Source organism: Camelus dromedarius, chromosome 6 (genome assembly GCF_036321535.1).
Source record: "Camelus dromedarius isolate mCamDro1 chromosome 6, mCamDro1.pat, whole genome shotgun sequence".
NCBI lineage: Eukaryota > Metazoa > Chordata > Mammalia > Artiodactyla > Camelidae > Camelus > Camelus dromedarius.
In genome coordinates this window covers 73276924-74420170 of record NC_087441.1, presented here as the reverse complement: position 1 = coordinate 74420170, position 1143247 = coordinate 73276924, and the positions used below count along the sequence as shown (strand labels likewise).

Below are 1143247 nucleotides of genomic sequence, written 5' to 3'. Positions count from 1 at the left end.
ACTGAGCAACACCACCTGCCAAGTACACGAAGCAGATCACCTAGTTGCACGGACATGACAGGGATCTTATATAGACCTATTACAAGATGCAATGAGAAGTTATGGGAAAACAGCAAAAGGTATGAAGACCTGGGTGATGAACAGTGGCAAACCCCAGAATGGGAACAAAGTGATTGATAACATGTTCATTAGTATCAAAGCCCAGGGAGTCTCTCCTGTCTCAACCCCGGGCGAGCACGCCTCATGAGTCACCACATTAGACCCAAGCAAACAGGTCTCATCAAAACCAATGTGCACAGTATCAAAGACATCGAGGATCAGGAAGTCATTAAGAAACCTCCAGTACTTAAGTATATTGATGAGGGCAGCTTAGACAGGATGCGAAGACTACAAAATTGAGGAATTCTTATATGGGGAATTAGTGATGAAGAAGATTTGTTCAAGGATGTTTAACCTTATAATTTATAAGGAGCTAAAAATCACCTTCCCCACAGTCCATGAGTTTTTCTGTACAAAATTCCAATATGCGTAGCTTCCTGACATTATAGTCCTTCTTTAATAGTATTGGCCACTGTTCATCACACTTTGGGAATACACTGAAAAAGAGAAATGATAATTTGTGAATAGAAAAATGGCAGTGAAGCAAATGGCAGAGAAGAAAGAAGATTCCTCTGGCAGTCTTGGCGAGAGGAAGTAAACTGGGAAATCAGACTTCCTAGGACTCAGCTGAGATTTAACAGTACTGGTAGGATGTCATCACAGTGACAGCAAGGATACATATTTATGTGGTTTGGAGAGGACCCTTGAGAAATGACTTTTAAAATTTCCAAACGTCACCACCCAGCTTCCTGGCAGGAATGCAGCACTTGACCACGATGCTTGGAGGGGGCACGATCCACCCACCTGCCTTGCCCTAGCGCAGCATCTGACTGCGGCATTGGGAGGGGAAATGAACTGCCCGCCCACTGGCCACAGTGCCAGAGAGATATGAGCAATATGAAGAAGCAGAGGAACCACTCCCAATTAAAAGATCAAGAGAAATCCCCTGAAAGCATGATCAAGGACATAGACATTGATGGCCTACTAGGTCAAGATTTCAAAAAAGGAGTGATCAAAATACTGAAGGAACTAAAAGAAATCATGTTTAGAGATATAAAATATGTCAAAAATGAAATAGAAGCTATAAAGAAGAACCAAGTAGAATTAGTAAACTCATTGACTGAGATGAGAGCTGACCTAAAGGCTGTGCAAAGCAGACTAGATAATGCAGAGGAACGAATAAGTGACCTAGAAGACAGGACAACAGAAAGAACCCAATCAGAACAGCTGAGAGAAAAACAAACAAAAAACAATGAAAACAACATAAGGGACCTATGGGGTAATATAAAGTGTTCCAATCTACGCATAATAGGGGTTCCAGAAGGGGAAGAAAGAACAAAGGGGATTGAAAAGGTATTTGAAGAAATCATGACTGAAAACTTCCCAAACCTAAAGAAGGAATCAGACATCCAAGTACTGGAGGCTCAGAGGGTCCCAAACAGGAAGAATCCAAACAGATCCACGCCAAGATGTATCATAATCAAGATGGCCAGAGTCAAGGATAAAGAAATGATCCTAAAGGCAGCAAGAGAAAAACAAAGAGTTACAAGGGAACCCCCATAAGGCTTTCAGCTGATTTCTCTACACAAGCACTACAGGTCAGAAGGGAGTGGCAAGATATATTCAAAGTCCTGCATGAAAAAAAGATGCAGCCTAGGATACTCTATCCAGCAAGGCTATCCTTTAGAAGGAGAGATAAAGAACTTCACAGACAAGAAAAAACTAAAAGAGTTTAGCAACACTAAACCCATGCTAAAAGAAATATTGACAGGTCTACTCTAAATAGAAAAGAAGCAGGATGCTACAAAAATGAGAAACTCATAACTGGAAAGGTGATAACTACCATGAATTACAAATAGAATAAACACAAAATTGTAAAAGAAGACATCTACATCATTAAGAGTGGGAGAGGGAAGCAAGGAAAGCCACTGTGGAAAATGGTATGGAGATTCCTCAAAGACTAGGAATAGACTTACCATATGATCCAGCAATCCCACTCCTGGGCATATATCCAGAAGGAACCCTACTTCAAAATTACACCTGCACCCCAATGTTCATGGCAGCACTATTTACAATAGCCAAGACATGGAAACAGCCTCAATGTCCATCAACAGGTGACTGGATAAAGAAGATGTGGTAGATTTATACAATGGAATACTACTCAGCCATAAAAAAGAATAAAATAATGTCATTTGCAACAACATAGATGGACCTAGAGATTGTCATTTTAAGTGAAGTAAGCCAGAAAGAGAAAGAAAACTACCATATGAGATCCCTTATATGTGGAATCTAAAAAAAAAAAAAAAAAAAAAAAAGGGAATATAAATACAAAACAGAAACGGACTCATAGACATAGAATGCAGACTTGTGGTTGCCAGGGGGGTGGGAGGTGGGAAGGGACAGACTGGGATTTTAAAATGTAGAATGGATGGACAAGATTATACTGTATAGCACAGGGAAATGTGTGCAAGATCTGGTGGTAGCTCACAGCAAAAAAAATAATGTGACGGTGAATATATGTATGTTCATGCATGATTGAAAGATCGTTCTCTGCATTGGAATTTGACACAGCATTGTAGAATGACTATTACTCAATAAAAAAAGTTACTAAATAAAATAAACAAATAAATAAAATATCCAAACATCTAAAAAGTGACCCCAATCATCAGCTACTTGTCCATCGTCCAGAGGTACCACATACGTGACCACTGAACAAGTCCTCTCCACCCCCTAAAGATGCCAGGAAATAAACACAAATCAGTTCAGGTAGTAGGAATCAGTGCAGGGAGCCCTTCCAGCCCTTGACTGCTTTTGCTTTTGCTTTTAAATTGCCTTTTCTAGTTACTGAGCTCATTAGGATTTAGTCAACTGTCTTCATTTTTGGCAACATATTTATTCCTTTATACCAGAGTTTTAGCCCGAAATCTCCCCTCTTTCTGGTTGGGATGCATGTCACTCTGCACTTCTGCATCTTGGACAATGAGCTGAGGTACAGAGAAGTGAATTCACAACTGAGACATCACATCAGAAAGGCACTGCAAACGTGGAGGTAGGACCAGAAACAGAAAAAATATCTCTCAGGATGCATTTTATCTCCAGTTTGGATTCCTACCTATCTTAGATCCAAAATAAAGGGGAAAAAAAGATTAAACACATATGAATTGTAGGGTTTTCTCTCTCTCCCTTGCCCAAAGTCCTATTTTAAACTCTCAGGACAATCGGGTGTTACTCTTGGGGGAAACCATGGCTCCTGTCCTCCAATTGTCCACCATCAATCTGGTCTCTGAGAAGCTGGAAGCAAGACCTCTGCTGCCTTTGAAAAAAGCATTGATTCTCTCTGCCTTTGGACCACTCCCCTTAGCTGGGTTATTCCCAGGGGGATTTCTTTCCACACGCCTCCTGTCTAAAACTGATGGCAGACAACCTCAGATTTCTGTATGAGACTTAACAGTTACTATAGAATCAGAAAGCCCTGGGTGATTTTGCTCCTCCCACTCCATCCCTTACCACATTCACCTTCTTTCCTTTCCTTGAAAGTGCCATTCCTCCCTGGTCTTTGTGCTTGCGATCCCTTTGCTTGGAATACTCTCTGTTTCCAGTTCATACAGCTAGGTCCTTCCCATCACATTGGATTCCAAGCGACCATCCCTGCCCAGCCTAACGAAGGCAGTGTCCACTGGCCCAGAACGTTCTTTCTATGCCATGATACTGATTGACCATCTCCAGAGCAGTTATCAGAATTATTAGGTTGGCTTGATTATCTTTTTCTTTCTGCCCACCAAGTAAATTGCAGGAGAGTAGGACCCCAATCCATCCTGTTCATGGCTGCATCTCTAGTGCCTGGCACAATACCTAGCACATTAGTGCTCAGTAAATATTTCTGAATAAATAAATGAACAAGTGAACAAATGGGAACACCTTAGATAGGGAAAGGCTTTATGCCTTGGGGGACCCAAGTGACCTTGACAATCAAATGACCCTTTGTGAACATAAATTCTACTCTTGGGTACCACGCCTCTGTACTGCTGCCCCATAAATGATGAGCATAGAGGGAAATAGGCAGCTGACAACCTACCCATTGAAAGGCACCTCTGTTTGTCCTGGTTTCTATAGGAATCTGATGAGAATGGTTTAATAAAAGGATTCTTTATGAAGTTGGGACAGCACATAAGAGAAGAAATAAGCATAATGTAGTAACTTGGGGATCGATAACCATACGAGCGAGGCATTACCACCCCAAGACGTGAAGGGACTAGAAAGAGGTGGCAAATGGGCGGTGACCTGGTGGGGAGGAGGGGAGTGGGAGGGTCCCTTACCTCCTTCTCCTGCCCCCGGGTCTCCAGCTGGTACCTCTCCTTGGTGACGGGTCTGAAGCAGGACAACGGGGGAGACTGTTGAGCATAAAGCAGTGAAGTGGACCTGGAGGAGCTCACGGAAGACCTGGCACACTTACTAAAATTATCAGTGAAAGCGAGGAACTCAGATGAGATGACTAGGTATCTGGCAAAATGTACAGAAGCCAAGTATATTGATGAAGAGCCTGGGCACTGGAGGTGGACAACTGGGGCTAAATCCTAGTTCCTTTACATGAAAGTTGGGTTATTGAGTGTATCAACTGCCCTACAGTTAAAATGGAATCAGAGAGATCAGTTGTGAGGATTAAATAACTTAAATAAGCAAATGTGTGAAATTCTCAGAAGAATGCCTGAGCGTTGGTCTTATCATAAACTTCCTCTTGACGCCATTGCCTTGATATGATGAAGACTATGAGCTCTCAGAACTAACATAAAATGGTATAAAATATTGGTTGGTTGGGTCAGTGGCTACTATACATGAGTTTAAACTGAACAGATCCTAAGTCCTGATTCTGAGGTCCTGGTTTCAGGTTTCCTCTTTCTTATTAATGTCCTCCTGTGAAACACTGGATAATTTTATCTACCATTAATGGACTGGGCTCCATCTTCCCAGAACCGAAGCTCATTTCTTGTTGTGACTTCCAAACGCCCTGCAGATTTTGCTTGAGGCCTAACAGAATGGGCATATGTCACGGGGCACATCCTAGGAAGTCCAGTACCTTGAGGAGAGACTTTTCAGGCCCTTCCAAGACCCTGATGAGGAGGATGGTGTCACCTAAATTAAGTGGTACTCCCAGGACACTCGTGCGCAAGGTCTCTTTTTCCATCCACAGCTAGAAGGAGCAGGGCCCTCTGTGATCCTCTGGAACATTCTTTTATATTCCCCATGGGAATCTTTGCCTCCTCTGCTCAGGCCTTTGCAAATGCCACTCATCAAAGCAAATGCACTGCCTTCCTGGCAGTCTAGGGGACACTGCAGAATGTCATTCCAGAGATCACTGATGCACACAGATCTAGGTTTTTTCCAGTTTTTTTCTCAGTCATAAAATAATATCTACTTTCTTTTTGGTAAACACACCAACAGATTCTGAAAGGTGTGGGTCTGTGCATCAGGCCGCACTGCAGCAGCTGTCTGAAATATCTTTTCACTTAACATCTCATGGAAAGGACAGGCGATCAGGATCTAACAATAGACGGTAAATTCAATGTTACTTGTATGGAACTACTGTTAGTTTGTGCAAAGGGTCTGTTTTGCCTTTTGAGTTAACGTAAATGTTTATAGGGCTTTCCTGAGCTCACTTCCAACATCAGTTTCTTGAACTCTAATATCTTAAACTTCTCCAAGTTAGGATTTTTTAGGAATCTACTCAGAAAGTAGGGCTATTGTACTTTCCCTGGATAAACCCAAGAAACCACCGTGCATACACTGATGTCAACAGGCAAAGAGGCCAAAGAGTAACCCTCAAGGCCGAGAATCACGATGTGAGGCCCCAGGACGTAAGAGCTGGGGGTGGGAGAGGAAAAGAGGATTAAACAAGACTTGAAGTCAGAGAATGAAAAGAAAAACTAAGATAAATTCATTACCTACAAATGGAATTAATTCTATCAATATTTAAAATCCCTGGACCATAAGGTTGATCTAGGCAAGGTATCAGACATAATTGAAAGTGAACAGAATGAGAAATTTTAGGAAACCAAAAAATGTGAAAGACAAATGAAATTCTGGTATAAATGTGCTCTATATTTATTATATCTTACAGAACAGACAATGTATGTGGTATTTTTTTTAACGACACACAAATACATTTTCTGCCCCCAATACAAAAGACCAGAGTTCAATAAATTCAAAAGTACACGTTACTCCACTTGTAATTTGTATCTAATACATATTTTAAAGTGTCAGCCTGCAATTCGACTCAATTTTCTTTCTAAAATTCACAATTATGCAAACAGTAAGTACATTTAATTCTATATAATTACAGTGCAAAAAATACTTCCAGAAAAATATAAAATTCATTTTTAGTATATAGGATACACTTCTTTTACTTTGGATTTAAAACATAAGACCACAGTTCCTTTATACAAAACATCAGTTTCCAATTTTAAAAGTTATTCTGTTGTCTGGAAGTAAAAGTTTTGCATTTAATGAGCTGTTTTGCGCCCAAGTTGTAATATTCTTCCTGAAGCTTCAAGAAGCTACACTCCTATAATATAAAACAAAATGTTATTTTGATATATTCTGGGAAAAAAAAAAAGGATAGAGATTCAAAGCCCAGTATCACATTGTCTCCTCGCTTCTCAGGTTTCCCATTTGTCGAGCAGGTGCTCGACGACTCTGACAACAGTTTTGAAGTAACTACATTTTCCCTTATCTCTCTTTTCATCATAAGGATCTTATCTGCTTTTCTGAGTCATTAGCATTTTTCCTTTTTCCTTCAGGGGTTCATTTTCTATTGTGTTCTTCGCAGACGCTCACACCCCCACCCCTTCCTCTGGAATAATCAGCCATTTGCTGGCTGACAGCTTCAGCGTTACTCAGCTGCAGATCAACGTGTAGATTTGGGTAGTCTCTCTTGGACTTCCTACACTTTGCCTATGAAGAGAGAATTCATTAATTTTTCTCTTTGAACATAGTGTCTGGTCATTTCCAGCAGCAGCAATTTTTTTTTTACATGTGTAGTTTGCTAGAAAAATGCAAGTGTGGATGAATTTAATGTGACTTTTATTCTAATGGCTAAATTCCGGTGCATCCAAAGTGGTGAGCCTCTATAAAGTTAGAGAAAGTCTGAACCTAGAGGTGTGTCTAGAGAGGGGGAGATGCAAGATAACATTTACATAATCTTTTGAGGGGTTAGGGGTTTAAGATTTGAGTTGGTAGTTAGTGGCATGTCTGCATCATGCTGCCACCAAAACTAACAAGCCAAAAAAAAAAAAAAAATTAGCACTGCCTCCTATCTGCAGTGGGGAGTCAGCAAAGAGAAGTAGGAGTGAGTGGCCTTGGGAGCAGAAAAGCAATCTGCTGGGGCAACATTTTCCAAACTGTGTTTGCTTTTGAGTTAACATGCACTCAGAGAGAAAAACTGATTTCACATCAATTTAATGATCTTGGGACCTGGGCAATTGGCTTGACTTTGCCATGCCTCAATTTCCTGATCTGTAAACTAGAGATAATCATGTCACCTGTGGCAATGGATTGTTCCTAGCATCAGGTGAGATCATTTAAGGACTCCGCGTGGGCCTCACGAAGTGTTAGCCTGACACATGGTGGGACGCTCGGGAACCTCTGTATCCCAACGTGCGCTGTGACCTTTCAATAGCGTGATGGGCAATTTTCAACATTTCTTGATTGCAATTGACAAAAAAATCACATTTTTCATCATGCATCCTTAGAATTATTATTTTGAGGAACAATCTTCAGAAAACACATCTCAAGGGCCGGTGTTGTATGTACAGCAGTATAAACAGGTATTATTATAATCAAAAAAAGTAATTTCAAGACAGTGGCTAAGGTGGCATGGTAGAAAGACTCAGAGCCCTACTCCTCGCGTGACCAGACCAAAATCACAACTATCTGCAGAACAAACATTGAAGGAAAAGACTAGAGCCTGTAAGAAAAGATCTAAAACTAAAGAAATAAACAAAAAACCAAATGAGATGGGTAGAAGGGGCAGACTCAAAATATAATCAAATCTCATATTCCGCAGGTGTGCAACCCACAAACTGGAGAATAATTATCTTACAGAAGTTCTCCCACAGGAGTGAGAGTTCTGAGCCCCACATTAGGCTCCCCAGCCCAGGGGTCCGGCACTGGGAACAGGAGCCCCCAAAGCATCTGGCTATGAAGGCTAGCAGGGTTTAATGCAGGAGCCTCACAGGACTGGGGGAAGTAGGGACTTCACTCCTAAAGGACGCACACAAAATCTCACTGGGACATCTTAGGCCAAACAACTAACTAGGTGAGACACAGCCCCACCCATCAGAAGACAGGCTAGCTCAAGACTTCCTGAGCCCACAGCCTCCTCTAGACATGCACCTAGGCACAGCCCTGCCCACCAGAGGGCCAAGACCCAGCTCCACCCACCGGCGAGCAGGCACAGGCCCTCCCACCAGGAAGCCTGCACAAGCATACAGACCAGCCTCACCTGCAAGGTGGCAGACACCAGAAATAAGAAAACTGCAATCCTGCAGCTTGCAGACTAAGCCTGCTAACTGCAGACCCTACCCTGGAACCAGCTGGGCCCAGTCCGGCCCACTATCGGGCCAACACAATTTTTAGGACACCTCAGATCCCATACCCAACCGTATCAGGAACTGCCCCTCCACACACACACACAATGATCTGAAATGAACTCTGGGAACCCAGGGCCCTGTAGCCAAACTCCAGGAACCAGCTCTGCCTGACAGTAGTCTGGCACTAGCCCCAGGATCAAGCTTCACAGGCCAGTGGGTGGGCAACAGCCCTGGAGTCTTTGGGATGCTGACTCCACCCACCAGTGAGGCAGCACCAGCCCCGGAGCCCAACAGGGTTCTGTGAACAGTTGTCTCATGATCAGGCACCACTAAACAGCAGCCAGCAGCTGTTTAGGTGGGGCCTGGCAACCAACTGGACTAGGAGCCAACCAAGCCCACCAGACTGACCACACAGTCACCTGTCACAACAGAAGGACCCACACAGCCCTCTTTGGGGGAACCTTTAGAGCATATAGCTCGTGTGATGAGACCGGAGTGCATTATTGGGATACATAGGGTGCCTCCTACAGAGGACCACGTCTCCACGGTCGAGAAATGTCATTAGGCTACCACATAAAAGTACAAATAGCAACTTAGACAAAATGAGGTAGCAGAGGAACATGTTCTATACAAAGGAACAAGATAAAGCCCCAGAAGAAGTAAGGGAAGTGGAGATATGCAATCTATTAAGAAAAAGTTCAGAGTAATCATCAAAAAGATGATCAAAGAACTCTGGAGCAGAATGGATGCACAGAATGAGAAGTTAGAAGTTTTTAACAAGTAGCTGGAAAATATAAAGAACAACCAGGGATGAAGAGCACAATAACTGAAGTGAAAACTACACTAGAAGGGATTGATAGTAGACTAAACGATACAGAAGAACAGATCAGTGAGCTGGAAAGCGGAGCAGTGGAAATAACTGCTGCTGAACAGAAAAAAGAAAAGAATGAGAAGAAATGAAGACAGTTTAAGAGAACTCTGGGGCAACATCAAATGCAGTAATATTTGCATTATAGGCATCCCAGAAGGACAAGAGAGAGAAAAAGAGCCTGAGGAAATATCTAAAGTGGTAACAGTTGAAAACTTCTCAAATCTGGGAAAGGAAACAATCACTCACATCCAGGAAGTACAGAGAGTCTCAAACATAATCAACCCAAAGAGGAACATACCAAGACATGTAATTAAAATGACAAAATTTAAAGGTAAAGAAAGAATATTAAAAGCATTAAGAGAAAAGCAAAAAAATCACATACAAGGAAACTCCCATAATGCTACCAGGAGATTTTTCAGCAGAAATTCTGCAGGCCAGAAGGGAGTGGCATGATCGATATAAAAAGTGATGAAAGGGAAAAATCTACAACCAAGAATTCTCTACCCAGTAAGACTCTCATTCAGATTTGATGGAGAAATCAAAAACTTTACAGACAAACAAAAGCTGCAAGAATTCAGCACCACCAAACCAACTTATCAACAAATGCTAAAGGAATGTCTCTTGTGGTAAGGACCACAACTAGAAACAAGAAAACCACAAAACAGAAAAGCTCACTAGTAAAGACGAACATACAACAAGGTAGGAAATCATCCATAGACAAAGCTAGTAGGGAGGTTAAAAGACAAAAGTAGTCTGTATCCACAATACAGTTAAGAAATATATAAAATAATTATATGTAAAATATGATATCAAAAATAGTAATCATGAGGGGAGGAGAGTACAAATGCAGAGTTTTAAAAATACATTTGAAATTAAGAGAGCAGCAGTTTAAAACAATTATGTATATATATAGACCGCTGTATAAAAATTTCACAGGAACTGCAAACCAAAAATCTATAACAGATATACACAAAAAAAAAGAAAAAGAAATCCAAACATAACACTAATGATAGTTGTCAAATTACAAGAGAAACAACAAAAGAAAGAGGAAAAAAGACCTACAGAAACAAATCCAAAACAATTAACAAAATGACAATAAGAACATACATATTGATAATTACCTTAAATGCAGATGTACTAAATGCTCTAACCAAAAGACAGAATGGCTCAATGGATACAAAAACAAGACCTGTATATATACTGCCTACAAGAGAGCCACTTCAGACCTAGAGACATAGACAGACTGAACGTGAGAGGATGAAAAAATTCCATCCAAATCAAAATCAAAAGTAAGCTCTAGTAGCAATACTTATATCAGACAAAAATGACTAAAATAAAGACTGTTACAGGAGACAAAGAAGGACACTACATAATGATCAAGGGATCAATCCAAGAAGAAGATATAACAATTGCAAATATATATGCGCCCAACATAGGAGCACCATAATATATAAGGCAAATATTAACAGACATAAAAGGAGAAATTAACAGTAACACAACAATAGTAGAGGACTTTAACACCCCATTTACATCAAAGGACAGATAATTCAAACAGAAAATCAATAAGGAAACGCAGGCCTTAAGTGACATATTAGACCAAATGGACTTGATATACCTAAAGCATTTCATCCAAAAGCAGCAGAATACACATTCTTTTCAAGTGCACATGGGGAAAGGGCTTCAAGATGGTGGAATAGAAGGATGGGGAGCTCACCTTCTCCCACAAATACACGAAAAACACATCTACATGTGGAAAAATTCTCGCAGAATACCTAGTGAACTCTGGCAGAAGATCTTGCACAAGTGGAACTACAAGGAAAAGCATCACAAAACTGTGTAGGAGGGAAAAAAAGAAAAAGGAAATCAGAATATGACTTGCCCTTTGAGGAGGAAAAATGCCAACACTCTGGGAAGCCCTGTCTCCAGTAAGGAGCTTAGCTGGGACAGAAGGGGAGCTTCAGAGTCTCAGAAGAGAGCACAGAAGCTGCTTTGCAGCAGACAGAATGGAAAGAGGCTGCCACAGAGGGTCTGTGTGATCCCGAGTCCAAGTTGTGAGCTGGCTGGTGTGGGCTGGGAATTGGTGCTGGAGCTTGGGCTTCAGAGGACAGATCCAGGGAAAGGACTGGGACCCATGACAGCACAGAGGCAGTCTCAGGGGTCTGGAGTTTGGTGTAGGCTGAAGCTGGGAGTATGTGCAAAAGAACGTGGGTCCTCTACAGAAATCCGCTCTGTTAGTGCACGTGCAGGGAGGGGCACAACATGGCTGGACCTAGCAGCTTTCTCCACTAGTCCAGAGGGTGTTGCTTGGCCACACCATTGTTGGTATGCTCTCCTGAAGAGAGGGGCAGGATCCAGACATAGCAGTCTTCTCAGCTTGCTCTGGAGGGGCACATTCACTGGTCGGTGGCTTCCAGACAGGTGCAGGGCTGAAATCTGAACCCATTCCCAGAGGTCATATCACAGGTGGGACTGAGATGTGAATCCATCCTCAGGTGGCTGTGGCAGATTTGCTCCACTGGTGCCTTTGTGGACTGGTGGCTCTGGGACATCTGAGTGGAGTACTGGTGTGTGGCCAGGGCAGATCTGGTGTTAACAGCAAGCATGCATATGCAGAAATGGGGCTTGGATCTTAGTTGACCCTGTGGCCCACAGTGGATCTGGGTGCATGATTGCACATGCACTATGGTGGGCCCTGGTGTCTGACATCAACATATCTGCATTGGTGGCTTTATGGCCACAGAACGCCTGTGAGGGTTGCCGGAAATCCCATGGCTGTGGTGGGGACAAAGGCAGCAATAACAAAGAGTACTTTGTAACCCTGCAGTAGTGACAGGTGACACCACAAAGGGACTTCCCAGTGAACATATCCTGCACAGCAATACTCAGTGACTCCTCACCCAGAGGAAGTGTTCCAGTCCCACCTACCACAAATTGCAGCTCAGAAACAGACCTGGGGGGCTCTATTCCAACAACAAGGGGGGCAGGCCTGGCCCCTGACAAGGCTGTGATAACCACAGAGCAAACAGGAAGGCTTGCTCAACATCCAGTGTGGGCTCCAGTCACCATGATACAAACCACACTCCCAATCAAGGGGATAATGGCCAGCACACATGGAGGAAAGATGTGGCAGTCATCTATACTAAAAACAGCCCTCAAAACATTAGACACACACACTTCCACATAAAAACAGCCCTTCAAGGCCACAGTAGATATTGGCTACTTCTAAATTTATAGAGTCAGAGAAATATAAGTAAGATGAAGAAGCTGAGAAACCACTCCCAATTAAAAGAAAAGAAGTCCCTTCAAAGGACAAACAATGAAATAAACCTCTACAGTCTACCACAACCTGAGTTCAAAATGGAGATGATAAAAGCACTGAAGGAAATAAGAGAGGCTATCAATAGAAATGCAAAATACTTATAAAAAGGAAATAGAAACTATTAAGAGGAGCCAATTAATATAAAAAAAACTCAATCGCTGAGATAAAAGCCAAGCTAAAGGCAGTCAAACACAGACTAGATAATGCAGAGGGATGAATAAGTGACTTAGAAGACAGGATAACAGAAGTCACCCAATCAGAACAGCAGCCAGAAAAGCAAATGAAAACCAATGAAAGCAATATAAGGGACCTATGGAATAATATAAAGCATGCCAACATACACTTAATTGGAGTCCCAGAAGGAGAAGAAAGAGAAAAGGGAATCAAAGACATATTTAAGAAATCATGACTGAAAACTTCCCAAACCTAAAGAAGGAAACTGATATCCAAGTACAGGAAGCACAGAGAACCCCAAACTAGATGAACCCAAACAGACCTACACCAAGATATATTATAATTAAGATGGCTAAAGTTAAAGATAAAAAACAGATTCTAAAGGCAGCAAAAGAAAAAGAACAAGAGAACCCCCAATAAGGCTATAAGTTGATTTCACTACTGAAATGTTGCTGGCCAGAAGGGAGTGGCAAGATATATTCAAAGTCCTGAAACAGAAAAATCTGCAACCTAGGATGCTCTACCCAGAACAACTATCCTCTAGAACAGAAGGAGAGAAAGACTTTCTCATACAAGCAAAAACTAAAGAATACAGAAATCCTAACTTAACCTAAAACAAACATTGAAAGTTCTTCTTTGAATAGAAAAGAAGCAGGAATCTATAGAAAAGAGAAAATCAAAATTGGAAATGTGATAACTACAATGAACAGCAAAAGAATAAACATGAAGATGTAAAAGAGGACATCAAAATCATAAAATGTGGGAGAGGTGAGCAAGACAATGTAGTTATTTTTCCCTTTATTTCTTTTTAGGGTGTGTTTGATCCTATATGATTACAAGCCTAAAGCAAACAGATATAGTAATGTGTTAACATCCTTGAAAAATAAGATAGTCAAAAATCAAAAGCATAAAATTCTGTCACAAAAACATAAAAGAAACAAAATCAAGCTCATACAAAAGAAATTATCAAACCCGAAAGGAGAAAAAAAGAAGGAACAAAGAAGAAACACTAAATGAAGTGGAAAACAAAGTTTAAAATGGCAATAAACACATATGTATCAATAATTACTATAACTATCAATTGACTGAATGTCCCAATCAAAAGACACAGAGTGGCAGATTGGAAAATGAAACAAGAGCCTACAATATGCTGCCTACAACAAACCTATTTTAGGGTGAAGGAAATACATAGGTGAAAAGTGAGAGGATGAAAAAGGAATTTTATACAAATGGAAAGGACAAGAAAGCAGGGGTAGTAATACTCCTATGAGGCAAAATAGACTTTAAAACAGAGCCCTTAAAGAAAGATAAAGAAGGACACTACATAATGATAAAAGAATCAATACAAGAAGGGGATTATTATACTCATTAACATATACAAACCCAATATAGGAGCACCTAAATACATAAAACAAATATAAACAGACATAAAGGAAGAAACTGATGGGAATACAATGACAGTAGACTTCAACACCCTACTAACATCATTAGACAGATCTTCCAGACAGAATATCAATAAGGCAACAGAGATACTAAATGACACAATTGAACTGTTAGTCTTAATCGATATTTTTAGGACATTATGTCCAAAAAAAGAGAAAAAAACAGAATATAAATTCTTTTTAAGTGAACGTGGAACATTCTTGAGGATAGACCACATACTCAAGAAATAAAACAAGACTCAACAAATTGAATAGGGTAGAAATTATTTCAAGAATCTTTTCTGACCATAATGGCATGAACCTAGAAATCAACCACAGAAAGAGAAATGAGAAAAAAAATGAGTGCATGGAGACTAAAGAACATGCTACTAAAAAATCAATGAGTCAACTATGAAATCAAAGAAATTTTAAAAATACTTTGAGACAAATGACAATGAAAACACAACCACACAAAAATCTATGGGATGCAACCCTAAGAGGGAAGATCATAGCAATATTGGTCTTTCTCAAAAAACAACATCAAATAAACAATCTAATGTACCATCTAAAAGATATTAGAAAAAGAAGAACATACTAGAAAAAAAGAACAAACAAAACCTAAAGGCAGCAGAAGGAAAGAAATTATAAAGATCAGGGAGGAAATAAATAAAATAGAGATTAAAAAAATAGAAAGAAAGCAATCAAACCGAGAGCTGGTTTTTCAAAAAAGTAAACAAAATCAACATTCCTCTCAGGAGGCTCACCAAGAAGAAAAGAGAATGGACAAAAATTAACAAAATAAGAAATGAAACTGGAGAAATTACAACCAAACCACTGAAATACAAAAAACTATAAGAGAATACTATGAATAAGTATATGACAACAAATTGGAGAACCTTGAAGAAATGGACAAGCTTCTAGAAGCATACAGCCCACCAAAACTGAATCAAGAAGAAATAGATAATTTGAACAGACCGAATACTAGAAGTGAAATAAAACCAGTAATAAAAAACAAAACAAAACAAAACAAAACTTCCTGCAAACAAAAGTCCAGGAACAGATGGCTTTACTGGGGAATTCTACTAAACATTCATAGAAGAACTTACTCCAACCCTCTCAAACTCTTAAAAGATTGAGGAGGAGGGAACTCTTCCAACCTCCTCTTATAAAGCCACCATCACCCTCAGAGCAAAACCAAAGAGACTACGAAAACAGAAAATTACAGGCCTATATCTTTGATGAATATAGATGCCAAAATTCTGAACAAAATATTAGCAAACAGAATCCAACAGCACATAAAAAGGAATATATTCTACAATCAAGCTGAATTCATCTCAGAGACAGAAGGATGGTTCAACATATGTAAATCAACCAATGTGATACATCACATCAACCAAAGAAAGGATAAAAATCACATGATTACCTCAATAGATGCAGAAAAAGCATTTGATAAAATTCAACACTCATTTATGATAAAGATTCTTACCAAAATGGGTATAGGGGGAACATGTCTCAACATAATAAAAGCTTTATGAGAAACCCAAAGCTGACATAATACTCTATGGTGTAAATTCAGGAACAAGACAAGGATGCCTACTCTTACCACTTCTATTCAACATACTGTTGGAAGTCCTAGCTGTAGCAATCAGACAAATAAGAGAAATAAAATGGATTCAAATTGGAATAGAAGAGGCAAAACTGTCTCTATATACAGATGACATGATACTCTGTACAGAAAACACTAAAGACTCCACACAAAAACTACTAGAGCTGATAAACAAAATCAGCAAGGTAGCAGGCTACAAGATTAACATACAGAAATCTGTTGCATTTCTTTACACTAACAATGACTTACCAGGAAAAGAAAATAAAGAATCCCTTTTAAAATCACATAAAAGAAACTTAGGAATAAACCTAATCAAGGAGGTGAAAAGACTTATACACGGAGAACTACAAAATAATGACTAAGGACATTAAATATGATTTAAACAAATGGAAAGCTATCCCATGCTCTTGGGTTGGAAGAGCTAGTATTGTTAAAATGGTTGTAGTAGCCAAAGCAATCTATAAATTTAGTGTGATCCGTATCAAATTACCCAAGAATTTTCACAGAACTAGATTAATACTAAAAATTGCATAGAATCACAAAAGACCCAGAATTGCCAAAGCAATACTGAAGAAAAAGAACAAAGCTGGAGAAATAACCCTCCCAGACTTCAGACAATACTAAAAAGCTACATAATCAAGATAGCATGGTATCGGCACAAAAACAGACATATGGATCAACGGATCAGAATAAAAGTCCAAAAATAAACCCACACACCTACAGTCAATTAATCTATCACAAAGGAGGTAAGGTTACACAATAGAGAAAACACAGTAGTCTCTTCAATGAGTGGTGTTGGGTAAGCTGGATAGCCACATGTAAATCAATGAAATTAGAACACTCCCTTACACCATACACAAAAATAAACTCAAAATGGCTTAAAGACTTAAACATGACATGACACCATAAAACTCCTAGAAGAGAACATAGACAAAACTTTCTATGATATAAATTGCAGCAATGTTTTCCTAGGTCAGTCTACGAGGCAATAGAAATAAATACAAAAATAAACAAATGGGACCTAATTACACTTATAAGCTTTTGTACAACAAAGGAAACAAAAAGAAAAGCTACAGAATGGGAGAAAATATTTGTAAACAATGTGACTGACAAGGGCTTAATTTCCAGAATATACAAACAGTTCATACAACTCAATAACAAAAAACCAAACAACCCAATCCAAAAATTAGGATTGACCTAACTTAGATCAATTAGGCAGAAGACCTAAACAAACATTTCTTCAATGAAGACATACAAATGGCCAATAGGCACATGAAAAAATGCTCAATATCAATAATTATCAAAGAAATGCAAATCAAAACTACGATGAGGTATCACCTCACACAGGTCAGAATGGCCATTATTAAAAAGTCCACAAATGATAAATGATGGAGAGGGTGAGGAGAAAAGGGAACCCTTCTACACTATTGGTGGCGATGTAGTTTGGTACAGCCATTATGAAAAAACATTATGGAGATTTCTCAAAAAACTAAAAATAGACCTATCATATGATCCAGTAATCCCATTCCTGGGCATATATCCAGAGGGAACTCTAATTCAAAAAAATACATGCACCCCAAAGTTCATAACAGCACTATTTACAATAGCCAAGACAGGGAAGCAACCTAAATGTCCATCAACAAATGACTGGATAAAGAAGATGTGGGGTGTGTGTGTGTGTGTGTGTGTGTGTGTGTGTGTGTGTGTGTGTGTAATGGAGTATTACTCAACTATGAAAAAGAAAGAAATAATGCCATTTGCAGCAACATGGATGGACCTGGAGATCATCAGACTAAGTGAAATAAGCCAGAAAGAGACATAAAAATACCATATGATTTCACTTATATGTGGAATATAAAAAAAAAGGAAACAAATGAACTTATTTACAAAACAGAGACAGACTCACAGATACAGAAAAATTTATGGTTACTATGGGAAAAGGGGGTGGGGAATAGTTATCTCACTCTCTCAAATCTATATAATTTCTATCTATATATATAAGGGATATATATCAGGGAGATACATATATATGCATATCAGGTAAATATATTAAAAATATACACTTAACACTGATGAAGCAAACACACACAAACCTTCTCATAGAACTATAAGCATCTCAAAGATGAGATTTTGTCTAAATCATTTTTGGTCTTCACAGGGCATAGTAGAGAGAACAGAGTAACAGCAGTCATTTATGTTAGGGAGGAAGGCAGAGTGGACAGGCAAGGCAGAAAGCAAACTGGAGTGCTACCTGACTTAACACACACTACACATTAACATTATGTCCACACAAAGTATTTAACAGAATCTTTCCAATACAGGCAATTCAGACAGTCACAAAGCAGAGAAAACATGTATGCTTTGCCTCTTCCATTATATGGTTTTTCACAAATCTCTTTTTAACAACGTCTTATTCTCTGGAGGCCCCAAGTCTGATTGTGGGTATATTGAGCAAACCGGATGAAATGCTCAAAACAATATTTCTATTTTAGGCAAGGATTCCAAACATCCAAATGGGGTTCCATCAACTCTTTCAATGGAGGGGACTGTAAACCTAGCAAAACTCCTCATTTTACAGATGGGGAACCAAGGTGTGGAGAATTAACTTACCTAGGGCCACGGAGCTATTTGATTATCATTAGGTTTAGGACCAGCATCCAGGGCCAGTACTTCCTATTTCAATGGTCCTTCTTGATGGGGAAAGATGGCAGAAATCACCTGCTTTGGCCTAGGTCCACACCTGTTCTTGGTCTGCAGTACTAATTCTGGTCCTAGTGTATCTGCTATGGTCTGACATGGACTGTGGACTGAAATGTTATGCTAAGCCTTTAAAAGTAAGTTTCTTTTGCCTCTTGACTGGACAACATTGTATTTCTTCTTTCCCCTTTCTCTTGAAATTGGTTTATATTCCAGGATAAGGGGTTGGGGCCAGGTAAGGAACTATCACAAAGCAGAAGAACAGAAGAACTAATTGTAGGTTCCCATCAAAGCACCAAAGAAAAATTAGAGAAACCAGACCAAAAAAGTTTTATTTTAGCTCCACAAGGAAAGGAAGATGATTCACACTACATGATAACTGGCCAAATCTGCTTTAATTATGAATTTTGAATCACCTTCTATGCCAGTCCAGCCTCTGATTTATGAACTAAATGGAATTAAAATAAATTTGCCCATTTCAAATGTGGCTAATGAGATTTCTTGATATAAAAAGATATTATTGACATCTCCCTTCCAAGAGTTTAAAGAATATCTTGAAGTCATATGAGCAGTAGCAATCTTCCATTTTGTTTGTTAAAAAAAAATTGCCCCGGTTTCTTTTTGATATTCTTTTATTTATAATTTATTAAGCACCCACTATGTATCAGCCACTCTTTAAAAAAAAAAAAAGAACACATCACCTTTTTCCTTGAAATTATTATTGAAAAACTGCATTCCACCTGACATTTGTCACCTACAGACAAACAACTAAAAACAGTCTTGTCATTTCAAAGGTGATTTCTCTCCTGTGTCTCCACCAGTGATATAAGTAAGCTTGCATCTTTCTTTTTTCATTTTGGCTTCTTGTTGTAGTCTCCTGTGTTTTCTTTGTTTCCTTTGCTTCTTTTTGTTTCAGACCCTTCTTTCTGGAGACAGAGTTCGTGAACCACTCCCGTCAGGAGGGAGTTAGGCTCGTGCAGAATGGTCAGAGTATTGGCAACTCACTTTCTAATTTCAAGGTTGACTGGCTTCCCCTGTAGCAGAGAGGTGTGGTTTCTGTTTGTTATTGTGTTTTTCTTTTCATAGCTTCACAAACAGAAGGTGGACAAGGTGGTTCCTAGAAAGAAAAGGACTCCAGCCCTCAGGGAGCCTGTGGGGTCCTGGGTCTCTACCCTTCCCGTTTCTGGTCTACTTCCTGTTCCTAGGAGCTCAGTGTGGGTTTGAATTCTTCCTCAGCAAGGATGCAGTCAATTGTCTTCTTTCTGGGGGAAGGTACAGCTCAAGTGGTAGAATGTATGCTTAGCATGCACTAGTTCCTGGGTTCAATCCCCCGTCCCCCCTCTAAACATAAATAAACCTAATTACCTCCCCCTCCAAAATCATAATAAAAAATAAATAAATACAATTTTAAAAGAAACAAGTTAACGTGTATGTTAAAAATCCTTTTCCTTCTAATGGTGCCTCATGTGCGGTGTTGGAAAAGGTGAGCTCACTAGGTCCTGAAGGGGCATTGCCCTCAAAGCTGTCCTGGGCCCAGGAGCTGGAGACTGGCTGGTGAATGTGTGCGGGAATAAGGGGCCAGAGGAGGGCTGAAGAGGGGAGACATGACCAAAGCGGGGAGCGGGTGGGGATGCAGGTACGGAAGACAAAACCCACCGCGTTAACCAGCAGTGTGCCAAGACCCGCAAATTGCAGTTGCTGAATACAAGAGAAATTTCATTCTTGCTCCTAGGAAATTTAAAACGTCCATTTTTGATTGGTAAGCAGCTGTTTTCCCAAGCTGTGATTCAGGGCCCCAGATTCTGTCCACTCTGTGGCTCTACCATCTTTCCTGTGGCTTCTAAGCTACTCTCCAACAATCCACAGGAGGAGACAAGAACCTAGGGATCAAGTGTAAACTGGCCCAGGCCTAGAAGTGTTAGGCATTCCACTGGCCGGGGCTCAGTCACGTGGCGTGCCTCAGGGCAGGGGAGTCTGGGACTTGTAGTCGAGCTGAGTGCCCAGGAAGAAAAATGGCGTGGGTGAGCAGCTAGCCAGTTTAACCCATTTAATTTTGCAAAAGGGAAACCCTGACTATAAGCCAGAAGTATAGGTCTGTAGGTTAGAGTATCATCTTCCTGCAGTTACAGGACTTCTCAAAGGTTGAATAAAATCTGGAGAATGTTTAGGTTGTGAATGCTGCCATCTCTGTCTTTTGATCATCCTAGCTTAATGGATTATGCTAAGATATTTTGGCTCCAACGTCTGGCCATTAAAATGCTGAAGAATCAAAGGCCTGAATCTATTATGCAAACTGAAACTTGACTGTGTTCTTTGCTAAGAGGGCCAAATGCTCTGGTTTATTATAAGCAGCAATGCTTTCTAAATATTTCCCCTTCACAACAAACCACCATCACCTGTCTCTACAAGATTGTAACCTGCACCATGTCACTTCATCTCCAGCAAGTCATATATGTCACCAACATATTAATAAATGTAAACATCTTAGTGAATTCATTTTAAAGATAAAATGATAAAAAGTTATAATGGCTAGGAAAGCTAGTTCAACATCAGATTTAAAGATATGCCCCATTATGCGCCAGGAACTATCTTAACTGAGATGTTTTTCTGCCATTCAGTAAGTTCTTTTATGCCAGGACAGAACTTATGAGTCTATTCTAACTGGTCATGTTCACTGGGTATAGAATTTCAGGCTGAAATTTCTTTTCTTTCAGCCCTTAAAGAATATTGTGTCCAGCTGGTCTTCATGGTTTCTGATGAGAAATCTGTCATTCACTTGAAGGTTTTATTTTTCCCTTACATATAGGGTATCATTTATAAGGGGGTGGTATGCCTCACGTCTGCTAGGTAGGAGTGGAAACCCAGGCTGCTATGGGACCTCTGCTGACACTGTAAGGGATGGGAGTGTTACCAGGTGGTGGGGATGAGAGTCCTGGCTCCCTGCTGATCTACCCTGACAAAACCCCAGTGGGAGCGTTGAGATGCCTTGTTACAGCCTCATGAGGTAGGCATCTAGCTTCACACTTAGTTCTTGCTGTGGAGGTGGGGACAGGGCTGCTGTTTTTTCTCTGCTGTTTGTCTGCAACACAACCATTATTGTCTAGTCTTCTGTCTTTCTGGGCTGCACCTTTCCTGATCCTCTGACTAGAGGGAGCAGGCTTTTGTTAGAGTGTCGCTTGGTCTGCACCTGTTGACATTTCTGGGTTACTAGTTTCTTCAGCACCAAAGAGGGGATATATTTGGGAAAAGAAATCCAGGGAGTTTACCACCATGGCATTTATCAAGTTAGTATTCCTAACCAGTCTGCCTTCTTCTCTCCCCCTTTCACAGTCTTCTTATTTTTCACATATACAGCATGTAAGGGGGGTTAATTGTACTTAGAGGGGGCAAAGGGGAAAGTCTGTTTACTCCATCTTCCCAGAGGCAAGAGCCCAATCTTCATGCAGTTTTCAAACAAAATCAGATTTATGTTCAAAAGGACCAGTCTGAATCTGGAATGCAATTAAAACCTGGTAGGTGTCTATCGAAACTCAGAGCTAGATTGTGGGGATAGGGGAGAGAAAAGAGGGGCAGAAAAGATGGGGCTGAGAGGAAAACCACAGGAAGGCCAGGACCACACTCATTTAAGGCAAGCTCTGGATGGGTGCCTGGAACCTGAGTGTCCTCTCCCTGTGACCCTGAATCTCCCGACAGCAGTGGGGAGCTAGCGTGAAGACAACTGAAACATTCCTTACGGTGACGTTATAGAAACAAAATGAACACTGGTCAGTAAAAACTAAAGTTTAAAAAAAAAAAAAAAGTAAACTTGCAAACTGGACATTCCCTGAGCCGACTTTCAGTGAATTAATTTACAACTGCTTCGTGTCAGTCAGACGATGCAGTAGAGTAGGTGCAGACTTTAGGAAAACCCAGCAGATGATTTCATAAGACTCTTCCTTAGGTCAATCCTCGGTAAAAGCTGAGAATTCGACTCTAAAATTTGACCCAAGGTAAGCAATTTAAAAATTATACTAATAAGAATTATATTAACAACCACCCACTAACATCCATCAATCACTCCGTATGCTCAGTGACCGATGTGCAGTGCTTTCCATTATCTGATGCAACCCACTGACAGCAGTAGTTTAAAGACCTTTTCTGGATCGCTGACTCGTTTGAGAATCTGATGAAAGAGAAACTATTTGGAGAAAAACACGTAAACAGAGTTGACAGTCAGATGGGACGTACCATGACTGCGTACTGGCTGGCTTGTTAAGCACGCACTCCTATCGGTGGCACCTGAGTGATCCTTAAATATTTTCAATGTCAACCCTGCATTGTTGGCACCCAATTTTGTATAAAATTTCAGGAGGTTCCTGAGCTCCCCCCGATCTATTCCTGAACCACTTAGGCACTTGTGGACCTTAAGGTAAGAGCTCTTGATCCAGCCAAGTGTGGACTGCTCACCTTTTAAAACATTTTCCATTAGTATCAGTTCTCTGACCCAGGTTTTATTGCTTATTTCTGTTACTTATCTCAGGCAAGGGTTATACAGAATTAGACGTGACTTCAGTACGTTCTCAGCCACAATTTAATCACATTCCGGCTACATTCCCCGCTTCAGGCATGATTCACTTGCCCTGATTCTCGAGGCTCTCCGGAGAGCTGTGCCGTGGGCACTTAACAGCCTCTCTTGGTACCAAGTGTTGCACGTCATCTCTTTCGTGGATTGCTTTACGTTAGCCCCTTGCTTCTTAAATGGTGGTAGATGGGCCAGCAGCATTGAATTCACCTGGGATCTTGTTAGAACTGAAGAATTCATTCCTCTTGATCCAGAATCTGCATTTTAACAAGATCCCCAGGTGATCTGCATCCTCTTAAAGCTTGAGAAGCAATTCTCTTTCTCTGAAGAAAGACTGACTTTCTTCAGCAAGATTGACTTTCTTCAGCAGGACAGTGGTTGCCCCAAGTTACAGAGGAAAGTAAGTATAGGAGGCCAAGTTACACAACAATGGATTTAGTTCTCTTTCCAAGGGACTCTACCTGCGAAACCAATAAAGTGGCTCTGAGGATTTTGCTTCTCAGCTGAAAATCTGTTCTTGAGATTGAGTTCAAAAGAATGTATATAGTTAGCTAGTGCTTAACAGAATTCCCTTGGGAACTGCACCAGCTTCCTGCAATTTTCCCTTCAGCAAGAATAGAACTAACTGAAATGATGTAGAAAGGCTCATCTCCTTTGCAAGCTTCAGAAGCTTTATTTCTATTGCTGATGATGGAAGGGGCTAGGTTTGTCAGATAAAATACAGGACACCTGCCAAATTTGAAAATCAGATGAACAAGAAATGACTTTTCAATATAAGTGTGTCTCAAATATTGCATGAGACATACATTAAATATTCATGGGACATGATTATACTAAAAAATTATTCATTGTTTATCTGAAGTCCAAATTTAACTGGGAGTATATTTTTATTTGCTAGGTCTAGCAGCCAAGGGAGGGCAAAACTTAAAAGGGGGAAATTAATGGGAAATCAGAAAATAGTCAGTGTTTATATTTTGACATAAAACATAAAGGCATCCTTTGAGTCTCCTGAGATCACTTTCTTGGTATCGGGACAGCCAAATTTATTTCTCCCAAATTGGTGAAGAAAGCAAATGGAAGAGACTTTGATTTTGCATTAATCCAGGTCTTGCCTTTAAGAATGTGCATACCCTTGATGTGAGACATCAAATCCCAAATCAATTGCTATGATCTGAGAAAACCAGGTATGCTACCAGGCAATTAGCTGCTGACAGCCGCTAAATTCAGTTGAGATTTCTGCAGCTAGGCCCCGTGAGATGTTAAATTCTAGTTAGCCTGGACTGCACAGCTGCAGAGAATAGGATTACTCCAACATATTGCAATCAACTGTCCTGTGGAAGAAACACCTGTGGTTCTTTTGGCACCAGAAATCAGAAGATGCTTGTTAATTCTGCCTTACAGCTCAACCTAAATTAAATTTGACAATTATTCCAAAGATACAGAATTTCGCAGGTAACCAGTTTCTTCAGCAGCTTAGATGATATGAAGAGGTCATAAATTGGATGGTAATTAATTCCTTGGTTAACTTATTCCTATGAATTTAGACTAGCTTAGGCTATGAAGTGCTCCTGGCCATTGTGAAATGAATTATGCCAGAGCAGTGTTTTGCATCAGCATATATATATATATATGTGTGTGTGTGTATATATATATATAAAAATATGTGTATATATATATTTGCTTGCAGCATACATATATATATATATAATTAAATGCTGCAAGCAAACTGTTAGAGAGGCTAATTCATTTCACTGGACCACATTTTGCATCATCCAAAGATGGGGACATTTTGTCTGTGGTAGATGGCGGAGTTGAACCCTCAGTTGAGAAATTCATACTTCAGGATGGATTTTCCCATATGCATTCTTTTCTGTTGGTTCTTTCACCACCATTCTATTCACTGAAAAAAAATTTTTTACTCCTGTTTTAAACAACTCTTTAGTACAAAAAAAATCAATCACAAAAGTAGGGAATATTGTCACCAACTCTCAGGTGCCCATATCCCATCAGCACAATGATTACTCTCTTTTATAGATCTCTGGAAGAGTCTGCAAAAGATCGGTGTTAAATATTTGAAAGAATTCATTAATGAAGTCACCTGCTCCTGGAGATTTCTTGGTGAAAAGATTTTAATTATAGATTACAGTCTTTTAATAGCTAGAGGAGCATTTAGATTTTGTTTCTTATTGTGTCATTTTTGGCAAATTGGATTTTTAAAGGATTTTGCTCATTTACGCTATCTTTTTTAATATCCAAGGGATCTGTAGTGAAGTCCTTTGTTTAATTCTTAAAATTGATGGTTTCTATCTTTTACCTTTTTTCATCTTGATGAGTTTTTCCAGAGACTTGTTAACTTAATTAGCTTTTCCAAAATCAATTTTTGGTGTTTTAAAATTCCTAAGTTTTTTGTTTTATATATTATGTATTTTGGGTTTTTTCCTCAAGTCCTCTCTTCTTCCTTTTTGAATCTTAATTTCTTCTTCTTTCCCTCCTTTCTTTCTTCCTCTTTTATTTTTCTGTTCAACTTCCTAATTTAAGTTGACAAATCACTTTTTGCACATTATCAGTACCTAGTTTGTAATGGCCCAGTGAATCAATTCTGAAATTAAGTGTTAACACCAAATACCTTAGATCATAGTGGTGGTCACCTATAAAATATTGTCATTACAACAACCTCAAGCATATTAGGATTCATAATCATAATCAAATGAATTATTAATCATAATTCAAAAATATTCCTTTTTTATTTAACAGTATACTTTTTCCACAATACACTAATTTTTATGACACAATTTTAATAACACAATTTTAATGGCATACTTTGTTGTTATATTTAATAAATAATTTTATATTACTGGATATGTAAGTTATTTCTAATTTTTACTACTAACTTACTAATTGTGTTCTAATTTAGTTGTTAGAGAACGCCTGAAAAATTATGTGGAGTCTAATTTTTTTGTGAATTAACGTTTATTGTAGAAAGAACAAGCATGGTAATTCATTGTGTTCAAAGGAAGAATTGGTTTTCTAAAATATTTGGTCCAAAATCTAGATGTTGACATAATAGTTTGACTTAAAGTTGGCTGACGCCAGTGAGATCATGCTCTTCGCTGAACTTAACAACGTCTATTTTCCTTTCTGTCTGTAACACAACCACACGCACCAATTTATATTTTTGGATTTGGCACATTTTCTTCATCCAAAACTAGATCGTTAGGCTAGCGAGAACTTGAGTTATTTTCTAGAATTTATCAAAATGAGCACTTCGACCTAGCAAGATAATGCCATCTCTAGTAAGAAGGGAAGAAGAGAAACGGAAGAGGAAGTCTTTGCCTCTCATTGTATTTACCTCCATCCCCTCCACGCCTGCATGGTGACGGCCAGCTACTTCTTGTGGAACCTGCTGGCTTCTGGCTTCCCTGTACGCTGGAAAGCATCCAACTTCACCCTTCGTGGGAAGTCTCCCCAGAGCTATCCCAGGGGGTCACGCTATTACTTGATACAGCAAAGCCAAGCTCACTGAAGAGTTAACTAGAGATTAATAAAGGACTTCAGAAATGAAACATTCTAAAAATGCCAAGGTTATTAAGGCACTTGGCAACTTATATCAGAAAGTGGAATTTTTTTTCTGCTGACTTAGGTTTTGCTTAATCTTTCAAACGAAGGTGTCAAAAGCTCAAATTTCAATTTATTCAACAAATATATATTGAGTGTATGATTTTCAAAGTTCGTAGACAAAGAAGAACAAAACTTGTTCCTCCGCTTAAGAGCTTGACTGTTTTGTGCCTGGACAGACAGACACACAGCTCACTGTAATACAGGGTAAATCCCAAACGTTTCTCAAATAGACACAAACTGAGTCCTGTGGATGTCAGAGTCAGAGGGTACTTCCAACAGGAGTTAGAGATTGAGTCTTGGAGGAGGAGACATTTGATCTGGGCCTTGAAGGGTGGTAAAATTTTAATGGAGCAGATACTGGGAAAGGGGCATTTTAAACAGAGGAATCTGTGAGTTTAGACGTGGAAAAGGCATTTCACACAAAATGGAAGTACATCAATGTTGTGCATCCTGAGCAGAGACTAGGCTGAGAAACCAGGATGGGGTCAGATTAGAGAAGACCTTATTACCAAACTAAGGAAGCAGCAGAGAGTGGCTGAAGGCTTTTGAGAAGGGAAAACCTTGAGGCTGACATAAAGGGCATGACTCCGCACAAAACACAGGCACTCAGCGATTACTCATGGCGCCCTCCAACGGATTACACTTTCTTAGGTGCATTCTAAGGCTGACAGCACTTTTCTTAGATAACACCCTCTTTCCATTCAAGGCCAGATGTCAAGTTTCTACTAAAATCCAACTTGTGTTTTAAGTATATTTGCCCTCCTTGCAGAAAGACTTCTCTGCACCCTGTCTTCACCCTCCAGTTTTGATCTCCTGCCAGCCTCCCTCAGCTGTCCCCGCCACATCCCGTCCCCTTGAAGACAAAGCCACTTTCCTGTTCACTCTGGTTATTGGCATCTCTTGTCAGGTCACTTTCCTTTTCTTACTGACTGTAGGTTCTATTGTTTCCCCTCCAGATAGCAGACAGCAAGATGCACCTGAGAGCTTCTAGTGATTTTTTTTTTTTAATTGAAGTACAGTCAGTTATAATATGTCAATTTCTGGTGTACAGTCATACATATACATACACATATTCATTTCCATATTCTTTTACATTAAAGGTTATTATACTGAATATAGTTTCCTGTGCTATGGAAGAAGAAACTTGTTTTTTTAATCTATTTTTACATATAGTGTGATTCTCTTTTTTTTAAGGTTTCAGTGCCTAGCATGAATCACTGTAGAGAAAAGTGAGAAATGCTAGAGAACAAAAACAAAACCCTGAGGGAACAGAGAGCAGAAGGGGGATCTTTGAAAGCATTTTTTAAACCAGCCATTAAGCCAGGTAATCTCTCTGTCTCAGCGTCTTCAAGTGTCAAAAGGAAGACGATAATGTTTCAGGCATGGGGCTGTTTAAAGAATTAAATGAGTCCATGTTGTGGGCACAATGTTCAGCCAAGCGACTTGTACATGGTGGCCACTCAGTAAAGATTCCCTTAAAAAATCAAGATGAATATTCATTAGATATCCTAAAATAATTTTAATGTGGAAGAACAAGTTTGCTTTTTCTACTATCCTCATTCTTCTTCTTCCCCTCCATCTTGTTCCAGATTTCTCAAGTATTTGTAACCTTGAAAAACATATACCATTACCTATCGTGTACAGACCATCCTCTCTCCCAGAAATCAGCTAGTACAAGGAAGGCCAAGTATCAGCTGAAGGGAAAACCACCTAAATTTATACTGAAATCTTCCTTACTTAACTCCAAATACCATCGATTACTTCTTAAAAGTAAAGCATGGGATATCTCTTGAAAAAAAATTAAATAGTCAGTGAGGTGGGAAGCCCCATAAAAAGACTGGCAGGACCCCCAGGCAGGACCACTGTTCTCCTGTCATTACCATCCGGTTCCCTGGCCCAGAGGCTCTATCTCACTTTTTGCCTCTGAAACGGCTTACTTACCCCTAAAAGTCTATTGGTCCCCTGAGCTCACTCCTAATTGGTTATTTCCTTCACTCCTGATTGGTCCATTTCCCTCACTCCTGATTGGTTCATTTCCCTCACTCCTGATTGGTAATTTCTCTCCCTTCTGATTGGTCCATTTCTACAAAGCTTGTTCCTAATTAGTCAACTTTTGTTATACCTTATTTGCATATGATGTTGCAAAGTGTAAACTGGCAGCCTATAAAAGCCTGTGTAAACCTACAGATGGGGTCCAGAGCATGGAGTGTTAACTCCTCTGGGCCTGTTGGCATAATAAACCTGAGTTCTCCAACTCTCCAAGTGCTGCTTGGTCTCTCGCCCAGATCCAGGTTGCTGTATCACTGAAATGTAGCACCGAGCTGTTAACACTGAGCAGTAACACCTTTTTTCTGCAACATCAGGAGACCACAAGGGGGAGCTCTCACACCCTGAGATGACAGCAGATCCCAAAAGGGAGGAGGAAGTCTCCTTTTCTTTCCCAGCAAGGATTCAGCCAATGAAAAGCCATGGACTTTGTTACTGTGCCCCTCCCACCTTCCTTTCCCCTCTATATTAGGGTTCTCCTCCATGTTTCTGCTCGGGGCTTGCACGGGGCTCACCGTGGTTGCACATGCTGAATTGCAATTCTCTGCTGGTCCTAAATAAAACCATTTTTGCTAGAGAAGTAACTGGCAGTCTATTTGTTTTAGGTCAACATCCTGTATGTATTTTATCTGATTAAAGCTCATATGTTTTACTCAGCCAATTTCAGTTGTAATAGTAAGGATAAATGGTTCTCAACCAGGGGTGCTTTTGTCCCCCAGGGAATATTTGGCAATGTCTAGAGATACTTTTTTTTTTTTTTAATCCCAACTGGGGAGTGCTACCCATAGGTATAGATCAGAGATGTTGCTAAACACCCAGCAATACACAAGATAGCCCTCCACACACACAAACATTATCTAGGATCAAGTGTTAATAGTGCTATGATCGAAAAACTCTCGCTCATATTGAAAGGGTCTACCCATTAGTGCCAGTGGAAAGTGACGCTGTGAGGAGATGGTGCTGGAGGATGAGCAGATGGAAAGGCAGGCAGGCTGACTACCCTGCATACCTGAGTGGGGGATTCTGGACCAGGGCAGGTAGAAGCAGGATGTGGTGATCCAAGGAGAAGTGCTGGCAACTTGAGCCTGAAATAAATTTTGCTCATTTGTCAATTTGGTCAATGCAGTAGGAACAGGATATTCATGGAATCACATGGCTGTAGGTGAGCGCTTGGGTACATAGCTGCTGTTGTGTTTCTTCTGATGGAGACCTTCTCAATAGATATGCGTGGTCACCTGGGACAAGTTGAGGGGAGCGTCCAGCCCTGATTATCTCAGTATTTGTGGGCACTTTGCAGTGAAGTCAAGACAGCAGGCAGAGAAGATGACACAGAGCTGGAATCATTTAGAATATTTACTGTGAGACAGGTACAAGGGGTGGATTTAAAAATATGTGCAAAATTCTTTAACACCCCCCTCAAAGAGAGGAGCCTAAATTCTCTCCTCTTTGAGTTTGGGTTCGGCCTAGTGATTCTTGTCTAATGATGGGCAACGGAAGAAGTCATGGCACATGACCTCCAAGACTAGGTTACAGGACTTCCAGTCTCTGCCTTGCTCTCTCTTTTTGGATCACTTGCTCTGGGGGAAGCCACCTATTGTGTCATGAGGACACTTGAGTAGCCTTATGAAGAGGGATGAGAAGCAAGAAATTTCAGCCAACAGCCATATGAGTGAACCATCTTGAAGAGGTCCTCAGTCCCCATCGAATGTTCAGATGACTACTTGAGGGCACTTGAGCCAGATCACCCATCTCAGCTGCTCTCGAATTCCAGACCCTCCGAAGCTGTGTGATAATACATGCTTGCTTTTTGGGGGGGTGGGGGAGGGGCAACTAGATTTATTTTTTAATTTATTTATTAAATGGAGGTACTGGGGATTGAACCCAGGACCTTGTGCATGCTAAGCACATACTCTACCACGGACCTATACCCTGCCCCCTACAATGCTCATTGTTTTAAGGTGGCAAAATTTGAGATAATTTATTAAGCAGCAATATACAACTAACATATTCAGAAGTAAGTTTTTTCATTAAGGACTGTTATCAATAGGACGCAGGAGGTTTAAGCATAATTTTTAAGGGGATGAGGTCCAGTGGTCTACGGAAAGGATAAGATTTTGATTCAGGATTGTGGGGTTAGGAATATGGACTTGTGGATGGGCTGCCAGTGTTCCCATGCTGACTCCCACTTACCAGCTTTGTGACCCTGAGCTACTTAACCTCTCAGGCTTCAGTTTCCTCATTTTTAAAACAAAGATAAGAATTAATAGTTCTAAAGTGCTCATAAGAGGGTCTGGAACATAGTGAGCATGAAATAAACATTAACTGACATTACTATTTCTGTAGTTAGATCACCTTACACTCAGACGGTGATTTGCGTTTATAAAATGCTCTGCATATGTTATCAGGAAGCTCGGAGCATGGGTTGGAATGGGGCCAATGAACGAATTCTCAAATTCAGCGTGAAAAACTATCTTACATGGGACCTTGTCACACAATTCTGGGGCTAGTCTTGAGGCTGAAGCACTTAAAGCCAATTGTGTGAGGACCACAGTGGCTGTTGCTTGTTAATTATTGTCATAAGAACAACCTCACATGTATTTGTGTGAAAGGCAAATAAAATGTTCATATTTTTTTCACAGCTTGGCTCTTTAGTGAATATTCTTTCCCCTGAACTCTTAAAGAAAATTTATCTAATGTTGGTGCCGGGTAGGGCTAACTTCTCAAAGGACGAGATTTGATCTCAAATATCAATGTGCCCTTACACACAATACATTTTTTTATCTGCTGGTTGATGTTGATGAGGACGTGATATGGATTTCAAGCATCTCGTAGGAACCTGGAACTTGATATATAAAATTTCAAAATAAAATTCAAATTTACCAAAACTCTTCTGAAAACTACTTTTCTGTTTAAATTAGGAGTATCAGCCCTGCTCTTGGCCAATTGCTATCTCTGTTACTTGCACCTGGTAGCTTTTAAAAGAAACCCATTGTTATGCACCGAGTGCTTGTGCCCCCTCCAAATTCACATGTTGAAAACCTACCCCCCCCCAAATTAATGGGATAAGGAGGTGGGGCCTTTGGGAGGCAATTAGTATTAGTGATTAGTGTTAGATTAGTATTCGATGAGCATGTGTGCAGTCCTCACGAATGGGAGTAGAGGCACAAGAGAGCGTGTGAGGACACAGTGAGAAGTCAGCAGTCTGCAACGCACAAGAGGGTCCTCACCAGAACTTGTCTATGCTGTCACCCTGATCCCGGACTTCCAGCGTTCAGAACAGTGAGAAGTGAATTTCCATTGTTGACTAGCCATCCAGTTTATGGTTTTGTTATGCAGCCTCAGCTGACTGAGACACAAGGCATATTGACCAGACACCATCACACTTGAGACAACTGTATGTTTAACAAGGTAAGAGTAAGGCAGAGCAATTTAGTCCTTTGGATATTTTTTTTTCTATTTTTTTAGCCTAACCTTGCAACAGCACAATAAAAGGAGAGACATTTTAGAAAATTTTGCTGAAAAAATAAAATGTGAGAAAATATACCAAGAGCATGCATTTCCTGCTTAGAATTGGAAATGGCAGATTTCCATATTGTTTCTTAGAAAGTAGTAAGAATAATTTCAGAGCATTTTGAACTGTATACACTTTTAAAATGTTGGAAAGATGCATACTGCTCAAGAGATATAGTAAACCAAAACGAGACTACTTGGTACTGTTTATTGTGTGGGGAGGGAACTCAGCTTTGTTAAAACTGCGATGATTTAGAAAATCACAATGTCACCTCTAGTAACAGTGCGTTTTGTATTGTTCTAACTCGTTCACGTCAAAGATTTTCCTGAGATCAGTCTGACTATGTTTTGTCATTTTTACTAGGGTAAAGCCTTAGCAACTGTAATTGAAATCCTTTCTTGATGTAAACCATAGAAGTGATGGAAAGAAGAAAAAAGAAAGTTTTTCTTCTTTTTGTAAGAAGGAGAAGATTTTGAAGCCAATTACTCTACTTTTTTTTAAATAAGGATAATAATATTTTCAACTTTATGGGGTTCTTATCAAGATGAGTTATCATTATGAGTGAACATTAATAAGGAATTTAGAACAATGCTTTGCACACATGCATATTATAAGAAAGCAAGTTAAGTTCATAAATAACAGAACTTTTACAATGCAATAATTTAGGCTAGAAATAAACATTAGTGATGTTGTGGCATGAGGTAGGTGACCAGAGGTGTAACAGGTACCTGAATGTTTGTTTGTGTGTTTACTTAGGTTTGTTTCTTATCAAAGGAAGCTGATCCAAACCCTTCAGACAGGTCTGCAAAGATCTTCTGGGCAGACAATGACAGCAGATGGTTTTCTTGGAAGTTGGAAATGCTTTTCTTTTCATTGTGAGGGCATCACTCCTACTGGCTTAGTTCTAAGAGAATCTTTTTGACTTTTCTTTAAGGACATGTTAAATTTCTTTCATCAGACTATTCCCCAACTATATTATTTTGCTCACTGAATTAGTTCAGTACAATTTTAACATGGTGTATCTGCCCAAAACACAAGCTCAACACACTTATCCACACCCACATACACACACACATACCCATGTACAGGAATATCCCCTGGCATGAATGCTGGACAAGTTTCTACTAAAGTTTGGATTTTTTGGTTGTCAGAATTCATTTACCCTCCAGGGTGATTATTCAGTTAAGGGAAGGAGGGGTTGGATTGTCTGAATCTCTCTGAAGTAGGATTAAACTTTCTGTGATTATATTAACAACTCACATTTGCTTTAGGCTTTATACTTGAAAAAATACATTCCAGAAATTATCTCATTTGATTTTCATAAAAATCCTATGAAATATTAATATTACTCACTTTTTATCTGATGAGGAAATTGTCTCAGAGATTAAATTACCTACCCCAATGTCACTGCTATGTGTAGAGTTAAGAGTTTCCAGACCTAAACTTTCTTCCCAATTTACTTTCAGTCCATCATTCCAGGTTTTATTTTTAAAACCGGAATCAAGACAAAAAATTCAAGATGTTTGGCAGTTTTTTTTTTTTTACTCTTTTCTTTCTTTTTTGTGTTTCTCTTTATATATAGTTTCTTACAAACAAGTTGTAATATTTCTTAGCTGCATGTTAATGTCTTTAGCCTGAGATTTCTAGCTTTTGTGGGAAACAGAATTCTAAAGAAGCCCCCCATGACCCCTATTCCCTAGTTATTCAATCAAACATGTGTCCAGGTAATGTTGGCAGGGACTTTGCAGATGTGATTAAGGTCACTAATCAGTTGACTTTAAAATAGGGAGATTACCTTGGATTTTCTGAGTGGATCACATGAATCCTTTGACAGCCTAAGAGGAACTAGAAGAGAAGGCCAGAGGAATTCAAGGCACGGTGATGATGGGTTGTTACTGGCTTGGAGATGGTGGCCATGTGGGAAGCCAGAGAGGAATTCTGCCAACAACCAGTGAGCTTGGAATAGGATGATGAGCCCCAGATGAGAACTGCAATTTTAGTCTGTAAGACCCTGGACAGAGACTCTGCTGTGCTGTGCTGGGCTTTTGGCTTATGGAACTGTGAGATAATAAATTAATATTATTTTAAAATGAATATGTGACAATTTGTTACACAGCATTAGAAAACTAATACAGATCTTTACACTGAAAGTCTGTAAAATTCAAAAGAGAATATGTTATGTCACGTTTTTCCTGGACCCTGAGAAGAGAGAGTGGTGACAGTCCCCATTCATCATTGCCAAGAAGCACATGGCTCCAGGGCATTCTAAATAACTTCTTCACATCTCATCACAAGACTTTTACTACTCCCTAAGCATCAAGGGCATTGCTCTATCCTGTAAATAAAAGGAGCCTGAACCACTTCGAGAGGTCATACATCTGGGTAATTCCAGTCGAGGTGATGTTATCTGCCAGAATGTCTGCTTGTTATTTCACCTGCCTACACTGACCTGGACCACACATTTCTCACCATAGGGACTCTGTGGTCTTTTATTTTTCTTTTATGTGTGTGACTCTAATTCACTCCCTTGCTCCAGACCAAAGACCCATGTCTCCTTTGTAGGGCTGGAAAAAAAAAAAGCACAGCCAGCCCCTAAGCCCCATTCACTGGACATTTTATTTGGACCATGAGTTCCATTCTTAGGTGTCACAGGCTGAATTATGTCCCTCAAAAATTCATACGTTGAAACCCTAACCCCTATTACCTCAGAATGTGACCTTATTTGGAATAGGGTCATTGTACTGATAATTAATTAAAATGAGATCTTATTGGAGTAGGATGGGCCCCCAGCCTGATTTTATTAGTGCCCTTATAAAAAGGGAAATTTAGACACAGATATACGCACAGAAAGAGAATTCTGGGTGGAAATGAAGGCAGAGATTGGGGTGATGCAACAGAAGCCCAGAAACACCAAACATGCCTGAAAACCACCAAAATCTAGGAGAGAGGCCTGGAACAGATCCTTTCCTCACTGCCCTTCGAAGGAACCAACCCTGCCAGCACCTTGATCTTGGACTTCTGGCCTCCAGAGCAGTGAGGCCACATTTATGCTCTGTGAGCTACCCAGCTTGTGATGTATTGTTACAGCAGCTGTGGCAAGCCCAGATCCCAGGTGCTCTAGGATCTACTCCCAGACCGGCCCTCATTGTAGTTCAAGAGCAGCAGGTAACCTGCCCCACGTGCTGGTGTCAACCTAGTTGTAATGTTGACCTTGATGGTGTTCAACAGTCTGGTGATCTCTGCACCTTTTCCAGATCAACTCTACCCATACAATCCTATAGTCATCAGATGCCCTGAAGCCTCAGGGAAAGAAACACCAAGTGCCAGAACCTAGGGTAGTTATATGACTCATTGATTTGAGATGGGCCAAATGCTGAGAAATATTTGATTGCTTGTCATTAAAAAATGTTACATAAGCCCATAAAAAATATTTTCAAAGAACCACCATAATTGCCTGAACAGACAAGGCAATGGGTTTTCCGAAGTTAACAAAATCATTGGTCCTCTACATCAATATGAAAGTTTAGAACCAGGAAAATACTCAAGACTAAGGTTTTACTAATTCTAATAGCTTCTCATATCAAAGGCAAAAAAAAAAAATGCTGAGTATGTTTGACAGCAATTTGTCTGTAAAATAGAGCATAAATTTATGAACAAAATGTTGTTTTTCTTATCTATATATCTAGCAACTTTAAAAGTGAATGTTTCATGACAGAGAGAAAAAGGGAGAGTCTAAGATTTGGGAAATGTGTGTTCTACATCCCGTTTCTTGACATTACATATGGTTTTGAGCCATTGTCATGACCCTCCTCTTCCTGGTTCTTCGTCTGTGAAACGGAAGTGAATGGGCTGCCACTATAATCTTCCCTAGAATGTTATGAAAAAATAGCTGTGGAAGTTCTTTAAGTTCTTTGAAGAATATATCCGATAATATATTTTCCCAAGGAAGGATGAAAACGATTTCTGTGCACGTGCGTGTGCAAACTCATCTGTCACTGTGGCTTCTAAGTCACCAGCTTATTGGAGTCATTGTTGATCAAGATTTGGTTGAAAAGAGAGGACAGTGATCAGGGCATGTAGGCCAGTGGATAGCAATGGGTGAGGCCGGTGTCAAGACACCAAGAAGAGAAGGAGACCAGGAGGGACAATTTGACTATTACGAGCGTCTACATTTAGTACTAGTACTGATAGTATTAGTGCCACAGGACATTTTGCAAAAAATGCTGAGGTTGGGATGTTATTTATTTTTGTGCATGTATATATGTAATGTATGTATATGCATATATATTTATGTATGGATGCACACACATATTTTGAAGGTTCATAGAATGAGGCCACATATAAAATAAGTACTTTATATGAAGACTAAAGCAATATAGGAAAGACATACTTAAGAATTTCTAATCTTATTTTTTATCTAGCAATTGTTTATCTAGCTAGATAGTTATTGCTATCAATCACTTACATTGGTTAAATTGTATTCCGAGCCTTAAGAAACCACTAAAATACGAGTTGTGACAAGAAATGCAAGTCAGATCTGAAACAACTTATTATAAAATCTTACTCATTCTTTGGGCTCAGCTATTTTTTTCTTTGAAGTGTTTCTGACCTCCCACTTCCCTAGGAAGTGATGTCCCCTGCACCGAATTGATTCATTTCACTGCAGTAGACTTAACTGGCTGGCATTAGCTTAGCGATTGCTGTCTCTTCCTCACACACATCCTTTGGGTGCTGAGGCCACAGCAGTGAGGGATACAGCAGAGCCTGGCACCGACTGGATGTCCGTCGCTCCTCAGCACCAGGCAGAGTGTCTGGAGCTCAAAGGCACTCGATGAATGCATCTGATTCCATTAACGACTTGTGTTTACGCAGAAAATTGACTCGTGTCTGTCTGCAGAGCAAGTTGTCACTTCTGCCTCTTGTCGCTTGCCCTGAGTCTATTTCTCCACCTTCCTGTTTTTCTGAGTTAAACTATAATCAAGATGCCCACGTAAGGCCTGGCAGTCTGTGTCTCTAACTCTACACTGGACGAGTGAATCAATTTCTATGCAGTTTGACGCTGTGCAGTGCCCATGAGCTAGGTTCTGTGAGCAGATTTGCACTGAAACCCTATCTTGGCCACTTATTAGCTTTGTGATTGCAGGCAAGTCCCTCAATTTCTGTAAGGCTCTTCTGTAATCTGGAGGTAACAGTGTTCACCTTCCAGGGTTAGTTGAAGATAAAATCTCGTGTACAATTATCCTTATGATTTTTGTATTGTCTTTTTAAATTGTTGTTTATGACCGATAACTACACAGAACATCTTTATTTTTGTTTATATCTTCAAAACCTAGTCCAGTGCACACTTTTCGGGCAGTAGGTAACTTACTGTTGGATGAATGGTAGGATCATGGCAGGTCACTGGAGCTTTTCCCAAGAACTTTTTAAAGCAGTTTTGAGTTCACAGAAAAATTGAGAGGAAGGCACAGAGATTTTCTATATGCACACACCACCCCTGCCACAACAAAATGCATGGCTTCCCCATTACCAACATCCTCCCCCAGAGAAGTACATTTGTAACAACTGATGAACCCACATTGACACATCATAACATGATTTTAAATTAAATATATAGCTGGAGAGACATGGAAGCAACCTAAATGTCCATCGACAGATAACTGGATAAAGAAGTTGTGGTATATTTACACAATGGAATACTACTCTGCCATAAAAAAGAATAAAATAATGCCATTTGCAGCAACATGGATGGATCTGGAGAATGTCATTCTAAGTGAAGTAAGCCAGAAAGAGAAAGAAAAGTACCACATGATATCTGTTGTATGTGGAACCTAAAAAAAAAAAAGGACACTATGAATTCATCTACAAAACAGAAACAGACTCGGAGACTTAGTAAACAATCTTATGGTCACTGGGGAAAGGGAGTGGGAAGGGATAAATTTGGGAGTTTGAGATTTACAAATGTTAGCCATTATGTATAAAAATAGATTTAAAAAAGAAGTTTCTTCTGTATAGCACAGGGAACAAAGTTCAATATCTTGTAATAACCTCTAATGGAAAAAATACATAAATGAGTATATGCATGTGTATGCATGACTGGGACACTGTGCTGTGCACCAGAGAGTAATGCATTGTAACTGACTGTACTTCAATCAAAGTAAATAAATACATGAATAAAATATAGTTGGGGATAGAGTCTGTCTGCCATGCAGGGAGGCCACTTTTGGACTTGGATCCTAGAGAAAACATAGTTGGGTTTCCTGATTTGTTCAGTGAAGAAACAAGGGTCACGTAGATCTGCTCTTAGTGGTGTTTTCTTCCAGGACATGAGCTCTTGAAACTAGGTGAATATTTCATGTCCCTGCCTCCGGTCAGGCCACGCTGACTGCTGGTTACCAGTGAGACGATACGCTACCAGCCTAAGGCCCACGTCTGTCTCCCCTGAGATAAAGACATCTCTAATTTTCTTCCTTGGAGGGAAAAAGGCATCTGCAGTCTGTGAAACAGCTTCTTGAAAATCAGATGTAGGTTTTGCTCTTTGGGCCAGCTCAGTGCTCCTCAAAATTTACTGAATTCTTGAAAATAATATTTCCTACTTGACAATTTTATTTTGATGTGATAGTGAAAGTAGCTTGTGTGATTCTCAAATGCAAAAATTTAACATTGTCATATAATTACAAAATAATATATACTAGTTATGTGAAAGTCAGAAAATATGTGGAAGAACTGAGACAGTAATAAAAATCATATATAAATATGCTGGATTTCTGGATATATATATATATATATACACACACATGTATCTATGTATGTATGTGTATATATATATAATTTACTGAATTACTCTAAACATTCAAATGTATTGTGTCATTTAATTCTCACGATATCTCAATGAGTTAAACACAATTACTGTTTCTATTTTGGAGATGAGGAGAATGAGGCTTAGAGAGATTAAATGACTTGACCAAATTCATATGGAAAATTGTGGAACCTGAATTTTAACTCAGGCACTGTTATTTGAATTTCTGTTCTTCAGTCTCTGCAATGTGTGTGTGCGTGTGCATGTACGTGTGTGTGCACATATGCATGAAGATATTTAGGGATATATATATATCTCCCCACTCTATATAGTAGGTTATAAAAAGTATATATATATATATATACACACACACACAGGGAGAGAGAGAGAGAATATATGCTCTATGAAACCCTGCTGTCTTTCAATTGGTTATAAAGATTTCCTGATATCATGAGTATTTTTCTATGACATAATTCTGGGGTATGGCATAGCCATATGTTGTAAAGCATGATTCGCTTATTTGCTTATCTAATAGTTTATCGTTAGACATTAAAGACATTCCTTGGTGAATATCAATGCTCATAAGCACGATGGTTTCTATGGAATGCACCCCCGGAAGGAAATTGTTTGGTTAAATAATACGCATATTTGAAGATTTTCCACAAACATTGGACAAGGTGTTTGAAGAATTATTGCAAATTCTCCCTCTAAAACAGTGGTCTGTCTAACCTGATCTGGCCCACTGTCTGTAGTTGCAAATAAAGTTTTATCGGAACACATCCACATCCATTTGTCTGTGGTTGCAGTGCTGCTACAAGAGCAGAGTCAAATAGTTGTGACAGAGACCATAAGACCCACAAGGCTGGAAATATTTTCTACTTGGCTTTTTACAGAAAAATTTACAATCCCCACTCTATATAGTAGGTTATAAAAAGTATAAGTTGCCTGCATTCCTGCCAGTCTTGGATATAAATAAGTAGATGGATAGATGTGTGTGTGTGTATATATATATATGTATATGTATATATATATGTATTATATAATCATATAATTGGTAGACTAAATTAGTATTCCAATGTAGAAAAAAAAATTTCTTATGTTTACTGTCCATTTGCCTTTCTTCTTTTGTGTCCATTATCCCTTTTCTAGTGTGTTACTCCCTATTCATTTATTTGCCATTTTGTTTGCTGAGTTCTTTATAAGTTAAAGATATTTGCACAAGGCTGTGTGCATCCTATCTGTGCATCATTCTTTAAAGTAATTCCTTGGATGTTTCTCAGTTATATATGAGGCTGGCTTCTGGGTTAAGATATATTTTTCATGTCCTGTTAAGGCAGTATTCTGCTATTCTTATCTTATGAGGGAGTGAGTTGTTAGAAAATCAGAAGCTCTTGTTGAAATTTAGCAAATGGCTTTAGACGTCTGTCAACCCCGTTTGTTAATCGGAGCTTTTCTTTTTGAAATAGGACATGTTATATTAACAAATCCCTAATGTTAAACCATCTCTGCTTTCATGATATAAGCCCTACTTGCCATAAGGTATCATTTTTTAAATACAGTGTTGAATTTGATTTAATAGCATTTAATCTATTATTTTCTAAACTATAGTTATGGTGATCATGGACTATAGTTTTAGGGGTTTTTTTTTGTTTTGTTTTGTCTTTTTTAGTTGTTGTTATTAAGTTTTTACCAGTTTTGGTAGAATAAACCCCAATGATCGCATGCTTTTTGTTGTGGTGGTAAAACTACTTAACACTAGATCTACTTTCTAAATAAATGTTTAAGTGTCCAATACGGCATTGTTAACTATAGGGGTGATGTATAGCAGATCTCTAGAAACTATTCATTTTGCGTAACTGAACTTCACATCCATTGAATAGCAACCTGACCTCTCTCCTCCCAAACCCCTGCCAGCTACCATTCTCTGCTTCTACAAGCTTGACTACTGCAGATAGTTCCTATACGTGGGATCACGCAGTACATGTCCTTCCGGGACTGGCTCGTTTCACTTAGCATAAGGTCACGTTTCATCCACCTTGTCATATGTGGCAGGTTTTCCTTTTTTAAAGCTAAATAGTATTCCATTGTGTGTATATGCCACATTTTCTTCATCCATTCATCCATCAGTGGGCACTTACGTTGTTTCCATGTCTCGGCTGTTGTGAATAAGGCTACAATGAACATGGAAGTGCAGATATCTCTTCAAGATCATGATGATTTCAATCCTTTGGAATAAATACCCAGAAAAGGGATTGCTGGATCATATGGTAATTCTATTTTTAGCTTTTTTGGGGGGGACCTCCATGCTGTTTTCATATCAGTTGTACCATGTTACTTACATTCCCACCAACAGTGCACAAGAGTTCTCCACATCCATCCCCCCAACACTTATCCTTTTGTTTTGCTTTGATTTTGTTTTTTTTTTTTTTTAACAGTCTTCCTAATAGGTGTGAGGGGTTATCTCCCCATGGTTTTGGTTTGCATTTCCCTGATAAGTAGTGAAGTTGAGCATCTTTTTATCTCCCTCTTGGCCATTTGTATGTCTTTTTTGGAAAAAAAAGAACTCAATTCATTTTTTAGTAAACATCCTGGAACAGTTTGTGTAGCATGACACTCATCTTAAAGTTTGACAAAACTTACTGTGGATCTAGTGACTATTAGGGTTGCCAGCAATACTTTAACATTTTTTTTTTTTTTTTTTTTTTTTTTTGCTGACTAGTGATTTCTTCCAATTTTTAAAGAAGGTTTGAATGAATTTAAGAAGTGTGCCCAATAAAAATATGATGAATTGTCCTGGGTATGCAGCTTGAAGAACAGAGCTGAGATCAAGGAGGTGAAGGAAATAGTTGATGTTTTGAGGAAAAAAGGAGATATGAAATGTAATCTCAGAGTGAATTGGGATTACAAGAATATGGTAGGATTATGAGGTATGCCCATGGGCTCACTTAAGGTTTGGAGGAATAAATGTAAAGCAGGTTTAATCTGCACATTTACGTGTGTGTGTGTGTTTGGTTTTTGGTTTTTGGTTTTTTGTTTTGTAAGCCAACGTCTACAGCTGCAGAACAATCCTAGAGTAAAAAGAGAATGGAGTTCAGACTTTGCCGACATATGATGAAGACATGGGTCAAGAAAGTTGAAGGTAAATGCAAGAGAGGGGTTAAAATGATCATGGAACCAAAGCCAGATAAGCAGGTGAGGGGGAGATGGACAATAAGCAAGTGGTCGAGTCAGTGGACAGGACAGAGCGAGAGGGTCAGAGGAGGTTGGCTGGAAAGATAAGTGGTGGTGACCAGAGATGTAGATCCCTGTGGTGGACAGTCAGGAACCACTGCTGAGGTTGTCAGGGTTGAGGTTTGACCATGGGATGCATGTTTGAGTGGACCACGTGACAAGGCCATTGCAGGAGAGAAGGTAAAGAAATTGAGAGGGCAGGCTTTGGATGGGACCATTGGCACTGATCTTGAAGTAACAAAGAATCACCATCGAAGCAGTGGTGATAAGGAAAGTCACAAAATGCTAAAATCTGGGGGTGGGTTGACTAGAGAGTCAGTAGATGGCTCCCACAGGTGACATGTTCTTCAGAGAAGCTGAGATTTATGAGAAAAGAGGCAGGGAGCTTGTCTGAAGGTGTCAACAGGGAGCAAGGAGGACCTATCCGAGCTCCAGATCCTGGAATCTCTGCAACATCAGGGGAAGGAAGGCCACCACGTGAGCAAACTTCTGGCATGATCCTCGGGGTGGGGTCAAATTTCAGTTTCAACAAAGAGTGAAGCAAATGCTCAGTTATGAGTTTGGGATGAAGGGTATTTTGCAGATAAAAAGCTGCAAATTACAGAAGTCCCAGCTTGGAAGGTCTCAGAGGGGTTGGAGACTGGATACGATTAGGGGGTCTACAAAGCTGTGTATGATGATTCCAGGTTATAAAAGACCACCTGGAAGCCTTGGATTGAGGTCAACAAGGATGTAAAGCATAGGATTAATTCCAATGTTTTGGGGGGAAAAGAAAAAATGAAGCTAACCTTTGCATGTGAAAGTCTTTACATTTAGAAAATCACGTATTTAACTTACTGGTTAAAAGATAGTGGTATAAACAGGTTGAGAACTTGAAAATGAAACTGAATTTTGATAACACGGGCCAAATGATGACCTTACATATTTGTGAATAAAAGTCATTCAAGTGTCATATCGTATATACCCTCAAACACTGAGCATTAGGCAGGTATTATAGAAGTAATTTGAAATCATCTTTACAATATAGATAACTCTCTGGCATGAAATAGAAGTCTTTATTATGAGCTATTCATTATTTGAAAGTGCTGCCTGTTGAATTACTTCATTCGCAATAATTTGCTAAAGTAAAAGAGAACTGGTATTTAGTAAAATCAGATTACCATGACAAAATGCAAGAAGAACAGAAAAATACAATCAAATAAGGAAACAATGGATTTAACACTGGTATTTACGGATTTAAAGATGAGTCAGAATTAACGTTTAGAAGCAATTTGGATTTATTTACTTTGCTTTTTTTTTTTTTTTTTTCTGTTAGGAAAACATCCGTTTTCTATGTCTCATGCTTTCTTTTTGATCCCAAACTCCGATTTTTTTTTGTAACATCCTGTCCCTCCAGCCTTCACTGTGGAGTGAGGTTATGGGGTTGGGGCTGAGGTGAAGGGAAAGTCTCACGGGGAAGACGCGGCCTCGCCACCAGTTACATTTAGGACCACAGCCCTTGCTGATAACCCTTAATGTTATAATTAGACTTACAGGAATCTGATCGTCACCTGTGAATGCCAAGTGTGCTGCCGCCCCGTGTCTCAGTGTTTCACGCTTTGTCTGCAGAGACAGAGCACCCAGGAAACAACCGGCTTGAAGAATGTGCAAATTCACAGCCCAGAGCTGCCGAGAAATTCTTTAGCTCTAACGCAGGAGCTGTCATGGGAAGCTATATTTGCTCCTTCTCACTGACATGCGTCAGGAGTTCAAGAAGTCACTGATTTTTCATTCCATTACTACAAATGCGACTAAAAATAGGAGTGGAACGTAGGATTTTTGCTCCCTGGCTGAAAAAAAAAAATCACTGTGAGCAACACCTGTCACACAGAGCGTGCGTGGTAATCAGCCTGGAGACTCCAGCCCGCTTTCCTGGACTGCTGAGGGCGCCCGGGCAGACAGGATGCTGAGATGTCCTCCCAGCAGGAAGGTCAGTGAGGAGATGCTTTCTCTGAGCGAAGAGGACCTGCAGCCCATGCGGTTGTCCTGGATAATTTCATTAGGACAGGCCACCTCTCTGCATAATTTTAATGCAGCCCCAGTCTCCAAGATATTTCTCTTGGCCTTAACATTTCCTGGGAGGATTTGGAAACAGGGAAGGCATAGTCAAAGAAATGAATTACTTCTATTTCTCCCCTTACTTTAAGGGGATTTACACTGTTGAGGGGATAAATTCTAAGGCTGAAAGCTTGCAGGGAGGCTGACCGTTCCCAGAAGAGAGATGGTTGCCACTTGATGAGAACAAGAGACGAAGACTGAGGAAAATGTCATCTCGCCACAGACATCACCCAAGTTGAGCCCCAGGTTACGTAGTTCGTGGGCCTCAGCGCAGAATGTCTCCATGGAGTTCAGATTTATTATTTCTTGGCATGTGGGGTGGCAAGAGGTTAGTCTAGGATCTAGCTGGATGTGTTTAGCACCTGGAACCTACAAGATGACTCTTTTTAATTTTATGAGTCTAGCTGACATCAGACAACCAGACTCCAGCCTAAATAATGGTGGGGAAAAGGAGCTGCGGAGCGAAGCTGAAAAGGGCATGAAGATAGCAAGGGCTACCCGGGAAATAAATGAGGATTTTACAAGCAGTTATATTGCATTTGAGCTGCTGGATTACACGTACAAATAGCACTTAAAACATTGTCCTTGCTCCCTTTTTCTTTTCTTTTTTCTTTTCTTTTCTTTTCTTTTCTTTTCTTTTCTTTTCTTTTCTTTTCTTTTCTTTCTCTTCTTTCTTTCTCTCTCTCTCTCTCTTTCTTTCTTTTTCTCTTTCTTTCTTTCCTTCTCTCCTTCCTTCTTTCTTTCATTTTCTTTCTTTCCTCCCTCCTTCTCAGACAAGCCACGATCTGTACTGCTTCCGTGCCACATGGTGATGGGTGTGGGTTAACCTTTGGCATAGTATTCAATTAGGGTTATGCCGATTTCATTTTGCTGATAAAGGATGTGTGTTGCAAGTTTCATTTTCCATTCTTTCTACCTGGTCACCTTCCAAATTCAGAATGGTCTTTTATTGTCTTTACTTTTCACCTCCTCCACAAGCTTGTTCACTTTATCATCGACTATAATAACGGCACTATTGTCTGAATCAATCTCTCTAGGGCAGTGTTTTTCAAGCTTCAGGTCCTGACCTATACTGGATTTTGAACTGCATTTAGTGGGTTGCAACCAGCATCTAAAAAATGAAGTAGAAGGGAATATATGATGCTAGAATGTGGTGCACACTGGAAGAGCCTTGCTTTAATGAAATGGTTTAATTATGTGTGTATGGTACACTAGACTCCTGTGTAAACGATATTCCTTAATGTGGGGCACAGCAGAGGTGGCGGGGCTTCATGGAGGCTGCTGTGAGAGTCTCGGGGCTGTGGCCACGGCAGGCCACAGACGTGCCATTTGGGTTATTCGAGATGGCCTCTTATTCAGATGTTGTTCTTTTGTTTCCTGAGCCTCTGAAGTTGCGTTAGTTCCCCCTTTCTATTAGTTTTCTTGTCCTCTAGACAGTTTTATAAGCTCCCAATATCCTTCCAGTAAAATATTTTGCTGCCTAAGTGACCCATAGTTGAACCACAGTAGCTTGAAAAGGGCTCTGAATTATGCTCTAGTGTAGAAGAGCTGAGTGTTAATCCATCCAGTACTGATGCCACTAGAGTTCTCAAACGGAGAAGGTCATTTGTAACTGGTGTCACAAATCCAGAATTAATGTGGTTAACTCCCTGTCCCTTTTTTTTTTTTTTTTTTTCCCCACCAGGAAATATAAAGAAAGCCAGGTTGAGTTCACTCATTCGGGTCAAAGAGATCCTCCAGTGAAGCAATATTCTGATTATTGGTGATGTCATTTAGAATTTTAATGACATTTAATAGGCCACATCACTCTTAATTAATGTTGACTGAGAGCCTACGGTTACACTTGGCAAGTAGAGCTGGAAAAGATTATAAAAGGTAAAATCACCAGATGAAATGGTTTCAAGTATGACAATTTGTGTCCAAGCTAATATTTCAGCCAAATATTAAACACTTATAGGGTTTGGTATGTAAGCAGAGTCCTAGGCTGTAAGTATTAGCTGTAAATATTGTGTAAGTATATAATATAGATATTGCTTTATTTGTTCATGATGATACAAGACGAGAAGTAATCTAAAGATTCGATAGATATTTTTAACAATGAATTGGATATTTATACAATTGCCTATGATGTGATGAAAAAAAAAGGAGTTTTCCTTATGTACTGACAGGAAACAATCTCTGAAAAAAATTAATTGAAAAAAACAAAATGTAGAATGATGTAGTAAGCCCCATTTGGTTCCAAAAAAAGAATATTATGTATTTATTTGCTTAGGTAGAGAAATATCTATAGAAGGAGCTACAAGAAACTGATGCCTTTGGCAAAGGAAGCTGGGGGACAATGGAGGCTATTTCCCTATTACCTTCTGGACATTCTGAATTTTGCATTTAAAAGAATCAGTAAACTTAAAATGAAAAACACCTTTTTACATGCTGATCTCTAACTTTATCTGGAGTTTTTTTGTTTTGCTTTGTTTTCTTTCTTTCTTTCTTTCTTTCTTTTTTTTTTTTTTTTTTTAGTTCCTTTTCCCTGGTTTGCCCTACCCTTGACATGATGAAAATTACAGACTCCTAGAATGCTCCATTTGGGAGAATGTGGAGTTGAGATAACTAATTAACCTTGATGAATCCTGAAATCCTGGGCGCCCTGCCGCCTATGACTTTCCAGGGTGAAATCTGGCCCCTGCTCCTCGGCCCCGGGATGTCCTGGCGTGTTGTGAGTGAGAAGCAGCACCTGCTTTATTATTTTGTGTCCAGGATGATGACTTGTAAGTGTTTCTATAAATGGCAGGTGTTTAAAACATAACACCAAATGTGCACAAATAAAAAATCCCCAGTGACGAGGGCTCAATTGCTGTCATAACTCTTTGGTGCATCTGAAATTGGCCATTTTGTGGTACCTGGGGTATCATTTGGTAAGATTAAACCCTTGGTAGTGCTTACTTTTTATCAAGACATTGTTATGAATGTATATGATGAACAGAAAGTATATTTTATATTTATGAAACAGATGAAAAAGTCTAATGCAATATACTGATATTTAAAAAGGCACTGTAACTGACAGCAACAAGAACATCACCTGGACCATAATCTTTTAAAGAGCCCAAGAGAAAACAAAATAATTAGGTAACTTGTAATAAGATGCTTATCTGTGCATTCATTTAATAATCAGAACACCTATCTTGTCATCATCTCTGTCTTTCCATTTTCTTTCAATCTTGCTAGTACCCAGAATAAAATGAATTCAACATGGCTCCCTATTTTTTCTTCGAGTTCTTATTTAGGAGATATTAGTGTATTTGATCAATAAAAATATGTTGTCATATTCATAGCATACTTCAAGAACTTGAGCTAAAATTCTTTTTTTAACATTTTTTATTGATTTATAATCATTTTACAATGTTGTGTCAAATTCCAGTGTAGAGCACAATTTTTCAGTTATACATGAACATGTATATATTCATTGTCACATTTTTTCTCTGTGAGCTACCATAAGATCTTGTATACATTTCCCTGTGCTATACAGTATAATCTTGTTTATCTATTCTACAATTTTGAAATCCCATCTATCCCTTCCCACCCCCCGCCCCCTTGGCAACCACAAGTTTGTGTTCTATGTCTATGAGTCTGTTTCTGTTTTGCATTTATGCTTTGTTTTTTTGTTTTTGTTTTTGTTTTTTAGATTCCACATATGAGCGATCTCATATGGTATTTTTCTTTCTCTTTCTGGCTTACTTCACTTAGAATGATATTCTCCAGGAGCATCCATGTTGCTGCAAATGGCGTTATGTTGTTGGTTTTTATGGCTGAGTAGTATTCCATTGTATAAATATACCACATCTTCTTTATCCAGTCATCCATTGATGGACATTTAGCCTGTTTCCATGTCTTTGCTATTGTAAATAGTGCTGCTATGAGAGCTAAAATTCTTGACACACATCATCTAAGTGGGTGAATTAATAATGTTCAGTATTCTGTAGAGTCTTACTAGTAGAGGTATAATTGTAAGACAAAAATGGTTTAAGCTTTCAGGTTCAACTCCATACTGTCTAATTCAGTGTATGCATTTTCAAAAGCATCATATTTTCCACCGATACAACTTGCACACCATCTGTTTGGTGAGGGGATATTTGAAGCCATGTTGGTTGGCAGCAACTTCACACCCTCTTCTTTACCCCGGCCACTTACACATCAATCCGCTGATAAGGGCACCTGAGTTACGTGGGACAGTTCAGCCATCCACACAGCGTTTCTTTCACTTGCAAACACAAAGTGGTCATGGTAGAATCTGAAATAAAGATGATTACCTCTTGCAATGCTGTCTATGAATTTTGAAATGGAAAATGCTTCATCTATCTATCTATCCATCTATCTATCTATCCATCTACCAATCTATCCATCCATCCATCTATCCATCCATCCATCCATCCATCCATCCAACCATATCTATCTATCATTCTCTCTCTGTATATATATCTATATGTAAATTAAGACATCTCACTATGGAGAGAGGCTCCAGAATAAAGCAATAAGCAGCATAAAGCAGTGGTATCAGGAACAATGAGCATTCTAGGCGGAAGGAAACTTGTGACTCTGGAAAAGGTAAGGAGGAAGAGAGGAGGAGAGAGTCCATTTGTGGAGCAACAGGTGTCTTAAAACAGAAATAGACCTTGGGTTTAGCAAGAATCCCTAAAATCTTCAGAGATAACATCTGTGACCAACGTCGATGTTCTCTTTCTTCGTCTAGCAATCGGGTATCTTCAGCAATGCCAGCATTTTGGGCCAACAATTTGGGAAAGAAGCCGATTGAACTCAGAATGTAGATACTCACTTTTAAACAAAAATACCCTTAGGTTTTAGCTGGTTGTGAAATTATCTTAAATAATGCAAACACATGAAAAATTCAAATTAGATACTGCAACTGTGATTATAATTTCTGTTTCTTCTTGGTAACAATATATGCCTAGTGGTGCTTTTGCTACTTGGTCTCTGGCTTCCTAAAAAATTGCGCTACAACCGAGCAACAGTCAACCAGAAATGCATTTAGTCCTTTCCCATTGAGACACTGAACGTTTGTTTTTCCATTTTTACTCCCACACATAAACTCTCACATGGATAACGTTAGACTATTTCCATTAGGAAACGTGGTAAGGATATAGTCTTGAACTGATTAGGTATAATGACCTTATTCTGAGACTCCATTCAGAGAAACACTGTACCAACTCATCAGTCACATGCAGAGAACAGTGTTTTCTTCAGTTTGGCTTTTGATGTGACACACTCTTACTGCTATATTGTGTGTCTATACAAAGACACACACCGAGGTCTTGAGAAAAGGACTTCAGGATTAAAAGCATGGGCTTTGGAGTAAAAGAAGTTTTTAGTTCAGATCTCAACTCACTAGTTATTGGCTGTATGACCTTGGGTGAACTACTTAATCTCTCTCTGAAGTGTCAGCTTTCATCTGTAAAAGTCGGAAAGTAATTTTATCTACATCGCAGATAGAATTAAATGAGTTATGTGTGCTTTTAATTTTTCTCCTGTGCATGGTTAATTTCCTTTGCTGGTTTTTCATCTAACATCTTAATGTCTTACTTATTGATAATCAGATTTCATATGTTATGCTAATAACTCAACATTTTATTTGTTGTAAACAATCATTTCCAATTCATAGCCTTGCAAATTTTGTGCGTGATGTTTTAAATGTGCCGTTTTAGAACATCAGTGTTGGTAAAATTGCCTTGTCCTCTCCAGATTGTTTCCTCTATTGTGCTTTATGTTAAGAAAGTCCTCCTTATCTAGGAAGAAGATTCCCATGGATATACACCGTTAACCCTTGAACAACACCCGGTAAGGGGCGTCAACCCCCTGCTGCAGTCAGAAATTTGTGTCTCTCTATCTGCGGTTCAGCATCCACAGATTCAACTAACCTCAGATTGTGTATTTATTGGAAAAAAAAGCCATGTATAAGTGGACTCATGCAGTTCATACACACACACACACACAGACTGGCAGAGAATAAAGGCTACACACACACACACACACACACACACATACAGTCATCCCTTGGTGTCCACAGGGGATGTCAGGACCCACCCGTGGGTTCCAAAGTCCATGGATGCTCAAGTCCTGTATTTGGCCTGCCTTATCTGCTGCATCCCAGGATAAGAAGGGCCAACTGTATATGCATTTCTTGATGTTTTTTGCTTCCATTTTATGTTGATTTCTTCAATCTACTTATAATACATTTAGCATATAATGTTAGATGACAACTTAAATGAATGTTCTTCCAAATAATTAGTCAATTTACCCAAAGGCAAAAATCTTCCCACCTTTTCATATTTTTTTAAAAACTAATAAAGTTCTTCCTTTGCTAACACTGGCTTCTCTCTGTTAACGGTTCTGCCAGTTCTTCCCTGCTTACATTTTTCTATGTTTGTAGCAGGCATTACCATCGGGTAGCGCCAGTCCTCCGTCATTAGACACTATCACAATTTTGGACTTTTTTCCACTTGTTTTTCCAGATGTGCTTCAGACTTTGTGTAATATTTTTGATCATTTTACTTCTTATGTTTTGAAAGCATAGTAGCTGCAAAAACAATAGAATGAAGACTAAATGTTCCTACCAACACTGACCCCCCCCCCCCCCCAACAAGGGTTTTCCTCCCCAGAGGCCAATTACTTCACGATGAAAAACACTGGTCCTGGAGACATACTGTCTGGGTTCCCATCACAGCTTGCAGTTGCTGTGTGGGTGACCTCAGACAGATGACCTAACCTCTCTGACTCGGTTCCCTCATCTGGAAGATGAGGATAATAATTATACCTAACACGTAGAATTTTTTTGGTGATTAAATAATGTAAGTAAACCGTTTAGAACAATGCCTGGCCTGTTGTAAGTGCTCTGTAGAACTTAGCTGTTGCCATCAGTCGCCAAAGTTTCTCGTAAATCCTTCTCGAGATAGTTTATGCCAATAAAACGTGTGTTTTATTCAAACAAATGGAAGCAAAAATGCATACATTTTCTTCCATACTTCTTTTTAAAGAAGATTAGTAATAGATTGTGGAGATCATTCTATATCACTATATATGTACACACACATATATACCTTTTCTTTTTAATTTTACTTCATAATATATGATTATATAAATATACTGTTTATTTAATCAGTCTGTTGCTAATGGATACTTAAGGGTATGTCCAAGCTTTTGCTGCTGTCAACAGTATTGCACAGAATGGTTTCATCTTCATGCACGTGTATATTTATTGACCGACTCCTAGAAGTACAATTGTGGATCAAAGCATGTGTTTGTATCAAATAGTAAATCTTTTGACTTGACCTCCCTAGATGTTGTACCAACGTGTCCAGATGTCAGTGATGTGTGCTAGGTTCTGTGTCAGCGCTTTATTTATTACTAACACAAAAGATGATCCAGCGTGGTCTCTGCATGTCTGAGAAGTGAAAAATGGTCTCTCAGTTTTAACTTGCACTTGTTTTAACTATGATTAAGATTGATTTCCTTTGATATGCTTTTAAAACTGTATTTGACTTTATTTGAACAGTCAAGGAATTATTTTGCCCATTTTTTATGGGCGTTTTTGTCTTTTTTATGTTGATCTGTGAGAGCTTTTTGAGTATTAAGAGTATTTGGTCTTTGACACGTATGTGGCAACTATATTTTTTTCCATCTCTTCTTTTGTTTCATATAGTTTATGAATTTTTTTTATGTGATATAGACATCTGAAGTTGCTATGTGGTCAAGTTAATCAATATTTCTTTCTATAATTTTTGTTTCTGGCTTCTGAATTCTCTCTTGAATCATGGGCTTGGTAGTAGGTCACATCTGTTGTCCTCTAAATCTTCTGTGTGCCATTCAGGAACGAGTTCCCAAGAATTAAGGGTTAGGGATAAGACTTGCATGTTTTGATGGCAATCTAGCCCAGCTGAATAGGTTTTGCAGCGTGCCACCAGAAGATTAAAGCAATGGAGTCAGAGGAAGGCAATCACTGTCACGTACATCTGTCACGGTACTGTAGTTAGTGTCCTCCCTGCTAGATGAGGACTGCTTGCTGGTGAACTGCCAAACCGTAGGCATGAGATATAATCTCTCATTTTGTCCCACTTGGTGACTTCTTTCCTTTGGGCAAGTTACTAAAAGTGAAATTCTCGACTCAAGAGTAGGGATATTTTTAAAGCCTTTGACAACTATTCATGTACCACCCTCCACAATTTGTAAAAATTGATACCAGCTTCCTAGAGCCCTTCTCCAATTTTAAAAATCTCTTCCAATCTGTAAGTAAACTATAAAATCTCATTAATGGTGTAATTTGTATTTATTTGATTACTTGTGAGGCTAAAATGTTTTGCTTGTTGTTTAAGTCTTTAGAAAATGATTATGTACTTCCATAACTTCAAATCTTTATGGTGTTTGACTTTTATTATTGATCTATAAGTGCTCATTGTATATTAAGGCTATTAATCCTTTAACTGTCATCTAGTGCACCAATTATTCAACAGTCCAGAAGTTCTCCTGGGTTTTGTCAACATATATGTACTTATACTTAATTTTTGCATATTATTTTACCATTTTACTTTCTTATATATAAAAGCCTATATAAATATAAATATAAATAACTGACTACAAATGTGTTATTTCCTTTCGCATTTTAGATAACAATATAACTATGAAGGATATTAACCACTGTGGCATATGGTTTTGAAATTTGTTTAAAAACAGTTTAGTTACAAATCTCTTTGTTAAAATCTTAATGTAACTTTTAGAAGTTCTGTCCCCCTAAACTTGTGTTGCGGCTTAAGGACACGTCGCCTCTGTCATGTTGCTGCAGATGCTTCCTTCTATTAAGAATTCACTTAAAGGAGGAGTCACGTTAGCATCACAGTGGAGCGAGATGCTGACTTTGTCCCTCTCCTTCAATTTACACCAGTAAAGCGTCTAAAAACTCAACAAAGATCCCTCTGCCCAACACACCAGGACGCCAGAGAGTTACACACGTCTATTCTTTTGAAGGAGGGTGGACTGGAATACACAGAGGAAACGGAGCTGGTGGAAGAGCCCGCAACTCAGGCAACCGCAGACGCAGCAGAGGCACCCACAGTCCTGGTGCCCCAGGTGGTGACAGCAGTGACACTGGCAGTGACAAGGCACCAGCAACCGCAGGGGCACAGCAGCAATAAGGGCACCAGGTGACAGTTCTAGCAGAGGCAGAGGAGGGTGGAAAGTGCTGATTCTCAAAGACGCACGAGGCAGCCTAAGAGCAGCCAAAACTTGTGCTATAGCGCCACCTGCTGAAAACAAAAAGAAAGACCTCTAATTATCAATCTGTTGAACTGTTAGAATCAAGTTAAAAAAAAAAAAAGAAAAACACTGTCTAAGGAAGAAAAGTGTTCACTACTTCAGCTCATCAAGCACGTGAAAAAACATGGTAACACGGTATCACAGAAAGAACATGACAGTTCTGCAGAAATGAAACTTAAAGCCACACACTGCCATGACCTACAAGAAAACCCAGAAAGACAGCTCAGTGAGCTCAGGAATAAAATTAACTTACAGAAGGAATATTTTATCAACGAGATTGAAACTCTAAAAAAAAAAAAAAAAACCAAACAGAAATTCTGGAGCTGAAGAACCCAGTAAATGTGATAAATAATTCATTAGAAGTCATTGGAAATAGAGCAGACCATATGGAAGAGAGAATTAGTGAGCTCAAGTATGGAAATCTGGAAGTGATACAGGTGGAAGAGGAGAGAGAATTAAGAGCTAAAATAAACGAGGAAATTCTGTGAGAACTGTCCAGCTCCAAAGATAATAGTATTCCAGAGAGAGAAGGGAAGGAGAAGGGAGTAGAAAATGTATTTAAAGAAGTAACACCTGCGAACTGCCAAAACCTTGAGAAGGAACTGCACAGACAAGTCCACAAAGCTAAGAGAACACCTAATTACCTCAATGCAAAAAAACTCTCTATATTAAAACTGTCAAAAGTCAATGACAAAGAAAAAATTTGAAAAGCCGTCAGGAAAAAATGGATGATAACCTACAAAGAAGCCCCCATGAGGCTATCAGTAGATTTTCAGCAGAAATTCCACAGGTCAGGAGGGAGTGGAATGACATTCTCAAAATATTGAAAGATAAGAACTGTCAGCCAAGAACACTCAATCTGGCAAAGTTCCTTTCAGATATGAAGGCGAAATATAGGCTTTCCCAGACAAACAAAAGCTGAGGGAGTTCATCACCACGAGTCCTGCCTCACAAGAAATACTGAATGGAGTTATTTTCTGTTAAATGAAAGGGTGAAAGTACAGGAAACTTTAAATAAGGTGATAAATGGACAGAACTGGAAGATTGCAACTCTGTATCAGAATAGGTTGTTAAACACTTAATTTTAGCATGAAGATTAAAGAAAGAAAAATCAGTAAAAATAACAAAGCTACTTCAATTTGGTAACAAACTCCTAACATAAAAAGGGATAATTTGAGACAATAAAAACATAAAAGGGGAAGAAGAAAAGGATGGAACCTGTATGGACAAATAAAGATAAGATGTTGTCAGCAGAAAAAGGACTGTTCTATCTATGACCATTTTTTGTATAAAAGGACCATTTTTTTTTGTCTAAAAAGACCATTTGATACAAACCTCATGGTAACCACAAAACATATCTAGAGCATAGAGAGAAAACATAAGAAAGGGGGAAACTTAAAAAAATTATAGAAAACCACCAAACTAAAATTGCAGATAGAAACACAAGGACAAAGAAAAAATGGAGGTAAAGAGCAGCTAAAAAATAAAACTTAATGTGGCAGTACTAAGCCCTCAGCTATCAATATTTGCCCTAAATGTAAATGGATTAAATTTACCAATAAAAAGACATAGAGCAGCTGGATGGATTAAAAAAATAAGCCCCAAGTATATGATGGCTCCAGGAGATGTACCTCAGCTCTAAAGACAAACATAGGCTCAAAGTGAAGGGATGGAAGATGATACTCCAAGCAAATGGCAGCCAAAAGAAAGCGGGTGTCACCATACTCATATCAGCCAAAATAGACTTCAAGTCATTAATGGGTAATAAGAGAAAGATGGACAGTACATAATGATAAAGGGGACAGTTCATCAAGAAGACATGACAGTGATTAATATGTACTCACCTACCATAGGAGCACTGAAAGATATAAAGCAATTATTAACAAACCTAAAGGGAGAAATTAAGAGTAACATGATAATAACGGGGGGCTTTAACCCTCCTCTAGACAAAAAGTCAGCAAGGAAACAGTGGCCTTAAGTGACATATTAGTCCATAAAGACTTAATAGATTTATACAGATCATTCCATCCAAATGCAGCAGAACACTTACTGTTCTCAAGTGCACATGGGACATTCTCAAGGAGAGATCTATGTTGGGACACAAGACAAGTCTCAATTATTTAGGAAGATTAAAATTATAACAAGCATCTTTTCCGACCTCAGTGATAAGAAACCAGAAATCAACTACAAGAAGACAGCTGAGAAAATCACAAAGAAGGAAACTATAAAAATCACAAGCATGCTACTGAAAAACTATTGGGTCGACAAAAGAATCAAAAGGGAAATAAAAAAATCTATGAAGAGAAATGAAAATAGAACATACCAAAATCTATAGAATACAGCCAGAGCAGTAATGAGAGGGAAGTTTATGGCAATACGTGCCTATGAAACTCAAATAAATAACCTAATCTTTACACCTAAAGGAAGTAGGAAAAGAATAAAAAAAAAATGAAGCCCAATGTAAGACTAAAGACAGAAATAATAACGATCAGAGCAGAAATAAATAAAATGGAGACTAAAAAGACCATACAAAAGATCAATGAAACTAACAGCTAGTTTTTTGAAAAGAAAAAAATGACAGACTTTTAGCTAGACTTCCTACAGGAAAAGGAGAGACAGCTCAGATAAATAAAATCTGAGGTAAGAGGAGAAATCACAACACATACCACAAAAACACAGAGGACTATAAGAAAATACCGTGAACAGCTATACACCAACAAATTGGACAACCTAGAAGAGATGAATCAATTCTTAGAATCATACAACCTTTTGAGACTGAATCATAAAGAAATAGAACATCTGAACAGACCAATCACTAGTAAGGAGATTGAAACAGTAAAAGTTATAAAAACTTCCCCAAAACAAAAGTCCAGGACCATACAGCTTCACAGGTGAATTATACCAAACATTCTAAGAAGATTTAATAACTATTCTTCTCCAATCCTTCCAAAAAATTGAACAGCAAGGAATGCTTCCTGTCTCATTTTGTAAGGCCAACCTTACCCTGATACCAAAACCAGACAAGGAACACACACACACACAGCCCAGTATCTCTGATAAACATAGATGCAAATACCTCAACAGAATATCAGCAACCTGAATACAACAATACATTAATTATAAGGATCATACACCATGATCAAGAGGATTTTTTTCCAGGGATGCAAAGACGATTCAACATCTGCAAATCAATTAACATGATACATCACATTAACAAAATGAAGGTAAAAATCATGATCATCTCAATAGAGGCAAAAAAAAGCAGTTGACAAGAGTCAATATCCATTTATGATAAATACACAACAAAGTGAGTATATATGGAATGTACCCCAACGTAATAAAGGCCGTATATGACAAACCCACAACTAACATCATACTCAGTGGTGAAAAACTGCAAGTTATCCCTCTAAGATCTGGAACAATACAAGGACGCCCACTCTCACTACTCTTATTCAATATAGTTCTAGCCAAAGAAGTTAGGCAAGGGGGGAACAAGGCATTGAAATTGGAAAAAAAAAGAAGTAAAACTGGCATCATTTGCAGATAACATGATTATATATATAAAACTCTAAAGATTCCACCAAAAAAGCTAGAAATGATAAATACAGTAAAGTTACAGGGTAGAAAATCAATATAAAAATCTGTTGAGTTTCTACACACTAACAACAAACTAATGGAATGAAAAATTGAGAAAACAATTTCATTGACAATCTCAAAAAATAATAAAACACCTAGGAATTAATTTGACCATTAAAAGTTGTACACTGAAAACTATATTGTTGAAAGAAACTGAGGAAGACACAAATAAGTGAAAAAATACTCTGTGCTCATGGATTGGAAGAATAGCACTGTTAAAATGCCCATGTTACCTATAGCAATCTATAGATTCAATGTAATCCCTATTAAAATCCCAATGACATTTTTCACAGAAATAGAACAAAAAAGTGTTAAAATTTGTAAAGAACCACAAAAGACCACAAACAGCCAAAGCAATCCTGAGAAAAAAGAGCAAAGCTGCAAGTATCACTCCCTGATCCTACACAGCTACAAAGCTGTATGAATCTAAATACAGCCTGATAATGGCCAAAAAACAGACACACAGGTCAATGGAACAGAATAGAGAGACCAGAAATAAACCCACACATATATGAACAATTAATTTACAACAAAGGAGCAGAGAATATACAATGGAGAAAGATAATCTCTTCAATAAATGGTGTTCAGAATACTGGACAGCCACATACCCAGAGAAAGACACTAAACCACTACTTTACACACCACACAAAAATTAATGCATTAAAGACTTAAATGTAAGGCCTGAAATCATAAAACACCTAGCAGAAAACATAGGCAGACTGCTCTTTGTCATTGGTCTTGGCAGTGTCTTTCTGGGCATGTCTTTTCAAGCAAGGGAAACAAAAGCAAAAATAAATAAATGCAAACTAAAAAGAAACCATCGACAAAATGAAAAGACAGCCTATCAAATGGGAGAAGATTATTTGCAAATTATATATCCAATAAGGGATTAATATCCAAAATACATAAAGAACTCATACAACTCAAGAACAAAAAGAACAAGCTGATTTTAAAAAGGGCAGAGGATCTGAACGGGCACTTTCCCCAAAAGACATACAGATGAATAGATCCCCAACATCACTAATTATTACAAAAATGCAAGTCAAAACCACAGTGAGATATCACCTCACATCCATTAGAGTGACTATCATCAAAAAGCCAAGAAATAAAAAGTGTTGGAGAGGATGTGGAGCAAAGAGAACCTTCACACACTGTTGTGGGAATGTAAGTTTGTGCAGCCACTATGAAAAATTATATGGAGATTCCTCAAAAAATGAAGAGTAGAACTATCGTATGATCCAGGTATTTCATTTCTGGCTATTTATCTGAAGAAATGAAAACACTAATTCAAAAAGATCCATAAATAAACCCCTATGTTCATTGTAGCATTATTTGCAATATCCAAGATATGGAAACAACCTAAATTCCTATGGATGAATGAATGGGTAAAGAAGATGTGATATATATACACACGCATACACACAAAATGGAATATTACTCAGCCATAAAAAGATGAAACTTTGCCATTTGTGACAACATGGACAGACCTTGAGGGTTTTATCCTTGGTGGAGTAAGTCAGATGGAGACACACAAATACCATGTGAGCTCACTCATATGTGGAATTGAAAAAAAAAGAACCAATCAAACCAAAAAAACCAAACACACAGATACACAGAGAGCAAAGCAGTGGTTACCAAAGGGGAAGGGGAAGGGGAAGTGGCAGTGGCGTGGGAAAAGGGTGTGTTAAGTAAAGGGGGTTAACTGTATGGTAATGGATGGAAACTAAATCTTAGGTGGTGAGTGCCCTGTGGTGTATATAAATGTAGAGATATAATGTTGTACACATGAAACTTATATAATACTATAAGCCAGTGTTACCTCAATTAAAAAAAAAAAACTCAACAACTGATATTTTGAAGTATGCTTCTTTACTTACTTTCAAGATGAAATTTCTGCTTCCTTGTGCTGCATTGTTTCAATGTATATAGAATTTTGAAGCTGGAAGATGCTTTGAAAGGAATTCTTTTCGTTGAGCACTTCCAATGCTTTCTTAAAGCAAATCATCAGGTTGGAAGTCAATATAATTCAATTGTGTATCTATTTCTCAAAATATGCCTTGCTGATCAATCTAAGTCATTTTCCTGTGTCCTTTTGAACACTTATCTCGAGATTACTAATCTCAGTTTGTCAAATACAACAGCAAGTACTATTGCTTCTAATATCTAGTGTGTATTACATACTTACACAGTGCCAGGTCCTGTTCCAGGGAACTTAAGCACATTGTCATTTAATCTTCACAAAAATTCTATAAAGTGAGGCATATCATTACCCCCACTGTGTAGATGACAAATTCAGGCACAGAGAGAGTGACTTGCCCAAATCATTCAGCTAGAGGAGCCAGGATTAGATCTATAGCGCCCCAGGTAAATCAGAAAATTGTATTTTAAGGTAAAATCTCCAGATTTGTTAATGTTGGTAACTAACTCCAATAAATTTTAAATACTGTGTGTGAGTCAACCAAGTGCAGGCAAAAGACAAAATATCTGCACAACAAATGCAGTGTGCATCAGTCTTTTGGCTGCAGACTTGGAGCACTCCTTGCTCATTTACATCTTTCAGGTACTCTTGACTTTGTTCACTGCTGCTGTCTCTTCTGGATCTTTCTACAAAGCCATTTATCATACTCTGATCTCTACATTATTAAACTGGGCTTGTTCAAGTGTTTCTTCTCACACTCTGGCAAGAAATTTAAAAGGACAATATATGCACCGTGATGTTCATAATATCATTGTTTACAATAGCCAAGACATGGAAACAGCCTAAGTGTCCATTAACAGATGACTGGATAAAGAAGATGTGGTATATTTATACAATGGAATACTATTCAGGAATAAAAAATAATGAAATAATGCCATCTGCAGTAACATGGATGGACCTGAAGATTGTCATACTAAATGAGGTAAGCCAGAAAGAGAAAGAAAAATATTGTGTGATATCATTCATATGTGGAATCTAAAAACAAACAAACAAACAAACAAAACCACAAATGAACTTATTTACAAGACAGAAACAGACTCACAGACATAGAAAACAAACTTATGGTTACCAGGGAGGAAAGGGGGTGGGAAGGGATAAATCGGAAGTTTGTGTTTTGCAGATACTAACTAATATATATAAAATAGATAAACAAGTTTTTACTGTAGAGCGCAGGGAACTATATTCAACATCTTGTAGTAACCTATAATGAAAAAGAATATGAAAAGGAATATATGTGTGTATATGTGTGACTGAAACATCATGCTGTACACTAGAAATTGATGCAACATTGTAAACTGACTACACTTCAATTTTTTAAAAAATGAAAAAAAATAAAAGAACAAAAAGGCAGTGAAGTGGGGTTGTGGGGGTACTGTGGACAATGGAATTACCTATATTTATTTATCAAAATCTGTATATAATAGAGCCCCACAGTTCAAACACATGTTTTTCAAGGGTCAACTGTACAATGAAAAAGTCTTTTGAAGATGACTCCATGAAGATGAAAACATTATTCTGGGTTGAATCAGGCAATCTTATAAAGAAGCTGTCCCTTGCATCCTTCCCTCTGTAAGAGGTTCTTTGGGCTGAAATACTACAGTGCTCTGTCTCATTAGTGGAGTGTGTTAAATCTCTGGTAGGATTATATTTTCTCTCATCTCCAGCCTGTTGTCTATAACCTCCTCTTAGATTTTGAAAACTCCTCATTTGAAATTCCTTCTCCATGCTCTTTCCTGTGTGACTTTGGTCACATTTATGCTTTTTTCTTTCTTTCTTTTGGCATATATATTGCTAGTGGCTTTATTCGGATTTCCACTGCACTTTAATTGATGTACCTCATTTGAATCCTTAAGCTTGTCAGCTTCACGCCATCTTGCTCACAACATCCAGCAGAGAAATCAGCCCCGTCAGCTCTCTCCCCTCCAAGCTGATGTGCTGAAGTGCTCTACAGGAAAGGGGGGCTTTCATTCCAGAAACAGAGAGAAACTTCACGAGCTGGTGTGTGTGACCCGCAAAGCCAAAATGGGATTGCCTAAACTGGGCCATCTCTGTCTCTTCCTCCTGCACGGAAATAGAATATATTCCGCTGACCCCATTTGTCGTCTGGTGTTCTAGGGCTCTGTGACAAGGGAATAAAATCTAAGTGGTTTCCAGGATTTAAAATATACATATTTATGGAATTCCTTTAAAGATACACATGATGCCACATTATAATTTTCTAAAAGAGATCATGATTGGTGATTTTTTTTTTTGTAGTTGAAATAGTCCCTGTCAATTTTTGCAGAAGATCCCTTTTTGACTCATCCATTGCTAAGTAACCAGATATATAATAATAAATTATATTCTCTCTGTATTTTCTCAGCATTGTATTTATATTTGCTTCATACTTAGGGGAAAAAAAGACTTTTAAGGCCAAAGGAAAAGAGTTGGAGGCAAAGCTGAAAGGCAGTTGTCGAAGTAGCCTTCCCAGAAGCAGGACTGCACAGACAGTTCAGTGACAAGCCAGGCAGCAGCTAAGAATGACTTTTACATTTTTAAATGGTTGAGGAAAATCAAAAGAAGAATAATATTTTGTGACATGTAGAAATTATACAAAATGTGAATTGCAGTGTCCATAAGGTTTTACTGGGTTTGTGTGTGGTCTGTGGATGCTTTCATATTGTGATGACTGGGTTCAATAGTTTCAAAAGACAGCGTATGACTCTCAAAGTCTAAAATATTTACCATCTGGCCCTTTCCAGAAAAATGTGCTGCTCCCTAAATCACAGTGATACTTTTTGCTATAATATCTTACTCTTAATTTACAAAAACCTGTATTTTATGGATTCCCAACTCTTTTCTAGTTCTGCTAGGAGTTTTGCCCCAAATGATTCATTTACATACAGTTGCTCTGCAAAATTACTTTCAGTCTTGTCTTGACTGTATTAAGACAAGTCCATGATCCCTATTTCTGTCTGTATTTGTGCAGAAAATGCCTTGAGGCTGTACCCAGATTTCAGCAAAGTGGAAAGGAAGAAACAGAAGTGAGGTTGGTCTTGGGAAATACTCTTAGTGTCTCAGTGTTCTCTTTTATTGAGTCTCTCCATCCCCTTATAGAAGCCACTTGAATCGCCAACTTGCTGTCTACAAATAGGAAACAGCATTTATGGTGACGTATAATGTAAATTCCATACTCGTTATTTTGGCAGACAGTGCCTGACAATCCTGCTCCAACCCACTTTTCTTGTCTTATTTCTTAGTACTCCTTTTGATGTGTCCTTCTCTTCTGAACACAGCAAGCCTCTCATTCTTCCCACGTGCCTTCCCTAATCTCCATGTATTTTCTCTACCTGGACCCCATGCTCACCATTATTATCTCTGCTTTTCAATCTACTCAGAATTTGAGATGACGTCACTCTATGGTCCGGATCATTCATCATTTTGATTCATTTAATTTCAACTGTACAAAAATGTCATGTCTTCAAGGTCTGAAAGTGGCCCAAGAGTTTTAAGGTCCATATATTTCTCATTAAATAAACACCCAAGCCATCCCCAGCTATGACCCCTGTGTTCTTGGTCTTCTGTCTAGGGGTAGAAACCTGAACAATCCTAGATGTGGATCTGGTTTGCTTATGTTTAGGTCACGGAATATAATGTATATAAAAATGCAGAGAATTACAGCCCCTGGAGATGGTGTCCTGGTTCTCTCATTTTTAGGGCTTTAAAGGGCAGAAATTGTGGCTGCTGATGAAAATTTTCACATCCTACTTGAGGGTTAATCCCATTAATTCTTATCAGGAGGCAAAGTTTCAAGTGACTCCTTTATCTAATGTAGGATTAGCCCAGAAGATTAAGCTTTGGGCAGGGAAACTTGGATGTACTAGTCTTCCTTCCTTAGTACAAACTGCAAACATCTCACAGCCAAAAAAAAAGGGGGGCTGTGTAAGTAAGGTTTGCTATGCTGTATTGCATAACAATGGCCATATATTTATTAATATTACTTATTCTAATAAGCATAAGTTAATTATATGGCAGGGTGAGACCAAGTTTGGGATTTTCTTTAAAATATCCCATAGAAATCTGGCAAGTTCTATGCATATTTTAAGTTCAGCTTTTATTGTACTTCTGAACTCTGCCAGGCCAAATTAATTACTTAACTTTTCTGCTTCATAGCACTCTGTTCAGTCATAATACTTAGTGTGTTGTATTGTAATTTATACTTCTGTCTCCTCAAAAAGACTGTGAGCTCCTAGAATGGTATATATTTGCAAAGAAAAGGATCTCATTAAAATGTTTATGACTTTGTTTTGTAAATTTTTAAAAACTGAAGCATAGTCAGTTTACAATGTTGTGTCAATTTCTGGTGTACAGCATCATGCTTCAGTCATACATGTATGTACATATATTCCTTTTCATATTCTTTTTCATTATAGGTCACTACAAGATATTGAATATAGCTCCCTGTGCTGTACAGTAGAAACATGTTGTTTATCTATTTTATATATAGTAGTATCTGCAAATCTCAAAATCCCAATTTATCCCTTCCCACCTCTTCCCTCATCTGTAATCATAAGTTTGTTTTCTATGTCTGTGAGTCTGTCTCTGTTTTGTAAACAAGTTCATTTTAGTCTTTTTTCTTTTTAGAGTTCCACATACAAGTGACATCATATGGCATTTTTTTCCCTCATTCTGGCTTACTTCACTTAGGCTGATGATCTCCAGGTCCATCTGTGTTGCTGCAAATGCCATTATTTCATTCTCTTTTATGGCTGAGCAGTATTCCATTGTATAAATATACCACATCTTTATCCAGTCATCTGTTTTGTTTTGTTTTGTTTTAACATTTTTTTTATTGAGTTATAGTCATTTTACAATGTTGTGTCAAATTTCAGTGTAGAGCACAATTTTTCAGTTATACACGAACATACATATATTCATTGTCACATATGATTTTGCTGTGAGCTACATCCATGTCTTGGCTATTGCAAATAGTGCTGCTATGATAAAATGCTAAAAATTTTGGATAGAGATTATTTGCGATCTTGTAAAAGAAATTATTTTGTTTCTGTTTATTTCAATTTTCTAACATTTGCTCATTTTTTTCAGTAAGTATGTATTGATGTTTTTGTCAGTTATTGCTCTAGGCATTAGGTAATATGTCGTGAACAAAACAGAACAAAATCCCTGTCCTCACGGGGTTTATATTCTTGTGAGAGGAAACAGACAAAAAAGTAAAGAAGACAAAGGAAGAGGAGGAAGGGAGGAGGAGAAGAAGAGGAAAAAGAAAGAAAAAGCAATGAGACTAGTAATAATGATCAATGATGATTGGAGATTATTTGGAGATGAAAGAGAGCGAAAGGATGTCTTCTAAAGGAGAAAAATCTTAAGCAGGGAAGAATATATAAAAGGTGTAAGTTTATTTGTATGCCAACGTTTAAAAAGAAATTTTTTAAATAAACAATTTTAATGCAGGCATTCAATAAGGCATCTCTCCCATCGCTCCCAAGATGCCATCTCTTTCTGCTGCTGTGAGCATGGGCGGCTTCCTCAATATCCTTTCTAGCAGTGAAAATTTCACTTCAGCAAAATAAAAATGTCCTGGAAACCTCAAATCCTAGATGTGTAAAGTCCTTTCTGCTGATGTGGGTAGCAGTGATGGTGGGGTTAGATGGAGCACTTAGCCTCTCAGTCTCCTCCTGACAACTCTGCCAACTGCCTTTGCCCCTTTGGAAACACAGGGATGTAATGTACAGCATGGTGACTCTAGTTAATAACACTGTATAGTTTATTTGAAAGTTGCTAAGAGAGTGGCTCTTAAAAGTTCCCACCACAAGAAAAAATGATTTTGCAACTATATATGGAGATGGATATTAACTAGATATATTGTGGTGATCTTTTTGCAGTATATACAATTATCAAATCATTATGCTGTATACCTGAAACTAATATGTCATGTGTGAGTTACATCTCAATTAAAAAAAAAAGACTATAATTTGTAATTTGCCAGAGAAAGTGGTAGAATACATTTAAATGTATATATTTAAAGTATGTACAAGAGGGGATATTTCATGGGTCAAAATCTTGGTAGAGATGAGTTAGGATGTTAAGAACACAACTTGGAAAATGAGACAGTACATAGCTCTTCAGCAGAGAGAAATAAATCTCAAAACTGGGGAGTCTGCAGAAATGTAAGGATGCTGTGTATTGGAATGGTTTTAGCCCTGTCCCCTACATCCAGAATTGTCATCAAAATGACCACAGACAAGAATAACCATCTATTCAATTTCTTGTAATGAGCTGTACTGGAAAAGAATCAGAAAAAAAATATATATATATGTATGTATAACTGAATTGCTTTGCTGTACATATGAAACTAACATTGTAAATCAATTAAATTTCAATAAAAATGAGAATTTAAAAAACAGAAAAAGAAACAAAGAATCACCACCATCATCATCATTAAAATGAAGCATTGCTTTTTCTTAGTATCATTTAAAATGTGAATAGATGATCTTTAGACTATCTTGTATGCATCGGTCCCCAAAAATATGATATTAGTAAAACCAGTGTGCTTGTTTGCAAACGCAGTTTCGAGACTGGTCCTTTGTCCTCCCTCCCAGCCAGGTTAGCACGCTACGCCACTTCTGTTCTGTGGTCAGAGGGATGGGAAGAAAGAGGTCGCATTACATCACTTCCTCTTTCTCGGGGAAGTAGAAGACTGGCTCACAGGCTAAGATTCGCGAGCTTGAAAGAAAGGAAGAAGGTATCTTTCATGTGAAAGCTGTCACATAAATAAAATAGATTTTAATAATGTGGCTTATAGACATTCTCAACTCTTATTATTATGTTCAGCTACTTAGAAGAAAAGAATCTAATTTTCTTCCTTATCAACAGCAACAAGTAATCCTCTTTGCTACACCCTGCAGAGTCACCCATTTAATCTCAAAATACTAATTTAACTTTGGTCTTAAGCTCTTGCTATTATTATTGTTTCTGTTATTTTTTATTTCCACATACCTACTATTAACCCACAACCCTTGCGAAAGTTTACAGGGTTGAACCACCAGCATGATCACCAGAGTTCTGACAAAAGGAAATTTCAGTTAGAGGGTAGGGATAGTGGGGAAGAAGTGGAAGTGACACACACACACACACAAATCGAATGTTCTAGGTAGGTTATTGCTGTTAGCATCGATTCTGTACTGGGACCAGGATGATAATAAACTATTACCCGTCCATTCAAGGGCGGTAATTGTTAAATTTAATGATTGCTTAAGGGAAGAACAGGGTGACAATTCTTAGGTGAAAATGATCCACTTGGATGCAGGTCCAGGACTAGGCATTTACTGGGTGTGACAGCTGCTTTATTAGCTCTGGAGTCAGGAAGTAGGTGAAAGGACCAGGTAACATTTGAGTTCCTTCTTTTTTTTTTTTTTTTTTTCATTGTGTGAGAGAGAAAATTCAACTTCTTTCGTTTGGGAAGAGGACAATGTGATTTAGCCAACTGTGGAAAAAAGAAATAATAAAACAGTTAAGCCTGAAATGAGCAAAATTACATATAAAAGTAAGGTCCTTCTATATAAAAGCCCCTCATATTCCAGGTTAGACATCACCTCTTGGTGTCCCCTTCTTGGTTATTCCCCTCGGCATTCCTGGGGAAGTGTCCTCCTTCTGTGGCCCAGGGAGCTGGAACTTCTCACTGAGCAGGCAGGTCCAACTTTTAGACCCACCTTTCACAGGAAGATGCTAGACCCCGTCTGCCCTTCCTCTCTTATCAAGATCATAGACTTTCTTCTCTGTCATCATGATATCATACTGGGTGTTATGGACTGAATGTATCTCCCCCGATGCAATTCTCATGTTGAAGCCTTAACCCCCAGTACCCAAGAATGTGACCTTGTTTGGAAAAATCTTTGCAGGTAATCAAGTTAAGATAAGATTGTTAGGGGCCCCAATTCAATATGATTCTGTCCTTATAAACTGGGGGAAATTTGGAGACAAAGATGGAGACACATGGAGAATACAGTGTGAAGATGAAGGAAGAAATTTGGTGGTGCATCTACAAGCCAAAAAAAAAAAAAAACAACCTCCAGAGGGCCAGCAAACCACCAGGAGGTAGAAAAGAAGCATGGGACAGATTCTCCCACACAAGCCTCGGAAGGGACCAACCCTGCTGACACCTTGATCTCAGATTCCTAGCTTCCAGAACAGTAAGACTATGTATTTATTCTGTTTAAGCCACACCATTTGTGGTACTTTGTTACAGCAGCTCTAGCAAACTAATACAGCAGGGAAAGGCTTTTCCCCCTGTAATTCTTCTCTAAAATAATAAAAAAAGTGTGACAAAGGCATTACTATTGTCCCCAATTTTTCATAGTTCTTGGCCATTGGAGACACCACATACGCCTGAGGGTGGGAGTAAGAGATGGAGTAGAAACATGGACAATGTTTGAAAATCTCTATTAAGAGCCATTGTGCCCCCTGCTCTCTTCTGCTGCTTCGTGCATATATGCAACTATCCCAGCAACAGACAGCAGACTTATTCTTCAAGTAATTGACCCTGAGAAGCTCTGGACTGAAGGACAGAAAGTACAGCTGATGGCAGGGATGAAGCACTGTACCAAAAATCTGAAGAATAAGTGAAATCCTATGAAACAAGTCCGCTGAGCTGAGAAGGGATCTTGAGACTGAAAAATGAAGCAGCCAGTTCCATATAATTAATGGATCAGTTAATGACTGAGTAACTTACATACTGTGTGGAATTGGGTGGACAGCGACCCCTCTGTTATACAACAGTTCTCTGCACCACCAAGGGGCCACTGGGACAATTTTATAGTCAAACTAAGGCATGAGGATACGTGCTGGGAGACAGGGAGTGCATTCCTAAGTCAAGACCATATCTCACTTGTGGTGGGTAACTAAACTCTTGGGTGTCAGGAATATGCCAGTGAAGGTCTTATCATTGTTCGAAGACTGACACAGCATATAGGTTACTGGAACCTAATGAACATTAAACAATGTGTATTAACTACAAAGCCCTTGACAACAGAGGAGAGGTTTACGACACAGGACAGGTCTAGGAAGAGTCAGCTGGAGGACAGGAGGAAATGAACGGGCCCAAGATGGCATAATAGCCTCCTGATCCATCAATATTGTTGCCAATTGCAGAATCTCCTTTATTGTGTAGATATATACCACAATTTCTTCTACATCCATCCATCAATGGAGAGTTAGGTTGTTTCCATATCTTGGCTATTACAAGTAATGCTACAAAGAACATAGAGTACATACATCTCTTTGAGATATTGATTTCACTTTCTTTGAATATATATCTAGACGAGGCAATGCTGGATCATATGATAGGTCTATTTTTCATTTATTGAGGAATCTCTCTATATTGTTTTCCATATGGCTGTACCAGTTTACATTCCCACCAAAAGTACACGAGGGTTTGCTTTTCTCCACACCCTGGTCAACACTTATGTTTCTTCCATCCTTTGGGGAGCTTTTAACTCTTTGGCAATCTAGTCAAGTTTCATAAAATAGAAAGAAGTATGTTTTAATTCTTATGAACAACTTGAAACATTAGCAAAATCTGAAATCATTTTTAAGCCACTGACCTCATGGTTGCATTTAAAGGACAACTTAATTCATTCAATTATTTGTACTTTTTTTAAGAAATAAAATGATACATCTAAAATTGGTAAATAGTCAAATAATTGATTTCTTTTTCAAAATTCAGATATATGCTACAAAAGTGTGTAACTGTATTTTTCAAACATCTCCCTTCTCACTTTTTCACTCCTCCTGTCACTGCTAGAAATTTTAGGCCAACTAGAGATCATCTTTTTGTTGCCTCACATTTTTTTCTCTCCCTTCACTTTCTCCAAGATGGGCACCTTAATTCTGAGAGGTAGGGATGGTGATGAGGCATGTGTGGGATGTTTTCCTTGGATTGTTATAGTGTTTGTACTACAGATCAGTTTCCTGGGTGAACTTTTCTGGTTAAAAGCAAGCAAAAACGGTACTTAAAGAGCATTAACATAGAAGATATTTTATGGTCTGTGGACTCTTTATATTAATGAATAGAAGTCACTGAATTATGCCTGTAAAAACTTTTTTAATTGGAAATTTCTCAGAAATCAGCTGTAATATAAATTCCCAAGTGAGAAAACTGAAGATCAGCAAAACTGAAAAAGTTAACTCAATAAATGCGTTTGTGTTTATTACCCACCCTGATTAGAATTGTTAAATATCTGCCATAAATAAGGGGGAATTTTTGGTAACTTGGCATAATTGCCCATATTTACTGCTGACAGTGTCTTTATTTAGATTTTGTGAGCTGTTTATAATTCTTAATGACTTAGCCTGAAACAAGGTTTTCTTTGTGAATGAGAAGTTTATCAATTCACAAGTGTAACATTTTTGCAACGATACTATTGTAAGACAATGTCCTTCCTGTGCTAGGTAAAGGTCACGCTCAGCAACTTCCTGTTGCTCTTGAGGTATTATTTGGGGTTTTTCATTACAGGGAAAGAGAAAAGTCAGAATGGAACTGAGCCAGCCCACACTTTATGCAGAAAGAAATGTCAGAACCAGACAGAGGAGAGTAGAATTTATATCCATGACATAGGAGGGACCCCATTACTCTTGAATGGTCCTACAAATTGGCGATGAGGACACCTCTGTCTCTGATTAATGCCAATTCTCCAGCAGACAATATTTGTGACAAGTGCAATTTATGAATTTATGAAGTTCTCCATCTTTAAACTTTCCCAGAGTTTGAATTTAGTGATAGCTGCTCCTACCTCCTTATGCACAGGATGCATATCGCATCAGAGTTGATCTTTAGAATTATGGAGGAAAGGAAAATGAGAAAGAAAGGGGCTTCCCCCCCCCAAATGAACCTGTAATTATAGAAAAATTACTTCCCTTCTTTATTGCCTCAGTTTTACATCTTGTTCTCTCTTCACATCATAGAGATTTCTGACAACAAGCATTAGTGTTTTAAAATAGTCAGTATTCCATATTTGATTGAAATACAAAGTTGTTATTTTTTAGGAAAAAAGTTTCCCAGAGTCACTGAAAGTAGAATCAAAGAAAACCAATTCTTAAGTACAAACTGCTGGCCAGTATTCTCTGATACCAAAGCAGCCTGAGGTAGATTACCATGCGCTGTATTCCAAGGCTCTCTGAGGATGGAGACTGTATTAATTTCTGCAGAGGCCTCTTTTTGAATGTTATAATCTCTATCAACAAAGCTCCCTTATCTCTAGGGTAAATCTCTTTTCAATCACAATGTAAATCCACGTTTTCTACCTTATATAGCCCTCACAGTAGAGGGGAAAAAAACCCCCAAAACTAGGAAGTACCCTTTTTTTAAATTTATTTTTTAATTTTGTTTATTTGTTTTTTTATCAGTCTTTTCTTGGAGGGATGAAGGAGGTAATTAGGTTTTTATTTAATTTGTTTATTTTAATGGAAGTTCTGGGGATCAAACCCAGGACCTTGTACATGCTAAGCACACACTCTACCACTGAGCTATACCCTTCCCCAGGAATTACCATTTATATTAAAATTTTCTGCTTTTTAAAGTAGTTGTTATCTCATTACCTTCTCTTTTGAAAATTAAACTACCCAAATGCTTTGTTCTTTCTTAATAGGCTTTATAATCCTACCCATAAGTTTGGTATGCCTTTTCCAGGGTCTTTTTCAAATTCTCCAAACTACTCTTAAAATATGGAGATCAACATTAACCCTTTACTAGTATAGGAGAATCACTGCCTACTCTCATCTGGACAACTCCTCTGAGTACGAATTTTTAAAGAACCCAGAGCTGACTCATAATAAACTCATGGTCTGTTATCAGTTCCCACATTTTAAAACTGTGGTGCTGCTGTCTAGCCAGTGATTTCCACAGTTAGGATGGTGTTTGTTTGGAACTTAAAGGCTTGGGAGATACATGATGAAATCTTCCCTTTTTATCCAGCCTGACATGAATGATATATTGTACCCCCATTGTGGAACTGTCAAATCTCTTTATCCTGCTTTGGTAAATGTGGCCTCATCAAGAATATGAAATGTTTTGTAGCAACATAGATGGACCTGGAGATCGTTGTTCTAAGTGAAATAAGCCAGAAAGAGAAAGAAAAATATCATATAATATCATTTATATGTAGAATATGAAAAAATGACACAAATGAACTTATTTACAAAATTGAAACAGACTCACAGACATAGAGAACAAACTTACAGTTACCAGGGGAGAAAGGGGAAGGGTAGAAGGACAAATTGGGAATTCAAAATTTGCAGATGCTGGCTACTATATAAAATAGATAAGTTTCAAGTGTACAGCACAGGGAGCTATATTCAATATCTTGCAGCTACCTATAATGAAAAAGAATATGAAAAGGAATATATGTATGTATATGTATGACTGAAACATGCTGTACACCAGAAATTGACACAACATTGTAAACTGACTATACTTAAGTAAAACAAAATCATTCAAAAAGACAAAGAAGAAACAAACAAACAAACAAACAAACAAACAATAAAATGAAATGTTTAAATACTTCAGAAAGAGGAGGGTTATTTGTTGGCCAACTTGACGCTGTTAAGCAGGCATAACTTCTCAGTCAGCAGAAGGAAGCCAGTGGTTACATCTGAGAAAACTGCCAACCTGAAACTCTTCTAACACTTCGTATGCTTTTATCTGTAATTTGTACATTTGCACGTTGATGATAGCACAGATGTAAGTTTATCGCGTATCCTCCGTGTGCTAAGCAGCATGCAGAAGGGAAGCGTAGTTCTAGTCTTTGCAAAATTTCGAAAGAAACTTTGCAAAATTGCAGCACATCACAAATAGAATATGCATCTACATAAATATGGTCACATGTATTTAAAATACATAAATGCTGTAATTCTGCTTTGCTATTTTATAATTTATTTTTAAAGTTTTTTCTTATTAAGTAAACCCAGGTAGATATACAGAACATTGTCAGGCACATGAATCTAAATATGAGAAATCTCACTCCATCCCAGACTTATACTTTCTTTGAAATGAGCTTGAATTTAAGAAAGATTTTTAATGAAGGAGAAATGACGGTTTAACAGATGGCAGATGGGAGCCTGTGCTAGGTTTTTGAAATAGCATGAACTGTCCTATAAAGCATCTATAGAAAGAGAGAGACAGAAGGGGAAATGAATGATATTTTCTTGATTAGTGTGTTGGAAACAGGTAGGGGGGAAATGATGGAAGTGATATAGGTAGGTACGCTGGGTGAGAGTGACACAGACACCCAGAATGATGGCAATGCAGGAGCGAGCACCACTAAGAGCCTTGGAGGAAGAGGACAATTTCTGCAGCAGCAAAGGAAGAAGATCTAGCTACTTGTTAAGTGAGAAGAGATGGAATACAGAAAGTACAAAGGGGAGACTTAGCATATGGTGAACATTCAACCCCATAGAAACTGTTCCAGCAGCCGTCTCTAGCTTCCCGTGGTCAATTCCCCCACCTAAGAGTAGTCCTCAGAACTCAGTGCAGCGAGAAGCAAGTTTAACTGAAAAGTCTCTTCTTTTCATAGACCCACATCCACCAGCATTCCTACACAGGCATATTACAAGTACATGGTGAGACAGGAGGGAAGGGGGCAGGGCACAACCACTGCAGAAATGACCGAGCAATTGAGGATGGAACGCACTGGTTAGAACCAAGATGGTGGAGGATTTGACTTCCAATAGACCTTGAGCCTCATGCCAAACCCACAGGCACCATGACAGTTTCCAGGTTGAACTTAAGAGACCAAAACTTAGGCAGGGGCCCAATTCCTGGAAATCCCCACCCTTCCTCATCATAGTTGGAACAATCCTCCTGCTTGTTAGCCTATGACATTCCCAAGCCCATAAAAACTAACACCCCGTGGCTCGTGGTTTCTTTCTCTCTTGCCTTCTGACATTGCCTGCACTCTGTCTATGGAGTGTGTATCTACTTTAAATTAAACACCCCCACACCTCATGGCTTCTCTCCCTCTCACCTTTTAAGATGGCCCGCATTCTGCCTGTGGAGGTGTATCTCCTAAGCCACACTCCCTTCTGAGTGAGACAGACCCCACTCTGTCTATGGGGAGTGCATCTCCCTGAATAAACTTACTTTCACTTTGCTATGCCTCGCTCTTGAATTCTTTCCTGCACGAGGCAAGAGCCTACTGCCTGGTAACAGTGGTACTGTATTTATAATGATGAACAAAAGAGTGCTGGTCCCAGTCTTCATGGAACTTGCAGGGGAGGGATAAAAATACAGTAAGCAAATAAGTCAATACCTTACAAATTGTACTAAATATTGTGAAGAGGAAATGAAAACGTGTGGTAGGAGAGGCTACTGGGCAATGCAATGGGGGCTAAGCATAATGGTAATCAGAGCTTCCCTGAGGAGGTGAGATTTGAGATCAGTCATGAAATCAGAGAAGCTGGCAGTCTGGGGAAGGAGTGTTTCAGGTAGAAGGAAGAGCCTTTGTGATGACCTTGAGGAAGGAAAGAGCTTAGTGTGTGTCCGAATTTGAAGAAGGCCAGTGTGACTGGTATGTGAGGCTCAAGAATAAGAGCAGGAGAGTTGAGGCTGGGCAGTCTTGAGGTCATGTTAAATTTGCAGATACAACGGCTGTGTATAAAATAGATAAACAGCAAGTTTCTCCTGCATAGCACAGCAAACTATATTCAATATCTTGTAGTAACTTACAATGAAAAAGAATATGAAAAGGAATATATGCATGTATATGTATGACTGAAACATTATGCCGTACACCAGAAATGGACACAACATTATACGTCAATCTAAAAATTTTTTAAATTATTTTATTCTAAGTGAAGTGGGACTCATTGCATTGTGTTTAACAGGAGTGTGACGTGATCAGACGTACATTTTTTTAAAAGATTGCTTTGGTTATCGAATTGAAAATAGCTGTAGCAAAGTCAGAAGGATTATAAATAGATATTGCAATAATTTAGGCAGAGTCATGAAAGCAGTGGCAGCGGAGATGAAGAGAAGTGAATGGAATCAAGAAAGGACTCGAGGTAGACTGGATCTGAGTGGTGAGACAGAGGGATCCAAAACAATCCTCAGCTTGTTTATCTGTTTCACTATCTTGTAATCACCTATAATGAAAAAGAAAATGAAAAAGAACACATGCATATGTATAACAGAATCACTATGCTGTACACCAGAAACTAACACAACATTGTAAATCAACTATATGCCCATAAAATTTTTTTTTGAAAAACGAAAGCAAAACAAAACAAACCAGCCCTGAGCTTTGAGCAACTGAGTGACTGGTGATGCCATCAATGGGAATGTGGAAGACACACAGGAAAAAACTGGGGGGGGGGGGGCGGTGTTGAGCATTGTAGGCACTATATTCTAGATACACAAAATCTGAATTGCCTATAAGACATTCAGTCGGAGATATCAAACGGTTGCTTAACATGTGAGTCTGGAGTTCAGAAGGGATGTTCCAATGACAGACGTACATCTGGAAGTTACCAACATATAGGTGGTACAGAAAACATTTATATGAATGCACACCTATCCTGTGGAGGTAAAATATCCAGGATACATAAATAGGTGTATTTCACCACAAAGTTAAATTTGCTGTCTTTGATATCTCAGGTCATATAAAATTTAGATTTTGCTCTAGGATGGACTTCAGTGCCTAACGGAACTTGGTGGAGATTTCAGGTTCCATTTGAAGATCGGAGGCTTAATGTGTTTTGAAGGCAATGTTCTGTCAGGCAAAAGGCAAGCAAATCTAATTATGACTCTCTAATGCAGAACTTTGGCCTCATCAGTTTTACATTTGTTACCTTGCTTCCATGGCTGGGCCCAAAGGATTATTTGCTTTATCCCTTTCACAGATGGTTGAGAGCATCTGAATCAAGTCACCAATTAGGATCCCTGCAATTATTCTTCTTGCCTTTTAGCTATTGTGATAATAATCAAAATCAGCATTTAGGAGGATTCTTTGAAACCTTCAAACTGTTTTTAAAAGCAATGACTAATTATTCCTCAGTACACTCTTGTGTAAAAGGAAATGATTTTATGGATGGAGGGATGAGAGAGCAGGTAGGTTGTTACCATTTGGCAGCTGTTATTTATTCAAACCATCGCTGAAATTACGACGTGAAATTTCTTAGCTGGCGAGGACAATGCATTTGCTTTTAAAAGAGCAGAGTGACAAAGAATGAGTTCGTTGGCAATAGGAAAGTTAAATTTCAGTTAGTCTAAAAACTAAGAGACTGAATCCTAAATAGCTGAACTATAGTCTATATGATTATATAAGCAAATCACTTTATAGAAACCTTTAATATATAATATTTATCTGTAACTGTATATTATACTTAAACCTTTATAACTATATATTTTATGTAGCTGTATATATACCTTTCTATATAATATATAAAAATTCAATTTTTTATATAACTGAAATTTTTCCTCTTCGTCAGATTTGGAACATCAACCTTTTTATAGAAAATATTTTGGGAAAAGTGTTTTCATCTTCCGATTCAGAACAAACTAAACATATTTTTGTATTTTCTGGCTGACTTAGGATCATCGTTGCAGACCCCCATGATTACTCTCCCTGCAGAAGCGTGAGGCCCACCTCCCAGAAGCCGTGGAAGGTCATCTTGTCGTCTAGCCGCGAGAGGACCACAGACGGATGTGCTCTTGCCTTTATCTGCTTTCAGGACTCTGCTTTCTGTTGCCACTTATCACTCTTTACCCCGGTTCTCCTTCATTTTCTTATTTCTCATCAGTCTCAGCAGACTACGACAATGCTCAAGGAACTCTGCTGGGTAAAAAAATCTACAAATAATTTTAAGAAAATGTACGTTTTTGCTACCTTTTTGCTTATTTGTTTTTTGTTAAGCTCCTTATCTCGGTTTAGAGAAGTGGGTTATAATCAGAATACTAGAAGTCCATCATATTTATCATGTATGCATACATGAGTGTGTATCCTACCAAACGTAACTCATGTATCTACATACAAAATGATTCTGGATTCACTAAATATAGATTTTCTTTTGGGTTTTCCTCAGATACCACAACCCCAAGCTAACACAGTAATATAAAAACTACCTGGAAATAGTGAACTCCATAGAGCCGTGAACACAGCTAATTAAAAAATTTGCAATGTGGATTTATTCCAGGAATGTGAATATGACTTAATAATTAAAAAAAAAATCAATAAACAGAATTCACATTAATAGCTTACAATATAAAAATAATTTGATCATCTCAAGAAATGCAGATAAATACTTGCTGAAATCCAACTCCTGTCCAGAAAACTAGGAATAAAGGACAATTTTCTAGCTTTCATAAAGACTCTCTATTAAAAAACCTATAGCAAACAACATATATAATAGTGAATTATTGAATGCTTTCTCCTCAGGTTAAGAACAAGACAAAGACATCTATTCTTACTACTTCTATTTAACATTTGTATTAGAAGTTCAGTAAAGTAAGAAAAATTTTAAAAGTATAATAATTAGAAAGGAAGAAGGAAAACTGTCCTTATTCACCATGACATGATTACATTTGTAGAAAATCTAAAAAAAAATCACAGTAAACAAAATATTAGAAATAATGAAGCTAGTTTGCAGGATATAGGTTAATATAAAAAATCGTATTTGTGTTAACAAGCAACAAACAATTAAAATTAAGTTTTAAAAGCAGTATCTTCTACAATAGCACCAAAAAGCCATATAGATAGAAATAAATCTAATAAGATTCATGAAAAACTACATAATATTGCCAAGAGAAATGAAGGACGGCCAAATAAATGGAATGATTTATGACACACCATGTTCATGAATTAGAAAATGTCAATTTTCCATAAGCTGATCCTATATATTATTTCAATCTGTTAATTCAATCACACAATCACAATCTTAAGTTTTTTTTTTAATGGAAATTGGCAAGCTGATTCTAAATAGCTGGAAATTCAAAAGACCTAGAAAAAGGAAAGGCAGACTTTACAAAGAAGAACAAAAACTGGACACATGCTGACATACTTCTTTCCTAAAAAGAACAAAACTGAGAACATGCTAATACTAATGTATCAGTTACAGTAGTCACCTTTCAGGGGGTATTGATGGATAGGGACCACAAGGATACTGGAAACATTCCATGTCTTGTGTGATAGTTACGTAGGAATATACATAGGCGAAAACTAATCAAGCAGAACACCCAAGATTTGTATATTAATTTATGCAAATTATACCTCAACTTAACAATAAAATTGATCATTGGGAAACCTTATAATCTGAAAGGGGTATTGTGTCAAAGAGGAGCTTACAGGAAAAATTTACAAAGCACACAACAAAGTCCATCACCAGGAGACAGACTTTACTCCCAAGAACAGGAAAAGAATATGCGATATGAAAAACATGTTAAAATAACTGTGTTTAAAATCCAAAGGATAAATCCAAGATTTATCAAAGAGATCAATGAAGGAATAGAATCCAAAAAACCAAGACAAAATATTCTAGGTGTGTCTATATGTGAGTATATCTGTATGTATGTGAGTATCTACCTCATTATCATCCTCCTCTCTCCCTCTGCCTCTCCTTCTTCAAGATCCATTTAAATCTAAAATCCATGTTTTGTTCTTTTATTCCAATAAATTGCCTCCATAAGCCATTATTATAACAAATTAAAGAAACAATTTTAATTCCCATACTGTTGGGATTGATGTGTTTAGAGCTAGATTTTAGTGAAAGACAGAATTAGTAAATATAGATTAGAAAATTGAATATTTGCTATGAAACCTAAAAAAAAATGACTTTGCTTTATATTCATACTTAAAGTTCTTTCCATATATGAATGAGACAGCACTCATTAAATATTTTAAAATAGAAATAGTTGAATCTGAAAGTGATTAAAATTAGCTTTTTCTTTAGCTTAAATCATCATATTTTGGTGCAGGCTGACAACTGTGGGTTGATTTTTTAATTCTGTCTGTTTAAACATAAATATGAATCTTTTCCCATGAACTAAGCTAATAAAAATGTGCAAACTACATAAAGATGGTCAGTATACTCCGAGGTGTTCCATCCACTTTGTTATTCTGTCCAAAATTGTAGCGTTAGCACCTTTTAGTTGTTCTGAAGGAACAGAAATACAATTTTTACAAGATTCCAAAAGAGTTTATCGTTCTTATACCAGAATGCGAAACTCATGGTCATAACAATCCAGTAACGTAGCTATAAAAATGAGTCAAGGTGCAAATATTGGCTTTACATCCAGAAGATAAATCACTTAAAAGACTCAGCAGTACAATAAACTGACAATTCTGAGAACTAACCAGGATGCGTTTTTGTCTTATGACGCAGACAAACCATAAATTCAGACTAGAGACTACATTTTACCCTTTGTTTTTGTTTTGGAAATTATTCCGTCGGATGATTTATGAACAATATCTAAGCTAGACAAATTTTTCACATTAGTGATGAATTTTAGGACTTGAAAATATGGAGTGTAGTTGCTTTATTTTGTATCTGGAAGACTGTTATGTTGAAGCTGCTCTCAGAGACGGAAGAACAGAGTTAATCCCTTGTGAGCTGACATCTCTGCTCTTATATTTCCTCCTTGACACTTCGTGTGTGATTAGTGTTAACTACTCAGCCATGCAGACGCGGTGCAGCACAGAAGAGACAGCCAGGACTCACCCAGGGAGACCCAGGGGGCCAGAGTTGGCCAGGCTGGAGATACAGTCCTAAGCAATTTCATTCCAGGGCTTGGGAAAATTAGCCCAGTAGTCGGCCGACCGAAAGGAAGCAAAGGCCGTCCTGTGCTATTAGCAGCTGGCGCTGTAGTATCTCGCTTTCTCATAGGAAAGAAAGAGAATTAATTTTCATTTTTACACATTTGGGGGTGATAGCCTGGATCACTTCTAGATGTCTAGTTGCATCTGTTGGGAAGGAAAGGGCATTTATTTTTGATCTGAGACTTGGGTTTCAGATCAAGAGAGTGACATCCAATCGGGGACCCTTTTCTATCCCCACTCCCCATGTAATTCAATTCCCCCTGAAAGCATGCTACTGTAATAATAATAACAATAATAAATATTTATAATAATATAATAATATAAATAATACATGGTTATTATTATTATTACAGCTATTATTTATTGAGTACTGACCAGGAAAACCTTGCTTTAACCTAGTTGATTAAATGAAGTTAATCCATGTGGACTTGTTTCAAGTTGCAGATTTTTCTTTTTTGGCTTTTGTTTGGTTTTTGTGTATATCTGTAAAATGTATTCATATTTATGTTGCAAATACATATAAGCATCATGTTTTAAAACAAATGTACCGTGGTGGTGCTGCATGGATGCACGATTTAGATAATTCGGTCCTTTATACAGTCTGTGGGCCCAGGGCAGTGCTGTTACTTGCGTTGTGTTGGAAGCTGGTGCTCACTTATTACTAGCTTTCTCATCTTGGGCCATCACTTTACTTAATGAAGATGATAACCGTGTCTTCTCGGTGGGGTTGTTGTGACAGTACAATGCGTGACAAGAAACAATACACAACAGTAGGCAGCTGTTAAAATTCTTTTTAAAATTTTAGCAAGGCTTTATTGTCACAAGGAAAGTTTCCAGAGATCAAAGAACGTATTTACAGAGAAGTGTCTCGGTGAAATTCCCAGTACTGCACAATGTGCCGAAAGGCTTCTGATAAATGCTGTTGACTGCATGATTCCGAAGGATCAGGTAAGAAGGATTCAGATTCAGGAGCTTTTTGGTGCTGCAGATAAATGAGTCAGTAGACTGTACAGTGATAATAAATTAAAAGGTTTGCATGGCATAATTTAGTAGCCTTTCAATAATCCGCTAGCTCTTCTTTGATAAGGGTGTTGTCCTGCCTTCACCAAATTTACTACAGACGTTAAGTGGGGAAATTGAATGCCTGTGATTATTAACATCCTACTGCTTGGAGTCAAAAGGAGAGCTCTGTTTGGTAGGAGTGGGTTTCTGATAATAGACCTTGAAGCTTAGAAAAGGAAGGGGCAGTCACTTTTAGGGAAGTTCGTGGAGATCCTCCATTGATCGTGGAATATGTCAGCAGGTATTCATAGATATTTTTATTCCTATGTTTCCTTTGCAAAATAGGCTCTCTGCAAATATACACACAATCTCACACATCTCAAATTAAAAAAAAATGAAAGTACAAATCATTGGGATGGCGTGGAAGGGAATGGCACAATCATAGACTCAGTTGCATCACTGAAGAGACGGAAGACCTCCATGTTTTAATTTTGAGCATCTTCTAATTGTTCTCTTTAAAATAAACATTGTGGTTCCATTCTAAACCCAGGGATCAAATTCTCTTTAGAATTTTTGACTGTCCTGTTTACTCAGAAATGCTAATGTCTTTAAATTAGCTAATCCATAATTTATATAGTAGATTCCTTTATTTTCTTGTGATTTCTTCAGCTATATAATTGCATAAACTGGGATAATCCTTTGTGTTTATTTAGTTATAAGGTTTTCTGTTAGTCTTTGTGCTCTAACTTTTCTAAAATTATGTGCCTGATACGATGTTTAATTTTTAACTTTGAAATGAATTTAAAATCCTTTTACTTTGATAATTTCATAATATGCCTTTGTGATTATTGTGAAAAAATGGCTCATATGGAACATATATATACATGTATATTTATAAAATACATATCTTTACATTTATTTTTCTATAATAGATAAATATGTGTTCTTTAAAATTTTCATGTACATTTAAATATTATTCATATTCATATTTACATGGCAAATTCATATGAAAAGCAAGAAATGTATTTAATAGCAAGTGTTGTATAGAAATATTAACCCTATGAAGTAGAAGACTAGATTGCACTAATCTTTCTGAGATACAAATTCTATGTTTTGAAAATTCTAGCCTTCTCTGTTTCACACGGGAAGACAGAAGAACCAGGTTCTAATCTAGCCAATATCTGCTCTGCTCCCAAGATTCACTTTAATTTTTGGGAATCCTGGAGAGGGGCAAGAGTGAAAGAGTGAATGCCACATCAGGATTTGTAATCCTTCGTATTTTTCTCTCCTTTTCAATTCACTTTCCTTTGAATTTATTTTTAGAAAGTGGTACAGGGTAGATTAGAAATTTAGCTTTGCTGATGGTTGAACCCATTGTTGAGCCTCCCTTTCCCCCTCTTGGGTGTCAGAATGATCTTTCATTTCTCTGATTATTTTAATCTGCATCTCCTCTTTTCTCCTCTGTTCTTTTTTTTTTTTTCCTCACATAGATTTTTTTTTTGCTGTTCTGCCACCATCACATATTATAGAGAATTTTAAAAGGCAGTTTTATTATTAAAAGTATGACAGAGCCCACTAATAACCTCCTCAAGTGCCATTCTTCCCTCCTTCTGTAGAAGAAAATCCAGAATTTACTCCAAGCAGCACTATATGTCTAGGTAAACTCTTCAGTCACAGCTTGCAGACCTGGTAGCCATGAGATGTTACTGGACAGAGATTCCCAGAAGGCTCCTCACAGGGCCTGACTTGGTAGGAGGTGTGCCCTTTGCCCACCCTCTTTCATCTCTCTTCCTGCCAGGAATGCAGATGGAAATGGAATGGACTATAAGGTGGCCCCGAGGAAGGAAGCCTGGTAGAACAGGAGGGTATGAGAAGCCTCGGTCACTGAGAACCCTAGAGCTGTTGGACCCGACTCCCTTCCTCTAGACCTTGGACAAGTGAGAGAAATAAAACTTTGTCTTATGTAGGCCGTGTGTTTGCATTTTCTATGGTATTCCACCAAATCAAATCCTGTATATGCATATGTAAACATGTATGCAGGATTTGATTTGGCTGCATATCAGAGGATATCCAAATACGTTTCAAATTTTTTAAATGTCTATAGTGAACAGAATGTTTATGTATGTATACATATATATGTGTGTATATATACATATGTATACATACATATAATTTGTTAAAATATGAAAGCATAAAACATTTAAGTAGAAGCCACTTATAACTTTAATAACATATATGTTGTTTAAAATGTATTTCCTTCCATTCTATTTTTTTTTTAATTGAAGTATAGTCAGTTACAATGTGTCAATCTCTGGTGTACAGCACAATGTCCTAGTCATGCGTATACATACATATATTCATTTTCATATTTTTTTCATTATAGGTTATTATGAGATATTGAGTATAGTTCCTTGTGCTAGACAGAAGAAACTTGTTTCTTTCTTTTAATCTATTTTTATAAATAGTAGCTAAGATTTGCAAATCTCAAACTCCCAAATTTATCCCTTCCTACTCCTTTTCCCCTGTAACCATAAGATTGTTTACTATGTCTGTGAGTCTATTTCTGTTTTGTAGATGAGTTCATAGTGCCTTTTTTTAGATTCCACATATGATTGATATCATACAGTATTTTTCTTTCTCTTTCTGGCTTACTTCACTTAAGATGACAATCTCCAGGTCCATCCATATTGCTGCAAATGGTGTTATGATGTCATTTTTTATGGCTGGATAGTATTCCATTGTATAAATATACCGCAATTTCTTTCTTGCATTCTTGTTTTTTAAGATTTTTTCTTTTTTTACAAAATTGAGATCTTCCTTTTTTTCCTTTATATTCTTTTATATTCTGACTTTTTTCACTTACAATTATATCATATCATTAAATACTCTTCCATGATCTGATTTTAATAATCACATAGTTGTCCATCTTTTGGATCCACTGTGATTGATTTACCTAATCTCCAATTGGTGTATATTTAAATTGTCTCCAACTTTTTACTAGACTAATTTTTAAATCAATCTTTCTGCACATTTATGATTACTTCTTTAGAATACATTTATGAAAATGACCTTGTTAATCATAGTTTAAAATAGCACACACATTTCTAAAATTCTTGACAAATTTTGTCATGTTCTCCTACAAAGAACATTCTCTTCCTCACTAATAGAATATTGCCATTTAAAACATCTTGTGTAACTTGATTTATTAAAAAGTGGCTATCCTTTTTAAGAAGTTGTGTTTATTTGATTACTAATGAAATCAAATCTTTCAATACATTTCTAGGAAATCACCACTTTTTCTTATCATTTTATGAAAGTACATTGTAGATTTTGGTTTGAAGTTACATTGTTTGGCCTGACACAATGCTGACACCCAGAAGGTGTTGACAAACATTTCTTGATTTTTGACATTTTTCTTTTAATAGTTAAAGATAGGAATACCAAAAAAGTGGTACATTTTGGTTTGTGGCAGAATCTAGAAAGAGAGGCATTCTGTTTTGGATAAACTCTTTTGGGGTGATGGCCGGGCATCTAGTTAGAGTTGTTGACTCAGCAGTCTCCAGAAAGGGGAATGGGCACGCCTGACGGCATATGGAGAAACTGCTGGAACTTCAATTTGTGTTTATTATTACTTTTTTTAAAACAGGAATTAAGCTTTACAAAGTGTCACCTATGGATGGGCACTGGCTGCTCGTGTGGTCCATGTGTTTTGGGCCAGGATGAACTATACACCATCATGCTTGGTACAGAATATTCCCTGTGCGAGAGTTTGGTTCTGCACTGTGGAAGGGCCAGCAGTGGCGCCCTCGTGTGTCTATTCAGGGTCCTGCCACCCAGCAAGGCTAATGCGAAATGGATTTACAGAGTTTATTACTGAGTTTTAATAAATATACCTCAGGTTAGAGAAGAGGCTTAAGATTATGAGTTGAATGAGAAAAGGACTAATCGGACAGCTCCTCTGTCTCATGACCATTTAGAAACTGAATTACAGAGTTTTAAAATGATACCAATCACGTAAGCACATGTACACATAATAAAGTAGTTGGAGCGCTTCGTCAGTCTCATTCCATGGTTAGGAACAACAATCATCCACTCGGATCTCACAAGGTCCACCAAATACATTCACATTTTCCACATATAAATTTTGTATAAACAGTGAGTGAGAAAATAACTGCCTTTTGTACTATAGAAAAAATACATTGAAAATGAACATTTGGATATCTTTCCATCATTTTAGCTATGTGTACCTGTGATAAACACACATATATACACACACACACACATACACACACACACACATTTAAGAAACTCAGAAACAGAATTTTCTAAACTGTTTAACAATATTTTGTGTTATTGGGTATTTGAAACTACTTGTTAAAAATCTAAATACGCAACATGATCTAATGAGTTTTCAAGAACAGTTGGATGAAATCAGGGAAAAGGCATATTTCCTAGTTGAACACTTGCTTTTAATCACTGCCATGGCCACATGAAAGATACCTCACATAAATATCCAAATAAATTCAACTTAGAAACTTGACTACATGTCAGTAAAAAATAATAATAAAAAAGAAAGAAAGAAACTAACCTGGAATCTAGTTAATGTATAACAAAATATCAAACCAAGATTTTTGAAAATAAGGCAGCCTATTTCATCACACTGTGCACATTATCTTTGCACAATGTTGCTAAATAAGACTTAAAATTACTGGAAGTGTTATATGGAAAATATTATTTATTTAATCTCATTGTAAAATTATTGGGCATATATCCAGAAGGAACTGTACTCCAAAATGACACCTGCACTCCAATGTTCATAGCAGCACTGTTTACAATAGCCAAGACATGGAGACAGCCTAAATGTCCATCAACAGATGACTGGATAAAGAAGATGTGGTATATTTATACAATGGAATACTACTCAGCCATAAGAAACCAACAACATAACGCCATTTGCAGCAACATGGATGCTCCTGGAGAATGTCATTCTAAGTGAAGTAAGCCAGAAAGAGAAAGAAAAATACCATATGAGATTGCTCATATGTGGAATCTAAAATTAAAACAAACAAACAAACAAACAAACCATAAATACAAAACAGAAATAGACTCATAGACATAGAATACAAACTTGTGGTTGCCAAGGGGGCGGGGGGACTCCAAAATGCAGAATAGATAAACAAGATTATACTGTATGGCACAGGGAAATATATACAAGATCTCGTGGTAGCTCACAGAGAAAAACATGTGACAATGAATATATGTATATGTTCATGTATAACTGAAAAATTGTGCTCTACACTGGAATTTGACACAACATTGTAAAATTATTATAAATCAATAAAAAATGTTAAAAAAATTATTCTATCTTTGGAAAAGTATTGCAATGTATGTACTATATTAATATATTTGTATAAAATAACTAAATAAATATGTATATATTGGTACTGCATGATCATTACGGGAGCATTAACCTCAGAGACCACTGATTCAGGAGACCAGTGGAAATTAGAATGAGAGATTGCCCTTTTGAAGATAATTGGGTGATTAAAGTCGTCCAGCAATTGCGTGTTGAATGAGAAAAGGACTAATCGGACAGCTTCTCGGTCTCATGACCGTTTGGAATCGAATTACAGAGCAGAAGCCCGGAGGACGCATAACTCACAGAATCGATACTAGAAGCAGGTATGAAAATGCCAAGGGTTTTGTGCTCAGAAGTCCCCAGTTCAGTTCTGCTCCCCTAGTTGTACAATTTTGGGCAGTTTATTCCTCAGAAATGTAGGCTCTAAATACATGCAATGTAAATAACACCTAATTCTTAGAAATGCTCTGTGCATTCCTGAGATAATCTGTGTGGGATACTTAGCCTCCCGCCTGGCACACACTAGGTGCTCAGCCAATGGCAGTTTTTCTCTCGGCATCGTTACAAGTACATTCTCAATAGCCCGTTTATTCAATGTGATGTTATTGTTAGAGAAACTGACTATCCTGGTAATTATCAGAAGAGACTGAATTTCATTTGCGTCTAAGAGTCACTACCCTTTCTTTTATTTTCATTACTGTGATGTGAGCTGGTATTTACTCTGGTTTTGCGGTTTTGAATGGATACATTTTTGGTCGGTGGGTAAGGTTATGTATGATTCATATTACCTACAGCAGGTGTCCCAAAGCATTTATGTTTACTATTGTCTCTGATCCCAGTCCATCTTGCATCTTAAATCATTTTGGTAGATATCACATCTCTTTGATTTTCCCCTTTGCTGTTTACTAAATCATATTGCTTTATAAAAGTATCTCTGTGCACTCTTATCTTGCCCTCCCATCTCTCCACCCATCCCTGTTGTGCTCAAGATGCTACTTTTAGACCATTTGTTTTTTTAGACAGAACATTGCAGCTGAACAGTGCTGCCTCCCTACCAGAAAGTCTTGAAAACATCTTTTGTAGGCTTTCAAGTTTGTCTGTAGGTGCTGAGAAATTCATATTTTATCAGCCCTCAAGGGTCCAAATGCTATTCTGACAACACAGCCTTCAACCAAGTTCTGTGCTTAATTGTTGCTGTCACTCATCTGTCAGCAGAAATGGTGCACTCACCTTTGACTTTTCATCTATAAACCTAAGAATCTGGTTGGAGACAATCAAGAGGATGAAGGGAAAGATAATGATAAGATGATCAAGTCTCTACCTAGAAATCTTTGGCATGTCCGTCCCACTCAAGTCTTTCCCAATCTCCTAGAAGTGACCTTTCCATGTGACTCTTATAGACCTCTGAGGCTGTATCTCTGCCTGCCTCTCCTGAAGCCCCAGGGCCTGACTGATGTTCACCTCTCAAACCCTATGACATAGGTGGGAGGGAAGTAGAAACCATCTACAGCAGCAGCTCTCTTTTTATTATTGTTTATTGAGATACGATTGACATATAACATTGTATAATTTTGTGGTGTCTAATGTTGATTTCATACACTTATATATCACAATAAGATTCTCTCTGTAGCATTGGCTACCACCTCCTTCATGTCCCATAATTATCATTTCTTTTTTTGTGATGAGCTCACTTAAGATCTAGTTTCTTAGCGACTTTTAAGTATATACTACAATATTGTGAGAAAAATACCATATGATATCACTCCTATGTGGAATCTAAAAAAAAAAAAAAAAAAAAAGACACAAATGAACTTATTTAGAAAACAGCAGACTCACAGACATAGAAAACAAACTTACGGTTCCCAGGAGGGAAAGGGGGTGGGAAGGGATAAATTGGGAGTTCAGGATTTGCAGATACTAACTATTATATATAAAATAAATGTACAACAAGTTGCTTCCCTTTAGCACAGATATTCAATATCTTGTAGTAACCTATAATGAAATAGAATATAAAAACAAATAGATGCATGCACATGTATGACTGAACCATGATGCTGTACACCAGAAATTGACACAACATTGTAAACTGACTATACTTCAATGAAAAAGAAAAAAAAAAAAACAAAACCTGAAGGATGCCCCCCATCTGAAAAAACAATGCTGTGCATTAGATCTCCAGAATTTATTCATCTTCTAACTGCAAGTTCATACCCTTTGACCAAGGTCTTCCAAATTCCTCCACTCACTCAGTCCCCAGTAATCACCATTCTATTTTCTGTTTCTATAAATACTGTATCTATATGTAAATGCAGATCTCTTTTCAACAGTGAGAAAAGATACTTTGATTCCATTTTTTTAAATTTTCAAATGGAATGGGCTTTGCTTATTTATTTTTTTAATACACTACTAGTAATACATAATTTATTTATTTCTATCTCTATTTCTCCAAGCTCTTAGGGCAAACTCTGTAGGACTTACTCAAGAAAAATAGGAGAGATGCTCATATTGTTATACACCAAGTCAGTTGTTCCCGTACTTGACTGCACATCAAAATCATTTGGGAAACTTTTTTTTTTTCCTCTTTTATTATTTATTTATTTATTTATTTATTTATTTATTTATTTATTTATATTGCAATATGGTTGATTTATAATATTGTACTACTTTCAGGTGCACAACATGAATGATTCAATATTTTTATTGCTTGTATTCCATTTAAAGTTATTATGAAATAATGGCTCTATTTCCCTGTGTTGCATAATATATCCTTGATACTTACTTTACTGGTAGTAGTTTGTCCCTCTTAATCCACTACACCCTTCTTGCCCCTCCCCTCTTCCTTCTCCCCGCTGGTAACCACTAGTTTGTTCTCTGTAGCTGTGAGTCTGTTTGGTGTGAGAAAATGTTCTAATTTTATTATCTTACATGTAGCTGTCCCGTGTTCCCAGCACTACTTACTGAAGATACTGCCTTTTCTCTGTGGTTTATTCTGGCCTCCTGTGTTGTAGATTAATTGACCATAAATGTGTGGGTTTATTTGTGGGCTGTCTATTCTGTTCCATTGATCTATGTGTCTGTTTTTGTACCAGTATCATGCTGCTTTGATTACTGTAGCTTTGCAGTATTGTCTAAAGTCTGGGATCCTGATACTTACAGTTTTGTGCTTTTATCTCAAGTTGCTTTGGCAATTCAGGGCTTTTTGTGGTTCTGTATAAATTTTAGGATTATTTGTTCTAGCTCTGTGAAAAATGTCATGAGTATTTTGATAGGAATAGTTTGAGAAGGACAGGCATTAGCTTTTCTTCACATGTTTTGTAAGATTCCCCTATGGAACTGTCCAGTCCTGAATTTTTGTTAGCTGGAAGTTTTTTTATTACAATTTTTGTATCACTCACTACTAGTGATAGATCTGTTCAGATCGTCTATTTGTTACCGAGTCCAAACTCATTCTGCTCACTGCACAACAGGCCAGTAAGTTGGGAGATGAGGTTCTGGGGCAAGGAATAGTGACTTTATTTGGAAAGCTGGCAGACTGAGAAGATGGCAGACTGATGTCCTGGGGAACTATCTTCCCCAAGTCAGAATTCAGGCTCCTTTTATACTAAACAGGCAGGCGGTGTGGTTGGTTGTTGCAAACTTCTTGGTGTAGGAATTTTTTGTTTTTGCAGCTGTCCATGTGGGTCAGGTGATGGTGCCCCTGTAAAACCTCCAACAAAATAAATGTTATTTTTAAATTCTGCAACTTGTTATCTTTATATAAGTGCAAAAGTGTTAATATTCTTAAAGATCAGAGCCTTGAGAATAGGCTCTCTTGTCTATTTCAGGCTATTGGCAACATTGCTTTACAAAAGGTGCAGAGCTGGCAAGACTAAGCCTGAAAAACAGGGCACAGCCTTAAAGAAAAAGGAACAGATCTAATATGGAGTCAGTTTTGTTTCCTTTCTATTATATATTTCGTCCTGATTCAGTCATGGAAGACTGTGTGTTTCTAGAAATGTGTCCATTTTTTTCTGTGTTGTCCAGTTTGCTGGCATATTGTTGTTCCTAGTTTTCTTTTATGGTTTTGTGTATCTCTGAGGTATCAGTTTTTACTTCTCCTCTTTCATTTCTTACTTTGTTTATTTGGAGCCTCTCTCTTTTCTTCTTGATGAGCCTGGCTAAAGGCTTATCAATTGTGTTTACCTTAAAAACCAAACAAAACAAAAACAAAACTCTTAGTTTCACTGATCTTTTCGATTTTTGTCTCTATTTTATTTATTTCCTCTCTGATTTTTCTTACTTCCTTCCTTCTGCTTACTTTGGGCTATGTGTGTTCTTCTTTTTCTAATTCCTTTAAATGGTAGGGTAGGTTGTTTATTTGATATTTTTCTTAGCTCTTGAGGTAGGCCTGTATTGCCATAAACTTCCCTTTTAGAAGCTTTTACTTGCTTCATCCCACAGATTTTTGGAAAGCTGTGTCTCCATTTTCACCTGTCTCAAAGTATTTTCTGATTTCTTCTTTTATTTCTTCATTGCCCCCCCCCTTTTTTTTGGTGGGGAGAGGTAGTTAGGATTATTTATTAATTATTATTTTTTAGAGGAGGTACTGGGAATTGAACCCAGGACCCTGTGCATGCTAAGCATGCACTCTACCACTGAGCTATACCCTCCCCGCTGTGCATTGGTTTTTTAGTAGCATGTTATTTAGTCTCATTTCACCCATGAGTGACAACAATTGAGTGTTTCTGAACCTCATTAAAGAACTATATTTTCCTCCTACCTCAGAGCAAGATCCATGTCTCTTTCCTCAACGATTTCTGTCTATAGCTTCCTTTTTGGAGCTTTTCCTTAAGTGGCCTTCAAACCTCTCCTCCCTCATTACACATGATTTCACTAGTTAGAACAAGGAGATTAAAGTTAAGATATCATTGTAAGGACAAATACAATTTTTTTTTAAAAGAGACCTAATTGTCCCTGTAGAAAATAAGGGAAGAGACTCCCCCGCTCTAGTTTTTAGAGCATTTACTTAAGTAAGTTCTTTCTCCTATGTTTAAAATCTTATAAATCCTCTTAAGTACTAGATAGGCCCTTTGTCAGCTTTCTGACCTAAGACTATCTTTCTCAAGGACCTAGGAACCATACTTTGAAGTGTAAATATCAAGAGAGATACTGCCAGTCCCTCCATCTCTGTGGTTAGGCTGGAGCCTGACTTTGGTGGGTGCCTGGCTCCAACTGCAAAGCTGCCTCCTGTCACAAAGAAATGAGGAGTTTGTCTTTCCTCTGGATAAAGCCAATTAGCTAACACAGATGGTCACCTCCATAACCAGGTACCATCAGGATGAACTGCGTGGAACAAATGGTGCTGTCAAGTCCTCTTACTTAAGCACTGGTTAGTATCTTGAAAACATATGGGAATGTATTGTATTTGCTCAGCTGTATAAAGGCTTGTTTCTTTCTGTCTTTGCGTCTCTTCTTGGCTTGCCTATGATGCACATCACATTCTGATTTACTGCTCATTCAATAATAAGAACTGTTTTCTTTCTCCACTATCTTTGTGGGAAGGATTTCTGGATTGGGAGAAGATTTTGTTTTTAATTATATTCTCCCAACATAATCAGTTACGGGAAGGCTCACGAAGGAGGGAAGAGTGTTTACAATGAATTGGATAAATGTAACTGAATGGCAAAGTCCCTGAAGAAGATGGAGAGGAGATATATGGGCAACAGACTGTAGCAGGAGGTCTAGGTGTTGATGGGGCAGAAATGTACAGGTGACCTAAGATGCCTCCGAAGAACTGTTGCCTAAAAATAAAGGTCAGTGAGTGCCCTTTGTTCTTGTTTCCACTGAAGTTGAGGTCTTAGAATGAAGCATCTGTAGCCTTTGACTTTTCTAATTTTCTAACACCTGGCAGGGCTGGGCTGAAGGCATGAAACCAGGGGAAAGCGTAAGATTTCTTTCTCAGACCAAAGTTGGTGGAAACGATGCAAACAGTCATAACTGAGTGACACAGTCTCTTTAAGAAAAAGAAAATTTCCGACAAGTACTTCAAAGCAGTAACAACAACTCGTGAAGAACTCAAGAAGATTTGAACAAAACGTTCAGTGAAGCTGGAAGAATAAGGCTCTCGGGATCCAGACAGGAAGAGCTTCACTACAACAAACAGAAGACTTGAGAGCCACTCTGTTCCCATGCCATCTGACAAGCGTCTGCTTCTTCTGTGTCTCACTCCCTCTGCAGACAGGCAGCTGTCTGCATCCCCAGGGGAGGCTGGTCACAGAGCTGCCCGGCGTGGTGAGTGCAGGTAATTGGGAGCGAACAACATGCATGTGCTCAGAAATGCATGCTCACGTGACTTTCACTCACTCCTCCCTCCAGCAGCTCCCGGCGCTTACCTGTAGGTTGGCTTTTGGCCAACACCAGAATCAATTCACTGGTAAGAATGTGCTAAGAACCCTGCTGTCAACTACTGTGGATAGACAGACTACACGTCACCATTTAAGAGCCGCAGACTGGGTTTGCTTACATGGCCCTCTACTTTGCAAACAAGATTTAGTCCACCTTCTGCAGTGCCACAGGGAGCAAACCGCCTACAGGATGGTTCAGGAAACGTTTGAGCTCTGATATGCAAGTCCTTGACAAGCCAGGACATCACTGTTTGATTTGTGAACTGGGACAAGTGTGAACAGTGGCTGATCAGCCTTTTGTTCCAGTGTTGGTGCTATCACTGAGGCGGAGGTATGGTCATTTAGCTTCTAGGGTCCCAGAGCATCTCCTAAATAATCAAGGAAGCACTTGAACATGGAACTGACCCACTCATGTCAGTGAGAGCATCACACATCTGTCCAGTCTGTCCCACTTGATGGGATGTGCGTTGTCTCACGACGCCTTTACTAGGCAGCACATAACTCTCTGCCTAAACGTCCACTGTGTGCATTTTTGAATGACCTCTCCCAGGACGGAGCTTCCTTTGGCTGGTTAGCTCATCATGACCGAGGTGTTGGAAGGCATTCTGAGTTTAAAGAACGAGAGCTTGTGAGCTCATGAGTAAGTATGACTCACTTTTGCCAAAATTTATTTGAATAAATGCATCAAATATCTTGTGGTTACCTATCGTATGGGGGCCCTGGAAAAAAAGATGAAACAAAAGAAATGATCCCGATCGTTTAAAATTCTGCATTCTCAGGGAGCATAAAGGATCAAAACACATGACTCAAAAGACTGTGATACAGTGTGTCATCTCAGTTGCCCAAAACGATCGCACTCAATTTTATACAGGAAAAGAGAAAAAAGGTGCTTCAGGATGTGGATAGAACTTCAACTGCTTTGACTAGTTCATAAAATGTGGTCACATGGAGAGGAGAGAGGGGGCAGTCCAGCATGAGCAAAAGCGTGGAGGGGTGGGGATGAGCACAGCTGATTCAGCAAGTTATAAAAACAGCAGCTCATCTGCAAGAGAGATTTCCCACTAGAAAATATATCACTTAGGACGAATGAAAAGTGCAGAAAAGTCCTAATTAGTGGAGGATCTTGTTCAACATAGAACTGTATTTCTCACTCATAAAAACCCAGAGGTATGTGATCTGAGGATGGTAGAAACACTGCGATGTCAAGAACCTGGGCTCTTTCCATCGTGTTACTCCGCCATATATAATTCTATGTGAATATCATCTTCTTGTGCACACTGGCTCTTCCTGTTACATTGGTACCATTCCAGCTAGAAAGAAGGAGGTAAAGGGAAGAGAAGGGCACATTTCCTTCCTTTAAAGACACTTCCTTCCTTTGAGGACAATTCCTGGAAGTTGCAAACACCGATTCTCATGGATTTCATTGGCCACAACAATGTAAGGGAATATTGAGAAATATAGATTTCATTTTGGGCTGCCATGTGCTTAACTAGAAAAAAAAATCAGAGGTTTTATTACCATAGAAGGTAAGAATCAATATAGGAAACAACTAGACATGAGAACCACGGGGAGTGATGAGGAGCAGGTGGAGCACCTCGAGTGAGTCTAACTCAGGACTGTAAATGTTTTCTCTGAAGGACTGGAGAGTATGTATTTTAGGCTTTGGGAGGCTTCTGATGTACCAACTCAACTCTGCCACAGACAGTAAGTGAGCACAGGATCATGGCTATGTTCCAACCAAACCTAGTTTACAAAAAGCAGGCAGAGAGCAAAATTCAGCCCACAGTCTGTGATTTTTTGATCCCTGGTCTAAATGATAAACTTGACTTGAAAATTTCTCATGAACAGGGCAATGTGAGGCAAGAGCATGTCATGACAGAAGGGTCACTGAACTCCTGTTTGGAGACCTGGGGCCCAGTGCTAGTCCATCACAAAGCAGATCTGCTAATCTGAGGGAGTCATTTTGCCTCACAGAGTCACAGTTTCTTCATTTGGCTAATGAGGGGGCTGAATAGAATTCTCTAAAGTTATTCTCAATTCAAAATGACTGTGGAGAGAGTGGAATTAAGATATCTATCTAATTGGAGAACTGTGTCAGGGATCCTGGTGTGAAATGGCGAAGCTAGAGAAATAGCAGGAAAATAATTGGAAAGAATATTTCAAAGACAATTTAAAGGAAAAACAAACAGAAAACAAAGTGGTGATTAATTAGATAAAGTGGTTAAGGAAAAATCACAAAATGCCTGCCAGGTTTTGGAGCAGCGGGGCAGAGAGAATGTTGGTCCCACATCAAAGACAGAAATATGGACACAGATTTCATCTTTAATAAAACTTCCAGGGAGAATGATTTTCCCTGACTCAGATTTTTCTTTCTTTGCCAAGGGTCAGCAGACTTTCTGTAAAAGGGCCAAACCACAAATATTTCAGCCTTTATGTGCCATCGTGTCTGTCACAGCTACTCAACTCTGCCACTGTACTATGACAGCAGCCAGAGACAATTCGTAAACAAATGGGCGTGGCCGTGTTCCCGTAAAACTTTATTTCTGGACACTGAAATTTAAGCTTCCTATGACGTCCGTGAGTCACAAAATATTAGCCTTCTGATTTTCTTCAACCATTAAACAAATGTAAAACCTATTTTTATCTTACAGGCTGTACAAAAACATGAAATGGGCCGAATTTGGCCCCTAGGCTGTAATTTGCCTCTGCCTAGTCTGTATATGTAAGCAATTCTCTAGCAATAAGATCTCTGATCTCTCTCAACATTCTCACTCATTTTGGGAGTCTGGGGAGAGAAACTGGACATGTGTAGCTCTAGCCTTTCCCTTCCCTTTGCTTAGAAGCTGAGGACACCCCTCATTCTGCTCCTACCAAATTGGAGATGTCATACAAGAGACAGTAAGGAAAACTTCTCTGGTCCAACACCAGGTCAGTCTGTTTATTTCTGAGAACTTGCCTTGTGCACAAATATAAACCACCTCCTCCCACACATATTTACCTGAGTCATATTTTGACCTGGAACAAATTGGTCTTTTTGGGTTGAGAATTTGAACAGTTGGAGGAGACCTATTTGTCGGGCAACCTCAAAGACCTTGGAAATTGATACACCTTCCTAGAAACCAACAACGCGTTGTCTCAGGGACTTGGTCACAGACACGAGTGCCTGGAAGACTGCCTGGAAGGTATGAGTTAACGGGTAAGTGATTGAATGTGGAAATACGAGAGCATGGGGGGTGGCATCTAACTTGATACTAGGAGCTGAATTCTGAAATGGGGGAACAGAGGTAGATTGACTAACAAAACTGGGGGTCTGCTGCTTCAGCTTTGAAACTGCCTATCGGCTGATGCACACAGTTAGCAGTGGTTTTTACTCAAGCTATTAGGATTGATAAGAAAGCCTGGGACAGCTAAGGACTTTGCTTAAACCATTAGGCTCTTCCTGTTACGGAAATACTGACTTGTCTTTAGAGACATTAACATAACCGATACGTATTTTTTAAATTTTGCAGGGCTGTTTGAGAAAAGAATAGTTAATCCCTTTTAATAAATAGGGTGCTGTGGCATATCTCAGAAGCAGAGGGAGAGGGAGAAATCCATAAAAAAGAGATTGATTTGGATTCTTAATTAATGCGTATAAACACAGCAGGCAAATTGACAAATTTCCTGGAACTGTTAGCCAGATTTAAAACCAGTACTAAAGGAGTTTGTGTTTTAGCTTTGCAAGCAATCTGTCCTCTCCTTTTCATTTACCCCTTCTTAAGGTTTTTCTGTTCCTTCAGACAAGTTGGTCTAGAAAAGACACTGGGCTTGTTTCTTGCTATGTGTTCATCCCCTTACTCGCTACACACTCCACCTTGTCTGTCCAGATGCAACTCTCTCTTCAGCACAAAGCCCAAGTTCGACCGCCTTTAGGATGTCTTCCCCAACTACCCCAACTCTCATTTATTTCCCCATCGTTAAACTCTTCTAGCACACACAAAAAGTCTATCCCCTTTGTTAAGCAAGATGTATGTTGTTAACATTCAAGGCCAGACACAGATCTTGACAAAACTATAGAAAAGTATTTTTTAGATCTGAAAACTTATTTTGCTGCACAGTATTTATAGAATCATGTTATATATATTGTGTAACTATAAATGGCACACTGGTGACAGTTACTGTTTGTATGACTGGGCCTAATTAAGACAGATTGTGACTTATGTTCATTTTCCAGGGTTTTAATGTAACTCCAGCCCTTTTTCTATTTCAGAAAGTCTAGCTGAACACAAGTGAGAGCAAAGTTTGGTACCATGGGCTCTTCCATTTTCCTGTTGCCAAGAAACAAACCAGCCAAACTTAAGTGGCTTAAAACAACACTATTAATTTTGCTCACTGATCTGCAATTTGAGCATGACTCGGTGGGACAGGTCTGTTTTCTGCCACCAGGGGTGGTCCAGTGAGGGCCTGGAGGGTCTACTTTCAAAATGGCTCACTCCCACCTCTGGCAGATCTGTGCCGGCTGCTGGCAGGAAGCCCAGCCAGAGTTGGGAGGCAAAGGCCTCACCTCCTTCCTGTATGGGCTTCTCCATGGCCTGCTGGGGCTTTCTCACAGACGATAACTGGTTTCTAAGATCAAACATCACAAGAAAAGAAGGCAAGAGCACATGGCCCTTTTATGACCTTGCCACAAGAGTCACATGATGGCAATCTCCCCACGCTATTGTTCAAGGCAGTTTCAAAAGCTTACTCAAGATCAAGGGGAGGGAACATAAATGCTGCCTCTTGATAGTGAGTGACAAGATTCTAGAAGAAGGTGTGGGGCAGGAGGCACTGTTGCAGTCATCTTTGGAAAATATAGTCTGTCACAGTGGAGTTTACATTGAAACTAAAGACAGATTGCAACACACTAGTGTTTTAACCACATTTTTGTGGAGGACCTTCTGGTTTACCATCCAGTGTTCTGGATTTAATTTTAAATTGGTCTTAAATTATTTTTCCTATTGTCTCAGGTATACATGGGTTATACCCCAAACTAGTTTAAAGGACAAGGGGCATATCTGCAGTTTTTAACCACTCACAAGTCTTAGTGGGATGCTGGGTGCCTAGGTGATTCAGGAAGTACACATTGGGAGGTAAGCAGAGAAAGGTTTATTCCATAAATTCTGTCTAAATAAAGAAATGAGATAGTACTTTAAGCAAAACCTGAAGAAGTGATAAAGAGACTGGCCCAAATACTCTCTCTCGCCTCACTCTCATCATGTAGGTGTCTCTATACTCGGTAAAATGTTGCAGAATTGGGGGAGCAATTTTGATGGAGTGAGACAGCAGTCCCTGAACCAGTTGATAAATCCACCCAGCTGGGCAGAGGGGAGCAGTTATGAAAGTCCGGTGGTTTCTGTCTCTGTCCTAAGCATCACTTTAAAAATATTTTTAAGGAATGCCATGCTTCATTCTGCTCTTACCTTGGAACTCTAAATTCCAAGTTGACCTCTCTCTCTCTGTCTTCTCTGTATGCGTGTGTTTAATACCCTGGAACGATTGTATACTTTTGATGACAATTACTTTTAAAATAGAAATAAAAGAAATAAGGATTTGGTTTGTACAAGCATATCTCCAAGATACTGCTGGTTTAGTTTTAGACGACCGCGATAAAGCAAATACCGTAATAAAGCAGTCACACAAACTTTGTGGTCTCCCAGTGCATATAAAGTTATGTTTATACTATATTGCCACCTATTAAATATGCAATACCATTGTGTCTAGGAAAACAACAGATACCTTAATTAAAAATATTTTATTGCTAAAAAATGCTCACCATTGAGTTTACCAGTTGTAAATCTTTTGGCTGGTGGAGGGTCTTGCCTCCATGTTGATGGATGCTGACTGATAAGGCTGATGATTGTTGAAGGCTGGGGTGGCAATATGACAAAATAAGACAGTGAAATGGCTCATTGATTGACTCTTCCTTTCATGAGTATTGTTGCAGGCAATACTGTTTGATAATATTTTATCCACAGTAAAACTTCTTTCAAAATTGGAATCAGTTCTCTCAAACCCTGCTGCTGCTTTACACATTAAGTTTAATATTCTAAATCCTATGTTGTCTTTCAACAATCTTCACAGCATCTTCACCAAGAGTACATTTCATCTCAAGAAATCACTTTCTTTGCTCGTCCATAAGAAGCAACTCCTCATCCATTAAAGTTTTATCTTGAGATTGCAGCAATTCAGTCCCATCTTCAGGCTCCATTTCTGATTCTAGAACAAGAGAACTAGAATCCTCTAGTTTCCACCACATTTGCAGTTTCTTCCTCCACTAAAGCCTTGAACTCCTCTAAGTCATCCATGAGGATGAATCAACTTCTTCTAAACTTCTGTTAATATTCATATTTTGATCTCTTCCCATGAATCACAAATATTCTTAATGGCAACAACAATGGTGAATCCTTTCCGGAAGGTTTTCAATTTTCCCAGATCCACCAGAAGAATGACCATCTCTGGCAGCTATAGCCTTATGAAATGCATTTCTTTAATAATAAGACTTGAAAGTTAAATTGACTCCTTGATCCATGGACTGCAGAATGGATGCTCTGTTAGCAGGCATAAAAACAACATTACATACAACAGGCATAAAAACAACATTAATCTTGTTGCCCATCTCCATCAGAGCTCTTGGGTGCCAGGTGCATTGTCAATGAACAGTAGTATTTTGAAAGAAATTTTTTTTCCTGAGCAGTATATGGTTTAAAATATTCAGGAAACCATTTTGTGAATAGATGTGTGTCATGCAGATTTTGTTATTCCATTTACAGAGCACAGACAGAGTAGATTTAGCATCATTCTTAAGGGCTCTAGGATTTTTGGAATGATAAATGAGCATTGGTTTCAACTTAAAGTCACCAGCTGCATTAGCCTCTAATACGAGAGTCAGCCTGTCCTTTGGATCTTTGAAGCCGGGCATTGACTTCTTCTCTCTAGCTATGAAAGTCCTAGCTAGATGGCGTCTTCTTCCAACAGAAGGATGTTTCATCTACATTGAAAATCTGTTGTTTAGTGTAGCCACCTTTGCTAATTATCTGAGCTAGAGCTTCTGGATAACTTGCTGCCGCTTCTACATTGGCATTTGCTGCTTCACCTGGCACTTTGTGTAAACCTCATAAACCAACCTCAGCTACTTCAAGCTTTTCTCCTGAAGTTTCCTCACTTCTCTCAGCCTTCATAGAGTGGAGGAGAGCTAGGGCTTGGCTCTGGATCTGGCTTTGGCTTAAGGGAACGTTGTTTCTGGTTTCTGATCTTCTATCCGGACACTAAAACTTTCTGCATATCAGCAGTAAGACTGTTCCACTGTCTTATCATTCAGATGTTCACTGGAGTAGCAATTTTAACTTTTTTCAATAACTTTTCTTTTGCATTCATAATTTGGCTAACTTTGGTATAAGAGGTCTAGCTTTGTATCTACCGTGGCTTTTGACATGCCTCCATCACTTAATCTTTTCTAGCTTTTTATTTAAAGTGTGTGATTCTTCCTTTCACTTGAACACTTAGAGACCACTGTAGGGTTATCAATTGTCTTGATTTAAGTATTGTTGTGTCTCGAGGAATAGGGAGGCCAGAGGAGAGGGAGAGAGATGGAGAACAGTCAGTGAAGCAGTCAGAACACACACAGTGTTGATTAAGTTTGTCATCTTATTTGGGCATGGTTCATTTACAAAGTAACATCAAGGATCACTGATTGCAGGTCACCATGACAGATATAATAATAACGAAAAAGCTTGAAATGTTGCAAGAAGACCAAAATGTGACAGAGACACAGAGTGAGCAAATACTGTTGGAAAACTGGTACCAATACACTTGCTCAATGCAGAGCAGCCACAACTATTCAATTTGTGAAAAATGCAGTATCTGTGAGGAAAGCATGGCAAAGTGAGGTGCAGTGAAACGTGATGTGCCTGTAATTGTAGGTGAGGAAAACTGCTTCCCTTCCAGGTTCTTTGGTTCATCTAATAATTAAATTGACATAAAACTGATTTACAGGAGAAAAGAAAACAAATTTAATTTTGTAATTATGGGAACTCCAAATATATGAGGCTCTCAGATGGTTAATTGAGGCTTGTATACCGTCCTGAGCGAAGGAGAAGGAGGTAGGGTTCTGGGGCTTCAAAGGGGAGGAAGACAACTCACAGGAAGATGAGAAGAGCAAATATTTGTTGAACCAATGTTTGCCATCAGGTAAGTCTTTCTTCTGTAAACAGTTAATCTTTTTTTTTTTTTAAACACCCTTACTGTGGTCTGGTTCCTGTACAGGAAACTACACATATTTCAGATGTACAATTTGATGAATTTTGATAGATGCCTACACCCATGAAACCACCACCATATTCAAGATTGCTAACATTTCCATCACTCCCCAAGAGGTGCAATTTAGTTCAGTGGTAGGGTGCATGCCTAGCATGCCTGAGGTCCTGGGTTTAATCCCCAGTACCTCCATTAAAATTGTGAAAAGTTATCTCTGGTAATAGCTCTTTTCTCGGTACTGGCCATCCCATATAAATTCTTTTAGGCAGTTAAGGGAGAGGTAAAACAAATAAACAAACAAACAAACAAACCAACAAACCAAACCTCTTCCTGAGTCTTTTAGGCCTCAATTACTTTCAACTGAAAATAATCCACATGCCAAAGTGGCATATTTTGGGGTCACATATCCTATTCCCACTCACAATACTCAGTGTGAAAGTGTTTTAATTCACAATATATAATCAATCGTGTACAGGCAGACTTCTAAGACAGTGATCACTTCTTCATATGATCCCCCTCTTTTGAGTGTGGACTGGACCTAGTGACTGATTCCTCAAAGCTAGAGCACAGTAAAAGTGTCGGCTTGTCATGTCCATGATTATGGGACCAAAGATTCTGACCTCCATCTTGGTGAGATGCTCTCTCCCGCTAGCCGGCTGTCTCTTGTATTCTGGCTTTTTCACTTCTCTGGAGCAAGCTACTATGTGGAAGAGGCTCATGCAACAGCCAGCAAGGCAGGCTTCCAGTCCACAACCCACGAGGAAGTAATTTCTGCATCAAGCACACAAATGAGCTTGGAAGTGGATTCTTCCCCAGGTAGGCGTCAAGATGACAGGAGCCTGGTCAACACCTTTATCACAACCTAAGGTGGGGATGTAGCTAAGCTACATCTGGTTTCCCAACTTACAGAAACTGTGAGATAATAAAATTTGTTGTTTGAAGCCACTAGATGTTGGGGTATTTAGTTACGTGGCAATAGATAACTAATACACTGTGATAACTAAAGCAAATCTTAATCTTAACATGAAAATAAAGGCAACCCTACTTTGGAAAATAGAGTACCCACCCCCCAAATCAGGTGATTGATAGGCAACCAGATATTTATTTTCCTTTTTTAATGACCTTCATTCCCTTCTTGAAATGGAGTCTTCATTAAAAAACTAGTATTGGATGGAAGAAACAAAATGTGCTGAGTTAAACTCAGTGCTTTCAAAAAGCTCTGGTTTCCAGTGTGAATTATTTCAAACTTTATGCATTGAGCCCCGTGCTCAGGGTTTGTCAGGTGCCAAGTTTTGGTAAATGTTTCCAGTAGTGTTTCCTTTTTGCTCTGCAGTGAATGATGCAGATTTATGTTTGATCTCAATGATAATTCTGCCAGTAAGTCTATATTGTAAGCAAATCCCAGTTGAGAAGAAAACAATAGATGTTAGAATAAGAAAATGTAGGTGGTTTGGGGCTTTGGTCACTTGAGCAAACGATCCGTCCTGTGGGCACCTACTCATGTGTGAGTGTCGGGTCCCCATAGCAACAGGATTTACATTTTGCAGGGATTTCATTGTAACTCTCTTTGGAAATTCTCCCACCAACCCTGTGTTGGAGGAAAGGCAATCAAATGAAATCACTCACCTCATTGGGGAAAAATGGCCCGGTGATATTAAAATGATGATTATATAAAATTTCAACTTATTTCTCACAAATCTTTGGTCTCACAAATCAAATTTGGATTTTTTCAATCAGGTTTGACTTTGCTTCCGTTGTTGTGATGAAAGGTAGCTTGTAATGTGACAAGTTGGATGCGGAAGAGTGAACAGCCTGAAAAGGCAAAAATAAATTCCTTTTCCACCAACAGTTGGCAGTAGCTTGCAGTGGTCTTTGCCTTGTATAAATTTTTAATAAATACAGACCCTTTATGGTTGGGGACATTTACCCTGTGCAGTCTGTACCAGATTCATAGTGTTTAACAGTCTTACTCTGTGAACTAGATATTTCCTAGGAGATAACTGTTGTGAGTGAGTTACTAAGATAACCTCATGGGAAAAATAAAAAAGAATGATTGCTTTTCAATGATGACACTGTGTTTAATGGGGCAATATTTTTCCACACAGAACTTAGTGCTCTCTGGCTAAGGGTAATGAGTGAACACAGGCAGAGCGGCAGCCCGATGTCAGTTATTTTCAGGGTGGGAAATTTCCCCCCAACATCAAATGTAACTGACAGCGGGAAGAAAGCTGCTGCAATGGGATGGCTTACAGATTTTTTGCTTTTGTTTTTGTTTTCACAGAGACAAAATGCACAGGTGAATATACATCAATACAGAGGCTGCACTAAGTCTCCAGAATCTGGTACAAGAAATGAACATGAAGAGGAATATGCTTTTGCATTACCTGTGATTAAGTAGGCTTTTTCCTTTCTGCTCTCATAAGAAATATTAATATTCATCTATACAGTTATATAATTTATGGGGTTTATTAATAACTGGTCATTTTGGGAAACTTGGAGAGCACACAAACATGCACAAATATGAAAACAAAGAGGACCCATACTCCCACTGCCTAGAGAGAACTACATGTTATTTTTTGGCATAAATCTGTGAGTGTGCATGTGTGTGTGAGTGTGTGTGAGTGTGTATGTTCAGCTTTGCTTCTTACTGTCTAATCGTAAGTAAATGACTGAATCTCCCCATGCGTTGGCTTCTCCATCTATAAAATAATGATGATAATAGCATTTGCATAAGACTGTTGTGAAGATTAAATAAATTTATACACATATATGCCTGGCTCATGTTAAGTAAAAGCTATTATTCTCATGTATTTGATTCAAATTGACAGTGTATTATACATAAATGATTTTTAAAACATTAGGAATATCTTAGAAAAATTACTTCTAGTTCATGAAATAGTCTTTTATGATATGATTTAAAATGATAGGATAGTATTTTGCCATATAAATATATCACAATTTATTTAACAAATTTCTTCTTGTTAAATGTATCGTTTTTGTCATTATGAATAATGCGACTACAACACACCTCCTTTTCTCCCCATCTTTACCACAGACCTATGTCCTTTCTTAAAATAAAAAACATAGAATGGAAATTTTTGAATGAAATGGCATTTACGATTTTTTAAAAGGACTTTTAAAAAATATTGCCCGGTTGCTATCACCCTATACCTCTGTGGGAAATCTGTGAGAGTTCATTTTCCCCAAACTCAAACAATATTTAAAAAAAGACCCTTTTACCCTTCTTACTACTTAAAAATCCAAACTAACAGCAAAATGAAAAACTTGTAACAATTTTATATGGGTAAAAGCCATACTTTAATATCCATTTTTTACTACTAGTTAGGTTGATTTTTATGATTATTGATCATTTCTACTCCTTTTTATTTATTTACTTTTTGGTCTGGGTGGTCATTGAAAACTTTAATTGCCTTTAGATACAAATTTAGAAAGACTGATAAGTAAGAAAAGAAGAGGGGAGGAATTCTTTTTCCATATCTTTGATTAAGGGCACACAGGTAATGTGACAGCAGCCTGATATTCTGTTAAAACACAGGTAAATTAAGTTTTGGAAATTTTCAGCTTAACTAAAAATTGACAAGGGTGATTAAATCCGTTAATGTCTGAACCGATCTGGTTTGAAAAAACAAAATGTTTAAGTGAGGTTTACTGGACTTACATCCACAAGGGGCTCCCAATGCTGCTAAACTTCATTTCTAGAGGAAAATTTTTAGAGCAGATGCTTAATAGTTAGTGAATCCCATTTTGATGATTAAGTACCTTGGTCTTTAGGAATGTTCCACTGTTCCATGTGAAATAAAATGTAAAGCAAAGTGTCACAGATGATGTGATTAGCTATGTAGAAAATCCAAGAGACTCTACAAACTACTACAACTGAAAAATGAGATCAACAAGTTTGCTGAATAAAAAAAAAAATCACCACCAAAATGAACAGCATTTCTACACACCAACTAGAATGTGTGATTTTAAAAGCTTTTTTGATATAGCAAAACAAACAAACAAACAAACAAAAAACACCCTATATGGTATTGTTAAAAGATAAACTGAAGTATATTAAATTTTTCAAAATTTCATTTACACATAAATCTACTTGAACCAGGCAGGGCCAAACCAGAAGTGGTTAGGAGTGGTCCACCCCCAGGAGCTAGGGGAGAGATTTTTGTAGAGAAGATATGGAAGCCAAGCAAGGAAAGTATTTGACTGGCTGTAGGTTAAGCAGTTAGCTTATTTGGGAGAGCCTCATTGGCTGTTCGTGATTGATTGTCCTTCAGTTTCATTTTCTCAGGTTCCAGTGTGTTGACACTTAGATTTTGGCTGCGGCAGGGTGGGTAAGACAGGCTGGGAGTTTGAGATTTATAGATACTGACAGGTATATATAGAATAGATAAACAAATTTACACTCTATAGCACAGGGAAATACATTCAAGATTTCGTAGTAGCTCATGGTGAAAAAGAATATGAAAACAAATATATGTTTATTCATGTATGACTGAAAAATTGTACTGTGCACAGAAATTGACACAACACTGTAAACTGACCATAACTCAAAAAAGAAAAAAAGATTTTGGTTGCTGCTGTGGCTACCAAGGCATTGGAGCTACCTGGGTCTAATGGCCTTTGTTTAATTATTTTCACAGTATTTAGGAATAAATAGAACAAAAGTCATTCGGGTCTATTTTGGAGAAAATCTTTACTGATAAATGCAGAGAAATCCCACGTTGTGTGTGGAAAGATCTGACATTGTAACTGTTTCTATTTTGCCCAAATTAATTAATAAATTCAATACTATTCATATTGATCCCAAAAGTACTTCCAGTTGAACTTGATAAGATTATCCTAAATTTGGATGGAAGAGTGAAGGGCAAAGAATAGCCAAAATAATTTAATTAATTCACTAATTTTTATTTTTTATTGAAGTAGAATTGACTTACAATATTATACTTATTTCAGGTGTACAACATAGTGATTCAATATTTTTATACCTTACAAAATAATCATCATGGTAAGTCTAGTTACCATCTGTTGCCACATAGTTATTATAATATTATTAATTATATTCCTAATGCTGTACATTACATCCCTGTGACTTATTTATTTTTTAACTGAAAGTTTGTACCTGTTAGTCTCTCTCACCTATTTCACTCACCACCCTCCCACACCATCTCACTGCTCTCCCCTCTGACAACCACCAGTTTGTCCTCTGTATCTGTGAGTCTGTTTCTGTTCTGTTTGTTCATTTGTTGTGCTTTTTGGATTACATTTATAAGTGAAGTCATATGGTTTTTCTCTTTCTCCATTAGAGTTATTTCACTAAGTGTAATATGCTCTAGGTCCAGCCACGTTGTTGCAAATGGCAAGATTTTATCCTTTTTGTGGCTGAGTAGTATTCCATCATATATATACATATATATCTTCTTTAACCATTCATCTGTTGATATACACTTAAATTGCTTGCATATCTTTAGCCAAGACAATTCTAAAGGAGAAGAAGGAAGAGGAGATGGAGAAGTGTTTATTCATTTTACTAGATTTAAAAACTGATACAGTCATCATAATTAAAACTGGATATTGGTACTGGATCTATATCTGACAAAGGATTAATATCCCAAATACATAAAGAACATCTACCTCCCCCCAAGAAAAGAAGCATATATGTCTATCATCTGTCTATCTATGTACCTACCTATCTACATACCTGTGATTCAGATAAGAAAACTGAAAGACCAATAAACATGTGACAGTATGTTCAACCTCACTCATTGTTCCAATCAGGAACCACGTAGGAGACATTAATTATACCAGTCATTTGAACAGGGAGATTTCAATATGAAAAGCTAACTGGTAAAAAGTGGTTAACTGATAATAGAAGCCAAAAAGGACGAAGGGTACAGAAGTCGCAAATGAAGAAAGCAGCTGCTACTTCTAAGCTGAGAGAATAAACAAGAAAGGAATTGAGAACTTAGACTGCTCTGTCCTCTGTCTCCCTTCTCTCTACAGCTGCCAATGGGAAGAAGCTTGCTAGAAGACACGGGCTCGGACTGGTCCACCGTGCATCCAGCCAGGTGCTGAGAACTTGCCCAAGGGCAGGGGTGTGCTGGAGTCAGAGCACACAGGCCACTGAGGTGAGTGCACACTGCCGGGACTGCCATATATCAATTGGCTGGAGGCTGTGCTAGTTGGGAAAAGTTCACTGGGTTGAGGACGGGACACCCCTTCCACTTTTTTTGTTTTAACTGAAGTATAGTCAATTACAATGTGTCAGTTTCTGGTGTACAGCATAATATCCCAATCATGCATATATAGAGATATATTCATTTTCATGTTCTTTTTCATTAAAGGTTATTACAAGATATTGAACATATCTATGGTTCAAGTTTCTCCAGTGACCTCCAGTGACAGAGCCTAACATAAAAGGACAAAAGTTTACGGGGTACAGCTCCAGTATCACAGAGCAGGACCAAAAGGGTGGGTTTGGAGCCGAGAGTCAGTAAATTGATCACTGGTGCACTGATAACCAGGAAAATGCATGTAACGTAACAAGGGGACGCGACTGACAAGACTTAGGTGTGATAATGCTAAGTGCTGAAATGAGACTAAGCATACATTGCTAGCGAGAATGTAATGGATGAAGCCACTTTGAGCTGCAACCTGTCAGACTTGAGCAAAGCTGGAGATGTGCAGCCCTTATTGCCTGCAATGCTACTTCCGGGTACACACAAGGCAGGAGACCCCGCACACGCGTCCAAGGAGATGTGTATGGTGACATACATTTCAGATGTACATTTGATGACCATAATTGGGCAGAACAGACATACCTGTCAGTGGGGTACTACACAATAAACTGCGGCATTCTCAGTGGTATTTTAATTGAGCAGCAATTTAAAAGGATGAAATAGACCTATCGGTGTCCATATCGATACTTTTCAGAAACGATGTTGAGTTAAAAAGAGAAAGTTGCCGAAGGCGTCTTTAACGTGATGTCATTGATATAAATTTTAACAACCCAAACTAATACTCTGTATCTGGGAATAGTAAACACTTCTGTAAAGGGCCAAATGGTAAATATTTTAGGCTTTGTGAGCCACAAAGAGACTCTGCTTCATAGATGCTTCTTTTTTTCAACCCTTTAAGAATGTGAAAACTATTCTAACTCATGGGCTGTACAGAACAGGCCATGGCTGGATATGACACACAGATTATGGTTTACGGAAATGTACGTACGTGAAAACACAGATGGGAAGGCAATATTACAACTTCATAGTGGTGGCTACTTCTCAGAAGGGAGTGATAAAATTGGATTGGCAGACTATGGTAGAATGTTAGTATTTTCTAGCTTTGGGGAGTGAGGACACAATCTATCTCCCTTACTGTATCCTGTATTTTCTGTACATTTAATATATATATTTCATAATTATACAAAACTTGAAAAAATAAAAACCGTGGCATACAATACTTACAGATTGGGAATAGTATATTACAATTATAATCTAGTATTTAAGTAAGCATCTGAGAGTTATTTTTCTAATAATTTTTGTATTATTTATATAAATACCTATATTTAGAATTAAATCTGAATGTATGTCTCATTTGAAATATTAGTTGGTAACTGTTTTCGGTAACATTTAGGAAGAGATAGGGGAAAACTAAGAAAACAAAAGGAGATAAGAGTGACATGTAGAAATAAAAGAGAAAATTATTTAAGGCAGATATTGCCCTTGGGATTGAAAAATGATGAAGAAGATGTACTAGCAGAGAAACCAATCTGTTAAAATAATGGGTTTAAATTTTGAGGCATTGGCTTCATAAGCAATGTCCATATCATGCATTGCAGGATAAGAAATATGTCCTTGTTCTTAAATGTTTATGGAGAAGCAGTAATAGTTGAGTTACAGAGTAAAAACCATGGCATTGTATTTAACAGTGGTAGCTGTTTGCATTTAAAAATATTTCTGAACGCAGTTGTTTCTGTTGCTGGATTGGTGATGGTAAAATTCAGGTCACAGAGAGTGGTACTTTACAGAAATGCCAAGAAGACAGTCACAGCCTCTTTTCAAATGGTTGGAGTTCTTAGGTTTCTATTATGTCTTTGTTGAAGGTCACAGGGCATCTGTTACTTAGGCGTGATGTAATGTAGTCTAACATTAAAAATGAATAGTCTTCTTTTAATTTTAACTTCCCTAACATCTTATTGTATTATCTGCCAGCAAAGTCGTTTAAAAAATATGACCAAACCAAAAATAGAGATCATTACACAAAGGCTAGTACACATTCAAGGAGGTCAAAAGCTCTTTAGAAGCATTAATTAAAGTTTGTAGCTCTCTAGAGAAGTAAATAAATATATTTCTTCCTGTGGAGCAGTAATCTCGACAGAGTAGAGGATGGTGTTGGAATGAACCTTAGCTCAAAGTCAGATGGTAAGTCACTATCCAGGATGCACAGAAAACTCAAGGTTCTCCTCCCTCTTCCCTGGAGAAGCTATTGGAAGCAAAGTCTCTGAGAGCTAATTAAGGAAACAGACCAACAAGAAATCAAACAAACAAACAAACAAAAAGATAAATGAAGCCTAGAACCAAGTATACTCTAATTTTGGAATAAAGTGCTTACTTAGTCTTAAGGATGTACATCTCCTTTGACCACCATTGCCCTGTCTCTCCAGCTCTGATTTCCCTGAGTGTGGTCTTGTGATGATGGAACCTGCCAAGTACCGTATCGGCATTCCCAGTTCCCGACATGACATGTGATACACGAGAAACATTTTTAGCTTTGGGGGAGAAACTTGCTCTAGAAATTTGACGCTCATTTTAGATGTTGAAACAAGTAATACATCTACTGATGTAAGTAAATGACTCATTAAGAGCATGTGGACAGTTATGCTGCAATAAAATGAAAACCATTCTTAATAAGGAAGTTTAACAATTTACATAAACACTTGACAGATATGGTCTTCTAGCGCATTTAAAAATTCATATCATTATATTTCAGGATGAAAGCATAATTGTTTTCAGGTTCTATGATGTATGGTCAATAATCACTCAGCCGTGTTGCTTCTTAGCCAGATATTTAATGAATATGTTGCAAAATTCTAGAGTTGGTAACACGGAACAAGGGAAACAGTAGCAATACATTTTTGGTTGGCAATGGGATACTTCACAAGGCTCTGATAAATGGTGATCACCCACTAATGATCATGAGCCAGATACATTGTTTATTAACATATTAAATATTAAATCCATAGATTCTGTTTAGAGGCTTCATTCAGACATTTGTTTTCTTAAAAAGGTATTACTGTTGCTCCAACCAATTTAAAAACTAATTTTAAAATCCAAAGAGTAAGTATAGGAGAAATATTCTCGTTAGAGCACAATTTAGCAAATTTCCCTGTGTAATTGATTTTGTGGAATATGGCTGGGCTGGCGTGTTTCCTCTTGTAGAACTCCCGGGAATACTGGGAGGGCAGGACAGTTACACTTAGTGCAGGGTTGTAATAATAAGCTTAATTAAGATAAAACAACATTAATTCAATGGTCTGACTATCAGGTTGGCAACACCTCTTCCTCCATGCTGCCAGAGTTGTCATCTCACGAGTGTGTCTGTCAGCTTGTTCAGAAGAGCTGAGTGAGGGGAGGTTTCCTTTCAGGTTTCCTTGAGAAAAGTGTACTTTCCTCTTGTTTGGGACGTCTTCATGTTTACCCAAAGCAATTACTTCTAAGCCTCTTGGGACTAATAAAGTCCCATAGTCACCATCTCAACCACACGCAGACTTAACGTTGCTCATCTAAAATCTAAACTCATGTGACAATGAATGTTTCATGATTTTGCTACAGAATGGGAAATTTTTCATTTTTAAAATGGAAATATAGTTAATTTACAATATTGTATTAATCTCAGGTGTACAGCTAAGTGATTTAGTTATTGAGATATATATATATAATTCTTTTCAGATTATTCTCCATTATAAGTTATTACAAGATACTGAGTATTATTCCCTGTGCTATGCAGTAGATCCTTGTTTATCTAGTTTATATATAGTAGTGTGTATCTGTTAACCCCATACTTCTAATTTATCCCCTCTTCTCCCTTTCTCCTTTGGTAACCATAAGTTTGTTTTCTGTGAGTTTCTGTGAGTCTGTTTCTATTCTGTAAATAGATTAATTTGTATCATTTTTTGGATTCCACATACAAGTGATAGCATATAATATTTGTCTTTCTCTACTAACTTACTTCACTTAGCATAATACCCTCTAGGCCTGCCCATGTTACTGTGGATGGCATTATTTAACTCTTTTTATGGCTGAATAGTATTCCATTGTATGTATATACGACATCTTCTTTAGCCATCCATCTGTTAATGAACGCCTAGGTTGCTTCCATGTCTTGGCTATTGTAAATAGTGCTGCTATAAATCGTTTGTTCTTCGAACACACATAATGAGAATCCACTGTGTGCCAGGCACTGTTTTAGGCTCTGGGGCTACCCCAGCACAGAAAGACGACCCATTTCAAAGAAAGAGGCTTTGTGCATTTTGCTCTGTGGCAGTTTGGGGTTGAGAACATGCTGGTGAAATATGAAGTCAAAAGATGCAGCTGGAAAAGTTTTGGTGATGAGATGGTGAGAAAGATCGTAGGGGAGGCTGAGATGTGGATGATGTTACCAGGAGGCCTGATGTATCATTGTTCTTCAGAGTCACAAACCACTAGACCACGATCCCTGTAGCAGGTGGTTTCTGCTTCCCTGTCTCATTCCTGCAATTCTGCCCCTGGCTCTGCCCATCTTGCTTGTCCATCACTCATGCCTATGGTACTACTGGACCTCTCACTGACTTAGGTGTTTGCTAAATTTGTGTCTCTCCTTTGATATTGTCTGCCATTTTCATGTGGGAGAGAGAGAGAAAGGGAGAGAGAACACAATTTATCCATTCTTGCACTCTTAAGGTAACCTATAAAAGAAAGGGGAGGCTGGAATAATCAAATCCACTTTCCATGCCATCTTTGTTTATATAATAACCATCTGACTAGTTTACAAAGATCAACCTGTGCTGACAGTTCCCAGTAAAGTGCACAGAACTACGTGTAGGTCATTGGTACTCCCTTGTAGGGAAAGGGGGCGGAGAGGAAAGATTATAAGGTAATGAGAGCTTCATTTGAGAGCAGGTACATACATAAGGCTTTGGCAGCTCAGGGACTTTTCTTCTTGTTGCAGTTATAAGAAATCCAGGATCAGTGAAAAGCCTGCACAAAGGTGCTCTCTTTTACTCCCAAGATTTTTGGGCAAACATGCCTGACCACCATGATCCATATTCCTCCAGTCTTTTCATATCCATTCCCTCCTCCAGCAGCATCTGTTCCCAAGTTATTTTTCATTCATTTCTTTATATCCTGGGGCACTGGGGTATGATGTTCAAAGATCCACTTAATACTTGCTGGGAAAGCTAACAGTGCTGAATGACGTCACTGTTGGTCACTCTGAGACGTTTCATGGCAGAGACAATAACACTGGATCAGCTGTTTTTCTTCAGTCTGACCTAGTCAGCCCCTGTACTTCCTTCTGACCCTCCACCAAAGGAATAAATCCCAAAAAGGCTGCTCTTTCTTTCCTAACTCATCCTTCCTCCTTCTGAACCTGAATAACATCCCTGAAAGGAGAACCCAGTGCTTTTGTGCGTGTGTGTGTGTGTGTGCACGCGTGCACACGCGCACGCATGTGTGTGCATCTTCCTTGCCTCAATCTAAGCCCTCCTGGTTAAATATGGTAGCATTTTCCAAACACAACATATGTTCATAAAGGGAAACGCTACCTTAACTATATAATTCTGAAACTATTCCATGGAGCCCAGAGACATCCCATGGGAAGTAATCAAGCCAAGCAGCTTAATTTAACAACAGAAACAAAATAAAAATGAGCGTGAGTGACTATGTATTAAACATAATCTACAGCCAAGTCTAGCATGTTGTCAGTCATCAGGTATTTTCACCAAACCTACCAGCTAATGAAAATTTTGTAAAAAAAAGAAATGCAATAAACTTAGGGTCTTGGGCTTGGGGGTTAGACGGGGTGGGACCAGTCTTGGGAAGTCCTGGGATTCTTCCTCTGTTCTGTAGTTGACTTTGAGGAATCAGGACGGGAGATGTTCCATCAGGTCTGTAAAAACCTAGTTGGTTCTCAGATTAAGATTTTGAAGCATCAAATTACTCAGTAAAATGATTTATTTGGGGCCTTGGCTAGATGAATTGGCTGATAACAAAGATACCTGTCTGGTAACTGATTGTTTTAGAAGCGTCATTTGTAATACTTGTATTATTTATGTTATTTGTAGGGCAATGGTTTAGAACTTTTTTTTTTTAATATTAGAGGCCATATATTTTAAAAGCAAAAATTTAAATGGAACTCCAAGTTGTCAACAAAGTACTGTTCTACCTTAAGCTAGATCTCTTCTGCTTTCCATGACATAACCTGTCGTTCATACAAGGAGCCTTAGGGCTCTGCAGACAACAGAACCTAAATTCATCAGTCTTCAGAAACTGTCCTCTTGACCACGGGTCTATGTAGCCTGTTAGAAGTTCAAATCCTAGCACGGTGGCTTTCAAACTAATTTTAGCCTTGAGATTTATTAGTCTCATGAACTTGGGAAAGTCATTCAACCTTCCATGCTTTATTTTCTTTAGTTCTAAAATGAAGATGATAATATTAGCAATGGCATAAGGTTGTAAGAATTAAATGAGATAGTTTAAAGGTTCTTAACTCTTTTGGTGTCATGGAACCCTTTGGTGCAATTAAAAATAACACTTATCAATTTGTAAAATAAAATATATAGAATTAAAAGAAAACAAGTCATTTTGAAATACAGTTATCAAAATACGAAAGATCATGTGACATAGTAATATACATGGTTCTTTACACGTTAAATAGTAAGGGCTGATGGCAAGTCTAACAACTCATAATTTCAATGTAGTTAGGAGCATAAAACAAGTATTTCAAGATACCCGTTATAGGTGTGATGTGATCAAAATGTTTTATTTCTATTGAAGGAAATGCTAAGTTTCTGTTGAAAGGAGTGCTAAATTTATGTTAAAGGCTAGTGAAAATAAAGATGTATTTTTTTTTCCATTCAGAGTTATGGATTCCTGAATTCTACTGGATTCTGAATTAAGAAGCTCTGTATTAGAACGCTTAGCACAGTATCTTAGAGATTAGGGGTTTAAGGTGTAGTTGTTGCTACAATTATTACCATCATCATCATTGTCACCATTGTCATTAGTTCAAAAGGCAGGAATATATATTTGGAATTATTAGTTTAGCAATAATGTTAAGATTTCTAGGTGATACTAAAAAATAGTCTAAAAGTTGAATATTCACTAACAATATGGAGTAAAATACGGCAGTATTCATTTTGATATTTTCTTAAAACCAAAATTTAAAGGATTAAAAATATCAACAATTAGATGACTTGCTATCTTTGAAGTTTTTCTATTTATATTTGTTTGAAAATTTTTCTTTTTTTTTTCAATTAGAACTCTAGTCCCATCTCATTGTTCATTCCCACATTTTGTCACATTGAATAGATAAATAATTTGGCTTTAAAAAACCATCGAAAGTTATATAAGTCTCTTCAGAAGCTTCTCAGAGAGACAGCAGTGGGAGAACTCTATGACCAGTATCCAGTAAAACTTTCTAAAATTTTTAACAATCTTAATCCTCAAAGAACTTTTGTGGACATTGCTTCCGCCAGTGACTCCCTCCTTCCTGTAGTTCACGTGTCGTAAGTGTACAGCTCCGTACATTTTTACAAACTGATCTTACCAGCGCCCAGGTCATGAAACGGAGCACTTCTATGAAGTTCCCTCATGCTCTCCCTTGGGGCTACCTGATCTGACTCTTAACGGCTTAGATTAATTTTGTCTATTGTGCTTTTAGAAACACATAGTACCCTTCGTCCATTCTTTATTTTTTATTTTTTTAATGGAGGTACTGGGGAATAAGTCCAGGACCTCGTGCATGTTAAGCACGTGCTCTACCACTGAGCTCTATCCTCCCAGCTTGTCCACTCTTTATAAGCTTTTGCATATTTTCCAGTTTGCCATTGAGAATAGTGCTGCTATGAATAGAACAATCCTGGATCGTAGCTGAACATGTGAATGATTTCTGTTTAGCATTTACCTGTGAGTGGAATTAGTGGGTCCGAATGTTATAAGCTAACATACAGGGTGGAATTACCAAATCAGACTCTGCCCTAGGAGAGCTTATAATTTATTGTGGGAGACAGACTGTCATCAAATAATAACATGAATGATTACCAAATTATCAATATTATACATACTTCAAAAGGTAGAACATGCCTATCACTGGGGGCTTTGACCGAGTAAGATCAGTGAGGGGACGTTCATTTAACACCCGAGCGTGGCTCTGAAGGATCAGCTGGAATTAATCAGTTACAGAGGGCACGTTAGGGGCTCTATGTGGAAGATGCAGCAAAGGAAAAGTCCCGTGGTGGAACAGACACAGCAGTAAACACTGAGAGAGGGTCAGTGTGACCTCGAGCAGAGAGAGGGGACAGGGGACACGTCATGGGGGGCAGACCATGCAAGGTCTTATGAAGGAGACTGGGCTTAATCATAAGAAAAACTGGAAGATTCTTTAAAGATTTGGAGGCAGTGGGGTGGGAGCTGCATTTTAAAAGAACATGCTGGCTGTAGCAAGGGGAAGTGAATTGCAGGAAGATGTGGAGAAGGGTTTAAACCCAGACACTGCTGGCAACACTCAACTTTATAAACGGGGAGAATATGTGAGTGAAATAAGACATCTAGCACTTCCTAACATACATTTCATAAAACACCAGTGCAGAATGTCTTAAGGGCAAACTATTCCATGATCCAGTAACTTCGGGAAATGTTGCATATTATATCCGCCTCTTAGAAATCTGCAGTGAATGTAACATATTAAAGCCTAATGCTGTGACATAGACAACAAAGTTATGGTTACCAAAGGGGAAGCGGGGGAGGGATAAATTAGGAGTTTGGGATAAGCAGATACACACTACTGTAATATAAAATAGATAAACAACAAGGCCCTACTGTATAGCACAGGGAACTATATGCAATATTGTGTAATAAACTATAATGGAAAAGAAAAAAAGACCAATGCTATGAAAGAATACAGCTAGAAAACAAAACAAAGCATGTTTAACTTTCTGAAACCCAGAATATCAAGACTGCATCTAACCTTGAAACTTACTACACACTGAATACCTCTTGGGAAATACAGATATTGACTCGTTTTCTTACAAACACAGAACTGGATTTTAGTTGACGGCTCTGACTAGTTTTTCATCCTGCTATGACAAGAGAAATATTTTTCTAGTTCAATTTTGAAGAATAATATTGAAAAGAGAAAAACAAGAATATACTTTAAGCTACTAGGCTATTGCAACTATATAAAATGAAATAACTGTAGAACTATAAGAAAACAGTGACTAGTAATGATCGGTTTACTTCTAAGGAACTGTTTTTTGGGGGGGAGTAATTTTTAAAAAATACACATCTAAAAAATCAATGATTCCATACTTCTAAAAATAAGAAATGGAAGTTTGAGCATCTGCAAGCCTCCAAGACGCCCTAACGAGGCACCTTTCCTGCTTTTTGCCAGTACTCAGCACTCTCCTGTGCTGAGTCTCACTGCTGTTGATCGATAGCACACAGTGGGAGTGACTGTCAACGTCAAGGCGAGGTTGAAACTGACACTGCAACTTCTACCTTGGGTGTTTGGGTGCTCAGATGACTGCTTACGCTGGGGGAAGCCAGCCGCTGGGCTGTGGGGACACTCAAGCTACCCCCTGGAGACACCCAGTGGAAGGAGTGAGCAGAGATACATGGGGTCCTCCAGCCCCAGGCATGCTTTGAGATGCTGCAGCTCCTGCTGCCATAGGACTGCAAGTGCCTAAGACCCCCCCAAGAGAGAACTTGCCCCATTGAGCCCTTCCCAAGTCTCTGACCTGTAGAAACCGTGAAAGATAAAAGATTATTGTCATTTTATGCCATCACATTTTGGGGTGTTTTTAAAAGCGGAAATGGATAACTAACATCTAAACTATTTTGAATGATACTTTCTTACGAATACCAGTTACAGCGCTGTATTTTGCCAATGACGCATTAATGCTTGTAGAAACATTTTATTTGCCTTCCAAATTAGCTCTTCAGAAACAGAGCTCCAAATATATCACCTGATCATCTGCAGGAAAAAAAATGGAAAGATCTCATGATATAACTCATAGGACCTGACAGATAGCATCCCCAAAACCTTCTTCTTCGGTGGAGGCATGTTGTCACTGAAGTGGGTCTTTAGAAGACTGTCAGATCTTGAATAGGGTAAGTCTTCTTTGCTGATGAATACGACAGAAAGATAGAAAGGCTTTGAAAACTCTGCTAGCCGCTGTAAATGAAGTGAAAATTTTCACAAGGTGAAGAGAATGAATCTCATACCTTGCAAGGTCTTTCCCTTAATAACATCCACCAGACGTTTTCCCACTCCTGTATTCTGTGTCGCCTACTCAATTAGGGATGATAATGGAGACCTGGGGGAGAGCCTACATCATTTCCACAATCCCCACACTTCATTTTATCTATTAGCGTCAAACTCGTTCCTGACTTCTTCCGCTGATGCTTCTAACAGATAAAAAATAGGCTTGGGTTTCTTTTTCCTTTGTCTTTTTTCCCCACTCCCAATCACTTTAGCAAGTCGTATTTGAGTAAGAGCATTGCTCTAAATCAGACACTTAGGCGAAATATGAGAAGGCATAGCAATAAAAACAATCAGCGCCTTCGGATAACTGGGATTTGACAACCTTAATTTTAAGTGTGTTCAGTATTACTTATTCTAAAATCATCTTGACCAAGGACTCTGTGAAAACTTTATATTGGTCATAATATTGACGAAAATACAAAATTTCATATATTTTTTAATTGAAGTGCAGTTAGTTTACAATGTGGTGTCAGTTTCTGGTGTACAGCATCATGTTTCAGTCATATATGTACATACATATATTCTTTTTCATATTCTTTTTCATTATATGCTATTACAGTGTGTTGCATATGGTTTCCTGTGCTGTACAGTAGGAACTTGTGTTTTTCAAAATCTATTTTATATACAGTACTGTGTATCTGCTAATTCTAAACTTCTCATTTATCCCTCCTCCCCTCCCCTGTGGTAACCATAAGTTTGTTTTCTATATCTGTGAGTCTGTCTCTGTTTTGTAAATAAGTTCATTTGTATCATTTTTTTAGATTCCACATATAAGTGATACCATATGATGTTTGTCTTTGTCTGTCTGACTTCACTTAGAATGACAATCTCCAGGTCCATCCATGTTGCTGCAGATGGCATTATTTTATTCTTCTTTATGGCTGAGTAGTATATTTTAATCTAAAAACGTACTTTTATTTAAAAGAAAAAAGATATTCAACTTCCAGTTTCAACTCTGACATAAAGAGCTCGGAAGTAGTTGCTCTGATTCTTGTAACAAGACAAAAGCTGAACAAACTGACAGTCAGTGACTTTTCTTGGACCCATTAGAGCCTCGAGGTCACAGGGCAAACCACCATCTCAAGATCTGGAAAGATAAGGTGAACACAGAGAATCACGGATGAAACCAGTTTACTTGGAGCGGAAGCAGCCGGAGCCACACACTGGTAGAAGAAGTTAGATGGTAATTTTGATGAACTGCTGGAGGCGCAGCGTGGACTCACTCGAGAAGAAGAATACCTGACACGTTTTTATGAATTTTACTTGCAGGAACTCCCCAGGATCTCACAGGAAAGATCCGGGGAAAAGTCCCCTTATGTTTCTGGGAGGAGGAGGAGTAAGTAACCATTTTGAAATACATCGTGAATTTCCCCCATAATGAAAGGCTGCTCTCCAAGGAAAAATACTTAGAAGGTCCTTATCCTATTTGGTAGAAGGGCAACTACCCCACTCTAGCCTCCTCTAGCCTTCCCGTCCCACCTAAGGGGAGGAAAAAAGGCTCAGGAACCCTTGTGAAGGTCACGGTGCAGGGATGCGAGCCCACTGAAAGACTGAGATCTTTAATCATAACATTATAGACCCTCTACCCTCTCCTATGCTTCCCACCACGGCAACAGAGCTCCAGCAAGCAGTGGACCACAGCTGAAGGAGCTACAAGCAACATGGCACAGGGAACCATATTCAATATCTTGTGATAACCTATAATGAAAAAGAATATGAAAAGGGATATATGTGTGTACATGTATGACTGAAACATTATGCTGCACACCAGAAATGGACACATTGTAACTGATTATACTTCAATAAAAATTAATTCATTAATTAATTATTTTAAAAAGAAGTCCTTAGAGAAACAGAGAAAAAAAGAGAGGGGTGCAAAAACAAGGGTATTAGAGGAAACTGAAGCCTTTGGCACTTATGGGATATACGGGATGCAGCGACCCCATCCCAGGAATAGCTAGATACACTAGCTCACATCCCACCTTAACAGTCTGCTTAGGGGCTGGGAGGGCTGAACTGACACTCGGAAGCCCTCTGTCACCCAGAGCTTGAGACTGCTGTTGAGACAAACAGAAAATTGCAAAATTCAGTTTATTTTTGGTCTATCCACATAATGCCCAATGGTGGAATCCTACCAATTCTGCTAATGTTTGGTCCACACAAGCATGTAAATTTAAGCACATAGCTGAATACTGGGCTTGTTCGAAAATGGTCTCCAATATCTCAAAATAAGACAGTCCATTTCTAAGTGAAGCAGATAGTAAAATGTTGTGACAATATGTTCCCTTTAAACAATCCACGTGTTTACAGACCCTGTAACATATTACTCTGAGAGGTATATATGACTGTAGAGGAGAGAACTATGTGACAGAGAACAAAACATCTAAGATCACAAAGTCGTAATTGGCAGATTCAGACCCCAATTCTGATTTTGATTCCATGAACACCAACTTGCTATGTGCCAGACACCCCTCTAGGTGGTTTGTTTTAGCCTCCTTATTTCCAGCCCTATTCTTTCTCCAAAAAAAAAAAATCATCTCAGGAAAGTTTCATCACCAAAAGGACTCTTTTTGTTTTATGCTAAAACAATGTGCAATAATATTCATACCTTGTATTCATCAATAGACTCCCACTATTTTCACTAATAAGTGATTTCAACTTAAATGTGCAAATATTTTCACAAGGAGGAGCTATAGCCGTTTCTCCTGCAGAATTTAATGCCCATGTTCCAACTTTCTTTGTTGTTTAAAATATTATCTTCTGAAAGAGTCTTTTATAAAATTATATATTTTCAATTTGCTTGTCAAAGGAGAGGAGTGTTGGAGTTCCGGGCAGTAAGGCCATTAACACCAGTGAATTCATGTCCTGCCATTTCTCCAGAGAATACTCGTGTGCACAACAGGAAAAGAAGAGGCGGTCAGAAAATTGTGCCACTTTCTGAACACCACCTCATAGGCAGGTGTTTATAGCTACTTTAAATGGGTGTTCAGATAATACGGTGCATTTTGTCATCACTCGCCAGAGCAAATGATCAGACTCAAGAAAGAGATCTGTGCTTAAGGAAACCTGTCTAAGTTGACAAAGCTGGTATCTTTAGAGAGCGAATGGGTCTGTGTAATTGCTTGCTTGGGAGAACATTATGAAGACAAAACTTCTAACAATGGCAGGGGCCATGCAGGCTAAATCTTCAATTATTTACTGTGCTAGTATTTTTAAATCAATATTCCTTTAATTTATACAGTTTGGAACCAAGATAGGACTTTATGTCTCAGTATTTCACTCTACCAGCCAAGGAAGGTTGTTTTTCAAAAACGTACGTGACTATTTGAAAATTCCATCATGATGTGTGAGACTTGGCGTAGGGGATAATAAAACATATATTAAAGGTCTTTCTTTAGGAAACAGGGGGCCGGAGATTGGTACACTTGTTATGTCTAAACGTATTCATCAAGTTCTCTGGCTTTCCTTCGCCTAACCTTGTTGCTTTTCTGAAACCTCAATGGCTTCTTAACAGAGCCGTGCAAATACCAATGAGCATCGTTACTCTAATGAAGAGTTAACACATTAGAGAAAATCTCAAAGGAATTTTCAAAAACCTGTATTTAAAAACTGAGTTTCAAAAATCTAAACAAACTAGAACTGGGCGACCACTTGGTTCTACAGCAAAAAAAGGATAATTTGTATTGTTTAAAAAAACTAATACTTTCCCTGGGACTGTCCCCACTATTCCTACCACCTTCCTTTAAACTTTTCATACTATTTTAATGTGTAAACTTTATTTCATTTTTGAATGAATAATACTTCCATATGTTTCAAAAATAAAATAATATAAAAAGAGATGCACAACGAATTTTTGCTAATACCCATGTTTTCTTCTTCCCTGATAAGGGATAGCTGTGTAGAAGAAAAAAAAAAATTCAATGGAGGTACTGGAGATTGAACCCAGGACCTCAGGCATGCTAAGCATGCACTCTACCACTGAGTTATATACCCTCCCCCCGAGAAAACCTATTTTTATTTCCTAGATATTATTAGTTGAGGCTCTCTAAGCCTCCTGGGGGTGCAGCTCTCCTTCTCTAAGGAAGATCCAGTCCAAGCAAAGCCACGTGAAGCATCAGTGTACCTGCTAGTTGTGTCATTGAATTATTTCTATATACACTACGCAGACAAAAAACTATAGAAAATATCAGTATATATTTTTTCTCCTCTGGTCTGCAAAAGACAAGGGCATATAATCACTCGCAGTGGTAAGTTCACACCTCCATGAGTTAGTAAGTACAATGAAATCACGGTTTATACACAGCATGTAGGAAGTGATTCAGTGGTTCGAAGGGAGAAGTCAAGTTAGACAAAATGGCCCCTGGGGAACTGACTTCTTTAAGAAAAATGACCAAGTTTAAAAAAAATTGAATGTGTCTCCCCAACAAGATTCAAGGTGATGCTGCATTTCTATGACAGAAGAATTAGAAACTAGGAAAGCTTTATGTCTGGTGACTCAGAATTACTGAATCTGAAGAAAATGTCTAGTCGTTGAACAGTAGGTACCACAGGAAACTGGATCAGTGAATTCAAAGAGTAGCTCAAGAAAGGATCTGAGAAGACAAAGGGAGAAGACAGAGGAGCAGGGCACAAACAACACGGAGGACAGATGGAGAAAACCAAACATGGGCACATTAAAAAATACAAAAACATCTTCCTACCATGTATAAAATAGGTAAACAGCAAGGTCCTACTGTATAGCACGGGCAACTATATTCAGTACATTGTAATGGCCTATAATAAAAAAGAACATGAAAAGGAATATATATATACACATATATATGTGTATAAATGAATCACTATGCTGTATAACAGAAATTAACACAACATTGTAAATGGACTATACTTCAATTAAAAAAAAAATCTTTCTGTAATGTGTGTAAGTGTGTTAGCTACCTGGACACATTTAAAGCACTGTGTCCTGAGCCCTGTCCTCAGAGATGCTAGCTAAGTGTGTTGGGCATTGGACTGAAGTGTTTCTGTCTTTCAAAATAAGAACATGGAGTGATTTTAATGATATGAAAATCTGGGGAATCACTGCAACAAATAACGAAAAAGTACTCAAACAGATCAACAAGCCAAAAGAAAAATTAAAAAATATATAAAAATATATAATATATATAATATTATTTCCAGGAGTTTAAAAAAGTCTTGGTCTTTATTATGAAGGCCAAGATTTTGAAAATAATAAATATAATTTAAAATTTCATAATATAATACTTCATAATAAAATACCATAATAAAATATTTCATAATAAAATACTTCATAATAATTCTTCATAATAATATAAAATACTTCATAATAAAATACTTCATAAAAAGCTTCATAATAAAATACCAAGAAAAATTAATGAAGAGATATAGTCTAGTAAGCTGAATTTCAGAAATAAAGGGGAAATCCGTCAAGTGTCCAATCAGAAGAACTTAGAGAAGGCAAAAAAACAGCAACAACAAGAAAACACAACCTGTTGTTGTCATAAAGCCATTGTTCATTGAAGTAACAGGAAAGAAACTTGCAGATAAGCAACCACTCAAAAAGTATGTTATCTGCTTACGTCTTCTGAAATTATTGCACATAGGAGAATGTTAATAAATTAGAAATGGTTTAGGTGTAGCCTAATATTGTTAACAGAGCTTAAGATAAATGCCAAAAATATAGTTTATTGAATTAGAAGATATGAAAATAATAATAATGATAAGCTGGATTTTTCTTTTTAAAGACAGGTTATTTCAACAAAAACTTGAAGACGGGAAGAAGAAGAAGTATCCTGACCTTTCAGTTTATATGTGGGTATCAAAAAACAGTTTATTTTTTGCCTTGACAGAGTAATGTATGTTAAATTATAATTATAATTTAAAAGTGACCACTGGTTGGCTGAAGGCATGGCACCTGGGATAAAGGCCAAATTTCCCATGCTTCCTGGCAAGTGGGTGTGGCCATGTTGCTAGAAACTGACAGAAGGAAATCCCAGAAAAGGAAGAAATGCAAGCGGGAGCCCCCAGATGTGTGCGCTAACTTCTCAAGTCCTTGCCTGACTCCAGAACTACATATATATGGAAGGAGATGCCTGGGTGCCCCAGGGGAAAACAGTGTCTGGATGCTAGGAAAAAAGAAGTGGTACAGAGATTTTAGCATGATGCTGGAGAGAGAGAATGTGGAGTTGATTCCCACTGATTTAATGGGGTTTGGGAAACACCCCAGGCTTTCCATGGAATCCAGAAGGCCATGGTTAGGATTATGAGCCATGTTTCAAGAGTTTCAAGAGTAAGGGCAGAACTGAAATGGGCCTGCTTTGTTTAACAAAGCCTGAAACCAAGCCTCCATGCTATCAAGGTGACCCACCACCAATTCAATTGTTTGCAGGAACAAAAGTCGATTCTCTTCTGAGGAAGACAACACAGTTTTTTACTGACAGCCAAGTGAGCAAATAGATTAGTAAGATGGAAGAGCTCAGAAACAAGTCCAAATAAAGGTGTTGTATCAGGTAGTACTAGGTTCAATTGTGCTCAACTGGAGAAAAAAACAGAACAAAACAAAATCCTCAAGATAACAGTTGCTTAAAAAGCTCCACAAGGTATCATCTACGGGACTTAACATACAATAAAAAAATTTCTAGACCTATAGTAAAACAGAAAGTATAATTCACTGTCAAGAGAAAACTATCATTTCTAGAAACAGATCACGCAGATGATAAAATTAGCATGATTAATATGTTAACAAATCTATAGAAAAAAATGAAAGCAATGGAAAAAGATTAAGAATTTCAGGAAGGATATAGAAATTCTGGAAAAGAACCAAATGAAAATACTAGAACTAAAAAAAAAATACAATATCTGAAATAAAAACATAATTGTATGATATCAAGAGATCATATAGGAACAACTGTTTGGCAAAAAAAAAAAAAAAATACCACATTAGATTTCTACCTGATGCTTTGTATCAGGTAATAAGATTTAATTGTAAAAAATATAAAATTTTATATTTTATGTAAAAATATAAAATATTATAAAATATTGAAAGTAAAACCATAAAATATTACACAAAATTTAGGTAACATTTATATTATCTTGAGGGGGAGAAGGTCATCCTCAACATGGCACCAAATGTACAAATTATTTTTTAAAAAGGGTGACAGCTTTCATGAATAAAAAATAACTTTATCATAAAATTAATATCCCCCAATAAAAATTCAGAGTGTAAAAAAGAAAAGCATTTGTGGCAAATGTATTACTGCTTTTACTACTAAAATATCAATTAAAAAGCCAAAGTTCTAATAGTATTTTATTTTTATGAGCACTTTTATCCCCATTTTATGGTCAAAGGTCCTTGTAAATGAAGAAATACAAATGGCTGGGAAACATGTGGGAAATGTTCCATCTCAACAGTAGTAAAAGATGCAACTGAAATGAAGGAACTGCCAATATTTACTTGTTTATATAGATTAGCAAGTTCATAAAGTTTACAAAATATGTTGACCACACTGTGGGGACGGAGCAAACTACACTGGAATACAAAGCAGTACAACCTTTCTAGAAGGCATTTGTGAAGCAAGGTATGAAAATCATTAACTACAGCAGTCTTGGACCTAATGTTTTAATTCTAACAGTGTATCCAAAGGCAACAAAAATGTGAAGATGGCTATTCAAGGATACATGTATGTGTGTGGTTAAAACACAAAAAGAAGGGAACAACCTAGCCTGTTGACACTACAGCTGATTACTGACTGTTACGTACTTATTGCCATTTTGTTCCTTATTTTCTTGTGGTTTTTGTAGTCCTCTGTTCTTTCCTTCTTTCTGTTTCTTTCCTTGTGGTTTGATGATTTTCTTTAGCGGCATGCTTGTGTCCCTTCCTCTCCAGTTTTTGTTAATCTGTTTGTAGGTTATTGATTTGTGGTTACCATCGGGTTAATATTTATTGACCTACAACTATATCTACTTGTTTTAAACTCATAGTCATTTAAGTTCAAACACATTTTTTAATTCCCCTCCCCCATGTTTTGTATATTGATGTCATATTTTACATTTTCATGTTTATCCCTTAACTGTTTATTATAGTTAGAGTTGATTTTACAGTTTCTGTCTTTTAATTTTCTACTGACTTATGTAGGTGTTTGATCCACATCCTTTAGTATATATCTGCCTTTCCTAGGGGGGGTTTCCTTTCCTGTGATGTCTTCTTCTTGTAGCCTTTTCTTTTCCACTTAGAGAAGACCCTTCGACCCTTCTTTTAGGGTTGGATTTGTACTAATGAACTCTGTTTTTGCTTCTCTAGGATGTTCTCTATTGCTCCCTCAATTCTGAAAGATAACCTCCTTGCTGGGTAGAGTATCCTGGGTTGCAGGTTTGAATATATCACCCTGGTTTTTTGTTTGTTTGTTTGCTTAGCACTTTGAACATATTACTCCTTTGTCTGTCTTCTCCTTCTGGGATCCTCTAGGGTCCCCTTATGGATGCAAATGTTGGTGTGCCTGATGTTGTCTCACAGGTCCTTTAAATTGTTATTTTTTTAAATTAATAGACTTTATTTTTTAGAGCAGTTTCAGGTTCACAGCAGAATTGAGAAGAAAATACAGAGAGTTCCCACATAGCACTCCCCACCCACACATATATACTCCCCTACCCTCAACGTCCCTCATCAGTGTGGCACATTTGGTACAATTGATGAACCAACATAGACATATTAATATCAACCAAAGTCCATAGTTTACATTAGGGTTCTCTCTTGATGTTGTACATTCTATGGGCTTTGACAAATGCATAAGGACATGTATGTATTCATATCATACAGAATAATTTCATTGCCCTAAAAATCCCTTGTGCTCCATCTATTCATTCCTCTGTTCTTATTTTTTAAATTTGTTTTTCTTATTGATGTTCTAATTGAGTGACTTCCATTATTCTATCTTCCAGATCACGTATGTGTTCTGTATCACCTGGTCTACTGTTAATGAGAAGGTCCATTGCCAAGTTGAGTTTTACTGCGACAATGAGTAAAGCCGGTTAATAATTATAATGCAGATACATGTTTCTTGCTATGGTATATGTAATATAGTAAGAGAAGAAAAGCAAGTTTCAAACCAAAATGCATAGTATAATCATCCTTCTTTATAAAAATTCTCAATAAAAATGAACATGACTCATATTTATACATATATGTGTACAGAAACGAGTCTCAGATAATGAGCCCCAAGATATTAAACATAGTAATTGGTGGGGTGGTCAAGTTATGAGTGATCTTTTTAAATTGTTTATCTGGATTTCCTAATCAAAGTAATGTCAAGTTAAAGACAGTTTCTGTAGACTTTTTATACCTTTCCGGTGTTCTGATCTTTATTTCTTGTTGTGAGCTTGCTGAGTAAAACAATCTTTAGAAAAGCGAAGGGCTCCTACCGTGTAATAATTAGCATCACATTTGAGGGGCGCTTTGGGTTAAACAGCTTTCTGTGGGCTGGCGCGTTCACCATGTGTAACTCCGGCAGAAGAATTGGGAGTTTCAAATAATGTTCTCTGGAATGAAAGGTATCATAGAATAGGAACTTCTCGTTCTGTTCCAGTCATGCTGTCCCTTTGGCAATCACTTGCTCTTTGGGGCCATTATGAACCTATGAATAAACAAGAGACAATCTGTGTTCATACTTTGAGTGGCAAGTTTAATTTAGACGGTCCGCAAATTTGAGAAATGATTGCATTGTCTCCCTCGGAGCTTTTCTTCCCTCAAGCCGACCAAGCTCTTCCAGCCCTGCTTGGGCTCCAACTTGTGTACACAGAACTCTCTCGCCACAACTCAGCACCAGCGTCCAGCGGGACTCAGTCAGTTCTCAGACGTCGAGAACGGCATTTTTGGTTTCCTGGGTGACACAGACATCTGCTCTCGCGTGAGAACAATGCACAACTTTGTTACCAGACGTGTAAACTCCTTGAGTTCGGTACAGGAAGGAAGAAAATCAGAACCTGTACAGCATTTAGATCAAGTTTTTTGGGAAAAAATGTGGGGAATTAAACCACGAATATGCTATATTATGCAGAAATATTAAAATTGAATTGAATGTCCATAGGGACAATGTAGTCAAGGTCCAATGAATGAGGAATGAGTAAGCCGCCTTCCGTTTCCCCTAGCCTTTAAATAAACCTCTAGTGGATAAGACACAGGTCCTTTTTAGCCATTGATTTAAAAAAAGAAAAACTTAAAAAAAAATTGTTGTTACAGGTAGTCCTTACTTTTCACAGCAAGGCAGGAACATTAAATGGCTGTGCAGGTTGAAACCATGCGTGGTGATCTTAATAATAAATGGGACAATTTATGATTGTCCCATGACTACCAGAAACTGTTTTTAAAGCACTTAAAACTCTCTTACAGTCTGTTTTAAGTATACAGGGAAATGTTTTTAAATACTAAAACTAACATCTATTTAACATACTGCTACTTAAAATTGGAAACATAAATAATTACAGTGTTTCATTTATTTGTAGGAAAATTACCAAAGGTAGTTTGAACAGCGATCACCTTCTTGTCATTGTGTAACTTGTGACAGAAACAGAACATTTTTCCATGCCTTGGCCAATGAGCACATTCTTTTCTAAGTTTGGGTCTGCTTCCCACGTTTTATCCTTTTCCCTTTCACTGTTGTAAAATATTAAATATTTATTATCTAAATATTAATTTAATATTAAGGTCAAATAAAGAATTCCTTCCGTAAGTTTTGCCAGCATCGCTTCCTCTGAGACATCGTCCTCCTTTCCTTCACACGTGCTTTCTTCCTGTTTGTGGACAGCCTCCCCTCCGCCAGGCTGTCCGGCTGCGCATGCAGAGCGCCCCCAAGCGGTGGCAGTGCTAGCGTCCTCGGGGCAGCTACGACTCCGTGTGAGTTCCAGCCCAGTATCTCTCCCAGTGTTACCACTTCCGGTTCCTTTGCTGCACATCCAGCAAATGGCCGGTTCCCACTTTGAGAGTCCATTTTTGTAACAAGTCACATGGGTTTAAAACTGGGAGACAAAGAGGCAACGCAAGCACCTGCCTGTGAGCGGAGTATAGACTTTGAAAGAAGTGATGTGATTGGTCCCTGATACGAAGCGCGTCTGTTATTTTCCCGGTGATTCGTGGACGATTGCGGCCAGCTGCCGCGTGCACTTTATGCAATTAGTCCCGGTGATTATAACATGGTAACTGAAATTCGAACCATGTTGTCGGGAGCTGCTGCTTTTTAACGAGGCTTTAGCAAACTAGAATTCTTGCCAAGTGAGGACGGCTAGTACCGGATGAGAATTACATCCTCAAAACTTATGTAATAGGAGACAAATTTCTGTGGGGAAAACTGGAGCTGCTTCTGAACTTCGGTGGGACAACTCTTCTGAACTATTACTGTCTTTGTAGCTGTGGGTGACAACACATCACTCTGAGGACAGCACCATCCTAAAGACTCAGTTGCATGAACAGAGCTGACACATCCCTGGAGTACAGCTGATGTGGACCGATTCTGACAGTGAGACTACAGAATCACAGGGATAGAAGGGTTGTTCATGTCTGTGTAATCATAGGGAGATACGGAGAGTTGGGGAAAATGTGGAGTTGTTCTGAACATCACAAGTAGAGATAATCTTATTCCAACAAGGCAAGTTTTCCATAGAGGCCCTCATTATTTAAGGAAGATAATTACATGAACATTTTCTTCTATAGGTTGTCTTTCCTCTGTGGTACTGTGAATTCTTCCTCCGGAACCTTAATATCATGCCAAAATAGAACATATTTAAAAAAAAAATTAAATGGGTAACCTAATACCTGGATGGCTGAAGTAAAATATAAAGAAGAAAAGTTTCTAATAAATCAGGTAAATATTATGTAGTAAACATAAAGACTTGTTTTAAAGTAAGTGGATTGTGCTCATTACATCAGTGCACAAAAGAAACATTTAAAAATTATTTTAGAGTATGAAAGAATTTGTCAAAATAACTTTTAGGAAAATAACCAGAATGCTCAAAAATATTAAGATAAGGTCAAGAGATCAGATCGCTGTTCTAACACATTCTATGAATCCATTTTGGAGATTCTGAAAGGCAAGAATTCCATGCAGCATAGAATTGTTATTTGCAGCTTCTTGAAAGAGAAGTAAACACAGAACTTAATATTAGGAGAGATGATTATAGAAAAACCTGTATGTATAAGAACAATCAGTCAAGTGATTATGAAAACAAGTAAGAAAAAATTTGATTTCATCTTCAGCTTTGATTCTTTCCCAATGGTCTTACGTTAGTAAATACATAAAATGTGACTCTGCCTGAGGTTTGCTAGAATCATTGATAGAGTGTCTTGTGAATTGGATTTATTTCCCAAACTGGGTTTAGTAGGCTGGGAGCAGGGCAGTTGGGAATACTGCAATCTGGCTGGCAAACCAAACCCCAGTGATGAATGTGAGTGGGTCTAGCTGGAGGTAGGAAGGAGACGGTGGGGTGCCTCCACAGTTACTATTAGATACGGTCATAATTAGCATTTTTATTAGGGAATCTGAATAAGGAGTAAACATCAAATTAATGGAACAGCTGAAAAATGAACTAGGGGCATTAGTTTATAACAGCAGGGAATGTAATAAAATACAGGTAGGGAGAAACTGAAGAACTGAAGAGAGAAAAAGGAAAGGAAAGAAAAACAAAATAGAAATCTGGTTCAGTAAGATGATGAATCATTTCCACAAGGATTTTCATCTGAAACTCAATTATAAAGTGTTCTGAAACTGCATCATAATAACTAAAGATGCCTGCATAGATAGTAAACTTGGGTATTATAAGTTGTGAATCAGGATTTTGTCATCCTCAATAAATTATTCTGCCTGCTTACCCCCTTATCTCATCTGTAGCAAGAAAACGCTGGAATAAAATGCCTGGGTTGAAGCCTCTGTGGCCAGAACATCATACATATTGTCACACACACATCCAGATGGGTTCTGATGACAAAGCCCATAAATATTTCCACTGATTATGAAGTCACACTGGACTCCGTTTCCTAGTCGCAGATGTAGGACATAACCGTAGATGCATCTTCAGTACGAATGAGGGTATGATGTCATGACCACTCCCCAGGTTGAGCCCTGAAGGAGGTGTTCTTTATAGGAAGAGGGGGATGCTGCACAGCCCACAACGGGCAAGTCCTTGAGGAACTGCTCCTTGCTTTTTGCCTTCTCTCTTCATGTCCCTCTGCCATCCCCCCACCCCCCTACATGCGGATATTCAAAGAACACATAGGATGCTGGCCATTTTTAATCTCCAAACTCCCTTTTGCATTACCTTTTTCAATTCTTTGATTAATTAAGGGAGAACCTTCAGTGGCAAATAGACTTCAGCGCCTCCTTTAAGACCACAGGTCTGTCTTTCAGTAGGAGATGTTTCTGAGGCTTTTGCTGGCCAAGCAAGAACCAGCTGGTGGTAGCTGTTATTTAATATCGAATACAAATTCCCAAAATTTTTCTAGCATTTCACAGTTATACAATAGCTCCTGTGTTTATTTGGAAAGTTGAATGGACAGATAACATTTAAAAAATTTTTTATTGACGTATAGTCGATTTCCAGTGTTCTGTTAGTTTCAAGTGTAAACAAAGTGATTCAGTTTATATATATATATGTGTGTGTGTGTGTGTATATAGTATCATTTTTAACTGAATAGCAAGCTAATGTAGCCAATGAAAACCAAATTGAAACCCATAAATTCACTGGAGAAGGCTTCCCCAGGTTACTGCCCCCTGAGGTAAAGAGAGCAGCATTATTAGCAAACTGAATGGGAATTAAGAGTGGACATTTTTCTTGTCTTTACGGGAAAAAAATTACTTCAAAATTGTTTTTTACCTTTTTGCTCCTAAGTCAGTCAAAACTGCAGTTGTAAGAGTAATTTTGTCAACTCTGTCCTAACAGCCAAAGCATTCAAATCCACTCAAATCCATTCTATTCTAAAGACTTATTCTGTTTTTTAATCTCAGACGGTAAGTCCCCTCGGCAACCTGATGGGTTCCTTTGTTGTCTCATTATTGCCTCTAAACACCCAGGACCCTTCTTTTTTTCTTGAATAGAACTTAGCATTTTATGAGTGAAATGGTATGAAACTTAGACCTCGAACCCTCTAAAATCCTTTACTCCTCTACTGGAATTAAAGAAACAAAAATGAAAGCAAAAAGTAAAACAAAAGAAAACCCCAAAGTAACCAATAATAGCAACTGTCACCACCAACAGCAAAAATGGTAGCAGAGCATCAGAAATGTTAAACTAAGGCACAATCAAGTCAAGGGAGAAAACTCAACACAAAACATAAAAACAAAACTGAAAAATCCTTTCTTGCTTCTTTGTAAATGCTTCTTTATATAGTTACAACTTGCAGTTATTCTACTTGTTAAGCAATATAGATGTTATACAAAAAAACCAGATGATCTCATTTATTCTCATAACCCCGTGAGAGTGTAGGATTGTTGTTCCTACTCTGCAGACGAGGAACGGGAGGCACAGAGAAGTTTGGAATTTGCCTAGACACACACAGCCTGAAAAGAAGGTGTTGAAGGATCCACACTCAACCAGCTGTGCCTGCTAAGCCAGCTCCCCTGAGTTTCAATTTCTGGTAACTCCTTGCTCTAGAACACAAAAACAAAAAACAAAAAACCACATTGCACTCATTTTAAAACTGAAGTTCAGTGATGCAAAGGGCCCAATGGCAATTTCCGGTAGGACCCTTCACTTCTGGGTGAGAGAGGCATTCATTCTGTTTTCAGCCTCCTCGTTGCAGTTTAGTTTCTCACAGCACTAGAGGAGTGTTTCCACTGGGCTGCCCAGGCCGCCGCAGAGCAGGGAAATGGCAGGGATCCTCAGTGGGGAGCTGTATGTTAAAACACGATTGATGGGAACTCCCTTGCATTCTTTCTGATGGAGGGAAGAGACCAACTGATTATGGACCTTAATTACAACCGGAAAAATCTCTTTTTTGCCAAATAAAGGAGCATAATCTTGGGAATGAGAGCCCATCATATTCACAGTCCTGCCCGTTCTCAAGGGGAGGGGGTAATACAGAGTGTTTGCACAAAGAGGCTAGGATCTGAGGGGCCAGCCTAGAATTCTACCTACCACAGAGTGAAAGAAATTTTGGTGAATTTTTTCTTGTCTCACGTACAAGAGAGAAAAAAAGACAAAACCAAAAACAAAACAAACCTAAATTATTACATCTGTGAGTGAAAGAAATTTTGGTGAATTTTTTCTTGTCTCACGTACAAGAGAGAAAAAAAGACAAAACCAAAAACAAAACAAACCTAAATTATTACATCTGTGCACTGACAGCACTGAACTTTACCCAAACCATGGGTCCTGAAAAACAGTTACAGTTCAGAAATTTCCCCACCCTTTTGTGTTTGGGAAATTTGATTTGATTAAACTGCAGTTAAGCTTCTCTTCTCCCCCCAGACCCCTGAACGTTGGGAGACATTGAAAGTGGTCCCCCACCTTCAGCCTGAATCGGCCCCTCCTAAGAACAGGCTGACCTCGGGTAACGCAGTCTCTGATCTACTGTCCTCTCACTGCCATGTCCACCCCGTCTTCACATTCATCCACTTGCTTACAGCAGACACCCTGTGCTTTGTTGCAGATTTCACAGTCTGACATCCTTCCTATGGCAATAGTCCCTTGTTCTCCTCTTACAATAATCCTTTCAAATAAAGTCTCTCCTTACCCAAGTCCTGATTTATGTGTGTGTGTGTGTGTGTGTGTGTGTGTGTGTTTTATATACATCTGTGCCTTTGAAAGCAATATCCTATTCAACTAAAGTAATTTTTTAAACCATTGCTCCCAAAGCAGGACAATTAATCCTACATCTCAGGCTGCTGTGCACAGAGACAATGGTCCAAGTGAGTCCTGCAGAAATTGCCACACAGTCAGAGTTCCTTGCCTTGGAACCGTTAATTAAAATCACCCCTCCCAGACTCCAGTGAATTTAATCTGGCTAGCTTCAAATAACACAGAGCTAAAATTAAAGTAAGAGTTTTAAGGAAGAAAACTTCAATAAAAGGTCACAACAGATTTAAATGTATGGGACTGCCATCAGATGTTGGTCATGTGGGAAAATTATTTTTATTTAGAAGCTAAGTCAGTAGAAAAGACATCCTGATGCTTTGAGTTAGTGTCAAAACCCTGGGATCCACACAAAATAAAGTAAAACTCACCCACCATGATCTTCAGATATGTTCCTACAGCCTACTCTGGGAACTATTAGTCACACTGCATTTTCATTTGGAATTTTCAGATTTTTGATGAGGACAATTTGAAATTATAACTAACTTTTAATGTTTTTTCAAAAACCATAGTAATTGGTCATTATTACCTTATTTAATCCAAAAAAATTATTATAGTCAGTTTACAATGTTGTGTCAATTTCTGGTGTACAGCATAATGTTTCAGTCATACATACACATACATATATTCATTTTTCATATGCTTTTCCATTACAGATTACTAGAAGATATTGAATATAGTTCCCTGTGCTATACAGTAGGTCCTTGCTGTTTATCTATTTTATAAGTAGTATTTAGTATCTGCACATCTTGAACTCTCAATTTATCCCTTCCCACCCCTTTTCCTCCCTGGTAACCATAAGTTTGTTCTCTATGTCTGTGAGTCTGTTTGTTTTGTAAATAAGTTCATTTGTGTCTTTTTTTTTTTTTTTTTTTAAAGATTCCACCTACTATGAGGCACAAATAGAAGGTGCTACAGTTAAAATTACAAGGACTAACTTAACACTTTGCTATTAGGTATGTCCAGATTTTCAAAAGTTAACCTCATAAACTCTTTTGGATTATTAAGGAAACTTAAACCTTATCTTTCAAAGTCTAAACATTCTGTTCAAATTTCCAAAGCTCCATTTCTACCCAGAAGAGTTCACTTACCAGCTTTAGAGATTTAAGCAGCAAAACAGATCTCAGAGCTCAGAATTTATGGAGACAAGCAAGTTTAAAAATCTCTACAGGGCTGAATTCTCAGTAATAAACACTGGATTTTTAGATTGAATAAAATACTATTTATGGTACAACATCTTCCACAGAACATAGTTTAGAGGTGGAAAAGAAAGAAAAACAAATCAACTTAATGTACATCTGATTTTAAGCCCTGATATATTTTCCTAGCCACTAGCAAAACAGAAAGTCTGCTCTATTTAACATCTCCTATGGCATGTTAGCCTAAGCATAGTGGTAATTTGATAAAGGATATCAAAAGTCTGACTTAATGGCAATTAAGAGGATTCATGTCAAGTCATGTTATTATAATCTTCATCTCTTTCTTCTTTCCTGGCCCGTATTTCAGGACGCTGCATAACACTTGGTCATACAAGCTGATGTGATGGATTAATATGAAATGCTTTTGGAATTTGAGTACTTACATATTTAAATATTTCTGTAATTCTCTGAATCTCACTAAATTTGTTAAAAAAAAAAAAAAAAGATGAAAATCTTAGGGAACAAAACAGGGAAGTAGTAACCCAGTAGGGTTTTTGGCGCACTAGGACAAAAAAAAAAGAACAGAATTTGTTCCTCAAATGTAATAGTTTAGGTATCATTTTAGAGGAGACAATAAAAGGAATCTGCCCTGTCTAAATATTTTGAATGTTAGAACATCAATGTTATCTTTTCATCTTAAGCCTATGGATAAATTATCCAGTACGGAGCCATGATGTCATCACCAGCACCGCTTAGAGTTGCGCTATGGCCAGTTCCACCGCCAACTCCTCTGACCCGCTCATGGACCCCCACGTGCATCCAGTAACCCTTCCTTCACCAGTCAGTGGTGACTGGACATGCTACTCACGGTGCTTTTCTATTCTCCTCCACTCCCAATTCCCACCTTCTCCTCTTTATTCATTGTAGAGGCTCACACATCAAGACTGAGATCCACTAAATACATTGCTTTAAAATTTTCTTTTTCATCTCAAAATTTCTGCTTTTTATTCACTATATTTCTTCACTTGCAGCCCGGAACAAGAAGTGAATTCTTTGTTTCATTCCCTCTCACTCCCTTGGGCACCTTGTGCATTTATTAAATCCTATTTCACTGGCTTCTGTCCATCTGCCTGTGGATACTTCCATGCCATTCGTCTTCTCAGTTTTTCCTTCAAGCTCAGTTCTTTCCTTCAAGGTCATTTTCCCCCCCATGTTTGTATATGTCCATTTACTTACTAGTTATGCAAAACTCTGTCCTCTGCAGTCTGGGCTGCTTCCCAACCACAGTGATGCTCAGTGTCTCTACTGACTGCCTGGTTATCAAAGCCTTGAGAGAGAAGCGAAGAGTAGCCGCAGGTGTCCCAAAACTCTCAGTTGGGCCTTGCTCAGTACAAGCTGGTCTGACTCCCACAGCAAGGCCATTATGCTCTCTTATTGGACATAAACCATCCCAGAGAACATTAGTATTAGAAAAGGTCACTCTAAGACCATCGTAAGTGGGACAAAAACAAGGTCACCGTGCAACGTACAATGTCCTGTCTCTCAAGTAATATGAGTGGCCACTGCTTCTTTCCCAGTCATAGCTTTGGTCTTATCCTTAGAGATGATTCATGAATACCTAATCATAGGGTGTGTGTGTGTGTGTGTGTGTGAATGTCCTGGAACTAACCACAGTAACCCATTTCTCTGACAAAGATGTCATGTTTCCTCTCCACACAGAGAAAACTCCTTGAAAGTGAGAAGGAAGAATGAGGCTGAAAAGCAGAAAAGTGGGGTTAGAAATAGAGTCGACGTCCTGAGGTACCCACTGGGGTTGCTGGTCCCAAGTGTTCCTGAGGCTTCATGCATCCCTGCCCTTGCAGGAGTTTGTTCAGTTGTTCCTTAGATTCTGAAAAATCATTAGTTTATCCTATTTTTCTAAGCTCTAGCTGGCTTTCTGTCCCATGGAAAGTGACATTCCAAACTGATGTAGTTATTCATGTTCTTCTGTGGGGCTGCATCTCAGTCTTTAGAGGCAGGACCATTAAAAAGAAGATGACCCAAACTTCTGGCTGGAGAATTGTAGAGGAGGATGTACTGAAAAAGACAGTCCCCACTGATTTTGACCATGATGTGTAGTTTTGGTAAATATTATTGTTATGTGTAGATAAGACCTATACTAGATTCTCTAGACATTTTTTTTTCCTGGAAAGATATTCTAAATGAAAAATGAGTTTTGTTGGTAAGCACCATCCTTAGAGGATTTGCATGGGATGAACATGGTGGGAGAGCAAACGGCGTATAAACTTTCAAAAAGGGAAATAAGTCGTCGGCATCTAGCTAAATAAATTATGTTCTGATTTGAATTTCCATTTTTTCTAAAGCAGCACACTTATACTTAGTATTGAAGTTTACAGCTCTGTAATTTACAGGGATAATAAAACTGAGTCTCAGTAAATAAAAATGAATGATCATCACTAACATGTTTCATTTTGTTACCAGATTTCTTCCCCATCTGGAAAAAGATCCTTGGTGTTAGTTCTAACAAGTGACTCAACACAGGGGAAGGGCCAAGCCATGGTCTTCATATTTCATTCTAGGGAGATTCTTTGTGATGAAAAATGATGTTGTTGCTGTAGTTAGTTTATTCTTTGGAAGTCTCATGGTTTCTAGACAAAGACTTACCAGAGGGAAAGAAAAAGAGGACCAGAAGAAAAGATGTTGATATCTTGAAGTCAAAATGGCAGAGTGTTTAACATGGTCAATGGGGTGTTACAACAAAAGAGCAATAACCATGTATAAGACGTGTGGCTTCTGTTGATATTCTGTACACACGTAATGTGGTCCATGGAAGAATCATGCAGGACAGCATTGATTTCTTGAATTATTTATACAGGAAGTTTTTATTGAGCACCTGCCCTAAGCCATGGGCTATTCTAGGTACTAGCAATACAGGGATAAACAAAACACACAAAGTCCCTGACCCCAAGGGGCTGACATTCTCTAGTGGACAGCAGTATGTTGAGAATCCATCATAAGGCTGGATTTCATGTTTGCAAACCATGCTTATGACAATGATCACCATCTCTCTATGTGCATGAAAAGGTTGTGTTGACCAAATGGAAGTCACTCCGCAAAGTTTGCAGTGGAAGCAAGACCCTCTGGGTACACACTTGCACCTGAATTCTTGTTTTGCTGACATATGTGAGACCTGGTCATATGGGGTAAGGTCGATAGTCTTCTTTCTTCTATCTATAAGGGAACTATATAGCTCATTTTCCAAACTAAGAAAAGGAGACACTAATAATAATTACACGATGACAACAGGCATCGAGCCAGCCCCTGTGCCTGGCTCCCTCAGCAGCCTTCTCCAGATCCCTTATTCCTCTGCACTCACTCTGCTGGCAGGATGCTGCTCTGCTGGGAAGGTCTGAGTCTTTAGGCAGCCATCCTGTGCCACCTCGCAAGACTCTTGAGCTTCAGAGAAAGCTAGTTGACTCTGGGGATACATATGAAGCTCCCATTTGAACTTCTCTTGTTTGTAGAGCTAGACAAAACTGTCATCAGGGAATCCTTGGCATTTTGACAGCCTTGTCCTCAGTTCTACAAGGAAGGAGCTATTCTCTCCAAAAAAAAAAGAGACCGATCTTTCTTGCTTTTTATCAGCTTCCAAAAAGGCTAAAGTACAGGTTTGAATTTTGAGTCTTTGGGGGCTTATAAGTTATGAGTAAATTGTGAGAGCTCCCCACAGCGCCTCTGCTGGGTAGTTGAGCACATTGCACAGTTCCCTCGGCTGCCACTTCATATGAGTGGGGCAAGATGATAGAACCTACAAAGGCGGTTCAATTTCTAATCTTTATACTATCAGATGTAATGCTTCATAAAGGTGACACTGTTACCAGCCCACGCAATAAGACATGTCATTGTCTTGCTAGACAAATGTCAGCGTGGTAGATTAACAGCTCTGGATATGTTCTTATTATTTATTATTTAACCTGGAGTGCACCCCACTAGTATTGGTATTTAATAAGACACATTCTTTGTGCTTTAAGAAGCATCTATTATATTATTTAAAAGTCATACACATGTATTGGAAAGTTTGGAGGCAAGGACAGGGTGGGGGAGATTTAGGGAGAAGCTTGCCTTATTTGGAGGTGACCATTCAGTAATTACCAACTTAATTTCGCTTAATGAATTAACTTACATTTCCTTTTAGCCCCACTTGTTCAGGCCTCTTTCTGACTACATTTCCCACCCCCCAAAATGTATGTTTCTTCCCATGGCCTTCAGACAATACCTAGAATGGCCTGGAAGACCATATCTGCCTTGTTCTTTGTTAAAGTCCCAATATTATATATGGCTCAGGACACAGTAATTATCTGTTAAATATAGCAAATGACATTTTTAGAAATTTATGTGAGTTGATAACATGCAGTGTGTTAGCAACACTGAAACCCAGAAGTTGCCAAAACACGACCAATACCCTTGGGATTTATTTATTTATTTATTTATTTATTTATTTATTTATTTATTTATTTATTTATTTATTTATTTATTTATTTAGGCAGGGGGGAGGTAATTAAGTTTATTTGTTTATTTATTTGTTTTTTTTCAACGGAGGTATCGGGGATTGAACCCAGGACCTCGTGCATGCTAAGTATGTGCTCTACCCTCCCCCCTTACACGCTTGGGAATTACTTGACCACACTCTTTTCCTATGGCATATATAATTTCACTTAACATATTTTCTTCTATATTTGGAGATTAAGAAAGCATCTCTGTGATTTAATTGCGGTGTATCTAGCAAATATTCTTAAACCATAAACCCTAATCTATTGTTTTAGTTTATTTCTTTTGAATTGAAAGACTTTATTCAAGAATCCCCTATCAAAATGCAAATAAAGTGGACTATTAATAATCCCCATGGCTGAGATTAGCTCCCAAGGGAACATGAGATAGGGTTGCAGGGGTGTCCCCTACACTCTTTGCCTCCAGTTTGCTCACAGTGCCCCCACGGTAACGCTTCCACATAGGTTCCAAAACACTTGAAAACGTGCAGCTTTGTGGGGAAAGACTCCACATTAATCAATATTCAAGATTGCAGAACTTGCAAAATAGCAACTTTGGCATTATTTTTTTCTTTTTTGAATCCACAGCTGTTTTTTAGGGGGAATAACAACCATGGATCAAGGGGAGAAGGATTTAGCTCTTATTTCAAATTGAAATAATGATCCCCAGTGTTTGGAAAAATTATAGGCAGCAGTATCAGTGCTGATTGGAGCTCGTGTTATTAGTTCTTCTTTATATTGAACGTCCTTGAATATTTTATTCCAGTAGTGAGGATAGGTTTTGATAGATGGGGTGAAAAATTGGTTTTGCCTCTGAAAAATGTGTTTACTCTTTGTGCACTCAAATTTCTCATGGTGGCATTGAGAATTTGGAGAAAGTTGGGAGCAGACAAGTTGTGTCTTCGGTTATGCAGGACAGAAGGCAGCACATGTGAACAGCAGAGCTTCCTGTTTGCTTACAGAAGCCCAGTAGCTACTTAAAAAATAATTTAAAAAAATTTTTTAGTGGAGGGACTGGGGATTAAACCCAGGACTTGTGCATGTTAAGCATGCTCTCTACCACTGAGCTATTCCCTACCTGCCCCCACAGTTGCTTCTTTAATCCATACTCAGTTGTCTTCCTTGATCAGAAAAGTGCCATGAGTGTGAGAATCTCCTCCAGTCTACGGTGAATGCTCCACAAAGCCAAGCTATTTTAAATATGGACTGATGATTCAATGGAAGTTTTAAAAATGAAGATGAAACGTTCCACCAACAGGATGTAGAGGCATTGCAAAGAACCAAGTAGATGATGGTTTATAAAGAGCCGAGAAAAATTTTGATGACCTGGAAAATTTGATGACATGGGAAAAAAGGGGTGAGGAGATATACAAAATTAAAATTTTGAATCACCCTTTCTACATAAATTACTTTAGCTAATTAACGTTATGAAATCCGGGCTTGTTCTTGATGGGCTGGAATGACGTAAGACTCTTTTCACCTAGAGTGTTGTCACCGTTGCCATTCCGACTTTCTCCTTGTGATCAGCTTCCTTGACCACATTTCACACGCCCACACGTTCATCTTTCATCCAAGTGTAACAGATCCAAAACGTGCCACCCGCCTAAGAAGCAAAGAATGTCAACCGTGAGCTCATCCCCTTCTAAGGACAGATTTCTTAGCCCGTCTGAAAAAAATGATAGGTTTATGTTTGAAAAGATGTGGTGCTGTTTGGACAAGTCATCTAAAATAGTAAATCATATTTCAGGTCTGTTTATTAATATAAGATGAAGGATAAAGCAACACGGAAAAGAATAACATGAAATGTAAAATAAAACACTTGTTTTGCTAAGGATCGGGCCTTAACATAAAATCTCACTGTTCTCCTGGCTCTAATATAAAGGTTTTAGCTTTTATTTTATTTTACTTTTGAAATGTATGCATGCCTCACTACTCTCCAATCTGTCTTTGTCTATTTATATTCCCATATCATGGAACGAGAAGATGCCAAAGATACACAGAGGCCAAGTCCACCCCAACTTGATATTCTAAAGTACAGAGAGAAAAAATAACTCCCAAGGATGTGAAGACAAGAGGAGTTCTGGTTCTGGGACAGAAAGCAGTCTTCTGCCACTTTCCACCGCTTATTTCTTCTGGGCTTGCTTAAAATAGATAGTAAATATATATTTTTTTTACAATGGCATAGCAAAGATTCAGAAATAAATGGATAGGCTGAGCTGAAGAGATTTTATGTCTACCTATCTCTTTTTCCATTTTGTGACCTTCCTTCAGGTTCAATTTATTTATTCAGTTTCATACCCAGAACTTAGCAAAGTGTTTGGCACATGAAAAGTGGTGCTCAGTATCGTCTGAGTGGATGAATGAATATAAAGCACGTAAGGATGAGAATTAGTAAGAAAGGCTGAGACTAGGAAGACGGCAGAGGACAGGCAGTGGGGCCAGAAGTGCTCTACCCTCTACAGACATACCTTTTCGCCCGGAGTTGCTATGAACAGGCAGGTTTGGGTCCCCTGCTTCTCCTCCTTCTACTGTTTATCTTCATAGAAAAATAAAGCACGTTTGCTTCACTCTTGTTTTTGCCAATTGTCTGCCGCCTGGAGATTCTGACTCCTGTGCCCAAAGAAAACACATTCTCCTGTTTTTGTTTTTGTGTTTTTCCCCCAGAAGGACTGTTCCTCTTAAAACTTCATCGTGATTGCCTTGATGCTGATCTGAATGTGGTAGGTTCTCATGTTGGTGACTTGGGAGAGATCACAAACACACACACACACACACACACACACACACACACACACACACATTGAATTATTGAATAAATCTAGTTTTGCTCAAGTGTTCTCAATGATCCATTTCCAGCTAAAGTCCTCCTCCTGGCTTTTTCCATATCCTGTACTGTTGTGCTAGCAATGGGTCACGTTTTTGGTTTTTCTGCATCGCTAGAGAACTTTATTGATGAGAGCGTCCCCTTGAATTCCTTGAGTTTAACCTTCTTTGCAAGCTATTTCCCTAAGAAAAGCCACAACATTTATTTGAATGTATTTCTGTTCACATTTCATGCTCTTTTATTTTTAAAAATAAAACTCGATTGTGGGATAATTGGCATACAACAAACCGCACATATTTAAGATGTACAATTGGTTAAGTTTGGATGTATGCATTCACAGGTGAGGCCATCAACATCATCAAGAGAATTAACCTATCTGTCGCCCTCACATTGCTTTTTGATCATCAGACTCATTCTCTTCAGGTCCTGGACCACTTCTGAAAGAAGTGAGGTAAAGGAGTAAACTCAATTTTTTTAAGTTAGTCTCTATGTCCCATTCCATTCCTGGGTATAGTTATAACTTATAAGAGAAATTTTATTTTTACACTTTAAGATAACTTTTTTTTAGCTTTTTAAAAAAAAAAAAATTTTAATGGAGGTACTGGGGATTGAACCCAGGACCTCATGCATGCTAAGCATGTGCTCTACCACTGAGCTATCCCCCTCCCCCTTAAGACAACTTTATTACTTCTTCTCTACAATGAGGATGAAGATTGCTTTTGTTTCTTCTAGCAGAGATAGCTAGTTGTCCCCCAATATCCACACTTTCACTTTTCCTTGATAAGAGCCACCCTGCGTTATAGCTGGACAGACACATGTCCTCTCAAGCAGCACCGCACCTCCCAGTTTCCCTCGTGGTTGGGTGTGACCAGGGTCTTTCCAGTGGGATGTAGGCAGAAGTAATGAACTCAGCTACCAGGTGTGCCTTGAGGGGAAGGCGTGTAAGGCACTCTCCTTCAGCCTCCTGACCGGTGAGATACATCTTAGCCTCGGAGAAAGATGCTGCAAGTTGAAGATGGCAAGACAAAAACAGAAGATACCATCTCAGTCTAGGACTTTCATAGCAAACACTTACGTGAAAGAAAAACGACTTTCTGTCTTCTTTAAGATACTGCTACTTGGGAGTTTGTTGTGGTTGTTAACTGTATCCAAACCCGTATTCTAATTAATACACTTGTATTTTACAAATAGGGAAAACTTGGACACAGAGCGAAAAGTAAATAAAACTACTTTGAGCCGTCTTATTACAATAACTGTTTGTTTCTTCTAAAATAAACTCAAGGATAAAGTGTACGTTTTGAAATCATTTCCATCGAGCGTCTGAGACTCTCGGACATTTATTTAGGAAAACGTTCTTGCAAGATTGGCAACCTGAAATGCTTGGTAGCAGCTGCTTTGCAGACTTGAATGTAGTTCCGTAAAGTCTGTTCTCAAGAATTGTCCTTTGGACAAATACTTGGCTAGATACAGTAGCCTCATTTACAGAACATTAATATTCTTCTTATTTCTCTAAGTCATTGCTGTTTTACCTTCATTGTAGTGGCAGTTAGAAACTCTTCTAGAATGGTAACAAGAAGTGATTTGATATCATTAAGGAAAACGGTCCTGGCATGATGCTTCTTTAGTGCTCTGCCAGGAAGGACTGAGCATTAAATATGTTACCCTGTTATAATTTTTATATGCAGAAAGTCTAATTTGACATTATCTTCGAGCTACAGCTGCCCTGGTTTTCCTTGCTACCTTCACAACCCTCAACATTTTGATCTCCTTTATTAAAACGGTAGATGTTATGTAACGAAGGTAGTTCTGAAAGGCGGTAGCATTAACAGACGTTTACTGCTGCCGAATTGAAATATCTGGCTCAGCAGATGAACAGGTTGCCTAGCAACTGATACTGCAAGCTCCGGCGGCGGCTCCTGCCCACTGAGATTGACAAGGGAGCCATCACAGACTGCCTGTACCTTCCTATTTAGCAATTCTGACAGTGAGACCAGAGCCCCCAAAGGAGGAAGGGGGTGATTAAATATTAACATTTAAAGAGAGAAATATACTTACATCATATGTATACAAAATATACTGTATATAAGATAGTCAGAAACTTTTCATAGACAAATCCCTGTATTAATTGGGAAAGAGTGTGAGAGAGCAAACCTATAGAATGGAGGAAGTAAAAAAAAAATGGAATTTGAAAAAGAAAAAGATAGAAAAGGGACCTACTGCGGACTTTGGCTTTCTGTCTTATACTAAAGTGCTATTTATTTTGGCTGAGAGGCTTGTCTGATGCATGCATGACTGGACATGTCCAAGAAAATTTCTCTTAGACTGTAGCAACCATGAAAATGACTTTTGAATATCTGAACATGTGGAGCTACATATTTCTGAGCACTGTTTTATATGCAATCATACTTACTAGGTGTTGTGCCCCAGTTATCCAGGGGTACCAGCAGTCTGATTTTTTACCCACTGGCAATGAGATTTTGTTTTTTGTTATGATCCAAATAATTAACTCCTGTAAAATGTTCCTTTTCTATACTTTTTCACTGAGAACATTTATTTTCTGCAGTTTCTGAAATATGTAAACATGATGCACCATTCAAAATGTATAGCTTTGAAATAAATTCAGGGTTTACTGAGTGAATTTACGGCAGTCCTTTTGTAAGATGTTCAAGCAAGGAATTGAAACCTCTTTGGTTTTAGGGAAAAAGAAAGAATTCATTTTAAGAATCCCCTTTTTGGAGGTAAATCATGAATTATAACTCCTGTCACATTTCAAGTAAAATTAAATTCGTGTTTGGCTATATGTTTCATCTAGGAATTAATATTTTTATCCTCATGGATGTAAAACACATGGCCCAGCTAGAATATTTTAAAAATACATATACCTTCTGACCTAGTAGGAATTTATCTTAGGATATGCTCCTGATACGTGAAAACATGTAGGTTCAAGGACTCTCAATAAAGCGTTAAGTATAAGAACAAAAACCTGATAACTTCATTGTCCATTAATGGGAAACTGGTGACTTAAGTTATTGTATAGCCACAAAATTGAGTACCAAGGATCCATTATACAAACACACACACACACACACACACACACACACACACACACACACATATATATATATATATATATATGCACATACTAAGGATGTATATTTTTGCAGGAAATGTATTCAAAATATATTGTTAAGGCAAAATTTGAAGACCACAGTATAAAAAACAACACAGAATACATACATGTTTATATGCGATACAAGCCTTTACAGCAGTTACTCTTGGAGAAATGTTTAGGGGACACTGGGAGGTGAGTAGGGAGGGCTATTTTGCTGTTTATTGTAAACGCTTTAGCCTTTTGAAAAAGCTTCCCTGACATGTATTACTTTATGATGAAAAATGCTAAAATGCAGACTGCTTAGCACCAATACTATGAAATATGTTGTTTCGTTTCTGCCTTGTGCAGACATATGCAGACTGAAAACATTTTTTTTCTGTATCATTTCAGCACAGCATCTTTAAAATCTTCTTGTCTGCAATAATCCTGTTAGGGAAAAGATCACAGAGTGTCTCTAGGTCTTCCTTGAGTCTTATGTGTGTTTCTAGGGTTTTAAGTAAATTAATTCATGAACTTTCTGAATTACAGGCAATTATCTTTCAAAAAGTCTTGAGAAGAGTTAGGGGATTAGGAAGGAACAAATGTAATACTGATCTCTTTTTCTTTGGAGCCCCAAAGCCAATAATATAATTATCTTCTATTAAGTGTATTTCATCCCCTGGTAAAATAATGAAGTAAGTAGAAATGAAGGGGCGCTGTAGCCTTGATTATCTCTTATGCAAAGAGTGATTATGCCAAGGTCTGCAGAGTCAATATTCTAACTGGGAGGAAACCGTGCACCCGCCTTGGATGGTGTCTCCCGTCTGATTGTTCCTATGGAAATAGAGCTCACATATTTAGTAGGGAGAAGCCATGACTGATTTAGATGCTGGAAATTTGATGGTTTATGAGAATAGACTGATTTTTTGATGCTTTCCAAACCCTGGTCTAAAATGAGATGGTTCAAATGCGATTAGTTTGGGGTTTTTATGACGGCAAGACAAGGTTTTCTGAAAGGAAAGTTAAAATGCAGGGGCCCCTAAAGTGGACCTGGGAGCCAATCTATGGAACAGATGAGGACAAACAGTGAGCTGTTGAAGAATTCACATGTTAATGGTGCCACCCAAGGAGGTCACCTTTGAGGAATGGATTGCCTTCAGCCTCCCTGCTTCCTCTGCTTTTTTTTTTTTTTTTTGATGGTGGTTGTTGTTTTATTTGAAGTACAATCAGTTTACAATGCTGTGTTAATTTCTGGTGTACAACATAGTGATTCAGTTTTATATATATATATAATATATATATATATATATATATATATATATATATATATATTCCTTTTCCTATTCTTTTTTCTTTATAGGCTATTACAAGGTATTGGGTATAGTTCCCTGTGCTCTACAGTAGGACCTTGCTGTTTATCAATGTTGCCTCCTTGTTTCCTCTCCAAATGATCTGTTTCATTTGATTTTGTTGCCTCAGCCATCCCGGACTGGGTATCTCCAGGTACCCTCACCCTAACTAAGCAATCCCTCTTGCCACGGGTGCTGACACACAGTAGCCCTGAGCGGTTCAAGCCAGGAAGCTTATTAAGTTCAGAGCTGGACTCAAAGGAGCCCCGCCTCATCCTTTCTCTCCTCCCTCCTCCATGTGGCTGAGCCATGCCGTTCATCCTAATAACACCGTCAGGGGATGAAAGAAGATGCTATGTTTGTACATGGTTTGTTTCATTTCTGTGTTTAATATTAAGAAGCTGAACTTTCAATGAGCAGTTGTCTAAGGCTCTTTGACCTACACTTGACCAAATCACGGAGGCTGAGTTCTATCACCTCCTCTGTGGGTTGTGGCCTTCACCTCAATCTTCCCAGAAAACACAGATTTTGAAGCCAGACAGATTTGGGCTAAAGCCTTGCCTGGTGGCTGCTCTGTTAACCTCCGAGTTTCCTCAGATTCCACATCATTAATAGAGGACGTTAATAATACATTACTAACACGTCGAGTGTTATCTTATTTAATTAAATAAGACTGCTTTGGGAATTAAGTAATACTCGATGTGTGTCTTCACACAGTGATTGGTAGACACTGGGCAACTGCGTTTTCTCTTTCTCACCTGAGAAAAAAATATATACTTTTTTTTTTCCAAAAGGAAGAAAAAAAAAAAAACAAGCAAAAGTACTGTGTATCAATCTAGCTATTTTGGAAGGATTGATGTTGGTTAGTCGCAATGTTTATTCTTGGCAATGAGGCTGGTTCCCTGTTACCAGCTCCCTAAACACACAACTCAGGCTCCCACTTCTGTGCACTTCTTGGTTTCTTCTCCAGTCCAGGCGGCTTTCTGACCTCACTCTTCTTGTAACACGGAAGAACAAACCTGACTCCATATTAGATCTGTTCTTTTGGCCCTAACCCTGGGCTCTGTTTGCTGGGCTCAGTCATGCTGGTTCGGCACCTTTTGTAGAAGAATGTTGCCTAGAGCCTGAAATAGACCAGGCAGCCCTTTCTCAAGGCTCTGACCTTTAAGGGCATAACACGTTCCCATTCAAATAAAGATAAAAAGATGCAGAACAGAGAATAACATGTGTTTGTTGGAGGTTTACAGGGACACCATGACCTGACCTATATTGACAGCTGCAGGAACGAAGGTTTCTGACACCAAGAAGTTTGCAACAAGCAACCACACCCCTCCCCCTTTGTAGTATAAAAGGAGCCTGAATTCTGGCTTGGGGGAGATGGTTCTCTAGGACATTAGTCCCGCATCTTCTTGTTCTGCTGGGTTTCCGAATAAAGTTGTTATTCCTTGCCCCAAGAACTCATCTCCTGATTTATTTGGTCAGTCTGTTGTGCTGTGAGCAAAACGAGTTTGGACTCAGTAACACTCTGAACGCAAGCCACCCCCTTCCCTTCTGTGCTCTTGTTCTTATCACTTTCTTCCCAGAAGGGCTACCTCCTTCTTATCAACCCACCAAATTCATTCGTTCTGAAAGGCCCAGCTCAGTCCCCCTCTTCCATGAGGCCTCCTTGAGAACCACCACTCGCATCAGGGCTCCATGTCCTGTACTCCCAGAGAGGAAGGGGCAGCACTGAACTCGCCCCATCACAGCCCTGCTACAGGGCTTGCCTGACACACCTCCTGACTTCAGCCCCATAGAAACCACTGTGCCCAGAGACCACAGGGCCCCTGCCTCACGATCCTGTGTCTTTGCCCCCTTCATTCAGTCCCCTTGAAATCCCCCTTCTTTTTAAGATTTCAGTGACAGCATCTCTGTGAGCACTTTCGCATTCTCCTGAGCCAAGTCCTCTCCTGTGCTCTCACAGTTCATTTCTCTGTAGCGCTCATGCCACTTCATGTGACACCTCCTCCAAATATCCTTTAATTCTGGTCCTACAAGGTAAGCTGATAAGCACTTATCAATTGATTTTGAAATATTTCTAGTCCTGTGATTTGCCTGTATATTCTATCATTGGCATTGATCATTTTGATTATATTCTTTGTGCATTTTTTGATATGTTTTACACCAGACCATAGTGGAATTTTGCAGTACAAATGGATTTTAATGTTTCTCTTTGTAATGGAATTTTTTAGCCTTATGTTTAAATATATAATTGTCCCCATGTTTAAAAAAAAATAGGGGGATGGTCTCCTTCTTTTTATCCCTGGGGCTTGGAACTTAACATATGCTGCCTATGAATAGAATACATGGATTTGTCTGTCAGGATTCTTTAATTTTGTTATGTGTTCAACCCATCTATGTGGAAGACCCTTGAGTCTAGACTTTCATAGCCATCATAGCACCGACCATGTGATGCCCATAAGAGGTGTTCAGTATACACTTGTTGTTGTGCTAACAATTGCAGCTGTCCAACCAGTTGCCACCGTCCAGCTCTGGGAGTGCATAGAAGATAATTAACAATTACCTGTTACTCTCCACTCCAGGTGCACAGGACAGGAAACTCTAGAGGGCAATTTGTGTCTTTGATTACACTGCCCCTCTATGCCTGGGTCCACAACATCGAGGCCTGACTTCTTCAGTTTGTCTGAACTCACATTTCTGCTTTCACTTGTTGATATAAAAAAATTTAAAATCAAAAGTGTAGAATTAATTCAGTCATAAAAAGGAATGAAATAATGCCATTTGCAGCAACATGGATGGACCTAGAGATTATCATACTTAGTGAAGTTAAGTCAGAGAAAGACAAATATCACATGATGTCACTTATATGTGGAATCTAAAAAAACACACTTTACAAATGAACTTATTTACAAAACAGAAACAGACTCACAGACATAGAAAACAAGCATATGGTTACCAGGGGGGATAGGGGTGTAGAGGGATAAATTGAGACATTCATTGGGCTTTGCAGCTTCCACTACTGTATATAAAATAGATAAACAAGAAGGTCCTACAGTATAGCACAGGGTACTATATTAAATAATAGCCTATAATGGAAAATAATATGAAAAAAACTGTAATTGTTTTCATTACATCAAGTGAAAAGATGCATCTTCATTTTAATCTTTGGTCCTAATTTTGCAGACAATAGCAATGCAAAATAAACTTCATCCTTTCCTACGTGGTTGGTTCTTTTGAAACAGCTGAAGACAGCACTTATATTTCTTATGAGTTTTATTTTGTCCAGGCTAACTATCTTCAGAGCTTCACACTTTCAGTCAAACACCCAAGTTCCAGGACATGTATGTTCTTTTTTTTTTTAAGGTGATATCAGAAGTTTATTTTTTAAAACATAATTAATATGAATTCAGCTTTGTGTCAAATATCTAGCAGAGAGAGGGATAATTAAGTTTGTGCAAAACATTAAAATGAAGACATGAGCTAATTTTTTAAAACTGCATATTCACTTGTTTCATTTTTAAAGTGTATTTATTTTTATTTAAATTTGGGGGGATAGGTAAAACTTTCCTTATTTACTTACTTGTTTTTAATGGAGGTACTGGGGATTGAACCCAGGACCTCATGCATCTTAAGTGTGCACTCTACCACTGAGCTATACCCTCCCCCCTAAGCTAATGTTTTGTGATCTAATTTTTTAAACATTTTTTATTGAGTTATAGTCATTTTACAATGTTGCGTCAAATTCCAGTGTAGAGCACAATTTTTCAGTTATTCGTGAACATATATATATTCATTGTCACATTTTTTTTTTCCACTGTGAGCTACCACAAGATCTTGTATATATTTCCCTATGCTATGCAGTATAATCTTGTTTATCTAGTCTATATATGCCTGTCAGTATCTACAAATTTTGAACTCCCATTCAGGACATGTATGTTCTTGTCTTCCTCTGAGTGCTTTCTGGTTCGTCCATGTCCTTTCTAAAATGTAGTTCCCAAATTAAACTCAACATCCACATTTGAGTTGGTTCCTGAGGACAGCTGACAATTACCTCCTTTGATCTGGACAATATACTTCTATTAATACAACCCAATATTACATTTGCTATTTAATTTGGTCATTTTCTGCAACTAGCTTAGCATTACTAATGCTAGACAGCCTTGCCTAGTGGTTGTCTGTGACACCTTAGAGTCAGGAGGCTTGGTTTCAAACCTTAGGTCAATCATTTCTACCTATTCGATCTCACACTAAACATTCTGTGCCTCAGTTTCCTCATCTGTAAAATGAGGATGATGACAGTATGACTGTGATGCTGCATATGCATTTTGCACTGTACTGGGAACAAATCTATGGTCAGCAAATATTAGTTGTTTAATCTAAATCCAATTTACATAAATTGCTATTAAATCAGCCCCCACCCCTCCCATAGCACCTGTCCTTGTGCAGTGTTTTGAATATGAAGTGTATACCTTCAAATTATCCCTGTATATTCCACTGTGTTAGCTTGGAAATCAAACCTACTAATATATATTTTATTCTTAGTCTGTGTTGTGCTGTCTTCGGCACGTCCCCTGTTTTCTATCAACTGCTGAATTGTTTGCTGTGTCCTCTCTGTCTTTGTCAAGGCCATTGATAAAATACTGAATGTGGTGGAACAGAAGCCAAAGAACCAAACCACTGGAAATTCTTTCTCTCTTTCTCCTCCACCTCAACCCCTCACTCCTCCTCACCCTCTGAGTGACACTCCTGGAGTGTCCTGTCCAACCACCAACACCCCCACCCAACAGCTTGGCCTCAGAGCTTCGTTATTCCTTCCAGGTCTGAATCCTGGAGGCTCTAAACAGTCTTGGTCCACTGCAGGCATTCGGAAAAGAACCAAGTCAGGATTGCCATTAAAGTATTGTCAAAATAAAAAGGAGGAAAGTATTAATATAGCCATCAGGAATCAGGGAAGACTTCTCGGTGGTGGTGATACTAGAGCTGGGCCTGGGAACCAGTAGTGATATTACTGGTGTTTGTAGACAGTAGCTCAGTAACTCCACACCCACAGGGAAATCCTGGGGCTCTGAGTGGGGAGGGGGTGGCGCAATGTTTGTTATTTATATTTGGAAAACTTAGCCTTTGGTGATTCTAGTATAGGGAGGCTTGTGTGAGTGTGAGTGTGTGTGTGTGTGTGTTTGTGTGTGTGTGTTTTCTCTCTGTGAAAGGAGGGAGGGAGAGACCGAGGGAGTGAGAGAGGCTGGGAGATAACTCAATTCTTAAGGGCTTTAAGAGCCTTGTTAAAGGGCTGGCCTTCATCCAGTAGGCAGAATGGAACTGTAGAAGGTTTTCTAAAGTATTGCTGTGAAATAATTAGATTTTTTGTTTTAGGAAGATAAATACAGACAAGAATGGATAGGAGACTGAACCAGGGCAGCGGCAGAGGGAGAGGAGATAATGGAACTGACTGAAAGGAGAGAAATCTGAAGGTGGTATCGATAGGGCTTGGAGGCTGATAGAAATGGGGTGTGGGGAGGGAGGTGGGCAGAGAGGGATGCTGGCTTGCTCCCAGCATCTGGCTTGATTAGCTGGGATGGATGCAGAGGACCGTACCACTGATTAAGGCAGCAGACAGTGCTGGGAAAGACAAGGTGTTCAATCCTGTTCCCTTGTGTGTCTGCAACAGCAAAGTGTAGTAGGCAGGCGACAGGACGGCAGTCAGGAGTCCGGAATGGGGATGGCGTGGCCTCTCAGTGGACTCCATCTTGACCAGCAGCAACCTGGAGAAGCCTGATGAAGGCAACATTCTAGAAGCTGTACTCTTTACCTGGCTTGCTCACTCCTGTTGCTGAGTCCAAACCGGTTCAGCTTGCTGCATGGTAGGGCAATAAATTGGTAGACAAGGTGTTGGGGCGAGGGATTACAACTTTATTTGGAAAGCTGGAAGACAGAGGAGATGGAGGAATACAGCCCTGAAGAACCATCTTCCCCCAGCCAGAATTCAGGCTCCTTTTATACTAAGAAGGGGAGAGGGTGTGGCTGGTTGTTGCAAACTCCTTGATGTTGGAATCCTTTGTTCCTGCAGCTGTCCATGTAGGTCAGGCCATGATGTCCTGGTAAACCTCCAACAAAACAAGTGTTATTCTCTATTCTATGACTTTCTATCTCTATGTGAATGGAAAAGTGTTAATAGCCTCAAAGGTCAGAGCCTTGAGAATGGGCTGTCCTGTATGTTTCAGGCTCTAGGCAGCATTTTTTAACAAAAGGTGCAGAACCAGCATGACTGAGCCCCAGAAACAGAGCACAAAGCCAAAGGAACAGATCCAATATGGAGTCAGGTTTGTTCTTCCCTATGACACTCTTGGCAGCAGAATCTTAACCCCAGTTAGCATGGGGAGGTCTAATTTATTCAGATGTTTCCACCTAGAATAATACCTACTGGGGGTCTTTCTTTAGAATTCTAAGAAGATAATAGAAGACTGAGCTGAAAATAGCAGACCCCACACTAGGAAATTAGGACTACATAAGGTTAAATTCAACCCAATAATGGGAAATCTGTAAATAAGAAACAGTGGCACTCAACCACATCCAAGTCGAAATCTTTTTCATTGTGAGACTGGTGAAAATCTTCAGCTGGATGGAGCGAGGATAATTATCCCTTTTCCTTCAGGTTCTGCTGGTCTTGTTCTATATTCCATGCTGTTTTTGTCCCATACCAGAAAGTGCTTCCTGCCCACACATTCATTTGTAGTTGCTCAGATTTCAGTTTTAGAACAGAGCTGTTACGCTGCTCAGAGGTTCTTTATGTTACATGCCGTACATTACATATAAGCTTTCAGTTGCTACTTCCTCCTGGAATTGCTTCCTTTCCCCCAGGACGGGTCTGCTCTCCCCACCCCTCCAGCTTGACCATTTCCTCTTTAGTTTGCTCTTGTGAGCTTGGGGTTCATTTCCAAAGGGAGGAAGAAAGACCGGAGGGCTAAGGAATACTGAATAGGTAACCAAGAAAGTGTTCCCTCTTCTTTCCATAGGCGGACTAACTTCCCACCTGTGTTCAAGTTGAAAATACTTACCCCCACTGGCCTGAGATTTACATGTTACAATGCTTCCTGCATAATTGTATTAAAACATTTCACTACCTCGTGCCCCTTGTGGAGTTTCACCATCTTCTTGGCTGCCCTTGAATAGTCGTAGTAGAGCCAGGAATGAGACAACCTGAGGGTGTACTAGGGAAGAATGCGTCTGACTCCGTATGAGACCTGCTCCTTTGGCTCTAACCCTGGGCTCTGTTTCCTGGGCTCAGCCATGCTGGTTCTGCACCTTTTGTGAAAGAATGTTGCCTAGAGCCTGAAACAGACAAGGTAGCCCATTCTCCAAGCCCTGACCTTTAAGAGTATAACACTTTTCCAGTCATACAGAGATAAAAAGTTGCAGAACAGAGAATAACATTTGTCTTGTTGGGGGTTTACAGGGACACCGTGACCTGACCTACATGGACAGCTGCAGGAACGAAGGATTCCAACACCAAGAAGTTTGCAACAACCAACCACACCCCTTCCCCTTTTTTTGTATAAAACAAGCCTGAATTCTGACTTGGGAAACATGCTTCCTTAGGACACTAGTCCCCCATCATCTCTATCTGCTAGCTTTCCAATAAAGTTGTTATTCCTTGCCCCAGCAACTTTTCCAATAAAGTTGTTATTCCTTGCCCCAGCATGATTTATTGGCATACCATGTGAAAAGTAGAAAGAATTTGGATTCTGTAACAAGGGGGAAAATGGAGAGGCAGCAGAGAGAGACAGGAGGGGATTCTGGTAACAACAACAACACAGAGGGAAGAGCAAAACAGGCAGGTGAGAGGAGGAATGTGCAGCATCCTCACTGATGCTTGGGGATTATCAAATCCACTCCCTCTTTTTTTTCTAAGATGCTCATAAACCATTCATTGAATAACCTATTCTAGAATTCCACTGGAGCTGGAGGTTAAGGTTACTGATGTAACCAAGTTCCAAGTTCTTGGAATTCCTAGGATGTTTGCCCGTCTCACCCCAGCACATCCCCATTATCCATCAGTGAATCCACCTGGAGGCTCTAAGTTCAGCATTTCTCTGCATTATTCATCTGTTCCCTGAGCCTTGTTTCCATCTGGAGGGCTTGGTGCTCTGTTACCATCTTCTTGCCTCTCTTCTTGTGAAATCTAAATTCTGAATTTTCTCGTTCATCCTAAAAGCTATCTTGACTCTATGCTATGAAAAAGAAAATGTTAGGAGAAATTCAGATCTTAAACGTTTCGGAAAACAAATGAAATAGGACATGTAACACAAAAAGTTACTTGTTCTACCTATATTAAATGTAATTCTCCAAAGCTGATTAGTTTTAGAGAACAGATTCCTTCTTTGAATCTATTTTATGTAATGTTCTTTTAGAACATTACTCTGTTAAACTATCAATTTCCATCATCTCTCCTTAGCTTCAAGCCTCACCTGGATTTTACCTGTGCTGTCATTTCTTCTCAGGTCATAATCGTAAGCTCATTAGGACTAGATCTAAATGCCTATACTCAAAGCCCATCAAAATAATGCTTAAATATCTGGGCATGTCTATTTCTTACAAGTAAAAGAAGTCCAGTGGCAGCAAGAACTCTTATGGGGGCTCAAGATTTGTCAGGGGCCCAACCACCTTCTCTCCTGCTGTTTCTTTATGCTTAGTGTTTGATCTCACAGCCCATGGTGCAGCCAGGGACAGCCTTCATATTTGCATGACAGCCAGCAAGAAGGAGCAAGGAAGGGCAACCCTTTCTTCTAATGAAACTTTCTAGAAGCCCCATGTAATACAGTACTCCTACTCACATCACACGGCCACATGTAGCTGCAAGAGAGGCTGGGACATGTAACCATTTAAGTCGTTAACACTATGACCAATTAAAAATCTAGACTTTGTTTAAGAAAGTAAAGGAAAAGGAATTTCTGGCAGATCTGGCAGGCAATCAGCTATCTTTGCCATATTAGCTTTCCTGAATTTGCATTCTACTCATTGGAGATATCATTTATTGAGGATAGACTTTTAATTTAATTTAATTTAATTGCACTTAATTTTTTAACTGGAGGTACTGGGGATTGAACCCAGGACCTCATGCATCCTAAGCATGTGCTCTACCACTGAGCTGTACCCTCCACCCTCCAATTTCACTGTGATTCAACAAATAGAGTCAAAAATAAAAATGACCTTGGGGTAAGTTTCATGGGCTGGATCTTTTCCTATTACAGAGAATTTAAAAGAGCACTAGTAAAGAAGAGCGAGATAACAAATCCCCTGTATTTACAAGTGTTATTCTAAAGGAGAAAATACCTTCCTCAGTTGTGATTTTTACAAGATTTTTCCTACCAAGAATACTTGGCCAAGTGGGTGGGAGTGGCCGAAATCCAGTGCCCGTGAAGGCCAGCAGCCACGCTGTAGCCTCTGCTCTGTCTCCAGGGAAGCCTCCATCAAACCTCCCTCTGACTGTGACCTTCCGGCTGCTCCAGCCATGTCCTCGCTGCCTTTCTCAGACCCCTCCTGACTCCTCCTTTCAGCCCTTCTTCTGCCCTCCTTTTTCCTCTCACAACTCCCACTTCCATGTTCTCTGTTTTCTACCAGGTCTGACACTATTTCATACTTCCTTCTATGAAACCGTCTTTCTTTTTTTTAAATTCGTCCACACACATTGCAAGTCAAAGGGTTCTATAAGGGTTCCTATGAGAAACAGCAGACTCTTACCCCTACACCTCACCCTTTTCTGCTTCTAATTCAAACATATATTCAATACATCCTGCCTTGAGCCCCTCCTGTAAGCCCCACACTGGTCCACAGTCAGTATACGTTAGTGTGTAAAATAGATGAAACTCCTTGCCTGCAGCGACTTCTTTTCCTTCTGATTGGGAGGCACAGACAAAACACAGTAACTCTGACAAGCAAGTAAATTACATAATATGTGCATTGCGGTAGGAGTTGTTGGGGAGAGAACAGAGGGAGGGGAGGGGGTCCTGAGCATGGGAAGGAGATGAGGACAGAATTCTTTTTTTTTTTAACTGAAGTATAGTTAATTTAAAATGTTATTTTAGTCTCTGGTGTATAGCATAGTGATTCAGTTATATATATATATATATATATATACACACACACACACATATATATTGTTTTTCATTATAGGTTATTATAAGTTATTGAGTGTAATTCCCTATGCTATAGTTGGTCCTTGTTGTTTATCTGTTTTATATATAGTAGTTCATATCTGCTAATCCCAAACTCCTAATTTATCCCTCTTCCTTTCCCTTTTGATAACCATAAATTTATTTTCTATGTCTCTGAATCTGTTTTGTAAATAAGTTCATTTGTGTCTTTTTTTTTTTTTTTAAGATTCCACATATGAGCGATATCATAGGGCATTTTTCTTTCTCTTTCTGGCTTACTTCACTTAGAATGACAGTCCCCAGGTCCATCCATGTTGCTGTAAATGGCATTATTTTATTCTTTTTTATGGCTGAGTGGTATTTCATTGTATAAATACATCACAGCTTCTTTATCCAGTCATCTGTTGATGCACATTTAGGTGCTTCCATGTCTTGGCTGTTGTAAATAGCACTGCTGTGAACATTTGGGTGCACGTGCCTTTTCAAATTAGAGTTCCTTCTGGATATATGCTCAGGAGTGGGGTTGCTGGATGATACGGTGAGTCTGTTTTCAGTCTTTTGAGGAATCTCTATACTGTTTTCCGTAATGGCTGTACCAAACCACATAGGGAGGGGTACTTTCAGGTCCTCTAGGCATAAGGTGAGCTTTTTCATTTTTAAGAAAATGATTTGTGTACATAGCAGTATCATGACCCAAGTCCCATCATTCTGGCAGCCACAGGTGGAGGGTCTGTACGGCTGCAGGTGGACCAAACTCCCAGAACACAGGGGAGCGTGAGCTCCATGGCTAAAGCAAAGCAAGAATCTGAACCAAAGGGTCAAAAACTTTTTTTCACCTTTAATTATCCTTCAGTTGTTTTCTTCAATATCTCTCCTTCTCTAGTAGGTAATGATTTAGAAGCAGTTTTCTTATTGGCCTGTTTACCTTATTTTATGTTTTCAAATACTTGAGTGATGATGAGAGGAAGGTGGGACACGTGCTATGGGCCGCTTTTCATTCTACAATATGTTGTACCGCTGTAACAGGGGAGAACACATCTGACTCCATATTGGATCTGTTCCTTTAGCTCTAACCCTGTGCTCTGTTTCCTGGGCTTAGTCATGTTGGTTCTGCACCTTTTGTAAAAAAATATTGCTTATAGCCTGAAATACACAGGAGAGCCTATTCTCAAGACTCTGATCTTTAAAGATATTACCACTTTCCCATTCACATAGAGATAAAAAGTTGCAGAATAGAAAATAAAATTTGTCTTGTTGGAGGTTTGCAGGGGCACCATGACCTGACCTACATGGACAGCTGGAAGAACAAAGGATTCTGACACCTGGAAGTTTGCAACAACCAACCATACTGCCTCCCCATTTTAGTATAAAAAGAGTCTGAATTCTGACTTGGAGAAGATGATTCTCCAGGACATTAGTTTCCCATCTTCTCTGTCTGCCAGCTTTCTGAATATAGATGTAATCCCTTGCCCCAACACTCATCTCTCAATTTATTGGCCTGTTGTTCAGCAAGCAGTACAAGTATGGACTTGGTAACAGCCAGCATTTAAAATTTTTAACTAACATGTTTATTTTCTTTTGGAAATTGGAGAATTAAATTGGGGGCTACATCAATTATAAAACTGTGATGAAACCATCTCTATGAAACTCTAACTTCAACGTTTTGATTGATGCAATGTGCCACGTGAAGACAAGTCTGTGAGGGTCACACCTCCCTGAACATCTTGCTGGAAACCTCAGTTGCTTTGTGACAACAGTAACCCATATTCACATGTTTGGTGTTGTTGGCAGTGATGTTATAGGCGGATGCTGTATCTGAACACAAGCTTTGCTCGAAATGTTATAACAATTTAAATAATTCAGATACCTGTCGTTTCTGCAAACTTAAAAACATAATTTAGGGTAAGCAAATTTTATTCCCTGAAAATCTGCTGAAGTGTTCTAGAAAGATCTAGATGTCAGGTAATTACAGTGCTAGTTTTCTTTTACTGGGAAGGAGAACTATTGAAGTTATTCCAATAACTTTTATGGACCTCTTTTTAAAAAATTATTATGTGGTTAGGTAACATTTTTCAAGGTCATCAGTAGCTCTCCCTGTGGGACAGTAACTGGAAGAAATTCTCCGCATTACTTTAGCAGTTCAAGGCCCCATCAGCCTACCTACAGATGTATTTTCAAATAAACATCGGCAAATTTTTCTTTTTGTACAGTGTTCTTTTCTGAAAAATAAGAGATCATTTGTGTTTCTTTCAGAAATAATAGATCAGACTCTGAGGTCAACAAAGCAAAGATTATTGCTGCAGGGTTTGCAAATATTCTATTGTGTGTGTGTGGGGGGGGGGTCTTAGGGTTAGTCACTGCCCTAGAGAAGCTTTTCTAGAATGTTCCCAGACTTGGAGTGGTAGACAGAGTAGTGCCCAGGGTCAGGAAAGATTGGACAATAGCTGCTATGCCCCTTTGAGCCTTCAAGCTTTGCAGAGGAGAAGTCAGTCAGGTTAAACAGGGTCAACTCACCAGGAATCAACTAGGTGAAAAAAATCCCTTAACTGAACACCACTTGGCATTAGAAAAATGGATTTGAGAAGTCAGATTCTGCTTGTAATCAAATAGAGAAAAAGCCTCTTAGCGATAAGGCAGAGGAAATACATGGCTACACCTCACAAGGGTCTGTTCCCTGTCACCAACCAGTATTGGCAAGTGGTGGCTTTCTGTCACTTCCAATTCTGCTTTGCGGATGTCCCCAACCACACTTTCAGCTCTGCTGATTACATCAGGAAACGAGTCGGCTGCCTGGTAATCTACTTTTTAATAACTTAGTTCTTAACTGCATTTGTTATCCTGATTAGAAGAGAAAAAGATTTCTTCATTCTCAGAAAAAGGAGTCAATCATTGCTGCTGGTGGGTATTTACACGGGGTCAGGCCAGTCTTATCGTATATTTCAATCACTTCTTACTCTCTCTGAAGAAAGAAGACATTTTCATAGCACCTCTCCTAGAAGATTATGTCACTGGATTGCGTTACCCAAACAGCTGTTCCCTGTGATGTGACGGTGTGTGAAATGGTCTTAAAGAGCTAACTTTCTTCTTTTTTTCTTTTAGGAGAGTTTGGGAGCATTAAAACAAAGTGTTTTGTTTCATTAAAAACAAAAAGGTACTAAAATTTTTTAAAAAGCTATACATTTCCAAGGGCCTTGTCAAACAGTAAAATGAGGCATGCACCATGAACTTCTCCCTTGGGACACCAGCAGGGGACACTTTTATCTTCCTTATAAACCCTGGGCTGGTCAGGAGATGGCACTCCATGGAGATTTACGTTCCTGAAAGTTCAGCCAGGGCTGAAAAGAATCACATGGCCTCTTTCTTGACTGACAAACATTTCCCCAATATGATCTTTCTATATTTGGCTAATATGACTCATCGCAGTGTTCATAAATTTTATGGGTCAAAATCCCTCATTGGAATTGTAGACTCTCTAAGTTGGAGCAGACCTTAAAACGTCACCAGATTCAACACACTTTCCGCCAAGAAGTAAAGTTATTACTAGATCTACTTGGCTGTCCCACCTTCTACAGAACTGGGAATCATTATGTTCATATACACTGCCCCTCCTGTCTTGCTGTTATTCGTTTCCTCCTCTGACACATATTCTTGTCTGGCAGATTTTTGTTTCCATCTCTCATGCATTAGTAATCAAAACAATTGTTCTTTTGGGCCACTGGGAATAGTAGTTAGTGGTTGTTGTTATAATCAGCTGTAGCTGAGGTTGAATGACTTCCTGAAGTTAAAAATCTCATTCTTAATCTTGACCAGTACTTTGGCGAAAGATAAAAATGGACTTCAAGCAGATGAAAAACCACATTCGTTTCTCTAAATATGAGACTTCTGTGGTGCTGTTATTACATTTGCACAGTGAGTTTATACTGTTTACTAGAGAACTAATTTCCCTTAGACAACATAGCTAAAAAAAAAACCTGTGTTGGAAAAGAAATTAAGAAGATTTGTTCATTGTTCATGGCAACAACTGGCACACAGCTGCAGGTCCCTGGGCCGCGGTCTTCACAAAGGTCCCTGTGGCTGGACATCCCTCTCAACGTCTCAGCATGTCCCCTGCATCCCCATCACCTGCCGCCGCCTTCTCCTCTTACCACCTGCCCTGCCTTCCCATTCATGACACCAACAGTGCTTCTTGGCCTCTCTGTTTGCACAGTGTTTTCCCCAAAGACCAGCTGCCTTGTGATTCCCATGAGTCTTACATGCTTCATACCTATGCCTTTTCTATTTCTCTTAACTTAGCTGTCAGTTCTCAACCTGATCATCTCTCTTTGTCTTCCTACCTCGCCCCTCCTTCCACTCTCCCCTTCCTCATCCACCAGCCCCTAAAAATAATGGTCCTGATTTTAATCCAAGTGTTGCCGAAAAACACTGGCAAATCGATGTTCATTCTCTGATTTCTATTTTTTCAAGTCTTCTTTCCATTTGGTTTTTCATAAATTTTTTAACAGCAGAAAATCTTCCTAGCCAAGGAGTATATGAACGTATACCATTTTGCAAGAGTATGAAATGCAATGAGGCAGATGCCTGTGAGTGCCTACCAGCTTCTCTGGGATGCGCAGTTAAAGGCAGCAAGATGATTCCTCTGAATAATGAAATCATTTTTAGAGATTATTCTCTTTGAGTGTCAAATGATAAATTTGGGGGGAAAAAAAATCTTCCATGCTAGAATGATAACACTGGAAGTTAATTATACTAATTGAAACAGGGTCAGGAAGGTCCCTGAACAGCTGTAGCAAAGTGAAGCGTTGGAAATTATGAACAAGGGCTAGAATCTTGCTCTATAAACACATGGTTGTCATAATGTCACTGTCAACAGGAAGATGTGCACCCTCAGCTCTGCCGTGTCCCGGGAAGGGTCTCTGCTTGGGCTCCTGAGGTACTTGGACGGGACGCGGTTACTAACAGTTTTTTGGTTGCTCCAAAATAGCACTTAGAGAATTACCTTTAAAAACTGCACAAAACAATCTGTAGCGTGTGATGCTCTTTTATACCATCGTGATGAAGTTTTCCTTTGCCACCGGGTAGATGATCTGCACCATTAAAGGGACTGTGATGAGGACAAATCCTCGGTGCCTGTTCAGGAGGCCACCAAATGGAATTCTGTGATGCTCTCTCTACTTTGCCGCCAAACTTGGCAGGGACAGAGGGGAGCACTAGGCCCACGCTGAGAATGCTGCTTCAGCCCAAGCACCGTCTCAGCATGACAGCCAGCCCTGAACAGTTTCACACACGCCTTGGTGTTTCCTCTCTCTCTTACAGCCTGGCCAGTGAGCCTCCCAGCAAATGAGGACACGGGTTGGTAAAGCTGGAGAACCCTGAAACTGATTGGAGCACCTAAATTCATTTCATTTTCATTTCTTTTTCTTTCTTTTCTTCCCCCCCCCCCTTTTTTCAAATGGAGGTACTGGGAATTGAACCAGCTACCTCCAGCGTGCTCAGCATGTGCTCTACCATCTGAGCTGTGCGCCCTCCCCCCCGACTCCCGTGGAGAGCCTCAGTCCAAAGCATGATGAGTGGTATGCTTTCTATCTGCACCTGGCTCCGCGGAGAAAAGCAGGTCCAGCTCTTACCCATTGGATAAATGACCGAGAGTGAAATTGTGCAAAGAAAGTGCTTTACCCAAAATCTCCCATGGGATGAGCCATTTGACGTGGCTGGTCTGTCTGGAGGTTGGATCTACAGATGTCTGGAAGTGAAAGGAAAGGGAACGCTGCCCGAAAGCTAGCTCTATGCCCAGGTCCTACAACATGAGTAAAGAAAAGTCCTCCTCGTGATGGTCACACGGTGGAGGCTGTTTGCTCAGAGTGAGTGGTGGGAACACCTCTCTTTGTCAGCAGTCTGTCTGCTGAGGTGATGAGTTGGCAGGACTCAGGGATGAAGAGGCTTTGCCAGGAATTCACTTACTTCTTTATTCTGCTTCCCTGATCTTTGGGCCACTGGCAAGATTAGGTGGTGAAAGAAGGGCCAATCAGTTGTTTCCAGGGCTCTGTTTCCCTCTCCTCCAGTGAGGAGATGAGCAAGGAGCAGCTACGTGAAAACCGGGGACCAAATCCCTTCCTCCACCTGCTCAGGCTCAAACATGAGAATCACTGGACGTGGACTCAACAGTTCTTATTAAAGGCTCAGATGGTGTCTATCTATCTGTCTATCTATCTATGAACATGATCTGCTTTAGCAGCCTGATGATACTGGCCTCTAAGCAAAAGTTACTTTGACATCAAACTCTGGGATCTCGGTCTCTCATGTGCCCTCCTGTGAAACCAAACCAGGTCTTGTGTTCTGGGGAAGCTCTGGGCTGTTCTTTCTCAGCATCCTTCTGTGTTGAAGGGGGCGGTCTTCTGAATACCCATGTCTCTCTGCTTGATTCTGCCCATCTGCCCTTCATTCATCCAAAGTATGAGTTTAACCTTGAACTTTCTACTATCTGAAAATTATCCAGTTTTCAGCAGAATCATCGGGAGCTTAGACTCTGGGGCTGAATTATGAGGATGAGTCTCCTGGATGTGCTATTTACTGTCCTGTGTGGTGTTGGAGATGTCATGGCTCTCAGTTTCTTTACTGTAAAATGGGAATAATGGTAGAACTTGCCTTTTAGATTAATTTTAAGAATTAAATGAATATTTACTTTATGTATTCCAAATACATAAAGAATTCGTAAGCACTCAGAAAGAGATTATGATTATTATTAAAACCTCTGTTTTGGAAAATCATACTCATGGGTGATTTCTTGAAGTAGATTGGGTGGTCTTTTATTTTTGGATTCAGCCTAGGAGAGCTTTGTCCTTGTTAGCACAATGTTTTGACTCTGTAAAACTGGTTTTGGTGATTGTACTTGGGGGTTAAATATTTACTCGTATGGGATTCGCTAATGAAAGAGAAACAATAGAGTGTGTATAATGTTTTTTTAGAAAGACTTATTTTAAGAAATCGATTCATGTGATTGTGGGGGCTGGTGAGTCTGAAATCTGTGGGGCAGACCAGCAGCTGGAGACCCTGGAGGAGTTGATGTTGCAATTCTAGTCTGAGGGCATCTGGGGGAAGAACCCCTTCTGCACTGGGGAACCTCAGTCTTTTTATCTCAAGGTCTTCCACTGATTTTATAAGGCCCACCTATACTATAGAGGGTATCTGCTTTAGTCAAAGTCTACTGATTTCAAGTTTAATCTCATCCAAAAAATACTTCACAGTCACATGTAAGCAGGTGTTTGACTGAATACTGTGGTCTGGTCGAGTTGAGATATAAATGAACCATCACGTGACACTTCAAGAAGAGACATGACAATTATCTTCTGTAAAGCTCAGGGAATTTACAAGGAGGCCATTGATAAGGAATTTATCACGTAGCACAGCATGAGGGTTCATGGGATGCAACTCTGGGTCTTCAGCTTCTATGGAGGAAGTGTTAGCTTTCATCATAGGGACACTGTGAACTCCGCAACTAATTACAGTCTCTATATCTGCATTGGTTGCTAAGAAGCCATCTCTTGTGGCCGCTCCAGAGAAGAATCTAGAATGTTGAGGCATACATTTTGGGTGTTAAGTTAGCCTCTGTGTCACCTTGATTGTTTTTCCTCAGTTTTCTTTTTTCACTTATGTCTCAATGCCATTTCCAAGTCTTTCCACAGCACACTCATCTTTCTTTTCCCCATAAAACATTAAATTATTCTAATTCTGCTTGTTGGTCTGTGTGTCCCCAAAGATACTAAGTCCTTTGAAACTAGGGACCATGTTTTACTCAGTGCTTCATCGCCACCTCCTAACACAGTGTCTACGCTGCAGCTGGCTCTAAATATTTGCTGAAATAAATATATTTATATGTGTGTGTGTGTATATATATATATATTTGTAAACCACCTCAAGTTCACTTCAGAATAAAGCACAACATAATTACTACATAAAATTATCTTTCAGTCTCTATACACAATTCTCCATGAATTTTAGAAATGCAATTCTAGATTTGAGAGAGAGAAAAAGAAAGTACAAGATCATGTTAGACCTTCATTTGAAAAGTGGACACAACCTCCAAACCAATTAAACAGAAGAACATGGGTAGAAAGCCTGACCTTCAATTCTAATCTTTGTTGAAAATTGCTTATTAAAAGCCTGCTGGCTCCTCCTCCAGGAGTTTTGCGGTTTTGGTGAGGAGGAAGGTGTGATCAGAGACTCTCTTCAAGAGACTTTGAGGCCTCTTACATAGGTGGTTGCTAGCAGAAGGGTTATTTTCACAATGAGCTGCTTGGCTTTTCATAAGGGTAAGAAATGCTCAATGCTTCTAGGTGGGTGTTTTCATGAGTCTGGACTCCAGTGGATTAAGCTCCTGGATGAGCCTTAACTTTTGAGCTGTTATTTAAATATCAATTTATTGCCTTGTGACCAAGAAGGCCTTCACACTGTCCTCACTTGACTGAACTTCAGACAGGATTCTTCTTGACTCTCTAGGCCCCTGGCCTCCCTTTTCTTAGAGCATTTACTTCAGAAAACTTGGAATTGTAAGTCCTCTATCTGTCTCTGTGAGATGTAGACCTTTTAAAAAGACTTTGCAGGCTCTGCAGGCCAGGGATGTCTTTCTCCAGCACTTGAACCGAATCTCTGAAATGTGAGCATCAGGGAAGACGGGACCTCCACGTCCCAGTCTCTGTGGGAGAGTAGGAAGGAGCCCAGCTTCAACGGGAGTCTTGCTTCAAGAGTAACTCTCTCTCCCCTCAAAAAGAGATGAGGAAGTTTACCTTCCTTTTGGGTAAGGCCAATTACCAATCTGCACCTCTGTCCCATCGCTATGTGAATCAGAAGCCAAAGCATCTTTTTTCTTTTCTTTCTTTTTTTTTTTACATTTTAGAAAGGTAAATATTTCTGAACCAGTACGTCATATCAGCAAGTTGTGTGGTAGAAAGGTACAAGGAGTCCAAACGCAGAGATGATTGGTAAGCTCAGAATTGAAGAAAATTAGGAGTTCTCATCCTTACTTGTAACATTTACCACTTTCACTTTGGAATCATTTTGGCTTAAAGAGCTACAGCTATTGTTGACATATGAGAAAAACCCTTTCTTGGAATCACTGCTGGCTAAACACTGACAGTTCTTGAAAAATTCTTCTTGCTGCAGTGGGCTTACTTTCTTTCACTGTGATAATGTGGAAATTCACCTGACCAAATTTTATTTAGGTGTCTTGCCTTGAACTCTGGACCATCCTTGAGTTTAAACAGCTATCAGGAGACTCACCAAGCATGGAAGGGGGAACAACCTCCCTTACCCATCTGTCTATCCCAGAACTGGCCACCAAGAAAGACATTTCCTGTTCAGCTACCTGGTCCCACTGCCTGGCCATCCCACACTCCCACACCTCGTTCTTCCCTTTCTGCCTGGTGCGAAGGTTCTAGATCTGATAGTTGGAGTGTTCTCCTTATTGCAATAGCATTTTTTCATGTATCTTTTAAAATTTTTTATTGAAGTATAGTTGATTTTACAATGTTGTGTTAGTTTCTGGTGTACAGCGAAGTAATTAATTTATAGGTTATTACAAGCTACTCAATATAGTTCCCCGTGCAATACAGTAAGTCCTTGTAGTTTATCTCTTTTATATACAGTAGTATGTATCTGCTAATCCCACACTCCTAATTTATCCCTCCCTCTACCCCTTCTTCCATTAGTAATCATAAATTTTATTTTTCTATGTCTGTGAGTTTGTTTCTGTTTTGTAAATAATATCATTTGTATCTTTTTTTTTAACAACAGTCTTTTCAAATAAAGGCTATCCTCACCTAAGTCTGGATTTGTTTTTCCGTACCCCCCCTCCCCCAAATGATTGTCATTTTCTTTGCTTGCCAAAGTTTCTTCAATCTCTTTATTTTTCTGGTTCTCTGTTCTTAAATCTCCTTTCTGTTGTACTACCCCAGTCATAAATAACTATGTCTCAGGGGGCAAGAGGATTTTGTCATGGGAAATTGTGTAGACTGACATGCTGGACACATATTTGTTTTGTATTCTTCGATGAAGTGCTACAAAATTGTAGAATTTCATTCATTGATTTTGACATAGGTAACACTGGAAAAGCGTTCTCCTAAGAAGCTCAGAATGATTCAAAATTTATAAACCGAGTTTTTCCGAAGCCACGGTTTATTAACCACACCTTTTTTTAAACTACTATCGCAACTGGGTATTTTTACCGAGGGTCTGAATCCAATCTGAAAATTCAAGTTGGCTTTTCTTCCATCTGCTGTTGCCCATGTGCAGGCCATAACAAGACTAGTGGAACTGCAGCTACATTTAAAGTGGATCTGGGAGTAAAACAGCTGCAAATGGAACAACACGAGGGGTTACAGATCCAAATCTGTTTACGGTCACCTGTGAGTTTTGGATGAGCTGTGCTTTTCCGCTGCAGTCAGCTCCTGGCCTCAGCACTCCTGTGACAGCTAATCCATGTTTTCAGTTTTCAGTCTGTACTAGCCGCCTGACAAACGTCTCCAGGCAAGTTGTTGCTATTTGATTTGGGGACTTAATAATCTAGAAGAAACAACTAGAAACACCATGGCATCGTGGGAATGGCCCCAAAGTAGAAGTCAGAAGACTTGAGCTGTAATACTGGGCCTGTCATTTATTCATAGTGACCTTAGGTACGTCACTTAGCCACTTCTGAGCCCCATTTCCTTATCCCTCTTTCCAGAGTAACTAATTCCTGCCCTGTGTGGTAATCTTAAGGACAAAAAGACAAAATAATAAGAGCTTGTTAATATTTAAAGAATATTAGTACTTGTTTCATATACATCTGTCTTTAATATATTGTGAACTACCTAAAACAGAGGTTTTAGAGAAACAAACACATAATAGTTGTTCAGTAAACTCCTTTGGCTGTATGGCTGGACATTTATGACTATAAGCAATGCTAAAATAAATTCCACAAGTAGTTCAACAAAACCTTCCTTGCGGGAACATTATTGTGCGAGGTCCCTTAAGATATACGAAAATGGATCAGGCATGCCTCCAGGCACCTACAGTCCCATCCGAGGAAATCAGAAATGCATATAAAGAGCAAGACAAAAGATTTCAGAAGTCCTGGGAGAGGTGCCAAGGCAGTGCCCTAAGAGTTCCCAGAAGACGTTATTTTCTAGCGTGGAAAATCATGAAAAACTTGGTGAGAACGACATTTAAGGGGTACCTTGAAGCATAAGTAAAAGCTGGTCGTGGGATAGGGGAGACCTTCCCGACCAAGGGCAGGAAGACCCTGGTAGGTCATGAGTGTGCAGTGGGCTCCGAGGGTCACGCTCAGCACTGTCTAAGGGGACAGCTGCAACCCCACTTTGGCGAAGCGTGTGTGTGTGTGTGTGTGTGTGTGTGTGTGTGTGTGTGTGTGAGAGAGTGCAGCAGAAACTTGGAAGGGGTGAGCTAGAAGAGGGCTTCCTTAAACTTAGGGTCCCTTGATACTTACTAACCTGCATTTTTTTCTATAGATAAAAAACAAACAAAAAGCACCACCATGGCTTGGCATCCTTCTTAGAAAAACCTAAAACTTTACCCTAACATTTTTAAGTATGCAATTTTGGGTTAGCTTTCATATATTCATCAAATATTCAAACATTTAGAGTTATCAGAGAAAAATAGAAGTGAAAAAGTGTAAGATTTTGTTCTACAGCCATGGATAGTACAGTTTTAGAAGAACTATTAGTCTAATAGATTGAATTTATGGTTTTAAACATCTAGAATTTGTTTTCGAATATATGCTTATTGTGGGTTTTTCCCCAGCAAGATTCTACAGTTCGAAATGGGGAGCTGTATATATGATTTTCATCCATTCTGCAAGTTACTGAGATGGGGCTGAGTTGATATTCATATATGTGTATATAAATCATACACGAATATATGTATATGTATGTAACATCATATATGCATATAAAATCATACACATATACATGCATGCATATACATGTGTGTTTATATACAACAGAGAGAGGAAGTGAGAGAAATTTACTAAATATTCCTATCACCAGAAAGTCGTCTGATAAATTTAATAGGCATTAAATATTACAATTACATTATAATTGGCATAAAGTTTATTTTTATTGAAAAACCAGTCCTGGGTTACGTGATACTCTTTTTTGCATAACGATGTCACTTTTATTTTTAAAATCTGATTAAAAATATACTTCTCACGTCTTTACATTGAGCGCATTATGGGCGTCTGACAGGATTCGGTTTTAAGGCTCTAGCTCAGAGGCGCGCTTGAGGTTGGAGCACCTTGGTTTCTGCCCGGTGGCTGCGCGGCGGGGCGGGGTCCCCACGGTCACGGGCCGCAGGAGCCAGCTCACGTGAGTTTTGGCCGGACCACAGAGGACCACGCAGCTCAGGTTTAACCGGCCAACTAATCTAAATAAACGTTCTAGAAAATGGGAAGGCCCCAGTCTCCTCTCCACTCCCTTTGCTGCCCTGAAAGGCAATCCCACCCGTTGCAAGGATGCTGAAATGGCTGCAACCCTTCTGCCCCGGTTTCCTGGAGCGCTGCTGCGAGGGCGCGGGGGCGTCGCCCTGTGGCTCTAAGGCCAGAGAGGCCACGGGGCACAGCTCTGCTGTCGGCTCACCTCGGGCTCTTCAAACCAGGGATCAACCATCTACCCAATACATTCACTCCTATTCTCCTTCTGCTAGAGAATCTACAGATACGATTTTTAAAACATCCTGAATAGGTTCCTTTACCCATACGCTGTGAAGAACAGTGGTAGTTTCCTTTGTGAAACATGCAATGAACTTCATGCCTTATAATAAACATTTTCCCTGTATTTTTTTTTTTGTTGTTTGATAACTTACTATTTTCTGCTAGTAGTTGTCTTTTTGCCACAAGATAGAAAAAAAAACCCCCACAAATATTTATGTAAAAGTATGATGGCAGTAGATTTCTGACAAGCCCCATTTATATGGTACATTGTTCCAAAGGGTGTATGAATGGAAAATACAGAAGCACTATACAAACTTACTATTACATTTGAGAAATCATTAACCTCAACGGAGTAATAATGGTACGCTATTAAAACCAGGAATACACTTTCAGTATCTGCATTGAGAAAAAAAAAAAAAACTTTATAAATATGTAAATTTCCGTTCAACAAATCCAAAATAAAATGCACTAAAAAACTGATATGTAGACAAAAGTTTATTTACACCATACAACATTTTAAATATTTTATACACAGCTGCAGCAGAGAAAGCTACTCAGAGCTTTCCAGAGAAAACTGCAATAATAAAGATGTGAAATATATTATTCATATAAAAGTGAGATTATTACTTTATTGCATTTAAAGCAATGAAGAATGTAGCTCAACAAACATTCATTTAATGACAAAAACTTTGCTTTTATATTATAAAGTAAAAAGTGTAGTAATGGCCAAACAGACTGTTATAAACTTTAAAAACTGCATAAATATATACATTGTGCTTCACGGTGAAGTTTTTTGAAAACTAAACCAGATGAAGCAGTTACAACATGAATCGTTGCTTGAGGTTTATCTATAAAGATTACCTTACAAATCCATTCCACGGGTACTTACAACACAGGATGTCCCGAACTGTACACCTGGTCCTCTCTAGTGAGAAGTTACCATAGCAAACACCAGTGACATTTGGCACGTAGAGGTGCTGGCAGAGGAGAGTCACACTGTTCATATAGAAACGTCAGGCTTCCCAAGTCTTAAGTGTCAGTGCAACAAATTTTGTCTCCACCTCAGTCCATGTCGCTTTTGTTAAACTTCTGTTTGAAAGTCACCCTCCTGCACGTCCAGAGGCAAATTCAGACATTTCTCCCACTCTGCTGGCCTCAGTTCCAATGCATCCTTTGCCTCTGTGTCTAAGACATTGATTGTGGTGTAATGTTGGTATTCACTGGGGTTTTTGAAAGTGTCCCATGGATTCTTGTTTGGTGCTGGGTTTTCCTGTTGAGAAGACACAGGGGAAGAGTGTCATTTATGTAACGACTAGGATGGCTGCTTGTTTGAAATCTCCAGGAAGAGAACGCGTTTGTAAGCTTAAGCCAGTTTATGTGATTCAGAGATGATTGGAAATTGTGGCCAGCTGCAGGAAATGGTTTTGATTTTACTTTTCTTTCACGGAACAAACTGATGAACCCTTTCTTTGAGTTATCCTAAAAATTTCCAGCAATCCAAGGAAGTGAATAGTATTAAAGAAGGTGTAATAGACGCATGGTTTGTTTTGGGCATCCTGTGAAATGTCAGTACAGCTATGTGTTCAGGTTGGAAGGAGCGTGAAGTTATCATGAAGATTAAATGCAGAAAGTTTAAGTGTTTTGGCAGTCTTTGGTGGGATAAAAAAATTGAGGATGCATAATAAAGCATGTCATGTAATAATAAAAACCATAACCCAAATTAGCCATATTTCATATAATAAAATTTTAGATAACTATCTTTGCTTAGTTTTTCTTCAATAAATTATCCTTTTTAGAATATGAAAAATGCTGCTATCTTCCCTTATGTAATTTTTTTTTCTGCTGCGCATTCTTCACAATTTTCTACATACTTGGGCTGCATGTTAGCAAAAATCCTTTCAAAGAGCATAGCTTCTTGGAAAATACATCCAGCGATGTAAGCATTTTTTAAAAATGTCTACAAGCCATCACCCCTTCTTAGGTTTCACGGTCCACACCCTCTTATTACCTAGGATTTAGGATCTGCCTAATTATGACTGCACCAAGACCTTCCATGTTGAAGGTGCTTGATAAGTGCATGAGCAGACATCATTTGCAGCTTCCAGAGCCTGATAGCTTGCTGACATTCAGCAGTGAAATTGTTTTAAAGAAGTCATGTTTAAAGATTTCTGTAAAATGCAAGGCTCTGAATGGGATACACTAAGCTGAGTAACGTCAAGGAACAAGAAGGAAACCATGACTGAAAGTGCCTTAGGAAAAAATTAAACCAAAACACTAAAACAGCTATCATTGTTGAAAGTGTCCTTTACCCTCCCCCACCACAAACTCCGACCTTCAACTGACTACAGTCAATTAGCAGGGCAAACATAAAGCTGGCCCTTGAATAATGACTTGGGTTCTGCTCAATGTATAAAAAATCATTCTCTAGTCTGGATAAGCAAAAGAGACAACTTATAGAAACACTTATAACTAGAAATTAATTTATTAAAAATCTCAATGTATTAGATGTTTTCAGCCCTTATGAGCCTTAATCATGAGGACATACAAGAAAAAAATACCTAATAGTAAAGGTTTAATAAAAAGCTAACCTTTAGGGTTATGCAGGGGATTAGTTCTGATTTAGTCTAAGACCCTGAAGTCTCATGAACTACAGTCTTATAACTCTCCCCATTTCTCTTGCCCTTTTTTTTTCCCCTCTCTCCTTCCTTGCTTTCCTTCAACCCATATTTATTTATCAGCTGCTCTGTGCTGGGCATCACAATCAGCACTAGGGAGAGGAATGTGATAAATCAAATATGGAAAGCACGTGATCCACCAGGCAGCCTCAGATTTAAAGCCTGATAACATGCAGGTCCACAGTCCAGTTGCTTCATTTCCTATGAATGTCACCTTGAGCAATTTACTCCATCTCGCTGAACCGTCACTTTAATATTTGCAAAACAGAGATGTGCTTTGTACTGTGGGCCAAAGGAGTTGGCAAAATGTGCAGATCATTACCCACTTTGGGGGGCTGCAAAAAATTAAAAAATGTGGAGGGACCTAGCATGATGCCTGATTTTAATAAATGCTCACTATACAGCAATCATACTCAGCATAAAGTGTTGATAGTTAAATGGAGGTATAAAATATGTAGTTATATCTGTATTTGTGCTGTGGGAGCTCGAGGAAGGTGGAGAGATGGCTTTCTTTTTGTGCAAAGCACATAGACCTTTCTGAGAAGAGGGATGTTATGGCTGGCATAGAAAAACAGGTTTTGTCATGAAAACATACGTGTGGTTGGAGGTCAGATGGCTGGAAGGGCACGTGGACAAAGAAGGACAAATCCAGGGAGTGTGGAGATGGGACAACTTAGAACAGCATCCAATTTATTTTAGTTGGAGTCAAAAAGAAAAGAAGGAGAAAAGAAAAGAAAAGAAAAGAAAAGAAAAGAAAAGAAAAGAAAAAGACAAAGAAAAAAACAGGCAAAAGGTGAACTAAAGCCAGAAGAGGTCTTGTATTCCACGCTCCTCAATTTGGAATTTATTTTGAAAGCAATGAAGAGTGGTTGGATGTCTGGGGGCAGGATGGGGATTTGAATCATTAGTCAGCAACTGAAAGGAAAACTGGTGTAAATTCTGCTGAATCAAGCCATGGAGTGGATTGCTCCATCCTGGATGAGGTCTGTGTCTAAAGGAGCTTCCTGAGAATCCTTAGTGTGACAGGAAGTTGAATTAGTTCAATCCTAAAAAAATTCAAGATGGTTAAAGTGTTTGTTCCCTTGCTTTAAAAATAAGGGTTCCATTATGTTTGGAACAAGTGTGATTTTCCTTTTAAATTTTAAAGATCTAGCACCATGGATACATAAACTAAAAAGGCTAATTTTAAACCTTGTCAGGATGTCTAGATTCGAATCTCAAAGAGTATTGTTGCCACAGCCTGACTGGGTGAATTTCTGAGAGGTTCTATTAGTGGGTAATCAATTAGTTCAGAAGATTGGCTTTCTTATTCATCTCCTCTGGCATCCCACAGTACTCCCTGCTGCACTGTGGTTCTCACCACTGTTCACAAATGTGTGGACATTCTTTAGGTCAGAGGTATCTTTAGTGGTGAAGAACCTCTGCACCCAGCAATCAGAATGGGTACATGACGTACAGGAAGCCAAGAGCCCAGAAGTCTGGGGGTGGTACCCATGAGCTACCCATCATCCACTATGGCTGGGTGTGAGAGCTACCCATTGTCTTCTGTGGCTGGGTGTGGGAACTACCCATCGTCCTCTGTGGCTGGGTGTGGGAACTACCCATCGTCCTCTGTGGCTGGGTGTGGGAACTAACCATCGTCCTCTGTGGCTGGGTGTGGGAACTACCCATCGTCCTCTGTGGCTGGGTGTGGGAACTACCCATCGTCCTCTGTGGCTGGGTGTGGGAACTACCCATCGTCCTCTGTGGCTGGGTGTGGGAACTACCCATCGTCCTCTGTGGCTGGGTGTGGGAACTAACCATCGTCCTCTGTGGCTGGGTGTGGGAACTACCCATCGTCCTCTGTGGCTGGGTGTGGGAACTACCCATCGTCCTCTGTGGCTGGGTGTGGGAACTACTCATCGTCCTCTGTGGCTGGGTGTGGGAACTAACCATCGTCCTCTGTGGCTGGGTGTGGGAACTACCCATCGTCCTCTGTGGCTGGGTGTGGGAACTACCCATCGTCCTCTGTGGCTGGGTGTGGGAACTACCCATCGTCCTCTGTGGCTGGGTGTGGGAACTACCCATCGTCCTCTGTGGCTGGGTGTGGGAACTAACCATCGTCCTCTGTGGCTGGGTGTGGGAACTACCCATCGTCCTCTGTGGCTGGGTGTGGGAACTACCCATCGTCCTCTGTGGCTGGGTGTGGGAACTACTCATCGTCCTCTGTGGCTGGGTGTGGGAACTAACCATCGTCCTCTGTGGCTGGGTGTGGGAACTACCCATCGTCCTCTGTGGCTGGGTGTGGGAACTACCCATCGTCCTCTGTGGCTGGGTGTGGGAACTACCCATCGTCCTCTGTGGCTGGGTGTGGGAACTAACCATCGTCCTCTGTGGCTGGGTGTGGGAACTACCCATCGTCCTCTGTGGCTGGGTGTGGGAACTACCCATCGTCCTCTGTGGCTGGGTGTGGGAACTACTCATCGTCCTCTGTGGCTGGGTGTGGGAACTAACCATCGTCCTCTGTGGCTGGGTGTGGGAACTAACCATCGTCCTCTGTGGCTGGGTGTGGGAACTACCCATCGTCCTCTGTGGCTGGGTGTGGGAACTACCCATCGTCCTCTGTGGCTGGGTGTGGGAACTACCCATCGTCCTCTGTGGCTGGGTGTGGGAACTACCCATCGTCCTCTGTGGCTGGGTGTGACAGATTCTCACATGGAGAGTGTAATACATTCAATGGTCCAGGGTGTGCTCGACTGCAGAACAGCTCCGGGGATCACTTAATTCAACAGAGAGAGCTACCGGGGCCAGGAAATCTTTCAGTGGAGGCCGGAATCTTGATATAAAATTCAATCAGAGTTAGTATAAGTGCCTGAATTTATGTAGCTGTTTTACGTATGTTTGTTGTTGTTTGAACTCAAGTACAGAAAGGAGGAGATGTAGTTAAACTGAAGCATGTGTGATAAAGGCCTAATACACTATACACTTCACATAAGCCAACATGCATGAGGCTTCTAAAAATGCTAATTTGGTCTTAGGCTGTATAAGCAGAGACAGAATTTCAGCTGGATGTGAGAATTCAGAGCCATCCGAAACACGGCAGGGCAGCCTGAGTGTGTCCCGTGGCTCCCAGTCCAGGGGCAGACTGGCTGTGGATAAGTCTCCATCTTTTCTCCCCTCCTTCCCTTTCTCTTTTCTTCCCTCCCTCTTTTCTTCCTTTCCCTCCTTCTTCCAGCCTACCAGTATTGGGGACAAAGTGAAAGAGAATATGTTTATTCTGTATTCTACAAAAGGGAGAGTTTGGAGATGTTCTTTCAGGGGAGAGATCTTGATGGAGAAGAGGCAGACGCCAGGCGCGGTACAAGTGCCGTTAACAATGCCTTCTCCTGGCAGGTGACTCAAGGGCTGTCCTGCCTGGAAGAGGGACCAAATGGTCTGTCTTTTGGCTTCCTCTGATTCCCCCAAATTTTACATAATTATCATCATTTGCAGTGTTAGGCAGGTGTTGTGAGTAAGCAGCCAGGAAAAAAAAAAAGGAAGGAAAGAGATTTTATTGAGGTTTTCATTTTAAAAATGTCTTTCTTCACCCAACTATATACTGTTTCATTAGCAACGTGCTGCTATGAATTATATGACTGAATTAAGGATAATGAACTCACCCACACGTTCATTATTAATCAAAACTGAGTAAGGAATTTTTTTTCTCTCTTCTCAGATATTTAGGACAACAGTAAAGCAGCAGTGACAACCATCCTCCCCACTCCTAACCTCCCAAATAATAAATATTTATAAATCTTTTCTAGAAAAGGCATGCTGCTGCAGAGATGTGGTATAATTAGCGGACAATTCTGGTTGTCAGGAAACTGAGATACAGATATTTGGCCCATTAATGATTTAATACCCAGACCATACAAGGGGAAATTGCAATCATGTTACAGCAGTCGGCCAGCTGTATCTGGTGCATAAGGCTTTCGGATTTGTAAACATAACATTCTCCTTAAAAAACAAAACAAAAAAACAAAGTTTCTTCAATTTATTTCCATGTTAGCTTTCAATGTTTCAAAATGAACAGCTAGTGTGTTTAGGTCTAATCTCAATGGTGCAGTTTTCATTTTCCTGCTAACTAAAAATTGATGGCTTAATTTTGGGGGAGTAGATGAGAAAGAACTAGTCACTATATCTGAGTGCTTTCTGTATGCCCAGCGTTGCGCTGATGATTCCACATTACGCATGTTTCCTGCTGTATGGAGGACAATAGACTGATATACACAAACTGTTTATGTACACAAACTACTTAACAACAAAGACTTTAAGTGTATAGCATTTCCTATGACCTTCATTTAGCTAACACAGATTAAACCATTCTGACGTGCAGTAAATCAAGAGTAGCCATTTACTGAGAACTTGCCATGCGAGGCCAGCGTCATTCTTAGCACTGAGAGGAATACAAGAAAAACACACAGATGCACACATTCTTGCCCTTGATGTGCTAATGGTACTAATCAGGAAGCTGGGACCAAGACTCATACACACGTGAAAGAATAGCATTGAGGGATATCAGACATGCCTGATGTTGGGCGGCGGAGGTCCAGCTTAGGGCTGCAAAAGTGTGAGGTAAAGGAGCACCACACTTGGAGTGAAGATGAGTGATGTCAGATGGATGCCCCAGCTCCAGCTGTCACTCAGCTTTTAGCCTCTCAAGGGCCCTACATGCTTTGGAAAGTATGAAGATCAAAGAAAGCATATTACTAATGAATGTTTTCTATGCTCAGTTTGGAAGCAGAAAATTGAGGCTTTGAAACTCGAGTTGGGTCATTTGTTTAAGATCAGATCATTTTTGGTGGAGCCCTCTACTACACATCTTCCTCAACTTACGATGGGGTTATGTTCCACTAAACCCATTGTATGCTGAAAATATAATAAGTCAAAAATGCATTTAATACACCTCACCTACCAAACAACACAGTTTAACCTAGCCTAACTTAAATGTAGTCAGAACACTTACAGTCGGGCAAAATCATCTAACACGAAGCCTGTTTTATAAGAAAATGTTGAATATCTCCTGTAATTTATTGAATACTGTACTGAAAGTGAACGACAGAATGGTTGTAAGTGTATCATTTGCTCACCCTCGTGATCGTGTGCTCACTGCCACTGCCTAGCAGCATGAGAGAGGATTGAACCCCGTATCGCTAGCCTGGGAAAAGATCCAAATTCAAAATTCCAAGCATGACTGCTACCGAATGTGTGTTGCTTTTGCACCATCATAAAGTTGAAATATCTTAAGTCAAATTGTCAGACTGATTTCTGGACTCCCGTTCCAGTGCCCTCACAAATAATCATGTAGCTTCCTCTGGAGCTTGACTGTGCCTTGTACATGGTAACCAAAACGTATCACTTCATTTGATTAAGTCCTATGCTGGGATTATAGGGGTGTGAATGATGAGGAGAGGATGGTCACAATCAACAATCAAAGCTCCGAGTGTTGATGTGTGTCTGGAAACTCTGGGAGACAAAACCTGCCACCGTACGTTTCCTGTAACAACTCTCCCTCTCTCTGTCTCTGTCTCTGTCTCTTTCTCTGTCTCTCTTTATATATATATACATATATATAGATAGATGACATACAGATAGATAAAGATATTACATATGTTATATATAATCTATAAATTTATATTAGAACATATATTATCTATCTGTATTACCTATCTATATTATATATTACATTTTATGAAATGCTAGGTGTTCAAATGAAAATACTTAGTCAACTATTTGGATATCTGAATTAACTGACTTTTAACTCTAATGATAAAAAGGGCCAGGTGAGTCCAGCACATTTCTGATATATAACTAATTGCAATTGGACTTTATCATGGAGAACATTTGAAATACGAATAAAAAGCTTAAAGATTCTGTCATTCCTAATTTGCCTCTTAGTACATTCCAGGGCACATTTTGGGTGGGCTATTACTTTTTTTTTTTCTGTGTACACCACTCCTATGTTCCCAAGACAACTGGGGGGTCCCCGGCGGGCAGGGATGATAGCGGACAGGACACATCATTCTCATGGCATCAGGCACTGAGGAAGCAAAGCATACTCACCAGGCTGCTTGTATTTGGTATGTCCCGAAATCTGTCCAAAGTTTGAAATTTCTGATTTAGTTCCTGGAACAGTTCCATGTGCCTCTTCCTTGTATGCATGACCTTCTGCAAAAAAGAACAAGATGGGTCTCATTCCTCATTTGATTTATGCATCCGAAGAAGAGATTGAATATTTTGCTTTCCTAATAAGGGAAATTGAGTTTTGCAGGCATTAGGAGGTCCCAAAAGATGCCGCAAATGCAGATGAGTCAGTTGCACCAAATCCATGTTTTACAGTCAGCACTTCTCGAACAGGAAGAATTGGCTTTCTCTTCCACTTACAAGATTACCAAAAAAAAAAAAATATTCTCTTGTGGGTGCATTAAAAATGCAGCAGCCATTCCTGTGTATGATTTTCATCAAAGTTAAAGCTGTTTTACAAAAAGCTGTTACAATATAAAAAAAAAAGTTTAAAAATTTCCACTTGTAAAGCACCCGAGTCTCTCAATGTTTGTCATGGGAAATATTACTTTTTTTTATATTTTATTTCTATAAACACTAAAATTCTAGCTGGCGGTACTAAAGGGGGAACAAAATCCCAGGACCTGCCATTTAAGTCTGACTCAGAGCAGTAAAGTGTCTGAAATATAACATGGAATCTAAAATCTGACAGTTTCCCTGTGAATAATAATTGAGCTTTGCAGAAGGAAAATCTGACCCATAGGTTTCATACATTTGTTTATGAAATAGTACAGAATCTTAACAGTTAGAACTCAGAGCATAAATAATGTGGTTGATACAAGTATATTAATATTCTTCCCTGATTATACCTTCTCCTCCAACTTCACTGTGATTCAACAAATAGAGTCGGAAATAAAAATGACCTTGGGGTAAGTTCCACGGCCTGGATCTTTTCCTATTACAGAGAACTTAAAAGAGCACTAGTAAAGAAGAGTGAGATAACAAATCCCCTGTATTTACAAGTGTTATTCTAAAGGAAAAAATACCTTCCTCAATTGTGATTTTTACAAGCTAAAAAAAAAAATCGAAGTTTTGGTGGTTCTCCAAGATTATGTCTTCATATTTGTGTAGGATTTTATCATCTTTTTAAGCATGAGCTTCGTAGCTCACCAACTGCTCATGTGGTTGCACAGGAAAACTCTGTTCACACCTAAGCAGTGAGCTGAACATTTGGTCTATTGTTTTAATTATCGGATATTTTCAAAAGTAAGGATTTGTTTTGAAAAAGAAATCTATCTTCTGGGGGAAGGAATATCTATAATGTCTAATTTTCTTCTCAAAAGACACTTGTGAAGAAGACTTTATCTCCTGGAGAAAAAGGGAGGCAAGAAAGAAATGCAAATGGCGTCTTTAACATATTTTCAAAAGCCTTATTCTCTCTTATGCAACTTTAATTCCCTGTGTTTAACAAATCTGTGTGTAGGGAATGATACTTTGTTTAACTAATTCTTCTACTTTCCTTAGCCTACTTTTAGACAAGAGACTACTGCCCTTTTGAGTCTTGCTATAGAAGATTATTTCCACCTGTGCTTTTCTCAGCTCTAAGAGTTCACCGTGGACATCTCAGGTGGGGAGGATGAGGACACGGCACCATCACTTACAACAGAAACATGAAACACAGCAAGTGGCTACAGAGTGATTAACTCCCCATCAGTTTCGGGGAGAATACAAAAAACAGATCTGCAGGATTTACAGAGAAACACCAGGCAAACATCACTCGATTAGTGATGGCTGATGGAGATTGATGATTTGCATAAGCAACGCAATGGAGGGAGGTTGAGGACCAAGGCGCTGGCAAACATTCTATCCTTGGGGAGGTAACTATTCGCAGGCAGCACCAGGTTCTAAGACACTGACTAAAGTCTGGATTTGTGTTACAAGAAATGCTTTAAAACAAACAATCAAACAAACAAAACTAGAGTCCTCAGGATGTTGCATTCCTTTCCAAAGAGAACTTCTTCTAAGAGAACTTCTGACTTTCTTCTAAGATAGTTGATATTATTGGCATAGCTCCCTGTCCTAAGGTGACTGTGGGATGAATTTGTCTGAGTCTCCACTTCTCATTTATCTCCTGAGAGAATCCTGACTTTGCACTGGGGGAATGTTAATCAAGGTCCTTGCCAACACCTGGCAGGAGGAGAATTTTTCCAGATCCTTCCAACAAAGTTCTCTGCCTTCTCTTAGTCAAGTCATTCTCTGTCTCTTGCAACCAAATATCTCTAATGGACAAAGTATGTTTAATGAAGCAAACAAAGTGTCAAAAACATCCCATGGAAATGAGGATACATGAACTGATTGGAGTTTTTAATCAATATTTTGATTGTATGGGCAGCACCTATTCTGAACTGAGTGGACTTTCTTTTGGGGAGTTGGATTGTGAGGACATTCTCAGAAATGTACATGGTGGACAGCAATGTTATAGAACCAAAAGCAGTTTGCAGTGTTCTTCATGAGTTCATGAAAGCTACTGTAAACAAAAAGGCTCAAGGAACCTGAAATGAATATAAAACCAAATGAAAAAATTTAGATGCTGAAATTTGGGGCCCTGCTTACCTAGAAACATTAACCGCAGATATATCCTCATGCCAGATAATCGTCCTAATTTGAAATTGCCACCTTGGCGCAGCCAGAAATCACCATAGCAATGATGGCCTGGAGGTTCTGAGAGAAGCACCACCTTCAGGCTGCCGAGGGACAGTGTGCGTATCTGTCGTGGGCTCAGGTTGACCTCCCATGCATGGTTCCTTCTTGTTCACAGACTCAAGTACATCCTTCAGCCTTTTTAGGGGGGAAGGTTCCATCGACAAGAAAGCAGCATCATAGTGAACACTGGGGGGTTTCTAATCCAGCAACACTCTGGGATGAAAACTCAGCTGTGGTTTTAATCTTCACAAATAATAAGGGCACTTTCCCCTTATTTATTTACTTGTCTAAGTAAGTATTTATTTGAAGCTGCCATGCCTTTGATGGTCTTAATCACCTCCCTAGAAGTCTTCATTCTTATTATTCTTATTGGTCCCTGTGGATGTCCATTTTGGGATTTTTACTGACCTTAGGATTTATCTGTTTTCCTTTTTCTTTCTTTTGTGACGTACACATCCCATGTCTCCAAGAAATTGACTTTTGTGACAAAACTGTAACTCATGTGGATTTCCTTTTTTAAATAAGCAAATGTATTCTAATTGACTATATTTATATAAAATTCAGGTTCCTTCAGTTACAATGCCTATCAAATACTACAGGCATCTCTTGCAGTAAAGACAAATGTTTGGTGAAACTCCATTCCACTCAGATTATTATCACACAGCCTTTTTTGGAGCTGTGTTTAAGGCCCCATCCTGAGAGGACCAGCAACCTAACTGCACAAAAACAGTCTCCCAAACAGCTTACTTCACAGTGTTGCGGGAAAGTGGGTCCTTGCCTCGTGCAGGAAAGAAGTCAAGAGCGAGGCAGAGTAAAGTGAAAGCAAGCTTACTCAGGGAGATGCACGCTCCATAGACAGAGTGCAGTGTGTCTCACTCAGAAAGGAAAAGGGCTTAGGACGTACATGCTCCATAGACAGAGTGCGGGCCATTTCAGGAAGCAAGACAGAGAGCGACCATGAGGTCCAGAGTTGTTAGTTTTTAATGCACTTGGTAATTTCATGTGCTAACAATAAGGAGGGTTATCCTAATTATGTTGGGGAAGGGGTGGGAATTTCCAGGAATTGCTCCTCGCCCCCCACCTACTTTTTGATCTTTTATAGTCAGCCTAGGAAATGCCATGGTGCCTGTGGGTGCGCCATGAGGCTCAAGGTCTACTGGAAGTCCAGTCTTCCGCCATCTTGGTTCTAACCAGTCCGTCCTGTCCTCAAATGCTGTGTCCTTCCTTCAGTGGTTGTGCCCTGCCCCCTTCCCTCCTGTCTCAACAGAAATCTTTTCTTTCATTTTATACCTTTGTAACTCACGGGAGGCAATCTTTGCAGTCTTTTGATTGTTGAAATCAGAGAAAAAAATGGTAAGTTGTCAAGCATGTTCATGAAGTTTCAGACATTTGAGAAAAATTAAGAGGCAAACAAACTTCAAGTCTTAAGCCCTTCCTCCTGTATCACAGGCAGTCTCCTAGATCAACCACTTGGGACATGTCATATCTCATAGCTCTGGGTCTGGATGAACTTGGGTTTAGATCTTAGTTCCATGGCTTTCAAGTTGTGTGGTCTGAGGCACAAAACTCCCTTTAGCCCCAGTTGCAATAGTCAGAAGAAACTTGCAAGGTTGTTTTGAAGATTTAAAAAGGGCCATAAATCACTTGTCACTGGAGCACACAGATAAGAGCCACTTAAGAAACGGTAGCCCTCATTACCTTTCTTAATCCTGACAGTAACCCTGGGAGGTGGTGGTCATTATCTCGCTTGACTGATGAGGAGACTTGGATCTAAAGGCTACCCAGAGCTCCCAGCTCACACGAGTGGTGAGCAGCTGGAATCCAATCCGAATCCTAGTCAGTTCTCTCTGCTTGCTGCTGTCTAAGATGGATCTCACAGGTTCAGGGGGCCATCCTTCATCAGACTGTTCAAGTCGGTGATTATGCCATCTGGTCATTCAGATGCAAAAGGAGAAGAAACGATCCAGGGTGGGTGAGGGGCCCATGAACGCTGTGGACACTGGTTATTACTGACCACCCTGCCGTGGTCCCACAGCACTGCAACTGTGCTCTGAAGGGCTGGTCTCCGTACCTCGTCTATAAGCACCTCTTGAGCAGTGACTATGTATCCCTGATGCCAACATGGTGTTTGGCCTTCGGCAGGTGTTCAATAAATGTGTACAGAATAAATTAAATGAATGAGATCTTATAGATGCGTTGGCCAGGGGGGTGCCTGCAACATGGAAGCCAACATAAATTTTGCCTCCTCTCCTGTTCAAGAGGGTCCCACTGGAAAGGACTCACGTGCTTGGTCCCAGACAGGAACCCTGCCTCTGTGTTCTGATCCCCTTGTGCCCCCTCATACCCGACACCAGTGGCTTCATAAAGGGACTGTAGATGGGTTTGAAGGCTTCCCCCTCCAAATTCATAAGTGTAAATCATAGCATTGCAATCTCTTTGAGTCTGAATTACAGATAAGATAGGCAGTACCATGCATAAACTTTTAGAAAAGGAAAGAAACTGTTAGAAGAAGTTGGAAGAACTCCAGACTGTAAAGTTTAGATTATAGGGCTGGGAGATCATGTGCTGGTAGAAACTAGAAATCGCTTTGCCTGAATTACCTTTTCCAGCCTTTGGAGTTTATATACCTAGACTGTGACCGTCCATATGTACTAATATAAAACCATGGTTATCTTTCTTCTTCACTGCTTTGCATATAAGCCCACCCAGAGTGGGCTGTTGAATACTACTCTGAAGCGATGTCAAAACTCATGTTTGGGGAGTGACACAACATGGCGGGAGTTTAGCTTGACTCTTCAAGCCATACTGTGGGAAGGAAATGACTTCTGTACCTCTCTTTGGCCAGAGTCCCAGTGGATCCATAAGACAGAACCTGCAGCCACTTGAACTGCCTGACATTACAGAGTCTGTTTACATTTCAGGTATGTTTCTATTTGAATAAATATGTACCTAGGGCTTAAAAGAAACCAAACAAAGGGTCTAAAAAAAACTGAATGAGGTTTGAGAGAGAGAGAGAGAGAGGGAAAGAGAGAGAGAGTGTGTGTCACTATCACTCTAGAATATACTTGTCTGCAAATAATTTTGCAACAGTTTAAATTTAGCGAGTGAAAAGAGATGGATGTAATGAAACTTGCAGTGCTCAAACTTTTCCTCTCAAAATGCACCTATTGCCTAACACAATACACTTGTTGCCAGGGGTCAGGGACAAAGCAGGAAGGGGCCTTTTATGAACAAGACACTTCTTAGAAATTACATCCTTTCTATTTAAGAAATTAATGTAAATTTTATCATCTACATCATAGCTTAGCTGTGGTCATAGTGATATAAAACTAATATAAAATAATATTTTATCTTACTTGACTATGTTTCCCCAAATTTTCCAATAAAATCAAGTCCCCACAAAGATAGGTCATGGTTACCCTGGATCGGTGCTGTCTTGTGCCCCCTGCCCACCACCACCTCTGCCCAGTTTGAGGAGCATGGGTTTACTAGGTGTGGGGGGCTCGCTAGAAACTTCAAAGGGACATTCCAAGGTGTGTTTAAGAGGTCGCATGTTTCCCAGGGGAGAATGTGACAAGGTTTATCTCCATGTTTTTGCAAGAGTAGATAAAAAATAAATACCTCTCTTCATATATTTTCCACATGGGAAAGGATGACAGTGTCTATTACAGTTTCAGAATGGAGATTTGTAATTGCATTCCTAAGATTTCCTTGAGCTTCTTCCTCAACCCAAGACAGACCATTTAAAGCACCTGCCACATACTTTTGATTTAACACCATATTAGGAACCTTGATCCCCAAAATACAGTATTAAAATGCAACTCGTCCCAGCTAGGTGGCTCCCTGATGTCCCTAGATCTGTCCATGGTACTAGTGGAAACCCAGGCTCAGACCCGCAGAGCTATCCTCCGGCTCCCCTGCCCTTTGACTCCATGTTCCACTGAGGATCTTGACCCTGCAGTGCCCCTTCATTATTTTTTGTCCTGCCGCCTCTAGGAAGTGGACCCTCACTTCTTTCCTGGACTAGTCACTACCTAATTTGTATTTCAACTTCCCTGTTCACCAAGCTACAACCTCTCCTTCCTCTTCACTTTTCTAAAGCCCAGATCAGAGCTAAAAGAATTCCTCACCAAAAGTAAACAAAGCAAAATACAATAGAAAAGCCTTAGAAGATTTTATTACCCAATTAGGTGAAAGTTGTTCCCATGGAGTGCAAGCTCTTCACAATGTGGTTCTTAAATTATCTCCTCTGTCCGCTCTTTTCTTCCATAGACCCCATGTTATAGTGAATTTTGACTTTCTTCCTGTTTCTTAGTGACACCACACTCAGCCAATCTCCATGACTTTTCCTTCTCCGGGAATTTCTCTCTCCTTGAGTTATACGTCATGTGGCTATCTTTAAGGTGTTACCTCCATAGTGGTTCATTTTCTATAGTGCTCTCTGCCCCAACTCAGATGGAGTGATGAATAATTTTTTATTAAAGCAAACCAGGATAAACATTCAGTTTTTCATCACTCACTCAACAAAAACTTATTGGATGCTTACGATACACCAGATCTTGCTTGGATCTGGGAATATAAATCCAATAAGGGGTTTGGTCACAGAACATAGGGACATCACTCAAGCATTTTCTGTATGCCTTCCAGAAAGTAAGAATTCATGTTTCACCATCTGATGACTCATCAGCCCTTTGCTTTCTTTGCTCTACAAAGTCTTGGAGACCCACTACACAAAAGGGACCTCCCCCAGGTGCAGTCCTCACACACAGAGTTTTATGGATATGTGAGTTGAGAGAATACTGTTATCATGTATAAACTCTGGTGAGTGTCTAAGGCCTAAAGCCTGAAGGGAAGACACTTTCAGGAGTCCAGGAGGTACAGCTTGTGTGTCAGTGGAAAAATGCCTAAGTTGGTCATTGTGTGGTTACGCTTACAAGGTGCAGTAGGGGGTTATGAGAAAGCTTGACATAAACATATTTAATGTATCCAGCCTGAATGAAAAGCGGGAGGGGATAACTTGGACTCTGCCTTCATGACTGTCCCATAAAGAACACATAGATTGTATTAAAATTCACAAAATTTAAATCTGGCAAAATTTTCCTGAACACAATCTATGAGATGTCTGCATCTACGTGCAACTATGGTTGCACGTGGACTAAGGGTCACAGTGACAAACAGTTTATTTTCTTTAAAAAAAAATAAGGCCTCAAAGATTTTTCCCAGAAAATGTGGACACCTACAGCAATCATGCAACAACCACAGTAATTAAAAAGCAGAAGAAAACAGCCAGGGTGCTTGTGCTGTGGCTTCTTTCCACTATCAGCAGATGTCTCGGCAATGCCCTGGCTAAGGGTTGGAATACTGAGCACAGGAGGAAGTATCAGCTTAAGGAATCTGCTACCAGTTGCCATAGAGAATATACGAAAAAAGCACAGCTTTTCTAATGCTCCGAATGAAGCATTAGAATCACAGTGTGATTAGAATTCTTTCCAGCACTTGCAATTACGTAACCTGAGCTGGCCGCACTGAGGCTTAATTTTACATCTAGGTTTTTACTATATGTTGTCCCCGATGCCTAGTGGGTGCATTCCCACCTTCTTCCCCTTGTACTAGCATAACGCCTCATTGCTTTCAGGACAGTATACATATAAAGAGGATGATCCTCTCTTTTGGCTACCTGGAGAATCATTAGAAAAAAAAAAATCCAAAAATATTTGTCCCTTAAAAAGTCACCAAAGAACCTAAAAGTGAAGCTATTTGATGATTTTTCTCTTTGAATTTATAGTCTTGATACTTTAATCCTAAAAACTTGGAATATAATGAAATATTGGTCCTAAGCTAGCTTACTACCATGGAGCCACACTGGTACCAAAATTTGCCACCTAATAATTGAGACCATATTTGTATCATTATTACTTCGTTTCTGGTACAAATGCTACTGAGATATGACTGAAAAAGACCAATGCTCCTTGGACTCTATTCAAGGTAAAACCGAGGCTTCTTCATCACAGCAGTAAATAAAAACCATTGTCTCATTTTTGACACCTGATTGCATCACTGAGCTACAACCCTCGGCCACATCAATGAAATGACGGAACCACAAGTTTCCACGTCTGGGAGGCTTCTGTAATTTTAGGAATATCAGCTAAGACTATTGAGTTCTACGTAAGTACAAATATATGGGAGAAATTTATAATGTATTATATCCAATTATGTCAGCAGGTTATGAATCACATCCAATTATCGGGATGCATAAGTGCATTTTATGCGATGCCCAAACATCATTCATTTGGTGCTTAGCATAAGCTGCTCAAATGGCATGATTTCAGTCATTTCTAGCATCAATATTACAGCATCGATACAAACTCAATGTAAATTGGAAAATGAACATCTCCATTTTGTTTCTATCTGTGAGAAGACATTTACCAGACACAGGAGCACATCAAACCAACACTTGCAACTGGCAAAAAGGATCTGGAGTGTACCACGTTCCAGGTACAAACAGCGGAATCAGGACACAAGGCAAGACAATCCTGGAGGAAGCCTAGATAACCAGCCAGAGCCTCCCCACAGGCTCTCTTCACATAGTTACTGAGATGAAACAAATATGGAAAAATCAAGGAACGGACATTCATACCTCCCAACAAGCAGAGAGATACATAAATTGACCACGTTCAATTCTCACCACAAACTGCCTGCCTATCTTAGTATTTATGAAATGGATTCTTTACCTGTCTGGAAAATCTCAGACTTAGCACACATTGAAAGCAATGAGAACTTGTTTTTTTTTTTTTATATGATGAGTTACACAATATGGATTTTAATTTAAAATGTTTGACTTCTCCTTTAATTAAAAAAGAGTGGAACTCCTACATAGCTGCACAGAGTAATATGTCTCAGTAATTATATTCCCATTTTGAATTCAAGAAATAAAAATTATAAAAATAACGATTAGACACTTACCTCAAAGTCAAGGTCTGAGTACCGTGATTTTCTTCTCTGTTAGATATTTTTTTTTAAAAAGAAGAAAAACCAATAGAGTTATATTTAGTCATTCAAATAAAATGAAAATCATTGTTTTCAATAAGATAATCCTGCTTCTGTGTGTTATAAGGATTTCCTTCCCACAAAAACCTGTGAAAATTTTTATGACTTCAAAATATTCCATCTACATTATTCCATTTGTACTTTGGGCTTCCTTTAAAATCGAAGAACATACAGATACAACATATTTCTCATCTTGGCCTCTTAACTCTTAACTTTTTTCAACAAGGGTAAATCTTTAAGTGAAAATTTCCACAAAAAGTTCAGCCTTGCAGGCGACTTAAAGTCTACTACAGGATTAAAAGCTGTACGGGGAACTCATCCAGCCACCTCAAGACCTCCCACTCACCACCTTCTAGTCTTCATTTCTACCACATTCTGACACCCTGTCTACATTCCAAAGTTCTATATAAGTGTCATCCACAAATGTCTTGGCATTTGGTAGTCCTTCACGACAGGAAAGTCCTCTGTGCTAGTCCTTAGGAACTGAAGTTGTTCTTCTAATTTGGTAAAACAAATAAAGGTCACACCCCAGTGGGAAGTAGATGTGGGTGTAAATATCTCACCATGCTCCTCTGTGCCTCCGACTCTGTTAAACAGATCGTGAATCTAGTTAGAGATCAATATGCATTGATAAAAATCAGGAAACTGGATTAAAATGAAACTGATGTGGTTATAGAACATGAGTGTAAGGAAGGCATTCTTAACATTTGCTTTAAGAAGTCACTGGATTCTTAGAATGATTGGGTACAGAAGGAAATGTCTGATAAATGTTGAAAGCATCCTCCAAATTGTTGGAAAGCAAAAGTTTCCAATACAGGTTTTTTGTTTTTTGAGGACGTGGGAATGAAATGCAGGGAAAATTCATAACTATTGAAAAATATAAGATTCAGGCAGCTGGAAAAAAGTATGTAAACCATTGGACAAACTTCTGTTTTATTTTTTCCTCTCCTATCCCAATTGTTACACTGTAAAGTTTAATAAACTCACAGGGACTCACATCCAAGAGAAGTGAGAGGTTCTTGTAACTGTTGACTATTAGGAGAGAAAGAAGGGAATGAATGTCGTTTATTGGAAATTATGACTAAATTTCTCCAGCTAGAGTTAAAATTGTCACTATAGAACCAGAACCTTCCTATGTAAGCAACTTCCCTTAGGCATGTTTCAGAAAATAGAAGGCGACATAGCAAAAGGTTTTGTTAAAAAAAAAAAAAGTTTGAAATTTCTGAAATAATTTGATTTGGGTGGAGCTGCTTAAGACTGAGAACCCAGGCTGAGAAGACAATTGCTTTATTCAATGGAAACTCAGCATGCTGATCTCACTTTTCGACATGTCGCCAGCATTGCCCTGGGCCAGCCCTGGGGACATCCTGGAAGGAGCGCAGTGTGTGGGAAGCCCTTTAACCCCGCCCTGCTCTGCCGTCTCCCTGACTCTGCGGTTACCAGCCTGTGCTGCATAGGAGTCTGGCTCCAGCGTACCGCAACATGTTTTGCTGCAAGATGCGAGACTAAATAGCAGGGGTTCCACTCTGCTCTTGGACGCTTCGCCTTCCCAGGGCTGTGACTCAGCACGACACTTCGTAAATATGCATTAAGCAAATATTCCTTCCTAATAACACAATTCAAGCATGGAAACATTTAGTTTCAAGCAGTTATTAGAGAATGTTCATCATGTGCTCTCTGTTCTATCTGAAAGTTAAATAGTGAAACCTTCTGCAAAGAGTTCAGGTGGCCAGCGAAGAGGCCCTTCCCGCTGCACGCCTTGAGGGCTTCTCTGTTGGAAAGGTCACAACAGCCATAAGTCGCCCTCTTCACTTCTGAATGCAAAACGGTGCTGCCTAAGAACTGGGGATGTTGATGGATACAGATTGATGAAGGCTCTGGATTTCAGGAGCAAGAACAAAAGATGGGAACCCAGAAGAGCACCTGAGGAAGATTCTTATAAGAGCAGACGTCACCTACGTGGATGTGAAATAGAGAAAAGAAAATGGATATCTTCCCATAAGTAAGTTTCTCGCTCGTCTGTCTCACGTAGTTAAAATCACGTTCTAACAAAGAGGTACAGCAGATCTAGCCACCTTGAGGGAGGAGACCAAGAAATGAACACACGAAGCAGATTTCAATCAAAACAGCCAGAAGACAGTCGGGGGTGAGTAGGGAAGGTAGGCTGGGGAACACGGCGGTGAAGACTTAAAAATGAGAGTGGGAAAAAACGTGGCAGGCTTTTAGAGTCCAAGAGAGATAAAAACGTGCATAATATTATTCAGTCCCCACAACCCTGACCAAGTGTTCTGATCTTTTATAGTTTATAACGTGCTTTCACGTTTGAAGACGCTCACTGCTTTGCGGGATGGTTAGGGTAGTGTTATCCATTACCTCGGTTTTATGAATGAGGAAAACTGAGGATCAGGGGAGTTAAAGCAACTTGCCTACATCACCTGGGCGGTGATCAAGTGAACTGGGATTCACACTCAGGACTTTTGACTCCAAACCCTGTGTTTTCTCCACTGTCTTGCAATAACTGCTCAGTGGTACAAAGGCTGATATTTTAGAGCCAAGATGCTTGTGAAACATTGCTGATAGTTACTAGAACTAAGCAAGAGTAGCACTAGAGGGTCCAGTCATTCCAAGGCTGACAGCAGGGGGCCTGGGGTGCTTTGTAAACATAAAGCAAAGTCAAGCAGATTAACTTTTTCTTGTCAATCATATTTTAAAGGAGAAAAATGTATCAATATGGTAGTTGAGAGAACAATCTGATGGCGATATACAATAATCTGCATTAAATAAAATAACTTAAAAGTCATTTGAATATGGGATATTTTATAAGCAAGGATGCAACAACACAGTAGCAGACTTCCCTACTTCCATGATGTGAATTCCACTGCAAAATCTAGTTTTTCTTAAAGACATGTGAAGGGTCGGGCAATCTGCGATGGGATGAAAGGAACAGAATGCTAACTTCTGTTCGTCACTTCCTCATCTAACACTCACCATCTCTCAGCCTGTTTTGCAGTGTGTTGGAAAGTCTTTCATACCACTGAAGTCTGTGGAAACTGCAACTGACTTACATGTTTATTCATATGTCCCTCTGAGCTCTCTGGAATGTTATTGCAAGGTATAAAAGAGGTTAGAAACAATGGTTACGTGTCTAAACAATTAGAATCAACAAAGAAAAGTGATCAAGATAATAGTTTTTCTGGTAAGTTGATAATTGAAGAAATGCTACATATAAACTTAAAATGAGCCAGGATGGTGTTGAAATATTTCAGGAAGAGATAAATCCCTCTCTATACGTATATCCCTTAGTTCCCAAATAACTTGATACAAATCACCCCTTTTGTCACAGTAGGTGACATTTCTTCTGTGCTCTCTCCTTTTCTTAATTTCCCACTTTGAACTCACCCCAACTTGTGTTCGTCCTCAGCATCCCATTAAATTCTCCTTGGCAAGATCTTTGATGAGCTCCATCTGGCTGATTCCCAAGGTCAGTTTTCTCTGCTCATCTCATTGGACTCTCAGAAGCTTTTGAAAGTTAATCACGTCCTCATCAAAGCACTCATCTTTCTCAGCATTTCCTTTTGTTTTCTTCCCCGCCCCGCCCTTGGCGCTCTCTCAACTGCCTGCCTTCTTAACTTTGAGTCCCACAGTTTTCTTTTCTTCTCGTATTTTCTCCTGGATGAAATACTGCGTTCCCATGATTTTCAATACCATCTTTTAAGCTACAAATACCTTTGTCCTTCCCGTGTCCTTCCCATCACAGGAAGTGCCGCACATCAAGTCAGTCAAGCCAGGCACCGAGGAGTCACCCTTCAGCCCTTACTTCTCATCCTGCACATCAAATCCATCAGTGGTGCTACCTGCCCTACCTCCAAAATACACCTTGATCTGCCTACTTTTCTCTGTCTCCACTTCCGCTTCATGGTCAAAGGCATTCTTATCTCCTGTCTGAATGACTTCAGTAGCCTCCTAACAGTCCTTCAGCTTTCTGCTCCATGCCCTCTCCCGCCACCCCTGGATCCTAATCCTTTCTCTTCCAAACCATCAAATTAATGGATGGATGGATGGATGGATGGAGAAAAGATCATGACAGTTGTTTTAACCATCATCATTTACTTCTATTGTCTTACAAGGATCTTTTCCCTCTTCCAATTCCATTTTAAGAAGCATATCTCTTGCTACATACATGGGTTTTCCAATCCTACGAGAATATTCCAAGCTCTTTCCTGCCTCAGGACTGCTTCACTTGCAGTTTCTTTTGGCTGATACATCCAATGACCCTTCGACTCCTCACAGGCCACGTTCCTTCTTAACTTCATTTTTCACCCTGTAGAGCATTTCAGAAGGCTTCCCAGGCCAACGTATCTAAAGAATTCTCTCTCCCTCACATGGTTATTACCCAGCACACTCTTAGATTATTCATTTGTTCATCATTCATCATCTGTCTCTTCCATAGGGTTTAATCACCACAGGGGCAAGATCCACATCAGTCTTTTTTCAAAAAAAAAATTTGGGGGGTGGGGTGGGGATGATTAGGTATTTATTTATTTAATGGAGGTGCTGGGGATTGAACCCAGGACCTTGTGCATGCTGAGCATATACTCTACCACTGAGCCATACCCTTCCTCCCACCCACCACATCTATCTTGACCACTTTTATATCCCCAGTATCTAGCAGAGGTCCTGGCCCAATAGTGGACATTCACAAAATTACTGATGAAAGACTGAAGGAGCTGCACTATGGAAGCCAAACAAATCCAAAAGAAACACGACTCGATTTCTGTTTTCGTTTTGCTGTTTTGCTGGGGAATACTCCGAGAGAATTTGGATACACAAAGGAAACCATCTTGAATGGTTCAATTGACAGCCAAGAGGATGAAGACAATTTAGAGGCATGCACGCCTATCACTAAGAGAGGGGAGAATCTTTTAGGGTGATTGCAGAGTTAGAAAATGCACCCCAGCAGGAGGCTACTCAGAGGAATGCTTAGCGAGTATATGCATAGAGGCGACTCTCCGTATCGAAGTCTCATAGAATGATGAATAATTTCTCAGAGGGAACACTTTATTTTTTGTGTCCTTGCAAATTAAGCTGGACAAGACACTGGAAGATTCCATGGACTAATAAAATAGCAATGTGACTGCCATTAAAAGTTTCTATTATAGGCTGAGCAATGAACCGACTCCAGGAGAGAACTTTGATCCCAAATCCATTCAAAATATCTGTGTAAATGGAACTTGAAAAAAATTAATTTTGAAAAATGACTTATTTGAGCTACTTTTGCTTGTATGCCCGCAGAGAAGACTGACTTCATCCCCTAATCCACAAGCAAAAACAAAGCAAGGGCAAGCCTTTCTTTACCACAGCTCCCTGAGTTAAAAAAAATCTTTTAAAAGATAATTCTGCACAGTGATCAGCTCTATAATGGTTTCTGTTAGTGATGGAGTCTCCCAGTTCCCAAGTGTGGCCAGAACATTTTGTTTAATATCCTAAATATTGATTTAATATTACATTCAAGTTTCTTCACTGATATTCAAGATATAATGGTAATGAAATAATAATCACCCAATCTTACAACCTGAAGTGCTCCTTGCAATTTTCAAAGGGTTTTCACACACATCATCCCATTTAGTGATCACAACAGCCATAAGGAAGGCACCTGGGATGTGACATTACAGCTAAAAGGTTTTACTTTCGAAAACCATTATGCTGAGAGCTCTATAATTCACGTCCAGAGGAAAACTGGTGTATAAAAAGTTAGCTGATAATGGTGTCCCTTTTTACTCAATTATAAATTGAGGGAGATTTATCTGAGCATGCGTTGGGATGCACTGTTAAATTTATACCTAAATGTTCAGAAAAACTGGAGGAGCAAAACTTGGTTTAAACCAAAATAAACTGTGCAATTTACTTTCTAACTCTGATTAGTTATAAGAAAAGCTAAGGCAAGATATGTCAGGAGAATAACAGAAACCACTTCATGTGTTTACATTTGACCAAAGTGCTTCATAGGAATTCAAGTGATGGAGGAGCTGAGAAACCACATAAGACACCACGAGGTAACCCAGGATTCACAGGATAAGGACCTAAGCCCGGGGCTTAGGCACCTGAAGGATGCTGGAAACACTACGTAACTGGAGCCAAAGAGACAAGAGGTGGCGCCAAAAGCAGAAAGAGCAGGAGAAATGCCCGGAGATTCTCTCTTCTCCCCAACCTCCAGTCTCTCAGTGCTTCCCAGGGGCCAATCTTCTCACCCACTCAGGAGCCAATGACACAAGAAGCTTTACCAACCCCAGGAGACACAGGGGAAAGAGTGAAGAATGGATCCTAGACCTTCACACAAGTTGGGAAGACTTTTGAGTAAGGAAATGTGCCGTATTGAGATCTACCAGCTATAAGCCATTGAATAAATACAGGTGTTCCAATGATTCGAAACCAACACTGCCCTATCTTCTTACACTGATATATCCATCAGTTTTCAAAAGAGAAATAGAACCACGATCCAAGAGATTTAAACTGTATCTCATAGTCTTCAACGACTTAGAACGATGATGCCTCTTTTTTTCCCCTACGGGCTCCACAGCACCCAGTAATTTTGTTGCTTTCTGAACGTACCACGCACTAAACACATTTTGCTCATTAACTGACAGTGAATGACTTGAATGCTGATGACAATTTCATTCTTCTTAACCTTGAGCAAAGCAATTAGAGGACACCTAGGACTGGAGCCATGGCGGGACATCCTACCATGTGAGTATGGAAATTCATCCATCATTGTGGAAATCTAGAGTTTTCAGAATTGCTTCACAAGGCCATTCTGGGAAGGGATAGTTTGGAAAATGGAAGATGACATATTGCATGAAAGAAAGGAACAAATTAGTATGAGGGAAGGAGAAAAGCTGGATATGCTTTTATGCAAGAAACTTCATGCATTCGTTAGACTCTCTCAGTAATTGGGGGTTAGCGGAACAAAGTACCCTGGAGGCTCCCCGCGGAGCCTTTCTGCTGGCATTGCCTTCAGGGTTGGGAAGCCTCCCTCTTTCTTTGTTGTCTCCTGCTTATGTGAATAAATACTTCCACCCACTCTTGAGCTTTCTTTTTTTCTCCTTCGACTCTTGTGTTTCCTCGCTCGCAATTTCCTCACCAATACTGCATTCTGTGCTGCAACTGGTAGCTTTCGCCCTTTTCTTTTTCTCCCTCCCACCACTTCCCACTTGGGAAATTGTGAACACCCACTCCTCTGGAAGCAGCTTCCTGAATTTCCTGAATTACTATGAACATCTTTCAATTCTATCCTTGAAAGGATCGTGAGGCATCTGGCTGTCCTCTGCTGTCCCAGCTTCCCAGGAAGGAGGCTTCTGGGGCTGGGACCTCCCGTCTCACTCCAAGCAGAAGACTCAACTGCTCCAGGGCACAGTCTGCTGCCACTTATATATCCTCTTACTTGTGTCTTCATGCTGCCTTCAAAGTCTCCTTAGGAGACACCACCTGGCTGTTGCTGATCCCTACTCTCCATGTGGAAAACTCTAGTCATCCTTCTGCTTCTCCTTTGCTGTCAGATACCATCCTCCCCGCTGGGTGACTGTGGATACAGTGTAGCAGAGTTAACAACTCACTCTGCTCTTAAAGGAAACCGTGCCACCGACTTTATCTTCATTGCCACCGTCCTGTCTCCAAAATCGGCTAGGTGTATACATCCATACTTCATCCATTTCATGTCTTTATACCATACGACCAAGTGTCTGTCCAGGGTCTGATGAACTCAAAAGTTACTCTCAAGGCAATGTTCAGGCACAGTGCTGTCTCTTTTAGACAGCACAAATTGATTAGGACAGAAAGATTCTAGCCCTAGGTTTTCTATGCACTCGCTCTGTAATCTTGAATGAATGACTTTGCTTCAAGGATTTTAGCAACTTATCCATTGTACAGAGGTGTTGTGAAGATTAATTAATTCATGTTTTTAAGGTGATTTGAGGATCTGCTAATGAAAGATGCTATATAAATGCTAATTTTTATTATTCATTCCCACATCTATACATTCTCTTTCAACTGTCTCCTAAAATGGTCACCCTAAGCCATTACTAACTATTAAACTCTTTGAAAGAATAAAAATGAAGAACTGAATTTTCATTCTGAATCCTGAATTTTCTTCCTTTTCAAGATGTAAGCCTTGTGATTTCTAAGTCATTTAAATGCAACTCTTTGGGCTGAATCAGACTTATATATGATTCTTACACTTAATAATAAGGATATGGAGATTTGGAAAAATTATGAACTGAAAAAAGCAGAACTTGGAAATACAGTCTATTGTTCAGGCACACACAACCTGTACACCATCAAACTCAGCAAGGTTTTTAGGCTTTTAGATGTAAAATGTTTTTATAACAAGCAAAATGTTTTAAGGCAATTCCATTTTAATCCCTCCAGCACATTTTAAAGAGCCAATCTAGGTAGTAGATTCCATGTGGTCATTATGATTACTTACGATGTCACCTCATTACATGCACTCTCACTGAAAATTCTTTTAAGAACTCTTTTAAGATTTTGCATAGATGTTATGTAGTTTGTGCTTATATGGTCATTACTGTAGTAGACCTGCTCATCTCCGGTATATGCAACTTAGAAACCAAAACAGCAGCTATTGGACTAATTAGAATGATGGAATGTGTTTGTCCAGAAGGAACTCCAGTCACCTTGGCATGAACTTGGTCTCACTGCCCCTATGCTGTCGGTTCCAAGGAATGATTCTTCTCAGAAACCCTATTTGTTCAAGACTGATCTAGAATTTAGGGATTTATCCTAGAGCCCATCTATGTGCCCATTTTGATCTAGAATTTCCTCTATATGGTTGGGGAAATCCTCAAATCACACTACACATCAAATTACTCTAGCCTTTCAGGATCTCCCTTCATCTTGATCTCATAGAAGCACAGCTTTGTGGGGAGAGGGGAGGAACAATAGCCTCTGGGCACTTTTGAGCACTAGAACATAGCGTTATCAACCTGTTTCTAATGGAAAGAGTAGGCAGCCAATTATAGTGTCTTATGAAATAATCTATTATATTAAAACAATTGGCAATACATATAGAAGAATGCCTGTATTGCATTGTAAATGGGATATAGGCAATGTATCATCAGTGAGTTTATAGCAAAACTTTCAGGTAAAGGATATAAAAGTCACATGTAAAACAGTAACAGGATGTATGTTGATAGGAAATTAGGCATTATTTGCCTTACTTGATGTAGATCTTACTTGATTAATTGTAATACAGTATGAGCGCTATTGTTACTGTTGACTCCTCATTACCTCACTTTATATGTAGGGAAGAAGTTAAGGAGAGTTCTTCTTTTTACAAAGCCCTGTGGTTGGACCTCAGAGTTCTGACTCTTGACTTGCTCAATTTATATCCCTCCTGAGAGTTCACAGTTTAAGACTAAAATTTTTCGTGGTCATAATTCTGTAAGAGCTAAAAGCAAAACACTGACTCTGGAAGATATTGATCTAAGGTACTAACAAAGTTTATAATGAGTGTAATGGTAGACCACGTTGGAACATTCCAATTTTGTTATTTTTAACAGCTGCTCTCACACAGAAACTCCAGACCTTGGTTTCAGTTTGTAGTGCCCTCCAGAAACTACTTTAACCAACAAAGGACCTCTGGTATCTGAGAAACATCAGAAGGATCTTCTGTTTTTTATGAGTGCTCTACTCGGTTCCCATCATGACAGAATTATGACTGACAGGTATCTTTTTAAGTGGAGAGGGTTCCTTTTTAAAAATATGATCTTGAGAAAAGGGATGCTGACATTCTCCTAGGAAAAAAAAAATATGTCCAAAATCTTAATCCCAAGGTGCACCAATTCTTACACAATACTTATCTGCAAAAGCTAATGTGACTCTTTTTCCCTAATCCATACCCCACGAATCAATCTCTCTCTCTCTCTCTCTCTCTCTATCTCTATCTCTCAATATCAAGCAAAGGTTTGTTTTATCGCTTACTTCTAAAGAACTCATGGATATTGTGGATCCAGTTTCACTTCTCGATAATCCTGCATTATCATCCAACTCAGCGGCCATGAAGTTCTTCACAGCTGTGCGAGGCTCAAAGGGCAAACTCTGCATATGTTCCTGGGGTGCAAGATGTTGCTCTAAATTCATATTGAACTGGTCCATGACAGGTGGATTCATGTTGAATTCAGGATTCACCTTGTAGTGCAACAGCCTTTCATGGGGCAGGGTTTCCATGCCAAGATTCATTTTGCTTTCTTCTTTCATCGATGGCTGGGTATTTACAGAACTTCTGGGCATCACAATATAGTCACTCTCCATCATTCTCTCTTGAGGATGGACTATGTCCATGTCAGCGCCTCTCAAATTATCATCTGTACATAAGTACACAGTTCTCCGCAGTTCAGTGTTCTCTTTCTTCAAACACTGATTGCCCAGCTCATTCATACCCATGGGCATGTGCAGACCCGTGGGCTGCTGAATAATGACTTTGGAAATGACGTTTCCAGGCAATGTTGAGTAGCTTAGCCCTTCAGGGTTTGTTCCCTTTTCTTCTTCATCATCATTTAGAGAAATCCTGGAGAGGGTGCCTGTTATTGTGGCTGCTCGACAAGGACCGATATCCTTGTGAAGAACTGTGAATTAGAATGTAAAAAGTTCATAAAAGAAAATTAGCATGCACTTATCATGTATTACTGTATTCTGTTGTTTCTTGTTCTACTAAACATTTTCCTTAATAAAAATAAAAATTATTTTAAAATTACATATTTTTTTTTTGCATTTGGTCCAGATTACTCAATTACTCTTTATTGATTCTGATATGCTTTAAGAGATCTTAGGTAGCCCACAGCTAAAACATATCGGAAAATTGAGTAATGGGCTTTCAAAAACCTCAGTGCCCTCTCCTTAAATAACTTTACCTAACTTTTCAGGGGAAAGGCAGATTACCAGAGAAGTTTTCCCCATTAATCTACTGTAAAAGGCTTTATAAAATTATGGATATATTCATAAGAATCTGACTTTTTCTTAAATGGTTTTCCCCTAAAGTATTCTACAGGTTCTACTCAGTAAAATACTTCTTCAAAGAGGTAATCAATGAGCATTTCATCCTACTGCATCAGATATCCCTTCAAAAATTATGCATGTTGAAAACTAATGAGCATTTATCTATGAAGTCCATATGGTCAAGGTAGATACAAGGTTCAAATGTAGTTATCAACTTCAGTTCCACGTAGAAAAAGCAAGGCATTTTAACAAGATAAATCCATATGCTCCAATGCCCTTGAGGAAGTATAAAAACTGTCAACTGACTTTAAGCAGGAAAAAAAAAGACAAAACCTGCATGAGCCTCTAAAACCTCCATTTCATCTTAAGCCTGGAAATAATGAATGAGAAAAATTAAAAATGCGCCATAACTTGTAGTAGGAAAGAGAACCAAACGAAAACATGAACTGAACCAAAGAAAAACCAATCAACATGATCAATATACGACTTCAAAATTCTTTATTAAAATATATTTTAGGTTTTTTGCCTCTATGTAAGAAGAAAGTCATAGTTTATCTGTAACAGAGGCAAAATGACTTGAAACATGCTTAGTTGTGAAGAGCTGTCAGTTTTGAGAGAATGAAATTCTGAAGAGGTATTCTTGGTAATGCTGGTGTTGAAAGAATACATATCAACGCCGCATACAAGCTGGTTCAACACGTGCACCCAATGCTGTCCTATCAACAGGCAGGGTCATTGTCACTGAACATTCCATTAGGCAAGAGATAACGATAAAGTACTTGGTTTATTGTCTCCGCATGGAACGTTTCAACCATATTCAATTTTACCCATTATTATTCAGTTTTCAAATAGGATCCTAATTATTATGCATTAAAGTAGAGGCTGAAAAATAGAAGATTATGAACGTCTTTCCCTATTACAGAGAGAAGCCTTCACATTATTTCAAGACATGTATCATTCATATAATATCCTGTATCTTTAGAGATACTGTATTTCATTATTGTGTTAGGCCTCTTTCTTCTTAGACGTTAAAGATGTTAAATCTACATCACATATTTTTTTTATTAATCCACAATTTGATGTGACTTTAAAAATATATTTAAATATTATATAAAAAAGTAGAATAATTCAGTTTAAAAAGGTTATTTCCAGACTTTTTAAAATAATATAAGTAGTAAATTGTGGTTGCCAGGAACAATTTACAATTTAATCTCTGAAACTATTCAGGGATAAAATTTTTTAAAATAATAGATTTTGTAGCATTTCAAATAAAATACCTTAAAATATCTCCAAATTCAGGGAAAAACATATTTAATCCTTAACTGTATGTAAAAATTAATTCAAAATTTATTGCAATACAATTTAAAGGTGATTTATAGGAACCTATTATATTTAGAACATATAGACAATTTCATACTTTCATGACTATATTGTAAACTAAAAAGTAAATCTTGGTACCGAATATTGATTTCATTATCTGCATTTGTATAAAGTACATTTAGTTTGTATAAATGTAATATGATTTGCAGTTATAGTCAGCATATTTTTCTTAAATGATACAGCCATCTTTACTGAAAATTTATATATCTTAAATATTTGGGGAAATATAATTCTTATGAAGTAGTGTCTACTCTATATGAGAAATGTGTCTGGTTCTTAGATTTGCTTAAAATGGATATCCAAATTCTAAGTAGACAACATAAACAAATCGACACCACCTACACATACAAACACCATGTTGAAATGATGGGACTTTTGAGAGAAATTAATCAAGTTGTGAAAGGCAAAATGCAAAGAAACACAAAACAAAAAGCACCTGAATATTTTGCAGACTCAGATATATGTTCTACCCCTTGGAGAGTGAATTTCAACCAAACTTAGAGAAAGATTATTTAGAGACCATAAATTGAGAATTTAACACTAAATATACCTCAACATAGAAGGAAATGCCTAGAAAAATATAGAATCAAGTTCTTGAGAAGCTCAGCTAAAAAGGGCACAGATAGAAAATGAAAACCTTAAGAGAATTTTTTTCTAACAAAATAACGATACTGGCCCATATTAAAAATACTAAATCACAGAATGCAATGAATCTGGGGACGATGGGTAACTTAACAGAAGAGAACAAGATAAATACAATTCCTTTATTGGTGAAGTTTGGATCAAGATTTAGAAGGCATTCGCATCAAACTTTCAATGGCCGAAGCCAATTTCAAATGGATAAGGGTGCTAACCTGAAACTAGTAAGAAAATAGCAAATAGAGATAAATGCAAAGGCCAGACTTTTCTTCAAGGGAAAACAAAAACAAAAAAAACCCAGAACTTTTTCATAATCACAGCCTGGGAAATCCCTGACTGCCACTACAAATTATCCTGGAGATTTTAGATGACAAGTTGACACTAGTATTGTACCAGCTGCTATGCCATCAGATGCAAACATAGACACCATTAATATAAGTGAAGAGCACACTGTGCTACGTGCTGGCTAAGAATGTATACATTTGGGTATCATTTTTAAAGTTACTGACACATTGGAGGCTACCTAGGGCACCAGCGTGCCTGAGAGAATGCTATGAGCAACGAGTGAAGGAACATGGTTTGGAGAAAAAAAGATCTGGATTGGGTTAAACAGTATTTGCTTTCAAACAGTTGGCAAGTTAGATGAAGCAGATATTCATTCTTATTCTAGAAAGCAGCCCTAAAAGCCATGATAAATAAGGGATATTTTGTCCCAATATAAAGGACCATTTTTAACAACTGGAATTATTCGAAAAATGAATGGGTAGTGCCCTTTCAAAACTTTTGTGTCATCTACACTTGGTGAGAGTTGAGCCCCATGGTCAATGAAATCCAGCACCCAAGGCAGAGTGTGTCACACTCTGTCCCGATCCCTTCTGAAAATACAACTATCACACACACATACACACACACACAAACACACACACAATGGTATTTTGTCCTTACAATGACCTATATTCTATAGATGAGAAATCTGAAGCACAGAGACTACATGAGCAGCCTTCTACCTGGCAACCAGTAGCAGGTGGATGGAAGTCTCTAAGTCAGTCCCTTCCTGCTGTCATGGTGCTCCCAATTAACCATTTGCATGTTCTCTCATCCCCCATTCATATTTCCTCTCTCTCCTTCTATCTCATTCCCTCCCTTCTCTTACGTTCTGCTACTACAATGCCTCCACTTGAAAGACTCAGTTTTTTCATCTTCATGAATATATGATGATGTGTAAACCACAGGATTTTCTTTAAAATCAAGAACCATAAAAATGATTGAACATCTAATGACTCTATTTTCAAGATTCAAATAGTCTTACCTGATCGACAAGCGATGTCTACATCCTTTTCAAAGTCTGTCTGTAACAAGAAATAATAAGACATAAAATCATCATTTACATACATTATATCATTTAATGAAGACCTCAGTGACGTTTACAGATCAAATTGTCTGAAGTTAACAAGTATCTGACTAGGCAGTATCAGGACATCATTTTGTGCAAAGGAAATTTCCCAAGGAATAATCAGACTGCTTTTAAGAGTATATTCTAGATTCTGCATGTTGGCTAAAATCAGTGGAAACACAGCCCACGATTTTAATAAGGCAATACTATACCCACTGTTGTCTTCACTCAGGAGACTAACATTAGATATACAACAAGAGAATTTTAATGCAATTCCTTAAACCACAATAAAAAACATTGGAATGTGCAGTATTTTGAAGATACTTAAATAAACATCTTTGCTATTTGTATTTTTAAGCATTCATTTGAATATGTGTTTGTAATGTAGTATAATACAGCTTTGTCAAACCTTTAATAGTCAAAATAAGCTCTTCTGATGACCCATTTTCACAAAAATGTGACAAAAGGCTTTCAAGTTTAGGAATTAAAATTGAAGATTAAACGATCCTAATCTGGCCTGGAAACAGCTCGACCTTAGTTCCATCCTCATATTTTCCAACAAACTTTTATTCTAAACAAATTCGTTTATTTTTTTAATGATGAAATTAAGTTAGCCCATCTTAATCAATATTAAATTCAAGATATCCATATTTATCTCTCTGTTTTTAATAAGGAATTAATTATTCCTTCTTCCCGTCTTAGTTACCAGTGTATCATTTAGACTAGTTTTATGCTGCCTAATCCAAAGACACTAATCAAAAATCATGTATGTTACTAAGAAAACTCTATTTAAGCCATGATTTTAATGACACAGTTCAAACCTTACTTCATTTCTAAGCTGTACGGAAGTGGTTATGGCTAAGGTACCCTTCATCCCAACAACAGTCAGAGCTCACATACAAGAGCTGACCTTCTGCTGGAAGCGTGTCTACCCCTCACGCTCTAGGGCAATGAGTCATGTCTTGGCCTGCCCACTGGCACCACCGATGCCTGGGTGCCACCCCAGGGATCCTGGATTCCTTGCTCTGCAGCGCGGCTCCTCTGAAGAGTCTCTTGAGCACACAAAGTCAGAACCACTGCAGGTCTCGCTCTAAGGCCAGACGTGCAAGTGCATAGTGCTCTGATCTGTAAACACACGTGATCCTACGGATGCGCTGCCATCCCCAATTCTGCGTGAGGATGAACACACCCTCCGGTATTGCACAGAAACCCCACACTCAACACCCCCAGGGGCCGAGAATGGATCCTGAACTCCAGACAGAATCGTCATCAGGCATCAGAGTTCCAAGTCTGCCAATGAACTGCAGTCAACATCACTCAAAATGGAACTTTGAAGGGGGAGGGTGTGGCTCAGTGGTAGAGCATGTGCTTAGCACGCACGAGGTCCTGGGCTCAAGCCCCCGTACCTCCATTAAGTAAATGAATAAATAAATAAATCTATTTACCTCCCCCCCAAAATGGAACTTTGATAGTAATTTGCTAATAAGGATATTTATTTATTCCCTTGAGAAATCATAACTTGCATCGAGCTTGGGAGGGGAAGTAAACGCTCACCATGATTTGAGCATGCCCATTAGGAAAAGAGCTTGAGGAATCAGCATTGATTGGGTCCTGACAGTTTCTCAACCGGCATCGAAAAGCATCTTGAACCTGTGAAAAAAAAATGGCAAACGTTGGTTTCCTTCTCGCTTGGTAATGGCCAGATACTGTCTGTATTGGCAATCGACTGAGAAAACAGTTATCATTGTTTTTTATGATCCAATACCCATTTTGTTTACTTTGTAATACAAACCCTGGTGCACCTGGACTTTGCTCTTTGACAAGGCAATTCATCACTTGCCATAATCTATAGATGGAAGTTCTGGGAACCGCTCAGCTGTCACAAGGCTATGCCTGGCTCAGTATTAATCATTCCTGCCAGAAGGCAGGTTTATTTCCACTGCTACAAACAATACGTGTCTTTCAAGGGGGATTTACTGTTTGGTATGACATGATCTTCATCACAGCTTTAAATACTGTAAACAATGAGATTACGCCATGATCTTTCGACTGAAACTGATTTGGGGTTTTCCTTGTGTGTCTGATGTAAGGCATACTGGGGAGAACATTTCTGTCTCCCTTCAAGTACTAAGTGCCCTGATGTGAAAACACACACACACACACACACAAACACAAACACAAAGATAACAAAACAACTCTGTTTCTGGTTGATTGTCTTAAAAAAAAATTCACTTCGGAAAGCTAAACTTCCTTAATACCCATTCACAACTGGATTCTGAGCCAAGAACAAACATATCAGGAAATTTGAAGACTGTTAAATCCTTTGTTAAACAAGTGGATAAACCTGAATAGATGAATAACAAACACACAAATCCATTGACGCTATTCTGATCTCCTGATGCCTCCAGGTCAACAGGTCCTGCCTGGTCCTGTGGCTCCTCAGAACCCCAGCAGGCTGTGTGTGGGCATCACCAGAGATGTCAGTCAAAGGCAACACAAATTCCTAATATTTGGGGGTTCTTCTGACTTCACATTATCAATACTCTCCTCCTCGCTTATTATTATCTGTTTTATTGGATTAAAAACCAAAGCACAGATGACATGGCATTCCCCCTATTTTGCTGAAGCACCACTGGGGAGACCGCGGAGGGAAACACCTGCTGACCTGGTTTTGAAAAACACTGACATGGAATATCCTCTCCCTGTTTTGTTGTGCGATGTGCGCAGTTCACGTATCATTGGCCAGGGGAAAACCTGAAGTTGTTTTCAGTTCTTCACACCCATTTACTTAAGTCATTAGCGGCCTCTTTCCTAAACTACAAGCTGTGGCAAGTGACACAGAGCTCAGCCACCACCACAGTGAAACCTCCGCCCACGTGGGGTTCTCCCCCTGGTTCTGGTCCTGGCGATGCGGTCACCATGGCTGTGAATTACGGGAGGGGAGGATGGGCACTCTCTCTGTCCTCTGACCTCTCTTCCATTCTCTGATTCTAGAATTTCTAAATCTGGGATTTCCTGGGGGCGGGGTTGGGGTGGGGGGAGAATGAGGAGTTGCCTGATACAACCCAGCAAGGCGATTTTTTTATTTCCTCTTTCAAACACATCAGGAAAAGTTCAGGCTCAGTGAGCTTTTCATCTGATTATCTTTTCCTGAACAATGGGGTACATATTCGGAACTAAATCATCCAGTTTCTCCCGATGGAGACACGACATGGACAAAGTAGACTCTGTAGAAGCAAATGCTTCCTTCCTCCTCCTTTTTAGATTAAGAGGTCACAGCTGTAGGTCATAAACTGACACAGTTAATAATCAAAATATCATTACATACTGGCTAATAAGTCTAGTGTTTGCTGGATGGTCTCTGTTTCTGTTACATGGAAATCTGCTTTTGTAAGGAGTTGGGGGGATTATAGCTCAGTGAGAGTGGGTACTTAGCATACATGAGGTCCTGGGTTCAATCCCACGTACCCCCACTAAAAACAGTAAATAAAGAAAAAAAACCTAATTACCTCCTCCCCCAAAATTGAAAAAAATTTTAAAAGATTTAAAAAAAAAGAGATTTACATTTGGGGGATAAACTCCAAGAAAGTATATCTGTTTTCAGGAAAAAAAAAAAATCCTTAGAACTAATGTCAGAAAAATAGACACATGCTAGTTTTCTGCTTGTGCCCTGAGGCCACTGTTGAAGGAGCACCCAGTTTATAACGGAAGATAAATAATACGTTAGAAATGTCGCCTTCCAGGAGCTTGTCACGTGATGTTTTCCCAGGTCTGCTTCTAAACACCAGAGTCTATAATGAAAGGTGGCACTTGGCAAAACCAAACATTATTTCCCCTCTTCCTCACCAGCCACTTTACTTTCAGACCTTTGTTGTGCAGTGGTCAAGGTTATTTTTGTCTGACAATGACAGATGGAAAAGCAACTTCTGTAGGTTTCTCATCAAAATCCACTCTCTGATCACTTGAAGGAGATGTAAAAGAGGTCTCTTTTTCATCACACACACACACACACACACACACATACACACACAATCAATACCTTAAACTACCAAACTCCCAAATATGACAATGGATTGAGGGTGTTTCTACACTGGAGAATGATATGACCCTCGTAAGTCGGTCAATGCTCTTCAAAAGAAATATAAAACAGAAAAACATAAAAGTTCTCCAGTAAATTCAAGGCAGTTTTAATGGTCATGTATATAAGTGCCAGGATTTAAGTGTTAGATTCTCTGACACTTCGAGTGTCTCTGTTCCTTCTAATTCAGAAAGCTTTGCACGAGAAACTCCACTTGATCCCAACTGCTCCGTTTGATAGTTTAAAAACAAATCTTTAAAATGCATTCCAGCAATCTAAATGAATTAGCCTTAAATATTTATCCAACACGGTCATACTACCTACAGCTTATCATGAAAAAGGGGCTTCAGGCAGGACAGTACCTGGAAAACACATATGCATCTATTTGGAAGCATTTTGATAACTGAATGGATTTTCCATCAGGTAAACAAAGAGACTCATATCTTTGGAGAATCAAAGTAAATTGTACTGATAGAGGATAACTAGAATTTTTTTAAAAAGCCAGTCTACAAGGACTTTAATTCCAAACAAAGCAAAAGTGTAAAAACAAACAAAAGACAGAAGCTCGATGTGGCTATTCCGTGCTGAAATGGAATGTGCCGACAGTCATGTTTACAACCGTGGAAAGGCACAGTCTCCACTGTTTTCCTTGTCTTGTGACTAAGGTCACAGAAAAATAATTGTTAGAAGATTCAGATATTTACTATTTAAGCTCTTTAAGCTGTCTTACTATTGGTGGAGAACAAGTTACTTATTTTAAGTAACAACTTAATTAAAAATGTATTTTTAGACATCAAAATCATTATACCTCTGAGCTCTTCCAAGCTTATCACTTTTTAAACTTGTGTAAGACAAGTAAATACAATTTTTAGACAAACCTGTCTAGATTAAACATTTAGGACATTATGGCATGGTTAAAATCTAGATTTCAAAATGTCCTCATTTTATAATGCTCTGCCAGAGGTCTTCACCTTAATTGACACCCAGACAGAGGGTTAAATTGTATCAGGGAACTAAGCAAAGAACAGATGTGTGAATAGCCCTGGGATATATAGGTGACTTCAAGGAAACCTGATGTCATGTTGTGAAATTAATCATAATAATAATAATAATAATAATAATAATAATAATTAATAACAACAATTTGCAAGAAACATCTTCTAAGGTAAGGTGAGGGGACCACCGCGCGCTATCAGGTTGTCTTCTTAAAGTCTCCCGCTGGGTACCACCAAAGTCATCCTGACCAGATCCTGCTGGGGGATATGCTCTAAAAGCTGAAAAAGCTATCAACTCTTTTCCTATGGATGGACTCCTGGTTGGGATGAGAGTTCAAAGAGGTGCACAGGGCGTGTCCTGCTCCTGTCCCTCCCCCGGGGACAGTGACTGGGTTCATCTCTGCAGCAGCCAGCGAGAGCTTCTCCCCTGGTCCTCACTCGGAAGGCAGCTGGCAGCGTCGCTGTGAAAGGCTGTGCCAGATTTAGAGATCGCTGGGGAAGAGCACAGAGTGATGCTTGGCAGTGATGCAGTTTAGAGGAAGCTCACAGGAGAGAGCTGTGCTGTTTGAAACGGGCTGTGTACTTGGCAGCAGACCCCAGATCATCCCCTTTTAAGAGCACAGCTTCTCCTGCAGTTTGTCTTCTTGACTTCCCAATTCCAGAGGGCAATTTTAAGCCAGGAAAAGAAAGTTACAGTCTTGTATTTATTTGAGATTGTTAGCTTGGGAGGGCATGAGTTTCTTAAATGTTCTGTGTTTTTTTTTTTCCTGAATCTAATGTCTACTATTGTTTCTATTGATTCATATTTGAACAAATGGCTTTTAAATCATATTTTATTTCATATAATTTCACCATTAAGTGAATGCATAAGATTGTTCTCTATTTCAAGGGTATTATACCCACCAACATGAGCACCGTGATGACTACACATTATTAAAATAATACTTGACTTCTCTGATAGTAAAGGAAATAAACAAAAACGGTTTGTCATTTACTATACATTGCAGGAAAACTAGAGACTTTGGTCCCAAATTTTCAGTCCTAACGACTTTCTACTGAAATTCTCTAACACCTAAAGGATCTTAATCTCAAATTGTTGTAGATCTTTCTGTTTTTGTATCAGCTTGAGGGGAGTGTGTGTGTCACACAAACTACCCTAAGCAACATTTCACATACGAGTTCTGGGGCATTTCTTCCCCAGGCAGATGAGAAAAGAAGGGAAGGGAAGTTATACCCCAGACACACCTCCACCCGTGCCTTCACGGACGTTCCATCTTAGCCTCACGCCATCCACTTCGAGGCAGAAAATAAAAACTTTATTCACGACCTCTTATTTCTTGTATTTGTTTTAAATCTTTATTCCAGACATAGTCAACAACCAGTTTAATAACGTGGCAAGCTGGGACCCTGGGGTATGAAAGGAGAGGGCAGTGAGATTTGCCTGTCCATGCAGCCAGGTACTCAGAAGAATTTTGAGTTAACCGCAAGCCACAGCTGGATGCTACCTGGCAGACATGCCCGAGTTTGCCAGTCTCCGCCATGAGCTCTCTGTGTCTTAACGTGTTCACTGATTCCATTTTACGAATCTGATTTCAAGATCTTGTTAAGCTCTGAAGCCTCTATATAGAGTTGGAGAACCATGTGTGCAGATGAAGATGGATAGAAATGCTCATGACATCATCATAATTATGCTCAAATCAGGAAAGCTTAATCTGGAATGAGGTAAGATTCATATTTTCCTGCCTAAGAAATGGGATGACTATGAGGTGAAGGGTGGCTGGGGGTTCCTGGGAAAAAGTCTGTAGGACTATGAGCATCTGGTCCTTGCTTGCATCCTGTCCCCACTCCTATTTAAAGTGCTTCCCACTCTCTGTTCCGATTAAAATCCAGCTTTATGGTGGTACCTTAAGCCTTTTTCTCTCATTTCCAGACCCAAATTCTGTTTTATTAAAAACAAAGCAAGCAAAACATCTTAAATGTATTTCTTTCAGAAGCTTCAGTTCAGCGTGACAAAAATAAAGCTCCTAGCCAGCCACCATCCTCTCCCTTTGTTTCTTGTCCATACACGACTTCCCTCCGAGCAAGTGGGAAAGTGAGCACCAGAACCCTGATCCTCCCCACCCCGGGCCCCTCACTCACTCTCTCAAATCTGTTCTTCAAGACACACTCACAATGGCCTTTCACCAAAGCCACTGCGCACCCCAAGGAGAATGCTCTAAGACATCACTTAATGTTGTGCCCTCAAAGGTCATCAGCAGTGTCTTTCTCTTGATGCTACAGCCACAGCCATTGAAAAAAAAAAATCCCCCTGTGGCCAAGAACAAGTCACTTGCTTTATGCCTCCATGTGCCCCACAGGGGCTCAGAGGAGAATCAACTCTCTACGACTCACTGCGGGCTTTTTTTCCCAGGAAGCTGTACACCCAGTATCCTCTCTCCATCTTCCCCTACTTGAAACTTTCACTTTCTTCTTCCTCCACCCCAAGCAGGACCCCGTTAAGTTCTGACATCTCCCATCACCCCCTCCCTCCTCTTCAAAGACTCCGGAAGTCCCTGCCCTCCCTCCTGGGGGACCAAACAATGTACCTTCCATCCTAATGAGTCCGACCTCATTTCCTTATAAATCAAGCTGGGAGAGTCATGCAACTCTCCATCTGAACTTTATTATATGCAATATGACCTCTTTTCAAATGGCTGTCTAGTTATTTCCCCACTAGTGGCTTCATTTATTTTTTTAATAGTTTATTTGGGGGAGAATATCGGCTTTAGATTAGATAGCTAAGGATGCCTGTCTGCTTCGGATAGTCCCTGTCACGTGCTTGTAAATAATTTTGTATTCTGTGTATTTTTATGGAAATAATAAGATGAAATGGGAAATTGACAGGAAAAAAAAAAGATGGAAGGGGCATGGGAGAAGGAGAGAGAGAGAAAGAAAAACCCGTTCATGTTTATTTTAAGCATTTTGCTGCAAAATCGCTTCCCAGGTTTGGATGAAGCTTCGGGGACCTCATCTGGTGCAGCCTGGACCTCCCACCAGTGCCGGGGAAAGAGAAAAGAGGAGCTTGGCCCTGCTGCTCAGGCTACCAGCAGCTCCGGGATCCTCACATACCGCTACAACAAAATGATCCATTTAAGCACTTTCCATTTTTTTCCTTCCTTTTAGTGAAAAGGTTTTTTACTGCAGCTTATTTTGCACTGCGGTGGTGTTATTTTTCCCCTCTGACACCAAGCTGTACGATTGTCTTAGAGCCAGGCACAGCCAGAGACAGGAGAGATGAGAAGAATGTTCAGGCACCAAGAAAGCAGTTTCCTAGCAACGGGAACTATTTCAAAGCTTTCATAACTCTTGGGTAGTTTGAATTTCCATAGCAATGCAGAGAATAGTAAATAGTGGATATGTCCTTCTGTGCTTAATGCAAATGGATCCTAATCAAGAAACGATGGATAAATGAAGAAAGCATCTCTATTTGTTCAATTAGATTCCATCTTACTAGGTATGACACCTATTAGCTTCCCAGATCCAGGTTTGTTGCCGAAAGTGATGCGTTGTGATCAATCAGGTGGTTTAATATTTTTTTGTTCTTTTAATTCTTACTCTCCCTTGGTGTTTTCTCTTTTGTCAGCAACCTCTGCTGAAGCAATTCAGAGGAGAAAGGTGCTTCACAAGAAGAAACTGGACTTCCAAGAATATAGATTTTATGAAATTTAAATAGTAAGATGTCTGCTCTGGAGGTCACAACACATTGCTGTGCAAATAATCAATTTGCTTTAAAAAAAAAAAAAAAGTGGAATGTAATTGAGTTGAGATGGTACCAGAGTGATCGTTTCTTCTCTCCCTCCTGACTTGAAATAATTTTGGTTTTAAAATTCGACCCACCGAAAGCAAAGGCACTTTTAAAATAAATTAAGCCCCATTTAAAAAGCCAATTATAGTATTTAATTTTTTTTCCTTCTTAAACTGCAAGGTTCTTTCCCTCCCTCAATACACCCACCTTCTTCACAGGAAGGCTACAAAAGTAAACAAGGATAAAGCCTTTTGAATTCATATTGGATGAATCCCTAAAGACTAAAACCAACCAAATGATGTTAGCATGTATCAAAAGTACATAGGAATAGAAATATGTTTATGTGTATCCAGTCTCTCCCTGAATTGAAGAAAATGTTTCTTCCATTGCTTATACATTTGGAAGAAAGAAAAAGTCTCTGCAAATTATCTTGAGTCACTAGGAAGAAAATACTTAAAAGTGAAAAAAACAGTGGAGATAAAACTGTTATTCCCGGGATCGCCTATGGAATTTTCAAGCAGATTAATAGATCTGAGTCACTGCCCAGTATTTTACAGGGAGCTATTCAGTCCATTCTCTTCGGTGTATTTTTATGAAATGTCTGTTTGCAGGAGACACCAAGGAGATGGAAAGATGATTTAACTCTCCTGGACTATGGTCAGTGTTAGGGCAGCATGATCACACGGAATATTAGACAGACTCATTGTTACTGTCAGGCAATACACATTTAGAAGGTCAAAAAGAACTATGACATCCCCCTCAGTGAGGCATCCTTATGATGTAGCCTCTGAAATTTGCAAAATTTAAATAAGATTCTTCGGGTTTTTCAGTAACAGTTTCCCCTGAGGAATTCTGAGACACCTGCCTGTAACTGAAATCAGCTCTGTGTATTTACAGCAGTGTTGCACAGTGTTTTTAAGGGTCAGTGCTAAAATACTGGATATTCAATTTTCCATTTCAGTGTCGGAATGAGAGTCATGACACTCTGCTATTAATTTATCGGCTATAAAAGTATTCGATTTGAACTAATCATTGAGAAAAACAACAATTAACAGGGCCAATACCCACATTCTCATTCCCCATTAATACAGAAGATACACATTTACAGACATCTATTTTAACAGAAGTATTTATTATATGATTTAATTTAATTACCTTCAAATCATGTTTTCAGTAATTATTAGCCCAATTAGCAAGAATGGAAAAGTTCTGATGAAATTGAATTTTTGTGCCAAATAATTTTCTTCATGTAAGCAGCACAAATTTGTTAATAAGCCATGAAAATATCTGTCACTTTAAAACCTGGACATTTTGATCATAGCCTAAGGCTTTCTCGAAAGCTTATTTCTGAAGAAAAAGAGAGGCTTTATTTAGAGATGGGACACTTTTCTCCTTTTTAACACCTAAAAGACTCATATCTTCTTAAAACTGCACGTAGATATATCATGCACCTTGTTTAAAACCCACACTGTTTATCCTTAATTGTCAATCAAAAATGCATCGTGTCTACTCACTTCAAACAATTTTGTTATGTAAACATATTAGACATAATATTAGTGCAGAAGACTCACAAGATAGTTATGGTTGGAGACGAACATAGCCCTAAATTATTCAATTTCTTTTTAACTTGTATTCAACTTTGGTCTATAAAAAATTCAACACTTGAAAGATTTCTAATGCCGATAATCTGGGTAGAAAATCGTGATGTCTTGGGAACTGTGAGCGAAATCAGATTTTTAAAATGATGAAACACCCTCTTCCCCTTGCAGTGTGAAGTCAACCTTCTTTGGCTTTCCATCACGTGATCAGAACACACGTGTGAGTTTATGACATCTGCATCATACTTCAGTAGCTCAGAAATACTGTCCTCCTCATCTGGTGAATGAGGTAAAAATCTCTGGCTGCCTTCACACATCTCTGGAAAAGCTCTGTGATGCGTACTCACATGCGTCTTTTTGCAATGTGCACATCGTCATAATAAGGTCCTCAAACAAGCAAGATAATGTGAAATGACAGTGGAGGCCATTTTCTTAAAATTACTAATGTGGCACTGTGTCACTGCATGTTTTAGTCACCACCCATCTCCAGAGTACATGCTAAAATGATCCATCAACCTTGTAAACACTGTGTCAGTGCTTGCAAGCACTCAGAATAATTTTTGCACTGGTGGGAAAACAATATTTAATCCCTAAGAGACTCAAGTCTGAACCCTGTCACTGATGCGGATGGATGTGGTGCAGGTGAATGCCTCAGCTCCTGAAGGAGTGACTTCTTTACCTTGCTGCTGCCAACAAATCTCACCAGGACCTGGAGAAATGCGGTGATGACAGACCCACAGTTCTTAGGGACAATTACTGCCCATCAATGCTCCACTCTGTCCATTTTTTTTTTTTTGCATTTTCTGAGCATAGTCAGCCATAGCAAAAGCCCTAACCACACCTTAGTGTAGAGACAAAAGAACTGCTCCTTAATCATCAGCATTTTCTATCCAAAACAAAATTAGCTAAGTATGAGACATGGGGTTAGGTTGTACGTAGATGCATGAGTTAGGGGACGGGTGGAAGGAACAGCACTGTATTACTTTTACAGACACCCACTCACCCTCTCCTCTACACCTATGACCCCATCATAGTCCTTCTTGCATCCACTCTCCCTGGTTCCTGACACCCCTGCCTGTGGTTTTCCTTGCATCATCCCATCTGCTTAACCTGTCACTTTCAGCATCCCGAAAAGACCCGCCTGAACATTGCCTTAAAATCTCCCTTTAGCTTTGACTCCTAAGCGATCGTCTTTAGAGGAGACCAGCTTTAATCTGAAGATCAAGGTACGAAAAAAAAATCACATTTGTTAACATGGAAAATATTCTTCTAAGTCTGTCTCTTCTCTCTCTCAAGAAGGCTCTCTCTCACCTCTCTCCGAAGAATGCAGTGGACCATGACTATCACGAAGCCTTGCAATGAATCAAACACGGCAAAAAGGATTTGAAACAATATGGAGCGTTTGTCTGTCATGGCCAGAACCGCAGACATCCACGTCAGAGCCAGAAGGGGCAACACCACACAGGAGCTCCAAAGAGATGCCCTGTTGGGAGACAGAGAAGGTCACATGACGTACCGCACATACATCCCCAGCAATGACCAAACCCCTACTCAACCAAGCATTCTTGTCCGTGGCCCCGAGACCATTAACTCGGAAACCACAAAGCAGATAACATTCGATAGTTTTAGTTACTTTTTCTTTTTATATAGACCAGCCCACCATAATTATAAAGGAAGTTGCAAATTATAAATATTTAAGTATACTCTTAGCGCTAATATTAGCAAACACTTTGTTTTTTTTCCATCATAGCATTTTCTCACATGCACTGTAAAAGATTGGTAACAAGAAGATGTAAATGATTGGGACTAACATGGCGTTACTGGCGGTGGTGGCTGACAGAGCTGTTGTTGAAACTACTCCACACTTGGCACATTTGAGCGTCAAACCGCTATGAGGCTCACTCATCTGACTGCAAACAAACAGAACACCCACAAAAAGAACAAAATATTGAATTGTCACCAAAAAAAGAGTTGCTGCTGCAAGTTAGCTTTCAAATAAGATTTCATGCAGAAAAGTAGAGTTATCAAAAGAAGAATGCTCTCAGTTATCCTACAGGTGCATTTACACTACACGTTATTTTTGTAACATTTACCTCTCGATATGGGCCTTTGTTACATGTGAAGCACATTTCCATCACTTACACCATAAATGGCCCTTGTGTCTACAGATCAAAGTTGTCCAATACACTGAGTTAAACATAAGCATATGTTTTGTGTAGACATACAGTGGAAACCCTTTATTCAGACCTTTGATCATCAAGCAGGTTAAGGACTCCTAGCTTCAAAGATTTTCATCATCGTTTACAGAAGGCACATAATACCAATTAAAACCCTCTGAAATGTAAACATGTATCTCAGAAGTCCAATATAGGAAGATAGGTATTTTAGGTCATTAGTCATTTGTAGAAGATGTAGCCTTTATCTCAACAAATTCATATTTTGAAATTTCTTATAACATCGATGTACGCTCTGTACTTTAGGATGATCTGAATATAGGGGCTGATGAAATTTGATGAAATATTAGTTGATAATAAAAAGGTTGAGAGTTTTTAGCTTTCATAAAACACATTTAACATAGCCGTTAAGCTCAAAATATTCTGAACATTTTGTCATAGACCCCAACATAATAGCATTTAAATGGTCTATTCAACTCTACAGGATTTTGCAAGTAAATTGAGTTTCCATCTACTACTATCTCATAGAAGCAAAGTCCTACTACATAGAAAACACTTTACATACATTTTGCTTTAGAAAAAAGACCTTTGAAAATAACTGGTTTATGAGAACATAATCCTCTTAGGAAAAATCAAAAAGAAATTATTTGAATCACATCTCAAAACACTTTGAAATAATTGTGTGGTGTCTTTCTCTTGTCCATCCCCATGCAATGGACATAAGTTTGCCCAGGAGGTTTCTTTAAAAAAAATAAAATTGTAGTGGACCAAGTGTAAAATAAAAATGGTAGAACAGAGAATGTCATAAGGGACTTATTATTCAGAATGTCTGGTTTCTTTTAAAGAAGTCCACTCATTGGTGAATAACACTTGGATGAGATAATAAATCTGAAAGCTATTAAGTAAGTAGATTGACTACTAAACCTCAGGAGGAAAATCAAAGCTTTCAGAGTTAGATGTGGGGGTGGGGAATAGAATTCTAAATCATTCACTTTACTGATTCAACCCAGAGGCATGTGTGCTAGTCACACGTGTCTAGACTTTTGCAAATAATAACTAATCACAGTCTATCCTGTTTGGTTCATGCGTGCCTTAATGGACATGCCAGTGTGTTTGAAACTACTCCCAGAAGACTTGAGTAGACCAGTGTTCTCCACAATACAGAGTTCAAAATAGTAGATAAGAAAGTTCCGTTGCAGAAAAAAAGAGAAAATGAAGTATTTTATTTGAGATTTTCTAAATAGACACATCATTTTATCTTGTTTTCATTCTTTCCAATTATCATTTTATGTAAGATGTGTTGACACTTGCAATAAATTGCCCCCTGGGTAAACATATTTTATATATCAGAAAAAGTTAATATAGTCTGAGTGTTATAAAACTAGTCAAACTATTGTTTCATTTATTAAACATTCATTCAATCATTCCTTTATAAATATTTATTGAGCATAAACTATATGCTTGGCAGTTTATAGTAATTTGATGATCGAAAGAAGAAAGGAAACAAAGAAGTAGAAAAAAATGGGAGGAGGAACATCTTGATACCATATTTGATTCTAAATAATAACATTTCAAAAGAAATGCTTGCTATATATGTACATTCAAACAACCCAAAATGGTCAATATTTACAATTAGGAAGATCAATTGTTCCGTTAATCAATTAGCTTCCTTCCCAGTGTTTCTTTGGTAATTTTGATTCTTTGTTCTTCACTGAACTCTTTCTTTATTACAGTCCTCACTGCTTCTCTGTGAACTAAAAATTAGCTGCAAATACTCACATCTTCCAAAAAAAATTCATTCAATCACACTTTGAAATAGAGACAAAGTTTCACCTAGACACACTTAAAGCTAAAATAGCATTTTATATTATAGAAAAAAATTAAAAACCTATAGTCATTAATTTGTTAATAGTTCTCATCTGCTTTGGACAGTAGCTAGCATTCTGCTTTCATAACATATATTTACATTATTTCTGTCTCTCAAGCTGTGGCCTTTGAACTGGAAAAAAACTGTTTGGCTCAGTTTTCCCAGTAAAACAGATTTAAATTCTAACAATGTTTTTAGAAATAGAGGTTTTAAAATTAGTATGTAGATAGAAATGGATAATTTCTAAACTCATAATATGACAATGTTGTCATTTCTCCTAAGCCTATGTTGTCATTTCTCCTTAGCCTATGTTATCTCTTACAAAGAGCTATGTGAATCAAACTGGATATTACCTATAAAATAATCAAGTGAGAAAAAAATACTGACTGAGCTTAATAAATCCTTAGCATTACATTCATTCTGATTATCTTTTCTGTTTTTCCTGACCTCAGTGTTGTGAACAGTGGACTCATCGATGCTTGACTGACAGAAGTTCAGGGTCCTTTGCAAACAACCTGTCCAGCTTGGCTTCTTCAATTAACCCATCATAACAATAGTCACCAACTGCTGACTGAGTGCCTTGCTATTTGCTAGATACTCTAATGAGTGCTTTATACACAGTGTATGTCATCTACTCTATTACGAGACAAGAGTTAGTATCCCCATTTTACAGGTGAGAAGACTGAGCTGCAGGAAGATGAAATAATGTGCCCAAGGACACACACAGCTAGGAAACTGCAGAGCTAGATGCCAGGCTTGGCTTTCTCTTTTACTTCAAAGCTTTATCCTAACCACTAAACTCCTCCATCCCAATTAAAAACAATAATCATACAAGTTTACAGTGCTAGTGACAGAATTGCCTTTCTCTACCCAGTACCCAGTATGACAGGATTAATCCAGACAGAATCAACTGAAGTAGCTATTGCTTCAATTCCAAGCAAACCTGCTGACTAACGAGTAATAGTGTTTAAGTTTCAAGTTCAAATGGGATGCTCGGTGTGTGTACAGGTTCAAGGCTGCCTATTAAAAGTTGCTTTAGAGACTCATCTGGAGTGAAAAGAGTCTTTACATGGGAAGTGATCCCTGCCAATGATGTTTCTGTTACACCATTTCTGCTCTAATGTTTGACACGAGTGGTATCAAACTTTAAACTGCAAGCCAGTAAATCTTGTCTTTTACCAGGGTAAAAAATGCCTGGATGATCTTATCTTATAAATCATTACATAGATTATAAATGCACAAAGGGTTCAAAATTCCCATCAGTCAGTGATCAAATACTATGACTTTAAATAATATTATGAATTATTAAAGAAATGAGAACAATTGTGGGGTAAGTCTTGAATGAAAGTACTGTTAAACAGAAAGGAGAAAGCTATAAACTTTTAATAAGATAAGATACAAAAGGAAACTAAAATGTGTTAATAGTTCATTCAAGTTTTTACAAGTTTATATGAGGTAACGATACAACCTTAAAAAGCTGCTATCAACCTGCTTATGAAATGTTATTCAGTCATTAGATACGGTGATATTATAATAACAGTAAAATTAAAGGGGATGCTTTTCTAAATTTTATAAGTGGTTAAAATGTGCCTGTGAAAATTATGAATAACTAGCAAGTTATAGTGAAAATGTCATAAAAATGAAAATATATGACAAGAATAGTGTTCCATAAGTGATTATTTCAAGTGAAGAATTTTTCTGCAACAGACAACTAATCAAGGAAAATGCAATCTTTTTGCCCTACTAAGGTTTGCTTGTTCTGATTCCATTGCGTCCCACCCTGAAATTACATTCAATCTACCCTCCTGTCCTTGGTGACCAAAACTAGGAGGTCTTTGAAACCCCCACCCCAAGGATAAATATTTTAAGTCTAGCCTTGATATTTAATCTTCTTATCTTATAAACAGGTAATACGCACACACAAATACAGATTTTTCTTAACAATCTTTTTCATTGTTTTTAGATTTTGGCCACACCTTTGAAGAACCACCCATTGGAAACTCAAATGGCAAAATCTACCATATACACCAGTTTGTCAAGAACAAAATCCAAGGCACAGTCAAAGGCAGTCGATGTTCTGGAATTGGAGTATGGGACTCCCTGGTAAAGAACCTACAAAATCCACCAAGAGCAGCTTACCCGGCTCTGTGTTTGAGCTTTTTATCTAGGATCCCATCTCTGGAAACAAGTTTATTAAATACCAAAATGCCAATCACCATGTTGACCTGTCAAACAGAAACAAAGGTTGGCCTTTCAATGATGTTGAAGGGAATCAGGTCCGTTTCTCCTGAAAACCCATTTTTCTCAATGTACAACCTCGAGTTATATACTTACAACAGGAGTGACATAAAGCACTTCTCAAACATTTTATAAGCACGTAAAGGAAAACGGAACAATTTAACAGTGGTGTCCATCATTAAAGGATTCTCTGAGTTGAATAGGTGTGTTACTTTAATGTTACATTAAAATACATTAAGCTGTGCACCAGAAACTGACACAGCATTGTAAACTGACTATATCACAATTAAAAAACGTAACAAAGTACACTAAACCTGGTGCGGGGAGGGTACATCTCAATGGTAGAGTGTGTGCTTAGCATGCATAGAGGTCCTGGGCTCAATCCCCAGTGCCACTATTTACGTACATAAATAAACTAATAAATAAATAAACCTAATTTCCTCCATCCCCCAAAATAAATAAAATAAAATAAAATAAGGTACATTAAACCCATTTAATTTCCATGCTTCTCAGTTAACACTGAGGAAATGAACATTCGGCTGTCTAACTTTTAAATTGCTATACCATGCCAATCTGGCATTCTTCTCTCTGAATCACCCCTGAATGAAATAAATTAGCTAAATGAGTTTCACCCTACGCCTGTGAGTCAAAAGATTTTGAGTCTCGCAGGGTGGGGAGAGGGTGAGCCCTGGCAGCCGCAGGTGCTAAGAATTTGTCATTGCCCCAGCTGGGAGAACAGAACGCCGAAACTCTTCATGCTGTGTCGCTGACTCGCCTGTGGGGTGGGGGGCATTTTGATGCCCCCGGCTTTTCTAAACAAAAGCGAAAGCCAACTCAACTCCACAGCATCCTTTAAGAGATGGACACAAACACCGATTTTTATAATGTGCTCTATTGAATACTTCTCAGCATTTTCTTTCTAAGGCTCTCTTATCTCACTTGCCTCAAAGGTCTTTTGCCTAATACGGCTGAAACGAAATCACACATATTTGTCTTTTTCAAGTAAACCTGTAAAATGCTGTAGAGATAGGAGCTTATTATAAGTGCCCACGGTTCTCTAAGCTACCAGAACTTCCTGATAAAGGAACCCAGTACAATGCTGAACCCAAGGTAAGCAGGGAAAAATATTTTCTCCTTTTCACCTTCCTGCCCTTCCCTTCCAGGGTCAAAAGAATCTTGGGGCGTCCCCCAAGGCAAATGGTGAAGCCTTTACCTTGAAACTACTAGTTCACCAAAAGCTGTTTTACATGAAGCAGGATGACCAGTTAATAAAAAAGAAAATTCCACTTCCCCAGTACACTTTGGCCAGATGAAGTATCAAGGTGAAATCTGTTCAACTGCTGGTTTAAGAAGGACTCAAAGCATCTGTTAGGTAACCTGGGTCTTAGAAGATGTCACTCTTTATCGCTTCCTGACAAAATACCACTTAATCCAGAGAAAGACTTACTCATCTTCGTCCTTCTATTATTTGAACTAAAAGAAAGTGTATTCCATGGATTCTATTAATCTACAATTTAATCAAGAGGGAATTCATCACGGCTCCCAAGCCCATCCTTTGGTCTTTCAATTATACCCATACTCTCTGTTCCTTCATTTTAGGGTTATATGTATATTAACCTAGTAGCCTAGGGAAATAATTCAATTCACCAAATAAAAATTCAGTGCAGCTGACAAAAATGTGTCTAATAGTTTCGGTATCCCCATACCCTTGAGAACACCCATGCCTAGATTTTTTTTTTCCTTCTTGTGAATCTCAGTTTCCACTCTCTGCTGTAACTTAGAGGAGGGAGAACCAACTTTAAAAGAAGAAACGTCACAAAGAGTTATTAAGAAAGATATCATTGGCTTCCAATTTATTGAATGAATCGTTCAAGACTCTAAAGGGTAACTTTTGATCGGAAATCTAATTGTACAGTGAAATGGATCTTTGTATTTAATTCAGACCGTTTCTCTTCTCTCTTCCATCTTCCAAAGATGTTACTGGACAAGAAAGACTTGTAATCAGTAAGCTCAGAGAGAGAGAATGAGAGAGAGGGAAAGTTAATTGGTAGGAAATTTTCACGTTCCCACAAGGAAACATGTAAAGGAATTATTTTGTGATTCAAAAAAAAAGAAATATTTGTAACCCTTATGCATAACATATGGCAAAGGTTCTCAACTAGGGGTGGTGATTTTTTACTCCCAGGGCACACTGAGAAACATCTGGAGACATTTTTTGATTGTTGCAACTGAAGGGGACAACTGGTATTTAGTAGATAGACAACACAGATACTTCTAAACATACAGGACAGCCTCCCAAATGTCCAGTTCGAAATGTCTGCAGCACTGAGGCTGAGAAACTCTGACAGATGAACATTACTTTTTTTGTTGTTGTTGATATTTGATAGCAGCTGCAGTTATTAGGATTACGAGATCTGAAAACTCTATAGATCATACAAAGCAGTGTAAAGGTGAAATAATAATCTGTGATGAAATTCTGCACATTAGGGAGGAAGCACTGACTATACTCAAACTTCTCCACAAATGTGAAATTACTAGAAAAGAGAAATCCCCCACTCACGTTTCAGATTCTCCAGTCTTCAAAAGAAGGCTATTTTAAAGTCATAAAGGACTGACTAGCAGTTGATACTCAAACTTAAAGAGTCATTTAAAATTTCTACATAATAAATACCAAATCGTCACTCTAATGGAAACAGAGCAGACTTTGCCAAGAAAACGAAGTTGATTTCGGTGTTTACCAGGACGACAGCGGCTGCAGGTCCCACGAAAGCGTAGAGCAGGCCTCCTTCAAGAGAGAGCCAGCAGCTGAAAATAACATCAGACAAAAACTAACGAAAATTAGTGATAAGTGCTAAACCATTTAAGTGTGACACAAACAATGTGGATTACGCACTTAGCCCTGGAATTCTGGCATATTTCAAAGGTTTGTAGTTTCTTTTAAAAATGCATAGAAGATGTGGGGGAAAGCTCCAATTAGAGCATTTTGTGAGTAAGAACTACCATCTACCTCTCACAGAAAAGAAGCATTTATGATAAAGCTTTACTGTCAGACAGTTAAACCATTTTAGACAAATTACTCTCACGGTGAGATTTTTATATTGACTTTCAGTACCGAGGTGACTATTACTTCAGTTTGGTAAAATGCTGTTTTATACCCATTATGGAATTTTTCAAATATCCTTTTAAGCAAGAACAACGTGTTTTTAGAGCCTCGCGTGCGCCATTTATCTGTCCTTCTTTGAGGCCACTGAGATCTTGGGAGAAATTGGTTTAAAAGCCATCATTTCAGGGAATGGAAAATCTACATTTTTGCATGCTTTTTTTTTTTTGCTTCTAATTTTATTTTTTTCCCAGATTACTAAAAAAAATCACTACAGACAAGCATTTGAATAAAAATGAATGCAGCTGTGTTTGTTTCAATTTCTAGATTCACCATGAGGTGCAGGTTTGCCTTGCTATAGACCTGGTAACACATTAGTAAACACAGTCATTCTCTCACAGCAAAGGACTGTCAGGAGGACATACAGCTGGGCACGGGAGCTTTGCAGGCTGGACCGCATGCACGTGCATGAACTAGGAAGGTCCACACGAGGAAAGTGTGGGGAACCCTTTCTTCCCTGTGGATGAAGAGCTGTGCCCACCATTTCATGCACCTGGTTTTGACCTCTGACCCTTTCAATATTGCTTCTGAGTCCACAGATTCAGCACGCTGCCTCCAAAATTACCAACAATCAACAGTGAACAATAACGGTTTTCTCTCTGTTCTAAGAACTTCGCTATATTGGTTGTGGTGGTGGTTGCGTGATGTACGCGTTCGTTAAAACTCACAGATCTATACACCTAATAGGGAGAACTTCAGTCTGGACTACCCCTAAATTTCTACTGCATTTTTGTGTAAATCAGTCTTCAAACTCATACATTCATCGTCATATCACATTTGGTTTGAATCATACGCTTCTGGAAAGTTGGAGCCATGTCATCTATAATCCTACTACTTTCCATAGCCCCAGTTCGGTGCTTTTCAGTGAGAGTCGTGCCATTGTGAGAAGTGATAGCTTAAAGGGAGCGTTGCTTTAGTGAGCACTGCTTCACAGCACATGCCATCAGGAAGTTTTTCCAGACTATAGATCACACAAGGAAAGCAAGTGCTCTGATGACATGAGTTCTCTCAGTTCTTTGGAAGTTTCTTTTGGATGGGCAGGTGATGGGGTGTCTCTCGGCACGCTTGCCAGTTGGATGAACTCACCGGAGGATCTAACTGGCAGTGATTCCTATCTCAAACCGGAGGACACTTAAACAGGGTATCACTTTAAGACTTCGGCTTCTAATAAATGCCCATCTCTTCCCCACTCCTTAGCTGTCTCTGCAGCTTGAAAGGTAGATGAAGTAAAACACGGAAGTACATTTTTGACATTTGAAATATTAAATATAAACTTTACTTATATACTTTCTCACAGGATGTATCAGTGGGACAGCTCTGATTAGGATGGGCAGATGCAATATCCCATTTTCCCTCTTGTAATTTCTTCCATCGCCCTGGGATTTTCTAATGTGGAATCTACTGATTTCCTGATCTACAAGTTTTAATATGTATTACCCTAAGACAGCAGCAAAACTTGAACTAACATGACAAAATTGGGTTGATAACCAGTATATATTATTATCTGTGAAATCAGAAGCTCTGAGCAGAATCATATTCTACCAGGTAAACATGTCAAAATGTATCCAGTTCTTGGAGGAGGGTATAACTCAAGTCGTAGAGCACATGCTTAGCATGCATGAGGTCTGGGTTCAATCCCCAGTACCGCCTCTAAATACATACATACATAAATAAATAAAGCTAATTAACTCCTTTCCCTGATTAAAAAAACAAACAGCAACAACAACAAAAAAAAAAACAGTAAGTCGTTGGGGAAAAATCAAAATAATAATAACAATAAAAGATGTATCCAGTTCCTTAAAAGATGTATCTAAGATTGAACATGCAAAGTCAATACGGAAGTGCTTTTGAAATTAAGGAACCTGGTCTTACAAAGAATTGGGAAATTGAAACAAGAATTCTGAACAGCACTGCTGCATTTAATGTCTACCTTTTGTGCCTTTAAGCTACCTTACCTCCTTCCTCAGGACTGCAATTTCTACCATTAAGGATTCAGTGAAAAAACGCAAGCCACCAGCAATGCCAACCAAGAGTCATGAAGCATGTTTGATGATTTACTTAATCATAAACACGATTTAGCACCGTGGACGGACTTACTAGTGATCAGTGCCGTATCCTTTTGTCCTGGTGAAGCCAACTGATGTGGCCACCACTAACGCTGGTAAACCTGCAAGGAAAGCATTGTCACCGTTCACGTTCAGCTACAACCACTCCGCCTCCTGACTCAAGCAAAGCTGGGACACACTCGACCACTGAAATCGGAGGAACTACCACAAAGTACGCTTCCATTACAAAATTTCTCCCAAGTACAAAAATATGAACATGACAGCTGGGTTTTTAACTCAGTGCACTTCTCTGATGTTGCTAGGTTACCACCACATTTGACATGGGTTTAAAGGAAACTAATAATAGAGATTTAGTATATCTTTTAAGTTATTTTTTTCCTATGGGGTTACACTGTTATAAAGGAAATTTATAGTTATAAAATCAGAAAGGCAAAAAAAGAAAAAAAAAAAGGATGTTCTGGTGTGATGGAGCAGCGGAGAAGTGGAACATTCTGTTGGCTTCATCTTGATCCACATCAAGTTGACTTCTACTAAGATAGAAAAAAATAAATCTTATCATTTAATTCTTCCTTTATGATTTACTTATCATAACCAGCGTGTAGGAACAGGGTTCAATGCCCTAAGAAATTGATTTTCAAGCTTCCTGGTTATCCTCCTTCCTGAATGAAGGTCAGGAAATGTATGCCAGTTTTTCTTCAGGAACCTCTAAGTGGGTATCACTCCATGCATTGCTCAGTCCCACTTGGAATTCAAGTGCCTGCCTCCCTGCATCAATTCTGAACTGACATCTTCTAGTTTATGTTTCCATCAAGCACACTTATCTTACTCAAGTTACAGGGAAACTCCTGGCTTTTTAGTGAATGTGGTTCAGTCTAATCTAGGCTGTTTAATTTTGGCTTTTAAGTTCCAGTCATGCCTTCTATTCAAGAAGACCACGTGTGCCTTTTCAGGTTGCAAAAATCCATCATCTAATCATCTTCTTGTGTGCCCTGCCCCATCTTCTTTCTTCCAATCGTCTTCCCTTATTCTGCCTACTCTCTTCTGTGAATCTTTCCAAGTGACATTACCTTCCTCCATGAGGTTTACTGACAAAAAGTATGGGAACATCTTCCAGGGACACATCATATTTTTTTGTTTGTTTGTTTGAGGGTTTTTTTGAGGGGGTAGGTAATTAGGTTTATTTATTTTTTTAATTAATTTTTTTAAATGGAGGTACTGGGGATTGAACCCAGACCTTGTGCTTGCTACGCACACATTCTACCATTGAGCTATACCCTCCCCCTGCAACACCATGTTTTTAAACAAATACTGGCCAGTCTCTCTCTATGTATGTGTGTGTATGTGTATATATATATGCATATATATTCATATGTATATATATTCATATATATACATATGTACAGACATATATATAATGTCTTCTCCTCTTTCTTCTCCTTCTCCTTTTTCATGTAGTTGACTTTTTTGATTGAATAGACCAAGTTCCTTAGCAAAAAATTCTCTTCTGGGTCACAGCTGAAGGGTTAATACTCCTTATTGCCTACAATTTAGATTAAAAACTTTCTCTAAATTTGTTATGCTATGCTTGACCGTTGTGAAACTCACATGCCGTGATTCTGTTCGTTCAGACTTCCCGAAAGTCTAAAACCATTGGTTTAGAAAATATGAAACTACCCAGCATAGTCTGATATTAGCTGTAAACTTGGAGACCAGCCGTGAACCCTCTCTTCCAGGTCATTGGTCATGATGTGAAATAAAGTAGGTAACATTCCCGGAGAAAGCTACTCTTTATACGTCCAGGAAGGTCTTCATTCCCCTGCATACTGCATTTCTTTGATACTTGATTCAATATCAGTCCAACTTTAGAAAGTTTTTAACATGACATCTAGACAAAAATTTTAAGAAAGTGTAAGTTCAATACAGTGTCTTATTTCTTCTTAGTGGTTTTCCTTTTTGCCTGTGCAGACATAACAGATCCTTGCTGGAACCTGCATAATCTTTGTGTTCTTGGTCCTGTTTTTTTTCCAGCATGAATAATTCTAGTATTGCAATAAGTCCACTTATTTGTAATTTTTCAGGTTCCCTCTAGCCTCCTATCCTCTCTTACGTTAGGCGTTTGTTACATATTTGGTCCACAATTCCCCCTTTTTTCTTGTGCAAGTCTTTTGAAACACAAAGGCAACTACAACAAAATGCTGTTTTGTTTCTAAAACTAGTTTCTTAAGTTCATTAAACTAATTCATTTATTCTCTTCAAACTAATTTATTAATTCTAATTAAACATTAAATCGGCCCTTCGAAACGCTCCAGATGTCCGTTTCGTAAGGCAATGTGGGAGAGCCTTTTCCTAATGAAGAATTAGTTCGTCTTCAGCCTGTCAGCAATTGTGGGTTTCCTTTGAGAACCCCGCTGACTGGCCATGCGGTTTCACTCACTGTCTAAATGGCTTTCTCTTATGACATGGAGTAGCACTCTTGAAACGGACTCCTCCAAGTTTTCTTGTGGGGACTACAAGGCTAGTGTGCATGACTAGAACACCATGCTTTGAGCCCTGAATGTCTTAAGACATTTTGTTTTCAGAACCTATTAGCAGAGTGGGGGAAGGTATGGCTCAGTGGTAGAGCACATGCTTAGCATGCATGAGGTCCTTGGTTCAATCCTTAGTACCTCCATTAAAAATATGTATAAATAAATAAACCTAATTACCCCCAAAATAAATTAAAAAAAAAAAAGAACCTATTAGTAGAGAACACTGATTTTTCTGCCTATAGGTACCTCAAGTCTCATTTCAAACCATCTGGTCACTTTTGATTGTTAACTGACTAGCTACGTGGTCATCCAATACTTACTTGTTTTTAAAGTTCCAGATGCTCAAAGAATGTTCCAATATGACCAGCCTCTTATACTTCCACTTCCACATATTAAATTAAACATAAAGAAAAAGTAGCTCAGGGGTAACCACTCTCTATAGCTTCACTCATTACATAAGTGTTCAAAGTCATTTTAACAAGAGCACAAAAAGGAAGATTAATATGCTTACCCCATCCAAGGCACAAAAATCGTTTCCTTATAAGTCGTGTCCTGATTTTTCCAGTTACAGCCATATATGATTGCCACGCCTCCGTCAAAACCCAACAGAACGAAGCCAAGAAGAAAAAGTGCAAAAATGCCGTGGTGGTTGTACAGATGCTCTGTGGAAACACAAAAGACTCACTCTGACTATGAGGGGATCATGTGTCCTTCTGAGAGCTGTTCATCTCCAACTCACTGCTTTGATTTCAAATATCTACCTCTCCTTTGTGACAGAGTCATTATTTTCAGAAATTAGAAACCCTGGAGTCTTCATGCTGTATACAATATCTGTGATAGAAGGAAAAAAAATTCTAATTCCATTTGTGTGTTCAATTTTTTATGAGGAGAAGCCCGAATATAAATTTCAGCTCAAGGGAGATTAAAACTACTGCTTTACTTGAATTTTTTTCTCGAAACATAATTATGGGAATGGCCCTTCCTTTGGTTTAATTTGTTAGAAATCTTGCATAATTTGGGAGCTACATTCTTTAGCTTTCCTTTTCAACCAATAATGCTTTGTTGTTTTATCTGTCGATGTTAAGATTACATCGCCAACAGCCTTTCAAAAGAAAAAAAAATTGCTTTTATACAAGTGTGATATTCAAGGTATAAGAGCAAAGTTAAAAAATGAGGTTTGGCTAATAGCCTAGTACAAAAATAGCACATGTATTTTATAGGACTTAAGCTATTTCTCTGTGTTATTACATTATAACGTGCGCCCTGAGCGAATCGTTTTGAAAAGCTAATCGAGCCACTGGCAGTACACAGGCGTGATTTCAGAGCCATCTTTCTTTATGCAACTTAATCACTCTAAACATGCCACCTTTAGTTACTTGTGGCTCATCTGCAAAGATAAGCGCCTTCGTTTGGCAAAGGCTACTAATTTTTTCACTAGTGGTGCACTTCCTTGTGTAAATCTTGTCCAAGGGCAAGTCTTTATAAAACAGTACTAGTAGCCAAACTGATTTCTTCATCAGTTTCCGTCGTGCTGTTTCCCAATATTGATAAAAAGCACAACATACAGAGCCAGAAGAAAAATCACCAAAAACTCACAGCAAAGAAATAAAAACACAGCCCCCACCCTCCCACCGCCACCCTAATCCTACTGCTAAAGCAAAATATCTTCTTAAAAATTTATCCCGAATGATTCATATTATTTGTTTCTTCTTTTGGAATTCACCAGATGTTAATTCAGCTTTTCAGTTCCTTTAATCCTATACAAAGAACTTAACCGTGTTTAATTCACCAGGTAGTTTTAATGACGAGGGACAGAGTATGGAACCTGAGTAACAGTGTGCTAAGCGCATAGCAAGTGCTTAATCGATCATGACTGATCATCATATCCATGACTATAACCATCACTATTTTAAATAGTATTAAGAAAGATGTTACCATTTATCAGCATGGGATTCCTTTTTTCTTGCGGTACTTAAATCTACTTAGTACTTTAATTAATTCTTATAGAGATGATAACTTTCAGTATGAGGAAGTCAATGGATTTCTAGTACCTTCTCCCTCATAACTTTAGCCACAATGCTGTAGCTTCAACCAACTGGGGTGCCTTCAGCACCTGAGACAGTGAGACGTTTTTTCCAGCTTGAGGTTTAAACATCTGCAGGCTGATAACTTTGCTTATTCTTGATCTGCAGTCCCTGATCCCGATTTGAATTTCAAAGATAACTCTTCTGTTCAATTCCTGGACTAGTTACACTTTCTGATTCGCCTATCATTTCTTCCACCAGTCCGTCTCATCTCAGTTGTAAGTGCCAGCAAAGCTATCCCTTCGCCACTTACAAACTGTCAGTACAGGGTTATACAAAAACATATAAAATGTTGAAATGCTAAATGCTAGATGCACTGAAATTTTGTAGGAAATAATGAAGTGCTCAATGTCTCAACACAGAGACTTTTAATTTGCTCTCTCTCTGTTTGTTCCTTCGGGACTTTCAACACTCACTTTAATTCTAATACAAGTGGAAATACAAATAACACAAATAATCAGGGGCTACTGACATTCATATTTCAATCACGCATGTCTCTCTGGACAACAATACGGCCACAACAAGTGTAGGGAAATATATAGTAACTAGAGAAGTAAGACCCAGTTCTCTGGGCATTCTACTTCAGTCAGGTGAATATTCATTACATCTAGACAGAGCTCCAAGTATGGAGGGAAGCTGTTTCAACCTAAGGGATGTGTATATGTGGACTAAAGGGATCTCAAGTCACGAAACTCATCTCCTATGAAGAGTACAGCAAAATCAACCATCCTGAGAGACAGAGAAGGGAGTTACATTTGGCTTCATTATCACGTGAGGGACCAGTGGAAAGTCAGATCCTCCACATCATGAAACACACGGTGACTTTTCTACTGATATGTTCTATTTACCAAGCTGTCTTTTTTAAAATACAACTTTTTAAAATAGCAACTTTTAGATAAAGACTGTTATTTTCCACACTTGTCAAATCAGTTTCCACCAAGGAACTCTACTATTTGTGGCTCAGGGTTCCTCGATTTCTTCTCCCACAGAACCTAAACGCCCATACAGGCAATCCACAAAGAGCCACCATTCATTGGATCCCCGTAGTGCTTTTTCCATTTATAAATCTCAAACTCTGATTCTCCTTTTCTGTGGACAGGTTCATACCTTGTCACCTGTTTGATTCTTCCTACCCCTGGACCCACTGCCGTGATGTCCAGTCTCACACCTTTTCCTTATTCAGCCTCTGCACCTGCTCTTAACTCCTACAAACACCTGGGTCTTCACAGCTCACCATTCCAAACAGGAGACTCACTAGCCCCTTGAGTTCATCACCCAATTCTTCTGCTTTTCCTTCCTCTCCATACCCCAACTTGGTCCCTCTTGACAAATGATGAGCGTTGGTGATGAGTTTTACAAGACTTGGAAAGGTACTTAAGTTGGCAAACCGAGAACAGTTTGTACCTACATAACCTTCACCCCATATCCTTAGGGACAATAGAAAAGGTTTCATAAGGTAACTGGAAAGAAGAGATGTGTAAACTGCGGTAGACCAGAGACTGTGACAAATACCTGGAAGACAGAAAACCGGGGAGTGCAGTGTGCAGAACACCATGCCTGAAGCTAGCCATGAGAAGCCGAGGTTAAGACATGGAAAGCAGGGGCTTTAAGACACACAGATGACACCGAGGTTCTAACATCTGTTTAAAAGTATTTTCAGAAGGAAAAAAAAGGAAATGTAGGGAAAAGGAAGTATGTAAAGAAATACTATGGGGAAGTTTCTTAGAACTTTAAAGATCCTCTGGGTGAAAGTTAAATAAAATGTACACACAGACACCAAGATATGTTGTGATGACATTTGTGAACATCAAGAATAAAGAGAAAATCTTGAAAGCTGTCAGAGTCAAAAGAAAGATTTCCTACAGAGAAATAAAAATTAAATTGACATCAGACACCTTGTGAGCAACTCAGGACACAAGAAGACAATACACTGTCCTCAACATTTGCAGGGAAAAGCACTTTGTAGAATTCTACACCCAGCAAAACTATTATTCAAGGAGAGGCAGAAACAAGGACATTTTTAGAATTGAAAGGGACTTTGAAGTTTAATTCTTCAAGATTCTCTCTGAAAGAACTGCTGGACAATATAAGCCAATAATAATAAGAGTTCCAGAAGAAGGGGATGATGAGACAAAAGAAGTCAAGAATATTGATATTAAAATATATTAAGTTTAAATCAATGTTTAGTAAATATTAAAAATATATAATCATTATACAGCCACTTGGATATAAAATTCAAAATAATATTAGTAAAGGTTAAAACGTGAGAGAGAGAAGTTGGAAGGGATCAGGGGAAAATAAAAGTATGTGAATCCTCCTTTTTTTTTTTTTTTTGTTCTCAGGAATATTTGAGATGCTGGTTAACTCTAGATGTTAGAATAACATGTTTGAACATTTTGTTACTGATGTTAAGGTAATCATGAAAAGGTACAAACAAATGACATATTTGTAAAATAGTAAAAAAAAGAACTAAAAAAAATCTATCAGGTACACAAAATGACAACTAGGAAATAAGTAGAAAAAATAAGTCCAAAAAACCCCAAACGATAATAAGAATAATTCCAAATATAGGGGAATTGCAATAAATGGGAATGCTTTAAAGTCTCCATTTAAAAGTTAAGAACTTTTACACTGAATAGAAAAAAAAAAAATCCAGTGTTTATAAGAGACTTCAAACCCAGTGACATAGAAGATTGAGAATAGAGAGATGAAAGAACTATATTAAGCAAATGCTAATATGCAAAAATCAGATGTCACAATATTAATATTCAGAAGAGCATTAGAAGAGATGAAGGATTTTCATACAGATGAAAGGAGCAGGCCACGAAGAAGATTCCAAAGTAATGTATCTCTATGAAACTAATGAAAATTTTCCAAAGTCTATGAAACAAAACCTGAGAAAACTACAAGGATAAACTGCCAAACCAAGTTTATAATAAAAGACAACATACAATCCTCAGTCACAGAAAAATGTGGAGACAAATAGTAACATGAAATATCATAATAACAATCAATAAAAGTGTTCAATCATCCTTTGCAATATTATACATAAGAAGCAGAACATGTGCAGTTCTTTAAAACGCAAATAGAATATTTACGCAAGGTAACTAATCCTAGGTCAGAAAGAATACAATACATTTAAGAAATTTGATAACATTCAGGACATTTTCACAAACGATAATGCAGTAAATTTAGAAATCAAAATTAAAATTCTGTACCACTGGGGGCAGAATTTTAAAATAATTAATGAATTAAAGAGAAATTAAAATCCAGATGATACACTATTTAGAAGTGAAACACATATCAAAACTTGTGCAATTTTGCTATGACAGTACTCAGGATAGTTAAAGCCTTGGGTAGAAAACAATAGGAAATGAACATAAATGGGTGGCTTAAAGAAATCGGAAGAAGGAATTTAACAAAGGCAAAGCAGAAATTATAAATGAAAAAGTTAAAAAACAGCAAAATTGATCTATAAAACTCAAGCTGACTTAAGAGGTTAATAAAGCAGCTAAACATTGGGCAATTGTGAGTTTTTAAAGGGTGGAGGAGGAGGTAAAGCCGATACCATTAGGAATGAAAAATGTTATTAAAAGTATCATAAAAGAATAGCATGTACATAAAATTGAAAACCTACGTAAGATGGACATTCTTCAAGGAAAGCATAAATGATCTAAATTGGCCTGAGAGGTAAAAAATTAATCTTAGTTAAAATGGAAAGGTAATACAAGAAATAGTCCTTCAAAAAATACAAAAATTTCAGAAAAGTTTACAGGCAGATTCTAACAAACAATGTCTATGTAATCCCCATTTCATAAAACATTAGCAGGTCAAAGAAAAAGATTAGATGCATCTGACTCCTTTGACAAGGCTAGCATAACATGGACCCCAAAGTGAACAAGAAAACTAAAAGGCACTTCCACTTACCTACATAAATGTGAAAGTATTAAATGAAAGATCAAACCCAGAAATACAGAAAAAAGATAATCAATCACCATCAAAAAGAGTACGTCCACTAAAGCAGGATAATTCAACATTAAATGTGACCTCAATATAATTTATCATATTAACAGGTTAAAGAAACTATGTGATCATATCAATAAACGTGAAAGAATTTGATAAAATTCAAAGTCCAATTATCATTTTAAAAATTATCTATTACATATTGTGAATAGAGGTGAACATTCTTACCTAATAAAGGTTATCACCCTAAAACATAATGCAAACCGATATTTAACAGTGAAATATTAGAAGCATCCCCATCAGGAATAAAAACAGGGTGCCTGCCATCATGTCTACTAGCCTAAATTGTGTAGGAGGTCCTTCCCAAAACAACACAAGAAAAAGCAATGGGAAAGGAAGAGACAATACTGTCATCATTGTAGAAACAGATATTCTTATTAGAAAACCCAAGAGGATCAATTTTTAAACAATTGGAAATAATAAGAAGAATCAAGAAGCTGGCTGGAAATAAGCTCAACATTCAAAAATGATAGTACCTCTACACCACGATCAACGTACAAGACTAACTTCCTTATACACCAGTATAAGATCCATTGGAAAATGTAACACAAAATGTCTAGTTAATCATGATAGATTTATCTCTCTTCTCCCTCCCAGACCATGTGAAAATGACCAAGTGTTTAAACCCCAGGAAAAAAGAGACTAGGCAGCAGGCAAGCGTGAACTCGAGGTGCTGACAAAGTCAGAAGGTGCTGAGGGAAGAAGGAATAGCTGACTTGGAGCAGCAGAGCAAGTTACAGCCTCGGTACCTGCAGGATGTTGGGCAGGTGGTGGAAATAACTGATGTAATGGAGCCCATTCATTCTGGAGACCTTCAGAAGGGTTTAATGCTTGCACATAGCAGGGGCCAGAAAGAGAAGGAGGACCTAGGTTTCCGTCGGGCTGAAAAAGAGCCAGGCTGGTTGAAAAATCTACAAACACAATAAATAGCTGACACTCCCATTTTATCCCAGTTCAGTGCAGCCTAGCACTGTCACTGTCTCTGGAAAACTCAGTGAGTCGGGTTCTGAACTCAGACATCAGTCTTGTTAGTGGGTAGATGTCCAAGGTGGATGTAAATATATGTATTAAACCATAGGGCTCTCGTCTCACTTTACCCTTACTTCTACTCCCAGAACACCAGCAGGTGAGGGGTTAAAATTCTCCCCCAGAGGGAAAAAAATCTTCATGTACTGGCTCATCCTTGATTAATATACTAGACTGCCTTTCAAGAAGTCCATGTACCTTCCTAGACAGCTTCCAGTCACTTTTGAGGACCTTGCTTTTATATATGAATACCCAGCCAAGGAGAATCAGATAATTGAGAAAATCTTCCAACATGGAAAAAAGAAAAAAAGCCAAGCAAAGAAAAAAGAAAATGAGGAGTGAGGAGAGATAATAGAGAGAACAGAAAAACAGAAACTTAAAAAAAAAGAAATTTAAGTCCTTCAGAAACTGAGAAAAGAGATTGCACCTATAAAACAAAATCACTGGGGAAAGATTATCAAATGAAAGAAAAAGTCCTATTCATAATAATAACAGAAACTATAAGACACCTCAAATATATTTAACAAAAATATGTAGGAGTTTAATGTTGAAAATGAAAATTATAACATTTAACTGAAGGACACAAGACAAGAATAGATGGAAAATACATTATGTAATGAAATGAGAGGCTCAATGTCATATCAGAGGCAGTCTTCTCCAACTTGATCAATATATTCAATTCAGTTCCCATCAACAATTTTTAAAAGTTTGACAAGCCAATTCTAAGACATAGAGAAAACCAAATACAAGGAGTTGTCCAGAAGTCTAAAAAGAAGAATGAGCAGGATAGAGGGTTTCCTAATGGCATAAAATAGAATACTATATAGTCAAATGACCACCATCCCCCATGTTCCCATGAGGGTTTGGAGACATGAAGTAACCTGGCCAACATTTCATGGCTATTGCGTGAGGAGGGGGCAGTTAAAATATTGTCTCTGATCCCGGAGCCTGTTCACTCCCTTAACTACCTTAACTGCATTTGACAATATGTTTTTTTTCCCTCAAGAATAGTCTAATCCTCACAATCTTTTTCATTGTTTTCAGGCTCTAACTTTCCTCCTTATTCTTGTATCAGATGAGTGTGCCTCCAACCTGACTGATGAGGTATGGACCATCGATATTACTGATTATCTTCATAGTCCCTGGGACCCTTAGCTTCAGCTACCCCCTCCTCTTTTCCAGAGCAGACCTGTACCCTTCCAGGAGACGATGTCATAGAGCTAAGGGCTAGTCATTGAAGTCACACTGTGGGTTCACACATTGCCTCATTTACTATGAAAATGAGGACCTACCTCACAGGACTGTTGTAGATACGATGACATGATCTATGCAAAGAGCTTGAGCCATAGTAACTACTCAGGGTCCTATATTTGATCAACTCTGTACTCTCCTCCTTCCGGTAGTGCCTATATCCTTATATATATCTCCTAGCCTATAGATGTGTTGAAATATCTGTCTTCAATCAACCAACCGACCAATCAGTCTCCTTTTTATTACTTTTTTTTTTTTTTCGCATTGTTTCTCACTGGGTTGTTCTCACTCTTTCCAATTGTGATCGAATTTCTCGGAAGGTTAGGCTAGACATCGACTTCTTTCCTACCAGCTCATGTATTTTCTTCTTGCTATTTAGCATCTCCCTCTAAATTTCCTCCCACAGGAATCACCTGTGACTTTCTCATTTCTGAAGCTCATGAATGAGATTTTTTTATTTTGCCCCCAAAACTTTGAACCTCAACATTCTCACTTAAAATCATGAGATTTTTACTATAGGATCTTCAAAGGCTTCCCTCACTATAAGATTCACAAAACCATCAGTACTCTCTATAATTAAACATCTCATCAGGTTATTCACTTCTTCCTGAATTAATTTAATTTTGAATTGATTAATTTTGGCAGTTTATGTTTTCCCAGGAAATTACCCATTTCATTTCTGTTTTACAACATCTTAGTGTCCGACTGTATATAATGGTCTTGTAAGTTTTAAGAAATACCATTTGTTCACTTCTAAGGTTGCTCATCTATATTTCTTACTTACTAGTTTTCTCAAAGATGTCTGTTTTACTAATTTATTTCAAACCTTACTGATTTTTTAATTCCAACTTGAAAAATATTATTACATTATTACAGTGATGAATTTCTTAAAGTGTGAAATGATTTACTCTTTTCATTTGGCAGGTTTTCAAGAATTCTAAGAACAAAATACTATGTTTACCTTATTCCTAACATTAAATGAAAGAGAAGGGTGTTAACATTTAAAGATAAGCAATCTTGGATACCTATTTTGTAAATAGTTCAGAAAGCAAAAGAGAAAATGTTTTCGACGACAGATGCATGATATAATAACACCTCCACGGAGTATAGAATGCAGAGAAACTTGCTTTTGCTAAAAATATGAAAAACAGAATACTGAGGTAAAGCATTTAGGAAATCTCAAACAGTATCGATATCTGCATATGTTAATTGCAGCATTTATGGAGAAATCAAGAATTACTTCAGTTAGCACAACATTTTAACAATCTTAGACAAACTGAAATAATTCTTCATAGGAAGCAATTCTTACTTGAATTATTTATGTAATTTATTGTATTCACACACTGATTTGTCCATAATACATAAATTAGAAATGTGTATATCTTGCTAGTCACATGAAATAAGACATGTACAAGATACATACAATATAATTCTGGGATGTAGCTATAGCTCTTTGCATTTGAATGTTGCTATGGGAAGAAATTACAGTTCATCATCATAGTGATTTTCAAAGGCAGCCCTTTAAAGGCTACACTAATAACTTCTTATTTACATTATTCAAAAATGGTAGTTCTTACAGACTGAAAACCAATTATCATGAGGGTGAAATAAGATAATGGATTAAAAAGGGCTTTACACAAAAGCAATACATAGCTTCACATATAGTAAATGCACAATAAATGATAGATGTTAATAGGAAGATCATAAAGGTTAGTCAGATACATGAATTGATTTTCATTTGGCAAAATATTTAAAGATGTTTTACTATATTTTAAAAGATGATGAAAAAACTAACTTATCAAGGATGTCCTCTGTCCTAAACCTCAATTTCACAGCAATGCTGCAAGGTAAATATTTCATAAATTAAGACATGAAGCTCAATGAGGTTCTGTCTGAAGTTACACAGGTAGCAAATGAAGCACATGCCCTTTTCAGTACAATGTACTGCCTTGTGCTAGTACTTATGCTTACATGGTTATACTATATCCTTTCAAGTCACTGCAAATTCTTTTTGAAATAAAAGTGTATAGCTGTTAAATAGATATTATGATAAAAAATTAAAATGATATTAAGTGATTAGCCCTTATGGTCCAAATCACCACCAACTAAAACAGAAGAACACATCATTTAAAAGTATAGCTTTACAATAAATAACAAATGTTAGCAAGAAAAGGAGACCCTAGTACACTGCCGGTGGGAACATAAATTGGTACAGCCATTATGGAAAACAGCATAGAGGTTCCTTAAAGAACTAAAACTAGAGTTACAGTATGATCCAGAAATCCCACTCCTGGGTATATATCCAAAGAAAATGTAACCACTAATTTGAAAAGGTACATACAACCCAGTGTTCAAAGCAGCATTGTTTACAATAACCAAGATATGGAAGCAACCTAAGTGTCCATCAACAGATGAATGGATAAGAAAGATGTGATATACATATACATATTACTACAGTGGAATATTACTCAGTCATAAAAAAGAATGAAATTTTGCCATTTGCTACACCTGGAGGATATTATGCTTAGTGAAATAAGACAGACAAAGACAAATACTGTATGTTATCACTTATATGTGGAATCTAAAAAAGAAAACAAAATAATAAAACAAAACTGAAACAGACTCACAGATATAGAGAAAAATTTAGTGGTTGTCAGTGGGGAGAGTGATGGGGAGAGGCAAGATAGTGGTCAGGGATTAAGAAGTACAAACTATTACATATAAAATAGATAAGATACAAGGATCTATTGTACAGAACTGGGAATACAGCCAATTTTTTTATTGAAGTATAGTTGATTTACATTGTTGCATTAGTTTCTGGCATACAGCACAGTGATTCAGTTACACATATATATTTTTCATATTCTTTTCCATTATAGATTATTACAAGATATTGAATATAGTTCCCTGTGCTCTACAGTAGGATCTTGTTGTTTGTCTATTTTAAACATAGTAGTTTGTATCTGGAGTATAATTTATAAAAATATCGAATTACATGCTGTATACCTTAAACTTATATAGTGTTGTTAATCAGTTGTGCTTTAATAAAAAAGACAAAAATTATTGAGAGAGTAGATTTCATGTTAAGTGTTCCCATTAAAAACAACAACAAAGGTGCACAGGCAACTTTGGGCAATGTTGGATGCATTTCCTGCCTTGATTGTGGCGATTGTGTTGTTCATGTTTGTATATATTTAAACTCATCAAATTGCACACATTGAGTATGTGTGGTTCTTTGTATATCAATTATACCTCAATAAAGCTATTTTTAAAAAGTACATTTTTAGTTATGTCGACTTCATCAACACATATGCAAATATACTTTGAGGTTGTCTGGACAGAGCATCTCAATCCCAATGGGATGAATCATAAAACCAATGAGCACTGTGACCACAGGCATCATCATTTCATAAAGTTAAATGCAAAGTTTTATGGTACTAAGGACTCAATCAGAAGCTTTCTGTTCCCTCATCCCATAGCTGCTGTGACTTGTTACATCGACAGCAATGTCATTTGCAGACAACTGACAAACGTCTCTCACAGACCCCAATACTTAGCCCATCATTGCTCCCCTTGGATGGAATGGAAACTATTAATAGAAGAAATGTAATGTGCTTTAGTTCTCTCTTGAAAACTCTTGACTCACCATTAAAAGTTGTCATCCTTGCTTAAAAGCAATGACACCATATGATGAAGAAATACATTATTATATTATTATATCTCTGATCCACATTTTCTGAAGAAAAATTGAATAGAAGACATTACTAATGTTAAATCATGTATGGTATGAAATAGTTAATGAGTAATGGAATAATATCAACATTTGCTAAATTGAGTATCTCACACAGTAACAATTCTTATTGGTTAGATTTTTATAATTTCATATTAAAATAAAGCAGCATTATTAGAAAGAAAGCAAATGCTAGAAAGATGTCAACAGAGATAAAAATCTGTTCGCCAGATGACAAAAATACGTATCTTGCAAAAAACATGTTCATAATTTGAAGACCTTGGAAAGTTTGTCACATGTAACAGGAAAATCTGGTTCCTTGAAATATGTCCTTTGGGAGTCCAAACGTTTGTACCTCATACACAGCAGATGCTTCATTATATACTGTTATCTCCAGGCTTAGGAAATAATGATTTTATTCAAAATGCAATTTAATTAAGCCACTTGCTAAATAAGGCCAAGAGTTCAACTAAAGCTTTACTAATAATTTAGAATTTTCAAAATGTGTTATAAGCTCTAAGATACCTCTAAAAATTGACTAACATTGTTTTCCAGAGGAAATCATTTGTCAGAGAATTTCTATCCTCTGATGTAAGCAAGCACCCTATACAGTCACTCAAAAAGGGATAAAAATAGATAAACAAGGTCCTACTGTGTAGCACAGCGAACTATATTCAATACCCTATAATAGCCTATAACGGAAAAGAACATGAAAAAGAATATATATATATGTATATATATATATATATAAATAATTGAATATATATATTCTGTATGCTGTACTGTACACCAGAAATTAACACAACACTGTAAACCGACTATATTTCAATTAAAAAAAAGGATAATAGTAATGCAAGTATAAAGCTGCCTTCAACTCACAACAAGCAGAGCAAATAAAACTCTGCAACCCTGTTGCTGACATTTCTGGCTTTGAAAATATTTCTTTGATGACTCGGAAGGCAGAGGAAGATAACAAGAAGAAGACATTTTTATATTATATCAAGAAGACATTTATTTATGTAATGTTTCTCAGGTTTAATCAACAGTCCACTTGATGTCACAAAACTATTTCAACGTGGGGGTGAAAACAATTTTTGATTCAGAAACAGCATGGTGTGAAAAGGTCCTAGGTTTTAGAGGCAGGCTGGTAATTCTCAACCTTGTCTGTACCGTATTATCACCTGGGGAGCTCTAAAAGAATATGCATCTATAAACAAGTTTATAATGTATAGCACAGGGAAATATACTTAAGATCTGGTAGTGGCTCACGGTGAAAAAGAATATGAAAACGAATATATGAATATTCATGTATGACTGAAAAATTGTGCTGTACACCAGAAATTGACACAACATTGTAAACTGACTATAACTCAATTAAAAAAATATACATCTATTAGTGCTGCCCTCTAAGATTCTGATACAGTCAGTCTGGGGTGTAGCCTGACCACTAGAATTGTTGAGACTTCCCTGTGAGTCCAATGTACATCCAACGTAGACAGGCATGGACTGACTCCAAACGTGTGACCTTGCACAAATGATTCAACTTCTCACAGCCTCAATCTTTCATCTGTCAGATGGGAGTGACAATGTCTACTACCTAGGGTATACTAAAGGTAAAGTGCTTAGCTCTTGGTGGGTTCTAAAAAGGATTAACAATAATGTCTATGCAAACTCTTAACCCACTGTAGTAACTTATGTAGTCTTAGCCAGTTCCTAAAATTCTAGAAATCTAAAGCACACGAGAATGGACATTTGATAAGAGAGTCCTCTTGATTGAAAACATGTAGGAAAGAAAAACAATGGGGGGAAATGCAGTGTGGATGGTGTATCTGTGGTGAGATGGTAAGATAATTCCTTTCTGTGATGGCTGGCAGATTCTTTCTGGAGTAGGAGTTGAGACAGTTGCTAAAGTTAAAGAAATAAGAAGAAGATCAGAGGTTGAAGTAATACAAATGGATGGGAAATCCCCCTTGTCGACAGTTGGAGAGCCTGGTCACAGGGAATTTTTAGGCAGATTTTGAAGCCTCTGTTGAGCTGAGTGACCATGCAGTTTTCAGCTCATGACCACTGGAAAACCGAAGACTCAGAACATAGACCCCCACCCGACTCTGAAACCAAGGATTTCAGTCCCATGCCAAAGTCAAGAAATACCAGTCTTGCTGTTTTTCTGTTTGGGGATTTTCCTGAGAGCCTTTATTTTAACGGACCATCTGGTATACCCACCATTCTGTTTTCCTCCCCCTTTGACTTCTCATTGCCCACCCCTTGCTGCTCTGCCCTTGGAAGAGAGAAACCAGCTCTGTGGAAACAATTCAAGCTATTGCCAAGAACAAACCAAGATTCTAGTCCATGGGTTGGGATACACTGAAAGCACACTGTGTTAGATCCCTTATTCTGAAGCCAGATTGAAGATGTGTCTCAAACTGCTTCTTATCTTTTAATACACAATTACTTTTGAAAGTTTGGAACCCTACCAGGCTGACTTCTCAGCTTCTCAGCATGTGGGACAGACAACCATGGTCAGAGCACAGTGGTCCAGATTGGACAAAAATCACAGATGGCGGAACAAACTATTTCCAGTATCATTACTTTTGTAAGTAATGACTATAAATACCTTTTTGGAAGACATTCATTTATTGAGAAGGAAGAGTTTAGCCAAGACAAATCCTAGGTAATCTTTTCTTTTTCTTTACCATGGTTTTCAAAACAAAAATAAAATAAAAATGTAAAAAATTAAAAAATTAAATATTTTTAAAATAGGTTTTTCCATTGAGGAATTTAGGGCCAAATTATTTTTGAAATATCTAGCATATGGAAAATCCTGTATTAGGCAAGTTTTACACATTTTACACAAGAAGATAAAAAATAAATTATTTAAGTATAAAAACCACATCTACAAGCAGTTATGACATACGCATGTGTTTAGAATGGATTACTGAAATGATCCAGAGCAAGAAGACAAGGACACTTATGCTGTTAGGTTTTTTTCTTTGTATCAAACGCATTCCTGAAATTACCTAATTTCCTTTATCAATACAGAAAATAGCTAAATTTTATGAAGACAATTTGCTTTTAAATACGAAGCTTAAATGACACTAGCAAAAAGTTGATTGAAAAGAGGAAGGAATAAAATCATTATTTTACCTTAGTTTCAGAACATTAAAAAATTAGCAGTCTGTTACATAATAACCTCACACTTCGTTTAGAAATGGTCACAGCCAGGTCGCTGTGTTTCTGGGTTGGCCGAAGCTTTATTATTAAGCTCCTTTGGCAAAATGGCATGTCGTGCTCTTTATGCCATCTCCTCTTCTCATATTTGAAATTTTTATTTAAAACTCAAACAGCAAAAAGTGTCAACAGGAAAAGAGATGATGCAAAAAGTGTCAACAACAGGAAAAGAGATGCAAAAAAATCCAAAGGACCATCAAGTCAAAAATAGATCTTACTAAATATTTTAAGTATAGCCTTTTATTCTTATATAGTGACTTTAAATTATACAGTTTAAAGTAATGTGGCTGAGCTGAGAAACTCCCTTCTCTTTCCCCACAAGCAACAGTCCCAAGAGACAGACAGAGAGGGCTGCACCCAAGGTTGAAGGGGAGGGGCGAGAGGGGTGAGGGAGGAGCTGAAATGTGTTCCCGGCCCCATCTTCTCTGGAGAGCTATAATTTCATTCTCTTCATTTTAAGGGGGTGAACACTGTTCCTCTCACCCCACCTCCAACCTTGCCTCCTTCTATTTTTCTCCATACATTTTTGCCTTCAGAGGAGAGGCGTGGCAGTAGCTGAAGTCAGTATTGGAGCAGCAAAGAGAGAAGAAAAAGAATCCAATTACATGCAAGGACCTGTCCTCCTCCTTTGACCAGGAATCCACCAGAAAGAGAGCTTTGCATTACAATCAGCCTGGTTCAAATCAACCGACTACTACCCAAAGAACTGAATCATTTCAAATCCAGCTAATGTTATACAAATAATATCTGTCTTTTCTAAGTACCTACTTATTTATCTTATTCAATTCAATATGAACCTGCCAAGTGTATGTTTCTAAGAGAAGTCAGATTATAATTCATATTCTGTTCTCAATTACAGGCTCTCAATGCATGAAATATTCCCTTGTAGTAAATGAAACACTTTGAGAGGAATACACATTCTTTCAGGTTTCCAGGATCCCATTTAATGCATGACTATAGCAAATAATGATTGTATCTCAGAATAATACAACACCTTTTTTCTTTTCTTCCGTGAACTCAAAATCACTTTCTCTTATATTATCACATTATCTGTTGGAAACTCCTATTTTTATGCTTATCTCATAGAGTATAGCTCCTAAGGATCAGGAATTTGCTTTCCTTTTTTTACATCCAATGGAATACTTGGCCCATAGATATTATCTAGTAAATATGTGTCATATTAAAAAAAAAAAGAAAACAGTTCTGTCATCAATAATTTCAAAGGAGATCTTGGTCTGACTATACATGCTATTGCTTAGCAGTGATTGTGTGAGGAGTTCTCCATCACTGTTGTTGTGGAGAGGACTAGCTTCCCCTAATACTTGTTCACTCCTTGACCTCATAACAGAATCTTAAAAAAAAATAATAATACTTGGGCACATGGGGCTCCAGAATAAAAACTGAATTTTCCTATCCTTCTTTTTAAGGCCATATGATTAGAGTCTTGCCAATGGAAGAGAAACAAAAATAGTATGGGAAAATAGTATGGGAAACTTTGGAAAGTATCCTTTTCTCTCCCTTTTCCCCTTTGTTGTAAGATGGAAGGTTTATAAGATGGCTGGCACTGGAGCAGCCATCTTGGACATTGGGTAGAAGCTGCAAATTTAGAAGGGCAGAAAGAAAAGTCAGAAGGAATTGGATCCCTAATAACAGGGAGCTGCCTATATTTCTGTAAGTGTGGAATAGACTTTATATCTTTACATCACTCTTGTTTTGAATTTCCGCATAACTCAGAGCCAAAGTTAAGCCTAAATATTATATTCGGTATTCGTATATAAAAGACAGCCATATTTCATCATGCTCTTAATTGATAAAAAAATATATGTTGTGCTTGAGTAAATGCAATCCAGCTGGAATAAATTACACTAATTTGCAAGGCTCTGAAGTAAATTCAAATATTTACACTCCATTTAATAGACTCTGAACCACATCTTCCTCATCTCCGCTCAGTCCCCCCTCATTCAGCAATCAATGGTATTTGTGAAGTGCGGTAAGTTTTACATAGCACTCTAACCCCCACTATCTCATTTGATCCTTCCATTTAATAGGAAAGGTAGGTGTAATTACTATAATTTTTACTTTATGGACGAACAAAACATGCCCCATGAAATTGAGTGGCAGAGCAAGAACCTGGGTCTCATTTGCTTTCCTTCATACCAAATGCTTTTAATGGCTCTTTTTGAATTGGAAATGACCTCTATCATCCAAAATGATTATCCTGGAGGAGATGCTAGACAGCTAAAACTCCTCCCCAACAAAATTCTCACCTTATTCCTCGCTGCCTTTCTAGCATACGTGTGTCAAGAATCCTGGCCTTCATACTTTCCCAAGGGTGATACTGCCACCAGAATTTACACTTGAGCGTTACATTTAATTCATAACTTGAGTGGAACACCTCACTCACTTATTTGATACTGGGGGCTATGTGGCAGAGACTGAGTAACATCTGTGCCAGCCACGTACTCCAGCTCGTCCCCCATCAGCAGGACTGGTTCCCCAAGCTCTTCCACTGGGATGACCAGTTGGCTTGGGCTATTGTAATGAATTAGAGCTGCCAGTTATGTGATTTTCCTGGTATCTGTAAGTACAGATTTTGAATCCAGAACTTGGGAGGGTTCATGAAGAAAAAAAAAAAAATTCCTACCTGCTTCAGCAAATAAAGGCAGAACCAGATCAAGTAGAAAATTTCCAAAAGTGTCAGGGAAATGAGCCATCTAGGAGATGTGGTTGTAACATAACCCCTCTTTGATCATTATTTTAAATAGGATGTTGCAGGAACACAAAATGTACCACTGTTAAACTTATTCAAAAACCAGAGATTAGGATACCTTCACCTTTTTTTCTTTTTTTTTTAACCTGACTGACTTTTAATGTGGATTACTCAAGCATGGAGAAATCTCTTAGCTTTGCTTAAAATGCAGCACTTAGCACAAGTGTGATTCTGAAATCCGTAAGAAATGTAACTACATTTTTTTCCCCAGTTGCAATAGATTTTGTTCTTTAATATCATAACTTTCTGGAAGATAATGGCAGTAAGAGGTCTTCAGAATCAAATACAAATCAATAAAAGGAATAATTACTGAGGACATAATGCAGTGGTACTTAGTACTCTGAGCATAATCGGGAAAGCAAGAAAGTTGTTGGTGGCAAAAAAAAAAAAAAAGACCCTTATTTTTACAAATATAACTGATACAATATCCTGAGAACAAAACACAGAGTAAAACGAGGGAAGGGGCAGCCGTCATGAAACCACAAGCTGCCTCACAATGTGACAGGACTGCAGTAAGAAACTATGACCTCATGGTGAGATGGAACAAAAAGGAAGGACTATTCTGGGAAATCTTGCTGGATCTCGAAAGTCTGTGATATGCCTTCTGGTGTTCCCTGAGCCCCATCCTCCTGGATAAGCACCCCTGTATTTATTACAGCTTGTTTAATTGTCCACCCCATCCCAGAACCCCCACACATACATGTTAGGATAAAAGGACCACAGAGGGAGCTTCCATTTGCTATAATTTGGTTGCTGTTCATCATATTACCCTAGAACTGAGCCTGACATGTGTTAAGAAATAAAAGGACTCAGTTGCTGAATGAATGAGTGAATGAGTGAGTGCACCACTGGGTGAATGAGCACTTTCTGGTCTTTGCATTGCTCTGTTTATAATTATTGATTTGCCTGGCTTAGCTCCCTGAATGCAAGGCTCCTGAAGCAGCTCTGTTTCCAATTCACGTCTCTGAACATTCCTGAGCCAAGCCTATGGGGTCTCAACTTAATGAACCCATGGATGAGAGGATGTTCTTAATTTCTGCATCCATGAGAAGAGACAGCATGTCGTATTCCATGTATGGCAAAGACTGGAGGCTCTGGATAAAGGCAAAGCAAAAGATAAATGTTTGTGGTCTTGTTTTAAAAAAGAAGCAATGTATTGGATGAAAATATATCCCAACATTATTGGGTTTATGTAGATAATATGATGATGGTGCTGGATAATTCACTGACACACTCTCAATTTCTATAGTATAAAAGAAAACTCATACTAACGTACTAATCCTTACCCCAATGCCTAAATGTATATTTAGAATCAATGATTACAGACTCTGTGAGGGCTTGGAGAGTTAGAGAAAGCTCTGTGGTCAAGGAAACAGCTCAACATTGATCATTTAATCATTTACATGAGCCTGAGGTCCCGTGGTCTATTTACCGGGAACTCCACAAATGTGACCATGGCCGTGGGGGTGGTCCCTACATGGGCTGGTGCATCTCACTCTGGTTTTTCTCCCCTGCCCCCCCATCACACACTCTGACACACTAATCTTAATGGGCCCTGGAGTAACTGGGAAGGATCGTAAGTGCAGGGTAGTGTAAATCTGACCTTAGTTCTAGAAAAAGGATTGGAGTGACCCAGGAGCGACTCCTTTAGGGCAGGAGGGCAGCTGCGTAACAGAAACAAAGGGCGACTTCATGATTCTAACAGAGAAGGAGCCCACAGCCTCTCAATCAGCCAGAAGAGCAGATTGCAGAGCTGCCCCAGTTTGAGCATCTTGTGACTGATAATCAGAGAAGTATTAAAAGATGTTCCTTTTGTCTTAGGATCAAATATATTTAGGATAAATATAATTTAGTGAAAGCATAATATTGAATGACCATGAAGTCTCCCGTTTTTTTGTTTTACTTTGTTTTGTCTTGAGTGGCTGCTGACTGCCAGGCACTGTGGATGGTGTCTTTTGGTTTTGATTCAAAATCTGGAGAAAATAAGTGGGGTTTTTCCATGATGATCTAATTATTCATTCAATGTAATTTTGAGGAGAAAACCTATAACATCGATAACCCAAGGATTAAAAAGTTCAACTTGCTTTGCTATTCAGTTATAAACGAAGAGTGGTGGCAAGGTAGTTCAACGTGGAAATCAGAAAATAAGTGTATAAACTCCTTTTCCTTAAATGATGATTTGTTTAAATTTTTTTTTTTTTTTGCTTAGAATAATATTATTGAAAGAAGAAAAAAAGAAGGAAAGGATGAAAATTTAAAAGCAAATAAAACTGTACAGTGGGCCCCAACAGAGTGGGGGCCTTGGGAGCAACTATAGAGTAAAGGACGTACGTTGAAGGCAAGGAAAATACCTTTCAGGGGAGAATCATAATCCACAGGAGGTTATTATTCAGCTAATGCTGGGGTCCTGTTTTATGACCCAACTTTCAAAAAATAAAGGCTAGTTTCCCCAGGCTTCCCATTAAACAGAAAGTCCTCTCGAGATCAGTCAGTTTTATGGGCAATTTTGAAAATAATATCCTTTATTGTGTGAGAGAGAAGACTGAGAATGAAAGTCAGGCAGTAAATAAAAATTTTAAAAAAAATTAAAAATATAAATAAGAAAAGCTTAAGAAGAAATGGATTCCAAAAGGATGGGATGATACGGGAGGAGCTGGATAAAGGCCCGCACTTTGTGAGACGGAAAAATGCTGAGTGTGAGAGAGGGCGAGGCAGTCCCGGAGAGAAAGGTGACAAGGCCTTACCAACCCCTCCTGGGATAAACTCTAGACTGGCTGCTTCAGACTGTGGGCTCCAGGTCCCTTTCCTTAGTGCATTCACTTTAGGAAACTTGGAATTGTAACTCTTTCCCTACCCCTTTGAGATGCAAACCTTCTAAGACCTATGACTGACCCAGGAATGTCTTTCTCAAGGACCTGGGAGCCACCTCTCCGAAATGGAATCCTCAGGAGGTAGTGCCCCTCTGCCAGTCTCTGCAGGAAGGATCACATTCCCCAGCCTTCCCCCATCACTCTCCAGTGCTTTCCTCCAGTTGCTGACCCCAGCATTTAATAATCCTCCTGCCTTTTGTTTCAGCAGAGTTGAGTCAATCTCTTTGCTCTGTTGCAACTATCTCCTCTATTTCATTGAAAAGTTTTCCTTGCCATTTTTAACTCATGTCCAGTGCAACTCTTTTACAAGGGGAAGGAAAGCAGTGCTTTAGAGTGCCTAGTGTGTGGTCTCCTCTGACTACCACAATGACTCCTGAGTGACATGAACTCCCAGAAACTCCCAGAGGCCAAGTAGCGAAAGTGAACATACTTCGTAAGTGGAAGAACAGGTATTCAAACCACGAGCTCTCTCTACGTAAGGTCAAAACTGATACATGTTAACAGAATAATTTGAATGATGACCTCCAGGTCCATCCTGCATCCAATGCTGCAAAATGGCATTATTTTACTCTTTTTTATAGCTGAGTAGTATTCCATTGGATAGATATACCACAACTTTTTTCTAAGTGAAGTAAGCCAGAGAAAGAAAAATATCATATAGTATCACTTAACATAAATCTGAAAAAAAAAAAAACCAACATAAATGAACTTATTTAGAGAACAGAAACAGACTCACAGACATAGAAAACAAACTTATGGTTACCACGGGGAAAGAGGGTGGAGAGGGGTAAGTTGGGAGTCTGAGATTTGCAGATACACACTAACGGTATATAAAATAAACAAGTTTCTACTGTATAGTGCAAGGAACTATATTCAATATCTTATAGTAAACTATAATGAAAAAGAACATGAAAAGGAATATATATGTATATATGTATGACTGAGATATTATGCTATAGACCAGAAATTGACCCAACATTGTAAACTCACGCTACTTCAATAAAAATTTTTTAAAAAATATAAAAAGTAATTGACATACATTTATTTTGTATCTTTCTTATTAAAAGCAGCATCATAAGCAAACAAAATTAAAATATCTATTTTGATTGCAACTCAGAAAAGACCTTTCCTGTTCGTTTGCTTGGTTCCTTCTCCCATTTTAAGGCATTTCTAAAAACCAGCTGGTGCCCTTCTCTCTGAGTTCATCTTGCACGATTTGTGAACCATCTTTTGGAAATGTTTTGTTCTCCCATCAGTTAAGGCCTCGGAAGACCAGCATCCTCCCTCCAACAACCTGCGTGCTGAAGGGGAAACTTCAGAACATCTCCTTTGCCTTCTTCATGCTGAAGGATAGGGAATGAGAGTCCTTTAAATATCTTAACCTCAAAAAGTATCCTCAAAACATGTTTTCTTGAGGTAGAGATTTCTGAAAGCTCTTCTAAGTGTCTATAGTATATTATTAATAAAAAGCAAGAAGTAATTTATAGAGTCAAATTCCCTAAGTATTTATTGGGCTGGAACATATTGGTTCTGTCAACTTCACACATTGACAAATAATCTCCATTGGAAACAACCATGATCCCCACTATTGGGACAGACTAGGACCTGGGACCTTGGACCCTAGGCTGCAATGTTTGCACCAGGACAAACATCTCCTCAAGCAACAGAATACAAAGAAACTCTAAGGGAATAAAATTAACTGTGTGCATCTGTAGTTGAGGCAAGTTATGAACAAGATACAAAGAGACCAAAAACTCAACTGCCACTTCAAGGTGTCAGGAACAAAACAGGGTCTTGTGCATGATCCCTGCACACAGCACCACCAAGGGGGTGGGCAGACCATGTGAGCCTCCCCTCCAGCCCAATCCCTTGACCTGCCCCTCCCTCACCCCATTTAAGGGACCAGCTCACCCCTGAACAGGGAGCCAGCAAGGGAACCTGTTATGTTTTTGTTCCCTTGTGCTACAGCATGAGATCCAATAAAACTTTGCCTGAATTTCTCATCTGGCCTCTTATCAATTTCTATTGATTAGAAAAAATCAAGAACCCTGGTCAGTAACACTAGCTCACCACGGCAAAACTCAAAGTGCCAAACATTGCCTTTGGGTATCAGTTAGGCTGCGTGTATCCCTGAGTGAAGGTCTAGGAAAGATGAGAGTTGGACCGAATGCTGCTTCAGTGTGGTAACACTATCATCTGAGCCTGCGGTATAACCAAACTCTGATTGTACCCTGTTGACATGAACTTGAGATCCTCAGAACATCTTTTTAAAGGGCTGCTGCAAATTTCCACAAAGAGGGACAATGGCTACGAATGGGGTCAGTCCCAGTCCTGGCGTGGAATCTAATGAGCTATGAGATCCCATGACAGTGATGTCAAGTTCCAGGGTGGGACTAGACTTTTCTGCTGAGGGCGCCATCCAGTACCATGTCTCGGCCTCTATCTCCCTCATAGGCTGGTAGGGGGATAACATGACATAATTCAAGCGAATTGATTTTGAAATTAAAGCTTGGTAAGTCAAGAGAATTATTTTTATTACTATGACAGTGGCCATCTGTTTCTGAAGAATTCAAGTGAGAACATGACCATTCTCTTTATATGGAGTAATTTTCAGATAATACGTTTTCATCGTCTCCTGTGCTGGAACGTTACTTGAGCTGAAAGATAGCCTGTCTTATAATTCTCTGACATGTTTAGGGCTTTAATTATTTCTAAGGAAGATAGCAAGTCCTACTAATGCTTGAAAAATATTGCCATGTCCCCAAACGTGCAACTGGGAGATGGGAGAGGTGCGATAAGCAAGCATAAAATAAGTAAATAATGATGAGATTGGAAACACTGCTGAGCCTCTTGTTTGAAACTTATTATTACAGGAAATAACCATCTATACTGGTGGTTTAACATTCTTAATCTCCATGAGTCTATTTAATTCCTTGAAATCTGCAGTGCAATCCTGTCGATTATGCTTAGTACAGCTATTAACAATAACCCCATCACACTTTGAACATTCATCAACTGAGTTAACTTGGAAATTATGGCTGAAGGTTCCATATTTGGGGGGAGTCACCAACCAAGCACAATTTACCGCTTGGTTTAAACGCCAACAGGAGCAGCGAGGGTTAGCTGGAAGGCGTTATGAACATTCTGTGTATGCAAACAGGGTACTACTAGTCCATCAACTGGGAAGCACCTTCTCTAATTTTCTCTAAGACGCAACATGATTTTCTGGCTCATAAACATATCTTAGTCTGGCCTTCACATGTGAATGAGGGAGGCCATGCCAACATCTGGAACAGAACACACAACTGGTGACAATAAATGTGAACAATCAACCCTTCATGGCTTTGTAGTTGATTACGTAGCTTGCGAGTTATTGACTTTCCTTCTTTGGTTCTGTTAACAGTAAAGGTAGAATACTGCATATGTTTAATAAGTCAAGTGCTAGGGGAACCCTGTTCCCTGCCCTGTTGTTTGCAGGACAGAGAGTCTTCTCCTGGGATGGAGTAGTAACCTAGTGATGTCTGCAAGTACCTCTCTCTCATCTCTCTGTTGGGTGGGTTTGAAATGGAATAGGACACTCTGGCGCCTTCCCAGGACAGACCACCCCTGAAAACCATGTTCTCCACCTGCCTCTCTTCTGTAGAAGAACTTTAGTCAAATAGTAAGTTTAATCGGAGAAATAAGAAAATGCAGAAACAAAGGGAAATAGTGAAACAAAACAATAATAGTCATTAAACAAAGTCAAGGACCTTGTATTCCTCCTCAAGGGCTATAGATAATATTCTGAGCCATGTCCTTTGAGCTGTTTTGGAGAGACTGAAACCCTCACCAGGTGGAAGAAGTTAAGTACATGATGAACAGACTATAGCCACGACATAAGGTGCCAAAATTCTGAGAACTGGTCTCAAAGAAATGGGAACAAACTTACCCTGGAGCAGAAGATGAACTGTACTTAGAACAATCAAGTTGATTCTGATCAGACCACCACATGATCAGTCTCAAGATGACTGTCGGAGCTGACTGTGCTGTTTTGCATGTAGCCCCAGCCCTCTGCCTACACATCCCTGAAGCTCCCCTTTAAAAGCTCTTGCCTACTGATCGACAGTGGGGGGGAAGCTGGCCCCTAGACATGAGTCTGCCCTCCTCCATCTCCCCCTTTTGCTGGCTTCTGGAATAGAGCAAACTTTCTACCAACACAAGCCTCTCTTAGTATTGGCTTTCGAGCCACGAGCAGCTGGACCTGAGTTTTGGTACCAGGTTTACAGAGTTAAACATGATTGTTCCCCGGTAGTATGGCTTCCTCTCAGGTTTGGGAGCAGCCTGCCCACTCTCCCCTCCACACGCCAGATTGCCTGGCCTCAGGATCTCCAGCTGTTCTTCCTGCTTATTTAGGAGAGGAAGTTCAGTTTGGAGGTGGCTGGGGAGCAGATGACCATGTACTTAAAAACGAAGACAAAATTCCACCATCCAGCTGTGCCCACCTAAGGCTTGATCTGTTTCTCAGCTGCAGGCAGTGTGATGACTATTCCAGAAACCCTGATAAAAAAAAATACAGGCAAAGTCTGCAAGTACTGACATGTGAAGCTCTGCTGTTTTGTTTCTGCTGTTGTCTGTTATTTACAGATCAGATCTTGATTCCAAGGACCTCTGCATCATCGGACACGGATAATTGAAAACTGGCTGCAGTTTGTAGCAACACCAGGCAGCGATGCTGAGTCCTTTCCTTTCCCCTCTGGTGTCATATCTTGGCAGAGTCTACCGGGTCAGTCAGAGCAGGCTCACTGCTGTGGCAGAGGGTCCCAGGCAAAGGCATGGAAGCAAGAGCAGCAGCGCATTGCCAAACAGAGCCTTGGTTTTTCTCCATAGTATGTTCTCAGGGTCGATTTGGACAAGGTGACACAGGATACAGAATATTGGTTTTAGCACCCTAATCAGGATGTTTAAAAAAGTAAAAGACTCTTATTCATCAAGAATAAGGAGCAAAGATCAGAAGTCAGATACAGGCCAAATTCTTGTGCCTTCCAGGAAAAGACAAAGAACAACAAACCCAGGGACTGAATCATTACATAAGCCAGGCAGCATCTCTCCTGAAGCGTTATCAAGCGAACAAATGTGAACAGTTCCAGGCCCCTGCACAGGTTTTGTCTCCATTATATAAGTACCATATGTGAAAGTCTTATTTTAAGCCCTAGCAGTGTACTGCCCTAGTAGAATGACACGTGAAAGAGATTCAATGTGGGAAGTGTCGCAGCCGATCGCAGAGAACCCAAACCTGCAGCTCGCCATCCAAGGCTCTAAATTAGGGAAGAGACAGCCTTCAGTTGAATCACTATCACTTTCCTGCCCCTCTCCCTGGCGTGTTGACATATTCCATTTCTATTTTTCTCCATCTGTCCTATTTACCTTGGAACTCCACATGCAAATTTAGGTACAGCCAAATATATAATGTCTTTTGAGATATGACTTCTGAAATGTGCATGAAAAAGATGTCAATGGTCAGAAAACATTGTATACCTTGGAATCGCTCTTTGTCATGAGACCTGGTCTCCTTTGTGCAGATAAATGCACAGAAGGACAAACTGCACAGAAAAGATCACTACAATCAAACACTTTGTGAAAAAAAAAAAGTTTTTCAATGAGCTACATCAATCAGGGTACAGTCAGGAAAACAGAAAACTTTCTAGGTGTTTCAAGTAGAGGGATTTAATGCAAGGGCTTGGTCATATATAGAAGAGAGAAGAGCCAAGGAGACAGAGGATAGTGATGCAACCCAGATGTGGCAATAGTGGGAAGATGCCAACACCACCATCCTCAGGGGAATTCTCAAACCCTTAGACCTGGGCAAGGTGAAATCTGCTCTGGGTTCTTCACTTTAGAAGGCCCCTCTTCTGTTTCTCCCCAGACATGTTCCTTCCTGGCTAGGAAGACTCTCCTTCTGAAGAGAAGAAATGGGTCAAGGGGATATACATATCGAGATCTCAGCCCTGCCCTCTTCTAGACCACGCTCCCGATGTGTAGGGCCTTGGACTTCCCTACTCAAAATGGATGAAGCTTGTGTCCAGAGCCTGAAGGGGCCTCTTCCCTGGGTCTGTTCTCCCTTGGAGCCTTGGACAGCACAGACCCCAGAGCCAAGAGGTGGCTCAGAGGCGGCAGTTACTTATAGGAGAGGGGTCGGAGTACTAGTAAACAGTTTGAGTGAGGTCTGTAGTAACCATGTAAGTGCACTTAGAGTGCCTCACAGGGTGGACAGCAGCTAAAAGAGGAAGAGAAAAGGGTGGGTTGTCAGCCCAAGGCCTGAGAGCTCTCAGCTTGAACCTGGCCTTCCAGCTTCAAGTTGCTTAAAGGGTCAACATCGTCTAGACTGAAGGGTTGGCGGGTTGGGGGCACCTGTGGGCAGAGAGTCCTTGGCTGGAACTGATTGAAGGAAAGCAAAATGCCTTATCTCCCCATTCATCAGATCCTCAAGTTTCCTAGATGTGGAGAAGAGGAAAGACGGACAGGTAGATGAGTAGTCAAAGGTTGGGTGTGTGAAATAAAGCCCCCACCCTAATGAGTAAGAGAAAAGGGGTATTTAGCCTGTGAATTCCCAAGTAAGTGACTTTATTTTTAAATTTGTCATTATGAAGGTGTATTTGTCAAAACAGAAAAATGGAAAATATTTTAACAATTTCTACCTGATTTATAACTTTCAAATACTGGACATATTTGTGGACCTCCTTTTGTACCCTCGCCCTGGGTCCTGCAAATGTTGGGACAGGCTGGCCAAAGCACAACTGCTGGGGCCTTCCAGTGGGGGCTGGACTCACGGTGGGGGGCTACCGGGTGGGGAATGGGACAGCCCAACAGGAACCAAACCACAGAAGAAGTGCAGCAGTCAAAGCAGAGAAAGACCCTGTCTTCTCAGCACCTCTGCTCTCCAACCTTCCTCCGGAGCTTCCCATCGCCTGGGAGCCAGGAGGCAGTGGAGGGTGACAAACAGAGTTCCCGAGGATCTGAAGTAGCAGAGAGCAGTGCGAGGGGCTGGGAATGGAAGTAAGAGCAGACAGAAGATGACATACAAACAAATACATAAACAAATGCATTATGCTGTAGGCTGCTTGATCTGGTTCAGAAACTCTCTGAGAGCAAAAATATACACTATGCCTTTCTTGGTCTTATGTATCAATTGTTTTCTAAATAAAGGAAGGAGAATTGGGGTGATCTGGGGGACGCTTTGCAACCCCTCACTGTATTTCTTAATAATTATTATTCATCCCATTCCCACTATCTCTGAAAATGTTTGCCATGAGGTCAGGGGCTGCTACGGCTTACCTCATTAAAGAAACCACAATGTATACAATATTGGGCAGCTTCTGTAAATTGGGTTTCAAGTTAAGAAATATGGAAAATACTGTTATGAGTAACTCCATTCTGAATATTAAAAATAAATGCACTGAATTTATTTACAAAACAGACACAGACTCACAGACAGAGAAAACAAACTTATGGTTACCAAAGGGGAAAGAATGTGGGAAGGGATAAATTAGGAGATTAGAATTCACAGGTGCAAACTACTGTGCATAAAAGAGATAAAGAACAAAGCCCTACTGCATAGCACAGAGAACTATATTCAATGTCCTGTAATAAATGGAAAAGAATATGAAAAAGAATATATATATGAATAACTGAATGTATGTATAAATATATAAAAATATATGAAAAGTAATATATATGCACAAATATATCTATGTATAGCTTAATCACTATGCTGCACACCAGAAACTAACACAACATTGTTAATCAACTATACTTCAATTAAAAAAACACAGTTATTTAATGCTAATAGTGGTATGGAAGCTGGGATTCATAATGACAATTAAGAACACTTAAAACAAGTAGCAGGGTATTTTGGGAAAACTATGAATTTCTACATTTGAATCATAGTTCTGCTGCTCATCAATGGTCATTGCGTATCTTTCAGTGATTTAAAGCTCCTTTAGCCTTAGTTCTCTCCTCTTTCAAATAAGATAATAATATCAACTCATTTAATGACAAGTTATGATCCATGCATGTAAATACTCTAGCACATGTCTGTTATGCAGCAGACGCTAAGTAATGCTTAATAACAGCTATGACTGAAAGCAGCTCTTCTGCCCCTTTTCTATTTTCCCATCCATTTCTGTCCCCCTCTAACCTTAAAAGAACAGAATTATAGGAATGAGATCACTAAACAACTGAACCTAACTCCCGACTTAGGCTCTCCTGAATGCACACCATGCCTTGTCTAACCTGCTGATTTTTTCCTAAACAAAAAGAAGGAAGAATGAAGAATTAAATATTTAAAGAATAATTAGCTCTCTAACCCTAAAAGTCCCCTGAGCAATCCTGCAGGCAGATCACGGGACAAGATAACATCAGAAGAGAGAGTCAGCCAGTCTGCACACAATTGAGAATGATGCAGACCCCAACTTCCTGCCTTGATCATTCACTGAGACTCCCCCTCCTCACTTTTATTTTTCCTCTTTAAAAACTGCCAAGACTGAGCAGAGTCTTTAGAGGTGGTCTCTGGACATGAGTCCACCTTCTCCTCAGATTGCTGCCTTTTCTGATTAAAGCACCTTTCTTTTCTATTAACAGTCACCTATCAATTCTCAGCTTTTGAGCAGCAAGCAGCCAAACCTGAGTTAGGTAACACGATGGTGATAAATCATGGTTCTAATAAGGAGAGCACTGATGAAATTCTGAGGCTCATCTGAAGGAGGACACATGCCCAGAGGGCTAAAATATTTTCCAGAAAAGCAAACAAAGTCACTCTCACAAAAATTAATGTGAGACACATTAAGAAGAGGATGACAAATCTTCTTCTAGAAACCCATTTCCTATGTTCGATATTTTATCCCTCATTGCTAATCTTCATGCTTGAGGTTTTCTGTCTATACAATCAGGTACAACCAAAGTGAATGCCGAACATGAATGGAGTATCTGCTATCATTCTGGTCACGATCATAAACTCTGGCTTAGAATTATCATAAGGAAAAAAAAAGACTCAATGTTCAGAAAACGTATTTCGAGTAAAGGACAACCTTGTTATGAGCTCATTTTAGATATTTTTTTGTTAACTTGAACATATCTTTAAGAAAATTATTATATGATTTCCTTAAGGAGTTTCACAACATTTTGCCTATATATATATATATATATATATATATATATATATATATATATACATGAATGATAGACTCATACAGCTGGAAAATTAACTAGGGTTTGATTAGACTTTTGCTATGCAATTTATTTACTTATTTATTTGAAATAAAGGCTCCCCTTTTATTATTGCATTTAATGCTCGTCAGAGCATAATGAGGGGTGAGAATTGCATGAATACATTTGAACATCACACATTGTGAATTTAAGGAGCTTTAGCTCCATATTGGCAAATGGAATTAAAGACCTCGACCGTGGCTCAGGTTAACGGGCAGTTGTCCTGCATCACGGCGGGGCAAAGGAAACTACAAATTGAAGCCACCAGTGACCTATGTATGCTTGGGGCATCCTTGTGTCTCTTTTTGCTCTGTCTGTCTCTCCCATCTCCAGCCCTTAAGGGTTAATGTTTCAACAACTCCACCATCAGCCGTCGTTACTAATTATTTTAGAACTACCTTGGCAGCAACTTCTGCTGGGTGAGATCGCTGCTTTCCTGTTTCTGTCACTCCCTTCTGTAATTAACCTTGCTATTCTTAGCTACAAAGCACAGATCTTGTGCCAGGCTTCTCCAGGGTTCTATTCGCTATTTCAATGGCCGGTGCCTGTCTGACTTCCTCCTGGGACAAGGTCTCTAATCACTCAGTTATATTAATGTGCCTTCTCCACCACACCCCTTTCTTTCTGATAATTCTCAGCACAATTCACCCCTGAGGTTAGCAGCTGGAAGTGAAGAGTTTACTGGCAGCCAGACCCAGCGCAGTTCTGGTCCTGAGGTGCTGGGCTTTGGTGATGGGTGAAAATTAAAGCACCCACTAAGAAAATCTAACATTTCCATGGGAATTTAACAGGCTTTTCTCTCTGGTTCACCAGAAAGACGAGGTACTTGTCCAATGGCCATGCCTGGCATCACTGCCGGCCACCCTGCTGACGGCTGTGTGACCCTTCGGCAAACAGGATGTGCAGGACACAGAGCCAGCATCTTTGGTGCCACATATGTGCAGGCATCAGTGAGGCACAAATGGGAGGGGTGACCGAGTGGCTGGGAGATGCAGGTGCAAAGCTAAGTCTGAGGCACAGCTACCAGGCCTGAACTAAACCCGTTCTTACTGAATGATGTAGGGAGGAAAGGCAGTGAAAACACCTTGCCTCTTTTTTTTTTTGGGGGGGGGGTCAGAGTTCTACAAAAGTACTAAGATGGGTTTTTGGTTGTTTGGGCCTTTACTGAAGTCCACACCTGTCCCAGTGGGCGGCAGCTGTGTTGGGGCGTCTGGTGTGCAGAGGTATAATTCAGGTGACTTTCTCAGGGGTGGGATGTGGGAGGCCACTGGATGCTCTGACACTCCAAAATTATCTCTGTATTTCCCTGTTAGGTCGCCTACCTCTTTGGCGACTAGTTTAAAAATCACACAGTGGATCGCTACTCTCTTGAGTGGAAAACTGGACTCAGTCTCAGGAGGTCAGCCCTGAAACATCCTTGTGTTACTCAGGGGACCACAGGACCGAGGCCCTTCCCTCCACCTACTTTAGTATTTCATGAGCTATTTGTCTCTTCCTTTTGTTGTTTCGGTTTGGGAGGTGGGGTGCAAACAGGCCACAAAGGGGATTAATCAAGCTTGACAAAATGAAGAAAACGAACTTGATAGAAAAAGGTTTTTTTCTTTTCTATCATCCTCCGTAGACAGGTGCCATCATCAGCAGAAACTGTGCAGCAGACCTGAAGGTAAAGTCTTTAATTTAAAACAAATAACAACTACAATGGGAAAGCTAAAACCAAAAACCTGCCCGGAAAGTACACCGATGTCTAAGGTAGTGACTCCCCCGGGGAGACCGCGCTACAAGAATCGCCATTAGACTGTTGAACCTTAAGCCAGCCCATCAAGATGTAACAACGTAGAAAGCTGGGAGTGGAATTTCACTTCCCTCGCTAGAGAATGGGGCGTGATGAACTTGAAGGAGAGAAAACTGTTTCAAATGCAAAGTAAACATTCCACCAGAAACCACGTTTTTATTGTTACCGTTAAGTTTCAGCCACTCAACTAACAGAACACACTGAGGATTCAAATCTCCCCTCTTTTTTAAAAGGCAGGTTTCTGGAAGTTTCTTTGTATTTTAACGTAATTTTCCCTGAACAACAGAAAACAAAATGATCACACTGAGACTTCTCATATATTAACAGGGATTTCTCAGTTAAAGAAAAGATTCAAAGAGAAGTTCAGGCAATCTGTATGGCTGATTCACTTTCGTCCACAAGGCCAACTGGTTTATTAGAGGAGAAATTGAGAACAAGTTCATGTTCAAAGAGGAGCGGCCAATGAAGACAGGGTGGGATTTGGAGCCCCGGGCAGCTGGGGGAAAGTCTTGCCTCTGTTATACCATCTCTGTGACCTTGGCTTTCACGAGCTCCAGTCTCCTTAAGAGTGAAAAAATGGGGACAATTACACTGCCACCGGGTTGTTGTGAAGTTTCAATACATCAACAGTTGTGAAGGTCCCTGGCCTGACGCCCGCCACATAATCAGTTCGTTTTTCTTTCCTCCTGCGAGAGTTTCTTCCATGAGAAATGGTGGGGGACACTGATGCAGTTTATTTCATTTTGTAAACAGAATCCACATGTTAAAAGTTTTCCCATTATTCTGTCCACCCAGGGGAAACCCTAATTCCTTTGGAGCCCAGAGGGGTTTCACTTAGCACCCATCCCCACTCTGCAGGCGAGTGTCAAAGAGCAGACACGGTGTCCTCAGGAAGGGAGGGACACAGTGTGACCTTGAGGGGAGGAGGGAAAATGTGCACACACATGGCACACACACACGCCACACACCATACGCACACGATACACACCACACAGAGCTCACACCACAAACACCACACACACATACCACACACACACCATATACACCTCACACACACCCCCCACATACACCACACAAACCATACACCACACACACCATTCATACACCTCACACCACACATATACACACCGCACACCGTATGCACATGATACACATACACCACACACAGTTCACAACACACACACCATACACACCTCACACACATACCCCCCACACACCCTGCACGCACCCCCCCACATATACCACACACCCACACACACCGTACACACCACACCCACTACAACCACACACCTCACACACACCCCCAACACCACACACATCACACGTGCTCAAAAGCTACAGCCTCCAAACCATTTTCATTTTTCCTTTAGAGCACCTTATGCTCATTCGTATACTATGAAGGAAATGTTACATGATAGGAGTAGAGGATTTCTAGAGCCACAAACTGTGAAAATGCTGTTCACGTGAGATGGTTCCCCAGACTCTACAGAGTCCGTGAATCATGGGGCTCAATAAATAGAAGGTTAAAGAGAATCCACGCCGTTAGCCATGCTGACATGCAGCTCGTCACCACGATTCACGCAGCTGACCACCAGCACACGCCGGATTCCGCACTGCAGCTCTCAGGCAATCACCTCTCTGAAAGCATGTGAAACTTGATTCTACCTTCTTTTTTTTTTTTGACGTGATTTCTTTTAAATAAATGGCACCGTTTGTCTACTTTTGGAGGGCTTTTCTTAGGGGGGATAATTAGGGTGTATTTATTTTTTCTTTTAATGGAGGTACTGGGGATTGAACCCAGGCCCTTCTGCTTGCCAGGCACCAGCTGTACCACTGAGCTATACCCATCCCCTGCCCCCACCCCCCCTTTTTTTTTTTTAAGAGTTAGACCTCTGATTCTCTTTTCTTATAATAAGCTGCTTCCAAGCAAATAGTTCTATGAGTTCCATGGTGGATTGAAATACAGGGGCTTTTTAAACAGAATGTATGTGAGTTTCATTTTTGAAAGACTCCAACAGCGTTTCTCCTGGTCTCATCTTTGTGACAGCCACAGCTGCCTTCTCCACTTGGATGACGGCGGCTTCCAGCCCTTTCTGTGGATCTGTGGACACACTGCTCACCCCACCTGGCCTGAGTCTAGCCTCCTGCCCCTGGGCTACCTGGCACGCACTGCCTCGGTTACACGGCAATTACAAAGGGACAGGTGAACAGCATCGCCTTTGCCACCTGGGGCTCCCACCCACTATCAGAAAACAGGAAGAGGGGAGGGTGTAGCTCAGTGGTAGAGCGTGTGCTTAGCAAGCACGAGGTCCTGGGTTCAATCCCCGGTTCCTCCATAAATAAATAAACCTAATTACCTCCCCCATTCAAAAAATAAATAAAATAAAATAAAGTAAAATAAGTAAATTTATTTAAAAACTGGTAAAAAAAAAAAAAGTAACCATGCAAATTAAAAAAATAAAGCTGAAAACAAAACAAAACAAAACAAAACAAAAAAAAAAAAAGAAGGCAGAGGCCCAGCGTTAAAGGGGGAGGACTTAGGGTGGACAAGCAGCAGAGGAGACTAGGGATGGCGGAGAATTAAGACAAAGGCAGAGAGGGGCGGGTGGGATGAGGGAGCGTGAGATCAAGCAAATGTTCAGAGAGACAAACGTTCAGAAATGAAGGCTAGATTTCTGAAAAGCATCTTGAACCAGGGAAAAAACAAAGGAATAATTAAGAACAAAGACTGTCAGGAAGAGTCAGCCAGTGCCAGCCTTTCCCTAGGCAAGTCATTTTTTTGTTTGTTTCTTTGTCCTTGTTTTTTTCAGCAGCCTGTTTGGTAGACACGCAAGTCGAAGAAGAGTGGGCCAGTGGGATAATGGGGGATCCCACGTCTCAGATGAGAATCCAGGTCTGGGCAGAAGCCATGGAGGCAAGCAGAGGCAGGATTCATTTGCCCTGTTCATCAGGGAAGCATTTAAGCAAAGCTCTCGATTTACCTAAACCTGGGGGACCTATGTTAGTGGAAGAACTAGGCTGGCATCTGCGATCACAGGTGAGCACAGAGGTCAGACTCAAGGAGATGGTCCCTGTGCAGGGATGAGGCTGAGCTCAGACTGGCCCACGGCGAGGGGGTGGACGGGTGATGCAGAATCTCCAAGTACAGACAGAGGCTTGAATGCGCTGCTACCAGTCGATCTGGAGGAGACTGTCACATTAAAGTACCTTCAGAGGCGATTAGGAGGTGAATGGGGCGGAGGATGCTCTGGAAGTAAGGGAACAATGGAGAAGGCAGGTTTGTGGAGACATAGAGGGGACCAACTATGAGTGAACCTGTCGGGAGGTTCCCATTCTCTTTCCTCAGCACTCGTGGAAAAGAAGCAAAGTCATCCCCATTCCCTTTGGCAGAACTTCTCTCTTTAGCCATCTTAATATTGGGAACCAGTCCCACTATCTCAATCCCTCTGGATCATTTAAACATTTATGCGTCTTGGGCAAACAAACCCAAAGCAAGAGCCCATAAATTCTAAAGTTTTCTGTGAGTCTTATTACTCCCCAAAGGTGGTTTGTTTCTTTATTGTCAACTTTAATCATTTTTTAATTTTTGGTGAATAACTCTATTCTTAATGCTTTTTCTCTGCAATGTCTTGCCAATTTCATTTGTTAAAATCTAACTTTTGTTTGCTTTCCTTAGTGTTTTTCTTACAGTTGTCAATTCTCTCTGATTGCTTTCTGCACCTACTGCAAAGCCATATAACAATCTTTTTTTTTTCTTCTTTTCTCCATGCTTTTAGTGAAGAAGCATAAAGTCATGCAAACAAAAAATTGGTACACACCAGTACCTGGACATTTCAGGAAGCTCCTTTGGTCAACTGTCAGGTTAAGTGGCAATGTTCAAATAAATCTAAATCAACCCAAGTTATCTTTGAAAGCAAGACCCACAGTTCAGAGAGAAAGAAAGCCTGATTTCAATTTGCATTTCTAATCCTTTTAGAAAGATTCTGAGAAAGGGCCAGATGTTAAAAAGCAATAACCAGGGCTCCTGGCCCAATTTTATGTGATGTTGGGTCTTTGCTGGGTGCCTGGCCAAGTTTCATCTTAATGCTGACAGGCTGCAGCCCTCACAAGTTGCCCGTGTAGGAATCACGATGCTGCGAAGTCAAGCAGATAAGTCATCTGATACGATTCTCTTCTCTGACCTTTACCAAGAACACAACAGGGATCAATTATTTTCATTGTTCGATAGAGTCCAGAGGAAAGCTGGACTGCAAATGTAGTGGGGAAAAGAAAAATATGATGACTCTGCAAAGTATACGTATCAAGGCAGTCGCCAGGGAGAAGAGATGAAAGCTGGGAGGAGGATGAGGGGCAGCAGACGAAATCTCAGGACTCTGTGTCAGGCCAGGACCTCCAGATACGATGAAACGTGACAGATCTTCAGTTCTACTCTGCTGGATAAGCCTCCAAATAGAAATCTTAAGAACAATGAGGATTAGAGCTTCTTGGTCACCTACATATAACAGTCGTGAAAGTAATTCGGGGCAAAAGAGGCATCATTCCAGAGCCCCTTTTGTGGAAGAAGCCAGCAGTCCATGAGTCACTGCTAGTTTTTTTTTTTCCTTTCATGGAAGAACTTACAGACTATGGGACGTGTGTCACGCTCTGCCTTGTAGGAGGGGGATGTGTGAGAAGCTCAGCTGTCAGATGACACCCTCTGCCTGATCATGCTTGGTTGGTCTAGTGATGTCGCAGTTCACAATGCCTCACCCACTTGTGCTGAGGCTTCTGGGAATATCTATGCATCTCTTGGATTGTATATTAAACGAAGGCAAGTCCACATTGGTTTACTGAAGAGAATATTCATGGACCCAAAGTAAGTTTACTGTCTATGGTTCCTATTTGTAACCAGAGCTGCTAGCTACTGCCTTTTCCCCATCTGCCCAGCAATGTGCTAAGCTTTCTTCACAGAAGAAGAAGACTGAGGTGGGAAGTGCTCAGTAACTTGCCCAAGTTCACATAGCCACGGTTTGAAAATAGGTTCCACCACCAGAAACCAGAATAGTGTCCAGCTTCCCTGGGATGTCCTCCCTCATTGGATGGAGAAACCCAGTATCCCGCTGGACCAAGAGTGGGAGGAGCCTCCACAAACATGGCAGCTGTTGTACAATTGGCCGGGGGTGGGGTGGGGGGGCTGGATGCTCCCTCTGTGACCTCTGAGGAGAAAGGTGAAGCATGAATTGTCTGCAGCCCCTGCGCTTGCTGCTCTGTGTGGTATCATTGGTGTATCAGTCTTACTTGATTTCCATTATAATCTAATCTCTTGCTCAAAGAATTTTCTAATTGTGTCACTACTCTGTTATCAAACTAAAGCAAAAACAAATCTCTTTCAATGTATCTTCCAGACCACTGGCGATTCCCTACAGAATAAAGGCCCAATCATTTTCCCAGGTGCATTCCCTTTATCCCAATTCTGATACCTTGTGTTTGCAGCAGCCGCCAGACCACTAATAATCACTCTGTTCTTGCCTTGATTTTCTCCTTTGCATGTTTGCCTCCTCATTCTCTACCTGTTCATTTTCTATGTATCATTCCTTTGCTAACTCAGATGCCTTTGATCTATACCCCTCTCCCTCCCTGTATTCATAGAACTTTGCCCGAACCTCACAGCTTTCATACACCTTCAAATGCTTTGAATGGTAAGATGACTTTGCCTGTACATGTTAAGCTACTTAAGGGCAGGAATTATGCATTGCTCATTTTTAACTCTCTTACATGGTCCCAGCTTAGTGATCAAGAAATATTAATGCAATTATCTTATTTAAGATAATGTTAAGCTCTCGCCCCATAAAGTCAGATTTAGTTTATGCAGCTTATAGTCACCCAATAAATACTGGTCAGTTTATGCCTCCATAATCCCATTATTCATCCTTATACATATTTTCCACCCTCCTACTTGTTATTTATGAGAAAAAGAAACCCAAATGAGAAACTCTTTATCATAACTCTGACTTAAGCCCTTTTTTAAGACATTGAGACTTAAAAAAAAAAAGCAATTCTGAAGAATCATATTTATATGGAGAGGTCTAAGTGCATTTCAATTCACTTTCTACAAAAGTAATTCAAACACTTTACCGCCTTCTTTAGATTTATTTATTTTTTTAATTAGTTTTGTGAATGTGTGGCTATATGTTGGTTAGGACTTTTTTATTTATCTTTTCTCTTGTGTCTATTATCCTGTTAGTCTCACAAAGGCCATCTCGTCATGTGGTTCTGGGAATCAATATCAAGTATCTTACGGCTTCTCAAAACAGTGGCTGGGTTTCCAAGTAAGCCACTTTTTAAGTCAGATGCTCCCATCCTGATACTCATCCCCTTTGCCAAGTGATTCTCATTTGATGCCCTTCTTCTTGAGAAAACTGGGTGGGAGGTGAAAGCAAGACCCCTTGGGGGACTGGGAGAGACAGATTTCCATCCTGAGCCTTGGAGCTCTGGGTGCACAGGGAGGGCCTTTGGTGGAAGCATATGGCAAGCTTCCCTTTTCTCCTCATGAGCTCGGGACGCTGGAGAGACCCTCTCATTGAGCTTTGCTCCTTCCCTTTGCCAAGAAGACTCCTGATTAGGACACCAATATATTCTTAAGGAAGCTAGTTTAGCCCCGCCACTGGGGGATTTCCTTTCTTGTCCAGGGATATGATCTGCCAGGCTGAATTTAATAGATTTCATGCTTTGTCATCGCTCTCCATCATATAGCTTAATTTGGTACCCAACACAGGGTAAGCCTTTTGTATTTGCCTAAAAGAGTGGATTCTTCCCCAAATGAGCCCTTCTTGATGGCCTGCCTTATCCAGCCCTCCCTGGACCCTGGAGGACAAGCTGCGCTCTCACCCAGAGTGGTTCTGCAGGACTGCAGGGGCTTCACATTTGGGAAAACCTAGAGTCAGGCAGCATAGGGTAGTGGAGAGTGCTCTACAGAGGCTGGAACCCTCCGTGATGGGAGCTGGGTATCTGGGGTCTGCAGAGGTGTGACTGCTCTAACTGGGTGCAGCTGTGGATTCCTTAATAAATACGTGCAAGAGCCTGGTGGGAGACCCTGCTGGACCCACCGTGTGGGCAGAGCACGCTGGACCAGCGGAGAGGCAGCTGCGTAGAAGACCTGCCTCGGAACACACGCTCCAGGAGACGTGTACGCTCTAAATTACCAAACGAGGTGTTTCTGGGTCTGTGGCTTAATTAAATGCTGCGAGGCTGACAGAATTGCCTAGTTCTCCAGGAAGCATTGTCCTTTTGACTAAGCTCCGTATTAATTAATTGGCCTGCTGCTGTATTTCAGGAGGGGATTGGGAAACACTGGCTACGAGGACATTTTTGTTTGATGGAAAGGAGATCCCACTGAGATTCTGTTTCTTGTTACAATGAACTTAGTTGCTTTTTTTTTTCTTTCTTTCTTTTTTTTTTTTCCCCCACTATGTTTCTTATGCATTTTGGACTTATTTTTGTAGTCAGAGAAACATATAATTTTCTTTTGCCATTGAAACCTGCCTGGGGTACCTGGGGTATTTGCTGTTTCGAGCCCACAGAGAGTTCTGTCTTTGAGAACCAGGTTAGATATGCATTGTGTATCAGTCATCATGCTGGGTTCTTGGGATTAGAGAAATTGATTGAAAACTGTTCTTTGCTTCCAAGAAAGTAAAGCAGAGCTTTGGTGGGCATATGCTGTGTTCTAGGAATTCTTCTAAATGCTTTACAGGTATTAACTCATTTGATCTTCACAACATTGATAAGAGGTAAATATTATTCCCATTATACAGATAAGATGACTGGGCACAGAGAGGTGAAAACACTCACCCAAGGTCACACAGCCAGAAGTGATGGAGCCAGGATCCCAAACCAGGCAGTCTGAGGCAGTGCCTGATTTTAACCATAATACAATCCTGCCTCTCAGTAAGACACAGACCAGAAACAATTATATGTACAGCACTGACAATGGTCCCACCATGGGGTGGGGCCCCGAACAGGACAGGACCAGTCAGTTCTACCTGGTGAGATCAGGAAAAGCTTTAAGATTTGTGATCCACACATGTGAACTGTTTCATGACTTTGCCCTCTGAGCCCCTGTCTGGCCTTGGTCTTCTGTTATAAGGAAGAATGTTGTTCTGCATACAGCAGAGTAGAGAGCAAAAGTGAAACCTGGGAACGTTTATTTTTAAAAGTCCCACTGTCTGGCCTTCCCTCCCTCTCTGGTTGTCAGCTCCCCGCTGAGGAGTGCATCTCCTGCCCATCACTGGGGAGCTCAGCCAGGAACTGGGGGCACAGACACCCCAAACCGTGGGAAGCTGATGACTAAAGCAACTGACAGCAAGAGGCTTTTCCTTAATTGTATTTTTTTTCCTCCTTCCAGTTTGGTTGGAGAGACAGGATACAATAAGGGAGTCTGACTACCAAGTGTAAGAAGATGAAATTCAAACATCATTTCAGTTCAATGCCAGTGACCAGGTCCTTTCCACCCTCCTACATGCTCACCTCTTAATTCCAAGGCAAAGGAAAATTAGCATCTTTCCACAAGAGGGCTGGATTCTCTAGACATCACAATTTTACTACTTGGCCAAAAGGGGTTCATATTTTCAATGAATTGGTTAAGCTGGCAGGTATTAACCTTGAAATTGGTAATGCCAAAGATAGAGCATGTTTATCAAAAATTTCAAAATGAATTCCTCCAGAATGTATATATAAGTATATATATAGTGAATGTCTGATATATCAGAATCAATAAAAGTCAAATTTTAAATGTAGGGAAGATGGCATTATATAAGAAACCGCTAGATAAACATACATATATATTTAAAGTGCCATGTGAGATATCGAGGAATAAAGGAAGGGAGATGAGGAGTGAATTCTTGGAAGAGAATTCTTTGTGAAGATCAGAACATTAAACAAAAAAAAAAAAAAAAAAGAAGAAGATTTCAATTTTTTCCCCCAAAATTCCATGAAGGTCTAAATTTCTGGATCATATCTAAATGTGCTATTAATGATAGTTTAAATATAATGAATACTTTTCTCTATGCCAGGGACTGCTCACTATTCTATATATCTCTTTTATTTTCTTTAATCCTCAAGTAACTCTTTAGGACAGACAGTGTCATTACTCCCATTTTATAGAAGAGGAAGTTGAGGCCAAATTAGATTAGTAAAGCAAAGAGGTAGGAATTTGAACCTGGAACCTGTAATCTTCACCAGCTAATTTCACTCTTATTTAAATTTCATTTTTTTTTTAGTTCAATTTGACTTGATTTGATTTGATTTAATTCTTGTAGCTGACAATGAATAAACATTTACTGATGTTTTGTAAACCTGGTTGTCATGTCTTAAGTCCAAAAGAGTAATAGATGCAAGAAGGTTAAAACCAAATTTGTTGAATTTATGCTATGATTAGCTGTCAATGTTATTCAGCAAAAATGAAGGGCAATGCAAGGTATCAAACAAAGGGTGGAAAATAATTCATGAACTAAGCGGGGAATTCTAAGACACCAATTGTTACACCAGATTAACTCATCATTAATACACGACTGCTATGCATCATAAAGAATTTATCAGGGTTCGCTAAGTTCAGACTGTGATGATTTTTTTTCTCTCTCTCTTTTTTTCAATTGAAGTAGTCAGTTTACAGTGTGTCAATTTCTGGTGTACAGCATGTTTCAGTCATACAGGTACACACATATAATCATTTTCATGTTCTTTTTCATGATAGGTTGCTGCAAGATACTGAATAGAGTTCCCTGTGCTCTACAGTAGAAACTTGTTGTTGATCTATTTTACATACAGTAGTCAGTATCCGCAAATCTCGAACTCCCAATTTATCCTTTCCCACCCATTTTCCCCATGGTAATCGTAAGTCTATTTTCTATGTCTGTAAGTCTGCTTCTGTTTTGTAAATAAGTTCATTTTTTTTAATGCCTGAATGAAAGGAGGAAGGAATTATAGCAAAGTCTTTCTTGCTTTGTCATAAAAGCAACTGATCATAATGTTTCACTACTTTCAATGTTTAAACATATAAAAATAATTTTTCCGGGATGCCAACCATAGAGAAAATGCTAAACACCAGCCTTTTTTTTTCCATTGTATCTCTACGGTGCATTGACATTGGAATTCTGTGAAAGTGGTTGTGAATTTTATATCTCAAAACTCTATTCTTTGAAGAAATCTCTTATTTTCCCTCAAAAAGCAGGTTCGTAAAGCATCAATAAGAAAAAAGACACTGTGTGTGCAAAGAAGTTTAGTAAAAAGTAGCATCAGTGTCTCCAAGGATAGAACGTTATTCTTGGTATGTGATGAGGTAATTAGCAGTAACAATAATCGTTAACATCCATCAAATTCCTGCTGTATGCAGATACCGCTCTAAGCACATCACTTGTATTATCTCATTTAACACTTACAATAGCACTATGAGGTGAGTGCTGTTATGACCTCCATTGTTCACATTCTGAAACCAAAGCAAGAGTGACTGGGGCGGGTGTGGTATAGCTCAGTGGCAGAGCACGTGCTTAGCATGCACCAGTTCCTGGGTTCAATCCCCAGGACCTCCACTAGAAAAAATAAATAATGATAAAAAATAATTAGACATAGAAAACAAACTATGGTCACTAAAGGGGAAAGGGCAGGGAGGGAGAAGTTAGGGGCTGGGAATTAACAGACACCACTACTCTGTATAAAATAAATAAACAACAAGGACATACTGTACAGCACAGGGAGCTATATTCAAATTCTTGTAATAACGTATAATGGAAAATAATCTGAAAAGAAAGAAATGTATATGTATAACTGAATCACTTTGCTGTACACCTGAAACTAGCATTGTAAGTCAAATATACTTCAATTTAAAAAAGTTAAATAAATAAATAAACAAACCTAATCCCTCCCCTCCAAAAAACTGGGGACAAAAAAAATGTTTAAAAAAAAAAAAAGCATAAGTGACTCAGTAAATTTCCCAAAGTCCCGGAGCTCGGGGCACAGCCAGGGAGACATACCCCTGGGCATGTGTCCTTCAGGGCACTTCTGTGTGCTGATGGTGACATCATCGATGACGCCGATGACGCCGATGTCACCGATGACTGGGGCTGAGAGGAGCATCAGCCCCGCAGAATTCATCAGCGGCAGACGACAAGTCTGAAATGTGGCTGACACCCTCCCCGGCAGCTGATGTGGTGGCAGCTTAGGAGACGACAGCTGCAGGTCCCTTTGACGGCCCTGGGAAAGCTTCCTCTGCGAATCCACAGCTCCTGCCTGCACTCGGCCAGCTCCACGCCGACCACACAATCTGGTGTCCCGTCTTTCCCAGGGCAGCAAATGGGTTTGTGCTGCTCCCGGAAATGCAGGACAAGGGCCCCCCGGCCCACCAGAGGGGTAATGGTGACTGGTAGAGAACAATGTTCCCTAAATCCATTTTCCAGTGAACGGATGGAGCGCGAGTTTAAGACTGCAGTCATGTTTTTGTGTTCTTAAGGCACTCTAGGAATAAGAAGGCTCCATCAGGCCAGAAGGTCCCGAGGCTGACAAGCTACAAGGGGAAAGCAGTAAGGCTGGCTGCTCACGCCACCTGCATCTTGTCAATGTATCCATTCTCAGAAAGGGCCCTTGATTATCCACTAGTGGCTGAAGAAAAGGCCTTGCAAAGTCCTCTCTGGGCCCCAAAATGAGAAGAGTTAAACCTGGAAGCCCTTCACACAATATGATGTATGTTTATTAAAAAACCCAAACCTTGACAGGGCTTTGAGCATCTTCCCTTATAGGGACTTCCCTCTTTCCCACCTGCTTGGGGTGTTTCTTCATTTTACTTTACTTTTTATTGAAGTATAGTCAATTTACAACGTTGTGTTAACTTCTGGTGTACAACATGGTGATTCATTTATACATGTATGTATATTCCTTTTCATTTTCTTTTTCATTCTAGCCTATTACCAGGTATTGAATATAGTTCCCTGTGCTACACAGTAGGACTTTGTTGTTTATCTATTTTATATATAGTAGTTAGTATCTGCAAATCTTGAACTCCCAGTTTATCTCTTCCCATCCCCCTTCTGCCCTGGTAACCATAAGTTTGCTTTCTATGTCTGTGAGTCTGTCTCTGTTTTGTAAATAAGTTCACTTAAGTCTTTTTTTTTTTTTTTATTTTAAGATTCTACATGTAACTGATATCATATGGTATTTTTCTTTCTCTTTCTGGCTTACTTCACTTAGTATAATGATCTCCAGGCTTACCCTATGATCCAGCAATCCCACTCCTGGTCATATATCTGGAGGAAACTAATTTGAAAAGACACATGCACCCCAGTGTTCACAGCAGCACTATTTACAACAGCCACGACATGGAAACAACCTAAATGGCCATCAGCAGATGACTGGATAAAGCAGCTGTGGTATATTTATACAACGGAATACTACTTAGCTATAAAAAAGGAATAAAATAATGCCATTTGCAGCATGGATGGACCTGGAGATCATCATACTAAGTGAAGTAAGCCAGAAAGAGAAAGAAAAATATCATATTTTTATCTTAGATAGATTCAGATTTGGAATGGTGTGTGCTTGAGAGGTTGTTTATTTGCTTTTTCTTTCCAAAACCCATTTCAATGCCCCCAACCATTGTTTTAGATCATAAGATTGCTTACTTTAATTTTTTCTCCTCTATTTAGCCCTTTGTTTGTAACTAGATATTTAGAGTCATTTGTGAATGTGATTAAAATGGTTACAATTTTCCTCTTCCTGATGTCCACTCCCTCTCCCTAAATGTAAATGAAGAGATTTCACAGAAACAGGATAAATACCAGATGCTATAGAAATCCAGGAGAATCCTGTGTGTAATTCATCATTATTTTTTTCTATAGCCCTGTCTGCAATGTTACCTTATGGGAAAGCCCAGTGCTGATGCCAAATTTTAATGAAGGGAAACGGCATTATTTAATACCATTTCAACGGCATGCAAAGAACCACAATTGATGCTTAATTACCACGAGGATGTTGCAGTTAAAGTTAAAAGCAAGAACGGCTAGAACTTAACTTGGATTTGGTGAAATGACACTGAGAGAAACCTTATAGAACACATATTCAAATATGATGCTTTTCTTCTTTTTTGATTACTCTCCTTTCCTCCAGAAAGCCCTGACCCTTGAAACTCAGGAGAAATCATTCCATTAACCTCAAAGTACTCAGAGGCCATTATAAATAAGTATTTTCATATAATTGAATGTGCTGAGTAAATACCTGCATGTGTGCTCAATCGTGTAGAATTACAACTAGCCCTGGGCACTGTTTGACATCCAACTATCATTTTTATCTTAAGAGTCTTCTTTACCCAAAATATATCAAAAAGTAATGCAGCAATGGATCGTTTCATATATTTTATAGGAAAGGATTTTCTGACTGTGTTTCACAGTGGTGTCTGGATCCTACGTAACATAATCTCAGGTACCATCCTTCCCCCTCCCAAGGAAGTGAAATTCAGAAAATGCCTAATGCTGAGGCCACTGATGGGATTTCTAAGCCAATGGAGATTTCCAATTACTAATACAGTAATATTTCTTCCTCCCTCTCTCCCTCCCTTTCTATCTTTCACACAAATTTGAGTCTCATGAGCATTTTTTCCCTAAAGAACTGCAGTTGAAATAAAGATGAAAGAGGGATCTATAAAGGAATGGCAACTTAAGCTCTGAAGTACTTTTTAGATTTTGCACGAGGAATTCAATCTATTCAATGTAGAGGTCTGTGGGATTTTGGAAAGAGGTGCTATTGGTCGGATGTCAACGTTCTTGGCATCCCAGGGGCACTGGGAAGCCTACTGGAAGCGTTGAGTGTTCAATCCTTGTAAATCCACAACAGCCCCGAGTGTTTGCTTTCCCTGTCAAGAAAAACAATTCTCCAAACCCACAAGGACTGGGTGACCACTAGTGATGGAGTCCACCAAACCAAACTCAGAGTGCTAAGTGGGGATGGAGTGGGGTGGGGACCACAAGCAGTGTGCTGGTTCATTTCTAAGACTTGATTCCATTCCTCGGCCAAGGGTCCTGTTGATGGTTTCCTGCTGTTCTGACCAGACCCTCCTTCAGTAAGAGGTTATAAGAAGGATTTCTTTTCCTGTGGCCTTTCCTTTAATATAGATCTTCTTAAAAGGGCGAGAGGCTAAGGATGTTACAGTGTTGTCTATCTTAATTTGCTTGCTTTTATTTCTCCTTTCTTTATACTGTGAGGACCATACCATAATCTCTCTTTACATATCCCATCACATCCCTTCTCACTTCTTGTCCTACTAATTCTTCTTATTCTGCATTTCTACTTCAGAAAGTCTTTGGCTCGGCAGAAATCTCGAATCCATGCCTTGCTGACTTTCTCAATTTTGTCTGATTTTCTCATTATCCAGTTTAAAGCCATATGTAATATAAACTTTGTATTACTTAACATCTACCCTTACTTTCTTAGACACCTCCTCTCATGTTTTTTTCCTTGAAAAATTCCAATTTTTGTTAAACTGAAATATTTACCCATTCCATGCCTCACCTGGGCAGCTGAGCATTGCCAGTGACAAATACACAAACTTTCCAGCCCAGTTTCCTCTCAGTTGATGAGTGTTGCTCCTACATTCTACACCTTTTTTTCTCCCTACCAAAATTTCCATATCCTCGCTCATTCGCTCTGCCTTACTTCTAGGTAATATTTACAGAGTATATAAGAATATTTTAAGCACCTTTCTGTTGCCTGATTGACTTCTTTCAGAGCACAGCCTCACCTATCCAATTCAAGTTAGAATTTTTAAAAAAAGAAGAAGAAATATGACTATCCACGTGACAGACAACCTCTTCCCTACACACACTGTCTCCCACACCACACACACTGTTCTATAATGAAATCTACAGGTCTTTGCTTCTTGGCTTGAACATGGTGATTCAGGTAAAAATGTGTGACCTGGAGATTGAAGGGTAAAACTTACAAAATTGGTTTGGCTTCGAACCCAGAGAGTTTTCTCAGAGGTGAAAGGTTTGTGTACTAGCATTGCAGACATCGATTTTTGGGTTTTCTCCGACATTTTCAAGTGCCACTCGGAACTGTGAACACTTCAGTGTGTGGGTAATCTTTTCATCTCCTTGATCTTGTTTTGCTCAAAATGCCCATTTCAGCTCCTTTTAGGTTTAAATAGAGATTTATTGACCCAGGATGTTTCTATTCACATTTTTACCCCAATTCCTGAAGAGATCCACCAGCACCATGCCCCTATGGGGATTCCCAAAGATACAGCTTAGCATCCAGAGCAGTCCTTCCTATGCAGGTTCAGTGCATCACCCACATTGCCAGGTGGCTGGTGAGTGATGAAAATTTACCCCCAGGAACACAGTCTTTTCCACAATGAAAGTCCATGTAAATGTCGATCAACCACAGACCTCCTTCACCAGAAGCAGAAGCTTAAACCACCTGAAGTCTCTGTAAACCTTCCATAACTCAGCAGTGTGGTTTCATCAAGTCACACAAGGAAACCTGAAAACCCTCAAACTATTTTTAAGTGTTTCACATGTAAATATTCCAAAATTGGACCTCCAAAGAAGATGACCAAAATCGAAAGAAGAAAGTGCTTCTGATCTCGACCACCTTTGACCCCAGCTCCCTACTTGGGAGTTCTGTCTCCTACACACCAAGCCAGCTGCTGCCCCGAATCTTCACATTCTTGGGTGATACAAACAGCGAAGGCAAAGGATTTCCAGATTTATAATACAGTCCACAGGACAATATTTTCCATTTTTTTAGATTGCATGCATTTACCTTTATTCACCATGCTGTCTGTTGTCAATAAAACTGCTATTCTAAGTGGCCTTTTTCTTTTTAAGATACCTTCCTTTCCATAGGCAAACCTAAACTTCAATTAGCAGGATCCAACTAGACCTAAGAGGCACAGAAGTGGATTTTTATGGAAAATAATTATTTTTAAAGTGGCAATAAAGCAATAGTTATTAGGAATAAAATGAAGAGGGGAAACCTCAGACTCATGGAATGATTCAAAAATTATGCTGTGCCCGTGAGCCAGGAGGGAAGGGGGCAGGGCACAACCACTGAAGGAATGACACAGCAACTGAGGACAGGACCAACTGGTTAGAACCAAGATGGCAGAAGACTGGACGTCCAGTAGACCTTGAGTCTCATGGCGCACCCACAGGCGCCATGACAGTTCCCAGGCTGACCATAAAAGGTCAAAAGTGGGTGGGGACCTAATCCCTGGAAATCCCCACGCCTTCCCCAAAGTAGTTGGAATAATCCTCCTCCTCATTAGCATATGAAATTACTGAGCCCATAAAACCTAACAGCTCTGCGCCTCATGGTCGCGCTCTCTCTCTCTTGCCTTCTGAGACGGCCTGCACTCTGTCTATGGAGTGTGTATCTAACTAAACTTGCTTTCATTTTACTATGCCTCACTCGAATTCTTTCCGGCGCAAGGCAAGAACCTATGCCCCGGCAGCACCCAGATCACACCAGTTATAGTGGAGCCAGTGAGAATCCCGGGTTGACGTCAAATCTTTTCCATTCCTCTGCCCCGGGGTCACCGACCCTTTTGAGGCTGCTCTGCCTATGACTCACCTTTTACCTGTGGTGCAACAGGCTGCGCTTTGCTTCCCCATCTCGGCCTCTCCCGATTCCAGCTCCTCCCACACTCTGCGGCCAACTTTATTTCTCTAACATTGACCTCTCCTCCCACATCTGTGCCATGGCCCTTGAGACCCATCGCAACCCAGTTCCAGCTTCCCTCCTTCTGTTCAGTACCTGCTCTGGGTTATAACTGCACTGCAATGTTGGTTATTGTCTCTCCCATTCTCTCTCTCGTTGGGCAAATTCCTACTTATAAATCAACCCCTTTGCCAATTTGGTGTCTTCCGAACATGGAGTTTTCCGAACGAGTCCTTCCCATTCCCATGTGTGTTGTGCAGATTTATTTTCCGTCTTCTCTCCTGAGCTAGACACCAACCACACGGTGTCCTAATTATCGGCTGACCTGCCTGTCTCCTCCAGGGAAGGAACTGAAACCCACTTGTCTCTGCATCCCTACCACCTGAGAGAAGGAGAGCTAACACAATTCCAGGCACAGGTGGGAATGTCTACAACGATTTGGACCAGATCTTCCTACAGCTATCTATTGGCCTGGACTTGTGTGCGTGCGTGCACGCATGTGCATGTTTGGCTTTGTTTTACATCATTGTTTACTTCTTTTCTTAATCATTTTTCTTCTTAATTGGTTTGGAAATATTGGGGCTACTTCTTAGCTTTCAGATACAGAGAGATGTGTGGTACAGGCAACAATGAGAAATGGTCCCTTTGCACACCGTGATTTTGTTAACAAGCAAGGAAACATTCAGATCCCTAAATAGGCTGTGCTTACTAAGTCGAGAAGGAACTCATATTTATGGAAGCAAAAGCCAAACATTGAGGCTGAAACAAAAAGTCTTTCTCATTAATCTGAAATCTTAATTATAATATTTCATCCTGGTATTTGAAGGATGTGCGTTTGTGTTTGTGTATTTACAGGAGCTTTCAAATGCAAGTGGACTAGAGAGGCAAGGCACAGAGAGCCGGTGGGCAGGCAGGGGACAGAGACGGGGAGACACAGAGAGCAGGACAGACTGATTTACATTTCTGATCTGAAACAAGAAAATATGTTTTCCATGATGTTTTGGCTTTCAATAGAAAACTAAAACTCAGAATAAAGTGCTCCAATGCTACATAATTAAGGGAAGTTTGATGCTGTCCTGCTGAGTTACATATTACCCAAAATATTATTTATGAACAGAAAAAGAATCTGGATGAATAATCTAAACATTTTTTTTAAATTTTACTGTTTGAACCTCGAATGTACAGTATTGCATTAATAGATCTTCTTTGGTCTGTGAAGCAGTCTCAGCACGGACCTCCGCAAGGCTCTCTCTTTTTTTCACTCATTGATCCATTCATTGATGGGTGTACTCATAATGTAACACGTGCCCACGACACAGCCATCCAACACAAAAGATAGAACCTTGAGCGTACTTTATACGCAGCCAACCGTCCTCTGCCAACCCATCCCCTTGACTCTTAATCTGTGGTACCCAAATCTAAACACATGTCAGCTATGAGCTCTCTTTCCTTATTACTCAGTTTTATTTCATATCTACAAAGTCTCACATTTAAGCCCTTCTATAAGGGAAGGAAGCTCTCCTTGTTTTTACGACCACAATACTGGAGAATTCTTCCATTAACAGCACAGTTCGTAGCTTTCCCAACTCAGTGTAACATACGGATGCCTTTATGGGCACTGCTCATCCGAGGGAGAATGCGGTCAACGGATCCAAAGCTAATGAAGAGAAACTTGTCATGCTACCCATTTACTGGATTGCCTGAAAAGTGCCGATTTCATGTGCATTTTTCCATTTAAAAATATTATTAGTTGCATAGACAGTAAAAAAAAAAAAAAGTGCAAAAACAAAAATAAAACTATTTAGAAAATCAACTGAAATTTACGGGCGTCACTGACACAATCCGTGTGCTGTACCAAACACACCTGAGAAAGGGCCACTCTTCAGCGAGCAGTGGGGCAGCGAGCTGACATCAAGGTCCCAGCCCCTCTTCTCCCGGTGATTTGCAATACGATTAAGGCTTACAGTTCAGTAAGTTTAGTAAATTCTTACTAAAATTTGACTGATTCAGTGAAATCAACTAATAGACTGGGAGCTTCCCTCAGTCTTTACACACTTTCAGTTCCTCTTCAGTGAAATGTATAGAGTCAGCTCGACCTCCCTTAAGAGAAAAATTGATGACTCTGAAAGATTCTTTCAAAATACCACGCAGCCTGATTTTCGCCTCAACGTTGAAGTCTTATTGACTGGTCGGTACATCTTAGTGTTAAAAATATGTATAGTTTCACTATAATCACGCCCAGAAGGCTGCTCTCTAAACTAAGCATCTAAAGTTCCTGTGAGAGACACTGGCCAAACAGGGGTGACATTTACAAAGCGAGGGAGAGGGTCCACACCCTAAGACTTATCTCTGTGACAGCCTTTCTTGTTCCAGTGTGACCCGCAGTCTGCTCATTTACCCTTAATGCATTTAACTGATAACTGATGAATGTACTTGACAGTAGGCACCCAAAGCTCTAATCGTGAAAAGCCTGGTGATCTATAGCCCAGCTTTGACAAGGATTCATCGCTGGAAGCCTAACATCAGGATGTCAGCCACAGTGGAAGGACTGTGCTCATTAAAAGTAACAAATCCATCACGAACTCCAAAACCTGCCATAACCACGCATGTGACTCTGACAAGCCAAGGTGTACAGATGAGAAACACTGACCTTTACGCTTTTGTTCTAGAATACTCTCTCTTAATTAACAAAATTGCTCTCAAATCTTTAATGTTACAGTCTTTTCCAGTGTGTTAGTCCTACAGGTGCCATCTCTCCTATTTGGTGAAAGAAGGTTTTGTACGACAGGGAAGTATATTGCAGCTTCTGCAACACTTCAGTGGTTTTTAAATTTCAAAAGGAAGTTATTATATAAGCAATCCTATTTAATAAACCTAAAGTTCCAAGGATATGATATACCTACTAAATGAAACATTACAGTGATATAAAATTTACTAAGCATCTAGTACTAAGGACCCCTGCTTAGTCCTTTCCTGTAAAATCACGCAGTACTCCAAAATGATCATTCCTGTGGGCACAGCAATCATGACATCCCTTGATTGGGTTGGAGAGATAAATGATCTAATGCTGGTATTGACTATTTTAGAAACATCAAAGCAAATGCTAAGTAAAGAAACATAAGAACTGTTTGATAGATATGCATTTATGCAATTTAATTCTTGATTAAGGAGAATCACTTGAAGGATAACTAATTTTGAGTGAACAATTAGGAGCATAAACTACTTTGTCAAATGTATCAGCTTCCCTCAAATTACAGGAACAACTATCACTTTAAGATTAGTTTTTACATATAAGACATATTTACATGCTTGATGTTTTTAGTATTTTTTATTTTTTGATTTTTAGTGTTTTAAACTGAAGTATAGCTGTTTACAATGTTGTATTAATTTCTGGTGTACAGCATAGTGATTCAGTTACATATATATTCCTTTTCATATTCTTTTTCTTTACAGGTTATTAGAAGATACTGAATATGGTTCCCTGTTCTATACAGTAGGACCTTGCTGTTTATCTATTTTATATATAGTAGTTGGTATCTGCAAATCCCAAACTCCTAATTTATCCCTCTCCATCCCCTTTCCCCCCGGTAACCACAAGTTTGTTTTTTAATGTCTGTGAGTCTGTCTCTGCTTTGTAAATAAGTTCATTTGTGTCTTTTTTTTTTTTTTTTTTTTTTAGATTCCACATATAAGTGATATTATATGGTGTTTTTCTTTTTCTTTCTGGTTTACTTCACTTAGTATGACTATCTCCAGGTCCATCCATGTTGCTGCAAATGGCATTATTTTATTCTTTTTTATGACTGAGTAGTATGTTGACTATTGTAAACAGTGCTGCTATGAACACTGGGGTTCATGCGTCTTTTCGAATTACAGTTCCCTCTGGATATGGGCCCAGGAGTGGGATTGCTGGATTCTATTGTAAATCTTCAGTTTTCTAAGGAATCTCCATACTGTTTTTCACAATGGATCTTTTTAATATTTTTTATCCTCTTCAAATAAAATCTCCAGGAATGCCTGTGCTCAAAGAAGACAGTTTTTAATACTTCATTTTTCTTTATATTCTAATGAACACCTCTCTACTTTGCTGTAGCTAAGAACACAGTTTCTGGAATTGGACAGGCCTGAGTCCAACACTGGGTTCTGCCTGAGCATTTGTGTGACGTTGAGGAAGACAGCTAACATTTGTGGGTTTCAGCGTCCTCAATTCTAAAGTGGAGGAAATACAAGAACTTATTTGATTGGAGTGTTTGAGGAGTAACTGCGATGATTTGTGTACAATATTCAGCATAATATGTCACAGAAGGTAAGTGCTGAATACATGTCGGGCGTGATAACAATACTTACGGTGATGACAGTGGTAAGTATCAGGCACCGTAGACCAAGCATGTGAAATATCTGGACCCAAGGAACCTCCTGACCGTCTGCTCAGCTCATTTTAGAAAAGAAAACATCAAGGCTCAGAAACCTTTGGGGACACCCTGACCGCTCAGCCGTTTCACTCTCCGTGCAGCGCTCTGTTCACTAGCCCGCCCAGACTTCCCGCCAGCCCACCTGAGGGGTGGGGAAGGCAGGAAACCAGTGCTGAAGTTAAGGTGGCAGAGGCTTTGCTCTAATGAACAGACAAACCACGCCTGACGAAAGGGCAAAGTTAAATCACTGGATCGACTGCTCAGAAAGTCAATATGAGGTTTCTAATCTCAAGAACTGCTTCCAAGCCGAGAACATGGGGTCATAAAGCCTGAGAGCTAAAGGGCACAGCCCCCCAGGACAGGATGTACCGATGCTCACCTTGGACGCCCACCACGCCACGGAAGTCTGAAAGCAAATCAGCCCTCCGGCTGCCTGAAAATGTTGGCGGGGTCATCATGTCAAAACGCTGATTGCTTTGAGAGAAGTCTAATAGGAACAGCAATAAATTCAACTGGATATTATGTCATAACTGCTTAGTGTAATACACTGAGCCTGACTTTGACTTCCTATCTATCCAAAAAGAAGCAGGCTCTTTGAGAGTACAGATACACCTCGACTTACGATGGGGTTACCTCCCAGTAAACCCACATAAGTTGAAAATATTCTAAGTCGAAAACGCGTTCCATACACTTGACCTACTGAACAATGTAGCTTAGCCCAACATACCTTCAACATGCCCAAAACACTCACATCTGCCTACAGTTGGGCAAAATCATCAACACAAAGCCTATGTTATAATAAAATGTTGACTGTCTCATGTAATTTATGGAAGGAAAACTGTACCGAAAGTGAAAAACAGAATGGTCCTCTGGGTAAGCGTAGTGGTCAGCTATCTCACGATCACGTGACTGACGAGGACCTATGGCTCCCGTGGCTTCCACGCATCACGAGAGAATATTGTACTGCCTGCCACAAGCCCAGGAAGAGACCAACGTTCAACATTCTAGGTATGATTTCTATTGAATGCGATGGCTTTCATGCCATCTTAAAGTTGAAAAATCAAAATTCAAACCATGGTAAGCCAGAGCCTGTCAGTACTCAGTTCAGTGTTCAAGAAAATAAGACACAGTCATTACCTTAGCTTCAAATAATTCTATTACAAACTTAGATTTTATAACTATAATTGGGCATTACAAAAACATAAAAATATAATTTCACATTAAAAAACATACTGGAAAAATTATAAGACAAATTTTCATGGTTACATAAGCCAAATACTATCCCTATATTGTTCAAAACCTTACTGTCTGATTTTCAATAAGATTCAAAAAGTTGAAAAAATAATACAACCACACATAAATCTAAAAAACATTCCAAATGCTTTCCAAGGTCAGTTTTAAAAAAAATCTTCAAACCTTCTTATTTTAAAAATTGTAAATAGAATTATTTTTGAGTTGAGTATCCTTTCTGGTTTGCAAATAAATATATTCTACATTCATGAGTATTTTACTATAAATCAGGAACAGACTAGAGTGAACCAGAATTTATTTATGGATGCATCAACCATTATATCACGACAACATCATGATTTTCAGGGCTGCATTTAAGATTTTACAGTTGTCAAAGAATGATGGCAACACTGCCAATGGGGTCACTGCCTGGTGGCCAAGACAATGAACACCACATGCTTACTGCAGAATGATATGAGCCCCAAATTTAGTTAAAATTGCTTCATTAAAATCTCATTGAAAATTAAAACGAACTAAAATCAATGTTCAATTGTTTTAAATAACATCTACTTGATGGCAGCAATGTTTCTTAAGCCTCACGTGACTTCTACTTAAAAGAAGCATTTGATTTGATGTATCAAATTAGATTAATACATAATTTATTTATATATCAAGAAATGTGGCTTTTTAAAATTAGTTTAATTGGAAAGGATTATTAGGTAGGTTACTGAAATGTAACATGGAAATTTGTGAACAGATTAGTATTCGAATGGGTACATTGGACTCTTATGTTCTGTCATAGTGAATCCTTTGTAGACTGAGATTAGCCTTTTGTGCCAAGCTCTCCAGTGAAAAAAATGTGCCTTGGCCCTCAGCGGGGAATGTTCTATGTATATCTAAGTCCTGCTTCCAGAGACTTTGGGCTGTTCCCCACGCTGTGGCAAAGTGCACAAAACATGGAAAAACTGAAATAGGTACCCTTGAATTAAACAACAAACAAGCATACAGTACATTCAGATTCTATTTTTACCCACTATTGTCAGCAAGAAACACAACACCTTACATAGTCCTTTGATAATACACACACACATTATCTAATTATTACCTTTATCTAGTAAATAAAGTAAATATTTCATATCAGCCAGGTCCTCTGAACCATTTTTTCCCCTCTCTAGTTCCTCTTTTTTTGAAGTGATCAGAACGAAAAACAGAAACATAAAACTCATGACATAAAAGCACTGTTTTTGCCAAAAAAACAAAAAGAAAAACAGAAAAAAAACCCAAAAAACAGAAAGCCTCTGTAAACTCTCCTTTACCTTAATATCTTTTCTGAAAGGATTCAAGTAGTTTGAAGTATTTCTGTAATTTTTTTTCCATTATTAAGCATGTAAATAATGGACCATGGAGTGAAGCAGGGAATAAAATGGGACAAACTGCATTTGCCTTGAAGGAGTCATTTGTCTTCTGTAGATGAGCAGGGTATTTCAAAAGGGAGGGCGAATCGCTTACATCCCTCCATCAGAGATCTGGGTTAAGCTAATTGAAAATGTGCTTCAGGACACACACGGAGACAGCATTCAGGGAAAACAGAAAGAAAGAAAGAAAGTGACCAGGAGCCATTTCTATTTTTAAAAGGAACCAAGAAACTTAGGTTTTTGAGATCTTTGAACAGAGGAGTCGTACTTTGGATTTTTTTTTAATGTTGGGCCAGAATTATTTGTTTATTTTTGGAACAGGTCATTTGGTAACATTCATCTACATCAGTTTCGACTGAGAGATGCTTTCATACTGAAGTTAAGTTTTAGTCAAATCTGCAGATCTGCTTTTTAAGAAAAACCATAATGCTAGGCAGTTTCTCCAGCTGGGAAATGGGGGTTGTGGGAAGAATCAAATGTGAGAGAAATGTCAGTCATACTAAGGAAGAGTTTCCTTGCGGAGGTGGGGGCGGATGGTGAGTGTTGCTGTCTACGGATGGATACCTTCTGCTCTGTGGACAACTGACCATTCCGCCTGTGTCAATCACACTTGTCACCTTATAGGGTCTATTATAAACTGTGTGCCTCACCCCTGGTGCACAGCAGCGTCACTGTGATGCTTTGTATGACCCTCATTCAGATCCCTGACTTCAGCCCTCAGAGGTTCTAACTCACACAATTTCACGGTCCAGCTCCAGGACTTTAGAAAGCCTCAGAAGGCTCACTGAGCGACTCTGATGAGCAGTCAGGGTTGAGAACCCCTGTCTCAGGTGATGTCCCAGTTTATTTGTTCCTGCTGAAAGGCTACTGTTTGGACTTCAACGAGATAGAAAGAGGGAAAAAGAGAGAGAGTAAGGAGTCTAATTATATTTTCGATAGTGATCTTACTAAGAGAGAAACCAAAGGAACCGTGTTTCTTGAAAGGTTGAACTGATTTTCCAGAAATTTAATGCATCCATAGAATACAGAAAAATGAACAAGACCCCGAGAATGCTGTAGGACCGCTAGTTTGGAGGCTGTTAGTAGATATTTTTCTGGCAACTATGCAAAGATTTTTTTTAATGTTGAAAAAGAACTCTCCTTATAACCCATTGCTGTTATTTTATTTCCTACAGGATAGCATGGTGTGCGTGTGAGGGGAGCTGGGATGCCTGCCATCAATAGGCACATCTGAGAGACAATCTGGACCAAGAACGCAAGTAAGAATTCACGCGGGAATCTGAGATCATGGATGCAGCACCGAATGGTTTTTTGTAGTAAAATACTCCAGTTATAGCATAAATCTCAAGGAAACGGGAAGGGGAGGAAGACATGCCTGTCTAGGGAGAAAGATGGTCTTAGAACAAAGAAGAATGGAAAATAAAAGGGTGAACAATATATTAAGAAGATCCAATAATAAAACCAGAAGAGGGGTGAGAAAGAATAGATGTTTTTGGACTGGCAGTTCAGTTAAGACTCGGCACACTGAGAATTTTTAGCACATAAAGCAAAGCCTTGCTGGGCTTGAAATAGCCATCGTGATTTCTAGGTATAAATCTCCTTGGTCTATAGATCACAGATACCCTATTGTATTTAACTCTTGTACTTCAAGTAAAATAAATTTCCCTAGAGAGATTCCTTCTCACTTTGTAAATTGGCATTTCCAAGAAAATTTAATTGGATATAATTTCCGCATGTTTGTCTTTGATTTGGTTAAAAAAAATAATTGGGGAGAAGCAGTGAATTAGAACTGTGACACATGTCCATCTTTGGGTGAGTGCGTTTCTGTGCCCAAGGACACTGTCCTTGCCACCTCTACAGGTTTGACCCTGGAGTTAAACTGCCCGCTATGAAACATAAGGATATTAATGGGGGGAGGGACATTTTTTTGACACAGAGAAGATCTAAGTGAGGTTCACCTGAGCAGCCCAGAACTGCAGGAAGCTGAGTTTTTGTTCTGGTTCTGTTGCAAACCATTTGGTCAACTCTCTACATCTCAGTTTCCTCATTTGTAAAGTGAGGGGCTTGCATGAATTTGATCATGAAGACATTAAGTTGACCTTTGACAACATGGGGTTGAGGGGCACCAACCTTCCTCACTGTCCGATCTGCGTGTAACTTAGAAGTCAGCCCTCTTTATGCCCGGTGCCCACATGTTGATGGTTATTCAACCACGAGTTCAACTGACCGCAGATCCAGTGGTACTGCAGTATTTACAACTGAAAAAAAATCAGTGTATAAGTGGCCCATGCAGTTCAAACCCATGTAGTTCAAGGGTCAACTGCATACAAATTCCTATGAGACATCACATCCAATTCCCTTACTATTCAATCTGCCTGAAACTTCACTTTCCCATGAAGCCTCCTCAAGTTAATCAAAAAGCCGACAAGTGACCTGCCCACATTTTAACGTGAACTTGGACCTTTGAGGGTTGCAGGTTTGGAATTTAGCTTTGATTTCTAAATGCAAGGTTAACATCCTCTGGACTGTTGTGGCTTCCGGAGGGTGCTGTCCAACACTGTGCTGTGAGGAAGAGTGAATGCTGCTTGGGAGAAACCCTGGCACCACTCACAAGTCATCCAAGCTCCTTGCGTCAAAATGCAAAAGTCCTTCAGGCATCATCTGTCACAAATCTCCCTTCTCAGCATCATGATCTTTGAAAGAAAAACTTGAGAGCACTTTTTCTGAAGCACGATCAGTGATCTATCTTAAATAGAGCAGATGAATGAGAATGAGAATGTGTGTCTCCTACAGGCAGCACTAGCATACAAAGAATTCACTGATGTCAGTGGTGGTTCTGCGCGTGTTAGTGTATGAAGACACAGCTGCCTCATGTTCTCACCTCACACACAGCAGACTGAAGAAAGTCATAGCAAAGTGATGTTTTTGCAGCTTCCTTTAATACCCACCCACAGCCACTTTTTTACAGAAGATAAATGCTAATTTATAATTAACCCTAACTTTAGCCTTTATTTTTTAATAAGTAGATCCATAATACTTCCTGAAACCTTTTCAGTCAACCAAATCCAAAATGTCTCTCTTTGGGGGAAATTTGACATTTCTATTTAGAAAATGCTATATATAAAGCCTCAGATGCACTATTACATTTAAAACGCCAATTGCTGGAATTTTCATATGAGGTTGAGGAGAAAAACTGAGGACCTGCCAACAAATGATAGATTTTTTTTGAAACAGAGTTAGAAGCAATTAAAAATAGCATATCACGCCAAGGTCCTAACCACCCATGGAGAAAATCGTTTGTGTAAGTAAGGGCTGATATGGATAAGTCCAAGGAGAACAAAGATGAAAAAAATATAAAACTCCTCAGAAACACTTGTCTATCACATGCTTTCAAGTCTGCTTATCTTTCTACTGAAGGTTTCCAGTTTCTAAGGTGCCAAAAATTTATACATTTCTATGAAAAAATGAAATAAAATGAAGAGTCAAGAATTAGCAGACAAATCAAATTATTCTTGTTCCTTTAAGGCAGGATATCTGTGAACCACTTTATGATATTCTAAATAAGAGGACTGTTTTCTAGAGCACAAACCGGAATTCGATACAAGGCCAGTGTGTCTTGGTTGCCACCCAAAGTATATCGACTTAAAGACAAGAAAGGGGTGGTTATTTCTGGGTTTTTTTGTGACACATTATATTATCTTTTCCCCTAAACATCTTACTTTTCCCCCCATGTAGTTGTAGGAGATACAGAATGCATTGGAGGTAAGACATGCTAACACTGACTATAAGTGCTTAGAACCTGTTACTAAAGACAGACTCTTTAATTTAAAGAATTGCTTCAATAGTTTCATAAAACACTCCAGAATACTACATTTATTCTAGCACTAACAAATAAATGCCAATGTACGTACAGAATTCTCAAATAATCTTAGCTTCTTCCTATTCTGCTCATACTTGACTATATACTATAAAATCTTCCCGTACTCAAAAGTATAAAAGTGCTTTGGTTTTCACTGGTAATTTTCAGTTTGGTTGGTTCAAATAAATATTACATAATGTAAACCAAAGACTTACCACTAATGACCAAATATTACATATTGTCCTATGTAATGACTTGGGAGGTCATTCCATCACGTGAAACGTACATTCACACAGGTGGGTGTGTTTATTCTCTTAGGGCTTTGTCACTTTGCATGGCACTTGAATAAAAGTATACAAAGGCTCTTGAATAAAACAGTTGAATGATTTCACTGAGACTACAATTTTCTAATAGATGACATAAACATATAGAAATTCGCCTATTATAACAACTCCTATTACATCCCGCAGTCGCTGAATCTGTATCTTGGGGTCAAACTTATTTGCAGTTCCACACAGCTGATCGTTCCTCATTCTAGATGAACTTTGATTCCAAAGGAATATCTTCAAGTCTTTTCATTCGGCTAATAAAAACCTGAAAATCTCTTTGCAAGCTGAACTTACGGCATTTCTGAAATTCTATCAGTTGTAACAGCTTGAGACCTTTTTCTTACAAAAACATGCATTTCCCTGCAGGGTTCTGAAAAGTTTCCCAGCAACACTCATTAAAAAAGGCCAGAGCTATAGATCAGCCATGCTGCTACCATTTCCTCTTTAAAGTATTTTTTGGGGGGAGACAATTTTTTCTTCAGTAGTGCAACTGCATATAATTATTCAAATGCAAAAGCCTGTTGTAAAAGAACGTGGAGATGATGGTAAAAACTCCAAAAGCAAATGAGTTGCTATGACTTTAGACACAATTTTGTCCTTCACTGTATTTACTGACCATTACCATTAGGAGAGTTTGTGTGTGTGTGTGTGTGTGTGTGTAAGAGACTGAGGGCAGATTTGGCCCATTTGCAGGTAGATAATGTTCCTAAATAAAGTTTAGGCTGGTCCAGATGTACAATAAACAAAGTAATTCACATCTTTGGTAGACTGACGATCATTACTAAATGGTTGGGAGAAAATACAGTAGTAACTGCTGATTTCACATTTAATACCAGGACACAGGGAATTAGAATATATGAATAAAACATGCTGGTCTAAGGTGGAGTTTATGGAAATCGCAACAAAAATATTGAACAAAACTCTTATTTTTTTTTTTCTAGGTAAGAATCCTAGACTCTGAAGAGCTGTAAGGAAATTAAAGACAGTTTCCACTTGACCGCTCCAAGCAGATGCCAGCCCCTGGCCATCCAACAGCCACCAAACATATACACGTGTATTTCCATTTTGTTATTAAGAAAATCAATGTCGAGACAGTTTAGAAGACTTGCCTAAGATCATCTCCTGATTAGTGACACGGTTAGGATTTGAGGCAAGGGCCCCTTTTTGCTATGCCAAGTAGACTCTGAAACAGTGTCTAGAAGGATGTCCTAATACGAAGTCAAAGTTAGTAGATTTATTTCTGTTCCCAATGAAGAATGCCTCTCCCTTCCCCTTGCACTTCTTAAAATAGGGTTAACACACTGTAGCATATGGAATTATACAGCTTCACTGTGTAAAAACACAGTCACAAACTATTTTCCCCCAAAGCTGTACTCATCCAGTCTGGTCTACTATGTATTAAAAAGACAAGATACATTACCATGTATTTTTAAGTTTGAATTTTAATATATCCCTCCCTCACATCCTCTCTTCCACCATAAGAGAATTACAAAAACAAAATATCAATCACTAAGCACAAACCACATCACACACATACACATGCACGAATATGATTTTGTTTGTTCGAAACAGACTTTATACAAGGCATGCCTGTGGAAGAGATGGTTTTGGATCATGAGCATTGGAGTTAAGTAAGATTATGGTTTAACTTTTCTCTAGTTGCCAATTATAATTTTGTAGTCAGGAAAATATGGAGTGTTATAATCTCGAAGGGCAAACTTACCAGCTGAAAGCATTTCATTACTTATTTTTACTTACTAATATAGTCAATGCCTTCTGATATCTGGATCCATTAATATGACATGGATATATAATATTCCCTGGGTTATACTCTCTGATGTTATTGAAAAGAGAGAAGTAGGGGGGGAAAGTCTATAAATGTATTCTTGTTTCAACTCTTCAAGGTTAAAACTAAACATATGTTCTTGAACACAGGCCCAGGGGAAATATTAAAGACATGCGGTCAGAGGGCTGACAAAATTGACTGCAACAAGGTTAGTCATTGAAGACTTCTAATACATCTATTACTTAAAATTCTTCCCTGTGTAGGCCCAGCTCTTGTTGCGTCCCATCTGCTTCGAGCTGAGAGCTTGCATTAATTTACACCATACTGACTCATTTTCTTATTAAGCAAATTTGAAACGAGAGGATATTTTTGGCTTTGCTGGATTCCTTTCTCTTAATATCTTGTGCTTTTCTCCAGGAAGGTCAAAGAGTTAATATTCATCTTCATAACAGTGCTGTGGCATATTCTTATCCTTATGTGACACACTGTAAAGCTAAGGTAAGTGCAAGATTACATGGAACAGACCAACACCGGAGAAGTGCTGATGGTTGAGCCTTGTGTTTATTACCCATTTGTCCAATTTCTTGTACAAACTCCAAGACCGGTGATTCTGAACCAGGATACCCATCAGAACCACTTGCAGTGTATTTTCCATCTATTTATAACATTCCCAAGGGCACAGAATCTGGAGAGGGTGTGGGGAAGGTGGATTGAGACCTCTCCATGTGGTTCTAAATGCCTGGTCCCTACCCTAGCTGACAACCACTCTGGTCTCGGTGGTACCCCTAGATAGGCACTTTGGCTCTGAATATATTTCCCTTCAGAAGTCATCCTCTTTTAAATGTTTCTCCCATTATAACAATTTAATAGCTCCTCCCTTGGGGACCTGGACTATACATCGTTCAGTCTTTAGAAAAAATGGTTGTGCGATCTAACATCTCTGACACATAAAGGTAATTTATTTCTTACCAACTTTGTGGTATCCACTTTATTGAATGCATTAGCTTTATTTAAGATGTTCATCCTCCGCACACTTCTCAACTTCCTTCACTTCTATATACACGTGGGTTCAATATGCTGGCAAACTTCTGTTGACAAGTTGCCCCCTTTTACCAGTTTTCTATGAAAAAGACCCCCACATTCCACCTTATTCATGTCCCCTTAAAGTTTCAAGAAAAAGAAATAATCACGGCAGGGTGGGATTTTTAAAAATATGGAAAAGCAGCTCCTCTCCATCAACAGTATTTACAGCTCTGAAACTTGCTAGTTCTTCTCTAATCCTCCAGAATCCCTTTACTGGTCTTAGAATTCTCTCTAGCAGCACTACCAGCAGAAATTATTGTCTTTCTTTTTTTTTTTTTTTTTTTTAATCCTTCTCTGTGAATACAATTCCATTTCTGAAAATGGAGCTTAAGCATTTTCTTTATATCGCTAGTTACGGAGATTTTATTCAAATTCCCCCCTTTTCCAACAAATGGGCTCTGCGAGATTAATGAGGATCCTCTTCACGGCTGGGCATGAGATCAGGGAAACTGCAGAAATACACTCCAGCCATCTCCACTGTAGAATAACAACCACATCTCTCCAAATAGATAGATCTGCCAACAAGCATTAAACAGACTGTGTACGCTGCCCTGTGTGACTCCCTGAAGAAGCCGGTTTTCCCTTGCTGTGCAGAGCTGAGCTCTGTTATCACCAAAAGAAATGACAAGTGGGTTTCCAGGGGAGAACGCACGCTGAAAACACACCCCTCTCACCAAACTCACACTGTCTCCCTTGGTGACACTGACACCACCAGTCAACTAAATCTTGAACATGATCAGCAAACAAAATGGAAGGTAATTAACTTTCCCCTCATCTGTGTAATACACTGTTGCCATTTGTGCTTCAGTTGAGTTTATCACCACGTGCAAGCAGTAGAAACAGGTACAGGGTATTTTGTTTACCTCAGTTGGCGTTTCTTTTTTATTTACCACCGATAGTTAATAAAGCCAAATGAGAGGACTACTGGAAGCAGCGTTGCCAGGGATGCAAATGGGTGCGGGATGGAATACAAACACATTTCAGGAAAAAAAAAAAATCAGTCCTTATTGAATAAGGAAAACCACTCAACAAGCTAAATCTGAGAAACAATTATAAGGTGTCTGGCTTTAGGGTTTAATGATCAAAGAAAACGCATCACTTTTTCTTCATGGCATAGAAAGGAAAAGGGAAAAAAAAGATTTGCAGATACTGACAGGTATATATAAAATAGATACACCAGTTTATACTGTACAGCACAAGGAAATATTTTCAATATCTTGTAATAGCTTATGGTGAAAAAGAACATGAAAATGAGTATGTATATATTCATGTGTGACTGAAGAATTGTGCTGCACACCAGAAATTGACACAACACTGTAAACTGACTATATTTCAATTAAAAATATACTCTAAAAAATGGTAATATAGAAATAGTTATGCTACATATTTCTATTCCCATATCCCTGAAACAGCCTCACAGGAAAAAAAAAAGGAAAAGCTTTCAGATAGTACAACAGAATTCACACATAACAGGACCCTGTCTAGTATTTGGGAAAAAAAAATGCACACTTATGCCATTACCTTCTTAGGAATAAAGGACCAGGCTCTGCTAATGACACATGGACAAATGTCTTATTTTACCTTTTGAATAACGACATTCATTATCTTTGCATTAATAAGCAAAAGAGTGGCTATTTTCAGATATTTGGATGCTGAGTAATTTAAAGGAAGTCAGATAACAGAATATGCTTTAAAAAAAACAACCTAGTCAGTGAAATTTAAAACATAAACGGTTGCTAGACAGAATACTCACTAATGGGTTTATAAATTGGTTCTCATTCATTAGAAATGAAGTCAGAGGTGGTTTGTTAGGCAGAGATTCTGTTCCTTACGCTCTTTTTTCCCCTCCTTAATCTGAGAAATGCTTTGCTCCCATCCAGAAGTGTGCCACCAGTCTTTGACTTCCTGGAGAGGAATGGAGTTGCTCGCTTTCTAAACTCTCTAGAAAGACTTTTTTTTTTTTTTTTTTTTTTTGCCTAGTTTTAAAGGAGTAGAGAGACAGGCCTACATGCCTAAAGAGAAAGTGGTCCATGGACTTTTGATCTGAGACACAATCTTGCCCTTAGCTGGTAATTAACAAGCTCAAGAAATTTAAAGAAAATAAATTCAGTCTGTAATCACCTATGTTTTGATGAAAATTTATATCACTAGAGAAGGACAAATGCTCTACTTTTTAGAGAAAACATATTTAGGATGTAATCAAGCGAAAAGTCCAAAAAGTGAAAGACTGGAAGACAGCAAGAGCCAGGAAAAAAATTGCTTGGAGTGAAATATTTTCCCTGGAGCAGGACACAGAGGGCCTCCATGGACTCCTGATTTCCTGCAACTATTTCTTGAGTTTCACCGTGCACATCTGTCACCGCCCACAGGAACACTGCAGTTTGTGACACTCTTGTCTTTCTCAGTGTCCTTACACAACTGGGCACAAAATCCTAATGATTCTATCTCATGAAGCCAATCCACACCCACTACCACAAACTTAATAATAATAGTACTGAAAGCAGATATCAGTTCTTTCCTAAATCAACCAGAAGAGTTGATACAATGCAAACAAAATTGCAATCGTTTTTTATGTTTAATTTTTTTCGGTAGAAGTTGACAGGCTGATTCTAACCTTTGGACACCCAGAGAATCTAGATGAGGCAAATCTAGACAAAGGATCTAGATTAGACAAAAGAATAAATGAAATTCCTTCTTAAAAAAGAATGAAATAAGAAAACTCAAACTCTCTGATTTCAAGACTTAACCATAATTTATTTATTTTTTTGCAAAAGTACGAAAGCAATTCAATGGGGAAAGGAAAGTCTTTTCAACTTTCAAAAGATGCTGGACAATTGGATATCCATATGGAATAAAATTGAACTACAATCCTACCTCATATCATGTACAAAAATTATTTTGATATGTCAGAGATTGACATAAAAGCTAAAACTATAAGGCTTGTAAGAGATAATATCTTCACAACCTGGAGCAGTAAGCAAAGATCTCTTACAGAAGACTCACAAAACACAATCTGTGAAAAAAAAAATAATAAACTAGACTTTATAGAATTAATAACCCCTACTTAGTAAAGACGCCATTAACAAAATACAAAGGCAAACCAGACTAAGAGAAAATAATGTGTATGTATACGCTTCATGTATAAAAGTATATAAATATATATAATATATAACAAAAGGCTTGAATTTAGAATACATTACTGAAAAAAAAAACCCTTACAAAGCAATAATAAAAAGACAGAATCCAATTTAAAAAGGGAGGAAAGACTTAAACAGAGACTTCATAGCAGTGGCTATAAATGGCCTGTAAGCACGTGAAAAAGAGCTAAACCCTATTATTTTTAAGGAAAGTGTAAATTTAACTGTTCACAAGGGTATGGAACACCAGTATGATCACAGAATGCTGGTACAGGTATAAAATGGTGCAGCCACTTTGGAAACTTGTTCAGCAGCTTTGTTTCATTTTGTTAAGTTAAAAAGTTCTCTAACTTCTCTTTAAGCCCACAATTCTACTCTTAGGTATTTAGCTAAGAGAAATGAAAATACACGCCCATACAGAACTTTTACAGGAAATTTAAAGCAACTTTATTCCTGATGACAACAACAACAAAAAACAAACTGAAAACAATTCAAATGCCTCTGCATTGGAGAATGGATAAACCAGTTGTGGTAGATTCATACAATGGAACAACACTCAGCAGTGTCAAGGAATTAATGCAGCTAACACGCATCTCAGGAGCAATACGATGCGTGAAAAAGGCCTGAGTGGAAAAGGACTCATTACTCGGTTCCACTTATACGAAACTGCCAAACAGACAAAACACACACATGATGACAGAAATCAGACGGACGGCTGCCTCTGGGGGAGGGCTGACTGGAAGAGGACGAGGACTTTGTAGGTGGCGGTAACGTTCCCTAACTTGACTGTGGTGTCGGTTACATAGGTGTATGTGGGTCATCACTCACCACACCTCACCACATGTCAGTTTTACTGCAAGCAAAAGCTAATTGGGGGGGAGGGTACAGCTCAGTGGCAGAGTGTGTGCTTAGCATGCACGAGGTCCTGGGTTCAGTGCCCAGTACCTCCATTAAAAAATAAATAAACCTAATTTACCTCCCCATCAAAATCAAACCAAAAAAAGAAGAAAAAATGGTGCAAAATTAATAAGACAGCTCAAAAAAATTGTTTTTAAAAAGCTTATTATGGACTAGACACTGTCTTAGGTGTAATTTATTTGATCCACATTACATTCCCTCCCCATTTCTATATTAGGAAATAACAAAATAACAACAGCTTTCATCCATTGAGGAATATTTGGGGATACCCGCTATTACGTGCCAGGCACTGTCCTGAGCACAGGGGACACAGAATAAATCAAAGATAATGTCCCCTCCCTTCTTATGTGAAAATAAGATGACAAGTTAAAGTCATGGTGATGAAGGGAAAAAAAAAGGGGTTCTTTGCAAAGGAGTCTAGAGAAAACTGACAGCCATAGGGAACGCCTCCCTGAGCCGACTGGATTTGAGGGGCAGGCCACATGGAAGTTACCTTGGCCAGTCTGCGATGGAACAGAGACTCACTGAGGCAGAGGGAAGTCTGCACAGCCCTGAGGCGGGGAAAGAGGTTGGCCACGCAAAGTGTTCAGGGATGGGACACTTGGGAGTGGAGCACACACCAGGCATACGGTCACTTGGCTGATGGCTGGCTGGCTGCTCCTGCGGTGTTTCCAGAGGAAGCCAGCGGGACAAGGACACAGCGAGAGAGGTAAAGGAATAAAGATGAGCCGGGAGTGGGAGAAGCACTCAGGGGTCGGGTCATGCCGGAGCTTGCCGGCCACGCTATGGGGTTGGGATATCATTCCGGGGGCAACAGAAGCTTCTCTTATACTAACTGAAGGGTTTTAAGCAGATGAGTGTCATGATCTGATTTATAAATTAGAAAGAGCACCAGGCTGGTGTGTGGAGAACAGTTAAGTAACTAGACAAATGGCAGTAGCCAGAAAGTGGCAGCGCTTAAAAATCCTTCAGTTCTGGGTAAGGGAAGCTTCCCTGACACCTCACAGCGGGCCTCCAGCCCCACCAGCCTTCAGGTGGCTGTGGCTCTCACACGTCTGGACTGCAGCCTTAAGAGAGGGACGGAGCAGAACTGCCCAGCCAGATCACGCCCAGATCCCTGCTCAGAGAAACTCTGAGAATTGCAAATATTTATTTTTAAGGCCACTAAATTCGAGGTCATTTGTTACACAGCAGTAGAGCATCCATGTCCTTTGCATAAAAGGTCCTCTTAATCTTAGGTATACAGAAATCATTTGTAATTTAATTTTGGAAATTAGGAAAACATATAACAAGAGTTTCTAAACTGAGGGATAAATGTTCTTATTTTTTTAACAAAAAGAGACAAAAGTTAGCGTGTATATGAGAAACAAACCCAGAACACAGAACTCATCTATATTTTGTAAAAGTAATACACATTCTTCTTCTCCATTAGGAAAAATCACTTTAAAATACAAATAGAATTTAAGTAGCAATATAAATGTACAATAAACACGGATACGATTCATTCAAAATCCTTTGTAGGCCTAATTGTGTATATATATTAATGTTGTCATCCACCACAGATACATTTATAGAGACATGTAAAAACTCTGTGTATTATAGTTTGACATAAAAACATGTATACTACAGGCCCTCATCATAAATATTTGTGAATTAAAATTTATTTTAATACATAATTTAAAATTATACATAATTTAAAATCATTTTTTCATCTATGTCTCCTGTTTAAGCTAATGACTTCTTCTTTACATTATAGTTGAAACCTTAGCTTTGAGTCAGTCTGCCAGCAGCCTAGGGTAACTATAAATATTTGCATTTACTCACTTTGAATTACATAAATCTTCAATATCGTAGTTAAGACCTAAACTCAACTCAGACATATACCTATTTCATTCTTCAAGGCTTAAGATTTAAAATGAACTGACTTGCATCACAAAAGAAGTGAAAAACGAAGTTGAATCCTCAAACATGCTTTTTTTTTTTCTGATAATAGGCATTAGTGTTTGTGCTTTAGCTCTAAGGTTTGCTAGAGCAATGCTTATGATCTAATATACATAATAATAATAATACAACTCTTAGGATAGAGTGAGGACCAGAGGCTGAGAGGCAAAAAAAGGGTGGGTGAATTTAGTGGGGGAATTAGCTGGTCTCCGCCGTCCGCATCTTCTGTGTTAGATGTTCCTTTTCTGCACAAGATCGTCAGTTGACAGACCTTCTCTAATAGGGGCTTTAACATTGACTGCTCTACTTTAAGAAGTTTTCTTCTACAAAGAAAACCAGCTTTGTTGCCTCATGCATTGGGCATTTGTTAGCCTCTTTTAATTCATAAAGTGACCTGCTTGGTTGAGAGTGACTTGATTCATGCTTTAATTTTTTTATGTACTGGTGACCAACAGTCACCATATGTGAAGAAATCCTGTGTTTTAGTTCTTGCTCCAAAGGAAGCATTCAAAGCGCGTTTCTCTCCTTTTTATCTCTGCAGAAGCCTTTTCAGAAACTGCCCAAGGTATCCTGTTCTAATTCTGCAGGCGACAGAGACTAAACCTTGGGTAGAGATTTCAGAACTGAAGGTCATCTTTACATAAAAGCATCAGCCTAAAAATGGGGTGGCCTCGGCTGACACTGTGCTCTTCCATTTAGATGTGCATTAGATGCTTCTAGAGAACTCAAAACTGCCCCGGCTTGGCCAACAATGACCTCATGCCAAATCCAACCGCATCTATTTCTCCATGTCCATGGCCGCTTCTGAGCTACACCAGCTATGCTGAGTAGTCGTGATAGAAGCTATTTGGCCCACAGAGCTAAAATATTTACTGTATTTACTCTGTCCCTTCAAGCCTGCCAACCCCTGAATTAAGATTCTGAAGTATTTCTGAAGAGAGTACTCCCCTGTACTCTTTGCCCCATTCCACTCTCACACTGAGACAAAGTTTGCCTTGATCAAACCATCATTTAGAGACTCCCTAAATTTCTTCATCCCATCTTCACCCCAACAGAGGCACAGCCTCAAAGTTAGCATCATGGGCCATTGAAAACTCTACTGTAACGGTATCTCAAGGGACCTTTTTCATGAGAATGCCTGTGATTTAAAGTCTCTCAGTTTACGTGGTGATTTTTGCACTTCAGTGCTTAACAGTGCATTCATAATTCTCACAAACATTTTCAGTTATAATTGTACAACATGGTTCCCTTGTTGACATTAGCCAAGTTTCCGACCAGTTCATTTTATGTACTGAGAAGAGGGGAGGTGGAAAAAAAAAAATCATACCTTTGACTACAGGGGAGAAAACCAGGTAATCATCACCCTTTCTCTAACACTCTTAGAGAATCATCCAACTTCTCAAACTCTGTTTCAGATATCCCTGCATCAAGATAAAACCTGGCTTATGGCGATCAACAAAAAGACCACAAATAGCCAGCGTTGGTGAGGATGGGAGAAAAGGGAACCTCGTACACTGTTGGTGGGAATGCTAATTGGCACAGTCACTATGAAAACGGTATGAAGGTTCCTCAGAACACTAAAAATAGAATTACCATATGATCCAGCAATTCCACTCATGGGTGTGTATCCAAAGAAAATGAGGACGCTTATTTGAAAAGATACATGCACCTTAATGTTCACAGCAGCACTATTTACAATAGCCAAGATATGGAAACAACATAATGTCCATTAACAGATGACTGGATAAGGAAGATGTGGTACACACACACACACACAAACATACATACACACACACACAATGGAATACTACTCAGCCATAAAAGGAATGAAATTCTACCATTTCCAACAACACAGATGGACTTGGAAGGTATTACACTAAGTGAAGTAAGTTCGAAAAAGACAAATACTATATGACTTACATGTAGAATCTAAAAAATGAAACAAACAAATGACCATAACAATACAGAAACAGAGTCACAGATACAGAAAACAAACTAGTGGCTATCAGTGAGGAGAGGGAAGAGGGGAGGAAGGATAAGGGTAGGGGATTAAATGGTACAAGCTACTATGTATAAAATAAATGATCTACAAGAAAATATTGTACAGCACAGGGAATATAGCCAATATTTTATAATAACTGTAAATGGAGTATCACCTTTAAAAATTGTGAATCACTATGTTGTAAACCTGAAACTTATATAATATTGTACATCAACTATGCCTCAACAACAAAAAATCATCTAAGTAATCACCAAAAAAAAAAAAAAAAAGTGACACCAGCAGCCACAGAACTATAAACTGCCCCAGTGTTTTGCAAACCACTTTAGCTCTCTTTGGAGAAAGGACAGGGTAAGAATGTGAAACTAACTCATTTCTAAGATTTATTGAGACCTAATCACAACCTCTTTCCCATTGTCCCGCAGTGCTCTAATCACTGGAAAATGTGTCATCGCCTATTGTAAATCATATGGAGTTGAAATGAAAAAGTCTAGACTCCAGAATGTCAGGGAGCCCCCAAATTATTATGACAAATAGGAAGAGTTTTGCATTTATGCAAGGCTTTACTCCAGTTCTCGTCTATTGAAATAATATATAACTGAGTATTACCAGCCACGATATTCCCCTCCTCTCAAAAACACCCAAAACTCATTAAAAGCAAATTCAAAATTGAAAACCAAAAGATAAAATCTGATTGAACGAATCATCTCTCATCAAAGGAAGGTCTCAGAAGTATTCTGTAAGTCTTTGCTGTTTTCCTCAGCTCCCTTATCTCCTCATAAAACAACACAAAAATTGACCTAGGTTGGAATTACTCCAAATAGGTCCCTGACTGTCCAAGTAGCTTTACTGTTGTTATATTACCCCTCATTTAACAGACACAGCTTCATTCACTCGTTCATTCATTGAGCATCTGCTGATTTCATACCATGTATAAAACAAGTACTAACATCAGAAAATACCACCCTTGAGAATCACAGTAAGCGGGCAAGGTTGATCACTGAATGGGCAGTTTTAGAATAATGCTGTTGGTGCCAACACCAGAGGTGTATAAGCAGGCTATGGAAATAGGAGTATTGAAGGATTTCGCTCCGATGATTTGCATAAGCCAACTTCCAAATGGTGGTAGGTTTATCGGGCACGATAAAGAGTTAAGTACAGAGGCATAGGGCAAGGGTGGCTCCAGGACACTGGGGAGAGTATTCTCTGGAAAGCACAGAGACAGGGCCCCCAGCAGGGAGCAGAAATGGGGGGCCAGAAGCCCTCCTAGAGGCTACCTCAATTTGGACAGAGAGGAGTATTTTTACAACTCATCTACCCAAAAGCAGTGCCCTTTCCATGTCCCCTAATGTTAACTAATGTACTAGAGGCAGCCCTGAATTTACGTGGCTGGTGTTCAGAACATGGAGTTAACCTCATGAGCCCTACAGACCCATTGCAGAGTTGGAAGCCGAGGAATGACTTAATCAGTTGGGTGTTTGTTTTTTCTTTAAATTTGAGATCTTTTGCACAGAGATGCGGCTAATGCAAACAAAGGCTAAGTGAGCAGACCAATGTTAGAAGAATCTTATGGTTTTCCAATGAGAACTCATGAAGGCCGGGTCTAAAGTGGGGTGGTGAGGGTAGAGACAAAGGATTGGCCAAATTGAGGAGTATCTACATGGCCTGAAGGACACTTCTGTACAGCTGCGTGAGGATGAACAGACAGAAGGTGATCAGAGCAGGTGTGACACTCTCCAAAGCAACTAGAAGCACACATGTCTCCCCTGCTGAATAAATGCTCACTCTTTGGGAGTTTTGTCCACTTTTGGGGATTGACCTAGGAACACACACTGAATATTCAAGCTGGCTTCCTTGTCCCTCAAGGTTGTCCTGCTCCAATACTGCGTCCACTTCAGGAACTCCTGATTGATCAGTAATGCCACTTTCATTTCCTCTGCTTGTTTCAGACCCATTCTTCATATTGATCTTTTGCCCTATTTTGAAGTTGACTTTGATAATGTGATCTTTGGCTCCTGCCACACAAAACTGGAAACATATAATCAGGGGGCAAGCAGGTTAAAATGGCCGAGAAAGTGTCTCCAACCACACTGCCTCTCACTTTGAGAACCGCATACCAACAGGACACAACAATCCCACTGCCAGGGGCCGGAAGAAATCAAGAAACTAGCCAGCTCATCTAGTCCCTGCTTTGGTGAAGGTTTTCAGGAGCACAGAACTCTGCCAGAGTTCGTAAGATACCTCAGAATGGACTCAAATGAATTACACGTAAGCTTATTACGTTCAAATCCTTTTATAAACATCATAACAAGTCAATAAGTGAGATTTTAATAAATCCAGATAGGAAGCTTTCGCTTCAGCCCCTGGGATCACACACACATTTGAGACATGATAGACATGGATTTGGGACATTACTGGCAGGAAGTGACTTCCATGAGAGGAATTATGAATAAGCACGTTTCTTTTGAAGGTTAAGAACATTACATGACTTATCAAGTGAGAATACTCACAATTGTTGGGTTTCAGAGTCTCTTTAACTAAAACCCAGGAACCAGATTGCCATTAAAGCATGCCATCAATCACTGAGAGCTTAAACCTGGCCCCAGGAAAACAGTCTTTGTGACAAAGTTGGCTTAGATTCTGTCTAAAGTAGGGGACCCTAATCCTTGTAAAACTAACTACAGCTATTAGCTCCATGAGTATAAGCCTAAATTATGAATTCTAATAAATGCACTTACTGATTCACTCAGTAAAGATTCACTACATATTTACTGCATGTTGGCAATGAGTTGAAGAATGAATATAACCTATTTCTGCCCTAAGAAGTATATAGTCCGATTGGAAACAGGTAACGTAATACAAGACAGCAGTTTTGCACTTGAAATCACAGACCCTCAGAGCAGGTGTCCCTAAAGAGTAGAGGATGGAGGAGAGCTTCCTGCAGGAGGAAAGGACTGAAAAGAGTGTTGGAGGGTGAGCACAGCCCCGAGGAAGATGTTTGGGAAACCAGGTGAGGTGGAGGGGAGTAAGCACTCCAGGCAGGACGGCTGCAAGGAGGAAGCAACCGTGCGGATTTTAACGAACTATGAGAAATTTGGTGTCACTGGTGTGATAAATCACACATCAGTAAAATTAAAGCAAAATGGAAAGGTCGGCAGAGGTCATGTTTAAGGTTTCTCAAGTTTTATAAGCTACAAAACTCTTTCTCAATAAAATGCATTCCTGAGCCCCAGGATATTAATATCAGTGAATAAAAACCTTCATAGACAAACGTTTCTCATTGTTTCTGTCTGAGCACAGGTGGAAAATCACTTCCATCACAGGCGAGACAACAGTAAAATGTTTGCCCAGGGAAGCGCAGTGATCAGATTTGAACTTTAGCTCCTTGAGCTCCAAGGTAGAGAGTGGGATTACTGATGCTGGAAGCAGTAGACTGGTGAAGATGATTAGGACCTAAGTGAGGCCAAAAGCTGGATTGGAGAAATACGAGAGGGTACAACTGGCAAAGGTGGATGGTGTGTTAGATCTACTACACCAGGGGGAAGGAGACATTGAGGATAACTCTCAGAGTTCCAGCTTATGTCACTGGGTTGGAGACTACAGAAAATACATGCAACTTCTATATAATGTGGTTGAGTGTTGGGTGGGGACAAAAATGGTGAATTTAGCGGTGAGCAGAAAACTAGACATGAGGAAATCTGAAGTTCGGAAGGGAAGTACAGAATCAGATGTACATCTGTAAGTCATCATCATCACCATCCCATGATCACAGCAACTGTTTAAGCAGTGCTTACAAGGTATGCACACATGTGCTGTGTACTGTCTCCTGTAACCTTGACAACAACACTGTAAGGGAGAGAGTAAGAAGAAGCTAAAGTCTAGAGAGGCTGAGGCTCATGCTCAAGACCATACTACTAAGAAACGGGAGATGGAGGGTCCTTGGGTCCACCTGGCTTAAAGTGCCCGCTCTCAGCCTCCACTACCCAAGGGGTGGATGACTTCTGGGGAGCCCTGGAGAGCTCAGACCCCCAAGAGGAGGGCAGAGTGCTTCAGAGGATATCAGGACAGACAGAGTGGGTAGTTGAAAACACATATTCAGTATTCCTTCTCTGAAGCTGACCACATGCACATTCCGAGTACAGGCGTGTAAGTAAACGTATGAAGAATCTGGATCTCTGGCAAAAGAAAGTCATGGGAGAAACAGGTGAGTTAGAGAGGGCTTCACCCAACCCAAGAATTCAAATTCAAGATTTTATTTAAAAAAACCTACAATTCTGACAACACAAGAACATCTTCCATTAGGATGAAGACAGCCTTCTAGTTTGACCCATCTTTGCTAATTATTTCTATACATAACAAAAATGTAACAATGTTTTATAAAGGATACACAAGCCCTAGATGAAGTAAGACAATTTTGCAGAGTATATGACTTTTAAAAAGTGCTTCAGCATGAAGAGTTTTTGTATTTTTTGCAAGACTGAATTAAAACACACAGCCTATTATGTAATTCAATGGTCCATACATAAGAAACTATGAGAGAAATTCCTTCTAAATAGTGACAAGGAAACGTTTGCACATCTGAAATAATTTGGGGAACCTCCCTGGATCTGTCAATGAGACATTTTGCTAGGTCTCCTAAATCTCCTGGAACTAAAGTTAGTGTCTAATTTTGTCCTCTCACATTTGACTATTATTTTTCAAAATAAGGATGTCTATTCGGGATGTCTATAACGTATCGTCTAACACTTCGGTATTCTCAGCGTGATGCTACATATGTGCCAGTTAGTTCAACCTTTAATCCTAGGAGCTGTCCAGGAATGCATAGAACCAGGTGGGCAGCTGGCCTTGTGTTTGAAAGGGCCGTACTCCAGAGTCTTGCTGAGTCAGCTGTAGGTCCTTTTGATTTAGGTAGCTCTCTCCAGAATCAACATTATCAAACTGAATATAAAAGATTGGTCTTTATTGGTGAACTCATGTCTAGCCAGTTATTACGGTGGATGGATTAATGGGTTCCCTTTGGTGAAAGTAAAGGCATTGATGAGCTTCGTACTCTAAACAGGCTGCATGAAAGATGCCACTGAAGCCTGTACCCTGTACCTCTTAGAGATGAGGCCCAGGGTTTTATCCCCAGTCATTCTGTGTCCAGACACTGGATTAGGAGGATTTCTGATTGAAAGATGCTGACTGAAAGGCACAGAAGCCTGCTTCTAGAATGTTGCTATGTCCAACTCAAGTGAATGCTGTATACAGAGACCCCAGGGTTTCACTAGTTCCCAGAACAGGTTTTGCTCTTGATTTGCTAATAAGTGTTTATCTAACAAATATCTGTCTGAGTGAATCTAGACTTGACTTGCTTTCATTATAACCTGAGAGTGAGGTTGTCCTCACAAAGTCCTCTCTCATCATATTTTTGGGTGGCCACCATTATCTAACAACAACAACAAGAAGAAACAGTTTTGCCAAATTTGGCTTCCACCAGTCAAAAAGAATGCTATGAAGTCATTAATAGGGTAAATCATCTCAAAGTGCTTTTCAAAAAGTCAGATACATATTTTTGTGATGAAGAAAACTATTCTCCAAATACATCTGTTTCCAAAATAACCTTGACCTTCTGCAAAATAATAGGTCTGAAGTACTCCACACGACTCAACGAAAAGCATTTGGAGACTTTAAGATACGAAGGAAACTCTACAAATAAACATTTGAGTGATACATGAATAGCCCGGTTGAAATTTAAAACGCACAAAGAAATCAAAGAGCGATGACACTTTAGGCGATAGCTTGAAATATAATGAGGTGAGTTAGAATTACATCTTATAGCTGCAGTTTAAGAAGAGAGAGGAGAAATTGCATTTGGGTCCTTTCTCTGCCACCAGCAATTGAATCTATAGTTTCAAGATTTGAATACATCGTATGGATCATTTCAGCTTGTTTCTAACCCAACTCAGAAGAAAGCAGAGATCCTCAGGAGGGAGATAATCAAGTCAATTATATTTCAACAAGCAGTTCAGAGAAAAGATGCCAGTCGGACACTTCAAAACTATTCTGGACACCAGCTTTCACACAAACTAGCCGTGACAACTGTCAAAGGCAGAACCAAAGAACTTGGTCATCAGGAAGTGTTCTCAAGAGCTTCCATTTTTCCAAATGGGGGATAGGAAAGCATCAATCAGAACGTACCAGGAAAATCAAAGATGGGAATCTGATCAATTACAAAATGCTCACAGCAGCCAAGGGATCCTACATACAACTTAAAATATATACTGTCACCACCGATCATATTTTACCTTTTAAAAATACTGTCCTGGAGTTTATAAGGACCATAGTTTATTTGGATAATACATTTTGTATTTTCTCTCTCTCTCTCTTTATTTTTTGAGAAATCATTAATCCCAAGTACCGTAAAGCTGCTAATTCACATATAAAATGAAGTAAGGTCAATTTAATTGAATTCAGCACACATATCATAATAAAATATACAATTAGTCCCCCTGGAAACCTGATATTGTTGAGTGACTAAGAATAAAATCCTAATGTTTTACATTTTTCTCTCCTGGTCACTCCATAGTGAATTGCCCTAGGCTTGCAAGATCATATACTCAGAGCTAGTAAAGCAAAATTAACATAGCATGAGAGAAAACCAGTAACTTCTCATTTTCTTCATCATCTCCACCACCTACAACCTGCTCTTCTCCACAAGCATCAACAGCGGTAGCAGGAAAAATGAGTACTGTTTATCTGGAACAGAACGAACCACGACTTCAAAGCCACACAGAAAACCATTCTGCAGAAACAAAACTGCACTGCTTTTTTTTTTTTTTAACTAAGTCCATACCAGCCATTCTTCATAATCAGAAATAAAAAGTAAAACCAGACTTGTCTTATCTTGCTTTTGATGTTCATAATATTCACAGATATCAAAATGACATTTTAATAAAAAAGAACTGGGATGTTAAAAACCTGAGAAAACCAAAATGGACAAGCAGAATGGAATTTCTCAAGACTAATTTAGTTTCTAAGTATGATTACCATTTAGACCTGTACAACATGAAGGTCATGGCATGTAGACACTGAGCGCCTGAAACACAGCTAGTCCCAACTGAGACATATTGCAGGTGTAAAATGAAGACCAGATTCTGAAGGCTAAATAAAAAAGACTGTGGAATATTGTATTAACATTTAAATTTCTTTAAATTTATTTTTAACACCTTTATTGTGGTATGGTTCCTGTACAGTAAACTACACATATTTCAGAAGTACAATTTGATGAATTTTAATAAATGTTTACATCTATGAAACCACCATCACAATCAAGATAGCTCACATTTCCATCACTCCTTAAGATGTACAATTTTCAAATTCCCACTTTATCCCTTCCCACCCCCTTTACTTCCTGGTAACCATAAGTTTGTTCTCTATGTCTGTGAGTCTGTTTCTATTTTGGAATATTATATTCACATTTAAAAATATTACTTATATGTTCAAATGGTCATCTTTTGGATATACTGAATTAAATACATTATTAAAATTGATTTCATTTGTTTCTTTTGACTTCTTTTAATGCGGCTGCTACAATATAACTATTGCATGCATAGCTTGCATTCGTGGCTTACACTGTATTTCTATTGGAGGACAATGCTTTAGACAATAACCTACAATATGTAGTAAACATTGTGGAAAACTCTACTATTCGACCACTTGGCTCAGAACTTGTAAAATGTTTGCCACACAGTGTCCAGCAGTTTTTAAAGCCTATTTCCTACTGAGATCACAAAGTTTTCCATATTCTAAAGAGGGGCATAACTCAGGAGTTTTTGGAGGGTGAAAAATGCCAGAAAGGGAGGCTTTGGTGGAAAAAAAAACAAAAACAAAAACCCTTAAACTATCAGGTCAAGCTTGACTTTTTCTGTTCCCAGACCTAATAAATGGTTTCTCCTTCAGAGAGAAACTCTCTTTTTCTGCGTGGAGGTTCAAGGGCAGATAGTTAAAGGATTGTGACCAAGTACAGACGATGAAGGAGCAGTTCCAAGGGACCTGAGGCACGGCCCAGGGAAATGTGGGGGGCGGGGGCGGATGGTGAGGTGAGTGACTGTCGCTCCCCAGGGCTCAAGGCTGTCTTCCCTCCTCATCCCCACCTGTCCCTCTCTCTCTGCCTCCTTTCCCCTCTGCTGGTCACTCTGTACACTCCTTTCCCCTCTTCCAGTTCCAACTGCATCTCCCACACCTTTGGTTTGTCTCCTCTCTTCCTCTGACTTTCCTTTCCCCACGACTTTTCTTTTTAAATTTATGTTAAATAGTCATAAGGTGGACCTGAAATACGTTTCAATAGACTTTACATTCTCTCGCTTTTTCTAAGAAGAAAAGACACAAGAAAGACAGGGGAAAAAACTAAACATGCAGATGCATGAAAGCGTTCTTTAATGCTACAAGGCCTCTTGTCGGACTCAGCATTTGGTTGCTTGGTTGGCTGGATGGTTCTTCATCCTTCAGGATTTGTGACCTTCCACTTGCCCCCTTCCCCGCTCCCCTTCTGTCCCCCATTCTACAGCCTCTAGGGTAATATGGGTCAAGACTAAAATCTTCATCACAATCACCTAAGCATTTACTCAGACCTCTCCAGAGCCAAATTCAGACTCTTTGGGTGGGAGTCAGCAGTCTTCAGAGGGTAGGTTAGCAAAATACAGAGGCTATCTACAACCCCTGATGTGGCTGCATGTCCTGCAGATACCTAGCACATCAAAAGGACCTCCCAAAAAGTGCAACTGGCAATTTTAAAAATGACCTTATGGGGGAAAAGTTGAACTGTTGAGTTCAGTATTTGAACATTTTAAACAATTAAGAAAAGAACAGGCCTGAATTGATCAACAAATATTATCAAAGCGTTGTTTAGCAGAATTCCTTTGCGGTTGGGGTAAGTTAATTTAAGACTGCTACCATGAGTTTCTTGAAATGTATTTCAGAGTCTTTTAGTGCCAAGACTGACAGTCATTTCTCAAAAAAATATGGTCATTCAACTCAAGTCATATAAATAGACTTATATTTTTACATTATGCTGAAAAAGACTACGCAGTTAAAGAACTACAATACTGTTCAAGTTGCAAAATACTTTTTGGTTAAGTAGAACTTTCTGAAAGGCTAAAAATCTAGACTTACTTTGACCTAATACTCTCTTCAGTTATTGTCTAAAAATAGTTTCTTGGTGGCTTTTCAAGAGCTATGTTACACTTGTAAATAATGTATAGTTGAATTTTAGGAATCAGTATGTTACTAAATTAGACTAAACCACAGAAAATCCTATTACAATTAGGATAATGAATTAAAATCTGTGCTTTTGATGTTCCAAGGCTTTGAACTCAGAGAGCTTTGATACAACATTTAACAAACATATATTTTTACTATTACCAACAGCCTCTCCATCCCCAAGAAATTAAGCCAAGGGAATATAGTTCTGGACTGGAATAACCAATTCAGAAACAAATAAACTATTTTTATTTTTAAAAATAATTTGTGAGAAGCTCCCCATTTTATCAAGGATAAATGCTTAGATTATCAACAACCAACTTTATGTCACAACATAAACACACAAAGAGAAGCAGAATAATCGCCAGTCATACCTTATTATGTGTCTGAGTCTGTCCAACCAGGATGAGGATGTTGGATGAGATGATTGACAGGCAGAAGTTAATTAGAATTATGGACCTCTCAGAGCGTATGTACCTAGCCAGAGAGAGAAAGAGTGTCCAACTTTAAAATTCAATGGAAAGATGGGGAATTCTCTATTATGTAAATTGGCAGAATTCATCCAGAAAAAGACACACTAGAATGCAGCCTTTATGTGAGAAAAAAATGTAAGAAACAGTCATTTTTAATAAAGATTATTCTTAAAGACCCAACTTTATCATGGCATGCAATGTCCAAGAGGCCTTGACTTTTATTTTTCTTTAGACATTAGTGTGGACAACACGATCTAAGAGTCTAAGTTGCACATCTGTTATCACCATAATTTTTTTACTAGAAACATAAAATTTCCTAGAAATATATTAATAAGAAAAATTTCTTAGAAGTGTAATTAATTTTACTATATGTATGTATATAATATGTTCATTATTAGCATATACATCAACTGGCAGAAACTCTGAGAACTGAAAAGAAAACCCCACAGAGATTCTGAAGCATCCCCCGGGTTCACCAGGAAGGTGCCACTACTTTCATGAAGCCATGTACACTTTCATCCACCATTTCATCCACTCAAGTACTTTTATATATAGTTAGGTTGCTGCTCTTTATAAACTCTTCTTCTCCTGAATAATTGCTCCAAAATAAGAAAAAAGAAAATGAAACTTTAACTCTACAAACAAGTCCAGCCCACAAATGGTAATTCACCACTAGGCTGAAAAGTTACTAGGTGTCCGCCATATTTTACCCTTGTGAAGAAGTGTTTATATATGGTCCCTCATATAATTTTTAAGAACATCAAGAAGAAAAGCCATGGAGATAACTGCTCATAATCAAGTGTTCTACCAGCTGTTCACCTGAAGGTGGTAACAACTATTTTGCTTTCCTGTGCCCTGTGATAGATCACTGAGTGACAGTGACAAGAAGACAGATTTGTTCTCTCTGTGCATTTCAGACTGTTGATTCTGTGTTAGAACACGGAATCACCTTCCGCAGTGGGCGTGGGCTTTCCTGTGCGGGGCTGGATGGGGGCTCCTGAGGTCTGGAGGTACTCTTTGGACAGGAAAAATAAAAAACCTATCAAATTTCTTTCTCTCTGTCTTTGAGGAATATTTAGGCAGAAGCCACACATTCCATCAGTTTCCGAAAAGAAAGCAAAACAAAGCCAAGAGTAACAATAAACAAAGCCAAGAGTAACAATAAAATATAAAAAGCAGGTTTTATTTTCATATAAAAGAAACTTCTTTTCTTCTCAGAACAAACCCACAGAGAATGAACCCAGGTTAACTCTCAGTACAAAATGGCTGCAAGAGTTGCTTCATCTTGTCTCTGCATCATCAGTATCTAAAAATATAATAAACCACACACTGGGTTGCTGGAGACACTATTAAATATTAAGTTGTTTCTTTCTCTCTCTTTTTTTTATTTTATTTTATTTTTTTGTGGGTTGAGGCTGTATCATAAAAAGTTTAAGGGCTGCACACAATTGACCCTTTATGTGATGTTAATGGCTTCCATGACAGCACAAGCAAACAGATGACATTATTAAAAGGCTTTCATTGATATTATTTGCTCTGTAAACAGAAAGATTATGATAATAAAAGACCTAGACTGATCACCCTAAAGGGTCTGTATGTTTCCATTTTCATTAGCATTGTGACATTATTGCCTTAAAAACTGCTATAAAATATCTCAACTTTCAAAACTTTTTATAAATGTGTGTGATGCTTTCAACAAAATTTGGGAATATATCATTTCAATACATGGATTAAAAGGACATGCTCAGTTGCTCACTGATGTAATAATGTAACTCTACAGAATGTATCTATAGATACAGAGAACAGTGGATTCATTTTTTGATAAACATTTTGTGAGCTAATGAGACACCAACACATTTCAAAGCAATATATTATATATAAAATAATTCTGATATTCACGCATTTTATAAATCATTAGAAAATCACAAAATCTAAGCCTTTTAATTAGGAGAAAAGGTACTAGAATCCTGACATGAGTATTATCATACAGTAATGTTACAAAGTAAATTTAATGCTTATAAAATGCATTGAATTTGTCATGCTACAGGTTCACTTAATAAGTTAGGGACCTTGAAACATCTATCAAATTATTAATATGACTTCAGTCCTTCTACCTGTAGATAATGAGTTGATGGCCACTATTAGGAATTCCAATTTATGCCATGTCTCAGTACTGTCTTCTATATTTCTTTTAAAATTTCTTTTATGATTTTTATTCTGTACATCTGAATTTCAAGTCAAGTTTGGATAGATCATTTCAGGTGATAGTTCCTAGAAAACTACTGCAATAGGTGACTTTCTTGGATTGTCTGGATTAAAGAAAACTTCATTATGGGCTAATTAATCTTGCACTTCTTTGGTAAATGTTATATATCATTTATGCTTGCAGTGTTTGTGCTGGTGTTAGCCATCTGTATGGAGGGGAGAAGAGAAGGTGGAGTTGGTGGCTGAACCCTAAGTACTGAGAAATGGAACTCAGTCTCAATACTTCAGTGAGTATGAATTATGATGCTACCGATGAACTCTGACACTGCTACTTTGGACCCTGGCCTGTAAACATGGCCTCATTTTCCGAGAAGTATCATTCAGGCAACTGGGGAAAGAAAGTTTTCTGCCCAACCTTTGTCTCTCTTGCCCTTGTGTTACCAGGATAATTTGCCTGAGCCCTGAAGCCTGGACTGTACTGTCTGCAATGCCATGCCTAGACCAAGCGTTTCTTTCATTTCATGAGATTGGCCATATATTATCAGATTGTCTCACTTTGCCCATATTTCACTACCAGATAACTCCTTCACAGGAAGGCAGAACCTCTATTATGTACCTCTGCTCATGGCCCAAGAATGAATATGTATTTTATCTTTGAATGAAGCATAAAAATTTTAGTATCTTTGACAATATAATATCCTGGACAATTAAATTTTGTCCTCAAAAGAGTAAAAAACAGAATGGAGAATAAAGATTTTTTTTTTTTCAAAACAGGATGTTAAATCAAACATTTCCTTATTAAAGTATAATTAATTTTTCAAACAATTTTTTATGTTAAGTAAAAGATAAGTAAAATATTAGGACTGGCCACTTTTATAATTTTAATATTTCAAATATTCAGAAAGGAATATGTAATTAGCTATTTGCTAATACAGTAACTATGTTTAGAACATTTTAAACTAATCAAAATGTATATAAAATGTTTAACATTTAAAAATGTAAAAATGTATTGGGAACTTTGTTTATGTACTAGTTACCAATATGTCAGTAGACATAATAAACCTCACAAGTCTGATTCTCACTAAAAGAACAACAGATCTTAGAGAAATACTAAATTTTCATATACTATCAAACAGATGCAGTTTCAAATACTATAGAAAAATACTTTTCAATCACTTCCCCTTGTTTATATATTTTTCTGACTTCTTTTAATCAATCTGTCAGAATCTGACTCATTGAAAACATTCAACCAAGAAGCCTTTTCTAGACCATTATGGTATTGTGTTAATGTCATCATATATTATATTAATATTATAGAAGATTTTACTCATGGTCTAGGACACACTGAGAGCATGTGTTTAAAACTTGAGAATTTGCAGATAGTATTTCTATAACATAGAAATTAGTTTAACTATATCAAGTAAGCTTTCAAGCTGAACTGCCATTGGGGTAAATAGAAACCACATATAGACTGCACTTGGGGTGTAAGAGTACTGTGCTTGGTGGCGAGCAACTTGTTGAAGGCTACCATCATTCAAATTGGGAAGAAAAGTGTGTGTATGTGTTTTGTTTATTTTCTCATCACAGGAAAATACAGACAAGAAAAGTAAGTAAAAACTTTAGTATTACTGAGCTCATTTATTATAGCTCAATCACACAACTGTAACTGTTTTAAAAGTACTTCTTTCAGTAAATTAAGAAAATAGGAGACATGTAACAGCTATCATATTCCCCGATTTGACTCTGAATAACAGAGCCTTCCATGTCAAGTGTACCAGTTGATTACATACCTCCATAATGCTGCGTACACAACTGCCAGGGTGATCAGAGCCAAGCAGGAAAGGCCACTGCCTACGATTAGGGTAACTGAAGGTGTACTGGAGGATTCCATGATCTGTAAATTAAACAAAAGAAGCAAAAAAAAAAAAAAAAAAGAGAGAGAGAGAGAGAGAGAATTTTTTAAATAAATTAAAATAACTTCTAAAGTCAACAAAACTATCCTAACACTCAAAAATAGCCAATACAGTTGTTATAGTTACCAGATAATTACCCAGTAACCACTCTGTGCACATATTCTCCACCTCTAGCATGACTAATTCTAGCTACCCCCTCTTTCCTAATGAAGGCCTTAAGAGTTTTCAGTGTTTGACTATGGCATATGTCCACCTAAGGCTTTCTAAAATAAATAACTGAAACCACAACTTGGTCAACATCAACACGTTAATTTTCTCCAGTTGAAATTTGAAGCAGTATTTATTTTTCCTCAACTAACTACAGTTCAGTTATTTCACAAGATGTGTTTTGATGAAATTTACTTTGACCCTCTCATTTGTGACCCATTATGTTACCCAAATCCAGGACCTAGGTACTGAAAAATTTTCAAACTTTTTGACTTTTGACAACTTTGTTCTAAGTCAAGTATTCTCTCATTTAATTTCACTAGCTTGGCCTCTCAGGATATAGAAGAAAATCAAATTTCAAATGTAAGACCTTAGAATATATTTTGTGATTTTTTTTTCCCTGGGAACAAAATATATAGAGATAATTTTCACAATGTCAGTATCAGTCTCTAAATACATGACCTTGAAAAACAAGCCTTATATCTTTTAAAACATATATAAAGATTACAAGCAGTCACTGATTTGAGAGATTTCTTTCTTTAGACACTAACATGATACTAGCTAGTAAAATCTGTTGTTTTTCATATTTTTAATCCTGGAAGTTTGAAGAAATACACTTTAAGATCAAGTGTGTTCCAAATCTTAGATATGCACAATCAATTATATTAGGCATTTTTGCAGTCAAAATAAGTAAGAGGAGTGATGCATAGTTAGGCCAGATTTAGACACAAAGTCACACTTCTTAATAATTATTTTTCAGCATTTCAATTTTTGAAATAATTTTTCAAAATACATTTGATGAGGATATTATTTTTCTTTTAGACAGCTTATACAGCTGTCTCAGAAACTAGTTTTACAGACCTATGTGCTTCTAAGGAATGATTTTACAGTTTCTGACAGTCCATGCTTTCATAAAAAACTTCACTGAATTAAAAAAAAAAATAAATCTCCAAGGACACCCCAGAAAACCTGTACTGAAAATATCCAATGCAGATATGCAATGTGTTTAGCTACAGTGTCTAGGGTCTTCATTCTACTACCAACAGTATCCTCACAAATTCCCCAGAACAGCTTTCGAGTTCTAAAATAAAGGTTAAGTTGACAATTATTTTTATTTGAAAGTTTGCAGCATATTAGCAATATGATTGGAGTGCATCCTCAAAACTATACCGCAGAAATTTCAAGTTAGAAGACATAAGATTGAGTAAAATTTAGTTACAGCACACCAACTAGAATTCCTTTCACCAAGCTCCTGTAGCTAAGGAGGAGACGAACCTAATTTTGCCACCCTGCAACATTTTCCATTTCCCCATTTAAAATGCAGTTCCCTGGAGAAACACTCTCCACAACGTCCCTGCCTTTGCATTAAAGCCGTGTTTTCCCTTTGTTACTTACTATTTCTCTAGGTTGCTGAGCCAAAATGGCGAAGGTAGAGAGACGATCACATAAGCATTTCGTATGGGATGCATCGGTAAGCACAGTTTTACATCCCTGGGTGGACCACGTTCCCAAAGACTCGTTCCTGCAAAGGGTGGGGGGAAGATCGGGATAAATACGCCTGACGGCCAAATCCGTAAAGAAGAAAATGCAGTTTAATTGAGAATCGTCTACTGTAATTCCCGTACAGGAAAAAAAAAAAAAGAATCTACTTGTTGTTGAACAGGACGTAATTTAGATGCATCTCCAGTAATGCAAAGCGAGAGTGTTTGGAGAAAGCAGGCAGGCGGCGGTGCGGCGTGCAGAGAGCTGTCCAGCGCCGGAGGTGCTGAAACCGGGACTAGCTCCGTCCAGCCCTCTGCGAGGGACCGCGGCGGCGGCGGCGGCGGCGGCGGCACGAGCAGCCGCCAGAGCGTTGGCAGCCACTTCCTATGCTCATCGGATCGTTTCAAACACTCAGAGTGTAAACAGGCTTTTCACATTTTTAAACCAGTTCTGTCCCGTATTTTTGGATCGTGAATGCTGCCTTTTAAAATGAGGATTTCTCTGAAAAGCCAGTCTAAAAGGTTATAGAGCTTGTGTTGGGCGATAGAAATCTTCTCCGTTGCTGGTTAGAGATTTTTTTCTTCCTCCCTTTAGAATTAGCTGCTGTGAAAATTTCACCCTGGAAATGGGAAGCAGCAGCAGCGGCATCAGCTGGTTCCGACTCTCACTGCCTTTGCTTGGTATCCAGGGGAGGGGTGGGTTTCAGACCTCAGCTTCCCACTCTACATTTCATTCAGCCCAAGCTCCTCCAAAGCCCTTGACACATCTTCCTCCCACCCACCTCTCTGCCCTGGGGTAGAAGCATTAAGCTAACCCCAAGTCGGCTAAAACATTTAGAATAACCCCACCTCAGAGTCCAGTAGAAAAGGGAAGAGAAGGTCTGCTTCAATTTTCTCTTTGGTGTAGCCATTCAAAATTCTAAAGCATATGGTTTATTTCCCACCCCAGCAGAACAATAAAAATGGTATCAACCTACACTGTCTTGGTGGGGAGGGATGGGGGAGAATCCTTCCACCCCCGGCTGAACTACTCTACAGGAAGAGGAAGAAAAAAAAAAAAGCTATAGAGTTCAACCAATCAACTTCATTATCATTACACGTGTTATATACTGAATGCACCAATTGTCACCTCCCCTCCCCTAGGCATGGAAACTCTCCAACCAGCAAACCTGTGTGTATGTCTGCGCTTAAATTTCAAACCAAGTTACTATCTGTGTTAAAAATGACTCTAAAATTCCAGAAGGATAACACATGGCTTGATGTTAATTTTGATACAGTACTTTTTATTTCATCTACTCCGTATATCTGAATGCCTAAAGCTATAGGGTTAAATATGAATGCATTCTACTTCTGAGCTATTTCAGTGAGAGAGGTTTCACTGGGACAGCTGGCCTTCCAAGTTGAGCTGTAGGATATAATTCACACTATCTCCTTTCGGTATTTAGAACCAACGTCTTTTTAATATTCATTAATTTGATTTGAATATTGATTTGATATCATTAATATTCATGACTCAATTTTTGAAGCCTAATTACACCTTCTTTTAAGAAGGAATAGATGTATCTGGGCAGAGGTACAAAAAAATTATACCTAAGTTCACCTGAATACTTCTAAGTATCAGCCAATTAAAATTTTGGTAGGTATCTTCCTTCTTATGACGTCATATAACCATGCAAGATTTAAATATATGTATATATAATATTTAAATTATACATTATATATATAATTACATATATAAGTTGTATCTTAGCCAACTGTAACAGTATCAAGTTCCAGTTCTACCTAACCACAGCAGCACTTCAATTTACTTCATTGGCTGTCTCTTATCTTCTTGTGACAAGCAGTTAAGGCCAAATAAGAAACATTTATCTCAGCTGATTAAAGTTTAAAGAAGAAAGAAGTCAAAGTTAAAGAAGAAAGATACATTTAAGAGAATTTGACATGTTTTAAAACATAACATTGCATTATTCATCCTGGATGGCAACTCTGCTTTAAAGCAGTATTTGTGCTTCCAAGATGGAGTTCAGTACTTAGACTTTCCACATTATGTGGCTATGACCAAAAAAAAAAAAAAAAGTTCAGTCCTAACTAGGAAAAATCTTTACTGTAAATAAGACTTCATATGAGATAAAGTTATATATTTATATCTAGGTAATGAAAATTTGTTTACTCAAGAAGATGTTAGCATCACTAGCTTTTAGTTGTCAGATGTGAAGTCTATGTTCAATAGAATGTTGTTAAACTTTGCAGATCATGTAAATTTTATATGACATCTTTAGAAAAGTAGGTCAACTCACTTTGCTCTGTACAATGATTGCAGTGCTGACCTGGCCCAGTCCTGGGCAAAACTGAAAAGTAAGTAACCCTGGCCTCCAGGTTTTAATCTTTCATTCCCCCACCAAGGATGAGATGTCGCCCCTTTTGATGGGTACCTTCCTGAGGCTACATAATCTTTGTCCTTACCTTTCTTAGGAATTATTGTCCCTTTGTTGACTTCATCTGATTATTTGATTAAACTAATGGATAATAATACGAGTGACTGGGTACAGCTTGATGTGTTCTCTCCAGTTTAAAACAAGTTATAAAACACAAAATAATGCATCTGATAGCAGAATATCAGAATTTCAGCAGATAAGTAGGAGTGAAAATTTTGAAAGGTGAGGGAATAACTACCAAATTCTATATTTGGTCACACCCAAGAGCTGAGTAATAAGATGTGTGATGCCATCTGATGCTAAATTTTATATCGTTTCATACAACCTCTTGATATTTTAAAACCAGATAAAACTCTTATAAATTAGTTTTTAAAGTCACTAGCATACATGTCGCTATTATATCAAAAGCTATGGTACATGTCACCTGTATTTTCAAACACTTCCTAGCTATTCCTACTGTACAAAATTCTTTGAAAGCATGGTACACGTGTCTGACTGATTTCAGGCAGACCTTGTATAGCAAACTGATATGTGGCAGAGCTAATGTGAAGCAAAACAGCTTCCCCAGTCTGCACAGAACAAGGTTTAAAACATGTGGACTATTTCAGCAGTCACATTATTCTTGCAATGTCATCATTTTGCATGCCATGATTAGTAGTATATCTGTGAATTATTCTTAGTTATTAAGTCTAGGTTGTCATCAATGGGGTAAACAAATACAATGAAATTTGTATGAACATTAAAAACAGAATAACAGACTGACGATGTCAGAAGCAAACACAAAATGATGACACCTACATACACATTTTACTGAAAAGTCACATATTTCTTTTTCATTGTGTCTTTTCTGGGCATTAAATTTTTTTTTCCAATAGTTTCAAAAATAAGTAGGCCTGCAAAAACCCCATATAACCAGCACATTCTTTGCTGGTTACACCTACATTCACCCATGTTAGCTGTTAGCTGTCATCTGTATCTCTTTCCTTCTTCCTATTATTAGGCTGGCTAAAAGAAGAAAAGAGTCTGCCTGTCCCAACTATGCAAGGGTACATGCTCACAAGCACAGAATCCATAAAATTAGAACACCAAATCTATTACTCCCAGGCTTAACATTTATTTATCTGAGGCCTTTCCAAATTCCCTAAGACTCTACATGATTTCCCTTTGGATCTGAGTTCATTCCTGGGGTCTTGATTTTCATGGAAGAGTTAAATAATACAGCGTGTGACTATATTCTCTAGTATTTAAGATTAAAGGAAAAGCTATCCATTCACTCCAATGAAAAGGTGTTAGTAAAAAACTGACAGCAAAAACTTGTAGTGACACATTTCAAAACTGTTCCAAGAAATCAAACTTTTACCTTTTGAGATACCCAAATAACTAACTACTCCACTTAAATCAGTCTTTCATGAAACTGTCTATTCCCCTTCATGATACAGCAGAGTGTAAAGTATTTATCATGAATAAATTACACACTTTGGGAGGTTGATTATCTCCTGGGATTTTCATGGTCCATTTATTCAAAATCAAAATAGCTACAATGGCAATTTTTAAAAAAATTTACACACAATTTCTGAGTACATTGTCCTTAGAGTGTATGTGTACTGAAAGGAAGTAATTGTTTCCCAATCATGTCATAAATTTCTAAGAATTAGGTGACTCTGTGCTACTTTTAATGTATACATTACACCCAAATGAAAAATAATTATGAATAATGTATATATGCCTCTTGGTACTAGTTATTCTCATAAGACAGACAATTTTGGAATTAGATGAGAAAATGTTCTTCATTTTGAGCAGGAACAGTCTTTGAGGGTAAATTCTACTTTTCTGGACGTTGCAGACACTGAGTACCTTGTTATCTCTAGCAACTGTTACTATGTCAAAAGACAGTGACTCATAAAATTACAAAGCTGAGTTAGAAGTAACCTTAGTGATCACCTAGACCATTGGTGTTCAACACTTGCTGTACATTAAAGTCACCTGGAGACCTTTAAAAATTAAACCTTGGGGTGAGGCCTGGGTATCATTACTTTTTTAATATTCCCAGATGATTCCAGTGTGCAGTCGGGGTTGAGAAGCACTGATCTATACCAATCACTTAGTTTTATAGATGAGGAAAGTGGAGGGCAGTGAATTTAGGAAACTTGGTTTAAGTCACAGAGTGAGATGCGAAGTTGGGCTTCTCATTCCTAGATTAGAGATTTTTTTAATACTGAAATTTAGTTGTAATCTGGTTTAAAACAGAATTAATGAACAGTCTTATGAAGTTACAAGATGATCTGACTGTCATATCTATTCACACAGAATGCAGTCCTCGTGTAATTTTTTTTTTAAGTGGGAGGAGGGAATTAGGTTCATTTATTTATTCATTTATTTATTTTTAATGGAGGTATTTGGGACCTCGTGCAAGCTAAGCATGCACTCTACCACTGAGTTATACCCTCCCCCATCTCATGTAATGGTTTTAACAAAATATGAATTATCAATGGATGAAGTTAGCTAAAGACGATTATCATGCTCTATGGTGTTCATCCTGTTTTTTTAAGTTATATATCCTTATATATGACATTAAAAAACCATTGATTTTATACCAACTTTTCATGACATAAAGTGTCTCCCATCTCTAGGTCCTTTATTGTTTGGGGTAATTATAAAAGTTTAAATTCCAAATTCTGAAAACATGATAATGAGTAAAAGTTATTAAGTTCTTTTTTCCCTCCAAAAATGATATCCTCTGTATTCAGATTTAATGTGAGATCATGATTCAATATTTTTATATCAATTATCATAATGTCTGCATATAGTATTATACACTAGTATACATACACACACACACACACACACACACATATATATATGTAAATTTTTACTATAAAAAGAACACCAACATAAAGTATATATACTTCATTCACTGGCATGGACTATATATATATATATTTTTTCTCTCTCTTTATATATATATATATATGTATATATATATATATATCTTTTTTCTGTCTAAAAATTATATCCTACATATTTAGATTCAATGGAAGATTGTTATTCAATATTTTAAATCAATTATCACAAGGTCTACCTATAGTATTGTATACTAGTATACACACAAATATATATATATATATATAATTTTTTTAAATATAAAAAGAAGAGTACCAACAAAAAGCATATTCACTTCATTCACTGGGGTGAAATTAAGACATGGAACCTTTGCTACCACCAGGAAGAACACTTACCATCTACCATGCTGAGCCTGGAATTAACAGTAGCCCCATATCCATACCATGACACCAGATTTCCAATATTTTACCTGGAAAGGAACTAGTTCCAGGAATACCCCACACTTGGATCTTCCCAACACTCCTCGTGCCTATTAATGCTTTCCATTCAACACTAGGATATTAGTTGATAAGTTCATCTCATTTCTTTTATAAAATTAGCACTCTTGATACACACTAGAGTATTAGTGCTTTCAAGAACTGTATCTTGTAGTTCTCTGACTTACTGCTTTTCACTTAGTAGGGGCTTAGTGATAAATGTTTGTCCAGTTAATTTAAGAATTATTTGCATTTCAAGGGATGGCTTTTAATGATGTTGGATCCAGACAGATTGTGTTAGCTCTGTTTCATTGCTGTCCTTCAGCATTTAGTAGAAATGCAATCTGAAGTGTATCAGTGGATCTTAATAGGCTCATCTATTTACTTTTGGTCTTCAAACATCATTTGATGATGAACTCTGAAAGACTTTGCATCCTGCAGTGATTATGTTCAATCCAGCAATGAGATCTGAGTCTTCACTAACTAGTCAATAAGTATTTAGGGAGTGTTTTTCAAATGCAGAAAACACATTTAAAAAAAAGAAAATTAACGTAGTTTCTTTCTTAGAGAAGCTGACAATCTGGATGGGAAGGCTATATTACAATTCAACAATGCTTTCTACCTTACTAATTCTACACATTATTCCAGAAAATGCTGTCATTTCTGCCCTTCTGTTTCAAGCCACCATCATGTCTCCCCTAGATGAACATCTTCTCTGGGCTCCTTGTTTCCATCCTTCCTACCTATCCTCAAGTCAATTTTGACACAGCAGCCAGAGTCCCTGTTGACCCATAGGTGAGATTACATCACTCTGTTCAAAACTCTATCAGTGGTTCTTCCCATCTCACTTGGAGTAAAAGACAAAGCCCTTAAAATGACCTACAAGGACGTACCGTCTGATGTATCATTACCTATTTACCTTCATCTCCTAACACAATTGCCTTTGCCCATCATTTCCAACTGCATTGTGCTCCTTGTTTTCTCATCTTGGCATTTTGTGCTGGCAATTCCCATAGCCCAGAACGTAGTCCTCAAAGATATTCACATTGCTTATTCCTTCACATCACACAGGACTCTGCCACTCTCCAAGAGATGTCACTGACTACCCAGTGTAAGATGGTAACTCCCCATTGCACTAGATTAAAATGGGCATACATTCTATGTAGTTCTTCTCATCGAGAGGTGGAGTTTATTTCCTCTTCCTTTGAAGCTTCGTAAGCTCATGACTTGATGCGGAAAAATGCAGTGAAAGTGATGTGTGACCTGGAGCCTAGGCCTCAAAAGGTCTTAGCGTTTCGAGTCCCACCATCTTGAAATTCTGTTTTCATGTGAGCTGGCCCAGGATGGCTTCCTTGAGGATGGGAAACTGGCACCAACTACCAGGCATGTGAGTGGTCATCCTTCCATCAGATCCATGAAATCATCCATCCCTAGGCTGAACCGTCACATGACTGTAGCCTTATGAATAACACCAGCCGAGACTAGCAGAAGAATGAACAATCTGAACTCAACCAAAGCACTAAACCATAGAACCATGAACAATAAAAGATTTGAGGTGGTTTGTTATATAGTAATCAATCAGCACCCTACCCAGGAATTCCCCACATACCCTTGGACCCTACCCTGATCATACTGACTACCCAGTATAAGATAGTAACTTATTACATCTGATATATTTATGCATGCATTTTTAAATTTACTTTCGCCTGTCTTTGTTTACTAGAAGTAAGCTTCCTGAGAACAGTGGTATTAACTTCAATATTCCCAGTTGCTTAAACAATGCTTGACACATAGTAGGTGCTCAATAAATGTCTGTTGACTGAATACTTGGTGTGTATTTTGACCTAGTGTGGTTGGACTTTCCTACTTCATTAATTTATTTGCTATTTTTAAACAAATATTTATTTAGCATCAAAACAAGACACTATGCTAGGTTATTTTGTGGACATATTAGATTTCCACTTTGCCTTTTGGAGCTTGAGAGAGTCAATGGAAATTATCCTGCAAGTGTAGAGTTATTGTCACTTTGCCATAAATTACACATTAAAACCAAGAATATGTTACTCTTGAGGATCACTGAATATCATTTATGAGAATGGTAGCACTAACTTTATTGCTAGTAATATTATGTATCTACTTGCTTATGTTTAAAACTGTGGTAAGAACACTTAACATGAGACTTATCCTCTTTACATTATTATAGATTTTTAAATATATAATACAGTTGACTATAAGCACAATGTCGTACAGCAGATCTCTAGAACTTAATATCTTGGATAACTGAAACTTTATACCTATGGAACAGAAACTCTCCATTTCTTCCTCCCGCCCCTCCCAGCCCTAACCACCATTTCAAAAGCATAGGCAATAAAAGCCAAAAAGAGACAAGTGACTATATCAAACTAAAAAAGCTTCTGCACAGCAATGGAAACAAATGTCAGAGTGAAATGGCAACCCACAGAATGGGAGAAAGTACTCGTGAACCATGTACCTGATAAGAGGTTAATATCTAAAATACATAAGGGGGGAGGTATGGCTCAAGGGGTAGAGCACGTGTTTAGTATGTACGAGGTCCTGGGTTCAATCCCCAGTACCTCCTCCAAAAGTAAATAAATAAGGAACCCTAATTACCTACCCACCCCCAAAATAAATAAAATAAAATACGTAAGGAACTCCTACAACTCAACAGTTAAAAAAAAAAAGCACCTTAATTTAAAATGAGCAAAGCATTATCTCTTTTTCTTGCTGCTTTTTAAATTGGAAATAGTGAAAGGAGTATGGGAAGGAATAACATTAAGGAAGCCAATCTACTGGGCTTATAAATATGTATAAATATCTCCACCATGATTTAATAATAATTAAAGATTAAAATATGCTAGCTGCCATCATTAATTAGTCAATAGGCAAATAAAAATAATCCTGCTAATGAAAATAACAGCTAACATTTATTGAGTGTCTACTCAATGATTGATGCTATGGTAGATACTTCAAATACATTGACAAAAAAAAATCCTTACATGAAATATCAAGGTAGATGGTATTGACAAATGGAGCTAATGCCTCTGTCCAGGAAACTGAGGACCCTAGAGACAAAAGAGCTAGAGATGGAAGACACTTGGGCATCTCAATCTGTATACCATCCATATAAGCTCTGGACTGCCTGCCTGCCTCGGGCTTTATTATATGTTAAGAGAAATACATGGAGGCAAGAGATTGTGACTTTCCTAAGGCCATCCAGCTGGAACATGGCTATACCAGGAACTGAGCCCAAGTCTGCATGACTTCAAAGCAGGTTCCCATTCCTTTGTCCCCCCCTCCCCCAGTCAGGAATAGACAGGACAGGGCACAGGCAGAGTTAGGAATGTACCAGAAGAGGTAACAGAGTTTTGGAAATTAAAATCTCACAGAAAATAAGTGGAGAGGATTTCATGAAAGGGAGATTGGAAAGGTGAAATACTTAAGGGAAGAAAAAGATGTGGCGTGAGAATGGTCACCGTGGGCTTGGAGGAGGACATGAAGAACCCTGGAGAGAACAATTTTAGTGGAGGGCTCAGATGGAAACTAGACTTCTGGAGAAGAAACTTGTGATATCAAAGAGTTTAGCAGTAGAAGAAAAAAAGATTGTATGGAGTTAACACAGAAACAAAATTTGATCAATTATGTTTTTACTTTGAAGTAGGAATAAATCTCCTAACTCCTTCCAAGGCAGACCTTAAAATTCACTGAGAAATCCCAGAATTTGACTCAACATTGTAAAATGATTGTAACTCAATTAAAAAAATGTTAAAAAAAATTCACTGAGAAAGATTCTGAGAGGATGAAGCAACGATGGACAGAGGTCCCATAATTTGATTCAGAGTGTTGGTATTGGAAAGAAAGAGAGAAGAAAAATCTTCTACTGAAATTTCCAGGTTGGAAAAGTACTATTGCTGTTGATCAAATGAAAGAAAATTCAAGAATAAAGTTTTATTTATATCATTCTAAGCCTTTTTTTTTTTTCAGAAATTTTCCCCAAATTTGTTTAGACTATTAAAAAAAAGAGAGAGAACAGAATCAATGGGCAGACCAAAGAGAGACAGTTTGAGGGATATGGAGATAAAATTTTAAATGGGACTGGAGGTGACTGCTATAATATACTTTAGTTTATTGATGCCTTATGTATGGTACATCCAGTAAAAATAGCAAAAATACACTAGTTCTATCCATAACCAGATTAAGAAAGATTTCCAAAGTCATTCTTGGATGTAGGTAAGGGAAGCTCCTAAAAATCTTTTTCACTCATTTCTTTTTACTTGGAAGTTTTTTTTAATATATACATATATATATATATATTTTTTTTAATTTTTACTGGAGGTACTGGGGATTCAACCTGGGACCTCCTGTGCGCTAAGCATGCACTCTACCACTGAGCTATACCCTCCTCATTTCTTTTTAAAATGCTTTAAAATTCTTTGAACACTGAGTGTTAGTTCATCTCAAAATCACAAAATAATTCATTCTATTTGGATATTTTCCTCCCTCAAAAAAAAAACAAAAAACCTGTTTATCTGGGCTAGTAACCAATTTTTAGTCCGATATAATATGCAACAGCTGAGATGCACAACCCTGAAAAGAGGATTACTGAAATAAAATAGAGCAAATTTAAGCATATGCTACTTTCCACACTAGTTCTCAGATAACCTGGACACAAAGCCGGTCCTGGGGCATGGCTAGCCCATTGTAAACTTATAAAACAACAATGTGCATTCAAGTTCTCTTCAATTAAAAATTAACTCGCTTGTTTCCTAATAGTTCTGTTTCATTTTTTTTTTTGGTAGAGGATTAATTCCAAATGTGTAAAATACACATATAAAAAAGACAAAATATATTTGGCAAAATAATTACAGTAGTTGCTTCAGGGTATTGAATTACAGGTATTATTTTTTGCTTTTTTATATTTTTTGTACTTTTGTATTTTCCACGTATGGGCATAACTATATTACCTCTATAATCAAAGAAAAATTTTTGCGATCCAAAAATAAAATTACATGAAATAATATGAAGCTAATATATGATTATCAGAAGATTAATTCTTGTATCATCTTTAGTTACAGAAAAGGAATATTTCTTAGGTACTTTCATGACTTGAACCAAAATAGTCCTCCTACCAGAAAACAAATGGAGATAAATGTAAGGAAAATCTGTATATAGATTCCAAAGTATGTATATATTTCTATGTGACTCAGGAATGTAAGGGACTTCCAATTTTTAATGGATTCTCCAAGACTTTTATTCTTGGATATCAAAAGTCTTTCTGTAGCCTATAAATATTTTCTCTTAAACAGGAGCATTACGGCCCACTGAATTGAATTAATAATGGTTAGGGTCATAAACTGATGTTTAATTTTATTACTTTCCACTATTTACCAAGGAGGTGTAATGTTACATAATCTTTTGCTAAAGTTGTGTAAATAATCTATCCAGATTTATAGTGATAAAGCAGATTTTGCAAATTGATATTTAACCACTGACTGACAAAAGTCATCTTTAAGCTTTAGCCATTATTTTGCAGAAGACCCAGTGCAAAGATAACTTAGAAGGGAGCATATAGCCCTGGACCTGCGAGTGCAAGTCAGCTCTGTTTCTCCTGGAAATTTAGGCTACACATTTTGGGAAAAGATGATGAGTGTTGTGGATTCTTGCAGAGTTCGTAACACTTTTAAGTCAAATCACCATCCTGTTAAACATTATCTACCAAAAATACTTCTTAAAACATTGTAAAAGGTACCTCCATGATTCACAACAGTTTTCTATATGCTAAATTCCTGGCACAATTTCAACAGCAGAATCACTGAGTAAGCGTCTAAGGCAGCTATTTGTATTACAGAACTTTTTTTTTTTTCCCTATTCCATTTGAGATTATAATTATGATGTGGTTTGGCTGTAAACTGGTCTAGTCATGCTTTTGGCACTGGGTCACAGGTCAGCTGATTTCTAAGTCAAAAACTGAAGCGCTTCGCCTGCAATGTTAACCCAAATTGGAAGAATAGTTCTCAACAGTTCACTGTGGTGACATGAAACTGAGATATCACGCAGGGGCTGGAGCTTAATTCACTCAGAATTGTGATGCATTATTTCTGGGATAAAGCCAGAAATAATGGTTTTTTTTTTTTTTGATATCAGAGTTATTATTTTCAAGAAACAGAAATTTTAAATCTTGGGTTAATCATACTTCCAAAAATATGATTCATCATTGCCTACATAGAAAACCAAAATAAAATGAGGATTCTTTGGACAAATACATAGTCTACATGAGTATCTGGGTGACACGATATTCTTAGAACTCTGAGAAAGGGAGCCTTGAGTATCAGGGGGATGTTTCTCTGCTCACTTCCCCAGAGTATTGTGTGCAGCTTGGGAACCTGGATATTACCAGAGAGGAAATGGAAATAACTGAAGTGGCAGAACAAAGTATTACTACATACAAACCCATGGACATGAAATTAACATAGTCTAAGAAAAATCTGACTTCAATTAAAATATAAACTAAGACAATAATCTGTTTGCTTCAATCAAGTGGTCCCTAGTCATCTATTTATTCAACAAACACACTGATTTTGCACCAGCCCCTAATATCACTCATTTGCAACTATTGAATTTTTAAAAAATGAATCAATATCCCAGCATTGCAGTGTTTAAAGTGAGAAAGCTCGCTCAATAAAAGCCTTGTTGCAAACATTTTGTACCTACTTGATGATGGGGTTAAGTTCCTGTAACAAATCAAACTTCATAATAATGGCTTCAGTAAATGTTCTTTTCATCTGTTTTTTTTTTTTAATTCTAGTTAAAATTACACTTTGAATTTGTTTGTGGCTAGTTTCAAAAGAGCTTGCCAATTTTCCTCCCTTTTATATCAACTATAGAATGTATGGGAAGACAAATTTCTTTGTCCTGCATAATTTTATTGTTTTTGTTTTTTGGTTTGTTTTTTAAAGTCACTGATGTGGCAACAGGAAACATGGCTCTGGTTTCTGATGCATTACCACCAGAGTGCTTTTATCTGAAGGAAATCCTTACCCTAACCTAGGACTCAGTATCTTAATCTATAAAATTAGACAGTTGCATGGTCTACTTACCGTTTTAGGATTTTAGTGTTGAAAAAAACCCAAGATAATAGATATTCTTTCCAATTATTTACTTAGGAGATACATGTGCCAGGCATTATTAATGGTAATGAAAATATTTTTTCTCAGAGTTGAAAGTTCTATATAAATGCAATAAATACATCATGATGATGACCATGTGTACCATTTGACTGACAAGAAAACCATATCAGAGGAGTTGTGATATGAACAAGATTATGTATCAAAGATTATTTCTCTTTCACGGCATCATAACATTTCTAGCTTTAAGAGTCCAGGTTTGGAAGACCCAAAGTTAAAAGAAATAATTAATGTCCTCCATGAAGAAGAAAAGAGATAGTATGAATTGATTTTTCACCATAATTTTTTGTTGTTATTATGAAGACCTAAAGAATGGAAAACAGAATCTCAAATTAGCAAATCTCTTTGGGATCATGTAACCACGTGGTCAACAGCTATACCACATACTTCTCTTAAGTCATGGATGCCTAGCAAAATATCAAGAGAAAAATGTATATATAGACTGCAAGGGAAAGAACCCATGTCGTATCATGAGATGAAGTGAAAAGATGTGACCTTTCTATCTCCTAAACACTGTCAAGAAACAATCAATGGACATCTCACAAAGTACTCTCTCTGGAAATCATGAGTATTGAAAACAAATGCCCTGAGAAGTACGGTCAAGAAGAACAATATATGAAATGACCAAAATGTAGTAATTGCTACAAAATTCTGGCTTTGAGAGAACTTGAAGCGAGATCTCTTTTGTGGGAGGCCATAAGTTACCTACTCCCCACAAAACGAAAAGATGTTAGGTAAGGGAGGGTAGAGGACCTACTACTGCTGACAAGTGTTCACAGCAAAAGCATTGTTCCCAGACTCCAGAACGTCTTGTATCACCCACCTGGCATTTGCCAAGCTAAACGTTCTTGACTACCTGTCAACTTGACCAGAGAGCAGCAACGGAAAACAATGGAAACCTGTGCTTAATCCTTCAATGACAGCACACGCAGACAGGGTGACAGAGAGGCCGGAGTGACTTTAGTGAACTACGAACCATGGCCTTTTAAAATTCAGTGCTTAGCGATGCTCAATGCTTAAATCGATTTTAAATTCTGATATATAATTTGAAAGGACTGTATGCTATGAATTCATAGGTAGGTGAAACTAAGGTTTTTTAAATGATGATTTAGACACCATAAAATACTAACTTTCATAATTTAGAGAATATGAAATATTGCTCTAACTGCATTCATTTTTCAATTAATATAAAATGTAATATAGTTTGGTGTGGCCATTATGGAAAACAGTATGGAGATTCCTTTAAAAAAATTAAAAATAGAATTATCACATGATTCAGCAATCCCACTTCTGGGCATATATGCAGAGAAAACTCTAATTTGACAAGACATGTGCACCCCAGTAGTCATAGCAGCATTACTTACAATAGCCAAGACATGGAAACAACTTAAATTTCCATTGACAGATGATTGGATAAAGATGTGGTATATATAGAAAAAAAGAATGAAATAACACCATTTGCAGCAACATGGATGGACCTAGAGATTATCATACTAAGTGAAGTAAGTCAGACAGAGAAGGACAAATATCATATGATATCACTTATATGTGGAATCTAAAAAAAAAAAACAACCAAACAAACAAACAAAAACAAATGAACTTATTTACAAACCAGAGAAAGACTCACAGACATAGAAAACAAACCTGTGGTTTCCAAAAGGGAAAGGAGGGAAGAGATAAATTAGGAGTTTGGGATTTACAGATACAAACTACCATACATAAAATAGATAAACAACAAAGTCCTACTGTAGAGCACAGGGAACTATATTCAATATTTTGTAATAACCTATGATGAAAAAGAATAGGAAAAATAACATATATATGTATAAATGAATCAGTATGCTGTACACCAGAAACACAACATTGTCTATCAACTGAACACAATTTAAAAAAAAAGTTTTAGTGCCTTTTTTTGTGCTCTGCACAGTACTAGCTTATAGGGATTTCAGAGACTAAAAGATGTACATAGTCCCTGCCCTCAAGGACAGTGTGAAGACAAACAGGCAGTTTGTCCTTCTCCACTCCCAGTTACGAAAATGTTAAAATTTTATAACCCAATTCGAAACTGTAAGGGTGTGTGGCTAGTTATCTGGTGACAAAGAGGAAAAGGTGTGTAAATCCATTTCTCAAAAGCTTGCCATTTTTTTAAAGATGCACGTGTTGCAAGCACTTGAGTAAATGTGTGTGCTAGTTTCCTATCTTTCTGTTGCTCACCAGCCCTAAGGCTTCTTTATATGTTAATAAGGCAAGCGGTGGAAATTCCTGGTTGAAGGACAGCACTGAACCCTCCATGGCGTAATTAACATTTTAATGAGCAGGCTAGACCTTTTGCGTTTTGGATCTCAACCCTCTGTCTCCTGAGTGGATCCCAATCTCTTAAGCTTAGAAAATGACATGCTTCTGTCTTAGATTTTTAAACAAAAGCAGATCACACAGGTTCCAGCTTGATACTGCTCTCTCGTTTGTTAGCAGAGCTCACTTACACTCCAGTGAGCCAAGTCAGAGTCTAACAACTAGTGTTCAGCTCTGGTTTCTTTTTTAACATGTACAAAAATTGTACATGCACAAGACTCACATTCTGGGCAGGAGTGGCTAATTTTCAGTAACTGACCGACTAATTGCAGGTTCTTCTCATTTGCAAGGTGCAGCGAGCTAACTGCTATTTGGGGACACGATAACTTGCAGAGGAAGCATTGGTAATGCTTGTAATTTAATTATTTGCAAATCAAAACTTTGCCTCATACACCAAAGGTGCTAAACTTCTTCACTGGAGACAAGTTGGAAGGTCATTAAAAAGCTATTTGTTTTGAGGTTTCAGAGAGAAAAGTACCTAAACAAGGTTCTTAATGGATAGAAAAGCATTTTTTATTCCCAGATAAAATCTTTCAAAAACATTAAAAACTAATCTCCTTATTTTCATTACGAGGCCAAAAAACTGTCATGAGAAAAGTTCCTATGGGAAAGTTTCAAGCATCTTAAAACAATGTGGCTTATAATAAGAAAGCCTTCTCTGTCATAATTAATATAGCATCTCCCATATAAGATGCAGGTTTCTTCTCCCATCTTCATATCTCATTTCTGACTACTGCAGACTCATTACAATAATGTATGTCACACATATAGCACAATATTTGTTCTATTATTATTCTTATTAGGTAAAGACTGCAGAATCTCAGGAAATTTTGACACTTACTTCTCGGTGACAAGAAAGTATAGCTCGAGTTGCCTCTAAAGATGTGAACATTAATAATGCACATAGGTATGGAAGTAGTTCAACCACTACTTTAAATTTTGCTTACTGATTCAGTCATAAAACCAAGGACAGTGTGCACACGTACTTATGAATTACGTAACATAGCCAAGTCGCAGACTCCCATTGTGTTCGTTGTGTCCTTCAGTGTTCCTGTTTTTCTCTTAACCATAGTCAGGGATATTTTCTTAAAAATTAAAGTATAGAAATGTCTGTCATATTTAGTTGATTGATTTTAGGAAGAAGGGTTGTCACATAGTATCTGCCACTGAAGCAAACGTCATTTGGAGGACTACAGATTCTTCAAAGAGCATGAGAAGTTGACCTAATGTCCCACCATGGAAACAAGCTACTTTTGTAGCCAGCGATCTAGGATATGTAGAAAACCCCAGGAAACCGGAAGCTTTCCTCCCAAGGATGCACGTGGGAAGACGGATAGGGTTTATCCCCAGAGTGGCACATACAACTTACGGTGCACAATTTCCAACTTCGCAGTGTTCAGACAAAGAAACAAATTACCTAGGTTAAAGCTTCTCTAATTCAGGCCATTATGTATTTGTCTTCAGTGTCCCAGAGTTCAACTGTGACCATTCCCAGGGACAGATACAGGTTCAGATAGAGTCCTGGGAAGGGTAATAGAGCAGTGGTTTTCTATGTGGTTTCCTATGACTAAGGTGGCTTTTGGACCTTTAACACAAGAGACAAATGCTGATAGAAATCCACATCGCCTCCAAGTAAAAGTGATGCTATTTCACAAACTGGCTTGGGAAATATTCAAGAACCCAGCAGACATATAGAAAATCCATTGCGGGCGGCCCCATAAATTCTCACGGGCTTCAACTTGGTGACTGTTACTCTCTTCCCTTCCTGAACTGTCTTCACCTAATTAGCCTCCTATAGAGGCAACAGATTCTCTATGGAAAGTCACGCACAAAAGAAGAGAAAGAGGAGGAAAAACTTGCTTTTCGAGTCCCCTGTCTATATCCCAGAAGTTGAGTGCGATTTTTTTCTGGGTTCTGAGTACAGACATCTTTATGGTAACTTACTTATTTGCATCCTTGTGAGTTTGTTTTCTTTCATGTCTCACACGACAAGATAAACAAGGCTCCTGTTCACTGGTACCCAGTTCCTCCTCCTCTGCCTCTTCCCAGAGCCAAAGTACAGACTGAAGGTGTTCCTGTTTATACGTCTTCAGCAGGACATAAACTACTCAGGGCTGCAGTTTATATAGAATCCTGACACGAACAGGGCTTTACAGATGAAAGCACATTACTAATGGAGCCTAAGATTCGGACTGTTATTTAAAATATGAGTAGCTCCTGTTGGTACCAGACTCCGTCCTGGAATCGATGGGTTCAAATATTCACCTACGAGTATGTATGGATGGCTTTGGACAGAAGTTTTCGCATTAATGTAACAATGGCTGCTTCCTTCGCAACATAGTGCTTCAACAGCCTTGATCTCTTTTTCAGACGGAGATAAGATTTTCACACGTACACCCTGAGATGTCAATGTTAAACGTAGAAAGAAGTATTGCAGGATCATCTTCTGGATATCGGAGGCCTTGCGTCTCTATGTAAGACTCAGATACTCTGAGCCCAATTCTCCATCACCTGTTTCATACCCTTTTCACTTTTTGAACTAAATACCTGTCTAGCGCCAAAGGGATGCGGGGGTGGGGGACCTTAGGGGAAGCTCTAGCCTCGTTACTCTTAACTCTGCCAGGTTCAGGTCTTAATTTATAGATACCACTCAAGAAGGACTCAAGGACAGAGAACTCTCCCAGCTGACAGCCCAAGGGGGCTGCAAGGAGAAGTAAATGAGGGTTTTGTATCATCCTAGCAACACAAAGGAGAAAACATGCTAACACCACATCATCCATCTCCCGCTGCCTCTTTCAGCCAAATCCTTGCAGGACCAGCGCTGAGATGTGCCACGGCCCGTAGGACAGTAGGTAACACACTGCTCCCTTGGCCTTGCAGCCAGGCCACCTTGAGCAAGGCGCTGCACTCCTCCTGTGTCACGTGGCCTTATCCTTACCAGCTGTGTCACCGACTACAGATAATTGATGACTGCAACACTCAGGAATAAGGCACAGGAAAAACCGATGCTCCAGGCTGGCTTTTTACCAGTTTTATTCTCTGTGGATGCTATTGCTTCATAACAAACGTTTCCCCTATAGGTTTTCATTGCAATCACCGGGCCGACGACGTCTCTGAGAGACTTGAGGGAAAGCCAGCCATTATCACAGACTTTAGGACCATGCTGATAAGCCCCCTCCCTTGTTAGTGACTGCTGCCAGGAGTCGGTCAGAGCCTCCGGAGGGTTTGTCTGTGCTGATGGGGACCTCAGTGCTGCAGCCTCCAGAGGCATCTCCGGGGAGACCCTTTCTGGAAAAGGCACCTGCACCATCTCTCCACAGGACTCAAAGAAGCCAAGGGTTCACTCTTCTCAGTTATTTGGCTAGACTGGATCCAGAGTGGTTGAAAAGAGGTGCACTGATTTACACACCTTGAGGGTTCCAGGAATAAGGGGCATGCCCCTTCAGTGTCTCTTCCCCTTTTCCTCAATAAGCCCCTTCCTGGTCTCAGGACAAGACAGGCTGCAGACAGCACGGTGCCTTCTCCATCACTGAAGTCCCTCTGTTGGTTGACAGCTACTTTCACTATCCCGCCCAAGACCACTGTTTCAACATCAAAACCACTGGGATTGTCCTGGCCCTGAAGTCTAAACACAGTTGCTTTCAGGACCAGGGGGTGGGTTCTTTCTAGTTAGTCTGTCCGAGTAGATTCCTTGCAACTTGGGACTCCGTGGGACCCTTCTAGGGCTTTCTAGGCTGTTTTCCTGTCTCTGCAGAACTGACACCTATGCGGGCGTCATCACCTTGCCGAGAACTCTACATGCTAACGTTTTCTCTTTTCTCTGGCCTCTCATCATGGACCCCCGGGTTGTGGACGCTTACGCAGTCCTAGTCTTGCCCACAGGAATTGCACAGACTGCTGGCTCAGTCCTACTTTCATATCTTACAGGACAAAACAAGCAAGACTAATGCTCACTGGTACCCAGCTCTGTTGGGAGTGCCCACTGGCAACCCCAACAAACCCTGTGGGGACTCTTCCCTTAACAAAGGGTTAAAAGCCCTTCAGATCACTTAGCTTCTCGAGGAACCTTGATCTTGAAGTAGACTCAAGCAAATTTTCTCGCTAATTCTGAGTATTCAAATGCAAATAGCCCTAGGCAGTAGTCTTTGGAGCTGGAAAGTAGTTCTGTTTAGACCCATTAGGGACTCTCAATCAAGCAAATTCTTTGGTGCAAATTCTTTAGCCTAGGGCCTCCCATCCATCCCTCCACTTAAATAAAGTGTCCACCATTTAGTAGGCTTTGGGGAGATGGAAAGGGTACTTGTCACCAAAACCATCATAATACTTAAAATAAGGTCAATATTTAGTAGCAGCTTAAAAACAAGGTGGGCAGAATACACATTCATTTATATTATAATCTCCTTTGCCGGTAGAATATTTTGAAAATGATCGCTGCATTCTAGAAAGTCAAGGTAGATAAATCAGTTTGGGAGATTTAAATGTATTTTAACAATCTAGGTCAACTGTGAAAAAGCATTAATGGGCTAGCAACATTTTGCTTGAGGATTATCAGGACCTAAGACATTTATTTCATTGTGTGAAAGACAGTCACCCACACTGCTCCCCCTTTAACAAGAAATGAGAGAAATTCTGTTTTAACTGTGGGAGGAGGCCTTTAAATCAGCAAGAGTATTATTATGAGAGAATGGACAAGACCGTCACTAATAAACTCTGTAATAGCTTTTTGTTTGTTTTGCGTTTTTTGTTCTTTTTTCCCCTAAGTCTTTAAAATGTGTGAACGAAAACAATACTGAAAACCGTATCAGTAAACAAAGAACGCTGAAGCCATCAAGTCGTCAGCGGCTGCCCCCACCCCCCAGGGAAGACAAGCCTGCAGCCCGGCCTCTGCAGCCACTCACAGTAGTGCACCCTGAGGGGACTCAGAATAAGAAAGACCAGGATCCTGGCCCTAGATAGCTAGGTGCTTGTGAAAGGAATGAATTTAATGAGCCCAAGTGTTTTCTTCCTCTCATACACAGAAAAGTGCTAAATTCTTTAACTTGAGATGCCTGCCTTTCTTTAGATAACAAGTAATCTTTGATTGTTCCAACTACCTGGTCTTTGTTGTAAAGCTCCTGTATATCCTGGCTCCTCCCCTACCTCTTTGGAGCAGTCCCTCAGAGCGATCTGAGAGGCTGTCATCCCGGCTCGAATCCTCTCGCCAAATAAAACATAACTCTTAACTTTTAGGCTGTGCATTTATTTCGGTCGACAAATGTCTCTAATGAGAATTGTGGGGCTAGGCTATAGTAGGTCTTAAAATCCTTTGTTCAGGCGAAAAACCTTGAGATTAGTCAATATTTTCCTGAAAAGAAAATAGCTAACTTTTGAAAGCAATAGATATTTCACAAGATGAAAGGGTTGAATGAAATATATATACAAATATATACATATATGCACACATATGTATAAATACACACATATATAAATTTATGTTCCTGTTTATTTCATCACCATTTTTTTTGAAGCCAGGACTGAAAACAAAAAGAAATAGGAAGAATAATAATTTATAAGTTTTCTCTTTTTTAACATTTTATTTTAAAATAATTTTAGATACAAAAAGTTGCAAAAATAGTACCCAGAATTCCTGTATATCCTTCACCCAGCTCTCCCTAATATTAATCTGACATAAACATAGAGCAATTAATCTACGTCACCAAACTAACATTAGCACACACTAGTAACTAATCTACAAACCTTATTCAAAATTCACTACCTGTACTTCTGTGATGGAGCATCTCGTCCAGGATCCCGCACTGCATTTCATTATCATACCTCCCTAGTCTCCAGTCTGGGAAGGCTCTCAACCTGTGTGTTTGGTGACCTGGACAGCTGTGAACAGCGCTGACCACTTATTTTGTAGAATGTCCCTCAAGTTAGATGTATGTGTATTTTCTTAAGAGTAGACTGAGGCTGTGCATGTTTGCAGGGGCATCACAGAAGTGATGCTTTGTCTTACTGGGTCCACTGGGAAGTACAGGACAGACGCAGGTCTTCTGACTGGTGAAGTTAGCTCTAATCACTCGGTTTAGGCTGCATCTGCCAGATTTCTCCACTTTTCCCATTTGTAATCATGAAATGTCTTTTGAGGAGACGGACTTTTGAAACAGAGCAGGACCCTGTGGGGTCCTCCCTGCTACAGATCCTCTCCATGTTACTTGTTTGTAGGAAATAAGCTTCATTCAGCCTCCTTGACCTTCCCTGAGTTCCAAAGGGCAGATTCAAACAGTTCCCTCAGGGAAGGGAGGGAGTGCAGAGATAAGGGAGGGACAGAGAAGAAACAATAGCACAGCCCTGGGGCAGGGTCCTAGTTCCTCCTAAAGGAATATACATAATAACACCTTTGAGTTCTTCTTCAGGAAGCGAGGCCCCCACCCAGGTGGAGGATGGCAACTTCAGGCTGAGCACAAGAGTCCTGGAACACTGTCCTGTTACCGCATCACCACCCCCTGAGAAGAAAGTCACACATCCTGCAGCCCTCACCCCAAGTTTTGCCCAAAAACTTTCCCCCCAAAACCACTGGGGAGTTTGCGTCTTTTGAGCACCAGCCACCCCATCCTCCTTGCTTGGCTCTGGAATAAACCTTTCTCTGCTCCAAATTCCAACATTTCAGTTTATTTGGCCTCACTGTGCGAAGGGCACAAGGACTTTTGTTCTGTAACACTTTGTTTTGAGACACCTATGCCTTCTTTTTGAAATTAAAACATGGGTGATTCTGGGGGCCTCTTATAGGGGGACAGGATGTATATTTCCTTCTCAGCACCCAGCGTTCTTTATCGTCATCTCCCCACGGCTCGCTGGAGAGCGCTCATCTTAATTTTAAACCTTAGCAGATTTGGGGAGTCAAGTCTGCACAGCTAATGTCACCAGACTGGCTGCCGTTTTAGCCACTTTTTCAGTTGATCTTTGCTAGGATTTCCTTCCACAGGTTACAGTGTAGCTCCTGAATATAACGCATGGCCAGACAATACAAAGGCAGTCTCTTTAGCCGGGCAGAAAAATAAAGTGGATCTGAATCAGCAGGAACAGAGGATGCTTTAACTCAATTGCTAGTCAAGCAGCACTGATGGCAGATTCAAGGGCTGCTGAGAACCCCGGTCAGGTACTGCGTGCGGTCACTGATTACCAAGCTGGCACTCTGATGCCCTTCTAGCCACAAACGACAGCTGGAACAGAAAAGGGGATTCAGGATTTGCAAAACCATCACGCACAACCACGTCTCTGTGTCTTTGCTCTCTTCTCCCCCCGTGCGTCGATGTCCTTCCTTGCTCACCCCAGGTCAAATGCCACCCTCTCTGGAAGAGCTTCCTTGGCCTCTCACTGCAGGGCTGCTGGGGCGCTGCGTTCAAACAGCACCCTTCACACTCCGTCCATAACAAATCACGTGCTGTGCAGGGGTCGTTCACCGAGGTCTCTTTCACACCTCATCAGTTTCCAGGTCCTCAATACCCAAGACTCTATTCTTCTACTTGGAACCACAGTAATAGCTTTGAACACATCAGGTGGCAGATATTGAGAAACTGACTATAAACTTCAAAACTTTAAAACAGCAAATGCTATAGCATAGTCATTCTGTGGCTCTGCTTATCAACACATCTAACTATCTACTCTAGCTTTACCTTTCTGGTTATTGAAAGATTTAAGATGACATTTAAATATACACAATAAAAGATCAAAATAATATGAAACAAACACAGATATGAAAAAGTAGGGGTGAGGGGAAGGAGCGAGGAGTATATCAAGCAAAATACACGCTCTAATATCCTGTATTTTTGCTAGGAATGGGGTCTAAATAAAGCCTTATGATCAATGTGAAAAATAATTCCAGAAATGTTATGAAACCGAAGGAACCATGCTGTGTAGCCACGGAATGCTCTGTTTGATGATTACATAAAAAAAATTAATAAACTGAAACCTCACTTAAAAAGAGTGGGGAGACCAGAAGGGCAAGCCCTTATGCCCCGTGATGACTGCAGAGCCCAACAGGAAGAGAAAGATTCCTCCTCTTTCCCGGCAAGGACTCAGCCAATGAGAAGCCATGGACTCCTTGTTACTATGGCCCTCCCCCTTCCCTCCCCCTCTATAAAGGGTTTCTCCTTCCCTTGCCATGTGGGGACTTGCAGGTGGCTCGCCATGGTGGCCAATTCTGAACTGCACTTCCCTGCTGGTCCCAAATGAACCCATCTTTGCTGGAGAAGTATCTGGCAGTCTATTTATTTTTGGCAAAAAATTTCTTTACCCAAAAGCCAATATATGGTAATTATTAACTTCTAAAAACAAAACACGGAAATAATCCTGAATCATACAAAAGTATTTACTGATTGTCAGTCAAGGTTTGTTGACAGAATGCACACACCTGCCTCCCATTCACACTTACGATTTTGGAACGAAGCTTTCTGGGTATCAGGGCATAGGTATGTTACCCATATGGTAAATGCAATATGAGAGTAAGGAGCAAATGAATTCTATTGATTGGATTTTTTTGTATTCCTAGAATTAATATATATGGAAGAAAATTATGTCCATTTGAAAGCTTTTTTGAGGGAGGAATGGGAGAGCGAGATGTAAACAAATAGCTGAATCTTCCAATGGGTATTCACTTTAATTTTTTGCTAAGTATTTGCATTCATCACAAAATAAAGTGACTTCTCTGTGAAATGAATGCATTAGCCACACCTTGTATCTCCTCAGGTATCTCATTGGATTAGTGGCTTAAAGTGAAACTTTATTTGATCACACTGCAGGAACACATTTGACAAGCCACCCATCAACTTTGTTACACAAGATAATGTCACTTTTTTCCTCTCCTTTATAAATGTAAAACTACAATAATGGCTGCTACCTCCCCCCACCTAACTTCTGCTGCAAAGAGGCATCTCAGGCCCACAGGTCAATGAGAAATTTCTAAAATTAGCAAGATGAAAAACTGGTCGGGTATGCTGACAAAGACCCTTACTTGCAAAGACCCTTAATCAAACGCGACCCATTCTTCTTTTCCAACACATTAAGTTTTCTTATCAAATCAATGCTTTCAATGCCTGCAATGGGATTTGAAATATGGATAACTAGCCAATTAAATATTTCAAATATTCTGCCTACCAAATCAAGACAGGAGAAATACAGTCAAGGAGTGTAACTTTATGGCTGGTCATTAGCCTGGAAAAATAAAAGAAAAGGGCATATTTCAGTTTCTCCTGGGGAGTCTTCTCTTTTTTTTTTTTTTTTTTCCATTTAAAAATAAAACTTTTATGGAAAAAATAAAACAGATAATCACCCTTAACTTTAAAATCATTTTGAAACAGTTGTAAATTAGCTCTCTCCCATCAGATAATCTTTGGAAAAATTCAATGCCCCCCATATAGTGGGAACTCACGAAGAGTGTGCTCTGAACTATTCTTAAACACAGCCTTGTGTTGCTCCCATTTCAGGCTGAAGGAATTCATGCACCCACTTTAATTTTTTGAATGTAGCTGCATGTGATTTATGCCTTCACGATTCAGCAAACAAATTGGAGGTCAAACGGGCCATCATGACTGAACGATTGTGCTGCACACCAGAAACTGACACCACATTGTACACTGACTAGACTTCCATAAAAAAAAGAAAATTGAAACAAACAAAAAAGAAAAGAAAAGAAAAGGCCATCATCAAGCACATTTCACAGCCAAATAAGTAATAAGTAGGATGAATTTTGATGTTTTTTCAGATCCTTTGTTGTTCAAAGTGTGTTTACTGCAACCACACTTAATGTGATTTTTGGCAAATTCACTAATTTAACACTGGAAATTAACTGTACTCCTACATCCAAATGTACAGAGGCCTGACAATGTGAAATTTGGTTAACATTTAAGAATAAAAATAATTCCACAACATAGAATCATAAAGGAAAGTCTTGAGTTTCTCTCTTTTTCTCTTGAAACATTTCTCCAGATTACGTATTGATTATGTCATTTCTAAACATTTATCCTAGAATCAAAAAAATGCTGGGACATGCGAAATACATGTAGCTTAGTTGTAACACACACAGAATTGGTCTTAAAAGATTACACGATAGACAGCAATACAATTTGGTGGCTAATTTTTTGGTGGGTTTTTAAGTCATATGCTTGTATTTTCAACAAATATTGTTCCAGGCTGAGTTGTAGATTCTGGGGATATGACAATGAATAAAGCAACATTCCTGTCTATGCAGCTGAGTGAGAAGTGGATGATAATATAAGCCAATAACTATTTAATATAAGATAAACCAGAGCAGGGTAAGGGCGTAGTCAGTGACAGAGAGGGTCCAGGGCTTCTGCTTGGGTGCGCTGGCTTTTTTAGGCTCAGTTTTTACATCTTCTATGATAACGTCTAACTCACAGACTTGTTGTAACACACTAAATAAAGTCACGCAGAGGAAATGCTGAGGCAGGACCTGGCACTCAGATGCACTAAAAATATACACATCTATGATGGATTTACAGGGTTACGTTTGGCAGAAAGTTCCAGATCATATTCTCTTTCACAGAGAAACTGAAGGAAGGTCGCCTACTCCCGAGGCTGTGTCAGGGACCCCGGTTCCTTCTCTTTTATTACTTCATCATGCATGGCCTCCAGTTCAAGCACAAAGTTCATGGATCCAACTCCAGGCGGACCATCTCCAACGTAGCCAGCGTGAAAAATTAAACGGAAAGAGAGCTTTCTCCCTTTCCTTCAGGCTACTTCTTCAAAGTCATTTATACCGCTCTGCCTGGGTCTCACTGAATAGACCTTGGTGAAAGGGAGGCGGGGACGCGGAGAGTTTTTACTACTGTTTGTTTGTAAATTGGGAGGCTATGCCCCAGCTGAAAATGAAAGAGGTTTTTTTTTTTTATTATAGAAAAAGGGGAGAATAATGGTGGCAGTCCCAGTCTCAGATACATGGGGACAGTATTATTGAAAAGTTTTATTTTACATAAGAATCCAGGTAAGAAGAGTCTTTTCCTCTGGGGTAACGTTGAAAATCTCCTAACATTTAAAAAAAAATTTTTTTTATTGAAGTATAGTTGATTTACAATGTTGTGTTAATTTCTCGTGTACAGCATAGTGATTCAGTTATACACACACATATATATATATATATATATTCCTTTTCATATTCTTTTTCATTATAAGCTATTACAAGATATCGAGCATAGCTCCCTGTGCTGTACAGTAGGACCTGGTTGTTTATCTGTCTGTATCTGTCGTATCTGCAAATCCCCAACTCCCAATGTATCCCTCCCCTCCACGCTTCTCTCCCAGTAACCAAAAGTTTGTTCTCTATGTTTGTGAGTTTGTTTCTGTTTTGTAAACAAGTTCATTTGTCTCATTTCTTTAGATTCCACATATAAGTGATATCATATGAGATGTATATTTCTCTGACTTACTTAGTATGATAATCTTGAGGTCCATCCATGTTGCTGCAAATGGCATTATTTCATTCCTTTAATGGCTTAGTATTGCACTCTGTGTGTGTGTGTGTGTGTGTGTGTGTGTGTGTGTGTGTACATGCACACAACTTTATCCAGTCATCTGTCGGTGGACATTTAAGCTGTTTCCGTGTCTTGGCTGTTGTAAATAGTGCTGCTATGAACACTGGGGTGATTGTATCTTTTTGAATTAGAGTTTTCTTCAGATACATACCCAGGGGTTCCCCTAACATTTTAGAGGGTAGAGAAATGTTGCAACAGTGAGGACTCCAGATGGTATGAGTTAAATAAAGCTTTCTTGTATGGAGTAGGTATATAGATAACTATTTCAGTCAATATTTTGATAGTAAGAGCACAAAGCTATGTTCGATTCCACCTACACAATATTCTTTTAATAAGGCTTTTTTTCTAGCTTGGTTTGCTATATGTTAAAAATTACACAAATTATTTAGTGTTTACTTGAGTGGTATTTTAAATAAAGGAAGTACATGAGCATATAATATTAAAAGATGTTTTAAACACAACATAAAATGAATCTAGCTTTATTATATTAGATTTTGCTGAACAGTACGTTAGGCATATGTTAACAAGCACAGCATAATGTTTAGAAATGGAAGATTCTATAAAGGACACAAAACCAACTGTCTACTCTTAGGTGTCCTTAACCTTGTCCATTAGTCTTGAAGCTGTAAAGAGATTGGTGACAATTTACAGCAATTCCATAATTTTACAGTCTTGGAAACTAGGGGTCAGAGAGGCTAAAGGACTTGCTCAAGGAAAAACAACTAATGGTGGCAACTGGAAGGTGAGTCTTCTGATGATTAGATGAATTGTTTGGTTAAAAAAAAAAAAACTGAACTAGAGGAAAAAAAAAAAAAAGCAGCCAAGCAGGTGAATTTTATGAGCCCGGCTCATATCACCATCTTTAGAAAACTTAATTCAAGAGCAGAGAGCACCCAAGACATCCGGTTATCATTTTGGTAATATATACTTCAATTCTGTATGCGTAGTTTGTTTAGATATTTAAATACTTCAGATTTTTTATAAGTAAGAATTTAACCATTTTTGTTATTATTACAGGTGAAAAGAAATATGATTTAAGTGTCCACTAAAAACTATAAGGGCCAATGGAAACACTCGTGCTCGTGGAAAAGGGAAAATTACTTTGAGGGCTCTGGGCTCTTATAGTTCACATAGAATATTTAGGCTTGAAAGCAATGCTAAGTCACACAGAGTCTTTGAAAGTTTAAGAATAAGAATAAGCACGAAACTTTATTTGTCAGCCAGCCATTGACTGGTTGGTTTCAATACCACTTATTGAAAAGTGTTACGTTCAGGGCACAGCTCTGGGAACGTTAAAAAACATACAGTAGCTCTGTTTCCCATAACAGAAGAGTTAACTGTTATACAGATGACTGAGAAACTTCTCACATGAAAAACTAGAGTTGAAATGTACGTAAAGTTAATGGCAATCCTCTCGGCCTCTGCACATGAGAATGGAAGGATCGCTGGAATTACTTATACACAAAAATTTGGTAGCAAATTGAAGAAAATTAAACTATGAGATGGCAAAGGATGCATTCCCATTAAAAGTGATTTCCAGGTCTTAAGAATCACGTGTGATGTTCCGTGGAGCTACATGTGACACTAGGGATATGATTGCTAGGTCAGAAGAAAGATGTAATGGGAGAGGAGGGGAGGTAGATGCTTCAGAGAGTAGTGGGCGGGGCGGGAAGTAGAAAGCACTGTGGCTAGAGAAATGACCGGAGGCCAGTTACTGAAGGAATCTGAGGGCCACATTTCCAAGACTGGTCTTCATCTTGTAGATGATGGGACAACATTGAGAGGTTATAAAGGAGAAGGACATGACTGCCACCAACTCCAATAATTCCTACAATTCTTAACATGCATGCAGTCTTATAATTAACTATGGGTAATTAATTAAAGGGAAGTAAAGTATGGCTAAGTAAAGAGAAGGAGGAAGAGAGAAAATGTGAAGGAATAAGGGGAGTAAGGATGCTGCCATTTTTTGACCCTAAAGCCAAAGTCTCCAATCCATCCTGACAATGCCTCTTCTGCTGACGAATGATGCTTAACAAACCATGGTTGTTCCAAACCTACTCACTGATACCAACAGTAAAACCATGGCAATGACGATCCACGTAACAGACAGTGCTCGTACTTTCCAAGAGTTAAGCATGATTTAAACTGGTCTTCACAATGTCTCTGCATAATGCCGTGCTAACTTCACAAGTGGCTTTTTACGAAATACATGTCTTCTTCACTGAGTTCCTCTCAGGCCTCTGCACGCTCGTCCTTCAGTGGGATCAATATGCTACGTTACGTGATTATTATCTGTTCTGGTGTTAGTTTTCACGTACTATTTGCTGTTATGACTATGCACTAGCAGCTGGGAAGACTAATTTATTACTTGGCTATTACCGTTGAAGGTCATATAACTCCAACGCCCTGGAAAGCATTTGATCTCACTCTGCAGGCTCTGCCAGAGGAAGCCTTTCTTCTGGAACACCTCGAGATTCTGTGGAATTTATCACTTTTTCAACCAGCAAAGTTGAACAAAGTAGGTACTTATTTCTGGTGGCTGCCAATAAAGTATCTGATTTCTCAAATGCTCCCTATTCTCTCATTCTTTACTTTTTCTGAATTCAGTGGGTTGTAAGAAATGGTGTTTATAAAAATTCAGCTATCTATCCCCTCAATTTTCAACTATCAGTTGGAGATGAACTTAGTTGTAAATATTATTTGAAATCTCAAATAGGAAACATCACTGTCTGATTTCAGTATAGAGAAGAACACATTCAATTCTACCTAATAGAAGGTGTATTGATATTGGAGGTGTAAATTGTGGTTTACAGAATTTTGAGAGAAGCAGAGAAAGAATCTATCTATCTATCTATCTATCTATCTATCTATCTATCTATCTATCCATCCATCTGTCTAGGTAAATAAATGGAATGGAAAGTATGGATTGGAATGTTGTAAAATTTAAGATAAGTGGGATAATGCAACTGGTTGTGTCCATGTCCTAGATGCAAGAGAAAAAAGAGTCAGGATCCACTTCAGGATACAGGAAAAATATAGAGGTTCTTGGCATCTGCCATAGAAATAATAGAAAACTTTGTAATTAGGCATTCGTTAAATCTCAGAATTCTTAATATTGACAAGCAGAAGGGGAACCGAAAGCATCAATTTCATGTGACAATTTGCCTATCAACATTAGGATATTTATAACTAAGACACAGCCACACTAGATTAAACATTTATGAATTAACAGAAGCAATATGTCTTGTCCTCAAGACAAGCCAAAGTTCAACTCCTGAAAGTAGAACCCTCACAAAGGACTGCAAATCACCCTGGCAGAGCAAGCTGGCATGTAGGAATCACGTCCTGCTGGCCACTTTGAACAGAGCTCAAAATACAAAGAGCTGTATATAAGAACTCAGGTTTCTACCTGGATAAGATATTTGAATAGTGATGGTAATGCCATATTTCTGGACATCTTATTTGTATAATTTTAGATCACAAAGAGACAATAGAAGATATACTGGTGTTTGATGAAATAACAGGTTAGACTAGAGAGTGGTGGAAATATCCTGAAGGTGGTTGAAATAGTCTGTTCAGGGAAAGAGTAGGGTCCACGTGGGAACGCTGGTATACAAGAAGTCTCATGGAAAGAGAGACACAGTGTCCGATGGATCTAATGTCAATGATATCTGTGTAGTTACAATTCTGGAATGGATGAAAGAGTGGTAATGCTGACAGTGATGAAGTTAAGGACATAGGCATGTGAAGAAAGTAAAAGGGTCTAATTTTGATATTTCAAATCAATAAAGGATAAACGTATAGGAGAGAATGGAGCTAGAAACAGAACTTTAGCGAATGGTCACTTTCAGAAGTTAGGAAACAAAAAGTTGGACAAATCAGGGAAAATGAGAAGGATGGAGGGATCAGAGAGGAAATAGTAAGAATGAGGCAAGACAGAGACACAGACACACACACACACAGACACACACTCACATACACACAAAGGAGGTTGGGAAAAACCAGTAGGTAATTTCAAGATCAAGTAGGTAGTCAACAGTGCTAACGTCACAGAGAGAGGTTCAGAAAAGAACAGCTGAGGTCCTTCTACAGATGCTTTTCTACAGATACTTAGACTTCTGTTTGGAACAGAAGGTCCTGGGAACCAGAAACACTAAGGAGTCAGAGGAGGAAGTGAGATGCAGCCAAGATGGGTGTGTGTGTGTGTGTGTGTGTGTGTGTGTGCAGAGTTAGCAAGTGTAGACCATCCTGGGAAGATTTTTCAGTAAAGCACTTTAAGAAATGGGACGTTAGTTCAAGAGGAACCAGGGAACTATTTTAGGATAAGGGAGAAATAATAAGGGTGTTATTTATTGTTGTTAGTTCATTTCTTTAGGGGGAAAGAATGTGAATGGCAGTGTGAAGAAACAGATTGATTTGTGGGGCAAGGTCTTGTAAGGAAAGACAGAATGGAACACGAGTAGTAATTTCTACATTAAAGCTATGAAGTCACATGCTCTGTGAAGCATTTTTGTCATCTTACATCAAATTTTTTTTTTTTTTTGCATTTCTTTAACAAATCAGTAACCACAGGAAAACAGGCTCTAAGTACTTTCCAAACTGCAGAGATAAATGGGTTCCAGTTTGGTTTAGAAAAACTTCTCTTCTGTTTTTTCTTTTATTTCTCACTGCTTTTAAAATTCTACTTTGGGGATCTAGGAATTGGCTTCTTCTAGTTTTCCCAAAGCCACCTGCTTGCAGATTTCTCTTTCAGTCTGTAGCACAGTGGTAGTGCGTCGCTTGTTAAAGCCATGCAGGTCTCCAAGGAGATTCAGCAAAGGACTAGGCAGAGGGCACCACAGATCTCCCAGCTGCTTTTCTGAGACCACTATGGCCATTTGCTTTTCTACAGACGCTTAGATTTCCGTTTGAAACAGAAACATTCTATCTTTGGTCAGAACCTTCAGTTGAGTAAAAATTGCATGTAGATAATACCTTGCTGGGGGCTCAGACTCTGACACTCAACATTTTGTCTCAGGTGTCATCAGAGGCTTCTGTTCTCAGGCCTCTGCTCCTTTCTCATGTCTCTCTTTAGTAATTTGATCTGTCAATGTGGGTTTAATTTCATTTGTACACTGATGACAACAGATTGATGTTATAAAATTAGCCTTAACGTTCTCTCTGCCACATCTGTGCTATATGCTTGCCAAACTAATGTCAAGGCTAGGGTATCTAGAGATTGCCTTCGAGTTATCACTACCAAAATAGTTGTTTCCATGAATTGCAGGCACACTTTTACTCCTTGGTTTCTCCTTTCCAGTTTCTTTAAAATTCATATTGTAAACCAACACCTTGAGCTTGAGAATACCAGACCCAAGAGAGTTTTCTCTTTTAATTTTTCAAATTAAAAATTCATTTCTGGTTTAAAAAAGAAAAAGAAGTAAACATAGAACAGAAAACTGATGCCTTCAAGTTCTAGCAATTTAAATCTGAAGACAACACTTTTCTTCTACTTCAGAAAGCAAATGCTGGGGGTGACTCCAAGACGGCAGAGTAGGAAGACCCTGGGCTCACCCTGTCCCATGGACACCCCCAAATTACAACTATTTAAAGAGCAACTGTCTACAAGAAGGACTTGAAGACTAGCAGAAAGGTTTTTCCACAGCTAGATATAGAGAAGAAACAACACAAGACAGGGAGGAGGGGCAGAGATGCAGTATAATCAAGACTCACACCCTCGGTAGGTTACCCACAAATGGGAGGATAATCCCAACTGCAGGACCCCAAGGAGTGAGGGGGGTCCAAGGCTTACACTGGGTTCCCAACACACAGGTCCTAAGCCAGGAAGATAAGCCCCTAGAATGTCAGGCTATGAAGGCCAGTGGGACTTGTGTATGGGAGAGCCAGAGGGCCATAGGAAACAGAGACTGGCTTTTAAAGGGAGCATGCAAAATCTCACATGCTCCAAGTCCCATTGCAGAGGCAGTAATGTGAAAAAAAAAGCCTGGGTCATACCCATTTGCTGACCTTGGAGAGCATTCTGGAGAGGCAGGAGGCAACTGGGACCCCTCCTGGGGACAAAAATGCTGGTGGCAGTCATTTCTGGGAGCCCGTTCATCATAAGGACACTGGTGCTGGAAAGCACCATTTTGGAGTCTTCCCACTAGCCTATTATTCCTCCCACCAGCAGGCCAGCACCAGCCCTGGGTCTCCAGACCTGCCACCAGCTGTCCTGGGATCCAGCCCCATCTACCAGTGGGCTGGCAGCCAACTGGGCGGGGGAGGGGCCAACCCCACCTACCAGTGTACCCACAGTAGTCAGCCCCGCCACAACATAAGGGCCCCTGCAGCCCACACGGGGGAATGTGCAGCTGGGAGAAGAAATAAACACCAGGTCCAGGAAGAACAGAAAGGCCCAAACAACATAAACACAGACAGGTCCACATCAAGAAACATTATAATTATGACTTTATAATTATAATTAAAAATGAAAAAAATTAGAGATAAAAGAGAATCTTAAATGCAGCAAGCATAAAGGAGCTAGTTACATAGACGGGAACTCCCATAAGGCTATTAGCTGATTTTTCAGCAGAAACTTTGCAGGACAGAAGGGAGTGGCACAGTAATTTTAAAGTGATGAAACAGAAAACCTTACAACCAAGAATACTCTGCCTGGCAAGACTATCAGTTGGATTTGAAGGTGAGATAAAGAGTCTTACAGACAAGCAGAAGCTAAAAGAATTCAACACCACTAAACTAGCATTACCAAAAATGTTAAAGGACTCTCCCTAAGCATAAAATAAATAGTAACAACTTGAAATATAAAAATTATCAAAGGAAAACTCATTGTTAAAGGCAAATGTACAGTAAGGGTAGGAGATTAATCACATAAAGCTAGTAGGAAGCTTAAAAGACAAACGTACTAAAATCATCTATATTCACAGCAAGTAGTAAAGAGACTCACAAAACAAAAAGATGTAAAACACTAACGCTCGAGATAGTCATCAAATCACAAGAGGAAAGAACGAAAGAAGAAAGGAACAACATCAACAAAGAAAACTACAATAACAACCATAAAAAATGGGTGAAGGTCAATAAGTACATACCCACCAATAAGTAACGTAACTGGAGCAAATGCTCTAATCAAAAGGCAAGGGGTGGCTGAATGAATACAAAAACAAGACTCACCTATATGTTGCTTACAAGCCACTCACTTCAGATCTAGAGAGACACCCAGACTGAAAGCGAGGGGATAGAAAAATCTACTCCATGTAAATGGAAACAGAAAGAAAGGTGAGGTAGCAATACTTATAGCAGACAAAACAGACCTTAAACAAAGACTGTAATAAAAAACAAAGACGAACATTCCATAGTGATAAAGGGATCAATCCAATAAGAAGATATAACAATTGTAAATACATATGCACCCAATATAGGAACAACTAAATGCATAAAGCAAATATTAACAGACATAAAGGGAGAAGCTGGCATTAACACAATAACAGTAGAGAACTTTAACACCTCACTTTCACCAATGGACAGATCATTGAAACAGAAAATCAACAAGAAAATCCTGGCCTTAAGGGACACATTACACTGAATAAACACACACACACACACACACACACACACACACACACATATATACACACACACACACACATATATGTATATATATATAGACATTCCATCTAAAAGCAGCAGAGCACACATTCTTTTTAAGTGCACACAGAGCATTCTCCAGGATAGATTACATATGAGGCCACAAAACAGGGCTCATCACATTTAAGAAGACTAAAATCATATCAAGCATCTTTTCTGACCACAATGCCATGAGACTAGGAATCATCTTATAAAAAAAATGCAAAGAACACAAACACTTGGAGGCTAAACAATATGTTGCTAAATAACCAAAGGGTCACTGAGGAAATCAAAGTGAAAATCAAAAAACACCTGGAGACAAATGAAAACGGAAACACAATGATCAAAAATGTACAGGATGCAGCAAGACAGTTAAGAGGGAAGTTTCTAGTGATACAAGTTTACCTCAGGACACAAGAAAAATCTCAAATAAACAACCCAGCTTTACACCTCATAGAACCAGAGAAAGAAGAACAAGCAAAACCCAAAGTTACTAGAAGAAAAGAAATAATAAACATCAAATGGAAATGAACGAAATAGAGATAAAATAACAATAGAGAAGATCAATAAAACCAAAATCTGGTTCTTTGAGAAGATAAACAAAATCAATAAACCTTTAGCCTGACTCATGAAAAAAGAAAAGAAAGCCCCACATAAAATCAGATATGAAAGACAACGTTACAACTGACATCACAGAAATACAAAGGATCTTAAGAGATTACTATGAACAGTTATATGTCAATAAAATAAACAACCTAAAACAAATAAATAAATTCCTAGAAATATACAGTCTCTCAAGACTGAATCAGGAAAAAATAAGAAATATGAGCAAACCAGTTACCAGTAATAAAACTGAATCAAAAAGTCTGCCTCTTAAATGAGAGAAGATATTTGCAAACAATATATCAATAAGAGGTTAATATTCTAAGTATACAAAGAACTCAAACAACTCAACATCAAAACACAAACAACTCAATTAAAAATTGGGCAGAGCATCTGAAGAGACATTTTGCCAAAGAATTATGGCCAACAGGCACATGAAAAGATGCTCAACATCGTTAATTATCAGGGAAATGCAAAACAAAACCACAATGAGATATCATCTCATACCTGTCAGAATGGCTGTCATCAAAAAGACAACAAATCAAGTGCTGGTGAGGATGTGGAGAAAAGGTAACCCTTGTGTACTGTTGGTGGGAATGCAAATCGAGACAGGTACTATGGAAAACAGTATGAAGTTTCCTCAAAAAATTAAAACTAGAATCATATACAATCCAGCGATTCCATTTCTGAAAATTTTTTCCAAAGAAAATAAAAACACTAGTTCAAAAAGATATATGCATCTCTATGTTCATTGCAGTGTTATTTCCAATAGCCAAGATATGGAAACAACCTAGTGTCCATTGGCAGATGATTGGATAATCAAGATATAGTAATTTATATACAATAGATTATTCCTTATGCACAAAAAGAATGAAATCTTGCCAATTGTGACATGTTTGGACTTACAGTAAGTGTTAGAAGTCAGACAGAGAAAGACGAATACTTTATGATTTCACTTAGATGTGAAATCTACAAAACAGAACAAATGAACAAACAAAATAGAAACAGACTCATAGATACAGAGAACAAACAGGTGGTGGCCAGAGGTGAGGAGAGTGGGGTCGATGAGTGAAATAGGTGAGGGGAATTAACAGGTACAAACTTCCAGTTAAAAGAATAAATCACAGGGATGTAATGTACAGCATAGGGAATATTGTCAGTAAAATTGCAATAATCTCGATAATGACACAGGGAGCTCGACTTACTGTAGTATTCAGTTCGTAAAGTATGGAAATATTGTATCAAAATGTTGTACATACTGAAATGAGTATAATATTGTTAAGTCTATGATACTTCAATAAAAAAAAAAAAAGCCACAAGTGACTGATTATATCCCTTTTCATCTTAAGAAACTGTCTTTTGATCAACATTGAAAGTCTCCTAAACTTTAATGACAAAAGAGCCAACATTTGAATAGGGTCATAAGATTTCAAAGGACATTTATGTAAATGACCACTTTTACTTCATATAAAAACCTTGCACAAGAAGTATTATTATTATTACCCTCCTTTTGCAGCCAAGGCCATGGAGAAAAGAAAGCTCAGATAAGGTCCACAAGATCAACTACAAAGCAACTCACCGATAAGGACCAAGTCCAGGGCTTTTGGGTTTCAACTTCAAGATCTTTCTGTAATTCCACATTCCCTGCAAGCCATCTGCACCGTTTCTGAGAATGCTCATGTCTTCTAGCACAATAACGGTTTGTCCCAAACCAATAAACATGAGACTAGGATGTGCCTTCCTCCCCTAGAAAGAGTCTAATTCAAACTTAACTTTTAGAAACTTGGAGAAATTAACTTGGTAAGGCTGAATGTCAGGAAAAAAATTTATCTTTTCCTCGTTATCATAAGAAAAGTTAATCTTTCTGGAACAATGATCTCATACCAGGAACTCAATGAAGGGCTTAAAATGAATTATCTCATTTAATCCTCGCAATAATATTGTGAAGATGATTCTTCCTACTCCCATTTTACCAATGCAGAAAAGGTGGCAATGGCGATTTAACTTGCCCAAGGTCACATAGCTGACTTAATGCCTGATCCCAGAGCCTGTGTACTTAACTCTTGTATATACTCCCTGTCAGCGAAAATACTTGGACGGCAACTGGTCTACTGGGAAAGCGTTTCCTCTGGAACAGTAATGTAGCACCTAAGGAAGCATGTGCAGAGATGTGCTGAGTGATGAGAAAGCAAGGAAATAAAGTTTTCGGTGTGGACGTCTCTCCACTCCAGAGATACTTACTGGCACACCCATCACTGTCGGTGCATTTCTGCTTCTCTTCCACTTGTACCCCTGCTGCTTTGGCAGCATGAATAACGGATCCGTATTGAGTTACAAATTCAGTTGCTCCAGGGTTCTCATCATTTGCTCCAATGAGCCCAGCCCTTAAGCTAGATTCATATTAAATGATCAGACTTCTTTTGTATTTTGATAGACGGTGTGATTAACGCATATAAAAGGATATTTTGGCAATTAATCAGTTAATTGCTCCTAAGTAAGTGTGCTTAGATCCCACCATATTTGTGAACCACTGACTCATTCACTCATTTATTCACTTGGCGGATTCACAGTACTCTCAATATAAAGTCCAGACTCCTTCCGATGACACAAAGGCCCTATGCGATCTCACCCCCTGTTCATCACCCCTGACTTGTCTCTTACAACTCTCCTCTGTGTTCCCTAATTTTGCTTCTTTTCTCTTCAACATGCAAAATCGTTCCTGTTTCAGAGGCTTTGCGGTTGCTGCTGCCTTTTTCAGAATGACTTGATCTCCTCAGTCCTCAGATGCTCACTTCATTCAGGAATCTGCTCAAAAGTCACTTCTTCCCAGAGCCCAGAGTCCTTCCTCATCACTGTATCTAAACAGCATCCCAGTATCCCACTTCTATTCTTTCACAGTGCTCTTCCTTTATACTACTTATCTGAAGGGACCACACTGTGTGCGCCAGTATGTACGTGTGTGTGTTCACTCCCCTTTTCTACACTAGGAAATACACTCAGGAGAGTCCGGGCTTTGTCAGACTCATCCATCTCTTATGAACACCCTGCTCTGTACTTAGTTCCCTGCAGGAGCTGGAGTGCCTAGTTTTTTCCAGGTGCCACTCTAGATTCCAGGATACAGCTATGGATAAGACGGATGAAGCCCTGCTTTCACAGAGGTTGTATTCTGCTGGGAAAGACTGATTAAGAAGAACAATAATGAATGACTTAGTACGTCAGATGGTAAGGAATTAAACTGAATACTTAGAGTATATACCCCTGCTAAGAAGTTCGGAAACACAGAAGTAGAAAATATCATCTTATCTGTCAGTTTTATAATTATTCATAACCAAAGAAAAGAATAAAAGAGCATGAAAAGGCAAAGCAATGATGAGGGAAGAGTAAGGATGTTAGGGAATCACAGGAGGCAGGCTCTGAATTACGTAAGGGAAGATGGGGTGGGTGGATTTGAACAAAGGGAGGAAAGCCTCCACGCACAGGAGATTAATTTTTTCCAAAGTACATTATGAATCCTTTATGTCAGATGCTTTTATTTCCTCCCAGCCTTTAAACTAAGAGCATAGCCTCTTACCTTTGGTTGACATTATCCCCCATCAATAGAACACCTACACTGTGTGCTACTGTAATACGAGGCTTTAATTTACACCCGACTCCAAACTCTTCCTGTGCCTCAACGACAAATCTTCAATTAGATGACAGAAGGGGCCCAGGAGTCCTATGTTTAGAACAAGTGAGTGGAAATGTAAATTTGTAAAAAATCGGTGGAGCTTTAAAGTGAGCATCTGATATACCACAGCTATTCCTTTCCTATAAAATAACACGCTCACGGATACATGTATTTGTGTACATTTTCTTATTCTGAAGTCCCGAAAAGAGTCAGTAGTGGAGTAGAGTTTTTCATTTAAGTGTGTAAGTGGATAATGAAAAATCCAACAGTGTTAAAAAAAAATCATTAGAAGGAAGGTCTTCTGTTAAGTGCTCTTACCATACACACAAAAAGAATAAACAGAGATGCTGGGAGGAACTTTTGGAGGTGACGGGTATTTTATGGCATGGGTTATGGTGATGGTTTTATAGGTTTATACTTATCTCAAAACTCATCAAGTTGTATATATAAAATGTGTACAGTTTTTGTATGTCAGTCATACCTCAGTAGTTTAAAAATATAAAAGGTAGTGCTTTCAAAATTTAGACCAAACCTAAATCCAGTTACTCAATACAACAGACATATATACACAACAGTATAAACAATTACCACCTGTAAAATACATGCATTTTTAAGAATGCTAAAGTATTTTTGATTTGAGAAAATGGCAAATAATCTATTTGAATATTAGCACTACTGAATAGGAAAACAGGGAATATTAAGTTCAATTTAGACCAAAATCTACTAGCAGAATTTTTACCTTTTACCGTCTGTCTTAAACTCAAGGAACCCCAGGGCATGTAGTATTAATACTAACAATATAACAGTGAGAGCTATTAGACACACACATAAGCGTGTCCAGGTATTATTGGTAGAGTGCAAAGTGTCACTCTTTCCAACTCTCACAACAACCCAGCAGGGCAGGAGCAGTGTTTCCGTTGCAGTTGACATACCAGAGCTCTGGGAGGTGAAGTGCCCGCCTGCAGGAATGGGTCCAAATTCAAGTCCGCCCGACCCTAGAGTTCGTGCCTCTTCCACGCTGCCACGCTGCTTTTCATCAGATGAAACCCTCTGTGATAAACCAAGGATTTCTCACTCTCTCTCTCTCTCTTTTTAAAGAGTAAGAGGCAGAAGGAATAGCTTATGTCAAGGCAAATACGTATGAACCATTTCGCTTACAGCAAAGAAATCCCCATGACTGGTGGGCAGACCACGAAGGATCCTTTTTACATGCCAAAAAAAAAAAAAACAAAAAACTGTTTAGATTTTATTATATCTAGAGAATTATCAGTGAACAGTTTTGGTCTAGAGAATGACAAGATGAGAGACTGGGTTTGGGGTGGGGGGTGCGGTGAGCCTGAAGGTAGGAAGGAGGCTGACCAGCACCACCGCCTCCTGTGTCTGTAAGAGGGACCACAAGGCACATACTGTGAGGGACTTATTACAGAACTCGGCACATAAAGCTGGGCAAGAAGTAAATATATAAACACACAAGTCCTTCACAGTGTATTTTAACTGTTCATTAGAGAACTCTCTTACTTTTATGCATGTGATTTTTTTTTTCCTTTCAGGGATCTATGCAGCTAAATATAAAACAGTAATGTCTTCCTTCTGTAAACACTCTTACTTTAATGAAGTAATTGAACTATGCATTAATTTGTTTTTTTAATTGATGTATTATTGACATATAACATATTAGTTTCAGGTATATGACATAATGATTTTATTTCTATATATATTGCAAAATGATCACTACAATAAATCTGAAGTCTCTTTTTATTTTTTTATTTTTTTGAAGCCTCTTTTTAAATAAAAACAGACAAACATCAGAGACCTTATTTGCTCATCGTTCATCATGTTAATGTGAGGGACTGAATCTTGTCCACCCCAAATTCATATGTTGAAGTCTCAAACTCCAGTATCTCAGAGTGCAACCTGATTTGGAGACAAAGCCTTTAAAGAGCTGACTAAGTTAAAACAGGACAAGCGTCCTTATGAGGAGAAGGGACACGGGGCTGCAGGCACAGAAGAAAAGCCGTGTCAGGACACAGTAAGGAGCAGGCTGTTTACTGGCCAAAGAGAAAGATCTCAGGAGAGACCAAATCTGCTTACACCTTGATCTCAGGCTTCCAGCCTCCAGATCTGCGATAAATAAATGTCTGTTGTTAAAGCCAGCCAGCCTGTGGTGTGTTGTTATGGCTGCCCTAACACACACCCTCAATAAAGTTGACCTGTTGGACATTTTATGAAGACCAATATGTCAGATCCATTTCTACATGGAACTTTAGTTAAGACTTTAATCCCCGCAAGACTAACAAGGGAGGAGATGTCTGTTACGCACAAGTTTATGAGTTTACATACTGATGCATTACCTTATAAACATCACAGGAGGAAGGGGAACTTCTGTTTAGAAGTAATTTGTGATTCTCTGGCTGGTACACAACTTAGATCAGCAGAATATTCATTACTCCTTTGAAATCAATAGTTGTTCTCTAAACTTTAAATTTCGAAAGATAAATAAGACCTTGTGACATATTTATAACTCGGTAAAGCATAAAGAAAAAGGGAGTTTATTCAAATTGGTGTTTAGAAAGATAGTCGAGACCAAGGAGTGAGAGATGGGCTGTGAGAGCAGCTAGGATTCAGTTCCATGGTCCAGTCTGGCCCTGTCTGGCCCTGTGTATATAAAATCTCTTTGTGAATTGGTTTCTCCCAATGTAAAACCAATAAATGAACGCCTGACCTCCCTGACAGGAGGCAAGAAGAAGGTGTGGGAAGAAGAATGGAGGGAGAATGATGGGTGGAATCCAGGCTTTCCACTGCCTCATGCTCTATGAAGACCCAGACTATCTCTTAAATTTTGGAGAAAAGTATCTGCCATTTGTACCACTCTGAAATATGTCCATCAGTAAAGCTCTGAAAACCAAAAAAAGTTCAAGTCTGATGATTCCAAAGATCCAGTGAAAAGCAGGTGTAAGTGGGGTGGCTGGTCCCTCAGTTCCTAGGATGTTTTGGGGTCTCTCTCTCTCTGGGTCCACTGCTACACGAACTTCCTCTATAAACAAACACCCACCTCTGGCAATGAAATCCAGCCACTGATCCACAAGATAAATGAAAAATTGACTGCTAACATGTATTGGGTATGTGCTATGTGCCAGGCCCTTCTCCCAGCACTTTACGTGTAACAGCACATCAGAGTCTCATAATCTTGTTAGTACAATTATTATCACGTGATTATTATTATTTACTGTTATTAGAATTCGCCGTACTGAATCCAGAGGAACTACGTGCCCAAGGCCACGCAGCCAATAAGCATGGAGTTGGTCTCACCCCAGGCAGCGCTGCCCCGGAAGCTCCGCTCTTAAACATCACGCCTTACAGTCTCTAAGAATAACAAAGTCTATTTTTGAGCATCAGTCCTTTTAGCGCAGTTAAGAGGGTAACCTGACTAGAGGTGAGAGCGCTGATCACCATCACGTGACTCATACACAGCAGAACCAGACCTAGAAGCTGCTAACCCACCTCCCATCCGGGCCCAGTGTCACACACTCAGACACCATTCTGGGCAACAGAGAATGGGAGTCAACATGAATTTACGTCAAAGCCTTAAGCGGCCAAACTATGCCCTTATCCAGAAGGAACCAGAGAGGTACTGAGAGGTTCTGCTGGGCTTCCTTCTGGAAAATCTGAAGAGGATGTAGTGAGGGCATCCAGGCCCACAGATAAAGGCCTCCTCAGCAATGGTACATCATCACCATTGCCGCCATGCATGAGTCCCCCGTCGGGGGCAGAGCACCTTCCGAAGTGCTGTGCAAGCCCCGTTACGGACGACCCCACACACCCTCAGCGCCAGCCTGTTTGGAGACGCTAAGTCCCGCTGCTCTTTGGTTTTGAGCCAGCCAGTTTTCCATTTCCTTCACCAGATGTCATATGACTTTCATTTAAAAGAATTAAAAATGAATCCACGTTTATTTTATTTTAGATATTTACAGCAACTCCTGAGGTAAATGGAGAAAGAAGAAAGAGAAAATCCAACACGGAATTCACTGGTATGAAGATTTACAGCGACAGGTAAGAAAAAGGATGGGAAGAAGAAAACGTCCTGAAAACAAATGAATGCAGGAGATGGAGAAGACAGACCAAAACAAGCAGCTCAGGCCAAGGGAAAACAAGCCACAGCGTCAGCTCCTTTCTTTGTCCTTTCAGACTGGACCTGGGGGTCCCCTGGTTCAGGTCCAGAAATAACGTCATCTTGATCGGTGCTGTATGTCACAGTGCACACGGCGCTTCTATTCCCTCACTTCACAGAGTAATCCTCTGACATACTTGAAATAGGTTATTATCTAGAAGGTTCTTATCTGACTCTCTAGGTGGGAAACTAAGATCCGGAGGGTTAAGTGGCTTTGCAAACATCACACAGCTGGTCCAAGGCAGAGCCCAGGTGTCCCCATCTACAAACAGTGTTCTTCCTCCTGCAGGACGCTTCCTCGCCGGGGCTCTTAAATGTGGCCTCGCAGTGTCAGGAAAGGTGAACCAACATCTTGATGTCTCCACCGCGCTCTCTCTGCCTCTCTTCCTCTCTGTCTTTCTCTCTCCCGATTTTGTATGACATTGAGCTGAGAAGAGAGGCTTGAGAGAAAGTACAGACACCAAAGTACATCAGCCTCCAAGAATAGAGTCCTTCATAAAATTCTCCTCATCAAGACAACGAGTGCAAACAAGGCTCATAAAATCACAGAGCACTGTTTTTGTTTTAGGTTTTTTTTTTTTTTTTCTCGCAAGTGCCTGCAAACTCGCCATCAGGCTGCCTCACAGCACTGCTCTCGGAGAAGACGACGGAGGGGGCAGAAGTGGGATTGCTGAGTCAGAGGAAGACAGGACAGGTCTGCAGAGGGACACGGGCGGTGGGATGGACAACAGAAGGTAGGAGTGGGCAGTCTGGAAAAACTAGCAGAGAGTTCTTCCCACGAGAATGTCTAAGAGTAAATTCAAGTCTTGCTTTAAAAGCAAAGAGACATCTAGTGTAGGGAAACTTAACTTGGTGGTTTGTTTGGACTCATGACATCGAAACACAAGAAGACGAATGATCATTAACATCAATGGCACCATAGAAGTTCTAGGAAAACAATAACTTAGCCAAGTATATGTTTCCTCCCAAAACTAACTAAATTTGTAGCAGAATGCTGCAGTCAGCAGTGAAAAGTGAAGATAAACATCTGTAGACAAAAGGTCTCTGGGGGTTGGGGATGTGCTGGTCATGTTCATCTGGTATCATTCTTACCAACTTTAGTGTAGAATATAATAGGCCCTTGAAAATTCCTCTCTAATGAATAAAAACCTATGAAGGGAACATAGATAAGTCTTTCAAAATATAAGGAAGATCTTCTAAGAAGAGATAAGCACCACATACACGAAGAAAGGGATAACCTTGCCTGGTCTTCTTTGAAATAAGAAAAACAAATCATTGAAAGACTCCCAAGTTTTAGAACCATTTTACCATTTTCTACTGTGGATGAGAAGGGTACTTACGTGCCAGAAGTCCCAGAGCCAAGATTAAAGACAAGGACTGCTAGATCACCAGGACCTGCCCCGCCAAATGGCCCTTCGCTCGCTCCCTGCAGCCTAGTTTTAAATCCTCTTCTCTAGACTGAGATGAAAACACATTCCCTCACAGTTGTCCCAGAAGCATTTGCAGCAAGGTGGACTGGAAAAAACATTTAACTTGGAACAGCAAGTCACGGGTTTCAGTCTTAAATCCCCCACGAATAACTGTATCATCTCAAGTAAGATTCTTAATATTTGGCGGCTAGCAATATTTCACTTCAAGGGTGTGGTAATACTTGTTGCAATGAAATATATGAAGGCATTTCCTAAACTCAGTAGCGTTGTTAAATATACAACGTTAATACGGTTATATTCTTCAGAGGATCTCTCTGTGCTAAAATAAGATTATTTTGTGCTACTAATAAATAAGATTCAATATGCTGTATGTATTTTATAATGAGACTAGGCTGTTACTGATGATAAGTCTAAGGTCAACTTGCTGACTCACTTTTGCAGAAATCAGCCTAAATTATAATAGATATGCCTATTTATAATTCAGAGGAATTCCCAAAGGAAAATCATATTGAACTAAATGGCATTTTCACCAGACAGAATTCTTTTCCACAGAAACGAATGTGAATATTAATATGTGTTAACTCTGGTTATAGTCCCATTAATAATTCCATAACATTCCTTACAAAGCAATAATCAAAGATGTTTATGCCTTTTCTTGTGCTGAGTCAATAGCAAATCCTGAAATCTCTCACTGCTGATGCAAAATCTTTATGAAACAGCACCATTGTGGACAAACAGCAGAATTTTAAGCATGAAAAGCGCTGGTGTGAATGCAAAACATCAAAACATAGTTGAACTGATAATAATTTTTAGGTGAAGAGTTCCCAAAGGAATTGACCCTCTGGGGGTCAGGAATGAACCATTCAAGTCTCATTTCTGATTTCACATTAGAAAAGGAAGTTATTGATAAACTGGACAGTTTCTGATGTTCATGTATTATCTCCAAATTGCGGAACTGTCATTTTGCTTCCATTTCTAAGTGTTTCTAGGGTGCACCCAGTTCTCCAGAAGAAATGATGTTAATTTAAATAGACATCATTTCCCAGAGCGACTCTGAAGGAAGAACACAGAAGTACCTCCTGTCCCACTAAATCCAAAAATTTACCAAAATACCAAAGAGCATTTGCAATATTATTTTTATTTTATTTTACTGTATAGGCTTAATTTTATTACCTATAAAGAAGCATTTATAATCATATTTCAGTTATTTGTGCAGTCCAATAAAGGCAAATGGAGACAAATGGCTTATCCAGATGTGCCCATTCCAAACAAATTTGTCTGTTGTAATCATAAAAATTTAAAAAAATGATTCATCCCAGACACTCAGATATTTTTGAATGAGTTTTATGTTTTCTTGCTTTTAATATTATGGTCTGAGACACACAATGGCACCCAAAACTGTATCTGTTGTGAAAAGTCATGAATCACAACCTAGTAAAAAGAGAGACTCCAGGAGGGAGACATAAGTGAAAATGGCCTTAACATATTTCGTGGAGAGTAATTCCCAGAGCAGAAGGCATTTCATGGAGAATATTTCTTTTTCTATGGGGGTAAAAAGCAAGAAAACAAGATTTTATTGAAATGATAATCCCCTGAATCTGGCCCTCGGTCCCTGCTCCAGCACACCCAGAACAAGGCAATACCAGTCACAGAACAGCTTTCTGAGAATAGACACTTGAGAAAGGGGGGAGTCTTGCAAAAGAAATCGTATCTCAGCATAACTGGTGAAAAGAATCAGTTTGAGTTCTTTTAGTTAACCGGCAGTTTAGTCATCACTTGGACAAGCTATAGAATAATTTATTTTCTGACTGATCCCACATTAAAGGGACTTGACAACATCCAGGTCCTCCCGACTTTTTGCTGATGTCAGGATTCTCTGGTCCAGCAGAGCCTGGTGACCAGCCAGCGCTGGCTCAGTCTGTATCTCTCACAGCGTTTCCCCTTTCACATTGTCTGTGCCTCCAGCCTCCTCTCAAGAGCCTGCTCTGTCAAAAGTGGTGGGAGTTTCATGGAAAGGCAGGCTTTTGAAAGTCCCCGTACGTAGACCATCTGCCTTAGACAACATCCTTCTTTGATTTGCGCTGCAACTGAGGTAACTGATTTCCATCCTGCTAAGCTCCAGGAAACAGAAACTCACCGGGCCACAACTTCAAAGGGGATGAGAAGTCACAATATGAAGTCTTACGTGAGATTATTGTTGATGGTCCATTACTGCTTGAAATTACTTGAATATGACATAAGTCATATAATTTTACTTTGATGATAAAAATATCATTTAGTAAAGATCTGAACTAACACAGGTACGGTCCACTAGTCCTACCAGAAACCGTCATTACACAGATGTCCTCTTGTAAAATTACTGGGCAGCCTCACAATACATGTCGGCAGCTGTTACTGCCCTAAGTCTTACATCAGGTAAAAATCTTATCTTTGGCCCTTAAGGCTTCAGACTTAACATTATAGGTAAATATCTTAATTTTTGGTTGCTGTTTTAAAGTTGTTACTTAAACAATTACCTAGAAAAAAATTTTAAGCAAAAAAAAAAAAAGATATAATTCTCTTTCCATCATACTCCCTCAACCCCTGACCACTGCAAAATACAAAGCGACAGAAAAACGACAAAGAAGTACATACTGCTTTTGATTCCTTTTTTATAATTTCAGAAAAGAATGAGGGAAAATCAGAAAGAAAAAAAAAATCACATTTCAAATGTTATCATTTTACCATCCTAATTATCATTCTAATTATTGTTCTCTCAGGGTTGAACCTGGATATTGAACCATCAGTTCAGCTGCATATCTTCTTAAAAAAATCTTGCACTGAGTATACATGGGATTAGAGGTCCAAGCAATTGGTAATAATAGCAAAACTGGGTTGAAATAAATGTCTGTACACATACACACACATAAGCTCAGACATGGACGAGCACTGGCTCTGGCTTTTTCTTACTTCTATAGACAGAAACTCAGTTACAGTCTGGTCTAGGTCCAAGGGGCAGATTGGAAGACACAGAGGTTCAAGGTTAATACAATAAACTGGAGATTTAAATGTATTCTGTTTGGTTATTTATCAAAATCTTTATTAACAAGAGTGATCGAACTTTTACTCTGTGCCAAGCAATTTTTTTTTCTTGCATTCTCGTTCGGCACTGGGTAGGGAATAAAGAGGAATGGTGATGATGGAAGAAATGGAGCTTCTGTTGAAGGAAGCTTGTTTCCCATCCTCACTACTGATTCCAAATATCTGAGGGGCAACAGTCAGCGCCACTCTTTGTTTCTATGAAAGAGATGAATAAAACGTGTTTAGCTCTATTACTCTTTTTTTTTTTTTTTGATCAATGGAGGTACTGGGGATCGAACCCAGGACCCCGTGCATGCTAAGCATGTGCTCTGCCACTAAGCTCCACCTTCCCCCTAGTTCTATTACTCTTAACCTCAGAAATATGGGACCTATTTGTCTAGTTGTGGCCAAGGACAAAGATAACCTGAGACGTTTCATTTCATCAGTAAAGGGTTGAGAGCCAGTTGACAATTGTTTTGCTGCTTTTTAAATTCTGTGGCGCATTGCAAGAATTACTTGAATTGGAGTGGAGCATACCCAGCATCACTTACCCTCTGAGCAGGCTTTACCCAAGTCTCTCTGTAGAAGAACTCTCCGTCCAACAAGGCTAAGTGATCACCCTCTCACCTATTGGCACAGGTGCTTGCACACATGCGCACACACGTGTGCACACACACACTTACCATGCACATTTTAAAATCTAGAATTCTAATTTCCCTTCTCATTCACTCTGCTTGACTACTGTGGTCCTTTTGGTCCATTCTGACTTGATGTGTTTGCTACTGATAGAGAGACTTCTTAGACAAAGATATTTTCCTGGAAATTAAAATTCAAAATGCATCAGATGCCAGATTCTCGTATAGGGCTGTCATTTAACATTTGAGAGTTCACAATATGCCAATTGCTTCTCAGAGCACACAGAAGTCATCGTCTCTTTGCATCCCCAAATTTCAACGATAAGTAGGTTCTGCCTTTGAAAGATAAGGCGCACACACGCATTTCATTTCTTTCAGTCACACAAATAGAGAACCTAAATAGAGTCTCTTGAAATAAGACCAACATATGCTTCTTGTAAAAGAAGTGATAAGAAGGAGTGTAGTCCTTTAAGAGTTCAGAAAGCATTTCGCTATTTAAGGGGCAAACAGTGTGAATAGCGGTAGATAAAACGAAAGCAGAAATTTTAAGGAAGTGTACCCTGCCTGGTACTAGCACTCATATGCCGTGTGCTGTGCTGTGCTGTGCTGAAAATGTCCCAGGATCTGGTCTAATCTGGTGCCTCAGTTACGCAGTAGTTTTCCTTCCCGGAAAGATGTGGAGGGTTTATGCACTTTCCTATCAGTCCTGTGGCCAAGAAGAGTTACAGTCAACACTTGTAAGCAACACATCGGCGAATTAAAGCCTGTACATCTGTAAGAAGAGCTTCATGCTATGTTCTTTTCTCCTCTGCATTCTGCCAACAGTATTTTGACGAGGCAGGTTATATGCGCAGGACAATTATAGCTTCTTGAATTTTCATTAAACTCAACTTCCAAAATGGCCTCACAAGTGAATGTAAATGTATCACCCTTGTTCTCTTATATGTGCTATTTTCCTCTAAGGAAGCATTTGAAGGCTAATCCCAGTTTAGGGAAAAAAAAAAATAAAAGAATTCATGTAATAATAAAAAATAAAACAATGAACTGAGGATGTGAATTCTTCTACAAGTCTACGTGGGTATCATGCATGGATGTTTCCTTGTGCTTAATGCCAAAGTATCACTGTCATACAGAGAACAATCTTTTATCTCCACTGCGTATGAAGAACGTAATTAAAAACTTCAAAATCAGACATTTTCAAAGTGAATTCTCAAGTAATCTTCAAGTTAGTTTTAGGTCATATTATTTCCTACCACAACACATACGTCCCAAGCAAATTGTGAATTTAGAATAACAAGGATATTTTTCAGAACATTTTCATTTACATCATTTCCCCTTTCATTAGTGGTTTTTCTTCTAAGTTCATATGAAAATATCATTTTTCCTTTCCACAGATCCATGCACACTTTCTCTTAAGAAAAAAAAGAAACCAATAAGGTAGAAATATAATTTAAAAGGTCAAATTCTTCCAGTGAGGCAATAATATCAATCTAGTTTATGATTTTAAAAATAAAAATAATGCTGCTTTTGGATTTGACAAATGTTTTAGGACAGGGAAATTCTATGTGTGACAAAAAATTACAAAACTCCAAATACAACCAATGTACACACACAGATTAATGTTCTGGTCTGTCTAGGTTTTCTTCTTGCCCATTATTTTTAATTGGTTACACTTTTTGTTGATGGCGGCAGTAGCTATGATGGTATTAGTTGGTTTTTAATTGGGTTGGAGGGAAGAAAATTACATTGATGTTTTCCCCCAAGTCATAGGAGAAAAGACAAACTATCGCATTAATTTTTCTGTTTCTTACGGCACGGCACGTAGGACACGTGTACCAAATGATGGGAGTGGTGCAGGAAGTCGGTGAATGGGGTCCCATGCTCTTGCAATGGATGGACCTGCAAAGAGCCACTGGTTTCCATCATGATTTGTTAAGGTTATTAGGAGGAGGAAGTGTTCTGAAATTGCTGAATCCATGGACAAACATTAACTGTCATGGCCACCAGCTTCAACTGTTATTTGATTTATGAAGATTAAAAAAATCTTACTCTCCTTTGTCTACATACCTTAACATTTTCTAGGGTTATTACACTGGCTTTTGTGAATCTATTTTTACTCCATTGGGAACAAAATTGCTGTGTTAATTAATTTTTCGTAATAATAACTGTTATCATAATGATATGGAAGATAAAGGGCACACTTTTTTTCACATTGTCCATATCCATAGGGCATGAGAGGTAATATCAGAATGTCTCCCTCCATAAAAATGAGTTTGTTTGAACCTACGAAGTTTATTTTCATTTCTATCTCTTCAAGAATTTCAGAAAGTCTAATATAATACTCATATCTTGGAGGAATCAGAATTTCAGGATATGAGTTAACATTTAAGATTAAAACATGGATCTCTTTTTATTCTTCACATGTATCATGTAAATTCATAATTGCAGACTGAGGGAAAAAAAGAAATTAATAATCTAGCCATGTCCTCTTAGAAGTAGCTGAAGGATTTTTATTCCTTCTTTGGTACAGAACTCTATATCAGAATCTTGAGTCTACTGCATTCAGCAATTTAAACTTACTGGAGCACTTCACAAATTGGAATTCCAATTTAAAGAATGAAGGTTTCCTAAAACACCAAAGCACTCCAATAATTCTAAATTATTTTCTATTTCGTAAGTTCAGAGTCCATTCTGCTAATAAAGAGACACAACGAAAAGGAAAGTACCACCATAATTTCAAATCAATGTATATCGTGTAGGACAATTTAAGACAGAAGTACTTATAGGTTTTTCCATTTCATTTGAAGACTCTCAATTTCAAAGTAAGTCAAGCAGATTTTATAATACAACAATTCAAAAGGCACTAAGTGATTTCAAATTTAACCAAAACTATGGCAAACATAGAGTGCATATGGTTACAGAAAAATATAAACATAAAGTAACATGTAGCTTCTGAAATACAAAAGGAAGTTAAACGGTCCTATAAATTAATAGGCATAAAATAGTAGAGTGAGGGGGGTAATATCCACATAACAGTAATATCAGATTTTTTTAAGCGATCACTCAGAAAGTAGTTACTGAATATTACAAGGAAGGATTAGGGAAAAAAAAAAAAAAAAAGCAGAGCTGTATGCCAAGGTTTAATGTTTGATTCAGTGGTGTGCTGGGGCCAGTTCGTATAGGCTCACGAGACAGCTCTTCCTTCTGTACCGTTACAAAATGAAATGCACGAATTGTATATGACATAATGTTACAAACATCATGTTTGTAACCTGATGCTGGTAGCTTGAAATAAGTCTAGTAGGAGTATTTCCACCATGGAAATCGAGAAATGCTAATGAGGACCTTTACCTCTGGAGAGTGGTTAGACATTGACCTCCACACCACTGGTACATTATATCCAATTCACTTCTATGAGAGGCTCTTGCAATTGTAAGGGGGCAGTGACTCACTCAGATTGCCTCAAATAATGCACAGGATAATGATGGTTACAGGAAAAACAAGGAGCAAATGACTCTCAGCCCAGAGAAGAGTCCCGGGCCAACTGGGATGAACAGAACCAAATAGTGAAGAACCAGGACCATCACTGAAATAACTCAATGGTCCACAGTTCAGCATTCGAGGCAGCCTAGGGTCCTCAGCTGCAGGATCTTAGCTTAGGATTCCTCAGCTAGATTTCTGCTTCTACATGCAATTCCATGCTCATCTCCCCTCTCCTAGCTGGTTTTTTATACCTACTTTGCAACTTTTCTCTATGTCAGAGTTTACATTTGTGATTTTGAATTACTCTCATCTCTGTTTTACACACATCTCTTTAAGATCCTTCCTGTCTCACATGCGCATCTGTGTGTGTGTGCATTTTTTTCATTGTCAATTCTTGCTTCCTGCCAAATACGTGGGTATTTCTATATTTCCCTGTCAAAATTACAGAGGTTGGAAAATCTGGTGATGAACATCTGCCGTAAAAGTCCTCTTATTAAATCATAGAATTTTATAGAATTTAATTGTTCACTGTCTATCTTCTCTAGGTACAAATGGAAACACAATGCTAAGTAAGATTGCCCCTAAACACAAGAAATTATCAATCTTTTTTGACTACAAAAATCTAGTTGGCTAAAGGACTACAGTAAAATGTAAATGCAATGAAACTAAAGAGGTATAAAGACAGTGCTCTGGACATTCAAAAAAGGGAGACTATATTTCTGGCTACATGAGGGCAGTTTTAAGATAAATTGTTTTAAATGGCCTTTGCAGATGGATAATTATTAATAAAACAAAGCTTTTGGAAAAATGGCATTCTAGGCAGAGGGAGGAAGCTGGGAACTGTTGGGCATAATTCTCCCTAGGTCTGTCACATTTCTGTACCCCTTGGGAGCAAACCACGGATTGCCATTTCTTTTCTGGAATCTGTTGCAAATAAAGAGAGTCTCTCCCTTTGGAGTAACGGACAAGAATTCTCCCTGTTCAGTATGAAATATCCAAGTTTCCTAAGCTCGAGTGAAGCCCCTTCTCTCCTGTAACACAACCCACCGTGAGTATCAGTACATCTAGCTCTTTTTGTGACAAACTATGTGAAGTGGGGCTTGAGGAGCTGAAACCAAAAACACTGACAATCTGTCTCCCACTTTGCATTGAACAATCGGCTGTCCTTTGTCTCGGTTCCAGGAGTCTCACGTAGTCTCCTGGTATCCGTGAAACTGTCAGAGGCTAACCTAATAGACTGCAAGTAGGGGGAGTCTTGGATTCATCACAGTGCTTGGCAGAAGCATGATGTATGTAACGGGACATGTTCCACACACAGACTGGAACCTGCAGTATGTAGGTAGGAGACCTGGAAAGAAAATTGGAAAATCTATCAGGAGCCATTCGGTCTTTAACTATCAGGGTGAAGCATTGGTATTTAGTGAAGTGGTTGGTGCTGAGCCACTGAGAAGGTTCTTGAGCAGAGAAGTGGTTTCAGAGACGTATTTGAGGAAGGTTAGTCTGGAAGTAGTGTCTTTATAGGATTGACCTGAGTGGGAGGAGGAAGGATCAGGGAGACTGGGGACTGCTGTGGAATTATGATCCACTTGTTACCCAGGTCTTGACTAGAGTCGCGGCAGTGGGAATAAAGAGGGAGGCTTGATCTGAGGCCCCGGGCAGAAGCAGAACATACAAGAATTAGCTATTAGCCAAAGTGAAAAGGGGAGGAAGAATTACAGAGTCAAGGATAATTCCATAGAGGCTTAATAGAGCCTACACATTTGACTCAGTAGTACGGACCGTGAGTTCTGTTTGAGATGGAGGTTCTTGGAAGATATCTAAGAGGCTTTATGGGTCCAGAGCTCAAGAAAGTGGTCTGGGCCCATTTAAGCACTGACCAGATGAAAAGGTGCCCAGTTTAGGCAGAAACCAAATCCAGTTTGCAGGTATTGGGAAATCTTCATGTGGGACTCCAACCTGAGGAAATAGTTTTGAAGATAGTTTGTGCAGAAAGATAGTATCTCAATACTATTTATTACTGTGAAAGATTGAAAATAATTGAAAGATTCAAGTTTTAGGGAAAGGATGAGAAAACTAAGCCATAGTCATGCAATTAAAATACTTATTAAATATTCAAACTAAAAATATTTAGAGAAATCTATTTCCTTAAAAACACCTTAATGAAATATTTTTAAAACACGGGACTATATTTATTTGATAATGTATATGAAATAAAGGAAACTAATTGGTATGATCTCAAATGTATAAAACTCTTCAAAAATTCAAAGGGAATTTAGCCACTAGGTAATGGAATTATGAATATTTTCAACTCTACACTGCTTTACATCTTAGATATTTTTATAGTGCATACATAGCACCTTTATAAGTTTTCAAAAATAAAATTTATTTAAATGAAAAGAGTTTCTGAGCTCAACCTGTGTGACTGTCAACATGCAGTTCTATCTTTTAAAAAGAGATATATTATAAAGGAAGAGAACGCATAAAGGATATATATCATAAATAAAACATCAGTAACACTAAATGAGCCATTTAAAAAAAAGGAGAGTTTTATGATTTATCAGTGAGTGACAAAAATCCCTTTCTCCAGTTCTCTGGAACTGTCAGCCTACGAGCTAATGTATTTTCTGCAAGAAGGGCTTAGAAACAACTTTGACATGAGCAAATGCCCTTTCTCCCATATCCACTCTTGCTTTCTGCTTTATCCCCTTCTTCCCTCCTGGCCATCAGCCCTTTGGGTGCTCCCAGTATTGTTCCATTTGCTCTACGTGCTTGAGATTTCTCCTAGAAGCACTGTGATTCCCACCCTATTCCATCCCCTGACCATCTTTATCCACCTTTATCCACCATTATTTATTCCGTATTTCTCCCGCTCCTTCCAGGACCTGCTCTCTGTTAGGTAATGACAAAGAGCAGTAATGACTTAAATCAGAAAGAAAGAAAAATCAATGCTACAAGGTTATTTAACTATTGGAAAGCCCTTCCGTTCACCTGACGCTTTCATTGTATAAAAACACACGTGTCCATCTTCATCTCTTGCCACCATCTTAGTCCAAACCACCATCATTCCTCACTTTCTACTGCAAATGGTTTTCTTGCTCCTGTCTTACCCACAAAGTGATCCCTCAAAATATAAATGATAGGTAAATAAAAAGTTAACTGAAAAGCTAGACCATTCAGTCTCCTATTTACAAAATTACTTGGTGGCTTCTCAGTCCCCTTAGGAAAGAATTCAAATAGTTCTTCTAGCCTAGAGGGTCCTCTCTGGTCTGGCCCGAACTGTGAACATCTGTCTCTATTTCCTCAGTGTGTTCCAGACACACTGCCTTTCTTCCTGTTTCTATCAGGCCCCCTGTTCTGTCTGCTCTCTCAGCCTGGTGTGCTGAGACCAGCCTTCTGTGCTGGGCTCCTGGTTATCCTGCAGGCCACAGCTCCAAGGGACCTTCCAACCTGTACAGAGAAGCCCTTCTCTCTGCTGAAAAGTCTCTCCTCTGCTTGTGTACTCATTTATTATCTTTCTTTCCCTCTTAGTGGACCTTGTCTGTGTAGGTCACTGCTGCACCATCAGAGGAAGGGCATGATTAAACAGAGGTTTACCTGGTCTATAATATAAAAGACTCAAAATGTAAGTGGTTGAAGAAATATAGACATTCACCCCTCTCTCATGTAAAAGAAATGTGATTAAAAGTGATACAGAAGCTTAGGTGGTTAAGAGTGATTTGTAGGATCTTACAAGGAACTCCAGCTCCGATCATTCTGCTCTACTGTCCTCAGCAGACAACCTCCAACATCAAGGTCACAGCATGGTCAAGAAAGCTGCTACAGCTCAAGCCATGAAGTATAGGACCGCCAGAAAGTCATATGTAACACTTCCGCTTGCATCCCACTGGCCAGATTTAGTCACATGGCCATACCTCACTTCAAAGAGGGCCAGGAAACGTAGTGTTAATTCTGTGTGGCAGTGTGCCAGAATCAGATATCGTAGTCGTGGTCCATTACTAAGGAAAAAGAGGACAATGAGTAGTGGGTAGCAATCTCTCCCATGGGATACAAAGTTAGACGGACTCTGAGGCTTACTGATGTAACCAAGGGCTCTCTGTATTTTTTCTTCAGGCTTGCTCCCTGAGTAGTTACAAGATGGGTGCTTAAGAGTCCTTTGTTCACATCCATAAAACGAGGAGGGGAGGAGAGAAAGAGGTTGCTTTCTCAACAGAGAGAGGAAGCACCTTTCCTATACATCGCAGAAAATGTCATTGGTCATAACCAATAACTATGTCCAATCTCCAATCTCATTGGTCATAACCAATAACTATGTCCAGGGGAAGAGACTGAAGGCATGGACCTAAGTCATATGTACCCTTATAGAACCAAGAGTTGAGTCACCTTGCCTCTAAGTGAATGCACTGTGGGTGGGAGCTATAGATCCCTTGCTAACAATCAGAATAGTTCCCAGAGCAGGTCAAGGAGAAGTTGGGCAGGTCAGTCTGTGGGTTGCACATGTTTCTCAATCTGAATCAGACAACATGCACATGTTGAGCAAAAAGAGTGTTACTTCCTAGTTTTCCTCAATTTATTTTCTTTATTTCTTGTCCCCATTAACTATAATCAATCCAAGTTAATAACCACACTGTCCAATATGGGAGTCACCAGCTACATGCGGTTATGCAGTGCTTGAGAGTTAGCTAGTAGAAACTGATATGTGCTGTGAGCACAAAATACACACTGGGTTTCTAAGACTTAGTATGAAAGAGAGAATTCAAATATCACCTTAATAAATCTTATATTGATTACATGTTAAGTGTTAATATTTTAAGATATATTGAGTTAAATGAAAAATAAGATTAAAATTAATTCTAGAGTGAAGTAGGCCAGAAAGAAAAAGAAAAATACCGTATGATATCACTCATACGTGGAATCAAAAAAAATAAATAAAAAAGACACAAATGAAATCATTTACAAAACAGAAAGAGACTCACAGACATACAAAACAAACTTATGGTCACCAGGGGGGAGAAGGGGTGAGAACGGATAAATTGGGAATTTGATATTTGCAGATACACACTACTGTATATAAAATAAATAAACAAGCTTCTTCTGTATATAGCACAGGGAACTATGTTCAGTATCTTGTAGTAACCTATAATGAAAAAGAATATGAAAAGGAATATACGTATGTTCATGTATGACTAAAACATTATGCTATACGCCAGAAACTGACACAACCTTGTAAACTGACTATAATAAAAAAAAGAAAGACAAAATATGCATCTGAAAATCAATGAAATAAAATTGTGTTCTGATACCTAAAAAAAATTAAATTAAAAAAAATCCTACTCAGCTAAAAAGAAAAATTCTACTTTTTTTTTTTTAACTTTTGTATGTAGCTACTAGAAAATTACAAATTACATATGTGACTCATGTTATATTTCAATTAGGTAGAGCTCATCAAAAAGGATTTTGATCGTCTTTCTAAGACACTCCACCTTGACTTCCTCTACCTCCAAGAGACCCTGAACTACATGTAACTGATGGGCTTGACTTGCACACCCAGTCCCACTCGCTACTCACTTCTCAAGCTCTTGCTCCAATGCCATCTCTTCCACGAAGCTGCACCACGATACCTCTCCCACTGGGGGTCACACTGTCACTTTCCCTGACTACTATACAACTTGACCTGCACAGTTCTGTGGCAGGGAACACCTTTTGCTAGGTACTATGATTGACTGTTTACGTGTTTCAGCATCTCTGCCTGCTTTTATTTCTGGTCAGAAGTTTTGCTTCTGAACCTCAGTATCTCCCCTTAGTCCCTTGGCCGTCATAGGACTTAAACACAGTATCTGTGGATGAGAGAACACGTTAAGTGCTGCAGTGAGAAACCAAAGGCCTCTTCTAGAAGAAAGACTGAGAAATGAGAGTGTGAGTACTAAAGGGAAAACAAGGGCCTGAGGGATTGTGAAAGTGATGAAAAACTAGTCATGTGGCAGAAAAAACAAAACCAAACATTTCCTATGAAAGCTAAAAGCAGGCAGTTAAGAATCCACCTCAGTCAAAGCATCTAGATGTAGACACTTTTTAGCAAAATGCTCTATTTTCCACATCCACTTAAACTGAAAATGGTCCAAGGGAAAAACTCATAGACTTGGCCTTATTATAAAAATTTGGAAAATGACTTTTGAGTGTCTCAAAGCAATTCAGTCAAAAACACTAGGAAAATGTTCCAGGGTCCCTTAAGAGCTGAGTAAAGAAAATCCATCCAGAGCTTCTCTTTAGGGTCAACTTCCCCTCATCAGTGGTACTCGGAAATTGCCATGCTTCCTGAAGCTGACCAGTTTTCTTGAGCTGACTTCCTGGTAGAATTATTAGATTGCAGGAGTGCACCAGAGAGCCATCTAGCCAATTCTGAGTTCTTCTGCACTTAGCCAGACAAGGACCCCAGGACTGTACAACACACTGTAGTCCAAGGTCAAACTGTGAATGCTCATTTCACTGGCCATAGCTGCCGGAAAAAGTTCACGAGCCGCTGCTTAGACAAAGTTGAATCTTCCGGAGCCTTAAACTGGAAACTGATTGTTATAGACTGTATTCTTTGTTTAGATTTCCCCCAGATCTTGTTTATACCTAAGGTCAAAACTATCACTGGCAGCAGATTCAACCTGTAGACATTTTATAAGGTCCTTAATACTTATTGGATTTGATTTAAATTTCTAGCACACATATGTTTGCAGAGAGCTTACAGCACTGCACAACAAAAATTTAAAATAAATAAGATAAATGAGCAAAGAAAATAAGACTAGGTAAGGAAACTCTAATAGATGCTTCATGGAGCACATCACGTATGCCATGAGAACCTAGCTACTTGCTAAATGTGGGTGACATTATTTCAAAATAAGCTGCAATTCTAGGAGTCAGTTGTAAAACTGTATAATGAGGATTTATGATAAGTGGGCACTGTTTCCCCAATCCGTCCATCTGATCTATTTTCTCCTCCAAAGCTATTTGCTTCTTTTTAAAGCATATTTGTCCCTTAGACAGAATGGCTACAGAGGAACTGTCTTTTTGCCTACATAAACTTTCAACTGCTTTATTTAGTACAGCATTTACTCAGTACAGCATTTACTCATTACAGGACCAGAAAAGGCAACTGAAATTGAAAGTGAATCCCTTTGCAACATATCACATTTCCATGGTAAATATTATAAAACAAGTTAAATTGAGATGTTAGAGTAAAAAAAAATAATTTATGATGTGCTTATTTTAATAATTTAGTTTGTAATTCAACAATACATGGATTCTTACAACCACTGTAAACTGAATCGAATGCTGATTTTTCCAATAAGAAATTAAGATAGAGCAAAATGATATTCTGCCAATAATTCTGGTATGAGATCGAGTGATTTCTACGACTTTATTTACAGAAACTTCATGGAATCCAATCCTGCAAAATCTGAAATTCCAGTTTGCAATGGAATTGCATCAAAATTAAATGTGAAGTTGGAGATTTAATATGAGTGATAATCAGTGAGAGACCGACTGATAAAAGGCTTTGATTGAACCGGTGGGGATAAATGCTACTGTGAACTGAGTAGGTTGTTTTACTGGGGATTGGCTTTATAGAACACCACTTTATTGGGTCACATTTTTCCTTTAAGCAACCTTTGGTTATCCATTATTGTCATCATAACTTGGGTATTTACTATCTGGGGACAGTGAATATTTGGGTAATAAGTATGCCCAACACTAACCAGTCATTTACCTTTGTTGCTTCTCCATAGAATTTGTTTACTCATGCTAGAATTCTGCTTTTAATTCTACACTTAATTATTCAGATAACTAGAGTCATATTGGTCCGAAACTGCTTTTTAACTGGTGAAATTAAACTCAGGCCTAGTTTGTAGCATATTATAACTTTCCATTGATTAAACAACGTTCCTTAATAGTCACTGGGTCATAGTTTATTGGACTCTAAACTTTGCAGCAAGTCAGAATTTCAGGCTACATAGTTAGGTCTAGAGGATGTCAAATTTCTTTGATTTTCTAAAAATTAATTTCTCATATGTGCCTTAATTCAGCATTCAAGTTGCAGGGATGTAAATAATCTCTTAACATGAGCAGATCATGCGTTGTCCCTCACTCTGGATGGTGAGGTCACTCTAAATCCAACTCCCTGCTAGCTATTTCTCTGAGCCCTTCGTGGGCACACAGGAAAAATTTCATTGTGGTGGGAAACTCATTAAGGATGAACCATCTCATGAACCATCTCAATGTTGCGCGTCCCGGCCCGTGGCACTAAACTCTGGAGCCTGACTGAAACCCTCTGTCTGGCTCCAGTACCGGCTGACTGGCCATTTCCACAGTGCAGCTTCTGCACTTGCTGGAGAGAACTCTGGGCTCTGGTTAGCCAGCCAAGTCCCTTCCGTTCTAACATTCACAAACATAGCTGGGGAAATGTATCAGCCTTCTAGCCAGGAAGACATTTAAAACTGGTATGATAAATGTATGACTGGGACATTGTGCTGTACATCAGAAATTGATACATTGAAACTGACTGTACTTCAATAAAAAAAATAAATAAATAAATAAAAATAAAACTGGCATGATGAAAACCACCAGAAAAACCCAAGTTACTGAATTTCAACGTCTAGCAAGGAAATCTAGGAACAGGCATGGATGATCCTAAAACAATTGGGATGAAGTTGTATATGCCAGAGGGATGGAGGCATGAAATAGGAATTAGGATCAGCTTGAGAAAAAGAAAGTTTTTATCTTGTATAGCTGAATTTTTGTCCTGAAGTTTGCACCCTCTAAAAATTTGTATCTGATTACATCACTCCATTCTAAAACCTGCCATGACTTTGCACCAAATACAGAATAAAGATCCTATTCCTCATACTGGTCCTCAAAATCCTCCTCATTTGGCTCTAAGCTACATTTTTGAATTATTCTCTCTGTATTGTAAGCTATAGACATAGTGATCTATTTGTCAATTTGCAAACATGCAGAAACACAGTTCAAGAAACAAGGCTTCTCGCTTGCTGAAAGCTAAACTCGAAATAAGCATGAAACAAAATAGAGAGATACGCAAAAAAGAGATAGAATGACATCAGTCCAAGACTTGAGTATAATCTGATTGTTAACATAAACATCACTCCAGAAACAATTTCTTGGGGTGAGGGTACAGCTCAGTGGTAGAGCATGTGCTTAACATGCACGAGGTCCTGGGTTCAATCCCCAGTACTTCCATTAAAAATAAACAAACAAACAAACAACTAAATAAATAAAACTCAATTACTCCCCTACAAAAGACAGAACTAAAAAAAAAAAAAAAGAATTTCTTTTTTAATACATATATATATTTTTACTGAAGTATAGTTGCTGTACAATATTATATGTTACAGGTGTACAACATAGTGAGTCACAATTTTTAAAGGTTATACTCTGTTTATAGTTATTATAATATATTAGCTATATTCCCTATATTGTACAATATATCTTTGTAGCTTATTTCAGACATAATACTTGGTACTTCTTAATCTCCTACTCTTATAGGACCCCTTCTGCTTTCACTCTCCCCACTGGTAACCACTCATTTGTTCTCTGTGTCTGTGAGTCTGCTCCTTTTTTGTTATATTCACTAGGTTCCACATACAAGTGATGTCATACAGTATTTGTCTTTCTCTGTCTGACTTATTTTACTAGGTATAATACCCTCCAAGTCCCTCCAAGTTGCTGCAAATGGCGTACTTTTATTCTTTTTTATGGCCGAGTAGTACTCCATTGTATATGTATACCACATCTTCTTTATCCAGTCATTTGTTGATGGACACATAGGTTGCTCCCATATCTTGGTAATTGTAAATAACATAGCGTTATCTTCTATGAACATTATAGTGCATGTATCTTTTTGAATTAGTGGGTTTTTTTTTTTTTTTTTTTGCATTTATACCCAGGATTGGATCTGCTGGGTCATACGGTAGGCCTAGTTTAAGTTTTTTGAGAAACCTCCATACTGCTTTCCATCATGGCTGCACCAATTTGCATTCCTACCAACAGCACACAAATGTTCCCTTTCCTTCACATCCTTGCCAACATTTGTTAGCTGTTCTGTCGGGTGTGAGGTGACATCTCATTGTGGTTTTGATTTGCATTTCCCTGATGATTTGTGATGCCGAGCATCTTTTCGTGTGCCTGTTGGCCATCCAAAGGCATTTTCTCTTTGGAAAAAATGTCTATTCAGGTCTTCTGCCCATTTTTAAATTGGGTTCTTTGGTTTTTTTGATGCTGAGTTGTATGACTTGTTTATGTATTGGGGATATTAATTCCTTATCAGTCATATCATTTGCAAATATTTTCTCCCATTCACTAGGTTATCTTTTCATTCTGTAGATGGTTTCCTTTGCTGTGCAGAAGTTTTTAAGTTTAATTAGGTTCCATTTGTTTATTTTTGCTTTTATTTCCTTTGCTTTAGGAGACAGATCAAAAAAAAATACTGCTATGATTTATGTCGACGAGTATTCCACTTATGTTTTGCTCTAGGAGTTTTATGATTTCCAGTCTTACACTTAGGTCTTTAATTCATTTTGAATTTATTTTTCTATATGGTTTTATAGAATGTCATAATTTCATTCTTTCACACTTAGCTGTCCAGTTTTCCCAGCACCACTTATTGAAGAGACTGTCTTTTTTTCCACTGTGTAGTCTTGCTTCCTTTGAAGTAGATTAATTGATAAGAGAGAATTTCTTAAATCTAAAGTGGACTCGTTATCAGCAACAGAGCATTGACTGAGAAAGGACAGTCAGGGAGCAAACACTGACTGAGAGCTGATTGTCCTGTTCCCAGGAGGGCTCCCTGCCATCACTATTAGCACATGATAGGGTTGTCCCTATAAAGCAGATGGAAGGACAGGCACACAGGACCTAATGATGCCACCCTGGTATTTAACATCTGTGAGCATAGATGCTGTCTCTTTTTGGTCCCTGTTGTGTTCCTCAGTGCAGTGAGTGGCATGTATATGTACTTAGTGTTTGTTGGAAAATTGTTCCACCAGCTGCCACAGCTCTGATCTGTGTGTCCTAACAATTCTTTCATTATGAAGTAACTTCTCATGCAGATATGACATGAAGTGAATGGACTTATCAGTGAATGGCTGATGAATTAATAAAGTATCACTGTCATTTTTATATACTGGCTTCTGATGAATTTGTTGAAATTGAATAAATATTCTAAAAACTGATGATTCCTTGAGGCACTAACATTCAAGTTTGTGAATCTACAAAGTTCAGAGTGAGAATACGTGATCTGCAGGGTGAGACTATGGGACCATATCATGGTCCTCCTCACTGTGGGGATCTGAGAGGCCAAGTAACCTTCCTTAGTTAACACCCTTTCTCCGAGCAACAGGAGTTGCCGAAACTCCAAAACTCCTGTCTTCACTGTCTTCACCCACAGACCAGCCCCTCCTAGACGTCTTCTGGAGGCTGATCTGTTCTGTGTTTGGATTGCACAGAAGTCTGTAAAGGGGTTAACAGAGGATGCTCTTCCCCCACTGGTAAAGATGGACGCTAACACCTGCCTTGATGAAACAAGATTAACATCAGTGACAAGGGAAGGTAAATTTCCAAGTGCAGTTGAATGACGGTACTGTTTCAGAAGTTTGCTGCTATTTCTTTTTTCCCCTTGATATCAAGGTAGTTTTATTTTTTTTTTAGTTTTTTTCTTGTAGCACAGTCGATTTACAATGTTGTGTCACTTTCTGGGTGCACAGCATGATGCTTCAGACACACCTGCACACACATAGCTTCCTTTTCAGATTCTTTTTCATTATAGGGTCACTACAAGGTATTGAATGTGGCTCCCTGGGCTGCTGCTGTATCTAATACTGCATTTTGATCCAACTCATTTTAATAAGCACGTTTTCAGGTAAAACTTAAAATGTAACTTTTGTGCCCTGGTTTTTGCACCCCAGTATTTCAACTTATATTTTATAAATGTAGATAAAAATAATACCTACCTCATTGAGTTTTGTGAGATTTAAATTATGTTATGTGTATAAAATGGTTAGAACAGGGCCTTGTGCAATTATATTTTTTTCAGAATAAACACTAGCCATTATCATTAGTAGTAGTAGCAATATTTCTAGAATTTTTAGGAGTGACACGTGAGTAACGATGATTATAATATAGTTAAGATGAGCAACCTCAGAAATATGTGGAAGGACCAGAGGTAACCCGGGGAGATAAGGGATGCTTTTTATTAGGGCCTGCTGAAGGAGACTTCCTGGAAGAGGGGCTAATGCGAGCTTGGTTTTGAAGGGTGGCTAAGGCTCACCGAGCAGATAAGGGGTGGGGTTACGAGATGAGAGCACCAAGTCAGGAAGATGCACAGGTCCAGAAGAGCTGCTGTGTAAAATGGGGTTGAGGGTTGTGCCAGAGGATGACACAGAAGTGACAGATGGCTTGTGTCCTACTAGACACATTGTATTTCGTATTGGGACTCTTCCGTGAGAGTTCCCAGACCTCTATCAGGCTTAGGAAGTGGCCTTCATCAACACCTAGAAACTGGGTACAAAATCTCACACAGCGGGTGCAGGTAAGTGGGAAAACGTTCCGCGGCTTTCATCAGAATTTCAAAAGGCTCTCCATGACCAAGAGATCCTTTGAATCTCTTACATGACGTGAAGGATTTGAAGCAGGATTGAGTCTGCTTTTAGAAAGGTCCCTCTAGTGGCAGCGTGAAAGAAGGCTCGTGGAAGAGATTTGAGTGATGAGGGAGGAGCCTTTCAATGGTCCAGGAAGAGATGAGGGGCTGAGGGTGGAGGGATGGTGGGCACTGAAAGGGGATGATCCCCTCCGCCCGGTATCAGAGTGACTCATTCATTCCACAAGGATCTGCGGAATGCCTTATATACACCAGGCACAGTGCTGGCTGCTAGGAAAGGAAAATCCTGGTCCTCACAGAGCTTTGAAACTAAAAGGAGAAACAGACAATGGAAAATTATCCACTTATAATTGTGATAGGTGCTATGCCTCCCCCTTAAATAGACATTTCCAGAGTTCAGCGACGATGTCTTATTCATTGGTCTTCGAACAGTGACTTGCCCATAAGAAGTGCTTAATGAATGCCTGGTTAATGGAATAAGTATCTTAATTTATCCCTTGCCTGGGAACCTGTTCTGAGTGTTTATCTGTCCTGACTATAAACGCACCTGTACAGGCTTCCGAGTTGGTGGCTAATGCGTGTCTTCTTATCCTTTAACGCCAAGGTTTTGCTTTCAGAGGTGAATCTTACGCTAACCTTAAGTGTGCAAGTTACAAACTAATTAATTTCTTCCGGTACTTCATGGAATCATTTCAGAGTCTGTGTATCTATCTGATGACATCTGCTTGCCTTCTTTCTACTTTGGGAATAAAAATACTAGAAATACAAAGCTGAATTAGATATAACCTCCACCTTCAAAGATCTCAGAACAACACGGTTGATTCTGCCTTGAAGAGAGGCAGGTCATACTGAAAGAGGGACAGGTTCAGACCTGTAAGTTGTCTCATTAGGTAATTAGAAATGCTGGTCTAGAATTTAGGAGTAATTGGAAGAAAGTCAGGGTTCAAACTAGAAATGGTTCAAATAATGCAACAAGTGCTCTGAAGCGCACTTACTTTACTCATATAATGCAATCCTTTCTCACTCTACTGAAAGGGTTATGCAATATTGACAGTTCAACCCGCTCCTTAATCTAGCCTCAGGCGATCCAAGTGATGGGCATCTATTTCACCCGGACTTAGGGTCACTTCAAAGCAGTGGTTCTATCTACCATCTCCTTAGGGAACTGATTAGCATTTATACGACCAAACAAAATGTACCTTGTCTCTGCCTCTTTTAAATTTTTTCATATAGCCTGCATGGTTATACTTGCTGATTTTCTGAGTAATATTTAACAATTTCAAAATCATGTCCTTCTGTATTTTGCTGAGTGTTAATTATTTATCTCATGGCAAGATGACGAGGCTGGGAGGAGACACCTGGTTGCAGTAGAGAGAAAAAAAATACGCTATATACCAGAAACTAATGTAAAACGACTATATTTCAATTAATTTTTTTTTAAAAATTAAAAAAACAACGCAGGACAAGTAAATAAATAAATGAACAACAATAAAAAAGGATGAGGTCTTTGATTATACTTCCTGATGCATGAGCTAACTTTTCCGTGACTGCCGCTGTGGCTGAAGCAGCGCTAAGAAAAACACTTCCATGTACGTGGGCTGCTGTCTGTGGACCAGTCGTCCTGAAGCTGTCTTGGGTTGATGTGATGCGTAATGGTTAGGGCACCTCTGCTCCCTTCTCTCTTCTTGAGATGACTAAGAGAATTGATAACATGTTGAACTAAATGTCAGCCAAAATCAATAACCAGGAGGTGAGAGCAGACGGAGGCAAGTGAATTGACTTCAGACAAATAAGCAAGCCAGGGAAACAGAATCCTCAGTCGGAGGGGCTCAGCTGCCCCCTGCTGCTGCAGCAAAGGTATACGGACACTGCTGCTGAGCGTGGATGTTCCTGACTCCACGAGCCAGGGTGGGAATGGGTGATGGGGTGAGGCAGGCTGTCTGCCTCAGCTAACAGGACACCTTCTGGTTGCAGAATCTCAATCAAACTGTCACGCTTTAGAAAAAATATAATCAGAGCATAGGTGTTCCTATACAAAACTAATTTTATTAAAATAACATAAATCTACTTATGTTGCACAAATCCCCACACTTTTAAAGCCATTCACTTCTACCTTTAGATTAAAATCATTTTCCCTTGTTTTTATGAAACACTGCTCTATGTTTTATGTTGATTTTTCTAGCAGCTTTAACAGTTATTGTGTCCTTGAATATGTTGTTTATTTAAAGTCTAGTCTAAACTTTTAGAAAGACTGAGAGAGAGAGAGAAAGGAGAGATAGGCGTGTTGAAGTCTTTACTTACATATTTAGAACCACCAATTGCCTTCCTCCTGGACGTTGTTGGTGCCCAAGGCTACAGTATCTTTTCTGACAGTTGAGGCTGAAGCCTTTCTTGATTTAAATACACGCTTAATGGTAAGCAAGGGGACAAATTATACTGAAACTCTTAATGGAATTTAACTCCACTGAGACTTTTTTATATAACCTTGAAAGTGATTTTCAAATATCTAACTTATAGTGGAAAAATAGACCAAAAATTGGAGGCATAATTGTTAAATGTATTGATTTTGAAAGAGTATTCATTTTCAAAATATACAAGGATATTAATTACCAAAATATAAAAATCATCACATAGGTGACTGAAATAACTACCTAACTGGTCTCACCTTCATTTTTAGTACCTCTCCATGCTGGAGCCCTCCCTGTCGCTCACTTGCTTAAAATTATTTGCAGCAATGGTTTTATAGGGTTTTTTCTTTTTTTTCCCCCTGGCAACTGGCAACTGAAATTTATTTAAATGATAAGCCAACAGGAACAGGAGCTGGGACAACATCCCCAGGAACTGAGGTCTCTCAGAGTGTGGGTGAGACTGGTAGCCCAGGCCTGATTACCACTCAGGAAACTCAGAGTCAGCTCAAAAAAGCACCATAAACACAGGGATAGACACCTACACAACAGAACATCACACCTCTGTAAGCACACCAGCCCTATTTACTTCAGCATTCTTTTCCTTTGGGGCAAATGTCCCAGCACAGGGAGAAGGAAAAATACACACTTAAAGGGAACAGAGACAACTAGTGCCTGATCCTCAAAGCTTTTGCTTCAGCAGCTTAGAGCAGACCCTGCCACGGACAGGGCAGTGATGGCCACTGAGAAGAGAGGAAGTCCTGTCTCGCAGCCTGCCCCAGCTCTAGCACCTCCATCACCAGCCACACCCTCCTCCATATGACAGTGGCCATCACATCCTGATGAAAAATGTGATTGGCATCCCGTCAAATCCAGCTTTCCAATCTAAGGCACTGGGCATATGCAGTCTGCATAGGGACATTCCCGTATAAGAATACCACTTCAAGATCACAATAGGTAAATGTTCAACTAAATTCATACAGACAAAGAAAATTAAGTAAAATGAAAAGACAGAAGAACTACTCTCAACTGAAAGAGTAGAAAGAGTGAGTGAAAAAACCCTGAAAAAAATAAATTAGACATTTACCAGATATAGAATTCGAATTATTGGTTTAAAAAAAAAAAAGCTAAGTGAATTAGGGAAGAGAACTGATTTAAATACAGATTCTTTTAACAAGGAACTAGAAAGTATAAAGAAAACCCAATCAAAAATAGATAATTCAATGCCTGAAATAAAAAAAATACTCTAGAAGGAATGAACAGCAGAATAAATGACACAGAAGAAAATAAATGACACATAAGTGATCTGGAAGACAGAATAACAGAAATCACCCAATCAGAACTGCAGACAGAAAGACACACACACACACACAAAAGTAACACACGAGATCTCTGGGACAACATTAAATATGCCAACTTTTGCAATGATAGGGGTTCCAGAAGGAGAAAGAAAGAATAGTATCAAAAATGCATTTGAAGAAACTATGGCTGAAAACTTCCTAAACTTAAAGAAGAAAACAGATATCCAGGTACAGGAAGCACAGAGATCAGCAAACAAGCTGAACCCAAATAGACCAACAGCAAAACATATCATAATTTAAATGGCAAATGTCAAAGATAAAGACAGAATTCTAAAAGCACCAAGAGAAAGCAAAGAGTCACACACAAGCAAATCTCTATAAGGCTATCAGGTGATTTCTCCGCAGAAACTTTGCAGGCCAGAAGGAAGCAGTGTAATATATCCAAAGTCCTGAAGGGGAAAATCTGCAACCTATGCTAACTTTGTATAGCAAGATTATCACTTAGAATAGATGGAGAGATAAAGAACTTCTCAGATAAGCAAAAACTAAAAGGGTTCATCAATACTTAACTTACCAAAGAAATGTTGAAGGGACTTCTCTAAGTTGAAAAGAAGTAAGAAGCTATTGGAAGGGAGAAATCTTACTAGGAAAGACAAATATATAGTAAAGACAGCATCAACCACTCAAGCCAGTACAAGATTGAAAGAAAAAAAAATTGTAAAAGCAACAACTGCAGTAAACAGTTAAGGGATACATAAAGATGTAAAATTTGACATCAAAAACACAGAACGTGAGGGAGGGGAATAAAAATGTAGATCTTTTAGAATGAGTTTGAATTTAAATGACCATAAATTTAAATCAAGCTGACATAATTATGGGTCAACATATATGAACCCCATGGTAACCACAAATCAAAAACCTACAAAATATACACAAAAGCCAAAAAGAAAGGAACACAAGCATACTATTAAAAAAAAAATCATCACACCACAATGGGAGAAACAAAAAGATATAAAAATGAACAGAAAAGTCCTACAAAACAACTGGAAAACAAGTGATAAAATGGCAATAGATACATATTTAAAAAACAAGTCCCTTCAATATGTGCCTACAAAAGACTCACTTCAGGGCTAAAGACACACACAGACTGAAAGTGAGAGGATGAAAAAAGATACTTCACGCAAATGGAAACAGCACAAAAGTGGGAGTAGCAATATCCATATCAGACAAAATAGACTTTAAAACAAAGACTACAACAAAAGACAAAGAAGGGCATTATATAATAAAAAAGGGATTTTTCAAGCCCTTTTTTCTGACCACAGCAGTATGAAACTAAAAGCAACTACAGGAAAAAAAATGTGAAGAACAAACATATGGAGACTAAACAACTTGCTACTAAAAAAACAATGAATCAATGGTGATGTCAAAGGGGAAATCAGAAAAAACCTCGAGGCAAATGAAAATGGAAACAAGACTTTCCAAAATCGATAGGATGAAGCAAAAGCAGTTGCAATAGAGAATTCACAGCAACACAGGCCTTCCTTCAGAAACAAGAAAATCTCAAATAAACAACCTAATCTACCATCTAAAAGTATTAGAAGGAGAAAAACAAAGAAAGCCAGAAGTCAGCAAATGGAAAGAAATCATAAACATCAGATGAAGTAAATGAAATAGAGACAAAAAAAATGCATAGGAAAGATCAATGAAACCAACAGCTAGATTTTGAAAAGATAAAGACAACTGATAAACTTCTAGCCAGGCTCACCAAGAAGAAAGGAGAGAATCCAAATAAACAATATAAGAAATGAAAGAGGAGAAGTAATGACTGATGCTACATAGACACAAAAAATCATAGGAGAATACTATGAACAGTTGTATGCCAAAAAGTTGGGCAACATAGAGGAAATGTTCAAAATTCTAGAAATAGACAGCCTGCCAAGACTGAGTCAAGAAGATAAAGATAATTTGAACAGACTGATTAGTAGTAGTGAAACTGAATTTGTAATTTAAAAAACTCCTAGCAAACAAAAGTCCAGGACCAGCTTCACAGGGGAATTATACAAAACATATATAAAGACCTAATACTTACCCTTCTCAAACTAGTCTAAAAAATTAAAGAGGAGGGAACACTTCCAAATTCATTCTACAAGGACACAACTACCCTGATACCAAAACCAGACAAAGACACTACAAAAAAAGAGAGAAAATAACAAGACAATATCTTTAAGAAACATAGATGAAAAAATTTCTCAACAAAATATTACCAAACTTAATCCAACAATAAGAATCATACACACAAATCAAGTTGGGTTTACTCCAAGGTCACAAGGATAGTTCAACATTCACAAATTAATTAATGTGATAAACCACATTAAAAAACGGAAGGATAAAAATCACATGATCATCTCAATAGATGAAGAAAGAGCATTTGACAAAGTTCATCAGCCATTCATGGTAAAAACTCTCATCAAAGTGGGTATAGCATAGCCATTTCTCAACATAAAAAGGACATTTATGACAAACTCACAGCCAACATAATACTCAACAGCTAAAAATTGCTAAAGTCAGGAACAAGACAAGGATGTCCTCTGTCACTACTTATATTTAATATAGTGTTGGAAGTCCTACCCGAGAAAAAGAAGTACAAGGGATCCAAATTGAAAGGGAAGATGTAAAACTGTCACTATTTGCAGATGACATGATACTTTATATGGAGAAACCTAAAGTCTGCACCCAAAAACTATTAGAACTAATAAATGAACTCAGCAGGGTTGCAGGATACAAGATTTGCGTACATAGATCTGTTCTATTTCAATACACTAATAATGAAATATCAGAAAGAGAAAGTAAACAATCCCATTTAAAATTTCATCAAAAAGAATAAAATACCTAGGAATAAACTTAAAAGGAGATGAAAAGACCTATATTCTGAAAACTATAGAATGTTGATAAAGGAAATTGAAAATGATACCAAAAAATAGAAAGAGATCCAATGAACTTGGATTGGAAGAACTGATATCATTAAAATGGCCATACTACCCAAAGCAATCTACAGATTTAATGTGATCCCTATCAAAATAGTCATGATATTTTCCACAGAACTGGAACAAATAATCCTAAAATTCATGTGGAACCACAAAAGATCCCCAAATGCCAAAACAACCTTGAGAAAAAAGAAAAAAGCTGGAAGTACAATCCTTCTAGATGTCAGACTATACTACAAAGCTACAGTAATCAAAACAGTGTAGCACTGGCACAAAAACAGACACATAGATCTATAGCCCAGAGCCCAGAAATAAACCCTTGCACCTGTGGTCAATTAATCTATGAAAGAAGGCAAGAATATACAATGGAAAAAACAAAACAATCTCTTTAGCAATTGGTGCTGGGAAAAACTGGACAGCTATATGTAAAACAATGAGATTAGAACATTCCTTTACACCATATACGAAAATAAACTCAACGTGGTTTAAAGAACTAAATGTAAGAATGGAAACCATAAAACTCTCAGAAGAGATCATAGGAAGAACAGTCTTTGACATAAATCATAGCAATAATATCCTTTTGGATCTGTTTCTGGAGGCAAAAAAGTAAAAGCAAAAATATACAAATAGGACCTAATTAAACTTAAAACATTTTGCACAGCAAAATAAACCACCAACAAAAATGAAGAGATAGTCTACTGAATAGGAGAAAGAATTTGCAAATGATGTGACTGACAAGGGGTCAATATCCAAAATATACAAACAGATCATAAAATGCAATATCAAAACAAACAAACAAACAAACAACAACAACAACCCAATCAAAAAATGGGCAGAGGATCTGAATGGACATTTTTCCAAAGAAGACATACAGATGGCTAACAGGCACATGAAAAGATGCTCAACATTGCTAATTATTAGAGAAATGCAAATCAAAACAACAATGAGATATCACCTCACGGCTGTCAGAATGGCTGTCATCAAAAAGAACAGAAATACCAAGTGTTGGTGGGGATGTGGAGAAAAGGGAACCCTAGTACATTCTCACTGGGACTGTAAATTGGTGCAGCCACTGTGGAAAACAGGATGCAAAAATACTGAATCACTACATTGTATATCTGAAGCTAATATTGTCAATCAACTATATTTCAATTAAAAAAATGAAAAGGAAGCCCTGAAAAAATTAAAGCAGGTCCTCCTTCAGTGAAGATTTCCAGTAAGACCACAGCCCTAGCTGACACTTGACTGCAATCCTCACCTGGATTCTTGAGCCACAAAAACTATGAGCTAATAAATGTTTGTTCTTTTAAGTAAGTCAGTTTTGAGATGGCTTGTTATGCAGCCATAGTTTTAATGAATATTCCTGGGAACTCATTAGAAATGCAAATTTTGAGGATCTATTCCAGACCTACTGAACTAGAAACTTTGGGGGTGGAGTTTTAACAAGTCCCAGGTGATTCTGATCCTTTTCCAACTCTGGAACCACTGCCTTCTAGGAGAGATCCTTAAGGAAAGCCCTTAGCTAGGCCCACAAGACCCTTCCTATAGCTTTTAAAAAAAACCTTATCCCTTCCTCCTGTGTCATTCGCCCCTAAGAATTTTCTGTCTCAGTGAATTCCAGCAGCAGTAGCTGCAGCTGAAGAAGTTGTAGAAGCCACTGACTGGCTTATCAGCTGCTGAAAACTATGCTAAGTAAATTGAATATATCAACTCATCAATTAATAATTGCTCGAGCAGTGATAGATACTTGTTGAATGCAGACTCCATTATCAGGTCCCTTTCTATGTCATAGCATGTGAGGATTTCCTAACCAAGACCTGTGAAATCTATAGTGTTATTATCCCTATTTAAAAACTAAGGACAAGTGTCACAGAGATAGAGGAAGTTGCCTAAGATCACGTGGATTACTGTTAGAGTCACGATTTGGCATGAATCTGACTGTAGAGTTTTTACTTGGAGCTAATGGGTCGCATGCCTTCCAAGGACACATCCACAGGTCCCTGAGTTCCCTGTGCTCTCTCAAGTCTCCAGGCCTCTCCCCTCAAACCAAGTTCAGTGGTAACTGCCTTTATTAAACTTTCCCCAGCTCTCTCTGGCAGAGATACATGCTCATTCATTCATGTTTATCAAAAGCTTATACTATGCCTGGAAATATTCCAGACATTATAAATTTAGTGCTGGAAGAGAAATAAATAAATAAGCCAACAGATAAGAATTCTTGCTTTGGAGCTTACATTCTAGTTGGGGGTTAGAGGAGACCACCTAAAAGAGAAATGCTTGAAAACAAATAACTATTTGTTTAGCTGATTATTTTAAAACAGCATCAAACAAATCAGGGAAACTGATAAAGAAATTAGTGGCAGTGGAGAATGGTGTTCTGATATTAAATAAATAATGAAATTAAATTAGGGAGGCTGGCACTGAAAGATAACACTTGCGCAGATTCCTGATGTAGGCAAGGAAGGTGGTTGTGGCTTGGGTAGGAATATGCCATGACTCACAATAAGCAAGTACAAAGGTCCTGAGGTGGGGGAGTGTCTGTCAAGTTGGGGGGACATTGAGGAGACCTAAGCAGCTGAAGCAGACTGAGTTAAGGAACAGGTAGCCTGAGATGAGGTCAGAGAGAGAAAGGAGGAGAACTGTTGAGAAGGGCCTTGCAAAGAGGAAATGGCATCATCTAACATCTAGCTTAGTAGATCACTTAGGGTGATGCGGTGAGACTAAACTACATGGGCAAGGGTGGAAGCAAGAAGACCAGGGGGAGTAGTTAGAAACCGACTTCCATAATCTGGAAGCTTTGGGGCCATGATGATGGCAGTGGAATTCATAAGAAGTGATCAGATTCCGGATACCTTTTAAAGCCAGAGCTGACAGCATTCACTAAAGGACTGGATACAGAGTGTGAGAGAAAAGAAGCCAACTTTTTTGGTCGGAGCAACTTGAGCAACAGAGCTGTCTTTTACTGAGACAGGCAAGAATGTGGAAACAGTAGGTATGAGGAGAAAGTTCAAATCTCTGGGTTTATAATGTTCAATTTGTGAAGAATAATAGCTACCTATGTGGAGATGTCCAAGTGAGAAATCAGATACACAGGGACATTCAGAAGAGCAGCTGATGCTACAGATCTAAATCTGGTAGTCATCGGTTAATACCCAATATTTAAAGCCACAAGACTGGCTGAGATTATCAAGAGAATGAATACAGATAAAATACTTGGGACTCCTGAATGAATGCAGATAAAATACTTGGACTCTGAACAAACGTGTATACTCAAACACAGCCCTCTCTCATTCCCTTCTTTCCTTCTTAAACATTTGCATAACAAATCTCTACTATATGCTTAGCAACCAGCTAGAGATGGGTGGTCTGCTGCTTCCCAACTAGACCAAGAGCCCACTGAGCCAGGCCCCATTTAACGGACCCTTTCCATCCCAGGAACCTGGCATATAACAGGTTTTCAATCCATGTTTTTTTGAACAAGTTGTCAACTTTAATCAACTCTACAAAGACTAAGGTAAGAAAATAAATGCTCACACACACACACACACACACACACACACACACAATCAGTATAGTCCATACACAATATTAGGACCACAGTTAAAATGCTGATCAAATGTAAAAGAAGGCTATTCATTTTAGCTTCTAAATTCTACTTAATGATGTGACTTTTATTAGGACATGAAGCTTACAAGTGGGTTGGGAAGTTATGGAAAGAATTTCAGAAGCAATGAGAGGAGATGCAATAGATGGAGTTGAGGTCGAGTTACTTATGTGTCTACATGGCAGATTCTCTGTAGAAGTCCAAAGGACATTTTGGAACTTCAGACATTAGACTAAAGCCATAGTTTCTCACTGTCCCTCACTTGATGAAACTTGAGAATAATTTCACAAGACATAGCAGAGAGGAGGGGGCTGGAAACCTGAGAGAAATAAGAGGAAATGAAAAATGCTATAAGAAAACTGGAATTAGGAGTTCGATTCTGCCTTATTCAGAGCTTCAAAAAGATGGAAAAATTGTGATAATCAAATGATATTATAGTCTACATTACTGTATTTTTTACTTTGGAGCTGGGAGAAAACCAGCTCACTCTGGGAAGTGCTCTTACATTCACTTTGAAGTAGATGAGAAAAAGCTGAGTGGAGCAAATGGGGAAAAAAATGATGTCTTCAAGAAGTGTTCAGAGAAAGCTGTCATTATACTTGAGTGATGCTGAGAGACTTATTAGATAGGGATCCTTCTTCCCCCACAATATCCTCCAATGAGTAGTAGCAATAAGAGAAGTTTATTAGTAACATCAACTTGAAATCAATTTTATTTTTCATTTCCTGTTTTTATGAAGCTATATTTAAGTGAAGCATAATTCTTAGCCAGAATGTCTTTCAATTAGAGCAACATTCATCTATTTACATTCATTCTGAAATGGCTCAAGCCTTGTGTGTATTGCTTCCTTTGACTGGACTTTAGCTGAGGGTGAGAAAATTAATACTTAACGTAATGTGTGTTTTTCAGTCTAAGTTTAATCACCTTAGGTGATATGGAATTAGAGCTGCAAGAGATGAGCGAAGGAAGATTCAATTATTCAAAGCTATTCAATACAATTTAATAAACACTGATTAATTTCATTTGGTACCCAAAGAACTTTATTGGGTATTACGGAGGTCTAAGGGAAGAAATAAAAAACAAACAAACAAACAAAAACACTGTCTTCAAATTATTTACAACAGAGCAGGAAGGAATCATAGAAATAAACAGTGACTAAGAAAAGCATCATAAATGCTATGAGGATTCATACATATTTTATGTGTCTGATAAGATTAAGCAAAAGATGGCATTAAAGTCATCTAATTACTATTTGTTGAAAAAAAATGAATGATTTGGCACAGTGTATCAGACAAGATGATTCTACTCCAGGTAACAAAGCACCAGTCCAAAGAAGCCAGGACAAGAGAAATTTTATTAATAAATTGGACTTAAAAAGAATTCCAGACGTAGGTCATTTCTCTGGGTGGAGAATTCAGCAGCTCAATGATTTCATGACTCTGGTCACTTTGTGATACACCTGGACTTTTCTCATGGTCATAAGTTGGCTGTCACCATTCCAACCATCCGTTCCTTATATGGAAATATCCAAAATCATGGATGGGAAAAGGGAATCTTCTCAAGAGAATTTCTCTCTCTCTGTCTCTCTTTTTTTTTTCCGAGAGGTAATTTGTTATCAGAACCTTACCCTCCCCCCTCCTCCACCACACACAGTTTCCCCTACCGTCTTTTGCCAGAATCAGATGGCGCAGCCCAGAAATGAAGTCTGAGGAGGAATGTGCGTGCATGTATGGTATTTAAGCTTTTGTCGTTAGGATGTGAGGTCCACCAAAAACAAAAGGAGGGGATAGCTCAATGATAAAGTGTGTGCTTAGCATGCACCAGGTCCTGGGTTCAATCCCCAGTACCTCCGTTAAAAAATAAAATTTTTTAAATTAATTAAAAAATACAAAATATACCTAATTACCTCCTTCCCCCTTAAAAACCAAAAACAAAACAAAAAATTTTTTTAAAAAGAAAAGGAAATTACAACAGGCAATAGTGGATTCTCTCAGAATATCACCATCGATCATTTCCTCGATCCAATGAACAACATCCAACATCCTCTTTATGTGCATGCCCCCTCCAAGCGCTCCACGGGGCACACGGGCTTCCCACACATCCACGCCTCCCAGGACCTTGGCCCCTGGTGCTTGCAGTGTCCCACCCCTCTGTGCTTCAGTGGTCTACCCTGTTCTATTTTTAACAACCATTTTACAGTATTTATCAGGCACTGCTCTCAGCACTTTATGAATACCAACTCACGCAATTCTCATACCAACTCTGTGAATAGGGTTATTATTACTATCTTCTCTGCTTATAGACAAAGAAACAGAGGCCCAGGAAACTTTAGTAAGTTGACCACTTTGATGAAGCTATAAAGTCGTGGGCAGGATGTGAAATACAGGCCATTTGGATCCAGAGTGGTTGTTCCAACATCTCTGCTGTGCCACCTCCACAGTGGTCTGAGGAAACCAGGTGTCTGCTCTGACTTGAAGCTTGGGTCTCCTTGGGAGGAAGGATGGTTATCTTCGGAGCATTAATAGACACTGCTGCAACACAACTTGACCAAGCAGGAAGCTGTGTTACACACCTAACATCCCTGCACTTTAGTTTCTTCATCTGTAAAATGGGAAAAAAAATGTACAAGACCTCTAAGGTCATTTTCTTCTTAAACATTCAACAGTGGAATTGATAAGTATTAACTGGAGTTGCTTTGAAAAGAGTTGAAAGTCAGCTTCCTATTTTCTTAGCAACGCCGGTCTTTCTATTTCCATTTGTGTCCACTGTCCACACAGCAGTGTGATGGAGCCTTTAAAAATTAAACCAATCATGTTGTTCCCTTAGCGAAAGAGCCTCTGTTGATGAGGATGTGGAGAAAGGGGAACCCTTGTAACTGCTGGTGGGAATGTAAATTGGTGCAGCCGCTATGGAAAGCAGTATGGAGTTTTCTCAGAAAACTGAAAATAGAACTACCATATGACCCAGCAATTCCAGTCCTGGGTAAACAGCGGAAAAAAATGAAAACACATTAATTTAAAAAGACACAGGCACCCCAATGTCCATAGCAGTACTATTTGCAATAGTCAAGACATGGAAGCAATCTAGGTGTCCATCGACATATGAATGGATAAAGAAGGTGCGACATATATCCATGTATATAATAAAATATTACTCAGTCTTTAAAAAGAATGAAATTTTGCCATTTGTAACAACATGGATGGACTTGGAGAGTATTATGCTTAGTGAAATAAGTCAGACAAAGACAAATACTGTATGATAGCACTTATATGTGGAATCAAATAAATTCAATAAACTAGTGAATATAACAAAAAAGAAACAGACTCACAGATATAGAGGACAAACTAGTGGTCACCAGTGGGAAGAAGGAGGAGGGGAAGGACAATATAAGGGTAGGGGATTAGGAGGTACAAACTATTATATATAAAATAAGGTATAGACACCAGAAATTGACACATTGTAATTGATTGTACTTCAACAAAAAAATAAAATTAAACTAAGCTACAAGGACATATTGTATACCATAGGGAACACAGCCAATATTTTATAATAACTGTAAATAGAGAATAAAACTTTAAAAACTGTGAATCACCATGTTGTATACTAGAAACTTGTAAATCAACTATACCTCAAAAATAATAAAAAAAGAATGCATGGGTGCACATGCGCTCACACACACACACTCACACACACACACACACACAAGGATCTTAGCAGAAAAAGAAAATTAAACCAGTTATGCTGTTCCCTTAGCTACAGGGCCCCATATGATTTCTCATCACTCTTAGAAAATATTCAAACTCACAATATCCTAAAGACCCACATGGTCTGATGCTAGAGTCAACTCTGTATCCTACCATACAAGCCCCAGCCCCTTGGACCTCCCTGCCTCTCTTCACCATCTCCAGCGGTTTCTCGTCTCAGGGCAATGGTGCTGCCATGTCCTCAGCTGCAAACGCTCTTGTGCCAGCTCCTCACAGAGATCCCCATCACTCAGATCTCAGCTCAGATACCACCTCCTCACAGTGGCTTGCCCTGACCCACTGGCTCACCCCACCCCCAGCCTCTCTGCTTACCTAGCCATTTTGTTTAATTGAAATGTAGTTGATTTACAATGTTGTGTTAGTTTCTGGTATACAGCACAGTGATTCAGTTATGCATATAAACATATATTATTTTTCATATTCTTTTCCATTATAGGTTATTACACGATATTGAATATAGTTCCTTGTGCTCTACAGTAGGACCTTGTTGTTTACCTCTTTTATATATAGTAGTGTGTATCTGCTATTCCAAACTCCTAATTTATTCCTACCCCCTCTTCTCCTTTGGTAAACATGTTTGTTCTCTATATCTGTGAGTGTGTTTCTGTTCTGTAAATAAATTCATTTGTGTCATTTTTTAGATTCCACATATAAGTGATATCATATGGTATCTATCTTGCCTTGTCTGACTGACTTCACTTAGTATGATAATTTCCAGGTCCATCCATGTTGCTGCAAATGGCATTATTTCATTCTATTCTATGGCTGAGTAGTATTCCATTGTATATATAGACCACATCTTCTTTATCCAGTCATCTGTTGATGGACATTTAGGTTGCTTCCATGTCTTGGCTACTGTAAATAGTGCTGCTGTGAACACTGTGGTGCATGCATCTTTCTGAATTGGAGTTTTCTCTGGATATATGCCCAGCGGTGGGATTGCTAGATCACACGGTGACTCTATTTTTAGTTTTTTACAAAAGCTCCATGTTCCAACCGTTCTTTATCATGCTATCCCGCCTTCTTTCCATTTTCTGAAATTGCCTTTTATCATTAATTTGAGGGCATGGACAATGCCTTTTTTTTTTTTTAAAACCACCACCTAGAATAAGAATACCTTGTTAAAAAGGAGCTTCCCAGTTCTGTGAAGGACAGTTACAATGTTTTGGGGCTTAATTGAGAATAAGCTCTCAAGTAAGTATTTTTAAATTAAATCAACCAGTAAATGCAAAACAATATTAATAAATCTCCTAATGACACATATATTTTATTTTTTGCCTTTTATTAAATATGTATAAGGAACATAAGAACAGATTGATATAGACACTGTCATACTGTCATGTCAGTGAAGAGGGCTAATTTCCCTTGCGGTTTTGTCCAAATATTAATATTCAAATAATTCAAATAATATTCAGTCATTTGCAGCTTCCAAATGAAGAAACAAATCTTTCTCCATTTTATTTAACTATATCTTCTTCTAAGAAGCAGTTGAAATTGTAGTATGTTTTAGAAACAGGATGGCCTATGAAAACATTTTGAATGATACAAATTATTCATATATAGCCTCTGCTCTAGAGACGCTCCCATAGTCGATGACAGCAGTAGACTGATTAGGATTGATGCTGGCTGTTCTTAATTGCCTTCCCTGTGATGATTCAATTTATTCCTGCATCTAGTAATCCTTTGAAAATACTATTGGATTAAATTTTGTCATAATATAGAATTTATAATGTACCATGATAGAGGGCAAAATGTATTACACAGTGAGGTACATGACGGCATGATGTCAAATTTTATGTTTTCTTGGAATTTTTAAATTTCATTTTCTTGGAATCAGACAAAACAAATCATGAATTGTCATTTCTGTTTTGGCAGATGGAAAGGGCACACACAACCTGTTGGGTGGCTGACACCAAAATGTAGATGTTTATCTTGTCTAAAATTTTGTGGAGGTAGTGTTTTGGGAGGTGTCTGGGAAAGACAGCACTGCCAAGATGTGAGGTATTCAATTTACACCTTTTTCTCTTCTTAGATATCCTGGACACATCCTTCCATACGAGGCAATCTGTCACATCAGGCTATTAGCTGTATGAGAATTACCTCTCAAATCCAACTTAATAAATCAGGTCTTAGATTTCAGAACACTTGTAAAGACTATTAAGAGTTTCAGGGTGACTTAAATAACCAGATGCGGGCAAAATGCATTTTCAATGTTCTCTGTTCAGTTCATCACTTTGGAACTGTCAAAACTGCTACAATTTTAAAAGTCTTAAGCTGGTCATTCTTTACTTATAAGCATATGTTATCTCAGCAAGTAGCGAGGGTCGTGATAAATGCAATGAAATCCCATAGCTGCTGTTCGAATGGATGGACAGATGGATGTACATATTAGGGCAGACTCACATACACTGTTCAGTCCAGCTCAACAGACAATGAGCACTAACATGTGCTAAGCCCTGTGCGAGGCACTGGGGAATTCAAGTCCAAGGACAAGTCTTTGACCTTCAGACCCGTACTGCAGGGCGGAAGCTGCTAGTAACACAGAAGCTCGTTACCATGCACTATATGCTAAATGAATGATCAGTTAAAGGAACCCTGAGAAAATAGAAGGTAGAGGCTGAAGTTGTGACCTGAATTTGCCAGGCACAGATGACGTGGATGGAGAGAGCTATTTGAGGCAGACAGATAGCACGAAGAAAGTTGTGAGTCAGGGTGGTGTGTTAGGGAAACAGTAACACAGGTTGACTGCTGGGACAAGGCCTCACAAAGGCCTCGCAAACCAGGCTGACGAGCCTGCGCTTTATCTTAGGAGCATGTGGGGAAACCAGCAAAAGAGAAACTATTCTGGTAGAAAATGGAAGATAGATTCCAGAACCGAAGACCAGGGGTGTCTCTTACTACAATTATTGATTATAAATGCAGGTCTTGGGCCATCACATGAGCAGTAGGAGCTGTCCTGAAACTCTAACACTGATCAGTTCAGGAGACAATGAAGAAGCCAAGATCTGTGGGCAAAGGAAGCACGGGCATAAAAGGTGACTTCAAAGTCACCAGAGACCAGTTTTGACGTGTGGCTCCAGGAGTCAGTTTCATTATTACATCATTAGAGCTCATTTTGTTTTACTAGAATTCTGCAAGGCCTACTTTCACTATCTCCAATGTAGTTTGTTGTTCTTACCAAACGCTAATACTGAACTTTTCTTGGGGTGGAGTCTAAGTAAGTCAGATGATCTTTATCTGATGGATTCCATTTGAAGTTTCCCTATTTTCATTTAGCCATGACATTAAACTCAACTAACATTTCCTGAGGACAAGGCTATGGGGCTCTACCTCGCTGAAAAGAGCTTCCCGTTTCCTTGAAAGACAATCACAATATCTGGATTCAAAGTGCCAACTCCTCTTACCCTTCACTGTTTCCTCCGTCTACTCTTCACCCTATCTTTCTATAATCCTTCTCTGGCTTTTTTTAATTTTAATTGAAGTCTAGTCAGTTTGCAATGTTGTGTCAATTTCTGGTGTGCAGCATCATGTTTCAGTCATACATGTACATACATATATTCCTTTTCATATTCTTTTTCATTATAGGTCACTACAAGATATTGAACATATTTCCCTGTGCTATATGGTAGAAACTTGTTGTTTATCTATTTTATATATAGTAGTTAGTATCTGCACATCTCAAACTCCCAATTTAGCCCTTCCTACCCCCTTTCCTCTCTGGTAACCATGAATTTGTTTTCTATGTCTGTGAGTCTGTTTCTGTTTTGTAAATAAGTTCATTTGTGTCTTTTTTTTTTCTTTTCCCAGATTCCACATATGAGTGACCTCATATGGTATTTTTCTTTTTCTTTCTGGCTTACTTTACTTATAATGACTATCTCCAGGTCTATTCATGTTGCTGCAAATGGCATTATTTTATTAGTTTTTATGGCTGAGTAGTATACCATTGTATAAATACAGCATAGCTTCTTTGTCTAGTCCTCTGTCGATGGACATTTAGGTTGCTTCCATGTCTTGGCTATTGTATATAGTGCTGCTATGAACATTGGGGTGCATGTATCTCTTTGAATTAGAATTCCTTCCAGATATATGCCCAGGAGTAAGATTGCTGGTAAGTCTGTCTTTAGTTTTTTAAGGAATTTCCATACTATTTTCCATAGTGGCTGCACCAAACTACATTCCCACAAACAGTGCAGCAGGGTTCCCTTTTCTCCACACCCTCTCCAGCATTTATCCTTTGTAGACTTTTGAATGATGGCCATTTTGACTTGTGTGAGGTGATACCTCTTTGTACTTTTGATTTGCATTTCTCTGATAATTAGCAATGTCGAATATTTTTTTCATATGCCTATTGATCTTCATTGGAGAATTGCTTATTTAGGTCTTCTGCCCATTTTTATATTAGGTTTTTTTTTTGTTATTAAGCTGTATGAACTGTTTATATATTCTGGAAATTAAGCTCTTATCAGTTGCATCATTTGCAAGTATTTTCTTTGGGCTTTTAAAAAAATCCCCCAATCTCCCTTTCCCTGTGTTACTCCGTCTGTGTATGTCTTTAAGTCTTGAGGGTTATCAGCCTTGATGAAAGACCGCAATACAATTTCCTGGACCCCAAGGCTACATGGTTAGAAGCAGGAGGAAGGATGAGTCTTTAAGGACAATTCTATAAAGTTCTTCTCTCTATCTCCTGCCATACAATTTCTGTCTCCATGCTACCCGTTCTGGCTTTGTAAACACTTTCTCCCGTTTCATAGAGTTTATAATTGAAAATCTAACTCTACACTGGGTTTTTGGGGTTTCCTACATTTTACAGCTAGTCTTTTCAATATCTGGAGGACACTTCATGCAGAATTCACTCCTAGGGCTCCATAATGTTGGTTATGACTCCAAGCTCAGCACCTGAATTTGTTTGATAGTTTTTCCTTAACACTATGTCTTCAATATATATTAGAAAATAAGTGAGATCATATTTGAGTGGCTCAGTGAGGCTCCAGGACCCTCAGGTTAGCCTGAGAGAGCTAAACAACACCTTTTACAATTTAGTTAAACTTGTCACATACTATTACAGTATAGTTAAAAAAAAAAAAGGGAAGATATAACCCAATTTTTCTACCTGCTCCATCAGCTGCTTAGATATTCAACCAGATACTATTATAAAACATTATGTCAAATCAATATAAATGCGTCACCAAAATACCTTAAATGTGTATCAGTTGTGAACGGTCAACTTTGATATTTATAAAATAAAAACGCATACCCAGTTCTGCTTATGACTTCAAGCACTTAACTCTCTTGTAGATTTAAGAACTGTGTAGCCAACACAACAGCCCTTACGAGTGACTCAAGACACAGAATTAGCTATCTGTGTTCTTGTGATTAGGGGCAAGTCACTCACTGCACCTGTAATTAACCACCTGCTCACCTAATTACAGAATCACAGATTAGATATTCTGGAAAGCAATTCACTTTCCACATTTCAGATTAAAGACACAGATTTACATAATAGGAGAACATTTATCCCACTAATGGTTTCTAATAAATTCACACTCCATTTGCATTCAAGAGAGTCACATGTGGGACCTGAATTTAAACACGGTGTGCCCAGGATTTCTCTCCGAGTGCTGTGGAAGCTTTAAGAAGCAATGGCACCACCACATAAATCCATTTTGAGGTAATAAGTGTGGAATAATGCATGTATTTTTGACATAGAGAAATCAGATTTAGAGCTTGAAAAGAAGATTGCTCCCTCCTCACCCCCAAAAGACCAGCTTTAAAAAACAAAAAATAAAATGCATTAGTGAGCTCTGGTTGGACCCTTCCAAATACATAATATAATCAAGCACCCAACCATTCATAGTACAAGAAATAAATGGACAAGGACCCCTAAGTGGGGTGGTTAATAAAGAGATTAGCTTCATTCATTCATTCATTCATTCAACAAACACTCAAGGAGCACTTACTCTGTGCTAGGCACTGGTTTAGATATAGCAGTAAATAAAGCAGATACAAATCTCTCCCCTAAGAGAGCTTGCATGGTGGCAGGAACATGTAATAAGCAGGACAAGTAAGAACAATCATACAGTATTTGGATGGTAAACATTAAGGAGAATAAAGGAAGTGCGAGAAAGGAGGCAGGAAGAGTCAGTGTAGGGGCAGGGATGAATACTTCAGGACAGCGGCCAGGGAGTGCCTCCCCAACAAGGTGATGGGTGAGTAAACCAAGTCCCAAGGGCAGCTGGAGGGGAAGCATTCCAGTCCTTGCAAAGGTTATTCCAGAGGCTGCCCGGTGTGCAGAAGGGAAGGGAAGGGGGCCAGAGAGAGGTGGAGGACAAGGAGGAGAGGTAATGAGGGCCGGGGCAGTTCCTGTGGAAACTTGAAGGCAATAGATAGATAGTACCGACATGGGTTCATTCTTCGGAGCTTTAACTGATAGCAGGGGAACGGAAATAAAGTAGGTTGTAAAATCGGAGAAATTGAGAAGTTGACGTATCTGAGCTTTTGACCAAGCCTGAGTACTCCATTTTCAGATAAGGAAATAAAAGCAGACAGCAGTTAGGATTTACCCACGTGTAGCTGCTCAGAAGCTCAGCTCTAACTCAATCATGTCCACTGTCTCAAAGTCTCGCAGAGTCTCAGGAAGGAGTCTTACTTCAAGGAGACTGGAGGTTCGGAGATTAGTATTGATGAGTTTAGAATCAGTGACCCTGAGCTGAACAATCACATTAACAAAGCACTGGGGAAAAGAACTCTCTAGCATTATGCTTTTTCTTGTTTTCCAAAGTAGCTTTCCTTAATGCAGTCTAGTCAGTTTACAATGTTGTGTCAATTTCTGGTGCACAGCATAATGTTTCAGTCACATACATACATACGTACGTTCATTTTCACATTCTTTTTCATTATAGGTTACTACAGAATATTGACTATAATTCCACGTGCTGTATACAGTGGGACCTTGTTGTTTATTTTATACCTAGTAGTTAATATCTTCAAATCTCAAACTCCCCTTCCCCCCCCCGCCCCACCCCTGGGTAACCATGAATTTATTTTCTATGTCTGTGAGTCTGTTTCTGTTTTGTAGATAAGTTCATTTATATCTTTTTTTTTTTTTCTTTTCCAGATTCCACATATGAGTGACCTCATATGGTATTTGTCTTCCTCTTTTCTGGCTTACTTCACTTAGCATGACAATCTCCTGGTCCATCCATCTAGCATTATGCTTTGATCTTGCTTTTGGCAAGTTTTATTTATTTATTGAATGTTTTTAATCAGATCATGTTCTGTGAGGAGGATTTTAAGTGGTTAGATTGATCCATCCCGACATTTTCTCTTTGGGGGTTAATGTAAAGTGCTCTCACAAACGGTTTCCAGGGCACCTCACGGTCTCTGTGATTTGCCTGTGCCAAGGAGTGCATTGGTCTCGTCTGTAGTTAGATGTGAGGGTACGTGCGTTGACACGCAAGGCTTCTCAGGGAGAACTCTTCGGCCATTTGGCTCTGTGTGAGGCTCGAAGCTAATTAAGTTGAGAGCATGAGTTCTTTCCGACGTGGGCATATACCTTGGCCTCATCACAGCTGCATAATGCATCCCAAACCCCAGCCAGCTGTCTCGAAAATGCGTGCCCTTGCTCAGAAGGACAGGACCACGCAAGCCAAGCATTGTGGATGGGGAAAAAGATGGCTCAGAGCACACTGCCATTCTGATGCTGGGTCGGCAGCATCCTCTTAAAACTCTTGGTGACTGTTGGGGGGACGGTGTGGCTCAAGTGGCAGAGCACGTGCTCAGCATGCATGAGGTCCTGGGTCAATCCCAGGAAGCTCCTCTAAAGAAAGAAACTTAATTACCAGCCCCTTCAAATAAAAACCCCCAAACAAAACAAAAACCTCAGAGTGATTAGTCTTGAGTTAGGGTAAGCTGGTTCCTCCCTAGCTCACGCTCACGACAAAGACGGATGAGTAGCAGTGCTGTTTGTCAGCGTGACTGCCTCCTCTCGACTGGGCGGGGGGGGGCTCTGCTGGGGGTCTCTCTCTCAGTGGGTCTCTCTGTGTGGGAGTCTGTACATGCTCTAATCTGGGATGGGATCAAGAGGAAAACTGTAATTTTTTTTTGTTTGTCTTTCCTCTATGCTCACAATTTCCAAGAATGGTTTTATTTAATCTTATTTATGAAGCTCCTGAATTCAGAACATAAGCTTAATGATATAATATTACCGATTAGTATGTTGATAATGAAGCTTGGAGTCTGTCCAAGAGGCTGAAAGGGCAAGGTTGGAGAGATCAGTTTCTAAAATGGTATGTTCAGTGAATCCTCCAGGTCACAGGGCGTGAAGCCACACGTCAGAGAGGCAACACTCACTCCAGTTCTTCTAGTCTGTGTTATGCTGCGAACCAGCTAACTTAGCTCGAAGTAGGGGCATCTCATTCCTATGGGTCTCAGTAAAATAACTGCTTTGGATAAAGTGATCTCCAAATTCCTTCAACACGTGAAATGTTTCTAGCTTGCTCGTGTCTTATTGAGAGTCAAAGTGAAAATACGCATTTGAAGTTAAGACAGACTAGTGGCTATTAACACAGTGGGCACTGGCCCTGGACAGACCTGTGATCTAAGCTTGTCTCCTACTTAGGGCTTATTGAGTGAGTTTTGTGCAACTTACACAATTTTGAAAAATTATCTCCTCATTTGTAAAAACAAGTATCAACAGCTTTGGGGAGGATGAACTTAGGTACCATTCTTCATTCACTGACTGGCATATACAAGTCAAAAAGGGTAGCTTTTATTATCCCTTTTTCCACACATTTCTGGGGATAGTTTATGGATATAAATCATTTCATTATATTAGTAATATACAAATAAAAACAGATTTTCACACAAAATGCAACCTTATCCAATAGTTACATGTCATAATTTGAGGGACAGTGAAGATCCACCCCCAATAAAATCTCTCACCGAACGCAGAACGCCGGAAATTACTGCATCAGAAGTTAATTTTCACACTAAGCGGGCACAGAAGAACCAGTCCTGGTATCAGTAAAGCACACGGCCATTTGCTGCCTGCAAGAACAAGTCCGTGTGGCCCTGACACCAGGCAGGGAGCCCAGCAGGGCGGGGCACTGGTGAGTAGGGACAGCCTGTGGGACCAGGCTGGGCGGGGCAAACACCTGGGGAAGCCCTGGGCTGCCCGGGGTAACCAGGTACCTGGCACGGGGAGGGGCTGAGATGAAGAAGCTTGAAAAGAGCGCTGGACAGCTCCAAAAACACCCGGGCCACCGTCGGCCGACGGAACTTGGCAAGGCCCCCGCTTTCATAACCACCCGCAGGCACGGCTAGCAGCTGTGTCATGTCGCACCACGTTTCTCAGCACCTCTGAATTTTCAAGTAGACATTCTTGGGCTTAGAGTCAACTCACAAATCAACATCCGCTTATTCTGAACACAGCCGTGCGCTAGTTAATTGTAAAGTGAAATGTTCTCCTCTGGTGTCTTCTGATGGGCGTAGGGCGATTTTTCTCCCGTGAGCACTGCTCTTCTGGCCACTTCTGCTCTCCTCGGTCACTTGAATCCTGGTGTGAACCTCATCACAGAGCTCCCCCTTTTCGTCTTAATGACACCTTTGCAATGGACTAGTCTTATTCCTCATTATAATTCATTACCTTAGCGTCCGATAAACCTAATCTTATAAATTTCATTAATTTGGGATTCAAGGAAGAAAAAAAAGAGCAACCCCCAGTTTAAAAGAATTCACTGTCTGATAACTCACTTTAACCGCCCAAGGGCCTGACGCTGAGCCAGCCTCCTTTCCTCCAAGAAAAGAACTCAGGATAAAGAATCAAGTCAGTTGTCGATGGATATGTAGAGGTCACAGATCATTAAGGTTAGTTTGAAATATCACTCCCAGTTTGGCTCATAGATGTTGTGAACTCTTGAACACTGGCTGCCACTGACTGAGTTTGTCAGGAACCCATGGTGACACAGTGACGGCACCATGTTAGGACCATGATGCAGCCATACCTGAGCCCCACACGACTCAGTTAGCAGCTGAATATGCTCAGGTGAACCGAAGACTCTGAAGTAGACACCCACAAGCTGCTGGTAGCTAGTGCCTTCATACTGTGCCTTCCCTGATGCTGGGACAAGACTGCTGAGCAAAGCAAATGTGACAGAGACTGACAGATAGCCTCCAAAAAGCTCCTTTTCCCACCTTCTTGGAAACACAGTACTCTATGCATTCCTGGTTTCTTCCTTTTATTTAGGTATGGTCACTATGTTGTTAAATATTATATTACATTACATTATATTATTTTATACTATGTTATGTTACATTGTTATGTTATGTTATGTTATATTAATAATTCTATTTGTTTGTGTGTTTGTTTCTATTTAGGTCGGATACAGTTTTAGCCAATAAAATGTACCTAGAAGTTATAGGTGCCATTTCCAGGCCTGGGTCCATTAAAACCTCCAGTCCTCACTCTTCTATGCTGTGCTCTATTTTCTGTTGCCTGGAATGGACATGACCTCAAAGCCAGCTCTGCAGATGTGTTGAAGATGGAAACACGTCCTTCAGCTGGGTTGCTGAATGACAGACTGGAGGAAGACCCACCCTGCCAACCCCTTCACCTGCTTCACCTTCTTCTTAACACGAGGAGAAGGAAGACATCAATTGGGTTGGGACCACGGTAAATTAAGGGGCTCTTCCTTACAGCAGCTAGCGTATGGTACCTAATATGCAGAACAGTACAATTTGACAAACTGCTGTTTCAAGCTGCTGATATTTATTCATTTGTGTGCATGTTTGTTTTAATTCACTGTAACTTAAACTGTTCATTTAAACTAGCCAACTAACCAAAGGAAATATATGTGCATAGGTGCCTTTTATCATTGTATAAATTGGTAAAGTCTTTAGCAAAGAATACAATTATTGTCATAACTTATGAGGGAAAGAGTAACATAGTTGAGAGAAAAACCAGTCTGTACAGAGACAAGGGGAAAGGGCTTTGTCTAAATTTATGAACATTTACATGAGAATCCACACGTGACACTCACAGAACGCAGGAGTCATAAGCGACCACACTGGTCATCTATTTTTAATTTCACATCAGAGGCTCAGAAACATCTTACAAAAAGGAAACACTACTGTATTGGTGGATAAGGAGAGGAAAGATATTTTTTATTGGAAAAATATTTTTAAAACAGAAGGAAATTAACAGTGAGGAACTGAAATCTGTTCTTTACTCAGTAAAATCATGGGCCAGATAGAAGATGTCTAGTCATAGGAGATAATGTGTTTACACCACCAGAAAATAAAAAAGCTGAGCATTATTCAAAGTACTCTACACTTAATATTCTCCTCCAGATGTATGTATAAACAAAATAGTCTATTACTTGAAATTTTGGGTTCTAAATATAGTCTGGCTATTAAAGAAAATACAGTTCAAAGAGGAACTAAAATAATCCAAGAAAAAGGTTAAACTCTGAAGAATTCTTCATTTTGAAGATGGAAAAGGACCATCAGTAGAGGATAACCAAAAGGAATAGAACTGTGAAGGGAATATTGAAAAGAAAATGGATTTGTTTATGAAATTCCAAATTTACAGACCTACAGCAGCAGACAAGAAATTCTATATTAAATGAAAGAAAGGAATGACTCTTCAGTATAGTAAGATGTACATTCTGTAGCAAAAAGCAATGTGGTGTTTCATCTGGGCGGACCCCCACAACAAGGAGCACGTATTTGCATTTGTAAGTGATACATTCAGAGAGAGAAACAGATGTCAGGTGTATATTCCTAATTTTTGGAGGTTATCATCATCAAATATCTGATTTTTCCCAGAAATTATTTTATGATACCACTGTTACTTAGAGAATATGGGAGGGGAAAAAAAAAAACAATGCTTGACTCTGTATATTTTCTCTATTCTAATACTTTTTATAGCCACAGTAGTTTGTACCTTATTTACAACTGTACACATATATTCATATATGCACACACACTTGTGTATACACACATGCACGTGCATGTATACACACACAAACGAATAAACATGTATATACACATATGTGTGTATATTCATGCTAACTAAGGCCATATCTGAAACAACTGTTTTTCATTAAAGAATATGCTAGGAAAGAGAGACAGAGTTATTGTTTAATTTTGGTCCCTGTGACTTTCTTCCTTCCTCAGTGAAGACTAAATCATAGTTATATCCTGGTACATTTCCTTGTATTTCATTTCAATTACACAGGGCATCTCTTGTAGAGGGAACATTTTCTGTTTTATGTTCTCTTTATTGCCACAGACTAACCTGTTATGACTTTACCAAATTCAACTCTTGGCACTTTTTCTTCTTCTCTTAATTGTCCCTGTAGTCTCTTTTCCTGGTTATTATGGACCTTTTTATCCTCAGGCAGATTTTTGATAATCATAAATCAAAAAACATAAGCTGCTGAATTTCTAAGCCAGAGTTGAAATCGATCCTTTGGCATCATTTAGACTCAAGACACTGCAAATTCCTAGTAATTAATATGTTTTAACTTGCTAGATTTTTTTTTTTGTTCCAGGACAAGAATTTTTTTTTAGATAAAGATCATATAAACTATAAATGCCATGTTATCTGTACTTACAAAATTTATATGCAAAAACGAATTCATGTATAGCCTTTTTCCTTGCTTAACATGATGGTACATTTATTCTGTTGAGTGATCAGAACATTTTTTTTAAAAAGATAACCTATGTTTTCATTGACATTAAATTTGTCAAAACCCATAGAACATACAACATCAAGAGTGAACCCTAATGTAAAGTGTGGACTTTGGTTGATAATAACATGTTGGTTCATCGATTGTACCAAATAAGCCACACTGATGAGGGATGTTGAGGGTAGGGGAGTATATGTGTGTGCGTAGGGAGGGCTACGTGCAAACCCTCTGCATTTTCTGCTCAATTCTGCTGCGAACCTGAAACTGCTCTACCAAAAAAAATCTATTAATAATTTTTTTAAAATTAGTAGAAAAAAATTAGCTTAAAGAGGACATTTTTATGAACCTTATTGAAATCAATGTCACCAGGCAAAAATCTGAAAATACTTTACGTGAGGAGGCCTGATGTAACGCATCAAAGCCTTTCCACACACAGTGCAGTTGTATTTTGGCTAACTAGTAATACATCTGTCAGGCTACTTCCGGAGGAAACCGGAAGATAAGTCTGTAATGAACAAAAAAGATCGCTTACATAGCATAACCAGTAGGTCCTTCATTTCTTCAGGGAGTAACTCAGGGTTCCTCTTAAATAAAACTCCCAACTGGATTCAAATTTACACCCCTCAGAATATACTGTGAAAACAGACCTTTCCAGAAGACAGAAACCAACACAGTCAACAGGGATTGCTTGTATGCCAAAGGTGCAGTTGCCATTTCTAAGATGTTCATTAAAACACACGTAAACAGCCTTCTCTGACTGAGTGTATTCTGTGGGGATATGATTCTTCAGATTCCTCTGATACCTAGCTTGTATTTCCTTATTGTCCACCTGCTCATGTATGATGAATATTCTTCTCTGATTATTTTAGGCATGTATGTATATATCCCCCTCAAGCACAGAACCCACCTCATTAGGTTCATGAGGGCAGAAGCTGTCTGTTTGATTGCCTTGTATCCTCTTGTCCTCCTCTTTCCAAACTGGCTAGTGTTTACTACTGTACTTTAAAAATGCAATACGAATTATAAACCTCCTAGAAGAAAACATATGCAAAACATTCTGACATAAATCTTAGTAATGTTCTCCTAGGGCAGGCTATGTAGGCAATAGAAATAAAAGCAAAAATAAACAAACGGAACCTAATTAAACTTAGAAGCTTTTGCAGAGTGAGGGAAACTATAAGCAAAACAAAACAACAGCCTATATAGAATGGGAGAAAATATTTGTAAATGATGCAACTGACAAATGTTTAATTTCCAGAATATATAAACAGCTCATACAACTTAACAACAACAAAACAACCCATTTCAAAAATGGGCAAAAGACCTAAAAAAGCAATTCTCCAATGAAGATATACAAATGACCAATAGGCATATGAAAAAAAATACTCTATATCGCTAATTATCAGAGAAATGCAAATCAAAACTACAATGAGGTATCACCAGTCAGAATGGTCATCATTAAAAAGTCCACAAACGATAAATGCTGGACAGGGTGTGGGGAAAAGGGAACCCTCCTACACTGTTTGTGGGAATGTAGTTTGGTGCAGCCATTATGGAAAACAGTATGGAGATTCCTCAAAAAACTAAAGATGGACTTACCATATGATCCAGCAATCCCATTCCTGGGCATATATCCAGAAGGAACTCTAATTTGAAAAGACACAGGCACCCCAATGTTCATAGCAGCACTATATACAATAGCCAAGACATAGAAGCAACCTAAACATCCATCGACGGTTGACTGGATAAAGAAGTTGTGGTATATTTATACAATGGGATACTACTCAGCCATAAAAATAGTAAAATAATGCCATTTGCAGCAACATGGATGGATCTGGAGATTGCCATTCTAAGTGAAGTAAACCAGAAAGAGAAAGAAAAATACCATGTATCAGTTTTAAGATTTTTATGTAGAATCTTAACAAAGAAAAGACACTAATGAACTCATCTACAAAACAAAACAAGTTGCAGACATAGTAAACAATCTTATGGTTACTGAGGGAAAGGAGGTGGGAAGGGATAAATTTGGGCGTTCTGGATTTGAAAATATTAACTACTACATATAAAAATAGATAACAAAACAAATTTCTTCTGTATAGCACAGGGGACTATATTCAATATCTTATAATAACTTTTAATGAAAAAGAATATGAAAATAAATGTATATATATGTATGACTGGGCCATTGTGCTGTACACCAGAAATTGATACCTTGTAACTGACTATACTTCAATTAAAAAAATAAGTAAAAATAAAAATGCAGTAAGAATCACATGTGAGACAAGACACATGAAGGGCCAGGCTGGTTACAGGGAAGCAAGAGGCATGGTCCTCAATCACAAGGGTGTCCTCAATCACAAGGGTGTCCTCAATCACAAGGGTGTCCTCACAACTCAATTGGCAAAGACAGACTCAGAAAGCTGTCTGCCAACAATGAAGCATTCGATGACCAGAATAAATAACCCATCCTCTAAGTGACACAGGACTTCACGGTGATGCAGAGAAGCTTTCAGGAGAAAGGAGGACTTGCTCCGAGCCTTCAGTGAAAAATAAGCATTGACCACGTGGATAAGAGTAGAGAGCATATTTCATGACAGCAAAGGAAGGGTGATGGGGGTGGATGGTCTGCAGGGAGAAGGTTTATTAAAAGCATATGCGTGAATGATAATTTTCAAATAGTCCCATTTAAATCCTTGTGCTTTACGTGCAAAGACACCTATGGACACTGTACTTGTTGCTCTTACACACCATGGACATGTATTCAAACTTAAAGCTATCTTCTCAATACCATTTGGTGCTAGGCAGAATGAGAATGCTCAGTGTCGTCTCTCTACTCTGTTTTAAAGATAATTTTCAATATTAAGTTTCAGTACTCTACTGTTTGACCTTCACGATAATGCCACGATTTCTAATTAAATGTCTTATACTGAAAGGCCATTGAGTTAAACACTCTTCTTTTTTTTTTTTTTCCTAATTTTGAGCTCATTTATATTCGATTGTAACCTTGAAATAATGAATGGCTGTCTTCCAACACTTGAAATTCATAGCTTCTTTTCAGAATATCATTCTGTCTTAATGGTTTCTTAATTCTCATCTGGAGAATTTCACAAAAAATATAATTAAAAATTGAAGGAAAATTAGCAAAAAAAAATCTGTTTTATATAATTTGATATTGAACAAAGAATAAACACATGTTCAGAAACAGACTGAGAGGGGTCTCTAATAGGATTTCCTTAGTGGAAGAACTACTAAAGGATGCATTTCAAGCAGAAGACAACTGATACAACAAGGAGTGAAGGAAATGATGGGGAAAGAATTTGTTAATCATATGCAGGCAACATTTAACAAGCACAGACTTTTAAAACAAAAATGACTGTGACTAAATTTGGGAAGTATAAACACAAAGTAGATATAAAAGTCTGGAAAAAATAACGAATAGGTCAGGAGGACATAGCAGGAGTTAAAGGGTAATACATCTTTGTCTTGTTAAGGAAAAGGGCTGAGATACTGATCCACATCAGGCTCTGTTAAATCAAGTTTATAATTTAAACATAATGGACAACTGTTGAAAGAATTGAAACAGAATGGATAACTTCTAAAACCAGAGAAGGGGAAAGAAGGGGAGTCAGAAAGCCTCAAATCATCTAGATGTACAGCAATAAGAAACATGGAATTATGATGAATGTGAAATTGGGACAGGAAGGCCTCCTAAAACCAGAGAAACTAAGTTCCTTGAAGACAGTCTGAAAATAACCAGTTTAAACAGCATCAAACTTTACACACTGAAAAAAGGTACGAGGAGAAGGTAGCACCACTCCATTTACATTTTTATTATGTGGCTTGTTGAGAAAGACTAAAAATAGATTGCTAGGCTCCAAGTCTGGATCAATGATTCCTTGGAGGTTTTTTTTTTTTTTTTTTTTTCCTTTTTTCCTCTGGGGAAGGGGTGGTTTATATCTGCCATGTGATTTGCCAAATAGCAGAAAAAGACTTCAGAAGACATTCTATGATTACAGTTACTACCTATTAAAGGCAAAGAAGGAACGCTTTAAATTATCAGTATTGTTCCTGCAGAATAAAGAATTGTCTTCAAGTCCTGGGCTACAGGATCCCCGAACAGCCCTCTTCATTTAAACAGAGGCTTTAAATTTTAATAAATGACTCTAAGCTGTGGATTTTGTCATTCTGGCTTTGGGGAATTAACGTCTTTAAGTAAAATTGATGTGGCAAAGATACCGAAATGCATTTGACTTTCAAATGAAGGGATAGCCCTGAGATACGTCTTCTTATGAACAGACAGGTGACGTGAGTATAAATAGACGTGTCTTAAATACTGAAAGCAAGCGTACCCAGGTCACAGCCGGCTTGCACTTTCTATAGATTGGGGACCTCCTATCTACAATTTCTTGCTGGAAATAGAATAACTGGATTGTTTAAAACGGAGAATCCGTCCAGATGTGAATACATTAACATTTGATTTCCTTTATAGGGAGACAGCTCTTGTATCTTGTTAGGGTGTGGGTGAAGGAGACGGTCAAAGGCATCAGTGTCCAAATGCGCCAGAAGAAGCGCTATTACCTTGGCTGTAACTTTGCCCTGAGGGTCCTTGCGCACACAATTCAGGGGCACTTGAGCACTCACGGAGCAAAACTTTCAAACTTAGAAGTGTGTGTGTGTGTATAATTGAATACTACTCAGCTATAGGAAAGAATAATGCCATTTTCAACAAAATGGATGGAACTACAGACTATCATTCTAAGTGAAATAAACCAGAAAGGGAAAGAAAAACACCATATGATATCACTTATATACGGAATAAAAAAAGACACAAATGAATGTATTTACAAAACAGAATTAGACTCACAGACATAGAAAACAAACTTATGGGCAGGGGTAGGGTAAAAAAAAGAGAAAGCTTATGGTTACTAGGGGGGGAATATGAGTGGGAAGAGATAAATGGGGAGTTCAAGACTTGCAGATACTAACTACTATATATAAAATAGCAAGTTTCTACTGTATAACATGGGGAATTGTATTCAATGTCTTGTAGTAACCTATAATGAAAAAGAACATGAAAAGGAATGTATGTGTGTACATGTGTGACTGAAACACGACGCTGTGCACCAGAAATCGACACAACATCGTCAACTGACTGCACTTCAACCAAAAAAATAAAATAAAATAAAATAAAAAAAGAAAGGGTTGAAGTGGCTGACTTCATGTGTTTGAAGATACTGGGGGAAATTTTCTAATGTAGCAGACTCAACTCATGTTCGAGAATGAGAAACCAGGGAACCACACATAGGTGACATGAATTTGCAACAGCAGTCATTTCTTTTAGGATAAGAAAGAAAATTAAAATTATGGGAGTCTCCATTTCGGTGTAGAATCAGTAGTTAATTTCCAAAAGAAATACATTATGCGTATTTTTTTTAAATGTCAGTATTTTTAAAGCGAGGTGGTCTATCAAGACTTGAAAATGATGATGAAAGTAGTAATTACCATTTGTGGAACAAAAAGCACAAAGCAAAATTTCATGGCAGATTTCAAAAATGCCTGATATTAAGGCTTCAAACCTCAAAAAACAATTTTGTGTAGTCTATGGGTCAGACTGACCTGTACAGCATCAATTTTAACAGGAATCAGAGATCAGAAATAGACTTAGAAAGAGACAGAACACAGCTTGGGAATATGGTCCTCGTACTAAACAAACATTACAGAGAGTTGAAACTATCATGTACAAAAGAACACAAAGCAGAGTCCTGTGCAATGCCGCATGGTTGGGGTCAGTGGCGATGACTCCAGATTTTATAAAAAAGATGACTGAACCCTAGAAGCTTATTTCTAGGCAAGCTCTCAATCAAATGAAAATGCAAAAGGAAGAGATCTTTGAATGGATGACAGATCATGTAAGGCCCCTGACAAACTCTCCAGTTTCTCCTTGATGCCAAGTAGTGCAGTCCTGAGAAAGGCCCACGAGGCGCTCTCTACTTTGCATCTTGTTGTCCCCATCTCTTAAGTCTCTGTCCCTCCTCTCTGGTCTTTCCTGGCTGCCCTTCTGCCCCACAGATGTGTTCTAACTCCACGCCTTTGCAGTCCATCATCCCACAGCTCTCTTCCCCAAATATCTACACGGCTCACTCCTTCATACCCATGAGGTCTAGACTCCAATGGCACCTCCTCAGGGGTCCCTTTCCTGGGCACTCTATGCAAAATCGTCTTTTTCTCATTCCCCGTTATTAATCTCCTTCTCCCCGTTTTATCATTCTTCACAGCATCTGTCACACAGCATGTGTAGCATATGACATGATTTGCTTATCTTATTTCTTGTCCGCCACCATCCACTGGAGTATAACTTCCAGATGTGTATCTATTTAGTTTACTGTTCCCAGACATTGGAACAGTACCACACACATAGTAGATGTTTGACATATTTTTGCTGAATGAACATTGAAAACTCTGTGAGAATATTATTAGAGGATTTTCAGAGGCAGGAAGTGAGTTTTCCGGAATAGGCAGATGAATAGTGACTTAAATTGTACTTACATAAAACAAGACTTTCTAATTCTACTTTATTATTTAATCCCATATGTGTGTTTGTGTGTGTGTGTGTGTGTATGTGTATAACCTTTACTCTCTGAATGTATACAAATACAAATGGTAGTTAATTTTTAATTTCCCAGCCTAGTGATGTTAGTCTATGTTCTGAAAATTTATTTATTTCTATGTGGACCACAATAGCTCCTCAATAAGAAATCTAGAATAATTAAGATTGGCATGACCAACTATTTTTGTCTGAAAATCAATACGGCAGAACCAAGCTGGTTTCAAACTTTTTTTTTGTTTGCCAAAACATTGCCATGGCAAAAATAGGTTAGTGACTTCAAATGTAAAAACTCAAGCCATATAACAAGTCCTTTAAACCTTAAAACATTGCTTTGCCACCACATAGACTTGATTTTAGTAGATAGCTTGAGTATTTTATAACAAAATGAAAAAATAATGACTTTTCCTGGAAAAATGGTTCCAAGACAACATCTCCCCTTATTTTTAACTGACCTGCAGACTTCTGTGAAACTCATAGACGTCATACCCTACATTTTGTAGAAAAGCAGAAAAATAAACCTAAAGATTGCAAATGAAATTTAAATGGATGTAAAAAGATAACAACATACACTTATAGAAGCAAATTCATATTGAAATGGGTTTTTCTATTTTGCAGTAAAAATATAGACTTTTCTTTTTTTCTGTATCCAAGGGAAGTAAAGACATTATTCAGCTCAAGCAGCTATTCCTTCTACTGAGTCACACAAGTAGCATCACCAATCTACTGTTTGCTAAGCAGTCATCTTTATTCCCTGTGTGTTAAAGGTCTAGCCGAACTTCAAGGGAAACTCTGATCTTCCACGTAACCATTATTATTTCTTTTTGAAAGCAAGAGGATATTAGAGAAAAGTAGAGGCAAACTGTATTGCACCTCCCCACCCTCAGCCTCCTGTCTCCCAGCCCTAATTCTTGTTAAGGTGCACAGGATTGTTAACCTGCATTGTTTTTATCCAGGTCCTCATACCAATCTGGTGGCACAGGTATCATTAGTGTCCACCCTTTAAAGGTATAGAAATTAAGGCTCAGGTGGAGGGACTATCCGGCTCCAGTCAGGCAGGATTTGGATCCAGGTCTTCTAGCTTCAGAACCCATGGCGTTCCCACTCTGTAACAGTGGTCCATGGTCCTTGTCGACGATACACAGTGTTTCTTAAACTTGAAGCAGCATCAGAATCACCTGAAGGGCTGGCTAAAGCACAGACAGCTGGGCCCCATGGCCAGAGTTTCTGATTGAGAAGGTCTAGGATGGGGCCCAAGAATATGCACCCGTAACGTGTTCCCAGGTGATGCTGATGTGCTGGTCCAGGGACCGCACTTTGAGAAGCACTGTGATATATACAAACACGTACCCTCCAACCTTTGACAAAAGGATTCAGAACTCACATTCCCATCCCACAAACCTAATCCACGTGCCGTCTTTTCCATCCCGCTTCATGGCAACTCCAATCCTCCAGGAGCTCAGACCAAAGCCTTTGAAGCCATACTTGAACCCCCTATAGATGGCACAATGTAAATCCAACTTTTCACACTACATGGCTGGAGTCTGACTCCTTCTTACTGCCTCTCCTGGTACCATCCTGACAGAGACACCATCATCTCTCACCCAGATCATTGCAGTAGACTCACATCTGATCCCCCTGCCTATAGTTTGCTGACACCAGAGGAGCTACAGCAAGATACATTTAACGTGTAACTTTACATCACTCTTCTGCTCAAAACCTGGACGTGACTCATTTCCTCAGCGCCAGCTTCCAAGTGCTCGTAGTGAATGGCCTGTGAGACCCTCTAACACGCAGCTTTCGGAGCTCTCCAAGCTCACCGTCCACTAAGTCTCCTCCCTCAATGCCGTTGACCCCAGTTGTCCCCTCTGGCTGCAATGCTCTTTCTCCTGGTGGTCACATGAATACATTTTCCCATTTTTTGTCTTTGCTCCAATCTCCCATCTCCATGACAGCTACGCTGACCCCACCCCACTACAATCCCCACCCAATCCCCTTGTTTTATGTTTTATTTTTTCATAGCATCTTCTGCCATATAATTTGCTTCTGTATGATGTCTCTTGCTTGTTGTCTGTCTACCCATGTTAGATGCTCTGAGACGACCAGCAACCTTCGTCTGTTTTGCTCACCTCTGTGTTCCAAATCCCTGCTGGTGCCTCACACACAGCAGGCACCAATAAATATTTGTTGAATGAATAAAAGAATAATTATTCCTATTTGCCTAACAGTTCATCATACTGACAAATTCCACGCTAATGATCTTCTCTGGTATCAGCCAGCCATCGATAATCTCTCTGAAATACCGTTTAGCTCAGCTAGACACAGAAAATAAAATTATCGATAATTTCCGATTTCCATGTAAAATCAGAAATTTTCAATGACAGTGATAAACTGGAAAAAGGGCATTCATATAGTGGCATATGGACTCAAAAAACTATTAACAACAAATGTCAGCTTTGAGAAATTTGTAATCTAAAGACTGGGATATGTCCATTACAATTGCAGCTCTAATTCTTTTTAGATAGAATAAAATATGAACAAATTATAGCTTAACTCACATTCTTCTAGGGCATATTTATCATACACTCTTCTTTCAAGGGAAAAACAATATTTAAATATTGTCACCCAAAAGCAATTTTATTATATGTAGACCAGATATCAATTTGGTTATTAATTATTAAATAATCACTTTCAAAACTTTATATGATAATATAGTCCTATTTAAAATAAGTATATGTACTTACTAAGACATGAAGGCATATATATATATATATATATATATTTTTTTTTTTTATAAAGAAGTGGCTTACTTGTGGGTTTCTGGTACCAGTCGGATACTGGGGACATCTGGGACGGTGGTCTGCCTCCCTCAGTATCTAATCCAACCTCCAGTCTAGTGTCACACCTTCTACTGCAGAGGCTGGAAATGAGGACTGTACCACATTCCAGAGGCCTTTGCAGCTGAGGGTCTGAATGACACTTAGGTTTCATCAATAACATGCACTCTTGTGAGTCCTGAATTTAGAACCGAGGTGCATGAAAAAGAGCAGCAGGAGCCAGGCATCCATCCCGTGGTGCAGACTGGTGCCTGTGACTTTCTCTCATGCAGGCAGCTCCTCGATTATAGCAGGAGTGTCACTTACCAGGCGGCCGGCTAAGCTCTATGTTGAGGCTTTGCGAGTCCCTTCTAGAAACTCAGCCCAGTGGATTCAGCAAGCCATTTCATATCACAGATTAACCTCGATAAAGTGAAATGTTTCTTGGCAGTTTGTCTCTGACAGGAACAGAACCCCGTCTCTGGCCCCCAGTCATCAATGCAGGAGTGAGAAGAAGCTTCTGATTTCCAAAGGGGTGAAATATATCAGGATTGTACCATATCTGGAAGGATCCCAATGCTCACTGAGTTCCACCATCTCATCTTACAGGTAGAGGAAGTGGGAGCCAATTACTTTCTCAATTTGATTGGTGACAGAGCCAAAGCTGGACTTCAGGTGCCCCTGACAACCTGTTCAAAGCAATTCTTGCTACAATCACATAGACTTGGTCCTTAACGTATTCATTACATGGTTACTTCTGTGGCTTTGTAAAATGCACACATTGGTAGAAGAGTCAGAAAAACAGGAAAGGAAAACTTGTATGTTGCAATCAGACACCACCACTATCTTCACATATTTGAAGACAGACATTCTAGAAAGGAATGGTACAGCCACGCATTATAGGTATCAAGCAATCCCTAAAACAGGCAACAGTGAAGTCAAAGTATGCTCTCTGGAGACCACTGAATAATAAGCTCCTGAACTTAATTTTAATCTAATTCAAGACAACACATCACATTCAGATACAAGAAGATAAGACAATAGTTAGACGGCACTGAAAATTTGTCTTGGGTTTGGAGCCTGCTGCCTTAAAGCTCAAGAAAATAAAAATTAAAAGCAAGTTGTCCTTGTAGTAACCTATAATGAAAAAGAATATGAAAACAAATATATGTATACATATGCATGACTGAAACACTATGCCATGCACCAGAAATTGACACATTGTAACTGACTATACTTCAATAAAAAAAAGTCGTCCTTGATTCACCACTCTTATTCCTGAACTTGTTGAGATAATTAAACTTTAATGTTTACTCCTGAAGTATCACCTAGTGCCTGTGAGAGTTGGGCTTAGTGTAATATGGCTGTGATATTACTTCTCAGAGGATGATGATTCAGATGACACAAGGATGTCTTTTTCTCTTCCTGCTTTTTAAAGAGAGAAGAAAAAAAAATCAATGTATGCCTGAAGGCCTGAGAACCACAAAAATCTCAGGAATGTGTGCTCTGGTGGAATAACATAATTTATAATTTATCAGGAGAGTATACACTTCAACAGTAGTAGAGAATCTAAATTAACGGAATTCTATGCAGCCTACCAACAGATATATGTTGTACAAATATATCTATTGACATGGAACTATATTAATGATACAATAAATGAAAAAGCAGGGCAGAAACCAGTATATAAAGCATCAGCCCATTGTTTTAAAACTATATTCCCCTATATGCATAGCCAGGTCCACATTAACATCCTGGCTAAATTAAAAAGTTTAGGAATCCTAATGTACCTGGTAGGATTACAGATACTTTTTTGGTCTATATTTTTTTTGCAGACAATGGATATTGCTTTTGTAGCAAGAAAAACAAAGTTGGAGGCAGAGGAAATATCCCAAGGGCTTTGACTTTCGGAGTCGGCACAGCTCAACTGGAGGGAAGGGGCAGCCAGCAAGCCGCCCACCAGCCGAGGTTGGTGCCCCCTGCGAGGCTAAGAGCCCCCTGCAGGCACTAACGAAGCCCGCGCATCAGCCAGGCTCAGCAGTGCCCCCGGCACTCGCGCTGTCGAGTTGTGTTCTCAGAGCTCTGCCCCAGGGGATGAGCCACTTGCCCAAGGACAGTCTGTTTGTTAATGAAAGTCGTCTTCTGAAAACCAGACACCTTTATCTCACTCTAGCAATGCTACCCTTAAAGAGGGCACAGCTGTTGCCTAATACTGCAGCTTTCAGAAACTCCACCTTCCTCATACCACCCGGGGCAAGAGGATGCCTTCAGTTTTCACTTTAATCAGTGGAAAGAAGCACCCACTACCCTGCTTTTTTTTTTTTTCTTATTTCTCCTACAGCTTACATGGGTCTCATCAATGAAAACACTCAGCCCCGCCCAGTCCGGCTCTTTCTGTCCGACCATCCATCAGGACCTACATTTATTCCACACACCACACGCACCTGAAGTCTCTCTCTTTAATTAAGTTTGGGAGTCTATCTGTTGTCTGTCTGTCTGTCTGTCTATCTATCTATCTATCTATCTATCTATCTATCTATCTATCTATCTATCTATCTCTGTTTCTCTGGAGAACTTGACTGACACAGCCACACCCACTTGGACCTGGATGTAATAAGAGTTGGGTAATACTCAAGGATTTTGGAGCCCAGCAAAGGAGGGGGAAACCTTGGTATTGTCTTGAATTATTCCATCACTTTTCAAGCCTCAGCTTTCCTATCTGTAAAATGGGGATGACAACCCTCACCTATGAGCTGTTGTAAGGATTAAAAGCAAAGCACTTAGGACAGCACCTGGGGCAGGGTGAGTGCTCAGGGAGTCCTGGCTTAAAAACAAACAAAAACTATAAAGCCATGTGGAGATGTTACTGGGAAGCTCCATTGTTTTCCTCCCAAGGTGTCATTGTTTGGCCCCATCCTAGGCCCCAGAAATTCAGCAGGGCTCATGTGCTAGTATTACACTGGGAACACAAGCAATCACACGATGCAAGTCTCTGTTTTAAGATGTACTTGGAAGAGAGCCTCCCTGTTCTACAAACTCCAACACCCAGGCTGAGTCAGGTGACATGATTAACGTCTGTCTAAATCAGACCTAAAGTAATACTCATTCAATTACTTGCTGCTGCAAAACACTATTAGGGGAAGTCATAAAATAAAAATGATGCCCACTGCAGCTCCCAAAAAGACTTTGAATAAATCACTTCCCAGAGGCAAAATCAGTGATGAACAGCCTCGCTCATGGAAGTTTCTCCTCCCATTTTCAGGCCAGGAAACATCACAACAAATAATATAAATTTCAGAACTTAGGTAAAACGTTAACTTCTTTAGTCATTTTTGTATAAATATTTACCATCTATTGAAGTGAACATTTGCTTTCTCACTTAATTTACTCAGAATTATAAAGGAACTGGGCTTATGCATTCTATGGTGGTTACTAATTATAACTTTATTTTAGTTGAGTATCTTTTAGAACTTGAATTTCCACTAATTTGTAAAATCACATAAGAATTAGAAAAATACTTCTCTGGGGAGTAGGTGGAGAGGGGGGTGCATGTATGTGTATAAACATGTGCATAATATACATAATGGACACATAGAGATGGGCATAGAGATATGTATATTTATAAGAAGGAGAATATTTTCCGGTATTATTATGATGGAAACGTGGAACAGACTTAAATTGCCTCTGACACTCTCATCTCTGTAGTACTAGAGTTCTAGAAAGCTTTAGCCAGAGACTACACTTCTCAGCCTTTATTGCCACCTGGTGGGACACGTGATTTTGACAAAGTGTTGGTCAGTGGTCAGTGGGTCAGTGGGATGCGAGTGGAAGCAAAGTGAACAATCACCATCCACATTCCATGAAGGAAAGCGTTCGCCCTCCACTTTTCTTTCCCCATTCTGCTGGCTGCGGGAGGGTTCCATGGAACCTCTGCCTCTGATCCCGAGACAGAAGCCACGCAGAGGACAACAATGCAGTAGCACCAGCCCCGGAGGAGCAGTTCCTCAGGTGGGCTTGTGGGCTGAGGCAGCTGCCCTCTCTAGTCTGCCTGCCTACCCGCGGACTGTTAGGAAGAGACAAGGTAACTTCTTCCCTGTTTGAACTCCTGCATTTTGGGGGTCTGTTTGCTATGGGGGGTGGTTACTCTACTCCCTAAATATCACAGAGCCCATTTGTAATCAGGAGGCGCTGGCGCCCAGATGATTAGATCATTCCTGCCTGTGAGAGGAGTCCAGACCAACGGAACCAACTAGATTACGTCCCGTCCACCGAAAGTGACCCCTTCCCCAACACACACCCAGTGTGCTACCCAACTGGAAGGTAATTCTTTCATGCTTTCTCTCCAAAGCATCACAGACAGGTTTTGAACCTGACGGTTCACAGGGAATCAAGTGTTTTGCTGCTTCTCCTGTTCATACGACTGCAGTAAAATGAAATTTTCATTAAAATATTTCATTGCCTCAATTGCAACTATCGTGGTTCCAGGTCACAGGAAACTCAACCCAAACTGAGTAAACAATTAGATAAACATGCTGAGTTATTTAGCCGAAGAATCCAGAGCTAGTGGGAAGTTCAGATGTGGCCTGAGTCAGATGCTCCACGATGCCACCAAAGGTACACTTATGTTTCCCCTTTTCTCCGTGCTGTTTCCCTGCATGACAGTTTTATCCTAGTGCCATCTCCCCAAGGTCACAAGATGGTTGTAGGCAGCAACCGGGGCTCCATAGTCTCTTATTTAGGCCACAAAAAAGGGGAGGTGTTGTTCCAGAGAAAGCCATGAGATGTGGTTCTCCTAGACAGCCTTAGGTCATGTGCCAAGCCCCAGCCAACTAGGTGGCCATGATTTAGACCCGTCAACACATTCTGTTGCTTTGGTTAGGAATTAGGTGAAACTTACACAAAACCCATGGCTTTATATGGAGGACTGAGTGGTTTTGCTAAGGGCAGTGGAGACAGTCTTCCCAGAAGAAATGGGGAAACACATTGGGCAACAGAACGGCACTTCATATACTTCGACCCCAGTTTCTCTGGAAGGACCCTAAGTGATTCTAACGCGCTTACATGAGCTATGATTCTAGTAACGGGGAGCATCCTGTTTGCTGAAAAAAGAGAGCATCTTTATACAACAATATTATTTCATTAAAAACTAAATCCTCAGCAAGAAACCAAATCCATGTGATATTTGAAGGATGATAAAAACATAATCTATTTTCAAGAAAATTTTCCTGCCTACGTTCTGTGTTTGTGAAGTTGAATGCTCCCACAAATGGAAAGTCTCATCATGCGTGTTCTGTTAAGAAGCTGGAGAACAAGATTTCAAAATGTTCACAGTATGTAAACTGAAGATAACCCGTCTCAACACTAGGGAGGCCGTAAATTTTCCTGCTTTCTTTATACACCCCTGGTACTATCAACCACCTGTAAATTCTGTACTAAATGTTTATACCTTGCCACTTTTGATGGGCTTTGTATTATTATACAAAATAAATGGGGTTTAAAAATTATTGCTACTTTAAAAAATAACGGCTTATCTTCTACCACTTTAATCAGAAAAAGGAGAAAGATAAGGAGGAAAAATGTTTCAAGAGAAATGCTAAGACTTGATTACATACTTGTTATCAAAATAAATTCTACAATCAATGAGATTTCATCAACACAAGATATTTAAAACTTCTTGATATATAGTACATTGTTTTTCTATAGCCATTTCCTATCTAAATTAAAATGACTTTTTCCCCCCATTTTCAGCACAGAATAATAACCAGGCAATTGTAAATTGCTCACTATTGGTAGGGATGTTATGTCCAAAATATGGCTTTATTCCGTCTTTAACTCAAGACACAGAATACTTTAATCTCATTGTTAAGCATGAGAGCTATTCCAGAGTTAATATCCCAGCCTACAAATGCAGCAATTCCTCATACAATTTACAAACAAGAAGGCAGTCATAGTATCACTGTGCTATTTCCATTTTGAAAGCACTATGGCTGTTAGTTATAAACAACAGTTAGCTATTGGCGTGACGCCTTAAAACTGCAGAAATCTCTCTTAATACAGCTTGCACTTGGACTTGGCCTTAGACACTGTACAGCCCAGCAAAGAGTAGTTAATCTTACCCCCTCCCCGCCCCCAGGGGATCACCAGAACAGGGCTCTGATCAGTTACTGAGCCACCTCCCTCAGTACAGGGGGTTGAGCAGGCGCTCTGCCACCAGACAACCTGAGATGGGGCTCAGTTCTTCCCTTGCTGGTTGGACAGGGCCCCAGACCCCCCTAAGGCTCCATTTTCCCTTCTATTAAATAAGGCTAATGATACCTGCCTCACAGTTTGAGAATTAAATAAGGTAACGCATGGGAAGCTCAGAAGCATGCTTTCTGGCGATCAGTATTACCCATTATTATTACTATTTTATTGTTTACTTGTATTGAGTTACATGAGGACTAGCTGAATCACATTGATCTACAAAGGAAAGTGAGGGTCTGGAATGAGTGAGGCTGGGACACAGTACTCATTTCATTCGCACCTCTCACCAGCCCTTGGCCACTGATTTTGGAAGCATATCCAAATGGTAGGCCCCAGTCAAAGGACTTCTACATCCCTCTTCAAAGTACAAAAGACACTTCTCCTTTTTCCGCATTTATTTCATTAATGAGATATAATTAAAGAAAAAATCCAACCTTGGCTAAACTATGTCATCAAACTGGCTCTTCTATAAACTAAGAGGAATATAATCCCAGAATCTCTCTCATAGGCCACTAGAGTGGCTAGTTTTTATTAAAACATAGATTGGATAATGTCACCGTTTAATGCATGCACTCAGAACAAAACCCCAGCTCTTGGACATGGCTGAAGACACACAGCCTTGCAGCTCTGTGTGCCCAGCACACTCCCTGTTGCTCCGTACCGACCAACAGCGCCCCCTCCCGCCACCTCTGCTCTTCACTGAGTTTCCCTGCTCAGAATATAAAGGATGTCATTACCCTCCAGATGAGGCCAAACCTCCCCAGGGTGACTCTTCTCTGTCCCCAGACCTCAGTTTCACTTTACTTTCTCCAAAAGGCCTTCTTGGATTTCCCCAAGCCAAATTTTGACCTCCACTCCATTCTCCTCTCTCCTAGTATCTTGTCTTTACCATCCCTGCCCTTATCACAAGTTGGCATCACACACACACACACACACACACACACACACAATTAGGTATTGAGGACGTGTCTTTCTTATTTTTACACTGTACCCTCCCAAGGTTAGTTATTTCACATATGATATTTGATCTTCATTCTCCCCCAAATCCACTGCATTTCTAATCCTCATTTCACAGATGAGATTTAAGAAAATACAAGAAGCTCCCCAGTTACAAGTGAAGCTGATTTTAGAACTCAAGTTCATTTGATTCCCTGTCCCACACAAGTATGTTAACATCTGATCAGACAGCAGCCTGGGTACACACTCAGATCACCTGTACCCACTGTACTCTATCTCAAGGCTGTGGGAATTGCAATGCTAAGAAATCTCTTGGCCAAGTTTAGCATTTACGGTCCCTCCTAAGAGGAACCCTAATAGCCTCTGTGATCTGGAGCTGAAATTCCTAATGATTTCCACTGACTTACTCCTTGGTCCACACGGTCAAGAAGGTGCCTTCTTCATTGGCCATCACTTTTTAGTTCAGTGCTGTTTTGGTTTTTTTTTTTTATTTAGTGTATTTTGTGACTGCTAGTAACCCACACACTCTTGGTTGACTTCTCACAATGATAAAGCTCCAATCTGAGAAGGGCGTAAATAAGAAACAAAACTCTCTTGTTCCTAGAACCCTGGCTAATGCTTGGTACATATGAGACACAATAAATGTCTGTTAAATAAAGAATTTTCATGGGTTATAATGTAATTTAATGTGATAAATTAAAATAATGTACGTTTGAAAGTGATCTTTATAATGTACGTTTGAAAGTGATCTTTATATATACTTTCAGGATAATTAAAAAAGAAACATTAATTTTAGAAAACCTGGATTTTAAAAACTCTTGCTCATCTACCTAAGCAGAAATGTATTCAAGGTTTTTGCGATTTAAAAAAGCCTAATTAATAAGGAAGCACGCTTAAACATACCATGTAATTTTCTTGCAGAAGGTTAACAAAGATTAGTCACAGTCTACTGTTTTGTTATTTAAAAAGAACATCACAGATTTATTTAGATAGTCTTTGATGAAGATAATTATTGAACAGGCTTGCATATAATAGTACAGGGGGTCCTCGATGAAGTAATACACGAGGTTTGAGAGACTGGAGAATTGGGCCAGATTTACATTTGAGTGAGCTAATGCGATTGGATCAAAGCTGCTTCCATTCTGGTTTTCTCTGACGGGAAGGATTTCATGTTGGCCACGTGCAGGGTCCACATTTGCACTGTCAGCTGCCCTAGGGGAGGCTTTACGCACGTTTCAGTCCTGGTCTGATTTCCTTCAGCTGTTTAGCCACTCCCTTTGTCTCTTTCATGGCTGCTGGCACATGGGTCACTTTTGCACCACCACACGGTACAGGTGGGATCGAATCACTCACAATGAATGTTTTCCCAGAAGCACAATCCTTTACAACAGAAGTTTCTTGAGGAAAAGTGCCTTTATCGAACACTACTAAAGCCTTTGGAAAACTGCTGAATCCACTGAATTCTCCTGGTGAACGAGTGGCTCTGACCAGTGATGACGACTGAAATACACTGGCTGAGGAACAAAAGCTTTTCCTTACTTGGATACTCTTTGAAAGGTGATTTACTTTCTCTTGGGAAAAATGCATTTTCTCGCATTTTCAGTCGGGACAGGAAAAATACCAGTAAAAGTAACAGGTGGCAGAAGTGTGACTTCAACCTCAGCCCGAAGGGCTATGCACGCCGCCATTCATTAAATGCAATTTACACCTCTTCAGAACCCTCTACCTGAACATGCATGGCTAGACAGGCACACCTTACTCAGTCAGGTAATAGTGACAATGGCAAAATCATGCAAAAAAAAAAGGTAAAAATGCAAAACATAAACTGTTAACCAATGTAAAAAAAGGAACAAAATCATTACCAAATCTGACCATTGTTATAAAATAATGCCCTAAGGTTATTATTATTTGTGACACAATATTTAGCTTTTACAGATGTGCTTGGTTCGGATAGCTTAATTAAAAATTTTTTTGGAAGCCTACTTCTTAATGGGATCATGGTAATCTGTTTTTATTTTTTTAAGTATGACAATTTCTATGTTCTCTAGCTGAAGATTTCTTCATCCTGTATTTACTAATCAATTTTATAGTATTTTTAGCAACCAGGAAAAAATAAGCTTTGTAGTCAAGGGAAACACGTATAGGAAGTAACATGATTTTCTGCAAACTGATCTGCAGCGTTGCAAGGAGAACGCGGGCATGGTGAGAGGCTGACGGGTGAGAAAGTCAGGCAGATTATATCAGCAGTTGTGGTGCGGAACACGCGTGCAGATCTGAGCATCAGATGAGACGCTTCCTGTAATCCAGAACTGGCGGTGCACAAATTATATCCACTGCATACCCATTCCCATATCACTTACCACTGCTATCACTATCAACTAGCTTCCTACTTCACTTTAAGAATCAATTCTTAAGTCATTTGATATAATCTAGAGCATTAGAGCAAGTTCACTCTCCAAATGTGATCAAAACCACAGAAAATTCATGTGGATTGTGATATTTGGCCTCTCCCAGTAAGAAGATATTTTAAAAGAAAGATATCTTACAGATAAAAATGGATGGATAATGAAACAGAAAATGTGTGTGTGTATATATATATATATAAGATTGAACTTCGTTGAAGCAGGCAACAAATAACTTATTTAAATATAAATTTTCCTAGAAATTTCCAGAAAAGTAAATTACCAGAAAATGGGTGGATAAAAGAACTAAAATATTGAATTACTGAACTACCGGGGAAGTTTTACTGAGACAAATATTATGTTTTCAGTGTTATTCTTTGGTTCCTTACCACAAGTGTAGTTGGTTAGGGGTTTCCACATGTTTTCTATATTGTATTATGGAAAAGGGCAGAATATTCTTCACCCTATGATTTTATTCTGCTCATAAATTTTATATCAAAGGCTGCAAGAAATCTAATTAAAAAACCAAACATCCCAAACTAAAATTTAACAACAAGCAAAACTGATCCTCTGTCCTAGACCTTTAACACATTAACATATGAAATTTCAGGGAATCTAGGATACAAACAGAAATTTCAACATCATAACGTATTATTATTCAACGCTTGGTGGATTCACGTGCAATTTAAATATTAACGTCAGGACCAGGGAAAACCTTGAGAGAGAGGTCCTGCTTGTTAATCTGCCTGCAGGTTCATTGACTGTTACCACCTGGTAATTGTCAAACACGACAAAAAGAGCTTTTCTGAGTACAAACCCAAGAGGAGCCAAGCAATTAGCCTTCTTCATTATTTTCACACGTCAGAACTAAGGACGGCAGCTAAAGGAAAGACCTAAAAATCTTCAATCCCTTTTAGGAGGTGATAAAAGATTTTTAAAAATTGGATCAACACCATAGACTTGTCATAATTAATAAATATCCCAAGGCTTGTTGCTAAATGAGACTTGTTTTCCTTCACCAATGTATTAAGAATATATGATTCTGGAGACAGAAGGTAAGGACATTTTACTTGATTGACAATTGGCACATTTTAATTATGATGTCTATAATTAAGTCTATAAAAAGAGCTTCCTTAATGTAGTCATCTGAGCCGAGCTACATAAAATGGTCTTTTGAAATCTACTTTGCTTAACAAAAATTAGCTTCTCTTGATATATTGGCATGATCTAAATTTCATTTCAGCAAATACTGCAACAACTTCATAGTTATGACATGTCTTTCAACTAAATGAAGCATGGTTTCAATGTACTGAAACCATGACCGTGACCTCTTCTAAAGATCAATATAGCTGACTCCCATTTGTGCGTGCCCAGACATGGGCTATGTTCTCTTCTTTACAGAGGTTAGCAGCTCTTTAATTTGTTAGTTCTTTTGAGGACAACATCTGAACACTTTATAATTTTCATCCTGAAAACACCGTGGAAATGAATTCATTCTGAGCATTTTTTCCTGTTGGAATTGTTGTCATGAGAACCAATATAAAGTATATCACGATGCCTTCCTTTTAAACAAAAAATATAGCGGGAGAAGGAAAAAAAGAAGGAAATGAATTACATATTGGATTCTACAATTGTTCTTATGGAGAAATTGGAATTTAAACACAAGAATGAGATTCAGCATAAAATTAAAAAAAAAAACTGCATGGTGATAATTTATGCATGAGCCCACATGCAAAGGATATCAAAAAAGGTTGCAACTTTCTTTGAAAGAGGTCAGTTATATCTGGACTCTCATTACAAATGCAATCTGTTCCATAAATCAGATGTGGCACCAGGTGGACTCTTTTCTGCCAAGTAATCACTATAAAATAACTGGTTCTCTGTTTTCCATTTGGGCTCCACTGGGCTACATTTGCTGCCCCACAATTCGCTGATCTGTACCTTAACATCACCTTATACTCACGGTGATGTGAACGCCTGGGCTCCAGGCAGCCTGGGGAACGTGGCCTCCATCCCAGAGCCGGAGACCTCTGATCCCTAATGCTACGTATTTAGACGGCTGCTGCTCAAAAGCTAAGCCACACTACAGACACAGGTTGGTGTTTCTTGCAAGGGATTTTAGATGTACGTTAAAAATAATAAACACGTACAAAACTACACATACTTGAGATCGTCTTTGCAGACTTATTCTAAGGTAATTACCCTACTGACTTATTTAACCCTATTTATAAGAACTTCAGGACAGGTGCTTGTCTTGTTTGGAATCACATTCTATAGTTCACTACAGCAAATTAAAATAATTCTGATCTGAAGGCTTCAAAGCGATGAAGCACATCTTGTATTTAAGAGTTTTTAAGATGGAGACTCTTACTATATATTATCAGGAGGCAAAATAGTATTCATGCTGGTGTAGACTGGGTTGAAATCCCATTCAACTTTCACTAGCTTAGTGATATCGGACAAGATTTTTAATTCTCTGTGCCTCATTGTCTGTTGTATGAAATAGAGATAATACTATCTTTATGAGAGTAAACCTATTATACATTGCAAACATTTGTCGGGGGAGAGTATACCTCAATTGGTAGAGTGCATGCCTAGCATGCACAAGGTCCTGGGTTCAGTCCCTAGGACTGCCTCTAAAAATAAGTAGATAAATAAATAAACCTAATTACCCACCCCTCCAAATAAAACACCAACAATAACAAAACAAAAAAAAGAAAGAGATCTTAAAAAAAAATTTAGAACAGTCCCTTGCACCGAGGAACTACCATCTAAATATTTTGTGTAAGGATGGGAAGCAGAAGTTCAAGTCTACTCTTTCACAGTCTACTTTTATAAGAAAGACATCAATGGCGTGAAAACCCCAACAGCTCAGGGCCGATGCGCGTCGGAGCCCCGCGCCTTCCTCTCTGGCCCAGTGTTCTGAAGCCCATACACATGACACTGACTGCATCCGATACGTGCTTTTGCAGCCCTAGTGAGTTTCAGTTCTCACAAAAACCTTCTAAGTCAAAACAAGGAGATCACATTGTTTTAAGAAAGAAGTTAGGCAACATTTCATTTTGCTGTAGGATAGAGATTTAAAGAACAAGAGGACATACATGCTATAAGTATTAAGCCCCAGTGAACCAAACCATTCCTTTAAGCCATGTCTCACTCCGTAAGCATTTTGGATTACCTACTGGAAGTTGGCACAGGGGATCAGCTCCAAGCTGTCCTCAATCAGTTTGTTTTGGGGGCACATACCTTGAGTAGAATTCAGTGGGGGAAAGAATCTCTTCCCCCTTTCTGTTCCAAATTTATTTTCAACACCTTTCTGTCTCAAGAAAAATTTTATGGAATCACCACCACTGGGCTCTGTGGGAAAAAAAGGAAAATCTTCTGCTCCCCTTAGCTCTGCTGGAAGCTGCTGGACCCCTGGGTAGCAGGACATAGAATTCTAGCTTTTTCCTTCCTTTCTCTGTATATTGGGCTCTGAGATTACACTGCGTCTCTCACATGAACATGGACAGTTGGCATTTACCATCATATATCTGTCTACTTTCTCTTGTTTAAAAAAAGAAAAAACAATTAAAAATGGGGTCACAGAAGGTCAGCCAAGGGTGGGTTTGACATGTCCGGGTGGGTTAAGGGGGCATTTTGACCACATGGCTCCTCCTATGGCCTGTTTAATTATGATTTTTTTTTGGCTGCAATTTTTTAAAAATCAAAATACAGAGCAATGGACAGTGAGAAAATTCTGATTTTGAAACGTCTTGGTGGGAGTAGGGTGGGGCCTGGAGGGGGGGGGGGTGAAAGCTAACAAGACAGCTACTGAGATGTTCAGGCCTGTCCTTCTAGCTAAACTGAACTTATGACTCACACGCCCCCCTCCCTGTGCTTTCTTTTCTTAGAATAACTTACCTTTTTACCCAAGAGCTCTGGAAAGAAGGGCATGTACTGAACCTCAAGAAAGCGGGCAGACCCTCCTAAACTCCTCCATAGCAGCAGCAAGGTCTTATCACGATGAAAGGAGGGCAGCCCCTGCTTACACCCTGACCGTTGTCACCCTCCCGTTCCCATTGTAAAACCCCAGGACCCTCAGCCCAAGACGGGCTCCTAGTCTTTAAGGCATGAGCCTGCTGTGGCTCACTTTGCCTGGCAAAGCAATAAGGCTGTGCTTTCCTAATCCTCCCCAAACTCTGCCTCCGACTCTCAGTTCGGCTCTAAGGGTACAGAGGCTGGTTTTCCGGCAACACAGGGACGGATGGAGACAGCCCAGAAGGAAAGACAGCTCAGTCCACCCCAACAACTTCACTGATCTGGGAAACAATGTAGAGAATGAAATCACACTTTGAACTTCAGAAAATTGCTCTACCTCCTGTTCCAGGAGCACGTCAGTGGTTTCCGTGCACCTGGAGACGCTTGTGCAGACCTGCCGCTGCGACTTCACAAGCCTCTTTTTTCCTCCTCCCTCTCTCCATTCCTTTCTACCGTCCTTTTTCTTGCCTTTCCTTCATTAAATCTACACTTTTTCTAAGAAGAAATTGAACTTAAAGGCCTTCTTAGAGGCCAAAAATTTAATAGTAATTATCTCTCTGAAATTATGATCACATTTTAAGGTATTGCCAACTAAAAATTGATACCTGCCATCTGCCTCTACAAAGATTAAATCGCGTTGGCACTTGCTGTCTGCCTCTCCAAGGACTGGATCACGTTGGCACTTGCCAACTACCTCTGCTTGGAGTAAATCATGAGTCACTGCAGCCTCTGACCTCCGACACACCCTAAAATGCACTCAGGGTGGAGGTCAGGAATGAGGCGCTCTGTGCTCTGGGAAAACTGCTGAACAGGCCTTCAGATAGTTAGGTATTTTCAAGAAGAAGATTTTATGAGCCCAATTCTTGCATTTCCTCATATTTAGAAAAGCACTAAAATCATTAATGGTGACACCTGCTCCTCGTGACCAGCAGCAGCCTCTGCCTAAGTGTGTGCTTGACTGCATGTGTCCCCCTCACTGAAATCCTATACGACACTGAGTTTTCCCCCTGTCTCTTTTGGAGCAGTTCCACAGAGCGATCTGAGATGCTGTTTCCCGGGCTACCGTCCTCATTTTGCCGCAAATAAAACTGAAGCCTCAACTTTCATGTTGTGTGATCAAGGATGGCTCTGCTTACGTTCCTACTGGTCCATCCAGCCCCAAATCATTTAATTCAGGGGACAGTCAACTGTTTCACTTGAGTATAAGCTCCCCAGTTATTAACTTAAAAATAGGAGAATTTAGTTTCTGCCTTTCTTTCTCTCGTTCTTAAAGCCAGAGCAACTCTTCTTAGACATTTAAGTCACACACACACACAAAAAAGTTTAGAGAAGCCCACATTTGTCAGCTTTGCTGGATGCCGACATTCATATCTGTGATTACCGCTGTTTCTCTGGTTATCGCTCTGAGTATAAGGAACCTGAGGTACACTGCAGGAAGTCGGACATACCTCCCAACTGTACAGCAGGATAAACAGAAGCATAAAACACACAGTATTTCTTGGAGGTTCTGTACAGCAGGATAAACAGAAGCATAAAACACACAGTATTTCTTGGAGGTTATCCACTCCTCAGTATACAAAGAACTTTGTAGACACTATCTTCTCAGTGAATACTTTATGGATTGGAACAAATGTGTTTTGTTTTTGTTTTTGTTTTTTCAGTTGGTCTACATCCAGCTACATCCCTCTAGGTGAATAATGAATAATGCGTGTTTTTCACAGAATGTAAAAGACAAGAGTCAAAACCAAAATGTAAGGATGAGTGAAAGAAAAAGTTAATGTCTGAGACACGTTTAAGATTTACAGATGCAAACAGAATGATGTACAGGGAATTCGGCATCACAGTGGAGGAAACGCATTCACACATATTCCTCTGCAAATGTGTCTCTAATAAAATTTAAAATATCATCTAGAAGAAGCAGGAGGAGTTGTTTTTTTTTTGCATAGAAAAGATGATTGCTTAATTTGTTCAGGTATAAATGACTATGTGTCAAAATCTAATAATAAGGTTTATAAAACTGACTTTAAAAGTATTTCCTATATCTGGAATTACTCCAGTGTTACCTGCCTTATTCTGTAGGGATATTAATGCAAGAGCCACAGATATTCATACAAAGAACCAAAGGACTGAAAAAACATTCCGTATTCCATACTTAAGCCTCTGCGGGGGGTGATTTACTCAGTTCCGCTTACATAGTACTGGGCAGGGACTGGCTGAGCAGAATTCAGCCCCTGGGCGGTCCCACCCAGTGTGTGGCCTCATGTGGGATGGTCTTGAAGACCACATTTCTGCCTTGTGGGGATGAAGGAAGTCTAGGTAAACACAAATGTGTTCAAAGTGTATATATTTTGGGGAAAACTAATGAATGAGCACCTACGAGTAGCAAGTACAGCAAAGTGAAAAGTGAGAAAGTCCACCCTCGGGGGGAACATATCGGAAAAGAAGCAGGGCCTCCACTGGATACTAAAGATGAACGTTTTACTTAAACTTTGCACTAACGTATCAGCGAAAAAGAGAGACTATCTGCTGACAGTAACAACTCAGGTAAGCGGTACCCCTACTTTAAGTAAAGTTTTACTTGTGTGTGTTTGTGTGTGAAGAAAACACAATTAAAAAAATTGTAAAATAATGAATAAAGTTGAGGCAGTTTATTCAAGTCAGAAATCATTCATTGGGTAATTCAAGCCAATCACCTGTTTCACCTAAAAGATCTAAATCTCACTGTGTAATCGAGGCCACAGAAGATCTGGTTTTAAGGCTAACATACCTTTTCTTTTTCTTTTTATATGAATCACTACAACTATTTTGTTTAAAATAACTCACAAATTTTTACGTTAAAGACTTTTTATCTGTTTCCTAGGCTCTTTTGAGAGAAGACTGTAATTATTTAGCTGTGGTGAATATATTTGTGTATGAAAATAATGCTAGGAGACACTTCCCAAGTGCTTGGTGTATCTAGATTTTTTCAACATCTGCAGAAGCCTATGAGATGTACATTTATATCTTAAAGAAAAGTAGAATCTACTGAGACACACCGTTTCAAGCACGTAGACGTGACCAGTTAGGTATATTACACTTGGCTTCTCACGAAATGCTGCTCGTTGCATGATTCCAAGGATCACAAAGGATGCCACGTGTTTCCAGCAAAAGATTAGTTAATTCATCCATGATCCAGCCGTTATTTTAAAAAATATACATTCTTTCAGTGAAATCATTTGACTTAAACCTGTTCGTGTAGTATTATTGTCATTCATTTGAAATGTGAAACGTTTAAATCCAGATTCATTTGTGTTATTCTTATTAAGCTGGTCATCTGTATAGCTGACCCTGAATCGTAGAGATTCTAATCTCATGATGGGATAAGTGGCAACGGCATGACCTGTCTTTAAAAATTACAGAACATTCTCAAAGATAAAATGAAACAGATTGTAATATTTACTTCTCATTACCAGTTATAGCTTTGAAAGTGAAATCACTTTCTGAGTGTCCTCTTTAATGTTAGAGGCACTTCAGAGTCAGCTTCTAGTATTTATATACTGCCAGAATTCAAATAGCTAACTCGCAGAGAGAATGTGATTTCTTTCTCTTGCAGACTCAATGCAAATTCCACTTGGATTCCTGAGAGATCTCACGATTCACCAAACATTTCACTTGAAATGCAGTGTGCAGCGTGGTTAAAACACAGAACAAAACCTCTGGGTGCCAGAATTGTTCCCTAAGATGAAATGAGGCACTTACGGAGAGCAGAAAGCATCGCCCTTTTCTACCGCCAAGTTGAGACTTAATGTGTTTGAACAGAGTGTACCAGGGGCTTTTAAAACCGCGTAGCAGCTATGAGAGCCCAGTCATAAGCGTAGAAATGACCAGAGCTAAGAGTTTTACAAAGAAAAATGTTAAGCACAAACAATATGCAAAATTATACGGCTGGGGATCAGGAAAATATCAGATTTTAAGTTAAAAAGCTGAGAGTTTAGGTAATTTTTAAAATAAGGCATTGGGAGAGCTAATATTCAGAGACCTTTTAAATTTGTAAGCATTTTAGCAACATCAACAAGTTAACATAATTGTGAATGTTACTCTTACTCTCAGGAAAAATCTGAATGTGTATATAGATGCACAAAATAGACGATGATTTAATAGGTGATGACCAAGGAAAGAGAAGAAATCCTTTCTTGAGCAGAGACAATCATCTTCAGTGAAAGCGAGCTCACAGAGCTTTGGGACTCGGGTTGACTTTACATCCTGATGCAAGGCAGCATCACATAAAAATGGAAACTTAAATTTGCAACTTCTGACTATAGCAGTTCGTAGTGAAGAATTAGGAAGACTAAAATATTCATTTTATGACCTAAAGGGACTTTCCAGACTTTGTCACATCAGAAACATTTCAAATGGAGTCTTTACAAAGTTCTAGAAAGAAATGAAAAACTCCACTAAAACGCACAAAGTGAGTCGCAGAAAAATCTGAGGCAAAACAATGAATACAAGCATTGAGTTTTCATTGTCTTTAGAGAAGTTCTAGGTGCCCTGATCTTTATCTCAGATTATTATTCATTATTTATATCTGCTCTACGTGTTTGAAATCTTACAGAAATCATCTGAACTAGTGGCATATAGGACACACAGAAAAGAAAAAAAAACCCAATATGCAATACAATAGTACAAACCGTGTGTGTGTGTGTGTGTGTGTGTGTGTCCGTGTGTACCATCCCTTGATACTGAAATACTGAAGGAATAAATTGCAAAAGGCACTTCTGTTCGCTTAGTTCTTGGAACCTCTTCATAATTACTTTGTGAGGTAAATAAATGTCTTTCATATGCCCAGACTTCATGAACTAAAAAGTAAAAACCAATCCTCAAGACAGTTTCTTCCAGACAGTCAGAGCCATTCAAACATGTGGGCAGAGTAAAACAAAAACAAAAACAAAACCAAACAAAAACATGTGGGTAAACTAACAAAGCTTATTGCTAAACTCAATTTTCTTAGCCTGGGTTTTAAAAGTTCCTCACTAACCAGTCTTCTCTGCCTTATATCCGAGTTATCATTGTTTTTCACCAACCAAATATGTTGGTTGTGAAACAGCAGGACCCTGTGGGGTCCTCCCTGGCACAAATCCTTTCTGTGCTCCCGTGTCTTGTTGGTAAGGCACAGGCTTCCTTCAGCCTCCGTGACCTTCCCTGAGCTCCAAAGGGCAGATTCAAACAGTTGCTAATCAGGGAAGGGAGGGGATGCAGGACAAGGGAGGAACAGTCAGGAAACAATAGTGCAGCCTTGGGGCGGGGACCTGGTTCCTCCTCTCTCTCTCCCTCTCTCTCTCTCTCTCTCTATATATATGTACACATATACATATATCTATATAACAGTACCTTTGAGTTCTTCTGCAAAAACTAAGGCCCCCACCCAGGTGGAGGATGGCAATTTCAGTCTAAGCACAAGATCCCTGGAGCCCCGCCCTGTTAGGTCACTACCAGCCAATCAGAAGAAAGTCACACACCCTGCCGCCCTCATCCCCAAATTTTACCATTAAAAACTGCCCCCCATCCCCGCCTGCCGAAACCATCAGGGAGTTTGAGTTTTTCGAGCGTAAGCTGCCTGTCCTCCTTGCTGGGCCCTGCAGTAAACATTTCTTTGCTCCAGACTCTGATGTTTCAGTTTGTTTGGCCTCACGGTGCATCAGGCACACAAACTTTTGTTCAATCACAGTGTGCCTTTGAACAAATTTACTAGTCCCCCCACCTGCACCCCACCTCCTGCTTCATGTACAAGCTGCTGTCAACCGTGCCTCCCCAGGTCCTCTCCCCCTGTGCCTCTGCAGGGCACTCAGTCTTCACAAAATCCCCTTCAAAACTCTTCTTTTCTGAAAGCCTCCCAGGATCAAATTTTCCCATTCCTACTGCTATTTCTAAAATACTAGGAATTGCAAAACCAACTCAGTGAATCTACTGCTCTTCTGTTCATCCTTGTCATTTAATCCAGATTTTCTGGAATGTTACAACACAGTGAATGCCATCTGTGCAGAGTAGCCTGAAGAAAACCATAGGTTACTCAGAAACACAGGGTTTATTAATTCTGACTTGGGCTAATTAGAACAAAGGCATACACATGCAAGCGGGAGTGAGTTATGACACATTCCTGGGCTTAACAAAGTCCTAGGGCAGGAGGACCATACGGATGCCTTCAAAGAGATCTACAGCTTTTTCCTCTCCATGTAGCTCAAGTCAGAAGTAGCTTGTCATTTATATGATTTTAAGCCCTGTTAAAAGTGTACTGACATTTGCATCTTGAAATTTGCTAAATAAGTTTTCTGCCCCAGATAGTGAGACAGGAGGGAAGGGGGCAGAGCATAACCACTGACGAATGACACAGTAACTGAGGACAAGACAAACTGGTTAGGACCAAGATGGTGGAAGGCTGGACTTCCAGGAGACCCTGAGCCCCATGGCGCACCCACAGGAGCCATGACAGTTCCCGGGCTGACCATAAAAGGTCCAAAAGTGGCCGGAGGCCCAGTTTCTGGAAATCCCTGCCCCTTCCCCAAAGTAGTTGGAATAATCCTCCTACTCATTAGCATATGGAATTATCCAGCCCATAAAAACTAACAACCCCTCATGGTCACTCTGTCCCTTGCCTTTTGAGACGGCCCGCATTCTGTCTATGGAGCGTGTATCTCCTAACATGCTCTCCTTTCTGAGTGAGATGGACCCCACTCTGTCTATGGAGTGCGTTATCTCTCTAAATAAACTTGCTTTTACTTTACTATACTTCTCGCTTGAATTCTTTTCTGAACGAGGTAAAAACCTATTCTCGGGCAACAATACAAGTGATCGAGGCATGGGTGGTTTCTCGACAAATGGGCTGGTATTCAGAAACAGCCCTTAAGTCACATTATCTTCCTAGAAATTTAGATTTTTTCAATGTACATAAGTCATTCAATTAAAAAATCTTTATTCTTACATTCTATACTGATAGTCAACTATAAATATTTGAATGATATATCAGAAAGAAAGTATATTTGATGGAATACTAAAAACCAACATCTGATAACCACATTATAAACACAAACTGATATACAGCTTTCAATATCTGCTGAAAAATTCAAACTTTCCTCTTCTTGGTGCCAATTTAACTCGGACGCATATATGCAAATGCTAAACATTAATTAGAAAGTAGTTTGGCCTATAACAAGGCCAGTAAGTATTTTGGCCTATAACAAGGTCCTACTATTTAGCACAGGGAACTACAGTCAATGTCTTGTAATAACCTAAAATGAAAAGGAATATGAAGAAAGTATATATATATATATATATATATGTACGTATAATTGAATCACTATGCTGTACAGCAGAAACTAACACAACATTGTAAATCAACGAAACTTCAATTAAAAAAAGAAAAAAGAAAATCTCAAACTCTTTACTAACTACTGTATACAAAATAGATAAACAACAAGGACCTACTGTAGAACACAAGGAACTATATTCAATATCTTGTAGCAGCTTACAGTGAAAAAGAACATGGAAACGAATATATGTATGTTCATGTATGACTGAAGCATTGTGCTGTGCACCCGAAATTGACACAACATTGTAAACTGACTATACTTCAATGAAAAAAAGAATGAGATAATTTTCATAAAAAAAGAAAGTAGTTTGGCCTAATAAATATTGGTACCTGCACTTTTGTTAGTAAACACAGTAGCAACTCATAAACTAATAGCTTAGGAAAGAAGAATTTTCATCTTTAACCATTTCATCCAGTATCAGGTCAGAGCAGGAGAGAACCATCCATTTCGATGTCTAATGAAAAGATACCAATTAAATTTCCCTCCATAAAAGAATAAGGGTCCACAGATAAGGTGGGTCCTGAGGGCATCCTCGCCTGTTCTCTGTCCCCCTGCCCTGTGTCCAGCTGGTCACCAAGTTCTGTTGGTTTCTGGTCACATATGCCTCTTCTTCCCCGTCCACTGTCCCTCTTCTTCCCTGTCCACTGTCCAAACTCCCTCCTGTCTGGCCTGGATTCCTATGGAGACTTTAAGAGGTCCTTTGCCTGCAGTCTTCATCAGTTTCTTTCTCCATCACCATCTAATTTTTTTTAAAAGTATTTCTTTGTGTATTTCTCTGGTTAAACAATTGTTGTGTCTTTCTATAACTTTTAAGAAAAAGTCCTAATTCTCTAGAAAGGCTGACCCAGCTCTTCTCTCTCTGGTCCTGACTACCTTTAATTGTCGGGGCTGCCCGGCCCCTGTACTCAGGCTCCAAGCATCCCTAACAAGCGAGGTACTCTCACACCACCCTCCGGACTGTTACACACGCTGCTTATTCGGTTTTGATAACTTTCTTCCTCTGCTCCCTTCCCACCCACCTGGCACTCTCCTGACTATATTTTATAGGCTAATACCTTCAGGAATCAATTCAGGTATCATTTCCTCCGAGAGCTCCTCTCTGGATCCCTTAGTCTGACAGGTTTTCTACACAATCTTTTGCTTATCAGTTGTCTCCTTTTCTGGTCTGACCACTAACTGTAACTTCTTGAAGGAAGGGTCCCTGTTTATTAATCGATGTCCAGAAGAGTGACCTGCATACCACACATATTTCATCCATGTTGGTTACAAGCATCATGAATAAATCAACTCTCCGAAGTCTTTTATAATCCTGTACTATGTGCAAAGATAGATAAAAGTTTGGGGGTGGTTTTTGAGGTGGATACAAAGGTAAATAAAATTGAGACTCTGTCCCTGAGGAATTTACACTCTAATTGGTGAAAGAGGTAAACTCATGAAAAGCTCATTAGAAATGTTACTTGAAATAAACCATTACATAAGCATGTAAGATATGGCGTCAGCTCCACGATTTTCTCTCTTTCCAGAAGTCACTAGAACTGACATAAGGGTGATGGACGTTTCTGATGCTCATTAAGGCAAGTCCACAATTTTGAAGAAGGGGTGGCAAGAATAGAACAGACAATCAGAACTGTGAGGACGGCTATAACATTTAAATAGGTTCGAAGGAGCCTATTGACTTTTAAGGTGAATGGGATAGGACAGTCTTTGCTAGCAGAGGAGAAAAGCTATGGGGAGGGTCAAGGTGAAGAACAGCAGAACCAGGAGGGGCGGATGCACTGTTGCAGCCAAGTCCTGACAGAGGCTGATGCAGGGGATCCAGGCCCCAGAAGCGGCTCCGGACAGAAACGGAAACAAATGACGCCTTCGGCGATTATTTTCCAAATTTATAAATAAAAGTTCACTTTTTTACATTTTTCTTATCTTGTCCAAAAATACACTAAACTTTTAACATAATAATATATTTGGAGAAAACCCCAATTAAAAAAGATGCCTGCACCCCATTGTTCATAGAGCACTATTTACAATAGCCAAGACATGGAAAAACCTAAATGTCCACTGACTGATGATTGGATAAGGAAGTTGTGGCATACACACATACACACACCACACACACACACACACACACACACAGGAATATTACATATCCATAAAAAAAGAATGAAATAATGCTGTTTGCAGCAACATGGATGGCCCTGGAGATTGTTATACTAAGTGAAGTAAATCAGACAAAGACAAATATCATGTGATATCACTTATACATAGAATCTAAAAAAATGATACAGATGAAGTTATTTACAAAAGAGAGAGAGACTCACAGACATAGAAAACAAACTTATAGTTACCAAAGGTAAAGGGGGAGGGATAAAGTGTGAGTTCAGATACAAACTACTACATACAAAATAGATTAAAAAAAACAAGGTCCTACTGTATAGCACAGCAAACTACATTTGGTAACCTATAATGAAAAAAATACAAAAAAGAATATATATATATACACATATTATTCATATATATATATATATATATGTAACTGAATCACTATGCTGTACAACTGAAACTAACACCACATTGTAAATCAACTATACTTCAATAAAATAAATAAATAAAAATAAAAATAACATCAGTAGAAGATACAGAAGGCTACTTTTAACATCCTTTTATGCTTAAAATTCAACTATTTATGTTAATTAAATTCCAGGAAAATCACCTCTCCCTAATAGTAAGAGTTCAGGGAATACATTTACAGGATTGTTGAGTTAATTTCCCCTATGGTATTAGTGGTGACTGGGGCAAATATTAGATACTAAATTATCTTTTCCAGACAATTAGAGTGTGACTTCTTTTGTTGAACAGATAAGTTGCTAATTAACCCCCCTTAGCTGGTTAGCTCAGTGACAGCCCATAACTCACTCCACAGCTCACGCACACTTTGTACCTGCTGTACTGAACGAGTGCCCGGCACACTGTAGGTACACCATCCCATGAATAGCTCTTTAATGCATGAATATATTAAATAAACTAATAACTGAATAATTGAGTGAGTGAATGAATGTTTTGCTCCATCCACCATGGTTGCTATCTCTTAGATTAGTCTGAGGAAATTCACAAGTGCTGGAAGACAATACAGTGCACTTCCGGGCAAGGGATGGCCCCTCCAGGGGCATCACCCATCACTTTGGTGTGTACCAGATACCACATTGCAGTCAGGTTTCCTAACAGCTCTGCCAACACCTGAGGGCCCAGAGGTACTGAGGAAACTCATGGTTTCACAGCCCATGAACTTACCTGCAGGAGAGGACCAACCAGGGCTTAGCTCTGTGGGTAAAATTAAGTGTACAGACTTAGTTTGGCTATTTGATTTTGCACTTACATATCAAAAGTTTAGAAAATTAAAAGCAGTGAGGACTATTTGAACAATGATTCTCAAATTTAGTGTGTGTTAGACCCACTTAGGAAGTTTAACCTGATACAAAAGCACACGGTACTTACTGAGCCCCCAGAGGTTGTGATTCAGCGGATCTGAGTTGGGGCCAAATTTGAGTTTCACCAAGTTCTCCAGTATCAATGGTCTTAACCAGAAATGACTTTGCCCTCCCCCAGCTTTGGGGACATTTGGCAACACCGGGAGATACTTTTGTTCATCACAGCTGACAGGGAGTGGAGAGCTCCTGGTGTCTAATGGGGAGAGCTGGGGATGCCGCTAAACATCCCAGTCACAGGTCAAGGGAAGCTGCAGATTGGTGGAGAGAGAGTGTGTGAGGCAGGGCTGCAACTCTCCCTGAGCCTGGACCACACCCATGAGCAGAGAGGAGAAGGTGAGGTCCATGCTACAAAGATGCAGCTTGAATGATCAGGACTGTTACCTGTCAGTTCTTTAACCAGCAGCAATCATCCTCCAGTAATGCTGGGTAAATGAGGTGTTACTGAATCACTAATTTATTTAACCCTAACAAGAGAGGTTCAGAAAAGTTCCTGATGTTCCCAGGTATACTGCTAGGGAGAGACTAGCTCAGAAAAAAAGCAATGTGACTGTTCATTCATTTATTCATTAAACAAGTATTCTTTTCAATGTGTAATTATAGAGTACCTAATTGACATGTCAGATAAAAACTGAAATGGTACACTTTCTTTATAAAGTGAATGATTATGCCTCAGTTCACGGTAGGTCTCAATAAATATCCTGTGCTAATATTTTCTGACAAGTTGAATTACAGTTTGAACTGATTTCTGTCCTGCTGACATCATACAAGACTATTCATTAAAAAAAAAATCCTCCACTTTCAATAATAGTAGAAATCCGTAAATGACTTTCCTGAGTATTTTAAATATCAGAGTGCAAAACAATGCTTGATCTTTTGGGCCTCAAAGAATTTCCACTAATCAACACTTTATCTCCTTAAAATGAAAGGATCACTCCCTGGCATTTTAAGACAACTGGAACCCTCCTTTCTAAACCTGTAATATCAACACATAAGAATTGCTTTTTTCACCAACTGTGGTTGATTTACCGTTTAGCAGAACAAATTAAGAACTTAGCAGTAATTAATGAAAATAATTCCCTTCACTTATTGAAATACTTTGCAGCCATGGCAGCTTAGCACATTATTATTCTGGGTGGTGTAGGTGTTGGCTGAAAGGCAGTGTGAAAATGAGAGCCTGAATTATGAATTCCTCCCATGAACATTGAATCACTTTGTATTTTCTGTGGCAAAAAAAAAAAAAATGGAAAAAAAAAAACTGATTTCACTCTTGAAGGAAAAAGAAGAAGAACAAGAACATTTTAACTTTCAGGAACACGTAAGATAGCAATATTGAGCTTGATACCTTATGAACTCTGAATTAGCATTTTATTCTTTATATATATATCATAAAACTTACCATTTTTGTGTAACATATCTATATAGACAAGAAAATAACCTACACAAATTTACTATAAAACTGAACACTTCTTTTGATTTCAATTTGGTAAATATTTATTAAATGTCTACTTTATCCAGGAACTGTTCTAGGTGCTGAAAAAACAGAAATAGACTGAGGTACCAAGGAAATTCGCAGAAACCCAGGGATGAGGGAGAGGCCTCCTGAGAAAGCCAATGGCACTCAACACAATTTAATAAATTTTGAGGGCCTGAAACTGTAGAAGTCTATTTTCTTGTCCTTAGTTTTTGAAAGGGAGCTTATATTTCAGCAACTTGTGATCTGCACGCAGAGAAGGCTGAAAAGATCTGTCAGCATAGTGCTTAAGTTGAGCTTAAGGCATAAATGCTTTTTTTAAAAAATTGAAGTATAATTGATTTAAAATGTGTTAGTTTCTGGTCTACAGTATAGTGACTCAGTTATATATATATATTATTTTTCATATTCTTTTTCATTATAGGTTATTACAAGCTATTGAATATAGTTCCCTATGCTATACAGAAGGTCCTTGTCGTTTACCTATTTGATATATAGTAGTTAATACCTGATAACCTCAAACTCCAAATTTATCCCTTCCCACCCCCTTTCACCTTTGTTAATCATAAGTTTGTTTTCTATGTCTGTGAGTCTGTTTTATCAATAAATTCATTTGTGTCTTTTTTTAGATTTCACATATAAGTGATATCATATGATATTTATCTTTCTCTGTCTGATTTACTTAATATGATCATCTCTAGGTCCAGCCATAAATGCCTTTTAATTACAGTAATTATTCAAAGGATAGTTGCTCAGCTGTGCCCTAGACTCATGGATGGCTGTGAGGTTGTTCCAAGGGTGTCATGTTGCTTTTAGCTGCAACACACGTTAGTTGTCTATAAGCTGTTTTCTAATTCTATCTATACATTTTATATAGTTTCTTTTATTTTCCAAGCACCAGTTCAGTGTGTAACAGCTGTTTGGATAACCAGGTATTCTATTTCCACTCATTTCTAACTTAGGAAGCTGGACGTTAATAGATTTAGAACAGTGATGTTCCATTCTTCCTTTGAAGTTTCAGCTATCTTGTCCTGAGACTTGAAGTCGACCAAAATTTAAGAAAATAAATGAGATTCCCTTTGCAGGTAGCAGATGTGGAGACAGTCTGGGGCCCTTCTAGGACTTGAGTTTTAGTCTAAGCTCAAGTTACAAACTGTAAAAGATCAATTTACACGTATGGTTCCAAAAAAGAAGGGGATTGGCTGTAGACTTTGGTAAGAAGTATGTCAGTGGGCTGAATTCTGAGACTACATGGTATATTGTTACAATTATGTCTCTAATAAAATAGCTTAGGCTGTGTGCAAAGTTTTCCTTGCTACCAGAACACTTTTTATGTGTGTGTGTTGGGGTGGAGGAGTCTTAATGAGTTAAAACTTCAGAATCTGCTTAGCTGGATGGATATTTCAAGCACACGGGCATCCACACACAGCAATTCCTGGGTAGCTGCCACTGTGACATTGGAAATGGTTTAAGCTACACTCTAGTGGAAGAATTTCTTCAATGCTAGTCCTCTTTTCCTTCTCCGAAAACAAACAAACGAACAAAAAAAACCCCAAAAAACAAAACAAACAAAGCCAACCAACCAATCAACCAACCAAAAGCCCAGCATCAGGCTTCAAGTTTTTGACTATGTTCTCAAATACAGTTTTATAAAATCTGGTAAACTAAACCACACTTTTAAAGATCACAAATACATCCACTAGAGAGAAGAAAAAAATGCCCCCCACTTCGAGTTGGCTCTCTGCGTGTACCATTTGAGAACACTGCTGGCTCATGGTGCTGCTGAAAATTCAGGGCAATGAAACTTGTCGAGTTCTTGCCAAAGCCCAGTTCTACAAATAGCATTAAAAAGTAGTCCCATAACCACACCAGGACATAGTGAAAAAGCTGCTTGTAGGAAGCACAGAGAGTGGCTGGACAATCCTTTGTACATTATATATTGACAATATCGTGTTTCAGTCTAATATTGAAGATATCAATCTTTTTCAGTGTGGATTTCCAAATTCCTTTTTTTTCATAGGCTATATTTATACATATTTTAAAATGACTTATTTTGTTTTCAATCTTTTCAAAACATGGCATCTGCAATAAGAACTCAATTTGAGTCCAAATAAAATTTTTAAGATATGATTACAGCTGTTACTTGATTTGTAACTCTCAAGTGTAATTCCGTATGTCTATTTTATCAAATAAATGAAAATTATTAAGGAGTAGGTTTCACTTTTTTAACGGAAGTCATGACCACTACATACATTCTTATCCTGAATCGCTTTTCCTCAATGGTCCTCAAAGTTAAGTCTTTAACTTGTGCATTTATTACCAAAATTTAAAATAATTTTCTTTATATTGATCTCACATTTCCTAATGTTCATTGACATCTAAATTTTAGATAATTTGGAAGATAATATTATTAAAAATTTTAAGAGATATTTACAAATACATAGTGACTTTCTTGGTTAATGGGGTCTACAGAGAGACAACATTAGCTGCCTTTAATTATTGAATGTATTTAATTTACAGAAAGCTGTCAAATAATTATTAACTGTGGTACAAGTGAACAGTTCTGAGGCTTACATTAAAAAGAGGAAATAGCAAATTAAATATTAAGAAAAATTTCCAGTCTGTTGTTTACAGGATATATAACTAGGGGAAATTTTTAGCCTAAGTCATTCAAACAACTGAAAAATAGAGTTCTAAATTTATCTAATATAAATTCTCAGTAATTTAAACCTGGATCTTTTCAGAAATAGAACCACAGACACTGGCAGATTAGGAGAGGTTCCCCAGGGGCCTGCCTTCACCAGCCAGCTCCAGGTTACCTCCATTAATATGATACCCAGTAATATTTTAACAATGTAATTTTAGAAACCCTGTCAAAAGGGTCTCTTGGAATCATCCCAGGACTCCCTAAGTACATTGGTGAGAAATGCTGGATGCATTCTCAGTTGATTTTTTTTTAAAACGTCTAGTTTAAGTAAATACTTTGCAAATGGACTTCAGTGACTTTGTGAAGATGACACGGAGAAGGAGGGTCCGTGGGTGCGGCATGTATGTATGTAAACACCCATGAGAGTTTCCATGGCACAGACGAGTCTCTTGGCCAGCATCTCTTGGCTTTATTTTGTCCAGGTTAATTTTTTTTTTCCTTTCCATACTATAATCTTACTCAAGGCATCTAACATCTTAAAAAAGTTACTTTTCCACAGGCACGAGGCTCATTGTTCAGACAAGGGAATATGTATAACTACCCTTCCCTGTTAGACTATCCTGCTAACTAACCAGTGACCCAGACAACTCACCCATCCCCCGAAGCTGGAGCTTCTGCCGTGTCTCAGTCACTGGGTCAAGCGTGTTACAGCAACTTTTTTTGGTTGATCCTCGTGCTCACTCTGTGCAATAAGCAATATTATGCCCACCTTCACTTTTAAGGAATCTAGAGTTTAGAGTATTTAGATATGGTAGAGTTATTTTTAATACCATGCTTTTTCTGTATTATTGATAAAAAGTTGAAGCTAATTTTTAGTTTCATAACCTCAAATAAGTAGACAGCCTTACTAACAAATTGAAAGCCCCTAATTCCCACAGTGTGTGCACCGAACTTTGAAGAGAAATATTGTGCAATATTATTCCCTTCAAAATGCCAATCTTTCCAGATCATTATTCATACAGTAAATAATTGTGAAAAATTATGAATTTAAATATCATCAGTAGTATTTTGGACTTAGAAACACCTATGGGTAGTCAGGGAGTTTTCATTTCTGAATTTTAATGGCACGTAGGAAATGAATAGACTCTGATCCTTTAGTTTTTGGTTGTTTGTTTAGCTGTCTCGCTTTCAGAAAATATTTAACTTGAATAGTTTATGCCTACCACTTCTCAGGCATCACACATTGAATCTAATAGTTGGGGTAATGACTGTTGTGGGGCCAGAGGGACAGACATTTGGATCACAGACAGAATACAGATGAAGATGGAAGGGCTAAGTTAGGGAGAGCTACGTGGAAAGGACAGAGAACTGGACCACCAAGTGTTCCAGCACTTGGCCAAACTTGAGGAAACAGAGATGGATCCTGAAGAGACACCTCGCCCACTGGGCACTTGTTAAGTAAATATTGTGTAAATAAATGGTGGCACCTTTACTATGTATAAAAATAGTAAAAAAAAAAAAAAAAAGTTTCTTCTGTATAGTACAGGAACTATATTCAATATCCTTTAGTAACCTTTAATGAAAAAGAACATGAAAACAAATATATGTATGTATATGTATGACTGGGACATCATGCTATACACTGGAAACTGACACATTGTAACTGACTGTATACTTCAATATAAACAAATGATGGCATCTTAGAATTAATCAAAGGAATACAAATAAACCAACAGAATTAAATGACACTCTCTCTTTTCCTGTCTTGATCAAACCCACTATGAAATTTTTACCTTTTAACACACTATATATTTATCTATTATATTTATGTTCTTATCACACTTCTTTTGCTGGTGACCCCATCTAAGCTCTGTAAGTCAGGTATTTTTGTCTGTTCACTAATCTATGTGCCAGGAACCTTGAATATCAGAAGAAATAATGGGTTCTCAAAAAGTGTTTGTCATATTAATTAACGAATTTATTCAGCACTATGTGCAAATCTCTTTACTAAGCGTTGAATTTACAAAGATGAACGAATGAGACACACTTCCAGTCCCCGAAGTACTCAAGTCTAGAAGGAAATATCAGATTGCTACAATATAAGGCAGAGAATATAGGGTTCTCAAGAATAGACATAATTAGGGCAGTGTTTCCCAACAGATATGCTAATGGATATGGTGGATTATTCAAGAACTATAGGCAGAATTGACACAACATTGTAAACTGACTATAATTCAATAAAAAGGAATGCAAATTAAAAAATAAACAAAAGCAAACAAAACAACAACAACAAAAATAATTATAGGTGTGATGAGATATTTAGATTTTAGATTTCCAGCAATGAGTTTTTTTTCAAATCAGTCCTCCCATGTGAATACTGATAGAAATGCTGGAACATATGTGGGAAAAGAATGTGACAATGGCCCTCATGTGGATTTGCAACTTGTGGTCCAGGTAACTTCTGGGTTGAATTGGGATCCTGGGTAGCAGTATCACCAAGAGCTCAGAAAAGGCAAAACAAATCATCTTTGGAAGAAGAAACATTTATACCAGGCCTCAAAGAATCCTCACAAATGATATCGTAAGGACAGTCAGCATGGCATAACCTAGCATACTTGGAAATGAGGTCCTATGAGTGAAAGTTAAGAAATTAAGAAAAACAAAAGATGGCAGAATAGACCTACAAAATTTCAAATATAGAAATTACTAACCACAGATTATAAAACTGTGCTTACAAAGTTAAAATAAAGGAAACAGAGACTTAAAAGTACCTGCATAAACTACAAAAGTCTAAAAAGTCATCTCATAGATTAAAAAATTATCAAGTTCAAGAAATGGAAAAAAAAAGCCAATAACTTAGAATCAAAACTCTGTGGATAATTAAACAACAGCTTAGACAAAAAGGAAAAGAGAAATAGTGAACTGAATTGTTAGGTTAAAAATGTTTCCAAATTATATTACTTAGAGAAAAAAGTAAAAAAACAACAGAGCAGAAAATCCGGAAAAGAGAGGATGATACGAGCCGAACAGGAAACAGCATTCTTTAGAGTTCTAGAGGATGACCAAACATTAAAGTGAATATGCATTTGAAAAAACTCAGTGAGTAGGAATTTTTCAGAACTAATAGAGATATTGGCCCTCTCCACCCCTGGGCACCCTAACCTGACTCAGTTCACAAATGTTTCATTCATTTATCCCAATATGCTGTATGATGATTTTCTATGTGTGCCAAGACATGAAAAATGCTGAAAACACTGGAGCAGGGATTTGCCAATTTTTTCCTGTAAAGGACCAGATAGTCAATATTTTAGGACTTCTGGGCCATATGGCTTCCATTACAATGTAGCAGACGTAGGAAAAAAGCAATCATAAACAATAATGTAAACAGATAGACATGAGTGCTGTCCAGTGAAACTTTATTTACTGAAACAGGTATCAGTCTGGATTTGTCCCACAGGCTGTAGGCTATACTTTGCCAACTTCCACTTTAGAGGATCAAGGCAAGGGTTACAATTAAAAAAATGCGTGGCACCGTTTTACTTCCAATATAGGTCCACAGAATACATGTGAAAGGTATAATGCAGTGTTTCTTGAACTTTATAGCTCACACTAATGGACATAATGGGTTGTTAATAGTATTAGAGGCACTTATGTAAACTTTATCAGTTAAAAAGGGATAGTTTATCCCCACTAACAAATCCAAAACTACGCCTTTAGGAAATTAAATTAAATAGCATAAAATCTATGATGTAATTTAAAACATTCTAAAATTTTTAAAAACATTTTAAAGGATGAAAAGGAAAAAGTTTCCTGAAGAAACCTGAAACAAGGTCATTTTGAATTATAATAGATTTATGAGAAAAAAAAACCACCATCGTGGATATCAGAAAAATTTAAAAAGTAATGCACAGTCTAAGGCAGAAGAACAAAAGTAAAGAAAGCTCCATTTAGTTTATTGTCAATGAATATTTAACTATATTTCCAGTTTCTCAGAAAACTAAAGTTTTGCTATTGCTTTTTGTAGTACTTTTAGAAGAGCACAGTTGTTTTGCAAACAGAAGTAAAAATTTTATCAATGATAAATCTGAAAGCCAGTAACTGTTATGAACTTGGGCATGATTAGTTTTAGCCATGATAAAACATTTAATTTGTTGGAGATTGGGTACATTTTAATTTACAAGGACTTTTTAACCATGCAAGGGTCTAATATACTTATTTCTGTTACTGTGAATGTAACCAAGAGGAAAAAAAAAGCATAGTGGTTTTATATTATTAGATAACTGATCACTGAACCTAAATGGATGATGGGAAATTCCATGGAATCCTGACCTCTTGGATGCAAATACCAAAAACTCTCTTAACTGCTTCTGCAGTTGGATCCATATGGGCTCTGGATATACTCACCGAGGCAGACTTACAATGAGCGCCACTCAGAAATAGCTATTTTTTTACCTCTCTAGCTATAGAAAAGCAGACAGGACCTCAGAGACTCCCCAGTAACACTGAACGTGTTGACACCTGGGGCTTATATCGGACAGTTAGAATTTGCACATAACAATGTCAACTTGGAAGACTGAAAGCTGTATGTTTGTCATATAACTGTGTAATTTGTTTCTAAAGTATTCCCTTCTACAATGCCCTCAGTGAAATTTTAACATATTTAAAAAGAGCAACCTGTGCAATGAAAGTAATAACACTTTCTGAAGTTAAGTAGTTTTAAAATTCTGTCTCTGGTTAATTGAATCACTATGAAATTCTCTTGACAGTTACCTACTGGAATCATGGCTATAAGTATGCTGAATATTTTGAATATAGACTTTCTTTTTTCATTGCTTATCAAGAAAAGGCGTCAGTTAGGTAACTGCAGGTCTGTAAAGAATGCTTCCATTTCTCCCCTATAACAATAAGACGATCACATTACTGTTTTACGTAACTGTTCTAGTCTTTCTTCCTTTCAGTCTTATTGAGATGTAATTGACATACAGCACATTATAAGTTTAAGGTGTAATGACTTGGCTTACATACATTGTGAAATGATTATCACAATAAATTTAATGAACATTGCATCATCTTATATAGATACCAATCTAAAGAAATAAAAAAAAATTCCTTTATGATGAAAACTCTCAGGATTTGCTCTCTTAAAAACTTTCATATATAACATACAGCAGTGTTAATTATATTTATCATGTTGTGCATTACATCCCTGGTACTTCTTTATCTTATAAACTGGAAGTTTGTACCTTTTGACCGCCTTCATACAATTTCCCCTCTTCCCACTCCCATCTCTGATAATCACAAATGTGACTGATGCCTTTTTCTATGATTTTGTTGGTTGGTTGGTTGGTTGGTTGGTTTTTGAAGCTAACTGGTCTATTTTCTTTCTTAACTGTTTTATAATTAAGTCTCCAACAAGATCTCTTCCTTGTTCTTTTTGCTTCCTCACAATAACCATAAGTTATTAAAAGGATTAAGTTCTGTCCTTATCAGTTTTCCCCAAGTCTAGCAGTTTGAATAGAGCCTATAAAAGAGCTCTATCATTGGGTTATTACTTGGAGGGAAAAGGTTGGTTATTCAATAATAGCAACGTGGTCTGTAATTGCTCTGAACTTCTCTAAGAGCTAACGAGTCTTTCTGAAAGTGTGTGTTCCTAACAGTACAATATTGCGTCTTCTAATGACACAGGTATGCCTGTCACGAGAAAAGCAAGAGCAATAATTGCAAGCCCTCTGGAGTGATGGGACGGGGCTAGACGGTTAGTTTTATATTTTCTAAGAATCATACAATCATACTGCGAGGTAAATGAAAGGATGCCTCCCAATATAAAAAAGACAAAAAAGAGAAAGTTGTCCCGGGTATGAAGAAATAGGGATAACAAAAGCAAAGCAGAGGAACCACTTCAACTCGATGACTTAATTCTGAGATAAAACAAGCCAGGATCAGTCTCAGCCAAGATGTGACTGTTGTTACTTCCAACTCCAATAAATCAGTTTGACATGTAGAGAAATTTAAAGTCTAGTCTGTAAAAGTATTTGTTTCCAATGACCAGGCAGGAAAATAAGTTATAAGGAGATTGATAAAACTGTGTATCAACAGTTAAACAGTTATAATAAAAATTCATGCAAATAAAACTCTGGAGACTGAGATCAAGATGGCAGAGCAGGAAAACATGGAACTCACCTCCTCCCATGCACATGTCAAAAATGTATCTATGTGTGGAGCAAATCTCACTGAAAACTAACTGCAAACTTGAAAAAAAAAAAAAAAAAACTCCTGTACAATCAAGGATGTAAGAAAGATCCACAAGAAATTGGGTAGGAAGGAAGGAGAGCATGTTGGGACTTCTTTCCCTGGGAGGGGACTCAGAGGAAACAGGAGAATATATGGGTGGAGATCTAGATCCACTCTGGGGAGTGACTGGTGAGAGCTTCAGATTGGGTGCCCCAAACATGGGGTCCAACAGCAAGAAGATGAGTCTCCAAACTGGTTGGAGAACCAGTGCGACTAACAGGAGGGCTGTGGGAGGCCTGGACTCTGCTCGTGATGAGAATGCACACATTTGCTTACTCGTGAAACAGGGCAGAGAGGGTGGACTGAAACTCCACAGATTGCTGGCTGGTTTCCATGCCCACCCTGGCACATGTCCCAGCCTGAGGTGAGTGACCACTCTGGACCCTGGACCCTCTGCTTCACTATGCAGCTCTGCACTGGGAAAAGACTGCCCAGCCAAGGAGAAAACTCAGTAATTAGAAACCAAGTAGGCTCGGACCTGAAGCAGCATCTAAACAGGGTGGGGGCAACCATTACAGCTGCTTACACAGGCAGTGCATCAGAAGCACCTGGGGCACTGACTACAGCCAGGGTCACCACAGCTCACACCCAGACCCAGGACAAGCACCCTCACAAGCCTCTCCTGCTTCACCACCTCTGGAGTGAAGGCACCAGTGCTGGGAGAGAGGAGAGTACACATTAAGAGGAAACAAAGCCAGCTCAGACCCAACTCTCAGGGCTTCTGCTCCAGTAACTGGTCCTAACCTTTCCCCTGATAGGGTGGGATGGCCACTGAGAGAGTAGGAGTCCCACCTCACACCTGGCTGTGGCCCTAGCCCCTCTGCCTCCAAATCCACTTCCTACCAGGGTGATAGTTGCCAGTACATCCCAAGGAAAAATGTGACATTTAAAGTAATTATTGATAAATATGCACTTATGTCAGTAATTACGTTAAATGTCATATGAGGGACACAAGGATGGTTCAACATACACAAGTCAATCAATGTGATATACCACACTAAAAGGAAGGATAAAAATCACATGATCATCCCAATAGACACAGAAAAAAAAATTTGAAAAAAATTGAACATCCATTCATGATAAAAACTGATACAGGGGAACATATCTCAACAGAATAAAGGCTACTTATGACAAACCCACAGCTAATATCATACTCAGTGGTGAAAAGCTGAAAGCCTTCCCCTAAAATCAGGAAGAAGACAAGGATGCTCACTTTCTCCACTTCTATTCAACACAGTACTGGAAGTCCTAGCCACAGCAATGAGACAAGAAAAATAAATGAAACACATCCAAATTGGAAGAGGAGTAAAACTCTCACTATTTGCAGATGATATGATGCTATATATAGAAAACCCTAAAGATGCCACAGAAAAACTATTAGAACTAATAAATGAGCTCCATAAAGTTGCAGGATTCAATATTAACATACAGAAGCCTATTGCTTTTTTATACACTAATAGAGAACTATTAAAAACAGAAAGCAATAAAACAATCCCATATGAATTTGCATTAAAAAGAATAAAATACTTAGTAATAAACTTAACCAAGGATGTGAAAGACTTTTAAAACTATAAAACACTGATGGAGGAAATTGAAGATTACACAAAGAAATGGAAATATACCTCATGCTCTTGGATTGGAAGTATTAATATTATTAAAATTGCCATACTATCCAAAGCTATCTACAGATTTAATGCAATCCCTATCAAAATAACATTTTTCACAGAACTAGAATAAACAGTCCTAAAATTCATATGGAACCACAAAAGACCCTGAATTGCCAAAGTAATCTTAAGGAAAAAGAACAAAACTGTAGATATCACGGTCTCTGACTTCAAAGTATACTACAAAGCTACAATAATCAAAACAGCATGGTACTGACACAAAAACAGACACAAAGAGCTATGGAACAGAATAGAGAGCTCAGAAATAAACCCACAAAACTATAGTTAATTAAAATACATCAAGGGAGGAAAGAATATGTAATGGATAAAAGACAGTCTCTTCAATAAGTGGTGCTTTGACCAGAAATTGACACAATGTTGTAAACAGACTACACTTAAATAAAAAATAGATTTAAAAAGTGGTGCTTTGAAAATTGGACAACTAAGTGTAAAAGTATGAAACTAGAACATTTTTCACACCATATACAAAAATAAACTCAAAATGGATTAAAGATCTAAATGTAAGACTTGAAATCGTAGAACCCTAGAACAGAATATAGGCATAACACTCTTTGACATAAATTGTAGCAATATTTTTTGAATCTGGCAAAACAAACAAACAAACACACACACACACACACACACAAACTAATGGAACCTCATTAAAATTAAAGGCTTTTGGACAGCAAAGGAAACCATCGACAAAATGAAAGGCAATCTGCAGAAAGGGAAAAAAATATTTGCAAATGATATGACCAATAAGGGGTTAATTTGTAAAACATATAAACAGCTCATACAATGCAATATCAAAAAATCAAACAACCTGGTTGAAGAATGTGCAGAAGACCTGAATAGACATTTTCCTAAAGAAGATATACATAAGGTCAAAAGGCACATGAAAAAATGCTCAGTACCACTAATCTTCAGAGAAATGCAAGTCAAAACCACAAAGATATCACCCCACACCTGTCAAAATAACTATTATCAAAAAGTCTACAATTTAACAAACATTGGTGAGGATGTGGAGAAAAGCAAACCCTAGTATACTGTTGTTCAGAATGCAAATTGGTGCAGCCACTATGGAAGACAGTATGGATAGTCCTCCAGAATCTAAAATTGGAACTACTACATGATCAAGCAATTCCACTTGTGGGTATATATCAAAACAAAAACAAAAACAAAAACACTAATTTGAAAAGACACACATACCCTAATGTTCAAAGCAGCATTACTTACAACAGCTAAGATACGGAAGCAATCTGAGTGTACATCAACAGATGAATGGATAAAGAAGATGTGGTATATACATACAATGGGATACTACTCTGCCATGAAAAAGAATGAAATTCTGCCATTTGCAATAAAGTGGATGAACCTAGAAGGTATTATACTTAGTGAAATTAGACAGAGAAAGACAAAAACTATGTTTTTATTTATACATGGAATGTTTAAAAAATCAAGGAAATGTATAAAACAAAATAGAAACGGACTCACAGATATATAGAACAAACTAGTGGTTACCAGAGGGAAGAGGGACAGTAGGACAGGCAAGATTAGGGGATGGGATTAAGAGGTACAAACGACTATGTACAAAATAAATAAGCAACAAGGATATATTGTAGAGCACCGGGGAATAGAGCTATTATTTTTCAGTAACTTTAAATAGAGTGTAATCTATTCAAATATGTTGAACTCCTGGAACTAATATAATATGGTAAATGAGCTATAATTCAATAAAAAAAGAAAGAAAAGAGAAACTCTGTAACATTTATGAAAACAAATATGACACTTCACAGAGCTGACAACATCAGATGCTGCTACTAAGACCCATGGAGAAAAACTATAGGTCAATATAAAGGATTATAGGTTTTCCAGGGGATGTAGTCACCACACAAGATCCAATTTGGACTAGCCCCAGGAACGTGCAAATTATCAATCACACAAATGATAATTTTACAAGTTACATTAAAAGAAATCATTTAAAAATGTAAAAAGAAACACTTCTCCTAACTAAAATAAGCATTTATTCTGAAGTGAGCAAAGTCCTTTCAGTTTATTCCATGTGTCACCCATGATGAGGCATTTTCTGCATCCTGTTAATTAGTCAAAGCAGAATAAAACTGTGTTCTAATTGTCTGAAACTGTTGTGTCTCATCAGAGTAAAATAAAATGGCCTTATTTGGGATTATCAGCATCGTAGACTTCTGTGAGAGAAAAAGTTAATTGTTTATACTGGACCTCAGTACTATAGCAAGCTGAAGGATTGTCCCTTCCAACTTCCCATGTTAGCGCTAATGATTGCTAGAAATAAATGTCACTAATAAAATGAAACAGAAGTGAAAATAATTCCAAAGTAGAAAGGATACCTGAGAAATATTCAAATACTCATTCTTGTACAAAACTAACCAATCAATATTTGTTGAATTCATACTATGGGCAGGTATCCTAAGCATTAAGGCTGCACTCAGTGAATATGCAGGATAAAGCATCTCTCTTATGGTACTTGCTTTCTGCTGGGGAACTCAGACAATGGGCAACACAAATAAATAAGAAAGAAGCAATGCATGCCGTGAAGAATTTAAAATAGGGTTCTACAAAAAGAAAAAAGGGTAACACGTTTGACGGTTAAAGGGTAACATGTTTGACGGTTAGAGACCATCTCAAGGAGGGACACAGAAGAAAGTATGCAGAATAAAATAAATTGAAAAGCACCTCAATGCCATCAATATTGGGAACACTAGATCAAGTACAATATGTCTATTCAATGCAGCAGTACGAGGAATGAAATGTATGTAGTAAAACTTTAAAAACCTCCATAATAACCCTTGCATTAAAAATTGAGGATGCCAAGTATTAATACAGTATGTCAAAGTCATGTTAATTTAGACACGTACCCACTTATCTCAATGGATAAGTAGATGCCTGAAATTATACATAACAGAGTATGATAGGGGTGACCTTGGAGGGGTGGATGGATGGATATGGAGACCTAAGGTAACAATAATTAGTGGGGTCTTTTGCCTTAGAAGTTGTGTTTTTATACATAAAAGATACTCATGTATTACTTTTGTAATTCAAAATTAATTTTAAAGACTTAAAAGTCAGGCAACTTGATATTTCCAGCGGGAAGGGGAGATGAGGGTGAGTGAAATGGGTGAAGGGGGAGGGGCAACAGGTAAATCATCCAGTTATAAAATAGATCAATCCTGGGGATGTAAAGTTCAGCACACAGGGTGACTATAGCTAATAATACAGTATTGCATATTTGAAAATTGCTAACAGAGTAAATATTACAAGTTCTCATAATGAGAAAAAAAATGTAACCATATATGGTGACAGCCAGTAACTAGACTTATCATGGTGACCATTTGGCAGTGTATACAAATATTGAATCATCATGTTTCACACCTAAAACTAACACAATGTTATATGTCATGTATGCCTCAATAAATGTACCAAACCAAAATTAGAAGACAACTTCTAATTTCAACTTTGTTACTGCAATCTTGAAAACATCTTTTAGTTCAGTCCTTTTCTGTGAATAAAAAGAAATAGTTGTACCTTTTCATTATTAACTATACTTGGAGGTCTTGCACTCAAAGTTAAAAATCACAGCATCGATTAAACTACTGTGTATGTGCACATGATCAAAGTGGAAGGACAGATGTGAAGAAAGGAAGTAAAGTTGTCTTAACCTTCGTTGTTTAAAACTCACTCAGAAAAACAATCTAATGTTGAAACAGTCTGGTAAAAGTGCAATGGGCAGAAGTCCTGTCACCGTTGAAAGCTTTTTGATCACTTTTCATCACGGAAACATGAGCTGCACCGATCTCTGGAGATATTTTAATTTGAAAGGCAGCTAAACACACCTCTCACAGAATAGTTTTTTTCCAAGGACAATTCAAAAGTTGAATTTTGCAAAGCTAAGACATGTGCTTTGTGATGGATAGGAGTCATGTTATCAGCAGATGTTATAGAAAGTCCAGGGTGACTGAGTCCTAAAGTGAACTCTGACTTCAAGCACTAATAGTTTTATAATTAAATTAAACTTAACACCTTAAGTCTATTCCTAGTCTGACTTCATATGTTTATGTTGCTGTAATGTTGTTTATAATTCGAACTTCTTAATTGTCTATTTTCATATATGTTTTTTTCCTTACTTTAAATGCTTGCATTCATTCATTTATTATCCATTCATTAAAAACAATTGAGCAATTATTATATGTCAGTGTCTAGTTATACAGCAGTGAAAATGGTACATCTGTACCTCAGTCGAGCTTTCAGGCCAACTTTTTTTTTTTAACTTTTTTTTTCGCTAGGGGAGGCAATGAGGTTCATTTATTTAATTTATTTTTTAAGTGGAGGTAATGCGGATTGAACCCAGGGTCTTGTGCATGCTAAGCTATATGCTTAGCATATATGAGCTATATGCTCCCTCACTTAGTCTAACTTTTTTTTTAACATTTTTTATTGATTTATAATCATTTTACAATGTTGTGTCAAATTCCAATGTAGAGCACAATTTTTCAGTTATACATGAACATATATATGTAATCCCACTCCTGGGCATATATCCAGAAGGAACCCCACTTCAGAAAGACACCTGCACCCCAATGTTCACAGCAGCACTATTTACACTAGCCAAGACATGGAAACAGCCTAAATGTCCATCAACAGATGACTGGATAAAGAAGAGGTGGTATATTTATACAATGGAATACTATCCAGCCATAAAAAAATGACAATATAACACCATTTGCAGCAACATGGATGTCCCTGGAGAATGTCATTCTAAGGGAAGTAAATCAGAAAGAGAAAGAAAAATATCATATGAGATTACTCATATGTGGAATCTAAAAGAAAAGAAAAGAAAAAGACAAATGAATATAAATACAAAACAGGAACATACTCATAGACATAGAATACAAACTTGTGGTTGCCAGAGGGGAGAGGGTTGGGACAGGACAGACTGGGAGTTCAAAATTTGTAGATACTGAGAGGCATATGCAGAATAGATAAACAAGGTTATACTGCATAGCACAGAGAAATATATACAAGGTCTTGTGGTAGCTCACAGTGAAAACAAATGCGACAATGAACATATGTATGTTCATGTATAACTGAAAAATTGCGCTTTACGCTGGAAATTGACACAGCATTGTAAACTGACTATAACTCAATAAAGTAAAACAAAAAATATGAAAAAAAAACTTTACACCTTAGACAAGCTGTTTAAGAAAACCAAGAGAAACACAAAATAGGAGATGCTCTTTCTTTTTGGAATATCCCTTTAAGTCCCACAATTCTTTTGGAATAACCAACACGTTCCCCTCTTTGGATCAACACAGAAGCACAATCTACTCACTAAAAAGATAATAAAGCTAAAGTTGGGTATTATTCATGGAGATAAGCAAGGGACTGTAATCAGGTGTTTACGACGGCATGCTTTTCTTGAGTAGAGAACATTCAGTTTGATTTTTGCAGTATTTTATTTTTCCCTCGGCCGTACTACGTACTAAACAGTGCCTCAGAATATACTACCCACATCTTCTTTGGCTGTTGGTAAAGAGGAGAGCTTGAAAAAATTAGACTGCTGTGGATTTCTCTATGAGATTTCAAAAAGAAAAAAAAAGTATGATGTCAGTGAGACGATCTAGCTCATGTTGTCACTACGGGAAGCTGGGGTTCTCCTTTAGGTGTTAAGGTTTCTAGGAGAAGAGGATCTCTAGAGTATGAGAATCCATAGCAAAAAAAAAAAAAAAATTTCAATATCATTGATTTTTTTCACCCACATAAATACTGTAATTTAAATTACATCAGTATCCGAAGAATTAGCCCAATGCCAGCAGGTTTGCTCTTTACCTAGAAAGTCTAAGAATGTCCCTCCTCTAGACTCTCCAATGACTGCTGTTGAGAGACAAGTGAGACTGTAAGACCTTAGCTGTAGATCAGATGTGGGGTGAAGAAAACTGGGGAAAATCATAGAATACAAAGAACCCAATGACAGCATCACACATGGTGGTATTAGCTTTGGGGACTTCGTAACATTTATCCAATCTCCATGCAAAACGAAACAAAACAAACCAAGACTGTATAATCCAGCTACTACAGTGGAATAAATCCACAGAAGTATTTAAAGAATAGGAGTCTAATGAAGACTTAATCATGGATTTTTCTCTTCTTTGAGACCTCAAAACCTCATAGAATTACCAGTGAGATTAAGATGATTTTGACCAGATACATTGCAATTACTTGTACAAACAAAGGAATACGTGGAAGAATTGTTTGTCCTTCTTTATTGCAATTATTTTCTTTCGTCTTCATGAATTCATAAAATATATGAATAAGAAAATTAAATGCCACTCAGTGTTTTTGCAACCAAACAATTCGGAAGGGCCGTATACGTTTTGCATTACTCTGACAATAGATTCAAGGTCATGTCAGTGATGCATCAGCTAAATGACCACAGAGATTGCTATTCTGTTCTGCAATGCTAAGTCAAATGACTAGGGCAAAATGTTGAAATAGCATTTGAACTTCTATAATTGTAAAATATTAGAGCTTTTCAAAAACTCCTCATGGAATTCACATCGCAATGTGCCTTGCACACTAGGTAACACAAGCTTATCTTGGGATGCAACCTGATGGCGTTATCACACAAACACATTCATCATGCTGTCCTGCAGATTCAGGAAGGGGACTGTTTCTTTTCCCAGTGTGACTCACATCGCACTAACTTATCATCTGCCTTTTGACTAGAAGGCAGCTGAAATAACTTAATGTGCTTTGAATATTTAGTCCAAAGTAATGTAAGAAAACATCTGTCACTTACGTTTTTGAGTCATCCCATAACACACAATAGGGGTTCAAAGTGCCCTGCAAATAAGGAGAGAAAGAATAAATGTGTCTTGAGTACATACATAAAAAAAAAACTAAAGGATTATGTGAAATGCACACAGAATGGCAGATTTCTTATCTTGTAGAAGATACCTTAAAGATCCTACCTGTGTTTTTTGCATAAAAAATTGGCACGTCCTTTCTCAGAGATTTGATGGCCCCTTTTGTGAAATTCTATTCATGAAAATTTCACATTTATTCCAAATGCCATAGCCCGCATTTAGTTTTTTTTTAATTGAAAGTAAAGCTCTCATACACGACAAGGTCCATATTTTGATAATTTGGATTTCATTTTTTTTCTCTAAAATGTTAATTGCCAGATGATTTCCTTTAAGAAGACCAATGCGTTTACACAATTTAAATCACGGTGAAAAAGTTTGTATTAAGCACATATATAATCACTACCACACAATCTGCTCTTCAACCTCCAGGCCTGCAGCTTCCCAGAGACAAGACATGGTGGCATTAATCGGCCATTTCCAGAGAGTTTGTTGACTTGCAATATTGTCTTAATCAGTAGACCACTGAAATATTCTACAGAATCATGTCTAACAAAACTATGAGAAAAACATGCTAAATTTTTATTCAGTTCAATAATTCTGCGTTGAGCGTTCACAGTGGCCTTCAGGATGACACGTGAGTTTTCCACATTGGATTTTCCAGCCAAGTACCTTCTGTTTTGAAGAGGACTCACTGTTGGAACGTTTTTCTTTCTGTTTTTCTGTCACATTCATTGGCCCTTATTTTTCCCTTTGAAGCTAACCTAATAATTCTTCCTCTCTGTGGTGTTTTTAGTTACCTACAGATCCTTCCCCACCCCTGAACAGTCTTCTCTTTTCTGTTAAGCATCCTCTGTTGGTTTCAAATTCTCTCATCCTCCACATCACTCATCTCCTGGAGCACACACTTTAAAGCGTGTTTAGGGAAACCATCCACATGTGTCCAGGACAAAGCAGAACTATTGCTCTCCAATGTAGATGCCATATTCCTCATACTGCAAGCTAACAGTGTAGGGGATACTTTGGTAGCCTTCTCCTGAGCTTGACAAGTATAATTACACATCAAAGTCGCTCAAGAGCTTTTTGAATCCTGATGGGACATCCCACCCACTCACTCTAGCTTCCAAACTTTGTCTCATTACAGGATTAAGAAACAAACATGATATCTACGCCTTCATCCAACCAAGTCATTCGTACAGATGGTGAACAGGCCAAGGCAGGTGAAAACCACAGTCCTGAAACAGGCTACGAGCTTCTTCCCACAGGTGGACATGCTCCCTCAGCAACGGCCAGCTGTGAACCAGCCCTCAGTCTTGTTTACAAGTAGATAATCACTGGGGTGTATCTGGCAAAGCAACATCTTTAGAAGTCTAGGAAAAACTTTTTGTGAAACATCACCTTTATAAGTGCTGGTCACTGGGTCTATTCTAGAATTCCCCTAGAAATTAAAATTAAACTCACTATTCTAAAATTTGTGAAATCAGCCTCTAATTTGTTTATTACTCATTTTAATTGGGACATTTGGCTAGTTCTTATAATTCAGCACCATTACCATTCTCCAAAATTCCTCAAAGACCGTATCTCTAAGGTCTCCTACTTCTTATCAAACACTCACACTTATAAACTATGCTCTTAGAGCATAAAAACTTTCCCCGCCCTGAATTAGGTTATAGTCTTACAGAAGTTGACGAGGAACTCACATACGGAATGTTCCTATAACAACAAAGAGACATGCCCACATAGAAGTCACCAGTCAAAACTTACTGTGTAAGGGACAAATGCTGGACAGAGCATCAGGGCCTGTGTGAGAACAAGTTACACAGAAGAAGTGGGTCCCTATTTGGATCTTACAAGAGGCATAGATATGGCTACTCAAGAGATGGGGAGGGGAATGGAGTTTCCAGTTGGTTTCTTTCTCTGTCCAAGGAGACGCTGTCAGGTTTTACCTGCCATTTTCATACAGCTTGTGACTTCCTAAGAAACCCTCAGCCTGGCCACAATGTTGTATCATAAAGTTATGCTACATTTATCTAAGGTTCTGCTCAGAAGAGCTCAGTGCACTTTCTAGAAAGTAAATTAACCTTAGAAGATGACAATGAAGGGCATGGGAGTACATACGTCATGGATATAGACAGTAAGTGCAGGTGACGAACTTGAGATCACACATCCACTACATCTAGCTCGCTTCTTTCTTAATGTCCAAGTTAGATTGAGTTAAATCTCTGTACAAACCAGCACAGGATACTGATTATAAGATCGATACTTCACAATTAGAGTCCTTAACAAGTTACAAGAAAGAAAATAATATTAGAAAAGAAATGATCTGATCTTAATTGTTTACACATCCTTTTCCTTTTTACCCCTCCTAAAGAAACTAATTTCTACTTTCAGTTAAAGGTAAAAAGACGAGAAATGCTTCTTCTATTCTTATGCCATGCCTCTGTCAACACTCAGTTTCACCCACTGCCTCCCTCACCCCTCACCTCTTAGATCTCAGGTTTCTCTCTCTTTCTGTTCTTGGGAAAACTTAGAAACAATCCACATGAAAATTATTCTAAGTTCCAGAATGCCCCACTCAATCCTGTGTTTCACTATACATTCTTGGACCTACGCAAAAGACAGGCACTCCTCTGTGAATATTCATTCTAGTGCAGTCACTAATAGGTTAGCCTATGAGCTGAGATCAAGTATTTAAACATTCCAAGTCTATAAAAATAAGCAGAGTGAGCAAATTAGAGGACTCTCAATACCTGGATAGACCAGTCAGGGAATAAGAATCTGAGATGGTAAACAAAGCCAAAACCAGTGATGAATGAAATCTCAACATGGAAAACAAAAAACAACTGGCCAAAAGGTTCTGCTAAGAAATCGCTTGTAAAATACTTGTTACAATTTTCAGATACTTTTCTCAAAGGCCCTCTACTGCGAGATCTGTTATAAGGAATTTACAGACAATCAATAACAGGAAATGGTGAGCCCGACAGAGCTGGAACAAAATGGAATGACAGAAACAAAAGGGAAACAGGCAAGCTATGAGGTGACTTATAGAAATGCATCAAACTAAGAAAACAAAAATTGTCAGATCAGTTAGACAGATGGGCAAAAGAAGATTAATTTATAGAGCTGTCAGTATAATTGACACATAAAATATTAAAATTGAACGTATTTGAAAAGTTTGGGAAAGAATATACTATTCTTGAAAAACACATTTCTGGCCAGAAAACACCAAAAACGTATTAAAAAAAAAACTTGTCTCTTGACTCCATTCAAAATAGCACAGTGGAACTTGAGTTAGACATTTCTACTCACTCACTTTTAAGCAATTAAAAAATATACCATGACCCAAATTTCCTTACTACCACAGATGTTCCAGGCACCGCTTTTAGTGTCTTTAATAGTCTTTGATATTTCCTCTGTCTCAACATCAAGCAAACCAACACAGATCTTCCTTGACTTAACGATGGTGCTACATTCTGATAAACCCATCACAGACTGAAAATACTGTAAGTCAAGAATGCACTTAATACACTTAACCTTCTGAACATGATAACTTAGCCTCGCCTACCTTAAATGTGCTCAGAACACTTGCATTAGCCAACAATTGGGCAAAACCATCTAGCACAAAGCCTGTCTTATAAGACGGTGTTGAGTACCTTGTGTAACTTCTTGAATACTGTACTGAAAGTGAATGACAGAACGGCTGTCTGGGTCGAGAATGGCTAAAAGTGAATCAACTGTATACCCTGGTGGGTGGGTGGCTGTCTAGGAGCTGTGGGTCCCGGCCACTGCCCAGCATCATGAGGCAGCATCCTACCCATATCACTAGCCCAGGAAAAAAAATCAGAATTCCAAATTCTGAGTACGGTTTCTACTGAATTTATATCACTTTCCCACCATCATAACGTCAAAAAATTGTTGTCGAACCACTGTAAACTGGGGACTGTCTGTATATCTTCTTAGCATTATAATACACTGCTGGCTTTGCCCATGTATTTCTACAGGTGGTTCTCTGTTTCCCTTTGTTTTGTATAATTTTTCTGTTTTCTTGTTTGTAAAATAGGGAATTCAGGCCACTTTTCTAAGCCCTAGTTCTCAATGATTCTGGAAAAACATTTATAAATGAATTCTTTTTTTTTTAACTCTCTTCCAAGTCATACCCACCCCCTCCTCCAATTATGGAATATTTTCAATACATTTCACTACGGTAAATCACTCTCACAAAGTGAAGAAGTCAGAAGAGGGAACCAGGAAGATGGTCAAAGCAAATTGATTCATGTATGAAAAACCACTTAGCAAACACCTATGACATTCAAGACGCTCTTGGAGGAACTGGGGATACAGCACTGAAAAAAACAAAAGCCTTGTCTCATAGACTTAATGTAATGAAGGGGGCAGGGAGAGAGACACAAAACATAAACAAGTAAATATATAACATGTTAAGTGCTAATATGTGTTATGATGAAAAGTAAATCACAGTAAGTAGGAAAGACTGGGAAGTGGTAGACTGTAATTTTGTATATTAAGAAGATTTCACCAATAGGACAATATTTGAACAAATATCTGAAGGAAATCGGTTACAGAAAAGATAAAAGTCACAATAAAAATTAATGATGACCAAGGTTTTTAATTTTTCCTCGGTGTTTTTAAGTTCTGAATTCAATTCAATTCACATGCTATCTTATTTACAGTCTTGTTATCTTCATGTTTTCAAAGTGTTTTCTCTGGTCATCCTCCAGAATCAACAGGGATGCTTGTTAAAAATGTAGATTCCTGCATGGGTTCTGAGACTGGGGCTTAATTTAAGAATATGCATGCTAACATCTGCTCCCTCCACTCCTTATAATTTTTATCTACACCACATTTGTAGAGGCATGGATGCACAACAGAAATAACATGGTTGCTTCATTGTTCCTGAAATTTTCTAATGTTTACTGCTCAGATGCCAACATAAATTCCTAATCTGGAAATCTCTTAACTTCCCTGTAATTTTCGTGGTCCTCTTGAAACAAAAATATCCTCTTGTCTACAGAGGCAAAGCCAGCACATAGACAAAGCATCTAAGGACACAGAGAAGGTCGGTGACTTCATCATAATGCTGTCAACACTTTCCAGTGCCCTGGGTCAGAGGTGCCAGCACGAGTCCTTCTGTCACGTCTTCCAGTGAATTGCACATTGAGTTTCTGAACGTGGACTGGAGACAGACTTCATCTGACACTAAAAAGCCTCTCTTTATTTTCAAAATTTTAGTCATAAAGGCATTACATTAAAAAGACCTGGATTTTGCTAAGTTTAGCCTCCTTTTCTTTCCCCACTGAAGTTAACTGTAGTTACTATACCACTGCACAGATTTGGGGAATACCCTAAGAACATTTCCAAAATACATGACCTGACCCATGAAAGACTAATTTATATTCTACTTATAATTCTAATACTACTTGAGAAAAGACATATTTTTAAAAGCTCAGGAATGCACTCTAGGGGAAGTAAGATTTTAGTAGGTGTAAATTTTTCCACAGTCCAATCTATGATGGGTCACTAAACCTGGTCAGTAAGAGAGAACCCTTTTTGGATTATGTCTTTTAACGTATAAACATCTTCATGGTCCCTGGAAGTGAAATATGCCACCCAAGGGGATGATGCAGCTGAAAAGATACCGTATCATATGAAACTCAACAGTAGGAGACAGTCCATTGAATGTTCTCCATGCCTCTTCTCAAGGTTATGAGAGTACTTTAGCATGTTAAAATGATACTTAGAAAGAGCAAAATCTGGGTCTGACTCTCATCTTTTGATGGCGTGACTGATATACACCTGAAGCCTAAAGAGCTTCATTGAAAATGGAATACTGTGTTCTCACTTAAAAGAAGATGGAGACATGGGATTTTTTTAATGGACTTGCATAAGTTCTATAGAAAGCATCACATGGAGAACCAGTCAAATCAAGATGGAAAAGAAAGAGTTGTCTTTAGCTAAAGCAGAGCGGTAGAGAGGCCACTGAAGTGAGAAGTGCAGAACACGCTTCTGTCAGTGCCAGTCATGTCCATGCAACTGGCAGAGGCCATCTCCAGGACTCAGAGCTGCTCAGTTAGAGCACAAGGAGAGGGCACGTATCCAACTCCGCGTCTGCTGTCTGGTTGCTCAGTCGCTCACATCAACTAGATGATGCCGTTTTTGTGGAGGTGATGAGAGCTTGCTTCTTTAATTTCTGGTGCATGTCAGTAATCACTGAATGTGCATGATTTCCTGATGAATACTTTCTGGTATGTGGGAAGCAGCAAAAAGTAGGACCACTATCAGGAATTATTATATATGCATCCTTCAGAGAAAATCATTGCCTTCTCATACATGTCTTAGAGTGCCTTCTCCGTATGTGGTTGCCTCGTTTCCAACAGTGGCCACACAGGAGTCTGACTCACCTCTCATCCAACAGATGGGTTATCTATGGGCAAAATCTCTCCAAGCACTTCCCATGAGTCGAAATGGCAAACCATTTTAATAAACAAATACTTAAATAAGTAGGTTCCATGCAGATACAGCACACAGCTTAACGCACATCCTTTCACATCCAAGAGGATATACGATGTGTCCTAACAATGCTTTTATGGGGTTGTAACAGAGGCAAGGGCCGGCAGGGTTATCTTGCACTGTTCCAGCCCGTTGGCTGCTGGCAGAGAGGTTTTTCTAAATTGCTTAAAGAGCACAACATATCTACAAATGTCAGAGTTGCCCCTGGCATCCTCCAACTGTCCCTACTATCCCAGCACCACTTTGCGATGGCCATGCTCACTGGTGACTCCTTTCATTCGATTCTTAACGTGCCGGCATGGTAATCAGCAGGGCAAAATGTAATCTCTAGTTTGCTAACTGACTTTCACTGACTAATAAATTATCAGCATTAGAGTTTATCTGACTCAAAACGGCACTAGTAATGTATGCATGCATATTATTTTCATAATCAAAAAATTAATTATGCAATGCTCCAATGCAGGATTATTAGCTTCCTATTGCTGCTGTAATAAATTATGAGAAACTTAGTAGCAGAGAACAACACAGATTTATCATTTCACAGTTGCTGTGTGTCAGGAATCTGGTGATCATAGCTGGGTTTCTGCTCAAGAGATTCAGAAGGCTGAAATCAGAATGTTGGCAGGATTGCATTCTTTTCTAGAGGATTTGGGGATGAATCCATATCCAGGCTCATTCAGGTTTCAGCAGAATTCAGATCCTTGTGGTTGCAGGACTGAGATCCACATTTCCTTCCTGCTTGGAAACCAGGGGTTGTTTTCAGGCTTCAGAGGCTGCCCACAGTCCTTGGCCTGTGGTCCTCTTCCTTCTTCTTCAAAGTCAGCAATGGTAGCTTGAGTCTTTCTTACACTGCATCTCATTGCATCTCTCTAATCACAGCCGGCAAAGGCTCTCCACTCCTAATGGCTCACGGGATTAAATTAAACCTACTTGCATAATCCAGGACAGTTTCCCCATCTCAATGTCCTTTCCCTTAATCACTGCAAACTCTCTTTGACATGTAACATAATGTATTCACAGGTCATAGGAGTTAGGAGGTGGGCATCTTTGGTGGGGGGCCTATTCTCTTGACTATACAAGGGTGACAACCTATATAGTCCAGGGGCAAATCTGGCTTGCCACCTACTTTTGTAAATCAAATTTTGTTGTAACAGAGCCACATCCATTTGTATATATATTGCCTGGGGTTGCTTTCACACTACGATATCAGAGCTGAGTAGCTGTGACAAAGATGACTACGGCTTATATGTCTAAAATGTCTGACTCAACAGAAAATGTTCACTGACCCCTGCTCCAATGATAGCATAATTAATCTAAAATCTTTTTGAAGAATATCAGTTATATATTATGAACAAAAATAAACTGAATTTGAAATGTAAGTGGGAAGGATGCTTACTCAAGTTTAGGAATTTAGGAAATAACCAAAACAACAAACTATAGCTAGAGAATAATTTCTATATCAAGTTCAGCTGTTGGCAGAACCATCAATCCACTTGTCTAGTTAGCATTTCAAGACTCTTCCATAAAAGTTACCAAGAGCTTTAAGCAGGCAAAACATCAGAAATCTCTTCCAAAAAAGACAAAAGCTAGGGTAGAAAAGTAATTTAAAAAATAAAGGGATACAAACGCCACCTTGTAGAAATTATAGATGCATAGGCTGGGCTTCTTTAAGCTTTGCCAAGTGATTTTTTTTTAATTCTTTGGGCTATTATCAGCCTTTGCTATTCATGAAAATATCCACTGATGAATTTGGAATCTCTCTTCATTGTTGCTCATGCTTCTCTAATGATAAAGCTCACATTCATCACAGTCTTCCATTGTTTTCTTCCACTATGACTTACAAAGGCCACGGCTCATGGTTAATTTTAGTTTATATACATATAACAAACTCCTTAATTTGTTAGCCTGATCCTGTTATATGCAAGCGAATGCAAGCTGATATGGTGACACACAAGCCCATATTCCCATGCAATCGTTTGTGAACATGACCAGTTTGAGAACCACAAATGAACCTGGTGGATTCTTCTCAGTCCTGAAAAACAGCAGGTTCACCCTACCTAGACCTGTTGCTCAGAGGAAGGAAGAAAAAAAAAAAAAGGGGGGGGGGCAGGAACAGACAGCAGAGGCTGCAGGCTGGAGTAGTCCCTCTGCCCTTCCCCCAGAAATGGAACTACATTAAGATTTTTAATTTGGAAAAAAAAATGCATTTTCAGGCTTGCAAAGTTGATAGAGCATGAGACAACTGAAATACATGCATTTTCTTATTCTTCTAACTCATCTTTAAAGATAAGGATGTTATGTATCTTGGAAATTCACAGTAGGCGCAGATCTGTCAGGACCAAGGCATCCTAAGGGCAGATGTGTACAGGTGCGTTCACGTGTGCCCGTGAGGGTGTGTCTGTACACACAGATCCATTCTACTGCACTTGTTTAGATCTCAATAATTACTTTCAATAAAATTACTAACTTTTGCATTTCACACTAACATTTGTGCTTTATGGAGTCTAACTATTAATAAGCATGAATGTCAGACTGAAGAAACCTTCTTTTTCTGAGAAAAGAATTTTGATATTTCCAATAAGTCAAAAATTGCTCATGCCCAAGCACAACCCTGACTCTACAGATTATAACATTAAGCCATAAACCTAGACAACTGAACTAAGAACAGTATTTTACTCTTTAGTGACTTATGAACTGGTTAAAACCACACAGGGCTTCGCTAAAAACAATTTGGAATTTCAAGATTCCACATTCTATTACCTATTCCTACCAGTTCCCAAGGGCCTGATTATATTTAACACACTTTAAATGCTATTTGCTAAAAAGCTTTTTAAAAGAACACATTTCATTTAGAAAATGTTAACGGGCTTTTCCCTAGACTCATTATAACTATTAATTCCCCTTCTTCATTTTTTTGCACATGGTACATGCAACAGATATAATTTGCAAGTCATTATTCTTTTCTGAGCTTAGGGAAATGCAGCAGATACATCTGCTATAAGAAAATAGGAGAAGGTAGAAAATCTTAATATTAGCAACATAACATATCTGAAATAGCTCAGTTTTGAAGGTGAGACCAATGGTCATATATATCAATATCTAGATAGTTACAATAAAATTTCAGCTTGTACTAATCTCTTTTAATTTTCATGTTTAAGATATGTGTTTTCTTCACATTTTAGCAAAGACTATTTTATTTCAGCAGAGGCTCTTTTGATTATCTCTTCAAAAAAAAATAAACTAAAGTCAGTATATAGAATGTACTTTACAAGATACTCAATAAACCATGACATGGAGGGAAGAAATGAAGGTTGGAGTTGCCCAGAGCACCTCCACCATGTGGCTGGGAGTCCCGGGGGCCCCCGAACACAGGCACAGTCGGGGTCTGCAGGTGACATGACGCAGGCCATAGGTGGGAAACCCTCGGGGCATTTTCATCTCCGGAGTAAACTTTTCTTCTTATTCCTCTTTCCCCTCAGCTCCTTTGTGAAACAGATTTGTCTTAAATTCTTAAATTCTCTTAAATCTGAGCCTTCCAGCATGGGGTAGTATTGTTCTGGGAATCTGGTCAACTCACTCAAAATACTGAAAGAATTAACTCTAAGTGCCTTGTGATAATCTCAGCATTCTTATATTCTTTTTTAAAATATTTATTTATCGGTTGGTGTTTTTGTTTTGTTTTGGCGGGAGGTAATTAGATTTATTTATTTATTTATTTATTTAATCTAATGGAGGTCCTGGGGATTGAACCCAGGACCTTGTGCATGCTAAGCATGTGCTCTGCCACTGAGCTATATCCACACACTTCATTTTTATATTCTGACTTTGACTGCCACTCCAGCACCTAGTTGGTGCTTCATAAAATTTACTGATCATATACTCTGGCTCTCATGTGTAGAAAACAATCTGTTTTGGACCTGGTTTTTCTTCTTTGTAATTCTGCTGACAAAATATGCCCCCAGAAAGTTTGATTCAAAGCTTAAATCTGTTCATTTCAAATTGTTCTATGGAATTGAATTAATGTGACTGTTTTATCAACACTATTTTTTTAATCAACACTATTTTTAAGGTTACTCTTTCTTCAACTTATGGGAAAAATGCTATTTAATTAACATCAATCAATATTGATTCTATCTTGACTTAGGAAAGTTTTGTGAATGTTCATTTACCAAAGTGTTTCCTCCATAAGAGATAGGATATACATTCTGCAATTTTTTTTTTCAGAAAGCAATTCAGGGAATTAATATCTTTTACTATTTTTCACAGTGCTTATAACTGGATAGACATTACCAGGATAAATAATATAAATAAACAAATAAGTCAATAAATATTTTTATAATACATGTTGAACATACAAAGAAATAAGTTCCTTACTCAAAAGCAATGCTAAAAGTATCTCCCAGTTTTCAGTGCAGTGACGAGATCAGGGCCATTATGAGGTATGAGGAGGTAGATATTATAGAAATAAAACACACTGTCCAAGTTAGTTAGAACCACCATGGTCACATTTTGGCAGAAGGGGAAAAGACCTAATAGTTTAAGTATCAATTGTGACGTTTAAAAGTTATTGCTGAGAGATTCGAGATTTTCATTACATAATCTAGGAAGACTGGACATCTTGGCAAAAAGTGGTTTGCAGGAAAGGTGATTGTTATTTTTTACAAACGAAGCTGAGTTTTTTAAAAATCAGAAATTATAAAATACTGAAAAATGCACAGGTTTTGTAAGGTAAAGGATGTGAGAATAAATCCCATTATGTCATTCACTGAGTATACCAGTTTGGGAAAATGACAATCACTTTGTGCTTTCATTAACTGTACACAAAGGTCAAGTTCACAGAAACTTTGCAAGGAATAAAAAAAAAAAAAACTATGTCTATGCAACACATGAAACAGTCCTACTTTAACACAGGAAATGTAAAAGCATAATTAAAAAAGCCTAACTTTCTTAGGAATCACCTTCTTTGTCCCTTCAACTATTGATTTAGGCATTTAAGGTGAACCTACAAAGGATATGTAGGTATTTTAAATTTCTACAGAAGGCGTGAACAAGGTGTGAAAAATTTCCATTGCAGTTGGTTGGATTTAAGAAAGGGTGCTTGCTATTTTGGATGGAAGATTTGGACTTGGACCACAGGAGCACCCAGGTTGTTACAAGGAGCCTCCTCTGATCCTGGACGCAGTGCTTTAAAATGCTGCTCCACCCTGTTCCCACCCCGGGATACCCTCTAGGACATCACTCCCTTTGTGTTGTGTGCATCTTCAGTCTATGTGTTTCCATAGCAGTCTTCCCTACCACGTGGGGAGACTGGTTCATGCATCTGGGTCTCCCCCACTGCCTCTCTCAGAGCCTAATAAAGACGTGCACACTGGTAAACAATTTGTTAACTATTATATTGGAGAAATTGAAGAGAATTCTATCATGAACAAAAGCATAGGATAACAGGTCACTTCGTTTCTATATAATACATATCTCCATAACAAATCAATTCATTTGCAACTCTCAAGAGTGTAAGTAGTATGCTCTGGTCATATCCGTTGAAAGGATAATTGTTAACCTTTTCTGACAAGTAAATTCTATAAGCAACTCAATGCCAAGTAGACGATACTTACGTTAGCCAAATGAGCTAGTTCTATCTCCAGGAACGAATCCGTTGTTTTGGGTTCAGGCCTTATCGTGACCACGATGATTTTGGAATTAACGACAGTATAATTTCTGAAACAGAATAATTATGATTAGAAGGAGAAAGGATTGATGACGAATATTAATTCCTACCACTCAGTACATGTTGGGATGACATTTTAAATAAAGGTATCCTAAGCAAAGACATTGAAACATTGGGCAAATAGATTTAAAGCATGATACTGAAGTGCTATTCATGGAAAGATATGGTTGATTTTTTTGTTGTAAATACACCCCATCTGGACCAGAAACTTTGGGGGAAAGCTACTGCTGATGGTTACCACTTCAGATGGAGGACAGATGAAAAAACAGTAGAGCTGACGAGCTTTCCATTACTTAAATCTGATTCTTAAATCTGTGAGATAGATGGACCATGAATTCAAACCTTCAGGCAATATTTAAATGAATATAATTGATTTACCTCAAGGTGGCCCTAACAGTTCTGTTCTCTAGGAGACCAAATATTGTTCTTGCAAAGTGCTGTCCTAGGGTTTTTTAGACTATCTCAAAATTCATCAAGATTAGTGATTGGAATGTGGCAAAGAGTGAAAACCAACAGGATGTAAATGTCAATAAATGCTATTGCTAATTGCTGACTCATCTCAACAATAAAGATCTACCAGCCACTTCTTTATCGCAATGCACTCAATGTAAGGACCATATTTGCATTTTGAAAGATTTTACCAGTACAGTTTACTCAAAGAAATTTTAAATATAATTATATTCACAAGCTACAAAAAATCATCTCTAAATATAAACATATAAAATGAACCAACTGTTTTTTGCATATATAGGTTTTCACCCAACACATATAAAATGCTATATGTCTATTACATAAGACTTAAAGATTTTATTGGACTTCAACTATTTGAAGAAATACATACATATAAATATATTTTTTCATCCTTCCTCTTTGATTTGAAATAAACCATCTGTTCTTACATAGAGCATGTAATGTTTTGAGGAGTTCATAACTGGTATCAAGACAAAATCATTTAATTTTTTTTCTCTTTTTTGTTGTTCAAGGTGTTATTTATAGATAATAAAATTCACCAACTTTACATGGGCAGTTTAATGCTTTTGGTAATTGTATGCTACCATGCCAGCACCACCAAATCCAGACAGACAACCTTCCATAGTTTCCATGAGCCCCTCTATACTTGATGCCCTCCCCACCACGGCCCCAGGAAACCATGGACATGCTGTTCCCAGAATTGTGCCTTTTTTGAGTTTCATTTAAATAGAATCATACAATACATAGACTTTTGTGTGTTGGACTTAATTCACTTAGTGTACTGTTTTTGAGATTCATCCTTTTCATAGATGAGCAGTATTTCATGACATGGATATACCACAATTTGTGATCTATTCATCAGTTCAGTTAGCAACCTCTAGGACTTCTGATTTTTAGCTTTTATGATTTTTAGTAGCTCTTCATATTTTGCTATTATGAATAACTGGTGTACATTCTCTGTGAGTGGACATATATTTTTGTATATCTTGAGTAAATAACTATGAGTGGAATTGCTTGCTTGTGGTTTAATTTTATAAGTCACTGCCACACGGTTTTCTAAAATGGTTGTATCATCAAAGTTGTATAATTCTAATATAGAATAATGCTGAACCTCACATTCTTTGGGAAAACATTATCTCTAATGAGATGATCTTTTCCACAGATTTCACTAGAAAAAAAGCCAACTTGTGCCACACTTGGAGGAATACTTAGTAGCAGAGGAACTACAAACATTTTGAGAGGGAAAACATTTTTTAACCCACTTCTCATATATATTTAGTATGCCAAATAACAAATTCTTGAGTATTTAGGAAGCCTCATGGCATCCAGTCTAACAGCAAAACAGTAAAAAAAAATATAGTATAAATTTGTTTTTATATTCTTAGCAGGAAGGTGGTTGCAAACAGAGAAAGCCAGTTAACTGTTGTTTATTTCATTTTATACTAAATGAGTCAACTGAAGGTAAAGTGCATTGAGAAGGATATGGAAGTAAGCTCTAAATGCCAAGCTCCCTTTGCAAACTTAGACTTCCCTGTTTCTGTATGAGTAGAAGTGATCAGGGGATCAAGTGAGAATATATGGAATTAACTGTGAGGTGATGCTGGGTGATTAACTACATTCACAGATCTGACAGGATTCCCAGAGAATGACAAGCTATATTTAAATTGAGGTTGGGGAGAATATCCATCTGTTACCACCAAAAAAAAAAAAAAAAAAAAAAAAATTATGGAGATTTCTCCCAGAGAACAATCCTAGGACACAGACACAAGCTCCTTTTTCAGATTAGCCTGAATATGTTTGAATTCTGGTTGGTGACCTGAAACAAAAATATTTACACATCACCCAAATTCAATCTGCCCCTTTATTCTGGCCCTGTTTATAATGTCATTTCCCTGCTAGAAATAAAACCAAATGCTAACTTATAAACTGAAATTATAATACATGCTAGTTAAATTTGATATTATACAACAGATATGTTGCATTATTTTAAAAGTTGCCTAAGAGGGTAATTTACTGGAAAATATAGACGTGGGTATTCCAAACAGGAATTTATAATTTTGTCAAGGTACTTATGACTTTCTCTTTGTGTGTTTTGGCCTATGGAGATTTTAGCCCTAGGAAACTGGGCTGTGGAAAGCGAAATAACTTAAGATAAGCAACCTTCCACAGGGCATTTACTCTTTGCCAGATTTGTTAGCTACTTAATCGGCCTGCTGAAGAAGGTCCCAAGAGGGCGGAGCCTGCCTTATAGCTTTTGCTAAGTGTGTTTGTGTATGTGTGTGTGTGTGTGTGTGTGTGTGTGCACATGCAAGTGTGCGTTGACTCATTTAGAACACATTGGGGAAGAGATTATGTCACTATATTTATGCAGATGGATATTCTTATAACATTTATGTGAGTGGCCCCCCACCCTGCATTACTAACACATACTTCTCTCTACACAGCACCTTCCATAAGATTATAGTTCAATGAGGGCAAGATTTGTAGCCAGTATACATCCTCGTTTGCATTAAACGTGGCACATTTCAGTGCTAACATATATTTGAATGTCTTATTAAATAACACATACTAAGCAGAGATTATCAAACTTTTGACCAAGTTGATTTAAAATGTGATGTCACTATCACAGTATTAAACTATTTAATAAAGGAAAAATAAGCAAATTTACATTATGCAATTGCTCCCTTTTTAAAAAATGGACAGTGTACACAATTTCTTTAATTTATTCTATCAATTTATTCTAATTTGCATAAGTGAATAGCTGGCTCCTTGTGTGCCATGTCAGGCTTTGTGATCTACTAATGCTTCCTGGCTGGGTTCACATTTGCATTCCCTGCTAGAAAAGCAAATATTATAGCCTAGTGGATTTCATAACTAAAATAATGAAGTTCTTTCTTCTCTTGGAGATTTGTGCCACTCAGTTTCTAAAACACTTAAAAATGCGTAGAGTTCTTTCTTCAAAGAAGGCTCAAATTATTCTTAACAATTTTTACAAAGGCTGAAGGTGCTTAGAGCACATGAACCATATCTTAAAGAGAGTAAACAAGTGATTATAAATGCAATACAGCTGTTTACAAGAGACTCACTTTAGATATAGGAGCTTACACAGGCTGAAAGTGAAAGATTTAAGATGATATTCCATGCCAATGGTAACCAAAAGAGAGCAAGGATAGACGTATTTGTATCGGACAAAACAGACTTTAAGTCAAAAACTGTAATAAAATACAAAGAAGGTCACTAAATAATGGTAAAAGGGTCAATTCACCAGGAAGATAAAACAATTATAAATATGTATGTACCTAACAGCAGAGCACTCAAATACATGAAGCAAACGCTGACAGAACTGAAAGGAGAAATAGACAGTAATGTAATGATAGCAAAAGATATCAACACAATATCCCACTTTAATAATGATCAACAAGATAGTAGATCCATAAAGAAACAGAGAACTTGAACAACACTTTAGATCGGTTGAACCTAACAGACATAAACAGAGCACTCCATCAACAGCATAGATTCTTCTCAAGTGGTTACAGAGCATTCTTCAGGATAGCTCACAGGTGAGGCACAAAAAACACTCTTAAACTAAGAAACTGAAATCATACTAAGTACCTTTTCCAACCATAATGGAATGAAACTGAGAATCAAAGCCAAAAGGAGAACTGGAAGCTCACAAATATGTGGAAATTAAACAATCAGTGGGTTAAAAAGGAGATCATGAGGGAAATTAGAAAATATCTTGACACTAATAAAAATGAAAACACAACATACCAAAACTGGTGAAATGTAGCAAAAGCAGTACTAAGACAAAAAATAGGTAGGGGAAATGCCTCCTTTTAAAGAAGATCTCAAATCAGCCACCACCTAACTTCACACTTCAAGGAACCAGAGTAAGAACAAATCCATAGTTAGCGGAAGGAAGGAAATGACAAAGATTAGTGTGGAGATAAATGAGATAGAGAATAGAAACACAGAGAGAACATCAGCCAAACTAAGCATTGGTTGTTTGAAAAAAACAATTGACAAATACTTAGCTAGAGTAACTAATTAAAAAAGAAATAAAACTCAATAAAAATCAGGAATGAAGAGGGGGCATTGCAACTGATGTCACAGAAATTAAAAGGATCATAGGAAAGTGCTATGAACAATTATATGCCAACAACCTGAATAATGTAGAAGTAGATAAATTCCTATAAACGTACAACCTGCCAAGACTGATTCATGTAGAAGTTGAAAAATCTAAACAGACCTATAACAAGTAAGGACATTGAATCAATAATCAAAACCTCCCAGCAAAGAAAAGCCCAGGACCCAATGGCTTCCCTGAAGAATTCCACTGAACATGTAAAGAAGAATTAACACTGATTCTTCTCAAACTCTTCCAAAGTATTAAAGAGGAGGTAAAACTTCCAAGTTCATTTTATAAGGCCAGCATTACCCTGATACCAAAATCAGACAAAGACAGCACAAGAAATGAAAACCACAGGGCAATATCCTTGATGAATATTGATGCAAAAATTCTAAACAAAATACAAAATCAAATTCAACAACACATGAAAAAGATCAATTACTATAATCAATCTAAAATGGTGTAGCTGCTATAGAAAAAATTACAAATAGAATTACCATACGATCTAGAAATTCCATTTCTAGGTATATATCCCAAAAAAGTGAAAACAGGATTTCAAGAAGGTATTTGCTCACTCATGTTCATTGCAGCAATATTCAAAATTGCCAAGAGGTGGAAGCAACCTAAATGTCCATTGACAGATGAATGGATAAAGAAAATAAGGGATATACAGAAAATGGATTATTATCCAGCCTTAAAGAAAAAGGAAATTCTGTCGTATGGTATAACATGGGTGACCTTTGAGAACATTACGCCACGTGCAATAAGCCAGTAACAGAGAGACAACTATTGCATATTTCCACTTATATCAGGCATCTAACATAAGTCAAATTTTTTAGAAACAGCAGAATGTTGGTTTCCAGGAGCTGAGTAGAGGAAGTGAAAGGGATATTGTCATTCAAAGAATATAGAGTTTCAGTTTTGCAAGGTGAGAAAGTTCTAGAGATGGTAAATTTCATGTTATGTGTTTTTCACCACATTAAAAAGAAAATGCAATGCAACATTACAGAACAAGTGTCAGTGGAGGGAACTGTGGAACTAATTGTGCAAAGAAAATGTAGGCAGACTAAGGTACAGTAAAAAGATGCTAATGGTTTGATAAAAATTATTAAAATTACTCTAGCTTGTATTTTTTAAATTACAGCACATGTACCTTCCAATCTGAGAGTTTTCAAAATTGTTTTAGCCTCCCAGTTAAATAAAGCCCAAACAAAATAGATGATTTCATATATTCCAGGAACTGAGGACTTCATCAAAATCATTAATCTAAATACATTGACTCAAAAAAAAACTGTAGGGTTGAGCTAACTTAGAACTTTGAACACTAAACAGAATTTCAACTTAGATTTGCTAAGGGATGTGACACCTAGAGCCACAGTGAAGCTAAGTGATCAGGGATGCAAATTACTTTCACACAGTAAGGTCAAATTGAACTCAGATTTTTGTGAAAAAAATTTATTAGTAATTTTATTGACTATGTAATATTACAATATTTTATAGTATTAGACATGCAAATTTGTTATCCATATGGTTAATTTTAATTTCTACTGTCCTCAGCATAGGACATTATAGAGAGATACGGAGTATCACAAAGCCACAATATTCCGTTCCAAACTCAGAACGAAGAGGCAAGGATCAAAGCCCAGCTCCTCAAACTGAAGAACACGCTCTCTTGAGGACTCAGTACCCCAGGGGGCTTGCCTTCAGGACATACTAGCATAAAAGAGATAATGTGTTCGTTTTTCTATGATTTCCCATAATGTTTAGTTTAATTGCTGTTCCTGTTTGTTTTTAATTCCTACAGTAGGAGCTCAAATGGGCTGCATTTCCATATTTAATGAAAAAAAATTAGCATTATTTATCTGTTATTAAGTTGGTCACTTGACAGCAAATTCATGTGATGTTGCATCATCGATTTTTTTTTCCTTTCTAAAAGCTAGTTTTAATGCTACTGCTACTGGCTTATGAGAACAGCGGGGGTTTTTTGTTCACATGTATTTTTCCTGGCTTTTTATTACTATAGGGTAGTTTGCATATAATTTTAATTAGATCCTCTATAATATCTTGCATACTAATAGCTATATTAATGTGCCTTCTTTATTTCTCTTTTCTTTTCTCTTCTCTTCCTTTCTTTTCCTTTCTTTTCTCTTTTCTTTTCATCTTTCCCTCCCTCCCTCTCTTTCATTTCTTTCTTTCTCAGGACTACATCTTCCATAAGACCAGGAAAACTACACCTTGCTCCCATACTCAAAAGTACTGTGATTTTCCTATAAAACTGGAACCTGACTTTATGAAATGAATCAGAATATGAACTGATTACAACTGTTTCTTGAACTCTTTGGCTTGAATGTATGCTTGGATATACAATTGTTTTTAGAGACGATTTCTGTAAGATAAATCCTTAGAAATGGCACTGCTGTATCAACGACAGTGCATTTTTAAAGCCTCTTGGTACCACTAAATTACCCCACTAAAAGGCACTACAGTTTAGATCCTCACCAGCAGTTTAAGACCTCACCAGGCCGTGGGTGGTTATTGTTTTCCTAATATGAATGGGGCCTGTGTGGGTGGCCTCACTTCCCCTAAAGATCACCCACCCGGCCTTGGCTGGCCAGCATCTATCAGCCGCAAAAGTGCTGAAGCGACAGCCTCAGGCCTTGGTGTCAACAGCCTGGCCTGAGGCCACCAAGTTGACCCCGTCTTGAGCCTCCCACACACGGCCACCTCCTCCTGGGCCTTTTGAGACTTTTACAGAAGATGGATGAGTATTCACAGGAATAGAGAAGTCTATGGTTGGTACTGCATAAAGGAATTGAAAGTAGCACCACAGAGGCAGCAAGACAGTGGACAAGTCCTGATTTTGGAGGACTGAAGACTTGAGTTGGATTAGAACCCAGTCCCTTACTGAACACGTAATCTTGGAATCTTGGGTGGGATAATAATAATAATAAGGAATTCAGTTCCTCTTGTGTGTAGAATCAGAGTTCTGGATGGCACTAACCTTTAAAGGGCTTGCAGGACTAATATCCACGGACTCTGTGCATTTCAACTGTAAGACATTATTGTGAAGAATACAGTTGGGAGGCTGAGAATAGCCCTTATTTAGTTTGGACTTGAGTAGAGTAAATTCCTTCAGGTGAAGGGACAATTTGAATCTGTTTAATTGTAAAAGGAAAGACAATCCAACAGTAAAATTAAAATTGCAGCTTGAAGAATAGTTGAACCCAGATTAGGGCAAAAGAAGAAAAAGAATATTTAAATAAGAGTCTACATGCAAAGTTATTTCTGTCTTTGTAAAAAGGAAAATTTCTAAATGATACCTACTCAAAACATTATGTCAAGTTCTCCTTCTTGGTGTCCATGAGGGAAAATTATGCAGAGTATTGTTTTAAAAATAATTGTATCAAAATATAAAATTTCTAGAAACTTAAGAGCAAGCCTAACATTACTTGGTGTGTAGGAAACCTGTCTCCAAAATGGTCAACAGATAATTATTAGTAAAATGATCACAGAGGAAACTGTGTCATGAAATTTTGGTAAATAATAACCAAACATATAGAGCGAATTCTCATATTTTTTCATGTTGAATAAGAAGATATTTCCTTTTCTACTATGGGTTCCATAAATGCAGTCAAATTTATACAGCAAAACAAAAAAATATGTATTTTATTCCTCTGTTTCTAAAATATTTTTATACTATACGCACTAAACTTCTATGTACCCCCTTTTTAAAAATGGCTTATATAGAGTATTGTATCAGATAAGACAACGTATTATTCTAATAAACATTTCTCGAACCTCTATTGTTTACTGTACTATTCTAGGTGTTTTGAGGATAGAGGAGATTTAAGAGAATTGAGATAGTTCAGTTAGGAGGGGTGTTGCTTATTGAAAGTCTGTTGAGTGACTCTGAAACAAAGACATCACCCTTGTCCTTTGAAAGGCTTATTCTACTCGCTAAACTTTCCGGAACAAATTTTTGGAAAGAAGATAAAAAAGCAAGCTGAGATTGCTTACGGTTATATTACTTTATAATCTGAAATAAAAGGAAATGAAAGGTACTGCTAATATTTCACCTTTCAAAGTGCTTCAACAAACACTTCCTGCTGAGCAGTATATTGTCATTATTTCTAGTGACTCTAAATGTGCATATTGTTTCCCTAGAGTCACTTACCTAATCCCTTTATACATAGAAAATATGAGTAGGTATATTCATAGTCTTTTTTGTTGTTCTTTTTTGGGGGGTTAATTAAGCATATTTATGTATTTATTTATTTAACCAGAGGTACTGGGGATTGAACCCAGGACTTTGTGCATGCTATGCATGTGCTCTACCACTAGTATACCCCATTGGTATATTCATAATCTTATACAAGGGTTTTAAGAACTTCCTGATAAAGAATAATATTTCAACACTCTAAAATCCTACTGCTTTACAACAATAAAGACAGGGAATTTTCAAAGTTAAAAAGAACTTTTCAGTTCAACCCATGATTAACATATAAAAAGTTAATACTACTTGAGGAATACTACTCAGCCATAAAGAAGAATAAAAGAATGCCATTTGCAGCAATGTGGATGGACCTGGATATTGTCAAACTAAGTGAAGTCAGCCAGAAAGAGAAAGAAAAATACCATATGATATCACTTATATGTGGAATCAAAAAAAAAAAAAAAAAAAAAGAACCAGATGACCTTATTTGCAAAACAGAGACAGACAAACAGACATAGAAAACAAACTTATGGTTACCAGCAGGGCAAAGGGGACTAGAGGGATAAATTGGGAGTTCAGGATTTGCAGAAACACACTACTATATATAAAATAGATAAACAACAAAGTCCTACTGTATAGCACAAGGTCAATATAGGTCAATCTCTTGTAATGACCCATAACAAAAAAGAATATGGAAAGGAATATACATATATCCTGAATCACTATGTTGTACACCATAAATTAACACAACACTGTAAATCAATTATACTTCAATTGAAAAAAAAAGTCACTGACTTGCCCAAAGGCCAAACTGGACCTGTTTGTGTCACAGGGAATGTTAGGGGAGTGGCTGCTCTGGACTTTTCCCTGCTTTATCCATTAAATCACTCATGATGTTATCACAAATCCACCCACAAGTGGCCAGTGCCTCTGCCACAATTTTAAAAATGTTGAAATATCTTTTTTTTTTTTCACAAAAGGGTGAAATCTGAGATAAATTTCCAATTCCTCTGACAGTATAAATTTATGAAACTCGGAATAACTTGACTTCACCTTGTGTAAGTGAGAACAATCTTCAAAATAAGATTAATCATAATGCAACTCTGTTAAACATATAGCAGGGAGACTAGTTCACAATTCAAAGCATTTTCTGTGACTATTTTGTTTGCATTTCCTATATCCCTCTGCAGCAAACAGAAGGAATATTGCACATAAAGGTGCTTCTATTTGGAAGATGACATGAAGGCAGAGGATGACTGACTGACTGGACAGGTTTATAAAGTTCTTGTTATATTAAGTTGAAATTAAATCCCAGATCAGCTGATTTTGAGTCAGTGCCTCGTCTAGAATTCTTGCAAATGAACTCCCTGTTGAAATAAGGGGCTGACTTTGAGTATCTGGGTAATTTTACTTTTAGCACATTTCTCCTCAAATGAACGTCATACACAGAGCTAGAGGCCATAACTATAAATCAATTTTATTTGTTATTATCATTTTAAAATTTCATTATTATTATTATTATTATTATTACTGAAGGGGGAGGTACTTAGGTTTATTCATGTATTTATTTATTTTAAGTGGTGGTACTGGGGACTGAACCCAAGACCATGGTCAGGCCAAGCACATACGCTATCACTGAGCTATATCATTTCCCCTTATAAATCCATATTATTTCCCATTTAAACACTTTTATTGTGGTATAATTCCTGTACAGTAAACTACACATATTTCAGATGTACTATTTGATAAATTTTGATAGATGTCTACACCAGTGAAACCACCACCACAGTCAAGATAGCTCACATTTCCATCACTCCCCAGGAGGTGCAAATTTTGAATTCCTAACTGATCCCTTCCCACCTCCTTTATCTCCCAGTAACCGTAAGTTTCTTCTCTGATCCATTTTAGCTGTCACTGTACCTATCAGTGTGTTTAAATTGGAGAGTAACCTTACGAGCTTTGAAAATGTATTTTCATAGAACAAAACCAAACACAAACCTATTCAACCTCAGAAAGCCCAAATTCCATCTAGCAAGGAAGGGAGGTAAAGAAAACTAGGCTTCCCATAGTTGTCTCTATGGTCCAAAGGCTGAGTCACCAACTGCATTAATAATGCGCAGCACATGAAAAGATTTTCTCGAAACAATCATGAGTAGTCACTGCAGATGTTGTTGCTTCCTTGTGATGCCTTTTTCTGCTGGACTGAACTCTAGTTGTTTTTATTGATGAGACCGTTTGTTATGCCCCTGGTATAACAGCGCACAGCATTCGCAGTCTCTCCTCCCGAAAACCTTGAAGCTTTATTCGTGAAGGTGTGACCAAGCGCCCACTGTTGTGTGACTGTGTCTAACTAAAACACAGCTTTGGCTCAGCCCTCCACAGTGAGGTGGTGTGGAGGAAACAAGTCCCCAAGAGTGACAACAGTGCCATCCAGAGAGACGTCAATCCTGTTTTCTGGGAGAGCTGGTAAAGCAGTTAAGACATGGGAGCAAATAAATTGATGCTGGTAGAATCACTATGTGTAATTGTTGCTTTTAATGTCTGGGAGGAACGAAATCAATGGATTTCTCCCGAAATTAGTCCTCTAATTGAACAACAGCTTTTTTTCTTAATGTAACTGTAATTGAATATTTATTTAGAAGCCAATTGAGCTCTTGTGCAAATGAAGAACAAAACCGTGCATTCCCAGTCATCGTGACACTCCTTTAATTTCATGGAATGTTCATGAACAGTACCATTAAGTACAAATAAAGCGAGAAGACAGATTAATTTTAAAATGACCCATTCTATTGTCAAGCTTTAAGGTTTTCTTTCTCTTAATTTTTTTTTTCCCTTGGTCTTAAGGCAAATCGTGATTAGTCACAAAAAGAATTACAGGGCTATAATCAGAGACCAAAATTGTCTTTTCTAGTTGTTTTGAAATGCACGATATGCTAATAAGCTGTTCATTAAATTGGTATTTTCCATTTCATTTTAAGAAAAAGCCCTTTGTATTACTACCAAAGCTTGTTTGACTATTTTCAGAGAATGAGCTATAATCACATTTTTGGAAGAATTTACAAAGATCACAACTGCTTATTACTTGGTAGCTTACCTCAGAGTGGGCAAAATTAGATCTAAGTTTTTGTACAGGACTGCTCCGAGAACAAAGACCGATGATTCGTCTAATTCTAGAAAGAATAAAATTTAAAAATATTAGCGTAACAGCAAGAACAATACCGTCTTATAAAACTTTAATCTCCTAATTACAAGGGGATCCCAGTCTTTGCCGATGCGAAGCCAAGTAGAAGAAATGCCTTACTAACCACGCTGGGCAAGTGAGCTCACGCTGCGCACGTTAACTGCAGGTTCAGAAGCTGTGTTCTCAGTGGTTTTGTGTCATGAAGGAAACTTCCTTCAGGCTGAGACAAGACGCTGCTTCAGATGCAGCTAAAAAGTTTAAATTCCCAATGATGTGGAGAGAGAACCAATTCTCCTTTGGAGTTCTCGGTTAAAATGTCAAAATCTCCAAGCTAAGAATTAAGACCGCTATGTCACTACTGAAAATAGCCATTAAATTTTAGAGGCTGCTAAAGATGTTCTTGAAACTTCATTTTTTCTTAGATGTGTTTTTATATACTAAAACTTAAAAAAAAAATGTGAGGCCGAAATAACAATCACTTTGCATGAAACGGACCAGGCGACCCATTTCCATACCTAAACTTAAAATACAAGGCCCCGTGCTTTGCGCTGGGATAAGATTATCAGCGCTGAAATCTGAACGTGTCAAGCTCAGGTCTAAAATTTGCACTTGCATTTCTCTCTCCATTTTAATAGATCCTTTCCTCAAGTACATTCAGATTTAAAGACCAAATAAATTTTCCATACGTACAAAATGAGTTTAGAATCCTGATGCCAGACTTTTTTTCCTAAATCATGTAGCATATGGAAGTATTTTATACCTAGTGTATTATGAACTGAACTGATAATTTTTTTTGTTCAAGGCTTAAATTATTTCACGCATTTACCTTTTGATGACACCGGAGTGAAGATGCTTTTTGGAATGACTACCCTGTCTTCAGAGTTTCTGGCCCAGTCCACCATCCCCTTCCGGCCTTTCATTGGGAAGTTGATGTCCGTTAGAACAGAGGCTGCAGGAAGTTTCTGAATGCTAGCCACTATTAACAAAGAAGAAACAATGTTGGCTAAAATCTTTCCGTGTTACCAGAACTGATCAAATTAAACATTGCAGTACATTCAAAATCAAATTTCTAGTTAAAATTCTATTTATCAGAGATGTAAAACAGATGTATTTCTTATTATTAGGTGATATTCATTAAGGTGGCTGGTTGCTTTTCTTATGAATTTGGTTTCTGTTGCTTTCAGCAGGAATCACACAATGATGGTCAACGGCTGGTGGGCATGCTAAGCGGCCATATTGGTTGCCCATGGTCGGCCTCTGTTCCATTTGTTAGAAGCTGACACTGTATTTTCTGTTAAAGCACTTTGATGAACACTCCTGATTCATAGACCAAAGTGTTCATTTAAATCTGAACTTTATCCTCAGAACAAGTTTTCTGCACTTACATCTGAACAGTGCCTTTGGAACACAGTTTCATGGATTAGATGGTGCACTACGAAGACATAAAAAAACAGACTCACATTGCTCTGGGAGACAGAGCTGTCAGCATTCAAATAATGAAGCACCAATAACATCGTAACCACAGGGCCAATATAATATGCAGAAATATTTAGCAAACAGAATAGGAATAACAAATAATTCTTAAAATGTACACCCACAATTGAAAGTAATGAACGTATAGATGTGAATGGAGAATTCTGTCTTTACTCGCAATAAGTATTATAAAATATATTGAGAAAATTAATGAATGATACGTTTGGTAATTCCTGAGTATATTTTTTATTTTATAAATATATATATTCTTGCACACATGCATAGAGGTACGTATAACAAGACACTGAAGTATTTACTGACTATATACGTTTCCAATTAAGACATGTAATTTGTATAACTTTTACACAGGTCCACACTTGTTCCACATGAACGTTTCAGGTGTCCCGTGGGAGATGGAACCAGAAAGATAATGAGAAAACTCAAAGGTGTCACAATAGGAAAGCTGAAGTAAGAAACCATTATGCTTCTCATCGGTGGATTCCATTCTAAAGAAACTCGTAACTTAAATTAAGTGAGGGTGAAAATTAAAAACTTAAAGATATTAGTTGTATAAATATATGACCACACTGCTGGCTTAGATGCCAATTAAATTGGTTACGTACGACTCTATTAAAGTTCTTTCAGGCTATGACACACATCCATTATCAGCACAGGATAGAATTTCATCTGGCCTGTGATTCGCCGTAAGAAGCTTCAGAAAGGATTTTGTAACTAAATGTTGAAGGAAAGAGGGTGCTGGTAGCACATAAATTGTTACAGATGTTAAATGCTATTTTAGGATAACATCTCTTAACTATTTTAGTTTCTTTTATCATTCAAACAGTTTCTTATCTCTTGTCCATAAATAACCCAGTTCACATGTCCTAAAGGGTCCAAAGCCTTCATTACATACAGCTGGACAGATCAGTGAATTGGCAGCACAGTTTTTAAAGAATCCTGCAAGCTTTATTCAATATGCAAAAACAGATCATCTGCTTCCAAAATTCCCTGACTCTAACTTTGGTCGTCTTGATGCATAGAGGAAATTTATTTCACCTCTCTGCTCTAAAAAGTGATAGAAAGCAATGAAGGTTTTTCTGACTTCTGGCTTCTATTATAAAGGAAGACAAACAAGAGATGAACTGATGGACCTTGAGATCTGATAATCTCTCTGTTTCTATATAGATTGGAGAGAAAATTTTTAAAAAGCAAATAAACAAACACAAGGAAGAAATAACAAATGGAAGAAGCATATTCTGTACCAATTATATATCACTTTATCCTAAAGTGCTGGTCTAATACAACAACCTTAAATATAAAAATGATAGTTATACATACATTCATCTCACTTTATGAAATGCGCTCATTTTTCACCTGGAGGTACACTGGGTGTTAAATTATGACTGCATAGATTCGATTGACTTTTGAACATAGTGCAGACAAAAGGAATATAAACATCAGTTAGGACCACTATTTAATTTGTGCAAGAAGTCCTTTAAATTGCAGTCTTGACACACGTTACTGTGTATAAAATAGATAAACAACAAGGACCTACAGGGAACTATATTCAGTTTCTTGTAATAATATATAACAGAAAAGAATCTGAAAAGAAAAAATATATATATGTATGTATATGTATAACTGAATCACTTTGCTGAACACCTGAAACTAACATTGTAAATCAACTACACGTCAATAAAACATTTTTTAAAAATTGCAGTTTTGAGCATTGATGTATAAAAACAAACATCAACTCATTGATTTTAGTGGAAATGTAGTTCATAAAGTAAGGTGGTATTTTCAATAAATACATTATAAAAAGGCATATGTCTTCATAGACTGCTGAGATTCAAATGCTAGTCTTCAAACTGTCAGCATACATGTTCTTTAAAATATGCAGTATTTAAAGTTGGACATTTTTACCTTAAACCTACTTAGAAGATTCCTAAGGTGACACTGTAATTCTTCACGACCTTCCAGTGATTAACAAGAAAACCTATTTCCATACAGCAAAAACAATTAAAAATGACTTTTTCTCCTTCTTCCAGTCCCTGTACCAGACAGTAGGGCCAATCCAGTCCTTAATCCTTTTCCCTTCTTCACTGAGTTTATCCAGACTCTAAGGTAAAATTTAGGTACAGTAAGTCTTTTGGGAACTAGGTAGCTCTGATGCTACATGAATCCCCATGAGCTAAGATTAAAAATGAAGACCTCAAAGTATGTCTACTGTACGACTGTCTCCAGTCTGGATGAAGGGGTGTGAATGCAAAGCATGAGGGCACAATCTCCACACTCAGCTTCTGCAACAACTGCTGCATTAAAACAAGCCATTGTGGGTGTTTAGATGATAGAGCATCTTTCCTCAAAAATTCAGAAAGTGCCTTTCTTAGCGAAGATTGTAGTGCTTAGAAGAAACCTCAAAGGACACAGCGTCCCTGAACAAACAGGCACATCATGAATGCTCCAGGAACTACCCTGAATTCACTGTGTCGTGTTTTCATTACAACACTAGATTTGATTTCTTATGCAATAAAAATAGGTGACTCATCACGGATAAACCTTGGAGCAAAACCAGCTGCACTTTCATTTTGCATTTTTAATGCTTTCATTGTGAATTTGGAAATGCAGCATAAAATCCCCTGAGAGCATCACGTCTGTCATTGGCCAAGCTCTCCAAGGATTCAGGTTGCGTATAGATTTTTGCTCATCAGAAAGCTTAAGGGAATTTTTGCAAATGGGTTTAAAAAACACATGAGCCATTGTTTTGTTTTTGTTTTGTTTTTTTTGGAATCCCTGAGTTCTCTTTTGGTTCATCAAAACAAAGTGAGGCTTCTAACTAGTTCTTGAGGAAGATCATGAGGTTTTAGCACTTTGTCCTGACTGGCTGAGGTCCTGGGTGATGGGGATTGTATCTTACTCATCTTTGTCATGTGAATGGTTCACTACAAGCTGAAGCTAGTTCATTTGATGCACCATTTGCACCATAGAAAGAAAAGCACGTAAGGCTTCAGGAAGGAAAACACTAGAGAGCAAAAGCGCACAGATGAATGACGCAGAAATGCGCACGGTGGGCAAAGGAGGACCAGCAGAGGAAGGTGGTAGTTGACCAAAGGGGCAGAAGTGCAGACTCTGTATCTGGGCCCTGGATTCAAATCCTTGATATGCTAGGCTAGCTATGATGTCCTAGTGTTTTAGGGCCAGTCCCAGTTCACTGCTGATATTTCACATACTTGTGATTAGCATCCCTAAACATCCTCAAAAGGCTCCTTTTAGAAGATCCATTCCATGTTCATCTTGTAGGTCGTGTGACACTAGGCAAACTGCCTAACCTTTCTGTGCCTCAATTTTCTCCTCCGTACCATGGGAACAATAACATTATCTACCTCATTGGGATGCTGGAAGATGAAATAAGTTACTATATGTCAAGAAGTAAGAGTCGGGCGCCTAGAACAGTACCCAGAGCATGGGGGTCCTACATCAGTGTTAGCTGTTAACACTGGGGTTTTCTCATAATGACTTCCCAGGGAACTACCTCATTGGAAGTTCCATGTTTTGATAAAGCATTTGACTTTTGCATCAAACACCCTTTTTGGGTTGTCCTTCAGTGACCTTAGGCATGAGATTACATAGTCAAAACTTAATGTTGAGTATGATATCACTTATATGTAGAATCTAAAAAAAGACACAAATGAACTTATTTATAAAACAGAAACAAGACTCACAGACAAAGAAAACAAACTTGTGGTCACCAGGGGGGAAACGGGGTGGGAAGGGACAAATTGGGAGTTAGAGATTTTCAGATACACATTACTGTATATAAAATAAACAAGTTTCTCCTGCATAGCACAGGGAATTATATGCAATATCTTGTAGTAACCTATAATGAAAAAGAATATGAAAAGGAATCTATGTATGCATATGCATGACTGAAACATGATGCTGTACACCAGAAATTGACACATTATAAACTGACTATACTTTCAGAAAAAAATGGTTTAAAAACTTAATGTTGAATATATTCAGACTACCAAAAGCAGGAATTGCACTTAAAATAAACAGAGCTCATCTTTTAATGCTTTAATGCATCACCTAGGCAGTGAATGAGGGTTCCTTTTCACTCATTATCATTCTTCCTTCCCTCCCTCCTTCCTTTTTCCTGATAGATTCTGCCAGAAGGAAAGGGCTGACTGGCTAGGTCAGTCAGGTTAAAATCTATTGCCTCCTGGGCATATATCCAGAGGGAACCCTACTTCAAAAAGACACCTGCACCCCAATGTTCATAGCAGCACTATTTACAACAGCCAAGACATGGAAACAGTCTAAATGTCCATCAACAGATGACTGGATAAAGAAGGTATGGTATATTTATACAATGGAATACTATTCAGCCATAAAAATGACAACATAATGCCATTTGCAGCAACATGGATGTTCCTGGAGAATGTCATTCTAAGTGAAGTTAGCCAAAAAGAGAAAGAAAAATACCATATGATATGACTCATATTTGGAATCTTAAAAAAAAAAAAGGAAGAAGAAGAAAAATAACTTAAATATAAAACAGAGATAGACTCACAGACATAGAATACAAACTTGTGGTTGCCAGAGGAGAGGTGGGTAGGAAGGGACATACTGGGAGTTCAAGATTTGTAGATACTGACATGCATATGTAGAATAGATAAACAAGTGTATACTGTATAGCACAGGGAAATATAGTCAAGATCTTGTAGTAGCTCATGGTGAAAAAGAATATATATATATATATATATATTCATGTATGACTGAAGAATTGTGCGGTACACCAGAATTTGACACAACATTGTAAACTGACTATAACTCAATTAAAAAAAAAATCTATTGTCTCCATTGAAAAGGGAAATGACTCCATCATGAATGACAAATTCAGTATTTCTTTTGCAGCCATGGCCCAGACTGCACAGAAAAGCACTCTTCTTAAGCCATAACCTAAATGCTTAATGCAGCAACTCCCACTCTGAAGACGAGTAGTGGGAACTCCCAGGCAAGGGCTCCTCGTGATCACAAAGGCACGCCTGGAGGGATACAGAAGAAGTTTCTGGGATGCCCTAAAAACGGTCCTTCTCATCATGTCCTCCTATTGATGTTTCCAATCTATTTCAAGTTTGTATCACTTTTAATGTCGATTCAGAGGGGAATGACTGACAAACTGGGTCCTGATGCATCAATATTAGAAAATTGGCCAGTTATCAAAATGGAATTGCTTGCAGAAAACATCTCTCAGTCAATATTACTAGATGGTCACCTGCACTGTTTCAAAATCCTCGAAGTAAAACATGGGAGGGGGGAAATGAGGCATTGCATCAGCGTGAGAGCAAGTGACCCTGAGTTTTCCTCCTGAGCCCATAGCAAGCACGTGGGGGCTGAGCAGCACCTGTATGCGGTGAGACCCCCCCGGCATGTGCCACTTAAAAGACATTATTTTTATATTTTTATAGCAATGGCGAAATGTCTTGTGAAATACTAAGGGTGTTTTGGAAGGAAAGGAGCGATAGTGGAAGTTCACTGAACATTGACACATCCTTGGCACTTGTTACCCATTCCTTGCCTGGCTCAGCAAGTCTTTATCAAATGGTTCCTCTGTGCGAGGCCCTGTTCTCAGCACAGAACTTGGCCAGACGCTTCCCAAGAAGGTGCACCAACCATTCCCAGGAGTAATAGCAATGCCAAGCTCTATGACTTGGCAAGACAAACGGGATCACTGGAGACTGAAGAGCTCATTCAGGAAACACTTTCACCCAGCAAACTTCTGTTGAGCTCCCACAGTGTTCTGAGCACTGGCCCTGAGGATCCAGCAACCGAGAAAGAGACACAAAGCCTTTGCCCTTCACGAACTCACAGTCTAGTGGAAAATACACACAACTGGTAAGTAAGGAAACTAGGCAGATGCTTCTAGATCATGACAGGTGGCATGAAAGAAGTAACCGATGAGATGGCGTGTGGTCGGTTGGCCAAGGAATGCTTCTCTAAAGGAGCTTGTAACTGAGGTTTGGTGGTTGACTACACTTGAGGGGAAGAAGAGACAGCCCGTGCAGACTGAGAGCCTGGAGAAGGGCTGTACTGTTCCAGAAATATCAGAATAGAAGTGTCTGGGTAGGAGGAGGGACATAAGCAAAGGTATGAGATGAGGAGACATTATATCCTAGAAAAAGAGTAACATTTGTAATAGGGCACAAAGGTTTATTAGATAGAGAAGCAGCCAAAGAAAGGGCTGAAAATGACATCTTAGGCCAAGAGGTCTAAGATTTGGAGCATGATCAAAATGTGGAAGTTGGAGACGTAAATTGGATGTCTTCTCATTAGAAGTAATAATTGATAATGTGGACATGGAAAGGTTCCCCAAACGAGAGAATACAGCGGGTGGATTCGTTCATTCAGTAGATATTAATTGAGCACCTATCACACCAAGCACAGTTCTGGGCATTGGAGATACACCAGTGAACAAAACCGTTCAAGTCCCTGCCCTTATGGGACTGGCACGGTGTCTGAGGAGAGACAGACAGAGAACAAACACATGCAACCAGATCAAACGTCGGGAACCATGAACGATAATGCCAAGGACAGTGCGTGGGGTCGGGGAGATTTACTAAGTAAGAACAGCTTCTTTGGTGGGCTGGCCTTGGGGCAGACACCTGCGGAACAGAGACAGGGAGCCATGCAGACGTCGAGGGGAGGACAGGAAAAGAGCTGAGAAGTGTAGTTTAGGAAAGATTCGCTTTTAGAGGGGAAAGGGAAATAAATAATGAAAGATGCCAAAAATAAATGGAGAGAGAATAAACCAGAATAGGGAACTAAGTGTGGAACAGAGAGATGTATTTTTTACAATGACAGATTGGCTCTTCAAGGAGTCAAAGGTTTTACAAGGAGTCAAAGGCTTTATAAAGATTATGGAAAAGGGCCATCGCTTTAGAAAAATGGAAATCATGCCCTAAAATTTGGTTCAGGCCACAATCTATTGGACAGTTGGTGCCAACTTTCTATGAAGGGCCAAAAAGTACGTATCTTCAGCCTCGAGGACCATCAGGGTTCTGCTGCAACTACCTAACTCTGCTGGTAGGACTTGAAAGCTGCCAGTAATAATTCATAAATGAAGAAACATGCAAGAAAATACGATATTTAATCATATAAGAGAGAATTCTGACGTGACCCATATTGTGGTTCTTTAGTTCAACAAATGTTCCTTGGGCAGAACCCCGGGTTTCCTGCCACCAAAGCACTTCTCTCCCAGTTTCATAGAAGGTGCCACTATGTACTCAGATGTTCGAATCAAAATCCTAAGGTCGTTCTTCTGGTTTTCCTTGTCCTCCTACAACTATCCATCAACACATCCTCTGAGTATCATCTCTAGAATGTGTCTTAAGTCACCACACTTCCCTCTACCTCTACTCCATTACCCTCTTAGAAGCCTCCAGAATCTCTAACCTGAAGTAATTCAAGGGCCACCCAACTAACCTCCTTGATTCCACTCTTGTTCCCTGAATTCCTTCTTCTCTCAGAAACCAGAGTTCTCTTTTTAAAATGTAAATCAAATATGATACAAATGCACTTGTTTACAAAACAGAAACAGATGCACAGATAGAGAAAACAAACTGATGGTTACCAAAGGGGAAAGGGGGTGGAGGGGTAAATTAGGAGTTTGGGATTAGCAGATACAAACTACTGTATATAAAAGAGATAAAGCACAAGGACCTACTGTATAGCACAGGGAACTATAGTCAATAACCTGTAATAAACCATAATGGAAAAGATTATGAAAAAGAATATATATATGTATGCATGTGTATATGGATAACTGAATCACTTTGCTGTACACCAGAAACTAACACAACATTGTGAATCAACTATACTTCAAAAAATTTAAAAAAAAAAGTAAATCAGATCATGTTGTTCTTACATGAAGTAATTCAGTGGCTCATCAGTGCTTTTAGAGGCAAATCTAAATCTACACCAGGGCCTACCAGTCTCTGTGTGGCCGGGCACTGGCCAGCCTCACAGTCAGAAGCCAACACTGCCATCCTGCCTGCTGACCTGCCCTGGGTGGGCTGCACGATGCTTTTCTTCTCCATCACAGGGCTCCTCCTCTCTAATGAGAACATTGTTTTCTATTCTTATATTGAGTCTCTGCTAAATCATGTTTTCCTTAGCTTGGGCTGTCTTAACCGCCCCATCTAAAGAAGTCAACTCCTCCATTTCTATTATATGATCCTGTTTTTTGGTCTTTGTGGCTTTACTCCTAGTCAAATATTATCCAGTTTACATTGACTTGTCTATTATCTGCCTCTCACACTAGACTATCCGCTCCAAAAAGAAAGGAGTTTTCCCTATTTACTGTTTCATGGTAGGAGCCTAACATCTAGTAGATTTGACACAATTCTTCACTTTTTTTTTAATTAATGAGGTTTTCCAAAAGCTCAATAGGAGGCACTGGGGTTTAACATGGTATCTTTGGGCCCTGAAGACAGGCTTGGTTTTGCAATTACTTTGTGATCTTTGGCAAGATACTTAATTGCTTTAGTTTGACCACCTGTAAAAATCGACAGTCTTTTATGAGGATTAAGCCAAACACAGTTAGCTCATTTTCTATACACCATAAGACACAATACATGCCAATTTCCTTTCATCCTTCAACTCAACCATTCTCTGCCTTGTGTAAGGGAGACGCAAAATTTAACAAGAATAAAAAATCCTTCCATAGACAGAAACTACAACCCGATGAGATGCCTGTTTCACACAAAAATCTTTAGTATGGGCAGAATGGGTGTAAGAACTCTTCTTGTGAACTCCAAACCTGCCTCCTGGGACTGTCTAATGGAATGTCTTCAGGCATCTTAAAGGTAGCATTTCTCAAGCTTCTAACTCTTGATTTCCACCCTTTCTTCATCAAAATACTCTTTCCCTATGCAGTCTTTCCTATGTCTATGCAGGGTAGTGCTTCCACGCACTCTTTTCTCAAGACAGGAAACAGTAAAGTATCCTTGACATGTCCATACTCACATGCCCAGAATCTAGTCCATCACGCTGCTTGCTGGTTCCCTTCCAAAACATAACTTAGACTTGACTCCTTATCTTCTCCTTGACTCCACAAAATAGTCCACCAAATGTTGCCTAGGTTAAAACAACTCACTGTGTTCATGACTTCCATTCTTGTACCTTTCCAGTCCACTCTCCCCAGGGCAGTGATATATTTTTAAAGCAGAGTTGAATCATGTCACTCCTAATGACTTCCTATGACTCTTGTATATATGAAATCCTCTCCAGGGTCTCCGTGCCCTGGTCCTTGACTTCCTCTTCAATGTTAGAACTCATGACAGCTTCTCTTCAGGCACACTTATTCCTCCCTTGGCTAATTCTTACGCAACCATCGGGTCTTGGCTTAAACACTGAGGAGAACTTCCTAGCACCGAGCAACCACTGCCCTTTTCTAAGTTAGGAATCCTCGTTAGTCTCCCTTCCTTCTTTCATCGACCACAATTTAAATTATATCCACATATCTATCTCTATGTATTTGGGCTTTTAAAGTTCTTTTACCTTATGTTACATACAACAATACAAAGCATATATTCATTCACTCACCTACATACGTTTTACATTTAAAAACTTAACATCCTTCCCCACCAGGAGTGTAATCTCCATAAGGAAAGACCAGGCATATCTGGCTCATCTTTTTGTGTCCAGAGAAGAGCTGGTCCCTGGCAGGCACTTAAATATTGATTTAATATAATGAATGAAGGAAGAAGTGAAGAACAGGATATTAATTTGAACTGGGAAAGGGGAACTGGGCAAGGTTCAGTCCAGGGCTCTAAAATAATGTATGAGAATGAGGAGGTGATTTCCAGTTGTTTGTGGAACTTTAGCCTTCATCTTACCAAAAAGAAACAAGGGACCGTGTGTCTTTTTCAAAATAGGGAGAACTGAGGTTAGACATGGGTGCCTTACCAAATGTAATTTTTTTTAAGAAAGAGCAGGGACATAGAGCAATGACAGGAGATACCATTCACTGAGCTCTTAAGTTTCAGCACTAGTGTATTTCCTCACTTAATTTCACAGCACACTCTGAACCAAGCACAATGAATCCCATTTTATACACTAGTTTTGGATCCTTACGCTGCAAAGATAATCTTTAATCTGAATGACACTACAGTAGAGATTCAGGAGTTTACAGTTGGAATATAAATAAAGAATGACTATTGGAAAAAATTCAAGAGCTCTGTATTTGTGAACATCATTTCTTTCCCCTCAAGTTCAGAAAAAAGTTTTGGTCTTTGGATCATGAAACCAAAAACAAAACAAAAGAAAACAAACAAACAAAAAATCCCCAAACAATAATTCACTCTTTCTCCCCGCACACACGCAGGCACAAATACATAAAAAAAAATACACTCTAAGGGTAAATGGAGTGCTCTATTTCATCATAATAATTTCTATATAATTTAAAAGGGTATACAAACCAGTTACAGGTTTGCTGTACCTAGGCAGTCTAAATTACATAGCTCAATAATATATTCACTTTTCTATTAAGAAATTGACCTTTTAGAAGTAACTCAAATCTTTCTAATATGCCATGATATTTCTGAAATACTATGGGTTTTTAAAATAAATTTTCAAGATAATAGAGGTTATTCTCTTTAGTAGAAACATTATTACGTTTTAGAGAAAGCAAAGAAAAAACTGAAGGAGTCAGGGAAAGTTACAAGAGAATTAATCAGGCAACGAGTTTGGGGAAAGCAAAAGCCACTACCTAGGGGGAAAAAAAAAAGGGAGATTAATGCTGTCAAGAATGAAGACAGAGTCTTCAAAAAGAAGGAAGGCTCTTATTTCAAAAAGCAACGAAGTAGCCCATGTGGATACTGAGTATTAAAACTTTTTGTAGTGGCAAAGAAGATGTTTCTATATTTTCCTGTATTTCTACTGCATCTTAGAAACCTTCTAATATTTTCAATGTATCAGGCTTTATTCGATTTCAGAATGTATTATTTGGATATATAACCTATTATCCAGTATTAATCAGTCTTCTATGAACTGTTCAGTCCCTACAATTATAACACATCTATTTTGTAGTTATCAGCCAAAACTTGAATCAAATACAGTCCGGCACATAGTTTCATGACCTTTAAAGCTTGTTGTTATTGGATTTTCAATTCAGTTTAACTTCTATTAAAAAGTATCTTTAGTCTTTGATAAAGTTTAAAAGAAAAAAAAAAAACAGCTTTCCCCTAAGCCCATAATATGAATTTTAATGGTGTCTAAAGCAACTTCACTTCAGGTATGAACACTGATAAATATTTTAGAATGTACACACACCAGCACACTCATCCACACCTACTCTCTCATATCCACATGCCACAATCCAAAACAGAAGATCACGTTAACGTGTTAAAGAAAACACGTTAAAGTAGCCACGTAAGTAATTACTTACACTTCTAAGGTTAAAATTCTCTATATGAAAAATTTAAGTAGGTAACACATGCAGAAAAGTATTTTTGACTGTTTAAAAGACATTATTTAAGGACAAAAGAAAACTAATACACTTATGAATTATAGAAACACTACAGAATTATTTGATGCATTTATAGAGATAACTGACACAATTTTGTAGACTACAGATGTTGGATTACAAGTTAAGTAGCAGAAATTATAAAATTAAGGATTATTCTTTGTGAATCTTTCAAGGGAGCAAGGATCTGACTAATGACACATAAATACAGAGAAGAGAGGAGATAGCAAAGGGCAAGTACCACTGAAATGTTTGTCGGCTATGGTGTGATTACAGCATCAAAGACAACTGTGTCACAAACTCATTCTGAAACAGACAAGACACAGCAAAAATGGTTTTCTCAATTTAGTTACAGTATCTACACCGAAGTCGGGGATCCCGGTCTGCTCTGTGAAATAAACAAGAAGCGTACTATTGAGACTAGAAACAAAAACGATCAAAAACTTAGGGTCTTAAGTTTAGGTAGGACTTGAGAAGTTCCCAAGAGGTACAGACTGTGGCTACTGGGACCGAACGACCTGACCAAAGTCATTAGTAGCTGAAGCCACATCTGGCCTTGTATCTGTCCACTGAGGGCCTATTTCACACCAGGTGAGATAGATACATATATTTATATAAAATCTTTAATCTTTACAATAACTCTTTAAGAAAGATAACATTACTTCTACTATAGAAAGGAGCACACTGAGTGATTCAGAGATAAAATAAAGGTCAGTTCATTGTGGTACGGCCAAGGTGTGTAGCCGCCAATCACATTTCAAAGCCGGCGTGTTTTCCTAGATGCAAAGCGGTGCCCTAACTTTCACCAACATAACGAGAACCAACCAGCCTTTCATCTCAGTCAGAGTTTTCTGCCAAATTCAGATGAGAATCTTCTTCTTTTTTTTTTTAATCCAGTGAAGGGAACAGTGGAGAAAAGGAACAGTTTAGTGCAGACTTGCTGGTATAACCAAATAAACTAAAACATTTCAAAAGGTGACATCATAAAAAGCAAAAAGGAAATGAGACAATTGTTAAAAGGGAATCGGTAGCTCTTTTCTCATCACTGGTTGTTGTTTCAGAGGCAAACCACTATTGCCATAGAGACAGTTAAAATGCAACTGTTTCTCATATTCACACAAACTCACGGCCACATCCTTCTAATTCATTTGAATGGGAAAATCAGAAAGAAGGCACGTACGACAATTTTAGTGATTCCAAATCCTTATGGCATAAACCAATAGAGATGAGATATTATTTTATAACATTCAGCTTTTGTTTCTAGTCGGCTTCAGATTGTGTGTTTCCATCCTAGCCCATACGCATGAGTCTATCTGATTCTGCAGGAATTGATCTCAAACAGAAGAATGAAGTCAGGCTGGGAAGACCTATGCTTCTGGGTTTTGGAGTCAATGTCTCCGCAGAAAGAGGAAGCCATGCAGTTTCCCAGATGGCCCTGTGCTCATCCCATCTCTGAAAGCCTTTCCCTCATTGGGGTCCTCTCCCTGCTCTCCAGCTGATCGACAGGCCAAAGCACTGACCCCTTAATGCAAATTTCCTCTTCTCCTCTTCATAGCTTCCCACAGGCACAGAAGTCAGGAGCAACTTTCCTGCAGAAACTCATGTTCTTTAAAGACAATAATTAAAGAAAACTCAAACCCAAAATGTTTGTGGGTAGGTCTCAACATGTGAGAAACCCAGGAATCTGCCTGTAGTCGCACCAGAAATGATCTTTTTTTTTTTTTGAAATTGTGGTCTTCTGTTTCAAGGTGGCTTTCACAATCCATGCCCAATACACCAAGATACAGCCCTCAAACACACCTCTTCACCATTTCTGTTACATACATTTCACTCTTTAGGTTTTTAACTCTTTTCCCATACATATGCGTAGCTGTGGCAGAAGCCAGCTCTTCCTGTGCATGTTCAATGCAGCTGAGCATCATTCTGATAGCACACATTGTTCATTTCCAACTTTTTGTGTGACCTCATTGGGTTTCTTCACATCATGAGCATCTTCCCAGTAAACATAAAATCAAAAAGAAATGATAGGCCGTGGGCAAAGATTTGGTCTTCATCTAGGCATTCTCTACTAGACAGTTCCTAAAGGGCTAGAGACTGAATGAGTGACAAGTATACAAAATTTATGTTGGCCAAGATGTGTTATAAAAGATCAGAAAAAGCATCATCCAGGCATCCTTTAAAAACGTGTAATTAGCCAGGAAAACAGTTTTGAATTAGCTAATAAGATAGATACATATGAAAAATAATATGACAAAAGAAAATAAAGGTTAGGACTCATTTTACTTTGATGTAAAAATACAGAACATATGAGAAAGATTCCCCTGGGATCGTATTGAAAACTGCAGTGAAGCTCTTCATATAACAGAGGTAGGTTAGAGTGTGGTTGGCTGAGCAAGATGATGAAACAAATCTCTAACTTTCAATTACCAAGATGCAAAGGGATAGAAAGGCACCCGCTCTGAATGGGAGGCACTGAGGGAGGACACGTTGCGTGAGTGCCCTTAACGCTCCAGCAGCAAAACTGCACATGCGTATTTGTGAAAGAGTTAATTTGGGAAATTCTATGTAACACAGGGGATGCTTTACCAAAGCCTTTCTTGGGAAGCCTGAGGGATAAAAGTAGAAACAAACAAATAAAAACATTCTCCAGTGCAGTGTACTCAAATGGCAGTTCTGAAATGAATTCCTTAGAAAAACAGTCACTGTCGGACAGAAGGGAATTTTTGTTAAAACGTATACTCAAGTAATGTATACATAAGGTACTATAAAAAAGGAAGCATGGCAAAGTAGCAACATGTAGACTCTATTTTTTCCCTAATGGCAAATTAAATCAGGATAAAAAAAAGCAAAAGCTGTCAAGGGTCAGGAGATGATGTGAGAAATTCACAGCAGAGCAGTAGTTAGGATTCGACCTGGAGTTGGCACAGTACAAGGACAGTAGAGGAAAAGTTTAGGGCATTTGGGTTACTTGAAATGAAAAAGAAGGGCTATTAACAATGGTTTCTAGCTTGAGTTTTTCAGGGAAAAGAAGCATTATTTAATAATGACTCCATGAATAACTGTCCTGGAGTATGGCTGTATGATACAGACTCTATAAACCTGGAAATATTATGTAGCTATTTTCACCCCAGTTAACTTCTGAAAGAACACAGACCTACTGATAATTGAAAAACTATAACATGATGAGTGTTTTCTATGCCAAGGTCCAGGGCTGTAACTATGATGACATTACTACTAGAAATATATATTTTTCTTAATTGGAGAGATAAAGGTGCCCTGCAAAGACATTTCCAACTTGCATAATAAAATTTTATTTATGTATTTTATTTTCCAAAAAGACTTAAAACAATACAAAACAGTTTAAACAGAATGAAGCTGACAGGTTTATGGCTCGACTTAATTGATCTATAAGTCTTCTTCCATTCTTGAGCTCCCGTGACTTTTAAATGGAAGCAAAAATACCCTGAAAGCAGTCATGATGGCTGAGTAGAGAGACCCTGAGCTCAACTCTTCTCCTGAGCACACCAAAATCCCAACTCTCTGCAGAACAACCATCACTGAAAAAGACTGGAACCTACCAGAAAAGATCCTCTACAACTAAAGATATAAATAAGAAACCACAATGAGACACATAGCAGGGGCAGAATCATGATATATTCAGATCACATACCCCTGGGGGTGGGTGACCCATAAACAGGAGTGAGGGTTCTGAGCCCCACATCAGGCTCCCCAGCCAGGGACTGTAGCACTGGACAACAAATCCCCGCAGTATCTGGCTTTGAAGGACAGTGGAACTTAGTTGCAGGAGCCCACAGGACTGGGAGAAATAGAGACTTCACTCTGAAAGGGTGCATACAAAATGGTTACAAGTACCAGGACCCAGGGCAAAAGCAATAATTTGATAGGAACCTGGGCCAGACCTACCTGCTGGCCTTAAGAGTCTCCTGGAGAGGTTGAAGGTGGCTGGCGACTCACCCTAGGGACACAGTCTCTGGTGGCAGACATACTAGGGAACATTCAATTGCATGAAAATTCCTGGTGGCTGACATCTTGGCTCATAAGTGCCAAGACCTGGCCCCACCCAATAGCCTGTAGGCGCCAGTGCTGACACCCCAGATCAAAGAACTAACTGGGTGGGGACACAGCCCTACCCACTAGCAGACAGGCTGCCTAATGACTTCCTGAGCCCACAGCTGCCTCTAGACACGGCTCTGCCCACAAGACCCAGCTCTACCCACCAGCGGGCAGGCACCAACCCCTCCCATGAGGAAGCCAGCACAAGCCTCTACACCAGCCTCATCCACCAGGGGGCAGACACCAGCGGCAAGAAAACTATGGTCCTGCAATGCAGGCCAGACTCTGCTCTGAGGCCAGCTGGGCCCTGGCCGTGTCCACTAACATAACCTTTGGGACTCCCTGGAGCGCATACTCAGTTGTGTCAGGAACCATCCCCTCACCACCCCCAGCTCTGCCCAATGATCTGAAATGAGCTCTGAGGTCCCAGATCCCTGCTGCCAGACTCCAGGAACCAGCTCTGCCTGCCAGTAATCCAGCACTAACCCCAAGATCTGGCTTCCCCTGCCACTGGGTGAGCAAAATCCCCAGAGTCTTCAGGACACTGATTCCACCCTCCAGCGATCCAGCACGAGTACCCGGGACTTTCACAGAGAGCCACGTCGTGTCCAGGTCCCTCTGGACAGCAGCCAGCAGCAACTGTACAAGGCGGGCCTGACACCCACCCAGACTAGGGACCGACCAAACCTCCCAGACCGCCCGCAATGTCAGCCCACCACAACTGAAGGACCAATGTAGACCTCTTAGGGGGAACTGCTGGAGCATAAAGCTTGGATGACAAGGGGGGATGCAGTGCTGGGAGGCATAGGCTGTCTCCTACAAAAAGCCACTTCTCTAAGGTCAAGAAATGTAACTAACCTACCACATACATAAAAATACAAAGAGCAACTTAACAAAATGAGGTGGAAAAGATATATTCAAGATGAAAGAACAACATGAAATCCCAGAAGAAGAATTAAGTGAAGTGGAGACAGGCCATCTAACTGAGAAAGAGTTCAGAATAACGATTGTGAAGATGATCAAAGAACTCGGGAGAAGAATGGGTGCACGGAGTGAGGAGTTATAAGGTTTTAACAAAGAGCAAATATAAAAACCAACCAAACAGAGATAAAAAATACAATAACTGAAATGAAAAACACACTAGAAGGAATCAATAGTAGACCAAATGATACAGAAGAGCAGATCAGTGAGTGGGAAGATGGAGTAGTGGAAATTACAGCCATGAACAGAAAAAAGTATGAAAAGAGATGAAGACAGTTTAAGAGACCTCTAGGACAACATAAAGTGCACTCATATTCACATTACAGAGGAGCCAGCCAGAAAGAGAAAATAAGAGATAACAGCTGGAAACTTCTTTAACCTAGGAAAGGGAACAGTCACCCAAGTCCAGGAAGCAAAGAGATTCCAATACAGAATTAACCCAAAGAGGAACACACCAAGACATATTGTAATCAAAATGAAAAAAAGAAGAAAGATAAAGAGAGAATATTAAAAGCAGCAAGGGAAAAGCAAAAAATAAAGTACAAGGGAACTCCCATAAGGCTATCAGCTGATTTTTCAGCAGAAACTGGATGCCGGAAGAGAGTGGCATGATGTATTCAAAATGATGAAAATGAAAAACTTACAACAAGAAAACTCTACCCAGCAAGGATCTCATTCAGATTTGATGGAGAAATCAAAAGCTTTACAGACAAGCAAAAGCTAAGGATTCAGTACCACCAAACTAGCTTTACAACAAAGGTTAAAGGAACTTCACTAGGTGAAAAAGAAAAGGCCACAACTAGAAAAAAAGAAAATAATGAAATAAAAGAGCTTATTGGTAAAGGCAAACATATAGTAAAGGTAGGAAATCATCCACACACAAAGCTGGTGGGAAGGTTACAAGAAAAAAGTGGTAAAAATCATCTGCATCCACAATAAGCAGTTAAGGGATACACAAAAGAATCGGATGTAAAATATGATATCAAAAATAGTAATCATGAGGGGAGGAGAGTACAAATGCAGGCTATTTAAAATGCATTTGAAATGAAAAGATCAGCAACTTAAAATAATCATATATGTATGTAGACTGTTATACAAAAACCTATGGTAAACACAAACCAACAATCCCTAATAGATATAAACACAAAAAATAAAAAAGAATCCAAACACAACACTGAAGATAGTCATCAGTCACAAGAGAATAAAAGAAGAGAAAAAAAAAAAAACCTAGAAAAACAAGTCCAAAACAACAAAATGGCATAAAGAACATATTATCAATATATACATAAACAGACTAAACGTTCCAACCAAAAGACACAGACTAGCTTAATAAATACAAAACCAAGACCTGTATATATGCTGCCTACAAGATATTCATTTCAGATCTAGAGACACGTATAGGCTGAAAGTTAAAAGTGAGAGGATGGAAAAAGTATTCCATGCAAATGCAAGTCAAAAGAAGGCCAGAGTAGCAAAACTTGTATCAGACAAAATAGACTTTAAAATAAAGACTGTTACACAGACAAAGAAGGACACTACCTAATGATCAAGAGATGAATCCAAGAAGATATAACAATTGTAAACATATATGCCCCCAGCATAGGAGCACCTCAATATATAAAACACATATTAAGAAACATAAAATGAGAAAATGACCCAATAATAGTGGGGGGCTTTAGCAACCCAATAACATCAATGGACAGATCATTCAGACAGAAAATCAATAAGGAAGCACGGGTGTTAAATAATACATTAGACCATGGATTTTTTGATATTTAAAGAGAATTTTACAAGAAAGCAGCAGAATACACATCCTTTTCAAGTGCCCATGGAACATTCTCCAGGATAGATCACATGCTAGGCCAGAAAACAAGCCTTGGTAAATTTAAGAAAACTGAAATCATATTAAGCATCTTTTCAGACCACAATATGAAACTAGAAATCCACTACAAAAAAAAAAAAAAAAAAACTGCAAAAAACACAAACAGGTAGAGGCTAACCTAATGCTACCAAAAAACCAATGTATCACTAAAGAAATCTAAGAGGAGATAGAAAAAAAAAATACCTAGAGACAAAACAGAATGGAAATACAATGATTCAAAACCTACGGGGCACAACAAAAGCAGTCCCAAGAGGGAAGTTTATAGTGATACAAGCTTATACCTCAGGAAACAAAACAAAACAAAAATCTCAAATAAACAACCTAAACTGACACCCAAAGCAACAACCTAAACTGACACCCAAAGCAACTAGGCAAAGAAGAAAAAGCAAAAGTGAAAGTTAGTAGAAGGAAAGAAATCATAAAGATCAGAATAGAAATAAATGGAACAGAGACTAAAAAGATAATAGAAAAGATGAGTGAAGTTAAAAGCTGGTTCTTTGGATAAACAAAATTGATAAACTTTAGCCAGACTCATCAAAAATAGCAGAGTCCAAATCAATAAAATCAGAAATGAAAAAAGAGAAATTACAACCAACACCTCAGAAATACAAAAGATCATAAAAAACTGCTATGAACAAATATATGCCAATAAAATGGACCACCTAGAAGAAATTGGACAGATTCCTAGGAAAGTACAATCTCCAAAGACTGAACCAGGAAGAGATAGAAAATATGAACAAACCAAAACTCCTAACAAAAGTCCAGGATCAGATGGCTTCACAGGTGAATTCTATCAGATATTTAGTGAAAGGTTGTCACATATCCTACTGAAATGATTCTAAAAAATTGCAGAGGAAGGAATACTTCCAAACTCACTCTATGAGGCCACCAGCACCTTGATATGAAAACCAGACAAATATCCAAAAAAGGAATATTAACAGCCAATATCACTGATAAACATAGATGCAAAGATCCTCAACAAATTACTAGCAAACTGAACCCAAAAATACATTAAAAGGATCATACACCATAATCGGGTGGGATTTATCCCCAGGGACACAGGATTTTTCAATATCCACAAATTAATCAATGTGATGCACCATATTAACAAATTGAAGAATAAAAGCCATATGATGTAGAAAAATCTTTTGATGAAATGCAACATCCAATTATGATAAAACTCAAAAAAGTGGGCATAAGAGGGAACAGACCTCAACATAATGAAGGCCATACATGACAAACCCACAGCTATCATACTCAATAGTGAAAATCTGAAAGCATTTCATCTAAAATCAGCAATAATACAAGGATGCCCACTCTCACCTCTTTTATAGGCAACACAGTTTTGGAAGTCCTAGCCACAGCAATCAGAGGAGAAGTAACATCCAAATCACAAGGAAGAAGAAAAACTGTCGACGTTTTCAGATGACCTGCTACTATACATAGAATATCTTACAGAGGCTACCAGAAACTACTAGAGCTCACCAATGAATGTGCAGATTTGCTGGATACAACATTAACATACAGAAATTGGTTGCATTTCTATGCACTTACAATGAAATATCAGAAGGAGAAATTAAGGAAACAATCCCAATTACCCCCAAATCAAAAAGAATAAAATAGATAGGAATAAACCTACCTAAGGAGGCAAAGGAGCTTACTCAGAAATTGTAAGATGTTGATGAAAGCAAATGAAGACAACACAAACAGATGGAAAGATATACTTTGTTCTTGGATGGGAAGAATCAATATTGCTAAAATGACCAGACTACCCGAGGCGATCTACAGACTCAATGAATCCCTATCAAAGTACCAATGGCATTTTTCACAGAACTGGAACAATTTTTTTTTAATTTGTATGGAAACATGAAAGACCTTGAAGAGCAAAAACAATCTCAAGAAAGAAGAATGAAGCTAGAGGAATCATGCTGCTTGGCTTCAGACTATACTAGAGCTACAGTAATCAAAACAGTATGGTGCTGGCACAAAAACAGACACACAGATCAATGAAACGGGTTAGAAAGCTCAGAAATAAAAACATGCACTTATGGTCAACTAACCTACAACAAAGGAGGCAAGAACATACAATGGAGAAAAGACAGTCTCTTCAATAAATGGTGCTAGGAAAATCAGACAGCTACATATAGAAGAATGCAGTTGGAACATTGTCTAACACTGTATATAAAAATAAACTCGAAATGGATTAAAGACCTAAATGTAAGACCAGATACTATAAAACTTCTGGAGGAAAACATAAACAGAACACTCTTTGACATAAATTGCAGCAATGTTTTTTTGGATATGTCTCCTAGAATAATGGAAACAAAAGCAAAAATAAACAATGAAAAAATAGGCAGAAGTCTAAACAGACATTTCTCCAAAAGAGATACACCAGTGGCCAAAAGACACATGAAAAGATGCTTGACATCACTAATTATCAGAGAAATGCAAATCAAAACTACAATAAGGTACCACCTCACACCAGTCAGAATGGAGATCATCAGAAAGTCTACACATAAATGCTGGAGAGGGGTGGAGAAAAGGAAACTCTCCTACACTGTTGGTAGGAATGTAAATTGGTGCAACCACTGTGGAAAACTGTATGGACGTTCCTAAAAAACTAAAAACAGATTTATAATATGACCCAGAAATTCCAATCTTGGGCAGATAGCTGTAGAAAACTCTAATTTGAAAAGATACATGCATCCAAATGTTCACAGCAGCACTATTCACAATAGCCAAGACAAGGAAGAAACCTAAATGTCCATCAACAGATGACTGGATAAAGAAGATGTGAGATATATATATATATACACACACACACACACATATTCACACAGTGGAATACTACTCAGCCATAAAAAGAATAAAATAATGCTATTTACAGCAACATGGATGGACTTAAGAGATTATCATACTAAGTGAAGTCAGACAGAGAAAGACAAATATATGATATCACTTATATGTAGAATCTAAAAAAAAAGATACAAATGAATTTATTTACAAAAGAGAAATAGACTCACAGACGCAGAAAGCAAATGTATGGTTACCAAAGGGGGAGGGAGAAGGGATAAATTAGGGGTTCAGGATTAGTAGATACACACTGTTATATATAAAACAGATAAACGACAAGAACCTACAGTATAGCACAGGAAACTATATTCAATATCTTTTAATAACCTATAATGGAAAATAATCTGAAAAATGACATATATATATATATATATATATTTAAGTATATAAAGCCCAAATCACTTTGCTGTACATCTGAAACGTTGTAAATCAACTACATTTCAACTGAAAATACCAAAAAAAGAAAAATCCAAAACTAGTAGGAAAGGTAGGATTTATTTCATTTGCTAACTGGCAGCCCAATATGAGGAACAGCCTTAAAAAGTCATTTTCCTGAACCATTTTTCATTCTAGCTTTTGTCCAAGGATTCCGGTGGTGTGATGATGACAGAATGCTGATGGCTTCAAAGGCTAAAACTGCTTAAACTGTAAGGGCAAGGATTTGCGTTGGACTCAGGAATGAGAATATATAAAAATTAAATAGCATGGTGACTATACTTAGCTGTTCTGAATTGTATATTTGAAAGTGGTTAAGAGAGTAGATCTTACAAGTTCTCATCACAAGAAAAAAAATCTATAAATATGAGTGGTGATGACTGTTAGCTAGAGTTATTATATTAACTATTTCACAGTATATATATATATCAAATCATTATGTTGTACACCTAAATCTAATATAAGGCTATATGTCAATTATATTTTAATTAAAAAAATGTAAAAAGATATTAGCCAAACAGCTTGCTTTGGATTCTAAAGTTTCGAGACATTTAGGTGGTTACCAAGGTAGGTTTTTGACGTTTGTTTACAGTACACAGATTTGGAAATAAACCTGCCTTATTTTTGTAATTGGGCTCTTGGAGACATAGTGGAAGTATTTCCTTGAATCATCTCTTTTTTTTTACACCCTATTTCTAAGCATCAGTAAACTCGATCAGATCACCAATAAAACACATCCAGCATCTGACCTCTTCTCACCATTTCCATTGATATCTGGTCCAAACCAGGGAGCTATCTCACCTGGACTATGGCAGTAACTTCCATCCCCATTACCTACCTCTCTGTATACTCATATCCCTGACTGTTCCATAGTCAGAGGGTCCTTTCAGGACATAAATCACATCAAGTCATTTTTCTGCTCAAATCCCTTAGTGGCTTGTATCTCATTCAGATCTAGAGTCCAACGCCTTCCACAGTCTGGCTCCCCCCGCCCTTCCTGACTCCATCTCCTCCCACAGCAGCTCCACCAGCCACTCTGACATCACTGGCCTCCTCCAGGGCCTCTAAGACATCAAGCACATGCATGCCTCAGGGCCTTGTGCTTGTTTCCTTCTGCTGGAAAAGGTCTGTCCCCACAGATCAATGGGCTTCATGTCCCGAGGCACCCAGGTCTACATTCACCTCGAGCTTCTTCTGCCAGAGGCCTTCCTGATCCACCATCCACCCCCCCCTCCCCACTCCCTCTCCCCTTTCCTGATGGATTCTTTACATTTCTTCATCTCCCTTAGAGCCACTGGGTATGTGAGACGGTGCATGTTGGACATCTGTCTCGCCTATAAAACACAAGTTCCTTCAGAGCAAGAGCTTTGCCTGACTTGCTTACTGAGAAATCTCCGGAACTAAGACCAGGACCTGGCACCCTCTTAAAGCCAATTAAATCCACAGGTCATTACCAAACTATTAAGTTGACATCAGGGAGCTTCTACACAGAGGGGCTCAGTTGGGTGACAGGGGGCCAATCACATCCTGGTGAGGATTATGTCTTTCCTGCCACAAGAAGGATCTGGTGTGGCCCTTTCTCAGTAGCCTCCCAGTGTTTCCAGCCCCACCATTTAGCATAAGTGGATCAGAGGAAACGCAAGGAGATAATTTCTATTCAACAAGAAATAATCAAATAACTCATAGTGCTGCACATCATTCCAGGCCACAGTTTTAAAATGATGTTTGAACTATTATTTTTTCAAGGGAACCAGCATGTTCCTACCATTTAAAAAACCCAGCAAGCAGATATTCTTAGTTTGTTCTTTCTGACCTACAGAAAAACACACCCCTTGCTTCACATGTCTAGCAAGAAAAAGTGTAGACAGCCAGGCTGAGGAGGTAGAATCTGACACCTTCAGACTCAAGTCTAGCTGAATGAGCCGACGTCAGGTGCTGCAGACAAGCAAACAAACCAAAAAAGACGTTAAATTCTGTATTTTTCAGGCTTGGTGTCAACTGACTACAGGTGTCTTATTTTTACAGAGAGGAGGTTAAACAAGTGACGAAGACGTGTGAACCACAAAATGAAGCAGTGACAGAAAGGAAAAGAAGCCTAAAACGAGAAACCACTTTATTTGGAGAATTACCTCATCAGACTAAGGGTTGGTTTGTCAATTGAAGAACAAGATATTCTACTAAAGAAATGATTGCCTTTACCAGGGAGCTTCAGAAATAACATAGATCTACTGTTGACGGGACCACATTGTGGAAAGCGGCTGGCACAATTGTATTATGCCGTTTTCTCAGATTGAATTTGGACTCAATTTCAAGGAAATATCAAGTATGAATGTTCATTCTGTAAAGCCCAGCATTTCGCATTTCTAAACCAAGAAGAGACAGTGATATTTAACTTGGCAAAGAAAAATGCCTTCATGTTAAAGTTCTCAAGGCACTGGCCTTATGGGATTACTAAAGAAAAACTGAAAGAATACTTTCCAGAATATTGTATCTTTTAGGGTGTACATAGGGGTGGCTTCAGAAATTCCTTACAGCTAACAATGATAATATTCTATATTTTGGTACATTATTAGCCTAAAAATATTCCTTTTTTTATCTGATATTGTCAACTTTGAATAGTTCCTGAGGAAGTTGTGAGACAGTGGTAAACAGCTGTAACAATACAGACTTGTGCAAAGTAAATCCTTAGAGATAACTGTATCACAATGTTAAGGGTGAAACCATTGAAATCACCTAAAGAGCTTGGAAATTTAGACCCTGTTATTGTGTCTGCATTTTTTTTCTGGAGAACTTTTACATAATATCATCAGCAATCACATAAGATTTTTCACAGCTCTACCAATCTGAACTTTGCTAGCAATTGATATTAACTACAGTATTCATTCTGAAATATTCTCTCTCTCTTACTAATTACATGACCCTGACTTTCCGCTGCCCTGTTCTGGAACTTATATACCTACTACCTCTGACTGCTCTTATTCTGACACCTGCTACAATTCTTTGTCTTTTTCCCTCAACATTGGTTTTTATTCTATAATTTACATGACCTCTTAGCATAATGTGTAAATTTTATTTGAACACAAAATACATTTCTTAATCTGGTTATTGATATGAATACTTTTCTAGGTAATAATATATCCTAGAGACCTCTCCATGGTTATAGAGAGAGATATTTTTACTGAGAGATAATTGACATATAACATTAGCTTCAGTGTACAACATAATGATTCAATATTTTTATATATAATGAAATGATCAGCACAATAAGTCTAGGTTAACATCTATCACCACACAGTTAGAATTTCATTTTTAATACAGGCATTTAGTCCTCTTATTACTGTCCTGATAATTGAAAAAGCTTTTTTTTTTCCCTTCAACTATCACTTTTACACAGTTGATTACCAGTGAATATCATAAGTTTGACATCTCTACCAACCCCCAGACCACACTTTATTTTTTCACTTGAGGGGTACACCTGCATTTAAACATTCGTAAGTGAAAGACACTCTCAAAAGTTTGTTGAATACATGTCACCCTTATCCCTTCCTTCTTTCTGACACCTCACTCAGTTATGGAAAGCCATCATTTCTACCCTCAGACAGTGTCTTAAATTGATAACCACATTTTGGTTTCTGTTCTTTCTACCATAAATTCAAGTCTTCATTATCTCCTGCCTGGATTATTATAAAAAGCCTTCTATTCTCCATGTTGAAAGTCTTTCTCAATTTCAACAAATGTTATTTCTGCTGTCCAAAGCGCAGCTCTCACCCATCCAGTCAAGCCTCAGTAGCTCCCTACCATCTTCAGAATTAAGAACCATCCTACACCGGGTCTCAGCGTGTCTCGCCAACTTTATTTCATTTCCTTTACTTCCATACATATGTGTCTTTATCAAAATCGATCATTTATCCCCTAAACACAATCTCAACTTTGACAACTCTATACTGCCTTTGCTAAAAGGATGTTCTGGAATGTAACCATCTCCCTGCCACTCGGTCTCCTTCAGGTTGGACTGACAATAATCCAGCCATCCATCAAAGTCTACAGGAAATAATTCCTTCTTTGAGCAGGTCTTCTAGTCCCTCACACAGAACAACATCTCTGGGAACACATCTCTGTAATGTTTGGTTTACGTGACACATACCAGAGTGTACTTGGTATCTTGTTTATCTATGTGATTCTTGGATGTCCACAACTAGACTGCAGTCTCCTTGTAGTGTAGAAGATTATTTATTTATCAATGACCTGAATCCCTTGGGAAAGGTTTTGCTTATATTAAGAGACAAATTATTTTGTTTTTAATTGAGCAGTCAGTAGGCTGCAACAGGCACCCCATCACTGACACGCCTTGAATTCAGTTCAATGAACACAATTCAGGTTTTAAGTCCAAAACTGAGACAGGAGGGAAGGGAGCAGGGCACAACCATTGAGGGAATGACACAGCATTTGAGGACAGGACGAACTGGTTAGAACCACGATGGCAGAAGACTGGACTTCCAGTAGACCTTGAGCCCCATGGCACACCCACAGGCGTCATGGCAGCTCCCAGGCTGACCATAAAAGGTCAAAAAGTGGGCAGGGGCCCAATTCCTGGAAATCCCTGCTCCTTCCCCAAAGTAGTTGGGATAATCCTCCTCCTCATTAGCATATGTAATTACTGAGCCCGTAAAACCTAACAGCTCTGCACCTCGCGCGCTCCCTCTCTCTCATCTTCTGAAATGGCCCGCACTCTGTGTATGGAGTGTGTATCTACCTTTACTTTAAACTAAACACCCCATGCCTATCGGCCTCTCTCCCTCTTGCCTTTCCAGATGGCCCGCATTCTGCCTACGGAGCGTGTATCTCCCAAGCCACACTCCCTTCTGAGTGAGACGGACCCCACTCTGTCTATGGAGTGTGCATCTCTCTAAACAAACGTGCTGTCACTGTCCTATGCCTCGCTCTTGAATTCTTCCCTATGCAAGGCAAGAACCTATTCTCCGACAACAAAGCTAAAACAAATAATTTCTAAAGAATAGGCTATTCTTACCAATAAATAAAGCAAATGCAACGTGCTGCTTGAAGTGATTGTGGAAAATAGATGACAAAACGCATAATAAAAAACGATTAAAACACTCTGCTGCAACTTCAGACAGACCTTCAGGACCGTGGGATCCGTGCACATGCCCTGGCCCTCTGGCCGCGTGAGGACTCTCCGTCCCCTTCTGCCTCCGGGACTGCAGACAGCTGGGCCTCAGACCACCTCCATGTTCCCTCCTCAGCGCTTAGTCTGCTTTGCTTTGTGCTACTGCTTCCCCAAATTCTAAATGTTCCCAAGTTGAGTCTAATTCTTATCCTTTAATTCTATTTTATACTATGTATAATAAATACAAAAAATGTTAACAGAATGGAGAGTTTCAACGGAGAATGGCGAGCAAGGCACAGGGGACATGAGGCTGAAATATGGGTGGAGGTTTAATTTGGCAGCTGGAAGTTTCCAGAAGGCTTTTCTGAGAGGACTTTCAGGAAAGTGATGAGAGAAACGGTAGGCTGAAAGGGACTGAAGAGAAAATATTTGGGGAGAAAAGGTAGAAAGTCAGTTTAAACAACTCTGCAAAGAATATTTTTGTTGCCAAAAAATAACTTAAACTCATATTAAATAATATCAAGCAAAGTCCTTCTGAACAAGCTGATGGTAGTACCATTTTTTAAAATATGTTGAAACATTCATATTTTACTGGAAAAAAAACACACTGGTACAGAATATTTAGAACATTTAGAGCACAACTTTACGATCAACTGAGGCATACTGAAAATTTAACTCTCTCCGAAGCATATCAATTTTTCATATTCATTAATTAATTTATTCAGTAATTATATAAGCCTTTTAGTAGGGTTGAGTAAATGCTAACTAATTTTTATTCACTATAATTTATCATGTGTCTATTTTAAACGTCATATTCATATGTGAAGATAAAAATATTTGAGTTAACCTCAATTATTTTTTAAATGCATTGGTTTGTTCAACATCTCTGTTCATAGATGTTATTTTTTCCTAAGTCTCTGGGTAAACTTTTTGAGGTCTTTTGAGTAATTGATCACTGCTCCCCAGCAGTCCTTCAGAACTTCCTTTTCTTTGTTGTCTCAGCATTTTAGCCATCCTATCTGCTGCATAGGTACTTCTAATAGCACTGTCTCTGCTTTCCAGCTCCTTCTATGTAAACCAGGAATCACAAAACAGAGATGCTGAAATACTATATTTAAAGTCGAAATCAGATAAGCTATCAGCAAGATTCTGAGATGCTCTTATTCAACTGTATGGTCTTTCTGCTATTTATCTGTGCCTATCCAACTCCATCTCCTTCTCCAGGAGTTTATCTCTATTCCAGAAAAGTGAGGTCGCTATGCATACAGGCTTTATTATTAAAAGAAAAATTGTGATCTCGTTAAAAGACGTGAGGATCTTTGGAAGTTCTTTACGTAGTCTCACTCCAACACACTCTCAAGAAAATGGCCACAAGAAATGAGCAAACTTTCGTGGTTACCTCATCTCTGCTCATCACTCACAGGCTGTGCGTGTGGGTGAGCTTGGTGTCCGGTAACTAATATCTGGACTGAGGACATAAGACAAAGGCCAACTCGCACACTTCACAACTTATTACTGTGAATTACTCACTATGTGTGTCCTTCTCCGAAGATATTGGGCGTATCAGACAAAGCAGTATAATTGTGTTTTATATGTACTGGTATCAAATAGGATAACATGAAGAATATAAATAGTCAGTAATTATTATTTATATTACCCAACTTGATATTGAGTGGATTGTGATGGTTAATTTTAGGAGTCAGTTAGACTGCGCTTAGGGAGGCCCAATAGCTGGTAAAACAACATTTCTGGGTGTGTCTGTGAGGATATTTCCGGAAGAGATTATCATTTGAGTCAGCAGGCTGAGTAAAGGCCTCCCTTACTGAGGCAGGTGGGCATCATCCCATCCACGGGGGGCCTGAATAGAACAGAAAGGCAGAGGAAGGGCCAGCGTGCTCTCTGCTTGAGCTGGGACCTCCATCTTCTCTGCCCTGGGGCATCAGTGCTCCCGGATCTCAGGCCTTTGAATTCAAACTGGAACTGACGCCACTGGCTTCCTGGTCCTCAAGCCTTCCTCTCTGGGCTGGGACTACTCCGTCAGCTCCCCTGGCCTCCAGTTTGTAGGCAGCAGACTGGGGGACCGTTCAGCCTCCGAAATTGCAAGAACCAATCTCCCTCCCAAAATTTCTTTCTACATAGCTACACATGGCCTGTTGGTTCTGTTTCTCTGGAGAACTCAGACTAATATATGGATATACATTGGAAAATTCTCACATGTTATTGAGAATAACCTCCTTCTGGTCATCAAACAACAATCAGTCCAACCCTGGGCTAGGACTTGGAAGAATCAACAATAAAAAAAGCTCTTTTGGGTGGTGTAATATTTATCCTTTTTTTTTTTTTTAATGGGGGGACTGGAGTTTGGGGGTACAGGACCTCGTGCATGGTAAGCACGTGCTCTGCCACTGAGCTCTACCCTCCCCCTGGGTGGTGTAACAATGTTTGGGATAATCGTTCACAGAACATAACCTTTTCTCATATGGATAATTAGTGTGACACATGCAATCAGAAGGCCAAACAATCACACGGTCCTTACACAAGACTGAAGACAATATAGGACAAGATTGGCTTTATTTGCAGCACTGAATTGCCTTGAGGTACTATGCCTAATATACTTCTTAAAGTTTAGTGATGGTAAAGTAGGCAAACTTAGACAAAACATAATTTTGACACAAAAATAATACACACATTTTTCAAGTATATAATTTTGGTAAGTCAAAAGAAGGATAAAGATGAATAAATATTTGTAATTTATGGATATTTATGGAATTTTTATAGCAAATAATACAGACACTATAAGGAATTTGATAAACTGTTATTCATCTAGCCTACTTTACCTTCAAATTTAAATTATTAGACTCTGAGACTGGCTTTGTTTTGCAAAGTTTTTTTCCAAATATATTCTGAGCAAGTGCCATGCATTGATCTGGCAATACTTTTAATTAGCAACGCATTTTAGAATTAGCTGTTACCATGTACAAAAAGCAAGAAAACAATAGCTCTTTGCTTCCTCCCCACAACTCGGTTTTTCTTGTAAATTACTTTGCAAATTGTCCTATCCAGAGCCTTCCTGGTTCCTTCCTGCCCCCAAAAGCCACAGGCCTGCAGAAGAGCAGTTCCATCTTGAATGACCAGCACCCCCAAAATCTCTCTAGGCTCTCCCTGGCATGTGCCCCCAAATCCACAGCCCAACATGCCTTCCCTTTTCCCCCAGACTTTACCTTTCCTCTCTTTGCCCAACCACTTTTGGAACGGGCATCTAATTTGGATTTTCTCCGATTTCTGAATTCAACCTTCAACAAAGGTACTATTTCGGGTCACTTTTTCTTCTCATTGCCCAGAGCAAGGACAGCTCACTTCCCTCCTGAACCAGCACAAGCTGCTGAATATCCACTCGGGAAAAAAGCCTGGGCTCCCCCCGACCTCCGGAAAGTGGGTTAAGACTAAATCTAACTGGTAAGGTCTGATGCTGCCTGAAGATGGCATATGGGCAGGGAACCGACTCCAGGCCTTTGAGAACCCCATTACATAGGCTCTCCTCCACTGAAGACTGTTACTCGTAGTTAGCTATTACCTGTTACAACTTGAGGTCACCCTGATGGAAGATATATTAAGAGTCGAATGAGCCCCTCTAGGACTAAAGGACCTCCAAAAGAAATCAAGTGTAAAATGAACCACCAGAAGCCATAATCATAAAAATGTCATGCTTGGTACCAGCTGAACTTCCCTAGTTAATCCCTCCACCAAGTGAGGTCTCTTCCTGATCTAGAAATGAAAACTTAAACATCCTATGAATAAGAATGTGAGGTAAGAAATATTTATTTAAACACATTATTATGTACAGTTAGCGATCTTCATGTGAAGACCACTCAAACCTGACAAATGAAAGATCTTTCTGAACCACAGTAACACCATGCAGAGACGCTTTGAAGAAATAAAACTGGAAGGCTGTATCAACTCACTGCATATCATATTTAAGAAGACCATTTCTTTGCTCTTGCCTTTTTTTTTTTTTTAACTACAAAGAGAAACACGTCCTTTGGTTACCACCATTGCTGTTGGCTGAAGGCAATTCTGGTACTGAGAGGGGATGTGTGGGTTTCACGCCTCTGTGTAGCCCCTCCCTGTAAGGTAATCCCCTCCTATAAGAGGCAATGCTAAAGGCAACTCAAGAAGAAAGATGTTCTCACACTGTGTGCACTAGACTACAGAATCCACTACAGAGGGGCCTCAAAGACCCACTGTGTCCTGGGAGTTACACAGGACAGCAGCACCATGACCATACCCTCAAAGGTCTCTGAAACATCCCATCCGACCACCTATATATAAATTCAGCGCTTCCTTGGGACACCTAGCAAGAAAGTAACTCGACATCTTCATGAACAATGGGAGGTCATGAAGATGCATTTTTTAAAAAACATACTAGAGTATATACATCACATATTTTCAACATGAGATTGGATAGCAATAAACATTTGGCATATTCTCTTTTACATCTGCTGTGCAGATAAACACAAGTAGGCCCATCTAAATGTATACAAATACATGCAGATACATGCAAATGTGCGTGTGCGTATGCATGTGTACAACGTATATGCGGTTGGGCCCATGGGAGAAGCAGACACCAAGTACCCACAGTGTATTATTCACATATACTCAAAGATACAAACAATGGATATTACACTTAAAAATGCATGACCCAGATACCTGCAATTTTTTTTTTAATTTCAGTAAGATTTTGGGAAAACATTCTATTTCTTACCTACATTTCCAGTCATTAAGTATGAATTCTGAAAGTCCATCATCCCCATTCCAACAATGTGTATAAAATCTTCAATCACCTGCATTAACTCTATCGAGCCTGGGTAAATCTACGAAAACAAGCAAAGGTTAGATGGGGCAAAATAAAAATCTATAAAATAGAACATATAACTAGAATTTAAAAGGTACACAACAAGAACATAAATGAGCTCTGATTTATTTGAAGACATTTCTACAACCAGCAGGAGCTGTATTTTTTCTTTTTACTTTTTAACTTTTTAACTTTTAATAGTTCTTTAAATTATATTTATGTATTTATATGTATTAATTTTTTAACCCATCTAACAGGTGCATTTTTTTGAACTAATCGTTGAGAGTAACAGCATGTGTCACACAGCAAGAACTCTGGCGGTGTTATGATGCAATGATTAATCCTTCACAAATCTAAAAAATCCGAAAATGTCTAACAGATTGTATTCTTAGAAGTGGCATGTCTTTACTTTGGATGGGTTCCTGTCCTCACTTAAATATAACATAGAACAAACACTGAAATCGAGGGGGTGCTTTTTATCTTTTTTACTTAGCATCTATAAGATAAGTACTGAGAGAAAAAACAAGTATTATTGCCAACATGAATATTTACAGACTATTAAGTTCACTGCAGAATATCCTGGGAGAGACCTTTATTTCTAATCATTACAATAGCCACTGTATGAATAATAATGTTGGCAACACTTTCGGGATCATAGTAACAGCTGTCGTGTTGATACCTCACACGTCCGCACACAAGACACACCCGACCCCATCCACCTTGCACACTGCAAACAGATGAGTGTTTGCTTAAAGATGACCCGATTCTGGTGGTAGATTATAGGGAGTGGAATGTGAGGGCCATTTACAAGGTCACGTGAATTTTAGCATCTGGAATCCATCAGGCTTCTAAAGCCATCTGGCATTATATAACCTTATTAGGGCAGAAAGTCTTTTGATGTTAGGTTCATTTCTTTTGGCCATTCAGCATGACAGGAGCTTCTAGCCATGAAAAATTTAAGTGGATTAGAGAGTTTTAGTGGCTTTGTATTTGCAAAGGCTGGTGCAGAAGGGACAGAGACATGCTTATTAGCAGGAAGACGTGTCGGACAGGGCGGGGAGCGGGAACGGTGTGTATATTTTTCAAGAGCTTGTGGCTGTGCCCATCCAAACATCAGACACCTAGAATACATAATATTTCTACTCACATATACTTGACGACAAGAACAGTGGCTATTACGGTTAGAAACATATGGCCTAAATAGTTGTACTTTTTTTAATTTCAGGAAGATCTGGGGAGAAATGCTGTTTCTTACCTACATTTCCAATCATTAAATATGAATTCTGACAGCACATCATCCCCATTCCAAAAAAAAAAAAAAAAAAGCATCAAATTTTCCATCAGCTCCGAGCTTCCTGCTGCTACTGTCTTTTCCCTCCGTCTCTGTGTAGGTGTACGTGTATTGAGGATGTGGAGTGTGGGGTAAATACAAATTAAAAATAAGGGGCTTCATTCTCCCTGTTGCAAAGAGGGAAGAGACTTCCTCCCAACCCTTTTCTCCCCCTCCCTTTTCTTAAGAGCATTTGTTCAGAAAACCAGTCACTGTGAAGTTCTTTCTCTGTCTCCCGGAAATGTATGTATATCTTTTTAAATGCGAAGTAGCCTCTTCCCAGCGTACAGACCCAGGGATGTCTCTCCCTGAAAACAAAGTCACCAGGGAAGACAGGGGTCTATCTTCTGTCGGTGTGGGCGGATGGGAGCCTCACGTCAGCAGGTGCTTCGCTTCGAGTTGCAGACCTGCCTCCAGTTATTACGATATAAAAGCTTATTTCTTCTTTGGGTAAATCCAATTAAGTAACAAGATGGTCACCCACCCCAATCACCAAGTGTGACAAACGGTGTCATCACGTCCTCTTACTTGAGGACTAGTCACCATTGATCTTGAAGACACAGGTGTAATGCGTTGCATCCGCTCTCGGCTGCGTAAAAGGGCGCGGTTTCTTTCTGTCTTTACAGTCTCCTCGTGGCCTGCCTGTAGTGCACGTCACATTTGGGTTTAGCGCTTATTCAATAATAAACCTGTTTCCTTTCTCCTCTTTCTTTATGGAGAGGTTTTCTAGGGTGACAGGGGATTCTGTTCGTCGTTACATTTTCCCTACAGTATTCAAATGGTTTTGAACAAGGGCTGGTAATACTTCCTGTTTTTCTGTGAAGGACCAGAGAGTACACATTTTCGGCTTCGTGGGCCATGGCAGGGGGGTGAGGGGGTCCCTGTGGGGACAGCGCAGTTCTGTGGTATCACAGCAACCATAGATATGTGTGGCTATGCGCCCAAACTTCATTTACAAAGCAGGTGCAAGGTGCGATCTGGCCCCTGGCCGCAGATTGCCGGCTCCTTAGAGACACATGAGCTTTCTGTATAACCAGGAAACACGGAACCCAATATCACAACTGAAATGGCTTGTCTGGACTGAAACGGACTTGTTCATTCTAACCACAATGATGGTATAGAAAGTACTGGCATATAGAGTGCAGCCTTTTTCCACCTCACTTCACTCTGTGTTCAGTCGGATGCTATAACTCAGCACAGTCTGGTCTTTCCTAACTGGGGCTGATGTGTAGCGATCAAACTCTGAAATGACACTGTTGACTGCCCCAAAGTGTAAATTCTAATTGCAAAAACCTTCCTAGGTCAATAGTCACCGTTTTCCTCAGCTGGTTTTCCAAATCCACACAGAACGGTGTTTTATGTTGCACTGTGTTGGCGCTAATGCCTCTTAAATAGATAAGGGACCCTGCGAGGGATGATCTTTGGTAGATTTTAAGCATCTCTGACTTCCAAGGCCTTCAGCCTTTGTGTCACAAACTTGGAGACATCTACCGCGTGGCTGCTTCTATGACAACACTGTGACAAAACAGCTGCTTTTATTTCAAATAGTTATTTCAAAGGAGCATTAAGGATCATCACCATGGAAAAAAATATTTCAAAGATAAGCATATTACTAACTCAGAATCCCAAGTAAGTAGATGGATTACGGATCCAGGATTTTCCATTGACAAAAGTTCTGCCACTGTTCATTACTTGTTCGGGTCAGGACCTCTCAGTAAATAACAGCCCCTGATGAACTGCAGTCTTGCTTTAAACAGAGGACTATACATTTGTTCTAAACATACCCATAAACAAGAGCCTCCGGCCTTCTAGAAAAATGTGCTTAGGCTCTGCGGCTGTATTCTCAGGAAAAACACCATTTTCCCACAGGGAGTGATTGAGGCTTTCCTGGCGATTGGAGCCAAGGACAAACACACAATTCAAACTAGCAGGAAAAGATAGATTCAGGGTCTTAAACTAAGGCTTTTTTTTTTTTTTTTTTCTTGCTGTGGCCAGAAGCACAGCATTTGTACCTGAGAGGGAGGTGAGCCCACAATGGATGATTTTTAGAGTTCCTATCATAATACAAATAAAGGGCCAAGTTTGCCCCTGATAAAGGGAAAAGGGGAGAGACGGTTCCCCTGAACCTCAGTAAATATTCTTATTTTCAATATTGCATTGATCTCTTGGAATTTTTAACAAAGGTCCAGGAGAAAACTTAAAGAACATTCAGTTAAATTTTCACAGGATTTTTTTTTAATGCTCAGTAGCCCTTTTTTAACCTCTAGCCCACATTTGCTGTGATTTAGAAAAAAATATTGTTAACCACGTGTCAGCATAGCACAAGTGCTGTGCAAGGTATTGTTAAAATGATAACTAAAACAATAAGGCTACCTGCTACAGAAAGAGAAAAAAGCAGAATACAATTTTTTTTTTAAAGAGAACTCTTTTTTTTAATTACTCTTGGATTTGAGTCAAAATGCACATCTGTATATATATGATGCAGACTCTGTGTAACATTGTAGTAAACACAAATGATTTTGCTAGGTAGGACCCTACAGTTCAGTCTGTAATATGTCCTTAAAGGTTTGCTGCTTTTCCCATAGTCTGTAGACAGGAACGGAAGTGATGGGTAAGCCAGACAGTCGTTATGTGCTGGCACCTTCAAGTGATATAGTACTGGAAGCTGCTTAGAATTTTCCACATTTATAAATATCATTCATTCCATAGACGGTTAAGATAAAACAGATCACTAGTTTTCTTGCAAACCAGTATAAGATCATCAAGACATATTTTTAAAATTTTCCTTTTACGTTCTTAGAATAGCGAGCCCCCCCCCCCCCAATGAGACTATATTTAGCCAACTTCATCTTAAGTTCGGGAAAAACTCCAGCCTTACCTGCTGGGCATCTTCCCACTTCTCCTTGTTGTCTTCATCTAGAAGGTTGCTGACTATTTGAAAGAAGTTCTGCAAATGAAATTAGATGCAAGGTTTAATGTTAGGTGAGAGGATATACTTTCCAACAGCGTCTGTTTGGACTGATTACATGCTGAGGGTATAAACGCTATGCAATATTGCTGAGTGACCCTCACGAGCTGTTCTAGGAGATCTCGGAGGACTATTTCTCAGCGTTGTGATTCTGGGATTTCTGTAGATCCTCATATATACCCCTTGGAAGGCATCAGAACAGGCTCGACACTTATTTTCTCTCACAGGTATTTGTCCCATAATTGCCCCAATATTATACTCTTTCACGTCATTGCATAATTATTCCCTACAAAGAAGCTTTCTTTGCATGCTCCTGTAAGGAAAGTCGCCCAGTACCTGTGAGCCATGCTGTTTTGAAAGGCATTATAGTAAAGACATGGACGATGAACAAACCCTAGGTAAGTGAGAGTCTTTCTCGGCTGGATCCTGGCTCTGCCCTTCCTGGCTGTTTTAGTTTAACGTTCACAATGACATATTATAAAGATGACATGCAATTTTTCAAAGACCCAGCACAGTAAGAGTTCAATAAATCTTAGCTATTTTCAAATTATTCTTCTCAACACCCCAGCCTTTTGCAACCAGCCAAAAGAGAGGGCTGAACACAGCATCATGTCCCTACTGAAGTTCCAAATCCTTGCCGTTCCCCTCGTCCTCACTGTTGGAGCCCATTGGCTTTATCTTATTCCAAGAGTACCCACAGCAAGTTTTGATTTTCCCTCTTGGCATTCATTTTTGTTTCCCACATCCACGCCGGCTGTGTTAGTGCTGAGTTCACACACAAGGCGACTTTACCAAAGAGATACTTTCCTGTCCTCTCACACTCACCGCGTCTTCAAAACACAGGAACCGGGGAAGGAAAATCAGGTGCCCCTTAAAGATGAGCAGTGACCTGGGGTCACAAGAGACTTAAGAAGCGTAAAGTGAAGCCACGACGTTTGTCTAAAGCTTCACGGATGGAGGTCCCTTGCTTTTGTCCTCAGAGCACACCTCTTCTAACTGGTTCGCATGTAACTGCTTCGTATGTAATTAACAGGACCGCTGCCTCACAATGATGCCTTCCCTGAGGACAGGACTCCCTTCGGCAGATGGACGGAGGTGGTTGCAATTTTTTAGCCTCCTCAGCCTGCCTCCCTATCCAGCTAGCTTTTCAAAACATGCCTTTATTCTAATCCCAAATAAATTCACCCTGAGTGTTTTTAGACGAAACATACAAGATACTTCCTGGTATTTTGTGGTTTGAATCTGTTAGTATCTATATTTAATTGCCCTCTTTGTGCTGTTTATTTTAATAGCTCCTGGCAACCACATGGAAACATGTTTCGAGTCCTAACCGCGATAAAAGTTACAGAATATTTGCTGCAACACTTAACAAAAATTGCAAGTCTGTGGTAGACCAGTTTCCTAACTCATTTAACCTTTTCTTCTTTTTTCCCACTTAAAATTTCCTGGCTGGAGGGATAACATTTTAGGGCCTTTGTCCATTGAGCTGTAACTCTATGTCTGTGCAGAAAGAATTAACCTTCAGAGTTCTGAGATTGCCTGCAGCTGGTTAACTCAGTAGGGGACCTGGTGCTAATGAGGCTAAAGTTGCCGATTTCACCCACGTCCACGCTGGCGAGCTGTGCTGAGGTCCACCACCGCGGCTGCATCCCCATCTCTGCCAGCTTTCATACAAAATGCATGCTGCTGCTAACAAGGGGACCACGGCAATGGGAAGCAATTTGTGCAAATGTGTCTCCGTTTCTGGGAAAACATTTCACAAAGCATGTTGTCCTGACAGCGGGTCAGCGACTCTATGCTATCGGCGAAAGCCAGTGAGCACACACCATTCCCTGATCAAAACTATAAATTCAGAGTTCGGTTTTCAAAATCACCAAAGGGCATACATTAAAAAAAAAAAAAACCCCACAAATGTTTCAGATACACATTCAATGAAGCGGAGAGTATAAGAAACATTTTTGTACTATTTTCCAAGGCCAGTAAATTGGACTTCACTAAATCGGCATGGGGCACTGGTACAGAACAAAGCTCTTCTTCTATCTCCTGGTGGATTCCGTTTGGCAATGATTAGATGTGGGGCCAGGCAGGGGCACGGGGGGCGGGGCTGAGCCTGAGCATCCCAGGTCGGGGAGGAGGAGGAACATGTACAGGGATACTGAGCTTCTCTTGTTCATCAGTGTGGATATCACATGCAATGCTTTGTCCACAGCAGGTATTTAACGAAGTCCTGACTTCAAGGAAATAATGAAGTGATAGTCAGTACACCTCAGGGTCTCTAACAAGACACAAGCCTCATTCCTTGAAGCTGACCCTGCCCTAATCTGTCTCTCACACATTGAAAAAATGTGTGTGTGTATATATATATATATATATATATATATATATATATATATACACAAATATATACACACACACATATATATACACATATATACACACATATATATACACATATATATATATCTCAATTCACTTTGACATTTGCTTAAAGATCAGAGAGATAGACAGAACAAAGCTGAACTAACCAGAACAGTATTTTGAAGAGGGTACTCATAACATTTCAGGCCACTTGATGGAATTTTCCAGAAAAGTAGGAAGCAGAGCAGTAGATCCAGTATTTGCTAGAGTTTTTTTAAGAGCTCTGCTCATTGTGGTCATATCTCTCTCTTGATGACTTATGGATCAAATGCCTTGGGCCCTTTGTTGCATCAGACAGGAGGTTTATTTTGTGTGGTTTGAAGCAGCCCTGATGTCTATGGCCCGGACCAATTTGAAAAACTGAGTGTCCTTGGCAGAGTCTGAGTTTGGAGCTTGAACAAGGCAGACCTGGTTTAAAATGCCCCTGATATTTATTAACTGTGTGGGTCTGGGTTAATTGCCCACCTACACTTGCCTTCCCCTATGTGTAAGGCAGAGACGCTAAGAGCTGCCGTGCAGAGTGGTTGCAAAGCTCCCAGTATCTGACACACGCTAAGTACTCAGTCTACAGCAGCTTTATGATTTGATTGCCTTTGTGTTATCTTTTTACGACTGGCTACGTGATCTGCATTTACAGCCACATTATGGTGGATATGCACCTATAAATGCTGCTCCAGACTTTCACTACCAGAAGCTCCCTCTCTTACAGTGCTTTCCAGTCCCTCCCTCCCTGAGCACATGTACAGCACACAGCTTACTCACACGGCCCATGATTTGTTCATCAGAAAATTCTCCTTCCTAAAAACGTCTTCTGCAGGGAGGAGTTTCAGTGCTGATACAACGAGATACCCACTATGTGGGTGGGACTGTGGCAAATAGTCCTGGGACACGCAGATCAGGGGGCAGGACTCTGCTTTTCCTTTGCAGGAAATATGAAAATCAGTGCAGTGAACGAAGGCCATAGACGTATAAATGTCTCTGCCAGTTTCAAATTGTAAGTTCTAGCTTTGGTCACATGAGAGACGAAAAGGACATTCAATTTTATGGAAAGTGGTGGCCATGCAATTCCTTGTTCTATGTCTGGTCGGCTTCTAGCTAACAAATTTCTCAGGGACTATATACAATTGTCTATAAATATACAGAAGCACATCTTAGCACGCAGATTTGCTGAATTCCCTGTGGAAATGAGGCTGTAGGTGAGGCTAGTGATCTGAACTATCTGAGCTACAAGGGAACTTCTCCCCCTCCTAACCCAGCAGCAAATATCTGGGCATCTGGAGGCAGACACAAGCCCCAAGGAACAGAGTTAATAAGTAGAACTGAAAGCTTTGAGGAATCATGGCGGTCCTGACTAAGAATATAAAGGGATCCTAAGAAAGGCTTAAAGGCTAAGTGAGGAGGCAGGGACACGCCGTCGCCATCAGAATTAGGATGCACAGCCCAGAACGGTCCTCCATCCCTGATCAGAGGGCAGCTGATGGGTGCATGGTGAAGCACAGTCGAGCCCCTCGCTGTCCCTCCAGCTTTCTCTGAGCGGTCCTGCCCCATACTGTCTCTACCCCAGACTCAGAAAACGTCTTCCCGCATCCCAGACTCACTCCTCCCAGCCTCGGGACCCTATATAATGCTATTCCTTTTCTTCAGCCACTTTACTTCTGGTTCTTCACTCGAATAACTTTTTTTGTCCTCCACATCTAGATTTATACTCAGTGTCCTCAAAAAGGCTTTATCAGATCACCACCCCCCACCCCCCCGCAGGTATACAGGGTCTGCATAGTTTTTTAAATTTTCCAGATTTTCATCAGTAAACATTTATATTTTTCATTTACCAGTACCATCATCATTCATGCTTTGCAAAATATCTATGGCAAAAGGAAACAGCCAATTTACGGAAGTAATCACCCAAGAGAATATGATGTGAAGGGAGAGGTTAGATCGACCAGAAGGGGTCCTTGCTCTCCATTCTGGGAGTCAGCTTTCCCCGGTACAGGGTGGGCTAGCATGACGGTCTCTGGCTGTACCTCCACGCACCAGCAACTCAGCAAAACCAGCGATACAAAACCAGCGCACTTTTCCAGCGATAAGGGCTCCTTCCCCGTCTCATACCAGAGAGGCCAGGGATGCAGGCACTGACTTACAGGGCGGCGAACCTTGCCCTGTGTCGGCTTCTTTGGAAGTACATCACCGTTCTTAATTACGATGCATTTGTATGACGATCGGTTTAGGGCTGTTTCTCTGCCAGCCTACACTTCTGTTGGCATTACTTCTCTTTAGTTCAGTCTTCTCCCCCGACCCCACCCCCCCGCCACGTACAGCTTAAGGCACAGGAAAACGTAAATACTCAGTGTTTCAAATCTACTGACTGCATGCCTCCTGTGTAGATGACAAGGTGCCAGGCATTGGGGGCATTACAAGACATCGATAAATGATCCCACCTAATTCACTGCCTCCTTTCCAATTCGATACCTCCCTCTGCCATATACCCGGGGTTCTAGAATGTCCACGGAAGGAGAGTGGATGCTTACATTTACAGATGAGAAAGTGAGTTAACCTGAGTAAATCTGGGCTCAAACTGTTCCTGTGGAAAATGGCATTCTGAGGTCGCAAGGCCACTCTGGGCGCAGGGACACACTTTTGCGAAAGTGTAGGGACTGATGAGTGGACAGAGCAGGGATGGAGGTTGGAGCCTGGCTGTCTCCCAAGGAAGGGGCCTCCTCTCCCACCCACACGGCTCGCTCCTTGCCAAACGCAGTGGGCCCTCCCTCCCCGTGCACCGCGCCCACTGCCCCCTCCCCAGGAGCAGGGGTGCCGCCTGGTGAGGGAGAAGGGAGGAGAAAGGAACGTCCCTGGGAAATTGATGGACAGCCCAGGTGAGACTGCGAGGACCTGAAGGAGAGCAGTGGCCGTGGGCGGGAAGGGGAGGAGGGACACAGACTCCTCGATGGGCAGAGATGGGCCCACTCTTGGGAGTGCTTACCGAACCCTTGCTCCCTACTTGTACTGAGCTGAGGGCTGGGAACACAGGGGTGTGCAAGACACACACGAGGGTTCCTGCCCTCCTGGAGCTTCTACTGTGTGGTGTAAAGAAAGGTGATAAATAAGCACATTTTAAAAATGATTCGAGGTGATGCTACAAAAATTAAAGTCTTTGGGGCTGGAGAATGGGCAGCGAAGGGAGTGTGTGTGCATGTGTGTGTATGTGTGTGTGTGGTGAGGGTATGTGTGTGTTTGTATGTGTACATGTGTTTGTGTCTCTGTGTGCACATGTGTGTTTGCATGTCTTGTGTGTGGTGAGGGTGTGTGTATGTGCATGTGTGTGCGTGTGTTTGTATGTGTGGGTCTGTGTGCATATGTGTAAGGGTGTGGTGAGGGCTGTGTGTATGTGTGTGTGTTTGTATGTGTGTATATGTGTGTTACCTTTTTTCTTAGATGACACTGTGAGCAGCTTGAGGGCAAGACCCATCTTTTATGTTCAGAGTTACACCGCCAGCCCTACTGGGTCACAGATTCCCTGCTGTGTGCCGGCCAACTCACGCACATCATTATGGCTGAGTGATTATGTATTTCATCTACTTTATTCCTATGCCTGGAAAATTGTAACCATCAAACTTCATTATTCATGGATTCCATATTTGCGAATTCAACTACTTGCTAAAAATGTATGGGTGGCCCCCAAATCAAAGCTCACAGCGCTCTCCTGGTCCTTCCAGGACACGCACGGAGAGGTGAATTTGAGTCACCCCACGCACACATGCCCAGCTGAAGCCACGTGGTGCCGCTCAACTTCTAGTTTCAGCCCACAGACTGTAATCATGTGTCCTTTTCATGGTCTATTTAATGCCCAGTTATTTTTTTTTCCACCATATCTTTTGTGCTTTTTGTTGGTAATTTTACTGTTGAAAATGGCCTCTATCAGAGTGCTGAATTCCTAAACTCAAGCAGCCAGTGGTGTGTCCTACACAGAACATGTGTGTGTTAAATAAGCTTTGTTTAGGCGTAAGTTAGAGTCTCTTGGCTGTGAGCTCCATGGTAATGAATAACAATATATATCAAATAAGGTGCCTTTTAACAGAAACACACATAAAACAAGGTCATGTATTGAGTAGCTGATGCAAATTGTATGACCAGATACTGGACGGAACCCATCCCATATTTATCTTACGAGTAAATGGTTCGATATTCTTTAATTTTATAGACCACGACTCCTGTGACTGACGGGGAAGGACTGCACGCCTATTTCTTCTTTAGCTATAAAGACATGAAGTAGAGAAGGACTAAGAAATGTGTCTGAAGACATCAAGGCAGTTGTTGGACAAGCGGGAATTTCAGCTTGCACGTCTCATCCACCTTGGTCAGGCCTCACAGTTTCTGGTGTCGGGGGTGTAAACTCATTCTCTGTTGATAAGAGACTCAAGATGGATTTTCCCAGGGCTGAAAAAAAGTGAATGGACAAGTTTTCCCCTCTTTTTCTCGCTCTCTCCTAACTGGAAGTTCAGAGTACTTTTCCTGTTTTATTTTTGTGAAGCAAGTAAATGCCCCCACTATTGCTACATTACTCATATCCATTCATTAATTACTTGAACAAATATTTGAGTGTCTACGATGCTCCAAGTGCCAGGCGAAGCCCCAGAGACCTAATTGTCTCTCAACAAGCTTCAAATTTACTGCTGCAGGGCAGCCTGGAAACAAGTAATTACCTTTGTTAGAGGAGAGATGCGCTCTAGCAGGGATATTTACGGGGTTCTACAAGGCCAGGCAATTAGGAAAATACCGAATTCTGCCTGGATTTGAAGACAAGACTTTGGAGTAGAAATGAATTGTAAGCTAGAGCTTGAAGGAATTGGCATCAGATTGGAAATAGGATGAGTAAGTTACGTGCAGGACCAACGTGAGCGGAGACTTGGCATCATGACCAATCCCAGGGTTTGGAAAAGAACATTATCGAAAGGGAAAAGACTTTTGGAATAGCTTTTCTACCAGTTTCCCCAAATAAAACTACAATTATATTTTATCATTCCAAGACACAAAACCACACTTTATTTTTCCCCCCAATTTTAACAGCTTGTAGCTCTTCTCTCTCACTTTCCTCAATGTATCAAGTCAATCTTTTCATGAATCCAGCATTATTAGGCATTTTAAATCAAATGCCCAGCACATAACTAAGAATTTGAAAAAATGCACTCTCTTTAAATAATTTTATTTAATCTTTATTTGGTCTTTGTTTACTTCCCAGTTTTTTTTTTAAAAAGGATAAAAGAGCTCAGTGGTATCGATATTATTATTAATTTTGTTGTTAACTAATTCAACCAACATTAGTTGGACACTTTCTATAGGCAAGACTCTGTGCTAAATCTTGTTTGGGGGAGAGGGGAGTGGAGCTCAGCTGGGACTTAAAGATGGATCAGGACTACTTCTTCTTTTTCAAAGATGCAGGGATGAGCGCTTATAATTCGAGATATAAAGAGATGAAGGAGAAAAGGTGCCATTGGAGTTCAGACATCTCGGGGACCAAGAGATTATGTTAGAATCTGAAGACAGACCAAGCCAGCCTGAAAACCCAGAGAAAGCAAAGTCCTGGAGCCAAGAAAATATGATGCTTTCAGGAAGCAGAAGTGGTTCATTTGGCTCCAAGTCTATAAAGAGTGATCCGTGTGCATGACTGGAGAGGTAGGTGACCTAAGTACTGTGGATGGACTTGGACTGTCAAAGCCAAGATCAAGGCTTCGGGTTGCCATCCAGGTGGCCTTGGAGCCCCACTGAAGGCTTCTGACTAAGGAATGACATCCCCAGAGCTGTCCTCGGACAGCCAATAGGACCCCAGAGGACGAGATGCGAAGGCATGTAGGTGAAGATCTGAGGGAGGATGAAAGGAAAGGGGCCGAGGAAATAACAGAGGCTGGGGTAACTGAAGCGAAGTTGGGAAACAGCAGCGGGGAGAGAAAAGAAAGAATGGATGGGAAGGCACGCGTAAGCCCATCCAACAGGAAAGGAAGAGAAAGAAAAGGTCAGGATGACATCACAATTCCAGCCTCAGGACCACTAATTCTCCAAGGCAAAGTAGAAAATGCACTTAAATGTGGAACTCAGACGAGTTTCCTTTATGCCACATTAAGCCCGAGGGGCTAGCCAATCAAAAGTGCCCGGAGCCCTTGAACACAGAGAACTGAAGTTTAAATAAGGATAGGAGGTGCTGAATAAGGCTATAACCAAGCAAAGACCGTCCATACAAAAGATCTACACAAAATTGTTTGTGGAAAGTGGAACCAAAGAGATGCCGAGTTCTCTGGGATTGCAGAGAAGAGAGAGATGGTTTTCAGGTAGAGGCTGGGTCTGCAAGTCTGGCATTCAGGAAGACTTAGAGCTGTGTGAGGACTCTGGGAGGCTGAGATGGAAGGAGAAGTCCCAGCAGAGGAAGGCTTCCAGGTGCCTGAAAAGACACGAGTAAAGACGATGGAAGAGAAAAATGCAGCTCCTGTTTGGAGACCAACTAGGACACCAACCTGCTGAGAATTCTGTACACGTGTGGAGGCCTAATGAGCGGGCAGGATGGACCTGGACGGATCTGTTTCTGATTATGCCCAAATGGCAACAAAAGAATCTACCAAATCGTTCTATTTAAGTCAAGCCAGCTAGTGTCCCTAATTGTTCGTTCGGTACACGCAGTCGAATGAGACGTTCCTAATACAGCCTAGAAATCTGACTTTCCTGAACTTCAGCACCTACAAACCTTCATGCCCTACACTGTCAAGGATAGAAGAGGCGCTGGAAATCAGCTAGTGCAGCCTTCGCCCTGATGTTTCTGCCGTGAACACAAGCATCTGAGGGTTTTCGAAACTGCATCTTGCATTTGACGTCACGGACGTCAGGTGTTATTTTTAACGCCAATGCTAATGGATGGAAGTACTTCAGAGCTACAGGGAAACGCTGTTACCTGGCTTACTTTAGTAAGGTTTTTAAAACTGGAAAACTGTTTCATGCTTTGTAAAGAAAAAAAAAAATCTTTGAAATGATCAAATAACACCAATCCCTCCCCACCAATGTATTTTTTACAATTAAAAGTCTATTCCTGGACACTGGTAATACAACACAGCATGCAGTCCCAACAGTCCCCATGGTCCCACCACCTTTCAGCAGTAAACGCATGTAACGTAAGTAATATATGTGCCTCTATACAAACTGGGGCGTCAGGGTTACTTATGAATAATCCCATGACTCCAAAAAGCCTTCTTTTCCTCTTTCCCTGAGGCAGGAGGGAAGTAGGGGGTGGGTACAACCATTAAAAGAATGACACAGCAATTAGCACCGAGATGGTGGGAGATTCAACTCTCAGTAGACCTTGAGCTTTAATATAGGATCATTGACATACGGTAGCTGCTAAGTGGCCCTCCCACAGGGGCCAGGACAGTTTCAAGGCTGCCCATTAAAGGTCAGAAAGTGGGTGATGGTGCAATTCCTGGGAATCCCACCCCCTTCCCCAAAGTAGTTGAAATAATCCTCCAACTTGTTAGCATGTGAGGTTACTGAGCCCAGAAAAACTAACAACCTCACATCTCTCTCTCTCTCTCTCTTTCTCTCTCTCGGCCTTTCTCTTGCCTTCTGAGACAGCCTGCACTCTGTCTATGGAGTATGTATCTCTCTGAATAAATCTACCTTTACTCAACTATGGCTCATTCTTGAATTCTTTCCTGCGCGAAGCCAAGGACCCACACGTGGAGGGACACACCCCAGGGATGTGGCCTGGGATGTGGCCATCCTCTCACGTGCCATTTTTCCTGTATCACCCTCAATAGCTGATCAAGACAAAACAAAAAAACAGAAAACAAAACAAAAACCCACCCTCTGCATTCTCCAAGTGACATGCAAATAAAACTCCCAAATGAAGAGTAGGCTGAAAGAAAGCTACTTGATCCGGGAGTTTTGCCAACCCTTCATTTTAATGAACTTTCTGCAGAGATTCAGGGAGAACATTATGCTGGAAATGCCAAAACCAACTCAGCCTTCTTGGCAGGAGAACATTTTAGCCCCCAGCACAAGAAGAGTTAATCTGAAATGCAAACTAGAGTTGCATTCAATATGCATGGTTGCCATTCAACAAGCTTTGTTCTAAGGGCAAAGGTGATTCTGAAATTGGGTGAGTCCTTAAACTTTATTATTACGGAAATAAATGATGAAGTTATACAAGTCTTCCATGACTAGCAAAAATAGGTGGTGAGGAGTTACTGAATTTCTCATTTTCCTATCCAGAACAATCCTCTGTTTGCCTGATATTTCAGACAATGGTTCCACAAAATTACATACAACCTTCTCCCTTCTAATAGCAGAACCCCAAACAAAACTTAAACGGTGTGTTCTTTGCACACTACAGTTAATGTGCTTTCATTATGCTTAATGTACTTTTAATAGTTTCCTGTGGCAAGATGGTGCTATTAAATGTGGGATTAAAATATCCACGTCACAACCTTAAATTTGCCTTTAATCTGAGGGCTCAAAGCACTTCTCACCCATTTTCATTCAGCACCTCCTTGAGGTGCATTATGTGCGTTTTCAGTTGAGGACACTGAGGTATAGAAAGACTAAGGAATCGGGGTCATCTCCAGAGCTCACACCGAGCACAGCCTGGATGCTTCCCCTCCAGGCCGGGAAGCCTCCTCCAAGGTGGCTGCACTGGTTTCTTAAGGCCCAGAATTGATCCCAAGCTCACTTGTCTTTTCCTTGATGGGACTGCCTCCCTTACCTGGACACCATCGGATGCAGGGATGTAACTTGCCCTTTTAAACGTGTCTGTCACATTCCTGAGGATTTCCACGGACATCAGAAGATCTCCTGCATAGAAGTTTTTCCTCTGAGTTAAATCCAGCAGTGTCTTGGTGACCTGGGACATCCCGTCACCTGCCAGCATCCTCTGCCCCTTCGCAAGGTGTTCTTTGATCTGGGATGGTCAAAAGAACAGCATAAACATCAGAATCTTCATGACTGTACCTCCACTATCTTCATCAAACAAATGTATTTCAAACTGTGGAGTCCACCTTCAAATAGCGTTGTAACACTGGGAGGATTTCAGACCTGTAAGTTGTGTGTGTCCCACACACATGGATAAGCACCCAGCATCCGTGTCCACACTTTGGCAGAGGTTCTGGACTTGCCTTTTCTAGTTCTCAGAAAACACAATTTAACACATTGCAAAAAGTGTGTATTAATTTAGGGTTTTTATTGAAGTAAAAATTAAAAAGTACTTTTGCACGTGGTAAACATGGGAGATTGTTTAGTGACGTGTGAGCAAGATGGGAGACTGTAAACACTCCAAAATACCTGTTTTTATTAACAAGCAGAGCTTAATGATTTTTGCCCTATCTCTTAAAATAAACACATTTTTATATGGCAGCAAAAAAAAAAGTTTTCACAAGGACACTGAGTGTAAGAAAGACATTTAGCAAAACTTTGGAGGTCTACTGTGACTGATGAGGCTGAAAGCTACGCGACTTTAGCTTTATTTGAAAAAGAAATAAACAACAACAAAATCAAGAAAACTCTCAACTAGGGGGGAGGGTACCGCTCAGTGGTAGAGCGCACGCTTAGCATGCATGAGGTCCTGGGTACAATCCCCAGTCCCTCCATTAAAAAACTAATAATAATAAAACTAAAAGAGAGAAAGAGGAAATTAAAAGAGAAAAGAAAAAAAGAGAGAGAAAAAAAGAAAAAAAAAAAAAAAGGAAAAGAAAACTCTCAGCTAGGTCTTCAGCAACAGAACTAACTATTGAGGTGTGAGGCTTAAATTGGTTTGATGGCCAGAGGAATATGCCATCAAATTTCATATTTGCTTATACTAGTCCAAGGGAAGAAAAATCTTATAAAGTGGAAGCACGTGAGGGCGCGAGAAGGTGAAGCCCTAGCAAGGATCCACACACGTTTACTCGTTTATTAAAAGGTTAGTCTTTATCATTTGTGATTAAAAAATCAATTTATCAAAAGATCACAGAATAAACAAGGACTAACACACCCGAGGAAGACTGAACAAGAGAGGCTGAAGTAGAGCCACTGTCATCCTCAATTTCCCACTAAGAAAAGGGCCAGCAAGCCCTCTGAAGTGCGGCAATCAATCTAAAAGAATCCAAAAGTTAGGGATTTTCTATAAAACATGTTTTAAAAGGTGCTATCTTGACACCTCAGATATTTTACTTTTCTTTAGTCTCTAAAACTTGGTCTAAAAATACTTTGGCAAGATAAAAATCTTCAGGGACCTACTCTATTTCCATCATGGGATGTTAAAAACATGACATATTTGGGGAGTCTTTTTGCGCCCATTTTCTCTTTTCACGTCTCTCTCTGGCCCCCTCAGTGGCAGCCATCCACCACTGACCGAAGCCCATGGGACTGACGTGGTATCAGAGACCTGGCCCTTCAGTGTCAGTGCCCACTGCTGTGGAGTGACAGTAACGTACTAACCAGGACACAGATACTGTGCTCACCAATCAGAAAGGACACTGATCCTCCGAATAGAAGGCAGCAGTGTACCAGGATGATATGATGGTATGTACCGCCAGGCTGAGCTCCAGCCCTGCCTCTAAATCAGTGATAACTATTTGCAAGTTCCTGTTCAGCTCACACATACCATAACTTCATGCTTTTGTGCTGGATAGTCTGCCCTCCTCTCTTACATTATCTCATCTTTATACACCTCTCAGATTTAGCCCTGATTCTTCTAAATATCCAAATGGTGTTAATCACTTCCTTCTCTTTCTCTCTCTTAACCCACACACACATTACTTTATCACACTGAATTATAATCATTTGCTTATATGTCTTTGTAAATCTTGAGGGTAGGCTCCCTGCCTTATTTACTGCCTTAGAATATAGTACAGTATTTTTACTGCACCTCAATGTTCCTAGCAGCACTATTTACATCAGCCAAGACATGAAAGCAACCTAAACGTCCATTGACAGATGAATGGACAAAGGAAATGTGGCATATATGTATATATGTATGTGTATGTGTATATATATATGTGTGTGTGTATATATATACAGGAATACTACTCAGCCATAGAAAAGAATGCAATAATGCCATTTGCGATAACATGGATAGATCTAGATATATCACACTAAGTAAGTTAGACAGAGAAAGACAAATATCATATGGTATTACTTATATGTGGAAACTAAAAAAATGATACAAACGAACTAGTTTACAAGCCAGAAATAGACTCACAGATATAGAAAGCAAAACTCTAATTACCAAAGGGGAAAAGGGGAGGGATACATTAGAAGTCTGAGATTAACTCATAAACACTACTATATACAAAATATGTAAACAACAAGGACCTACTGTGTAGCACAGGGAACGATATTCAATATATTGGAATAGTTATTACAGTATCTTACAGTAACCTTTCCTATAATGGGAAAGAGTATGAAAAGGAATATACATACATACGTATTTGTATAATTGAATCACTTTGCTGTACACTCTAACCTATCACAACATTGTAAATCAATTATACTCCAACAAGAAAAAAGAATATAGTACAGTAAGAGTTTGTTACAGTGAATTCAGTTATGATATCCTAACTATATCTTCATGATGGAAACACGATGGAATGGGCTTTGGAGCCAGGACTGCCTAGATTTTTATTTAAGCTCTTCAACTTTTTATATAATTGAAGCCATCAGAGATTCAGTTTACCATGTCTCTTCTAAGCTTTGAAAAATGTGCCTATATGGTTAAAAAGTTTAAAAAATCTTCTTTTTTTTTTTTAATTCAAATGAACCCACACAAGCCTAAGATAGCAAGGCCACAGATAGGCACATGGACCACCCCATCACGGTGTGTGTGCCCTATCTGATCTAGTTCCTGGAGACTTCTAACACTTTTCCCCCGTTCACTCTGCTCTGGTCCTCTGGTCGTTTTGATCTTCCTCAAAGACGTTTGCCTGTCTCAGGGCCTTTGCACTTGCTTTTCCTTTTGCCTGGAACAGTCTTCTCACAGAGATCCACAGGCTTTTTTGGTCATCTCCTCAGAGAGGTCTTACCTGGCTGCCTATCGAAAGTGGTGTCCCTGTCATTCTCAACGATCTTACCCTTCTATGTATTTATGTATTTACTTATTTATCTTTCCTTTTTAAAAAATCAGACTTACCTGCCACTGTGCATCTATTTTTGGTCTGATTCTTCTTTTTTTTTTTCTTCTGTCTCCCCCATTAGAATAGAAGCCTTGTGAATGAAGAGATTTTTGTGTATTTTGTTTACTATTATATTCCCAGTACCTAGAGGACTTACTCAATATATTGGACAGATGAGTTAATAAACAAATGATTGAATGAGTCCTTCTATGCTCTTGGAAGCACACCGAATTAAATCGGGCACACCAGGAATCTGTCCTAAGCTGTCCCTCAACATAGTTTAGACAAAACATCAGTTTTAAATAGGATGAGATAATTAAAATACCCGACTTACAGAGACAGTGCAGCTCCTGGGCTCAAAAGCATCTGATGTAGTAGGTGGAGTAAAGATTGTTGAAGAGGAATGAAATTAAAAAGATCTACTCTAAAAATGTCATAGAATCCAGTGTTCACATTGAGGGGAGCTGAGAAGGTTCTCCATTAGGAGTGACATGCAGTGATGGTTGCCAGGGTCAACATCGTCTGACTGCTCAGATCAGCTCCAGATTTATTATTTCAGCAACTCCTACCTGTGCCCGTGAGGGTCTAACTCACACGTCATACACCCTTCCTTTCAAACAAAAGCATCGCAACACCGACTTGAATCTTGAGGAGTAAGACATGTAGACATGTTTTTCTGTTTGCAATAAAAATACTACAAAAGACCTTGAATGGCTCTGCTCATCAGAGATAGGAAAGGAAGTCTTTCACAACTGGGTCAGCATCAAATGTGGCCCAGTCGCTAGTAAATGACCATCCCTGCCATCTGACAGCTGCTTGGCTGGCTTATGTGGAATAACTTATTCTTGGTCCAGCTCTTTGGAAGCAGATGTCCAGATCGCACCACCAGCTCTCACAATTGGCACTAATAGCATCCTTCCTGGCATTGTCAGTGGAAGGCCCCCGGAACAAATACCTTGTAACATTTGTACACCAGCGTAGGCTATTGGTGGCATTTATAAAGGGCACAAAGGGTGTCCGGATAAGACAGATTTCCACCCAGAACAGATTTAGGTGGAGAACAATTCCAGTCTCTTGATCTTCCTGCTGCAACACCAGCACACTGGGAACGGCTCTCTCCCATCTTGTGCCCACCCCTTCGCTACCTTTTTCTAGAATGACCAATCCCTGGTTATCTGCTGGACTGTTTTTCTCTTTATGGGATATTGAAAACCTAGAGTTCATATTGAGTTTGCTCACCTCACCTTTCCCTATTTCAGACTCTCCCTCACTTGTATCCTCTGTTTTTATCTCGATGATTGAACTCCATGGCTATCTCTATGACTTTGAATCCCATCCACTCCTCAATCTTCATCTTCTCCAATCTGTCTCTCTCTCTCTCTCTCAAAAATATGGACTGATATTGGATATCTGATTTAAGTACCAACTCTTCATCTTGAAATTTCCTTTCAGCTAGTCTTTGTTTCTCTTCAAAATCAAAATCAGAAGTATGAAATCAGATTTGAGCCCCACAGCTCTTTAAGTTGTAAATTAAACTCAACGATTACCTCCTAAGAGTTCTCTCTTGAAATCTTATGAGCATATTAAGTTTAAGGAGCAGCTGGAGTCATAAAACCTGGATTTAAATTGTGGTTCTACCCCTTATTACTTAGGACCACTGGAAAAATTGTCTCTTTCCTAGGATCATTTGATTTGTCTATAAAAAAAGAGCAAATATCAGAATGTGGCTGTGATGGGGTAATACAAAGAGAGAGATTAAAAGTGGACACTCAGTGACCATTTCCCCTTCTTATCTTTCCATCTTCAATTTCCAATTCCTCTAAATACTAGCTATGAAATGTTTCTCAGATCCATCTTTTTATCTGTGGGCAAGATGGATCTTGACAGAAGACACTAATGAACTTGTCTACAAAACTGAAACAGACTCACAGACATAGAAAACAAACTTATGGTTACAGGGTCAGGGAGAAGGGGTGGGAAGGGATAAATTGAAAGTTTGAGATCCACAGATACTAACTACTATATATAAAATAGATAAACAACAAGTTTCTTCTGTACAGTACAGGGAACTATGTTCAACATCTTGTAGTGACCTATAGCAAAAAGAATATGAAAACGAATATATGTGTGTATAGGTGTGACTGAAACATTATGCTGTACATTAGAAATTGACACATTGTAAACTGACTATATTTCAATTAAAAAAAAACCAAAATGATGAATCCTGTTACAGGTCATCAGTCCCTATCTTCACACTCTTTGCAGTGGTCTTCTAACCGGTTTTACTGAGTCTTTCCCCGTCCTAAACTACTCTACCCTTCACATGTATGAATATGTCACTTCTCTACTATAAAAAGAAAAAAACCACAAAATCCTTCCATTTTCACATTAGATCAAATACATCCTCCATTGTTTGACTTCCAAGGCCATCCTAACCTACAATTCAAACATTTTATCTCACTATCTCATTTCATCAACCCTATTCTCCCATTATTTCTATTCAGTTGGTGATTATTTCAGTCTTACTCTTCCATCTTTAAGCTACATTACGATTCAATCTGCTTTGCTTTTGAATTCCTTAGGTAAGTCTTTACTATCATTCTTATTGACTTTTTAAAGTATAACCATTTTAATCCAATCTATTCACTATTGCTTCTCAACCACTGCTTCTTAAGTTCTCATCTTTCAGAGCATATTTTCCTGTTTTCTAATCTTTTAGCAATTGTTTTTGTTTTAGTAAGGTTCTGCGAATGGTAACTCAATCTTGCAGTCACTTTTTTTTTTTTAAGTTATGTTCACTTTCAACGGATCTTTTAGATGGGGATGTTTTTATTCTCCCCTTAGCATTTTCATAATGGAATTTGGTGCCTCTGTTGTTCCAAGTTAAACAGTTGCTTTTTTGTAGATTACCAGTCTTTTCTTTGTGGTAGATTTTAGTATTTTTCTTCGTGTTTTTGTACAATGCAGATTAAGTCTATGTGGATTTGCTTTTATTTATTCAGGACTTTTTCAATCTGAATATATTATCTGTCTTCCACTTTGGAAAATTCTTAAGCACTAACTCATAGAATGGTGCCTCTCTTGCAGTCTCTTTGTGGGCTCTTTCTAGAATATATTTCTATTACGTTATATAAATTTCTACTAAACTTTCCCATTTAACTCTTCATTTTCTAAGTTCTCTTTTATGTTTTTCATTTCTTTATCTATTTTGGCTCCTGGGTGGTCGTTTTCCACTCCTAACTTCTGGATCACTAATTCTTTCTTCAATTGTGTCTAATTGGCTACTTTGTTCATTAATTTCAATTACAATATTTTCCATTTATAGAAGTTCTAGCTCATCTTTTTCACATTCTTCCAGTTCTTAACTGTGCTTTCTGTTCTTTCTTTCATCTCTCAAATTATTTTAAACAAATATGTTATAGTTTCTTTCATATTTTCTATTATTTCTACTCCTTGCATTGCTAATTCTCCTCATTCTTGCACTTGCTAATTCTCCCTCATGATATTTGAAATTACTGTCAACTCATATTCAGTAAGGTGTGTTTATCCTTTGGCTGGTTTGTGGAAGAGCTGTTAGAGTGTGTTCTCTGAGGGCAAAGGCCTCAGGCAGTTCAGTGAAGCCAGATCATTTTATGCTACTATGCATGTTAACTCCTATTTATGATTTAGACCAGGAGTTTCAGTTTCCATAAGGTGATTTCTTTCATTTTTCTCCCCAAACCCTGCATAGATCAACCATCAGCTTTCTCCTGTTGCTCTGGCTTTCAGTGTTACTTTTCCCCTTCAATCCTGGTATCTAAGTAATTCTCTGTCTTTCTTCTGAGCTCAGCCATCACACACTGCTTGAAAATATATTCTTGCTATAATTTATTTAGAACCTCAGTATGCTCAGCTCAGAAGTATCAGCTTGGTCCGTCCCACTGTTCCATTACTGCTGCAGGTGCCTGATACCAACCAGAATGAATTGCTCACCGCTTCCCAAAGAAAGGCCAAGCAGGGATCCTGCTGTTACTCCCTGACTTATTCGCTTCTATAACTTAAAATGCTTTCCCCAAATCCTTTTGTTAAATTATCTTTCCTTTCTCCTTCCTGAATTCTTTTCAGGTAACGGCAATCATGATACCATCTCTACTTTCAAACTTCATGGAAGTAATCTTGCTCTATCTTATATTATTATAGTGTTTGTGTCCTTATCTTATCCATTCTGTTAGACCACAAACTCCTAAAGGGCCTGTCGTTTCTTTTTCAATTTGTTCCCCCTATAATTTTGAGCATATTGTCTGACACACAAAGGTATCTGCTCAAAGTGCTTGTTAAATTAAACTGAAACTACAGAAGGGTTTTCTTTTTTCTTCTGTGACTATCATCCTCAAAAGTTGACAAGGTAAAAACAGAGCTGTCTATGAGTATTCAAAACAAAGAAATACATAAGAATTAGACTGCGTCTACATTGTCTGGCAGCATTGCCTTCAAATTATGATATCCACTTAATACAAATAGGCAAATGATTTCAGAAGTTTTAAATTTCTACAGTTATAGTTATGAAATTGCTACCTTTTAGAAAATAATAACCATTAGAAAAGTAGAGCATTATTAAGTGTTGATTTTATGGTAAGCATGGAACTAAGTGTTCTACATGAGTTATTTGAGTTTTAAAACAACCATTGGAGGTGCTATCATCACCTACACCTTATAGTGAAGAAATAGAGGTCCAGTGTGGTGACATGCATTCCTCAGGATTGCATAGCTCCCAAATTGTACCAACATTTGAGCCCAGACAGTTAGACGCCAGAATCCATGCTCTTAACCACTGCATGCTTAACTCAGGTTTTATAGAGTGCTTTTGCTGGACGTTGTCAGAATGCTTCAATATTTAGAAATCATTCTCAATCATGGCTGTTTTCAAGAGACATTACATCTTTTATCACATGAAGAAAGAGTATAGGAAGCAGACAGTTTGAAGAACAACTTTCCAGGCTGCTGAGGGGCTGGCTATCAATGACCTGAGTTGTGATGGCTATTTTTGAAAGCAATGTGGAAAGGTTCCTAAAGCTATTTGCCAACGTCTATAAACGTTTCTGTGGGTAGTTTTATTCAAGTGTAGACAAAAAGATTCCATGGATACAGCAAGGATTCTATAACATTTAGGCTGCATTTTTAAAAATTTCTATCTTAATTTGGTCACTGAAGTAGCTCAGAAAGGTTTGTAATTTTAATATTTCCTTTAAAATTACAATTATCAGCGATTTTGTCTGCTCACATTGCAGTACTCTGTGAGCATTTTTGCTCCAAAGGACAAGTCTTAAAAGTTTCTGTGTCATTCGCATTTAATACTGTTGACAAGATCAACAGTGAAAGAAAAAAGAGAAATCCCTGAAGTCTAAAAAGAGTTGCTTTTTATGGTTCTGGATTAAGCCTCCTTACTCTTTATATAGAGAGATGTGGTGAGGGTCATGGTGCAAAGAGTAGGTGTGTTTCTGAAATAATCTTATTTTCATCGTATGCCTCCCACTGCCAGCCACAGCTGCCTCTGTTGTGTGAATCTTAAAAGAAGGCTTATCATAGTCACTCTGTGCAAATGACACACTTTAAACATCATATATTTATATATTATTTTCAGCATCAACTCCTACAGTCCATCTGTAAGGTATATTAAAGGTTCTCACAGCGCTAAGTGGCTTCAATTAAGAGATAATTACACCAGAAACTTCTTTTCATAAAGCGATAATCTAAATATACATTTTTTGCTTCAGTTCATAACTGCCATTTACTCAGACCAAAGTCACTCACTAAATGATGGTATTAAATTATTCACAGATCTATCTGGTATCTTCAGGAAAGACAACAATCATCCTGTATGAAAAAGAAAGTGTATCTTTTGTTCTAATACATGAATACTTGTTTCCCACCCCCCCGCCCCCATATTTGATATAAAAAATGTGTATTCATCTTAGGACTAGAAGTTCAAATTTGAAAAGACAATTCTTGTCTAGGGACAATGTAATTGGGTGATTTAGTTAAATTTCCCCTGCATAAATGTATCACCCAGAACCCAGGATGAACAGCTTTTGGCCACAGGGGCATTGAATACCCTGAATTCTTGCCCTAGGAGTTCCTGGAGTGAGTTATAGGATGCCATGAATTTGAGGACTGCAAGGTATTGTTACGAGAATGTAAGTTCTTGAAGAAAACAGAGATAAATATACACTGTGTATATTTCCCTGTAAAGCCTGGATGTTTCCAAAGTAGGGATGACAGCACAGTCAACTTCCTACCCAGTAAAAATCTCGAAAAAGCTTTAATTTCTAGTCGAATATCAAAAGTACAATTCCCAAGCAAAGGCCATAGGTAGGTGGGATTTCTCCTGTTAACACTAGACACATCTAGAATTATTATTAATATTCTGAGCCAGGGGACAGCACTAGAGCATGTGCATGAGCTCAAAGCAGGCTAGTGCACACAGATGGGGACCCAAACTTTCAGGAACCTGTTCAAGGGGAGATAGAGCATTAAGTAACCCCCTGTCTCAAAGAGTTTTTCAATTCTGCTTCTGTTCCTTGAGTTTTCTAGTTCAAGAGATACTGCATCAGTCAGAATGGGATAGGTTATGCTATGATAACAAAATGCTCCAAAATTTCAGCCCCTGAAAACAAAAAGATGTATTTCTTACTCACACGCCATATGCAACTCAGGTTATCAGGGAGGCTCTGTTCATCCTAGTCCCTTAGGGTATAGAGATGATAGAGGATGAAGAGTTTTGCACTGGCAAGAGCAGTCTCAGGCTTGACAGAACAAAGGTCACTTCCACACACAACCAACTTTTTACATCCAACATCAAGCAGTGAAGAAACACAATCCTCTTGTGTGCCCAGGAGAGGAAAACTGGGTATTGCTTGACATAGTATGTCTTGTGATGGTGTGGAGCTTGCTGGCACTCATTTAACTTCTTTGTATTCATCCACCAGAACTTCAACCCTAGATAAAACCTACCACAGTGCTTCTTAAAGTTCGTGTGCATATAAATCACAAAGGGAACGTTCCGAAGTGCAGACTCTGAGGAAGTAGGTCTGGGACAGGGTCTGAGATTCTTTATTTCTAACAAGCTCCCGGGTACTGCTTCTACTTCTGGTCTTTAGGAAACATTTTGGCTCCACCAGATGCGCTCTCCACATCTGCATCCAAGGAGCTTGACTTTGCTGAAGAGTAGTCACATTGACCCTTGCTAGCTCTACTCTAAGTTCTTTATTTCAAACTTCTGTACCATACAGCCTTTGGCAAACCCAAAGCCCACCTGCCTCAGGGTAATCTTCAGCATCCTGCCTTCCTCACTGCAGAAAATGATGTCACCATCAGCTGCATGTGCTCACTCAATCTCAATAAAGGGCACCATTACTCAGAGGAGAGACTCCTCTGAATTCTGAGGCAAACTCCACAGCTCTGTGTCCCGGCCCTACAGCCTGGTCTCCATAGAACAGTCTTATGACTCTCTTTAATTATACTGAATCACATCACTCACTACTGTCAATGGCTTCCCACTGCCCTTAGAACAAAATCCAAACTCTTAGCAGAGGTCTTTGAGGCACAGAGTAATTTCTTCTCTACCTAGTTCTCCAAACTCATCTCATGACACTCTCTCCTTGCTCACCATCTCTGGACACTGACTCAAGTTTCACTTCCTTATCTCAAGGTTTTTTCATATGCTCTTCTCCCTGGTAAAATGTACTCTTGTTCCCTGACAATCTCATTTGCCTCACTCTTTGCACGTCTAGATCTACCTTATCTTTCAGGTCACAGTTATGAGTTCATTTCCTCATAGATACCTCAGTGACTTCCTTATGTAAAGTGGTCCCCAAACTTTATTCCCTATGTTGGCCCTTTGTTAAGTTCCTCCAACATATCAGAGTTTGGAATTATTTTATGCCTTTTCCTGTCTACTTTATTGTGTATTTGTTATGTTGCATCCTCCGATCCTCGCACTGTGTTGGACCTAGTAAAGTGCAGTGGATATGTGTAGAATAACCTAATGGGTAGTTGGATGAATGGATGAATGACTGAATAATAGAGTACATTTTCCTTTATAATAGTCTTCCTTTGGCATTAGCCTAAATATAATTCTCTGTACAAGTATATTCCATTAAGTCACCCTATGAATAAGTTTCAAGTCAGTGGATTCAATGGCTAGAACTAACACTAACATTTCTTCACCAAGGCACACTAAATCCATAACCAGGGATAAACTTAAAAATCTCCCAGGCCTTTGTAAATACAATCATAATATGTTGTGAGTTTTTCAAAATGAGGAAATAAAGTATAATTTTAGAAGTATTTCATTATACATCTATGTAATAGACTCCTTTAAAATTCCTTAGGAAACACTATCATACATGATTAAAGATTTTTTTTTTAATTAAAATTTATTAGTTTGGTAGAATATAGCAATTCCTGTAAGGCTAATGTGCTTGCCACCACAACTAGAAAGAAAACCATATAAATTACAAAAATCATACTCTTTAAAGCATCAGAAAGCTCTGGATGAGACAAATTAAAATTCCAGGAAAAGGAGATACTTTCTGAGGTAGAACAACAATTTCAGCCAGTTGGATTCCCCCCCACCTTAGGAATGCTTGTAAAATTTTGGCAAGAAGTGAGGGGCAGGCATGGCCCAGGCAGAGGACCTCTAGGGTAGAAAGCGAAACTAATGTTATTATTATTATTATTGTTATTATTATTATTATTATTATTATTATTAGGTTTGGTTGCCTAGGGCTGGAGAAATATAATGGAAATTGTAGGATCCCTAAAAATCTTACTCGGATTTTTCTCCTTGAGACATTTGCTGAATTTTTGAAATGTGTAGGAAGTGAAGAGTTAGGATAAACACTTTTGAAAAGCAGGGCACAATTTTCTCCATCCCTGTAAGTAGATATTTAGAAACAAATGCCTGCTGAGGGAGGATTCCAGCTTTAAGCAACCAGCTGTCTCCTCCTCAGGACATCCGATGCATCTGAAGTTGCTTGGGCAGAAAGCTTGGACCCTTTGAAAGGCAGACCTGAATCTTCTACAGTTTCTCAGGGCTAATGGGATGGACACACATAAGCTCTCTATCTAAAGCATGTAAGACACACAGTGAAGAAGGAGAGACTACATGGATGTAGTCTTACAAAAACTGCAAAACATCCTGACCCAGATCAATCCTCAGCTGCATTAAAGTTCCAGCTCTTCATTTATATTTGAATAACCAAGGAAAGAGGGAATGCTTTTGGGTGGAAATTAACGTTATCTAAAAAGCTACATCTGTTTTACACAATGCCTGAGAGTTAATCAAAAATTACTAGACATGCCTGCTCCTGTGACTGATGCAAGAAAACAAAACAAGCCCCTTCACAGATTTTCCAAATATTAAATTTCGCTGATAAGAAATTTAAAATGACCGGTTAAAACATTAAAGAAAACAGAGAAGAAAAGAAGAAAATAAAATTTGTCCATTCTCTGATGGAAAATTCTAATAGAGTTAAAATCTTAAAAAAGAAAAACCAAACTTTAAAATAAAATGTATATTATAGACCAGGAGCTAGCGAATTACAGCCTACGGGCCAAATCCAGCCCATTGCCTGTTTTGGTAAAGGTTTTACTGGAACACAGTCATGTTTACTAACTGTCCATGGTTGCTCTTGTGCTCTAACAGCAGAGCTGAATAGTTAGAACAGGGAGCATACGGAATATAAAGTCTAAAATATTCTCTATCTTGTCCTTGAAATATGCTGTAAACTTTGACATATAAAGTGCTTAGAATATCACGATTCAATTAACACCTTCCTTCCGATTTTTTTTTTTCCAATCAGCTCCTTCAGGGAAGGTAGCATTTAAAAACTGTGAACTATTATCATTTACTGAACACTTAGGAAACTCATAATTTTATTCAGGGCCACATGCTAAAAACTAGAATCATACAGTGGAACTCAGATACCAAAATTTTAACACATGGTCGAAAATAAAATTAAGAGGCTTCTGTCCATCTTAAAGGAAATAATGTTCTTCAACTTTCCCTTGGCATTGTTGGATTTTGCAACGATTTTTTGAGCTCTGGGAGGGAGGACTCTGAGAAACCTAAAATTTGGCGACAAGGATAAAAAGACAGTCATGTGCTATGTCTTGAGTACTTAAAACGAGGATGTCCACATTGTTACATGAGAACTCCATGTAAATAGAAACATATGTACATGAATGTCAAGTTAATATTGTAATTAATAATGATAACAGTTCACATCCATCGAACGTCCACTAAGGGCTGGTAACAACTGTACTTAATTGGCCTTGGTTGAACTTTCCACTGGTATTTTTTTAAGAACTCTTACATGGGTATAATGTTCAGCCAGAATTAAAACAAAACAAAACAAAACAAAACAAAAGCTACTAATCTAGCTTCTCCTCGATTTCCCCATCACTCACCTTGTCCCAGCTACATTAAACTGCAAAAAAAAAAAAAAAAAAAAAAAAAAAGGCAGAACAAATATCTCTTGCTCTCCCAAGTTCACTCACCTTTACTTACTTTCAAAAATTAAAATCACCTGCTAGTTTCCCTGGCTGACTGGTCCATAGTCCTGAGTTCTTTGTTTCACAATCACTCATTAAAAAAACAATAGAACTAATCTACTTTTTTGGCTCAATATGGATTTGCTGTCAACAAAACGATGGTGGTCATTGTTTACTTTTCTTCCCCTAAATAAGCTGCAATAATCAAAAGTATTGCCCTCTTTTGGTGATGGGCTGGACATTTGTGCATTGAGGTGGTGGCCAAAAAAGTGTGATATGTGATAAGTTTTGTTGCAATGAAGCAAAATTCCCCTGGAAGGAAGGCAGGGAATATGGGAAAACAGAAAGCAATATTATGACATGACTTCCTTTGGGTTACGATTCCTACGATTTTCGGGTTACAATTTCTACTCAACTTGCATGAAACTTACAGAGTTTAAGCTACGTTAAGACACGATGAGTAGCTCAAAATGTGTCACAGAGGCCAGTGTGAACTTCCATATTGGTTGTTCTCAAACGTCCTCTGTAGGACTGTGAGTGTCTTTGAATGATAAACTAAGAGTGTTACTTTAGATAAGAAGTTTGATGGGTGATGGACATCACTGGAACAGAGGAAGCGACCGGTAAAGTCAAGACCCCCTCCTCTGGTGTAACCATTGCTCCTTACAAAGACGCCAGGAAGCTGAGTGATCTGAAGGCTCTTATCTGGAGGACCCTCTCCAAAATGCTGAGACCCGTTCCAGTCGGAGCAGATGGTGACTCCCCACTCACACGTGTCCAAAACACATTGTCAGAGCAGAGACCGCTACCCCTCTTGCCAAGCTTTGCCCGCAGTGGTTTGTTACCTTCTCTTCTATTTTCACAACTTTGACAAACCTGTGTTGCGTGCTTATTGTCTGTAATAAACTGAGTGACACGTAAACTGGATACTGGCCACTGGTTTTGAGTATCTCCAGTCCCCTGACTCTCACCTGCTCTTCCTGCTGGGTCCTGCCACAACCAGCCAGCCCTTCTCCATGTCAGCCTCTCTCTGGCTCTCTCTCCCTTCCTCTAACTCCTCACCCCACCCATCTCTATCCTTCTCTCTCTCTCCTAATAAACCACCCAGAAAAGCAGAGGAAACCAGGAGAAACAACATCCTTCAACCAGGATGTGGGCTTTTTCACATCCTTCCCACAAAGTCACCTTTCCCCGACCACACAGATCAGTGCTCCAAAGTCTGTATTTATTCATTGTCAAATGAAGGCTTGAAAAGATAGAAACAGAGGTTTTAAGAAACCATGACTTAAAAGGAAACCTTTACACCGATTCTTTGTATTTCCATGTGGAGGGTCTTCTTCTCTAAGAGGAGTACCTTTGGCCTTTCTCAGTCCCCCATCACTCACTCCTCTCCAGGGAAGGAGGACTGACTTTCCTGTCTGATGAATTTAGGTAAAGCCAAGTATGCTTGAGTCAACTCCTTTTGTTCTAGAACTACCTGCAGAGGGGATGCCTTCTCCTAGTTCTGTGTTGTCTGTCACTTCAGGTCTGTGTGTGTGTAGGTCCACATCTGTGTGTGAATACAAGAGAGAGGGAGAGAATGAACAAGGGAGAGGCATGCTGGGACTATCCAGGTGCTCTGAAGACAAGATGGATCTGTTTCTTTAATTCAAGATAAGACTGACTCACCTGACCCCTAATAGTCACCCCTTTTCTCCAAATAGTTTTATAAGTAAAAGATAGTGTTCTTAATTTGCCTGACTTCTGTGTCTACTTATCAGTAAGTTCTGAAATTATTTCCACCTTGCTCGGTATAAAATTCAAAAAATATCCCAGAATATGAAATGACATGTTATCGTATGGAGAAACCATGAAATTTCCAAGAAGTCCACTACATTCAACACTTTATTCCTCCATCCTCAATTTTCTTTTAATTGTGTGCATTTCTTGGTGACTTTTCTTTTTTATAAACAGCGGTCCGGTCATAGCATTTAATTTTCTATCTTACAAAGTTTCCAACAAACGTCATGATTTTTAGCTTATCAAAATTCTTCTGCAAGGGCCAAATTATTTCATAATGTAACATCATCAGTCACTCCACCTTTCGAGATGTTTGGGGGCTAGGAAAATTGCACATGAGGGATAACACTTAATAAGATCACGTGATGAAAATTCGTGAACATTAAGTCTGGCATTGCTGCCAGTATCCCCCTCCTGATAAGAAAAGTGACAGTCATTTTTTATGCAAGCATCTCTGGAACACCTAGAGTATGCTGAGCATTGTGTTGGGCACCAGAGAAATGAAGATTAAAAGGAATGGTTTCTTTCCTCAAAGAATTCAGTGAATGTTCAATAGCACAGATTAGTAATTTTATATATTAAATTGCTTAACAACTCCTTTCTGCCTACCTCCATTAGTTTATAACTATGAGAGATCATAGAACACAGTCAACTTATGTTTATTGATGATAAAATGTCATTTCCAACTTACTTTTCATGTCACTTTATAAAACAGGTATATAAAATCGTGCAATCTGTGTGTGTTTGTACAGTACATCGCCTATATTCTATACGTGAAGAGTTTGAAAACACAGATCTCCCTAAGTAATTCTCTTTAGTGGGTGACAAGGAACATTTAATGAGCTTAATGAATATAGAGTCAATTAGTGAAATCTCCCAAGGAAAAGAGAACATTAAATTGTGAAAAGATAAATTTTCCTAGAGGAGCATATGTAGAGTCTTCATAGTGATTTAAGAATTTACGGGAGTCAGAACTGTTCTGTAAACAAGCACCAGCTAGCTTTGCCACACAGCAAGGCGTGGGACCCACGAGAGTGAGAGTGCGCAAGGAAGGTGACTTAATTTCCACCTCCAGGTGACTGTTCAGAGTATACATGATGAGCTTGATGTACTGGATAAGCACCCATACAGTGGTCCTATACTTCCCTGAACTTGTAAAGATCGTGGCCCCCAGGCAACCCTAGATGTGTGTGTGTATGCGTGTACGTGTGCGTGTATGCAGGTTTAAGTGCGTGTATATTTCTGTATGTGCATGTAGGAAGAATTCATGTGCAAAAGTACATGTAATGTCAATCCTATCCATCCATCCATCCAATCAGTTACCTGCCTCCCTACCTACTATCCATTCATCTGTATTTATCTGTATTTTTCCACATGCACAGTTCAGGTCAGTAATACACTGAAATCTAAATTTTTACTCTCATTGAGATAATTTTTAAACTAACCCATTTTCTGTCCATGTAGATATCGGTATCTCATAGTTACATAACTTTTGCTTTGCAAACATCTCACTTAGAGCATCTCATCTACTCTTCCCAAACCTCCAGAGATGCTACGATGACACTACCAGTTTCATTTTGCAAATAGCAAGGCAAGACTTGAGTGAAATCACATGGCTTTTAAACAGGACGCACAACCAGAAAGCAACGTCCCCAGCACCAGAATCCAAGGCAGAGGATTTCCAACCAGAAAAAAAAAAAAAAAAAAAAAAAATCAGGAGGTAGTATGACTTTCAGAGAAGAGGGTACACTTTGGAACAATTGTACCTGGGGTGTGACTTTCATTCTTGTCTCACTGAACTGGACTGCTCCTCCGCGGAGGGTCCGTTTCTTTTCATGCAACCTGAGACCCACTTGCAAGGCGTGCTGAGGACTGGGGCTAATTATAAACGTGCCCGCCGAGTGCCTGGCGCCCTGTGGGCGCGGAGTGCCCTGGGGCTGCACATACTCCCCCGGGCACCTCGGCACCAGCAGGCACCCCGGCTGTCCAGCCGCTGACCGCACAATTCCTGTGACAGTCCCGATTCCAGACCATCTCTCCTGTTTCACAGAGAGTTTCTGTTTCTATTATCCGATGGCCTGCTCTCACAGCAAGCAAACTCATTTAAATATTATTGTACAAAACACTGAGTTTATAAAGGAAAACATTTTCTGCAAACAACTGATAGTATTCATTCTTAACAAATCTGTAAGAGCTGACTCATGCTTTACTTAATCCATGCAATTTAGTCTCACTTGTTATCATGAACAGACAAGAACTAAGTATGGATATTATTAAGATTAAGTAAACAAAGTCTAACCTCTAAAATTAGGGGGAAATGGAATTTATTAAAAATGAAATTCATAATGAAGTCTTTGGTTATACCTAATTCTGAAATATTTTAATTTTGATAGAAATAAAACTCAGTGAAGCCAAATATCACCCATGACTGATATGGACATAAATATCTGTTATTAAATATATGCATTTGTGTGTAATCAGTATTTAAGTGTATACATATATATTCAATAACATGGATGTATATATAATGTATGTGAATATATATGTATGTATATGTACACAATGACAGAAATAAAGCTCTATGTAGCCAAGTGATCATCAATTCAATTATCGATTTGGTAAGTAAACATATTAGACAGCATTTGGCTCTCAGATCTTTTTAAATCGTGCTTTTTTGTTTCTCTGATAATTGGATACTTTTCCCTCATTAATAAGAGTTGTTACTGCACAAGCTACTTGTCCATCCACAAGCAAGAAGTTTCTCCAGGATTTTTTTTTTTTTAAGAATCACATTTATTTGTGAGCAGCAGTAAGAAAATAAAAAGAAATTATAAACACAACAAAACTTCAAGGCTCTTATCAAAACAGCATCCCTGCCAATGGTGGGCTCTCCAGTGGCTCCTGCTTCGTATTTTGTTCTAAGCCCTGCAGTGTTTGTTCTGGAAGGGAGCTCTCTCGACTGTCAGGGTGAATGACAACAGTCTTCGAAAATGACAATGACTTGCACTCGTAAAGTACCACGCGGCATTTACCGGTGCTCAAAATATCCATCCAGCATGGATAACACAAGGATGTGTGGGAGAACAGGGGCTATTTTTGGAAACGTGCCCCATGTAATCTTTCGTGAGTAACTCATTTTCTCTTGGATAATAGCACTGTCATTTTTGTGTGTGTGTCAATGTCAAAATGCAGTGAGAAATTTGATACCTAAGTGACACAGCATTCTCATTTCCCAACTACTTTTAAATTTAATTTAAAAAAGCAGGGTATTTTTGAAGTAAGTTTTATGTAATATGTAACACAGGTTTGTGTCAATCATGATATACAGTTTAACTCTTATACATAAACCTGAATGATGGATTCGATTCAGGCCTTCTCCCGCTAGACAAGGAATTCTTTCATTTAAATAGCAGGACCCCTAAAAAACCCAAACCCTGGGAACGAAACAATACAGCGCTGACTTATAAGCATTAGCTTTCCTCCCGGCCTTTTTTCAGAGAGTTTACGGAGTTGACATTACAGCAGAAGATTCAATTCTAGGACAGCGATCATGAGCAAACAAGAAACAGAGCAAGTATTAAAGCTGGCTTTGCACCTACTGAATGCTGCAAGTGTCTGTACTCATTGGATATGCATCTTGCAAAGCTGGGCTGTTCCCAGAAGGCCACTCCATGAAGACTGAGCGAGCAGCGTCTGCTAGCGGTGCCTGCGAGTCACAGAGAACAGGGAGAGCTTTAGGACAGGGAGGCTGGGAGGCGACACAGAACCCAGAGGCGGGCTGAAAAACTGGGTGTGTACACTTCCGTGCTCTAAACAAACATGCAGGTGGAACTGGTACTTGGTTGATTTATATAATGCATAGGAGTCACGTCAAGAAACCAACTCCATCAGCAATATTTTCTAGATCTCTTTGTTGTCTCCACTTAGAAAGCCCTTTACCAAAACTGCTTTATTAGCTGCTTACTGGACGGATTTATTTGTGGATATGGGGCAAAGCGTGGCCCAGGAACACAGCATCCTGCTGTTGGGTGGCGGTCATCGTTTGGGTCGGGGGTCACCCTGCTTTACCTGTGGCATTCAGTGGGCACTGATTGAAGGCCAAGTCGCCGGCTGGAGTCCTCTTCCACACCATCGACATCAGATAATCCTCTGGGCAGATTTCATAAGGTGCTGCAATTTAAAACAGAGGGACTTGAATGCCAGTGGTGTTTATTTTTTGAATATTGGCAATATACAATCCCCAAAATATAAAGAGCTTTCATTTTCCTTAAATTGGATGGTTAACTGAAATGTCAGAGATGTCTTCATCAACAAAACACCACTAGCTTTCACTTCATTATCTACAAAATCTTCACAGAGATGTATTTTCTTTTGAACGTGCTTACTGCATAGGCTTTTAGAAAAAGTCATTTGGATTTGCCTATAAATTGAACATTATATTCAAGCAGACATATAAAAAATCTTTCTGCCATTCCTCAACATCCATAAGGTTTTGGGATGTGATACAATAAAATGATTTCTAGTAAATGGAAAGCCATCTTAGAATTATTAACTGTAGGTGCCAAGAGTAAATAAACATAAAGGGCAAAGATGTAAAACTTTTTTATTTCTTTCTTCCTATAAAAGCAATGATGTCAATCATCCTACAGCATATACAAATAAACAGCTTTTATCTTTTGGCCTTATTTACTTTGAAAGCTCAATTTTATCAGTGAGGCAAGAGAGTTAAAGGGAATTTCAAGAAAAACAGATGCATCCTAGAAATGTCTTAGTGGAAAGCCAAGGAATTCATGAAAGAATAACATCTACTTATATAGTATTCTTCTTCTTTTTTTTTTTTTTTTTTTTTTGGAGGGGGAAGGTAATTAGGTTTATTAATGGAGGTACTGGGGATCGAACCCAGAACCTCATGCATGTTAAGCAGGCACGCTACCACTGAGCCATACCTTCCCCCAGGTCTATCTTTGTAGTATGAAAGCTGACATCTTGCTCCCAGAAAGAACACACCAGTCCCTCCTCCAGACACACCCACATGGCACTGCCATGCAGATATGTTCAGATATTTGTCTCCACAACTTGACTGAGATCTTGGGTCCTCTTATCTCTGTATCTTTCACTTAATGGTGTGGTTTGCACACAGAAGATGCTCAAAGTTGAATGAATAAGTGAATGAATACATGGCTATGTAAATACCTAGTAAATAAATAAGGACCTAAAAATTGTAAGTACCTAATATATATGTGAGTGTGCTATCTGGGGAGAACTGCCCCCTTTGGGGACAATAGATGATTTAATCAATGCAAATCGAATTCAACTTTAGAATTTATGGACTCATTACGATACATTACAATTGTGAGCAGGTAAACAGTGCAGTTTGAGGCATTACTGTCTTGAAGTAATATTTACTTTATAATTACCTGAGATAAGACGGATGGTTTAAACTCGTGGGGCATTTAGAAAGGAGAGTGACATTGAAGATCACCTATGCCATCTCCTTCCTCTTTACAGAGGAGGGTCCCAGAAGAAGGGGCTTGTCTAAGGTGATGGGGCTGGTGGAGGTGTCAGCACGACCAGATTCCAGAATCCTGATTCTTGCATCGCCTCCTTGCTCCCTTGAATTGTTCAAGATAATTCCCCTCACGCTGAGATGATCCATATATTTAATCTAGGTTCTCATTAAAACTCCTAGGCACGTGTTTCCAACCCATAGTGGGTGGTTTAGCAGGTGGTCCAACCTTCATCGGTCCTGTTTCCATAAATGTCCCCTCCTCACCCCACCAATGACCTTCTAACGTCAAGTCCGATGCGTCCCCTTCGATCATCACGCACTGGACCTTTCCTATGACGCGTTCCACATTGACTTCTCCCTCCTCCTTGAAAACATGTTTCTGAGGGTCTCAGAAAGCTGTTTTCTCTCAGGACCCCACCAGGGACTCGGACCACTCTCTCTCCATCTCATTCCGTGTCCTTCGCAGAATCACCCACACTTTACTTTTGCCTTACGTTAAATGCTTTCCTTAGATAATTTCCAAGCTATTAATAACAGTAATAATACTAACAGTTTTCCTTGAATAGCCTCATTTAATTTTCCCCAACAACTTTATAAGGTAGAGATACTAGCCCCATTTATCAAATGGGGAAACAGGTAGAGTGAGGTGAATTGAGTTGTTGTTGTTGTTTTCAGATTCCAAATATATATTATTTTTGTTACATGGTGGGTCCAGAGGAGAAACTAAGGGTAGGAATAGAGGACTGGGTGGGGAGGAGTCGCCTTGCCGGGGTGCTCCACCCTTACCCCTTCAGGAGCTGTTCTGGACCCTCCCATCCCACCCTTACCCACCGCCTGCATAGCTGGACTGTTACAGGGGCTGGAGGGCTGAGGTTTGGCAAAGCCCCTTCCTGGGACCAGATTGCTGAATGTGCCACTGAGTCTGGCGTGGGAGTAGCAGTGATGAATTGCAGAGGAACCATCATAAATCAATAAAATCAGAAAATAATAAAATAAAAAATAAGACCCATCTCCCGCAAATGGTCCAACTCCCGCGAGGATAAGGTCCTGGACTCTTTCACCCTATATCGCAAGAACAGAAACAGCAGAGAAAAAAATTCAGAGATGCAGCAGCCACTCCCTCACTGGCCAGAGAATTAGCAGACTGGCTGCTTCACCCACTGCGCCGTCCCCTGCTTCGTGAAGGGCGGATGCAGAGCCCGGGAGGCAGGCCGTGGTGAGGGAGTCCCTGCTGGGCTGCAGGGCTGTGTGTAAATTTGAATTTTAATAGCTACCACATGGGACGACACTGTAATAGATGATAACCGTGTTTCTGTAAATGTCAACCAAAACAACTGCAGAATATGAAAAGGAAAATATAACACATGTTGAAACTCACAAAATACATCATGCCTACTTTATGACATAGTTGAATCCTGTATAAATTAGTCTATTTTTAATAAAGATATAACAGTAACTAATCTAATACTACTATGATGCTTGATTATTCTTTTTAATCTATATGCCCAACTTCTGTTCAGTGTCTTCATTAACTCTTCATGTTAATCTTTCACTTCACTCTTACTTTCTTAATGTTTTCAAACTCTTTTTTTAAAAATATTTTTTATTGAAGGGTAGTTGATTTATAATGTATGTTTCAAGTGTACAGCAAAGTGATTCAGTTATACAGATACAGACATATTTTTTTTCTTTTCAGATTCTTTTCCATTATAGGCTATTACAGGGTATTGAATATAGTTCACTATGCTCTGCAGTAGGTCCTCGTTGTTTATCTATTTTATATAGAGCAACGTGTCTGTTAATCCCTGGCCCCTAATTTATCCCTCCCCGCCCTCAGACACAAATTTTCTTCAGTTTCCACTGATGAAATTTGAAATGCATTTCATGAAATTTGTTGCTATAGCTTTTAGGGTTTTGTTTTGTTTTGTTTTTCCCTGATGCAGTCTTGACATAGCCAATGAAGAAGCAATTCGCACAGGGGATGTCTTCATCTCCCCGTGTGGTTTCACGAGGGCTCTGTTCCCCAAGCCTTTCCCCCTTCCTCTCGTGGTCAAAAAACCTGGTAATTGCAGGCGTTCACCACTAGATGGCACGGGTGGGCCAGGAGGGAGAAGCGCTTGCGGGGCTCACCGCTGACACGAGGCTCAAATCAAGAGGACAGAAGGAGTAACTGGCAGCCCTCAGATATAGGTCACTGCTCGGTGTTTTAAAGGTACACTACTTGGGGAAAAGATTCTTCTCTTCGTGTAAGTACAACATTGAGCGATTAAAAGACCATCAGTTACAGGGCCCCTCCATCTGGACGCGGCGTCACTCCCACCCTCTCTGCTCCCACCGGCCCCTCTGCTACACTGCCCGCTAGGGGCTTCTCCGGTACTACAGGAGGGCCCCACCCCTGAGCCTGTGCAGGGCTGATGTTCGCTGCCTTCAAGCTCTGCTGGGATCTCACCTTCTCAGAGGCGTCCTGTCTGCCTTCCACACTCCCTCCCCTCCCCGGCCTGACTACTCTCCAAAACACCCATCACCTTATAACTTCTACACGGTTCTCTAGTCTGCTTAGTTTTTATTTTTTGCCTCCTCCTGGTAAAATGTAAGCACCATGAAGACGGGGATTTTTCTGTTGTTTTTTTTCACTCAGAGCACAGAGCGTTTTCAGGTCTAGCAAATGATGGTGGACACCTGCAGACACACATATACCGTTAACTAGTAATTACGTTCAAAAGATCTATTTTCCCATTGCTCCAGTTCTTAAGGGGACAGAGAACGAGGATGATTCAGCAAAGTACTAAGAACTCTGTGTGTGTGTGTGTGTGTGTGTGTGTGTGTGTGTGTGTGTGTATGTATGAAATAGGCCTACAGTAGGTAGTATGTTCACTTAGGACCAATAAGAGAGCACTTGGCTCCTATAGTTTTCTTAACAATTAGCCAAAATAATATATGTATAACTGAATCACTATGCTGTACACCAGAAGCTAATACAACACTGTAAATCAACTATACTTCAATTTTTCAGAAATGGGAATAAAAATTCAAAAAATTTAAAAATTTAAAAAACCCAATTAGCCAAAATGGGCTTCCATGGTACCAAGTATTTACAAAACTTGACCTTGTAGGGCTGGGCCTGACTTGGTAAGAGTCCAGAGGGCCCTATTCAGAATCCTGTGATGTGATCTTCATCCATCCTAACTGGTTAAGAAGAAAGCTGATTAAATAGTTCTTCCAATCACACTGCTCAAGTATCAATTCCCATTTACCTAGTGACAATCACTATGGTGCACTTCCAGACCAAAAAATAATCAGAGTGATTTTTTGAAAATCAACGAACTTTGGTTTCTGCACTGTAAATTCGAGAAGCTTTGGGTTCACTGTGCTTCTTGGAGACCAAAACTCAGGACACAAATCATCGGAAAGAGAGACAACAGGGGAATCAGAGATTCAGAGCTGCAAATGGGTCCAGGGTTTTCAGCTTTTTAGAAGTCATGTCAAATCCCACAGCTGCTTTGAATATTTCATCAAAGGTGATTTGACATCTTTGAAGATTCTATCTTTAAAAACTTTGGTTCAGAAAATAGGTCTCTTTAGGCCCATCCCAAAAGCAAAACAGCCTAAATATTAAAATACCAATTTATTTTCGTCCATCTGAGGCTTATAGAGGCCCGTTGTGAGACACTTTCTGGGGCCTCCTCAGTGGAACGAATGTAACCTACTCATTCTACACATATTTACTGAACACCCATATGTTCCAGTCACCTTGTTAAATCCTGTGCATAAAAAGAACAAACAAGAAGAGTCAGGGCCTCTCAGCTTCCAAGAAGGTGAGAGACACAGTAAGTAGAAAAATTATAATACAGCAGGGTTCCCATTACGACCTGAGAAGTCTCGGCTGCTCCAGGAGAACTTGAGGGGAGAACCCATCAGTGGAGGACTTCCAGAAGGATGTCCAGGTTGAGAGGTGAAGGACCAGTAGGCATTAGTTAAAGAGGATGAGAAAGTGTGCCTCGGGGACCACATGTGGCAAGACTTGGGGCAAGGAAAACCTGGTGCATCCAAGAAATTAGGAACATTTCAGAAGGGCTAGGAAAATCTGCAGATGAGTGAAAGTGGGTAACTGCAGGAGGAGGAAAGGGTGAAAATGATGAGCTAAACTAGGAGGTTGAATTTAAGGGTGTGGGTCTTTTTTTTTAAGATTCCACATATAAGTGATATCTTATGGTCATGTGGTGTTTTTCTTTCTCTGGCTTACTTCACTTAGAATGATGATCTCCAGGTCCATCCATGTTGCTGCTGATGGCATTATTTAATTTTTTTATGGCTGACTGGTATTCCATTGTATAAATATACCACTACTTTATCAAATAGCCATCTTGTTTCTATGTCTTGGCTATTGTAAATAGGGCTGCTATGAACATTGGGGTGAATGTATCTTTTCGAATTAGAGTTTCTTCTGGATATAAGCCTAGGAGTGGGATTGCTGGATCATATGTAAGTCTATTTGTAGTCTTTTGAGGAATCTCCATACTGTTTTCCATAGTAGCTGCACCAAACTACATTCCCACCAACAGAATAGGAGGGTTCCCTTTTCTCCATAGCCTCTCCAGCATTTATTGTTTGTGGACTTTTTAATGATAGCCCTACAAATGAACTTATCTACAAAACAGAAAAAAGCTCACAGACATAGTGTACAAACTTATGGTTACTGGTGGGGAAAGGGGGTGCCAAGGAATAAACTGGGAGGTCGAGATTTGTAGATACTAACTACTATATATAAAATAGATAAACAACAAGTTTATGCTGTAAAGCACAGGCAACTATATTCAATATCTTGCAGTAACCTATAATGAAAAAGAATATGAAAAGGAATATATGTATGTATGTGTTATGACTGCAACATGATGCTGCACACTGGAAACTGACACAACATTGTAAAATGACTAGACTTTAATAAAAAAAAATGAAGTATGAGGGAAATGTATTATAATGATCTGAAGGCTGTGCCTACAGTTTGGAGGATGGGTTGAAGGAAAGCGACACTGAAGTCAGGAGGCCTGTGTCACCCTATCTAAAGGGTGTAATTGAAGAAGAAGGGTTGTGACATCACCGGAAGTGGGCAGATTCCAACTCTATTTAAGAGGAGGGGTGGGCTCAGCTCCAGCTGGTGTAGGAGGTGAGAAGAGAGAAAAAAGAGATGAAACTCAGGTTTCCAGGAAGAACGTCTGGTTTGCTCTACCCTGAGTTACAGCACATGAGGAGGGTAGACTTGGGAGAGAAAATGCTAAAAATAGTTTCAAGTGGGAGGTAATGTGAGCACATCCTGGTGTAAAAAGCTGGTTGGTGCATTTACCCAAGTCTCCGGAAAGAAACAAAAGCTATAGATAGAGATGTGTGTTCACTTTTTTTCTGTTTAATCCTTCCTGTGTGAATTTTGTAAATTAGAAAATATAATTAGCTCAGGCCATCCCTCCGTGCTCAACATTAAAAAAAAGATTATTATGTATCAATCTGAAGTCCTTGCTTCTTTATGCCTCAGCCAAATGGAATGGAGACTCTGTTCATCAGCTTAAGGACCCTACACTTTGCTGTCCTAGTGTAAAGATGGAAAAACCCATCTGCAAAGACACAACTGTACTTGAAGTCACAAGTATGTAGTTAGCACGCTCCCTTAAAACAAGGTAGCAATTACCTAGTGATTAGCTGTTAATCAGTGTCTTCAAACTGATTTTCTGTCTCTTAAAAATAGCAGAAATTATACAGGGCTTAAATCAATTTGATGTGGAAAATTAGTTTTCACCACTTATGCGAGAATTTCAGCATTAAAGAGAAATCGATTCTAAACTACAGAGCTGCGTGCAGAATGGAAAAAAATAAGAAAAAAATGCACTCTGCCTGACCCCACACTTCAAATTTCACTTGCTGGCAATTCATTAATTCTTAAGTTTTGGGAATCCCCTACGCTGGAGGGAGCGCAGAGGAGAATGAGATGGATCCAACCTCTCTGTTCACACTGCTTATAGTTCTCATCTCAGCAGTGGAACTTACACACATGAAGAATTCACGGTGCTGCTAAGGTCTGAGGGAAAAAGAAGGGTGTTTATCGAATGTGTTTCATACTAGCCTTCCTTACATAGAGAATGACTGTGATCAGCCTCAAGGTGAAAGCATATTTTACACATCACTCTGAACTAGGCACTCTTCTCAGCACATTAAATGTTTCAATTCAAATAACTGTCATTACAACCTTTAAAGTGGGTGCAATTATTCTCACTGTAAACATGGGGAAAACACGGCAGAGACAAATCACTCAGTGAGGAGGTGGTGGACCGACGTCAATCAAACAGCTCTCTTAGCCCATATGCAGAGAATGTTACACCATCTCTAAACATTTGTTGCAGAGGTAGAATAAGTATTTATGTATTTTGCAAAAATTGTTTTCTAATTCTGGAAGTCAGTCACCTCACACTGGTCAGAATGGTCATCATTAAAAAGTCCACAAATGTTAAATGCTGGAGAGGATGTGGAGAAAAGGGAACCCTCCTACACAGTTGGTGGGAATGCAGTTTGGTGCAGCCACTATGAAAAACAGTATAGAGATTCCTCAAAAAACTAAAAGTAGACTTACCATATGATCCAGCAGTCCCACTCCTGAGCATGTATCTGGAGGGAACTCTAATTTGAAAAGACACCTGCACCCCAATGTTCACAGCAGCACTATTTACAATAGCCAAGGCATGGAAACAACCTAAACGTCCACTGACAGATGACTGGATAAAGAAGTTGTGGTATATTTATACAATGGAATACTACTCAGCCATAAGAAAGAATAAAATAATGCCATTTGCAGTAACATGGATGGACCTGAAGATTGTCATACTAAGTGATGTAAGCCATAAAGAGAAAGAAAAATACTATGTGACATCACTTATACATGGAATCTAGGGGGGAAAGACACACATGAACTTATTTGCAAAACAGAAACAGACTCACAGACATAAAAAGCAAACTTATGCTTCCCCGGGGGAAAGGGACAGTGGGAGAGGAATAAAGTGGAAGTTCAAGATTTGCAAATACAAGCTACTATATATGAAATAGATGAACAACAAGGTCCTACTGTGTAGCACAGAGAAGTATATTCAATGTCTTGTAATAACCTATAATGAGAAAGTATATGAAAAGGAATAAATACAAATGTATAACCGAATCACTATGCTGTACACCTGAAATGAACACAACATCGATTGTAAACTGACTACACTTGAATTAAAAAAAAAGAAGGAAAAAAAACCTAAGAATTCAAATCTAGCAGTGTATTAAAAAAAAAAAATTTAGAGTGCTTCTTAAATTTTCGATTTCAATTTGCCAATGATCAGCATGTTGCCAAATATTTCTAAATTGGCCAAGGTAGCGTCATCTAAGTTTACAAAAATTGCTTTTCAAGTTTATGCTCTGGCAGAAGCTGTGAGAGTTTCTCAGAGTCTCATCTGATGAGTAATCTGATAAGGCAAAGTCTGAGAGTAATTGTTTCCATAGCAACAGGTTTGAATAGCAGACAGGTGGTACTATCTGGCATATGCATGGCTTGTTTCAGACCCCAGTGGTTCTTCTCTAATTCTCCCTCTCCCATCGAGCCGATCTGTTGCCGAACTGCAGACCAGACCAGGGAGGGAAACCCCAGCTTTTCAAGAAGATCGGATGATGGTTTAGACATTGAATAAGCATCCCTCTGGGGTGTTTTCAAGTTCTAGCTTATTGCCCTGCTGTTTGGAGTGTATCTGAGATGACTCAGCAAGAACAAATAAGGCACTGAAGATAAAGAAGTCAGTGCCTGGTGCCACCTACTGCCACCCCCGGCCTCGCTGGCTGGTTTCAGATGAATGGCTGGTGTGGTCACCTGGGTGTGACATTACTTGCCATTTCCCCAGGTATTCACTGAAAACACTTGCTTTAACCTTTTGAAACTGAACAGGTCATAATATAACTCCTTAGAGGGTACACAGGTAACATCTGATTGCAAAAAGGACAGAAATCTAATGGAATTGGAGCTTTTTTAAAAAAACTACTGTTAGTGATTCACCTTGTGGTTTTGAATGAAAAAGATAAAAAAGGTGCCAACTTGGATGGGAAAATTTCCATAGAGAGTAGTAGGGGTTTTTTTTTTTTCACTTTAGAAAAAAATATAAATTTTACACTTCTGTATTTGGGTTTCCAAGAAGGACTACGTTTAGCTTTAAAATACAGTGGTCCACAAAATTTGGAAGTCTGACTTCTTTACTCGTTAAGTTTGTCTCTAACAGAGACAGAATTGTTTCTCACACACACACACACACACACTCCTCCAAATGGGAACTGAGGAAAGCATTTTAATGAGAGCTTATACCCCATTCTTCTCCCTGATATGCCCCCATCCCAAATGTTATCCACCTAGAGTAGCGTATAGCCTTGGGGGACAGTGAAAATTCACTCCTGCTACATTAGATCTGTGTTCTGGGGGGCAGAGCTTCACAGCAAACGGGTTCCAATGACCCCCAGCTCTTCCTCCTGCTCCCCACCCGACAGGGGCACTGGGGCTGTTCAGCTGAGATCTGGGTAATGACTAAACCATTCTTCCTTGTCCACGACTAGTTGACAGCCCTGTGTAAGTGATGGCTGTAAAGAGATCTTATTTCGGTTGAAACACAAGCTGGTTAGGGAGACTTGAAACGCGTTGTCTGTTTTCTCCTAATGAATGGATTGCAGAAACCACCCTTTACTGTTTATGAAGAAGTATGTATCGAACAAACTTCTGCAGTTTTGTTGGGAGATCATCTCAACTGTCAGCAGTGGCGCCGCGGTGGAGGACTGTTTTCCACTCCTGGTGAGTTTTCCATTCTTTTTAATTAATTTATTTATTTTGACTCCAGGCCAGTGCAACCCAAGGGGGCATCCACAGCACCATCATGCCATCACCTGGGAGCTTGTGAGAAGTGCAGATTCACAGGCTGGGACCAGACCTCCTGAATCAGGATCTTGCGGGGGTGGTGAGGGGCGTTGGCTCAAGAATCTCTGTCTTAACGAGTTCTCTGGGTGGTTCTCTGGGTCACTGAAATTTGAGAAGCACAGCTCTGGACAATGAGGGGGGCCACTCAGAGAAGACAGGAACCCAGAGGAAGCAAGCATTGTGATTCTTTCTTCCCACTAAAAGAAAATTGCTCAGAAACCAAATGAGACTCCAGAGAAGTTGCAATCCTAGGGAATTCCCTTTGTGTGTGTGTGTGTGTGTGTGTGTGTGTGTGTGTGTGTGTGTGTGTGTGTGATAAACTCAGCACTTTAATGAGAGGCACAGTCCAGAGTATTTTTAAAAGGGTAGAAGTGGGGAAGGGGAGCAGCCTGGCAGAGATAAGGAAGAGTCACCCTAGAATGGCAGCTCTCCTTGGTGGGGGGTGAGGGCTGACAGTCACCAGATCACAGGGCACCAAACTCTAACACAAATGCATCGCAGCATCCAGGACCAGTTTGGGACGACAACATGTCTGCTGACCTCCTTCAGTATGGATATTTAGAGTTAGATCTGATAATAATCTCTCCATCTCTGGTCCAGGTTGCTGTTTCTGTGCACATTTATGGAATGGCTACCATACTTCACAAGTTATTCTCAACACTTCCAACCTGCGGGCTTCACTCGCCATTGGCAGAAAAAGCAATGGCGACTCCAAGAAGGACACTTTATGTATAAATTAAGTTAGACATCTACCTGTGAATGGCAGGTCCCACTTTAGTAGCTAATGACTACAGGTTAATGGATCCTAGAACTGGGCAGGGACTCTGGGCTGATTTAGGTCCATCCACCCATAACCTCTGCTTTCTGAGTGGTATCAGCCAGGGCATTATTGGGGAAAAACAAACAAACAAAGGATTAAAAATAGTACATTTTCACATTGTGGCAATGTAACAAAATTAGAGGAGCTATTACCTTTCTACTATTTTAACCGTCAAAGCCTGTGTGGACAATGAGATTGACGTCAATGAAATTATTACTTGTTGAGTATGACCAGTTTAAAAATTGGGCAACTTACTTATCTCCCCTGTAGCTACTCTACTACTCAAGGAGAAGTATTTTTAAAAAATAATATGCTTTTTTCATACCTCTAATTCTCTCTTCTTATAAAGGCAGGGGCAGTATCTTATTTTTGGTCAATAGTGTTATTTTTAATACTTTCATTTGATCCATTTACCAGTAAAGGAATATCCTAATCTTGATGGGAAACCACTTCTCATTTTCCATTTTTAGTAGATGTCACAACAGCTTTTGATTAAATCCAGATGATTAATCATTATTTCCATTAATTATCCCAACAAAGATGTGCATATATTATATTTCTTATTCTTGACAACAGATCTCTTGGCAAACCTGATTAATGTGTTTTTGTATCCAAATTAAGTGGAGTGTAAACATAAATACTAGTTGTTTCCAGCAAGATGAAGAAAAATTAAGAATGAGTGATACTAAAAATAAAACTAGAAAAAAATATTGTTTCAAAATAAGCATTTGTTAAGGCTTTCTCACTGACAAAAGGAGAAAAATGCCTTCGCACCTGCTAAGATAATGTGAAAGTTTTCTCAATTTATATTGTCAATGTGTAAATTTGGAGTAATGTAATGGCAGAAATTAGGAACACTATGCTGCTAATTGTAAAAGGAATATATTTCGACCACAGAGTAGCAACTGCGCAGAGTTGGAACAACAGTGCATAAATCAAGCCCACTGTGGAAAACTGAGTTATTTATAAATCCTGCTTTCATGATAAAATAATGTGGGAATGACATGACTTCACATTGAAAAGTTAAAGGATGAATATTAAAAACACCCTACTTTTTTGATTAAAATATTCTATACTCTACGGGGGCAGAGGCATAGTTGAAATTAATAGCCACATATAATATTTGATGGCTAATGTGATTTGCATAAAGGTAAAAGATTAGGATATATTTTCAAAAGCTTCGCACATATATTTATTTCTTAATCCCTGCATAAGCACTAATTTGTAAACTGTTTATTGACAACAGCTGATGATTCAATGATTCAACAATGATTCAATACTTCATTTTAATTAGAAAGTGTTATTTATATACTTGGAGGTGATTTCAGATCATCTTATTGAAAAGAGAAATATAAACACACTAAGATTAATATTCAAAATATACAGAATCTCAAAAAAGTTTTTACAGTCTTATATGGTAATTTTTCAATATGCCTGAAATCATGAAAGCCAGCAGATAAGCTGTATCTTTTTTGTAAACAGAGATGTAAAATGTTTTCCAAACAGCAGGTGGCAATCTTTATAAATCTGATTGTAGCAGGACCATCTTACCTCCATAGATGCAGATGAAAGACAGTTTTAAAACACCAGTTAAGAACCTTGCTTAGCCTGCTCAGCCCAGTTTAGATAACTTCAGATATTAAAAGGGTCTTATTTAATCATGCCTAGTGTTTCAAGAAATCATCCTTGGGCAAAATAAATAGTTTTGTTTCATGCATCTTAATTCTTACACAGCACTGGAGAAATTTCACAGTGCTGATCTGTACCAGTTTCCTTCTAAACAGCATCCTACATGTTAGTTACTTCTTACCATTTTGGGTTCACGTGGCCTTAAGAATTAAAAACAACTAACTTTAGATCTTTCTTTAAGCTCTAAAAACAAACAAAACTATTGCTGTATTGTTACCCTTAGAGTTCAGTTTATTTTGGTATTAGTGTTGAACTGTGAAAAGTCTTTAGAAGTCTACCTATGGAGAAATATGACGTTTGGACCCCGGGTATCTCTTTGAATTCCTTGGTTTTTCTAAATCAAAGTTGTCACGTTAGATAGAGACGGAAATCCATAGCGTTCTGAACTGAAAAGAAACCCCAGTCAGGTGCGGTCAGTATTTCCACTAGGACCCCGATAGCCAGAGGTCAGCGAGCTTGCCCACAAAGAGTTTCCAGCAGCCGCACAACGCTAGCTGGGTCTTCAAATTCTCTAAATTCAGATCTGGGCTTTATACCCAGCTGGGAAATTTTTAAGTTCCATTCTATCAGCTTTTCTAGCATGTTTATAAAATTTTGCCTATGATATCCAAAAATCCGAATTTTCACTTACTGAGTCTTGAGGATGTCAATAGTATTTTATGGAAAGTCCACACACTTAGGAAGGCATCTTTGTTTGACATGATTGCTTAAAACCCATGATTTATAATCTGGGCAGTTTCTGACCTTCTTTTCTAGGCCTTTATGTGAAATCATCTAATGTAGCAGTATTTCCAATCTTTCACTATGAATTAAGACTTTATGCTGTTATTTTAAAATGAGTTCTTCATAGGCATTCCCTTTTATGGTGGAAACAGGGCAAGAACAAGTAAATTGGGGGTGTCCAAGGTCACACATCGAGATGCATTAGCAGCAGAATTTACAAGTTTCTGAGTTTCATCCCCACCTCTTTATTTTCTTGCTAAGCTATCTCACATTTAAATCTTCATATTTCTACTAAAATATTCTCAGGCAACTTATTTTGTGTTCTCAGTAAACAAATATTCCATAAAAGGAGTGAAAAAAAAAACAGTACCCCACACTAGTTTTTAAAATATCTAGCCAGGTTATTGTTCAGTATGCCTACTTTGGTATTATCACATTTTTCAATATCATTTTGCAGCAAATACTTTGAAAAACTCTGACTCTGGAAGGCATAGTCCATAACACACAAGTGGAGGAAACCTCATGCCTTATGGAAGCAAGTGAATTGTCACTTACTGTTGGCCATATTGCAATTGATGAAACACTGCCTTTAGCCAATGACAGTATTTCTAAGCTGTTTTTCCCCAGGTACCAAAGCATTTCCAGGGGGGAGAATCTGAGTTCACTCTCACCTGGACAGCGCTGCTCGCTGCATCTTCTCACTTCCTCGCCTGTCCCTTCGCAGGGCTGCCCGGTCACCGCGGCTCCCTGACACGTCCTCACTCGCCTCTCCCAGCCGCCGTCACAGGACTTGGAACAGCCACTCCAATGACCCCACGGATTCCACTGACCATTGGCTGGAAGACACACATCACGGTCAGCGGCAGTCATCCACTGCGCACTGCTTTAGCAATTCTAAAATTTCGGACCGTTGCTGTCTTTTCAGGTCTGATTACTCCCCCACCCAGAATGAAACGGACATGAGCATTTGACTTGCCGGTCAATTACAGAGCATTTTGATAAACAGAAGTTTGTATGAGTTTGTCAGCGTCTACCAATGGATGTTGAATCTTACTTGTAAACAATACAGGTTTGGTGCTAACCGTCACCAATTTAATTATATAATCTAATAATTAATTTCATCTAAAAATCTCTCAAATTTTGTTGTTAATATAACATACAGTAGAATGAGCTTCATTTACTAGAAATGTCTAATTATCTGATGATGCCATGACCGTCTGACATGGTTCGGTCACTTTATACAAAGGGCAAGCATCCTTTAGAAATAAGAATCAGGGAGGAGGGTGTAGCTCAGTGGTAGAGTGCCTACTTAGCATGCACGAGGACCTCTGTTAAAAAATAAACAAACAAACCTAATTACCTTCTCCCAGAAAACCCCAGACAAACTACAAATAATTTTAAAAATAAATCCAGGCAGGAATGAGGCCTCACCTGTGCACTCAGGGTTGTAGCACTCTCTGCTCTCTGCCCACGGCCCCCTGCACTCGGAGCCCCCGTGGGCAGCTGCCGTGCACTGCCGGCTCCTCTGCTGCGTCCCGTTGGAGCAGGTCACAGAGCACTGGCTCCAGGAGCTCCACTCCTGCCACTGGCCGTCAACTGCCAACACAGGAGCAGAGAGGCGTGAGCAGACACCGGGGGCAAGGCTGCAGGCAAAGCACAAGCTTCCGTTCCCTGCACTTCACATAGACTGCATTTTTTTTTTTTTTTTTTTCAGCAGCGAAAGCTCTGTGGCAACTCTGCTTGGAGCAAGTCTTTTGGTGCCGTTTTTTCCCAACAGCATTTGCTCACTTTGTGTCTCTGTGTCACATTTTGGTCATTCTGGCAATATTCCAAACGTTCTCATTATGATTGTGTTTGTTATGGTGATCTGTGATCTTTGACGTTTTGCCTTGGGGTGCCATGAACCATGCCGGCATTGGACGGGGAACTAAACAGATAAATGCTGCGTGTGTCCTGACTGCTCCACCAATGGGCTGCTCCCCCGTCTCTCTCCCTCTGCTCAGGCCTCCCCCTTCCCTAAGGCACAACAAGAATGAAATTAGGCCAATTGATAAGCCTACAGTGGCCTCTGAGTGTTCTAAAGCTAGAGGCACGTGTCTCTCACTTAAAACTGAAAGCCAGAAGTGATTAAGCTTAGAGACGAAGGCATGTCAAAAGCCAAGACAGGCCAAAAGCTTGGCCTTTCTTGTGCCGATTAGCCAAGCTGTGATGCAGTGGAAGAGTCCTTGAAGGAAATTAAAAGCGCTACCCTAGTGGACACGCAAATGATAAGGAAGTGAAGCAGCCTTATTGCTGAGCTGTAACGCTCTCTGCTTTCTGCCCACGGCCCCCTGCACTCGGAGCAGGGCTGGGTTAGGGTTTGGGTCTGGGGAGAAGATCGAACCAGCCACAACATTCCCTTAAGCCGAAGTCTAATCCAGAGCCAGGCCCTGACTCTGTTCAATTCTGTGAAGACTGAGAAAGGTGAGGAAGCTGCAAAAGAAAATTCTGAAGCTACCAGAGGCTGGTTCATGAGTTTCCTAGAAAGAAGTCGTCTCTGGAACATAAAAGTGCAGGATGCAGTGGAAAGTGACGATGCAGAAGCTGCAGCAAGTTCTCCAGGAGATCGAGCTCAGATCATTCATGAAGGTGGCCACTCGAAACAGCAGATTTTCACGCAGACGGAACAGCCTTGTATTAGAAGAAGATGCCACCTAGGACTTTCATAGCTAGGGAGGGGAAGTCAGTGCCTGGCTACAGAGCTTCACGGGACAGGCTGATTCTCTCGTTAGGGGTGAATGCAGCTGGTGACTTCAAGTTGAAGCCAGTGCTCATTTACCATTCTGAAAATCCTAGGGCCCTTGAGAATTGTGTTAAATTGACTCTGTTTGTGCTCTATAAACGGAACAAGAAAGCCTGGGTGGCAGCACATCTGTTTACAACGTGGTTTTCTGAATATTTTAAACCATGTACTCTCAGAAAAGAAGATTCCTTTCAAAATATTACTGCTCATTGACCATGTACCTGGTCACCCAAGAGCTCTGATGGAGATGGACAGTGAGATTCATGTCATTTTCATGTCTGCCAACACAACATCCACTCTGCAGCCCATGGATCAAGGAGTCATTTTGACTTTCAAGTCTTATGATTTAAGAAATACATTTCCTAAGGCTGCAGCTTCCAGAGAGAAGGACTCTTCTGATGGACCTGGGCAGTCAATAGAAAACCTTCTGGAAAGATACCATTAATGATGTTTGTGATTCATGGGAAGAGGTCCAAACACCACCATTAAGAAGAGGTTAGAACCAGCTGATTTCAATCTTCATGGGTGACTTGGAGGGTTCAAGACTTCAGTGGAGGAAGGACTGCAGATGTGGTAGAAATAGCAAGAGAACTAGACTCAGAAGTGGAGCCTGAAGATGGGGCTGAATCACTGTAATCTCATAAAACTTGAATGGAGGAGGAGTTGCTCTTGTGGGTGAGCAAAGAAAATGGTTGGAACCCACTCCTGGTGAAGCTGTTGTGAAGACTGTTGAAATGACAACAAAAGGTTTAGAATACTGCATAAACATAGTCGATAAAGCAGTGGCAGAGTTCGAGAGGACAGACTTCAGCTCTGAAAGAAGTTCTACTGTGGGTAAAATGCTATCCAACAGTGCCGTATGCTACACAGAAACCATCTGTAAAATAGTCACTCTATGAGGCAGGCTTCATTGCTGTCTCACTTTAAGAAACTGCCATGGCCACCCCAACCGTCAGCCATGGTCACCCCAACCATCAGCCACCACCCCCCTGGTCAGGCAGCAGACATCAACACAGAAGCAAGACCCTCCACCAGCAAAAAGATTACAACTTACTGAAAGCTCAGATGATGGTTAGCATTTTGTAGCAATAAAATATTTTTAAATTAAGGCATGGGCATTGTTTTTTTAGACATAATGCTATTGCACACATAACAGACTACAGTGTAGTGTAAACGTAACTCTTCTATGCACTGGGAAACCACAAACTTGATGTGACTCACTTTATTCGCTTTACTGGGGGGTCTGGAACCAAACCCACAATATCTCTGCGGTGTGCTCGCACCAAGTAAAACTAACCTTGACAATGTGTCCTGACCCAGAGACTTTGAATGAATGCAAAGGAGGTCACACTGGCATTAGATTTTGTTACTCCCTAAACTACTATTACCTTATTTTTCACTTCTTTATCTTTTATGCATTATTTTCTCTTTCTATGTACTTATTTCTTTAAAAATATTTGTTGACCACTTGAAAATCCAAGACCTTCATCCCAGAGATACCCTGTTCCCCAGGGAACAGTGAACACAATAAATAATGACCCGTAACTCACAGAGACAGTAGTTTAGAAAAGAAATTCCTAGAATGAGTTAAAAAATTAATTAGACGCCAAAAACATTCATTACATTGCATCACTGCAGAGGATGATTTCAAGATACTGTGAGATAAGGACTTGCAGGGTCTGTGGCGTCTTCCTTGACAAAGTGAGGTTTCAGGTTAGCTAGAAGGATAATGGGAAACACCTCAGGTTGGGGCATGTCCCGTAAAGACACAACAAAGGCCCGGAGCGGAAGAACACTTGCAGGAACTGAATGGAGGACAGTGTGAGTGGAACCCAGAGAACCAGGTAAAGAACTAGAGCAGAGGATGTCAGGGAAAAGACAGAAGCCAGACAGATGTTGCCAACTTTTGGTCAACTATGTTAGGGACGTTGGCTATTTTCTCAGCTCACTAAGAAGCCATTGAAGGATCTGAATGGGATTCTGTGATCATATCTAGTGCAGGGCAGAGACAGAATCACAGGAGAGGGTAGGGAGGGTCTGAGCTGGGCTGATGAGACAGTACCGACGGGGCGTCCTGGGAAGATCAGGGCTCCGTGGGAAGGACCTTGCATGGAGAGATGATCAAGATGCCGCCCCGGTGTCCTGTGACTGGGATGGAATATAGACAATTGAACTTGTCTTTGGGAGTTCAAACTGAGATGCATTTCGTTATTCGCTCATTTAAGTGACTTTTGAGAATCTGTAAGTCATCAGACACTGTGATAGGTGTTATGAGAAACATAAATAGAAGAATTTGAATCCCAACACTGAAAATCTTATAACAGTAGAAGAATTACTCTACCCACACAAATAAGTAACTAAAAAATTAAGAGCAAAAACATCTCAACATAGCAATGACGACTTTCAGAGGACAGATCACATCTACTTGGGGGGTAATTATGTTGGACTAATATGGTAAGATTTGGATAATTTCAACAAAGGAGACAGCATTCCCAAAAGTATAAGACCATAAGCCACCAAACCCCAGTGAGCAAAGAAATCAGTCAAAAATATTTACCTCATTTAGAAGACATAAAATAGCAGGTAAATGTTATGAACACACCAGCATATATATGATTGTCTATTTTCCCAATATCATTCCAAGGCTCTTGGTCCATTTCATTACAGTGAAAGAGAGTTTGCTAAAATCCGAAGCACCAACAGAAACTAACGTTGCTTGCAAACCCACCCCCCAAAACGAGAAAGCCTGGCAGAACAGGAGTCAGTACCTTCCACCTAATTTCAGGTCATGCAGGTAGGTATTAAAATAGAGGGTTTTAATAAACCCCTTGTGAGATGAAAAAATCACAAAATGCCAATTTAATTATCCTGTTCATGTAATTTTAGCATCTCACTTTATTAAAAATACATGACACAGTCTTATTGGCTATGTAATCCATTTGCCGGAAAAAAAAAAGAGAAGTCTAGTGAATCAGTAAGATGTTATAAAGTAGCCATTTCCTCCCTACGGTGGCTTTCAAGATGTGTGTTTTTCACTTCAGAATTTTGCTTTGCAAAGATAACACTGATGGAGCTCACATTATGAACTCTCACTCTCCTAAAGCATTCTGAGGAGAAGAGTTTAAAACAAAAATCAGATTCATGCTTCTACCTTACCACCTATTTGGCAAAAGAATGTGCAGGTATTCAAATTATTGAGAACATTCAGAAAGCAACACATAAAACAGATGAATTAAGTGATGCGATCCGGTGCAGGGCAAGGTGACTAGAATAATGTAATATGTGATGTCCTTAAGAATTCTGGCTTGAGGGTTTTTTTTGTTTGTTTTTGGTTTTTTTGATGAATGTAATAGTTAAACACTCAACTGGCAAAGAAGAAAGGATGTCTCTCCAGCTAAGAAGATGTCAGGAATGGGAGAATCGAAGGTGGAATCAGAGAGAAGGTAATCAGGCAGGGGGCTGAGTTGAGGATGAGGAAAGAGAAGACTTTGCTGAAGAGAGATTAGGAAAAATAAGAGCATTTGTGTTTTGCTCATTAGGCTTTTCCTGAAAGAAGACTGTGTTACCACTGGTTAAAAAAATTAAACTTTTCAAATTCTTACATTTGTGCGGTCAGTTCGGTTCTTTCTGCCAACGTACACATTTGATGTTTGGGCTGAAGTTCAAGCATGAGTTAAATTAGATATTTGAGGGAATTTTTGTGGTTCAACACCACCATAAACATCAATAAAACATATGTTTTAGACACGAACAGTTTTATTGATAAAGTTAGTTACAGAATATCAGTAACAATGAAATCGAAGAAGGAGCAAGCAGGCATTTTTGATGTTTATTTTACACCGAGAACTGGAAGTGTCTTTTGCTGAACATTCACTGCACCATCATGAAAGAACTGACAAAGTAACTGATCGAATATTTTAAAAAAGAGGAGAAACCCAACGCTCCTTTAATGTGTTACATAGTGTGGTAGGTCACAATTCCATTTCCACTGGGAAAATGGAAGCTAGAAAGAGAGGGGTATGTGAATTTAATTTAAAGGACTAGACAACGGACACTATATGTACGTGAAAGAATTTCTTTTAGTGCCAAATGTGGGACAATGTTTTATTTTAGTTTTTTTTTTTTTCTTCAGTTTGTCATCCTAGAATTACTAAACAAAAAGCATTCATTAGTTATGTTCTTTTTAGGGCTATTAGCCCCAAGATCTGTCAGGAAATGGTAGTGTCATTTTTACCGGATGGGAAAAAGTGGATAGCTTTGAGAGGTGGAAATTAAGAGTTCTGTTTTGGACATTTAAACATTTCCAAGTCAGATATGTGCTAATTCTATTTCAGGGATAAATATTGAGATATTAAAAAAAAAAACAGCTATGATAGGATTCACCAAATATTTGTCTCTCATAACCACTTATCTAGGCACTACAAGATGTGAAGAGACCGCTTTTTTTCCTCTTGTCTGATGCTTAACTGGGAATTCTAAGTTTACTGAAGCTGCTTCTCCCGCAGCTGCAGTGAGGTCTCCTTCCCACCTGGGTGAGTCTGGAGGTCCTCCCACACTCATAGACCCCCAGATGCACTGAAAACCCATAAATCTGAAAACACCTCAAAGCTTTCTTTCTAGAACTTTCCTATTGAACACCAACGAACATCTTGTCATTCTGTCAGAAGAGTGTTCTCGAAGATTTGAGAAAATGTAAAAACACTCCAAAGCTGGTCTTGGAGCCTCCTGATGCTCTCCTGAGGAAAGAGTCACAGAAAGTCCAGCCCCCTCCCCACCCGCCAAGCTCTGCGCTCCTGGGGCAGGTGGGCTGGGGCTGGGGTGGGGACCAGCGGAAACAAGGGAGTGTCAGTTGGAAGTGTTAAGAAGACAGTGTAATTGTTCCCAGAGACTAGTTTCTTGTCTCATCGCAGAAAGAATTCAGCAATGAGACATGGAGGTCAAGAAAGTAAAGTGAAGATTTATTAAGGGATGGACAGTGCACTCTCAAGGGGAGGCGGGCAGGCTCAGGTGAGCGGCTGCCCTGAGTTTCTCTGGCAAGCTGGTTACACGGGGTATAAAAATGAATGGGCAGAATATTCATTGGGGAGGGAGGGGTCTGGGGTCCTATTCTTGATTTTCATCCCAGTTCCACCTTCCTGAGGGGAGGAGGGACCTTCGTCCTTATTTGGCCTGGATCGGAAGTGTCATGACGTTGGTGCATGACGGGGACTTCTAATCTGCAAGGCTGATTTAACTGCAATGAGGGCATAATGAGCAAAAGGTTCTATTCCGACACTAGAGAGTCCTGCCTTTCCCCACTTTTCTTTGTCAGCCTCCAGGGCACTTGTCACCCCAAAATGTGTGATTTCTTATTAGCCCAGAGGTTTCTGCTTTTCTTTGTCTACCCATGGACCTCTGGTGTTCACATGATGTATGGTTTCCTGCGTTTGGCCCCTTGCCCCTCTCTTTATTTTTTCCCAATTCCTGCCATTTGGCCTGTGTCCCCCTCCCCCTTTCTCTGCTCATATCTAGCAATCTGCCTGCTCTAACATAACCACAGGGAAGCTGAGTCCCCAGTCACTAGAAGGAGCCAGAAACATGAAGATCTGTGGAAGGCTCTACCCAAGGGCAGTCTTGAGGTCAAGGATGCTTCATCTATTGGAATACAGACACCAGCCTGGGGCTTGAGGGCTCACGAAGCAGGGCCAGGCAGGAGGTGGGTTCAGAGGGTGAGCAAAAGCCAGATCCTGGAAGACCCTGCCACCACGTGACCAAAAGGCTGAGAAGCTACAAGAGGATTTTAAAGCAGGGAAGAGACGGGATATAAATCACATTTTAACCCATAATTGTGCTGTTGTGTGCAGAATGGATTGCCTAGGGGTGAGAATGGGTATGAGAGATGTCAGGGGACACTATGGTAGCTCAGACAGAGGTAAATGGTGGAACATTTTACAGAACTGGGTTAGAGTAGGTTTCAAACAGGTAGGTGGATATAGAGCCCCCAAATCAAAATGTCTACATTGAACACATTGAATTTGTGATGCATTTATGGACAGAAATGCAGGGAGTTACTGCCTTGAATAGACTTTGCTGAAAACTGTACCTCCCAAGTTTCTTTGAAAGGCAGTCCTCCCTCCCTTCTTTCCCTTTATCCCTTTCATGGAACACCATCTGGAAATCATCGCATTGGAGGACAGAGTTCCCTCCATGATATGCAACCGGTTTAAGAATCAGCCATTTCTCAGGCTTTGCAACTTCCTCTTCATTTGATCACAGGCATTTGCAGTTGAAAATTTTTGAAGTGTTATTTTTCAATTTAAAAATCCCAAAGCCTACTACTTTATGAACCATCCCACAAAGGTGATTAAGAAGAGAGAAGTTCAGGCTGTGTTTTGAAGATGGGAGGATACTGGGATCAGCCTGGCTTACTGTCACATAACATGCTACCTTATACAACAGTGTCACACTGGGGACACTTAATGTTTTGCTTCAGTCATATGACATTTACCAGATTGTCTGGACTCAGAAGAATTAAAACTGCAAAGGCTACATTGTTAGATTCCTAGGGTTTACTTTGTTATATACACTTCCTTCTGCAATTGTGTTTGCCTCAAAGGAAACCCAGTCTCCCACGTACAGGGGCCAAATTCATTTCTACTGTGTATTTTAATGAAAAGGCTATGTTTCAGTCTATTTTCACACCTTGACCAATAACTGGCGACAATATAGAACAGGCTGGATAACAATGACGTATGTACTCATCTATAAAGTCACAAATATTTTGAATACTAAAACCATCATTTCAGCAGCTCTGCTGGGTTGATTACCATTGATTAACCTGCCTGTTGGGAGGGGTTCTGGTCCCTGGATTTGAGGCTGTCTGATTTAGTGCTGGTAAAGTTCTTGAGTTCTGATTTTTATTGAATTGGGAGTTACTCAAGGAATTGGAAAGGTCCCTTTGGGATACAGGACTGAAATGTAAAAGAGCCAAAACTTATGTTTCCTATTTGCTATTTTTAAATAAATTACAATAGAGGAAAACTCAAAATGAAATACCATTTTAAAAAATTAGAATTAACAATAGAAGTAAGTTATCATGGTAAGGCAAAGAATATTTAAAAAAAAAAAAGCTGGTAAGTAAGTAAGACCAAGTTTAAGTGAGAAAAAATATGTTAAATAGTAAAAGAAAGCAAGCCAGGATTAATAAAGAGACAGTTAACTAAAAAACAAAACAAAACAAAACAAAACAAAACCTCATAAGCTAAGCACTGAAAGATCACCAGAAGAATGCTAAAAATCTGAAATGACACAAATGAATACAATTGCCATACAACAGACTAGAATGTTAAGATGTTAAAATGCAAATTACTTAAAGACCAGGTTAATGAGGCAGCATTTGGGTTTCAAATGATAACACCCTCATGCTGGGATGATCAGGGACCTCTGACCCAGTGTGGGACAATTCTCAGCACCTTCCCTCCCACTGTGCTCACCAGAACGGCTCCCTGCAGAGGGACTGTGGGGAGGTCGCCCCTCACAGAGGCTGACAGATCAAAATACCAGCTCCACAGAGACTGAAGCCTCTTGCTACAGGTAACAGATGTCCGGTCCAGCTGTGTTCCTCTGGACCTGCTGTTGGGTGATTTTTTCCTTCTTCTTCGGGTCTGTGGGAGTTTGAAAATTTATCTGGAAACTACAACCTAACAGAATGTCTCTAGAAAGGTTCTGGATTGACAAGAATGCATTTCTCAAATGCAGGACTGACCAGTGTGACAGGGCTCAGCCCCACAGACTGACACAGGTCCTTATGCACATCCTTCTCCCAGTGCCATCCTGACTGAAGAACCCCTCTGAGTTTCTGATTAAGGCTGTCCAGAAGAAACAAAGCTCAAAAACCACCGTAATATCCTGACTTTATATCCCCTATTTCTGTCCAGATCCCTTTCTTTTAAAATGACATTCTCATATAAACCATGAGAAATATGCTTCGACTTTATATTGTTTTATACTTTTCAAGATTCTTCCACTTAATCAAATATCATTCCTATTTTATAGAAGGGTAATGAATGCTGGCCCGCGTTGCGAGGGTATAGCTCAGCAGTAGAGCACGTGCTTAGCATGCACGAGGTCCTGCGTTCAATCCCCAGCATCTCCACTAAAACAAATGAATAAATAAATCTAATTACCTCCCCACTAAAATAAAACAAAATAAAATTTAAAAAAAAAGAAAAGAAACTTCCAACCGTCCAATCATTGGGTTGATTCTCCTGGCACCAGCCCCCGTTTTAAGTAACCTCTAACGCTAAAGAATATGAAAAGGAATACATTTACGTGTATGTACGACTCAGCTATTATGCTGTACACCACACATTGACACAACATTGTAAGCTAACTGTACTTCAATAACTATATATATATATATTGGCCTTATTTTAAGAATGAAAGAACCAAGGAATGCAGGAGAGGAGGACGTTGCATGAGAACACACTTGTGATTAAGGAGTAGGGCCAAAGCTTGATCCGCGTCTTGTGAATTCCAGACCACTGAATCATATAATTATTCATTTATACATAGTTTTGTATATAAATGAAAACTGATTTGTCAATAGTTCTTTACTGCAGTCTTCAATCTGTCAATGTCTCATTATTTATCCCTATCCATCCTCTATATTACGTGTGTGCTACTTCATAACTATATATCAGAAAGAGAATTGTCAAAACTCGAAGAGGTCAAGCTTGAATCATTGGTTCCTCCAGTCTTCAGCTACTGACAGAGGAAAAAATATTATTACTTTAAAGTAAAATACCATGAAGAAAGTTACTATCAAGCTTGAAGCTTTGAACTAAAAGCGTAAGCTTTTATTTTCCCCCCAATAATTTAATTTTGGGAAACACAACATCAATTTTTTTATGGGGGTATGGATCTATAAAATTTTAATGAAGGGCCTACCTAGAAAACGCAAACATTCCACAATGTCCCTTTTCTTCAGTTGAGTATTGATCAAAATGAAAATCATTAAAAACAGAAACACCTAACGTGATCATTATTACCCTGGAGGAGGCGTCACCCCCAAGGGGACATCCAGGCGGCTTCCTTCGTGTCATCACCAGGCTGTGTTATCTCCTGTTGAACCTAAAACCATCACAGGGCACTTTAACACCAGGCAACGTCCCTCTGAGACCGTGATAAAACTGAGATAAAGCAAGGCCACTTCATACACAAAGACAAGGTCACAGTGGAACCCACAGTGTTCCAAACATTCTCTTCTCTCTGCTAATCTGAGTGACTCACTTCTCTACCAACTACAGCTAGTTCTTCCTTCCTCCTAGAAAAGTTATTAAGATGCCCAATCATAGAATTGTTCCCGTTGAGACTCCCAAATCTGGAACAAAGCCCCACGTTTTTAAACCCTCTGTGAAATTACCCAACACAAGCTCCAACCCTTTGTAGATGTTTCCTAACTCTCTTACTAAGATACCCTCTGGTTCCCTATTGATTTCTCCTCACCACCAGGAGTAACAAATCCAACCTGCTCAACCACAAGTGTCATCGCGACGGGCTCTCTCTGGAGGGCACTGATGTGATAATAACACTAATACTTAACGGCGTTTGCTGTTTATCATGTTTTTTCCCTTATAGCATCTCGTGTGGTCCTGTCACAGTCCTCCTGGGAAGTGGGCATCACGATATGGTCCTCATTCTACAGCTGAAGAAACAAAGGATCAGAGGAGCAGCACAGATATGAGAAGGCGATATCGCAATTTAACTATGCATTCTTTTGCAAAAGTCCAAGATCTTTCCACTACAACACATCAGTGTATGATTAAGTAGACACAGAAAATGTCCTACAAAAATTTGGATGAGTATTAGAAATTTGGATATGCACGTGTCAAGAACATCCACCGGTTCCTACCAGGTACAAAGTTGCATGAAACAAACAGGAAATGGAAGAGCATTTCCTTGTCCTCAAATATATCAATTAATGCCATTATGAACATGATGTTCAATTAGTGACTGCAATGAAAATTCAACGAAACGAGAAAACATAAGCTGGACTTCCAGAGGTTCTGAGTGTGGTGAGATAAGAGAAACGGATGACAAAGACCATTGACCACACACGTACATAACTCACACCCTTTCATATAATATCACAATTATTAGTGTAGATGAGAAAAGAAGGAAAATGGGTCCCATTATGATTATAAGCCAGAGAGTGAATCCTAATGAAATCCTTTTGTTATTCTTTACATCTGGCCCATCTTCCCCAATCAACGTCACCGTACACAAATCAGTAACTAATAACTCAAACTAGGGACTATCAGATCCACCCTTTCCTTTCTTTCCTCTCCTTTTCTATGGATCTTGAGCAGATGGTTTAAGCTTTACCTCAAAAGAGGTGGGAGAAACTTGTATATTGACTAAGGAAAGTATCGGATAAAAACAGGATGTCATCTACAGATGGCCAATAGGCACATGGCAAGATGCTCAACATCGCTAATTACCAGAGAAATGAAAATCAAAGCTACAATGAGGTATCACCTCACACTGGTCAGAATGGCCATCATTAAAATGTTCACGAATCATAAATGCTGGAGAAAGTGTGGAGTAAAGGAAACCCTCCTACACTGTTAGTGGGCATGTAATTTGGTGCAGCCACCATGGAGGACAGTATGAAGGTCCCTTAAAAAACTGAAAATAGAGCTACCATATGATCCAGCAATCCCACTCCTGGGCACATATCCAAAGAAAACTATAATTCAAAAATATACATGCACCCCAATATTCATAACAGCATTATTTACAATAGCCAAATGGAAACAACTTAAATGTCCATCAATAGATGACTGTATAAAGAAGTTGTAATATATTTATACAATGGAATACAACTCAGAGATCAAAAAAGCATTAACTAATGCCATTTGCAGCAACATGGATGGACGTGGAGATTATCATACTAAGTGAAGTAAGTCAGACAGAGAAAACAAACATCATATGACATCACTTACGTGTGGAATCTAAAAAATATGATACAAAGGAACTTATTTACAAAAAACAGAAACAGACTCACAGACATAGAAAACAAACTTGTTACCAAAGGGGAAAGGGCAGGGAGGGAAAAATTGTGAGTTTGGGATTAGCAAATACAAACTACTATAGATAAAATAGATAAACAACAAGGTCCTACTGTAGAGCACAGGGAACTATATTCAATAGCTTGTAATAACCTATACTGAAAAATAATCTGAAAAATAACATATATATGTATAACTGAATCACTATGCTGTACACCTAAAACTAACACACCACTGTAAATCACCTATACTTCAAATTTAAAAAAAGAAGAAAAAAACGAGGATATCATCTACTTAAAAGTAGACAGCAACATTTTCACAAATAAACACATTTCATTATTTGATGTGAACAGTTCGCATCATGCCCACATAGCACCCGCTTCATTATAGTGATGACCTGCATCTATTAAAAGCAGGATGCTGCGATGCGGTTCAGACCTGAACTCGCACAAAAACGTCACTGCCCATTACCACAACCCACGTGGGCAAATCTTGCACAGGTGGTGAGCAGAGAGCCAATTTATTGTTCTGAATGTTTCTTCTGCCCTCTTTTGGTCTATTTCACAATCAGCCTAACCAAGGGGAACCAAGTGCAGGTCTTGACCTACTTTATTCATCACTGACATGCCTCCTACTACAGTTCTCACCCTTAGCAGAGTGCCCTAGGGATCTCAGGTAGAAGGGCTCCAAGAAATGTAGGCTGAGACCCCTTAAAGTCAAATTACCACCTTTCATTGAGCCTAGAGTTTATATACATCTTTCAGAATTGCACTCAATTTCTCACACGCTTGCTTCTAAATCCTCTGAGGAGTTTGCAAATTTCCTGACATCAGGGACCATATATTCTTCTCAGTAATGTCTTACATCTGGTTGATACTTGATAGTGCTTTTGTATTCAGTGAAGGTGCCTGAGATTAGCTTATAAGAGAATTAGTCCTAATTCTAATTCTTCTAATATCTAAGAATCTCCAAATGTTTGTACCAAATAAATCTTACATATTTTTAAAACATAATGCCACAACTTTGAGCAGAGTGTAAAACATATTTTTTATCATAGCAATTAGAATTCCCTTCTAGATAGTAAGGAAATTGGGATACAAAAGGGTAAGAATTTTATATGTTTTATGATGCAACTAAGAATGTAAATAACAGAGGTCAGAAATAACAGAGGTCGGAAATAACAGATAAATGTATTCGGTATTCAAGGCAAACCTGTAATGCTTACTTATGAGAAGAGATGAGCTAGGCCAGACTTACGACCTGCAGAAGTGCCTGATGGTGACTAGCCTCCGGCTCAAGCACCTGCAGAAGCAGGCCCTGGCCCCCGGCATGCCCCGTGGACTCCTCATCAGACAAGACCACTCAGGCCCCTCCCGGTGCCAGTGAGCCGGGCAGGAAGTCAAAGGTCAAAGGCAGAAAAAGCCTCCAAGATGCCGAGGTCCGCAGGAAAAAAAAGGCTGGGAGTCAGAGTTCAAAACCTGTGGCCCCCAGGGGGGGAAGTGTGCCTCTTCCATAACCAGAAAGAAGATGAAGAACAAGGCCTCAAAGAGGCTGCTGCCCAGGGGGTCAGGGAGGGGCTGAAGGCCAAGGGTCCTGCTTCTCCCAAGGGTGGTGAGTCCAAGATGGAGCTGGTACCACTGGCCAGAAGGCAGAGGCCCTCAAGCACCCAAAAAGGCCTGGCGGTCCCACCAAGCCCTCATCACCCAGAGTGGCCAGTAAGAAGGCAGAAGCCAAGAGCTAGAGGTGGGGTGGAGAGAGACTGAGATTCTGCTTTTTCGTTCCTCTAGAAACCGTCACTCTCTTTATTTCACTCTAATCTATTTATCAATAAAGATGGTTTTTCTTGTCCCCCCACCACACAAAAAATCATTACTTCCAAAAATGAAGGACCTAACAAAAGACAGCCATCCGACTTTAATGGTCTTAGAGTGACTCCAATGATAGTGTAATAGAGGGAAAACACAACTGGCTTGAAAACCCATGTGGTTATGACTTGATAAAGCAACTACTACATCAACTTAGAAAAATGAGTTTTCTTATCTGAATGCTAACAACTTAGCGTTCCTGTGTACTGATATCCAAGTTTTCTACTCCTAGAAAAATTTATGGAAAGTAGACTATGAAAACCCAGATTGATAACATTATGCTGACCAGTGCCATTTTATCCTTACACTTAAGGGGATCCACTGAGCTAAGAGTTAATTAAAAACCAACATATTAGAAGAGATTCTATAGTTAGCTATCACTTTTTATTTTCCTGTGTTATCTATTTTTTCATTCTCCACGGGCAAATAAGAGTGAACTCCATTTGACTCCCTATAAATGTCACACCTCGGCACTTAAAAAAAAATTCTAAAATTTGCATAAGCTTACTCAAATCTTTGGGGGAAAGTCAGAGCCTAAATATATATGTGTGTGTCTGTGTGCCTATCTGTGTGTTTAATGAGAGATAGAAATAAGACAGAACTTAAATAGATTTTCTGGGCAAGATTTTCCTACAAATAAGGAATCATGATTTTTGACTCCTCAGTATTCATGATACCTGAATATTGAATTGCATGAGTTCTATTCACAATTAATACAATTCATAAAATTCTAAAAGTGATGATATTAATACAACTACTACATATTTGAATGGATATCCCTAAGTATAGGAACCCAGGGGTCTGTCTTCAAAGTAAAAGGGAACAATTAAGCTTGTGAGATGACCGTGGCTTCTCTACATTTTGGGTGTTTTTTTGTCTTTTTGTTTGCTTGTTTGTTTTTCCTTTCTGGGTGTTTTTCATAGTCTTCACATGTTTTAGATTCTTAACATTCCCAGAAGAACTTTGAATCACTGCCTCATAACATAGATTGGGGAAGTTAAATTAACTTGCAGATTTAGAGTGCAAACAGGACTCAATGTGAACTGAATAACGTGTCAGGGCACATGACCGGGATCCCAGCTACGATGCTTGTACGCAGAATATGTGACTCCGTGGGCAGGGGAGAAACTCTCCCCAAGAGAAGATGAATGCTTATTGATTTTGGTCTTTGCCATTTTTGTCACCCTTTGCCGTTGCCACTCATGTCTGTCTCTTCCTCTAAGATGTGCCTTGCCTTTGCTTTTCCTGGGAGATTCTATGTCATCTGTGTTTACTTTCTCCCATAAATTGCAAGCCCATTCAAGCTGGAGATGAGTCTTTTTCATTTTGTAGGTATTTGCTTTACGTTTGAACGTTTCAGCAACCTAAATAATGGCATTTTGAAGACTTCTCTCTGGAATAATGGGTGAAATGATCGAAGTTGGGTGAAACAGAATTGAAACATTTTAAAGGAAAGAAAAATGTTAAATAACTTAAATGCACTCTCAGAACAGACTCTACAGTCCTTAAGATCATATAGAGATTACATTTCATTTGTGATCTAAACATTTTACGCATCCAGCAGTGAATCTAGAAAATCTGATTCCCCAGCAGGTGTCCATCAGGCTTATACGTGGTCAGAAGGGTACCCGACTCCGTACCTGAATGAACGTGAAAAAGTAACATCCGAAGGACAGTGTCTACATCAGTCTCTCCAGTTACAGTATGGATGTGACAGTCAATCCAAGTCTATGGGACGACTTCTACTTTTCCCAGGAGGGAAAACCAAGTATAGATAAAATCTTAGCAGGAAGCATTAATGTACATATTTATAGAAATCCAATAAAGGTGAGCAATGATTGGTACTCAGTCAAGGAAATATTATCATACATCTTTGTGTATGATGGAATCATGGAAGGGACCCAGTTTTCACCAAGAATCAATAACCAAAGGACACATTTTCCAATGTAATCAAGTGACGGTTGCACTTTTTAACATTTCCTGTGAATACTAAGCAGCACGTACAAAGGACAATAATGCAAAGTTCACCAAATGCAGAGCATGCTCACCTGGGCAGAGGGCAATATTACAAGGCTTGTGATGGGTCTCCGGTCCTTCACACGGCCTTCCCCCGTACTGGGGCGGAGTGCACGACCGTGTTCTCGTTCTTTGGCCTCGACCACATGTGAATGAACACAGACTCCACGGAGACCACTCCTCCCAGACTCCATGGACTGAAATAAAGCAAAGAAGCTTCAACAACAAAAGCAGAGGTGAACTCAAAGATTATTTTTTCTTTATCACTAAGAAAAAAAACTCATCAAATAGACAAGTGATGGCGATATTTTAAAAACTTAGTTAACTTACTCTGATTTGCCACAAAACACAAGAGTTAACTCAAAAATCATTAAAATAATAGAAAATTGTATGCCATTTTTTCTGTATTTGAACAGTTATTTATCTCATAAAGTTTAAACATGTCCTTTTTTTTTTTTTAATGTAAATGCACCTGTCTCCCTCATGGTAAAATAATCATGAGTTATTTCTACATAAAAGTAACATCAACTAGACTTAGAGTGATATTCTGGAGTTTAAAATTGCACTTAAAAAGATAAGGGCCAATTTAATTCTTCCAACATTTACAAAGTTTCAGGATTCATACATTTTCTGGTGTCAGAGAATGAAAAATAATCTGAAAACTGATGGTACATATTTTAAACAGCTTGTGGCCTCACATTTTAGAAAATGAATGTATTTTTTTCCATTTATAAATGTGGATATTAAAAGTCACTGTCTTTTGAATATGAGGGAAATTTCAAAAACTGTATCTACTCGCATAAGATCCTCATCTTTCCCCAGTTTTAAAATATGAAAATCTCTTCCTAGCCGCTTTGAATCCAGAAGATGCCAATAACTTTTCCAATAACCGGATGGCCCTGGAAATCCTCTTGATTGATTAAAATTTTAGAAAAAAATGATCTAATTAAGATTATGCTTATAAGCATATACATAACTATTGAGACACCGATACATCAAATACGCCAGAACAATAAATTCAGACTCGGTCAGAAATACTAATACAGTTTGTGTTTCTCCATTTACTGCTGTAAATAAATCCTGACATCTTTTGAAAACTAAAATCCATCCATGAGGGTTGACAGTTTAGACCCCTTCCTTGTACTATCAAATCAAACTCATCTCAGTTGTTCCTACTTGGGACACTAAGTAAACAGCACTCCATGGACAGTACAGATAAAAAGAAGTCAGACCAAATGTGCTCTTTGGTGCAAAAGATCCTGTCCTGATGCTGGACCTCTGGCCTTACTCTTAGAAGTTCATGAGCAGATGTTTGATATAACACCCACTGACATGAGTAGGGGGAGGAGAAACTTGTAATACAAGATGACACAAATATTCATTTTCTCCTCAGCATTGGTAGGGGTAAGCAGAAGCCCACATAAAGTCTCAGAGGAGTTATGCGAGTAAATATAGTATATCTAGAACCTTCTGTGTCTATCTGCTGACACACAAGCTGTTACTTTAAAAACACACATGTGAGACCCTTAATTATGAAACAGTCTGTTCTCTTCTATTTATACTGTTTAGCTGCCCCAACTGGCTGTAAAAATATGTGCAAAGATTTTTAAAAATTAGCCAAATTCATATAACATTCAATGAAAAATTCTTTAAGTTTCTGTGAAACTTACTGGAAAATACATTTTTAAAATACTATATAGAAAAAAAGAGGGTGAGAGAAATTAAGATGTTTACAGATTTCCCATTTAAGTTTGGGAAAACCAAAGGCAATTTGTATCCGTAAGTATGAAAAGAAATAGTAAGTCTGCATTTAAGTCTAAGGAAAAAAAAACTATGCATTTACCTATATTTACGTATAGGTATATATGATTCATTATAGCAAAATATTTTAAAAGTCACTTATATGAATGTATTTTGTTATATGAAATGTATACCTTTGAACGATTTTTGCATTTATTTCTAGTTCACCAAATTTCTCCATTTAAAAACCAACTTTTCTCCCCTATTTTCTGTATAAGGTGTTAATAGACTAAACAGTATTCGTCTTTCTGGGTCTGTTCATTTTGTCTTCTCTTAAATCACATTGTTCCATATACACTGAAAAATCCCAGAAGATAAAGCTGCTAAATTGGCAGATTTTTCTCTAAAATCTCAAGGACATGTTGTTTAACCTTGACGACTTAGTTACATTATGAAGCTGGGATCCTCTGAGAAGTAATCTTACTAACTACTTTTTAACAATCTTTATTATTCCCTGGTGAAATTTCATGACTCCTCCACATCACTGTTAAAAGGCAAAAAATACTCTTTTTCATTCGAAAAGGATATAAAATCATTAATAGATTGTTATTTTAGATACCATTGTATTAGTAGGAAATTATAGGACATGTCTTGTAATTTAATGAATGCTCTTCATAAGATTTATGAAAAAGATGAAATATATTTACTTCAATGGAAAATTGTTATAGAAATTATTATTTTTCAGAAAAGCATGAAAATCTGTAAATGAGCTAGTCGATTTGAAAAATGCACCTAATAAAACTAAGAAATTTAAATCAGATTAATCTATTTTTATAGTTTTCTTCTTTATTTAGACACGCTATATTATCACATCTCTACTCTGTTATCTAGAGCTGATATGGGGAATATACAAGGCACAAATTATATTACTAACAAATTTTTAAATAAGCATACAAATTATCTTGTGATTTAAAATGGGATGTATAAAATAACTCCTTGTGAAGGTTTTTTTTTCTTAAGAAATAAACAGATGTGAAAACTGATATTTAAAAAAAAAAATTTAAAACCGTTCCTTATCCTAAATAAACTTTTTCTAAAGGGTTAGAATGCATGGAGAGCAGACCCGTGGTTCTCAACCAGGAGTAATGCTGCCCCCCAGGGGACATTGGGCAACACGGAGACATTTTTCATTATCACAGTTCAGGGGAGGCAGGGGCTACTGGCATCTAATGCGCAGAGGCCAGGGATGCTGTCAAACATCCCCAAATCCTGAGGCCAGCCCCCACAATAAAGCTTTATCATCCGAAAATGTCAATAGTTCCAAGAGTGAGAAGCCCTGGAGGAGATCGTAAAACTGGAAGTCAGAAACCAGGACAGTAAATACACAATTTTATGTAGCTCTCGACTTTTCTAATTTACTTTATTTTTATCCGGATCATTTTCTGCTCTGAGTGAAAAGAGTCTTTTGAAGGGACTATAATGTCAAAACAACAATTTTGTAAAAGGCTGGGTATCTTAGGATGCATATTAGAGATAATACGTTATTATGCAGTTTAATTAAGAAAACCTTTCATTTGAAGTTTGAATTAAATGGGTGAAAGGTAACTAACTTATCACACTGTTGATTAGCCTAATGGCACACATAAACATAAGCTCTAATTTTATCAATCCACATATTTTGTGGAAAGTGACTTTTAATACTCGGTTTGTCCTGTGTCATTTCCGTAAATTAGTCCAAGTTCACTCGATTATCTGCAGGGTGACAAGTAGGTTATTGATTTCTGAGATAATTTTCTTCTTGGGAAGAAAGTATTACTTAAGAAAGAAATTTACACTGGTTAAAGTCCTATTGTAGGTTTCAGATTCACTCTGTCAGTGTTTTCATTGTGTACTGTATCCAAAAAATACACATTTACCAGCATGGCAAATTACTGAACACAAAATATTTCATCACAAAAATAATAACCACCTGAGAGATTACCCCAATTTCCTCTAGCAGGATCCTTATAATACATTTAAAATAATGGAGTTGTTAAATTATTCTTCATGTTTGAAAAATTAACAAGAAATCAACAAGACTCTTCTCATTCTCTTTAATTCAACATGAATTATAGCAATGATGAAAAGATACCTATTTGTCATCCCCAGGACTATTTAACCAAATTTAGAAAGACAAACCTGTATGTGTATGGAAGGGAGAAAGGGAGGAGGAACTAGTAATTAGCGTGTGCTTCTCCAGTAGGTCCAACGGTAGGAGGTTTAAGAAATGGAGGAAGAACTTTAGAATCACTGAATATTATTCAGTTTTCTGGGCATGAGACTTGGCGTAAAAGGGAGAGCAGTTGGGTCCCACTACACATGCTCTCTGCACCCACTGACGGGATCCATTGAGAGCCTCTGGTACAAGGATGGAGATTTCCATATGTCAACCAAGTGAATGCTCATAACTCGTGTCTGAGGAGTAAGTTCTGAATGGAGCAGCGTGGAGAACACTTTAGCACCCACTCAGACTCCCATTAGGGGACCTATCTGCCATTAGATTCTATCCTCGTACATTGAAAGGATCTTGACTCTTTCAAAAGGATGCTGCCGAGATAAGTGCGTCAAGGGCAGCTTCCCCTGCCTTGAAACTTTTCTCATTGCCCAGTAGAGGGCACTGGACTCTGAATCCCTTAATGTAGATGTTGTAAACAGGGGCCAGCTTCGTGCACGAGTCCAGACAACACACTTAACCCACACCGAATGGAGAATCCACTGGCGTTTCCTCATGAGGTCCTTTTGCCTAAAAAATTTAGAAACTTTATAATTCCTAAAATGCCCGTCTCCTTACTGTTCTTGTTTTCCTTCTCTTGCCCAATGTACCAGAGTCTGTTTGCTCTATGACCCCTGTTTTTGTCATCTTTTTCATTGTCTCCCCTCCATCCGCAACTTCCTTAAGCACTTTTCCCTCCTCTGAATCTTTTTATTTTTCGTTGGATGAATCATTCCCCCTAATCTGATTCCCACTGACTCTCATTGATTTTTCTTGTTTGCAGTGGAAATCATTGCTCTTTCCCTGCTAATTCTGTAATTGTCTTCCCTCCCCCGTAGCCTTCTACCTTGTTTATCTTTTAATTCTAGTCTTTTCTCTGCTGCTTTGTGCCTCCCAGGTGGGTGACAAAGGGGTCACCCACCTCACTGCAGCATCCTCCCTCCTCGACTGCCCAACGTTTCCTTCCTCTTTTATTTCTTTTCCTGATTCTCTCTTCTTTTATTGTGATAAAAAAATATAGAATGCAACATTTACCATCTAAACTATTTTAGGTGCAGAATTCAGTAGCCTTCAGTATATCATGGTGTTGGGAAACAGGTCTCCAAAACCTTCACATCTTGCAAATCAAAACTCTGCACCTATTAAACAAGGCCTCCTCCAGATTGTTTTCTTTTCTTTAAAAAAAAAAAAAAAAAAAACTCTTTTGGGGAGAGGGAGGCAATTAGGTTTATTTTTCTAATTATTATTGTTTTTCTCAGTGGAGGTGCTGGGGATTGAACCCAGGACTCTGTGCACGCTAAGCACACACTCTACCACTGAGCTATACCCTCCTCCCTCAGATTGTTTTCTAGCGGCTTGCCCTTGTCCTTCCTTCTGGGGACGTGAGATTGTCCCTGTCCCTCTGTACTCTTGCTTTTAGCCACTGCGGAATCAGCCTCCTCTGGAAATGGAACTTGCCAGAAGACTTAGCAGATGAAAGGCTGCAGTGCCAGCTCCCTTTCTCTGTGCCCACCTCACTTCGGAGGCCCCCAGAAGGGCTGTGAATGCAAGTCCAGTGTCAGCTGCCATGGCCAGTGAGTGAACCACTCACCCACCAAAGGGCTGCACAGAAATAGAAACCTGGAGATTCACAGGATTATGTGCTTTGACTTCGAATCCGTTGAGTGCTTATTTCTACATGAAAGTCAGCAGTCTGAGTGGAGGAAACACGTGTAATATTCATGAATACATCAACTGATGTCACATAGTAAATTTGATCCTAAGTGGGCAAGCTAGTATGCTGTGCTCCATTTAACATGAAAGAACTTTTTTCTTTTTTCCTCCATTAGTGACTTTAAGGTTTACAAAGCAGATGATGGCTCTGAGGAGGGCAGTCACTTGAATGAAATAAACTAACAGAAAGCCCTCAGCTGGGGGCACTATTGCCCCCCCAAAGGGTCAAATAAGTGGAAAGGAAATAGCTGACTGCCTTAAAAACTGTATCAACCACTGCCTTAAACAATGGGTACTGATCTTATTTCCAGGATGCTAGCAAATGACATAATTCCTCAAACCTTCCACTGGACATTTTTTACCATCTAAAATAAGGAAAGCTATTTGAACCTTAAACACCATAAGCAGCTAGTACAGAAATTTCATGCTTAAAGTTGCAGTGGGTAGGGAGTCAATGGAATTTCTTGACTGCTCTGAACGCAGAAATGATCGCAGACATATAAAATTTCACAGTTGAATAACAATCACACATAACCACTCTCATTAAAATGTCTAGACCCGGTTCATAGGAAAATAACACATCGTTCCCAATGCGTAGCATGACACAATTCAAAACATCCACAGTTGTAGTTGCTGCTAACACTACCTGGACAGAGGGCAGTGTTATTGCAAACCCTTGATTCTCTTAATGGGCCGCTGCAGTGTGTCCCGTAAGGTGATACACAAGTTCTGGTTCGCACCTGCGACCCTTGACCACAAGTAACTGAGCATGTGCTCCACGGGGACCACTCTTCCACACCAGATTCACCTGTGTGCAAGACAACAAATAAACATGAAATACTGTCTTGAATAGTCATCGAGTAAGCATCATACCAAGCTGACATCATGACATGCAAGGATCATTTAAATGTAAAAATATGACAATACATCAAAAGGTACAAGAAAACTTTTCAGGGCAAAAGAAATGCACAGAGAGGCACACATCACGCTGATGTAAGGGCCAAGTTAGCTCTAACCTGGTTAGCGAGACTACGCTTCACCCATCCTGGGCTGTGGGCACCAGGAAGGGACCAGTCAGCATTCTTCAACAAGAGTGATTGTTCCAACGACTCTTTTCAAGCCAGTGTAAGGCTTTGGACTTTGATGGAAGAGGAAGCAGAATGTATGGCTAAACTCATCTGGCATGGGTGAGCAGGGTTATACTGAGGTGGTCTTCTTCAGCCCCTTGTTATGTAATCTTTCTAACGCTGCAGGAGGCAGAGCTCTGGGAGTTTGGGCACATCCTCTTTTTATTGTGTTGAACACTGACACATTTATAATTTATTCCTAGTGCAATCCTTACTTTTTCAAACCATGACAGCTATTTATTTTGTGAGAATTTATTTTAAAAAATTCTGCTCACAATTTCCCCCATGAAATGAGAGTAGTGATTTTTACTTGAAATGAAGGACAATTCCCCTATGATTTCTATTAGTTTAATATGGAACTAAAATACACTAAAAAAAAAAAAAAGGCCTGAGAAAGTCATTGAATGTCTGAATTCATTCATTTTTTTGGAGTAGGCATCACACTGAAACTATGTTTAAGTTCTGCCATTACCTAAAGTCATGCCCCATGGAGATGTAAAGTCAAGGATTTCTAAGACCATGGCAATGGGCTTCTAATTCTGTTCTGGCATCGTGTTCAGGACAGATTTTTAAGAGTGGTTTGAAAACCTGCAGTTGCTTTTCTCCAGATACAAAATTGGGCCATTTACCTGCTGGCAGGAACTATTTAAATTAACCTTACTTGTTCAAAAACTTTACTTTTTATTCACTTGGTGGACTGTTTCTGAAACCTTTGAATCACCGATTATATAAATCAAGGAGCAATTTATATTTTAGAGATTCTGTTTAGAATTTGCCTTTGAAGTAGCATTCAAGGGATAGAATATGATCATCATTTGTCCACCTTTTTTTGAAAGGTGAGTAAATGATGTGGAAATTATTTGCAGTGCCACTCAAGGCAGCTGACCCATTGGTATGCTAGGACAGAAGGAGTTTGGACCAGAATGTAATTCAACTGGCTGATTTCTTCACTGAGCATTTCTTTTTCCATAAAAAAAAAAAAAAAAGAGGAGAGTCAGCTGAAATAAAACAAAACACGTGTTTGATCAAGTAGTTCAAGGTACATTCTGGTATAAGCTTCTTATCTCCTCGAGGGCCCACGACAACTAAATCTCAGACAAGCACAAGTTCAACCACACCTTGGGTAGCACCTTTAGGAAGCACTTGCTTTTATGTTGGTCTGTATCATGCACCCAGAGGTGTAGACAATAAAGGCATTTATAACTGGATATGTATCAAAAGGGCACAGACAGTGGTAACTGGGATAACATATTAAATAGGATCTTTTCAGCGTTGTGATCAGTGTTTGTCCTGGCAGTCCTCTATGCTTCACCCTTGATTATTTCAGGATTTTTTGCCTTTACCAATTTATTTATCAGTAATCCATTAAAATGTTATTGGATGATCATTTGAATAATATTTAAAGCTATACCTCAAAGTTTGTTCTTTTACACTAAAGAATACTCTGTCAATATTAAAAATTACTTTTTAGAAACCCAATCATATGACAGTGGTTAAAAAAAAACTACACATATATGTATATATGCACATATATATTTAGCAATGAAACACTTAAGCTTAAATTTGGGGAAAATATAATGCAATTTTATTTTTCTTGTGACAGTTCAACCTGTGTTTGTGATGAGGTTAAGTGAAGTAGAAATATTATGGCTGTGTATTATGAATTAAAAGCCAGAAAACCTTGAGCAATGTGAAATCTACTTAAGCAAAATGGTAAAGGTTATGAATACAATTAGTTATGTTTTTCCACAAAAGCAGTCTTTCTCTTACCCTTACACTGTTATCATGGCAGGAAAAGTTTTAACTAAACTTTGCAATGCATCAGGATCAATAACTACTTTTAAGTGTGTCTCTGCACAAGTAGTTAAATGTTGGGGGTGCTTTGCAATGCGCGACAGCACAGTGACACTGACCAGGCTAGGCAGTGATGCGAGGATCACGAGACGTTGACCATTAGTGCTCAGAACTGGCCTTACTCACTCTCTTTCTCTTCTCTCTCTCAAATGGATGGTTCATTTTGTTGATCAAAAACGAAATAACCGACTAAAACATAAATGGGCTTTCAAACTATGGATCAAATGTTGCCATTCAAAGACTGCCCTACCGACCAAAATGACCCTGTTGTATCTCAAATCTATAGTTTCAGGTGACATTGCCACTAAATAGAGATGATTTCAGTGCCACCAGTTCCTCATTCCAGCAGGCATGAAGGCACTCTAGTCAATTACACTGGGGCATTGTGAGAAATAGGTAATATATTTTATAAGAAAGATTAAAAAAAACACTGATATGAAGATATTAAAGTATAATACGAAGTATACTACTTAAGTGTGTGTGTCTTGGGAGACGGCACAAATTAAAGCAGTTTCTTAACTTACAGCTGAGAAGGCACATTGCACGTCACGTAGAAGGATTCAGCAGCTAACGTACAATTAAGACTCTCTATCCTGACACAAAACATGGAAGGAAACTGTAAAAACATCGCAGTTAAATTCAGAAGACCCGTGTTTGATGGAAGGCTACTGAATGTTAGCTCTGTGACCTTGAGAAAGTCACTGCATTTCTCTGAACCTCTCAAAAAAATGAGTAATACATCCACCTCACAGCCTATTTGTGAGGATTAAATGCGATAATGTATGAGAGTGCGTTTTAAGCTGTAAATAAAATAGTAATATAAAATGTGGCTAGTATGTTACAATCGTGAAATTAGAAACACACCTCTCATTTTATTTTTCTGTTTTTAGTAACGTGCTATGCACTGCTGATGTAGACTGTGTCCCCAGCTGGAATAAAAGACTACTTTTCTAAACATGTGTATTAGATCATGTGATAGCTATGATGTTGAAAATCATCAGTAAGTGTAAGATGTCTTAAGCCTTCATATTAGCACTTAATTTAGATGTCTATATTAAATCTCTGTATCTTACCATTTCATTTCCCTTGACTGTAAATGCCATTTTGGCCCAGGCTGTTTGAGCATTGTACATTTATGTCCAAATTAGCTTCTTTCAATTATCAAACTGACCAAAATAATCAAGTTATTTTGATAAAGTAATGCTACTTTACTAGACATCACTCTTCTAAAAAAATTTCCACTCACGCTATTACTTTATAGAAAGCTTATTTTAAAATACAGGGCTGACTGATCATATTGATTGAAGAGACTGGGTTACTCATTTTGAGAAGTAATTCTTAATTTATGGGGTCTGATAGCTTTTGCTTTGTTTTTCCTCATGACTAATATAAAAGTATATTATATATATGTTTTATTATTCAGTTTTACCTCTAGTGCATTATTCTTTGTCCTCAAGTAAATGTTAGCAAATGTTTATCATTGTTTATATATAACATCCATTTCTTGGTTTGAAAGACAAATAGAAGTTTAATTAAAAATTAATTTTTGTAAAATTTTACTGTGTGACATTTAGCTATTTATTTAGACTACCTTAACAACTAAAGAAAGTAGAATTTCAGAAAAAGTTAAGGGAAAAAACCCCCCTTTTTTAGCTTTATAATTGTCTAGTGTCAAATTCCATATTTTAAAAACTATTTAAATAATGGAGTTTTCCATTCTTTTATCAGTATCATAGTAATTTAAATTTAAAGTAAGTATTATATGTGTATTTATATTTCCCTATACTATCTTTTGTTTAAAATGAAATAATAAATATGTATTATCCATGAATTCATCAATCCATTCAATCAATATTTTCAGAACTTTAATTTTGAAGTTCATTAGCTTTTTGAGTTATTGTTAACAATATGGAGAAATGATTTTAAAGCTCCTCATGGATCTATTTAATAAGTATTTCATCTATTTTACTAAATCACATGTCGCTGTATATTAGATTCAAAACAATGCCTAGAAATTAATGAGTAAATGAAAACAGAAATTAGTAATTTCTCACTAACAAAAACATCATATTCTCTGTGATTTGAGTTTGCAAAAAGGGTTTTGGCTGAAAAGTCTGCATTTTCTTGGTATATGTCACAGACAAATCCAAAAACTGAATTTATATAAAAACTCCTGGCCAAACTGCATAATATTTATGTATAAACTAATTTTACTACATTTTTGGAAATTTAAAGCTATGGTTCACCATTTTACTACTAAGTGACCCTAATTTTAAGGAATTTCAGTCAACGAATGCCTGCCCCTCTTTTGCAAAAAGTAAGGACACCTCTAAGCTTTAGAAATGCCCCAGGAAATGGCACATGGAGTAGGTTACGGAGTGGCCCACGCCCTGTGCCTCTGTTTAGCATCAAACGTCCTGATTTCTGGCCAGTAGTGGAATTTCTGCTCCTTGTAAAGGAGAAAAATACATTGAGAAGTTTGAAATTTGCCCAAACCTGGTAATGCATTTTTGGACTTGTTCAATCAAATAGTAAAAATGTCAATTGCCTTTTCTTAAATAAGAAGGCGCACCAAAAGCAATCCAAATAAGCAGGTTTTCTTCATTTCTAGATTTGGCTGCAATATGTATTTTTAAGAAGCTAAAAATATGTCCTTAATGTAGAATTTATTCTATACATCTTTCCTGCTCTGAAAATTCTTTGACCTACTTGCAACTAATGTATTAAATACTCACCCATTACCAAGTGCACAACTCATTAAGAATATTTGCATTTTTAAGTTGTAGACTCAAATCTAATGTTCTGAGTAAATATTATCCTAAGAACATAGGAACAAAAGGAAGAAATATTCATTCTTCAAGGGGATTTCATCAAAAACCAGTCTGAGTGCCATGGAAAAAAGCTGGTCCTGTACTTGAAACTTGAAACTTCTGCATTGTGGTAAAACACATCATTTAGATTGGAATGTCTAAACCTTTTTGAAGACATAGATAAAACTGTTAGTTTGCAATTTCCTGAAATAAAAGTGACAGCTAGAAATGTTCATAACACAGTTTAATCATGGTTTCATCTAAGAATATACTACATACAAACTGAAGAGATGAAATTATAGCCCATTTATTATGATAAGCCAAAATAGGAATGTATCTATTTGTTTATATATAAATATTTTGGGAAGGGAGGTATTTAGAAGTAATCTAATTAATTTAGGATTAAATCAATTAAATTAAATCAAAAGTCATTTTTGTTGATATTTAATTATTTGGAGCATATTAGAGCTTAGTATCAAAGACTGCCAACTTTTTATTATTCAGCTTGTATAACAAATCTCTCTTTTCAAAGAACAAATATTAAGTTCTAAAAAAAGTTTCTAGTTATTACTACACATTTTAACAATCAATATTTATAAGATGCATGGCATTTGAAAAAAATACTCAACATATTAAATATTAAATTTCATCATCTAAAGTCTTACTTAAAAATTTAATTCTGAAAAGTCCTAAATTAATCAATTATTGATGAAATAACTTTGTTGACTTTCTTTAAAAGTTTAATGATACACTGTAAGTAGTTAATTAACATAAGTAAATAATAATATGTAAACCCTAAATGTCCCACACTGAAAACAAAATAAATCTTACACATTTTTTGTGCACTTTTCAATTCACAGCTACTTCATTTATGGACTTTAACTGGTGACAAAGAAAAAAAAAATGGCTCAAAAAAATATCAGCTCCAAAAACTGACAAATGTGCAGCAAAAGATTATGGAAACATGCAGTGGTTTCATTAAATTAACAACAATAAATAGAAAAATGTAACTAACGTATTACCAGTTTGTGCCATAAATTTAGCAGCATCAGCTTGTTCCTGAGGGACCCTTTTTTCATGAACAGATCGAGGTCGCTGACTTTTAATTGTATGATCTCCCATCATTCCAAATTCTAAAGACAGAATAAAGGTATATATGAAAGCTTGTGTGTAGACATTTCTCACAAATTACATCACTGTCTCATGCAATATGTTCCTACACAGAACTAGAAGTTACTGATCAAATTCACAATTCTAAATTCTCTAGACTGATCTGCTTGGAATATTTCTAAACTCAAGTCAAAAAAAAAAAAATCCATAAACAAGAACAAGGCTTCAAGAAACAATAATAACAGTCAATGAAATGACACATCAGGTTTGAAGTCAGCTTGGTTCACAGAAATAGTGTACTCTTCTCTGATAACGTCTTCAAGCAATACATCAGAAAAAATACAACCACAGTGTTAACTGTTGTTTTTCAGAGGTAGGATCCTGACTGCGGTAACAGCTGCTACTTTGCTGAAGAGTAATCACCCCTACAAGCTTTTCAGCATTTTTTTTTTTAAGGAATGAGTAATCCTGTAACCTAGCTTCCCTAAGGTAAACATTCACTCGATGGACTATTTTTTCTAAAGATGAAGTTGCCCTTGGGGTTCTCAAAAGCTTATACAGAAAATGGTGGCTGATGTAATTCTCATTTCTCACCTGCCTGGTCCCCCAAGAATTCCTCATCCCTTTTCTAACTACATGGAAGAGTGTTTTCTCATTTAAAGGTTAGGTTTGAAAAAGAGAATGACTCCAGGTTTCTGCTATTTAATCCTTGAAAAGGATACCTCTTAAGAAAGGGAAAAAAGTCTCAGCCTATCTCAGAAACAGATGGGGAGAGAAAAATAAGTTGAACAAGAGAACAGATTCCACATAAAGTATTTTTTTTAATACATGCGCTTAGAATTCTACAAGAGTTCCATGTTTATTTCACTATTACCGTAAAACAAGTTTAATAAAACCCAAGTCTAATGAATAGAGAAGTTGGTTCTGACTCACAGGAGTGTAGCTGTGGGAAGGGTGTTACTGAGGGGCAGGGATCAGTGATGCTCACTGTTACATCGAGAACATTGTTGGGTCCTTAAGACCAGGTCCTTTATACATGACAAAGAAGGCTGGGTAAAATGTGTTCCAATGACAGTGCACATGTGTTGCTAGAACTAATAATGTCCACATTTGGGAATGGATAATTTCACCAGCTTATTATTTTGCCTTTTCCCATCAAGCTTTAAATCATCTCCTGCAAGAATATGACAACTCCCTTTGTGCAATTAAGCAGTGTATTTCCGTATGCACAACTCTCATCTTTCATGTGAGGAGAAGACAGTAGCACGTGTTTTTGTCCATCTGGGCAGATTTCTTCATCAATATTAAAGTCTGGCCCTGATGGATTGATCTGTCAGAAATTCTTTCTAGATATTCTACCCAGGAGAACATCTCATGAGAAATTTGAGAACTCTAAATGTGTGTTTGTTTTTGTCAGTTTAGATAAAATCCTAGGCAGGAAACAGGAATTTTCATAACATGCCCATTGGTTTAATCTTGTAAAATCCTTCCGCGTTTTCCCTGACCGCCAACATCCTTTCAGTCCATTCATTTATGCATCTGGTATGTGCTTCTTAAACCACATTTCATTCTGCTAATAAGAAGTATCTAATCACATATCATTGAACGATTTTGGAAAGTGACTAGTTAGAATTATATTTAGACTCTTTCGCACTACCCAACATTAAAAAATGCTATATATAGCTGAAAACTTTCTGGATCTGAAAACAGCAAAAGAAATTTAGTAGTGATTTTTCCTAACAGTGTGCTTTACCATTTGTCCTCTTGAACTTATCACTTATGCTGTGCACCTGTGTGTGTCTACCACTTGGGGCATTTGAGTCAAAGCGTGTGTTTACATAAGTCAGTTTATTTTCTGAGGAAAAATAGTTGACTGTACAGGGGCTATGATCCTGAAATGTAGGAGTCTGCCTATGTAGATTGACACTGCTGAGATCATTTTAAAAGTGCCATCTTTAATTTTTAATGATTTCTGAAATTTAAGCACAAGTAAAAGTACTTATTTTTTAAAATGAGCATTCATATTTCAGTGAACTGTTTCATATTATTAGCTGGAATGTGATTGAAAACTCTCAAACGTATGTATATTACAAATTAAATTTCATTATTCCTCACTGTCGTCACCTCCACTTATCAGTAATCAATGTTATATGAGTGTTAGTGCTGATCCCTTATCATGGGTCACAGTATTTAAGAAATTCTTCAATCATCAGTGGCCTTAATTATATATATTTTTACACAACCGGAAGTTTAAAATGAAATTTTTGATTATTGTATTCCATACAGTTTATCTGAAAACTTACTTTCAAAGAGTTAAGACTAATATGAGGCCTTGATATAACTAAATTGCCGATAAGATCGAAGACTAATACTAACAATTTATTTCTTTTTCTCCGATGGAAAAACAACACTATGGTGGTATTTTTTTAAATGTTCTAGACCTATTGTTTCAGACCTAAAAGTGTCCTAACTTGTAAGTGGAACATGTAAACTGCTATCTAACAAAGGGAGTTTCTGTTGCCAATGTTTATGTGCCAAATATTTGGGGGAAAAAAAATCCTGTTTGTCAAAGGGTTGTTGTCAATGGTAAGAGTTAACAATACATGTTATGGTTCCACTCATATCTCACAATGTAATACTTCCAAAATATTGGTGTTCTCTTTCAAGATGAGATTATCTCCTTGACTTCTAATGAAAATGAAGGTCAAATGGACCATCCAAACTTAGAAGAAACACCAAGCTATTATCTTTACACTTCTTCTCTTACTTGGTGACTGTGGATTGTGGTAACCTTTAGCATGTTATGCTCTTCTGAATAATAGAAGTTCTTCATGGTTACTGATTCACATTTGAGTGATTTTGAGTTGGCAAAGATCATATACTACATTAGTTACACGAGAAAAATGGCATAGCCAAATAAAAAGATGATCTGCCTTGGTGAAAGCAATGGAAAGCAAGTTATGAAATCAAACAAAGTAATGTCCAGCGTAATATTGTGTATGTGCATATGGTACATGGCTTATGAAGAGAGGGTTATTTCCTAAACCTTTATGTTGATGGTATCAATGAAGTGGTAGGTAAATAACTGTGTTCATGTCTAAAACTCATGACTTCTGTGTTTAGGTACATTTTCTCACATGCCCTCTTTCACTGCTCTTCTTGACGCAAAGCAGTAGTTTCTGAAAGTGAGATACAATCAAAGTCCCATGAAAGAAAGGTTTTTGAAAATCTGTTGCTTTAAGCATAGTTCTGTGTCTTGTCTTTTCTTCCCGCATCCAGGAATATTCTAAGTAGATCATTAAGAAACATACATACTTGAAAACTGACTCTTGGAAGTCAGTTGTCAGTTAGGAACAATTTTAGTCTGGAAATCAAGGGTTAAAATAACGTGACATTGAAGGCATCCTAAAGTTAAAACACACACATATCCATTTGTTATTTTACCCTGTGTTTATCCTTCAACGTATAGACAAGCAGAATATCAGATTAGTTGATAACATTTATTACTGCAATCTATGATGCAATGGAAGTGTTAAGTTCACATTGTTAGCTGACTTTCCTTTGAATTTCCACAGAAGCCCACTACTGCTTCTCAAGAAACTCTCAAAGTCATCCCCTACCTTTACTCTATGGACAACCGGCACTAGTTTTTGTCATGGAAATGGTCAAGCTAATGCACTCTGCCTCTTATTCTCCTCCACTTGGAACACTTATTCTTCTAACCATGCCTACAATAAAGCCCCTCTTCAAGTCCAATGCCAAGGGCACCACCTCCATGAACTAACCAACCAATCATACATGGCCTCCGTCTTCCTTAACTTCTGTTTTGCTTTGCATCAATAATGGACTTTTAATTATTAGATTCTCCTATTAGAGTATAAATTTCTATGGGAAGGAAGTATGACTTATGAGTCTTAAAATTACCTTTTGCTTTGCACATAGCTGGGGTTCAATATTTATTCTATAAATACATATCATGCAAAGAATTGCTTCTCTAAAACATGAATTTCTAGATGTCTAAAACCTTTTCTTTAACTTTCTTGGTGAATATTTCAATGGGGAAAAATTAAATTCTTAGTGAAGTACTTAAAAGTTAGTTATTATTATTATGGTGGTCAACATTTCTTTTGTCAACAAAGTTTACTATTGATAAATATTTCAGGTCATTATTAAAATAATCGAAATGTTGCTTTATTTAGAACTTAAATCTCACTGCCCTAAAATAAAGCTTAATGCCCTAAAACAATGCTAAATCTTTGTCAGTAAACATTTATTAATTACTTATTGTATTAAGTACTTAAAATTACAAAATTAAGTAAGAAATAGTCTCTGGTATTCTCAGACCCAAGAAAACCCACTAACCATGTCCTCATCCATTCAGATATGTAAGATTATTTATCTTAATTGAAATATTAAGCTACACTTGAGACCCAATTTTTATATTAATTTCCCAAATAATTCATTACTCTTAACAATGACTTGTTGATATTATTTCTCCAAAGAGAAAATACGTTTTCTAAATCATGCAACTGGACATTTAAAGCGGTATTTCATTTGTCATTGCCTAGCAAGTAAGAATATTGAATGCATAACCTGTTGGCAGAGGAAAGATTCTATTATCTGGCTGGATTATGGTGGTATAGACAAATTTTGTCACGAAGCAACCAGATATTTTCTGAAATAAGGTTATTATATTTAATGCATTCTAGGTTCACATTAATAGGAGTATAAATCACCAAATTTGTTCATTTATTTTTACACTTAATGGAAACAGAGTTGGCACAATTATTTGAATGTAAAATTTTTTATGTGCTTTAGATAGTTTAGAGATATTTAGACAGTGTAGAGGAGCCCTGATTATCAGTCATTTTGATATCCTTCTGTTTACTGAGTTTTTTTTTAAAAAAATGCTACTTGAAATGTAATTAAACTTAAAAATTGTATTATGTACCTCATCAACTATTTGTTGAGTCAGGTGCTTTATGAAAACATACAGCTGATCGGGGAAAAGACTATATTATCTTTTGCAATCTGTATTATCCAAGACATTTCTAGAACTAGCATGCATTATTACAAAGAAGAAAGTTTTAATTTTAAAGCTTAACAAGAATGCTAAAATATTAATACCATCAGTTCAAATTCTGAAGGACTTTGGTTAAGAAATACTTTTTACTGTTTGTATAAATATATATATGTATATAATTATAAATATACTAATTTTATTTTCCCGAAGAACCAAACAGGAATAGAATAAGCAAATAAAAGACAATTTCCAAAGAAATAACTCAAGAATGACAGCTATACATACCAGGAAATAGTTCAGTAAAATAAATTTTGAGAAAAATTAATATTAAGAAATACTTACAATAAATAAATACATATTAAAAATATTAGAAATCTGAGGAATCCATCATTAAAATTTAAAAGGTTAATTGATATTCTTTCCTTCAAATGATTTCCTGGTTCCATTGCCATGATTAGATACCTCGTTAAGCACCAAAATGCTATTTATTACAACAATAAAACAGAATCTTGCTTTTCAAAATACACCCACAGAAATGACTTTACTAGACAGTTGGGCATGACTCTAAGTAAATGGCTGATTTGATGGCACCTCTAAAATAGGCAAAACATACTACTGTCACAGGGCATACTGCTTGTATGTTTATAAAAAAATCTTTAAATGTTCAGGTGTATTCAGTTAAATTGTTAAATTATGAGACCTAAAATATTTTACAGAAGTGATTATCAAATATATTTAGTGTATATAACTCTTAGACAATGATTAATTTATTTTATTTCCAGGTAGAAACTTTAAAATAATTACATACAATGATAGATTTTTTTAAGCTTTTTTTGGAGGGGGGAATTAGGTTTATTTTTTTATTTATGTAAATCTTTTTTCTTTTTTTTTCAGCTAGACTTACTGGGGATTGAACCCAGGACCCTGTGCATGCTAAGCACATGCTCTACCACTGAGCTATCCCCTCTTCCCCACAACAGATTTTGTTTTAGATCTTCAGAAACGTGTATTTGAAAATCATGTATATTGCAAAACATCTCATCTAGAATGATTCCAGGAAATTTGAGGTGTAAACCCTTTAATCATTATTTTTATACTTCCTCTGCCTCACTTCTGGGAAATGTTAGTGAACTGGATGCACCATTCCATGTAAGAAACCATCAATGTGTGAAATCATGTAGGAATTATTTGTTAATATTTCTTATACATCATCCAACTGCATTTTATGATCTCATCTCTTTTTGAGGTAACTATTGAATTTTTATAAACTATCAGCAATGATTTGCTTGAAAAATACTTTATTTTCTGGTGGTGAATAAAATAAATGTACACGCACATAAATAATAAACGCCGTTCTATTTCCAACAGTAAACTAGTAGTATTCATTTGCTTTTCCTTGTTAATCTGTATCAGAATTTAATTTAGCACATTAGCACATCAGTGGCAAAATAAGATGCTGTACTGTGAGCTCTAGCCTTTTTTGCAGAGGACTAAAACTCTCACACTGTAAGATTTGGATCATCTTATTGCTGAAGTGGTCCCAAAAGATCTTAGAGAAGCTGAATTATAAGTAAGTGTACTGAGCTGTCCCTGGATGAAGCCTTTCTACATTTTCCTAAGAAGAATGGAGCTTACTAGCTTTCCTGCCAAGCTCTCTGACGTGCAGAGGGAATGAGGCCCACAGAAAGCCTCTTTTAGGCCTCCCTAAGAACCCGGGAGAGTATCTTTATCCGATTAAATGTGAAACTTCTGTAGGGTTTTAAGAGTTGCTCTTGCGGAGTGAGAAATCGTGGTTAGATGTGAATTTCAGAAAGCTAACTCTAATTGAAGAATGAAGAGTAGACTGTAGGGAAATAAACTCGAGGCAGCATAAACCATGAAGCGGCTCTTGCAATTGTCCAATACAACTATCCATGGTTTGGGAGAGGGGGTCAAGTTTGATGGGTGGTTCACTGACAGCTCCTAAGCTTGGGTAAGCAGATGGAGGGAGGTCCCCTACTAGATCAGAATTAGAACAACACGCAGAATGCCGGCCAGTCCCAGGTTCCCGCAGGTTGAAAACATCTTTGGACCATTGGGTCCAAATTGTTGGCAATTAGAGCAAATTTCCTTGCCCCAAAAATTTACAGGAAAAGTGTTTTATGAGAAAGTTTATGCTTAAAAAGAGTGGTCCTTTTTAGTATGATATTTTTGATAGAGCTTACCTTTGTGTGTGTGTGTATATATGTATATGTATATATATATATATATATATATATATATATATATATATATAATACATACTGTATTATCTGTTATGTATTTATTTAGAATGTTTAAGAAAAATGATTCCTCTATGATTTTTTAATTGACTCATATCCATATGGACCTTTTCAACTTGCTAAAGTTGTCTCATTTACTTTCAACAGTTTAGCACAGAATAACGTAACTTAAAGCAATATTAATCTAAGCATATTTACTGAAATAAACTAATAAGATATTCCATAAAAATAATTAGTACATTCTACACCCCAGTTGGAAGTTAAAAGACTAGATCAATGGTTACCTGACCAAAACATTTCAACATATATACACAGTGCATGGTCCACAAAATAACTTGCTTTTTTCATAAGGCACTAGTATCCGGATAGTTCTGAAACATTTTTATAGCACTTAAATTACATTCAATTGACTTATATGGTTTCAAGGTTTACTTTTTCTACCTGGAGGTGAGAAAGAAAATTTCCTCTATCACTTACGCTTTTTAACTTAGCCACTTTGTTTACACAGAATTTCTTTTTTAGAGAATCTATGAATATCAAAGTGAATAGTTCTACTCATGTTTTACCATTTCTCTACTGCTATCTTTCGACATTTTAGTACAGAATGTTTTAGTTTAAAGCAGTGCCATTGTATACATGTTTACTGAAATACTAAAGCTGACTTTCTTAATGAAAATGATTCTACTAAGACATACACATAGTGTTTACAATAATTTCTAAAAATAGTAGTAATACTATGTTAACTATTCCCGTAATACTTTAGCTTATTCTTCAGGGACAAATAAATACACCTGGATAATTTCATGTACTTTTCTAGGATGTAAATTATCTTTATAATCAGTTCACGTATATTCAAATTGTTCCCGTAAGTTCTCATTATTAGTATTGAAGCCCAAAGGGTATTCTATAGAGAAAACTCAAAATGATAAGCCTTTTCAAAGCAGCGCCTAAAGACATGTAAGTCCACTTCATTTAAGACGTAGGCTAAAGCTGAATGGAGAGCTGGACAAATACATGGGGACGAGCAGGTGCAGCACCTGTTTCAGAGCATCACACCTGAAGTCCTCTTGACCTGTTTCCTCTTCCTGCAAAAGGGGATGCTGGGAACATGGTCTCTGAGGTCTTGTAAAGCTCTAAAACTGCATTATTTTCTCAAGTCACAAGTTGGCCCATGAACACATGGGCCATCTCTTAGCAGACCTAGAAGCCTGGAGGCTCCGACCAAGCTGGACTGGGCTGTGCACAGACACACACACACACACACACACACATCGGAATCTAAGTAAAGCACGGAGCTGGAGTTGCTTCTAAACCTTTTCTTAAGTCCATCAGTGTCAAACAATGAACTGAATTCTTGTCTAAGCACTGACGCAAGGTTTACTTTGCCTGTGAAATCTCAGGCTCCTTTAGACTTATTTGAATGCAGTAGCTAGCATCCACCTTGGAGAGGGATTTTATTTTAGAAGACAATAGGCTTTCAAAGGCATTTGAGAATGAATGAATTCCATTCATTCAACACACATTAAATGAGCACTTGTTATATTCCAGGAGGGATTCCAGGCATTGGAGATTAAGCTGTGAACAGAGCAGATAAAAATCTGTTTTTGTAAGAGAAAATTTTATAGTTATTCCTAGTCTGATATATATAAAAAATCTTATATGAATATTAAATTTACTGGCCAGCCCTTTGAAAGGTAAAATATACATTTGTCAGATTGACAACTTTAAATTTCATTCTTTCATTCATATACTGTCTCAGATAAAACTAATTTAAGTACATCTCTCATCCATATCATTCAACAGAAATTGGTTAAGAGGACTATTTAGATGAAAACCATTGACATTAAAGCCTGGTCACCATGTCCAAAACAATGCAGTTATCTCATTGATTTCTTTTGTATTATCTTTAGAGTTTTCTTTCTTTTAATTTTTTTTTTTTACTGAATTACAGTCAATTTTGAATATACATATGTATAAATGAATCACTATCCTTTAAATTAAGTGAATTTGTTATACACCGATATAGTCTCCAAATACCTCCTCAGAAAATGTTTGTTCTTTCTCATTCTATTCACTTATTGTCATCTTATATCTTTTAAATATTTTTAATTTTGTAAAGTACCCCCGAAGATATACATAACTTTCATTATACCAATCCTCTCTATTTCCTTTTACCAGACATTTACATTTGTGTTGCCTTCAAAGGTTTGTTACCAGAGGAAAGATTCCTAAAAGTGGTTTTACTGTGAGGAAACACTAAAATTATGCTAATGTCACCTTCCCTCCCAAATGTTTATCGTAATGTACTTCACAACAAATAGTGAAGGAAGGAAAAATGTTAGATTTTTTTGGTCTATTTTCTATCCACATACAACATCCCTCTTCATTCTGAGTAGTGCTTTTCCTTGTCCAATTTTGCTTGATATTAATACTATTACTGCTGCTTTGGTAACACATTTGTTTGTTACATCTTTCCCCATATATTTCCTACTTCTGTGTCATTTTGCTTTAAGCATTCATCTTATACAAAACACGTTTAGTTGTATTTTAAAACTCCCATCTGGTCCACTTCCTTTTAGTAGGAAATTAAACTCATTGACATTTATTATATATACAATAATGTTGAACTTAGTCCTTCCATCTTATATTAGGGTTTCTCTTTAGCATATTTTCTTGCTGTTTCTTCATTTTTCCCCTTTCAATTTTTTTTGGGGGGGAATTGATAGGGATTTTGTTGCTTTTTTTTTCCTCTTGATATCTTCAGTCATTCAAATGCTGTACACTAATTTTACCACATGTACTTAAATATGTTTTTAAATTTCTCAGTATCTTTAGTGAGTCAATAGCCGTACTCTTTCCAAACCAAGACAAGAATTTGAGTGTAATTTTTTGTCCCTCTGCCTTGATGCTCATATGTCACTCTTTCCAAATTCATTTCTTAATTATTGTATATTGTGCTGTGATAATTAGAACTATTTTCTCAACTATTAGTCTTACTATTAATTTCTTTGTTGATATCTTTTCCTACATTTGTTTTTAATTTTTGCTCAAGTACATCCTTTAACAGAGAAGGGTCTAAAATTGACTCAGCCTTGGGACTCTCACACGTGAACGCTACTTTGGTTCAGTGCAGAAACTTGAGATCAAAAGTTTTTTTCTCCCTGAACTTTGATGATAACTTTTACATTGAAAGCTGGTACCCAGTGTTGCCTGTGAGATGTCTTCTGGTAAGAAAATCTTTTTTTTTTTTTTCCTAGAAGCCTTTTTGAAGATTTTTCTTTTATCCTTGGAGTTCTGAAATGTTACCAACATATGTCTAGACATTGGTCTTTCCCATTCAGCGTACTTGGAACTCTGATTCCTTTCCAGTCAAGGTCCTGCACTTTAGCTAAGCACATGGAGTTCTTTTCTCTCGAACTAACTGCCTCCTTTCTTGGTTTCCTTCCGTATCTGATGAGGAGGTTCAGTTACTGCATGGGGTACTGGCTTCCATCTCCGCCCCATGTATTCACTAAGAACTTCTCTGAGAAAATTGAACCCCTGATTTCTATGAAAGGGCAAGTGCCAAACATATTACTTTCCATTTCAGTCTCCGCGCAGATCTTTTTCCTACTTACATAAACCTTTCAGAAGAGTATCTTCTCATTCCTCACTTCCCACTCGCCCCATCGTGTCAGGCAATCTGACTTCAAGCCTCCTTCCCTGAACAAAACTGCTCTCTGGAAAGTCAGTTCCTTCTTAGAAACTGTCACCTTCATCTTGATTCCTTCAGCATTTGACGCCCTCCCACCCACCCACCTCCCCCTACCCATCGCACAACTTTTCCTAAAACGTTCGCCTCCCTTGGTTCTCAAAGCCGACGATTTGATTTCCTGCCTTCTCTTGACTGCTCTTCTGCCTCCTTCACTGCCTGGATGACTCTTCACATTCTAAAGATGAGCTTCCCCTCAAGTTGCTCCTCAAATGCTCTCCCTCAGAAACGCCACCCATCCCTGCAGACTCGGGTATCACTTTTAGTCAAAGTCCGTCGGTCTCCAGCTCCAGGAGGCAGAGCTACATCATCAGACCTCCAACACTACAGCGCCACCTAGGGTCTGTGGCAAACCTAGCATCTATGAAAGCAAGCTAACCATTGCCCTGCTGAGACAGGCCCTCGATGTGTGTTTCAGATTCACTTTTAATAAACATACTGTGCTCAAAATAGTTTGTGAATAAATAAATAGCAAAATAAAAATAAAAGCTGCCCAGAAATAATGCAGAATTTTTTTCTTAGGTTTATCAAACATATCTTGATGGACTAGTTGGGTTGGGTAAAGACAGGCCTTAGGGTTAAATGCGGAAAACTTTAAAGGTTATAAAAGAGAGACATTATTTTGCATAATAGCGGAATAATGATTTGAAATTTACTGAGGCTGACAGAGAGAGAAGGTGAGGAAAATTGAGGGGTGAGGTTAAGAGATCTTGGGAGAGGAATAAGGAAGGAAGTGTCCAGAAAAAGGGTGGGAGGATAACACAAGAGGAGAAAACCAGGAGATTCCAAGTGGAAGAAACACCGGAAGCAATTTTAAGAACAGTGATATTCGGGTATAAATGTACATACGGCGCTGGGGTGAAATAAAATCCTTCTACCGCCACTTTTATTCAAAGCCCATACCTTGTACTAGAAATATTTTAAAAGAAATGGTCAAAGAAAAGAAAGATTGATTTCACACTGAGGTTGGCAAGGGACAGAATAAAAGAGAACAGCCCGAGACCCAATATACAAAGTGATGGCTGATGACGTAGTGAAATACGTGTGAGAGTCAGAAGGCAGGGGTCGTGCAAACCCTCCCTCAGAGAATCCTCAGGGATGTTGGGAGTATATTGGATTTCTAGTTCTAACTATGTGGAAGATCAAGTCAAGGGTTTGTTTCAAACCTAGACTAAAGTAAAGATAAAAGTAAGTAAAGATGATAACTCTAGGATGACAAATCGACATTCTGATACCGGGTTTGGGGTGGTCAAGTTGTACTAGCCATTTGACGTGGTCCCTCAGCTGACTTCGTACTTTCTGAACCAAATGTGAGCTCTAACCTAATCTAGCAAGGAGTCCAAAATTATTTACTGATCATCCCAGGACTGAGTTTCAACAGGGCTGGAGGCCAAGTGGCCAAGGGTTGGCAGAGGGGGTTACGGATGCCAGCTTTTACATGCTAAATCCTTTCCTGTTTCAGTTTAGGGCTTTTTCTTCTTCCTTGTCTCCAACGTTTATAGGGGACACTTGCTCTGATCACCCAATTATTGTGAACCTTTGCATCAAGACTTAAGTGGAAGACGTAATTAAAATTTTGCTTCTCTGAAGGAAAGTGTCTTCCTTGTACTGTAGTTTTTTTTTTTTCTCATGTTTTCCAATTAATGATAATATTTCTTCAAATCCATGTATTCCATATATTACTAGTCCTTTGCCAGAACTGTGTGTGAAGGTCTACCTTCCAGGCTGGGATAACCTGGCTCAACGAGTTATAATAAGTGAATGTGCTGGGGTTTTGACGACTGAAGTTTTATGAGTCAACATTGTGAAACAGCTGTAGCAAATCTCAATTTAAAGTTGGTTGCATTTTTTAAAGGATGGAGTTCGGAACTTTCGGAGTACTTAGCACTTAGTTGTGGTCACTAGTTTTTCGGAGAGAACTATTGATAAAGCATAATATGTGGAAAGAAATAGTGCTCAGAATGGTAAGAGTGAGAACTGTCTCAAAAAATATAGTTTAGTGCCAGGCATATTTTGGAAATAAATTTTGAGTGCCCAACAGATACAGCACTTTAGAGAATAGAATTTAATTGGAAAGGTTGGCAAATTTAAACAATCAAACCTCAATATAGAATTATCAGAGCTATGAGTGCCATAAAATAGGTTTTATTAGAATGAAAAACTGAGTTATTTAGCTTGGGGAAAAAACTCAGGAAGAAAGAGGCATTTTCTCTGAATATTCAGAAACTTGTTATGTAGCAGAAGGATTGTAGGTATGTTGTTTATTAAGAAAGAATTAAGGGGAAAGGGTGAAATCTGCAGGAGGAGCTTTCTAGCAATTTGGGGTGCATAAATGAGTGGGTGGCCCTAGGAAGTGTCAATATCTTCATCACTGGAAGTGCTTAAGTAGTGGCTGTGCGACTAATGAGTATTGTAGTGATTGTTCCTACATGAATGTATCTCTGATTCCTAGAATATTTGATTCTTCCCATTCCCCGAACCCCGATTGTATCAGTTATCAACCATCATGTCTCTGTCCAAACCACGTTCCAAATCTGTCGGCATCTTTTCATCTCCAACGGTACCACCCTCGTCCACACCCCGGTTCTCTCCAGCACTGGGACCACCGCAATGACGCCTAAGTGCCCCCCGCCCCTGCCTGCACTTCTGCTTACAGCCCATTCTCCACAGAGCAGACATACAGATCTTTTAAAAGGTAAAAAGGACACTGTAAATCCCTTCGTAAAGTCCTTTCATGTCTTCTTGACTCTTAGAATAAAATCTAACTCCTTACTCTGCAATCTACCCCAGCCTTCATCTGCAAGATGGTCTCGCATCCTCCTCCCTATGACTTGCCAAGTTCCAGCCACACTGGCCTCCTTTCAGGTCCTTAAATATACAATTGATTTTGCTAATTGGGAAATTCTTCTGATCTTTGCATGGTAGATTTTTTTCTTGTCATTCTTATCTAAGCTAAAATTTCATCTCCTTGAAGGGGCTCTCCCTGATGGGCAAATACAAATTACTTATACAATCATTCCCTGAAACTTGATTTTAATTCTCTGCACAAAACTTATCAATATCCAAGTTTTGTTTATTTTTCATTTATTTGTTTAATAACTCTATCCATCAACCCACTAAAATGTGAGCTTCATATGTGAGCTGAGAGTCTTACCTGTTTTGTCCCTAATTATATCTTGTGCCCTGTGACTAAAAAGTACTTTGGAATGGAGAGCGGAAAAAGAGATGAGGTGGGGATAGTTACAATTACTGAACAATATCATGCCCACTGCATTCTGGGTGACTTCCTCAGATCTATCTTCCAATTCACAAACATCCCCTTTAACAGTGTCAAATTAGTACTTAACCCATCCACTGAATTTTTAATTTCAGTGACTATACGCTTTATTTTGGGTAGTTCCATTTTTTTCCCCAACTCTATTTTCTGTGATTCTGTTCTATATTTATTCTTTATTATTCTTTACTCTTTATTATCCTTTCTTTATTATTTCTACTCTTTTAAAAAAAATCACTTTAAACATTTCTTTTATGGTTTATTGAAGGGTTTTTCTTGTTTGTTTTCTAGTCTGCAGTGTGCTCCTTGCCTTGCCTCTGCTGATTTTGCATGGTCTTTGTTTTCTCTTATAGCTTATTTTATTTTATTTTATTTTTATTTTATTTTATCTTATTTCTGTTGAGGGTTCATCTTGCATAGCAGTATTCCCCCTGTGAAACTCCTGTAATCCTCACTGTAAAAACGTCCCTTTGCAGCAGTAAATTTCTTGACTCTAGGTTACTGTATTACAAAAGCAGAAGTTTACACCGTATGTCTGCATGGTATGTGTTAGAATCTGTTTTTTTTTTTTTGGAGGGGGGGCTTTTTTCTGCCCATGAAGGCTCCTAAAAGAAGGCAGAGTTCCTTCTCACTGTTTTCTCAGGCCATTGAATAAAAGTTCTTTACACTGTCTTTGACAGAAAGGGTAATCCTGTGAGGCCCCAGGCCTTACGTAGTTGAATTGATTTCATTACCCAAACCTACAAAGGCTGAGGACACTCTCCTCTCCATGCAAAAACACTGAAATCCTAATTCTTAACTGTTTGAGCTTACAACTGCCCAAAACATTGAAAAGACCCAGCTTATCCTTAACACTTTGACTTTTGTCTTTTAATGTTGCTACTGTATTTTATGGAAACCTATATATTTCCTTTTCTTTTCAGTGGGGCTCATTTTTGTTGTCCTAACATTTTACCTAGCATTTCTACCCACTTTTTGTCAAGGCTGGGATCCGCCCACATCAGCTCATTCTGCCATGTTGTTCGAAGTCTTTCCATTGAGTTAGGCACTATATTTAAGCTCTATCTTCCTCATGAGTTAGGTTCTATTATTAGTTCTCTTTTAGATATGGAGATGATGACATTTCAAGAGGTTACATCACTTGTCCATCAGTATACAGCTATGGTGTTTTAGGTTTGAGATTCAAAAAAATTACTTATAATCAATGGCCAAGAAAGGTGCTCAAGTATAAGGCCATATAGTTAATAAGACCACTAGAATCCATTTCACTCTTAAAATTAATCTTATATCCTTGCACTTTGCATGGTTTACTTCCCTTAATTGGAATATGTGGTTTTCTTGATGTTCATCATGGTGGAATATATAATCAGGCTAATGTTTGCTCAGAGTTTTTATAATCTCAGCTGCAGATCCTGCCCAACTGCTTGGTAGGTTTTTCCCTGATACACCATAGGAAGAAAAATCTGCTAAATTAAGAGCCTCACAATGTGAACTGATATTAAGATGCCCTAAAAAAGTATAATCTGATAGCACCATTAACATGAGGTTGGATATAATGGAAATATTTTGGTGGTGAGTAATGTATCACACTGCTCCTTCCCCAATGTTTTCACCCTTGGCAACTGACGCTTTTTTAATTTGCTTCTACCCAAATTTTCTTTATTGAGCATAAGAAAGAAGATGCATTTATATTTTCAATGAAGAATTTAAAAGTGTGAACACGAGGCCATATTAAATCCATTCTGGAAGAGGCACATAGAAAGTCAGAGAAATGAATATATTCAGTCCTTAAATTATTGAGATTGAAAAGGCATTAATTTTGGTGTCCTCTACAGACTGTAAAGGTTTTCTGACCCCAATGTTAATAAAAGAATACAATTCTAACAACAGTACTCAATTCTTTTTGATAAACGGCTGAGAGAGAACTGAACTCCTTTCCCAGAGAAGCAATCTGTTGATCACTCATAAAGGTCACAACTGAATCACACAAAAGCTTGATTTTCTTGTGTAACAGTGCTCTACATTTTTCTCATACCCAATGGTTTCAGAGAATCAGAATTTCCCACTACCTCAAAACACTAGTTTGACCTCAAAAACAAGTCTGGAAAAAAAATACTCTTCCAGATGTTAAAAAAAAAGAAACATGAACGACTAGCAAATGATGTTTGACATTTAAGAATGACCTTTGTGTAGCAAATAGAGTCATTTTCCAAGAAGCCAATATTTAAACTTTCCCAGAAACAAATTTGCAAATGAAAAGACATCACCAGCTAAAAAGTAATTACTAGCCATAAACTTTTTTTTTTTTTTTTTTTGCAAACACCACTGAAATTAGTGAAGTTCAATGCCCAGATTAAGTAGAAATGCTCCATCAATTCTCATGTCACTTTTGCAAAACTGCTGAGCCAGTTTTGGTAACTTTACCGAAGGAACATTTTCTTTCTAATTGCTAAACCGCCTTCTCTTGCAGCCTCCTCTAAAGATGCAGAGCACCGTATGCCGGTATCCTGGGTCTCACTGAATTTAGTGACTTGCACATTTAAAGCAGGCTCATGGTTTGCTGTCTAGACCTCAGGCTTTGCCTCCAGATCTCACACTGCTTCCATAAAAGGCAGTCTCCAGGCTTCATAGAACAGATTGTTTGGAAAAGGGTGGTTAGAACCATTTTGGTCCTACCTGAGACCAGCCAGTATGTGATATCAGCAAAGACATTAACAAAGTTACCATGGAATGATCATATGAAATTAATTTCAGAGTCCCCACATAAATAATGTGTTAATACTCTCTTTTGTGCTTAAGTGAGGATGCCAACCTTTCTTTAGCCTCTACTATGTAGATATAGCACCCTTTGGTAAAAGGACAGAGTTCGTTACATCACTTATATTTAAGAATTCTTACTCCCTCACCCAGTGCAGAGATGAAAAAGCAAAGGATAATGTAATAATGTCACCTAAACTACAAATTAAAGAGCTGAGATTCAAGATTAGTATGTTTTTGATCAAAGCCTATGTTCTTTGCTCTACAATACTGAAAGTAAATGCACAAAGGCACAGAGTGCATTCCCCACGTAAAAGTAATTCAAGTTCATTATAGAAAACAAAGACGCCAGAAAAAATATACCCCTACTCCACCACCAAAAAATTCTTACTAACAGTATCTTCCAAGTGTTGGCCTTTCTTTTGTGGAGAGGCATCTGTAATAAGATGTTACAAAGTTTTTCTTTGAGAACTTGTACTGGGGGTGACTTAATAGTGCAAAGATTTCACTGTTGAGAAAAAATTTACTGAATTAAAATTTCCAGTGTCTTCCATGGACACAAGAGTAGACTTTACCATTGAAAGTCATCCCAAGGTAAAGGTACTAACAGTTTTTTTTCCCCAAAAGAAGAAGCCTTACTCCAATCAACAATAACAAATTATAAATATTTTCTTAAAACAGACCAACAAAGTATAAAACAAGCAGCTAACAATAAATATGCAAAAGCTCTATGAAGCAAAATTAAAAATTGTAATCAGAAATACAGAGTGTGACAGACACTGTGCTTCACAATATGACCTGTTTTACCCCTTACAATCATCCTCTGTATATGTAGTGTCTTCCTCTGAGGCTTGTCATGATGAACAGACTTTCCTAGTGCCTCACAGTTAAGGGGCAGAAAGAAGAGGACAGGAGGGGAGGAAAAGAGGGAAGAAAAAAGGTGAAGGGAAAGAGGTGATTACTCCTGGACATGACAGATTTTACTGTGGAAGACTTTCTATTCGTAGTAAAGATTTTGTTGATCAGAAACATCATAATCTAAGGTTTAACAACAAACCAGTGGAGATACTTGTGGTCATGTTCCATGAACACACGATGAACAGCCCAAAAAAGATAGTAACTAATACACATGCTGCCCCCACTAGCAACCCAGGTAAGACAAATTGCAATAACAAAATTGTATTTAATGTATGAGATTAGCAAACGTTAAAAGATAGACAATCCCTTTAAGAGCTCATTTCAAGAAACGAATGCTCAGCAAAAGCTATTAGAATCTGAACTATTTCGACTTGTACCAGGAAATTGAAAATGATCAATATTGTATATTGACCAGGCTACTTTCCTGAATGTATATGATTAACAATACTGGAGACTTGTAATAACCTATAATGAAAAAGAATATGAAAAAGTATATATATATATATACACACAACTGAATCACTTTGCTGTACACCAGAAATTAACATGACATTGTAAATGAACTATACTTTAATAAAAATAAAAATACTGGAGATACAGTAAAACATGTATGATCAAATCTAATAGCAAATAATTAAAAGCTAAGGAACAACTAGTAAATAATAAAATTAATGCAGCTTTAAAAACCATTTTCCAAGAAATTTTAATGGCAAAGGAAAAATGTTCTTGCTGTATTTATAAGTTCAGTAAAAACAAAACAACCACACAAGCAAGAAAACAAAAAACTAAAATAAACAGAAAAACAAAATAGAACAAAAAACCAAACACAGGCCCACAGTGTTTATTCTGTGACATTATAAACAATTTCTTGTGTGTCACTATAGTTCATTATCTTTTCCAAGTTATCCACAATGAGTATGTGTTATTTCTAATTCAGGAAGGGAGCCTTTTTAAAGAACTTGTTTTCAGCACAATTTCACTAGAATGTATATATATATAGAAACTAAATTCATGTATTTAAGGAGAGTAGGTGGGGAGAATGTGGAGACAGTGGTCAAGTTCACTCATTCTGTAACTGTGAAAAAAAAAGGAGAAAATTGGGGCCATTGGCAAGAGGGAAAGAGTTTGAATATTTGGGAAACTTTTTAACCTAATTTGCAAAACTCATTTACAGTTTGAAGACAATCAAAGAACCACTGTGGAGCAAGGAGCCATGAGGAGCTTCACCGTCTCTGCTCAGCGCTGTGCAGTGATGAGGGGGAGGATGGAGGTCAGGGACCAGCCTGCAGCAGGTGTCTTTGAAGTGGGACACCTGTAATTATCTGCTTGGCCAACCAAGCAGACAGGGAAGCCTGCCAGAGTCCTCATTGCTTTGTGATTATAAGAGCTTGCAGCATATTTTCCTGTGGAATACATCTATTCCCAAGTAGCCTTATGGTTTTAATCCATAACAAAGGACGTGTTTTTGCTCAATCCTTATGGACAGTGAATTATGCAACCTCATATAATAAGAAACAGGATGAACTTATTAATTACTCTCAATGTCAGAGGCTCAGGAAGAGGCTTTGTGGAGTTTATGTCAGCTGGAGAAAGGTTGAGGGTAGCATAAACAACATAGATCTCAAAACTAATATGTATCCTCAATCACATGTTCTTTGTCTTTAGAAAGAGAGCTCTAATAACACAATTTGGAACTATTAGTAACGTTATGATTACAAAGCATAATGGTGCTATACACTGGCCAGATAATACAGAGAGAGGAGACACCCCAACAACCAAAACATACATTTTCTTCATCCAGGATGAGCCAAAGTTGGCAGCTACACAAGTGGTCACGTCTATCTTTACAAATGGACTAAAATTCAATTCCCGGGTAACACGATCCATTTTATAAACACGCCTTCCTTTAAATTAAGAGAAAGAAAGATTTACATTCTCAATGGTCCTAACACCACCGAAGTGATGGAAATCACAACAGAACTTCATTGGGTTGGGTGTTAAGGGAAGAAAGGACTCGGGGATTGGTTTCAGTATTTGAAACAGGACCATGAGAGAAACACGCAAAACGGGAGGTCGCAACAGAGGGTCCTTGGATGCCCATGATCAGAAGTACGTCCATGGAAACATCCTAAATGTCTATCAATAAGCAAGAATGAGATTAGAATACTGCCAAAATACAGAATATTTCTCAAGCAATGAAATACGAAGCAGATTCATGTTTACGGACTTGGAAGGTCCTCCAAGCTACACTGTGAAGTGAATAAAAAGTCAGAAAACTTGCACCCAATTCCACGTATTTAGACCTTCATTAAAATGTTAGCGAGCTTGTGTGCATGTATAAATGTCTCGAAATAATCACACCGGGTATTAACATTGGTTACGTCTTTGTACCTAAGTCGGATGGAGGAGCTATCGAAGTATGAAGTCAATATACTCTTGTACTGTTTGGGTTTTTTCCAATAAACACATAACCATGTATTAACTAGGATAACAACAATTTTAAAATCGGCACTGAAACAGTTTTTTCTTTAAGTCTAAGGATTACAAAAAAAAAATCAAGTCAGTCAAGCACAGGATAACTCAGAAAGGTCCTAATCTTCGTAAATCTACATAAATGAATGGGAGACTGTATACATCACATGCAAGTTGTAAGCTGGCGGCTCTGGACGGCAGACACACACAGGGAACTGATTATCTACAAGATGACCTTTAGGGAACGTAACTGAAAAGAGGTTCTCACCTCAGGGCAGATTCAGGCTTCATCTCCACAACACTCCCCAGCTTTGGGCAGTGATGTGGGGATTTTTTTCAAGTCACAACTAACTCAATTCTGCACTCAAAATACAAGGAAACGCTGGTTCCACTGAGTCCTGGGTCACTTCCAATGGCATGATCATTTGCATTATGGGACATTCTCACACAAGTCCTTCTGGAATATGATTCTCAAAATAAATACTTTCATGCCTAAATACCACTTTTCTTAATGTTTGTAACTGGAAAGTCTCCTATGTGGTGGTGCAGTAGGTGCAGGACAGACTGAGATGTGCCTTCTCAGAGATCACATGACACTGAAATGACTAACCTAGAAACCTGACGTCACATGGAAGAAGGTGATACTCCCATAATGCCTCTGCCTAAAAGGTCCCGCCGCTTACATGTTACTTTCTAACTTCTTTCCTTTTCAAATTTTCAGAAGAAATAGCTTATACTACGTTTAAAAAACTTCAGATTGCCGAGGAAAGACCTGTTACAGCTTTAAAAAATGTGTATCAGTGTCTACTTTAGACCTGTCAAATCAGAAGTGATGGCAGTGAGCCCCAGGAAACACTTATTTGTAACAGATACCTGGTGATTGTGCAGCCCATCTCTACCTCGTAACAGTCACCCCTCCTTAAAAACATTTATCAACCACCGCAAACGGTATGCACAAGGGTTGGGCTTGGTTTAAAACGTGTCTTAACCATCATGTAATTTCCCATTAGACCTACATTTCTGACTTCTGTTTAAATATCTGAACATCTGGCAATGATGGATAGCCTTTTTCTAGGGGAGAAAATTCTTTAGACTAGGCACACACACACACACACACACACACACTCCAGTCCCTAGCGTCCCCACCAGTTCCTGAACACCTTTCTTACCAGTTTCACTCATTAACTTTGCCTGTTAGCAACTCTAGACTTCAGAACTTCCCACACATGCAGATCATCTGGGCGTCCTATCTCAAAATGCAAACTGATGTCTGACTTTCAGGCTGAACTTGATAGAGGGCTCTTTACAGACCCCACTAGGTTCTTATTATTTAGCTGAATTATTTAGTTTGATTCATCAAAAGGTGACTGAGCGTTTACTAGAATTTCTTCAGATTGAATTAGTAACTGAGATTTAGTTACTCCTCAGGATGTTATAAGCAGAACAAGTGTTATCAGTCTTACAGGCAGTATTATTTTGTCAACTTTAAAATAGCTGTAATTCTATTGTCCTAATTAGGTAGGACTTTCTACCAAAAAAAAAAAAAAAATACTAATAGGGTATTGGGTTGTTAGTGCCGTATCTCTAGAGTAATAAATATATACTAAAGCAAATACAATATGTTGGATAGGCTGATGGAATGTTTTTGAAGTAACATTGTCAGTGTGTAATCTTGTTCCATTCATTAAGAAATCTGTGTTCAGATTGCCTTCATGGTGGGTTTTTAGTCCACGATAGATTACTTTGGCTATTTCTCTATTTCAGGCGATAAGAGAGTTAGAGACACAGAATAGTTTAGTATCGTCATTATGATGATGGTGATAAAATTGTTTAACTCTAGACTGTCAAATCTATTCTATCCTATCAGCATTTATCATTGTTACTTAGAAAATTGCTCTTGTCCTCCCCCAGTTTATCTCCTTTTCTCAGAAGACTTCTTTTGTGGGTGGATCCCTGCACCTGCTGAGAGTGAGCTCAACTCAGATGGAGAAAAAATGGACCAATGAGATTTTTAAATCTCACGTCTTATGTCTTAGATTTCTAGAGGAGCCCCAATTTATTCTATAACCATAAATGTATTTATATTTATCAGAACATGTGGATGGATATTTGTTTTTATATATTCCATATTCAAAAAGCCTTCACAGACACCAGAAACCTCACAAAGGTGAACTCCCTGAAATTAAATAGTTTTAAAAGTATGTCAGATACAGATACCATGAGGTCAGAGAAACTGAAACCACACCGTCTAACCCCTTCATTCTATTTAATCTCAGGGAGGTTAAGTTCTGAGTACCAGTGCCAAGATCGTTAGGTACAGCTTTTTTTCAATTTATTATCCAAATGGGAAAGGCTGCAGAAGATTGTATTTGGATAATGCATTTTTAAAAAAATTTTATAGTAAATAATATAGTTAGTCCTTCCAGTGCCTCCTCTCAACAAGATTATAGGCTTTTTCAGGACTTTTTTTTTTTTTTTTTTCAAGATTATCATACAACCAAGTCTATTCATCACAATTTGGTGCTGAAATCTCAACTAACAGTATCTCATTTGTTAAGTTCTTCTTTAAATTCTTTGACTTTTTATATAAACTTAGGGACATTTCTGAATTTTTCAGGTGTATCACGGGGAAGGACAGTGGGCAATATGCTTTCATTAGTGAGTCACAGTGAAAAAAGCAAACGATCTTCAGGCTACTGAAGAGACATGTTATTTCTTGCTTAAGGAAAGATAAATTAAAATTATTTGACACTACCATATGTTAACGATCATTTCCTAAATGGAAAAAAAAATTACTACAGATGGTTTGATTTAGTGTCCTAAAAAGGTTGAGGGGATAAGCCCTCTACTGTCGGCACAGTGATGGATGCGACAGCAGACACAGCGTTCAGTGAGTAAGACAACTGAATGCATACGGCTGTTCCTGCCAGTCTGAATCAGAGGCAGCAGTGTAATGCCTGATTACTCGGAGGCGGGTTCCAGAATACAGATAAGAAAACACGTGGTGCAAGATTATGGATTCTATACACACCAGGATAATGTTACTAAAAGCCTACTGCCATGAGTGATAAAAAATTTGCAGTTGAGTCATCCTCATTCCAGTCATGTCCATTTTAGGACAGTTCTTAAGCTGAACTCATATCTCTCTTATTTGTGGAAACTAGAAGAAAAGGACACATGAATTTATCTACAAGATGAAACAAACTGTCAGACATAGAGAACAAACTCATGGTTACCAGAGGGGGACCCTCATGCAGACTGCTCATGTCTTTCTCTTAGTCATCTGCTGAACTCTTTTTTTAAGTAAGAATGTTCCATTTATGTATAATGCAGTATACTATTTTAGTGCTTTTTAAATCTGTATTTTCACATATAACTTTGTTTCCCTATTGTTTGGGATTTTTTTTAAGGCAATGCTGTTTTTTTTTTTATTATTATTATTTTGAGGGGTTGTGGGTGGGGAGAGGTAATTAGGTTTATTTATTTATTTTAATGGGGGGACTGGGGATTGAGCCCAGGACCTCATGCATGCTAAGCATGTGCTCCACCACTAAGCAATACCCTCCCTGCTCTGTTGAGCCCTTGATTAAAAAATATTAATTCATTAGTCTTTAAATAGTATATTTTTAAACTTCTAATAGTGTTATACAGTACCTTATATTGTTTAGGCAGAAGTTTAAAAAACAATCTTTTAAAACGTTTTCTTCCTAACACATCGAATCTTAAAAACAAAATCTTTTTGGAAATGTATTTGTTCCTATTACTGCTATGTTTAATTTTCTAATACTTAACAATTCAGTCCCTTTGGCCTATATTTGGTATATAGATATTATCATAATGACATGAGAATGGCAGAAGCATTTATCTAAAAACCAGTTTTATCTCACACACCTTTCCTTCTAAAAGGCTCTTAATATTATGTTGTGCGTAGCCATCAAATAATTTTTTAAATCACTTTTATTTCAGATTGGTCTTAGATTTATATAAAAAGCTGGGAACACGGGTCCCACTACCACAGGCCCAGTTTCCCCTGCTGTTAAAATCTCCCATTACTATGGTAAAGTTGTCGCAATTGATGAGTCAATTTTGTTACATCATCAGTGACTAAAGTCCATATTTTTTTCAGATTTCCTTAGATTTTAATGTCCTTTTGCCCAAGATCTCACCCAGGACATCACATGAGACTTCGGCGTCAAGTCTCCTAAGGTTCCTTGGTTATGACAGTTCCTCATACTCTCCTTGGTCTTGATGACATTAGCAGCTTTGACGAGGACTGGGCAGGTATTTTGTAGCGTGTCCCTTCGTGGAATTCGCCTGATAATTTTCTGATGATGAGACTGGAGTTACAGGGTTCAGGGAGGAGATCACTGCAGTGAAGAACCTGTCTCATCACATTGTATCAGGGATACTCGCCGTGACACCACCATGGATGCCAACGCTGGTCACCCGTCTGCAGTAGTGTTTGCACGGCTTCCCCATCTCCACTGTGAAGTTCTTTCCCCCTTTTCCCACACTGTCCTCTTTGGAAGGAAGTCACTACATGCCGTCCACACCTAGCAGGTGGGACTTCTACTCTTTTTAAAATAAGTGCTCCAAATAATTTTTCTCTCAAAGCAAATATTCTGGAGTTTTGCTATAATGTGTTTCCCTGCATTTCTTGTAGTAGACTTATTAAATCTGAAGTGTTGATGTTTCACAATAAAATTATCACCATCCCCTGACCTTTCTGCAATCTCTTTTTCTTTCTTTTCCATTATCTAGCCAGCTACACACACACCAGTTTAGATCAGCTGGTGGGCTTTCTGCTAAGTGTGTCTTAGCCTGAGGGCTGAGATTAAAGTCTAAGACCTCAGGGAAGCTGGGAGAAAAAATTAAATCGAAGGTTGATCTTGGAACCTTAGTGAGGTATCTGGAGTCACAGCTAGGTGAGACCAGGAGACGAAGAGAATTATTGATTTTCAGATAAAAGAATTAGTTTTTTGCTTCATTTTGTTGGTTTATTTAAAGTTATAGGCTCTGATTTCATAAATCATGGGTTAGAGACCATTTTTCTTAGCAAGACTGTTGTTGGGGGTGGCAATTCAACTAGGGTGCGTAGCCTAGCAGCCAGGTGTTTTTATCTTGATGCTCAGATGGGATCAGGTGACGATTTATAATATTACTTCTCTTTAAAATTCTCAATGAAACATCAGATATTCAATCTCTAAAAAAAAAAAAAAAACTCTAAAAAAAATCTTTTTCCCCACACACTTCATGCTTAGCCAGCAAGAAATAACTTTCTGTCTGTGAAACTTACACAACTACAAGAGGGCGTAGCAGGATTAATTACCATTGTAAGTGGGGTTAATTAAGGCAGGAGGTGACAGTGGGGAGAAGTTATAGTCAGTTAAACAGAGAAGAGCTGGTTCTTGACTAAAGCAAAATGCTTCTCAGCATTTTCTACCTGCTCCATAACTTTAAAATTGTAACTTTATTTATTTATTTTTTAAATTCTGCTCTCTTTAACAGAAAAGGACAATCTGTTGAAAAGAGAGTCTTCTGCGTCCCTTCGTGGCAATCTCTGACCATGGTCCCAAGGTAATGTGGACTTTTCATCTGGTCTTCCGTCTCTATATAGTGTGTATCAGGACACAGAGGACTTTCAGAAACTATTATAAATTCTCCATTTCTTTTATATATTTTTCAAAGCCCTATGTGATTATTAGCTGTCAGGTCAACAAGTTCTAAGGGAAGTATCGCTTTCAAGGATGACTTATACGTGAATCTCTGTTCTCTTTCTCCCGTCCCTCATGAAGTGTTTATGTTCCCCTTAAAAGAAGCTTCCAGTTCCATTAATCTTTCAAATCCACAAAAAGGTTGTGCTAACCTTGTTTCTGACCTTCGTCCTTATACCAGAACTTTAAGTTCTCCATATGAAATTGTTGTCTACACGAAGATTCACCACTGTTACTCATTTTCTTCTTGCCCTCAATGACATAATTTCCTTTAATAACAAATAATAGGTTCCCTTCTTAAAACTATTACTTTGATTCTTTACAAAGTTGTTGTTGTATTTTGTTTGTTTGTTTTTTTTTTTTTTTTTTTGGTCTGCTAGTGTGGTTCAGTTTTCTTAGAACAACTGTTTCTTCAAGAATATATACACTGATGACCATTCACCAGAAAAAATGACATCACTTACGTTCTCAGCTCCCCCTGCCCCTACCTGGGTATTCAGATTTCATTTATATACTGCGGGCCTTGGAGATTTTGTATTTTCAACAAATTTCTTGGTGACCTTACTCATCAGGAAACACTGGGAAGCACTGATCTGAATAACTGATATCCTATGAACTACATTCATCCTCTACCAATGTCAAATTTTGAGACAGCAAGACTTAACATTTATATATTCATGTTCTGAGGCATGAAATATTTTCATATATTAGAAGTTCAGTTTAATTCTCTTAAATAAGAACACACAGCAAGTACTCCTCCCCTCCTGTAGGACACATGGCAGATCTGTGGGGTAGGACGCAGGCAGATTTGTTCAATTCCACCCTCTTGGTACATACTAGAACCCCGGACCCAGAAAGATGTCCTCTTAAGCATCACAAAAGTTTGTGAAGTCCTGGATCCTAAATACACATTCCACAAGACTTGAAAAAATAAAGAAAAAAATATGAGTGCAAAAGACTTTATATTTCAAGTCAGTGTGACTCATTTCAAATATTTCAGCAGGAAGCACACATTGCACACAAGCACACAAGTTCATCTGCACCCACTGAACTCCGAAAACATTATCAGTCTGAGCAGATTCATCAGCTTGTGAAGCCAATGGAATGTTTTCTGAATTAAGGAGAAACCGGATACCAAAGGAGAGTTATGTCTGGGAAAGGATTATTATGCTAATGAGTATGATCTGTTTCAGAAATTTTTGGTTTCCTGTATTTAATAAATATGTGTAATAGCACTTCAGTTATTGTTTCCACTGACTCCTTTTACCTATGAGATCTAAAGTTTGACTTTTTTTTTTCAAAAATGATGCTTTTTGATAACCTAAATATGTAGTCGGTTAGGAACCACCAAAATGATAATGGAATCCCATCTGATTATTTACATACCAGAAGACAGAAATAAAAATGATGTTAATTCACATAGCAGTTGGATTAATAGTTATCTGAAGTAACAAATTAAGCTTGTATCTTAACTCTTACGATTTGAAGTGAAATGTTTATGCCCAAATTACTGGGACACACCACATGCTCCTGAGACTCATTTAAATTTCTGAGATCAGAATGAATTAGTGTTTTGACGGAGCTATCTAAGTAATCACCTCATCTGCATTTCACAGGCCATTCATGCAATTTTTTTTCGTACTAACCAATCCATCTGTGTATACAACATGAGTTCACACGGTAATTATCCACTTCCCACCATGCCCCTTTGGGCGAGAAAGGAAGATAAAAGAGCCAGTCTTTTGAGGACTCACGAGTAATTTTCACTGCTGGAGAGTCATCTGCCTTTTATTTTCTCAGATTTTCTACCTGAGGAGTCATAGTTTAGCAACAGATTTTTACAAATTTTGTAACTTACATAGTATGGAAAATACATCCCCAGAATAGACATTCTGGAAGTTCAGCAATCATATCAGAAAAACCTTACGAAGCTTGTAAAGTATGTCCCATTTTTATGTCCCAAGTTATCATTCAGAACATTAAAACAAAGACCCATTTTACTTTTATTCTTTGATGTAGGACATTAGCCAAATGTACAGTATCCCTCTGCGGGGGATTTCATGATCGTCTAATTTAACAAGCACCCCCTGCTAAGTAATGGGTCCCAGAGTAACTGCGTTTAATTCAATGGGAAAATGAAGGAATTAAAAAAGATTTCAAAAAAGAGGTTATTTTACAGTACTATTCATCAGATTATCTCAACTTGGGGACAACTTTATTGGAGTATTTTTTATACTGAAGCCTTAATTTTATATTACTAAAACATATCATTTTTTAAAAAATCACATTTTATCTATGTTTAAATTATCTATACACATCTAAGAAATGTTATGCTTTTCAAACTGCCTCCTGGAGGAACACATTTGGATACGGGACTAAGTTATCGATGAAGGAAGATTTATAAGTATTTGAATAGAGTTAGAATTAGAATCTGTTTTTATAAATCCAACTTTACTTCCCAGACCCTTGGTATTTATAAAAACTACACATAGGCATACACAAATTAAATCCATGGAATTTAATTTTTAACTTAGATTTGGAAATAAATTCAGCATTCATTAAACTCATATTTTTGAGATAAAACCTGCCCACTTCATATGAGCATATTCAGTTATATTTCCTTTCTTTCTTCCTTCACTGCCCTTCTTTTCCTATTTTGAAAATATTTTTAAACATTCACAGCAGTAAAATGGGAAACAGAACACTGGGGGAGGAAGATCTGCTTCTCCTGGAGTTAATTTTTTTTTTTTTTTCGATCAGTAGATAGGAACTCTCACTCTAAACACTATGGAAAAATACTGGCTTTCATAGACGTAATTTTTTTTTATATTTAACCTTAAAAGACAAAGTTCTTTTATTTTAAAAACTTAAGAACGATGTACCATCAATTTCATTCCTAGTGAAATAAAATTTTATCAAAAGTATCATTTTCTGGTTACTTACGTAATGGAGGCAGTTCAATAGACCAGCCGCTTTATTTCAGTTTGACAATGAAAGTAAACAACTATTTTTCCAGGTGATAAATTGGTCCTTATTCCTCATGCATTGCCAAGCAATAACAGATCCTTTCTCTTTCTCTAATAAACTGCCCATCTGAGAACACAGGTTTTATTTTATTTTGTTTTCCAAATGGTAATAGTGGTCATGTCTGTCTTCCAGCACTAGTGACAATCCCAGAAAATACCCTGAGCGAAAATTTTCCGGTGCTTTCAAGGGTCATAGGAGTCCAAAATATAAATCCGAGGTAGGCATTAGAGGAGGAGCTAAGAAGCAAAATCTTCCTCTAGTGTCTGACGAGGCTGAAAATTCGAGACGTGAGGCTTTACAAAGTACAAAAGTTACACAACTCTGCTCCACATGAAGTATTGCCCGAATTGCAGCTTTCAACACTTTAATAGTTTCTTCTGTCTTAATGGACTTTTCCAGTTTATCTTTTATCAGCCTGTTTGTGTAAGTTTCCCTGAGCAGGTGTTTACTGAAATGTACTCGGGTAACGACAGCAAAAGATTGTGGACACTTGCCAGCAGGTACATAGTCTTTCCTCAGGCAGTCTTTTTTGGTACTTGATCAATACTTGGTGAAGAATTACTGCACACACACCATACACCAGGCACTCTGAGAGGTTTGAGAAAGAGAGGACACATATGATCCTTGCTCTCTGGGAGTTTAGAATTTAATGAGTGGGGCTGAGGAAAAGAAGTAACTGACAAATTATGATCAGTGGTGTAAAGGAAAGAGAGTTGAGATGGAGAACACAGGAGCCAATCTGGCTTGTTTAGAATGGGGGCTCCAGGGAGACCCCTCTGAGGAAGGACACTTACAGGAAGGCATGAAATACTGGGAGGAAGTAACACGGAGAAAGCAGGGAAAAAACTGATGGAAGCACTAGAGAAACAAGGACAAAAGTCTGACCTGGAAAAGGATCAGCCTGTTCGGGGAGGGGGACGTGGCCGGGGCTTGCGTTGGGAGGGTGAGACTGGTGGTGCCTCCTCGGAGCCGTGATGCAGTAGTTTGGACCTTATTCCAGACAGTGAAGAGCCACTGGGGAATTTTAAGCAGGAGAAGGACATTTCCCAATTTATATTTTAGGGGTGTCACTCAGTGGCTGAGTGGACATGTGATGGCAAGTGAGACAGAAGTGCTTTCAAAGTCTCCGGAATGCACTTATCAATGTGGTAGCCACCAGCCACATGTGGGGACTCAAAGTTACTCTTTAAAATTAAACAAGATTTAAAACTCAGGTCCTCAACAGACACGTGTGGCTGCTGGCCAGCATCCTGGACGCACAGATAGAGAACGTTCCCATCAGTGCAGGACCTCCTCCGGGCAGTGATGCTCGGCAACAGCATCCGTATCTTCCTGGCCTCCATCCTGAGCATCTCCACCTCTCCACGGAACCTACTAGCTATAGCAAGCCTCTTGGCTTCCTCACCTTCCTTCTGCATTTTCCAGACTCTCCCACGTCTACGTCTCCTTCCCCATTGGTTCTTCCCTTTTCTCTTCCTCTATTCCAGACACAAATTTCCAGCAGCCTGTTGCACAGCATCATAGAGCTGTGATGAGGCAATGTACATCCAAGACGTCCATAACTGTACTGATGTTCCCCGTGACCATAGCACCTCCTGATCCCTCTATTTTTTTATGAATAGCACTGCCATCAGTCACCTCCACTCCATTCTCAGACGGGCATTCAACAATTTGCTTATACGTATATGAGCTGCCTTCATAATACCTCTTACACACTTCTATTTCCAATACTGCCTAATTAATTCTTGCCTAGGCTAATTTTATAACTTCCCCAATAAAACTCATTCCAAATCAGCATTGTCAGAGTAATCTTCTTGAACTAAAGTTTCAATCAGTGTCAAATATAGTCCCTGCTCAAAGATTCATACTTTTTTCCCAGTACTGGTGTAAAAATGACATCAGATTTTCAACTTTACTGTTTCTTACTCTTTTTCATAGCTTGTTTGCTATTACAGGAACCTGTCCCATCCATTTCACCCTCAAACTTTGTTCGTGGAAACTCCTTTCCATCTGCTAAACCTCTCGTCTCCGCTTCTGATTATCTAAACTCTCCTTTCATAACCATCATAAATGCTACTTGCTCTAAAGTTGTTCTTTAGATTCAAAACTTGGCATTTTCTCTGGTTAATTCTCAGTACAATTTTTAAATGTCTTTCCCCCTTGAGTTTACAATTTTTCACCCAGCATCAGGGTTTATTATTGTCTTATACATGGTAGATTCTAAGGGCAAGAATAGTGTCCACATACTTGTATACAAGGCAACATCTAGCATATTTATTTAATTGAATTAAATCCAATATACAAATATCCCCATATTCATTACGGATTTCACTGTGGTTCTAAAGAAATACCCTGCCTTAATTTATCTAGGTATCAAAAAAAAAAAAAAAAGCCTACTGTCCTTGTAAAGACTTCTCAAGTAGTTTAGCAATGTTCCTTTAAAAAAGTTTGGAAGTGGGAACTGAAGTCTTCAATCCCTTTGGAGTCTCTTAGATAGATTGTTCTTACCTGGGAAAAGAAGCACAAAATGTTCTGCTTTTTCAGGGCAAAAGTATTTGCTCAGAATAAATTGAATATCATGTGTGAAATTCTCAAGTGACTGTGCTTACCTGCAAGTCAACCTCTGCCAGGATTTCAATTCTCAAAGTCTTTAGCCCCAGTTGAGTTCCTGAGAATGTAAAAGTCATGATTTGCTCTTGGGTACTTAGCAGAGTTCTCCTGATGGGCGGCACATATAATGAAGAACAGACAGGCTGACATCTTGATGAACTAAGGGCTTTATTGTTTCCTCAGGACTTTATTAAAATGAAGGACTTCAAGAAAAAAAAACGCCTTCATCATTTAAATCATGAAATGTGCAGAAGTATCACTGAAGTTTTATTGTTTTGCATATCCTTTTGGAGAAAGCACTTGAAAAATTTCATAATTAGTTGACGGTCATGGCTAGAGTTTTACAGTAGTACTGATTACTATTTATATCTATACATAACACTATAAATAATGCTATATATGTAGATAGATAGATAGATAGATAGATAGACACAAAAGAATATGGAAATGTTACATCATAATGCTGGGTTAATCTTGCAAATGCTGTTACTGCAAATTCTGTTAATGCCGTCATCACTGCTCATTTTGATGCCAGGAATATTTATTTGATATCAGTCTGGAGCACCAAGTAGGAATAGTCTAAAAGATAGATATCATATACCTGCTTCCATTAAGTTTTGCTTTTTAAACTCAGTCTCATGGTGACTAGCCATAAATAAAAATCCAGGAACCAAATGTGGATATAACTTTTGGAAGAGTCATTGTTCAAAGACACTACTTTTTGTTGGTGGTGTTGCTGTCACTTAAATCGTGCATGGAAACCAAGACACTGAGCTGAAATGAGTCTCGATTTCAATATTCGGATACGCAGAACAGTGTTGACTTATGTAGTCACTGGAGGTCATTAGTCACACCACTAAAATGGTCTTGTTAAAATTTATACACTAACAGCTTGATGGGCGGCACAGACAATGAAGATGCATGATGAATGATTCCTACTTTCCATTCACTTGGGTGGATTTGATGTTAACTGCAAAACATTAACTCAATAAGAAAATGAGGAAGTAATATAGAGTTTCCAGACAATCCTTGACCTTGCTAGAATCAAGCACGCTCCTGTCTCGGGGCCACCCCCATGTGCTGTTCTCTCAGACTTAGACACTCTTCACTCCAGGGATCTATAGAATTCTCCCAGGACCACGCTCCAGCGCCATTTCCTCACAGTCATCATCACCAATCATCTACACAACAGTAAGAGCCTCTGTTTCCCTCTAACTCCTTCCTGTGTTTAGTTTTCTTCATAGCACTTATCTTTATCCTTCATTATATTCTGTAACTGTCAGTTTGCATGTTATTAAGTTCCCACTTAGAATGTAAGTGGAGGGCAGAAGCTTTGTTCTTGGTCAAGCTTTGTTCTCGGTCAAGCTTTGTTCTGACACCCGAACTGTGCATCTGACACCTGCTGATAAACACCAGTGGAACAAATCATGAGACCAAACTAATTGATCCTATCGGGCAATGCGAATCTGCCTGATGTCTACCTCTTCCAGAATCAGATAGAAAATTTATGTCCATGAATGGATTAAACTGTTAATTATGGAGAGAAGCCTTTCATACTATGACCATATCTCTTCTTATGAATATATGGAAACAATTATTAAACTGCATTAATAAGCTACTTATTTTGAGCGGGAGGTAATTAGGTTCATTTATTTATTTAGTTGTTTGTTTGTTTATTTGATGGAGGTGCTGGGGACTGAGCCCAGGACTTCATGCATGCTAAGCACGGCGCTCTACCCCTGAGCTGTACCCTCCACCACAAGAAACCACTTTTGTCCTCAATCTCCTGTAAACACTTGAGAAGTAAGGTGACACACACTGCGCAGACATACTTTCTTCTTACCCTCCCTTATCTCCTCTGTTCTCACCGGATGGGTCCGTGAACACCATCATAACCTGGTCTCCGATGTCCATCTCAATAGGTTCCCCATCACCAAATTTCTGCCCACGTCTCTAGTCTTGAGAAGGATAAGTTTTCTTACTCTTTTAAGTAACTACAATTTCGTGTGAGAAACTGAAAAGCATGCAGTCAGCACAACATTCGGAAAGGGGTGCCAATGAGAAGAGTGAAGATGCGGCTCTTGTCACCCACCACCTGTGAGTTGAAATATCAATTTTTATGATTACTCATCTAACTGACTTTGAAATTTTCTGTGCTGGGTGACTTGCCACCTCAAGGCTCTTCTAGGCACACTTGGCTCCGTCCGGAGCCCGGGTTCTGGCTCCCTGCGCCCACTGCTGCTGCATCCCAGCCCTCGGGTCTCAGCTCAGCCCTCTCACTCTGTCAGAGAAAGTCCCAGCTCTCCTCTAGTTCAGGTTCATTCCACTGGTGTCTCCCCGACACCTTCCACAATGTGTTTGCTGCGCTGGTCACAATTTCTACGTGGCTACTTACTTCTCTGATTATGTGACCTGGACCCCGGACCCCGGACCCCACAGCGCAGAAACTGCCTGTTTTGTCCACATTTGATCCCTGTGTCCAGCCAGGTGCCTCACATGAAGGAAGTGCTCAGAGTACAGAAAAGACTATTGTCATTCCAAAAATTGATCTCTTTTAGACTTAGATGAACTTTGAAGATCGTGGAAACCAAAGCCAATGACCTCATTTTATTTTAGAGACAGAAGGAGAGCATGAGTCCCACACTAAGTGAGGGACAAATCAAGGACTTGGAGTTCTGCTCAAATTCCCTTCTAATTCTGCCATTCTTACTCAAAATATATCACTGAACAATATCCACGGGCAGAACACCAATCTAAGCAGTATGTTTAATACTTGTTCGAGTGCAAGCCTCGTTAATTCTAACTGTAATTAAATAAATGAGATGTCTGCAGGTTTAAAGGTATTTTGCCTCAGTATTTCCATCTTCACCAAAGCAGCCTAGTGAGCATGTCAGAGCAGATTCTAAAATACCTAATTTCTTTTTCTCATTACTTTGAGAAGAAGAGGCTTTTTTTTACACGAATCTCTCAACAATTTTATCTTATATTTTTTTAAAAAGAGGCTTGATCTTTCTTTTAATCACTTACTTAAAAGAAAGATAAACATTATAACATGGTCAATTAAGAATTAAGGATACTGTATGTATATATATGCACGACTGGGACATAATGCTGTACACCAGAAATTGACACATTGTAACTGACTATACTTCAATAAAAAAATGAAAAAAAAGAATTAAAGATAATGAAATACTTAGGAAAATGAATCATTCTTTTCCTATGCCTTTTTTTTTTTTAATTTTTCTTTTTTCTTGGGGGGGTAATTAGGTTTATTTGTTTATTTTTGATGGAGGTACTGGGGAACGAACCCAGGACCTCATGCAAGCTAGGCATGCCTCTATCCTATGCCTTTCTGACTAAGCCATTTCACAGAGCATCTCAGGAAGACAAATTTATCATCCTGAACATTTTCTTGCCCTGCGGGCTAGATGCTCACACCTGACTTACTAAGCCAGTAACAGTGGCAGCTGCCGGACTGTGTGCTTTGGGAATGGGTCTTCCATTATTTCAAAAAGCCTTTTGAGGTGTTGTATAAATGCGTTCATAGTAAAAATAGGGAAGAGGAGGACATCTATACTGTCACAGAAAATATCTTATCTAATGTGTAGAAACGAGCATAGCTGAGGTTTCTTATGTCGCCAGATAAGGGAGGAGGCGAGTCCATCCCCAGAGCAGATTTCAATTCGGAGAAGGAATTATAAAGGATATTATCACAAAATAGAATAAGATGATGCAATGTGAAGGAAGCAAGCATTCTTTTCAGGCTTTGGAAACAACCTTTAAAAAAAAAATCACAGCAAAGAATCTTCATCATTCCACTGTACATTTAATACAAGAAAACGGAAATCTATAGCTCTTCAATAGAAGAACAGCACTACATTTGCATGAAAAATTCCCAACAAGAAATGAGAACATCAGTAGCCAGTGGCTTAAGAGTTACACATGAATGCATAATAACTATTATTTGTATGCAAACTACCTGTATTTCCAGGATTGAACCACCACTTCGAAGGGTTTTGTGAAATACCTCAGGACTCTACAATCTAAATATGTTTTTTTTCCCTTGTGGCAATAGAGCAATTACTGGTAATATATATAATTTTCTGTGGAATAAAGATCTATATTATGTCTCAGGTTTAGAAAAAGCATTAGAGGAATCTTTATGAAATTAATGGGAACGTAACATTTCTAAGTCAAAGTCAAATAACCTTTAAGGGAACATTAAAGATTGTTAATGGATCTAGTTTATCAACATTTAGGAGGATACGACAGTGTACAGAAAAGGATTCATAGATTTCACACAAGCAATTATGAATGGATTATCATAATCACAGACTTAGGTGCGTCAAATCTGGATGTAACCTGCCTAGCAAGATAAAAACTATAATTATGGCAATACTGAAATATACATAAAATATTTTGTTTACTCCAGGATGGAACAGATAACTATGATCATCATTTTTACTATTTTAAACTGAAACACAGCGTAAAGGAAGCAAATCCTTGTGGTACTCGTTAATCAAAAAAGCCAATTAAAAACCAGCTACTCAAAGAGAGAATTAGCTTCCAAAACACTAATCAAAATGTTCCACCATGAACTCTAATCTCCAAGAGATTCCACGATCTCTGACCTCTGAGGTTAAATCCCCGAAACCATTTGTTCACGACTGCAATCCACCTTATGATAGGATATTTGTACTGACTTATCTCCAAACACCTACGCCTACTACATGGAAAACTGTGTGAGGAGAAGACACGTGTCTTAGTCATCTTTATGTTGCACAGAAGAGAACTTTGTGCACTCAGGCTCACCCAGGAAATATTTACTGAACGGAACATAGTTCATCCGTTCAACATACGCTAACCAAGCACCTACCCTGGGCGAAAACTGCTAAGCACTGAACAAAGCAAACACCATATTTGCCCTCAAGAGCTAAATGTTGACAGCAAGTAATAAAGCAGTTGCAATAATATGTGTTGAGTGCTCTGATACATGAACAGAGGGTACCCTTGGGATGCTGGGGTTACGGGGTGCACCATCAGAGGAGCCTTTCTGAAGGAAGGCACTCCGGCAAAGTGAGTCCTGATGAGTGAGAAGGACCCTGGCAGGTGAAGGTGGGGCACTTAAAACCAATGACACGATGCTGTATTAGTGGAGTTAATGCAGAGTAACAGGATAGGAGAGTGGAGAGAGGAGATCGTGGAGGAGGCTGGAAGGATGGGCCTGGATGAAGGGCCCGGTAGCACACACCCGTCCTAAACACAAGGAGCAGAGAGCAAAGAGAAGAAGGATGTGATAAGCAGGCTGGCTTTTGAGAGCGATCGCCCTGCCACATGAAGACGGCAAGGAGGCACGATTTTTGGTTTTCGGTCATAATTTGTGGATTTGACATGAAAGATGTCAAAATATCCGACGCATACTTTTCATCACCCCTTTTAAAGAACTTCTAAAAGAATGGTGGTTTGAAAACCGGGGCTGTGCTAGTGTTGGGCTGCTTGCCCCAGATCCAGGCACCGGGGAGTGGAGGGTCGACCCCTCAGCCCTCCCAGTGCAGCTCCCTGGTGAAGATGGGAAACTGGTTTCTGCTCCTTCTTCCCAACCAATAGAAGTCCAGTTAAGAAAATAAACCACAAAATATATCTTTTTTCCCCCTCTTACTATTTTTAAACATTATTTTCCGTTTTAATGACATTTATTGTTTTCAATTTTACAAGAATTCCATGCTTGCTGCAGACAACTAGAAATACACAAGAGTTTAAAGTAATAACTGACAATTGCCCATAATCCCCACCTCCCACAGCTAATCACTATGAGCACGTTGATGCGTTTCCTTTTTAACAAATCACAAAATTGATACAAATAGTGTTGAACTTTTGATTAGCTTTATATTCCTTGGTCTTTTTTAAAAGGTAAGATCTATATTTTTATGATTAAAAATAAAACTTCAACAGTGGTGCCTAGAATATTATAGCAATATCAACCAATATTGGTTGACTAAATATATGAATGAACTCTGAATTTGTTCTAGGGTATGGTGGCTCTTTTGATTTTCTTTTTCTTGTATGTATTCTCTGAAAAAGGCCACACCTTTGATCTGAATTGCACAGTCCCCTCTGGTGCCTTCTTTAAATGTCTTCTTTATACAGTACAAACACTTCAAAAAGTATTCTTCTGGTAGTCATTTACACTATAGTATGAATTAGGAGTTATGTGGTTCCCTCATGATTCACAGGATATCTATCTAGCCAGCTTGAAATAAGAGTGTTGTTAAATGGAGTGGGAAGAGATGCTTTGGATGGTGGGGTAGTAAGAAAGCTAACTTAATGCAACAGAAGCGTTGACTGTATAAAAATTTTACACTTAAGGAAAAAATTGACTTAAATGTCATTTTTAGAGGGATAAACTTCTGTAATTGTATAGGAAACAGGACTGTTCACATGGAGGGAATGACACAAGCCATGTCTAACACTGTAACTTACTGCCATGACTGTAGGAGCTGTTGTCAGGTGGGGCAGCCTTGTAATTCTGAGTCAACCTCACACATGCTGAGTTATCAGACAGGACCCACTGCTTAACCCCAGGCAGTGGCTGTGCTAATCTGGAGGTCAAAAGTCAGGCTCTTTGGCATCCCAAACCTTCTGATCATATAACAATGTCCCCTGATTTAGCAATCTCTCCTCTTCATACAGTTTCAAGCAGTCAGAACATACCTAAATACTATTATAAAACTGCTACAACACACACATTTCCATTTTATTGAAACTGGCTTTCATCTCACAGTTTGCTGTGTTGTCCTGTAGACATGCTTTGAATACAACTGAACTGGGTCAAAGTGCCAGCGAGAAAGAGTAAAAAGCCTCGATATCTGCTCTGGCTCATTTGTCCTAAATTTTATTAACATAAAAATTAACTAACACCCCCAAATGACCTGGATGGTGCATAAGCTAAAATTTGTCAGGGCCTGATTACAGTTTGAACTCAGAAAAGATATACATTGCAGTGTTGATTCTCTGCTAATATTTCTCAGTACCTAAATATGTAAGGTGTTTCAGAGAGCCAAAGGCTTTTCATAGCAGCGCTATGTACAATAGCCAAGACACGGAAGCAACCAAATGTCCATCAATGGATGGCTGGATAAACAAGACACAGTCTGTATATACTACAGAATACTACTCAGACATAAAAAATAATGAAATGGTGCCATTTGCAGCAACATGGATGGACCTAGAGATTATCATACTAAGTAAAGTAACTCAGACAGAGAAAGACAAATATCACATGATATCATTTACATGTTTATTCTAAAAAAAAATAATACAAATGAACTTACTTACAAACTAGAAATAGACACAGACATAGAAAAGAAACTATGGTTACCAAAGGGGTGAAGGGCTAGATTAGGAGTTTGGAATTAACATATACACACTACTATATATAAAATAGGTAAACAACAAGGACGTACTGTACAGCGCAGGAACTATATTCAGTATTTTGTAATAATCTATAGTGAAAAATAATATGAAAATATACACATATAACTGATCACTTTGCAGTACACCTGAAACTAACGCAACATTGTAATTCAACTATACTTCCATAAAAATTTTTTAAAAAGAAAAATATTTTAAAAAGAAAACCAGAGGCTTTTGATACAAGGCTACTTTAAAATTTGGAAATAGCGGATTCATAGAGATAGAAATAGTATGATCACAAGAAAGCTGAATGCTGGGGTCATTGCATAAGAGGAACCCCCACCTCGTGGTCGTCCCGTGTGAGTTATCTCCTTCCTCCCACCCACCCTGCCCCCTGCCCTTTAATCTTGACTTTCATCTTAATAAGTCAGTTATAAGAAGGAACCTAAGGGGCTTAATTTAAATGAGTCCAAAAAAGTCCTGATAGGTTTACATTTAAAGAATATACTGAATCCTAATTTTATTGTTCTTAAGTACAGATACAAAATTTAGTTTTTTAAGTCACTAAAGCTCTTAGAAGGTGAGCCTAATCATTTTAATAATCTTTGTCACAAAACTGTTAACTATGCCCTTACCACTAAGGGAAATGTGTGTGAGTGTGTACGTTTTTGTGCTGAGCTCCCATCTCACTTACTCCTCAGAAGAGCCAGTGTGGTATCATAACCCATCTTGCTGAATACGAAACTGAGTGTTTGTCCAAACACTGCAGCTCTCTAGCAAATACAGTTACAAGTAGATGACAGCAAATTTGAATATTGGGCCTCAAGTTGCCCAATTTAGAGGGTATTCACAGTCATTTCTCTTTTACCACAATTACACTTGCAAAGAATTCTTCGCGATATGTCTTTTAAAATAATCATCTGACCTCTACCTTTTATTATGCCAATACAGAGACTTAAAAAAATTGTTACAAAGGTTTCACCATAAGACTGTTAAGGATAGCAGAACAATCTTAGAATTTTTAGTAATACAGCATTATATACAAAAATATGCACTATACTCTCATTATGCTTGATTTCAGTTAATTGGCTTGTCTTTGTAACTGGCTTTAGTCATCAATATTGTACATACGTACCAGCTATGTGATCAGAATAAGACTCAAGGACAGTTAATCCGGGGGTTGGGGGGGGTTAAGCACACACTTAGCATCCACAAGATCCTGGGTTCAATCCCCAGTCCCTCCACTGAACAAATAAATAAATGAATCAAAACCTAATTCCCACCCCCCAAAAAACCCAAAGCAAACAAACAAATTAAAAATCTAAAAAAAAAAAAACAGAGGTTAATCCACCCATGTTATTTTTATTTGTATCATTCTCCCACTGACTTTCTCTCTCTCTCTCTCTCACATGGTATAAAACAGTCTATTATTTAATTTTACAGGTTGTCTGGCATATATACACACATAGATACTGGTTCTTCAAGTGAAAATTCTCATCTTTCCTCTGGGGAACCAGCTTCACTTCTGCGTTAGTCCATGTGGCTTGGATAAGGCTGATGCTAACTCTGTCCTCCGGGGGGGGGGGGGGCGACAAAGGAGGGGGAGCTGGGACCCCAGCCCACCCCTACTTCCTGATGCTGATAACTCAGGCTGAGACAAGGAAAGCCCAGCCTGGAATGTGCACTGAGGTCCCTGGAACGATGCAGGCTTGTGCTTTCTCTGCCGGGGACGCCAGCCAGGAGTGGTGGAAACTTGCTTTGCTACCAACTGGAGGAGAGTCACGGAGAATGAAGTCAACCGAAAGGAAAGCAGAGAAGAGACAGGGAGAGTCAGATTTCCCAGCCCCTGGGTCCAGTCGATAAACAGACAAACCATTTCTCCTGCATTATGCCATTTTAGGTAACTCATGCAAATGACAGAATCTCGACAAAAAGTGAAGTGGTCACAGAATACACACACTTCAGTACCCTGCACTCACCAAGACCACACACAGGTCCTAACGTGAATGAAAGCATTACCCATTCTCCCATATTTGAATCTTTAGGCACCTCCCAAACCTTCATGAATATAAATAGCACAGAAATGAACAAAATGAATATCTAAAACATGAAGGGTTTTCTATAGTTTGGATTATGCCTATAATTTTTTAGATAATTACTGGGTAATGAGATTTTTAAAACGATTTTGCTAACCATCCATCGAAGTCATACTGAACACTTCACCCTCAGCAAAATGATTTAATTTTTTTTAGACAGACAAAATAAAGAGTTACACATTCTTTAATCTTATGGACCAGGTAGCTCTGTATAAACATGGCTTTAATTAAGTCCCTTTAAATTTGATATCTGTCTTATAATAATGGAATAAGCACTTAGAATAAAATTAAAACTTAAAAATTAAAACTGCTTGTCTAATAAAATATTCTCAGAATTTTAACCAGGATAAAAATATTGAAATATTTTCCAATAAGCATAAGGATCAAAGAATAAAGAAATATTATTTTAAAAATTACTCTAAGTGATTTCCTTGACTATGTTAAAATCTAAATGGAGTCAAATAAAAAAATTTTGAGTTTAAGATAATGAAAAGTGATAGCAACAAGAATTATAGTCAGTGTTGGAAAAGCTGACATGATCCTATGTGAAATTAAACATTCAAATTCCAATAAATACTGTAGATTCCAGTCATAACTTTATTTCTTAATGAAGTTAGTCATATATGGCCTGAGCTTGACTAGGTACTTAAATAGTGAAATAAAATTACTTGACTCCAATTTTTAAAAAAGGAAACAAGATTGGAGTGCTAGATCAGATCAACTGAGCTATTAATTTTGCAACAAAATTTACCTTGTGTGATGATGATTCTATTTAGCGACTAAGATGGACGATTTACCAGAATGGTTGCTATAAATAGTTTTAAACTGTATTTTCCTCTTTCATCACTTAGTATACATTCATTGGAAGTCCTTTTTAACCAATGAATTGCAAGGAGGAAGCTATCTTTTCATCTTCAGCACTTCAGAAGGAATATTCAGATACATCTAATTAGCTAAGACTCATTAAAATGGGAGATACGCTGAGAAAAAAAGGCCCCTTAGGAATATGCATTTGGAAGATCCCCTGCCTTCAATGAAAGTATAAGCAGTGAAGAAATATCAGGAAAAAAATGATGGACTTTGTATGGGAACAAAGTAGTCTTTTGTGGACAGGAGATTTTTTTTTTTTAGCATTCCTAAATATGAGACTGTACTGTGGCTGGTTGAAGGATTGTCTTGAATCTAAATACAAAGTATAATAAATCCTAAATCCCTTCTTTTGAACTTATTTATTCTTCATCATATTTTTCTAAATGGTGGCAATTTTCAAAGTGTGTATGTAACTGTTCTCAAATGCTGCCACCTAAGGGTTAAAGCTGGGCACAGCCTAATAATGTCTAGAAACAGAATAAGTACAGAACCCAATGATTCACAAAAAGCCACTCCTATCATTATATCCAAATATTAATTGACATGTACATGTATCCACCTGAATGTTTCTGAAGAGAAATACAGAAGTAAGCTATTAAATAATGAATGGACATTTTATCAGTGACCTTACCAAAAAAAGTGGAAGAATCGAGAATGACTTAAATGTGCGCTAAAACACTGCTACTACTACTGAAAATTAAAAAGATGTTTCATAGGTCATTTTACAAATTAAAAATTTTGAAGTATTTGTGTTCCTATTAAACATTTAAGATTATGGTATAGCCAAATGAAACCCATTTTTGTCAATGTATTATTGGCTGGTTACAAATCGATATTTCTAATTTTGAGAAAACGTCAGTAAAAGCTAGTTAGAACTATCAATAAAAAGCAAACTTGGCCATATGTAATAATACAGAACATGCTCAGCCTGAGAATATTCTGCAGAAGGCAAATGGCCAGGTCACATCCAGAAGACTAGGGTATATCCAGAGAAAGACAATAAATTTAACCATTAACCTACATTGTTTCTGTAATGTTGTTTTCAGTAACCCATGAGAAGAATACGTGATACAATAACGGTTCTGTTTTTAAATCTTTTTTCAATTGAAGTGTAGTCAGCGTACAATGTTGTGTCAATTTCTGGTGTATACTTAAACTTACACAATGTTCTATGTCAATTGCTTTGGCTTTTATGTCCCTCTCTGATGAGTTTAGTTAAGAAGGGTCTGTTTATCAATGACTGATCATCTCTCGGTAGACAGACATAGTTCAGTTTCAGAGCCCACAAAGAAGCTCTGCAGAATCCACCAAGGTCCAGTTCGCAGAGGGTATCCTTCACCAAACAGCAGGTCACCATTCTGTTTGATGTCTTTTTAGCCATGACTCATCTTGTGTATGTGTGCAAACATCACGAGACAGGAAGCTCCTTGAAGGCAGAGACAGTCCATGTGGTTCATTCACTCGACCTCTGTGCTCAATGGCTGCTATACTCAATACATAATTATTGATTAATGCATTAAGTAATGAATTAATAAATGCATTGTTTATATTTAAAAGTTAGGTTTGTATATATGGTTGTTTATTAAATCAGATGTCAATGGAAATAAGTTTCAAATATAAAATTTTAAAACTGTGTCTCCAAAATAACTTCCTCTAAGATTCATTCTATTATATGCTTCAGCACTGAACAGAAAACATTAATAAATTAATTTCAACACAGAGCATGTGGACAGTAACAGTACTTGTAATTTTCTGGGGCCAACATGGTACATATTAGTAAGCTTGGTTTTTCTCACTCTTTCCATTTGAAATTTTTTAATTGTGGTACAGTTGATTTACAATGTTGTGCTAATTTCTGGTGTACAGCATAGTGATTCAGTTATACATATATATTCCTTTTCATATTCTTTTTCATTATAGGCTATTACAAGGTATCGAATATACTTCCTGCCATTTGAAATTTTTAAAAAGTTGAAACTGTTTGTCCAATAAAATATTCCCAGAAAACTTTTCACTTAACACCAAATCATTTACTTGAAATAAGGTAATTTGTTTTTATTTTTTAATGTGATTAAAATAGTATCAACATATTTAAATTAATGTTTATTTATTAATTAATATTTAAAAGACTTTACCACTTTGGAAATCAGAAAGCATGGACTCAAATCTCACCTTTCTGTTACTTCAATAAAATACTCAGTTTACTTAATCCTTAAAATGGCAACAAGAGTCCTGCAACCCATAGGGATGTTGTGTCAATACAGTGATTGAAACAAAATAAAATCTAAGTGTTAGGCACACTTCAGGAAGAGGAAGACTGCCTGGTAACTGAATTGAGCTATTTCTTATGGTTCTAAGTGGACACGTGCATATGGCAGATGTGGTCGTAGGGCCATGTCATCAGCTTGGGGAAACCACTTGTTTCATGGGCAACGGCTCACTTCCAAGATTCCCATTTAACCCCAGCAGAAGTATCAGCTAACTTAGAAAAATGATGATCAGAAAGAGAGCTAAGAACCCATGTTCTTTTTAAAAGAGTTTTGCTTTGGAGAAAAAAGAAAGAACAAGAAGAAAACATTTCCACCCAGACTGATACTTGGGGTGGACGAGCATCAAGTATCAAATATCAGCATCGAGGCTCTGGAGGAAGGGAGGTGCCTGCCACTGGCATCGGGCGCACTGATCCCTAACACACAGGCATTCACGAGCAACCTTGGGCATCGTGGGACCAAGCCTGCTTCAGCGTATACCTCTGCTGCACGGAGTATGAAGTTCAGACATCCTCACACGTTGTTCGTGACACTTTAATTCGGATTTCTCAAGAGCAGACCCCAAACAATGTACTATGTGAATCATGATCACAAAGTTATGAGGACACATTCACGGATGGACTGATTAACTGAACACTCTAATTGCAAATTCCGTGAAAGTCACTTACGATTATTTAATACATGCTAATCCATGTAAATAATTAAGGGAAAGTGGCTTTACTGGAATTTCATATATGGAATTCTGCTAGGATCTGACACTGTACATATGGGTTACTGAAATATTAATATTGGCTTTCTCAATCTTCCTAAAATCGTGATTTTTGTTTAAGGTATATAAATAGCATTTTTAATTTTGCCTAAATATGAAGCTTAATGTATAGATTTCTTATAAAGCTAATTCAGGACATAGACAAATTTTTACTTATTACTAACCTTCTAAGAGGCTAGGGTGTAATCCAGACTAAATGCTCCCTGAGGTGGGAATTTTTTGAAGTATGTTTAAGACTCTATAGTGAATGAATCAAAATTCATAATTCATAGTTTTGAAAAATTTATAGTCATAAGAAGTCAAGCTTAGAAACTTGAGGGGTTACCTGAAAGTGTAATAATAAATCATGAGGACACAACATGTTATTTCCCAGAAGGTCATGTTTTAAGAAAACAGTTACAGTAGGCATATTTATGGGAACTCATACATTTTCATACTTGCCAAAAGCAGATTTATAAACAGTAGCATTTATTATAGGAAACATTACCCCATCCTATTAGAAAGTTCCAACATTATCAACAGGGTCACATGGCATAAAAAATGTGCATGCACAGCCAGCATTTCTGAAAGTCAGATTTCAGGGCTGCTACACGCTGTGATGCATGGGAAATTAGCATCCCGAGATCATCAGTATTTATAATATTTAATGACCAATATAATTTTAGAGCTTTCATTTAATATTTAGAATTTTCTGAGTTATGTGAACTAAGTTGGAAGGAAGAAAGAATACACACTAAATTTTTATAAAATAAAAATGTCCTTCAAAACATACTGAATTACCTATAGAGAAATGTAATATAGGCATTTTGAATATTTAATACAATCCCCTAGTATAATGAAGTTATTTTTCCTTTACACCGCCCTCCCTCAAGAGTGAATATTTTATTAATATTGCTTCTTTGGTGAAGAAACTTGGATCTTGTAATGATTATCTTATACTTTGCACGGTTGGGTCAATAATGCAAGGTTGAATCTTACTTATTATTACCTCAATGTTATTGAAATCAAACACTGAAGGCATTGGTTTATCATGACACTTTCCTCAGGGCAAACAGAACCTTTTCCTCCATCTCTCAGCTGTCCTTATTTAACCGTCATTGCCTAATGCACTGACTCTGATCTTATCAGCAGCTCTTACAGAGCCCACATCTGTGATACGGAATGTTTCCCCAGTTATTTCCCCTCCAGGGATTAACTGCATTACGTCCAGACAATTTTCGTGAGCTTTCGGAGACAAAAAAATACATGAAATAAGACCGTCATCCAACTCCGATCTTACAAAAAAGTAGCCAAGCTGAAAATCAGAGTGTGTCCCCCTGCTGTTGAGAAATGATTTTCACCCATTTTCTTTGCTGAGACAGGTTCAGAATTATGCAAAGCTAATGCAGGTACCATACTACATGTTAATACCACATTATTTTTAAGACATCTTAAAGGATGTGTCACAATTTCAGTCATTGAAAACAAAAGTGGCCAGTTCAGTTTTTCAGATTTCTCGGATTTTCAGCAATGCCATTTTCCAAAAGTCAGTATGTGTTCAGTAGCCAAGGACACAGAGGAACACATGTGGTTGTGGGTTCATGGAAACTGATGAAGTTTCAGTTTCTAGCCATTAGGGAAGAGTATTTATGTATCCAAAGACCTGAATATTCAATATATTTCTCTCTTTTAAGTCCCTTTCTTTAGGACAATATATATATTGTTAAAGAATATATATATACACACACACATAAACATACATATATATGTATATATATGTTGAATACAAAATTTTTCCCTTTAAATGTAGGATTTTTAAGGCCTTTTTGTCAGAGAGTAGACTAATGCATGTCAACACCATTCTTAATCCTTTGTAATTTACTTAACAAATAACAGTTTTATAGAGGAGCACAGCCTCTTGATTGTAATTATGGGAAAGGAACGTTTGGGAACATACATTTAAAAACTGTCACAAAAATCTTTTCAGTTAGAAAAACACTTTATTCTTTATTGAGTATAAAATTGATTATACGAATAATAAAAAAGAATCTTTTTTTACCCAGTGCAATCAATGTGATTCTAAAAGAGAGCATTTAAAATCAACTAACCAAATTAAAGAATATTTTGAAAGGGAATGAATTTCCTGTCCCATCCCCTTTATCTCCTCAATGAGTAATCGAATTCTAGCTTTTCAAAATGTTAATATTAATTATGCACAGAAATGGGAAAATAATGAAATTCTTCCTCCTCCTTGCAATTGACAACTAAAGGTGAAAATCATCAGTGACTTTTCTATCTCTACAACTTCTTACTTAAAGAAGTCAAGCTGTTCATTAGAACAATACTTAATTCTTCTCGATCACTTTTGGATCTGATCTTTTATATGTTGGGACTGGCTTCCACACCAACCTTAATACTTTCCTCATTTTCAAGACCACCCTGAGAGGGGATTGCCAGGAGGGAGGAGTGGAAGGACGCGGTGCTCACCCTTTCCCACAAATACATCAGAAGGTTCATCTACATACGGAACAATTTGCACAAAACACCTACTGAACTTTGGCAGAATATCTCTTACATTGGAAATATAAGGAAAATCCTCAAAATGAGTTAAACAAGTTTCTACGACATAGCACAAGGAACTACATTCAATATCTTGTAGTAACATATAATAAAAAAGAATGTGGAAATGAATACATGTATGTATATGTATGACTGGAACGTTATGCTCTACACTGGAAATGGACACATTATAACCGACTATGCCTCAATTAAAAAAAAAAAAGACCACATTGTCCAAGAGCAGTGAAACACAGCAAACGCCAAAACTGCATAAGCCTGCCTTCAAATACACGGAGCTGGGAGGGGCCGACCCAGAGGGACGACAAGTGGACATCAGGTCTACAAGCAGCACCTGGATCTGGGGCCTGGCTGCGGATGGGCGTGCCCTGTGAAGAGGTCACTCTGGGCCTCGACTTCTGTAGAAAGTTCAATAAGAGCAGCAAACATTCACAGCGTAAAGTCTGCCAGGCAGCTTGCTAAGCGCACCACTCACATTGACTGGCCCAGCTTGACAAAATCCAGGGAGGCAGGTATATTTCACTCCTTCCTTTAGAGAGGAGGAAACTAAGGCCCAGAAATGTTCCGTAACTTGCTCAAGATCACAGAGCTGGTAAGTTGCTGCGCTGGGATTTGAATCCCTACAGACGGACTCCAGGGATCATGCGTTTAACCAGTACCTTATATTTATGTTTAGAAAACTCATGGGATCCATGAGACCTCAAATGTGTTCACCTGCAGAAGACCAGCTGGGTCAGGAGTCAAAAGCTCGAGTGTCCCAGATGCTGAATGGTGGAGCGTACTGTTGGCAAGGCAGGGGGATGGTGGGGGTTGTGGAGGCCTGGGGAAAACACCTCCCTCTACAGGGATCAGCTTCCCCTGATGGCTACATAGGCCCAGTGTATTTTCTTTTGTCTTTTGTTTTTTGACTGAAGTATAGTCAGTTACAATGTGTCAGTTTCTGATGTACAGCACAACGTCCCAGTCATGCATATACACATATATTTGTTTTCATTAAAGGTTATGACAAGATATTGAATATAGTTCCCTGCGCTATACAGAAGAAATTTGTTTTTTAATCTATTTTCATATATAGTGGCTAAACATTTGCAAATCTCAAACTCCAGTGAATTTTCAAAACAAGCTGAGAATCCAGATTTCTATGTGAAATTTCCGAATACTTGAAACACTAACTAGACCAAGCACAACGGTGGTGGATGCTGTCATGAGTCACCTGTTGCTTTTTCTCCAGAGCCAATGCCCTAAAACTCCCCTACAATACCCACGTGGCAGGAGATGTAACAAGCATTTCCCAAGGGAAACTTACGGCAGCGACGCCTTGGGTTTCAGACACAGGACATGCGGTGAAACTCCTGTGGCTGCCACATCAGGGGAGATGAGTTTGCTTTCCACTGTTTGCTCCAACTGATCTTTGACTTTCCTACATGATTTCTCTCCTAGTTTCCAGTCCAGACAATTTAAGTTCCTACAGATATGCTCTTCTTTCTAAATCTGAAGCCTGTATGTGGCATACTCAAAATGACCAAAGATTATTTCTTAAACGTTCTATCGTGGAGAAATCTCTCTAAATAAATTGAACCATGGTTTTGGTCATACTTAAAATTACAAATACATAAAGAATTGTGTATGTCAACTACAGACTATTTTCATTTCTGAAAGGACTATGAATTTGGGTTTTTTTTTTTAATCCTATTCCTATATTTAGCAAGTGAACAACAGATGAAATTAGTAATTGGAATGATAAATGCAGAATAATTGAAATGCAAGCCTGTTATAATTAGTTTTTCTCTGATGGATGTTAGCTTCTAGTTGACTGCAGAGAAGGATAAAATCTTGGAGGTTAAACTCATTAGTTTCATTGGAATCTTCTGGAACACACACACACACACACACACACACCCCACTATCTGCGAGACTTGCCTCCAGAGTTATATTCAGTATATGAATTACTTCCTGGTACTACGCTTCCAGGAGCTGGAATTGTTGGATTGCAAGGCTCCAGGTCATTACACATCTGGAATCTGCCTGCACAGAAATACTGCACCAATGTGTAGCATAATATTTATTCAAAACCTCTTTGAGAAAGATAATACTAGTTATCAAGGTTATGACAATTCCTTAACTAGATGTTCTCAAATAAACCTAAAAATAGCAGCATTTTATACTCCCTGAAAAACGGGCACTTGGGGAGCAAGAGAACAGAAATGTTTGTTTTAAATGTGCCTTGTGAAACTACTGTATAATTGCTAAAGCCAATTTTGCAGTTTTGGTTTACAAATCATATTACTCTGTAGAAAGTGATGCGTGGTCCTTACTACGAACATCTTCCCAGGGGCTGACAGCATGTAAAATGGGATGATGGCCCAACTTGGATAGAAAGCATTTTTTTTAATTGAAGAAGAGTCGATTTACAATATTGTGTTAATTTCAGGTGTACAGCACAGTGATTCGGTTATGCATAGACATGTATTTATACACACACACATATATTCCTTTTCAGGTTCCTTTTCATTCTAGGCCATGACAAGGTATTGAATTGAATACCTTGTAACAGACACAAAGCATTTTAAGTAACCCGCCTTCCTCAAGAGAGATGCCTGTCACTGGGGCCAGATCTCTTTCTCATGGGTCTCTAAGAATCAAAGGACCACAGAACCTCTCCAAGCCCCATCTAGTAAATAGATGGGAAAAGAGCAGAGGTCGGGTGAGAACGCCTACCTCTTGTGAAAATGTTGTTACCACTAAGATGTGAAGCTGGCTGGCACTCGCTAGAGTCATAAAGCCCCCACTCCTGGGCTCTCTGTGTGCCTGGAGCCACTGACCCCTTAACCCCCACTCCCCACTGAAGGACCACTCCGCATACCTGCATTTTTGCAGGACAAAAAAAAAAAAAAATCTCTTGATGTGTGTTTACCCTACCAAAACTCATGGCCCCAGGAGAGAGCCCATCTCACAATACCCTAGTTAGACAGGTCTCACATCCTGCCCTGATCAAAGTTGTAAAATCTGCTGTTCAGAGAAGTCCTTGACAGACCTTACAGCCAGCCAGGGACCTGAGAAGGGACTGATCAGGTAGCCCCTACTCCTTGTGTGCACAGCCCTCTCCCCACAATAAAAGACCTTGCACGCCCACCCTCGGGGCACACACGGGCATCTCTCCTCCGTGTGGCCCGCTGTTGCCTGTAACAGTGTCCCTATTAAACTTTCCCAAACTTTTCCTGGTCTCCGGTAATGCTTTTACCAACCCGAGTCACCGGCCTGCCGCATTATGCCCACAGCGTAAGTGGCAATTCCATGGTAGAAAGAAAGATGTTATCATACTCCCATCTGGCCAGATAGCTACTGAAGGAATAGATTTAATCATCTGACTCTGGCACCTCTGGACAAAAGAGAATTGGTGAGAAACAGCAAGGAGAGACAGCAGGGAGTGTGGCTGGACGGGGTGGGTCTGGGCCCCCACAAGCCCAGCATTCGATACAGGAATGCCCACAGTGCCCACAGGCCCATGGTCCCACGAGGAGGCCAAGGACTTGAGTTCTTCCACAGTCATCCACCCAGGAGAGCGCCCCCCATGATGAAGGGGCGCCTGGATTGGAGTGTGCACATGCTTTTCCAGGGGTGAGGGCTCAGAGGGCTGCAGGGTCATGATCCAGAAGGGTCTTCCACCTCCACCCTGACAAACTGAGCCACAGGAAGACCCTGCAGGGCCCTCCCACAAGACACCGGTGTTTCATCCTCTCATCCTAGAGAAGGTGAACCCGTAGGGTGAGATGAGATGAGAAAAATCAGATTTTTCTCTTTCCTTCCCATTCCAGGCCCGTCAGCCACGGCCATGTTTTGTGCTTGAGAAAGAAGAGAAAATGAAATCTTAAGTTTGAGAACTGAACTGGGCTTTTAATAACCAAAATCACAAGAAAACTGAGCAACTTATACAAAATATTGTCAGAGTATAGGAAAGGGTCTGAGGAGCACTGAAAGATTAAAGGGAAAAAAAAATCAGTTTTATACATAACCTCCCAGTGAGTTAAATGCCTCAATTAAATGCAGTTTCACCAAGACTCAGGTTACTATTGGCTCTTCTCTTCTTTTCTCATCTCTTCTCTTCTCGTCTCTTCTATTATTTTTTGAATGTACATTTGGAGAAGAGGCAGCTGACACCAGAAGTACAAACAACTTTGCAGACCAAGATTCAGCCTCCAGGGTAGAAGGCAGATAAGTTCTTCACTGCCTCAAAACCTTCAATAGGCCAACATCATCAGAACTTACAGTATATTGTTTAGTTTACCAACTGGAGTCCGAGTCTGAGAAAAAGAGTCCGTTCTAATTAACACCTCACTCAGCAGTACTTGCTTGATTTACTGTCTAGCAAATCAACAATGTAAGGGCAGCCAACTATCTTCAGAAAACTAATGTTTCAAACCTCAGGGCCCAAGTGGGTGAGATTTAAGCAAAGTCTACTAAGGTTTTTCCCTGAACCCCAGGGCTACAAGAGCAAATGAACTGGCCAGCACCTAGGGCAAAGAAGATGCATCTTCACACAATTAACTGTTCACTTATATTCATTAGGATTCACGGGCAGAAGCGTAACATATGCTGCAAATAACAGAGGCTTAAACAAAAGACAAGCCGTTTATTTTGCTGTTAGTTCCAGGACTTCCTGGTCAACCTTCTGCCCCATCATCCCTCGGGTGTGACTGTCATCCTGTACCCGCCAAAGGGGAAACTGTGAATTCCAAGCAGCAGGATGGAGAGAGGGGCATAAAACCCACACGGCTTCCATTCAGGCTGAGTCCTGAAAATGGTACCCTCTCCTTCCCCTCTTTGTCCAGAACTAAGTCACACAGCTGCCCCTTCCTGGCTGCCAGTGCCCCAGCTAAAGGTGACAGTTCTGTTACAGAAGAAGGAGAGAAGGCACAGGGGGGTAACTAGCAAACAGCTGTTGCTCACACACCTCACTTTTATGACAAGCTTACTTAGACACAGATCAAGTGACACCTAGGAATTAAGTCATAGTGTATCCTGGGCAGTCCATAGAAGTATTGCAAATCTATGCACCAAGCTTTATTCACAAAAAAGCCCTTAGAGCTTCATTATTCATTTTTACCCTGATCAAATAAATTTGATTCTATGATACAAAGCCCTCAGTGGAAGAGAAGCAATCAATTATAAGAAAGGAGAAGAGAAGAAAAAGAAAGAGATACCACACGAGAGCAAACATTGGTAGCCTGAAAGCAAATGTAATTAAGGGGGAGAAAAAAAAAAGACACAACACTCAAACAGCACAGAGATCTAGAAATATTGAGTGTCAGGCATATGCCATTCAGTCATTATTTTATACTACAAGTATCACTGGAATAATAATTGAAGTTCATTTGAGCTTTCAAGACAGGCTGTGCTCTGTGAAGGAAAGCAGGGTTGGATGTAATGCAGTTTGGGGCCAGATTTAGCTAATTTCTGTGCTTACCGGCAACAATCACCAGGCATTTCAAAAATTCATCTCTTCAGAAAAATCCATTCTCAATATAAGCCAGACATCTGAGCGTTTACCTTTAATATGTCCCTGTGTACATTCGTAAGTGTGTTCATCAGTGAACAACTTTTATGCACTTGGACATACAGATTTTTTAAATGTGTGAGACTGGAAATAGATTGAATTGCACCAAAAGAGAATTATAAATGCTATTGAAGATCAGTAACTGTGCTTCATAATCATTGTAACAGATACAATCATTTTACTCAGACGTGACATTATGACTTCTCCTAATTGCTAGAATATTCCAAATTACCTTAAACTTCACAGTCAAAATGCAATGAGAAGCTCTACAGGCTGTCTTACGTGATAAATATAAGGCAATTTTAATAACAATTCACTTTTAATATTAACTTAAATGAGAAATTTCGTTAATACATTTTTCTTAAATGAATATATCTGGCCATTTCCTTTCATTTGTACTGACAAAACTGGATTTATGAATATTTCAAATATCTCTGGAAATCCAAACAGGTGGCAAATAGAATGTGATAATTAATGGAAAAAAAATGACTCCTTTATTAGCCTAGCCCTTGTAGAACGTTTGGTGGGAAAATGGAGATGATTAGCAAACATTTGAGGACTGGAATGGTGGTGGGTATGCACAAAGCTTACCATATGAAAAGTACAATGAAATGAGAAAAGATAATAAGTATTCACTTCAGGGAGGACAAAAAGTAGTGCCTCCCCGAATCATTGGAAAGATGAAAAGTGATGATGCTTGTTAAGGGCTAACGCCACTTGCTGTACAGAAATACAAAGTGTCTCAGGTCCCTTCTGTGTTCTCCTGAGTTGTTCTTGTTGTGTGATGGCACATTAAGATGGATCACTTCCTGTTTCATCCACGATGTCCATCGGGTAAGTAGCAGACACCAGTGGGAGTGACAGGCATATCCACAAAGAAAGATTTCATGAAGGAATGGTTGAAAACCAATGTCAGAACTTTGGGGAAGATCAAGGCTATCAAAGGTGGTTACTGTGGAAAGGAGGGGGTCTGCAGAGACATTTATTTGGCAAGAGTCATAGGAGACCCCTACCCCCACCTAGAAGAAAGTGTCCCTGGAGTTGGAGAGCTTGAAATAAGTTTCCTGGGGTTGGGAGCCAGGATAGCAGAGGGTCCGACTCACTCCTGAGAAAGCAAAAAGGGCCCAGGCAGCAGCATAAATAATCATTAGCAGCAGTAACAGTCACGGTAGTAATTAATAGCATGCATTCAGCTAGCCCTTCCCATACGCCAGACACGGTTCTAAGCACATAACACATAGAGTCTCAGCTTATTTAATTCTCACAACTTCATAAAGGGCCCTATGAGGACTCTGAAGGTCATGTAGACTAGAAAAATGGCATAATCTGGGTTTGGACTGAGAAAATCTGGCTCCCAGAGTCCAGGTGTCTAAAAATTAGGCTAGGCTAATGATCGCTGAATATGAGATTCAATCAAAATCGAGTACCTTGCAAAAAAATAAACTAAAGGGAGTTAATTGTGATATGGTCTCTTTGAAAATGAAATACTACACATGTGCATATTTGCACAACTGTGGTATAGGAAAGAGTGCGTAAAATGTTTCAAGTCAGACAGCTGGTAAGTGGTGGAGGTGGACTGCAAACCCAGGCTAGCCGGGAGATAAAATCTAGCCATCGTCCACTCAACTAGACTCAGATTCATAATATGCAAGCAGAGGATAACAGGATTGATTCATATTGTCATTTTGTTTTCCAAAAGCAATGACTAGCAGAGTGGTTCCCAATGTGGTCCAGGAACCCCTTGGGGCACCCAAGATGCTTTTGGGGTCTTCAAGGTCAGAATCACGCACAGGTAAAACATCCATTTGAAGTGCAAAATAGACCAAAGGATTTTGATGTAATGGGTGTGCAATGTGTATTGATATGCTACATTTAAGTAACTTTAAAGATACTATCCCTTATTAAGTTTTAGGGCAGTACCAAATAATACCCATAGTTATTTGAAAAGAATATTAAAACAGTCCTCCCTTTTTGAACTACCTGCCTGTGTGAGACTTGAATTTCTTTTTATATATAGTTTTATATACATAGCATGTCAGTATATACATAGTCAAAACAGTAAAACATACACACTAAATGCAGAAGCAGATATGGAAGTCCAATTATCTTCCATATGCCCAGACAGTAAAGATATTTGCAAAAACATAAAACAGTGCCATTCTTTCCATTATTTTTTGCTTGGATTTGAAAAATATGCTCTTAATTAAGATTATATTGCTATTAATATGCCATAGACATTATTTCATTTAAATGAATAAATACGTATTTAAAATTTTCTCAGTTTAATTTCAATTAATAGATATAACCCATATAAACAAAAATTGGGGGGGGTCTCCTCAATCATTTTTAAGAGTGAAAAGTAGTTCTGAGTATAAAAAACTTGAGAAAAAATTGGCCCAGTGAATACCAATACCTTCCTCCCTTAATTTGGTTAGTAATAGGTATAGTTTTTAAAAAATCTTTTAAAATTTTATTTATCATTGTAACTTAAAAACAGCATTCTACTATGTAATAAAGTAATAGTTTTCAATGGCTATGTTACTCAGTTGCACAAACAATGTGGACTTGTTACCAATCCAGTACATTCTTAATATTTCATGAAATAATGAAGTCTATAAGTTACAATGTTATCATTTTCCCATTGTTTTTTAAAGAGCAGAATTTGTCATTGTTTACAAAAATGATGACACTAGTTACAAAATTATTTTGTTTAATAATGCTGCATATTGGAGAATAAAAATGGCTGATCATCTCAAATAAAAAAGCAATATATAATATCTGAGAAAAAAGGATACACTTTTAGCATGATACGTTTAAGGAGTCACAAATAATGTAAAGGTTAGTAAGTAGAAATTATAGATGCTTTTAGTTTTTTTAGGGTAAAGTATTGAAAATTTTTTTATTTTCTATTTTTAAGGTTTCTTTGGGAGTTATTTATTTATCTGTCTGTCTGTTTGTTTGTTTGGTTGTTTTTACTGGAGGTATTGAACCCAGGACCTTGTGCATGCTAGGCATACATTCTACCACTGAGCCATACCCTCCCCCAACCCAAGTATTAAAATTTTAATTTTATGGATCAAAAAGCTCACGTTCTGGTAGTCTCTCATTCAGTAGTAGACAGGAAACTATTTGAAGACCCTATAAGGTAAAGCTATACCTGCTATGTACAAGTATTTAAAATGAGAGTTTTTGTTGGCTTTAGAAAGCCTACTCCACCGTCACCCTGGTTGTAGATATCTGGAGATGTTTAAGAGTTTATACCTACTACGAGGCAGGCATGAAAGAGTTACACAGGAAACCTGAACTTTCCTAAAGGGAATAATTAATAATGCAACAAAGACTTGGGACACAAGGGGAGCGCTTTTATGTCAGAATAAGTTTGGAAGCAGGTTCCTTCCCGCCCAGAGCCATCCTATTTGGGTCTAGTTTCTCTGGCAGACAGGAGAGGTGAGAAGCTACCTATAGGAGGAGGGGACAGGGAGAGGGTCCCAGGCCAGGTCCAGCAAGGATGCTCTCCATGGGTACTCTGCCCTGAAGGAGAAATGAAAACAGCTGGAGGAGAGCAGCTGTGGGGACTGGGTGGTGGAGAGCAGAAATGAGGTCAAGTTCATAGCAGAAAGGCAAGCAACCAACACGGAGAGATGTGTGCTCTAGCTTCCGAGCTGGAGAGGATGAAGTTGAGCACATGGTGGCTAAGATCTCTTGGTTCAGACTCTAAATCTGCGAAATGCTGGCACAGGCTGGACATTACTTTTCTTCACAGCCAAACCCTTTGCCACAATGAGAACCATTCCGTATGGGTGAGTCACCTCTCTGCATCACCCAGCCCAGCTCTCAAAGCCGAGCTCTTGACTTGCAAAAATGCAAACTAAATAGAGAAAAATGATTTCCAGAAAACCAGCAGCCAGGGGCAGAGATCTGCAAAGATTGTCCAAGAGAAGGAAACAATAAGTGCTAAGAGGGACAGCTGACAGTCTGTGCCCACAGAGTCTTGGATCAAGCCAAGACAGAACACCTTTAGAATGCCTTGACAGCAGGAAGTAGCCGTCCTTATATAGATCACTACAAAACAAACACAGCGAGGAACGAGCAGATGCTGCAGAATTAAGAATTAGGATGATTAATAAAAGGTCTGCAGAGGACGGGGTTGAAGAAAATTCCCTTTGCACCCACTTGGTTAAGGATTTCAGCACTTCCCTGATCTGGACACAGACATCACAACTCTGCTATTTGTAACCTGTGCTATCTTTACTCACGTTTCAGTGAACTCTCTAACAAGCTGTACACATTATGTTCCATGTGTGACTTTGGTCCTTCCCACATCACTTACGTTGTTTTTTGCAAGCCCAGTTTAGAACAAGCTCTCTAGTTAGTGTTAAATGGAGACATGAAACAGATCCCAAGTTGACAAATACTGAGAATATTTCCAGATTGAGCAGATAGCAGTGCCGTACCCCTCACAGAGCTATGTTTAACAAAGCATGTTCTTTACAATTAGGTTTTTGACTCAAAATATTAACAGAAATAGTTCAGATTTTAGTTGTTTTCCCCATTGCCCACATGTTGTTTCTCTGTGTAATAACATGGATTTCATGTTTTCTCCAATAAAAAAAAAAAAAACTGGGTTGTTTTTTTACTTGGAAAGATAAGAATCACTGCAGAATGAAAAACGTTATTAAATGTTTTGCCAACAATTGAATGAAACCACTCATTTATTTCCAACTTATGGTTACTAAATATCAGGCTTTAAAATCTTTTGGAAACAATACAGGTTATGAAATCTCCACTCAATTATAACATAAGTTAATTGCTTTTTTCCCAAATGCATTTTTCTTTTTATTTACTCTGGGAAATTTCTGTCAGGTATTGTTGTACAAAGATATATCATAATTTGTTCTGCTCTGGCTTGTCATGATTGCAGAAAAGATGAAAAGTTTACCCACGGGCAAAAATAAATTATATACACTAATGAATAAGAATTCTTAGAGAAAAAAAATCTGAGCTCTAGAATGTACACAAAGCCAACTATACATTATTTCAGGGATGAATTCAAATAGTGAACTTGGTCAAACTGATCACATCTGCACTGAGGACATTTTTGCCACTCAACAATACACATCCATCACTTAATATTCTAGTCACAAAGGTGACATGGTTTCCACTCTTGGCATTGTACTCAATTGAGCCTAAAGAAGGAACTCATTATTCCATACTCAAAGCCAACGTTTTCTACTTGAGACGCAATTCTAACAAAATTAACGTGACATGAGATGGCATTAATTCATTTCCAGCTAAATTAGCTCCCCAGTCTTTGACAGCCAGCTTGTTACAGCATGCAGCATTGAAAGCTACAGGGTTTTATTTAAAGAAAAAAAAATGTTCAGAACTTAAAAACCACAGTAGATTAGCTTACATAGCACTTTTTTCAGGGAAACTCTATTAAATAGAAGTCACGAATGGTGTTGATATAAATCCTAAAAGGTGGATTTTTTTTTATGTAAATGTCTAATGAAGCCAGAAGGCATTTCTTTGCCTCTGAAAGAAAACAATTTCAGATGGTCTTTATGAGCTTTTTTGACAATAACTCAAGTGTGTATCTATAGTCTTTAAAGATGCACAAGTAATTGGCTAACACAATTTTCTACAAATTATATAAAATAATTGGAGCATTTTTATCACAGAACCATTACCATATTTATTCTGTTTTTCTATATTAGGTTAACTTAATATATTCAACGTACACACATTTAGTTTCTTAAAGAGTCCTGAATCTCTTTACAAAAATGCTCTTATTTGTGGAGATCTTACTAATTAAATATAAAAGACATAGAGTGCAAATATGTTTTTTCAAATACAGAGTTCAAGGTCATCACAAAATAACTAAAAAATCTAGATCCTCATGATGAGAATATATTTGTAAGTACCTGATTTGATATATGATTTTCAAACCCTTGTTTTTTTTTTTTAAACAAGAAATATAAATTGTCTATTTAGAAAGTGGCTTAGTAACTACTGACTTACAGCACAAGGACTTAAAAACATACTACAACAGATTATAAAAATCAGTGTTGAAATGAATAAATGATAAAGAGATTTTAAACATGTGTTTTTGTCTTACTCATGTAAGAAAAGAAGCCATGGCTCACTGCACAACGCGAAAATGTAGCTTCTGTTTTTATGATCAGGCAACAATCTCAGAAGGAAGTTAAACTGCTTGCATGGAAATTGTATGTTTAATGTGACTTCTATTTGCTGTGCAGAAACTCTCCAAATGTCATTTTACCTACTGATCAGAGGAAAAAAATTCAAAGATATATTTAAGGATCATCCCAATACGTTATGGTAAGCTTTCTGTCACTAATAAAGCACTTTAAAAGAAAAGGCAAGGTATTTACAAACACTGCAGTTCATGTAGTATAATTGTCTCAGAAATAAATGATCATTAAAAATTATATGCGGTGTTGGGAAAATCATTTGACAATGTTTGTGCAGAACTTCGAAGATTAAATGGGGACTTCTGGGTTAAGAAGACTAAAATCTCTTCATACTATTAGGTTTTTCTCCACTGATACCTCATAATGAAGAAGAAATGGTCATGCAAAGGAAAAAAAAAAAGTATGCAGACAAGGTAATAGGCTAACATCGTACAACAATCAAAAACAAGCAAGCAAAACGGAGAGAGAGAAGACTTACACGAAGAAAAAGAGGAAGAAAGAGGAGAAGAGAGAGACACAGAGAGAAGGGAGAGCAGGCACGTGGTCTCTGGGGGGGGGGGGGCTTGCTGAGCACAGCACCTGCTGGCACCTTGTTCTACCTTAAAACCACTGAGTCACAAGCTTACTAACCCCCACTAAAGGTGCTTAATCTGTAGGGACGTAAACCTGAGTAAGAATCCTTATTAGTAAAATGGAGTAGAAGTGAAGATTCTGGAAGATACAGAATGAATTGGATTGCTGATCCCAAGTCCAGCTTTTTGAAAATCAACTATACCCTCCCCGCTAAAATCAGATAGCGTGACTCCAGAATCAAATATGTAACACAATTTCAAAAGGAGAGAAAAATCTAACAAAGACTGGGTAGCACCTCAGCCCAGCCACCCAGTTCCACTCACTCTGCCCTTATCTCTGGCTTTAAAAATTAACCTATGACAAAGGAAGCAAGAATACACAATGGAGAAAAGACAGTCTCTTAGATAAGTGGTGCTGGGAAAACTAGACAGCTGCATGTAAAAAGTAAAATAGGAGTGTCCCCTAACACTATGTACAAAGATAAACTCAAAATCGATCAAAGACCTAAATGTTAAGACCAGATACTCTAAACCTCCTAGAGGAAAACATAGGCAGAACATTCTTTGACATAAATCGCAGCAATATTTTTTGGATCTGTCTCCTAAAGTACAGGAAATAAAAACAAAACAAAAAAAATAAGTGAAGCCCAATTAAACTTAAAAAGGAAACCATTGACAAAAAGAAAAAAACAACCTATGAAATGGGAGAAGTTATTTGCAAATGATATGACTAATAAGGGGTTACTATCCAACATATATAAATAGTTCATAAAACTCAACATCAAAATGGTCTGATTGAAAAATGGACAGAAGAACTACATAGACATTTTCCAAAGAAGACATGCAGGTGGCCCACAGGCATAAGCAAAGATGCTCAATATTCCTAACCATTAGAGAAATGCAAATCGAAACTACAATGAGGTAGCACCTCACACCTGTCAGAATGACCACCATCAAAAAGAACAAAAAAATAACAAATATTGGCAATCAGGTGGAGAAAAGATAACCTGATTACACTGCTGATGGGAATGTAAATTGGTGCAGCCACTATGGAAAACAGCCATACTGTTTCATAAAAAAACTAAAGGTTTCACAAAAAACTAAAAGTAGAAACCATTACCATATAACCCAGCAATCCCACTCCAGGGTATATATATCCAAAAAAACCCAAAACTACTAACTCAAAAAGATACATGCATCCCAATGTTCATAGCAGCATTATTTATGATTGTCAAGGTATGGAAACAACCTTAAGTGTCCATCAACAGATGACTGGATATAGAAGATATGGCATATTTATACAGTGGAATACTACTAAGCCACAAAAAAGAATGAAATTTTGCCATTTGCAGCATCATGGATGGACTTGGAGGGCACTGTGCTAAGTGAAATGAGATAGAGAAAGATAAATACTATATGATATCACTTATATGTAGAATCTAAAACATACAACAAACTAGTGAAGAAAACAAAAAAGAAGCAGACACTGATATAAAGAACAAACTAGTGGTTACCAGTTGTGGGGAGGGTCGATATAGGGGGGAAGGAATGGAAGGTTCAAACTACTGGGTATAAGATGAGCTTAAGGATGCACTGTACATCACAGGGAATATGGCTACTACTTTGTAATAACTGTAAATTGAAAGTAACTTTTAAAATTGTTTAAAACATTAAAAATTTAAAAAAAAATTAAAGTACATGCAACCAAAGGGAAAAAAAAAAGGTACGAAAACAAAATACACAGCCCTCGATCTGCAGCTCTGAAAGAAAACCTAACTGGTATCAGGTACGGTGAGAAGAGGGTAAACATGTCGACCATATTGAATCAGAGCACATAGAACATCTTTGTAGAATTCCTACTATGAGCAAATAAAGACAGAAAGATCAAGTGTCTAACATGGAAGAAAACTAACTTATGGAACAAAATGGAATTCCTCACAATCATTTCATGATTTAAAAATAACACTGAGAATGTGAATTCTGCGAAAAAGAGTTCAAAGATGACATGAGGCAACTACATGAGATTAAAATGGCTGCTGAAAACTTAAGAACCACAAACCCAGGATCATAATTCCATTGTTACAGAACAATACATAATTCAGAAACAGTACAAATAAAACTGATTAAAGATTAAATAAGTGATATTGAGGAAACACTGATGTTTATATAGTGAAGGCTGATTTTTTTTAATGTAAGGGATTAAAATGATTAGAGTAAAATAAGTATAGAAGCAAGACAAAAGGAATCCAGCACAAAGATCATTTATGTCCATAAAGCAGAGAGCCATGCAAATGCAAGAGAAGATGCATTTTAAATCTGTAACATAAGTCCCCTCAATGAGGAACTGAATCTATACATTTAAGAATACACTGTTTCAAACAAATTTAATAAAGAATAGTCAATGCCAAGACATGGGCTAGTTAACCTATTAACTCTACAGTGTTCTCTCGTCTCCCCCAAAACTTTGCTTAATAGGAGGGAAAACATCAGGTATTTCCAACGTTCAAGGCAAGAGGTAATAAAGCAACGCCGGTAACATTGTAATGTGACGGAAGTGTAACCCAAGAATGCAATGCCGATAACATTCTAATGCGATGGAAGTGTAACCCAAGAATTTTATAGCCAGTCACAATGTTATTTATGTATAAAGGCAATAGGAAGGTAGTATTCTTAAACAGGAAACATTAAGATAATGCAATTCCCCGAGGTATGCGTCGAGAAAACAGATAAGAAACAAAGGTAGACCATTAATCCGTCCAATTAAGAAGTAAATGAAAATAAACTCTGGGGAACTGACACTCCGTGGTAAAAGGACAGGTGAGGCACACTGAATCCGGTGACTCAGAAAGAGTAATAACACTCCACGGGATCTGAGGTTACAGGACAAAATATGAATGTCACACCCAAGGGAGATGTAAAAACAATAACATGCTGTATCAAAATGAGTGGTGATATATTCATCTTTTAAACAGAGAGCCCATAGAGTTAAAGTAGATAGTTTTGAATAACGACTCTGTCTTTAAAAAAATTTTTCCTCCCTTCTCCATCCTGTCCTGCTATTTTCTCCTTTGTCTTTTTTCTCCTGTACTCATCTCTTCCCTACTCCCTCCCCAGCTCTCTCTTTAACTTAAGAGGCCTTTTTTTTAAAGAGATACTACATTGTAGTGAAGAATCATTTATTTGACATTAAAAGTTTTCTTCATCTTTATACCAGTTTACTTTTCTTCTATGAACTTCAAATCAAACTGAGTTGTTTTTTATTTTAAAAAAAAACACATCTACATTATGGTTTCCATATTATAAAGTACTTCCATGTTCCCATCCAGCCAGCCAGCCACCCATCCATCCATGGACCCAGATTTCCAGCCGTATTTCTGTACAGAGAAAAGGGAATCAGTGCAATGAGAAAAGTATGGGATGGTGTTCAGCTAATGTTGAAAATGATTGTTTTAGAGCAGTAGAATTTAATTTTTCATCTTTAATTTCCAATATTGCTTGTATTCTTAAGCCTATATAATTATGCCCCCAAAATGAAATACTTTTTTCTTTAAAAACTGGAAGCAAATATGTAAAACTGATGTAATATTCTAATTTTTCATTAGGTAGCTCCTAATCAAAGATTAATGACAGGTTGGACTTGGATAACCTGGGTGTAACACTTTTGTGTGTATAATTTAGCTACTCATCGCTTGCTATTTCCTTTCCTAAGTAAGAGATGATTTTTAAATTTCATTGAGTCTTTTTAAAAATCGTAAGTCTGAATTTAACTGAACTGTGTGATTCAGATACCAGCCTATGCATTCTGGTCATTCCTTAGACTCTCCTGAAAAATCCCCAGACACAGATTTTAAGATGATATTAATAAAAATAAGTCATAAAAGTACTTCCACTGGGAAAGATTTAATTTAAGGACACTGATGTTTTCCAAAGGCCCTTTTTCATGATTCAAGAACCATTTTTCAACTAAAAAAGACATCAAAGCACATATTATTCCTCTTCAAAATCTTCCTGATAAACAACTTAGACATTTCACTCACCACAAGTCTGAGTGAGCGTTAACATTTTTTAAAAAAATTAATCAACCTTAGAGAGCAATCTTCTGTTTTCCTCCAACAAATTTTAATCAGGTTATAGCCTTTTTCTTTACTGGGAAGATACATCAAAAATTGGGTTAGTCTTTGAAATGTCAGTGTTCAAAATTCAATGAACAGTTCTGTTCTCAGAAAAAGTTAACCTCAGAAAAAGTTTCTTTTAATGTTAGTGTATGTGTACTAATTATTAAGTTCTAAATTTTGATAGGTTTGATCGTGGAAAGAATACTAACTTTTAGGGCAAAACACATTTCGGCAAAACAAACACAGAAGTACTGTTTGCATTATTTTGTTCCTCAGTCAGAATTTTCCTTTTCCCTGTTGATTTTGAAATTGTGATTTTGTAAACCACAGAGAAAAATAGAAACATATTTTAGTAGAATTACGTAAAACATGGTAAAAAAAATGTTACGAGTCTGAGAAAGAGAAGATCCTCTAAAAATAGAAATGGAATATTTGGCAGCTAGTTCCTTAGATTGATACAAAACAATAGCCACTATGTTGTTTCTATGATTTTTTCACTCTGTGAATGAAAAATGCTGCAAGCCATATCAGTAAAGGAAGAATGCAGAAGCCATCAAGTCATCAGCCACTGCCACCACCCCCAACAGTGAAGAGAAGCCTGTAGCCCTGGCTTTGCAGCCTGAGGGAACGTAAAATAAGAAAGGACAGGATCCTGGCCCTAGATAGCTAGATGCTTGTCAAAGGAATGATTTCAATAAGCCCAAATCTTTGCTTCCTCCCATACATAGAAAAGCACTAAATTCTTTAACTTGAGATGCCTGCTTTTCTTTAGTTAATAAGTAATCTTTTACTGTTCCCACTACCTGGTCTTTGTTGTAAAGCTCCTATATATCCTGGCTCCTCCCCTACCTCTTCGGAGCAGTCCCTTGGAGCCATGTGAGAGGCTGTCATCCCAGCTCAAGTCCTCCCGCCAAATAAAACATAACTCTCAACTTTCAGGCTGTGCGTTTATTTCAGTCGACAACTCCAAGAGTCAGTATATTTGTAGGAAAAGCTAATTTTAAATGAAAACATGTAAAACTTGAGTTTCTACCTGCCTTCTTAGTTTTTAAGAGTGAATGAAGATTAGCATTTTCCCTCTGCTTTTTAGATGGAAATGTTTATTGTTGTTGTTAATGGGAATCATAAAATGTCTTTTATTTATGTAGTAGTTACCAAAGTGCAAGATGAAATTAGGAGACCTGGACTGAATAACCAATATGGAAGATTTATGCTTTTACATAGACTGTTCTTCATTGATTTTTTTTTAATGTTGTTTTTTAATGGTTACCACCCTGTTGGGGTTTTTTTGTTTTATTTTGTTTTGTTTTAAATGTTCTAGTCCTTTTTTAAAATTTATAAATGTTTTTCATTTTGATTTAATAACTTGTTATTTAATTTTACAATATAGTTAATAAATTCTAGCTTTTCCTCATTTAAATCTTTTAGATTTTTAAAAAATATTTTACAAGAGATTATCATACTAAATGAAGTAAGACAGAGGAGAACAAATATCATATGATATCACTCATATGTGGAATCTAAAAAAAAAGGAAACAAATGAACTAAATTTACAAAACAGAAATAGACAGACAAATAAAACAAATTTATGGTTACCAAAGGGGAAAGAGTGGGGGGTAAATTTGGATGCTGGGATTAGCAGATAGAAAGTACTATATATAAAATAGATAAAACAACAAAGTCCTGCTGTATAGCACAAGGAAGTGCATTCAATATCTTGTAATAACCTATGATGAAAAGAAAATATATATATGTACAACTGAATCACTACACTGTACACCAGAAACTAACACAACATTGTAAATCAACTATACTTCAATAAAAAAATAAGTAAATAAAAACTATTTGACGTTGGTATATCTTTTCTGGGTATAATTTCTCAGTTGTATGCTTCAAGTTCTTAAATCGTTACTTTGTTAACAACCCCCCCCCACTTTTTTTTTTTCTTTCTTCTTTTGCAAATGTAATCCTCCACTGGTCCCTTTTGAATGTGGTTTTTACATGTTAGTTACACCGTTTGATTTCATATGTTTTAACAGTGGCCAATGGGGAACAGGATTGCCAGGCTACAATGGGAGAAGGTCCACACCACCAACAGGAGATTGGAACTTTCTTCCTAGAAGGTAGCATCTATCTAAAGTGAGTTCAGCAAGATACTGCATTCCTGGGTACTTGGAAGAAAGGCAGAGAAAACATACCAGGACTGGAAGTGCTATTCACATAGAAATGGTAAACCTGACCTTTCAGAATGCTGCTGCCTTTGACATTCTACATAATCAAATCATCATATAAGAAGCGGTACTTTTTGAAGTTCATGGTTCCAGATAAACTTTGACTAAATGTGCTACAGCCCTGGAGCGGAAGGACGGCAGAGTAACACAACTTCACCTGGCCTTCGTGAGAAGCCAGATGAGGATGAAAAACTGTCAGAAAATGACAGAAGAGGGACTTCTGTTCTATCCTTGAATGCAAATCAAGACCGTCTTTCTAATCGGGACCACCCTGTTCATGACTAGTCATAGCAAAGAAAGAGAACGTTCAGGTCAGTGGACCCACAGAGCTTTCTCTCCTTTTGGGGTTGACTTCTAGAGACCAAGCACCGACCAAGTCCCGAGTGTAGCCTACTCTTTGCCGTGACTTAATTTTGTTCCAATTATCTGCTCATACTCTATAGGTCTCCATAAGCCACTTCAAACAGATTTTGAAACAAAGCGGGATGAAAAAAAAAGCAAACACATACAGACAACATGAAATGATCGCCAAATAATCCTTTAAATTAGTGGAAGCAGTTTATCCACTTTGCTCATCAGCTTATCAGGCACAGAGATGTAGAGCCACTTCTATAAACCGAGTCCATATATAGAGAACTCTCAGCTTAGGGTCCTGAGTCCTACTTCAATCAACGGTCTTTCCATTTTCTCCTTTGGCTCTGCTACAACCACTTTCATTTTACCAACCAAATAGTTTACCAGACAAAAGGAATATAGTGTTGTTCACTGTTGCATCTGATCTGAATTGATTGTGTTTGCCAAATGAGGTGATTGTGGAATGAGAAACGGGGAACAATGAAGTCACTCCAGTTCAGCACAGGAATAAAAGTCCGTTGTTGTCATTATTTGTTTCCTTTAATACTTTGTTAAAGCAAGAAAAGGAAGTGAGACAAATTGCTGCATGTGCCCCAGGAGCTACATCTCTGCCCACATGTTATGGTAAACAGATGAGCTACAAGGCGTGAAGAGACAAGGGTTAGAGAGGGCTGATTGTTCTGAGGCGAAATTAGCATGACAGAGCTAATGCTAATTTCTCTGTTTTGAGGAGACTCTGGGAAATGAGCCCTGGTGAGGCGTGAAGGTTCTGGAAAGCCATAAACTATTTATTGCAACATCTACCAACTGGTTTCTGAAACTGGCATCCTGGTAACAGTCTGCTGAGTTCCTGGCATTCATTTACCTGTCATATACCAGGCTGGTATTTCCCTGTATGTATGTGTGTGTGTGTATTTATATATATAAATATACATATACATTTTTGTTTTCTGAATACTTCTTTTTCCCTCTGATTATTTTTTTCACAGGAAAGTGAAAATTTAGGTGCCAAAAATTCAAGCTCCAGAATCAAGGCGATGATAGCAGAAGAGCCTTGGGAGTTAACCTTGATGGGCTCAGCTTGAGAGAATGTTTGGTAGTTGCTACTTCAAATAGACTTTAAACCTGGTTAAATCCTCAGACAGCAGCACTCTCCTTCAGGGGAGGGAGAGGGAGTCCACGTACAGAGGTGGCTCTAATGATAAATCCACTCAGATGGGAGCTTGGCCTTCAGAAGCCAGGCAATAGACCCCAGGTCACCAAACCAATTTTTCAAATGAGAAAGACTATAATCCTATCTAGGAAAGGCTGTCTTTAAGCCCATATCTATTTCATAGGCAAGGGCCATAAACTGTCCCTGAATGACACAACTCAGTTTTCAGCCTATTTCAACTCTTCAAAAAGAGCAAATGAAACTTTTTATGGATACCCCCTTTTTCTTTAAAGGGCATGCACTTTACGGAAATTCTTGCATTTATCTACTTTTTAACTATACAAATTGCAGATTAATTTTATCATGTTATTTATAAACACATTTGTAGAGTTGTACAAATAACACATAGTTATGCTATATGTAAAGTGAATGTATTGTATAGAAAGTTAATTTTAGTGCAAAATTATATTACTGACTTCTATACATTTTTTCTTTATCTTCATAATTTGAATTGTGAGCTTCTTTATTCACGCTTACATTCTCACCTGTCTCACAGTGTAGCAAGTGTCAAAAGGACCAGCCTCCTGAATCAAGATTGTTAATTAATTTCTATACCCCAGGAAAGCTTCATAGTCAGCAAATTGGTTACAGAAAAAAAAGGTCTCTAGTGGTGTTGTTGTGTTTTCCATCCAGCTCCTGGCTTTTGGTGTGTGTGAATCTTGGAGGTAATTCATTTCTTCCCGTCCAAGGGTTTAGATGGTGGGGGGGCAGGGTCAGTGGTTGGATTGGTGAGTGGAGGGTGGGGGGCAGGAAAGCTAAGCAGCTTTCTAATTTCTCTAAATTAGGATCCTCACAAGGGAGGTGTTTGGTTTGTTTTGTTTTGTTTGAGACACATGGGCTTTTAACACCCTGAATTTTACAATCAAATGAAAATGAATTTTAAAGTCATCCCCACCACATCTTCATGTATAACTTATTTTCATCCTCTCTCCACACATCCTCTTTCACAGACACTTTACTCTTAAAATAATGTACATGGAAACGAGGTAAGAAGTTATGCATTGCTGTTCTTTATGACAAACTTGGAAAAATAATTTTTCCATAGCAGATTAAACATCTATCAGTACCCGTAGCATGCAGCTCCTCAGAATTTCAAAGGACATAATGCTAACAGGCACACATTACTACATATAAAACACATAAACAAGGACCTACTGTGTGGCACAGGGAATTCTATTCAATTTCTTGTAATAACATGTAATGGAAAAGAATATGAACAGAATATATACATATATGTGTGTGTGTGTGTATGTATATGTGTAACTGAATCACTTTGCTGTACACCTGAAACTAACATTGTAAATCAACTACATTTCAATTAAATATATATATATAAAATTAAATTAAAAATAAAATAAAATAAATAAATGTAATCTAGACCATCCAGTTAAAGATCCAGAAGTAAGGCTGCCTCTGTCTGGTTCTTGTTTTTGAAACTAACCAAGAAGAACGCAAATACAGGAAAGAAAAACGCCTCTTGGTGAAACTAGGCAATGGCCACAGTCCTGAACCACGATCTAAGACAGGCAGCTAAGGGCAGTGAAAACTGGCCCTCGTCCAGGGACGAAGTCCAGAGTGAGTCCCTGCCCCTGCAGCTCGCCGGCAGCAAATACCCCTCAGTGCCAAGCCAGTACGCCTCACCTACAAAGATGAGAGCTGTTTGGGCAGATAGGCTCAAAATCCCTGAGCCCTTCATCAAAGGGCAGCTGGGAGGATGGAGCCAGACGAGAGAAAGCACATCTGTGGCATCTCTAATGCAAGGTGGACTTCTGATTCGTCACACCCGTGTCTTTGTGTCTTAGAGAAAAGTAAGTTGCGATGCCCAGGACTGGTGACACACATGAATCACCATGAGCCTGCCAGCATCCCTGGTAGCCAGGAGCAGAGACGGGCTCCCTGCAGGGCAGCGGGCTGGAGCGGGGCGGCCCTGGCATGGACCAGCTCGCATCCCACCAGCCCCTCGCCCCACACAGCTCTTACAAAACCGCTGGGCCGGGGAAAAGAAATAACCCTTCACTAAACCTTTCTTCATGAAGAAAACCGATTTTAGCCAAAATCAAATCCAAAAAAAATGCCACAAGGAAAAAAAAAAAGAGAGAGAGAGAGGGAGAGAGAGAGAGAGAAGGCCATGAAGAACTCAAGACAGATGAAGAATTTCAAGCAGAAAAATTGTGCTGAAAAACAGACAACTATAAAAAGACTCCTTCAAATCTAAGAAATTGAGGACGTTGTGACCTCTCTAACACAGGAACTCTATAAACGTGTGTAAGGGCTCAAAATTTTTTAAAAAAGAACACAAGATGAAAAAGCCAGGGTAAAAATGAAAAACAAAACAAAACACAGTAATTGGATCATACCTCATGTTTATGTGGGATGTACTTTGGTTCCTTAATAACTCCTCCAGATTATTTTTATTTACATTTAGGATAGTTATCTTTTTTTCCTAATTGCAAAAGAAACCTAACACACACTTCCTTCTTATGAAAATAAGAGAGCAAGGAATTGCCACGCATCATTTGCATATATTTTGTCTAAATATAAACTCCTCTGGAAGATCAGTCGCCTCCATACACAGAACAGCTGCTTAAATTGATGTCAAAGATACCAATTCAAGCTGAATCTGAAAATTATTGTTGGCCAGTGGTGTATCAGATGGCCTAACCCCTCTGTGCAGCCTGGAACCCCCTACTCCCCAGAGCAGCAGGTGAGGACCAGGAAGGCAACCTTACTTTAGCAGACCCAACACCAAGCCTCTTATCTTGAAGTCCCACCGTACGAACTCAGAGTTCCAAGTGTTGTGATGTTGACAAACATTTTTGACCTTTCCTTTAAAATTCTCCCCTAATAGGGTGTGCCAAATATTTAAAGGGTTTAAAGGACACAAATAAAGAAGTTGCATAGCTGTTAAATGACCTAGATACTGCTTGTCTCAACTCAAATATTTTCAATTTGACTTAAGCAGTAATTTTCAGTTGGAGAAAAAAATAAAATATTTATGCCTGATTTGCCCAAAACTTGTAGGCTTGTGGTCTGACCCAGATTCTTCAAAACAGAATCTTGAACTTTATGTTATCAGGAGTATTTCACAAGCCCTTCTGAATTCGGGCGTCATCTTAGTCCTTTCCTGCTCTAGTGACCCATCAGATCGGAGCGAGAGGCTTCCCATAGACACGCTCCTCTAGCTCCCTCCGCACCGAACAGATGGAGTCTCCGTGAATAAACTCAGCAAAACGAACTCAGAATGTAAAAGGCGGCGGAAGCATCGGGCTGAAGGATTCTCCTGAAGGAGTTCAACTTGGCTACGATCTTCCAGATTTCCAGTCCTCCACACAAGGTGGTTATTTTCTAAGTTGCTTTGTTTTATAACTTTGAATTCAGATCAACCAGTCACAGAATGGAACCATCAGACTGCCTTCAAGCTTTGATATTTTTGATTTTTAAAAGTAAACTTTATATTTAGCTATGCACAAAACCTTAAGCACAGTGCCATTGTTATTTTAATACTATCCTATTTTTCCTGAATTAAAATAAATCCTGGCACATACTCAGGAGACTATGATGTTCAAGTAATTATTACAAGTGATTACTCCTTACAGGGCTGGTCATTAGCTTTGTGTTGATCTACACACACCTTCTCCTGGTCCAGACTGGACCCTTGTCTGTCTTGGGGGAGCTTGGGGACTGCGAGACCCTGCTGCGAGGGCACAAGGCTTTGGGTTCTGTACAGATTGGACAAGTGACTGGACTTGCACAGAACGATGCCTAAAAGTTCATTCATCTCTGTTTACATGTTATTATTATTATTATTTTTGTACAGCACAATTATGTTGATGTATAAATAGGAGATGGTTCCCAGATTATCGGATTCATTTTCATTCATTTGATGCTTCTTATCAATCACTTGTATATAAAATCTGTTCTCAGTGCTGAGGATACTGAAGAGATCAAAGCAGATAAAATCCTTGCCCACATGAAGCTTACACTCTGGTGCAAAGGAAAAGGTTTTCCCTTTGCCTGGCTATAATATCAAATAAATTAATGTTTCCTTTCCCTTCTTTCAGCATTTCTAATTCCAGGAAAAAATATTGCTTTTTTTGAAGCAATAACTACAAAATGTTTTTCCAGCAATTACGAGAGTTAAATCATTTGTATGTTATGAATTGCTTTTAGTAGAGTAATTGTCAAGAAAGTTATTTTTTCTATTTTAAATAAATCTGCAATAATATTAATGAATTTCTATTGTTTTAGTAAGTTAAATAATATTGAGCCAATAGATACACTGATTTCAGAAAAATAGGAAGATATTGACAATTCTGAGTTCAAATACTTTTTCATCTTTTCAGGTAAGAATACTTAACTAATCATAATAAGGAATTTTTTTTCTTTTTACTACTTGAAAGTATAAACAGCATAATAATAATTGATTTCAATGATAAGATTTTCAACTTTTAGACCTGACCAAAGCCACAACCTGAATGACCTGATGTATTGTGTCCCTTTGATACTAAAAGGCCTTCACAGTATCAGTATTTTAAACTGAATATCTATAATATTTTTAAGCTCTGTGTTCCCATACAGATTTAATTTTTTAGTTAGTTTAGCTTATGTACTACCTTAAAATTATTTTAATGAAAAAATTTTGCATACTACCTGTTAATTTGTTTCATTTATTACATAATTTTCTTAAAATAATTCAGCATAAAATGTTACATGTAATTGAATCAAGAAACATTATAACATCTTGGGTTTGTATATTGCTTACAAATGTTCTCTCCTGTACAGAAAGGAGATGGCTATTTGGATTTAAAATCATGAGCCTTGGAAATAAACATGTCTTATGAAAGTCATGCTTTGAAAAATGAGTCAGGTTTGAGACAGGCTTATGTTCCTCCTCAGTCTTCTGATAACAGCACACCAGAAGGTTCACAGAGGGCAGATAATGACAGGTCAATATTGGAGGATCATCAATACAGGAAATTCAGATCTCAGGCAGGGCAAAGAAAACATGCTGCTCCTTGAGAACAAATGTGCTACTGATTCATCCCGAATAGACACAATCTTTGAACTCATTTCCCAGGTATATAAATGGATTTGTAAATAGATTTTCCACGTCTGTCCACCCACTGCCCCTTTATTTTTTTTTTAACCAATATTGCACAGTTGCAAAATGTGGCCAAGGTTAAGAGTGGATCTGTGGCTCTGAGAAAGACAGCGAAAAGTCCCAGGCAGAATTCAAACCCTGAGTTGATGGTATTAGTGCCACACTCCAACCAGCCTCATCACTGGTCAAAGCTGTAATGAGGAAATTAAAGAGGCTAATCTGAAGACTGGAAAACACTCAGTGCGAGCTGATTTCATTGAGGCAGGAGCAAGATTGAATCTCATCAAACCAGATATGTGGTTTTTGTTGATATTATGTTGATATGATATATTGGGAAATACTTCATTTTATCTTAATTCTGGACGTTGGGTCTGGAAGCAAAGCAAATGGGGAACTCAGACATGAGCCAGAAGAGTCCTCTCACCAGAGAAATTAAGAGTCAGTTGAAGAGGAGAAATACCTGAATAATTACAAAGTTAGAAAAAGGTTGTGTCTTTATTGATTCTAATGATATAGACTTTTAAATAAATGGTAACGTAATCAGTGTTGTATTTTATTCATGTTTATGGAAGCACACATAGTTATTTTAATAATTCAGTCAGATTTAAATGTAACATTACTACTTTAAAATACTTTCTGGATACAAACTACTGTATATAAAACAAATAAACAACAAGGTTCTAATATTAGCACAGGGAACTACATTCAATATCTTGTAATAGCCTATAATGAAAAAGAATATGAAAAAGAAGATTCATATATATATATATATATATATGAATCACTATGCTGTATACCAGAAACCAGCACAACACTGTAAATCAATTTTACTTCAATAAAAAATTAAAAAAATACTTTCTGAATGTCAAGGGTCTTTTCTCCAAATGTGATTATGGCAAATCACCTTAAGGATTTTTATATTAATTCTGTTCAATCCTACTAGGTTTTGCATACTTTGGATACAAAGTCCAATTTAGAACATATGCTTTAAAATATGCATAGGTAATTAAAATGAAATGCTCTGATTTAAACTCCTTAACATGGGGACAGTAACAAAAAAAGGTAGCTGCCAAGTTCATATTTAACCATTGCCCATGATCCTGCCAGCAATGTCATCACTGACTCTGTTAAGTCCATCTGGGCTCAGATCGTGGTGGGACCAGTCAAAAGAGTTAAGCATGGTGGAAGTGAAAATGCCGGAGTGATCTCCAAGACCGTCTGGCCCTCTAACGAGGGATGGATGGAAATGCTTTGGGGGCAGAGGATACAATTTAGGATATAATTAGAATAACTATTTTCCCCAATCTCCGAAGCACAACTTATTTCTCATTTCATTTGACTGTTTGCAGAGTCCGATCCTTTTGACCACTGCCTTCTTCTCAACACCATCCCCCCTTGACTCTCCAGTCTCCCTTCTCTCCTGGTCCCTCCCCTTCCTTCCTCTCTGATGACTTCCTCAGCTAAGGGCTTTCGCTGAGTCCCACACTTGACCGCCTTCTCCCAGACCACAGGCTCACCCAGGAGATCTCATTCACTACCCTATTCAATACTAACTAAATCCAATGACTCTGAGACCTTAACAAGACAGACCACTGTGTCCCACAGACAGAAAATCATGGTTGAGTAATCTGATTAATACAACCCAGTCTTCTCTCTGGACTTCTACCCTCATTCTCTCAACTGCTGAATGACCTGCCACTTAAATAGCCACAAAACTCTTGAATGCCTCCAAGTGGACATGCCCCAAATCACTCAGACAAGTGTTTCCTTCTGTCTTCTCCACGTTAGCATTCACCATTGGCCTCAATGAGAAGGAAGGCCTGGTGGCCACTGTGACATCTTCGCTCTCTTTTATACTCAGAGCTGGTTCAGCACCAGGGTTCCTACTGTGTCCCTACCACTTTCTTACATGTGGCCCCTTCTCCACACTCCCCTTCTGTTGGGCAGTCAATTGAACAGACATTTTCAGTTCTATGAGTGTTTTTAAATATATCATTTCTGGCCACCTAGGCACAATAATTGGGATTGAAATTAGGAAAAGTTCAGAAAAGAAATTCACTTTGCTTTCCTGTATCTTTAGACACCAGTCATTGTAATTTAAACTGAAAGGTGTGATCGGTAAGTCTCTCAAAGCCAATACCATGTAGATGTGAGAACTAAGGCAGAAATCCCAAGTTCTATGTATTGCTTTTAGACACTGAATTTGTAGCTGGAATGGAAAGATCTAGGTTATAGAAGAAAAAGTTGGTTTACGTTATAAATTCCAAATCTGAATATGAACTTTGCTTACTTTGAATTTTTCTCCTTGTTTCCCCTTTATCTAGCATTTTATCGTCCATGTCCAAGTAAAGGGCAAGGCATTTCTGGTTCTGATCCCATCACAGATCTGAAAATGTCAAAAATAACACTTGCTAATGGAGACTGCTGACTGACTATGGTTATGGAAACACTTCCGATTCACAAGAAATCAAAACTTTTCTTAAAGTGAGACTCATGTACCATGATTCTATTTGAAGGTAAGTTGGGACAGCCGTTATTGCCTCTGCTGTGAGAGTAAGACCGTAGCCATTTACTGCTCTTCTTAAAAAAAATCTATCGTTCAACTCACTGACGATAATTCTGTGAGTTCAGTGTGTCTGCAGAGCAGCTGCAGCTACTTCAAATACTCGTTCTTTTCACTATGTTCTATCTCAGATGACATTATTTTATTTCATCTTCTAATAATAGTAAAATCCATTCAGAACGTTATTTTCTATTTTAATCAATGTGCAAAACAGTACCTGCGTTACATGATACTCATTTAAAGATGAACGTGGGAAAATTAAGAACAATTAACCCGAAAACTTGTCTTTTAAGTGAGCCCTTTTGATTACACGTCAATGTAAAAGCAGATCCCAGGAAAGAGGTACCTGAAGTTACTAAATGTGTTTGTCAACAAAAACGTTTCCGGTTTTATATCCATCAAAGATAGGACGTTGGGTATTAGCACAGTTCCATTAGAAGCATCTGAATAATTAATATTTTTTCCTTCTTGACAACTTACTCACTTCTCCTAACAAGCAGGCATTACCAGCGTGATGATTTTGGATCGTTGACACTCTTCAGCTTTGAATCAACACAGGTCAGAGTCGAACCTCCTGCAGGATCCACCACAACATTTAATTTACCAAAACGAATACATCTTTGAAAAATGACTAACTCTTTCTAAAATATTAAATTAATTCTATAGAGCTTCAAGTCAGAGAATCACAAATCTCCCTTCCCTCTCTCCACTGATGCTAAAATAATGTAGATTATTGCATTAAAGATCTAAGTAATTTTATGTAACATCTCACCCCACCTTAATTCCTTCATTCTTTTGACTTTGTCTCATAAAATTCTCTACTTATTTTTATGCCAGAAACTGTTAGGACTGAATTTTGCTTTGGCACCGCAGCCATGATGTGAGGGCAGTTATTGGAAAGGCACACATATTAAACCTTGTCTGCTCCATTTGAGATGCAGGCTATGTGGGACACCAAATAAGGGACAATATGGACCTTGAGGCTGCATGTTCATGGATGAAACATATAAAAAAATTATATGCTAATAGTAGGTAATCTCTTTCTGTGGAACTCAGTACTTTAAATTTACATTTCTAACACTCATTTTATTTGATTCCTGCTAGATTTTAGTTATTTTTGAAAGTTTCTTGATTTTTGGGTGTCAATAAAATATTTTAGCCTCACTGTCTGTCTATCACTTGAATCTACATGGAGCCACTGATTCGGTTTTATTTTGTTTAAATTTTGATTTCCATCCCTCTGCTCCCACAGTCCCACTCACACTTCAACATCAACGTGCTCTGCTAAAGACATGATTTTACAGGCCAGTGAACATTTTATTTCAGTTGGAAAATATTATACATATTTGAGGCAGTGCTGTCTCTAAATTGCAGAGGCACAAAGAAAGGTTCTTAAACTCAAGCCTAGTCTTGGATGTCCAAATAGCATTTGCTGTGTGAATGCATTTTGTTCTCTCGAACAGAGTGCTGGAACATCTTCTTCCAATGTAAAATGACTTGCTGGCTCACTGAGATTACATTTTATTCCTTAAAATATGCTACCCAGACAGCAGAGAACTAAGTACAATTATGAATATCGTCTGCATAATCTGTATACCACCTAGGCAGCCAAACTAAACAACAGGAAGCACCTTCATTATTTAATTTGTATCATACAGATTGAAAATATAAACTAAGTCCATCTTTAAAAATAAAAATATATTGAATTTATAATACGCTTGTTAATCAATAAATAGTGAATGTCAGTTTGCTACTCAGTATGCTATGTGATTTTTTAAAATTGAAATATAGTTGATTTACAATGTGGTGTTAGTTTCTGGTGTACAGCACAGTGATTCAGTTTTAAATATGTATATACACATATGCTTTTTCATATTCTTTTGATTATAGGTTATTACAAGCTATTGAATATAGTTCCCTGTGCTACAGAGTAGGTCCTTGCTGTTGATGTATTTTGTATATATATGTTGTTAATCTATTTTGTATGGCAGATACTTACTGTGTGCTTTTTATACATTCTAAGAGATGAGGTCCAGGCTCATGTGATTAAAGCCTAGTGTTAAAGACGCGTTAATCAGCGAGCATGTGATTGAACAGAAAGTTGCATCTGCGGAAAGCGCTATGAAAGCTGAATGAAGCCATGGAGGGGATGCCCTTGGAGGCAGATGTAACAGCAGGTGCAAAGGTGAGTGGAAACACGAGGCTTTCAAAGACTGAGAGGTTGCTGTGGCTGGACCACAGAGAAGGGGGCTGGAGTAGGCAGCTTCATGCTGTGCTACCAAAGATGACACATTGCATCTGGGAAAATATATGGCCGTTTCTGACAATCTTGCAGACTATATGAACAACAACAAAAAAACCCCATCCATGAAACACCTTAAAATACATCCTTTGAAGCCAAAGCCCTCTGGGTCCTCAGCAAAGGCTCCAACGCTCACGCTGCCTTAGATCCATCCGTCCCCTCTATTCTCGAGCGAAGCCCCAGTAATCTCCCTTCCTTCTCCTGCAGCATCAGTTCTTCTCTCTTCAATTTTTCCCCTCTACAAACATGCTGTTTTCACCACCCAAATAAAACCCTTTATATCCCCCTTTCCTCTCTCACTATGGCCCCATTTTCTTGCTTTGCTAAAAAACAAAAACAAAAACAAAACAAAACAAAACAAGAATCAGCTCATTTCTTCTTTTTCTCTCTTGCACTCAGTCCAGTCAGCCTTAAACCCGCCCTCCCGACTACAATGCTGCGGTCAAGTCACCGTCCCCATCTCCATGCTGTCAGCAGCACCAGCCCAGTTGTCACGGCATCACTGTCCTCTTTTCAGGATGCTACACTTGTGGCTTTCCTTCTCCTAAGTGACCTGCTCGATTCCAACTCACCTGTCCAGTTTCCCCTCATCTCTAAACCTCACAACATAGAGCTCCCCGGGATTCAATCCTAGAAATTCATCTCCTTTCTACCCTTACCACTTTGGCCGGCAGCATCAGCTGAACGTTCCCCAAACCGAGCTTCCTCTCCAGATCGCGGGCGTCCTGTTCTCCTCCCGTCTCAGCTGGCAGTGAGCCCACCCTTGGTGGTGCCCAGGAGCAGAAACAGTGTGGACGCTCCACTTGTTCACATCGCACAACCCACCCACGGGCAAGTCCTGTGGGCTGTCCTTTAAAAGTAACCCCCAAATCTGGCCCCTTCTCTCCACCTCCATGGCTGCCACTCCGGAAGAATCACCATCTGCCCTCTGGGCCACTACAGTGGCCTCCTGGCAGGTCCTCCCACTTTATCTTTGACTAATTCCAGCATCTCGATCCCTTTAAGACAAATCAGATGACACCATTTCTCTTCTCAAAACCCTCCATAGCTTCCCAGTTCCATTTGGAGTTGAAGCCAAGCTTCCTCCAGTGTCTACACGGTCTGGCCCCTGTTCCAGACCCGACCTCCCCTGCTGCTGAATCTCTCTGTAATCTCTCTGCTCCTGCAGATCCGATGCCCACACCCTTCCTTGTCCTAAACCCCCTGCAGGGCTGGTGGTTTCCGTTCCCTCTGCCTCCACTATTTTCCCATACAACTTCCCGACTCACTTCCTCGCCCTCTTCAAGTCTGTCTTCTCAGCGAGGCCCTGCCAGACTCTAAATTTGAAGGCATAAATTTCAAAGTCTAATTCCTGCCCCCACGAACACTCTCTATAACTCTTCTGCTTTTTCCTCTGTAGCAATTACTCCTGTCGGACAAGTCGTGTGTGTTACTGACTCCTTCTAAGTGTATGACCTTGTCCCTACTGGCATGTAAGCTCTCTAAGGGCAGAGGATTCCATCTGTTTTGCTCATTTCTCTGCTCCCAGCACTTAGAATGGGCATTTAATCACTACCTGCTGAATGCATAAACAAATGATTTCCTCAAGAAAAAAACTTTTGGCACAAACATAGGGAGGAACCTGCCCACCAGAGTGGATGGTTAGTCCTGGAAAGTTATTGTAAAAGAGGACACGATCTGTGGGGAGAGAAAGAGGCATTCATTTCATTATCATGTTTTATTTACATATGACATCTGATACATATGTACGCTTCCCCCTATGTATTTGAAAATTCTGTTTATGCGTGAGGTATTACCCAATAAAAACTTTACAGTGATCTTGGATACCTGTGGGGCACGTAGATAAAACAAACGCAGACTCTCCCTTGAAGAACATATCCACAGTAAAGATCAGGCAAAAACTGCCAGTTGAAAATGTGCAAAAACAAGCACTCACTGTGCACATTGACAAAACACACAGGGAGCAAAGCCACCACGAGTGTTCTAAGTCATCAAAAACAAACCAAACCAAAAAGGCAGCCACAATTAGACCACAAAAGGTCCAGATTATAGAACTAACTGGGTGCATATCAAGAAACGAACATGTTTAAATGCTCAAGACTCAAATAATGAATGGAAATATGTGAAGGCAATAAGATACTATTAAAAATGATGAGACATGTTAGGGGAAAAAACCCCAAAAATAACTGATAAAAAAGCTTCCCATTATGATTACATATATTTATTATATCCATGATATTGAAATCAGGAAAGTTTATCTTCTGTAAAAGATACTTCAATAAAGCTGATTTTAGAGGAAGTTATAGAAAGAAAAATAGTCTTGGAAATGAAGGTGCAGGGAATGGTGAAAACAGTAGGTTAATCACGGTGTGAAAAGTCATCACTTAGAAGATGTAGCTAAAGATGTGATGAAATTCTTCATAGAAATTTAAAGAAACGGAAATACAGAGAGAGGCTAGGAGACACGGAGATCAGGGTGAGTCCTGCCTATCTCTAAAATGAGTTTCACAATAAGAAAATTGGTACAATGGACGATGCGACATGTTCAAAGTGAAAACGGAAAAAAATAGTCTCATAAATGATGAAAGACATGAAACTTCAGATGCAAGAAGGCAATCTAGAGCAAGCCATACGGTGATAAAGAACCCCACGGCTAGGCACAGGGCACTAAAACTTCAGCCCACGAAGACAATCAGAAAAAAAATCAAAAGCTGTCAAGGAAAAATCCTATGCAGGAATAACCGTTAGACAAGACGGAAACAACAGAAATCAGAAGATAGTGGGGTTAAAATCTTCAGTTTTCAGAGAAAATAACATAAAATTGAATATCTAACTAAATTATCATACAAGAATGAGGGAATTATTTTGGTATTTTATAAAAAACCTGAGAAAGTTTACCGTTAAAGGAAACTCACTGGTGGAACTTCTAACTTGAGAGAATGAAGTAATGATCACCTAGCTTAATAAAGCAATGAGGTTTCATTTCCTGTTTTATAACGTGACTCCCACATTCAAAACATCCTCTCGAACTTCTCCCTACATCATATAACAAAGCACATCAAGTGTGATTAGTTTTGCATCAAGACTGCGAGTCACTGGCTTCATTATTAACCAAAATATGAAGAGTTCTTAGAAAAATAATCCTGTGAACAGCTGGAAGAAATTTTCATGACAGAAAAAAATATTTATCATTATTTATCATGAAGGTCTTAAAAAAACCAAGAACCAGAACACAGGAAAACCTATTTTCTTCTGCATGACCTTAATAAGCATTTCCACGTTTAAATAAATCATAGAATATTAACATCTATCTATATTTTCCATTCCCTTCCCTTCCCTCCCTCCCCCTTCTGTAAGCTTTCAAAAGGTAAGGAGAACTTGCTATAACAGCAAATTCATGTTTTCCATCATAAAAGTAGTAACTTCTCATTCAAAATGTAAAACCTTCTAAAGCATGACAAGTATCCACGCTGACTTGCTCTATTTTCCCCTGTGCCCAGAATCATGGTCGTACTGACTGTAGGATTTTGTGCTCTAAAACTCTCACTGAACATTAATAGCACCTTTTAGTGACTCTGTAATATTCCACAGTGCAGATGAACAAAATCCGCCTGCCTCTGCCCCTGCAAAGGACTTCTGCAGTTATCATGAACTTCTTGAGAGTAGCAATCACCTCTGTGCGTACAACGTTTTGTGCTTTATGTTTATGTCTTCCAGTTGGATTCCTAGAAGGGGAATAACTTATTCTTTAGCTTGGAAACCAATATGGCTTTCTTGTCAGATGTAAAAGGAAATGATACTTCCAGAGACACTTAACTTAGTGCCAGCAAAGCCTCTTCAAACTGTCACTACCTTTAACGACCAGAAAGCCCTTTAATTCAGATCTAAAATGAAATGCCTCATAAAATGCTTGGATGACAAATCCCATTTCTCAAGATCGCTTATAGAATTTCTTGAGGTATAGTCCAAGGCTCTAAATCTGAAACTTTCTACAGAGAAAATATATATATATTTTTAGCTGCATGATGAACTATTCCTTGGGTAAATCCTTTGGAGATCTGGTAGTTCAAATAGATATCAGACAGACCCTGAATGGCAGCTTTTGAATTGTAATAAGAAAAACTGCTAAACAATAGGAATATTGGCTTTCAGAGGACACAATAACCCTATTTGAAGAACATTTTTAAACTATTCTTATTTGACAATGCGTCTCAAATATATCAAATAATAGGTATTTCAAATGGAACAAAATGTGAGAAAAGAAGGAAGTCGTCAAAAAGGAGCCAGATTGTCAAATATCAAAAAGATCTCACCAGGCTGCTTCTGATCACTGTGTTCTGATACATTCTAGAATTGTGTATATACCAAATTATAAATAATTATTTCATTTTTCCCCATATTTCCTCTTTTTACACCCTCTCCTTACTGTTACTACTCATCATTTTGGGAATGATGGAACTGGTTACATGAAAAGCTGTGTATTAAATTGTGCACGATATACTTAGGAATGTACTTGAAGTTAGCCTCTCATCTCTTTATTTTCTGTATGCCATCGGCATTCCTTTTCCTCAGCTCACAGGCACATACATCTATACAAGAGCCAGTGGAGTAACATTCCTAAGGGCACAGAATCTGAAGTCACTCTTAGTGGCCGCACCAGCTCTCTGATGTTGGACAATTGACATAAACTCTGGGTGTTTCAGTTACTCCATCTGTAAATGTGGACAATAATAGTTCTGAACACCCACAGTTGTAAAATATTAAATGGGTTAATCTCCATCTTAAGAAGAGGGTGAGACACGTACTAAACACAATCCACATTTTAACAACTACTATCTGTAGCTTTCCAGTTGTCCAGTTGCATCATAATACTAAATTGTTCTGTTTCTTAGTAAGATCCATGTCAGAAATTTATAAATAATGTTACTAATGCAACAAAAGTTTAAACAGAACAGTGCAGCCTTGCTATCAATTGAGCTTACTAAAACTTATCAATCTTGTCCTAAGCCCTTTTAATTTATATAACACTATACTGGAATTTGAAAAGATTTTTTTGAAAAAGGCAGATTTTATATATATATATATATATATATATATATGTGTGTGTGTGTGTGTATGTATATATATATATATATATATATATATATATATATATATATATATATATATATATATATATATATGGTTCATTTCAACCAACACAACATTTTTACAGAAACAAAATACATATATGGTCCATTTCAATTAACACAATTTTTATAGAAACAAATAATAAACAGCTGAGGCATTAAGTCACGCCGTTGAAAATATATTGCAAAGCGGCAAAATGAGACCAATCTCAATACACAACAACAGTACTGACTAATGTTTGTATCTAAGTAATAAGTCATAGTATTTGCATAGAAGGATCTGAGTCATTAAGACAGCTGTAAGTGAATATTGCCATTCAACTCAATAAATATTTGAGAGTATTTTACACTGGGCTCACCATTGCGAGGTTAGAAAAATAAGTGAAGTGTAGCCCCTGCCTTTTTGGTTCTTACAGATTGAAGGGAGGATAAAATAAATATATAAATAAACAAACAAGGCATAAAGCATGGTAATATAAATGCCACGAGACGAGGTAAAAACAAAGAATGGGGAGCTTCAATTATTCATTCGTTTGATGAGTATTTATAGAGCATTCACATTGACCTCTTCTTAAGGTGCTTGGAATGCAATAATTAAAGGAAAAAAAAAAAACTGCCCCAAATCCTTGTCTTCATGAAATGTGCATTATTATTGGGGCACAGAATTTCCATCCTGGCCCAATTGTGGGAAAAGGATTCCTGAATAAGGTGGCATTTGAAGGGAGCCTCGGACAACAGAGCAGGCCTATGAAGGAGGGCTGCACACCCTTCTGGACCCCATCTTCTCAGCCCTGACCACACATACGTGGTTACCTGAGAGCCATCTGTCTAAACCATAAGAGGCAACAGGGCATCACGCATGGTCTTTGCTTTGTTCTAACATTCTAGCCTCAGTATTCCAAATTGTGCCCAGCACACAATAAATGCTTAAAAGTGTTTTTTTAAATTTTTTGTCAAATAAGTGGACAAGTGAATAAATAAAAGAATAGACAAAAGAACTAAAAAGAAGAGAGTGGAGGAGGGAGGGAGAGAGGGAGGAAGAGAGAGAGGAAGGAAGGAAGGAAGAGAAGTAGGGGGAGTTTTATAAAAAGAGAAACTGTGAGCAAAGTAGAGAGATGGGTGTGGCTGCGATAGAACTAATAGGGTTAAAATAAACTAACGTGAAGGCAAGCACTGAGTAGAAGGCAGATCAGCTTGTCTGTGCAGGGCCTCGAATGCCAAGTCGACGCAGAAGGCAGCGGCAGCTACAGTGAAGGACAATTATACAATCAGCGTGAATCTTGAAAAAGTCTAGCCCGGCAGAGATGCAGGATGGATCGAGACAGAAAAAGAGATGATGTGGAACCAATTATAAGCACATTTATTACAACAGCTCAGGCGACAGGTAACAAAAGCTGGATGGTGAAAGCGGGGGAGTAGAGAAGCAGTGACTTTGAAAATGAGGAGGAAAATCCCCTTGCACAAAAGCAAGTAAGGGGCAGAAGGGAATGAGGAAGTGAAGTTTTGCTTTGCAACTTCAAACTGACATCTATTACCGGCATAAGAAAGAAAGGGGAAATAAATCTCCATGAGGAAACAGTGAGTTTTGCCTCGGGACTCAGGGCTTTGAGGTGCCCGTTGGTACCCGCTGGCAGAAATACCCAGAAGCAGCTGGATATATATGGAAGATGTCAGCATTACTTATAGAGATTCTGGAGTTAAGGCCCTAGAGGTACTAGCTGAACTCCATGGATGAGGGTGAAGGAACACAACAAGAAGGGGACTTACACGGAGAGCAGTCATCTGAGGATGCACCCTAGTTGCAGACGGGAGCGGAAAGGCAGGCTAATTTCAGAGACAACGGATGATGGCAAATGCAGGGTAGTGCAGAGCAGAAAGCATGTACGGTGGAAGGGGCCACGTGGCGCAGAGAGGCTGAGGAGGAGACAGAGGGAAAGCGTGCACGCAGTTAGATGGTCACTGCAGTGGGAATGAGCAGCCTTCACGGAGTGAAACTGGTGAAAGCCAGATTTTAAAGGGGCGTGCGAGTGTCAAGGAGAGCTCCCAGAACTGGCAGTGAGCAGCTGGTTCCCTGCGAAGATAGGTGTGTTCCTTTGCTTTCAGATAGAAAGGTGAGAAAAATGAAAGAAGTCTTTATATACTGAAGGCTGCGTAATTTCTTTAGTGGAATAAACAATATTCCACTCACTCCACCATCATTGCTACAACAGACGACAGCTGTGAAATTTCAGGATAAAGAAGCATCTGCCATGCGCTCTGTTCCTTCTAAGTCAAATGTGTTATATACTGAAACGTGCACTTATCAATCTTTTATAGAAACACTGCTGACTTCTTTGAAATTTATCTTTCCTTGGCGAGTGGGTTTTCTTTAAGAATGTGAAAGAGAGAAAGTCTGGAAGATTAAATGAAGACTGGAGAGGCTTTCTTGTCCTTGAATTTTCCATGTTTCAAATTGTTGTATTGGCAAAATGTCCTGACATTTCTTAGTGTCTCTCTGTCTGGGGATGGAAGACTTGACCGTTCATTTTGGAATAGTAGATCATTAGAGCTGCAAGTAATAAATAACTAAACCTACATTCTACGGGAGAAAACTGAGGTCCAAAATTTCTTGGAGGGTCCCAGACTACATACTTAGTGTAACCACGCCAGGACTTGAACTGACTTTCTCCTTCCCAATAAAGGCTTCATGGTAGTTACACAACTGGCTCGAAATCCAAATTTCCTCCTTTGAGTTTCCACCTCCCCCTGCAAGTCAAGCTGTTTCATTTCCCCAGTAGTGTCGTCACACATCGCAAGAGCGTGGACGGAGGGTTGGAAAGGGAAGAGGAGGGGGAAGGACTTGCCGGGTCCCGTGCAGGCTGCTGGATGCCGGTCTCTCTCTCGCTCCTTCAATCCCACTAATGGAGGTGGGCACCGAGCTGCCGATTTTACACGAAGGAGTGGTGACATTAAAGGTGTGAGCCAGGAAACCGTCTGTGCTGGTTTCCGCTCTCACTGCAGGGAGAGTGTGCAGATGGAGAGGCTGACGGCCCAGAGAACCATGCCTGGGATTTGCATTCTTCCTTCTCTAAAGGCTTTGTTCTGTGAGCATCTCTCCTAACATGGCAGAGGAGAAGGAACAGGCCCCAGGTCCTAGAACAGAAGTCTATTCCCTAAGCTTTGGCTGCTTAAAAAATAACAATAAAAAAGAATAACTCAGTTAATCACTTTCTCTTCTAGCTCCTTTCACCTCCAGCCACAGATACAAATCATGACACTAAACATTTCAACGACAAGCAGGACAGTCCCTTTACAGCAATGAGCAGGTAGGTGGCAACAGAAATGGGGAGACCAGATCATTAACTCTTTTTTTTTTTTTCCTCAAAGCTCTACTATACACCTTTCCTCTGTGTGTGATAACCACTCTTTCTGATTGCCTCCCTGCTACTCACAACTGCACCTGGCTTGAAAAGCAGCATGAAACACAGCCATAGCTACAATGTATTGGGGGCTTCACCGTGGACGCAAGGCTCTATCCCAGATACTTTACAAACATTTTTGCTAAAACTTGCAACCCTCTTAAGGATGATGAGAAGATGCATTTTACGGAGGCATTTTGGGTGTTGCTGGGTGCTTTGCTATATACATTTTCTATACACAGGACTTTTGTACGCTTAAAAGTACTCTTTTAGCATTCTAGTATCATACCACATTCAGCCGTCTTTTTATACTAGACAGGGGTCCCAGCTGGAAAAGAGTATTCAAGGTAGGGAGAAAAAAACTAGCTAGAAGAATAAAATGACTGCCTTAAAGGGAGGAAATGTAACATACAGTCACAAGTTTCATACACAGAAGGACAAACAGAAAGAAGCAACTTTTCACCATTTATTACCTCATAGTTGATAAACCTTTGCTTGTGGCGTGTTTTCTTTCTTTCTTCTTTTTTTCTAAATTGAAGTATAGTTGGTTACAATGTGTCCATTTCTGGTGTACAGCATCATGTTTCAGTCATACATGTAGATACATACATATATTCGTTTTTGTATTCTTTTTCATTATAGGTCACTACAAATATTGAATGTAGTTCCTTGTGCTCATTGGTATTTATATCAGATAGATACTGAGTGTTTCTTCTCTTCATGTATTCAACAAATATTTTTAAAATGTCGGTAGTGGCCAAGTGGAATAGTGGCCACTGAGGAAGATAGAGGTTGAGCAAAACAGGTATTTACTGTTCAGAAATAAAGATAGGGAAGACAAGTATATTTTATAAAAGATATTTGGTGTTGTGAAGATGAAAGCCAGGGGTTATCTTCACAGGTCTCTCTGGGTTAGAAAAGAGTAAAGAGTCTCTATATACTTCTCAAGTAAGATCTGAGAGAATAGTACTTAGTGGATTCATACGGGATTAGTGAGATGCCAACAAGAAATTTAGAATGACATCATGGAATGGTACCCAACAGAGTTGTGAGTTTGATGGAGCCATGGGAGTCCTGAAAAGCAAAACCCCACACTGAGGAGGGCAGGCTGGGTGGGCTGGGGATCTGGTGCTGATGAACCCAAGGGTCCCTGAAGGCTGCTTACACTGAAGGGGACTGAAACTCGTGATTTAGGGGAATGGAAGAAGCATCCATGCCATTGACAAATAATTTACAAATAATCATTTGTTTAGGACTGGGTCTATTTTTTTTTTTCTTTTTTCATTCGCTGTAGCCTTTGTGTGATTACAAGAAGAGCTTTAAGGCAAAGTAGGGAGAAGACACCTGAAAGTTTCATGCAAGGAAAGGTAGCTTGGGGGCCATAGCATTTAGAGGAAGATAAATATTTGTTTCATAAATAAGAATTTGCAAACCAAACTAATTAGAGCAAGGAGTGAAAAAAAAATGCTTTCCTCTCTGATCTGGTTGTCATTAATACTGCAGGAATTATTTTTGCACTCCTGTAGAGCTAATTACAAATCAATTGCATATAATTAGATATTAGTACTCTGTTATGCTTTCTAATAACTCTCCATTTAACAGTGTCACAACTCAGTACAGATTCTTAATCATTTTCACAATAATAAATAATCGTAACTTTTATTCCAATAAGCATTGGATACTTGTCCCAAACTAGAGATTTCTAGGTCTATTTCAGATTCAAATACATCTCAGTATATTAAAGAGTGCTTAAATTGGTTATTCAAAGTCCATTTAACTTAGTTGGCTAACTTAAAATCAATTAAATAACCTTTTCTTTTCATATATCAACTAATACTTTCAAGTAGAAGCTTTTGTCCACTGTATTTAATTTTATTCGATCTTTGACTTCTGCTTTTCTTTCAGGGGTGGATTTTTATTCTTCAGGAACTTTCAAAGCCAAAAACAGAAGAAAGGATGCTGGAAGACACCTTCCCCATGACCATCTACATTACTGAGGGTTTTCTTTCAAAATACACAGTTTTATCAAAGCCAGTTTAAAAACCAAAAGCACATATACACCAACAAATGGGAAAGGAAGTTGAAATACCATGAATAGATCCTATTTAAAGGCTTCTTAACTTTACTAGATAAATTGTAATGTCAAAAGGCAATTGTCTCCTGTTACCATAATCTTCTCTTAAAATATTTTGTTCCAAAGGATTTTTGCAGCCTAGAATTATGATATATTGGGCCATTATTATTTCAGAGAAACTGCAAGAGATTTTAGAAGTTCTTTTTTTCCAAGTAGGATAATAATTTGCAGCTGAAAAGCTTCATACTGCTCTAAAAGAAAATATAAAATGATTTTGAGGCTGGTAAATAAATCGAGCAATGTGACTATGTGCAATATTATGACTTTTAAAAAAAGTGTCAAATATGGCAGAGTGTTTATCAACCAAATCATTACACCCTTTTTGGAAATATGTAAGGGAATACAAATATTAAAGTTTTCTGGAATATTTTTGGCTGTGTAACTTTAACATATGACTATTTTGTGTAATTATATATGCAAAATATGTTTAAGGCCAGTAATTTTTTTCCTTTGGCTGAGTTTTGTTATCCAGGAAGAGTCTTCAGGGAATTATTATTTCACATAAGGACTACAGACACACTTATACTCACACACATATGTAAGTATTCCTGACAGTTAAATCAGTCAGATGTGGGTATCTTGAAAGCTGACTATTGAGTGCTGAAAGTGTTTTTGGATTAACAAAAAGTACACTAAAGAAAATAAATATTTCCTTTGGGAAGCTGATACAAAGAATCTCCTAACTCAACACAATTAGACAGAATGCTGTCGTTTTAACTGTTTCATAAAAATTCAACAATTTCAGTTGGCTTTGACAAATTTAGCCTGTTGGCTAATAATGCCAATGCTATAGTTACCTTATATTAAGATTCAAAGCTAAAGAAGCCCCATCTTTCGAGATTCAGTATTTAGTTTGTGAGTATCATAAAGGAAAAGTGTAAGAACTGAAATCAACAGATGACTGGATACAGAAGATGTGGTACATATATACAATGGAACATTACTCAGCCATAAAAAAGAACAGAATAGCGCCATTTGCAGCAATACGGATGGACCTGAAGACTGTCATTCTAAGTGAAGTGGGCTGGAAAGAGAAAGAAAAATGCCAAATGATATCACTTATATGAGGAGTCCAAAAAATAATCGCAATAATAATAAGGCCACAAGTGAACTAATTATTATTTTGATTTCTTGAATATGTGTCAGCACATTTGACTGTCCTTTAAAATTGAATTATCACATTCTGTTGATTCTTATTTTGTAGTTGGCTTTATTCCTTTGATAACTATGTAAGTTTAAAAAGCTAGAGATCTAATCTGTTCTTAGAAACAATAACTAGTACATATATGTAAACTAAAAAAAATGTGCAGTATACTGTAGATATGTATTTACATGCAATATAATGGGTATGTGCAGTCGAACTCTAATAATTCTACATAATAAAACTGAAAAAGGGGAAAAAATAAAAGCAAACCAACTTTATCCTAAAAAAGAAGAAGTAAATCTTTTTTTCTTAATTATGTTAAGAAGTGAAGTCATGTGCTATCAATAATAAATAATACTGAGAATATTATTTTGGAAAAAGTAAAAAAAAAAAAAAAAAAGAACTGAAATTTAAGTTCTAACTTAAATTGTGTAGTGATCACTTAGAGCATCTGAGGAAAGGGCCCTGAAGGATTGGCTAACAAATGCAAAAGAAAGCATTCTGTCATTCATGGCAAGTCAAATCCTTTGCACTGTCTGGTTACTGCAGGCGCTAAGTTGATGTGAGCCTACGTACCTGCTTCGCGGTAATAATAGGTCCAGTATCTGGTATTTCTGGAAGGCTGCTTGTAACTGTGACTATTCAACATATTCAGCTGATACTATCAAGCACAATTTAGCCCAGTGGGTGCAGAAGTAGTGTGCCATTTAGAGAATGCTAAGAGCGTTTAGATTCCCTGGACTCAACTTTTAAAGAACCCCTAAGTAGCAATCTTGGTACCTTGCCTGGTGAGAGCAACGTTCACAGTTAAGCACCTAATAAATGACCCTGCTTGATGAGAAGCCTTAACGTGCTTGCTACACAGGCCACTGACTTGTACTGTCATTCCCGAAGGAATGGTCATATTAGGCAAGACTCAAAGGATAGCTATGACAGTTACTGTTATCTGTAAAGCACTACTAAAATACTTAAAATTCTTCCACTACAGTTGGCAATTAACAGAATCATCTAATACAGGAATGTATTTAAACTCTAGGAAGTACACATATTTACAAAGTAGTTATTCTTTTTTAAAAAGTAAAATCAGAAATAAGAATTAAGGCAGATGAATCTAACCTCAGCATATCTTAGAACTACAAAACATTGATAAAGGAAATTAAAGGTGACTTAAAGAAATGGAAAGATGCCCCATGCTCTTGGATTGGAAGAATGAACATTGTTAAAATGGCCACATTGCCCGAAGCAATCTACTCATATGATGGGATCCCTATCAAATTACCCAGGACATTTTTTCACAGAACTAACACAGATAATCCTAAAATTTTATATGGAATCACAAATGACCCAGAATTAACAAAGCAATACTGAAGAAAAAGAATGAAGCCGGAGGACTAACCCTTCCAGACTTCAGACAATACTACAGAGCTACAGGAATCAAAACAGTGTTGGTACAGGCACAAAAACAGACAACGGAACGGAACAGAGAGTCCAGTAATAGTGTAAATATTTCTATTATCCCTAAGCTTTCTGGTGCCCACAGGATACATTTCTGCTAACCTGGCACTGAAGGCTCTTTATAACTGGGTCCCAACCACATACACCTCTTCTCATATGAGGTTGCTGTTAATACACAGGCTCATCTACTAATCTTGGTGTCACCCCAAAACCGCTTTACATGTTGCAAACTCATACTCGTATTCATCTTCCCTCTATACTTCCGGGCCACTCATAGGATGCTAAGAGCATTTAGATTCCCCGGACTCAATTTTTAAAGAACCCTGGGTTCAAAGCCCAGGTCCAACCCTGGCCAAATAATTCTAATTCTGCTGTTACAATCTTTTCTTTATCAACTGCAACTAAAAATGATTTCTTCCTCACTAAATTGCTAAATCCTTAGCATATTCACTGACTCAACCACTCAAAAATATTTACACATTGAATAATATGTCAGTTTTGTGTATGTATAAGTCTGTCTGTCATCATCTGTCCATCTCTGTATCTATCTCCTATCATGTTTCTTCCACTTGAAAAGTGCCTTGTCCACCGTGATGTTCCATCAGTAACTTTAAAAAATTAATTGACTTGGCATGATGGTGAGATCCAACACTGAATAATAAAAAAAAAAAACCCATAAAATATAAATCCTAATCAGATCCATACGATTTATGCCAAATACAAACTTACATACTTTGGTTTGTTTATATATAGAGATGTAGAAAACTCAACAGATGTCCCATACACAGAAAATGCAAGTGCCCAGGAATTAAACTGTTCCTATCCTTGTAAATAAAAGAGTACAATTCAAAAGCACAAAAATAGTAATAGAAGTTGGTCTTAAGATAGAGTGTAGCAGTGTATTCAGATATTAAGAATTTACTGACCATGTGAGGTTAAGTGGAGTTGTTTGATTTTAATCAATTTTGGAAGATGATTTTTATATTTTCAATAACCCTCATAAAAAGCAAATGGTGAGAAACTACAGAATGAATCCACATTGTCATTTTTGTTAAATAATTTAAAAAGCATGGTTAAAATTTCCTAAAGCAGATGTGTTGAAAAGCACCTTTTTAAAATATTATTTTATTCATTTTCTTTTTATCTAATCACACAGAAGTTTAGAAAAAAATACTGCTATTCTTTCTTTTTGACTTGATCCCTCTACCAGTGTTCACTACCTGATACTTTTTTCCTCTCAACAAAAAGACAAGCAAACTTTATTCACAGAAGTGAAATATTCTCTCAAATCGTCTTAAAAAGTTATCTAATTATTCTAGTCCCTGTGCTATACAGTGGGACCTTGTTGTTCATCGACTTTATATTTAGTAGTTTGTATCTGTAAATCCCAAACTCCCAGTTTATCCCTTCCCACTCCCTTTCACCCTCTGTTAACCGTAAGTTTATTTTCAACGTCTATGAGTCTGTCTCTGTTTTGTAAATAAGTTTGTATCCTTTAAAAAAAAATTTTTTTTTTTGGTATAAGCTTTTGCACAGCAAAGGACAACATAAACAAAATGAAAAGACAACCTATGGAATGGGAGAAAACATATGCAAACTGTGTGGTTGGTAAGGGCTTAATCCCCAGAATATACAAACAGCTTACACAATTTAATAACAATGAAACAAACAACCCAGTCCCGAAATGGCAGAAGACCTGCACAAACCTTTCTCCAGTAGAGACATGCCTTATACTTTTAAGGACACTTTCAAAATTCCTTTCCTGTCATTCTCACAACCTGTTTTATTTCTGTCCCAAAGAAGTTTCATATTTTGATTTTTATCATGTTTTTCTAATTAGCCTCCTTAATTTTTATTCACTTTCAGTCTCATTGTGATCTGATCATTGTTTATTCACCACCACGTATTTTGCGTTTTCCTCACCCTCCCACGGGTTTTGTACAACCAGAGAAAACATTAAGAATCATCTACTTCCAACCACTTTTCCTCAAAGGAGAAAACAGGTCTGGCAAGAGCAGTTGACTTTCTCCAAATCAATGTGTTAGTGACAGTGAGACCTAGAAGTCGGTGTCCTGCACCTCAAAAACCAACAACTCAGCCATCTGGGGATAAGCCCCTGCTTCTTGACAGCCCGTGTCCATCAGAAGTGGCTCAAGGTTTTGCCATCGCTGGTTGTGCCCGGGGCAGGGATTCTCAGTGGGCTGCTGTTGGTGAAGGTGGTGGTGACTGTTTTCAGAAGCATTTATGGGCCATCCTAAGTTACAGACAGCATGACTCCATTCTCCCTTAGGGAGCAGACATGGCCCACTGCTCCCAGGAATCACAGCCTCCGAGTAAGGTGCTGGTCACTGACTGACCCTTCGAGTGATTTTCATTTATGCGCCTGCCTAGGGTAATCATAATCATACTCATAATCATAACAACAATAAAATGGAAATGAAATTGGTGCAATGACCAGTAGAAGACAAACGTGAACACCTCCGGACACCCATGAGGAAGTTAAAACTTCTAAATCACACGGTAAAACCAGGAACCCACAAAATTCTCTTATTCCAAAGCTTAGAGCACTTTTGCATAAGAAATAAAAGTGAACTTTTCACTAAATAATGTATGCTAAAATATGTATTTTTTGACATTAAATTTTCAGAGCTTTGGAAAGAATTGTCTTGATTTGCATTACGTCCCTGTGTTGTGATTCAGCTTCAGACATTGGAGGGAAAAGAGGCAGAGATTAATATGTTTTTACCAGAGATTAAAATGTACAAGTCAAAAACAGCTCCATAGCAAATGTGTTTTTCATTAATAATCAATAGTTTTGACACTGAAATTGGTAGTATTTTCTTAAATGAAGGAAATCCAAAATTAGCATTTGACCTTTGGGGCTGGGAATTCATCTCTTGTTTTTTCACACTACTTTTTTCCCTTGAGATCAGAAAATTTATTTAAATTACATAAATAGAGAAACAGGCTTCTATTCTCAGAAGCCATAATTAAAATATGCCTACAAATGTATTTTTTTTTTAATTTAAGAAAAATCACTATTACCAATGGTCAACGACCATTATGTTATTTAGATTGTATTTACACTATTTGCCTGGACAAACTGTGTTCCCACATCAATAAATTTATAGTAAACATGTTGGCATGCAAACAGCATTTGATATTCAAATTCTTAAAATAATTTGTATGCTTCAGCAATTCAGAGAGAGGCTATACCTACATGCTTAATTATTGTGTTACTTAAACATTAATTACACTCATCATTTAAGATTCTCTTGAAAGAAAAACACTCTGTAAGTAAATAGTCATTCTATCCTAATATCCTCCCTGCTTGCATTTCAAAGATGAGTCTTCCAACAGTACTGAGAATATAGGGTGAATGAGTCCCCATCAGTTTCCGCTTTCCAATGCTTTCTCTATATAAAATTTATTTTCTTAGAGGATCCCATGCATTTATACCATTCCAAATGCTTGACAGGGTTCTGTGCATTTATACCGCTCTGAATGCTTGAGAACAAGTCATAATATACGAGCAGATTTTCCAAGCCAGTACAATCTTTTCAAATCAGGCTATGGGTCAGAATTTTCAATTAACTTTACACTTTAGTTCAAGAGATTTAAAACTTCAGTGGGCACAAGATCATCTTCGGTGCTCAGGAAAAATACAGATCCCTGAGCTCCCTCCCAAGGGAATCTGACTTAGCAGATAAGGAGGAGCAGGCAGGATGCTCTGCTTCTAACAAGCACACAGTGTCATCCGTTTGCAGGTGGTCCTCTGACCACACTTGGAAAAATGCCACTGTAGCTAATTCTCTGATAGCAGCTGCCTAGGCAAGGACATTCTTTTACTCATCAGGCGTTCATCTTATTTCTTTCTCTTCCTCTCCTCCTTTTCATCCTTTCCTTTCTCCTCCTCCTTCCTGATGACACTCATCATTGAATAGACACAAAATGTACTTTTTAATGAGTCACCTTGTATAGTATCTCATGGAGGTTAACGCATTCTGAGGGGTATTATGATATACACTATTATTGTATGTGAAGTCTAACTGGATATATCCATTTTAACCATTCCTGGCAGAGAGTACTTCTGTGACAAAAATAACTGTTCAGGAAAAAAAAAAAAGGATCCAAACTGCATAATATTGAAAATGGACTAGATTTGAAAAAAGTCCTAAGTGCAGTAAATGCATAGTTATGCAAAAGAAAGGTTTTGAAAAGTAAGGTATTTCTGTCTTGCCAGACTACATAGGTAACAAGAATGTAGGATTGAGAACGGTTCCAGAGATGCTACCTGAAATAGAAGCCAAATCTCTGTTTTGTATCCAGCTGACAAGATGATGGATGAAATCACCAAAACAAACTCCCCTCCCTTTCACTGGATTTCTATTTAAAAGTTTTTTCTTCTTTATTATTTTTTTAAAGGAGGTACTGGGGACTGAATCCAGGACCTTGTTCATGCTAAGCACACGCTCTACCACTGAGCCATATGCCACCCCGTGCCTGGCCTTTCAACGCTGCTAAATGCCAGGTCTGAAGCTATCATCCTGGAATCCGCAGGGCCTGACTTAATTTTATTCTGACTTTAGTTTTTCAGCAATAAAAAGGAAATTAGATCCACCTGAACTTGAAATTTTCTCATTGAACTAATTTTAGAAATATTTCAGAGATTTCGTAAAGGTCCATCAAAGTTATTGTGACTTGGTATTAAAGGGAATGCAAATGGAAATTCATATACTTAAATGTTTTCATAACTCTCAGTCCCTGAAATCCTTTCAACTATTAACTAACCATACATTTAACTAACTGAGCTGTTGGAAGTGGCTCCACTGGTAATGCGGCACAGTACCCAAGTAGGAAAAAACACTAGGTTTGTTTTTTTTTTTTAACGTTTCACAGATTTCTGGGTCCTCACTTAAGTGAAATACACCTAAACATTTGTTTAAATTCTTAATTTGAAAGAACTCCATCTACAGGCTAAGGGATGCGACTGGCTGTGCATCGTCACCGCGCGGTCTCTACTCTTATTTTGGAATTCATGGCCGAGTGGCAAGCAGAAAATACATCACTGCACTGTCATGCGGGAAGAAATTAGTACTTGTTTCAATGTGATATGAGAACTAATCTAATACAGCCAAGATCTCTTGCCTTATCTATAATTAAAATTGGGTTTTGTTATTTTGTAACATGTTGAAGTAAATTCAGCAATTTATGCCAAAGAGTTCTTTTTAAATGTTCAAAAAGACTAAGTTGTGTCACATCCTTGCTGTTAGGAATATAACTTTGTATAACTTTTTCTTGATGCTGTCTAATCCATAGCTACCAAAGCCTTAAAAATATGCATACCTTTAATCCAATTTTAGGAATTTATGTTAAATAACTAATAAGACAACTGTGTAATGATATGCGTGCTTACCATAGCACTGCCACAAATTCAGTATTTTCTAAAACTGGGAACTATGCTATATTCCAAAAGGGAAATGCTACACAGAAAACTCTGATTTATAGATACAAAAATTGATCATAATATATTATTAGCAAAATTTCTGATTATAATCTGTATAATTTTATTATAAATTATATGGTCACATTTTAAAGAAATACGCATAATATATATTTGTATGCATATTTGTATAGATAGTTAAGAAGACAGATATGTAAAATAGTCAAGATACAGGAGGGCTCCCTTTTCTCCACACCCTCTCCAGCAATTATCGTCTGTGGACTTTTTAATGATGGCCATTCTGACTAGTGTGAGGTGATACCTCATTGTGGTTTTGATTTGCATTTCTCTGACAACTAGCGATATTGAGCATTTTTTTCATGTGCCTGTTGGCCATTTGTATTGGTAAGAATGTAGTTTGGTGCAGCCATTATGGAAAATAGTATGGAGATTCCTTAAATCACTAAAAATAGACTTAAACTATGACCCAGCAATCCCACTTCTGAGTATATATCCAGAGAAAACTCTCTCTCTCTCTTTCTCTCTCTTTCTTTCTGGAATGGAATACTACTCAGCCATAAAAAAGACTAAAATAATGTCATTTGCAGCAACATGGATGGACCTGGAGATCGTCATTCTAAGTGAAGTAAGCCAGAAAGAGAAAGAAAAATACCATATAATATCACTTTTACATGGTATCTAAAAAAAAAAAAATACAAATGAACTTATTTACAAAACAGAGATAGACTCACAGACATAGAAAGCAAATATATGGTTACCGGGGGGGAAAAGGGAGGGGAGGGGATAAAGTGGAAGTTTGGGATTTGCAGCTATTAACTACTATATATAAAATGGATAAACAACAAGGTCCTATTGTATAGCACAGGAAACTGTATTCAATACCTTGCAATAACCTGTAATAAAAAATATGAAAAGGAATATATGTATATATATATATATGTGTATATATATATATATATATACACATATATATATATCTCTGAATCACTATGCTGTACATCAGAAATTAACTCAACAGTGTAAACCGACTACACTCCAATAAAAAGTTCAAGATATAGTCTAATATATCCATTATTTATTGTCATCATCTCTGGGAAGTGAAGAGATAAGTACTTTTTCTTTTCAATTCAGGCTGCTTGCTAATTTATAACTATAATAAATGTGATTATTTTGTAAGTAAACAGTAATGAAAGTATTATGTCAATTTTAGAATATCAGCTCTCTAAATGATTATGCAACCACTAAATAATAATATAAAAATTTTAACAACATGGACAGTTCTGTTTGGCAAAATATGAATCCACAGAACACAAAATGGTATATATGCTAAGATTCCAACTTAGTGTTATAAAAGTTTTGTGGGAGGAACGTGGAAAAATCAATGCCAGTGATTTACTAGGTTTTGAAATTATGAGAGCTTTTTCTTTTTTTTAACACTTTAAATGTTAATAATCTTAATTTTTTAAAAATCTGAACTCAGGTGCATAGATCCAAAGTTGTAATCTATAAATATTAAGTGCTTATCCTGGAGTTCACATCAAGTACCTGTTTACTTCTGAACCTCTGATGGGCCAGGTCCTTACTGACTATAAAAGAATATGGGTTGTGATTATATAAACCAAAGTGTTCAGATTAAAAGTTAACAATTGGAATCATAAGGACATTTTATTTCTATGACAAGAGGAAATGCCATGATGTCTGTATATTTGTTTCAAATGGCGAAACCAAATCCCCAGGGGTTAAAAAATAATCTGTCTTAACCTCAATACATTAATTTTGTCAAATCATAAACATTGATTTTGTAAACACTCTTATAATCCTAAAACAAAAAAGGGAATATAATATAATGAATTTTAGCATGAAAAAGAATTACCATGGTCATCATTCATTCATTTACATCTGTAACACAAAGCCACTGTGCTGAGCTCCGGCACAGAAGTGCCTTATGCAGCTACCAGACTTGGTTCCTGGGACTGAGATATGATCAGGGGGGTGAAGGCTCCCAGCACCTCCTCCCCCACCATTCGGTTGCTAAAAATCCGAATTTTTATCTCCCGTCCCAAGGCCTTCAGTGGATGAAAGACTCCCAGAAGGTCCCCTGAGGGAGGAAAGTTTCTTTCATGGGATAAAGTAAAACAAGACGGAAGTTAGCCCACGTTGGGTTTTCTCAACCATTCAGTTACACCCATTATCAAGATGGAGTAAATCAAGTCAAGTCAGGCTGAGAAAAGAAACAGCTCTCAGGTGAGCGATCAGTGTTTGGGGGAGATTAAGCATCTGTAAAATGTTCACACTGTAGTCTGTAGCATGCATAGCGTATAGACTCATTTTAATATGACCTTTTTTCAGAACCATGGTCTACACATTTAATAGAACATAAGAAATCAGAGAAAAGTCTGAGATAAGAAATCATGAATGATGAAAAAAATAAGAGCTACGATTAGTATTAATTGAATGTGATGGGTCTGACATGCAAAATAAATATTGAGAAGTATTTCTGAATATTTATTTAAAATATTTAATTTTGTTGTGGCAATGACAATAAAGATTTTCTCCCTCATTACTGCAAATTCACCGTTTATATTGTAGAAAAACTATTTTTTAATTCAATCTCCTTCATTCTTTTATAGAGATCTGTGATATGGAAGAATATTGTAGAATTCCCCTCACCAGAGAGCTTTGATTGAGGACAAGCAATTACTAAATAAATCAGTCCTTAGTGACCACTTACACTGTGAATGTAAAGATTAATGGAGACCCCAGCCGAACTGAGGGAGGAGTGTAATGGGAAGGAGACAGTTTTAAAATTACTTTCAACACATGACATGTAGTATTACCAAAAGTTTGTAATGCACATAAAAAGTGTTAAGGCAGCAGAGGCAGTGACTAATTCTCCACGTAATAATTAGAGAAAGCAGGTGGCACGGGGGAAGTGACATCTGGGGGATAATTTGCAAGATAAGCATGACTCTCTCAAGTTGGAAAGTATGAGACAGCATTCTAGACAGAGCAACAGCATAATCCAAGGTCTGGAGGAATGAGTGAGGGGCATTTTGGAGGTGTTCTGGCTCGAAAAGGTTGTGTAAAAGTCAGTATTATGACAGAGAAAGGCCACGAAGTTTATTACGTAAGTAATGAGGAGCCATGGATAATATTTCACGAGGGGCACATCCAACTAGACATTCAGCTTCTAATGAACAGGGAGGGGAAAACTCAGAAAAGTGGGAGAGGACACTGGGAAAATCCATATTCTTAAAACAAGACATGGGAAGTATTTCATGAAAGAAGGTCACATGGGACACTGAACATTGGAGGAAAATAAAGAGAATGAGAACAAAGATGGAAAGACCATGGATTTGGACTTTAGAACCACACCAGGTGGGCAGGGGGAGCTATCACCTGTGTGCATGGAACTGAAGAATAAATAGAACTGAAGGCAGGTCACAGGCGTCAATGAGCATTTCTACATGTCTGTCATCAGATACAAAATGAGCAATTAGCTACATGGCAGTTGTCTGGGAAAGAGGCAGAGCTGCTGGAAAACACTGCTGTTTACCATGAACAAAAATAAAAAGCAAGTGTAGCATAGATGGCCGGGAAAGACATGGTAAAAAAAAAAAAAATAGCAAAGGTATGAGAGGGAAATATGGAAACATCCCAGATAGGGAAAGGAAAGCGGCCGAGAGCACAGGTGAAAGATCTGGAAGGGGACACTGCTCTGCTCCGTGGGAGAGAGGATGCGGGAGGATGGCATGGATGCAGCGGAAGCTGAGGGATACAATTTGGTAGTGTTCACACCTCACAGCTGGTTTTTCAGTGAGTCAGCCGAGTGAGTAATGATGGTGATGGGATTGGAGAGTTGAAAACAAGTGGTAGATTTTTTTTTAATCAAAGTATAGTTGATTCACAATGCTGTGTTAGTTTCCAGTGTACAGCATAGTGATTCAGTTATACACATATATATATGCATTCATTTTCATATACTTTTTTCATGATAGGTTATTACAAGATATTGAATCTAGTCCCCTGTGTTAAACAGTAGGATGTTGTTTATTTCATAAGGAGTATGTAATTTGGTGCAGCTGCTATGGAAAACAGTATGGAGATTCCTTAAAAAACTAAAAATAGTTACCAAATGATCCAGCAATCCCACTCGAGGGCATATATTCAGAGGGAACTTTAACTCGAAAAGATACATGCACCCCAATGTTCATAGCAGCACTATCTACAATAACCAAGACACAGAAGCAACCTAAATGTTCATTGACAGATGACTAGATAGATAATGTGTGGTTTATGTATACAATGGAATATTACACAGCCATAAAAAAAGAATGAAAACCGGTATATTTGAACTGGCTGCTTCTGAGAATAAAAAACTATGGGACTCTGGATAGGAAAGTGGGTAGCTGATGTTCCTGGAAGATCCTGTAAATAAGAGATTATGAATTATAATGAAGCCCAGAAGCAGTTATTGGAGTCTCAGATAAGTTGACATTTGATCTGGGCATTTGAAGAAGTCATAGGCTGTCAACCAGTAAAGAAAGTTTAGAAAGGTTCCAGTAAGAGAGAGAAACATAAAGAAAGGCCCAGGGGTGAGTTAAGTATGTGATGTATACAGGCTAAAAAATATCAGAGGCAGTTGTTCAATAAAAGGTATATAGTAGAATATTTAAAAGAAAGGGGAAAAAAGAGTATGGCTAGGAAAGAGATTGAGGAACAGGGGCCAGTGACACCATTGGAAAGATAAGTCCAGGCAGATGGAGATACCCCTGACTGCCACTGAAAGAAGTTTGACATTCATTCTGTGGGAAATAGGGGGGAAGATTTTAAATAAAGAGAATGAATTAAACAGAGGGTTTTAAAAGGGTAACTCTTAGAGGAATGTGGAACCAGGATTGGATTGGTGGAGACTGTATCTCCTACCTGGAAAATTGATTTCCCAGCCATTTACACAAATAAATTTTAAAAACTCTAACATACCTTCTGTACACAGGCCAACAGTTTAACTGATTAAGTTGATTCATTAATCAAATGATTAGTTCAATTAGATTTGCAGTTCAACTGACCAGTTGTCCAGTAAACACACGTCACTATAATTATTTGGTTATACTGTTATTCTCCACAAGATTCATGAACTTCAGAAATTAAGATTTTATGCACCTTGTCAATATGTGTTAAGGTCCCCATCGTCTAATCAGATGTAGTCAAAATTTTTGCTTCCAAACTACAATTTGAATACAGTTGAATACACTTTGAAGCTTGAAACACAAACAGAAATTAGCCAAGCATTATTATTATTATTACTTCTCTTTCTGCATCTGTTATATGATAGCCATATATTACCATATTTGTTTCCCAAATAGTGCTCTTATTTCCAAGAATACAGTAAAATTACTCCCCCTATCCAGTGGAAGGAATTAGACTGTATTCAGAATTAAGTCAGTTACTGTGGCCTTTCTGTGTGTGTATGTGTGTGCTTCTATTTTATTGGAAAAGGAAACAGCCTGAAGTTTGGAAACGTGGGTACATGTCTGAGTTCTGCAAAGTTCAGCTTTGTGTCCTTAGATGCATCAGTTAAATTTGTTGGATTTCAGTTTTCCTCACATGAAAAATAAAGAGGTTGGACTATTTCCTTTTCTTGCCTAAGGATCCAAGATGCAGTTTTTTTTTGTTTGTTTGTTTGCTTGTATGTCTGTTTTTGGTCCGCTTCATTACCATGTGGTTTCAATATTTTGGAAATCCCATAATCTATGTGGCAGAGTTCCGCTTCATCTTACGTTGTGTCCACTGCTGTGGTTCGGATACGTCTGGGCATACTTGTCAGGTGAGTGGACAGACTGGAGAAGACTGGATTTATCCATGCCATGTGAGTAGTGTTCTTTGGCTTAACCAGGAATGGGTGAGCATTGTGCTCTTGGTTGACAAACACTGAGGAGATCAAACATGGAAAGGGCAGGAGAAAGACACTCATTCTGTTGAGTTTGAAGTCTCTGTCTGAAGTCCAGACTGAAGGAGAGTGATACTCACAGCATCTAGGAATAAAGCATGACGCCGAGGAGGGGAGAGACAGAACATCTGAGGAACCCATGTTCTGTGAGCTCCTAGAAACGTTCTGCAGTTCCTAGAGTTACATATTCTGCAAACTCCTAGAAATAACACAGGGCAGAAGAGGAGACTAAGATTCCATTATGCACATGGGCAAGAATCAAGTAAAATAACTAAATTAATAACATGCATATTAGTTAAGCCTATACACACAGGCTAATGGAGCTGGAGGAAACAGAAGTGAAATTTGGTTATCACGGAGTTCACGACGCTTCTGTCTCAGAATAAAGCCTTCACGTTGCACACTCTGTGAGGCCTTCTTGGTCCTCAGCACGTCTGGATCAGAAATTTACTGCTGCTTTCTCATCCACCATCTGCCTTTCAGACCCACCTCCCTCTTCTCTGTTCTCCCACCACAGTTCTTTGTACTGGTCTGAGCAGCAATGCTCTTTTGTGCAGTAATTTCAGATGCACCAGTCAATTCTGAATCTTTGAACTAGTTTATTCAAAAGCAGAGTCCTGCTAATTTTGAAAACTCTGCAATAACTCAATGTTGAATTATCTGACCTGTCAGTCGCAATCGACATAATTGGTCCACCCCCTCCTTCTAGGGACACTTTTATCACTGAAACTCAAGGGAGGGTTCCCCAAATCTCTCCGTTTCTTCTCTCCCTCAGTTCCTAGGACCCATCTTATCCTGATTCCTGGGTGCCTCTCCCACCCACTGTCCTCCAGGCTGGATGATGTCATTCACACACACTGATAATTCCCACGTTGACATCTCCAGTTGGAACTCTCTCAGAACTCCGGAGGACGCCAGCCAACCAGGGACCTGACTTCTCTCCATGAATGTCCAAAAGGTGTCCCAAGCTTAAGGTGGCCAAAAAGAAACTCTTAATGTCCCTTCCTCCACATCTCCCCCCCAAAAAACTTTGCTCTCATCACACCTTAACTGCTCAGGTCAAAAATCTAGTACTCTTCCTTGACTCTTCTTTTTTTCTGCCATTGAAAGTAACCCATCGATAGAGCCATATATGGAAATACATCCTGAATCTAAACACTCCTCAATTCCTCACCATCTCCCTGGTCCAACAGATCTTGATATCCTCTCTAAAAGGCGGAAGTCACTCTCTAGTTCATCTCTCTGCATCGATACCACCTTCCAACCATCAATTCTCTATGTACAACAGCCCGCATGATCTCTTAAAGACATAAATCAGATCTTGTCACTCTGATGACCAAACTCTTCAGGGTTTCATTTCAAATGACATAAAATCCAAACTCTTCTTGACTGCAAGGCCACTCCCTCTCTCTCTGAAACTCATTTCCCACCCTGTTCACTCTCCACGTTGGCTCTCTCCACTCCACGCCCAAATTACTCCCGTTTCTGGTCTCTCTCCCAGATCCTCATGCAGACGCCTGCTTCATTCAGTTCTCCAATTAAATATCACCTTCTCAGAGAGAAGACCACCTTGCCTGGAAGAGCACCCCCAGCCTACAGCCTCTCGTTGCTTACCTGCCTTAATTTTCTCAATAGCACTCACTACCTCCTGGAATTATACGACAAATTCTTTTTGTGTGTTACCTCTTTTCTCTACAGATTATAAACTCCCAAAGAATGGGAGATTTGTCTCCTTTGTTTTTTAGAGCAACGTTGGCATCTAAATACTTGATAATAGTTGTTAAGTGAAGGAATGACCGGTCCCTCCAAAGTTTCCCATCCCCTGTCCTGGTTAGTGGTACCACTTCCCGGTTTATGTGTCTTTATTTTATTTTTATTTATCACAAGTTGCCAGCAGCATTTTATTTATTCTTTTTCTTTTCAACATCTTGTTCTGCAGCTTCCTTGGCCCTTTCTGCTCAGATGCCAAAAGGCATGGGTCATGCAGAGACTGGTAAACGTCTTCAAGTTCTCCTCCTTCTCTGTGAAGTCTCTGACTTTCTCCTTCTTGTAGATGTTCCATATGAGCATGACTGCTCCCATCAGCTGGGTGGCCAGTTGGAGCCCTTCAGCAGAGCTGCCTCCACTCAGGGGGCCAAGGGCTTCCTGGGGACGAGGACGAGCTCGGCGCCCTGCCCCTTCAGCCACCACATGCTGGTCTGCAGGGCTTCCTGGGGACGAGGATGAGCTCGGCGCCCTGCCCCTTCAGCCACCACATGCTGGTCTGCAGGGCTTCCTGGGGACGAGGACGAGCTCGGCGCCCTGCCCCTTCAGCCACCACATGCTGGTCTGCAGGGCTTCCTGGGGACGAGGACGAGCTCGGCGCCCTGCCCCTTCAGCCACCACATGCTGGTCTGCAGGGGCTCTGTGCTCTTGTTCCCCCACCTCGGGTCCATCAAGATCCCGATGGTCCAGGCCACCTTCTTGTGGATGCCAGCCACCTGCCCCACGGACAGACACAGGTGGAGCCCCAAGGGCACCCCGGTTCCTACCCTCTATCGGGAGAGCCCAGCCGTCAGATGGAAAAGGGTTCAAGTGCACTTTTCATCACAGCACTGCAGTGATTCTGGAGAACGTCACCATTTGGCTCTAATATTTTATTGTCTCTTTTTGGATTTGGCAACAATTTTCTAACTAGTCTCCCTTTTGTAAATTTCAGCTCCCTTCCCCTCCCTCCACCCACTAACATACTCTTCCAACTAAAAAAGTCTTTATTTTTTCTATGATATAAGTCTTTTAAATTTCCTGTTTTAAATTCTCCTGTCTTCCCACAGCCCAGAGGGTGAAATCGAAGCCATCAGGTGGGTCTATAAGACCTTTCAGCCACAGTCTTGCCAGGACCCCACCTTTTCCCATTGTCCTTCCACACCTGAAGTTCAAGGCTGATGGACTGGCCATTCCTGAGCATTTCATGCCATTTCATCCATCCACATCACTACACAGAACATTCTTTCTGCTGGGGGTTCCTGCCCCCATTAACTGGCTCATCGTAGAAGAATCCTTGGCTGTTTTGAAAGTACAATTTTCAGGTCCCTTTCTCCAGGAAGCTTCTCCTTCTCCGGGTTAGTCACTCTCTCTCAGCATCCTCTCTGTACTTTACATGGGCACCAATGCTGCATCCTCTGTCCACTGTTCCAGTTCATTAGCTTAAATGTTTGGCTCCCCTACCAACCTGAGAACCCCTCAAGCGTGGTTGTGATGTTTCATTCATCTTCTAACCCTCTGCATGAAGACCGAGAGCAGACTTGAAGCATAGGAGTCTTGTGAATCCATGAATATCCACCGAACTCTATGAAGATATCCTTCCATCAATTTACATCAGGGGTAGGGTAGCTGTTTTTCAATAAACCATCCATTTTAATGAGTTTATTTTAAATTTCTTCCAAGAATTTCATTTTTGGACTTGGAAAGGAAGTCTGCCCCAAGGACGAGGTAGCAGGAAAAATGCTCTTCAGTTTTAATATGCATCTTGGAGAGAACTGCTTCAGGTGAGAGAGGGGCCAACGGGAGTGCCAAGGTGAGAGGATGCGCAGAGAGGAGGAAGAAAGCAGGATGAGAGGAGAAGAGGCACAGAGGCCCGTCCACTGGTGCCGGGTAGAACCCGTCACATGGAAATGCTTTCAAATGGTTTGTTGATAAATCAAACGTAACTACATGGTGTCAGCTTTCTTGCTTAAGGTCTACTGTCCAACAGAGGTGACAGTATGCACGACTGAAGGCATCCAAATAATAGGGGCAGGACCTGCCCCAAAGGAGGCTGCTTGTCTCTAGAAGCCACAGAGGCAGCAACGTCGTGCGATATGACCAAGTCCCTAGAGCAGGAGCTGCGAGCCTTCAGCTCGAGGTCAGTGATGTAACTCGGTAAACAGACGCCTCCAGGCAAGCGCAGAACCTCTCCTCCCACTTCAGTCAGATGGGAAGGTGACTCCTAGGGGTGTTGCCGAGGGACCAGGCGCCCCTCCCTCTAGTGGGAAGGCAGCTTCCGGGGTTCAGGGGGTGCAGACATCTCTCCCGTCCTCCTTCTAAACATAGTGCCCTCGCCCCGCTCTCCTCCTGCTGAGACGCAAGTGGAAAACATCCCCAGAAAGCTTTCCCTTTCAGCTCCAGGAGGGACGGAACATTTCCCGACATAGTTTGTTTTCCACAGCCTGCTTGTTGACACGTCTGTCTCCTTTCACTAGGCAGTGAGCATCTGCAGCGTAGAAGCCAGGCAGTCCTCCTCTGCCCAGTACCAGAAACTTCTATCTCAGCGTTCGACAATGCTAGACACCCAATGCATGTGTGTGGAGGGAACGGATTCAGGAATGACAGGTTACAAGGCTCATCCACCTCTGGTAACGGCTCGCTTCACCTACTAGATGGGCCTTGAGATGACAACTAGACGTTCTTTTTTTTTTTTTTTTTTTTGAAATACACTTGATTTACAATGTTGTGTTAGTTTCTGGTGTACAGCATAATGATTCAGTTATATATACATATATATATTCTTTTTCACATTATTTATAATTACAGGTTATTACAAGCTATTAAATATAGTTCCCTGTGCTCTACAGTAGGTCCTTGTTGTCGGCAACATGGATGGACCTCAAGATTATCATACTAAGTGAAGTAAGTCAGACAGAGACAAATATCATATGATATCACTTATATGGGGAACAACGAGACATTCTCGTCATAGAATGTTTTCTCCCCAAACCCTTGGACATTAGGGAAACAAATACTTGTGTCCCTGAAAATATTGTTCAAATAGCTTTTATCATTGCTGGTGAGATTCTTTTCTCACTTTATAAGGAGGATGTACAGCACAGATACACATATACATAAACAGTATACGTTTTGTTCTACACTATTTTCCCCTACAAAGACTACCTATAAAATGGTACCTAAGAAGTTGTACCCTGTGCTTTGGCAAACCCATGCTGTTTTATTTCATTTCCAGAAAGATTTGCGCCTAAATAGTTATCAATGGGCAATGTTATTCCCTGAACTGACTGCATCAGAAGTTTTAGAAGCAACCTTTCATTTCACAGTTTTCTGAATTTGGGTCATCATAGTAGGACGGTCACCAAGACAGCAGAGACCTACGCAGCGAACCTCAAAGACGGGACAGGCGTATTCCCAGAAGACCTGCATTCAGAAAGCGCTTCGCTGCAGCCTTTGGAGCAAATAGGAAATTCTCAGAAATCACTTGGAAAGACTGTTGGCAGAATGAGCACAGACGCGCTGACATTAATATATGACATCCCAACAATGGCAAAGGTGATGAGAACACCTGACGCCCCAGAAGAGTGGAAAGGAGCCGGGGAGTCACGGGCAGAAGAGGGCTGAGACTCGCAATATTTGAATACACTGCTTCAAAAAAAGTTGGAGGGAAATTACATCATGGCCAATTCCAGTCAATATAGTACATACAAGAATATTCGGCTAAAATGGCAAAACACAGAATGAAATATCCTGGACTAATATGGAGTTCCATCTAGATGCCAAATGATTTTTATCTACTTTTATTTTTTCAGTTAATCCACTACAACCTTATGCTATATAATCATCATTATTATAAGAAAGGAATAAATTAAAAAAAAACCTTCTGAAACCTGACCAAGTAGCAGAGAAAGCTCTGAACTCAAGTCTACCAGGCTTCAAAGCTTCTTTTTTTTTCTTTTTTTTCTTTCACACGAGTGATTCTTAAGAACAGGGTTATTTTTACTTGGCGGCAAACACAGAAGAGATACATTCCAAGAGCCTGTGATTCTACAACTTTATATAAAGACGTTAAGGCACGTTAAGTATAAAGTCTCCAAGCCAGTCTAGCTCATGGACAAATTTAAAAAAAAAAAAAAAAGGAAAGCAATGCCATCCTAAGGAAATAATTGTTAAGAGTTTTTGGACTCTGTTGGAAATCTGATGAAAGGTACAGACTTTCTCTTCAGAATGCTTTGCATTTTAATTCAAGGTGTTCACGGACACCTTCAGGACTACTCCCGAACATTCTGAGTTTACTCATTACCTAGCTTAACCTTTCTCCAAGGACTTCTGACAATTTCAGTGTTTAGATTCCCCATAAATATTCAACCTTTAAAAAATTAAACCTCGACTGAGGAAAAATTCTGATGTTTTGATTTGGGGAAAAACATTGATTTAACCTCAAGCTAGTGGAGAGCACCTTAAGATTTGCAATTGATCACTGTACACTTGCATCTGATTATTTTCAGATGAAATATATAATTGCACCTGTGTTTTTCAGAGCAACCCCTCGCTTCTTGAATGTCTTGTCAATCTTGAGTTTAAAAGAACAGATCTCATTTTTCTTGGACTTTTGTGCCTTTCTATACTACACATTTTGTTTAATATCAAGATATATATTTTTTCCCTCCAGGATAATATCATTCACCTGTAACTTATCAAAGACAACTTTAACTTCCGATTTGTATACCACGGACGGATCACCAGTCTTAAGATGTATAATTGCTAAAGTGTAAGTTTCCACTGGCATCTGCATGGAAGTCCAGGGAACAGTTAACACCCCAGAACACACCTGACAGTTCAGGGGCCTGAAGTTCAGGGGCCTAAATGCTACACGTGTTCACTTCCCCTCTCAGGAAAACGCTACCCAAAAGCTCCATCACTTGGTTCCACCTATGTGTTCCTGGCTTTAGCCAATATTTTACATAACCTCAAAAGTGTACCAAAATAATTATGGTTAAAAATAATAAAGTTTATGAAGTTTTTTTCAGAGAACTGTCCCAGGAAATCCATTAACATTCCGGTTGATCTCTGGGAACGGAAGGAGGATATATAACATTCATAACATGCTGCTGTCGCAGGACTCCAGCAGTGCCTGGTATTAAACTTTTAAATTATCTGAGCACTGTTAACAGTCAAATACAGGACAGGATCAAGCCGGATGTAAGGGCCGGAACTCCAAAACCTTGTGATCCCTTCTGCACACAGACCTCTCAGGGAGGATTAGCTGTCGGAGAAGAGCTTCCAATCCCTGATTCAGCCTCTTATGAATTGTATTCCTAGCAGGCATTTGGCTCATCTCTGTAGCTCTCCCTTCCTTGGAAATACAAAGGCAATAAAGCCACTCAAATAGACTGCCAGGCTGGAGACGTGCTGACTCCCCTTCTTGGGTAAACTACTTGATATCTTTAGGGCTCACCTCTAGGTACAATGGGAATAATAATAGTATTATTTATATTTTTTATAAATATAAATTTATAAAATAAGAAATAGTATAATTTACAGGGTTGTTGTGAATTTTAAATAGATGAGCATATAAAGTGGTCCATGGTATGGACCCAACACACTATAGCTCTGACCACAGCAAAAATTTCTTCCCCATTTTGCATCTCATTTTGCAGAAGAGTAAAACATAAATGCTTGCATTTCAGACTGATTCCACAGCTTTAATAATTCTTATAGTTCACTGATCTGTTTATACATTAGTATAAATATACACTAATAAAATATGCATTTATATATTTAATATTTAAATTTATTTAAATATAAAATTATTTAGACTTTTAAATATTAGTATTTATTTATATATTAGAAAAATATAAATACATACTAATAAAATATATAAACATACACATATATGAATAAGTTTTAATATAGTTATATAACTATATTTTATATATAAATATGTGTATCTATTTATATTTTATATATAAATATTTATATATGGACATGTAAGCATTAGTATAAATACATACACATATACACACAAACAATGTCAAAACGTAAGACATGTTAACATCACACAGCTCTCCCTTAAAGGACTATATTTTGATTCACCTCTTTACTCTGGCTATAGCTTTGAATCACTTCCAAATTTAAACAATACATACGACTTGCTAATATCCATAAGCACTTTTGCCATCTGGGAGCCCCGACAAGCTTAGAAAGTAAGAAAGTAAGGCCCGGATATCTGAGCTGAAATACTGCTTCTCACATACAATTCCCAAACTGCGAAGGCGATTTTTAACACTTAGAGCTCTAATGAGACAGGTTTACATGCATCTTGAGAAAGGAGAAGTGGAAAAACTCACTCTGCTCTGGTTGCAAGGGCAGTAAATAACCCGCTAACTGTGTATAGTTTCCAGATTTAAAGCACGAAAGACTGTTTTCAATGATGAGTGAGACTGTAACGGATATAAACTAGTTTGTAAAAAGGGTGATAATTTTAGCCAATTAAAATTTTACAAGACAGAGTATAACCTTGAAGAAAATTATGAATGCTGTAAGAGAAAATGTGTGCATATAACTAAGAAAGTAACTCACACTGGACCAGGTACCATGAAGTTCAGGGGACAATATATAGATGGAAATACAGTTGGCCCTTGAACAAGGCGGGAGCTGGGGATGCTAACCCTCAGGGCGGTAAAAAAATCAGACTATAAATTACACTGGGCCCGCACTCTATGTGGGTCCTCTGTATCCACGGCTCCACATCCAAAGACTCTGCCAACCCTGTGTGGTAATGTACCATTTACTATTGAAAAAAATCCACTTATACTTGGACCTGCACAGTCCAAACCTGTGTTGTCCGGGGGTCAACTGCAGCGTACACAAGTAGACGTGCACACACAAATAATACGAGAGGCGTAGCGTGCTCTCGCTTGGTGAGTGTGGCGCACACAGACAAGATGTGTGGCCTGGGGGCTGCTGGGATTATCATAACGAGCGGCAAATTACAAAGATCAAAACCCAGTTAGTGAAATTTGAGATCTGCAGATACACACTGCTATATATAAAACAGAGAAACACCAAGTCTCCACTGGAGAGCACAGGGAACCACATTCAGTACCTTGCAGTAACCTGTAATGGAAAAGAATATGAAAAGGAACATATGTATGTATGTGCATGACTGAAACATTATGCTGTGAACCAGAAACTGACACAATATTGCAAACTGACTATACTTCAATTAAAAAAAAAAAGTAAAAACCCAGGTATCAACCCACAGGGGCAGAAGGCCTGAAGGAGGGACACAGCCTGGAAGACCCACTGGGCAAGCTCGTAGACACCACCTCCCTCTCCTCTGTCACAACTGTGTGCCCCTGAGGTCCTGTTTTTGGTTTACCAAGGATCCTAATTGAATCATATGGCCAAATATTTTGAATGCAAAAATTTACCAGAAATAATTCCAAATGCTTGATAACAGGAAACAAGGGGAAAAACAAACAAAAGCAAAGCAGCCACTGTGCAAAATGCCCAGAAATGTGCTTCCTGCAGGTACACAGCTTTGTCTAGCCAAGGGTTCCTCCGCTGGGTCTTCCTGGCTGTGTGGCTCGTACACTCGTGTGGCAGGGAAGACTGACACTCGCTCAGGCATCCAAGTGCAAACGCTTCTGTCAGCGTGCTGAGTACTCTCCTCATTAAAGTAGCTCTGTGTTAACATTTTAAGATTAGACAGGGGCTTGGGGGAGGCCCTGGGTCTAAAAAGGAGGGAGAGGATGAGACAAAAGTGCACCAGGAACAAGAAGGCACGTGTCAGCCAAGGTAAGCATGGGGGCCCCCGTGATGGACTGTCTCTCCACGTCTGCTCCATGCCTTCCCGCACGCGTGGTCTTGTAGCTCTGTGTAGCCCACTTGGCCATCCTACCTGCCCCCCCTAAATGACGAGGAGGCTTGCAAGTAGAGCAGGGACCAAAGATGCTTCAAAGGCCATGCATCTCAGCTATTGTGAGGGTGAGGGGGTGGGAGAATGCAGGGGTGTTTATTGTGGACCGAAAACAAGCATCATCAGAGCATCTTTGTTCTGCTCAACAGGAGACGTATTTACAGTAAACTGTTTCCACCCAGGTGGTTTAAAAATGCCAGGGCTCTTGATAGTGAGAGGGAAGGCTGATTGCACAGGACACAGGAGGCTCCCAGGACAGCACAGATACAGACACAGAAGAATTCAGGTTGGTGAGATGGAGGGTTTCAGAACCACGGGGAAGCATCACTTTGTAGATCACAGAGAAAGAAAAGCAAGGCGTGACTCGGAATTGAAAGGTGAAGCATTTACCATAACTTAGCAATAAGATGCCCCGAGGGCAACCCAGCTCAAAGGACAGAGGCCAGGCTCTGCCTCTCTTTCTGCTATAAGAAGCAGAGCTCCCCTCCCCAGTCTCAAGTAGCATCTATGCTGGCTCCCCCATGAGCAGGACACAGAGTCACAACCAATTAACTGCACTAAGGTGTCATCAAAGAGTGTGGGATTACGTCCATCATTCTCACAAATGCACTTACCTTTAAAATTTCCTTGAGTAAAATAATCTTTAGCAATAGACTCAGGAACACCCTACATCACTCTTTGAGTCAATTTTCTAGGGCTTGGAGGTGGTAAAGGAGGGAAGCAATATTCACCCTTCTACTAAATTCTTCCTTAACCAAAGTTCTCTCTCTGGCCACCCTGCAGGCTATGCCAACCCCGCTCGAGTGGACCACTTGTCCAACTGCACTAACCTTTCAAGACTTCGGACTCTGATTTCATTCCTAGAACCTGTCTTTCTGGGCTTTCCAAACCATAATTTATATTTGCCCACAAGCATGACTGTAAGATCCTTGGCCTGGCTAAAAGAATCTATATTGTCACATTCAACTGACTTCTAATGGACCTGGTTTAAATGTAAAACATCATTCCCAAGACATTACTGCATTCATCAAAGCCTCATAGGTTAAAATACACAAAATTTTTACATTTATCCTCAAGAAGACCATTTTAGATTGTAAATGTGATCACATTCTTATTTCTATGGGAAAATGAGGCACAGTTTCCTTGTTCTGTCAGCCAGCCAGCACCTCCCAAGCTCATGGCCTCCAACTCAGAGAGTCTGCAGAGCCTACACGCCACCCTGTGTAAGACACTGTTCGGTCTTTCCTGGTAGGAGATTGAATCTTCTTAAATAGTCAATTTCCAGAGAAACAACAGCGACCAAAGGAGTAAAACACGGAATAAAAATCATCAACTAATTTTCTTTGTATTTTATACTCTATCTATACCTATATATATTTTCATCATACTTACATTGCATATATTTATAACTTCTATACACATGGTATGATTTTTTTTTTTACTCTTTTTAAGAGCAACACTTTCCAACTGTCACCTGCACAGTCATGAATCGCTTTGTGAATATAGGTGCATGTGAGCCCAGTGAGGAACAGTCATAAATCGATGTTCATTTCGGAATCAAGATACTGACAGTTTAAACTCTGTTCTCTGACGAAAGCCTATTGATAACTTCGAAGATGTTACTAAGGAAACTCAGAAGATAGAGAGATTGTCATTTAAGGACCTAATATTTTGTATCAGGCACAGATAAATCAATTACAATATACGCTCATTAATACTGAGTTATTTTGCTCAGTAAGCAGTGCAAGAAAGTGCTCCAAGAATCACAATGCCTTTCATCCCTTCCTAGTGTGGTTTTCAATCGTAATTAAATTCGCCGACTGACCTACTCTTTTCCATTCACCTAAACCGCTTTCATCAAGACTTGTGGCAGGTTCCTAGTGAATCCCGACATTCAAATAAATAAGGTGAACACTCTTAAACTCTGTGAAGAAAAAGAAAACAAGAAAAGGAGGCGGACTGTTTCAATATTAAAAATTCTTTCTGCTTTGCTGATACGAAGCTACTTCCATTTTAACACAGATGACGTATAACTCAGATGAGCGCTTTACAAGAAAGTACATCAAAGAAGGCAGGAAAATCATTTTTCACCTGTTTGTGAGTAGACCAAAAAATGCATTTCTACCTCTAAAGCACCTTGCAACATAATGGAAACCAGGTGAAGCGAAGTTTAAGGCTCATATAAACGTATTTGATAGCTTTCTATTTACTGAAGAAATTGATATCCCTGACAGGTGACATTTCTGAGATGCAGACGATTGCCAAAGGGAAAAAAAAATTAAATCCATCACAAAGTCCATTACTGAGAAGTCATAAGTGTGCATGGGGATATAAAAGGAAAACACAAGACAGAGAAGTACTGGGGGAATGCTACGGACATTTAATTTCTTTAAATAAATACACGGCATAATTATAATAGAATAATGAGAGACAATTTAATTTTGAACCCAGGTAATAAAGAGCCCAACCAAGCACATACAGCAGACGCCTACTCAAATATCACCAACCTCTTATCAAGAACATCAATTTCCAATGATTGAGAAGCTGAGAAAGAACTGAAAATGGTTGGATGGAGCTGGTGGTGCTTCTGCTTTCACAGAGTAACATGCAAGCTCAAGTCCATTTTTTCAAGGCGCCCCCTGACATTCACCCAGTTGCAGAACAACAATCACGTGCTACATGAATGCATCCCAGCAGCCGCCTAACTGCGGGCAGAGGGCAGTTTCTAAAGCAAAACTGGCCAGGATTCTGCACAGCACACCATCATCAAAGGTTCCCACTTTCTCATGTATGAAGTATCTCCTGAATGTGACCTGGTGCTGACCTGCCTCTGGTCTCTTGGTTCGCCTGGAGAAACCTTCACTCTTAATCCCAGTTCAACTTGAGTGTACTGTCTCCTCTGAAGTCTCCCCAGGCCCTCTGGGGCAAATTGGTCACTTATTCTTCTGTACCTACCCATCTACCAGGACCTAGAAGAAATCCTAGAACTTCAAACACCTTATTACATTTAGGGAGGCAATATCGGGTAGAGAAAGGAGCATGGACCTTAGATTCAGATGGTCTGTGTCAGAATCTTGGCTATCCAGCCTCGTGAGCCTCGGCATTACACCTGACCTCTTAAAGCCTCAATGAGATCATCTGTAAAATGGGAATAATAAACAGAACTCACACTAAGTACTCTATATAAAATAGATAAGTTTATTCTGTATGCACAGGGAACTGTAATCAATATCTTGTCACAACCTATAATGAAAAAGAATATGGGAAGGAATATACATATGTATATGTATGAGTGAAACACTATGCTGTACACCAGAAATTGACACAACACTGTAAACTGACTGTACGTCAATAAAAAAATAAACAGAACTCTAAGGGTTAAATAGAGTTTATTTAAATAGTGCATTGTAGTTCCTGGCATATAGGAAGTGGTCAATGCATGTAAGTTGGTTGTTAACATAAGGGTTGGCAGCAGTAATAATGAGAGCGGTTAACAACTGTCTCCGCTTACAAAACTGAACGTTTCTTCCCAGCAGAGATGATGTCCATTTCGTCCCTGACCTTCGTGCTCAGCAACACGCCATCAGGTGGCATTTTTATTAAAAATGAGTGCACCCAGCACAGCGCTGTTTGGCACATTTGCTCTCAGATCAGCCCCCTACACTTCCTTTCTCCTGCTTGGAATATCTGTTGGTGTGAAGCTATGTTTCCTTCCTTCGCTTGCCTTTAACCTTGCATCCAGGTGGGTGGCACTGGTTGAACAAGGCACCTCTGCTTCCTGAGACCCAGTCACCCCATCTCTGCTCCATGCCCCTCCAGCATAAGGAGACAGCTTCTGAGGTGTGTCAACCTCAGGTTGGCTTCACTTTCCCCTGATTGTTCTTGGAACTCTTCCATCTCTTCCATCTCATTCTTTTTTTTAACAAAGTTTTAATTTTTTTTCCTTTTTTTGGGGGGGTGAGGGGATTAGGTTTATTTATTTATTTATTTATTTATTTATTTATTTATTTATTTATTAATACTGGGGATTGAACCCAAGACCTTGTTCATGCTAAGCACACACTTTACCACTTAACTCTACCCTCTCTCCCTCTCCCATCTAATTCTAACCATCATATTTTCAATGCTCCATATTGAAGTTCCTCTATTGCTTTAACTGGCACAAATACGTCTTCCTGGCTGAGCCTAGTCTTTTTTTTTCTTTTTTGTTCTGAATGGATCTGACCTTTAGTCTCAGGGTCTCACAGAGTTTAAGTGAAGATTAAAAAAAAAAGTGCTCTATTTTTACAGGGTGGCTGTGTGGGATCCAGGAAATTTCAGCACGTGAAAGTATTTTGAAACTATACATTGTTGCACAAATACAACAGTTTGCTCTGAATACTTTCAAAAGAACAACATTTGCAAAGGAACAATGTAGCTTCATTGATCTACAGCAGCAATGTTCCAAAGGATACTGATGTCTTCCGATGACATCATGCCTGCAACTTGCACAGTTGATTATAAAGGGGAGGACAGAGTCCAAGAGATAACTGAGTTTGGCACAGCAGCATTCTTATGAGCTCATAAGTCAGAAGACACTGATAGCAACGGTGAAAATTATGACTTTAGGGAAAACAAGGAACCACTTGGAAGACAGCCACCTTAGACTTTGCTCCAAGCCTTAATTTTGCAGATGAGCAATGACATTAAACACCACAAGAATTCATGCAATGGCCAGTTATGCTATCCATTTATTTGAGAACAACACAAAAACAAAAGTAAGACAGAAATGCAGATAGCAAGGCTTTGCTTAAGAAATCCAATTTTCAGGTAAATTTTTGAGTTCTGAATTAAGGCATATTACCAAGCAGCTATCTGAAACACAATAAAGTACTTAAAAAACAAAACAAAAACATAAACAATGAAGACATAGTAAATAACTTTTAAAAAATTGCATAATTGTAAAAATTCAAATAAAGTCTGTAGTTAATAGTAGTGTACAAATGTCAATGTCCTTGTTTGGATACTATATTCTGTTTAAGTACAGTGTTATCATTAGAGGAGCTAGGAACCCTGTACTATTTTTGCAACTACTTGTAAAACCAAAGCTATTTAATTCAAAATAAAGTTTTTTTTTTTAAATATTGCATCATATACCAAGGGGATGTAAAACACACAACAAAAAAAGCCATTGAAACGATGAAGTGCAAATTTTGCAGCCTTAGGACTGTCTGCATGGAATTAGAAATACAGCTCTTACTCTGTACATAACCAAGATACTTAAGCATTTTTTGAATCACTCCACAAACATGGACCATCAAGCCATTATGCCCTGGGTGTGTTGTCACAAAAGACCTGTCCTCAGGTCTTTTACCATTTGAGAGATGTTCTGTCTTCTTTTCCCATCCATTCTTCACTTGGCCGTGAGTTTCCAGTAATTTAAACTCCTCTCCTTGAGGTTTATTCATCCCCATGAACATCCAAGGACAGCTAGTCACCAGATACCCACAGCTCGCTTCTCAAAATGTCAGAGACCACGCACCTGTCAGTCAAACGTGAAGCTCTGATCACTTCCGGTTGATATTTACCTCTTGGTCTATACGTAACTTGTCTGAGGACTAGGAAAAGAAGAAAACGTTTGGACAAATAGTGCAGTTCCATTCTTCATCATGCAGATGTTTGGGGACAGACTCTCAGGGCTGGGTTCCACTCTGAGTCCAGGGATCCCTGAAGTCAGTCAAGAGGATAGCGGGAGTCCGGCTCTGACCATGAACACGCTTCTGGAATTTCTCCCAGCCACCTTGAATTTCCTCCGGATGAAAAACATACAAGCATCCTTTTCTTGGCGCAATGGGATTCTTCAGCCTCAAAGACATTACTTTCAAACAAACAACATCTTAGGAAAACTGCTCCAGAGGCTCCAGCAGTGTCTGTCCTGGGGCTTTATCTCCTTCCAAAATGTTACTTCGTCGCATAGACGCAGCTTGTGTATGAAGTAGGGGAAGTCAGAAGTCAGCAGGCACCCGCTCCTCCCTGCCCGCAGGTGGAAGAAGTTGCTGGGAGTGCACCACGTATAGCATCATCCCTGCGGTTTGACTGAGAACGTTCTTAGCCTCTCTGTGCCTCATCTAAAAAGCACCCTGTATTTAATGCCAGTGATTCACTTAGATGGATTTGGCACAGTACGTGGCACCCAAGAAGCCCTTTGCTTCCTGAAAACTAGATGGCCAGAGGCAGGCCTATTATCCTGAAATACCTGGGCACTGATTCTGCTCCCTTCCCACTGATGATGGACACTGGTTTCAGTTCACGATCGGGTGCACCAAATGTTGATAAACATTCCCTCTGTGCTGCTTCACCATTTGTCAGTGTAATTCTGCTGCCATGTCTACGTTAACCCTGAGGGTAACAGGGCTGCCACACAGCAAGAACTGAACCTTCCAGGGCGAAGCCCAGGAAGCATCTCTGGGCAGTGTGGGACCCTGCCAGGGACTCTAGGGAGCGGGTACCGGGGCACGTGTGTGTGGGGAGGGGGTCAAGTCGGGAAGGTAGCTCTGCTGTATCTGCTCCAGCTTTTGAGCGTGCTTTGTTTCCACTATGATTTTCTTTACCTTGTCTAATGAACACACACACACACACATTCATGTAACATATATATATATGCATTATGTGTAAATAAATAAATATATATATATTTTAAAGTTAAATATAAATATTTTTAATTTAAAAATTTAAAAAATATCTTGACTAATAAAATCAAGTGATTTCTTCTTGCAATCCATCACCCATCATGACCGCTGCCTTTCCTGGTGATGGTCTCAGCTATGATCATCATTATGACTGTCTTCTCTCTGCCCTATAGGCTCATCTCCATCCAGAAACAGGGTTTCCACTTGTTATTCTGGACTTTTGGAAACCTGAGAAACCACGATCACACAATTTTGGTCAAGTCCAAACCAGAAGTGCCTTCCCCGTTCCACCAGATGGCAGTCCCGCATCAGGACTAGGAGAAAAAAAAATGGGGGTTGATAGTAGAATTTTGGATCTAAAAGTATGTAATTCTGGTATTTTTCTATGATAGGAATACTGACACATATACAGCTTGGTCTGTAAGAAATGAAGTGTAGGTTTTTGGTACAAATTCATCACAAGAGTTCTACAAAAATACAAAGCCAACTATTGGAACTGCCTGGCTTAAAAATATTTTGATGACTAATCTCAGCTTCTGCTACAGGTCTCTGCAGGAGTTGCAAACAAACCTCTGAAACATAGAACATGCTCATGTGTGCAGTTATAGTCACTAACTGCATTGGGTGAGTATTCTAAATGTGCCTCTGCTTCGTAGCTAGAAACTGCCTCAATGTTTCATTTGTAAAGAGGGCATGAGGACATGTGCCCGTGGGACTAAGTCAGAACCTGTTCACGTGCACAGACGAGCTGCAAGGAATTGTCCTTCTGTGGTGATGGAGGGATTCCTGAAAAAGCTCATTTTGCCCAGCAGCATGGGGTGCATGAAACTTTCCCATCTGTCTCTCTCAGCAACCTTGACCCAGGACCAAACCAACAGCTCTCACCCATTCCTGGGAAATCCAGTCCAGGATCTCCAAGGCATCTCTCATGCCAGGAGCCTGGCTCTGCTCCAGGACCATGTCATTTGCCGGCAGTAAGTGATGCTAATGAAATAGCACCTACTTCAGGACGCCCGATGTGATATCCAGGACAGGCTCAAGGGCCAGCTCCAGAGACAAGGATGGGTAGACGCAGGCTTGTACCTGCTGGATGTGCCGTTGGCACCAACAGGCTTTGCTGGTGCCTTGCTTTCTGGATGTGCTCAGCTGACTCGAGCAGGATGGTTTTGCTTTACCTTGCTTATCAAGATAGCATTTTACAGCACTCTCTGGAAATCAGCTAAATGAAAATTGAGCTTCAGCTCTCAATTTTGTATTTTTGAAGCAAACCATGGACATTTTTGTGCATGAGATTCCTGGACCTTCATCTCCTCTTAATTGGAAGCCAGCTACAAACACCTTTGATGGATGGTTCAAAACCTTTTCTGTGAATAAACGTTAGCATGTCCTGCTTATTTTGAATAGTTTTCTTAGTTCCCGGTGAGATCAATTAATTGCTTTCTGTTCCCTTTGGTCCCATTAGCAGTTTTCCAGTATTAAAAAATCTTGTGTTTCTTTTTCAGCCATTTGCCACCCTTTCTTGTGTGTCCAAAGATACCTGCCCCTTGCTCTTGTGCCTTTTATTCCGATTATCAATGGTAGGTAATGAGTTTGTACTTTGCTTCCCTAATAAAAATTTATCTTGTATAACCCAAGTATAGAGATACTGAGAGAAGGAAAACTATTTTGAAAAAAAAAATTTCTACATTTCTTCCAGAACTTTGAGTCAGGCATATTTTTCTGTTTCATCAAGCAAATGTTGATGCCCACAGACATTTGTTAGTTACATCACCGTGCAAGTAAACACAAGTTAATGAGTTTAACACAAAGTTTGTCAGCAGTGGTAAAAATACACCACTATGCTTTCAGAGGTAACACACACACTTATGCTCCATGACAGTGCATGGTCCAATTTCCCCTGCATGTAGGGGAAGATATAAAGATGGAGTTTATCAAAACCTGCATTTTACGACAGTTGGATTACATTATATTACAAAAGAAAAATTCACATATTATAGATTCAACCTTAGCAAAAAAAAAGTAGGTCTGCCAGGCTGTTTCACAATATTTTCTATAACCAAGCAGCTAAAGGGGTCACAAGGTAATATTTTATATATTTTTCCTAACCCAAAGGCCATGTAGAAAACTGACATAATTAAAGCTCTGTAAAGAGATTTCGCATTTTTCCAGTACTGTGAATGTTCCTTGGTTACGAAATGAAGGTTAATGATTTATTTCTGATTATTTCATCTAAAAATCTTCAATAAAATCAAAATCGATTAATAGCTTTTGCAACAAGGATGATACTCCACAGATGACAGCCTCTCACTGTGAGCACCCACTATAATCAGGACTATCATTTTTCTTAGATTTGTTTACTTTCCATGACTCATAATTGCTTCTTTTAACTGGACCAAGCCAAGCTTCGTTTAGATCCCCCTGGAGAGTGATGTTGGCAGAAATGATTGACAGTTCTCTCTCCCACACGGTGCCATTCTGAAATTGCAAATGTCATTTAACAGGCTTCGTCTTTCTCTCTCCAGAGTTGAAGAGTGGGAGTCTGCATTTAGCAGAGAGTAGTCTAGGTGCACATATTTCTGAATAGATGCAAGGGAAATTATGCTTTCAAATTATGGGACCAAGGGACTTGAAAGGAAGCCAGGGAGGTCAACTCCTCCATCCACACCCGGCTCGTTCAGGCTCCCCGTCTACTTGTCAGCCACTCAGAGCAGGTGAAACCTGAGCCTTCTTTTAAAGATCATTATCTGTAACCTCTCTCAGTTACCTAGGCTAGAGGGTTAAGGAGAGCATCACTGACTTAATTGTGCAAAGCAATTTTTTTATTTTTAATATCATGACTTTGTGCGCGAAGGCTCTTATTAGATTTTCTAACCAGGAATAAAGTGGCAAGACTTAGTCCCTTACCTCCTGATTTTTTTGTATCCAATTAAAATTGAGGCACTATTAGCAGCGAACGGCCACTAAGTGGGGAAAGTGCAATTAGCAGAAGTTGCCGCAGTAACAGAAGAGTCTGTGTTTGTCCTGGTCTCTGGTTAATAACCAAATATGTGTTCTCTATGCACTAAAAGATGTAAGGAAAACACTCAGCCTGGAGTGACACAGCACAATTTTACCTTACCCTCCAAATTCTTATGTCTCACCCCACTGAAAACAACAAAAGGATGATATATTACTTAATAAGTACTATACAAAAATATGATTTTTTTAAAAAACAATAAATCAGCCAGGTATTTCTTTTATAGGAAAGAAGAAAAAGAAAAAGAAAAAAAAATTCTTTTGGCAGAGTCAACATGAATTGAGAAGCCAAAGAGAGGACACTTCTCGTGGTGGGGTCAGGATGCGTGGTGGCTGAAATAGAGAAGTTTGTGACCAGCGTGTACAAAAAAGATGAAAAGCACAAAATGGAGACTTGCTGTTTTTTGTCCATCATGTATGAAATCTGGGGATGCCTCAGATGCTGATTTTTATTTTATTCAAAACAGTTGCATGGAGCCAGCTTGAGGCCAGCCGCTGTTCTGAGGCCCCCCCCCTTTTTTTTATACATGTAAGCTTTAACTCATTTACTCTTGGGCATCAAAGGTTAAGTGTGAGGCTTGGGGGCTTCCAGCTGCTGTCGGGAGGGAACTCGGACAGAGGAATCAGGCTCCTGCCTTAATCTTGCTGTCTTCCCCCTAACAGAAGGCAGGCACCGACTGCCTTCCACCCTCCATGGCCATCTCCGGTGACCTGCAGTGACCAGAGGCCCATAAACATCAGGTGATGCACAGAGGCAGCACTTCTGTGCCCCTGGACCAGTGGTACCGTCCTCTCACATCAAGGAAATGCAAGACACGGTTGCATCCATCCTCGTTTGTTTCGACCCTTATTGCTCACTCCCTACCCCACCCCACCTCCACTGGGCCACAGGAAAATGCAGACTGGAAACTAAGACTGGATAAAGAAAAAATAATACTACTACTTTTTTTTTTTCCCTGAGCAATTAGCTTCTGAGAGACAAGATTTTTTTTTCTTTTTTCTGTCATTGTGATTTTATTAGATCTTAAAATCATGTCTCAATCTACCTAGATAGACGGAAACATTTCCCTGTTAGATACTTTTCCCATAACACTTATATTGTGGCTCTTCCTGAACCAAGACAATATGTAAATCATACATTTAAAAACTTCCTCAAGTTTTTGCCGCACTTTCAGATGACTTTCACCACTGTTTAACATGATCACAGGTTCTAAACTAACAGAATACTTCGTATGAAATACACAGAAACCTACATGTGAGCTAACTAATATACCAGATATTTATTCAAAACTGAAGACGTGCTAGGCTTTGTGGGGAACACAAAGGTCAACCTGACATAGTTCTCAGCCTTAAAAAGAGAATCTGTAGTGGAGTTAAGCTTACGAATGAAAAAGATACATGACAACGTAGGTTTAAACAGGATTTTTTTTTTAAAAAAAAATGTATTTGCTTTGCTTTGTTTTGGGGGGCAGGTAATTAGGTTTGTTTATTTATTCATTCATTCATTCATTTACTTACTTACTTAACTTAATTTACTTACTTACTTATGTAATGGAGGAACTGGGGATTGAACACAGGACCTTGTGCATGCTCAGCACACACTTTACCACTGAGCTATACCCTCCCTCCTAAATAAGATTTTAAGATAATAATCAAAGATTTATGACAGGGTGGTATATAGCTATCAAATAAGGGACTCACGGGTTTCTGGAACTTAGTTAAATCTCACAAGAAAGGTTCTTATTCCTACTGTTGCCAAAAGATGGACACCGTACCCCACTTAACCAATTGAGACTCAAGGGCACAGGTTTGGATGAAGTAGAAAAGACAGTTTTATGTCTCTGCCTGGCTAAGGAGGCCACTGAGGACTAATGCCTCCATGACTGAGAGCCTGCTGGGGAGACAGGGCAGGGGGTTTCATAATAAAAGTTCATGGGGCAGAGCTAGTTTCCACAGAGATCATACACAGGGTAGTACATTGCTGCAAAGTTGTTCTTGTTTTCACAGATGCAGTGGCCCCCTTCCCTCTGCTGGGTATGAAGCTCACCTCCAGCTTTGGGACCCTCTTAATGTTCTTGTACCTAGAACAAAGGATGCATAGGAAGGGGATCATGGAAAAGAGCTCTAGAGAGAAACCTGTACAGTCTAAAGTCAGCTTGATGAAGGCTTTTAGCGTTTTAACCAAGCTGAGGCATGGAACCTCCTGCTGCAGGCTGAGACCTGTAGCTCGAACAACAGGATATGAGGAAATCACAAGCAGTCAAGTGCATGGCATTGGGGGCAAGAGCAGGGCACTGAGTATGACCCCTGTACACAGCACCACAAGGGGGTTGGGGGGACCGCCCAAGACTCTCTCCTCTCCAGCCCAACCCTGGTCAACAAGAGCATGAGAAAAACCCTTCAAACCATCATACAGATAAGCAGCTCCAAACACCATTACAGATTTCCAATGGTCACCAGTGATGACAGTAAGGTTACGTTCAGTTACACCACTTAACAGGTGAGGTCTTTCTTTTCCCTCTCTCCAGCCGTCCCTGACTCCTGCCCAATTACCCTCTTAAACAACTGAAATGCCCCTCGCTAAAAAAAAAAAAAAAAAAACCTCTCTTCTTGAACTCCTCTTCCCCAAACCTTACAGGATGAGGCCATATTTATAGAGTAGGATGATGCTCAGGGCTGGGATATATTTGTTGAATCCTGAACAAGTTTTTGCTAGAAAAGTGTTTACTGCTATGATAAATACACTTGTTGATCAAACAACATTACTGTTGTAGCTTTCATGTGGGTGAAAAATGTTTCAAAGTAACATATTTGGGGAGCCAATTGGGATGGATTCCCAGGCCTCCTGTTGTATTTCACATCTTCAGAAATGTTTCTTAGGAACAACTGTGTTCCTGAAACATGACCTTTTCCAGAACAGAAGTATCACTGAAAAAGAACATAGCAATAAACATTGACAGGCCCATGCCCCTGCAGGTCCAGTGTCCAAAATCTTCCTCCTGTATCCAAAAACCCATGTAATTACAAAGGCAAAACTGGGGGAAATTACTCTAGTTTCATTTAGAGGTTTGTTAGAGCTAAATTCATATATTCTTGGGAGCAACCCTGAGGATATCAATTCCAAGAAAGTTCAGTTGAACCACTGGTGAGTTCATACCCCCTAAAAAAGAAAAGGAGGCAAAGTGGAACATTCAGCGTCCTTCTGCCCTAAAAAGGCACTAAATTACACAGAAATAGATTATCAAAATTATTGAACATTTTTCTTTTTTTTCCTTTTCCCTACACTACACTTTCCTCCATTCTTAGGACAAATGACTTCACAGACTATAAGGGATCACAGGGATACCCAGGCATCCAGGAATACCTTAGTTCTCACAAGGTCATTTTCCAGAAAAATTAAAATTTAACAATAAGTTTTATAAACTTAAATTTTTTTTGATAGCAACTTAAAATATATTAGGCTTCACTCCATCCTCTTTAAAAAATTTTTGATAGAAACTTCAAATGTATGACATTCTATCCTCTTTAGAGAAAACCCATAGCATATAGTTTCATACTTTTATGTGTAATTTAGGTGTCAAGTTTGCACTTTGCTCTCCGCCTCTTACCTCTTTGAGTTCACACGTGCCCTTCTCGACTGATCTTTTTAGGTTCCAACAACACTGTCCTCATCTTAGGACTTTCCATCTTCATGTCTTGCTGCCTCTTTAATAAACCCAACTCATCATGTCACACTTCAGATTTCAGCTTAGATACTGTAACTGAGCAGGACCCTATGGGGGCCTTCCCAGGACAGACCCTTCCCTCATATCCTCTGCTTTAGTTCCTCTCTGAAGTACCAAGATAATAGTATATGATGCACATTTCCTGAGTTGTTGTACAGATGCTAAAATCCCCACCAAATGGAAGAAATTAACTACCTGACAATCATGAGCAGGTAGCCCACAGACCTACAGGCACATAAGGATGGATAATGTCAACCCCTGTGACCCCGACTGTTACCTCGCCATCAACCAACCAGAGACTTGTGCACAGGCTGATCACACACTCTGAGATGCTCCTCCCTCACCTGGCCTTTAAAAATACTTTGCTGAAACCCAACAGGGAGTTCGGCATTTTTGAGCACTAGCTGTCCTGAACTCCTTGCTTGGCACCTGCATTAAAGGCTTTACTTTCCTTCACCACAACTCTGTGTCAGTAGATTGGCTTTCCTGTTCAAGGGTGAGTGGATCCAAGTTTGGTTTGGTAACAAAATCACTTTGTAACAGGGAAGAACAAATTTGACTCTGTATTAGATCTATGCCTTTAGCTCAAACCCTGTGCTCTGTCTCATGTACTTAGCCAATCACTAATACTGGGGTCTAACGAGTTCATGAACTGAATAGCACTACACCAAGTTGGTAATGGTTTCATTGATGTTTCTTAACTCAGGCAGTTGGGCGTGTTTAGGGCATCAATTCTGTGAGCACAGCACAGGACAGAAGAAGGAATCTGTTTTCTTGTGGTTAAACAGTAGGAGGAGGTCAACCTGAGTGCTAACCCTGCCACATACAAGTTGGGCAGCCTTGGAAAAATTGCTGTTTCTTTAAACCTCAACTTTCTTCTGTGTTAAATGTGAATATCAATACTGAACCTACAGGTTGTTGTTGTTGGAAAAAATGAGACAATATCTGAAAATTTTTTCAACAAGCAATAAATAACCAGCTGTGTCATGTCTGTAATTACTATTACTAACTTGTGTAGGGCTATTTTTGCCTACACAACTGGGAGCTGCCTTAGTTTTCTTCTGTTTCAAATGTCCACATTTCCCCTTAGAGTAACTGACAGAATAACAGATCTCTCAGAATTGATTACTGGTATTGTATCATTACAGACAGTTTTGTTCTTTAAACAAACTAACTAACTAACTAACCATGTCTCAGCTATTCCTTTTTATGCTAAACATCTTCACTTCCAAATCTGCAACTTGAATTTCAGTCTTCCCAAATACAGCCCATCGTTGCATAAGATTCCTGGATATCTCAAATCCTGAGCATTATCTCACAAGTCCACATCTGAAATGACCTGTCCTAACTCCAGAAACCTGCTTTTTCCATGTCTCCATTCATGGCTTTGCCATGCCTTCATGTACTCAGGTTCAAAACTTCAGAAGCACCTCTAGTGCCCCCATCCTTCATCTCACCTACCTCCCTTCCCTTTGTGCACACGTTCCATTGCAAGCCTTTTCAGTTTTGCTTCTATGAAGCTCCACGTCCATCCTCTCAATCTGATCTCACTACTCACTTGCCCAGGGAGTTGCTTTAGCTTTGTAACTGATCTGTCTGAGTGGGTTCTTCCCTCCTCCACTTCCTCCCACAAAGTGTCAGTGGAACACTATTCCATTTCTAAGAACAACACCCCTCATAGTAGCCCTCTGCTTATAAATAGAAGCAAGCAATAAGCAGAGCTGTCAGTGGTTTCCCACGCCTGACTCAGGAGACCACGCCCCTCCACCAAGCATCAGTGGTTCTGGAAAACAACCTCTTCTCGCTCAGGTTCTACTTGCTTTTTCTGCACTGCAACCTCTCCCTCTCCCACCAGTCAGATGCCAAGGTGACCAGGGAAGCCTTCCCTACACATCCACCTGAGCACATCTAGAGCATGACATCTCTACCTCCTGATGCTGCCTTATTTTGCTTCAGAGCACTTGAAACTATGATATTAAACATTGGCTTGTTGACTTGGTCATTGTCTGTCTCTCCTGGTTTGAAGTAAGTTCACTGAGCGCAGGGACACTATTTCATTCACTTGGGTATCCTCAGAACCTGGGCTCAGATCAAGCCCTCAAACAATACCTATTGAAGAACGGATGAATGGATGATTGGATGAATATGGCTGTTATCACTTTAGGAGTTAAAATACAATAGCTGTCTCCATTTAAATCTCTTCTATTACAATGCAATCTGCATATAAAATGTAATCTACATATGAGCAGGGCACATGTCTTTTTATAGCCCCTTCAGCACAAAGCATGTTCTTGACACACTATAGGTGTTCAGTAGACAGTGAATCAAATCAAATTATATGCATATATTGAGTATTTGTTTTGTTTTGTTTTGTTTTGTTTTCTAGATTCCACATATAAGTGAGAACATAAGGTATTTGTCTTACTCGGTCTGACTTATTTTTTAATATTCCTTTTCAATTCTTTTTCATTATAGGCTATTGTAAGGTATTGAATATAGTTCCCTGTGCTCTACAGTAAGACCTTGTTGTTTATCTATTTTATATGTAGTAGTAAGTATCTTCAAATCCCAAACTCCCAATTTATCCCTCCCTACTCCTTCCCCCCGTAACCATAGGTTCATTTTCTATGTCTGTGAGTTCGTCTCTGTTTTGTAAATAAGTTCATTAGTGTCCTTTTTTTTAGATTCCACACAAGTGATACCATATGCATTTTTCTTTCTCCATCTGACTTACTTTGCTTAGTATGATCATCTCTAGGTCCATCCATGTTGCTGCAAATGACATTATTTCATCCTTTTTTATGGCTGAGTAGTATTCCAACACACACACACACACACACACACACACACACACACACACACACACACCCCAAATCTTCTTTATCCAATCATCTGTTGATGCGCATCTAAGTTGCTTCCATGTGCATATCTTGGCTATTGTAAATAGTACTGCTATGAACGTTAGTGTGCATATATCTTTTCAAATCAGAGTATTCTCCAGATATATTCCCAGGAGTGGGATTGCTGGATCATATGGTAAGATTTTCAGTTTTTTTAAGAAATCTTCATACTGTTTTCCCTAATGGCTGCACCAAACTACATTCCCACCAACAGTGTAGGAGGTTTCCCTTTGCTCCACACCCTCTCCAGCATTAGAATGAATAATTTTATACTGTACAGGTTTCTTTCAACATCTTCAACTGTAATTTCAATTATTTGAATTATACACAGGGTTACCTTGGTATTTTGCAAACTTCAATTGAAATTTTGATTTTATAGAAGAGCATGTTCTTAGTACTTTTTTAAAAGAATTCTGAAGTGATTACATAAATTTTATAAAGTGTTCCATGGCATAGAAATAAACCAATGACTTTTGAGTTTTCATTAGAATAGTCTTTCAAGTACACACCCACTCATCTTGAGAACATAATGATTTATGTAAGTTGAACAATAACCTAAACAAAATTCTTTTTGAAATACAATGAGAGCATGTCTGAATAACAAGAAGAGCAGAACAGAAGTCCTTCTTGCAAATAAACAACAGCTCATTTGGGTAGCTCATTTGGGTAACACATTCTCTTATGGATAGAAAGTTAATTATTTCCTCTAGTTTGCTGGTGAGTGTGGTGTTAGTGGTTATGAACCAAGTTAAAAAAAAAAAAAAAGTCTCCCAATTGTTCTAGCGAAAGTGTGGTTCCTCATTTTTTGGCACAGATTAGACTGCAGACGCTAATGACAGGCAAAAAGGCAGCAGATGACACATACAGTGATGAGAAGAGTGTCTACATATTCCCAACCTTATAACTTGAGACAGAGATATGCATTTCCAAAATTATGACATCAGTGATTCTGGCAACCACTTATCAGACAGTGTTGCTCTTCTTGGCCAAATAATCAATAAGAGCCCTGGAATGACAATGAGAGTGAAGTCTGAGAATCCAATTACCGAGGTTTGGGTATTAAACAGCAGAAAACAAAGTATGCAGATTTCTTTTTCTCATTCTATTAGGAGGATGAAGACCGTGGTTGTCAGTTGAAAACGAAGACAGCCAGAGTAATTCAAAATCTTGAATGCATAAAGATATGCCATGGCATGTTTCTAATGATTGAGCTTCAGTTAATTTCAATAGGAAGTCATTAAAAATTTAGGACATTCTCTCAGTGGTGAATTCTCAGCTCCCCCCATCCAGTAAGAGGACAAAGTTTAGAAATGGGTTCTTAACGGATTGATAGCTATACTTTTAAATTTCTTTTATAAAATGATTTCAAACATGTTAAATCAGAATTTCGCTTCCTATATACAGCAAAAGAAAATAGTGTTCCATTTGTTTTCACAAAATTTAGAAAAACTTGATACTGTATATTTTATATTTTCAAGACAATAATTCTCTGATCATACTAGATCAAAGTTCGTATCAATAAAATTCAAATATATTATGAACCTCTGTGCTAGAGTACTTACTATAGATTGAAATCAAGTCTGTAAATTTATATATTTCATATATTAAATAAATTTGTTTTACAAAGACTTGAAATAAGAATGGGAACAAAAATTGGCATGTTTGTTTTATATATATATAAGTTGAATTAAAGGAATGCTTTTTAAGTTTTGACAATGAATATACACCTTTCTTCTTTATCTTCTTTAACCTAAAGTATATTTACATTAAGATATTAAGAAATAAATTAAATACAGGCACACCTGAGGGATACTGCAGGTTCGGTTCCAGACCACCACAGTAAACAAAATATCCCAATAATGCAAGTCACACAAATTTTTTGGTTTCCCAATGCCTACAAAGTTATGCTTACACTTACTCTAGTCCATTAAGTGTGCAATAGCATTATGTTTAAAAACAATGTGCATGCCTTACTTTTAAAATAGTTTATTGTTAAAAAATGCTAACCATCACTGAGCCTTCAGCAAGTCAGTCTTTTTGCTGGTTAATGGTCTTGCCTTGATGGTGATGGCTGCTGACTGATGAGGGTGGTGGTTGCTGAAGGCTGGGGTAGCTGTGGCAATTTCTTCAATGAAGAAAATGAAGTTTGCCACATTGATTTACTCTTCCTCTCACAAACCATTTCTCTGTAGCACACAATGCTGTTTAGTAGTGTTTTACCAACAGTAGAACCTCAAAATTGGAGTCAATCCTCTCAAACCCTTATGAAGCTTTATCAACTAAGTTTACATCATATTCTAAATCCTTTGTTGTCACTTAAGCAATCTGCACAGCATCTTTACCAGGAACCACTTTCTTTGCTCACCCCTAAGAAGCAACTCTTCCTCCATTAAGATTTTATCATGAGATTACAGCAATTCAGTCCCATCTTCAGGCTCCACCTCTGAGTCTAGTTCTCTTGATATTTCCACCACATCTTCAGTGACTTCCTCCACTGAAGTCTTGAACCCTCCAAGTCACCCATGAGGGTTGGAATCAAGTGACTCTAAACTCTTGTTAATGGTGGTATTTGGACCTCTTCTCATGAATCATGAATGTCCTTAATGGCATCTAGAATGGCGAATCCTGTCCAGAAGGTTTTCTACTGACTGTCCAGATCCATCAGAAGGGTCCTTCTCTCTGGAAGCTGCAGCCTTAGGAAATACATTTCTTATATAAGACTTGAAAGTCAAAATGACTCCTTGAATCACAGGTTTCAGAATGGATGCTGTGTTAGCAGGCATGAAAACCATTAATCCCATTGCCCATCTCCATCAGAGCTCTTGGGTGACCAGGTACACTGTCAGTGAGCAGTAATGTTCTGAAAGGACTCTTTTTTTTTTTTTTTTTTTTTTTTTCTGAGCAGTAGGTCTCAGCAATGAGCTGAAAATATTCAAAAAAACATCATGAACAGATGTGCTGTCATCCAAGATCTGTGGTTCCATTTATAGATCACAAGCAGAGTAGATTTAGCCTAAGTCTTAAGGGTCCTAGGATTTTCAGAATTATAAGTGAGCTTTGGTTTCTATTTCAAGTCACCAGCTGCATTGTCCTAACAGGAGAGTCAGCCTGTTCTCTGAAGCTTTGAAGCCAGGCGTTGACTTCTCCTCTCTAGCTATGAAAGTCCTAAATGGCACCATCTTCCAATGAAAGGTTGTTTCATTTGCACTGAAAAATCTACTGTTTCGAGTAGTCACCTTCATGAATTATCTGAGCGAGAGCTTCTGGAGAACTTGCTGCAGCTTCTACAACATCTCTTGCTGCTTCCTCTGGCACTTTTATTTTATGGAGGTGACTTCTTTCCTTAAACTTCCCAAACCAACCTCTGCTGGCTTGAAACTATTCTGCAACTTCCTCACCTCTCTCAGTCGTCATGGAATTGGAGAGAGATAGGGCCTGGGTCTGGATTAGGCTTTGGTGGAAGGGAATATTATGGCTGGTTTGATCTTCTCTCCAGACCCTAAAACTTTCTCCATCTCAGCAATAAGATTATTTTGCTTTCTCATAATTCCTGTGTTCACTGGAGTAACACCTGCAATCTTCCTCCAGGATTTTTCCTTTACATTCACAATGTGGCTAACTGGCACAGGACGTCCAGCTGTTGGTTTATCTTGCCTTTGGACATGCCTTCCTCACTGAGCTTAATCATTTCTAGCTTTTGATTTCAATTGAGAGATACGACTATTCCTTTCACTTGAACACTTAGAGACCATTGTAAGATTATTCACTGTCCTAACACCAATACTGCCGTGTCTCATCGTAGGTTTATGACTTGTCCTGATGCAATATTGCTGTGTCCATCCCGAGGAGAGGGAGAGAGAATAGCTGGTGGGTAGAGCAGTCAGGACACACAAAACACTTAAGAATTAAGTTCACCAACTTATACAGGCACGGTTCCTGGTGCGCCAAAACAATTATAACCATAACATCAAAAATAATTCACAAACTGGAAATAGACTCATAGATATGGAAAACAAACTGTGGTTACCAAGGGGGAAAGGCGGGGAGGGGTAGATTAGTAGTTTTGGATTAATAGGTACACATTCTTATATATAAAATAGATGAACAACAAGGACCTGCTCTATAGCACAGGGAATTATATTCAGTTTCTTGTAATGAGCTGTAATGGAAGAGAATCTGAAAAAATATATGCATGTATATGTATAACTGAATTGCTTTGCTGTACACATGAAACTAACATTGTAAATCAGCTACACTTGTTGTCAGAGAAGAGGCTTTTGCCTAGCACAGGAAAGAACTTAAGAGCAAGGCATAGTAAAGCAAAAGCAAGTTTATTTAGAGAGATACACACTCCATAGACAGAGTGAGGTCTGTCTCACTCATAATGGAAAAGAGCTCAGGAAATATATAGTCCATAGGCAGATTGTGGGCCATCTCAAAAGGGTGACAGGGAGAGAGACTGAGAGGTGTCGGATGTTTGGTTTAAAGTAAAAGTAGATACACACTCCATATACAGAGTGTGGGGTATCTCAGAAGGCAAGAGAGAGAGCCACCACCAGGTGTGGGGGTGGTTAGTTTCTATGGGCTGGGTAATTGCATATGCTAGTGAGGAGGAGGATTATTCTAATTACTTTGGGGAAGGGGCTGGAATTTCCAGGAATTGGGCCCCTGCTCACTTTTGGGTCTTTTATGGGCAGCCTGGGATCTGTCATGGCGCCTGTGGGTGCGCAATAGGCTCAAGGTCTACTGGAAGCCCAGTCTTCTGCCATCTTGGTTCTAACCAGTTTGTCCTGTCCTCAGTGCTGTGTCATCCCCTCAATGGTTGTGCCCTGCCCCCTTCCCTTTTATCTCACACTTAAAAAATAAGAATTTAAAAATATTGTTTTTTTTTTAAGAATATGAGACTAAAAGATTTCAGAGTGGGCAGATGCACTCACATGGGTGAGGGGAGGGGGCTGGGGTTGGAAAAAGATTTGACCATTATTTTTTTTACAAGTAATTCCATGGTGTATTAAAGTCTATTATTTAAGGTATTACAACAACAACAAAAAGATCGCTGACCACAGATCACCGTAACAATAATCACAAAGAAGTCTGAAATATTGCGGGAATTACCAGTATGTAACAAATCCACAAAGTGACAAATACAGTTGCAAAAAAGGCGCCACCAGACTGGCTTGAGGTAGGGTTAATAAGAACCTTCAATTTGTGAAAAACGCATTATCTAAGAAATGCAGTAAAATGAGGTTGGCCTGTACTGTAGAATCAATTCAATTTTATCTCTAGAAAAGGGATTTTAGTGCGAGGAAGAGATTCTAAAATATAACAAGCATGGTATTTTAATATAGATTCTCTTTTTCAATATTACCTGTGATGTGGCTCAGGGCAGGCTGCCCCAAAATATGGCAAGGTGGCACAGTGATTATTCTGAATTAAAGTTACCGGAGAGAGAGCCAGTACAAAGAGAGCACTCTGGCCCTCCTCTGCACCCATGAAAGCAGGAAACAAAGCTCCCATGGGAAGGTATCTTCCCCTTGCCAGGAGGATGGAGGGTATCCTCATCACCAGAGACAGGGAATTAGAGGCGGAGAAAACTGTATAAACAAACTTTGTTACTTCTTCGTTAATTTGCTACTCCAAGCGAAACCCCTCTTATTTAGTCAAATCTTTGCAAATACTTGATTCTTTGCCTAAAAAGCTATATAAACAGCCTGCTTTGATCACCCCTTACTTCTCATACTTATTGAGCCTCTATACTTAATTAAATTAAACACAAATTTACATGCATACAAATTTACATACAATTTACATACATATTTACATGTAAATTTTACACACAAAATTAAATTTGTTTTTCTCCTGTTAACCCATCTAATGCTAATCTGATGATTAGACCAGACAAAGGACCTCAGGAGGGTAGAGAAAGACTTTTTCTCCCCACATATGCTTCGTCATGCAACTGCTATATTTACTAATACTTTACAATTTTATTTCCTTTCCTTTATTGTCAGCAACTAGACTATATCGATATATAAAATATAACAGTCAAGACATTTGATCATATATGTTTATGGTATAAATACTTAAGTTTAAAATTTTTAATTTAAAGAATGCCACATTTTTCAGCAAGGAGTTCTACTATGCTGTTATTTTAAAGGGAGAGATTATGTACAACTTTGCCCCTGGAATCTTTTAATTAAATTGCAGCTTGCCAAATGGGAGCTAAATCAGAATCGTAATGTTATTTATTCTAATTCATAAAACTTAAAAAGCGGGCCAACATACTCTGACTATTTCTACATCAATGATGTGTAGACACTAAAACAAATAACTTATGCCTCTAGAAACATACAATTAAGGACCTAAAAATAAATAACCTTTAAAAAGCACTTTTATTTTAAAGTGAATCTAGACTTATAGAGAGTATACACAATATATAGAAAATTTACTTCTCTGGGCATTTGAAAATATGACCATGTAGTCAAAATGGATAGGAGGAACCCAGAGAAGGTAGTGTTGGTACAATTTATCTTGGGAACGATGGATCATATACCAATGCATTATGAATGAATTATTGTTCCTTCAACAGATTTCATTGACTCAATCTCCACATTAGTAACTAATTTGAATACTCATCGTTAACAGATACGATGCAAACAGGTATATTTGCATCATGCATAAGCTGTAACTTTTTTTTTTCCCATAATTAATTTTCTATGGATATATCTCTTCTGGAGATTGTTTAAGTGGAACTAGTAACTATTAAGTATGTAAAGAGGAGTTGGACAAGAAATAAAAAATATTTTTAAAGTGACTACTGATTGGGATCATTTCCTGCACTTATTAACAAAAGTCTGTAAGGGAAATCATTTATTAAAAATATCAAAAGAAAAGGAAGATATATATATATAACTAAACCTCTATGCTGTATACCAGAAATTAACACATTGTAAACTGACTATTCTTCAATAAAAAATTTCAAAAATAAATAAGACAATCAAGAGAATACAAATCAAGTAAATACAAAATGAAATTCAAAATGGCTTTATTCTAAGATGTCTTGGCACTTGTATTAAAGCAAACACAATACATTTGATCATTAAACTGCAAACACTCTATAAGATCTATAATTCTAAACCTAGAAATGATGCCGTGCCAAAGACCACACACTTTCATACGTAGAGTTGCTGTGTGTATAAACTGACATAGGCTTTGTAAAACAACCATCAATACGTGTATGATATTTGAAAAAGTTCATACCACATAGGAAGCTGCCAGTTATAGTACCTTCAGGAAAATGTTTAGCCAACAACTCATTTAACAGAAAACATTTAAAAAGTTGAAAATAATCTGAACATTCAGTGGAATAAGCAATAAAAAGAAAAACAGAATTAACATAGAAATATAAAGAAAAGAAACAATTGAGGGAAAAAGTAAATAAAGTAGAAACTAAGAACAAAAAACGATATAGTGAATAAAAATAATTTCCTATTTTTTGAGAAAGAACTCAAAACTAAACAAAAATGAAATAAAAGCTCACATAATATTAAAAATAGGTAAAATGGAATACCTAGATATAAATTTGTCATTTTAAAATATATGTATCATTAAAATGTGTCACTAAATTGGAAAACCTAAATGAAACAATATGTTTCTAGAAATCTGTAAAATATTTAGAAGTATACAAATATCAGAATTGACCAAAGAATAAAAATAGGTGCCTAGTCTAGGAGCATTTGCAAGGATTTCTTTCAATATTTCAACTAACATATAATCCTTATACATACTGTTCCATAGTATAGGAAAAAATTCAAAATTATCCAATTTTTTGAAACTAGTATAAACTTGATCTTAGAACTATATAAGGCATCATATGTAAAGAAAATTACAAGCCTGTCAAATTTATAAATAAAGATGAATTAAATAAGACAAGAGCCTTGATAACACGCTGTGAACTATGGGGCATAATTACCCCAACCTTCTGTTCCACTGGTATATTTAAAATATTTATATATCATAGATAAGAAGGGTTTTTTTTTCAATGATAGTCCACATTTAGAAAGTCTACCAATGTAATTTCATCACATAAAGGGCAGACAATATGCTCAGTGTCAACAGATGCAGAAAATATCTGTGATAAAGCTTAATGTCCCTTCATGACTATTTGTGAATATTTATGAACATTCAAAAGTGTTATAAAAAAAACCAGGAGTAAAAGTTACTTCCTTAATCTATGAAAAACAGCTCCCCTCTTCCTCAAACACACCAGTCTAAAGTACGTATCTTTGATTGGTGTCACTTTATAAGCACACCATAAGAATCACGGCACAAGAACCTATCACTTCTAGTGAAAGTAAAGAAAGGTTGGAAGAAACATAAAGCAGAGTCAAAACTGACATATTCTGCAGAAAACAGGCATTTCTCATCTTTGTATGAACCCACAGAATCTATAGACAACCTCTTAGAATTAAGAAAAAAGTTCGAAAAGTTGCTGGGTATCAGGTCAACATGCTAAATGCAATGACCTTCCATTAAACCAAAAGTAATCAAACAAAAATTTTAGTAGAGGAAAGTTAAGTAGTAAAATTTTATAAAATATAACAGAGCAAAGTTTACCAAAATGTGAAACATTCTGCAAATAAAATTATACATTTTTAGAGAAGAACATGAATGAAGGCATGAATAAACGAGGCAGTGCAACATGTTGAAATATTCAAAGATGAAATAATCAATGAATTCAATGCTAATCCAAATCCCATCAGGAATTATTTGGAGAACATTTTTTCCTAATGCAAGGATAACACTATTAAAGCAAGAAATGGGCCATAATTCTAAAGGACATTTTTTAAGGGACACCATCTCCGCCATCTTGCTTCTTACATCTTCATTGAGAAAGGATGCAAGATTCCAGTTACGTTTTCCAGTGTTGCAATTTTGGCTCCTATGAGTAACCTTATCTTTATTTCTGGTTCTAGCTCTGACATGAGTCACATACACTTCTTTATTCTTTTCATCTTCATTTTGAATAACAGTCATAATCTGTTTGGTACCCTCTGATGTTACAGCTCAGTCACCATATTCTTTATCTCTTTTTTCTAAGTCTTGACTTTCTCTAAAAATCTGGCATGTTCTATCTTTTACTTACTCCAGAACTCTAGTCAATAGAACTAGAAGATTTTTTTGCAAGTAGGCTTTTGCAAGAACTTTAAATATTGATTGTAAAAATCATACGAGAGAACAATTGCACAAAAATTTTAGAAAGCCTGTTCATGTCTAAAATATTATTTAAAAAAAGGAATAGAAACAACTTCCTCAATTAAGGAACAATAACTCTTGTTTCAAAAACAAGCAAATAACATGAAATAATCCTTAAAGATCAATCCTCAGATGCATTTCCATTAAAATCAGAAATAAGAGATGAATACCTGCTATCGCTTCTGATAACAACAAGTTAGCATGTAAAATGTGCACCCCCTATCATTCAGTAATTTTACTAGAAGAAACCTTTCAATATGTGCAAAAATGTGGGTACATGAAAATGTTCACATGGAACAGGGAAAATCAACAAGCAATATAAATGTCTACCAATATGACATAAATGAATGCAGTGAGTGGTCCATTCTTCTGAATCATTAAAACACTACAGTTAGAAGTAGATTTCTCTCTTTAACATGTGTGTGTGTACATCCTAAAGCTCATCTCAGTGTTATTAATAAAGTAAAACAACCTAAATAACTACATACAGGACTATTTTAAATAAATATAAAAGGCCAGGCTAAAGTTTAAATTATGACAGAATTTGTTGAGTTACTTGAAATCTAAGCCCTACATCCCTCTCCTGAAGATTACAGAGATTATAATGTGTGCGTCACAGAAGAGTAAATGTGATATTGTAAGTAAACCGCTTATTTCAAGCATCTTTTCTGACCATAATGGTATGAAACTAGAAATCAACCAGAGAAAGTAAAACAATAAAAAACAACTGCATAGAGACTAAACAATATGTTAGAAAGAAAAAAAAGGGTCAACAATGGAATCAAAGAGAAAATTAAAAAATACCTTGAGGCAAATGACAATAAAAACACAACCACACAAAGATCTATGGGATGCAGCAAAAGCAGTCCTAAGAGGGAAGTTCATAGCAATACAGGACTTCCTCAAAAAACAAGCACAATCTCAAATAAACAACCTAACCTACCACCGAAAAGAACTAGAAAAAGAAGAACAAATGGAGTTCCTGACACAATGTAAATTTTCAGAAAATGAAAGGTGCTATTATTATTATAATCATTATTTTAATTCTTATTTTATTATTTATACCCATAAGTCTAATCCTCTGATAATTTTGTGTTCCAATTATCAGCAATCATAATATTATTTAACTCTAAGCATAATATAGCATTTAAAACTTATACAACTAGGTCTATGACTTATTTCACTGTTTTCATGTTTAGGTGAAAGTTTAGAATGCAATCTCTCCTTTTCCACTTTTTTCTACTTTACAAATAATTTATTTACCAGTCCTGCTTATTGAACAATTCTTTGATTCATCCACTTTTTGGGTCATACCTATTACTCACTATGGATTTATTCATACTTGGTCTTCGAAGGGGGTTGATTTATTTTGCCTTATTTTTATGCTCCATCTGTACATGTCACTACTTCACTATTTCATTTCACTATTGTGAGTTCACAGGAAGCTTTAGCACTTAGATCAAGCTGCTCATTATTACTCACTTTTTTTTAAAACAAAACATATGTTATTTCTCACCTGTTTGCTCTTCCATGTAAACTCCAGGATCACTCCTATAAGCTCTTAAAAAGTGGATAGGAAAAGAAAGAGGAAAAAGAGGAGGAGGAAAAAGAAAAGAGAAGGTTGAGGAGAAAAATGAAGGGGGAGACGGGGGACGAGGGCAATGCTAAAAGGCTGCACTGAACCTGGGGAGCAGGTTGGAAAACAGCGATTTTTGTACATTACTGTGTTTGACCAGCCAGGGACATGGTGTGTCTCTACGATATTTAAATCTATGTATATATTTACTAGGGGGTCATTTTACACTTTAAGTGTGGTGTTCTGGCTTAAGTCATTATATGAATAAGAATGAAAACCTATCATTCTTAAATAAAAGCAGTAGTAGGCAGTAAAATGTTTATATTCAGTACTTCTCAGGTAACCACAAATTTGACCTACATATTATCTAATTGGCCTCATAAGCACATTTCTGTTTTTTAATTATTATTTTGGAAGATAGGCAAGTATAACAGTAAGGAAAAAATCTGACAGTAAAATATAGCAGCATTTGTAAACCAACTATATTCAATTAAAAAAAAAAAAGAGAGAGACAGCCACCAATTAAAATGCATTAGAAGATGCTTAGAAGAAAAAAAAATTGTTTAGAAGAATGGATGCTCCATTTATGACTCCAGAGGTTTATTACTGTATTTCCCTGAATCTAAACCACCCTTGATATCAGGACACTATTATATTATTCACCACTGCAAGAGAAAAAAAATTTGACAATTAAATTATAATACGATATTGATAGTAAGACATACCAATTTTAAAATAAGATATGCTAATTAGTATGATGGTATGATATTGGTAAATAAGTACAGTGTTAGACATTGTAATACAAAAAAAGAATAAAATATGGTCCTTAGAGGGGAGAAAAACTTGGACTTAATCTGAAGAAAAGCAAGTTTGCACCCCCTAAAAAGCAGAACCTAAAAAACAGGCCAATGTAACACCAACTACATGTACATATAGATCTGCAGACAAACACATACATACACACACGTAGACATATGATAAAACAGAAAATCCATGGCTGGATCGTACACAACGTGGATCGTAGCAGCAAAGTAACACTGTGTACACCCTGAAGGAAACCAAACCAGGCCCACACAGGTACAGAAAGAGGCTGCCGAGGACACTAGATACCACCTGGGCTGTGTGGATTTATAGTAAGGTGCACCAGTGGATGGAGAGCCTGATTTAGACCCAAGGGAGCCAACGCCAGAGACTAACTGGGCCTGACAGGGACTGCCCATAGGAGGTACCAACTAAAGCCTGGCTGAGTCAAAAGACAGGACCAAATAAGGAGGTTTAGGGCATTTGTATACAGACAAATAAAAGCACGCTTATTTGACAATATTTACAGCACTGCCTACCTACTTCTTATTTCTCCGTCTCTCCCTCCTGCCTCTCACCTGGAGACTGCGAGGTGGGAGGCTGCCTGCCTTGCCAGGGCATGGAGCTGAGCTGGACCACAGGGATCACATGGCTGTTGACTGCTCAGAGCAGCTGTCCTGTCCCTTATGACCAGCAAGGAGGCTTGAGACACCCACAGGAGGAGGTTGCAGGAAACATGAACAACGGAATTGACTTTTTTTTTTTCAGCAACATGGAAATAACCCAAGCTCTTTAGCCCGAAGGAAAGATTCAAAGGGATGCTAATGTATTTTAGAAATTATAAGTTTGACAAAAAGGAAAAAAAACAGTATTAGAATATTTTCCCTTGGTTTCCACTACATGCCATGTATCTAAGCTGCCACTGATGAATTTATTCAGAAAACTGGACACGCTGCTATTACAGAATCCTCTGGTAGGTGCAGCCATCGGATACCAAACCCAGCTAGAATTCATATCCAGTTACCTGCTGCTGGGGGAAATCTATTCTGCAAATGGCACAGTTTTCTCTAGCTAGAATGCTAAAAGGGCCATGGTCCACCTTCATGAGAGCACAAGATGTTTGCGGTTTTCCTCTTGACAAAAGGCAAGATGCACTGGACTTGAATTTTCACCTTGACTTGCTTTCATAGTTTCTATTATTTTTTTAGGAACCAAAACTTGGTAGTGTCACTTTATTGAGTTTTGTCCAAAGCAATCCTTTGATACTTTATGAATTAGTTATCTCATTTTAACAAGGCTGAACACGGAAAATTAACCTGCTATACATTCCTGATTAGTTTTTAATGAATTTCAGCTTCTCCGTTAGGAAAAGACTTACCCAACTAACTACTAGGAATTTAGTCTCCATTACTGAAACATACTGACAACCATCCCAAGGGGAGAAAGGTCCTTGAGATGTGTGTATGCGTGCGCACGCATGCGTGTGTGTGCGTGTGACAGTATGACAGCCATTCTCAAAAATCACTGAAATATCTAATTTTTCCCTTCAACTTTGATGGCAGAAGGAGCTAACATCACGTGTAAGTAATGAAAGACTTTTTATTATGAAATGCTGTTCAGATATACTGAACAGCTTGCTTCTGCTTATATCTTCTGCTTTTAATCTAGATTTAATAGAAAATAATGGACCTGGCCAGAAAATTACATGATTAAATAAAATTTTCCGAGTTAAAAACACATTGACTAGAAGGAAAAATTAACAGTATATATAGTATAGTACCCAAACTGAAGTAAAAAAAGAAATAATTTCAAACAGTTAAGTCATTATTTTAGTTAAAGAACAAAAATTCATGAGATCGTCTTCAGTTAAATTTTATAACATATGATAATGTAATGAAATAATTTGTACTATTAAAATCCACTTTCTTCAACTATAGCCCTCAATTTTTTTTTAATGTCTCAATTGACCTATTTTCTTTGGATTTTCTGGAGAGGAGAGTTATTTTTTTCACATTAAGAAAATGTTCATTAACACCAGAAATAATCTATATTTAAGTCATATTTGAGTTTAAGAAATTTTGGATGTATATATTGGAAATATCTTGTACACAAAAGAATTCAATTTCATCTAAAGACTTCATGAGCAACATTTTATATAAAATTAGGCCCTATCAGAATGCAAATGTAAAAGTAGTTCTGGAGTTAAGGGGAGCATTGGCTAAATATTTCACACACAGTGCCTATATTAAAAACAAAAAGAGGCTAGGATTGGAATTAATATAGACAACTGAAAAGACAAAAAAGGATTGGTCTAGATAGACAGTCAGTGAGGAGCTCACATTTTGTTAGGTGAGGAAATGTGAATTATCTTTTAAGAACTGAATAAAAGAACTCAAAAAAAGGTCAGAGTACTATATAAATCTTTTTTTTAACTCATAAATGAATAGCAAATTAATTTAAATATTTTGGAACATGTTGATTATATTTTTTCATTTTGCCTCAAATATATGAAAAACTAAATGCTGTTTATTAATAGCCATACACACTAAATATTAATAATAATAATAATAATTAATAATAATAACAGGCCACAATCTATTAAAAATATATCTAAGTTGCCCAGATCTTCTGGAATTCAGTGTCTATTATATTCTCAGTAGTAAGGAAACTATCAAGGCAGATTGCTTGTTTCATTATAATTTATCATGGATGGCCTCTTCCAACATGATAATCTTTTTGATTTTTCAAGCCCACAAGAGTTTATGCATCCAGGACTTCATATTCTGGGCACCTACTATATTTAATTACCTTTGAAATTATGCGTGTTTGCAGGCATGCATATGTAAAACTCTCAGTCCCAGAAATCACCCATTTGAGGTACAAAGCTGCTTATAAATCAAAAATGAATGAAACAATGCAGTTACTCTAAGCAGCTTTTAGGATTAGGAGAGGGGGGATCAACAGACATGTAAGTAACTTGATAAACTACAAGCTTAAGAACAGATATATCCTAAAGCTGTAAGAAGTTCTGAATACATTTAACGGGAGGAATATTTAATCATTCATTTCCAACTGGGGGCTGTAAAATTTGCTTTAAGAAGGAGACGATAATTCAGCTGGACTGCTGGTGTCAGGAAGCATGAGTAAATAACATATATGGCCGATAAACAACAAACACCAAGGTGCAGGAAGTATGTGAAACCCTGCGGCTTAAACATGAGATGTATAAAGGAATATACTATGAGACAAAATCATAGATGACATAAATAGCATTATGGAGAAATGGCTGACAACTGGAAGTTTTTGACAACAAAAGCGACACAGTGACACTCTGTTTTTTAATGCTATGTTTGTTATAGTTGTGTTACTGTTATTGGAGGCCTATCAGCAAGCAAGGGATAATGAGTGAACACATCACTGGAGAGAAACCTGGTGCTCCAATAGTTAAGGCACCGATAAGGCTGATGGTGATGATGATGGTGATGATGATGGTGATGATGGTGATGATGGTAATGGTGATGGTGATAATGGTGTGGTGATGGCAATGTTACTGGGATGATGGTGGTGATGGTGATAGGGGGACGTAGTGATGTTAGGAATCTGTGAGGCTGGGACCACTTACTGAGTTCTTCATATGTATCAAGAACTTGCTAAAAGTTAATATCCATTACCTCTAATCATAATAGCAAATCTGTGAGGACCATTATCTTCTATAGATGAATAAGTGAGCCTTAGAAGAGTTAAATCTCTCTCCTAGGGTCACATATGTATCATCAGAGGCCAGAATGGAAATGTGGGTCTGTAAGGCTCCACAGCCCACATTTTGAGAGTTTCACCAGAGTGCTTCTCATTAATGACAGGAAAAAGGACACATGTTCTAAAAACCAAGAGGACGTAACGAGGAGTTTATGATCAAAACTGCAAGTAACAGTCAAGCAACGAGCAGTATAAATACTGTAATCAAATACTATAATCAGTACTTTTGGAGGTCAGCAGTAATGGTGGAGAACATAAGTGGTAACCTTGGAAGCCAGACTGTAAGTGACTAAAATGGTGGTAGTAAGTTTCAAACAGTTTTCAGGGAAGTAAAGAGAGATAGGTTGTTATTTTGAGGGAGGAAAGCAAGATTAAAAGAAGGTTATTTTAAAACGTTTCGTTTGGCTTATTACAATAGGAAACTTTCAAGCATCTTGAGGGCTTGCAGAAAAAGAGCTGTAAGAGGTGACAAGGAAGTTTCAGGAGCATATGGGGGAAAGAAAGGGCAGAGCCTGGAGAAATGAAACTGTGTGATTAACAGCCCTGGGAGATAAGCTGGCCAAAGCCTCAACTTTAGAGGCTATAGGCGTTTTATTTTCAAATCTATGGTCATGTAGAGGGGACGAGGTCAGGTAATCTCAGATGAGGAATTAGTCAGGCCAATTGGGTGGAGACAAGGAAATTGCCAAGATTTAAGCACTAATTTTAGGGGTTCTGCTTAGCAACAAGGCAGCACCCAAGAGGGAAATCTACTTTTTTTTTTTTTTCCCAAAGTACAGGCAGATGGAGAGTCCAGATAAAGTGGAGGAAGGTAAACAAAACCCAGCAATGGGGAAGTCAGGAGAGAGAATGCTCACACAGCTGGGCTGGTGGAGAAACAGCCCTTATATTCAGCACAGGGTCCTGCTTAAGGGAGATTTTGCTCTGAAAGGGGTTGTGCACTCCTGAGAAAGAAAAGAAAAGGAGGGATGACTACACAGAAATCTGTGACCAACTTGGAGGGAAGGTGAAGGCATTCTCAACAAGCTGCTGTTCATTTCCTTTTTTTCTTTTTTTCATTTTTTTTTAAATTGAAGTATAGTCAGTTTGCAATGTTGCATCCATTTCTGGTGTACAGCATATTTCAGTCATACATATACATGTATATATTCATTTTCATTACAGGTTACTACAAGGTATTGAATATAGTTCCCTGTGCTGTACAATAGAAACTTGTTGTTTATCTATTTTATATATAGTAGTCAGTATCTGCAAATCTCCACCTCCCAGTTTATCCCTTCCCACCCCCTTTCCCCCAACCACAAGTTTGTTTTCTATGTCTGCAAGTCTGTTTCTATTTTGTAGATGAGTTCATCGTGTTCTTTTCTTCTTCTTCTTTTTTTTTTTTTTTTTTTAGATTCCACATATGAGTGATATCATATGCTACTTTTTTTTTCTCTGTCTGGCTTACTTCACTTAGTATGATAATCTCCAGGTCCATCCATGTTGCTGCAAATGGCATTATTTTATTCTTTTTTATGGCTGAGTTCCTAACAGCTCAGAGAAGCAGGAATCCAGGAGTGCGGAGATAAGGATGTGAAGGCGTGGGAAGAGGCAGAAGATGGGTGGCAGCCCTTCTGGGGAAAGGAGAGTCAGAGACGTGTCCACGGAGCTGTGGCAGCACTGAGCTGGGCTGAAGGCTCCGTGATGGCTCACAAACGAAGCCACATGTTGCGTGATTCAGTGTCCATTATCACACTGCAAGAAATACACTGCACCCAAACAATGATCATCCTGAAAGTAAAAACGTGTTTTGCGCAGAAGCAGTGTGTCTGCAACTTTTAGAATACAAAAAAAGGAAAGAAAAGAAAAAGGCAAGGGATGCGATGGGAGTAAGCAGTCGCTGCTCCTTGTGGCAACTTCCTCCAACAGTAGAAGCTGCCTGAGACACAAAACAGCCCTGAGCTCCCATCTGGTCCCCGGGTAGGGCAGGTGGCCCATGAAGATCTAGAGAGTTTTTTTTTTTTAGTGTTGAAAATGGCCTTGGGGAAGTGAACACCTGCACTGCACGACAGGACAATAACCCACCGCCATCCCATCAAACAGATTTGCTAAAAACACGGAGCCTCTGCGTTGCTTCTCTGCTCTGTGTTTGCATCTCGGCAACCGCCAGCTTCCAGGAGCCCAGCTTTCTGCCTCGACTCTGCGCGTGCTCGTCCCCCTTGGCTTGAAAGTGCTTTGTATGCTCTTGAAATATGATCTTATTAAATCATTGTAGTTCTTAACTCTCATACCCATGGGGTAGATAGGAAGGAAACAGTGTTATTTAATTACGAAGTAACTCTCTCCTTAACCAAATGCTTTAAATTACACCAGGGCAATTTTTTCAGGGGTGGCATTGAAATGGGAAGTTATATACAGCCATCTCCTGGGGCAGGACTTCTCTGTCCTCTACCCTTAATTTGACCTGGAGAGATTTTCCAGAGCCGAGTGAGCCACCAGTGAAGGAGGCGCTGGCAGGCCAGTGTGCCCAGCAACAAGGACCCATAGAGCAACGGTTTCTAAAAGCTCTTTCTAAAACCGGGCCAGGAAAAAGAGGGCTTCTGCCACCACCTGAGCGTTACCTTCTTTTAAAGGACTTATTTTTGCAAATCATTTTATTTTAATGGAAATATAAACAGAAGGACTAGATCTACAGCAGGAGGTTAACACAAAACAAGACACCATTGAGCAGGAAAATGGAAATTTTAGGTGCAGTGCTCCAAAGCAAACGCCCTCAGTAAATTCTTCAGAAAAATATTTCTCCTGGATCTGCGACTTAACCACTGCTGGGTGACCAAAGCTCTCAGCTCCTGCTCTCATCATACATATTTTGACTCTTTTTCCCCTCTTGATGTTTCTCCCCTCCTTCCCTCCGATCCTGAGTGCTCAACTTCCCCTGGGCTGACCTCTGTTCCCTTCAAACCCCCAGCATCTTGACTCATCTTCCACTGAGCCCATGGGGTTCCCACGGGGCTCACTACTAACATTTCCTTCTTATTTCAAGTCTACATCAGCCTCATCCTTGGCAGGTGACCTTGCTATCTAATTCTCCAAGAACAACCATGAAGGACCGTGGAATCTATCATGAGCTCACTCTTGGAGTTGCCCTCCACGTCCATCAGCATCCCTACTGTTTCTCATCCTTCTCTCCAAGGTCAAAAAAAATAGAGACACCACATCCCACTCCATCAGGCCAAAGCTGCCCAGACACCAGCCCCCACCTCCCTCTGAGTTGGCCTTTCATGGTAACGTCACTAATGGCAGCATGTTTGCTGTCTTACTTTCCTTGCTCCTTCCTTTACATCCTTAAACATAATCATACCAACAGTGACCTGGGGGAGAGATAACCTCCACCTTCATAATGTGCTTGACCTTGCTGTCCACTCCTGGAGCCTCTGTAGGACCCTTAGCTCCGCCCTCATTGGTGCCTCCAAACCAGATATGCTCCCACTGGCTCGTGTCAGATGCAAACGAGCTCACGGAGCTGCTGGACCACAAGCACGTCACCCTGCACATCCAAACTCCTACGGACGGACACACATGTCCCATGATCTCGGGACTCTCTGTTTGACACTGTCACGTGGACTTATCTCCTTTTTTCCTCTCACACCTTCAATACCTGTCTGTCTGTCTGTCTGTCATGGATTGTGATGTCACCCGTGTCTCTCTCCCAGACCCCAGCCCTTTCATTCAGAAATGCTGTTCAGTCCTCAGCTCTATGCATCATTCATGTCTGCAACTTCTCAAGTGGAGGTACTCCCTAACCCCTGCCTTCTGTATCTTGATTCTCTTCCGCTAGCCAGAGGGCTGGCAGGAAAGCAAGGTGTTCAGAGAGGAACAAAAGTCTGCCTTTCCTAATCCAACATGGGACAACACAATCTGTCCTGCCTCCCTCATGATTAACATGAAGATCAAAGGTGCTCTGCACTTGAAAGCAGTCTGTTTTATCCTCAGTTTTCATCTCTGACTTCCAGAGAAAAGTAAATCTTGCTTCCAAAGTCAGTGACCCACATCACAAGGTGACACTCTGCTCTTCCCGGAGGGACCTGCTCTTTTACAGAATTCACACTTCAGGTTTCCAGCTGTGACCTCAAATAATATGCCTTCTTGGGATCCTGAAGTCCTTCTATTTAAAGTGATTTAATTGAGAAATCTCATTTTTAAAATAACCTTGTGCTTTCAAAAATGGCATCTCTGACAGTCTGGCAAAAATTTCCAACGTGGCACTCTTCCAAGACCTCAAACCCAGATTTGTCATGTTGTCTTAGGGGTGCACCAGCCCCTCCAACCAGCACCAGCCTGCTTTCCTGACAGATCACCTTAAAAAAGCACCAGATTAGGAAGTATGATTTTTCTTTACTTTCACTCTCTTCCTTCCAGTCAGTTACTGAGATTATTCCCTACAGTGGCTCTCCATTGGTCCTCTTCTTTGTTTCTCCATTACAGTGGTCCCTTGGAATCTTTGGAGGATTGGTTCCCAGACCTTCCACGGATACCAAGATCCTGATATAAAATGAAGCAGTATAGGTGGTCCTCCGTATCCACAGAAACAGGACCCACAGATACAGAGGGCCAGCTGTCTCCTCCCCTCTCTATAGAGAAGTTCACCTGGACTGTTATAATTAAGCAGCACCTGCTCTGCTAGCCTTCAGTTTCTATCCTCAGATCAAATAATGCATCCTTAATGATAACTCCCCCAAACAAAAGGTTTTGCATCAGCCTATATTTAAAACTCTTCCGTAGGCATCCGTTGCTGGAAAGATGAGTTCCAAATGATGCTCTGCCTACTTTGCTGATCTGATGCCCACCGGTCCCCTGCAAATCCTCATTGTGTTATCCACCTGCAAACTCTGGGAAGACTCAGGTCATTTCCTCTCATCTCTTTTTCCATTTTCTCTCCTACTCCTCCGGAAAGGCCTAGCTCAAGTCCAATTCTGTCCAAAGGGTTTTTCTAATCAATCTCCTTTGTTGAACATGTGCCCAAATTTGACAGTTTCCTGGCAGGTGAGGCCTGACCTTGTCACCGGTATGTTTGTGTTTGAATCCTGTTCTCCCTGTAAGTCGGGGAGGGTGCCTGATGTCTCACTCTATCCTTATCGCCTAGGGTGGTAACTCTTCCCCAGCAACTCGACTTGTTTCTAATGAAAATGCTGACGACCTGTTGTCATCTCATCAGCCTGAGGCCATTAACACCTCCCACAGATACCTGTTCCATATGCCCTGCCTCCAACACCATCTCTATTAATTAGGAGCTGGGGACTAACAGATACACACTACTATGTATAAAACAGATGAACAACAAGGACCTACTGTATAGCACAAGGAACTATATTCAACTTCTTACAATGAGCTGTAATGGAAATCTGAAAAAAAATTTATGTATGTATGTATATGTACAGCTGAATGGCTTTGCTGTACACATGAAACTAACATTGCAAACTGACTACACCTCAATAAAAAATAAGAATATATATAAAAAAAACTGAACACAAGTCCTTCACTTTCCATCGGCAGCTTCTTAATGGTTTTCAAAGCTAACTCCATTTTCCTTCTGGTCCAAGGCCTGCGTGAATCTGTGATGTTCATTTGCTCCCAAGTTCTCCCATCATTAAAATATTTTCCAGACTTCCTCATTAAAATCTGATTTCATCAATCAAAAGCAATCCATCACACATGCACTGTACGTGCCTCACTCTCTGGGGCAAGCACTTCAATGCTGCCTCTTGAACTTAACCTCAACGGCTCAGTCTGACACGCAAGGGTGCCCTTCAACTGGCCCCATCTTCTCGTTTTGCATATTTCTCTTTATTTAGTCTAGCTCTTTCTGAGACTTGTTCATATATACCTTCATATTTCAGGAAGAGTCTACCACAACTGAAAAGCCGTTACCTTTTTAAGGCTAAGCCAATTCTTATCATCCCTTGGTAAGCTAACTACTTCCCCATCCCAGTTTTAAATTGCTTATCACACTTACAATGCATTATCTTGCAATTTGTTTCTATATTACTTACAAATCATCTCAAATTTTCATGCACACATTTTTACCCATGATTTAATTATTGTAGGTTCCTGAAAAGTGAGAACCTTTGTTATAAATGTCTTCATATTTTCTACAGTATCCGGCATGGGCTGATGTGAGATGAATAGGCAGCGAATGATAATTGAATTCAATGAACACAGAATTACAGGAAATATATAATGAGTGCCTAGTCATTCACATCACATCTTCAAGGCTCTTTATGTCATATAGACAGAGGCTTTACAATAGTGTCACACACTAAGTCGGTGCTCAGTGAGTAGTCATCTATATGTAATAATAAAATAATTGCAGTAAATCTTCTTACATTTATGTTCTCTCTACATATGAAACAGGATTTTCCAGCAGCGAGTGAACGGACTCCAACTTTGACAGTGGCTATCCACAGATGGGGGACTGATGGTAGGATATATTTGTGTTTTTCTTTTTAAACCATCAGCTTTTCTTTATTTCTCTGCAGGTTGCATTTTAAACTATTTGAGTGCAAAATGCTTCCGTGATAGAGAGGAAAATTTAATAAGCCTTTTGGTTATGTAAACATTTTGCAATACCTAAGAGACAATCATTTTGCCTAATGATATATTTTAAGGAGGTTTCTTCCTTTCTCCATGAATTTACATGTTCGTAGTTTTATCATTTTATTTTATTTAACTAGAAGGCTGAGCTGTGAGTGGGCGAAAGGGAGATGAGATGGAAACTAGTTTTCCTCTGCGTAGCCTGGGCGTACTAACGGCAGTGGGGCGGGAGGGGAGTAGGTAGGCACAAACTGTTTGGGAGTGACCTGGAGAAGGGCGGTCTCATTGAGGGGAGATGAACTGGTCTCTGAAACACAGCAGAAGACAAAGCACTGAGCGCCCAGCGAGGGACCCAGTCTCATCTTATGTGGCCTGAGAGTAGGTACATCCAGCACTGAGCTGGAGTCATTCCTGCCTGACCAGCGTTTTCTGTAAGTACCGCGAGGTAGTAGAGGTTGGACCCAGCCAGGCTCAGAGTGGCCGGCTTGGAGGAGCAGCTTTCCAGGCAGAGAAACAGCCATCCTGGGAGAAGGAAGTTGCCCATGAGGGACAAGAGACGACTTCCAGAAGAGGGCGGTGCATCTCGGGAACCCAGGGCGGATGGGTGGGAAAGGTCAGAATTCCCAACTCCCAGAAACACATGGGGAAAGGAGCCTAGGAAACAACACATTTCTGCAGCCAGGCCTGCTGCAATTTACACAGTGGCTGTTTGGGCATTAAAGACTGAAGTCTGAAGTCTGCGACATTCAGCTCAGTGCTTTAACACCGTAGTTTTTCTGGCCTATGTTATACACACTTTCCACCATCCCTTACCTCCCCGCAGTCAGCACTTCCACTCCATCCTTCCACTGGTCCATGGTAGTGGGACCAAGCAGAACCTTGGAGTCCCCCCAGCCCCCGCTCACCTCAAAGTACAAAACTGAGCAGTTATGATTAGGACAACAGACCCACAGACTCAGTGTCTGATGCACACTCCTGAGTCATTTACAGACACTGTCACTGACCCTGGAGGAAAAAAAGCATAATGCCCAGACTGTAGCCATGACATAAGCTGCTCCACCTTGAGCAGGACTGAAGCTATGCCCTGAACGCTTCCAAGAACTGGCCTCAAGAGAATAGGATTAACCCTATTGCTCATGATAATCTGTATCTCTGTGGGCATCAAAGTCCTTGCAGCTTGCTCCACCCGTACATGTAAGCGGGTAACTAAAATGGTCAGCAAAGAAATGCCACAGACCCATGTCGACATCTTCGACTCTGAGAACATGGTGCCTTACGTCAGCATGAAGATGTTACAGAAGATGGACCTCCTCCCCTAATCCCATAGAAATCCCACAGAATTGAAAGCAGCTCTTTGGCTCCTTTCCTGTTCACCCTCTCTGTCCCCCTCTAACCTTGAGAGAACAGAATTATAGGAATGAGATCACTAAGCAATTGAAACTGACTCCTGACTTATGCTGTCCTGAATGCACACCATGCCTTGTCTAACCTGCTGATTCTTTTCCTAGATGGAAAGAACAAAGAATGAGGAATTAAGCAGTTAAAGAATGACTAGCTCCCTACTCCCAACAGCCCCCTGAGCAATCCTGCAGGCAGATCATGGGGACAAGATAACTTCTGAAGAGAGAGTCAGCCAGTCTGCTCACGATGGGGAATGATGCAGAGACCAACCTCCTGTTTCAAAGATTCACTGAGATTCCTCCCCTATTTTTCCCTCTATATGCTGTCATGGCTGAGTAGAATTTTCAGAGGTGGTCTCTGGACATGAGTCCACTTTCTCCTTAGATTCTCAGATTTTCTAATTAAAGCACCTTTTTTTCTGCTGACATTTGCCTTTGGATTATTGGCTTTTGGGCAGTGAGCAGCCAAACCTGAGTTCAGTAACAGTAGGTAAGAAAATATGCAGAAAGAAATGCTGAATGATTTTTTATCTTAATTAGGTCCAGATCTCATACTCACACAGTGCTCAGATTGCAAGGTTTCCCATATTATGCATCATATATACTTCAAAGCAAGCACGTTCCAAGAGGTTTTGAAATACGGGTCCAAACAAAACAGCAACACAGATTGTGTAAAGTAAGGCAGAGGTGAAAGAAAGCCTTGCAGAATCAAGACAGTGTTGTTAAATGCTGGAAAGAAAAGAAAAACCATGTTACGAACAAAGCTGTACACAAAGATAAAATTAAGAATTAATGGACAAGTTATTTGTCATACAGATTTGCTTCAGAGCAAACACGCAGAGAGCTACATTTGATCACATGGAAAAATAAAATGGACTCTAATTTATGCATTCATTTATTCATAGTCTCTAAACAAAGGGGAAACAAAACCATGGTTCTTGTAGCAGTAAATAAAGCATATGGCCTATTGTGATTGACCCTCTTCCACAAATTCATCCTACCCCCAGTCACATAGGCTGCAACTGTGTACCCAATACTGTATAGTTCAGAAACACATAAAAGCTTTTATAGCAATTCAGTGATCATAAGACTCCATGTTTAATCAGAGATGCTTGATTTAATATTAAGTATAAAATATTCTAAAACTTCCTACTTCCTTTTAGAGCCATACTGTTCATTCTTACTACAGCACACATGGATACTGATGTTTACGGCACTGGTGTTAACTGCTAAATTCCACTAAACCCAGTTTCACAATATTATTTTAATGTAAGTTTTTCAATTATCCAGTATGGCATAAAGTGGAAACTCATTCATCAAATATTATGGTTAGCATAGGGATATTTTATGTGGGTTACCAATAATCCAAGAAGTAGAGCACACTAAAGTAGTTTATTCTTCAATTTTCATAAATAATTTCATTTTGCATTGATTCAGATCATGCTCCAGGAGCTGGTGTTTTTGTAGTCATATACATCTGTCAGTATCCTTACAGATGTTTAGAAATGCTGCCTACAGGCCAGGAACCGAAGGCTGTACCCTAAGTTGGACTATACTAACTTATTTTTCAGGAGTCACAATCCTTGACTTAGAATGCCAGAGTCCTTTTGTTTTTTTAATATATGCTGCACCTCTGCAAGATTATTGCTGCAAAAATGTTAGACTAGGTAATCATAGTGATTAAGCCATGGTGATTTACGAAATTTAATAACACTTTTTCCTGACAGCCAGTGCTATTGGACAGATTCACAGTGACAGAAAACTTAATCATCATGTTACCTGAAACCACTTTTATTCAACATTACAATCCTGGACTCATTTACAGGCAACATTGCCAATGAAATGTTAATACTGCTAATGACAGTTTTTTTTTACCAAATGGTAGTATGAATACTGCGGGCATTTTATTGACAAGAAAACTCTCAACTAGACAATTCTGACTGTTTCTCGGTTTCACAGTCTTCCATAAACTATTCAAAGATTCTTTCGTGTCACACTTTTTTTATCAACCTTCTTCACTGCTCTGTGATTAGTGCCAAATTTGCAAATGCAATTGGCTGACATGATGCCATTTACAGTCCTTGGATGAATTATGCTAAAGTATATGGAAATAGTATGTCAGCTTCTGAGACAATTCTAGGAGGTGCCTTCTGCTGCATGAAAATGCATTCTATAGGTTCAAATGGATAAAAAGAGTAATTGATTAAAAAGCATGTCATCTGACTGCAGAATGCAACAAAGAGTTCTTAATCGATGGGTCCATTACTGCAAACTCGGCCACAAATACGAATGTTATACAAATGTTTGCCTTTGAGTTATTTCCCTACTTTTGCTGCTCACCACGCATATCTGGATGATTCATTGTCCTGAAAAGCAACATAGGGGGTCACATTCCCAGGAGACTATTTTTCTGCCCACATAGCCAGAGTCTTCATTCAGATAGGAGATTTTATATCGAAAGCAATTTTTCATATCTATATAAATACATATTTACATAAAAATAAATCCGTGCATTGCGTGTGATCACGTAATTTAACTCACTGAAGGTAATTTAATTTCTTCTTTCCATGGGCCTCCTGCCTCTTGTCTTGCCCACCCGAGCCTTGTGTGAACCATCAAGTACCTGCCGCCTTAACAAGGCAGTGACTGATGGGAGCTGTAAGAAGATGCTTTTATGACCGATATATTCCGTCCAAAAGACACAACAGCCCAATGACAGGGCAAGTTCAATTATCCACAGGGAAAAACAAATGGACCATGGGACTAACAACATAGAGTGAAATATTAGAGGATGTGAAAATCAAAAGATCTTCAAAGAGTATTAAATAAAATTAAAAGATTGGTTTAAGGGGATTAGAGAGAGTCAAAAAATGTACTGAAAAAAATCAAATGAATATTTCTGGAGAGCCTAGAAAAACGTAGAGAAGGAAAAAAAAATTAAGGAAAGAAAGCCTAAGGATAAATAATAAAATGCTCCACAAGAAAAAGAAGAGTGAAAAGAACAGTTTCACAACCAAAGAAAGAGAGGGTAATAGCCCCTGGGGCAATGTTCATGTCCCAAGGCACTACGGGACAAGCTTTATTAAGACAGAAGAAGTCGAATTCTAATTATAATTTAGCATCATGTGTCCTATTAAATAAACTCTAATTTATTTGATTATATAAAGACTATATGCATTTCTGTAGTGTGATTCTTTCTAAGCAAAGATACAGACAGGGTTCCCATGAATCAAAAAGAAGACAGCAATAATCACAATAAAAAGGCAGAATGTGGCTAAGAATAGGAAGTATCCAGAAAAAATACAAATCACGGAGCATTAAAAATTACATTCGCAAATTTTGTTTTCAGATAAACTGTTTAAGGTGATATTATCCAATGCTGGCAAGGCTATACCAGAAAGGAAATTGTCAAGTTCTGTGGGGATTAATTTGCAGAGTTACCTTTTTAAAATAGAAAAAAAAAGTAAATATATATATCAGCAACTAAGAATTCCACTTACACGAATGCATCTATAAGAAAATGTGTACAGAGTTGTTCGCTGCAGCCCTTTTTACAATAAACGTGCCCACCAGTAAAAGAATGCTACGCTGTCAGTAACATTAGCATCATCAATATCACCTTCCACACAAACTGTAATAAACAGACACAGATGGAGAGCTGTGCTATATTGTAAAGTGCAAAGGGCCAGCAGCAGCACAAAAGAAATAATAAGACCTCACTGGGGAGAAAACGGTAACTAGATATATGTGTGATGTGTACAGATATACACTTATATTTATAGGTGTGTTCTAAATTTACTTCTAAATCAATGTATAGATATTAGATGTAAGATATATATATATATGTAAATATATAAATGACATACATTGTGATTCACAAAAGTGCTGCGGAAGGATGGGAGGCTACATATTGATTTTTTTATCATTTCTTTTTTTTTAGAGGAGGATTCTTTTTTCAATTATTTATTTATTTATTTATTTATTTATTTATTTATTGAGTTACAGTTTACAATGTTGTGTCAATTTCTGGTGTAGAGAACAATTTCTCAGTCATACATGAACATACATTTATTTGTTTTCATATTCTTTTTCACCGTGAGCTACTACAAGATCTTGAATGTATTTCCCTGTGCTATACAGTATAAACTTGCTTATCAATTCTATATATACCTGTCAGTATCTACAAATCTCGAACTCCCAGTCTGTCCCTGCCCACCCGCCTCCCCCCGGCAACCACAAGTTTGTATTCTATGTCTGTGAGTCTGTTTCTGTTTTAAATTTAAGTTCATTTGTCTTCTTTTTTTTAGATTCCATATAAGAGTGATATGTGGTATTTTTTCTTTCTCTTTCTAGCTAATTTCTGTTAAAATGACAATCTACAGGGACATCCATGTTGCTGCAAACCACATTATGTTGTCATTTTTTATGTCTCAGTAGTATTCCTATCATTTCTCTATTAGAGTTAAGAAGGGTGTAACACAACAATTTTGAGTGTACAGTCTAGGAGTGTGCAGTGTATTCATGTTGTTTTGAAATAGCTCTAGAACTTCTTCACTTTGTAAATTTGAAATTCAGCTACCCTTTTCCTCCGTCCTCTTTCAATCTACTAACTCAATTTTCAAACAATGAACCTTATTTCTGAGAAGGAAGGGTCTAGACAGTGTGTTTATATTTCTCTTCCTCCTCTGTCAGAGTCAAGTCCCAGAGGAGGCGGGAAAACCGTCAGATCAGTGGTTAAATGTGTATCACCTGTCACTGGGAAAGGCGTGAATCTCCATTCAGACACTTAGGTTGAGACACACTCTATAAACAGTGTGCTTAATTAGAACTTGAAGAATCTACAATTCGTGCTGAATTTGAAACTATTTTACATCACGAAGAAGCTATTCATGAGCAATGTTTAGTGATAAGACTGGGGAAAAAAAAACCTACACACATACAAGCAATTTATTTTCCAGGATTTCTCCAAAAGTCAGTTGCAAGACAACAGTAGTGAAAACCATCACTGACTTATAACTCTCATTTCAGAGAAGATGTTGGCCTGTTATTTTCTTTATTTTTTAGGCTAAATTCTTCACACAAGATACATACATATTCAGTCTTTTGACCCTTCAGCAAAAGAATTCAGCTCTAAAATCTTTATGAACTTTTTCACTTGCCCTTTCTTACCAAAGCAACATAGTCACTTGTGAGTGACGATGAGAGAATTTACACACATAGATTAAAATACTTGAAGAAAAAGAAGGTAAAAAAAGAGATTGTGACAATGAATGTACGTATATTCATGCATAACTGAAAAATTGTGCTCTACACTGGAATTTGACACAACATTGTAATATGACTATAACTCAATAAAAAATGTTAAAAAAAAAAGATGGGAATGATTTTTTTAAAACATTGCATCAGAAGCAAATAATTTTAGTCTCTCAGGGATTAACAACATGAATTCAAAGTGCCCCCTCAATGAGCCAATTTGACATTAGATGACCCTCCTCTGTGTCTGATGGCAAAGACCATGTGAAATAGCGATTAAGAAAGCCAGGCTGCAAATCTCCAACTCCCATTTTCTCCCTTCCCACCCCTTTAGAGCACAGACAACTGCTCAATACCTTGTAGTAATCTATCATGAAAAAGAATATGAAAAGGAATATATGTATGTATGTGTATGACTGAAACATGCTGTACACCAGATATTGACACAACATTGTAAACTGATCACACTTCAGTTAAGGCAGGAAGGAAGGAAGGCAGGCAGGCAGGCAGGCAAGCTCCTTGTGTTCAAATGCCAGCACCACCCACCATAGCTGTGTGCCCTTGGAAAGCTTACTTCTTTCCTATGCCTCGGTTTCATAATCCATCACATCATGCAGGTAAAAATAGCATTGCTCAGAAAACCAAAATATTTCTTTTTTGTGTGTGACAATCCAGTTCCCCTCCACAATTCCCTCAGCTAAAGTGCAGATCATTGTCTGCAGGACACAGTGCTAGGGGCAGGGCCGGGTCACATGAAGGACTGACTGGGTCTACCAACATCCCTTCCAGCTGTTTCAGTTCCCACAGACTTGCTGAATCTTTGCTGAGAGTGTAAGAGAAATGGAAGACAAGGTTGTGTCCCAATTAAAATTCTATTAAAAAATTGCTGATATCCTTCTATAAATACACTGAAGCTAGTTTTCCAAAAAGTACAGGTATAAATAAAAATGTCTTACTAACATATGATATTATGAAAGAATAACTTTCCAACTTATGCATACATACTTTTAAATAAAAGCACACAAGAAAATGAACACTGACGTTGTGGCCCATATAATGTCACGGTTCCCGCAAAGTTCATGTTTTATTCTCGCTAGCCAACTTAAATGTTTCTAAAATAGTGTGTCTAATTCTAAACCTACACTTCTCCCCTGCTCCCACCTGATCTGAATGATACAAGTTGATTTTTAAGGTGTTTTAATTATTTAGAAGAATGGTTTGGGGTTTTTTTGCTGTCGATATTTATTTCTCACTTCATGGATTTGGTGTGGACCGGAGTCCCTTTGAAAAGCTTGCCCAGACACTGTGCTTGATTATTAGTACAGACTTCCACTCACTAAAATACACCCTGACATATGTTTTGAAAGGAATTCTTTATTGATCAGCAGAAAGTAGCAAAAGCAGACATTATAGGTGCCCAGTCCAGTGTACAGTAACTGACAAGACAGAAAGCTCTGTGAGGATCCACTACTTCTGAATAATTGGAATTAGTCTCCAATGTCTGTACCTGCGTTGAGAAATACTGTTGTTCACTTGAAAATGCTAAATCAGCATTTCCCCTAACAAGCTACAAACCTTTGCTACCAGTAGGACAGAAAGTTAAACACAAAAGCAAAGAAAACTATTTAAAACCAAGCAGCTGAGATGACGAAACCAAAGGACAATAGTTTAAATTCTCCAATGAATGACAAGAAATGCAGTGATATCTGTTAATAGTTAACCTACAATTTGAATATGCAAATACATGCACTGTATTTAGTACTATGGATTTTTTGAAAAATAAGTCAGAGTTAAGGAAGGGATGATTCCCTTTCCTGGTCAATTATGCCATAGATCTTTTCTTTCTAAACCTTCAACACCTTCCATCCTCACCTGCAGCTGAGTTTATAACCACAAATTACAAACAAACAGAAAAGAGTTTCCAATGATTCTACCATCTACCTTCATCTGTACCTGCAGACTCTGGTTCCTTCATCTCCCCCAGGCTCCCATCTAAAGAAGGACCCTCCAACTGTGCACCCTGGGGAGAGTATTCCCTTATTCTCTCACCAGAGGGTCTGCAAATCTCGCAAGATTTGCCCCTTTCCTCCTGAGACAAAGCCCACTGCTCTCGCAGGACAAATCTATTTTTAACTCATGTGAAGAACTCCATCCATCGCCAGATTCCCTCCTATTTAATTCCTGAGACTAACTCCATTTTCATTCCCGTCTCTCACCTTAAGGGCAAGCTTTTACCCTCTTGGTTCCCTCCATCATCAAGTTGTTCCTCTCAACAGAATCATTCTCATCAGGGTATGAAAGCATGCTAAACTTTCTCCAATCTTAAAACAAATCAAAACAAAACTCCCACTTGACGACACATACCTTGCCAATACCCAGTTCTGTTCCTCTTACCAACAAAGTTCCCAGAAGGAGTTGCCTTTACTTGTTGCTTCCAAATCACTCTCTTCCTATCCACCCTTAAACCTACCACACTCAGGTGATGCAGATTTCTGCCTTTTAAAACCTCAGAGAAATGAAGAACTCCTTGAGTTCATAGTGTCTTTTTTTGTCCTTTTTTTTTTTTAAGATTCCACATATGAGTGATACCATACAGTATTTTTCTTTCTCTTTCACTTACTTCACTTAGAATGACAATCTCTATGTCCATGCATTTGCTGCAAATGGCATTATTTTATTCTTTTTTATGGCCGAGTAGTATTCCATTGTTTAAATATACCACAACTTCTTTATCCAGTCACCTGTCGATGGACATTTAGGTTGTTTCTGTGTCTTGGCTATTGTAAATAGTGCTGCTATGAACATTGGGGTGCATGTATCCTTTTGAATTGGAGTTTTCTCCAGATACATGATTGGGAGTAGGATTGCTGGATCATATGGTAAGTCTATTTTAAACAGCTCATAAAACTCAATAAGAAAAAAACTAACAACCCAATCCAAAAATGGGCAGAAGACCTAAACAAGCAATTGTCCAATGAAGACATACAAATGGCCAATAGGCACATGAAAAAATGCTCAATACTACACTGTTGGTGAGATTGTACTGTTTGGTGCAGCCACTATGGAAACAGTATGGAGATTCCTCCCGTCTCCTTTTGTCCTATTGTAACCTTGGCCCCTAAAGTCATGTCTAGCCCATTGGTAGCATTTAATAAATATTTACTGCTGGAGACTCTCAGTTTCACATATTTTGGCTTTACTTGGAAACAGTCTTGCACAGGAAGCTGAGCTGACCACTGAGTATGTGCAGGTTGCTGGAACACCCAGGGAAGAGAGACGATCTGTGTTAAACCCTTTTATTTCAGGGCCCTCAGGCTCCCTGGCCATTTTCCAGTTCGGATCTCTGCAACCCTGCCACCTCCTGCCTTCCATCCCGTGCCTGCCAGTAACATCCTGACTGCGGAGGGGGCAAGTGGCAAGGACTGGCATTTTCAAGCCTGAATTCAAATGCCAATGCCGACCCTATGGAGTCAAAAGACTTATTAAGAAACAACATCCTTATATTTAAAGTGGTTGCTTATAAACAAATAATAACAAAAAAATTGAAAAATATATGTGACTTTTAAAGCTTTTGTATGGAAGTATAGTTGATTTACAATATTGTGTCAGTTTCAGGTGTACAGCAAAGTGATTCAGTTACGTATGTATTATTTTTAGATTATTGTCCACTATAGGTTATTATAAGATATTAAGTATAGTTTCCTGGGCTATCCACTAAATCCTTCTTGCTTATCTGTTTTATATCTGTTATGAAACAGATATTTTTATAACAGATATAAACAGTTTATATCTGTTAATACCATACTCCTAATTTATCCCCCCTTACAGTTTCCCATATGTTTGTGTTCTATGTCTGTGAGTCTGTTTCTGTTTTGTATACAGATTCCATTCCATTATTTTTTAGATTCCACATATAAATGATGCTATATATTTGTCTTTCCCTGTCTGACTAACTTCACTGAGTATGATAATCTCTAAGACTATCCATTTGTTGCAAATGGCATAATTTCCTTCTTTTCATGGCTGAGTAGTTTTCCATTGTGTGTGTGTGTGTGTGTGTGTGTGTGTGTGTGTGTGTGTGTATACACACACATACATATATATCTTCTTCTTAAACTGATCGCCTGTTGATGGGCACTTGGGTTGTTTCCATGTCTTGGCTATTGTTAAGTAGTGCTGCTATGAACAACAGGGTGCATCTCTGTTTTTGAAATAGTCTTTTCATTTATTTTTCCAGATACATACCCAAGAGTGGAACTGCTGAATCCTATGGTAGTTTTATTTTTAGTTTTTTAAGGAGCCTCCATACTGTTCTCCATAGTGGCTGCACTAATTTACATTCCCACCAACAGTGCAGGAGGATTCCCTTTTCTCCATGCCCTCTCCAGCATTTATTATTTGTAGACATTTTGATGATGACCTGTGTGAGGTGATACTTCATTGTGGTTTTAATTTGCATTTCTCTAATAATTAATGATGTTAAGCATCTTTTCACATGCCTGTAAGCCATCTGCATGTTTTCTTTGGGAAAAAAATTGTCTGTTTAGATCTTCTGCCCATTTTTTGATTAGGGTTTTTCTTTTTATTGATACTGAGTTGTATGAGCTGTTTGCATATTTTGGACATTAACCCCTTGTCAGTCACATCATTTGAAAATATTTTCTTTTGTTCCATAGGTTGTCTTTTTGTTTTGTCAAAAAGTTTGATTAGGTCCCATTTATTAATTTTTTTCTTATTATTTCTTTTTCTTGGGAGACTGATTGAAGGAAATACTTCCACAATTTATGTCTGAGAATTGTTGCCTATGTTGTCTTCTAGGAGTTTCATAGTGTCATATCTTATATATAGGTCTTTAAGCCATTTTGAGTTTATTTTTGTATATGGTGTGAGGGAATGTTCTAACTTCACTGATTTATATGCAACTGTCCAGCTTTCCCAACACCACTTGCTAAAGAGACTGTCTTTTCTCCATTGTATATTCTTGCCTCCTTTATCAAAGGTTGGTATGTGGGTTTATTTCTGGCTCTCTATTCTGTTCCATTGATCCATGTATCTGTTTTTGTGCCAGTACCATACTATTTTAATTACTGTAGCTTTTTGGTATTATCTGAAGTCTGAGAGAGTTATGCCTCCAACCTTGTTCTTTTCTCTTAGAATTGCCTTGGCAATTCTGGGTCTTTTGTGATTCTGTATGCTTTTTAGAATTATTTGCTCTAGTTCTGTGAAAATGTCATGGGTAATTTGATAGATATCACATTAAGTCTGTAGATTGCTTTGGGTAATATGGCCATTTTAATAACAATATTCATTCTTCCAGTCCAAGAACACAGGGTATCTTTCCATTTCTCTGAATCATCTTCAATTTTCTCTATCAGTGTTTTATAGTTTTCAGCCTATATAGGTCTTTCTCCTTTTGGTTAAGTTTTTTCCTAGGTTATTTTTTTACATGATTTTAAAAGGGATTTTTTTTTTTACTTTCTCTTTCGGATGAAAAAACACACCAGTGACTTTTAAACATGGGGAAAGCATTACACATCACTGGTAATGAAATAGATGCAAAATGGTATTGATCTCATTTTTCCCTGTGAAATAACAAATTATAAAATACTCAGTGGTATGAAGGGTATGGGGAGCTGGCTCCTGGTTGAAGGAAGATTATTGATACACCACTCCTGCTTCATTAATAACTCCTAATACAGTAATTCCAGTTATGAACAGTAATGATCTGTGTCTCACATAAAAATTTAAGCATGAAAATAGTCATTGTCACAGTATAATGAAATTTAAAAAAAAACACCAAAATTTTTTTAAAAGTTAAGCAAATTATGGTGTGTTGAAGACTATGAAGACTGGAGTATATCATAACCACATGGAATGTCTCCTGTTACATAGAATGCTCATTCTGCCTTATTAAGGGAAATATTCTTATTGAAAAGTATGGGACATTAAAATGCTAAACACGACTCATTCAAGTATGTTTAAACAATAAGATGGATTGACAGAAAATGTAACAACTACTAGCAGTGAGTGCCTCTGGGTAGTGAGACGACTTTTCTGCAAAAATTTTTTAAGTAAAAATATTTTTTTAAAGTTTGCCTATACCCCTCAGGAATGGAGGTTTAATGTGGAATAAATTCATTTTTTTTATATTAACTAGACAACAGTAATTATTTGACAACCAGCCTTTCATTTTCACACAATTCAATCTTCATTCTCTGTGAGTCCTAGGTGCACATGTCCTCTAAAAGCACCCCAGTCCTGTTTTGGGGACTTTTCAGGTCTTCCCCACCCTAGTCCGTCTCAGTTACTTACCAATACAGTGGTCTTTATCATAGAGCCCTCAATTAAATCCTACCAGTATTTACACAGAACACTAATATATATGCATCAAGTCCAATTTGAAGAGCCAAATTGTGAGAAAACAAAACTTGCTATTTGTTTGTAGCTAAGCAGAGTTCAAATTAACACAGTCTAATATATTTTTCTTTCCATGTGACTATTCAATGTTATTTATATTATAAATTTTTAAAGAATGATTTTCAACTATTACTCCAATAAGAAGAATGATAATGATTCCTATAAACATTATAATAATAATAATAATTTCAATTTAAAATAGATTTATTTTGTCATAAAACATTGATAAGCTACTTTAAGCCATATCATTCTCCACCCATAGTGCAAAATTCAAAGTCAATACTTGCAATAAAATATTTTTTAGGGTAAAAGGAGAATTCAGTGGCTGCTGTGTTATGAACACTGTCAAATCTTTTCACTCAAAACCTTTCACCTAAACTGAAGCGTTCATCTATTTTAAGACAGAAGGAAGAAAAATAGGTTTCCAGAGTTTGACCCTCATATGTGCTTATGCAATCTCTACTTCTTTTTCTCCATAAATTAAATTCAGTCTACTGCCTCCTTCAGCCTCCACTGAATAACTGTTTCATGCAGGCATAGTGATCGGATAACCCCAAGTATCCAGGTTAGAAGCCTTTCCAGAGAATAAATTTGAAGATAGGATTTATCCCGTCTAATTTTATAATTTCAAAACTAAGCTTCCTAAAAAGCTCCAAAAATGTGGAATCAATTTAATTTGACAAATCTTTAGTGTCCAATGTATTTTTTAAACAATTTTTGAGGGGGTGGTAATTAGGTTTATTTATTTTTTTGTTAATGGAGGCAGTGGGGATTGAATCCAGGACCTTGTCCATGCTAAGCATGCAGTCTACCACGGAGCTATACCTCCCCCCTCCAGTGTATTCTCACTTGGGCACAAACATATTATTAAACCATCATACCCTCCTTAGAGCTTTCCAGATATCTGCTCAGTAAATTAATAGAGTATTTCTAGCTTTAGTTTGTAACACTGTGTTTCCCTGTCCTCTCTCATTTGCATTTATGCAGCCTGTAATTGTAATGCAGTTTCTTTACTCTTAGATGCTATCAAATCATCAAATCATCATTGTATCTGCCATCATAGAAAAGTGAAAATATGTTAGGTATTCTGAGCACTGAACAGGCTTTCAGAAACTCGGTTAAGCCTATTTTTCAGGTCAGCCATGTCTTAGACTCTACTATCTGTATTTTCTATTTTAGTTAATAATCCCAATGCTAGAATTTGATTCCATAAATTGATTACTCATTGTTTCTTCTTCTCTTACTTATTTATTTATTTATTACTGAAGTATAGTCGGTTAGAATGTGTCCGTTTCTGGTGTACAGCATAATGTCGCAGTCATGCAAATATATACATATATTCATTTTTATACTCTTTTTCATTAAAGGTTATTACAAGATACGAATAGAGTTGCCTGATTATCCATTTTTTCGACTAACATTTTTATTACGTTATGTGTATACTAAATATGGCATGTATAGCACTGCATTGGGTAGACTAGATTGTTTCCTGGAGGTAGCAGGCTAGAAGGGGGAAAAAAATGGAGCAAATAAGCTCAGGTATGGAGAATGTTATAAAGATGGTTATGGGGCTCATAACCAGTGACCCTAGCTAGACACAGGAGCTTCAGGTCAGAGGTGAAGTGGCCAGTATCCAAAGCAGAAAGAACAGCAGAGACAGTGAGACAGAAAAGATTAAGGTGAATGCTGAGCACTGGAAAGAAGTCCCAGATGGCTTGAGCGAGTCATAGCGAATGAGGCGGAAAGCTAACGAGGATGGAGATACACAGATTTATTTTTTTATTTTTAGTTTTCACTTATAATGGGAAACTAAGAAGAGTAAACTAGGAGTGGCATGGGCAGTGGTCTAAGTATCACAATTTCTGAAACTGTTCTTGACTCTTTGCATCAATATTAGTCGTTTTCATAGTTGTATTGACTTTGTATGATCTCTGTGTTTTGTCACTACGCTTTATGCATTCAAGTACTGGACCTCCCAGCAGAAGCCCAGGTTAGACTCCGTCAGTAGGGTAAGAATTAGAACTTTCAGGCGGCTTGATCGGCAGACCTGATCTGCACCAAAACCTGGACTTCCCCTCTTCCCAAAGTACTTTCATAAAAACTCCTTCAAGTTGAAGAGTTGACCATTCTTCCGAATGTTTCATTAAAAGGGCAACCCAGCATTCTCCCCATTCTTCCCTGATGTGTCTTTTTGATAAATATGCCGTCTGGTTAGACTGCCGAACAGCCTCCTTGTTGAACATCCTTGTCACCTGTTTATATCCATTTATACCCATTATCATTACCACCCTCTAGGATCTGGGACACTTCTCAGTGTTCTTACAGAATGTTCTTACAGAATCAGTATTTTTCTTCTACATTAGCGTCACCCAGGACACATATTTAAATATCCAAATGGAATAGCCCTTTAAAGTTTCACGAGGTAAAATTCAGTGTCTTCTCATATGTACTCCTTCAGCACATGCCCAAGACTTAGGACAAGAGGCAAAACTTACTATCACTCAACACAACATTTTAATCTTTCGCCCTCTGAGTTTTCAAAAACCTCAGAACTGCACGTCATTAACTTCTTCGGTCTTCTTGGTAAGTTAAAATACAACTGAGTAATACTTTTGCCAAACGATAAATGCCAGTCAAAATAAAGGGGCAAGATGCTAATTTTTCAATGTGGATGCCTAGCTATGAATAGGTAGTAAGAAGCTGATAGAAGATAATTACTAGGTGTGCAGTGCTCAGGAAGGAAAAATGAAACAGAAAGGTTCAAAAATGAGACATTCAAAATCATTCTGTCTAGAGGAAGAGGGGAAGATGTCTTTGCCCCCTTCCGTCTATATTCTATATTCCTCTGATAAACGTCATCATTAATATTTTTTCCTTCCTAAGTCCTATGAGAAACTTCAGCACACCCTACAATTTACTATTTTCTATTTCTATTATCACTATCATTTTCTTTTCCTATGATCTATTTTCTCGTACAAAATATTTCTGTGAACTTTGTTTCATTTTCAAGTTTGTATTTATAAATCTATTTATGATAGTACCTTCTTCCATGAAGAAGTTGAGAAAGTCCTCTCTCTAATTACTGAATAGCACCCTTGCATTTTAAAACCAAAATTCTCCCAAGGATGGTGAGGCGTGGTGCTCAGAGTAAGGTCCCAGACCCACAGCAGCATCCTCAGATGAGACAATAGCAAAGATACAAATTTCGTCCAGCCCCAGTTCGACTGCATCAGAAATGCTGGGGTGGGGTCCAGCAACTTGTGCTTTCACAGCTCTTCAGGTGGTTTTGATGCTCTCCAAAGTTTGAAAACCATGAATCGTTTTCCTTAACCCTCACCGCACATTAAAGACATCTGGGAGCTGTTAAGTACCCTTGGGGAGGACTCACCGCAGACCAGCGCATCCCAATACAGCACAGCCCCGTGTCTCACCAACACTGACACGCAGTGAGAGTGGAGTTTCGTGTCTCCTGGACCCGCACACAGGTCTCCTGCTCTTCAGTCCGACTCCTGTCCGCCCGCAGTGGAACGCTCTGCACAGTCATCCTGGACTCCTTGTGCCCCAACTCCTCAACCTCTTCTCAGCCCCCATGTCACTGACCCCCACCCCAGCACCACACCACAATCTGAGCAGTGGTCCTACAATAGGAGACCGTGGCCTCTGATCATCTTCATTTCTTTCTGAATTTCAAACTGTTACAGTTTTTATAACTAGAAACAACTCTCCTTCAAAAATAGGTCAATACTGAAATCCTTTTAAACAGTTAAATTGGTTTTAAAGCTAGTAATTTGTGCTCTTAAATTACCAATTATGTAATAAGCAATTATTTCACTGTTATAAGGGGTAATACTAAAGTTAATTGATTTATAAAATATAATTACAAGTAGATAAGCTCTAATGCATGTTTCTTTTTACTCTATTAACCAATAAAGTCTTAGAAAACAACCTAAAAGTACTGAATACATATGTGTGTATACATATATGTGTGTATATATACATATGTGTATACATGTCCATATATGATGATATATATTTAAGTTGTTAATGAATATTATCTAATTTATTCAAGTCTATTACTTTGTATGAACTGTGATCAATTTTTGTATATATTGATAATGTGATTCACATGTCTAAAAATAGGTAACATCAATATATCCTATTTCATTTTCATCCTTGAACTTAAATAGAATTTTAAGTTGTAAAAATAACTAAAATATATCATTCCTGTTTTATTATAAATGAAAATAATTTGATTTAGGCATATGTCAGTGTATGCTATAAGCTATGCTTATGACTAAAACCTGAGTAATCTAAAGTGTGTATAAAAAGTATGAGTTTTATCATTAGTGACACATCATATTGTTAGAAATTGTAAAACATTTATTTGAAGTATGCCATTTTTTAAAACACTGATGTTCTGAACTTGAAGGTTTTTAACAAAAGTATCAGCATTGTAAATCACATTCTAATGTTATAGTTTGAAATTGTAGGTTTTTTTGTGTGACTGGTCTGTACTCAACTTGACATCTTGAAATGCAGTTTAAGTTATGCACTGAAGCATAACTATATTATAGTTTGTATTATTGCATTGAAGCATAATGTATATTCCTTATAAAAAATTCAAATAGAAATAATTTAAATCAAACTCTAGTGGAGTTCTTTCTTTTTGGAAAAAATATACATGTAATTGACCTATAGTAAATCAGTCTCATGAAGATTAAGATATCTATAGGGAAAAAAAAAAAACGCTTTCAAGAGAAAAGGAAGAATTAGATACATGATTATTGACCAAATATTCATTTATATATTTGTCTTATCATCACTATTATTCTTAAGTCTCTTTCATCTTCAGCAGACTTGGAAGAAAGGACTTATACATCTTTTGGTTTTTTGGTGGGTTTTTTTTAAATTTCATTGTTTATTGACCTGTAGTTGATTTACAATATCAGTTTCAGGTGTACAGCAAAATGATTCAGTTATACATATACATACATATGTATATATATAAAAATAAATATATATGCACACACACATACACACACACATATATTTTCAGATTCTTTTCCATTATAGCTTATTACCAGAAATTGAGTATCCTTGCCTGTGCTATCCAGCATGCTCTTGTTTATCCATTTTATAGTTAGCAGTGTGCGTCTGTTAATACCAAACTTCTAATCTATCCCTCCCCTCCCTCTACCCTTTGGTAACCATACTTTGTTTTCTATGTCTGTGAGTATACTTCTGGTTTGTAAATAAAATTTGTATCTTTTTTTAGATTCCACGCATAAGTGATATCACGCAATATTTGTCTTTCTCTGTCTGATTTCCTTAACTTAATATGATAATCTCTAGGTCCATCAATGGCAAATGGCATTATTTCATTCTTTTTTAAGGATGAGTAATATTTCACTGTATATATATGCATATGTGTGTATACATACGTACACATATGTATACACACACACACACACACACACACACATATATATACACACACACATATACCACATATATACCACAACTTCTTTATCCAGTCATCTGTTGATGGACATCTAGGTTGCTTCCATGCCTTGGCTATTGTAAACATCTTTTCCATCCCTTTCTTATACTTTATTAAGCTTGCTCCATTTAACTTACTTGTTGCTTGGCTGTAATCCAGAAAAATCATTAATCCCTTCTTGCTTTCTCCCTAAAGAAGTTTTCCTTGCCCTTCTGAATAATTAAGATTTTTCTTCTTCCTTTCTGAACATGACCTGAAGGCCCGTCACTGACATCAAAGCCACAGCAGTGGTGACAGCACCATCTCAATCTTCAGATTAACATCTACAGCAGAAGCTAACTCGGCCGTATGACTAACTGAACACAAAAACACTCATGTGTCAGCAAAAGCTACGCATAATTAAAAAGCTTCACATAAACCGTTAGTTTTAGCATCTTCACTATGACTTCTCTTTGTAAACCAGTTGTTGAAAATTACGGCACCTACCCTTGAGTTTTATCGACCCCTTTCCTGCTCACTTGCTAGAAGGGTGAGAATGACCAAAAGCAGGAAGCAAACTGGGGAGCATGAGAGAGAATCTACAGCCCACAGCCCTTCAACATCTTAGAGGCAATGGAGTGTGGCTTCTGTCCATGTGGATTTATGGGTTCAAGCTTTCTAGTTCTTTTTTCGGGCTCCACAGTGCCTGAGTCATCATCTGTAAGGGATGTTTGCAGGATGTGTGTCATAACTCTATCTTCAAATGCAAATTTCTAGAGGAAAGAGGCATCACAGTGTTTAGATTGCATACAGCACTGCAGAAATATATACAGAAACGAAATGTTACTCCCCTCACGAGATTAATTTCATTAATTTCTCTCTGGTGATGGTTCATGAACCTCTTACGATGGACAGATCGAGAAGTTTAAGAGAATGGGAATGACTGGTACAAAATCATACAATTAATTGTTTATGGCTAAAAACCTACTAAAATTTTAAATACAAACTTACTGTATATCTAATTGAATATAAGAATTTAGATATTTACCTGATTCCATTTTGAAAAGACTTTTAAGTGCCAGGCGCTTATAAAGACGAGTAAGACACTCGCCCTAGTTTCCAATATTTCACTGTTTAATCATAGAAGCAGACAAGGACAAATGGAACAGGATACAGTCTTATTTCCAAATACCAATTGCACAGCAATGCCAATTGCCTTCTTTTTCAAGCATCCTCTTGCTAGTCAGTTGTAAACTTTTCTAAGGCAAAGGTGCTTTCTTATTCATCTTTGCATTACCAGAGCTGAGGAGATGGTTTTTTTCTTTTTTTTTTTTACCACTTTATAACTTGGCACAATAGATTTTTGGCTTCTAGATGCAGGTTCCTGACTATAAGAATATAGAGAAAAAATGTGTATTTGTAAATGGAGAATCAATAAGGCAAGCAGAAAAGCCATTATCTGACCATGCTCCCCTCAGCACAGCGCTGAAGTTAACCGTTCTGAAAAATGTCACCGTAATAGCAACAGTAATTGCAACAACTCCCAAGGAACAATAATTGAAACTGGCCCTGATTCTGTAAATAGCACGAGAAAGAGATTCTCGGGTTTCGTCCATGAGTCCAACCTGGCTCGGGCCCTAGCTGCCTGCCCCAGAGCACAAGAACCCCATAAACTCAGGCCACGGATGTACAGGAGCCAGAGACCTCCCTCCAGGCTCTGGTCCCTGCTGGTCCCTTGGAATAGTCCTGCCCCAGCCTTTTCTCCGCAGTGCCCATCATGCTCTCTGGCACGAGACACAGTGCTCCGAATTTGGGGTTCCTTGAATCAGAAATCAGATGCCATACATTTCCTGAAGATAATCAAGGTCACTCATACACCAAGTCTCAACAATACATAACAGAAGCTTTCTGAAAGTTAGATGTTGATTTTTATGGTGAATCGAGCGTTTAGCAAGGGCTTTACTTTGCAAAGGGACCTCCTATTTTCCTGATTACTCATCCAAGGAGGCTCTAAGTCCTGCCTCTACACTGAGCATCAGCTACAGCACCAGTGCTAATGAGGGGAGCCTTCACGGCATTCCTGCCATCCAGGGGCGTGGCCCAGGGCAGAGCAACCAGGCAGAGGCACAGGGACTCCCATGGCTAGACTAATATCACCTGCTAACGCTGCTTTGGGTTTTTGTTGCTGTTGTTTTTTGGGTGTTTTGTTTGTTTGTTTATTTGTTTTTTCTTTTTTAATTGAAGTCAGTGTACAATGTTGTGTTAATTTCTGGTGTACAGCATAGTGATTCAGTTATATATATATTATTTTTCAGATTATTTTTCATTATAGGCTATTACAAGATATTGAATATAGTTCCCTGTGCTCTACAGTAGGACTTTGCTGTTTATCTGTTTTATGCATAGAAGTGTGTATCTGCAAAGCAACATGGGTGGACCTGGAGATTGTCACTCTAAGTGAAGTAAGCCAGAAAGAGAAAGAAAAACAGCATATGATATCACTTATATGTGGAATCTAAAAATATGACACAAGTGAACTTATTTACTCAATGTAAACAGACTCACAGACATAGAAAACAAACTTATGGTTTCCAGAGGGGAAAGGGGGGGAGGGAGGGATAAAGTGGAGTCTGGGATTTGATTTTGAATTTGAATCTGATTACAGTGCAAATATTTCTCAATTTACTTACCAGTGTAATGTTTGAATTATTCTATCCTTACTCATCTAAATCCCTTGCCTACGTCACAGTGGCTTAGCTTAGTTTGTCACTCACTAGTGGAAAAGGAAAAGTTTCATGGCTGCCTCTTAATGGGAAGAAAGAAACAGTTCATTGCAGAATTCTGGCTTGAGTAAGAAACTCTGAGGGTTATCTTGTCTCACTAGGAGCTACGCTCTTACATTGTATTTTGCCCATTTATTAGGTGACGCAGAACAGTGTTATTGGTTAGGTTTAGGGACTTGGGAGTCAAGCTATCTTGTCGGGCCCTGCTCTGTCCCCTCTTGCTGGCTATGTGACTTTGTGCCTCAATTTCCTCATCTGCAAAACACAGCTAACAACATCCCTATAATGTAAGGAGGCTATTGAGAACAAATGATGTGGATTATATATACAATTTAGAGGTGTGCCTGGCACCTGTATGTGAACATACGGAAAGCATTTACATGTATGCAAGTCTGTGTTTTTGCAAAATAAAACAAAAAGTAGACTTTGTAAAGCAAAGTAGACTGTGGTCTGGAAATTCAGTGTCTGTGGAAAAGCTTCCTTCATGGTTTCCAGAAAGCTTTATTTTCTTGATTCCATATTGCTAGACTAGGAGATGAAGGTTTTGTGGTATTCACAGACAGCCAAGAACTAGATTTGCATACATAAATCTAGACACAGAAAGATGTACTGCAACATTGTCAAATATCATCTGGACGTGGAGTGGTAAGAATTGCTTGGGGAGCTACTGAACAGCAGCAAATATGTTATCAAGCTGCAAAGGAAATCAAAACGTACTTTAAAATGTCCCTTTAGTGTACTCTGTCAATATTTTATTTTTCAAAGAACACAGCCCATCTTCTAGAAATTTCATTAATGTGTTAAACCATCAAAATGTCAACTTGAGTGAAACTTACAAGCAAAAAGCCATTCTCACCGAAGAGTCAGAGAAATTGAATCAAGAAAAATTCAATAAAAATGCCCAGATAAAATCAAACAAAAGAAATTTATATTAAGCTTCTGACAAATAAATGCCTGATTATTTCATTTTCGGAAACTATTAAAAGTTCAACAGTCCTCTTGGTGAAGGAGTTCAGCTGGACCCTGGAGAACCGGTTTTTGTCATCTGATTGAGAGGACAACCAGTTTATCACCGAGACAGACTTGCTGTCAACTGGTTGGATGTAGTACACTTAAGGGAAGTCACACAAACAATTCCTAGCATCAATTTTCTAGTTTTTCATGTGACATTTGGATTTCCAAGGAACGTGTACAGAACAGAAAGCCCCAGTGTTCCCTATGTAGGACAAATCTTATGACCCTTTATAAGTAAGCCAAGAAAGTCTCAATGAAATAAAATATAGAACTGTAGTCACTCCCTATAATGACAAACATGTCTTAGTCTAAAGTGACTTTTGGAAAAAAAACGGGAGCTAAATTATGGCATACCACCACAGATTTCTGTGTATAGCTCTTTTGCTTTTTCTCCAAATTTTGTGCAAGAATATTGAAAGTAATTTGGAAAGGCTGTTTAAAAACAAGAAAGAACATCCTACTAATCACATCTTGGTGCAATTCTTCTGATGACCTTTAATGTTCTGATAAATTTTAATAATTACATCAAACTACACGTTTCTTTAACCTAAAGGATTCTTAATTTCTAGTCCTAAGTCAGGTTTCCAGAAGTTCACAATTATGCCATTATGGGCAATAAATAATAAGCCTGGACAATAGTTCTGGGTTTATATTTGGTTTTTTGTTGTGGTGGTGGTGGTGGTGGTGGTGGTTGTATACATATAGCTTAAGTGCACTTGCTTTGACAGTTTCAATGTAGTAAATTAATACTTTGAACATCTGAATCCACAGAGCTATTAACTCTAAATCCTTCTGTTGTGGAATTGTAACCAAGCAGGACCTTACAGGGCCTTCCTGGAACAAACCCCCCACCCCATGTCCTCCACCTGCCTCTTGTCTGGAGAAAAACTTCAGTCTCCTAGCCTTCTTCAAGTTCTACAGAGTACATTTAATCAGAGAAGTGAGAAAATGCAGAAAGAGAGGAAACCTGTCAAGCAAGACAAAATAATAATAGTTTAGCCATTAAGCAAACTCAAGGACCTTTTGTTCCTTCTCAAGGGCTACAGAGAATATTCTGAGTCATATCTGTTGAGCTGTTTTTCAGACATTGAAACTCCCACCAAGTGGAAGATGCTAACTGTGTGCTGCCCACAAGCACGTAGACCCCAGACCAGTTGGAACCAGAAGGTTGATGAGGTTGACTCCCGCTTCCCTCACCACCCACCAATCAGAAGAATATCCACAAGCTGATCACACACTCCACAACCCCTGCTCCCTCATCCTGTCCTTAAAATTCTTTCCCTGAAAGCCATTGGGGAGTTTGGATCTTTGAAGCACTAGCTACCTGGACTCCTTGCTTGGCTCCTGCAGTAAACGCTGTGCGTTCCTTCACCACAACCCGATGTCAGTAGACTGGCTTTGCTGTGCAGCCAGGTGGACCCAAGCTGGGCTCAGTAACAGAATCACTGAATGCCCAAGCTGAAAGGGACCTGGACATCAGGGCTCACAAGTCCTATGTCTACAGACGATGTGACGTGTGTATGAAGAGAGGACATAAGGTAACCTAGGGAAAGCACTTCTGACTGAAGACGTTAAAATTCCAACAGTTACGTGGGCTTGACAAGCAAGACTTAGAGACCCCCAGTTTCAAACCCTGAGCTAATCCAACAAGGAAACTTGGCCCAGAGAGTGTGAAGTGTCTAAAGGCACAAAGGACCACAGCTGGGGTCAGAATCTAGGTGAACCGACTTCCACCCCAATGCTCTGCCTGCTTTATCACTTTCTCCCTCTGAAAGCAATGGATTTGGCTCCAATTGCATTTCCATCCATATAAAATACAGAAGGTCTAATAAGAAGACATAGAGATCCAGAATCTCACAAAACAGGAAACCACAGTCAGTCCTCAAAAACTCCACAGCTCTAGGAATTGTCTCCTAAAGATTTTGTATCTTCCATCTTCCATCTATGGAAATTACTGAACCCCCAAGTAAAAGATTTTCCATGTCGTGCCCGCACGGTTCATCTAAATGCAACTCAGCAGCCTCAGTTCCTGTGAGTCCAGACAGAGCGTCAAGACAGATGGCAGCAAACCATGCAGAACATTTCTGCAATGACACAGCTCATTTGTTTTCCTCTGCATAGAAATGACCTCTATCTTTCCGTTCACGGAGGAATGGATAATGTACCGGATGAGGAATCAAGAGGCCAATCCCAGATTTGGTTTTACAACTGACTGTGTGCATATATGGGGCAAGACACTTAACCTTTTTGATTCTGACTTCCCTCTCTCTAAATTGAGTAGGTAGATAAGATAATCTATACAGTTCTTTTCTGTGTCCCTCTTCTATTTATGTGGGTGTACTTTCCTTTGGAAAAAAAAAAATCATTCAGATGATAACAACAAAAAAAATCATGGAAGAAAACTTTCCAGCATATAATGTTCAGTTAATAATCTTCACCAAACTCATCTAATCTAAACAGCACCCCCTCCAACACTCCATCTAACTCAGCAATCTTGCTTTTATCCACAGATGCTATGGAAAAATTTATAGTCAGTATTAATAGCTTCCCAGTTCTCAAATCCATAAGCTTCTTTCATAGGCTTTAGCTTTCTTAGACTTTCTGCAAAATTTGCTGCTGTTGTTCATCCTCCAAACTCCCTCTATTCCCATCTTGGTGACGATGACAACACTCTCCTGGAATCTGTATCTGAAATTAAGACTCTTAGCTCCTTTTCATCAACCTGCTCCTTAAACTTCTGTCAAAGATGCCTACTTTTCATCTTGTGCTGGTACAGACTCATCCCTCTCAGAATCAGAACCACCATCTGCAGTTACTAATGATTCTTAAATCCTAACCTCTCACTCTGTCCTCTCTTCCAAGAGATCAGTCTTCTCAACAGTTCCCTAAATGCTGCACAGGCAACTAAAACACTTTCATCTCAAAACAGTTCTTTGATTTGCATCCTTCACGCTGCCCAGGCTAAAACTGTGACATCCATCATTCTCAGACTGTTGTGTGTTCTTACTTCCGACATCTAACTGGCCATCAATTCCTTCCAATTCGTGCTGAAGCTGTTGTTGAAAAACATTCCCTTCCGGGTGCTATCTGCTGACTTAGTTCACACCTTTGGCACGTGGACTGCTATGATAGCCTCCTAGATGAGTTCTGTCATTCTAGTTTTCCTTCCGTCTAATCCATCAACTAACTACTGAATTATCTTTCTAAAACAGAAATCTAATTATGCCATTCTCATTGTCTTAAAATTTCGGAATCTAAATTTCATAGGAGATAACCCCTAAAATTCACAGTATATCCAATGACATCCTTCCCATTCCAGATCAAACCCCCATTTTGTCTCCCACTGCTCCTCCAAAGGGTGGAGGGGCACAGGTGTACTCTTTAAAATTTGTGTTTCATGTTTCTATTACAATGACCTTGAATGTCACTTCCCTTCTGCCCAGAATTCCAAACCCTTCCTAATCTATGAAGCTTTCTTAAGCTCCCCAAGGCATTGACAGGACAATTTTCTGACTCCCAGTAGCACAGCCACAAGGTCTGACAGATATAAATATACTCATGGAAACTATAGGTCCCGTCATTAAACACTAAGACAGCATTAGAAGTTGTGGGATGTAAGGTGGCGGTACACACACCTTCATTACAGCATTTGTAACTATATATCCATCAAGTGCACAGATGGGGTCTTGCTTTGGTTTATAGTCCTAATGATGAACAAACTGCTTCTGCATTTTCTCAATTAATTAAACAGTTTTGGGGTATGTTTTTCCCAATGACGAAAGTTAAAAAAAACCGAGGAGAATGGGAAAGACTCTTCGCATGAACTCATAAAGGAACATGAGTTTTTATAAACAATTCACTGTTTTTCAATCTGTGCTTGTTTGTTTTATGTGTGAGCCCAGATCTGCCAAGATCATAAATCTAGAAAGCAAAGCGACACACAAAGTCAGTAATCAGTTCTCTCACTTTGGCATGTAACAGGTCAAGTTAAAATTTTATGATTATTTATGTATTTATTTTGCTTACTTCTAATACAGAGTTTTGTGGGAGTTGTGTGTGTGTGTGTGTGTGTGTGTGCATGCGCGTGTGCATGCACACGTGTATTTCAAGATGTTGTTGGTATCCAGGAAGCAGAAAAGCTTGTTTTCACCCTGAGCAAGAGTTATTAAATTAGATACTTCTTCCTTGGACAATAAACTATTGAGATTTAGAGAACTGACCGACAGTTGACCTATATTTTGGCCATTCCCAAAAGTCACTAGAAGTCCACTGAACCTCTAATTTGATTTCATAGTTCCCATTGCGCAGTTAAAATCTGTTTCTAGTCAGGGATTTGGAATCTCTGCAATACAAGCTAAAAAGAAAAATCAATGTATGAAGACTGAACTTCTTAATGTGATAACAGGACATCTATCTGGTTCTTGAAGGTATCTGTCCAGAAGTCAACATGCCCTAGACTGGTATATAATAAGCAAAATATAAAATAATCAACCAGATAAAAACAGCATTTCCACTGAGGCTATTTCCTTAACATTTCACATATACTTCTGTTAGAGTCACTATCAGGTCATGCAGAAATTTTTTACACTTGTTTTAACATTCAGGTCGAGGTTTCTCAACCTTGGCACTACTGGGCTGGATATCCCTTTGATGTGGAGAGCTGTCCTGTGTATTGTACAGTGTTTAGCACGTCCCTAAATGGCATTAGATGACAGTGGATGTCAGCATCTCCCAAGTGTGACACCCAGACATGTCTCCAAATGTTCCCAAATGTCCCCCAGGGGGCAGAATAATCTCCAAGTGAGAATCATTGCTTTAGATGAAAAGCAACTTGCCTAAAACTTCTTTACGCTGTTATCACATAGCATCTCACCCGGCACAGAGTAGGTATTCAATACATTTCCTTAAAAAATTAGAAAGTGCTAATAATATTTCAAACTATAGGTTATACTCTGTCTCAGCAACCCTACAATTACACGTGTCGCAGCCCCAGGGTCTATCCAGTCCATAAGAACTGATGGAAGATGGAATTCTCCCCACTCCTGGGAAAATTTATAAAACCAACAGCATTTGACTTCTTTACGTGTAAGTAAGTTGCTCAATTTTTTAATGTGAGGAAGAACACAATTTATAATCATTCCTCTTCAGGGATTTCAGACTCCCAGAGCAAGCAGGAAATAATACTGTCTTCTGAGAGTTACACTGTCAAACCATCACTTAGCAGATAAGGGAGAAGTCATAGAAAGTCAGCTTTAAGAGGTCAAATGTCCCTAAGATGGGCAGACAGAGGCTAAAACATCACCGAATGTATTAACATCAGAAGATGAAAGATACCAGTTAAGAGAGAACTGGGGGAAATAGACAACAAAGAAAGGCATGGAGGCAAATGTGGAGTCCAGCCACCCCGGGGATTGACTCCAGGTAGCTTGTTATCTTTTTTCAAGTCACATCTTCATATTATCTTTCTACAAGCAAACTCCGTGGGAGGCCAAATTATCAGAAGTTTGCTTGTTGAGCATAAAATCAGAACAAAAGAAGTCGGTTATACAATAGAACGTTTAACATCTGCAAGCACTGCACTGTTATTTGAGTACAGCCGTGTCCACGGGCAATAATTCACCCAATGAATGGAATCGCACAAAGCCCGCAAAGGGCCGGCTGCACTCCAGAGAGCACTGTGTCCTCGGGGGCCTTTCGCTCCACATAATTTCCTCCATGGAACTTCTAAGGTGTTTTTTTCCTTGCCTTTTTTCATTTGGTTGCTTACTGTCTTGGTCTCATTTCTAAATGAACATCACTGTATGCAATAATTAAATATAGACAAGATAGGGTCCCTCCCTGAAATCATCACTTAGGAAAGAAAGAGTTGATTTTGATTTGAGACTTCACACAGTGTCGCATCTTACGGGGCAGTTTTTAATCACTTTATCTTCCAAAATGAAGTGCTATTTGGGAACACACATCAGCCTGAAATGACCTCAAGCAATGATGGTTCGATATAACACAAGAAACCTGGTAGAAGCACCTGAAAAAGGAGGAAAAGAAATTGAGCACAAATTCATTCATTATGCAAGGCAGTATAACCTCATCTTTTAGCAGCAATCACCTTCTGTGGCACCTAGGAACATAAAACTCAGGATCAATGTTTGAAATCCTAACACTATGGAAATGAGTATCTGTGGCTTGGAGTAAAACCATACACGGATTCAAAAACGAACTGTATTTCAAATAATTTGGTAGGAAGCGATGATATTGTCCATCTGCATTATATAACTCAAAAAAACAACCGTGGTGACGATGTTGACACAGCTCTGTACAAAATGCATATGAAAATGAAGAAAGTTGTTTTGTAAAATGTGAGGGAAAAATTTTTAGTAAAATTTTATTGCAGAGTTGCATGAACACATTAAGTCTTATCATTAAAGAAATGCTTAATTGTCATTTCTGAAGTTTATTCAAGTTGTCCTCCTCTCCCCCATTTAAAGATCTTCACATTGGAAAAGGAGAAGTCAACTAATAGTAGGGGATGCCACCTCCTTGGGCTCATAGATCAGTTTAAAGTACGGCTTTTCAATAAAATAGATTAAAAAAAACAAATTTCTCCTGTATAGCCCAGGGAACTATATTCGGTATCTTGTAGTAACCTACAATGAAGAAGAATATTTAAAGGAACATACATATATATATGTATGATGGAAACATTATGCTGTACATCAGAAATTGACACAACATTGTAAACTAACTATACCTCAAATTAAATTAAAAAAAAAAATAAAATGAAATGAAATGAAAAAGAAAAGAACCAGATAATAAATATCTGACTTTGAGGACCATTGCTCCCTATTGACACTACTCAGCATGCCTTTATAGTGCAAAGGCAGACTTAAACAATGTGCAATCAAATGGGCATGGCTGCGTCCCCATAAGATGTTATTTACAAAACAGGCGTGGGCTAGATTTTGCCCACAGACCATAATTTGCCAACCCCTGGTCGCGCTGATAGAGAAGCACTTACATAATTGGTAAAGAACTCTACGTAGATACCAGACACACTGTGATAAATGCTATCCCATGTTCGATGTCTTACAGAAACACAGAGTTGAGAGATAGATTCTGACTGAGTGAACTGAAGATTTCCCAGAGGAGCTGAGATCCAAAACGGGTCTTGAAAGATGAACATGACTTCAGGGAAGTAGACTTGAAGCCACAGGAAACTCAGCAAGAAGCATCAACGTGAAGAAAGACAAAAGGCTTAAAAGCCGGGGACTCGTTCAGTGAGTTGGTGGTAGATACAGTAACTGGAGCTGACAGATTCACCCAGAAGAACATATATTAGTGAGAAGCCATCATGCTTTCTAAAACTATACTAGGATGGTCTTTCCTAACAGCAGGATTTCTCCAAGTGGTCCATGGCTCAGCTGCATCATCTCTGGTGTCTGTTAAAGTTTAGAGTCTTGCACCCCCATCCCCAGAAATTCCAATTCAGTAGATTTGGGGTGGTGCCTGGAAATCTCCATTCTGGGCAAGCACTGCTGTGATTCTGAGGCACATGAACATGTGAGAACCACTGACATATATTGGTTAGTTAAAACGTGCCTAAGTACATTTCCTTAATCACTTAAAACAGATCGAAGAGTTTTAGCATTTAAAATGGACTGAACATTTAATACAGGCTGAATAGTATTAGAAGTATTATTGAGTCAGTTTTCAGTAATCATCTTCTCTTGAAGTAGTTAGTTTACTATCCACTGTTGAAAGTGGTTTTGAGAAGTTCCTCCCCATTGACTGTAACTCCTTTCAGCTCATTGCATGGGCCTGTGTTCACCTTATCATTCTACTGAAGAATCTGAATATTTGACTTACTCCCTTTTTCTGGCCTCAGTTTTCTGGAATAAAATATATAACTTCTTAAAGTCATTTTCACTCTCATCCTTTGCTTCACATTTTCTTTTTTTCCTTTTTTTTGAGACTTTATTTTATTTTTTAGAGGATTTTTTTCAGGCTGTATTTTTAATGTTTTTAATTTAATTTAATTTTGTAGCTTTTTGTTTGTTTTGAGGTGGTAATTAGGTTTATTAATTAATTAATTAATTTAAATGGAAGTACTGGGGATTGAACCCAGGACCTCATGCATGCTAAGTACGTGCTCTACCACTAAGCTATACCCTCCCTCCAAAATTTTCTTAATCAAATCTTCTGTCCAATAGAGTTTCTCCATGTTACCTTCAAGAGACACATTAATGAATTTTACTTAACATAGCAGAAAGACATTATGGTTTTGTTAATTCACAAAAATCAAAAGAAAAAGAGGTTAATTTTCATATCCTCATTAAATTGGCTAGTAATGTGAAGACCTCTCTAATCAATAAAATTCCATCAGATTCTTTAAAAAAAAAAAAGAGAGAGAGAGAGAGAGTACTTCTAGCTCTCTCTGGGTGCAGGAGATCTTGGACCCAAGTGACTTCCAAGCAGAATCACTTTTCCCTAAAAGCATGACCTTGCACTTATCTACACTACAACTCATTTTCATCTTACCCAGTCAGGAAGACTTTCTATAAGGTAACTTTTATTTTCATCATTTTGAATATCTAAGACATTTGCAGAGCAGAATTTGCTATGATGTGGCATCCAAAATGTATGGTTTCTAATGCCAAGGCTTTTATGTGAATTGGAGAGATTAGCATCTGTAGCTGGAGCTCTAAACTTGGAATTACTATAAAATGCTGTGAATTATGTATAGATCCATTGCTGCAAGGGCCTTCTTAAGTGCTGTGCGTACTTAGCATTTAAAACTGTTGATATAGCAGAAGCAAAAATTTCCCTTAAAGATTGTCCCTTATTGAAAGGTTGTTCAGGCAAATTGAAGCAATTTATTTCTAAATATGTTATACAGTGGCACTTTGGGAAAAAGAAGGTCCTTTCAAACAAAACAGCCTTGGACAGAACTTGAAATCTGCTGAACATCCCATGTAGAAAGATAAGCACCAAAGTGAGACACGAAGAAAGTCGGCTCTATCACCAGCTCTCTTTGTAGAAATAAAGAACATGAGAAAATTAGTCCTACAAGAAAGAAAAATATTTGAATCTTAACTTTATGGGCTCAGAGAAAATAAATCACTTCCAAAAGTCAGAGCTTATCTCTTGGGAACAGGAAGGTAAATTAATTTGCTTAGATGCAGTCTCTTCACAAACCTTCCTAAATACTTCAGCAGACTTTCAAGCAAGAATTACAAGCAGTGACAAGCTTGAAAAAATTTAACAACTGGTTCTCCTGGCTTGGCAGAAGGTGGGACATGAGGAAGGAAGAAGCTCTGATTTGCAGGGTCTGCCAATTTCTGTGGTATAAAGACTCCTAGTGGGCGATCTCAAGCCACCCATGTGAGGTCACTGAACGTGGAATCAGGAAAAAATACCAGCTCAGGGAGCTGCTATGAGATGGTTTCACTCTACCTCTAGAAAAGAAACCGAAACTGAGCTGTGATGTAAATTTTAACTAATACCAATAAATATGTAAAATAAGGTCCATATTATAAGACCATTAAGTAAAACGTTGGTCCACTTTAGATTTTTAGTATCTTTAGAATTCTTTGCAATGAATTAAGTAGGATAATAATATTTCAAATCTACCAAACTAGATTGTACTTACACATATAGTCCCTTTGAATATATATATATATATATATATATATATATATATATATATATATATATATGTACATTCATACAAAATCAAGCAAGTGAAAATTTATCCTACAGGGTAATGGAAGATCAACTCCAGATGTTCCCAAGGCGTTTTAATGGAAGAATGGTGGTATGGTCACTGGAAAAAGCACAGATTGAAAAAATCAGAAAAACCTGGATCTGAATGCCCCAATTACCAGTTATGACTTGCATAGCCCCAAACAACTCATTTGACCCAGTGGTACCTCAGTTTCTTTATTTAATCTAGATTATACCAACCCTGATGGGATTGTGTAAGTTCAATGCTGGGCACTTAGTTGGAGCTCTTAGAGGGTTTTTTTTTTTTTTAATTGAAGTGTAGTTGATTTACAATGCTAGCTTCAGGTGTACAGCAAACTCTGTCAACATCCCCCAACAAACTTACACATCAACACACACATTCCACTAAAGAGACGTGAATCTTGCAAGTTGACTACCATGACTCATTCCTCTTCTCACTTTTGAATGCCTCGTTATGTAAAGTAGCTTCCTTTTTTTTATTATGTTATTTTGAGTTCAGTTATTTTCTGTCAACTGCAGCCAATAGTGGATACCAATAGGTATAAGACGGTGGATACCAATAGGTATAAGACGGCTGATTTATAGAATCCTGTTGAGACTGATCATGATATATATAAGAGGCCTAAAATAAAGTACACTAGCTGCCCACACGTTTACCAGAAGAGTTTATTCCTGGGGGGGGAGGTGTATAGCTCAGAGGTAGAGTGTGTGCTGAGAATGCACAAAGGTCCTGGGTTCAATCCCCAGTTCCTCCACTGAATAAATAAATAAATAAGTAAATACATAAACCTCATTACCTCCATCTCCCCCCAAAAAAGTCACCTAGGTTATCAACAGACTACACTGATGAATGCTCACAAAATTTTTGAAAATAATATATGTTCAACGATTTATTTTTTGAAATTCAAAAGACTAACTCACAAATTAGAGTCTTAAGTACAGGTTAAAAACCACCACCCAGGCCCACAAATATTTTACAGAAAGTCCCGAGCAACTGTTTCCAGTACACAGATAAGAACACAGGTGCAAAATGTTTAGAGGAACCAAAGAATCCTCTTTGAAGACATCAGTTAGCAAGTATGTACTGCTCTTCTAATGAAGAGACATGACTCCATAATGCTCCTTCCATATGTTATTTACATTTTAAATGTACAATATATACGATACATAAATAATATAGATTTGGTTTTAACTTATTAAACAGTTATAGATACATTATCCTGGGATAAGAGATATTCACTCCAACTTTCTAGGTGGAAAAATAAAATTTTAACTTGAACATAAAGGAGATGTGTAAATATCTGAAATGAGGGCAGCTGCCCTTTGTCACCCCTGGAGTGTTCAAACTAAAGAAGAGACACCTGATGGGAGTCCATACCACAGGGGCAAAAGGAAGGCGATCTGTTAACTCGGGGGGTGACAATGTGAGTGTATGCCTCACGTGCACAAGGTCCTGGGTTTAATCCCCAGTACCTTCATTAATAAAAACACACAAATAAATAAACTTCCACCCCTCCCCCCCAAAAAAAGCTTAAAAAATTAAAATTTTGTTAAAAAGGAGGCTGACAATGGAAGAACTACAACAGGCAATGAAAGGAGAGGTCAAGTTGGCAAAGCACATGTTAAGCTAGCGTTAAGAAATTTCCATTTGATTCAGAAAGCAATGGACGCTCACAGACAGAGACCCAAAGACACACAGAGAGAGACAGGAAGGCAGAAACAGAGCAGTGACAAGGGATAAAATGCCCCCAGCAGGCAATCTGGGAATAATTCTGTTATCATATAAAATATACCTAAGAATTAAAAAATGTGAACTCCAGGACATCAGTGGAAGAGGAACTGGAATCTTCCTGGAATGAGGTGCAAGGAGCGTTGGCAGTGGAAGCAGGAAGACAAACAGTGGAGGCTCTGGTCTCATGATTCAGAACAACATTCTCTGAATGACTTGCTCACAAAAACTGAAAACTGTGGAAAAGTGCCTAATCTGTTTACCTCGGGGCCTTTTTGTTTCCATCAAGGCGGCGTTTTGTTATTGTTGTTCACACCATATGTTATCCCTAATTAGTCTGTAAACCTGAGTTTGATTTGAAAGGAAAGGCTGAGAAGTATGAAATAGTTGCTGATTCAAAATATAACCTTCAGCTATTTTGGTACAAGGCAGCTGTAATAATCCACAAACAGAAACAAACAAGCAAAAACGATTTTCTGCCCGTGTTTGAATGTCAGAGGTATGTATATAAGCCCATATTCTAAACTAACCAAAACCTCTAAAGTTTGAAAATGAATTTATAAACCAAAAATTATTTCATCCTCCAGCAAAACCATCTGTATTCAAGAAGGTTTATTCTACAAACATCAAAACTTTGAACTCTGAAAATTAAAGCTGCCAAGGAAGAAAGGGGAGCTCTTAGCTATTATAGAGTGACTATTCCAAATAATGGTGATAAAAGTTGAGCATGGTCATTATCCAAGTATAAATGGGAAAAGTAAAATTCATTCAACTGGTCTAAACATCCAAAGTCATAATTTATTGAACTTCTCTTTCATGTTTTACTCTGTTTTTCTGTGTCTCTCTTTAGTGTCTCCTTTTCCCCTAATCCTTCCTCCAATATTTCTACTCTGTCTCTATCTGTCCTCATTTTCACAAGACTCCTTTTGATACCCTCTCATTTTTTACCCCTACATTCTTCTCCTGATTTCTGAGAAGTGCAGGGTACTATTATAAGAATATAGATTCCTAGTGATTTTGACCAGGTAAAAAATAAAATATGCCAAAAGCAAAAACTCACATTTGCATTCTAGTGTTAGAAGCAAGGATATTAAAATACAAAAAAAAAAAAAAAAAAGAGTTTGAAATTGTAGCAGTTGAAATGGCTGTGGTATAGATCAAGATCAAAATTGCTAATATAGCCATGCCCTTGAAACAGAGCAGGACCCTGTGAGGCCTTCCTGGTGATGAATCTTTGAGTTGTTATTCAGAAGGTAAGACTCCCACTCAGATGGAGGAGGATGACTACATGCTGACTACAGCAAGTGGACCTCAGGCTGGCTGAAACCAGAAGGTTGATGATGGAGATTCCTGAAACATCACCATGTTACCTGACCAACAATCAATTGTACTAGAGTCCAGGAGCTGCAACCTGTATCCTAAATCTTGCCTTTAAAAACTTTTGCCTGAAAGCCATTGAGGAGTTCAGGTCTTTTGAGCATGAGCTGCCTGTTCTCCTTGCTGGGCATCCTGCAATAAACACTGTACTTTCCTTCACCACAACCTAGTGTCAGTAGATAGGCTTTGCTGCGTTGCAGACAAGACCCTGGTTCAATTCAATAACACCCTCTGCCTTCTCAGTCTTAATCACCATAAATCGCTGCCTCTTTATTTATACAAGAGGGCTTTTATCTCTGCTACTAATGTTCCACAAATAAATTAAGCCTCTGTTCAACTTCTGTTTCATAAAAATTTTTATGCACTTTGGAAGTCAATAAATTTACTAGGAATATTTTGTCCTCAGTCATTATTTATGGGACTTTAATTCATACTTTTTAAGAACACTTACCCCAGAGTTATCCTTTGTTTCCATAGCATAATAGTATAAGCCAAGAACAGACAGAATCTTTAAGATATAATCACATTAAAACTATGCCCTTCCCAACGGGATAAAGGAGGTGGGAAGGGATACATTGGGAGTTCAAGATTTGCAGATTCTAACCGCTATATATAAAATAAATAAACAACAAGTTTCTAGTGTATAGCATAGGGAACTATACTCAATATCTTGTAGTAATCTACAATGAAAAAGAATATGAAAATATACATATGACTGAAACATTATGCTGTACACCAGAAATTGACACGTTGTAAACTGACTATCCATCAGTTTAAAAAACTATGCCTTTCCAAACTAACAGAACACTGTAAATCAACTCTACTTCAATAAAAAATTAAATATTAACCAAACCAAACAAATAAACAAAAAAATATGCCTTCCCAACAAATCATGTTCCCCTAAAAGCCACTCCTTCCAACCCTATCTCATTTGCGTAAGGAATTTTCGTAGTGTTTAGTTCACAAAAAATGTTCATGCTAATTGGGTTTAAGGTACTAAGGGGCATGACCACGTTCCTATATATCATGTGATGAGTCCCTGTGTAGATGTAAGTTGGGCAGTGATTGGAGCCATGGCTGTGAATTAGTCAAAGTGGCTACAGAAAATGAAAGAAGTGGGCCAGCAAGCACTCTGGACAGGATGGCTAACAGCTAACCTGGCAACCAAATCAGCCTCTTTTTCCCGAGGGTAAAATCTCATTGGCTTTGTTGGGCTGACTGAGCCCTCAGATAAAAACCAGAGGTCGGCAAAGGAACACCCATGCAGAAAGTCAAGGGCATTTGGGGGGCATCCTAGAAAGCACCCTGAAGCTCCCGCTTCAGTTTGAATTAAGCCTTCAGAGGGTTTGCATTTCCATAATTCTCATTATTTGCCAATTTTGTAAATTCTGTTTGCTTTCCTATGAACAAGCCATAAAAACTCGTACAAAATAGAAATCATTGTGTTTATTGGTTTTAATAAATGTCTTGTGAAAGAGGAATTAGAAATTAAAATTTATCCATCTCCTGGAGGGGAAAGGAGTCCAAGACAAAGAAAATGCTAGAATAGGTGTAAATACAAGCCGTTCACACCCTTGGCAGGAGGAAAGAAAGAAGGTCTTGGGTTGTGGATCTGGGATCTGGAGAGATAAAGATAGCACCTGTGGTCCTTACGCCATGAGGATGAAGAGATCTGGCCCGGGTAGAAAACAAAGGATGTACAGACACAGATGGACACTCACTGGGTTAAACTCACAGCAGTTTGAGGGGAGAGGGAGGAGTGTGGGAATTAGAATAGTTCACTTTCCCATCAAGGTCTTTCATTCATTTCAAGACATGTAAGGGAAGGAGGAAAGAAAGGGGGCCTCAGAAAGAAAACTACTGCAGGGGGCAGGCCCTCAGGGAGATTTCAGACTATCAGTGCACACGTCTTGGAGTTCAATTTCCGTGAAGACCAGCTAGCTAAGCCCACGGTAGGAAAATGATGGGAAAGCCTGGGCACAGAGTCACCCCCTAGTCTAAGGCTCTGAAACTTGGCAGAAGGCGGAGCTACCCTTTGATCATTAGTGGCTTCTGCAAAGAAAGGTCTAGAGGATGCTCAACAGAGATGCACCCTCAAGGGTCAGGGAGGTGCACTGTCCCAGCCATCCCCTCGCATCCCTTGTGGCAGCAAGAGAGAAGGTTCTGCCTTCAACAAGAAACACGATGACAATGGTGTAACTGGAGGAACTGGACGCTGGTTCTCCTTTAAACACTCAGCAAAAGCACATCAGCCAGCAGGAAAGGAGCCAGGTAAACCCAAGTATCGGAGGGCACGAGTCACCAGGAACGCCAAACTCAATACAAAAGTCAGCAACAAGGGCCAGGGCAGAAGACCGAGAACCTTCAAAGCTGCTTTACAACAAAATCAAAATCAAAGTTGCTTTACGATGGCATGGGACGGGGGCAACGGGGGGGGGGGGGCACTGGAAGGCGGAGGGCAAGGAAATGGACACCCACAGCAGCAGCTGGAGTGGATTTAGAAACATACAAAGAGAATCAAGGGAAGAAAGTGGCTTGCATGGCACGAGGTTGCCCTGATTCTTCTGATGAGAGTGTAGCTTAAAGGTTATTCTCAAAACACTTCTGAGAAAACACTACCTACATCTTTGATTTGACTCTCTTTCCAGCATCCATCCTGCCAGCCCCTGTAAACACCGGATGATGGAGATGTTGACAGCAGGAGACCCAGAACCAGACCACCTACACGCACATCTGCTGTAGGACATCAGGTGAGTGACTCCACCACCCATGGGTCTGGGTTTTTTGCTTGTAAAATATAGATAATAATGATATCCCTTTTATATGTTTATTGTGAGGATTAAAGGGGGTCATCTTTCATAGCACTAAGCATAGAGTCCATCACCCAGTAAATGTTCAATAAGTGTTAATAAGTTATTATTTCTAGTAGCATTTTTATTAATATTAAGGTAAGATTTAAGATAAAAGGAAGAAAGAAGCAGTAAGAAAGGACATGGTCAGGGATTAAAGGGTCAGGAAGACCATAGCTGTTTTCAGCTTCTCAGAAACCAAAGAGCATAGCAATCTTCACCGAAAGAAAAACCCATCTACCTGAAGCAGTTCACGACGAATCGTAATTTAGGTCGATTCTATAAACAGAAACTTCCTTTTGCCTACGTCATTTGACACACATAACGTATCTCAGTTGAATATTTTAATATAGGAGCTATGTCCTTGATGAAAACATTATTCCCCTCCAAAAAAAAATAAATCACACAATTTGGAGAAAACAGATGCTTTCTCTTCTTGGCATAAGCCAGCCACACACCCTACCAAGTCCACAGGCTCTGCACCTTGCACAGAAATGCTGAGGCATATTTTAAACACTGAATCTTGAGAGATCTCATAAAAAGCCCCCTGATTCTACCAACAGTTTCATTAGTGGAAAGACACACACTCTGTATTCGTCATCCTATTGTTACATAAAATCATTTTCTTAAAGCAGATGCATCTTTGCATGGGGTGAAAGCATCATGTCATATGTCACTTTTGCAAAATTAGATGAATAGAAAATAGTGTGAGAGAGCTCAATACACATTTTACCTCCTGTAAAAGGCATTAGTAGACGATTAGTATGCAGTACTCCGTCTCAACTGGAAAAGAAAGAAATCGGTGTGACCGACGGAAGTGTGAGTCGCTATTAACAGGCTGACAGAACGGCAGGTCTAATGTATCTGCATCTCATTTTGGATTTAATGATTGCAATAATATCTCATTTGCTTCAAGGTATTACAATTAGCTCCTGTTTTCCATTGAAAGGTATTTTAGAATGAATGCGGTTAATGAAGCAAAAGGTTCAAAATGTCCAGAGTGTTGAGCTTTAAGGAAGAAACACCTACATTTTCAACAAATTCTAAACTCAAGGAGCGCCTGCAAAGTGCATTTCCTTTCATCCCAACCCCAGTGTACATTTCCATGAGCGAGGCAGAATGGCTTTTTACTGATTTCAATGCTATTAAGTAGGAAAATGACATTAGGTGCAGATTGATAATAGGCATTGACATTAATCAAGTTCTTTAAAAAAAAAAAAAAAAGCTCACTTTCAGAAGTTCCTAAGACACCATTTGCAAGTATGAAACATTCACTTGATTTTCTGTATGAGAAAATGATGTTAGAAATGAAATCAAGTGAAGCTTCAAATCTGATGTGTATCAAGAGTGAGCTTTATCTTGTTCTTAATTAGCTGTTCTTGAAATAATACAAAATATTTTTTTTAATATTCAGCACAGATGTCAATGGTTAAGATCTTTTTAAAGGCAGACCTCTTTAATTAGAAATATCTTTGGTTTTAGTACTTTAAACATCCAACAATGTGAGATGATTCAAACTTCTGCTCATTTTTCAGACTGCATTTATCTATGAACCAAGCCCTTCAGAAACCTTAGTGGAGAGTGTCATTTTTGGAGGTAGGGACTGGTGAGGACAGGGGAGAGGAACTCACTTCCAGCCTCTGAGGCTTTCTAACCTTCCTGTTCAGACCTCCAGGGCTAAGTGACTTGATCCAATTGTCCCACCTTGTGTCAGCCCCTCAGAGGCCCCCAGCCGGCCAGTGCTCTAATCAGGGTGGAAGTGGAGATGGGGGGTGGGGTGGGAGTCTGAATAACTAATCTCTATGGTCGTTACACGGCTAGGCTCCTACCTAACAATGATGCACCCAATTTTATTCTTCCATTTACCAGCTAATGCAATTATAATGACTTGATGAATTTATTTTGGATAAAAACAAAGATTATTCAAGTGTAATTACTTCATCTCATACTTACAGAAAATTATATTTTAATATTTAGCCCACCTGATTGGATTATATTAATTGGACATGTAAACTGCAATCAACTGATGCCTGGGTAAAAATAAAGTCATTTGTTTTTTATCACTGAGTATGATTTTTTATTTTTTTAATAACTTTTTTTATTGAGTTATAGTCAGTTTACAATGTTGTGTCAATTTCCAGTGTAGAGCACAATTTTTCAGTTATGCATGAACATACATATATTCATTGTTGCATTCTTTTTCGCTATGAGCTAACACAAGATCTTGTACATATTTCCCTGTGCTATACAGTATAATCTTGTTTATCTATTATCTATATACCTGTCAGTATCTACAAATTTTGAACTCCTTGTCTGTCCGTTCCCATACCACTCCTCCTTGGCAACCACAAGTTTGTATTCTATGTCTATGAGTCTGCTTCTGTCTTGTATTTATGTTCATTTTTTTTTTTTTTAGATTCCACATATAAGCAATCTCATATGGTATTTTTCTTTCTCTTTCTGGCTTATTTCACTTAGAATGACATTCCCCAGGGACATCCATGTTGCTGCAAATGGCATTATGTTGTCATTTTTATGGCTGAGTAGTATTCCACTGTATAAATATACAACATCTGCTTTATCCAGTCATCTGTCGATGGACATTTAGGCTGTTTCCATGTCTTGGCTCTTGTAAATAGTGCTGCTATGAACATTGGGGTGCAGGTGTCATTTTGGAGTAGGGTTCCTTCTGGATATAAGCCCAGGAGCCGGATTCCTGGGTCATACGGTAAGTCTGTTCCTAGTCTTTTGAGGAATCTCCATACTGTTTTCCACAGTGGCTGCACCAAACTGCATTCCCACCAGCAGTGTAGGAGGCTTCCATTTTCTCCACAGCCTCTCTAGCATTTGTCATTTGTGGATTTTTGAATGATGGCCATTCTGACTGGTGTGAGGTGATACCTCATTGTAGTTTTGATTTGCATTTCTCTGATAATTAGTGATATTGAGCATTTTTTCATGTGTCTACTGATCATTTGTATGTCTTCCTTGGAAAATTGCTTGTTTAGGTCTTCTGCCCATTTTTGGGTTGGACTGTTTGGTTTTTTCTTATTAAGTCGTATGAGCTGCTTATATATTCTGGAGATCAAGCCTTTGTCAGAGGCCGGAGGAATAACTCTCCCAGACTTGGACAACACTATAGAGCTACAGTCATCAAGACAACATGGTGTTGGTACAAAAACAGACATATGGACCAATGGAACAGAACAGAGAGCCCAGAAATGAAGCCACAAACTTTTGGTCAACTAATCTTCGACAAAGAAGGCAAGAATATACAGTGGAATAAAGACAGTCTCTTCAGCAAATGGTGTTGGGAAAACTGGACAGCAGCATGTAAAGCAATGAAGCTAGAACACTCCCTTACACCATACACAAAAATCAACTCAAAATGGATCAAACACTTACATATAAGACAAGATACAATAAACCTCCTAAAAGAAAACATAGGCAAAACATTATCTCACATACATCTCAAAAATGTTCTCCTAGGGCAGTCTACTCAAGCAATAGAAATAAAAGCAAGAATAAACAAATGGGACCTAATTAAACTTAACAAGCTTATGCACAGCAAGGAAACTATAAACAAAACAAAATGACAACCTACAAAATGGGAGAAAATTTTTGCAAAAGAGTATGGTTTTTTATAATACTAAGTTGTAGATATTTGAAGTCCTTTTTCTTTCAGATACACGCATACATGCACACACACACTGACGTACACAAATGATTTTATCTTGCTCTAGCAGAAAATACGCAACTACAGGAGTTTCTTAAGGTATCTGGATAGATAATGCAGATTTAATGCTAGGAAGGAAAATACCTGCAAAGCGCAATTAATCCAAGAAGATGTGATTTAAACTCTAATCCAGCCTTGTTTCAAGACCAGTTTCAATATAATCTGTCAGCCCATCAAGACTATAGTTCAAATAGGCTATACTGAAAAAACAAAAAAGACCTTTTTTGTCACTGGTACAATCATTGCCAGCAAATCCTTTAGTCAAAAAAGCATAATTATAATTGAGTAACAGCTTAATTAGGATTGGACAACTATATGTGGATATATAACATTATATATGCATTAAAAATTATTACACATCCTTGGAATAATGCTAATATTGAATAAAGGCTTGTATGACTTGTTCTCTGAACTTGTGTATCTCAGATTATCCTATGGCAAACAATATTGTTATCTCCATTTATGTGGGCATGGAAGTGAATACTCAGAGATATCGGGTAACTTGCCCGAGGTCACGAAGCTAGCAAGTGTCAAAGCCAGGACATGAACGCAGCCTGCCTGGCTCAGAGCGCATGCGCGAACACCGCAGCCACTCAAACGTACATCCGTGTTGCACACACACAATCACCTCCTTGTGCACAACCTGCTTCTCTCTCTTATGGGCTAGGCAGAGTTATTTCATCAAATTAATTTTTCTCTGCTTTCTTTCTTTCTTTCTTTCTTTTTTTTTTTTTTTTTGGAGTTGTTTTCTTTTCTTATTCTTTTGTGGAATATATTGCAGGGACAGGGAAACAGACATAGAGAAAAAGACACTCAAGAGCAAAGAGTAGCTGACAAGTCAAAGAGAAGAACATTTCAGATACAGCGAACCACAGCCAAGAGAGCTGTGATCGGTTCCAGGCACGGTATTTCCAAAATGCAGCATTCTTTTGTCCAGTAACTTTTGTTAAATACATTTGTGATCTCAAAAATTATTTTTCCAGGATTTCTCTAAATAAATCTGCACTAATATAACATACTTGTAAGTACACTGAAAATAGATTGTTGGTGAGATAGCTGAATTACTCAGCAGATGTTATAGCTTTCAAAGGCTGGTTTTGACTTTTTTTAATTTTTTTTTATTCAAATCCAAGACAAAAGTATACCTCCTGTTCTAGGATTTTATTTTTTAGTGGAATTATAAATTTCCACTTTTAAAAGGAGCCCTTTACCGTTAAAGCGAGGTTCTCATGTAGCCAAAAACTTTGCTGCCATTTATCATATAAAGTATAATAAGCATTTATATTTGAGGACTCCCAACTAAACTAAACATTTGGAAACGCTGATTGATGATTTCCCATTTTTTTAGAGCAAACTCTGCTTCTCTATATAGACTGCTCTTGAAGTGAAACAATTTGGTTCTCTTGAAATCAGTTAAAAGACAAAAATGTCAGTTCATGGCAAGATAGGTCTATAAACTGCAACCTCAACAGGCTTATAAAAATCTAAAAATTATTGGTAGAAATATTTTCTAAAAGGAGTGGAAAGCTTTAAAGTAGGTGAATTCAAATTTGGTGCTGTTAAAAATAGCTGCTTCCCAGAGCATGCTGTTCTCTTAACTTTTAATGAACTCTTGAAAGCTCACTTGAGAATGATAATCAGATTGGCATTATTCTCTAAATGCCCCAAATCTTAAAACAGAGCAAAACTTTTACAACAACAAGGATACATAATATGTGAGGGTAGTAAGTCTTGATGTGAAGTTCAATAATGCCACGTTTACCTCAATACTGCGGGGTTGGGGGGGGTTCTTACTTACATTTTATTTTAAAAAAACTTGGACTACCCGTAAATTTAATGCAGAATATGGAGAACAGTATGGAGATTCCTCAAAAAATTAAAAACAGCACTGCCATATGATCCAGCAATCCCACTTCGGGGTGGTGTGCATCCAAAGCAAATGGAAAAGTTATTGAAGAGATGTCTGAATCCCATGTTTACTGCAACATCACTCACAATAGCCAAGACATGAAAACAACCTAAGTGTCCATCAACAGATGAATGGATAAAAATGTGTGGCATATATACAGTGAAAAACTACTCAGCCATGAGGGGGGGAGAAAAAGGAAATTCTGCCGTCTGTGACAACATGGATGGACGCTGAGGACATTATGCTAAGTGAGATAAGTCAGACAGAGAAAGACAAATTCTGTATGATATCCCTTATATGAGGAATTTTAAAAAAAGAATTAAAAAAGAAACAAAGTGGAGTGGTGGTCACCAGAGGCTTGGGGGTCGGGGAATGGAAGAGATGATGTTTAAGGGTACAGACTGGCAAGTAGTAGATAGGCAAGTCCTGGGGATCTAATACACAGTGCAGCGATTGTAGACAACAGTACAATTATATCGTAAACATTAAACGTGCTGAGGGACTAAATCTTAAGATCCCATCACTAGAAGAAATGACAATTATGTGACCCAATAGAGGTGTGAGCTGACACTGCATTTCAGATCAATAATGTTGCACACTTTAAATTTACATGACACTAGACGTCAATTATCTCAATTAAAAATTACATAAGAATTTACATTTAAGACGGTAAAATGCTGTTCAGTGGGAAAATAAAAATAACTGAATAGGTTACCAGCATGTATTAAGGACATAGATGTTGACAACAGTGCACTTCTAAGCATCATGCAGAGACCTCCTTTAAAGGGACTACCTCAAGGGCAAAATGCTAACCTCCATGAATCACATGCCTTATAGTTAATATTTTAGGCATTATGCAAAAATATCAATTAAATCGTCCAAACAGGAAAGGTCCTCAATCATAGTCATACTTTCTGTTAAAAAATTAGTAAAGTGAATAATAATGTTCTCTTCTTACATTTCAATTATGAATCTGGCCTTTATGACTACATGATGATGCTCCTAAATTTTTAAAGTTACAGTCCTTTGATGACCTACAAAATAGTGGTAGTCTATGAAGAAGACTGCTTAAGTTGTATTTAAACAGACTTTTCTTCTTATTTTTAGCTAATTAAGAGAAAAAAAGTTGATTAAGAATTCTAAATCATTGATTCTGAGTGTCAAAAAGAAAAAGAAATTGTACTGGAATCTACAAAATTTGATTCTTTTCCAAAATTTTATTATGAACTTTTTCAAACATACAGAAAATTAGAGAGATTTTTACAGTAAACAGCTGTATACCTTGATTTTACTAACATTTTACTATACTTTTTTTTTTATATCAATCTATTATTGATCTTTCCTAACAAACATCAAACTATATCATTTTTGGTTTATTTTAAAATAAATTGATGATATCAAGTTGTAATTGGTTTATTCAATTCTTTGAATTATTTTAAAAAATCCTTGGGTTACTAAAAAGCATTTTCAATAATACTGCCAAAAGTCCAAGTTTAAAATATTTTTTAAAAATCATAGATATATCTTAAATACTCTGTGAAATAATGGTCAGAAGTGACACAAACAGTAGGCCAGTTCTAACCACACATACATGTACCCAGAAGATAAGACTCAAATCTATATATTTTATATTTCAGTAAAGTAAATGTATCAGTCGGGGTCCAATTAGGAAAACACAAACCACTGTGAGTGGGTCCAAAAGACCAAAATATTACCATGAGATATTTATGATACTTTTTTCTTGGCTGATTACAGATTCTCTTAGGTTTATATGCATCTTATTAACGGGCCTGAAATATTAAGAGGCCCTAACATTTGGAAGACAGTTCACTGATATGCTCCTTTGGCCACAGACCCTTCCCAAGCCCACTCCTGTGTTACTCCAGGTGGGGGCAGCCGGCCTCGTCCACACTCAAGTCATTAAGGAGTTTAAAAATAATTTGATGAACTGAGTAAATGCACTCAGAGGCTTAAATATAAAATAAACTTTGCAGATTCTAAGCCAGCTTATCCATCTTTCCAAATCAGAATCAATTGCCCCCAGTCTCTTTGGCTTCCCCCAGTTTGGAAAAATTAACCCAAACCAAAAACCTGAAGCACTTAGAACACCTTCTCTATCTTTAAAGAGTAATTAGGACAATGGATGAATGTGAAAAAGGAGGGTTTTTTTGGTGTCATGTGTCTGTAGCATCTGATCTGGGAAAATTCTAAGTTTCCTTTTTGAGGCAGAAGAGTAACAAATAGCCAATTTAAATGGCTTTCAGAGCACAGGAGAAAAATGAATCTTTTGTTTCGCAAGCTGTCCATTAAGAACCCTGAACCAAGATGTGGTTTAAAAAAGAAAAGACAGATCATTAAATAAAAGAAGCAAGTTTTCAAGAAGACGTTCTGTTAATTTCAGATGCGGCAGAGCCATAAGCATAGCCACAAACACGAGTTTTTTTGCCCTCTGTGTTGACTTATAAAAATTCACCCTAATATGGAGAGGGCGAATAGGTTTCATCTTTCATGCCAGTTGTGATCACTTGGGAGTGACAGTCTGGAGTCCTCTCTTGAGTGTGTCAGTGGGTCTTCACTTGAGCCAGGTGGGAAGGGATGCCCGAGTGTTGACTGACAGCTCCCGTTGGAAAGGATGGAGGGAACTAGCAGAATTCCTGTTTATTCGTCAACCCTGGCCTAAACATTAAATGTCTTTGAAAACAGGAAGCACCTCACCTAGACTAGGTAAGCGGTGGAGACTGCCTTCTGTTGGAATCACTAACTGCACCTTGGAATCAGGTGTCTCCTGTTGGTCCGCCAGTGCTGGGAAGGCAGCTTAAAGCTAAGCCCATGGCAGGATGCTTCAGGGGCACCGTCTGGTATGTGGTCCTGCTCACCTGCTCTGGATGGTGATGAGCAGTCATCTTCTGCCTCTTGTTTTTTCAGGCTAATACACAACCCTGGGAGTTTGTATTCTCTGTGTGACTGTGCCCAGGCTGACAGGTCTGATTTGGGTCTCCAAATGAGACATGCCCACTTAAATCAAAGGAAACTATGGGGTGTTAAAGGAAGAGGTTGTCTGAATAGAAACAAATGTGATTGACCTAACCCAACCAGCTGCTGCAGACAATACATTTCAGGTTCACCTAAATTTGTCTCAAAATATGAAAATGCTTCTTAGCCAAACTAAGAAGTTTCATTCCCTTCTGCCAGTATTCAAAATAAATCACTATATCCCAGTAATATCAGCTTGGTTTTATGAAAGTTTTTGAAATACTGGTCTCTGAAAATTTCTAGGAGCAAAATAGTTGGATTTCCTCTTTAGAATTACCTCATTTAGGTGGCTGGTTTTTTTTTTTTTTCTCTCTCTCTCTCTCAATAGCAAGAATTTACACAGGGAGACACACGAATCTAAGACGAGCCTGAGGTATCTGCAAATTGTACCGTGTTTATTCAAACAATAAGTTTCCGCAGTTGCTGTCAAATGAGGAAGAGCTGATGTCCAGTCACATTACAGAGCTTGACTTTCCAGGATTTGTGATTCAAAATTCGTAGGGTGTTAGGAAATGATTTCGTTATAGATAAATCCTTCCTTTTAAAACAATATTTTAATATTCATTTTGTTAGTTATTTTTTCTGGAGGAAGAAACTACATAAAAGTTAGAGACTTCCATGTTGAAGTGAAAAGAGCACAAGGAGGCATGAGAGTCGCCTGGAAGCTTTGCACAAATAATACACGTGCCCAGGTCTACCAGATTCCAACTCAGCAGGCCCAAGAGAACATCTTTGATCCTGCTGTTTATCCTATGCCAGTTTCCTGTGTCCTTCCTGCTTGGTTAGACCTGGGAGTCACAAAGACACATCACCGTCTCCTCAGTGGACCATCCCTGAACCCACAGACTGGAATAAATATCTCTCCTATTTGCTTTCCCCCACCCGATCTCTCCAGCATATTTTTATCCCATCATTAATAACCATATTCTCTCTCTATGACCAGTTTTCATGCCCCGGTGCCCATTACTCAGAAAGGAAAAAGGATGATTTATGTCTATCACTTGGTAAGATAGTCAATGACATAACTTGAAATAAACAGAAAGACTGAAGACAATGAATAAAGTAAACAGAACACATGATCTAAGATGATTAAATAAACCAACAAAATAGAGCAATTAATTGACCATCTTATGTATGAATCAAAGTTTTCTATTTACTGTGAAAAATCCATTTCAATTCACTACGGTATAATTTAAGTTCTTTACAATTTGATCTTTCCTCATTAATATGTATTCTTTGTGTTATAATCATTCACATTCTTAAATGATTACTGTCTCATTTAAATTTTGCATAAGACTTGCTTTTTTTCTGTTTCACTGACCTTTCCCAGTTTTGCTCACCACCAGTCAGATAAAAAGCTTGCAATTCAAAACTGTTCCAAATTGGAAGGCAATTCAGTGAAATTAAAATATAAATGTATCCCAATGGTTAGTTACAAATCCAACACAAATGATAATCATGTAATCATTATAATATACCATAACTGTAAGAGAGATTTTGTGCTTAGTAATCTAAATCAATATCTATCTGTATATCCATATCTATGAATCTGTATACCCATTTGGTCCTTACAATAACCCTAAATAGTAGGCATTATTCCAATTTCACAGATGAAGAAACTCAAGTTTATCTTACAAATAACATGCACAATATTATTTGAATATTACTTGGTGGAGCCAGAATTCAACCTCAAGTTCCTCTGATTACAAATTGTAATGACCTCTGACAATATTCAATAGCAAAGAACTGGTCATGCGTCTGAGACTCAATATAATACAGAAAACAGTGAGAGGTGTCTGTTTCATCAAGTGGCAAAGATTAAATGACAGGTGGTGAGCAACAGTGTCACCCTGCAGTAGAATGAGTAACAGCGCATGTCCAGTTTTTTGCATTGAACAGAAGACAAGGAAGGCAAGGATGGTGAAATCCTTGCTTTCTAAACAGTGGTCCCCACTACTTTGAAACAAATAGGTAGGCCATTCCATTACAACAACTGAAATTATTAATAAAATAATCAGCATCACCTATTAGAATGCTCAAAGTCTGAAATACTAACAACTCCAAATGCTGATAAGGACCAGAACTCTTATTCATTGCTGGTGGGAATGCAAAATGGTCCAGCCACTTTAGAAGACAGTTTGGCAGTTTTTTACAAAACTAAATATACCCCTACCATATGATCCAACAATCCTGTTCCTTGATATTTACCCAAAGGAGTTGAAAACTAATGTCCACACAAAAACCTGCACATAGGTATTTATAGCAGCATTATTCATAATGCCAAACTTGGAAGCACCCACGATGTCCTCCAGGAGATGAACAGGTAGATGCAGTGTGGTTCATTCAGACAATGGAATATTACTCAGTATTAAAAAAAAAATGAGCTATCAAGTCATAAAAAGGAATGGAGGCAACTTAAATACCTACTAAGTGAAAGAGGCCAATCTGAAAAGGCTACATCCTGTATAGTTCCAAATATAGGATGTTCTGGAAAAGGAAAAATTACAGACCCAGTGAAAAAAAAATCAGCACTTGCCCAGGTCAGTTGGGGCAGGCTTGAATAGCTGAAGCACAGAGGACTTCTAGGGCAATAAAAATAATCTATGATACTGTGATGATAGATACATGTCATTATACATTTGTCTAAACCCAAATAATGTAAAATACCAAGAGTGAACTCTAATGTAAACTGTGGACTTGGGGTGAAAATGACATGTCACAGTAGGTTCATCAGTTGTAACAAACATACCAGTCTGGTGCGGGATGTTGAAAACGGGGGTTATGTATGTACTCAGGCAGTGAGAATACAGGAACTTTCATACCTCCTTCTCAGTTTTGCTGTAAACCTAAAACTGCTCTAAAAAGTTTTTAAAAATGAAATGAAACCTAAAACTGTTCTAAAACTAAAAGTCTTAAAAAATGAAAAATGAACCTAGATATGTCAACAATAAAAAAGGTCATTATGAAGGACTTAGCCCTTTAAAATAAAGATAGATGAGAGAAAAAAGAAAACCAGCAAAGTATTTCAGATGTTTTTAAAAGAACAAATAGTGTAAATGAACACTAGTTTACATGCTCAAAGAGAAAAAGTCAGTCATTTGCTCCTTAGACTAATATAAGTGAGGATATCAATAACTATGACCAAAAGATGACTCTACATATAATTTCTAACTTTACTGGATAAAGAAGATGTGGTATGTATATAATGGAATATTACTCAGCCATAAAAAGTAATGAAATAATGCCATTTGCAGCAACATGGATGGACCTAGAGATTATCATATTGAGTGAGAAAGATAGATATCATGATGATATTACTTATATGTGGAATCTAAAAAAAAAATGATATAAGTTCTATTTACAAACCAAAAACAGACCTACGGACATAGAAAACAAACTATGGTGATCAAAGGAGAAAGTACGGAGGGATAAACTAGGAATGTAGGATTAACATACACACACTACTGTATATAAAATAAACAACAAGGACCTACTGTATAGCACATGGAACTATACTCAATTTCTTGTAATAGTATATAAGGGAAAAGAATCTGAAAATAAAAAAAAATATATATATATATATATGTGTACATGTATAGCTGAATCACTTTGGTAAACACCTGAAACTAACATTGTAAATCAGCTACATTTTAATAAAAATCTTTTTAAAAGAAAAAAAATTTCTAACTTCAAAAATACCAGAATCCTTGCTTCAGGAAGTCCATTCTGAAATGAACCATGAAGCAACTGGTTAAGCAAAATGAAACAGTGATTTTTATGAAATTACCTGTGTCAACTTTAATGATGATGTCCCACCATGTCCCCCAAAAAGAATGGTGTTAATGTATAGATGGGAATATCAAAAGCTGTAGTTTTTTTAAACATAAAATCATGGCTGAACATTTTGAGCTCAGGTTTGATCCTTCCCACACTCAGTGCCTCAGGGAGTATCATCAGAGCATCCTTTCCGGTCACCTGAGGCCTTTTTTATTATCCTCCCACCTGCTGAGTTGACAGGTGATAATTCTCCAAGAGGAAGAGGCACCATACTACGATGGAATCAGTTTACAGGAGAATGAACCGTCCTTTAATTAATCAAAACAATCTTGGGCTTTCCAGACTTTCTTTAAAGCAAACGCTCAAGCAAAGTTTACTACAATTTGGCTAAATTTGTTTCATATTGATCTTCTACAATATATAAATAAATGGCTAATTTTCTAGACTAAGGGACCTACCCACTTTATGATCTCTAAAACAGTTTTATGTTCAACTCTTTGCAGCCAGAATGGAAACTGTCCCTTAGTTACTTCTTATCATTAGGGCAAAAAATTACATAAGTGTTCATGATTCAGAATTTTTCATACCGTGCGAAACATTTGATTTTTGTTACACATTTAAACATTTTTAAATGAAGCTCAGGAGGAGATCTGCTTTCTGTTGGAACAAAAAGATACCAAATTCAGGAGTTTCTTTATCCAAACACTTTCATTAATTCAGTTGTGGTTAGTATTTTACTTTTAAATAAAACTGTGGGAGATTTGCTAATTTTCCCTTGCAGAGTATTTCTTTTAGGACATAAAAGTGACAAATGTCAATTTTCAAAAACACAGCCAAGTATTCAAAAATGGAAACTCCCAATTTTATAGGCTGCATTATTACTATCACTGTATGTGTCTTTTGTATTTTTAATGCAGGAAAAAAATTTTAAAAAACCAGTATTCACTTTCAGTTTCAAATACTAGGCAGTTGATTCCACTGTGACACAATAATTATGAGAAAGCCAGGCTTTTCCTAAAGAGAAAGTGAGAAATTCTAAAATTCTAGAAGTTTCCACAAATTTGGCTAATTCAGATCATAAAAGCTCAGGATTTGTAGATACGCACTACTGTATACAAAACAGATAAGCAACAGGTCCTACTGTAGAGCATAGGGAACCATATTCAATACCTTTTAATGGCCTACAATAAAAAAGAATATGAAAAGGAAGATATGTGTGTGTATAACAGAATCATGATGCTGTACGCCATAAATCAAAACAACATTGTAAATTGACTCTACTTCAATTAAAAAAAATAAAATTAAAAAAATAATGAATTAAAGAAAAAAGGCTTACTAAAAACCATTTGAGAATTTCAGAGAAGCTCTGCCTGGCAGGAAGAGGAAGAGAAGCTTTCAGAGAAGAGGAGATTCAGTTCCACAGACCCTGTAAAGTGACTGTGCCTTTGGGCCTCTGCCAAATGCAGGTAGAAGCTGAGAAAATTCCCCGCAGAAATTCCAGAGAAGCAAAGGATGAACCCAAGAGCCTCTGAGCACCTGGCTCCTTCCCCCACCCCATTTAACGTGGCACTGGCTGTTGTTTGGCCTCTGTCAGCTCCAAAGCACTAGGAAATGATGCAGAAACAGTTTGGGCTCTCAGAGATCTTCGTCTGTGCTGTACGGGAGAGCCAGCAGGCTGATCCCACCAACACTGAGGTCAGATGAGGGGAGGGCACGAGCGACAAGAACCATCAGAACCAGACCAGGAGTCCGAGCTGCTGTGGACTGTCCCAGCAGGGAGGGAGCCGTGCCCAGACACACGTCTGTCCAGCTCCAGTCTTCGGGAGACTAAAGAGACCCTGCGAATGGCAGGCCAGCCAGGGAGCCCCTTCCCATCCCAGGAAGACATCTCCAGAGGCCTTGTTGGAAAGTGAAAGAAAGAATTCTCATGAAAGACTGAGAGCTGAGTCAGAAGAGATCTTACACAGAGACTTGAGGTTTGTTCCCATCTGCTCGTGCTGCAACCTGCCCACACCCACTGGTGACAGAGGAGCACAAGAAGAATCTATTCAGAAAGAGGAGCAGTTTTTCTTGCAGGCAATCAATCCGAGTTGCAATGAGGAAAATTTGAATTACACATGCCGTATAGTACTTCCCAAATCCAATTTTAGGACTGTAAGATATTTTGCAATTTAGAGCCATATCTTAAAAAAAGCTTTGGTCCTTTCCCACAGTTAAGTAGTTACCTGGGTTTATCTGATACAGTGGTCACTGGCCACATGTGGCAATTTCAATTTCAATTTCAATTAATTACAAGTGAATAAAATTAAAACTTCAGTTCTCGGTCGCACTGGCTGCATTTCAAGCATTCAGTAGCGTCATGGAGCTAGCGATGATACTGGACAGCTGTTTCCATCATCACAGCAAGTTTTATTGGACACACTGACAACAAACTGTACTGTGCTTATTACCTCATAACAGGAGGTATAAAGTAGAACATCACAGAAAAGAAAGGCATGTTCCTGACTTTAATTTCTGCAAGTGTAAACCCACAGGGACACAGAGAGAAGTCCAAGATGGATCTGCAATGCTTAGGAGAATGGATTTTAAGGAGACTGAAGCTTCCTCTTAGACAGGACTCCTGGCCTGGGGAGCAAGGAGGTGGTTGGTTACGGGACTGAGTCCAGAGATGCAGAGGGAGTGGGTGGGAGTCTGGAAAGTACAAAATCCCCTTTTCCTTTCCATAATGTAGCCTGGAAACAGTCAAACGATTGCCAGCTCTGAAAAGGGAGAGGGCACCAGACCTTAAGAGGTTGATCTGACAGGAACACAGCATGGCTCTGAGGTAACCTATGGGAAAAATGATTGAGGGCCATATGGGATGACGGCCATCTCAGCCGACCTCCGCGTGCGTGGGCAGAGGACCTGGGGACAAGACGGGTCAGCCCACCCCCACACTCATTTCCTTCCACCCCACGTCCACGAAATATCTTGACACTAGTTACCCCAAACTTGGGTAAATCTCAGGGAACTGAAGGGGAGGGACCGGGTCAGAAACTCACTGAAATTAAGTTTCTACCATCCTGGTGGAAGGTGATTCCAAATGGAGCTGTCTGTCTTATCACCCAAGTTGAGAAACGACCGTCACATCCTTTATACTTTCTTATAAACAGGGTTCAGTATGTTAATTCACCAGGTCCCTGGCATCATGCCTTTTGCATTAAAAAAAAGAAAAACAAAAAACTGCCCATTTTGTCAACAGTGCCAAACTCACAAATGATACTTTTGAGTGGTTTCCAAATTCGCGGGTCGTTGCCATGTGTTCCTGGTGATTAATGCGCATCTAATTTGTCGATGAGTATAGAACATCTAGTCCCGCTGATATCATAAGTTCAGGGTGAAAAAAAATGATTCTGGTAATTCACAGGCAAAAATATACATGAAAATCCAAGACCAATACACATCAGAGGGAAAAAAACACCAACAGTATAGCACACATTACTTAATTTTAAGTAAATCCAACACGGTTCCTAAGGGGTCAGGGGACAGTGACGTGCCATTCTGGTTAACTGATTTAGATTATACAGTATGGAAGGCTCTAGTAATATCTTATCAATAATTTAAAATGTCTTAAACGTTGAAGACCATCTATAAAATACTGCAATGTTCTCATCACTAGATTCATGATACACTTGGGTAGGTTTCAATAGATGGCCAAACCCCAAGCCAGACAATTCATTTCATTTACTCTCTTTGTTGTGCAATTAATTTTCATAAGCCTAAGCCCCACAGTTGGGATTATACGGGTATATGAGGAAAAATGTGGTCAGTGAACTACATCACCCATTGAACTCACAGAAGAACAGAGATTTTTATCAGGAAAAATTTGACCGCTAGCAATTTTCCACTATTATTTCCTTCCTTAAACTCAGTTACCTTTGAAATTGAGCATGCTGTCTGTCTGCAGCTTCTAAATTCCCTTAAATTGATTCCATGGAGCTGAGTAGTCATGGAAGCCATGCCTTTTTTTTTTTTTTTTTTTCAGTATTTGGTTTTAAGTGTGTGATTTTAAGAGCCCTTTTGAAAGCATTATTTCACTGTTGACATTTTTAAGGAGGCAACTCTCTCTGCCCTAGTAGTTACCACTTTCATTTCTCTTTACAGCCCCCTTTGCAGGAGGAAAAATCATTTTCCAACATTTCAAAACAGAAGTGAGAGTCAAAAAGGCAAACTTTTAAAAAACAATGATATTTAGTTTCAAAATTCTATCAATTTCAAAATTCTAGTAACACAACACAGCAATGAAATGTTTGACAACCTCCAACGGGCAACAGTAGCCTCAACAACCACAGCCACTTCACAATCTCCCTAAGGTTTCCCTTGCTGGGCTGATCTCAGCCTTAGTTAAGGAGCACTGCTGGTGAATGTGTATTTCATGGGCGCTTGGATAGCTGTTTTACAGGTCTGAGTAACCTCTGGTATACTTCATTTTTTTGAAAAAACCCAGGTGCAGAAATGGTGTAACAAATGGAATATTTAAATGTATTGCCTCACTTCTTAAAATTAGAAAGAAAAAAAATAGGAATTTTAGAGAATAAACATAATTTGAGCAGCACGGATTGTATTTTTTCAGCATCCTAGCTTACAAAACTGCTATTCTTTACTTTTTTTTTCCCCTCTGTAATTTTAAGTGTGGAAGAAAGCTGATTTCACTGCTTGAAACACCAAATTAACTTCTTAGGGAATAATCAACGTAGTTATTCCATATGGAAACAGCATTTTAAATGACATCAAAGTTAATGGACTCTGAAAACTGATTTCAAGAGATTTTTCATAGTTACTTCAAATGTTAGAAAATGTTAATCCCGTCTTTAAGTTTCCAAGGGAACATATCTGAAATTATTTTAGGAGTAAATATTAAGAGCCTCGTTCTTTCATAATTGTATCATGGTCTAAATATTGGAGGTGTTCCATCTTGGATTTTGTATATATGAGTGTGTATGTGCACAGCTGTATAAGTGTGTATACACGGCAATTTTTTTTTGCCGATTCCCTGTATACTAACAATTTATCTGTGGATTAGGGTCCAGCTTCTTTGGCTGGTTTCATTAGCACCTGTTAGGAAGAGATAATGCATCTGAAATTTAAAAGCAATTCAGATACACATTTTTTTCAAAATGAACACTAAACTTATTTAGGTATTTATAAATTGTGGTCCTTTAAATAGGCCTTGGATGGTTCTCTCTCTCAGGCAGAGTAGAAATAGAAATCAGCACTTTAATAAGTGCTTACTATTATTATTTAGTTGTCAACATTAGCCCCCGTTTACTGAAATAATCTGTGGTCTAAAATGTATATATACTTATTAACTTATTTGAATGATGTGAAAGTATGAATTAAAAATGACTGTATTAATGTCTTTCCAATGGCTGCCATCACACCTAAGATTGTTGGATAAGAAAGTGGCAATTAAAGAGTCAATGCACTTAGAATCACTTACACTTAGGTGCCTGTATAACACAGTCAATTTAAATACACTGTCTTCGGTCTGGGGAGTCCACTAACTGAGACACTTGGTGATAAAGAAGTTTCCACCACGGAAAGCTGCTGCTAGTCAGACACATACAAAATTTTCCTGGGAGGGATAAAACTCAGACACTGCACATTCATCAATTGACCAAATTACAGTTCCTTGTTTGAAGGCTCTGGAAGGTTCCTGCAGCTGTGACTTCGCACTCTGATAAAGTCGGCAGCTATTCTCAGAGAGAAGAGAGCAACCATGATGGGAAACCAACCACAGTGCCTACCGCCATTCAGGCAGTTAATTAAGGAAAAAAGTCGTGTCCTCTATAAAACACATTCAAGTGTTGCTTAAGACCCTTGCAAATATTCAACTGACGCCCCTACAACTAAACTGGCCACATGATTACATATAAACCTGTATGTATGCTACTTTGTCCTAAAGTCTATAGTAATAACAAATGAAATAAAACCAGTGACAAGCGTTTTTGGCAAACATGTCTCAAGTCCTTAAAATATGTAAAATAACGTGGCATTGTGGGAAAACATCTAGCTGTCTAGAAAAAATGTTGTAGTCGTTTTATAATATGATTACTGGTGTTCTTTTTTATAGTTATATTTCAACTCTCTATACATACTTTTTTAATTGAAGTATAGTCAGTTACAATGTGCCAATTTCTGGTATACAACATAATGCCCCTATTATGCATATATTACACATATATTCATTTTCATATTCTTTTTAATTAAAGGCTATTACAAAATATTGAATATGGTTTCCTGTGCTATAGAGAGGAAACTTGTTTTTTTTATCTGTTTTTATATATAGTGGATAACATTTGCAAACCTCAAACTCCCAGATTTACCCCTTCCCACCCCCGATCCCCCAGTAACTATAAGACTGTTTACTACATATTCGAGTCTGTTTCTGTTTTGTAGATGAGTACATTAGTGTAAGGTATTCTTTTCTAATTCTTTGGATAATTCATTCCTTTCCTTAAGGAAAGTATAACCCAGATGGTGTCTCTATGAAATGACTAGGAAAATAAAGATAAAATAATAATGCATGGAGAAAAAAAGAAAGAAGGAAACTGTTATATTTGGGGTCCCAACCAAATTAAAGAATTAGTTAAATGAATAATTCGTTAAGGATTAGTTTTATTAGTAATTAGCTAAGAATTAGTTAATAATTAAAAGAATTAGTTATAGTAATAAGAATGTGTTAAATTAATTGATAAAAATTCATTAAATTAATAATTAATTAAATTGGTTAAATTATTCAGAAGAATTAGTTAAGTAAGAATTAATTAAAGAATTAGTTTAATCTGTATAAATGATTTATTCCTTACACAAGGTAGTTGTTCTCCAAGCTCATATTATAAATGAGGAAAGTTAGGGAAACTAGTAAAGTAAATCAAACTGAAGCTTCTCTAAATCAAAAATCCACTTTCAACCATAACCCCAAGAGAACTGATGATTTGAAGTTATTCGGGGGTTAGATACACAAACTTTTCTTCTTAGTTTTTCTATATATTTAAAACATAAAGGAATTTGATCTTATTTATAGAGAGCCTACCAGTGGGCAGAAACATTCATTTTGACAGCAGCAAACCTATTATTACGTCACCCAAAAAGGAGTTATTCTTTTTGAGATTTAAACGTTGACAGGAGGAAACCTGTAGTCCCTAAATGTATGTGAAAAACGCACAAGCTAACAAAGGGGCATTATAATATTTTCAAATCTTTTGGGGACGAACCTCCCACACAGACGCAACAGACCTGCAGTTTGTCCCACACATTCCTCCTGGCAGCTCAGCAGCACATAAAGGCTGAGATCTACACCTACATTAATTACTCAATTCTTCTCCGACTGCAGGACCCATGGACTCACACAGAGAAGAAAGGCAAGGCCACCTCTCACTGGCTGACAAGGCCTTCACTGTCACCTCCACGCAAGCCTGTCACCATGGACACACTGGACAAGAACTGAGCCAAGGAGTCTGAAGAAAGTAATTTCCAGGAAGGGGCCAGGAAATGGTTCCAAACTTTTGTTTGCAGGAGAATTTATTTTGTGCTTAAACTATAGTTCACTCTCCTTTCAGAATATGTGTTTTCCAAACACAAGTTGAGCAATAAACCCCTAAATATTGCATGATTGTATGATTTCACATTGTAACCAGGCAGGACTCTATAGGGCCTTCCTGGGACAGATCCCTCCCACTATGTCCTCTGCCTGCCTTTTGTTTGTAGAACAGCTGTAGTCTCCCAGGCCTCCCCTGAATCACAAAAGCCTAACTCAAGAATTTATGGTTGCTTAAAAAGACTAAAAATAAGATTTACCATATGATCCAGCAACCCCACTCATGGGCACATATCCAGAGGGAACTCTAATTTGAAAAGACAAATGCACCCCAATGTTCATAGCAGCACTATTTACAATAGCCAAGACATGGAAGCAACTTAAATGTCCATTGACAGATGACTGGATAAAGAAGTTGTGAGATTACACACACACACACACACACACACACACACACACACACTAGAATATACTCAATTATAAAAAAGAATGAAATAATGCCATTTGTAGCAACATGGATGGACCTAGACATATCATACTAAGTGAAATAAGTCAAACAGAGAAAGACGAATATCATATGATATCACTTACATGTGGAATGTAAAAAAATGATACAAAGGAACTTATTTACAAAATAGAAGTAGACTCACAAAAATAGAAAACAAACTTATGGCTCTACCAAAGAGGGAAGGGGAGGAGGGATAAATTTGGAATTTGGGATTAACAGACACACACTACTATATATAAAACAGATAAATAACAAGGATCTACAGTCTAATATAGGGAGCTACATTCAATGTCTTATAATAACCTGTAATGGAAAAGAATCTGAAAAAGATTACATACATATGTATGTATAACTGAATCACTTTGCTGTACACCTGAAACACTGGAAATCAACTATACTTCAATTTTTTAAAAAAAATTACTGTTTGAAAGGACATGAACATGTAGTGACAAAAGCAGCAGCTGGGCCAGGAAAACTGGTAAGAATTTAAACAGTAAATCAGCCATATGGCAGTCACAGAATCTTTAGTTCCTCCCTGAAGTACCTAGGTAACACTATCTGATGCATATTCCTGAGCTGTTTTACAGATGCTAAGACCACCACCAAATGGAAGACGTTAACTACTTGATGACCATGAGCACAGAGCCCCCAGACCTACTGCACCTAAGGATGGCTAATGTCAACTCCTGTGACACTGCCCTATTACCTCACCATCAACCAATCAGAATTGAGCACGAGCTGCTAACACACCCTGTGACTCCCCTCCCTCATCCTGCTTTTAAAAATGCTTTGCCTGAAAACCCATAGGAGACTTTGGGCTCTCTGAGCCTTAGCTGTCCTGGATTCCTCATATGGCGCCTGCAATAAATGCTGCATTTTCCTTCACCACCACCTGGTGGCAGTAAATTGCCTTTACTGGGTACAGAGCAAGGGGATCCAAGTTTGGTTCTGTAACAACAGCGCCTTATGAATTTTTTTTGAATTGTTTTGTTTCTTTTAGCCCTCAACATCAAAAACCAGAACAAGCAACAAAACCAACCAAACAAAAACCTCTAGCAGTTTTGCTTTCTTTTTCATGGTGCTTTAATGAGTGGTAAAGAGAGTTTAATTAGTGATCATGATAGAAATTTAAATATGGACATAGAAAACAAACTTGTGGTTACCAGTGGGGAAGGGAGTGGGAAGGGATAAATTGAGAGTTCGAGATTTGCAGATACTAACTACTATATATAAAACAGATAAACAACAAGTTTCTACTGTAGAGCACAGGGAACTATACTCAAAATCTTGCTGTAACCTACAAGGAAAATGAATATGAAAAGAATATATGTATGTATATGTATGGCTGAAACATGATGCTGTACACCAAAAATTGATACAACATTGTAAACTGACCATACTTCAATTAAAAAAATTAAAGGGAAAAATGAACAAACAAAAACAACAAAAAGAAATCCATATAGACATGTAGCCAGGTAATCAAAATACTAATCTACATTATTCCAGACTTCACTCGAAGGGTATTTGGTACCTGTGTCAGTTAATTCTGGTTTGTTTCACCACCACATTCATGGTCATCATTCTCTGCTCTACTTTGAACCCTATGAACTCTGGTGGGAGGCACCACCAGGAGACCTGAGGAAGTGGGGCTGGGGGGCACTGCTGAGTACTCTGCCTCAAAGCCTAGGTTCTAATTAGCTGCAGTCCCCCACCCCACCCCCTCCTCTTCCATCCTAGGGGCCTGGGCTCTCTCTGGCTCCAATGCTAAGACTCCCCCATTAGCCCTGCCAGGCCTGGGGTTGTTAGGTAGTTGACAATTTCCCATGAGCTAGTCTCTGAGAACTTCACCTGAACCCTGTCCACATGTCTGTAAACAGATCTTTCTTAAACTGCATCAGCAAAAACTCTGAAGGTGCCATTTGTGTCTGTACACAATGCAACAGAACAAAATAAGCAAGAATTAAGACAATGGGAAATCACTCATGGAAGGATTAAATAATGCCAGAGAAAAGATTAGACATCGGAAATGTATTCCAATCAGGTTCTCAAGTCTATTGATAAAGGTAGGTTGCAAATTTGATTCCAAGCTTTCGGGGGCCAGAGGCTTATGTCCTGTGAACTCAATGAAGCTTTAAGCTTCAGGGCCCCCCACTTGCGGGGATCTTCTTAAAATCTTGGAAGGGAGCCTAGCAATATGCTTATATAGTCATTTCTTTTTTGTCAAATTTGCATAAATATTTCAACTGCAGTCAACTAAAACCATTGTCTCTTTCTAAGACAGTTTTAGCTCAATCACATGGGGTGACAATACCGTGGTCCTGGGCGATTTGAGATCCAGCTGTGGTGAAGGAAACTAAAGGACCCATTCAGGCTGGGTCTTGTGGGATCTAGGTATATGGTCAGAGTGATCTTTGCGGTCCCTCCCCGGGGGGAATGGGTTCCTGGAATCATGCTAACTGATGACTTACAGGCGCTGGGACAGGAAGGTTTTATCACAATACGCACACCTCGTGCCGTGCCCGGCAGTGGGAGTAGGTGGGTGGTGGAGGAGAAAAAAAAGATTTTTTCGCACATCGTGTACAGACCACAAAGTGAGCTCCGTGGAAAATGATTCTAAACGCCAGGCTGATAAAACTCTAAGTAAAGAGTTTGGTTCTCATCAATGTCTGGTCCAAACAGAAGTTCTCTGCTCTCAGCAATACACGTGATAAACACGCCATACTTTCTCTCTTGTTCACGGGAATTGCATGGAATAGAATTTACCATAACCCCTGGGTGTTCAGGGCACAAACCTGGAGCAGTTCTGCAAACGGCAAGTCCGCCTTTGTGCCAAAGGCTATGATTTATTCATCTCAGCTATCAATAATAAAATTCACTCTAGGGGAAGACTGAATCAACTCTCTATTTCCCTTAGGGGGAAGAAAAAAGTATAAAACTGATGTCTTATGAAGAGGTGATTTAAAAGTATGCAGTCAAAAAATTAGGAAAACTTAAAGAGCTATCTCAGTTGCTTAACTATTAAAATTCCTGAAGTATTCTGGATTTCATGACACTAGCAGCATTTATCAGTTCCAAATGTGCATTTTCATATGAATTTGTTTCCTTGTCTTAAATATTCACATCCATATCTATACTTTTGCATTCTTTCTTTAAAAGCGACTACAAACTTTATTAAGGCTGTGGATACCACAAAATTCTGTTGTCTTGCCTCTTGAATGTTTCTCCCTGCCATGGTCGAGCAGAGATCACCAACTAGATTAACGTTATCTCCATATTAAAAATATATAAAAAATTATAAGTATTTTTGTTAAGAAGAAGTATGTGTTTCCTTTGCTAGTATCTAACCCACAGCTAACAATGGTATGTTAATAAAGGAATACAGAACTCAGATAAGGAATAATGACTATGTTTAAAAACATTTTAAAGACTAACTAGATAATACCTGGGAGAGAAAAATGAAGTTAAAAAATTCCATGAAATTAAACAGAACGCTTATATTGGGTACATTCCCTTTATGTAACACCCACCATATGCTTTATGTTTTGGGGGAGTTATTAGGGACATAAACTTAGGACAGGCCCTTCACAGAAAAACCAAGGCAGAAACAGAAGATGTATTTCCACAACCGGATAATGGAGCTTGTTACTGCACAAAAAATCGGTAAAAAGGACAATATAAGCTGTCAACATAAGTGAGCATGAAATAGCCCAGTATTTGGGGAACAACAAACAGAAATTTCAGCAGGAGGGAAAAGGTGAAATCATGACTCAGACTAGGTGTCTCAGGGACTACACCTTTACCAGAAATCTCAGGCTTGGGTGAAGATCAAGCATCCAATTAAGTAGAGGCAGATGAAGGGGAAATCAGAATCTCTGACAGTATGGAATATTTAAAGAGAAAGCACAATCTTTAAAAGTTAGATGGGATCTAAAATTAACCTTATACGGTAGAGCACAGGGAACTATACTAAATACCTTGTAATAGCCTGTAATGGAAAAGAATATGAAAAGGAATACATACATATGTGTGTATAACTGAATCACTATGCCGTACACCTGAAACTAACACATTGTAAACCGACTATACTTCAATAAAAAAAAAAACAACATAGCTATTTTAAAGTACAATTTGATAATTTGATTTTACTTGGTCCCCTGGTTGGTTTCTGGTGATGTTAAACTTTTATTTCTCTTGGTTAAAAAAATAATAATACTAAATTAAAGTACAAGTAACCTTACTGACGATGGCTTAAGGTCAGAGAGAAGCGAAAGTAGAAGGCTTGAGATCAAGTCAGCTGCACACTAGCTCAGCTCCACACTTTTTCTGACGGTGGGCAAGTCCCTGGACCTAAATATTACCCTCTTCAAAATGATGGGGTCGGAACTGAGGTTCTTAGATTCTTTGTCTACAAGCCAAGCCTGACGACTCAGTCCTAGGACGGGAGCCTGGAGGGAACGAGCTCCAGCTTTCATGACGTAATTTTCTCTGACAAGGTATTCAGCCTCCCCTCGACTCAACTTCCCCAAGAGCCAAACAGAGGGAACAATATCTTTCTCTTTTTCTGAATCTAGTTGAAAGGGATGATGAAAAACTACCTTGTTCTTACACTAGAACTAGGTGTGCTTTAGTGAACCACGCAGCTCAGGATCTAAATGCTGGGTTTTAGTGGGGGAAAGGCGCTTGGGAACGTCCAGGTGGAGTTAGTTGTACATTATTTGTGTAAGTTACATGGTCAACTTCTCCTCTGATTCATGTCTGTATAATAAATACACAATATGTGTTTGTTGTTTGTTGACACTCACTCGGCGGGGCGTGTCCCAGGGCCTCGCCTGGGCCCCGGGACGTGGCCATCCTCTCATGCCCCGTTTTTCCTGTGTCACAGGCATTTTTTCTATTTGGGGAATCCCTATCCATCAGACACTGCATCTTACAGATTGAGCTGTACTTTTTGAATTCTTCCAGTTTTCACTGTCCATCTTTGTACTTTTCCTACTTTCCATCATCTTTCATTCTGTATTTCAACCTCATATAGTGAACGTGTCTTTCGCTTCTCATAGTTTTCACTTCTAAGAGTTCTCTCATGTTTGTTGAGTTCTTTTTTCTTCTTCCGTTTTAGAGATACAATATCTCCTTTGATTTCTTTCAGGATAACAATGTATAGCCTCTTGGAAGTTTTGCTCTCACAAAGTCATTTCCTGGGTTCCTTTTTCACTCTTTTTATTGGGACTGTTAATATTAGAGGTTTTCCTTAACTTACTTAGGAGGAAAATGCTGAGTAAGTTGCCTGTCACGGCAGCCAGTGTCCAATCAAGGAGATTCACAAATGCAAATCGAGGTTTTTGAGGAAGGTCATGTCTACGCGTGTGAAGAAGGTCTTTTGTCTGAGTTGGTTCAATTCTTGTTCCTCCGTCCTTCCGTGAAAGGTGGAAGGTGTGGCCATCTGGGGTCTAGCGGAGTAAGAGCTAATCATGGTCTCTTTACATATTTCCATCCCTTTTTGTCCGGTAGGTCACCCCACCCTCCTATGAGTTTGAGAGTCAAGTTCAAACACTCCTTGCTTCCACACTCACATATATTTTTTTTCAGACTAGTTAATTTTTTAATTTTAATGGATTTATTATTGATTATTTATGTATTTATTTATTTTTAGGATTTTTGGAGGGGTGGTAATTTAAGTTTGGTTAGTTAGTTAGTTAGTTTTTAACAGAGGTACTGGGGATTGAACCCAGGACCTCATACTGTTAAGCACGTGCTCTACCACTGAGCTATGCTCACCTCCCCGATACTTGTGTATTTTTAACATACACAAAAGTATAGACTCCTATTTTAAAAGAACCATTATTTTTTTAAAAAGGCATTTCTATGGTAATTTTAATGAAAAGAATTAACTTAGAATTAAATTATATGCCTATACGGTTCTACTCCAAAACGTTATCTGTTTATGTGTAGCTAATCTATTGTCTATTATAAACACATCCTCAGTTTTTTTTCTGGGAAAAAAAATGCCCCGATATTAACACTAGAATCTCTTATAATTGCAATTTATATCATATTGCCCTCATTTTTCTCCCAAAGGAAATCAAGTCCCTCTTAATAAAAGCTATATTAAAAGAACGGGGCCTAATTTAAAGTAGGCCAGACATCGCAATTCAGATTTCAGTGACCCCATTATAAAATGTATGATTAAATCTTAAGAGATGGCCATATTCTGCCACTGGGGGTCTAAAAAATACATCTTTTGAATCTTTTTTGCCCCTGAGCTAACAAGATTATTATTAAAAAGCTGCTTGAGCTTTTATTTTTTTCTTTTTTTTTTTTACTCCTAACTGACAGTATGAACTATAACAAACAATGCAGCGGAATTAAAACTAAGCAGCAAATAGCCAGGAAAGGCATTGTGCAGGCTCAAGATCCAACCAGATCCATAAATAAGACAGGCAGGTAGATAAACCAAGTACATTAAATCCAGAGCAACAGAGAAAACTGAAGGGCAGACATGAGAGCTATCAGGAGACTACTGGAACATTGCAAATAATTCTAAGATACTATGAATGAGAAGAAGACAAAAGACTGCAAACGAACATTCAGAGTGAGATTTATCCCACATCTATGTTGCCATGTCACAAAATTTTGAAATCATATGAAAACTGAGATGTTCAGCTTTCCTGGTCAACATGTTAGATCAGGTAACACTTCCCCCATTTCTAAAGTCATTTGGAGCTAGGAAGCAGATGTCCCCTCCAGACTGTTTCCTGGTGTCCTCATCACTCACACAGTGCAGGGACACCCATGCCTTCATGCCCGGCACCCTTCACCCAGGTCTGCACCTGCCTGATACAAAAACGCCCTTGCATTTGCTTTGCCTTGTATGAGGCACGTGCACAGAGAAAAGAACACCCCTCCAAGGTTAAATGCAGGAAGTGTCAGCAGGGATTTATAAACCTAAGTCACAGCCCTCCACGGGTCCCACATCTCATTCCAAATGGAAGCCGAAGGCCCTGCAGTATCGGCACAACCCCAGCTGCCAGGCCACACAGTTCATCATAATTCTAGTGACCAACTCACTATGTTCAATATCAACATTCACCTAATTTAAAATAATGCCTACTTACTGTAGGAAACTTCAAAAGTATGAAATAGGTAAAGAAAAAAAAAAAAACTACTCTTAATCCTATGTATTCTAAAATAATCACCATGCTGGTTGTTTTTAATAACCGTATCATTTTGTTTGTCTGCTTCTTTTAATTTAATAAGAGAAACGATGCAAACAAATTTAGCAAATCAATAAAATTTTTAAAAGTAATCTTTGTTTTATGGCTGTACCATATTACCTTATGTCATAATTTATGGACCAAAGTTTGGGTACCTTTTTTCCAACGGAGTGTCTTATAAATACAACCATCATAATACAACTTATTAACATCTCAGATTATTTTTGTAAGACATATAATGGGAAGAAGAATTATGAATCAATTTATTTAAAAATAAACAGGTAAGCCACCTTCCACGATTCTAGCTAGCAGTGTGTACCTGAAGCCTTCAAATAGCTTTGGCTAGTTTTATTTTAAAATATTTAACTATTTGGTTTTTAAAAATCAGTGAACCAACACATTTGTGTCATTTGTCACTTATTTCATTCACGGTGTTTGGTATACATCCAAAATGGTTAAACTTGTAACATCAAATATACTTAACTATTTTTTTTAAGAGTTTCTTCCTTGGCTTTTTATGTTAAAAAGTCCGATTGCCACTGAGACCCAATAATCAATAAATTTCTTGCAGAATTATAATTGTTTATTTGTTCTTTTTGAAAAAAATCATGAATACTGAAACTTCACGTGGTATATGATGGGGAGTGAGTTTTTAAACTAACTTTTTTTCTGACAATTAACTTGTAGAGTGCATTGTGTGACTGAAAGTTTATCAATGTAAATAAATTTATTCACATAATTTGTTGTTCTGAATTTATCTGCTTAGGTCAAATATCCATCTTCAAGCCACCTCAGCTGTTATCTTCATTTATGTAATAGGTTTTGTCTTCAAGGATCTTCCTGCTTTGGGAATGTAACAAAATAAGATGAGTTCAAGCAAAACTGACTGCATTCATTGGACACTGGAAGTACTCCTTCACCATCAGTGTGTGAAATAAGCTCTCTTAAGCGATTCTTGTAAAAGACGGTCAAAGACCAGTAAGGGTGTATCTGTCCCACGAGTGGATTCAGGAAAGAGAGCTTGACCTCAAGTGTTGAGCAGGAAAACACCATCTTCAACTGGTTCTCCAGGAACAACGTCCACTGGTTTCTTCCTCGGATCCTTGGTTTCAGGGTCAGCCTTGACAAGTGAACCTCCCCTGCTGGACTGGAGAAATCTCCCAGCTCCCTCCAGCACTTGACCTGCCTGCCTCCCATGGCTCCTCTTCATACTGTTGGTGCCTATTTCCTCCTCACCTGGAACCAACGCTTCAACCTGGTGTCACATTAGAGTAAACACACAGATTTCTAGGACAAGTTTAAGAATATGATACTTGCCAACATCTAAATTCGATGATAAATTCACAGATAGCCATAGACTCTCTCCTGGATTAAATGGGAAAAAAGTAGGTCTGAAGTGCACTCACCATGTTCAGTCATAGCCTGATTGCTGTTGTGATAATAATGATTATTTACCGGCCTAGTGGCCAGTCTGAATCTAGTCTAGTTCCATCGTGAATTCTCTGATCTCAGATTTGCAGTTAAGAAAGGAAAAAGAAACAGGAAATCTGGAGAAAGAAAGTCCTTTCTAATTCAAAGTAGTGATAGTGATACATTTATCCATCTTTTCTTTTCTCTGAAAGCTAGTTAGTGAGTATATTTATGATGCAGGTTGAGTGTTTGTTGAATACTGTTGTACAGCTATTATTAGATCAATCATGACTCAAAAACCAGTACTGATACAAATTTTCCTAGAAGTTCCTGATGGTTAGTTTTATGTGCTACCTTGACTAGGGCACAGGGTGCCCAGATATTTGGCTAGACGTGACTCTGGATGTGACTGTGAGGGCGTTTCTGGTGAGAGTAACATTTGAAGCAATAGATTGCATAAAGCTGTTGTCCTCCTCAGTGCTGGCTGGTTACATCTGAGTCATTGAAAGCCTGAATCATTTTCCCTCTCTGTCTGACTGTCTTCAAACCAGAATAGTCTTCTCCTGCCCTAGAACTCAGTCTGATACTGGAATTTATTCTGTCTGCTCTCCTGCTCACTGACCACTGATCCTAGGGCTTGGCCTGCAAAACCACATATACCAATCTTTTATTATATATATATTTTTATATATACAAATAAAATTGACACATATAAAATATTCTTTTTACATATATGGAATATATAAAATATATATTTTATATTTAAAATATATATTTAAAATATAAATATATTTACATTATAAAATAAAATATACACATTTAAAAATATATAGAAAGTAGAATGATATATATAAAATAGAATGAAAGAAGAAACAAACCAACCAACATTTCTGGTTCTGTCCCTCTGGCAAACCCACACTAATACAGAATGAATAATAACTCAACATGAAAATTTTTTTTTTTTTTTTTACTAATAACTGAGAAATAACGTGTACTTGTTTTACTGCGGGAGTCCTTGATTCTGCTGACATAAATGTAGTCATCATGAAACGTGCTTTTTTGTCTAGCCAAGTGTCCCAATAAATCGGAATTTTCTCATTTAAGTGCCAAGAGATTGCATTTAACTTAAAATATGTTCTCCAAAAACTCCTTTGGAATTGCATTTCTTCATTTTTCAAACTAACCATACCAAAGGTATCATAGATATTTCTTACTTACCTGACGTCAGCCTTTTCCCCACCCAGTAATGAACTGCACTGCAATGTGAGCATTGCTCTAAAACTAGGTGAGAGTGGTGTCATTGGAAGCAGTTAGGGTCTGGGAACAGACAATCCTTGGCTCTAAGTCCAGATCCACCTGTGTGACTTAGGAAGTCACTTATTCTGGAATGACTCAGTTTCCCCTTCAGAATTAATGGAAAATAGCACTAGCCTTAAACTGTAGGATGATTAGAAAATTTCAAATACTATATAGACGACGTCTGCCACTTTACATGGGGTTTATTACCATCACAGTTTTTTATTACTGCCAATCTGAAAAATCAGATCACCAATATTATTAGAATTTTCATACATGAAGCTAATCAGTGCACAAAATATCTTGAAAATATTGTCGGCTAAATTGAGGAATCTTTTGCAGCAACCATTATGACCATCACTTCAGCCTCATCAGAAACTTTTTTTCCTTCATCCAAACATCCAGGTATTAAAAGGGTTAGATAGAGATAAATTCAACCTCATTAAAATCTATTAACTTTATGAATTAGTTTTATTTTAACTAATTTAGTAAAGATAATAACTCTGTTGCATTTCGACAGATTTAGGAAGTTGGATGTTTTAGAATAGACACAATTCACTGAAGGGATGTTGTTCTAGAGGAAAAAAACAAAACCAAACAAAGAAGCATAGCTTTAAAAATGTCCTAGTATGTTTCCAACTTCATCACCCAGATAACTGACATTTAATTTCTGGGAAAATAATAATGTCACAGATCTGGAGCAGAACTTAAGTTTAATTAGGTAAGAGTAAGAAAGTAGTAAAGAATGAAATAGCACTATTCCAGGGGATAGTTTAGAGATTTTAAAAGATGTGTAACTCATTTTAACTATTACAGGTAAGCAAAAAAGCTGCAAGGGTACTGAATTTTTTTAAAAAAAGGGAGCATTTCTCCCATAGCCTTGAATCTCATTCTTTTTGGATGATTTTAAAGCATCCTATTTAAATTACTCTTACCCTCTATGCTGTGTTCCCGTATTATTGATAAATAGATCTCCTATATTCTATGTCAGTTATGGAACAAGAGTTCCAAGTCTTCTCATGATAACCCTACCGTAACCCCGTAACTTTGAAATAGAAAATAAATTGAGCAATATATATTTTAATTTCCAAGTTTTGTTTGTTTTTGTTTTGGGGTGTTTTTTTTTTTCGCCACTTTATTTATTTTTTATTTATTTAAATAATTTACTGAGGTGAAATTCACAACCTAGAAAATAACCATTATAAAACGAACAATTCAGGGGCATCCAGTACATTCACGTTGTGCAACACCACTTCTATCCAGTTCCAAAACATTGCCATCACCAAAAATAAAACCTCTCACACATTAAGCACTTTCCCTCTATTGGTACCCTTCTCCCAGCCCCTGGTAATAACCAATATGCATTCTCTCTCTGTGGATTTATCTATTCTGGACATTTCTTTTTTCTCAATTTACATATATGTACTGTTCATTGTTTCTAATAACAGTTCAGAGCTTTAGCTTTTTAAACTTACATAGTTACCAAAGGAATAAAGCCAAACACAAAACAGAATGCAGTAATCCAATCTTAAAGGACAGTCAAATGTGCTTACACATATTCAAGAAATCCAAGTGTTTTATATATATTTATATTTTTATAAGTATAAATTTTGATAAATTTATATATAAACATATAATTTAAATGCATAGAAAATAATATGTTATTGGTGGGGGAGAGTACAGCTCAGTGGTACAGAGAGTGCTTAGCATGCATGAGGTCCTGGGTTCACTCCCCAGTACAGCCATTAAAATAAATAGATAAATAAATAAACCTAATTACCTCCTCCACTGAAAACAAAAATATATTTGTTGTTATTCGTCTATTAATAGGTATCTGAATGTATGTCTCAAAGGAAGAGGAAACTAACTACGAAACCAGTTGCAACTGATTTCATTTAGTTCTTCTGTTCCTGATCCCCAGGCACAGAAATTAATTTCTACCCTGTTGGGTTGCTCTAGCTGTTCGATTCAGAGCAGCCTTAAGACTTCAGGATTAAAGAGGACAGAGCACTCTGCCACATTTCAGATAGACTGAGTCCAGGATGCTCCACTGCCCAAGAGCAAAGTACATAGCTGAGCTGTCCTCCAGCACACACTTGAAAACCTCCCTTCTTACACCCTGCCCGCTGTGAGTCTCTTTCATTCTCCCCTTCTGCTTGGTTCGTATAGGTCTATTTTTACTGCCTCTACCTTCCCTCTTCCTTCTTTTTTTCTGGTTTCTTAGCTTATTGGCTCTTTTTCCTTTTTTTTCCACCTTTATCGTGGTAAAATTGATCAATAAAAACTGTATCTATTTCAAGCATACAACATATGTGTATGTTGTGAAATGATTACCACAGTCAAGCTAATTAGCATACAGTTCACCTCACAAAGTTACAATTTCTTCGTGTGATGAGAACACATAAGATAAATTTCTTGGAAAATTTCAAGTATGGGGGCAAGGGTATAGTTCAGTGGGTAGAGCACATGCTTAGCATGCATGAGGTCCTGGGTTCAATTCCCAGTACCTCCTCCAAAAATAAATAAATAAATAAATAAACCTAATCCCCCCCCCCTCAAAAAAAAAGCGAAACAAATTTTTTTAAAAGGAAGAAAATTTCAAGTATATGATATCTTATTAACTGCCCTTTACTACGCTGTACAGTAAATCTTCATTACCTGTTCACACTACATAACTAAAAGTTTGTAGCCTTTAACCAACATTTCCTAATTTCTCCCACCTCCCAGAACCTGCCAACTACCATTCTAATCTCTACTTGTAATGAGTTCCACTGTTCTGGCTCCCACACTCGAGATCACGCAGTATTTGCCTTTCCGGCTACATTATTTCACTTAACATCATGTCCTCCAGGTTCATCCATGTTGCTGCAGATTTCCCTCTTTTTTTAAGGCTGAAATTATACACATATCTCACAACTTCTTATCTATTCATCCATCAACAAACATTTAGGTTGTTTCCATATCTTGGATATTGTGAATAAAATGCTACAATGAACATGGGTGTGCAGATACCTCTTCAAGATACTAACTTCATTTTTTTGGGGTAGATACCCAGAATTGGGATGGCTGGATTATATGGTAGTTCTATTTTCAATTTTTTGAGGACTCACCATGTTGTTTTCCACAACAGGAAAATCAAAGTACACTCCCACCAACAGTGTACAAAGGTCCCCTTTTCTCTATATCCTTGCCAACAAACTATCTAAAAAGGAAATTTTAAAAAATCCCATTCACAGTAGCAAACAAAAAGTATAATGTACTTAGGAATAAACTTAACCAAAGAGTTGAAAGACTTGTATACTGAATATTTTAAAACACTGATGAAGGAATTAAAGAAGACACAGGTAAATGTAAAGACATCCCATGTTCATAGACAGAAACATTAACATTGTTAAAATGTCCATACTACCTATGTGGCGTACAGATACAGTGCAATCCTTACCAAAATCCCAATGATACTTTTTACAGTAACAGAAAAAAGTAATCTTAAAATTCATATGGAACCACAGAAGACCCAGAATATCCAAAGCAACCTTGAGGAAGGACAGCTGGAGGCATCATAGGAAATATATTACAAAGCTACAGGAATCAAATCAGTATGATACTGGCATAACAACCGACACAGAGCCCAATGAAACAGAATATAGAGCCCCAAAATAATAATGCACATCTATTGTCAACTGTTCTTAGACAAGGGTGCCAAAAATAAGCAATGGGAAAAGAATCATCTCTTCAATAACTAGTGTTGGGAAAACTCCATAGTCACCTGCAGAAGAAAGAAACTGTACCCTTATCTCATACCATCTACAAAACTCAACTCATAATGGAATAAGACTTAAATATAAGAATTGAAACCATAAAACTAATAGAAAAAATGTAGAGAAAAAAATTCCTGACATTGGTCTGGGCAATGATTTTTTTGAAATATGACACCAAAAGCACAGGCAGCAAAAGAAAAATTAGACAAGTGTCACTGCATCAAACTAAAAATTTTCCTGCACAGCAAAGGGAACAACCAACAGAATACAAAGGCAACTTATGGAATACGAGAAAATATTTGCAAACTATATACCTGAAAAGGAGTCAATAAGCAAAATATATAAGTAACTCAAACAACTCAATAGCAAAAACACAAACAGCCCAATTTAAAAACAGGCTTAGGACCTGAACAGATATTTCTAAAAAGAAGACATACAAATGCCAACAGGTATAGTTGCGTTATTTTTCCTCCTTCTATATTTATCTGATAACAATATATCTATGAAGATTATATGTTTACATTTATTATTCTCACTTTTTTCTCTATGGGAAAAATATAACTGAATTCAGTTTTTTTTCTTTTGATGATGCCTTTCTTTGTTTTCATTGATGTACAGTCAGTTTACAGTGTTGTGTCAGTTTCTGGTGTACAGCATGTTTCAGTCATACATATACATACATACATTCATCTTCATGATCTTTTTCATTATAGGTTACTACAAGACATTGAATGTGGTTCCCTGTGCATACAGAAGACATTTGTTATCTATTTCATGTATAATAGTTAATATCTGTAAATCTCAAATTCCCCATTTATCCCTTCCCACCCCTTCCCCCTGGGTAATCATAATTGAAGATGCTTTTTCTTTTAATATGTCTTCAAGTTATTTTTTTTAACTTGTTTCTCCTTCAAAAATAAAGCTGACCTCTTTGCTTGTCAGATCCACTGTGATCAGTATAGAATGGGGTTTCATGTGGAACGATTTATTAATGTGGGAAGATAGATTAACTAATTTTAGCCAATAAAAATGTGAGTGGAAGTGGTACTTCTAGTCCATAAGGAGGCATTCCTTCTCTACATGCTTTCCCCTCTCTCAACTTAGATGCAAGAATCTCCCCATCCCTAAGCGATGCAGAATCACAAGGAAGGAATCTGAACCCTACTATCGCCCCATGAAGGAAAGCCAACCGCACACCAGGAACACCTTCACTGAACTGTTATAAGAGCAAGAAATAAAATTCCATTGTGTTCAGCCACTAAAGCTTTGGAGTTTGTTACAACACCAAACCTAACCCAAATTAATACACTCTCAATCTCAGTGGTTTTTTTTTTTTTTTGGTCTAGACTTAAACATATTCATAGTAATCTAACAAATATTTATTTGTATGCAGTATCTCCTATACAATTTGAATGTTGAAATACCAGCATAAATATTTTTGAGAAGATGCATAGAAAATGTAAAAATCTAAACAATGCATTAAACTGGGATAGAAATTTGAAAGGAGTTAAGAAAAGCCATCATTTGCATTTGTGTGCTTAACGCCAAAACATATGTCAGGTTGAAAGAATAGGAAACTAACTAACAAAATGGCTTCTCTGATGCTAAGGCTGTTCGCTGATTCATTCTGACTTAAAATTCTTGCAACTTGTTTTTCTCCTTTTTTCTGACAAATTCTCATCTCTGCTTCACTTGCTCAACTGCTTCTGTCCTAAAAAGCCCCCAAACTTTTCACTACACTCTCCACTCCCTATACTTTCTTTACCCAGAATAGCTTATCTTTTAACCCAGAAGCTATATTCCAGGAAGGTACTCATGGGCTGATAGCCTCAGAAGAATGAACAGACCCTCCAGAGTTTTTCCATGACGCCAGGTGGATTCAGCAAGATTAAGAATACAGCATCCTGGAAAATGCCCTGATTGTTGTTACTTTTCTGTTCTGTCCAGTTTTTCTATAAAACCTCAGGACACCAATCCCACGCTGGATTCACAGCCTTTGAGGCATTACCATTCTGTGACTCCGCTTTGCCTGACAAAGCAATGAAGCTATTCTTTTCTAATTCTCCCAAAACTCTGGCTGTAAGCCTCAATTTGGCTACTGGAGTATAGAGGCCAGTATTTTGGCAATAAGGTAAGTCACTGGATAGCTTGAAATAATATCATTTTGAAATCTTATCATTATTCTTATTATGATGATGATGATGATGTTCCTTCAACTTTGTTATTATAATTATTTTAATTTATATATTCTATATTTTATGAATCCTGTAATTAATAAAGTGTTAAGATTTCTATAATACTGACAACCTTACATATTAAAAATCATAATCAAGTTAATGAATATAAGAAATTCTAAAAAAAGAGAGAGAAAACTGGCTACTAGATCAACAGGCAGGAGTCCTGAATATAAAGATCTGAATCCTGGATGTATTCCTCAATTTCATATCTTTCACTCCACCTAATTTTCCTCTGATCACATCCATATTCCAACTCCATAGGAATTCAACCTTTTATTTTTAACCACCATTTTTCATCATATATAGCTGTCATTTATATATTCAATAGCAGGGACTACAAATCCCAAAACATAGAGGCAGTGGGGAGTGGCCTAGGCCTGCAGGCCATACTTACTGGGCAGTGTGAGCTTGTAATGAAATGGAGGCAGCTGTGTCCCCTCTAAAGGAAGCAGATGCCAGGCTCCAGGCAAATGCCTTGTGGAAATGCCAGTGTAGGGATTTTGAATCTTCTGGTTGTTTTTCAGAAAAATTGACAGTGCAGAGATGCATGTGAAATTAACTTTTGAGACACTGAAAAGCAACCAAAATACACTGCGGACACAGCCCTGACCTGTGTTCTAAAGATTCTACCTATATGTGAACAACGGAGGGTGTATTTTAAATTGATGAAAAAAATAAAAAGCAAAGATCACTCAGGAGCAAAGATACTCTGGCCTGTGTTTTGACTCAGCATGTCCGAAAGAGACAAGATGGCCTTTGTTAATGACAGATTATCAATATTGTTATTTTTTTCAGGATTATACCTGGAGCCATTACATTTTTTTCTCATATAAGTGAATAAAGGAAAGGAAAGAAATTTGGATGCATTTTTGGGGTTGTGCCCTCTCCATTACTTGAAATTACATTTTGAATTCCTGTGATTCCATGTATATCAATAAATTCTGAGTGTTTCTTAGAAACACTCAGGTGGGGGGGAAAACACAACAGGGAAAAATAGTGGCACCTCTTAAAAAACTGAGCTGGCATCATAGTGACAAGAAGAAAGAGACTTACTTCTGAAGAAAACTGAGAGCTATCAAAGATTGGCATTAAATCAAAGCCAGTAGAAATGCACTGAGAACAATAAACCTCCTAAGGAAAGAAATCCACATGCAGCATTAAAAAAAAAAAAAAAGAAAAAACAAACAAAAAAAACCTTTCAGTTTTACATAATGCATGCATTGCATTGTTTTGGTCTTCTGGAGGCTTTTAAGAAATTCAAGTATCTGAATAAAAGAAATGACAGAACTTTGCCATCTAATGTAAATATTCTTGCCAAAGATTAATGTATCGAGTACTTACTCTTTAGGTATACTCTTTGCCAAAAAAAAAAGTCCACTAAGGAGGATTTATTTAAGATTTCTAGAATTAAACAATGCAATCAGAATAAACAATATTCTGAAATGGTTAACTCCTGAGTAACAGCATTATGTTTTTGCAAACTGAATTGCAGACTCTCAAAATTTTTTAAAAAGCATCTTTTTAAGAAAGCTATTTTCCTTTAAATGCAGGTTGACTAGACTGGAAATCCTTAGTAACTTAGAGATGTTACCCGACTCCTTATACGCATGTAAAAACTGTCTCATTAATTCAACACACGTACATTAAAAAGCACAGTGTATTCAGCACTATACCAAGAGCTATAGAGGACATAAAAGTAGTTAAGGTACTGTCCCTGTTCTGGGGGACTTTACAGTTTAGCTGGGAACGGAAGCCCATAGAAATATTAGAAAATGAAAGCAAGTGCCTATTAATGTAGCTTGAAGAGATTCACAACATAGGTAGGTGCTTAAACAGCAGTTCTCTGGCTGTGAGTTAGCTTTATTACAGTTTCATTATCGCATTAACATTCTAGAAAGACAACACGATCCATAAACATGGCAGACTTTCATTTAGGAAACAAACAACGAAATGTTGGAAGATAATTTTAAAGGAGAGGACTCTTTAGGTCAAATCATTTTGAATAAATCTATACCAAGTATTTTCTTACACAAATGCTAAAATGGGACAAAGAAAAGGCATTTTGGGGGGAGTGGAAAACAAAATGGCAAGTTGGCAAAGAGAATGGACCTTTTTATAATTCTCTACAATGTTTCAATTATGAGAAATCCAATCAGAGAAAAGAAAAGTCAAGAAAATCATCAAAGAGCAGCACTAACTTTTATAAACAACAGGTTCTTCAATGACTATTTGTGGTTTGAGTGATTAGAGAAGGTTCCGCATGTAACAGTGATTGAGAACCTTACCTACAGCTCCCCCTTTAGGGAGAGGTGGGAACAGCAGAGGGAGGGGCTCCATCACTGGTCTTCCACGGGGAAGGCCACACCCCCACCTGCAGGGAAGGTAAACTGGAGCAGCTGAGTCCTGCCAAGGCACCTCCCCACGAGCTGGCATCCCTCCAGACCTCCTACTTCCTGGCTCTCTCCTGCTGATTCTATTGCTCATCTCACTTCCTTAAGTTTACAGCTTTTCCTACTGGTCCTTTTACTCTCTCTGCCTTATACACAGGTTTCAGCCTCTTCACTTTGATTCCAATTTTGCTTTTTATTCTAACACTCATTTCACTCAACTTTATTTCTCAGCTCTAAATACTATTTTGAGCTTTGAAGCCTAGTTATAATCCTTTTTCTTTTTCTCTTTGCTTTTGATCCTTTAAATCTCCCATCTTAAATCTTTTGTGTACTTGTTTCTTTCCCTATATTTTCTTTGCTTACTGACTTTAAGCCTGAACTTAAAATTCCATAGCAATAATTTATAACCTCCTTTATTTCCTCTTCTTTTCTAAATTGACCATCAGCAAGATGTAAGCTTAGAGGAGGGGATGCCAATGTATCAGACTCAGGAGAGTGGAGGTTATCTTACTCCCAGCTACTTTGCACTTTGTAACCATGCATTCAGGAAAAAATGCTAACGTTTCCCTGACAATATCAATTTCTTGCAACTAGACTGCATTAAAGTTAAGACTGGTGTATATTAAATTTCAATATTTGCAAAATTAGCAGGAATAAGGACATCCTCTGAAACAGAGTCCAAAACCTCAACTTTTAAGTAACTTTCCCATCTTAACTCTTGATTTGATCCACACCCTCTGTCCTAGGCAAAACATAACTAATCTGTGAACTCCAAAATCTCTCAGGGGAGCAGAGCTCTCCCAATACAGTTTTGGAAAAAATCTAAGATTCACTTGGCTTTTAATGTTGCCTTTGTCAACTGAAAAAAAAAATGCACAATCTAAAAGCTGAGAGTTATGTTTTATTCAGCAGACATTTCTAAGGACTTAAGCCCAGGATAACAGCCTCTCTGATCACTCTGAGAGACTTCTCCAAAGAGGAAGGGGAGGAGCCAGAATATATAGGAGTTTTTGCAACGAAGACCAGGTAGTCAGAACATCAAAAGACTACTGTTAATTAAAGAGAACCAGATATCTCAAATTAAGGAATTTAGCACGTTTCTATGTATGCAAAAGTCTGGGCTCCTTGAAATCATTCTTTTGATATGCATCTAGCTATCTAGGGCCAGTATCCTATTCTTTCATATCCTGAGTTCCTTCAGGGTGCACCGCGGGGGGCAGTGGTGGAAGAGATGCACTCTGCCATGAGGATGCCCATGAAAGGATTCTGTCTTCCAGGGCCCTGGTCCATCAATGATGGCTGTGCAGAGACTCTGCCCCGAACTTCAGTGTGTGGCTGGAGCAGTTGCTTCACAGTTTTGAGGTAATATCTGACCTGGGAACTAACTTCCTGTTCTCTGACTTGTACCACAGGGGATTATCATCAGTTAGCTTCTGACATAAAGTATTTAGTGGCTTAAAACCATAAACATTTATATTTCTCTAGATGACATGGATTGTCTGGGTTGTTCTTCTGAGCCTCAGGCAACTTCAAGTCTAGGTAAATGGTTACACATCTGGCCCCTGGTGGGGATGGCGGAAATGGTGGGGAAGGCTGGATCCCCTCTCTTGTGGCCTCTCACTTTCCAGAAGTCTAGTTCTAATTGCAAGCATTTCTCAATGTCCCAATGGCCAAAGCAAATCACACAGTACACGAAAACATGGCAACAATATTTTGCTGTTCTTCCCACCAAGCATCTATTCCCCTCTGTTTTGAATCTGGGCTGGCCCTGATCCTCATTTTGACAAATAAAATATGGTAGAAATAAGCACTTGCTGCTTGGATTCCTAGGCTTAAAGATGTCCTGCAGTTTCTGCTATTGCTCTTGTGGGACCCTGAGAACCATGCTGTGAAAAAATTCAATCTAACCTACTAAAGACTGAGGACACATGGGGGAAGCCAAGGTACCACCTTAGCTACTCCAGCCCCATCAGGATATCAGAGGAGAGCCACTGTGCCTTCCAACTGTGCAAACATACAAACTTAGCAAGTCCTTTGTGCTTAAATAGTGAGAGTGATTTCCATTAATGGTAACTGAACTTTGACTTATTGCAATTTTTACCATAATTTCAGCAGCAACGTATGTCTTCTGGGATTGGAAAGTTTTAACATTACTATATAACACTTTCTTCTGTGTTCTTGTACTTACTGGAAATGAACATTAAAAACACATGAGGAAGCAAATGAAGCCAACCCATAATCCTACTAGAGGTAAGACTATGAATATTAACGTGTGTTTCTAGATAGTCTAAACATATACAAATACATAATTTAAAACTTTGGCTTCATAGCCACAATTTTTCTACCTTTGTTTCACTTAGCATTAAATCCCGGTCACTTTTCTATGTTAATAAATACTCAAAACCATGAATCTGAATATTCATTATTATTTCAGCATAAAACATATCATAACTGAATTAATCATTTAGTTTTCACTGGGCACATGAATTTTTCCAGGTACTGATAAATATAAAAATTACACAAGAACATTACATAAAGATTTTCTGAAAATTCAGTTATATTCTTAGAATGCAGAATTACTGGTTTAAAGCTCCTGAGACATATTCCCAAATTTCTTTTTTTATTTTTATTAAAAATTTATATTTTTATATTTTATGTATTTTTATATTTTTTACCAATAGTAGTTTTTTAAAAGACACCTATGATTTCATTCTTCTTATCACTATTATCTTCTTCAAAATTTGCAGATTCTATAGATTAAAAAACTGATATTCTAACTGGCACCCTAATTGTTGCTTGAGTGGTATTTCATGACTAGTGATGTTCAGTGTTCTAATATATTTACTGCTCATTTGGATTTATTTTTTGATCTACTTTCTATTCATATCTTGTATTCTTTCATTACAGCACTTTTATGATAAGTCATTATTAATTTAAAATAATACTGACTTCTGAGCACAGTGAAACAGAGATTTGATTTATAAGAGCTGTTTATGCAGCAAGAGGTCAATCTATTCTCTGAATTTTTTTTTTTGTAAATATCTTGCCTATTTGGAAATTCGGCTTTTAAGTTTGATTATAACATTTTCTGATATGTATTAGTTTTCTTTCCTTTTTTAAAATTTTTGATAGTCAATCTTATCAAAAATTTCTTTTGCATTTTCCATTTTTTTCTAATGTTAAATATCCTGAGATTACTGAAATATCAGTATTTTCTTTCAATTTTTGTAATTATATATTCACATTTAACACAGCGATCCATGTAACCCATTCAGATATTTTTTTTCCTTTTAGCATAAGATTTGAGGGGAGAATTTAAACTTGAGTTGTAGTTTTCCAAATAGCCATTTGATGCTATGAATTGAACATTTGATTCCATTTGTATCCAGTGATGATGCTTCCTTACTGAACATTAAGTTCCCATTAATCAATGGTCTCCAGGGCTTTATATTAAATCTCAGTGATATATGTCAATTGTTGAGTAAATATTTACACTTTTTACTTATAATTTTATAATTACTTGATAACTGAGTTCCCCTTAGAGGTCTTATTGAAAAAAAAAGTTGTTGTTAGAGTAATATTTTCAAACCTTTCCATTAAAAAAATCCACTGGAAATATAATTTTACTTTCGAAAAATTAACATTTTCATAAATCTTAGATTTATCATCTAAGCAAAATAGCATATTGTTCCATTTAAAAAAATTATATTCTTTACCAAGTTGTACTTTTTCTTCCAATACTCCTAATAAACTTTTACGAAGGTTGTCGGTAGCTGCAATTATTACATTTTGCTATGGTTGCTCTGGTGAACGCACTCATCATTGTATTGATTTCTTTCATTTTATTTATTTATTTATTTTAATTTACTCCTGCAACATTTATTGGGTGACCACTAAGCATTAAGGTAGGGGTTAGATGTTACACATTTAGGTAAGCTCCAGCTACGGGGGTCAGACAGTGTACGCAGCACCCCACAATACCTGCAGGCCACTGTTCCTCAACCACTGGAGCGACCTGGACCCCTTAAGAACTACATGAACATTTTGTACCCTGGGTTTCTAACCAATACGCTTGAAATCTATCAAGGAAGGATGGTTGGTCCCTAAGTAAGGCCACACTGTAGGGAAATAATGATTTTGTTCAAATATTTATTTGGAACACATATTATTTCTAAGAATTGTTTGACTCTCTAAGGCTCTCAAGATATAAATTCATACTGATGGAGTTCCTAAAATTTATGAATCTGTTGCCTTGAGTTACAGAGGACATAGCACTGTTGACTGTAAACAGAGAAAGACCTATGAATTAGAATTTTCACATGCAAAATCCAGTTTCAGTAGAAGTGTGAAACCACCAAGCAGTTTGATGTGTTTTGCTTAAATTTGTAATATTGAGTGTTTATTTTTATCATACTATGAGCAAATAATCACTTTAAACCCTATCAAATCTCCCCTTTTCAGCCATGAGTGTCTTCTTCTTGGTCATTCCAGAATTATAATGACAAACTGATCTCAGTTAATAAGACCAAGTCTGAACCTCATATTTTCAGTTATATTACTCTTTCCCATGGTTATAAGGCAGTTTGACTATAAAACAATCCATTAGAACCAGTGAACGACACCTCTTCATTTTCCAGGTAGTACTACTGACAGTCGTGGGTCAACTTCGCATCTATAAATTACTAAAAATCATCATTACTTTGGATATAATAACATTTTTTTCGAAGAGTCCAAACCAATTCCTTTAAATTACCTCATTATCTTGATTTTTAGCCTATCAAATTTCCATGACATTTATATCAACATCATGTATCATTACTTTTGAGGGGTAGTCATCCAATTATGCTTATGAAGTTCAAAATAAATCACAGTTTTTGACATTCACAACTGTTCAAAAATGTTTTAAGAGAAAAATGAAAATAGCCAATGATAAAATTGAGAATATAAGATGGAATCTAAATCTGCTACTTTTTACAGTGAATTAATAATACATTTTTTCCTTGAACTAGCTTTATAGAATGCAAAATAATGAGCACTGACAAAAATCATAATGTTATTTTTTGGGTCCCATGTTCAACACAGAAACAGCCATTCTTATTCAAGAGAAATATGGCAGACATAGGTTTTCACCAAATGGATGGGGCAGGTGGGTACAAATAACAACCAATGCCTTCAACTCTCTACTTGAGGAACAGTCACACGGAGGCACAAAATCTTTAAAGTGGGAAGGACCTCAGAGATTCAGATCTAGGAGTCAAAACCTCAGATTCCTTCCATGGCCACACACCTAACATAAACATATAAAGCAGCTGCACGTAAACTAACACTGAGAGGTACAGTCTGGAGAGAACTGGTAACTCCACGTCTTGACTGAGGCATTTAAATTAAAAACACCATAAACACTGTACTGATACATCAAAACATTTCTCCAGGCAGATTCAGGTCTGCTAGTAGATGATCCTAGAACTCATTATGAGATACTTCAATAATGAGGAACATGAAACTCACAGGACGGAAGTCTCTCATCTAAGGTCAGGGTAAATAAAGCCTATGAGTATATTCTAGCTGGGATACACACATAAGTAATTAAAAGATACTGTATTAAACCTAAGACTATACCTATTTATCGTTTGATGATAGAGAAACTCTGAAGAGATCATATTGAACTGCTCAACTTGGGAATATAGAAATCAGACATTGATATACTGATGCTTGTGTGATATATATTTCTATCAGTCTGGCTGCAGCTTAGAATGTTAAAGCTCACTCCGTGTATACACTGACAGTAAATTCTGCTCCAAAGATTAAAAAAGAATTATTGGAAGCATTTAATTTCATCAATCATTATGTTCAAAATAAAGTATCTGTAGCATTATTAATTTGAATTAATTCAAAATTTAAAGTGAAATCCAAACAAAACATATATATAATATTTGCCCCCAAAAAGTGCCAATTATATGATGATGATGATGATGACAGCTAAACATTGTGTACTTATTACAGTATATGGTACTTGGCTAAACGCTTGGCACATTTGTGAGTTTCATTAAACTTCAACATCATTCTGTGCAATAGCTACTTTTTGTGCTCCCACCACCCTCCCAGAGGTATACAAGTTGTCCTGAGATCTTATAATTTTAATTTAGATAAAATTCTTTCAAAAAAAAATTGGGGGTGATGGTTAAAGACTGCAGAGGATCAACAAGTTTCTAAACCATTTTCTTCCCAATCCTTTAGACCCAATGGGCACAACTGAAGGAGTCGGAAAAAAACTAACTTCCCTGATGCTAAAACTGTTTGCTGATTTTTTCTAAGAAATCCTGCATTTGCTTCCTCTCCCTTACTGCTTTTCTGCTAAACACCCCCAAAGCTTTCCCTTACATTCTTCACTGAGAATAGCTTTCACCCAGAGGCTATGCTCCAGGAAGGAGGTAATGAGCCAATAATCCAGGTAATCCCCAAAGAATGGACAGACCCTTGGGAGTTCCCCCATGACACCAGAAAGATTCATCAAGGTTAAGAGGAAGGTATCAGCACCCTGTAAAGTGCCCTGATTGTTATCACCTTTTCTGTTTCATCCAGAAACCCAAGACCCCAACCCCAAGATGGACCCACAGTCCCTAAGGCATTAGCCGCTGTGACTCCCCTTTGACAGTCAGAGCAATAAAGCTGTTCTTTTCTGATATTCCCAAAACTCCGCCTCCAAATCTCAATCCGGTTTTGGGAATACAGAGGCCGGTTTTGTGGCAACACAGTGAAACATACACAGAGGGCAAGACTAACTCCATTTTCATCAAAGACATGAAACCACCATCAGCCCTGAAACACCAGCTGCAGAGAACCTACAAATCCCATGGAAAGGGGACTGTTGCTAGAGTGGCACCTCACTCCTCAGCCCTCAAGCAGGATACAGGGGTCCCTAAAGTCTCCTGGCCGGTACAGAGGGCTGAAGGTCATGCCTGGTAAAGGTGGGAAGGGTGAGATCCTATGACTTAAATGATCTCACACACTGTGGGTCTTAAATGATCTCAGACACTGTGGGTCTGAACACAGAAAACAGAGATATCCTCTCAACCAACCGCCAAGAAGGAATTAAAAGAAGACTCAGTAAGAATGTGTAAGACTGTACACTCTGATGGAAATTTCTCCAGCATATTCACTTGCAACCACACTCTCTCTACCCCCAAGACTCCCTCACTTGCCCTCCTCCTATGAAATTTTTCAGCAAACATCTGAAGGCAGTGAAGTGCCCTGCAGTGGAGGAGGGCACAGGCTTTGGAGGCTGACTGCCCTGGTGCAGATGAGTGTCCTGTCCCTTAAGTCCTCCACCAAAAATTGCATGAAACCACTCATCCTCAGCCTCCTTGCTGGGGCCAGAACAGTGTGAAAACACTAGGAAGACAAGATATTCCATCCTAAACATCAAGCACACCTCAAACATTTTCATATCATGGCATTTCAAAACTATAAGTTTGAAGATGACAGCTTATCAGCTTTAGGTAGTGATGGGGTTGTAAAATAGTAAAAATGTGAGTAAGACTATTCATTCTATTTTACAAATGTAGCACATATGAGGGAAAATAAAATAAATTAGGGCAAATGAGAACAGGGATCATTAACAAAATGACAAACACCACTCAGCGTGTCTTACACCATTTACAAATAATCCTTTTATCCCATGAATGGAATTTCTATGTTCAAATTTTGCTGACGGGGTGATTTTCCTATTGACTCACATGCTTTTAGGGAAAATTAAATTGCCCAGGAACAGCCACACTGCAGATGTTTTAGTCAGGCTACTTGTAATTTATAGATAATGTAACTCTGAGGATCACAGTATGTAGGATGCTAAAATGCCGGCATCATCGGCGGCTTTCACTCAGTTCACACTGAAGTTTCTAGATGAAGAAGAAACAAGGGAAGGCCTAATACTCTGTTCCACTCTGCATGCTTAATTCACATTGAAATCAAAGCAATTGGTTCATTGATAGCTGGGGAATTTCTACCTTAAAATTATTTCTACTCAAAGCCATTAACAACTTCCAAAGAAAGAAGGGAAACATTTCAAGTGGGCAATTCTGAATCCTACTTTCTTGAAGGCAAACTGTTTCTTTCAAAATAACTCAGAATTCCTACGATGCACTGCCTTGTGTAGGCAGAACATATATGGACATTAAGAGCAGATTTCAGCAAACGCAGGCAACGTAAAAGGCATAAAATTGGTTGCATGGGCTTGGATGGACAATTCAATCCTTTTCACCTCAAACTGAAAATCCCTAAAATGACTCTTAATATATAAAGACTTTTTTTTCAAATACTAAAATGTGATTTGTGTTTATGCATAATTTATTGTGCAAAGTTTTGGTAAACTATATACATTTATAGAATTCTAAGAAGAAAAAAATTTGATTCCAAAATCAAGAATCACTTCCAACAGCTTTTCAAAATAGAGCTGATGGGGGTAATGGTACAGTTCTATGTAGAAATTATATAATGAATACAAACAATAATTTATTGTTTACAAAATACCATTAAAATTCTTTCTTAGAATCTAATGTCTTCTTCCTATGTATTTATAAAACTTCAGAAAAATGAATTGGAATAACAGAGGTAAGTTAAAAGAAAATGTAAGTTGTTTAAATTTTTTTCTTATCTATTTTAGTTTTTATTATTTAAATAGCTTGTTAAAAGCTGATAAAATTAATATGATAAAAATGGATTCTTTATTTGACAAATAGGATTGCATCGTATCTGAGAAGAAATTTGTAGCAACATTTTTCTATCAATTTTTAAAATCTCAGGGTTAATTTTTTTCTCTTTTCATTTTCCCCTGTAAGTTGACTAGTTCTAGAAGACTGCTTTTTAGCTTTAATTTGAGAAACAGTGCCAATAAAGTCAACAAGCAAGATTTTCATGATCCCCTTGTGACAAAACTAACGTATATGCATAAGAGATTTTTAGCAAGACTAAAAATGATATTTTTACATATGATACATTGTAGTATAAACTTTCTACAATGAGTGGATTTTATATCCTAACATTATTTTTAAAGTACATTTGCTATTTCTTAGAGTCAGAAAAATAAAACATTTATCTGTAACTTAATTCAATGACCCTTAAATAACAGTGTTTAAGAAATCCTCAAAGAATAAACAGCTTTATATTTTGACTATCCCTGGCTCTCCTTTTGCCTCGCACAGCACTATTTTGATTTTAAACGTTAGATTTTGCGATGCTTCGGAAAACCATACAATGTCTGAGACGCATGTCCCATGATGACAGCTTTGAAGTCCTCTCCCAAAATTCTCTGCTTAACCCTGTTTTCGCTTCTCCCAAGTTGGCCACTCCCAAGGGCTCCCAAGGACCTTAGCCCTATCCTGTGGTCTTCACCTCAATTCTCTGTCTTAAGTCACTGCCGTTTCTGATCATATGAAATAAGTTACTCGTCTGAAATTAGACTACTTTCTCCAGTTACTTACTGTTTTTCTCCAAAATTAAGCACCAACTACATGCAAGTCACTACTCTAAGCTCTATCGATAGACTGACTGATTGATGGACGTGTTTCTGTGTGTATGTGTGTATTTACTTCTGTGGTGAGCCCCACAGCTATCAAGTGACAGAGCTGTGAAAGGGAAGTCTGATTTTTCACAGGACACTGCCAAGATAATTATCTGCCAAAAACCTCAGACTCATCATTTCTGAACCATACTTGACTGAACTTGAACCAGCTCCTCTTTGCAGATTCCTTCCTTGTGCCAAAGCCACAATCATCAAAACTCAGGCCTCTTCTTTCCCTCCGGTCTTTCATTTGAAAAACGGATCACTTCATGCCATGTTTTTTAATTTAAAAATTTTTAATTGAAGTATAGTTATTTTACAATGTGTGTCAATCTCTGGTGTACAGCAACTTTTTTTCTTTCTTTCTCTCTCTTTTTTTTTTTTTTTTTTCAATGGAGGTCCTGGGGACTGAACCCAGGACCTGGTGCTTGCTAAGCATTTGCTCTACCACTGAGCTACCCCTAGCACGCCACCTTTTGCCATTTTAAACATCTCAAGCTAATCATGTTGCTTTTCAATTAAGGCTGTTCAGTCACATTATTAGAGCAAAAACGCCACCACTAGATGTAAGATACCTTACATCTCAAGGTGTAAGGTATCTTATATCCCTTCCCAGATAGTCTAATTCTGCTGTTACTTAGACTCCACTCAACCTCTACCTTCTTCATGATAAACTCTTGCCCTCCTCCCCCACACTCATCATCAATTTTTTTTCCATAGCTCCCACTACCTTCAGATTAGAACCCAAGGTGCCTAAGCAGCTCTCCGATCTGTCCCACCTAATTCTATGTGCACCCATGCCTCTTATAACCCAATCTCTACACCTCTCAAGAGTAATCCATAAATATTCCCTTACTGATCTCTGTTAAAGCTGTTTCCTTCGCCTCAATTATACTCTTGCCAATTTCTGAATGTCTAAATCCTAGTGGCCGTGAGCCATAATAATCTCTTCTTTTTGACCCTCTATAGTGTTTGCTTCTTCCCAATAATGGCAAAAATCTTAAATAACTCTTCTCATTTGGGATATATATTAAACATGATCCTTATATTTCTATTGCATGGCTCTAACGTCAAGGACAAGAACATAACATATGCAATAAGGCCTGTTTGCCATTACTCATTCATGTAATACCATACCTACAGACACTTCTTGGAAAGTAACGTTGCAAAACAAATATCTTGTACAGAAAAGAACTGAACTCATCAGACTACATCACTCTGAGATACCATGTATATGCCAGTAATTACATATTTTAACTATTATATACAAATTCATCTAATCTTATTCTTGCAAAGTGATCTTAGGGTAAAAGAAAGTAAACACCAAAAATCATGATTTTTCTTTCAGCTTATCAGTCAAACTATCTCAGATTAAGGAGATATATATATATATATATATGCCATTTACAACTATTGTAATGTGGCATGAACTAAACAAACTTTGCTGGAGAGAAGCACGTGACAAAATTCAAGCCTCTTCCTTGACAATAGCTTAAAAACTAGAATTATTGTAAGAGTAACTATGCCACACCACTGAAGCTTAATTAGAGATGAGACATTTGGAAAGATGTCCATTATGGTTTACTTTTCAAAAATTTCAACTTTGTCTTCAACTGTTTTCACTCTATTAACTCTGCCCCAAAATTTAGATATATGGGAGTAAAATTTTTAAAGGAAGGAGTATCAATCTGAGCGATTTTGGCTTGGAAGGACAATTCACTCACTATACTAACTTTTGGTGTTTTCTAACAACTGAGAGTATAACGATTATTTACTTTTTAAATGAAATCAGAAAGTTAATCATTTTTTCACTGGGATCTGAGGATAGGATCAAGCTCATTTAACATTTCTAACTGAAAGCATCCCAAAGTTATCAACACTCTAAAGGAAAATAGATTAATATTAAAAAGATTCATTTGAAAGGTTAAAAACTTACAGTATTAAAATATACTACACTTATTATGTATTATATACAGTACATACAAAATTTATAACATAACAAATATATTAAACATGTTAAAATGCGTGTGCTCAATTCTTATCAAATCTAATGTTGAATCAATTCAACATTAAGGTTCTGCTAAATGTGACAGTGGCTGTTAGAACAAAATGACTTCTTGCATCAAGTGTGCTTATTTCAATTTCAAGGAAATTCTAACGTAATTATCTGTGTCAGCTATCAAGAGTTAGCTTTCTTTTTACAATTTAATAATGAAGTTGGAATCTGATTTTAGTCCATGTTATTCCCATTTTGCATATAAATTTCAGCTGACATTCTATGGTTAAGAATTCTCAAATCTTCTTTTCCTTTTTTAAGCAAATCCCTACAGCAAAAGAAAGCAAGAATTAATAGTAGTTAATCCCTCCTAGTATTTGTGAGTGCTTGGGGGATCAGTGTAGGAGATGCTTTCTGCTGCCTTAACTCGCACTACTCCAGCTGTTAACCAGATGTTCAAAACAAGTAAATTGCCCCAGAATGTTTTTCTAAATTCTTTTTCTTAATCTGCTAAATTATGCAAATGCTAGAATATTTTTAATCATGCACCTAAAGTCTTGCTACAAAAGTAGCAAGAATTCTGGGGTAATTCAAATACAATTACCCTTCGAAATAAATGAAGTATATCAAATATTGACTATTGGGGCTGACAGGAGATAAGGCATATTTAAGTTGTAATAAAAATATATTCTCTATAAAATTCAATAAGAAACACAGAATAAAATGTATTGGGGAATATGTTTTCCTAGTACACATAAGTGTGAAAGAAATTCAAGAAAATATAAAATAAACAAAGAGAAAACGGAAGTAAACCTTAAATCTTCTGATGTCCGTGAACTTTTCAGGTAATTGTTTTCCAGTTATCTTTTCCACTTTTTACTTCATGATTGACATTTACCTACAGAAAGTCTCTGAATTCCCCTTCTTAGAATAAATGGAATAGATGCTCTTTTGATGAAGAAAAATGATTTTATTTTGATTACTTCCTCTCAAGAAACTCTTACATCCCCAAAACACGGAATCACTGTCATTCAAAAAGAGAAGTAGGCACCAGCTTGATTTTCAGTATTTGAATGTTATCACAATGAAGACAATTCCGCAAAGAATGATTTTAATCAGAATGGATCAGGATCTGTTCTTTTTCCCAATAGGATAATAGTCATTTTCAATGGCCAAGCAAATAAAAGCCGAGAATTTAAAAAGAACTGATCAAAATTAATTTAAGGGCAAAGATTAAATAAAATATTCCCTGAGATGGGGAATGAAATTTTCACCTCTTCTCCTTTTTATAAGCTTCCTGTATTTTCTAGCGTTAGAGACACTTAATCCAACTATCAACTATTTTTGTCTAATATAAATGGCATCTTACCAACTTAAAATGCTTAACTTATACAAGAAAAGATCATTGTAATTCTAATTTTATTTTGATCTTCTATGATCATAATTACAGAAAAGATGAAGCACCTCTTTGTGTTAATGTGGTGCTAAGTTCAAGGTTATTAAACCACAGTCTTCACCATCCATACTCTCGTAACCTAAGAAATTCACCTTTATTGAAAAATATTAAACACAGGCTACACTGATATCTAAATGAATATTTACATTAATTGCAAATATAAAAATTCAAAAATGTATATTTATGAGTTAAAAAGTATTTCATAAGTACTGCATGTCACAGAGCAGGTCAAAATCAATACTCTTATTTTAATCACTTGATGTTTCCCGGGAGAGATGAGATCGAAGAGTTCTATGAAAAATGGACTTGGTTAAAGAAGAAAACTCCTGTGTTAGGATCTACACCCAGGCTAGGGCTTGGGAAAGACTGAGGGTCGAAAGAGTATCAACAGAACAAAGGAAACACACACACACACACACACACACAAACACACACAAGGAAATGTACTTCGAAGGGACTGAAATAAAACTTTATACTGTTTTAAAACACCTTACATTTCCAAAGGATTGCAAGAGTTAAGTACGTCTTGAATTATTCAAAATATTGATTGCAATCATCCTTACAGAGTGTAAGGATTAAAAGAAGCGTTCAAATTCAGCTCTTTTCCCTTCTCAATGTGACACTGGGCAAGTCACTCAGTGTCTCTGTGTTCAGGATACTTCACCTGGAAATTGGAGGTTATAGCAATAATAGACATCTCACAGGGGTCTTATAACATTAAAAGAGTTGATTTCTAAAATTATGCTTGACACACAGGTATTCATTAGTATTGTGATTAGAAAATAAAACACACATAAATTTACAAAAAGTTAAATTTAGAAAGTATAGTCTTGGTGGTCCATTTTGTTCCAGTTGGATTCTCTTGAAAATATCCATTATCCATGGTAAATTTCTGTTAATGGATTTCTAAAGTAACCATTCCCCACTGATGCCAGGTTAACAGAAAAGTTTATGACATTAGAGCTTAAATTGTATAATGCCAAGTGTAGGAAGCTAAATCAAAGTAAATACTTAGGCTTAAGCCTGAATTAAAGAAAGTCTGTTTTAAAAATCTGAATATAGTTCCACCTATTAACTTTGCTACACTTGTTCAAAAGCACAAAATTGAGTGTTTGCAAACAGTGTTTACCAAGTATTCAGTTTGCCAAAACTCTTCAGAGGTTAATTTATTATTTTAAGTAGAAAGTAATAGGCAGGCATTCTATGTACTCTATTTGGTGAATAATCCCATCAGAACAACTGCATGTCTGGCCGCTAGATCACAGCTGACCTCTTAAATAGTCCCACCTGTGACCTGTAGAGAACAGATTCCAAGCTGTAGGCTTTTGAGGACCGACGGGCACCTCATGAAATCATCAAGCTCTATCCACGTTTCCATATTTTAGTCTGTTTCAGAACATACCCTGTTGCAAAATTTACCTAACGTGTAGTCCTTAACGATGAATAAATACATTTCATTTTTAATTGCTTAATATGACACAGAAACCCTTGCTTATTTATAGGGAGACTTTGTCCCCTGGAGAAACAAGTAGTTCTGTAAAGTTACAATTTCTCCCACACAGGTTTTTGGCACTTGGGATAAGTTTTTGGGGCAAGCGTTCATCTACTCGGTTCTCTGCTAATGCTGACTCCTGACTTTTCCACGACACAGGAGAGAAACGGTGTGTTCATTTTCAAACTGCTTCTCTGACTGACACAGAGTGCAAGCGGGGTGGGTCACTGTGTTCCTGATGTTCATCTACAGATGAGGAAAGTTGGAGCTGAGCACAATTGAAGTCATACTTTACTGTGGGCAGTCTAAAACTTAAAGCTTTCTATTTGTTAAAAGATATCTTTTTTTTCATTTTTCATTTTTTGAGGGGAGGTAGTTTTATTTATTTGTTTGTTTGTTTGTTTTTGAAGGAGTTACTGGGGATTGAACCAGGGACCTCATGCATGCTAAGCATACGCTCTACCACTGAGCTAAATCTTTCCCCCCTTAAAACTTAAAGACTTTGACTACTCTGCATTAAGAGAATTGACCACTTCTGCATTTTTCATGCATTCATCTTAATATTGTTTTCTGTACAGACTACATTAAAAAAAAAAAAAGGCATAGAGATGACTTCTATTATACAGACCCAGAAAATGTGGTTTGCAAATATGAAGCAAATTACCAAAGGTCACCAAGCCGGTGGAAGGCCAGGCTGAGAATCAAACTAAAAGGTTTGAATGTGAAGCTCAAATTGTTATTGCTTCCACTGATGTAAAAAAATAAAAGGAAAAACCGAGAGAATGGTGTTTTCCCAAGGACAGAAGACAAAAAAGTCCAGCCCAGCCAACCATCCAACAATCTGTGATATTTACCATCACGTGACAGGACCCTTACTTCACATACATACACGCCAAGGAGCTCAACTAATATACTTAATCAAATTTACAAGTTAATGTTGGCAATAACAGTCACAGCCACATTTCTGGATGCCTCTTTTCATTTTCTTAATGGCCTTCATGTATAGTTTTACTTTTCATATTACCCAGTGAGTTTCAGACGCCCGTTTTTATTTTCATAACTGAGCAGACTGAAGTTCTCTCTGAGCTGCTGTGACTTGCCTGAAGTTAGGGAAAACCTCATCCAGAAGGTTGCTGTTCAGTCCTTCAAGTGCCCTTCCAAATACAAAACACTATACAGAGTTGGGAAAAAAAAAAAAAATCTAATCCCACATTGCTAATTCTCTTGTTTATAATGGCAAAAGGAAAAGTTTTACAAAATTGAAGTAGAAAAGGATGATCCTTTGAAAAATATAGTATGGATTTGTGCTGTATTGATATTTTCTTCCACTAAGCCTTAGAATAAATGTTAAGAAGCAGAGAGCAAGCAAGCTATTTCTCCAGGAGCTCCGACTCTGCTCAGAAGGAAAAAGGGATTCACTGCAAGCCAAGAAGTAAGTTACAGTGGGCTTCATTTTAATATGCATATCAACTCTTAGAAAGAAATCAGAATACAGATTTTACCTTGACTTAATCAATAAGATATGAATTCACTGAAACCATAATTTATGGAGAAACGACTATCCCAAAGGGACACATTTTCAGGAAAATCCCCAGAAGATGAAGTTGCTTCAAGGGACAAAATGCAATCAACAACGCTTTCTGCTTAGAGGGGACCTGGGTCTCCAGGAGAAAAATCACTCAGGGCAATTACTCTGCGTCAAACCACCTGTGAATATCCCCGGTTAGTCTGTTTTAAAAGGAAAATGACGAAGCTGTGAACAGAGTAGTTCATTTCTGAAAAGAGACACGGCAGCTTAACTCAGACTGTTCTCGGGAACGTGAGTATTCAAAGGGAGGAAAGGATCAAAGAGACAGTGCGTTTCTCCAGACTAAACGACCCAGGAGGCATTTTAATTTCTTTGAGGTCAGTTAAATAAATTGATTACTTTTTATTACAAAAGCCAAAATTTTACTTGTTGCACTAAAGAAATCTCATGCAGTAAAGGGTTCCAGAATCATCCAATTAATGAGAGTTAACATTCATTGAGCCTCTACCACACAGTACAGGAACCGTGTTAAGTTTTTATATCAATTATCTCATTCAAGCTCTCAGTAACCTCACTACAATAATCACCTCTTCGCAAGCAAAGAAACCGAGAGACTTCCGTTAGAAGTTGAAAAAAAAAAGAGTTTAGAACCCAGAAGGTCTGACTCTCATCCACTATGAAATGTTGTCTCTTGCAGCATTTTTGTTTTACATTAAGATTACCTCTTATAAGGAAATGTCTAAAATCTGAAACAGAATTAACGGCTGTGGGATGTGTGGGCTCCAATAGGGAGCCAGTTCCAAAAGAAGAAAATAATGATTAAAGAGAATTTAAAAGAGTACTAATTTGTTATAACATGATCTACATGAACTGCTCAGAAACGCAAATGTTCACTTTTTGAAACGGACATTTGTTTTCAACTTTGGGAACCTGCTTGGCAAAAGATTTACTCTTAAATCCTAAGTAAAACGTTCATCTCTGATATCCAAGAAGATCCACGAAATACTGATCTGAATGTATTTATTAAAAGACTCCAAGTATGAATTTTCAAACCCATCAACTTGAAGTTTCCCTTGCAAGCGGTATCTTTATTCTCCATGCTTCCTAGGGTCTTCTCCTCAGTCACTCCAGCTAGATTTGTATTTTGTAAACACTGAGTTAGTCTATGCACTTTAACAGGGACAATATTCTCTAACTATTGAAAAATGTTTATCTTCTCAAATCATATTGCATAAATACCTGTGAGCATTTAATACCACGGATTCATAGATGAGTGACTACGTGTATATGGGCATCATCCCGCACATCAGATATAAAATATGTGGGGAAGAAACTGACAGATTGCTCCGTATTTGTATTTTTATCAGAAGATGAAATAAAATGGAAAAAAAAAAGAAACCTGAAAGTGTTTGTGTTCATTTTTGTTTTAATTTCTCAGTTGCTCAATGTTCCGTACCCCTCTATTTAGATCCTGGAGTCTCTTAATTCCTGAGCCTATCAGAATCCAAACTTGAAAAGAGGAAAACCAGGGAGCTGATGGGAGGCACCACCCGGGATAACAGAACTTGCCACTGTAATGGCAACATCCAGTCTGCACCAACTCACAGGGGCTTGTTTAAAGCACACAGCAGCCTACTTTTCCCCTCCCACCTCTCACGGAAGGGAAGGCTGCTCATCGTGGCAGAAGCCCACCTACTCAAACGGGAGGTTAATTATTACTACATAATTAACCTCGCAAGAAAATTAAGATTAATGAAGCGGTGCTTACCCAGTGATTATCAGCTCCTCCCGAACCGCCATAGAAATATCTGTTTACCACCAACACCTCCCTGTATACTGATAATGGAGTCTGTAAATTACTGCAACAGGAAATCTGGATGAACATGCATAAATCATAGCTTATGTATCTGGGGGAAAAAAGCATGTAATAAAGAAGGAAGAAAAGAAGAGAAGGGAAGGAAGAAATAAAGAAGAGAAGGAAGGATGAAGGGCAGGGAACAAGACAGGTTTTTACCTTTAGCAAGAACCACCGTGCCACAATGAATGTTTTCTACTTAGTTCTGTGACCATTGTGACTCAGCAAAAGACCACCATGCCCTCTCTAATCGGGGTGAGTTTGAAAACTCAAAAACCCAGATCAGATTTTTTTTTTTCTAAAAACCCAGTAATTTTAAATCTATGTCAAAAGGATGTCCTTTGTACTATAAACATACAATTATTGTAGGTATATTAACGTTTGTTTTAATTAGACTAAAACAATTAAATATTGATAAGTAATACCAAAAATGGACTCCAGAGGGTTGCTAGCAATAAATTCAAGTACAGCTACCCCAGAATACATTGTGGCATATGCAGGTCAGTTTCTCCCCACCAAAAACATCATAGTCCTGTATGGCCATCACATCATTACAGCTGAATCACAGAGCACATCACCAACGTGACACATCACCTTTAGCACAGTCAGTCAACAGCACTGCAACCCAATCTTCCCTCACAGGACATTGTATCAGTCAGAATATGCTAGGTTAGGCTGCAGTAACAAAGACAACCCCCAAATCCCCCATGTCTCAAAAGAGGAAAAGTCCTGCCTGGTTCAGTCTTCAGGACCACCACAGATCAGCAAGGGAAGTGGGGAGGGGGACCTTCTCATTTCAGACATTCAAGGACTCAGATGGACAGAGGAGGCCCTTCTAAGCACAGGTCTCCCTGCCAGAAGTAAAGGCACCTTGGTGGCCTTACTCCAAGGTCTTCATTTGGTGTCTCACTCCAATGAAGTGATCCAGCTCAGAAGTGAGGAATGCCACCTTTGCTCACAACTCATTGGCCAGAGCCAGTCACATGACCCCATCCAACAACAAATGGTCCAGGAAAAGAATTCCTACTTGTGCCCAGGCTGCTAGAAGCTGGAACTACATGAAGGGCATTAATTCCGCCTCAGTTACCCACTCCTATCTATGCAATGGCCATGCTAATCAGCTTTCCCTTGTTTTAATAACCTGTCTTCAGCTGTGGATATCCATTATGTGTGAGCAATCAAAGGAACTCAAAATAATTTTTATGCCCTTGTCAGTGAAAATAATCAATCAGTAATAAGAATAGTAAAGAGTTTTATTTGAGCCAAACTGAGGACTGTAGCCCGGAAGCCAGCTTCCCCAATTACTCTGAGAAGCTGCTCTGGAGAAGCAGGGTTTCCAGCATAGTTTTTTTTTTTTTTTATATATCTTGTCATCTTGTCATAACAAAGAACATTAAACAAGTCACGGTTATATTTCTTCAAGTTTAAAAATTAATCAAACACACACACACACACACACACAAACAGCCCAGCACACACACGTACAGCACGTACAACGTGGCCTTTGCACCTGGCACGGGTGTCTTATCACCAAGTAAGGACCAGCACTGGTGTCCCGGGAAGAGGGGCATTTAAATCTTTATTTCTAACATGGACAGTCTTTACTTCTGGCCAGTGTGCCCTCTTCTTTAATAATTAAAGCAGATGTACAATGTATGTTCGGTAGGTCACAGGCCATTTTAGTGAGCTCATGTGTAAGCCATAAGGACTTCCCTATATCTCATTTCATTTATCATCCTGATAACTCTAGTTTATTGCAAGAAATTTGACAGTTTGCAACTGAACTACTTGGGGATTTACCAAAGAGAATGACTACCACACAAACAGACTCCACTTACAAAGATTTCAAGTGAGGGCTTTACTATTTAACAGGTAAACTTAAAGAGCCAGAAGGATTCTAAAGAACGTTCGTATTTCTCTGAGTAAACTAGGATGTGAGCCAGAGACATGACTGAAATAAGCAAATTTGCAGATTCGGGAACCCTGGGTGGAAGAGGTTTAGAATCCAGATTAAAAGGATGGCGAATTGGGCTGTTTGTCCTGAGACCCCACATGGAGCCACGGGATGAACTGGCAGACCCGGAGGGAAGTGTTCACATCACAGGCACGAGGGATGGGTCACGAGCGGGTCTCATTCCACAGGTGTGGTGCTGGGGTGGGAGAGGGGGCTGCACCTCTGGAGACCAGTTAGGCAAGGCTCTGGGCCTTCTGCCCACTTCCACCAAAGCAGCTCTATTTTTAAAAATCTTTTTTGTATATTGGTTTTTATTTAGAAAAAAGGTTCTAAGGCTAAAGGGGAAAGAAAAGCTGTATTAATTCACAGCCCATGTGTACTTATTTATTGTGCCTTAATCAGTTCTGGCTGCTCAGTGGATCACCTTCTAGAATGCTTCCAAACTCCTCTTGCTCTGTCACTGTGGTTTCTGTGGCCTCAGGATGCAGAGACCAGAGGCAAGTATATGTAATATTTATGATTGCCTAGAACTTGTTTATGACTTTCGTAACCAACTGAACACCAAAGTACAGTCATCAGAAAATTCCAGGGAAATCACTAAACGAAAAGAAGCCATACATTGTTAAGAGAACAGATTTTTAATATATTAGAAACTAAGGTATTAAAATGTTCTGTACAGTGCAAACAGAACAATAGGGCTTCGTGGCTATTTACTTCATCATATTTGGAAGTAAAAGCCTACTGAAGGACTGCACTTGGTTAATTTCTCAGGCACCACTTAAAAAATATACATTGTCTGCCCTCTAAGTTACAAAAACCAAGGCCAGCCAAAGAGAGCTGACCACAGGCTGACTTTTCTGTAAAGGAAGCTGACCTCTCTGGGAAGCCAAAATAAACTGAAATTTCTCAGTCTACGGTGCAGAAGCAGATCTTTGAAAGTCTGCCAGATTTATGTGGAAAGATTATATAAAGCAAACAGATTCTCTGTCTTCCCAAGGTGCCCTCTTTTCCACATTACAATTCTTACGAGCAGCCAGCATTAGAAGACATATTTCCAAAAGCAAACACTATATAATGAATATTTGTTATGTATCATCTATCCAGAAAGACCATAAAGCTGGATGCCTACAGAATGTCAGAAAAAATTTAGCCCTTTTTTTTGGGGGGGGCAGGAGGAATTACTTCTCTTTTTCCATCTTAGGACCCTTCCTTGACATGAAAGGGAACCAGTAGCGTAACACAGAGCAAGAGTTAAAAATTGTAATTTTCTTTATGAAATCATAAGGGCAACCTTAGCTGCCTTGATTTCTTCTTTGCGATGAAAAAATAAAAAAAGAAAAAATTGCTTTGTGTGAGGTGTGAGTCTTGGGTTTTGCTTTTGGGGTTTTTGTTTTGTTTTGTTTTGTTTGCTTTGAGAGGGTTAGTGAAATCAACAGGCAAAATGAAACATATTAGTAACTGAAATTCTGTTTTTGTTTTGTATTTCCATAATTATAATGACATAAAATTAGACCGAAATATTAATCTCTCAAGATTTTTTGTTTTTTTATATGCAAGCCTTGAAATCATCAACTCACACAAGTTTCTTTGACTATCCAGGCCAATTCAAATGTTCCCTGGTCACAACACTGAAAAATTGTGTATAAGATGTATCTGAATGGATGCATGTTCCGTGATTTTAAAACAAGCTAAATAATCACCAAACCAACAGGTAAGTATAGGAAAACCTCTGGAGGAGGGCCCAGACTCCATGGAGTTATGAAGATGAACATGTGTTGAGGCTGAGCTAGAATTCAGTGTAAAAAAATCACTTCAACTGAGCTTAAAAAAATGGCCAACTGATCTTCTCTTTCATTAAGCCAGTTCTTTAAATTATCATTCTTATTTATCTCTTCGTTAAATAGGCTGGTCTCTATGCCCACCTGGAAAAGGGCCAATTGTTATATAAGATCTTTAGCACATTAAAAGGAAGGATCAAAGATTTTAAATGCTGGTTTTAGACCAATCTCATAAGTAATCAGAAATCACCTCACCAATAAAATCATACACTCCTGTAGCAGTCAGGGCCCAGCAAGAAACTGACCATGTCCTCAAGGAAGGTAGTTTGAGAAGAGAGTAAGGCGCGGACAGTGCTTGGAGAAACCAAGGAGACAGAGTAGGCTCCTGGGGCTAGAAGCAGTGGGCAGCCTCCCGAGTGACAGGAGAGAGTAGGTTTCCAGAGTGCCAAGGGCAAGTCCATCCCACAGAAGCTGTGACCTTCGGCACAGGGAGGAGATCCTGACCTCCCTGTCTCCCACCGGCAACAGTATTTCTCAATGCATCAAAAGATAACTAAAAAAATATGACATGTCATTTCTCCAAAATACAGACTTCCCTTGAAAATGATAATGGAGTGAAAATCCAAGATGGAGCTTGCTAAATGACCTTCCTAAATCCAGACTCTGGACTTGAAACACACTGCTCTTTAAATTTAATGAACTTGGACTGAAAACCAATAGTTTTTTTGAGACCTACATCACATTTGTTTAAATAATACACACCAAATAGAACAAAAATCTAATGAATGAAAGCCTTGATTTTTAGAGACTATATTAAATATTTTAGCCAAGTATACTCTGGTTATTGTCCTGGCTGGACACCAGGTAGCTTTTTTCTTTCTTTTTTTTTTTTTTTTTGATTAGGTCTCTCCAGCTGTCCTAAATGACTGTCTCTCTTTCACATTATAGAAGTGGTATTAAATATAAACTCCAAGGAGATGTATGTTCAGCTGAAATAATGTTCCGATGATACATTTGCAGAATGGGATTCCTTTAACCAGGTTAAGATTTGGACTCGATAATGCCTAAAGCCCCTTACAAACTGAGAATTTGTGATTGATTCAAGTGCTCCAGAAATAGAAAACCCACGGCTCTGAAATTCTATAGTTTTTCATTTGAACCAATTAACAGTTACCTCACACAGTTACTGCCCCAGTAAAACGGCACATGTCACAGACCTTTGCAAACCAGAAAGCACTTGCTCAAAGTTAGGGTTCATTGTATTTTTTTAATTTATAAAATGCTTATTAAAACACTTCTTCATTTACTTAGGGGTGATATGTAACGGAAGCTTCTCTTTAAAAACAGCTTATTGGAGAACAGATTATCCCTCTTTAGATATGCAAGTACAGAAATTATTTTTTTAATTATCAAATTATTTTAAAAATATATATAATAAATATATAAAATATATTAAAAAAATTAAAAATTATTTTAAAACAGGAACACCGGTTGAAGTGTCATGAAATAAATACTCTACACCACTCAGCCAGTATGAATTACCCAGGAGAGCAAGTATTTCTGTGACATTTCTATCACCTCAACATATCTATTGCTAAAAAGTAATTCCCCAAGGTAACCATCCCTGGTTGGTTCCACAACTGTTTCAGTGCTTTTAATTACGTCTAAGTGCATGTAAATTACGTTCTTCCACAGTAATCTGGTCCCATCAATGTATCAATGTCTTTTCCATGCACATATTTGTTGTTTCCCCCAAGCAACTCTCAGTCCCCAAAGAAACTTGTTATCTAGAAGAAATAATTTGAGAATAGAACATCCAAGATGGGGTTGGCAGATAAATTACTTCACTCAACATGGCAGAAACCAAACAACAACCACTTTGCCTTCATGTTTTATAACACGTTCCAAGCATAATAAATGTGTGATAAGGGGTTGATTATGGGAAGACATCAGCAAACATGTCAGATTTCAGAAAAGACTCCTACTCATGCAATTATTTTAGAGAAACAGCCACACACTAATGTATTTACCATGCATTTGTTACTTGTGCAAATTAGAAATATATTACTTATTGACCCACAACAGATAAGCTAGGTCAAAATTCCTGACTGACAGTGGAAAGATAACTGAACATAGGGCATTTAGCATTTTATGGAGGCCTACAGACGGCACTTTGTAATTTTGCTTTAAGAAAATATCAGATTGTTCGAATGAGTATTAACTAATTTTTAAAATTTTCTTTTCAATACCTGAATATGTAAGCCTTTGGAGGAATCTTGGGGCTCTCTGGTCAATAATAACTGGTGAAAAACATCCCAAAAAAGTCTTACTTTTTTCCAAATGGTTTACTATACACTTAATATCTCAAGATAATTCCTTTTCAAAATAGATCTCAAAACATGACAACTTTGCATAAGGCAGCAAAGATTAAGATCCTTAGAAGCTGCTTAATTTACATTTCAATTTTGCAGACTATCAGCAATGATATCCGAAGGACAGCCTCCCAGGCGGAGGATGACTCACACACCACCAGCTCCATCTATTTGATGTGTTGGCCATGCCTCCACCAACACAAAGGTATTAGATGCCTTTCTTTATATAATACAAAACACACATACATTCAAGATGATCAGTGATCCTTTGTAAAATGCCCTAAAGTCTTAAACAAGTTGAAATAATTAACCTACAATCTACTTCGTTATTTATTATCAATTCTCTATCACTTCTAGTCAGAAGATAAGAATAAAAAAGAGGTTTCAAAAACTGAATTAAAGACCTAATGCAACTTGAGCTAAGCTGACTGAGTGTTTTACATCTGCAATCTCATTTAATACAACACTCTGCTATGGTAGACTGATGAGTTAAGCTCAGGAAAGCTCAGTCCCTTGTCAAAGATGCAACGAGGTGGCTGAGTCACTCCCAGGACCCAAGTGTTTCTTACACCAAAACATATCTTTCATTTCAGTGAAGGGACACTCTTAGAGAAATTGAATACCCCTCTTATTTTTATTAGCTAATTGAATTGGTAAGACATTTCCACAGGGCTGACAGGAACTAAAATATTCCAAGCCATTAATTTTATTAGCTCCTTCCTTGCTTCCTTCCTTCCTCCCTCCTTCCCTTCCTTCCTTCATTTCTTTTCTTTTCTTTTTCTTTCTGTTTCCTTCCTTCTCTTTCCTTCTTCCTTCCTTCCTTTCTTCCTCCCTCCCTTCCTCCCTCCCTTCTTTCCTTCCTTCCTTCCTTTCCTTTCTTCCTTTCTTTCTTTCCTTTCTCTTTCTTTCTTTTTCTTTCTTTCTTTCCTCCTTTCTTTCTTATCTTTCCTTTTTTTTTTTTTTTTTTTACTACATAATGTCATATCCTGTTCTCCTGAGGAATAAGCATTACTAACAATCTGAGAAGGTAAGTCACGACTCAGTAGAACACAGCTCTGAGGTGAAGGAGCAGATTCAAACTCAGCTCTCTGTGTTTGGGGTCCTTAGCCCAGCTCATGAAGTTTCAAAAAAGTAAGAAAAGTTTCTTTTACTTGTTTTTGTTTGGTTTTTTTGTTTGTTTTTATTTTTATCATTATTTATTTATTTATTTATTTATTTATTTATTTATTTATTTATTTTACTGAAGTCTAGTCAGTTTACAATGTTGCATCAATTTCTGGTGTACAGCACAATGTTTCAGTTATACACATACATACATATATATTGAATGAACACTGATTTCAGATCCAAGGGCCAGATCGCTTTTATATGTAATATACATCAAATTGACTCTAAAGAATACTATATTTCATAAAAGGATTCAGTTTAACAATAAAATCACTTCTTCAGAAAATGAAGTAAAGGAATGCATGAAGCAAGATTCAAAGTAAACTTTACCTCTCAAGTTTGAAGACAACTAGTCTTCAGTGCATTTATCTAAGGTAACAGTAAAACCTGTTGAAATGTGCATTTCAGCACACGTGTGCATGTGTGACACACGTGCGTACACAAATATGTTGTTAATATGTAAATCTGCTGTCTACCAAAAAAAATTGCCATCCAATGGAGTTTCGTTTCTATTAGTACTATGTATATATAAGCTACTTCCTAAATTGCTTCACAAAATTCTACAATTGTCAAAGTAAAAATTAGGACATGTTATTTGAGCAGCCCTACAACTTTAGTATTCTACTATTACAATATTTATAGATCATTTCCTATATTTATAGATCATAACCTGGAGTGAACAGCAGAAGTGCGGAACTTGACAGGCAAATACTCATTTCCTCTTTCTTGGAAAGTGTTTGCATACGTGTGTCTTCACATTGTGGAAGAAAGGATTGGGGAAATGTCACTTCTGTAGAAGTAACACTAGAGCCAGAAGAGAGAAATGTAGGCGGAAACAAACATAATAAGTAGAAATCGGCAAATTTTCTTACCACTTTTTTTGTAGATAGCCATGTATAGAAAGTTATATTCAACATTAATTATTAAAATAATACATATGGAATTAAGACTATTTCTCAATGATTCCATTCTTCTTGTTCTTTTAAAAATGTTATTAAACATTAACCATTGAGATTCAGAGCTGGTATAAATAATACATTAATGGAACTGGAAATGCTATAAATGGTAGCCTTCTTCCCCTAGAAAAAGAGACAGGAACGGAGGCTGCTTTCCAACAATGAGTCATTTTTATTCTTTTGATTGCAATCAATTTATTGCTACCTTTCCTATTGAGATTTTTGTTTTGTTTTGTTCACTTAACATTCATTTCAACAAATGTTTCTGAAGCTCTGTTTAGACTGTGCTGGACAATTAGAAGACCAAGTCTGTATACTTGAATAACTCACAAGTCCAGTGGAGGGAGATGGAAACATAAGTGGAAAATACACTGCAATATGATAAATGCTAGAACAGAAATACAGTGTGTGCAAAGGGCCATGGGTCCAGCCAAGGGGTAGGGCAAACTGTCAGGCTCTGTGTCTTCAAGGAACAGCAGACTCAGTGTATCTTTCCACAATCTGACAGAGAGTGTGGAATCATCTTTTGTAAATATTTTTGTAAATATATTTTATAAAAATACAGATTTTATAGATATTACTTATGAAACAGACTCAGATATAGAAAACTAACTTATGGTTACCAAAGGGGAAAAGGGGTTGGGGATACACTGGGAGTTTGGGATTAGCAGATATACACTGATGTATATAAAACAGATAAACAAGGACCTACTGTATGGCACCAGAAACTATATTCAATATCTTGTAGTAACCCAATATGGCAAAGAATTGGAAAAAGAATATATATATATTCATATATATATATATGAATCACTATGCAGTGCACCAGAAACTAACACAACATTGTAGATCAACTATTCTTCAATGAAGAAAAAAGGGTGTGCAATCACGGCATTTGCAAAGGAAATAAGATCAAAGGAGGGCAAAGAGGAAGGTGAAAGGGGCCTGAAATACTAAAGAGGATAAAAAAAGCAAAGGTAGAAAGAATTAAAAACACTTAAAACTAAGAGACACACAAATTGCTCTAGATCTGTGCCTAAAAGGGCAAACACACTCACAAACACAGGTGAGATTTCACACAGGCACTTGGTGAGACTTCCCTTGGGTGGTTGATTATCAAAGGATCAGCAGAGGCAGAATGAAAAGACAAGTAAGTGTGTGTGTTCAGATTTCCTGGAATTATACAGGGATCCCAACCTCCCTTCACATAAGTAGTACCATTGATGTAAGTAGCAAACAAAGATTCCATTAAGGCTTATTATGTGACTTAAATACTCTGGTGTGGACATTTTCTGTCCAAGCTGTTTTAATTACTTATTTTAAGTGAAGTAGTAAGAAATAAGATCATATTTCACCTTTTATATTTGAGCTATATAGTCAGAATCATCTTTGGTAAAAGAGTCCTACAAGACACAATAAAGAATTATGAATAAATGTCGCACTCTCCCCAAACTTATATCTGAAAACCAAGTTAACAGCAATGTTATTTGAGTCTTCTTTTAAAAGCAGTTATATGCACTGTAGGTAGACAGTTTTTTTATTTAGTAACTCCCTGAAATAAGATATCATTATTTTTAAAAGGCTTCATTTTGTTGATTTACTTCGTTTTCAAGTTTTCACATAAAAATTGGGGAATGACAACTAACTTTCTATACTCACATAGCCCCTCAAATATGACCTTAAATAAGAAGAGACTTAAATGTACTCAAATTTAACACTTTAAGGAACATCTTTCACTAATTTACTTTTCAAATGTATTCAAGGTAACATTGGTAATTGTTGGTGTTGTCATTTCAGTGACAGTCTTCTTGCTATTTTCTGGCAATGAAATTCTTAAGTACCTGAATGTATCATTAAATTAAAAATCGTAGTAGAAATCCTATCTCAAAGTTGACATCACACTCCTAAGAGCCTACGATTTTCTCAAATATTAACTAAATATGATAATACCAATGGACACATTCAACATATTCAACATTTGGTATACCTCCAGCATCACTATTAGCGTCACATAAAACAATTCTGGGTCTGCATCTACTGAGCCTAACTTCTCTTCTGTCAAATCTGTGCCACCTCTGTGATGTAATAAATGTGGGAAATATTTCTACTCAGGGCTTCTGAGTCAGTACTTACTACAGTGAATAAAGTGGGAGTCAAAAACTATGGAGAATCATCTTGTATGTATTCCCCGATGACTTAGAGAACAGTTTATTTTTTCACAAAAAAAATAGAAACCATAAATTAATATAAAATAGAAGTGGAATTTTTAAAACTCCATTTTAGAAGCTAGGATTCCATGTTACCAAATAAAGTGAAGCTCTTTTGGAGTAAAATCAGATGGGAGAAGCACAAATGTATGCAATTATTAACTTCAAGCCTTGTGAATATCATTATGTGGCAGTTTATTTGCAATAGCATTAAATAATTCTTTCATAAGATTTTACATGTCGTTTATATCAAATATTCAAGATTTAATGTACTTTGCATAAATTTGACTGAATTAAGAGTCTGCAGATTCTCACATTCCTTTCCTACAATTCAGCATAGTTTCAAACATCTTCTTTGAATGAGGTAAGGCGTGCTATATACATACTTTATAAGAATTACTTACAGATGCATCAGCTACCATTATGTCATCACGATTACTCTTACCTTTCTGACTCATAATACCTAAACAATTACAGAGCACAAATTTATACTACAGAGAACACAGGCTGTGCAATTTTACTGATGCAGCCTATATTCTTCCCCTTTTACATTAACTTTTCTTCTTCAGTTCTATTAACGTGTTAATCTTAATACAAACGTTTATTTGTCTATGGAGGTATTTCTCATTTTGCCAGCTAATTAGCCAAAAGAAACGTACGTTCTCCCACACGACTTAAACATCTAATGTCTAAAATCACTCTTATGTTTAGTCATTCACTAAAACGAATGGCCATTTCATCCAACTTCTGTAAGTCCCAGCACTGTCTTAACCCACACTGCGTGATCATAACCAGCAAAATCTTTGAAAATCATATTTCATGTGCCCACAACAGCGTTGTTTTTGTCACTTGCTACCATTCACAAAAAAAAAAGCTTGTCAAACTGGATTCTCTTTCCACTGTCATCAGCAGTCATGTTGAAGATAAAAATCTTAAGCATTGAAGACAGAGATTTTCTGAATTTCATTAAAACAACAACAAAACAAACAAACAAAAACTAGTTCCTCGTGTTAATTGTCTTATTAGCCAGTCTGTAGCATCACACTTTCCTTGGGTACTGTAGCTTCTTATTCTAGGGGACACTAATTGGTTTTAAATGGTGTTAAATACCATCCTTGCAGTGGCAAGTGCTTCTCTGGGATTTTTACTCGAGAAAAGAACTCCTGTAATTTAAAACCACTTTGCTTTCCTCAGTCACAGCTATTAGTGAAACACTGACCTGTAGAAATCGTAAGGTTTTTCACCCTTCTCTCAATGGCATTAGTCTGTCTGCATTTGTTTTCCAACACTTCTTTTCCCCCTGTGCCTTTGCACTTCCTTAATTCCCATCCCCCAACAAATGCTTTCAGCAGAGAAATCACTGCTTTTCGCTCGTTAAGCCCTTCTCTCTCTCTCTCTCTCTCTCTCTCTCTCTCTCTCTCTCTCTCTCCCTCCCTCCCCTCACCCCCCCCTTTACAAAACCTTGGCTACCCTTAAAGAAAATTCTCCAACAACGTGTCAATTTTATAATGGCCACAAAGACAACTTCTGTTGGCGGAGGGGGAGGAAAGAGGGACTGGAGCTTGGCTGTCCCTTTCCAGACAAGGATCTTTGTGGCGATCAGAAAACATTTCCTGCATGAAAAAATCAACGCACTCTTTGGCTGCAGCGTTGGGGAGGAAGAGCGAATATGCACCAGCCGTGCCCTCAAACGAACAGAACACATGCCCTAACCTTCCAAACAGGAAAGTCGTTTTCTTAGAATCTGACAGCTTTCTTGCATCATTAAACATAACCCACTGTCTCAAATCCCCTGGCAGCTCCCCCGCGAGGGGCTGGGTGAACGCTATTAATCACTCCTGTACTTTCTCTTTTTGCCCTGCATTTCCCTTGCCCTGGTTTTCCATCTAGCTCACCCCTGACAAGCTCCCTCTCCTCCTCCTGGTTGTTGTACACCAACAAAGGACCGAGAAGATGGGGCAAAAGGCACGCCAAGGGGACATCAGGTCTGGCAGCATCCGCCTGTTTAGCTTCCGCCCTCCTCTCGCCCCCACGTGACTTCACAGCCCAGGGGACCAGAGTTTGCGCCGCCAGCGGGGTTCCCTGGACAGAAGAGCCAGCAGGCGGACTCCTCCTGGCGCAAAGCAGCCGAAACAAAACCCGGGCCTGTGGGGGAGGGGCACCCTTGTCTTCGGGGGTCAGTAAGTCATTTGGTCCTCACAGGCGCGCTCCTGACTGTGCGTCATCTTTGAGTCGCGATGCCCCAAGTTCAAACCTGGAAAGAGGTCACGGATGAGAGGGTGGGCGGGCGAGGGGAAAGGAGAGGGCAAACGAAAGGGACTTTTTCTGAGCAGGAGAGAAGTTGGCAAATGCATTCACCGTTGTCGCGTGTGTGTGTGTGTGTGTGTGTGTGTGTGTCCGTCCGCCTGCCTCTCCAGGGGCTGCAGCCTAATAAAGCACTCTTCCCCCACCCCCTCCCTCCTCACCGACCTCCAGCGCAAACTGGCTCCGTGATTTTACATCTCTTTTTCCCTGAATATTCCGCTGGCACCTCGGGGGCCTGTTGCGGAGAGCTATCCCATCCTCACCGACCCATCTCTACAATCTTGAAACGTAAAACTAAGCTTAAGAGACCTGAAGCAGTGACGATCACAAACCACATGAATCCAAAGGTGACAGGGCATAGGAGCAAAGATTACGCGTTGCCACACAGCACATCTTAGCTCCATCCCTCCCCCAGCCCCCTCTCCGCCGGCGCTTACCTTCTTTGGGCGGTCGCTTGGCCTCCCTGGTAAGATTGCAGACCTGGGTGGTTTGCAGCTCTTGGGTCAAGCAGCCCTCGGTCTGCTCATTCAGGGGTAACACCACGTTATTTAACAAAACCAGCGACTGGTCGTCGAGCCCCCACTCTCCCAAATGCTGAGGACAGGTGCATTTTGTATACATGATCCCGCAGGACTCGGTTCTCCCATTTTCTGATTTTAAGCAGCTCTCCAACCAAGTGCATAAGACATGGCAACCGAACTGGCTTGGGCTCACCTTGTTCAATACCAGAAACTCAAAAAACGATTTCTGATCTTCTTCCCCTTTTTTCTGTAATCCAGGGAAGTCGGTTGGAAAGACCCGACGTATTTGAATAAAATTTTTATCATACTGTAGAAAAACGAAAGCATTCTTGGATTCGCAGAGTTGCATTATCGAGTGATTCTTTCTTAAAAGATCCTTTATTTTTTCATGAGAAAAATGATCAAACTGATAAGCCAGGAGGGAAAAGTTAGAGCAGCTAAGGTCCTTTTTGGAAAATTTCAGGTAAATGCTATATTTGGTTGGATCTGGATTTTCCAGCGTCCAAGTGCAGTTTGTAAAGTTTTTGGGAAACATTTCACTTACAGAATACGATCCATAAATAACTCCCTTCACCAAAGTTGAACACCAGAAGTCTTGGGCAGCATTAAATCCAAACATAACCAGGAGATAGGTGGAAAATATATAAATCAGCAGGTTACGAACAGCCTTCATCCTATGTCATTTGGCCTGTAAAAATGGCAATGAAAGTAAAATGCAAGTAGGAGTCTATGCGCATTGAAAAAAAGAAACTGCTTCCAATAGTACAGCCAGCTGTTTTCAAGATTTCAGTTTAAAAAAAGAAAAAACCCTTTTTAAAAGAAGGGCAGGTGATCTTTATTTTGTAACGCCAGAGAATTATCTGTTGCTGTGTGAACAGCGCCCTCACGTGGTCGTTCACAATGGCCAAATTCTCTACATGCATTTTAAAAATAATATTCAATATATTAATAGGAATGCTCTTAACTTCTCTACCAGAATTTCCTTCAAGCGCACTATGATTCTACTGAAAGAAGAGGAAAAATAATTTTTTTAAAGTATAATAGCCTAAATGTTAATTTTTTGAAATATTGTTAACAACCTGTACCACCTTTTCTTTCCCTCAGCCGTCTGCCTGCAGTAAACATTACCACACAAAATCTAATCTGATAATCTGGGAACAGCTGTCATAATATTTCTTTGCTTTTAAACGTGAAAAGCCATTGTGATAAATGTGCGCCTCAGTGTTACAAGCAAAACTGATCATTTGTTGCAACTGGAACATCATTTCCCAAATGCTGCTACTAGTCTTTGCAGGGGCCACATTGTGAACTAACGGGAAATTCCTGTGCAGAAACACAGGTATTCACGTGGATGAACAGAATCTTTAAACCATCATCCAAGGAAGGGCAGATACATAGGGAACACTTGTTTCTGGACATTATCACTGAGAACCAGGATTTAAAACAGTCATTCCAATGTGACATGCCCTCTTGAGATACATAAAGTGGATCACTGTATTAGTATCTGTATCCAAAGGCCATGTCAGTGAAAAAATCCCAGAATCACAGGAACTGAGCTGGTTGCAGTCTTTTATTTTTTTTAATTAGGGCTATTTTATCAAGAGTTACCTACTGTAATTTAAGATTTGCACATAGTAGATAAAAGACATTAGCACTGTCTTTCCTAGCAGATTTCAATTGTCAAATTAATTGATCTCTATCCAACCCCAGCTCCAAAGCTCCTCTTTTTTACTTTCCTTTTTTTTTAAACCTTGCCTTGCATAATACAGTAAACCTTGGTTATATTTACCTCTGTAAGTTGTTATCCAAAAGTAACTTGAATATTTTTCAGCTTTAACCTTTAAGAAGTTATTTCTTAGAACAAATGACACTGCTTTTTTGTTTGTTTGTTTGTTTAGCCTTGAGCTGGGAAAAGTGATGCCAAGTTAATTTTAAAAGTCTTTAGGCTGCAGTCTCTTCCACTGTTCTGTAAACAGAGACAGACATACAGACATACATAGATAGTTAAGAGTTTTCATGTCTTTGCCTGGGTCCTCTCTGAACCAAAGGATAAAACCCTTCTTCATTGCATAACACACACCAACGCATGCACACAAAATCCAGTGACTGAAGTCCCTGAGGATAGATCTGCATTCCCCAGACCATACTTCAAATTCTATGCCTTGATATAAGCAAAAACAGCCCCAACTCTAAATCTCTGTATAGCAGCAGTTTAAAATAACATCAGAATTGCTGGGACTATCAAAACAGTGTTCTCTGAGTCAACCACGCAGCTCCATGAATAATGCATTTTTCTTCTTGAGAAAATAAAGCCAATGAACATTTAGAGGTTAAAAAATTGGGAAAGTTAGAGGAAATTCTGGAAAAAATTTCCTCTTTTTTTTTTTTTTTTTTTTTTGCTGTAGCACTTTGCAGGCAATGCAGGTCTGCGCAGTGTTCTTCAGGATAGAGTGTAGGCGTTGAGAGCCAATGTGACAATAAGTGTCTAAATTAGGAATTCCACCCATGAAAGGGGGCTTCATTTTAGAATCGGTAACTCAAAAAGAGGTCGTATCTCTTTGCCTAGTGAAATCCAGTACTTTTGCTTCCATTTCTTTGCCAGTGCAACGTCTGCATTGCTGTGCTCATCAAGGATTAGAAAGAGTGAGGAAATGGCTCTGATCGCACTTTCGAGCCTGGTCAAGAAAGCCCCCTCAACAGGATGCGCTTTATTTGAGTCATTCGGCCTTGGTGTACGGAGTCTCCTTATTTGATTATTCTAAATAATCAAAAATGAAGCACTGAACTCTGTCGCCACTCGCCTCCCACCGCCCCCACCCCGCTCCAGCCCCCGACTGCAGGGCCGGTTCAAACAATTGTATTTCTCTCTTTAAGAAAGAAAGAATGGGGTGGGGAGGGGTGCCTAAGGGCCGGCCACCCAGGTTTCAAGGATGCTGCATTTATTTATTAGTCTCCTGCTGCGAAGCAAAGCGGGGTTTAGTTTAGATCTGCTCCAAATTGATTTTCTGGGTGACACTTTAGTTTAGTCGAACATAGACGGCGCCCTCACTCCACTGATTTTTTCCCCAATAGCAGACCCACTGCCTCCCCTCATCTTAACTTCCTTTTAACCTACAATTTCCCCCCATAAAATTACCCCCACCACGCACAACCATCAGATTTTCTAGGTCTCCCTGCCTCTTCCTTCCGACCCCGCACATATCCTGCAAACCCGACTTCTCTAACTTTTCAACTGCGTCGTTTAAGTAAACGCAGACAGTCGGCTTCGCTCGCAGCCCCTCCGTCAGCCAGGGACAGCCTTGTCTTGGCTGGTCCTCCCTCCGCAAACACCCAGCGGAAAGCTCCCCGGTGACGACCCTGGCAGAGGAAAGGTGACCCCTGGACCCCCTTCCTTACCTTCCACTCCGAAAGCTCAGGGAGGCTCTTGCTCTAAGACACCAGCGCAGGCACGCGTCCCAGCAGCGGTGACGGAGAGACTCCCCTTCGGCCCCAAGCACCGTTGCCCATTTTCCCCGGCTGAGCTTCAAAAATCAGGATTTATTATTTTTTTTTAACGCACACATAAGAGAGGCAAAAGATGGGGGGAGGGAATCAAAGAGGGGGGTATGAGAAAAAAAGCCCCCAGGATCCCCGAGCCTACGCCGTATCCAACTGAATCCAACCTCCAACCGAGAGGCGGCGGCGGGGGGGCGGGGGGAAGCCCCCAAGACAGACACCAAGAAAACAAAAAAATGCAAGTGGTTTAAAAGCGAGGATTTGTTTGACCGAATCTCCCCCCACAACAAACCGATCAGCCAAGAAGCAAAGAAAGCGCTGAGACGAGAAGCGGCCGGCGGCGGCGGCGGCAGCTAAGGCAGATTTGTAGGGGCGGTGGGTTTATTACGAGAGTATTCGTGGTCGGATCGGAAGGCTCAAGCTTTTGCTTTCTCCTCTTTCCGCTCTCCTCCCTCCTCCTCCTCCTCCTCCTCCCCCCCGCAGGTACTGATGGACGGACGGCGACTAAGCAGAGGGGGGGAAAATCCTTGGCTGGTGATGTCGGAAAGCTGTTTGAATGCCCAGCGAGGAGGGAGGCGCGGGAGGGAGCGAGATAGTAAAGCTCTGTCTCGGGTGTGCGCGCCGGTGCGCGGCGCTCGCTCTCCCTGGGCGCACGAGGGAGGGGGCGCGTCCCCGAGGCGCGCGCGCGCGCCGCCGCCGTCCCGCGTGCTCGTGGGCGCGCGCGTCCCTCGCCGGCACCAGCGCGGTGCGCCCGGCGGCCGCCCGGGGCTCCCTGCGCGCACGCGGCGCCTCCCCGGAGCTCTGCGGGGCGCCGGGCGCGGGGCGCGGGGCGCGGGCGGAGGCGGGGGCGCGGAGGGAGGCAGGAGGGGCCCCGCCAGCTCCAGCCCCGGGCCGCGGTGCGCCTCCACGTCACCGCTACTCAAAACCGAGCACGTCCCCCGAGCGGTATTCTCCGCGTCTGGGAGGTCTCTGCATCCTCCGTTCCCACCATTGGGGCTGGCGGCTCCCCACTCACTGTAAGAGAAACTCCCTGGGAGGGAGGCTAGGGGGGCGCGGAGTGCGGGGAGGCGACTCCGGGGGCTGGGAAGTAAACAGTGGACTTGATCGTCTTTCTCTCTCTTTTCAGCGCGGACCTGTCGCAGCCGAAGAGCTGTCATCTCCGCCCCGGGATTCAGAGCGGATGGCTCGCCACCGCGGAGGGGGCACGTCGCAGCTCCCGAACTGCTGGTGTCCCCGGCTGGAACAACACTAGTTTTTCTCAGCGAGGCTGCAATTAGCATCTTGTTCTGGCTGATACAGGCTTTGTCAGGACCGCGGTGCGGCGACCGAGGTTGGGCATCCGCGTTGGTTTCTGCATGGCAATGGGATCTAAACTTTTGTTTTCTTAATGTCTCAGATTCTTTTCAAGTTTCCCTAGTAACAGGTTTTGGGAGGGGATGGGTGGGAAGGAAGGAGGGGAGCGGGGGGAAAAGCCATCAGATTTCTCGCTTTAGCCGGGAGAAGAGGGATAAATTTCCACCGTTCCCCACCTTAATTTTCTTGCCTCCGGGACAGTTGGCCGACAAGTATTTGATGAACTAGCTTCCAATTCGTGCTGCAAAAGGTCATTCGCCTACCGATTGTGTCTCTGCTTGTAAATGCAGTTGGTGGTTTGCAAAACAGGTGCTAAAACAGTGCGGTGATCTGGTGGGAGGAGACTGTAATGGGTAATTCATCTGAAGTGTCGAGTCTTCTAAGGGGGAGTTGCTTGAGCGGTAGGTGAAGTTGAATAAAGCAATTTTCCATCATTTTTCTCTCCCTACTTTTTCTGCATTTTTTTCTTCCTCTTGTCCCTCACCCTTGGGGCGATTGGATAGCCAAGAACGTCATTTTAAAAAGAGGATTATAGTGAACACAGGAAGGTGCCAGTGATCTTTTATACACAGGAGTTGTTTGAAATATTAAAATTGGCCCTTTACTGCTTAACACATATGAATAGGGTGACCCTCTTCAAGGCCTCTTCTGGGACAAGTGTTCAGAATAACACTCTGTAAGGGAAACAGTTAATCATTCTCCAGCCAGCAGGCTTCACCATGTTCCAGGAAAATTCACTGCTGAGAGAGCCGCCTGGGTGGCAGTTTGGTTTTGTGTCATTTTTGTTTCATTACAGTATTTGTTTTTTACTCATTTAAGAGAATGTGGAAGGAAAATAAGGTTTATATCCAGGGCATAACCCAAAACATTGTGTCTTTAGCAAACACATTTTCTCTGAAAACCAAACTACATTCAGCAATACATATTTCGTTTATTTCAACTTCTACTGAAATTGAGATTATGCCATTTGCAAGACATTTTGGTCAGTTCTGCTATTTTGCCAGGAGCAAAGATAAAGAGACTAATGATGTGCAAAAAAAAAAAATGGAGAAAAGGAGAATGTTTTGCATAATTTGTACATAAAAAGGAAACACTGTGAGGTTTAGCTATACTTTCATTCTGCATCCAATGATTTCTCACATTATCTTGGAACACCGATTGAGATGTTTCTTTAAAAACTGTGTGTGTCTCATGGCATAATGACATAAGAATAACAGCCAAAAGGGACAATTTAAAAAGCCTTAATCAGGCAAGGAAAGGATCACTCTCTCCCATTTATACTGAAGTGGAACGCAGGACTGGATTAGGGAGAAAGCCACCCTTAATAAAGCACTTCACCCTTCACTCTGTTTTCCATAACCTTCATAAATTGCAGGTTACTGAGCCAGCCTGATGGTGGTCCTGCTGAGGTGTATTTATAGCAGATGATTTGTGGATGATAAATATGCCAAGCAAGACACGGGCTCCAGTCATCCCAGGCTGGTCTGACTTCCTCCAGGAGTCAGAATCAGGAATCACAAAAAGAACCTTCCATGGAGAATCTGGTCTCTGGACCCTGACAACAGCACAATTCCAGGGCAAAGCAAGGGAGAAGCACCCTAGTAAGGTCTGCACGGTGTTCCTCGTGATAGCACCACTGACACATTGACCCGCCAACAAAAGGAGCTCAGCAGTTGACTTGCTGTAGGCAGGCTCTCTGTCCTTTCTACTGAGATTGGTCTGTGTTGTGCTTTAATGCATTTAAAATTACCATTTCAAATTATAATCATCAGCCTTCCTTGGCCTCTTTCACAAGTCCCTGTATGTGTCTGTATGTACGAAAACACATGTACACACATATACACACGATAAATACACATGTACATCCGTGCACATGTTATATGTAGTATGCATACACCCAGCTATAAATACATAATACGTACAAGTGTATTTCAGTTGTTACACATAGATTTGTTTGGGAGGATGTTTTCACTACATTGCTTTATATTTATTTCTCTTTGATAAATTATTCTAACCCCCAAATGGCCAGATTACCTGTATAAACTAATTTTCCTTTCAACAGTTTCCTTGGCAACTTTCAAAAGGACTATTGAGAAACCAGTGTTAACGCATCAAAATATAGTGTGGTATTTTCAGTTGGCCCAAGTTTGTTAAGTTAAAGTCTTTCCAGTTTGTTTCTCTAAGTTTTTATACATTTTTATTAAAAGTACTTCAGAAAAATGAGATTTCTAAGTGTAATTTATCTCTCACTTTTTCTTCTATGCTTTTTTTTTTCTTGCTATGTTTTGGTCCTACTACATTTGAAAATGACCCCATCCTCCAGGATCACGGTTTAAAATTCAGTATCAGCTACACAATTCTCAGCCTCAAAGAATAAGAATATGTTTACTCAGTTTTCATAAGTGTTTTCTCTCCTCACCCCACTCTCTCATCATCTTTCTGGTATTCCTATATTACCACATTCTAAATTTTATAACTTCTCTTCTTATGGCTTTCAGAAGCACCAGTAAGTTTGTAGAGTATTCCTTGTTCAATATGCCCTAATTTTTCAATACTTAATGTCTCCAATGTACACTAAAAAAGATCGGAAACCACTAACTCCTTCTAAAGAGGGAATTTAAATTAAATTATGGCATTTAAATTAATGTAGTAACTTCAGAGATACAAACCTTTACCTTATCATTTATGATAATCCACTAATGCTTATATATATTCTATGTTGATAAAACAAACTATTACATGATCAAGTTATGAGTACTTACATTATACTTACAATTAGCACATTTATTATGAACTGAAACAACAGCTTCTCTTTCTCCTCCTCCGCCTCCCCTTCTTCTTCCTTATTACTATTATTAAATATTGGAGTCTTTCAGGAACTTAGCTGATTCTCATCAGTCTCTAAAAACAAATTGGCCGTTTTCACTGGGACATCCCAGAATAGAAAGTACATGAAAAAAGTACTAAAAAGCAAAAGACAGAGTAGAGTAAGGGGGATGTGATACGGTGGTTATCCTGGCTTGGTTAGGCCCAACTTGCCCCATGCCAGGCACAGCCTGAGTTCCTTTTAGTTGGAAGAACGGATCTACATCCCGTTTCCATTTCTGTGTTTATGTCCCTCTATGGTGACACAAGTACAAAAACTGGTAAAAAAAAAAAAAAAAAAAAAAAAAATTTGGCTATCAATTTCCAAGGCTCCATTTGAGATTCAGGAAATGCCATAGGTAGATAAGACCCAATGTCACACTTGTGTGCTGTCAAAGCATCTTGAAAAACATGGACTTTAATAGCTCAAAATATAGGTTGGCAATTAAACAGGAATTCACTCCCAGATCCTTCCCTTGTCAGCTACTTTGTCTGCCTACATTTTTGTTATGAGTTACTATATCTATGCCACTATCTTTTATCCACAGAACTTCAAGTGAAGTAAAAACCAAGAGTCTTCTCGTTTTCCCCGAATCTGACACTGTTTATATACCTGGTCATGGACAAGATGCTGTGGACTTCAGTTTCCTCAAAGAAAAAGGTTTGAGTAAATAATTTCTAAGCGTTTTCCTGCTATCTTCTAACTAAAAGAAGGCATCTCACAAGAAATGGAAGCAATGAAAAAAATGCAACGAAGTCCAGCCTACGAAGAATGACGGAGGTTCCCCTCAAACACTGGAAACAGCTTTACTCTATGTAATTTTTAAAGCCTCCATTGTTTTACGAGCTTTACTTTCATCCCTGCTGTCATCTGCTAGTGTAAAGACAGCCCTTTATATGCTTATTCTTTCCTTGCCCTGATCATTTTTTTTTTCTGAGATTGAGTTCCCACCCTACCAGTCGTGACAACAGGAACTAAAGCTATGAGGACCAGCATGTCTGGCTTTAATCAACACTAGAGATTGAGGTCTATTAATCACCCATTATTTCTGAACTCCTGTACTTTTTCAGTCCTATTCCTGACCAGTCCTGACCCACTCACCCCTACTATTCCTCTTTCTGCCAGATTTTCTCACTTTGCCTTCTATTTTCTAAGAATTTTTTATTGAAATATTGTCAGTTTACAATGTTGTGTCAATTTCTGGTGTACAGCATAATGTTTCAGTCATACATACACATACATATATTCCTTTTCATATTCTTTTTCTTTAGAGCTTACTACAAGATATTGAATAGAGTTTCCTGTGCTCTACAGTAGAAACTTGTTGTTCATCTGATTTTGTGAGGATTATCCTTGTATTTCCAATGTAGAGATATCCTGCTGAAGTTCAGTAGGTGTCCTGTGCGACTTGGTCTGTATGCAGGTGTACTTCTTGACGTGTTCATGGGAGAGGGTGGGTACCGTGTCCTCTACTCCGCCATCTTGGCAGCCTCCCTCCCCACTTTGCCTTCTAGATCTGCTTGGTCTTGGATACCAACACACCCTCGGGCAGTCTGATGTCCCTGTACGCTCACCAGGGTCACGTGGCCTCACGCACAGGCTGAAGATCTTAACTTTCACTGGTAAGCCCACTTTCCCATTGTACCCTATGAATATTTTGTAACTTTTACTTGATCATTAAAACTTAAAGCTGCCCTTTACTTCTGATAACTTTCTGCATTCTTCTTCGATAAAACAGATGTGAGCACATAGGAACTCCCTCATCCCACATAACAAATTCTGCCAACCTACTGAGTCTTCACCCATTTTCTCCTCTTGTCTCTAGGGAGGTACTGCCTTGTCTCAGAAGCCATCCCACCTCCAGGTGCTTCAGATCTTACATCTATTGGTCCTCACACCACAAACCCCCCCTGTCTCCTAGATCTTTCTTATCAGCATACAGGTATTTTATAGCAGTGTTGCTCATCCTAAAATGGCTTTTGATCAGCAATCCCTATCCTCTGTTCCCCTTTGTAACTAACCTTTAAAAAGCAATCTGTCACATTCATTTCACGTCCTCACTTCCCTCTTTATTTCTTCTTTCACTCCAGCCTGCTTGCAGCCTCACTGTCCCCCTGGAAAAGTTCTGACCAAGGTCACCAAAGACCTTCCTGTTGCCAAGTTCAAGGATAAATATCTTTTCTCATTAGACTCCAACTTTCAGGGGCATTTTGCTCACTGAACCCGGCATTTTGAAAACCACTTCCATCTTGGTTTCTGTTTTCTCCTGCTCTCCTAGGCATCACTAACTTTCCATACTCTTTAACTGGGTCTTTTTCTCCATGACCTTGAAATGTCACCTCCTTAGAGATCAATGTTGGATCTACTTCTCTCCATTTCTCTGCCATCTCTTTCTTGGTGATCTAACACATTCCCTGATAGCAAATATCACTGGAAGAATGTAGACATACACACATACATAGAAACAAATGAACACACACACTTATATAGAAACACACAGGCACACACAGATATATTTCTTTAGCCAGGAACTCTCTTCTGAGCGCTGGATTTTCATATAATCAGTTGTCTAATGACAGCTGTACTCAAGATGTTGTGCAGCCATCTCAGATTTAAGTAACCAAACAAGACTCCTGGTTACCCCCAAAGAAACGTGTTTCCCCTCAGTCTTTCCATCTTCACACTGTGCACCCAGCTATGCAACCTGCAGGCGTCGGAATTATGCTGGTGCCTCGTTTTTTTCCCATTCTTCAGTCCAGCCTCTGGATGAGTGCTGCCTGTTCCACTTTGTATTGGTTTGCTAGGCCTATAACACAGGCTATCGCATGCTGGGTGGCTTCAACAACATAAATACATCTTCTCACAGTTCTGGAGGTTACAAGTCCAAGATCAAGGTGTGGGTAGGGTTGATTTCCTGAAGTCTCTCCTTGGCTTGCAGATGGCCACCCTCTTTGTTTCGTCACATGATGGCCCCTCTGTGCCTAGCACCTCTGTGTCTCTCTGTGTGTCCTAATCTCTTTTTATAAGGACATCAAGCAGATTGGATGAGGGCCCACCTTAGTGACCTTATGTTAACTTAATCACCTTTTTAAGACCCTCTCTCCAAATATAGTCATGATCTGTGGTACTGAGACTTACAGATTCAACATATAGGCATTTTGAGGGGACGTTATTCAAACCGTAACACATCCTAAACACATGTGTCTCAAATCTGGCCAATTCTTTCCCTTTTCACTTACATCTTTCTTTCCCAGAGCTTGGCGTTTTTTGCCTAGTTGACTGTGATAGCCTTCTACCTGGCCTGAAATGTTCCTTGTTAATCCACCTTCAATCAATCATGCTCAAGGCAAAAAAAAAAGGTGTGTTTTTTAAAATGGATTGAAAATATTTTTTTTAACTCTTCTCATGGCACACAGAATAAATCCAAACCCTTCGTCATGGCCTACAGGGCCCACATCATGTGACTTCTGTTTCCCTTCATCCTGCACGTTTTTGCTTACTTCCTCTGTCTCAAGGGTACCAGTTCTTTTCCTTTCCTTGCACCCTTCCCATGTAAGGAATGGACTTCCCTTCTCTTGGCATTGGGATAACTCTCCTTGGCCTGTCTTTTTCTCAGGTTCCATCTTGAAAATCGTCTCTTCAGAGAAGCTTTTTTTGTAACCACCCAGTCTCTGGTCTCTCTCCTTATATTCTCTCTCAAGATACTTATTTGTCTGTTTTATACTATTTGCTAATTTTTTTTTCCAGTGGAAGTACTGGGAATTGAACCCAGGACCTCGTACGTGCTAAGCATGTGCTCTGCTACTGAACTATACCCGCCCCACCTCTGCAGGATTTGCTGAGTTTTAATTATTTAATTGCTATTTAAGTTTTCCTCATTAGCCTGCCCTTTTGCCTAACATGCCAGAAGTCACATAGTAAGTGATTATTTAATATTAAGGGAATGAGTTGGTTGAAATTTTCAGCAAGATAAATTCCGTATGTTGGTATTAGTTTGTGCCCACTGGGGTATTGTCTGTTTTAATAGCTGTATGACCCATGTTTGTATCACAGCTCAGAGTTCTCTCTTCCCTGGACCAAGTGCTTTGTTTCCTCCAGTCATTTCTTGTGTGCCTTGTGTCAAGACTCTCCACTTTTATGGCTGTTTATTTATGTTAATGAAATTTGGAGGAATGGCTTTATTTGAGAAAATTAAATCGTAGATCTGTTTTTCACACCGAGTCTTCATGGAGACCCTTTCATCCAAATTCCCAAGCCTGCTAGAAGATGGTAACATAAATCTTTGCAGATGACAATTTATTAATATGCCATCTTTTATTCACCTTTATGGCTGCTTTTAGTTGAATTTATTTCAGTTTGTCAGTATTTCGGTCCTTGGATGGGCAATTTTAACAATTACTCCAGACTGTAACTTTCTAGCATATATATGATAAATCTACTTATTCAGTTTTAATGGATAAAGATTTACTGAGCATCTACTTAGCCATACTCTGTATTTGCAGGATGAGTATCTCATGGTCTTCCATTTGTGGAGAATAAAGCTTTAAATTCCCTGAAATGAACCAATCAGTGATGTACTGAACACAATTATTAAACACATACTTCATATGAGACATGTTGTAAGATGTTTGGGAAACAGGTGGTAATAATAGTGCATGACCTTGTGATGATTGTCTCTGTTGGTAGAGAGAACTAATGAGCAGCCAGGCATTACTTAATTGTAACTCGCAACTGTATATAATGAAAGGTGTGGAGTGTGTATGGTGGAGGAGGGGGGATGTATGACCTGGTGTGGGAGGACAGAGAACATTTTCTTGAAGAAGTGACATTTGATCAGAGATCTGAAGGCCAATGAGAGACTCCAAATTATTCCATGCAAGGGGGACAGAGTGTGCCCAGGTACTGAGGCTAACGGGAGCAGAACACATTCTAGAAAATGAGAATAAAGGTGAGGGGGATGAAAAAAAAGGAAGAGGTCAGTGGTAATTGATGCTGTTGGTGAAGATTAGGATGAAATCATTAGGTCTTTATACTAATAGCAATAAGTTTTGTAAACAGAGAAGTAACTCATTCAGATTTCTGTTTTTTTTGGGAGGGGGGCATTAATTAGGTTTGTTTGTTTGTTTGTTTGTTTATTTAACTGGAGGTATTGGGGATTGAACCCAGGACCTCGTGCATGCTAAGCAGGCGCTCTACCACTAAGCCATACCTCCCCCACCCAGATTTCTGTTTTTAACTGTTCTTCTCACTTCAATATGAGGATCGATTTGAGGAGAGTAAGAATGGGTACAAAGAAACGACTTATTAGGATCCTGCATAAGTGACAGTGGTGACAGAGAGAAGGAGAAGTATCCAAAAGACATTTGGAGGTAATATCAGTAGAATTTGCCAATGGTTAGATGCAGCAAGAATGACTGGATTGAGATAAGAGCCTCTGTTAGTGACCCTACCTACTGCTGGTTCCTTTTGAAGTGACAATCAGTTATAATGCTTTGACCGATGTGTTATTTACACAATTGAGTTTTTAGTGTGTGTGTGGGTGGGAGGACATCCCAAAACATGGTGGCTTATTAACAGTCATTTGTTTTCCTCCTAAATATATAGTCTGAGAAGGGCTCTGTGGGTGGGAAGGATTGTCTCTAGGCTTTGCAGTGTTTGCTGGAAGAGCTTGTTCAAACTGCATCAGAAGAATCTACTTCCAAGATGGCATACTCATATGACTGGCATTGGGCGGAGGCTGTTGGCTGGGGGCAGTCACTAAGTTTGGCCAAGTTCAAGGTGCCTGTGGCAGTGAGGGGTAGGGTTGGAGGAATGTCTCTAGTTCTTGACGTGATCACTTCTCAATGGAAGGAATGTTAAAGAATGTGTGATAGATGGTGCCCACTCTGTTTATCAACATTTATGGATGGATTGTACCATTTAAAGTATCAAGTATTATTTCTGAATTAATGACACCTGCATATCTGATGTGCTTATCCAAGACAGTGGAAAGTGGACAGGTAAATAGGTCAGGTTCAAATATACTGTCCAATAACAACACACCACTAGAACCATCTCTCCATAGGGTATACATTTCCAGAAAGCAAGGATATTGTCTTACGCCGTGATTTTAGTCTTTGGAGCAGCACCTGATAAATGCTTGTTGGCTGGACCACTAACTGATATTCTTCTAGTTGTTGTAGAGTGCTTTTTACCCAAACAACCCACATCGTTTGTCTTTCCTTTGTCCAGGAATATACCAGATGATGCCAAATACCTTGTAATAAGAAACATCTGACATTCCTTTCCTGTAACGTCCCCAGCAGTAGCCACTGGATTAACAATACTGTTTCTTAGGATAACCAGTTTGGTTCCTATTTATCACCATTTTTTTTCTATGTATTCACCAACCACCCATTCAATAATTTATCTCATAATTTTTCCAGGGAACAAATACTGAATTTATTAAATTATGGTTTCTAGAAATTAGTCCTTTCTCCCTTTTAGGATAGAGTCAGTATCTACCATTTAATGCTGTCTTTTTCCTGTGCCTATTTACTTTGCAGGATTTTTCAAAAATCATTGAAAATGCTTTCATAAGCCCATTTATACCTTTTTTATACTGTGATGCAATTTTTCTGGACTAGGACATTTGAATCAATATGAAGGATGTGAGGGTTCTTTCAGTATTTTCTTGATTGCTTGAGTATCATTTCATTCAAACATTGTTGGACCATACTTACAAGGTGAAAGATCATTTTCTTTTTGGTGGAAGATAACATCAAAGTAAGAATAGAATAAATGTAGCTTTACCCCTCTCCTCCATTGTCATTAAACGTTCTGGACCATGAAGTCAGGATCTTCAGATTTTCTGTTATGATTACACATTTGAACTTACTTGTTTCCTTTGTCTTGCTTCATGTGATCATATTTCTCTCTTTTTAATATCCTTTCAAAATTTTATCTCAGTTTGAGGGATCCTAGTGACACTATCTCACATAATTTTGGCCTTATTTGACAGGAGTTACATAGATTATCCATTTGGGGCAGTTCATTTTCTTAATACTTTTAAAACATTTTTCCTTGAAGGTAAAATAATCTATTAAAATAGAGTCTTTTGAAGAGAAATTTGTTTACTGGAACCTCTTTTATATATCTTGACTTTTAATACTATGGAGAAATTGACACATAGAGAAAGCATTTCTGCCATCTAAATGTCCATCAATAGATGGCTGGATAAAGAAGTTGTGGTATACCTATTCAATGGAATACTACTCAGCCATAAAACATAAAAATAATACCATTTTCAGCAACATGGATGCACCTAGAGTTGTAATATATAGTGAAGTCAGCCAGAAAGAGAAAGAAAAATATCATATATCACTCATATGTGGAATCTAAAACAGTGATACAAGAGAACTTATTTACAAACTAGAAATAGACTCACAGACATAGAAAACACACTATGGTTATCAAAGGGGAAAGCGGTGGGGTGTACAGATAAATTTGGAGTTTGGGATTAATAGATACACACTACTATATATAAAATAGGTAAACAGCAAGGTCCTACTATAAGCACTGGGAACTATATTCAACAGTTTGTAATAGCCTATAATAAAAAACAATATGAAAAAGAATACACACACACACACACACACACATATATATATATATATATATATATATATATATATATATATATATATGTATAACTGAATCTCTATGCTGGAAACAAGAAACTAACACAACATTGTAAATCAACTATACTTCAATCAATCAATCAATCAATCAATAGATTATTTTTTGATTTTGCTATTGGAGATTAAATCTCAGGCACCTTTGCCATTTTCATGTTACCTCTGTCTCCCTATGATCTTAGTTGCTCTCCTACGGGCAAGACTGGTAAACAGCTCCTTACAAAGGTCTCTTTTTAAAAGCCACCCAGCCTCCTCAGTTGACCATTTCAGTGTCAACATCTGAATAATTCCTTTATATCGCAGAGCCTGCTCAGCACAGCTGTGGGGCACCCAGGTGACACGTTAGTCCTTAGAACCTTAGCTATAAAGGCATTATTTGGTGACTTCAAAAGAAAAACAAACTGCTAATTGGGTCTCAGTTATCTAAATGCATCTTCGTATTTTCTTTATAGGGAAGAGGAGGGGATTCAGCATGGCTCGTATTCATTTTTTCCCTCTGTGTCTCTCTTGAATCACCCTGAGTTAGAAGCAGTGAAAGCTTCATTTTCAGCTGCCATTAAGATATAAAAATGCAGATTCACATCTACGTATTCAGTTTCCCCATAGGCTAAAAATGAAATGTCCTCATCAAATTAATGTTACCTTCTGAATTACTGAGCACATTAAACATAGGGAGAAATTCATGCTTCACATATGCAACTTTATCTTTATTTTACTCAATATTTCGTTCTTCATACTGTCTTCGTAGCAGGGCCTGCAGTCACAACAGAATTTGTACTAAGGCTAAATTTTATTTTCTTCAAGAAAGTAACTTACAAACTGGAGGGAAAAAAAAATCTAGATGAAGCACAAATATGAGCAATGATGCATCATGTGGATTATCCACTCTCCATTTTCTGCATAAGACTTCGTCACTTAATTAGAAAGTCGAATTATGGATTTTCATAACTGTAAGCAACACTGGAAGCAGTTTTCTCCTTTATTTCTGAAACTTACCTTATCATCAGCATTAACAAGGATTTGCATTAAAATACACACTCTTATTCTCAAGGACTCTCAATCTCTAGGCTTTCCAGAATTATATTTTTAACCTTGACCCCAAGTGATTCTTATGATTAGATCAGTGTGGGAAATGATAGTGTAGTAGAAGGTCCTCCCTTTATAGATAAAGAAACTGAGACACAGGTGTCAGCATGACCCAGCCAGCGTTACCCAGCAAGGCGATGGCAGAGCTGAGATGAGAAGCTAGGTTTCCATGGTCAGTTTCCATGGTCTATTCTCAAAATCATTTCTACTTTGATATTTTTATCTCAATTCCTGAAAAATGATTATTCATCCAATTCTCCCCAGTAGATGTTTTGATCATTTTATTAGATCAAATTTGAACAAAAAATATACTGCCTTATTTTCTCTTCCTTGATAGTAAGATATCAGTATTCCTTATCTTTCTGCTCTGGGACCTGCATTGTGGCTGCTCTGCTGAGAATAGGCAACCTTTAGAGAATGGGGAGCCATCCTGGTGACCCCTCTTCAGTGTGCCTGGACAGAGAGCCGGTTAAATATTATGTAACCCCTGGAGAGCTTTGTTCGGTGCACTTTGAAATTAATTATTTAAAATTGTGGTTGAAATTCATGGAAGTCAAAGAGTGCTATTCATAAAACCAATAAGCTTTTACTAATGCATCCATTTAAGAGAAATGTTTGCTATGTCTCTGTTCCAGCTATAGATATGCTGTATTTGAAATAATTCAAAGATCATCATGGCCTGCAGGATAGAGATAAACAGAACATGTCAGTGCTGAAGTATAGGTTTTGAGACAGACTGAAGTTTGGATTTTGACTTGGCTTCCTAATGACTTAGGTAAGTCATTTCCCATCTAAGTCTCAGTATTAAAAAAAAAATCAGTTATGAAGATGATCCCACTTAATTCACATCATTGTCATGAATATTAGGGATAATATGGGAAGTGCTAAGTATGGTGGAAGAAATAAGAAAGACTTCATTTATAATATAAATAAATATTATAATTATAAGCTGCATAATTACATTGTTATTATAAGAAGTGGTAATGGTTGGCACTATTTACAAACCTATGACTCTGACTCATAGATATTGACTCATATATGCTGAATTAAGCAGTAGTGACAGAAGGATAAATATGAGAATTTCCTGTTCTCAAGGTAAAGGATTGATATGACCCAGAGCCCTGCAGGTGGTGCTGAGCGGGGAGGGGTTGACATGTAATATTGTTAAGTGTTGCCCACATAGTTTTAGACTGGAGACTACTTTCTATATCAAATATTCCAAGCACTTGGCAGAGAAAGGTTAAAATGAGCTAATATAATACCCATTTTCTGTTATGGTTTAACTATTAAAATAGCATTACTTGAACTTATTTGGCTATATGTATTTTTTCCATGAAAAGCAAAATAAAAGCTAGATATAGAAAACTGATTGAATGAAACAGTTTTCTAGAGATGGTGACATTCAGGTCATAATCTTTGGAGTCTGAATGGTTATCATTAAATCCTAGCCATGTTAAAACTCTTTTCAAAAAACGTTACTTGTATGATAGAATGTGAATTATGTTTTCTTGAAGCAGTAAATATCTAAGCACAAATCTGTCTTCATTTGTGGATATAGCATTTAAGTATTGCTGACGTATAAAACCAGCATTCAGATACATTCCTACTTATGCCAAGTAATTTTATTTATAATCAGATTTGGGTGATAAATAATAAGTCCATGATTCAGGAACTATGTTAACATTTTAAACTTAAATTTAGTTTTAATTCTGTGAAAATAGGCACAATAAAATATCAAAATATCTCTTAAGATTCTTCTACATGTAACAAAAATGGCACTAGAAGCTTTAAACCTACTTTTCACTTCTGATTATTTAATAGTGATCATCTTAGTTTTCAACAATTGCATAAGAATAGATTCAAGACATATGTTAACTCTAACAATTGTCATGTTTTTTTCAATTCACATGATTAAAAAGTTTGCTGAAAGAGGCTTCAAGCGTAAAGTTTTATTCTGAGATGAACATTTCCAGCGAACGTCAAACTGCTCGCAACCTCCTAAAAAACACACAGAGAATACGACTGTGGCAGTATAGTTGAGTGCTTCCATAATAAAACTCAAGTAATTGGAAAATTAAGTTTCTGTGGTGTGCTTACAGTAAAAAGTAGATTATGGCAATCATTGAAAACTTAGTTTTTCTGAATTAAAACTTAAGATTAAACTAGGGTTTAATCTAGCTGTTTTTAGGTATGACGTTTCGAAAGATGTTGAACAGTGTTAAGTGTTCTGGGGTCATTGCTAGGTGTTACTAACTGCAACACTCTTTCCAAACAATCGCTAAGTATAAGTTAACTTGAAACAACAGCCAATATTTTTATTTTACAAAAATTGTTAAATACGCCGGTTATTTCAAAGCAAAAAGAGAAAAGGACTCATGGCAACTTTTGAAGAGAACATTTTACAAATTGTCAGACACATTCTTCTCACTCTTCCAAATCTGCATAAATAATCACTATGTAGCCAAGACATCAAATCTTCATATCAATGCCCATGGAGTTCATAAAATTTCAGAATTCCATTGAAATTCAATAGGAATTGAAGAATCAGATTATCTCCCTTGTTACGTAAAGAAAATTAATGTTGAGCTCTGAATGGCATATCGCATCTAGTATTCTGCATCAGAAGATCTTTCCAGGTCTCTCTGCACAGTCTCCTCTTGTCTGTTGGAACGCGGAATGGAGCCAGATTTTAGATTTAACAAACATACATTTTGATCAAATTCCAACATCATCTGTTTGACATTTTCAGTATTTTAATTTATTCTTTCTTTTTAACACAGGTATTTCATTTCCACCCTTTCTCAGTTTGTTTAGTTATAAATGTATACGGGATATGGTTATAAGATTGAAGGGGTATTCAAAAGCTTTGCATGGAAATATTTGAATAAATGTCCTAGTAATGAGAATGAGCCAGCCAGTTTAGGTAATCCGGTAAGTAAGTTAGCTTGAATTTTGTTATCATAGCCTTTATCAGATAGATGGATAGACAGATGGTAGGTAGATAGATAGATAGATAGATAGATAGATAGATAGATAGATAGATTGATAGATTGATCGATCTGATGTCATTAGGAGTCTTCTATGTCTCCTGAGATCTTAACAAGGATGCTTCAAAACCCAATTTCTGTGGAATGATCATGTCACAAGCCAACCAACACACACTTTGACGTTGCATATTATACATTCATATTCCTAAAGTTCCCTTAAATTATAAAGCCATCTTCCTCTCTTCATCTTCCATCTTTCTTCTCCTGCTCTGCAAGAACAATGACCAAAAAAAATTATCTTATTTTCAATTATGTCTCTATATCCTGGTATTCAAGTCTTACCTCCAAGCAACTCACCAATCTATTTTTCCAAACAAAGATACTTCCTCCCTGAGCAATGTTGTGGTGCCAGCTATAAAGACAATTAATTTCAATCTAAAACTATGTAGTTAAATCAATATGAACATTGATATTGACATTGCTGATTATATTTTGCATATTGTATTGGCGAAGCGGGTGAATTCTGAAAAAAAGAATACTGAATCTAATTGTAGTACTACCACTTATTTGAATTGCTTAACTTCTGAACCCCAGTTTCTTCATCAGTAAAATGGGGAGACTAATGTTCATTTTATAGGGTTGTAGGATTAATAGTAAGGAGTGTTAAATACTGATTAATATCCTTAGTCTATCAAAGGCACTCAGTTTCCTCAAATATAAATTGGAGATAATAATAACACCTGCTTCATAGAGTTATTGTGAGGTATGAGAGAAAAAAATGCAGTTGAGTTTCACAGTAAGTAGCCCCAGGCACAGCACTGAGCAATATATTATATTGTCCCTGCTTTTACTTGTAACTCAACATCATTTTTCTATACACACTGTATATTTACTGTATCTGGCAATTAAGTGTAACAATAATTGCTCATTGCTTGTATTATTTTAATAACATTTTTATATATAATATTAAATCAGATAGTATATTATTGTCCACGTCATAAGGAAGCCTTTCTACTGGGTCAACAAATTCAAACTGAAACACTAGCATGTATTTAATAGACAAATATAAAATACCTAGGAAGAAATATAGACTTTCCGTGTCACAGTCCTTTACGTCCAAATCCTTATGTAGTAGTAAATTTCACGTTAAGAAAGAAGATAACCTGTTACCCTTGTTATCTACTTAACTGGATGTTTATAATAGAACGGCAATGTTCTTGGTGTAGTCTTCACAGGTGACTATTTCTTGTGTGTACATATATGTGTGTGCTGACAAGGCTAATGCAGTCAGCAGGAAAATAGAAAAAAATATACATCTTGATAAGAAAGTAGATCAGAATGATTAACTTAGACTTGTAGAGGTGGTTTTAAATGTTTATCACGTAGAAAGATGCAGGCAAATCTAGCATATGTCAAACAAATTGTCATGAGAAAGGAGAATAGCTTAAGTGGTATAAAAGAGATTTCCAAGTAAATACTTTGGCAAGGTTCATACTCAGTTGCTTAGTTTAGCTTTTGAAGTGGTGACCTGGAAAAAATTCATAAAAGTCCTTGAATATTAAAATGATTTGCTCTCATAGCAGTCACACCGTCTCGTTCTTTGTAGCATCTGCAAGCATCAGAACAAGGCTCTACCTCTTGCCTCCAAGTCTAGGGTTTAAAACAACAACAACAAAAAATTAATACATAGCTGAAGTCTCCTGGCTACATTCATATCTTCCTGGTTTCCAGCCAGTTCTTAATTGAATTCGGTTAGTCTAATTGCTCCTCAGAGATGTCCATAAAATGGGCTCTCCTGGATTTCCTAGCAGAAGTGCCATTGTCTCTGCTCTGCATTCCCAAGCAGACAGCAAAGCTGACATCAGGCTCCGTCTTGCTGAACAATGACTCTTTAATGTGGTCACCTCGTGTGCTTTGTATTTCAATTATAATTTAGGATGAATTAAAATCCATTTAAGTGGATAGCATCGCCCCTTACTACTCTGATGGAAATCCATTTTGGAACATTCTATCTCTTTAAGGTGGCTCAGTAAGATAGTATGTAACCTTAATGTTATACCATCTATTTCATTCTCCTGTGTCATTTCATCCTACGTTTTTGTTGATGTCCATCAATCAAATAAAATGCAGTCGTGTGTTTATGCCATATGCTCTTCATAGATGAAACATCAAAATTTGACACTTCAAGGTATATTTAAAAATCCAGGATTTTGTGTTTCGACATTAAAGAGCAGATATTAGACTCAAGCTGTTCATGGAAGTGAGTCAAGTTACTTGCTATAAATCAAAGTATCACATTATGATGTTTCAACATAGAAGTATCTCACAGAATGAAGTCTAAGATTACAAAGTTATTAATAATAACATCATGCAGGATTATAGCAATTCACAGTTCATGAAGGAGTTCATTCCCACGTGCTTGGTCGTTTATGTCAGCCCTGTGAAAGAGTGTTATTATTCCCATTTCATACATCAAGAGTTGGCAAACTGTGCTCTGTGGGCTAAATCTGGCCAACCACTTGTTTGTGTAAATAAAATTTTATTGGATCACAGCCATGTCCAATCATTTACATATTTTTTTTATAGCTGCTTTGGACCTACAGGGGCAGAGTCGAGTAGTCAGAACAGCGAAGTATAGCCCACAAAACCTAAAATATTTACTATCTGATCCTTTGCAGAAAATGTTTGTCCGACCCTTTTATAAATGCCTAAACTGAAATGCAAAAAGTTTGACTAGTGCTACATATTTATGTACCTAATCGAATGCACATGTGCAATCAATCAAATGCAAAGCCAACTCTTTTAAATCCATGTCCAGGCTTATTTTCTCCATAACATCATATGAACATTAGCAGGAAACACCTGTCTTAGCAATGAAAAACTGTACAATCGATTTTGATTTGATATGGCTGCATAGATGCCTTTTCAGTGCACAACTATGCAATTGTCTGAACTCTACAAGGAATAGAAACAATGTGAGGGGGAAACTGAGGCAGCAGACATCACATTCCAAAGCCAGTGAGTATCAGCCCTGAGGAGCCGACCGTACAAGGTGATGCAACCTTTGCCAGAGGGGTGTGCAACTTTCCAGAGGCCAAAACTCAGGAACTAGGTGCCCAAACGGAAAGATGCTTGAGTGACAGGGGTCACTGATGGGAGATGAAGTTAGAATACTGAGGTTCCGAACAAACCAACAGAAATATCCTGGATTCCCGGGCACTGCTGCGCCACCCGCTCTCACAGATGTTTTTTAGACTCGGGAGCTCTGGGAGGCTCTCCTCTGGTTATTGTGAAAGGTTTCACTGTACTAATAATAGCTACATGGGTTTTTATCAGACAACTCACTCTGTCGTTTCAACAAATACCGTGATAATTAAACACATCTACTTTCTTATTCTAATCTCTGCGCAACTGGCTTGACAATTTCAGCATGTTACTACCTTATTAATAAAGATCAGGTTTTTTTAATGTCATATTAGGTTAGCCCATTGCTTCCTCATATTTATTCAAATATTTTCATTCTCTTTATAACTCTTTATGTCTCTAGTGGACTAATGTGCTCGATTCTTAATTTTTTTGCTCCAAAGGAGTTATGATTCAATATATGTCAATACAGATTTCATACATGTTTAAATCACTTTGGCTTATAAATTAAACCCTTAATAAGACACCAAAAAGTTTTTGACCCCACTCCCACCTACACAATACTAATAGATAAATAAGTCCTTCAAATTACATAGTTCATACAGTTCACTGATCTATGGATGTGATATTTAAAAGTTGCATATACAAATTATATATATATAATTTAATAAGGAACACAAGTTCATTAAGAATGTGACCAGTTTGAGGAAGAAAATATTCAGAACTACACATGGCAAGATTTGTATTTATAACCATCTCCTTGGTTGCCTGTGTATAAGTACATTTAAGTACATATGCACAATCGTATCATCCTGTGTATATATTCTGTAACTCTTTTTAATTGAAAAAAATTTGGAATATCTTAATAAAGTGAATTATGCAAAGGGATATAGTATGCTTTCTACATTTCAAAGCAATAAAATGTAAAAAACAAATACTATAATATAAAACTATGTAAAATTGCAAAATTATATAATGCATGGCATACAGAATAATAATGGTAAACAACACAGGAAACAAACATAACCGTTTCTGGATAGGGCTTAACTCTGGACAAGGAGGAAAGAGAAAAGGAGAGTGGTAAGAGGGTTTTAAAACTGTATCTAAGTTTTATTTCTTTATAAAATAATCTGTGGGACATATTGCAAAGCTTTAACGTTTGCTAAATCTGACTAGAGTTGACCCTAGAACAAGGGTTTGAACTGCATAAGTTCACTTACATGCAGATTTTTTTCAGTAATGAAATTGCAGCACTGCACAATCTACAGTTGGTCGAATCTGTGGATAAGGAGGAACTATTTTTTTGGAGAGCCACCTGTAAACTTTATTCTAATTCTCAAATGCACAGAGGGTCAAAGCACCTAATCTCCACATTCTTCATATGGTCAACTGTATCTCTGGTCTTCTGCTAGTACCATACTGTTTTGATTACTATACCTTTATAATATAGTTTGAAACCAATAAGTGATACCTCCAGCTTTGTTCTTCTTTTTCAGGATTGTTTTGGATATTAAGGATCTCTTATGTTTCCATATTTAGAACTGATTTTTCTATTTCTGTGAAAAATTCCTTTGGAATTTTGATAGAAATTGTATTGAATCTGTAAAGCCTTTTGGGTAGTATGGATATTTTAACAGTAGTAATTCTTCTAAGAACATGAAGTATTTTTCAGCTTCTTTTATCAATGTCATAATTTTCAGTGTAAGGTCTCTCACCTTTTTTCTCAATATTTATTCTTTTTGATGCTATTGTAAATGGAATTGTTTTTTTTAATTTCTCTGATACATCATTGTCAGTGCATGGAAATACAACAAAATTTTTTGTGTTGATTTTATGTCCTTAAACTTTACTGAATTTGTTTATTAGTTCTAACTGGTTTTTGTTGGAGTTTTTGGTTTTTTTGCACAGAAGATTATATAATCTGCAAACAGATAACTTTACGTCTTTCTTTCTGATTTGGATACCTTTTATTTATTTTTCTTGCCTAATTGCTGTGGCTAGGATTTGAAGTATTATGTTGAGTAGAATTGGCAAGAATGGGTATCATTGTCTTATTGCTGATCTTAGAGGAAAGCTTTCAAGTTTTCCCTGATGAGTGTGAGTTAACTGTGGCCTTGTCATAAATGGCCTTTATTATGCTGAGATACATTCCTTTTATATCAATTTGTTGAAAGCTTTTGTCAAAAGGATGATGATTTTTGTGAAATGCTTTTCTGCATCAATTGAGATGATCATGTTATGTTTATCCTCTGTTCTGTTAATGTAGTGTACCACATTGTTTGGTCTGTGATATGTTGAGACATCTTTGTATCCAGGCATAAATAACACTTGATTATGGGGCATGACCCTTTTAATGTGCTGATGAATTCAGTTGGCTAGTATTTTCGATAATCTTTGCATCTATATACATCTATATACAGGGATATTGATAATTTTCTCTCTTGTAGCTTCCTAGGCTGGTTTTGGTTCAGGATAATGCTGGTTTCATAAAATGGGTTTGGAAGTGTCCCCTGTCTTCAGTGTTTTGGAAGAGTTTGGGGAAAACTGGTATTACTTCCTCTTTAAGTGTTTGGTAGAATTCACTAGTGAAACTGCTTGGTCCTCAGCCTTTTTTGTTGTTGTTCTGACAATTTTGATTACAGATTCAATTTCTTTACTCTTTATTGGTGTGTTCAGATTTTCTGTTCCTTTGTATCTCAGTCTTTGTAGGTTGTATGTTTCTAGAAATTTATCTATCTCTTCTAGATTATCCAATTTATTGTCATATAATTTTTCATAGAATAATCCTTGAAATTTCTGCATTGTCGGTTGTAATGTCTTCTGTTTTATTTCTGATATTATTTGATGCTTCTCTCTTTATTTTCCATAATTTGTCTTGCTAAGTTTTGTCAATTTTGATTATCTCTTCAAAATAAGCTCTTTGTTATTAATCATTTCCATTTTTTATGTCTCTTTATGTTTCTGCTCTGATATTTATTGTTTCTTTCCTTCTGCTAAGTCTGGGATTAGTATGTTCTTTTTATAAATCCTTGAAGTGTAAATTTAAGTTATTTATTTGGAACCTTTTTTGTTGTTGTCAATATAGACATTTAGCATTATAAACTTCTCTTTTAGAATTCTTTTTCTGCACCTCTGAAGTTTTGGTATGTTGTGTTTCCATTTTGTTTATGTTTGTGTTGTGTTTCCATTTTATTTGTTTCAAAATATTTTTGACTTCCTTTTGATTCCATCTTTGACCTATTGGTTGTTCAGGAATTTGTTGTTTAATGTCCACATATTTGTGAATTTTCCAATTTTCCTCCTGTTATTGATTTCTAGTTTCATGTCAGTTTGGTTGGAAAATGATGCAGGATATGAATTCGGTCTTCTTAAATTTGTTAAGATTTGTTTTGTGACATTACATATGGTCTATCATGGAAAATGTTCCATGCGAATTTGAGAAAAGTGTGAGTTTTGCTGCTGTTGGTTGCAATATGCTGTTATGTGTTGGCTAAGACCACTTGCTCTAAAATATAGCTTAAGTCCAATGTTTTCTAATTGATTTTCTGCCTGTTGAACATGGCATATTGAATTCTCTTTCAATTATTACATTGCTGTCTATGTCTCCCTTCAGAAGTGTTAGTGTTCCTTTAATACATTTAGATACTGCAATGTTGGGTCCGTATATATTTATAATTGTTATATCCTCTTGATGAATTGACTATTTAATCATTATATAATGATCATCTTTAACTTTTTAACTTAAAGTCTATTTTGTCTGTTAAAAGTAGAGTTACCACTGTTCTTTTTTGGTTTCCATTTGTATGAAATATCTTTTTCCATCCCTGCAATTTCAGGCTATATGTGTCCTTAAAGCTAAAATGAGTCTCTTGTATGCAGCATGTTGTTGGATTTAAAAAAAAATTCAGCCACTTTTTGTCATTTGTTTAGAGAATTTAATGCATTTAAATTTAGAGATTTATTGATAGATACAGACTTATTATTACTATCTTGTTGATGGTTTTCTGGCTGTTTTATAGTTCCTTTCCTTTTCTCTTGCTGTCTTTGTGATTTGATGATTTTTCTATAGTGATGTGCCTTGATTCTTTTTATCTCTTGTATATCTACTGTTGGCTTTTGTGTTGTGATTACCATGAGGCTTACATAAAACAGCTTACAGTTACAGTAATCTGTTTGAAGCTGATCACGCCTTAACTTTAGTCAAATGCAAAATCTCAACCCTTTTACTTTCCCCATTCCATTTTATCATTTGATGTTACATTTACATCATTTTATATTGTGTAACCATTAACAAATTATTATAGCTATAGTTACTTTTAATACTTTTATTTTTTAACCTGTATATTAGAGTTAAGTAATTACATGCTGCTGTTACATTATTAATCTGAATTTCATCATATACTTCCTTTTACCTGTAAGTATTATAATTTCCTATGGTTTTGTGTTACTCATTACTGCATCTTGTTTCAGCTTGAAGAACTCCCTTTAGCATTTCTTTGGTATAGTCATGATGAACTCCCTCAGTTTTTGTTTGTCTGAGAAAGACTTTATTACTGATTCATTTCTGAAGGACAGCTTTGCCAGGTAAAAAGTGTTTGGTTGGCAGTTTTTTTCTTTAAACACTTTGAATTTATTATTCCACGCTCTCCTGGCCTGAAAGTTTTCTGCAGAGAAACTCTCTGATAGCCTTATGGGGGTTCCCTTGTACACAATGTTTCTTTTTTCTTGTGGCTTTCAAATTTCTCTCTTTGTCTAAATTTTGGCAGTTTTGTTTTAATGTGCCTCTGTGAAGTTTTCTCTGGCATAAATCTGCTTGGGGACCTAGGGGCTTCATTTAGCTGGATGAACATACTCTCCCCAAGTCTGGGAAGATTTCAGCCATCATTTTTAAAAATTAGCTTTCTGCCTCTTTCTCTCTCTCTTCTCCTTCTCGGACTTCCATATGTATGTATGTGTTGTTTCTCTTGACATTGTCCTATAATTGATATAGCCTTCTTTTTTTCATTTTTTCTCCTCTGACCGCATTATTTCAAATGACCTGTCTTTGAGTTCACAGATACATTTTCTGCTTGATCACATCTTCTGTGATGGTCTACTCATTTTTTGTTTCATACAGTGTAATCTTTAGCTCCAGAATTTCTGTTTGTTTGTTTTTTTTTAATGATTTTTCTGTCTCTGTTCAACCTCTCATTTTGTCCATGTATTATTTTCCTGATTTTATTGAGTAGTCTGTGTTCTCTTACAGCTCACTGATCTTCCTTAAGCTAATTATTCTGAATTTTTGTAAGGCAATTAGTAGATTTCCATTTCTTTGGGTCAGTTACTAGAAAATTATATTGTTCCTTTGGTGATGTCATGTTTCCTTGATTTTTTATGTTCACTGAAGTCTTGCATTGTTGTCTCCAATGTTTTTACTGACTGGCTTTAGGAGAGAAACGCCTTCACTAGTCAGTTCAGCTAGGGATTCTGAGGCTTTCTCAGACCTTTTCTGTGGATATATCTGCTCTACACTTCAGGTTCCCTCTTGTGGGATAAAAAGTGTGTGTTGTATGCCGACCCTCAATCCTGCAAACCTCTAGTTTGTTTTCCGTAAGGCAGTGTCCTGAAATACTCAAGCTCGTGAGTCTTTTGTCAATCTCACAGGGTTGGGAGGCTTTTTGTGAGTCCTTGCCAGCTGTTTGCAAAGGCTCATACATACTTGCTGTCTATTGGAGTGTGTGTGGGGATCTGGCCATGGCAGAACAGAGAGTTTGGGTGAGATGTGCAGAGCACTGGAGCATTGGGGTACCTGTGTTCCTGTGGAGGGGTCTGCAGGGAAGTTGTCCTCAGCAGCTGGTGAGCTGGCTTCCTGATGCAGTCCACCAGGAGACTGATAGAATGAACTGTGAATTGATGAATAACATCCCTTTAAAGTGTCCTGAACTCTGGTTACTGTGCCCCCCATCTCTCCTGACCCATCAGCTTTGCAGGTCACCTCAGTATTCCAAGTGGGGCATGAAAGAAGTGGGCCTTTGGGCAGCACCCTGCACGATGGGGAAGCCAGGCACCTACGACAATGCTCTCATTTTCCCCGTGGTAGGGGTCCTGGGCAGAGGGGATCTCTCGGCACTGAGCTACAACACTGGGGGAGGAGTGATGTGGATGGAGTGAAATTGTTTTCTTACCATATTCAATGTGTCCATCTCAGATTTGTTTGCTCTAGTGATGTGCTGGAACTTCTCTGCTGAACTCTTGAACTCTCCCAAAGATACTCTCATTTGTGGCTGATTGTCACAATTGGTTTTCTGGTGGGGAGGCAGGGAGGTGACAGTAGAAAATTCTAGTCTGCCATCTTGCTAATGTCCCATTTTCCATCCTTGCCATGATGTTTAAAAATTCCCACTCATAACTTGTTTTTAAGGAATGTATATTTGGCTTTTTTTTAAAAACTTTTTTTTGTCATCACTTTTAATGACTATAAAATTATATCATAAGAATGTGCCATACATAGTTCATTTAAACATTACTTTCTTGATAACTTTGAAAGTGTCTAAAATTTTGGTACTATAAATCATATCACAATTATCAAACTTTTCTAGTTCACATTTCTAATGACATTTTAGATGAATCTCTTCTAAGTGTAACAGATGACAATTTCTAAGGATTTGTGTATATTTATATTGCCAAGTTACCAAATGTCGTAAACGAATTTGTGTTAATTTACACCCCAAACAAAAATGGACAAGAGCGACTAATTCAATAAATGTCTCCCACCGCAGTATTCACAACTAAAAACATTTTTCTGTTGATAAATGAGTAAGACATATGATTATTTCTTTAAGGATCACCACTGCTTATTCCTAATGAGAATATTTTCAGATATGTATTGACTGTTTTGCCATCTTCAGTGCAGTGAAATGGTTAAAGGCATGGCCTTCGGCGTAGAGGGAGTTGAGTTTGAGACCAGGCTCTGATATCATTGGATGTGTTCCCTTGGATGTATTAATTCATCTAAGACTTTTTTTTTTCTTTTGTGTATTACTTCGCTGGGGCTGTTGTAACAAAGTACCACAAACTGGGTGGATTATAAACAGAAATTTACCTTCTCACAATTCTGAAGGAAAGAGATTTGAAATCAAGGTGTCAGCAGGGTTGGTTCCCTTGGAGTGATGCGAGGGTAAGGGTCTGTTTGAGGCCTCCCTTCTTGGTTTATATGGGCTGTCTTCTGAGAATCTCTTCACATCCTCTTCTTTCTGTGCATGTCTATGTATGTGTCAAACTTCCCCTTTTTATATCACCATTGGTCATTCTGGATGGGGCCCACGCAAATGACTTCATTTTAACTTGATTACCTCTATAAAAACGATATCTCTAGATAAGCGTACTGGGGCTTAGGACTCCAACATCTTTTTGGAGGGGACACCATCAACTCATGACAGGTGTAATATCATCTCATCACAAGCTCATTGTGGTGATTAATTGCTGCCAAGCTCTTAACACAGAATGTGGCAGAGTGCAGTCGGATTCCCTGTCAGCTAATGTTATGTGTTAAGATTCTTGCTCCTATAGTCTTTCCATTTTTCTCTTGAGATTATTTTTCTTATAAATTCTTAAGACATGTTTCCACAGGAACAAAATAAATTAAAAATGTAAATATAATTTCCCAGTTTTCAAAGTTTTCTCATTTTAATTTATATAATTAAGAAGTATTTTATAAACAAATCTACTATCCTTTTTTTTTTTTTTTTTTTTTTTTTATTTCTCTCTCTTTCTTTTTTCTTAATTCAGGTAATGCTTTCCCCACAGTAGGGTGAACTAAATGGGCATCTTTATTTTCATCTAATTATTTGATTAGTTGGTTTCGCCCATGCACCTGCTCCATGTATGTGTCCTCTGTAATCCCAAGCTGTGATCGTGTGTGATACCTGAGAACATGGTAATTAAGCACTCCAATGATGAGATTAGGCAATAAGGAATGATGAGGGTGTTTTGTAGATGCAATTAGGATTTCTTTTTTGTTTTTGGAGGGGGAGATAATTAGGTTTATTTATTTATTTATTTTTAACGGAGGTACTGGGGCTTGAACCGAGGACCTAGTGCATGCTAGGCACATGCTTTATCACTGAGCTGTAGCCTTCCCCTGCAATTAAGATATCTAATCAATTAAGTTCACCAAGAAGGAGATCATCCTGGTTAAGTCGGACATAAGTGAGCCCTTTGAGGGTCTGGAGGTCAGAGATGGAAAAAGGCGGAGAGATTCAAAGGGGAGAGAAGTCCTGTTGTCCTGGCGTCAGCAATCTGCCCTCTTGGGGAGAGGGCCATGTGCCAGGAACAGCTGATGACCTCCAGTAGCTGAAGACCTCAGTCCTGCCACTGCCAGGCACTAAATTCTGTGACAACAACTGAGCTTGGAAGAGCACCATAAACATCAGATAAGATAGGAGCCTGGGATACGCGGAGTAGAGCTTTGTGAGATCCTGAGCACAGGAACTAATGTGTACACACACTCCACACACCAAGAAACTTGAGACGATACATCTGTGTTTTTTAAAGCCACTAAATGTGTGGCAATGTGTTATGTTGTAACACATAATTAATACACCTTATCATATACTCCTGGCACTATGCATGGATTCCTAGCAGGTACCTAAAATGCCACATTTTCCATTTCTAAGCATTTATATATTTTTGAATCTCTTGGAAGAATCAATGTGTTTAAATTATTTCACTTTATAGTTATGGTTTCATATTATAGATATAAATCATATAATATGATTTAATCTGTAATTCAATTTTCACACTTTTTTATTTCTTCTCCCAAAATTTCTAGACATATTTTCAACAGCTTATTAGGGGTTGATGAAAAAGTGGATAAATTATTCTTAATAATGACTGCATTTTGTTTGTCAAAGTATAGCATTACAGAAATAAAAATGCAAGCCATGGACAGGGAGGAATTTTCACAATATACATGTAAATAGTGTTTACCAATGGGCGTAAGTGTAACATACAGAAGCTGTTAAATGTTTGTACCTAACAAGCTAACATAAACGATTGTCTAGTTAATTGAACTTTATCAGTGATTCAAGGAAGAACCTGATTAAGATGATTAGCAAGATGCCTTATCTTTGATATCAAGTTCCTCTAAAAGCAGCTTAGAAAGAAATTTTTGTAAAACATTTTAAAAAAAATCAGTTGTGAATATAAAAATCTTTGACGTGGGTCAAAAGAGATGACCAGGGTCTGTCTCACCTTCACCAGGGACCTAGTGTCCTGGAATTAGAACTCAGCCCACCAACCTTTAATACAGACAAAAGAAAACAAATGGTAAAGGAAATGACTGTAGCCCAGAGAAGACAGGTGCTGGGAGATAAGGTGGTTTTGGATTATGCAACAGCTTCCAACACACGTTCATTTTAGCTCTGTCCAGGCAAGATCTTCTGTTGCCAAAATGGTCTCAAACATTACTTTTAGAATGTTATTTCCCAATTCAGAAAATTTTAACTGTATCAAATGTACACTTTTTGTTGCCCCTTGAATGTGTTCCTCACCTTTCTTCACCCTGTCCTCCCAGGAGCAGCTATGTTTCTCTTGAGTTGGATTATTTATTTTGCCAGCTGACAACTGTGTCATGATCATTTCTCTCTCCAATTCTTTTTTCCAGTTATTTCCTAGCCATAAATTCAGTTTAATGAGTATATTCACTGAGCTCCTCATCTATGGAAGACACTGTGAGAGATGCCAAATGAACTGAAACACTGCCTTCACGACTGCATATAGGGTCTTTAACATGTTGGATGCTGAGAAGATACATGAGACAAGGAATGAATACATAATCAGCACTACATGAATAACTTTCCCTTTGCCCCTTCATTTTTGAAAAGGAGTTAAGGTATCAAAATTCATTTTCTCCCAAAGCCTTCCTTAATTACTCTAATGCTTAATTGCTTTCTTCTTTAGCTATTACAGTCTACACCCACTGCTTCAATGGTGGTCCAAGGGCCAGAGTTTATTAGAAATGCAGAGTCTCAGGCCCTCCACCAGATCTACTGAATCACAGCCTGCCCTTTAAGAAGGTCCTTGGTGATTCATAGTACATAACAAATTTAAGAAGCACTCGTCTGTTCCATGGAATTTGACATTTTGGGGGTATATTACCTATACCATTGTTTATTGTTTCCCTGACTAATCTCTTACCTGTCAAGCACAGGGATCGCCACACGCCTATGAATCCCCTTGGGACAGTTGTTGACTTGCTATATAATAGACTCAGAATAAATGCCTGTTGACTGATCACATTCAGACACTGCCAGGATGTTTATAATTCATAAACAGTGTGTTATAGTTAATGTATAATACAAGCTAGTGAGAGGAAGTGTAGTCATGTAACTCCATCACGATAACCAGAGGAAATACTTAACACCGACTCAGTAATCTAACATATGATCTATTTTGAAAATTTTTCACTTTTTCTAATAATATTCTTTTCACTTTAAAAAATATCCAGAATCCTGTGCTATACTTGCATAGCACAGGGAAACACATAAAAGATCTTGTGGCAGCTCACAGCGAAAAAGAGTGTGACAATGAATATATGTACGTTCACGTATAACTGAAAAGTTGTGCTCTACTCTGGAAATGGACACAACATTGTAAACTGACTATAATTTAATAAAAACAAGTTTAAAAAAAATCCAGAATCCAATGAAATTTAGAGCATTGCCTTTGGTTGTAAAGTTTCCTTTTACCTGGAAGAGCCCCTCCCTTCTTTTTGTGCCTTTCCGGATATTACCATTTGAAAACAAAAATAACAAAACATTTCAGGCCACTTGTTTTTTAGAATGTCCCTCAATTTGAATTTGTCTGATTAGGACCTTATTGTGACAATCGGATTAAATACTGTTTTGGAAATAACATTAAATAGGTGACATGTCCTCAGTATATCATAGCAAGACACCCACCATGCCTGTGTGCTCCATATGGAAGCCTTTAGTTCTGAAGGCTTGGTTGAGGTGTCCAACAGGTTTCTCCATTGCTAAGGTGTCCTTTCCTTTTTTTAATCAGTATGTAACATATTCATAAAAAGTCTTTGAGACTAGGTGAGGACCCTGTTCCCAATCATTCACCTCATGGTTTTAGCATCAATGGATGATTCTTTTCTACAGCATGTATTATTTTAGTGGTTTCTAAAGGTAATTTTTAATCTGTCTTCCCTTCTACAATTACTGTTCATCATTCTTCTGTAAAGGACAGCTCCCCTCGTACCCACCTCCACTGTATTTTTGAGTATCACTGATGACTCAGTTAACATAAACACACATTCAGTGTGTGGCACTTCCTCCCTGTCAGCATAGATATTCCAGGCTTACCTTACCTCGCGCTTTTCACAGTTCAGTCCTGGAATCTGCCATTTCTCCAGTAGTCCTTTCCCAACCGCGTTTTCTGATGAATGTCATTGGGCACTGGAAATATGCATAGCTCTTGAGTTAGCATTGCCTCAAGGCCTGCCAGGATCAGAGCTGGGGAATTCACCTGTTCATGTTGGTACCTTCAAGTCCAAGGCCATTCACTGTATCTTCTTTCTGTCCTTCCTGCGTCTGTATTTGCACCTCTCTTCCCTCACATTGAGAACCTTGGTTCTGAACTATATCAACGTCTTTATTTATTTACTCTACTTTCATGACAAAAGAAATGGTTTAGAGTCCAAACACGCCACCTACTTACCAAATATGGCTCAAATATTTCTGCTGTTCATTTTATCTTTGAATAGTTTTCTTGAGGGTGTGTGGTAAGAGGACTGTATCCAAAATTACATGCACATATTCTTTTTTTTTAACTTTTTTTAATTGATTTATAATAATTTTACAATGTTGTGTCAAATTCCAGGGTAGAGCCCAATCTTTCAGTTATACATGAACATATATATATTCATTATCACATTTTTTTCTCTGTGAGCTACCATAAGATCTTGCTATACAGTATAATCTTGTTTATCTATTCTACATTTTGAAATCCCCATCTATCCCTTCCCACCCCCTGCCCCCTTGGCAACCACAACTTTGTATTCAATGTCTATGAGTCTGTTTCTGTTTTGCATTTATGTTTTGTTTGTTTTGTTTTGCTTTGTTTTTAGATTCCACATATGAGCGATCTCATGTGGTATTTTTCTTTCTCTTTCTGGCTTACTTCACTTAGAATGACATTCTCCAGGAGCATCCATGTTGCTGCAAATGGCATTATGTTGTCAGTTTTTATGGCTGAATAGTATTCCATTGTATAAATATACCACCTCTTCTTTATCCAATCATCTGTTGATGGACATTTAGGCTGTTTCCATGTCTTGGCTATTGTGAATAGTGCTGCTATGAACATTGGGGTGCAGGTGTCATTTTGGAGTAGGGTTCCTTCTGGATATATGCCCAGGAGTGGGATTCCTGGGTCATATGGTAAGTCTATTTCTAGTCTTTTGAGGAATCTCCGTACTGTTTTCCACAATAGCTGCACCAAACTGCATCCCCACCAGCAGTGTAGGAGGGTTCCCTTTTCTCCACAGCCTCTCCAGCATTTGTCATTTGTGGATTTTTGAATGATGGCCATTCTGACTAATGTGAGGTGATACCTCATTGTAGTTTTAATTTGCATTTCTCTGATAATTAGTGATACTGGCCATTTTTTCATGTGTCTATTGATCACTTGTGTTTCTTCCTCAGAGAATTGCTTATTTAGGTCTTCTGCCCATTTTTGGATTGGGTTGTTTGTTTTTTTCTTATTTAGTCATATGAGCTGCTTATATATTCCAGAGATCAAGCCTTTGTCAGTTTCATCGTTTGCAAAAATTTTTCTTCCATTCTGTAGGTTGTCGTTTTGTTTTACTTGTGGTTTCCTTTGCTGTGCAGAAGCTTGTAAGTTTCATTGTGTCCCATTTGTTTATTCTTGCTTTTATTTCTATTGCTTGAGTAGACTGCCCTAGGAGAACATTTTTGAGATGTATGTCAGATAATGTTTTGCCTATATTTTCTTCTAGGAGGTTTATTTTATCTTGTCTTATGTTTAAGTCTTTGATCTATTTTGAGTTTATTTTTGTGTATGGTGTAAGGGAGTGTTCTAGCTTCATTGTTTTTACATGCTGCTGTCAAGTTTTCCCAACCCCATTTGCTGAAGAGACTGTCTTTATTCCATTGTATATTCTTGCCTCCTTTGTCGAAGTTTAGTTGACCAAAAGTTTGTGGGTTCATTTCTGGGCTCTCTATTCTGTTCCATTGGTCTATATGTCTGTTTTTGTACCAATACCATGCTGTCTTGATGACTGTAGCTCTACAGTATTGTCTGAAGTCTGGGAGAGTTATTCCTCCAGCCTCTTTCTTTTTCTTCAGTAATGCTTTGGCAATTCTAGGTCTTTGATGGTTCCATATAAATTTTATTATGATTTGTTCTAGTTCTGTGAAATATGTCCTGGGTAATTTGATAGGGATTGTATTAAATCTGTAGATTGCCTTGGGCAGTGTGACCATTTTAACAATATTGATTCTTCCAATCCAGGAGCATGGGATATCTTTCAATTTTTTAAAGCCTTCTTTAATTTTCTTCATCAGTGGTTTATAGTTTTCTGAGTATAATTCTTTCACCTCCTTGGTTAGATTTATTCCTAGGTATTTTATTACTTTGGGTGCTATTTTAAAGGGGATTGTTTCTTTACTTTCTTCTTCTGTTGATTCATCATTAGTGTAAAGAAATGCAACTCATTTTTGAACGTTAATCTTGTAACCTGCTACCTTGCTGAATTCTTCAATCAGCTCTATATGCACATATTCTGACTGTACAAAATGACTTCTGTGTATGTTGTCAGCTGGTATGCAGTTCGATTCATTTGGCTTTATGACTCTTCAGTTTTAAAGATTTCCTCCCCATTTTTGTTGATTTTATTTTATTTTTTAATATATAAAACTTTGGTATTGTTAAAAAAATCACAATGTAATGAGATAAAAGCTCAAAGCTGTCTCAACTCTCTTTCCAGTCTTTTCCATCTCATTCTCACAAACTTCCTACAAGGAACCAATTACACTAGTTTCTGGCTTATCCTTCCTGCATTGCTTCTTGAAACTTAAGCAAATGTTCACATGTGGTCTCATGTCTCCTTCTTTGTCACACAAAAGTGTATTATATAAACTCTTTAGAATTTGGCTTTTTTTTTTTTTAATTTATGGTATGTCCTGGGTATCAGTCTACACCAGTTCATGGAACTCTTCCTCATTCATTTTTCAAATATCTGCGTAGTACCTGGTTGCATGAATGTCACATCACAGTTTATTCCACTAGCTACTTATGTGTGAGCATTGAGATTGTTTCTAATATTTCACTCTTACAAATAATGCCACAGGAAATGCTCTTGTGTCATGGCTTTTTAAAACACAGTTAGATGTTTATGTTCCTTAATAAATGCTCAGGAGTGGGATTGCTGAGTCAAAGGACAGATGCATGTGTAGTTTTGTTAGGTGTTTCCAGAATCTTCTCATTGGTTGTTATGGACTGAAAGTTTTTGTGCTCCCCAACCTCAATTCATACATTGGAGCCCTAAATCTCCAACTTGCTGGCATTTGGAGGTCGGGCCTTGAGGAGATAATTAGGTTTAGATGAGGTCATGACCTTGTAGCTGTCAAGATGAGATTAATGTCTTTACAAGAAAAGGAAGAGACCAGAGCTTGTTTTTTTCTCCTTCATGTGAGGACACAGTGAGAAAGTGGCCATCTCCAAGCTAGGGAGAGGGCTCCCATCAGAACCCTACTCTGCTGGGTTATAATCTCAGACTTCCAGCCTCCAGAACCTTGAGAAAATGAGTTTCTATTGTTTAAGCCACCCAGTTTATGGTATTTCCTTATGGTATTTGGAACAAATTAAAACAGGAACCTTCTGCATTAATTACCAAGCCTCCAAGAATCATGTTGCAAACCTTATATGATTCCCAGTGATAAAGATATGCCTCCTTTCTCCTGTGCTTAATAATGTATGTAAGAAGGGTGTGTCTGAGTACTTGTTTCAAAAAAAATATCTGTGATGGTTATAGAATAAAGTAGCTACAAGCATGTATTGTACAACAAAGGGAACATAGCCAGTATTTTGTAGAAACTATAAATGGAAGGTAAACTTTAGAAATCATGAGTCACATTGTTGTGCACCTGGAACTTATGCAGTATTGTACATCAGCTATACTTCAATTAAAAACTACCTGTAATAGTTTGGATTTTTGTGCAGAAGATATTGACGCCCCTTGGGTGGAATGCACTTCCTGTCTTGCTATATGGTGGATTCGGCCATGTGTTCCTTGGTCTTATGGTGGGCTGAATATGCCCCTTGACTCTGGGTATGGCCACGTGACTTGCTGTGACCAATGGATTATAGCAGTCATAGTGCACGCAAAATCCGGAATTTGCCTGCACGGGGAGGGGTTGCATCTTGTTTTCCCATCATTACCAGGAGAAGAACATCCCCAGGCTAGCTGCCTCTTCATCCCAGACCCCTGAATGAGAACATATTTAGTAGAAGAGTGATGAATCAGCGGTGAGGAATCACAGTTTAAAACAGATCCTCAGACGTACGAGAAATAAATGCTGGCATTTGTAGACCATCGAGATCTCGTGGTTGTGTATATAGCAATAGCTGCCTGGTAACACATCCTTTTAGTCTGAAGCAATTGAAGCCATTTTTAAGTACTGCTGTGGAAAGTTTGATATGATGAAATATGTAATCCATTACTTTTCAAAGATCAACTGATATTCACCTATTATTTCAAGGCTTAAATAATGACATGAAAAATGAATAAACAGAAACGTACATTAGAGTGGGGAGACCAGAAAGGGGGAGCTCTCACACCCATTGATGATAGCCAAGGCCCACAGGAAGGAAAAAGACTCCTCTTCTTTCCCGGCAAGGACTCAGCCAATGAGAAGCCATGGACTCTTTGTTGCTAGAGCCCCCACCCCCACTTCCTCTCCCCTCTATAAAAGGGTTCTCATCTCTATTTTTGCTGGGGACTTGCATGTGGCTCACCACATTATATAGATGCAGAATTGCAATTCTCTGCCGGTCCCACATAAACCCATCTCTGCTGGAGAAATATCTAGCAGTCTGTTTGTCTCAGTTCAATATACTTAACATTCCTTTAAAATTTATTTTATTTCAGTATTAGGAGAAATGCTTAAAAAGCAAATTGTCGTAGAAGAATTGTATATAGTATTATTAATTTCTCATTCATACTAAATGTGTATCTCAGTTAAAAGAAGGAATGAGGGAGGGGAGCCCAGTGGAGGGGGAAAGCATAGGATTTGAGTCACTCAAGAAATAAACAATGTCACTCTAATGGAGAATCAGCTTTCTATAGAATATTGTCACCACAGTACTGGTTGAAATCTGTTTGAATTCATATATAGTTCTTTGCCAAGTGTCTTTATCCTTGTGTTTGCTATAGAATACATCTGCAAAAATCTGAAAATAAACTTACTTTAGAAGGTGAAATTGTTAAAAATAATTCTCTCTCCAACTTGTTTTTCCCTTCACGAATATATTTTCTTGTCAGTTATAATCACTTACTCTTATACTTTCGTAATGTTGCATTCCCAACCTTTATACCTACCCATTCTTTTGAGACAACTGCAGTCACTGTATGCTATAGGCAAATTTGTTTATAGAAAGAAGGATTCTAGAGAGCTTAAAGATCTTGGGGGTTGGGGGTTTAGCTCAGTGGTAGTGTGTTCTTGGCGTGTATGAGGTCCCGGGTTCAATCCCCAATGTCTCCATTAACGGAAAACAAATAAAATTTTTTAAAAAAAGAATTAAGAAAATAATTTATTTTAAAAAAGATCTGTATGTGCAATATCTTAGTGACCAACGTATGGGGAAATATTAAACAATCTTCAAAAGCACCCATTATAAGGGAAAAATTTGACCATTGGGATTATGTGAAAATTGGGGATTTTTGTGAAGTGAAAGAGACCACAGATCATAGAATGGGAGAAGATATTGTCATAACACAACATTAGTGTTATATACAACACGATGTTATGTTGTTTATCTGGAATATACAAGTGATGTCTTTACTAAAATGAGGAAAGCATCCAAAACTGAAAATGAGCAAATGATTTTGTGATGCCAGAAATGTGATCCCTCAATTTCACGAGTATAAGAAGAGATTTTAAAGTTATTGTATTCATATAAATGCAAACTAAAACCACCTTATTTCACTATACCTCTTTCAACCCAACCCAAAGTGCAAAGCATGGGTGGCTGTGTGGGACTTGGGAATACTCTGGTGGGACTGTAGTTTGGTGCAACCATTTTTGAGAAAAGTGTGCTAATGCTGAGTCATCAATCACCTTCCTGAAGATGAACCCTGGAGTCATTTTTACACAGCTCCATAGGGGGTTATGTATGTATATGTTCCCTGCAGTAAGCTATTATAGCAAGTGAGCAGTTGGAAGCACTCTGGGTTTCCATTTCAAGGGATAAGTAAAACATGCTTGATGCATGCATATCATACTGCACTTAGAAGCAGCTTATTAGAAGTCCACTGGATAAACAAAGGCAGATCTTAAAATAACAGTGCTTAGTGAAGAAGCAGAGAAAGAGAATTAGCTGTACAGTGCACAGGCCTTTATGAGAGTTAAAAACACAAGCCCACAAAACAATTATATACACTTTGAAAAACCACATGCAGACATGAAATTTAATGGTGGCCCGTGCAGAGAAGTTGAAGAAGAGTATAGAATAGAAGGAAATCAATAAATAAAATAGGAAAAATTGTAAAATATCAACCCCTGCCCATGCCTACTGTGTGATTTACATTAAACCTTAATGACTGATCCAAAACCACAGAATACGAGACAGCTTCTTTGTTGTTTCAAGAACCAAATGTTAACTAAGCCACAATCTGTCAAAATATTTAAATTCTTTTTTGGGGGGAAGGGAGGAGGTAATTAAGTTTTTATTTATTTATTTTTTAATAGAGATACTGGGAATTGAACCCAGGACCTTATTTATGCATGCTAAGTGCTCACTCTACCATTGAGCTATACCCCTCCCCGCTGGTCAAATATTTATATGTGATCTATGTTTTTGTGTTCTTAAATAACTAAAAATTCCACACTTCTGGAACATAAATCTCCAAAATGTGTATGTTGTAGAATGTACTGCCCAGAAGGCAACTGAGATAAAAAGTTACTGAGTATGAGTTTTGAATTGGTCTCCAGTAGGAAGATAAGGTGTAGGTAGATTTGTTATTGACATGACAGTGTGTTTCCTCCAAAAGAAGTCTGATCAGAGTGGAGCAGTACCTCCATGCTGAGCACCCGGGAGATAAAATAATTTTTATGTACCATTCGAGTGAATGGCATTATTCTTATTTAAGTAAAGGGAGGAATACCTCCATGGGTATACAATATCTGCTACTTTTCCTTTCTTCAGTAGATGAACACTCACTGAAGGAGACTATGATGGGAGGATGCTGTTAATAATTTCTTGGACACAGAGAGCAAGCAACATATCTCTTCTTGTCTTGGCACTCCACCTTGGCTGTATTCATTTAGCTTTTAATTAAGATCAATGAATGCTCTGTTATTTTATACAGGCAACTGAAGGACTTGATTGTCATTACCTCATTTGAAGCTTTTTTTCCTACTGATTTATAGAAATCACGAAAATACATGGTGATAGTCCTTTCAGAAGTGCAGACCAATTAGCAACATCCGTGAGGTATTTTATAGGTTTAAAATGCGTCTTGATGATGGAAGCAGCTACATCATTAAGTAGTAGTTCCAGTATATTGTCCTTGTTGAGAGTCAGTTTGGACTTTGATCAGCAGTGTGATCATAGCGTGTTAGTAAAACAAAACGAATAATTATCCAAGCCTGCGACCGTACGTAGAGAAGAGCCTGTGCTGAAACTAATTGGACAGAGATGAGCATTGTCTGTTTGACCTAATGTGCTATTTTTCTGTCTCGTAGATGGACACGATACTTAAAACAAAATAGGCTGCTCCACTGGTATAAGCCCAGTTCCAGATCGAATTCCTGTGGTTTTGTGCTTGCTGATTTCAAACTAAACCAAAGCACCGGGTTCAGGCTGCATGACTCGTGTAGCCCCTCAGGCTAGGATGAGCATGGGGATCTGGAAGGCTGGTAGCAGAAAAAGAGATTTTAAGATCAGCAGAATACCTTTGTGCTGTCCTGAGGATTTAACAAACTATTGTAACTGTGTTCTGAAATCCTCCCTCTCAAGTTGGATGAGGAGGGTAGAAAAAGGCTACATTCTGAGAGTTAGTTGGAAAAAAAAAAGTTTCCCATTGTAGAACTGTGAGTTTGTTTATTTTGAAGAAATGCTTGATTTAGAAGAGCCAGTTCTTTGAAAATGTAGCCTCAACCTTTAAATATCTTAAAGTCACTGGAGAACAATTATCTTCCACGGAATTAGTCTCTGTTGCAATATTTGGCATTACTCCATTCAGAATCCAGGCAACTAAAGTGTTGTGCAAAATGATTATTTGCACTCATTGAGAGATTCTTTCTTTCTTTCTTTCTTTCTTTCTTTCTTTCTTTCTTTCTTTCTTTCTTTCTTTCTTTCTTTCTTTCTTTCTTTCTTTCTTTCTTTCTTTCTTTCTTTCTTTCTTTCTTTCTTTCTTTCTTTCTTTCTTTCTTTCTTTCTTTCTTTCTTTCTTTCTTTCTTTCTTCCTTCCTTCCTTCCTTCCTTTCTTTCATTCTTTCTTTCTCTTTCTTTCTTTCTTTCTTTCTTTCTTTCTTTCTTTCTTTCTTTCTTTCTTTCTCTCTTTCTCTCTTTCTCTCTTTCTTTCTTTCTTTCTCTCTTTCTTTCTTTCTTTCTCTCTTCCTTCCTTCCTTCCTTTCTTTCTTTCTTTCTAGCTGAATTATATGTTGTACTTCAGTTTGAATCATAACCGTAAAATTTAAGATGTCAGGCACTTAGAATATCTTGGATCATTTGCATTATCACACAGCCACCTACTCCTGGGTCCAATTCAGACAAATAGGGAAACAAAAGGGAAATTATGGATTCTTCAAGTGTCAATTGCTCTGTGTGTGTGTGTGTGTGTGTGTGTGTGTGTGTGTGAGAGAGAGAGAGAGAGAGAGAGAGAGAAATATTTTCTTTTACTACCAACTGTATTATTTTCAGGTATCTGACTGCCTTTGTCACTTTTTTTGTTCCCTGTGCTATAGAGTAGGTCTTTCTTGTGCTTTTGTTAGTTTATTTAAGCCAAAACATATGTTTTACTTTGATAAAATAATTGAGACATGGTTGCTTTAGATTACTTTTTAATAGATAACTGTGTTTGAAATTCAAATAGCTTATGAATGTGACTATTTGTCCAGCATGGGGAATATAGTTAATAATAATGTCATATCTCTGTATGGTGACTGATGGTAACTGGACTTATTATGGTGGTCATTTTGTAACATTTGAAAATATAGAATTGCTATGTTATGAAATAGGAACCCACACAATGTTATAGGTCATTTATACTTAAACAAACAAATGCTTAAGAAAAGAGATCAGATTTGTGGTTCCCAGAGTTGGACAGGAGGGGCAGGGGAGACTGGATGTGGATAGTCAAAAGGTACAATTTTTCAGTTACAAGATTAATCATACTTAATCTTCTGATGGAGCGATTAAACAGGCACTCGTACTGTCTAATCTAGGTTTTGAAATCTGTATGTCCTTGTCAGGAGGGGATTTATACTAGGTGTGCATTGTAATCATGGTAGTTTTATTCATTTTAAAACCTCAGAATTTATTCTCTTCTCTTCGAAGGAAATTCTTCTAGGTATTCGTAATTTATGACCCCAAACTATGACTATGAATTCTATTTGCAGTTTTAATTGCAGTCACAGGAAATCGAAACAGAACATGAAGATTTTCGTCAGAAAAATAGAGTTAAATGGCATCCCCAAGCTATGCTACTTAGGTAGGAAATGGTGCAACCACCCCAAAAGAAGTGAGGACGATTCATCCAGAAATACCCACACAAGCTCTGGGCCCCAGGGGGTGTCTGGCATTAAGATGACACTAAACCCCAGGAGCAAAAAGAATAAAGTTTGCAGTCATTTGGATGGACAGATAGTAAAGCTAGGTCTGGATCATAAACCTAGGTTCTGGAGTCCTATTATTTTGGAATCTTAAAGCCTTCTGAATGATGGAAGCTGTAAAGACTTGGTGTAATGGTCACGTGGAAATGACTTTCCCTGAAAAGAGACCATATGGTCTTTTCCATACGATGCTGATGATAATAAAACACCTTCCAGTATTTGACGGTATTCAAATAGTGTATCTTTTGCAGAGACAGCCCAACCCATCTTGAAGCAAAGGTAATATTTCGACCTGTAATTTTTCAGTGGAAAAAACTAAAGTTCAGCAGGTATGGTCTGTGGTTGTAGAGATAATAAGTGACAAAGATAGATCTTAAATTTTTTGTTTGTTTTTTGTTTTATTTGTTTCAATTTAGAAAAATATACAGACCCCTGTGACTTAGCGTTATTTTCCAGAAGCCTATTTCCTTTGATGCTAGGTGCTTTTCCTCTTCAGTTCACCAGCGTTATTACGAAGTGTTATCTGGAATGATGAACTTTGATCTGTTTAGACAACAGATTTTCTTTTCATTCTTTCTTTTTTTTTCTTTTTTAAACGTAGTTTGGGAAGTTGAAACCTGGTTAGATACAGTGGGTTCGGGTTTTGGAAACACCACTTAAGAGGTGCGTGAACAGCATCAGTGTGAGATTTTTCCGGGTCTTGGTTTGCCTGTTTATAAAAAGATCATTAATCCTTCTCCACTTACTTCTCAGGGTCATTAGAGGATTTATGAATAACATCTGTATTATTACAAGATAGAATATCAGTACCTACTTGCAGATCTGTACTGAGAAATACGCCAATGGATGGGTCTGTAGGCTCGACTCCTCCCCTTTGTTCGGGCCGCTCCGTGCTTACCCAACACTGTTAAGTCATATTATTGAGGAATCAGGGCTCAAACTTCGAAAAATGCCTTCAGGGAGACCAGAATGATGCTACTTCTCTCTCTCCCATGCCTGCCCCCACTTCCCCAGTCACTCAAAACTCATCTCAATGTAACTTCTTAGAGATTTTTGTAAGAATCTTTTTGGATAATTTTTTAGGTGATTTTGATAAGGCGTCTAGCTGACCCTAGAGGTGCCTCCCCCAGATTCTTGGGGAATCCCTTTTCACCACAGCAGCAGGGGTGGCCAAGGACTCAGCTTTCTCCAACCTTCCTGGAGTGCTGATCCTTTGACTTTCGGAGCTGCCTCACTCCCTGGGGGGCCAGAGAAGGCCTGACTATGTTGGACTGCAAGGGCCCTTGCCTCCGGGAGACAGACCGCAGTGAAATGCGTGCTCTAGAGCCTGATGGGACCAGGCTGAGTCACTTCCCCTCAAACCAACCCTTCCCTCACTTCTCCCCTTCCCTGGAGCAGCTCTATTCACAGCCTCAAAGGCTTCTCCTGAGGACATGCCCTTGACAATCTTAGGTCTAAGAATCTCAATCTTAGTCTTTTTTTTTTTTTTCAAATTTAAGCAATTTAATAAATAATGCTACACTGTTGATAAGCTAAATATTATCATAATATGTTGTATAAGTTCAGCATAGGATGATTTTAATGTAGTGAATTACCTGCTCTCACCTGTAATGAATCATCTTGTTTTTAGTGATTTTTTTCTTTTTCTCTGTCTCAATAAATTTTTTTAACTGAAGTATAGTTTACAATGTTGTGTCAGTTTCTGGTGCACAACGTCATGCTTCAGGCACACACACACATATATCCCTTTTCATATTCTTTTTCACTATAGGTTACTACAAGATATTGACTATAGTTCCCTGTGCTCTACATTAGGACCTTGTTGTAGGATTTGTCTGTTTTAGATATAATAGTTCGTATCTGCAAATCCCAAACTCCCAATTTATCCCTTCCCACCCTCTTCCTCCCCTGGTAGCCATAAGTTTGTTTTCAATGCCTGTGAGTCTGTTTCTGTTTTGTAAAGAAGTTCATTTATGTCTTTTTTTTTTAATTCCACATGTAAGTGATATTATGTGATATTTGTCTTTCTCTTTCTGGCTTACTTCACTTAGAATGATGATCTCCAGATCCATCCATGCTGCTGCAAGTGGCACTATTTCATTTTTTTTGGCTGAGTAGTATTCCATTGTATAAATACTACACATTCTTTATCTAGTCATCTGTCCATGAACATTTAGGTTGCTTCCATGTCTTGGCTATTGTAAATAATGCTGTTATGAACATTGGGGTGCATGTATTTTTTTCAAATTAGAGTTCCCTCTAGATATATGCCCAGGCATGGGATTGCTGGATCATATGGTAAGTCTATTTTTAGTTTCTAGGGACTTGACCTCAGACAGACTCTGAGTTCTCTTCCTTAACTCAAATCTGCTTAAGGGGTGACATTTTAGGTGGTTTTCAGGAACTTATTTATTGACCACAAGACCAAACATTGGTAGGAGGTAAAAATGAGAACTGATTACTCAGAAAAAGGTGAAGCATAAAAATCTGAGAGGACACTCTTTTGTCTACTTCACAATTATGCAGAGGCTAAAGCAGCAGAAGGAGTTGCTTGGTTGTGTCACTGAGATAAAAATTAAACTTTATCTTAAATATTATAGAAATACTGGGCCACTCAGCCTCACAAGTGATCACTTGAGTGTTAAAGCTGAATTCTGATGTTTTGACTTGCTTTCCCTTTTAAAATTATCACTTAAAATGCATTCTCTTGTATTCATTTGTCATCTCTGCCCTTTCTTGTTTTTTTTCTTTTATGCCTTGGTGTGTGGTAACACAGCTATGGATGACCTTGTTTATGGAGTAGAAATAGTTCATTCATGCATATGTTTCAGCTTCTGGCCTGGGACCAGTGGTGGAGTTGGTTTACTACCTTGTCCACCACCGTGTTCTTTTCTAATAATCCTCCACAGGAAACAATATCCATTTTTGGAGGGAGTGGTGTTATATATGATTTTGTAATTGCTGTGTTGTTACATGTTTTAACAATGATAATAAAACACTCATTGCCGACTTTGTTTCCAAGATCCCAGACTATTTCTGACCTTCCTCCCCGTTCTGCCTTTACTTCCGCTCCTACGCCTCCACTTTTCACCACGTCATCCACTCAGCAGTGTCTCAAGCCTCTTGCTTGGCATCACTGTCAACACTGCATCTGGTCACCTATTTGTATCATCCTCGCGTATTACACGTAGTCGTGTTAGGAGATCTCCCTGGATTCCTAACAGCTACAGATGACTCCAGTGCATCAGCTAGACTTGAGACAGACGGGGACCTAGAACCTGGGACCCCGGGCTGCAATGCCTGCACTGGGATCCGAACAACAAAATACAGGGAAACTATAAAGGACTGAAAATAACTGCATGCATGTACAGTTAGGGTGAATTATGAGCAATAAGATACAAAAAGACCAAAAACCCAACAGCCACTTCTTTTTTTTTTTCATTTCATGGCATTTTATTTTTTTATTGAAGTATAGTCAGTTTACAATGTTGTGTCAGTTTCTTGCTTACAGCATAATGCTTCAGTCATACATATATATACATAGATTCATTTTTATATTATTTTTCATTATAGGTTACTCCAACTGCCACTTCTGAGGCGTTAGGAACAAAAGCAGGGTCCCTGGGTCAGAAGCCAGATGCTGCGCGGGATCCCTACACACAGCACCGCCAAGGAGGTGGGCAGCCCACCCAAGCCAGCCGTCCAGCCCAACTCCTGGACCCGCCCTCACCCCAATTAAGGGGCCAGCTCCCCCACTGCACAGGGAGCCAGCAAGGGAATCTGCTACTTGTATTTGCTCCCTCGTGCTGTAGCATGAGTCCCAGTAGAGTCTTCACTGAATTTCTCATCTGGCCTCTTATCAATTTCTGTTGGTTAAGGAGACTGAGAACCTGGCCAGTGACAGACTTACTCTAGGTTCTCTACTCCATACTTTTGTGTATTCTGTGCAGGTGACTGCATAGTGGCTGAAGTCGCATGAGAGGGCAGAGTGAATGTGAGCTGATGTCTTATCACAGGATATGCTAACAAGGAAGGTAAGCACTGAGCAAAGGATGGGTTTGCTGTGTCACGGAGAGCAAGACAGTGAGGGAGGTTAGCTGCGCTTTTTTACTCCTCTGTGCTATAATTTGCCTGGCATTTTCTATGTATTCAATCTGCAACATCATTAACAAGGTAAGTATTATCGTCTCCATTTTAAGTAAGAAAACTACATTCAGGAGACTTAAGTAATTTAAGAGATAGTGTTGCCAATATTTCAAACCCATATCTGTCTCCCTCAAAAACATGCCCTTTTAACCATTATGCGTAGTAACACTTGTTATTACATAATTGACTTTCCACCTATTTCTGCTCCAAATATCTGAGTTGTGTATTCTCTTGACGTAGCAAGAATTAACAGCTGAAAACCATAGGTTTCATGTAAAGCTCTTCCATCACCCCCAAAACCTCTCATGAACTTTTTCCTTTTTTCTCCACTTTTTTTTTTTTTGGATTCTGATGTGGGATCAGGAAAGTCATATGAATGCTCCTGCTAATAGTTTATACTTTCCAGAGTCTTTATCTTTTTTTAATTGAAGCATAGTTGATTTACAATATCAGGTTCTAAGTGTAGAGCAAAGTGATTCAGTTATATATTTATATATATACATATATTATTTTATAAATATGTATATATTCTTTTGTATATATTTTTTCATTATAGGTTATTACAAACTATTGAACGTAGTTTCCTATGCTGTACAGTAGGACCTTGTTGTCTACCTGTTTTATATATGGTAGTTTATAGCTGCTAATCTCAAACTCCTAATTTATCCCCCCACCTTCATCACCATAAGTTAGTTTTCTATGTGAGTCTCTTCCTGTTTTGAAATTAGTTCATTTGTATCTTTTTTTCTGGATTCCACATACAAGTTATATTATATGGTATTTGTCTTCTCTGCCTGATTTACTTCACTTAGTATGATAATCTCTAGGCCCATCCATGTTGCTGCCAATGGCATTATTTCATTCTTTAGAGTCTTTTTTTCTTTCACCCATTATTCTGTAGACTTATTCACTCCTCCCTCTCTTCCTCTCCCATTTTTAATTCATTCTTTCTTCTTTCTGTGTTTTTTTAAGTCACAGCATAAGATTTTGTTTCACCAAAGGGCTTTTTTTTTTTTTAACCAGTCACCTTTTATTATTATTTATTTCAGGCATTTTTCAATGCCTTTATAGATTTATTTATTTATTTATTTATTTATTCATTTATTTATTTATTTATTTTTATTGGAGTATAGAATTTACAATGCTGTGTTAGTTTCCAGCGTATACCATACTGATTCAGTCATATATATTCAGTCATATTCTTTTTCATTATAGGTTATTACAAGTTATTGAATATAGTTCCCTGTGCTATACAGTAGGTCCTTGTTGTTTATCTTCTTTATAGGCACTAGTGTGTATCTGCTAATCCCAAACTCCTAATTTATCCGTCTTCCCCCTTTCCTCGCTGGTAACTCTCAGTTTGTTTCCTACATCTGTGAGTAGTGTTACGAGGGTAAGTGAGAGTGGCTCTGTGAAAGCAGAGATGTACTGTAACATCCCTGCTCACTTGGAATCATTTTGGCTCATAAAGAAATACTATTTGTTGTGTTCTTCTGCTAGTCTGCACTTTTTTGATAGATGCCACATATTCCCTCAATATACCTCATGAGAGAGTGAAATCGCAGTTTGATCACAGATGTTATAACTCCCTGCATAACCCTTAGCGAACAAATAATTAAAAACAAAATGTAACTTTTTGAAAACAAGAAGAAATATAGCAGTTATTGGATACAGTAATTTGAGAATAAAGCATTAAATTACCATTGCTAGGGTGAGAGAGAAATCAGCTTTTCTCTGGATATGCAGAAAACAAGACACTGTGGAGTTTGCCATATAAATTCTCTTCAGCTAACCTCTCATAAAGGAAAGATGATTCAACACTCATAAACTGAAGAATTTTGTAATTAAAAAAACGGCAATTTATTATTCCATAAGGAATCAGTCCATTCTAGTGACTGGATTTCCTTCAAGTAAAATAAAACTACAATGAAGGCAAAGAAATGTGATACAAAGTCATTATGAAATTCAAAAGAAGATTTCATCAAGATGGAACACACACTCTGACTCTACCTGGAGTGAGATACTCCAGCTTCCTAATTTCATACAGTAACTAAAATAGAGATACAATAAAGACACCAACCTTGCTGGCGTATTTGGGATGGCGCGGTGCAGCTCATTTACTCACTGAAATGTGAGTAAAATACATTACATGATGCTTAGTGAAATTTGTGTGTGTGTATGTGTCTGTATGTGTATGTTAGGTAAACTGTTGCTATTATAAACAATATCTGGATATTTTATGATTGGGATAAAAACTCTAATTTATTTATTATCACCTAATAGTTAGATTTGAATAGTTTTGCATAGAAAATATTTATTTGGCTGAAAAGGCTTTTTAAAATATGAAATTCAAAATATGTATCTTCTTTTGAGTGAAAACTAAGGAATATTCTTTGAGGGGCTGTTTCACCCTCTAATAGAAAAAGTATATGATTTGCAACCATCAAGAGGTCGGGGCTGAAATGGGATCTCTATTTTTCTAGCCCGTTTTGGAGCAGTTTCACACCATTACCTTCAAGGGTTATGAGTCTATCAGAAGTCCATTAGCGCACTTAGCAAAGACAAAACAAGGAATTATTTCCACACTCCATTCAGATGATGGATGAAAACTCACAGGAATTTCCAAATGGAATCTCAAGACTCTGCTAGGGAAAGAAAAAAAGTTTTGGTTTTGAGCATTTGGAAACCTAAAGGAGGGGGAAAGTATGGGGTAACTTATGATACTGTTAGGGTCTCATTCTAGAAAACGTGGATAAACTACCTGAGTATGGTCTGTTGAGATGGAGATGGTGACTAAAAGCTTTAAGAATCTTATACACTCGAAGATCTGTTACAAGTCTCACTTCACTTTTTGATATTGTTTTATTGGCCTCTACAATTGTTACAGATCTATAAAGCCTAATCTCCAATTTGAAATAACAGCAGATCTTTACACGTATCAGACAGCAAATACCTGTCCACAAAACACCCCATTACGTAGCTGATCTACCCAAAGCATAGCTTACAGATGATGTAAATTCTGTAATTGAATCCACTAATTTCTGTTTGACCAGATTCAAATGACACTTCCACACTTTCCACATACTTCAAATGCCAGTTGTCCACTTAGTTGATTATTCCTTTTATGAGTAAGCATAGTGACACTGATACACTGTCTCTTTTCTTTACTGGAGTTAGGTGATCAAGGTGTCTCTTTTTTACATAACTCTTCAATATCGTGTTCCTTTTCTCCTTGCATCTTTATGTATGTTTTCCTTGTTTTAAAGGAAGCTGCAGAACATGCACGTTGTAATGTAGCAGGGACTGCGTTGTGCAATATTGTAACAGGCTCAAATGGCCATGGGAATGGTGGGAAGGGTTCTGAGCCAAGACAGAAGGCTCTGACAAACAGGAAATCTAGAGATCTCAGCTCGTGGGATTTTGGTCACTGTGAGTTCTCATTGCTTCCTGAACCATCTTTTGTGGACTTTCTGATCCTACCCTGTGAGGAAAGGCATCTGAAGTCTGGAATGACCATGATAGGAGTCAGGAAGTAATACCGAGCAAGAGATTATCCTATCATTAGTTTCCGCTCCCAGAGAGACAAGAGGTACAGGAGTGAGTCCCGAAGTGTTGGCAGTGGTTGTGTGAGAGCATCAATCAAAGCCTAGTAAGTGATCGGGGTGGAACTGGTCTTATCTGTGGAGCCTTCCTCTAACAGGTGTGGGTGGAGCGGAATGATTAGAGACGGAACACAATTAAGTAGAAATGACAATCAGGTGAGAAAGAGGACAATTTTTCTTTTGGGTGTAGGTGAAGATCAATGTTCTCTATTTCTTCATCTTTTATTTTCTCTTCTCTCTTTAAGAATCCCAACTCATAATCATCTACCCCAACCTGCTGCAGACTACCTGTACCATTTCTTTTCCCTTTTTCTCAATCAAATCTCCATCTTCTTATTCCTAGGATCTTTACATTCTTGGCAGAGCTCTAAAATCTTATAATTGGGATTATGTTTTTGGAAAGTGAGTATCTGTTTGCAAGTCTTGTCACACAGTTGCCTTGTAGAGCTTACTTATGGTGACAGATTGTCAGCTCCTAATGGGCTTAGAGCTACTTTAAGGTTTAAGTTTTGAACAGTTCTCAGCATAATGTCTTGTGTTCAGTGCATCAGCTGGCTGGTGATATGTAGTTGCATGCATTAATTGATATTTTTCTTTCCTTTTTCCAAGAATTGTGTAGATCTCACCCAGAAAAGAAAACTTTATAGCTAATATGAAAATCCTCATTCTTACAGTTTGACTAGCTTTTATTTTTGACAAAGTAAAAACATTGACTTTAAAATAAGGCAAAAATCAAAGTATTTATTTTCATATCTATTAAAGGCTATGAAATAGATTCAGCTCTCTATTATCTGAAAGATACAAGTATAAAGTATACTTTTAGAGTATAAATTATTGTGTTCAAGCTGAGTTAACTAAATAAAGATTTTTCTTTACAATTTTTAAAAATAATTTCACTGTGAAAAGAAAACAATAATGGAACAAATCATGAAAAGACAAATACTTCTTTTATAATTGCTACAGAATATCAATGCCTCCGCTTCTTATAGTAAATGACTGCAGTATGTATAAAAATGTTTCTTAATCCAAAGTGCTATCTTTTTATTACATAAGGGCAAGAAGGGTCAAGCAAACACAAATGAATAGAGAAAGTTGCTCGTGAGTGAACAAAGGCTTGTGCTTCCTCTGACTCCTTAGACAGCTGGACAAAATACGTATTAAAAAGGTATCTTTTCCTTCCAGGTCAACACAACCCCATGACTTTAAGAACAGATTGGAGGCAGACTTCGTCTCAGTCACCTGCTCAGACTGGTCCTTGTGCAGGACCCTAGTGCACCTGTGGAAGTCATCCCTGATGGTATTTGTACATTACCTATGTATGCATGTCTTAGACATTAAAGAATATCAGAAGTATTCCTCCTCTACTAAATTATTTTTAAAAAATATTTTTCTAAATTATTTTCTTTTGTGGCTAGGTAGTCCTAGTGTTTTTTTTAAACAAATTTAATATTTTTCCTGAATGAATTGTGATGCCCTTTAGTTCTTCAAAATTTAACTTCACTTGGAGGTTCAGTGAAGTGATAATAAGATACTCTCAGAACGGGAACCAAACATTAGGACTTAGCTCTTTAGAAAGTCACACAAATTCTCATTGGCTTTGATTTTACTCCTTTGTTGTATCCTGGTCTCCTCGTCTGATTTTGATTGTTGCATATTTATTCATCTCTCCCAATTTCTTAGTTTGGTGTTTGCTACAACTTATGATTGCAACAAAATAGATTCCTGATACTTTGTCACTTATCAAGTTCAGATTCAACAAATGATCCCAACAGCACTACTTTTCTGTCCTCCTTGGGCTAACATGTTAATTAACATTTATTCCTGACACTACCCATTTTCAAGTCAGAGCAGACAGTTCAGAGTAAACCAGATTTTCCATTTTTTTGCTGGTACTGGTGACTAGGCAGAGTCAACATATTACATCTCCTGATTCTCCTAAGTTAGGAAGCCTGTCTTCCATCGTAAAACAGAATTTGATCAATTTAAAAAATATTGTTATGCAGAAGTTCTGTTCTATTCTTCCTGCTTTGCAAAGTTTTACAAGCTAACTTTACTTGACATGTTCTTACATTTTTCAACCAAAAACTCATGACAGATGTGTAAATTGGTATCTTTCATCTTGTTAAAAAGCACAAAGATCAGCGTAAGAGCTGTGTCATGTACTTGTGTATTCACCATGGCAAAGTTCAAGCTATAGAGTAAGTGCTTAATACATTTCTGTTGAATTGAGTTTCTTTTCCATGTTCTAGTTTACAGTTTCATATCAGTTTCCTGGGTCTAAAAGATGATAGCTAGCAATTTTGTTGAAATCCTAAAAAGAGGCACGTATATATAATATACACTGAGGAACATAAAACAGGAATCCTGCCTTTATTAAAATACCTAAAAGTTCCCCCAGAGAACTCTTAGATCTTAAATTCTGAATAGGTTATACCTTTGCATTCAGTTAAGGATAATTTGCCTAAACTCGAAGCTGTGTGAGAATGGTGTGTGCATGTGGAGGTGTGCAATATTTTGAGATTATATATTATATTTTGATATATGGTTTGGAAATGTACCAAAAAAAAAAAAAAAAAAAACGAAGAGGCTCTCTGCAGTCTTGCTTATGCATGTGTAGTGTGTGGTAACGATGAAAAGAATATACAAAAGCATTATTTAGATACACAGCTTAGACTTTAATTAGGAAACAGTGCCCAACCTAGAAGACTGGGTCTAGGAATATTTTATATTGCCTTGTGATGGAAAGAACAGAAATGAAACCTGACTTGGGTGGTGGGCTACAGGGATCCCGGGGACAGGACGGGCACGCGGTGCAGCCGGTGGGAAGAGTGTCCACTCACTTTGGGAGGCAGCCTCCTGCCTAATTATTGCAGACAGGAAAATCTTAATGCCCAGGCCTTTTTTTTTTCCTTTTTTGAAAACCATAGAAACAAAAACACTTGCTTTCATTTTAAAGATCACTTTAATTTTAGCCATTGTGAGTTTCAAACGTTCAGTTTCCCAGAATCGGTTTTACTGACATTGTACTTCGCTGCCTCATACAGTTCGGGAGGTGAGAGGATACTAAGTTCGGCTATCAACAGCCATCCAGGATTTGGAAGGCGACAGGAAGCCAAGAAAAGCTCAGCAAGTTACATTTAAACTTAGTAAAGTCTGCAGTATGGGTCACCCTCTTAGGGGCGGCTATGTGTTCACAGGAGCTATAATGACGTGACCTTTTTCTTTTTTTTAACACCAGAATTATGATACTTCAGATTGTTATCCCAACAAGGAATAAACAGTTGCTGAAGGAAGTGGGTGAGCCTGGCTCGCTGGGCCCCAGCGCTGACTCAGTCATGCAGCGCTAATTTCCTGGCGGTCTCTGAATGCGCGTGAAGCTGCTCTGTAGCTGCTGCTGACAATGAACTAGTGACTGGAAAAAGGAATCTTAAACACAGTCACATCTCCTGACTGTTAAAATCCTGTTCACAAGCCACGCTGATCTAATACGCTACACGACAGGAATAACATTGAAAAAAAAAAAAAAAAGAAAGAAAGAAAAGAAAAGAAGAATAAACAGCTACACAGTATACAAAGTTTCTCATCTACTTTTTGGTGTGTTGCCAGGCAACTCCATTATTCTTAACATATATTTCTCAGGGCACCAAAATTCTATTCTGGCTATTTCTTTCCAGTGAATCATTAAATGTTTCAAAGTTTGCTAGATACGTGATTTTATAGTAAATATTTGTCATGACATCTTAAATGAAACAATGGTGTAATTACATTTAGAATGACCGTTTTTTAAAAAGTCCGAAGACAATTTGCATAGAGAGTTTTAGTGGAAGAGTGTTAATATCTGAGACTTACAAGGAAGAGACCACTTTAACTGATTTCTAACCTACTGACAAAGGTTGGCTTGCTAATCAGTGTTTATGGACTAAGATGAATCACGTGGTTGGGTTTGTTTAAAATGCAAGTATTAGAATCAGACAGACTTCTCAGCCTTCACTACTTGTGGTAAAAGGAAAAGAAAAGAAAGCGGAAGGTTGCATCATGCAGTTACCCCACGTGGGTTTTGCAAGGGACGGATTTTCCTGGCAATCCTCCTGGGCGCAAAACAAGACTGTACTGCCCTCTAGTAGTGACGCGTTTGTCAAGTTCATTTGGGAAATTAATTGTATTCACAAATTTAGAGATGTCTGAGAGAAAAATAGCGTCAGTATCTAAGAATAAAGATAAATGTGTTAAAGTTGGTGAGAACTTTAGGTAATTTTTTCTATAATCTTCATATGAGTTAACCATTAATATCAAATTCAACCAGAATACAGGCATCTTGGCTGCATCCTTTTAATCGACTTTATTCACCTTTTTCATCCTGTGTGATACCTTCTAATTACCATCAGTTTTTTTTTTGGAAAGGGTAAAACATGAAGAAATAGGTTATTTTGTGTATTGGAAGATATACAGAAGAAAATAACCTGGGGCTTTAAAAAATACACAACTAAGGTAAAGTAGATTTTATTAAGTGCTAAATATGTGTTCAACATTTTTACCTACTAAACTGGTCATTAATTTTAAACATGAATGAACAATGCTTTTACTTAATTTTAAAATGATGCGCTTATTAACTTAATATCCTCCTTTAACTATTTTTCAACTCATCAAATCCTAGAAACAGAGTTAAAAGGAATCTTGTTATTCAGCCCTTTAATTCAGGAGGATTTTTAGATTTTCAAGTGTTTGGATTTTTTTACCTGCAGGTGTTTGTCGTTCATGTCTAATTCTGAACAGTATAATACCTGTTTTGGGAATTTGAGACTTTTTAAATTTGTGTTTCAGTTTATAGCCAATTTCTGAAAAGGTTTTGCAGAAAACTAAAGTTATGTTTCCTATTTAGGAAATTCAAAATATATATCAACGTTCCTCCACATTTGTTCTGCTATACAGTCTTCCTTGTCTTCCTATTTCTACTGATCTGTCATAGAGTGATTACTATATTTTGGGTTTTTATACCTTAATTACATTTCTCTCAGATCTGTTATTTTTTTCTAACAGTTTTCTATCTCTATGTTTTTGCGATATTATTCAATTGATAGAGGCCCATACATGTTCGGTTTTCATTATGCATTTAACTTCCATCAGTACAGATGTTTGTTGCACTCATGCTTTTGTTTGGATTCTTTTCTGACGTAATACTCCAATTTTACTTTATTTTCTTTATAAACGTTGAGCGTCATTTTTGTTTAAGCATCTTTATATCACAGTGGTCCTCTTGTGAGCAGTGGCAGTGGACGTCTGTTGCCATTTGTGTTTGCTCTTCACTTCACCCTTTTAAAAAAAAATGGATTATAGTCTAATTACAATGCTGTGTTAGTTTCTGGTATACAACATAGTGATTCAGTTATACAGATATATATGTTTGTTTTCATATTCTTTTTCATTATAGGCTATTACAAGATATTAAATGTAGTTCCCCTGTGCTCTACAGTAGGACCTTGTTGTTGATCTGTTTTATGTATTGCAGTTAGCATCATCTCTCCCTCTGTCAGCACTTCCTCCTCCTCCTGTGGGGCTACTCCATCTTTGCTCTGTGAGTCCCACACGCCTGGCCACAGCGATTGGTTCAGAAGAGGATTTGTAGCCATAGTTGGGCCAATCAGAGTCCTTTCTATCTCTCATTACTCAGGATCACTCATTACTTAGAATTTTTAAATCCTTAGCTGTGGCTTGTTTACATTGTGGCCACCACATGGAGAGAGCCTTGCAGGGAATGAAATCAACACTGGAATCTGACGGTGAGAGATGGACAGCCAGCGTGTCCCAGGGCTGCTTTGGAACCATGCATTCTGTCACATCTGGAACCAGCCACATCAGTTGTACTTTGCAATAATAAATTTCATATGTTGAGTTAGATTTCTGTTACTGTAAGCCAAAAGACTCCTGACTAAAATGGAAATACACCGTTATATAGTTTATATCTCAATCTGAGAGTCAGTTCATTGTTAGGAAATTAAAACCATTTTTATAATTACTTTTTATTCAAAAATACTTGTTGTAATATCTTATCATAACTTCTTTGCTTTAAATATCTCTGAAGATATTTTAAATTATTTTAGATGAAATGCCAGTGGTTAAGGGCACAGTTTCTGGAAACATCCTGCTCAGTTGCAAATTCTGGCTTAGCCAGTTCCTGGTTGTATGAAGAAGGATAATCAGCTAATCCACTTTGCATGGAACAGGGGATGGCGATGCCTCCATCACTGGGTGCTTGTAAGAATTAAGACTGTATGTAATTTTTTTTACCTGGAATATAGTTGATTTACAGTGTTGTGTTAGTTTCTGGTGTACAGCATAGTGATTCAGTCATACATATACATGTATATGTATTCTTTTTCATATTCTTTTTTATTGTAGGTTATTACAAGATACTGAGTATAGTTCCCTGTGCTATATGGCAGGACCTTGTTGTTTACCTATTTTATATGTAGTAGTTTGTATCTGCTAATCCCCAAATCCTAATTTATCCCTCCTCCCACTTTCCCCCCTGGTAACCATCAGTTTATTATCTCTGTCTGTGAGTCTGTTTCTGTTTTGTAAATAAGTTCATTTGTGTAACTTTTTGGATCCTACATATAAGTGATATCATATGATATTTGTCTTTCTCTGTCTGACTTATTTCACTTAGTAGGATAATCTCTAGGTCTATCCATGTTGCTGCAGGTGACACTGTTTCATTTTTATGGCTGAGTAGTATTCCATTGCATAAATACACCACAACTTCTTTATCCAATCTGTCGATGAACATTTAGGTTGTTTCCAAGTCTTGGCTATTGTAAATAGTGTTGCTATGAACACTGAGGTGTATATATCTTTACAAATTTAAGTTTTCTCCAGATATATGTCCCGTGGTGGGATTGTTGGATCATATGGTAACTCTATTTTTAGTTTTTTAAGGAACTCTCCATATTGTTTTCCATAGCGGCTGCATCAATTTACATTTCTACCAACAGTGCAGGAGGATTCCTTTTTCTCCACACCTTTTCCAGCATTTATTATTTGTAGACTGTTTAGTGATGGCCATTATGACTGGTGTGAGGTGATACGTCCATTGCAGTTTTGATTTGCACTTCTCTGTTGATTAGGGATACTGAACATCTTTTTATGTGCCTGTTGGCCATCTGGATGTCTTCTTTGGAGAAATGTCTATTTAGGTCTTCATCCCAGTTTTTGATTGGGTTTCTTATTTTGTAATCTTACTAAGGATTCAGAGTATATGTAAAGTGCTTAGAAAATGATGAGCCACATCACTGAATATACACCTTAGCTCAGGTCTTTATTTTCTTTTAGTTTTTCTTATTAATGAACTATGACTTCTTCTATGAGAGAGAATCCTATCTATCTGTCTGTCTGTCTGTCTGTCTGCCTGCCTGTCTGCCTGTCTATCTATCTATCTATCTACCTACCTATCTATCTATCTATCTATCTATCTATCTATCTATCTATCGATCTATCGATCTATCAATCTATCTATCGATATATCTATCTAAAATGTGCTGGTGGTTTAAGTTAAAAAGAAAGCATATCTATTTCTATATAAATGTAGGCATGGGTTAATTCTGTTTCTTTTCCCATAACATTCTGAGCAGAAAGATCTACAGACAGATTTTCTTGCACAGGAACAGGTTTTATTACAATGATTCTGTTTATTATCATTCCTCCTGCTTCATTTGTTTGTTCTCATTTCTTCCTCGGCAGCACCTGTAATTCATGGGTTGGGTCCCCCTCCTCTCCCCTCCTTATTTATCATCTATTTCACTTTCGTCTCTATTTCACTTCCCCTGGATTCGTAGGAAGCTTTTCATCTTGTCACTCAGTTGTGCCTCTGCAGTGTTAATTCTCCCTTTAATGGACTCTTTCTGGGGAACTTAATTCTCATATTTCATCTGAGGTACTTTTTCATTCTTGTTCTATTTTCATTGGGATCCCCTTTGATTTCTGTACCTGGAGCCACTCAGTCCACTGTCTCTTAATCTAATCTTCAGTCTCACATTTTACCGTAGCCACATGTTGTATCGGTCTTATGCTGTGCAAAGTAGATGCTTTCTGGATATTTATTTTGTTTCTCTGTTGTTGCTAATGATTTATTGTTGTAAAAGTAGGATAGTTCTATGTAGAACTGACGTTTACTAACAGAGAAGACATGGATTCTTCTGCATACGCTGTAGTGTTTGCTGGGCATGGACAGAGCCCTCTTCCTTCGTTTTAAGCTATACAGTCTAGATGTGTACACACCCTCAACAAACTCCGCGGACCTTGCAGCATTGGCCTCAAATGGCTTTATTGGCTAAGGAGGGAATTTTTATTCTTCCCCTTGACTGGTTATCTCTGTGGAGAAAATGTATTCCTGTATAAGAAAAGGCAATTTGTGCTTTCTTTTTTGACCAAAAGATATACGTAAAAACACAATTAAAGTAAACTGTATCCAGGACCCTCTCAGACTTCACTTCCAATACCCACTTTTTTTTTTTTTCTGAGAAACAGAAGAAAATGAACACTCCCCTGGTCTCCTAGGCTTTCTTAGCTGATGATTTAGTACAACCTGGGCACTGTATCTCCAAATGGATGGAGGGACCAAGGTACCTCTGATGACAGAGTGGTTAACAAGGGTCAGAATCAGTGTGGGATGAGGGTAGAAGAGTAGACTGCTCTCGGGGAGGGCTGCCCGCAGAGTAAGGCCTGAGCACTAAGTTCCTGAATTGATTCTCTGTTGATAGACTCTGAGATTCTGTAGTAGCAAATCTTAAGAGAGTTGAGTTCAGTCTAAATCTGATAAGCCTCATGTTTGACCCCATTAATTGAGTTTATAAGTCAAAGCACCCATTGATCACTGATAATTTCTCAATGTGACTCCTCTTTGAAACTCTGTTAACTCATATCATACTGTTGTATTTCGGGGCTGGTACAATTTTTGTGACTTTTTGTGAGTTTTCATGGCTATTCATAATCATTGCTAGCTTATTATGAAAGTAATAATACACATAAACCTTTTTAATAGGCTTCTGGTTCTAGCCATGTATCAGACAAATTAATCTGAAAAAGCTGCTGTAATGAAATATAGATAAATTCTGGATAAAGTTTATCAGGTATATTTTAAAATTACCACTTGAGCATTCAAGAAACGAAGAAAAAAACTAAGAATCTAAAATAAAGGTGAAACCAAAATCTGGGTTGTTGAACGCCTGAGCTGACTCTCAGGCCATTCTGGAGGGTTTCCAGTTTGGTAACTAAGGGGTTTGGTTGTTAACAAATTTCTAGGGAGACAGGACAAGAGCTTGTTTGGATACACAGGAAGTACAGAGAGAAAACTAAACCTTGAAACACTAGGAATTGATCCACTGCTGCCAAAAGAACAAGACTTTTCTATATTGCTATTTAGACTCTAGGCCAGGAAAAGCACCTTACCCGTGAATTTGTAACCAAGGGCCAAAACCCAACAAATATATTTGGGTTTCAAACATACGCTATCTGTGTGGGCCAGAAAGCAACAAGTTGAGAGGGTGAGATGAAAATACACCCCTGGCTGAGAAGCACCTGATAAAAAATGTGAAAGATGCTGTCCAGGAAGGCAGAGTCAACTCGATTCTTGGAGGAATTCCACAGAGGAATTTTTATTTAAGGTTAGCTCAGGGATTTCTGCCTTCAGCACCACCAACTTGTGCTAAGCAGACTAATTCTCGAGCCCAAGAACAAGGGGAAAAGTGGGATAAACAGAGATCTGGATTCAGACTGATATTGCTGTAGGTAAACCTGCAGGAGGGTGTGGGAAGATTCCAAGATTGGGAAGAAATGCTAGAGCAAGATCTAGCAGACACACGAGCTGCAGGGGCACGAGCAGAGCACTCGGGTCTGCTTTTACTCGGAAGAAAGATGCTTGTTGATTTTGAAGGGGCCCAATTATCTGAAAATTTGGGGAGCAGTTTGACAGTCTTGTAGGGCTAGGGGTCAATGTTGACGTCAAGGGCCTGCCAAGGGGTATATGCTAATGACCGTGCTTTCTGTGATTTGAGACAGAAGGGCTGCACCCTACGAATAAGGATGAGCCCCAAGTAGAGATAATTTAACAAAGACTGTAGCTCAGCTTCAGATGATCTCAGTCCCTGTATCGGATTGTAGCTCTCTCAAAATGAGTCTCTATAGGCACCCAGCAAAGGCAAAGCCAATTCTCTGTGGAGGAAAAATCACATTATCCTGGGCCTGAAATTATTTCTATAATTTTTATATCAGATATCCACCACTCAATCAAAACTAACCAGACACATCAAGAGATGAAACAGTGTGATTCTCAACCATGACAAACAATAGATAGCTGAAACAGAACCACAGGGGATCCAGATAATGGAGTTGTCAGAAAAAGACATTAAAATAATTGTGCTTAATATGCACAGCGAAATGCAAGCAACACTGAAATTTCCAGCAGATACTTGGAAAGGATAATAAAAACCAAATAAAAGTTCTATAACTGAGAAATACAATAACCAAACTTAAGAAAAGATAGAACAGAGTATCTTTAATGTGGACCCTTGAACTTTCTCCACTATACACCCTCTCGGGTTGGGAAATGCTCAGGGGTTATGGTAAATTCTGTTTTTATTCTCATGCATATAATGTTTTATGAATTGACCCCAGGTGTTTTATTATTATTACTATTTAAAAATGTATTGTGAATGAGACCATTGCATTATATTTTACATACATTAATCATATTTATTACTTATGCCTGTATCTATCTATCCATCCATCCATCTATCCATACCTAATCTATATTTTCATACTTAATGTGTATGTGTTTCTGTTTTTTTTTTAATTATTTGATTGTATCAGTAGGCATCTAAACAGGGTTTCAATTAGACCCTATAATGAATAGCTCCTTTATGAGTATTTTAATGAAAAGTTTGAAGGAAAATTAGGCACTGATCTCATCTACATCTTAAATTTGAATGTCATCACTTGAAATATTTTTTTGATAACTCATCCAGTCATCTAATTTTAAAGATTATTTTCTTCTCTTTGTGCCAGTGACTTATTGCTGAACTTTCAGTGATAAACAAGAAACTATCCCTTCCCTCCAGGAGCATATGTGCTGAAGGGGAGATGGTTAAGTAAATAGGCAATTGAAACTCAACATAATGAGTTTTACGTTAGAAATAAATGCAAAACGGAGCCTTAAGGAATGGTATTTCACCCTGTCTGCAGGGAAGGAAAGTCTCCTTGAAGGGGATGCATTTACCCTAAACCTGAAGGATCAGTGTATGAGGATTGGGGAGGAATAGCTTTTCAAGCAGGAGTTACTAAAATCTGTACAATTCTGTATGGATGGAGGAAGAAAATAAGGGCAGAGTGTAAGTGCCAGTATTTTGAGAAGGAGAAGCAAATCTGCATATGATCATGAAGAGTATCCCCATACTACAGAGCTTGCACTGCCAGCAACATGGAACTGCTCAAGACTTTTAAGAATGGAAAATACTATAAATACTTTGTTTTTCAAAAAAAATCCATCTGGATGCAGTATGGTAAAAAGATTGCTCTGGTCTAGTCTAGAAGCCAAGATACCATTTTTAGCAGTAATCCAGAGAAACTCCTATAAGGCTCAAAGGTATTATTAATGGGATCAGGAGAACATGCCTTCAAGAAATATTAAACAGACTTGACCAGACCTGGACATTGGTTGGACATAGAGAAGAGTGAGAACTGTCATGTGAGAATGAACACCAGTTCCTGGCATGTGTTATGTGTAGATGCCACTGCATTTGCAAAGATGAGGCTTTCTGGAGTTGGATGCAGGTTTGGAGGGAAATACAGGCTCCATTTCAGTCACCTTGAATTTGACATGTCTGTAATTTTTCTAGGGGAATTAATAGTTAATTTTTACTTATAACCAGAATTTATGGTTTTAGATTTTGAAAAGAGATTTTTACAAAGAATTCAAATTTGTGCTCAATTAGCTAATAGATAAAACAGAAGTCATTGTAGTACTTAAGAATAATCAAATACTGATTTCAAATCATGAGCAAAGGTCTCTTTGTGGGTCATGAATAAATTTAGAGGTACCAAAAATTCATCTGTAAAAAATGAAATAAAATAGCACAGAATACAAAATATTAAAGAGGACTGCACATAGTTCATGTAAATATTATTTCAAAAAACATTTTGTGTCAATTCTATGTAAATACATACATGTGTGCTAGGTTCCAATGTAAAATTTATTTTTGATTGTGGGACATAGTCAAAAACTTTTTAGTCCATTGACATGTAGAGATTGTATAGAATAAAAAGATGGAATATTAGAACCATGATTATAAGAACTACGTTCATAGGAGCAGTAAGAGAGGAGCCAGTAAAGGAAATGGAGAAAAAACAGGCAGAGCTAAAATGGGTGCTCCCCTCAAGTTATATAACCACAAGAATATGGCAAACATTGCCGTTTATTGCTGAGGGCTTAAATAAGAAGCATGAAAAAAAATGTGTTGGCTATAATGATACACAATTACTGCTGGCTTTTTGTCCTTGTGATTCAAGGGAGAAAGAAACCTGTGAGTCATAAGCAACACCCTCAATTCATTCATGAACCCTTCATCAAACCCCACTGATGTAACTTTCAAATATTGTGAAGATCTTTCCACTTTTCCCAGTTGTCACTACCAGCAGGCTAATTCCAGCAACCTTCATTATTTGTGTAATAGCCTTTTTTGAAAAAAATTCTTATTTTTTTATTGAAGCGTTGTCGATTTACAATGTTAGTTTCAGGTGTACAGCAAAGCAATTCAGTTATACATATACATACATACATATGTATTTTTTTCAGTTTCTTTTCCATTATGTTCATTACAAGAAATTGAATATAGTTCCCTCTGCTATACAGTATCTTTGTAGTTTATCTATTTTATATATAGTGATGTATATCTGAACCCCAATATATACATATCACTATATATATAGGAATCCCAAATTTCTATTCTATCCCTCATCCCCTTTCCCTAACCACAGTTTGTTTTCTATGTCTGTGAGTCTATTTCTGGTTTGTAAATAAACTTTGTATCTTATTTTTTTAGATTCCTCTTAACTGTTCTCTTTGGATACAATCCTATATTCCTGAAGCTCTATCCATGCTGCACCCAAAATAATTCTTTCAAATCAAAATGCACATCTAATTTACTTACCACCCTCAAGTTGATCCAGTGTCATAATTCTAATATATTACTTTTCAGTTATTTTTGTATTTACAAATTATGTACATGGTTATGATCATTCTAAGTATTTCAATTTTGCAAAATTGTAGAAATAACCCTCTAAAGAAATTTATATCCTAGTTTTTAAAACATTTTTTATTGAGTTATAGTCATTTTATAATGTTATGTCAAATTCCAGTGTAGAGCACTATTTTTCAGTTATACATGAACATACATATATTCATTGTCACATTTTTTTTTTGCTGTGAGCTACCACAAGATCTTGTATATATTTCCCTGTGCTATACAGTATAATCTTGTTTATCTATTCTGCATATGCCTGTCAGTGTCTACAAATTTTGAACTCCCAGTCTGTCCCTTCCCACCCTCCTCCCCCTTGGCAACCACAAGTTTGTATTCTATGTCTATGAGTCTGTTTCTGTTTTGTATTTATGTTCTTTTTTTTTTTTTATAGATACCACATATGAATAATCTCATATGGTGTTTTTCTTTCTCTTTCTGGCTTATTTCACTTAGAATGACAATCTCCAGGGACATGCATGTTGCTTCAAATGGCATTATGTTGTTCTTTTTTATGGCTGAATAGTATTCCAGTGTATAAATACACCACTTCTTCTTTATCCAATCATCTGTTGATGGACATTTAGGTTGTTTCCATGTCTTGGCTGTTGTAAATAGTGCTGCTATGAACATTGGGGTGCAGATGTCTTTTTGAAATAGGGTTCCTTCTGGATATATGCCCAGGATTTCTGGGTCATATGGTAAATCTGTTCCTAGTCTTTTGAGGAATCTCCATACTGTTTTCCACAGTGGCTGCACCAAACACTCCCACCAGCAGTGAAGGAGGGTTCCCTTTTCTCCATATCCTCTCCAGCATTTGTCATTTGTGGATTTTTGAATGATGGCCATTCTGACTGGTGTGAGGTGTACCTCATTGTAGTTTTGATTTACATTTCTCTGATAATTAGTGATACTGGCCATTTTTTCATGTGTCTATTGATCACTTGTGTTTCTTCCTCAGAGAATTGCTTGTTTAGGTCTTCTGCCCATTTTTGGATTGGGTTGTTTGTTTTTTTCTTATTAAGTTGTATGAGCTCCTTATATATTCTGGAGATCAAGCCTTTGTCAGTTTCATCGTTTGCGAAAATTTTCTTCCATTCCGTAGGTTGTTGTTTTGTTTTACTTATGATTTCCTTTGCTGTGCAGAAGCTTGTAAGTTAAATTAGTTCTCATTTGTTTATTCTTGCTTTTATTTCTATTGCTTGGGTAGACTGCCGTAGGAGAACATTTTTGAGATGTACGTGAGATTATGTTTTGCCTATATTTTCTTGTAGGAGGTTTATTTTATCTTGCCTTATGTTTAAGTCTTTGATCTATTTTAAGTTTATTTTTGTGTATGATGTAAGGGAGTGCTCTAGCTTCACTGCTTTACATGCTGCTGTCCAGTTTTCACAACACCATTTTCTGAAGAGACTGTCTTTATTCCATTGTATATTCTTGCCTCTTTTGTCGAAGATGAGTTGACCAAAAGTTTGTGGGTTCATTTCTGGGCTCTCTATTCTGTTCCACTGGTCCATGTGTCTGTTTTTGCATCAATATATCCTAATTTTTAAACTTATTATACACTGATAATTTATTCTGTGTTGCTACATACTTTCCCAAAGCAAAGATGTTAATGGTCCCATATCATTGCAGCACATTCATATATACTTATTAATTATCATCCTCGGACATCTTTAAGTTGTTTCCAGTTTGTCAACATTTAAAAAATAAATATAGATACATGTTTGTATATGTTTCATTTGCCATAGCTGATTATATATTTAGGAGAGAAATGGAAGTTACATAACATGGAGATTATTTAGTATAGAACCACATCAATTAAGTCATTGCTACATAGGGTAAGAACACATTTTTGATTCTTAAAAATACCAAGTTCTTCCTTGAAATATCATGCATATTTATACTCCCACCAACAGTGTGTAGGTACCTCTGGACTCTCGATTTTCTCTCCGTGTTCATCTGCCCATCATAGTTCTCTTTTATTTAGTGTTACTTTTTTTTACTTTTTTAATTTTAGGACTTTAAATTTTAAGAGCAATTAAAATTGCTTACAACAAAATTCTGAGTGAGGTACAGAGATTTCCCATATACTGTGCACCTCCACTCATGCAGCATCTTTCTCTTTTATCAACATCGCTCACCAGGACGATACACTTTTAACACGAACTTACATTGACAAGTCATAATCACCCAAAGTTCAGAGTTTACCTTTGGGTTCACTCTTGGTATTATATATTCTATAGATTTGTACAAATGTATAATGATGTACAGCCATTGTCACATTATCACCTAGCATATTTTCTCTGCCCTAAAAAGCCTCTATTCTTCACCTACTCGTTCTTCTGCTCATGCCCAACTTGGGGCAACTGCTGATCTTACTGTCTCCATGGTTTGCATTTTCCAGATATACAGTTGAAATCATACAGTATATAGCCTTTTCAGATTGGCTTCTTTTACTTAACAATATGAATGAAAGCTTCCTCCACTTTTTTTATGGCTTAATAGCTCATTTGTTTTTAGTGCTGTATAATGTTCCACTGTCTGGATGTACTGCAGTTTATTTATCCCTTCACCTAGTGAAGGGCATTCTTTGTTGCTTCCAAGTATTGGCAATTATGAATAAAGCTGCTGTAAATATCCATGTTTAGATTTCCTTGTGGACATATTTTTTTTTCCAGCTCCTTTGGGTAAATACTAAGGAACATGAGCTGGATTGTATGGGAAGAGTATGTTTAATTTTGTAAGAAACTGCCAAAATGTTTTCCAAAGTGGCTGCACCATTTTGCATTCCCTCCAGCAAGGTGGGGGAGTTCCTATGGCTCCACATCCTCACCAGTGTTTGGTTGTCACCGTTCTGGATTTTGGCTGTTTTACTAAGTATGTAATGTTGTTTTAATCTGTGTTTCCCTCAAAGCAAATGATGTGGGCCATCTTTTCATGTGCTTATTTGCCATATGTTTATCTTCTTTGGTAAACTGTCTGTTAAGGTCTTTGGGTCATTTTTAAATTGGGTCATTTGTTTCCTTTTTGTTAATTTTTAAGGGTTGTGTATTTTGAATAATAGTTCTTTACCAGATGTATCTTTTGCAAATATTTTCTCCCAGTGTGTAGTTTGTCTTCCAATTCTCTTGATATGTCTTTCACAAAGCAGAATGTTTTAACTTTAATGTCACCTGGCTTAATTATTTCCTTCATGGATTGTGTCTTTGGTGTTGTTTCTAAAAAAGAATCACCATACCCAAGATCATTTAGAATTACTCCTATGTTATTGTCTAGGAGTTTGATAGTTTTGCCTTCTATGTGTAGGTCTATGACCCACTTTGTGCTAATTTTTGTGAAGCGTGTAAGGTGTGTGTCTAGATTCATTTTATTTTTTGCATGTGGGTGTCCAGTTGTTCCCACACCATTTGCAGAAGCAGCTCCATGGTATTGTCTTTGGTTCTTGTCAAAGATCAGTTGAGTCTACTTATGGGGGTCTCTTTCCTATTCTGTTCCATTGACCTATTTGTCTGTTTTTTTTTTCACCAATATCAAACTTTCTTCACTACTATAGCCTTGAAGTAAGTCTTAAAGTCAAGTAGCGTCAGTCCTCCAACTTTGTACATCTTCAGTAAGGTGTTGCCTATTCTGGATCCTTTGCTTATCCATTTAACTTTAGGATATATTTGTTTATATCCATAAGATAACTTGCTGGGATTTTGATTTTGATTGCACTGAATCTACAGATTCAGTTCAGAAGAGCTGACATCTTAACAGTGTTGAAAGACATGTTCTTATCCATGAATGTGAAATCTCACTCTGTTTATTCAGTTCTTCTTTAATTTCATTGGTCAGAATTTTGTAGTTTTCCTCATATAAATCTTATATACATTTTGGTAAATTCATGCCTAAGTACTTCAGTTTTTTGGGTGCTAATGCAAATGGTATTTTGTTTTTAATTTTGGACTCCACTTGTTAATTGTTGGCATATCGGGAAACAATTTGCTTTTCTTTCTTTTTTTCTTTTACTTTTTTTGCTCTAGGGGACTTATTTATTTTTTAATCAGTGAGCTTTTTTATTCTGGACATCATCTCCACTCAAGCAGTAGTATTTATCTTTTTATAAAAATTATACATTAATGAAAGCATATTTTTATTTTTTATTCAGTTGCTATACCCTCCTATGCATTTTGAATGAATGACTATTAAACTTCAGGTGAAAGCAGACTTCAGACTTCTGAGGAAAGTTGGTTTGACTCTTTTTCAGCAGGTTCTTGTCACCCATTGCTCACCTAAGAAGACTGTAGTGAAATCAGTTCCGTAATTATTTTCTGGATGCTGAGTTTCTCTTCTTTTTAGTTTACTGTTGTGGTGTCAGAGCACAGGAAGACTGATTATCCTGTCTTTCAGGTCTTATTACAGTTTTTAATAGTTAAGTGAGATTTACACAAATACAACTCAGAACATAATTCAGGTTAAGGGCCTGCAAGAAAATGGGAAGAAAATTTTGTAGCTTTTTTCTCTCCTTTTATACACACCAAATTCTAAAGTATGCATCAACCTCAACTTGTTCTGGTGGAGACAGTCCTTAGTATAATTTTATTTGCTATCCCATTAAAATGCTCTTCTCATATAAAAGCTACATGTATTTATTATAAAAAATTTGGAAAATGTGGAAAAATACAGAGAAGAAAATAAGTAACACTTTATATCTACTTCCTTTAAAAAGGTTCATTATGTGGTATTTGAAAATATTTATTTTTTGACCCAAGATGAATTATTTACCTTTAGACGGAACTTGGGTACAGCAAATTAAAAACTTCAAATTGTTTGGAGAGAATAGAAAAGCATTCAGGTAAAATAGTTCTAAATGTCACTACTTTATTTTGACATAGTAATAAAACATGCAGTTCTAAATTTGTTTATTTGTCACTATATCAAATGTCACTCAAATCTTGTTTTTACACGTTTAGCCTGATATATACTGAAAGTCTGTAAAAGAGATTCTACAAAAGGGGATAAATTCTAAAATTATATTTTAATAATACAAATGATGGTGATGTTGCAGTGGAAACTAACGTGGAAACTTAAATTATTGATTTTAGATTTTCTTTTCCAATATATGCATTCAGTGACATCAGTTTCCCTCTAAGCACTGCATTTACTATATCCCACACATTTTGAAAAGTTGTTTTTTCATTTTAATTTTTTTCAGAGTATTTCATTTCTCTTGAGATTTCTTCTTTGACCCAGGGGTTATTTAGAAGTTTGTTTAATCTTCACTTCATTGGGGATTTTTCCTTTTTTTTTTTTTTTTTTTGTTAGTAATTTCTTACTTAATTCCACTGTGGTCTGAGAGCAGACATAGTACAGTTTCTATTATTTTAAATTTGTTAAGGAGTGCTTTCCAGCCCAGGCTGTGGGCTATTCTGGTGACTGTTTTACGTGAATTTAAGAAGAATGTGTATTCTGCTGTTGTTGGATGAAGTAGTCTATAAATGTCAATTATGTTGAATGAATTGATGATGTTGAGTTCAACTATGTCCTTAATGATTTTTTTTGCCTGCCGAGACTGCATTTCTGATAGAGGAGTGTTGAAGTCTCCAACTATGATAGTGGATGCATCTATTTCTCTTTGAGTTATATCAGTTTTTGCTTCTCATGGTTTGACAATCTGCTGCTAGGCATATACACATTAAGAATTGTTGCATCTTCTTGGAGAATTGTAATGCCTTCTTTACCCCTGATAATTTTTGTTACTTTGAAGCCTGTTCTGTCTGAAGTTAATGTAGCTACTCTTGTTTTCCTTTGATTAGTGTTAGCATAATGTATTTTCTCCATTCATTTACTTGTAATTTATATGTGTTTTTATATTTAAAGTGGGTTTCCTGTAAACAACATCTGGTTGGGTATTTTTAATCCATTCTAACAATCTCTTTTAAATGGTGCATTTAGACCATTGACATTCAAAATGATTATTGATATAGTTGGTTAATAGGCACCATATTTGTTACTGTTTTCTATTTGTTGCCTTTATTTTTTGTTGTTATTTTGTCTTCCACTCTTTTTCTTCCTTTTGTGGTTTTAATTGAACATTTAATATGATTCCATTTCTTTCTTTTTTAAGCATATCAGTTTTACTTCTTCTTCTTCTTTTTTTTTTTTTTTTTTACTTTTTTTAGTGTTTGCCCTAGAATTTGCAGTATATATTTACAAGTAATCTAAGTTCACTTTTAAGTAACACTATACTGCTTCATGGGTAGTGTGAGTACCTTATAATTACAAAATAATCCTACTTTCTTTCCTCCTATCTCTTGTGTCATTGTTGTCATTCATTTCACTTATATGTAAGCATGTATATATATACATATATATATATATTTATACACATATATATATACACATAAGCATTCATAATAAAAATGTGCTATTTATTATTTTGAACAAATTTTTAATTTTTATTTTATTTTTATCATTCAAAAGAATGGCCTGTAAGGTAAATTAAGAAAGACAAAAATACAAATTTTTATTTTACCTTCACTTATTCCTTCTTCAATGATCTTTATAAAGATGTAAGTTTCTTATTTTTATTATTTTATTTCTTACTAAAGAACTTCTTTTAACATTTCTTGCAAGGTGAGTCTACTGACTAAAAAAAGCCCTTTTTCTGTTTGTCTGAGAAAGTCTTTATTTCTCCTTTACTTTTGAAGGATAATTTCACAGGGTACACAATTCCAGGTTAGTGGGATATATTTTTTTGCTCTCACTACTTTTAAGTATTTCACTCTGCTCTCTTCTTGCTTGCATGGTTTCTGAGAACTCAGATCTGAGAAGTCAGATTCTTTGTTCCTCCCCAGGTAAGGTGTCTCCTACTCCTCACCGAACCCCAGCTTCTTTCAGAATTTTTTTCTTTCTTTTTGATTTCCTATAGTTTGAAGATGAGATGCCTAAGTGTGGTGTTTTTGTATTTATCCTACCTGGTGTTATGGGGTTCTCTCCCTGAGTCTGGGATTTGGTGTCTGACATTATTTTGAGGGAAATTCTCAGTCATCATTGCTTCAACCATTTCTTCTGTTCCATTTTCCTTTCCTTTCCCCTGGCATTTCCACTGCATGCATGTTACATCTTTTATAGCTGTCCCACAGTCTTTGAATATTGTGCTTTCTTTCAGCCTCTGTTCTCTTTGCTTTTTGGTTTTTAAGGATTCTATTGGTATGTTCTCTGACTCAGAGACTTTCCTCATTTGTGTCCAGTCTACTAGTGAATCTATTAGAGGCATTTTTCACTTCTGTTACCGTGTTTTTATCTCTAGCATTTGGGAGGTTTTTCTTGGGGATTTCCATCTCTCTGCTCATGTCGTCCATGTGCCCTTACATGCTGTCTACCTTATCCATTAGACCCCTTAGCAAACTAGTCATAGTTGCTTAATATTCCTGGGCTGATAATTCCAAAATCCCTGCCAAGTCTGGTTCTAATGCTTGCTCTGTCTTTTAAAATTTTCTTTTTATTTTTGGTGGGGGAGGTTGTATTTTGTATGCCTTGCAATTTTTTTCTTGGTAGCCAGACATGATACACTGGATGAAAGGAACTTCTACAAAAGAGCCTTTCGTAAGGTGGCGGTGGGATGTGAGGGGAGGTGAAGGCTTCTTTAGGTCTGTGATATAGCTGCAGCCTTTTAATTGGCTTCTACCTCTGGTTTATAAACTTCACAATTGTTTCTCGGTTTTTTCTCCCCTCTTAGGTGGGACAAGATGGCTAGAGCTGGCTAAAGTTGAGTGTTTCCCTTCCTTATGTCAGTTAGCTTCTGAAAATTCATGAGGAGGTTGGGCTCTGGTTAACTAGTTTCCCCTGAGAGGATCTAGGTAACTCGTTTCCCCTGAGCACAGGTCTTGTTAAGAAGAACTGAGAGCTCTGGCCATTTCAAGGTGGTTCCTTTTCTCCTCCTCCTGCTGGAAGCGTGAGGGGATTTTTTTCTCTGATATTCACCGTGCGAACCTTGTTGAGCTCCTGGAGGTAAATCTCACAATATGGGGGGCACCAATGTGACTGGGACACCCTGGAGTTTTAAACTCTCAGAGTTGTCCACCCTGAGCCTCCAGCAACTCTTCAATGACAGTTCAGGTTTTCCTGCCCCAGAACTGGTTTCCACAGCGTTTTAGCTCACGAGTCTCTGCTCTGGTAAGCTATAACTTTTCTGTATTTGCATGTCTGTCTCGCCAATCCCAGGGGCCGTGGTTTGCCTTGTGTCCTTCCCTTGTCTTATGGATGAAAGAGAAGTTGCTCATTTTTCAGTCAGTTTGGCTGTTTATTCGTTGTTAGGATGAAGTGGCAACTTCCAAGCTCCTTACATGTGGAACCAGACTGTCCTTTCATTTATTATTATTTTTTAATTGGCATATTAACTCTCTTGAGTTTCCCAAGCCTAATAGAAAGTTTTAGAAATGTCTGTAAACTCTCCCTCTTTGGGCAAGAAGATATAAAACTATTTTCCACGTATTCATTGGCAAACTACTTGAATGCATCTACTAACTCACATTTTCACATCCCGTCACTCAATTCAGTCTTCTACCTCGTCATTTTATCAAAACAGCATTTGCGAAGGTCACCAACGACCTCCTAATTGCCAAATCAGTGCTGTGTTTTCAGCATTCCTCTTATTTAACCTTTCTAAACCATGAGAAAGTGCTGTCTCTTTCTTCTTGAAATTTTATTCTTTTGCATTTAGTGACACGTTGCCTCCAATCCACACTTTTCTCTAGGGCTCCACGTCCACTAGCCCTTTACCTGAAAGCCCCACAATGCTTAACACTCAGCGCAATCCCCAAGAAACCTCGTTCCTCACCCTTACATCCGGTCCCCCTTTCATTCCTTTTCTGTTTAATGATAAAATTTGTCATTCCTGCCTGCTTTCTTTGCCCTTACCAAGACTGTCTTGTTAGAACTGTGTGTACTGTCTTCTTCCAGCTGCAAATTTTGCCACATGCCTCTTTGTAAACTAGTTCTAATTAAGGCAAAAAAACTATTAATAGCCTCAGAAGCATGTTGAGGAAGTTCACAGTAAGTGAGTGTGTCATCTGGGATCCTGAGGCACAGTCATCCCTTTACCTCAGATTTTCTATTACACCCCCAGTGTTATCTCGTCCTTATAACTGGGTATCTATTTTTGTCCATCTCCTAGGTTTTCCCAGGCTCCTTTCCAAGAGTTTCTCCCATTCTGTTCTTCCATTCTCATTCCATTCTCCATGGAAACTTTCTAACTCATAAACTCTGCCACATTATCCATCTGTTTAAAAACCTTCCATCCATAATTTTCTGTAACATATTGTCAATGTGTGATTAAGAACCTTAACCATTTAATAAAGTCAAGTGTCCACCCATAGTCTCATTATCTAGAATAACTCCCCAGACATCTGATTCTCAGTAGTCCCTTTCTACATTTTGTTGGTGTGGGTGTTTGTAACCCATTTCTGGGAACACGGTATTATTAAAAAGCTGTCGTTTCCCAGCCAGTTTCTGACACAGTAGGTCGAGTTGGTATGTGAGCAACAGTGTAATGACAGTTAAATTTAAAGCTACAGCAATTCATAGCCTTAGGAATAGCGTCTCATCTAGGATCTTGCAGATCATATGTTGGTGCTGTACTGGCCACGCCCTGGTAAATAAACATTGGGTGGGCTGTGATTGGCTTAAAGGCAAGCAAGTTCAGATTGATGTGTAAGCACTAATATTTAAAATATAGTCAGAACACTTATAAAAGTATATAATATCTCCATATCTGAACATATAGTTGACATCAGGAGGTCAGAGAACCAGGGGCAAGACTGGGTCAGCCAGTGGAGGTAATATCCCTCAAGCTATTGGGAGAAGAGAAGACATGGGTCATGGAAAAGAGGTATAACTTGCCAAAGCAAGGCTGGGGATTATCTACAAATTAATAATAGGAAGCACAATAGAGACCTAATTAGTTGGGAAATGTTATGATTGTAAAGGAGCAGAATCCGATGAGACTGTGGGTTACGGCTCTGATTCAATTTAACCTTTGCAAATCATCATGCTCATTGGATAGGGAAGAAATCTAATGAGAACTGCTCAGGTCAGCTTTGTAGGAGATTAATGGTTAGAGCTTGATGTATACAAATGGGCTTGTCCTATACGCTGCTTTGCCCTTGGAGGAATCCTGACTTCTTAAAAAATAGTCAAATCTCTCCTAGTTTGTGAAATATAAAAATTTTATAACATTAGGATTTCCATCAAATAAGCCTACAATTCAAGGTGAATCTAGCCATGTCCTTATTATGTCTTCAATTCTATGGCATTGAAGTAAACATTTATGTGTACTTAAAGCATGTTATTTAGAAATCAAGTTTTCGTGAGTACATTTCTCTCAAAATTGTAAAACTGTCTCCTGGAATTTTTCACTTTATAATAATTGCTTGCTGTATGTTTATCATTGCTGAATACTAGACTACTGAGTATGAGTGATCCTGTCTAAATAAACATAGTGATTATCCTAGAAGAGTTAACCTAGGGATGGCTTGAGGCAAAAGGTAGCTATTTAATGGCAAGAAATTGTATTGCACATCTTACGAAGCACTATAAATCTTATCCTTGCCAGGGACAGGGGTCAAGCCTCCTTAGTTGGCTAAACGCATGGTCTGTATCACCTGAAACATCCATCGGTGGTTCCTTACCTACAGTGGCATATTCAAATTTCTCAAGGACACTCAAGTGCTGACCACAGTGAGTTAAAGCATATTTATTATGTTTAAAAAAATCACATGATAAATAGTCAGTCTGTTTAGGGGTTCCAAATACAATATAGTTGGCTGTTTCTTCAAAAATATACTATCCTTTTACATTTTGAAGTTATAGGCAGCTGGAAACAGATAAATACTTGCCATATATATATTTGTTGTCATTAAGTCACCAATTTTTAAGACTCCTAGACTGACATACACATATACAATAAACATATATGGCAAGATAACTGTATTATGAGAAATGTAATTTTCTCTAGATAAAAACTCTAACCTATGATACATATACTATGCTTCCAGCATGAAGAAAAGAGCACTTGAGGCAAATATAAGTTATAAATAGCAAAGGAGTTAAAAAATACAGACTATTCTATCCGATATTTCCCATATTTCCTCTCTAATACCTAAAGACTTGAAGTTTTATTGCACAAGAGAGGTAATTGTTCAAGATTAAAACAAAAAATCTCTGTTTTGCTTATGGTTTCCTTTGCTGTGCAAAAGCTGTAAAATTTAATTAGGTCCCATTTGTTTATTTTTGCTTTTATTTCCCAAATGGGAGAAAATATTTGCAAATGATGCTACTGACAAAGGTTTAATGTCCAGAATATATAAACAGCTCCTAAGACTTAGTAACAAAAAATCCCCAAGCAACCCAATCCAAAAATTGGCAGAAGACCTAAACAAGAGCTTCTCCAGTGAAGACATACAAATGGCCAATAAGCACATGAAAAAATGCTCAATATCAATAATTATCAGAGAAATGCAAATCAAAGCTACGAAGTATCACTTCATACCAGTCAGAATGGCCATCATTAAAAAATCCACAAATGATAAATTCTGAAGAGGGTGTGGAGAACAGGGAACACTCCTACACTGTTGGGAATGTAGTCTGGTGCAGCCACCATGGAAGACAGTATGGAGATTTCTCAAAAAATTAAAAATAGACTTACCATATGATCTGGCAATCCCAACCCTGGGCATACAACTGGAGGGAACACAAATTTGAAAAGATACATGCACCCTGATGTTCACAGCAGTACTATATACAATAGCTGAGACATGGAAGCAACGTACATGTCCATTGACAGATGTTTGGATAAAGAAACTGTGGTATATTTATACAATGGAATATTACTCAGCTGTAAAAAGAGTAAAATAATGCCATTTGCAGCAACATGAATGGATCTGGAGATTGTCATTTAAAGTGAAGTAAGACAGAAAGAGAAAGAAAAATACCATATGATGTCACTTATATGTGGAATCTAAAAAAAAAAAGACACAAATGAACTTATCTACAAAACAGAAACAGACTCACAGACATAGTAAACAAACTATGGTTACTGGGGGGAAAAGGAGTGGGAAGTGATAAATTGGGAAATTGAGACGTGCAAATACTAACTACTATATATAAGATAGATAAACAATAAGTTTCTTTTGTATAGCACAGAGAACCATATTCTATATCTTGTAGTAACCTATAATGGAAAAGAATATGAAAACAATTATGTGTATGTATATGTATGGCTGAAACATTTTGCTGTGCACCAGAGATTGACACATTGTAACTGACTATACTTTCATTAAAAAGAGAATCTCTGTAGAAAGAATTGTTTCAGAACTTCTAGCAGGCAAAAGGGAGTATATGAGATCAAATGCTTTGCATCAACTAAAATAAAGCCCACATATTTTAATAGACAAGCTTTTATTAGTTTGGTAATCACAGTATATGTCAATTAGCTCATTAATTAACGGCTATGACCATCAGAATCCTTAAAATTAGTAATACTAAAGTAAATGTCACAAATATTCTTTCTTAAAGTTTAGTTTTAATATACCTTATGTTATAAATATTTGTAATTATTACATTATTACAACCAGGTTGTTTTTAACACCTTGGAGTACACAGAGCACTGTCATGTATATTCCTTCACTTAACTGATAACTGTATTCAAATTTGTAACTGAAATAAAAGCTTAATTCAATGCAACCCTTTTTTGTTCTGACTTTAGAAGGTATTCTAGGGGAAGAAATTGTACACAGCATTAGTTTCATTTCAGGATTATTTTTTAAAGAAATGCAAGAAAAGAGAAAGTCATAAACAATCAGAGGGAAGCCAGGAAAGCATGAATTATGTGAGCAGGAGTCCTTCATTACACGTCTACAGTCACTCTGTCAAATACAGGCAACCGAAGACATGGCCAGATACACCTTGATTGATATTCAACCTTCCTTAAAATCACTCAACAATTGACTGAGGTAAAGACAAAAGATGCTCATCTAATTAATATATTATGTGTTGAAACTTTAAAAAATCATTCTGGAATGATTAAATGAATGCTATCTGTGGGTGACAAATAACAGAGAAAAATGATTATAATATAGAATGACAACTTGGATAGCTTTCCTCTTAAAGCCCACCAGGTGCTTTAATACAGTAGGTCTCAGACAATTCTCTCTAAACACACTTTCAGGATGTCCCTGCTCTTCTTTTTCCAGACTTCAGAGAAGTGGTGGAGAGTTTTGCCATCTGCTAAGACGAAAATACACACAGATACACACATAAATGCTGTTGAGTGTACGAAGCACAGTGCAATTCAAAATATCCAGTTATGGATGAGGGAGGAAGAAAAAATCACTGTCTCCTGCATAATTAGCAATGGCTTTGAAGGAAATTAATAACTATCAGTTAATAAAAATGCAAATAGTAGTCATAGATAGTTTTCATATATATGAATACGCATATACGAGTAATTATTTATATATATAAGCATTTTAAAAATAAAATAACATACTTCAGTGTCTCAGAGTTGAAATCACTAGACATAATCACTGAAATGTAGACATAGTCATATCCTAAGGGTGTGTTGTACTTCTTGTAACAGAAGACTATTAAAACATCCAGCTTTTCATTCCATAGTTCAGTGGTGTGGGAGTTAAGGAAGGGGGTGAGTTGACAGTGTTAATTATAGATTTTCATATTGCACATAATTTTTTAATTTAAGTATAGTCAGTTTACAAAATTGTGTTAATTTCTAGTGTACAGCATAAATGATTCACTTTACATATTTATATTCCTTTTCACATTTTTTTTCATTATAGGCCATTATAAGGTGCTGAATATAGTTCCCTGTGCTATACAGTAGGATCTTGTTGTTTACCTGTTTTATTTATAGTAGTTAGTATCTACACTCCCAGTTTATCGCTCTCTACCCCCTTTCCTCCCTGGTAACCATAAGTTTGTTTTCTATGTCTGTGAGTCTGTCTCTGTTTTGTAAATAAGTTCATTTGTATCCTTTTTTCAGATTCTACAAATAAGTGATATCATGTGGTACTTTTTTTTCTCTTTCTGGCTTCTCTGACTTAGTATGATGATCTCCAGGTCCAATCATGTTGTTGAAAACGGCATTATTTTATTCTTTTTATGGCTGAATAGTATTCCATTATATCTACATACTGCATCTTCTTTATCCATTGATGGCCATTTAGGTTGCTTCCATGCCTTGGCTATTGTAAATAGATATTGCATATTAATTGATTAAGAAGAAACTAAGTGCATTAGTTCCCTGGGGCTGCCATAACAGAATACTACAAACCTAGTAGCTAAAAACAACAGCAGTTCATTCTCTCTTGGTTCTAAAGGCTGGGAACCTGAAGGGAAGGTGAAGGCAGGGACATGCACCCTCTCTGAGGATTTAGGGGCGGAGCTTAGCCATGCCCTAACTTCCGGTGCTTGCAGGCAATCTTGCGCTTCCCTTGGCTTGCAGCTGTGCTCCAGACTCTGCCTCCAACATCACAAGCTTCTGCCATCTCCTTTGTGTTTCGTTCTGTTTCTCTTCTCCCCATCTTCTAAGGACAGCAGTCATGTTGGCTAAGGGCCTGTGCAGGGTGAGTGCATATTAACTGAATTAATTACAGCTGCAATGACTTTATTTTCAAATAAGCTCTAATTACGAGGTTCCAGGAAAGACACGGAGTTTTGGTGGATACTATTCAGCCCAGTACACTGAGCAGTGCTTATCATTTTCTTTGGAACTTTGATCTTTGGGAAAAAGACCTTGAATTGAGGACCATGTGATTAAATATGAAGAAATTTCACTTCTACTTTTAAGTTACAGTTCTAAAATGTATTGAAATCTTAATCCTGAGGTGGTACCTTATTTAATATGGTGTGCACAGTATAAAATTACTGGTATAAATGACTAGAGCCATTTACTGTAATTGCCTTTATATGTTTGATAAAAGAGAAATACAATTTGGGCAAAAAAAGATGGAAGAAGTGTTAATAGGATTAATCAGTATGCTGATGGGAATAGTGGCTGAGGTAGGTAGCCTACAGCAACAGGCACACACAAAAGCAGCTACGGGAAAAAAAATTTTTTTCAAGGATTCACGTGAGGTATTATTATTATTAAGAAATTCAGGTGTATGTCTAGGTAACTGTTATTATTCATTCATTGTTTAATAAATATTTATTAAATAACAACCATTTGTACACCTCCGTGCAGGTACCATGCAGTATAGAGACAAGTACAAATATGGTTTTTATTTCTAGTCCAAAACCTTGAGGAAACTTTTGTATCCTAGAATCTCCAGTGATAGCAACCGGAATTATGATGGAATTATATCCTCCACGGTCCTTTGACTTACAAGGCAATTTTAGTAATTATATATAACAACCTATAATATGAAAAGGCAGTGAAAAAGAGTATGTCATTGAATCTCACAACTTAATTATGTCTGGTGGTTCAAAAGTAGAAAAATATTTATAAATGCCTAGTAATTTCATATTGAATTAGTACAGAATTTTAAAGTGAATTGTTCTGTGTTCGGTTGCCTTTCTTTCTTTGTTCCTAATGTACTTGTCAGAACACAGAACAGTTTCTCACTGTCGTGAAAACACACTTATTTTCTAATGGTTCTCACTGAGCAAATTTCAATTTCAGTGGAGCATTTGCATGGATTAAGTGCTCATATAATTGTTTCAGAGGTCAGCAAATTTTCATGTATCTTAGGCTCCTTCCTTCAGTTTGTGAAAACGTTTTTGGAAGTTGATTTGTTGCAGGTGTTCAGACTACTGTTTAGCAAGGTCTTGCTTCAGTCCTTTACCTTGAAAGAATTAACCGTTTTGAAAATGTAGAATATTTTAGAAAAGCTTCAAGAGAATTGGATTCCACATGATTGAACAACATAGAGGTGAATTTATTTTCTTCCTACCCAATTGGAAGTGGCATTCCCATGAATGACACTTTGTTGAGTAATAAGATAGCGTACTTTGTGTATAAACTGACCAGAACGATAACAAAATTAATTTCTTACAAGTTCATAGTCAATAAAATATTGTCCCAGCCTGCTTTTGTCCTATCACTCAATTCAAGTGAGAATAAATTACAAAAACAGGGATTCATTTAAATGTTAATTCATTTATTTATTAAGTTGGTCTTTCAGTAAGTGTTCATTGACTGCCTGCTGTGAAGCAGGCACTGCTTTTTACCCTTGGAACACAACCTTCCAGTATTGCTAAGACAATGAAAAATAAATATAATAAGTAAAATTACATAGTTTATTAAAAGATTATAAGTATTATGGGAAAAGAAAAATTAGAGCAGGGTGAGGAGAATTGAGCACGACAGCTATGGGAGGGTTTGCTTTGTTTTATTAGGTATAGCCCTGTGGAAGGACTGCATTGAGAGTTTGAAATTGGGCATGGACTCGGAAATCTATCTAGGAGAGGAGCGTTCCAGGTAAAGGGGATAGTTGGAGCAAAGGCTCTGAGGCGGGCTATTTGAGATCAGCCAGGAGAGTTTGAGAGTTCAGGTGACTGAACTCTCACCTGGGAGAGCAGGTTAGAAAAGTGATGGGTGGGCCAGATCAAGTAGGGCCTGGAGGTAGGCCACGTAGAGACAATACTGCTACTCTGAGTTCAGTGGAGAATCATTCAGAGCAGATGAGTGACTTGATCCTTTCGGGGTGTTAATAGGGTAAGTAACTTCTGCCAGGTGACTAGAGCTCAGCAAAGATAGAAGGGCAGAGCTGTAGGATACTTTAGTAATCCCAATGAGAGGGAGTGGAGACGTGAACCAAATTAGCAGGAGTGGCAGATACACTATGTGGTCAGATTTCTGGATATACTTTGAAGGTCGAGCTAACTTGATTCTCCCTACACATTGGGTGTTGGTGGTGAAAAGAAAAGAAGTGTTTATGATGCCAAATAAGAATTTTGGCAAATGGAGGGACAGATTTGGTATCACTGATATGGGAAAGCTGGGCAGAGAGCAGGTTTTGGGGAAAAAGTATTCAACTTTGGAAACATTGACATTTTCCTAGGGAAGCTCTCAAGTTGCCAACTGAGTTCATGGTTTAAATTTGAAGAGAAGACTAGAGTGGAGGTTTAAAAACAACAAAAACATAATAGCAGAAACAACGACAAAAAAAAATCATTTCTGAAGAGAAAGTGTTTTTAAATCTTTGGGAATGGGTAAGATAGTTATCAGATTCCTGTGGCCGCTGTGACAAATTGTCACAGACTTGTTGACTTAAAGTAACAGAAAACTATTCTCCCCATTCTGGAGACCAGGAGCCCCAGATCAGTTTCTCTGATACTAAATCAGGGTGTCATGAGGCTGACCTCTCTTTGGAGGCTCCTGGGTGTTCTGATCCTTGCTTCTCTCACCTTCTCCTGACTTTACTTGAGCCCCCATCATTCCAGTCTCTACCTCCGTGGTTACACTGCTTCATTCTCTTCTTTCTGTGTCAGATCTTCCTCTGTCGCCTTCATGTATGTGAGTGCATTTAGGACCCACAAGGGTGATTCAAGCTAACCTTCCCGTTTCAAGATATTGAATCCCACCTGCAGGGACCTGTTTTTCCAAAGAAAGTAACATTCCCAGGTTCTAAGGATTAGGACCTGATGTCTTCTTGGGGTTCTTCATTCACCAAGGGAGTGAATATAGATAGATAAGGACAAAATAATGAGCACTTACTACCTCTTTTATTGCTTATAGCTTTATGAAGTTTCAACTGATACATAATAAACTACTTATATTGTGTCCTGTTGGATGAGTTTTGGCATTAATGAAAACATCACCATCATCAAGGTAACAAACATTTGCATCACCTTGAAAAGTTTTGTTGTACCCCTGTGTAATCTGTCTTTCATCCCCTGCTCAAAATAAACTGTGGTTCACTTTATGTCATTAAGAATTACTTTGGATTTTCTAGAATTTTAAATAAATGGAATTATGAAATACATACTCCTTTTTTTGGAGGTCTGGATACCTGTTGCACGTATCAATATTCTGTTCCTTTGTTTTGCTGAATAGTATTCTATTGTATAGATAAAATGCAATGCTTTTATAATCTGCTTTTTGATAGATATTTGGCTTGCTTCCAATTTTTGGCTATTAGAAATAAAGATGCTATGAATATTCACATACAAGGTCTTCTTTAGACATAAGCCTTTATTTCTCTTGGGTAAAAACCTGGGTGTGAAAGGGCTGGGCCATAAGCTAACTTTTGTATTTAATAAAGTTTTAATTTTAGAATAATTTTAAATTTATGTAAAAGTTGAAAAGATAGTAGAGAGGACTCAGTATACCCTGTGCCCAGGTCTTTTATTGTTCATATAATACATAACTATGGTGCACTTGTCACAAAGAATGAAGAATATTATACATTGTTATTCTGTATGTTCTTATTCTGTTGCAGGACCCTATCCAGGATACCATATTAGAGAGAGTCATCATTCTCCTTAGGTGCCTCTTGACTGCAATAGTTTCTCAGATTTTCCTTATTTTTGATAACTTTGACCATTTTGAGGCATATCATTAGGCACTTTGTTGAATGTCTTCCAATTTGGGTTTGTCTGGTGTTTTACTCATGATAGACAAGGGGCTATGTTTCTTCTTGGGTATAAGATGACAGAATTAAGTTGCATTCTCATAACATCATATGAGGGATATCTGCATCTATATAACTTATCACTGGTGATGATGACCTTGATAATGTAGCTGACTTAGTGTTTATCAGTTTCCTCCACTATAAAGTTACTTTCTTCTGTATGTGGCAACTTTTAAAGAAACTATGAAACTGTTTGCCAAAGGGATTGTAATATATTTCATTCCCTCTGTGAGAGTCCTTTCCTCTACCTCCTTGTCAACACTTGGTATGGTCAAACTTTAAAATTTTAGGCATTCTAGTGGGTATGCACTGGTTTCCCTTCTTTGGGAAGGTTTTTGTTTTCTCCACATCTTTTGCTTATTTTAAAACCAGGTTGAACCAGGTTGTTTGTCATCTTATAATTGAGTAGTAAGCCTTCTTTATATTCTGGATATAAGTCCTTTTATCAGATACATGTTTTGAAAATATTCTCTCTCATTTCTGTCTTAAGTTTTTATTTTTTAAAACCTGTCATCTGAAGAGCAGAAAATCTTAATTTTGATAAGGCCATTTAATAAAATTTTCTTTTTATGCTTTATATATGAGTTATTATATCATACAAATCTTTACCTAAAATCATTAAGCTTTTTTAATGTTTTCTTTTAGAAGTTTAACAGGTTTAGGCCCTTTCTAAGTCTGTGATAGATAACAGGTTAATTACTATCCCACATGCAAGTTAAGTTGTTTTTTTTTTTTATTAGAATCCAGCATTCCCCCTCCTCCTTGTAATACTGTCTTTGTTGAACATCATTTGTTAAAATTTATCCTTGTCACATTTGTTGAAATCATTGTAACAGCTATGTATGGCTCTATTTCTGGACTCATGATTTTGTTCCATTATTCTATATGTTGATTTATGCAAATACTACACTATTTTACTTTTATATTGTTTTGAAATTAGTAATTATAAGTCCTTCAACTTAGTTTTTTCCCCCAAATTAAATATTTCATCACTCAAAAGTATAAAATTTACAGTGCCTGATATGCAAGAAAGAATTACAGACATTCAAGAAAGGAAGAAAATATGACACACAATGGAGAAAAAAAATCATGAAAACAAACCCAGAAATAATACCTGTGATAAAATTAGTGCACATGAATGTTAAATATGTACTAATATCCATATATCAAGAAAGTAAAGGTAGGGAGGAGGGTATAGCTCAATGGTAGAGCATGTGCTTAGCATGCACGAGGTCCTGGGTTCAATTCCCAGTACTGCCATTAATAAATAAATAAACCTAGTTGCCTCCCCTCCAAAAATAAAAATTTAGCCGGCAAGGTATAGCTCAAGTGGTAGAGTGCATGCTTAGTATGCACAAGGGCCTGGGTTCAATTCCTAGTACCTCCTCTGAAAATAAACAAACCTAATTAACTACTCCCCTGCCAAAATTAAATAATAAATAAAAAATTTAAGAAAAGAAGGTCGAGGAAATGTTAAGCATGACAATAAATACGAAATTTAAAAGAAAGACTCAAATCAGATTACTAGAGATAATCAATACATTGTATCAGATGAAAAATACAGTGGGTGGGATTAATAGCAGCTAAGATACTACAAAAAAAATTTACTGACCTTGAAAACAAACCAAGAGACTATTAAAAACAAAACACAAGTATGAAAAAAAAAAAGAAAGACATGAACAGAGATGAGTGAATCCTGAGACATCAAAAAGTGTTCTTTCCAGGTGGCAGGCTGGGGCTGCCATACGCTTACCTTGTCTCCCTTCTTCAAGGATCATTTTCCTGGGCTAACTTGCTGAATGTCTGAAAGCTGTTGTTTCACAGTTTATTATTGTTGAAGACTGAAATGTAAGTCTGGTCACTTACTCTTGTATCATTGCCAGGAGTAGAAATTCGGAACATATTGATTCTGACCAAAGTTTTTATTATTTGGCCTTCACCTTGTTTCTTGTGAGCAAGCCCCTGCCTCATCCTTCAGATGGTTTTCACATCTATTCCCTCAGGCTGGATAACTGGTACTCCAGCTATTTCAGAGGCAGTAGTGCTTGCTGTTTTTGATCTTTCTTACACATGGTCCTGGACTGTGTTTTTTTCAGTCCTCTGAGTTACGTCTCTGCTAACCACTTCCAGAATGCTCTGAAAACAATATGCCTGCTTAAACTTTACTAACATATGCCATCTTCCTGGCATCACTCCTTCCTGCATTAGCTCATGGACCTAATTATCTTATCTCAGTCTCTGAGTCTCCCTAATCTCCTCCTGGCCCAAGTTGTGTAAGATCTGTCTTACTGAATATAAATCCCTGGTCTTTGCCAGGAAAATAATTTGTCCACAAAGATACGTATTTTCTAAGATGCTTACCATGTAGGAGATCTCGAAGGTTTGGGTTCTTTATATAAATCTTGTTCAGAGATCTAGAAAGCAGTCTATAGTTAGGATCTGACTTCTGAATACAATATGGGGCTTGGTTTTCTGCATACTGAGAATGTTCTTGTGCCAAAATTGTTTCCTCAGACTTCAGAGCTTGATATGCAAAGCACTGCGTTCATACCTCGATTTGAAAGAAATATGCTTTAGTCTTAAAAAAGTATTTTGCTTACATGTAACAAACACACTCTGAAAAGGATAGGAACATAAGACTTCTCAACTATCACTTTGGCAGGAATTAGGTTCTTAGTTTAATAGTTGGTAGTTACTGAAAATTACAAGAGTAAGACTATGCAGTAAAAGAATAGAGAAATCCTCAGGAATGACTGACGTGAACAGGGAACCCCTGGCACGCATGCGGGCTAAGGACAAATGACCTATTTCATACTTTTATCTGTAGCCGTATGGCTGAATAAATCCACAATGACCATCAAAGAGGCCACGGAAAAATACTATACAAAAAATTCCATTCTTTTTCTACCTAGTTATCTACGTTACTATATCTTCTTGGGAAAGAATGAGCAAGTTTGTTCTAAAAGTAAACATAGATTTTAAAGATGTGTTCTCTCTGTGAAGGGTTCTGGTTCAGTTTCTATTTCAGCTGTGGTTGGTTATTTCAATAGATATTTTTGATTCCATATAAAAATGCACAGATTAAGGAAGTGTTTGTCTAAGAAATGACCACATATCAAAATATTTTGTCTTCCATGGTCAAGGGCCATTAAGGAAGAGTTGAGACATTTAAATAAGGAATGGATACTGGTCTTGCTTAACTTCTTATTCCTGAAAGGTGTCGGGGAAGGAGGCTAAAAACAATAGCAGAATCCACCTGCTCTAAATGGCAATCCTATTTTAGTAGAAGACCCAGATTTCCCTGGCAGGGCTATTCAAGGAAGCATATGCTTATTTGAATCTGTTCATATCCGGGGAACATGGATTTCTTGGTGATATATGTGGTTGCTAGAGCCACAAAGTTGAAATGTCTACTTTCCTTTTCTGCAAAAAAAAAATCTTTTTTTAAATTGAGACACCACCAAAAAACTATTGTGACTAATAAATGAATTCAGTAAAGTTACAGGATACGAAATTGATATATAGAAATCTGTTGCATTTCCCTACAGTAATAATGAACTATGAGGAAGATAAATTAAGAAAACAATCCCATTTACAATTGTATCAAAAGAATAAAATACCTATGAATAAATCTAACCAAAGAGGTAAAAGACTTGTACTCTGAAAACTATAAGACATTGATGAAAGAAACTGAAGACGACACAAACAAATATAAAGATACACTGTGTTTATGGGTTGGAAGAATTAATATGATTAAAATGACTATAATCCCCAAGGCGATCTATAGATTCAGTGTGGTCCCTGTCAAAATAACAAAGGCATTTTCCCTTCCTTTTGTTGTTTCCAGATACTGAACCATCTTTCCAGCCCTGGAACAAATCCCACTTGGTCATGATGGATGAACTTTTAAATCAGTTGTCGAATTCTGTTTGCTTACGTTTTATTGAGGATTTTTGCATGTATGTTCATCAGATAAATTGGCCTGTACTTTTCTTTTCTTGTGGTGTCCTTTTCTGGTTTTGATCAGGATAATGTCAAACTTAAAAATGAGTTTTGAAGTGTTTCCTCCTTTTCTTTTTTGCAGAAGAGCTGGGGTAGGATTGACATTCATTCTTCCTTGAGTGTTTGGTGGAACTCACCAGTGTGGCTGTGCTGTCCCGGACTTTTGTTTGTTGGGAAGTTTTTAATTACTAATTCAGTCTCCTTACTAGTAGTCAGTCTTTTCAGATTTTTTATTTTTTCATAATTCAGTGTTGATAGGTTCATGTTTCTAGAACTTTCTTTCTTTCAGGTTTTCGCATTTTTGGTTATATATTTGTTCATAGTAGTCTCTCATGATTCTTGGTATTTCTCTGGTATTAGTTGTAATGTTCCTCTTCCATTTTTTACTTTACTTACTCGAGTCCTCCCCTTTGTTAATTTTGTATGGCTGAAATCTGGATTTTTTTTTTTTTTTTTTTTTTTTTTGCATTCCTTAAAGAGGTTTGGGTTTTGTTCTGGCAGGTACTTAATGCTATTTGAGAATCTTTTTTTTTTTTTTTTAAAAGCTTGATTTTAAGCTTGGTTTGTTATTCTGAATCCAGATTAGCTATCAGTCAGGTTCTAATTTAGCCTGATGACTGAAGTGTGGCCGTTTGGAACTTAATGTAATATCCTGTATTGTGAGACCTCGCCATTCTCTCTAATGGGACAAGGTGCTCTAAGAGGGATGTGTGCACTTGGGATGTTTCAACCTATTTATATCGTCAAGCATGGGGAGCGTTAAGCCAGGCATGCAGAGTTACTCATCCAAAGAGTAGATATGGCTCCTTTGCTGATTTTGCTCTCTGAAAGTTCTACATGTCTCAGACGTTCTGAAGTCCAATATACATATTCTCTATTTACGAAAGACTCCGGGCTCTGTTTGGGTTTCTGCTCTCTGCAGTGAAGCCTGGAATCTGACTGTGGGAAGTATCTGGGGAAATCAGAGGGCCCACCTTGTTTTATTCCCTTTAATGGGGCACTTCTCAGCAGCATAAGAGACAAACTATTGATGCAGGCAATAATTTGGATGAATCTCCAGGGCATTATGCTGAATCAAAAAAAAAAAAAAGTCAGTCTCAAAAGGACACATACTATATGCTTCTCTATATAACCTTCTTGAAATAACAAAATTGTAGAGGTGAAGGAAAAACGAGTGGTTTCTGGGGTGTAGGAATGGTGTGGGGACAATTGGGTGGGTGAAACAATGAAGAGGTAGCATGAGGAAGATATTTGTGGTAATGAAATAGGTTTGTATCTTGTGGTGGTCATTATACAGATACACAGATGTGATAAAATGGCATAAAACTCTACACCCACATTTTACCAGTGCCAATTTCCATGTTCTTATATTGTACTATGTAAGTTATGTATTGAGTAAGGAAATTCAACAAAGGGTACGCTACTATTTTTGCTACTTTCTGTGAATCTATAATTATTTCAAAATTTAAAAAATATATCTTCTTCCACAGAGAAAACTACAGCACTGGACTGTTTCATTGATAAATCCTCCCCAACATATAAAGAAGGAAAATAGCAATATAATAACAGTCTTACTTTGAAAAATAGAGGAAGAATCTTTTCTGACTATTTTATGATGGTTGTATAAACCTTGCTAGTCAAAACTAATAAGATTACCAAAAAATGAAAATGGTAGGCAAATATTTCTCCTGAACATGTACATAAACATCTTAATGAAATAAATCAATTCCAGAAATACATATATACATATAATATATATATATAAAGCACCATAACCAAGTGTGATGTATACCATGTATGAGGTTTTGCTCAGAAAATATAATTCACCACTAAAATAATGAAGAGGAAAACCATGTGGCCACCTTGATAGACACAGAAGTAAACATTTGACAAAATTTAACACCCATTATTAAAAAATACTCTCAAAAAATATAGAAGAGATTTTTTGCAGTCTGACCCAGGGTGCTAAAATCCCGCAGCTAATAATATACTTAATGCTGATGTACTGATTGCTTTCCCACAAGATCAGGACTAAGGCAAAGATGTCTTCTTTCACATTTTCTATTCAGCATTGTACTACAGATGCTAGCCAGTGCAATAAGGCAAGAGAAAGAAATATAATGAAATAAAATGCATAAAGTTTGAAATAAAACCTTAAAAATATTTTTATTCACACAAAGTTTTTGTATATAAATAATTTTAATATGATTAATAAATGAATTTAATACATTTGAAAAATGTATATTTAATATAAATGTCAAGTTTTTATTATTATGTTAGCAATAAACAAATGGAAAATAACATTATAATTATAATATAACATCTTTACAAATGCATACAAAGTACATGGGAATAAATTTAACCAATATAGGCAAGAAGTCTACATTGAAATATATAAAATATTATAAAATATATAAAATATATAAAGAAAAATTAAAGACCCAAATAAATAGAAACATCATGTTCATAGATTGAGGTATTCAATATTTTGCATTATTAATTATCTGTAAAAGGATCTGTAGATTTAACACAATTATCACAATCAAAATAGTTGCAAGTGGTTTTTTGATAGAAATTGACAAGTTAATTCTAAAATTCATACAAGAATGCAAAGGATCTAGAATAGCCAAAACAATTTTGAAAAAAAATTTTTTGAATTATTTATATTATTTGTTGTCAAGATTCACTAAAAGCTGTAGCAGTCAATTTAGTTTTGGTATAAGGCTAGAAAAATAGATCAATTGAACAGCAGAGTCTAGAAACAGACCCAAATTTATCATAAAATAATGAAAAATAAAGTAGTGGAGCTTTTTGCATATTTTGAGATTATCTCAGTAAACATATCAGGGTAATAAAAATTAAGGGAAATCCGTTCTTGTTCCATATGAAGTATATACTAAATACAAGCTTGCTCTTTCTAACATTAAAAAAAAAAACAACCCTTAAGCACAAGTGTTTACATTTCTCCCTCTGAAATCCTAACTGAAAAATTTGCTAACTATATAAAAATGAGAGAATTCCTGTAATATTGCCATAAACAAAGAAAGAACCCAATCTAAATGCCAAATTTTCCAGGTGTTTCTGACAAATTGAGAGCAAATACAACAAAATTTAAGCACAGTAAAGAGGGAAATTTCAGAAATTTTTCTTTCTTAGAAGAAGGATGGTATCTTGTTAGGTAAGTAGAAATGATTCTGCCAGAGCCCCATCACTGATCTTCTGAGGAGCAGTACCGGTGCAGATGACAGAAACAGATGGAAATAAATGACGGAAATGAGGATGGCAAGTAGATAGAAAGCTCTTCACTTGAGCTGAATTCAGTGCTACAGAAACTGAACTGAATTTCACTGATCCTAGAAAGTTCAAAACCAACAATCTTGATTTATGAAAACCACATATAGATACACAAACAGAATATAAACTACATATTATAATTTCCAAAAGAAAAAATGGTAAAATATGTGATCTGTAGGAAGTGGTGAAATTACTGCTCAAAATGACTCACGAGAAGCTAGCAAAGGATTAGTCACAATGCGGACATTTGTTTTATAATGGTAATGGTTGCATCTTATGAATTACCATGTAGAAAAGCAATACCATTTACTGTGGAGGAAGGAATTATTTGATCCCTTAAAACGTTGTCTTTTTATCTCACTGTGAAGAAAACAATCTTTAGACATATGTCAATGGATTCTGTGGTACTAGGGATGTTGTAGGTCATTATACTATCACCTGCTGGCAATGTTTTGCTAATTTCAACTAAGTTCTATAAGAGAAGAACCTAGTCTAGAGCAGTTGATTTTAAAGCACAGATTAAAGAAATGTCATGGGAAGTTTTTAGGAAAGGAGCTTAAGGGAGCCAACTCAACTGAGAAGATCACTATTTTCACCTTATCTTTTTTATTCTGGCTGAAAACTTTTCATATGATGGTTGGACTTCAGTATCCACCTAGGTTTATGTGGTGATTCTTACAGTGAAATCATACCCTTGGCAATAAAGCACAAAGACAATGATCTTAGTCACTGATGACCCAGTAGACCCTTCCTTGGACTGCTTCCTTCTAGGTTTCCTTTATGTAAGAGAGAGGTAAACTATCTTTAACTCACTGTACTTTTGTATTTTTTTCAATATATGCAGTTAAATCATTTTTAACTGGTATAATTGTGTATAATTAATAAGGAAACACAATTTTGTCCAAGTATATGGTTACCAACCTCAAAGGAAGATTTCTGTAACTTAGCTATGTAAATTTCTATGCAATTATTGCTTATTGGAAGATGAAACAGTCCTGGATTTTCACTGACTACAACACTAACGCTTAGTCACTAGGGAGCTATGCACTGAACCCCTGCCTTGTAGAACACTGATCCAAGCATCTAATTCTTTACATGAATTTTGATATATTTTGTCTTTTCAAGGTAGTAGTAATTTCTGGGTAATCAGAACATTTACAATTAAATGTTAAAAGTACCATCCATAAACACTGTAAGATGCTGACAAGGAAATTTGCTCTGCAATTCAAAAAGTTTCCTTCCAACTGCTAGGAAATGAATCATATTAGCTGAGAGCAAACTTTTGGACTTACTGCAGTAGGAAGAATCTGCCTCCAAAATAGCGCTAAAACAAGTTAGAAACACTGGTTTCAGTCATTCATTTAATGGATGCTGTATTTTCCTGATTACAGATTTCTCATTGGAGAGTTATTCATGGACAAAAGTTGCTGATCTATTCATTTTTCACTGAAGTATTTTTTTAAAATACTATATTATTCTGGGGGAAATTCTGGGGAAGCATTTTGAAAAATTGCTATCTCATATAGTGGTTTATTTTGGAACAATGGTATTTTCAATAATTGCTATCTCATATAGTGGTTTATTTTGGAACAATGGTATTTTCAATAATGATTATTTAAAAAATTATTGTTACTGCTTTGTAAAAATTCTTAACTCAGGGGAATTCTGCTTGAAATGATTGGGTAAAGATTGATATGAAGGGTAAAAACCAATTCTGGGTCGAGGAGAATAAGTGAATAAATATTAAAGTTGATAGTCTGCTTTTTGCTTGACCTGAATTTAGTGGAGAATAAGTGAATAAATATTAAAGTTGATAGTCTGCTTTTTGTTTGACCTGAATTTAGTGTAGAATAAGATATATAAAATCAGAATTTCATTCATGGAATTGATGCAAGATTTTAAAGTTCTAGAACATAATACTTTAAAATGTTTTAAAAATACAACCAAAAACTTTATTTTAACTGGTGTAAGATCAATATTGGAAAGAATAATGGAAATAAATATTCACTTACATGGTATTTATTTAAAACTATGGAAATTCCATTCCTTAAATTAGAATCAGAAAAATATTTTGAATTTACATATACATTTAGAAATGTTCTCCATAAATGCCAAAATATATGATTTGTATATAGTTAACATACATTTACTGCATCATCTTACATTTCAATAAGGATATGAATATGTAATAAACCAAAAAAGCATATTGCTGCTAAAAAATACACTTGTTTTAAATTTCCTTGGACTATCTATGTTTTTATAGAGTTGCCTCAAGTTGTCAAATAAAAACCCAAACTTCCTTTTTTAATATGTCCCTTTTTTGAAGACAGGGACAATATTTAAGTAATGGCAGTCTTGTAGAATGGAAATTTGTTCTCCAGCATCTTTCTGTTTATCAAAGAATATCTAACCTTCTTAGATTCTAAGGTTTCGTCCTTTTTCAGCACATTAGAAGGACTACTTAGTAATAGCCCTGATTAAATTCTACCTTCTAACATTCATTGTGTGAGGAAAGGATTTTGGGGCCAGGGGGCCCACAGCATCCCAATGGGATGGATGCTGAAAGTCATCCACTGTCAGTTCTTTAATTTGTGTGACAGAAAACTGATTGCCAGAGATGAACAGCATGGAAGAACCAGTGATCAATCATTGAACTCAAACTAGACCCTGATTCCCTTAATTTCTCCCCGTCCAGTGTCCATCCTAGAACATTTCCTTCAATTACTTCCACTCACTGTAAGAGTTCTCCTTCCCCAGATTGTTCATTACTTTTATATGAATGTAAAGTGCTCATTCTTTCATTGCTGATATGATTAAAATATGAATTTTTTACTTCAAAATTTTATTTAGAGATTTTTTGGTAAAATATGGAAAATGTATTGAAACATTACTTCATTATTAGGCCTGTTAGTTTCTCAGAATTGATTTAGAAGTATTTTAGATATTATTCTGGCAAAAAATGAATACAGGGCCCATCTTTGTGTCTTAATACTTGGATAAAAAAAGAGTAGTTGGATAAATATTTAATACATAGCAATATGCCTATTATCATAAGCCTATATTAAAGTATTTTCCAAGTATTTTTCACTTTTGTAGCATACCCTTCTTAATTTCTCAACCCTGACATCCTCAAAGCTATCACTGGAGATGCCGTATATATCATGACCCCATATCCCCTGGTTCCCTGGCCATAGTCAATGCAACCATAGGTGGTTATGTAAACTAAGCTAGGGTGAAGAGATCCTTTCTTGAGACTTTTGCAATTAGGAATAATTGCATCAGTAGTAACTCTCACCAGTTAGTAAAACCACAGGATTTAGAATTTTGCAAATATAGAAGCCATGTGTCTTTAAAAGTGGAGTAGTCAGTTTGCAGTGTGGTAATAAAGTCCAAGATCAGAAGAAAAAAAAAAAAACACACACACCCGAAAAACAAATCTCCTTTTGCAAACAAACAAACAAACACCAAAAAATGGAGGGATAGTTAAAGAGCTGTAGAAATATTACCTACTTCTAGCTCTACGGCATTCCTGATTTGAGTGCCAAATGGCTTCCTTGTCCGTCCTTCACAGGGTGTCATTTTTTAAAGTTCTGTCTCATAAATCTACTTAAGTTGAGTCTATGTCTTTTAGTTTGAGTCTATGTCTTTTGCATCTGAGAGAAAGTATCTGAGTGATGCACAATTTTGGGAGGCAGTAGGTACCCCATTAGCTGGACTGACTCTTTAGCAGTCCTTATTATAAAGGAACAAAATGCTTGGTTAAATCAGTTACTGAGCACATAGCTTGAGTTTCAAGAAATAGCTAAATTCAGGAGACCTGATGAGAAAATATGCAAAATGGGAGTTATTGTAACCTTCAACAAAAGTCTGAAAGATTGAAACAACTTGCAATGTCATCTGAAAAGTTATACAGAACATCAGCCCAAGTGTGTAGAGTTATCTCCAATCAACTTTGTGAGGCATAACTTACATATTATAAATTTCCCCTTTCAAGTGTGTAGTTGAAGAGTTTTTCCAACATTCTGTTATGGAAATTTTCAAACACACAGGAAAATTGAAAGATTTTTACAGTGAATCTTCACACTACCACCCATTAGATCCTACTAGTTACATTTTCTTTTTTTTGGTTACGTTTTCTATAACTGATTTGTCACTTATGTGTCCATCTACCCATCCCTTTATCCATTTATCAATCCATCTTATTGTTTTGATGTATTTCAAAGTAAAATGCAAACAGTGGTAAATATCACCGTAAATGTTTTAGTAGGTATATCTTTGAGTTCGACACTTACTTGCAGTTCTTATTTTTCTTTTGAGGTAAATTTATATAAAGGAAAATGCACAAATATTAAGTGTACTTGTCAATGAGTTTCGACACACTCGTATAGTAACCCAGACCTCTATCAAGAGCAGGAACATTACTATCACCTAGAAATGTCTGCCCATACCACCAAGAAGCAGCCGCGTTTCTTCTTTTTTCCACAGTAGATTCATTCTACTAGTTTAAGAAATTTAAATGAGAGGAATCCTATAATACAGATGTATAAGGCTTATTTACTCAACATTATTTTTTTTAAATTGTCATTGTTGGGGGGGTTCTTCCTCCCTTCCTCCCTCCTTCCCTCTCTATCTCTTTTCTTTCTTTCCTTTCTTTCTTCCTTCCTTCCTTCCTTTCTTTCTAAGGAGGTACCAGGGATTGAACCCAGGACCTGGTACTGTATGCTAAGCATGCACTCTACCACTGAGCTACACCCTCCCCCATAGTTATACATATGGTATGTATTTATAGTTCATTAGTTTGCATTACAGAAGAACAGTCTGTTGCATGGATATACCATGCCCGTTGTTCTTTTACTGGTGGCACATGGCCTGTTTCCAGTTGGGGACTATTATAAAAAGTTATTGCACATATCTTTTTGTGGACATATTTTTATTTCTCTTGGACAGTGACCTAGAATTGAAATTTCTGATCCGCTGGGTAGGCATGTATTTAGCTCTATAACAAACTGCCAAATCCTTTCCCACTTTGGTTGTATCTTTTTACTGCCAACAGTGTTGAGAGTCTTATTACTGTACTTCCTTACCAACATTTGGTGTCACCTGTGCTTTTAATTTTTAGTCATTATGTATTTTTTTTCCACTTACATTTTCCAAATGTGTTCTTTGTCAAGATTTCTCTTTGTCTATTTTAAGCTCTGCATTTCCACAATAACCTTGGACTCAGCTTTGCATTATCTGCAGAAAAAATCCTGATGGAATTATAGGTAAGATAGTTTTGAACTTATAGATTAGTTTGCAAAGAGTTGAATGTTTCAAATTATTGTCTTCCAATTCATGATAATGGTATCCTTCTCAATTAGGTCTCCTTATAGTCTCTCATCAATAATTTGAGATTTCCAGTGTGCTAATATTGTACTTTTTTTTGCTAAAATTATCTGTAATTACATTACTCTTTATGATAACTATTGAAAAATATTTTTAAAGGTTTATTTTCAGAATGTTCAAATAAACATTCTTACTAAATATTTTCCTTGTTGCTGAATTCTGGGAGTTTTTTGTATTTTCTGGATGCAAATCTTTAATAAATTATGAAACTTCAAATAAATTATCTCAGTATATGATTTGTTTTTTCATTCTCCCAGCAATGTTCTTCAAAAAGCAGAGTTCTTTATTCTGATTAAGTCAAATTTATCAATGTGTTTATGGGTTAAGATTTTGGTATCATAACCAAGAAATTTTGCTTAACTCAAGGTCACAAAGATATTTTCTTATATTTTTTTCTAAATGTTTAGTGTCTTATTTTTCTCTTTTAGGCTTATGATATATTTGGAATTAACATCTGTGTATGTTGTAAGGACCATGTTCCCTTTTTTCCCTCCTCATGGATAGCTAGTTGTTTTCAATTATTTGTTGATAAGACCCCATCTTTTTCCATTGAATTTCTTGGTTGCTTTTGTTAAAATTTGTTTGGACATATGGGTACACTGTATTTATGCTTGATTTATACTCTCTTGATAACTCTAATAGTAAGTCTTCTTTTTCAAATCTCTTTTGAAAAAGTTGACTCTTCTGGGCTCTTTGAATTGCCAAATACATATTGTCCATTTCTGCTAAAAAGTCTGCAGAGATTTCAATTGTGATTGTTTTGGATAGATCTATTTAAAAAGAATTAACATGTTAAGAATACAGAAACTGTCAATCTTTAAACATGAAACATTTCTACATTTACTGAGGACTTCTTTAGCCCTTTTCGTCAGGATGTTGAATTTTGTGTGTGTGTGTGTGCATGTCTTATTCATGTCATGTACGTTTTCTTTCTTTTTGATTTCTATTATTTATATTCATTTTCCCACATTATTGCACTGGCTAGCACCTCTAGTACTAAGTTAATTACAAGAAATAATAGTGGTTATCCTAGTCTTTATTTTTGCCTTAGTGGGAAATAATTCAGTATTTCACTCAAGTATAATATTAGTTATACATTTTCCACAGATTCCCTTACACACTGGAAAAGTTTTCTTCTATTACTAGTTTATTGAGAGTTGTTTTTAAAATCCAGAATGAATATTAAATCTTGTCAGATTTTTACACATACTGAAATACTTAAATGGTTTTTAATCCTTTATTCTGTGAATATGCTGGATTATATTGATTGTCAAATGTTAACCCAGATTGAATTCCCAGGATGTAACATAACTACCTGTGCTGGATTATTCTTTTTATAAATTGCTGGGTTTGCTTTGCCAATATTCTGATAGGGACACTTGTATCTACATTCATAAGGCATATTAATCATTTCTTGTGATCAGAATAGTGGTCTGGATTCTGTAATTTCATTTCATTTTTATAATGTTTTTGTAAAGTTTTGGTGATTAGAGCTTTGCTGAGGAGGAGCTTTCAAAATTAGTTGGAAAGTGTTCGATTCTCTTCCAAGAGGGTTTTTAGTTTCTTGATTTTTGTTTGCTTTCTTAATTATTAAAATTCACCAGGGAAGACTTCTTGGCCTACAGTTTTCTTTATAGGAAGGTTTTTAAGAATTAAATTACTTTTATAGATATAGGGTTATTCATATTTATATTCTTCCTTCATTTGGTTTTGGTAACTTCTGAGATTCAAAAAACTTGTCTATTTTATCCTAGTAGTTAAATGTATTGGCATAAAGATTTAAAAATGTATTTCTTTATCATCTTATTATTGTCTGTAGTACCTGTGGATACGTCATTTCTTCACTTCTGATGTTGACAATTTGCTGCTTTTCTTTTTGTCTAGGTTAGTCTAGCTAGAGATTTATTAATTTTATCAATCTTTTTACAAAACCAGTTTAGGTTTCACTGAATTTTTGAATTGCTTGTGTTTTCTACTTCATTGATTTCTGCTCTTTTTAAAAGTAATTTCCCACCTTCTACTTGTTTTGGATTCATTTTACTATCCTTCATCTAGAATCAAAAGATGGAATCTTATATCTTTGATTTTAGACCTGTTTTCTTTTCAAATATAAATATTTAAATATTCAACTATAAATACATTAAATATTTAAACATAAATATTTAAAGTAATGTTGCTTAAGATATAACACACAGAATTTGATTTGATTTATTTTATTTATCCTTCATATAAAAGTATTTTATAATTTTCCTTGTTGTTTACTCTTTAATCCATTTCTAAATATCTAAAGATTCTTTTAACACTGATTTCATTCATTTTAAATTCATTAAGACTTCTTTATATTCCAACCTATTATCTTTCTTGATGAATGGTCCATGTGCCCTTGAAAAACCTGTATATTTTACAGTCGTTGAGTCAAGTTGGTTGATAGTCCTGCTTAAATATTCTGTATCCTTACTGATTTTCCACCTATTCTACAAATTGTTGAGAAGAGTTTTAAACAATCCAACAACAATTGCAACTGTGTACTTGTCTATTTATCTGTATCCGGCAAGATTCCAACAGAAAAGCAGAATAGCTAAGATAAATAATACATATGTTTTATACAATGTCTATACACACACATATATATGTATGTATATTACATATGTAGTTAAAGGAATTTGACCTTACGCAGTTCTGGGAACTGATTAAAGGCAAATTCTTTACAAAGGCCTGATCATCCATGTGATGTTGGAACTGTAAGCCTCGGGACAGGCAGTCTAAAAGAGAGGATGGATGTGAAGCTGGGGAGAGGAGGGACAAGCTGAAACTCAGAAGCATAGATGGAACCACTGGGATCAATTGAAACCCATGTCAGTTCCCTTTGTCTCTAATCATGATGGTAGTGTTTATTTTTTCATCCGTATTTTGGCATATTAGATACGTTTGTGAATGATACATTTATCATTCACCCCATATGTTGCTTGACCATGAGAAACTATATTCATATGGAAACTCTCTCTACTTTCAGCTAATTTTTTTCTGTGAACTCAAAACTACTCTAAAAATAAAATCTATTTTTTTTAAACTGCACTCAAGACTGAAAGGAATGAATAACAACCAAAGGTTCTAAATTTGGAAGTGGAGGAAGTTGTTAGTTATGACTTTGGTTTGTTTTCTATTATAGCAGGAGTGAAAGTATTCACAATTTAATGTGATAAATCCAAAATAATATATCTAAAATATATTCTGGGGGAGACGGAAGAAGATTTTGAATTGTATATTTCAGAAGAGGGATGTGTTGAGAAGCCAAGGAGGTAACTGTGGAAGAAATTTGTGGTATTACCTATCCACACGGACAAACATTTCTCCTGGACACCTCTCCTCTCTAGTGCATCCCTAGAAAGCTGCCAAGTTCTTCTAAAAATACACCTCTCTCACCAAAGGTCCAAGTGTGACAGAAAGCCTGCTTTCTTGTTGGAACTGGGAATCAAAGAGAGTTAGCAGGTATTATTTCCTATTAAAACATATTCAACCTCCTTAGTGATCATCAGCAGAACCTGCTTCCACTTAAGCAGGACTAGAAATGACAAAACTTCACTTTCTCACTTAAGTTTATAGCAACATTAAATTTTTTTCATTTTAATTTTTTTATGTAACTATAGGTGACATACAATATTATAGTAGTTTCAGTAGCACAAAGAGTGATTCAACCTTTGTATAGATTACAAAGTGATTATCATGGTAAGTCTATAACTGTCACCATACAAAGATGCTACAATATTATTGACAACGCTCTCTATGACATACATGGCAGTGACTTATTCGTAACTAGGAGTCTGTATCTCTTAACCCCCTTCACCTACTTCATCCAACCCCATGCTTCTCCCACCCTGGTGACCTCCAGTTTATTCTTTGTACTTATGAGTCTCTTTATGTTTTGTTTTGTTTGTTTGTTTTATTTTTTAGATTCTATATGTAAGTGCGAGCATATGATATTTATCTCTCTCTGTCTGACTTATTTCACTTAGCATAATACCCTCATTTTATCCATGTTGTCACAAAAACCAAAATTTTGTTCTTTTCTGTGGATGAGAAATATTCCATTATATATCACATCTTTATCCATTCATCTTTCAATGGACACTTAGGTTGCATCTGTATCTTGGCTATTGTAAATAATGCTGCAATGAACATAGAAGTGCATACATCCTTTTGAGTTAGTATTTTTGTTTTCTTCAGATAAATACTCAGAAGTGGATTTGCTGTATCATATGATATTTTTAATTTTGTGAGGAATGTTAATTCTATTCTCCACAGTGGCTTCACCAATTGACATTTCCAAAAGAATGCATGAGCATTCCCTTTTCTCCATAATCTCTCCTCCAATACTTACCTTGTTTTCCTTTTCATATTATTCATCTGACAAGTGTGAGGTGATATCTCGCTGTGATTTTGATTTGCATTTCCCTGATGATTAGTGATGTTGAAAATGTTTTCATGTGCCTGTGAGCCATCTGTATGTATCTTTTTAAATGTCTCTCTAGGTCCCCTGCCCATTTAATAATTAGGTTGTTTATTTTTTTATATTAACTTGTATACATTCTTTATATGTTTTTGGATATTAACCCCTTATTGAATATATGACTTACAAATATCTTCTCACATTCAGTAGGTTGCCTTTGTGTTAGTTCATGGATTTCTCTGATGTGCAAAACCTTTTTAGTTTGATATAGTACCATTTGTTGAATCTTAAAACAGTACACTTCCATTTCCCCTCTCCTGGTCTTTATGATATTATTGTCACACATTTTAATAAAATATGTGTTGTAAATTCTTCAATTTGTTGTTATTAGACAGATAATTATCTTTTAAAGAGATTAAATAATAAAAAAATTCTGTATACATATACCCATGTAGTTACCACTTCTGTTCCTCTTCATTTCTCTATGTAGATCCAGATTTCCATCAGAGATTAAAGGAGAAAAAAGCAATGAGAAATTTGAATGCAGTACACAACTCAAGATTTCATTTTACTATAAAGGACATTGTCTGCACAATTGCAAAAACTAAATAAAGTTTATAGCTTTCATACTATTGTATCAATTTAATTTCCTGATATTGATCACTGTACTCTGATGTTGTGGGTGAACATTCCTTCACCCATAAGGGAAAACATGATGATATATTTAGGGGTGTGGGGCTTCATATTTACAGCTTAACCTCCAATGATTCAGAAAATAAAGTAGAGCATAAGAGAAAGGGAAAAAATAAAGTATATGTGATAAAGTATTAGCAACGGGGGATTCTGAGTGTACAATTTCTTGTGTTGTTTTTGGTTGTAGTCTAGGTCTGAAATTAAGCCAATATTACAAATATTTTGAAGAAGTAAAATAAAAAGCAGTATGTGCTTTGAATTTACCAAGCACATCTGATATTTCAGGAGAGGAGTGTCCTATAAAATTAGAAACAGAGGGTTTATTTAACAGACACATAGGGAAAAAAAAAAAAGAAACCAGCTTTAGTGTATTTAATTTAGGTCATCACAAATTTTTTTAATTTTATTGAGTTATAGTCAGTATACAATGTTGTGTCAATTTCTGGTGTACAGCACAATTTTTCAGTCATACATGAATATACATATATTCATTTTCATATTCTTTTTCCCTGTGAGCTACTAAAAGACCTTGTATATATTTCCCTGTGCTACACAGAATAAACTTGTTTATCTATTCTATATATACCTGTCAGTATCTACAAATCTTGAACTCCCAGTCTATCCCTTCCCACCTCCCTCCCTGCTAGCAGCCACAAGTTTGTATTCTATGTCTATGAGTCTGTTCCTGTTTTACGTTTAAGTTCATTTGTCTTCTTCTTTTTTTTTTTTTTTTTAAGATTCCACATATAAGTGATATCATATGGTATTTTTCTTTCTCTTTCTGGCTTACTTCACTTAGAATGACATTCTCCAGGGACATCCATGTTGCTGCAAATGGCATTATATTATCATTTTTTATGGCCGAATAGTATTCCATTGTATAAATATACCACATCTTCTTTATCCAGTCATCTGTTGATGGACATTTAGGTTGTTTGGCTTGGCTATTGTAAACAGTGTTGCTATGAACATTGGGGTGCTGGTGTCCTTTTGAATTAAGGTTCCTTCTGAATATATGCCCAGGAGTGGGATTCCTAGATCATATGGTAAGTCTATTCCTAGTCTTTTGAGGAATCTCCATACTGTTTTCCACAGTGGCTGCACCAAACTGCATTCCCACCAGCAGTGTAGGAGGGTTCCTTTTTCTCCACACCCTCTCCAGCATTTATCATTTGTGGTAGATCATTCCAATTTGTTGAGTATGTACTACATGCTATGTGGTATGCTCAAATCTGGGAAGTCAGAAGAAGGATAAAACCAGAGATAGGAACACATTTAGGATACTATCATATGATGTGCAAATAGTATATGATGATCACTGTTACAAGTTTCTTTTCATTTAGAAACATATTTGGTCTGAGAGAGATGCAGGTGATCTGATTGCTGAATTGTCACATGAGAATTAGTCATAAGAGAGATGTTTGAGAAAGTATCAAGGCCAGATAAAGAAGTTCTTATTAATGTGCTCCTAAAATAAATTACTGAGTTTGCTGATGAATAACAACTACTACAAAAAAAAATCTTGCTGGAAAATTCATTTCTGAAAATATATTTTTTACTGAAAATATATCTTAATTAAATGTATGAGGTTGTTTTATATTTCAGAAAATAGTTGGCGTATATTGTCTCTTAGATAGTGGGTAAATAATTGAGAAAAAAAGGAAATGTGAATGCTTTCTTGTGGGAAACCAGTAATTCAACAAATATTCATTCATATTCACTAAGTCTTATTTTGTTGTAGACTGTTCTAAATTCTGGACTGTTAGAAAAATACATAGGCAATAATTGAGAATTCATAACTAAACCTTTCAGGTTATCTTAAAAAGAATCTTACCTTTGTTATTTTATTAAAATGCATAGTAAATTAAGTATCACAAGCATTCTAGTTTGAAAAGAATTATATCTTTTTTTGATCTTTTGCTAGAAAAGTTGTGCAAGGCAATGTATTACATTAACATAATAAAATGATTTAATTGTAAATTCATGTAAATATTTTGTGGGAATGCTTTATGTGCCAGAGTTATACATAAAGCCAGGTTAATTTTTTCCTGATAAAGAATAAGAACTTTTCATGCTGTCTGCCTTTTTTTCCTTTTTCTTTCTTTTTTGCTTTCTTGAAGTTAAGCAAATTAAGAGCTAGTCTTTTTGGAAATTAAATGAATTTACTTTAGTATCTGTCAAGTTATGAGTTCTGATTTTCATTTGACCAAATATAATCCCCATAATTGTGGTTTCAACAGCTAAAATATGAGGGGACGTCGTAGAGAATTACATTGTTATGTGGATCAACTAGTTTGATGATTTTGTGTAGTATTTTTTTTGAAATTCAAATAGGAAGATAGAAGTGTTTGTTTTCAATGAAAGAGGGTAGTCATGGCTGGAGGTAGAGACATTCAATATCCATTTATTTATTGATTCATTAAACAAATATTATTGCTTAGTATTTGCCAAGAACTTCCCTATATGCTTTAATTAGAAAAGTTCACACATGAAGCCGAGTAAGTATAGAAAATTTCCTCACAAAATGCAACTTTGAATGAGAAGGTAAGAGGACCAAACGCTAATCTCTGCAGAATAACTGCATCCGAGATTCGAACAGAGCAAGAAGGGACATGCACGGAGACAGGGCATTTGCAGAGAAACAGCCAGAGAGCAGGCCAGAGCAAAGAAGACAGACTCCCTACCATGGAAACCGTACGCTGCGATTCCTCTGCAGCGTGGAGAACCTTACAGCATCCTAATAGTGTCTGAAAAGCTGGAGTTCCAGGAAAAGGATAATATATTTGCCAGACATCAGTAAATTAGTGACTTTTACGAGCTTAATAGAGTGCTGGGAGCTGGAGCAAGGTTTCAAAGACTTAAGGAAGAAAAACCTGATGATGGTTAGGGAATGGAGAATAAATTATTTCTTAAAATACTTAGCAAGGAAGGAAAGGAAAAAGGTTACGGTATTTTAGGAGGGAAGGATTAGTGGAAAGAGGATAGGGAATATATTTATTAGGAATGGCTTATGAGGAATAATTACTATAGCATCTGCTTTATATAGTTATTGATTCCTAACTTCAGAAAGAGGTAAAAATGAGCTTTAGAGAAAGCTGGAGCACTTGGAGGAATCTGAGGATATACATCACATCCTACTGTGCCCAACATGGGAGCTGGACAGTCTTCAGCTGAAGAAAAAAACTGAAAAACAACATGATCATAAAAAATAAGAATGTCATCAAAGGATACTGTAAGAGAACTGTGAAAAGATATTTTTAACTCACATATCTGATAAGGGTTTATTATTCAAAACATTAAAATAATTCCTTAAAACAATTAAGAATGAGATAAATTAATAGAAAATGATAAGAGACTTTGAAAATAGTAGCTAATTTATGACACTCAAAAACCTGTTTGTACTATATACTAAAATCCTCTTGGCATGGAGAAATGGATCATATACATTATTCTCCTTACAAGTTTATCAGCGACAGGTGTGAGAGTAGTTTAGGTTTAATGTAGACAAATAAAACGTTTGCCTATATTTCATCCACATAAACCATACAAACTGAGGGCTAGGTTTGCACATATCGATAACATTTTTTGAATTCAGGAAATACACTTTTTAGAATGTACAATACAGTCAGTGTTTTTAATGTTAAAGTGAAAGAATGGTATGTGATATAAATGTAGACAACATATTACTTAAATGAAATAGAAAGGCTGAATATAGAGACAAATTAGAGTTGCTTATTTGCGTAAAGCTCTGCTTTGTAAAACTGTTGTAACTATGGAATGATTTCTCAAAACGAAATCTTACCTGAAGTCCCCAATCTTAAACAGATCGATGATGGTTCAGCTTTGGTTGGAAATGTTAGTAGGAAACAAGAGTGCCCCTTGCCACTCCCCCCAGCCCCTCAATCATTCCTGCTGAGTATCGCCTCATAAATTTAGAAAAACAAATATAGGTCGGGATGTTGGAAGTTTGACGAGTCAGTTTCGAATGTAGATCATAACTGGATCAAGTAATGCTTGGTTTTGCTACTAAAGAGACTGCTCAGCCCTCGGTGGTGCCAAATTTTAAAATTAGCTGGGAGCTAGCGAAGACTGGCAGTAAAACTGAGAGGAAGAGGGAACAAAGCACAACCTCCCACCCTTGTGTCAAATGAAACTTCTTCTGGAAATGAATGCATCATTATCTAGTCTGGGAGTCCCCTAAATTTTTATATCACGCATTCCCATCAGTTAATATTTTTCCGTGTACATTCTCTAACCTCATACATATTTATGCATTATATCTGTGTACCATACTACTGAAAGCTGCATAACATAAAACAAATAAAAAAACAAGAGTTTTTAAAAAAGGATGCGATAAAAATAAACACAAATAGATGGCAAAGGTTTTTCTTCCATATCCCGGCAGGAGACAGCTGGTTAGTTTCCTCAGGTCGTGTTGATTTTGTACCTTCCATTACAACAACTGTAAAAGGAATAAATAGTTTTCAGGAGAGCAGCTCCATTTGATGGTGATTTCGGTTTTTATCTCCTACTATAAAAGCATGCATAATATTAGAGTAGGAATATTACAAGATTTATAAGTGACATTTTAGATAATAGTGCTGACAGATCTTGCATATCTTATTCTAAATTTACATGATATGTTTTGGTGGGGGAGTCAAGCTCTAATTATTAAAAAAAAAAAGTCTTGAAAGTTGCTTTGAACTGAGTCAACTAAGCCAGATTGTTCTTGATTTTTAGTGTGGCTAAGTTTATTGCAATTTTCATCAGAAATCATCTTATAGAAGTATTTCAACTCAAATTAGAGATATTTGTATAGGATGACTGTGAATGAAAAGCAATTTATAAGTATATGACACTGAAATCATCATGTACTTGTTGACTAAGAGATTAGGAATGTAAAGATTGAATATTCTAAAATTTAATCTTGCCACATGTAATTAAAAACTCAGAAATTTTCAAATAAGAAGTTTTTACTCCTCTTTCTTACGGGTAATATTTTCTGTAGGACATAAAGGAAAATGCATGTCAACAGTGGACTGTAAAGTCTCTCACTTTTATTAAAAAGTTCTCCAAGGTCATTTGGTTGCTCTGCCCTTGTTAACCTATTAGCGGTATTCTGCATCAGCTTTGTATCATTTAACACCAATAAGATTAAAGAACATAAATGTGCAAGTAAACAGTATTGCCACCATATTTTAAAGAAGAAAAAGTAAAAATTTCCAATTTATTGCTCAGTCATGTGTCATCTTTTGCTGACAAAGCCATATGTAAATCATTGGAAGTTAAGTTTCTCTAACTATTCATGGGGCATAGTTTAAATCTACTGTTTAAATCTTAATTGTTGAAGGGATATGAAGAAGACACTTATAGTTGCAAGTTTAGGCTAAACACATTCTTTTTCCAAAAGAAAAAAGTAAGCAGATATTGTTTATTGTTTACAGACAATATAAGATTATATTGTATTATATAATAAGCAATATTAAATAAACAGATTTCTGAAGGAAGAGGAAACAAAAAAGTGATACAAATCTGCACCTAACTAAACTAATTTTTCTTTTTTATTGAGATGTAATTGACATAAAACATTGCATAAGTTTGATGTGTACAATGTGATGATTTTACACACATACGTGTTGTAAAATGTTTACCATGATAGGTTAGTTAAAACATCCTTCACCTCATGTAATTACCGTTTGATTGTTTATGGTGAGAACATTAAAGCCCTGCTCTCGTGGCAACTTCAAAATATACAGCAGTGTTGTTAACTATATGAATATGCTGTACCTTAGATCCCCAAAATTTATTCATTATAAAATTTTGATTTTCATTTTCCTGGTGATTCGTAATGTTGAACACTTTGTTATGCACTTGTTTGCCATTTGTATGTCTTCTCCAGAGAAATTCAAGTCCTCCGTCCATTTTTTTAAAGTAAGGTAGATTTTTTTTTTTTTTTTGCCAATGAGTTTCTAATCTATTTTGGCTATTAATCTTTTATCCAGATATAGATTTGCAAATATTTTCTTCCTGTTCCATAGGTTGCCTCTTTATGTTGCTGATTTTTTAATTTTTTAACTTTTATTTTTGGCTGTGCAGAAGCAATTTAGTTTGACGTAGTCTCAACTGATTTTTGCTTTTGTTGTTTGCTCTTTTGGTGGCATATCCAAAAAATTCTTGCTGGAGACTGACGTCAGAGGTTTTCCCCAGTATTTGCATCTGGGCGGTTTGCCTGAAACAGTCTTCCATTGATAGCCTTAATTCATTTTGAGTTGATTTTTGTGAGTGATATAAGGTAGAGATAGAACCTCATTTTTTTTAATGTGAATTTTTTACCAACACCATTGATGGAGGAAACTATCCTTTCTCCATTGAGTATTCTTGGCTCCTTGTCAAATATTAGTTAATCATATACATGTGGGTTTATTTCTGGGTTCTCAATTATGTTCCTTTCATCCATTTGTCTGTCTTTTTGCCAGTAATGTCCTGTTTTGATTATGACTTTAGTAAGGAAATACCTTTACCCGCAGCAAGGCCATCCAGGAGCAAGCTCTGACCTCAGGCCTAGTGGTGCAGGGCGCCAAGTACAGGGGTGTGTGATGGTTCCAAGTCCAGGGGAGCATGATGACTCTGTAGCTCAGGCCACCAGGGTATGGCCCTTGGTGCCCACTGTGGGGGATCTGTAGTGGCTGCCAGCACTGTTCGGGTCCTCAGTAGGACCTCCAGGTCCAGTGCCAGGAATCAGGGCAGGCAGCAGGCGAGCCGGAGTGGGTGGTGCGCACACGCTCAGCTGCAGGAGCCCGCTGAAGCTATCTGTGTGGTGGCATGGGCCAGTTTCCCGCACACACATAGTGCTGGGGCCAGCAACAAGGCCCAGAGCCAGCTGGCAGGGCACTGCCAGCTGCAGGGGCCTGGATGTTGCATGTGCTCCTGTGGCTGCAGGGTCTCAACTCAGGTCCACATAGTCGTGGAGGCCAGTGAAGGGTGTCTGGGCAGCAAGGTGCAATCTCATAGCTGAAGGTGCAAGATAGCCTAGCAGTGCAGGCCACTGACAGGTGACAGAGCCAGAGCCAGGCCCACAGGGAGCTGCAGGGGCCCTGGCTCTTGGCATGTTTTCTTGTGGTTGTCAGTTCGCCACGTGGGTTCATGGACATAAGTGGAGGCGAACGAAGAGAGTCAGGCCAGGCACGTGCAGGTGCACAGCTGGAGGGGCTAGCTGCAGGCAAGCACAGGGGAGCAGGCTAGTGACAGGAGACGGGGCGGGGCCTGGCCCGCCAGCAGCCGCGGGGCTCTGGGTATCGGCATCTACCACTGCGGCTGCAAGCGCAGGTGTCACCACTGGCACACAGCGGTGGAGGCCGGTGACGAGAACCAGGCAGGTGGCGTGCAAGTGACCTCGCCCCAGTCAGAGGGGCTGGCCCTGGGACACCCTCACGGTGGTGAGGGTCAGCTGTGGGGGTATAGGCTGGTGTCTTCCACTCGCACGGCTGTAGAGACTCGGGCTGGCTACCTGTGTGGGTCCCAGGCAGGGGAGAGAGATGGGAGGGACTCCGGTGGCTGATGTCAGGAGCGTGGATACCCGGGGGATGAAACGTGCGTGGGGAAGCCACTGGCTTCTTCGGCGGCGAAAGCAGTTCTCTGCACAGCAGGTCACCGGGCGCCGCTGCTCCCTCGGCTGGTTCCGGTAGCCCCTGTTCCTCCTTGTTCCCAGCTGTCTCTATACACCTCAGTTTTGCTGGTCTCTGGGTGGGGTGAGACCAAAGCGGGTCCCTTGTGTGTTGCCCCTAACGGCTGGGGAAGCTAGACCCTCACCCCATTCTCCCTTACCTGGTGAGGGGAACTCCTTCTAGCTGGGGAATGTCCTCTTGGCATTGAGCTGTGCTGACCAGGGGGTGGGTAATGCCGGCAGAATGAAGCTGTTCTTTCTTCCCTTTTTTTGTGTAGTTACTCTCTGTTTTTGTTGTTGTTGTTGTTGTTGTTGTTGTTGTTGTTCCACTGTGTTGCTGAAATTTCTTAAGTAGACTCCCCAGAGTGGTTTTCCTTTGTGGACTGCTATTCAATTGTCGATCTTTGTTGCGAGGATGAAGGCTGGGGTCTCCCACTTCATAATCTTGGTGACCTCCACTTCCTAAATTAATATTTCTTGTTTCCTTCAAAACTCCACGTCTCTTTGATTGTGGGTACATGGAGGGTGTGTTTTGCCTTCTATAATGTTCTGGACATCTCATTTCTTGAAAGCTAGTGTGTTTGCAATTATGACACGTAATCACCATCTCAGTAATTGAAGTCTTTACCATTGGAAAGACATCTTTTGCTAAAAACTGACCAAGAAGATACTACAAATAATATTTGGCATTTGTAGAGTGCTAGTTATTTCGTTTTGGTCTAAGGATTGTACACAAGCCATCAGACTGAATCTTACCACAGTCCTGTGTGTTAGGGGCTATTATTTCCCTTGTTTAAAATGAGTAAATTGAGCTTAGAGAGGCCAAATTGTTTAAATTCATATAACGAATAAATATTGGAGCAATGAACCTCAGTCCTATTATTAAAATGATTCAGTTATAATCCCTAATCATATCCAAATGTTCACAAAAATTCAGCTTTTGGGTTTTTATTATATTTTCAAGTATGATGGAAAGATACTTTTGGTAGTACAGATGAAAATAAAAACAACATTATATAATGCCACCATTTTGTTCCTGATGAATTAGAAGAACCACATGGGATACAACATGAATAGTTCTTACCTTCAACATGGAAACTAACACAATTTACTCCGACAGGAAGGGCTGTGCCTTTTCTTTAACTAGACTATTGTATCTAGAACATACAATGTATCTAAATGCTTGATGCTTTCAATGTAATGGAAGAGTTGAGTGGATGTCTATTGTTGAATGAAGACTATTGTTTTTCTGGAGTGGAATGTATGAATATATTTAACTACTCATTGTACTTTCTTATACAACAGAAGCAGATTATCAACAGGAAGTTTAGAGAAATGGATTAATTCATTTCCACTCATGTAATATATAGAAATCAGTATATATCAGTGGGAAAATATTATCTTAATTGTCATGTTACTATAATCTGGTGTGTCACACGTATTTGGTGTTCTACAAATGTTTGGTGAATGGATGAATTAAATATTTCTAATTTGAATAGATCAAAGAACTTTTACCCTTCCTGGAGTATACCATGCATTGTCACATCTACTTGGCATCAATCCCATTATTCTCTCTGCTTGAAATTCTAATTCACCCAGAAACAAATATCTACTCCTGTTTAAAGAAATGATTTTGAGCTACAGGACTTTTTAAAACTTTATGTATAATTGTTATGTAACATATTATTTTCAGCTGTACAACATAGTGATTTAAACTTTCTATTGTGAAATTATCACCTCATTAAATCTAGTTAACATCCAACACCATACATAGATACAAAATTTGTTTTTTTTCTTATGATGAGAAATTTTAAGATTTATTCTCTTAGGAACTCTCATAATTTTCAAATATGTAATACAATATCATTATAGTAACCATGCTGTATATTACATTCCCATGCCTTATTTATTTTGTAACTGTAAGTTTGTACCTTTTAACACATTTAACACACTTTGCCCTCTCCTCCCACCAGCTCTGGCAACTGCCAATCTGTTATTTATATTAATGAGCCTAGTATTTTTTTTAATTCCACATATAAGTGAGATCATACATTATTTGTCTTTTTCTGCCTAATTTATTTCACTTAGCATAATACCCTCAGGATCCATCCATGTTGTCACAAACGGCATGATTAACTTCTTTTTTCATGAACTCTCTCCCTGTATGTGTTTGTGTGTGTGTGTATAACATTTTACTCATCCAAGCATCAGTGGACATGAGGGTTGTTTCCGTATCTTGGTTACTGTAAACAATGGCACAATGAACAGGGTGGTGGGTATATCTTTTCTGAGTCGGTGTTTTTATTTTCTTTGGATAAATACCCAGAAGTAGAATTGCTGGTTGTTATGGTAGTTCTATTCTGAGGAGCCACCCTACTGTTTTCCACAGTGGCTGCGTCAATTTACATTCCTACCAGTAGTGCACAAGTGTTCCCTTTTCTCCACATCCTTGCCATCACTTGTTACTTGTTGTCTTTTTGATGTTAAGCATTCTGACATGTGTGAGGTGGTATTTTGTTGGGATGTTATTTGCATTTTCCTCATGATTAGTGAAATTGGGCATATTTTCCTGTGGTTGTTGGCCATCTGTATGTCTTCATTGGAAACATTTCTACTCAGGTCTATTGCTTATTTTTAAAATCACGCTGTTTGTTTGATGTTGACTTGTATGAATTCTTTGTATATTGTGGATATTAATCACTCATCATATATGTAATTTGCAAATATTATCTCCCATTCAGTAGGTTGTCTTTTCATTTTGTTGATGGTTTCCTTTGATGTGCAGAAAGTTTTTAGTTTGACACAATCCTGCTTGTTTATTCTCGCTTCTGTTATCCTTGCTTTTGATGTCAAATCCAAAAAATATCATCTCCAAGACCACTTTCAAGGAATTTACTGCCTATGTTTCCCTCTAGGAATGTTATAGATTCAGGTCTTATATTCAAGTCTTTAATCCATTTAAATTTAATTTTTATGTATGGTGTAAGAGAAGAGTCCAGTTTCATTCTTTCACATGTGCCTGTCCAGTTTTGAAAGCCATTTATTGAAGAGGCTGTCTTTCCCGCATTGTATATTCTTGGCTCCTTTGTTGTTAATTGAACATATATGCATGAGTTTCTTTCTGTGCTTTCAATATTTTATTTCATTTATCTCTGTGTTCATTTTCATGATGATACCATACTGTTTTGATTACTATAGCTTTGTAATATAGTTTAAACTCAGGGCATGTGATACCTCTAGTTTTATTCTTTCTCAAGATTGCTTTGGCTGTTTGGGGGTCTTTGGGAGCTCCATAAAATTTTTAGAATTGTTTTTTCTCTTTCTCTGAAAAATGACATTGGAATTTTGATAGGGATTGCATTGAATCTATAAACTGCTCTGGGTAAGGATGGACATTGCAACAGTATTAGTTCTTCCAATTCATGAGTATGGACTATCTTTCCACTTGTTTGGATCTTCTTAATTTATTTCATCAATGTCATAGTTTTCAGCACGTAGATCTTTAACCTCCTTGGTTAAATTTATTCCTAGGTATTTTATTCTTTTTGGTGCATTGCAAGTGGGAGTTTTTAAATGAATTTCTGTTCCTGATACTTTGTTATACTGTACAGAAATGCAACATATTTTTGTATGTTGATTTTATATCATGCAGCTTTATGAATTTATGTAATTCTAACAGCTTTTTGTGACGTCCTTAGGACTTTTTGTATATAACGTCATACCATCCACAAACAGTGATAGTTTTACTTCTTCCTTTCTAATTTGGATGCCTTATTTCTTTTTCTTGCCTGGTTGCTCTGGCTGGGACTTCCAATACTATGCTGAATAAATTGGCCAGAATTGGCACCCTTGTCTTGTTCCTAATCTTAGAGGAAAAACTTCCAGCTCTTCACCATTGAGTATGATGTTAGCTGTGGGCTTGTAACATATGGCCTGTATATGTTGAGTTATGTTCCCACTATGCCCACTTTGTTGAGAGTTTTTATTCCAAATCGTTGTTGAACTTTGTCAAATGCTTTTCTTGCATCTACTGAGATGATCATGATTTTTATCCTTCATTTTGCTAATGTGATGTATCACATTGATTTGCAGATATGAAACTGAATAAATACCATTTGATCATGGTGTGATCCTTTTAATGTATTGTTGAACTCAGTTTGCTAATATTTTGTTAAGGATTTTTGCATCTGTGTTCATCGGGGATATTGGCCTGTAATTTTCCTCTCTAGCAGTGTCCCTGTCTTATTTTGGTATCAGGGTAATGCTGGCCTCCAAAAATGTGTTTGGAAGTGCTTCCTTCTCTTCTGTTTTCTTTGGAAGAGTTTGAGAAGGATTAGTATTCTTTCAATGTTTGGTAGAATTCACCATTTCAGCCAGCTGGCCCTGGACCTCTGTTTGTTGGGAGGTTTTTGCTTACTGATTCAATCTCCTTTCTAGTAGTTAGTTTGTTCAGATTTTTTTACTTCTTCATGATTCAGTCTTTGTAGGTTGTATGTTTCAGGGAATTTACCATTTCCTCTAGGTTTGCTTACTTGGTGGCACATAATTGTTTATAAAAGTTACTCATTTATCAACTATATTTGTAAATGTTTATTAAGAAATTCTCTAAATATTTATTTCATGAATCTTGCTAGGGTGGCATATCTTTATTTGTATTAATATATTAGTAAACAGAGTATTAGCTGATAAATAATATTCTATATGATTTATATTATGTTTATATGTCTATATTTTCACAATTTCTCAAGCTTAGAATACAAGGTAAAAACTAAGAGCACTCTTGCTTTTATAATTATTAGATGACTTCTTACCGTTCTTGAAATTCCTTACTTGTGCTAATTTTTTGTTCTGTAAAATGCTCCTTCCCTGGTTATAATTTTATGTTTCAGATTAGCTCTTTTTCAGGTAGCATTTTACCTCAATCCCAGCTACACTGTACTATCTACTCCCATAATTATGCAATAAGGAAATACTTATTGAGTGTCTACTATATGCCAGGCATTAGCATCTCCTACAATTAGAAATATTAGGGAACAGAGCAGACAATAGCCCTTGCCCTCCTGGTGCCTATATTCAGTAAAAACAATACAGTTATAAATTACATAATAAGAAATTATGTTAAAAAATAAGTATTAAAATGCTATTTCCTTATTTCTTATTCTAATATTGTTGTATTTTTGCTGCTTTTGTGAAAATTTTTTGTTGATAATATTAAAATGCCTTGATCTCCCTTTTACTGAAATTTGTTTTAGTCATTATCTGAATCAAACTGTTTTGGCATTTATTTTGGGGCTTACAAATTATTTTCTCAACAAAACTGAAGTTCTTTGTTATATTTATATTTATAAAAATACATGCTTTGGGGTCAAAGCAAATGAGGTCAAATTCTGGTTCTTGGGGGTAAATGATTTAATCTCTTTACTTCGATTTTCTCGTCCTTAAAGTGGAAATGACGCTGTTACAAGACTAGTCACCACAGTGCAGATTTTCATGAGGAGTCAATGAAACGATGCATATTAAGTAGATACTCAGTTATCTCAAGCCACCACTGTTGTTATTGTTCGTAGAAGAGCACCTTTGAAGAGTGGACATAGTATCAGCTTTGGAAGGTGAATAAGTCTGGATCAGAACCTTGCTCTGATATTTCCCAGTTGCATGACCTTAGGCAAAATATTTAATCTCTTAAAGTTTCATTTTATTTATCTGTATTTAAGAAATATGTAAAAATACTGGGTTTTTCATAGTATTGACTGAGACAATGCTTGAAAGTGCCTAGCAGTGCTTGCCACCCAGCACCCTCTCAACAGTCTGTGTTTATCTTTCCCAGGGTGAGAGTGGATATCTGTGATTTTAAATAAAACTATGGATTGTTCTATTAAAATATGGTCAATAATACTTTTGAGTCCAAGCCTTTGAGCTTTTGAAAAACTACAATCTAACACTAATGTTTCACTTACAATCAATATAGTACTTCGTGTATCATAAAAACCATTTTTTTTTTCAGATCTGTTAAAAATGTTCAACCCTTGTCAGATGTCAAGTAATGAATTAGGCCTTCATTTTGAACATAATACTACATATGTCATTAAAACAGAAACCAATAATTCAAAATTATATTTTAATTGCTACGATATCAAGATAGAAGTGGGAGTTTCATTATCATAGAAGCAGATCGTACAGCACAGTAGGGATCACAGAAAAGTCTGGGATGGTTTCAGATGTGAGACTCATAAATATGAAAGAATAAGAATCCTGCATTTGGAAATGGAGTACGGGCTGAGCATGGGCCAGTGCGCGGGACAGGAAGCACCCCGGCCAGCTATAAAGAGCTCTGTCTGTATTCCTAGACACTGGAGTATGACTTTTGAGATGCTGACCAGGGACTCAGGTCTATACTAACAGGCACTGACAGTCGTTGGAAGGTTCCTTGGGGGAAGCAGAGTCCCGATGGGTTTTGGGCTTGGGGAGAGAAGAGTCACTGCCCTCGTTTCTCCCTCACTCTTTAGTCAAACCAATGCTCCTTTACATGCTTTGTACTTTAAAGTTTCCTTGAAATGCATTCCTTCATCTAATTAACAAATATTTATTAAGTGGCTATCATATTTCTGGCACTGCTCTAAGCACTGGGGATTCAGAAAATGACCAAAAAAGGCAAACATTTCTGTCTTCATAGAGCTTGGTACTCTAGGGAGAGAAAGACTACTGCTAATGAAGAGAAGTAAGTAACATGTACAGTATTTAACAAGGTGTTTAGAACTAAGATGGGCAATCCTAGTGATAGAGGAGATAGTGAATGTCGGTGGGTTGTGGAAATTTAGAAGGAGTGGCCAGGAAATGCCTAATTTTAAAAAATGATATTTGGGGAAAGGTATAAAAGAGGTTAGCATAAAGCATTCTCTGTTTTAACTGATACTATAAACATTATTTTATATAACATGTACTTAATGCACCCTGTTAGCAGATGAATGTGAATAAACTCTTAGTTAAAATGGATCAGCCTGGCTGTAGCATGTAAAACAGATTTAGGCAAGGCAAGATTCTAGGTAACAGAATCCATTCAAAGGTTGCTAACAAAATTCACATGAAGAGCCAACAGTAAATTATGGCAGAAATCAGGAGTGATAGGGAGAGGTAAAGTGAAGTGGCAAGGAAGGCAAGTCAGATAAAGAAATCTTCAGGAAATAAACAAATGGGGCCTAATTAAACTCATAAGCTTTTGCACAGCAAAGGAAACCATAAGCAAAACAAAATGACAACCTACAGAATGGCAGAAAATATTTGCAAATGATGCAACTGACAAGGGTTTTATCTCCAGAATATACAAACAGCTCATACAACTTAATAAGAAAAAACAAACAACCCAATCCAAAAATGGGCAGAAGACCTAAACAAGCAATTCTCCAATGAAGACATACAAATGGCCAATAGGCACATGAAAAAATGCTCAATATTGCTAATTATCAAAGAAATGCAAATCAAAACTACAATGAGATATCACCTCACACCAGTCAGAATGATCGTCATTCAGTCCACAAATGATAAATGCTGGAGGGGGTGTGGAGAACAGGGAACCTCCTACACTGGTGGTGGGAATGTAGTTTGGTGTAGCCATTATGGAAAACAGTATGGAGATTCCTCAAAAGGCCAAAAATAGACTTAACACATAATCCAGCAATCCCACTCCTGGGCATGTATCTGGAGGAAACTCTAATGCGAAAAGACACCTGCACCCCAGTGTTCACAGCAGCATTATTTACAATAGCCAAGATATGAAAGCAATCTAAATGAAGCAACATATGACCGGACAAAGAAGTAGCAGTGTATTTATACAATGGAATACTACTCTGCCATGAAAAAGAATAAAATAATGCCATTTGCAGCAACATGGATGGACCTAGAAATCATCATTTTAAGTGAAGTAAGCCAGAAAGAGAAAGAAAAATGCCATGTGATACCACTCATATGTGCAATCTAAAAAAAAAAAAAAGACATTATGAACTCATCCATAAAACAGAAACAGACTCTCAGACTTAGTAAACAATCTTATAGTTACTGGGGAAAGGGGGTGGGAGGGGATAAATTTGGGACTTGGATATTTACAAATGTTAGCCACTATATATAAAAAAAGATTAAAATTTTTTTGTATACACAGGAAACTATGCTCAATATCTTGTAATAACCTTTAATGGAAAAAATATGAAAATGAATATATGTATGTATATGCAAGACTGGGACATTGTGCTGTGCACCAGAAATTGACACATTGTAACTGACTTCAATTGTAATTGTACTTCATTAAAAAAAAGTTCATCCCTGGGAAAAAAAGAAATCTTCAGGAAATAAAATTGGCACAATTTTGTAATAAAATGCAAGTAGATGAATGATTAATCATAAAAGCTAGACTGACTCCTAGATTTCTGGATCTCATAGGGTACAGATTTTAGCAAAGAAAGCCTTGAAAGTAATAAAACAAGACTGGTAGCTTGGGAAAGTTCAGCTCGCAAGCTGTCTAGTATACCTGCCATCTAGGAATTCAGCAAATATTTGTTCAATCAGTGAATGAATAGATTGTGTTAAATTTGAAGTAATTGTGACTCTAAGGACTTAGATAAGTGGGATCCTGAGGCACAAGTCCTGGCGTGAATGTATGGATTTGGAAATCATTAAAATCAAAGTGGGAGTTAAAAACCAAGAAAGTGAACGGAGTTGCCAAGGGAAGCATGTTTACAAAGATCAGCAGATTTAGAATGATGGAACACAGGAATACATGCATTAAAGTGATGGGGAAAAAACAGCACAAATAATATCCTTTATTCCATTAATTTAGATTTCATTGTTGTTAGCAGTGTATAAAATTATCTCTCCATCTCTCTTTCTTTACTGCTGATATTATATCCCATCATCCTTGAAAACTATCACACCTTTAAAAGAACACAGCCACATAATCACAATTAAAATCATCTAATCCATAATTCCATTTAGAAATAACCAATTGTTCCAATAATGCCACTTACAGCAAAGATTCTGGTCCAGGAAGATATGCTTTGTTTATCTGTCATGTCTCTTTAGTATCTCAGTTTGGAAGAATTCCTCCATTTTTCCTTGGCTTTCATGATCTTAGCAGTTTTGAAGAATACATGCCAATTATTTTGTAGAAAGTTCCTCAGTTTGGGTTTGTCTGTATTTTATTCAAGATTTGATTCCACTGGCCAGGTACCTTTAAAAATAGCAGGATATTTTTACAGATAGAAAATGTGCTTTTCAAAAAATTGAGGTAAAATTAATAGATTCATAGCATAAAATTATACATTTTAAAGGGAACAATGTCTCTCTGACATACGTTCTTTCTGGGACTCCCATAGTACATATTGGTTGAAGGTTTCCCACAGGTCCTTTGATTCTGTTTATGTTTCTTCTTTCTGCTCAATGGTCAAGTTCACAGATTTATCTTTTCTGCCTCCGTACATCACTTGTTGAAGTTTCTAATGAATTTTTTTATTGAAGTATAGTCACAATATATCAATTTCTGGTGTACAGCACAATGTCCCAGTCATGCATATATATACATGTATTCATTTTCATATTCTTTTTCATCAAAGGTTATTACAAGATAGTAAATATATTTCCTTGTGCTAGACAAAAGATCTAATACATTTTTATTTCAGTTATGGTGCTTTTCAGTCCCAGGCTTTTTATGTTGTTCCTTTTCATACTTTCTTTTTATTGACATTCTTTTTTTCTTTGTAAACTGTTTTTCTAATCTCCTTGAGCTTTTGTAAAGCCTTTATTTCTTGTCCTGTGTGGTCACTGAAGTCTCTGTTCATGATCTCACGGGGCAGCCAGTGACTTGACAGGGGTTTACTTAAATGTCTTGAGCTAAAACATGGAAAGCACTACTTTACTTGGCTTGGGCAGTTTGGCCGTGAAGCAGGAATTCCTTCAGCGCTAAGCCAGGCCCCCTGCTGCCCTGTCCTGTCGTTTCCTCTTCTGCATTTCGTCTTAAACTCCTTGCCTGGAACCTGAGCATGCGCATTGCATTCCCTCCCACCCAGGACATGCGGAGGCTCTCTAAGCTCTTTCTCCCTCAAAGGACTTCTTACCCTACCTTCTCCTTCTTGGGTTTCTGGGTCTTTCCGCCGCTTACCCTGCTTGCTGTCTCTTATCAGGTGGGCACAGGTAGTACACATCTTTAAATCTATCAGCAGCTGTGGCTGCCTGGGAAAACTGCTCAGCCTCAGGACCAGTCTCTGCACTGGTTCCTGAGGGAACTACAAACCCGTCAAAATGCACAACCACGGTATTTTAAGAGCAAGGTCAGCGTTAGTCCTCTGGAACCAGCAGCCTGCCCCAGGAACCCTGGCTGCTGTGCCGTGCTGGGGAACGGGAGATGGGAGGCGAGTGAGAAGAGTACAGCCCTCTCTTGCTACCAGTCAGCTGCCCTTTTCTTCATGAAACAGCCCTCAGGCTGATGAAAGTTTTGGATTAGTTTCCAGATTTAAAACAAACAAAAAAAGATTCTGTCAGTCTTTGTGAGTTTAAAATTGTTTTAGTGGAGGGACTGGTTCTTTGGCCTATTGTGTCATTTTCCATGATGTCACTTCTACAGAAAATATTCTTATCTATACATTTCTTTATTGTTTATAGGTTTTATGTTTACCAACACAGATAGAAGCTCAACTCTGATTTTAATTTTCTGCACAAATTTGTGTTCTCCATTTATGAAAAATATCATTTGTTTTTTTAATCTAGATTTATTTTTTAATTTTCGTTTTTTTAACTGAAGTATATAGTCAGTTTACTATGTGTCAGTTTCTGGTGTACAGCATAATGTTTCAGTCATACATGGACATACATTTATTTGTTTTCATATTCTCTTTCATTATAGGTTACTACAAGATACTGACTATAGTTCCCTGTGCTCTACAGGAGAAACTTGTTAGTTTATCATTTGCTTTTTTGACAGCAAATTTCTTCATATTCTTCATGCTTTCCATATTTGTTTTATTCCTCTTGGTTGATATTTAGGATTAATGTCCTGGTGTAGCGTCCCAAGTGTGTGTCACTTCCACGATGCTCTACCCTGTTGGAATTGGTAAGTACCAATTTTAGTCACCTAACCATATTCAAGCATTGCAGAAGTAGCACTGATACAATCTTGTGACCCTTAGTATGACTCCAAGAAAATTCTCATATAATATTTACTTTTGTTTAAAAGTCTGCTTTGGTAGATAAAGATTTTGGACTACGCATTTCTATGTAACTGATTATAAGACTAGAATGAATATACATCCTCTAAGTTAATGCACATAGATTGGGGATTTCTCACTAACATCTCTTTTTTACGTTAATGAAAGTTGATATTTTCCCGTAACTTCCTGATGTAGTAGCTTAATATAGAAAAAAATGTTTTTTTTAACTTTAATTCTGAATGAAATTGTTTAAATTAGAAAAGAATTGCATTTAGTTAATTTAATTGACTACAACCAACCATTACCTCAGCCATGTGGTCACCCATAAAATTACCCTGGAGGAGTCAGTTCCAGTAATGACCTTTATTATCTTCTACACACCATTGCTCACTTTAACATACACCTGGCTTGAGGAACCATGTAACATAAGGATTCAATTTAGAGACTTAAATTCTAAATTATACATTGAACTAATCAGACCAGACTCCTCTTTTAATGGTAGTAATAAATGATGGACGTTATAATTTCATTTCAGAAGAACATTTTTAGATTAGTTGTCGTGAGGTAACAAAGTTTTCATGAAATTCTTCAATTCTAATGTTTTTTCTTTTCATCTTTACATAATTTACACTTCATCTCCATAACCATTTCAAGCTCTTTGATTTTCTTAAAATTATCCAAAACAATGACAATAGTTTATTTAATCTGCACATATAGCCATGCTTTATAATTCTGCTCTCTGCTGTTCCTTCCTGACAGCTACCAGATGACAGAGAGCTGACCCGTTTGGCTTACACACTCCTGGACTTTGCTCCACTGCATTGAGATCTTTTATTAACATCTAACTACAGCAGCCTTATGTCTCTGGACTGCAAAGAAGAATTACTCTAGGAAAGGTCTGGAATTTGTTCCATTATATACTGGAACAGGGCCAAATGCTGACTACTTGATTTAGAGTCAAGTGACAGATTTAGTATCCATTTCCTCAAGAAGCCAAGAGATTTGAAATATATTTGAAGCCTGTCTTTATTCCCTATGATCTGAGATATTATTATAACTTGAAGTCTCACCCATTACCTTCTGAGTTTGACAACAACTAGTGGTATCGAATGAGAAGATGATGTGAGAGTTCACAAGCATCTCAAAGACAAGGAAACTTTTTTAAAAGTCCCTTTTCCTTATATGGACCATTAAAACAAAATTCTTTAACCCCAAGGAGAAGAGTTGCAGAAATTACAATTAAAGGTTATCGTGGGGTCACTATTGTTAGATATGTGTTCAAATATGAAAATTACGTGGATAGGACTTTAGAGTTACAGAGACAGGCAACTTAGGGTCTCCTACTCAAAATATATTTACACAGTCAATGCTTTTACCATGTATCAGACACTGTGCCTGGAACTTTCTATGTAAGAATTAGTCTCGGTGCTAACTTTGTAAAGTAGGTTGTTTTCTTCTGCATTTTGTACAGGGGAAAAGCAAAGATTATAGATACTAAGTAACTTGGCCAAATAACATTCTCATGAACAATATACTAGTAAGTGGAGAATAAAAATTCATTCTCTCATTGGTGTGGGTTTTCTATATCATAATATCTCTCATAGTAATGAAAGGTGAGATCTGCATCTTCCTTTAGAGGTTATAGAGCAGAGGATCTGGGAGTTCGTGGCATTCAGGTATCTCCTGACAAATGAAGTTACTCAGGCCAGAAAATGTGGGCAGCATGTCTACAAACACACAGACCACGAAACGATCAGTGCATCATCTGGATGCTGGCCAAACACTAGCCCTGCAAAAGTGGAGGTAGTGGGTGTCCTCAATACACAGAAGGCACAGACAGGAGAGGAGGAGGCCCAGGGCTAGTCAGCCCGTTTCACAACTACACCCACAGTCTGCCATTATGCGCTTCTCTACGAATACAAACCAGATTTTCAATATTTCATAGCATACTGTATAAGCATATTGTGGTGGTTAATTTTATGTGTGAACTTGACTGGTCCATAGGGTGTCCAGATATTTGGTCAAATCTTATTCTGGATATTTCTGTGAGAGTGTCTTGGCATGAGATTAACACTTAAACTGTTAGACTGAGTAAAGAAGATTGCTCTCCCTGCTGTGTGGGCCTCAGCCAACCAGTGGAAACCTTGAGTAGAAGGAAAAAAAAAAAAAAAAAAAAAGGCAGACCATCTCCTGAATAAAAGAAGATTCCTTCTACTTGACTGTCTTTGATCCGAGACTGATTTTTCCTGCCTTTGAACTCAGGCGTTGCCTCTTTCAAGGCTTCCAGTCTGACAGCCTTTGGAGTAGAGTGACACCATTCTCTCTCCCGGGTTTCTAGTTTGACATCAACCTATAGATCCTGGGATTTATGTGTGTGTGTGTGTGTGTGTGTGTGTGCGTGTATGTGTGTGGGTGTGCGTGCGCGCGTGCGCCCATGGAGCACATGGAACTTCTTGGTTCTGTTTCTCTGGAGAATCCTAATACAGAAAAGATTGTTTACCTTTCTCTGTTTTTAGTATGCAGAGTTTTACTCTGATTTGGGAGATAATTCTATATTTTTAAATAATTCTACATTTTAAAATTCTATATTTAAAAATTTTCATTTTTAAATGAAATTTAATTCCAGTAAGAAAATGTTATGATAATGGCAAAATTCATAAAACAGTTTTTATGTTAGGTTATACTATGAAATGTGAAGTCAAGTGTGATGTGTTTTGACTTTTTTTTTTAACTTATATAATCTATATTAATGCTATTTTCCAAGCTACTAGATATGATTATTAACTATGATGACTTTATAAGTAAACCCTTTTAATAAACACTATTAATAAACCCTTTGTTTACAAAGAGTAGAAAACAGCAAAACTCGTCCTGTAGCAATAAACTCCCCCTCCAAAAATTATACCAATAAGAAACTACTTTGTAAATTTCCCCCTTATTTAACCATTGGCCCTACATGATTTAACTAGTAAATATTTGATGGCATGACCTTAACATGTTACTTACATATTTATATTTCAGGCTATATAATTTGATCTCATAATCAACCATGTTATAAATAAATTATGTACAAGAGCAGAACATCCTATAATGAGCAAAGGGCATAGATGTAACTGGCTCCCTGCAGTTACCCTTTGACTTAATTGGCACATAAAACTTCAAGGAATTAAAAACGTTTTACACAATTATCATTATTTAACAATAGAAAGTATACACATAAAATTTTTTCTTGAGAACTAATAACTACTACTGTTTATCATAAGTATATTATATACCAAGCATTACACTAACTCTGTTACAGGAAATTAGAGGTGGCACCCCTACCTGACTAGATGACACTTGGGTCCCTTTAATAACTATTAAAAGGAATTTTAGGACACCAGGGAGGAGACTGTTCAAAGGGTTTCAGCAAATATTTTAATCCCTAATAAGCAATTCTTAACTATGCCCTGGACATATGTCCTATGGTCCTGTTGCTGAAGGTGAGAGGCTTCAGTTGAAAAGGGTCCCAGTTGAGGCTTGGTGACAAAGTGTCCAACCCTCACATTCCAGATCAGCTCTGACTGAACTATAGAATCACCCAGGTAACTTTTTAAGGACACTTCTGCTCAGGCCCCATTTCTGGAGTTTCTATTTAAATAGTCTGATGTTTACCATGACAAAAAAAAAAAAAAGTATCCCATAATATTATAATGTGCAGGCAGAGTTTAGAAGTACTGGCTTAGAAGGAAGGGCAATGTGACCTCTTTTTTACTTCTTAAAATTTTTTTTCTCTTCTGCAGAAAAGGCAGAGACAGTAGCTGGTGTTCAATTTCGCCTCAGACTCCCAGGGCTTATTTCTAGTAGATATTGTCTAAGCAAAGACATACTGCTTCTCACTCTGTTGATGTTAATTAACCTTAAATGCAAGAGCAAGCCCCTTCCTCAGTAGGGGAGACACAGATCCAAAAGGATGAACCAGCAAAACGCTTAAACACAGAGACTTGAAGCACAGAATCCACATCTGTTGTTTATTCCCCCTCGAGTGTGTGCATAGCTCGTGTTCCGAATAAGGAATGACCAGGATTACAGGTTGCGTGAACAGTTGGCCACACTTTGTTTAGCATCACGTATACTCCTATTCATGTCTCTCACAAGAAGAAAAAAATCGTTACACGGCAGGTGATGAGGGAGGGTGGCTGAGGACTGTGTAAGTTTTCCTAAGCATCCACAGAACACACGAAGCAGGAGCAGCTTGACTGGGCATTGATACTCCACGCCAGCTCTGTTTGACTGCTCCCTGGCACAGAGCTACATCCGCAGGAAGGATGTGGTGCCTTGTCCTAACCGGTCTGCCGAGACCAGGGCGGAGGTGTCACTTTCTCCTAACTGTGCAGAGTAACATAAACTTTAAGAAAACTTAATATGAAAGGGTTTCCCTACCATTTACTGGTCTTGTCACCTTGGACAAAACAGTTGGCCTTTCTGTGCCTCAGTTTCTCATCTCTAAAATGAGGTTAATAATAAATACGAATTGGGTGGTTATGAGGATCGAATGAATGAGTTACTGTTGTTAAAGTGCTGAGACAAGTCCCCATCAAAGAGTATAAAAAATAAGAGCTTGTTAAAAAAATTTTAAAAAAATGAATCACTAGGCCCTTCTTGAGAGGAAACTATTGGGGTTCTTCAAAAGGGAGTGCTTTATGCATAGAGGTCTCTGAACAATTCTTCCACCTGTTTGGTTTGGCCATCACAAAAATTGTATACGGTATGTTTTTCCCACCTTGGAAGATGGATAAACTGAACCTAGAGAACTTAATCATATACTTAATAGTTTGCTGACCTGACAACTATTACCACCCAGATTTGATTTAAGGATTGTGCTGTTATTCACAAAGTGACTTACTTTATGCATCATGCATGACAAAGTAGAATGGTTGGCATATGACATAAAACCACTAGTACAGTGGACAAGTCCCCATCCACAAGAGTGTTTACAGCTGGAATTACTCTCATGCCTAACACTTCCTATATCCTTTCTTCCTTTTTCGCTTCTTAGCACACATTCTTGCATAACTTATTTATTCTCTGAGTCCCTATTAGAATGTAAACTCTATGAGGTAGATATTTGGGGTCCATTTTGTTCATTGTCTAAGAATAGGCAAGCAACAAATATTGACTGAAAGAATAATGCATGAACCCTCCTTTCCCCCAGCAAAGATGCACTTTTCAAAAAGCTTTGAAAATATTTACTATTAATTTACTATTAAATAGAGCTTTAAGGCTGTAGATGGACGGCTATTAACAATGACCATAACATGACACTTTGAGTTGTCTCATGACTTTCCAAATCTTTGGAAGGCGATGAAGTAAAGTCAATTCTTATTTGAATTATTTTACAGGATTATAATGGTTTTAATACTTGTATAGTACATGTTATGAGCCCATGATTATTCTAAATGCTTTACATTTATTAATTAATTTAATCCTCACATCAGTCTTGTGATGCAGATATAATTGTACTCATCATTTTATAGGTTGAGAACTGAAGCACAGAGAGCGTAATATATTGGGCCAATTTCAGGCTACTAGGAAGTGGTGGAGCCAGGACTGGAGCCCATGGAGTTTGGCTCAGAACCCATACTCTTAATCCTTGCCCTGTGCTACAAATTGTATCACTGTAAGAGAAAGTCTGATGTTTGTACTATTAGATACGAAGTTTAAAAAGTTATTTGTTTTCAATTTTTAGAAACCTGACATTTTATTACCCAGGAGGAAAACCAATCCACTTTAGTAGAAATAACTTTAAATGGAGCCAATATTCTCCATTATGTATGAACTTTGAATCTTATCAAGCAATTCAAAAGTACTTGAACAAGACTCTATAATTCTTTAGCAAATGGTACCAAAAAATGTTGACTGCGATGACTTTTTAATATTTGGGGCAAGTGTTAATTTACCAAGGAGGCATCATAAGGAAATAAAAAATCTAAACAGTGATCACTAGTAAGGTGATCGAATCAGTAATCACCTCCCCCACCCAAATGGTCTAGGAGAAGATTGCAACACTGGTGAATTCTACCAAATAGTCAAAGAAAAATTAATACAATCTTTCCCAATCTCTTAAAGAAATAGAAAAGGAGGGAAAATTTCCAAACTCACCATACAAGACAAGGGTGCCAAAAGGAAAAAAAAAATACAGGTTAACATTCTGGATAAACAAAGATGCAAAAATCTTCAACAAAATATTAGTAAACTGAATTCAACAAGATATTAAAAGTATCATACACCATGATCAAGTGGGACTTTTTCCAGGAATGTAAGGATGGTTCAACACATGAGTCAGTCAGTGTAATGAGGCATATTATTTACATTAAGATAAAAATTATACGATCATCTCAATAGATGCAGAAAAAGCATTTAATAAAATTCAACATAAATTATGAAAAAAAACTTTATAAAGTGGGCATAATAAAGTCATATATTGACAAGCCTACAGCTAACCTTATACTCAGCGATCAGAAGCTAAAAGATTTTCCTGTAAGATCAAGAATGAAATAAGTATGCCTGCTGTCACCACTTTGATTCAGCATAGTACTGATTTCTTATCCAGAGCAATTAGGCAAGAAAAAGAAGTAAAATACATCTAAATCAGAAAGGAAGAAGTACAACTGTGAATATTTACAGATTACATGATATTATATATAGAAATCCCTAAGACTCTACTGAAAAAATGTTAAAACTAATAAACAAATTCAATGAGGCTGCAAGATATAAAATCAATATATGAAAACCTCTGCATTTTATACACTAACAACATATCAAAAAGATAAATTAAGAAAACTAACTTATTTTCATTGTATCAAAAATAAAATACCTAGGAATAAATTTAACCAAGGAGGTGAAATTTCCATACACTGAAAACTATAAGACATTGATGAAAATAATTATAGAAGCCTCAAGCAAATGGAAAGAAAATTCCGGCTCATGGATTGGAAGAATTAATATCATTAAAATGTCCGTATTACCCAAAGCAATCTACAGATTCAATGCAATCCTACCAAAGTAACAAGGGCATTTTCTACAGGAAGAGAATAAATGATCTTCAAATTCATAAGGACCCTAAGGGACGCCAAATAGCCAAGACAATTTTGAGAAAGAAAAACAAAGCAAGAGGTACTGAGACCCATGATTTCAAAGTAAATTACATCGCTACAGTACAGGCATACCTCAGAGGTACTGCAGGCTCACTTCCAGACCACCGCAATAAACTGACCATCACAAGCGAGTCAAGTAAATTTTTGGCTTCCCAGTGCACATGAAAGTTATGCTTACACTATGCTGTAGTCTACTCAGTGTGCAAAAGCATCATGTCTAAAAAATAATGTAAACACTATAATTAAAATTTATTTGGATACCAAGCCCCACAGCAGGGTTTCTAGACTTGGGATTTCCGCAGAGATCAACCAATATGGTGAGGTAGAAAGACCCTGAGCTCACCTTTTTTTCAAGAGCAAACCAAAATCACAGCCATCTTCAGAACAACTACTGATGAAAAAGAAACGAATCTACCAGAAGCGATCTTCCAAAACTACAGACATAAAGAAGGAACCAATACAAGATGGGTGGGAGGGGTGGACTTGCAGCATAATCACATCTCATGCTCCCAGGTGGGTGATCCATAAACTAGAGAATAATTATATTTCAAGGTTCTCCTATAAGAGTGAGAGTTGTGAACCCCATGTCAGACTACCTAGCCTGAGGGCCCATCACCAGGAAGCTGAACCCCCAGAGCATCTGGCTTTGAAGGCCAAGAGGAACCCCACAGGACCAGGAGAAAGACAGAGACCTCATTCTTAAAAGGTGCGTACAAAATCTCACGTGCACCAGGACCCAAGGTAAAAGCAGTAACTTGATAGGAGCCTGAGCCAGACCAACCTGTTGGTCTTGGAGAATCTCCTGGAGAGGGAGTGGGCAGCTGTGGCTCACCCCAGGGACAAAGACACTGGTGCAGACATATTGGGGAACATTCCTGGCAGCTGCCATCTTGGCTCAGGAGTGCCAAGACCTGGCCCCACCTAACAGCCTAACAGTCTCCAGTGCTGGGACCTCTCAGACCAAACAAATGAGGTGGGGGAACACACACAGTCCCACCTATCATCAGACAGGCTAACTAAAGCTTTCCTGAAGTCAGAGCCACTTCAAAACATGCCCCTAGACATGGCCCTGCTCACCAGAGTGCCAAGACCACCCACCAGTGGAGAGGAACTGACCCCCACTTCAGGAAGCCTGAACTAGCCTCTAGGCCAGCCTCACCCACCAGGGGGCAGACACAGAAGCAAGAAAACTATGATCCTGCAGCCCGCAGACTGAGTCTGCCCACCAGGTCTGCCCTCAGTGGGCAGACCCTACCCTGGGACCAGCTGGGTCCTGGCCCTGCCCACTAGCAGGCCAGTGAAACCTTCGGAATACCCCAGACCCCATTCTCAACTATGTCAGGAACCCCACCACTGTCTCTCTCACCAGTGATCTGTTATGAGCCTTCGGATCCCTGGGCCCTGCAGCCAGACTCCAGGAACCAGCTCTGCCTGTCAGCAGTCTGGCCCTAATCCCAGGGTCTGCCTTCACCTGACAGTGGTGAAGAGAGTTTGGGACCCTGACTCCGCTCATCACCAGCCCTGGGGACTCCTAGGTTTCCACAACCAGCCACATCATGACCAGGCCCTGCTAAACAGCAGCCAGCAGCATCTGCAAAAGGCAGAGCCTGGCAACTATCCAGTTTAGGGGCCAACCAGGCCCACCAGACTGCCCACATAGCCCACCACAACAGAAGGACCCACTCAGCTCTGCTAGGGGGATCCTAGGGCATAAAGCTTGGGTGACCAGAGGGGAGTGCCCTGCTGGGATGCACAGGATGTCTCCTACAAAGGCCACTTCTCCAAGGTTGAGAAATGTAACTAACTAACTACATGTATAAAAATACAAACAGCAACTTAACCAAATGAGGCAAAGACGAGTATGTTCCAGATGGAAAAAAAACTATAAAACCTCAGAAGAAGAACTAAATGAAGACAGGCATTCTATCTGAGAAAGTGTTCAAAGTGATGATTGAAAAGATGATCAAAGAACTTGGAAGAAGAATGGATGCATAGAGTGAGAAGTTAGAAGGTTTAATAATGAGTTATAAAGAACAACCAAACGGAGATGAAGAATACAATAACTGAAAAATACACTGGAAGGAGTCAACAATAAGCTAAATGATACAGAAGAATGGATCAGTTCCTAGGAAGACAGAATAGTAGAAATTACTGCCATGAATAGGGAAAAAAAAAGAAAGAGAGAAAAGAATGAAAAGAAATGACAGTTTAAGAGACCTCTGGGACAACGTCAAGCATACTAATGTTTGCATTATAGGGGTCCCAGAAAGAGAAGGGAGAGAGAGAAAGGGCCTGAGAAAAATACTTGAAGAGATAACAGCAGAAAATTTCCCTAACCTAGGAGAGGAAAAAGTTACCCAAGTCCAGGAAGCACAGAGTCCCGTACAGAGTTAACTCAAAGAGGAACACACCTAGGTATGTTATAACTGAAATGACAAAAATTAAAGATAAAGAGAGGATATTAAAAGCATCAATGAAAAAGCAACAAATAACATACAAAGGAACTCCCATAAGACTGTCAGCATTTTTTGGCAGAATTTCTGCAGACCAGCATCTGGAATGATGACTCTTTTCCAGAAGACTATCAGTTGACTTTACCCAGATCCATCAGAGGAATCACAATCTATGGCAGCTGTAGTCTTACAAAATATGTTTCTTAAATAATAAGACTTGAAAGCAAAAATTACTCCTTGAACCATTGGCTGCAGAACAAATGTTGTGTTAACATGCATGAAAACAATGTTAGCCTTGTTGTGCATCTCCATCAGAGTTCTTAATAATGAGCAACAATATTTTGGGAGGAATCTTTTTTTTTTTTTTTTCCTGGACAGTTGTTCTCAACCATGGGATAAAAATAACCAATAAACCAGGTTGTAAAAAGATGTGCTGTCATCCAGGCCTTGTTGTTCTATTTACAGAGCACAGGGAGAGTAGATTTAGCATAATTCTTAAGGGCCCTATGATACTCAGAACGGTAAATGAGCATTGGTTTCAACTTCAAGTCACCAGCAGCATTAGCCCCTAACAAGAGAGTCAGTTTTTCTTTCAAAGCCTTGAATCCAGGCACTGATTTCTCCTCTCCTAGATGGAATTTTCTTCCAATAAAATGCAGTTTTGTCTACATTGCAAATCTATTGTTTGGTGTAGCCACCTTCATGAACGATCTGAGCTCAATCTTCTGGATAGCTTGCTCCCTCTTCTGCATCATCTTGCACTTTTACGTTACAGAGATGACTTCTTTCTTTAAACCTCATGAACCAGCTTCTGGTAGCTCCAGAATTTTCTTTTACAGCTTCCTCACCTCTCTCAGCCATCACAGAATTGAAAAGAGTTAGGGCCTGGCTCTGGGTTAGGCTTTGGCTTAAGGGAATCTCGTGGTTGGCTTGATGCTCTCTCTAGATCACTAAAACTTTCTCCATGTCAGCAATAAGGCTATTTCAATTTCTGTTCGTTTTTGTGTTCACTGGAATAGCCCTTTTAATTTCCTTTAAAACTGCATTCACAGCTTGGCTAACTGTTTGGTGCCAGAGGCCTAGCTTTTGGCATATCTTGGTTTTCAACATGCTTTCCTCCCAAAACTTAATCATTTCTAACTTTTGATTTAAGGTGAGAAATGTGTGACTCTTCCTTTCATTCAAACACGTAGAGGCCATTTTAGAGTTATTAACTGGCCATATTTTAATGTTGTCTTGTCTCAGCAAACAGGGAGGCCTGAGGATTGACAGAAGGAGATGAGGGGTGGCTGGTTGGTGGAGGAGTCACACACACAATATTTATCAATTAAGTTTGCTGTTTTATCTGGGAGTACTTTGTGGTGCCCCCAAATAATTATAAGGGTAACATCGGAGATCACTGATCACAGTTGTCATAACATATGTAATCATAAACTTAAGAGTTTGAAATACTGTGAGAATTACCAAAGTATGACACAGAGATACCAACTGAGCAAATGTTTTTGAAAAAATGGCTCACAGACTTGCTTAATTCAGGGTTGCCAGAAACCTTCAATTTGTAAAAACTACAATGTCTGCCAAGCTTGGGCAAGTGAAGCACAATGAAACAAGGTGAGCTTGAAATTAAAACAGTATGATAATGTCATAAAAACAGACACATTGATCGATGGAAAAATAGAGAACCCAGAAATAAGCTTATGTATATACTGTCACTTAATTTATGGTAAACGAGCCAAGAATATATAATGGGGAAAGGAATCTCAAATAAAAAGTGTTAGGAAAACTGGACAGGCACATGCAAAAGAATAAAACTGGACCACTATCGTATACCATGCACAAAATTTAACTCAAAATAAATTAAAGATTGAATGTAAGACCTGAAACCATAAAACTGCTAAAGAAAATATAGGCAGTAAACTCACTGAGTTTACCTTGACATTGGTCTCAGTGATGAGTTTTTGAATTGACAACCAAAAGCAAAGGCAATGAAAGCAAAAATAAACAAGTGAGACTATATCAAACTAAAAAAGTTCTGCACTGCAAAGAAAACCATCAAATAAATGAAAAGGCAAACTGCCAAGTTGGAGAAAATATTTGAAAATCACAAATCTGATAACAGGTCAATATCCAAAATCTATAAAGAACTCACATAATTCAATAGCAAAAAAAGAAAATGATCCATTTTTTAAAAATGGGTAGAGAATCTGACTAGACATTTTTTCCAAAAATGATGTACAGTTGTCCCACAGACACATGAAAAATGTGCGGAACATCACTAACCATCAGGGAAATGTAAATCAAAACCACAATGAGATATTTCCTCATACCTCTTAGAAAGGCTGTTACCAAAAAGGCAGGACACAACAAGTGCAGGTGACGACGTGGAGGGGGAGCCCTTGTGCACTGCTGGTGGGAATGTGATTGGTGCTGCCACTATGGAAAACAGTATGAAGTTTCTCTTACGATTGAAAGTAGAACTACCATATGATCCGGCAATTCCACCCCTAGATATTTATCTGAAGAAAATGAAAACATTGACTCAAAAAGATGTATGCGTCCCCAAGTTCACTGCAGCACAGTTTAAGTTAGCAAGGATATGAAAACCACTTAAATGTCCGCTGATGGATGAAGAAAATGTGCTATAGATACAGTGGAATATTGTTCAACTATGAAAATGAGGGTAATCCTGCAATTTGTGGCCCCATGGATGGACTTTGAGGACATTATGCCGTGTGAAATAAGTGAGACAAGAGAAGAATAAATACCATATGATCTCACTTATATGTGGAATCTAAAATAAAAACAAAAAACAAACAAACAAAAGCTCATAGATACAGAGAAGAGATTGTTGGTTGCAAGAGGTGCAGTTTTGGGGGTAGGCAAAAATGGATGAGGAGTGTCAAAAGATACAAACTCCCAGTTATAAAATAAATAAATGGGAGGAGGAGGTAATGCTGAGCATGGTGCTATAGTTTGTAAGACTGTATCACACATTTTGAAGCTGCTCAAAGAGTAGACCAGAAAATTTCTCATCACAAGGGAAAAAATTTGTAACTATGCATGGTAGACATTAGCCTGACTCATTGTTGTCATCATTTTGCAGTAGATACAAATGTTGAATCAGTATGTTGCAATATGAAACTAATATAATGTTATACATCAATTATACCTTAATTAAAAATAAGAGACAGCTGAGAACAAAATAAATATTTTATTTGAAATGGCTATTCTCACCAGAGTTGGGCTTTGCTTTCGATCTGATAACTATTTAAAGAAATTGCTGAAGTCTTTGTTTCATAAATGGGCAGTCATTTCTTTGTCTTCATTTTGATGTGTTCATACATCGTATTTGTCTCACTTTGCACTTACAGAGGAAAGATGGAATGATGGCTCTGCACGGTTGGCATTATCCATCTCTTCCTCCCTATTCCCAACCCAGACTTTTGTTAGTGGAGTCTTGGTACTACACATGTTTCCCCACATTTTTCATTTTTCATTTTTACAAACATTGTTACCTGTGAGTAGTTGTCCTCCAAGAGCTGCCAATTAGGACACACTGATTCAAGTGATCATTATGTGCCCCTATTTCATTTTTGTGTATCAAAGCTCCTCAATTTTTCATTTTTTTGTAGACAACCCAAGGAAGCTAGTTGAAAATAAGCATGGTGGTATCAAAGAGTACTTTTTCAAGAACCTTAAAAAATGTGTTTATTATACAAAGAAAGAATAAATATATGCAACAGATTTATTTAACTCATTAATGAAGGAAGCAGGATGGTAACCTTATTCAAAAGGAGGTTTAGGAACTGAGTACTGACAAGTACTGAACAAAAATTATTGGATTTCTAGTTTATATACAATCCTGAATAATGTCGTAAAGGACAATAAAACCATTTCCTTTGTTTATAATTTCAACCAGACAGAAATTACTTGCATCTCTATCAGACAAAGTCGTTAAGGTAACATGTAACATTCAAAAGTTTGGACTCTGATGAGTAATAAAAAGCATATTTTTAAAAAAGTTGCTTTACACTAAAGATTTCAATAATTTTTGTGTGAGATTATTAAACAATGCTCCAGTGTGACATTGAAAGCACATGTAATCATCCTTCTATCTTACTTCCAAGTTTTTCATATTTTTTTCTTAGCAGGAATGATGCCGCAATATTACAAAGATTAAATAATATATGTGAGATGGTTTATACCGTGAAGTCTCATAAAAATGCAAAATGATGTTTTTGTGGCTTCTTACCAAAACATACAATATTGCATAGACAAACTTGACATAAAATAGTCAAATTAGACTTAGTAGCCGCCTTCTAAGATCCTAAAATAGAGACACTGGTGCCCCCAATGCAGGATGGGATGAATTTATGTCAACTGGGAGCACAAAAGACTAGAGAAATCACAAATCCTTTTACAACCCGAGGGAGAAATGTTGCAAAATGAAATTGTGCTCATTTTCTTTCCCCATCCTGAAGATGATGCTCAGGAAAAACTGGTTTCCTACTTTATTAATTCAACAAATAATGTCTTGAGCACTAACAAGGTGCCCCGTGTGTCCTGTTGTGGGAGACAAAGGGAAATAAGATATTCACTCTCTGTATAAGGACCCAGATTCAGCAGCAGAGTCTACACAAAATTACCAATTGGAACAAAGGTAGGGGGAGAATTGTTTTGTTTTAAACAGGGCAACATGAAGCTTTGATTAATTCAACTATTGTTTAATCATTCATGACTTGTCTTTTTCTAGATACTATTCATACTGATCTGCATGTAAAAGTCTTTATTACTTTGTCTTTATATCTTCTATTTTGCTTCTTCTTTTTCCCTTTGTTCCCATATCTTCAAACAGAGTAGTTAAAGAAAAATAGTAATTAAAAAAGATTTTCTGTAAATTTAAAAACTTTAACAAGCTGAAATTTAGGAAGTTCTAACAAAAATATTAGCTTTGTTTAATGCCCCATATTAAAAAGAATACAGACTTGTGTTTAAAGAACCAAACTGAAAAAAAGAATATTAAGAAATATAATTCAAATGTGAATCAAGGAAATTAAATATTATAAAATATTTTATTTATACCAAGCATGCTAATAAATTAGTTAAAATAAATGGACTAAAGCCTTTAATGAGAAGGTGTTTTATCAGATAAGACTAAAATAGCAAGGCCAGATTAGATGCTATCTACAAGATACAAAGGCAGATATAGTTTGAAAGCAAAACATGTATGTAAAAAAAATATACTATGCAATCATAAATAAATGCAAGAAAGCTGGATAGCTATATGGAGATCATATAAAGTAGCCTTTAAGACAAGGAGAACTATCAGGCACAAAGAGCGACCTCTATTATCATGAAAGAGGGGGTTTATCACAAAGATATACAATTATAAAGTTGTACAAAGCTGTTAACAGAATCTCCTAACTAATGAAACAAAAATGGACAGAAATAGAGACAATTAGGGATCTACAGTCATAGCAAGACATTTTCAAACCTCCCCTTGAACAAAGAAAACAAGAGAAGAAACTTTGCTTCGTGAACGTTTGCAGGCCACTCCATCCAACAACTGTGGATAGTTTTTCTTTTCAAATGTACTGTTATATAATCTAGAGTTTAAAGATGAGATCAAAGTGGAAATCAGAAATCACTGTAAACTGAATTATATTAAAAGCAAATATCCAACTTTGCCTTCTGGCAGCTAAACCAATGCTTAAGGAAAAACCATAGCTTCAAACAGTTATATCAGAAAAGAAAAGTTCTACTTTTGGTAATGTAAGTCTCATAGAAACTTCAAAAAGAGAACAAATTAAAGGCAAGATATAATATGGATAAGAGCATAAATCAGCTAAAAAGAAAGCAAACAACAGAAAAATTTAAAAGCCAAAATTTGGTTCTTCGAAAATATTAAAATTTGACAAACACCTACTGTGTTAATTAAAAAGACACATATCACTATAGCTCCTAGACATTATAGTAGTTATAAGGAGATATGAACACTTATTAGCCAATTATTTGCAATAATTTTGATAAAGTGGACAAATTCATTGCAATTTACCAAAAGTTACACAAGCATAAATAGAAAACCTAAAAAGCCCTGCCTGTATCTACTAAAGCTTTTAATTTTGTCACAACCATTTCCTACATAGAAAACTCCAGAGTCAGATGGTTTCCACAAAATGCTTAAGTGAGTAATAAAGCCAATTACATAAAACCTCTTTCAGAAATTATAAGCAGAACCCTTATATCAAACCTTGACAGAGTTAATACAAGAAAGGAAAATTAAAGACAAATCCTTCAAACATAGATACAAGAATTCTCTACAAGATATTAGTATATTCAATTCAGCAAAATATAAGGTATATGTTTTCATTAATCAGGATTGAATCAGAGAAGAAGAACCAGAAGGAGATTAGACAGATCATCGATCGATCGATCGATAGAGAATAGATTAGATAGATGAAAGATGATAGGATAGAATGGATAGATGGATGGATGGACAGATAGGTAGGTAGATAGATATAAATAAATGATAGAATAGATGATAGGTTGACTAGATTGATTAGATAGATTGACTGGATAGCTAGATAGCTAGATAGATAGATAGATGGTTTTTATTAGAAGACACTGGCATACATGATTGGTAGAAGCTAGCCTAGTAAGTGTGAGGAAGGCAAGGCCATGAGCAGGTTGGAGGTCCGCAGGCACAGGCTAAAGCTACTATATCCACAGATACCATTCCTTTTCTCTCCAGAGGTAACCTCAGCTCTGATTTTAAGGCTTTCAAAGGGATCTGGTCAGCACCACAAGGGAACATTGTACTCAACACGATTCCCCTCACTTTGAAGGTCAACGGATTAGTGGGATTTGTAAAATAGTACTTTCATAGAAACACCTAGATTATTGTTTGATTGAAAACTTGGAGACTGTGGTCTAGCCAAATTGACACATCAGTAAATCTTTTGCAAATTATATATTGGTCAAATGGGGTATATCCCAGGAAAGCATAGTTTATGTAACACTTAAAAACAAAAACAAACTAAATAAATTTACCAGAGTAATAGAATAAAGAATAAAAATGGTGTAAATTCAATATCTATTCATGTTAAATATCTTTTGATTTTTGAAAAACTGTCAAGAAAATAAAGGCAGGACTGGGATTTCAAAATTTGTAGCTAATGAGAAGCATGTGCAGAATAGATAAACAAGATTATACTGTATAGCACAGGGAAATGTATACAAGATCTTGTGGTAGCTCCTAGTGAAAAAAAAATGTGACAATAAATATATGTATGTTCATGTATAACTGTAAAATTGTGCTCTACACTGGAAATTGACACAACATTGTAAAATGACTAGAACTCAATAAAAAATGTTAAAAAAAAGAAAAGAAAGGCAGTATATATATGTATATATATATATATATATTTTCAGTATATGTATCTGGCAATGAACTTTTATCCTAAATATATAAATAACTCCCATATATCAACAGGGGACAAATGAATTAAACAGATATTCACAAGAGAAGATACTCAAGTGGCCCATAAGCATGTGAAAAGATGCTTGATATCCCTGGTCACCAAGAAAATTCAAATTAAAATCGTAAGATAAATTATAGATTCACTAGACTGGCTAAATTTTCACAGGTTAGCAACACCAAATAATGAGTGGAGACACGCGGCATCTGGGGCTCTCATAGATTGCTTGTGGGGAGGTAAAATGGTGCAGCCACTTTGGAAAAATTTGGCAGCTTCTTATAAAGATAATTATACACCCATCCTTTGACACACTCTTAAGTATCATTAACTCAATTTCAGTCTTTATTATTTACTCAAAAGAAATCTTAAAAAAAGAAAGAAATAAAAACATCCTCAAAATTACTTGTACAGAAATATTTATGAAAATCTTAATAAGACTAGCCCCCAGTTGGAGACAACTCAGATATCTATGAACAGAAGAATGGACAACCAAATTAGTTTATCCATATGCTGTATTCATACAATGGATTCTATACAACAATACAAGGAGTGAATGACCTACTCCACAATGGGGCTAGACCTCAAGTACAGGACGTTAGGAGAAAGAAGTCAGAAACCAAAGAGTAAACAGTGTATGATTCCATTTGTATATTGCTCTAGGGCAGCAAAATCCACAGAGATAGAATTAAAATTAGATAGATTAGAATCCACAGAGATAGAATTCAGGACAGTGATTGGTTGCCTTTGCTGGGGGAGGGCTGACTGGAATAGGAAACTTTCAAGAGTAATGTTCCTGTTTAATACCTTGATTGAGGTCATGGTCACCCTGGTTTATGTATTTATCAAGATTCATGCAACTGGGCCCTTATGATCAGTGCATTTTGCTGTGCATTTTGCTTCAACAAAAGAAAAAATTAAAAGTTTTAAAAATTAAGAAAAATCAGATGAAATTACGATGGTCGAAGGCAGCAGAATAAGTTTAATGAGGCCCAAGGAAAGCAGAACATCTAAATTAAAACATATTTCCAAAGGGAGAGATGTAAATAACCAGCTTTTGCAACTGTTAAAACAAAAACAAAGAGAGACCAGTCTTGAAAACGCTTTGGACAGACAAAACCATTTTAGTTATACAAACCAAATTTAATTTAACTTATTTTGCAAGACTAACTTGACCAGGTTATTTCTTGCTTATGTCTCTGGAAATCACAAGCAAAACTTATATTAATTAATTTAAATAAGTTAATTTTGTTTCTTAAGACTGATGGGAGGTAATCACTCACAAATTGCCTATTGTTAAAAAAGTTTTCTAATACTGTAACCAACCACTGAGAAAAATAAACAGTCACTGCTTTCTCAAAATATAAACTACTTTATAACAAACAGTGTGTCCCTGAGACTCATTCCATGTTTTGGTTTGAGTGCTCCTAGTCAAGAACTGTCTTTTTGGTGTGTGCACAATTAACTTTTAAACGAATTTCTACCTTGGTGATCCACTGTCTTTGCGTCTGTTATTTCTGAACTTCTGATGCAAATGAAGATCTGACTTTAGGGGAGGGTATAACTCAAATGGTAGAGTATGTGCTTAGCATGCACGAGGTCCTGGGTTGAATCCCCAGTACCTCTATTAAAATAAATAAACAAGTAAATAACTGAGTAAATAAATAAATAAATAAATAAACCTAATTACCCCCCCAATAAAACAAAACCAAAAAAACCACTAAAAAAAAAAAGAAAATCTCTTAAAAAATTGAATTTCTTAGATGACATAGCAAATTCATCATGTGGAAGTTAAAAAAATGTGCTGCACAGATTCAAGACTTTATTCTCCACACACAAAACAAAGCGAGCAATAAAATACACCTAACTTTTCTCTCCTAAAAACAAAAATCTGTTTCCCACATTAAATGCACAGAGCCTTTCTCTGTCTCCACCCTTTAATCTGCAACTTGTAACATGCATTGGGATCCTCAGTAGATAAAATTTCACTTTATAGGAGTTTTCCTACTTAAAGGACTCAAAACTTACAGTTTCAGAAATATCAAGATAGCAATTTGTCTCTTTGTATATAGTAAATATTCCATATAAAGAGTTTATAAGATTTACAGCTTCAAATTTGTTTCTGCATCCTCCCACATGCCCATTAAGTTGTTTAGTCATCGGAAAGCACATTTAAAAATACCATAGATATCACCCACATGTGGAATCTTAAAAAGAGAGAGAGAGAAAGTACTAATGAATTTATCTACAAAACAGAAACAGACTCATAGACATAGTAAACAAACTTATGGTTACCGGGGGGAAAGAGAGTGGGAAGGAATAAACTGGGAGTTTGAGATTTGCAGATACTAACTACTATATATAAAATAGATAAACAACAAGTTTATTCTGTAGAGCACAGGGAACCATATTCAATATATTGCAGTAAACTATAATGAAAAAAATATGAAAAGGAATATATGTATGTATATGCATGACTGGGACATTGTGCTGTACACAAGAAATTAACATTGTAACTGACTATACTTCAGTAAAAAAAAAAAAAAAACAAAAACGAAAACCCCTTTAAATTATAGGGAACGTGTGTATTTACTTCAGTTTATCTATACATGGTTGTCCCCTCGTCCTGGGACTGTGAAAGTGTGGATAGATTAAATGGCATAAAATGATTGTATACGTTGATATTATCACTCTGTTTTTCAATATTAGAACAATAGTTCTGAATATGAGAAAAATCATCATTTTCCCTTAGCACCCCTGAGTTATCTTTAGAGGGAGGGGTATTGTGTCTATAGAATGTAATTTTCCCTGGAAATCAGGCAGAAAGCTGAGAGATTTGTGTTTCAGGGCAGGGCTTCGGGCTCTGGAGAGCTGGGGAGAGCTCACGAGAAAGACCGCCCCGCAGGCACAGACTATTAAGTGCATTTTGTTTTTCCTCCGCTCCTGCCTGAAATTATAGAAAATAAACTAAGCCAAGCAAGCAAAGACAAATAAAAAAAGGAATCAGGTAAAATAAAAATGAAATAAAGAAGCACAGGATACCAGAATAAAGGCTGAACATCTCGATTAAAAGGTTAAAAATGTGAGGGATGTAATTCATCAAGTTGTGCAGGAGAAAATCCTAACTGATGTTGGATTTCTTGGAGGACATAGACTACAGCGTTTTTCCTTATGTGAAACTTCAAAAGTGGTTACACAGACCCATCAGCTGAAAGCCAGTGTGACTTCTCCCTTCGGGTTATTATAGAAGACGCTTGAAAGTCAGTCATCCGCGTTTTTTCCCTAATTTGAGGAAAAGCCATATATGAACCAAGTCACAAATACAGACGGTAATAAATCATCAGCAAATAATATGCAATTCCTCTAGCTTTTTTGGAATTATGACGTATGTACAATAGCATATATGTATATATAATATTTAATTTGCAATGGATGTACAAATTATGTTTATATCAAGCAATCTTTCTCACAGCATCATAAAAATGATGAGAAGTGTTTAATCTGGGGTTATTTTAGGTGCCAATTATATTGCTACAAGCTTATTAATCTTTGGCCTGTGGCAATTTATTTTATTAAAGTTAAATTATAAAGTACGCATTGTACTTAGGTTTTTGCATCATTGTGATGAAACAGTGGAATTAACATTCTGGGAAAACAAAGTCATTCTAAATTTCATGAGGGATCCACAAAAACTAAGTGTCATTTGTGTCTAACCTCATTACTGTGACAAGGCTATCTAATTTTCCTATAATATTATATGCCATAGTGCAATCTAATTGCCTTTAATCTTCTGAGATATTGAGATTTAATATCCTAGTAATTATTATTAATATTGGAAAATAATTTGGTAATTTTTCCATACACTATAAATATATATATATTTTATTTCTTTTAACCACGTACTTTATTTTTTTAATTGAAGTATAGTCGATTTACAATGTTGTGTCAATTTCTGGTGTACAGCATAATGTTTCAGTCATACATGTACATACATATACTCCTTTTCATATTCTTTTTTATTATATGTTACTATGAGATATTGAATATAGTTCTCTGTGTTATACAGAAGAAACTTGTTGTTTATCTGTTTTATACACAGTAGTTAGTATCTACAAATCTCAAACTCCTAATTTATCCCTTCCCACCCTCTTTCCCCCAGGGAACCATTAGTTTGTTTTCTCTCTGTGAGTCTGTTTCTGTTTTGTAAATAAGTTTAACCATATACTTTAATCATCTTTCTTATAACCATGAGGTTATGTATATGTTTTAATTTATAAATGTTAACTACTTAGAATAAATATAAAGAAGTAAATGACCAGCCTGAGGGACTGTGCTGAAAACTAGTGGTGAAGGTAGAAAACAGAGACTAAAACACAAAAGAGATAGAAATAAGTATAATTTCATCATTTTTGATACATACTGAAGATAACATGTGTACCTTCCTTTTAAAACTGTACTGACAGTATTATTCATAGATGGTCTTATTTGAAAAGAGCTTTGAAGTATCATAAGAATTTCACTAATTCTGTTGACTTTTATTTGTATATATATGTAATTTTTTATTTTCAGCAATTAATTATTTTGTAATGTAGAGGAGGAAAGGTTCACATACAGCATATGTTTGCTTGTTCAAAATATTAGGTAGTCTTTAAATATTCGGTAACGTTCGCTGTGTAGTAAATTCAGTCTCAAAAATATAATGACATTGTCTAGACACATCAGTTATCTAGAGTCAATTCATCTTTCCCTAGTTCTATGCCATGGGCAGGACTTGCTTTTTAAAATAACCTCTTTTCTTGGTTTAAGTACATAGAAAAAATTGTACATGCCACTGTTAGGGCGAGCCCTACATAGAAGTCAAATTGTGTATGTGGGTCATTTGTTATAACATACATGTAGGCCTTTGCTGTAAAAAGAGGACGTGTGGTTAGGTGTTAAGGCGGCCTCATCCATCTGTTTGAAATAGTCAGAAATGGTGCACACTTTATGAAATGGTGATCAGCAGCTTGATCTCTGGGAATCCAAGTTTCCAAATGCAAATGCCATTCTGATATTACAGTTTGAAATCCACATGATTCTGATCTCTGAAAACAACAAGGGGATCAGGGCCAGGGTGGGGAACATGGGTTTTTCATTCAACAATGAATAGGCAAGCATGTTATTCAGCTGACAAAAGCACTTTAAAAAATATGGTGCCTTGAAAACTGTGATCCCTAGGGTAGCTCTCAAATTTCTTTTTTTTTGACTATTATCTAAATTGTTTTGGGTGATGTATTTCACTGTTCCATTGCCCTTAATTTTCTCAAGCCATTCTTTTAATACACTTATTTGTCTAAACTCCTGCAGACTATGGTGAATATAAAAATATAATTATCCAGTTGAATTTTAATTCTAACATCTACTTCTTAGAACTAGATCTTTACCAGCACTTGAGATAACACTTTGATTCAATAGAACTTTGTATTTTTAACTTATTTAATTATATTACTTACATCTTGTTTCCATGTAAGTTAATGTAAGTCATCCTAATAAAACTGTTTCAACTTTCGTTAGTATTTTAACTTCTTTAATGTTGTTACCACTGTGATTCGTTAACCGTGCTTATCTGAAGGAACCTTTTTTAATTTTACAGTATAGGTTGTGTAATCCAGTAACCGGAAAAATTTCAGTGAAAAAGTTTACACAGCTCATTTAACACATTGCTAAATGCAAAAATAGACATAAAATTATTTAAGTACATCATTTGTGAATGGTGCTGGTGATCATGATTGGTAATCTATGAACAACCATTCGTGCTTCTTAGCCTGGGATCTGGCCTCCAGCTGCGTTTTGTCCGGGGATGACTGAGTTTAAGAAGCAACATTCCCTTTGCCTTCCGAGGAATTCAGTGTCAGTGCTTGTTCCAGTAATAAAGGTAACAGGGGTAACAGAGATCAGTCCCTGCGCGGTTTGCACTCGTCCCTCTGGTGGTACCCAAGCTGTCTGATCTAACTGGAATGGTGACACTTTGTGTGGCCTCTAGTTCCCCTTGCCAGACTCTGATTCCAATTCAAAACCTGATTTGTCCATGGGAATAGACACAGACAGACTGCGTTCAAGTGTTTTCAAGAAATATATTTAGGGCTTTCCATTTATTTTACTTCTATATTTCATAATGACCCTATTGTCTGTGACAACAGTTCAGCTTTACTTTCCTTTTCCAATAGGATAAAATAATACTTTCAAGGTCACAAAAAGAAGATCCCAATTCTTCCAGTCATGCTTTTTTCCATTCTCTACATGCTTTTACAGGATCAATGAGAGGAAATGGGGTGCAGGGGGATGCATTACAAAAAGACACTTCATGGTAAATATTAGTTATACTCCAGGTTTTTTACACTGAGTCATCCTAGTGACCATGAATAAAGGATACATTGTATACAATTAAGTTTTCAAGTTATCAAGAAAATATTTTTGCTTCAGGGAGTAGATATGAAAAATACTAACATGTTTTGAATTCCCCTGAACAAATACTTTATAAAGACTTCAAGTATTATTAACTATAGTAATTAATGGGAAGGAGAAATATTCCCTAGGGTTTCCAGAAATTTTTGAAAAGTTACATAAAGCCATGCTCAGTCACTCTCCAGATTTTTTGTAAAGGTAAAAAGAACTTGCCATTTTCATACTGGTTATCCACAAAACAATAAATTTGTTAGGAAAGAAATTATATGTGCAGGTGGTAAACACTAATTATTATTTATTTTTCTTCAAAAAGAATGATTTTCAAGTCTGAACAGTGCCCTGTTTTCAATCTTATCTAAGGTGTGCAAGAATGCTAGTTATGGTTGGGCTTTTATTATTATGAACTTAAAATAACTTTAAAGCCTTTAGCGGGTGGGACTTTGAACTGAATGGCAAAAAAGATTGCTGAAAGACTGTGTTTTATTATATTACCTTATTCTTGGACTTTATGCATAAAGACCTAAGATCCACAGAATTTTCATCTTAATGTAATAGTATTCTACCGCCAGAATATTATAACATCCATTTTTCATAGTTTAATGATGCTGGGATTGAAATACCCTTGGCAACTGGATATGCATGTTAGGTTAGGTTACAAGTTACATTCAAAGGTGGAATGACTTCATGAAATTATATATCTATAAAGAAAAATTCAAGCAGGAGATTTTTTGCCAAAGTAGAGCTTAATATGAATTAATTCACTGACATACAGTGAAAACAGACAAACAAAATGAAAAAGGTAGTTGCTTTTCCGTTCATTTTGAAAGAATGGTGGTAGGTTCCATTTCTGGGAAAAAAACAGGTTAATGTAAATAAGACATGACTGCTGTAAAAGTTATTAAGGAAAATAAAATTTATGCATTTTCTGGAAAACAGGCATCTCATAGAATAATACTCCCCTATACTCACACACTTAGCCTTTGCCCTAACATATTTGTCTAACAAATTACTGACTTTAGTGCCTAAGTTCCCACTAGCTTTTGTTCTAAATCAAACAAGATATACTTCTGGAATACTTTGTTTGCCTGATCCATTTTTGCGTCTCACACTCATGCTCCCCAGTTGACATTTTTAATGGTCCCTCCAGAATTAGAACAGAGAAGTCTGTGTATTATAAATTGATAATCATTTAATGACCAGTATTTACTCTAATCTGCTTACACAATGCTGTTTCCTCGTAATTCTTCCTGTTCCTGATTAATATGTCTATTCATATTAAGTATATACATTTGTAAATCACATCAATTATCCATTAAAGAAGTAAAACAAAATCATTTCAAAATGGAAGTTATTCATATAGCTGCAAATGCTCTTTGGTGGGAGTAACCTACCTAAGCACGTTTGATTGATTCTGCAGGCTGTGTGTTCTAACTGCCCTTATTAAGTGACTTTGCAGTGAACTCCTGGACCTGGACCTACCATGTGGAATTTCTTTTTGGAGGGTTTATCTAGCTCAATAATATAACTCCAGTGAACGCCCAGCATGCTAGGCCACTAGGCAGGATTTCCAATGATTTCTTGTTCTTTTCTCCCAGAAAAATGTAAAACACTAAGGTGTCCCCTATGAGTCACCAGGGATTTGCCTCAGTATCATAGGGACACGGCACTTCACTTGATCTTATTATTATTATTATTATTTTTAATGGAGGCAATAATTTAGTGGAGGCACTGGGGATTGAGCCCAGGACCTCATGCATGCTAAGCACACACTCTACTACTGAGCTATCCCCTCCCCACTTACTTGATCTTATTCTTAATTTTTTCTCAGCTGAACAGTTTTGTAAGGGTCTATTAGAAATTGCGTGATATCAAGCACTGCACATATGTCTAAAAACACAGCACTTTAGTGTTCATCAATTCCCCCTTTATGTTATTTTTTAACTTAACATATTTGCTTTCACATAAAATTAAATTAAAAACATTAGTCATAGGATTTACAAAAGTTTAAACTACTTCAAAATAGTTTTGAAAATTAGAGACAAATAGAAATATGCGTAAATTATAGATTATACATCTATTTGAACTTAAGTTTATGGATTTTAATATATGTCCTCAGTGGATAGAATGTTACCCGTGTTATGACATGAGTGCTATCTGCAGTGTAATTTTTTTTTTTTAGGGGAAGAGGTAACTAGGTTTATTTGTTTACTTATTTTTTAAGTGGAGGCACTGGGGATTGAACCCAGGACCTTGTGCATGCTAGGCAGGCACTCTACCACTGAGCTATCTCCTCCCCCCGCAGTGTGATTTTAATGTGGCTACTTTTATTCTTGTCTAAATAAAGTATGTATACTTTGAAAAACAAATATTCTACATATTCTGAGACAGACTTGCACAATTTTGAAAACTGTTCTAAAAAATGATAGTGACTGTAAACATTATTATTATTTTTTAATTGAATAGTCAGTTTACAATGTTGTGTCAGTTTCTGGTGTACAGCATAACGTTTCAGTCATACATGTACATACATATATTCACTCTCATATTCTTTTCATTATAGGTGACTACAAGATATTGAAAATAGTTCCCTGTGCTACACAGTAGAAACTTGTTTATCTATTTTATATATAGTAGTATCTGCAAATCTCAAAATCCCAATTTATCCCTTCCCACCCTCTTCCCCTCCTGGTAACCACAAGTTTGTTTTCTATGTCGATCAGTCTATTTCTGTTTTGTAAATAAGTTCATTTTTTTTTTAAAGATTCCACATATAAGTGATATGATAGGGACTGTAAACATTGTTTACCTTGATAATGTCTACATCCAGGTGTGCTCTTTTAGCAGCCCAGCTTCCTCTTTACCCTGCCGTATCATCATGGTACCACGTCTTTAGCTCACGTGGGGCTTCTAGACTGTGAAACGTCCCTTGACAGAACATGACATTTTTGTTTTATGGAAAGGAGAATGGAAGGAAAGAATCTTTAAAGGTGGATCAGTAATCCCAATATTTAAGCTGCTATGACAGCCACAGGGATGTAGATTATAAATATAAAATAAATTAAAAAGTCTCTTCTGTATAGCACAGGGAACTATGTTCAATTCCTTGTAGTAACCTATAGTGCAAAAGAATATGAAAACGAACATATGTATGTATATGTACGACTGTGACATTACTCTGTACACCGGAAATTGACACTACATCAATTAAATAAAGAGCATATGCTGATAAAGCCATTCTTGTACAGGATCTACTAGGGCACCAGTGAGACATTTAAAGGTGATTTGGAGGCAGAAAAGTAAGCTTCAGTATTGGCTTCTCTTTCTTTATTTGGTACCACTATATGGTCTGCATTAACCACCACACTGTGAGCACATTGGCCTTCTTTCTGTTACAAGAACACAATGAATTCATCTGTGCCTTTGGGGCCTTGGCCTCGACTCTCCCTCTCCTGGATGCACCATGTTGCTTCCTGTGGCTCATCTCTCCAGACCTTGTCTTAGAGGTCACCTCCTCAGAAAGTATTAGTATCCTCAGATGAAATTAGCTTCCAGTATACTTCTCTCCATTTAACTTATTCATGTTTAATTTTCTTCATCACTTATCACTCTCTGAAATTATATGGGGAATTATTTCTTAAAATCTACTGGATCCTGCTAGACTATTAGGTTCTGTAACAGTGGATATCTTGTCTTTGTTCCCACAGTACATCCTCAGTGCCTCTAAGAAAGCCTGAAGCAAGTAAGCAGTCAATAGTATCTTGTTAAATGATTTAATTAACTAAAGTCAAATTATGTGTAAAACCAATGTACTATTCAAACTATGTAATGAACAATCTGACTCCCTTGCAACGTGCAGGCTGCCAAATTTCAAACTCAGAGTCAATTTCCAAGTTCTCCTGCAGAGTCAGTGACCCTCTCCAGCTACCATGTGTCCATCTTCTGGGGGAGCCTGAAAAGAAAGTGGGAGAATTGTGCAGTGGTGGTGGTAGTGGTGGTGGGACTGTCATGGTGCAAGCAACCATACAAAGCATCAGCTTCATTGTGATCTCAACTTGTCCTTCTGGATAGACGATGCTATCCAAGCTTTAATGATTGATCATTTACAAGCCATACATTATTGCTATGGCTGCAGTCCCATGTGTAGGATCTGTACAGCAACTGCCTGTTTTTACATTTTTTTTTGAACCCTCAAATTAGAAAATGACTGTGAAATCTTGCAGGTGGCAAAAGAAGTTTCCGTGATACTTTCCCCCAGGAGCATGCAGGCTGCACAACGTTATTCACCTGTATATGGTCTTTTTTTTTTTTTTGGCAAAACAATAAGTTTTCAATTCTTAATGAAGTTCCCTTGTGACCCATATTCCTGAACCATTTTAAAATGTTTACAAAATTTAAACTATAAATATGAAGCTTCTGCCAAATATAATTTTTGTGGTAGATTTACTGCAAGATCTCAGAATCTTATATAGCTTTTCTTATGCTAATGGAAATCTTCTACTTTGAGGTAACACATGCACATAGCTATATATTTACTCTCTAATCCATTACATATGCTTTCCAAATAAAATAATCAGTATATAACTAATAGCATGATGGAAGTATGTAATCACATCAGTACATGTGTTCACTTAAAGGGGCTATGCTTTAAGAAAATTTATGAGAAATACTTGCACATTTCCATCATTTAATTTCATTATGTGTAAGAATTGTTAAATTCCTCTTCCTTAAGATATTAGATCAAAATTTTCCTAGAAGACAAAACGTAAAATGTCAAATCCATTATAATAATGTAAATGGGGAGCTTTGGAAAGCTATAGCAAATGATATTCATGGTATGCTATATACTCAGAGAACTGAAGCTTGGCCAAGAAAACATAATGTTTCTTGAAAAAAATATTAACTGAAAAATACACTTTTCCTCTCTTCTCCAGTGCTCCCATCTAAGAGGACTGTTAACATAAATACCCTAGACAACCTTGTCAGGGAAATGTACAGATACTTGCCATTGTGTTTAGCCCGCCTTGTTCTTAAAAGGTACTCTAATTTTATGACCTCACTTGTATTCCACTAATGTCCTCTTTACCATGCTTTACCACAATAAATTCATTCATTGATTCTCTCTTAAAGCGATGGTCTTAAAGTCCTTTTTGTTTATTTAAGCCACACAGTATGATGGCTTTTTACTTTCGCTGTTGGCATCCCTTCACAGAGCCCATCACTGACAAGCAACGGTGCGATGGCTGTTTGCTTTGGCATCTAGTCCTTCCTTCCCTAATTAGATACTATAGGCAATTGATTTCAGATTATTTTTCAGTTGGAAGAGCATAGCATTTTGTCCTTCAATTAGTGTTATTTCTCCTACTTTTCTAGTTCAGTCTTTCCATTATCTAATACTAATAACAAACAACTTACTTGTCCAGTCTGATTTATTTAAATTCTCATTTCAAATGCTTTATCCTGTCATAATGTCTCTCTTTTTTTCATGGTTGTTCATTTCTTTGACTTTTAAAACCTTCAGTAATTTCTCTAACAAAATACTGTTTCTTACAAAAATAACCATTGGTGAAAAAAACAGTATAAATAATAGTAACTTTGCCGTTGACTAAGATTACCAAACTCATCAGTGCACACACAGCCTTGCTGTTCTTCAGCAAAATCAGTGTTCCCGCTCAGGAGAGGAAGAAGCATACTGTCAAGTACTAGTAACATCACTAATAAGATTTAATACTAACATATTAAATCAATGTATAATTTTGATACCATACCACTTTAGAATACCAGGGTTAATGCAATTATTTCTGTTTTAAAATGCTTGAATTAAAATACTCAAATGAGGCATCACCAAACCAGGGTTTTACAAAGCACAACTGATTCTTACTTTAGGTAAAAGAGCATACTAGAATAATACAAATTATATTTGAAAGTAGTAAATAAAAACAAAGTTATCAAATAATTTAAAATAGGAACTCAAGCTCTCCCTAGTCTAAAATGACTAATATCACTTAAAATACTGTTGTATTGTCTCCCCCACGGACATCCTCTTTGCTCCATTGGCTCTTGCCAATGTTTTGTATCTGATTATTTTCCACTTCTGGATGCTCGGGCATCTCTTTGTCCTTTATTTACCTTCAGTCCCTGGATATGAGCTGTGCGTTTCTTTTGCTCAGACTCATGTGTATGCTTTTCCACAAAGCCCCTTGATACACAGCAAGTATATATTTCTTCTTTTTTGTACTAGTTTCCATATTTAAAAATGCTTATGAATATTCACCCATTGTAAGATTTAATTTAAAAAAATAGCCAAAGAAGGGTGATGTCAGCATCATGGAGTTGTAAGCCATTTCTCTTTTCTCTCCTCTTTGACTTCCAACAACTGGGCATGAATAACTGGAAAAAAAAAAAGGTGCTTGTCATGGCATAGGACACCCAAGAGTCCATCTGTCCATACACTGGAAAGAGAGTGGATTGGATCATGGTGGAGGCGGCAGAGCAAAGGGAAGCAGGTGGCAGAGCCAACATTTTCAGAGGCAGTGACAGCAGAGAAGGCAGCATCTGGTCTGACAGCAAGCCAGCAAGGCCTTCCTGGTTGAGGAGATGAAGGGTGAAGGGGTGAGTGGGGGTCTGCCCAGCCGTGCACACGGTGGCTGGAAGGATCAGTTGCTCTCTCTGAAGAGAGACTTCAACAACTGAGGAAGGGAAAGAAAAGGGAAGTAGGCAGACAAATAGAACTGAAGGAAAGCATCTCCTGCTATCTGCCCCAGGAATTATGAAAGCTGCCCACAGACCTCTGGGATGTCCCTGGTTTGGATCCCCCTACTGAGCCAGGGGCACACACAAAGCCCCAAGTGTTAAGTACATGCCTCCCTCATCCTGCTGCCATATCTTCCCTCAGATCTGAAGGAGAAATAAAGGCTTTCCCAGACAAAAAAGCAAAGGGAGTTCACCATCACTATACCTGCATTATAAGTCACATTGAAAGGAGGTCTCCTACCTGAAATGGAAAAGCTGAAGTACACAAAACTCTGATTAGGTGGTAAATAGAATTAGAATCCTGTAACTAATTTTTGAAATAGTATACTAAACTCTTAACTATAGTGTAAAAGTGAAAGGAAAAGAGCATTAAAAACAACTATAGCTACCACAACCTGGTAACAAAATCACAGCATAAAAAGAGATTCTCTGTGACATCAAAAATATGAAAGGGGAAGAGTAAAAGGATGGAACTTTTTAAAGACAATTTGGAAATTAGCAAGTTGCTATCAGCATAAAAGAGACTTTTATTTATAAGATACTTTATGTAAACCTCATTTATAAGATACTTTATGTAAACCTCGTGGTAACCACAAAGCAAAAATTTAGGGCAGAGACACACAGTGTAAAAAAGAAAAATGAGGTGAGGTGGGAGAATGAGCAAATCACTAATTTACAAAGGTTGAAAGGAGGAGAGAGAAACAATGGAGAGACAAAATAACCAGAAGGCAAAAGATGAAATGGCAGTAGTAAATCCTTACATATCAATAATCACCCTAAATGTAAATGCATTGAGTTCACCAATCAAAAGGCACACAGTGGCTGGATAGGTCAAAAAACAAGACACAACCATAAGCTTCCAATAGGTTATTCATTTCAGCTCTAAAGACACATATAGGTTCAAAGTGAAAGGTTGGAAGATGATATTCCCAACAAATGGAAACAAAAAGAAGACAGATGTATTCATTCTTAGACAAAATGGACTTGAAGCCTAAAAAGATAATGAGACAAAAAAGTCATTATTTAATGATAAAAGGGCCAATATATCAAGAAGATATAACAATCACAAATGTAAATGCTCCTGAGAAACAGAATATATTAAACAGTGAATAATAGATCTTAAGGAAGTAATAGACAACAATATGACAATATTAGGGGATGTGAATACACCATTATTAGCAATGGACAGTTCATCCAGACTGAAAATCAACAAGAAATGCTGAACTACACTTTAAAACAAATGTATTTAACAGACATATACAGAATATTCTATCCAAGAGCAGCAGAATACATAAGCTCAAGTGCACGTGAAACATTCTCCAAGATTGATCTTACTAGCCCCCGAACAAACCTTAGCAAATATAAGAAAGTTAAAATCATACCGTCTATCTTCTCTTGACTACAATAATATGAAACTAGAAATAAGCAAGAGGAGAGTGAAAAATCCACAAATATGTGGAAACTAAACAACAAACCTCTAAACAACCATCAGGTCAAAGAAGAAGTCAAAAGGGAAATAAATTATCTCCAAACGAATGAAAATAAAAACACAACATATCAAATATTGTGGGATGCAGCAAAAAGCAGTTATGAGAGGAAAGTTTATAGCAATAAACATATATTTTAAAATTAGTAAGATCTTAAATAAACTTCCTAACTTTAAAACTTAAGGGACTAGAAAAATAAAAATATATTAAGCCTAAGTTATCAGAAAGAATGAATATTAAGAATCAGAACAGAAATAAGTAAAACAGAGACTAGAAAAAGTATATAATCAATAAAACAGAGTTGGTTCTTCAAAAAGATAAATAAAATTTATAAACCTTTAGGTAAATTAAAAAAAAGACTCAAATAAATAAAATTAGAAATGAAAAAGACATTACAACTTACACTACTGAAATACATAGAATCATAAGAGATTATGTGAAAAAATGTATGCAACAAATTATATAACCTAGAAGGAATGGATACATTTCTAGAAACACACAACCTGTCAAGACTGAATCAGAAAGAAAGAAAATCCAAACAGACCAATAACGAGTAGATACTGAATCAGTAATCAAAAAACACCCCACACAGAAACCCAAGACCAGATGACTCACTGGAGAATTCCACCAAATATTTAAAGAATTAATACCAATCCTCCTCAAACTCTCCCAAAATATTGAGAAGCAGGGAGCATGTTCAAACTCATTCTATAAGGCCAGCATTACTGTTACCAACACCAAGTAAGGTTAACACAAAAAAGAAAAAACACCTATAAAAACTATAGACCAATATCCTTGGTGAATATATATGAAAAAATTCTCAACAAAGTATTAATAAACTGAATTCACAACATATTCAAAGGATTATACACAATGACCAAGAGAGATTTATCCTTGGCATGCAAGGATGGCTCAACACAAACAAATCAATAAATGTAGTACGTTTCATCAATTAAATAAAAGATCAAAATTGTAAGATCATATAATAGATGCAGAAAAAGCATTTGGCAAAATGCATCAACCTTTCATGACAGACTGGGTATAGAAAGAACATAACTCAAAATAATAAAGGCTATATATGAAAAACTCACAACTAATATTATGCTAATGGAGGGAAATTGAAAGCACTTCCTCCCTGATCAGAAATAAGGCAAGAATGCCCACTCTCACCACTCTTATTCAATAAATATAGTACTGGAAATCCTACCTAGAGTATTTAGGCAAGACGAAAAAATAAAAAGGAATCCAGATCAGAAAGGAAGTGCAGAATTATCATTATTCACTGATGCTATAATCCTATATATACAAAATCCTAAAGAATCAGTCAAAAAACTGTTGGAGTTACTCAATGACTTCAGTGAAGTGGCAAATACACAATAAGAATCAACATTCAGAAATCAACTTCCTTTGCACTAATGATAAAGCATCTGAAAAAGAAAGAAAAACATCTCATTCACAATAGCAAAAAAAAAAAAAAAAAAAAAAAAAAAGAATAAATAAATTACCTAGGAATAAGTTTAGCCAAGGAAATGAAATATCTGTACAATGAAAACTACTAAACTTTGCTGAAAGAAATCAAAGAAACCACAAGCAAATGAGAAGGCATCCCATGTTTATTAATTGGAAGAATTAATATTGTTAAAATGGCCATATTACTCAAAGCCTTCTGCAGATTTAATGCAATCCCTATTACCAAATTTCAAACTATTCTGCAAAGCCATAGTAATAAAAATAGTATGGTACTGGCATGAAAAAAGACACAAAAAACAATGCAACAGAATAGAGTCCAGAATTAAACCTTGGCATATACAATCAGCTACTATTCAACAAGGGAGCCGAGAATACCCAATTAGGAAAGAAGAGTCTCCTCACCAAATGGTGCTGGGAAAACTGAAAAAAACACATGCAGAACAATGAATGTGTGCCCTTCTCTCACACCATTCACAAACATTATCTTGAAATGGATCAAACACTTAAACATAAAACCTGATATCATAAAACGCCTAGAAAAAAACAGAGGAAAGAATCTCATTGATATTTGTCTTGTGAATAACTTTTGGTTCATGAAGCCAAAAGCATAAACAACAAAATTTAAAAATCAACAAATGGGACTACATTAAAATCCAAAGCTTCTGCACAGCAAAAGAAACAATTAACAAGATGAAAAGACAAGCTAAAGAATGGGAGAAAATTTTTGCAAACCACGTATTGGATATGTAGAAAGTATCCAAAAAAATATAAAGAAATCAGTCAACTCAGTAGCAAACAAAAAAACCCTACTCTAGATAAGAGACAAAAGATTCTGGTGAGGATGTGGTGGAAAGGGAACACTTACACATTTTTGGTGGGAAGTTAAATTTGTCCAACCATTATGGAAAACAATACAGAGGTCCCTTAAAAAAATAAAAATAGAACTACCATATGATCCAGCATTCCACTTCTGGGTACATACCCAAAGGAAACAGAAAGAGAATTTCAAAGAGACTTATGCATTTCCATGTTTATTACAGCATTATTCACAATAGCCAAGATATGAAAATAACCTGAAAGCCCATTAATAAATAAACAGATAAAATTAAAAGATATGGTACATATACAAAATAGAATATTATTCAGCCATGAGAAAGGAAGACATCCTACAATTTGTGACAACATGGATGGACCGTGAGCACACAATGCTAAGCAAGATAAGTCAGACAGAAAAAGAAAATTACTGTATGATATCTCTTATGGCTGGAATCTAAAATAATTAAACCTGTAAAAAACAGAGAGCAAAGTGGTGGTTACCAGAGGGAGGGTAGGATAAGAATAATGGTGTTTAAAAGCACAAACTTGTAATGAATGGTAAATGAGCACAGTATAATGAATATAAACAATAATACTGCAGTATAACAATAAAAATAACCAAAGAACATAATGCCTTTTGACATAATCTCCTTTTAACTGTTTTTATAATATATTGAATGACTTAAGCACTTTCCATTTTTAAGAAAAGATGTGTTTTGACTTTTTAAATGGACTATTCGAAGACTTAGAGCACAGAGACACATGACTGCCATGTATGTCAATGTAGAGTCATCCAAAAATCATCTTCTGTTCTATATGAGATGTCTCAAAATATTTAGTCTTAGGCTACAATGCAGGGAACACAGTATTATTTTTTCATTAATCTGAATGAGAAAGATCTCATTTCCCTTCACCTTTTTGTAATAGTGATTCTATTCGTATATAAACTTATATAATTCTAAATTTTTAATAGAAAATGTTGGTTGCCTATGGGGCATATTATTAGAGCTAGTATAAGAACAAAGAAATAATGCTATTGTGAGAGGCACTGCCATCTATTTTGAACTCTACGCAGGATCAAACAGATCTTAGTTATCATATTCTTCATTTTAAAAAATACTGTCTTGCACAATTGAGGGACATTGTTTATGTTTGAACTTGGAGCTTGGTAAGAGATTTGCACATCTGGGTAAAATTAGGAGAATAATATTTTTCTTTTGCTAACCCTTCATTGGACTTTTCACTGTATACACATTTGAATACTGAGGCTCTATGACTGAGCACTGGAATTATTGTTGGTCATGATACTATGTATCATACTGCCTTCAAATACACAATTTTATACCAAGTTCACATAGGTTGCTTTATCTATGATCTCTAAAAACATAACCAATACAATTGTAGGGAACAAATTGAATTATATATTCAATAGAATTAGTATAGATATTGTCTTAGGTTGTATTTCCTAGAAGCAGAATTCAAGTATGGAAAAATGTCCTTGTGATTTATTGAAGAAATGGTCTCAAAAGGGGACTGCTGGAAGCAGGAAAGGGTAGGGACAAGCTATGAGTTATTAGCAGCAAATAGAGCAACTGGGAGATCTACATACTGGTTGGGTGAAGATCTTTGGGCAGGGCACTAGCAATGTTCACTACAAACGTGCAGAATGTTAAAAAAGAGTGTCTTTATTTTCAAGAGTAGACATGTCCTCATAGAGCAGCTCTCCATTTTCTCCTAAGCAGAGATACGGAGATGAGTGTAACTCAGTCTTCTGGTTTCAAATGATTTGTTATTGTTATTTAAACCCCAGTGTAAATTTAGTTTCTTTGAACTCATATTTTATACTTCAGGGTACACCTTTCCCCCTCCCCCCAGTATAATTTATCTATATGTTGGTAAAGGATACCAGTTTGTTCTTTTTTGCCAGACTTGAGGGGGTTAATTTTGCCTTCCTGCAGTTACAGCTGAAGTGTCTCCAGTTGGTGACACTTCCAATTTCTGGCACCCTGTATCAAAGGATTTGATGGAAAGGGAAAAGGAGAGGTAAGTGTGACAATGCCTAGGTTTATTGGGTCACATTTCATTCAACCCTATGTAGTGGTAAAATTCATGCAACAGTGGCTTACAAGCTGTATTTGCTGCTTTATCCTGGAAGCAAATACCAGTTTCTGTAACCCTTTAAATAACATTCTAATTACTTGTTCACCTTAGACTTTTCTCATTCTGTCATCCACTAATATCTATAACCTTAGACTTCTAAAATGGTTTTGCAAGTAATACTCACACTTTGAAGCTTCTCTTCTTTGATAAATGGGGTTGTGAAATTTTCAGTTCTATTCCATTTCATCCTTACTCTGGTCCCATATAGTTTATATGTTCTCAAATTCTTCACAATTTTAAGTCTGATAATTTTTGGGCTTTCTAAAATGGCTATAAAGTTATTCCAATTTTTCTAGTATCTTTTTTCATTTTAATGAGGTATAGGAAGAAGAATTAGTAAATGCAAGTTCTTGCTTGTCCATTTTTTCCCAAAAGTTCTGTATCATTTTCTATCTAGTTCTTGGAAATCAATATTTCCTATTTTAGTAAAAAAATGCAACTAAAGTATATTCATAATTATATTTATATAATGAAATGTTAATAATTTGGTAATTTATACAAATAAAGTATATGTAACTTATTGAGCAGGTTCATTTAAAAAGTTCTTTTTGAAAGTCAGGTTACTGTAACTTTGTTCCTATCACAAGTGTCTTGTTTATTATATATGTTGACAGATTGTTTGCCAATGCAGGTCACCGTCACAAACTAGAATCTCATGGGGATGATTTTGAAATGATCCTCTTTAACCATTCTATAATATGCTTTTACTCTTTGGAATCTTTAAAGGCAAATTTTTCTGTAATATTTCTGCAAGATACAGAAGCATATTTAATTAGAATTTAGGATCTTAATTATCTGGAAGTCTAGCATCAATTTTTTGGGAGGGTTATTTGTTGTTTTTTCTTTCTTCTGATCTTGAATAAGTAGAGAGAAATTTCTATTATATAACTTTTTACTTTTTGTAACTTACTTCTTGACTGAATTCCAATATTGTGTTATTAAAATAGGACAACTTTAATAATTACAGTTCATCAGGTTACACTGGAATCCATAGAAGCAATATAAAATACAAGCTATGAAAAGAAATTGAAGTTCTGGTATCAGAGAACCTAAATGACCTCAGGAGATATTTTCATTCTATTTCAAAGATTCAAATATTCCACTTCTGCTATTTTAAAACTGTTTATAAATTATCTCACTATATCACACACAAAGAGATTAAAAAAAAAAAAGAAAAAAAGTCAACTACTGCCTAATACGTTGTATGTAATTTTTCTTTCCCACAGAAAAACAAATGGAATTGAAAAATTCTAAATGTACTAATATTTTCTACCGAAAAAGGGCAATGAGACAGTCTGCATCCATTTACTAAAAAATGCATAAAATGAAGCTACCTGTCTAATCTTCATATGATTTGTGTATAAAAAGATTATCTAAAGATTAAAAGATAAGACTGACCTATATTTTACATAAATACGTTCACAATGTCCTTAGATGTCCCCCTTTGAGATTTAATCTAAAAATAAATATGTATGTAGAAAATACACAGTCAATAAATGGAATTAATAGGTTAAGTGTAAGAACAAGGACATGTAAATTGCTTTTATTCTATTAAGAAAATAATCAAGTGAAGTCAGAGAAAACTATGATTATTTTGTAGTATATCTGACATGCTAAAAAAGAAACTCTTTACATAGATTTAGACATACTTTACAGTTTAATAGTTTAATAATTGTCTATACTTTCTGTCAGAAATAAGTCTAAAATCACAAACTTTTGATTGATAAAGTGCATCCAAAATCCACAGAAGAATGGATGTGTATTATACTATCAACTAAATAATTATTTTATTAAAATACTGCAGATGAAAACAATAATAAGTCAAGGGAGTTTTCAGCAATGAAAAGAATCTCTTATGTGCATGCAAGCTGCTAGATTTAAATGAATACTGTAGTTTTCCAGCAATTAAATATCACCCACGGAAATAAATTTCATACACCTAAGGCAATTGCCTGAACACGCCAATTAACTAGGCTGACACACACAGATTCCTTATACCTGTTTCCATGAGGCAAACTAAATATTACACCAGTAAAATAAGAAATAATTGCCTTACTCACATTGATATGTTGCTCATTCAATGAATAAATACACTACTCATAGAGTAACAGCATGATGGGAGATGCAAAGCAGAAAGTTAATTGGACATTTATGAGGTTGAGAACATGACAATTAATGGGATGTTATAGGATATTTGGGACTGTTTAAAGACATTTAGATTTCAAGAACTTTGAACCATGTAAGAAAGGAAGGAGAAATTAGTTTTAAACCATTAATGCATTTTGATATCATTCCTGAGAGGAGTTAAAAAGGCCAGAAGAAATGAAAATATAGTTACATTTTATGGTAAAGGGTGTTGGCTGAATGGTCCCCATTCTTATCAATACCAATCGACTATGCATCAAATTGTATATTTGCATAACTCTAGTAAATTTATGACAAAGCACGTTGATACTATGTGATAGATATAACCCGGGGTGTGTGTGTCATGATGATAAGAGTGAGGGTATAGGATAGAGAGAAGGGTGTAAAAAAATTTGGGGAATGACTCCACTCTCCTAAAGAGTGCAATTTGGTTGAGGAGAAATGCATATGTAGACAAAAAAGAATGAATAATTACAGTGCAGTTCAGCATGACATCAGTGCCAAAAGCATGCTATATTCAATGTGAGTTAGGCCTGTTCGTGAAAACAAGAGCTGTGTGGACCAGATCCCTTAACGAAAGTAGTTAGATTTCAGCTTGCTGTAAATGGTTAATTAGAGCTTTAATTTGTAAAGAAAGGAGGGAGAAAAGTTTCAGCTGGAAAAGTAAAGGTAAAGAGAAGAAAAAGGGAGAAGAAGTTCAAAATGACAGAGTAGGAGGTTGCAGAACTCATTTCTCCCAATGAACACATCAAAAACACACCTACATGGAGAACAACTCTTGCTGAAATCTAACTGGAGACTGGCAGAAAGATTCCTGTAAAACCAAGACTGTAAGAAAGATCCACGTAGAATCAGGTAGGAAGGGAAGAGAAGCAATCAGGTTGGGACATGTGCCCCTGGGAAAGAAGTCAGAAAAAGAGGGGATCACATACAAAAGATCCTCCTTGGGAGTGTTTTGAGCCTCATATGTTGACTCCAGGCCTGAGGTCCAACACCGAGAAGATAAGTGCCTTTGACTGGTCCCTTTGACTGTTAGGACTAGTAGGAGGGCTATGAGAAGCCTGGACTCTAATTGTGAGAAGTGTACCCTGCTTGTTTGCTCCAAAAATAGGACAGAGAGGATGAATTAAAATTGCATGGGATGCTGGCTTGTTTCCCACAACCAACCAAGTGGACCCCAGCCTGAGACAAGCCACCACTCTGGCTCTGCTTGCTTTTAGGAAAAAGCTCCACACTGGGACAGAGGTTGCCATGGCTGAGTGGAGAGCTGAGCTGTGAGGGACAAAGGTGGTGCAGACCCAGAGCTGCAACTGAGCAGAGCAGGGGCAGCCACCACTGTTGCTTACACAGGCAACATATCAGAACTGGTCCAAGTTGCTGACTGCAACCAGGCCTGACACAGCCCACACCTTGATCCAGGCGAAGTACCTGCACCAGCCCCTCTTGCTCCATTACTGCTGTCCTCTGGGGTCAGGTTGCTGGCGCTGGAAAGGTGGAAAACACACACTTAATGAAATGCAGCCAGGTTGGACTCAGTTCTCAAGGCTTCTGTGCCAGCACCTTGGGACCTGAATCCACCCATGATAGGATGATGATGGCTACTAAGAAGAGTAGTCCCAATGTTATTCAACATTCTCAACATAATCCAGTTTGTTTTTGTACTTGGAATATAGTTAAACTTTTGACATCACATAATCAAGCAAATGGCAGTGCATACAATATTATTCAAAAAGACTTTATGCATTTAATTAAAAAAATCATTTTGCAAGAGGCTTGAGCTTTATTAACAATCTCATTGACACATTCTATACTGCATGCTCTCAAAACAAAAAGTGCCCTAAAACTAACTCTAAGATTTTTACTGATATTAATGAATACTATCCAGGGCCATAGGAAGTTTAACATTTTACAATATGAGAGGGCCTTGGGGCTTCTCCTCTCCAAAGTGATAGCTACTTGCACACCCCGAGGAAAGACATGAATTACATCCATGTCAAATCCAGCTTTCCTATCAAAGGCATTAGGCACATGCAATATGTACAGGGATGCTCCAACTTAAGGATACCCCTTCAAGAGCAGAATGGATAACTGTTTTCCCCAAATTCAAAGTGAAGGGAAATTTATGGAAAACAAAAAGCAGAGGAATTGGTCTCAATTGAAAGGGCAAAAGAAAGCCCCTTAAAAAATAAGTAATGAAACAGAAATAAACAACTTACTAGGTAAAGAATTCAAAGCTTCAGTAATAAAAATGCTAACTGCATTAAAGAAAAGAATAGACAAAGAATCTACAAAACAGAAACAGACTCACAGACATAGACAACAAACTTATGGTTACCAGCAGGTAAATGGGGGGGGGGGAGGGATAAATTGGGAATTTGAAAATTGCACCTCTTGGGGAGTGATGAAAATGTTAGCTGTGTTGATTGTGGTGGTGGTTTCATGGATGTACATCTATCAAAATTCATCCAAAAGAAAATAGGATAGAATAGATAAACAGTGAGAATTTTAACAAGGAAGTAGAATACATAAAAAAGTACTACACAGAACTGAAGAAAACAGTAACTAAATGAAAAGCACATGAGATGAAGTGAATAGTAGACTATGTGAGACAGAAGTACACATAAATGATCTGAAAAACAGAATAATGGGAATCACACAATCAGAATAGAAAAAATAATGTTAAAAAATTGAAGCCAGTTTAAAAGGAACCCTGTGAAACCATCAAGAGTACCAAAAATAGGGTTCCCAGAAGGAGAAGAAAGAAGAGGGTGGGAAATATATTTGATGAAATTATGCTGAGAACTTTACAAACCTGAATAAGGAAACAGATATATTTGTACAGGAAATACACAGGATCCAAAGATATGTGAAAGCTAATAAACCCAGCCCAATTAATATCATAACTAAGATGGCAAAAGTTAAAGGTAAAGAGATAATTTAGAGGCAGAAAGAGAAAAACAAAGAGTTGTATATAAGGCAACCCACATAATGCTATCAGCTGATTATTCTGCACACACTTTGCAGGTGAGAAGAGAGTGATGCATTCAACTTGATGAGAATGAAAAACCTGCAACCTAGGATACTCTACTTAGCAAAGCTATCACTTAGAATTGAAGGGGAGGCAAAAAACTTATCAGACGTGTGAAAACTAAAAGCATCAATACTAAAACAATCCTAAAAGAAATGTTAAAGGGTCTTCTCTAAGTGGGAAAGAAAAGGCAATTACAAGAAGTAAGTACCTATAGAAAAGGAAAACACTCACCAGTAAACACAAATAGATAGTAAGACTGAGGATCATCCACATGTATAAGCTAGTACAAAGATTAAAAGACAAAAAATTGTGAAATCAGCTATAACTACAATAATCAATGAATGGATAAACATGAAGATTTAAAATACAACATAAAAAAACAAATAAAATATGACATAAAAAAAACTGTGGGGGAAAGAAGTAAATATGTAGATCTCTTAGAAGATGTGTTTGAACATAAATGACTACCTGTTCAAAACAAGTAGATGTGAGATAATCATAAGACAATATATATGAACCTCATGAAAACCACAAATCAAAACCCTACAATAGCCACATAGAAGTTAGAGAGAAATAAATGCAACCACACCACTAAAGAAAATCATCAAACTGTAAGGGAAGGAACTACAAGAAGAAAAGAACAGAGAAAAACTACAAAACAACTAGAAAACAAGTAAAAACATGGCAATAAGTATATACGTCTCAATAATCACTTTAAATGTCAACACACTAAATCCTCCAGTCAAAGACATAGGGTAGTTTACTGAATAAAAAAACAAGACTCATCTATCTTCTGCTTACAAGACTCACTTCAGAGCCAAAGACGCAGAAGTGAGGGGAAAATGAGGGGATGGAAGATGAACTTTCATGCAAACGGAAGCAACAAGAAAGTGGGAGTAGAAATAGTCATAGCAGATGATACAGACTTTGAAACAAATTCTATTTAAAAGGTGTTATATAATAATAAAGGGATCAGTAAAAGAAGAGGGTATAACATTTGTTAACAAATACGTAATACAGGAGAACTTAAATATATTCAGAAAATATTAGCAGACAGAAGAGTAGAAACTGACAGTAATACAATAATAGCAGGGGACTTTAACACCCTCACTAACTTCAAATGAGAAATAATCTAGACAGAAAATGAATTAGGCAGTGGTGGTCTTCAATAATCCATTAGAAGAGTTGGACTTAATAGATACCTACAGGCCATTCCATCAAAAACAGCAGAATACACGTTCTTTTCAAGCGCACATGGAATATTCTCCAAAATAGATTGCAAGCTAGGCAACAAAACAAGTCTCAACAAATCTGAGTATAGAAATTATATCAAGCCTTTATTTTTCTGACTGCAACAGTATGAAACTAGTAACCAATTAAATAAAGAAAATGCTAAAAGCTTTATGAAACTCTCCTTGCATATAACACGATACTACATGTAGAAAACCAGAAACTCTCCACGAAAAAACTGTTAGAATTAATAAATGAACCTAGTAAAGTTGCAGGATACAAAATTAATGTATAGAAAACTGTTACTTTTCAATGCACTGATAATGAACTGTCTGAAATAAAAAGCAAAAAAAAAAATCACAATTAAAAATGTATCAAAAACAATACTTAGGAATAAACTTAACCAAGTAGGTGGAAGACGTGTCCTCTTAAAACTATAAAACATTTGTGAAATAATTTGAAAATTGTACAAAGAACTGGAAAAATATCTGATGCTCTTGGACTGGAAGAATTAATATTGTTAAAATGGCCATCATATGGAAAGCAATCTACAGATTTAATGCAATCCTTATCAAAATACCCATAACATATTTCACACAACTAGAACAAATAATCCTAAAATTTATATGGGAACACAAAAGACAACAAATTGCCAAAGAAATCTTGAGGAAAAAGAACAAAGAAAGACTCCTAGACTTAAGACTCTACTATAAAGCTATAGTAATTAAAGTAGCATGGTACTGGCAGAAAAGCAGACCCATAGATCAATGAAACAGAATAGAGAGCCCAGAAATAGATCTGCAATTATACAGTCAATTAATCTATGACAAAGGAGCCAAGAATATACAATGGGGAAAAGACAGACTTTTCAATAAACAGTGTTGGGAAAACTGGACAGCTTTATGCAAAAAAAAAAAAAAAAAAAAAAGGAAAAGAAATTAGAACACTTTTTTCCACTATATATAAAAAAAAAAAGGATTAAATACATAAATGAAAAATCTAAAACCATAAACTCCAAGAAGAAAGCATAAGCAGTAAGCACTTTGATATCAGTCTTAGCAATATTTTTTGGACCTGTCTCCTCAGGTAAGGGCAACAAAAGTAAAAATAAATAGATACATAAACAGACTATATCAAACTAGAAATCTTTTGCACAGCAAAGGAAACCATCAACAAAATAAAACAGCCTACTGAGTGGGAGAAACATGTATGTAAATCATATGTTCAGTAAGGGGCTAGTATCAAAATACATAAAGAACTTACACAACTCATTATCAAACAAACAACCCAATTAAAAAGTGGGCAGAGGCCTTGAACAGACATTTTTCCAAATGAGACAAACAGATGGCCAGCAGGGACATGAAAAGATGCTCAATATCATTATCATCATGCAAAAGAAAACCAAACCCACAAATAGATATCACCTCACACTGGTTGGAATGGCTATTTTCACAAAGACAAGAAATAACAAGTGCGAGGATGTGAAGTAAAGGGAATCCTCATGCAGTGTAGGTGGGACTGTAAACTGGTGCAGCCACTATGGAAAACAAGATGGAGATTCCTTTAAAAAAACTAAAAATAGGGGTCAGGATATATAGCTCAGTGGTAGAATGCATGCCTGGCATGCATGAGGTCCTGGATTCAATCACCAGTACCTCCATTAAAAAAATAAATACATTACCTAATTACCTCCTCACCAACAAAATTAAAAAATAAATTTAAAAAATTTAAAAACCTAAAAATAGAACATGCAATTCAGCAAATCCCTTCTGGATGTTTATTCAAAAAACAAAAAAACCCCAAAAACACGAATTCAAAACTATTTTTACAGGAAGTAAACGACTTCCACAGCGTCAGCTGCTTCTGAAAGCCAAACCAATTCTTTCAGAATGTGAGAATACATTTAGTATAAAAAGCATTACTTTGCTCTCATGGCCTTAAATTATTGTTTGATGCAATAACGAAAAGTGCCTAATTTGCTTGCAGGTAGCAGCTTGCTCAGTGGAAGAATGAGTGAGTTCTATTTCAAATATATTTTGTTGCATTAGGCCAGCATTTTGCAGATTATGGGTTACAGTCACTTGATGTATCATAAGAAAGTCAGTAAAATAGAAATGTTGACATATATTTATTCACGTATTCGTTCATCCATTGACCTATTTTTTGGAGGACTATAAATGAATACAAAAGGCAAATAAAGGAAAAGTTTTATATTAATATAGTATAAATTATTGAGAAATTTATTAAAATAGTTTTCATTTGCTTCTGCCATTGTCATCAGATGGACCTCCCAAACACACATGTACACACAAATAAATTCTCTGTTTCTATTAGAGGTTTTTTATTCAGTACTACAGACACATTCGATGTCAGCTTTGAAATCACCTTCACAAATCTGAACCAATCATCTATCAAGTTTCATTGATTCTTCTTTCAAAATAAGTCTTTCATTTAGCCCTTTTTTCATATTCTTATTGACTTTACCTTAGTTTAAGCCTGCATAAATGAACCATCAAAATCCATCAAAATATATTTCTTCCTAATATTATTTCCTCAGTTTCTCCTTTCCTATATTTTTTGATACCCCATCATAATATGATATTCTGAAACACTGTGTGGGATATATAAAGGTGTGCCAAGTTACTTAATGGTTCTCCTCTACTTACAAAGTGGTATCTGATGTGTTAACTCTCTTGCTCCTATGTACATGCTTAAATTGTAGTGGATGTCTGACTCACCTATCTATTACTCCATTTTCTCTTCCTTCCCTGTCTTCCCTCTATTCCAATCATGTTTATTCTAGTATGACTCCATTTTTTAAAGAGACATTGGTATGATGATGGATCTGGAGTTTGGCATTCAATCTGATATAAGCCAAATGTATTTCTTCATCACTATTGCCACTGAATTACTCAAAGAATAGACATTGCCAGGAAAACCACAGTCTTTCCTCAGTTTTGTATCTGTAATCAAAGAAGGAAAATCTTTAGCCTTTCTCAGGGGCTAATCGGAAACTATGAGGAGCAAAGGCTGATGCTGGTTATACTTCCCATCATTTTTCTGGAGACAGTGAGAGAGAATGAAGTTGAGAGGGAAGCAAATATTCCAGAGGAAGAGACCTATAGCATTCAAATTCCTTGTTCCTGAAACCAGACTTGAATATGGGGAGACTGTCAAGAACAGCCTAACCAAACCACAGAAACAGTCTGAGGGAGACAACTCTAGACATTAGATGTCATCTCTAACACCCCTACCACCTGGTGTCACTGCTGTTCCCACCAGAATGGATTCTCAACTGTCAGTTACTCTGCTTCACTTACCCAGGGTAAAGTCCCAGGGGAGACCCTCTGATTACCTAACCTAGGTTATGTATATACACACCAAGACTCAAGGGGAAACCATTTCTGAGGTCAGAGGTGAATCCCACCTCTCTCCATGCGCTGCACAATGGCAAATTCCCGAACACAAAAAGTTATTTCAAAGTCTAGCAGACAATATAAATGTTCAACACTTAGTCTTTCAGTTAATTTCTTTTTGCCCAAGCTAGCTTCGGGAATTTCTATTGCAAAAATGATTTAGATTAATACATTAATCAATAAGTAGCTAAAATGCCTTAAGAACCAAGTATATACCAGGTACTTCATAGTCATGATTTTATTCAATTCCTACAATAACTTTGTAAGTGTTATTCTTCCAAGTTTTACAGATAATGGAGGGAGGATTAGTGACACTAGGTAATTTGTCATAAACTACACAATTAAATAATGACAAAGCAGTGATTTAAATCCAAGTTCTTAACTTTTATGTGATATTGATGCCTATAACTACTACCTCATTTTTTCCTGAATTCCCTTAAAATTCTTTTTGTTGCTTTCACCATGTAACCTCCCAGTCACTCCTAATATTCACTGAACACTTTGGTTCCTGGTTCACTGAATTCCTCCCCAAGCATATCCTTGCGTCTTGACAACCCAAATGGATGACTCTCTTGGTCTTTTCTTTGCCTTCTGAGCATTAAGAATCTTTCCTCCATTTTACACTTTCTGACCACTCACTTTCTAGATATAGCTTATATGTTCTCACCCTTAGTAACTATGATGACTTCTAAATCCAAATTTTAACCTTTTACTCCCTCTCCTGTTTCCTCACTTATTCTAGTACTTCAAATGAAAAAAATTAGATTATTTGTTTTTTCTTAATTACTGAGTTGTAAGAGTTCTTTATATTGTAGATATTAGCTCTTTATCAGATATTTGATTTGCAAATATTTTCTCTTATTATAGAAGTTGTCTTTTCATGTGGAAGTATCTTGAAAATGCCTTTGAAACACAACAGTTTTTAATTTTGATGAAGTTCAACTTGACTATTTTTTTCTTTTTCACTTGTGCATTTGATGTGACATATATAAAGGCTTTACTAATCCAATAGGCAATGAACAGACCCATGTTTTCTTCTAATGGTTTCATAGTTTTAACACTTACATATAGGTCTATGATTTATTGTGAGGTTTTTTTTGTGTATGGTGTGAGAAAAGGGTTCAAGTTCATTCTTTTGCATGTGGATTTTCCATTGCTCTGACACTATTTTTGAAAGGACTATTCATTTTCCATTTAATTTTCTTGGTACCCTTATTAGAAATCTATTGACCATAAATGTAAGGATTTACATCTGGAATTTCTATTCTGTTCCATTGATCTGTATGTTCATTACACTGTCTTGATTGCTATAGCTTTATAGTAAATTTTGATAAACAAGAAGTATTATCTTCCAGTTATGTTTTTCGTTTTCAAGATTGTTTTGGCAATTCTGGGTCCCTTGTATACTCATATGAATTTTAGGATTAGGTTGTTAATTTATGCAAAAAAGCAAACTGAGATTTTGATGAAAATTTTATTTAATCTGCAGATCAATTTCAGGAGGACAGCCATCATTAACAATATTAAATCTGTTGATTCATGATATATCTTCTATTTTATTTCTTCTTTAATTTCAACAATATTTTGTAGTTTTCAGAGTATAAGTTTTATATTTTATTTTTTAAATACTGAATACGAGTATATATTGTTTGGAACTCCTTTCGATTGCTGAGAACTTTTAACAGTTCACTCAAGCATACTTAGCCTCCTTTTTCAATCCTTCACAAGTGAAGGCTCTTGGTGTACCTACTATTTCAAATAAATACGGTGCCATTTCTTGGTGTGCTTACTTGGTTTGCTGGCTACCAGCTGCAGGATGGAACAGAACCAACGCTTTCTGAATTCCAAAAGACTGCTGAAAGTCACCACAGCTCTGGGACTGATTGGAAGTCCAAAACTTTTGCATGGCTTGAGGTTGTTAAGCGATGAACAATTATTACCCTGTACTTTTTCTGAAGTTCAGTTTGGTTTCCCTGCCTGCTGTTTCATCACAGATCATTCCCCCTTAGCTACCTCTGTTTCAAAGGTGTCTTCCTAAATTAAGATGCTATTGCTGAACTGACAACAGCTGGAAATGTGTATTTAATTGTTCTTCCAGGAGAGAAAATATGTTGTACCCATCCCATAGGGACCATTGTCTTGTTTTCCTAAATGGCTGGCCGCACTTAATGGTGTGATTTGTGTTGGTAGAACAGCTTTGTTGTTGTTGATGTTGATTTTTTTATATAAAAAGCTAATTGTTTCATACAGTTAGATCCCTAACCTTATGCAATTAACAATTTTCTAAACAACTGAGAATCAACATATAACCTTTTACTTAAATGGTGAGAATTCAATGGGATTCTCACCCATTAAATGAAAGACTTAATCAAGATAACTTCTAAGTGGTTAACTATCTTAGTTTCTTATGTTTTCATTTTAATTTTTAAACTATTTTATTCATACTAAATTCATAGACACTTTAAAAATTCTGTTTATAATTCTATTTTCTTTTCTGTTTTATACATGTGAATATATACATGTTTATTCCAAGGCTTTATTCTTCTAAAATTAACAAAATATAACAACTACACTTTTAAATACTGATATTTTACAAAGGAATATTTAAGATGATACATATTTACCCAATATATATTTATGGGTTATAAATATACTACACAAAATATAAGGAATTTTAAAAGCCATTTTGAGTATCAGTAAGTTAATCGCAATTTTCCTTGACATCATAACTCATTATTTCATTTCTTCATTCACAAGATAATAATTAAATCTGTAGCTTAAAATTTTATTTTTAAAATCAATGTGATTATAAAACTATCCAAAGATAGAGACTACAAGGTTGTAAAACAGAATTGTATTTGTACATATTTACTGCTATTTGTGAAAAAAAGTTTCATGAGATAGAGAAATATCTAAATCCACCTATCAATAGAAAATTTATCAAACTTCTGGATAAGAAAATATTTGGAATTCTCCAATAAAAATAATAAAACAAACAAAATGTTTCAATACTCATTCAGAAAACCAGGCATGTGACTTTCTAGCTCCTCACTAAGGTATTAAAAGCCTCTTTAGTTGACCTCAATTTTACCTACTATCACATTCAAGTTAGATCCCCAGTAGCACAGCTACCTTTGGGCAGCGTTCAACTACAAGTGGCCTAATTTATTATGAGTCACTCAGTCTTGGGAATCACATTCTGGTCCATTGCTTTCATGTTTGTATGCTATAGGTTTTCTGCAAGAGCTAGTTATGTTTATTTAAACAACTTATGATATGGCAATAAAGAAAACTGTCATTTTTAACAGGCTCTCTTAATATATATATCACGCTGTTGCTCCCAAGGGAATAACATTTGAGCAGGCCTAAATAATCAGATAATATGGTGAGTAGATATGATCACTTTGAAAGATTTCTCTCCATGAATTTGCAAAACCCTTGATAACACATACGATCATGTTTGTAGCCATACCTCTGTTGTCTAAGGCAGTGCATAGCATGTTGTTGGGTCTTCAATATATGTTTTCCTAATGGGACAATGGAACTATATAATTCAGGGCACTGAATCATGTAGAGGGATAATTAAACTGAATGTCAAATAAATCAAATAGTACGTCCATTAATAAAAGATACTTCCTTAAAGGTAATTCTATTCTCTGTTAATACAGTTCCACCTAAATAATAAAAAGGAAACTAATACGATTGCACGTAGAATTTTCTAGATTAGGAAATGAGCTCTCACACAGATCACAAACACACGCGATAATGATTACAAAACATTTATGATGTAATCATTCTCAGTTATAATTAGCTAGAAGTAATTTTAATACTGCCTTGATTCTATTTAAAAAATAAATACATTAGTCTTTCTTTTCCTTGATTTGTAATAATTGATGAGGTCAGAATGAAGAGACAATAAAGTGATGAGCAGAACTATGACACAAATAGCTAAAGAAGTCTTTAATGCCCCCAATTTCTAAATTTCCTTGAAGAACCCCCTGTTCTCTCCCATCCAAGTTTACCTGGATCAAATGCAATACTGGTAAAAATTAATTTTCTTCCTCTTTGGGAGCCTAGTACTACAGTTTAATCCCTTGACATAGATAGATATTATGATGCTGTTAAAATGTCGACCATAAAATATATTCTATATTAGGTAGAACGTGACCTACTTAACTGTACTGAAGAATTTTCATTCTTCAGCATATTTAACTTTTTAGTAGTCAAATTGTAGGTCACAGGTTCAAATAATAGAAAATTTGAGCAGTTTAAGGAATTTTTAACACACATGTTCCTGTTCTTTACCTTGGAAAGGATTAGGTCCTTTTCAGACGATCAAAAATAAATGGGTATGTTACATTATTTTAAAGCATATATACTTCTTAGCTTCTCTGATTAGAATTACAAAAAAACATTTACAGCTATTTATGGTGACAGATTTTATTCATTTTGCAAAGTATACAAATATAAAATTATTTGTTGTACACCTGAAACTAATACAGTGTTGTACGTTAATTATATTTCAATTAAGAAAAAAAGCCAAAAATAAATCATGATCTTAATCTAGCTCTTAATTAATGTACCTCTTTGCTAAATAAAAATCAAGGATGCATTTTTTTAAGGGAGGTGTCCAATACATAAAACAACTGAAAACTTACAGCCAGGCCAGGCAAATCTGAGTTCTGAGAAGGATATAGATGAGAAGGTAATTCCAAGCATGGTATCACATATCATCCTTTAAGGCTAACTTCACTAAAATCAAAGAGGATAGCTTGTTGTTTTCAGTACCATGATGGATTAGATAACCTAAATAACTTCCTGTGTCAAGACACCTAGAAATAATTTAAATAATAAAAAAATCCTCATTCTTTAAATACTACATAGCTGAACTCATAAGGAAGTTTGGGAAGGACCCAGGGAATTAAAACAAAGACAAGACTGAAAACCAGAGTGGGAGGCATATGGGCTGATGCTGTAGAGTTTCTAGTAGGTGTTTGCCATGTGGGGACAGGAAATAAGGCATTGGACTCTGCAGATTGGGGTGTTATAAGTGATTCTACTGCATAAATTCAGAGCCCTCAAGGGGGTTCAGTTAAACGTAAGCAGTAGGAAAATAAATCTCAACAGCATAATAAGTAATCAACATTTTCCTGCCTTGGCCTTATCACTAAGTTTTTTTTTTTTTAATATAAGATTTTTAAAATTTAAATGTATTACATCTGACTTTGTGGCACAAATTTACAAATTCATGGTCCAGAAAGTTCCAGTCTAAGAAATTAGCAAGACAATGACAGACATTGTTTTAGCTTAGGGATGTGGCTGAGGTGCCTGCAGAAGCAAATGCAAAACTTTTTGGAAAGGAAAGGGTTTCAATCCAGGCTGCAAAAGATTTCAGCAGTATTACTAAAGTGATATTTATACTGTAAAATTACAAAATACACTAGGAAATAAGTCACCATAAATGACAGTCAGATGTGACAAATAGCATTATTTGAATCCAAGAGTTTTATCCAACTAAGCTGTTAGAAATTATATATTTGGTGAAGATGATTTGGCATGAAAATGAAACAAAACCAGGAGGAGAGATAAAAATTATCTTAGAATTAAATAGCACCAAAGAGGAATCCCACAAATTAAAATTTTAATAGGTAAGCAAAATCATAAATTAAACACTACGTTAAGAGAACCAGAAAGCAATAAAGGAAGACACATAGAAGGAAAACATGAATGATTTGTTAAGAGTAATAAAAAGTAGAAAAAAAGGTTGAGCGTATGTCTAACAGGAATTCCAGAAAGTGAGAGAAGAGAGAATAATTGGAGAAGCAGTATCTGAACATTTCTAAGGCTTTGAAAAGATTAATCCTTATATCTAGAAATGACAAGTATTAAGCAAGATCAAAGTGAAGGAAGGAAGGAAAGAAGGAATAAAGGGAAGAAGCAGGCAGGCTGGCAGGAAATCTGTATGCAGAGGTCTGGTACAAAACTAGAGCCCCCAAATCAAAGTGAAGGTCTTTTTTATTTATTTATTTATTTTTTGACAGGAAAGTAGGATTTATTGGTGGTTGTGAGGAAGGAGGGGATGGCGCCAAGGCTCTCATGAGTGCAGGGTCTGCCATTTGTCCAGGGGGCCACGATTCGGGATGTATTTGACCCCTCAGCCATCTGGGATGAGCCGCTTTTCTGCCACCATGTTTTCAAATTCATCTGCATTAAACTTGGTAAATCCCCACTTCTTTGAGATGTGGATCTTCTGGCGGCCGGGGAACTTGAACTTGGCCCTGCGCAGGGCCTCAATCACATGCTCCTTGTTCTGCAGCTTGGTGGCGGATGGACATGATGACTTGGCCAATGTGGACCCTGGCCACCGTGCCCTGGGGCTTTCCAAAGGCACCCCGCATACCCGTCTGGAGCCTGTCAGCTCCAGCACAGGACAACATCTTGTTGATACGGATTACGTGGAAGGGGTGGAGCCGCACTCGAATATGAAAACCATCTTTGCCACAGCTTTTCACCATGTACTTGTTGGCACAGATACGGGCAGCCTCCAGGGCTTCAGAGGAAAGCTGCTCATATTCATCTGACACCATGTGGCCACAGAGTGGGAACTCATCCACTTTTGCCTTCTTCCGCCCCAGGTCAAAGATGCGGATCTTAGCATCAGGGACACCTCGGCAGAAGCGTGACTTTGGGTACGGCTTGTTCTTACAGTACCGGTAACACCGGGCGGGGCGGCGGCCCATGGCGACACCAGGATCTTCCGTGGTGCGCGGAAGCGAAAGAGCTCAAAGTGAAGGTCTCGAAAGAGCAAGAGAGAGCACCTCTAAAGAAGTAGTAGTTGATCCATGGGAGCAGCAACAACGTAAGCCGGAACTCAAGAAACACTGTATTTAAGGAGCTGAGAGAAGATAACTGTCAGCACTAAATACAATACACGATTAAATTACCTTCCAAAATTATAGATACAGTTTTTTTCTTTTGGTAAAGACTAAGGGAGCCTAACACTTGTAGACCCCTGATGAACATACTCCCAAGGCACCGACCCATGTCATTCAAGAAGAAGAAAATAAACTCGGACAAAAAGACTCAATGTAAGAAGGAATGGTGAATAAAGAAACTATAGTATTTTTAGAAAAATGTGAGCAATAAAACAACGATAGCACAATAATTTATTTAAGGATATGGCACAAGGACAACAATAACATGTAACATTTACTGACTGAAAGGCAGTGAATAGAATTAAAATGTTCTGAGATCCTTATATTATTAAGCAAACAACGGAGAAACAACTACATTTTATTCTCTGTTGTAACAATTACGTGTTTAAAACTTAAGGATTAAAACTAAAATAGTAGAAATGGAATACACAGTTTTCAGGATAACAGGGAATAACAGAATTTTAAAAATCCTAATCATTCTCCCCAAAATAGAAAAAATAGAAAACACAGAAAGGGTAGTAAAATGTTGAGAAATACAAAAATCCAAAGATTATAGAAATAAACATGAATGTTAGTATGTGTTATGGAGAAAAGCACACTAAATCACTAGTAGAATATAAGAATTGTCAAGTTGGATCTAGAAATAAAATCAACACGTTATTTATAACAGTCATAACTGAAGTACACGAACAGAGAAATATTGAAATTTAAAGATGAGGCAATTATACCTTAAAGCAACGTGGAGCAATCTAGCTATCAAACAAAATTTTAATTACATAAAAGCCAATATTGGTGATAAAAGTGATCACTACATAATGATACAATGAAGAAACAAAAAATATGCAGCTTGTTATGAGATAAAATAAGAACGATGGATAAGGGAAGAGAAAATTGTCCATATACTTAACTCTTCTCTTCTAACTATGATGCAACTTGTAAATTTTTTTTGAAAAATAATAAACATAACTCTAAACTAAAATAATCAAAATAGAGTTGAGTTAAGACTGTGGGAAGATGTGGAACTCACCTGCTCCCACAAACACCTCAAAAATACATCCACATGTGGAACAATTCTCACTGAAAATGGGAGGCTGCCATAAAGACACCTGTACAGCCATGACTGTAAGAAAGATTCACATGGAATCAGTTAGGAAAAGGATAGAAGAACTCAAGCTGGTACATGTGTTCCTGGGAGGCAACTCAGATTATGTGGGCAGAGACCTTCCCTGGGGAGTGAGCAGTTCAAGCCACAGACTGAATGCCCAGTCCTGGGTTCCAACAAAGGGAAGACAAGCCCCTTGGCGGTTTGGAGGGCCAGGGGGACTAACCAGAGGGCTGTAGAAAGCCTTGCCTCCACTTATGAGGAGCACACAAGTGCTTGCTTACTCCTGAGGCAGGGTACACCAGGCAGGTGGAGACTGTGTGGCTAGCTGACCTGTTTCCTGTGACTACCCTGGTGCACATGACAGCCTGGGCCAAACAAATGCTCTAGCATCACTTCCCTTATGTCACAGCTCCACACCAGAGTGAGGGCTGCCACAAATGAGGGAAAAGGTTGGCCAAGAGACACTGTTGTGGCTCAAACTCTAAGCAGTGTCTGAGCAGGGAGGAGGAAGCTGTTAGTGGAGATTGCACAGATGGTGCATCAAAAGCAGACTCTGAGAAGAAGCAGAATCTCTGACTATGGCCAGTCTGCCACAGCCCATGCCTGGACCATTGCAGGATACCCACATCAACCCCTCTTGTTCCAACGCTGCTCCCTTCTAGAGTGAGGGTACAGGTGCAGGGAGCAGAGAGAGCACACACTCAAAGAGAACGAGTCAGCTGAGACTCAAACATCAGGGATTCTGCTCCAGTAAATTGAGACCAGATCCTACCTCCAGATAGAGCAGTGATGGCTACTGAGCAGAGGGAAATCCCTGCCTTACATGTGGCTCTGGCCCTCGCCCCTCCATTTCCAGTCCTGCCTCCTATGAAGGGGACAGCTGCCAGCATATCCTGAAGAAAAACATGACTTGTGTTGACATCAATCTAGCTCTCCCACCAGAGAAACTGGGCACATGTAGACTGTATTGGAACATTCCAAATTAAGGACACCCTTTCAAGACCACCATAGGTAACTTTTTAACCTAATTTCATAGAAATAGAGAAAGATAAACCAAATAAGACAGAGGACATTGTCTCAATTGAAAGAGCAAGAGAAAAGCCCTGAAAAAAAAATAATAATAAAAATTAATTTACCAGATAAAGAACTCAAAGAATTAGTAATAAGAATGCTAACTGGATTTGGGAATATAATAGATTAACATAGTAAGAATTTTAACAAGATATTAGAAAATACAAAAAAGAACCAATCAGCACTGAAGAATACAATAAATGAAAATCACACTAAAAGGAATGAACAGCAGACTAGGTGATATAGAAGAAAACATAAGTAATCCAGAAAATAGAATGATAGAAAATACTAAATCACAACAGCAAAAAGAAAAGCAATATGAAAACACTGGTAACAGTTTAAAGATCTTTGGGATAACATCAAGTGTGCAAATATTCACATATAGTGAACATTCACGTATTTGCTATAGGGGTCACAGAAGGACAGAGAGAGAGAAGGGGATCAAAAATATATTTAATAAACTTATGGCTGAACACTTACCAATACTGAAGAAGGAAGCAAATATCCAGGTACAGGACGTATAAAGGGCCGCAAACAAGATTAACACAAACAGATCCACACCAAGACGCATCATAATTAAAATGGCAAAAGTAAAGATAAAGGGAGAATTCTAAAGGAAGAAAGAGAAAAACAGTCATATACAAGGGAATCACCATAAGGCTATTGGCTGATTTTTCTGCAGAAACATTGTAGGGCAGAAGGGAATGGCAATGATATATTTAAAGTGTGAAAGGTAAAAATTTACAATCTAGGATACTCTACCCAGTAATATTATCATTTAGAATTGAAGGAGAGATAAAGGACATCTCAGGCAAGAAAAAAATGTTAAAAGTTCTTTGATACTAAACTGATTTTAAAAGAAAAGTTAAAGGATCTTCTCTAAGTGCAAAAGAAAAGGCAATAACAAGAAGTATCTATAGGGAAGGAAAAATCTCACTAGTAAAGGCTGAGGATCACTCCCTTAAATAAGTTAGTATAAATATTAAAATAAAAAAAAATAAAAGCAAGTATAAGTATAATAATTTGTAAAGGGATAAACATGAAAATTAAAATATGACATCAAAAAGACATACTGTAGGTAAATATATATAAAATAATGACCAAGAAACCAAAAGAAAGACCATTGAAAACAGGAGCTGGTTCTTCATAAGATAAACAAAGTTGATAAGCCTTAAACTAGGCTCATAAGAAGAAAAGAGAGAGGACCCAAGTAAAATAAGAAGTCAAGAAGTAGAGAGAACAACTAATACCACAGAGATACAAAAAATCATAAGTGAATACTAAGAACATTAATATGTAAACAGACCAGACAGCCTACAGAAAATGGACAAATCTCTAGAAACATATAACACTTCCAAGACTGAATGAAGAAGAAAAAGACAATCCAAACAGATCAATCACTAATAGTGAAATTGAATTTATAATCAAAAGATTCCCAGCAAACTAAAGTCCAGGGCCAGACAGCTTCACAGGGGAATTCTACCAAACATATAAAGAGCTAATACATATCCTTTTCAAAGTATTCCAAAAAATTGAAGAGAAAGAAACACTCCCAAATTCATTCTATGAGGTCACCAATACCTTAATACTAAAACCAGACAAGGACACAACAAAAAAAATACAGAGCCCAGTATGTCTGATGAATATAAATGCAAAAATCCTAAACGAAATATCAGTAAACTGAACTCAACACTATATAGAAAGGTCATACACCATGATCAAGTGAGATTTATTCAGTTGATGCAAGGATGGTTTAATATTCACAAATCAATCAATGTCATACATTTAACTTTGACAAAAAGAAGGATAAAAATCACATGACCACCTCAGTAGACATAGAAGAAGCACATGACAAAATTCAAACTCCATTCATGATAAAAACTCTTTGAAGTCGGTAGAAAGGGAACATATCTCAACATAATAAAGGCCATTTATGACAAATCTACAGCTAACATCATACTCAATGGTTAGAAGCTGAAAGCTTTTTCTCTAAAATCAGGAACAAGGCAAGGATGCCCTGTCACCACTCCTATTTTACATAATATTGTAAGTCCTAGCTGAAGCAATCCGACAGGGGAAAATAATGTCCTCCTAACTGGAAGGGAAGAATAAAACTGTCACTATTTCCAGATGACATGATACTATATATAGAAAATCCTGTCTCCAACCAAAAAACCTATTAGAACTAATAAATGAATTCAGTAAAGTTGCAGGATGCAAGATTAATATACAGAAATGTGTTGCTTTCTATACACTAATAATGAACCCTCAGAAAGAAAAAAAGTAAGAAAATAATCTTGTTTAAAATAGCATTAAAATAATACAATAACTAGGAATAAAAACCAAGAAGAGGGAAAACCTACACTCTGAAAGTGATAAAACATTGGTGAAGGAAATTGAAGATTATAAAAAGAAATGAAAAGATATCTCATGTTAGTGGATTAAAATAAATTTTGTTCAAATGGCCATTATACCCCAAATAATCTACAGATTTAATGCAATCTCTATCAAAATACTCAGGACATTTGTCACAGAATTAGAACAAATAACTCTAAAATTTATAAGGAACCACAAAAGAATCCAAATTGCCAAAGCAATCTTGAGAAAAAAGAACAAAGCAGGAGGTAGTAGGCGTCCTGACTTTAGACTATACTACAAAGCTACAGTAACCAAAACAGCATGGTACTGGCATAAAAGCAGACACACAGATTAACAGAACAGAATAAAGAGCTCAGAAATAAACCCATGCACATATGGTCAACTAATCTACAACAAAGGAGGCAAGAATATGCAAGGGAGAAAACACAGCCTCTGCAATAAGTGGTGCTGGGAAAACTGGACAGCTACCTGTGAAGAACAGAGTTAGAACATTTTCTCACACCATATACGAAAATAAACACAAAATAGATTATAGGCTTAAATGTAGGACTTGAAACTATAAAACTAGAAGAGAACACAGGCAGAACAATCTTTGACATAAATTATGGCAATATATTTTGGATCTGTCTCCTAAATGAAAAGAAATAAAAACAAAATAACCAAATGGGACATAAAGTTAAAAGCTTTGCACAACAAAGGAAACCATCAAAGAACAAAAAAGTCAGCCTTCTGAATGGAAGAACATATTTGTAAATAATATGATCAATAAGAGGTTAATATTTAAAATTTATAAATAGTTCATAGAACTCAGTATCAAAAAAAAAAAAGAGAGCACAAATAAAAAATGGACAGAAGACCTGAATTTTTCTTCCAAAAAAAGAAATACAGATGATCAACAGTCACATGAAAAGATGCTCAAAATCACTAATCGTCAGGGAAATGCAAATAAAAACTACAGTGAGATATCACCTCATACCCAACAAAATGGATATCATCAAAAAGTTTACAAATACCAAATGTTGGCCAGGATGTAGAGAAAAGGAAACCCTAGAACACTGTTGGTGGTATTGTAAGTTGGTGCAGCTGGTATAGAAAAAAGTATGCAGGTTCTCAAAAATCTAAAAATAATACTACCATAGGATCCAGCAATTCCACTGCTGGGTATATATACAAAAAAACAAATAAAATTACTAATTCAAAAAGATACATGGACCCCAATGTTCACAGCAGTGCTATTTACAGTAGCCAAGATATGGAAGCAAACTAACTGCCAATCAACAAATGAATGGATAAAGAAGATGTGTTACATATATACACATACACACAATGGAATATTACTCAGCCATAAAAAATGAAATCCTGCCATTTGCAACAAAGTGGATGGATCTAGACCTAGTGGATAAATTCAGAGAAAGTCAAATAGTCTATGTTATCACTTGTATGTGAAATCTAAAAAATACAACAAATGAATGTATATATCAAAACAGAAAGAGATTCACAGATATAGAGAACAAACTTGTAATTAATACAGCAGAGAGGGAAGGGGAGAGGTGAGATAAGGTTATGGGATGAAAAGACACAGAATATGATGTATAAAATAAATAAACAATAATGATGTAATGATTGTACAACACAGGGACATATAGCCATTTTTGTAATAACTTCAAAAGGAGTATAATCTATAAAAATATTGAATCACTATATTGTACACCTGAAACTAATATTATAAATCAACTATATTTGCCCCATTCATATTTCTGATCTCAATACTTTCCTTCATTGCCATTGGTCTAGTAGAAAATCAGGTAGTTTAATGTGCATTCGGTACTGCAACTATGTAACTTTCGTCTACTAGGCATCTGAACTGCAATTACAGGAGATAGCAACTTTTTTAGAGCTGCTGTCAAGGCTGTCTGATTGTTCACACTCTCCTTTGGATATAAAACTTTCAATTTCTCTTTTTCCTTATCTAAGCTGACTAGGATCATGGGAGCAAGTGAGCTATGGCCATTACCTCGTAATCACTCTGGTTACCAGACTAAGTGCCAGATCTACCAGATCTCCCAATGCCTTGCTCTGTTTACCTTCCACCCCAGGCTATGCCTGACGGCCACTTGAGTAAGTATGATGAGACCACAGCAGGAGATGAGAGCAGTACTGGAACCCACAGTGAGAAAGAGTGCTGTGCAGAGGGCAGCTTGCTGGTGGAGTTGGTATTCAGCTGAGTGAGGCAGTCAGCCAATGTAAACCATGGGGGAAGATGCAGGGGAATAAACACCCTGCGATGTTTCCTAGTGTTCCTACTGACTTCACCCAGCTGAAGCCAAAGGGCAACAGAATCTCTTGAAACACACTTCCAATGGATAAGCCTTCTGAGGACAGTTGAGAGTGGCTCTGGTGGAACAAAGAGAAAATGTCTTGCATACTCCGCAAGAAGATTACACATGTTCAAATTCCCAATGATTAATTCACAGTTATTTTATTTAATTATATGCTCTCATCAAGTCTTTCTTAATTTCGAGATTCTGGTATTCTACTTGTTTGGGAGCCAGTTAGTTCATATATAATGATATAACAAAATAACCTTGTTACATTGAAATCAAGCATCTTCTCTGAGAGTAACGTGAACTGTACCTTCAGGCAATCCTACTGCCATGACTGCACTGAAATATATCAGCATTCCATATGAATGAGATGCAGGGCCAACACTTATAATTTCCAAACAAAGACATAACTTTTCCCTTCTCACATTCAGTATTTAAAGCATATGGGTCTCACTTTAACTAACAACAGAGAATTTTTACATTAGAATTCATCTTTAAAAATTTCAGTACTAATTGACTAAAATCTAAAAACTGCCAAGAGTTGGCTCAAGACTTGTGAAATTTTAAAGAGAAATAGAGTTCAACAGATGTATTAGCTATCTGCTCCTCTTATGTCTGTAAGATCCAACCCGGTACTAAGATACATCACTGGAACTCAAGGAACTAGACACATTTTCTCATTAAAGTAATGTTTAAGTCATTAAGTCATTAAGTCATTAATGTTTCCATTATTTAAAATTATTCCCTTAGTTTTTGTAGTGATAATTAAACACTAACAGTTATCAAATATTCAGTATGTACCTAGCACAAATCAAAGATATTTACATAAATTAATCCGTTCCTCACAGAATCTTTGTGTTATTTCAGTAGCATTTTTTGCATCTTTAGAAAATATGGCTGAAGACATTGTCTATAAGTGTTGACCATTACAACACAAATAAGACACATGGTAAATGTTCTGCTTCACCAAGAGTCTATGAAAAATATTTTCCTTTCCTTAGGTTGTATGTGTGTAGTATGTATGTGTGTGTATTTTTTGTGTATATTTCAGAATATAAATGTGTAACTTATATATCTTAAAACTATAAGTATGGATTTTCACAAGTTAAGAATGAATTCAGAGTGTAATAAGCACAGCTCAGGTGCCTTATAGAACCTAGTTTGTCTGTTCACTTTCCATGATTTTTATTCTATTGTATATCCTAAATGGCCATATTTTGCATTAAGTTCAAACTTACTGTACATTTCCTTCCATTCTGCTTGAAATATATGATATGTACATTCGTAATAAATGAGGTGAAATTAATTTCAGCTTGATAATATTCTCAGAAGGAATGCTGGCTCTGGTTATAAACAATACGGAGACATAATTTTGCTTCCACTCACCGGAATGTATCATTAAGAGCAATTTCAGGTCTATGAGAAACAAACATAATTGTTTCACATACCTAGACTTCGAATTATTACATAATTGTATACCCTTATGAATATTAATGAGTATCTCAAATTGCTTATACATATTTATCAATCCCCGTTGCCTTACTTTCTAAACACAAAAATAGCTAACATGCCTACAGTAAGAGCAACTCTCTTCAATATAAATATATATGATTATATACATACATCTTTGCCCTTTATGGAATAGCTTTGCTGAAGTGCAGATAAATCCATAGTAGTTAACTACTATAACTATTTATAAAGAAGGCTGGGCACTCACGTTTTTTTGAGAATACATTTTGATTATGAGAAGAAAAAAATCTAGGGTAACACATTTCTCTTTAGTTTTAGTACCTAGGAAAGCACCTTTAGTATTGTAGTACACCATTTATTATATTGATTAATCCCGGTCCATTAAAGCAGTGTTCTGTAGCCGAGATTCATGGGGACTCCACTGACCTACTGACAGATGCTTCCCTGGTTCTTTAATGTGGCTGATGAGTAGTAAAGTCTGGTTAGCATCCGTTTTCCCTGTCAGATTTGCTATCCACCCTTCTGTACCCGACTCTCTGCCTGAGATGTTAGCTCGATTTGGACTCTCTCAACACAGCTCCTTGGCCTTGGGCTTCCACTTGGCATTCACTAACGGAGAGCCCCAGGGTACATGAAGGGTAAAGGAGTTTAATGTCAGGTTATATATCCTCCTTGAGAGGACCTTGTGCAATTAATTTGGCTATGCTGCATTCCTTGAGGTTAATCCTAGCTTCTCTAGAGACGACCTTACACAAGATTCTTCCTTTACCTGTTCTTCAGGTCTTGGAGTGGTAATAAGAGCTTTTATTCCTCGCTGGGGTGCTGCACCATTCTTTATGGGTTGCTGGCACTCCCTCGACACTTTCATACAGTTTCCCTACAAAGCTGTCCTCAAAGTATCTCAATATGCGTGTGTCCTGTTTCCTTCTGGAATTCTAATGAACATAAATGGGTTCTCAGTTCTGCCTTCCAGCAGTTCTGAAGCCTGATGCCCTAAGCTGTGGCCCATGTCACATTGGCTGCATCTGGCTTGCTAGCTCTACTGTGTCAGCATCTCTCACTGGCACATCTTATTGCTTGAAGTTTTGACCCTGGAGACTTTCTAGAAGTCTTAATCACCCTTGGCTGTCATCAAACAGCAGCTTATAATGCAGCAAGTGACTGGGGAAGGCATTGCCGTTTATTGTCCTCAGCCTCAGACAGGAACCCGAATTACAGAATAGTTGTTTCTCTTAATAGCTAGCCTGAGTTCAAAGCTATGTTGTTCACAACTCTGCTAGTCTACTTTCTGTGGGTTAGCCCACATTATCTCAGTGTGCATGCAGATGGGAAGGAGATGAGGAATGCTGGTGCTATACAAATCTAATCTATATTTAAAGGACATCCCTTTGGGGTCATTTTCAAAATATTGATCCTGATACTTTCAGGATAGTATTGCTTTTCTACTTGCTATTGGTGAATTCCTCCTAATGTCTCTCAGATTTTCAAGTTTTTCTAGTCAAAACCATCCTTGGTCAACATTTTGTGGTGACACACAAGATCTTTTACAATATAGCTACACCTTATCTTCCCAAATTTACAGAATCACAACTGAGGGGTCAGGTGTTATAATTATATAATTATATGTTTTCCCTTTTATAGCTCTTATAAGGAAAAATGTATCACATTTACAAAATCTTCCACCAAGCCTCTCCTTGAGTGGTAATGAGAGAAAGATCAAAAACAATATTAAAACAGATAAATAACAAGGTCCTACTGCGTAACGCAGGGAACTATATTCAATATCTTGTAATAACATGAATGAAAAAGAATATGAAAGAGAATATATATACATATATATAACTGAATCACTATGCTGCACACCAGAAACTAACACAACATTGTTGTCAACTATACTTCAGTCTAAAAAATCAAACAATATTAATATAGTAAAAATATTAAAAATTAATATACAGAAATCAGTTGCATTTCTATACACTAAAAGTGAAATAGCAGAAAGGGAAATTAAGGAAATGATACCATTTACCATTGTTCCAAAAAGAATGGAATACCTAGGAATAAACCTACCCAAGGAGGCAAATGACCTGTTTGCTGAAAACTACAAGAAGCTGATGAAGGAAACTGAAGACATAAACAAATGGAAACATATACCATGTTCTTGGATTGGAAGAATCAATATTGTTAAAATGGCCATTTTGCCCAAGGCAATTTACAGATTCAATGCAGTCCCTATCAAGTTATCAATGACATTCTTCACAGAGCTGGAACAAAAAATGTTAACATTTGTATGGAAACACAAAAGACCTCAAATAGCCAAAACAATCTTCAAAAAGAAGAACGGAGCTGAAGGAAATACTCCCTGACTTCAGACTATACTACAAAGCTACAGTAATCAAAACAGTATGGTACCAGCACAAAAACAGACACATAGATCAATGGAACAGGATAAGAAGTCCAGAAATAAACCCACTCACGTATGGTCAATTAATCTATGACAAAGGAGGCATGAATATACAATGGAGAAGAGACAGTTTCTTCAATAAGTGGTGCTTGGAAAATTGGACAGCTACCTATAAAAGACTGAAATAAGAACATTCTCTAACACCATGTACAAAAATAAACTCAAAATGGAATAAAGACCAAACTGTAAGACCAGAAACTATAAAACTCCTGGAGGAAAACATAGGCAGAACACTCGCCAATATACATTACAGAAATATATTTTTTGAACTGGCTCCTGGAGTATTGGAAATAAAAGCAAAAATAAGCAAATGGGATCTAATCAAACTTAAAAGCTTTTGCACAGCTAAGGATACCATCAACAAAACAAAAAGACAACCTACAGAATGGGAGAAAGTATTTGCAAATTATGTGACTGACAAGGGACTAATTTCCAAAATATACAAACAGCTTATACACCTTAATACAAAGAAACAAGCAACCCAATCCCCAAATGGGCAGAAGATCTAAACAAGCAATTCTCCATGAAGACATACAAATGGACAATAGGCACATGAAAAAATGCTCAGCATTGCTAACTGTCAGAGAAATTCAAATCAGAACTACAATGAGATATCATTTCACACCAGCCAGAATGGCCATCATTGAAAAGTCTACAAATGATAGATGCTGGAGAGGGTGTGGAGAAAAGGGAACCCTCCTACACTGTTGGTGGGAGTGTAGATTGGTGCAGCCACTATGGAGGACAGTAGGAAGGTTGCTTAAAAAACTGAAAATTGACTTACCATGTGATTCAGCAATCCCACTTCTGGGCGTACATCTGGAGAAAAATAAAATTCAAAAAGACATAGGCACCCCAATGTTCATAGCAGCACTATTTACGATAGCCAAGACATAGAAACAACCCAAACGTCCATCAACAGATGACTGGGTAAAGAAGATGTGGTACATATATACAATGGAACACTACTCAGCCATAAAAAAGAATAAAATGATGCCATTTGCATCAACATGGCTGGACCTGAAGATTGTCATTCTAAGTGAAGTGGGCTGGAAAGAGAAACAAAAATGCCATATGACATCATTTATATGAGGAATCTAAAAAATAATAGCAATAATAAGGACTCAAATGAACTAATTATTATTTTGATTTCTTGAATATGTGTAAGCACATTTGACTGTCCTTTATGATTGGATTACCACATTCTGTTGATTCTTATTTTGCAGTTGGCTTTATTCCTTTGATAACTATGTAAGTTTAATAAGCTAAAGATCTAATCTGTTCTTATAAACAATAATTAGTACATATATATGAACTAAAAATAAAAAGTGCAGTATACTGTATATATGTATTTACATGCAATATAATGTGTATGTAGAGTTGAATAAAAAATGTAATAATAAAAGAGAAAGAGATCCCAAATAATAATAATAAATTCTTGCATAGTTAACACAGAATGAATTGTAATTGCTATTATTATAAACCACTTTCAGAGAGCTATTTCTAGTTTGATTATCTGTAAAGATGACTGCAGCATTTTTTCTTTGAAAATACTTAAATATATATTTCAACAAACTGAAATATGATTCACTAAAAATGGTATTTTATAGAACATTTATTACATGTGACTGTTTCTGTTGTGCTGTATGTATGTGATCAAACATACATAAGGAGTTTTTCCTTTTATTATTTTGGCATAATGAAATATAACACAAAACTTTGATAAAACTATTTTGACGCATTGTTAATAATCTGAAATCCCTTGTTTAGTGAAAGGAGTTTAGATTTGAAATCAGTTTTAGATTTTATCTAGGTATGTGCCCGTCTGGTAAGGTGTTAAATCTCTATGAACTTCTGTCTCTTCCTCTCTAAAATGAGAGTAATGCATAAGAATATCATGAGTGTTTGCAATGATTAAATAAAATAGTATATTTAAATCAAAAGTCATATGCTAGGTATCTCACACACACACACAAACACACACACAGATATTTACTAGGAGGATAGTCTAAAAATCAGTAACAGTGGCTGCCTTTAGGCAAAGAAATTGGGTACCTGGAAAATAAGTTTTGTAGAAATAATTTCTTTCTACCATTAAAAATTAAAAACAATTAACTTATGGCTCAATTTTTTTCAGTTTCATTGAGATACAACTGACATACATCTCTGTATCAGATTTAAGTGCACAGCATAATGCTTTGACCATACATATATATAAATATATATATATAAATAAATATATATATATATATATACACAGAATGATTACTGTGATAAATTGTTAGCATACAGCATCTCATATAGGTAAAATACAAAGAAAAAGTGGAAAAAAGAAGAAAAAATTTCCTTGGGGTGAGGACTCAGGATTTATTCTCTTAACAATTTTTATTTAGATCATGTGGTAGTGTTAACTATAGACGTCATGCATATATTACTTCCCTAGTGCTTATAACTGGAAATTTGTACCTTTAGACCACCTTCACGCAATCTCCCCTCCTCCCATACCCTGCGTCAGAACCACAAATCTGTTTTCTTTTTCTATTACTTTGGTTTTTTTCAAATTTTCTATTTTAGATCTCACATATAAGTAAAATCATATGGTATTTGTCTTTCTTTGACTTATTTCACTTAGCATAACCCTCTATGTCTATTCATGTTTCTGCAAATGGCAAGATTTCATTCTTTTTGATAGATGAAGAGTATTCTGTTATATATCTATAACCATATCTATACCACGTCTTCTTTATCCATTCATCCATCAGTGGACACTTAGGTTGCTTCCATACCTTGGCTATTGAAAATAATGCTGCAATAAACATTGGGGTGCATGTATCTTTTTAATTAGTCTTTTCATTTTCTCTGCTTAAATACCCAGGAGTAAAATTGCTGGATTGTATTGTAGTTATATTTTTAATTTTTATAGGAAATTCCATACTTTATCCCATTGTGGCTGTGCCAATTTTTAGCCCACCAACACTGCATAAGGGTTCCCTTTTCCTTTTATTCATTTTGAATGTCAACTATTCAATGCCAAGCACATTCCAATATCAACACTTTAATATTTTCTTTGTCTGCAGTGCTCTTTCTCAGATAGTTACTTGACTGATTTTTTATCTTCCTTGATTATCCTTAAAAATATTAGCTGGAGAGAGGCAGCCAAGATGGCAGAGTAGAAGGAACCAGAGCTAACTTCCTCTCAGGAACAAAATCACAACTAAGTGCAGAACAACCATCAGTAAGAAGACCTGAAGCTACTAGAAAAGATCTTCTGTAACTAAAGACATAAAGGAAGAACCACGATGAAACTGGTAGAAGTGTCAGACTTGCAATATCATCAAACCCCATACCCCCTGGGTGGGTGACCACAAATGAGAGAATAATTATACTGCAGAGGTCCTCCCACAGGAGTGAGAGTTCTGAGCACTGTGTCAGGCTCCCCAGCCTTGGGGTCCAGCACTGGAAAGAGGAGCCTGGAGTAATTGGCTTTGAAGGCCAGTGGGGCTTAATGTGGGGAGCCCCACAGGACTGGGCGAAGTAAAGACTTCACTCTTAAAGTATGCACAGAAAGTCTTACACTCACTGGGGCCAAGGACAAAAGAAGTTATTTCATAGGAGCCTGGGCAAGACGTATCTGATGGTCCTAGGGAGGCAAGAGGTGGCTGTAGTTCGCCATGGGGACACAGACACAGTGGTGGGCATATCAAGGAGTATTTGTATGAATGAATTCTCCTGGAGGCTGACAGTTTGCTTGGGTCATTAGCACCAAGACCTGGCCCCAACCAACAGCCTGAAGGATTCAGTGCTGGGATGCCTCAGGCCAAACAACTAACTTGGTGGGTAAACATCCCCACTCATCAACAGACAGGCTGCTTAAAGACTTTCTGAGCCCAGATCTGCCTCTAGACATGCCCACACCCATTAGAGAGCCGAGACTCAGATCCACCCACCAGTGGGCAGGCAGTGGCCCACCCTGCCAGGAAGCCTGCAGAAGTCTCTAGATGAGCCTCACCCACTAGGGGACGACATTAGAAGCAAGAAAACTATGATCCTGCAGCCTGCAGATTGAGTCCACAAACAGGCCGGGTCCTATCCCAGGACGAGCTACCCCCTAGCCCTTAGGCGATGAGAGGCGAGTGCACTGCTGGGATGCACAGGACTTCTCCTACAGAGGGCCACTTCTCCAAGGTAGAGAAACACAACTAATCTAACACATACACAAAAATACAAAGAGAAATTTAGACAAAATGAGGCAGCAGAGGATTATGTTCCAGAAAAGGAACAAGATAAAATGCCAGAAGAACCAAGTGATGTGGAGGTAGGTAGATGAAATGAGGCAGGAGAATAGAGCAGTGAGCTGGAAGACAGAGCAGTGGAAATCACTACCACAGGAGAGAACACAGAAAAAAAATAATGAAAAGAAATGAGGACAGTTTAAGAGACCACAGGGACAACATACAGTACACTAATGTTTGCATTATAGGGGTCCTAGAGGAGAAGAGAGAGAGGGCCTGAGAAATATTTGAAGGGATAATAGCTGAAAACTTCCCTAACCTGGAAAGGAAATAGTCACCCAGTCCAGGAAGCACAGAGGGTCCCCTACAGGATTAACCCTAGGAGAAACACAGCAAGAAACACTGTATTCACAGTGACAAAAATTAAAGATATAGGAGAGAATATTGAAAGCAACAAAAGAAAAGCAATGAATAACATACAAGGGAACTCCCATAAGACTCTCAGCTGATTATTCAGCAGACACTCTATAGGTCAGAAGGGAGTGGCATAATATATTTAAAGTGATAAAAGTGAAAAACTGACAACCAAGAATACTCTACACAGCAAGACTCTTATTCAGACTTGAAGGAGAAATCGAAAGCTTTACAGACAAGCAAAGGCTAAAAGAAGTCAGCACCACCAAACCAGCTTCACAGCAAATGCTAAAGGACCTTCTCTGGGCAGAAAGGAAAAGGCCGCAATGAGAAACAAGAAAATCATGAAATGGAAAAGCTCACCAGTAAAAGCAAACACACAGTAAAGGTAGCAAGTTGTCCACTCACTATGCTAGTAAGGAGGCTGAAAAACAAAAGTAGTAAAATTATCTATGTTGACAATAAGCAGTTAAGGGACACACAAAACAATTTGATGTAAAAATGTCAAAAACAGTAATCATGAGGGGAGGAGCGTACAAATGCAGAGTATTTAAAATGTACTTGAAATAAAGTGATCAGAAACAATGCAATTTTATATATAAATATAAATATATATATAATTATATGTATAATTACATATAGAGACTGCTCTATCAAGACCTCATGGTAGCTGTAAACCAAAAATCTATAATTGATATACACACAAAAAAGGGAATCCAAGCATAACACTAAGAATAGTCACCAAATCACAGGAGAAGAGAACAAAAGAAGGAAAGGAGAAAAAAAAGATGTACAGAAAGAGACCCAAAACAAACAAACAAAAAATGGCAAGAAGAACATATGTATTGATAATCACCTTAAATGTGTGAATGAAAAATACTGCAAACCGTATCAGTAAACAAAGAAAGCCATCAGGTCATCAGCGGCTGCCCCACCCCCTAGACAAGCCTGCAGCCCCCTCTCTGCAGCCACTCACAGTGGTGCACCCTGAGGGGACTCAGATGAAGAAAGGACAGGATCCTGGCCCTAGGTAGCTAGGTGCTTGGAATGAATTCAATGAGCCCAAATGTTTGCTCCCTCCCATACTTAGAAAAGCGCTAAATTCTTTAACTTGAGATGCCTGGTTTTCTTTAGTTAACAAGTAATCTTTTAATGTTCCAACTACCTGGTCTTTGTTGTAAAGCTCCTATATATCCTAGCTCCTCCCCTACCTCTTCGGAGCAGTCCTTCAGAGCCACCAGAGGGGCTGTCATCCCGGCTTGAGTCCTCCCGCGAAATAAAACACAACTTGAAAACTTTCAGGCTGCGCATTTATTTCAGTCAACAAATGTAAATGGTTTAAATACTCCAACCAAAAGATACAGACAGGCTGAATGGATACAATAAAAAATAACAACAACAACAACCCACATATTTGCTGCCTATAAGAGATTCACTTCAGATCTAAAGACACACACAGACTGAAAATGAGGGAATGGAAAAAGGTATTACAGGCAAATGGAAATCAAGAGAAAGCCGAAGCAGCAATACGTATATCAGTCAAAACAGACTTTAAAATAAAGACTGTTACAAGAGACAAAGAAAGACACTAAATAATGATCAAAGAATCAATCTAAGAAAAAGATATAACAATTATAAATATATGTTTGTGTGTGTGTGCGTGTGTGTGTGTACTCAAGAGCACCTCAATACATAAAGGAAGTGTTAACAGAAAAAAAGGGAAGAATTGACAGTATCACAATAATAGTGGGGAACTTTAAAAACCCACTTACATCAATAGATGCATCATCTGGACAGAATATCAATAAAGAAACACAGGCCTTAAATGACTCATCAAACCAGCTGGACTTATTTGATATTTATAGAGCATTCCATTTGATAGCAGTGGAATACACATTCTTTTCAAGTGCACATGGAACATTCTCCAGAATAGATCACACACTGGGACACAAAGGAAGCCTCAGTAAATTTAAGAAAATTGAAAACGTATCAAGCATCTATTCTGACCACAGCAGAATGAAAGCAGAAATCAACTACCAGAAAAAAAGAAAAACTGTAAAAACACAAACATATGGAGCTTAACAATATGATGCTAAATAACCAATGGGTCACTAAAGAAGTCAAAGAGGAAACTAAAAAAAACACAAAACCTAGAGACAAACTTAAACCAAAACACAATGATCTAAAACTTGTGGGACACAGCAAAAGCCATTCTAAGAGGGAAGTTTATAGCGACACAAGCTTACCTCAGGAAATGAGAAAAATCTCAAAAACAAAACAAAACAAAACCGAAAAAAAAAAAAAAACCCTAGCATTACATCTAAAGCTACTAGAGAAAGAAGAACAAGCAAAAGTCAAAGTTAGTAGAAGAAAAGAAATAAAGATCAGAGAAGAAATAAACAAAATACACACACACACACAAAAACAGGAACTAAAAACTGGTTCTCTGAAAAGATAAACAAAATTGATAAATCTTTAGACAGAGTCATCAAGAAAGAAGGCAGAGGGCCCAAATCAAAAAAATTGGTGGTCTAGGGTACTCTGGAGTAAGTTATTGTGCGCAGAGATTAAAACACATGAGATTTAGCAGCTGCCGACAACACAGTAAGGTGGAAGAATGGGTTATTTGCATTGTGGACAGCTGTGTGTGTCAGAACAGCAAGCAGAGAATAATGTTTTAAAGGAGGTTTGGGGATAGCTCTTGGCTTTTAATGCAGAAGCCAATGACCACCTGAATAGACAACAGAATAAAATGCTCAGTAAACAAAACTGGTATTTTACTTTAGACTGTGAGACACTCAAAATGAATACTAACATAAAGGGGTTTCTAGTGATTTGGCTGACCATATGTAAACAAAATTGCTATCTAGTGGCATATTATTCTGCATAAGGAAGGTACAAACTAAAATTATGTTTTTGTGATCCATTCATTTCATAAATATAGAGTTATATATTTCTCCCACCTTTTATTATTAATAGGTACACATTAAGCATTTAAATTTTTCTCTGCTTTCCAAAGCTAATCTCAAATTCACTTAAGCATGCGTGTAAGTTAATTGACACTGTTTTATCCATTTATTAAACACCTAGTAAGTACAAAAGACATGCTAGGTGTCATCTGAGCTAGGATAAGGTTGTTATCATTCCTGTCCTTGGATGGTTTTACTGTCTTTGGGAAGAAGGGATATAAGTACGGGAAGTCACAAGATAAACGTTCAAGAAAAGAGAAAGCATTGAAGTAAACAGTACTAATATCCCTAACACAGAGACAGAAATACGACCTGAATTCGAAAGGGAGAAAGATAGCTTAATTTGAAGTTCCAGGGAAGACTCCCCGGGGAAGGTAGGCTAAGCAGGATTTAGGTTAAGTCAGTGGAGGAAAATGACATTGTCAGGAGAAACCGATACTAAAAAACATAATAAATAACGTAAAGAAAGGAGTTGGAAAGAACAGTAATTCGCACCTCATGGGGAATAAAACAGTTTGGCCGAAGTGGATGGTAAGTGTAGAAAGACAAAGGCAGAGGACACCGGAAGACATTACCATGCACTGAATGCCAGGTGAGGACAATTAGTAGAAGGCATAAAAAAAGTGACTGTGACTTCTGAAATGGTTTTGCCTCATCATTATGCGTGTGACATTTTCACAGTGATCCATGCGCTTTCACAGAGAACTGTAAAGACAAGGGTTGATCCACGAATGAAGTTAATTGACCCTAAATGACTTCTTTCACCTTAAACCAGAAGGTTCATAAAACGTTGAGCCATTTAGTTCACTGCTGCATCCCAAGCACCGTTAGGGGGAGGGAACAGTAAGGGCAAGGGGACAGACCTGGCATAATTTAGCAGGGTAACAACAGTTCCTAAACTCCAAGGTTGTGATTCTTAATCCTGCTCTTATACTTAACACAGCATGTGGTGTAGCTGCGTTCATTTCTCTGGTTATAATATAGCTGTTTCCCACAACTCCCCAGGGGATCCTACAAAATCAATTGAATAATGACAGATAAGCACTTTGAGCTTCTTGGAGAGAAAACTAAATCTTATAATTGCCTTCTTCAACTACCTTCATTTTATTTTATAGAGTGAACTGGAGTACATATAAGAGATGGATTAATCTTTATCTGCCTTCATTTTTTTTTTCTTCGTAAATTGCACAAAAAAATTGTCACAGAAATGCAGCATCTAAAAATTTTGTTCATAAATGATAAACATATGATGTAATTAGTAATAAAATTACGTCTGTGACACATTTAAGAATGGAGGCATAACTCTTAATAATTACAATTTATACCTATAACATTCTTGAAATTACAGAATAATCCACCTTCAGAATAATTTGTGCATGTTCTTTTACTTTTCCAGAAGTAAATAATGGACTTTTACTGATTCATGTATTCTTTTTTGTTCCAGATTCAACTTTTCTTCGTGGCACACACACATAGATATATATTTTTAAAGTATCTAGTTATATTTAAATGTGCTGCCCTTGGACATAGAACAGTTCTCTGTGTAGCACTAAGTTTATTGTATCTGTTAAGGTTATTTTGGGTACATGCAATGGAAAGCAATAGACTTGGCCTACTTAATTAAGTACAAGGAGATTTATTATGAGTTTGCATGACCCTCAAAAGACAACGAAAAAGCAGAGAAGCAAAACCTCTGCAAAGGCAGGTGTCAGAACAGCTCCAGGGACCAGGAATTCCTAGTGTTACAAGCAAAGCATTGCCGGCAAGTTGCCTCTTCTCTCCTGAGACTCCACTCTGTCTGTCTCTCTCTGTTGATGATCATAATTCCTGGGTAGGGGGGTAAATCTGACTGGCCCACCTTGAATCAAGCCCACAGCAGTTTGACTCAGTCAAGTGGAGAGGGCACGCTCTGGTATTTTGGGGCTGTGTCCAGGGCAGGAAGATTTGTTAGGTGCCCAGGAGCCGTTACACTTGGTGACTACTGGAGTTCTCATGATCAAAGACATTTTTTGGCTTTTAGATAGAAGCTCTTCTCCAGTATGTGCTAAAGGGAATTTGAGTAAAACACCTTTAATAAGTATTGCTGGAAGCATAAAAGAGGGTATCTCCTAAGGACTCAGGAAAATAAATTTGTTAGGAATTAAACCAATCTGTATGAAGTTAGTTAAAGTTTTTGAATGATCACTACTCTTAAAAAAGGATTTGAAAAGTATAAATATTATAGAAAATAGTTCAATTTAAAAAGGGAAGAAATAGAGAAATCTAAGAAATGATGGTATAAGAGCTAAATCCCAGTAGGTCGTATAAAGTAACTGAAAATCTACTCAATAAATACACTAAGGGCCCTAGATGTGGATACAAAAATACTGAGAACAGATCATGTATAATATAAAAGAAACACTTTCACATAAGCAGCTAATATCACTTTACAGGCATCATGGAAAATTTTAAGGAAGAAACCTAGGACTAGATTATTTAAATTGTTTCCTTAATAAAAGTGTGGGGAGGGATAAATTAGGGGTTGGGGATTAACAGACACTTATTACTGTATATAAAATAGATAAACAACAAGAACCTACTGTATAGCACAGGGAACTATATTCAATTTCTTGTAACAACATCTAATGGAAAAAATATGAAAATAAAATATATATGTATACATATGTATAACTGAATCACTTTATTGTACACCTGAAACTAACATTGTAAATTGACTACACTTTAATAAAAAAATCTTTAAAAGAGAGATGAGACAGAAATGATGGAGTATTCCTGCAAGTCAAGGAGGTATGTGGCTGGATGGGAATCCATGGATCTGAAGGTGGATCACAGGAGAGAACATTTGGGTAAGGAGAAACAGAAAGAAAACCATAGTTGATGTCACTGTGGAAACAGAAAGCTCACTTAGCCAGCAGATGCTTCCAAAATACACATTGTGAAACTGTCACAGAAGCAAGATACAGCAGAAATGGAGAAATTCAAATGTTTTGACATCTGCTGGAAGTCTTGTTTTGCTAAAAGCAACAACTCTGATCAATTCCGGAGCGGCAGATAATGTGTTCTCTTCCACAGTGTCATCCCCATGTGTTTTTTGTGTTCTCCCACACAGACCGATTCCGCCAACCCCACTTAGACCTTTGGACCTCTATCAGGAACCCTGATCTCATGTATGCAAATCGCTTAGCAGCATACAGAATACTCTCTCCTTTGTTGGCTTTTACCAGCACCTGAATCTTTCCCAAGAAAAGATATCTCTCTGTGGCTTTGATTTGTATTTCTGTGATGATTAGTGATGTCGAGCATCTTTTCATGTGCCTGTTGGTCATCTGTATGGCTTATTGGAAAAATGTCTATTCTTCTGCCCATTTGTTAATTGGGTTCTTTTGGTTTTTTTGGATCCTGGGTTGTATGAACTACTTATACATTTTAGATGTTAACCCCTTATTGATTATCATTTACAAATACGTTCTTCCATTCAGAAGTTTGACTTTTTGTTCTGTTGAAAATTTCCTTTGTCATTCCTGTCATCTACCTCCCACTTGTCCACTCCTAGACTCCTCCAAGTCTCTGACACTGTTTAACAGTTTTACCCCAGCCTTAAGCCTTGCCATCACTGTGGACTTCACATGGGCAACCTTGGAGCATGCCAACTTCTCATTTCTCTGCCTTCAGTTTCCAAGCTCTGTCTCCCTTCCCACACCAGTCACTCCACACTGCTCACTGTCTGGAATAAGTTTTTGTGACAATATTTTCACTTCTGGGGTCTGATACTCTACTGTCTATTTCTTCAAGTTGTTCACGCCTTTATTCCTTTAATATCTATTTTCTGACTTCAGTGAGTAAGCCTATGTTTGACTCTCTTATTTTTTCCAGTTAACCAGGAAAAGTCTCTTTGATTCCTCTCCACCTAACTAGATCCTGTTGCTCGTTAATGCATCCTTTCTCTTGCCAATTGTCTCAACTCCCAAGCATCCTCTCTTCACCAGCTCTCATTTGGCCTGAACTATCTACTGTCTCCGGGCTGTTGAGCAGAGTGAGGAAAAACTCTCAGTTTGCAGATTTTTGTGATTAAAAACTCAGAATTTCTAATCTCATCTGAGCCCTAAAAACTGCTTGAGATTCCTGTATCTGATCCCAACCACCCCTTTCCTCTTCACTACAGGTACCATGTTTAATTTTCATTCATGGTGAGTCCCAAACATATCATGCCCCTCTAACTCAAAGAGAAAATAGAGAACTTACACAGAGAAGTTCTTAATATTTCTTATTTCTATATCAGACGGGATATTTTTCCTGCAAGTAGCACAACTCCTTACCAAAAGTGACTTTAAAGAATAAGACTTTTGTTGTCTTACTTAAGAAAACGCTCTGACATAGGTGATTCCAGGTGATTCCAGTTATGCCACGTAATATTGTCATTAGAGACTCATCCACTTTCCATCTGTGGCAAACAGACTCAAGCATGAACCCTCATGATCCCTGACTTCTAGTATTTATGCCTTTGTATAATCTCCTTCCCTGGGGAGTGAGTGGGGCCTGTGACTCGCTTCTAACCTGTTGAATACGGCAAAAATGACAAGATGGCACTCATTTGATTACGGTATGTAATGTTGCAAGTGGACTTGCTTTAGAAACTCCCTTTGCTAGTTTTGGGGAAGTAAGGAGCCATGTTGGGGACACCCTCATGGCCTCTGGGAGCTGAAGGGCAACTCCAGCCAACAGGCAGGAAGACACTGGTATCCTCAGTCCTACAACCACAAGGAAAATGATTCAACATACAACCTGAGTGAGGCTGGTGGCAAATTCTTCCCCAGCGGAGCCTCTAGGTGAGGACACAATTTGACGCCTTGACCACAGCGTCAGGATCTCCTAGGCAGAGGCCCTGGTCAAGGGACGCCCGGACTCCTGATCCACAGGAAACTTGAGATGATGAATGTGTGCTGTTTTCAGCCCTCATGCTTATGGTAATTTATTACCTAACAGCCAGTCTTGATTCTGTTTGTCCTTGACATGCCACAACCAATTTGTCCAACATTTCTGTCTAGTTTACCTTCAAAATGTAACTGCTGCTTATGACCCCTGCCATAACTACCTTCAACTAAGCCAGGATAAGTAAGGGCCTTCTCATTTTTTTTTTCTTTTTATTTCCACTCTCTCACACTTTTGGTATAACTTCTGCTTCACAGTAAAAATAATTAGATCATGCCACACATTCATGTACCACTCAATAAAATAAAAAAGACCTTCCATCCTTTGTAGAATACAGTTCAAATTTTTTACCATATCCTGTAAGAGCCTTTGAGATCTGTCCACTAGTAAATTCAACCTCAGCTTCTAACACTTCCCCAGAACTCATTCTACTGTAGACATTCTGGCGTTTTTACCAAGATTGGCACCCCCTTTAGAGACTTTGACTTATTATTTCCTTTTCATGGGACATATTTTCTCTATTCAGTTATGTGAATGTTATTAGTAAATGCCTTTCTGTGCAATGCACTAAGCACATGATAGAAATCCAACAGTAAATAAAATATTTTCATCAAAAAGACACCAAATGTTGCCTAATGAACTATTCAAATTATCAGGTTGGATGCAGCTGGAAATAAATTTGGAAAGTCTTCTATTAAAAGAGCCCTGCATGCATAATCTGAACGGTAATTCATTTTCACCCAATCAGAAACAAAGCTGAGTCTACTCCCTGCTAACGGATATCTGTGGACTAGATCAAAGGTCCGTCACTGGGGAAAGGACACGGAGAACATGACATGAGTATTCTAAAAATTTTGCTCATTATGTATCAACTCTTCTAATGTGGAATTCCTGAGAATACCTCAAACTGACATTTCTCCTCCTCACTGCTCCTCTGTAACTGATCAGTTCCTGTTCATTTCCACTCTAAAAATAGCCTCCATATGTTTCCTATTTTGGGATGCAGATCTTACCACCCGGCAAGCCCTATCTGCAGGATAATTTCCCCTCCTTCTTTAGCATTATCATTCAAAGTACAGCTGAATTGGTACCTTTTGGTTGAAGGCTACCAGGTAGACTTATTGAGTTAGCTGTTTTGGTCTCTGTGCTGCTTTGACACATTATCATTGTCTTTAAGGCACCTAAAAAGTTGTATATAATCAACATACTTGTTTTCTATCAAAAATGTGTTTTGCAAGACCAGATTAATATTTTTTTCTCCTGAATCTAGAAAATTGGGTGACACAATGAGTATTTGGAGGAGTACTAAGAATTAATGAAACAGTATCAGAAAAAAAAAAAAAAGAACACCTCCATTCTATGTATTTTCATTCCTAGCACCATCATCATTTTTAAAATGTATAATTCCTGGTATTACGGCAGTGTGAAGCTAAACATCCATTTTTTTTTTCTTATAAATTACTGAGAAGCACTTGAAAGCACTAAATTTTAACAGTGACACTGATATTTTCCATTGATAGGAATGGGAAATCATGGAGAAAATGGGATCAGACAGTTTGAGAGATTTGACATGTGAAAGAATTTGCTGGAAGGAAAATGTTCAAGATAAAATGAACATGTGAGCCTCAAACAAGTTTCCTTCTACTTATTTCCACCTGACTTCTCTGCTTTCCTATACTTCAAAGCCATGTGGGTTTCGCTTGCATTGTGTATTTCCCATTAGTTGATCATAGTCTGATTACTTGTAGTAGGTAATATAATAAACATACCCTGCAATATATATGCAACATTTTGGTGGCTTGAAAGTACCTTGCCTTCACAATCCACCATATAATGCAAAGCTCAGTGACTGTAGTGGGACAATAGACACCGCACCCTGGCTGGGGATCTGAATGACCAAGGTCATGTTTATAGAAATGTATGGAGTTTGCAACAGCATGTGGACTAGTACCAAAACAATATTCTATCACCAAACCAAAAGCAAAAGCAGTCCAAAGTAGGGGCGTGTTATTGGAATGGACTTTTGTTAGTTTTCTTCCTTTTGAGGCAATTGAAGCATGGAGAGTTCCATTCCAGTGACAGCCACATAAGATTATTGGGTAAGTGTGTGTTTGTGTGTGTGTGTCTGTCTGATATTTAGATGAAGGAGCTGTGTGTCCTCTCTTTGGGTACTTCCTACTGCAATCCATCTGGCCAAACGAGTTACTGTAAGTGACCTACTCTCTCATTATAGACAGGTTACATAAATTTTATTTGAGATTTTTCTTGTTTTTTGAGGAATACCTGTATTACTATGAAATCACCTCTTCGGACTGCTTTTGCTGCATCCCATAGAATTTGTGTGGTTGTGTTTTCATTGTCGTTTGTCTCAAGGTATTTTTGAAGTTCTTATTTGATTTCATCATTGACCTATTGTTTTTTTTTTTTTTTGGTAGGTTACATAAATTTTAGCATATTCTCTCTACCATCTCTCAGCCAAAAGAAATAAAATTTGTATTATATTATCCAATACAAATATGATTATATCACTATAATAATCATGTTATTTGGGGCAATATGTTATAATTCAAGACCAATTTATTGATTATTATTATTTATTTCATCCTCAACACATGCAAGAGAATATTTTCATTGTTACTATAACTTTGAACATTTCATATTTCTTTCATATCTATTTATTCTTCCTAAATTATCATAAATGCCTTGAAGAAAGACAAAGTCAAATCTTAGTATAAATTATCAAGACATGAAATATTTGTTGAATGGTAATAATATGAAAATTCTCAGAATATACTTTTTTCTGTCAATATTCATTAATATCCAATATTCATTAATATTCATTAATAAATTCATTAATTAATAAAATAAAAATGGTAAAGTCCCCAATATATCTTAATTAAACAGATGTAATATTAAAATGGTACTATGAAGTCAAAATACTGTTTAATGTGCCCCGACCTTCTCCCTTTTTGTTACTCTTTTGTCCCCACTGTCTGTCATAGTTGTAGCATTATTCTCACATCTCAGCTCAAAAAAAATTAGTTTTACTAAAATATCCCTGGCACCTCAGAATCTGTCTCAATGCAACTCCTCCTTTGCCTTCACAAACTAAATATTGGTTTATGCCAGAGTCCAGCTGAATTTTTGTCTTGGGAAAAGGAAAATCTCTGGTAAGATCTGCCAGCATCCACGGGTACCAGAGTGCAAGCCACAAAGAACCATGTGCATTCTGCCATTGGGGGTGAAGTACAGTTTCTCACCTGGGTGGTAAAAATGGACCAAATGGGCAGGGTGAGAAGGGCTGTGGAAAGAAGACTAGTGAGGGACTTGGAGACGTAACAAGATGTGGAGGTTGGACAGATCCATATGGGGCAACCTTACAGACAGAATAGAAGGAGCCTTCTCCACCCCTTCCTTACATGACACAAATAAATGATTTAGATGGGGTCGTTTGACTTCTTTTGATCCCTCTGGGAAATTAATGACTTTTTTTAAAAAATGCTGAAACCTCCAGTGGTGTTCCTCATGCTTTTCTTCCCTGGGGTAACCAGCTATAACAGTGTTTAGAAAAGGGTTTGTACTTTTGTCTTAGTCCACTGGAGAGGCACAACACGGTAGAGCCTGGTGGGGGCAACAACTCTACCCTTGGCAAATTTTCTTACTATGAGAGAAAAAATCAGATCTATAAAATGCAGGTACGTCAGCTGAGATATATTTTATGGGCACCACTCCCCCTCCCCCCCACACACACTGTATGCTTTATATATATTTATAGTCCTGTTATTGAAGTTGGCGGGCTCTGTAATTACTTCTTAATGCACTCAGAGTTCATGGAAATTACATTTACTTTTCTTGCGTGTGAAAATTCGAGTAGAGGATGAGTTAGATGCTTTCGGTGTTCAATTCCCCAAGCCTGGGCATCCATTCACCCTGTGACTTTTTCTAACGACCTGTTTCTCTCATCCTGTCCTACAGCACCATGAAAGGTAATTTTAGAGACACTAATGAGTTTGGGAGAGTCAAGACAAACAGTGCAAAAGAAACAATCAGCTCATTCTCCCCTTCCATCTCTGAATATAAATGCTCCAAATTCAAGACTTTGCTTACAGTGCTTTCTTCCCATAATCCCTCTTCTTAACCATCTTCTCCTTTTCATCTCCCTTTCCCATTATGCCATTAAAGGCATATTTAAGTAAAAGTAAAGTCAGGAAAAAATTATGTCCATATTAAGTTATTGTAGAGCTTGTCAGTTTTAATCACATCAAAGTAGCTGATGTTTCTATAGGTTAATTCTATAAACTGACTTGAATTTATTATCTCTGTTGTGGTTATTGTGATTCTAGAGAAAAATTCAGAAGATGATTCACTTCATCATGAACTATCCTCCAGCCTCTAAATTTAATCCTCTAAACAGTCAAGCCGGGGAAGGCAGTTTGACATTATTTGTAGAGACATTTACTTATTTCTATTAATCTTGTTCTGAGTCTACTTTGGAAAGTTAGAGCTAGGAATTTCGTAAGTCAAACACAGAATGCTTTCTCCCCAGAGGAGTGTTATACTTTGAAAATAATACTGTTACTTCTTCTGGGCTTTATTGATGAAATATATAACCCAGAAATAACATAGCTGGTCATTCATATCATTAAAAGTTTTTCAATAAATATGTATGAAAAACTTAATATACGTGAACTCTCTTGGACCCCATTGGTCCACTGCAGAAGATTATAGTAAAATTCTACACTTTGACTATTTAATCTTTGTGTTGCCCTTGATTATCTCCTCTGTGGGATCCACCCTGAGGGTCACCTTTTTGCTTGTATCCGTGCTGGAGGAAGAGTGACAGCCAAGTAGACCTGGCCTCCTCAGTGTGTACACCAACCAGCTGCATCCTGGCTCTGACCACATCCCAGCATGCATGATGTTTCTCCCTCATTGACTCCTTGGCTCATTTCTCTCAGAAATGTTCCAAATCTCTTCAGCTCATAAGCTTCCGATTTTCCCTCCTCAATATCAGTGAGAGCAGACCTCTTCCTTCAATGGGTATTTTGGTACAATCAGTTCAGAAGGAGTCTTTTTGTTATCTCAGCCTTCCTAAATTTTTTTCTCCATTCTTCCATACATTCTTCAGAGTCGAATGGGGTGGAATTGTCCAAAATAAAGAACTCCATTTCTGATGCCATTTTGTTGGCATTCTGAGAAGCCCTGAATGCACGATAATCCCTTCAAGTTTCAGCGTTTTAAATGACATCCTCCTAATTTTTTTTTTTTAATCAAACATTCATTCTGTTAGCAAATACTCACTCAGGGTCTACCATATTAGGCACTGGGTCTAGAGAAGAAAAGGCATGAGTCTGGGAGTTAAGGAGATCACAATCTGATGTTTAGATAATCATTCTGCAATGTGGTGAGGGAAACAAGAATATCAACAAACACTGAACTCTGCCTATAGCTAGGCATAGAATAAAACTCATTATTTAATGTAATGTTAAACCACGATAAAAGAAAAAAAAAAACCTGTCCAAGAAAGTTCTATGTTCATATTATTTTTACCAACTCTGAAATAGACATTTTGAAAGGCTCTTGTCAAAGCATATTTACGTGGAGAGTGGCAGTGTTGACAGTCACATTCCTGATGTTTTGACTCGAGGGTTCAAGTCCTTAAAGTAATCGTATGATCTACACATTAATGCGCTGCGCATTGTACTGTGGGAGAAGGGGAGTGTCTAACCCGGAAGAGAATACTGCAGGTCTCCATGGAGCAGGCTGTGCCCGCCGTGTCTTACTAAGTGATTGCTGGAATTAGGTGCATGGGTCTTCCCCTGGAGGGCTTTACATCTGGACGAGACTGCTCATAGCAAGGTGACCATCAGTAGCGTCAATAGAGCAGACTCAATCTAGTATTAGAAGAGCACAGAGGAGAAGCATAAGAGCGGTGCAAGATGATGCTGAGAAGTAGCCTGGGACCTTGTCCTTGACGTCCTCGTTTGGCACAATAAGGAATTTAGATTTTATATAAGAAGCACTGGGAGTCAGGACAATTTTAATAAAAGAATCTCCGAGGTCAGATTTGCATTTCTTATTTATAACTCTACCTAGAATGCAGGAGGGTTAAAAAAGAGAACAGAGAGGAGAAAGACGGACCACTGTTCCAATAACCCAGATGAGAGGTGGTTAATGCGGGCTCCGCAGAGCAGTGACACTGTCGTTCCAGCTCTGTCCCCCTCCAGCCATGGGACCGGGGGCTAGTTTTTAACCTTTCTAATTTCCACGTTCCTGAGATGGTAAATAAAGGTAACAACTCTTTCATAGATTTGTTGAAAGGAATAAAGGTGCTAATCCATGTAAACGGCTTAACAGATTGCTTGGCACATTCTAAGGTTTCAACAAATCAGTGAGGATATTACATTTACTTGCAAAACGGATTGCTAATTGCCCTCTCAGGGAGCAGGGCATGGAACATTAGGTCAAGTTTTGGTCTTAGAAGTCAGAGTTAAATATTGCAACCCATGGAGCAGGACTAGTCCACTGGACTACAGAAATTTCTGGACACAAAGCATATGCAGTAGGTGGCAATCTTAGCGCACAAACCTAATCTATATTTCGTACTGAAACTGCGTCAGGTCCTCTCCTGATGCAAGAGTTTCAGCTTCAGGTACCGCTGCACCTTCCTCTCCTCCCATCGGGTCCGCTAAGTCACCAGAAGTAGATGGGAAGTGGCAGGCACCTAATTCACGGTGATGCCGTAATTTCTTTGGCTTTTTCTGCTATGGTGCTGACCAAAGAGAATATTCAGACGCTGTTTAGGACACTAGTCAATGGTCTTAAGGCTATTTGTGTGGTAGCAACAAACCCCAGAAACTTAGAGCATTTTTCTTGCTCCTGCTACCTGTTCATTTCAGGTCAGCTGGAGGGCTCTGGTCTGCATCGTGAGCACTTTGCGACCCAGGATAATCGACTGTTCTAGGCACCGTGGCAGAGGGAAAGAAAAAGCATCCTGTGAGTCCCTAACGGACTCTTAAGCTTCCATCAGAAAGTGACATGTTACTTCTTTTCACATTTAAGCTCAGTCAAAGCGAGTCATAAGGGCACATCTAAATCTCAACAATGCACCGAGGAAGAGGACCAGGCATATTTGGCAAAAAGCAGTAACATCCACCTGACAGATGCCAGTCACGCTCTGCTACCCACAGACTTGCCCACGGTGACCTTTCCATCTGTTCTGAGTTTGGAAAACATAGTCTATGGATCTCCCACAGCAAGCTCCAATACGCTACACCCTTGCTGATGGGGGCTTTGGCTCCATCCTGCACAGAGGACGTCCCCAAGACCACTACCCGAGGAACCTCACCCTTCCTAGAGTGGTTCATTTCTGCTTCTCTCTGCTCCAGCTTTCTCTACCCCACCAAAATCTTGTGCCAGATAACCTCTAGATGTCTGCAAAGTCTGCTTTCAGCCCATCACAGTCTTGAAAAAGCTTCAGTCTTTAACTATCAACCCCCACCCATCCCCACCCCCTTGAATTCCCCAGGCAAAGACCTCTGATAAGAGAATGAAGACACATTCCATGAAACAAAAGTGGAAAAAAATTGCCTTCAACAGTGAGGAAAAAAAAAAAATTATATTATCACACAAGGGACGTTTCAAAAATGTAACATCTGAACCAACATCCCATGAGCTATTTTCTTGACCTAAAAATTTAAGTGGCAGCTAACAGCCACGCTGAATAAGCTACAGTTAGCCAGTCCAGACTTCGGTGGTGGTTATTCTCGCACAGTACAGATAGAAGCAAATCCCCCCACCTTAAACTTTATGGCCTTTTTGATATGACATCACTATTTTTATTAATAATTATAAAGCTGTGATATACTACCACATTTGCTGGGATTTTAGAAGTTAAATATCTAACATTCGTTGCAAACACATACAGCCTTAGGTGGCTTAAATGGGCATTTAAGAAAGTTTCACCTCATCTGTGCATCACAACGCTGATGAATTACTTCAGAACAGATGTTAACGTTTAACACATTTACTTCTTGGATGTTCATTTGAACAGAAACCTCTCAGGCTGTAAATTATCAGCCTGACAGACTGGAGAGAGGAAAAATATCTACATTTTTCTTATCAATTAAACACCTTTGATTTTCGAGTCGATGTCTTTAGCAAAGTCGTTTAGAGCAGTTAAACACTGTTCATGCCTCTTCAATTACTCTCATGAAGCGTTGAAAAACTCCACAGGGAGAAATTGTGTTCCCACTGTCAGCAGTTACACAGTTCCCAATATTAATCCTTCTACTTTTAAAAAAAATCCCGTACAGTTTGAGATTTGCAGATATTAAGTTCTATATTTAAAATAGACAAACAGCAAGGTCCTACTGTGTCGCACAGGGGACTGTATTCAATACCTTGTAATAGTCTGTCATGAAACAGAACATGAAAAGGAATATACATATGTGTATAACTGAAATGTATGTCCTGAAGAAAGGGGTGGGCTGGGATTGCTCAAATAAAGTCATGAATCTCAAACTTCAGTGTGACTCAGGATCAGCTGGCCCGTGGGCATGTTAGGCGCAGACGCCTGGGCTCCACTCCCAAGTTCCCGATGCAGTAGGTCTGGGGTAGGGGACAGATCTGCGTTTCTGACAAGTATCCAGGAGAGGCTGACGCTGAAGCTGCTGGTCTGGGAGCCACTGGTATTGAATCTAACATCACCCAATTGTCTTCCCAGGTTAAAAAGTATTCAGTAATTGAAAAAGTTATGGGATTTCTGTGGACTATATGATTCTATTTCTTGAAGATACACAATGAAGTTTCTTAGAAGCTCTAAAATTAAAAAAAAATTTTTTTGTTTCATTTTCTTTAACTCAGTGTTGCTCCAGATCATTTGATCCCAAACCTTTTTCTTTCCTTGTTTCCTTTTTTTTTTTTTCATGGACAATTAACATCTACTAGTTAAATAGTTCTTGAATATAGAGGTAACAACTCCTCCCGGGAGTGGCCCAGGGAAACCTACCAGCGCGCTGTCGTGTGCAGCAGCACTGCTCACACTTAGTTCCTCGCCTTCTCCCTTTGACCAAGAAGATACTTTGCTGTATTATGTGTTGAGAGTTCAAGGGAGCTCCATTTGTCCTCATAGGGAAGGTAGGACTTGAATTTATTCTTTTAATAGAGTCATAGCTAGAGGTGGGTGTGAAGGCACAGGCCATTTCAAGTCAGAAAACCAGGCTCAGGGAACAAAAGATATCAGGGAAAAGGTTTGGGCGAGCGATCGGGCTGCACGGGAGACAGGGAGTGACAAACTCCCAGAGCAAATCAGCCTCCGCGCGTATCCATGATCAGGGCTTGTCAAAGAACTTCGGTCCTTTCAAAGTACTTACAGAGTACTCTAGCACTCTCAGGAAGCTTCAAATGTTGTTCCAAGGTTGGTATAATTTCCAGCGCATCCTACCGTAGCTCACAACCCTCTCCCCGCCAGGTCAAGTTTCCCTCAGGCGAAAGTCATTGTGTTTGTTCTAGGAGTATGTTTGTAAAGGAGTTTTTATAGACGTTGTAAGAGGGACGTAATCAAACCGCTTTCAGGGATTTTCTGACTGAAGGGTAGTGAGAGTTAGATTAAATCTGAACAGGTGGGGTGGAGTCAGGCTCCACTTAATCCATGTTATTTTCATTAATGAGAATTGCAATCAATTTCAAAAATCCCTTAGTGTTATATTCTACGCCCGCTGACTTATTTTTATAACATTCATCCACCGACGTCGCAATGGAGAGGAATTTGACCCTTTAGGAAAAGCATGCCAAATGACTGACTTTACTCTCAACACAGAACAAGACCACAAGTGATACTAAAAAATGCTCCTTGAAAGTGCGACTATTCTATGGGAGGTGAAATAGAACAGACATGCTCATTATACCATAGATTGTAACATCTGGCAAAAATAACCGGTCAAACATTTTAACTAGTCACCAGCCCTGCATCCAGTGCTTTATTTTTTCCCATCCTCAGATCAAAATAAGATCAATAACTTGTAATGGGTGGAAACGCTCCCTGGCAGCCAAAAAGTGGTTGGTAACTATTGATTCTGCATTAGTGCATAATGAATTACCACACACATGTCCAAGCTTAAGACAATGCACACTTACTATCTCACATTTCTGAAGATCAGGGATCCTGATACAGATCCTGGGGTGTGTGTGTGTCTCCCCACTCTATCCACTGAAAGAGCCTGGGGTCAGTGATACCCCGAGAGCAACAAACTCATTTAGTGCCCAGATCTTGGCTTCTAAATACCAATCTCATGAAGAGGAACCACGGCTTCTTAAAAGAAGTGGCTGGTTTCAGAAATGGAGCAGCAAATGTACGAGCAAGATGAGCCTGGAAATTCTTGGGGAGAAAGTCTTCAAAGAACATTGGGGACATGTTAACAGAACATAGAAGTGAGCTTGAAGAGGCTCCCACTGTCGAAATTAGGGCTAAATTAACTATATATATATATATGTAAGTGGAGAGAAGACAAATTTTCCCTTATAGTAGAAAGTCATATAGTATATGAGGAAGGAATTAAAGACTCACCATTTGGTAATTTCATAGTAATTGATACAGGCAGGAATCATCTGTAAATCTTAAGAACTCTGGGTGACATTTTGATGACAGCCAGGATACTTACATACTCTCAAACTATCATTCTGTGAACAACAACAAAACAACAACAATAAACAATTAATTTAAAAAGGAAGAAAGACTACCTTTTAAGCGGAAAATGACAGTAGATATGACCCTAAACAAGTGGTCAAGTTAACGTCGCCAGCATTGGGACAAGGTCCACAGTAGGATCCAGTGTGATAAACTGCATCTGATCATGAAGGAATATAAGATAAATTGAATGTTTTCCTATAAAATAATCTTGCAGAAGTATATGTTCAAGCATCAAGCTTGAACTATTCCAGATCGAAGGAAAATGAAAAACTATTCCAGTTTGAAGAAGAGAAAAAGACGTGCAACTAAACACAACTGGCAAGCTTTGGACATTTTACTGCACATGTTACTAGGCGACTGGGAGCCTTACATGGAGTTTGTGGATTAGATAGTGTGTTAGTCTGCTAGGGCTGCTGTAACAAACAGCACAGACTAAGTGACTTACACAAGTGAGGTTCCTTTGTTCACAGTCCTGGTGGCTGGAAGTCTAGGATGGAGGTGTAGGCAGGTTTGGTTTCTTCTAAGGTCTCTCTCCTCAACTTGCAGATTGTTGCCCTCTTGCCACCCTTTGCATCACTGTCCCTTGGCGTCTGCATGCCCCTGGTGTCTCTTTGTGGGTCCAGATTGCCTCTTCTTTAGGACACCAGTGGGACTGGCTTCATTTTAACTTAATCACCCCTTTAAATGTTCTGTCTCCAAAAACAGTCATACTCTGAAGCACTGGGGGTCAGGATTTCAGCTTATGAATTTGTGGGAGCCCGTAAGAGATGATATTAAGAAATCGGTGTTAACTTCCTGACTTTGATGGTCATATTGTGATTATGTTAGAGAATGCCCTTGCTTTCAGGGTTGCACACTAAGGAATTTGGAAGTGACAAGACATCATTTCCTTAACTGACTCTCAACTGGTTCAGGAGAAAACAAGTTATTTATTTATTTTTTTAAAGTAGGTTCAGTAAGAAAGAGAAGCTTGTGAGTGACATTATGAAAGAGGCAATAATGTCATTCCGAGGAAGGGCGTGAGACGGTGGCAAGATTGACTACGTGGCCACCATGTGTTTTTCTGGCTTTAGTTCCTATGGCAAAACATAGGAAAAGTGAATACAGATGGAATCACTTTCTTGCTCTAACTGTAGAAGATGTCCAGGCAGATAAACGAAACAGAACCGTAGGGAAAAACAGGAGAGAGAAAGCTCTAGCTCAGTGTACTCAAGAAAGATGAAAGCATTTTGATGCTTGAGGCACAAAACTTTGCAGCAGATTCTGACGCCTTTGGTGGAAAGCTCTGACAGGTAGACAGAAACTCAACTGTGATTTGCTGCAAATAAACAGGAAGCATCAGAGTGGAGAGTCAGTTAATTTCTGGAGAAGACGGAAAGCAAATTTCAGCATTAGTCAGTAATTAACAGCACTTGAAAGCATCTAAAGAGAAAGCACCTTATTTTCCTCAACACAGACCCTCCCTCCTTTGAACATGACTATCCTGTTTCATTGCATGGAGCACAATTAGATGATCAATGTCCTGGACTGCGTGTGTGTGATGCTGGGGAGATATAGGACAAGTTCTCTCGAATAAAGGACTTACCATCTGGTGGTGTAGATTAATGACAACCAAATAAAACGAAGATGCTCCAGCACTTTTAGACAAAGACGAATATGAAGGCCTGTTTTACAGTTCATTGATGGAGGAAACACGTGGAGGTCAAGGGAACGGTGGGGAAAGTCTGGCAATTATCCTGCGTGCGGTGCTGTCTCCCTTCCGGCCTTTCATGTGCTGTAGGTAACCCTCGTCCCCCTGTCTTGGGCCGCCATTCACTTAACTAAGTCCTATGCAGCTGTAAGTGCCCAGCGGCCTAAGCTCCATTCCTAGAGAGTGAGGAGAATAAAGAAGTTTTTGAGGCAGGAATTGGCATAATCAGATTTGTAATTTGAGAATTTGGGGCTGTTCATTATTTCAAACCATGACTGACTGAGTCCCGGCATGACAGACGTCACTTCCTCCTGGCGGCCGTTGCTGACACCCCGAGATTCTGAGTTGAATGCCTCCCTTACGGGCTGCCCAGGACCCTGTACTTACATCTCCCAGAGCATCTCTATGGCAGTGATCTGCTTGTACGTCTGGATTTCCTACCAGCCTCTACGCCTCCTGGGCAGGTACCATGTTTCATCGACAGCTCAGCGCTGCCTGCATGGACGTCTGCAGTAGCTATTTGATGAACCGAAGAATAAATACCTGATGAAATACTTATAACCAAAGACTTGTCAACTCAGAGACATTTCCTCCACCTGGAGAATCACTCATGGATTAGGTGAGACTTGAACTGATATTTGGAATGTGGGCATGATTTGAAAGTTTAGAGAAGGAGGGAAAGGAGTTCTAGGCTGAGGTGGCAGTTTTGTGCCAAGACGCCCACGAGCAAAGTTTGCTGTGAGGATGACCTATTTTAACTGGGTTGAGAATCTATTCGGACTGGAATGTATACTTTTTCAGGTGTTGCCTTAGATATTTGGGGGACAAAAATAGGAGGTGAGGTGGTAGAGGACATGAATATTATGCTTAGAAATATAAGCTCTAAGTTGTAGGTCATGAAGAACCACTACACGTTTTGAGCAAGGAGTTGGCATTTTCAGAGCGCTGCATGGGGCTCACTCGTTACCTGTCCCAGTGCCACTCAGTGCCTGTTTCCTGAGCATCTCTGCTCCACCAGTCACTGAGTCAGATGCTGGAGTAAGCCTGTGAAAACTGCCATGTAAGTCACTGGGATGCACATGGAAAGACTGGAGAGACAGCAAAGCAAAGAAGCCAGTTGCAATAGTACTGAAATTGTCTAGTGAGAAGTAATGAGATTAAGACACAGGCAGCGGAAATCCCTGAAGTTCTCTTAATAAGCATAATATAATTTACTGCATTGCATCATTACATATATATTTGTAAAGAATCATCACATATGTATTTCGTGTCCATATTACATCAATTATCCATACCTGGAGAAGGTCTGTGTGCTCAGACCAGGCAATCTTTTGATGGAATGAATTTTGGGCCATCTCAGTTTATAATAGTGGCTCGAATGTTCCTGACCCACTTATGTTCACCTAAATTAAGCACATTTTAACGACATGGACTTAAAGGGCAGAGGCCACTAATTAGGCTAATAAGTGACATGAACTGGATGGCTCCTTGCCTTCCCTCTTCTGTCACTGGTTCTAGGAGGGGAGGCGTTTGCCTCCTGCGTTCCTTTGTCTCAGGGGGACTGCGCCCTCTGGTGGACGAGGTGTTAATAGCGCCTCCTGGATGACGCGCTGTTTAGGAGGGTCCCTTCCCCTCTAAAGCCAGGGAGGGCTGGAGGCTTAACGTCGGGTGTTTGTTCAGTCTGCTACAGGGATGGCCTTACTCCAGGAGTCCTCACGTGTGACCAGAGCTCGGGTATTTTAGAAGAGTTCCCCAGACCTAACCAGAGCAGAATCATCACCTTCCACCATTTCGTTTCTCCAGAGGCCGTGGCATCAAGCACAGCCTCCACCTCGCTGGTCTCTTCCTCAGAAGCTTCTGCCAAAGAAACGTGTGGGCAGTGGGGCAGGGTTAATTAATAGCGACTCACTCCTTTAACTCTGCCTACCGTAACTTAGAGAACTGTACTTTAAAGATGAAAACATTTCCCCGGCTTCTTGGTTTTGCTGGCCAGTATGAAAAAGAGCTTTGATTCCTTATACATTTGGGGCTCAGCGTATTCACAGCCTGATCTTAAACTTCACTTTTCAAGGAGGAAAAAAAAAAAAAAACTATACTATTATTCGGACCATGCAAATACCCCCACTGCTTTACTTCCTTCTTCTAACTTCTAAGAGTGCCATGTCAAACAAAGGGCTTTAAGAAATATTGTCCATGGACTTAAACTGGGAAAACCCACTCAGGATTGGGAGCCACTGGAATAGCAGGCATCATGACTAGAAGAAAGTGAACTTCCGGGGTGAGCGCCTTGCCCTTCCACCCTCATTGCCAGGCTGATGCACACCCCGGGGAGATCAGAGTCAGTTGGTCTTCCCTTTCATTCCATCACAGGCCTAGGGTTCAAAAATTGCCTTTATTTCACCCCAGATCAGTTGATCCACCTTGACGTACTTCCACAGTAACTGACAACGTGCTTGAAACCCGTTTTTAAGTATTTCTTAGGCGTTAGCACAACAGTTGCATTTGAATATTATTAATACCAATCACTGAACCCAGGTATATTTTAAAATGTATATAGCAAAAGACAGCATCATATTCTGAGCAGTTTTACAATTCTAGAGTAAAAAGTAAACTTCAAAAGCACACTCGGGTTCCTATGAAGTGTTTTTCGCATTAATAAATTAACTTAAGCTTAATAATAAATCACTGTACACCTGCTGAGTGCCTGCTGTGTGCCGTGGGCTGATCTCAATACCCTGCGTGTGTTAGCGCATTTCATCCTCAGATAGTTGAATGGGTTCGGTACCGTGATGATTCTGGTTTACAGATAAGGAAACCGAGGCATGGCGACGTAAGTATCTTGCCCGGTCGTACACGTAGTAAGTGTCAGAGGCATTGTCTGAAGCTCAGCCACCTGGCTCTAGATCCTGTGTTTCCAGCCACTGTGTTGTGGGATTTCTCCTCTGAGCCGTGCTTGTCAGTGTGAGTTTCCAGGAGCCAGGAGCCAAGTGGCGGACAGAGGGGAGTGGCAGGAGCATCAGCTGTCGAGGAAGCTCAGAAGTGCTCCGTTGCTGCTGGAGATCTACCACGCCAGGGCCAGCAGCTGGAGACCGGAGGCAGATCCAAGAGTCATGCTCCCAGAAACAAGTGTGCAGAATTTTTGAAGTTGCCAGAGTAAATTCATTTCCACCGAGATCAAAGTAGCTTTTCTAAATACTGAGTGGTGGAAACACATCCTTAGGTCGAAGTGGCTCTACTGTTTCCTGTCGGAGGATTTTCCTAAGTCACAGTCATCTGTAAAGGAGCTAGGTCCCCGTCCTGGTGGCTCAAGGAGACAGGTTGTGTTATGGTTTGAATGTTTGTGTCTCCCCCAGATTCCTATTTTGAAATTCTAATGCCAATGTCGTGGCATTAGTAGGTGGGGCTTTGGGAGGGTCTTGAGTCCTGAGGCTGGGATGTTTCCTACCATGTGAGGACACGGTGAGAAATCTGTGCTCTAGAAGAAGACGCTCCCTCAGCCACGCTGGCACCTTGATCTTGGACTTCTGGCCTCCAGAGCTGAGCGAGAGAAATGCATTTCTGTTGCTTCTAGTCAGTCTTTGGAATTTTGTTACAATCGCCTGAACAGACCAAGACGGCTGTTTTGTGAATCACAAAGTAATTTTAAAGGAATGCTAAGCCAGAGTATTTTGTAGTTCTCCTGTCTAGACCTTATTTAGTTTTAAACTTCTGATTATTCTCAGAATGATCAAATATTCATTTCTCCTTATTTCTTCCTTCATCTAGTTCCTCTTGGCCTTCCTTGATCCTCCAAAAGTTTCCTACGCTCAGGGCTGGCATTCGACAGGGATGCACCTGCATACCTGACAGATCTCCCCATGGTCAGGGCCCAGGCCACTCCCACGGGTAAGTGCATTGATTTTCATCCCTACTTACACCACCACATGGTCCTTGTCTTCCTCGCTGATTGTCCTCTGACTTCTGTTCAAGAATTGTCACCATTCAGAAACGTGGACCAAAAAGGGGACGAAGAAGAACATTGGCTACGTTTCCGTCTCCTAATCCACATGGAACTGCAGACCCCACCCTTTCCCTGACCATAGCCGTTAGCGTCCATGTGAGCTGTTATGCTCGATGGTCCAGGACCGGTTTGGGTGTGAAAATGTTTGTCCTGCTGCTGAACATTTAGAGAGGCGTGCATCTTTAGTGCTGTAAAGGGTCTGGAAATTTATCTAGATCAATTTCTTCTTTTTGGTGAAAACAAAACTAACAAAACAGAGGCCAGGGCACTTAAGTGATTCGCTCGAAGTCTCAGGGACTGTTCAGGGAAGAAGCAAGAATAAAAATAAATTCTCAGATAAATGGATGTAAAAACTTTGACCCACGCCTGAAGAGCGAACGTAGTAATCCACGTAGGGTGCCTACTATATGCCAAGCTAAATTCAGTTCACTTAACATGAGATTAACATGCAATTTAACAAGTTAACATTTACTTTTTCACAGCCACCGTCTGTGGTAGTTACTATTATTTCTATTTTACAGATAAGGAGGTGATGTGCAGAGAGGTTATCTAGCGGACGCACGTTTTCACAGGTACTGAGCAGCAGAAATGAGATGATGCTTTAGGAGTTCTAGCTGATGGGTCTACGCTGTTAGCCACTGAGCTTATCTCCCTCTCTTAAATTTGTACCAGCCATTGCTTATCACAGACAATCTCTGCCTGCATCCTTTTTGAGAGATGTTTTTGCTCTTAATCTAGGTGGCTGGAATATATTTGTGCCTTGGCCAGAACAAAAAATATTTTCAGAGAATGTAAAGTGTGTGTAGAGAGGAAAAATACTAAATGCCTTCTTTGTCCAGCAGCACATGCTTATATAATATGTAATATACAATATACATAAACATTAAGTCTATGTATGTAGAATAAAAGGTATATGTGTATATAAAATAATCTGTGTATGTATATATAAATAATAAGTATATGCCATATATATTATATATAATACTACATACATTATATATAATGAAATATATATATCCATATATAAAATAGATAAACAACAAGTTCATACTTTTTAGTACAGAGAACTATATTTGATATCTTATAGTAACTTATGGTGAAAAATAATATGAAAACAAATATATGTTCATGTATGACTGAGGCAGTATGCTGTACACCACAAATTGACATAGCATTGAAAACTGACTAGACTTCAATAAAAAAATAGAAAAAAGTATATGTATCTATACATATATATAAAATAATGATCTAATAATAATACATCTATGCATATACAATAAGTATATATTATTAGATCATTATTTTATATATACAATAAGTATATGCATATACATACTTGTTAAGAAATTATGATTCACTTGGCTAGACTTGACTTACAGAGAAGACGTAATAGAAAATATTTAGAAGTCATAATCACTGAAATGACAGTTGAAGCAGAGGCATTGGCACCATGATTCATTCATTCATTCAGCCAGCAAGAATTTACTGAGCAGCTGCTCTACATTATAGTCAGTTCCAGGCGCTAGGCTTTTGCAGTGAACAAAATCACAAAGATTCTTTCTATTGAAGGAGCTTGCGTGCCAGTGAGAGAAGCCGCTCAAAGAACAACAACAAACAAGGTAATAAATAGGTAAGTTTGTGTTCTGTTAGAAAGCGCAAAGTGTTAGGCTGAAATGGAAAAGGGAGCACTGGGATTGGGAAGGACTTGCAGGGGAGCTGGTAGCTGGAATTTACTCAGAGTAGAGTAGAGCTGTTTGAAAAGCTGACTTTTGAGCAAAAAACTTCAAGGTGGAGATGGAGATATCTGGAGTCAAAGAGGGACAATCAAGTGTAGATCTCCCTACGGCAGGAGTGCTGACTGGTGTGTTCACAGCACAGCAAGCAGCCCAGTGTGATTGGAAAAGTGTGATGACAAGAGAAGTTGGAGAAACGATCAGGGAGGTAACGAGGGGTCAAATCCGGCAAAGCTCTGCTGGGCTTTTGTTCTAAGAGGAAAGGGGGGCCGTGGGAAGGTTTTGAGATGAATCAGCTTACATTTTTTGAAAGGTCACCCTGATTTGTGCATTAAGGCCATTGTGGCAAGTTTGGGGGGAATCTGAGACAGTAGCCCGGAGGCTACAGCAGTGCTCAGCGAGCGATCGCGCTGATCTCCAGTAGGGTAGAAACAGTAGAGACAGTCAAAAGTGGTCAACTTCTTAATATATTTTGACTTTAGTGACAGAAAAATTTCTTGAAAAGTTTATGCAGGGTCTCAGGAAAAGATGGAATCAATGATGGATTCAGTTTTGCTTCTGGCTTGAGCAAGTGGGAGATTGATCTGTTATCAACCTAGTGGCATGTGCTTTTGGAGAACGATGACTAGTTCAGTTTCTATAGATGATTCTGAAATGGTTATTAGACTCCCAAGTGGAGCTGTCAGGTAGGCAGTCTGAGATGTGACAGAGGGAGGTCTAAGTTGGAAATACAAAGTTTGGAATTTTTTTTTTTTTTTTTTTTTTTTGGTCATGTAGATGATATGTGAAGCCATGAGAATACTGAGAGGATGTGTACCTGTGGAACAAGGAAGGATCAGCTCTCAGCTCCAGGCACGCATTTATGTGCCTGGAAAGAGGAGAAATCAGCAGAAGAACTAAGAAGGAATAATCAGTGAGTTACAAGTGACGTCCAAAGCATATGAAATTATAGAAAACAAGAGGCTAATGAGTATTGTTGAAGAGGGGGTTATCAACTGAATGGAATTCTGCTGATGGATTGGGTACAGTGAAGACAGAACACTGACCTTTGGATGTAGCAGCTGGAGGGCACTGGTGACATCTTCTTAGCTTCATGGAGCAATGCGTGTAAAAGTTAGATTGGAGCGGATATAGCAGAGACGGGAGAGGAATTGAAGACAACAAATATAGCAACTCTGGAGGAATTTTTACTGCAAAGGGGACTAGTGAGGTAGTGAAAAGAGGATGTAGCTCTTAGGGGGAAATGCGTGTGTGTGTGTGTGTGTGTGTGTGTGAGAGAGAGAGAGAGAGAGAGAGAGAGAGAGATTACAGCTAGATGAAAAGAAAGGAGGTCAGAGAAGAGACTTATAGAAGTCAACACTCCTCTCCTTCTTGTATGTTACATTCCTCATACGGTTTTGGAATGATTCGGTTATAGTCTGACGATTCCTATTTAATGGAGGCTGTTGGATAAAGTCACACTCTAGGAAGGGTGGTGCCCTCGAGGAAACTGCACGCTCGTGACTCCTAGAAAAATCGTTCGAAGGACGCCAGTTGGCCAATCAAACACATCCCAATAGGTTGACACTATGTTGGTGAATACATTACAGCCTAACTGTCAGAATTGGATTCATGCTACTGAAGCTCACCGGGAATACAAATTTATTTATTCAAATTAGTCACATTCTCTTCTGACTAATCCTAGAGATAGGAACACATTTTGTCTTTAGTCTCTTCCTTTTTTTAGTCTATCTCCCTTCTCTCCGTGTATCCATTAAGCTCTTTGAACAGAGCTGAACGTAATCATTTTAATGTGTGTTTCCTTAGTTACAGTCAAACGCAGTCGTGCCTCCCGGAGAGCATTGTTAGGTCATTTTGATCAGATTGCAGGTGCACAGAGTGTCTCAAATCAAGTGATTTAGATAAATGTGGTGATGAATAAGCTTAGTCTACATTTTATAACTCCCTAATTAATGTATCACAGGGTAACTTTTGCAACAGTCTCGGGGCGAACTCCGGGCATCTTTTATATGTTCCTCTTGGGAAGTGGCTGGATTCTTCTTTAAGAAGATGTCCACTTTGGATGCTCATCATTTAGGGGACAGACAGGACATTCAGAAAAGCAGAGAATGATAACTTCCATACCTTTAGCCTCCGTTTCACATGTCTACAGCATGTACTTAGACACATTCCCTGAGGAAGACGTACCAAATGGCACCTGTCAGATGACAGTCCTCCATTGCCTATTAATTTGGTTTTGTATTTGATGATCAGCTATAGATCTGAGAAAGATGAGCTTCGCAAAAAAAAAAAAAATGTAAAAAGTCCCAAAGTACACAGTCTAGGGGAGATACGGTACTTGGACTCCATCGCTGGCTCCATGATGCCGTAAAACCACAGGTTTTCCTATCTGTCTCCTCTATCATTCATTCTTTGCAAGGGCCTTCCAGCCTCCAGGACCACTCATTGTCATTGGTGGTCACTGCAGCTCTAGCCACTGTGTCCCCCAGGAAGACTGAAGGGCCTTGGAACCCTGCCAGCTGCATTCAGCCTCCCGGAAGCCTCACCCAAGAATTCCATTCACATCTCATTGGCCACAACTTGTTCAGGCTAAGAAAGCTGGAAACAGGATTTTGTAGCTGGGCACAGTGCCATCCCAATGAAATCAGGGTTTTTGTTACTAAGGAGGAAGAACAGAATGAATTTGGGATGGACAACAAACGTTCCCCAGAATTGGACTCAGTTGGGAAGCATTCCAGAATGTGAGCTATTTTTTAGAAATCTGATAATCTGTGTATTTCAATGCTTTAATTTTATTTCAGGGTTTTATGCCTGAGATTTTATTTTTGCTTAAATGTTCTTGATTGGCTTCTGCTAGTTCTGTATTTAATTAGATTTTAAGAATGTTGCTGTAAGTATTGACGGCTGATCTCTAGACACATCATTTATCTAGAGAGTTGACTTTCTTCTTTATTGTTTTGACAATTATTTTTCCAGGCTTATTCTGTTAATAGCTGTTCCCGTAAACTTTTAGTATGCTTTTGGCAAAATAAATCATTTATTTCATGTGTAGTTTTCCATATAGTGATTTTAATCTCACTAAAGACCACAATAAATTCATTGAGTTTCTGTATAATCTATCTTTCCAAAATTCAAATGATTTATATTTGAACAATTATGATTATTAATTTGGCCCTCCTAGGTTTTTTTTTTTAACCATCATTTTCCAAATGTAAGAAGATAATATTTCTACTTATGGAACCCAGGACCTCATGCATGCTAAGCACATGCTCTTCCACTGAGCTATACCCACCTCCCCCATTTATTTATTTTTTTAATGGAAGTATTGGGAATTGAACTCAGGACCTCATGCATGCCAGGCATGCACTCAGCCACTGAGCTATACCCTCTCCCCTCTACAATTCTGAAAATGATATCTTCTTACTAATTTTTCTACTTTAGATAACCTTATGTTCATGATAATAGTAATTCTACAAGGATGTGAATCTTCTGCCTTTCTATTCTGTTAAGACCGAATAATAAACATTTATAAAAATGCCCATCTCTATGGGAATTTAAAATCCACTTTTAGATCAACTTAAATAAGTAATTAATAGTATGTATTTACTGACTACCTGCTCTGTTTCAGAGCAGTTAAGCTGTACAGACACACAAATGTCAACAGCAATAGTCCTGATTTCATGACAACATCTGTAAGCCAATAAACACAGTACAGTGTGATGAGTGCTGTAAAAGGGTCATCAGCTAAAACACTGTCCAGTGCCAGAGAGATCTCTGTTTGGAAGAATCAAAGCAATGTTTCTCAATACCCGCCCTCTCAGGATCAACTTCAGAGACGAATGAAAACAGAGATGCCAGGGTCTCACTCCTGGAGATCTAGAACATTTTTGAATGATGCTAAGGAACAGATAGGTGCCAGATAGTATTAGGTTAAAGAAAGAGGTACTCATGCTGATTTTTGCAAGTGGGGTGATTTTCCCAGAAGAGTCTATCACACAAATACAACAGCAGGTGTGATCACCAGTGGAGGCGGTGTAAGGGTTTCAGTGTGACAGAAACCACACGGACGAGGAGAGTTGATAAAGGCAAGATTTAGAAGTGGGCAAATTAGAAGCACTCTTTTTTTTTTTTTTAACACCTTTATTGTGTTGTGACTCCTGTACAGTCAACTACACATATTTCAGACGTACAACTTGATGCATTTTGATGCATGTCTACACCCATGAAACCACCACCCCAGTCAAGATAGCTCACATTTCCATCACTCCCCACGACGTGCATTTTTCAATTCCCAGTTTATCCCTTTACTGCCTGGTAACCGTAGGTTTGTTTACTATGGCTGTGAGTCTATTTCTGTTTTGTAGACAAGTTCATTTGTATCCTTTTTTTAAAATTTTTTAAAAATATCATATGATATTGCTTATATGTGGAATCTAGAAGCACTCTTATATTGCCACGAGAAAGGGTCTGAAATGATTCCACAAACCAGCATTTGTCAAATTGTGTTCATAAGCATTTATATTCCTCCCCTCTTGGCCCAGATTTTATGCACAAATAGATTAAAGAAATGCTGACTACTGGTCCATCTTCTGAGTTATTAAAATGCCTAGAATCTTGTTTTTTGTCTGTTTTGTATATAGTAGTTTGTATCTGCTAATCTCAAAGTCCTAATTTATCTCTCCCCCTGTTTTCCCTTTTGGTAACCATAGTTAATTTTCAATTAAAAATAATTATTCTTAACCCCATTTTGGATTTCGATTGATATTCTACTAAGCCCCAGTATGGAAGACACTGTCATAGGCTATGTAGAAAGCATTGAATATGGAATCAAAGCAATCAATGTACATTGTGTGTTTTAAAAATCCGTTTTAGTGGTTGTATTAAGTTGGGACTTGGCAAGACTGGAGGCCTGAAACCAGTTATCAAACTTTTGCCCCAGTCCCAAAAGGGGACTATGAGTTCTTGAGCAAAGCAATATTAGTGGAAGAAAAAAGAAAAGATGGATCTGAGAGAGATTTAAAAGACAGACGAAGAAGATTTATGGATAAAGAAATAGAAAAGAGATACTTGTGTACAGGTAATAAAACCTAGATTTCTGCAGAAGAGAAAAGGGACTATTTACATGGGAATGCTTACATATCCAAATGCGATCACTAATTATCTCATTTGATACATGTATTTGATTATCTAATCAAAGACTTGTGAAAGATGGTTTATTTTGGAATGGAGAAGACACATGCCTATTAGTTTTCAAAGCCTTCTGACATGAAATCATAAAAATTCAAAGCAAATATTTTAGCTTGAAATAAAATTACTTTCCTTATAAGAACATTTTTTTAAAATTGAAGTATAGTTGTTTTACCACGTTGTGTTAGTTTCTGGTGTACAGAGGAGATTTGATTGTAATATAATACAGAAAGAAAAGTACAGTTTTTGACAGTGTGTTTTATAAACATCTTGGGAACGTATGTATTTTTGTCGGTGGGTACCATACCAGGGTGAGACTGAGAGAAATCTTGTAAACTGTCATTCTGATCGAGGAAGTGCGGCAGAAACGTGATCTGAGACATAACAGTCTGAGGTTGCTGGGACCCAAAGTCGACAGTGGGACACGTTTCTGCAGCCCGTGTGACGCAGAGGAGGGCAGAAGTGTTTATCGGTTAGCCCTGTTTTTAACACCTTTGTGGACTGTATCTGCTCTAAACCTGCAGTATTTGAAGGACAAAGGATTCATAAATCTTAAAAGTTTTATTCTTTTTCTCTTTTTCTTCTTTATGCTTTTTAACACCAAATTCGCTCAGTCTGGTACCATCACCAAAAGTTTTTCCTCAATCATGATGACGAGGAGATGTTTCTACTACACTGAGGAGCTTAGAACGAGGTGGATTTGTGATTACTCTTTAAAAATACAGTGTCTTAGAATTTTTATAAGGAGCATAATAAAGAAAACCAACCATTCAGAGGTGATGAGTATGCCTTTGAGCTATTCCTGTAGTTATTAATGATGTGGACTGCAAGAGTACTTATATGACACAGTTGAAATAATGTAAGATTAAATCAAGATGTCCAATTTTCAGATACTATAGAATATCAAACCTTAGACTAAAGCAAAATTTGGATTATATGTACCCTAAATAATTTAAGTGCAAAGTACCCACCTTCGGTTGAATATGGGTATATATATGCAATCCAACATGATGCTATGAACATGCTGAATAAGAATGAGTGTTGTAACTCGACTGTATCTGGCTATCCGACGAATCCAGGCAATGTGTAGCAATGTGTGCGAAATCCCGGCGTTCTATTCCATTTCTCCATTTCTTGCATTTCTGTTGATCATAAGGAAGAACAGACAGTTCTTCTCTAAAGAATTTAGTCCCATCTGCTTCTCATTTGGACTCTCTTTATGCTTGAATGTTGTAAACTAATTTTCAGGCCTTTTGTAAAGTTGATTTAGCAGAACGTTAAATTTTAAACTTGGCACTGAAGAAGACAGCCAAAAACCCTGATCTCAACTTATTTATTTTTGTTAAAATGTTTGATATTGCATCATCAATTTGTTTCTTTTCCAAATGAAGTTAATAGTGGCTTTAGAGCTTTTCACCCTCATAAATACAATAGAAAATGGCAAAGAAGGACAAAATTTATCTGTACTGAGGGCAGCACATTGCTCAGTTGGATCTGTCTTCATGGATTCCCTATTAGTAATGGCGTGAACTCTATTTCCCTCAGGGTAAAAAAAATCACTATCATCTACAAGATTCCGGGCACCAATTATAAAATTGGCTATTTATATACATATATTCTCTTATTTTCTCCTGACCAACTGATTATCCAAGAATGAAAGTAGTATCTACTGGTAAAAATGGATTAAATTAATTTACTTTATGATGAGGAATTAAGCTGTCAAAAAACTTAAAGTATTTATTATTAATTTAATAATTGCACTTAGGAGCTTCAGTGAAATCCATTCTTGTGAACAGTTGTAACTGACATTAACAAACTAGAAACAATGTCGTGATTCCTGCCAGGTACTACTATTCTTGTCAGTTTCCCAGTTTATAGCATTTGTGTTTTACTTTCATCTGAGGCTGGAAAAAAATCTATGGGAGTGGTTTTGGAGAGCTATCTGTAAGAAAAAAGATTTTTATATTCTCTATTTAGTTCAGCAAAATAATAACAGAACAAGAAACGATCATCAGAACCCATCTTCTAACTGACTACATCAGCTAAATTAAGGGTCCGTCGGACTACAGGTAAAATCTTCCCATGCTTTATAGCACCAAGAGCTGTGAGGGTTGTCATATATTTCAAGGGAATCACTTGTAAGGACCAATAACTATCATCTTTAGTTCTTAGCAAGATTTTCTACCCAGCTCCAGGCCTTGATGCATGCTGTACCTTGGGAAATGGAATAAGAAAGAAATGCAGTGTGGAAGATGCTTGTGTGTGGGCTGTGAAGAGGAAATAAATTTGAGTTCAGTGGAGTTGTGTGAGTGTGGGGAAAACTAAAGCCTGAGCCATGTACCTGTTATTAATATCTACGTTTGGTCCTACGATCATGAAACTGGAACTCTTTTAATTAATGTGGGCCTGTGTTATTTATAGTCACAAATACCTAGCAAGTAGACCACTGATAAGTCTTTTCTTTTCTTTTTTTAATTGAAGTGTACAGTCAGTTACAATGTATCAATTTCTGGTGTATAGCATAATGTCCCAGTCATGCGTACTAATGCATATGTTCATTTTCATATTCTTTTTCATTAAAGGTTTTTACACGATATTGAATATAGTTCCCTGTGCTAGACAGAAGAAATTTGTTTTTTTATCTATTTTTATATATAGTGGTTAACATTTGCAAATCTCAAACTCCCATGTTTATCCCTTCCTACCCAATTTCCCCCAGTAACCATAAGATTGTTTACTATGTCTGCAAGCCTGTTTCTGTTTTGTAGATGGGTTCATTAGTGACCATTGATAAGTATTTCTTAAATGCTTCATGAAATATTTATAGATATGAAACCATTTACATGTAAAAATTTTAAACCATGACTATATTACCCAGTTGCTCTGGTGCATTCTACAATGGTGAGAAGTTGGCCAGAATGGGGTGAACACTCTCTACCTCCTAAGCAGCCAGGGAAATGATAGTCTGTCTTCCAAACAAGCTGCCCAAGTCCAGGCTCATTGGAAGGTCATGATAAGAGTATTATCAGGGGTTACAAAGGACCTGGCCATAAACCCATGGTCCTAGCTGCCTACCGGTTTCCCATAGAACCCTGGGCCAAGCAAGTCTGTCATGTGCATGGGGGAGCATGAGTGTATTCTCTTGTTCCTTGTGGTCTGAATATTCTTGAATTAATGACCTTAGATGTGGTAAGCAGAAAAGTGGGCTCCCACACAGATGTCTTCATCCTAATCCAAAGAGCAAGTCTCTATTTTTAACACCTAATCCAGAAAACCTGGTAATGTTAGCACGTGGCACGATGGAATTAAGGTAGCACTTGGAACTAAAGTCGCAAAACATTTTATCTTAATGCAGGTAAATCATCCTGGACTGTCTAGGTGGACCCAGCATAACCACAAAGGTCTTAAAAGTGGCAAGGAGAGTTGGAAGAGGGAATCAGAGAGAGAGAGAGTGAGTCATGAGAATGACTTGACTTGATGTTGCTGCCTCTGGAAATGCAAAGGGATCATGAGCCGGAGAAGGAAGTCGGTGGCCTTTTGAAGCTGGGAAAGGCAAGAAAACTGTTTCTACCCAGAGGCTACTGGAAAGAGCACAGCCGCTTTCAGACCTCATTTTAGCTTGGTGAAATGTTCGTTGGAGTCCTGACTTTCAGAGCTGTGGAAATGATGCATTTGTGCTAAGGCACTAAATTTGTCATAATTTAGCATGGCAGCAAGGACAAACTAATAGGTACTTTGGTATCTGGAGCTGAAGTGCTTCTGGAGCTGTGAGATGTACCTAAACTATGGAAGCGGGTTTGGGATTGGCCAATGGGCAGAGGCTAGGAAAATTTGAGGGGCATGATAGAAAAAGCTCAGATTGCCTGGAAAAGACTGTTAGTTGACATATGGTTGCTAATAACTCTGTTAGGGAGGACTCAGAAGGAAGTGAAGAGGATGGTAGATAAAACATTTATTGCCTTAGACAATATCTAAGTTGTCTGGTTGACTGTTGGTAAGTGATGGTAAAAGTGTGGTTTCCAATGTTACTGGAAATGAGGGGAAAGGAGGCCCTTGTTATGCAGTGGCAGAATCTTAGCACAATTATGTCCTGCAGTCGTGTGGAAAGTAGAATTTCCAAGAGATAAAGGTTAGACATTAGCTAAGAAGATATCTGAGCAAAGGGTTGACAGTGTATCTTAGTCTCTCTTTGATGCTTAAAGGGCAAGAAAAAAGAAAAAAATTGGGGAAAGAATTGTTAAAAAAAAAAAAAAGGGAAACTGTAATTGGATGATTTGGGGGAAATCTCAGTATATCCACTGCAAAAGATGCTAAAATTAAGTTCACTACTGGAAAAGTAGGCTCTAGGAAAAAAAGCCAGGTGTGTGGCTAGGCAATCTTTTGCTTAGAAAGCTCAAAAGTTTAGAGTGTGATTTCACACCAAAAGCTCTGAAAACTTTAAGTGTATGACTTGGATCCCCTCAACCATACCAGGAGAAGCCAGGAGATTGGATTAACTATAAAAGATTTGTGGAGGGACCTCCTGTGTGATGGAGTGAAGGCCATGACATACCTGGGTGTCAATCAGTGGAATGGCATATCCTTGGTTCCCTGTCCTTCTCAGTGTGCACCAGAACGGTGGTACTATAACTGAGCAGGACCCTATGGGTCCTTCATGGAACACACCTCCCCACCTCATGTCCTTTACCTGCCTCTTGTTTGTAGAAAAACTTTAGTCTCCTAGGCTTCCCCAAGTTCCAAAAAGAGTATGTTTAACCAGAGAAGTGAGAAAGTGCAGAAAATAAAGAAAATAGTCAAGCAAGGTCTTTAAAATAATAATAGTTTAGCCATTAAACAAAGTCAGGGACATTTAGTTCCTCCTCAGGAGCTATAGATACTATTCTGAGCCGTGTCATTTGAGCTGTTTTGCTGATACTGAAACCCCCACCAAGTGGAAGAAGTTAACTGTATTCTGCCCACAAGCATGTGGACCCCAGACCAGTTGGAACCAGAAGGTTGATGAGGTTAATTCCTGATGACCTCACCACCCACCAGTCAGAAGAATGTCCATGAGTTGATCACACACCCCACAACCCCTCCCCCACCACCCCTGCTTTTAAAAATCTTTTCCTGAAAGCCTTTGGGGAGTTTGGGCCTTTTAAGCACTAGCTACCTGGACTCCTTGTTTGGCACGTACAATAAACACTGCACTTTCCTTCACCACAACCCGTGTCAATAGATTGGCTTTACTGCATGAGGGCAAGGGGGCCCAAATTGGGTTCGGTAATAGTACAGAGAACTGTTTTGGAAGCTTCCTGAGATTCAGGGCTCATTTTGAGGCTACCACTCACACTCACTGTTGATACTGCCTCTGGTCTTTGTCTTTGTGGCTTCACATTTGAGAAATGAGTCACAATACATGTAGCCAATCTTATGCTTGTTTTATTAAAATATGGTAGAGCTCAATATGGCAGGAACTAGCAAAGTTGCACTGCTGCTGGAGTTCCTTATATATCCTGAGGACAGAATGATTATACTTCCTATGCCCATTCATCTCTCTGAAGGAAGTTCTGGCAGGGGATAGCTTTTGTGTTTGGCAACCAATGGTGCCCTTCACATAGTGATGATGAAATCTTTCTCCAATTTCTTCTGTCCTATATTTTATCAATGGAAGAGTGATGGAATTTTATATTTTATAAGAAGTATATTGTCATTGTGGGTTTGTGAAACTCAATATGTTCACATCATAGCTTTAGTTTTATGAGTTTGAATTCGTACTCCTGAATATAACATCTGGTCATCATGTCCAGTCTTTCAACCCCTTGACTTTTATCGTATTATAAAAAAATCTTTCAACGCAGACACATCACAAGAGCACTGCTTATGGTTTTCCTAGTCTTTTTCTAGTGTAATATGACCTAGTGGTAAATGGAGAAATATCTACAAAATATTTAAAGGACCTTAATCTAATGTGGCCAAGACAATACAGACAGTTGTCATGAAATTTTGAGTGTAATAGTATGGACCTAGAAATCCAAAAAAGTACAAAATTCTTTTTACACAAGGATTGAAAAAAAAAATTACATATTAACCTTCAGTAAATTATTATTTTTTCTATGGATAATTCAATAAACCCCAATATCTTACAGCAACAACATAGTGTAGTTACTATACCAGAGCAGCAGTTTTGAAATATGTTTTACATTTCCCTAATTTTTAGGCTTAACTCCTCCCATAATACTGCATACCTTTAGTAAACTTTACAAAAGATAAATGAGATTGTAAATGCTTGTTATATGATTTGGGGGGAGTATATTATCACTAAATATTGCAAAGCTTGGAGGGTAAAGTCTAATAAGTTATCAGTTTATGAGAGCTAGAATCTTCTTTTTGATGTTTCTACCATGTGCTGTCATTTTTATTAGAATTGGAAATATAGCTTTCTTTCCCTTGGACATGAAGGATTGCTGCTAAAAAAAAAAGGGTGTTCTGGAAAAGAAAGATCATGTTTCTCAGATTTTCAGAGAGACATCAAATGATGTGACTGTTCTTTGGAGGAGGAGGTTTGGATGTACTAGACTTCTCCACAACCTGAGAAGCCCTGTTGGGTCATCATCCCTGCTATCTGGAGGAGACAGGAACAATTCCTTGTGGTCTCACAGAGCCTGCTGGCATCTGTACACACAGATGGAATGGAGATCTTGTCACACTAAAAAGGCCCTCTCTCCTAGCACTCCAACCTCCTTGATACACATTGATATTCCTGAGTTCATTCTTTTCATTTCATTTTATTTTGTTTTATTTTATTTTTTATTTAACCCAGTATATTTTTAAATGTTTTAATTGAAGTATAATCAGTTTATAATACTGTGTCAATTTCTGGTGTACAACATAATGTTTCATTCATACATACACATACATACATATATTTGTTTTCATATTCTTTTTGATTATAGATTACTATAAGATATTTCATTCTTAAGCCTCCCTGGGCTTAGAAACAACAACCAGGATTGGGCTTCTTAAGGTCCAGAGTACAAAAATAGGGGAAAGCTGAAGCAAATTTTACTCCATTGCTCTTGTTCATATCCCTTAATTTATTGATGCTTAGAATCTTCGTTTTTGACCTTTAGGATCTAACTGCAGCTAGGAGCGTATAAATACCACTGTAAACAGGACATTCACTAGCTCTTGGCTCCTTTATATACTGTAAATGAAGAGACATTTATTTTATAACGACAATGGTTGGAATTAAAATGTCCCACATTATTCTACAAATGACAATATACGGCACAATTATTAAAATATATTGAATGTTATCATACTTAAGTACATCATTTAAAAGCCAACCCTTAGATTTTCTAAAGCAATTTGAATTTCTAGGGATACTGGAGAATGTCGAAAGATAGTCACCTAACAAAGAAAGAATGCGCTATACTATAATTTTTTATTTGAGAGGGCAGTACAGTGTTGAATGTATATTAATATACTTACTTTAAAAGGCTTAATTTTAAGAACTTCATCAATTATCTATTGTCATAGAAATAAACACCTGAGTGTAGCATCAGTAAACTCCTGTGAGGTTAATTTTCACAATAAAAGAGTAGACATCGCTATTGTCTTTCTACAGTTTAAGAAACCAGGTTTCAGAGAGGTTAAGTTCCACAAAACCACATGGCTTAAGCATATTCAGTTTTGAATTCCAAAGACTACCAGCTGCCTCCATTTTAATGGAGACTATGGTTAAGAAAAAATGAAAGGCAGGATGCAGTGGTAGGGTCAGTAATACTAATGCCTTCAGATCCTTCTTTCAGGTAAAACACACACTTTAAAAAGGATTCAGACTTTTACTAATGGAATTGCCTCTTTGAAAATCTTACTAATTTAGTATATTACTTGTCTCATTCCAATCCTGTGACATTTCTACTGCACTCAATTGTCAGGACACACACACACACACACACACACGTGTGTGTGTGTGTGTGTGTGTGTGTGTGTGTATACATATATGATACAATTTCTCCCAAATCTGAAAATATCATTATAGAAAATTGACAAATTTCTTTTAGCAACAATTATATTTCATTGATTCTAAGTCTTAACCTATTTTAATTTTTATAGATGTTTTGGCATTGCAGCTATATATATATTTTTTTAACTTTCAAAGTACTTTACCAAAATCCCTTTATTTCTGCAACAGTTTTATACTGAAATAAAACATTGCTATTTACAGAGGAAAAAAAAAATTCCAGGAAAGAGTAACTATTGGTGACTTGATTTCAATTATTTGACTGATAAATAGAGTGGCCCTGGGAGTAGCCTGTGGCTTCCAATTGTCTTCATGCTGCTTTCTGAATTCTCTGCTGTCTCCTTGTGTTTCTAGAATGGCCCCTTCAGGTGTCTCTTGGGCTCAGACTATGATGGGCTTAAAGAATGGCTTTCTGTCCTGTGGCCATTTCATGGAGTCTTCTTGGGACCTACCACACTCTGGACTATGGGACCTTTTCACACCTGAAAGTGGTTTAAAGAGGTATCTAATGAGTATTTCTGTTCCAGTAGTGGGTTCTGGGTCACCCGGGGGCACACTGGCACATTAGAATTTCTGTGATGACCTCAGAGCCCACCTGACCACCTGTTCAGTTTCTGAAACAATTTGAGCAGCTAAAAGCAAGAGAGAGTGTATGTATATTGAGCCATTGCTAAGTCAGGTCCAAAAATAGAAGCCAATGTCCCTTATTAAGATAATTTATAGGAAATGACAAGCCTATAACATTCTTCATGGAACGCAGGACATGGAAACTCTTGAGATACATATAGGTAATCCAAAATTAAATATAGTCTAGATAATTTTAGGCACAGAATGCAAATAGCATTTTCATTCTTTATTTACTGCTTTCTCCCCGTCTCTGATTCTGAGTCCTATTAAAAAAAAAATTTGTGAGTAATGAAATACAGTCTATAAGACAGAATCCGACATTTGTCCAAATGCATCTTTAAAACCAAAAAGATTTAGTATATTTTCCATCTGTAATTTTAATCTCATGTTTACAAAGTTTATCATGCATTTGAAACAGTTAGATGTCTTTTCAATATTGCAATTTGTTCATTTATATGTTGAATCTTACTAATACTTAAAACCTATAATGGGTTAAGAAATTGGAAGGAAAGCAATAAGAAAATATAATCTGAATTCTTGAAATGTTACCCACATTTTACTTTTATCCTCAACCTTAGGTCTTATTTCTAAGTAATAATTGCCAATAAGATGAACAATGGTTTTTAGGTGTAACACAATGTTTATCTTACAATTAAAATATTATATCATTTATCCATAATTTTTTAAACATTCTTATTGATTTATAATCATTTTACAATGTTGTGTCAAATTCCAGTGTAGAGCACAATTTTTCAGTTATACATGAACATACATATATTCATTGTCACATTTTTTTCTCTATGAGCTACCATAAGATATTGTATACACTTCCCTGTGCTATACAGTATAATCTTGTTTCTCTATTCTACAATTTTGAAATCCCAGTCTATCTCTTCCCACCCCCTGCCCCCTTGGCAACCACAAGTTTGTATTCTATGTCTGTGAGTCTATTTCTGTTTTGTATTTATGCTTTGTTTGTTTGTTTGTTTGTTTGTTTTTTAGATTCCGCATCTCATATGGTATTTTTCTTTCTCTTTCTGGCTTACTTTCACTTAGAATGATATTCTCCAGGAACATCCATGTTGTTGCAAATGACGTTATGCTGTCAGTTTTTACGGCTGAAGAATATTCCATTGTATAAATATACCACTTCTTCTTTATCCAGTCATCTGTTGATGGACATGCCACATCTTGGCTATTGTAAATAGTGCTGCTGTGAACATTGGAGTGCAGGTGTCATTTTGAAGTAGGGTTCCTTCTGGATATATGCCCAGGAGTGGGATTCCTGGGTCATATGGTAAGTCTATTCCTAGTCTTTTGAGGAATCTCCATACTGTTTTCCACAGTGGCTATACCAAACTGCATTCCTACCAGCAGTGTAGGAGGGCTCCCTGTTCTCCACACCCTCTCCAGCATTTGTCATTTGTGGAATTTTGAATGATGGCCATTCTGACTGGTGTGAGGTGATACCTCATCGTAGTTTTGATTTGCATTTCTCTGATAATTAGTGATATTGAGCATTTTTTCATGTGTCTATTGATCATTTGTATTTCTTCCTTGGAGAATTGCTTGTTTAGGTCTTCTGCCCATTTTTGGATTGGGTTGTTTGTTATTTTCTTATTAAGTCATGTGAGCTGCTTATATATTCTGGAGATCAAGCCTTTGCCAGTTTCATTTGCAAAAATTTTCTCCCATTCTGCAGGTTGTCTTTTTGTTTTACTTAGGGTTTCCTTTGCTGTGCAGAAGCTTGTAAGTTAAATTAGATCCCATTTGTTTATTTTTGCTTTTATTTCTATTGCTTGGGTAGACTGTTCTAGAAATAAAGACAGTCTCTTCAGCAAATGGTGTTGGGAAAACTGGACAGCAGCATGTAAATCAATGAAGCTAGAACACTCCCTTACACCATACACAAAAATAAACTCAAAATGGATCAAAGACTTAAACATAAGACAAAATACAATAAACCTCCTAGAAGAAAATATAGGCAAAACATTATCTGACATACATCTCATTTATCCATAATTTATTTAGAAAAAGTGTTTTTATTTCTTCCAGGTTAAGAAATATATCAATTTTTTGATTTTGGCTTCTACCTTTGTGGTGATAAAATGTAGTTTAAAATGACACTTTGTTCTATAAATTAAAGCTCTAAACTGTGATAGTTTATAATCATAAATTAAAAGCATATATTTACATTAATGTCAAATTACATAATTAAATATAATTACAGGTATTATATAATTATTTCCTTCTTCGTGTATGACTATACACCAATAAAATCTGTAAACTTCAAACATCACTATCTGAATGTTGTATTTGGTAAATAATAAATTTATACAGTTTTCTATATTCATTATGCTGTATATTACATCCCTAGAACTTGTTTATCTTTTAACTGGAAGCTTATATATTTATATTATTTAAAATAATATTTAAAATGACTTTGCAAAAACATTAATTTTGCTTTCCTTATTTGATCAGTGTCATAATATTCTGCTAGTATATGGTAAAATGTTGGTATCCAAGACAGTCAAATCCGGGAAGAAACAACTTTAGATTTTAGAACCTTCTGCATAATTAAGAAGCCTTCTTCTCTTATGTCAAAAATAATGTTGCAAATCTTTTATATCCCCAGTGATAAGTATGTGCTTTCTTTTTCTGGTGCTTAATAGTCTAAGGCTTTCTTTTGGTAACAGAAAAATTATATAATACATTTTTTTATCCATGCAATGTTGCAGCAGAGTTAATGAAGACAATACTCAGAGACTTTTGTGTGTGTTTATTTTCTTCTCACTGGCTGACGACTAGAGAATGTTTAAATAAGCTGTAGTGCATTCACACATCAGAAAACTTTTAATTACTTGCCTTTGAAATTTTTCAAAGGTGATTAATTACCTGGGAAATGCTTGTCATGTAATAATCATGCAAAGCTCATATGATGTATTGTCATTCAGCTCAATGACATACTATGGGCTGCTGCTCCGTCTGTATATAGATTCTCCTTTTGTTTAATGGGTGGATCATTTTCCATTGTACTGAGCTACTTCCGTTTTGATGAGTTTATTTCCAAATAACCTACTATAAAGAGAGCTGGAAGATAATCCTTGTATTGATGGATTTACATACTTGCATAATTGTTTCTTTCAGAGAGAAGGTGGAGGTGTAGGAAAAAACAAGAGGTGCATTTAATTTCCTGCATTGATTCAGCCAGTCAAAAGCCTTTTTACATTGAAATCACAATCATTTTAATTCCACCATTACCGAATCACAGAAAATTCTCTTTCGCCTTTGATACAGCAAATAGTGGACACTTCAGTACAATGATGAAAAATATGATGGAATTGATTTTAAATTTTTAAACATGATACAATGTATTTAAATATATCCATATTCCTTTTAGTCTAGATTTTTTTTCAGCTCAAGTAATTCCCATTCTTGTTAAAATTTGTTTTAAATATGGAAAATAAAAAGAAGTAAAACCAGCCATAATTCTATAATGTAAAGAAACCACTTATTATATGTCAGTGCATTTTCTCCTTAAAAAATAAATCCTATGCAATGATTGTGTTGTTTTTAATTTGAGTACCAATATTTGTGTTTTTTACGTCATTATAAATTGTTTGGTGACATGTTTAAATTTCCATTAAGCAGGTATTCCCTTTTTCTTATCCATGCCCCTGGTGACTGGCACTGAAATTATTTATAGTTTCACAGTTTTTCACTTAACAAATGATGTTCTAATGATTACACTTTCATAGAGAATTTGTCGCATTTCAGATTATTTTCTTAGGATCACCTCTAAGGGGCCATAAAATAGAGTTAAACAGTATTTACACGTTTAAAGCTCTTTACGGTTAACGTTAGACAGCTTTCAAATTAGGTTCTCCCAGGGAAAATTCTTTTTTCCTAGTTCTTATGTTTTATTAAAGTGTAGTAGATTTACAGTGTTAGTTTCATGTGTACAGCAAAGCGCTTCAGTTACACATATACATACATCTTGTAATGAGCTGCAGTGGAAAAGGATCTGAAAAAAATATATATATACATCATATATAAATATATATATATATATATATTCTTAACTGTAAAATTCTTAACTGTAGTTTCTAGAGATAGAAATCTCACCAAATCCTGTCCAAATATTTTTAAGCAGATACAAGCCTTCGCTTTTTGTTGGCAGGTGTTGCCTGACTTTTCTGAGTTGTTTGTTCTCAGTTTTTCTCAGGAGCAGTTTTCACTCCTGTGAATACCTTTTTTCTTCAAGAACTTTCTTCTTATTGTCTTTATCTTTCATCAGGGCTGTTAGTTCTTAGTTTTCCCGGCAGTCCTCCCTTATTTGATCTCTAAATATCAGAAGGCTGCGAGGCTGCGTTTCTTTTAACCTCTTCTTTTAACCGCAAGCGTTGTCTTTTTAGGTGGAATGCCATCGCTAGTACTTCATCGTGTCCCCTGAGCTTCAGAGTCACCCAGATAATTTCCACTCAACCTTCCCCTGAGGTTCACATGCTGAGCATATGCCGACCATAAGTCTTATCATCCGTCTTTCCTGATTTAGCTGGTGGCAACGCTCTCTACCAAGCTGCCACTCCGAAACCTGGAAGTCGTCCCTGGTTTCCCACACATCGCATCCATCTGCACAACCTGTTGGGTTCTGCTTTCACTGCATAGCCCAAATCTGATTACATGAAATCATCTCTACTTCTAACATTTGTCTCAGTTAACTTGTTAAAGTTCCTCCTAGGAAGGAACTGATTTCTCCATCTCAGGCTTCTCCACACAGCAGCAAGAGTGGATTGCAGAGAAACAAATTTAAAGCAATAGCAAGCATATCTGTACATTTATAACTGTGAGTCTATACACACACACACACACACACACACACACACACACACACACACGCACAGTGGCTCACAAAGTCCCCCATGATCTGTTATTGCCTACATTTCCCATTTGATTTCATATTATCTCAACTCTAGTTCAAAATACCCCATGTATACTGGCCTTTGCGCAATTCAACAAGCCGGACTAATGTCTCAGCTAAGAAATTTACATTTCTTGACCTCTCTGCCTGAAATGCTCTCCCTCACACTTCCACGTGGCTGGAGACTATTTTGTATTCAAGTCTCAGTTCTGATATCAACTGCTCAGTCACACTCTCCTGATGGAATCATCTAAGTAGCCTCACGCAGGCAGACCACCTCTTACGCTGTGTTATGTCTCTATCTCACTCATACTGTCTGAAATTTACCTAATGATGAATGTCTTATTTTTGAAATATCTCAGAGTAAACCACTTTTGTTAATAAAATATATATTTTCTTACCTCCTACTGCCACTTCCTTCATTGTCCAGTCTTCGGACTCAGAGAAAAAGATCATGCTAGCGAATCCAAGATATTCATTAGCCAATAATAACTTTGATCTATTACCCCACTTGCTTTCTCAAGATGCCTGAATCTCAGCGTTACCAGTGGGGTTCCCTTCTGACCCAGATACATGGAGTACTGTAACTTGGTGAAAAAAAATTATACGCATCATGCACACATCTGTTTGTACTTATACACTCACGTGTAATTTCTTAAGCTTCAGTATGCGTTGCTTGTGATCTTGGGTGCTATCACTAGCCACAAAGTCATTGTCACACTTTTCTTTTCTTCTACTTGCCTGTGCTCTTATATCTGTCTTACACTTTCATCCTCTTGTGGGATCGCAACCCTGGCCTTTAATAATTTGGCCCCCTAATTCTGGTGTAGAAGTTTGTTTGTAATTAGTTCTTGGACCAAATATATAAAGCACACAGGTTTTTAGTAATCCCAGACTGTCTTCTTCATATAGAGGCACAGACTGGAACACAAAATAACTCAAATGTAAAAGACTGAAGACTTTTTTCTTATTTTATTCCCTTTATTTTCTTTTATTGAAGTGTAATTGATTTACAGTGTTGTGCTAGTTTCTGGTGTACAGCATAGTGATTTAGTTACACACACATATATATTCTTTTTCACATTCTTTTCCATTATACTTTATCACAGGATATTGAATATAGTTCCCTGTGCTATACAGCAGGACCTTGTTGTTTATCTATTTTAAATACTGTAGACTTAAAAGACATTTTTTTCTGCCATTGATCTTCAGTGAACCTCAACTTTTTGTCCTTGTTATTGGGTAGAATGGTAATTTTCAAAGAAGTTTGGCTCCTGGTGTATTCTTTTAAAACTATTTCATTTTACTTGAATATCTATTAAATTGTAACTTTGATTCCTTCTCAGCAAGTTTTGCAAGCCCCCTACCTTTCTGCTACCATGACCTTGCCAGCCTGGCTGAAACCTACTTTCCAGCATCCTCCACGTCTGCCTGACAGGGGTTGGGGGGGGGGGGCTTCTCTAGGTCATTACTGGCCATTCCCAGCACTCCCTGTACCTGGATTGTTAGGATTCATGGCGCAAATTTTGTGACATGTCCATTCCTGAACCCACTACGGTGGCCCTGGGAAAGTTTGTTGCGGATGGTCTTAAACTATACAAAATTGCTTCGGGTAATAAGGAACCCCCAAGCTGATCCAATCTGCACAGTTAGGAATGGAGGTCGGATGGTTTCTCAAAAGAAATTCAGGATGCTGTTACCGTGAGGGACAGAGACTGGGTAATGGACGATTAAAGAGGGGCCCACAACAGTGACCAAGGACATCAAGTCAGACACACCTCTGCTTGGCTTGATCCAAAACAACAGCATGGACCGATGACCACAGTCTCAGAACAGGGACACTGCCTTGTCTTCCAAAACATCTGTATATCTTCAGAAAGAATACCTCTGGGTTTTCCTTCCTGCCTCCCCTCAGCATTTGCTGGCTTAGCTCTCCTTAAAGGTTCTTTCAAGGTCCACCCCTTCAAAATGATGGAACCCAGAGTAGCTGCAGCTTTGGGGGAATGTTAATTTCAAAAAGAAGCCACAGCGGAAGACTGAGAAGCCATCTGGGAGAGATTCTGCAAGAAGGAGAGAATTTGAGAATGGAGCCCATTTCCTTCAGAAATTTGCCTGTAATCTGATCTATAATAAACATAACAGCTACTTTATATATTTGACAGTCTGTCTTGATGGTGTCTTTTATTTCATTGAAAGAAAAAACAATCCTGGGAATTTCAGAGAAGGGAACAACTTAACTTTGTAGATTTTAATTTACTTTTGGAACAAAGTCCAAATTTCCTGAGCTATGGCTGCTGTGCTAAGTACTCCTTCAGCCTCACTGTTTTCTACACTCTCTGAGCTAATCATGTTCTGCATACCAGACACTCTTCCCAATTCTTTAGAGCTTTAACAGGGAAAACGAATGCTTCAATCTTTTACGTGGGCTGTGTTCTTTGATGTGCACGCTCTTCCAAATCCCTCTCTCCGTCCTCTCTTCACCTGAGTTATCTCTGCTGTTTGCAGATATTATCTTACATTCTTCCTTCTTTCCTTCAGTCTTTCCTTCCTTTCTTCCTTCCTTTCTTCCTTCCTTTCTCTTTCTTTCTTTTCCTTCTTTCCTTTTATCCTTCCTTCTCTCCTTCCTTTCTTCCTCTCTTCCCTCCTTCCTTCTTTTCCTCCTTCCTTCCTTCCCTCACTCACTCATTCCCGCCCCCCTCTTTCTTTCTTCGTTTCTTCCTTTCTTCTTTTCTTCCTTTCTTCCTTCCTTCCTTTCTTTTTCTTTCTTCCTTCCTTTTCCTTTCTTCCTTCCTTTCTTTCTTTCTTTCTTTCTCTTTTCTTTCTTTCTTTCTTTCTCTTTTCTTTCTTTCTTTCTTTCTCCTTTCTTTCTTTCTCCTTCCTTTCTTCTTTCTTTCTTTCTTTCTTTCTTTCTTTCTTTCTTTCTTTCTTTCTTTCTTTCTTTCTTTCTTTCTTTCTTTCTTTCTTTCTTTCTTTCTTTCTTTCTTTCTTTCTTTCTTTCTTTCTTTCTTTCTTTCTTTCTTTCTTTCTTTCTTTCTTTCTTTCTTTCTTTCTTTCTCTCCTTTCTCCAAGGAAGCTTTTTGTTCAACAATTGTTTAAGTTCCCTTGGGTCAGGCTTCCAAATCACCCTAGACACATACTTCCTCAAATGGGTCTTGAACGCAATTTTAAAAACAGTTTTATTGATGTGAAATTGATTTACAATAAAGTATACCTACTAAAATTAGAAAATTTCATATGCTTTGACATGTCTAGACCTGTGAAACCACCATCACAATCAAGATAATGTGTAATATCTGTATATCACGATATAGATCTATCTCTCCAAAAGCTGCGATCTCTTCCTCCTATCTCTTCCTGCCTCCTCCTCCAAACACTGACAAACACTGATATCAGACAAACACTGATCAGACAAACACTGATCTGGCTTCTGGTACTAAGGATCAGCTAGCATTTTCTTTCTTTTCTTCTAACATACTATTTTGAAATTATTAATGACAAACAAGAAATTGAAAAAAACAGTACAGAGAGGTCCCTTGCATCCAATATCCAGCTTTCCCTAATGACAACGATTTACATCTTCAACTTATCAAAACCAGGAAATTGATATTGGCAAAATGCAATGAACTGCACATCAGGCCTGACTTGGACGTCGCAAGGATGTCACCAGGAGTTCCAGTCTGTGAAACCCATTTAGATTCATTTTTTTCTCACCAAGTTTCACATGGTAATAGAACTTTACATAAAAACATTAAAACAGTCTTTAACTAATTAGTTTCATCTTGGAGTCTGCTGTTCCGGCCCCTCCAACTCCTGAGTGCACTCTGTAATCACTGATCTCTCCTGGCAAAGGCTGGAGACTGCGGAACTGTTTCTGGAGATTGATGTCAGTCCCACACTCACATTTTTGAAAAGAATCCACATAAGACATAAAAAGTAGGAAAACAAGAAAAGAAAACAGAGAGAGGAGTTTATCTAGATAATACAGAATTAAAGGGCAGGTGCAGTGTGAGAAAAAGTGAGAACAATTTTGCGGATTGGACATCAAAGAGCATTGAGTGAAAATCTCCAGAACTACCATCAAGTCAATGAAATTGGAGAGGCAGGGAAAAGCAATTTTGAGAAATGTTCCTTCTGGTGATGAATGAAATGATCTTCTCTAAAATTCTTCTAGAGATACCAAAAAGATAAACAGTCCCTTTAAATTACTCACGGATCCACATCTGTGCACCTATGAACGTGATTCAGTACAGCAGCTCAAGCATGTGGCGTGCTAGGGTTTTTTTTTGGATATCACTGGATTCATCCATCGTGAAGACCAAGATCATATCGTCACTGCCACTGCCGAGGTACACACCCTCCTGTGTTCCCATAGTGGTGAGAGCCATTAGCATCTGCCCAGACGAGATGTAATGACATATAACATTGTATCAGTTTTGGTGATTTGATGTATGCATATATTGCAAAATGATCCCCACGACGCGTGGAGTCAACATCCATCACCACATATAGTTACAATTGATTTTCTTGTGATGAGAACTTTTAAGACCTATTCTCTTAGAAACCTTCAAATGTAAGATACAGGTTTATTAACAATAGTCACCATGCTGTGCATCACATTTTCAGGACTTAAAACTGGAACTTGTACTTTTTGACCCCCTTCACCCATTTCACCCACCCTACACCCTACCTCTGGCAACCACCTCTGTTTCTGTGTCTACGAGTTCATCTTTTCTAGTATGCCACATAGTAGTGAGGTCATCCAGCATCACAACAACTTTGAAGTTCTCCTGTTGCCCCACCTTCTCTAATCTGCTCTTTACGTCAAAGCCAACATGCTCTTACTTGAATACATATCTGATGATGATCTTCCATTGTTTCCAAAATTCTAGTGACTTCCTGCTTCTTGAAAGGAGCCCAAAGTCTTTTCTCTTTGATGCTTCTTGTCTCTGAAGCCTCAGATCTCACTATTCCCCACCTCAGACTCTTAACTCTTTGAGGCACCAAACATTGACTTTCTTAAGCTTGACATGCTGTCTTCAGCCTGTGAGATGTCTTCTTGATGTAAGACAGACTTCCACACCTCTTCGCTCTCTTCCTGCCTCACTGTGTTTTCTCCTACCCATCTCTCAGAATCTCACTTAGGCTTCACTTCTTCCAGGAAGCATCCATCGTCCCCTTCCATCAAGTCTTGATTTCATGCTCCATCTCTATCCTGAGAGCTCCCCCAGCCCCCATGTGTTCGAGCTTATTAGGAAATATTACAGAGGCCATGCTTATCTGTCTACTGCACCAGACTGAAAGCTCTGTAAGAGCACAGAGCATGCATTTCTTATTGACTTGTCAAAAACAACAGCAACAAAACCCCACTGTGACTGGCTCATGTAACATTCAAGAAACACTTGTTGGAGGAAAATTAAACTTCACATATTCTACCTTTCTCTGCAATAGCAAGTACACTGTTACATAAAATGCATCTATTGCTGCTTCCGTGAGATTGACTGAGATGGAAATTATCTAATTTTACTTGTCAGTGTGTCTCAATATAAAACTGCTGGCCTCCCTCCTCTGGGCTTCATAAATATATATTGAGTGCAAGCACTTAGCAGGCAGTAAGTAATAATTGCTTTGAAAGAAGATACACAAAAGAACATTTTAAAAGCTAATTCATTATTAGGAGCACAAGAATTATCAAACCTCTGTAGACAAAAAATATTCTTATGTAATTTTTAAGAATACAGTTCTTTCCCCCCCAGTAAAGTTGCACTTTTTCACTCTTGGTTTCTATTATTCTAAGATCTCTTCTAATTTGCTGAGAGAATAAATGTACTGTAATAATTCTAATGCAGTTTTTATAATCGGTGTCATGCTTTTGGCTCACAGACAATTACAATATAAACTATTAAATAAATGATATTGTCCAAATCGGCTTTACATTTCAGAATTGTGAACACAACCTCAGTATTTGCACATATCAAGTGTACATTTTGTCACGTGTTGATGTCACATACCATTGAATTAAGTTTTCTTTATTCTTGAATGTGGCTGCCTGAAGTGTCAGATGCTAAGTTATTTGCTTTTCCTTGTGTTATCTACGAGAGAATAATCATGATGTGTAATGAAGACAATCATTGTCTTGTCGACTGAAATAAATGCACAGCCTAAAAGTGGAGAGTTATGTTTTATTTGGCGGACATTTCTGAGGACTCAAACTCCTTCCAGCCCGTGATGACAGCCTCTCAGATGGCTCTGAGGGGCTGCTCCGAAGAGGTAGGGGAGGAGCTAGGATATATAGGAGCTTTACAACAAAGACCAGGCAGTTGGAACATTATAAGATTACTTGTTAACTAAAGAAAACCAGGCATCTCAAGTTAAAGAATTTAGTGCTTTTCTATGTACGGGAGGGAGCAAACATTTGGGCTCATTGAATTCATCCCTTTGACAAGCACCTAGCTCTCTAGGGCCAGGATCCTGCCCTTTCTTATTCTGAGTCCCCTCAGGGTGCACCACTGTGAGTGGCTGCAGAGGCCGGGCTCAGGGTTGTCTTCCCTGGGGGGTGGGGCAGCCGCTGACGACTTGATGGCTTCAGCCTTCTTTGTTTACTGGTCTGGCTTGTGGTATTCTTTGCTTACAGCCTTTACCAAACCTTCTAAAAATAGCAGTATAAAGTGGACATGGATCACCAGAAAACGAGGCATCTTTTGATGGTTGAGTTCAGTTTTTTAAGCTTTTGCGGAAGCACGATACACATATACATACACGTATAAAATAAATTTAATTAACATTCACAATTACTTTTCAAAGACTTTACAGAACTGTGTAAAAGTAAAAGGCATCAAGATTACAGAAGAGAACATTACCACCACCCCACCTCCCCTGCTGGCTCTAGTCAGTCACTCCCCCCACCATCACCCCCAGCAAGACGAACCACCATCCTGACCTTAAACACAATTGATTTATTTTGTTTGTTTTTGAGCTTTACATAATGGATCGTATAGATAAGCTCTTTTGTCTCTGTTTTTTTTTCCCACTCAATAGTATGTTAATGAAACATACTTTTGGATTGTGTTGTAGATTGTTTGTTCATTGCTATGCTGTATTGTATTATTTGCATGTAGTAAAATTTATTTTTTCAGCCTACTATTAAACATTTGGGGAATTTCTAGGTTTTGGTTATTATCTATGGTTCTAGTATGAGCATATTTATGTTTCTACTAGGTATAACCCAGTGTGGAATTTCTGGGTCATGGGATACACATATATTTACCTTTAGTGTGACAGTTAATTATGTTCCAAAGTGGTTTTATCAATGTGCTCACCTATAAGCAGCAGATGAGAGTTTCACCACATGCTTGCTAACACTTACTATCACATTATTATTGTTCTTACTATCATTATCATTCAAACTTTAGTCATCCTGCCATGTCTAGTGGAACAGGGGCGCATTGTTGTTTTAATTTGCATTTCTCTGATGGGTATTCTTTTCTGTAAAGTGTCTGTTCGGGTTTTCTGCCCTTTTTTTTTTTTTAAGTTATTAGTTTCAATGTCGTTTTCATGCAGATTTGTAGAAGCTCTTTACTCTTTGTTGGATTTATGTATTGTAAATGTCTTTTCCCACCCTTTGGGTTTCCTTTTTTTCTTTCTTTGTGGCTTATTTTGGTAAACATTATTTTGTAAGTTGAAAATAGACCGATGTGTTAGCGTTTTTTTTTTTTTTTTGGTTTTTTTTTTAGCATTATGGTTAGCATGAGCATTCATTTCTATAAGCTTCACCTTAAAATTAAATATTTCGAAAGGTATTTTTGTAAAGTAACAAGAATTTGGATCCCAAGACTGAGTTTGTGGCCTGGATTATGAAAGGCATTGAACTGGGAGGAAAAGGGGCAGGGCAACCACTGAAGGAATGACACAGAAATTGAGAACAGGACAGAATGGTTAGAACCAAGATGGTGGAAGACTGGACTTCCAGGAAACCTTGAGCCTCATCGCACACCCACAGGTGCCTTGACAGTTCCCAGGCTGCCCATAAAAGGTCCAAAAGTGGGGGGGTTGGCATTTCCTGTAAATCATTGCCCCTTCTTCAAAGTAGTTGGAATAACCCTCCTACTCATTAGCATATGGAATTACCCTGCCCACGGAAACTGACACCCCCACACCTCGTGGCCACTCTCGCTCTGATGTTCTCACTCTGTCCTGCTCAGCTTCTGAGACAGCCCGCACTCTGTCTATGGAGTGTGTATCTACTATTACTCTAAATTACACACCCCACACCTCTCAGCTTCTCTCCTTCTCACGGTTCTGAGATGCCCACACTCTGTCCATTGACACTCTGTCCATTGAGTGTGTCTCTCTAAATAAATGTGCTTTCACTTTACCATGCCTTGCTCTTGAATTCTTTCCTGTGCGAGGCAAAAACCTGTTCTCCCCCAACAGCAGGACCTTAAACCAGAAAGTTAATTTCTCCTTGCATCTATTTACTCATTGTAAACTAGAGACAAGGAAAATAATAATATTTATTTCTTGGACTGAATGCATATGTAAACTAAGATACATGATGATGGCATAATGTCTTTGTGAACTACAGAGCACAACACAGTAATAAAGAAATTATGTGATTTTCTCCCCAAAACCCTACAGATTTCATCAGCCCTAATTTATACCATGATCTTCAGTCAATGTTCACCTTGCAGAAATACTCAATAGATTGACAAATCAGGGTACATTTAATCAATCCAAAGATATCTCTAATATTTCTAATTTGAGTGAAATCTCTTTGATCATCAAATCAAGTAGTTCTTTTCTATAAAAATCAAATAAACTTAAATTGTATAGTAGTCTTACAATTCTTGCTTGGGACCCGCCACCTTAAACCATGGGTCCTAGAGCACATCAATTCATACATGCCTGGTAGCCATGTAAACTGTAAAAGAGTTCAACCATAAAGTATGGTCATTTTACAGAATTATATTTTTCAAATATTTTAATATAACATTCATGAACCTATGAGATATGTCTGTGAGCCTATTTGTGCATTTAATTAACATTTATTGAGAATCTAAGTTAATATCAGCCAGGAAAGTCAGGATGTATCAGTTATGATGCTTCATAAAAAATAATTCTAACTTTTTACTCACTTCAAACTTCAAAATTAGTTTTCAGTCATGCTACACATCTATCTCAAGTGAGCTGTTATCTCTGACCCATGATCTTCTCATTCTGCATCCAAGATAAAAGAGCAGCCACCATTTAGAACATTGCTAGTTGGGTATCCAGATCTGTAGAAGTATTTATCCTCAACAAGAAAAGTTTGTGATTTAGCACAGCCAGAGAACCACATAAGTGAAAGAAAAGGCAAGACAGGAACCTGGAAATGTAAGAACGGATGAGATCATGGAGGGACCTGTATGCCAAAAGGACGAATAGAGAGTCTACATTTATAAAGGGGGCAGCACTGAAAGGTTTTGAAAATGAGGGAACCATTATCAAATATTTGTTTCCCAAGGAAGGTTTTGGTATTAGGTGGAGAATTGATAGGTAGCATGAAAATGAAGTTAACATAAAGTCCGAGTAAAAGTATATTAGTCAACATGGATAAAAAGATAATATATGTGTGATGTAGAAGATTGTTGTATGGGGTGTTTTTGGAGGTCAACACTGTAGCTAGCAGAGGACAACCTGGAACTGATGAAGCCATGTTACTGATGAGAATTATATGAGTCACCATTAATCAGTCAGATGAAGGATAGTCCTCTAAATAAATTCTTATCAAGAGAGGGGTGAGTCAGGGGATTAGTAAAGATAGGGGAACCTTAAGAGGCAACAAAAAGGGAGAGATTAAAATAAGGACAAGCTTAAAGACAAAAGATGCAGAGAATTCTCAGGGCATTCAAGGAAGTTCAGAGCAAACCAAAACCAAAACCAAAAGCAAAAGCAAAAAAATTTCTCTGAGAATTGAGGAAGTAATGAGTACTCAATAAAAGGTTTAAGATTTAGGGGTGAGATGCTGAGGGGTTTCGTATCTGGATAGGCTATATTTACTCAGTGTAATTTTAAAAAACAAGATCAAAAGCTGAGAGGAAAGGAAGATAGTCTCCATACAACTCGTATAAAAAACACAGCAGATCCCACAGGATCCAGCAATCCCACTTCAGGCTCTTTGTCCAAGGAAAATGAAATCACTACCTTGAAGAGATATCTGTATCCCCACATTTGATTCGTCACAGCATTATTCACAATTGCCAAGGTGTGGAGATAAACCTAGTGTCCCTAAATGAGTGAATGGGTAAGAAAAATGTAGAAATATACAATGAAATATTACTCAGCCATAGAAAAGAATGAGATCTTGCCATTCGTGATAACATGGATGGACTTTGGGACATTATGCTAAGTGAAATGGACAGAGAAAGACAAATAAGATCATAAGATCTCACTTATAGGTGTAAACTTAAAAGAAAAAAAAGTCAAGCTCATAGATATAGAGAGCAGATTAGTAGTTGCCAGAGGTGGGGATCGGGGTGGTGGGGAAAATGAGGAAAGGAAGTTAAAAGGACAAACTTCCATTTATACAATAAATAAGTCATGGGGGCTGTGACAGGTGGCACGATGATCCTAGTTAATGAAACTATATTGCATATTTGAAAGTTGCTAAGAGAGTAAATCATAAAAGTTCTCATCACAAGAAAAATAGTTTTGTAACTATGTATGGTGACAAATGTTAACCAGATGTATTTTGGTGATCATTTTGCAAGATATACACATATCAAATTGTTATGTTGTACACCTAAAACTAATATAGTGTTCTCTGTCAATTAAAAAAAAAAAGTTGAACTTACAGAAACAGAGAAGAGAAATGTGGGTGCCAGGAGTTGGGTGGTGAGGGAAATAGGGAGAGATTGGTCCAAAGATACAAGTTTTTAGTTATAACATGAATAATTTCTTGGGATCTAAGGTACATCATGGTGGCCATAGTTACTACTGCTGTATCGTATATTTAAAATTTGCTAAAGGTGTAAATTGTAAGCATTTTCACCAAAAAAGAGGGCGATTATATGGGGTGATGAGTGTGTTAATTAACGTGATTGAGGGAGTCATTTCACAGTGTAAATTTATATCAAATGATTACACTGAACACTTTAAACATGTAAGCATTTTATTTGTCAAAACAATTAAAAGAAGAGAAATAAAAAAAAAAAACTGAAAAAATGTGGAATTCCTGGAGAAGTTAATAGAGGACTCTAGAGAAATGTAAGCTGCTATATTAGAATGTGGCTCATTATTGTCATAGGGAAACAGAACTTTTGTTGCTCTAATACATGAGTAATACATCTATTTGAGGATATAACTTAAAATTTGGGGAGGAGTTTTTTTAATCTGTTTTACTTATTAAAATAAGTCATTTTTATTGAAAACTGTAGTTGAGCACTTTGTGTACTAAAAGAATAGATGCTTTGGGAATATAATTAGTTATAATTTAGAATATTTATATGATTAATCTTTGAGTTTTCCCTATTTTACATTAATTTTTTGGAATGGGAATGGCCAGTTACCTGCATTGTTTAAATAGCAGGTATGGCTAAGAACTATTTCCATCATTTTCTTCAAATCATTAAATGTCTCTGTTAAGAATTCATAGAGTAGAAAACTCAATTGATCCAGTCTTCTTTGTCCTCTTGTGTGCGCCAATAATGGCCAGCCATTGGATCTTTTTTTTTTTTTATTCTGTTTGATATAAAGTAATATTGATTTGTTTCTTTATTTCATTATTCTAATGCTAGCCTCTAGCTATTGATTGGTGTCAGCAAAGTTTTAGGGTATAGAAAGAACAAAGAGGAAGCTGACTACAAATAAATGTCCATCCGAGGTTAACTGATGGGAAATTGTAAAAAACCAAACCAAACAACACAATAACAGCAACAATAATGAAGCAACTAACATTGGGGCATTTATAATATGTCTGGTGCTACGCTAAGCACTTTCCACTAAATAAAACACTCTACAAACCAGGATTCATGGATTGTTGTGATTTGCAGATTGGGGTATGGAGAGTCAGAGTAGGGAGCTAATCTAAGACTTCACTATTAAAACAAAGTATAAAAGCAAGATTTGAATCCAGCTACATCCACACTCTTAAAAAGGACACACTCTTTCACTTTATGAGATTGGGATGGGAAAAAAAACCAAAAAACAAACACATTATCCTCAGTCACAAGTGCTCGCCTACACACCTGCAAATTGATTGTGGATATTTCCATCACAAGAAGTTTTTATCATAGAGAAGCATTCTCTGATAATGGTCTTTTTCTCTTTCACAAGATGTGGTACAGTTAATGATGAAAAGCCAGTTTACCCAGAGTAATTGTAAACTTCTGGAGTTCGACCAGGAATATTGCTCTCAGCAGGACTTCAGCTCAGAGATCTTAAGTTAACCTCTCTGCACCTAATTTTTCTTATCTGTAAAGTGTATTATATATGTTTGATACACCAATGCAAGCTTATTGTTAGCAGATTTCTCTTCCCAAGCTAGCTTGAATGCAGGGTGACTCAGAGATTTTTCTCATTCTAAATGAAGAGCAAAATGGAAAATGCAAATTCAATATAGTTATTCAATTCTTAAGAATAACTTGGATGTAAGACAGATAATGAAAGTCACCAACAGATAATAAACTATTCTGAAGGGTTTCCTATTTTGAGAGGGAAAGAAAATGAATACTGTTATATTTTTGAATTTACAGCCTTATTGATCACGTTAGAGTGACTACCATGATTTTTATACCTCATTAGCAAGCTGCTTGTATTAGTTTAGACTGTGCTAAAAAATTAAATCAGTAAAGCTGAAAGTGTTCTTAGAAAGTGTTTCCATAATCCATCTACACTGAGTTGTTGTTGATCCGTAGAAACAGAATCCAGTGATGAGGTGATCTGTCTCTGTTGAGCTAATGGTTCTCAATTACGAAAACTTTCAAAAGTATTCAAATATTATCTTAAATCTTTGTGCTGTATGTTATCTGAACCACGGAAAGTATAGTCTTGAATACAGGTGTGTGGGTATCATGGTATTTTATACATATATACTGAAATATATACACAGACACATGTATACATCAAAGTATGTTATTTAGATATAGACTACACAGTTCTACATCTATAAAATAAAGCATGCTCTCCCATATACCTATATATCTATATGTCGAGGCTATAGCAAATATAATTGGATTGTGAGTTTAAATGTTTCGTATTAGAATGTGACCTCATGACATGCATTTGATTGGCTGACTTCAAGCGATGCATTTTACAAGCCAAGCACTTGAGGGCACATGGCATTAAGCAAAGGCAATCTTCTGTAGCAAGTTCTTGGACCGGAGAGATTTTAGGAGCTTAAGCTCATACATTTAAACATAAAATTAAGTATTAGAAATACAGATTATTTCTTTGGAGAGAAAAGTACAATCCAAAGGGGGAAAAAAATCTGTTATGTAGATTAAAATTTAGCAACGATATTTAACATCATTTGTGTTGGATGAAAGAAACTCATTTTCAGAGCTCTCATCTGTACATATGTTTGTGTCCTTTCCGATTGCTGTGGCTGCGTGTTGGACAGAAATCCTGTATCTGCCTGACTAGTTGCTCAAGTAAGGACAGAAGAAAACAACAGCATTCACTTGTTGGGTTCACATAAAAGGTAGAATTAATCAACATACTTACATGATTAACTTAAATTCTGTCATATCAAGATATGTAGTGTCAGAAATTTTGGATGCAGAAAAAATCCAATAAATATTTGCTGAATTAGAAGCTATTGAATTACGTTAACTTGAATAAAATTATTATTTGGCACTTGAGTTTAAAAAAATTAAGATATGACATTTAGTTCCTAAAAATAAAAATAAAGATATCCTGGCTATAAGAAGTAAATTTATATAAACATGTTGAACAATTGCTAGTAGCTTTTACATTAAAAATATTTAAATTATGAAAAAAAGGAAAGATGTACACATACAAAAGTGATTCCAGTGCATTGTTTGATAATAAGTAGGCACGTGGAAGAGCTATAAATAGCTTAATTATGAATTGGACATTTGAAATGTCATTTTTCCCAAGGGTAAAAACGTGGATTATAAGTGGCTATAAGCTGTTTTAAATTATTTTTCAATGGTGTTTAGTCTACTTTGTTTCTGAACCACAGCTGAAAAAAAATCAGATGGCCTTCCAACAGTTGTATCTTCTATATGCAACAGTTTCCAAGTGTATTAGAGATTATTAGAACGAGAGACTTGGAGAAGACGATGGGTCCTCACCCCCTACTGAGACTTTTCATCTCCATAGAGACATTCTCCAATGCTGCTGTCAGTTTTAGCGATTCCTCTGATTTCAGTAGCTTTGTGCTGATGGCAGAGAAAGCGTTCTTAGTTACCGTTGAATTCAAGGACGGCCAGGGTATTCTCTTACGTTTGCCAACAGTGATCTAGTGTGGTGATTGAAACTCAAATCGCTGGACTCCAAAGGAGTCTGACTGCAGCCTGGCTCGTGTGAACAAGGCTTGGTTGATCAGTTGTGTGTGTTTGGGCAGCTGTGGGAGGAGATACTAACCATATCGGAAGCAGGCTATCCTTGGTCTTTCCTATGTAGACTTCTGAGAGCGCCGAAGTATAATTTTCTCAAACCGGATAGAGCCTTAAGTCAAAGGACGGTTATAGAAAGAATCATCAGTCTAGAGGATTACTGATGCCCCTTGAATATTATGCAGATGCTGTCATGCAGAACGCTTAGGGAACTCCACAGTGATGTCTTAACTCAGCTCCTGACTAGCTGTATGTTCTAAGCTGATTTATTTAAATAATTTAATAATAATAATAACTTGTTCCTGTGATGGTTATGAGAATTTAATAATATAATACATGAAACATGATTAGCACAATATCTCACATAATAAAGCCTCAATAAATGCTAGTAATTATCATTCTCATTATACTGATTACATATCAACAATGTGTGTGTAAGATAATTAAACAGACCACTCTCTTAAAACATATTAATGTTAATAAAATTGAGTCCAAATATGCATACATTTCTCATAAATTTTAAAAAGTTGTTATTTATAACACTAAAGAGTGTCATAAAAAAAACCCAAATTGTCTATCTTTTACATGATCCTGTGTTTTTATACTAGGCTCACTGTTACAAAATAGGAATAAGATAATATTTCCACATATGTTTTATCTTTTAAAAATAGTTCAATATGCTAAGTGACTTAAGAAGTATCTAAATATTGCTAAAATTATTAAAAAGCATAATTTCAATAAGTTGCTATATTTAATATCTATTGAGTGTCTTCAGTTAGCAAGATGGTATGACTGAAACAGATGCAAGCTCATAGTTGTTTATGACCAGCTTTTAAAAAATTCCAATACTTTTTGAAGAAAATCTGAATATAATTATATAATTATGCACATAAGACTGTCCAGTATTTTAAAACTTTCTGTTTCTCAGCTTTTGGGGAGGTAGAAGCATTGGATTGTGAAAGTTTAGAAGGCTAATTGGTATTAAGGCTTGATTCTATTATAAAAAAAGTAGAAAAATTAAGTGTTGACAAGGACATAGGGAATAGGGAACCCTTGTACACTGTGAGTGGGAATGTAAACTGGTTACAGCCTTTACAAAAAGCATTATGAAGGCTCAACAAAATCTAAACATAGAACTACCATGCAATCTAGCGATCCCTTTTCTGGATATATACCTAAAGGAAATAAAATCAGTGCCTCAAAAAATAATTGCGCTCCCTTGTTCATTGTGCATTATTCACAATAGCCAAGATATTGAAACAGTCTGGCTGCCTGTGGATGGATGAATGGATAAAGAAAATATGGTGTATATACACAGTGGAATATTATTCTGCCTTAAGAAAGAAGATTCTGTCATTTGCAACAACATGGATGAAACTGGAAGAAGTTATCCTTAATGAAATAAGCCACAGAAAGAAAAAAGTGCATTATCTCACTTAGATGTAGGATCTAGAAAAGTCAAACATATGGAAGCAGAGAGGAGAAGGGTGGTTGCCAAGGAAAAGAGGTGGAGGAAATGGAGAGATGGTAGTCAAAACGTACAAGGCTGCAGTTTGCAGCATGAGTAAGTCTAGAGATCTGATGTACCTCAGGAGGAGTACACTTACTAATACTGTACTGAATATGGAAATTTGGCAAGAGAACACATTTCAGGTGCTCTCATCACCCACAAAAATGGTAACTGTGTGAGAAGACACACTGATTAGCTTGCCTGTAGTAATCATTTCACTATGTACATGTATATCAGATCATTATGTTGTATAGTTTAACTATATACAGTGTTTATTTAAAAAAAATGAATTTGACTTCCTGGGAATAGCATGGTTCAAGAGGGAAAACTATAAATCTATATTTACATTTAGGCATGGCTAGTTACTAGCCCTATGATTTCAGACAAAGTAGCATTTTTTTTTCAGCCCCAATTTCCTTCCCATTAATAGGCTACAATGGTATTTAATTTGTAGGGCTATCGTGGAGGCTAAATTAAAGACTGCATAGGGCTTGACTCACGGATTCATTACTCATGAGAGACTTTCCTGCTTGCCTTTGTGTAAGTACTCTAATAATTGAAATAGGAGTTGCCTTGCTCATTACACGGGGAGAGGAGATAACAGCGAACAACCCTATAATCAGTTTTACATATCCAAAAGTTGTCTTTCAAAAGGCAAATCAGATTGTGCTAATAGCCTGCCATACAACTTTCAATCTTCTTAAAATACAGATAAAATATTTTATTTGCTAGCATAGGTCAATGTATCCCTCTCATCATTTCTTCAAAACAATCATATTTTGCATCCCCTCTGCAGCAGTCAGATATTGGGTGGCCCCCATCATTCCACCTCCCCACCACGTATAATCCCCTGTCCTTGAGTGTTAGCAGGGTTGGTGACTTCCTTCTAACCAATAGAATGACAAGAAGGAGTGATGGACTAGCCCTTTCTGAATGAGTTATGCCAAATAAGTCTCCATTAGGCTGGCAGACTCACTCTAAAGTCATTGTATCCTTGGTGGCTTTGAAGACACAAGCTGCAATAAATCCCCCAGATTTAAGGAAATGAATTCCACTAACAAGGTGAGTGGGCTGGTTAATAGGAGCTTCCCCAACTGAGCCTTTAGATAAGAACTCAGCCGGAATCAAGATCATTATTGAAGTCTCACAGAGGAGATGTCAATTTCCAGAGCTCCTGGTTTTCAGAAACTGTGAGATAATAGGTGTATATATTTTCAGTACATTAAGTTTATGGTAATTTGTTGTGCAACATAGAGAACTGAAGCAACTTATTCATGCATAAAACTGCCTATCTGTTCCTTCAAAGTACCAAACTTGTGTGTTCGTTATGTATGTCGACGGAAATAAATGCGCAGCCTAAAAGTTGAGAGTCGTGTTTTATTTGGCGGGAGGACTCAAGCCGGGATGACAGCCCCTCAGATCGCTCTGAGGGACTGCTCCCAAGAGGTAGGGGAGGAGCTAGGATGTATAGGAGCTTTACAACAAAGACCAGGTAGTTGGAACAATAAAAGATTACTTGTTATCTAAAGAAAACCAGGCATCTCAAGTTAAAGAATTTAGTGCTTTTCTATATATGGGAGGGAGCAAACATTTGGGCTCATTGAATTCATTCCTTTGACAAGCACCTAGCTATTCTAGGGCCAGGATCCTGTCCTTTCTTATTCTGAGTCCCCTCAGAGGGCACCACTGTGAGTGGCTGCAGAGGCTGGGCTGCAGGCTTGTCCTCACTGGGGGGGTTGGGCAGCCGCTGATGACTTGATGGCTTCAGCATTCTTTGTTTACTGATATGGTTTGCAGTATTTTTTGTTCACACGTATTTTAACCTGCCTACACTAAGCCCTACCATTCCCAAACCTGCTAAGTCATTCTCTATTCATTGTCCTGTCTTTTATTCATAGCCCTGATGCATTCATTAGAAATTAATTTACTCCCCACCAACTGGCTTGCACATTTTATTGACATGGTTGACCATTTGCTTGAATATTTTCTAGCACAATTATTTGTTTAATCACATCCATAAATAACAAATTACCATGTATAAAAGAGAGATAAAATTGACATTAATTAGCAGGGCATCTAATCAGACAGTATGCGATGCTCTTAAAGAAAATAATACTTTATATACAGAAGATCACTAAATGTTCAGCTACCCAGAGATTTCATAAATCTTTTTCTGTATAAAAAATTTCCGGATGATCGCATTTTTGAGACAAATCCGTGAATACGGATTTTCTCAAATATCATGAGGCTTGAACTATGCACTACATACTAATAGATGAGCAGCTTACTTCAAAAATCCCTCATTAAAACACTCAAATCTTGAAAAAACTTGCTTCATTCATTTTCGGAGAGGAGTTTTTAAACTCTTTTAACAGTAGGAAGGAGACACATATTCACATAGAGCCAACACATGTAATGACAGCACACTGGTTTGACAAGATTAACCCAGAATTTGGGGCTGAAATGAGAGGGAAAACAATCTCTTAAGATTTAGTTAAAAGCATAAGAACCCTTGGTATCATATAAATCAAACATATCAGGAAACCAAAATGACCATTATGAGTAACAACGTGCAAGTCTGGAGCTAATGGGATTGAGGTTGCGACACTTCCCAGATAAAATCTAGGGTTTTGTAAGCAGTCTATACCTGGGAATGCAGCCCCGTCTTCCCCCAGAGAGTGCTGACAGCTACCACATTTGCAGATGATGGAACTGGAGATGGAGGGGCTCGGGCAGGGTCCAGGTTGAACCGGGGCTTCTCCTTGGCTCGGTGCCCTGCTGGGGTTGGGGTTGGGGTTGGGTCCCACATTTCTGGAGCAGAAGCCGTGGGCATCAGGTCTGCGTTGCCTTTGTTCCCATTACCTGTGAGCTTTCCCCTCTGGCAGCACCAGGCGAGCAGTGCTGCACCAAGAGGGGCGCCCGTGTGCCCTGGGCATGCAACAGGGCTCGGGCTGTGGTGACAGGCCTCAGACGGGGGTCAGGGCTGCTTCTGACAGGCGGTCCGTGTGAATGCCGGTAAGTGCCCCACTCTGCTCAGATGCTGCTTCCAGCCTGAGCATCCGCTTTTCTCAAGGCTGAGTTCTTTCCTCCATCACTGCAGCTCCTTCTCTAGTGCGGAGCTGTGACGTGAAGGAAATGGGACTGGAGTGTTCACTTGGCTCAGGCTGGGGCACGTTGCTGGCAAACCGGAAGGCCACCCACCTGTGCAGTTTCAGTCACCCTCTCCACCTTGCTTTGGGAGCAAGCCAGTACGTGCAGCCGTCTCCTGCACAGAATCCAGGCTTCCCCCAGCCCTCCTGTCCGTCCCAGCGGCCCTCCACCCAGGCAAGGCAGCTCATGTTCCCTGTGTTGGACCCCAGGACTGGCGTCCCCAACATGTGGCTTGAACTATGCACTGCTCAGAGAGGGTCTCTGTCCAGGTAATCCCCTTCCTCTTCTGTGACCCTACGAGGGGCACAGGTCCCAACCTGATCACTTTTCTTCCCTTCCTACCTGATTACTGTGGCTCTTTTTCACAGCCTTGGTTGGACAGGAGTCTTTCTGTTACTTATCAGTGAGATCTTCCATATGTAGATGCATTTTTGATGTGTTCATGAGGTGAGTTCCATGTCTTCCCACTCTGTCATCTTGATCTCCTATGTAATAAACTTCGAGGATTCTGATGGCCAGATGCAGAGACTTACTCGTCTTGTGGCATCCAGGACAAACTTTATAAGTAAGTTCCCTTTGTTACTGAACCTGCCACCTACAATCTGGGGTGGTCTGCCTCTTTTTTGGAGCCTCTTCTTGTCCTGTGTGTGTGAAGGCCCATTTCAGATTGCTCCTGGGAGACCCTTGAGGCTGCAAACCTACATAAACTATCCTACTACTTTGACCCAAACTTTAAACTTTCCAAGCCACGTATAAATATTAGATATTGATGAAACATTTATACAGGTTTAACAAAATTATTAGTGATTTAATTTCCCCGTGTAGTTTTGCAAGAGAGAGAACTCACAAGCACCAGGGAATTGGCATACACATCCCAATGCCTTTGCTAGATACACGCATCAGGATGACATAATCATGTACATGGAAGTGCATTATGTTCCTGTGCTTTTGGTGATTGTGAATCAGGCCTCAAGTCTAATCATCTCTGATCCGTCATCATGCATGGGATTGAGGACCTACAAATGTGGGAAACAGATTCTTCATTTCATTTTTGCAAGATAGGTTATCGTCTCAGGCCTCTTTCTTTTGCTGCAGGTGGGAGCACCTGGACCTCTCTCTACAGGCTGCAGCATCACATACACGTACACACACGCAAATACCTATACGTGTGTGCTTACATGCACAAAATGTGTGTGTCTGTCTGCACGTGTGTTTTTGTATATGTGTATACACACATGCAGTATGAAAACAGACTAAAATCAGTCAAAACCTGGGTAAGAAATGACGGTGATATGCTCATATGAGAATTTTATAATCTAGCTAATCTATCTGCCAATCTATTTAAACTTGTACAACGGTTAAGAGAAATCAACTCTTAGAGAGGAGACAAGCTTGGAACTAAACTGAATGCATTAAAGATACAGCCATTTTCAGTCGAGGCAAACTTACCTTTCATCTTCCCTCAAACCAAATGAACCATATCCAATGCGTTAAAATCATACATACAAAATACTTTTAATTCTGTTCTCTAAAGTAGCCTTCATACCTACTTTGCCTACAATGCAAGATGTTTCTTTTGATAGCATGTTTGCTTTATCCTCATCAGTTTAAGACATATTATCTTGGCACAGAAAAGAAAATTTGGGGATTGACATGTGAGAGAATGTCATATAATATTGTAAAAGGTTGATATACATTGATATACAATGTGCTTGATACAAATATTGAGAGTATTTGCTATAAATATTAAATATGTATCTGCTATATATGTTGAGAGCATGAATTTGAATTCTGCTGTAGTCTCCACTGATTTTTACTGTGAGAAAGTCAATTCATCTAACTAACCACCAATCCCCTCATCTTTAAAATGCAGAAATTAACCCTAGCTACAATAAATGCTAGACATTAGTATTATTAGTCCAATGTCAGCCCAGTGGCAGCATCCAGTAAACACTGCTTTTGTTTTAAATCCTAAACCTTTTAATAAAACGCATTATATAAAATTAAAATAAAATGTTTATATTGCCTAATTTCTATTGCCGTCTGTGGCTTTGCTTACCTTTAAGAAAAGAGGCCCCCGGGGCAAGACCAGCACGCTACAAATTTAACTCTGCGTCAATGTTATGTGATTGTAAATACAGTCACATTTTCCTTTGAAGAGAAGCAGCATTTTCCCGGTAGCTGTAAGCCTTTCCCCTACCTGCCAAATGTTATTCCTCTAACTTCTAAAGAGAAGTTTGTAGACTCCATGTGCTATTGTGTGCTTTCTCCTCTGAGTTACAACATATGCTTGCCCATGGAGGTTCGCAGACCGTGGTTAATATTAATGACACAATTTGGGGCATAAGGAGCTCAGAGAACAAACTTTGCCTTCATAGGCTACCTTCCGTCTCCTCATTAAATGTCGGTAATCTTCCTCTTACATTCAATCTCAGATGCCTGAATAATACCCACCCCACCCCAACCCCAGCAAGCTAAGGTTTTTAAGCACTGAAGAAGGAAAATGTGTCATCTTTTCTCTCCAAAGAGCATTCATCTCTCACGCTCAAACCCAAAGTGCTGTCAACCAGTCCTAAGTGTGTAACTGACTCATTGGCCAGGGAGAAAGCCACATGCTCTCTTGAGAAATGTTGAATGATTTAAAACTCATGATCTGAAATAAAACTCAAATCTCTGAGGGTTTATCGCAGGGCCGATGTGCAACAGCGCACAGAAAGCAGTGTGCAGTTTGGTTATGTACACTCTGAGCAGGCTTCTCCCAGGGTCCAGGCTACTTCAGGCTTCTATGCATTATTCATTCTTCAGGGAACCAGCAGTCTATTTAAAGCAGTAAGATGACATTAATAAGACAGAACCCAGGGTTGTGTTTAGTAAGCAATGGTCTCAGTAAATCCACAAGTTTTCCAATCTCTGCTACACTTTCACAAAATCTGGCCAATTATTTTTTCTTCTCTATTTGCCTTCTCCACTACATTCCCCTCAAAAATGGTCCAGAGCCCTCCCCACTCACCTTATATACCCAGATTTACTTTTGCTAACAGATGAAGGCCATTTCTCAGCTTCCTTAATCTCTAATAGTCCACTCCTCTAGAAGGTTAGGGGAGGTAGGGGAGAAACTCACATTTGTTGAAAGCCTTCTCTAATCATAGGGCTCAAAATAGTCATGGATGTTAGCACTCTCCTACCGTCTAATGGATGAGAACTTTTGGCCCAGAGAAGTCACGTGGGTTGGTGAAGATCATCGGCGTCAAGGTAATGTTGGAGTAGGGATTCTAACTCGAGTCTGAAGCCAACATTGATGCTGCCTCCCAAGGACACCTTGCTTTTGCCTGTCTAAGCGTCTTCCAGCTTGTGTCCTCAATCCAATTCTGCTTTCGCTAAGGTCTACTCTCTCCAGTTTCTACTTTTCCTAACCACATTCTAGAACATTTTCTCAACTGACTATTTGAAAGGTAACCTTGTCCTTGCCTTGCAGAGTGGAAAATAAACAAACAAAAACAATAAGCTACTACATATTTCCACTACAATCAAATCTCTTTCTTCTGTCACTGCCTAGCTATTTGAAAGAATAATTTATATGTGTGTCCGTCACTGTCTCAGAAAACGCTTTCTCTGTAACCCCTTGCTATCAGGCTTCCACTTTCGCTCCTTGAATGAAATCTTCTTCACCAGGTCATCAGCTGTCCCACATTTATGTGTTTAAATGCTTCCCTGCAATTACTTGTTTTCTGGCTTTGATGATAGCATACCTTGTTTCTCCTTATGACAACAATAACTACGATACATTTGTGCTGCAATACATCAAGACATTTTGTGCTAGTGATGCTGCTAGGATCTCTACGTCTTTGTTACATTTAATCCTTGAGGTTGGAAATGGGTCATTATTACAGATTAAGAAAATGAGGCTCATATGTCACCCCCAGGTGACACAGTTATGGGAAACATCAGAATGTGATCCCATAACTGCTTATTATGGGATCTTCTTTACTGACATTTTTTTGACTGTTTTAAAAATTGAAGTATAGTCAGTTACAATGTCAATGTCTGGTGTACAGCATATTGTCCCAGTCATGCATATATATACATACACACACACACACACACACACACACACACACACACACACACACACACACATATTTGCTTTTGTATCTTTTCCATTAAAGGTTATTACAAGATATTGAATATATCCCAGTACTGTACAGAATACATTTTTTAAATCTATTTTTATATATAGTGGTTAACATTTGCAAGTCTCAAACTCCCAAATTTATCCTTTCCCACCCCCTTTCCCCCAGTAGCCATAAGACTATGTCTGTGAGTCTGTTTCTTACTGAGTTTTTTATATATCAGATACTATGGCATTCCCTATGGTTTCATAACAGTCTCTTCTCTCTCTTTGTTAAGTTCTATTCTCTCAAAACAACATCTTCTATAAGGTCAACCCCCTTCACCACCTAGACTGATTAAATCTGAACTCCATCACATCATCTCCCCTACTCCCTTCCCCGCTTCTGTCTGTATCTCCCACCTAAAGAACTTCATTTTCTTATACTGCCACTTGTGCCCAACACCCTCAGCTAGTTAGTCTTGAAAAATAAGGCATTCAGACAGCCCCACACGGCAGTTGTCCTGTGGTAATACTGCTAATGACCGTTTCTCTTAACCAATGTCTCCTTGCCTTTGGTAACGCTATCAAATAGATCAAGTCCTCACTGTGTTTGCCTGGGCTACGTCAATAACTCATTCCATGATCATTACGAGTCTTGTACCAAATGGCAAATACATCTTCCTAACATGCGTCTCGCTCCGTAACATTTTCTTGCTCGTGAACCTCCATGAGATTTCTGCTTAACTCTTAAGTCTGGTGAATCATTGCTTCCTTTGTGGAGCTTAAACTTCTCTAACACAGGCAAACAAACCTCCCATAAGTTATCTGTGCTCAAGTCAAATGGAATTAAAGATGCTTGAATTATTCACTTATATACCTGTGTTTGTGCTTTTAGGAGATAAAGTCAGTTTCCTTCCACACACCTTTTTATATGTAAATCTTATGTGTTGATTATATCAAATTATAAACAATTTCAAAGCAAGAACTATGATGTCATGACTATGTGTGTGTTTATATTCACATGTGTGTTTTTCACAATAGGTGGTATTTCTTTTAAAAACACTAGCCATCCTCTATTTTTAAAATGTGTTTGTTTTAGAAATTACTTATTTTCTAAAGAATTTTAACATTTGGAAGATTAGTGACTAGAAAATCTCTCTTTCTGAACATTATGTATAGTGCATATACATATAAATGCAATATATACATATATATGCATACATATACACACATATGTGTAAAATGTATGTATATTAATATATAACACAATTAATTAATCATGCATTTAGATTTGGAAGTATTATTTAAGCTGAAGTCAATTTATTTATATCTAATTGACTTATTTATTTGGGTGTCTTTTCCCATTTTTTAATGTATCTTGATCATTTTTCAGTAGGCATTTATGTTCTCCATGAAAGATCATGCTTTTTCTGTACATTCAAGTTTTGATTGTTAGAAAGGAATAGGCAGGGTGGAAATGCTAGTGAAGAAAAAAGAACCATTAAGTAAAGTTCTTCTGTTTTAAAATGTTATTTTTTGATTTTTTTGTGTAGATGTATTCTATTTTTCTTTTTAATTTTTTTGGGGCAGAGGAGATGATTAGGTTTACTTACTTATTATTTTTTTTTTTGATTTAACGGGAGTTACTGGGGATTGAACCCATGACCGCATGCATGCTAAACAAGCACTCTACCACTGAGCTATGCCCTCCCCTATATGCATATATATTCTGAATTCATTATGCTTCTTTTCTAATTGATTTTTTCCTGATATACACATCTGTAGATAGAAGTGTATAATTATATATGCTAAGGAATTAAAACAAATTATTAAGAGAATGTGATATTTAATATAACTTACAAAATAAAACATTTAATTTGTGAAATTATTATTATCTGAAAGCAGATAATAATGTTCCTTCTTTTGTGTTCTATAGGTTTTCTTTTTTTATCTTGCACACAATTTCATCAAACTCTGCTAACAGGTTGAAAAAACTTATCCTGATATAGGTTGTGATAGTAATTAAAGAGCTAAAATCCATGTTAGTAAATGCTTCCTTCTGTTGGCATTAAACATATGCCTTAAATGAGAGGAAATCAAATTTATTGGCTTTCAGAATGATGCATGCCATTTCTGAAGCAGTACACAATTCTCCAGTTTTCTTTTCCTCTTGTATGACAAGTAAAGAAGTTGCATAGTCCAAAAAATGGAGCCGTGGATGGTGGCACTTCTAAATCTGGTCCTTGAGAAACTATAGAAAGCACAGACCAATACTTTGTCCCACACAATCACCACATTAGTGTGTAGCATGAGCAAACATTTGTTTTGTTAAGTCATAGGAATTCTGGCAGTTGATTTGTTAGTTTAAATTTAACATTGCCTGTATTAGTAAATACAATGTCAATGCCAATTTAAGGCAATATATTTCTTTCTTTTTTTTTTTAATTGAGGTATAGTCAGTTTACAATGTTTTGTCAATTTCTGGAGTACAGCACAATTCTTCATTCATACGTGAATATACATATATTCATTTTCACATTCTTCCCCCCGGCAGCAAGTCTGTATTCTATGTCTGTGAGTCTGTTTCTGTTTTATATATAAATTCATTTGTCTTTTTTTTTCTAATTCCACATATGACATATCATATGGTATTTTTCTTTCTCTTTCTGGCTTACTTCACTTGGAATGACACTATTCAGGGCCATCCATGTTGCTGCAAAGGGCATTATTTTATCATTTTTTATGGCTGAGTAATAGTCCATTGTGTAAATACACTACAACTTCGATTTCTTTATCCAGTCATCTGTCAATGGACATTTAGGTTGTTTCCATGTCTTGGTTATTGTGAATAGTGCTGCTATGAACATTGGGGTGCAGTGCAGGTGTCTTTTTGAATTAGGGTTCCCTCTGAATATGCCCAGCAGTAGGATGCTGGTCATATGATAAGTCTATTTTTAGTATTTTGAGAAACCTTCATACTGTTTTCCATAATGGCTGCACCAAACTGCATTCCCACCAACAGTGTAGGAGGGTTCCCTTTTCTCCACACCCTGTCCAGCATTTATCATTTGTAAGACAATGCCTTTATTTCTGTGTTGTTTTAAGATTCACATTGTTCCCTTTATACCACTTCTCACTCAGAAAATGGGGCTTCTATAGAAAGAAAATCATTCTGAAGGTAGTATGAACATTAAGTCAAGCTCCAAAGAGAATTTTACTGATAATGCCAGGTAGTTTTCAAAGTTTAAATATTTTAATCATCTAATGCTGCCCAAACCTAAAATCACAGCATAGAATTTATTTATAACACTTTGCTGTATATTTTTTTACTTTAGCCATCATATAACTATTAAAATAAAATGCAGAAATAATAATGGGCCCAAAGAGACATTCAGATGTATCCAATAAGTCACGCAGGAACCAAAAGTACCTATATGACCTATAGTTAATAAAATATAAAAAACAAAAATAAAATATAAAAATACAGGAAGACAGGAACACATTATGTAATACACTTTATTATAAACCTGTGTGTACATTGCAAAAATATATTGTAAAGTTGGCCTATTATGAGACCCTGTTGAAGAATAACATGAATTTCTTTATAAATATTTAGTATCTATCTACTTGTACTTCACATTCCTTTACAGTTTTGACTTCACAGACGTCAGTAGCCATATTTATTTTGGAAGGGGCCGTTTGGCATCTGAGATTCCTTGCAAAGTTGGAGACATAAGCTGTGTTAGTCTGGTGACAGGCAAGATTCTAGCTTACACTCCAGACTGGAAGGATGTGCACTGGTTTCTGTAATTCCTGGCACGTGGAGTGATGGCCAGTTACCCACCTGAGCCAGTTCAACACGACCCCCTGACACGTTAACTCTGGTTCAGTGACACATGGAGAGGGTAGATTGGACTATATTACAGTAGTAACCACACTCACACTGTGGAAGTCTCGCTTGCAAACAGAAATCTCTGGTGTTCTAGTTGATTCCGTCTTCCTTCTGGTAGCTTTCCAATCATCTCCTTTCCTAGTCCCGGTAACCTACATCATTTTCTGTTGTTTGAGACCAAGAACATTGACATACTCATCTTTGCAGAAGCTTATAGTGTACCTCCTACCTACTTGCCTATGGATACATACTGCCAAAAAACTTCCACAAAAGTAAAATATACTGCATTTAATATATTTTTTGCTATAAATCTTAGGAAAGATTCAAAAAGCCTCATCATCACTCAACAGATGCTATTCAGTTTTTAAAAAAACACTCTGTAAACATTATAACAGGATGAAGTGCAGTCTGTTCTTTAGTTCTTAAATCAAGTTAGTCCATTGAATTTTAATGAATGATTCATCCCAGATATATATATATAGATATTTAATCTCAGGTATGTGCACTCATTTAAATGAATAAATTGTGCATTTTAGAATTTATATTTGAAAAAAGAATTTCAATTTATTCCACAGGGAGAAAATGATAGCCATAGAATATATCACGTCTCCCCATCAAAAGAATTGCCATGGAAGATGTGATACAGAAATCCTTTTTTAAATTGAAAAAGAGGATCATAATGTCTTATATTCTATATACCATAAATTAAATTAATTAAATTATAATGAATTATACTCTATATTAGGTCACAAAAGCAAAATTGAGAAGTTTGATGCAGTTGGCTTCCGTTAGTAGTTTAAATGAAATATCTATTTTAAAACCCATCAAATGACTCTTCAGTTCTCTTCAGTCTTGACTAACAATTATTATTTTTTTTTTTACTGTAAACTCTCTACCAAATTAGAAGTGATGTAGTAGTTAATATAGTTTCTGGTTAACTATGATTAATTTGGAACTGCTTTTCGATACATTCATTACGATTCCCCTATCTTGTTTGAAGAAGGGTATACTAGACAAAAAGAAAGACAGGTTGTTTCATTATAGTTATGTTGCCATGATTCTGAACTCTAGTTCCTGCCATGTTAGAAAGAGGACATGACGAATTAGTCTGATGTTTTATGAAGTCCTGGGACACAGTTATTCAGAGGATGGATGAGAATTTCCTGATGTGACTCTGTGCCAGACTCTGCCCCTGCCCCCTTACTAATGCTAAAAAGCTGCCTTCTTTATGTGCAGCCCTGCTAAGTTCCCAACACTGGAAGCCCAGTGGAAGTGAACTTAGGAGTCTTTTATTAAAAGGTAGGACATCTGATATTCTGTAGTGATGGGCCTTCAATCCACCTTAATCACAGTCGTCTCTTTTATCTTTCTCTCAATCAGATTCTTAATGCACCTGATCATTGTCAAGAGTGTCTCCATCCTTTAACTCCAGTTATCCATTCAGATTCCCGGAGAGCAATTGAAAAACGCTCCACCCCCTTCCACCTAATCTCAGTCTGTACTAATTGTGCAGTCTGGTCTCTTGTATCAAAATGGGCAGGGCTGACATTCAAAGCTTTCTCAGGTGTTGAAACTTGTTAGACCATTTAGGTTTGTGCCCTTTTTGTCCTTAGACCCCTTTAGAAATGGTGACGTCCAGCTTCCTACCTGAGTGTCAACTGCCAACTTTCTCAAGGGAGCAAGTCTTCCTCCTGATAGGTCAAACTCATCTCCTTACTATCCTCTCCCCCAGAATTGATTGATTTTTCTTGGTTAGACAAACTGAAGTCCTTTTATGGTTCAATGCAAACGTTTTCCTTTTGTTTTCTACTCAATGGGGCTTTTTTCTTCAGTAAATTCTTTAAGAATGGGAATTAGGGAAGGAGTCAGAGAAACAAGTTGGAGAGAAACTATGCTTTCTTTGTCTCAGGCTGGTTAAAATTCTCAGTTCTTTGAAATTTTCTCCATTGGCCTTATTTTGCAAAAGTTATTCATCTTTGCAGCTCTCTGCAAAACCTTTTCAAGTTCTTCACACTTTTTATCTTATGTCTGAATGTCTATTTCTACTTCTGTCATATTAACTCTGTTTTTTTTTTGTAAGTTACTTCAAAAATTCTTAAAAAGGGAATATTTTAAAATAAACATTTCTCACATATTTTAGAGCATTTATTTGACCACAACTAGCTTGCTTTTTCATGTGAAAAGAAAAATTAGATAACTATACTATGATAAATTCATACTAAGGAAGCATATATATTAATCTACACAATTCTATGGATAATGAGAGACCCCAAGAGGAGAAAACACAAAGCTAACTTTCAAGATGCTTCCATTTCATTACTGGAAGAAAACATAATAAATGGCAAAATCAAATGCTAGCCGTCCTGTGTATTAATGCATTTTATCTAGACCTCTGTATTTTTAATCTACAAATTCTGTTATTTTTGCTTTTTTCAAACCCTACAGATTGAGAACTTTGCTTGCATTTCTATCATCACTATTAATAATAAATTTTCATTTCAAAATTCACAGAAATATAAGCATTTATAGACCTTTATTCAAGGTGTTAAACAATTAATCTGTAAGATCAATGATCATACTGATACTGGATGGAAAAAAAACTTTTAAGCATCTGTGCACATGGGACTGACTTCTGTGGAACATAATATTACTTTCTGACTGATACTAGTTAATTGCTATTGTCTGGGTACAATTCTCCGACAATTTTCTAGTATTTAGATGACCTTAAAAGTCTATGTTGTGGTCAATTTGATATTATATTAATTTCCTGGCAACTTCTCTCTGTTTTTTCTGTCACCAGGGCTACTGTTTAAGCCTAAGACGAGTTAAGGTAGATCATTTAAGTGGAACAAAGCAAATATATGAATTAAAGATGATGGTAGCTCGGATACGTACTTTCAAACTAATCCAACTGGTTTACGTGGCTTATCAACACTTACTGCAATTTGAAGGACACGTTTCAGGGGATCCCTGGCTGGCTACCTAGGCAGGTCTCCTTGGGATGACAATACGTTACACGCAACATGATTTACTTCTGTTACTGAGCATCTGCTAATCTCAGAAATTTCATTCTCGGGGGAGGGTATAGCTCAGTGGTAGAGTGTGTACTTAGCATGCACGAGGTCCTGGATTCAATCCCCAGTACCTCCACTGAAAGGGAAAAAAAAAAAAAAAAAAAACTAGAAGAGATTTGATCCTCTTAGTGAAGCCAGAGGCAATGAACTTATTTCAATAAATATTTTATAATAAATATTTATTGTTTTGATGTTCATTGACTGTACTTTGTAGTCAGATCTACGTGCTAATTCAAATTACAATCCTAAAGTTTCTTAATCTGTGTGGAATTTGTCAAGGGAAAATAGGAAATGCTATTCATGTTTAGTATGGTTTGTCTGCAAAAACACCAAGATCCTCGTTTCCACTGACAGGTTTACCGACCCCAGGAACTAGATAGTAATGTGATCTGCACCATTTCCACCACTATTACTACTGCCTCGACATCCCACAGCTGCTACTAGTTATTCTTCGTGTTTCCATGGAAGGATGTTCATCAGCACAACACTTGTGGTCCCTCCTCATCTTCTGTCTTCTCGTGAGCTCTACTCCTTTGCTGGAGTGACTGTACCTGATTGGTGGTACCTAGATCAACCCCATCCTCTCTTCCCTCTTCCTCTTGGCCATTCTGCGCACAGACAACACACAGACTTCTTTGTTTCATCAAGCCACAGATCTTACAGAAGTCGGCCTCTTGGTGGGGGGGGGGGGCTTTCTAGATCTGGTGCTGCTGTTACTGGTGGCAAAATTCTGCCCAAAACTGAGATTCAGCATTTTTAAGTCTACTTGCCTATAGATATAAGCCATAATCCTTCAGACTCAGCTTTATCCATATTAGTGCAATATTTTTTTTTCTACCTCTGCATTATTCTGCCTTATTTCAATTTGTTTTAAGAATTCAGTCAGGGAAGATGTGTATCATTCGTTGCCACTGCTAAACTTAATGTTCGCTATTATTCATGGCATATTTACTAAACGCAAAAGGGCTTTTCATAGATGGGGTAGCTCTTCTTATTATTGCTAGTTTATAGCTGTGAACACCGAAGACTTGAGAAATTAAGAAGTTTGTTTGTGGACACACTGCATGTATTAGCTATCTATAACTGTGGAACAAATTCTCTCCGGATTTCTTTTGGTTGGCCCAAACAGGTACTGATGTAACATGTGAATGTATGGGGATAGAATCACTGCGGCTGCATTTTTCTTACTGTATCATATAATTTAAACAGTTACAGTTAGTAGAGTTAATTGGGGAAGATAGTTCTTAGTAACTTAAAGGTCTTTCTGAATTAAAATATTATTATTTGTCTGACCTTTTAAAATAAGTTATACTCTATGAATTGTTTATTTTACTTTTTATTTCCTTCCAAGGCTACATTAATTTAATTTAATTTAATTTTTCTATATTTTATTTTCCTTCCAGTTTTACTGAGATATAATTTACATACAACACTGTATAGGTTCAAGGTGTACAGCATAATGATTTGACTTACATACATCATGAAGTGATTATCCCAGTAAGTTTAGTGAACCATCATCTTCTATAGGTACAAAATTAAGGAAAGAAAATTTTTCTTTTCTTTCTTTTTGAAGAACTCTTAGGATTCATTCTCCTAACAACTTTCATATATACCATCCAGCAGTGTTAATTAACTATATTTATCATGTTGGACATTACATCCCTAGTACTTACTTATCCTATAACTGGAAGTTTGTACCTTTTGACTGTCTGTTTTCCAATTCCCCCTCTCCCCGACTCCCCACCTCTGGTAACAGCAAATCTGATTTCTTTTTCTATGAATCTGTTTGTTTGTTTGTTTTTATTTGTCTGTGTTTGAAGTATAGTTGACCTACCACCCTATGTTAGTTCCTGTTACACAACATAGTGATCTGATTATTTCTATACATTTTGAACTGATCACCACAGTAACTCTAGTTACCATTTGTCACCATACAAAGATATTACATCATTATTGACGATATTCTCCACACTGTACATTTCATACCTGTAACTCATTTATTTTGCAATTAGAAGTTTGTACCTCTTAATCTCCCTCACCTCTTTCTTTACTCCCCCTACTCCCTCACCTACAGAGGGCAAACACTTCTTTGTTCTCCATATCTATCAGTCTGTTTTGTTGTATTTGTTCATTTCTTCTGTTTTTCAGATTCTACATATAATAGAAACTATATTGTATTTGTCTTTCTCTGTCTGACTTATTTCACTTAGCATAATACCTTCTAGGTCCATCCATGTTGTCACAAATGGTAAGATTTCATTTTTTGTATGGCTGAGTAATATTCCATATATACTTACTATATGTGTGTGTGTGTATCACAACTTCTTTATCCGTTCATCTTTTAATGAGCATTTGGGTTGCTTATCTTGGGGTACCTATATCTTTTCTAATTAGGGTTTTGGGATTTTTGGATAAATACCCTGGAGTGGTATTGCTGGATCATATGGTAGTTTTCTTTTAAATTTGTTAGGGAATCTCCACGTTGTTTTCCAGAGGGGCTGGACCAATTTACATTCTCACAAACAGTCCATGAGGGTTCCCTTTTCTCCACATTTTTGCCAACACTTGTTATTTGTTGTCTTTTGATGACAGCCATTCTGACAGGTGTGAGGTGACATTCTCATTGTTTTGATCTGCATTTCTCTTTTAATTAGTGATGTTGAACATATTTTCATGTGCCTGTTTGCCATCTGATTGCCTTCCTTGGAAAAATGTTTATTCAGATCCTCTGCCCATTTTTTAATTGGGTTGTTTCCTTGATGGTGAGTTGTATGCGTTCTTTGTATGCTTAGAATATTAACCCCTTACTGTATATATCATTTTCAAATATCTTCTTCCATTTGGTAGGTGGCCTTTTTGTTTTCTTGATAGTTTCCTTCCTTATGCAAAAGCTTTTTAGTTTGAATCATTTATTTTTATAATTGCAAATGAGAGTACTTTGAGGGGAATCCAACTGTGGAAGCTCAGCACTCCTATGAAATATACGTTAGCTATATTACGACCACATGCTTGTTTTAGAAACTTTAAAAAATGGTTCTCAATTCTGTCCAACAAAAGGTATAATTTGGATCAGGAAAACATTAAGTTCTTTTTACAATGACCATTTATGATGTTATCTCAACTGTTACATTCAGAACTGCCAGATGGTAATGAAAAGCTTAATAGTAAACACATAACGAAAACCTGATTCCGTATATTATGGTCAATATATACTAACCTTATCCTACACCAAATTGTAAGGCTGTTTTTGGACTTTTATTTTTCTTTATATTTTTGGATATTTGAATTAGGGATGCGAGAGCAACTGATAAAAAGCAGATACATTTTTTGTTGAGTCTAAATATGAGACGACATATTTGGAACTATGTAGAACTTATGTGTTATGAAGAAGGAAATTATATAAATTTTGACATTCAGCTAGCCTTGAAAACTATTTAAATCCTATGATAGTAGAAATTAATATTATGAGACATCATTTATTTGTGTATTGTAAAAATATTAGATAAAAATTATGCTTTCTAACCAATAATTGATTCTAGTGATTATTGTTACAGTATTAGATATTTGGGGAATTTTTTCTGTAGATTATAGCTGTTGAGAAAACAGAGCTGTACCAAGATTGAACAAATTAATCACATAATGTGATAAACAAAATATCTTTTTAACTAGTAGGAAGATCATCTAGACTGAAGCTTGATGAGTAATATTACCAAAGGTGAACATATCACAGAAGGTAAGTGGGGTAAACAGAATAATATCCCCTCTTCCAAAGGGGCCAAGGTACAGATCCTGGTGCCTATGAATATGTAATATTACATGACAATAGGGCATAAAGGTTGTAGGTGGAATTAAAGTTGTTGATCAGATGACTTTATGATGGGAAGATTATCCTGAATTATCCAGTGGGCCCAATGCAACCACAAGAGTCCTTAAAAATGGGAGGAGGAGGCAAATGAGGAGGTCAGAGTGCTCCACCATGAGAAGGCTTTGACCTACTGCTCCTGATTTTGAAGGTGGAAGAACGGGACCAGAAGCCAAAATAACGAAGTGGCCTCTAGAAGGTGGAAAAGGCAAAGAACTGAATCCTCTCCTAGAGTCTCTGGAAAGGAATTCAGCCTTGTGGACACCTGGATTTTAACCCCAGGAAGATGCATTTCAGACTTCTAACCTACAGAAATATAAAATTATACATTTGTATTATTTTAACCACCAAATCTGTGATAATTTGTTATAGCAGCAATGGAAAACTAAAACAGGAGTTAGAACACTCAAGTGTGGATCGGGCAACCAGAAGTTGTCACTGTGCAGAGTGTTTTCTGAGGAAGAGTGCGAGATTAATTTGGGAGCGTGTGTCATCCAGGCACTAAAGAGATGCTCCTTTTTTCAATGTGGAGATAGTCCAAGTGGTTTTCAAGACTGTGCAAAGCATCACTCAAGACTGTTTTCTTATTTTCTCTTTTCTTTTTCATTTTCTTTCCTTCTTTTTGTTTCCTCTTCCGTCCTTCTGTTCATTGTCTCTTCCTTCCTTCCTTCCATCTACCTTTCTTTCTTACTCGCCTTCACATTCATTCTCTACTCACCACGGAACCTCCAGTGGCTAACTTAATATTCCATGTAACTTATCTCAAAAAGGGGATCCTAGAGAGATGATACATAGAATTCTGCTCTCTAGAAAGATGTTCCCTTTTGAGAAATTGACAAATTAACATTCAACTATACATTAATCTGTGTGAGTTTAAACGGTGAGTTACTTTCAACATTATTAGTGTTCGTCCATGACTAAAAGATACCTAATCTTTTTAGGGGTTGAGATTTTTTTTAAAAAAGCAGATGTTCAGCTGTTTTTGTTTTTTTTCATGTCACATGAAATTCTGTACAAAGATTTCAATCCGTTTTTAGATATTTTGACGTCTCACTACTCACCAGGATATTGACCATCAATATAAAATACTTTTATAATGGATTAAATATTCCTTACATTCTCCCAAACAAATATTCCTCTTTTTATATCTTTGAGTACATTTAGTACCTATACTCCATCTAATTGTTTTTTCCTTACAGTCTCATAGTTTTTTTTTTTTTTTTCTTTTCCTTAAGCACATGGGTAGGCCCTAGTTTCATAATAGAGTAGTAATATCTACAGGTGTAGGGGACACTATGGCTTTTTGGTATCTCCCAACGTGCAGTGACGAGGACCCAGTTTTCCTTTAAATAAATAATTTGTTGAAACAATTCTCATTAGATTACATGTTGCATCATGTGTTCCCTTTGATCTCTGATAGTAGCAGGTCGATGGGATTATAGTACGTACAGAAAAAAAAAAGATGATTTTTAAGTAAATCACGGTTGGATAATTGGTTACTAGGAATTCGTTGAGGAGACTTTTCTGCAAGTGTTCATTTGGCTCTCTCTAGTGCTGTACTTCTAAGTTTTGTGATTATAATTAACATAAACCTTATTGTATAGTGATGAAACAGGAGTTGAATACATTGAATAAATTAGACATTGCATGTTCAGATATTTAGTTCATCCTAAAATCTCTCTAGATGTTTGAATAAGCACTTACCATCGGCCATAATAACTGATTTAAGATTCTTTTTTTTTTTTTTTCTCTCTAGTGGAGTGACTGTTGAATTGCAAAATGATCAAAGAATGGCAAACTGAAGTAGAAAGTCAGGACACATGAGAGATCAACCATGGTTCTTGGCAGGACTCATCGTCGTCCTCTCAGTGGTCCCCTCAAGCATCCTTACTGGTCACCTGCACCGTCCAGGCTGTGCTGGGCTCCGGGTGTTGGAGGAGGCTGAGAACCAGGAACTATGGCTGTGCTCTCCCTCCACCAGCCACTTTCCTGATTGTTCACGCCGTATTCTGTGTCTGCCTCTCTGCTTCTTCCCAGCTGTTTCCCAGGAATGATATTTTTTGAGATTTTCAGCGCTCTTGAGCAGAATTTGTTCATTAGTTCTGTCAAGCAAGGTGCTTCCCTCTGTCTTTAAAATTACGTTTCTCTTACATTCTAGCAGTCTTTCCCTATTTATTCCAAGATGCATTTTCTCCAAAATCTGCACACTTTATCTCCTTCAGTGGTTCCTTCCTATTAATGATAGTGAAGTCCAGATGTTGTCAGTTCCTCTTCCTGATCACGCCATTTGAGACATAAAATGTTTATCAGGGCGAATAAAAAATTTGTCAGATGATTTGCTATTAGAGTGTGAGGCTTTTACTGTGTTTATTACAAATTACTTCCTTTACTAGGGGTTTATTACTGGTATATTTTTTACTCATCCATCCCTTCATTCAACCTACATATATTCAATGCCAACTAACTTCCAGTCACTGAGTAGAAGCTTTCTGCTTTTTTCTTCAGTATGAAAGGAGATTCTTTCTCCTCCTATTGACAGCTTAAATTAAGAGGACTTATTTTTAGTCAAATGTGCCAAAAAGTTAAAATTTGATGCCTTTTTCTTTGACTAAAAATAAACATTTATTTGTCTTTGTTTGCTGTTTTGTTGATGTGCCCAGAGGCACTGAGTACATTTTTGTAAATGAAAAGTAAATCTGTGGCATGTTGATAACAGAAAAGATTACTGCCAACCATCCCGCGTGCAGCTGGTAGGAGGGTGGTTTGTCTTTAACTGCAGGCATTTTCTGGTTTAGTTAAAAATGAAAGTAAATCTGTTAATATTTCTCCTCGAAAACTTGTATGTTTGAACATTAGACTGAATGTCATAATGGTAAATGGTACATTTGTTAAATAGTATTTAATATTTTAAAATATGTCTGAAATATTTATTTTTATTCAACCCTGGGATCCTGGTAGGGGGAAAAAAAACACTGGATAAAATGTGAGATTCTTTAAATATTTTTATAAAGATCTTAAATATTTTTTGCTAAATAGCTTGAATTTCCAATTAAATATGAGCTTATTTGACTTACAATGAACAAACTCTAAGTCATTTGGCTTTTAAGTTTATTAATAATTGGGGAAAATATAAGGCTATAAAAATGTCATAGGTGGTGAGATTGGGCTTTTATGCAATCTATTGATCTTGTTTTATTTTTGGCTGAAACACCTTAACCTTAGCACAATTTTTTTTTTTTTTTTTTTTTTTTTTTAGAAACTTGATTCCGCTGGTAGAGATTCTTTGTAAGTCATTAGAAATACTGCGAATTATCTATTACTTAAAGAAGCACTAAACTTAACATGACAGACTTTAAGCAAAGCACTCGTATTATATGCCCCGTTCAGGTCCTACAGTGGAATCTCTGTTCCCTAAAGTGTGTCTTTAAGGATGGAGCATCCAACTGCATCTTATGGTGAATCACAATGAAGGGTTCTGACAGCGCCAAAAGTTCTAGAGCCCAGCTGGATGACTTACAGAGCTCTTCCACCAAACTTAGAAGATAAACAAGAAATCATGATGCCAAGAACCATTGGGAATTCTCAATTTAATTACCACTGTTTTTTTTTTTTTTTTTTCACCCAATGTTGCTGAGAAGCAAAAATTCTGAATTTGAATACATGGGAGAAACATGGTGCAGCAAACAACTTGCCAAGATTTGTGGGCACTATTAAGGGTTTGGAGTCTTATGCTGATCAAAATGAGAGTAGTGGAGCAGGTATCAGCAAAAGATCAGTTCTGAAGTTAGGACACCAGCTTCCAAGGTGGTTCACTGGGACTCAGTTCTTAAGGGGAATGGTGCTCAAGATTCCCACTGGACAAATCTATAATATCCTGGTCCAGAGAGAATGGTCAGGCAGATTGGGCAGTGACAGCAGATCTAGATTTGATTTAAGAACATTGACAAAAGATAACTTTTTACTCAATTTGTCCTTTAAACTCAACATCAATGACACACATGCCATTTTACGATAAGGTTCACATATCCTTGCCTTCACTTACGTGAGAGACTAGGGTGAATTACTTGTGTAGGCTGTACATTAATTGCAATATTTCTGCCTGTTAAAAGTTGGTCTTCGGAGCAGTTCTTTTATTTCTCTTTAGCATGAAATGCTTCAAACTTATTTGATATCTTCCCAGATATATAAATACACAGAAAATCTCAACAATAGCAATTTGGCACGACTGTTATGGACAAGGATTATCTGTTGTTCAATATGCTGTTCAATATGTTGCAGAAAATATTGCAGTGGATTTCAATAATATTTCCCTTCTTGTGCTGGTAACATTAGTTTTCTTGTTCTCTTCTGCAAATTCCTTATTTAAACTGGTATTTAGTTTGTGAATTAATCAAGTCCAGCATAATGGAAAATGTCCCAGTGAATAGGGGTCTAATATTCTCAGGAAAGGTTGTGTTCAGACATAGGATTTATTTCTGGTCATGGCATAAACAGGCCATTATTTTTACCCTCTACTCTTTTATGCATAACCTTTCAATAATTCTGTCATATAATTAGAAAGTAGTAAAATCTTTCTTTCCATCATTTTATTATACAAATTTTCAAACACATAAAAGTGAAGGAATTTTACAATATCCATGAACACACCAACTGGGTTTTATAATTATTATTTTACAATGTTTGCTTTACCATGTCTATTTTATCCATCCTTTAGTCCACTTTGGCTTGTTTACGCATCACAAATAAATTGCAGACATCAGTATACTTTACCATTCAACATTTTAGCAAGTAGCTCATGGACATCTTGTTAAAATGTGTTTCTTTCCATAAACTCTGTTTCTTTAGCAATTTATCACTTACAAAAAATCATTTTAATTGTTTCTTTTGTACTTATATTTTCCCTTCAGAATATTGTTCTCAAATCTTCAGAGAATTTTAGGCTAGTTTTTAGTTATTTGGTATAAAAAATAATATATGACATGATTCCCAATGTACATATGAACTCATGCTTGTAAATGAGGTTTTTTTTTTTTTTTAGGGTTTTCTTAGATACTGCAAACAAAGGATAGACCATGACCCTTTAAAGTCTGACTTCTTAGCATTCTCTATGAGGATTCCCGTTTCAATTCTTTTTTACTTTGATCTCCAAACTAAACAGAACTTCCCTATCTCCTCTCCACAAAGTTACCTGCACCTTACAAAGGGTAGGGTGGTTTACTTTTTATTTATATTTTACTCTTGCTATCAGCTTTTTAGGAGAGGTAAAATATAAATTAGACCTATTATAATTGAAAACTGGAATGATACATGTTCAGTGAATAATATTTATTGGTATGTTTGAGATGTGTCCATTTTATAGTAAGAAATGTTTGATTTCCTCCTAAGTGCATTATATAAAACAGTAGTACCAACATTCATCATATTTTCTTAAAGGAAAAGGTATGTTGATATGCTTTATACTCTTCAAGTAATCTATACTATATGTTTTGCTTCAGATAATACAAACATTGATCCAAGTATAAGTTTAAGCTAAAAGTTTATTTAGCTTCAAACATTCACCAAAAACTGCAAATGGATTAGAATACTTTTTATTTTAAATCTCAAAAGGTGTTATTTACATATATCATAGTAATGTTTACTTAGAGTAGTCTCTCAAGTCAATAGAAATAAAAGCAAAACTAAACAAATGGAACCTAATCAAACTTAAGCTTTTGCACAGCAAAGGAAATCATAAACAAAATGGAAGGATAAATCTACAGATTGGGAGAAAGATTTGCAAACAATGCAAACAACAAGGGATTAATTTCCAGAATATACAAACAGTTCATACAATTCAATAACAACAACAACAAAAAGGCAAACAAACAACTCAAAAAAAAAATGGGCAAAAGACCTAAATAGACATTTCTCCAAAGAAGACATACAGATGCCCAGTAGGCACATGAAAAGATGATCAACATTGCTAATTATTAGAGAAATGTAAATGAAAACTGCAATGAGGTATCACCTCACACTAGTCAGAATGGCCATCATTAAAAAGTCAATAAATTGTAGAGAGAGTGTGGAGAAAAGAATCCTCCTACACTGTTGGTGGGAAGATAAATTGGTGCAGCCACTATGGAAAACACTATGGAGGTTCCTTAAGAAAACTAAAAATAGACTTACCATATGATCCTGCAATCCCACTCCTGGGCCTATATCTGGAGAGAACTTTAATTCAAAAAGATACGTGCACCCCAATATTCACAGCTGCATTATTTACAATAGCCAAGACATGGAAGCAACTGATTGTCTTTGACAGATAAATAGATTAAAGAAGATGTGAAATACACACACAATGGAACACTACTCAGTCATAAAAAGGATGGAATGATGCCCTTTGCAGCATCATGGATGGGCCTGGAGATTGTCATACTAAGTGAAGTAAGTCGGACAAAGAAAGACAAATATGATATAATATCACTTATATGTGGAAACTAAAAAATGATACAAATAAACTTATTTACAAAGGAGAAACAGATTTAAAGACATAGGGGAAAAAAAAAAAACCTATAGTTACCAAAGGGGAAAAAATGAGAAGTATAAATTAGGAGTTTGGGATTAGCAATATAAACTATTATACATAAAATAGATAAACAACAATGTCCTACTGCTGTAAAGTACAGGGAACCTTTTTCAATATCTTGTAAAAAACTATAATGGAAAAGAATCTGGAAAAAAATATACATATACATATGATTCACTTTGCTGTACATCAGAAAATAACACAACATTGAAAATCAACTATACGTCAATAAAAAGTATCATTTAATAAAGTATCTCTAAAAACTGACATGAATCAAAAATATATATTCATATAGTTACACATGTTTATAAAATGTTTTTAACAGAGCAAAAACAAAGCATTGTAGTTTGAATAGTATTTAATCTTAAAGAATAAAAATATTCTCTTTAATTTTGTCAATATTTCATTTTGTGTTATTACCTATATATTTTCTAGTTCTTTGTTTCTATATCATATAATGGATCAAATAAGTGTTGGAGACAAATTTAGTAGATATAAAATAAAGCAAGGTATTTAAGCCTATGTTGGACAATTACTTACCTTGTAATTCTTTTCCATACAAACTGTAAAGTTACCAACCAATAATTTGCAAAGTAAAAAATAAATTATGTATATACAAAGTTGATGTTCTAGAAAAGACTTAATCCTGTATCTTCTATGTTATATCAATATTATTCTGAGAGAAATTATTTAATAAGACCCAGAATGATCATATATTATTTAAAAATACGATTTAAGAAAAATTTAAATAATTACCATTACTTCCATATTACAAAAAAAAAAAAAGCAAAATACAATCAATCTTGCTTGCCCACCTGCCAAACATATGGGAACATACGAAAATCTAAATCAAATTATAAAAGTTAATCCTTATTATGCATATTTTTAAATCTCTAAAAGAACATTCATTCCTGGTGGGAAAATCCATAGTAAGTAAGTCAATTTCAACCATTAGTTTCACAGATTTGCTTAAACTGCCAAAAAACTCTATCCTCTCATGGGCTCAAACACATTCTGATTTTCAATCAAGGTTGGGCTGTAAAATTGGTATTAGTCTCGGTCTGCAAAGATATTTCTATTTCTGTTCATTTCAACGTTGACATTAGGAGTATTCGTGCCAGATTTTCTTCGTTTAGACCTGGAGTTGACTCACATACATTACGGATGTAGGCAGGGAACAAATGAGGGAAGCAGCTGATTGTAACAGCAAGGAGATGGGGTAATCTCCACACAATAGCAGACTCAAGAGCCTTGTTGAGTCTGTGTTGCAAACGTGAGTAAAAGTTGGAGGAACAAGTTAAAACAAAGAAACATATCCTTTCAGAAGGAACAGCACCCTCCGATTATATAATGTGGTGATGCTAATTCAGTGTTTTTACACTTAAGTCAGAAATCTAGTTTTTATGAAATAGGATGAGAAATTTCCCAACTTTCAACTGTAGCAACTAATTAAATTTTACAATACAGAATAAAAAAACCATCAACAACAAACACCAATGGTCAATCAAAATCCATCTGCCTGATGGAAGAAATTCGAGGACCAGCAGTGCTTGGCTTCTTGTTCAAAATAACTCAGAAATCCTTCTTCTTCTTGATCCCTGGAGTTTTCTAAGTGCAACTATTCTGCTAAGGAATGAAGTGTACTTAGGTACCCTATTTCTTGAGGATGCTCATTAGAAAGAGCTATAAGTACACGAATGGACAACTCTTTTGGTACTGTCTTCAGACTAAATCAAGTTGAGGTCGGAGAACTTCAGCCCGCTTGATGACGTACGGAGACACTGCTGGTGGCTCCACTCTCACTGCTGCTGGACTGACATGCCCTCTTCACTTCTCTAAATCCTTGGAGATGCTTCCACACTGATCTTGGGTGACATCAGCTCTTTTGTTAAGACACACTCAGCAGATAGCCCAAAGGAAGAAGCCAGGCACACGGCATGCTGATAAATAAAAATGAAGTAGACTTAGATTTTTGTCAAACTGAATTGAGTTAAAAATGTTTTCCTACAGAGTAGATAGCAAAACAGTTAAGCCCCTACAGTGACTTCCTCTGACTTTATGTTGTTTGACAGGAGTAATTTGTTGTGGATTTCACGAGAGTGATACAGCCTTCATTCATACAAGATTCCCCCTATGTAGAGACACAACTCATGTGGGTCATTTTGGTTCACACTGCATGTTATGGGCTAGTTTGTGTGAACTGTTTTTTGGAGAGAACAGAAAATATTATACAAACTATCTCCTTCTCTGCCACTATTTAGAATATATTATACTCTGGAAGGTTGTGATACTTGTTCAGCAGCATTTATGTGTTTTATCTACATTAAGTATTTACTACAAGACATAAATATCTTCTAATGTCAATAGATAATGAAGATATAGAGTAACTTTGCTTTTCCAGGTGCTAAGTACTCCCAATCACACTACGAGAACCACCCATCATTGCAAAGGTTTGTTTGATAAAATGTGCTTCAAAGTTTGAAAATTGCTGATGGAATATTTTTTCGGGTCTTCTGGCTTCTTCGCTTTTTGATTTATTTAGTGTAATAAGGAGCATGTTGGTGATAATCTTTCTGGTATACTTCCTTCATGGCCTGAGAAATCAAACACTCCCAATGGAGTAAATCCCAGACCACGAGTCTCCATGAGAAGTGTTCTCAGAAAAGGAATCCACTACTCATTTGACCCTACAGCATGGTGTGGTTTTATGCCCTTAAGTCATCTGATGGGACTAGGTGCTGAGGCTACTAACCAAGGGATCCACACACTAACCAGTCCTCAGCTATTTCCCTGAACATACGTCTCTCAGAGGGAACGCATTTTCTGAGGTCTAAAATGCTCTGTTAGTTTCTGAATAGCTGCATTAAAACCTCTATTTTCTCCTGTTCCTTTGAACATGGAAAATACATCCTGGATGTCAGGCCTCCTGAAGGGTGACTTTTTGGAAGGCAACTGCAGAATCAAATGCAGTTACAAGCAGTTTTAAACATCTCCACTTAGATCATATTAGAACAACCTTCAATCCCATCTTGGACCAAAAGGAGTTAAATCCACAGAAAGGTTAAATGGTCATTTAAAATTACACGTGGTAACTGATACAGGCAAATCCGCACGAGTCTCCTCAAATTAATACTAAGTGTCTGCTTCAGATAACTTTGTGTAATACCATTCTTTACGACATTATATTTAAATCATTTTTATTAACACACTTCAAATGGAACATCATAATAGTACTTATTCCTCATCTCGAAATTTTTATGAATACTCCATTATGTACATAAATTTTCCTGTACCTCAGTGAGATGCAAGGTGTATTGTAGCACATTCTTTTCCTGACGAGCAGCTGAAGAAAATGTGTTAAGGCTACAGCTGAATCCACAGTTTTTCAGAGTTCATATGTGAAGATATACTCATTGCTACCTGACCATGGAAGACCTATGAGAAAAGTGATTCCAAGCAAAACTGATCAAAGACTTATATTTTAGGAATTTTACCAGTTTCTTCATTAAAAGAATTAGAAATTAAAATCAGGACCACAAGTAAGCTTGTGTGTAGTGTATGTTATATAAATAAGTCTAGACTCTCTGAGGGAAGAAATTGAGTCAACTCTGCTGATCGGATGCCCCATCCAGGACTGAATGAAGGACGTCTTCATTCAGCTTCCAGAGAGTGGCTGGCTGCCTTGCCCGAGGTCATGGCTCCTTCCCACGGGCTGCAGTGTCCATGACTGCCCTCTGCATAGGAAGGTCCATCCTTATTGCCTTCAGAGATCTAACCTTCTCAGAGGCTGCTTTCCAGTGGTCCTCATCTCCAGCACCGCTCTGTTCCAAGAACCAAGCCCCAGAGGAGGCACACAGTGGACGTCGAGTAAGTAGCTCCGGAATGAAGTATATTGAATTTAACCCATACATGGAGTGAACCTCACTTTCAATGTTCTTCAAAGACTTCAGATAGATAACACCATCTGATGTGGCAGGATTCATTTTCATCAATATATTTCTACTCTTCATTCTTTTGAAGGTGTAGCTAAAGAAAGACTGATCCCCTGACTAGAGTAAAGTGGAAAAGTTTCAGGACCTCAGTCACACTGAGGAATAAACCAATTAAAGGTAAAGATATGGTTAACTCTCATTCTAATTACCATTAGAACTTAAGATCGAGTTATACTTAATTAAAAAAAAAAAAAAGAGTGATCTTTCATGCAAATTATTTCAGATTTGAACCCCGTGTATCTCAACACTCATTCATCGTCTGGTAGTGAAATTTTAAAGTTTTTGAAGTGATGGCCAGCTTTAATCAATCACAATAACTTTGTGAAATTAAAGCTTGTTTTTTTTGTTGTTGTTATTGTTGCTGTTTTCTAAAACAGCTTACATTTGAGGTTGAACATTTATTTCGGGCTATTATTGATGTTTCACAAAACTTCCTGTTCTGGAGCAAAATTTTTCTGAAAGTAAAATATGAACCTCCAGGTGTAACATCTGTTACCCTGAATATAATAACATTCTCATTCAGCGAGAGCAGCTGCAGCAGCTGCCGGTTCTCTCTGGAGGAAACCAGCCTGGGAAAAGAAAGGCCCTGTAGAATTATCACGGGCGAACGCTGAGCAGAAACATTAACCTGCTCAATGACTTTGTGCCAATGTGGCAAAAGTTCAACTTTTACTTAGCTTTTTGGTATTTACAGATGTCTTAACATAATGCGTTTTCTGATTACACGTTAAAATAATATACCTGAAAATATTATATTCATGAGATGTGTGCATGTGCCTAATTGTATTTTTCTTGTTGCCCTTACATTCCACAGAGTCACTCCAAAAATTGCTTTATGCCCCCCTTTTTCAGATACAGAGAATAACATGCAAAGTTGTATTAACAATACTACAAAACGCAACATATTTGCAATGTAAACTTGGAAGAACTCCTGGGTGCTCTGTGTGTTGTGGGTTCTGCATGGAGCTTTAATTTAAAGCCTGGTAGCTTGGGGTAGAGACTTCTGATAATTTTACATGTCCAATTCTCTTTTTCTTCAAGGTGAATGAGGGGATTATGCTCTCATGCTCTTTGTAATTAGGTAGAGACCCGTGACTACTTCTTAGGTAATGTGTTTTGAGCAGAAGTAACATGTATCACTTCCAGGACAAAGCATTTAATTGATGGCTTCAGACCCTGCAGTGCTCCTTTTCCTGCTGTGTTGACCGGAGACACCACAAAATGCAGATAGCGCAGCAGCAGAATGGCAAAGTGCCCATTAACCCAAAATTCTGAGAAGCCACATGGAGGCTAAGTATCCTGGGAAGACCTCCAGACACAAAAGCCTTTGACAAGTGAGAAATTAATCTTTGATGTGTTAAATTAGTGAAATTTTGTAATTGCGTGTTACCACATCATAACCTATCCTATTCTTTTGCATTGAGCTAAAATATATTAGCCAAATGTTATTTAAATTTCAGAAGAATATGTGCTTAACTGTATGATTTTTTGAAATATTCATGATTTAATAGGCAACCCAAAGACACCCTTCCTAAGAATAAGATAGTTTTGTTTTGAAAACACCAAAATCATGGTAATTGCCCCTAATAGATCAAGTTAATCTTGATCAATGTTGCTTCTATCAAACTGTATGGTTATTTTGTGTGTTAAAAGTCAACTTTACAGCATGAAAAAATTTAATAAGGATTTCCTTTTAACTTTTCTCTTCAAATATTATAGATACACACGTTTTCCTAATTATGCATATAATACTTCTGGCTTATCTGTTCCTATTTCTCGTTTATTCTGTTGATACTGACAATTAATATATCCCAATGCCATCATTATGCCAGTGTTCATAATCTGATTATTTTGAAAGTTTTGTAGAGAGATAACTAAACAGAAAATATTATCAAATTCTACATATAATCAAGCTTAAGCAGATTTCATGACCACTTTTGTGTTATTTCCTGTACTCTGCATTTAATATTTTCCCAGTCAGATTCAAGTACCTCTTCTTGCTAATTTTATTCCCTGGAAAAATGTTCTTTTATCTTATTCTCAGGAGTTTTTTCTGTTTTCCAATTTTTTTAATGATTGCATTTATTCTCATTTTGTATGTTGAAAATTCCAGTTGAACTTTTGCTTACAAATAAATAGAAACAAACAAAAAAAACAAACAAAAAAACTTAATTGAACTGAGATTAGAATAAACTGCTTCTGGGCAGGAATAGATGCTTTGTTTCTTTCCCCCCAAATACATGAATATGGTTAATAAGACAGAAATGAAAGCCGTATATTATTAAAAATATAAAATTAAGAGGAAAAACTGATATAGTCACTATCAACACAATGATGGATTTTTGATATTACAAACTGGGACTCATGTTCTGAAGACTCCTTTAAAGTTTGTAAAATTATTTCTATAAAATGTATTGAAATTACATAAAAATAAAACAAAACATGAATTTAACAAGTTATCTTAATTATAAAAAATAAGGTAACATAACTAAGATTATCACAGAAAGTCTAGTATTTATTCTAACAGTGTATCAGGCATATATCTGGCATATTATAGAACAATCATTAAATAGAGGTAAATCATATGATAATTCCCTAGCAATAATGCATCTGTACTAATAAGTAATACATTGTGGTTATGCTCAGATGGGATAATTAGCAGTGAATGTGATCTGGAGACCTGCGGTGGTAGGTAGTCAGATTGGTCTTCATTGCTGAAGTAGTAAATGGTCAGGACTGAATTTCTTAAACCATTTGAAACAGCATGAGTCTGCTGAGTTAAGATATGATTTCGGTAGTATTAGATTTGGCTTGAAATTCAAAGGTCACCTGAGCCGTCTGCCAATCATTTCTTTTTCTAAAGGATTTCTGAGAGAGCTATCATAATAAGGATCTATAACATGATGGGGGAAAATACTGTCTTACTGTTAGGTGGACCAGCTCCTGGTTCTCAGATGCAGGGTTCTGGCAAGGTTTCAGCAAATCTGTAGCGCAAGCCGGCAGGCAAACAGGAGTTGACGCTTCAGCCTTGAGGCAGGTGTTCTTCCTTTCCGTGAAACCTCAGTTTTTGCTCTTAAGACCTTCAGCTGATCGGATGAGGTCCATCCACATTATGAAGGTAGCGTTCTTTACTTAGAGTCACCTGAATTAGCTGATATCCTTCACAGTAACATCTAGATTAGTGTTAGACTGACTAACTGGATAGTATGACTCAGCCAAGTCAACATATAAAACTAATCATTTTATCTTCCTCTAATACAAAAGTCTAAACCTTGGTAACTTACCACTGTTGGGTTAGAAACTTGGTGTAAGGACCTGAAGCAGGTGTTAGTTTAACTAAGAGTCTTTACGAAGAAGAGGTCAATATTAAGCAGCTTCTGGGCTGCAACTAAAGCAAGGGTGAAGGAGAATTTCAGAGACAACTGTAAACATAGACACAATTTTTTGCAAGCCTGAGCTACTGTCTATTCACAAAAGTGACACGACTTAAACTTTGCCATTGACCAAACAGATGGCAACACGTCTGGCCCTAGAGAGAAGGGAGGATGGGATGGACAGAGTAAAAGTTTTTTCTTTTGTCTCCGGAGACCTTGGGTAAATCCACTTAAAAAAATGGCAGCTTGGGCAGATGTTACTGGGGCACTGTGCAAATCTCAGCAGTACTCACTCATCATTCCTGAGCATGCCAGAAGCTTCCTACCAGGGAAGTGCCAGGCAGCTGACACCACTGGAAACAGGTCTCAAGTGATGGTGGGTGAAGCTCGGGGCGGGTCACATACTTCAGCTCCTTATCTCTGCGTGGGTTGACTCTGTGGGGTTTTCTGCCCACTGTCTTAGCGTTTTCCAGTGGGATTGAGACCCACTCATCCACAGTGAGAAGCAACTCATCACACAGTCTGCAGAGCTTTTCTTTCTTTTGTGTACCTCTTCCTTTTTCTCCTGCTGGTGTTTTCTGGGATTACCTCCCAAATAAACCTCTTGCAGTGGAATCCTTGATTCAGACTCTGCTTAAGGGAGAGGGCATGCACGGGCTCTATTATCTGAAACAAATGCATGTGAAATTCTTCACATCATCTTAGTAAAAGCTTTGAGAAATGGTATCATAAAACCCCTCATGACCCCTATATTTGGCATATGCTTAATTTATTTAACTACATAATACTTTTTTATATTACTAGCCTTACCAACTAGAAGTCTATTAAACTTTGAGAAATGCTGACCTAGAGAAAAATTGAGTGTATTTATCCGTAAGCCTAAAGTGATGTGATTATTAATTTCTTTATTAAAAAGATATATTTGTAGCACTCTTCCTAATTACTTAATGCAATTTTCAAAATTGTCTAGACCTTCTGGATTGATGAATGTATTTATATATAATGTTTATGTCGTGAAAGTCTTTCTAGGCAAGACACAACATGCAGAAGCCCAACAATTAAGAATACAATATATATTTTAATACATAAACATGAAAAAAAATTCGGTGTGAAAAAAAATACTGTAATAAACCCAAAGACAAATTGGAAATGAATATTCACAAGTCATACCTCAAAGACATAATTTCCTTTATATAAAAACTCTATATTAAATCTGTAGGAAGAAAAGGTCAATACCAAAAAAATAAGATGGACAAAGGATATGACAGATGATTAATAGGAAAGAAATATTTTTAAAATATAAAAAAGATGCTCAACTCTATCTTCTGACAACTTCATATGCACAAACCATCACCATTTTTTTTCCCTGTGTGACATTTTCTCCTATGTGGATGGTCGAAGCTCAGTAACTTGATATACAATAATATAACTATGTTTCTTCAGAACAACCCCCTTGGAAGGTAAATTAATAATATTAGTAAAATTCCACTTCTAGTATTGTATTTACAAATAAACCCACTTGTGCAAAAAGTTCTACTTATGTGAATAGTCATTGAACATGAATAGAAGGCTTGGTAAGGTATAATAATTCTACATTTGAACATTATGCTATCATTACAAATGATGAAATAGGAGTTTAAAACTGTGATGATTATATGCAAGAGATTGGTACCAATCACTGCTTCTTGGAAGAAGAACTAGGAGATTGGAAAGGGGTGAAAAGGAAACATCTTTTTTATTCTATATCCATTGGACCATTCGAAATTTTGTTCCCATATGTATACATTATTTTAGGGTAAAAAAAGTTCATGTTTGCAATGTCATTTTTCATGTTGATTAGCTGTCTGAGAAAAAACTGTTCAGAAACAGAGAAATGTGTTTCTCTTTTGGTTTTCTTTTACCTTTTTTTAGTAGCTATATTTCCTCGACCCCATTTGAATATATCAGATATACAAGGAGAAGGCGGGCAGAGTAAGCAATGTGAAAACCACATGGCTATATTTTACCCTGAGTTAGAATTACTCAGGGAACTGGCATGTTTTGAAAGCCAACTAGAACCAGGCACCAGGCCCTGTGCTGGGTAGGAAGAGATTTAGAGATAACAGACCCGGACTCTGCCTTCAAGATCTCAAGGTCAATGGTGACTCTCGAGTATGTAGAGGATTCCGGAAATTAATGATTTTCCATATTCTTTAAATTCAGTGGTACACCTTACATTGAGCTCTTTCTACATGAGAGAGACTATATTAAGTGCTGTGAATACAGCAGTCTATGAAAGGTACAGACTAAAATTTATTTCTCGGACAGGAATCCTTGTAACAAATGACTTGGCATTAGCAGATTTCCAAGTTTCGCTTTCTGTCTTTTAGCTGGGGAGCTTGTTCCCAAGTGAGCTGCAAATTTAGAAACTATCTTTGAAGCAGATATCTTTAACAAGAGGGAGTTCCAGAACTTCTTTCTAAAATTGTTTGTATTTCGATCAGAACAAATTTTTTCACAACAAAAATAGAACACATTTTAGAAGAGAAAGTTAAAGCCTTTCAATTCCACGGACCATCCCTTTGTCTTTTGTTTCTCCCTAACATTGCCATAATCTACGCCTCATTTCCTTTCTCTACAGCACCTTTCATTGCTTTGTTTCCTTTTCTTTCCTTCTCTTCTCTTTTTTCTTTTCTCTTGTCTTTCCTTTCCTTTTTTCTTTTCTCTTTTCTTTTCTTTTCTTTTTTCTTTTCTTCCATCTTTGCACTCTCACCAAGGGCTGCATAAAAGAAGGGTCATGGCATGTAATATTTTGCACCTGAATTTTGAATTTTTCTTCTCACTGTTCATTGAACATGGTTGATGGTGACCGAATCCAGTGGACTTAAGTCTGGTTGCATTGTTTCTACTCTTTTCTTCTTGTTCCTACAGAGTGGACTCCAACAGCTCTCATGACACTTTGCTACGTGGGACTCAGATTTTTTGCATGACTCTGTTTCTCCTCAGAGCTTCAGGCTGACAACTGCGAATACTTTTCCCAGACAGATCTCTTGGATGGTACCTCCTCTCGCAATGGGCTGCCTCTTACTAGGCAGCATTTCTTGAAAACCAGAAATGAACATAGGCGGCATTTACTGGAAATTTCTATGAGACTACAGAACTTCTAATCTAGTTTCTATATTGCATTTTTTTACTGGCCTTTTGGACAATATATTAAAATATTTACATATTTTATGTCTCCAATAAAACACCTTGCTTGTATGTTGGCTCCATAATATATTTGCTTTTTGGAGGATTTTTTTGTGCAAAATACATTTGGCCTTCAATAAAGTTATAAAAACTGTTAACAGTTTTTTAAAAGTACATTGGTATCTATTTTGCTGTCATGCATCCTGTTTTTATTAATAAAATAAGAAAACAAAGATATAGTTCTTCTGTCCTTCCTCTTAGTAGTTTTCTAAACTAAGTATAGTAGCCTAATGAGGTATAAAGATATTCAAACTTGAGATTATTGACAGTAAGGTTATTAAATGTTTTACCTGGACATATTTCCAATTTTAACAATTCTACCAATTTTGAGCAACTAGAAGAGGAAGTTACCAATCACTAAGCTATATTGCCTATGTTTGTGTTAAAGACAAGTGCAAACAATGGAAATGTTAAAAATACAAAGGAATGCTGAAACTATTATTTGAAATCATTGTGGGTGCCACTAAAAAAGGTATGCAGAGCACTGGTGTGAATGAAATGCCTCAGCGGGCAATGCTAAGTGCCAGACAGGAAGCTTCCCCAGACTGTGGAAAGTTAAGAAGCAGATTTGGAAGAGTAAGCAAAGACGAGTCAAGATGGAAAATAATGGAGCAAATTCACTGTGTCAAACTGAATAGAATATTTCAGCTAACAACACTGTATTTCTCAAATCTATTCCTAGCAGACAGAAGACAAGAGAAAATTGGCTTTCTAAAGTGACAGGGGAGAATTGTGTCTTGTGAATAAGAGAAAGGACTTTTGTTAAGCAGTGTGTTTGCTACCATCAGAACAGAGACATTCCGGAGCCGTATTTCTTTCTATATGTTACTGCCCAGTCGTTAGTACCACATGTAATCAGCGTTGGCTACAGTGACGCAGCCTGACCCTCAGCTGACCTTTCAGAAGATATAAACAATTCAGGTGGCGGCCACTTACACCCAGGAAGTGTCTCTGCTGTTCTCTGGATGAGATAAGGAAGTAGAAACAATGGGTTTCATCCTTGACAGTAAACCTGCTAGGTGATTTAATAGGCTTGCCTGTTCCTCAAAAAGGATCAGGCCTGTTCCTATCCAAGCATCATCATCCCAGAAATTTCCAATGTCAAGTGAAAGGGAGAAGAAGATGGAGTTTATGCGACCATGAACTTGTCTGATAACTTAGTGATGTAAATGTTAAAACATAGATGTCCCGGCCTGTTCCTGCAGAAAGGGGAAGGGGGTAGTAGCCTCGATTCTAGTCTTGCATGAAGGAAAGAATTCAAACAGGAGACTGAAAGCGTGGTGTAAACAAAGGGTTCATTAGCAAAGCGAAAGTACACCTCCCAGGGCTGAAGGCGGGCGGATCCAAGAGGGGAAAAGCAATGACTCCCCGAGTCCCTGCTTCTTTTGTGCGGTTCCCTAGGGGCTGTCTTCAGCTAATCTGACAGCTGACATCGTTTGAGTGGCACCTGTAGGTTACACAACCTTTCCTTATTGGGCACGTCCTTCCCCACATCGGACACATTAAAGCCCACAGCGGGGCTTAAACCGCAATGCTAATTACATTATAATGAGCAGGGGGTCATGGCAGGTCGGGTCCCTCTCTGCTGCGCACTCACATTGTCTGGTTCTGACCGGCTTCTTTGTTGGCACTCATTCAGAGAAAGCAAAGCTCTCTGGGCCTCTTGGTCTGAGGGCAGGTGTGCTGTTATCTTCTGGCTTGTTCCCTCCGCTCCCCACGCCCCTTGCCTGGCCCCTTCCTGTCCCGACAGGCCCACCTGCAGGAACGCTGCGTGTGCACGTGTGGGTGGGGCCTAAGGGTTACCTCCGGAAAGGCTCTCAGGGTGATCGCTAGTCGCAGTGTGAAGACCACGGAGACTAGAGCTGGAGGGCTGTCTTCACTTAAATACTCCCCGGGAAGCGGATGCCTGCCAATCTGCTGCGGCCCCGCTTCCTGCCTCCCCCCACCCGCCTCTGTGCCCTGTGTCCTGGGAAACACGTTCCTCGGCTCCGCTGCCCTCTCCCTCCTGGGGGAGATTGGTCAGAAGGACTCCGGTTGCACAGTGACTGCTTTCCTTGCTTTGCTCGACCTGAGGCGGATCATGGCTTTCTGCTCTTGTGAATCGCTCTCTTCACCACCCTTTGTCTGACTTTACCACTATTCCATCACCACTGGAACCAATTATCTGTGTGAAATATCTTTATGGAAGTTCAAAAATGGCTCCTCTTTCCTGGACGGATCCTGACTGGAAAATGGAGTACGATGTTCCATAAAACTAGCAGATGTAGATGTTCCAGGATGAGAAAATTGAAAAGTTGACAAAGCTAAAGCTTGGGTTTTGGAATAAACATAATCATGAGAACTTCCTTGTGCATCCATTTCTAAAAGATAGATTATAAAAAAATTTTCTTATGTTAAATTCCACTCAAATATAAGAAATTGTAATCACTTGGGGAGAAAATAAATTTAGATCTGAGTCTATCAATGCAAAAAAAAATTTAACTCCATTGAGGAATAGGAAAGATATTAGAAAGGTTTTTGTTTTCCTATCTGGGGCAGGAGAAGGTCAAAACATGCAATGTCAACAAATCACTAGTTGTGAGACTTGGAAGTCATAGTCTTGACCTTGGTCAAGCCAAAGGTGATTAGAGCAATAAGTCCCTTCAGTATAAGGAAGGGAAACACCCTCAGATTTCCTAGATTCCCTTGCTACACATTGCTGTTATCATAGTGTTTAGGCCAGAGACATGAGCAATATATAGATTCTTAGTATTTAGTGCTCCGAATGACAACTGTTTATTTATTTTTTTGTCATTTTAGGAATCAGAATCACCACAGAACAAAGCTACTTAAGATAATCAAAACTCAAGCTTGTTTGCAAACCACTGTTAAATCATTAGTAATCGGTTTCCCATGAGGAAATAAATTTTGCACCTTTGAGAATTTCTATAGATGGTTGAAGAGTGGGACGTGAAGGAAAACTATATGAAAAGTTCTTTGTGTACCTGGCTCTGAAATTATTCCATTTATATATCGGAATACAAAGTTGTTACCAAACACGCGAAACGTATGCTTCAAAAGGATAATGAAATGGAATAAAACAAAGGAAACATTACTGTCAGTTTTGAAGTGTTACATTTGGAATTTGTAACTTGCACCGAAAAAAGAATTATGGATATTGTTTTGATACCTGTAAGATCTGACACCTGAAAATAGTACGTTTATTTCCTTTAAAGGCTTAATACATGTCAGACAGAGTTCTAAGTGCTTTATATATCTTAGCTTATTTAAGGATTGAAAGAAGTCTACATGACAAGTACTATTATTATCTCTATTCCAAAGGTAGGGAAGCTGATCCCAGAGAGATTCAGTATCGTCCCAGTGACACAGCTTCTATCTGCAGAGCCTGGATTTGGATGCAGGCAGACTGCCCCCTAAGTCCATGCTCTCAGCAACCAGCAGGTGCTGCCTCCTCCCATACCATAATACATGACACCTATCAAACATTCTATGCAGAGAAAATCTAGGCTCAAGAAAGTTAACAGCATCTTGAGTGGGAATAAATTTCTGAATAGGGTCTCAGAAGAAATAAGTTTCTGGTGTACCTAGAAAATTAGAGCTGGGAAGACCCCTAAATTCTCAGGTTTTTTTCCCTCAAATTGATCCAAGTATACAATTATTTTCTTGCAGTGGTGATCATAGACTGTTCCTCATATTTCTGAGCCCATGATTACTGCCTGAGGACAAAGTAGTCACTTAAAAACTGCAGGGATATTTTCAAATTGGGTTGTGGAATTCTGTTTCCATCCCTTTCTGGTGGTGAAGGTTTGAGATGGGAGTTGTAGGATCTGCTGGTATCCTCTATGCCTACTATTTAAAGAAGACTGGTCCAGAGTAAGAAAAACTAAAGCCATCATGTTAGAACATGGAGGAATGAGGGTAGTCTGCATGTGTTGGGGAAGGGAGAGTGAGGTAGAGTGAGAACATCTTTTCTCAAACCAAACCTAGTATAATTTTTTTTTAATTTCTGCCATTTACAATAAAAATACCTACTGATGGTATAAATATGCCTTTAATATTATGTGTAAATGGTTTTCATTGAAATCTGAGCACCTTATTTTTTCAGAGATTATGATGTTAGTCTTGGGCATCCTGTAAATGCAAGGGGTATATATTTTCTTTCTCCCTGAAGATAAGTGAAAGAAAGCAAGAGAGAAAGAATTCCTATCTGTACGTGGCTCCCTAACCACATTGAGCTGGATTTGACTTCAGAAGGGAGATTATTTTACTAGTAAATCCTAGCTAGGCAACATTAGTTCATAAACAACAAGGTAAATGATAACCCCTATTAAATGTCTTTGTACTGCTTTAGCAACGTTTTAAGAAAATCAGCAGCCTTGTTTAACCTCACATTGGGAAATAAAGAAAAGGACTATCATTCCTATTTTAGAATTAATTGACATAAGAAATGACAACAGTAAAGTGGAAGTAATGGAATCCTCACAGGTGTCCAGTTCAACATAGGACAAGCCACAAATAGGCTTTATTTACAACAGCCAAGATATGGAAACAATCTAAGTGCTCATCAACAGATAAGTGGATAAAGAAAATGTGATACACACACACACACACACAAAAACACACAGTGGAATACTACTCAGCCATTTGCAAGAACATGGCTAGATCATGAAGGAACTATACTCAGTGAAATGTGAGACTAAGATAGACAAACAATGTATGATTTTACTTACATATGGAATGTAAATGAAACAAGACAAACAAAATAAAATACAAAAAAATCCATAAATACAATAGATCAGATTAGTGTTTACCAAGACAGGAAAGGGGTTGGGGGTGACAAAATGGGTGAAGGGGATCAACTGTATGGTGATGGATGGTAACTAGACTTGTGGTGGTAATCACTTTGTAGTGTATACAGATGTTGAATTATAACGCTGTACATCTGAAGCTTATATAATTAAAAAAAGGTCAAGAGAAATATGTATATCACTATATAAATATACACCAAGGATACAGAGTGACATTTGCATTAAAAGGGCCAATAATCTTATCAAGAGATGTCAGACATTAGTAATTTAAAATATCTCACTTAATGTTTGTGAAGATGTAGAAAAAGGGCTACTTTATAAAATAATATCAGAAACATAATCTTATTGGCCTATGCAAAATAAATACATTACAAATATGAAGCTTTGTAAGTAATCATATGTCTGAGAATGTAGATTGGTTGAGCCAACAATGCTATGGCCATAAAATGATATTATGGAAGAGATTAAAAATAACAAAATAAAAAGTTCAGGACATACTGCAAGGTGAAATAAAGCAGGCTACAAAACAATACAGTATCAGTACAGTGTAATACTTTATAAAAGAAAAAAATTACTATAACTATGTAACTAAAGGAATATGTATCAAATTGTTAATACTTTTATCTTCATGAGATGGGATATGTAGTAAGGTTAACATTTTTGTCTTTTTTCTGCACTGGGCATGAATTAACATTTGAATTGTCAAAATGCCACAGAAAACAGTAAATGAAAAAATATGAATATAAAATAAAATAGCATGAGATAGGACATACAATAATTGTCTTTCCTTTCCTAGAGCGAAAGACAAAAGACAAAACCTTTTTATCATTGGAACAAATATCCTCAGGTTTTTAATTTCTCAGAACCAAATGGAAACTATTTTTATTGGAAAGTAAAAGAGAGAATTTCCCTAAGATGGAGGACTTTTGAGTGCAAGTTAACAAACAGATATTTTATAACAACAACAAATTTATCTAAGAATTGTTTTGTTTTAATATCTAAAACAAATATGTACAATTAAAAAAAATTAATTGCCAAGGATGACCAACAGTTTATTATGATCTCATGCTTTTTTGAATTAACTAGATTTAGCTAGGCACTTCTTAGCAGGGACTTTCATATGCTTGCCTCCTGAATTTGACTGGAGCTGCAGTCATCTGAAGTCTAGTCTGAGCTGCTGGTCCAGGATGGCTCATTTGCATTGCTGTCTGCTGATCCTGGCTGCCTGCTAGGAGCTCAACTGTGGCTATTGACCACGATTCCCACACGTGCATCCTTCACGTGACCTTAGGTCAGAGAAGAGCATCTGGGTTGCAAGTAGGATTATCCAAAAAGGGAGCCTTCCAAGTAACCCAGGGAGAAACTCAAGGCTTCTTGTAATTAGCCTAGGAACTAAAGCAGCTCACTTTTGTTAAATTTTATTGATCAATAAGTGAATCACGGGGCCAAACCAGATTCAAGGGAAGAGTACTATGCAAGGGCACAAACAGCTGGAGGACGGTTTATCAGTGGGAGAAGAGGCATCTTTGGAAATTATCTGCCACATTCCTCCTACGTAGTAATAGTATCCACTCTCAGTCTACAATCTGGAGGATATGAAGGCTGAAGTATGGATAATTTAATTATCCTACCTAAGGTTAACAATTATTCACTGGACCAGCCAAGCTTGAACCTCTTAAGTTAAACCATAAGTGATGAACTCAGCCACTTCCTATGTTGACTCTAATACATTTAGACTGAGAGCCAGTGGCAAGGATTCTAATGCCCAGTCCACCACCGACACTTTCTTGACTTGAGCAAGTCGCTTATTCTCAACCTCTGCTTTCTTCCATTGTCTTCAGAAAGTCATTTCCTGCCCTGCCTCCTTCTGTAGCTACATCCTGCCCTCTCTCCCCATAAGTCACCCCCCTCCTCCCCCATGATTTGAGCACCATCCATTCTGAAGCCGGGCTCTTCACTTTAGGGCGCCCTCTCTCACGTAAGCCTGCCCATGCTGTTCCTTCTCTCTAAAACACTCTTCCAACTTCTAGTGATTTCCTACTTGACCTTTTAGGTACAATTTTTAACACAATTTCCTCAAGCATGTCTTTCCTCATACACATCAGACTATAATAAGTGCCCCTTCAATTTATCCAGTGTTACTCAGCCCTTGTGAGATGGGCAACAAACCCTTGTTGAAGAACTATTCTCATAACCTCTGTACTTTCCTTATTAGACTGTTACATCCTATTATTATGGCACATTTGCCTGCATTTCCAGTCCATATTCTCAAGGATTAGTCTCTCTCAGTTCTGTAATTGGCTTACAATTAGACACACAGTGCCTGAGAACTGACCTAGGACTTACTAGACGCCAAGTATTTGCTGAATAAGTGAGTGAACGAATAAATAAAGGAAACAGATATCAAACAAAGAGATTTAAAAACCCTCAGAGACCAGGTAAAATGCTAATATCTTTCTCAATAATAGTGAGGAGAGAATCATATCCATTGGATCTTTAAAGCACTGATATGCTTGTCCCCAAATAAACAATGCCAAAAAAGTCTCATAAACTTCCAACTGGGCTATTTTATTTGAAATGGGCAATGCCAACTGTATACGCCAGTTTGGTCTCATCTACCTTTTCTTGTTTATCTTACATGTACACTTCCATGAAAATTGTATTTAGATTCTAATCAAGTTAAAGCATTTTGTCTAAAGTCCAGAAATAGGAAACGATGTAAA

General features: G+C 38.0%; 3 protein-coding genes, 1 long non-coding RNA gene and 3 other non-coding genes across 12 annotated transcripts; 2 read left to right on the top strand and 5 right to left on the bottom strand.

Moving 5' to 3' along the window:
- Positions 1 to 149300: 149300 nt before the first annotated feature.
- TRNAL-AAG (transfer RNA leucine (anticodon AAG)) lies at positions 149301 to 149373 on the bottom strand. The gene has a single exon. It is a non-coding gene; the product is annotated as a tRNA-Leu (tRNA).
- Positions 149374 to 154790: 5417 nt separating this feature from the next.
- On the bottom strand, positions 154791 to 154863 carry TRNAP-AGG (transfer RNA proline (anticodon AGG)). The gene has a single exon. It is a non-coding gene; the product is annotated as a tRNA-Pro (tRNA).
- Positions 154864 to 169285: 14422 nt separating this feature from the next.
- ADGRB3 (adhesion G protein-coupled receptor B3) lies at positions 169286 to 855352 on the bottom strand. 6 transcript variants are annotated; one of them, XM_064486947.1, is made up of 32 exons: positions 854628 to 855351; positions 853021 to 853197; positions 851148 to 851919; positions 592502 to 592612; positions 586335 to 586496; positions 580017 to 580181; positions 563702 to 563866; positions 562942 to 563106; positions 548627 to 548728; positions 548158 to 548264; positions 528865 to 529059; positions 517623 to 517691; positions 513325 to 513433; positions 481039 to 481188; positions 480126 to 480201; positions 468106 to 468208; positions 455905 to 455948; positions 312142 to 312268; positions 310417 to 310520; positions 306323 to 306425; positions 226420 to 226570; positions 223412 to 223481; positions 220893 to 220959; positions 218056 to 218141; positions 213687 to 213785; positions 213187 to 213358; positions 202975 to 203070; positions 201337 to 201376; positions 196995 to 197638; positions 186918 to 186953; positions 177312 to 177416; positions 169286 to 169825 (listed from the first exon to the last, which is right to left on the bottom strand). In XM_064486947.1, exons 3-32 carry the CDS (start codon positions 851902 to 851904, stop codon positions 169637 to 169639), a joined length of 4569 nt encoding a protein of 1522 aa, XP_064343017.1. In that variant the 5' UTR covers positions 851905 to 851919; positions 853021 to 853197; positions 854628 to 855351; the 3' UTR covers positions 169286 to 169636. The 6 variants fall into 6 exon arrangements, with proteins under 6 accessions (XP_064343017.1, XP_064343019.1, XP_064343020.1 ...); XM_064486949.1 differs by lacking the exon at positions 186918 to 186953 and having other exon boundaries at positions 854628 to 855352; XM_064486950.1 differs by lacking the exon at positions 592502 to 592612.
- LOC116154543 (small nucleolar RNA MBII-202) lies at positions 697801 to 697885 on the bottom strand. The gene has a single exon (XR_004138517.1). It is a non-coding gene; the product is annotated as a small nucleolar RNA MBII-202 (small nucleolar RNA).
- On the top strand, positions 855264 to 856711 carry LOC116154501 (uncharacterized). Its single transcript, XM_064486430.1, has 3 exons — positions 855264 to 855390; positions 855468 to 855742; positions 855853 to 856711. The coding sequence occupies exons 1-3, from the start codon at positions 855264 to 855266 to the stop codon at positions 855976 to 855978; spliced, it is 528 nt and encodes a 175-aa protein (XP_064342500.1). The 3' UTR covers positions 855979 to 856711.
- Positions 856712 to 868367: 11656 nt separating this feature from the next.
- LOC105085049 (uncharacterized) lies at positions 868368 to 906502 on the top strand. Its single transcript, XR_836765.3, has 5 exons — positions 868368 to 868482; positions 898474 to 898576; positions 898851 to 898934; positions 903831 to 903945; positions 905887 to 906502. It is a non-coding gene; the product is annotated as an uncharacterized LOC105085049 (long non-coding RNA).
- Positions 906503 to 1023288: 116786 nt separating this feature from the next.
- LOC105085048 (large ribosomal subunit protein uL16) lies at positions 1023289 to 1024054 on the bottom strand. The gene is given in 2 exon segments (XM_031455942.2): positions 1023289 to 1023580; positions 1023582 to 1024054. Coding segments are annotated over 2 exon segments (645 nt in total). The 5' UTR covers positions 1023999 to 1024054; the 3' UTR covers positions 1023289 to 1023352.
- Between the last annotated feature and the right edge of the window lie 119193 nt (positions 1024055 to 1143247).

Bases quoted from the DNA above. Each gene is read 5' to 3' on its own strand.
- ADGRB3 (XM_064486947.1), bottom strand. From the start codon at position 851,904: ATGAAGGCTGTTCGTAACCTGCTGATTTATATATTTTCCACCTATCTC. The intron at 586,497-592,501 runs GTAATACGTTAG...TCTTGCACACAG, and splicing joins TAAATTTATGGCACAAACTG to GTGAATCTGGTGTGGAAGAG. The intron at 197,639-201,336 runs GTAAGACTATTT...TCTAATTCACAG, and splicing joins AGACATCGCTTGTCGATCAG to TTCTTCACAAGGATATCGGT.
- LOC116154501 (XM_064486430.1), top strand. From the start codon at position 855,264: ATGTCGGAAAGCTGTTTGAATGCCCAGCGAGGAGGGAGGCGCGGGAGG. The intron at 855,391-855,467 runs GCGCGTCCCCGA...CGCCGGCACCAG, and splicing joins CTGGGCGCACGAGGGAGGGG to CGCGGTGCGCCCGGCGGCCG. The intron at 855,743-855,852 runs GTAAGAGAAACT...CTCTCTTTTCAG, and splicing joins CTGGCGGCTCCCCACTCACT to CGCGGACCTGTCGCAGCCGA.